We start from the raw sequence: 925,386 nt of genomic DNA, 5'->3' as shown, positions 1-925,386 counted from the left end.
ACTAAGAGTCCTTTTTGTTGCACTCCTCACTGGCTTGTTCCAAGCTTTCCTGAAACTGTCCCTTCAACACCCAGTAGCATTCATCCTTATTGACTGTTCATCCTTCAATTTCTAATGTTTTTTAAATTTTCAGTTCATCACTAAACTAGCTTCAGATGTCTCCTATTTTCTCTGCCATTGGAACTATCTGTGACTGCACCTTCAGTAACTATTTCTTCAGGAGCTATGACTAGTCTTAGCCTCCTTTCTCAGTAATTTCTCCAGCCATAGAATCCTGCCTAGCACATATCCGAGCTTATTAAAATCAGCTTCCCTGAACAAGGTTCGTGTCACTTCTCCTCTATACTCACTTTTAGCTTTCCATGAGCTCAAGAATTCAGCCATTCCACGGTGACTTCCCCACCAGGCAACCACTGCTTCAACTTCATTGCCCAGTTATTTGCTACTGGTTAGGATCACGTCAAGAATCATCAATCCCCACTTCCTCCATCTTCTGAAAGAGGAAGTTGCCCGCAAGGCATGTCAGGAACGCGTTAGTAGGTGCTTAGTGGAGTTTATCTCCCAGCCGATATTGGGGCAGAAGTCCCCCATTACTACCATCCCTTGCTTCATGAAACATCTGTGTTGGAAAAGCATCATCCATATCCTCTCATGTGGCTCCATTATAGAGGCACAAGAAAGAATGAACATGTTCCAGTGCAGCAGGACGGTTCTAATGGGATAGGATATGTCAGTAGCAGCTGTACAGCTGTAGTTTCTTTAATATCGACATTTCAGAAAGAAAGAAATTGAAGGCTAACATGCCTTTCATTGCAGGCCAAAGCAATGTCAATAAATGATAAAAATCACTCCAAAGTACTGTACACAATTTAACCCCCCCCCAATAAATCATTGAAAAATGGAGTAAATCCTACCTGCAAGCATTATGCTACCAAAGAATTATCCCTGGCAGAAAAACTGTAGGTGATAAAGGGAGAGGACAAAAGTTGTAAAGCAATGTGAAGTTCTACGCCAGGAGTTCCCAACCTTGGGCCCCCAGATGATGTCAGACTAAAAACCCGCACCACCCCCAGCCGCAATGGCTTCAGATGGGGAGGTGTAGTCCAACAGATCTGGGGACCAAAGGATGGGAACCCCTGTTCTACGCAAACCAAACAGATGTAAAAACAAATGCTTTTGCATCACTTTTGTTCACTGTCGTGGACCTTCTGTGGAAGAACTTCCATGTGGATTGCATCCAAAGCATAATTATTGCATTCATTTAAAAGGTATCTCGCCAAAAATGTCTGGATATTTATTTCTAATGGGGAGGAAGAAAAAGCACAGGCCTGATAATCTCAGGTCTGGTTATTACAATATTTATTTAGCATACCACCTGACTGCAAAGGCTCTAGGCAGTTCACAAAAAAGAAACACATACATACACACACACTTGTTAAAACAACTTAAAACATTCAGAGATTACTAAAAGTCTAGCTTTTAAAAAGTGTCAAAGTCTCTTTTAAAGGCCAGTAAAGACGTTAAACCATGAACATCTCTAGGGAGCGCATTCCATAGTGCAGGAATGACTATAGAGGCCCGTTCCCAAGTCACCACCAGACGAGTTGGCGGCATCCGGAGACTGACCTCTCTCAATGACCTTAATGTGCAGTGAGGATCATGCAGAAGATGGTGTGCTCCCAGGTAACCTGGCCCTAAGTTGTTTAAGGCTTTAAAGGTAATTACCAGCACTTTGTACTTTGTCTGGAAATCTACTGGCAGTCAATGCAATTGTTTTAAAACAGGCATAATGTGCTCTCTCCGAGAAACCCTAGAGACCAATCTACCCACCGCATTTTGGACCGTTTCCGAACTACATACAAAGGCAGCCCCAGGTATAGCATGTTGCAGTAGTCAAATTGTAGATGAAGTAAACCTGTCTACAGAGGATATCATTTCAAACTGCAGGGGAATTTCCCATGGCTCTCTTCTCTCTGGTAGCATCTAGAGTCATTCTGGAACTCCTTCCCCCAGGAAGATTTGTGCTCCATCTCTCCCAAGCTTGAGATGGCTTCTGAAGACCAGTTTGTTTGACCATGTCTTCTGGATGAAATCAGGAAGGAGGGGCTCCCTCTTGTTGGTTTTTGCCACTTTGATTTATTCTGTTTATTGTTAGTTGTGCTGCAGTGTATTGTGTAAAAATGTTTTAAGTTATATTGTAGGTTGGTTTAAAGTTGTACAGAGAGGGAGGGAGGGAGAGAGAAAGAAGGGTGAGAGACAGGCCCGAGCCTGTCAGTGGCCTGAGGGGAACGAGTGGCCATGGTGGTACCTATGGCAGCCAGGAAGGGCCCAGTCAACCACTGCTGCTGTTCAGGGCTACCAATGCCATTGGCAGAGGGAGGGAGGCAGGCAAGGGCCCAGGCCTGTCAGTGGCCCAAGGGGAATGACAAGCTATGACAGTGACAGCAGTGAGGAAGGGCCCAGTCAACCGCTGCTGCTGCTCCTGTGGTGAGGAGAGGAGCGGGGCTCAGATGAGGAGGTCTCTGAGGATAGGGGGATGCAGCTTGGCCAATAGGTGCCAGCAACACTGCAGCCATGACCAAGAGGGGTGATGGGGATGGAGGAAGGGGATGGAGGAGTGACCAAGAGGGGTGAAGGGATAGAAGCAACTGGATGGAGGAGGAGGAGTGCAGTGAGGGTGGAGAAATCTCTTGAGGTGAGGGGGGCTGTGGCAGGGGGTGAGGGGAGCAATCAAGTACTAGCACGCAGATGCTCTGCATGGGGTAAGCTAGTAACTGCATATTTCTCCACATGGACAAGAGATAACCTTCACATGGAAAACTGGCATAGTCTTCTAATCTAGTAGTAGTAGTAGTAATATACTGCTTTTCAACAAAGTTTCCAAAGCAGTTTACATAGACAAATAAAGAATAAAGAAGTCCCAAAAGGGCTTACAACTTTAAAAAGAAACATAAGGTAAACGGTTCTATGAAAAAAAAGCACTTTAAAAAACCCACAAGAAAATTGTGCACAGAAAAAGCCCCAGGCATAAAAGTGTACAAGAAAAATGCACACACAGAACATTGCTCGCAGGGGGAAATGCCCACATGGAAAATTACCCACACATAAAATTGCTCCCACCAAAAAATGCCCACATGGAAAAATGCCCACACAGGAAAATTCTTGCATTGAACCGTAGTAACGTCTTTTCCTTGATGCGTTCAAAATTGAGTCTCTTATCGGGGCGCCAGTCCAGGGCCAGATACAGGGGGGTGCAAGGGTGCAGTTGCACCGCGTTAATTTGGCTCCAGATCAGCAGTTCCTAGGCAGCAGCAACATCATAAAAAGGGTTCGCTTAACTTTCTGCTGCTATTCCAGCTGTTTCCCAGCAGGGAGAGCATCAGCAAGCATCAGCAGCCTGATTTGATCTCCTGGGGTCTTGTGCTCCGCCCCTACATAATTTAATTTAAAATAATATCTTTTCTGTCTTTACTTTAAAAATTACTTCATATCAACATTAAAAAGGTTGAGAAATGGTAAATTAAATAAATTTAAAGTTTGTTGCTAAAAAACTGTTCACTTTTATTTCCTGTATTTTCCCTTACAAACATTGCACTCAAAAGCATATGAATATGAAATATTTTAATCATAAGATATCAATAACAAGATAAAATATAGATAACAATAAACAATATAATATAAATAACAAGATTTTAAAAATTGCACATTTCAAATTACTATATGTGCGTATTTTTCCGTGTGGGGCATTTTTCCGTGTATTTTTCTGTGTGAGCAATGCTCTGTGTGTGCATTTTTCTTGTGCGCTTTTATGATAGTGCGGTTTTTTTCTGTGCACAATTTTCTTGTGGGCTTTTTTCATGTGCGTTTTTTTCTGGTTACCAAGGTAAACACCAGCAACAGCTACTGGAGGGATGCTGTGCTGGGGTTTTCATACTCCCCAACATCTGGTTTTGTATATACAAGAACTCTTGGGGGGGCGTGTATAAGGAGCTTTTAATCATCTGAACTCCAGTCTGCAGTTTGAAGTAGTACAGCCCTAAAGCAGTTTTACTGACTGCAGTAACAAGGCCTCAGCAGTACTGAGAAGGATAGATGTTCTGCAATAAAGTATGCTCAACCCAGCACATTCAGTAGGTGGCAGTCTTGGCCAAATATTGCTTCTTTCACTATTTAGGTTTCCTACTGAATCAGCTGGAATGTCCAGAGATGATCTTGTTTCATTTTGCATGCATATTCTGTCCCCTTGCACTAATTCAAAGATAGTGAAATGAATGAATTGATTCTCCTGTTATGTTTGCCAAAATACAAATCCATGCCAGGCAAAGCATGAAATCTTTTTCTTTATTTTAAAAATACACACACACACACAGAGAGATGCCAAGCTAGAACTTTTCTGGAAAAGCTGCCATTTCCTCCTTGATTCGGTTTTCTACAAGCAAGATGAAGCTGCTGTCTGTATTATGAATATTATAGCTGACAAAAATCTGTTTTTTAGTCTTGCTGGCTGAAAAAGAAAAAAACATTATGTCCATCACCTTCTAGGAAAGACATGACAGAGTTTAAATAACTGGTGCACAGCAGTGATGTTTAAAGTCACTGCTAATAATACAAAGTTCAGAGTGGTTGACCAAAACTGGCTTGAGGAGCAGCAGAAGAAAAGCACCCAGAAAAGTGGAACGGGGTGGGCAATTTGACAAATCTGAGGCTCTCTGTAGTCTGTTGGACTACAACTTCCATCATTCACAGCCACAAATTGCAAGTGCAGATTATGGGAACTGTAGTCCAACAACAGCTGGAGAACTTCAGGTTGACCATCTTTCTGCTATGGGTTAAAAAGCCACACACTTACCTAGTCTTTGAGCTAGAGAATTTGAGGTGCTGTCAGAGGAATCGCCAAAAAGTAAGGTAGATGCTGGAACAGAATCCTGAAAATGAAGCAGAACCCTGGTGAGTTTCTCCCCTCATCCCTCTGCTCAGCACTTGTATTCTAGAGATGTACCAAAGAGAGGGAGAGATGCACAGAATATGAAAGCAGATGTCAAAATCAAGTTAGCTTCTGCTGTCCCTGACAAACTAGAACAGATAACTCATCCAGAACTCATCCAGAACAGATAACTCATGAGTAGCCCCACCAGATTTAATCAATAACTTAGTCTGGCTGTCAGCCACTGCCTCCAGCATTTGAATTACTAGCAAGTTCAACATGATAGAGTTCCAGAGCTTCTGTTTATAACATTGATAACCTGGGTCCAGTGAATAATCTGGGAGAGCACTGCTGAACCAAAGAGATGTGGGGCTCATAACTCTGAACGGGAGGCCACCAAGAGCTTCATGACACATACTGGGGTGGGGTGTGTGGACTAAACAAGCCACAAGGCCAGTTCAAACATTTAGAGGTCAGTGTGATAATTTTTAAATTAGTAGTGGAGTAGGTGCACAGAGCCCCAGTTTGTGATGTCAGGACGGGGGCCATCTTGTTTCTATGTTATGTACTAGCACACAAGTCTACTTAAACATGAGCCACAGAATTACTCATTCAGTCTTTGGCTCCTCAGGAGGTACATAGTCCCACAGTCCCTCAGGAGGCAAATTCAAAAGACCCAGTGGTTACAGAGCAAGAGTCTACTGGTCCAGTGCAGCAAGAGAGCAGGCTAGCCAAACTTCCCAACTAACTGCATCGGTGCAGTTGGGAAGCAGAGATTTTTGATGCCCTCCCCTTCTCCATGAAGTCATATCTGCCACACAAAAACATGTCCCTGAGAGCTGTGCAGCTCTTGGGGACATATTTTTGGTGATGCAGGGCTTGCTAGGGAACTACCGGGCATCAAACATTACCACTGCACCAGTGTAGTTATTTGGGAAGTTCTGCTAGGCTGCTATCTTGCTGCACCAGTGCATCCTTGTTCTGTATTTTATTTATTAATTATCATATTTGTATACCGCCCCAAACTTCCATCTCTGGGCGGCCCACAGCAACAAAACAAATCAAAACAGAAACTAAAATCTGAAAACGATTTAAAACCACAAGCTAGTTTAAAAGCTTGAGTGAAAAAATGTGTCAGAGATTTTTTTTTTTAAGTTGTCAGAGATGGGAACTTATTTCAGCAGGGAGAGCATTCCCAAGTCTCAGAATGGCAACAGAGAAGGCCTGTCCCTGTGTAGCCACTAGATGAGCAGGTGGCAACTACAGACGAACCTCTCTAGATGATCTCAATGGGTGATGGGGCTCATAGTCAAGAAGACGTCCCCTTAAATACCCTGAGCCTAAGCTGTCTAGAGCTTTATAGGTTATAATCAGCACCTTGTATTTTGCCCAGAAACTTATTGGTAGCCAGAGCAGTTCTTTTAATATAGGACCAATATGATCTCTTAGAGATTACCTGTACTGGAGACCAACCTGGCTGCCACATTCTGTACCAACTACAGTTTCCAGACTATGTACAGCCCCACATAGAGCATGTTGCAGTAATCAGGTCTGGAGGCTACCAGCACATTAGAGTTACCATACCCCCTGAAATTTAGGTTTCACCCAGATTTTAAGGATCTCACCCAGATTGCTTAGCCCACCTGGATTCACCTGGATTTCAGCTTCCTTTCTTTTTATATATATAAAAAAAAGCTAAGCTCTAGCCCTTGTAGAAGTGGAGTTATGGAGCAAAAGGTGCAGTCACTACTCTGCTCTCCAGCTCCCTGAGAGGATTTCACTTTCACCAGTACAGTAATCCCCTGAGGAATGTTCCCTTTGCTTTTTATCAGCAGATTATCTCTATCAGGCAGTTGAGAGAATAGTTTGCTTTTGATGTACATCACTGCCTGCATACCAGGCTGTGTATTGTAATGTTTAAGGACTTGTTTGGCTTTACGTTCAATGCATCCCTACTTAGAAGCAAGCACTGTCAGTTTCAGTCAGATCTCTCAAATAAATGTGTACAGAATTGCAGCCTTAAACAGCTGTGCATTATTTTGTTTTGTTCTATTGCTGCTGTTAATATGTCAAGGAAAATGGTCGGGCAAAGATATCTTCCCCAACTATTGTTGGTAGATATCCACAGCAAATACAAGTCAACTGGAAAGTGCAGCTGCTAATTTTTATTTATTTATTTATTTATATTATTATCATTATCATTATCATTATTATATAATTCTATTTCTATACTGCCCTTTCAAAAATAGCTCAGGGTGATTTACACAGAGAAATAATAAAAAAAATAAGATGGATCCCTGTCCCCAAAGGGCTCACAATCTAAAAAGAAACACAAGATAGACACCAGCAACAGTCACTGGAGGTACTGTGCTGGGGGTGGATAGGGGCAGTTACTCTCCGACTGCTAAATAAAGAGAATCACCATGTTAAAAGGTGCCTCTTTGGCCTCTTTGCCAAGTTTGCATATTTTGCATATGCACAATTATTTTCAAGCCAATTATTTCCAGGAATATGCAAATTAGGCACCCAGATTTGGAAAGCCAGAATATGGCAACCCTACAGCATAGGTACTACTGTTTTGAGGTGGTTTTTGTCGAGAACTGGACGCAGAGAGATTTGGACCCAGAAGCCACTGATTCCAAAACAAGCAACAGAAGGCACCACTGCTACCATGCCAGAGAATATGGGCAGATAAACTTCCTATTTACTCTCATATCTCAACCTAAGAAGAAATTCCCTTAAGAATTACTCAATTTTCTACTCAAGGCAGCGCACAACAAAACCAAGTCGAATAAATAAAAACAATACATAGACATCAATATGTTAAGCAACAATTCAAATGCAACGGAGAACGGACATCAGCACTTAAATCGACCCCATTAAAAAGTATAACAAACACCATTCAATAATAGAAAGAGATGAATGGATCCCACAAACTGTGGTCTCGCCAGGAGTTTGTGGTTTTGCTTTCTAAAGGCCGCGAACCGATGCGCTCTGACCCGGCCCCTTACCCCCACTGGGGTAACTGGGTCACCCGGCCCTTACCCCCAGTGGGGCTAACTTCCGAGTAACCAAGCACAAAAACTGAGCTGCACCACTATTTCCTCCTGATCGGAAGCCCGCGTGCTTCTGCAAAGACTAGTCTAGGAGGAGGCCATGATTTCAAACTGCGTAGGAAACCACACGGGATGGCATACGAGGTTAGCGCCGTGGCTTCCCCATCTGGAATGCGCCAGCAGGCGGCCCCTAAACCGTAGCCCCCCTCAAGGCACCCAATGCGGCGGGGGCGGGGCTCGGAGGAGAAGGCGGCGCGGTGGGCACTCACGCGGGGGGTGCACATGGCTACGGCCAGGTTGCTGAGCTCCGAGCGCTCCCCGACCCAGAGGAAGAGCGAGTCCCGCAGGCGCATGCTGTGGAAATGCACCCGCTGCTCGGACAAGCAGCCGCAGAAATTGTGCAGCGAGATCCGCTCCGGAGCCTCTCCCGGCAACTCCTCCATGCTGGTGATTCAGCCGCCGGGCCTCGGGCGGCAGCCAGCAAGCAAAAGCAAACGATCCCCGAGCGCAGGAGCTGGCGGCCGCTTTGGGTTGGCAATAGGCGTGGTTTGCCCGGCCGGCGCGCCCTTCCCTCGGTCCCCCTGCGCTGAGAGACAACGAACGCTGTTACGTGGGTGCCCTAGGTAGCCTTTTTTGTCGTGTCCCTCTCTGTTGCCTCACCAGGGTGTTTGCTCCCGTTCAAATCAGTGTCTCTTACTTAGGGAGTAAACGCAACATGCATCGCAAAAAGAGCTATTAAGGTCGCCAACTTTTCAACCGGCGACTGTGGCTGTGCTTTTCAGGTGTTTCCAACCTTGCTCAATCGAAAGCCTGCTCCCCATAGGCTCTTCCGCAGCAAACCTTTCTGGTGGCCATTGCTAGTGGCAGCAGGCGGCCGTAGCTTGTCAGCGCTACGAGGAAAACCGTCTTACAAAACAACCTTAAGGGCTGCTCCCAGGGGCGTAGCAAGGTTGGAGTGGGCCCAGAGGCAAGATTTTAAAATGGGCCCCCCCCTACTGAAACTCAGCTCATGAAGTAAATAAATCTTAAGTGAGGCTGATTAGTGGTAACAAAAAGCATACACACACACATATACATACACCTATGTGCCACAATAGAACATCATCCTAAATTATTTTTAAATAGGTTTTGTAAATTGTGGACGATGCAAGTCATTTAATGGTACTAGAGAAAGACATGCTGTTCTGGTAGCTCCAGGTCTTAACACTCACATCAATTTCGGAGGATGAATACAACTGAAAGAAGTCTGCTCGGGTGCACAGCTGGGGGAGTCAGTCAGGTGACTTGCCTCTGGGGGCCCCCCAAGGCAGTGGGCCCCCAGACAACTGTCTCCCCTTGCCCTATTATAGTTACGCCCCTGGCTGCTCCCATCTTATCTGTGAGCTGGTTTTCTTTGATGTCCGTAGTTCTAAAGTACATTTCTGCTGTGCAGGTTGGCAGTCGGTGTGTATGCATGAAAGGGCATCTCATCCAGTACCCATAAACCACAAAGCATCTTGAACTCCGTTTGAGCTGTTTTCCCTCTTCGCCCTGCTGTTCACAACACATGTACAGTGGAGTAGCAAGTTGGTTTGGGTGGCCAGCTGAGAACAGGGGTGCCATATCTTCCGTAGGTTTACAGAAAAGGGAGCAGGTACATCTTGTCATGTCATTGTGCTGCTATCACATCGATCAGATTAAAGGGAGAGAATCAGAGGTGCAGCTAGGTAATTTTGGAGCCTGAATGAACCTAATGGTGTTACCCCCCACCCCCACCCCACCTCCCGCAGGATAAGCATTGTTGTCTCCCTACGTGCACACACACCACACACCACTTGGATATGCATCTTTAGACATTATGAAAGCAGCTGCAGGATAACCAAAGTGTAGCAAGCAAGGTCTCAGAGGAGGAATAGGAGTCTCATGAATTTACAGAGAAAACAAGAGGCATTCACCATCGTTCTTGCCAATGTTTAAATAGCAGAGACAAGCACAGATGCACTTCTCCTGTGATGAAAACTAAGCAATGGGCACCTTCTCCTTCATTAAGCAAAATTAGTTCAAACCAATAAACTGTTCCAAGTCATTTGTAAAAACTATTGATCCCAACTAAAGGTACATTAAAAGCACATCATCCTTAACCCACACCACTCAGAGGCGCTCTTACCCCTGGACTTCAGAGCCAAAGTCCAGGGCCTTCGCAGATCCTGGGGGCCCCCAAATCCTCTTTAGTCTGTCCTGGGTGGTGTGGTTTGTGCAGAGCTGGATTAACGTAGTAGCAATGTAGCATTTGCTACAGGCCCCACGTTTCTGAGGGCCCTGCATGCCCAGCTTGAACGGCTCCTTCTTCTTTCTGCTCTCTACTTGGTTGGTGCCGCTTCTCTCCGTCCTTGCTGCCTGCTGCTGCCAAAAGTCTGTTGCTATTGCAACAGAGACACAAAAGTTTCCCTTTCTGAAGGAAGTAAGAAAGAAAGGAAGGGGGGAAAGGGGGCGGCAGCGAATCAAACGGCCAAGAGCAGGGCATTTGTCTGCTTGACAGTGGCGTGGACCTGGGCCGGACTGGGGGCACTGAAAGGGCGGTGGAATGTATGTGGGGAAGGCGCCCGGTTTAGAGCAGAATAGGTAATTAAGGGTGGGAGTTGGGGCGCAGGGGCACTGCACAGGTAGGGCATACTGGGAATTTGCCATGTGGGCCAGTCCAAGCCTGGCGTGGACTGGAGCGTAGCTGGGAGAACTGGGTGTTTAGCTAGATGCACTGGGACTGCTTTTTCAGTCTGCCCTGTAATGTGAGTGGTGCGAGATGGGAAGTTCTGCTTGGCAGCAAACATGGATCAGGTTGCCGCTTGTACGCACTTTTTGCACACATGCTGCCCAGCCTCCCTCTGCAGTGGAATCCTGGCTTGCATCTCACTCCCTTCTCTTTTTAGCAGCTTGATAGCTTTGTCAGCCAAACACCTCCGTTCTGTGCCCTATTTGGCGCTCGGAGCCTGACTTTTGCTGCCTTGGGGTCATAATCTCGCGCAGCAAGCAAACACGCCTAGCTCCTCAGGAGGTGCTGCGTGACTTCCCTCCTCCCTCTCCTGGCCCACTTGGAGCTTCCCAGCTCCGTCTGCTATGGACAGTAGCAGCAGCTCGTAGGAACTCTAGCAGCGCTGCTCACCACGCTCGAGCTGCATATAAACGATGGGGCCTCTGCAGGCCGGCTCAGACTGGGAGGCGGTGGGGGGGGGGAGTTTTGTACATCATGGATGGGATGCTAGCAATAGGTATCCTTTCAGGCAGTTCCTTCCCTGGTCCAAATTCTCTATAAAATGTCTCTATAAGGACAAACAGGGGTGTGGCATAACAAGGAGATTCATGGAGATTTGCAGAAAACCACAAGGCGAAGGGAGAGGTTCTAACTTTCATACTATCTTGTGAGGGGGAAATGACCATCTTGACACCAATAGGCTGGAGGGGATTCCAGGCTGGAGTCCGTAAGGTTATTGTCTCCAAAACATCAATTTGGGAAAGTTTGGAGTGAAATAAATAGGCATTACTTCAAGTCAATTGTTTTAGGGCGGGTTGGTTCTCATGAAAAAGCCAAGGAGGGCTTTAAAAAAGAAAAATGACTATTATAGCAAATGAAAAAATTGAATTATTTTACTTTGCAAATAAATAATTTATGTTTTAATATTTATGTGCATTTTTAAAATTTAGGGCCCCTTTATAACATATATAACAGGCCCCGCACTAGCTTAATCCGGCCCTGGGTTTGTGCCCTCAGGAACCTACATGTTAAAAAATGATGCTTAACTTGCAGCCGGGGGGGGAGGGGCTCCACAGGCCTTTAGGTCCAGGCTCCAGAATTACCTAGGTGCATCTCTGACATCACCCACAGATACGAAATTTTGCATGAACAATCCTGCCTTATTGATAACATTAGAAACATATGCATAGATAGATAATACATAAACACTCATGTTACTCCCCAAAGTGAGAGAAAGAATTTTGGCTAGCTCGCAACAAGCAAAAATCACCTTGCTTGTTTTCATGATGCATCTTCCTTACTTGCTTCTTGAGCTCACCGTCTGGCTAATCATTTCTCTGAAGTTAGAGAGTGCATATAGAAATATCATTGTGTAAAGGCTGCACAAAAGAATATTTGGCTTGAGCAGTAATTTAGCTGGAGTAGGGATGTGCACTAACCAAAAATCATTATTTGGCTCAAATTAGAATTTAATTCCAGCCGAACAGCATGCTGCTGTACTGGTTAAGTTTGTTTGAAAAAAATCAGTTTGGCGGTACAGGCAGCTAATACTTGTAAAGAGTAATCTGGTGAGGTTTCCCCTCAAGTGAAGGGATGGGGGTCCTGGCTCCTGGGAAGCAACAAGGGGCAGCCAGGGGGCTGGTGAGAGAGGTAGTCAAAGGGTCTTCTTACTTGCCCAGTGCATGAAGTGGCCAAAGCCACTGCTCTCCCACCCCCTGGCGCAGCCCATAGCCCAAGGATGTGCAATCCGGTGTAGCTAGATGCCCATGCAGCAGTGGCTTGCTCGTTTCCAGGCTCCACGGAGGCCAGAACTGAGCTGCCGCCATGTGGGCAGCTTGCTAAAGGTGGCAGGATTGCACACGCTTGGGCTATGGGCTGCGGGGGGGGGGGGTGAGCGGTGGCACAGGCAGCCATGCCAGGCAGCTAAGAAGCCATAAGAACATAAGCCCTGCTGGATCAGGCCCAGGACCCATCTAGTCTAGCATCCTGTTTCACACAGTGGCCCACCAGAGAAGTCCACAGGCAAGAGGTGAAGGCATGCCTTCTCTCCTGCTGTTACTCCCCTGCAACTGGTATTTAGAGGCATCTTGCCTCTGAGGCTGGATGTGGCCTATAGTCCTCCGACTAGTAGCCACTGATAGACCTGCCTTCTATGAATTTAACTATAAGAACAGCCCATTAGAACCTTTGGTTTGTAGTGAGTTTCGCCACCCCATCCTGAGGTTTTTCAGCGGCAGTGTTACATCTGAATGTGGTTGGTGCCATAACCATGGTTTTGAGCAGTTTCTGGAACCGTAATCATAGAGAGGGTGGCCGAGACCCACCCGAGATCATGCCCGCTTCATGTCTGTGGCACCTCCCACTGACTGCCTCTCCAAGCACTTGCCCCCTCCCGTCTCCAGTCTAATAAAGCAGTTGCCTGGCAAAGAGAAGCCATCACGTCTCATCCCAACCTTCCAAGCTTGTCAAACAGGAAAGTCCCATCTTCCCACTCTGTCCTTTCATTCCCACCCCTGCTCCTGGCTGCCAGGGGATAAGATGGCAAGATGGACACTATGTGATCAGCTCTCTGAACATGAAGCGATCAAGATGTACAGGTGAAACTCGGAAAATTAGAATATCGTGCAAAAGTCCATTAATTTCAGTAATGCAAATTAAAAGGTGAAACTGTTATATGAGACAGACGCATTACATGCAAAGCGAGATAAGTCAAGCCTTAATTTGTTATAATTGTGATGATCATGGCATACAGCTCATGAAAATCCCAAATCCACAATCCCAGAAAATTAGAATATTACATGGAACCAAGAAGACAAGGATTGAAGAATAGAACAATATCGGACCTCTGAAAAGTATAAGCATGCATATGTATTCAGTACTTGGTTTGGGCCCCTTTTGCAGCAATTACTGCCTCAATGTGGCGTGGCATGGATCCTATCAGCCTGTGGCACTGATGAGGTGTTATGGAAGACCAGGATGCTTCATTAGCGGCCTTCAGCAATTCTGCATTGTTTGGTCTCATGTCTCTCATCCTTCTCTTGGCAATGCCCCATAGATTCTCTATGGGGTCAGGTCAGGCGAGTTTCCTGGCCAATCAAGCACAGTACACTGTATACTTTTCAGAGGTCTGATATTGTTCTATTCTTCAATCCTTGTCTTATTGGTTCCATGTAATATTCTAATTTTCTGAGATTGTGGATTTGGGATTTTCATGAGCTGTACGCCATGATCATCACAATTATAACAAATTAAGGCTTGACTTATCTCGCTTTGCATGTAATGCGTCTGTCTCATATCAGTTTCACCTTTTAATTTGCATTACTGAAATTAATGGATTTTTGCACGATATTCTAATTTTCTGAGTTTCACCTGTATGTTCACAAGCTCATGCAGTCACGGCGGCAACATAAGCAGGGCAACCCCATTAGATCGCTGGGATGGCAACATATGCCAGAGCAGCAATACCCTGGGTTGGGCTTAAAAGTCAGCCCCACCCGGGAATTCTTGAATGGCTGAGGTCTATTTTTGGCACAAAGATGTTGGGGAAGCAGGGCCCAGCCCCTTCCCTTTGGGTGAATGTGTGTGGTCCCTAGGTTTACTCATGAGAAGGGCCTGACAGCAGGATCAGCATTCCTTCCAATGAAAGGAGAGATTCCTCCTCTGGGATGACGGATGCTGTTCCTAAGCAGACCACACTCTTATGAGAGTGGAAGGCCATGGGGATGCCCCTCACAACTCATGAGAAGAACTTTCTGTGGGGACAGGGGTGTTGGGCAGAATTGCTAATAATGTGTGATGACATCCCTTCTCCCATGGACCACTCGCCTGCCCGCCCAGCTACATGGAGTGTCAAAATCTCCTTTGGGTGTGTCAAAGGCTTCCCTGGAAAGGAAGGGTTGCTACTCCAAAGATGTATCATTAACCAGAGAGAACAGGTGCCCCACACAGTGCCCCCCCCTTTTGTTGGTTAGCTCAACTCCTGAGCATGCAGTCCAATGGAAGACTGAAGGCTGGTGAGCCTGAGGTCCTCCCCGGTAAACTGGCCCTCTCATGAGAGTGCTAGTCCCCTGGCAGCAAGCGACCACGGGGGCAAGAGTGTGGTTTGGTCTCCATGGACTTTGCCAGGGTGAGCCATTGCAAGAGATCCTTGGTCACAGCAGGCCAGACCCCAGGATCCTTTGCCCTCCCTCATATACAACCCCTCTCCTGAAAAGTCTTCATGGTCCCTTCCCTTTCCTGAGTAACCGAAAAACAGTGTCCCTCGGCATCCCCGCCCCCACCAGAAATTGTGCTGATATGCAACTGTTTAGTTGCAGGGCTCTTATGAGGGCAGCAGTGCAATCACTGTCAGCTGAAGAGCTTGCATGGCATTTAAAGGGATTTCAAGGTCCTTTCCCTCCTGGGGCAAGTGGATCGTCCCCAAAAGGCATGATTGCCCTTGGCATGCCTCCTTGAAGATCGTGGCCAATGGCTGCCGCCCTGGAGACGTTCTGACATCTTGCAACTGTCTGGCAATGTGAGCATTAAGGAGTTTGCTGGGTTGTGGCTTCAGCGGACCAGGAAGAGGGAGGAGTCCCCCTGCCCTGAAAATGGAGGTTGCCAGGCTGCAGTTGGACAAACGTCAGCAATGCAATTCTCTGTTAGAAAAATTAACCATGGGTTCAGCAACCTCTGATTTCACGTTACATGTGGATGCGATCTCTATCTATCTATCTACGTCCTCCCTTTCTCTCTCTCTCTTTCCGCCCCCCACCCTCCACTTCAGGACCCCAGTCCACGGCATGAGAACCCAGTCCCTGGAATTCAGTTGTTCTGCCCTGAGTGCACTCACTCAAGTTACCTGTTGCTGTTCTGCGGACCGGACTTGTCTGATGGTGGTTCTCTGCTTGGTCTGGCTGTGTGCTCACGGTGGCAAGGGAGATGCATGCTGGCTGGCTTGTTACAGGCGCTTGCCTGGCGCTACTGCCTCTGCCTCTCCACTCGTGCCTGTGTAGCACAGTCATGCGCTGGCTGGCTTGATGTCTCAGAATCTCGCTGCCCAGGGAACCTGCCAGCTGTGCCACCGGAGTCCCGCTGCCTCCCTCATCCTCGCCCTCTTGCGGCTCCAGTTCGCCCGCCTCCATGCTGGTGACACGTGCTCAGAGGCGTAACTAGGGAAAACGGCGCCCAGGGCAAGCACTGAAATGGCGCCCCCCACCACCACGCCCCCCTGCCGCCCCCCCCACATACTACATTATACTTAGGTTTTTTCTCACAAGCGCCCGCCGCCAAGCCAGGCCACTGACTGGCCGCCAGGCGCCAGCAAAGCAATGGGGGGGCGCGCAGGTGGCGCGGAAGGGACCGCTTGTGGGGAAGGGGGCACTGACGCGTTCCCTTGACTGCTGCAGCGCTGCTGCACTGAGCAGGAAACATTTGTATTAACAAAAAATTAAAAATTAAAAAAAAATGGTCATGGTGGCACCCCCCACGTGACCAGAAAAGATGGCACCTGGGGCACGTGCCCCCCCTGCCCCCCTATAGTTACGCCTCTGCACGTGCTGCTGCTCTTGCTGAGGATGCCTGCCTTATAGGAAGCAGCATGCAGCAGCACAGGAAGGGGCAGGGTGTGGCATCAGACGCGGGGACAAAGTCTTCTTAGCAGGCATGCTGCTTCTGAGTCAGAGAGAGAGAGAGTCCAAGTCAGATTCAGCTGACTAATTACTCAGTCCCATCTGGCTCCGGATGCGACATGGTAGCTGGGAGGAGATCACGGCAGGTGGGCTGGGGCTGGGCTGTAGCCGACACCATGCTGCCTTGGGAGAGCAGTCTCTGAGTCGTGCTTGGCCACTTCTCCAGCCTGGGACAGCCTTCCTGTAGTTGGGAGGTGGTGCAGCCCAGGAATACAAAGGTGGATTCCCCCCCCCCGCCTACAAAGAGATAGCGAGGCTGTAGGAGTTCAGACTTGTGCCCTGAAGTCCGGCGGGGAACAGTGCCTCTAGACAATCCTGTAACTTGAAAAGCTGGGCCCCAACCTTTCTAGCACAGCTCTTTCCATGATCCAATCACCCCAGCAGAAAATGCCTTTCCACCTCTCATGTATCCACTTCACCTGTGGATGATGAGACAGACTAGTCCAAGAGAGACACTGCAATCAGAAAAAACACACAGGCACTCTGGAGAAAAGCTATGAAAGGGCAAAGCTATTTCCTGCAAGGAAACTGGTTTTTGAATTTCCTTTGATTCCTGAGGTAATGTGAGCATCTCAGTTCTTCCTCAGGGGAAATTGTACAATAGTGGCATACGGTAACAAGTCATAGGGAAATCTGCTCTCTCCAGACAGTGGCTTTTTTGATGTGCCATTTCCTCTAAGAGACAGTCCATGTGGGAGCAGATTGCCTAAGTGACCATTATTGGTCACTTTATTGGTCTCGTTATTGACCATTTGAAGTGCATCTTCTTCACTGTCCTTGATATATTCTTCAAGGCCTCTTTTCTCCTCCTCTACTGTTTGATGGACTTGGAGCATTCCTCTTCCACCTGAGCTGCGAGGGAGGCAAAGCCTATCTACATCACTGCGGGGGTGCAGAGCCTGATTGATGGTCATTATTTTCCTGGTCTTACGATCCAGCGTCTCTAGCTCTGCCTGGGTCCAGTCTATTATTCCTGCAGTGTATCTGATAACCAGTATAACCCAGGTGTTTATGGCTTGTATGGTGTTCCCGCCATTGAGTTTGGACTTGAGGATTTTTCTAGCTCTCCTATGTATTCACTTCCAATCTTTCTTTTAACTTCAGTGTGTGCAATGTTATCAGCCTGGAGAATGCCCAAGTATTTGTAATGTTCTTTCTCTTCCAGGTTCTTGATCTTGCTTCCATTGGGCAGTTCTATTCCTTCTGTTTTTGTTATTTTTCCTCTGTTCATTATTAATGCAGCACACATGTCTAGTCCAAACTCCATTGCTATATCACTACTGAATATACAGACAGTGTTTAGCAGTGATTCGATTTCTGACCGGGACTTTCTATACAACTTCAGATCGTCCATGTAGAGCAGATGGTTTGTTTTACTTGATGTTTTAGATGTTTGGTATCCGAGGCCTGTTCTGTTTAGATTTGTGAAAGTGGCTAGGGGTGTGCACGGAACCGCCAAACTGCAGTCCGGCACTGGGGTGGGGGGTTGCTTTAAGAGCAGGAACCCTCCCCGCTCTTAAAGCAACCCCCCCCACCCGAACCAAACCGCCTAGGTCCGGACCGGTCTGGACCAGTCCAGAGGCCTTTAGAATGGCCTCCGGACCGGTCCGGGCTCATCCCTAAAAGTGGAGTCATGGCGATTACAAACAACAGAGTGGATAGTGAGTCCCCTTGAAAAATACCTCTTCTAATGTTAACCTGTCCAAGTGTCTCGCCATTGATTGCTAACTGTGCACTCCACATGCTCATTGGTTTTTTATAAATATCTGAATGTTTTTGCTGACACCAGTTGTTTCTAAACAGTTTAGTATCCATGTGTGAGGCAATGAGTCGAAGGCTTTCTTGTAGTCAATCCATGTAACACTTAGATTTGTTTTTCTTCTCTTGCAATTTTCTAAAATCATTTTGTCAATCAGCAGCTGGTCTTTTGTGCCTCTGGTGTATGGGCAATTTCCTTTCTGTTCAGCTGGAAGCTGCTTATTAGTTAATAAGTGTTGCATTACTTCATCTGCTGTTATTCCAGTTAATAATTTGAACATGGTTGGCAGGCAGGTTATCGGTCTGTAATTACTTGGAACGGCACCTTTTGCTGGGTCTTTCATTAAGAGATGAGTTTTCCCAGTTGTTAGCCATTATTCAGTATCACCTCCTTGCAAAATGTGATTGAACTGTTTTGATAATTGTTTATGGAGGCTTGTTAGGTGTTTAAGCCAAAAGCCATGCAGTTCATCGTCTCCTGGTGCAGTCCAATTTTTAATTTTCTTTGCTCTTTTACTTATTAATTCTGGTGTTATTATTAGATCTTACATTTGTTGGTTACATTTTTTGACCTCTTTCACCCAGCCTGCTTTTTTATTATAATCTATTGGATTGTCTCATAATTTTCCCCAGAATTGCACTGTTTCTTCTTTATTTGGTGTTTCTATGTTTCTTGCAGTTTCTCCTTCTATGCTTTGGTAGAAATGTCTCTGATTTGACTGGAATTGGAGATTCTGCCTGTGTTGTGTAATTCTGGCTTCGTATCTGCTAATCTTCTTTGACACTGCTGTTATTTGCTGCTTTATTATTTCCAGGACTTCTCTAATTTTCCTTGACTCTAGATGCTATTTTCGGATCAGATACTGTTTGGTGTTTTCATTCTTCAGCTTCTTGTCTTTCATATCTTTCAATTTACTAGCATCCAGTCTAAGCCTGGAGATTTTATTTTCTTATCTAATCTTCCATTTAGGTGATGTACTACTTTCTTTTCTTACAGGTCCACTGATCTTATATCTGAGCTCTTGTGTTTATTGTTGCTGCACTGTACATTAGTTGGTTTGTTTCTTGCAAATTATTGGTTGTTATTTCTGCAAGTGCAGCATTGACATCTTTTAATGCCTGAGTGAGTTGTTTTTTGGCAACTGTTTTTAGAGCTGGAAGTCGAACCCTGGTGGTTGTTTGGTTCATGCGCTCAGTTATTTTTTACTTTAGTTCTTGTTGCTTTTCTGTAAAACGGCATTCAGGTCTTTGAGGTGAAGGCAAAGGGGAGGTTGCCTGGTTTTGATTTTGAAACAGTTCAGCAACAGTGGCATCCTCAATTTCCAACACCTCCTCCACCTGCGCCTGAGCAACTTCTTCAGTTGGAGGTAATTCTTCTTCCATATCTTGAGCCTGTATTGCTCTTTGCAGTTCTTCCAGCTCACTTCTGTGAATACTTTATTTCTTATTATGAATCTTCTCTGGTCTGCTAGCCTTTGTTCTGTGATTTCTGTATCTGGAGGCTTCTCTTTCCAAATTTGGTAAATTCTTTTTAAATAACCTCTTCTAGTTGGACTAGACTTGTAATAGCAGATCATTATTTCCTTGTTGGCATTTTTCATATATTTTTTCCGGTTAAGCGACGTTTCTTCCAATAACCTTGCAGTCTCCAGCCCTGGTTGCTCAACTGAAGATCCTGAGTCCTGTAGCCCACTTGCCACCAGATGTCCAGGTACTCCAGCACCTGGCACGGTCCTTGTTGACCCGGGCGATGACTGATCCGGTATAGATTTATTAAAGTTACGTCTCACCATATTGTTGATGGGAGAGGCACTCTTCGTCTGGCTCCTCCGGTGAGATCTGTCCAGTATTGTTGGACCTCTGGCATAGCTCTCACCTTCCCCAGAGCATGCAAGCCCCACAACCATGCCAAGGTAGTGCCTCACTGGAGGATGATGATGATGATTATGATGATTTATTTGATTTCTATACCGCCCTTCCAAAAATGGCTCAGGGCAGTTTACATAGAGAAATAAATAAACAAACAAACAAATAAATAAGATGGCTCCCTGTCCACAAAGGGCTCACAATCTAAAAAGAAAATGAGATAGACACCAGCAACAGTCCCTGGAGGTACTGTGCTGGGGGTGGATAGGGCCAGTTACTCTCCCCGTGCTAAATAAAGAGAATCACCACATTAACAGATACCTCTTTGCCAAGTTAGCAGGGGATGCATTTGGCTTGTTGTCTTTAGACTTTCAAGTGAGTCCATTTTCTCAGTGCGTGCCAGGAATAAGCAAAGAGACCATTCAATTTTCAGAACATAAACTCTGTTTGCCATATTTCCTGTTTTTTAAAGCAATGCATGCAATGCTATTTTCAAAACTGAAAATGTTACAGGGAACAGAGAGGCAGGGTGGGGGGTGGGGGGCAACCCTTTTCTAATGCAGCTTGTTTCTAAGACTAGGCTGGTTGCCTAGGAAACTGCTGAAGGTGGAATTTGATTGACTGTGTGGCCAGACTAGCATTCAGGATTGTGGGCAGTGCTTAAATGAAGGAGGGAAGGGACGTGGGAACTGTGAAAGTTAAAGAAGATACAGAGAGAAAGGGAAGCACTGAACATTAAGAACGAAATCCATTTCCTAACAGGGAACAAGAAATTAACTATACAGTGCTTAGAGAAGCCATATCTACTTAGAATATACAATAGAATCAGTTAAAGCCAGTGGTATGATTTCATTGAGGACAATGAAAACATGGCTGTTATGAGATGCTTTCTCTTCTCGCAATAAACAGAAAGTAGCAGGGCTACGTGTTTGTTTCCTTTGAGAAATCGTTACATATTCCTTCATCTTTCTCAGGGATTAGAAAAACTGATGTTTCCTCTACCCCCTAGTGTTTTCAAGAGACTACAATGTTTTTTGGAGAACAACAAACCCCTCACCCCACCCGCCTCTGTCTTTTTAGTGTCACACTGTCAGTGGTGTTGAACTGGTTCTACTGTATTTTTATATGTGAAGTCAAACTATGTGCTTGATTTTCTTTAGATTCATTTCTGGCTTCTTTAAAAAAAAATTCCATTTGCTATCAATAAATTCTCAGGTGTGTGTGTTGCCAATTTTTTTTAATGCAGTACTTAATACTTGGAATGTGTGTTTACTAAATACACCTCTGAAGCATAAATCACACAGAGCAAGTGGGCAAACATAAAATTCAGCCACAGACGGGCGGAGCCACCCTTGGGTAAAGGGGTTCAAAGAACCCAGGGCAGCCCGACACGCCCCCCGCATTTGACGTCAGGCGCGGGGGGTACTGGTTTAGCTTTTGAGCGGGGCTGTGCAGCCCCATTCGAGAGTGAAATGGCCGGGTTTGCAGTGTGGCCAGGAGCAGCTCTTCCCTGCCTTTAAGGGAAGAGCCGCTCCTGGCCGTGCTGCCAGCACAGCACCAGCCTGGCTCTAACTCCCAAACGGGGCCGCACGGCTCCGTTCGGAAGCCAGACCATGCCCCCCGTATCTGATGTGGGGGCATAGCTAGCCCCCATGTCTGACATCAGATGCGGGGGGTGGGATGAGCGGGACTGCCACCACGGCCGGACACGGGCCACTCGCGGTCTGGCTCCGCCACTGGCCACAGACAACATCCACCACTCCCATAAATTCTTCTCTTCATAAGGGCCAAGCTATTAGTAATAGTCCAGGTTGGATGGCATGCCTGCCAGGCACTGCCCACCACATACTTAGGGCATAAGCATACACATCCCCCTCCCACCCAGTGTGCCACCCACTTTTCATTATATTATTATTATTATTATTATTATTATTATTATTATTACATTTATATCCCGCTCTTCCTCCAAGGAGCCCAGAGTGGTGTACTACATACTTGAGTTTCTCTTTCACAATAACCCTGTGAAGTAGGTTAGGCTGAGAGAGACGTGACTGGCCCAGACTCACCCAGCTAGTTTTCATGGCTGAATGGGGATTTGAACTCGGGTCTCCCCAGTCCTAGTTCAGCACTCTAACCACTACACCACGCTAGCTCTCATGTGAAAGGGACAGTTTGTCGGAACAGCCTCTTCACATGTGATAGTATTTAAATTGTGCGTGTGTTAGGGGATGATTCAGATGAATGTCGCACACCCTGCCATGATTATGAACAATGGGACCGTACCTGGGATGGGGATGCTCACTCCCTAATTGTGTGAAGCGCAGGACCAGTTGGGCCCACCCATAGTTTTTCTACATCTGGAAATACTACATTCATGTCTTGTGACAGGAGAACAAGTATTACATTCTCTTTTTAAAAGAGATCAGTGCAAGGATCATTGACACAGGGAAATCCACATAGAATACACCACATCGGGGGCCCTGAGTTAGTGGGGACCAGTGTTTCCTGTAACAGGGATTTCCAGATGTTGTTGATAACAACTCCTAACATTCTCATCTGCAATGGCCTTTATTTGGGGATGTAGTCAACAACATCTGGGACTCCCTGTAATGCAGGGAACACTGGTGGAGACCCAAGTCTGTAGATAACACAACATAATGATTAATCCAGTCTTCAGCAGATCCCACTGTCCAAGTACAATACCTAAATGCAGTTGTCGTTGCATTAGCCTGAGGCTATTCAGATTGCCATCAGTTTGTTGTGTAATTTCCTTTCCAAGGGTGGTGGGAATCCAGGGCAACACTTCTGGATTGGGCTGTCCCACCATGATCATCAAGATGTGCCTGGCAAGTCCAGTTTTCGACCACCTAGCTACAGAGTCAGGATGATAAAACAGTTTAAAACACACATAAAAACAATTAAAAACTAACAATTTAAAAGTCAATCACAGAATTAAAAAAACCTATTAAAAGCTGAAAAAGCCTGAGTAAAAAGATGTGTTTTTAAGTAGATGCCGTGATGACCTACAAAAATTAGAATCATTCAGAAAATGGTTTTTCCCATGGCACTCTATGGATGTGAAAGATGGATGTGAGAAGCAAGGTAGAAAAAGTATTGACACTTTTGAACTTTGGTGCTGGAAAAGACTTTTGAGGATACCATGGACAGCCAGGAAAACAAACCAATGGATCATAGAACATATCAATCCAGAATTTTCACTGAGGCACAAATGACCAGGCTCAAACTATCATACTTCGGACATATTATGTGAAAATCCAGCTCCCTTGAGAAGTCCATAATGCTGGGAAAAGTTGAAGGAAAGAGAAGAAGAAGATGACCAGCATCAAGGTGGATAGACTTGATTACAGCAACAATGAATGCACCCACTGAGAGACCTTAAAGGACAAGTTGAAGACAGATCATCCTGGAGAAAATCTATCTATGTGGTCGCTAAGAGTCAACACCGACTTGACAGCATTTAATCAATCAATCAATCAATCAATCAATCAAGTTAGTCGTGACTAATGTGTCTCATTTATTTCAGTGGTGTTTAGTCATGACTAACTAGTCTGGATGCTGAGCAATATAATATAATGTAATATAAATGGTGCTTGAGTCTTAAGGAACTCATGGGTGGGAGAGTGATAATTTCATGTATAGTACAATACACAGTCATGTATATTTACCTGGAGTTCATGTCCACTGTATTCAGTGGGGCTTAAGATGATAGTGCCTGTTTGGACAATACCTTACCAGCCTAAATGATTAGAAAAGGGATGGGCTAAGAGGGCGCCCATTGTGATGGCCTTCCAGCATGTCCTGATGCACTCCTGGCACAACCCTTTATCATGTGTGGGGTAGTTCTTGAGACCCTCTTCATACACTCAGTGCTTTATTTGTAGTGCATGAAGAAGGGGCAACCTGAATGAACAGACCACCCCCACCCCCATTTGATAAAGGGACATGCGAGCAGAACATCAGGACCAGTGCTTATATTTTGTTTATTTTTATTTATAACTTTTGTACACTGTCCCAAACTTTTGTCTCTGGGCGGTTAACAATGTTCCCCCTAAAGCATGAGCACGTGTGTGCACACACAAGTTTTTTGATGCCCATTCAGTTAACTGTAGATCCTGCTCAGACTGAATCCGGGAGGTCCCACTCTGAATACACACCAAATACACATTGCCTTGATACTGCCGTCCAGAACAAAACTCATTCTGCACAGAGATGAAAAAGATGAGAGAGAACACTGATCAGGACATTCATGGTCGAAATCAAGAGGGATGCACTGTCGGTGCGTCCCCTTCCTGACTAACATATTGTCCAAACTGGCCCACAGTTATTAGACAATCCTGTCTTCTGCGTATATACTCAGAAGTGCCCCATTATACTCAATGAGGCTGACCTCCCCCCCGCCGCCCCCGCAAGTATTCTTAAATGCAGTGGGACTTCCTTTTGTGTAAACATGTGTATTCAATGAGACTGCAGAAATAGGATTGGACATCAAAACCCAATGTGAAGGAAAATAAGCTCTTCCTAGTTGGGTTTGCTGAGCACACAGATCTAGAGCCAGAAACACGCTGCTTGGGCCCAGTCCTCTCGGGAAGAAGGGTGAAGCAGCCCACTTCAGTGGCAGATGATGTACCAGTTCTCAGGGGGCAGTCCAATAGTCCCCTCAACCCCTCCCCACATGGATGGCCTTGGGAAAGAACATGAAATGACATTAGATTGCTATTCGTCTTCCATTAATGGAAAAGCAACCAGGGGGGCAGAGATATTTGAAAGAAATAAGGAATTTGAAATGTTATTTTAAAAGTTTTTTTTTTTAAGAGAGGAAAGAAAATAAATTCCTTCTGTTTGGGTCTGCTGAGCACACAGATCTAGAACCCAGCAGGGAGGGGCTACCCTTTGGTGCTCTTCTTCAGGCAGCAGCATTTCATGGGGCGGGGGGCGGGGTTACTGGTCAGTCATGCGGTTACTAAACAGAAGGTTCATTGCCAAACCTTTCCTAACCTCTTCCCCCTTCCAGTTATTAAGAATTGTTATATACTGACACACACAGGCACAACCCTCTCTGGCTGCCATCAAAGGAACTGGAGCCTGATAACATTAAAGCTATTAAGTGGCCACACCTCCCATCCTCCACTGTAGAAAACCAACAGCAGCATCCTATGATCCCTGGGCTTTGTGAGAGTCAATCCCTCCTTGCCGACTGGGGAATTTTTAACTTACTTTCCAGTAGGCTTATGAGATCACCCGGCATTCTCTGTGTGTGTGTCCATGTGTCTGCCCCCACCCATCAACTTCATAATGCCTGGGCCAATATGAACCAAATCAAGTACAGTTGTAGGGACATATAGGGACACCTCAACAGCATAGTTTGTGATGTAATCCACCCAATTCAGGATGGTGGACACATAAAGATTTGAGGTGCATGTGGGCTAACTTGTGGACTGCCTAACCAATTTGAACCAAATTGGCTACAGCTGTAAAGACACAGAGGGGCTGTCATCCACCTCAGTTCAAGATGGTGGATGTGTAAATATTTGAGCACAATATATCAATATCAATATCACTTATATTTATATACCGCTCTATAGCCGAAGCTCTCTAAGCGGTTTACAATGATTTAGCATATTGCCCCCAACATTCTGGGTACTCATTTTACCGACCTCAGAAGGATGGAAGGCTGAGTCAACCTTGAGCCCCTGGTCAGGATCGAACTTGTAACCTTCTGGTTACAGGGCGGCAGTTTTTACCACTGCGCCACCAGGGGCTCATCCACAGTTATCCACAAGTGGGATAACTCGTGAACCGCCCAACTGATTTGAACCAGATTTGCTATAGGTGTAGGGACACATAGGGACACCTCAAGGGCACAGTTTGTAATGATGTCATCCACCCTGATTCAAGATGGTAGACATGTAAACATTTGAGGTGCAAGTGGGAATGGGAATTGATTTGGACCAAATTTGGTACAATTGTAGGGACACATAGGGACACCTCAAACACATAGTTTGTGATGATGTCATCCACTCTAATTCAAGATAGCAGATGCACGAATGTGCACAAGCACAAGGCGCAAGTGGGCTAACTTGTGAACTGTCTAACTGATTTTCACCAAATTTATTCCAGTTGCAGGGATAGTGAAAGGAAAGTAGGCAGGTTAGTTCTTAATAAAACAACTTCTTCTTCTAGTGACAGTCACAGTACAGTTTGATCTTGCAGAAGCACGTCAGCAAGAGCTGACAGTACTGAGTCATACACATGCACACCCTCTTGCTGGCCTATTGCTAGAAGGCAGCTGTTGGTTCCAACGCAAGCCTGAAATGCAGCCCCTTTTCCTGGAATATGGATAGCTGACTGACCTCATCATTACTTAGCAGAATTCTGGCAGCTCTAAGAGAGAGCATGGTGAAAATACAAGGCAAGGCATGAATGGGGAAAGAAATGTAAAGCCTTTGGCAACCACCACACATATTATTGGTTGTGAATTAGAACAAAAAGGAATGAGAAAAAACAACTGGCATCTTGCTTCTCTCTTTCAGATCCTAATAATTTGCATGGCACCTCCAGCATTTTTCTTTTTTTAATAAACCAAGTTTGAAACCCTCTCCAACCAGATAAAGCAAATATATTATTGAGATGGACTAGCAGATGTATGTGTTTGGAAAGCCTCTCCCTCTACTGCTCCAATGTGAATTCTCCTCCTCGCTTACCACAATCCTTTAAAAATATACAATAATAGCGACCCTTGTCTGTCACCTGCTTTGATCCAAGCAGGAAAGCGAATAAATGTGGGTGGATTGGCTGAAGTCAATTAATGGCGTTGTTTATTCCGGAGTAAGCATTCGGAGGGTTACATGTTGAGTGGGGAAAGGGTTTGCTTCTATTTCAACCCAGTCTCCACTTCCTAAAATAAATTATTCCTACAGCGCTTCCTCCTAGAGCTCCGATCACGTGACTACTACCATCCACAACCGAGTTGAACTTAAACATCTGCCTTCATTTGCCTAGGGATGGAAAAAAATGCAGTTTTAATTCACCGGAACCGGGCTCTTGCAGGCTGAACAGCAGTTAGCCATTTCCTAAAGGCCTGTTGCAAATCCGAGAGATATTCATGAAAGCCTCAAACTGAACACAACCGCGGCAAATTGCAGGCAAAGTTAGAACCCCAATGGGGGAGACTTGCTTCCGAGAGTAGGCTCGGCCTGCATGAGCGACAAGGAAGGCCTGGCACAGCTGCGGCAAGGCGTAGTTTCTTCACCGACCGGAGGGGGGGGAGGGCGAGCAAGCACGTGGGAAGCACAGAAAGCAAGAAACTGCTGCAAGGGCTACGCCCCAGCCCGGTACCACCTTACGACGTTTGCTGCTGCAAAGGGGGCGGCTGCTCCGCTTAGAGACAAAAGGATTGCGGGGGGAGCTGGGAGCGGCTGGATGCAGGGAGTGTCGACGGATGGATGCTCGACCCCAATGCAGCAGATTCCTTCTCTCCACTCCCCGCACCCTTACATTCCTCCTTGTGGGAGCCAAGAACTAACTAAGCGCTTCTTCTCCGACCCTAAAAGTAGCGCCGGGCCAGCCAGCGTTAAGATTCCAACGCCGAATTCCCTAGAGAGAGCAGCGGGTTTCAGGACAAATTCTTAGCAGGGGGAAACAAACGCGGAGAAAAGACAAAAGGGTCATGTGTCGTCTTCTCTAGCCCTTTGCACGTGCTCATCTCCTCCTTCGCGATGAGCGCCAAGCCCCTTGGGATCACAGGAAGAAGAATTAAAACAAACCGGGGAAGAACTGGAGCAGGCGCTGCAGGGAGAGGGCGCGTTACCCTAGGCTCGAGTCCGCCGCCCTCCAAAGAAGGGATTCGATCACCTCTGGATAAAACCAAGAGAATGCAGGATTGCACTTGGTAGAGTAGGATTCTAGTCCTTACTGTTGTGCAGAGGAGTACGCGGACCCTTCTGCGCGCATATGGTTGGCTTGACTGTGCCCTGCTCATAGAAAAGGAAGCAAGGGCGGCTGGGGAGAGGGGGTTGGGCATGTCGCCCACCGTCCCCCACTTTCTGTTTCAGAAATCTAATATCTGGGACATGGTTCTCCCACGCATAAATGCATTTTGCCCCTTCTGTGCCCCCGCTTCAATTTTTTTTTCCTAGTGCCACCACTGAAAGGAAGATACATCAACCTCTCTCCCTGTTTACCTAGGGCTTGTTTCTTTTCTTAAATTGACCTCGCTCATCTTGTTAGCACACACAGATCGAACAGGTGGAATATTTTCCTGACATGGAGATAAGTGGTGAAGAGAATTTGGGGCGCGGGGGGGGGCGGTCACTGCCCCAGGTTTCGCACTCGGAAGGGGACCACATCAACACTGACAAACAGTGCACTCCAAATGAGACCAACGTGACCCTGACACAGGAGCCCTATTCACACGTTATGTTCAGTGCGTTTACAGCAGAAACTTCCCATTTGCACTCACTTTTAAAAACCACGCATGTATATTCACACAAAACACGTACACGTGTACAGAGTGGCACACATGCAACACGACGTCTGATAGAGCTGGCCTGTAGTGAAGGGAGCGGGAGCTCAAACGAACATTTACGCACAGCGGGGAAAGCTTCACAGCCTTAGATTTCGGAGTGTCAGAGTGCTGTTATAGGCAGAAGAATACCCGCGTTTTATTGTTTCTTGTTTCTTGAAAACAATCTGACCGCGTACTCGCCTTCGCCACCTGCCAGCGTACTGATGGCAGAGCTGCTGGCAGTGAAAGGGAGTGAGGCATTGGGTGGGCATTCAGGCGGCTTCTGCATGGGTTCAGCCCCACCTACGTCTCCGCCGCCCCGCGTCCGTTCCTCCATCCTCTTTCTTTCGAGCCCGGCCTGTGCAGTGCAGCGTTCAAGACCACCCGAACTCCCACCAGGCTGTTTCTACGCATTACATCACCCGAGGGGAGGAGGCCGGGTGTGAATGGAAGGGGCGGGGCTTCAGCGGCAGGAGGGCGGAGCCTCCCCACATAAAAGAAGAGCTCCTGAGAGGGGCTCGCTGTTGCCGGTTGCTAGTGCAAGAGGGAGCCAAGGCTGGGCCAGTGGGAGTGAGTGCCGGAGGCAGGAGCGGCCATTCAGTGCGTTTGAGCCGGGGAGAAAGCGGTAGCCATGCGTGAGATCGTGCATATCCAGGCCGGCCAGTGCGGGAACCAGATCGGAGCCAAGGTATCCGGTGGAGGGAAAGGGAGGGCGAGGTGCCTCTATTGTGGCAGGTGCAACGAGGCGGTGCTGCTAATCCTAAAGCTTCGCCTTTCTTTACAATCGGTGGGATTATTGGCGGATAGAGAAAAATTGCTTAGAATGGATGTCAGCGTTTTACTCTTTTACAGCATCATCTCTAAAAGGAAACATAATCTCCTTTTCTTTCCTCTTTGCCGCAGGGGCTGTTTGATAAAGGCAGGGATCTGTCGCGCTGCGGTAGCAATAGCATATTCCTTTGTTATTCCGCTCTTTAGGAGGGGGCGTGGAGGTGCTTGTCGGGTTGGCGTCCGGATCGCTCCTGCCGCACCGAAGCACAAACCACCGCATTAAAAGGGTGCCTAGCTAGCAGTCTAGGAGCAGGCGTGTTGTCTCGCAGAACAGCCTCAGTGCTGTGAACTGTGGATCGCCTAGCAGCGGCACACCTACGACCACCAGTGTGGACTCTTTCTCCAGACTGGGGTGCTCTGGCGAGGATTGGTGGCGGCGGAATCTGGTTCCTATGGTTAGCTGGTAGTACTTGGTTACGCCCTCCTCTGTGTGCCAATACGGTACTATATGCCTTTATCCAAAAAGCAAGGGAACGACTATTTAGGCTGATTGGTAACCAGATTTTAAAGGCAATAGCATTTGCTTTCTGAGTAAATGTACCTGGGATTGCTTGCCAGTAGTGTTACAGATGCTGGCGGGACTCGGTTGATCTCTTGGATCCTTCTAGATCATCACTGGGTTGGTAATGGCTGCCTTTGGAAGAAACATTTCACTTGCTTTCAGGGCCAGCTTGGCCATACAGGCTGATTAAGCAGGTGCCTAGGATGACATAATTCATGGGGTATCTACTAGGCACTATATATATAAATCTGGGCTCTCCTCCTGTATTCAGTATGTCCCCACCCACCAAGTAAATGGCGAGAACACTACACTGCAACCCTTTGCATTATTGGTTACAGGGCATTTTCTTAGCGCAAAAGTGCCTTTGCTCTGCTCCCACCCCCATAGTAAAAAACTTGAGCCGGTTCTCAAAACATTTGACAGCTTGCAATGCAGTACTTAAGAAGGTCTCTTCATATGAGAGCCTGCTTTGTACTCTGTCATGGTATTCACCTGCTGTTCCAGTTATGACTGCCCACAGGAAAGGTGCTTCTAATTCAGTCTTGTGATTCAGGATATGGGACTGGTTTTGCGAATGTGAATTATAAGCACATGAGGTCCTGTATGTGGTGTTGGTATAAGAGCTGTAGCCATCTTTGCTTCTTGCTGACTTTTGTATGCAGGTGGCTGTAATTTGGGGAGGTTATGGCTTCCCTTTCCTTCTGTGCATGGATGGCAAATGTCTAGGAAACACTGCACAATCAGCTGGGATTTTTTTTTTAAAAAACTGGCTGCACACTGGTGCTTGTTCTTATGATTCTGTTGAATTGCTGCTGTGCTATTCATTTGTGCCTTCAGCTGCTGTAGAGGGCCACCTAGCTTAGTAGATCTGCTAAGGTGTTTGGCTTGTCTGTTTCTGACAGCAGCCTTTTTTTTTGCTGGGAAAGCCAGTATTCCCAGTAGTAGAACCCAGCAGCAGCAGCATCTATTGACTCAACCACTTTGGCATTTCAAAGGCAGTTGCTAATGGCTCTCAACAATCCCCTTGCAGTTCTGGGAGGTCATCAGCGATGAGCATGGCATTGACCCCACGGGCAGCTATCATGGAGACAGCGACCTGCAACTTGAAAGAATCAATGTCTACTACAATGAAGCAACTGGTAACCTTTTTTTAAAAAAAGTTGACAATCTAGTCTGGGTAAATGTCACACTGTAGGCTCTGAGAGCATAGTGAGGCAAGCCTTGGAAAAGGCAGCCCTTTTAAAGGAGCTCTTTAAATCCTTGGCAAAGCATTAATGCCTACTTAAAATTCAAGCCCTTGTTTCACTGTCCCCTTCAAATCTGCACACACACACACACCCTGTCCCCGCTTCTTTTATCTGTCTGGAGAGAAGCTGTGTCTCCCCAGTGAATAGTAATGAGGTTGCTAAGAGTACAGGAGTTGCCTTGTGTTTAGAGACGAAAAATCTGCTGACAACAGGTCTGTGATGCCGGCTTTTGTTCCTCCCACAGGTAACAAGTTTGTGCCTCGTGCAATCCTGGTTGACTTGGAGCCTGGCACAATGGACTCTGTCAGATCTGGGCCTTTTGGCCAGATCTTTAGACCTGACAACTTTGTCTTTGGTATGTATTTCAGTAAGACCATTGTGCTAAAATGTGACCCTGTCTGCATACCATGGGTGTCTGGAGGGGGGGGGCAATTGCCACCTCCCTTGAGAAGTTTCCATTGAATTCAATGGGGTTTACTCCCAGGTAAGTGGGTATAGGATTGCAACTCCCACTACCACCCGCCGTTCCAGGAGAAAATTGTATAGACTCCCATGCACCTATCAGTTGTAATGGGAGGGGCAGACGTGACCCTTCCCATGAAGACAGTGTGAGAACGTTGGGCTTGTCTCAAGGAACCTGGATTCAACTATCCAGCCAGCCTTGAACAAATGAGTGTCTTGGCCTAAGCTGCAAGTTGTAGTGAGTATAATATAACTGCCTTGGTGCTGAAGGGTTGACAAACTGTTTACCATAATGCTTCTATTTAGGGTCATGAAAAACTAAATATGTCTTAACTCACTTTGGCTCTATATCATCAAGAACATGGTACAAGAGAAGGGTTACACATGTTGAACTTTCTGTTGTTAAAAATGCCAGAGCATTCAAGTTATGTTTTTGCCGTTATGGGCATCCTTGAGACATTCAAAGCAAACATCAGAACTAAATGATTTGCATGCCTGGGCTAATGGTGATCTGGTAAAGCTGAGTGTTACTTTTAAAACAAAGGAATGGAAGTTCACAAGTTGGGTAACTACATAAGTAGCTGCCTTGTGCCAAGTCAGATCATTTTATTTATTTATTTATATTTATTTTATTTTTACATTTATATCCCGTTCGTCCTCCATGGAGCCCAGAGTGGTTGCAGGGGAGTAACAGTGGGAGAGAGGGCATGCCCTCAACTTCTGCCTGTAGGCTTCCAGCAGCATCTGGTGGGCCACTGTGTGAAACAGGATGCTGGACTAGATGGGCCTTGGGCCTGATCTATCAAGGCTGTTCTTATCTTCTTATGTTAGGTTTCTCCTCACAACAACCCTGTGAGGTAGGTTAGGCTGAGAGAAGTGACTGGCCCAGAGTCACCCAGTGAGTTTCATGGCATCCTTGGTCTACCTAGCTCAGTACTGTCTATACAGCAGCCCTCTAGGGTTTCAGAATATTGCCCAGCCCTACCTGGAGATGCCAGGGATTGAACATGAGATCTTCTGCATGCAGCGCTGATGTTCTACCATTGAGCTACAGTTCAGGAGCTACAGAACCCAGCTATTAGCCATTTAGCAAACTGCCTTTCAGACTTATTTCTTTGAATGAGGAATGTGATTACTGTTTAAAAGGCATGCCTTCAGAGCTAAAGTCCTTCTCTCAGAGAGAACTCAGACTTAAAATCTGATCAGTCTTGATGGAGGTACACAAACAATTTATGTTTTTCATCCTACAGTAATCTTTTGGTTGGAGTTCCTGGACACAAGTCTTTCTCGAATGTGTAGCAGCATTGCAAATTTCCCCAGCATCCCCCTGTTTAGGATGCTTTGGCACTACAAAAACATCCCCATCCACCACAGTTCATAGCTACTTTTCAGCTTTTTGTGATACAGTCCCATCTGCCCACAGAACTAGGAGAACCACAAAATTAGGAGTGCCACAAGTCCTGTTCACACCTGCTCCATGTACAATCTGTGTTCCTAATAGACTTGATTGTTGATCTTTATGTATGTACAGTTGTCTGTACATCACATTTGTACATACTGCACTATGTGCAATTCATTTTTGAGGGATCCCATCCCCTTGTGGATTTTTAAATATGCATACAGAACCCATGAATGGAATCAGAGGTGTTGACTGTCAATGTTATGGGAGTCCTCATTAGAATTAGTGGTGCTTGTTTCCTGTAGAGTCTGTTTGCCATTACTAGCTTTCATGAAGGAGATAAGATGTGCAAGTTTAACTTCCTGCCCTGCATGTTATTAAGAAACACGGGTTGTGTTTCTGAGTGAATATTCTTGTCACTTTCACAGTGAGAGGAGTTGTCCCTTCATCTGGAGCTTAGTTACTGTTGCCACAGAGATGCCAGAATCTTCTTCCCCACCACATCTTATCCTAAAAGAGGAAACACGATTGCCTTGGGTTTGATTGCCTAGTGTGTCTTTCTAACCTGCAGAGACATCCAGAGAATGGCTTCTGATGCAAAATGACAGAGAAGACAGGAAATGCCAGTGGTGACTGCTTCCTGTCTCCATGCAGGATGGAGCATGGTTCCCCCATGCACATATCTTAATGTTACTTTGTGCATGTCCCTGTGCGCTACAACTGCACTTCTCATCAAACACATGAGCAGTAAAGTGTGCGCTACAGCTGTACTTCACCTCAAATACATGAGCAGTGAAGTTCCAGGTTTTGTAAACATGTTATCTATTGAGTTTGAGAAAGCAAATGGTAACATACGTTATTTGTAAAGTTATACAAACTGTTTGTCATCCCCTCATTACCAATACCTCTTAAACACATGCATTCCCAACAGTGTGTGCTGTATATTAACCCATTCATTTGCAATCTTCCTCAACCGAACTCATGTATTAGAATCAGATGTTGACTACTGCAGGGTAAATAACTTGGGATTCAGCATTTTTCTGCTTCTTCCAACAGGCCAGAGTGGTGCTGGGAACAACTGGGCCAAGGGCCACTACACAGAGGGAGCTGAGCTAGTGGACTCTGTGCTGGATGTGGTAAGGAAGGAGTCTGAGAGCTGTGACTGCTTGCAGGGCTTCCAGCTGACCCATTCCTTGGGTGGTGGCACTGGCTCTGGCATGGGGACTCTCCTCATCAGCAAGATTAGGGAGGAGTATCCAGACAGGATCATGAACACCTTCAGTGTCATGCCATCCCCTAAGGTATCAGACACAGTGGTTGAGCCGTACAATGCCACCCTCTCCGTCCACCAGTTGGTAGAGAATACAGATGAAACCTACTGTATTGACAATGAGGCCTTGTATGACATCTGCTTCCGCACACTGAAACTCACAACTCCGACCTACGGGGACCTCAACCACTTGGTCTCCGCCACCATGAGCGGGGTGACGACCTGCCTCCGGTTCCCTGGCCAACTGAATGCCGACCTTCGCAAGCTGGCGGTCAACATGGTGCCTTTCCCCCGCTTGCACTTCTTTATGCCGGGGTTCGCCCCTCTAACTAGCCGGGGTAGCCAGCAGTACCGTGCCCTGACAGTGCCAGAGCTAACCCAACAGATGTTTGATTCTAAAAACATGATGGCAGCCTGTGACCCACGCCATGGCCGCTACCTGACTGTGGCCGCCATTTTCCGGGGCAGAATGTCCATGAAGGAGGTGGATGAGCAGATGCTCAATGTCCAGAACAAGAACAGCAGCTACTTTGTGGAATGGATCCCCAATAATGTGAAGACGGCGGTTTGTGACATTCCTCCGCGGGGCCTCAAAATGTCTGCCACCTTCATCGGCAACAGCACTGCCATCCAAGAGCTGTTCAAGAGAATCTCCGAGCAGTTCACGGCCATGTTCCGGCGAAAGGCCTTCTTGCACTGGTATACGGGCGAGGGCATGGATGAAATGGAGTTCACAGAAGCAGAGAGCAATATGAATGACCTGGTGTCTGAATACCAGCAATATCAAGATGCTACTGCAGATGAGCAAGGGGAATTTGAAGAGGAAGGCGAGGAGGATGAGGCTTGAGTAGGCTTAGAGCAACTGGGCAAGTGTTCAGGGTGAAATTTGTTCAGCTGTACTGCTGTATGTTTTTTTCAGTTTTTCTTGGTGCTCTTCACTGTTGCTTCTGTCAGCAGTTTTGTAGCTTCACTCTTTATGTAACAGTAGTTGCAAAAGCTTCTGAAAAGTCTTCTGTCTAAATGTCTGATCTCAAGCATAAAAGGCATTTGTGTTTCACAATGGTGTCCTGATTTTTATTTCTGTAATAAAAACTACAGGCAAATTGGAGCAACTGAAGGAATGCTGGCAAGCTGATATTAAGTTACTCTGCATCTAAAACACAAGCAGGCATTGTGCCAGTGAATAAGATAAGAACTTGTTTAAACTCTCACCATGCTACATAACTTCTTACATTATTAGTCAGTAACAGGCTTGTTAATGTGCTACTACATAAGGGGAGCTGGCTGCATTTAAGCACCTCTTATGTGGTAGTGCTTTATATTCCTGCCATGTATTTGTTGTTCTTACTGGTAACAATGTACTGCTTTTCAACCAAGCTTACACAGGAGAATGAGAAAATGGTTTCCTGGCCTAAAGAGGCTCACCATCTTAGGCCTCGTTCACACAGTAATTTAAATCTAGGTTAAATGTAGGTTAACATCAGTATGATTGTATGAACCCACACAGAGGTTGGTTATGGCCCAAAATAAATCTGACATTCCTGCCAGGGCATGGGTTCACAATCATACTAATGTTGGTTTTAAACCTACATTTGTATGATTAAACCTAGATTTGAATGATTGTGTGAACCAGGCCTTTAAGAACATCTGCTGTAGGGGATGCTGTGCTGGTCTGAGCAGGAAAGGACAGTTGCTGCTTCCTTGTCAAGAGAAGAGAGAGCCATCACTTTAAAAAGTGCTTCTTTGTATAGTGGCAAGAATCTGATATATTTGCTAATAGTGGGGGTGCAAGCCATCTAACTCAGAAGCATACTTTGAAAGCTGTTGTATTAAAAGATAATGACATGGTTGGAAAGGGAAGTCTAATAGCTGAATTGCCTTGCCACCTTCCGCTCAAACATCTATTGAAGAAACAGAACTGGTGACTCATAGTCACTTATGACAATGAGATATAAGTTCTTCAAGTATACACTGCCACTAAGCAGTTTTCCTCTTGAGGAAGTGGAGAGAAACCTTTCTGTGCACTCAGCATGTTTTCATGAATTAACATGATCTTAGTTGCCGTCAGAGAGTAGAGCTCTGAATAAAGCCCCTTGGCTGAGGGATGGGTGGAGGATGTGGATGGGTGTGATCACAGGTGAACAAGACTGGGCCTGCTCTCTCCAAACTTCACCTTGACCTCGATTTTCTGCTTTCTCACGCTTGGGAAAAATGAAAAGGTTATCCATGAAATTCCTACATGCACCTGAAATCTTCTATTTCTGTTGCTCTGGGGTGAGAGTGTAAAGTCCCCAGCAGAACAAGAAAGCTGAATTTCCTTCTTTGCACATAACTCTTTAGAAGGAAAAAACCCAAGGGGCCCTCTGCACTCATCTTGCAGGTGCTCAGTTTGCCTTTAACATGCTTGAATGTGAGAGGTGAGACCAGAAGCCCTTAGGGAACAGCATATTCTTCCCATAGCCAAACAGAAATTATTTGGTGCGGTGATTGCTTGAGATGTCTTTTCCTTCTCAGAAAGTAGTTAGAGGTCAGTTTGGCTTAAAACTGGGTAGAAGTGTTCATAAGCCATTCAAAATGCTCTTCCAAAGCTGCTGTTAACTGCAGAGGGGGGACCTCTGTTGTCATATTTTGCCTCTGTAAGTTTTCCCTTCTGTAGCTAATAGCTTTGGGGAGGGGTGACATAGAATCAGTGTGGGGGCAAAGGGTTTCTCTCTCTCTCTCTCTCTCTCTCTCTCTCTCTCTCTCTCTCTCTCTCTCTCTCTCTCTCACACACACACACACACACACACACACACACACACACACACACACAGAGTCCTGTGGCCCCAATCCAAATTTAGTTGATTCATGACTGTTTTTTTCAGAAAGAACAAGACATCTGGGACTCTAGAACTTCTATACTGTGCATAGTTGGGCCCTGACTTTTCTTATTTAACTGTATAAGAAAAGATGCAAAATGTGGGAGGTGAGTGGGGGCAAAGGTGGTGGTGAACTAGCCTTGGAAGGCAGGAGGCGATAGTAATGATTGCCTGGTCCTTGGCTCTGATTAATTACAACATCCTCTGTGCAGTCAGGGCTGGGGAAATGCATTTAAAGGAGCATATGTCCATTTTGTGGATGATTCAGTGAGGTACAAGATAATGTCTAGGCTGAAACAAAGGAAGCCTGTGGTAGACACTTGAATGGAGAATGGCATCTTGAAAGAGGGCTAGCAATAAGCCATTGCCCTCTTTTTGTGCTTGCTTCTATTTAAGCATTTGTAGGAGTCCTAAACAACTTCATTTGACTACCCAAGAGGGCTGGTTTGGATGATAACTTCTTGGCCCATGTGATTAGGAAGGCGACATTTTTATTTTTACATTTTATATCCCACTCTTCCATCACGGAGCCCAGAGCGGTGTATTACATACTTAAGTTCTTCCTCACAACAACCCTGTGAAGTAGGTTAGGCTGAGACAGAAGTGACTGGCGCAGAGTCACCCAGCAAGTCTCATGACTGAATGGGGATTTGAACTCAGGTCTCCCTGGTCCTAGTCCAGCACTCTAACCACTACACCGCGCTGACAAGTGAAAAGCACTCCCATTGTGCTGTCTTCTGTGGACATTCAGAGTTCCTAGTAGCCTTTAGCCAATCCCCCTAATTATGTGCGGGTTTCTTATTCTGAATGGCTCCTTTATGCATACACTAAAGGAATGTGGTAAGCAGGGGTGTCAGGGGATGGCCCATGTGGCACTGGCCCCCAATTAATTGCTCAGAGCCCCAAATCTTGTCAGCCACCTCCCTCCTCCATGACCTCTTCCAGAAAGAGAATGCAGCGGAAGCAGCACCTGCACAGAGCAGGGGAGAGAACACCTGGCCTCACCTCTCTCCCTGCTGCTTCCATCTTCAGCCGTGCTGGATTATTTTAATTAATTAATTAATTACATTTTATATCCCGCTCTTCCTCCAAGGAGCCTAGAGCAGTGTACTACATACTTGAGTTTCTCTTTCACAACAACCCTGTGAAGTAGGTTAGGCTGAGAGAGAAGTGACTGGCCCAGAGTCACCCAGCAAGTCTCATGGCTGAATGGGGGTTTGAACTTGGGTCTCCCCGGTCCTTGTCCAGCATGCTAACCACTACACCATGCTGGCTCTTCTATTTATTTATTCATGTATTTATTCAATTTCTATACCACCCTTCCAAAAATGACTCAGGGCACTTTACACAGAGAAATAATAAATAAAAACAAGATGGATCCCTGTCCGCAAAAGGCTCGCAATCTAAAAAGAACCATGAGAAAGACACTGGCAACAGTCACTGGAAGTACTGTGCTGGGGTTGGATAGAGCCAGTTACTCTCCCCCTGCTAAATAAAGAGAATCACCACGTTAAAAGGTATAACATTAGAGTATTTTAAAAACAAATAATTATTCAAGGGAGGGTATGGTTGTGTTTAATTATCGAAAGGAGGCTGTGGGCCCAGGTCCCGGATCTTTTAAGTACTTAGCTATGCTCCTGGTGGTCAGAGAATGTGAAAGCAACCCCCTTTGTCCAAAGGAGCATGCGGAGAATGACCTCTCAGATGAATGTGATAAAGGGATGTGCTGCAAGGATGTTCAGACATCCACATAAGTTGTCATAGTGCATCTTGTGGGTCCAGGCCCATCTTTATGGGAAGCCATTGCCCCAAGCCCCACACTAGCCTGAGCCCTTCCCATCCCCATCCCCCCTCTGGGGCATTCCCGGCTGCTCAGAGAGAGCAGCAGTGCTGAGATTCCTGCTTGGAGTCTCCCCACCATGGCTGTCCCTGGAGCATGGCTCTTGCAGCAGGAGCTGTGGAGCGCCCTCCTCCGCTGCATCATGAACTGGCAGCTCCAGCTGGGCTCCACAGCGTTCCTTGCTGGGCCGAATTGGCAGGCACAACATTGCTGCAGAGCCGTTTTGCTGAGATTCAGCTTCTTTCTCCCCCACCCCTGAGACAAGAAGGAGCAGTGGTTGTAGGTGAGTGCTTAGCATTATAAAGAATAATACAACTTAAAAAAAAATCACAGCATGCTATAAATAGGCTGAAAGGGAGAGAGCTGTATTGCATATTGTTTCTGTCATAGGTAAGGCACAAGTCTGTGCTACTTCTTCAGTCACATTATACGTAGCTTTATTCACATGTAATATTCAACACATGTTCAGTCTGTGCACAATATATGCTCTGTATGCACATACAATTTATTCACAATTTATTCACATATTCATACATTATATTCAGCCCATGTAAAGTAGTGCCCTTCCCATCTGAAACTTGCATTCAAGGGAGACCCAGGTTCACTTTTAAAATAAACACATGTACAGTCATTCACACAAAAACATGCACACATGTACAGCCACATGTATGTATTTTCATCATAATATCTTAATAGAGCACTGTGTTATTTTAGGGGAGACTGTTTTCTCAGGTACAAAATCCTGTGTTTTCAATACTCAGAAAACTTGATATCCCCACATCAAAAGCATTAACACCAGCTGACTGAAATAAATGAATAACAGCTTTGCACTTACTGCTAAATACCTAAGTTTGTGAAAAGACCCTTTAGGGCGGGGTAGACAACCTTCACTCCCCAGCTGTTGTTGAACTACAACTCCCATCAACCTGAGCCACAATCAATTATGGTTGGGAATGATAGGAGTTGTAGTTCATCAACAGCTGGAGAGAGAAAGTTGGCTATCCTTGCTATGGGGTGTGCTTGGTGTCACTTGCAAAATGTCCTTAGACTATAGTTGATCACCATCTTTTAAACTCATGACTTTAAATATATACAGACACACAAACAGAACTCCTGGAGCTGCTTGTTTGAGATATTTAAAGCTAGTGAACCTACTGCGTACAAGCAGTTGGACTGAATGACCTTTAGGTAAGTGGAATGACCCTCACTCCCACACACACACACATACCCCATACACATCCCAGCAGAACACCGCCACACACTGAATTTTTATTTTTATTTTTTAGGCCATGCACCCTGGTTAAATAACAAACTATTTAAGTGCTTGTTTAGTGCTGCCTTTAATGAGCTGTTACACTTTAATGATTTGTTAGACTTCTTGTTTGCTGAAATTGCCAGGAGATGAGATGCTCATTGGAGGGATCACCCAATAGTCCCTCCTACCCAAGGGAACGTGCCTTGAAGGTCTGCTGCTTGTATTTTAATGCTTCTCCCTGGTGCTGTGTGTAACTTTGTTCCCTCTGTGTACTGATGCATAAGCGTCTCATTGCCCTTTGCAGGTTAACTACAACTCACTTGCTTTTTACAAATACAATTGCTTTTTATATTGGGGAAGTCTGTTTTTCAAAAACAAAGTTTGTTTACCAAAGGAACTCAGTGTTTCTCAGTGTTACCTCAGCAGTGCTTAAAAACAGCAGTGCTCGGTGTTACCTCAGTGCTACAAAACCTGGAGTGCTGAGGGGTCCTTAGTGCCAGCTTATATAAAAGATTCCCTTAGTAGGGATGTGCACAGAACTGACAGGGAAAGGGATAACTTTAAGGGCAGGGAGGGTGCACTCTGCCCCTCCCCCTGCCGTGTTTCCCCCACTGGCGCTCGCTTAAAAACTGGTCCAGCAGAGTGGCAGCAGCATGCCTCCCTGCCACCCCATCCGCTCCTCGGAACAGAAGTAGTGCGTGCCCGTGAGGTGCACACGCTCTCCCCACAGACGATCAAGCTAGCAGCCCTGGGCGGCCAGATCGGCCACCCACACAACTGCCCGCTCCGTCACAGAGCTGGCGGGGGCTGCGGGGATCGGGGGCCGCATGGCCCCAAGAAGTTCCAGGATGCCTTACACAAGCGCGCAGGGCATTCTGGAGAGACCCCCGAGGCCAGGAGGCTGTGTGCAGGCTGCTTGCATGTGTTGCACACCGCGGCAGTACACGAGCAAAAAGAGGAGGTTAACGGAGCGCTCACTCCATTAACCTCGTCTTAGGGGAAGGATATTTAGGGCGGTTAGCTGCCGGGAGCCATACAGTTCCTGTTGCAGGACACGATCGCCCCAAAGCGGGCTAGGCTCCCTTCGCCCACTTTTGGGCAATTGTGAGAATCGCCTCAATATGTTTAAGACTACCACTAGTTGCTGAGGGGTAGCCATGTTAGTCTGTTAGAACAACACACACACACACACACACACACACACACACACACACACACACACATCTCAGGCATCTTAAGACTAACAGATGGATTTTGGCAGCTTTTGTGTACAAGAAGTCACTTAATTAGATGTATGAAGTATTATCCTCCATTATCAAATATAGATATATATGAACGGAGGAGGGGGAGTAAACAATGGAGGTAAGAGGCTGTGAAATCAAGAGGTACAGATGATGAATGACAAGCCATTCAAAATATTATCCCTGATGATACTAAAGCACACCTGGCCATCAAACTTTGCCATTTTGCCCTCATCCACAATTATTTCAAATCTGGAGGCAGCTTGTATCTTCAAGTTCATTGGTGCCGGCACGGTTCCACAATATGACAACATATCCCTGGCTGATTTAGAAGAGTGCTTTCTTAGCTCTTGTCCTCAAAGGCCTTTCCTCCTCTATGAGATACATGGATCAATGACATCTCCATCATACCCCTGCTAACCTGGCAAAGAAGCACCTTTTAACGTGGTGATTCTCTTTATTTAGCAGGGGGAGAGTAACTGGCCCTATCCACCCCCAGCACAGTACTTCCAGTGACTGTTGCTGGTGTCTATCTTATGTTTCGTTTTCAACTGTGAGCCCTTTGGGGACAGGGTTCCATCTTATTTGTTTGTTATTTCTCTGTATAAACCACCCTGAGCCATTTTTGGAAGGGTGGTATAGAAATCGAACGAACAAACAAACAAACAATCTGAACCCATGGTGAAGGAGGCCCTTGAGAAAGTCCAACAGGGCTTCAACAATTTTTACTCCATCTACTGAACTTGGACCACTCCATGCAGCAGGTTCACTTTTCACTTGTTTAGGGCTTTTGCACGGAGACCTAAGATTCGCACTTGGAGGATTGAGGGTCAACTTATTGAGCAGGTATCATCTTTAAGTACCTAGGGGTAGTTTTCCATGCTGGGGGCACTAGGAAGGCCCACGCGAACTACGTAGCCTCCAATGCCCAGAAAAGCTCACTTGCCATTCTACAGTACTTGCGATCAAAAGGTGGCTACTACTTACCAGCAGCTTTTAAGCTATTCAAAGCAAAGTCCCAACTACTTTATGGAGCGCAGCTGGGGCTTTTTCCAAATATAACATCTTTGGAATGTGTACAGTCAAAATTTTTGAGAACTGCCCTTAATATTCCAAGATCTGTTTCAAATGCTGCTGCCCGTTTGGAGACTAGCTTTATTAGGGTGGAGGCCAGTATCTGGATTATTATACTCTGTTACTGGCTCAAACTAATTTATCATCCAGTTGGCCTGGCTCCTCTAATTGTACAGGATGATTTTGGCTCCAGGTGGATCCAGTCTATTGAGGCTAAAATAGCTACTTTGGGCCTCTCTGTTACAATCCTGTCTAAGCTGGGATTTGATCAGGCAAGGTTGCTGGTTAAACAACGAGTGTTCGACTCCGAACGGCAAAATGACCTTGGGAAGGTCTCCAAATTTCACATCTCAGAGAAAAGAAGATATCTAGTCTCTGCAATGAATTATTTTACCTGGTTGGAATTTCCGAGGTATAGGAAAGCTTTTACCTTGGCTCATTGCCATTGTTTACCCTTGGCAGTTCTAGAAGGGCGCTATAGAGGGGTTCAATTTGCTGACAGACTCTGCCCTTGTGGGTTGGATCAGGTGGAAACTACTGAACACGTTTTATTATTCTGCCTGTTTTACAATGATATCCATGAATCTTTCATTACTCCTTTGTTTTGTAAATTTCCCAGTTGACAGGAGCAATTTTATTGTTCCTTGCTGCTTTCAGACTCAGTGTTTAATTACATCTAATGTGGCGAAATTCTGTGCTGCTGCCATAAATATACATCACTGGATGGTTAATAAGGATATTTTACTGTTTTAAATTCTTATCATTATTATGTTTTAAATTTTGTCAAAAACTTTTAACTAATTCTAATTTCAGTCTGTTTTAATTACATACATTCAATTATATAACTGTAATCAATTATATAACTGTAATCTTTCTCTTCTGTTTTGGCTTGTGGCTGTAACATTAAAGAACTGAACTGAACACTTGTTTAGGAAACAGCCATTTGAAATGCTCTTTCCTTCCCCAGGAAGCCCTCTGTGCCACCTAAAAATATGTACCCGACAGTCGTGCAATGCTCAGGGACATATCTTTGAGTGGCACAGAGGAAGGGGAGGGTGCCAAAAATGGCTGCTTCCCCGCTACACCAGTGCAGTTAAGTTTGGAAGTTCTGTTAGGTTGCCCTCTTGCTGTAACCGCACATCCTTGAAGTTGCTCTGTATGTCAGGTTTTTTCTCTGACTACACATGTTAATTTACCCTAGCAAAGCTAGCAAGACTGTTTCATCACCAATTCCTGCTATTCTGAATGGTCACTGTACTCATCTTGTATGTATTATAGGTTTGCATAGAAATGGCACAGACCTACTGGACCCCTTGCATGTAATCAGCTTTTGGCTGTATGGTACTGTTCACATTTTTTCTCTATACCCATGTAATGTGTGTGTGTGTGCAAGCATACACATACACACGCAACTCAGCCAACTGAGAATAATAATACATGTATCTAATGAAGTGGACTCTAGTCTACAAAAGCTTATGTCACATGTACAGACACTACTGAAATCAATGGTGCCTTCTTCTGAGTAAGCATAAGACTGTGCTGTGATTCTGTTAGCATTTAAGGTGTTACAAAACTCTTTGTTATGTTTAAGACTGGCTGTGCAGGGGCCCACCACAAGCAAAGAGGAGAGGCAAAAGGATCAGCCCAGCCCACAATGTTCAAAATGGGAACAGCAGCTATCATTAACCTTTCCCACTGCCAGCAAAACAAAAAGCAGAAAAGAGCCATTCTTAATGTACATTTTGATCAAGGTGACTTTTCAGCACAATTCAATTTATTTATCATATTTTTATACCACCTGATATGTACATCTCTAGGCAGTGTACAAAATTTAAAATATTAAAACATCAACCCAGATTAAAATCCATGAAACACAATAAAAACAATAGCATAGAACAGTTATTAAAACAAATTATTAAAATTTGATTTGATTAAAAGCCAGCGAGAACAGGTGAGTCTTGAGGGTCTTCCTGAAAACAAACAGAGAAGGAGATGTTTTAATTTCAGCGGGGAGCATATTCCAAAGCCCTGGGGCAGCCACAGAGAAAGCCCAGTCCCGGGTCGTCACCAAACGAGCCCGTGGCAACCGTAACTGGACCTCTCCAGAAGATTGTAACAGGCGGCAGGGTTCATGACAAAGAAGGTGCTCCCTTAATGTCAGAAAGGGAAATACTATTCCTAGTTATATTTTAATTGTAAACCGCCCAGAGATGTAAGTTTTGAGTGGCATTAAAATATATTAAACGAACAGTACCATGTGTACTTGTCAAATCAAACCTGCACATTAAGCTACCTTGCACACTGGTCTGTCTATGATAGGGACTCTCAGCCTTGACTCCCCAAATGCTGTTGGACTACAACTACCATTATCCCCAGCCAGAAGGGCCACTGTGGGTGGGGATAATGGGAGTGGTAGTCCAACAATATCTGGGGACCTAAGGCTGGGAAGGAACCCACTATGCTGTCTTTTTTGACTGATGACAGTAGCTCTCCAAGACCGCAGGCGGAGCGAGCTCTGTTCCCGCCCGGTGACCCAAGACCATTTTTGCTGGAGATGGCACTAAGGGCTTTTCTCTATGCAAAAGATGTGCTCTGCCACGGAGCTATAGCCCCTTGTTATGCTCTTAGTCACGTGATACTGTGTACTGCAAGGGAGGCCTATTGCATCGAAGAAGACTGCTCTGGGAACGGGGTCCCCTCCTTTCCGAACATTCTGCATTCCTGAAGGGAACAACGGACTGACACGGGGCTGAAGGCGTGGGCGAGGCATGGTGGGGAATGGAGCGAAAAGGAAGAGCCAGCTACGTTCAGGAAGATGGGAGCTATTGCTTCGGCAGAGCAGAGGAGGTTTCTGGCTGCAACAGAATAAAGCGAGACTATGGAGGGACTGAGTCTTGTCTCATGCCTAGCTGCTGCTCCTGCGGCTTTTGGACTGGAGTGGGAAAAGCTGCCAGTGCTGGTGGGGAAAGCATCAAAATGGTCTCTGCTACAGGGAGGCAGATCCACAAGACGAGGCGAAAAGCCAAGGCGGCGCGCCATGAGGAGCCCAACAGGCTCGGCTTTGAATATCGAAGTTGACTCACGAAACGTCCCTGATGAATGACCTTCCCGGTGGGCGGGGCCAGTCCACTCCCCCCCCCACCCGCCGCCGTCTACTTTCAAGCGGGGGCCCCTTCTACCATCCCTTCCTTGTACAGAAGACAATGAACGCGCCGCACTCCTTCAGCCCCGCCCCTCGCCAGAAGGACCGAGCCTGCGCGCTTGTGGGAGTGGGGGAGGGCGGGGCTACTGCCCCCCTCATAAAAGCATCGGGCCGAAAGGCGCGCCCTGTTTCCTGCTGCTGGTGCTAGAAGGAGAGGCTGCTGTCCTGAAGGCAGTAAGTGGGTGGGAGCCCGGAGCAGTTTCGCAGCCATGCGTGAGATCGTACACATCCAAGCTGGCCAGTGTGGGAACCAGATCGGAGCCAAGGTACGGAGGAAAGAGAGGGACAGGGAAGCGGGGCGTAGGGGCGCCTCTCTTGTTGCAGGCGCTGGCGGGGGGGGGGGCAGGAGCATCGTCCCCTTCCCTTGGGCAGGAGAGTGGAAGATGGCGAGGGCGGCGGCAGAGCTGTCATTGCCGCCTCTGTAATGCAGAGGTGGGCGGGGGGGGTAACAAAATCGTTTCTGAAAACCCTCCCCATGATGGCTCTTGTCTTTCCCCCACCCTTAGCAGAGCCTCTGATGCTCTTATCGCTTCCACATCTTCCTTCCCCACCCCCTTGTCCTCAGAAGCGCCATAATACAATAAAAAACAACAACCAAGAGCCTCATTTCTCCGCTTTACAAAGCGAGTGCATCCTTCTACTAGCCCAGTTTTCATGATCGGATTCCTTTCTTTTTTGTCTCTCCCTTCCCAGCTGGTTGGAACAGTAATCCGGTTATAATGATAGACTGTGATTGCCTCGCCCCTTTGCAGAGGACATAACCTGTATTTGGAGAAGTGTGCAAGATGGATGGGTGCGTGCGTGCGTGCAAAGCATAACCTCGAATCGAATGGTCTCTGTTAAAAGCAAAAACACCCTATGTATAGAGCTCCACATCTTTCCTCCGATTAATGCTTCAGTTCCCAGATGCCCACTGACCACCGCCACAGCTGTAATGTACCTGTTGGTTGGTCAGGGGCAGCTGGTGTTTCAGTAAGGTGCAATTTAATTAGAGATTAGTTTGAACCTAGTGGCTACGCAGCAAGCTGTGGGCATGGCTGCTGTATGCGGCTAAGGCGTGGCAGCAGCATGCGTTGGGTCAGTCGCTTTGGCATTTCAAAGGCAGTTACTAATAGCTTTCAACAATCCTCTTCCAGTTCTGGGAAGTCATCAGTGATGAGCATGGCATTGATCCCACAGGCAGCTACCACGGAGACAGCGACCTGCAGCTGGAAAGAATCAACGTCTATTACAATGAAGCTGCTGGTAATATTGCACCACTTGTATTCTGAGGGCTTTCTGTTTCTTTTCAGACAGAACTGTCACCCAATTAAAGAATTCTTAGCTGACCTTTTAAAAATTGCTTTTAACCAGTTAACATACTTATTCAGATAAGATTTAAATAACTGATCTTCCATCTATCTATCTATCTATCTAGTTAGTATAACACCCACATATATAGCATCAGGCCCCTCCTTGTCTCTTCTAGGTACCTACTGTCCTGTTCTTTTGTAAGTACTTGTACTAAAAATTGTATGGTTTTTCTGCTTAACTGGAGCCATCTGCTTGGCTCAAATTAAAACTTTGAATTAGCTGGCTGCTGGTGCTGGTAATATTATTATTATTATTATTATTATTATTAATCTGATAGAAGAGAATAATAATAATAATAATAATAATAAATCACTGGTTTATAACTTAAATATGTTGATGTTTCTGGATGTTTAAGGTTGTTTAGATGTAGAAGCTGTGTAACCAACCAAAGGCAATAAAAATAAGGCCACCAAAACTTGTAGTGAAACATTCCAGTTGTACTTAACATGTTGGACATTATTGGATCGAATGTTTGTACAACTAGTGCTGTAAATCTTGATCCCCTTGTTCTAGACTTACATGACACTGCATATGTGTGCCCAGCGAATGGAAAATGGGTGCATGGAACAGTCTCCTGAATTTGATCTATTAATCTAAAATAAGCAGTGCGGGATCCCAGTTCCAAGTGAGCAGATGCTCTGCTTTCCTACTTAACTAGAGGGTTGGGGAAATAATACTTTACAAAGCAAGTACTTACCTTGCCTAGTGTTCTGCATCCTAACTATGCATGTAGTGACCGTGACTGGAGAGGGGCAATTTGGTGGTTCCCTGGAGCTGTTGTAACTCAACCTGGGTGGACACTTGGGGCGTGCGGCCCAGGGCACTGCGAAGATTCCTGGTCCACCCATGCCTGCTGCCACAACAGCAGAACTCGCAAGGAGGTCAGCTTTCCCCCATGCCAGTGGCTGCCATGGGAGTGGAGAGGGCCGCCCATGCATTTCCTCCAAGTTGGGGTTGAAAGGAAGCCCCGCCCTGCCCCAGCTCCCGACCCGATCTCTGTCTGCTGAAATTGCGGTGTGGCGTGCGGGTGTGTGTGTGTATATATGTGGAAGCAGCGCTGGCCCAGCCAGCCCCAACAGCTGCCTGCCTTCCTCCCGGACAATGAGGCTGCTCCCGGCTGGGGCCTCGCTCGCCTTGCTGTGTGTAGACTTCACGTCATGTCAGTAACAAGAGGAGCGCATGCAGTCACGCACACAGAGGCAGGCAGTAGCAAGAGGGAGTTGGTGGTTTCCCTGCAGCAGAGCAGTTAATTAACTAATTTTATTTTTATCCTGCTGTTCCTCCAAGGAACCCAGAGCTGTGTACATGAGTATGTTTATCCTCACAACAACCCTGTGAGGTAGGTTGGCTGAAAGATATGTAATGGGCCCAGAGTCACCCAGTGAGTTTCATGGCTTAATGGAGATTTGAACTCAGGTCTCCCCACTTTCTCCTGGGTAGGTGTATGGGGTGGCGAGTGGAAGCGCAGGCATCTTGTGGAAACTGCTGGGGAAAGAGAACTTAAAACAGCTCTATTGAAGGGGGGGTTATGGAGTGACAGTGTGAATTAAGATGCCCTCCACTTCAGTTTCTAACTATCGTACAGGAGCTGGGCCACATAGGAACACATATATCCAACTATTTTATTAATATAGAAATGTGCTTTCTTAAGTGATACTTCATTTGAAATATCTATAGTAACCTATAAGTAACAGAAAATAGAGGTCAGATATCAAAAGTTAAGAGGAAAAAAATTAATTCTTAAATGAAACTGAAAAATACTCCCACCCAGCGCCCTCCCCACATACATTCCACTGTCCTCTCAGTGCCCCCTATTAGGTCCTGAGCATGCCTATGTGGCCTTAAAGTTGGAACCTTCCAATCTTTGGTTTAACCAAAATAGCCTTCCTTTGCAGAACCTGGGAATTGTGTGGTGGAGCTAGTTATCCTGCCAGCATATGTTCCTTAGGGGGATCCAAAACACTTTGAGTCTAATGTAGGGCTGTTTCCTAGCCTTTAGTCATCAAGTTATGACATGCATGTGTTGAATGAGCCAGCAGAGATCAGGCTGAAGAGAGAAGTTCTTTCTTCATACCCTTTGCATCTTCATTTCAAAGTTCACCCATTTAGCTGAGTAACCAGTAGCAAGAAACTGATGTACATGACTGTGAACTTGCCCCACATGCACCCTAATACAGTGCTTTGTTCTCACAATGAGATGAGGACATAACCTTCTGTCTGGGGTGTATCCCTATAGACTCCAGGTGCAAGATTTGCATGATGGAACAATGGTTTCAGTAGAAAACTGGTATGGTGAGAATGTTGGGCTGGCTAACCTGATCTGTGCAGGGTATGCTTTGGTATGCAGGCCTCCCACCAGCAATCTGCAGAGGTGATCACATTTTTGTGTGAGAACTAAGCCTGGAATGGACTGTGAAGAGGTAGCAATTGGGTGGCTATTGGAACTGGTAGCTGTTGGAACTCTTCCATAGGCCTTGAGTACAAACAGAGCCCTATAACTTGTGGGGCAATTCTGCTGAGCCAAATGTACTTCTAAACTATTCCATTCCCACCATGGCCTCAGACCCTGCTCTTGCAAGCAAGCAGCAGAAACAAGCATCTGTTCTGGTCCACTCTCTGGTACTGGCTGCTTTGGAAATCTCTTGAATATGGAGGAAGGCACTTGTCAGATCACTTAAGCCCCTCACTTGTCCCACTGGCTGGGAAAGAATGGAGATATATTTGCCTATGCATCTCGGTGTAAGACATAGCTGAAGCAGTAGCATATCTGAGGGATTTATTCTGAAGCTGGTAGAGGAAACCTAGCTTCTGAGGCATGGCTTGATTTTACTAAAACCTTGGAGAAGGTTGCTCAGAGCTGCCAACTGATATCTGTTTACAGATGTTCTCTTTGTTGTACATGAGAGGACCAGTGTAAAAACTTGCTGTTCCATCAAAAGATACTTAATATACTTTCTCTTCTGATAAATAGTGCTGAGGTTGCCAAGAATGCAGTAGTCAGCAAATACTGAACAAGGCTGCTATGTTTGTAAGGGTGACTTTTGTTTTCCCCTCAGGTAACAAGTACGTTCCCCGTGCCATCCTTGTTGATTTGGAGCCTGGTACAATGGATTCTGTCAGATCGGGGCCTTTTGGCCAGATCTTTAGACCTGACAACTTCGTCTTTGGTATGTAATGCTGTTTCAGTTACTGCAGGCTTTGTTCTTGCCTTGAGTTAAATGTATCTTAAGCAGCTGCTGCAGAATTACTCACGCCCACTCATTCCAAATGTCCTGTGCATTTGGCTTCTTCACTTGGAATACAAAAATCTCTACCCTTCTGTGTTCATGCTGTGCATTCTAAAAATTCAATTGGGTCAGGAACATATGACCAATTCTATTTAATCAACACTGCCTGCCCTTGATCTGAACTTCTTGCATCTGTTAACTCTAGGGCAATAGTCCAAGCTTTTCAACAGTGGGTCAAAGAGCAGAAATGTGGTACAGCATATAGGCTGACTTGACAGGGTACAGGTGCTCAGTGATATGAAACAAAGATCCTTCTTCCTCTGAGCAAACTCTGTGATTTGCCCCCACTCCCCAAATCTTCCTCCATGACCTTGAATTGCTCCTCATGCTTTAGTCTTGGCCCAATGCACCTTTCATTCAGGCTGGACTTGGTTTTCTTCATGCTCTTGGTGCTATACTGAGGACCACATGTGGAGCAAAGACCACGCAGCAGCTAGCAGGCCAAATAAAATGTATTTTGTAGGGTGGGGTCAAGACATGTTAAACATATTAGCACCATGGGCCAGTAAAGGAGAAATTCTTCTGTAGCTACTGACTTGATTGCATGTGCTGTTCTTCCAACAGGCCAGAGTGGTGCTGGGAACAACTGGGCCAAGGGCCACTACACAGAGGGAGCTGAGCTAGTGGACTCTGTGCTGGATGTGGTAAGGAAGGAGTCTGAGAGCTGTGACTGCTTGCAGGGCTTCCAGCTGACCCATTCCTTGGGTGGTGGCACTGGCTCTGGCATGGGGACTCTCCTCATCAGCAAGATTAGGGAGGAGTATCCAGACAGGATCATGAACACCTTCAGTGTCATGCCATCCCCTAAGGTATCAGACACAGTGGTTGAGCCGTACAATGCCACCCTCTCCGTCCACCAGTTGGTAGAGAATACAGATGAAACCTACTGTATTGACAATGAGGCGTTGTATGACATCTGCTTCCGCACACTGAAACTCACAACTCCGACCTACGGGGACCTCAACCACTTGGTCTCCGCCACCATGAGCGGGGTGACGACCTGCCTCCGGTTCCCTGGCCAACTGAATGCTGACCTTCGCAAGCTGGCGGTCAACATGGTGCCTTTCCCCCGCTTGCACTTCTTCATGCCGGGGTTCGCCCCTCTAACTAGCCGGGGTAGCCAGCAGTACCGTGCCCTGACAGTGCCAGAGCTAACCCAACAGATGTTTGATTCTAAAAACATGATGGCAGCCTGTGACCCACGCCATGGCCGCTACCTGACTGTGGCCGCCATTTTCCGGGGCAGAATGTCCATGAAGGAGGTGGATGAGCAGATGCTCAATGTCCAGAACAAGAACAGCAGCTACTTTGTGGAATGGATCCCCAATAATGTGAAGACGGCGGTTTGTGACATTCCTCCGCGGGGCCTCAAAATGTCTGCCACCTTCATTGGCAACAGCACTGCCATCCAAGAGCTGTTCAAGAGAATCTCCGAGCAGTTCACAGCCATGTTCCGGCGAAAGGCCTTCTTGCACTGGTATACGGGCGAGGGCATGGATGAAATGGAGTTCACAGAAGCAGAGAGCAATATGAATGACCTGGTGTCCGAATACCAGCAATATCAAGATGCTACTGCAGATGAGCAAGGGGAATTTGAAGAGGAAGGAGAGGAGGATGAGGCTTAAGTAAGCTTAGTGCAATTGGGCAGGTGTTTAGGGAGAAATCAGATCATTTAAATGGATGCATGCTTTGGTTTTACTTGGTGCTTTTCACTGTTGCCTCTGGCAGTCTTGTGACCTCTACTCTATGTAACCTTTAAATCTTTAGAAATATTTTATTGGCAAAACAGTTTAAAAGTTTTGGGAAGGAGCTTTCCAGGTAAATGTGTATAAGAACAGAGTGATATAAAGCTGTCTTTTGACACAAAGTAGTGGTGGCCTTCAAAGCTGAATGGCAAATTTTAACTTAAAGAATAAAGTTACATTTGTGTCAATGCAATGGAAGCTTCTTTAGCCTTACTGGTACTGAACTTAATTGTCAATCCAATCATAATTCTGTGCTGCAGCACTGAAAGCTTTGTTGCTGGGGGAAGAGTCTTAATAGTTTATCTGAATAAAATGACTATCAGGTTCTCTGTAGAGAAATGGGATAAGCGATTGAATTATCTCAGGAACACAGATCATCCTGGAGAGAATTTATCTATGTGGTCGCTAAGAGTCAACACCGACTTAACAGCACTTATCAATCAATCAAAAGGCAAAGAAACCTAGACATACTCACTTTTGTTCCTTTGTTGGTGGTTCACAGAGAACTGCCCCCTCTTAAAATTGATTCTTGACAAATACGGATGGTGCTTTATAGAATCATACAAGATATTTAATTTTGGTTTCTTCCCCTTGTGTTCTGATGATGCTCTGTGTAGAAATGCTGTCTGCAATTTTGTGTTGAATACATTTCTCTTTCATTCAGTATCTCTTCAATTAGGTTTCTTAAACAGGATGCATATATTTCATTCACACTTGCAGAATGAGAACTTGTCTTACAAGTTTTCAGGAGCACCTCTTCAGACAGATGACCTTTTTGTATAGATTTGGGACTTCATCTGATAAAAGGGACCACTGGGTTATGTGGGGGTAGGGGAGGGAGCTTTATCTTTTTCACTCCAGTAGCTGGGATATATTTCTAGAAACCTTTTGTGTTCAAAATCATGCCTGCCAGTGTTCTTCACGGTATAACTGAAACTAGTTCAAGTTGCACCTTCTTCCTTTAAAAGGATGGAAAAAAATATTGATGCAAGGATTGGGATGTGGTGGCAAACAGGATGTTAACAGAACAGGCATGGATTCCAGTAGCGGTGATGAAGCATGCTTTCTGTGGCAGTGTGTTGGCATTCTTTGTGCATTGTGCAAACTCATCAGTTCTCTGTAACAGTCATGAAATCAAACTTATTCCAATGACTTTTGTTGTGTTTAATGTTGGACTCTATATAAAGGCATGTGTTCTGAATAATGGCTTTGGTTTGTGTTTTCTTCAAAGTTGAACTTGGCATGCAGCATATATTGAAATCCATGTTGCTGCCTTAACATTCCTTAAACATGTTGCTTAAATAAAACAGTCCTGATTAGCCAATGGCAGACTTTAATCTTAATGTAGTCAAAATAGGAAACTAGGGCAACTTTGTAGTGAAACTGTCTTCATGGGAAAACTACATATTACCTTGGATGACAACAAATGAAAACCTGCAAATTGCCTCTTCCACCATGAACACATAAAACTGGCCCTACCAAGCCAGTGACTGGGAAGGGCCAAGCAACAAGTACAAAAATACTATAACTTTCATAGGCTTCACATCCTATAGAAGAAACTCTTTCGCCACTCTGTTAAACTCTTCTGCAAAGCGCAAGTGTAAATTGTGTTTTCCTTCTGGCATAAGATGCAACCTGAAAAGACAAATGTTGGATAAATTACTAACATGCAAAATACCCTAAACACTTGTAATATTACTCAAGTGCTTAACCAGGCTGACATGCTAGAACTGACATGTATAACCTATTGTAACTATGAAAATAGATCCAGCAAGGCTTTGTTCAGCTGTATGAAGTGCCCTTGCAAAAGGATATAAATTTCTCATAATCTAGAAAACAAAGGCAAAAGCTGCTGCAGACGGTCTGATGCAAAGTGACATGAACTACATGCCTTGCTTCTTGGCTCATTTGAAGCTAAAACCCCATGTCAAATGCTCTGGACTGGAGTACAGTGTATGTAGGTGAAACAGGAGCTTGTCTGCTAGACATACACCTTCTCCCCACCCCAGTGCACACACAAACCATGGTTATGTTGCTTGCTTCCCCCACTACTGGTGCTTGCCACCCCATTACCAATTGGAGGGAAGAACTCCCTAGCTCCAGCACTTGGCACCTTCACAAAGAAACGCTTGACTTTGGGAGAGCAGGGGCTGTGGCTGGGAGCATGTTAGACAGTGTGCTCTTCCCCTTTCTGAATACAGTACAGCTAACGCTCTACACATTTACAGTATCTGGAAGCCAGTCTACTGTGCTCAAGTGATGCGTATTCTCCCTTTAAGCATATTTACTCTTGTAGACTTATGGGGCAATCTATATATTTTACTTGGAAGTTCTACTGGAGGTCTTCTGCACTGGGCCTCCTTTATGCAATTGCCATCTTTATTCATAACTTTATGGAGCACTCAGCTGATAACATTGCCAAACTGTTGCCGTAGTTGTCTTGTACCTCTCCTGAGTAAATTTGGGCTGGGATTTTGTAATAACAAAGGGCTGGTTCAAACAGTACCTCCCTGGTGGTTCTTGTGAATCAAAAGGGGATGTGCTGAGTGTGTGCCTATCATGGTGTCTTTTGGGATGTCCTGATGTCTTCTTGGTCCATCCCTTTATCAGGAGTGGGGGGATTCATCCAAATGGCAGCTTTGCACATGCTCCAAGTACTGTATTTTGAGGGTATCTAGAGCAGCCATTTGGGCAAATACCCCCCTCACACTAAGGGGATGTCACGAGAGGCATGCATTTGGCATGTCTCCCTTCTAATCATATGAAGTGGGAAGATCTAGCCAAACTGGCCCAAAACTGCAGTGCTATCCCATTCAATGTGGACAGGAAGGAAAGCACTACTGAGACCTTGAAAGGGTACTGAAATTGAAAGCTTTCTCACTGTCTGTTCAGCCTGTATTCTTTACCACTACAGTATGGTTGGGAGTGTAACCCCTTGAATAACTGGTTTCCTTGTGCTATCAGTTCCTTTGTAGTGCTGTATAGAAACAACCCCCCCCAGTTAAAGTATTCCCCTAATTTCCCAGTACTGAATCTGCATGGATAAAACCTGTGCTGCATAACTGGTGTGGAGGAATCCTGACCATGGCAAAGCAAACTGCTGGATAACAAAGCACTACAGTTCAATACTCCTTCCAACTCATTGTGGAAAAGCAATGCTTCAGTAGCAATAATGGGCACTGGAGCAGAAGCAACCTGATTTCAGTAGGACACTTAACAGCTATGTATAGGACTGTGCCCTTAGTTAACACTACAGAAGGCTACAAAGTAGCAACTCTGTATAATCACAAAGTGGCTGCAGGCACCTTCAGAGCTGTAAGTGGCAATGGGATATGAGCCTACAAACTGTCCTACAACACCAACTCCTAATTGTCACATGAACATTTTTGGGTTTCAAAGCTAATAATTGGCTGTGAATGGTTACTAGTTTCCCCATGCTTCTGCCCATAACTGGGGGAAAATGTACTCGTGGCCTTCTTCCTGTGCTGCTGACCCCAAATCCTCACAAGTAATGGCAAGTACAGTACAAACAGGAAATGTGGCAATCTCCCTCAAAGGAATTGTGATGGGAAATGCATTGGAGCTCATATGGGGGGAATCCCCCGACTCCCCCCGCCCCATATTGTACCATAAAAGGATGTGTCTGCTTGTAAGCTTTGGGAATTCCTCCCTGCCCCTGCATCAGAGTATAACATGTGAGCTGCTTGTACAATGTGAAGAAGCTCACAAAATGGCTGCTTAAAAGTAACACTAGAAGAATATTGCTCTTCCCAAAGATGTATGGTTTTTTTTGGGGGGGGGGATCAATAAAGGGCATGACTTACTGTGAGCCTCTGATATGTTTGTGAAGATATTCTGGGTGAAAGCGTGGTACCAGTGGGTCTTTCTCCCCATGTATGATTAATGTTGGGCACTTGATATGAGTTAGCAACGACTGACAAATGCTACCTAGGAAAGAAAACAAAATAAAATAGGGGTTTTTTTTAAATGGTAAGAATTGTTACCAGTTAATATGTGACAACAAAAAGGGTAATCAAATTATTGTTTGGAGGGTGTGGGGAGTGCCAGAGTACAACATCCATGACTTGGAGTAACACTAGTGCACTGTTTGCAGCAGTGACCAGCTATATATTTCTGGGACATCAGAAAAGCAACAGCCTTTCCCTGTTCATCCTTAGTATTTGGAATTCAGAGGTATATAAGTAGAACCTGCAACACAATGTTGCATCTGCCTACCTGTGGGCTGTTGTATGATGACTCCTAATTTTATCTTGTATTGCAGCATAGTGAAATAGGCTGTGGTTAAAGGGTCACATATAATATTAACATCCCATGAGAGGGAATATGGTGCAAATATAAGCACATATTCTCAACAGACCTATCCTTTCTAGATTGGTCTAATCCTTTTTTTTTTTTTTTTAAACACCATATCAGCTTCAATGTTATTATTTATTTGATTTCTATACCGCTCTTCCAAAAATGGCTCATGGTGGTTTACACTGGGAAATAATAAAAAATTAAGATGGATCCCTGTCCCCCAAAGGCTCACAACCTAAAAAGAAACACAAGATAGACACCAGCAACAGCCACTGGAGATACTGTGCTGGGGGTGGATAGGACCAGTTACTCTCCCCCCACAAAATAAAGAGAATCACCACATTAAAAGGTGCTTCTTTGCCAAGTTAGCAGGGGTTTCTGTTAGCAGGGATTTCTGTTTATGTTCAGAGTAAAAAGAATATTCTGAAGTTGTATTCACCCTTGAGGAATGATCACACAATTTAAAACATGCTCAAATTCTTGATAAATACATATGTATTGCCACTTTAAAATAAAAACAACACAAAACTAGAGAAGATGAACCAAAAAACCCACCTATGACTGATATCCAAACAGTGACTGACATCCAAACACACCTTTGGGCATTAATTACATCAGCCAAATCTTGAAGTCTCTCATGAGAAGGGAGGCTCTGGGGCTTATAAGGAAGGAGGCACACCAGAAGGGATGGAAGACTGGAGGAGGTGAGGCAAGGCAGCAGGCTTGGACTTTGCCAACTAGTCTTCTCTGTTTGGATTGGGAGATTTATTGCTGCCTCCCACCCCATTCCCCAGCCAGAGAATCAGCCATCTCTTTGACCTTGGGGAGCAGTGCCAACTACCCACAGAGCTGACCTTGCTCCTTTGTAATGGCAGGTCGGTCTAAAATAAATCAGAAATCATTCATGATCTGATTATGGATGAAGGGGCCAACCTGGTATGTATCACAGAGACTTGGCTGGAGAAGACTGGTGGCCTTGTCTGGTCTCAGCTTCTCCCTTCAGGGTACTTTGTTGAGGAGCTTGGTCTTGGACATGGCATGGCATTGGAGTCTCCCAAGCTTATGGTGGTGGGGGACTTCAATGATCACTTTGGGACCAATTTGTCTGGAGTGGCTCAGGAGTTCATAGCAGCCATGACAACTATGGGCCTATCCCAAGCTGTCTTGGGACCAAAGCATGCTGCTGGTCACATGCTTGATCTGACCTTTCACTCTGATCATGGAGGTGCTCCATGGGTGGGATTTCCCCACTGTCATGGATGGACCATGATTTGGTTAAGGTTGGACTTACAATCACATTCCACCCCCACAGGAGTGAGAGGCCTATTAGGATGTTCTGCCTGAGAAGGTTATTGGATCCAAGAAGCCTTGGAAGGATTTAGTGTTGGTTCTGCCAGTGATGCTATTGATGCCCTGGTGGAAAGCTGGAATAGTGAATTTACCAGGGTAGCAGACATGATCTCTCTTAAGCATCTTCTCTGACCTGCTTCAAAACTGGTCCCTTGATATATGAAAGAACTACAAGAGCTGAAGTGGCAAGATAGACAACTGGAGCACAAGTAGAGAAAGACTCAACTTGGATCTGACCGATTACAACATAGAGCACTTTTGAAGACCTATGCTTGGGCAATCTGTGTGGCAAAGAAGTTATTCTTTTCTGTCTGCATTGCATCCTCAAGCTCATGTCCAGCGGAGTTGTTTAGTGTTGTGGAGGGTGGTGGCCTCTCAGCTCCAGTCAATCTTGAAGGAAATTGATTATCTATACCCATTTCAAACTGGATTTTGGGTGGGTTATGGCGTGGAGACTGCCTTGGTCAGCTGATGGATGATCTCCAATTGGGAATTGACAGAGGAAGTGTGACTCTGTTGGTCCTTTTGGATCTCTCAGTGGCTTTCAATACTATCAACCCTCGTATCCTTCAGGACTGTCTGAGGGGGTTGGAAGTGCGAGGCACTATTTTGCAGTGGTTTAGCTCCTTTCTCTCAGAGATTCCAGATGGTGTCATTGGTGGTTCTTTAAAAAGTGCACTTTTATATGGTGTCCCACAGGGTTCCATACTGTCTCCAATGCTCTTTAACATCTACATGAAACTGTTGGGAGAGATCATCAGAAGATTTGGTGCAGGGTGTTATCAGTATGCTTATGACACCCAAATCTCTTTTTCCATGTCAGAGCCATTGGGAAAAGACATAATGACCCTAAATACCTGCCTGGAGGCAGTGCTGGGCTGGATGAAGGATAACAAACTACGACTGAATCCAAATTCAGACAGAGATGATTATTGTGCGGGGTCAGAACTCAGGACACAATTTTGATCTGCTGGTTCTAGACAGGATTACACTCTCCCAGAAGGAACAAGTACACAGTCTAGGAGTGCCTCTGGATCCAAACTTCAATCTGGTGTCTTAGATTGAGGCAGTGGCCAGGAGTGTTTTCTATCATCTTCAACTGATACGCCAACTTTGTCTGTTTCTCAAGATAAATGACCTCAGAACAATACTACATATGGTGGTAATCTCTAGACTTGACCGCAGCTGACTTCTGTGTGGGGCTGCCTTTTGTATGTAGTCTGGAAACCGAAATTGTTGCAAAATGCAAAAGCCAGGTTGGTCTCCAGGTCATCTGCAGAGCCAGCGTGGTGTAGTGGTTAGAGTGCTGGACTAGGACCGGGGAGACCCGAGTTCAAATCCCCATTCAGCCATGAAAACTAGCTGGGTGAGTCTGGGCCAGTCACTTCTCTCTCAGCCTAACCTATTTCACAGGGTTGTTGTGAAAGAGAAACTCAAGTATGTAGTACATCACTCTGGGCTCCTTGGAGGAAGAGTGGGATATAAATGTAAAATAATAATAATAATAATCTCAAAGAGACCATATTACTCCTATATTAAAAGAACTACACTGGCTATCAATACGTTTCCAGGCAAAATACAAAGTGCTGGCTATAACTTATAAAATCCTAAACAGCTTAGACCTGAGGTATTTAAGAGAACATCCTCTTCACTATGAGCCTGAGCACTCTTTGCGATAATCTGGAGAGGTCCGTCTGTAGTTGCTACGAGCTCATCTGATGGCCACTCAGGGATGGGCCTTCTCTGTTACCTTCTCTGAGTGTATTCAAGACTTTGGAATATGCTCCCTGATGAAATAAGAGCCTCCCCATCTCTGACAGCTTTTTAAAAGTCTTTAAAGACACGAAGTGGAACCTAGCCCACTTTTTGCCGATCATCTGCTGTGCGGCTCCCAGCAGCAAACTTCCCAAAGTACCCCTCCGTTAACTTCATCTTTCTGACTGTGACTCTGCGCTGCGGCAACACAGGAGACCCCCGCCGGGAGGCTGAAACAAGCCTCCCAGCCCTGGGGGGTCTCTCCAAGATGCCTGGCATGCTTGTGTGGGGCATCCTGGAACTTCCGGGGGCTGTGCAGTCCCCGATCCTCGCAGCCCCTTGCCGGCTCCATGACAGAGCCGGCAGTCATGTGGGCGGCCGATCCGGCCACCCAGGGCTGGCGGCGTGCTCATCTGCGGGGAGAGCTGGCTAAGCCCGCTCTCCCCGCTAACCCCATTCAGGAGGGTCTCACTAATTGTGAGACTCGCCTCGCAGAAACAAATATATTGGTTCTATACAGTTGATAGTTTAGTGTTAGTCCTAATGAAAGTATTAACCCCACTTTGGTTTTTTTCAGACGGATCAACATGACTACCTGTGAATAATGTCAGTTTGTAAGTGAAAGGAGACTCGAGATATTTCTGTTCAATATATCAAAATAGTTTGGCAGGATTTTTTTGTCTTGTTTTAAATTATTTGTGCCATGAGTGTAATGTAAAGCCACTTAAAAAAAAAATTCACAATCGCTGCAGACTACTATCCAATAAGCTCTAGAATGGCACCAGAATTCAAAAGTATTCTTGTAAGGACTCTCTGGTCACAATGGGAAAGTGTAGTCAAAAATTTAAATAATGGCTAGCAATCAAAACTGCTAAGTTCATTTCCTGACCTTGTTTGCCAGTTCTGTGCTCCTTTAAGTGGTTTAACCTCTCTGTCCTTGATATACTGAATGGCATTTACAATTCAGAAGGTATTTTTTAGATTCTTGGATGAAAAGCTCTACCAAGGTGGAAATTAGGGTTGAACAATTATTGCTTTTTAACTAAAACTGGAAATGATTGACTTGGCCAGAGAAGTGTAAGTAGGGAACATTAGAAACGAGGTGGGAGCAGCAAACAGGAAGCCAGAAAACATTGAATGCACAATTAGACAGAGTGCCTGACATATTGTGCAACAGCACGTCAGCCTAGGAACCTTGCATGAGCTAAATCCCACTTCCTTATTTAGGCTATTGCTTCTGTCTTAAAAAAAGAAATCCATGTATTATTAAATATACATTGAACACTGCTGGCAAAGATTTGCTTTCAGATTATGACCAATTTAGAATGTCTGCCCTTCTGTCCAGAATAAGGGCCATGGAACTGAAAACAAATAACTAGGAAGCAGGAACCAACTTAAGCCTCATCCTCTCTGACCTGATTGCTAGAGCTGATTCAAGAAGGAGGAACTGAAACAGAGCCATACCCTCCTCCCAAACTTCAAATTCCTCCTGACATGATCTCAAAAGCTTCTTGCTCCTCACAAGTAGGAGACCGCTTTTTCCAACTCCTGCTGAGATACAAATCTGCACCTTACAGAAAAAGCAAAATGTCATCCACAGAAAACATTTATGCAGCTGAGTCTCCTCCCACTGGCTTTTATAAAAAGCAAAGAACTGTGAGTGAAAACTGATCCACAGTCAATAAAGGGAAAGCTTCAACTGCATTTAAGTAATAATTTGCTGGAACATGGCAATAATTGTTGTTAGTTATTGCCATATATTTATACCTTGCTTTTCTATAAAAGATCCTCAATGCAGCTAACATCTAATAGACCAAGAACAAAACATACTAAATTAGTGGCTGACATGATGTGCAGTGGCACAGAACCACTGCACACCATGCTGGATCTACTGCGGACTCATAAGGCAGCCCCAAAGAAATAGAGAGAATGGGCAGTTACGCTGCTACAGTTTCCTCCCATTCCCAACAACGGGAGAAACTGAGGCAGCACAGCACTGCTTGTGTAACTACTTGTCCTAGGCAGTGTCAGGACTGCCTTCCAAGTCTGCAACAGCCCCATCATATTGTACATGATGTCAGCTGCTGAAAACAAGATACAAGATGAAAACATCTTAGCATGGCATCAGATCACTATTTGGACATTGCCTGTTGGAAGGCAAGAAAAATGGCGCCAGGTGGATCACCCTGGGAGGAGTTCCATGATCTAGGTACCACAACAACAAAAATCCTTGCCTCTTGTGTCCACCCACAAGTTAACAGCAGGAGACACCAAAGCAGGGCATCCAAAGTCAATCTTAATGCTGGGACAGGTTCAACAGAAGCCAGTTCTTCAGGTATCCTGGACTTTGGCTGTTTAAGGCTTTAAAGGTCAAAACCAGCATGAATCAGGGAGTTACCACAACCTTCTTCCAACAAGCCCTAGGTTTGTGCATATAGCAGTTATTCCATTTTACCCTCAACAACTCTACGGAGTAGGTTTGCTTAAGAATGTCTGACCCAAAGGAACCCAGTAAGCTTCAGGACTGAACGTGTACCTACTGTAAGTGTCCCTGTTCTAAGGCCATCACTATCCACTCTACCACTACTCATCACACATAAAATGGTCTACCTGCCAACATGAGGGCTTGAGTTTCTTTCACAGCTGTGAAGGAGAGGGAATTACAGTAGGGGTGGATTGTCACAGGGCTACTATGGGGTGAAAAAAGTTTGGCTGTGCACATTCCTTCAGCTGTGCAGCAATTAAAGGTACACAGGAGCCCTAGTCTGATGTAACCCAAAAGACTAGTACTTCTTTTTAAAATGAGCTAGAGTCCTTCCATCTCCCCAGACCCCTTCTCAAGCTACCCTAGCCTCCAGGGGTGTAGGTATAATTGAATGAGGTGGGACAAATGTCCCTGGGTTCCATGGGGTGGTGCTGTGTTGCCTGGGCAATAGCTTGCTCTTTGTTCTTGTGGCAGGGTGTGTGTTTATGCCATTATTATTTGCATCTGTGCAAGAGAAAAGGTGTGTGGAGAATGTTTTGTTTTTCACCATTTCACAAGGAGAGGAGGAGGAGAAGGTGGACATCTTCACTTCCTGTCCTAGAGCCAACTACCTGTTATGCGCCTGATACTTTTATTTGCACATCTTTTGCCACTTCACTCTTTCCTGCTCCAACCTATCTTGTCGGAGGGCTATAGGCCACCTCCAGCCTCAAAGGCAGGATGCCTCTGAGTACCAGTTGCAGGGGACTGACAGCAGGAGAGAGGGCATGCCCTCAACTCCTGCCTGTGGCTTTCAGTGGCATCTGGTGGGCCACTGTGCGAAACGGGATGCTGGACTAGATGGGCCTTGGGCCTGATCCAGCAGGGCTGTTCTTATGTTCTTACTCTAGGGTGGCCAGGGGCAAGGGGAAAAACAGCAAGGGCTTCCAGAAAACAACAGTGGAAGTGTTATGCCTTGCTTGTGAGCTCCCAGGGGCTTCTGGCTTGCCACTCCTGGAGGCAAGGTGTTTGGTTACATGAAACTTTGGCCTCACCCAGCACAGCAATTATTCTGTTCTCATCCCTGAAACCAGCAAATTCGCAGTCTTGTTTCACTGTTCATTGTACTCCCCTTCCCCGCATCTTGCATCAAATATTCTGGGCTAGAAATCACAAAAATTCAGCATTAATTAAAACACAAAAACCCTGCAATTCCAGGGGCATAAGTGTACAGGAAACATGTAGAGGGTATTTTGAAGACAGTGACAGACAAATGTGAAATGCAATGCGACAAACATTTTGGTACTGTCAGACACAGCCTAAAACCCATCACTGCCAGTTTAATTTTGCCCTGTGGATTTCTTACCACCTGGTTGGTATAAAAACTGAGATATTCCGTCTACCCAGGCTTCACAGGTTTTGCTGAAGTATTCATGTCCATACATTTCTTCCATTGGCTTTCTAGCTCTTTCGCTCCATTTTGAAACATCACGAATAGCTGCATACAATGAAATTGAATATGCATGTTAACCCATTTTCAAGTAGCATCAAACTGCCCAGGGGCTCATCTTAAATTGTTTTTTTTAAGGTTTTGTAAATTGTGGACGAAGCAAGTCATTTAATGGTACTAGAGAAAGACGTGCTGTTCTGGTAGCTCCAGGTCTTAACACTCACATCAATTTTGGAGGATGAATAATACAACTGACGGAAGCCTGGGCGGGTGTGCAGCTGGGGGAGTCAGTCATGTGACTTGCCTCTGGGGGCACCCCCAAGGCAGTGGGCCCCCAGACAACCATCTCCCCTTGCCCTATTATAGTTACGCCCCTGCTATAGGCACATTCACACATTGTGTTCAACAGTCTTATAACCAGTGTACGCAGATACATGTCTGTACACAGGTAGAATCATTCACATGTTATTTTGAACGTAAGTGCAGAAGTACACTTCCTGTACCATACATTTGAAGGACCTGTATCCATGTTCACTTCTAAATTGAACACAGGTACAGTCATTCACACCAACACATGTATGAATGTACAGACATCTGTACAGCATAATGTCTGAATTGGGCTTACATGATTTGAGGCACTCCACATTTTGCAAATTATTTCAAATTACTTGGAGTAAGTGCAGAGTAAGTTGTAATCAGAGTTCCTTTTTAATTTACATAGAGTCCCTTTGCTATGTTGGCTGCAAGACTGCAGAATGAACAAAGCTCTGTTAGCTTAGTAAAAGATTTTTACCCTGCCTAAAGGAGATCCAAGGCCCTACTTAGTATCCAATCCTAGAAACAGAACTTAACCTGAGCTGAATGCCTTCCTGTCTACAAGGGTAGATTTATGATTATTCATAATACTCGCCAGGAACAAAACAAACCTCAGAGCCAGTGGGGGAGACACCCATACAACCACATCTCAGATAACACCCACAAAACATTCTAAGAGAACTGCTTGCGTGTGTGGGAGAGAATCAAAATTTCCCAGCAACAGCAACCCACATTTTCTAGTAGTTGAACGGTAATTTCTCCACAATGAAATCACTGGCTTGGAGAAAAGATGCTTGGATCCCTTTTCAAAAGATATGCTAATTTGGATCCTGCAGAGCCACTATATAAGCTCAGTGTATTCAAAGTGAGAAAGGGGGGTGGGGGTAGGGAATCCACAAAAAGGCCTTCTCTGGAAAGCCCAAATGTAATAACATGGGATGGAACCTACAGTTCCGTATCAAAAAAATATGCAAAAAACCTGTGAAACTCATGGTGATAAAAAAAAATCTTGTCAGAATTATCAAAATGGAATGCTAGAAATTAAGAGTATTAATAGAGCTGAAAATGCTAAAAATGAGCACTTGTTTTACTAATATAAAATGCATTAGATCCACACCTGCTTATTAACTGGATCTTCTCAAAACATGCCACTTACTTTGTAGCTAGTCTCTGCTGGAAGATATCCATGGATATCCATTGGTAACATTATAGCATCACCCTAACATCTATCCCTTCTCAGTCAGCTCTCAGATTTCAGTTTCTATCTGGGATATAACAAGTAATCGTTCAGTGGAACTGCAAAATGTATGTAGCAGTTTGTATTAGCTCTCCCACACCACCTTTCATATATAGAGAAATGCAACAATACTTCTTAGCACAAAATTATAGTTTTACTTTTTGTAAGTTAGGATCAGTTTTGTGCATAGTGCTGGCACAAGATTCAGAGATTTGTGGGGACCCTTTGCCAAGTGCCTTTGTGTGCCCCTTTAGTGGCAGTGTGTGTGGGGGGGCATGGTAGCTATGCTGGAGGCCATCGTATGTTTCATTTTTAATGCACTGCCCCCATTGTTGCATTACCACACACAATTGTGGGGGCAAAGGCATTGTATTACAGGTAAAGGAAGATGGCAGCCTCTGACACAGTTGCTCAGGAGTACTCTGAGCTGCCACCGCTGTAGAAGAAAGCCCCACAAGGGTTTGGGGGGGTTACCATAGTAATAGCAGCTGCCTGGAGTGCATCTCCACACTGGCGGCTGCAATTTTCTTCCACCAGGGCCTCAGAGGTCAGCCAGGGGGCATTTGATACCCCCTAGACCCTTGGCCTTTACCCCAGGTTGCCAGTCCCGAAAGCAAGCCTTCAGTAGGGAGGAAGGGCAGGAAAGTCCTGTTCGTGGCTCTCTGGATCCAACTCATTGAGCCTATTCATTCAACTGACAACTGTTCTACCCAGGTTTGGGAGCCATGTGCACTCCAAATGTTTGTTTGTGTGGGAGCAAACAGCTAGGTAGGAGGAGGGAGAAGTGATTATGTGGGAGACAGGAGCTGGCTAGGACAGCTTATCCTCAAATGCTGGGTATGAAAGTTGGGTAGGATGATGTTGTCCTACCCAGCTCCCACACAATCACTTCTCCGACCTAGTTGTTTATTCCCACACAACCGAAAACTGGGAGTGTGCACAGCTCCCAAATCTGTGTAGGGCACTTGTCCTACCCAGTTTTCAGTTGTGTGAACTGCCTCACTGTGTTTTGACTTGAGCATAAGTAAAATCTTTCACAAAATATATACTGTAGTTGCCATTACTTCAATTTTGGAAACATTTATGGTTCTCCAGAAAAGAAAACTAGACAAGAGCTTTGAGATACACTTTCTTAATTCTTCTTTTACATACCATTGTAAAGTTCCACATCCTTCTCAGTAACACTGGAATTGGCTCCCCATACCACCATTTTGTGGATCAGATTTGGATATTTGGCAGCAGCAATAAGTGCCGTAATTCCACCATCACTCCATCCCAGCAAAGAGAACTTCTTAAATTTCAGTGCCTTGTTTAGTACAGAGAAACAGAATGAAAATAACTGGTTTTCACCACCACTGAATGACTTTATCTGGTCAGATGTTTCTCGAGAAGCAACACTTTCCCACTGAAAACAAGGGGTTTTAAAAGTGCTCATGTTTAGCTACACTGTAGTTGTTGAATATATTGACAATTTATCAAAATGGTAAGTAGCTTCTTCCTTTGAGATCACAACCATCTACTGACTGTAAAAAAGACAAGTTGTTCTAGTAAGAACTAATCAGCCTACTTTCCTTTCACTGTCTCTACAACTGGACTAAATTTGGCTCTGTGAGGTCCACAAGTTAGATTTCGTGCACCTCAAATGTTCATGCATCCGCCATCTTGGACTGAGGTGGATGACATCATTACAAACTACACCACTGAGGTGTCCCAGTGTGTCACTCACTACAACTGTACCTAATTTGGTTCAAATCACTTAGTCCTCAAGTTAGTGTACTTGTGCCTCAAAGGTTCACACGTCCACCATTTTGGATTGGAGTGGATGTTATTATCACAAACTATGCCACTGAGGTATCCCTACAGCTGCAGCAAATTTAATTCAAATCAGTTAGATTGTCCACAAATTAGCCTGCTTGCGCCTCAGATGTTCATGGAGCTGCCATCTTGAATTGGAATGGATGACACACCACGTCATTTGGGCATCCCTATGTGTCCATTCAGCTGTAGCAAATTTGGTTCAAATCAGTTAGACTGTCCACAAGTTAGTGCACTTGCACCTCAAAAGTTTATGAGTCTGCCATCTTGAATTGGGGTGGATGACATCATCACAATCTTCACCGTTGGGGTGTCCCTACAGCTGTAGCAAATTTGATTCAAATCAGTTAAGCAGTTCACAAGTTAGCTCACTTGCACCTCAGAGGTTTATGGTTCCACTATCTTGAATCATCATCACAAACTACACCACTGAGGTGTCCTTGTGTGTCACTCACTACAACTGTACCCAATTTGGTTTAAATCAGTTAGTCCACAAGTTAGCCCACTTGCACTTCAGACGTTCATGCGTCTGCCATCTTGGATTGGGGTAGATGACAACATAACAAACAAGGCCATTGAGGTGTCCCTACAGCTGCAGCAAAGTTGGTTCAAATTGGTTAAGCTGTTCACAAGTTAACCCACTTGAGCCTCAGAAATTTAAGGGTCCACCATCTTGAATCGTTGTGGAAGACATCATCATAGACTATGCTGTTGAAGTGTCCCTGCATGCCACTCACTGCAACTGTACGTAATTTGGTTTAAATTGGTTAGACAGTCCACAAATTAGCCTGCTTGTGCCTCAGATGTTCATGTGGCCACCATCTTGAATTGGTGTGGATGACATCACCACACACCTCACCATTTGGGCATCCCTATGTGTCTCTACAGCTGTAGCAAATTTGGTTCAAATCAGTTAGCCAGTTCACAGGTTAGCCCACCTGAGCCTCAAAAATTTGCATGTCTGCCTCTTGGATTGGGGTGGATGACATCATCACAAACTATACCATTGAGGTGTCCCTACAACTGTACCCTATTTCGTTCAAATTGGTCCAGGTGTTGCGAAGTTCATAGCGGGGGACACACGGACACACACACAGAATGCCAGGTGATCTCATAAGCCTACTGGGAAGTAGGCTAAAAAGAGCACCCCCCCATTCATATAACTCTTGTGCTCAGTTTGTGCTCCAACAGTATACACAGGATTCCCTGGGGAGTAGGGTCCACTAGATTTTTCTATGGGAAGTGCAGAAAGGTCCACGGCAAGAAAGGAGAGAGAAATTGTGGAATGGGCAAGCCAAAGGAACCGCTGACTGACAACAATTTAATCATCACTAACTACTCCTATTAATTTCAAGGGGACTACTCCAGAGCCATTTAATCTGGCTGTCAGCTGTTATTAGCAGCATTCTTTGCTCTGAAATAAGATTAAAAATTCAGCGGCATGATGGCATGTGGAGTAGCTCAATTCACTTGTAAACTGTTAAAATGGACATGTGCCTCTCCCCAGGCACCATTCTCACCCCCACAGTCTGTCCTCCCAGGCTTTGTCTCCAGCCAGGCTCCAATATCATTGCACCAATTGTCTGGGATGACCTCCGGGGGTGGGGTGGGGTGGGTGTATTCAATGCCACTCTCCCCGCCTTCACACTTATTTTAAACCACTCTCCTCACCATTCCCTAGCTAGCTGAAAGGGTCATCTCAGTGTACAGCATCTGTGAAAAAGGCAAATAACATGCTAAGAATCATTAGGAAGGGGATTGAAAATAAAAATGCTAATATTATAATGCCCTTATACAAATCTATGGTGCGGCCACATCTGGAGAACTGTGTACAACTTTGGTCACCCTGGATAGAAGGATATTGTAGAAATGAAAAATGTACAGAAGAGGGCATCCAAGATGATCGGGGGCCTGGAGCGCCTTCCTTATGAGGCAAGGCTACAGCATCTGGGGCTTTTTCATTTGGAAAAGAGGCAACTGAAAGGACACATAATAGATGTCTAGATGTCTATAAAATTATGCATGGACTAGAGAGAGTGGACAGAGGGAAATTTTCTCCCTCTCTTACAACACTAGCACCAGGGGTCATCCCATGAAACTGAAGACTGGGAACTTTAGGACCAACTAAAGGAAGTACTTTTTCACACAACGCTAAATAAATAAATAAATAAATAAATAAATAAATAAATAAATAAATAAATAAAAATAATCAGTCTATGGAATTCTTTGCCATGGGATGTGGTGATGGCCACTAGTTTGGATGGCTTTAAAAGGTGCTTAGACAAATTCATGGGGCACAGGTCTATCAATGGCTAATAGACCGGAGGCTATAGGCTACCTCCACCCTCAGAGGAAAGATGCTTCTAAATACCAGTTGCAGGGGAGCAACAGCAGGAGAGAGGGCATGCCCTCACCTCTTGCTTGTAGGCTTCTCAGACGCATCTGGTAGGCCACTGTGTGAAACAGGATGCTGGACTGAATGGGCCTTGGGCCTGATCCAGCAGGGCTGTTCTTATGTTCTTATGCTCTTAAATATGGACAATTCCCAATTTTAGCATGTTGGTTTTCATACAGTTTCGAAGCCACACATTATCTGTGGTTAAGACTTGCTTGCTTATTGCCACCCCTAGTGCTTAAAACCTACAGAAGGATAAAAGATATCCAGTTTTCAGAACAGTGTTTCAAAAGAACTATTCCTTACTATAGAACAGATTTACCTGCATCAAATCAACAGCATCTTTTGCATCTCTTTCAAAGAAATCTGGAGGGAAATCTCGATCTGGTGGGATAGACTTTCCATATCCCCGAGGGTCCCAGGCTATGACTGTGAAGAGCTGCTTGTTCATAGTCTTCAGCTGTGGTCCAAAATCAGTCTGACCACTCCCTAAAAAAATTATTGCGGGACCATCACAACCACAGCATCAATAATAATTATACACACTATATACGTTTAAAAAGACAACTATGAAATGAACAGAGTCATGAGAACAACATGATATTCACAGTAACAGACACTCCCTTAAAGGAGCTAACAATGGTGCACTCTTTGCAATTAATCCCCATTGGTTATATGAGTATCTATGATTGGGGAAATGCTCCTTAATGCATCACAGAAATTCTATGCACTGGGGCTGGTCACACAAACATTCCTTAAAAGGGCATTTATTATAGACTTTTTAACCTATTATTATACAACTCTAAAAGAAAATTAACATTAACATCACCAGACATAACAGAATGGGCAATAGTTTGCTAAGGAGATGGGCAGGTACCTAATGAATAAGGCAAGACAGCACTTCAGATTTTTAATAGTAGAAAAGCTTGGCCTAGATTTGGTGCTCTTCCCTTCTTTTGCTGTGTATGAAGATCAAAGTACAGAGTCCCTCCCATACAATGGGCCAGGTTGTGTTTATTCCAGAGTGATGCTCTGTGAGGGGGCAGAGCACTGTGGAGAAATTAAAATGTCTCCTCCAGCTGCACTGGCACTGAGAGTAGAATCACTGTTGCCACCTCTGCTGGGTAAGCTTGCTAGGGCCCAGCCATCCACATGGGAATGAGATTGGCATTCCCTGGGCACCAGCGGTAACTAACAGTGGTAATCAGTGCCAGTGCAGCTGGAAGCACCATTTTAATTCCCCCACAATGCCCTGGCCCCCAACATAGCATCACTGGGAAGGTCTTGGGGGTGGTGATCCGTGGTTGTGGGTCCTTCAGGCACATTGTGGCTCCAGCCTTTGTGTGAGTGTCATGTCCTTACACCAGTCTTGAGTGCAGGGAAAGGAGGCATCAACACATCCAATTTCAGTTATTTCCGTACAGATTTAAATCAGCTACGGGGTTGACACCATTCTGTATGAAACATGTCTAAACCAGTTCAACACAGATTCAAAAGGTCTGAACCAATTTCTGAACCACTTGTTAAAGTTAGTGGTTGGCATTCTGTGCAGCAGAATGTCAGGGTTAAGGACCTGCTGTGCTGTGCCTCTTGAAAGGCAGCCCCAGCAGTGTAGCATGACGGGACAGTCATGGGATGACTTTAAGCTGCTTCTGGGGAGTCAGGCAGCGCTATTTCCATCAGAAACACTGGAAGTTGCACAGCAGCCCCGGCTGGTCCCTAATGCCAACATTCCACTGCGCAGAATGTCATCCAATGGCTGGACCAGCAAGTTTAAAAATACTGGTGAAACTGAAGCAAAACAGAACCCAGATTTTCAATGGCTCTCAACTCCCTAGTACAGAATCAGTTCCTACAACACTACTTTAAAATATAGCCACACTTTTGGTAACACTACCAACACATTATGTGCTAGTTCAGTTGCATTTCACTTCAGTAAAAGCATATCAAGAATAAGTTATACATAAGACAAAAGACCCAAACCTAACATGCCGGGAAGCAGCAGAACTACATGGTTTCCATCTCCTGTTTGTTGATAATGCAAGTGGACACCATTCACTTCTACTTTAGCTGAGGTTATGGCTGTGCTAGAAGAAAGAAACATTCAACACTTTAGTTTAATGGCACTGAAGTCACTTAATAAAATGCTTCAGATGAGACATACAAGATATGATGTAAGGCATACATGAACAATGGACCCACAGTGCATCTGAATACAGGACAAGTTCTTAGCAACAAATAATTCTTAATAGCAAGCAATTAAATATTCCTACAAACTCTACCTTACTTCAACACATTCTAGCTACCTCCTCTATTTTCCCTCTTAAATACGTACTTTAAAAACTGTAAAGTTTCACGTAAGGTTATAGCTGTCTAGGATATTCAGGGATAGAGCTAACTGAGCACCATGCCCTGCTAACAGAGCAAAGAGGCACCTTTAAAAAGTGGTGATTCTCTTTATTTAGCAGTGGGAGAGCAACTGGCACAGCATCCCCCGTGGCTGTTGCTGGTGTCTATCATGTTTCTTTTTTAGATTGTGAGCCCTTTGGAGACAGGGAGCCATTTTATTTATTTATATCTATGTAAACTGCTTTGGGAACTTTGGTTAAAAAGCGGTATATAAATATCCGCCATATTCATATAGCTACAACCCTTCCTCCAGAGAGGAGCCTTCCAGACAAGAAAAGGAAAATATATTGGTCAACATCTTGACTAAAAAAGCATCAGTGCAGCGATGTTCTGGACTAAGGCTGCGTCAGTGCACATGGGGATGGAAACAATCTCTCATTCCTTCCGCAGCTGTTGAGATTCAGGGACATATTTTGGGGGCAGAAGAAAGGGACAATTGCACACACACCCATGTGTGCCTCTATAGCCATAGTCTAGGACTCAACACTGCTGTACCAATGTTTTGTTTGTCTGAATGGTGGTCACTGAATAGGAAAGAAGGAAATGAATACGAAAGATCGTCCCCCCCTAAAAGTCAAAAAGAAGCAAGAAATAAAAGGAAATAGGAAAGAAGTGGGAAAAGAACTAGAGGGAGGGATGCTCCATCAATGTTCGCAGGAATCTGCCAGGGTCCAAGGTGTCTTCACTTACGAATTTGAATACTATTCACCTGGCCTTTTATATATTTTTCCTTGGCCAAGAGTGATCAGTTACCCCAAACTTCCCACTATATTTTTCTTTTCAAGGACCACTCCACTCTACAGTTTCTTAGTCCCTTTTGAAGCCTTCTTTGCCAAAAGGAAGTGCACCTGTCCAGAAATTCCATCTTTAGATTCTAGGCTGTTGTTGGGGCACCTTCAACATGCCACCTTCTCTCCACATCCTTTTGCTTACAATATAGCCTTATGAAGAATTCTGCAAAACCTGACGGTTTTCTGTTTAATGCTTTGGATGGTTCTAATAAAAATATTACCCTGTTCTGGACTGTGGATTTAAATGTAGCCTTACCAAAGGCTATCAGCTGTGGTGGCACAGTGAGGAAGTAGCTTGCCTAGGGAGCAAGAGGCTGTTAGTTCAAATTCCCCTGCCAGTGTGCTTCCCAGACTGTGCCTAGTAAATACACATTTCATAGTCACCTATATTGGGCAGCAGCGATATAGGAAGGTGCTTGAGGCAGATGCTCACTTCAGTGACAACGGCAAAGACGTTCCACTATGCTCAGTGGGGTTTATGCCAAGTGTGGATAGGACTAAACTTTTTTTTTTTTTTAAAGAATCGGATTATAGGTTTTACTTTGTAGAAGTCAGGCTAGATGCTAGGGTTGTCACTAGGGTTATCACTCAGTTAGACCCCTGCTAACTGAGCAAAAGAGAAAGCTCTTAAAGTGGTGATTCTCTTATATTTAGCAGGGCTAGAGCAACTGGCCCTATCCAACCCCAGCACAACATCCCTCTAGTGGCTGTTGATGGTATTGGCCTTGTGTTTCTTTTTAGATTGTAAGCCCTTTGGGCACAGGGGACCATCTTATTTATGTATTATTTATTTTTCTATGTAAACTACTTTGAGAACTTTGGTTGAAGAGCGGTATAAATATTCATAGTCGTAGTAATTGCCACTAACCAGAATTTCACTGGCCCAGCCAGAATTCATTATCCTAGCCAGTTCCAGAGAACAAAAAAATAAAATAAAAATATGGCGGGGGTGGGAGGGATTGTGTATGTTCCGCAGGACTTTGCTACTGTTATCTCACCACTTTCTGTTATGTATTTCTTTAACAAAGAAAATATAGTCGCCTTAGGGGGCGCTCTTCACATGCTTGGAGGCACGATGCCCTAGCTCCGTTTTCAAACACACACATGCTGGTTTCCCTCACAAAGGGCATCAAGCGCTCGCATATTCTCCGAGGCCTTTAAAAAGGCTTTGTTGTTGTGAAACAAAGGATAGTCATAGGCACTTGATAATTCTTCAGAAGCACGCTGCCCGCGGTGCCATCATTTCTGCAAACAAAAACTAGCAACCCTGCTGGGTGCTATTGCCACGGAAAACAGACCAGCTCCAGCCTGAGCGCCTCGATCAAATTAAACCACGCGCTCCCTCCGAAGCCCGGAAAATACTTCTCTGACCCACCTAAACTAGCACGCACTTGCCCGGCGGCCCGCTTAACATTTGCACAAACACGCACCGCCCTCCTGGGCCATCAACCGCGCCTGCGCACGCACAGTCGCTTCGGGCCCCCTCCCCCCACCGATCGTAACCGGGCCCCTTCCGTTCAGCCACTGGGCCTTGCCATTCCCCTGGAACAAGAAGGCTTCACCTGTAGGAAGCCGCGGGTTTCTGGGGTCGGTGCGTAGCCCACTGCGCAGACTGGGACTGGGAGAGCTGCGAGAGGAGGCGGCGCAGCAGCGGTACCCCTCCACCTCCGGCCGCTCGAGCCATTTCTGCTGCTCTGTCTATTCCCCGTCGGGTTTGCCGTGGCTCCGCCTTCGTCCTGCTTGCTCTCCTTGGGTTACTGATTATCTTTTCTCCCAGGGAAGGCCGTAGGATTGAATGGAATCACAACAGATTTAAAACCGCTCTTTGTGTCTGTCTCCTATTTCCTAGTAAAACTGCACGAAAAATAGGTAGCCCTGACTGTGTCCCGGTTTTTGTTGTTGTTGTTCTGTGTTGTTGGGGGAGGGTTGGATTCAAAGTAGAGTAAAGTGTGCCAGAGCCCTGTGATTGTCTTTGGTAGAATACAGGAGGGGTTTACCATTGCCATCTCCCACACAGAATGAGATGATTGATGATGCCTTTTAGCCTCTTTCTATATTGCTGCTACCGGATATAGGTATTTCCCATACCAGAGGGGATTTGAACCGGCAACCTCTGGCTTGCTGTTCAAGGAGAGCAGGTCTTGTGGTAGCAAGCATGACTTGTCCCCTTAGCTAAGCAGGGTCTGCCCTGGTTGCATATGAATGGGAGACTTGATGTGTGAGCACTGTAAGATATTATTCCCCTCAGGGGATGAAGCCGCTCTGGGAAGAGTAGAAGGTTCCAAGTTCCCTCGCTGGCTTCTCCAAGATAGGACAAGAGTTTTTTTTATAGGACAAGATTTTTTTATTGAACCAACAAACTACCAAAGCATACAGTACGTTGCCAAAGCACAATTATATACTAAGTGGTTGTTTGTACATCATATATCTACAAAGATTTACACACAAGGATTTGGAAACCCACAAGGTTATGAAGTATATGCAGGTAGTACTGTAACTCGGGGATGGAGGATTACAAGGCACATCAGGAAATGGGGGGGGGGGTTACGTCCAATGTCCATTTCCATAATTTGTCCCATTGCTGTTTAGAAGAGATACTCTTGTCTTTTTGCACATAACCATACTAACTTTTCCAGAAGAGATTTACTGTCTCATCTGCGTGAACCTCTTGGTCTCGTCTTCCCTCCTTATTCCTGTGCAGGAGCATTGCATAAATGACATACAGGTTTACTAATCTGATTACAAGAAGGGGAACGTTCCAATTGGCTGAGAGAGATTCCTGCCTGCAACCTTGGAGAAGCTGCTGCCAGTCCTGAAGACAATACTGAGCTAGGTGGACCAATGGTCTGACTCAGTATGTGGCAGCTTCCTATGTTCCTTATGTTCCTGTGTCATTTCCCTGCTGTGCCATTGGGTGGCTCAAAGTATCAGGACCAATAAAGTAGGATTTATTAGGAACTCTTCTTCAAGGCTGGATTTTGTTTTGCTCCTTCTTCAAGCAGGAAAACAAAATGGGGGAATGAGAGAGAAACTTTGGACATGATAGGAAAACCCTTAATGGTTTGGACCCTGGAGGGACCGCCTGCTCCCAAAAGCTTGCTGGCCCCCACTTTGATGAGATTGGGCCGGGCGGGGGGGCTCTGCTCCAGGTGCCGGCAATGAGGGAGACTCGGCTGTCCTGCACACGGGACAGGGTCTTTTCAGGTGTTGCCCCCAGAATGGAATGCCATCCACTCCTCAGTCTCCATCAGAGTTTTTAGAAAGCGTGTGGAATCTTGGCTTTTTACCCAGGCTTTTATATTATTGTTCCTATTGCTGCTGCTTTGTATCTTTTATGGTTATATAGTGCTTGTTTTTTAAAAAAAATCTTTTAATCAGATCTGTATTTTTATAGGCTAGCTGATATTCGAACTGTATAATTTTTGTCGTCTTGTTTTAACTTTTGTGTGAACTGCCTTGAGATTGTTTTAATGAAAAGTGGTATCGAAATTTAACAATGCAAATAAACAAATAAAAACCCTGAAGTTTCTGGTTTGTAACCATCTTAAGGGGCTCAAGAGGCTTTCTGTAGACTTCAGATTTAGCCTATGCTAGATGTGAGACGGGGCCACTTAATGGCGCAGCAAGGAAATGACTTGACTAGCAAGCCAGAGATTCTGGTTTGAACCCTGGCTGGTATGTTTCCCAGACTATGAGAAACACCTATTGGAGGCAGCAGCGATAGAGGAAGATGCTGAAAGGCATCTTCTCATCCTGCATGGGAGGAGACAATGGTAAACCCCTCCTGTATTCTACCAAAGAAAACCACAGGGCTCTGTGGTCGCCAGGAGTCGAGACCGACTCGACGGCACACTTTACCTTTTACTTTAGATGTGAGACAGATTTCAGTTTGTACCAAGTTTGTCTATTGGGACAAAGAAAACTGGGACTCGCTTCCAGGTAAACACTGATAAGGCTGAACTGCTGGGAATTTCCCCCCCCGCCAAGACTTCTCCGGGCCTTTCTGCAGAGGCTTCTCCATTGCTGTCCCTGGGCTTTGGAATGCTCCCCCTGTTGAAATAAGAGCCTCCCCATCTCACTTTTAAAACTTTTAAAAAGGCACTGAAGACATATTTATTCATCCAGGCTTGTAATTAGATTTATAGTTGTAATACTTTTAATGTTGAGTTTTAACTGATTTCAATGTTTAAATGATTTTAATTGTAAACCACCCAGAGATGCATGTTTTGGACGTATAGAAATATGTTAAATAAACAAACAAACAAAGACTCCCAAAGCAGCTTTGTGGTGGTTGGCAGCTTTTGAAACTCAAGAAAACGCCCTCCAAGTGGGATTCGTGAGGAAGGGGCTTTAGAATGGAGCAGAGTGTGGCAGTTAAATGGTAGCTCACAGAGCCAGTTAGGGACAGTTAAGGCTAGGGATAGGATCCCTAGGGAAGGTCTCTGGGTCGGTGGGTTGGATATTGGGCGGTGGGTAGTAAGTTGTGCACATCATTGAACACCTCCAGTTAGCAAGCGTGACTCTCGTGTATGAATGCTGGATGTGTATGGTTTATACACATGGATCTTCAACCAGGATGGTTGTTTCCAGTAAAAGGGCTAGGAGTCAGGGAACACTTGTATCCAACACCAGCACCTAAGTAACTTACAATTCTAGCCTCTTTTAAAGTACTAAGTTTGAAACATTGTTCTTGAAACCATTATGCGTGTAAAACCCTGCCTTGGCAGAGAGAAACCTTTAAGCTACTTACATAAATAAACTAGACTTTGTTTTATTTCAAAGTTCACTCAGTGTCCTGTGAGTTATACTTCTCCCCACACAGCCCTCAGTTATACTACTAAGGGGTTGTCAGGACACAAACCTAAGTGTGAAGAGGCAGCAGATTGTGGCAGCAGAGGCTTGATAAAGGGAGGGAGAGATAAGAACATCATTCTCAGTCCACAAAGTTATTAACTTCTCCAGTTTGGGGAACAACCCCTCCCCCCATTAGCAGTGTGTCAGAGTGGTAAGCAGGGTATGACCCCCACACGCGTAGAGCCACAATCCCCCAAAGGTGCAGCATATTAGGGATACATGGGAGTGTTTGTGTCTGTCGCTTCTGGTCCCTGGTGTTGATGTGTTGGCCCAGTTCCAGGCGACAGGTAAACAAAACTGGCTGGCTAATGGTGTTGCTAGCAATGTTTTTTTGCTCCCTGAATCCCCCACCCCACTTGTGTTTGAGTCTCCAAGCTTGGAGATCTCACTCTTGACATGCTCAGGAGCCTCACAGCCTTGTGAGCTTTCCATTTGTGGCACATGGGGACAGGTCACTTAGTTGACAGTGGGCCAGTTGCCCCTAGATTTGGCTCCTAACAAGCAAATTGGAAAGGGGGGGGTCAGATGCACACCCTCCCTATATTGGGATACTCTAAGTAGACCCCAGAAGTTAACTAAAGCAAGTTAACTTCCAGCCAAGGCCACTCTGCACTCAGAACTGTCTCAGCCCCTCCCCTCTTTTCGTAAAGGATAGCAGCAAGCGAATGTGCCAATTAGCTCAGCAGGAAGAACACAGATAAAATTCCCAGAGGTAACTCTCCCCCCTCACAAAAGAAGTTGAGTCAGCGATAAGGACCTTATCCGTGATGCACCCATTAAAAGTACTGATTGGATTATTAGGGATTTCCATGCACTCTATTGTCATGACAATCAGCCTTGGCGTACCTCAGCAATTCCCACATTGTAACATTCAGGAAGAGCAATCAGCAACAATGGAATCTTTGCAGGTTCCACCCAACACACCTATTCAGCAAAGAAGGGCAACAGGATTGTGGCCCCAGGATATGTTCTTGGGTATATCAAGGCCCAATTTCATGAGCCAGTCCAGTGTGCTCTTTGCATACCATCTGCCTTGGAGTCACCAGCTGCTTGGGCGATGTACTGCTTACAGGCCATAACACCGGGCTGTGTCCAGTTCTTCGTGCCAGCCTCCAGATCAGCTTTCTTGCCTAGCCTGATCTTCCTGGCTAACATAGGAAGCTGGTTCCATGGAGGAAGCACCCTCGTGGATTCACCTCTATCGACCAACCCCTCCAACCTTCTTGCCCTTGCCTCTGCGCTGTCCCTGAGGAATATGGTCCTTCAGTTGTTCCAGGAGCCCTGAGGTTTCTTCATCCAGATCAGGTGATATGAATATTTGCCCCTCGCTGGGCCCAACTCTATTCCCTTTTCTTAAATACAGCCACCAACCTCTCTAAAGCCTTTCTCTTGCCTGCCTGGGAATTCATACAATTAGGACTTTAAGTTTTAAAACGCCTCTTTGCAGTTGTACATATTTTTAATAGAATTGCTTTAACCACTCCTTTCTTTCAGCTGTACCTCTCCCTACAATACAAACTTTCTTTTAATTATTGAAATTTAAACCTTGCCTCAGTCCAATTATTTCCTGGGTCCACAACTTTGTGCAACTTTAATCTAATGTGGAACTGTTCTTTTCTGAGCTAATTTCCCCATACAAGCCCGAACACAAATTTAGGGGTGTTCACCAATCACCCTGGGGCAGTTCCATTAACAATGGTAAAATGCCAACCAGGGGCGTAGCAAAGTTGGAGGGGGGCCCAGAGAAAAGATTTTAAAATGGGCCCCTCACTGATACACACACACAAACACACTTCACAATATATCATGCACTCACACTCATATCCTCATTATGAATATGGTGAATATCTAGTTCACATTGAATCTAGTTTTTTTACTCTCTGCTCCTGCCCATCTCCAAGAGACTCAACATAATTCATAGGGGTTGCAACATGGGCGGGTGGGGAGTCATGTGATGTGCCTCTGGGGGGCCCCTTGAGGCAGTGGGGCCCCAAGTCAACTGCCTCCCCTTGCCTAATGATAGTTACACCCCTGATGCCAACCTGGAGAAGCAGACTTTCCAAGTGAGTGCTGGCATTGACACATATTGTTGCTTACATTCCCAGGCCTTGCTCTTAGCATTGCTCATTGCCTGCTCCTCTGTGCTTTTGCCGAGGTTCTTTGAACCTTGCTTTCCTTATCTCCCTTTCACACTTGCTGTTCCAAAGCTTTGCCATTTCAGAACAACACAAGTGTATTTGCCAAAGAGAAGCCCCTCCTTCTGTAGTAGCAAATGAACTGCTCTCTATAAAGCCTGCCCTTTAGGTCACTGTGGTGCTCCTGCAGGCCCTCAGTTCTCAGATGACCTGCAACTCTCAGCTTTAGCTACTGGCCATTGTGACTGGGGAAGATGGGGATTGTAGTCCAACAGAAGCTGAAGGGCTGCAGTTTGAGACCCCTGCTACTGATGATCTAGGGCCTGGGTCTACAGACATAGCCAAAAGCCCTGGGTCTACAGACATAGCCAAAAGCCCTGGGTCTACAGACATAGCCAAAAGCCATTGTGTCTGGGGATTGATGGGAATTGGAGTCCAATAGCATCAAGGGATGAAAGATGGGAATCTCTGCTCTAGGCAGTTATCTGGTAGTAAAACATCACTCTTGAACATCACTCTGTTATTTTCTCTGGCTAGTGATAGAGTAGCACACCCACATGTGTGTCCTGCCTGTCATCTATAGGGAGATTGAGAGGAAGGGAGCAACAGGGTGGCATGTGCAGAGTGAAAGGAAATAACTCAAAATATACATCATTCCCTGCCAACGTGTTCCCTCCAGATATGACCTGCGTAAATCCTACTAGTAGCAAGTCAGAATTCTTCATCTTGTTTTGTTTCTTATAATCTGTTGTTTTCACAGATATGAAAGTAAACAAATCACTCTAAGATTTATATGCACTGTCATTTTGTTTCTAAGAAATGATCAGTTACGTACTTATAATGACCTCAGGAGAATAGTCTTGTGTGCATTTCTATTTTTTTTAATTAAAATTATACAAATGGATTAATAATCTGATGATGATTCTAAAAATAAATTTCAGCCCAAGGATCTTTTTAGCCTTGGTCTTGATCTTTTTAGCCTTGGAGAGCATGGCAGTTATTAAAATGTAAGTAGCAAAAATCCATCTCTGAACCTTCATTATTCTGCATGCAGAACAGTCTTCTCTTCTGACAGCATCAAGGCATTTAAAATGGCTATCACGTTGCAGAGCAAAATATCCATGTGGCCTCCTGTAGAACACTCTCTCCAAATGAGTTGGATTCTACTGCTTTTTCAGTTTTCATTTGTTACTAATTTCAGACTCTTGATTTATTTTTACAAGAGCGTTCAGGAGGTCTATCCTCTTGCAAGCATAAAGGGCTGAGGACAGCTTTCCCACGGTAGCTCCTTTACTGCCTTCCTTCATCAGCCACCTCTGAAACATTTGGTACACTTTTTCTTTTAGTCCATCCCGTTCATAGTCATGGTCAATTTCATCCAACTCTGGGTCAGTGAAGCCCAGTTTGCGAGCACAATGTTTCCAGTGTTTAGCCAAGTTGTCTCTCACAAGGTTGAGGTGCAGATCAGAAATGAGAGTAGTGCTGACTGGTGGCAGAAAAGGAAAAGGAGGTATGATTATATCATTTATGACTGGATGCATTTCCTCTTTTCCCAGGGACAGTGATATAACCATTTACTTATTATAAAATTTGTATCCAGATATATGAAAAATTTTGCATACTTTATTTTTCCATGGAAATTTTTCTATTTCTAAAAGATACAATGAGCAAAAATTAAGATGGTGGAGGTGTTGGATTTTTTGTTTGTTTGTAGGTCAAAAGATCACAATCTGATTTAGGACATCAGGAAAATTTGTATAGTAATTCTTTTGGGGAAAATAATGCAATTTTATGCAAATGAGGGGAAATTTGCATGGGGAAAATTCCAATTCAACATTTCCCTATAACCAACCCCCATCGCTGTTGTTATCCGGCTCTGCCTTCAAGGAGCACAGTGTAGCATGTATGTAGCATGTACTCGTCTTGGACAAGTGCTCTTCCAAAAGAGACAGAAATGTCACAAGACGGGACTATTGCCTCTGACAAAGTACTATTATACTTGTAACACATGAGGTACAATAATAGAAAACTGGAACTTTTTGTAAATAATTTATGACGCACTATTTTCTTCACTACCTTGTGAGGCTTGCCTCTTAGTTGGTTTGGCATTGGCTCTGCCTTGCTTTCCTTTCCAGTTTTTATTACAAAAGTATAAAAGGTTAACAAAGATTAAAAAACAAACAAACCGGTAGATATAAACTTCACAAGAATTCTGTGAAGATGCAATTGATGTAAAAGTGAAAACAAGTGTTGGGGCTCCTGGCTGGGACCACTTGCCAAGGGACCTACCTATGCCGTAGTGGCAAGGTCTACCCCCAGGGCCTAGAGGGCATCTACTTAGCACTAGGAGAGCCCAGAAACCCTTTCTAGAGTACCGGAATCGGCAGGCAAAGACTCCTAAAATCTCGCTGGAAGGTCTGTGTTTTGTGGAGGTCATAGACATCTGTTCCTACAGGTAAATCTGCTACAAGTGTTTGGCCTTAAATATCCGGCCTGGATAGATGAGTTTTCTGCCCAGAGAACTAAATCTCTGTCACCCTTAATTGGAGATGTGGGAGCAAACTTGAAGTATTTGAACAGGCTTGTTTTTCTACTTACCAAATAGCTTCCTGTACTCTGCACAATTGTATTGCGTATGTGCTGGTGTACTGCTTATCTGGAGAGACTGATCTTTAATTTCCATATGATTGTAGGACCCTATTTGAATTCCACTACTGTTAAATATGTTGTATTGTGCTGATTCTTCTGTATACAAGAAAATTAAAAAGAGAAGAAAAAATCAATAAAAGAAGCGTGCAACCACATGGGTAAAATCAGGGTGGAAGCAGTACAAGTGAAGCATTTTCTAATCAGTGGCTGCACAATGCTCCCTCCTGCCTAGCATTGGAGCATTTCCGCACTTGTGCAATATTGCTCTTGCGCAAGACACTACAGTCTACATAGTCATTATTTCCAATTGCCCTCTATTTCACTACATTTGCTCAGGGTTAGCATCTTGTGCGGGAGCATTCTTACACAACTGTGAAATGCTCCACTGCTAGGCAGACAGGAGTGTTGTGCAGTATGTCAGCCAGTGATGTTTTAACATGTAAAATAGAAAAGTCATAATACCACAAGGAATGCATTATTTCTGTACTGTGTTTGTATTCATCATCAACATTATTCATGATTCAAATCCCCCCTCAGCCATGAAAGTCACTGGGTGACTCTGGGCCAGTCGCACATATCTCAGCCTAACCTACCTCACAGGGTTGTTGTGAAGAAAAACATAACCATGTATACCGCTCTGGGCTCCTTGGAGGAAGAGCGGGATATAAATGTAATAATAAATAAACAAACAAACAAATAACAGTATGAGTTAAAAAATAAATGAAACAAACCTCTGGCAGTTTAAAATGAAACCAGAGCTGAATCAAGACATTATGAATTCTAATGGCTTGAACATACAAATTTAGCTACCAACTCAGTTACATATGGACTAACAGAATCCATGATTAAAAGGCAGCATGCAGTTTTGCCAAGAAAGGGTATAATTAAACCTAGCTCTTTCGTCTATATAAAAACTGCACAGCAGTAATACATGGGCAACATTTTCAGTTTCTTCACTTTCACAGACACTCTTGATATGGCATATCATTAAACTCTCCATCCAGGAGGGCCAAGGGAAACACATTAAATCAGAGCAGTGAACATGCTTTCCTCTGTTTGGGAAAATACAATGCCACATATAGTGACAGCAGCCCCAGGTGATGTAAGGAGCAAAACCTCCTAGCAGCAATCTGTTGGAGTAAAAGAGATCTGGCCTTATTATAACCTCTCCCCTGCAAAGAACATAAGGTATGAAAAGACCATAAAAAATAAATTTGCTTTCCAAGTATTTTCTTCAAAGACTTACACTGGAATCCACTTGCATAAAATAGAGCAATTTTATTATATCCTAAAGGAAGAGCAAGCACAACCCCCACTAACTGAGCAAAGAGACACCTTTTAAAGTAATGACTCTTCTCTATTTATTTATTTATTTGAAACATTTAATATACCGCCCACTCCAAAGACTCTGGGCAGTGCACAAAAAACATGCAAACAAGGCAACATTAAAAATTACATTCTAAATTAAAAATTTAAAAGCCTGGCAAAAACAAAAAGTCTTCAATAGAGATTTGAAGATCAATAAGGAAGGAGCTAAATGAATCTGGAGGGGAAGAGAGTTCCAAAGAAGTGGGGAAGCAACCGATTTAGCAGGGGGAAAGCATCTGTCTCTTTCCAACCCCAGCACAGAATCCTTCCAGGGGTTGTTGCTGGTGTCTACCTTATATTTCCTTTTAGATTATGAGCCCTTTTGCGACAGGGAACCTTCTTATTTACTTATAATTTGCTTGTGTGTGTAAACTGCTTTGAGCACTTGCGTTGGAAAGCAGTATATAAATATTCATAGTAGTAGCAGCAGTGGTAGTAGCTACAGCTGGATTTGTTGGTTATAAATTAAGTTACATAAACAAAGAAAGGTACAGTTTCTGCTTGTACCTTCTCAGGATAGGTTCACACAACTGTGTTTACTTCTTAGGTGGGTGACTAGTCTAGTCAATGCTCCAACAGTTCTTCAGCATGTGTTGAAGCAGCAAACCTTTGCTGGTCTAACTTTGACTCAGTTACGTCTGTAGGATCGATAAACATGCCCCTTCCCAAAGGAACCCATAATGGAGACTCCCTGATATGGTCAGCACTTCAAAAATGTTGTGAGGACCAGGCCTTTAAATCAAACAGAGAACATAGTTTGGACCTTGTTTGATGAACATAAGTGCACCCAACTGTGATCTCATGAGTCTTGGGTCAGGCTGGCCAAAGTTCTTCGAGCTCTGTAATATGGCATGATAACACTCTTTGGCATGATAACACTCTCCCAGTGGAGAAGTCAGGTGGAAGAAGCAGCCTGAAGGGCCCAGCATATGCTATTCGTACTCTGTGACCCTCCAAAAATCCAAATCCTGCACCAAAGATACCTCAATCTGTGATCAGAATAAATTAAGTAGATAATTAGCATTTATGCAAACACACTTATTTTGCCTAAGACTGCTGGGTATGCATATGTGTCTCCAGAGGAAGCAAAAAATGAAGTATATGCTCTCTAAGACGATGCAGAGAAGAGACATCGAAGGTATTCTCATGATCACTGGAAAGCGGGCTAAGGGAGCTTAGCCCACTTTCCAGTCATCGTGAGAACCAGTGGGCTCGCAGGTGAGCCCGGTGGTTCCCTGGCGACTAGCCTGCCAAAGTAGCCCTCCCCTTAGCCTAGACTAGCGGAGCAAGTGCTCCACTAACCCAGGCTTCCTGATAGTGTATTGCCGCGCCGCGGCAACACATAAGGAGACCCCTGGCTGGGAGGCTCTCCAGCATGCCCCCTGCACTCACACGGAGCCAGCAGTCATGTGGGTGACCAATCTGGTGGCTGCCCAGGCTGCTGCCTAGATTGTCTGTGGGGATAAGCCCGCTCTCCCCGCAAGCCCCTTTCCAGCACGTCTCACTGATTGTGAGACTCATCATGAGATCTCCTCTGTTCTCTCTTAAATCAAGGTTTGTGTTTATTCTGCACTATAAGAGCTGATCTTCCACCTCCATTGATGCAGTTAAGGTAGAAGTGTTGATTGATGGTAGTGTGGTCCAGTGGAACAATCTATTTCCCCCTATGGATTCTGCTCCTCAAGGCTCCTTCCCACCAACATCCCCAAAATGTGAGGTGGCTATATATGATCTTTCCCCCCTCCCGCTTGCAGTCAGACTTGGAATGAGTGCTACTACCTAAGCATGCTATAAAATGACTTGTTCCTTTGTGGACATTCATAAAAGTAACAGCATTTCTGAAACACAAACTTGTAGTCTATGGGCCAGAAGAGCTGGTCAGTACCATCTGGAGTGATTAAATAGGGTGTTTGTTTGTTTTTCAAGGCTATGCCCTAGTAAAATTATTAGATGTTGTGGCCTTTGATAATGAGTCTCTCTCTCTCTCACACACACACACACACACACACACACACACACACACACACACACACACACCTCTTATTATGTGAGGGGTGGGAAATAGCCAAAACCACTTAACAAGCAACAGTGACTGTACAGTGGCCAAACAACTTTACAGATGCAATATTTTCGATGTGAAGTGATGGACAATGGAAGACGAAAGAGAAAGTTATTCCATGATAACACTTATGATCTTAGTATGTTGCCATGAATCCACCACACACACACACACACACAAACCCCTCCACCAAATTTTAACTATGAAGTTTTCTTGAAAACGTGTTTTTGGGTAATCATGAAAGACATTGTCATTACTCTCTGCCTCAAATACTGCTTTGCCCCACCTGGGCTGGGAATGTCTGGAAACTGGATTGGGCAGTTTTACCCACCAACAAAAGTTTGACAATTAGCATGGCAAATGTGCTGGTGTGGGAAGTCACGGCAAGGTGGCTCTTTGGTACAGATTATGGAGCATAACTTGTTTACATCTGTGTTCTTACAGCTACACAAACGACATTTGAAATGTTCAAGACGAAAGGCTACAATATTTGTTTTATCAGATGAATGTTGAATCTTTGCCCTTGCTCTATCTTGTGACCTCCTGCTATGTTTTTGTGGTGTGGTACATTGTTGTTATCTCTGAACATCCCTTCTGAAGTCTTTGATTTTTTAAAAAACCCATAATTAACTAGTTTGGGTGTGTGTGTGTGTGTGTGTGTGAAAATCACTCATCATCACAGGCCATCATAGCTAATAATTCTATCAGGCTGTTAAAAACAACAATAACTCCATTTTGTTTATTCACTCTGGATGGTACTGACCAGCACATTTTTACACCCCTGGGCCCTATAGACTACTGATAAGATTTAGAAGCTATGACAGTATCTGAAGAATAACAAAATTAATCTAGAAACTTTATCACCCTAAGACTCTGGATAGTTTCAGACTGTTCATATTGAGAAAGTCTTTTGTCCCCATTTTAAGAAAATATGAGTGGCTTTACCTGTACTTTTTTTGAGTGCAGAAGAAGGTTGTGCAAAGTTTGTCTTCCTAAAAGGGACAGACTCCACTGGATCTAAACCATAAATTGTATCATATTTATACAGCAGTTACAGTCCTTGAAACCATACATTTTTAACAGTACAAAAACATTGTTAATAGTGTTCAACTGTTAGTACTATTTGGACATTAGGACACATGTAGAATGGGGAACATGATTGTGCCTACTCACAGTAGCTACTCCTGCCCTCTGCAAAAAGCCAGTCTATGCTCTGAACAAATCTACATGCATACAAACTGCCTCTGTGTGGGCTCCATCTGCATGACCAGGGGATCTTTGAGCAGGCAAGGTCCCCAAACACATGTAGGTGTGCAATTGGGGACCCTGCCTGTTCACATGTTCACCGAACATGCAGCTGGAGCCTATGCAGAGAAAGTTTGTATGCATCGAGGCTGTTTAGACATTGTGCTGAGTTCCATAAATGTGGTAGTTCAGCTCATCCTGCAGTTTTCTATTTACCTGAATCCAAGACTAGTTCCCCCACAAGTTGAAATTGGCAGGCGGGTGTCTGTGTGTGTTGTCAATTTAAGATTCCGCTTCCATTCCGCTTCCAGTAAACACAGGTACCTGATTTTTTTATTATTTTTTTATAAAGGGGGTCATCTTAAATTTAGAGTCCTTCTATTTGGGTAAATACTTGTACAGAGTAGGAGTGGGGCCCGAGGGTGTGTGATCTCACACCACTCTCTACTTCTGTTCAGATAATTATCTGTACAGTGCTAAAATGATTATCTAAGTGGTGTTTTCAGTAGACAAATGAGAAAACCTAACTCCTATTACATCATGTACCAGGCTTATAAACAGCTACCTGTGTCAAATAAGATTCACCTCCAAGTGATCAACCAGACAATCTTTACCAAAGGTTAGTTCAGTTGTTTTTGAGTCCACAAATTACTAATAGGGGTAGGCCAGCAAGAAAAACTTGTTGATAAGCTAGAATTAGAATCACAAGTTTTAATTCATTTCTGTCTATACCAGATGATTAGGTTACCAGTTTCTATCCTGTATGTCTAAAGCAGGCCTGCTCAACTTAGGCCCCCCAGCTGTTTTTGGACTACAACTCCCATAATTCTCAGCCACAGCAGCCAATAGCCAGAGATTATGGGAATTGTAGGCCAACATCTGCAGGAGGGCCGAAGTTGAGCAGGCCTGGTCTAAAGGTTCACTTATCAAATTATGAATTGATGTTATACTTCAGTTACTCAGGGTGGATGGGATGAAGGATTCAAAAATGCACGTAATGTAAGCAATGGACTTGCTTTATTTGTCCTTCAGATACGGAAGGTCCATTAGCTCAGCACTGTCTACACTAACAGCAGCACTCCAGGGTTTCAGACAGAGGTCTTTCCCAGTCCTACTGGGAGATGTTGGGGGTTGAACCTGGGACCTTCTGCATGTGAAGAATGCACCCTACCACTGGGGCACCGCCACTTCCAATTACAGTAGAAATTGTAAAGGTAAAAAAGAGCAAACAGCCAATTTATGTTATTTGATTCCCCCGCCCCACCTGCACCCCAGTCCCAAGCAGCTCACTTACCATTTTCTGTGCTTAGGCTTTTGGAGAAACAAGGTTTAGGTGGCTTGAATTGATTATCTGCACCAGATTCAGGCACAGGTGGCTTACTGAAGTTAGAGGTATTAGCTGAACTTGATTCATAGAGATCATTTGCACTCAGTGATGTACTCAGATTTGCAGATCCTGTCCCACAGAAAGCATATTGATCCAATAGTAAATGCTCCCTTTCTGGAGTTGCCCCAGCTAGTGATGGCTGCTGTAGAGGATTGCGATGGGCCATGTTGCTGCTTTTGTAATGAATGGCATTTAATCCCGAGTTCGCAGCTCTCAGGTACGACTCTTGCACCCGTGGAGCAGCAGAAGTCTTTGCAAATGGATCATAAGAGACCTTCCTTCTTCTCTCTTCCTCTCTCATTTCAGCACTGTATGGCACAGAATGGGATTCTGGTTTATCCAAGCGGCTTCCATAGACGTGGTAGTTCAGCTCATCCTGCAGTTTTCTCTCTAGCGTCTCAACAGGCTCAAAGGAAGTTTCACAGCTCTCAACAGGTTCATTTTCTGGACAAGCTGCAAACATGGCTTCATCCACATTGTTGGTCACAAGACCATGAGAGCTGTGTAGGGAACCAGGCTGGTCTGTAGGGTAGAAGCGAATTTATCTATTTATTTATTTATCTGATTGATTGATTGATTGATATACCGCCCTTCCAAAAATGGCTCAGGGCGGTTCACAACATGATAAAAACAATTAAAACAAATTAACAATTAAAATCAAACTATTAAAACACATTTGACTGATGGTTTTGCAAAGGTGTAATTGATGCTCACTATTAGGTTTGAGAAGTACTTTCTTACTGACCTTTCTCCAAGCAAGATTAATCATGAAGTTGTACCAAACCCTTTAGGTTGCTTTTTAGCCTACTTTCCAGTAGGCTAAAAAGCCAAGATCACCCGGCTTTCTGTGTGTGTCTGTCCGTGTGCCCCCCACTTCAACTTCACAACGCCTGGACCAATATGAACCAAATCGGGTACAGTTGTAGGAACACATAGGGACACCTCAATGGCATAGTTTGTGACGATATAGTCCCTCCCTGATTCAAGATGGTGGATGTGTAAACTTTTGAGGTGCAAGTGGGCTAACTTGTAAACTGCCCAACTGATTTGAACCAAGTTTGGTACAGCTGTAAGGACATATAGGAACACCTTAATGGCATAGTTTGTGATAATGTCATCCACCCCAATCCAAGATGTGGTCGTATGAATGTCTGATGCGCAAGTCGGCTAATTTGTAGACTATCTAACCCATTTGAACCAAATTGGGTACAGTTGCAGGGAGTGACACACAGGGACAGCTTAATGGCATAGTTTGTGATGAAGTCATCCACACCAATTCAAGATGCTAGACAGGTAAACTTTTGAGGTGCAACTGGGCTAACTTATGAACTGCCTAACTGATTTGAACCAGATTTCCTCCAGATGTAGGGGCACATAGGGATGCCCAAATGGCGTGGTGTGTGATGATGCCATCCACTCCAGTTCAAGATGTAGGCCACATGAACATCTGAGGTACAAGCGGGCTAATTTGTGGACTGTCTAACCAATTTGAACCAAATTAGGTACAGTTGTAGTGAGTGACACACAGTCACACCTCAATGGCTTAGCCTATGATGATGTCATCCACTCTGATTCAAGATGGCGGATGCGCAAGTGGGCTAACTTGTGAATCGCCTAACCAATTTGAACCAAATTTGCTACAGCTTAAGGGTACATGGGGAAACCTTAATGACATAGTTTGTAATGATGTCATCCACCCCAAACCCAAGATGGTGGACAAGTGAATGTTTGAGCTGCAAGTGGGCTAACTTGTGGACTTCTAACTGATTTGAACCAAATTAGGTACAGTTGTAGTGAGTGGCACCTCAATGGCATAGTTTGTGATGATGTTACCCACCCCGATCCAAAATGGGGGACATATGAATTCTAGAGGCACAAATGCATTAACTTGAGGACTGTCTAAATCGATTTGGACCAAATTTGGTACAGTTGTAGTGAGTGGCACAAAGGGACACCTCAGAGGTGTAGTTTGTAATGATGTCATCCACCCCGATCCAAGATGGCGGACACGTGAACATTTGAAGAGCAAAAGATCTACCTTGTGGACCTCAATTTGAACCAAATTTTGTCCAGTCTCTACGACAGAGAAAGGAAAGTAGGTTGATTAGTTCTTACTAGAACAACTTGGTTTCAAACAAAACAAAACAACTGGCCCTGTGTCCATATTTTTGAAAGCAGGCTAAGGTCCAATTCAGAAATGCTTAGATTATTACAAATGAGCACCCCACCCTTCTTCATGAGCAAGAGAAGATAAATATTTCTGCTTTCATATTTAAACTAACCACAGTTCCCCATTAGTCTAAGGGCGATGGGCTGGCCAGTAAGGGCAGTGGGGCTACAGCCCCTGAAACCAAAAGGAACTGTATTTTTTCACCCATTTTTACTGCCATTTGGAGACAGGGCCAGGCTGACACTCCCTAACAATTAGATTGGTTTGAGCAGTTCACTGGCTGTTGTAAGTCTGATCTTCGGCTTGGTGAGAGGGGGGCTTGGTGTGTTAGTGTGAGAGAGTGGCAGGCAGCAGTGTTCCCTCTAAAGTGTGCGCATGCACACAAGTCTTTTGATGTCCACTCAGTCAATTTTAGATCCCGCTCAGGCTGAATCAGGAAGGTTCCGGTCTGAATGCATGTGTGCCCACAGCCTTGATACTGCCACCCAGAACAAAACTCATTCCGCACAGAGATGGGGAAAAAAATGGAGGGAACACTGGGAGGCAGCCTTGGTGAGAGAGAGGGAGAGAGAGCAAGAGAAGAGAGAGGAGTCCACAATTGGCTCCACCTCTCACTATCCCTGGCTCTACCCATCACCTGCACTGCCTAGCTCCCCCCATCCCCAGTCTCAGGGGATGATGCCTCTAAATCCGAGTTGCAGGGGAGCGACAGGAGAGAGCCACCACTACAGTAGTCTGAACCTGGGGTTCTGTGCCTTGTACTGTGGCTTATTAAAACAAACCAGCATCAAACTCTGGTTTGATATCTTGGTTTGTTTATTTTTTATTATCATTTAGCGTATTTATTTACTGTATTTCAACCTCCCCCAAAATTATAAAAGCACTTTACATAGCAAAAAGAATGAAACAATGGTTCTCTGTCTCAAAAGTCGAAATTATTTTGAAAAAAATCAATTCTCCAAGTAACAAGGAATTGTGGTTAGCTCAAAAATGAAAGCTTTTGATCTTCTCTCCATGAAGAAAAGGGAGGATAGCACATGAACTAGAGCCTCAGGCAACCACAATAATCTAAAATCATGGTTTAGATTGTTGCCTGAACTATACCCAAGGATGATATACTTTGATGTTAGAGCATAAGAACAGCCCTGCTGGATCAGGCTGAAGGCCTGTCTAGTCCCAGCAGATGCTTCTGAGGAGTCCACAGGCAAGAGGTGAGGGCATGCCCTCTCTCCTGCTGTTGCTCCCCTGCAACTGGGATTTAGAGGCATCATGCCTATGAGGCTGGAGGTAGCCTATAGTCACCAGACTAGTAGCCACTGATAGACTTCTCCTTCAAGAATTTGTTTAAAGCCACCCAAGCTAGTGGCCATCACCACATCCTGCGGCAGAGAATTCCATAGACTAATGATGTGCTGTATGAAGAAGTGCTTCCTTTTGTTCATCCTAAATTTCCCAGCCATGAGACTGAAACTGCTCTTATCATTCAGTGGTCTGGTATCTCTTTGGATTTACATTCACAAATAACTGTGTCATCATTTTAAAAAATGTGAATTTTCTGGTGTGACCAACCCAATTACAGGAGGTTCAATTGATACTTGTGTTAAAACATTCATATATTTGGTTAATTGTAAATGTTATCAGATTTACTGGATTGTAATTTTGGTTAAAAAAACCTTTTGGCATAACTTTTATGCAGATCTATCTGACATGGTGTGTGTGTGAACAGATTATTATACACGGTGCAAATATATTTTTCTATGTATGTGGTCTGCTTCTATGGTCCGTGTATCCTCTAATTTCTTACTTTATCACCACATCCTGTGGCAGAGAATTCCATAGACTAATTATGTGCTATATGAAGAAGTGCTTCCTTTTGTTCGTCCTAAATTTCCCAGCCTTGAGACTGAAACTGCTCATCATTCAGTGGTCTGGAGTCTCTTTGGATTTACATTCACAAATATCCTTGTAATCATTTTAAAAAATGTGAATTTTCTGGTGTGACCAATCCGACAAAGCAAGGAACACAAAATAATGAGCTATTAATTAACTGAAATGGATTACCTATTCGAGTGCTACTTGGTGGTTCTGCTACAGCATCTACTTGGAGAGACTGCATCCTTTTTACAAGTTCATTTGGTTCAGGATACACTCTCTGTGACACAAAAGAAAAAACCTGATCAAATTATATGAAAGAAATTAACTTGCATCTTTATACAGTTCAGGATGTCCATTAAGGAAGGAACATTCTTATGAGTGAAATTGTCATGATTGTATATGCTTGCAGGCATGTTTTTCTTATTTTGACCACACACACGAGAACTTACTTTTATCTTTTTCACATCATCTTCAACATACTTCTCGAGGTTCTGTTGGTAAAATGGCTTGTATATCAAACTGATTTCTGTAGTAAATTGAAGAGTTAATAGAGTTAAAGCAGAGGAAAACAAGGTGTGACTATGTTATTATGCTGTCATCACCACACATGAGATTAAAAGCAGACATGGGAGACACTGGCTGACATGCAGACTAAATCATTCATGAATAGTTATGACTAACTTGCCCCATTAATTTCAGTGGTAGTACTCAGGAGTAATTTAGGTTGGTTGTTAGCCATTGATCACTTGGCTTTGTAACACTCTTACTCTGAGGTTGTATTCATGACAAAATAAGTTACTCTGGAATGTTGCTATGTCTTCAGCCCCATAAAACATGCTTTTTGATATGTCAGTTTTCTCCTAAAAGTTAGACTGAGTGGGTGACATCTTGATCACCAATAGCTATACTGCTATGATCAGTTACAGACAAGCACATCGATGGGAACTCAGACTGTAAAAAATGTGTCATGATCCAAAAGCCAAAATTTGCACATTTAGACATGCACAAATCATTTCAATAAGTCTGAAAGATGTCCTTGATACAACTATTGGGGACATGATGTACAAATGTTAAACTTCACATGTAGAAAACCTTCATTCAACCTCTAAAAAAAGTAGGCTACGAAGTAGTGATACATAATTTATTTATTTTTAATTTATTTATCATATTTTTATACCGCCCAAAACTTACAGCTCTGGGCAGTTTACAACAAGATTAAAAAGTAAAACATTAATTAAAAACAAAAACAAACAAAACAAAAATTGAAAAGCAAGAAACGCAAAACACAATTTAAAAATTTTAAAACAATATTCTAAAAATAACATTCAAAACAATCAAAACAATATCAGTTAAAAGCCGGGGTGAAGAAATACATCTTTAAGGACTTTTTAAAGGATATCAGAGATGGGGAGGCTCTTATTGCACTAGGGAGCGCATTCCAAAGCCTCGGGGCAGCAACGGAGAAGGCCCGTCCCTGAGTAGCCACCAGACGAGCCGGTGGCAAATGCAGACGGACCTCTCCTGATGATCTCAATGGGCGGCGGGGTTCATTACGAAGAAGCCGTTCTCTTAAAAACCCAGGGCCCAAGCTGTTTAGGGCTTTATAGGTTATAACCAACACCTTGTATTTTGCCCAGAAACATATTGGCAGCCAGTGTAGCTCCTTCAATACGGGAGTAGTATGGTCTCTCCAAGATGACTCAGAGACCAACTTGGCTGCCGCATTCTGGACCAACTGTCGTTTCCAGACTACATACAAAGGCAGCCCCACATAGAGCGTATTGCAGTAATCCAGTCTGGAGGTTACCAGCAGATGTACCACTGTTTTGAGGTCGTCTAACTCAAGAAACGGATGCAGCTGGCCTATCAGCCGAAGCGGATGGAAGGCACTTCTGGCCACTGTCTCAACCTGGGACACCAAGGAGAGACTTGGATCCAGAAGCACCCCTAGACTGAATACCTGTTCCTTCTGGGGAAGTGTGACCCCATCCAGAACAGGCAGATCAAACTGGTCTCTCGAGTTCCGACCCTGCACAATGAGTACCTCCATCTTATCTGGATTCAGTCTCAGTTTGTTATCCCTCATCCAGCCCATTACCAACTCCAGGCAGGCATTTAGGGAGGTTATGCCCTCTCCCGATGATGCTGACATGAAGAAATAGATTTGGGTGTCATCAGCATACTGATAGCACCCTGCACAAAATCTCCTGATGATCTCTCCCAGTGGTTTCATGTAGATGTTAAACAACATCGGAGACAATACGGAGCCCTGAGGGACACCATACAAAAGTTCAGATTTTGAAGAACAGCAGTCTTCAAGGGACACCATCTGGAACCTGCCCGAGAGGTAGGAGCGGAACCACCGCAAAGCAGTGCCTCCCACCCCCAACCCCCTAAGACGCTCTAGAATGATACTATGGTCGACAGTATTGAAAGCCGCCGAGAGGTCCATAAGGACCAACAGAGTCACACTTCTAATAATAATAATAATAATAATAATAATAATAATAATAATAATAATAATAATAATAATATTATCATCACAAATATTATCACAAATAACACAGGGGATCACTTTGGACTTCTTGTTCCTGGATCTTTTTGCACTAACAGTCATAGTGGTATGCAGTAGGAATGTACAGAACATTTCGACTACGAAATATTTCTGCTCAAAATGGGCTGTTTCAAGTGTTTCGAGCTTGAGCAGAACAATCCCATTTCAATCTAAACGTTTCAACATTTCAAGTGCCATTTTGGAGGATTGTTTTTCCTTTGCTGATTGGTTTTCTAGCACGATTGGCTTGCAATCTCCTCGTTTCTTTGTTGGCTTGTTATCATTCAAATCAAATGTTGTCATGGGCAACTTTGCCCCATTGGCTGGTGTGTGTGTGTGTGTGTGTGTGTGTGTGTGTGTGTGTGTGTAAAAGGATAGAGAGTTTCAAACTGTATTCAAAGTGTCTGGGAGGCACAGGGAGCCCTTATTGTGTGCCTCTCTGGAAGAGGATGCATCAAGAGAGGAGGAAAGAAAGAATCAAGGAAGATTTGATGTTGTGGTTTTCTCAGCACTATAATATGCTGTGTTATTGCTGCTATATCTATCTGGTTTTGCTGAATTTCAGATTGACAAAGGTAGAACTTGGGTGCCTTCCTTCCTCTGGTCTGCTCTGCAATCTGCACTGCAAGGTGTATTTACTCAGTCAAAATGTGGCTGAAGTTGCTCTATTTGAGTTTATGGCTATGCTTGCTGCTTAGGATGCTGTTATGGCAGCTGTTGCAATGCAATTGCAACAGAGTGACAACAGAGCCATGTAGTTGTCTTTGGTAGAATATAGGAGGGGTTTACCATTGCCTCTTCCTTTTTTCTTTTTTTCTTTTTCCAATTTTTATTGGTATCATTGCCTCTTCCCGCACAGTATGAGATGATGCTTTTCAGCATCTTCCTATATCACTGCTGCCCGATGGATTTGAACCAGCAACCTCTTGCTCACTAGGCAAGTTACTTCCCCGCTGTGCCATTAGGTGGTAAGGAGTCATAATTGTGTGTGAGAGAGCAACTTCTGCCAATGATGTTACTGCAGCGTAGGCACTGTGGCTGGCAGTCGATTCTGGGCCAGTGATTCTTTTTTGGCCATTTTTGGACTGTGTTTGAAATGTGTGTTCTGTGCTGGGAGAGACAGATTCCCTTTTACTGTGTGCTTCTGCAGTGTTTTTCAAGGCAAGGTTGCAAAATGCATTTTGCAGTGATAAACTTGTGTGCACAACACTCTGTGAGTGCAACTTGTTGCGGCCATAGGGAACAATAGGGCAACTCGAACCACCCTATTGTTAACTCCTAGGGTAGCTCCTATGGACACCAAAGTGGGTTGTATGGTAGGGCATGATGGGTGCTACCTACCACCCAACCCACAAAAGAAATGGGCAAGTGGGCAGTTTTAAACAAATTTTTAACATTTTCCCCAGACCCCCATAGAAAACAATGAAGTGCTTTGAGTTCCCCCATTGTTCCCTATGGCTGAAACACTGAAAACGTTTCAAGTTGTTTTGTCAAAACAGCTGCCTTGGTCCAGGTTTTGACTAAATGTTTCAGACATTTTGCATTTTGTTTCAAGCTTGAAACTGAACGCAAAATCCGTTTTGTACATATCCCTAGGATAAACTCTCAGTACCTGCAAAAGTTGGCCGAAGCTTTGGGTCTTGCTGCCAGCACATTTTCATTAAAGCAATAATCTCATCTGGGCAACTTTCCTTAATTTCTTCCACAAGTGGCCTGTTCCCCTTGATGATACAGAAACACACTTGCATGTCATTTACCGCATCTGAGGGAAAGAATGGAACATATTTTCAAATTAGTTTGAAAACATGCAACAAAAGAAGTCTTGTGCAAACAGAGCTATTTTAGCACAAACACTTACTTTCATAAGGCTCTTTGTTGGCAAAAATGGCCCACAACACGATACCAAAGCTGTAAACATCTGATTTTTCCACAGGCGTGATATTGATAGATTCCAAGTGCTCTGGGGCCATGTAGTAAAGTGTGCCTGCATTGCTCTTGGAGGCACACTTGATTTTTCTCTGCCGGCTGGTCTCCTCTTTAGTCAGCCTGCTCCAGTTTTTGAAGCAGGCTACGCCAAGGTCTGCTATCTGCAAGACAGATTGGAGAGCAGTTGTGGCAGAAGGAGGGAAGAGAAAAGAGCAGGTCCCTATTTAGGACAATCTGCAGATTATGTTCTTAGCACGATAGCCAACATTTCTCAAAGTGCTTCAAACCTTGGGTACAGATCTTGACATTTGAAGTGAGTATGGTAGAATAAACCAAGATAAGTGCATCTGGAGAATTTACTTTAAACTAGAGCACAACCAATTTACTTTAGACTAGAGTAGAAATAGATGCTTGTGTGGGGATGGGAGGGGGGATTGTATGCTCCCAAAGACAAATATTGTGTGCTCAGAGACATCACACATAGCCCAGCTTTAACTGAGGTTCCATGTGATGTCTGAACCAGCCCAACATGAGATATTCCTCTAAATCAGGGCTGGACAACTTTAGTCCTCCAGTTGCTGTTGCTATAACTCCCATCCTCTTCAACCAAAGTGGCTGATAGTCAGGGATAATGGGAATTGTAGTCCAACAACAGCTGGATGACCGAAGTTGTGCAGCCCTGCTCCAAATGGTACAGTCCAGGAAAGTGGCACCATGTAGCTTTACTTCATTAGTTCTGAAACAGTAAGAAAATCTACTGTGCTTTCAACTGGGTGCAAATCTTCACTCTACTATAGTTCTTTATAAGAAATCAACCCTTCTTTTAGAAGCAAAATTAAACTATATTTGTTCTTAAACTGGCCTCAGAAGCAATTACTGAGTTATAACCTTAGGGGCACTTAAAAGTGGAGGTTTTTGCAAGTGATAGGCATGCCAAATCAGTGAGCCTAGCACCTGCAAGCCACAAAGGGACTTTGCCATTGCCCACGCTGATTGGTACTAGTCCACATATACTAACTATGTTAGTGCAGCTGGCAGAACTACAGTGGCGCAAAACTAAGGAATGTGGTGCCAAAGCCTCCCTGCACAGTACTTCTGAGAGGAATTTCCTCACCACCACTGTTGCACAGATGTGCAAAGCTTACATCATGGTATATTTGTTTCTCTCCCACCTTTACATCCATCCCAACCAGCCCTGGAAAGTTCTGTATTTCCCATCGGAATGTGCTGGTTTGACAAAATCTAGATCTTTGGCATCAGCAAAGATACTCTGGGAGATCTGGTCACAAAAAGAAAACTGTACAGCCGGACCTTGGTATTCATGGGGGTTTTGTTCTCTGCAATTACTGAGGACAGTGAAACTGCGAATATAGAGTCATTAAAGTCTATGTGATCACAGGGGTTAGGTTCCTGGAGGCCCAAAAATCTTGTAGAAAATGACAAAAACCAGGCAAAAAATGCAAAGTAAAGTGTCCTACCATGCTAGACGGGCCTCCAGCAGTCCAGAAATGCCCCCATAAGTCTGGATTTTGCCATAATTCCATTATTTTCCATGGGGAAAATATTTTTTTTAAAAACTGAATCAGCCACAAAATAGGTCCTGCACTCAAAATGGCAGCTGGAAATAACCTCCAAGGTCATTTACTGCTGCCACCACCCCGACCCGTGGATATGCAGATTGAACCCTTTTTTCACCTTTCCCCCTTTCCTTCCACTTTCTGAAGCCATTCAGGATGATATCACAGGGTTGTGAGAGGGCCTTCATGTGTCATTCCTTCTGTACAGCTCTTAAATAATACTAGCACACAAGACTGATAAATCACTCTTTTACAGGCCAAACCGGAAGCTTTTTGCAAATAGTACCTTGATGTGGAAGTCCTCATCTACAAGGATGTTTTCTGGTTTTAGGTCCTTGTGTACTAAGCCCTGTTCAGTTAAGTAAAGCATTCCTTCAATTATCTCCAAGATGAACTGTCCTTTCACAGACAAAGGAATATAGGTCTGCAATCAAGCAAAAATAGCAGACTACTTGTTAAAATTTGATCTATTGCATAATAAGTTGTAAGTAGAAAGAAAATGCCTGCCTTTTTCTTGAAAAACGTACTGCCTTATTCAGCTACAAATGAGGTGAACATCCATCAGGGATAGTGTAGGTCTATTCATTGATCATCATCATCATCATCATCATCATCCCACCTTTCAAATCAGACAGCCTTGATTCTGGTTGCACAGCTGGAGGTTTGCTGGTTTATAAATCACTGGGAGTGGAGTGAGTCCATGCAAACCAAACAGTCATAGAATCCCAGAACTGGAGGGGTCTTGTGGGTCATCCAGCCCCTGCTTAGTACAGGAAATCCAGCGCTAGAACATTCCCAACAGATGGCTGCCAACCGCTGCGTGAAGCCCTTCTGTAAGGAAGAGTCTGCTACTCTGCTAGTTAATTGGTTCCATTGTCAAACTAGTCTCACCATTGTTTCTCATAATGTTCAGCTGAAATCTCTCTTCTGGTAACTTAGGCCCATTAGATTTAACCCTCTACCTAGGACAGCAGTGAACAAATAGTTGCCATCTTCTATATGACAGCCCTTCAGGGATTTGAATAATGCTGTGACTTCTGCTTCTGAGCATGAGAGCCCATATCCACAGCCCTAATATCCACAGTTAGCATGGCCTAAGCTTCTAAATGAACTCTGATCCACCATTTGGGAATTACAAGCCCCAGTCATCAGCAAAACCATTTGCTTCACTGCAGCATTAAAAGAAAAAAAAAGGTAATTGCAAGCAAATATGATTATCAATATTTTGAATACCATTTGACAACTGTTAGGTACTATCTCAAAAATTAACTGTTGTTTTTTCTGCAAGTGATCAATCATGCTCTTTACTCACTGCCTTTAGTACAGACATCAGGTTCCCCTTGCACACGTATTCCATCACAAGGGAGTAGTTGCCATCTTCCAGAATGACACCCAGTAGCTTCACCACCCGGTCATGATTTAATTTGTGCATAATCTTGCCTTCTTCTAGAAGGGAAGTGTTACATCTGAAAAACAGACATTACTGGATTCCCATTGTGCATTTTTTTTGCCAAGAAGGGAGAAACAAAGGCATTAAGATCCTATTCTCTTAAAGCAGGGGTCCCCATCCTTGGACCCTTAGGTGGTGTTGGACTACAATTCCCAGCATCCCCAGTCATAACAGTATTTGAAACAATCAGTACAATCTTCATGGGATAGCTACTGGCATAGCTCACACCACAGCAGGAACAAAGGTAGAGCTGAAATGCTAGTTCGTGTTTGGTGATTAATTCCTTTCTATCTTACTCATTATGTCTTCAACATTTTCATAGCATTCTAAATGTTCCCTAAATTTGTGAGAGTTTGAGGCACTCCTTTTTGGAGGCATGCTTTGCTCTTATACCCCAAACAGATATACTTTTAGAGTGTGGGAGATAGTGAGTGGCAACCACTATCACTAATTTGGGCACCACATCTCTGAATTTGAAGTGACTGAAGGATTCCATTTTGCCTAGTGTAGAATGTCTCCTTTGACTGGAGGCTAATTGGAAAGTAGCAAGTCCAAAGGCAGAACAGAGAGTCATGTCAAGATGAAGCAGGCCACTTTTTCTATGGGAAGGTACTCCGGGCCCATAGGAACTTCCAATTATTTCAAGCACAGTTTGAGAATTATTGCCTCAAGGAGTGCTCTTAGGTAAGCTAACCCTGGAGAAATCAGGGGAAGAGCTTGCTGGTGAACCCTCCAGCCTTCCCTCTCCTGACTGTGAATTTCTGCAACTTACTCTGTGCGCTGAGGCCCCGTGTACACAGTTTTCAACACCACAAGGCCGTGTCTCTTGTGGTAACATAAGGAAACCATTCCAAATCCACCAGCATCCAGCTGCTCTTTCTGCAAAAAGTCATCTGAATTCATCTGAATGTCAACCAGTGACATCTTTGCAGTTCAGGTGGTGGTTCGGCAATTCATAAAGATAATATCCTGGGTCTGGAACATGAACACAAAAGACAAGGCATTATGGTCTATCATCCTGCCACTGCAGCAGTAAATAACAGCCAACGCGGTGCAGAAAAGTCTTGGTCAGTATGTTGTTCTAGGAAGGACTTGGACTAAAGGACTAATGTCTTTTTGCTTCCCTCGCAGTGCTTGAGTGATCTGAATGTGGCATGTCCCATGTGAAAGAATTTGCCTGAGGCCTTGGCTGCCAGGTGGATGCTTGATACATTCTTTAGCTTTCCTGTGAAGAGCTGACTATGATTGTGAAGCAGGCACATTCATACTATTTCTGAAAATGAAGCATTTGGACTGCCCTCCACTGTCAATTTTAGTCTATGGAAATAGCCAACATTTTCAGCCTGGGTTCCAGACTACCCTTCTCCTCTCTACCAGCACCTTGGATGGGGAGAATACTACTCTCTAGGGTGAATCATCTGTCAGGCACCCCGCTTAGGAAATGACAAGTCACCCTGGAGGCCACTATGGGAGTGATTGATTGATTGTTAAATTTATATACCACCTTTCATTAAAACAACCCCAAGGCGGTTCACACAGAAAAATTAAAATACGACTAAAATACGACACAATTAAAATATTAAGCTAAAATATGAAAACATAAATATGACTAAAAAGATTTAAAATACAAGCATAAAATAACAAGATTTAACATGCTTTCTAAAAACTGTGATGGAGACCGAGGAGCGAATAGTCACCAGGAGAGCATTTCAGAGTCTGGGAGCAGCAACAGAGAAGGCCCTGTCCCATGTGCATGACAGTAATGCACTGATAGAAAGATATGGTGTTTATTCAAATCACAGACTAATGATCTCTTAATATCCTACAATAAGCAACAGTCTAAGTACCACTTCACACATATCATTTTATCTGTATGAAAATTTTATCTGGATGAAGTATGAAGATCATGCAGATGGCTCTTTTATTGTTGCACATATATTCTCTTTCTTTCTTTCTAGTGCTCACAACATTATCTATGTGGTTACCAGATTAACTTCTATTCATATACTGACCAGACCTATAACACCTTGATTTCCTCAATGTGGCTGCACCCTGCAAGACTACTCCCCGGGCCAGTTTTTTTTGCACATATACACAATAGGAACATAAGCTAATCACTGATTCACAATATGAGAATGTGTGGTGAATAGATGGGTGTGTAATCTTCACACCTGCTAGCATACCTGGAGATATATGACTTCCCCCTTACATTTATGAAGGATAAGCACTCATAAATCAGCATCTAGATCTGATTTATAGGTTCAAAAAAGCCATGAAATATTCACAAGTTAAGAATACGTTTTCTAATGACTTGGAGTGGTGCCTTCCAAGTATCAAACAACATCTTAGGTTTTGATTTGCACCTCCAGCCGATGACACAGAGTCAATTAGTCATCAGTTGTTTCCAGCTAGTGTGTCTCTGCAGCTACCTGAAAACATGGGATAGCACGGAGGTGGGGGAAGTTGGCTCACCATGTGGCAGAACATTACAGATGGACGTCTCTCTCTGGTTGCATCATGTGCCCTGTGGCAACTTTACAAGCACCCAAACCATGGGCTAAATGCTCATTAAATTGCTCAGCACACATGCTTGCATGTACAAGCTCCAAGATTCAATCCCTAGCATTTGAATTTTTTTTTAGGATTTCAGGTAGTAGGGCTGAGACACTGCCTGGGGCTGTGAAGAACTGCTGCTGGTCAGAGGAGACAGTAAAAGAGCTTATTTGCATCTGCATTAGGTCGCTTCATATATTCACCCATTATGTCATACAACTATTGATGAAGCCATCAATGGGGCTCATGGAACACAAACTTTTGCCTTCGTGGAAGAGAATTGTTTGGATGACATGCAGAGCAGCCTGGTGGGGGCAGTCCTAGTCCCGGCACTGCTCTGCACTCTCCCCAAAGGGTGAGCTGTCTTGTGCTTTTCTGCCAGAGAGTAAATACTTTTCTGAGCTCACCTGTGCTCTGGAGGTGCCCTGTTAAAGTGGAAACACACTGCTTGACTGTCAGCGATGTGTTTGCTCTCTAACGAGAATCGTTAGAGCACTTCTGGAGCACAGAAAAGTACATTAACCACATTAATATCAGTGGTTGACATCTAGACTAAATTACTCCTGAGAATTCCTATTAAAATTAAATGGAACTAAATCTGTCTAGTGAAAATAGACAGCTCTGCTATTGAAAATAGTAATATTATCAAAATTTCTTTTTTTATTTCAGGTTCTCCCCTGCCCTATCCCTCTTTCTCAGTTACAAATATGGAAGTGGCCACTGGACAATTTCCTCTGGTGCAATAAAAAACTCAGAATCCAACGAGTCATTTTGAGACAACAAGCCAAAAATGGCAGATTGAAAATTCCCAACCTATAGCTATATGATGAATTGGCTCTTTTGGCACAAATACTTCCACTTCTATAATCACATAAAACACGATCTTTGGCAAACATGAGAACCAGAACTGTCTTCCATTTAGTGCAGGAATAGTATTGTGCCAAGACTCAAAAGACAGACCGCTAACTACACTGGACAAGTCCTATTTATTGATCACCTTACAAACCTGGGATAAATTGAAACATTTGCTCATTCCACCTCCATCCCCGACAGCCACAATTTTTTGGCCAGTGTTTTTTCCCACCTGGAAGACATTCTAAAACCTTTCAACTATGGGAAAAGGCTGGTCTTACAAAATGCTACTTATTAATCAACCAAGAAATTGCTCACAAAACAAGAACTGACCTCTAAAACTAATAAGCTGCATTTTGCCATGATATGAATATCTACAAACATCATACCTAATTTCATCAAACTCATGGTTAATAAAATTCATCTGGCCTAAGACTTTCTTTGAATCAACAATAGCAACCAATGATGTCAACCACAAAGGGCTATTAGCCCCAAAGTGGTGCAGTGGGGAAATGCTTGACTAACAAGCAGAAGGTTGCCGGTTTGAATCCCTGCTGGTACTATATCAGGCAGCAGCAAAACAGGAAGATGCTGAAAGGCATCATCTTACACTGTGCAGGAGGAGGCAATGGTAAACCCCTTCTGTATTCTACCAAAGAAAACCATAGGGCTCTGTGGGCACCAGGAGTCGAAATCAACTCGAAGGCACACTTTACGCTGACTTACAGAAGTAAAGGATCCAGCAGCCAAGAAATATGCCACAGATTAGCACTTGATCAGATTGCAATGAAGGCCTTGGAAAGGATATTTAGATGCCTTGACGTGTCTACACCTAAAAAGATTAGAATTGTTCGGACAATGGTTTTCCCCGTGACACTCTATGGATGCGAAAGCTGGACTTTGAAGAAGCAAGATAGAAAAAGCATTGACGCTTTTGAACTTTGATGCTGGAGAAGACTTTTGAGGATACTATGGGCAGCCAGGAAAACAAACAAATGGATCACAAATCAATCCAGAATTTTCACTTGAGGCACAAATGACCAGGCTCAAACTATCATACTTCAGACACATTAAGCAAAAACCCAGCTCCCTTGAGAAGTCCATAATGCTGGGAAAAGCTGAAGGAAAGAGAAGAAGAGGATGACCAGCAGCAAGTTGGATGGACTCAGTTACAACAGCAATGAATGCACCACTGAGAGACCTTAAAGGCCTAGTTGAAGACAGATCATCCTTGAGAGAATCTATGTATGTGGTTGCTATGAGTCGACACCGACTTGACGGCACTTAATCAATCAATCAAGATGAATATATACTATTTGGTCATTAGCAATGGCTTGTGACAGTTCAGGGGGGTTACATTTTTGTCTAATCTATTTAAGAGGGAAAGCAATAGAATTATTGCTTGCTGTTTGTGTTCATCATGCTTATGTTGAAATTTTCTCTGTATCCTTTCTGTAACATGCATGAAAGTTTCAATAATTTTTTTATTTTAAAAAGCCATCCTTTAGAGTAACTCCTGAATAATAGTAGTACTACTACTAGTAGTATTACTACTGCAAATATTTATATACTGCTTTTCAACAAAAGTTCTTAAAGCAGTTTACATAGAAAAAGAAATAATAAATAAATAAGATGGTCCCCTGTCCCAAAAGGGCTCACAGCCTAAAATAAACATAAGGTAGACACTATCAACAGCCACTGGAGGGATGCTGTGCCAGGGCTGGATAGGGCCAGTTGCTCTCCCCACTTTAAAAGGTGCCTCTTTATTCAATTAGCAGGGGTAACTGAACAAATAGATAAGAAAATACTGAGATTCATTTCATTACCTGAAGAAGGGAAACTCTTGCCCTTGCTGCTATGCTGCTAACTTTTTTTTTTTTGGAGGGAACATGATATACTACTGCCACTCAGTCACAGCTACACTAAAATCCTAGATTGCTCTATTATAGATTTCTCTATGAGTAATTCCTGCCCAGGGTGGGAGAAAGGGTCTAAAGAATCTAGCTGTTGGGCATGCTATGTGAGTCTATCAATTAAATCTATGATTGAGAACAGTTTGTCAGTATAATTGTTTTTGTTTCTCATCATTAACTAGAGACATTGCTTATGATGTATCTTTTCATCATTTACCCCTGCTAACTGAGCAAAGAGGTACCTTTCAAAGTGATTCACTTATATTTAGCAGAGAGAGAGCAACTGACCCTCTCCAACTCCAGCACAGCATTCCTCCAGTGGCTGTTGTTGGTGACTACGTTATTGTGAGCCTTTTGGGACAGGGAATCATCTCTTTCTTTCTTTATCTATGTAAACAGCTTTGCAAACTTTTGTTGAAAAGCGGTATATAAATATATTATACCGCTATTATTATTATTATTATTATTATTATTATTATTATTATTAAGATTTTATTTTGTAGTGCTTCTGATGAACACAATTTTGATTAAATGCATTGGGTTTAGAGAGAAATAATTTTGCTAATAAATTACCTGCTTGCAAACTCCCCCCTCCCTTCGTTGTTTTGGATTCCTCTCTTTTTCCTGTGAGGGCCTGAAACAATACTGCAACATTCTGTTGCAGGTCCCACTTATATATTCTGATGGCAAACTCAGACGGTTGAGTGTCTATCAGTCTGGGAAAGAAACAGCCTCATCCAAAAATAGGGTAGTGGTTTCTACATGATTGGGTGGCGGTGAGATCTCTTCATATGCAGAAGTAAAGGACTTTCTAAATGAAAACAAAAGAGCATTTTGTGAGCTCCCAGGATCTTATAAATGCTGAAGCTCAGCTGAGACTCAGAGAGCTAGTTAAGACAATGCCATCAGAGTGACAGATCATCTTGAAAGGGGAAGCAAGCATGTGCTACTTCTTCCCTGTCCCTATGCTGATATGGGGTTGATATGGGGTTGATATGGTTGATATAGCTGATATGGGGTTGGAATGTCCACATGACTGCATGATTTAAATACTACTTTAAGTCATGATGAGCAGTGACAGCCCAAGACCTCCATGAAGCAGGACACCAAATACTGCCCCCACCCCGCTCACATGCACTCACCTTTGCTGCCTCCTCCTACTTTGTGATGGCATGTTTGCCCTCCCGTTATGAAAAGGGGAACGGTGCAGAAGATGAAATGCTGAAAGGGCAACAGAGCCCTGGAGAGGCTCTTTCGACATTCCCTCCACTCTGTACTCCTTTTTCTAGCCAGTCCAGGGACACACGAGGCGTTTGCGCCAAGTCAAGCAGCTGTGAGTATCATAGCAACACAGGAAGCTGCCTTTTCCTCAGCCAGACCGTTGCTCCATCTAGCTCTGTACTGTTTACACTGACTGGCAGTGGCTCTCCAAGGTTTCAGGGAGGAATGAGACCTTCTGCATGCAAAGCAGATGCTCTACCACCTTTGAGGTGTACCAGCACAGAGAAGGAAGAGGAGAAGGAGGAGGAGAACCATTTTGGAGCAGGGTTGGTGGTAGGCAGTCAGGGAATGCCAGTGAAGTGGTAGGGGCAGTAGCAGGGTGCAGCTGGCTGCCCACCAGCAGGCCAATAATTCTCCACATGAGGTGTCTCAGAAGTACCATCCCTGGTGGTTATGGAACGATGTGGATATCCCAGGCCCACCTGTTCATGCGGGGGCAGGGACAGTAGGCCAACCAAGCAGAAAAGAGTGATACATTCTGACTTCCTCTCACGCAAGGAGCTGCTGCTGTGAAAGTATGAGCTGAAGTGGCCCAGAATATTAGAGTGCCAGCTGAAAAGAATATAGGAAACAATCCTGCAACGTTGTTTGCGGGGAGGAGAGAGAAGGAATTGGCCTACTCAAGTCCCTCTGTTCCAGTCCAAACTAGACACTCAAGGCAACCGCGTGTTTATTAAAGTGTGCTTGCCTTGTTCACCTATAAAGTGGGGGTTAAGAATCTAATTTTTATACAAAAGGAGTGCATTGGAGGAGGGAACAAAACTTTGCCTCACCTCTTTAAGCAGTTTGCTCTTTACATGGAAGCAGGCTCAGGGAAAACTGCCTGAAGGCAGCTGGGAACATAGAGTTAAGGTGTGTGTGTGTGTGTGTGTGTGTGTGTGTGTGTGTGTGTGTGGGTGTGGCGGGGGGAGGTGAGGATCCACCTTTTCATAGAAATGTGCTCCTTTTGGTATAAAAGGTCAGTGCCTCATTCCCACTTTATACGAACATGGAGCAAGCATGTGTTTTACAAACAGAGGTGAAGACTGGGATTCCAGGTGTGCGTGTGGAATAAGTACCATGAGGTGTGTGTGTGGGGGGGGGGGGTAAAATCCCATCAGGGATGCTTCAGGAGGAAGGAAAGAAAAAAGGGCTACCTTTTACCTTTCTCACTCTCCAGAACTAGCCCCTTTCCTCAAATATATAGCAATAAAAAACTCGGATTCAAGGTTGGGAGCCAACCGCCAGCTTGATACTGTAGAGCTATACAGCAAGGAAGATCCTCAAGGGAGTGCGAAAGAAAAAAGCTGCTCTTTCCCCCTCTTGGTCCTCCCGCCAGGCTGTGTGAGGCTTGAGCATCACTGCAAAGCTCTCGGCTGCCTGGAGCCCTGACAGAGGAGGAGCACTTCTCTTAGGGGCTGGATCGACACTGTGACATTTCGTGGCCAAGTCCTCCTTGTTACTATGCCTAACACATCGACACACACCTCTTCTGAAGGAATCTCTTTAAGACAATAGGCACAATATGAAGCATTTCATTTCCCACTTCAGCTGCACTAAACATGTAAAAACTTCATTTTATATTTTCTCTTCTCCACTAAGGCCCATTTCCTGTGATACAGTACATGGCACACACGAAAATGAGGGGATGTGCCAAGAGTGTGCCTGTTGTGATATCCTTCTGGTATGTCCCTATATCGCGTTGCGGGGAGGGGACGGGGGCTGCTCATCAGAATGCTCCCTACACATATGCTCCAGACACTTGTTTAAACAAGTATCTGGGGTGCGTATATAGGGGTTATTTGGATGAACAGCCTTCCCTCAGCACACAATTAAGGGATGCACCAGGAGGGGGTCAGGACATCTATGGAGGATCTCATGACAGGCACATTCTCAAGGCATCCCCTTCACAATCATGCATGCCATATGATGATGTGGCACACCCCTAGTTCTTTTAGAAGTGTGTGTGGGCGGGGGTAGTGGTCAGGGGCGGAGCCACCATTGATTGGAGAGGTCCAAAAACCTGGCCATGAGCCACAGAAGGGCTGTGCAAGCCCTCCAGAGCACATTCCCAGCTGGTGTTTGCTGGATGGGTGCATTTATTTCTCTTTCTCTCCCTCACTGGAGAGAAATAAATGCATTTATTTCAATGCAAACACAGGCTGGGAATGAGCTCTGGAGGGCTCACATGGGTCCTCCGGTGATTGGGCCATGCCCACATGTGTGTTACATCATGTGCAAGGAGTGCTGCTGGTGCTCACAGTGCGCAAACAGCAGGGCCGCCAGGGATGGGGCAGAACCCATGTCTCCATTCCCTGGCTCTGCCACTGGTGGTGGTTCTGGTTTCATCGATCTGTTTTAATTCCCATACTCTGTGCTGATGAATGGTTTTATTATATTCCTGTTTAACATTTTTTTTCTTCATTGGCCAACATGATGTGCAGCACACTGTTGCTGTAACTTTCACCCCAGGGCTGTTATAGACTTGGACACAACCTCAACCTTGTTCAGAATGAGTGATTGTGTAAGCAGCGCTAGTGAATGGGAAACCACGGTGGTGTTACTTGGCCAACGGTTTGTTCTGGGCAGCATCAAGACCGCTTATGGGACCACAGCAGCCCTGGGGCAGAGACAGGGTTGATTTGATTTAAATCAAATCGATCTAAATGATTTAAATAGCTTCACAGACAGACTCAATTTTCATGATTTAAATCACAATGCATATCACTAGTCAGGAAGATTCTATTTAATCATCATTTAATCGTACAACAACAAGCACATTGTTGTTGTACAACCTTCCTATATATTCAGAGATGTAGGTTTCATTTTTAGAAGGTAGGTACACACTATAATAAGTACACACTTCTCATAATGCTGTTTCATTCAGGCAACGAAGCCTTAGATTTCTTTGTTGTGCTGCTTGCATTTCGCACACATGCCTGTTTTACTCACAGAAACATCATTAAACTAATCCCAAATGGGGTCTCTTTTACAGCCTGCTGTCATGATAAGTGTTTCCCTTCTACAATGGAGGATATACTCCTCCATTGGGAAGGAAAAATGAAACAAAAGGTTTCCTCAGGAATCATGAATACTTTCTGTTCACTTTTGATTTCACTTTCTATTGCCCTCCCCTATCCCTTGCATTTGTATCCAGACTCCTCCTCCTTGCTCAGATCTACTCCCTCCCCGAAAATCCTCTATTTATTCATTGGCTGTCTTTAGCCCGATTCACACATTATGCTTGAGTATACAGATGTCTATATACTTGTATACATGTTTATGTGATACACGTGTTCATTTTAAAAGTGAACCTGGATACATGCCTTTCAAATGAATGGTTCAGACAGGAAGGGTTCTTCTGTGCCTGCATTCAGCATAACATGTGAATGACTGTACCTGTGTACAGATCTGTATCTGTGTACACTGTACACTCATACGAGTGCTGAACACAACATGTCAATGGGCCTAATATCTTTGCCCTTATAGAGAGAGAGCGGGGCAAGGGCTTAACTGTGCGTGTATGTTGCATGTACACCACCTGCAGAACAGGATTGAACAAGTCTGTTATCTCTCATCCTCATATACTGCTAACATGTTCGTAGAAGATAATTAGAAGTTATTTTTAACATTCATTATGATATCTTTGACCTAGTTTCTTTTTTATGAATTGTGTTTTTTAAAATTAAAATCAATATACTTTTTAAAAAATACAACTTTAATTTAAAAAAACTGATTTAAATTTTAAAATCTGATTGTTTTATTTAAAAAACACAGCACATCAATTTTTATCAACCCTGGGCAGAGAGTTACAGCAACTGTATGCTATGCATGGGGGTGCAGTTTTCCTGCCTAAGCATTTGATGAGCTCCCCCCCCGCCCCGGCTCCATTTTACTAAACGCCTCTTGCCAAACAATAATCCATATTTATTATTTAGCATATTTATATACCACCTGAGATATATATCTCTAGGTGGTATACATAATCCAAATTACAATATAAAATAAAAACAATTAAACACTTTCACAGAATATAAACAATTAAAACCATTTCACAGAGTAAAACAATTAAAGAGTTTAAAATTAGTTTTAATTAAAAGCCTGAGAAAGTTTAAGATGCATCTTAAGGGTCTTTTAGAAAGCAATCTGAGATGGAGAAGCTCTTATTTCAACAGAGAGTGCATTCCAAAGCCCTGGGACAGCCACAGAGAAGGCCCAGCCCTGAGTCACCACCAGATGAGCTGGCGGCAACTGTAACTGGACCTCCCTAGATGATCTCAATAAGCAGCAGGGTTCATGACAAAGTAGGCACTCTCTTAAGTACCCTGGACCGAAGCTGTTTATAGGTAATAACCAGCACTTTTGTTTTGCTCAGAAAAATATCAGCAGTCAGTGCAATTCTTTAAAAATCAGTTCTATATGGTCCCTTCGGGTTGCCCCAGAGACCAACCTGGCTGCCATATTTTGTACCAGTTGCAGTTGCCAGTCTACATACAAAGGCAGCCCCATGTAGAGTGCACTACAATAGTCAAGCCTAGAGTTTACCAGCATATGTACTACTGTTTTAAGGCCATTTACCTCCAGAAATGGGTGTAGCTGATGTATCAGCTGAAGCTGATAAAAAGCACTCCTGGCCACTGCTGGAACCTGAGAAACCAGAGAGAGTTTGGGATCCAGGAGCACCCCCAAGCTACATACCTGGTCTTTCAGGGGAGTGTAACCCCATCCAGAACAGGAAGATCTAAACTATCTCTCGGGTCTTGACCCCCAACGATCAGTACCTCTGTCTTATTGGGAGTCAACTTCAGTTTGTTAACTTTCATCCAGCCCATTACTGCCTCCAGGCAGGCATTTAGGGAAGTTATGCCATTTCCTGATGAAGTTGATAGGGAGAAATAGATTTGGGTGTCATCAGCATATTTGATATCAACCTAGCCTAGTTGATATGACTAATACCTCACTGAAGGAGGGCAGGATGCTACCTTGTTTGAAGGAGGCAATGGTAAGACCACTTCTTAAGAAGCCCATTCTGTATCCTCTGGTGATGGATAATTATAGGCCAGTCTCCAACCTCCAATGGTTGGGTAAGATGATTGAGAGGATGGTGGCTGACCCTCCAAGTGGTCTTGGAGGAAACCTATTATCTAGACCCATTTCAAATTGGCTTTAGGGCAGGTTGATAGATGACCTACACCAGGGAATTGACAGAGGAGGTTTTCATTTGGATCTGAGGTTGGGTTTTTTAAAAAAATCTCTCAGCAGCTTTCGATGCCATCGACCATGGTATCTTTCTGGATTGCCTGGGGGATTTGGAGACAGGAGGTCCTGTTTTACAGAAGTTCCGCTCCTATGTCTCAGGTAGATTTCAGATGGTAGCACTTGGTGATGGTTGCTCTTCTAAGCGGGAGCTACTATATGGAGTCCTTCAGGGCTCCATTCTGTCACGATTGCTTTTTAACATCTACATGAAAACACTGGGTGAGATCATCAGACGATTTGGTGCTGGGTGTTATCAATATACTGATGACACCCAAATCGATTTCTCCTTGTCACCAATATCAGGAAATGGCATTAGCCCCTTAAATGCCCGCCTACAGGCAGTAATGGACTGGATGAAGGATAATAAAATTAAGCTGAATCCAAGCAAGACAGAGGTGCTCATTGTTGGGGGTTGTAATCTTCAAGATGGGATAGAACTTCCTGTTCTGGATGAGATTACACTCCCCTGGAAAGAACAGGTTCATAGCTTGGGAATGATCTTGGACTTAGGTTTCACTCTAGTGCCTCAGGTTGAGGCTGTGGCCAAGAGCATTTTTTACCAGCTGTGATTGATCCGACAACTCTGCCTGTTCCTTGAGGAGAATGTCCTGAAAACTGTGGTACACAAGCTGGTAACCTCCAGGTTAGACCACTGCAATGCACTCTCTGTAGGGCTGCCTCTGTACGTAGTTCGGAAACTTCAGTTAGTCCAAAATGTGGCAGCCAGTTTGGTCTCTGGGGTATCCTGGAGAGACCACATATGTTCATGTTCTTAAACAGTTGCACTGGCTGCCGATATATTTCTGGGCAAAGTACAAGTGCTGGTAATTACCTTTAAAGCCCTGAATAGTTTATGTCTGGGTTACCTGCTAGTGCGCCTTGTTCTACAAGATCCACACCGCTCATTGAGATAATGAAGAGGAGTCCATCTTCAGGTGCCACCAGTTCATTTGGTGGCAACCTGGGATTGCGCCTTTTCAGTTGTCACCCCTAGCTTGTGGAACAAACTCCCTGTGGATATAAGAAGACTATCTTGCTTGGAGGGCTTCAAGAGAGCCGTAAAGACTCATTTTTTTAGCCTGGCTTTTTAATGATATCTAGTTTTAATTTCAATCAGTTTTAGTCTGATTTAGATATTTGTTTTTTAATTGTTTTATTATGTGTTTTTGATTTTAATGTAAACTGCCCTCAGCCACTTTAGGAAGGGCAGTATATAAACTGAATAAACAAACAAATACTAGTGATAATACCCTTTACCAAATCTGATGATCTCTCCCAGTGGTTTCATGTAAATGTTAAAGAGCATTGAAGACAGTCTGGACTTTGGAGCCTTGTGGAACTCCATACAGTAACTCTCGCTTTGCAAAGCAACAGTGTCCAAGAGACACCATCTAGAATCTACCCAAGAGGTAGGAACAGAACCACTATAAAACAGCGCCATCTAATCCCACCTCCCTCAGGTGACCCAGAAAGATACCCTGCCAATGGTAGCGAAAGCTGCCAAGAAATCCAAAAGGATCAGCAGAGTCCCAATACCAGAGATCATCCATCAGGCCGACCAAGGCAGTCTCAACCCTGTTGCCAGCACTGCCATTCTGCAGGCTCCCAGAAGCATTTCTGCTTATGTCTGGGACTACAGGCTTGTAGTTCCCACTCTTACCATGCTCAGGAGCCTCACAGGATCATGGGCTCCCAGTTTGTTGGCATATGGGGACAGGTTTCTTAGCAAGTAGTGGGACGATTGCCCCCAGGTTCACAGCTACCAAACGAATTGAAAGGGGATTAACCTTGTACCTTTCCTTCTATTGAGAATGCCTAAGCAGACATGAGTTAGCTTTAAAGTTAACTCCACTTCTCTCTGTCCAAAGATTGACCCTTTACTTTCCCCCTCTGCGGTTGCCTCAAACAAGCTAAAATTAATCACCTCAGGAGGAAAAGCAGATAAGGCACTGTGAACGCTACTCCCATCCCCATCACAGAAGAGCTAAGTGAGCAATAGGAAGTCAGGAGATGTGCTCATTAAAATTACTGACTGGTTTACTGGTCCTTCCAACCTGATAGATACCGTCCTTGCACATCTGTTCAGTCCATTTACATAGAGGTTGTTCTTGACCATTCGTGCCATTGTGTTTTCCTCAAGCACAGCAAACAAAGACAATGGATCCTTTTGAGATCCACTGGTATTTCCCAAGAAGAAGGAGTGGCCGGTATTTTGCCTCAGGGCACATTTTGGGCTATAACCAGTGTGTGTCATTTGGTCTCTATACTTGGAGTCACCCACTCTTGGGTGACTGACCTGATACTACTGACCTGATTCTAGGCCGTGTCTTGCTCTTTGCACCATTCCTGTTCTTAGTCTCTAGATCAGCCTTCCTCACTGGCCCGATCTACCCAGCCCACCTCGCTACTATGAGAAGCGGGCTACATGATAACAGACATGTTTTGGATTTACCCTTGTTGCCTAACCCCCGAACTATGGTCAGTTCTCCGCTGCTACCTCCAGTTCCATCCCTGAGGAAAAAGGTCCTTTGGTTGTGCCAGAGCCATGAGGGTACAGTCACCACTTAATGGAAGGACGAGGTTGTATGATCATCACTGCACCCCTCTGGGCTCTCCCGATCCTTGCTCTTTCTCAAATCCAAAACCTTGTTTCTCTACAGCCTTCTTTTCTCTAGCCAACCTGGAATCCATTTAATTCCGACTCCAAGCTAATTAGCCTCTTTGCAAGTCATCTGGTTAATCTCTGTAACATATTTTAGTAGTAATATTGCTTACATCAACTCTCTTATTCTGCTGTACCCCTAAAATGCTCAAATAAAACCTTACTATATTTTGAACGTCAACTTCTCTGTCAGTTCATTTCCCCAGGACCAGAACTTTGCACAAAATTATTCTCACATGGGACTGCTCCACTCTAGCTTATAAATTCCTTCACACGTCCAAACACATTTAGGGGTGTTCACCGATCACCCTGGAGCAGTTTCATTAACAACCCCATAGCCCGTTTGAAAGCCAGTTTGAATTGAAATGGGTCTAGATAATCAATTTCTTCCAGACTGTCTGGAGCTAAGAGGCCGCTATCCTCTTAATCACCTTGCCCAACCACGGGAGATTAGAGACAGGCCTATAGTTGCCTAACTCTGAGGGGTCCAATGTAGGTTTTTTTCAAGTATGGTCTAATTATAGCCTCCTTAAGGCAAGGAAGCATCCTACCCTTCCTCAGAGAAGCATTTATGATGCTCATCAGACTGTCCGAGAATCTGATTGTTAGATAAAATAAATCAGGTTGGGCAAGGGTCAAGAGAGCATGTGGTATGAGGCACAATCAGCCTGTCCACACCCTCAGGAGTCACAAACTGAAAGTGATCCAATATGACCATATAAGAGGAGTTGCTGGATACCTCCATAACAGACTCTACCCTAATTGTAGAATCCAGTTAGGCCTGAATACAAGATATTTTGTCTGTGGGGAAAATAATTAAAAGTGTCACAATGGATACCTGGTACTCAGAGGCATCCTGCCTTTGAGGCTGGAAGTCGGAGGGCTGTGGGCCACCTCCAGCCTCAAAGGCAGGATGCCTCTGAGTACCAGTTGCAGAGGAGTAACAGCAGGAGAGAAGGCATGCCCTCAACTCCTGCCTGTGGCTTCCAGCAGCATCTGGTGGGCCACTGTGCGAAACAGGATGCTGGACTAGATGGGCCTTGGGCCTGATCCAACAGGGCTGTTCTTATATTCTTATGATGGTTCCAAATTTGAATTAAAGGGGAAGGGGGTTCATACTGGCCCTTTCACAACCCTAGACAACTCTGCTGGATGTGAACTTGCGGATGCGATGCAGGCAGAAAAGAATTGCTCCTTTGTTGCATGTATTGCCAGAACATAGATCTTCAGATGTGCTTTATGTTGTAACCTGTCAGATTCAAGTAAGTCTTTTTCCATTTGTGCTCCAGTTGTCTACCTTGTTGCTTCAGCACTGGTAATTCTTTTGAATACCAGGGAGTAATTTTGAAGCAAGTCAGAGAGGACACTTAGGAGAGATTGTGTCTATCGAATTAATAAAATTGAATTAATAATAATAATAATAATAATAATAATAATAATAAGAAGAAGAAGAAGAAGAAGAAGTTTGTTATTCCAAGTTTGCAACAGAGCATTGACAGAATCATCAGCAGAGCCAACTCAAAACCCTTCCAAGGCTTCTTGGAATCCTATTGGATCCAAGAACCTTCTTGGACAGACCAATCTAATGGGTCCTTCATCCCTGTAGAGGTGGGTTGTGGTTGCAAGTCCTACCTTAACCAGATGGTAGTCTGTCCATAACAATGGGGGAATAACAGAAGTCCCCACCCACAAAACTCCACCCTGATCAGAGTAAGAGACCAAATTGAGCATGTGACTAGCAACATGTGTTGGTCCAGGGACCATTTGGTATAGGCTCATAGTTGTCATGGTTGCTATGAACTCCTGAGCCACTCCTGAGAACCTGGTCTGATAGTGAACACTGAAATCCCCCACTACCAACAGTCTGGATGACTCCAGTGCCAACTGTCAGCTCAGGGACTCCGCTGAACAATGGATAATTTGTACACAACAGTAGTTCCAATCTATCCTTGGTCCCTAGACTTAGGTACAGACACTTGATATGGGCTAATTCCCTGGCAGGGATCTTGGTAAGGAAGACAGTGTTCTTATAGACCACGGCCACACCACCTCCTTGCCCACATCCTCTCACCTGCTCCACCACAGAGAATCCTGATGGGAGAAGCTGGGACCAGACTAGACTACTAGCCTCCCTAAACCAGGTATCTATAATGCATCTCCCTGCAAAGTGTTTTTCCTCCCCCACCCCCAAGTAAGGAGTTGCTCCTCAAGCTTTCCCTCTGTCTGCACCCCTGCTGCATATCATGTCTGCTGCATATCATGTCTATTATTTTTAGGTGCTGCATTTTATTATGGTGGGCTGCTTAGGAACATAGGAAACTGCCATATACTGAGTCAGACCATTGGTCTATCTAGCTCAGTATTGTCTTCACAGACTGGCAGCGGCTTCTCCAAGGTTGCAGGCAGGAATCTCTCTCAGCCCTATCTTGGAGAAGCCAGGGAGGGAACTTGAAACCTTCTGCTCTTCCCAGAGTGGCTTCATCCCCTGAGGGGAATATCTAGCAGTGCTCACACATCAAGTCTCCCATTCAGATGCAACCAGGGCAGACCCTGCTTAGCTATGGGGACAAGTCATGCTTGCTACCACAAGACCAGCTCTCCTTCCTAATTCTCTCGCTTCTGGATTCTATAGGCACAATGGATAGAAACATGAAAAATAAAGCATTTATGATAAAGTTATGCTTAATCACTATATTGGGTGAAACTGGCTCCTGTCTGAGTGATGATCAAAAGTGCTCTATAGAAAAATGATGATGGTGAGTAGTATTATCTTTCTCAAGATTTATTCGTCATTTCTTTAGCCATGTTTTGTTTACAAACTGTTTTATGCAGCTTTTACCTCATTTTTTCCTTATCTCGGGGGTGGGATGATGTTTCCCCTTGGGGATCCAGTAATTGTACCCCTTGCTTACTAACTTCCGGACTGACACCCCTCTTCCCTTCCTCTCTGCCTCCACAGTTGCACAGGGAGGGATTCTGGAGGAGGAAAGGACTCACGGACCAATGCAATAACTTGTCAGGCAAGTTATTGTGCCAGGCACCCCTCCAAAAGCAGGTGTTGAGGATCTGGCCGCCCGCTAGGAGAGTCACCTTTCATTTAGCAGACAGTCTGCTGAAACCTGCCTTTGACAATGGGCGAGGAAGGATTTGCCAAAACGTTCCCGAGACTGACTTCAGACAACAACTAGTTTCATTTTCGAGAGCACCGCCCCTTCTCCCTTCTCGTCTTGACCACAACGACATAGGAAATCAATCCAGTATAGGCAGTGAACGCTCGAGCAGTCTTAAGAATTCCCCGTAGAGATGGAACCACCCATCCCATGATCGGTCATAGGAAGTCTGCTCTACAGAGATTCCGGGGGAGAGCGACAGGAAGCTTCCTGGGACTTCTTTAGGCGCACCGGCTTAAAAAGAGACCTGGAGAAAAGGACTCGATTTCCCTTTACCTTCACGCCTGCCAGAGCGGGGATTCCCACGTTTGTGCGTCCGGTGCCAAAGCGAAGGATCACCTGAATACTTTCCTTTCCTTCGCGAAGTGGCCCGCAGCACCGAGCGTGCCTACAGCGCTCCTCCTTCCTCTTTCGCAGAAGTTTGCCTGGGCGGAGTTAGCCGGTGGTGACAGAAGACTGAGCACGCAACTCTCCTGCCAACCTATGATCCATGCGCAGCTTGTCGAAAGGGGAAGGCTTTCTGAACGCCAGACCAGAGGGGTGGGTTTCAGGGATCTGAAAAATCCGGGCGGGACTTGGTCATTTCTTAAACGAAGACTAGTCTAGCATGAAGCGGATGTATCTAATTTTCCATTCATTTCAGACGTAAAAGACCATTTCAGACTTAAAAGTTTCTTTTCCCACGATACATTTAAATGAAAAGAGCAGAGCTAGGAAGACTGTGTTTTTACTTATTTAGTATACATTTGGGTTTTGCGTAGAAACGGTACAAACTGTATGTCCTATGCTCCTCTTCCATTACACCACATCTTGAGTCCCTCGCTTACCTTTTTTCCTTGTATACACACAGACACGCACAGCTATCAACTAACACTTGCCTCTGACGAAGTGGGCCCCACAAAAACTCATGCCACAATCACTCCTTCAGGACCCTCTGTTTGGGGGAAAGGCTCCTCCTCCTTGTTTTTGTTGGCTTATCTATCGTGCAGTGTGGAATGTGGTGATGCAAAATGTGGCAAACCATAAAGACACAGCAATTGTTTGTTTGTTTGTTTGTTTTATTAAAACATTTTTATGCCGCCCAAAACTTACGTCTCTGGGTGGTTTACAACAGAATAAAAACAAAGTAAAACATTAAGACAAAAATGAAGAAATTAACACATTACAACAATTTAAAATTTTTTAAAGATATTTTAAAACAGCATTAAAACCATTAAAACAATATTAATTGAAAGCCTGGGTGAAGAGGCGTCTTTAAAGACTTTTAAAAAGCTGTCAGAGATGGGGAGGCTCTTATTTCACTAGGGAGTGCATTCCAAAGCCTCGGGGCAGCAACGGAGAAGGCCCGTCCCTGAGTGGCCACCAGACGAGCCGGTGGCAGCTGCAGACAGACCTCTCCAGCAGATCTCAGTGGGCGGTGGGGTTCATGACGAAGAAGGTGTTCTCTTAAATACCCAGGGCCCAAACTGTTTAGGGCTTTATAGATTATAACCAGCACCTTGTATTTTGCCCAGAAACATATCGGCAGCCAGTGTAGCTCCTTCAGTACAGGAGTTATATGGTCTCTCTGAGATGACCCAGAGACCAGCCTGGCTGCCACATTCTGGACCAGCTGTAGTTTCCGGACTATGTACAAGGGCAGCCCCACATAGAGCGCATTGCAGTAATACAGTCTGGAGGTTAGCAGCAGATGTACCACTGAGGTCATTCACCTCTAGAGATGTGCATGGAACCGCAGAGCTGCGGTCTGGCACTGGGGTAGGGGTTCCTTTAAGGGTGGGGGGAGGGTGTACTTAACCCTCCTGCCACTTTTCTCCCTCATCCAGCCCATCACCAACTCCAGGCAGGCATTTAGGGAGGTTATGCCCTCTCCTGATTATGCTGACATGGAGAAATAGATTTGGGTGTCATCAGCATACTGATAGCACCCTGCACAAAATCTCCTGATGATCTCTCCCAGCCGTTTCATGTAGATGTTAAATAACATCAGAGACAATATGGAGCCCTGGGGCACACAATACAAGAATTCAGATTCTGAAGAACAACAGTCTCCAAGGGACACCATCTGGAACCTGCCTGAGAGGTAGGAGCGGAACCACTGCAAAGCAGTGCCTCCAACTCCCAACCCCCACAGACGCTCCAGAAGGATACTATGGTGGATAGTATCAAAAGCCGCCGAGAGGTCCAGAAGGAACAACAGAGTCACACTTTCTCTGTCAATTCCCAATTGGATATCATCCATCAGGCTGACCAAGGCAGTCTCCACCCCATAGCCCGCCTGAAAGCCAGTTTGAAATGGGTCAAGATAATCAGTTTCATCCATCTGGAGCTGGGAGGCCACCACCCTCTCAGTTACTTTGCCCAACCATGGAAGGTTGGAGACAGGCCTGTAGTTGTTCAAGTCCGAGGGATCCAAGAAAGGCTTCTTCAGAAGTGGTCTAATAATTGCCTCCTTAAGACAAAGAGGCATCCTACCTCCCCATTGTATTTATGATACAATGAGGCTGATTCCGTGAGAATCCCGGCAGTGCGGTGGTGCTAAACCCAGCACAGAAGCCTGGCTCTTAGCCGAGGTTATCGTGTCAGATCTGGGGAGCCTAGAGCGCCCATCTCCTGGGGGAATCCCCCTGTGCATTGTGCTTGGCATGCGGTGTACTGTGGGATTCTTGGAGACCAGGACAATGAGTCTCTGCTCTGTCTACCCACACTGCTACTGGCAGCGCTGGTCGTGTGTGTGCAGCTTGTCCACATCAGGGGCTGAGCAGTCATCTGGGGGAATGCTTAAAGGTTGAACCCTGCCTTCTCTCCCCCTCCCCCCCATTATGTGCAGGTAGTAATGTGAATAGCCCCAATATATAATATTGTTAATGAGTCATATCTGTGTTTCCATCCAGAAATGTTCTCTCTGAGGAGAATTTAATTTACTAATATGTCTATCCCATACCTCTCATACACTGCAGCTTGAGCAGTACCAATAAAAGCAGTGCAAAAGAATAAATAACAAGTTGTTCTATTAAGAACTAATCAGTTTACTTTCCTTTCACTGTCTCTACATCTGGACTAAATCTGGTGCAAACCAAGGCCCACAAGTTAGATCTCTTGTGCCTCAAATGTTCATGCGCCTGCCATCTTGGATTGGATATGAACAGTACAAACTGCACCATTGAGGTGTCGCTGTGTGTCACTCACTAGAGCTGTTCCAAATTTGATTCAAATCGGCTAGACAGTCCTCAAGTTAGTGCATTTGTGCCTCAAAGGTTTATGCATCTGCCATCTTGGATCAGGATGTGTGACATCATCACAAACTACACCATTGGAGCATCCCTATGTGTTCATTCAGCTGTAGCAAATTTGGTTCAAATGGGTTAGACTGTCCACAAGTTAATGCACTTGTGCCTCAAAAGTTTACATGTCCACCATATTGAATTGGGGTGTATGACATTGTCACAATCTTTGCCATTGAGGTGTCCCTATGTGCCCCTACAGCTGTAGCACATTTGATTCAAATCAGTTAAGTGTTTCACAAGTTAGCTCACTTGCACCTCAAAGGTTTATGCTTCCTCCATCTTGAATCAGGGTGGATGACATCATCACAAACTACATCACTGAGGTGTCCCTGTTTGTCACTCACTACAACTGTATGTAATTTGGTTCAAATCAGTTAGATAGGCTGCAACTTGCGCCTCAAATGTTCACGTGTCCACCATCTTGGATTGAGGTGTCTCTGTGTGTCACTCACTGCAACTGTACACAATTTGGTTCAAATAGGTTAGGCAGTCCACAAATAGCCCTCTTGTGCCTCAGGTGTTCATGTGGCCACCATCTTGAATTGGAGTGAATGACATCATCACATACCACGCCATTAGGGCATCCCTATGCTATGTGTCCCTACAGCAGTAGAAAATTCGGTGCAAATTGGTTAAGCAGCTCACAAGTTAGCCCGCTTGCACCTCATAAGTTTATGTGTCCACCATCTTGAATCAGTGTGGATGACATCACAAACTATGTTAACTTGGTTTAAATTGGTTAGGTGGTTCACTAGTTAGCCCACTTGTGCCTCAAAAGTTTACATGTTCACCATCTTGGATTGGGATGGATGACATCATCACAAATTAAACCATTGATGTGTCCCTATGTGTCACTCACTGCAACTGCACCTAATTTGGTTTAAGTTGGTTAGACAGTCCACAAATTAGCCCACTAATTAGCCCAGAAGTTAACACAGCTCTCATCTTGAATTGGAGTGGATGACATCATCACACACCAAGCCATTTCGGCATCCCTCAGTGTCCCTACAGCTGTAGCAAATTTGGTTCAAATCGGTTAGGCAGTTCATAAGTTATCCCTCTTGCGCCTCAAAGGTTTACGTGTCTGCCATCTTGGATCGGGGTGGATGACATAATCACAAACTATGCCATCGAAGTGTCCCTATGTATCCCTACAATTGTACCCAATTTGGTTCATATTGGTCCAGGCATTGTGAAGTTGATAGTGGGGGACACATGGACGGACAAACAGACACACACACACACACACACACACACACACACACACACACACACAGAATGCCGGATGATCTCATACTGGAGAGTAGGCTAAAAATAAAACAAGCATGAAAACCAAACCAACAGCAGGATAAAATGGCAAATAAGCCTAAAACTGATTAAAGCTGGAGACCCAATAAAAACCAATGTTAACAGGCTTCTTTATAAATAACAGTTTTCAGTTTGCTTTTTAAGTATTAAGGAGAGAAACTAACACCTCTGGGAGCTAATTTTGTGTTGTTTCTGAGAAAGTCACAGTTGGGGAGACTTACACCTCAGAAGTCATTTCAAGAAATCAAATTAACTGACTAAGAAAGTGAATTATTAATAAGAGCATTCCTGACTGAACACATACTGGTGAAACTCAAAAAATTAGAATATCGTGCAAAAGTTCATTAATTTCAGTAATGCAAATTAAAAGGTGAAACTGATATATGAGATAGACACATTACATGCAAAGCGAGATAAGTCAAGCCTTAATTTGTTATAATTGTGATGATCATGGCGTACAGCTCATGAGAACCCCAAATCCACAATCCTAGAAAATTAGAATATTGTGAAAAGGTTCAACAGTAGGCTCCAGGTGTCCCACTCCAATCAGCTAATCAATCCATAACACCTGCAAAGGGTTCCTGAGCCTTTAAATGGTCTCTCAGTCTGGTTCATTAGGAATCACAATCATGGGAAAGACTGCTGACTTGACAGTTGTGCAGAAAACCATCATTGACACCCTCCATAAGGAGGGAAAGCCTCAAAAGGTAATTGCAAAAGAAGTTGGATGTTCCCAAAGTGCTGTATCAAAGCACATTAATAGAAAGTTATGTGGAAGGGAAAAGTGTGGAAGAAAAAGGTGCACAAGCAGCAGGGATGACCGCAGCCTGGAGAGGATTGTCAGGAAAAGGCCATTCAAAAGTGTTGGGGACTTTCACAAGGAGTGGACTGAGGCTGGAGTTAGTGCATCAAGAACCACCACACACAGACGGATCCTGGACATGGGCTTCAAATGTTGTATTCCTCTTGTCAAGCCGCTCCTGAACAACAAACAATGTCAGAAGCGTCTTACCTGGGCTCAAGAAAAAAAGAACTGGTCTATTGCTCCGTGGTCCAAAGTCCTCTTTTCTGATGAGAGCAACTTTTGCATCTCATTTGGAAACCAAGGACCCAGAGTCTGGAGGAAGAATGGAGAGGCACACAATGCAAGATGCTTGAAGTCCAGTGTGAAGTTTCCACAGTCTGTGTTGATTTGGGGAGCTATGTCATCTGCTGGTGTTGGTCCACTGTGCTTCATTAAGTCCAGGGTCAACGCAGCCGTCTATCAGGAGATTTTGGAGCACTTCATGCTTCCTTCCGCAGACGAGCTGTATGGGGATGCTGACTTCATTTTCCAGCAGGACTTGGCACCTGCCCACACTGCCAAAAGTACCAAAACCTGGTTCAATGACCATGGGATTACTGTGCTTGATTGGCCAGCAAACCTGCCTGACCTGAACCCCATAGAGAATCTATGGGGCATTGCCAAGAGAAGGATGAGAGACATGAGACCAAACAATGCAGAAGAGCTGAAGGCCGCTATTGAAGCATCCTGGTCTTCCATAACACCTCAGCAGTGCCACAGGCTGACAGCATCCATGCCACGCCGCATTGAGGCAGTAATTGCTGCAAAAGGGGCCCAAACCAAGTACTGAATACATATGCATGCTTATACTTTTCAGAGGTCCGATATTGTTCTATTTACAATCCTTGTTTTATTGGTTTCATGTAATATTCTAATTTTCTGGGATTGTGGATTTGGGGTTCTCATGAGCTGTACGCCATGATCATCACAATTATAACAAATTAAGGCTTGACTTATCTCGCTTTGCATGTAATGCGTCTATCTCATATATCAGTTTCACCTTTTAATTTGCATTACTGAAATTAATGAACTTTTGCATGATATTCTAATTTTTCGAGTTTCACCTGTACCTTCAGGATAAGCCATAAACTATCTCATGTTTGCTATTATTTGTATGATACTACTATTGGAATATTTTCTACCTTTGGCATCTGACAGCATGGTTACTTTTCCTTCACAATCAATCAAAAGCATAAGTAACTTTTCTTTCTCAGCCCCAATTAACCCTTTCAGAGACATGCATCCCAGGAGCTGCACCTTTTGCCCTGTCCTAGCTATAGCTACGGTGCCCCAACATGTCCTTTTATTTCGTATGTATGTAGGTATGAGTCTTTATTTTCATCACAGACCAGAGAATGGGAGAAAGATGAAATAATACTTACATACTACTATTCAAACAGTTTAAGTTTAATAACAGCAGAATTAATGTTAGAAGTTAGGGATGTGCATGAATCAAGATTTGTGCACAGGTCCAAAGCTGAATCCATTTGTGAGGCTGCTGAACCAATTCGACTGGTTGGGGGCGAGGTGGAAAGGGTTGCACACGGCACCTTTAACAGTTATGACAGCTAGTCTTTACCGCCAATCCATGCAGCTTTCTGCTGTGGTGGCGCTCCCCCCCATTCCGTGTGGGGCAGCGGGGAGGGGGCAGCATGCACATGACCGTTGCTGACCACACAAATGGCTGCCGCGCATGCACGGAGGCCATATGTTTGCTGCTCTCATAGTGCTGCTGCGCAAGGGTTGCTGGTGTGTGTGGGGTGGGTGGGTGCTGCCACAGCGGGAAGCTGTGTGGAGTGGCAGAGGCAGAGGTGTATCTAGGGAAAATAGCGCCTAGGGCAAACACTGAAATTGCGCCCCCTGTCCAAGCATCTGACACCCTTCTTTCAGAAAACTTTACCATAATATCAGCTCAAAAATACAAGTCAAGCTCGTTAATCTTTTAATATTTCAAAAACTATTTAGCAGTGGACGTAGCCAGACCAAGAAAATGCTGGAAAACTACGAATTTCAGTATGTGGGGGCTCATGAAATACCCAAATACTATGTGGAGATGTACTTGGAAAACTAAACAGAAGTGCCTGTCTAATTCTCTACTATGCATTGTAGCATCACCATTCCATAAGTTTTAAAAATCAATGGAGAATTTGACTTTTCCCAGATACTCTGTAAATAATTAAAGGATATGCAGAGTAAACTGTGTCACTGCTTGGAATATATTCTAGTCTTTCAGAAAGACAGTTAAAATGAGAGAAAGAGAGCAAGAAACTCCCAGTGGGCCTTAATATTAAGGGTTTCACACTGATTCAAAGACAAACTCACCATTAATAGACATATTAGCAAGGCATCACATTTAACTCACTTATCACAAAAAGCAAAGTAAGAGCAAATGAATACAATCCTAGCTCTTAAGCGTCAGCTCAGTATTCACAAGCCCTGATTCTCTGTATATAGTGCCAATCTGAATATGTGTACAGTGTCTTATATTATATTATTATTATTATTATTTCTACCCGTAGCCCCTTTGGGGGGCTTCCTAAAGGCTGGGGTTTTTTTTGCAAAGTTTCCCCTCATCCCGCTGGCCTCTAGGGCCTCGCAGGGACCATTTGAGCATGTGCAGTGGCCGTTTTTAAAAATAATCTTTTTTTTTTTAAAGGGCCACTGAAAACAAAATGGCCACCGCACATGCTCAAATGGCCTCTGCAAAGCCTGGCATGACCTAGAGCCTCACAGAGGCCATTTGAGCATGCACGGTGGCCATTTTGTTTTTGGCAGCCTTTTTTTTTTTTTTAAATTAATTTTACTAAATGGCGCCCCCCCTTCAAGTGGCGCCCGGGGCACGTGCCCTGCCTGCCCTACCCCTAGATACGCCCCTGGGCAGAGGAGAAGGTAAGAACCTGCTGTCCTCATTTTAAAAGGTGCCGCTCGCCACTCCCTCCCACCCTCCACCAGGCAAATTGGTTCAGGAGCTCCACAAACTGATTCAGCTTTGCATCTGTGCATGAATCTTGACTCGTGCACATCCCTATTAGAAGTAAGAATTCTAAAGCATTGCTCTTAGTGCCACAGTAACCTCTTCTGGCCACTAGAGGCATAAGGAGTTAGGTTATTCGGTCTCTCTTGGTCAGTTAAGAGTCAGTCAGTCAGTCAACTGTTCAGTTATTGTCGAAGGCTAGTGCCTTTTGGGGAATATTGTTCTGTGTCTTCCTCAGTGTGTGATGTTTAGTTTCTTAAGAAATCTTTATTTTTTGAATTCAACCTCATGTCCCCAGATAATCTCTTGGGCTAAACTTCTTTACCACCAGAACACACTCTGCTGTGAGAGGACCTTAATGTTTCTCCTCACACCAGTAGTGGCGGTTGTGGGCACCACCAGGGTACCTTTAAGCATGAATTAGTAGGTGTTTGCCTCCTCCACTCTGGCCACACCTGCAAGCTGCTTTGAGCAGCAGTGCACTGCCCAGCACTCCCTGCGGTGGAGGGTCGGCTCTGCCACTCACCGGGCTTCCACGGAGCCAACCCCCAGCTGGCGGCCAGGTGAGTGGTGGAGCCAATCCCCCGCTGCAGGGAGTGCTGGGTGGCACAGTGTTTGGAGCAGCTTGCAGGCGCGGCCGGAGTGGAGGTAAGCACCTACTAACAGAGGGGCACTTAGGTGATTTTGGAGCCTGGACCTAAAGGCCTTTGGAGGCCCCCCTCCCCTGCAAATTAAGCATTATTATGTTCCACTGGGTGACCAAACCACCCAGGACAGACTAAAGAGGATTTGAGGGCCCCCAGGGGCTGTGGGTAAACCACCCAATGGCACAGCGGGGAAATGACTTGACTACCAAGCCAGAGATTCCTGGTTCAAATCCCTGCTGGTATGTTTCCCCAGACTATGGGAAACACCTATATCGGGCAGCAGTGATATAGGAAGGTGCTGAAAGGCATAATCTCATACTGCACGGGAGGAGGCAATGCCAAACCCCTCCTGTATTCTACCAAAGAAAACCACAGAGCTCTGTGGGTGCCAGGAGTCGACACCGACTTGACGGCACACTTTACCTTGTGGAGGCCCTGGACTTCATCCCCAAAGTCCAGAGGGGTAAGAGTGCTTCTGCCTACTAATTTATGCTTATAGGTGCCTCACACTGCCATGCCCCCCAGTGCCTCCTGCACTGACCACTGATGCCTCACACCCCTCAACAATTACAATATAACAGACATTCTGATCAACTTTTCTTCTTCTCTGCAGTAAAACAAAACTTTGCTACACTTAAAGATAACATATCATTCATATCTGAGAAAAGATAACTTACATAAAACTTATCAGAACATCCTGAGTGTGCCCCAACATGAGAATCATCTGTAAACCAACCTGGGAACCATGTCCAGCAGCAAGCTTGTGTCTGCACACATATGATGCACTATGCATGGACAGTACATTCTTTCCTGCATTAATTTTGTAAAGCATGAAGCCCAACCTCAAACCATGTTATGTGCTTTACGCGTGGCCAATATGACTGGATATGGTATGACTTGCAGGAGACCTCTTGTGGTTACAAGTGTAAAATAGAAAGTAATTTCAGAAAGAAAGAAAAAACCACCGTAAGAGAGTTTGCAGTCTTCCTTTTTGAGATCTGTATTAGGTTTACCCAAGTGTGTTGCTGTGATGGTTTGTTGTTCTCCACATAGTCAGGGTTAGAATCACACTTTCTGCGACTGGCTTCAATTGTGTTCTAGCACTTCCTCCAAGTTTCTTGTTTATTTGACATTAGCTGACTTGTTTCATTCTTCATGGAAGAATGCTTTGTTACAGATCAGTTCAATGTGTTTTCCCCCAGCCTTGCTTCTCAGGCCTGACACTAAAATGGCAAATTTCACAAAGGATTGTAGACATGGATAGACAGACTATATTAGCTTCTTGAAGGTCATTGCAAAGGTATTCCAGTGGCACAAAGGTTATGCCTCTGTGGTTCAGATGAGATCAAATCTCTCGCATACTCCTTCCCTACAATCTTTACAAGGGTGCAAGGGAGAGTTTGGTGTTGCCATCGCTAAGACAGATGCTTGGGAGATCTGATGAATGTCTCATGCACACTGTTTGATGAACGTCTCTTGCATATGCATACTGTTAACAGTACTGTCACCTTGAAAGTAACTAAATTTTAAAGTCGTGCTATATATATTGGATCCTTAATGCTGAATAATTAAGCTGGTGTTTTGTTTTGTTTTGCCCCACTGTGTTTTTCTTTTTCTTTGTGTTTTGTTATGGTCAATGAACAAATAAAGCCAGGAGAAGGAGAAGAATCCAGTGCCTTTTCACTGTCAGTTTCTCAGCTGATGAAGAAATGACTAGAGAGAGAAAATGGTTGGGGAATTTAATGAAGGTTAATGGAACACATTAGTTATTTCATTTCCATTAAGGATCCCATGTATTCTTGCTTTGTAAATGTAAAACACATTGGTAGACCATGGGAACTCTAGTCAATATTTATCATGCAAGACTGAAGACAGCCTACAAATGGTCTACAAATGCAACAAACAAACAAACAAACAAACAAACAAACAAACAAACAAACAAACAAACAAACGGGGAATCACTAAAATGCTTATAGCTTGTTAGTTTATTGTCAGAATGGGATGAAAATAACAAGCATGGTAGACTTTCAGGCACATAGGTGTGGGCATTTCTGTGCATGCAGTTTGAAATGTTGAGGCTTGAATTTTTTGCCTGAGATCCAGTCCAATCCCTGAGATTGGAGTGGTCAGAATGGGAACACTGGCTGATATGTTGAGGAGAATTACTCAAAGTAATTCAATTAAAATTAAATTGACACCTCAGGCAATCCCTTGATTCCAATGGGCCTACTTTAAGTGGGTTTCCTTGCCATGACAGCCAGTGTTTCTGACATGCCTTTGATGTGATGCAGAATGGTTCCCAATTCTCTGCAACAATGAATAAAGATCAGGAACAATCATTTGGAAATACACAGAGAAAGAGACAGACAGACATAGAGAGAAAACTTAGGCTGAGAAGGCTTCTTTTCTTAAAGACTTTTTTTTAAAGACCCAACACTGTAGAAATGGTAAAATTGCATAAAAACATTAATAAAAATAAAAAAGAGGGCTGAAAGATAATAATATCAATCAAACTGGCCTTGCCCCCCCCCCTTTAAAAATTGTTTTAAAGGACAGCATGAGGCAAGAACTGGTCCCAGGAACAAAGATGCACTCGGGTATGTAAGTGAGAGGGAGTGCCATTGGAGTTCAATCTTTGATGTCACCACTTATGCAGATAATCACTCCTCCACAGGTTGCTCTATGGTCCATCTACTAGGGCACAGCTCTCTGAGGAAATCACTGGGAAGGACTATCAATCAATATCTTTATTTTGGTCTTTGACCAGCATAAGTTAGAAAGCACAGAGAAGTTATAAAGTTAACAACTTTGACATAACAGTGAGGTCTATGCCTACAGGCAAATAATAACTATAGAGTTAAAAGGTGGTAGCATAAGAGCTATAAAATTGCCCTAAACCTAAAATCTGTAAAAATTTGCCAAAAAAAAAAAAAATCCCTATGAAATTAGAACAATAAGTTCTAGCTATAAAAATAATATAAATTATACTAAAGTTAATAAAGTATAGGAATAGGGTGGTGTTCGGTGCTATCTAAAAAAGCAAAAAAATAGATAAGCAATAACAATAAAAGCAAAAGAGATAAGCTGTAACTGTAATGCTATAAAACTAAGTAACTGGAAATTAGAGGCAACATTACAGGTATGAGCTATGTCAGGCCAGGTTAACTCTTGTAGGCATTAGACCTCGACAAATTTTGCACACTGCTGTGCCAAACCTGACAACTTTATGTGTTACTAAGTGGTTACAGTCAGAGAGTAATATAGGGAGACATAAAATTGGCCAGAGCAGCCTGGCAGCCTAATAAGTAATATAAGAATAAGGGTATTGCAGATGTCTCTGTAGAACGAGCAATAAAGGAAGAGATGTGCTCGGCGTTCTTAACTTGGCTGACATCACAGGGGCACAGATGTTCCGAAAAGGGGATCTTCCTATATCTTCCATCTAACACAGCCAAAGGGAGGGCACTACAACAAGCTAAAATGAAGGCCCTTGCTTCTAGTGTGTAAGATATGCAGCAGGTGTTGCTATGTACCTTAGACCTTCAGTGATAGGTAGGTTTGGGGCCCTGCCTATATCAGTTTGGTGCTCTGCATCTATTATGCACTGTTCAAGGAGTATTCTGGCCTGCTCCTAACCCAGGGAAAGTAGGGAAGGAGGGAACAGCCCAAGTAATGATAGTTTCATCAGCAGGGTTGACTTCCATGTAGATTGATGGTCATCCTCCAATGTTATGGGAGCTAGGACCATTGAGGATAGTCTTAGCCAGTAGTTGAGTATGGTTAACTATAGGCCTGCCTCCAATCGAAGATTGGCATTAGAGACACAGCAAAGTACCTGGAATACTGCTATTAGAAATTTGGATTGGACGTGCTCCAGAGGGGCAAAGTTGGGGAAAGGGCCCCGCTGCGCACCATAGAGGAGTTGTGCCAGTGATTTAGCTTCAAATAGTTTAAGGGCTGCAGGAATGTATTGGCCACCTCTTGTTTGGAAGAATTTTAGGATGGCAGCAGCACTCTTCTGGGCATTTTGGGCAACATAGCTGCCATGAGCCTTCCTAGTACCAAAAGCATGAAAGACCACCTCCAGGTATTTGAAGCATGAGACCTGCTTGATTGTGTACCATTTATACGCCAGGAGTATGTCTTTGGTCTCTTGGACCATGATTTTGGTTTTATGGTCATTTATTTCCAGTAAATCCTCCTTACAAGTATTGGGCAAGGGTCTCCAATGCTCTTCTGGGTCCTGTGGGGGTCCCTGAGGGAACTGCCACATCATCTGCATAGAGCAGAATGTAGATGAGTTTCTCTGTCAACGTAGGAGGATGAAAGTCCAAATTACTGAGGTGGCCCACCGTGGCATTTATATAGAAATTAAACAGGAGCAGGGCAAGTATGCAACCTTGTTTGACACCCTTGTGGATTGGGATGACACTTGATAGATGACCTTGAGGGTTGCATCTGACTTTCAAGGACATGCCATTGTGAAGAGTGTGAATGAGAGACAGCAAGCACCGGTTGATCGAAGAGGCTTCCAATTTCCCCACAGTTTGACTTGGGAAATGGAGTCAAATGCAGCCTTGGGGGTCTATGAAGGTTGCTTATAGGGAAATGGTGGCATGAGTAGAATATTTCTCAATTAATTGCTGTAGTACTAGGCACTGGTCAGTGGTGGATTGTCCCTCCCTGAATCCAGCCGAGGTTTTCTTATTCCAGCCAGTCCCTTAGTTTTCAGTATAGGTGTCTGGCATAAAGCTTACTGCTTGTGCTGAGCAGACTGATGGGTCTATGGTTTGCTGTATGTACCTTAAAAAGAAAAAAAGGGAACCATATCTTTTTTCAAGATGAGAACCCATAAGAGGGAAGAGAGCTGGTCTTGTGGTAGCAAGCATGACTTGTTCCCTTAGCTAAGCAGGGTCTGCCCTGGTTGCATATGAAAGGGAGGCGAGAAGTATAAGCACTGTAAGATATCCCCCTTAGGGGATGGAGCTGCTCTGAGAAGAGCATCTACGTTCCAAGTTCCTTTCCTGGCATCGCCAAGATAGGCCTGAGAGAGATTCCTGCCTGCAACCTTGGAGAAGCCGCTGCCAGTCTGGGAAGACAATACTGAGCTAGATAGACCAATGGCCTGACTCAGTATATGGCAGCTTCCTATGTTCCTAACTGCTAGGCCCCAGACCGTGCTTGTCAATAAATGTAAACAGCAAGGCCAGAATGGGATCCCACCATGCTGAATTGTTCTTAATTAGCTCAGGGGGGATTAAAAATCATCACCAAGAGTTCTGGGAAGGACTACATGCCCAAGCAATCCATGTGTGGCTTCCCACATGCTGTCCATGGCATAACTGGAGATGTATCCAGTGCCTCATCTCTGTAAAAGCCAACAGGTGGTGACCAGGCAGAGTGACGGCCTCCAGGTGGGGAACAGGCATGCAATGCAGCCCTTTGGAGCCGAATAATTGCACAGGCCTAATATAGTGAGTACACCTTTCCTCTCACAGAAAGTTTTCTCCTTTAACATTCATTCATTCAACATATTTTTATACTGCCTAAAACTCATGTCACTGGGCAGTTTACAACAAAATAAAAACAGAAAAAGTAAAACATTAGTTAAAACAAAACCAAAAAGTTTAAAACATTACAATTTAAAAATTTTAAAACAATATTTTAAATAACATTAAAACCATTAAAACAATATTAATTAAAAGCCTGGGTGAACAGATGCATTTTTAAAGACTTCCTAAAAGCTGTCAGAGATGGGGAGGCTCTTATTGCACTAGGGAGCGCATTCCAAAGCCTCGGGGCAGCAGCGGAGAAGGCCCGTCCCTGAGGAGCCACCAGACAAGCAGGTGGCAAATGCAGACGGACCTCTCCTGATGATCTCCGTGGGCGGTGGGGTTCATGACGAAGAAAGGCCTTATACCCAGGGCCCAAGCTGTTTAGGCCCTTATAGGTTATAACCAACACCTTCTATTTTGCCTAGAAACATATCGGCAGCCAGTGTAGCTTCTTCAATACGGGAGTAGTATGGTCTCTCCAAGATGACCTAGAGATCAACTTGGCTGCCGCATTCTGGACCAACTGTAGTTTCCAGAATACATACAAAGGCAGCCCCACATAGAGTGTATTGCAGTAATCCAGTCTGGAGGTTACCAGCAGATGTACCACTGTTTTGAGGTCGTTCATCTCAAGAATTGGACGCAGCTGGTGTCTGGATCCAGAAGCACCCCTAGACTGTGTGCCTGTTCCTTCTGGGGAAGTGTGGCCCCCATTTAGAACAGGCAGATCAAAATTGTCTCTCGAGTTTCGACCCCACACAATGAGTACCTCCGTCTTATCTGGATTCAGTCTCAGTTTCTTATCGCTCATCCAGCCCATTACCAACTCCAGGCAGGCATTTAGGGAGGTTATGCCCTCTCCTGATTATGCTGACATGGAGAAATAGATTTGGGTGTCATCAGCATACTGACAGCACCCTGCACAAAATTTCCTGATGATCTCTCCCAGCCGTTTCATGTAGATGTTAAATAACATCAGAGACAATATGGAGCCCTGAGGCACACGATACAAAAGTTCAGATTTTGAAGAACAACAGTCTCCAAGGGACACCATCTGGAACCTGCCTGAGAGGTAGGAGCGGAACCACCGCAAAGCAGTGCCTCCAACTCCCAACCCCAACAGACGCTCCAGAAGGATACTATGGTGGATAGTATCGAAAGCCGCCGAGAGGTCCAGAAGGACCAACAGAGTCACACTTCCTCTGTCAATTCCCAATTGGAGATCATCTATCAGGCCAACCAAGGCAGTCTCCACCTCATAGCCAGCCCGAAAGCCAGTTTGAAATGGGTCAAGATAATCAGTTTCCTCCAAGACTGCCTGGAGCTGGGAGGCCATTCCAAAGCCTCGGGGCTTTGGAATTTATTTATTCTAACATCAAGTTAGAATAAATGTAGAATGAAAAGAATTGGACTGATTCACAGATTGCCATGCAGATTGTGCAAGAAAGTTACAGAATGTGGAAAATATTGTCTAGACCTCGACACCCCTAAAAATCACCTGTTAGAATCATTGTTCATGTTGGTAGACCACCATCTGAAAATGCTCTAAATAATTATCTCTCTTTTGAAACCTAATTTGGGAAACAAAACCCCCACTCCCTGCTAAAACACACTCTTCTGTATGTTCCCACCTATTCCCCGCCCCCCACCCCTGGGCTGCTACTGAGCTCCACTAAGGCTCTGTGCAGCATGAAGAAGGATACTTGGCTGGGCTCCCATTCCCCTGAGTGATTTGTTTGCTTGGCCACGAGAGGAGTAAGAGTGACACCTCCTGGTGGCTACAAAAAGTACATGTTCTTAACAAATGTCTGTAAAGCTCTCTTGGATTTGTACTTTCTGACTTGCAAAGCAACTGTATAGGAACAGGGCTACCATACATCTTCGTTTCCTTGTTAAAAAACGGAATGTCAGTGAGGAAAGGCAATCTGGCCAGTATTTGCCCACCTCCATGTGTAAGTTGCTTGGCAGACCTAGCCCCCTCTGAGCCAGCAGCCAAGTCTACCAGTTCCCAGAGGTCAGGGCTACTACCAGTACAAGAAAGAAAGCCAAAAGGTAGACCTAGTTGTGCTAGTAGCCAGGGCTACCCCCAGCATGGGAGGACGAGTTTACCAACTATATATACAGGAGACCCTGACCAGACCTGGCCTCTGTCACTCCACAGTAGCCAGGTCTACTGGGCACTTTCCAGATTAGCTGCTCAACAGCAGCAAAATGCTTCCATCTATATATATATTTCTCCTGGGTGTGACCAGGAAAAATGCATCCCGGCAGCCCAGCTGATTGGCTGGGCTGCGGGGGCGCCTTATTGGTCCTGGCGCACACCCAGGAGAATTATGCGAGGCGGCGGCGGCCATGGCCGGGGAGCCAGGCGGGCCTGGCCGTGGAGGCGGCCGTGGAGGCGAGGCGGCAGGCCTGGCCGGGCCTGGCCACGGAGGTGGGGCGGGCCGGGCCGGGCCGGGCCCCGGAGGCGAGGCGGCGGGCCTGGCGGCGGGCCCGGCCATGATGGTGGCGGCACTCTGGGGTCAGCTGTGGTGGCGGCACTCTGGGGCCGCCCGCGACCACAGCGGCCCAGTGAAGGTGGTGCGGCAGAGGCAGGGCAGGGGCGGCCCGGCCCGGCAGCACGTGTGGTGGTGGCGGCCGAACCGGCCGCGGCGGGACTCAGCCAGAGACTGGGGCAGGTGTGGTGGGGGGAGAGGTAGCTGGCCCCAAAGAGCACACAGATGCTCTGTGTGGGGGTTGGCTAGTTCATTTGAAATGTAAATATCATGGGGAGCAGTCTCGAGGAAACTAACAACCCAAAACACAGCAACCTTTTTAAGCTGGATACCCGACATCATGTCATTATATCACAGCAATTAAATTTGAAACAAGGCATCAGAAATGTGAACGGTGCCCCGCTGCCAGCGTAGGGACTGTGGAGTGGCAACACAGGAAGTGTGGAAGCACACTTCAGAGATCCGCTGTATCTGGAAAGCACCCTGGGCAGGTGGGGAGGGCATGGCCCCTCCCCACCCAAATCAAGGGGTGGACTGGCCACCTAGCTCTACCATTGTCGCTGGCCCACTCAAATCCGTTTGCAGACCTCCATACTACTACTTTTTGTAACGAGGTGGAAATAGTGTCCTTGTTTTTCAAGTTGTAAATATGCAAACATGATGGAAGTCCCTCAATAACAACACAGAATCCATTTCAAACAAAGCAAAAGCACAATTCAGTTAAACTGAAGCGATATAAGAGAGCAAAAAGGCACTGATGTTTTGTTTAAAGAAAGCAGTGGAATTACTATATGTGGTTCCAGGGGAGAAAGGATACTGCAAGAACTCTCTCCTAGGTGAAAGACTATCATTTCCCCAAATTTAGCCTATTGCCTTTCCCTTCCTCTTTGTCTGAATCCAATACTTCTCCTGACTGTGGCAGCCAAGCAGCCTGGGTAGTGTAATAGCCAGCCAGATTTGTAGATATGCTCAGAGGCACTCTTATCCCTGGACTTTGGGGCCAAAGTCCAGGACCTCCACGTCCCTTGGGAGCCCCCAAATCCTCTTCAGTCTCTCCTGGGTGGTGTGGTCACTGTGCTGTGCCCCCAGCCCACACTGCGCCAATCTGGCTGCCTTAGAGACAGAGGAGGGAGTGGGGAAAGAAATATGCGAGATGGGATTATGTTAGGTTGCGTGTTGAAATGTTTCTGCTAATGCATATTTGTATAAATATACCTGTTTAATAGTCTTACATCCTTGTGAGTTCAATTGCTGTTTGTGCCCTCAGGAACCCAAATGTTAAAAATGCTGCTTGTGTCACAGGTTGCACGTACATGGCGGGATGATGCTTAACTTGTAGCGGGGTGTGTGTGGGTGGGTTCCAAAGTCCTTTAGGTCTAGGATCCAAAATTACCTAGGTGCACCACTGGATATGCTGGATGTTATATATGGCAAAACAGTCGAGTATTTTTCTGTTATGATGTATATAGAACTCTTTCACAAAGCACTCGATAGCTGTGTGTGTGCAGTTACCCCTGCTACCTGAGCAAAGATACACCATTTAAAATGGTGATTCTCTCAAATTTAGCAGGGGAAGATCAACTGGCCCTCTCCAACTCCAGCACAGCATCCCTCCAGGGGCTGTTGCAGGTATCCGCCTTATGTTTCTTTTTATATTAATTGTGTATTAATTATTTATTTCTATTTTTCTATGTAAATCGCTTTGAAAAGAGTGGTATATCAATATTATTTGTAGCAGTAGTAGTGCATGTTTTCCTTCCTGTCAGGCATAGAGAGGGTTCCAGACAGAGTCTCACACAGGCACTGACCGGATTTAGACCCACTTCACTTTAGTACAGTTGCTGTTTCATGTGCTTTCAGATCACCCCCTGGACCACTAATGAAACAGACAGCTGTAGCGAATGTACATCAAGGCACAGAAATTGCTAACAAGCAGTGCAAAACGTTATTTCACAATTTGAGCGACAAATAGGAAATCTTTTTTCTAAGAGAACATTTTGTTCAGTTTCATCCTGAGAGGCAAAATACTTGTAAACTTGCCAAATATTTAAGTGCTAAACGGGGTGGGGGGGATGTTAAATCTGAAGCAGGCACTGACATTTTAGTCTTGTAATACCTCAGTTATACCAGGGTGCTTTCCAGATTGGACCCTGCAATAGGGTCGTAACGTATCTGTGAAGTGTGCTTCCTCGTTTCCTGTGTTGTGAAACCGCAGTCCTTATGCTGTCAGCAGGGTTTCAATTGCATTTTGGATGCCTTGTTTTGGATTCAATCTCTGCAATTTAGTGCTAGAACGTATGTTGGGTGTAAAAACGTTGCTGTATTTTCCAGTTGTGAGTTGTCGCAAGACTGCTCCCCCTGCTGGTAGCTTTGTGCAAGAGCCTGTATTTATGTTTTGAACGCCATTTGCCCCAACCGAAGTATACTGCCACTGTTGAGCGGGTAATTTGGAAAGCACCCTGGTGTTATTACTCAGCAAGGAACTATATAAAAAGAAGTTGCCCTAGCAAGGAACACTGGTCCACCTGCTGTGCAGAAGCAGATGGGTAGAAGAAGGGCTGCACGTCCACTGGTACCAGCATCTCTGTGACAAAAGCTTTTTGTGCACCCAAATAGGCACAGGGGTGGGAGTGATTTTCACTTTTCTCCCCTCATTGCAAAGGAGTTTTCCACATGCAGGAATATGTTCCTGAGGATACTGTAGCCCTGAGGAACATATTCATGTAAACAGAAAGATCTTTTGCAGCCAGTGGAGAGAAGCAAAAATTGTTCTTCCTTTCTGCATCTGCTTGGCTCTGCAAAAAGCCTTCACTTCAGGGACCCTGTGAATGCACAACCCTTTTATCCACTTACTGCTGTGCAGCATGTGGGCCTCCAAGTTTCGGCCAGGGGCGTAGCTATAATTGAGCAAAAGGGTTCAAAGAACATGGGCCCCCAGCTCCTGAGGGCCCTCCACCCCTCCCTATTTTCCTCATTATCTCCCACACTCTGGGAGGCCGCCAGAGAGAGGGATGAACACGGGCCCCCTCTCCCCTAGCTACGCCCCTGGTTTAAGCTGTTGTGCTTCTTATTCCTGTAAGAATAAGGGCACATTTATGATACAGCCTCAATAGGCTGTATCAGCACCTTCATACCTATAGATCAAGGGGTGGGGTATATCTAAGGGATCTTAAACACAATGGGCTCCACAGACTGTGTTATTGAACAATCTAAGGGTTTTCTTTCTAAAGAGAACATATAGAATATTCATTCATTCATTCAATTTTTATTGAACCCTTCCAGAAAGGCTCAGGGTGATTTACATTAAAACAAAACAAGTGGATAGTTTGTTAACAAGTACAAAAGAAAATGCAGGCAAGTAGCGACAAGGTCATGATTTTCCCCCTCAACAACATGAAAACATTCATTGTATATTGGAAGAGGAATATTGCTCTCAAAAATATTTATTCATAAGTAATGCTTATTTGATGTATATTAGTTTTTCTTCCAAGCAGGTTTTAAAATTAATAGATGTAGATATATTTGTGTATAACAGAAGTACATTTCCTTTAAAAAAATATTTTTTTGTATTTTAAACACACACACTTCTACAAACTAGCATTGTAAATAAGGATCTCTCAGAATTCTCATTTCTAAGGCAACAGAAGAACAAAAAGGTGTGTGTGTGTTTCAGTGAAAGATTTGTGAGTATAGGGTATTTAGCTATGAATGCATCATGCATTCTCTCTTGCCACATGTTTACCAGTATTATAGCTCAGCAAATTAGCAACATAATTCAGGCTTCTGCAATCCTTTTGGTATCATTTAGTACTTTTAGATATTTTGTCACCATTTCAATAATTAACTACAACCATTTCCATCCAGTTCCACTGATTTATAGGTTACAAAAAACAAAATGCATGTACAAGGGAAGTGTAGCTGGTCCTGGGTCCCCATGGAGCATACTTCTAGCCAAAAAGAGTGCTGTGATTTGTCACAGATAACAGGGTACTCTAGAGCAGTGTTTCTCAACCTTTTTGGAGTCAAGGACCGCTAAATTCTTCGTGCAGAGTTTCAAGGACCGCTACATTCTTCATGCGCAGTTTCCCGGACCGGCAGTTAGTAAAGGGGTTTCAAATCTATCTATCTATCTATCTATCAGACTTCTATACTGCCCAAAACTTGCATCTCTGGGCAGTTTACAATTAAAATAATATAAGCATTAAAATAATTAAATTTGGAATCTTTTGCAAACATGGAATATTAGGGGTTCTCAACCTTGGGTCCCTCAGTTAAACTCCCATAACCCCCAACCACAATGGCATTTGGCCATTATGGCTGGGGATTATGGGAGTAGAAGTCCACCAACGTCTGGATACCCAAGGTTGAGAACCCCTGAATCTAAATGCCTGGGTGAACAAATTTGTCTCCAATATGTCTTCAGTATGTGTGGGGTGGGGGTGGAGGTGCTTGTGATTACTCAATGGAGAGGGGATGTTGGGCCATTAGAAAAATTCAAAAGCTACATGGGGGCAATGAAAACAACGCACAAGCAAGCTTTTGAATCCCCCAAAATGCTTCATCAGGCTGGATGTCAAGCAAAGCAAAAAGGAGGTGAGGAGAGGAGAGCAGGGCAAGCTCAGTAGAGCCGGAAATCTACAGTTTAACCCTCTCATGATGGAGGTGGAGTTTTAGCAGGAGTTGTGTAGTCGCAGGGCAGGATCCAGACAACGTTAGTCACGACCACCCACTGAAATTAATTTAGTCATCTCTCATTTGTGTCAATGCTGCTTGGTCATGATCACCTGACTTGATCTGGATCCTGCTCTTAGATGTGCACTTTGTGAGGTGGACCTAATGAAACCCGTGCAGCTCCTCCAAAACTCGTTAAATTTGTTACATGGCAGGTGCTGGGAATGGGGTTTTTTTTAATGGTGAAAGAAAATGTGAAGAAGAGCGGTGGAGACCTGGCATTAAAAGAAAGGGGGTGATTCTGAGATGGCGGAGGGTGTGGGGCGTTGTAGTGGTAGATGCCTCATTTTCCTCGCTGGGGAGACGAGGCACTGTTCAGGGTGGGTGAGGCAATGGTGCACCGGACTGCACTCGGAAGGTCGCCTGGGTCCAAGAGCTGCCGCCACTGTGCTTGCGCACCAGAGTGTAGCAAGTGTTCCCCATCCTCTCTCACAATGTGCACTTCTGTGCCCCCCTCCCAACTCCCCTGCGGGAGCCAATCACACCAGCCTGCCTTTGGGGCCACGCAGCTCACGTGGTCCCACATGCTGCCCGCGCATACCTGCGAGGTGAGCCAAGGCGGCCCTCCTCCCTCCCTCCTCTGCTTAGCCCTCACCGCGGCATGATCCCGGCCAGAGATTGTCCCCCGCACCCGGCGAGGTAATAAAGGGGACCGCCGTCCTCCACCGGCGGTGCAGACCAGGGGGTTACAGGGGGCAGAGGGACCACAACACCCCACCGATGCAAGAGGGAAACAGCGTTCCCTCTCAAGGCGCCTCGACCACAATAGGCAGCTGGGTTTCAATCAATCAACCTTTGGCTGCAAACAATGATCATGCAAGAACCAGCAGCCCTTCAAGTGGCAGCCCTTCAGGTGGCATACCTTCCACACCGCATACAGTTTGAAGCTGTAAAGATAGGGAATAAAATAGCTGTAGGAAGATCACAGCAGCACGTGGAGGCAAGGGACAAGAAGGTGATACTCTTCCTCTTCCGTACCATGTGCAAAATTGAGGAAGTGAGTGCCTTGATTGCAGTTGTTGGGGGGGGGTTTGACTCCCAGTCAGGGACCGGCGCTCAACCCTTCGGGGACCGGCAGCGGTCCCCGGACCGGTGGTTGAGAAACTCTGCTCTAGAGCATATGCAATGCATGCCAATACACCAATTAATTTCGCAACTTGCAGTATAGTTCTGAACCAACACATCAGCGATCAGGCATCCGGTACCAAAGTTTTACTCTCTGCTGGCTAGAGAAGAGTTGCTCATAGGACTTTCCTTGTGCAAATGTAGCTCATAAGGAAGCATGGCAGTCACAAGGAGATATTTCTTTGACAACAACCCACAAATCTGAATAGGAATCTCTCCTGACCCCGATTCAGCACTTTAGCTCCAAATCTGGAAAGGAAGAAGTTCCCCAAGAAAGAAAAACAATGCAGCAAGACAATCTGGTGCCAACATCATCTCTTGGGTTAAGGGAGCAGCAGTCTAACCTGACCATATTCAGATATTTTTCCACCATGAAGGTGGTCAGGGGACCAACAACAGATCAGCTTAGGGTAACCTGTAGGGATGGATAGTGCTGTGGAAGCACCCACCAGAGAGCACTGCAGAACCAAATCTTCAGGGATGGTCCTTCCTTGAGGCAAGGAGGAAGTGCCAAATGATTGGGGTGCTGATGGGGTAAGATAGCCCCTTCTGCCTTCTGTCACCTCACTGGTCTCCCTCGGCTGCCTGCTGCCATCAAAGCAGTTCTCTGCCGAGTGGTGGCTGTGTCATCATTTGCCAAAGAACCCCTCCAAAATGGTTCTCTTTGCCTTCTTCAACAGAGCAATAGCCACCACTGCCTGACTCAATGCATGCCCTCCTATGCCTCCCTTGTCTAGTCAAGAAAAGGAAGTTGGAACAGAAGCGAAAAAGGCCCAAAGAGTACAGGGTATACTCTATAGATGTTCTTGTCTCTCCTAGGAGGGAGGTGCAGGATGGCATGCAGCACATCTGGTGGCAGCAGTTACTCCTGCCGCAAAGGAGGCAGTGGCGGCAGCGTGTGCGCATGTGAGAGTGTGGGTGGTGGGGTAGTGGCCACAGCATTTAGTACCCTGCCTTGGGCACACGGAGATATATGGGGCACCAGCACACGTCTGCACTGCTTTCCTCCACTGACCCACAGGAACTGATTTTCCTCATTTAGTTTATTAGTCTAAGTCGGGGAAATGGAGCGAGTCAGGAAAAGCAAGCCTCGTGACTGGTTTGTTTTTTTAAAAAATGATATGAGACCAGACCTTTGAGCAGCAGAGCAGAATGAGAAGCATAGAGAATCTAACAGGCAACCCAAGAAGAAGAATGAACATTTCTACCCAGTTACTTAAAGTACCCGTCAACAGCACAGTTTATAGGCTTCTCTTCCCAGATGGTCTTCAGCCTTTCCCCCCAGGAAACCAGCATTTGCACTCTCTCCTCCTCGGTGGCATACTCGGGGGCAAAGCAGATCTGAGGGGCAAGGACACTGAAGCCGCAGAAGTGCATTATTCCATGCTAGACTCAAAAGGACAGAGGGAAAAGGGGAAGAAGCCAGAATTTTTTTTTACTTAGCACTTACAATACCATCAATACTAAAAACACTGAGGCTAGTCTCATGACCCGCTGAAACTGGGCTAAGGGAGCCCAGCCTGGTTTCGGTGGGTCGTGTGCTGCAATGGGAGCCGTGCAGCTCCCAGCACTAAGCCTGCTTAATTGCCCCTGCTTGAAATGAGCTTAGTGGAGCACACGCTTCGCTAACCCCGTTTCGCTGCTTGTGTGTTGCAGCTCTACTCTGTGGCAACTCACATGTAGACCCCAACCGGGGGGGCACTACAACAAGCCTCCCGGCATCGGGGGGCTCCCCAAAATGCCCCGTGCACTTGCACGGGTCATTCTGGGACTTCTGGGGGCCGGGAAGCCCCCGATCCCCGCGGCCCCAACCGGCTCTGTGACGAAGCCAGTAATTGTGTGGGCGGCCAATCCAGCCACCCAGGGAGAGCGGCTCATGCCCGCTCTCCCCAAAAAAACCCTGCACGCTCTCCACACTGTTCCCGTGGAGAGCCTTATAATGTTAAAGAGCAGCAAATGTGTTAATGATAAGTTAGTTTGGGAATTAACAGCTGCCATTTTAAAAACAAAAACAAAAACACAAGCAATTACAAGTAGTGGAACTCTCAGCTACAGATGCCAAAATCGCTCTCTCTTTTTTTTAAAGCTGTACTTATGGTTAATATGGCTGCTCCTCAGATATGGCTTCTGCATGAAGATGACCAGGGGCCTAGAGCACCTTTCTTATGAGGCAAGGCTACAACACCTGGGGTTTTTTAGTCTAGAAAAAGACAAGTGCGGGGAGACATGAAAGAGGTCTATAAAATCATGTATGGTGTGGAGAAAGTGGAGAGAGAGAAATTCTTCTCCCTCTCGCATAACACTAGATCCAGGGGTCACCCTATGAAATTGATTGTCAGGAAATTTAGGACCAGCAAACAGAGGTACTTTTTCACACAATGCATAATCAACTTGTGGAATTCTCTGCCACAAGATGTGGTGACAGCCAACAACCTGGATGGCTTTAAGAGGAGTTTGGATAACTTCATGGAGGAGAGGTCTATCAGCGACTACTAGTTGTAGGGCTATAGGCCACCTCCAGCTGCAGTTACAGGGGAGAAACCTCCCAGCTGCAGGGGAGTAACAGCAGGAGGGAGGGCACGCCCTCAACTCCTCCCTGTGGGCTCCCAGTGGCATCTGGTGGGCCACTGTGTGAAACAGGATGCTGGACTAGTTGGGCCATGGGCCTGATCCAGCAAGGCTGATCCAGGGCAAGCTGTCTGAATTCTCAAGATCACTTCATCCATTGACAACAATGGTTGCTCCCACTAACTTACTCAATTCTCACTTATATGGGGAGAAGATTGGATTGCAGAGTTGCATCCCATGCTAGTGAAGCCAACCAAAATGGCCTGCACCATGTGAGTGAGAGCTGTGTTCATTATTGGGAGTAGTGAGGGAGCAACTTAGAACTGTTGCTCTGCAGAGAGGGACAGATATGGTTTCAGTTTTGGCCCATGGAAACAGGCAGGGCTATTTCCCCGCCCCGCACCCCACCCCCACCCCCAGTGTAATTGTGAAAACGTTTAGGAACACAAACACTCTTCAAAATAGTGGCTGAGCAACAGTAACCAAAGTCACAGCTTCCCACTGTTACCGGCAAGGGAAATGGTGTCTGCTCCAACCTTGAACAGAGCTGGTGATGTGCACTTTAAACTGCTGTATATCATGCCAGGTGGCTGAGACCCGAGTTTGAATCCCCATTCAACCATGAAACTCACTGGGTGACTCTGGGCCAGCCATGTATCTCTCAGCCTAACCTACCTCACAGGGTTGTTGTGAGGATAAAAATAAGCATTCACCTCACTCTGAGCTCCTTGGAGGAAGAGCGGGATATAAATGTAAAATAAATAAAAATACAATGCAATACAATAATCAAGAGGTGCAGCACTGAGTCAGTTCAAAGCACTGGTGATCACCTTTAAAGTTCTAAACAGCTTGGGACCTGAGCATCTAAAGGACGACCTTCTGCCACACAAGCCTGCTCAGTCCTTATGATCTTCTTTCAAGGTTCTCTTTCAGGTCCCTCTGCTGTTTGAAGCAAAAATGGTGATGATTTTAAAAAGAGAGCCTTCTCAGTAGTGGTGCTACATATATGGAATTCACTTCCCAGATGCTTACTTGGCACCAAACCTAATGGTTTCCTAGTGTCAGATCAGCTTGTTATTTGCCTAAGCTTTCCAACATGCTACTTAATGACTTTTTTTTTGGTATTGGCTCTACTGATTGGATTATCCATTTGTCTTAAACTGTGTTTTGCTAGATTTTTATCATTCTTGTGAACCAGAGGGTTTTGAATGAAGAGTGGCAAACACATTTTAAGAGAAATACATATAAATCAATATAAATTATGAGGTGCTGCCATGTTAGCGGAATCCTGCATATACACACTCATTACCTGCATGGGCCATAGAAGGTATCGTATATCACCACTGACCCCTTCATCCGAATACATCTCTTTGCCTCCTCCAGTGGTAAATGAAAGCAAGGCTAGTTTATTCTGAAATGAACCAAGACAAGTTTAGGAATGCTGCCTAGAAACTGTGAAGACATAGAATAATTTTGCCACAACTTTCTTGCTTTAGGAAGGGAGAATGATGAAGCCCCGGGGGCCAATTCACACAACCAAACCAGATGCAAATTGAAGATTCATCTGCATGACTGAGCACATTCCAACACAACTTCCCAAGCAATGTGTGTGGTGAGCCATTTTACATAGCATAAAATGCAAAGAGAGATGGGCATCCCTTAACAGCTGGTGAGATGTGCTGGGTCAGGGGCTATTAGCAATAGCAATAGCAATAGCACTTACATTTATATACCGCTCTATAGCCGGAGCTCTCTAAGCGGTTTACAATGATTTTTAGCATATTGCCCCCAACATTCTGGGTACTCATTTTACCGACCTCGGAAGGATGGAAGGCTGAGTCAACCTTGAGCCCCTGGTCAGTCAAGGCTGAGTCAACCTTGAGCCCCTGGTCAGGATCGAACTTGTAACCTTCTGGTTACAGGGCAGCAGTTTTACCACTGCGCCACCAGGGGCAGTGGTATTGTTGGACACACCTTCCGTTTTGAGACATACATCTCCCCTTCTTGGACACACTTTCTTTTTGGAGATGTGTACATCTCCCCATCCCATTTTACAAGTTTACCAGCTGGGTTATGTGGGCTGTTGCACATAGTAAGAAGAGACTCGGATCGTACAATGATTTAGCTGACTTTCAGTAGAAGCTATATGCTGTTACAAATGTGTTCTCTTGAGTAAGTGGGTCCAAAACTGAAAAGATGGCAGCAATATGCTTCTAGGAGAAAATTTAATGACATGAATGGGGGTGGGGACAGACCCAAGAGAGAGTCTATTTAAGAGGATCAATTCAATTGCTGGAGGAATGTGTTTGCTGGGCTGGGCAACTTGCTGCTCCCCAGCTTGAATTTCTCATCTATAAAACAGACATGAAAGTGTCCAGAACTACAAGACAGGAAATAAATAAATAGATGTTTACCCACCCTGAAGCTTTAGTGATAAAGCAGCCTTAAGATTCAAGTCATTCAACTCCATTCTATGCATGTTGACTTGGAAGGAAGCCACATTCTGTTCACTGGGGTTTATTTCCAGGTAAGAGGAGGGGGTTGGATTGCTCCTTTCCCCAGAAATGTTCTGGAACATATGGAAGTATGTCCCTGAGGGCTGCACAAGCCTCAGGGGCATATTTCTAACAGTTACAGGACACTTTGAGGGGAAGGTAGGAGCCCTGAAGTTTGCCTTCCACACTGCACATAGACATCGCCTTAGTGCAGAAGGCTGCCCAAGCGGGCATGCTGCTCTCCATTCCGCATCCACTTTGGTAGTCTGGATCCATCAACAGATTGATTTTATATATGATATGCAATATTAAAAATATTAACGCATAAACATTATTCAGAATTTACAGGTCACATACCTTGAGCAAACCAGAATCATAACACTGGGGGAAATCATGAGCAAATCCTTGGACTAAGACTCTGTCCATCCAGCCTTTCATGATTGCTGGCATGCTGAACCAATATAAAGGAAACTGGATAAAAATAATGGAAGGGTCTAATTAATTTGAAGGATGCCTCCAGGCAGCAACTTTCCCAACAACAGCAAAACCTATAACAAAAAGTCTCTATGGAAGGAGGAACACATGGTCATCTGGTTTTGCCTCACAAACTGCTGTGCTCCTGTGGTGACCTTCCTAGTAGCATCAGTACCAAGACTGGCATAGTCTCTGTGCAGACAGCAGACCTCAGGCATGCCAATTCAGCACAACGGTTAAACCTTTCCTTCTGAAAATCTATTGTGGGATATCTGAAAATACCCCACAATACATTGGGGGAAAGCAATAATTTATTCAGTTTTCTTCCCACCCTAGAGGATGTTCTTTATGTCAAAACAATCACAGGATGCTTGTCAGTTTAGGAGTAACCATTGCCATCCACCCCACCTCGGAACACAGCAGGTCTTGGAAGTCATTTACAGGAGGACCTTGTTATTTGCAGATCCAGCACTCGTGGTTTCATGATTGGGTAATTAGCACCAGACCTCGGTATACGTGGGGGGAAAGTGAACAAAAAAGGGTTAAACCTGCATATCCGTGGGTTGGAGTGGCCAGATATGACCTCAGACGTCATTTCCGAACACTATTTTGATTACCAGAGAGATCAGGAGCCATTTTATGGCTCAAAATGCAAGGCATGATATGTGATTTTTGGCTGATTTTCAGCCCCATGGGTGATGGTACAACACGGTAGGGTACCTTGAGGGGCCATTTGGAGGCAATTGGGCATGATGGGGGGCAATGGGGCAAACCTGCCATTTTGGGCCAATTTGCTATTTCTGGGAACCTAACTCCCTGATTCCCATTGCCCTGTTATTTGCGGATTTGCTATCCGCAGCTCCCCACCCCCACCCCACCCCACCCCTAGAACAGACAACCCCCACCCCGTGAATAATGGGGTTTTCCTGTATTTAGTTTCTGAATTAAGTGGCTTCACAGATCCAAGATCCCCCAGCAGCAGTGCTCACAGCTCTTAAGTGATGAGGATACCAGAACCATTGGAAGCCAGTACTATCTGAAATAATCTACTCGGGGAAAAAACATTAAGAAAGTAATGTTTAAAATAGTGACCTGGAAAATCACCAAATCAGCTTCTTTCACTTTCCTCTGCTCCTTAATCAAATCTTCAGACAGGGACCCATTTTTGCAAGCTTCCCATGCTTCAACTCCATAATTAAACTGCTCTGGGTGGTACAGTTCACCTGCGGGAGAGACATAAAAACAATCTTCCTGCAAGTACCGTTGCAGCCAAATCAATATAGGTGCCCATTTAGGTTTTCTCAGCTAACTTTTGTCATTACAGGGTTCCCTCAGAAAAGGGAATGAGTGTTAAGACTGCAGGTGTTCCTGTGCTGATAATTGCATAGAAAGTGAGATGCGAAGAAGATATACCTCCCCAAATCCTCATTTTTACTCAGAATTAGAGGCACAGGGTCCCTGTCCTCTTTTGCATATGGCAACTTGAGTTAGTCTCTTGTAGCAAAGGAGCCTATGGTGCCTTAAAGAAGCTTATTATGGGATAAGATCGCCATGGACTAGAAGCCACATACTTCACTAGATGTAGCTTTGTTCAATCAGGCCTTTTAAATTTTGATTTTAAATTTTGTTTTTAAACTGATTTTAAAAGAGTTTTAAAAATTGCTTTGTATTGAATTTTTTACTTTGTATTTTCTCCCCCGCCCCCTGCCTTTTGGTCTGTTATGATTTAATGTGTTACATGTTTTATATTATGTTTTAATGCTGTGTTGTGAGCCACCCAGAGAACAATTTGTGATGGGGTAGCTAACAAATAAAGTTGTTATTATTATTATTATTATTATTATTATTATCAACATCATCATCTAGAGTGGCTCTAGCCCATGGAATGTTCTGCCACAATAAGTGTGTGTTTGTGTTTGGCGGGGGGTGGGTTTGCACAGGGCGCTTTCCAGATAAGCCGCTCAACAGCAGCAAAATGCTTCCGTTCAGGCAAATCGGTTTCAAATCGTAAACGGCAGGGGAGCATTCTCGCAAAAACGAACAACCCGAAAAAACAGCAACTTTTAAACGCCGGATATACAACGTCGTAGCACTATATCACAGCAATTAAATTTGAAACAAGGCATTGGAAATATGAACGGCACCCTGCTGTCAGCGTAGGGACCGTGGTGTCACAACACAAGAAGTGCAGAAGCACACTTCAGCGATTCATTGTGACCCCGTTGCAGGGTGTAATCTGGAAAGCACCTAGGACACTCTTGTTTTGTCAAAGCCCTCCAGATATGGAAATAGGGTTCATGACAAGGAAAGCAGAGATGGAAGGCTGAATGTGGAGGAAAGCTGCATGGAGGGAAAAGGTGGCTCCACAAAAAGCAATCAGTTCCTTTGAGGATAGATAGATAGATAGATAGATAGATAGATAGATAGATAGATAGATAGATAGCTTTATTTCGGTCATTGACCAGAATTTGTAAATAAACAATAGCAACAACCAACAATAAGTAGTATGTTTTAAAATGGATTTTACAAGCTACATAGCAGAACTTGGCCACATTCCCAGACACAGTATCTTTAAAATTTGACAGCAGGTAATCTAAATAAAACTGAGGAAATGTTCCTTATGAGCAGCAGCCTGCTTGTAAAGGAGCAGAGATTTGCATGGCTGCAAGTCTGCACACAAAGGGCAGAGGAAGAAGTTCTGGTCAAGGAGAGAACAGAGGAATCGGAACCAAGTGGGAATAACTCCCTTTCCTCTGGATGAGGTTGGAAAGGACTGGAGGCAACATGCTCCGCTTCTCCTCACAGTGCATTAGCACTTAAAAATGACATGCAACTCTTTTGGTGTGTGAAGTGCTAAAAAACAACAACAACCACACCTTTACAATGTACTCCACACTCACCAACTATATCCTTTCTAGTTGTCCTTGGCTCAAATTGCATTTCATATAGATCAGAAACAGTGACTCTGCACCCTTGCTTACTCAGTTCTTCCACCGCGATGGTTTTTAAAGACCCATTCAGAGACTTGGGCTCCTGGTGCGCATAGACAATCAAGACTTTCCTCTCTGAAATTAAAAAGAGGGGGAATAAAAGCATAAACACACCTTGATAAGTGTGGAGAACAGCATGGTGTAGTGGCTAGAGTGCTGGACGAGGACCAAGGAGACCCGAGTTCAAATCCCCATTCAGTCATGAGACTTGCTGAGTGACTCTGGGCCAGTCACTTCTCTCTCAGCCTAACCTACTTCACAGGGTTGTTGTGAAGAGAAAACTAAGTATGTAGTACACCGCTCTGGGCTCCTTGGAGGAAGAGCGGGATATAAAAATGCAAAAAAAAAAAAAAAAGTCACAGGTTTCAATCTGGTCAGGACACAATGAAGGAAGTCTGATTAGGCACTTCCCCCCTTTTCTTTTTTAAAGACAAACAGCAGTTATTTGCGGGGGGGGGGGCAGAATTGGATCAGGGCTATGGTGCTATGAGAAAGGTGTTGCTTTTTTAACCCTTTCCCCCTTGTGCCATTTTCCATTTCAATGGTGTTTAAAACCACCACCATTCCAAGCTGCTATATGCACTATAGGATAACACATATAGTTATCATATGGGTACCTGCAAGTTTGGTTTGGCTCTGAACTCAGTGAATGAAGTCCAGAGATGACTCCTTTCCAAGTAAAGGGCAACTCAGAATTAAACACTAGAGAGAGGGGGCACATAGGAAGCTGCCTTCTACTGAGTCGGACCACTGATCCATCTAGCTCAGTACTGTCTACACAGACTGGCAGTGGCTTCTCCAAGGTTGCAGGCAGGAATCTCTCTCAGCCCTACTTGGAACCTTCTGCTCTTCCCAGAGCGGCTCCATCCCCTGAGGGGAATATCTTACAGTGCTCACACTTCAAGTCTCTCTTTCATATGCAACCAGGGTGGACCCTGCTTAGCTAAGGAGACAAATCATGCTTGCTACTGCAAGACTAGCTCTCCTCTCCAAGTGACACCTGCCACTTAGGACAAATGTTTTTACCTACAACCGAGATCTAGTACAGCAGCTCTGCTGTGTGTAGGACAGAACTACAATGCTCACCTAGCAGCACCAAAACAAAAGGGAGGCAATAAGGTGACTCTTATAGCACGTTATCCAGTCTAGCTTGGAGAGGTACATGGAAACAAAAAGCCTGGAAAAATGAGGTAGGCAGGCCTTAGGCCAACATTCGATAACGCTTCAAAAATAGATCCCACACAGTCTCTGCGTGGAAGTCTCTGAGATGTGGTACTTCCAGTCTGACATGCACCGGGGCAGAAAAGAGGTATGCCATCCCACAGGACTGTTTTTTAACACAGTACCGGCAGGGGAAACCCTCCGGATTCTGAACCCGTTTGGTGTTCTAGGAATAGAACTCCGAATTGGTTCATGCACATCCCTACCCTTTACATCTGTTTCCCCACTGAAATACATGCCCACTCCCTGCTTCTGTTTAACATCAAACCATTGTAGTATGTGGCACTTTCACAGTTAAATGGGAACTTCAGAAGGGCAATTTTCAGCAGCAAAACAGCACAGACCTAGGAGATTAAATAACCCCAACCCTGTTGCAGCCCCCATCCAAATCACAGCCCTGTGCAACTGCTACTCATGAGCCTGGAACTACATGTGGATGCATTTGACATCACATATTGTTTGTCTCTAAGAGTCATAGATCATTTAATAACTAACTAAACTGAAGAACGCCTGAGGTTCTCACATTACATGACCTTCAAGCCTGTCTAGCACACTTTATTGTTAATGTCTGATTGTTGCTAGCATGAATGAAAGGCATTAGTATTGCAAATGAATATTCTGACCAGTGTTAACACTGCATACCTGACTGATGCAGAAGTCTTTTAAAGTTTCACCTGTGAAAATGGAAGCTGCCTACTTCTCATTGACTAGAGAAGGCAAGGATCTTATACCTTGACCGAACAAATGTAGCCAAGGTTGCAATTCTTGGCACACTTACCTGGGTGCAAGACCCACAGAACAGCATCTCAGCGCTTTTCCATTAGGGGTTGGAGCTTAATTTTTTAAGAAGAGAAGCGTTAGAGTCCACCTAGAAGTCAAGTACTTCCTTTACCCTTGGATCCAACGAGTGTGGAAGCCAATTGCGGTTATTCAATAGGGAGTCAAAAGGTATCTTGTATTCTCAGAGACCATCACCCTCCACTCCTACTGCTCCCTGATGTTTCAGGCTTAGCTCTGCTGAGCTTTGGGAGCAGAGTCCTGGCTCATGATGTTAAACCTTCCAATTTGTCTTGATAATTTTAATCATTGAGAAAGAAAGAAAGAAAGAAAGAAACACAACACACCTGTCATTTTCTGGAGAGTTCCTGGAAGTCTTTAACTCTAAGAAACCAAAGACGAACCTTCTTTTAGAGAAGCTCTTGTCAAGATGATCACAAAAAGGGAAAAGAGCAACAATCAATCCATTTCTTATCGATATAAATTAATTATTTGGTTCCTGAAAGCTCACATACAGAATTCTAACATGTAACCTTAAAAGTCAATCTGTGATTTTGTGCTCTAGTGGGGATATTCATATATATATCTGCAAGAAATGGCTGATGTTTGCTTCATTTTTTACTTCTCCAAATGAAGTCTTCTGAATTAACTGATCAGATTTATCTGTACCACCTGAAGTCTCTGCCTGTAAGTCTGTCTGCATGTAAACACTTCCATAAGGACGGAAAGCCTGTGAAGCCATTGTGAATGGGGATGATGGCAGTTGCAGTCCAACATTATTTGGGGACCCAAATGTGATACCTCTTGCCTAGGTAGTAAGAGATCATAACCCGCCTAGCACCTTTTCCAATAGCAACATTTGTCAAAAACACTTTTCACTATGATTTCTCATAAGATGAATTTACTGTAGATCCTCTATTATCTGCATTTCTAATATAGTGTGCACTAGTCTCAACATACACCTTCAAGATTCAATTCTGAAAGGAGAAAAAAAGTCACAGCTGTTATATAGTTAAGATATATAAACCCTCAGAGAAGCAGAGGCTGAATACAGACAACCATTTTACTACACGTACATTCTATCATACAGTTGACCACGCTTCTGAAGCAAATGCATCAGGTAAAAATCTTCCTTACCCCTTACCAGAAAGGCCAAGCTAGTTCAGTGCTGCATCCCCAGTTCTTGCTACTGCAAAAGTGCAGAACAGCGGAAGAAGCTATAAAGATCCCCTCTATATGGGATCTCCCGCCTTTCCCTCGCTGCATATTGGAGTGGCAGCAAAGCCACCCCGTCCATCACTGAAGAAGACTGCTCGGGATTTTTCGAACAATTTATCCCCCCCCCCCCCGAACGATTACATTATTCATAGTGCTGTGACTCTGGAATATTAAAGGACTTCTTTGACAGAAAGAGCTATTTGCAGTGCTGACACAGCATCCCTCCCTGCTTTCTCAAGGAGAAACGCTAAACAGCTGGCTTTTTTGCAAGTCAGGTTCTGTTACCTCGAGCAAAGTCTCCTGCTGGCTGGGTGGTGAAAGTTCGACTTTAGGAATAAGCGACAGCGATTACCGATTCGAGGCAAGCAAGGCTCCTAATAACTCCGCCTCCTTCGTTGTTACATCTGCAAACTGAACCAATAGGAGCGCGCGCTGGTGATGACCAGACCAATCCCCACCTCGCCTCCATTCTGCTGTTGCCATAGTATCAGATTCCTTGGCTGCAAGCCTTTGCGTTTTGGGAAGTTTCTACATTTAAGGACATTTTGTTAGGAGGAGGATGCGCTTACTTTAAGCAGAGGAAGAAGAAGTCTTATAAAACATAAACAAGAGTAGTAGGAGCCTAGTTCTCCCAGCTTCAAAACAGCTGTGTAGCTCACAGGAAAGGAAGGAATGATTTGTGCCCTCCAGTCAGTGTCGACTCCTGGGGACTACAGAGCCATGTTGTTTTCTTTGGTGGAATACAATGCCTTTCAGCACCTTCCTATATCGCGCTGCTGCCCGGTATAGGACGGAGTTCGAGTTCCACTCCCCACTATGATCTAACGGCTAGTGCTGCACCCTCCATGTGCTTCCTTGTATTTTTCAGGTGGGCTTTGTGCAACATGATGGGGATGTTAGGTTAGCAGAGTTGGGATCCGAAGAAACCACTCAGAACCATAATTCATAGCTGTAAGAAACTACTTAAAAATAAGAAAAACCTAGCTGAGTTACAAGTCTGTTTTGGATGGAGAGAGGTCTGTATCTGTGTGCCTACTAGTGACACAAAGAAGGTCTACAGAGAATACATTCACCCTATTCACTCAAATCGAAGATGACTCTGAATTTGAGATGACCTGATCTTTAATATGAAAAAACTGGGATGGGGTGGGTGGGGAACTAGTCTTGGATTCAGGTAAATACAGTGCATATGAATCCCCCCCCCTCCTTCAGAGCTAAGGTGGGATTAACCCTTTACTTTCTAGCTGAGAATAATCCAACTGCCATTCCCACTTCCAACAGGGGGAGTCAGTGTAGTTGTGTGTGTGTGTGTGTGTGTGTGTGTGTGTATACAGTAACACACACTGTGTTACTTGTGGTACAGTCAATGAGTGTATTGGAGAACATGCTCTGCAGATCAGGTCAAAAGAAAATGTATTATTGGCAGTAGCATAGTCACTTGTTAGCAGGGGCATGGCTGGGGGAGAGGGGGCCTGTGTTTGCCCCTCTCCCCGGCAGCTGCTCAGAGTGAGGGAGAGAATGAAGAAAATAGGGAGGGGTGGAGCTGGGGGCACCCAGTTGCTGGAGGGTTCTTTGAGCCCTTCTGCTCAGTTATAGCCACACCCCTGCTTGATAGCCAGGCTTTCTTGTTCTCAGAGATGTCAGCTGCTTGGCATGCTGCAAAGGTGGGATACAAGAGAAGGGCAAAGCGCTGTGTTGGGCAGGGCCCTAATTGTTTGCCTCTGCTCCACCCCCTCCAGGTGATTGCTGCTGCTGTTTAACAACAAGCTGAGCCAGGGGTATGAACTGATCTCAGCTGAGTGGGGAACAGCTGATGGACTGCAGCAACCAGGTGGATGAAGATGGTGGATTGCAGAGCAGGAGCACTGAGGAACAGCTCTCCCTCCCCATGCCTGCCTGCAGGGATGTGCATGAACCGGTTCGGAGGCTCTTTTGCAGACTTGTGAACTGGTTTGAAAGTCTAGTGGTTTGGCTGGTTCAAAGATGAGGGAGGATAGCTTTAAGGATTGGGGTGAGTGCTCTTAAACTCCCCCCTCCCTCTGTGTTTTCCCCACTGGCACTGTGTTAAAAATGGTCCTGTGGGGTGGCAGCATGCCTCCTTGCTGCCCCGGTGCATGTTGGACTGGAAGTACCTAGTGCGTGTGCACACATCACACATGCAAATAACACACATGCACGTGCACCAGTTACTCCAGGGGTATTTCTGGTCCAATGTGCACCGGGGCAGCAAGGACGTATGCTGCCGCTCCGCAGGACTGTTTTTTAACACAGCACCAGTGGGGGGTGGGGTAAGAGCACCCTCCCTGGTCCTTAAAGCCCCACCTTCTAACCAGCAGTCACTGGTTCTGTGCACATCCCTACCTGCCTGGAGTTTTAGAAGCTGCATAGAACTTGCCAGATTAGCTAGAGTTTTGCCTTGGTTTTAAAAGGAGGGAGTTTTTATTTCTTGCCATCATTAAGGTGTTGCTCATCTCAATATGTGTCTGGGGGGTGTTACTTTGGAGGAGGCCCTTCCAGTTGAGCTGGTCCTTGGCAGAGGGTGATATGGCAGTGGGAGGAGGACATGCCAGGTGAGGGGAAGGTGTGATGGCTATATCAAAGTCATCACACCCTTTGGTCCTTCACCCATCCAAAGAGATCCCAGTAACTCTCCCAGCAGCCCACTTTGCCTGAAGCTGGTGCTATTAAATGCCAGGACCATATATGCAAAGACCACAGCCATCCAGGAGGTTATCCTAAATGAGCATGTGGATCTGGCATGCATTACAGAGACCTGGTTGGATGAGGGGGGAGATGTAAATCTCTCCCAATTGTGCCCACCAGGTTTCTGGGTGCAGCATCAGCCAAGGTTGGGAGGTGTGGTTGCCCTGGTTCATCGGGAAACCATCCCCCTCACCAGATGCACTGTCCAACAGTCTGACCAGTTTGAGTGTCAGCATGCAGTGATGGGATTGGGAGACAAAGTTGGGATTCTGTTGGTATACTGCCTACCCCGCTGTCTAACAGTCTCCCTGCCTGAGCTGCTTGCTGAGGTGGTGTTGAGGACCTCATGGCTGTTAGTCTTGGGGGACTTTAACATCCATACTTAGGCCACCTTGTCTGGTGCAGCTCAGGACTTCATGTCCTCCATGATAACCATGGGCTTGTCTCAGCTGATTTCTGGTCCCACACATGTGGCAGGCCATACGCAAGAGCCAGCGTGGTATAGTGGTTAGAGTGCTGGACTAGGACTGGGGAGACCCGAGTTCAAATCCCCATTCAGTCATGAGACTTGCTGAGTGACTCTGGGCCAGTCACTTCTCTCTCAGCCTAACCTACTTCACAGGGTTGTTGTGAGGAGAAACTTAAGTATGTAGTACACCGCTCTGGGCTCCTTGGAGGAAGAGCGGGATATAAAATGTAAAAAATAAAATAAATAAATATGCTTGACTTGGTCTTTGAGTCACTGGTGGGCAGTGGTGCTCCATGGATAGTCCAGGAGGCCACAATACCGATATCATGGATGGATCACTATCTGGTGTCGAATGGACTGAGGGCAGACCCAATACACCTCTTCAGGGGTGGTGGACCAGTTAGGATGGTCTGCCTTTGGAAGCTTATGGATCCTAATGGATTCCTGATGGCTATGGGGGAGTTTCCTGCTGAGAGAGTGGACAATCCTGTTGACGCTCTGGTCTCCCTCTGGTATGAGGAGATGGGTCTGGCAGTTGACACAGTCACACCTAGGGATTCTCCTGCAACCCACTGAGTCCAAACTACTCCCTGGTATGTAGGTGAGTTGCAGGCAATGAAGCAAGCTGGTAGGTGGCTTAAGCATCATTGGTGGGAAACTCAGAATGTATGTGACCAAACACAGACTAGAGCCCATATTAGGGCCTACTTTATGGTGGTGATGGCAGCAAAGAAATCTTACTTTTCTGCTCCCATCAATGTCATCCAGTAGAGCTTTTTCGAGTGGTTCAGGGCCTTCTATGTGAGGACTCCAAAGACCATCAAGCAGAACCCTCGGCACCCCGCTGTGACCAATTGGTGCTACATTTTGTGGATAAAATCGCGCATATCCATTCTCACTTGGATGCTAAGATTCTTGCGGCACCAGAACTAGATGTTGCCAATCCACTGTCTGGTCTTGTTATATTGGATGGTTTTCAGACTGTGTTGCCTGAGGAGATGAACAGGCTGCTTGGAAGTCTGAGGCCTACCACGTTTGTCCTTGCCCTTCATGGTTGTTGAAGGTTTCCAGAGAGGGACTGGGTCCATGGGTGGTGGGGGTGGTGAATACCTCTCTAAAGCATGGGGTAGTGCCCCCTCAGCTGAAGGAGGCAGTCATTAGCACCACCCCCAACCCTCATTGGGCCCAGATTACTTAAATCCGGGCCCAACTGCCCTGAGCCATTTCCAGAAGGGAGGTATATAAATCAAATAAATAAATAAATTAAATAACTTTCAACCAGTTTCAAACCTCCCTTCTTGGGCAAGGTGTTGGAGAGCGTTGTGGCATCTCAGCTCTAGGCAGCCCTGGATGAATCTGATTACTTAGACCCTTTCCAATCTGGTGTCCGACCTGGGTATGAGATGGAAACTGCTTTAGTCACCCTGGTGGATGACCTATGCCAGGAGATAGACAGAGGGATTGTGACGTTGTTGATTCTCCTGAACCTCTCGGCTGCTTTTGATACTATCAACCATGGTATCCTTCTAGGTATCCTTCTAGGACGTCTCTCCAGGTTGGGACTTGGGAACATGGTTATATGGTGGCTCCGCTCCTATCTGGAGGGTCGTACTCAGAAGGGGGTGCTGGGGAATGCCTGTTCCACCCACTGGCCTTTGGCCTATGGGGTACCACAGGGATATATTCTGTCCCTCATGCTGTTTAACATCTACATGAAACCTCTGGGAGAGGTAATCTGTAGGTATGGGCTGCAGTGCCAACCATATGCTGATGACACTCAGCTCCTCCTATCTTTTAAGTCAGCAGACACCAGGGAGGCAGTGGATGCTCTGAACCAGGGCTTCAAAGCTGTTCTAGATTGGATGGGGGCAAACAAGCTGAAACTTAATCCAGATAAGATGGAAGTGCTCTGGGCTGGTAAAACTGATCATCTGGTAAATCTGGTCTTGGACGGGGTCACACTTCCTTTGAAAGACAAATTCTGCAGCTTGGAGGTGCTTCTGGACTCAACATTGTCCTTGGAGGCACAGGTGGCGGTGGTGTGCAGGAGTGCCTTTCACCAGCTATGGCTGGTACGCCAGCTACCACCCTACTTGGAGAAGTTGGACCTGACCTCAGTCACTCATGCTTTGGTAACATCCAGAGTGGACTACTGTAATGCACTCTATGTGGGACTGCTTTTGAAGATGATTCGGAAGCTTCAGCTGGTCCATTATGCTGCAATAAGGATGCTCATAGGTGCAAGTCACTTCATGAGGGTCACACCGGTCTGCTTCCAGGCTAGATTCAAGGTTCTGGTCTTGACCTTAAAAGCTCTACACGTCTTGGGGCCAGGGTATCTGGCGGACCACATTCACCCATATGAATCTGCCAGGGCCCTCTGCTCATCATCTCAGGCACTGCTCATGGCCCCACCACTAACAGATCAATTTGGCAGGGACTAGAGACAGGGCCTTTTTGTTTGTGGCCCCTTGGCTTTGGAACACCCTCCCTAAAGAGCTTTGCCATGCTCCCTCCCTCAGCATTTTAAACAACTACTAAAAACAAATCTTTTTAAAGAGGCTTTTTAATGTTCCATCTTTGGTTATATCTGGTAGGTTCCTCAGTTTTTATAATTCTCAATTTTTAGCTTTTAAAATAACTTTTAATTTGAAATAGCAGTAGTAATTCTGGTTGTGGTTTTAGCCTGGACTTTTAATTTGCTTACTGAATTTGGTTAATTTTCTTAGTTTTATTTTATATTGTATCTATTTTACTGTTGTGAGCCTCCCTGAACAGGAGTATACAGGGGTATAACTATCTTAAATAAATAATAGAAGTTTTATTTTTTAAATTTTGTTTTTATTAGGAAGTCACCAAGCATGGCAGCCCCAGGGTGGTCACTTCTATTGAAGCATTTTGTTGCTTATCTTTGGAACACTGATGCCAGGGGCGGGGGGCGGTTTACAAAATAAGGAGGTACAAAAAATGTTCTTTTTATATATGAACTTTTCCACCACAGGTTTTGACCTTGTTTTTTCTTTTTGTCTGGGTGCTCCAAAACAAACTGGTGTTGTATATAAAACAAACACACACACACACACACACACACACACACACACACACACACGCTGCTGGAGGAGTGGGTGGGATGTGTCACCTTCCCTATACTTAGAGGGCTTTCCTCTTTCCAAACATTCCATGAGATCTCTGAACCTAGAGATAATTTGCTAAGAATTCTGATAAAGAAGAAACACCTACTAGCCTACATTGGCATTATTTTGTCAGCTCTCACACCTATGCTTTCTGCTATGACCTAAAGCAAACCCAAAACAATATTGAACCCAAGATTGTGATCTGATCAAAGAATTTTATGTAAGACATCCTCAGTTGACAGGATATAACACAGAGTTCTAGTTCAGATGGCTGTGTCTGTGTTGTTCGGTATCTAGTAGTAGAATCTAGTGTCTATTAGTAGTATCTGAAGCTTTACATCTCATAACTCATGGATGTCCTGGGTTGTAGGAGGCATTTCCCACATAAGCATGCCTACCTACCTCCTTTGGAACTATTGATGCTGACATGGGAAGCGCCTACATAGTCTGGGTAAGTTCAGATATTATTGTTGTAATGTCAGAGATTCAAACTGGACCTCAGTAATATGCAGCACTAGGTATGATATGTGTGAACAGAGGGGTTCTTAGCCTTGGGTTCCCAAATGTTTTGGACTAGAACTCCCATAATCCCCAGCGACAATTGCAGAAGGCCATTTTGGTTGGAGATGATGGGAATTGTGGTCCAACAACATTGGGAGCCCAGCCAAGTTGTGTTAACAGATCCCTCTTTTCACTGAACAAAGAGATTCCATAGTCTGAGGAAAGACTGTTACATCAAACAGCCATTGCAATGGCTGATGTATCTGTGAATTTCAGAAAAAACCCCAGCTAATTAGTTTCTCTTCTGAGTAACCAAGATTTGAATTCTTGCAAACAACCCACACATGTTTGTTCCTTCGGGAAATAATCTTTGCACACAATTTTTTTCCTCCCCTAAGGTTCTCCCAAACACAACAATCTTCTCACTGACTTTACTGTAAAGTTCTTCAAAGGTTCCAACCACTTCCAGGGCGAGCTGTTATTTCTTGACATTTGAGATGCTCAAAGATATGCTAGATACAAAAGCTACCACAGACCACCTGCAGTCTGACTTTCTATCTTCATATGTAAACCAGTCATGTTGATTTGCTAGATAAGGTTGTACACGAAGGCTTGCGGGAAGTGATTCAGGCAAAGTGTTTTCCAGGAGCAGACAGCGGCATAGGCATGGGTGGGGAGTGTGAATAAGGGCCCATCCCTGCGGGCTTTAAGACCTTTCACATCAAAAACAAAAAGGTAAAAAAAACCCCAAAAATATTTTAACAGATGCCTGATAAGGCACACTAATATTTCCCAAGTGCCACCTAGTGGCCACAGAGGGGGAAAATGCTTCTGAATGTTTTTTGAACCAGTATGTTCTCGGCATAATTATATTTTGGATATAGGACACAACAAATACTGCCCTTTGAATGCAGTAATTGTCATGCTGGATCATACCAAATAATTGTCTGGCAATGGCCAGCTAAAGGTTCCAGTGAAGCCAATAGTCAAGACATCCTCTGTTTGTCCCGACATTGTATACAGTTCTGCTTGTGTATGCTGCAGCTGAGGAGCATCAGGAAGCCATTTCACTGCCAAAATGTGGATTTTCAAACCATGCATTCTTGTTCCCCATGAGAGCCACCTGTGTTAGAAAACTATTAATTCAATGGAATCCATAGGTGCATGAGCTCCAACATTTCACAAACAAAAACAGAAAGATGCTTGTAATATCCCATTTCTCACATCAATAAAGGATCCCCAAGCTCCTCTGTATTTTGCATGGCTGAAGATGCTACTCCTCCTCCAGTATTCTGCAATTGCCTCTCTGCCACTGATATAAAAGCTAGGAGGGTGCTGTTCCTTTTGGTTAAATATATACAATGGTTCCTATGGAACCGGTGGGGGGCGTCTCGAGGGTGATGGGGGGATACATTTAAGGGTGGGGAGGGTACTCTTACCCCTCCTGCCACATTTCCTCTGCTGGCACTGCACTTTAAAAGGGTCTGGCAGGGTGGCAGTGTACCTCCCTGCCGCCCTGTTGCCTCGTTCTCCCGGAAGTGACTGGAAGTATCCAGCATGCTTGAGCACGTTGGGCACGTGTGAGTGAGCGAGTGTGATGAGCACATGCATGCGCCCAACGTGTGCACTCGTGCCAGGTACTTCCAGTCACTTCCGGTCCAATGAAGCAGCAGGGTGGTACGCTGTCACCCCACCTGACCCTTTTACAGCACAGCGCCAGTGGGGGAAACATGGCAGGAGGGGTAAGAGCACCCTCTCCAGTCCTTAAAGATATCCCCCCGCTTTTGAACCGCTGGTCTTTCGAACCTGTTCCGAGGCCCGTAAAAGGGCCTCGGAACAGGTTCGTGCACATCCCTATTGGTTCAGACTTGGGTCCCCAGATGTTGTTGGCCTACAACTCCCACTACCCACATACACATGATCCATGTTTATGTTTTTTTTAATTTATCTAAACTGCTTTGGGAACTTTTGTTGAAAAGCAGAATATAAATATTTGCAGTAGTTGTAGTTCAACAATGTCAGGAGGGGACCCAAGGTTGATAATCACTGCCCTAGGAAACCATAGTTGTCAGAACAATAGATTATCAGCAGCTCAAACTATAGCTCCGCGACTGCCGTGTGTGAAAGGGCAGGCTGTAAACTGGATGGTGCCTTTGTGATTGTGCATACACCAAAGACTGTGCACCCGGTCCCTATCCCAAGATTTAATTTCTAGAGGTTCTGGGGTGGAAGGATAGTGGCCTTAATCCCTAGGAAATACAACTTGAGCATCTCACACACAAAAAGACATCCACAGAAGTGAAAATTGGGACAAAACAGGGACCATGTCTTACCAGAGAAAAGAACTGGAAAATAGGGACAGTTGGAACATATTTAGACATTTTGATCAATCCTGAGGCTTAAGACTGTACTGGCACTGGTTGTTTTGATCCTTTTTAGGAAAGTACGGTTCAAGCACTGATTCGAAGTTTGAGCACTGATTCAAAGTCACACCGATTCGACTGGTGGAGTGTGGCACCAGGGGCGGCGGAGAGCAGCACCTTTAAAAGTGAGGAACAGGGAGACTGGCAGTGACTGAAGAACAGAGTCCTTCGGTGGCTCCCCCACCCTCTAGGCTTTACCATTGTGTATTCAAGCCACATCCTTATGTCTGACATCAAATGCAAGGGGGTGGGGCCAATGCCAAGGTCAGGGCCCACCCATCAGCTCCGGCAGAACTTCCCTTCCTCAGTCAGCAGTTTGTGGAATTGCTGACGAGGAGCTTCTTTCCTTGCCTTCTTGAAGAAGCAGGGAAAGAAACTCCCAGTCAGCAATTCAACAAACTGCTGAGGAAGGGGAGTTCTGCCGGGGCTGACAGGCCCCACCTTGGCATTGGCCCTGCCCCCTTGCATCTGATGTCAGACGAAGGTGGCGAGGCGAATGCCTGGTTTGGACCCTCTCCCATGCCTCCCCAGTCAGCATTTCATTGAGTCGCTGGCTGGCTAGGCTCCGCCCTCCCCCAGCACAGCCAGTGTTTCAGTGAAACACAGTGAAACACTGGCTGGGGAGAAGAGGGACGTGCCATGGCATGCCCTTTGCCTTGTGTCTCAGGTTATTACTCTTTAGCATTTATGGATAGTTTCAGTTTCAGTTTGTGACTCCCAAGGAAGTGGACAACTGCTTGGAGTAGTTTGTGTTACCACCTGTTCTTTTGACTCTTGCCCTATGGCTCATACATCTGGCAGGGAAATTATTGGAGAGGGTCTTGTTAGTATCATCAATGCCTTTCTGAGAGAGGGCAGGATGCTTCCATGTCTCAAGGAGGCAATTGTTAGACCACTTTTGAAGAAACCTGCATTGGATCCTTCAGTTAGGCAACTATAGGCCTATCTCCAATCTTCCATTGTTGGGCAAGGTGATTGATAGGGTGGTGGCTTCTTAATTCCAGTCAGTCTTGAAAGAAGCAGATTATCTGGACCCATTTCAAATTGGTTTTTGGGTGGACTATGCATTGGAGACTGCCTTGGTCAGCCTGATGGATGATCTCCAATTGGGAATCGACAGGGGGAGTGTGACCCTGTTGGTCTGCTTGGATTGCTCAGTGACTTTCAGTACCATCATCCATGGTATCCTTCTGGACCACCCGAGGGGGTTGGGGGTGGGAGGCATTGCTTTCCAGTGGTTCTGCTCCTACCTCTTGGGTAGATTCCAGATGGTGTTGCTTGGAGATGGTTCTTCAAAGTGAGAGCTATTATATGGAGTTCCACAGGGCCCCATTCTATCTCTAATTCTTCTATCTCTAGTTCCCACCTACATGAAACTGCTGGGAGAGATCATAAGAGGCATTCCCAGATAGCAGATTGACTTCAAAGTACACTGGCAGGGGCGTATCTAGGGTGGGACAGGCAGGGCACGTGCCCCGGGCGCCACTTGAAGGGGGCACCATTTCATAAAATTAAATTTTTTTTTAAAATGGCTGCTGAAAACACAATGGCCACTGCGCATGCTCAAATGGCCTCTGTGAGGCCCTAGGCCAGGCCAGGCCTCGCAGAGACCATTTGAGCATGCATGGTGTCCATTTTCTTTTTAGCTGCCATTTAAAAAAAAAATTAAAAATGGCCATGACACATGCTAAAATGGTCCCTGCGAGGCCGTAGAAGCCAGCGGGGAGAGGGGAACCTTTGCAGACCCCCCCCCAGCCTTTAGGAAGCCCCCAAAAGGGACTACAGGTATTATTTTTAATTCAATATAATATAAATCACTGTACACATATTCAGTTTGGCACTATGTACAGAGAACCAGGGCTTGTGAATAATGAGCTGAAGCTTATGATCTAGGATTGTATTCATTTGCTCTTACTTTGTTTCTTGTGATAAGTGAGTTAAATGTGATGTCTTAATAATATGGCTATTAATGGTGAGTTTGTCTTTGAATCAGTGTGAAATCCTTAGTATTAAGGCCCACTGGGAGTTTCTTGCTCTCTTTCTCTCATTTTAACTGTCTTTCTGAAATACTTGAATATATTCCAAGCAGTGACACAGTTTACTCTGCATATCCTTCAGAGTATCTGGGAAAAGTCAAATTCTCCATTTATTTTTAAAACTTATATAATAGTGATGCTACAATGCATAGTAGAGAATTAGACAGGCACTTCTGTTTAGTTTTCCAAGTACACCTCCACATAGTATTTGGGTATTTCAGGAGCCCCATCATACTGAAATGTGTAGTTTTCCAGCATTTTTTGGTCTGGCTACGTCCACTGCTAAATAGTTTTTGAAATATTAAAAGATTAATGAGCTTCTTGTATTTTTCAGCCGATATTATGGTAAAGTTATCTGAAAGATGGGTGTCAGATGTTTGGACAGGGGGTGCAATTTCAGTGCTTGCCCTAGGCACTATTTCCCCTAGATACGCCACTGTACACTGGGAATGGTAGGTGTGCGTTTGCACATCAGGGGGATTTACTGAGAGACATCAGGGAGCACGCCATACACAATTCAGGTTTCCCCCTGCACATTGCAGCTTAGCCCAAATTATTAGGGGTGTGCACGGAACCGCGGAGCTGCGGTCTGGCACTGGGGTGGGGGGTTCCAATAAGGATAGGGGGGGCTTTACTTACCCCTCCCAACAAAGGCACCGTATTTCATTGAGCAATCGGGTGGCAGGATAGCTCCCTGCCGCCCCCTTTAAAGCCCCGCTCAGCTGGCAGCCGCCCCCAAAAATACCCCTGCCGCCCCCAAAAAGACCCCTGCCGCCCCCTTCTTGCGAAATCCCACCCATTGCAAGAGGGTGGCAGGAGAACTCCCTGCCGTCCCCTTCCCCTTCCCCGGTCTGGCTGCAAAGGGCTTCTAAGAAGCCATTTGCAGCCAGACCGGCAAAGGGGATGGCAGGGAGTTCTCCTGCCGCCCGTTTTCTAAAAGGAACTGCTCCTTTTAGAAAACGGGCAGCAGGAGAACTCCCTGCCGTCCCCTTTGCCGGTCTGGCTGCAAATGGCTTCTTAGAAGCCCTTTGCAGCCAGACCGGGGAAGGGGAAGGGGACGGCAGGGAGTTCTCCTGCCGCCCTCTTGCAATGGGTGGGATTTCGCAAGAAGGGGGCGGCAGGGGTCTTTTTGGGGGCGGCAGGGGTATTTTTGGGGGCGGCTGCCAGCTGAGCGGGGCTTTAAAGGGGGCGGCAGGGAGCTATCCTGCCACCCGATTCTTACTACGAAACTTGGAGGCGTCGAGCGGCCGGGAAATGAAGCGGGCGGCAGGGAGATATCCTGCCGCCCGATTGCTCAATGAAATACGGTGCAGTTGTTGGGAGGGGTAAGTAAAGCCCCCCCATCTTGATTGGAACCCCCCACCCCATCTTCCCGAACCAAAACCACCCCGTGTCCGGACCAGTCTGGAGGCCTTTAGAATGGCCTCCGAACCGGTCCGTGCACATGACTACAAATTATGCCCGTGCTAAAAAGTTCCACTTTCTACAGTGGCTTTTTGGGATACTTGGAAGTACCCTGATGTTTCTTCTGGGGTGTATGGAAGGGCCATAGTGAAAGAGTGACTTTTCCTAATGCCTTGGGTTTTTTGCATTTTTATTATTATTTAATCGCTTGATTATCTTGTGGAACACCCAGCAAGACCACTGACTTTGCCGAGTTGGTGCTCTGGCACAGGTCGAGACTGGGGAAACAAAATAATGATGATGATGACAATGATGATAATTAATAATAAAAAGAAATAAAAAAGGATCCGCTCACCCACCTCCCTGCTTCTCCGTTTGCCCACCTGCCCGATGGGCTTGGCTTGCTCTCCCCGCTTCCTCGGCAGCTGCTTTCCGGCCAGGAGGCAGGTGGGGCAGGGAGGGATGGAGGGAGTCCACCTTCCTTGGTTGGGGGGTTGGGCAGCAGCAAGCACCAGCTAAGCCATGGAGGTGGAGCCCTCCCTCCAAGTCATACCTCTATGTGTGCCTGGGCCCCCGTGGGAAGGCAGTGAGTTGCTGGCTGAGCAATCACTGCCAAGCCAGGGCCGGACAGACTCCCTCCCAGGAGCTGGGCTTTCTCATACACCTCATTAATCCTCATCTGGTTTTCTACACTTGAGTAGAACTTCCTACTTCTAAGTAGTCCTATTGGTTACATTACATACGCAAGCTTTATGTAAGCGGGGTTTTCTATGTTGGGGTTGATGTCTGCCAGTGGTGTTGCAAGTTGGCGGTCTTGTGGAGGACCCATTATTGTTTTTGTTTTTGTTTTAAAAAAATTGAAACAATGAATGTTTTTTATTAAGATGAAAGTTCTTGGATGCGCACACCATGTATGCATGGTGGTGGTGGTGGTGAAGACGTGGCATTCTGTCTACTCTAGAAAGCAATTGGCCACTGCCAGAAGGGATCCAAGAAAGATGAGGGGGCAAGAGGTATGGACAGATAGCGGGGAACATTCAAAAGGGACACTGCATCAAAGCAGCCCTATGCGAATGCCCCCGGAATCTTTATATTAAAAAACCTTAGGACGTATGTAGCAAATCCCATGGTACGTGGCACATCTCGCAAGATTTCCTGGCAGAACAGAGCAGAGCACAGCAGAGCACAGCAGGGGGAGCCTCTCACTCTAAGCCAACCTGCTGAGAAGGGAGGGAGGAGGAGGAGGAGGAGGAGGAAGAGGCGCCACTGCAAGCTGGCAGGAGAGCGCTTGTTGGCTCCAACCGCCCCCAAACACCAACTTGTCTGAAGAGGCAAAGCTGAAAGCGTGAGGCCAGTTGCTTCTGCGAATGGAAGGCTGGGGCACCTTGCCTTCTGATCATGGAAACCCATGAAGTCACACTCATGGCGTTTGCCTCTACAGTCAAATGCTGTAACTGTGAAGAGTGTGGGGACAGTGAGGCTTCTTGACATGTCAATGCAGGGGCAGGACTAGTTCTGGGCACACTCTGGGATGCCGTGCACAAATAGAGCATCCCTTTTAAATATACATATCTGGATAGAAACCACCAACAGTAGGTCTGCTAGTGCTCCCAGCTTCATCTAAATAAGCAGGCCCATTGCCAAAAAGGCCCTTGGGGGCAAGGAATAATTGCAGAACAGCCAGAACACAAAGACAAGTGGCCTATTATGTTTAAAGCAATTTAATTGTATTACTAATTAGGGAGCCTTGGGAAGGCTACTGTTTGCAAAACTTGCCCTTATATTTTCAAACACAAAGGGGCTAGAAACTTTCCTTCTTCCATAAAAGCTGAACATTCAGGGGAGGGACCTCGAATGTCCCTGAGGGGGTCAGGCCTACACAGCCACCTCTCCACGGTGACTGCAGCCCTTATTATATCTCTTGATGGAACAAATGTTGGTCGCTAGGGATTACATTCTTTTTGATAAAAATGCCATAGTATTGTCAGTTCTTCCCACACAGCACGTCAGCAGCAAGTCACAATGTCTGTGGGCGCGCACAACTAATTGTCTGACTATTTTAACTTTTTTTTCCAAAGCATTCCTTTCTACAGAACAGATCAGTGCCCTCTGAGCTCAAAGAGATATGCTGTCATCAAGAAGCAGAGGTAGCGAGAGGAACAGGAAAAGGAAGCAAGAAGATGGGTACGTGTGGCTTTTTGTCTCTGATTCTGAGGTCAGTCGTCTAACAGGAACTTGGTGGCAAAAGTTAAGGTTGAGAAATCATTACACCAGGCAAAAATAGAGTTCAAACACAGCAAATGTGCGCAGTGTAAACATGGTCCTTCACACTAGGTTTGTCTGATTCAATTTGTGACAGGCTTCCTGCAGAGTTCTCAATGGCCACTGACGTGGCTGCCTGTGGCAAAGAACATAAGAACAGCCTTGCAGGATCAAGCCCAAGGCCGATCTAGTCCAGCATCCTGTTTCACACAGTGGCTCACTAGATGCCTCTGGGAAGCCAACAGGCAAGAGCTGTTTCTTGCTGTTGCTCCCCTGCAACTGGTATATAGAGGCACATTTCCTCTGAGGGAGGTGGCCTATAGCCCTCAGACTTGTAGCCATTGATAGACCTGTCCTCCGTGAATTTATCAAAACCCCTCTTAAAGCCTTCCAGGCTGTTGGCTGTCACCACATCTTGTGACAGAGAATTCCATAGGCAGGGGCGGATTAACCTCTTTGCTGCCCATAGGCAAAGAGGATTTTGCTGCTGGTGGGGAGGGGAAATCCCCCCCCCTTTCACTCTAAATATCGCTGTGGCTACAGCGGGATGGGGCACAGTGTCGGTGGCTGCTGGCAAGGAGGGAAGAGTGCCCCCTTTTCTTTACCTTTTAAAATTCCAGGAGCAGCGGTGGCCTGTCTCTGGCCCTATCACCCAGCCCTCCAGTAACATCTGCATCACCTGGCTTACCGCTTGGGCTCAGGCTCCGCCTCTGAAGCCCAGCGAGCTCCTCTCCCCCTGTCTTTTTAGGCAGCTGTTTGCTGCCTGAACAGTGTTTATTATTTCCCTTTCTCTCCCTCCAGTGAGGGAGGCAGAGTTTTTCACACAATTATACACTGTGTGCAAAGCTACTTCCTTTTGTCGGTCTTAATTTCTTGGCAATCAGTTTCATGGGATGACCTCTGGTTCTAGTGTTATGTGAGAGGAGAGGGAGAAGAATCTATCTCTGTCAAAGTTCTCCACACCATACATGATTTTATTTGACCTCTATCATGTCTCCCTTCAGTCTTTTTTTTCCCCTAAACTAAGAAGTCTCATGTGTTGCAGCCTTACCTTGTAAGGAAGGTGCTCTGGGTCCCTGATCATCTTGGTTGCCCTCTTCTGCACCTTTTCCAGTTCTACAATGTCTTTCTTAAGATATGGTGACCAGAACTGTACGCAGTACTCCAAAGTGGAGTACCATACTTGGTGGAGTATCAAGGTGGCCGCACCATAGTTTTGTATAACGGCATCATAATATTAGCATTTTTATTTTCAATCCCCTTCCTAGTGATTCCAAGCATGGAACTTGGCCTTTTTCACAGCTGCCACCCATTAAGAGGACACTTTCAATTACCTATCCACCATGACCCCAAGATCCCTCTACTGGTCAGTCACTGACAGCTCAGATTCCATCAGAGTATATGTAAAGATGGGTGGAGGTTTTTTTTGCCCCAATATGCATCACTTTATGATGCTAATATTGAACCACATTTGCCATTTTGTTCCCCCCCCCCCCCCAGTTTGGAGAGATCTTTTTGGAGCTCCTTGCAATCTCTCTTGGATTTCACTTCCCTAAATAGTTTGGTGCTATCTGCAAATTTGTTCACCTTGCTGCTTACCCCAACTTCTAGATCATTTATGAATAAATTAAAAAGCACCAGTCCTAGTACCTGGGGGACCTCACTTCTTTCTTCCCTAGAGAACTGTCAATTTATACCTACTCTCTGTTTCCTGTCCTTCAACCAGTAACCAATCCACACATGAATCTGTCCTCTTATCCCATGACTGCTAAGTTTTCTCAAGAGTTTTTGATGAGGCACATTTGAAGCTTTTTGAATGTCCAGGTATACTATGTAAACAGGATCACCTTTATCCACACACCTGCTGACACTCTCAAAGAACTCCAAAAGGTTGGTGAGGTAAGATTTACCTTTGCAGAAGCCACGTTAGTTCTCCCTTAGCAGTGCCTGTTCTTCTATATCATTCCTTGGGAATGAATTCCACTCATCCTGCCCGGATCCCTTTTTGAAAATCAGTGTTACACCCAAATCACCCAGAGCTGGATGGGGTGGTTTATAAATGTAATAGATAGATAGATAGATAGATAGATAGATAGATAGATAGATAGATAGATAAGAAAGATGGTACAATGGCAATGGAATATGCATGATAACAGCTCATAGCAGTTCTACATTATAGACCTTATTTATTGTGTATAAAAGGGGGTCAATCCATCAAGATTCTGTTAAAAGCAAACGTTTCAACATAAAGATGTCATTTTTCAATGCTAGATGTTTAACCCGACATTCCTGTATAGCAAAGCTTAAACTCTCCCAGCCAATCACCTGAAGCTAATGAAAAGCACGGGGGAGAAAAATAAGAACATTTTCTTGAGTTCAGCACTAACAAGGAGAGGGGTTACACTGGCTACTTTCCAGTCCTCCGATACAGAGCCTGATTGTAGGGATAAGTTATATATTTCAGTAAGGAGGTTGCCAATTTCACATTTGAGTTATTTAAGGACTCTTGGGTGGATGCCATCTGGCCCTGGAGATTTGTTAATTTTTAATTTTTCCAGACAGTTTAGAACCTGCCTGCTCAACTTTGCCCCCCCCCCAGCTGTTTTTGGACTACAACTCCCATAATCCCCAACCACATTGGCCAATAGCCATGGATTATGGGCATCTGCAGGAGGGCTGAAGTTGAGCAGCCCTGGTTTAGAACATCATCTCTCGTCACCTCTATCTGACTCGGTTCTTTAGCCTCTGTCTCTGAGAAGCCGAGTTCAGACATAAGTATAAGCTCAGTATCCTCTGCTGTGAAGACAGATGCAAAGAACTTGTTTAGCTTATCTGAAATCTCCATATCATCCTTAATAATCCCTTTCACTCTCTCATCATCTAACAGACCAACCACCTCCCTGGCAGGTATCCTGCTTCAGATGTATTTAAACAAGTTTTTATTGTTCTCCTTGATGCTTTTAACTAAATGTTCTTCAAACTCTCTTTTTTCCTCCCCTATTGTCACCTTGCATTTCTTTTGCCAGAGTTTGTGTTCCTTTTTGTTCTCTTTATTTGGGCAGGCCTTCAAATTTCTGAAGGAAGTCTTCCCCTTTATAGCTTCCTTGACTTTACTTTTTAGCTATAAGCTATGCGGTCTTGGTGGTATCTTTCCTCCTTTTTGATATACATTCTAACTCGGCTTCTAGTACTGTGGTTTTAAATAAACTCCATGCATTCTGGAGCGAAGTGACACTCCCGATTTTCCCTTTCAGTTCTCTTTTCACCAAACTCCTCATTTTAGAGAAGTTTTCTCTTCTGAAGTTCAAAATGTCTGTGTTAGGCTTCCTTGGCAATTCTCTCCTTGCATGTATGCTGAATTTGATCACACTATGATTATTGTTCCCTATAGGTTCAACGATACTGACATCTCGCACCAGGTCCTGGGCACCACTCAGGACAAGATTGCCTTCTATCTGGGTGGCTCCATGACCAACTGTTCTTGGGCATAGTTATTCAATGTATCTAGAAATTGGGCCTCTTTGTCATTACATGACTGTGAATTTACCCAGTCTATGTGTGGGTAATTGAAGTCACCCATTATTACAGTTCTGTCTTTCTTTGATGCCTCCCTGATTTCCTTCTGTAACTCCCAGTCACTGTCAGTGTTTTGGTCCGGAGGGCGATAGCATGTCCCTAGTACCGCACTTCCTTTCAGGCCTTGTATCATCACCCATAGAGTTTCTATGGAGGACTCCAGTTTTCCTTGGTTTTCTAGCCTGTTATTGTATCCCTGCTTTAACATATATTGCTACTGCACCTCAATTCGTCCCTCCTTGTCTGTTCTATAGAGTTTATATCCAGGAATAACAGTGTCCTATTGGTTCTCACTGTTCCACCATGTTTCCATTATGCCAACTCTGTCTATGTTTTCATTAGCAACGAAGCACTTCAGCATTCCCATCTTGGCCTGGAGGCTTCTGGCACTGGCATATAAGAACCTGTATGCTGAATCTCTTACCTGGTGTGTGCTATCTTTCTTTTGGCCATTTGATCTCTTTGACCAACTAGCACAGCCTTCTGTCTGCTCTTTATCTGGTTCTGTTCTGTCACTTTCGGTTTTATCTTAATCATTTACACCATCGCACCTTAAGAGATTGCATTTGCTGATCCAGATACGGCCCAGCTCCTGTCAGCTATCCGCCGGGTGTCATTTTAAATGCTGCTCTGCAACTGTTTTGATTTTAAGTACCAGCAGTCTAGTTCCATCTTGGTTCAAGTGGAGCCCTTCCCTTTCATACAGGCTTTGCCTAAAATGTTTTCCACTGTCTAACAAATTTAAACCCCTTCTCCCAGCACCACCATCTCATCCATGCATTGAGACCCCTCAGCTCTGCCTGTCTCATGGGACCTGTGTGTGGAATAGGTAGCATTTCTGAGAATGCTACCTTGCGGGTCCTGGACTTCAATATGCTACCTAACCACCTAAATTTGGCTTCCAGGACCTTCTGACTGCATTTCCCAACATGGTTGATGCCGATGAGCCATAACAACTGACTCCTTCCCAGCATGGCCTAACAGCCTAACTAGGAGCCACATGGCATCCACAACATTCTTACCAGGCAGGCAAGTCACTGTGCGGTCTACATGTGGGTCACAGAGTCATCTCTCTATGTTGGAAGTGAAGGACTTTGCGCTGTCTCTTGTCTCAAAGACAGTGGAGGACAGACTAGTGAGTCAGAGGGCTAGAGGGTCAAGACATTGGTCATCCCTTCTCTACTGCTCTGACACTATCCCTTTGGAATGTAGATTGCTACTCTTAGGGACTAACTTCCATCCTTCCTGCTTTGCACTTCCTCTTCCCTCTTCCTCTGTTCCTGTTCCTTCTACCTTGCAACATGCAATCTCCTCTCCCTGCACCATGTGTGCAGAGATACAGAATCCATCTGCATCCAGCTAGCTAGCTAGATTAGAGATCCTAACTCCTCACTTTCCTATCCAGAATGGAGTTCTCTAATATCATTTATATTGATTTGAAACTATGAACTGGCTCCAAGTTACTTTACTCTCTGCATACACACATGCCTAACTAAATTCCACTGTGTTGTGCCTCTGTGCACTCTGCCATAATGAAAAAGGGTTTCTCCTACCAGAGAGAATTCCCAACACTCTATACCCTTTATGACTGTATTGCCCACTACTAGGAGACCCCCCACCCAACTGGAGGAGTATCCCCTGTGTGAGAGGATAAGGGCTCATCATTTACGAAAGGGGTCCCTTCTAAGGGAGCATTTCCTTCTTCCTCAGAATGATGTCATCCTTCACCAAGACACTCATTCTCCCTGACAGCAGAGGAGCCATCAGCCTGGGAGTGGGATGGCTCTACCATGTTCCTGAAGGTCACATCCATGTACCTCTCTGACTTTCTGAGCTTTTCCAGGTTAGCCACCTGGGAATGAATTTTTTCCCTGGAAGCCAGGAGCTCCTTGCACCAAGCACACACCCACGACTTCTGCCCATCAAGCAAATAGTCATACATGTTACACTCCATGAAATACACTGGGAAGCACCCTCCCCCCTGCTGGCTTTCTATCTTCATGACTGGTTTTGCTGGCTGTTTAGAGTATTGGAGATTGTTTATTTGAAAGTCAGGGCTGAAGTTGTCATCTTATTTATTTATTTATTATTTACATTTATATCCCGCTCTTCCTCCAAGGAGCCCAGAGCGGTGTACTACATACTTGAGTTTCTATTTCACAACAACCCTGTGAAGTAGGTTAGGCTAGAGAGAAGTGACTGGCCCAGAGTCACCCAGCAAGTATCATGGCTGAATGGAGATTTGAACTCAGGTCTCCCCAGTCCTAGTTTAGCACTCTAACCACTACACCACACTGGCTCTTCTTAGCTGAAGTTGTCAGCTATTCAACAGCTCAAATTTTATTTCAAAAGTACAAAGTCTTTATTTCAGTCTTTGACCAGCATAAAAACAAAATAAACAAAAAACAGTTAAGACAATCTACTCCTACAAGGTAATTGGCGATCTCCACAAAATTACCAAAAACATAATATAGTGAGTAGAAGAAGCTAAAAGTTAAGACTATGAACATAGAACTAACTATATGTAAGCATTACTCAACACTGGTATCAGAATAATACTGAGTATAAAGGTGGCAAGACAGCAAAGTTATGTGCCTAATAGAGAATGTTGTTAAATCTCATACCATATTGTATTCTATACAATTATGACAACATCATATCCGACAAGTACTTAACATCATATCCGACAACATACATACAGGTGCTAAAATGTTTAGTTCTTATTAAACTCTGACTAATTTTGCTAGCTATAAGGCAGAATGTGGCCACATTATAGGATCCAAAGTCATTCTCATCTGTCAAGAAGAAATTAAGATAAAAAGAATCAGTATAGCCTGGATATGAGCTAATATATGAGGAGATAAGCTTATGCCGAATGTCACGGTAGTACTGATAGTACAAGAGTATATGCGCCGTTGTTTCAATCTCACTGGAGCCACAGGAGAAAATACTCTCTCCGTATGGAATTTTTTGCTATCTTCCTTCCATCACAGCAGTGCACAAGGCAGTTTCAAAAGTATATGAAAGAGGGAGTAGTACTTACCTTCTCTTCCTGCTGGGCTCCTTGTGATCAAGGGGTCTCCTTTCAAGCTCCCACACACACTTCCTCACTAAACTCCACACAAAACTCCTGTGACCCTGTTTGCAAATTCCTGTTTGCTAAGTTCTGTTCACTAGGTTCCCTGGCTCTTATGTAGAGAGTAGGCTTAAAACTGAGGCAAACAGGAATTCTGTAGAGCCTCAGAGGCTCTACAGGAATGTGGCCCCTCCTACCAAGTGTGACTCACTTCAGCCCTAGCTGGCACTTCCCAATGTCCATTGCTAGACAAGAGAGAAATTAACCCCCAAACCAGCCCTGGCAAAGCGCGCACGCATGTACACACACACACACACACACACACACACACACACACACACACACACACACACACTGGGACCACTCCCCTAAAGAGATACCAGCCTCTCAGAATCTCCCCTGCCTCCTTCCTTCCTTCCTTCCTTCTTTCCTTTCTGGAAGAAAAGGTTGTTGGGTTGCTATCTTCTCAGGTGGCTCCTCCTCTTCCCAGAGGCTTCAAACTGAGGCAAACAGACTCAACAGAAATGTGATCCCTTCCACCAGGTGTGACTCACCTCAGCCCATGTTGGCACCTCCCACTGTCTCTCAGAGGGGTCAGAGAAGGAAGAGAAGAATACCTCTAATCACACACACACACACACACACACTCCACGATGCAGATATGGGAACATTGCAGCACAGGGAAGCAAGGTATGAAGTGATCAGAAAACAGCATCTCCATTCTGCCTTCATTCTTCAGTCTGGCCAATAGGAGGAGGGCTACTTAAGCCTGTGCATCTTCTTTAAAAGGGTTTTGGAGTGTGTATTTAGGGGCCATTCTGTGGAACAGCCCCCACATGCAATTGAAGGATGCCCAACAGCACGCTGGGACATCTTTCAATGATGTCAGCGTGGGCGCTTTCTTGACATCTCCCTGCCTCTCTTTGCATGTTTGTGCCGTGTTCATGCAAACTGTCCTATGAACATGATTTCAACTTATGGATGCTGAACTGGGCTGTCTGTGTTTTTCATAACTCTTATGATAGTTGCACAGTTTAAGCTAGGGATGTGGTGAGCATCCTGCCTGAATTATCACTTGAAGGGTGAAAGGGTTTCCTCAAGACTGGTCTTTCAGGCCAGCAGGCCGCAGGAATCCTCTTGAGGCCTTCTGGTCTGCCTCATCCACTCAGGCCTAAATGGCTGGGGTGAAGGGACTCTGACAGGCCTCTCTCATCAACAGAACTTGGTTATATGATATCTGAAGAACCAGAAGTGGAACTTGAAACTGTTCTATGACTCTGAGCCAGGGTGGGATCATGTCCAATAGGGGTATGAGGAGAGGGGTGATTGTATTACTACTTCACATCCTATCAGGTTAGGTGCCCACACTTGATGGTTAGTTATTCAAATAAGATGTCAACATAGTTTACTTGCTACAGATCATTAATATAAGGATGATACATTAATAAAGGATAATATAAGAATAACATAGCAACAAAGTTGTGGCCCTCTATTCCAATATCTTGCATTTTTCTCTCTTCATTCCTTGTCTGTGTGTAACTGCCACCAGGCAAGGAAGCATTTGTAAATTAGAAGAGTTGGTGTTTTTTATTTTTATTTATATTTATTTGATTGATTGATTGATTGATTGATATACCACCCTTCCAATGGTGGCTAAAGGTGGTTTACATTAAAATAAAAAATACATATTAAAATTAAAAACCAATTAAAAGCAATTAGAATTACAATTAAAACTAGATAACATTAAAACCAGATATCATTAAAAGCCAGGTTGAAGAGAGGGGTCTTTAGAGCTCCCCTGAAGGCCTCCAAGGTAGACAATCATATATCTATGGGGAGCATGTTCCACAACCTGGTGTGACAACAGAGAAGGCCCAATCCCAGGTCGCCACCAGATGAACCAGTGGCACCCGTAGACAGATCTCTCCTGATGATCTCAATGAGCGGTGGGGATTTTGTAGAGAAAGGCATTCCCTCAGGTAACCTGGACGTAAGCCATTCAGGGCTTTAAAGGTAATAACCAGCACTTTGTACTTTGCCCAGAAACATATTGGCAGCCAGTGCAACTGTTTGAGAACAGACATAATGTGTTCTCTCCAGGATACTCCAGAGACCAATCTGGCTGCCCATTTTGAACTAACTGAAGTTTCTGAACTACATACAAAGGCAGCCCTACATAGAAAGCATTGCATTAGTCCAACCTGGAGGTTACCAGCTGGTGCACCACTGTTTTCAGGTCATTCTCCTCAAGAAACGGGCAGAGCTGTTGAATCAGTCGCAGCTGGTAAAAAACACTCCTGGCCACAACCTCAACCTGAAGCACCAGAGAGAGAGACCTAGGTTCAAGAGCACTCTCAAGCTACAAGCCTATTCTTTCCAGGGGAGTGTAACCTCATCCAGAATAGGAAGTTCTATACCGTCTTGCAGATTATGACCCCACTAATGAGCACCCCCATCTTGCTTAGATTCAGCTTCAGTTTATTATTCCTCATCCAGCCATTATTGCATGTAGCCAGGCATTTAAGAGCTAATGCCACTTCCTAATGTTGATAACAAGAAGAAATAGATTTGGGTGTTATCAGCATCTTGATAACACCCAGCATCGAATCCCCTGATGACCTCACCCAGAGGTTTCATGTAGATCTTAAAAAGCATTGGCGACAGAATGGAGCTCTGGGGGACCCCATATAGTAGCTCCCATTTTGAAGAGCAGCTATCACCAAGTGCCACCATCTGAAATCTACCTGAGACATAGCAGCAGAACCACTGTAAAGCTGTGCCTCCTATCCCCAAATCCCTTAGGCGATCCAGAAGGATATCATGGTCAATGGTACTGAAAGCCGCTGAAAGATCCAAAAGAACTAGCAGAGTCACACTCCCTCTGTCAATTCCCTAGAGAAGGTAATCTATCAAGCCAACCAAGGCTATCTCAACCCTATAGCCCACTCTGAAGCCAGTATGAAATGGGTCTAGATAATCTGTTTTCTCCAAGAATCTTTGGAGCTGGTCAGCCGCCACCACTTCAATCATGTTACCCAAATATGGACATTGGCCTATAACTCTCCATCACCAGGGAGTCTAATGTGGACTTCATAAGAAGGGGTCTGACCACGGCCTCCTTCAGACAAGATTGCATCCTGCCCTCCCTCAGCAGGGGCATAGCAAGGTTGTAGTGGGCCCAGAGACAAGATTTTAAAATGGGCCCCCCACCCTCACTGAAGCTCAGCTCATGAAGTAAAGAAATCTTACATGAGGCTGAATAGTGGTAACAAAAAGCATAGTAAAAACCTATGTGCCACAATAGAACATCATCCTAAATTATTTTTTAAAAGGTTTTGTAAATTGTGGACGATGCAAGTCATTTCATGGTACTAGAGAAAGACATGCTGTTCTGGTAGCTCCAGGTCTTGACACTCGCATCAATTTCAGAGGATGAATACCATTGAAGGAAGCCTGGGCGGGTGCGCGGCTGGGGGAGTCAGTCATGTGACTTGCCTCTGGGGGCCCCCCCAAGGCAGTGGGCCCCCAGACAACTGTCTCCCCTTGCCCTATTATAGTTACGCCCCTGTCCCTCAGTGATCTTAATGATATCAACCAGGCCAGCTCCAACAACCTCCCTGCAAGACAAAATTAGCCATGCTGGGCAAGGATCCAAGAAACAGGTGGTAGGCCATAGCACTCCAAGCAGCTTATCCACATCCTCAGGAGTAAGAAACTGATCCAATCTAATCTCACAAGAGGGATTGCCAGATACCCCCCTCATTCGACCTGCAGAAATATTAGAGTTCAGACAAGGCCAGACTGGGGCACTGAGAGGGTGGTGGAATGTGTGTGGGGAGGGCACCACGTTTTGACCAGGACCAGGAGGGGGAGATGCAGGGGGCAATGCAGGGGGCTCCCCGGGTGGGCGCGGCTGTCCCAGTGCTACTTTCTGCGCCTCACCATTGGCCTTTGGCTGGGCTGGGGAGGGGTGCCCAGGGGGACTGTGAGGGGGGAAGTGGGGGTCCCTGGGCTGCTCTCTCTCCTCTCCCCCAACTGGCTGAGGTCTGCTGCATAGCCCCTGCGAGCGCTCCAAGTCTCTGCTGCCCCTCCGCATGCACATCTGCCTGACACTTTGGGGAGGGGACACAGGGGGCCAGATCAGGCAAGCCCCAGAGGGTGGTGGCTTTGGATAACTGTGCTCCCATCAGGGCTTTGCTCCCTGGCATACAGCACTACCAGTGGCTTTCGCGTGTCGCCTGAGGAGAAGCGCTCAGCCGGGCGGCAGAGGGCAAGGGTCTGCCCTGAGAGGGGCTTTGCTTCTTCCACTGCTGCCCTGTTGTGTGGGGAGTGGGGTCAGAGGCCCTCAGGTGACCAATATTTGCACCAGGGTAAATATCAAATCAATCATAAGGTGCACCGGGAATCATCCCAGTGTCCTGTCGGCCCAGTACGATGCTGAGTTCAGATCATCCCGCATACTAGACATTTTATCTGCAAAGAAATAATTGAATGTGTCACAGTGATACACTGTTTCTGAAAGTGAACTTGAAATGGAAGGGGTTTGAGTTAAACCCCTGACCAACTGGAAAAGCTCTGCTGAATACGTGCAGAATAAAATTGACTAGCCAACCCACAAAGAGCATCTGTGCTCTCTTTGGGGCTGGCTGTATCCCCCTCCCTCCCTTCTGCCCCACACCCTTGCCCCTCTTCCCCTCCTTCCCGCCCTACTCTCTTGCCCCCTCTCCTCCCTCCCCACTCTCTCTTGCCCTCCCACCCCTCTCGCATCCTCCTGCCCCAGTCTCTCCTGCCCTCCCCCTGCTCCTCTCTGCTCCCCTCCCCTCCCCCTGCCCAACTCTCTCTTGCCCTCCCTCCCCTCTCTCTCACCCTCCTGCCCCAGTCTCTCCTGCCCTCCCCCTCCCCCTGCTCCTCTCTCCTGCCCACCCCCTCTCCCCCTGCCCCTCTCTCCTGCCCTCCCCCTCCCCATGCTCCTCTCTCCTGCCCGTCCCCTTGCCCCTCTCTCCTGCCCTCCCTCTCCCCCCTGCCCCTCTCTCCTGCCCTCCCCCTCTCCCCCCTGCTCCACTCTCTTGTACTCCCCCTCTCCCCCTGCCCCACTCTCTCTTGCCCTCCCCCTCTCCCCCTGTCCCTCTCTCTCTTGCCCTCCCCCTCTCTCCCTGCCCCACTCTCTCTTGCCCTCCCTCCCCTCCCCCTGCTCCTCTCTCCTGCTCTTCGCCTCTCACCCTTCCCCAACTCTCTTACCCTCTCCCCTCCCCCACTCTCTTGCCCTCCCCCTATCCCCGCTCTCTGCAGCCTGGCCCGCCACCAAGCTGAGTGCCGCCTTTGCGGCTGGGCCCACCGGGCCCATTGCCACCACTTGCTTCCTAAAGGCCGTGTGTGTGTGTGGGGGGGGTGTCTGCAAAGGTTCCCCCTTGCCCCGCTGGCTTCTAGGGCCTTGCAGGAACCATTTGAGCATGTGCGGTGGCCATTTAATTTTTTAAATTTTTTTTACAAAAATGGGCGCTGAAAACAAAATGGCCACTATGAATGCTCAAATGGCCTCTGCAAGGCCTGGCATGGCCTAGGGCCTCACAGAGACCATTTGAGCATGCGCAGTATCCATTTTGTTTTCAGTGGCCATTTAAATTTTTTTTTTTTTAATGGTATCCCTCCATCAAGTGGTGCCCGGGGCACGTGCCCTGCCTGCTCCACCCTAGATATGCCCCTGCAGGACCACTAGCCTCTTCCAACCAGTTCTCTGTTATACAAGCCAGGTCAGCCCTTCACCCACAATCAAATCGCGGATGACTTCGATCTTATTTTGAACTGACCTGGCATTGCAAAGGAGCATGGTTAGGTTCAGCGGGGGTATGTGTGTGTGGAACTAATCCCTGAAGCCTGAGAGCTGACAGGGCAGCCAGAAGGGAAAACAGTAATTACGTTACTGGACTCTCTTCTCTTGTAATGGCATGCTGGCCTGTTAACGCTCTATTCCCCACGCTACTGAAAGAGTTAGCCCAACCTCATCAAAGCACACATACACACCCTGCACCATCCTTCACAAGAGAGCCCAGACACATCCCTGTAACAGCCTGGCACAAACCACCAAAACAAAAACTAAACTAAACTAAAACTAAGATTAAGACTGGAAGACCTTAAAAATAACTTCCCCTCAAACCTTAGTCCCTCAGTCCTAAAGTTTTTAGGCCGTTGGTTTGTCACAAGTCACAGTTACAGATACCTGTGGCAGATGAATGCTCTAATTATATCAGTGGGGGGTGGGTGGGTTTGCTTCTGGGGCAAACAGCAGCACAGGAGGCCTAGACTCCAGGTTGGGACCACGTTGGGGGCAAAGGGTTAAATCTCTCTCTCTGGTCCCTATCCAGGCAAGTGCCCAGCCCCCCCCCCCCCCCCCGTGCTGCTAACTGCACTAAAAAGCCAAACATGCAGGCCCCAATCACACAACAGGTATATTGTCTAGTTTGGCCTCCAGAATCAAGATCTCTAAGTTCCATGCTCTCTCCTTTGCTCCTCACTCACCCCCTCAAGATGGCTTGCAGCTGGGTAGAAAGGGAAGAGAAACAAGTGCTGCTGATAACTGAGAACTGTTTGGCCTGTTCCACTGGACCTTTCAGTACCAAAAAAAAAAAAAAAAAAGGCACTGAAAGTGGAAAAACCAGAAGATGGCCTCTGAATCTATAGTGTAGCAAAATCTATTTAAAACTATCTGGGAAGAACAACTGGTTGCTATTAAATAAATCTTTACTGCATGCCTTTGTTGCTGGGACAGTACCTTGTTGCACCTGTGTGGAGATTTAAATATTTCCTTAAGAATGGGGAAATTACCCCCTAAACACCCCTTGCTCATGGCTTTCTAGAACTTTCACATTTTTAATCCTGTGTATTAGGCCAAGTTCTGATCTTATTTAGTTAAATAGATAACCTATCCAATAATTAGATAAAATCTGACTAGATAAAATTTGGAATTAGACCAGTGCAAAGGAGGATAATAAGAATCAAGCCTATTCTAAGCTTTTAGGCAGCCTTTAAAGACACAAAAGCCTGTAAAACCAGAGAAAAGCAGTAGCCAGCCACAATTATTTTGTTCTATATGATATTTATATGTAGTATCTTAACAATTGTTTAGAATTTGTGGCAAATGCCTCAGAAATATATAGGTCATGGAATACTTCAAATCTTATATTTTGTACTCTTTAATTCTCACCTTGTTGACATTGTTACTCTTCCAGTGGACTGCAGTGCATCTGTATATACAGTATGCTGTTATGTGCTGAATCAACAGTTTACACTACAGTATGTCTCTGAAAAATATGAAGTCTCAACTTCAAGCCAAATGTGCAATCCTAGGCATGTCTCTTCAGGAGTAAGGCCCACTGTGTTGGATGAGGCTTACTCCCTAGTAAGTATGTTTATACAGCCTAAATGAGCTAGTGAATCTCTAGGGTTGCAGTTCTATAACAGAAAATAAGCTAAGTAAACAGATATAGGAAGATCAGTCTGTAAGATGCCAGAGGTTTTTGTTTTTGCGGGGGGGGGGTTGCTGTTGCAGACTAGCACAACTGGTACTATTGTTTTAAGAAAGGTGTTTTTTGGTGCATGTGTTTTAAGAAAAAAACTGAAATCCTGGAACAAAGATAAAGTGCTACTATACTTCTTTAGCATATTGGTATCCAAAAATTTCAACATTTGTCTCTCAATATAATTGTGGGCTGCTCTTAAAAATAAAACTTTTGCAACAGGGCCCACAATTTAAAATAACAAATATAATTAAAATGGCAAATATATACAAAACATCATAGCAGAACCAACATATTAAAGAGCAAGTACAGAAGAGAATATCTGCCATAAAAATATTTACTTGTGGAATAATAAGTCTCTTAAGGTCCCTTTAAACACAGAAAAGGGTGGGGAGGGGCTTGATGAATTTTCCTGAAAGGAGAACTTCCCAATTGTGGCACAGCTACCAAAAAGATCCCATTGATGATGTTCTGTCAATTAAATCTGAGTGAATGGCTAGCGACAGAGCAGAAACTTTGAAGCTGAACTTACTGGAGAACTTGGGTAGGCTCATATGGGCAAAGGCCATCCTTGTGGGCTGGTATAAAACTGGTGTAATTGTGCAGACCCTTTTGCCCCTGCCAACATCTAGGCAGCTGCATTTTGATTTGAGCCAACTGCAGTTTCCAAACTGTCTTTAAAGGCAGCCCCAGGTATAGCGCATTGTAGTAGTCCAGTTTGGATATAACCAGTGCACTGGTAACTATAGCAAGATCTGTCTTCCCAAGGCCAGAGTTGGTAAGCCAAGCCAAAGCTGATAAAGGACCTTCTTGGCTGTTGGCCGAACCTGGATATCCATGGGTCCCAGGTACCTGCGGTGACTTTGGGTTCCAGGTACCTGCGGCGGCTTGCCCAAGCTGTGGAGGAAAGCAGAGGCAGAGGGGGGCTGCCTTTGTGACTAGGCTCTCCCTGCAGGTAGCCCCTAAGCCCCTCTGTATGCCACTGAATAACAGCTGCTGAGGAGTAGTTATGGGAGGAGGCTATTACCTTCAGGCCCTGATTGTTGGCTTTGTGAAGGCATCTGCTTGCCCACAGTGGGAAAACAGTATGATGGACCAGATGGATTTTGGGTCTGACCCAGGAGATTGGTTGTTATGTTCTCATGGAGCTAAGTTAGTTGATGATTACTTGAATAATATAGAATTATTCTATAAATACATGTAAGACATAGGAATCAGAGCATTGGGTCACCTAGGTCAGTACAGATTACACTGGCCAGTAGTGGCTCTCCAGGGCTTGAGGCAGAGGCATACAAAGGTAGGGGTGACCACACCTCAAGGGAGAGAAAAGAAGCACCCAACCGGTGAACAAAGCACTCAGCTGGGAAGAGCAGGGGTGTAACAAGGCTGGAGTGGTCCCAGAGACAAAATTTTAAAATGGGCCCCTCACTGATACACACACACACTTCACAATATATAGTCATGTGACTCACCTCTGGGGGGGCCCTCAAGGCGTGGGGCCCCCCAGGCAGCCGCCTCCCCTTGCCTAATAGTAGTTATGCCCCTGGGGAAGAGGGAGATGAGTGGCATGTCTGTGCACCCATACTGGCTATGCCACCTGCATCAGAATGCTTCTGACGCCCACGCAAGAGGTGTAGCCAGCATTGGAACATGGATGTGCTGTCAGTCACCCTCTCCCAGCCAGCAAGTGCTACGTTCACTGACTAGGTGCCCTGGGGGGAATGAGGGGGGGCCCTAGGTGGCCACTGGACACCAGCAGCCAGGGGACATTCCCCCTGCCCCCGTTTGATGGTGGCTATACCAAAGGGCAGGGGCCTTTCCTAGGCCCACCTGGAGATGCCGCAGATGGAACTTGGGGCCTTCCACATGCAAAGGAGAGGAGAGCTGGTCTTGTGGTAGGAAGCATGACTTGTCCCCATAGCTAAGCAGGGTCTTCCCTGGTTGCATCTGAATGGGAGACTTGATGTGTGAGCACTGCAAGATATTCCCCTCAGGGGATGGAGCTGCTCTGGGAAGAGCAGAAGGTTTCAAGTTCCCTCCCTGGCTTCTCCAAGACAGGGCTGAGAGAGATTCCTGCCTGCAACCTTGGAGAAGCTGCTGCCAGTCTGTGAAGACAATACTGAGCTAGATAGACCAATGGTCTGACTCAGTATATGGCAGTTTCCTATGTTCCTAAAGCAGATGCAGTACCCCTGCATGTTATGGCCTTCCCTGCACATTTTTAACAATAAAAATTATACATTACTGGGAAGATGTGAGTTGGTGATAGTCATATGTGTCTGGTATCATCATGAAGCTTGGTGTGAGATTAAAAATAAATAAATATGAATTTCTATCATGGACGGGGCTTCTGTTTTATTCTCCTGAAGTACAAGCCACCAGAGGGAGCTATGCAACCAAGCAACAACTAGCCGTCTCTGCACCAGCTGGATTGGGTAGATTTCCCCTGTTTTCTCCCTGCAATTACACATCAACTGAGTGGTGGGGTGGTGGGAGGGGACCTCAACCCCTCTTGTCCTGCAAATACCTTTAAAGTTAAACGAAGGGGTTAGTTCAGGATAAATGTATGTTTCCCCTACAGGATTTTGCCAAGTTAGCCTTTGAGCCTCTGGAATTCAGCTGCCCCAGGCTACCACTTCTGCTACCTGTAACCTGTTGGGGTTGAACTGGCCTTGTCCTGGCCCTAATTCAGTCTCCACATCAGCAGTAGTGTGTGGGACTCAGAACAGCAACAAGGAGGCTGTAACAACAGAAACGGTGTTTGGTATTCTCCCATGTGTCTTGACAATTTCACAGGCTGAGATAGCCAGTACAGCACCTGGCCACTGTGTTGATTGTACAATATGAGAATAATGCCAAATAAATACTGACCAAGCTTTTGGGGCTTTTGTAAGGCTTGTTGAGATTATATAGAGATAGAGATGAAGCACTTTGGTAATCATTTTGGATGATATACTGTAATCCTGAAAAAAGTGTGGCCTTGTTTGTATGTAATGTTAGAGTACCATATAGAATATATAGAGTACCATATAGAGTACTATAGGCATGGTACTCTTTAGAGTACCATGCCTATAGTACTGAATCCCTTCAATATAATACTGCAGTTCTGGTATTATAATTGCCTACCTGCTGATCAGTGTTCCCTCTAACAGGTATTCCCAGATGTTGACTACAACCTCCAGCATCCCCAACTGCAATAGCCTTTGCTTGGAGATTATGAGAGTTGTAGTCAACAACATCTGGGAATGGCTCTTACAGGGAATGCTGCTGCTGATATGTGTTATGAAAGTAGTGACTCTGAATCTGACCCCAAGGAGGAAGAACCAGTACTAGATCCAGGCCCAGGCCTTCACTGGGCCAGAGCCTGAAAGAGCCCTGGAACTGGAGCCCCCTGAAATAGTACCCTCAAAAGCCAAGCCCTCCGAAGAACCAGCCCCTTGTATGCCATTGCTTTCTTTGATATTACCACACCATTAATTATTAAGGATGATATGGAGGTTGCAAAGAAGCTAAATGAGTTCTTTGCATCTGTCTTCACAGCAGAGGATACTGAGCATATACCTGTTCTTGAAACAGGTTTTTGTGGAGTGGAGACTAAAGAACTGAGTCAGATAGAAGTGACAAGAGTTGATGTTCTAAACTGTCTGGAAAAACTGAAAACTAACAAATCGCCAGGGCCGGATGGCATCCATCCAAGAGTCCTCAAAGAACTCAAATGTGAAATTGCTGACCTCCCTGCTAAAATATATAACTTATCCCTGCAATCAGGCTCTGTACCGGAGGACTGGAAAGTAGCAAATGTAACACCAATTTTCAAAAAGGGATCCAGGGGCGATCCGGGAAATTACAGGCCAGTTAGCTTAACGTCCATTCCAGGCAAATTGATGGAAAGCATTCTCAAGGATAAAATTGTAAAGCACATAGAAGAACAAACCCTGTTGGGGGAGAACCAGTATGGCTTCTGCAAAGGTAAATCTTGCCTCACCAACCTTTTGGAGTTCTTTGAGAGTGTCAACAAGTGTGTGGATAAAGGTGATCCAGATGACATAGTATACCTGGACATCCAAAAAGCTTTCAACAAAGTTCCTCATCAAAGTCTCCTGATGAAACTTAGCAGTCGTGGGATAAGGGGACACGTAGGTTGGTCTCAGGGTCATCTCGGAGAGACCATGTTACTCCTTTACTGATGGAGTTACACTGGCTGCCAATAGGTTCCTGGACAAAATACAAAGTGCTAATTATAACTTACAAAGCCCTAAATGGCTTAGGCCCTGGGTATCTAAGAGAGCGTCTTCTTCATTATGAGCCCCACCGCCCATTGAGGTCATCTGAGAAGGTCCGTCTCCAGTTACTGCCAACTCGTTTGGTGGCTACACAGAGACGGGCTTTCTTGGTTGCTGCCCCAAGATTGTGGAATGCGCTGCCTGCTGAGATACGATCCTCCCCATCTCTGGCAATTTTCAAAAAACACCTAAACCCCCATCTTTTCACCCAAGCTTTCTCAGCTTCCTAAATTTGGGGGGGGGGTTAATATCTGGTTTATTTTAAAATTAAAAACCCAATTTCGGGATTTTAATCACTGTTACATTGTTTTTAATTTGTTTTAGCTCTTTACTGTTGTAGTGGTTTGTTTTAATTGTAAACCGCCCTGAGCAGTTTTGGAAGGGCTTATTTATTATTTATCAAATAAATAAATAATAAATAAAATAATAAGTATATGTGTGGATTGCTAACTGGTTGAAGGAAAGGGAACAGAGGGTAGGTATAAATGGAGAATTTTCACAATGGAGGGAAGTAAGAAGTGGGGTCCCCCAAGGATCTGTACTGGGACTGGTGCTTTTTAATTTATTCATAAATGCTCTAGAACTAGGGGTAAGCAGCAAGGTGGTCAGATTTGCAGATGATACCAAATTCTTTTAGGTAGTGAAATCCAAAATGGATTGTGAGGAGCTCAAAAAAGATTTCTCCAAAGTGGGTGAGTGGGCGACAAATGGCAAATGCAGTTCAGTGTTAGCAAGTGTAAAGTGATGGACATTGGGACGAAAAAAACCCAGCTTCAAGTATACGTTGATGGGATCTGAGCTGTTGGTGACTGACCAGGAGACAGATCTTGGGGTCGTGGTGGACAGCTCATTGAAAGTGTTGACTCAATGTGCAGCAGCTGTGAAAAAGGCCAATTCCATGCTAGGGATCATTAGGAAGGGGATTGAAAATAGAACTGCTAATATTATAATGCCCTTATACAAAACGATGGTGTGGCCACACCTGGAGTACTGTGTACAATTCTGGTAATCACATCTAAAAAAGGACATTGTAGAACTGGAAAAGGTGCAGAACAGGGCAACCAAGATGATCAGGAGCCTAGAACACTTTTCTTATGAGGCAAGGCTACAACACTTGGGGCTATTTAGTTTAGAAAAAAGACGACTGCGAAGAGACATGATAGAGGTCCATAAAATCATGCATGGTGTGGAGAAAGTGGATAGAGAGAAATTCTTCTCCTTCTCACATAACACTAGAACCAGGGGTCATCCCATGAAATTGATTGCCAGGAAATTTAGGACCAGCAAATGGAGGTACTTTTTCACACAATGCATAATCAACTTGTGGAATTCTCTGCCACAAGATGTGGTGACAGCCAACAACCTGGATGGCTTTAAGAGGGGTTTAGATAACTTCATGGAGCAGAGGTCTATCAACAGCTACTAGTTGGAGGGGCTATAGGCCACCTCCAGCCTCAAAGGCAGGATGCCTCTGAGTACCAGTCGCGAGGGAGTAACAGCGGGAGGGAGGGCATGTCCTCAACTCCTGCCTGTGGCTTCCAGCGGCATCTGGTGGGGCACTGTATGAAACAGGATGCTGGACTAGGTGGGCCTTGGGCCTGATCCAGCAGGGCTGTTCTTATGTTCTTACCAGTACTGGCAACAAGCTAGATAGGATCAGGGTGAAGGAAGAGGAGTGTCAGACTCCAGAAGCTGCCCTGTTAAGGCTTCCACTCTCCTGTCAGGGAGGTAGAGCCTCGGAATGGTAGTCTGAGCTCAGTCAGAGAGGTTCTTAAGAGCTCAGTCTACTTCTGACTGTCAGCTCACATTGTCCCATAGAACTGTTTGGGGTGGTATAACTGGCCTGCAGATGGCACAGGGCAATAAGGGACAAACAGAATCAAAATTGGATGTAAAGTATTCCAGCAGTATTTTGTATTTCTATATGATTAACCCCATTTTACTCAGTTTCAGCTGTAGTCTATCATGAAACGTCAGCCAAGCTTCTAACCCATGTGAAACCAACAAGGGAAGCTTTCTGCCTGTCTTCTTCTGTTGATCATGGACATGGAACATTTCCTTTTGCTGTGGTGGGTAGTTATTCAAAAATTAACAGAAGAAATATGTGGAGTTGATACTGGATCCTAGACACTGGGCTCAGCAGCCTACCCTAGTTTAATCAAAATTTCTGACTGATATACAAAATATTTGGATAAACTGGAGTGCTGTTCAGTAGTACAACTTTACTACTACAAATATTTATATACTGTTTTTTAACAAAAGTTTCCAAAGCAGTTTACATCGATATGAATGAATGAATGAATGAATGAATGCATAAAATGGTACCCTGTCCCCAAAGGCTCACAATCTAAAAAGAAACAAAAGATAGACACCAGTAACAGGCTGCCACCGGAACTCTGCCTTACGTGGCGCAGCAGGGAAATGTTTGACTAACAAAGCAGAAGGTTGCCGGTTCGAATCCCCACTGCTACTATATCGGGCACCAATGATATAGGAAAATGCTGAAAGGCATCATCTCATACTGCGCAGGAGGAGGCAATGATAAACCCCTCCTGTATTCTACCAAAAGAAAAACCACAGGGCTCTGTAGTCACTATTAGAGGTTGTTGATTTTTACCCACAATACGTAAAACAGCAGAGCACTAAGGAATGAGCACACACTCCAGTTTACAGAGTAGGTAGCAGAGGATGGTTGGGATATTGCAGCTATTTAGAGAAAACACATGGAGATCCTTGTGTGACTAAACACTAAACATTTATTGGTTAAATACACTTAGATAGGAAAGACCTATATCTAATCTAAAGGACTACATAGTAGTCCTTTACTACATAGGTAAGGAGAGAGAGAGATGTTTCCATCTGCTCTCTAGGAGGAAAGGAAGGATTGTGACTCAGCACAGGAAGTGCTGCAGAGTCAGTTCAGGGGTCATAGAGCAGGGACAGATAGGGAGACCCTGACTCACTGTCTCTACTCCCAATGCCCCTAGTGGTCATTTGGACAGTTGGTGCAAAAGGTTGATGCACTGGTAGTTCATCTCCAACAGTCACCAGGAGTCAAAATCGACTTGACAGCACACTTTACCTTTAACAGCCACTGGAGGGATGCTGTGTAGGCTTGTGCCCGAAATGTTTCGGAGGCCATTATGAAGGCCTCCGAAACGTTTCGGCTCCAGGGGCCGTTTCGGTGCTTCCGCACTGGTGGGGGTAGTCCTTTAAGGGCGGGGGAGGGTGCACTCACCCCTCCCACCGCATATCCCCCGTCGGCGCTCCGTTACTTTCAAGCCCCTCGGGACGGCAGCGTTCCTCCCTGCCGCCCCTTTTTCGTCATTGGCCAGAAGAAGCAAGCGTGCATGTGCCCATTGCGGGCGCACACGCGCCTGTCTGCCATGCAGGCACGTGTGTGCGATGGGCACATGCGCATGCGTCTTCCAGCCACTTCCGGCCGATGACAAAAACGGGGTGGCAGGGAGGAACGCTGCCGTCCCGAGGGGCTTAAAAGTAATGGAGCGCCGGCGGGGGATATGTGGTGGGAGGGGTGAGTGCACCCTCCCACACCCTTAAAGGACTACTCCCGCCGGTGCCGAAGAAACTTCGTGCACATCCCTAATGCTGTGCTGGGGCTGGATAGGGCCACTCTCCCCTTGCTCTCCCCTTGCTAAGCAGAAGAGAACCACCACTTTAAAAAGGTGCCTCTTTGCTCCGTTAGCAGTTGCAGTGGCAAGAGCGAATGCAAGGAAGGCTTCAGTGGGCCTAGCCTAGAACAATAACTCCCAAACACCAACCCACAGAGGAGGCTGTAGACTGCACCTCTCCAAATCACACTGCTCTGGCCTTGCTATTTGTCAGTCAGCCTCCAGCTGAGGTAAGCACTTCTGCAACATCTCAGCACCAAGTCACAGAGGCTATTTCAGCCACTCCCAATAGTTCAGGGATTCTCAATGTGTGGGTCCTCAGATGTGATTGGACTTCAACTCCCATAATTCCCAACCAAAGGCCACTGGGGCTGGGGATTATGGGAGTTGAAGTCCAATAACATCTGGGGACCCACAGGTTGAGAAACCCTGCATCTCTGTCTGTTACAGTCCTGCTCTGCTTATTCCTGCTTTGGGCATGCTTCCTCCCATTCAGGGGCCCATCCTTCTGTGGCTCCAGCAAAAACAGAGGGAGACAGTTTGGGTAATCCCACCCCCTTAAGGCAAATATTTTCAGAATAAGGGGCAAGTATGCCCCAATTCCGCCCCCCCCCCTCACAAATAAATGTGCTTCAGTTATCAGAAGTTTGGGAACACCCTGCCGTAGAAGCCTGTGTGTTTTTTATTTGAATGTAAACTGTCCTGAGCCACTTTTGGAAGGGCAGTATATAAACTGATTGATTGAATGAATGAATGAATAAAGACTGTTGATATCAGTCATATTGTACCAGTCTTCAACAGGGAAACCTCTTCAAGAAGGAAGGAAGGAAGGAGACCTTAGCCACAGTGAAACCAAACTATGAATAATGAAAGTACCATCTGCACTGCAGGCAGCCTTTTCTATCTAGCATTGTTGCCTAGGTAATGGATAGGTAGAGGCCAAAGAGAGAGAAAGAAGGAAAAACAATGCACTTTACAGATCTTTAGTATTTATTACATTTATAATCCACCTTTTCCTATAATGGAAAGCTGGGGGGCTGCCCTTGATGACTGAGCAAAGAGACCCCTTTTAAAGTGGTGGCTCTCTTAATTTAGCGGGAGGAGAGCAACAGCCCCTATTCTGCCTAGCATCGTATCTCTATCTTGTGTTTCTCTTTAGACTGTGGGCCTGTTGGGAACAATTTTCTCATTTCTTTTGCTATGTAAATCACTTTTTTTTAGAGTTGTCGTTGAAAAGCAAAGTAAGTAATAATATATAGTAATGATGATCAGAATAATACATGGAGTTCCCCCGGCCGTCTCTCATCCAGGCAATGATCAGATTTAGACCAGTATGGCTTCTGTAAAGTGGCAATAGCATGTGCCCTCAAATCATGCACTAGGACTTCTCTCTCTCTCTCTCTCTTTTATCCTCACAACAACCTTATTAGTAGGTACCAGACAGATTCAGAGATTGGATAAGCAATGTTTCAGTCTGGGACTTGTGTTTCTTCTAATTCACCCTCACATTTCAAATGTTGGTTTGAGCAAGCATTTTTTTAAAAGTGGGGGAGGGTAAAGGCCGGAGCTCTTAGTGAAAATGTTGTTTTGCCACCACTGTGGGTGTAATATTGTTCTTTCATGTATATCTCACCACATTGCTATAAATAGAACTCATTCCATGTAAACAGAAGATGATGTTGTCTGATATTGCACTGAAATATGTGTGGTATGTCATCATGTTAAGTAACAGCTATTTCATTTTAATTGTTGACACAATCTCTGGAAAAGTCCAGTAACACTTCAGTATGGTAGGGAAGGGAAACCCCATCAATCTTAGCCTCTGAAACCCCTTAGCATTTTTTTAAAGGTGCTTTTGTAATGTTTCCAATTCTTGTAAATGCCCCCACACTCTTCATTCGGCCTGTCATGGCATACCACTATGCGGAGTTCACATGGCAGACACATCATAAAGTGTTACAGCACATTAAAAGAAGAATGGGTGAATCACTATCCTTGTATGAAAGAAGGAGAACATGAAGAATAGAAAGTGCAAGAGTGGTGATACTTTAAAGGAGGGGGAAAGCGAACTGGAGGGAAATGTATAAATATTAAACCCTGATAGGATACAAATAAATGACCATGTACAAGTTATGATCCACAAAGAAATGTGCATGCAGGAATGATAGGACTGGGCTCTTAGAATATTTGGGAAAGATGCATGGGGAAAGCATTCTGAAGTATTTTACACACTACAGACGTGTGATATTACTTATAATTTGTGCAAAAAATTATAGAATGTGGAAGGGTTAAGGGGACGTGGAAATAGCTTACCTCCAAACACTCTTAGCTGAATTCTTATAGGAAAACTTGATTAAAAGTTAGCCTGAGGGCACACAATGACTGAGGAAGGTAGAGCTGTAGAGTAACCTCCTAGTCTGTGCTGGCTCCTCTACTGAAGGCTCAGATACAACAAATAGGGGAATAATGGTTCAAAGCACAGTTTCCAAAGGTAATGTTGTCTTGTACTGAGAACTAGGGCATGGCAGGCCTGGGCTTCTCTTGATAGGAAGATAGGCATTTGGAATGATCTAGCAGTGCCAAAAACAGCTGCATGCCAGCGGGCTACTTTGTAGGAGGTATAACAGAGACTATATTTAATTCAGATAATATAAAATGGTATATTCTTAATTCTATGTGGCACCCTAATGAAGGTGCTGAGGCCTGGAGTGCTGTCCCCTTCAGCTCTGATGCTCTTCACCTCTTCTAACTTAACCCCTGCTAACTCAGCAAAGAGGCACTTTTTAACTTGGTGATTCTCTTTATTTAGCAGGGGGAGCATAACTGGCCCTATCAACCGCCAGCACAGTACCTCCAGTGACAGTTGCTGGTGTCTATCTTGTTTCTTTTTAGATTGTGCACCCTTCAGGCAATATTTCAGGCAAAAATAAACAATATTTATTTCACTATGTAAACCACTTTGGAAACTTTTGTTGAAAAGCGGTATATAACAATGCGTTGTTGCTAGGTACTTGAAAGATCCAGGGCTCTGGATCACATCTCCCTCTTTGATAATTAAGTTCAATCATACACACACACCCCAAAATAATTATGCATATTTTAAAAAGTCTCTAATATTATAAAAAGCACTTATGAAGGCCGAAGCAGCAGAGAGATAGGTGAGGCTAGGAGCTCTCTCCCATGCTCACTGCAGGTGCCTCCACTGCTGCACTTCCTTCCTGGAAGAGGTCATGGAGGTCAAGGCTCTGAGCAAATCATTGGTGGCCCATGCCCATATTCCACCCCTAATGATGCCCCTGATCTCTGCCCCCTCTTTCTGTTCTCTCCAGACATATACTTTGCAGGGCCAGTGAAGAATACTTTTCTCCCTGACGGTTACTTTGAGGGTTTCCCCCCCGCCACATGGTGACTCCCTTCGGGCTTTTCTTTTCATTCTGAGATCTCTCTCTCTCCCCGCCATGCCCCACAGTATCACTTCCTACTATAACCTTTCTATTCCCCTCCCATACCGCCTTGACCTTGGAACTCAGAAGTTTTGCTTCATGAAGGCATGCTAGATAGAAATTCAAAAGTGACTTTTTGGAACAGTGGTTTCAAAATATGAAACCAAATATGCAGGAAGTTTTTTGCCCATACTGGGGGATCCTTAGGCTCTTGTGGCCTATGGGAGTAGGGTTGGCTCTAGCTCTTATTTTTCTGGTAATCTACAGATGGTGCAATTTCTTTAAGACCTGAACCATGCCATCTTAGTAACCATTTTAGAATTTGTCAGCACAGAATCAGGCAGTTAAGTATTAGTGTGGTAGATAGATAGTGTTGTTCCAGTCCTCCATATTTCCAAAACATTTTCTCAGCTGCATACAGAAAGGTTTTTTTAACCATCAATATCTTATGTTTCTGCACAGCTTCTGCATCTGCTGTGCAGCACAGCTGGAGGCCTAGTTTGTTATGTAGGATGTGTTACTCTGGAACAAAAGTGTGATGGTCCTAATTCCTATCATATTCCTACTGAGATAGATCTGTACGTGGCTTGAAAAAAACCTTCCCTCCCTGAAATTGCTGTTGGAGAGTGAGACTCCAGTGAGTCAAAGTTCTTTTAGTTCATGAACTCTTAATGTGATTCTCTTTCAGGGTTCAAGATCTACACAATAACAACCTGTAGTAAAAGGATGGTTTGAAACAGGTTTCTTTTTCGCTACTCAATTCAGTCTCTTGGGAAATAAGACAAACTTGGCCTGCATTAGTTTCTCAGTGAGAAACTGTTCTATGGGGAACTTCCCTTTCACTGGGAAATTCAGGTGTAATCACAAACAGGGGAAGTCCCTGATAATCTGAAGTCTTCAGATTCCACTAAATTTATTCCACTAAAATTACAACACCACAATGCAAAGGACCTTGGGGGAAATGTCCATGTGGATATGGACGCTTTGGGAGATGTCTGGTAGATCTCATAGCCTGTTTTGCGGAAAGCACATCTTCTCACAAAGGATCTAATTTTGAGAAGTGGGGGAGAGTGGGGACTTCTACACTTAGACTTCAACACATTGCTCTTCTGAAGGAAAAACATGTGTGTGGCTGTCAGCGTGGAAAGTAGGGTAAAAACCGAGCATTTGATCAATGTACAAATGAAAAATGCCCTATGCATATTACCAAGAATATGTAAAGCAGACATCTGGTTAGCTTCAGGGGGGCAGCTAGGTAATTTCATGGTCTGGGCCTAATAACATTTGCAAGGGGGCCTTATCACAGGGCCCAGGGCAGACCTGAAGGTGTGCATGCTGCTGCTTCTGAAGAAGAATCATGATTGCACATGATCAGAGGCCCTCTCATCCTTGTTATTTGTTGTGTTGTATCCAGTATCTTTTATGATTTGTTGCTTAGAAGTTTGTCCCACTGGGGATTCTGTATAGAGTGTGGGGCGTGGAGTCAGAAAGGAAAAGGGAGGGGAAGGAGAAAATGGAGCTCTTTCTGAATACTGTTTTATAGCTGATTCTCTCACAAACACACAGTAATCTTATATAGACTGCTGTGTTTTAACTGTGTTTTAACTGCGAACACAGTTAAATGTATAAACTAAGTCTATATAAGATTACTGTGTGTTGGTGAGAGAAGCAGTTACAAAACAGTATTTGTTCATGCCTTCCCTGTGACTGTCTCTCCAAGCTGGAGAAAAATTTATTTGCTTAACTTCACCTGATTAATGCCACCTCAACAGTAATGTGCACGACTTCAGTTGTGCAGCACACAATTAATAGGTGTGTGGGGGGGAGGGCAGGGGGAGGACCTCCCTGGCTCTTGAAGCCCTGTGTGTCATGGCTCCTGGATAATCCACATAAGAGTTTCCTTGGTGTGTGGAATGTGAAGCAAATATGCCATCTGACATATATATGCCTATTCAAGGTAAGACAGATTACCCGATATATTTCTTGGTTTATCTTTCACCTCTCTAAAAAGGCTGAGAGCTCAAAGTGCTTTCATAATTTCAAATTATGAAAAAAAAGAACTGTTTTTATAAGAAGCCTCATATACAAGACCAGCCAGTTTAAAAATATATAATAAACTTTGTGAGACTTGCCTCATTCATGGCTCAAAGCTATTGTTGGCCCTACAAGGCTAGTGTAAGCCTCCTCCTTAAAGAGGTGATAAATAGGGATGTGCGGATCAGTCCGGCGGTCTGGTCTGGGGGTTTGGGGTTGAACCGAACCATCCCCTGGTTCCGTCGGACTGGAACCGGACTGCCAGGTCCAGTCTGGCCAGTCCGTGAATTTATTTATTTTTTTAAAAAATAAAGTATATTTAAAATACCTTTAGCCCCTTTGGGGGGCTTGCTGAGGCCGGGGGGGTCCACGCGGGCCATGGCCTCACAGAGGGCATTGGCGCATGCACGGCGGCCGCCAAAATGGAAGCTGTGCGCTCATACGGAGGCCCAAAGGGGCCAAAAATGGTCAATTACCCGGCTGCGATGGGCCGTGGTGGTGATAAGGACGGCTGGCAGGGGAGAGGGAACCCGCACGGACACCCCCCCTCGTGGCCTCAGCAAGCACCCTGAAGGGGACCGGGGGGGGTTTCGATGGGGGGACGGACCGAACCAGGCCAGCCAGTTCCATGCACACCCCTCGTGATAAACTAGCACTTCTAAAAGGCAATGAGGACAAGTGAGAAACTCTGCAAACTGCTTGTAGGCAATGTGCAACAGGCTTTTTGGTATGGTTTAATGGACTGTTTTCGTATTCACTGGCCGCATCCACACATAATGCGAACACAGTTAAATGGGGCAGAGGTTGGGAAGTGTGAATGTCCAAATGCATGCAACCGCGGTTTTGCGGCAAAAGCAACCTGAGGTTTGCCTCACCAAACTCCAAATTGAACATTCAGTTTGTAGTGAGTTTCGCTGCTTCAACCGGAGGTTTTACAAAGGCAGTGTTACGTCCGAATGCGGTTTCATGCAGTTTCTGGAAGGGTAATAATAGAGAGGGCAGCCCAGACCCACTCGGGATCATGCCTGCTCTATGCCTGTGGCACTTCTCACTGGTCACCTCTCCAAGCACTTGCCACGCCCCATTTCTCTAATCTAATGAAGAAGTTGCCCGGCAACAGGGAGGCTGCCACATCCGATCCCAAGCTTCAAAGCCTGTCAAATGGGAAAGTCACTTGGGGGCATGCCCTCTTCCCCCTCTGTCCCTTGTCCTTCCTGGCAGTCAGGAGTGAAAGGGGATGGGATGGTAAGATAGGCACTATGTGCTTAGCTCTCCGAAAATGAAGCAATCAAAATGCATGTTCACAAGCACATGAAGTTGCAGGTGCAACATAAACAGGGTGACCCCGTTAGATTACTGGGATGGGAACATATGGCAGGGCGGCGAAACCTGGGGTCAGGTTTAAAGGACAGCCCCAACCCAGAATTCTTGAATGCTCAGGTCTGTTTTTTACCAATGATGTTGGGGAAGGGGAGCCCAGCCCCTTCCCCCTGGGTGAACATGTGTGGTCCCTAGGCTTACTCATGAGAAGGGCTGGGCAGCAGGATGAGCTGTTCCTGAGTGGACCACTCACTCTTGAGAGTGTAAGGCCAGGAGATACCTCTTCACAACTCATGAGAAGAACTGTCTCTGGGGACAGGGGTGTCGGGCAAAATTAATAATGTGTGATGACATCCCTTCTCCCATGGACCATTCTCTCATGAGAATGTCAGGCCATGGAGACGTGCATGGAGGCCGGATGGCACATGCCATCCAGCCTAGTTGCTGGAGATAAGCAAGCCACAGGAATGGCTACTAGGGATGTGCCCAAATCATTTTGGTGCCTCTTCGAAGAGGCTCTGAAACGATTCAGCTCCCTGCAGCTGAAACGTTTCTGCACAGGGCAAGGGGTGCCTTTAAAAGGAAGCAGGCAGGTCCTACCTGCCCCTCCTGCAAGCCTCCTCCACCCCTGCACCATTCTGCAAATGGTGCTGGCAGATGCATCGATGCCATTTGCATGCCAATGCCATGTGAGGGCTGCTGGGAGCAGTATCCCGTCACCCGGCAGGGCACTTTAAAGGATCCAGCAGCAGCACAGGCTGCTGCTTTCATGGAGGAGCTTTAGGAAGGATAGTGATGCAAAGGGGCGGGGCAGGGAAGGCTCTCAGGAGGGGCAGGTAGGACCTGCCTGCCTCCTTTTAAAGGCAACCTTCTCCACCCCCTGGGATCTGCATGAAATATTTCATGCACACCCCTAATGGGTTACCCCTGCAACACCTCTCCCTCTCTTGGTGACTGCTATGAAGGAGTCAAAGTGAGTGCTCTGCCAGCCTGTCCGCCCATTAGAACACATTCATCTTAATTTTTGCCTGGAATGGCAACCCCACTCTTCTGGGGTTGCAGACAACCAAGGCTCCCCTCTCCTGTGATTCCCTACAGTGGCAGATCTGCATATGCTGTAATGTTGGTATGAACCCAAGAAATTTCAATGGGAGCTAAGATCTTTCCCTGGTCCTGGTGTTTCACCTGTCTGACCACCTGGCTATGCCCGGAGACACGGAGCGCCAAAATCTCCTTTGTGTGCATCAAAGCCTTCCTTGGAGAGGAGGGAATCATTGTGCAAAAGTTCTATCATTAACCAGAGTGAATGGGGGCCCCAGGCAAGTGTCCCCCCCTTTGGCCCCCACAGAGGGCCAGATCCCAGGAACCTTTGCACTCCTTCATACAAGGGTGGAGCCACCATTGAGCGAATGGGTGCAAAGAACCTGGGCCACCACCAATTGGGCCATGCCTGACACCCCAGCCACACCCTCTGCATCTGACATCAGATGCAGGGGGCATGGCTTCGCTTGCAAATAGGGCCACAATCCCTGTTTGAGAGCAAATACCAGCCAGTGCTGCATTTGCAGCATGGCCAAAAGGGAGAACGTTCCTGGCCACACTGTGAACACAGCGCTGGCTGGTATTTGCTCTCAAACGGGGAACATGGCCCTGTTTGCAGCAAAGCCATGCCCCGTGTCTGTTGTCAGATGCAGGGGGTGGGGCATGGGGGGCGTGGCAGGAGGAACACGAGCCACCAGCTGGCTTCCTCTACCACTGCCTTCATATGCATATCGCCTCCTAGGAAGTCTTCATGTTCCCTTTCCTGAGTAACAGGAAAACAGTGCCCCTCAGCATCCCCTCCCCTGCCAGAAATTGTGCTTGTACAAGACGGTTTCATTGTGGAGCTCCTATGAGGGCTGTGGTGCAATCACTGTCAGGTGAAGGTCTTGAATGGCACTTAAAGGGATTTAAATGCCCTTTCCCTGCTGAGGGTGGGTGGACCATTCCAAAAAGTCACGATTGTGCTCGGCCTGCCCCCTTGACATTTGTGGCCAATGGCTGCCACCCTGGAGATGTGCTGACACTTTGCCCACAGTCTGGCAATGCAAGCACTTGGGAGCTTGCTGGGATGCAGCCTTGTCAGACCAGAGAGAGGGAGGGCTAACCCAGAACTGATCCTATATCAAATATCCCAGTTAACTCCATGGAAGTTAGCCGGAATTGCCACCATGCACTGGTTCACACAATTACGCCAATGTTGGTTAACCCCAGTTAACCAAGATTAACACAGACTTGAGAACCTGGCCTTAGTTGCAGTTAGCCATTGGTGGTTTTTTTTTTTTTTTTTAACTCTCTGGGGGTGGAGTGGGGGGAGAAATAGTAATGCCTACAAGAAATATGACTAACCAATGATAGAATGATAGATTACATTAGTGTCACCTTTTAAAACATGCACACATCCTTCTTCCTCTGTGTCTCTGGGGATCTTGTGGTTTTAATTTCTATTGACTTATGCATCCAGCCAGGGGGCATTTGTTCTAACTGCAAAAATATCCAGATTGATTAAGATGGTATTCCAGTCAAAGGAATATACCTTCATATAAACGTTACGTCAACTGCATCTTCTCTAGCGTTAAGACTCTTACTGACTGAACTGAGTGGACACTTACTTGATTGGAAGAATGTTAGATTCTTTTCAAACAGTGGTTTGAAGCACCTGCTCTAGTATTAAGAGAATATAGTTCTAGCTGGGGAGTCATTAGGGGGTGGTCCATTGGGCCCAGGCCCCCAATGAATGACCCAAAGCTCTGAATCTTGTCAGTCACCTCCCTCCTCCATGACTTCTTCCAGGAAGGATGTGCAGCTGTGGAGGCACCTGCACAGAGCTTGGGAGAGGGCTCCTAATCTCACCTCACTCTCTGCTGCTTCTGCTTCATAGGTATTGTATTATAAAATTAGATACTTTAAATAAGACTTAATTATACTTGTGGGTATGATTGAGTTTAATTTCAAGGGCTCTGGATCTTTTAAGTACCTAACAACACTCCTGAAGTAATTAACACTTCACAAGTAACACAAGTAAGTAACACTTACTGAGTAATTGGACTCAAAATTAAAGATACAAGTGCCCCTAAGATAGCATTCTACGTAGTGCCCAGGAGTTTTAGGGAGGTATGATCCAATCCTTCAGATTTACATAGGAAATTGCCTTCTACCAGTGGTCCATCTAATTTAGTATTGCTGACACTGATAACAGCTCTCCAGGGCTTCAGCTTTACCAAGAGCATTTCCAGACAGCAGGCTTTACTGCTAGTTTCTTGTGAACCTTTACTCCAGGTTCGAATCCGACACAAAAAGTGGATTTTTTTAAACCCGGGACATAAATTGGGCTCTGCTCTAACATGCAATGAAAAACCCGAATTGTGTGTGAAATGCTTCCTGATAGCTTACAGGGACTTTGGGGTAAATTTGGCTGATATCTGAACGCACACCTTCCATTCTGGAGCAGAAGCAAGCTAAAAGTCCTATCTGGAGATGTTCCTGGAGATGCCAGAGATTGAACCTGGGGCTTTTTGCAAGCAATGTGTGTGCTCTTTCACTGAACTCCAACCCCATCCCTTCAGATCCAAAGTTAAAGGAATTAGTGTCTATATTCAGCCTGATCATTTTAAATGGAAAAAGCTCTGTTGATAAGGATCGGTATGCAACATATATTTTCTGCAAAGGCAGGAATATAGTGGACTACATTGTTATTGTTGCAGTCGACTATTGCATAAACTTGATGCATTCCCTTGAGGGAAACATGACTATCAGTCTTCCATAAATCCCTTTTCCCAGTCCTCAAAATCCATTTGAGACTGTGCACACTGAAAGTGTTGACAGATGCCCTGTCAAAGAGAATCCTGAGCTAGGTTGTGGGCCCCAGTATTGTTCTTAGCATTTGTCCAAACAGTGGCCTGATCAATCTTGCTCTGGTCTGTCAGCCTTTTGTGTTCAGTGCTCTCACTTGCAATCATGTCTGTTCTGGAGCCTTACCTTTTCTCACTTCCAATAATCCTGATAATCTGTCTGATAGCTTTTTATTCCCCTGTCTCTAAAACTAGAATATGTCTTACACACAGTGCATGCCTGAACAATCATTCTATCCATCTCCAAAACCTTTGCAATCTGTAGATTTGATTTCAGCCATAAGCTTTGCATTTTTGAGGACCCGAAGGTGTGTTACCTGGTCTATGTGATCATCTCAGTTATAGATCCTCTGTGCATAGTTCTCCCTGGCTGTATACAGTTGGTTTATTTTAAAAAATTGTTGATTTTTTATTAAAATAATGTGTTCTACTAATGTTATTAGGGTTGCTGGGGATATTTTCCCTCCCAGGTGTCATTGTTCACCATAATGATACAATACAGACTTGTTCCTTTACTCACAGAAGCTCAACAAAACAATGTAGATAACTCAGCACTTACAGTTGAAGTAATAAATTGTCTCAGAGCCGGCCCTACCATGCAGCAGGGTGAGGCAAGTCACTTGAGGCTGTAAATTCAGGGGAGTAGCACCACCATCACCCCAAACCTTGCTTACCTTTGCTGCAGCCTTCAAAACAGCGAACCAGTGGCAGCATCACTCTAGCCAGAGCCCAACTGTATGGGTGGCACCACTGTAGCCTAACTACGGGCAGGAATCCTGCTTCCTTTTCTCCTCCTCTTGTTTGGAGGAGGAGGAGGAGGAGGAGGAGAAACTGCAGCAGCTGGGTCATCCACCAAAGCCTGGTGGTGCTGCTATCACTGCAACTAGTTACCTTTGAGCTGTGATTGCCACCACAGCAGCAGGGCATCTTGTGAAGGTCATTCTTACCTCCCACAATGATGGCATATGAAGCAAGACACACAGTGAAACTAGCCCCTTGAATTGAATCTAGAAGCTAACTGTAGTCTCAATCCCATATTGGATTATTAGACCTCTAGACCTAGGCCCACTTACTAGGTGGTGTTAAGTCCCATTGAGCTCAATGGGATTTAGTTGTGCATAAACAAGTTTAGGATTGCAATGTAGGAGTAGTGGCATCTTTAACTCTCATTTTGTTTTCACTCTACTTCTCATTCTGAGCAATGAAACAGAAGCCTCATGTGATATCACAGTGTGAAAAAGAAACTCTCAGTCAACACAAAAAAGCATCTGTTTGTGGTGGGTGCAGTCCAGAGACATTCAAATCCATGGTCATTTGGCCATTGACATTTGTCATATTTCAATGGGGTGCCTGCAACAGGAGGAGCACAATAAATTTTCCTCACTTTTGGTCCACCTAAGTCACCACTGTCTGTCTGTGGCTCTTAAAAAGTCTTCATGAGAATTGGAATAGAAGCTTGGACACTTAATAAAACAGAATATGAACAAACTAGAATCTTTCGAGCTCTGGATATATCGACTTATATTAAGAATAGTATGGATAGACAGAATTACCAACAAGGGAGTTTTGAGAAGAATGGCAAAAGAGAAATAGCTAATTAACATCATTAAGAGAACAAAACTTGATTATCTTTATCATGTTATTAGAGGGGAGGGGGATACTCTTTACTGCAATTAATCATGCAGGGAAAGATTAAAGGAAGAAGTAGTGTCAGAAGATGAAGAATATCCTGGTTGAAAAATTTGCGGGAATGGTTTGGATGCTCATCCTTACAACATTTTAGAGCAGTGGCATCCAAAGTCAGAATAACCTTAATGACAGCTAGCCTCCGGTAGGAGACAGCACCTGAAGAAGAAGAGTTAAATGAGAGTTAAAGATCTTTCTCAGCACTATCTGGGGATGCCAGGGATTGAACCCAAGACCTTTTGCATGAAAATCATGTGCTCTATTCACTGAACTACTACAGCCCATCTCTGCTGCACAGCTAGAGTGATCTTCTGCCTCCTCATAAATGCACCATACAAGGAAAAACAATATGACTTTGATGATATGCAGCCAAATGTGTTGGAAATTTAAGTAACAAACAGAAATAGCTGGGACTAGAACCAGGGACTTTATCTCTATGCTACTACCCCTTGCGGTGAGCCACTCAAGACTTCAGTGAGAAGACTTTGAGAAGGTGACAGACTCACCAGAACAGAAAGCATGAAGAGCACTGCAGTTATTCACTCGCCCACTCTTTCCCTGAAGTTTGGAATCTTGGTCTAGGCCATCTGAGGCTTAGAGAATGGTCTGAAGCACACATTGTCCTACCACACACTGTAATATGGAAGCCAAGACTCAAAGCACTGTCTGTTGTGACTTGCTGAGTCAATGGAGAGGGTCCTTCTGAGTATGGCAGCCATTTAGGTAGAGTATGCAGAGAGGAGTTCCTAGTGATGCTCTGGAACTTGTCCCAATGAGATATGCTAGAGACACTCTGAATTACTCAGAGTAGTCCCACTGAATTAAAAGGACAAGTTAAGCAATTTTTAACTTGTCTTTCAGTGAGACTACTCTGAGTAATTTTCCTCAGTATGTCTGCCCTTATCATTTGGGCAAGTGTTAGTTGACTGTGGATCAGCAGGGGGATCTTACAGTTGCCCCAGTTCAATAAGGGGCAGGGAACCCGTACCCATCACTCAAGGCAGCATGCACAGTGCTTCTTGCTGGATTAAGGCCACATGGACATGACTGAAAAGGTGATCTCCACTATCAGTTCTAACACCACCAATCATTTGATGGGTGTGTGTATGTGTGTGTGTGTGTGTGTAGGTAGATAGGTGGACTGATTGTTCTAGGGACCATCTTTTCCCCAACTGTTAGAGTGATGCCCATCAGCTTGGTCAGAAAATACTTCTACACAGCAGTTTGTGCCCAATCCACTGCCGTAAGATCAGGGCCATGTATTCGAACTGGCCAACTTTAGAGCTTTTTACCCTTTTCTTTTTAATGATTTCTTTTATCATTTTCTTTTAAAGAGTTTTTTAATTATTTTATTTTCTTGTTACCAGCACAGAACCTTAATACATAGGGCAGATTATATCCCACAAAAAAACCAAAAAACCAACAAATAATATAATACTATATTTATGTATCATTTCCCCTAACAATTTAAGGATCTTCACAACTATTATTTCAGTAGTCCATAGTCTTGTGAGGTAAATGTGGCCAACATCCAGACTAACCCTCCACTGACTTGCCAAGATTTTTCCACTGTGCAAGGTGGTGGGGGGCAGATAATTTTTGGTGATCTCCCCTTCCCCTCTGCAGCTGGCTGTGCCTCCCAAAATTATCTCCCTGAGGGCTGGGGGCTCTAAGAGACATAATGCAGAGGAAAGGGGAGCACAAAAAATCACTCCTCCTTGCACAATGGAAAATCCTGCCACATCCATGGAGGGTTAGTCTGAATATGAGCCCATATGATTAACCCTATATTACAAATAGGAGGCTGAGGCATAATGGCTTGCTGAAGGCCACCCAGTGGATTAGCAGCTGAGCATAATTTGCATCAAGACCTTCTTAGCTCACAGATTGTGCTCTTAACCATTAAGCTACATTGGCTGTTCTGATGGTTGCATAGTAACAAAAACCATGTCTTAATGGTTGCTATACATATACAATAATATAGCTATTAATAGATCTTGTATTACATTTAGACAATTGTGTAAGAAAATCCATACTGGTGAAGACTGCGGGACTGAGGGCTGATTTTGTTGCATAGTTTCTTATACAAGGAAAAAAAAAAAGTTGACTAGCAAAATGCCACCCTGAACCATTTTTGGAAGGGCAGTATAGAAATCGAATAAATAAATAAATAAATAAATAAAATAATACTGAAGATGTATATTTATTCAAAATGTATAATATGCCTTTTGAATAAGAACATCCAATACAAGGTAGTTAGCAAAACATATTAAAAAACAAGACAAACTCATATAAAAACATGCAACATTTTGAAACACCTGATAAAAACATAATTGTGAGCTCCTTTGGGTCATGGAATCATCTTTTCATTCTGTGGAAATGATGCTATAAAGGAAAGGAAAGATTGTGCTGTCGAGTCAGTGTTGACTCCTGGCAACCACAGACCCCTGTGGTTTTCTTTGATAGAATACAGGAGTGGCTTACCATTGCCTCCTCCTGTGCAGTATGAGATGATGCCTTTCAGCACCTTCCTATATCACTGCTGCCTGAAAAATGAGTTTCCCATTTTCTGGGAAGCACACCATTCGGGATTCAAACCAACAGCCTCCTGCTCTCTAGGCAGGTTGCTTCCCCGCTGCACCATTTGGTGGCTTCATACACACAGATGGCACTATATAAGTAATAGTGGTGAAATTGATTAGAGAGCAATGGACAGCATCCAGCCTAAGCTGGCTATGTCTAAGCCTCATTGAAATCAATGAGACAAGCTAGTCATGACTAACTCAAGTCCTATTAATTTAAATGAGTGGTTATCATGACAATGTGAATGGTGCCCAGTAAAAAGATTTAAAAAGCAACAACAACAAAAACCCCTCTGAGAGAGGAATGCCTTGGCTTAGCACCTAAAACCATTCAGGAAGGAGCAAGGCAAAGTTCCACAGTTTCTCTTAAGATGCCAAGTACAGGTGAATGTGTCCCGTCCTGTCCTGCAGCAAAGAGCCCACAAGGTCTGGCAACAAATGAGATAAGAGGGTTTGTCAGGATAGCACCATGGACAGATGGTGACATGCAAATGTCAGGGAGGGTGACAGAAGGAAGCCAGCTCTCTCAAGGGCTCAAGTTCTTTATTACTTTTATTTTTTACATTTTATATCCCGTTCTTCCTCCAAGGAGCCCAGAGCGGTGTACTACATACTTGAGTTTCTCCTCACAACAACCCTGTGAAGTAGATTAGGCTGAGAAAGAAGTGACTGGCCCAGAGTCACCCAACTAGTATCATGGCTGAATGGGGATTTGAACTCGGGACTCCCCGGTCCTAGTCCAGCACTCTAACTGCTACACCACGCTGGCTCCCTAGGGTGTTGCTTCGGGGAGTTCAGCTGCCTCGAGGGGCTCCATCTCTGCAGCTCTCTCAGGACGGGCTCAATGTCAGGGCTGTGACTGGGTCTGCTGCTGGTCCCACCTCTTCAGGGTCAGACTCAGAGTCACTAGTTTGGGCCAGGGTTATGACAGAAGAGATGCAAATTTATTGCATTTATGTCGAAATGGATTAATCTAGTACAATGAATGGCAGTAGAGTTGAATTTGGTTAAAAATGGTTACTACCTATGCATTCTTAAAAATGGAAAAGGAAAGCCAGCTTATACTTTATCATGTCCTCTCCACCCTTTAGTTACTCAATAACTAGGAAAAATCCTTACTTTTCAGAATTTTTCTAGAAATCCTACTGTGCATTGCTATCTTCTGTCATTGTATACAGAGTGCTCAAAACTTTACACGCTGCAGTTTTATGAGCGGTTTTTATGAACAGTTTTATGAACGACTGCTCTAGAAGCCACGATGTTCCTATAAAGATGTCTGATGAATTTCTGCCTAGGTGCAAGATAAGGTCTGCTTCAGCTGTAATTGCTTATGAATGCCACCACATTTTCCGTATATGTAAATATAAATATATACGTTATTACAAATGCATTCGCTGGAAGTGCTACCATTTCTGGTAAACTGATAATAGGAGAGTTGCTTGTGATGTGGCAAGTGTTTTACAGAAATGATTAAACGTCTTTTAAATGAATAAATGTATAACAACCAATCAAAATAGTTGCAGAGCTGAACACCAGACGAGATTGCTACACAGGGATTGTATATTGCTAGTAACTTTTCAAAAAATTTAAAATTAAGCACTTTAAAATTATATTGAGTCAAAGGAAGACACTTAAGCATGTGCTTTCATTCTCTCCCACTTAAATAAACTGGATTTAAGAGTGTTTAGTTTTTGGCTGGAACGTGCCTTTAATGGCATTTTAAGGTACAGAAATCTTGTATGTATGGTTGTGTGTGAATATATGGACACTGCCTCCACACATTGTAACATGTACTACCTGAATATAGGCACATTGATACATATGCCAAATGCTCAGCTCCAGTGGTCTTTCCACCATTTGCTGAGATACAAGGAAAATTAGAATTGGGTATCTGTAGATATATACAATGTGTACTTCCACTATCATGGGTTACATCATATATGAGGTTATGATTGTGCTCATGAGCCCACTGCACACACAGGATTTCTGCTTTGCTGATTGCATGACTCACTGCAGAAGTAAGGCAATTAAGATTTGCAATATGACTGTGAATACTAAGCAGATCCCCCCTCAATTAACCTTGCAGATAGCTAGTAAAGAGAAAAGAGAGGGAGCCATGAGATGCTTCCTTGCTTCTATATCCTGAGCAAGCATCCTACTAACTGCATCATGAGTACAGTACAAATAAAACAACAAAGCAGCCTTTCCAACATACAAGTTCAGTGATGAAGTCTAGAGGGGCAGCAGAAGAAAACCAAAAAGAGCCCTGTGGCCCTTTGAAGACTAAATTTTTAACAGTGGCATAAGCATTTGTAGGCTACAGCCCATGTGGACTGATGCATAAAGTGCAGGGGTGTAGCTATAATTGAGCAGATGGGTCCAAAGAACCTGGGCTCCCCAGCTCTCAAGGCCCCCCCCCCGGCTCCACCCCTCCATATTTTCTTCATTACCTTCCTTGCTCTGAGGGGCTGCTGGGGAGAGGGGTGAACATGGGCCCCCTCTCCCCTAGCTACTCCCCTGACAAAGTGGTCTCCTAGTTGGTGGGCACAGAGGAAGAAAGGTTACACATAGATACAGAGGAAAGGAAGTTTTACCAGTTAGGCCAAGAGAATGCAGGAGACAGCTGTGGATGAGTTCTAATGGGCCAGTTCTAAAAGGCCAATTAGAAAGTCAACTGAAGACGAACATGCTTGGCAATTACTGATTTTGCATGAGTTGCATGCAATTAATAACTGGTGCAATATCAAAGTTAAGCAAACAGTGCAGTCATATTTCACAAAAGAAATATTAAGTGAGCTTGCTGTAGTTCTTACCCAACAGGAGATGCGGTTATTCCTTTCTTCCTCATTGGACAGTTTGGTGAGGGATCTTTTTGGTTCTTTTTGTGGTATATATGTATAGATCTCAGTACGCTAATTTTTTTGCTCTACACAGAATAGTTGTCATGCATGTTCAAACTTGCATGGGATGCTGCTGTTCCTGGGCAAAAGGGCAGATTCAGAGAAAATGTTCTGCCTCTTGTATACCTGGACGGGCACTCGGTGTTTTTACAGCTGATCTGCACATGCAGATATGGATGCAAACAGATGAGGACAGGAGGCTTATTCCCCGGCACCCCTGCCTAGTTCAGATGAAGTTCTTGTTCCATCCACCTCACAGGAATACATATGTGCCACTGCAGGCAATTTATGCCCCCCATCACTAATTGAGGGCAACATCTTGTTGCACATTTATATCACTGGATTAGTGCCACTGTGTATTGAAATTATCTGGAATATAATTTATACAACAGTGGAATTACAGAAGGTGTTTACAATACAGGACTCAACCATCATGATAACTTTCCAATAAGTCACTAACTATTTCTGTTTTTAAAATGCCAAACAAAGGGTGAAGTCAGATCTCACATTAACACTTGAAGAATGGTAGAACCACTGTGGAAGTCCCCGCCCTGCATTTGATAAAATGTTACTTTTCCTTCTCAGGGTTGAGCTCTGAGGGAGGGAGGAAAAAGGTTCTGCAAGTTTGCTTCATAAATAATGGTAAGTTATGTCTATTGGCTAGCACTTGTGGCATCACCAAGATATGTTCTCCTAGTTCCTAGAGCAGAGGGGTGAGTGTGTGAATGTGCGAGAGAGAGAGAGAGAGAGAGAGAGACACTTTAAAAAAAGGTGCACCACCTGAAGCATACAGTTGACCCTGTGACTGATTTGATAAAGTGCATGTCTGATATGCAAATAGCACAACTGGGAAGATGCCACTGGGCTACAAAAGAAGAACCTGTTATGAGCCTGATGATGGCCATTTTAAAAGATAAAGGTTTAGCGTATTTACCTTAAAGGAAGAGGAGTCTGAATTTAAGATGACCCTCCAATTTCTAACATCAGTAACTTGGGAAAAAAACTAGACTTGGATTCAGATAAACACAGCATACTGAAACCAATGAAACTTCCTTCCAAATGTATGTGCTTATGTGACCAGATGACCGTGGTCTCATCAAAGCTGCCCAGGGAGTCCATAGCTATGCTGGGATTTGAAGTTTATCTACAGAAACAGACTCCAAGAAGTAGGATCTGTAAGAGAGAGGGGACATTCTATGAAGTAGGGTATGAAGTGGAGGAAGAACATAAAAATGTGCCGCTTGTCCAGAAAGGATCTAAACATACAAGATCTGGTGTGTCAGTCCTGAACAATTTCAACCAGATCCTGTTAGTGTTACACGCACACACAAGAGCCAACCTCTGCACATGCATCCTGTGCTGGACTGGGAACTGAATACATAGGTGATACACATGTAGCTTGGGTTTTCATCCAGTTTGACAGTCACCTAAATTTGATTGTTAGCATACACTGAGATATCTGAAAAGTGGGTAAGCAGAACACTCTTTTCAGATATTCATCCCAGATTATAAGCACACGTGAATGTCAAAGTACACCACATTTGAAACAATTCACAGGAATATATTTACTTACATGTTATAATTATTTCCCGCTTTTCTTCCATTATGGAACTCAAGGTGTGGTGTTCCCAGGCAGTTCACATTTTAGATACTGGGATGGGGATGCAGCTCAGTAGAAGAGCACATGCTTTGCATGCAGGAGGTCTCAGGCTGAATCCATTGCAGTGTTCCCTATAACAGGAATTCCCAGATGTTGTTGTCTAAAACTACCATAATCCCCAGCCAAAGGCCAATGCAGCTGGGGATGCTGGGAGTTGTAGAGAACAACATCTGGGAATCCTTGTTAGAAGGAAAACTGATCCCTGGCATTGCCAGATAGATGGAGAGCCACTGTCAGTCAGCTAGATGGACCAATGGTCTATATCAGGGATGGGGAACCTTGGCACTCCAGCTGTTTTTGGACTACAACTCCCATAATCCCCAGCCACAGAGGCCAATAGCTAGGGATTATGGGAACTGTAGGCCAACATCTGCAGGAGTGCCAAGGTTCCCCATCCCTGGTCTATATCATGCAACTTCAGCCCATATCCTGCAAAGTATTATATACATATACACAGATTACAGTGAATGTCTGAACGTTTTTACTGACCCAGACAATTTTTATAGATGTTTGACAACCCAGAGATAATAGATAATACCAGTGGACTACACACAAATTTTATATACATATACACACACACATACTTGTGCATATCAGCATTCACTAGCTATTGAATATTTACTGCCAGATATGTGGGTAGATCTATATACAATCTGAGACTCCAGTTCTCTTGTATTTGACCTCAAACCAGACAGAATTGTTAGCTGTCTCTGGCTTGAAAAAACCATGTTGAAACACAATGCTGAATAAGTTGGTGAAACACACCTGTTTCATAACACAGTAGAAACAGTGAAACTCTGAAAACGGCTCAATATGGTTTCATTTGTGAAACTGTGACAGACCTCCCTTCATATTTAAGTATAAAACTTCAAGCTACACAGGAAACCTACCTTTATTTCTATAGAGATTTACCCCCGAATATTTGGCCAGATATTATCAGCTTATATTAAACACTAAAATTACTCAGCACTGGAAACGTTCCTTAATATGAAATTGTCTCTCTGCATTTCAGTTCTGTTCAGATATTCATTGAGATTAAGATAAGTTTCATTTTCTGCTCGACAGTGACAAATAAAGTAACCATTGCAGCAGGTGAAATAATAACAACAATAATAATATAAAAAGGATATTATGAAATTTCCTGAAGTGCCTGCTTTATTTGCAGAAATATTAGGTCAAGTGATTTGTTTGCTAGTGAAATGGTTTGACTGAGGGCTACTTTTTTACAGTAGAAATCTGTGGCAAAACTTCTATTACTTCCTAAAAGAATATCATTGAGTGTATCCAAAAGGCACATTCAACGCATATTCATCCACTTCTGTCCAGTGGCCTTGTACCTTGAACTCTGATTGCTCCCTGCCTGTTGCCAACCAGCCACAATGCAAGAAGTAGGAAACTTGGTACCTGCCTGGACTATCTAGTCCACCCAGCCAAAGTCTGGGAAAGCATTATAGCTTAGTGGTACAACACATTGGGGAAGGATTGTAGCTCAGTGGAAGAGTATCTGCTTTGAGTGTGGAAGGTCCCCAGTTCAGTCCAGAGATCCAGCTCTACTAGTCCGTGTAGACAATCATGGGCTAGATGGACCTATGGTATAACTTGGTATTACCTACGTAACCTATGTTCTGTTCTGTTCCCAGCACTTCCTGTTCAAATGATGTTATGTATTTACTGCATTTCTATACCACTTAAAGCAACCAGGCTCCAGGCAGTGAACAAGAACTATTAAAAACATCAGTTAAAAATAATTAAAACATCATATGGACAGTTAAAACACAGATCAACAAAATGCCTGGATAAAAAGATGAGTTTCTAAGGCTTCCTGAAAACTAACTGAGATGTCAGACCCTGCATCTCAGCCGGGGAGTTGGACTGGTAGCAGCTGTAAGCAGACCTTTCCAGTTGATCTTAATGTATGATAGGATCTATACAGAAGAAATCTATACAGATTTCAGGTGGCAGAGCTGGAAAATACCTCTGCTGCCACTACAAAGCAGACAGGACTCGGCTAGATGGGGTAATGTTCTCAGGCAGCTCCCTATGGCACTATAATAATGGGGAGAGCTTTGCTTGATTCCCACTCGCAGCAACATCCTGGTGAATATATATATTATTTATTAAACGTATTTATAGTCCATGCATCAAGCCCTCCCAGGGTGGCTAACAAAACAGGTTAACAACAACAAAACAGACAAAATCTCAGTAGGAAACTAAACAACAGATAAATCAGAAACCCTGTTAAATTAAGACAGTTAAAAGCCTGGCTTGGGGCCATGCCATCCTTTTCAAGAGGGGACTATCTCTAGAACAATTTGAACTAGGAACCTTGAAGTGAATTGGGCTTGTACTAAAGAAATACAAAGAAGTAGTAGGTGAGACCTGTCATTGACCGAGAAAAGTCATTTGGGGTAGATTACACTGCTAGGAAAGTTCAATAAATTAAATCCAGGAGGTCCTCTAATATTGCAGGGGTGACGTTAGCAGAAACTGCAATATCGGAGTGCTTGATGTAACTCCCAAATGTGGTTAGGTTCCAAGCTAAACAACTCGATCTCATAGCAAGAGTGGACGGAGCAGCCTTTGCTTGGGAAGTGGCCATTTAAACTTTGAGCCTCCCCACGCATTATCTGAAAAGTGTGGGGAGGAATAAAATTTAAATAGTCACTCTACAACCTAACATGTGGGGAGATTTAAAGAAGTGGCACAAGAGGTGAGAGTGGATGGAGCAGCCCACACCTCTGGTGCTGCTTCTTCAAATCTCCCCATGCGCCAGCTGAGAAGTGGGGAGAGTGGCCATTTAATCTAGTGTGGGGGTGGGGAATAGAAAACCACGAATAACGGAAACTAACTCCCGCGATAACTATATTGGTATTCAGGGAGATGGCCCGCAAATGGGTGAAACTGCTATTCAAGAGCCACCAGTGTATGTCACAGAATTTTTTTGTTAATATGCTTGCAAATGAACAGTTAGTAGGATTTCAGCTTCAAACATCATTCATTTTATTGACTAATTACAATCGATGGTGAATTTTAATCATAGTAAATTTGAATGCGAGAAAAATCTGCTGCTGCTTTCGGGCACAATGTGGTTCTGGAATTATTGATCTGATTGTGGAGTGTTAAAATGTGCTGAGAACAACAGTTAAAAATCTGATGATTATATTCAGAGTGTCTTCTAAGAATTACAATTAATTTTTAAAAAAATCTTTCCCCCAGCATAGTCTGATGTAAAAGGAATTAGCTAATTTAAGCAGCAGGATTGTTCATGCAAAATTTGGTATCTGTAGGTCATTGGGAAGAATGACTTTATTTTGCACAAACCAACAAACATACATTCTATAAAATATATAACAGATGAGACTATAGAATGGACAATAAAAGATTGCAAGTCAAAAACAGAGTAGAAGTTTTGCCTGGTGCTTTTGATCTCTCTCCTTCCCAGCTGTGTGAAATTAGCTTCACCACCTTTTCTGTGTTGCTATTATTGGAAGAATGCCTCATTCTTATCAGGGCATGGTAGATTATGGAAGGATGGCATTGCTGTTTTGCTTGGTAGACATAAGCCCAGCTCTCCAGCCAAGAAAAGTGCTGCTCATTTAGAAAGCTGCATTATACAGGGAACATGGGAATCTGTCATATACCTAAATGGCTTGAGACCAGGTTACCTGAGAGAGCACTTCGCCCCATATGTCCCTACCTGTACCTTAAGATCTTCTTTAGAGGCCCTCCTCTGGGTGCCCCTGCCAAATGAGGTGAGGCAGGTGGCTACCAGGGAGAGGGCCTTTTCGGTGGTTGCATCCCGTTTATAGAATAGCCTCCCCAGTTCACCTGGCTTCATGACTTTATTCATTTGAATGCCAGGTAAAGACCTTTTTGTTCATCCAGGCCTTTTAATTCAGGTTTTCAGGTTTGATCTCATTTTACTAATTTTAAAATGAGTGTTTAAGCTGTTCTGTATTGTATTTTGTATTTTCTTTTCACTTTCTTTTGTCTGTTATGATTTAATGTATTATGTGTTTTTATTGTATGTTTTAATCCTCTGTTGTGAGCCACCCAGAGAACAATTTGTTATGGAGCGACTAACAAAAATTATATTCTTTATATTTAATTCTCTAAGACATACCCATGGCTAATCCCATGCGTAGCAACTCTCGTGAGAGTTTGGAGAAATGTTGGATAGCCACAAGGATGGGGGGGGGGGACAGCCATGGTGGCGAGCGGAATCCCAACTACTGGTGGAGCCACACCAGCAGGAGGAGGAGGGGGCCGGCTGGTGGAGCTACACCAGTGGGCAAAGCTGCGCCGGCAGGAGGATGCCAGCCGGTGACGCTGCACCGATGGGAGGAGGCCAGCTGGTGGAGCCGCAGAGGCGGCCGGCTGACTGGAGGGGGGCGGCCAGGCGGAGGGAGCTGGCAGGTGGGTGGGAGTTAAGTGCCAGCGAGAAAACAGTGGCGGCGGCGAGCGGAAGAAAATGGCTGGGCCAAACTAGAGGCGCAGATGCTCTGTGCTCGGCCCAGCTAGTTATTATTATACCAAGTCAGAACATCAGTCCATCTAGCTCAGTATTGCCTACACCAGTGTTTCTCAATGTTTTTGGAGTCATGGACTGGTACATTCTTTGTGTAGAGTTTCACAGACCAGCAGTTAGTAAAGGGGTTGGCCCCTTCACCCCCACCCCCAGGCACCCCCCCAAAAAAACAATTTCGAGCCAGTGGGGGCTGCCACAGCCAGGAGCTCTCTGGAGCTCATTTCTAGGCAGGCAGACCTCGCTGCTGGGATTACATTTATTTTGAGGAAGTGAAATGAATGTTATCCCAGCAGCAAGGGCTGCCTGCCTAGAATTGAGCCATGGAGAGCTCCCAGTGGTTTCAGGGGCAATTCCTCCTGGACAGGCACTCAACTCCTCACGGACTGGTGGTTGAGAAACACTGGCCTACGCTCACTGACAGCAGCTCTCTAGTGTTTCAATCTAGGGATGTACCCAAACTGGTTCAGCACCTCCTTAAGGAAACATTGAACCAGCTCAGGCACCCGCATCCAAACCAGTTCAGCAGGGTGGGGATCGGTTTCTTTAATAACCAGGTCCTTACCTGCTCCTCCACTGCCCCTCTAATTTTCTGAGCGTGGCGCTTGCTTTCCAAAAGACCATGCGGGCTGCAGTGCTGTTCCCAGCAGCCTGTGTGTGGCGTCGAAATGCACCCGTGGCAGCCATGTGCCCAAAACTCTGCACCCAAAAATTCACATCGAGCTTAGCAGGCATGATCCCCAAACATGGTCCCCATGCCCACTATGTGAACGCTATTACTGTGGGAGGATCGTATTTGAGTAGGGAGCGCATTCCGCAGTCTTGGGGCAGCAACCAAGGAGGCCAGTCCCCATGTGGCTGCCAGCCGAGCTAGTGGCAACTGGAAACAGACCTCTCCCGATGACCTCAATGGGCGGTGGGGGTCATAATGAAGATGTTCTCCTAAATATGCAAGCAGGTGCCCAGATACTGAGTTACAGTCCCTTATACAAAGGTGAATGCACAGCTTTTCCAAAACTATGTCCATACTCCCTTCAGATGTAATGAGGGACCATGATTTGCCATTGTAAGCATCTTCCCCCTCCTCCTTCTTTGTGTGCCAGAGTCAGAGACTGTAAGCTTCTGCTTTCACTTTTGAACTAACCACAGTTCTTCCTTATGTCCAGACATAGAGAACGGTGGTTCTCTGGTTGGTTAACAAGCAGGATATTACACCATGGTTTGATCTTGGTGTGTTTTTTATTGTTTATGAACAAAAACTTCCCTGAGTTCAGATGCAATGGGGAACTGTGATTATTTCAAAAGGACACTTTCTGTCACCTCCTCTTAAACACAAAAGAGGAGTAGCTCATTAACGAAAATCTTAACCATGGTTAGATAATTATCGGAACGAGTCCCAATTCTCCATTCCAGAATTATTTCCAGGACACAGAAGAGCAAATTCCACCTACTATTTCTCCAAGTTGGTTCTGTGCTTGATCTTTGCATGGCTACCAGCCAGCAAACCCTGAGTAGCACAGGAATTGTAAGTGCCCAAATTTACTGTGTCAAAGAGCACATCAGAATGCTTATTCAGTAGCTGATATTCTGCAGAGGAGGGTTCTAGCCTGCACTTGACATGACAGACTAGAAAGCTGCCTTGTTTGCAGAGGTGCCCCTAGGTAATTTTGGAGCCTGGGCCTAAAGGCTTTGGAGGCCACACACCCACTTCATTTTTGAGGTCGTCCCCACACACACACACACACACACACACCTTGACACATGCAGTATTTTCAACATGTGGGTTCTAGAGGGCTCAAACAGCAATTAAACTCACCAGAATGTAAGAATATAAAACAGGTATATGTATGCATGCAAATATGCATTAGCAGAAACAGTTCAACACACAACTCAACATATTCCCACTCCACATATTTATTTCCCCACAGCACCACCCAGGACAGACTAAGGAGGATTTTGAGGTCCCCAGGGGGTGTGGAGGCCTGGACTTTGGCCCAGAAGTCCAGGGTTAAGAACATCTCTGCTTGTATGCAGTTGGTTACAAATTAATCTTTCTGGCATAAATAAAAGACTTGCTCTATGGGTAAAAAACAAGGGGGAATTATTAATATGTTCTCCCCTGCTAAATGAGCAGAGTTTATAGTATTTAGTTTATAGTTTTTAAGTTTTAAAGCTTCAGGTTTTAGAGCATTTATTTGTATTTTTAAATTGTTTTAATTGTGTCTATGTTTTAATGGTTTTTAGGTTGTGAACCACCCAGACACTTTTTGTATGGGGCGGTTTAAAAGTGTAATAAATAAATAAAATAAAGTGGTGCCTCTTTTACTATATTTAGTGGGGGAGAGTAACTATCCCTTTTCAAACCAGCATAGCATCCCTTCCAGTGACTGTTATTGGTGTCTCCTTTGTGTTTCTTTAGATTGTGAGCCTTTCTGAGACAAGGAACCATCTTCTTTGATAAAAAAAATTTGTTGAGCAGCATATACATATTCTAAATAAAACAGCAATGACCAATACATAATAAAAACATTAGACCAAACAGTGCACCCTCTGACAGGGAATCCCAGATGCTTTTGACTACAACTCCCATAATTCCCAGCCAAAGGCCATTGCAGCTGGGGATGCTGGGAGTTGTAGTCAACATTTGGAATTCCTTGTTAGAGGGAAGGCTGAGACCAAAGAATCACCTAAACAGTTAACAGCCACCTTACTCCAAGTTTCTGCCCCCTTTCACTGCTACTGCAAAAAAGGCTTCTCTGTATGTAACATATACAGTCTGTCCAACAGCAAACTATAAATAATATCAGTTGTAGGTCAACCTGTGCACAAAGGCAGGCATAGTTTAGTTTCATTCGTAAGCAGAGGCTGGGGCAGAGGCAAAAAGCAAGATTCAATAAATTCCAAAATATGTTTTTGCACCTCTACACCTGTTGGCCCTTGTTTACTTCAAACACCATTCTATCAGCCTGTGAAATATAGGACAGAAATATGTCAAGCTAGTTTGGTAACAAAACATTGTGAGAGAGTGCTGTGTTTTACCATTATGACTACTGTAATGAAAACTAATGATTTGAGTTGCTTCTTGTCCTCTGAAATAATGTTTAAACATATGGTTTGTTATTTTTTGTACTGTATTTTGCATTTCTATTATGGCCCACAGGAATACAACTGAGCTTGAATTTGTTCTGTTACTAGCAATAGTAGATGACTGAAAACATAGGTATGTACAAGATAGGCTTTAAAATGATGTACATTAATTTTGTATTTGATATATAGTTTTGAAAACATTGTTGTGCAGTAATACTTTTCAAACTCATTTTTGTAATCAAAAGATTGTATAATTTTGGGTGTATTAAAACCAGGATTGTTGTCAGAAAACCATTAGTCTCAGGTTGAAGACAGAATTAGGTTTTTTAAGGCTATGTTTGATAGAGGCATCATGGCCTATGGTTTGTTCTGCTATTGTTTTTGGGTCAAACAAGTTTCAAAAATACTATTTTTTTTAAAAAAAAACAACCCTGCAGATTCCTATTACCAGAGAGAACAGCGGGATCAGTGTGTGTACCACAGCCAACAATACCGCCTTCAACAATCAAGGGAACAAAATCCCCCAAAACCTACCAAAATTGTCTGCCTCTGCCGCCTACACCGCTTCACATTTATATCTAAAATATGTTTAGATATTTTAAAACTAGGGCATCTAAACACGTGAAGCAGCACTTTACTGGAAAAGGCCCACCAGCAAAGACTTGAACCTTTTTTTTTTTTTTTACAAAACATGTTTTGCATAAGTGACAATAAATAGAAATATTCGTCTGCAAAAATGATGCCGCGTAATCTGGCTGCTCTTGCTCAGAAACCAAATGCCGCCTACACCCCCACCACAAGTCGTAACACAGTAGCAAGCAGACGTCTCTTACTCATCCTTCCAGGAATTAAAGTGGGCGGGCTCTCAAACTCGGACTACGTGACCAAGAAGGCGGAGGAACTATTTGGCGTTGTGCACTCTGGGAGAGATAGTTGTAGAGCCGTACTGGAGACTGGTGAGCGGCGAAAGAGAACTACAAGTTCCAGAAGTGCCAGTGGCTTTATCTCGGGAAGCTTTCACAGTGCTTGTATTATCACACGTGGGAGTGGTAAAGGCAGGAGGGACGGAATGAGAGAGACGGAATTCCTGGCAATGCAAGCTTGTAACTAGTTCATCTGGGCTTCTATCCCGTGAAGTCTAGGGCGGCCAAGCGGAAAAACCTCTGATCATAAGACCCCTAGGAGGAAAGTCCCACCCGATCTTGGGGGAAAAAAAAAATCTTATAACACTTGCATAGAATAGAGTAATTAACAGTATAACAGCCTACGTACTGAACTGCGCACTCATACGGGAGTAAATATTTCTCTCCACCCTTTCCCCTAGCATTTTTTTTTTTTAATTCGCAGCTTCCTCTCCTTAGACTGCTTTCAGTTTCTCGTGCTAAAGTTTCAGGTCGCTTAGCGCCATGGGGAATGGGATGAACAAGGTAAACGCTGCTTATTCTATTCTCTGTATTTGTGCTCGTGCGTGCAAGCTTTTAAGAGTGATCCCCAGAAGAGTAATGATTTCCGCCCCCCTCGATCCTTGTTTTGATCAGTCGAAGAGGTTTTATTAAGTAACACTTGCTTTACAAGAACTTTCTGGATGCTAAATGACAAATGCATACGTTGGTTGGAGAACAACAAGGATGGTTTAGTAGGCATGGAAGGATGCGTGTACTTTTCTGTCGGTAAGGACTACCAAACGCACGCGGAACCCAATCCTATGTATGTTTACTCGGAAGTAAATCGTACTGAGTTCTATTGGAGTGGGACTTGCTGCCTAGCAAGTCTGCATGGGATTGTTGCCATAGCGTTTGAAATGCCGCGTTTAGCATGTTGGTGCCTTGGTTCACACGAAATCCTTGCTCCAGGCAAAGAGAAGGCGGCGGGGGCGGGCCGGCCGGGTATCAGTTCCTGGTAGGTGCCTCAAGCTCGTCTCTAGATCTGTGTTGGGCGCACAATTGAAAATCAACAGCATATAGGTGTTTTTTTAAAATTAGTTTCCTTTCTTTGGGTATAGGCGTCTTTCTCATTTGCATATCAAGACGGAAAGGCTTCAGATAGTCGAAGAAATGGCAACTGGCTATTGAGCAGCGGGGCGAGCTCTTTGAATAGCTCGAATACATAGCGAATAACCTTGTGGCATCTTGAAAGACTAACGAATTTATTTTAGCACATGCTTTCGTGAATGACAGCTCACTTCCTGGGGTGCATGCATGAAGTGGTTATCCTCAGCTGACGTGTAGCTACGGAGAGCCCCTGTTGTTCCCTCCGCTCTGTTGTCTATTCTAGTGAAGTTTACTGCAAGAAAAGGAGACCTAGTCTTAATTTTCCCCCCACTGCTGCTTATTGTGCTCATTTCATTTATTTTGCCTGCCCTATGGGTTGGCCCAGTACTTCTTCACCTGAGGACTTGCAGTAGAAAAGTATTGACAAGTATTGTACTTTCCCACCCACAGGTATGAAGCCTGTGGTGGAGGTTTAGTTGTGATGGCTTTCTCACACATACATCATGCTTGATGATCATCATGCATGTGCCGTAATGCCAGCCTTATGCTGTGTTGCAATTTTCATGAGCCAGGATGACCAATCTGACCACGCCACACTTTTAAAAGGTTTGGAGTGGATTCAGAGGAGAGCAACAGATGATCGGGTCTGGAGAACAAGCCCTATGAGGAAAGGTTGAAGCACCTGGGAATGTCCAACCTGGACATGAGAAGACTGAGAAGGCTCGTGAACCACTCCTCAAATACCTGAATGGCTGTCATGTAGAGGACAGCAAAGACTTGTTCTCTGCTCGTCCAGAGGGCAGATGTCAGGACTGGCTTTGATGGGCTTAAGTTATAGGACAGTAGATTCCAGCTGAGGATTGGGGGAAACATTTTAAGCAGTTTGGCAATGGAACCAGATACCTGGTGGGCTCTCCCTTGTTGATGGTCTTCATGCAGAAGCTGGACGGCAGTCTTTTGGGGGTGCTGCTGTACCTCTGGCTTTCCTACATTGAGCAGGGAGTTGAACTAGATGGCCTCCAAGAATTCCTCCAATTTTGTTATTTTAATTCAGTTTTTAAAATCTCCAGTTTGACCTTAATAAAGTACCCTTCTACAAACCTACTTCTGTTGCATTGCTTCCTACAGTCCTGCTTCTCTGGCAAGCTACCTGTGGTGTTGCTTAGAAATGGGATCTTTTGTGCATCATAAATTGCAAAGAGTACATCTTATGTTTAAGTGTGCTTAAGACTGGCAGCCTCGCTTCTCTAACTCAAAGTATCCAGGGAAGGTGATCTGAAGTGAGATCACAGGGAAGGATTCCTCCCCACCCCGTATCCCTCCCCCTCCCCCCGTATCATTTTGCTACTGAAAATGGCTCCTCCAAGCTACTATTTGCAGCAGATACATTCTCGTTCATTACAATTAAGTTCCCTTGCAAACATGCTCAGGTTTATGGCTCTCCTTTTATAAGCCTTGGATATACTTATACCAGGAAATACGGAATTACTCTTGATCTGCACCACAGATGTACTCTACTTATCTATTTTGTGTTCCTCCTATTGCTTATAAAGTTTTGGAGGAGGAGAAGTGGCCAATGCCAATGGTGGGGTTCTAGCAAAAAGGAAGCCATACACACTAGGGATGTGCAACACATTTTGAGCCTGAAATTTTCAGATTCAAAACGGGCTGTTTCGAGCTCAAAACAGAACACCCTTCAATAGGGGTGTGCACGAACGATTTGTCCCGATTTGAAGGTTTGATTGCAGACTGAACCAGGGGCAGTTCAGTCCATGATCAAACTGAACTGGGCCCAGTTCAGGATGAACAGGGGCATTCCCGAGGCAGTGAGGTGGGCGGGGGGGGAGTTGATTTCCTTGGCTGCTGCTCGCCTTGCTATGCTTGCCACACTTGTTGTGCACTCTCTCCCCCCATTACTGAGCCACTGGCGGGTCGGTTCTGACCTCTGCACAAATTGCGTGGTGATGTAAATGGCCTTCACATATGTGGAGGTCACAGAAATGGCCTCAGTTCATGTGAGTAGGCCAGAACTGAGCCATTGCTGAGCCAGCAGCTTGGTAAAGGAGGGAATAGTGTGAGCGTGGCAAGGCCGGGAGAGCGAGTGGCAGCAAGTGGCTGGGGTAAGCAGCTCCCTCGCCCCTTGCTCCACCACCGCCTCGGGACTGCCCCACAGCCCCTTTACTTGTAAAGGGGAATCCAGCAAGGATTCCCCTTCACAAGTATATCCCCCGAATTTGAGCAGACACGGAGCCAGGACGAATCCAGTTTGGATTCAAACTGAAACAGCCAAACCAATTCCGTGCACACGCCCTACCCTTCAAATGAAGGGCCTGGTTTGAACTTGGCACAGAACGACCCCATTCTGAGTCAGAACGTTTTGAGTGTCCCAGATGCCATTTGGGAGGCCCATTGTTCCCTTCCTGGCTGGTTTTGGCACTGGCTTCCAATTGTCTTGTGATTTCTGTGCTTCTTGGTTGACTTATTATATAAATCAATATTTGTATGGAATGTTCTGGGAACTTGTGTTCCATTCTGAGCTCTGAATGGAACACAATTCCTATTCCATGCACATCCCTAATACACACCATTCTATAATTGGTGATAGCCCATTAACAGAAATGGAATGGAATGAGCTCATTGGTAGGATTTTCTAGAAGAGGACAGAGTCTCCCCCTACAGAATGCATAGGTGCGTGCTTGCTTGCTTCATAACTAATCAGATGCCTGGCCAGTGTCCAGATGTACTTGCAGTGTAACTCTTTTTGACGGCTGGGGGCAAGGGAGGTTCTGAAGAAGAGTAATTGGTTCTAAGCTCTCAAATGTTGTTCTTTCTTGTACAGTTCTCCCAAACAACCGATCTGACCAACACAGTCATGGTGCATGAGTAGAAGGTGCATGCCATCAAAGCATTTATCCCTTGTTGACTACTCTTTGCCCCTTTTGTCTTGCCCTCCCTTCTCCCTTTCTTCTCACCCAACCAAACCCACTAGACAACGAAAAACCTAGAAACCTAAAGAATAAAACTATGGAAAGAAAACATTTAGGAGAATGTGTGTTGATCTGTACTTCCTGCTCAAGCATGCAAGTGTAAATCTATTTCTTTTGAAATAGATTTGCTCCTGCTAATTGAACAAAGAGGTGCCTTTTTAAAGTGGTGATTCTCTTTATTTAGCAGGGGGAGAGAAACTGGCTCTATCCCAGCACAGTAGCTCCAGTGGCGGCTGTTGATGTCTTTCTAATGTTTCTTAGACTGTGAGCCCTTTGGGGACAGGCAGCCAATTAATGTATGTATGTATGTATAGTATGTAAACCATTTTGGGAATTTGGGTTGAAAAGCGGTATATAAATACTCGTCGTATTCGTGATACTTGTCTATTGGGTAGCCATTAAAAAATGAAGCCACTTATGAACTGTTATTCTTTGATGCCCAAAGGCCTTCATAGACAGAGTAGCATAAAATACAAAAAAGAGCTGTTTGATACTGACTGCTGCCTAAGGCTGGTGTGATGACTTCACTGCAAGACATTGGCTGGGTGGGCTAATGGGTAGGTGGGCATGGTCATGTCAGGTCCACCCACATTGTGCTTTGAGATCTCCCTTTGCTTTGCATGGCTGAAATTTGCCACAATAAATCACAGGCAGGGTCATAAGTGTGTGATTAGTAGAGGAAGTAGCAGCTGAGTGAGTGGGCTTGTGAGCTGCTTTGAGCCACATTTTTTGCCAGTAACTTGCAGGGATGTTGTGCTTGGTGCTATAATGAGATACGGATGTCCTAAGATGGTTGGAGGCTAACAGTAAAGCAAGTTCCCTTGGAGGTGATCTGGCCTGTTGGTATAAATGACCTTAATTGGTCAATTGAGTGTTCCATTCTGCTATAGCTATATATGGTGCAGACAAAAGAAATCCCCCCGGTGGTGGATTGTTTCAATTAAGAAAACAAACCTTCCCTTTGTTCTTAAGCCAGAAAGGCTTACTTGCTTCCCTTAATGCTTCTGACAAGGACAACCCCCAGAGACAGTGAACAGCTGCTGTTGCCACAATTGGATCATCTGGCTGTTCACTCTTGCCCTAGGTCTTGCCAATTGGTAGTACTGCACACTGTAGCATGGCCCACTGTTGGAACCCTTATTAAGTAGGATTAAAAGCATTTGCCTACATTCTTCCCACCCCCTTATCTGTTCATCCCTCCCTCTGTTATTTCCTGGTTGTCTATTTTTGCAGTCTCCTTGGGAACCAAGGACCTGCCTGTTACCTGTGTAACTCTCTGATGGCACGATCTAAGTAAAACAATTCCCAATCCCTCTTTATCTAACCTATAGAGAGATCCACCTTTGTAGAGCTTTTTGGTTATCAGTGGATAACTTATTCAGTAAGTACTATAATATGGAGAAACAAATATGGTCTTAAAATCTTATGTCAGCATATTTTTACAGTATGTACCTGCTTGCTTCTGGTCTTTTCTGTTGCTCCCTTCACATCTTACACACAGTTTTAAACACCCATTATTATGACCAATAGTACTTTATCTTTCTGTTTTACATAAAAAATGAATGGTTATGTATGTAAGATTGAGATGTTGGTTTGCAATCAGTGATCTGTAATGTGTACACTGAATAATCTGCAATAGAACTAATAAGATAAGCTATATGTGGGTAGATTTAAAGAGCTGTTTTTTTTTTTACATAGCACAATTGACTTAAAATCAAGCTGCGATGTTTTAAAATGGAATATACTAGCTGTTTAACATAAAAGTTAAGACCCACTTTGCCTATGGCAAAATACTGTCAAATCATCTTGTAGGGTATAGTGGCACTTGCTTATTGAAGTATATGGCTGTGGTTTTGAAATCGGACACATGCTTATATATTCGCACAAGGCTATTTGTCAGTATTCCAGAATGCACTATGCAGTTACTCATAACAATATTTATTCAATATTTTTAACAGGTAGTCACTGAAAAATAAAAATAAAGCATGGCCTTGCCCCCAAACTTACAAACTAATGCAGAGATCTAGACTATGTTCCAAGCTGGGCCATTTTGGCAAAAAAAACCCTTCAGTGTGAGAGCCATTTCCCACTGTGCGGACCTCCTCACAGCACTGCACCTTTCTCAGGGCTGGGAGGGTCATTAAGTGATGAAGCCCTCCCTTAAGAGCTCTGTGGGTGAAGTGCTGGGAAGGGCTACCAGTGTCTTCCAGGATGGTACAGGGGCTTTTCTACTTCCCTTAAAGAAGCTCCCAAGTGCTGTACAAAGCTCAGCACTGCATGGTGAGAAGGGTAGTCTCTCTCTGCGTGGCCCCAAGGGGACTATGCAGAGTATTCAGCTGTGGCCAAAGCTTCACACAGACCCAATGAACAGTTAAGTAGCCGCACTTAGAGTTGATGGGGGCTGCCACTGGTCCCCAGGCCTTACAATAAAGATCACTGGTCTAATGAATGACACAAAATAGCGAAGAGAAAGACAGTGAGAAGGAAATCAGGCAGGAGACTGGTAATAAAATCAACTAAAACACAGATAAATGTGTTTCAGACAGGCTGAAAGGGATTGACTGCAACCTGGGTTTGTTGTATTCCCCATTTCTTCATTCCCCATTTCTGAGCTGCTGCCATAGAGGAGAAATCCAAAAGCAAGTGCACATTTTCTTAGAGCTAGGAGTTACTCATTGCCTTGCATTCTGAAAACTGGGATTGAGTAAGTGTCCTGCAGCTGTAGGCAGGGTTGTATGGAGCAAAGGGGAATGTAGCAAAGGCCTTTCAAAGAATGCTGAAGTATATACCTATGGCCAGAGAGTAGGTGGTATCAGGTCAGTCGTAGTTTTGCACATCCTTATGGTGCTGAGAAATCTGTTTGGAGTGATAAATAATGGTGCATACACCCTAAATAAAGTGCCAGGAGGGTGTGATCTAGTTGCATAAGTGCACACATTTCACGGGCTTCATAGATGCACATTTTATAAGTATTATGGGTAGTCTTTTTGTTGTACACAGGTCTGCAATGTGTTGTACAAGGGGTTGCCTTTGAAAATGGTCCAGAAACTGCAGTTGGTACAAAATTGGGCTGCAAGGTTATTAACAGGGACTGGACATTTTACACCAGTGCTTCATCAGCTGCACTGTCTCCCAGTCCATTTCCAGGCCCAATTCAAGGTGCTGGTTCTAACTTTTAAAGCACCAAATAGCTTGGGACTAGGTTACCTGAGAGAGCGCCTTGCCCCATATGTCCCAACTCGGACCTTAAGATCTTCGGAGGCCCTCTTCCAGTTGCCCCTCCCAAATGGGGTGAGGCAGGTAGCTACTAGGGAGAGGGTCTTTTTGGTGGTTGCACCCCATTTATGGAATAGCCTCCCTAGAGAGATTCGTCTGGCTTCATCACTTTGTTCTTTTAGATGCCAAGTAAAGATCTTTTTGTTTACTCAGGCCTTTTAAATTCTAAATTTTGCTCTGATTTAATTTTTTTAAAAAAATATTGTCTTGTCTTGTATTTTGTATCTCCCCCCTTTTTTCTGTTATGATTTAATGTGTTTTTATCTAATGCTTTAATGTGTATTGTAAGCTGCCCAGTGAACAATATGTTATGGGGTGGAGAACAAATAAAGTTGTTGATGATGATGATGATGATAATAATAATTAATAATATTTTATGTTTAAATCTTATGGGAGTGGTTGAAGACACTAACCATAACAATCTTCAATCACACTATGATTCATGGGTAGGGAATGTGTGGCTCTCCATATATTGTTGAACCACAACTCCTGTCATTCCCAGCTGTAATAAATTGTGACTGTGGGTGATGGGAGTTGTAGTTCAGCAACATCTGGAGAACCACATCTTGCTGGCCCCTGTTCTAGTTAAAAGGACTGTTTTGGGCCATCACTGTACTTTGGAGAAATACATCTCCTTGGTTGCCAGTTTCCATGTTTTCCAAAGTCATTAGCCACCCAATTGACTAGGTTGGGTTGCCATGCAAATATTTTGGAAATGAAGGTCACTTTGGAATTTTAGCATCCGAAGGACCATAGGAAGCTGCCATATACCAAGTCAGACCATTGGTTCATCTAGCTCAGTATTGTCTACGCAGATTGGCAGTGGCTTTTCCAAGGTTGCAGTCAGGTGTCTCTCTCAGCCCTATTTTGGAGATGCCAGGGAGGGAACTAGGAACCTTCTGCATGCAAGCATGCAGATGCTTTTCCCAGAGTAGTCCCATCCCCTAAGGGGAATATCTTACAGTGCTCATGCATGTAGTCTCCCATTCATTTGCAATCAGGGTGGGCCCTACTTAACAAAGGGGACAAATCATGCTTACTAGCCCAGGGCATCTGTTTTCTATGGGAGTAGTATGTGTGGAAATAAGGGATATTTTTTGTTCTGTGGAACTGGTGCTATCAAAATGAGGGGTGGGCGGGCAATCTGGCCTCCTGCCATTGATGACCAACACAGTCCATGGCTTCGTTTGTGGGGCTCTAGAATTCAGTGAGCAACACTTTTTGAATTGTAGTGTTGCCATTTTTGTAAGCTGCCTTATGAGGCTTTTGTGCCAGAAAGACAGATACAAGTCCCTTTGTAAAAATAACATATAAGTAAACAAGGACCACGAAAGTGCTTTTTATAATTACTTTTTCTAACTGTTTCTTAGAATTGCTGCTAAAGCTGCAAGCTTGGACAGACATCTCTAGGTGATTACTTGTTACTCACCGCTGCTGTAAAATGGCAACTGCATTTGGCAAAGGCATTCTAATTCTTCACCGGGTGGGGGCATCTTCACTCCAGCCTCTTTCAAGAAAGTGTGATGCTTTTGTGGAGGCATGTGCCAAGGAAGTTGGGTAGGGGTCCATATACCAAGAAAAGAAGGTAGCGATAAGAAGTTGTGATAAAAGGAGGGATTTAGAATTCATTTAAATGGGGCAAAAGGTGACAAGGAGGGAGAGGGAAGGTTTTAAAAAAGCCTTAAATCATGCAACATGCTTTGTGGATGGTCCCTGTGTTTGAACAGAAAAACAAGGACTAGTCATTACACAACCTCCTCCTCTGTATCTGTCCTCAGAGAGAGCCAAAAAACACTACCAGGATGTTTTTGACACAGCAGGCTGTACCATGAGTTTACTGTGAGTTTCAAGTTTCCCCAAAAAACTGACACAAAAAGGTTCTTAAAACTCTGGGTTACACTCTAACTTGCAGTGAAAAACCCAAATCGTGTGTGAAGTGCTCCCCCAAAGCTCACAAGGACTTCAGGGTAAATCTGGCCGAGTGTGAATACACACCTTCCATTTTAGAGGAGATGCGCACCAAAAGCCCTGTGTGAAAAACTGTGCCAGTTATCACACATTGACTGCCGTGGTTGTCAAGATCACATTGTTTAATGTGACATGAGACAACCCCTGCCTTCACACACATTTTCCGCTTGTTGCTGGTCTATTTAAAAATTAAAAGGCATGTATTCCTTGCAAATGTCATGCCCCTTATAGCAGCAAGTGTACATTCCTGAAACATTTCCTGTCCCCTTCTGTCTCATTGTCAAGGCAGCCAAACTGCTAAAGATCATGGGAGACAGGAGAAATCTTGGAGCAAATTATTTCTGTTCACATTGGTGGGTCTTTTGGTGCTCTGTCAGACTTGATTCACATGGTTTACAGCCTTTGATTGTTTGTTCACTTCACCCATCAGCACCTCTGTTTTATCATTGCTGAGTGCTGAACAAAGGCAGAACCTAAACAGAGGTGCTGATGGGTGAAGTGATCAAACAGCCACATGGGTTGTTGGGGGCTGCCTTGAACATGGCTATGAGGCTACTGTTCAACACAGTGGCTCACCAGCTCGCCATGCTGGATTGGAGATGCCACAGAAAGAGCTCCAGTATATGAACTGTTTCTGTGAGCCTCCACCAGTGGAGACATGTTGCAATGTTGCTTGAGCATCCAAGTTCTCTAAATTATGTTTAAAAAAAAAAAAATCTCTTCTGCAAACTTGGCCATCAGATCTGCACCATGTAGACCTTACTTCTTTTTGTTTTAGGAAAACATTGTAGGTGGCACTTGTTGCAGGGGTTCTGTTCCTGTGAATAAAGAAACCTTAACCCTGTGAGGACTGGGGGTGGGGGGGAGGTAAGGTCCTAAGCACACAGAAGTGTGCTGAAAATCACAAGAAAAAGTAGGGGGTGCAGAAATAAGCACAGTACCTTGCTCTCCAGCAGCACCCCCAAAACTTTCAAATCCTCCAATTTTTGTTCCTTTTTGAGGGTGGGATGTTTAGGTTTTGTTTTTGGTTTTTTTGGCAGAAAAGAGCCACAAAATGGCTCAGCACTACAAAATGGTGGCAGGAAGTGACATAGAAGCCATTTCTGGCCACTCGAGAACCACTGATAACCCTATTTTCACCCCGCAAATAAAGATACTGGGTCCAGATGACCCAACCACAGATATGTGAAACTGCAGGTGCCGGGACTGTGGTTGATGAGGGCCACCTGTAATTTGCATGTGTTGTTGACATTTATGAAGACAATTGGCCACTTATCCTCCTTTTAGGAACTTGGGTACTAGTGCAGCCTGGCTTCTGAAAGAAGATGGCTTTACACATGAGCTAAACATAAGCTTGGGGGCAGCTGTCTGAACTGTACTGTAGTGCAGAAGGTTATATAAACTCAGTGCCATTAGCCCATAAAATCTCTGTTGTACTTACCTACCTACCCCATATGCAGCAGTTGCTATGAAGTTGCAGCCATTTGGGGCTGTTCGATTGGGCAGCCCTTTCAGGAGGTGAAGTGGCTGTCTTAGGTGTCAAATTACTGGGGTAAGGTGGCAGATTATATGGTAAGGTGCCCCCCTGCTCTTCAGAACTGATCTGAAGAAGCACAAGGAGAGAAGAGGAGGCTACTGGCAATCTTCCTTCCCCCCTACCTGCCCCCCAGCTCCACTTTCAGAGCTTGCAAGGGTCAGTTCTGAAAGAGTACTGGCCCCTACCAAGGTTGTGGAACAAGGCAGCATTTGGTGCCTCACTTCAGGCACCTCAATACTGTGGTCCTCCCCTCCGCTGTGCAGGGGTGGCTTATCCTAATGAGCTGGTGGGGGACAAAGGAGGTGCAGCATGGTTGGTTCTTCTGAATCCACCAAATGGGAAAGCAATTAGGAAGCATTCTCTCACCTCAGGGTACTTTATACAAAATGAAGTTGACATGAGGCATACTTTTATTCCCCCCCGCTTGATAACAGAAAAGTTGCCTCCCCCTTTTCAGCCTTGAGCCATTGTTTTCTCTCTTCTATGCCCTTTTAAAGCTGTTCATATTTTAAAGGCATATCATTAAACCTGGCCTTCCCCCTCTTTCCCCCCATCTAGCACAGATGGTACCTTCTCTAGAAAAGGTATTCTGAAGGGGTTTCCCCCCTCTGTCCTGAATTTCTAAAAGAGGTTAGAGTATGCATAGGATGGTACTCTCTCTCATGAAAGATCGGTTGCCTAGTCTCCTGGCTGGCCAGTAATTAGGTTGACAGGAGGGTCACTTTGAGCATGGCTTTAGGGTGGTGGGGCAGCCACTCCCACATCCCCTGAAATTGATTGACAACAAGTCCCTTTTACACAGTCATCATTCTGTCTGCATCTCTCTTGCCTCTGAGTTGACAAACGATGAGTCAACTGGCATTCATCAGAGTTTGGATTTGGCCTTTGGATTTCCAGGAGCTGTTTTACCCTAATTCCAATGTGCAAGGGATAGATTGTAGTTGTTGTTGTTGGTGATGATGGGAAAGTGATTGGCATATACTCAAGGGCACATATTCCAAACTGAGTTTATAGTGGCCATTTCTTCTTTTTTGCGGCTATTTTAACTCTGTGTGGGCTTTTGGTCTTAAGCACTGAAACGAAATGGGACAAACTATCCTTGTGACAACTCTAGAGAAGTGTTAAATTCAAGACAGATTAGGGCTTAGTTTTTCTGAGTTTTGGTTCAAATGGAACTATCACCACCCCCAGCCCAACTGATATTAATCTTTTATGAAAGTTGCTCATTCTACAATACTTTTTTCGCTACTGTTCAGCCATGGGACATTGGAACTAAAAAAGTAAAATGTCTTGCAATGAAGTGTTTATAGATGGGAAACTCTACAAGGGAAAACTTGCTGAGCTTTCAGACTTGATAGATTTGAACAGTGTTATGTTGCATCCTGTAAGCAAATTGAACTGCGTCAGATTGTGTTACCACAAAGAGATCTACATTTGATATTCTTTTTTTTTTCCTTGCAGATTCTTCCTGGCTTGTTCCTGGGGAATTTTAAAGGTAAGATTAGTTTCAGTAGCAGCTATAGCGTAGGACTATTTGTTGCTTGTAAACTTCTAGCTTAGAATAGTTATAGCTCTCCAGGGTCTCTAATAAGCCTTTCTGAGGAAATGTGGGCAACAATTGCTTGTGTGAGGGAGGCATGAATCACTAATACCTAACACCCACTAGGCTGCCAAGTGGGGTGTCCAGCCTCTTCTTTCCACTGTGCAGAACATGTAGTCATGTGCTGCAGAACATTGGCTGATATCCATACTAAGTTACTCATGAACCATTCCATTGAAATTAATGGGAGAAGTTAGTCACGACCAACTTGTCCCGTTCATTTCAGTGGAACTGTTCATGAGTAACTTGGTCTAGGGAATCGGCTGTTTAATAATGGTGACTTGAGATTATGTACACCTTCATCTGAATAAGGTAAAACTAGGTACACTTGACTTGTAGGACTTAAACACAGGGCTGCCAATCTTTCAGTGTGGAGCAGTATTAAGGCTCTGTGCAGGGCAGAGGCTGTGATGGCAATCCCCATTGCTTGATCATTGGGCCATTTATTTCCTTCTGGCCTTCAGGTATCATGCTTTTCTCAACTTAACAGAGCCTGTGTGGGCAGCTACATAGAGATGAGGGAATAATGCACATGCTGTGGTGCACACATAGCACTGTGTGAAATGGCAAGCTTAATAACCGATGGCATAGTGCATGGGCTACTCAGCTCAAGCACATCCACTAAGGGGAATGTAGGAAGTAGCCTTATACTAGATCATTATTTCATCTGGATTTCCCAGTTCTACCTGGAGATGCCAGGGAGTGAACCTGGGACCTTCTGCATGCAAAGCAGATGCTCTGCCACTGAGCTATGGCCCCATCCCTAATGTTGCTGCTTGTTTTTACACATACACATTCTAGCTTTAGTCATATGGTTCTGGTAACTGATCTCAAGACTAGAAAAAAGAAACCTCAAACCCAGCCCTGTCAGGCCAATTTCACACAAACACCCCTGATTGGTTGGCAACCCTATTGCACATATTTTTGTGCAGCATCTGGTGCATGTATATTAAAAGGTGATTAATTTTAAAAATAAAGTAAAACAAATCATGTGTCTTATTGAGCAAGTCACTAGAACCATGCCACTAGACTTCAGTTAGGTGTGCTTTGCCAGTGAAAGTTTTGAATATTGTTTGAGAAATCCATTTATCCCCCCCAATGAGGGGAGAATCACATTTCACTATTACATGTATATAGATGTTCCCAGAAGACAGAAAAACAAGTGTCTTTTCATAAGCACTAACCTGTCTTCAGTGCTAATTCACAGTATGTAGTGTCCACACAATGGATTGCTGTCTTTGGAAGGAACAGCTATGCTGATGAAACGTCACCCCATGCCTCCTTTCTCCTCTAGAGTGCTTGCTAGTTCTGCTCATGAAATTTCAGTAACTGCCCCTTGGTGGTTATAATTTTTACCTCCCGATTCATTAGCAGAGCACTAAAGAAGCTATCCACTCCAGAGTAGAATGCAGAGTTTAGTTGTTGTAGCTATTTAGAGAAGACACATGGAGATTCTTGTAGAATAAAATGCTAAATAGATTTATTGGTGAAGTACACTTTGAATAGGAAAGACCTAATCCTAATCTATAGAACTACGTAATGAAAAGGTAGGGGGAGAGAGAGATGTTGCGTTTTGAGAGGTATAAGAGAACTTGTATTTGGGGCGGTATAAAAATGTGATAGATAATTAAGTAAGTAAATAAATTAAATGTTTCCATCTGCTCTCTAAGAGGAAAGGAAGGAATTCTGACTCAGCACAGGAAATACCTGTAGTGTAGAGACATATCAGGGGTCATAGAGTAGAGACAGGCAGAACAGCTAGGGAGACCTGTATTCACTATTTCTACTCCCAATGCCCCTACTGGTCATTAGGATAGTTGGTGCAAAAGGTGATGAACTGGAACTCCAACACTCCTTACTCTACAAACAGTGATGGACACCATTGTTGCTTCTGCTGTTCCAGGGAGGGAAAAGTCATTCTTCCCTCAACAGGAATCCTTACCGCCCCCTGCTCTTTACTTTACCTGTTTTTTTTCTGGAAAAGCTCCCACAATATTGTTGCTCTTACTCTGTGAAGCCAAACAAAGGAAAGAAAAGGTGAAATTTGACAATAATTGGCTTTTGCCTTCAAACCGTAGAGGAGAAGGCAAGAGAGCCTTGCCAATTAGGAGAGGAGAGCTGGTCTTGTGGTAGCAAGCATGACTTCCCCCCCTTAGCTAAGCAGGGTCTGCCCTGGTTGCATATGAATGGGAGACTTGATGTGTGAGCACTGCAAGATATTCCCCTCAGGGGATGAAGCCACTCTGGGAAGAGCAGAAGGTTTCAAGTTCCCTCCCTGGCTTCCCCAAGATAGGGCCGAGAGAGATTCCTGCCTGCAACCTTGGAGAAGCCGCTGCCAGTCTGTGAAGACAACACTGACCTAGATAGACCAATGGTCTGACTCAGCATATGGCAGCTTCCTATGTTCCTAATTTCTCCTTTATTCCATCAAGCAGTGTGCCCACAGGAGCCTTGGAGTAAGACTAAGATGAAATTGACAAGCTTTCCATCATATACCTCTGCAGCCCCACTAAAGAGGCATCTTATGCCCAAAGTTGTGACTCTTATATATTTACCTGGGAGTTATTCGCACAAGGCTTCATGTTGCAGGGTAAACATTGAGTGAAGTCTCTTGGAATCACACTCATGGCATTGAGGGAAGCAGCTCCTCCCCTCTGCTCTCTGTTTTGAGCTACATCTGCATTTCTAAAGTGGGTATCCTACTTATCATGCTAATGATTCTACATCAGTGCCTCTCCCTATTTGTTCTAGGGTTTTCAGAAAAAGGAGCTTAAAACCAGCATTTTAAAAACATGGAAATAACTGGAGATAAGTTAGCATTTGCAAGACAAAGTGAGATTTGTGTGTGGAGTGGGTCCAAGGAACTGGGAAAAGTGCAGAAGAGGGCAACCAAGATGATCAGGGACTTGGAGCACCTTCCTTATGTGACTAAGTTACAACATATGGGGCTTTTTAGTTTGGAAAAGAGGTGACTAAGGGGAGACATGATAGAGGTGTATAAAATTATGCATGGAGTGGAAAGAGTGGACAGAGAACTTTTTCTCCCTCTCTCATAACACTAGAACCAGGGGTCATCCCATGAAACTGAAAGTTGGGAAATTTAGAACCGACAAGAGGAAGTACTTTTTCACACAGTGCATCTATGGAATTCCTTTCCATGGGATATGGAGATGGCCACGAGCTTGGATGGCTTTAAAAGAGGTTTAGACAAATTCATGGAGGACAGGTCTATCAGTGGCTACTAGTCTGGTGGCTGTGGGCCACCTCCAGCTTCAGAGGCAAGATGCCTCTCAATATCAGTTGCAGGGGAGCAGCAGCAGGAGAGAGGACATGCCCTCACCTCTTGGCTATGGTCTTCCCAGAGGCATCTGGTGGGCCACTCTGTGAAACAGGATGCTGGACTAGATAGGCCTTGGGCCTGATCCAGCAGGGCTGTTCTTATGTCCTTATAAGTACTAACAATAAAACACCATTTTGCAGCAAAAATTAGAAAATTGACAATTTTGCCAATTTGCTCTCCATTTGCCTTGAAATCATAGCAGGACTTGTTGCCATTCCAAGAACTCCCACCACAGGGATGGCACTGTCAAACAGGCACTTGTGGCACTTGTGGAGCGTTGGCTAGGGCTTCACCATGACTTTACTTTGGGAGGGTGGGTGTGCGTTCACATATTGGTCAGATTTGCCTCTAATTCCGTGAGATATTTCAGAGCAGAGGTGCACCTAGGTAATTTTGGAGCCTGGACCTAAAAACCTTTTGGGGGGCCCCCTGCTGCCATGAGATAAGCACCATTCCCCCACCACCACCACCACCACACACACACACCATGTCACTCTTAGTATTTTCACACCACAATATGCTTAAGGCAAAGAATATGCCCAACTCACTGACCTGCAGATACCACATTTTGCACTGCCAATCCTGGCTGCGTACAGTGGGAGATTGGGCAGGCCACAGTTGGCTGCAGCACTCAGATACCACCCTCATCACCGTCATGCTTGGCCACCCAGCACAGCAGCACAGCCACCACACCACCCAGGACAGTCTATGGAGGAATGGGGGCTCCCAGGGAGTGTGGAGGCCCTGGACTTCCACGCAGAAATTCCGGGGGAAGAGCGCCCCTGTTTCAGAGAGCACTTCACACACGATTCGGGTTTTCCTCTCTATATTGGAATCTAGCTCAATTTATGTCTGAGGTAAAAACAAAACCCTCTCTTTTCATTGGAGTATCTGTTATGCCCCGAACTCACAGTCAAGCCTCACGGTAAACCCAAAGTAAAGCCTGCAGTCTGAAAAAGCTCCTGGTAGTGAAGAGAGGAATAGGTCATTGCCAAGTACATCTCAGACCAGGTGAGGTAGTAGCATTAATTCAAACCACACTGGAAAGGGCTGCATTTCTATTTCAATAGAAGCAGCACTTCAAAAAAAGGGGGGGGAGGGGGAAGGATGACACCTGGGGAAGCCCCCAGAGGTAATCGAATGGTTTAGTCATTCAATCACCTTGGCTTCTTCATTCTGTTTTTATTGTTTTTTGACTAAAGGTTCTGTGGCTTATGGTTTTTAAAAACTCATTAGAAAGGCTTCATATCTATATGAGTACATAATGAAATGTTGAATAAATACTGGGCATGAAATTGGAAGTAGTGTCTCTTCTGGATTCACATGGAGATAAGAGGTGTGTGTGTGGTGAAAGTGAAGTGTTTGTAAGAGATCAGCATTGCTAGATAAACATAAACTAGTTTGCAGATTGTAGAATGTAACTCTGAACAGATCTTCATTGTGATGCCGGGCAGCACTTCATGGCAAAAGTCTGACGATACACCAGCATGATGAAACCGAGACCTGGTATTGGCTTCCTGATTTGGTTCTTTTAATTTCTCCCTCTGTAACTGAGTCAACAAAAAGAAGTTAGCTGAGATTACAGAAGTGAGTCAGCACTTCAGCTCATATTAAATCCCGCCGCTTGCTTGCCTTCCTGCCTCTGCTGTAGCTGCTGGGCTTCTGCATACGTTGGTCTATGAAGTGCTGTCAGCTGCTACTGTGGAGGTGATAAAGCAATGCGGTGATAGTCACGAAGGTATTTTAATCCTCCTTCAAAGGGCTGCTGGATTAGCTTGACATGAAAGCTGTTGGGGAATTATATAGCAACTAGTGTGCCCGGGCACAGAGCATCTATGCCTGTAGTTTGGCCCAGCCATCGCCTGCCCCCCATGTGGGCATGCTCCCCTCTGTCGCCCATTTCTCCCCCACCCCCACCAGGTTCTGGCTTCCTCTGCCTCCCGCCGCCTCCTCCCAGTGGCAAGGCCCCGGGCCCGCTGCCTCCTCCTCACTCTGGCAGCTGGGCCCGGTGGGCCAGGTCCAGGCCATCTCGCCGCCGCCTCCCAGCACCAGGCCAGGCTGTCCCGCTGCCGCCTCCCCCTCATCCTGGTGGTTGGGGCCAGGGCCAGGCTGTCCCGCCGCCGCTTCCCGCCGCCTCCTCCCAGAGGCAAGGCCAGGGCCCACTGCCGCCTCCTCACCCTGGCAGCTGGGCTGGATGGGCCAGGTCCAGGCCATCTCGCCGCCTCCTCCTGGCACCAGGCCAGGCTGGCCCACTGCCGCCTCCCCCTCATCCTGGCGGTTGGGGCCAGGGCCAGGCTGGCCCGCCACCGCCTCCTCTGGCCAACCAGCAGCCGGGCCAGGTCCTCTGACCAGAGTGCCACCAGCTCATCCTGCCGTCCGCCCGCCCGCCCACCTCCTCAGCCACCAAACTCCCTGCCGCTACGGAACTCTCACGTGCTCTCACAAGAGGTTGCCACGCATCCGGAACGGACCACTTTGGAGAAATAATTATATAGATTTAAAATAAGGTTTGCAGTTGATGTGTGTTTCTGTATAGTAACTCGATTTGTTAAAACCAGGTAAAGCAACTTGTTAAAACAAGATTTATTGTTGTGGACTTAAAGTGCAACAGACTTCTCAAACATACCAAACTTTAAACTTAATTATTTCTAGAGTCCTCCTATTTGCAAAGAAACTGACTCGTGAGTGTGAGACTAGCTTTCTCTGGCTATTGGCCTCCCCATAAATGTACTATGAATGGTTTCATGTGGTGTTGCCATCCAGCACTATGTATGAGGACGTCCAGATGCACTTGCAAGAGAGCCAACCAGGCTGAATCTTGCATTGCTTATTGGGCGAGGCTATCTGCTGCAAATGGTTAGACTCTTGAAAAATGATGCTGTAAGCCATTGCGAGCCTCAGCAGCCATGAACCACTGGCCATTTGCTGGTTCCAGATGGAGCCATTACAGTATATCATCCCAGCCATACATCAGTGGGGACGCTGTAATGACACTTATTGGGCCCAAGATGGATCCTGCAAGCAATTGCACAAAATGTTTGGGAAGACTGCCTGAAGCCTTCATATTGTCCAGAGTGCTTTAGAAGAATGTGTATGTTTCACTAAAAGTTTTGTGCCTCTCCCCAGGCCTCCAAGGCAGCTTACATATCCCTGCTTAACTGGGCAAAGAGGCACCTTTCAAAGTGACGGCACTTCTGTTAAGCAGGGGGAGAGCAATTGTCTCTCTTCAACCAAATGCAGCATTCCCTAGGGATGTGCACAAAACCGGTTTGCCCGGTTCGGTTTGAATTCAAACAGGGTTCGAACCAGGAGGGGGTGGTTCGGTTTTGGTTTTGTTCGAGCCACCCCCTGGTTCGGTTCGAATTCGAACCGGTTCGGACAGCCAAAAATTGGTAGGATGGTAGCTGGCACCCAGGGGTACCTGTCACCCAAACCCCAAAGCAGTCAGACACTCGTACGATTTTTTTTGAATTTTTGGAAATTATTTTTGTTTTTTTCTCATAGGATATAATGGGACTCCAACCAGCCCATTATTCCTTATTGTGGAGCACCCATGGGTGCCAACAACCATGCAAACCCCGAAGCAATAAGACACCCCTATGATTTTTAATGAATATTTGAAATATTTTTAATTATTTTTCTCATAGAGTATAATGGGACCCGAACCAGTCCATATCCCCTATTGTGGAGCACCTAGGGGCACAAAAGCGGGGTGGGTGGTAGACAGACAGAGGTGCCTACCATCCACAAAACCCCAAGGCAATTGGACACTATTCTGATTATTGGTGAATTGTTAAAGTATTTTTAGTAAAGTATTGAACTTTACTGAACTTTTCAAATCGAACCACCCCCTGGTTCGGTTCGAATTCGAACCTGCAGCTTGAACCTGATGGCTGGTTCAGTTCGAATTCGAACCCCCGAACCACCCTGGTTCGAATTTGAACCGGTTCAACTTCGAACCGGTTCGCACATCCCTAGCATTCCCCCTTGTTACTCTTGTTGTCTTCTGTTGCTGTTGTCTTCCTCATGTTGAGCCCCTTTGCTCAGGGAAACCTTTTCTTGTTTCTTTTACTATATAAACTGCTTTAGACACTTTTTTGTTGAAAAGCAGCATGTCAGTAATACAAAAATTAAGAAAATAGCATTCCAGTGAAGAGCAGCATATAGTAACTAATCTAAAGCCTCAATAATACCCAGGCATGCCCCCTTTAAGCCCTGGGAGAAAAAAAAAATCACCTTTTTGCCTGGTGCTGAAAAGATTTTAAATTAGGTGACTGTACATGCAGAGGATGTTCCACAACTGAGAGGAGAGCTGGTCTTGTGGTAGCAAGCATGACTTTCCCCCCCTTAGCTAAGCAGGGTCTACCCTGGTTGCATATGAATGGGAGACTAGGATTGTGAGCACTGTAAGATATTCCCCTCAGGGGATGGAGCCGCTCTGAGAAGAGCAGAAGGTTTCAAGTTCCTTCCCTGGCTTCTCCAAGATAGGGCTGAGAGAGATTCCTGCCTGCAACCTTGGAGAAGCCGCTGCCGGTCTGTGAAGACAATACTTAACTAGACAGACCAATGGTCTGACTCAGTGTATGGCAGCTTCCTATGTTCCTAACTGTGGCACCACAACAGAAAAGGCCCTGTCCTGGTAGCAAACCCCCCCCCCCATCTCTCCTCTGAAGATTAAAGCACCCACAGCAGGATCTTGATTATATCTATGTAGGCACCAATGGCAGCTTGCCTGCCCAAATCCAGCAAGGCAGCACTCGGCTAAGGAGCAGTTGACCTAGCAAAGGCTGGCTCCAAATGGAGGGGTTATATAGTAGCCAGGAACCCCACTTTTTCCTGGATTTCAGGCACCTCAGATTCAGGCTCTACTCCAAAGCAGGCACCTCAGCTGGCTTCCCCTTCTTCCCAAGTAGATCCAGTGGCAGAAAGGTCCTGAGCAGTCAAGTGGGCAGTTCACCTCTGGGTCTGCAGCTCAGCCCTGGCAGAGCACCACCTCTGCTTGTGGGGTCCTGGGGATGATGGAGGGGGTTCTAGGGATAGGACAGGAGCCTTGCTGGGTTCCCAGGGCTCCTCTGAGGGCCCAGCTCGAGGAGAGATGACAAGCTCTAGCTGTTCAGGGTGTGATGGATCTCGGGGGCTTTTTCCAGGCCTGGGGTTCTCAGTTGGGGTGGGCTCCTCCTCAGAAGTTCTTCTCTGGGTCTGGGTGGGTCCTGACATCATCTCCTAGGGGAAATCACCAGCTGCAAGGGGGTGATTTTAACAAGGTCTCTGGCACAAAAGGGTTAATCCCTCCTTCTCCCCAACACTCCCGGTGGTTCCAGTCTGGATCATGTCCTGCCCAGCAGCTTGCTTAAAAAAAAAAAAAAAAAATAGAAGCACAATGATCTATCTATCTATCTATCTATCTATCTATCTATCTAACTATATTTTATTTAAAATATTTCTATACTGCCCAAAACCTGCATCTCTGGGTGGTTTACAATTAAAATCATTTAAAACATTAAAAAAAATTAAACTTCATTATTAAAAATATTAAAACTATAAATCTTATTAAAAGCCTGGGTGAATAAATGTGTCTTCAGTACCTTTTAAAAAGTTGCCAGAGATGGGAAGGCTCTTATTTCAACAGGGAGTGCATTCCAAAGTCCAGGGGCAGCAACAGAGAAGGCCTGTTTCCGAGTAGCTGCCAGACGAGTTGGCGGCAACCACAGACGAACCTCTCCAGATGATCTTAACAGGTGGTGGGGCTTATGCTGAAGAAGACGTTCTCTTAAATACCCAGGGCCTAAGCTGTTTAGGGCTTTATAGGTAGCTCCTGTCCTGACCTTCTGATGCTGTGGAACCTCAAGATTTTACAGATGTATAGAGACCATACTGTGCTTTTTTGCATAGTTTATTAAATCAGTGTTGATTCCTTTTAGTAAAACATTCTGAAATGAAAGTAGTAACACATTGAAACAGCAAAGGAGAACATACTTCAGTATGATTTTCCCCCCTCCCCCCAAAAAACTTTGATGAATAGCAAGGTTTAACATTAATTTTCAATTTTAAAAAAAGGAATTAAGCAAAAGAGAACTTGCTGGTGGATGAGAATATTCTAAACTTTCCAACTTGCTTAGTATCAGTACATCTCTTTGTTTTTGCTCTGACTTCTGTAATTTGTGCTAAATGAAGCGTTTTAGGTCATAATTGGTCTTAATTTCCCCCCATCAGTTTGCTTATACATTAAACTTTTGGCTGCTTGAAAATGTTTTTTTTAAGTACTTTTAACAGAAGAATGATTAAGAGACACTGATTAACTGCATAGTTACAGAGAAGAATTTAATAGACTTATTTTCTATTAGTGGTTTATAATGGGAGAAGCCAGGGATTTTCCCTTGAACAAAACAACTTTCCCCTGGCTTTATATATTCAAAAGCTCTGAGGTTCTCATGTATTCAGATGTTTCTTCTGGCAAGCAGATGCAGTGAATGGTGAGATCTTTACCTGTTGAATTTCTGCCTACATGCAGATTTTAAAGGCACCTGAGCTCTGCCTTGTTTTGGTGGCAAACAGCATTCTCTCATGCCTGATTCCATTGACTTAAAACACACACACACACACACACAGACACACACACACACACCCCAAATAATTATTGTTGACTTTTGTCAGTGCACTATCCTTCTGTTTCGCATCTGAGATTCAAGAAGGTATTCCTCCTCTCCACCTCTAATAAGTGGCCGCATTGTTGATAGGAGATGAACATGTATCATAGTTACATTACATGTTGTGACTATTAGAGATAAATGGCTATATGAATGGTTTTTCTTTCTGTTCTCTTTCCACTACAGATGCTCGTGACACAGAACAATTGAAAAGGAATAACATTACACACATTCTTTCAATCCATGACAGCGCTAGACCCATGCTTGAGGTAAGAGGAGAAACTTGGTTCAAACTTAGTCACCAGGGTTTCCCTAGCAATCATCTTTTTTGCCTAAGCTCCTGTTTTTGATTTACCTAATAGTACCACCAGTAAATTGTCAGTTTATTGTGTTATCCTGTACATTTATTGGATTTTGTAAGTTTTCAGCCACAAACAGTTGTGGCTCAGCAAGATCTGGAGGGCCAGGTTTGCCCAGTCTTGACATAAAAGTACATCCTCTCAAAGTGTATCTTCTCATCCCTGGCACTTGGGTGGTTCTGTTTCCCTGCTTACTCATATTGGATCTTAAAGACATTTGTTCTTCATATTACCACAAATCAGAAATTGAACATATTACTCCAGATTCACTTTGGAGTTTCAGATTGCAAATGTTTCTCCTGCTTATTTTGAAAATTATCTCTCCCTGACTGGATTTCTTAGAAGATACATTTTTCCCATCTGGCTTTCCTTTGTATCCTCTTAGGATCAAAGATCCAAGCCACACTCTCTTATAAGACAGGCAGCAGTCCTCCATTTTGTGAATCCTGCCTGTAAGGTCGGACTTGGTTGACGGAACAGAATTCTGTGAAAATAAGTATTAGTTGACAAGGAATCCATCAAGGTATTTAGAGTTGCATCCCAGAGAGATGACTGCAGGTTTCTCTTGTTTGCAACCTGCCTGTGATTGATGAAGTCCAGATGAAGAGCCTGGGAGTACTTCTGACCAGCTTTTCTCTTAGAGAAGCAGACTGGAGTTGTTCTCGGGAGTAGTTTTCTCCACCTGTGATTGATCCAGACTCTTTCCTTTCTTAGACAGGTTGATCTGTCATCTTTCCTTAAGTTCCAGGCTTGGTTTTTGCAATGCACTCTATGTGGGGCTGCTCTTAAAGACTGCTCAGAAGCTTCTACTGGTGCAGAATGCAGCTGTCCACCTCCAGTTGGTTATGTGCCAGTTACACTGTCCACTAAGCAGACACAAGCAGACTTTGCTTGTGCACATCTAAAACCAATTCTAGGGCTGGTTTTAACTAAGGGTGTGCACGAACGGTCTGATGTGAACCGGTCAGTTGCAAACAGGGCCAGTTCGAGCAGCTCGATCATGAACCAGACTGGTCTTTGGGAAGGGGCCCAGTCCGCAATCGAACCGGATTGAACACGGTTCACTTTGAACCAGTTCAATGATTTGTTCCGCTATGTAAAGTGGAATCCGTTGAGGATTCCCTTTTGCTTGTAAAGGAGATAGGGGAATCCTTTACAAAGAGGGCTTGACGAGCTGGAGGGGGGAGGGCGGTGAAAGGCACCTGTAGAAGTAAAGGTTAAGGTGCTTACTGGCATTAGTGCTCCTCGCCCCCAGCAGCCTGCATGGTGGCGGCATGGCTCTGGCAGCACTCATGCAGTCTCCGCACATGCTCAGAGGCCATTTGTGTGACCACGCAAATGGCGTAACCACACAAACGGTCTCCACACATGCGCAGAGGCCAGGTGAGTGCTGCTGGAGCTGCACCACTGCTGTGGGGAAGTGCTGCAGCCGGCAAACACCTTATTGTTTACTTCTACAGGTGTGTCTCACTGTCCCTGCCCACCCGGCTTGTCAAGCCCTGTTTGTAAAGGGTTCCCCTATCCCCTTTACATAGCCCAGGCCTGCTCAACTTCAGCCCTCCTACAGGTGTTGGCCTACAACTCCTATAATCCCTGGCTTTTGGCCTCTGTGAGTTTGGATTACGGTAGTCGAAAAACAGCTGGGAGGCCAAAGTAGAACACGTCTGACATAGCCTGTCGAACTGTTGAACCAGTTCGAGCTGGTTTGGTTGAGCTGACTGGTCCACCGGGTGGTTTACCTGAACCTGTTTGCAGACCCACTGTCTGAATTTGGACCAAACCGCGAAAAATGGTCCATGCACACCCCTAGTTTTAACCCTTTAAAGTTCTGAATGGAGGAGACTGTCTCCTCATATGAGGCAGTCTATCCCTGCTAATTGAGCAAAGAGGCTCCTTTTTAAAGTGGTGATTCTCTTTATTTAGCAGGGGAGAGCAACTGGCCATATCCAACCCCAGCACAGCATCTCTCTAGTGGCTGTTGCTGGTGTCTTATGTTTCTGTGTTAGACTGTGAGCCCTTTGGGGACAGGGAGCCATTTAATACTTTCTGTATGTAAATCGCTTTGGGAACTTTGGTTGAAAAGTGGTATATAAATATTCATCGTATTTGTATATGAAGGCATTTGTGAAGGTCTAGTCCAGTGGTTTTCAACTTTGTGGGGGCTGACCCCACAACATTGTGATAAGTTTGGAATCTGAACCCATGCTGCCCCTCCTTGGTGTGTTACATGAAGCATTTAAAAAGAAGGAAAAACTAGTAAAACATAACTTATTTAACTACTAAAACATTCAAGTGGAATTCCAAATGCTGTACATTGGAAAACCTGGAATTTTAGTGTGGCAAACAGGTATGTTTTTATATCTACTTGTGTGTGCACCAGGTACCAGTACAACAATAACTGCCACAGATCCCATGTATCAACATGCACTTATGTTCCATTGCCACCCCAAATTGGGTGGAATTTTGCTGCCATTGTGGGCTGAAGGGCAGGGTATGGGGAGACGAGGGTGGGATTGTGCCTCAAGGCACACATCTTAATGCACACTTATTATTGTCCCATTCAATGGAAGATTTTGAAACCCAGCATCCTCCTCCTCCTCCTCCTCCTCCTCCTTTTGGCAGTTTGATAACTTCTTTTCATGGTGTAATGCGGGCTTGACTGGTCACCATGAATGGGCCAAGTTATAATATTTTACTCTAGCACAAATTGGTGCAAGATTCAGTGGCTGGTTTTATTTTTATTTTTTGTCCACCCACTCTACACAGCTTCAGATTGTGCATGTGAGTTAAAGAGATGTTGTGGGTTTAATTAGGCACAGCAGGAAGGTCAGTGTGGGTAGAGGCCTGGCCTTATAGGATGAGGGAACTGGCAGACACCTTAAGGGATCATTGGGTGATGTGATTTCCCTGGACCTAGCCCTCAGAGTCATTGGGCTTAGGGGAAGAAGGACAGAGCTCTTTGAGGAAAGCCCAGTTCACACAGTCTCTGCCATAGGGCTTTGATGGTGGTCAAGGGATTGGGCAGTCCTTGAGGTATGAAAATGCCTCAAAGAATGCCTGGCCCATTTCCTCAAGGAAGTATGGCGAGAGAGTTCCTGGATCAGGGAATATGCAAGCACAGAGAAAGGGTGGATTGGTCCTAAAAGGACAGGTGACAGATGGGGAGACAGACCTTCACCACTGCAAAACAATAGAAATCTACGCCGACAATGGGTTAACCAGCTTAGCAAACAGTTGCAGGTCTTTCCTTTGGCTTCAGTGAAGTTATGGCCTTCCTTCAGTATCATTTCTCTCTCCTCTTCATTGTCTTATCCAGGGGCAAATTAAAACCTTGCCCAGAAAGGCTCAAGAGGAAACAGTTGAAGCAGGGCAAATTCCATAGGCCTTCACATAAATTGTTAGGTGATCTGAGAAGCCCTTCTCCTTCAAAGAGAATTGTGTATGTTGTGGAAGAGCTGCTCCATTGTCCATGCTGTGGATTGTCATGTGAAAAAGACTTTCAAAGATATCATTCTTTCTGAACTGAGATCCATGGTCATATGATCCATGGTCATATGAGGTATATGTTGGCATTCGCAGTGCTACTTTTGATCTTCATGCAATAAGTGCATAATATAGAAACTATTCATGCACTCAAAGTACCTTCACCTGTGGACAACAGAAAGATGTAAAGGAACATAGGAAGCTGCCATATACTGAGTCAGACCTTAGGTTCATCTAGCTCAGTATTGTCTACACAGACTGGCAGTGGCTTCTCCAAGGTTGCAAACAGGAATCTCTCTCAGCCCTATCTTGGAGCTGCCAAGGAGGGAACTTGTAACCTTCTGCATGCAAGCGTGCAATTGCTTTTCCCAGAGCGGCTCCATCCCCTAAGGGGATTATCTTACAGGGCACAGATCTTGTCTCCCATTCATATGCCTCTAGGGTGGACCCTGCTTAGCTAAGGGGACATTAAAGACATGCTGAATGATGACGATACATATGCAACACTGTAGAAATATTAGATACTAGTGTTCTGAAGCCCGTTATAATAACGGGCGCTAGCCTTTTCCTCTCCCCTTTACTGTTTTTTTTTTTTAAATGCAGCCTCCGCCGCTGCCTCCGAAGTCCCACCCTCCCAGCTTCCGAAACCACCTTACCCTGTCTCGTTACAGTTGAGCAAAGAAAGTCCTAAATTGAGGAGGGAGAGAGGAGCTCTCAAGCAGTGCTCCTCCCTCTGCAAAGGCTCTGCCCGAACTGGCGCTTGGGACTGAAAGGACGCCTCTTGCGTCCTTTGCTCAACTGTAGCGGGAAACAGTTCTTTGCTCAAGAAACAGTTCTTTGCTCAACTGTAACGGGACAGGGTAAGGTGGTTTCGGAAGCTGGGAGGGTGGGACTTCGGAGGCAGCGGCGGAGGCTGTATTTTTGCTTTCTGTTTTCTTCGGCCTTCGCTCGGCCCCCGGTCCCGGCCTCCGTCTCCCTGCGGCGGTCTGGGCCTCCGCCGCCATTCCCCCTCCCGCCACCCACCGCGGCCCGTGTCTCCGGCCGGGGCGGCCACCCAGGGCTCCGGCGGGCCCGCCACCCACCGCTGCCGCGGCCCGCGGCTCCAGCGGGCCCGCCGCCGCCGCCGCCCGCAGCTCCGGCCGGGTCCTCCGCTCCCTGGGGCCTCTCCCTTGTCGCCGCGGGTGTCCTCTGGGCAAGGCGGCAGCGGCCAGTGTTCACCGGCGCCGCTTACCCGGCTTCTTCGGGGCAGCCGCTTCTGGCTGCCCAAGATGGCTCCCGGGTACCGGCGAGCGTGTCTCCCTTGCCCTGTTCTGCGCCTGCACTTCGCGCAGGCGCAGAACAGGGCAGGGAGGCACGGACACCAAGCGTTTTATTAGAAAGGATGAATCCTGATTTGGGTCAGGGTAGTAACTTTCATGTGCCACCTAATGGCTCAGCCTAGGGAGCAAGAGTTTGCTGGTTTGAATCCCTGCTGGTGTGTTTCCCAGACTAGGGGAAACACCTATATTGGGCAGCAGTGATGTAGGAAGATGCAGAAAGGCATCATCTCATACTGTGTGGGAGATGACAGTGGTAAACCCCTCCTGTATACTACCAAAGAAAACCACATGGCTCTGTGGTCACCAGGAGTCGACACCAACTTGATGGCACAACCATACGTTTACTTTATTGACTTTCACAGAAGGTTGGTTAAATCATTTCTTGGCCATTTTGGTAATGCATTGTTGATGGACCATCTCTTTTTTCATGCCTTTCTGATGTCAGCAAGTCAATATACTAAGGGGTACATCAGAATGTAGTAAAGAAAGCAGTCAAGAAATATGCTGTGGCACAGACTAGCACTTGGTAGGGTTTCAATGAAGGCCTTGGAAAGGATACTTAGATGCTGTGACGTGTCTATACCTACAAAGATTAGAATCGTTCGGACCATGGTTTTCCCCATGACACTATATAGATGCGAAAGCTGGACTTTGAAGAAGCAAGATAGAAAAAGTATTGACACTTTTGATCTTTGGTGCTAGAGAAGACTTTTGAGGATACCATGGACAGCCAGGGAGTTATTCACGCTTGGCTTGAGGCTTTGGGGTAGACATTGAGCGAAGCCACTTCGAAGTACACTCGTGGCATTGTGGGAAGCAGCCCCTCCCCTCTGCTCTCGGTTTTCTTTTGAAACAAGTCCACATGGCATGCTCCGTGTTTTCCTTCTAGCTAATGGAGGCCGGGGGAAAGCTCCTGCAGAGAGAGATCTGCATTTCTGAAGACAGCATGACTCTTATCATGCTAATGATTCTACATTAGTGCCTCTCCTATTTGCTCCAGCGTTTTCAGAAAAAGCAGCTTAAAACCAGCGTTTAAAAAACCCAAACATACATCAAGATGAGCTAGAATTCGCATCACAAAACCTGGTTTGTGTGTGGAGTAGGTCCAAAAATCTCGACGGGACTTAGAGGTAAGTTTGGCTGGTGTGTTAATGCACACACTCTCTTCTGAAGGAGATTTGGGGCAGAAGCCCTGTGTGTAAAGCCTCCAGGAAAACAAACAAATGGATCCTAGAACAAATCAATCCAGAATTTTCACTCAAGGCACAAATGACCAGACTCAAACTATCATAATTCGGACACATTATGCAAAAACTCGGCTCTCTTGAGAAGACCATAATTCTAGGAAAGTTTGAAGGAAAGAGAAGAAGAGGACCACCAGCAGCAAGGTGGATTGACTCAATTACGACAGCAATGAATGCATCACTGAGAGACCTTAATGGCCAAGTTGAATACAGATCATCCTGGAGAGAATCTATCTATGTGGTCGCTAAGAGTTGACACCGACTTGACAGCACTTAATCAATCAATCACATCAGAATATACAGCTGTCTTTTAAAGGAGAAGAGCTTCTCATTTGATTATCTAAAATATGTGGGGCCTATGGGATCAACTCTCGTTTGATTGTTTCCTCTTAAGAATTTGTTTATGAGTTTATTGTATGTACTGGCATCTGACATTAAGAGTTCATTGGCTGAATCAGAACCTACTCTGGATAATTGCTTCTTGTTTTCCACAGTTGAATATACAGCAGTTGTTGCCATTTCCAGTCAGTATGTGAATTGCTTCATTCTGAAAAATTATATACATATAATTTTCTAATGTGCATTACCAGAGATGTTGGGTGGAAAATTTCCCCATGCTTTATTTTTCCATTGAAAAAAATCCATTTCTAAAAAAAAATAAATCATTGGCTGACATTCAGACTTATACTGCACACATGCAGCAGTTTGAGTGCCTCACCAAAATGACGACGACTCCTATGAATATTTATATACTGCTTTTCAACAAGAGTTCTCAAAGTGGTTTACACAGAGAAATAATAAATAAATAAGATGGATCCCTGTCCCCAAAGGGCTCACAATCTAAAAGAATCATAAGATAGATACTAGCAACAGTCACTGGAGTGATACTGTGTTTTGGCTGGATAGGGCCAGTTGCTCTCCCCTTGCTAAATAAAGAGACTGACCACTTGAGAAAGGCGCCTCTTTGTTCCTCGAGGAGAGTTTTGGTGAGGCTCAGTGGGCTTCAGAGGGAAGGGGAGATTGTGTAACAAGGGGGTGTCATTGTGCCACTCTTTTCAGATTGGAAGGCTAAGGTTATAAAACAGGCAGTTTCCCAAAAGAAATTGACAATTGTGGGCTTAAAATAAAATAAAAAACAACAATTTTTTTGATTGCAAAATGAAGGAAGAAACCATGCAGGCATTCCTATGTGTCACAGAACAGAGTAGAAGAAATACATGTCTGGGCACACTAATAATCAATCTTAGAACTCCAATCCATCTTATTATTGCCCAATAAGCTTGTTGAGCATAGTTAGTAAATTGTATGCTAGACATCTTTGTAACAAGCTTATTGTTTGGGCAGAGCAAGGTGAAGATAACATCCTTGGAGATGAACAGGCTGGCTTTTGAGTTGGCCGATCTGCATTGGATCAGACCCTGGTTCTAAGACACTTAGCGGGAAAGTATATCAACAATTCTTCCTCCTTATATGTGGCATTTATTGCAATTGGGACTGTCTCCTTCTGAACTACTTACTCTGGAGAATAATAAGGTGAAGGAAATACTATTTCTACGGTTGCATGACATTGAACGTCAGGAACTTACGTCTTCAGCTAACAGGACCTGCTCTCCCCTACATTTGGGATTCCACTCCCCATGGGAGATAGAGGTGCAAATTATCTAACAATGCTTCACTTCTCCAAGTTTTGGGTTGCGTTTGCTCGGGCTCGCTTAAATGTGCTGCCCTCCTCTCTTTTGGAAAGGAGGTTCGCTAAGGATTCTTCAGTTACGGTTTTCTGCCCCTGTGGCTCTGGCCTCCTGGAAACGGTTACCCATGTTTTGTTATGTTGTTCTTTGTATCTAGGTGTTAGAGAAGAACTTATCTCTCCCCTGTTAGTTAGATTTCCTGGGAGGTGTGAGCTTTTTTATACACAATATTGTCTTGTGGACACAAGCTGTGAGATCACAAAAGTGGTGGCCAATTTTTTTTTATATTGCTATGAGATTAAGGTCTCAATTTTAGGAGTTGTTTTACTGTTCGTTAAAGTAATCTATCCTGGATGCTTGTATACTGTTTTATTGTGTGTAATTATCAGCTACTATTTGTGTATATTCATCATCATCATACTTTATTTACAGTCTTTGACCAAAAAAGAAATAAAAATCTTTACATAGTTAAAAGGAAAACTATTAATAGAAAGTCAGTTACACATAAATGGCTAGCAGCTTTTGATTAATAATAATTTCACGTAAAAATAAAATAAAATAACGGCATTGGAAAGGCGTAAGTGTATAGGCATAATTTAAAATTAACAGTAAGGAACCCAAAGCTGTATTCTATTCTTTTGAAGTTCTTAATCTGGTGACCACATAACAGAATTTAGCCACAACGTATGAAATAGTTGCATCTTTATCTGCTAATAAATATGCTACAAGAAGATCCTCAGGTTGTCCCCTCGTATCATTTAACAGTGGGCTGATTAACTGAGATCTCAAGTTTTGGTATATTGAGCACTTTAAAAGTATTTGGGCCATGGTTTCAATCACCTCTCCACAGGGGCATTTCCGTTCTTCATATAATAGCTTCAAATACTTCCCATACAGCATTGCAGATGGGAAAGCACTGAACCTAGCCCTGGAGAAGGCCCATCTGAATTTACTCAAAGTGATTGTAAATAAATATGTTGCTGGGGCAAAATCCATCTTAGCATATACTTGTTTATAAAAAGATGGTAAACAAGCCTTCTCTTCCTGGATGTCTATATCAACCAATCTCTGTCGTACTAGACTACGGGCTGTGTTCTCACCGCTCTCTAATAATAGAGTGGGTGATAGGCCGCATTGGCAAAGTTTCTCTATCGTTTTGTTAGACCAAGATGCCTGAGGCTCAGCCGCAAGAAGCTTTGGAATTAGCCCTAACGGATGCAGATGAAGTTTAAGCCAATAAAATATCCTTAGGAGCCAAGCCCTGGTTTCCAATTTCAGTATGCCCGCCTCCATGCGTATCACCGAATTGGAAACGCAGTTGGGTACACCAAATATAGTTCTTAAAAAACCGGTTTGAATTTTTTCCAAATCTTTAAAGTTGGTGTACGGTCCCAATTGTGTCCCGTAAAGGAGTTGGGGAATCACTTTGGCCTTATAAAGTTTAATGGCAGCAGGAATGTAGTTCCCTCCTTGGGACCAGAAGAATTTCAGAATGGCTATAATACTACGTTTGGCCGTATCAACTACTGATCTGATATGGCCCGTTTTACAGCCGTTGAATTGAAACACGATCCCAAGGTATTTGATTTGCTTTACTTGGTCTACATTGTGATCTTCAATTGACCAGTTAAAATTCCGATGTTTAGAACTAAAGCGAAGAATTTTTGTCTTAGAATAGTTTATTACTAATTGTTATTTCTTGCAATGGCTTACCAAAACACCCAAAGCTCTTTTTAAACCTATTCTAGTTTGTGATAGAATTACAGCATCATTGGCATACATGAGTATAGGCAGATGTTTGTCTGCCAGTTTAGGTGCATGTATGTCCGAACCTTGCAGCTGCTGGATTAAACTGTTCACATAAAAGTTGAATAGGAAGGGAGCTAAGATGCAACCCTGTCTAACTCCCCTATTTATGGGTATCTTCCTTGAAAGTTGACCTGTAGAGTTAAGCTGTATACAGAGGGTTGAGTTCTCATATAGTTTATATATTAGTAACAATAGTCTTTTGTCAATTGAAGTTTTAGATAACTTGGCCCAGAGAATTCCTCTAGATATAGAGTCAAAAGCCATTCGGGAGTCGATGAAGGCTGCATAGAGGGGTGTTTTCCTCTTATGCACGTATCTTTCTATTAAGTGTTGTAATACAATGCAGTGATCCATTACTGACCTACCAGCAGTAAACCCTGCCTGTTCCAGTTCTATAATGCCCTCCTGATCCATCCACTCACACAGCTTGATACATAAGTGCTTTGCATACAATTTACTTATTATGCTGAGCAAACCTATCGGTCTATAATTGCCTGGGTAGTCCTGCGTTCCTTTTTTGTGTATTGGGACAACAATGGCAAGACTCCAATCTTCAGGGATGTGAGCCGTTCGATCTATATATGTAAATAGTTCTGCCAGAATAGGGGCCAATTTTAGGAGTTGTTTTACTGTTCGTTAAAGTAATCTATCCTGGATACTTGTATACTGTTTTATTGTGTGTAATTTATCAGCCACTATTTGTGTATATTAGTTACATTTGCTATTCTGGTTGGCTTGCCAATGGCTGTAATAAAGACTGACATGGCAGTCTTTAAATGGCACTGTGGCATAAATGACACTGTGGCATTTATTGATTTCAAAGCCGCTTTTGATTCTATCCCTAGATCTCTACTCTGGAGCAAATTGGCCAGTAGATCCACAATTACTCTTCCTCATCCGTATGCTACATGAAAACACCTTATTGAGAGTAAAGTGTAACAATAAAGGCCATTTGTCTGAACCTGTTGCTATGCAGAAGGGGGTAAAGCAAAGATGTATTTTAGCTCCCTTTCTGTTCAATTTTTACATTAATTTCTCAATCTCTCTTTTAAACAACCCAGACATCCATCAGCCTAAGCTAGCTGGTAGACCCATCTCGATTTTACTTCATGCCGATGACGCAGGTAGTTGAATGCTAGTTGGTATGAGGAGGGTGCTACAAAAACTCACACAGTTCTGTGAAGATGAGTCGCTAGTTAACCCCTGCTAACTTGGCAAAGAGGCACCTTTTAACATGGTGACTCCCTTTTATTTAGCAGGGGGAGAGTAACTGGCCTCTAAGGGTAACCGTGCGTGCGCCCGTTCTTCTTCCGGCCACTTCCGGCCGATGACGAAAACGGGGCGGCAGGGAGGAACGCTGCCGCCCCGAGGGGCTTGAAAGTGACGGAGTGCCGGTGGGGGATATGCGGCGGGAGGGGTGAGTGCACCCTCCCCCGCCCTCAAAGGACTACCCCCGCCGGTGCCGAAAGAACTTCGTGCACACCCCTAATTAGAGCTATGGCGAAAGGGGGGTTAGGATCCAGGGTGGAGGATTTTTTTAAAAAATCATCTGAGAAGTCACCCCAAACAGCCCACAACTTAACTATGGCATACTCCATAGGTCCCCTATGTGTCTGGAATAAAACATTGGTCATCCACGACTTGATTGTGGATGTGGAGGCAGATTTGGCGTGTATTATCAAGACCTGGGCAGATGATTTGGATGGGCCTTGTCTCACCCAGCTTTGCCTCCTGGGTTACTTGGTACAGCACTATTTGAGACTGGGGGGGGGCAGGGAGAGGTTGTTGCTGTGGTCCATAGGACTTCTGTCTCTCTTGCCAGGCGGCCAATCCACTCTGTGACCGGGTTTGAGGGGTTGTTTCTAGTGATTGGTCATAGGGACAGAAGAGGGATGCTGCTGGTGTACTGTTTACCCCATTGTCCAGCAGCCTCCCTGGCTGAGCTGGCCGAGATAGTCTCGGATGTGGTGTTGGAGGCCCTTGCCACTGTGGTGCTGGGGGATTTCAATATTCACACCAAGACGACCCTTAGTGGGCCAGCTCAGGTCTCCATGGCAACTATGGAGCTGTACCAGTATGTTATTGGTGTAACTCATACAGTGGACATATCCTTGACTTGGTCTTTGCTACAGAGCAAGTTAATAGGAATCCGTTGTCATGGACGGATCATTTGCTGGTAGGATTTGGACTCACAGTGGCAGCTCTCCTCCATAGGGATGAGGGACCCATTGAGGTGGTCCGCCCACGGAGACTTAAGGAATCCGAGCGATTCCTGAAAGCCCTGAGGGAATTAACAGTTGGCATGGATGGTGATCCTGCTGAGGCCCTGGTCTCTCTATGGATCGTGAGATGACTAGGGCCTTTGACACGATTGCTCCCAAGTGTCCTCGACATTCCTGTGGGACCCGTAGAGCACCCCGGTATTCCACAGAGCTCTGCGTAATTAAACAGGAGGGCCAACACCTAGAGCACAGGTGGTGTACTTCCCAATGCAAGTCTGATCAAGCACAGGTTAGAGCACCTTATCGTGCCTACAAAGTGGTGGTGATGGTAGTGAAAAAGAATCATTTCTCCACCATGATTGCATCCTCAGTTAGCCGTCCAGCAGAGCTTTTCCGAGTGGTGAATGGCCTAGTGGCATCAGGCCAGAGAAAGGATGGTATTGAGCCCTTGGAGGCCTGCTGTGATAAATTTGTGAGGCACTTTGACGACAAAATCATTTAGATCCGCATGGAATTTGAGGCCACGTCTCAGGATGGTCTGATGGAGGTGTCCAGAGAACTGTCTGGTTCAGTTACTGTGGATCAGTTTCAATTATTGCGGTCTGAGGATGTGGACAGGCTGCTTGTCGGGGTCTGGCCAACTATGTGTCTCCTGGATCCTTGCCCGTCATGGCTGATACGAACTAGTAAAAGGGCTATAGCCAGGTGGACTGTGGGAGTGGTTAATGCCTTGTTGTGGGAGGACACTGTTCCACCAGTTCTTAAAGAGGTGGTGGTGTGGCCCCTTCTTAAGAGATCCTCCCTAGACCCAGAAGTATTGAATAACAATTGCCTGGTTGCTAATATACCCTTCCTTGGCAAGGTACTGGAGAAGGTGGCAGCTCAACTTCAAGCATGCTTGGAGGAAGCTGATTATTTGGATCCATTCCACTCTGGCTTCAGGCCTGGTCACAGCACCGAAATGGCCTTGGTCACCTTGGCTGATGGCCTTTACCATGAGAGGGACAGGGACAGTGCTACCCTGCTGGTTTTCCTCGATCTCTCGGCGACCTTTGGTACCATTGACCATGGCATCCTTTTGGAAAGGCTTCAGGAGTTGGGGGTTGGAAGCACTGCATTGCAGTGGTTTCGCTCCTATCTCCAGGATCAATATCAAAGAGTTACCATGGGAGAATTTTCTGTTTGGCTCCCTGGGAGTTGACGTGGGGTTCCTCAGGGGTCAATCTTATACCCTATGCTTTTCAACATCTATATGAAGCCGCTGGGAGAGGTTGTCAGGAGGTTTGATGCCACCAGTATGCTGATGACACCCAGCTCTATCTCTCTATCCCATCTCAATCAGGAGAGGCAGTTGAGGTTCTTGACCGTTGCCTGGAGGCAGTAATGGGCTGGATGTAGACCAATACATTAAAACTGAATCCAGATAAATCAGAGGTGCTGCGTGTCAGGGGCTCTTGAGTCCATGAAGTGGGGAGATATTCTGTTCTTGGTAGTAACCCGGAAGGAACAGGTGTGCAGCTTGGGGGTACTCCTGGATTTGTCACTGGGGCAGTGGTAGCCAGGAGTGCCTATTTTCAACTCAAGCTTGTCCTCCAGCTACGGCCCTTTCTGGACAGAAAAAACCTGGCCAGAGTGATCCATGCTCTGGTAATCTCCAGACTGGACTATTTTAATGCACTCTATGTGGGGCTGCCCCTGAAGACTGTTTGGAGGCTGCAACTAGTGCAGAATGTAGCAACGAGACTGCTGATGGGTACTTCTGGCCGGATGCACATCACACTGGTTTTAAAAGAACTGCATTGGTTGCCAATTTGCCACTGAGCCCAGTTCAAAGTTTTAACACTGACTTATAAAACCCTGAATAATCTGGGCCCCAAATACATGAAGGAACGCCTTCTCCCAAATAGATCTGCCCATTAGTTAGGATCGAGAGGCCCTCTCGGTAGTACCATCGTTGTCAGCAGTTAAAGGGGTAGGGGCGTGTGAGAGGGCTTTCTCTGTGGTGGCCCATAGGTTGTGGAATGTCCTCCCCTCTGAGGTGCGCCAAGCTCTGACATTGTGTACATTCAGGAGAATGGTGAAGATACACCTCTTTACCATGGCCTTTGACTAGAGAAGTGGTGGTTCCTCCCCTCTCAGGCACTGTATTTTTTACTGTATTTTTGATTTTATGATATTGAATTTTAATTATGTTTTATATTGGTTTTATTGTAACCTGCTCTGAGACCCTTAGGTATAGGGCGGGCTAGAAATGCAGATATAGATAATTTTTCCAGAAACAAGCCACAAAATGGCTCCTTGACAAAATGGAGGGCAGAAGTGACCTCCGCGATCACTTCTGGTCCTCTAGGAACCACGGATATGTGGGTTTTAAGCCTATTGTATCTGTGGGGAGTGGAGATGGGTGTCTATTAGACACCCCGCAGATATGCAGAACTGCAAAGAACAAGGTTCTCCTGTATGTTTATTAACTTGTTGAATATTTCAATAAAAACCATTTCTTCTTATCTAAAGCTTTGAATGTGTTTGAGTATAATGTTTAAACCACATTCAGTATTTTTATTGATCCCCCCCCACTCATATATTTCACTTCAGCTACTTTAAAAGCTTTACAGATACAGCATGAGAAATTTAATATATGGGCTTTTAAAATATATTTGTTTGTTACTAGATACTAAATAACATGCCAGATCAGATCACTAACTATTCAGGGCATCAGGAAAATTTGCATAGAAAATTTTCCTGAGAGAGAAATTAATGCAAATATTATGCAAATGAGAAAAAAATCACATGGTTAATTTTTCCAGAAAAACTTCCAATTCAAAATTTTCCAGAAAACCCACATCATCGGATACTATTTGGAAGACACGTAGCAGAGGGAAACAGTTGTCATGGTAACAATACCAGTCACTTTTTACCTTTTTATTTATTAGTGAATTTATATCCCATCTTTCAATTCCTCCCCCAAATTAATAGAAAATTGAGGAATTAATTGATCACCTAGTGATTTCCCATTATTTGTGACCATATATTGATGTTTGGATATACAACATCATGAGTTGCGAGTGTATTTTTAGTCTTCGAGGCATGGTATTTCAATTTTCCCAAAGGTTACAGGGTGGCATCAACAAGTTTTCAAATGTATATAGTGAGTAGATATAAAAACCAGAAAATGCTTATAAATGCTTGGCGCACATGAATTCCAGGTTTCTGAAAATTCCTTCAAATTAAAAGGCAAACCATACTAATAAATTCAATAAAGGTAATTGAGCCAAGTGAAAGTGAAATGCTGGAGGCGGGACATTATACAATTCCACAGAACTCCTGGGAGATGCTAATGTGGGAACCTAAAGATCCCACACAACCCTGTTTCAAGAAAAATCATCCAGTGTGTCAGGTGCACCCAAGACATCTTGACAATTGATTGTAAACTTTGGAACCTTCCCCTGGAAGAGGTTAGGAAAGCTTTCTCTATTGACTTTCTGAAGTGATTGTCAGTCTTCCTTGTTTGAGCAGAGCTTTGGACTGACTTCGTTTTTTCTGGGTGGTTTGGTTATATTGTGGTTTTCTCTGTGTGTGTGTGTGTGTGTGTGTGTGTGTGTGTGTACACTGCTTTGGAAAAGTTGTGTATGAATATTTTAATAAACATTTAATAAATGTATAAATTAAGCATATAATTATGTTTGGGCAATTTGTGGTGGCATTCTTGTCAGTTACTCTGCAGAACTTTAACAAGTACATTTTTATGGTGTAGTGAACTGGGAAAAAGGGGTTTGAAATGTGTGGTTTTGGGGCATTTAAAGGTAAAGTGTGCCATGAAGTTGATGTTGACTCCTGGTGCCCACAGAGCCCTGTGGTTTTCTTTTGGTAGAATACAGAAGGGGTTTACCATTGCCTCCTCCCATGCAGTATGAGATGATGCCTTTCAGCATCTTCCTTTATTGCTGCTGCCCGATATAGTAGCAGCGGGGATTCAAACTGGCAACCTTCTGCTTGTTAGTCAAACATTTCCCTGCTGCGCCATTTAGGACCAACTAAAGGACAGGTCTGTAACTAAAGCAGACTGAAAATTATATTGATTTTTCACAGATCTTGTTCCAAATCCTCTAAATCACACTGAGTTTTCTTCAGTGATCAGCAACAAAGTTGAATCTGAAGATGATTAGATGGACATTTTGTAATCTTCTTCCATTTAGATGTATTTTGCACCCCCAAGTGTTCAAGTGCTTTGCACCCAGAAATTTTCCAAAAGTTCAGGAAAGCTATCTGGCACAGGTACCCTGTGACTAAATCTTGTGTGTGAAAATGCTTCTCTGGATACATATTCATGCTGAATTAAAATTTTACAAAATTCTGGGGGGAAATTCTATGCGAAGAAGAAAGTTTCCATTTCACCTAAAAATACTTGACATGTGCAGGTGGTAGGATAGTCCCACATAAAGTGTATACTTTCAGAAAATAACCCACAAGACATTGGCCTGGGCTTGGTATAGTTCTACTAATTTGGGGGTGCATTCCAGATTATAATTGGGCTGAATTTTCACCCTTAATGTCCTGCAGCTTTAGGGAACTTTCAAAAATTTAGTTGCCCAATGCAGTTTTAATTTTTTCTACATTTATTACAGTAAATACTGCTGTATACAGTAGAGAGTAATACAGAAAATAATATAGTAAATTTAATCCTAACTAGACCATGTTTATCAATTTCCTGTCAAATGTCTTTGCTTGATATTCAGAGGTAGAATAGTACAGATTCAAAACCTAAACGAACGCGTTCCTGTTCTATAAGTGAAATTATTCTAGGTGTAATGTTTTGACAGGATTTCATTTTATCACTCTCAGTTGTTGTATTACCAAAATCATTTGAATTTTAACCCTATCCTCTTAAATTGGGAGCCGTTATTTCAATGTTTTTGTCCTCTGCATGCCGAGCTGCTCAGAGTACCAAATGCTATCAAATTGTGAGCAATTTGAAACTGGGGAAATCCTGACTCCATAGATCTAATGCTTTTTCTGAGGCTTCAGTGAATGAGGATTTTTACTTCTTTTTGAAGAAGTTAGTCTGAAGAGTTTATTACTGGAGCTCTGACTTAGATATTCTTAATCATTGCTTTAGTAAAATTCTATAAACATGTTGTTTGTGTAAAGTGATTTCAGTATGAACAACTCTAAATTCATGGTTCATTTATTTCTGAAGCAAATGCAGTCTTAATGGGCTGACTGAATGACCGCTTAATATGGCCTCGTGAGTGTCAAAATGAACTCTTACAAGTGTCATTCTTTGTTCTGAAATATTGCACAGCCCTCCCACCTTCACTGATTTTTGAAAATTTGCACAACCAGTTTCTTTCATGTGTCCTGTAGTATTGAAGGTAACTTGCAAAGTGGACCGTGACTGATGGCTGTTGCTTACATTAAAAAAGATTAACGCCCTGACATTTTAGATGATGAAATAACGGTGCAGTGACTTTATTTATTGCTTAAACTTTTGAATTTTTTCAATAATGAGTCATGAAGATATGAATTGTCCTGGGTGACTGCTCCTTCAAGCAACTGAAAGGACAAAGAAACAAATTACTGGCTTTCCCCCCCTCTTTTCAGTTTGGTTCTGGTCAGAACTCTTGGTAACCTCTTGTTGTGTTAGGCTTGAGGAAACCTTGTATACCAACTGTTTCCTACTGAAGCCGTTTTGATGGTATGTCCCTGATCTGAAAGAAGTACTTCCATCCCTCATCTGTTGATGTGGCAAGTCAAAATAACAGATGAGGGGGTTTTTTGGCTAACCTGAAAGAACTTGCCAGGTGTTCGAGGTTTGCTATTTGCATATTGCTTCAAAATGATGTGCACCAAGGTTTTGTTTTTGGCTCTTAAAAAAGTATTTCTTGGAAGTCATCGTTGAAAATTTTACATAAATTTAAATACCGAGAAATTTAACGCCAAAAATAATGCTTATCTCTCTCTGTTTAAAAAAACTGCTTGATTTCGGTCTAGAAATTTGTGGTGAGGTTTGGACTGTACAAAAGTCCTGGTTTTTGCCCTTCCATTTTGAAAAGATTATTATTCTTATGTTGTGAAAATTATTATGGTTGGTTTTAAAGTTGCTTAGTATTGAAGAGAATGTGCAGAGGGGACCAAATCAATCAATTGCCACTTATTTTCAAAAAGAGTAATGCCCCGATCCTTAATATATTTATATGGAAATAAAACCTGGTAGGTTTTAACAGAATTTACTTAAAAGCAGACAGTTTTCTTTCAGCACAGCTTTAGAATACTTAGACCACTAGCTTAATGAAATTGAGTAGCTTCTTCTGAATTGAGAATATTTATCTAAGAATGAAACAACTTACTGAGTATTTTCAATGTGACACATTCTTTCTGTGGAAGTAAAGAGGTTACAGCTGATATTGGTCTGGCTTCATGCAGTCTTATCTGCTGCTTAGATTACCTGCAGCAAATATGATTTCTGTGTATTATTTGAACTGTGCAACATATGGATGCATCAAATTGCTACTGCACATCTTGAAACTTTATTTCCCAGTGCTTCTTTTCTTTTTTCTTATTTCAAGAAAAGAATTGGCAACAGTTAACATAGAGAAGAGTCCCTCTTCAGAATCAGTACGGGTCTGAGTAGTTATTGTAACTTGTAAAATTGGATTTTCAAAATGTTGACGGTTCTTTTTTAAAATTATTTTAACAAGCTAATATACTTTTTAAAAGATATTTTAAAATATCTCTTAAAAAGAAAATTCATTTATTATGAAATGTGAAGCTTCAGTTTTACGTTTTACAGATGAATGTGAATTCCTTATAGTGTACATGGGCAATGAATTAACTATTTATTGTCGCAATTTAATGTTAATCAAAAATGAATAAATGACTTCCAAAAATCTGAAAAATTATGTAAAATTGAAAACCAGCATTTCTTTTAAAAGGGGAAAACGAGAGAGAGAAATTGTGGGAAGGCAAGAGTCCCTATTTGGGCAGACCTCAAGCAAGATTGTTTACCCAGATTAGTTTTATTTGGTACATTGACATGGTACCAGCGGAATGGCTGTTTCAGTAGTAAGAGCGAATGTTAGAAATTGTGCTGAACTCTTGCTTCTTTCAGCTTTGACAATCTTGAAATCAGAATACTTGCGCTAGTTTTGTTAACTCTCCCTTTGTATCGGTTTAACTGTTTTCTTGACTTTCAGGCCAAAGAGAAATAAAAGGCTTGTCTTTGTGGTTACTCTTGTCTGCTGAAATAGAAAACTGAGAGGAAAATGAAGTTATTTAGTACTAGCTTCCCATTCGACAGGCCTCTCCACAAGCTTTGGAATTTGGGGGAAATGAACTGAGAGTCCTTATTCAATTGGTACTTTGCCACTCCAGCTATTACACCAGCAACCTGTTGTAATATCTTTTGGGACATGGCCCTGCTACCAAGGTCAGCATGGCCTATTATAAAATACATTTGCTCCTATTCTGCTTTTCAGGCTTGAAAATTCCTACACAAAAGTACCTGTCTTGTCAGGATTAGCTGAACAGGTTGTGCCTGAGGATTTTTACATGCAGGGCTGTGTGAGTGTTTTGTTTGTTTATTGCTGTGGCTTCTGAGGATATGTACATCATGCTATTTATTGCACATATCCCATTCTTCTGGTTTTGTGAGATTCCTCCGCTATCCATTTTTCCTTTTGTACAGTTTTGGACAGCTTTGATGAGTCTCTCAGTGGTCTTCTTTCCAGAAACTGATATGATCTAAACCCACCTAGGTTCAAGAGATCCTGGTGACTTCTGATGTCAGTTCCTGCCAGCATTTAGTAGTGCTGAGCTATTTTGTGCTTTTTTCTACAATAAAATAAAATAAAACCAGCCTTCAAAAAAACAAAAATCAGAGGATTTGGCAAGGGTGGGGGTGGCATTGCTGGACAGCAAGGTACCAGTGTTGCCTCTAAGGTATGTGCACGCATTAAAAAAAAATAATGATGTCCGTTCAGTTAATTTTAGATCCTGTTTGGGTTGAACTAGGAAGGCCGCATTCTGAATGCACGTGTGCACACACTACTTTGATACTGCCACCCAGAATAAAACTCATTCCGCACATAGATGAAAAAGAAATAGAGGGAACAGTACAAGGTACTGCACTTATTTCTGCTCCCCCCTGCTTTTTCTTGTGATTTGCTGTACACTTCAGTGTGCTAAGGAACCTAATTCCTATAGGGTTAAGGTCTCTATTTGCGGTTTTGTTATCTGCAGAAATAGGCGGGCACAGAACCTACATGAATAAAGAAGGCCTCCTGTATATGCTTTCCCCTTTCCCTTTTTTAATTAGAGCACTCATCTTGCCTCTTTGACATATGGGATCTTTCAAAACTAAGGAGGTTTCTAATCCCTGAATGGTTTTGCTTTTAAGGAGAAAATAAATTAAATTTGTGAGAGAATAATGACAGTTTACAAACATGTAGGCACTTCTCTCTTCCATCATACATCTCTTCTGCTAAATTATCAGAATATTTCATGACAGCTGTTACATATTTCAGCTACATATAGTCCTCTTGAAGTGTGCCCTTACTAACACTTTGCTGAGTGTGTGTGTCGGGAAATGTGAGGCAATGCACACACACAAAAAGCACATGGAACAGCATCTACAAGCAGCTTATAAGCATGACTTGAAATGGGGTGAGGGGCATACAAATAAAATAACTAATTGTGAAGCTTTAATACATGACCTGATGCTGTTAGATCTCTTCAGGTCAATCAGCTAAAACTCATACAGTTAGCATTTCTTTTTAGCCTACTTTCCTTAAGGAAAGTGAGCTTATGAGATCACCCAACCTTCTGTCCATGTTTACCCGCATCAACTTCGCAATGCCTGGACCAATATGAACCAAATTGGCTACAGTTGTAGGGACACCTCAATGGCATAATTTGTGATGATGTCATCCACCCAATACAAGATGGCAGACACATGAATGTTTGAGGCATAACTGTGCTAACTTGTGAACCGCCTAATTGAATTGAACCAAATTTGGTACAGTTCTAGAGAGTGACACATAGGGACACCTCAGTGGTGTCGTTTGTAATGATGTCATCTACCCTGATTCAAGATGGTGGACACGTAAACATTTTAGGCGTAACTGGGCTAACTTGTGATGCTACATAAAAATATATGGAACATACTTTCTTTTTAAATTTTGCACACACATATTCAAGCAGGCCCAAAATCCAGTGAGCAAAAACAATTCCTAAAAAGACCTGCTGCCTTGTTATCTGAGGGACATCTTTGATCAAAAAGTTAATTTAACACTGCACCCAAATCTCTCTTTCTCTGTTTTCAACCATAGGTATTGTCTAGGCAGCAAGTGTGGTGTACAGTGTTAATTATGGGTCAGTTACACTGAATAAAATATAAACACCAATTTACTGACAAGGTTGCCAGGCCAACTTGACAAAAAATTCTTTCTTGTTTTTTTGGTCATTGCTGCAAAGAAACCTTCCTTGCATGTCTCTCTTGACTTTATTTTTGATATTGGCTATATTCTCCTGCAATATTGTCCTAGGAAGAAGGTCATGTAATTCTCTCTTATGGTTGGAAATAAAATAGCTAATGGGTTTACCTCGTTCTTTATTGTCTATTTTGTCAATGAACGAGCCCTGTCAGTGGCTACTAGCTATGATGTCTGCTGCCTCCAGGTTCAGAGGCAGTATTTGTTGCTTACCAGTTGCTGGCAAGCAACACCAGGAGAGAGCTATTGCTTTCCTGCCCTGCTTTAATGCCTCCTAGAGACATCTGGAGAATGCTGGATTTGATGAAAGGACCTTTGGGTCTGATCTAACAGGCCTGTCTAATACAGAGTCAGCCCATTAGCTCACTGACTTCTCTGACTGGCAGCAGCCCTATTACTTGAGATCAGGGGTGCATTTGTGGGGAAATGGAGCATAGGGATGGAGCGCCAGTAATCTGCTTCTCTGGTTGTTGAGGGTTGGCATAGCCATGGGGGCTGTCATGGAGAGCGCCTGCACTTCTGAATTTGCAACTACATCACTGCTTGAGATTCCTTTTTCTGGAGATGTCTGGGATGGATGCAGAGATGTGATCTACCCAGTTGCATGACTAATTCCATCTGTGCAGTCCTTATCAAATCATCCAGTTAATTCCAGCAACGTTATTACAGAATAAATTAAGTCCTCTAGAGCTGATTCATATGCCGGCTGGAAGCATTGTGGTCTTTTGTGCTATGCCATATAGTTCAATCCTGGCCTTTTATACTATCTCTGCCAAGAATTGGCTACATTGGTGGGTGGGTGTTTTGTTATTTTGTGTGCTTTCTTGATAGATTTCTTGGTTTGCCCAGTTTCATTTTATTTTCTTAGGAGAGATGGTGTTGATGAATTTTGAATCTGTGCTAACCAGGCAAAAAGGCACCTATTTTAAAAGTGGTGGATCTCTCATATTATTTGGTAGGGGCAGAGCAAGTGTCTGTATTCTTGGGGGCACTGTGATACAGTGGCTCCAGTCTTACATTGAAGGTTGCACCCAGAAGGTGATGCGGGGTGTGTGTGTGTGTGTGCCTTCTTTACCCCTTGGCCATTGGCCAATGGGGTACCACAAGTTTCTGTTTTGCTCCTCATGCTATTACTACACCAAACCACTGGGAGAGGCCATCTGATGACACCCAGCTCCACTTATCATTTAAGTCAGCTAAAACAAGGGAGGCAGTGGATGTTCTGAACCGGTGTCTGCAGGCTATTCTGGATTGGATGGGGGCAAACAAACTGAAATTTAATCCAGATAAAAAAATGAAGTGCTCTGGGCTGGTAAAACTGATTATCAGAGTTGTGATATAGATCTGGTCCTGGATGGGGTTACACTCAGTCTTCCCTCTAAGGTGTGTATGTGCACAGCCATTTCTGGCAGGTGCACAGTCGCTGCTGTGCCCACCACTGCCATCCAACTGCCCAGTATCTCACTTCCCCGGCCAGGAAGGGAAGCATTACCCCATTTCCTCCTCTCCCTGGCCGGGTCACCACTGCCCCTCCACTGCCTGCCTTCCCCTTGGCTGGGTCTCTGCCTCCTCCTCCTCCTACAGCCAGAGGAGGGCAGAGGGAGGAGGATGGGTGTGGTGGTGGCTCCCCCCCCCAGCAGCCCAGAGAGACCGGATGTGGGGGCAGGGGGAGGAGGAAGCCAGAGGAGGACAGGCAGCCTACCCCGCGGCAGCCCAAAGAGACCAGAGGTGGGGTTAAAACATCTTGCATTAATTATTTATGGGGGCCTAAGGAAGTTTTTAAAAGTGTGTGTGTGTGTGTGTGTGAGAGAGAGAGAGAGAGAGAGAGAGAGAGAGAGAGAGAGAGAGAGAGTTATGTGTGCACACTGCCCTGATAGTGCTGCCCAGAAAAAAACTCTTTCCTCTCACTGGTGATAAAAATTAGAGGGAACACTGGCCACCACCCCCAAAAGACCAAGTTTGCAGCTTAGGGGTGCTTCTGGATCTGATACTGCCCTTGGAGGTGCAGGTGGCAGCGGTGTGCAGGAGTGCCTTTTACCAGCTATGGCCGGTACGCCAGCTGTGACCCTACTTTGAGAAGCTGGACCTGACCTGAATCACTCATGCACTGGTAACATCCAGATTGTATTACTGCAATGGGCTGTATGTGGGGCTGCCCTTGAAGATGGTTCAGAAGCTTCAGCTGGTCCAGAATGCTGCTACAAGGATGCTCGTGGGTGCTAGTCGCACTTATCCTATCCTGCAGCATCTTCACTGGTTGCCAGTTTGTTTCTGGTCCCGATATAAAGTGCTGGTCTTGACCTTTTAAAGCCCTACACAGCTTGGGCCGGGGAATCTGTTCACCATCTCGAGCCCTGCTTGTGGCCCCACCTTTGACTGAAATTCAGTTGGTGGGAATAAGAGACAGGGATTTCTTGGTTGTGGCCCCTCGATTATGGAATGCCACCAACTTCACCGTGCTCCTTCCCTTAGGGTTTTAAAAAAAGATCTCAAAACCCATCCATTTAGAGGGGCTTTTAAAATATTTCAATGATAAATTGATGGACTTTTGAAAATTTGTTTGCTTTTGAGTTTGTTTTAATGGATCTTATTTTATGCTGTTTTATTTGTTTTGTCATTTTAAACTTTATATTACTTTTACAGTTGTGAGCCTCCCTGAGTAGTATTGTACTGGAGGGGCGGGATATAAATATTTTTAAAATCTTATTTATTCAAGCATAGCATCCCTCCAGTGATGGTTGCTGGTGTCTACCTTATATTTCTTTTTAGATTGTGAACCCCTTTGGGATAGGTAACGATTTTCTTATATAGTATTTACTTGTTTTGCTGTGTAAACATTTTTTTAATTTATACTTATGAATATCAGTAATAGTGATTTTGCCTTTTGTGATTGCCAGCTAAGTTTTATGTTTATGTTTATTTTATTTATTTAATACATTTATATACTGTCCCAGACCAAAGTCTTGGGGCAGTTTCTAACTATAAAACAACAATACAAATAAATAAAACATTAAAATCAATTAAAACTTTAGCTTTAGGTATGGTGGTGTTAAGCTGTAATTGTGGCTTGTTGAAGTACACTGTTCTGCTTTGGTTAGAGGTCGCTTTGGGACAATTCTTAGATGTCTATATACGGGTATGTACAGGAAGGATGCTGATCTTGCTTGAGTACAAGTGCCGAAGTAGTATTGCAGTAATGAGTGCACTGTACGTTGTGTTTAACTAAACTCAACAGCTAATTCGCTGCTGTTGTCACTATATCTTTTACAAATTTTGTTCTGTTTTTAAGCAGCAGTGTTTAGACAAAAGCTAATTGAGACTACTGCATTTATTTTGGTTATGTCTTTCACTTAGCAGTGCTCTAAAAGTGCCAGGGATTTTAAAAACAGAATTTGTAAGAATTGCTTGCTGGGTTTATCAGTAGTTATTACAGAAATGGAATCTCCATGTTCAGATACAGTATCAGTATACTCAATCCCAGATGTTGGGGGCAAACAGGAGGGAGTGGATGTCATTTTTGTGCCCAGTTTTTGAGTTTTCTAAAGTGCCATGCTGGCTACTGTTAGAATGCTGGCTTAGGCAGATCTTGATTAGGCCCAGCAAGGCAATTAAGCTGGGATTCCCCCACTCCTCTTTGTTCCTGAGAGGCCTAGTTTTAACTCTATCTGTGCTTTAAATTGTTTTGTTCAGGGCTGACTAAGAAAGTGAATACATTTTATTGGAAGGTGGTGAGACTTCAGCCCATATAGTACCAAATGAATCTTCAGAATGAAAACCTCAGTTTAAAAAAAACCAAAACATTCTCCATTTTTACTGTCTGGTTAAGTCAGTAATGGAAACCAATTAAAGATAGCACTGAAAAGAATACAGCCTCCCCCGCCCCAAGACACACATTTAATTTTTAACATTCATTTTAAGAAAGCAAGATGTGTATCTGAAATGGCACGCTGGCAATTTATAGCATTAAAACAAACAAGACCTTTTTATCTATATCCAAAATATAACCAAAAGCTGAATACTGTAAGATGTTTCCATTTACTCTGACATACTCTTACTTGCCTGATCACAAGTGAAAACACGGGCTCTTAAAAATGTGGTAAATGGAACACAGTCTTAAAATGGCACATCACTGCTGCACTCTGTGGAGCTGCACCAGTGCTGGCAGAAAACTCTGTTGCAGTCTTTAGATTTTTAAAAAATATTTTATCTTTCTCTCCCTCACCTTTCCAACTCTTTTTACACAGGGAATGAAGTATCTGTGCATCCCTGCAGCAGATTCCCCTTCCCAGAATCTGTAAGTATCCTGTTGTTGTTGTTGTTGTTGTGTTAAATTGTAACACTTTGCAGCTAGAAATATGTCACAGTACAGTACTTTTAGTGGCAGCATAATTTCCCCCTTTGGGATATGTGAATACATTTTACTGTTGCACTGCTTCAGTTTGCTTTTGCTTTTTACAAACAGCAGAGACCTGTATCAAACAGCCGCGTTGCTAGCTATGGATTTGTGTAGCTTGTTGAACGTGGACCATGGAGGCCTGGGTTCAAAACCATATTCTGCTGCACTGTAGCTGATCCCTGCACTGAGCAGAGGATTGCGCTAGAAGACCTGCAGGGCCCTTCCAGATTTAAATGCTTATGATTCTGTGACACTCAGTGAGTAGCTTTGGACAACTTGGCTTCTCACTGCCTGATCTATCTTACCAATTTTTGTGAGAAAAATATGAAGGAACTCCATATATTCTGCCTTGGAGGTATGCCCTGACAGAAATGTGGTAAATACATGACTAAATAATATTTGTTTGCCTTATTGGTGGCCGTAGTTGTCCTAAAACCGAGCTGTACAAGCTGTGACCCACCAAGCAAAACAGAGCTATACTTGTAATCCACCAAGCAAAACACACCCAACAGGTGCTCAAGAAGCACCTGTTGTGTTTGCTGCCCTGCCTGGAACTGCAAAAACTGGATCTGTTGGGGGGCGGGAGGGGCAGGGCAGGGCTGTTTTGTGGAGCATACCTGGTAGGTCACAATCCGTGACCAGTGAGCGGCATTTGGTTTGCTGGCTCAAAAGTTAGGTAAGCCAGTCTTAAAAGGGCTTTTGTGCTGAAAAATTCCAGGTGGCTTCAGGCTGTCTTATGTGAGAGTAACCACACAAACTTTGTAAAGAATACTTGGACAGGACCCAAGTTTTTCTTCTAGTGTTCACTGTTTATACTTATGAGAGGTCGGTGGGGAGGAAAGGGGGCGGGGGTTCAGCCACTTCCTGATAATTTGTTCTATAGAGAAACAAAAGTAGTTTCAAAGGGCCTGCCTGGTGCCCACGGAAGGAAGTGTAGCACTGCCGTTTCTTTCAGAACAGAATGCTGTCTATTTGGCCCAATGCTCTCGAGAGATATTTTTGGTGTGTGCATTTCTCATAGAACGGCTTGATGCCAGGGTGGCTTCTTGAAAATGCATGTGCTGATTATTTGTTATTGGGGAAGAGAGGTCTGCAGTTCTCTCTCAAAACTCATTTTCCAAATGGCTGTGTGCTTAACATTTATAGCTCTGTACAACTTGGTACTTCACATGAGTATTTTATTATTATTTATTATTTTACATTTATATCCCGCTATTCCTCCAAGGAGCCCAGAGCGGTGTACTACATACTTGAGTTTCTGAATACTGTTGAGTAGCAACAGTATTGTAACAGCCATAAATTAATGGTCCCTGTAACCCTGTGGATAGGGACCATGGCTCAATGGTGTACCACGTGCATCTTTACATGAGAAACCTTCCAGATTCAACCCCTGGCATCTCCCGTTAAAAGGGCCAGGGAGTTGGTGGGAAAGATCTCTGCCCAAGACCCTCGGTAGCTGCTATCAGACAGAGTAGATTGTAGTGGACTAGATGGGACCAATGGTCTAACTCAGGATAAGGCATCTTCATAAAATAGGTGGTTGGATTGGAAGATTAGGGTTTATATAACAGCTGAGTGAGTTTAAGACATGAATAAAAGCTGGAATATTCCTTCTTTGTTAGTAGTTTTCTAAGAGTTTGGGTATTTGTCTAATGCAGGGTTGCCAAGGTAGCTTGAGGACTGCATCCAGCCCCTAAATCAATTTTATCTGGTCCCTGGTGCTGCTGCTCAATCTCAATCACCATTTTTAATAAGAAAAAAAATCTTTTTGAATTGCAAGAAATGAAGAGGTTTTACCTTTTACGATCACATCTCCCCATTAGATGTTGTGTGCTGCAAATAAATGGCTGTATCTTTATTTATGTATTTATTTATTTGATTTATATACCACCCTTCCAAAATGGCTCAGGGCGGTTTACAACAGAATAAAAACAATTAAAACCAGTTAACAATTAAAATCAAAACTATAAAAACTGAATAAAACCAATTAAACATTCAAACAGCTAAAAACCCTGGAAAACCAGGGCAACCATTTAAAACAATTTAAAACAGTTGACAATAGTTTAAAAACCCTGGAAGGCCAGGCCAAACAGATAGGTTTTAAGGGCTCTCCTGAAAGACAGTAATGAACTCAAATTACAGATTTCTGCCAGGAGTGCATTCCATAGCCTAGGAGCAGCTACAGAGAAGGCCCGCCTCTGAGTCGCCACCAGACGTACTGGTGGTAACTGGAGATGAAGCTCCTTAACGTGTGGTGGGGATCATGCAGAAGAAGGCGCTCTCTAAGATAACTCAGACCCAAGCTGTTCAGCGCTTTAAAGATAATAACCAGCACTTTGTATTTTGCCCGGAAACATATTGGGAGCCAGTGTAACTGTTTCAAGACAGGCATAATATGGTCTCTCTGGGTTGCCCCAGAGACCAATCTGGCTGCCAAACTAACTGAAGTTTCTGAACTACGTACAAAGGCATCCCCATGTAGAGCGCATTGCAGTAGTCAAGCTGGGAGGTTACCAGCTGATGCACCACTGTTTTGAGGTCATCCTCTTCAAGGAATGGGCACAACTGTTGAATCAGCCGGAACTGATAGAAAGCACTCCTGGCCATGGCCTCCACCTGAGATACCAGGGTGAGGCCTGGGTCCAGGAGTACTCCCAAGCTGCGCACCTGCTCCTTCCAAGGGAATGTAACCCCATCCAGCACAGGAAGATCTAACTCACCCTCAGGTTCTGAGCCCCTACAATGAGCACCTCTGTCTTGCCTGGATTCAGCTTCAATTTGTTCTCCCTCATCCAGCCCATTACTGCCTGTAGGCAGGCATTTAGAGAATGAGTGCCGTTTCCTGAAGATGAAAAGGAGAAATAGATTTGGGTATCATCAGCATACTGATAATACCCAGCACCAAATCTCCTGATGACCTCGCCCAGCGGTTTCATGTAGATATTAAAAAGCATTGGTGACAGAATGGAGCCCTGAGGGACTCCATATAACAGCTCCCATTTTGAGGAGAAACTGTTACCAACCTCCACCATCTGGAATCTACCTGAGAGATAGGAACGGAGCCACTGCAAAGCAGTGCCCCCTACCCCCAACTCCCCCAGGCAATCCAGAAGGATACCGTGGTCAATGGTATCGAACGTCGCCGAAAGATCCAGAAGAACCAGCAGTGTCACACTCCCTCTGTCAGTTCCCCAGTAAAGGTCATCCATCATGCCGACCAAGGCTGTCTCAACCCCATAGTCAGCTCTAAAGCCAGTTTGAAATGGGTCTAGATAATCAGTTTCCTCCAAAACTGCCTGGAGCTGGTTGGCCACCACCCTCTCGATCACCTTGCCCAACCAAGGGAGATTGGAGATTGGCCTGTAACTATCCATTGCTAAGGAGTCCATGGAAGGCTTCTTTAGGAGTGGTCTAACCATTGCCTCCTTCAGACAAGCAGGCACCCTACCCTCCCTCAGTGATGCATTTATGATATTAACTAGGCCACCTCCAACAATCTCTCTGCTAGACAGAAGCAGCCAAGTCGGGCAAGGATCCAGAGAACAGGTGGTAGGCCCCACCGCGCCAAGCAGCTTGTCCACATCCTCAGGAGTCACAGATTGAAACTGATCCAATCTAATACTACAAGAGGGATCACTGGACACCTCCTCCACAGACCTTGCAGCTATACTCTTTGTCAAATGCTATCCCTGAGTGTGTGTATTCCATAACTGTGAAGTCTTTGTTGCTAGGTGGCTGTAACGTTTGGAGCCTGACCATTCACAAAGAAGTTGGCTTCTGTACCTTTTCCAGACCACTTTGTGGAGAATAGAGTGATCCTTGAGCATCAGAAACTGGCCATCTGTGGTCTAATGACATGGACAATTATCTCAGAAGATACTTGCCCATGTTTAGAAGTCTCAGCACTTTATCTTGAATCATTATATATTGGACTACTTAGAAAACATCTAATCGTTTGGAGCAAACTTGAAAAGTCTCCTGGTAAATTGATTAATATATTCTCTTTAAAACTCCAGATGCTTTTGGCTGTGTTGCAAATGTACTACTTAGCAGTCCTGGTGTGGTGCTTCCCCTTCCTTGGTATTGAATCAAAATGTTGAAGGATTTCAATCAAATTGTGATGTGGTTCCCTTCCAGTTTCCTAACAAGACTCACTTAAGAGCTATGAAACTGGTTGCTGAATGAGTTACAAGCCTTTCCCAGAAGCATGAAGCTGCCTTGTAACCAGGCAAAATGTCCAGAAGTTGCTTCTCCTGGCCATCCAGTTTACTGAGTTCCCTTGAGGCCATCTGCTCCATGTTATGGTTACTGTGACAGCTGTTGCAGATGTCTTCATATCCACTCTGAGCCCCCTTGGACCCCCATCTCCTGTGCTCTGGATTTCCCCGGTACATCTGGGATAAAAATGCAATTGGAAGCTCTACAATATAGCAAACATGAAAAGAGGGAATTTACAGGTCTACCACTGACTAACACGCCTACATTCCCCCTGCCCCAAAGCTTTTGTGAAGTTTCCATGCCTGGTCTGCCTGACTAAAACAATTTCTTAATTTGCAACATGCAACCAGGCAAGTGGCACTCTTGCCCCTGGACTTCCAGGCCAAGGTCCAGGGCCTCCACACTCCCGGGCAGCCCCAAATCCTTTTTAGTCTGTCCCAGGTGGTGTGGTTGCATTAAAAATGTGTTAAAAATACTGGGGGGTGGGGCTCCAAAAGCCTTTAGGTCCAGGCTCCAAAATTACCGAGGTGCACTTCTGCAAGTGGCTAATACAAGTCTGCATTATTGGTAGGGATGTGCATGAACCAGTTCGGTGGTCTATTCACAGACCACTGAAACAGTTCGAAAAACCGGGGTCTGAGCTGGTTCAAAGGGGTGTGTGTCGGGGGGAGGGGTGAGCTTTAAGGCATGGGGAGTGTGTCCTTAACTCCCCTGCCGCATTTCCCCCTCCAGCGCTGCTTCCAAAACCGCTGTCACAGGGTGGCTGTATACCGTCTTGCTGCTCTGGTCAGCATAATACTGGAAGTGGCCAAGGTACATGCATGACGCAGACATGCATGCTGGCCACTTCCAGTATTACGCTGACTGGGGCAGCAAGAGGGTATACAGCTGCCCCGCGGCAGTGGTTTTGGAAGCAGTGCCAAAGGGGGACACGTGGTAGGGGAGGTAAGGACACCCTCCCCATGCCTTAAAGCTATCCCCCCACACACACACACTTCCTGGGTATGCACATCCCTAATTATTGGTCTCTGTATAGTGACTCTTCCAGTGAATCCTGCCTCATCCTACGTGTTTTGGGTGTGAGCCCTGCTCCCTGTTTCTGAGACTGGAAGGGGCTATGTTATATACTTCCATCTCCTTGACTGTTCTGGCTGTGTTTTGCCTGTGCCACATACTGTTCCTAGCGTACGTTCATTTTCTGTCCCAGAGAATGGAGCTTAATTTTAAAAACAGTGAGAGCTGGAATTCTTGGGGTTGTAGGAGTCTGATGATATTAAAGAGCTCACAAAAGGTCTGCAAGTTGTTGTGCCGCACTGGTGTAGTGTCATCCTGTTTGTCTTGATTACCACCCCAGTGTATAGTTGTGCTAGCAGCCATACCATACTTGTATGGTGATGTGCTTAGTGACTTTTCAACCCTCTGTCCCATTATCCTGCACTTTACTAAAGTAACACGCTTCTTCCTCCCCCCCCCACCCCTGACTTTTAGAGCCAGACACTTCAAAGAAAGCATTGAATTTATCCATGAATGCCGGCTTAGCAGTAAGAGCTGCCTTGTTCACTGGTACGTATTTAATTTAAGCCCATTCTGAACTGTTGTGTGCTTTCTTGGTAGTAGGCCTCTGAGACTAGGGATGTGTGACCCTCTGAGGCCTGGGTCATAACCCGCTCATAACCCAGTCATACAAATGGCTTGCGCAAATGCTTGGCAGCCCCAAAATTATAGCTGTGCCGCAAACAGGCCCCCAAATTGGCCGAACAGGCCCATGGAGACTCGGGGGAGGGGGACCTGCCAGAGACACTCCCTCACAGCCACAGCAGCAACCCTGAATCAAACTTCTTAAAACAAAATTTAATGGCACCGGGCCCAAATGGGTTCGAATTTGAACTGATCTAGGTCCCCCATTCAGGGATAGGGAGGAACCAAACATGTCCCGCTTTGGGGGAGACAGGAGGACAGCGCTTCAGCAATATCGGTTTCTATGGCTGGCACTTCCTTCACAACTCTTACCAACAGAAATAGCCAGGGGTGAACCATTGGGCGAATGGGTTCAAAGAACTCAGACTGCTGCCAATCAGGAGCCACGCCTTGTGGCCCCGACATGCCCCCCGCATCTGACGTCAGATGTGAGGGCGTTATTTCACTACCAAATGGGAGTTGCATGGCCCTGTTTGGGAACAAAATCGGCCTGCACTGCATTGGCAGCACAGGCTGGAGCGACTCTCCCTGCCTTTAAAAGCAGGGAGAGCTGCTCCTGGCCTCGCTGCCAACACAGCAGGGCCAACCTCCCTCCCAAATGGAGCCATGCAACCCCATTTGGGAGGGAGATCGGCCCGCGCTGCATTGGCAGCGCAGCCGGAACAGTTCTCCCTGCCTTTAAAGGCAGGGAGAGTTGCTCTGGCCTGCTCTGCCCAACTCAGCACAGGCTGATCTGCCTTCCAAACAGGGTAGCATGGCCCCGTATGGGTGGGAGACCACGCCCTCGCATCTGATGTCAGAAACGGGGTATGGCTAGCCAGGCCCCTGCATCTGACAGACGCGGGGGCGGGGACCACCACCACGGCCAAACACGGGCCTCCGCCAGCCAGCCTCCACCGCCAGCCTCGCTCCGCGGCTGGAAATAGCTGACAACACTCAGGGAAGCTCCTGCTGGCTGCAGACATTGCTGCCGCTCCTGAGCCAGTACAGGTCATGACAAAGGGAGGGCAAGGTCCGCCAGGCTGCCAGTGAGAAAGCCTCCTTCAATAGTGATGCTTGTTTTGAAGCACTGCTCTGGACCAAGGACGGGGAAGGAAAGGAGGTTGTACTCCATTTCATTTCTGCACAATCTGTCTGACAGCAGGTAGCCCTCTCTCCTTAACCTTTCCTGCCTCACCAGTGGTATCATCTCCCTCTTTCAAAGCCAATTTTGAGGTTGTTAAGAGGCAACGTGTATCTGAACATTGCCTCATCACTCACCTCAGAATTGCCTCCTCTCTCTCTCTCCCTCTCCCTCTCTCTCTCCCTCTCCCCCTTAAGCTGATTGTTGGGTTGGGGGAACTCATTCTGAACCCAGCAGTTTCAGGAATGTGCCTTGCCTTGACATTGCTAATCAATGTATTGTGTTCTCTGATCTGGTTTTTTAAAAAAATATTATTTACTTGTTCTGTTTAAAAGATTCCTAGGCTGCCTTTGTGTCAGGCATGATGTTCAGAGTGGCTTACAACTTATTTTGACTGCATTTAACTGTCTGCATTTTGGATTCTGGTACAGCCTTGCTGGAGTCTCCAGGAGTGCAACCTTAGTAGTGGCCTACATAATGACCATCACGGACTTTGGCTGGGAAGATGCACTGTCTGTTGTGCGAGCATCAAGGTCATGCGCCAATCCTAACACAGGCTTCCAACGGCAGCTAGAAGAGTTTGAGAAAAATGATGTTGCTCATGTAAGTAGGAGATGCTTGGAGCCTCAAGCCATCCAAGTTGGAAGCAGTGCAAGGAATTCCCACTTCTTTGAAAAATAATTGTAGAAAAAAATATGCACAAAGGAAACCTGAGTTTTTGCCCTAAGCAGCAGATCTGATGGTAGGGCCAGAGGGCTGCTGTTTGGGGAAGAAACAAAAAGACACACTCTGCATTTAAACCAGTTTCAAACCATTTTAATAGTCATGGCTCTCAACCAAGAAACTAAGCTGGGAACTCAGACAAGTGGAATTGTCTGAGAGGACAAGGGATCTCTCTCAAGACTGAGAATGGCCAGCTCTCTTAGAAAACAAATATTCATAGGTTTATTTGGGAGAAACTTTGAGAATTAAACTGATTTCAAACTAGTTTAGGTTTGTAGCCTAAATGTGCTGACACAGCACATCATCTCTATACACAGTTCTCTCAATACAGACTCAGTTATCATATTGCACCAGGTACTCTTGAGTGAAGAATTTGAATTTAGGTTTCTAGGTGCAGAATGTTTCTTTCCCTAGGAGAGAAATGTCCTCTGCTTCTGTCCACAAAATAGTTGTTCATTCTCTGGGTCATCTTATGAGGTTCAGATGTACACAGGCTGTCCAAATTGGAGACCTGATGCATGCATTTCCTTATTTTGAATGCCTTGCATGCTTTATTCTGAAGCTGCTGTTCAGATTTTTGCACTATTAGGAATTGATTTTTCCATAAACCAGTGTATTGGTACAGCTAGTAGGGTGACCCTGACCTGACATAAGGTGGGGCTACTGCCTTGAACATCATATTTTTCAGTTTCCAAATGGCAGCTGGATTTTGGCCTGTGGGATGCAGTCCACTGGGAAGATCTGCACAAGCCTCAGTGAAATAATGGATAGCATCCACTATGTTAGTTGTGACTAAGACTCACTGAAATTGATGGGACTTAGACAAGCATTGTGTTCGTTTAAGTCACGGTTAGCTACTCTAGATGTTGCCCAGTAGAGATAATACTTAGGATTTATATAGAGTTTTTGAGTGTTCAAAGTGCCTCACTTATATTATTTGGATGTAATCCATATAACAACCTTTGTAAGCTAAGTAAGAATTATCCCCATATTGCAGCTAAGGCTGAGAGGGAGTGGCTTGCCTAGTGAGTTTATGGCAAAGGCGAGGTTCGAACCAGGGACATTCTTATTCAGAACTCAGTGTTTCAGCCATTACTTTCAAGGGGAGCTGTGCAAGAGCACTGTGGATTAATTACTGGGAGACCAGTATGTCATGTGGATTTTTTGCTTTGACTGGTTCTGGCCTTCTGATTTGGTGAAAGTAATTGACTGGAAGAGCATATAGGTCACCGAAAATTCCCATATAGCATATTAGAACTTCTTTTTAGCCTACTTTCCTTTTAAGGAAAGTAAACATATGAGATCACTCAGCATTCTGTGTGTGCACATGCACTTTGCGTCCGTGTGTGTGTGTGTCCATGTCTGCCTATCAACTTTGCAATGTCTGGACGAATATGAACCAAATTGGATACGGTTGGAGGAACACATATGGACACCTCAACGGCGCAGTTTGTGATGATGTCATTCACCTCAATTCAAGATGGCGGATGTGTGAATTCTTAAGACTGAAGTGGGCTAACTTGTGTGGGTGGTAATTACCTATTAAGATTATAGTGAAAGAAAAGTAGACAGATTAGTTCGTATCAGAATAATTTGTTTTCCCTCCAGATGCTCTTGCCTACAGATGTTCAAACATATCTATTCAATCAGAAGAGCTAGAAATGCCTTTCCCCCCCTAACGAAAGCTGTTATTCTAATTATTCTTGAACCAGGTGCCAAATTCCATCATATTTTCATTAAAATTGTAGACAGGAAACAGCTAACTCTGCATGTTTTCTCCTTGACACCAAAATTCCTAGATCGTACTCCTTTTTTAATTTTTTGGAAGAAAGAAGCATAGAGCTATTCCTATTTCTCCTATTTCTATTTCTACCTGAAAGTAGAGGCTTTTCTCACAACCGACCTATCCCTGCCTGGGCTGCCCCAAGCAGGGTTAGGCCACGTGTTGCATTGAGGGATGCCTGGAGGTCGGAACAAGTTCCAGCCCCAGATCCCTCCGCCCTGTTCTGTGTTTCACGGAGCTGCACAGAGCAGCGTTCTCCATGTGGGCACGCTGGAGGCACACCAAAGCTGACCTGCTTGGTTGTCTGGGGGGGAAGATAAGTGAAAAGCAGCCTTCCGCCTGCACTCTCCCCGCCTGCCCAGTGCAATCATGAGGATTGCCCCAATATATAATTTTCAAACTTGGATCACCAGATGTTGTTGGACTCCAACTCCCATAATCTCCAGCCACAATGGCTAACCCTAGGGGCGATGAGAGTTATAGTCCAACAACATCTGGGGATCCAAGTTTGAGAAACCCTGAACTACAAGGGAGGTAATCCTCCCCCCGCTAACTGAGCAAAGAGGCACCTTTTTAAAGTGATGATTCTCTTTATCTAGCAGGGGGAGGGCAACTGGCCCTATCCAACCCCAGCGCTGCATCCTTCCAGTAGCTGGTGCTGATGTCTATCTTACATTTCTTTTTTAGATTGTGAGCCCTGTCTTAAAAAAGGGGACAGGGATCCATCTCTATTTATTTTTATTTCTTTATGTAAACTGCTTTGGGAACTTTTGTTGAAAAGCGGTATATAAATTTTTGTAGTAGTAGTAGTAATTCACTGTTTGTTTTTTCAGCCAGCATTATCTTTTTAATCTGAATGTTTTTGTATGTTTATATGTGGTATATATAAAACAACTAATCCTGGTTATTATGTCTCCCATTCCTTCCCTGCTTCTTTGTTATATGTTACCATTGCCTCTATCCCACTGTTGAAACATAGATTTTCATCTTCCTGGGGCAATGGAGCTATGTCTTCTGTGTGGCTTATGTCATTCTGTAAAGAGCAAATGGGTGTGTCCATAGTGCTGTATTTTCTGATTATCAGAAATTTTCTTCTGAAGTAGCCTGGAATGCTCTCTCAGTGGCTATTCACTCCTTGGTCTCCATAACAGTTCTTAGAAAGCGTGTGAAATCTTGGCTTTTTAACCAATATGATTGTCTCTACTGCTGCTGTTTTGTATTTTGTATGGTTATATTGTTCTTGTATTTTAAATCTTCTTAGTCCGATCTATGTTTTTATCTATGTGGATGCTAAGTGTCGACACTGTTTTAAGAACAGCCCTGCTGGATCAGGCTCAAGGCCCATCTAGTCCAGCATCCTGTTTCGCACAGTGGCCCACCAGATGCCGCTGGAAGCCTACAGGCAGGAGTTGAGGGCGTGCCCTCTCCTGCTGTTACTCCCCTGCAACTGGTACTCAGAGGCACACCCTTGAGGCTGGAGGTGGCCCACAGCCCTCTGACTAGTAGATTTGACAGCACTTAATCAATCAATCATGTTTTTATATTCTAGCTTAATATTTTAATTGTGTATTTTTTATAGTCTTGTTTTCATTTTTCTGTGTGAACCGCCTTGAGACTGTTTTAATGAAAGGCAGTATACAATTTTTTAAAAAAATGGTTAAGGCAGTTTTAGCCCATTGTAAATTTTGACCGTTTGTTGTATAAGTCTGGTGATCTGAACTGTTCTCCCAGCCATATTTGGTAAAGGAGATGAGTGGACTGTTGCATTATCTGGGTACTTTAGTTGACTCAGCATATTTATAATGTCTGTTAACTCCCAGATTTTCATCTTTATTTTAACAGTGAAAATAGAGTTTTGTTGGATTGTGATTGGTGGTTATGAAGTCACTATTGTACTAGAGGCAATGTACTATTCAGCTATAAATTTATTATCACAAAGCTTAAAATTTCCTGGCTTATTGAGAACCAGGGCAAATGGGAATACAACTGATTTTACATACTAGAAAACAGGGACTTTCCAGATGGGTCTCCTCCCTCCTTATTTGAACCCTTACAGTCATTTCAGATCTGATAGGTCTGAGTTCATAACTTATCTGTGGTGTTGTATGTTTTCTTTTGAATTCCATGTAGGAGGAGAATGTCTGCTGCTTTCATAGCATATCCTTTGATAACTTGGAAAAAGGTATTCTAAGAAGGGAGAACAACACCTCGGTCACTTTTTGTCTATAGAGGATACATACAGTTTCCCTCTGGGTCGTCCCTCTGTGTCAGGAAAATGAGCATGTGAAGAACAATTTGGTGTGCTGTTCCGGGTGGTGCACAACAACAAAACAAAAACAAGCAATCATTTAAAACAATCAACTTTCGTTGTTGTTGTTTAAAAAAATAAGTTTACAACAGTTTAAAACCAGTGAAAAACATTCAGGAGCAATTTAAAAACCTTGTAAGGCCAGACCAAACACGTTTTAAAGGGATCCAATGAGATTCAAGTAGCATTTCCATAGAACATGACTGAAACAGGCATCTACCAGACCTTAAAAAGAGAAAAGCACCTGCTTCAGGCCAGGCTACCCTGCTCCTGCGGCGATATTCGGCCACCTCAGGACAATTTTCTTTGTATACGGTTTTTATTCCTTCGAAAGATGTATGTCGCTCCTTTGTTCCCGAAAGGGAAGTGTTCCCTGTTTATTTGGCTTAAAAGGTTTGTGCTTGCATGAGTGTCAGCAGAACACTCTCTGGAGGAGGAGCAAAGGCTGCAAGAACATTTCCTGCGGCGGGGGAAGCAAGGGAAGGCGTGGGCCTGTGCCCTTCTCTCAAGCTCCCTCTTGCTTGCTTCCTGTTCCAGAGCTGAGCAAAGAGAGTTGCACATCCTCCCTCCCTTCCCTTCCCCACCTTTTGTCCTGCAAGGCTATCCCCCCTGGAGGCGAGGCCGCCTGCCTGGCGCACCTGGCACACCAAGTTCTCCAAAGTGGGCATGCAGTGCATGTTGTGTGCCCGCTTGGGTAGCCTGAATCTGAGCCAGTGACTGACTTCTAGTCAGTCACTGTCATTTGTGGGAAAGCGGGAAATAAAGAAGAGCAGTAATACCATAAATAGTTATTTGCATGTTCTGCTATATAATCTATACATATCATGGATAAATAGCAAGTTTAATTGTAAATAATATAAGTTGGCAGCACAGTCTTTTATGCATATTTACTCAGAAGTAAGTATCACTGTGTTCAGTGGAACCTGCTCCCTAGTAACTGTGTTTAGGATTGTAGCGCTAATCTCAAACATCCTACAGAGGATGTTGCTCATACTACATTACCTTTACCGAAACCTATTTTCATTTTTCAGTTCCAAAATTTTCTTTTAGACACTTGTTAAAATTTTTCAGATCTGACCAACACAATCCACGCTGCTGTTCCTTTGTCTTGTTTGTATTCAGATATATCTAGCCACTCAATAGTTCCCCCTCTGTTTTCTTCTAGCCCAGAAAAATCCACATTCTACCCTGTTAACTGAGTGAATTAGATGATGAAAGGTCTGAAATTAATCAAGATAAAATAGAAACAATTGATGTAAATGTACAAAGCTGCATAAAACTACAAACAGAACAAAATTGGAGTTATCAACTAAGTAAAAAGTAGATATTGGGGTGTCGCCACTAATGGGCAAGGGGGGGGATGACAAATGTCTGAGGGCTGCTGGGGTCTGGGGGCCACCAGAGTGCCCTTTCAGGCACCCCTTAACCCTTAGTCTGCAAATGAAGCACTCACTAGCTGGCAGCACAATGTGTGGCCCCTTTCACTCTCCCAGTGGTGAATGCTTCATTCACCGACTGGTATTCTTTCTTTTCCTTGTTTAAAGCAAGGAAGAGAGAGTGAACAAAGCACTGACACCAGCTGAGAGAAGGACCTAAAGGCCATACATCCTGCCCTCTCAGTGCTGGTCATGCCTCTGTTAACGAAACTGCTCTGGGGTATTGGCAGACCACCACTGACTGACTGTGAGGCTTGTGTGCAGAACCAGATAATCTTAAAGTGAGCAGCTCATTGCAGAATAAATGTGTGCAACACTTTTAATTATTATTCATTTATTGTTAAATTTATATACCGCCTTTCATTAAAACAATCCCAAGGCGGTTTACAGCAAAATTAAAAAACAAGATGGTAAAAAAGACACAATTAAAATATTAAGTGAAAAATATTAAACAAATCTGATTAAAAATTTAAAACAAAAGCATAAAAGCAATACAGAGTACAAAGAGCAGCAACAGAGAATCAAATAAATGCCTGGGGGGAAAGCCAAGATTTTACAGTCTTTCTAAAAGCTGTGATGGAGACCAAGGAGCGAATAGCCACCAGGAGAGCGTTCCAGAGTCTGGGGGCAGCAACAGAGAAGGCCCTGTCCCACGTGCACGACAATCGAGCCTCCCTCATTGTTGGCACCCGGAGCAGAGCCCCCTCAGATGACCTCATCAAGTGGGCAGCAACCCTTAGGAACGTAGGAAACTGCCATATACTGAGTCAGACCATTGATCTATCTAGCTCAGTATTGTCTTCACAGACTGGCAGCGGCTTCTCCAAGGTTGCAGGCAGGAATCTCTCTCAGCCCTACCTTGGAGATGCCAGGAAAGGAACTTGGAACCTAGATGCTCTTCACAGAGTGGCTTCATCCCCTGAGGGGAATATCTTACAGTGCTCACACATCAAGTCTCCCATTCATATGCAGCCAGGGCAGACTCTGCTTAGCTATGGGGACAAGTCATGCTTGCTACCACAAGACCAGGTCTCCTCTCTTTGGGATCAGGCGGTGTCTCAGGTATCCCGGGCCCAAACTGTTTGGAGGGTTTAATTTAGGGGTTTGGAGGGTACAGAAAAGAATTCTGGATTAATAAGCAACACAATATTAACTAATAAAACTAATAACATTAATAATACTAAATTGAAGCTCACAAAGAGGTATTTTAGCTTGAGATATGAATTAAATCCACTCAAGGCTGACTAGAGAAATGATCTTGGAGAACAACTTTAGACTTTAAGAGAGAAGGAAGAGAGGAGAGCAAGAGATTCCAGAACAGAGATTAGTATACCTAATCTAGTTCCTTCCGATGGTGTGTTCAAACACTTGTTGCTCGGTCAGTGTCAAAAGACATCTCTGTCCAGGGACAAGCAGGGAAGCAGGATGCAAAAGCGGGGACCCATGTGTCACTTCTGGGTCAGGAAGCCAGAGAAAGTCCAAAGGGGGTCTGGTCCCAAGAAACCAGTTCCTTGAGGTAGCCATGCATGCTGCACAGATTGGACCTGAAGACAGGGCCAACCTGGAGTCAAAAAGTGGGATGGGCACGGTAGCCAAAGCACAGCAAGATGTTATAGCTGGTGCCCTGATGTACATACACACAACAGGTGAATCCAGAGAAAAGACACACTTGGTGGTCTCGAGGACAGAAATAGGTAACATCTTGCCCTGGGGCCAAATGTTGACCGCTACTTTCTGCTGAAAAGGGTGATATCCATGACAGACAAAAGAATACATTTTGACCTGTTTAAACTTCAGTGGATGCCCCAAATTGCCTCATTGTAATTCAGTGGGGTGGAACGTTCATGAACTCAAAGGGCAATTTAACAGACAAGCGATTGGACGGAACGAATGGAACTCAGTGGTGAGGGGCTGGGGAAGGATGGCTTGAATAAAAAGAGCAGAAAATTTCTCAGCTTACAGAATCTTCCCTCAAGACAGTCACAACCTCTTCTGCTTCTGAGGTGGAACAGTGTGGGAACTTTCACCATGTGCACACAACACATGCACACGAGGGATATACTGCAACATTTTGTTGCAGGTCCATACTTATAATTTGTAATTGTGAATTTAAGCCCAATGAGCATGTAGAGAAACTTGAGATATGGAGGCAATGTAAAATATATATTGAATTGCTAAGATGTTAAAAATGTTAGGGAAAATAAAAAAGCATCCTGGTTTTAATACTTGCAAATAAAGTTGTTTACAGAAATGAGAACAATTCTAGCTTAGAGAATTGACTGCCTTTGGAGGAAAACAAGATAATTCTAATATCAAATATATATTCACCATTGTTAGAGTACCATTGCACAATGGAGCAAATAAAAAACTGAATGATTACTTGAGCCTAAGAATAATTTGGCCACTCAATAAATGCTGATCCTTGAGAAAATATACCACAATGCAGTGTTACTTTTTCACGCTCTCAACAGTTTTCTCTTGGGTTAGTACAGTCATGACTATATAATATGTAACTTCCAAAAGACTGCACAGAATTACAAGCAATTATAATCCTCTTTGCTGGAAATGTAAAAGAGAAACGGGAACCCTTTTTCACTTATGGAGGGCTTGACCATTTGCTGAGACTTTCTGGTTGAATAGTAATAAAGCAATTAAAAGAATTACAGGAATGGAAATACCCTTTGATCCTGTAATTTTTACTACCTATACAAAACCAGTAACTAACAGGTATCAAAGTCTGTTACTACATGTTACCCTGTAGCTTGAATTCTTTACTCTTTTTGTGTAGTAGGAAAATAAAACTGCTACAATTGATGAACGGGAAGCCATCGATATAATGACCAATTATTGAGCAGTGAGCAAAAATTAGCATACTTTGCAAAGTCCCAAAAGGAAGATAATATTTGCTTTAATGAAAACTCTCATGTATTATTAGCGTAACAAAGAACATACTGTAAATGCTGTAAATCCCAAGGCACGGTCTGGAGGAAGGCACATAATACAGCTGTTTTGCTGAAGTTAAGTAGGTCTGGGTCTGGTCAGTGCCTTAGAGCCTCATGGACATTAAGTTCCATAATGGAAGAGAGATGGGATATAAATGTAGTAAGATAAACACAAATCATAAATTCAAAATGTTATAAATATATATATTGATGCAATTGTGTCAAGGCAATAGTTGTATAAAGTTGTAATCCTAAACACACCTATTTGGAAGTGGGGTTTTACTTCTAAGTAAACGTATGTAGGATGATACTTCACAAGTGTCATAACGTATATGTATAATTATGTAATTACCTGTTGCTACAATCTAAAGAATGACAATAATATCAAAATATGATAGACACACAACAGTGATTGATTGATTTAACATATTTATATACCTTCTAAACTCATATCTCAGGGCGGTTTACAATAAGCACAAATTAAAACAAAATTAAAGCATTAAAATAACTTAAAATTTAAAAGCAATGATATGTTCTATATGCTTAATTTAAAAGCCTGGGTGAACAAATGTGTCTTAGCAGCCTTTTTAAAAGCTTGTTTTAGCAGGGAGTACATTCCAAAGCCTCAGTGCCACAGTGGAAAAGGCCCATCCCTGAGTAGCCACAGTGGTGTACATTTTTCTCTGTGATGGCCTGACCTTGCACTATTTGGCTAGGAGAAAATCAGATGGCTGCTTGACAGAAGAGACAGCCCCTAAACAGAAGATTACTTGCAAAGGCCAAAAACTTGACTGGTCTTGTGGTATCAAGCATGACTTGTCCCCTTAGCTAAGCAGGGTCTGCCCTGGTTGCATATTAATGGGAGACTTGATGTGTGAGCACTGTAAGATATTATTCCCCTTAGGGGATGGAGCCACTCTGGGAAGAGCAGAAGGTTCCAAGTTCCCTCCCTGGCTTCTCCAAGATAGGACATGATTTTTAGGACAAGATTTTTTAATTGAACCAACAAACTACCAAAGCATACAGTATGTTGCCAAAGCACAATTATATACAAAGTGGTTGTTTGTACATGATATATCTACAAAGATTTACACACAAGGATTTGGAAACCCACAAGGTTATGAAGTATATGCAGGTAGTACTGTAACTCAGGGATGGGGGATTACAAGGCACATGAGGTAATCGGGGGGGGGGGGGTTACATCCAACGTCCATTTCCATAATTTGTCCCATTGCTGTTTAAAAGAGATACTCTTGTCTTTTTGCACATAACCATACAAACTTTTCCAGAAGAGATTTACTCTCTTATCTGCATGAACCTCTTGGTCGTGTCTTCCCTCCCTATTCCTATGCAGGAGCATTGCATAAATGACATACAGGTTTACTAACCTGATTACGAGAAGGGGAACGTTCCAGTTCCCTAGTATGAGGGCACCCGTTCCATCCCGTTTCCTTGAAGGTTTCTTTCTGGGACCTCGAAAAGAGGTTCTCCTGCCTGCAACCTTGGAAAAGCCGCTGCTAGTCTGTGTAGACAGTACTGAGCTAGATGGACCTATGGTGTGACTCAGTATATGGCAGCTTCCTAAGTAAATAATCTTTTAAAAACAGGCCTTCTCCTTTGCTGCCCTTGGACTTTGGAATGCGCTCCCTATTGAAATAAGAGCCTCCCCATCTCTAGCAACTTTTAAAAAGGCACTGAAGACACATTTATTCATCCAGGCTTTTAATTAGATCCATAGTTTTAATAGTTTTAATATTTTTTAATATTGGGTTTTAAATGATTTAAATGATTTTAATTTTTAACTGATTGGATGTTTTAAATGATTTTAATTGTAAAGTGCCCAGAGACTCAAGTTTTGGGTGGTATAGAAATATTTTAAATTAATAAATAAAATAATTTAGAATGAGTTTTTCTCTCAGAGCATAAAGTAGATGTGGGCAATTGTCAACAGAAGCATAGGGCTTCTCTTCTTTATGCTATGCAGATAATATAACAGCTGTTGCAGTGTGACTCTTTCCCATGGTTGTTCTGAACCAACTGGATGGACCCCCATCCAAAAGTGGGGGAGGAGCCAGACACTAGCATAATATAAGAAGAGAAACAGCCGAGTACACTTTACCCTCAGCCTGAAGTCTGGTTCTAAGTGTAGCTTGAATGGCCCAGTAGATCGCATATGAGCCTGTTCCCATCCTATTCTCAAGCACTGGAATGAGGCCACATATTTGTTTCCTCTCACTTAGTTATCTGGCACAGGATAGAATGCCTCTGTTAAAATGGTGCCTGCCCTTCCATATCTTTTAATAAAATGTCATCTTTTGCATAAAAATTCTATATTGTACCTTCCTCCTCCAATGCTCAGTTGTTGGAGAAGAATCCTTTTTCCAGTTGTGTGCTGCCCAAAGTTGAACTGCATTAAGCCAATTCCCTATTAATTTATAAGTTACTTTCCCAGTATAAGCCACATATTTGTTTCCTTGGCAGAATACCAAGAGGATCTAATGGGAACTCAACCACTATTATGCACAGTCTCTGCTTCTATTTAGAAGGAAACCTTTAACGGCAAGAAAACATACAATTCACAAAATCTTTTCAATATTTCAGTCTTTTCAATATTTCTCCACACTTTTACCACATTGCCAAACATGTCTGAAATCAGCTCTAACATTATTGCATTGCCAACAAATTATATTAACCATTGCATAATCCTTTGTAAATAAATATTTAGGAGAAAGGTAATAATGAGATAACACTTTAGGAACAAGTTGTTTTGGCAAGAACTAATCTGCCTGCTTTCTTTTCACTATAATCTTAATTGAGAATTACTGTCTTCACAAGTTAGCCCATGTCAGCCTTGAATTTTCCCACATCCACCATCTTGAATTGGGGTGGAAGTCACCATTACAAACTTCGCCTCTGAGCCATCCATATGTGTCCCTACAGCTGTAACAAATTTGGTTCCAATCAGTCAGACTGTCTACAAGTTAGCCCACTTGCGCCTCAAATGTTCATGCATCTGCCATCTTGAATGGGGTGGATTACATCACAAACTACACAGTTCACGTGTCCCTATGTGTCCCTACAACTGTACCAAATTTGGTCCAAATCAGTTACCAGGTGCACCTCAAACGTGCACGTGTCCATATCTTAGATTGAGATAGATGACATAATCACAAACTACACCATTGAGATCTCCTTAAGTGACCCTACAACTGTACCCGATTTGGTTCATATTGGTCCAAGCATTGTGAAGTTGATAGTGTGGGACACACACACACACACACACACACACACACACACACACTCCCCCTCCCTCTCTTTCTGCCAGGTGATCTTTTAAGTGTACTTTCCTTAAGGAAAGTAGGCTAAAAAAACCTTCCTTGCTTCAGTACCCATAGAAAATTGTGGTCCTTCTACTAGAGTTGGCCAGCCAGAGACCACCTAGCTGTTTGGACTTCAACTCCCAGAATCCCTAGAAGTTGGCCATTGTGGCTAGGGATGATGGGAGTTGTTGTCCAGCAACAACTATAGCACCTCAGTTTGGCCATTCCTGTTCTATACAAATGAACTAATATGGACTTGTAAAACTACTGGTATCTCTGTATTCAATATTGGAATAGACTTAATCGCCAAATGAATTTAAGACAAAGTACTTGATGTTATATAATGTGTTTCTGTTGGACAATATCTGATTTAAATATTGTGCATATTAAATACTTTCCTTAGAGGCATATTTTATATGAACAAAGTTTTAGTATGGTCTATTTATAATGGAGTACATTATTTGAGCATATATACTTTTAATCTCAATTTAAAAAATAAAATATGTGGTTGTGCCTCCTGCAGTTTTAATAACTCTTTATTTATAGACACATTTTGGCAACCCCTGGTTACTGTTGCAATTTAATCTTAGCAACTTTGTTGTGTATGTTTATACCTGTATCAGTTGCATTAAATCATTTTGAATTGTTCTTTTTATGTTTAATTCTTCCAGTTCAGAGAGTGGCTCAGGGCAGAGTATGGTGAAAACCCTTTGCAAGATGAACAAGAAGCCAAAGATCTCCTACAGAAGTACAAAGCACATATAGCGAACCAATCAAGTGCTTCAGGAAGACAGTGGAATGACAACTTTTCATCAGTGGCCTCCTTGTCAATGACTGCTCCTCAGTAGGGGTAATGAATGCACCATTCCGTCAATCAAAATAAAAATACATAAACTTGCAGTCACTAGGCAGGGTAACTTGCTTCTACTTTCTCCTGAACCTGCATGAACCGGGCTTGTTTGTAGGTAATAGCTCCATGTCATAGGTCCGATCGATACATGCAGCAAAATGAGATGGTAGAGGCATGATGTGTACAATGAAATGTTCCACTTCAGATTGCAGCAGGAGATGCCATTTTTGAATGCACCCTTGGTAAAAGGGGAAAAACCCATCTCCTTCCAAGTAGAAAACTAATACACAGGGTGTGAGCTAATCTGCAAACATTCTTCCTGATATGCTAGTTGTTTGTTTGTTTGTTTTTACATGGAGACAACTCATTCATAGGGGAGCATTCAAAAATGGTATCCCCAGAGGCAACTCTTCCAGGTAAGGTGAGGCGATCACCTCAGGCAGCAGATTATTGGGCACCTGTGAGGTAGCAAGATGCCCTCTTGCCCTCTACTTTTTTTTTTTAAGGGTAGGAAGATACACATGAGAGCAGAATTTGGCCCCCTGTCTCAGGCACAAAGAGGCTTGTTGCTGCCACTGGATGTCACCTCCTGCACCCTGAAGCTGTACCATCCATTCTACCATCTCATTCTCCTTAATCCGTAGGCCGGGCCTTCATTTCTTGATATATGAGAGCAGGACTCCAGCACACTTCATTTCACAGTTGACAGTGGCTATTCTGTGTGTGCACCAAGATACGTTTCCATTTTCTTACCAACTTTCCAGTGGGATGTGTACATAGCATGCTATTTTCTAACTTGTAGAGATGCCAAGTTATTTTCTATATATTTGTGTTCTTCTTCAGGTTGTCCATATATCCAGGGTTTTGCACAGCTGCACTTTTCAAAGTTTTTGAATCTTATTTTGGCCTTCACTACTATAAAGGAGGAAAATTGTCATGCCAGGATGAACCTTGGGCTCAGGTGGAGCTGATTTTTGTGCTGGTTTCACTGTATCAGTTCTTGCTGCTTAAGAGACAAGCTGTTCAGGGTCTGTTTGTTTTTTAAAGCAGTTTATCTCTTCAGCAGTGGAAAATGCTGCAGTCAAATTAGGAAGCAAAAATCTCTGGTTGTGTGAATGGGTATCTCCTGCATGTGTGTTCCTTCTTAAATTATATTTTGAGCAACTCTCTTGGAATGTGTCAGTACTATGGATATATAATATATATGCAGTATATATTAATATTGTTTTAGAATGAAGCCATAGTATTAGAGGTAACTCCATCAGTATTCATTACCATGGCTTTTGTCTCAGAAGTTGTTCACAATTTTTTATGAATGGGGAATGGAAAGATCTGAATGTATATTGCAGAGGTTTGTGTAGAGAGAGAGAGTATATAGAGAGATATAAGATAAGAGACTAAAATTTAGTTATAAAGGCAATTCTGTAGTGAAGTTTAAAAAATACTCGCAGTACTACTGAAAAAAGCTGTATTGCATATTAATCAACTTGGTGGAGTTTCATCTTTGGTTGCCATTCTGAATGGAGTCCATTCAATTAAAAGCTATAAATCTTTTATAAATAAAAAGTCAATGTTTATGTCACTGTATTTTCTGAATAAAAATAATTGTGACCCTAATTAATTGTTGTTTGTAATACTATTGTTCAATGCAAAAAGAAGGCCGCTTCTAAGTCCATTTTAGAGTCTGTATAGTTGATTTGTAAAATAGCTGAAAGCAGACAATTCAGTGTTTGAGCTGTCTTTCATGCTATAGGGAATGCCTTTCTGAATTATCACAGCTGTCAAAAACTCTCCATAAGTCTAGAACAGTGATCTTCATGATTTTTTCAAGCGGGGGATGGTGGGAATGGGGATGGTGGGAATTGCAGTTCAACAGCAGCTGGAGTGTTCATGTTTGCCTAGCCCTGGTGGAGACCCTGATGTGAAGTGAGTGAGTCAAAGGAGAAATCCATAAGCCTACATTTCCCTTCAGCTAGAGGATCCACCCACCCTTCAAGATTTTCTTGTGTGATAAAGTTAATAAACCCTTGATGATTCAAATAAGAGTCAGGAGAACAAATCATTCAAGAGATGATTGTCTTCCTTGAAGGTAATGCTAAAGAACACGATGGAAAAAGAAAGGTCACAGTCATTGGCTACTTAAAGCCTACACTAAAAAATTCCACATTCTTCTCTTTTCAAGTTATCTCAGCAACAAGACAACTCTTGGCTCTTGTCGAGTTTCATACTGGTGGTTCAAAGAGAGCAGAATGACTTCTGCTGTTCTGACTTAGACTATGGGATATATCCAAACACCAAACAGGATCCTGCTGGCCTAGGTTAACCAAAAGCACAAGGTAAAAGAATATCCTTGTTTTTTTCATTGCTAAGCTTAAGAGCCAAATTAGATGTGAACTGGAAATACATTGTTTGGTCCTTCATGATTTTTGTTCAAGTACATAGCATCTACAGAGGCCCAAGTAGAGATGTGGAGGAAGGAGGATATCCTTTGCCCCTCACCACAGTTCCAATCTGGATTGGGGCTTCTTGAGACTGTTTTTGCCCTGGGAAGGAAGCTGCCATTTTCATGGGACTTAAAAGTGCTCAACTTTCACTGGAACATTGTGTGTAAAGAATCCACAGCTGATTCTAAATTTTCATTGTGCTCTTCAAAGGTCTTGCTTCAAAGGTCTCACTGGAGACCAAGTTGGTATCTACGTGGCATTTCTTTTTGGTTGTGGCCCCTTCTCTCTGGAAGGCCACTTCTTTAATAATTTTCTGAAAGTGGGTGAAAACTTTGTTCTGCCACACTTTTGTGTTGAGAGTCCATGGGGGAAGATTTGAAGTGAGTCATTGAATGCTACTACGGTAGTTGTATAAAGAATTATGGTTTGATGACTTGTTTTATTGGATCTTAATAGCTTCACTTGTCTTTATGCATTCTGAAGTAAGAGCTTTGGGCTCCTTGTGAGCTGGAAGGTGGTGTCAAAAGAGAAAAATGAATATATGGTTCTAAATTATTTGAAGCATTATACTTGAAGCATTATTAGAGAAACTGAACTTTAATGTGATCAGGTTGTATTGTTGACAGTGTGTATATCAGGGCATTTCCACCCATCCTTCATAATTCCACTAAGTAATATCATATGTCCTTTACCAATTTGCTTTTCCAATTAATCACCATATATAATTCTCCCATCTTTTGGAACTTTGGAGTGTGTACCATTTTCTTTAGTTAGCTAGATACTAGTTTGTGCTCTTTTATAGCACAACTGCTGTTAAATGAAATGAACAAGAGGATGTGACTGCAATAAAGCTTCCAGAGACTGCGAAAGTAGCATTGAGCTTGAGGTCTGCTTTTCAGAGAAAGCTTGTGCAGGCCCCCCAGTGGCTTTTTAGCTTTCTTTCAACAGCCTCCTTGATACAATTGTAGAAGAGGGGAGAACAGTAAGATCTGTGCATAATGTGTTTAATAAATGAAGGCAGCACAATGAGAGGCTTTCTATCACTGTTGCAGCCCAAAGTGTATTGAATTGCCAACATGTGAATCTGCAAAAGAGGATATGTAATCAAGCTGGAAGATTTATCCATACAAGCAAGCTCATCTTCATTTAGAATGTATCATAACCAATTAAAATAAAACACAGATTATATAAGTTTCCAGCACAGAGCTCAAGGTCTGGGGCACATTATTTTCAAGGAGTTAAAAAAATTTAAACAATGCATATATATAATATAAATAAAAATTACCCATCCTCTCTCTAGAATTAGAGAATTAAGGCAGTAGTCCTCATCACACTTTATATACTAATCCCTGCTAACTTGGGAAAGAAGCACCTTTTAACGTGGTGATTCTCTTTATTTAGCAGGGGGAGAGTAACTGGCCCTATCCAATCCCAGCATAGTACTTCCAGTGACTGTTGCTGGTATCTCTCTCTCTCTCTCTCTCTCTCTCTATCTATCTATCTATCTATCTCTATCTCTATGTCTATCTTTGTTTGTTTGTTTAAAGATTGTGAGCTCTTTTGGGACAGGGATCCATCTTATTTATTTTTTATTTCTCTTGTAAACTGCCCTGAGCAATTTTTGGAAGGGCGGTATAGAAATCAAATCAAATCAATCAATCAATCAATCAATCAATATCAATTCCATACATACTCATTTAGTAGTATGTATGGAAAGTACTTTTCCATTCAAACTGCCCTAACTAGGGTTGCAGTATGACTAGAAAGAAAGGACCTAGTGTTGGAGAGGCAAGGAATGGGACAGAGACAGACATAATATGTTGGCTTGGAGGACAGAGCCAATTACCAGCTGCATTGCACAACACTGGGATAACCTGCATATACAAGTGCAAATTTACATTGGAGTTACTAAAGATTCTAATGCAAATTTCTAAAACTTACCACGATAGACTGCATTAAGACCTGCTCAAAGGCCATCAATTAATGCTTATATTTTACAAACAAGTAACACTGAGAAATAATCAATTAGTATAAGGCAGAGAACTACCATGGCAGAGAGTGTTAGAGAACTACCATGAGATGCTCATCTTCCTTTTGGCTATGCCTGGAGAAGAAGAGGAAACTTAGGCCAGTGCCACCTACCATAAGAATGCAAAGTTGTGTCTGTGAAAATTTCCTCTTCTACATAACTAGTAGACAAGAGTCCTTCTCTACATCTGGTCACTCTTGTGAAACTTTAGTATACAGAGGTCAGCTCCACAATCAGGTGCAGAGTGGTATAATAAGAGCTATAAATATCCACTGAGATAGTTATCTGTGTTTATTCTGAAGAAACTTCCTTCATGTGTCATCACAAAAGGGACTTTGAGAACACTGTGTTGGTCTGATTTGGGAGTCAGTTAATTATAGAATATTAGCATCGTCAAGTTGCTATCCAGCCTCCTGTTCAGGCAGGATCATTCAACCTACAGCCCAGTTCCCACCACAATGTACCACAGAAAGCAAGCAAGAAGACTGCAGGAAGTTGCTTCATGACATTCCAGCCAACTGAACCATATGCTACAGAGGCAAGAAGAGGCATCCCGAGTCTCTCAGCAATCGTACATGAAGGCAAAACTTCCTCTCAGTCTAAAATAATCAGATTCTGATGAAGAGCAAAATTCACCCACTGAATCTTCCAAAAGAAAACACTGGTGTATGTAAAATCCTTGGGAGTCTATGTGACCCGAGTCTCTCAGTGACCAGCTGGCTGTAACTTGCCTAGGCTATTTGCCTCTATATCACCAGCACTTTCTTTTATGATATTTCTGTCCCACTCTTCTGCTCAATGACTACCCAGAGCACCTTACAAAAACAGAACAATACATTAAAATATACACTATAAAGCTGTCATTAAAACAGAACAGCCAGTTTGAATAAAAACATTGCTCCAAACAGCAGCTGCACCTTGTGTTACCTAGGGCCCACCACCCAGTGAATCTGTAGTTGTGCTCAGTACAAATACAACGGATATGTATATACCACTTTTCAACAAAAGTTCCCAAAGTGGTTTAAATAGATATAAATAAATAAAATGGCTCCCTGTCCCTAAAGGGCTCACAATCAGAACTGTAGGGGTGTGCACGGAACCAATCAGTAGGGGTGGGCACAGAACTGGTTTGGCTGGTTCAGTTCGGATCCCGGCCATAGCCAGCCTGGGCTGTTCTTCAGGAGGCTGGCGGAGGGCTTTGTGGAGAGCCCCCACTGCTGCCGATGACTCCGCCTCCTCTACCTCAGATAAGGTACAAAGTACCCTTTCTCCCCACGCTCCGCCTTAGTATAGGGAATGCCCCTTTACTTTTAAAGGGCAATGCTCACCAGATTCCCCTTTACAAGTATATCTCCGAACTGGCCTGCGAACCAGTTCAGCCTGGTTTGGTGGCTGGACCAGACTGGACCTGGTTCAGCCCAACGTGGACCCAGAATCTGGTCCGGTCAGTTCAAATCTGTTCTGGATCCAAACCAAACTGGCCAAACTGGTTCCATGCATGCCGCTACTGAGCACAACCATAGATTCATTGGATAGGTGGGTCCTAGGTAACACAAGGTACAGCTGCTGTTTGGAGTAACGTTTTTATCAAAATCTGATTGTTTTAAACTGGGAGGAAGTTTAATAAGGTACACAGTACCCTTTCTCTTGCGCCCCCCTCCCAGCCTTAGGATAGGTAATGCTCATTATAAAGTACAAAGTACCCCCCCCCTCTCTCTCACACACACACACACACACACACACACGCTGTAGGATAGGTCACCAGATTCACCTCTACAAGTATATCTCCCAACTGGTTTGGGCTGGGGTTTTTTAGAACCGGGGCTAGTCTGGTTCAAACTTGAACCGGCACCCCTCTTGTGGGGCAGGGGGGGATCCAGTTCAAACTCAGACTGGCCAAACTGGGCCAGTTAGATTTGAACTGGCTTGCACATCCCTAGTGCTCAGTACCCAAGGGCAGAACAAATAGAATGTGAGATCTCCATGTGGTTGTGGTCTCCTGGTTTGCCACATATGCCCCAGTCCAGTGGCTCTGACGCTCAACGAATGACACAAAGACATTCCAAGTGAGTCACATCTGTTCCATTCATATCAATGCTTGGTATGTAGCATTTTGTATCTTTTAAATGAATTGATTAGTCTGCTTGTGTGAGGCACTAGAGCTGAACCCAAACTATAGGAAGCTGTGCTGCTCACTTCTATACTGATGCTGCTCTGGTGCCTTTAATAAAGGTAAAGTGTGCCGTCAAGTCGATTTCGGCTCCTGGCAACCACAGAGCCCTGTGGTTTTCTTTGGTAGAATACAGGAGGGGTTTACCATTGTCTCCTCCTGCACAGTCTGAGATGATGCCTTTGAGCATCTTCCTATATTGCTGCTGCCCGATATAGTAGCAGCGGGGATTTGAACCGGCAACCTTCTGCTTGTTAGTCAAACATTTCCCAGCTGCACCACTTAAGGTGGCTCATGGTGCCTTTAATAGCAGCAGAAATTAAACAGGTGAAATATTTCCTGGCATGGAGATTTGGGGAGAAAGCATCACATGGAAACTTTGTGTGCTGCACTGCTATTAAAGGCACAAGAGGAGGACCAGAACTCTGTTCCATGTCAAAGGCCCTCCAGGGTTCTGAAGATATTGCCATATCTCAGAACTTCTTTCAGGATCCTGGTCACTTCTCTGTGGAAGCAAATTTTATTTAGGCAAGTTTCGCAGATAATGAAAATCTTTAATGATTTTTCATTAAAGATTTAATGAAAATCTTCTGCTGTTGTTTTGTTATCTGTTGTTTTAGTCTGCTTTTTGGTTTGTTTTTCACAAATTTTATATTTCCCATTTTGTTGCACTATGTCTGTTATAAGCCACATTGAATATCCTGATAATTAGGCAGGATAGAAATTTAAATAATAATATTAATAGTAGTGGCAATTTTGGAAGACACAACTTGTCATGCAGGAGTGAGAAAAGCTGCACCCAAGGAAATTCCCTTATTTATTTATTTATTTATTTAATCATTAAGTAAATATCAAGGCAGCTCACGATAAAATTTAAAAACACGATGATAAAAAAGACACATTAAAGTATCGAGCTAAAAAGTATAAAAACAAACCTGATTAAAAATAATAATAATAAATTAAAACAAGCATAAAAACAGTACAAAATACAAGAAGCAGCAGTGGAGACAATAATATAAAAGCCTAGGTGAAAAGCCATTATTTGCCATGCTTTCTAAAAACTGTGATGGAGACTGAGGAGAGGATACCCACTGGGAGAGCATTCCAGAGTCTGGGGGCAGCAACAGAGAAGGCCCTGTCCCGAGTGCACGACAGCCTAGCCTCCCTCATTGTTGGCACCCAGAGCAGAGCCCCTTCAGATGACCTCATCAGGCGGGGAGCAACCCTTGGGAGCAGGCGTCCCTCAGATATCCCAGGCCCAAACCATTAAGGGCTTTAAAGGTCAAAGCCAGCACCTTGAATTGGACCCGGAAACAAACTGGTAGCCAGTGCAACTCTTTCAGAATGGGTGTGATGTGCTCCCACTGGGCAGCTCCAGGTAAAACTCTAGCTGCTGCGTTTTGCACTAGCTGCAGTTTCCGGATATTCTTCAAGGGCAGCCCCACGTAGAGCGCGTTACAGTAATCCAGCCATGACATGACTAAGCCATGGGTAACCATGGCCAGAGCTGCCATCTCAAGAAAGAAAATGTACCGCCACCTCATTCTCTCGGTGGCTGGCCCGCCGCCACCTTCTTTTCCCAGCGGCCAGGCCAGCTTGTTGCCGCCTCCTCCTCCCGGCACCCAGGCTGGCCTGCCACCACCTCCTGTTCCAGGCAGCCAGCCCAACCTGTCCCACTGCCACCACAATTGTCTCCCTTTCCCTGTTGCTATCCCCAGGTAGCTGCTCTCACGAGAACTGCCACACATCGGATTAGTGACGGGTACACCTAGGAGAAATAAATATATAGATAGTCTTATTCAGACATTATTTTGTATGAGTGTACCGATATGTGTACATTCATACTTGTTTTTGTATAAATGACTATACCGGTATACATTTTTAAAATGAACTTGGGTCCAGGCCCCTAAAATATCTGGTACAGATGGGAAGTATCACGTTATAACTGCAAATAACTGTACCTGCATAGACTGTGCACTTGTATGAGTGCAGAGAATAACAGGTGAATAGGGCTTATGTGGCCCTAATGAGCCAAATAGCACATGGTCTATTCAGGCCCTATTCATTTTTGTGTTGATGGGTGGCTTACCTTGTAACAGGACAGAGCAGTGTTCTGTGTTGTTGTTTGTTTTTAATTTAAACTGGTTTTAGTGTTTGAACAGAACAGCAGAGCTCCTCCTGATGGCTGCCATGCCCCCCGCCCGCACCCTGCAATGCCCTGGACTAACACAACATCCAGGGCATTGGGGCAGAGGGGGGAACATGGCAGCCACCAGGAAGCAGCTGCTGGGAGGAGCTCTGATGCTCTTTTTACTATTTAATAAATTGTTCTAGTAAGAACTAATCTGCCTACTTTCCTTTCACTATCTCTACAAATGGATTAAATTTGGTTCAAATTGTGGTCCACAAGTTAGATCTCTTGCACCTCAAATGTTTACATGTCTGCCATCTTGGACTGGGGTGGGTGACATCATTACAAACTACACCACTGAGGTGTCCCCGTGTGTCACTCACTACAACTATACCAAATATGGTTCAAATTGATTAGACAGTCCACAAGTTAATGCACTTGCACTTCAAATGTTCACACATCTGCCATCTCAGATGGGGTCGATGACATCATCACAGACTACACCACTGGGGAGCCCCTATGTGTCCCTACAGCTGTAGCAAATTTGATTCAAATCAGTAAAGGAGTTAACAAGTTAGCCCACTTGTGCCTCAAAAGTTTATGCATCCGCCATCTTGAATCGGGGTGGATGACATCATCACAAACGACGCCATTGAGGTGTCTCTATGTGTCCCTACAACTGTACCTGATTTGGCTCATATTGGTCCAGGCGTTGCGAAGTTGATGGGGGACACACACACACGGACACAAAAAGTACCGGGTGATCTCATTAGCCTACTAGAAAGTAGGCTTTAAAAATGGTGGGGTGGGAAGGGAAGCCTGCTGCTCTACTCTACTACAAGGTAAGCTCCCCTACATCCTCCTTCGTTAAAAAAAAAGGGAAACAAAAACAGGGATTTGTGACAAAACAAATGTAAGTTTAAAGAATTAATGATGAAACATTAAAATAATGCTATAAAATAATGAACATGTGTAGCATGCCAAACTCAAACATTTTCTCTCTCCCTTCCTTTTGGCAATCTTAGTTGTTCTAGCAGACATAATTTATTTGATTGGACACCACTGTTTCAATCAAACAAAAATGTAATAAAGTGAATACTAAAGAACAAAGAGATTAAAGGAGGATCTCAATATTTTGGGATACTTTTACATTTCATTTAAAACATCTCTCACATAAGTATGTTTGTCTCATTAGTGATGTGCAAAACTTTACTCCCCTTTAATTGGCACCCTTCTTTTTATGAGAGGTGATTTGCTAAATTTTTGTAGCAAGTTTTCTTTTTAAAAAGAAAATGTAACTGGATTGATAGACGTGTTGCCTGAAGGCAGGTGCATCACCTTAGAAGAGTTATAGTAGCAACTGACAAGTAAGAGGGATAGAAGGTACCAACCTATGCATTTTATTACTGTCAGGTAGGCAGAAAACCCCTAAGGTTAGGGTTTAGGGTGATTGTATCTACATGTTATTTTTTTTTTTAAAGGATACCTTGTATCACTTATATCAGTGAGTTTACCATTTTGAAGTGAAGGCCACTATGGCAAAAAAACAAACAAATCCTTTGATGTGAGAGCCCTTGCTCATCATGTAGACTGCTGTGCAGTGCTGCACATTCCTCAGTCTCAAGTCAACAGAGCTCTGTCAAGCCCCAGTGCTGTCTTGGAAGGTATGCAGAATGCTGGAAAGAGTAGTCCTTCCCAGGACTTTCCCAAACAGCTCTATAGGGAAAGTGCTGGGAAGAACTACACTTCCTAGTGCTCCTGGCGTACCTTCCAAGATGGCACTGGGGCTTGAGAAGGCTCCATTTGCCAGAAAGGAGCCTGCCCCACTGCCCCCCTTGCTGGGCAAAATGCTACACAGTGTGGTGAGAACAATTGCCTCCATGCAGTGTCAAGGGGGCTGTGAGCGGTACTCTGCGTTGGAGAAAGCTTTGCATGGCCTTACGAACAATTTATCCGGGAGCACCCACTGGCTCCCAGGCCTTACAAAAGGCCTGCTCAGTTTAGCCCCTCCCCAATTGTTTTTGGACTATAACTCCCATAATCCCCAGCCATAGTAGCCAATAGCCAGGGATTATGGGTGTTGTAGGCCAACATCTGCAGGAGGGTCAAAGTTGAGCAGGCCTGTCTTACAACAATCCATGAAAATGGCAAAGGGATGGAAATCTTGCCACAAGGAGGAGAGGAAACAAGGATACTACTGTGAAATCTATTAGTGCACATAGAGAGGAACCAACATATAAGGTTGCTAGGTGATGGTCTATAACCTCAGCTCATTTGCATAACAGCTGCCAACAGTTGTTGGATGGACTTTTCAATCAACTCGTTCACATGTAATGGGCCTGTCCATCTGTTCAAGGAAAATTGAAAGTTTTCCATAAAATGAAAGCAACCAGGAGAGTTTGAAATAACCTTGAACCCAAGATTGCTTTGTGGAACGTTATCAGAGATCTATTACCGTTGAGAAACTGCACCAAAAGAGAGAGGGAAAATTGTAGTTTTTCTTGCTGCAGCACTAAGGGCAGAAGATGTTGCTATGCTCTAGAAGGGTGATTTGCCTTCTCTATAATGAAAAGCATTTAATTTGACTAGCTGAAAGATATCTTGCTCAATGGTGCCCTCTCTTGTGTTGAAGAAACTGCCTGCTAAATACAGATTGTGTTTTACTTTCTTAAAAGCTAGTTTTAAGGCACGATGAACTGGATGTCTCATCATTAGTCCAGTTCCTTGTCAGATGATTCATGATCACTTGCCACGTGTTTTCTTTCAAGTGAGATACAAGTCTAATTCCCCCCACCCATTCTTAATTGTATTTTGACTGTGTATACGCTTCACCTTTTTCTGTTCTCTTTATTTTTTTTTTTAATGCAATAAACATATGGTTAAAAAAAAATTAAAAGAAGGGCTCAGCCATGCTTGTAGCTCAACCTTTCGAGTATCCTTCCTGTTCATGTTGAGCAACCAGGCATTCAGCAGCATTTGCCCTCATCAGAAGACAAAGAGGAATCATTGCTGGAGCTAATGTGATGCAGTTAAGATTTTCTATCAGCTGTCAACAGTCGTTGCAGCTGCTTGTCAAAGGGCGGGGGGGGGGTGGCCCTCACCCTTAACTACCAGACAAAACTAACAGTATGTTTTAGGAGAACCTAGTTTTAGTTTAAGGAGGCTCGTGTATTTCCTTCAGTAATGCTGAAATTGTGAAGCAGGTTGCTAACCTTACAGCTTAAAAACTTCAAAAGAGCTCAGCACAGGGGAAGTGGGTGCAAGATTTTCTGTTATGTGTGCACGCACACTCAGTTTTCAAAATGTTCATCTTGGAGGCTGCAATCCTCCGCACACTTATTTGGCAGTGAATTCAGTGAGGCTTAATTCAGAGTGAAAGCTTTATTTCTGTTATAGAACAGCAGCAACAATATAAATGCCATACAAATAAAAAACAGATCTTACATATCAACCACCATAGTACATGGTATCATATACAGCAGCAGCAAGGATTTAAAAAAACAAAAACAAAAACTTAAAACCAATCTTACTGCATCTAATTTGAATAGCTGCAGAACAATACCTAGCCACTTAAGAAGAAATCACATCATTATCCCCAGCTAGTACATCCACTTGACAAACTTCAGACCATCCGGGGAAGTGAGATAACAGTGGCATTATTAACAATTCAGACCGTTAACTCCAGATAAAATTTACAATTTCAAGAAACATGCTCCACCATTTCAATCTCACCATTATGACAAGGAGAGTGCTTCAGAATAAATATGCATTGGCTCAGACTGACTGCACAGATTCAAGACACATGGCTTGAAATATTCTATGGTGGTATCAGAAAGTATAGTAAGGGGAGATTATTATAATAATCTACTATATTTCTGAAAGAGCTGGAAATGTTACGATCCTTATGGACACATAACCGGAGCACCTGCAGGTGAGAAGGAGGTACTGGCAGACTCAGGGTAACCTACAAATATACTGGTTTCATCAAAATCCAAAGAAAAGAACTTGAGGGTAGGAGTGTGCAAACAGGCTCAAAACCAAACCAGTTCGATGTCGAACCGGTTTGGTTCAAAGCTTTGGGGTTGAGCTGACCCTCCCCCCCAGATTTAGCTCAACCCTAAGCCGACCCCCCCCCCATTTGGGGGTTCGAGGAACCTTTTAAAAATAATTTATACATTCGCTCCAGGGGACTTCTCCAAGGTGTCAAGGGGGGGGGGATCTGTGGAGGTTCCTCCTCTCCCTGCTGGCCTTCCTTTAAGATTTGCCTGGTTTGGGCATCTTCGGCCTTTTCCAGGCCTATTTCCTGGTGCAGTGGCCATTTTGGAGGCCACCGTGCCTGTGCAGTGGGACTCTGCATGGCCAGGCTATTACCCAAGTGACTCAGGGTCCGGTGGCCTCCACTGCGCAGGCACGGTGGCCTCCAAAATGTCCACCATACCAGGGAATAGGCCCAGAAAGGGCCGAAGGTGCCCAAACCCGGTAAGTTTTAAAGGAATGAAGGCTGGCAGGGGGAGGGAGAACCTTGGAGACCCCTGCCACCTTGGAGAAACCCTCTGAAGCGGGGTTCGAAGGGGCCAAAATCAAACTGGCCCGGTACGGTTCGTGTGCGGTTCCAACTCAAATTGAACCTGGCCAGGTGGTTTTGTGCACTTCACTGTTGAGGGGGCAGTTACTCCCCCCCTCGATTGTCCCAATATAACTACATGAAGCAGAATTTTCAAAGGCACATAACAGGCAACCTGGTGGGAAGAGCTAATGGAACTTGGTAATGAGGAAGGGGAAAGAACTTGGATGAAAAGAGCAGAAATTTTCTCCCTCAGAGTCACTACCCTGTCTGCTTCTGAGGAGGAAAGGTTAAAACACTCACCATGCTCACGTGCAGGTTCAGGTAACACACAAAAATATACCACAGTGTCCAGACTTGTTATTAACTTGCATTTCAGTCCTGTACCGTTTTCCAGGGAGCTCAGAATAGGGAACATTGGTTACTAGGGATGTTTACCCAAATCTAACTGATTCGGGTGATTTGGAAACAGAACAAATCACCCCTGTGGTTCATCGGCTAGATTCAGGTCCAAATCGAATCGCGCCTGATGTGATTCAAATCAATTCGAGATTTGGATCCCTCCTATTAATTACCCCAGATTCCTAGCTTTCATTTTTTTAAAAAAGCTAAGCTCTAGCTCTTGTAGAAGTGGAGTTATGGAGCAAAATGTGTGGTCACTTTTTTTCAAGTGTTTGGATTCTTTGGTGTATAATAACATTTCCTCAATGAATCCTTATGAGAATTCATTACATGGCTTCATTTCTTCTATTCATTTTGACTCTGTTTGGACAGTGCTAACTGTCAACTTCCATGTGCCAACTACACCCCCCTCTCAACTGCAAGGCAGTGGGGTATACTCAATTTGTGTGCTAGGAATTTTTTCTGTTTAGACTCTTTGGTGTCTAATAACCTTTCCTCATAATGAATCCCTATGATGATTCATTACACATCAAAGAGTATAAACACCTCAAAAATTCCTAAAATATAAACCGAGTATTTTTATTTTTATTTATGTATTTATTACACTTTTATACTGTCCCAAACTCGTGTCGCTGGGCAGTCACAATGATAAAACAGTTAATAACACATATAAAAACACATCAAAAAAAAAAAACAATTTAAAAAAAATCACAGAATTAAAAACCTATACATTATCAAAAAGGTTGAGTAAAAAGATGAGTTTTTAAATATTTTTTTAAAATTGTCAGTATAACTCCATCAGCAGAGGTGTAATGTGGTCTCTCCGAGATGACCCAGAGACAACCTGGCTGCCGCATTCTGAACCAACTGAAATCTCTGGACTACATACAAAGGCAGCCCCACGTAGAGTGCATTACAGAAGTCAAGTCTGGTCATTGATCTCAAGAAACAGGCGCAGCTGGCGTATCAGCCGAAGCTGATAGAAAGCACCCCTGGCCACCGCCTCAGCCTGAGAAACCAGGGAAAGGAGTGAATCCAGAATTACTCCCAGACTGCAAATCTGTTCCTTTTGGGGAAGTGTGACCCCATCTAGAACAGGTAGATCAAAATCGTCTCTGGAGTTCTGACCCCGCACAATAAGTACCTCCGTTTTATCTGGATTCAGCTTCAGTTTATTCTCCCTCATCCAGCCCATTACTGCTTCCAGGCAGGCATTTAGGGAGGATATGCCAGCTCCTGAAGAAGTTGACATGGAGAAATAGATCTGGGTCATCAGCATACTGGTAACACCCAGTGGCTTGTGGTGTACCACAGAGTACCCAGTAGCTTGCGGTTTTGAGAGTAGTTGGTACATGGGATGCCACTAATTCCCCACCCCCATCTGCAAAGCAGTGGATTCAAAATGAACAGAAGAAATGAAGGTGTGTGATGAAGACACCAAAGAATCTAAACACTTCAAAAATTCCTAAAAAATAAACTGAGTACCCCAGTGTGTGTGTGCGCGCATGCGTGTGTATTTGACACATGGCAGTTGGCACTGTCCAATGACAGTCAAAACGAACAGAAGAAATGAAAGCGTATAATGAATCCTCATAGGAATTCATTATGAGGAAAGGTTATTAGACACCAAAGAATCCACACATTTTAAGTATTATGACTGCAAATTTTGCTCCATAACCCCCCTTCTACAAGGGCTAGAGCTTAGCTCTAAAAAAAGAAAATTAAAACCGGGGATCCATTTTAGGTTTAGGATAAGGTGACTTCAAATCCCCAATATTTCCTATGGTGAAAATATACAAAATCAGTAAAAACTAAAGGAAATAATTAAAAGTCAACCAAATGCCCCACTGCCCATCCAAATTTGGTGCCCCTAAGACCTTTATAAGTGGTCCAAATTGATCCAAATCTGAATTGAATCAAATCCCAATCGAATCTAGGGTGATTCAGGGGGACAGATTCGGACACAAAACAGATCAAGGGTGAATCAATTTGTGCACATCCCTATGGGTTACCCTTTTAATCCTCACAAACAGCACTTTGAGGTGGGCTGGGTTAGACTGAGAGGTAATAACTGGCTCAAGATCACCCAGTGAGCTTCATGGCTGAGTGCCACTTTCAAATCCAGATCTCCCTGGTCCTAGTTCAACACTATAACTACTAGACCACAATAGCTTTCAGTGGTCTTTACAGGACATCTACAGGTGCTCATATTAGCCATTTTGGAGCCAGAGATAAGTTATTGTTTCAGACTCTCCTGACTTGGAGAGTCAAAAAAGAGTTTTGTTTAAAGATACAGACTGACATCCTGACAAAATTTGATTGATTGATTGAATTAAGTGCTGTCAAGTCAGTGTCGATTCTTAGCAACCACATAGATTCTCTCCAGGATGATCTGTCTTCAAATTGGCCTTTTAGGTCTCTCAGTGGTACATTCATTGCTGTTGTAATCGGGTCCATCCACCTTGCTGCTGATCATCCTCCTCTTCTTTTTCCTTCAACTTCCCCCAGCATTATGGACTTCTCAAGGGATCTGGGTCTTCACATAATGTTTCCAAAGTACGTTAGTCTGAACCTGGTCTCGATTTGTGCCTCAAGTGAAAATTCTGGATTGATTTGTTCTATGATCCATTTGTTTGTTTCCCTGGCTGTCCATGGTATCCTCAGAGGTCTTCTCCAGCACCAAAGTTCAAAAGCATCAATACCTTTTCTGTCCTGCTTCTACAAAGTCCATCTTTCACATCCATAGAGTGTCATGGGGGAAAAACATTGTCTGAACAATTCTAATCTTTGTAGGTATAGACATGTCACGGCATCTAAATATCCTGTCCAAGGTCTTCATGGCAGCCCTGCCAAGTGCTAGTTTGTGGCATATTTCTTGACTGATCATCCTTTATTGTTTAGATGTTCTGGAATACCCATTTTCCTAAGGATATTCCACAACTTTCAGAGTTCAGAGATCTTTTGGAAAACTTTCCTTGTTTTTCTGGCCTTACAGTCCAACCGTGTTTTCTTCCAACTTTGGTGTTTCCAGTCTCCAACCACCACCAGCACATCTTGCTTACATTTTCTGTCAATTTCAGAATGAACTTGAGCATAAAACACATCAACTTCTTCTTTGTCTGTATCAATAGTTGGGCATAGACTTAAAAAACTGTCATGTTAAAGATTTGTCCACAAAATCTAATTGATAAGAGACGGTCACTCACCATATTGTACCCAAGTACTGCCATTGCTATATCTTTTCTGACTATGGAAGCAACACCATTCCTTCTTTGTTTTTCGTTTCCTAAATAGTAAACGGTATGATTTTCTGATTGAAAGTGCCCAATTCCAGTCCATTTTAATTCGCTGATGCCCAAGATGTCAATCTGTAGTCGATTCATTTCATCTTCCACTATGTTGAGTTTTCCCATATTCATGCTTCTTACATTCCACATACCCACTGTAATTCTATATTTCCAGCTTCAGATTTTCTTTTTCTGCATGGCAGCATCAGCAGCTAGACATCCAAAAGGCTTTAACCTAACCACATCATAATCATCACCAGTACTCTGAAAGATCCTCAGCTCTTCCTCAGAAGCATGTTGAGTACCATCCAAACTGAGGGGCCCATCATCCAGTACTACATCGTCAATCATTCTATCTTGTCTGTCTATGTGGTTTTCCTGGTAGATACAGAAGTGGTTTACCATTGCCGTCTCCCTTGCAGTATGAAAAGCCTTTGTTATTGTCACTAAAGTGACTGTCCTCCTCCAGCTCCTTCCTATATTGCTGCTGCCCAATATAAGGTGCCTGCGTGCTTTAGCTGGGCAGCTGGGATGACCTTCATGCCTTGGGTGACCCTACTGGGAGGTTACCACCCAGAGTACTTTGCTCATTCTTCCCAGGAACACACCACCACCACCACAATGAGGCAACATAGCAGGACTTGGGCGGGGGGAGACAAAATGTATTAGAGGAAGTCATACTGAAATTTAGTAGTCCTTTAGAATAACTCCTGAGTAGTAGTACTATTGAGTAATGTCCGCTACCAAAAATTAATATAACCTGATCCGATACAATCTCACTCAAAAGCCCCACGGAATTGAGTGGAGGTTTCTTCCTAGTATGCAACCTGCACTTTCTCTGATTATCTTTCTTTCTTTCTTTCTTTCTTTCTTTCTTTCTTTCTTTCTTTCTTTCTTTCTTTCTTTCTTTCTTTCTTTCTTTCAGGCATACAGTAAAGTGTGCCATCAAGTCGATTTCTACTCCTGGCTCCCACAGAGCCCTGTGGTTTTCTTTGGTAGAATACAGGAGCATCTTCCTATATCGCTGCTGCCCGATAAAAATGTTTCCCATAGTCTGGGAAACATGCCAGCAGGGATTTGAACTGGCAACCTTCTGCTTGTCAATCACTAATCCCATGCCTGGCAGCTTTCATGAGAGTTTGTGAGCAGCTGCCGGATAGCAGCAGGGATGGAGGGACAGTAGCCTGGCTGGATGGCCAGCCAGCGGGGCGGGGGGAGGAAAAGAGGTGGCCAGACAAGCCAGTGGGCAGTGAGGGAAAATGGCGGCCTGGCCAGCTGATGGACAGTGAGGCAAAGCGGTGGCCAGGTTAGCTGGCCGGCTGGCAGGCGGTGAGAGAAAGCAGTAGGAGAAAGTGGACTGGTGGGGGGGAGAACGGACTGGGGCTGAAGTGGGGGAGAATAGACTGGTCAGAAGCTATTTAAATCATCTGGGTCTAATGAGAGCTTTTTAGGAGGGACCTAATGACTTCCTCCTTCAGCCTAGGGGGGACCACCCCCTGCTTTAGAGAGGCATTCACCACCCTGCCACCCATGAATCCAGTCCTTCCCTAGAAGCCTTCACCAACTGCGAAGGGCAAATGTCAAGGATGCACATGGTAAGCCTCAACCTTCCAAGCAGCCTGTCCACCTCCTCGGGCAACACAGTCTGAAAACCATCCAATATAACAAGACCAGACGGTGCATTGACAACATCCAGTTCCAGTGCGACAAAAATCTTAGCATCCAAGTCAGAACAGATACACGTGATTTTATCTGCAGAATGTAGCACCAGTTGGTCACAGAGGTACTGTCGAGGGTTCTGTTTGAAGGTCTTTGAAGTCCTCACATAGGAGGCCCCAAACCACTCAAAAAAGTGCCACTGGATGACATTGAGCAGATGCAACGGTGGCGGAAAAGAAGGATTTCTTTGCCGCCATCACTGCCATAAAGTAGGCCCTAATATGGGCAGTGACTGTTGCTAGTGTTTGTCTTATGTTTCTTTTGAGATTGTGAGCCCTTTGGGGACAGGGAGCCATATTATTTATTTATTTATTATTCCTCTGTGTAAACTGCCCTGAGCCATTTTTGGAAGGGCGGTATAGAAATTGAATAATAATAATAAATAATAATAATAATAATCAAGAAGGTACACACTTAACATGTGGGAGAAGAATTCATGTTATCTATGTACCTACAGGTGACTGTACACATGTCCATGTTGTGTAAATTGCTGTACATGATGTATTCATCTTAAAAGTGAACCTGGGTACAGGGCAGGCAAACTTAAATGCAGGGTACAGATAGGGAAGTGTACTGCATGAAACCGCCTTGGGATTGTTTTAATGAAAGACGGTATATAAATTTAGCAATAAATGAAATAAAATAGAAATAAAATAAATAACTAACTCTGTGTGTGTGTGTGTGTGTGTGTGTGTGTGTACACTGTACACAGACTGTGCATGTGTTGAATAGGTGTGAATAGGGCTCATGTGTCCATAATATTACACATATGTCTTTCTCCTTTCACAAAAATTGCAAATATTACAAATTTTCAAACTCCAGAGCAAGATTGCAAAACATGGTGTACATTCATACTGGTAGCTGATTTGCTACTGGACCTACTATTGAATCTGGCTTCTCTGTTGTAGGGTTTGCATTGAATCAATGGTCATGTGTTGATCATTTACAGCTGGATCATCCACATGTAGTTTACTGCTCTTTCCTCTGGAATGCATGGAAGAGTTGGTGCACATGGTTTGCATTAAGATTTAGTTAGTTTTATATTTATATTCCATTCTTTCTCCAAGGAGCTCAGGGCAGTGTGTTATTTTTAGCCTACTTTCCTTAAGGAAAGTAATCTTATGAGATCGCCCAGCTCGCTCACTTGCTCGTTCGTGCGCTCTCTCTTGCTCTCTCTCGCTCTCTCTCCCTCCCTCCTTCCCTCCCTATCAAATTTGCAATGTCTGGACCAACTTGAACCAAATTTGGTACTGTTGTAGGGACATATAGGGGCACTTCAACAGCATAATGTGTGATTATGGCGGACATATGAATGTTTGAGGAGCAAGTGGACTAATTTGTGGACTGCCTAACCAATTTGAACCAAATATGCTACAGCTGTAGCGACCTCAGTGGCGTAGTTTGTAATGATGTCATCCACCCCAATTCAATATGGCGGGCATGTGAACGATAGAGGCACAAGTGGACTAACTTTTGGACTGCCTAACCAATTTGAACCAAATTTAGTACCGTTGTATTTAGTGACACATAGGGATACCTCAATGGCATAGTTTCTGATGATGTAATCCACCGCAATTCAAGATGGCAGATGTGTACACATTTGAGGCGGGAGTGGGCTAACTTGTGGACCACCTAACCAGTTTGAACCAAATTTGGTATAGTTGCAGTGAATGACACATAGGCACACCTCAGTGGCTGCAGGGACACATAGGGACATCTCAATAGTGCAGTTTGTGATGACATCATTCACCCCAGTTCAAGACGGCAGATGCATGAAAATTTAAGGCACAAGTGGGAAACAATTTGGACCATATTAAGTACAGTTGTAGGGACACATAGTTTGTGATTATGTCATCCACCCCAATTCAAGATGTTGGATGTGTGAATGTTTGAGGTGGAAGTTGGTAATTATCAATTAAGATTATAGTGAAAGGAAAGTAAGCCGATTAGTTATTACCAAAACTTCTTGATATCTATACAGTAACAATATAACCCTATGAGATAGGTTAGGCTAAGTTAAGTGGAAACGTGATCCACCCAGTGAGTGTCATAGCTGGATGGGGGTTTGAGTTGATGGCAGGAACTCTCCTCCTCCCACACGGTATCTGTGTGTGCATATGCATGCATTCAGCATCTCAGAAGTGATCTAATGCCTCCTTCTGCTTCTGTTGTGGTAATGGAGATGGTGTCATGGTCTTTCACTATTGCCCCATGTGCAATAGAGTGCACGTTGTCTATATAAATCCACAAGGTCCACCAATCTATATATATAATTCTCCTGGGTGTGCCCAGGAGAAATGCGTCCCGGCAGCCCAGCTGATTGGCTGGGCTGCAGGGGGCGCCTGATTGGCTGGCAGCACACCCAGGAGAATTCGCTTGCTGGGCGGCTGCGGAGGCAAGGCGGCGGGCCCAGGGCCGCAGCGGTGGAGCCCAGTGAGGCGGTGGGCCCAGCAAGGTGGCGGTGGCCCCGGCCGTGAGACGGGGCGAGGCGGTGCGCCCAGAGCGATGGCGGTGGGCCAGGCCGTGGTGGCGGGGCCCAGCGAGCGGCGGGCCCGGCAAGGCGGCGGGGCCCAGCGAGGCGGCGGGGCCGGGCCCGGCCGCGGAAGCGAGGCGGCGGGACTGGCCGGGCCGCGGAGGCAAGGCGGCGGGCCTGATGGCGGCACTCTGGGGCCGGCCGTGGCATCGGCGGCGGCACTCTGGGGCTGGCCAGGCCCGCTGGCGACGGCGGCCGCACTCTGCCCCGCCGGAGACGGGGGGCGGGAGGAGAGAGAGAGGTAGCCTGGCCGGGCCCGGCCGCGGAAGCGAGGCGGCGGCACTGGCCGGGCCCAGCCGCGGAGGGGAGGCGGCGGCCGCCGCACTCGGCCCCCGCAGAGCGGCGGCGGCCGCACGGGTCAGCTAGTATCTTTTAAATGTTAGAAGTAAAACTACATATTCAGGATCCCCTAACTATTGAAGAATTCTGAGTTTTTATTCTTGCTTAAAAACACAGAAGTGCCTTGCTGGACCAGCCTAATACTCACTGGATATGCAAGAGTCCCAGCAATCATCCAGCTAGTGTGGGAGAAGAGACTTGCATGCTTGCTTGTGCAGAGAATGACCCATACTGACCTGCCACTAATCACAGATATAATCCCATCATGACAAGAGGAGAGTATTAACTCCTCCACCCTTCACTGCATGTTGCAGATCTGGAGGCTCCTCCTCCATGGCAGATTTTTTCTTCATGAAAAAGAACCCCTTCTTGTCTACTGTCCTGACAAACGCATCAGTCTGTGATGTTTTTCTGTTCTCTTATATTCAGCAGGGAGAGGGCAACCGGCCCTATCCAACACAAGCACAGCATCCCTCCAGTGGCTGTTGCTGGTGTCTATCTTATGTTTCTTTTTAGACTGTGAGCCCTTTGGGGACACGGGACAATCTTATTTATGTATTTCCTTTTCTATATAAACCACTTTGAGAATGTTGTTGAAGAGTGTAGTAGTGGTGGTTTTCAACTTCCTGTGTAGGCCTCCCAGAGGCTTCCTCCTCAGAACTGGGAAAGAAAGACTCCCAGAGTGAGCCTGCAGAGGAGGGGAAAAGCAGGCAGTGGGAAAGGAAATGGTTTCCAAAATTTGTAACACAATGGGTGCAAAATCAAGCTTTGGCCATAGCACTGGCTATTCTGTATTGCTCATGGAAATTTATATAGATATTTATGTATTTTAGGCATTTATTTCCTGCCTCTTATATATGCCTCAAGGCAGCTAACAAAATGGCATCACACTAAAACAGTGACACTAAAAACAATACAAAGCAAATAACTGTAGAGCAGAGCAAAATAACATGAGCTGGCTAGCTGAAAAAAAGAACACACGTATGTAAGGAAGTGTGTGTAGGTTCCTCTTCTGCAACTCAAGAACTCCCTCCCCCCCGCCCGCCCAAACCCTTGGGGATTTTGAAGGTGGCTGAAGCTAGCTGGGGAAGCCCTAGCCATCTCTAACAGGAGAGAGCCGGTACAGCACAGCAGCTAAGCATGTGAGCTGGGAAACCAAACTGCACCTCAGCCATTAGGTGTCTTGAAACAAATAGATAGCTCTTAGCCACAACTTCTCCACTCCATATGCAAAATGGAGACAGTAACCTTGGCCCATGAGAAAAGCCTGTTGTAAGGATCAGTGAGATAATGAGGCGCTTCACACAACACGTGTGAAGCAACTGATGGGGTTCTGGGGGGAGAGCGGGCTTAGCCTCCCCACAGACGAGCAGCCTCTCGTAGTTTGGTGGCTGGATTGGCCGCCCACATGGCCGCCAGCTCCGTCACCGAGCTGGCGGGGGCCATGCGGCCCCTGGAAGTTCCAGGATGCCACGCATGAATGCGCGGGGCATTCCGGAGAGACCCCTGGGGCCGGGAGGCATATTTTAGCTTCCCAGCAGGGGTCTCCTCATGTGTTGCCACGCCATGGAGCCGTGCTGCGGCAGCACACAATCCACCGAATGGGGTTAGCGGAGCACACGCTCTGCTAACCTCGTTTAAGGGGAGGGGCACTTTTGGCAGTTTGCTGCTGGGAGCCACACGGTTCCCATGGCAGCAGATGACCAGGAGGAACTGGGCTAGGCTCCCGTAGCCCGATGATTCCTCCTGATGATGAGAAGAGCTTCCATGCATGTCAAGAATTGAAATTAGAGCCATCATCACCCGGTTAAAGAACTCTCATTTGACTAACCCAGATGTTTTACTTGAGAAATACTTGAGGTATAGACTATAGAAGCAAAAAAGCACATGTCTTTTGTGTTTTACATTATGGATGTGTGCATGTGTCCTAGCAGGTATCCTTTGGAAGAAGCATTCCCCTTTTTCTCTCACATCAGAGGGAGTGCCTCTTTGAGTGAGATAGTACCTACTATGATGCATGCATGCATAATGTAAAAACAGAAGAAGATAACTTTGGGGTTGAACAACTGTTAAATGGGTGTCTCTCTGTCTATCATATTGGCTGGAACAAGCAGCATTGTGACTCTAGAGCAGGCCTGCTCAACTTCGGCCCTCCTGCAGATGTTGGCCTACAATTCCCATAATTCCTGGCTATTGGCTGCTGTGGCTGAGAACTATGGGAGTTGTAGTCCAAAAACAGCTGGGGGGCCTAAGTTGAGCAGGCCTGCTCTAGAGGCAACTGGAGTAATTGATACACAGCAGCAACCAAAGGGTAAGGAGGATACTGTCATTTTTCATGCCACCCCCAAACAATCATCTAGGCATAGAAGAACAGGAGGAATTAGGGAGAATTGTAGGGATTTTCTCATGTGCTTTCCCCGCCAAAGGTAGAACCATATTAGAATGACATCAGTAATATCTAAGGGATCAGGTGAAAGTTCTTGAAATGACTGGCTCAAATTTCAAAGGAATCATGGCTGCCTAATAGGTAAGAAGAACTTCTAGTGGAATTTCTCAGGGGACTTCATCCATTTCTGTTGCAGACTTGCACAAGGCAGACCCACCAGCCAACCAATAGCCTAGCTACTGTCAGCACACCAGATAACTAACAACTTTCCTGTTTCTGTAGGCCTGATTCAGGACATTTATTACTCTCCTAACGAGTTGCTATGCAATCAGGTGAGTCAGAAGAAGTTGGGCAGGCCTGCTATGTGCAAATAGGTTTGTGCCGTCTAATCTATTCAGGATGCAGAATTGTATTTTTCTTGGTATAGAGAATTTGGAGATTTGGGTTCAGCTTTGTTGAGCACCAAATACACACAGTTGGGCTCCCTAAACATCACTCCAGAAGGTTCTTTCGCATGCAAATGAGGCAAGTCCTTTCTGCTAGGTTGCCTCTTTGTTGCAGTTCCATTTAAACTAGGGTTGTGCGTTTTGTATTTTTTCTGTTTTGTTTTTGGCCTGAATCCAAAACACCCCCATTTTGTTCTTTGTTCAAAATTGCAAAATCCAAATCAGAAAAGTTTTGTATTTTAAAAAATGGCCCCAGGGCAAAACTAATGGGTGGAGGTGGTAGTGCCCAATGGGTGGAATCTACCACCCAAATTTCAGAGGAATTGGACAAAGGGTTGGTTTTTGGTGAATTTTTGAAGTTTAAGATTTTTCCCATAGGGAATAATGTAGGTTTCAGCAAAAGTATAGCTTCACATCAGGGGAAAAGAGAGTGGCCCAGAGCAGAGTAGAGTGGGTTGTAGTGCCCAGTGGGGGCAAGGAAGCTGCCAGAATTATTTCAAAGGAATTGAGCAGAGGGCTGATTTTTAAAGATTTAATGGAGTTTATGCATCTTTAAGGTTCTTCCCCATAGGGAAAGATGGAGGTTTCAGCAGTCCCATAACTGCACTTGTGGGGCACTGGGGTGGCCCAGAGTGAGTGGTGGTGTAGAGCACAGAGGGTGCCAACCACCCCCATGGGTTGCTAACCCATGGGGCTCTGGGTTCTGTTGTTTCTGAGATTTTTGAGTGTATATTCTCTAGTAGCCTATGAGAGTGAATTAATGGTTTGTCATTGAAAATCTCATATGCTACCAGAGAATATACAGGCTGGGCTCAGACTGGAAACAAGGCAGGCATAGGCAATGGCATGGCATCTCTCAAGGGGGTGGAAAAAATTCTTCTGGAACAAAAAAGCAATGCAGCAGATAAAACCATTTCCAGGCTGGCATGCAGTAGCCATAGCAGGCTGGCAGGCTGGGCTCAGGCTGGCAACAAGGCAGGCAGGCATAGGCAATGGCATGCCATCATCATGGCAACTTGAGGCATGGCATGCAATGCAAACTAGTTCTCTCTCTCTCTCTCTTCAATGAGGCAGAAAGGCAGAATGGCGAATGAGTAACTAACTTGTTGAATGAATTGAAACCCCCTCCTTGAATTCCCCTCACCCTTGAAACCCCCTCCTTGAATTCCCCTCACCCTTGCCCCTTCTTTGACCCATCCCCTGGCCAAGGTGGGGTCAGAAAAGAGAGGCAAGAGGCAAAAGAGCAAATGGAGAACAAGGAGAGAATCGTCAGCAGGTCAGCCCATGCTTTAAGTTACCGATCGGAAGGCTGGAAGGGCAGGAAATTCAAAGCAATGTCAAACACAAAATGGAGACTGACTCAGAGATCGCCACAGAATGGAGGTCTGAAACAACAAAACGTTTTGTAGCCGAAACAGGGACGTTTTGTTTTGTGTACAAAACTTTCAGATTTGGAAAATAGGCATTTTGTTTTGTCTACAAAACACCGTAACTGGCCCATTTTGAGTACAAAACATTTTGTACCCGAAATGTTTTGCACATCCCTGATTTAAACAGTTATCTGCATCAGAGTCAATGCACAGAATCACACTGACAAGCACCCTGGTTGCTTAATGGCCACCTTAGGATGCTGAATAGAGGAATTTGTGTAGTATATAGATGAGGCAGATTGCTCCCAGTAAATGGGGCCAAATATGTCCCCAGTGTCCCTTAATTTAGCTGTGCACTCAAGGGTGGAACTACATGTAGCTTTGTTATTCTTTGGGGGTGTTATTTTCTTAGTAAAGGTAAAAGGTAAAGTGTGCCATCAAGTCGGTGTCGACTCCTGGTGACCATAGAGCCCTGTGGTGGACTTTGGTAGAACACAGGAGGGGTTTACCACTGCCTCCTCCCACACAGTATGAGATGATGCCTTTCAGCATCTTCCTATATTCAGCTGCTGCCCAAATCAATATAGGTGTTCCCCATAGTCTGGGAAACATACCAGAAGGGATTCGAACCAGCAACATCTGGCTTGCTAGTCAAGTCATTTCACTGCTTAGTACAATGTACTAAGTAGTACATAGCCCTTAGTACTTAGTACTAAGGGCAATTTACACAGAAAAATGCCAGAAGGGGAAATGGTTAGAAAGCCTTTCTCTTCTAATTTGACATCTTCCACTTCAAACAGAAACTTCAGTAGCTTCATTAATGGCTAAACAAAACACACACAAAAAGCTCTCCCAAATAATTGCATATGTGTAATCCATAGTTCCAGCCTTAGCTATCCAGGCAAGCAAGCTGAACATCAGACACCAAACCATGTGATTCTGAACTGTGTTTTAAGTAGAGTTTCCACTTATTTCTGGCAGGGCTTCTATACCTTTAAAAACAGTGTGCAGGCAGATATCTAACAGCAGGTGTCCCTACCATTGTATCTCCAGCCTGGGAAGGCTGTTCTCACTGGATTTCTACCTGTCACAAAACTGTTAAAAGCACAGCAGTCCTGCTCAAAACAAAAAGGTGGTATTCCCAATTTTAGGGCCTACAAAAGGTTTACAAACCTTGGGGAAACTTAGAAAGGGTGTTCACTAGGTCTGTGCAAAATGGAATCGTTAAAATTGGAAATGGTCTGATTTTACCCAGATTGGAGGGGCTCAGAGAGAGTTCAAACCCAAACTTGCACAGCCTAGTTCAGATTGGACTTTTCTAACTCCAGAAAAAAATTGAGCATTTTGAACCTTCAAATGGTGATGGGTATCTGCTCCCCACCCCCTCCATGAATGAGGTTGGGGGGAGTCACCTTTCAGCACCTCTCTGCCGGCTTGCCCATGCATTCATTTTTTAAAAATTTAAAAAAGTATTTAGCCTTTAATGATACTTACAATTTCAAAGCAAAAGCAGAAGATTCTTTGGTGTCACATGACTTCCCCTGAGATTCTTAGATGTTAGATCACTTTTCTTCCACATTCTCTGTGGGTACAATTTCTCAGTTACTTTTTTTTAAAAAAAAAAATTAAAATCAAAGGATGATCAGATTCACTTCTAATTAAATACACAGAGTTTGACCATCCTTACCTTCTTGTGTGCCAGCTTTGAGAGCTCCTAGGCTGGCCTTTTTCTTCCTTTCCTTTCCTTTAATATTAATTTTAAAATTTCCCCATAGACTTCTATGGGGATTTTTGCTGATAGTACTGATCCAAATTTACTGAACCCGAATTCTGAAGGGTCCAAAAGGACCTGATCCGATATATGTTATTATGGATTTGATCGGCTGGGAACGAAATCCATTTTTCCCCAATTGTACACACACCTAGTATTCACATTGGCCCCGGAACTTCAATCCAGACAATGATTCAGGTCCAACTGAGCTTAAACCAACAAAAAAAGAAATCAGCATTGGAAGTAGGATTGCCATGCTATTCCGAGCAGGACTCTTGTGACTTTGACAGCTTTGAGACAGGTAGGGATTCAATTTCCCTGTAGAAATAGGGGAAGTGCACCTGATGAATTACTGCCTGTGGCTCAGTTGTTAAATACAGGAGCCCGGCCGAGAAAAAAGAGCTAAGTCATGTCCCCACCTTTACCGGCTCTCTGAGAAAGTGATTTAGAAGAAACAATGCTTTTCTTAAAGTGACCTTAAAACTTAAAAGTGTAAAATACTTGTGGTTAACATGGCTGTTACAGAAATGCAATAAGTGTTTTCCTGCATGCGGAATTATTTTTCAGAAAACTCCTACTAAAGCCAAAGAGGTTTTGTATGTGTTTTTCTGAAAAGCCTCAATATGTAGGCCCTTGCATAACACAGTGCATGCCACTTTTAATCTTGGGTTTACCCAAGGATAGTTTGCCTGTACCCGATGAAAAAAAACAGCAATCATTTCCCATAAATAGCAATTGTAAAGATTACTGCTCAGGCCAACTGCCTTTCACGTGGGACAAAACCAATGTTCACCACTGTGCTTGGTCTAATAAAACAGCTAAACATTTATAATATTCAGAACATTCTTTTTATTTGTTTGTTCATGTATTTATTAGAAATATTTATAAGCTGCTCTTCAGAACAAGGACTTGCAGGGTGGTATATGGTGCATAGTTTTAAAATGCACACAGCAGCACCACTAATAATTAGGAGTATGCATGAAAAACAAAATCATCTTGGAGTGCTGTTCACTACTACAGGGGATCCCACTGTTATTTGTTTCAGGTCCTTCACTGTTTGTGTTAAGAAGACCCCGGGGTGTGTGTGTGTCAAAATTTGTTTTGTGTTTCCATTCATTTTCTCCCCCCCCCCCAGGTTAAAAAACAAATCTTCCTTAAACTTGTTTTTTGCTGGCACCTGTGTCATCTCAGCAGGAGCTACAATGTGCAAGTGCCTCCTGGCATAGGCACCATTTTGAATACCCATGACAGAGGATACAACATTTTCCCCAGGCGGTATTCAAATAGGCTTCCACCAGGGAGCGGCTGAACACACTTGCTGCTGTTGTAGCTCCTGCTGCTACTGACATAGATAGGAGTGGTAAAAAATAAGTTCAAGACTTTCTTTTACTTTAAAAAAAAAAAGCTAAAATAGAATTATTAACAAATGGGAGTTCCAGAAATGAACCCTGCTCACACCCATTTGTACTCATTTGTGCACTATCAGGATGTTTTCAGAAGATGAGTCTTGAACAAAATGAACCTCATTCAGTTTGGACACCATTCACATTGAAACCAAATGCACACCATATTACTACTACTACTACTACTACTACTACTACTACTACTACTACTACGGATGTTTATATACCACTCTTCAACAAAATTCTCAAAGCAGTTTACATAGAAAAATAAATAAAGAATAAATACATAAATAAAATGGTCCCCTGTCCCCAAAGGACTCACAATCTAAAAAGAAACATAAGGCAGACACCAGCAACAGGCATGGGAGGGATGCTGTCCTGGGGCTGGATAGGGCCAGTTGCTCTCCCCCGGCTAAATCTTGGGGAATCACCACTTTAAAAGGTGTCTCTTTGCTCAATTAGCAGCGGCTATTATTATTATTATTATTATTATTATTATTAATAATAATAATAATAATAATTTTTAATCTCAGTAGAAACAAACAAAACTCCAGCATAAATATATTTTTACATTTACATTCAAAAGTCTGGGGAAATGAAATAGTCTTCATCTGGCACTGAAAGGACATCTGACTCTGCAGCAGGAGCTTTTTCAGACAATAGGCTTTACTACAAGGAAGGCTTTACTGTGAGTTCGGGGAATAACTGATACTCCAACGCAAAAAGAGGATTTTTTTTTTTAACCTCAGACATAAATCGGGCTAGGTTCCAATACGGAGGGGAGAAACCCGAATCGTTTGTAAAGTGCTCTCTGAAATATTGCACAGACTTCGGAGTAAACCTGTCCAATATGTGAATGCACACCCACCCTCTCAAAGAAAAGTTTGTGCAAAAGTCGCCATCTGAAAAAGCTCCATGTGAGCCTCCCTGGGGAGCAGGGACACTCTTACCCCTGGTCTTTGGGGCTGAAGTCCAGGGCCCCCACACCCCCTGGGGCCCCCAAATCCTCTTTAGTCTGGCTTGGATGGTGTGTTCACCCCACTGTGCTATCGGCCTGTGCTACACCAGGTGGCTGAGTGCAATTGTGACCTGCGCCAGGTGCTTTAGAGACAGAGGGGGGAGTGGGGAAAGAAATATATGGGATGGGAATAGGCTAAGTTGTGTGTTGAAATGTCTCTATTAATGCATATTTGCATATACCTGTTTTCTTACAGTCTTGTGAGTTCAGTTGCTGTTTGTGCCCTCAAGAACCCATGTAGAAAAATACTGTGTGTGTAGCACAGTGTGTGTGTGTGGGGGGGGGGCGGGGGTGATGCTTAACTTGCAGTGGTGGTGGGCCTCCTCCAAAGGCCTTTAGGTCCAGGCTCCAAAATTACCTAGGCGCACCTCTGCTACAGAGAACTGGGCAGCATAGGAGAGAAGGCCTTTTCCCAGATCACCACTTCACTTCAGAAGACATGGAGGGAGATTCAAAGAAGGGTTTCTGAGGATGATCTTAAAACTTGGGCAAGCTCATGAAGAAGGAGCGAGAACAGACAATAGAATAAAGTGAATTATAATAAGTTACATAGAAACTGACTGGGGACAGTTGGGCATTCCAAGAATTTGCTGTATCTACCCACCTGAAACCCACAAATCAGTTAAATGATAGGTGTGAGCCACATATACATGTACGTTGCTTGATTTCCCATCGCTTGATTTCTTAACACTTGATGAATCTCATCTGAAGATATGAACTGTTCCCTTCCATTGAAAACTATTGAGCCAGCTTGGTGTAGTGGTTAGAGTGCTGGACTAGGACCGGGGAGATCCAAGTTCAAATCCCCATTCAGCCATGAAACTAGCTGGGTGACTCTGGGCCAGTCATGTCTCTCTCAGCCTAACCTACTTCACAGGGTTGTTGTGAAAAAGAAACTCAAATATGTAGTACACCGCTCTAAGCTCCTTCGAGGAAGAGCGGGATATAAATGTAATAATAATAATAATAATAAAATACAAAGTGCTAGTTATAACTTATAAAGCCCTAAATGGCTTAGGCCCTGGGTATTTGAGAGAACATCTCTATTGCGGTCATCTGTGGAGGTCCATCTACAGTTGCCGCCAGTTTGTCTGGTGGCCACACGGAGACGGGCCTTCTCGGTTGCTGCCCCGGGACTATGGAATGCGTTCCCTATTGAGATACGATCCTCCCCATCTCTGACAATTTTAAAAAAATACTTTAAAACCCATCTTTTTACTTAGGCTTTTTCAGCTTCTTGATAATTTATAGGTTTTAATTCTGAGATTAATTTTTAAATGGTTAGTTTTTATTTGTTTTCATGTGTGTTTTTAACTGTTTTATATCATTGTGAACTGCCCAGAGATGCGAGTTTGGGGCAGTATACAAGTGTGATTAAAAAAACAAACAAATAAATAAATAAGTGAATGAATGAATGAATGAATGAATAATCTGTGATGGCCCCTCTGCACCTGCAAGTCTTCACTTGCTGCTGTGGTCACCAATTAATAGGGATGTGCAAACTGGTTCAATGTCAAGCTGGTTTGACATTGAACCAGTTGAGTTCAACAGTTTGGGATTGAACCGAACCACCCTGTTCAGTCCAACCCCGGACTGAGTTCCCCCGGGCCATTCGGGGCTGGGGGTGGTTTGCAAATGGTTGGTTTTTTAAAAAGAAATTCCACTCCCCCCCCCGAGGGGCTTCTCCGAGTCAGCAGGGGGGGGTTCTATCGAGGTTGTCCCCCCCCCCCGCCGACCTCTGCTATGCAGTAAATCACCCTGTTCAGGCATTCTTTGGCCCTTTCTAGGACTTCCCTCCATCGTGGTGGCCACATTGGGCATGTGTGGCGGCCTCCAAAATGGCCACTGCAACAGAGGGAAGGCCCAGAAAGGGCTGGAGAATGCCCAAACAGGGCAATTTACTGAATAATGGAGGCCAGTGGGGGGGAGGGGGACCCATACCCCTCAAATGGGGTAAGTGAAAAAAATGTTTTTAAAGTTTGCAACACACACACACACACCCGCAGACCGTACTGAACCAAGCGGGGTGGTGGTTGCGGTTTCATACACACCCCTATTAATGTGTAACTGAACTGGCCCAAAGAGTTTGAGTTTATTTTATTCCTCCCTGCAATTTGGGGTTGGGGTGGGGTAATCAGTGGTCTGTTTTAAAGGGCTTTATAAAGATGGCTGAAATTATGTAAAATGCTTTGAATACTTGAAATTATATATTATTATTTATGTTATTTTATTTAACATATTTGTGTACTACCCAGAATGCAAGTCTCTGGGCAGTTTACAGCAACAGTCAGCGCATATGAAAGAGCCCTAAAGACTTACAAAATGGCAAATGCGGTTCAGTGTTGGCGAATATAGAGTGATGTACATTGGGATGAAAAACCCCAACTTCAAGTATACACTGATGGGATCTGAGCTGTCAGAGACTGACCAGAAGAAGGATCTTGGGGTCGTGGTGGATAGTTTGTTGAAAGTGTCGACTCAATGTGCAGCAGCTGTGAAAAAGGCCAATTCCATGCTAAGGATCATTAGGAATGGGATTGAAAATAAAACTGCTAATATTATAATGCCCTTATACAAAACTATGGTGCAGCCACACCTGGAGTACTGCATACAATTCTGCTAACCACATCTTAAAAAGGACATTGTAGAAGTGGAAAAGGTGCAGAAGAGGGCAACCAAGATGATCAAGGTGCCTAGAGCACCTTTCTTATGAGGCAATACTACAACACTTGGGGCTATTTAGTTTAGAAAAAAGACGACTGTGGGGAGACATGATAGAGGTCTATAAAATCATGCATGATCTGGAGAAAGGGGATTGAGAGAAATTCTTCTCCCTCTCATATAACACTAGAACCAGGAGTCATCCCATGAAATTGATTGCCAGGAAATTTAGGACCCCCAAATGGAGGTACTTTTTCACACAACGCATAATCAGCTTGTGGAATTCTCTGCCACAAGATGTGGTGACAGCCAACAAACTGGATGGCTTTAAGAGGGGTTTGGATAACTTCATGGAGGAGAGGTCTATCAATGGCTACTAGTCGGAGGGCTATAGGCCACCTCCTGCCTCCAAGGCAGGATGCCTCTGAGTACCAGTTGCAGGGGAATAACAACAGGAGAGACGGTATGCCCTCAACTCCTGCCTGTGGCTTTCAGCGGCATCTGGTGGGTCACTGTGTGAAACAGAATGCTGGACTAGATGGGCCTTGGGCCTGATCCAGCAGGGCTGTTCTTATGTTTTTATGACATGGCTCAGTCCCTGTTTTTTCTCCGTGGACTGAGGATGCATGACCCAGCAACTTCATTGAAGCTAAGTAGCTCTTGATCCAATCACAGTGCCTACTGCCTGGATCAGATGCTGCCAATGGGAACCAAACTGCCTTGAGTTCCATGGAAGAAAGGCGAGAAGTATATAAATACACTTCACCCTAAGATTGATGGGTCAGAGATACACATTCACTTCAGCTGTGCCCTCAGTGACACCCTGTAGTATGTGGTGTTCATTGCATGCAGGGATTAATACACAATGAGTGTGAGCCAGCCTGCAGATGTGCAAACCAGTGGGGAGGGACTACAGCTCAGTGGCACAGCACATGCTTAGCATGCAGAAAGTCCCAAGTGCAACCCCAACATTTTCAGCTAAAAAGAGGAGGTAGCAAGTGATGGGAAAGACCCCTGCCTTTCAGAGTCAGCCAGGGCAGACAGCAGTGCATCAGAGGGAACAATAGCAGTATAAAGCAGCTTCATGGGTTCACTGCTTCTAGACATCCAGCAACAAAAGAAGCACACTTAGCACATGCTCAGAGACATTCTCCTCTTTGGTTAATCTTTCTAGCACCCCAGGACTGGGCCTAGGTGCTGAAAACAGGTTTTGGAGAGTGAATTCAAGGTGAGCTCTGGCAAGGTACCTTGTGAAAGAGTTGGTGTTAGCGCCTCAACCCATCTCTGTCTAGTGTGGGTGCTTTAAAAAAACCCCAAAGACTTCTAATCTTGAAGAGGGTTGGTATCAATGAATCCCATCTCCCCTCTTCTTTTTGTATAACTCACACACCAGCCCTGCCCGATTTCCAAGGGACCTCCTTGGGAAAGTTGGTTTGAGTGCCTTGAAAAGAATCCCGGTCGCTTGCTAGCTCGAGCTTTGCATACATGCAAAGATGACACTGTGTGTGAGACTCTGGGTCTATTCCTCTCACACATTCCTCTGCGAGGAGGCTGTGCAGTTTTCTGTTTTTTTAACGCCTCAAATTGATCGTTATCTTCCGTTTTTCACGCAGTCTGATCGAATATGGAACAGAGTTTGAAACCCATAGGAGGCGCTGCTCTCAGTTCCAGTGAGCTGTCTTTTTAGTGAATTCTTGGACGCCAGACTTTCCTAAGCTCTAAACCTAAACCCACGGATTTCGAATGATTATTAATCACTTTCGCCCTTTAATTGAAACCAGATCTATCTAGTAGAAGCGGTTTCAAAACAAAACGCACTTTTTTCTAGATCACCAGACTTAAGGAATACATTGGAGTAGATTTAAGGCGCCCCACCCAGTAACTTTTCCTTTTCAGAGAAACTGGCTTAGGTCGGACTCATGGTCAATTAACTACTTTGGCCCCGATCCTGCCCAAGTCAAAGCCGTTTTTACAACCCATTCTGATACAGAGTTAGGGTGCCTTCAAAAAATAATGTAGTTTGGCCCGCCGCCTCTTTGAGGACATAAAAAGACCCCCTTAGGGGCCGTTCAAACCCGGGAGCGCTGCGGACAGGGAGAAGGTATGCATATGATCGGTTTGTGCACAATCCCCTGCAACAGTTAAAAGCCCTGAAATCAATAGGACCTCTAAAGCCCTTAATTGTGTCTGGATCGTACCCCTGTATGTCGTGCAAGGAGGAACAACCCGCCTTCTCCGGTGTAACTGAACAGTGACCCCTGGTGGAGGGGAGGAGGTAGACTTTCCGCACAGCGTGTAGTTTGGCATGAGTGATCGCTCTGTTCGCATATGGTGGAGAGGATTTGTTCTTTCCCCCCCTAGCCCTAGATATCCATTCCATTGAGGAATTATCTGGGGCACATGTGAAGGATCGTGTCTCTGGGGAGAAGGATGCTCTCCCTTGAGTGATGTGTATTCCAGATCGCTCAACATGGGACTGAAAACACAAGTAATAGTTCCACGCCTATTGGTCATCAGAGCACCTAAATCCCTCTTTATGGGACTAATCAGGATTTTGAACGGGGGATAAATCCTCCTAATTATTTCTTATAAATTCTGCTGGAGATTTGGAACTCGCCAAAAGGAGATACAGCTTACTTGAGCCTCGCATCGGTTTGCAGTGCCAGCACTCAGCCCTGAAAAATGCAAAGGCCGCGAAAAAGAGGCCTCGGTGAGGTCCATGTATGTACAGATCGCCTTTCTTTCACTATTGAGTCATCACGATGTCAGGTTGGTTCACATTCATGTATATCGCACAGTTTCTCTGCACAGGATTACTGCACACTTGGTGGGCGAGGGCTGAACGTGTGGACGGATTCCACCGCCCATCATTTTGCTTAACGTTGTTCTACCTGCGACGGCCCATTCACACCCACAAGTAAGTCGAGTGCCGAACAAGCATAGGTGAGCACTCCATCTGGGCTTCTAGGGAGAGGGTGAAGCATTCCTGTCAGGGGTGTAGCTATAATTGAGCGGATGGGTTCAAAGAACCCGGCCCCCAGCTCCTGAGGGCCCCCCCCCGCCCCATCCCTCCCTACTTCCTTCATTATCTCCAAGGGGCCACCGGGGAGAGGGGCGAACACGGCCCCCTCTCCCCTAGCTACTCCCCTGATTCCTGTCACTTCTCATTTCTGAGCGGGAAGCGATGGGCACTGAGATCGTCGTCCGCTTTCCCTCGCTGTCCTCTGATGCTGTAACGCCCCCTAACGTGCGCACTCCCAAGCAGCCGTCCCTAAAAGCCAGATCGTTGTTGCCCTGTGCGGAGATTTAGAGGGGGCAGGAAACGCCCTCCTTTAAGGGAAGGAGCCTTGGGGACACTTATAGGGTCGCTATAGTCGTACACGGTTAACTTGAAACCGAAGAGTCCACTGGCTGGACCAGAGGCTTGCTTTTCTCTTCTTTTCAACTTCAGGGGGGCGATGCACGTGTGCTGCTACTGGCGTTTTCCATCCAGCCCATTGAGTCTCTGCGCCGCCCGCCCCGCGCTGCTGTCCCGGGCTCCCCAAGCACCAAGAGGCATCCTGTGCTGGCCCCGCCCCCAGCCCCGCCCTCCGTGGGCTCTCGGCTGCAGTCATAAAAGAAAGTTCCCCTTTCTCTCCCTCACTGCTCAGTTATTAGTGTTTCAAATCTAATTCCTCTCCCCCCTCCCCTTTCCTAAACCGTTTCGAGAAAACGGTGCTGCGCTCATCCTCCCTGAGCTCTGGAGGAGAGGGAAAGGTAAGTCGCTTCACGCTCCATCCTCACCCGGTGCCTGAAGATTATTAGGACATTTGTGGGAGGCGGTTGGAGGACAGAAACTCGCCTGTGCAGGACGTGGGGCCGGGCGGTGGGGGCGGGGGAGGGAGGGAGGATCGGAGAGGAGGGCAGAGAGGGGCAAGCAAAAGTGCCTTCGATTGCCGGGGAGACGAGCGAGGAAGTGATGAGAAGACGAGCAACTTACTTGCCCAAGTTCCCTCTTTGCGGGAGCAACTTTGCTGCCGCTGAGGAAAGCTAAGGCTCTGATCCGATGCACTTAGCTTGGGAACAAGTCTCGAGGACGTGAGTGAGGCTTACTCCTGAGCCAACCTGCAGAAGATCTGTCTGTTTTCGCCGTCGCTTTTGCCAGAGATCAGCGCTGGAGCGCTACTAGTGCTCGATGTCTGTAGACCACGAGGCGCGCGCATCATTTCCCCTGAAGATGTGCTCCACGGATCAGACGTGCGAGCTAAAGGTCGGGTTAGGAATCTGAAGCGTTAGGATCGGTTCGTCTGATCTCATTGGAGTGTGGCAAACACTGCCACCGCGAATCCAGCACATGAGAGGCAATGTGGTGCAATGGGTAGAGTCAGTGCTGGAACTGGGAAACCTGAATTTTGATCCTTGCTCACTGGGTAGCCTTTGGCCAGTTACTATCTCTCTGCCTCAAATGCTTTCCGAAAGAAAAGTAGGAGATAAATCGAACTGATAATATTTAGTGCCACAGTGTGCCTGGCGTTCTGTGTACAGAAGTAACCCACCACCATAAACAATTTACCAAGAAATAATTCCTACTGATTTCAATTTGGTGTAGATCCACTATCAAAAATATCCCGAGCATCCTCAGGCAGCCTTTCCAGCAGGTTGAGTGCCGTTTCCTTCAGCGGCGCACTTCCTCTTCCTTTGCTAGTAAAACTTCAGAGCGCATTTTATGAATGAAGTTAGCTTATACTGTGGGGAGATCTTCACGTCGCGTAGAGAGAGACGGGTCTAGCTGGGGCTGTTGGAAAGAGCCAGATGTTTAATCATGCGACTGAGGGCTGTTAGTGGAACAGGATCCTCCGTCCCGGCCTGCCTGTTGGGGTTTGAGCGGGAAGAGGAAGGATGTCTAGAGATGCGAGACTCTCTTGGTATCCTTTTCCTCTTTTTGGTTTCTGCTGCTGCTAAGCGAGGACAGGGGAAGCTCTTGGAATGAAAGCACAGGATGGATCTGCTGATGCTGAAGCCTACGCTGAAGCATCATAACCCGCAGGCTGGTGAGGCGGCGTCCCCAGATTAGATTTTCTGCCTAGAATCGGCGGCAATCCGCAAACCACGTTCGTAGGTTTTTTCCTGCGTGATCCTGTAGATTTCAATTAAATCGGGAAGAATTTTGCCATTGAATTCCTGCTCCAAAGTGCTGGCGAGAGGATAGTTCTCCAAAGGTGTATCTCCTCTCTCTTTCTTTCTCCATCTCCATACACACTTCACTTTTTAAAAAAAGTAAGCCTCAGTGAAAATGTGGGACTTATTTCCGAGTAAACATGCACAGGATCAGACTGCGCATTCTCTTGCTGCATGAATAATAAGAATACTTAATCAGAAGTAAGATCCACTGAGTTCAATGAGGCTTACTCCCTTGCAAGTATGTTTAGGACTGTAGTTTAAGATTGCAATCCTAAATATTTACCAGAGAGTAAACCTCATTTTACTTGGTGGAGCATACTTCTAAGTAAAATTGTTTAGAGTTGCACTATTAGTTATGAAAGGATTTGATTCCAAGGGCAGTGGAGAGAGAGAGATCTAGAGATACCCTTAAAGAAAAGAAAAGAAATTGGTTCCACCTTCTTTTAGGTTAAAGTTTTCCAGCTGCACAAAGATCTTCTTTGGACAGGAATAAGGGAAGAAGACTTTTGTGCCATCCGAAAACCTGTTACTGTGCCTGAACGCTGGGTCCAACAAAACGTTATCCTCTAATAGTGCAATCCTAAACACGTTTACTCAGATGTAAGTCCCAATGAGTTCAATGGGATTGCAGCCCAAATTATACCAAAGGATACCCGCACCGGTTTTTATCTGAGCCTCGGGAGAACTTGCTACTCCCAGCTGGAGTCTTCCTGGACAGCAACTCTAGGATGTGCAAAACCAAGAAGTGGCTTATGAGCATCTTAAAGACTGGCAGAATTCTTGTGACACCGAGATCGCTTCCCAGATGCTCTGGCCCGGGAAAGCTGACGCCACAATAATCCTGTAGATCTTTAAAGTGCCACAAGGCTCTTGGTTGTTTTTTAGCTCCGGCAGAATGTGCGCCCCTGGCTCTAAAGATGTCCGATCCCGAGGAGATGCAGTGACTCCAAAGCAGTCCTCCATCCCCATCGGCATTCGAGAACCAGGATAATGCAAAGGCGCTACTGCTGCCTGCTCCCAACGAAGCTAAAGTTCTTTTGGATTAGCAACACCAATAGGAAGTACGAGTAGCAATATTTTAAATAGTTTGAGTGGTCTTGATCTCTTCAGGGGAGGGGATTAAATCCGTGGAAGAAGATCCTGTTCATCCATCGGGAAGGTGGAGACCTTGTTGGAACAGACTAACTGTGCTCTCTCTACCTGCCCCCCAGAGAGAGAGAGCGAGAGAGAGAGAGAGCAGAAATCTTGACACTCCTTACTTTCTTCAGGGGTACTTTCATGTATGCAATGAAATCGCTTCAAAAGGAAGGCAATTTAGGATTGTACCTTTCCTGTATCTGATTTTACTCAGACCAGCCTTAGGAATGGACCAACTAGTCCCACCAGACATAACGCGGGGGAGGAGGATGTCCTAGATGCCAAGGTCTGAGGGTAGGGCACGCGCCCACGCGCGCGCGCGCACACACACACACCACTTGTGGACCCACTAATGATCATCACCTTTCATCCCCTCGGACATTTCTGTCCCAAGAGACCATTGCTGCATAGCTTCTAAGTCACTGCACGTCTGCAAAGTAGTGAGTAGAGACATTTCAGGAGAGGATGGGAAGAAGATTCAAAAATAGGGGAAGGAGGAAATCCACATCTAGAGGATCCTGCCTCCACATTATGCAGGCAGATAACTCCAGTTTTTAACTAGCATCGCCAAGTCTCCTTTCAAGCCATCTAAACCAGTAACCATGGCTACTGGTTTAGAGGACTGGAAAGGAGGCTTAGCCCCTTACAAGATAGGGCCATGGCTACTAGTTGAGGTGGAGGGGGAATTTGGGAAATTCACGGCGGAGAGCTTTGTCAAGATATGTGTTAGCGATTCTTGTGGAGCCTCGATCTTCAGAGGCCGTCTGCACACACTGTGACTATCAACCTGCTGGGAGGGTGGGTGGGTGGAACAGGGTGGCAAGCTCCTTGGCCCTGCTCCGGAACATCCCAGAAGTGTATGTGGGAAAGAGGATGCTGAACCAGATCTGATCCAACGGAATACACTTCTTGTATTCTTACCCCGGGTGCAATAGGTTATCCCAGGGTAAATGCCCTAAATAGGTAATGGCTATGCAAAGGAAAAAGTCCATAGACTTGCAGGGTTGTGTTCTTTCACCAGCATCGCAGAGTTACTCGTAAGTAAGTCCCACTGTGTCCAGTGGAAAGTGGAGTTAGGACTGCCAGCCCAAGTTTGCTCCAAAGAAGTTTGTTCGGAAAAGGTGGCTGTCAGACTTCTTGTTCCTCTGTGGAAGGAGAGGCCACAGAATTTAAGCGAGACCAAATATTTGCGGTGCTGACTCAGTCCGGCTGTCAGTGGACGCTGCGACCCAGCTGAGGGAGACAAGGCGACAGGAGTCCCGCTGAGCCCGGGACAGGAGTCTGACAGGAGTCTGCATGAGCAGAAATGGGCCAAGTGAAGAGAGCTTTCGAAAAAACAATCCGCTAGACTTTAAGAGACAGGGAGGGATGGGCTGCTGTGTGGAGCTCAAAAAAGTGAGCCAGCCAGAAGGAGGTAGATGCAGATTCAGAGCTTGTCAAAGGGAGATGTCCTCCTCATGGCTCACTTGTGAAAGTGGACGGCAAAGAAAGCGAGCTGACGTGGACGTGACTGACTCTTTTGCTACCATGTTCATTCTTCGCGACCAGAAGCTCTAGAAAAATGCCCGGCCGTCAGGCTGAAGGGTGCTGGAGAATAATCCGGACTAGAAGATACATAGGACACTATTATTATATCATTGGTGTTCCATTTATAAACGAAAAAGAGGTGTCTGTCCCCCAAGCGCTTACAAGTGAAATGTCAACGGGAGTGGGGACAAGAGAGAGAAAAGAGAGGGCAATAAGGGATGAATGGAAGCAAATGATACACTCTTGTCTCCTTTCATAACAGATTGGAGTGTCTATTAGGATCAATGTATTGCAGCTCAGGACATGGCTTTCCTTCTCGTGTATTTTTTTCATATAGTGTTTTTAGTATTTACTAACTTTTACATCTAACCTACCCATGTCTCTCTAAAACGCACGATTTTCATTCGCTGATATAATACGTATTTGCATACAGATAATTACACGTTTCTGGGGGTGGTATATGGGGAAAGATATCCTCCTGCCTCTGCAGTTTAAAGGCGATCTAGAAGGGTGCGTCCCTTTTCCAATCTCTTCTGATCTCTGCCTGCTATGAACTCGTGTACTGTACGTGCCTTGTGCCTTCTAGCAGCCTACATTACATACACGTATGTCTTTATGAAGTTTAGCCTTGCGAGCCCATAAATAAGTAATGTAATGCATGCATCATTGTGTGTTTGAGTATAAATTATGTTTTTAGAAATGCAAATGGTCAAAGAAAACATATGATTGCGGTTTTGAATGTATATACTCGCCCACTGAAAATACTTGGCTCTGCTATGAAATGATGTGTGTGCGGAATGTTCCGTCTTCGTCTTTATTACTATATAAATTTTGCGGACGTGTTTACTATTGATCTACACGTGCGAGGGGCGGGAAAAACTCCCTTTGTTCGGTGGCACCTTTTTTTTTTTTTGCTTGCCTACAGTCGCACCAAAACTTCGCCACAGCTTGCCACATGTGACATACCCACATCGCCTCAATGCGTATTAACGCAGAAGTAAGCCCCATCCGTTTCAGTGAGGCTGGCTAGGCAACGGAAGGAGGAGCCTGGTCTGGTAGCAGACCCTTGGCACACGACCCACAGCTGCAATCTTCTGCACATTGATCTGGAAGTAAGACTTATCATTGAACTCGACGGGACTTACTTCTGACTAAACATGCTTATAATTTCAATGCACCGGCTCGATCCCGTGCACCTTTGCTAGGAAATAACGCCCACTGAGTTCCATGGGAGGCACACGGCTGAATAGTCGTGCATAGGGTCCCAGCCTTACTTCTAAATTAGTGATCGTCACAGGACTTGTTTTAAGTTTCATTGCTTCTATTCCAAGTCAGCAAGGTAGCTCTTATCTGAGGAAGAGGCACACGAAGACCCATAGAGTTTGCCTAATGCAAAAGCGATCCTCGGAGTTCTTATATAATGGGGTGGATGGGCTCAAACCCGGCTGCCCAGCTCCTGAGGACCGATGCCAAGGGCATCGTCTCCCGCTTTGTGCGTAGGCAGCTACCAGGAGGGTATGCTATTGTCAGGTGGTGGAACTGAAGAGGACTCGCTGGGGTCAAAGAGGTGCAGGGCTAAAGAAGCCGCTTGGGAGTCTGGGAGAGTCCCTCGTGCCGAATCCGCGAGTCGTCCCACGCCTCCCGGGGGCTGCTGAGGGGAAATGTGTCATTCTTTGGCGGAACAGAAGCGGCCGGAGAGGCCACCAGGGCGGGGCTGCTCAGAAGCTCCGCCGTGCTCCGAGGGGTGTGTGTAGGTGGCCGACTCGCTGTCTTGGTGCCTCTTCTCTCCCTGTGCTTGCCTGCAGGGTTTGTGCTGCGTGCGTGCATGAGGGCGAGAATGACGGTAATAAACGCAGGGCAGCGTTGGCGGGCGAATGTGAGGAGTTTCCCGCGGGACCGCTAGCAGGGCGTGGGTGAGAAGGGGAGGGGTTGAGACTGCGCAGCTGTGCATGTGAGGGAGAGAGACGGGGCAGCGCCAGGGAGAGTCGAAGGTGTGACTCCGGATGTGTGAGAGAAGCTGAAACCTGGGAGCGTGGGGAATGGGCATGCATGAGCACGAGTGCACCACCCCAGGCAGCCGGCCGCACGCGGAATAGAGGACGGAAGCCGGCCTGGGATGAATGTGTGTGCGCGCGCGGAGAAGAGAGAAAGATTGGTCGCTACCTGAGGAACGGCGTCTGGCCGTGTGGGTACACTTTAGGAAGCCAATATGTGCCTGGGGAGAAGTGGCATAAAGCAATGTACGGAAGTGTGTGTGTGTGTGAGAGAGAGAGAGAGAGAGAGAGAGAGAGAGAGAGTATGCATGAACCCATTGAAAAAACATGTCACCTATCAGGGATGGGGTAAAAGGGTATCAAAGGAGAGACTGGCCCAGAGACTGAAACAAGGTCGAGTGTGACGAGGATGGTAGGGGAGTGGTGGTGAGAAGGCTTTTAAAAACGTGACATACTTTATGTGAGGGAGCAAACTGGGAAGGAGGCGTGTGTGCGTTTGTAAGGAGCGAGTGTGAACGTTTGTGGGTATAAAAACGGAGAATGGTCTATAGAACTCCGAGAAACGTGGCTGTCTAGGGCGGTGGTCGCCGTCTACGTAGCACGGAGGCGGAAGAGCGGGAAGTCTTCGAGTGGTAGGGATGGGGCAGCGGGGCGGAGGCAGTAATATTCCAAACTCAGTGTGACTGAGAGGCCTGATGAACGTGAAGGCGAAGACGTCTGCTGCAGAGCTGGGGGCTTGTGGACGAGAAAGGCGGGAGTTTGTGAGAATCTGGGGTCAGTGCGAGAGAAATTGTGCGCCTGGGTTCATCACTGCTGGAAAAGGAACGCGAGGAATTTGGGGAATGTTCCTCACAAATGGCGTTGAACGCCCCCCCCCCGCCCGCGCTTCTTTTCAAAAAAGTATTTTCTACTTCCATGTGGAGAGGAGCGCGGGCAAACGCGAGGGCAAGGAAGGACGGGGTGCAGATTTCCCCCTAAGCAGCTGAGGAGTGTCCCCCCCCCATTTTATTGAACTCATCCTTCCCAAGCCTAATATTCCATATCTTCGCCTCCCCCAAGTGTCCTTCCTCCCCACCACACATACACGCACACCCAAAAAGGTGATGCATTGCTCCTCGACAAGCTTCCTGTCTGTCTGCACCCCTGAGGAAGGACGGGTGGCGGAGGAGTTTGTTTGGAACCGACTTGCGCGTGTCTGGTGCTTGGCACGTGACTGAGCAGGAGCTCACACACAGCCTCTTCCTTCCACCAGCAGCCGAAGAACAAGAGGGGACGAGGGCGGCTGGGCGCGTGGCATGAACCTGGAGGGCATCGGCACCAACGAGGGCGGCGGCGGGATGAGCTCGGTGAGCTGTGGCAACGGGAAACTCCGACAGTGGCTGATCGAACAGATTGACAGCGGCAAGTACCCGGGCCTCGTGTGGGAGAACGAGGAGAAGAGCATCTTTCGCATCCCCTGGAAGCACGCCGGCAAACAGGACTACAACCGCGATGAGGACGCGGCTCTTTTCAAGGTACTGGACTTGAGCGAGTCCCAGGGCGAACCAGGGACCTACCCAATTTCGCGGATTTGGAGGGTTGGGAACCTAGCTGGGATGCAGGGGCATCTGTGCTTGCTTTCTGAAGTTTGGGTACCAGAAACAAAATCTAAAACAAAGCGCTCTGTGGTACTTTAAAGACTGACAAATGTTTCGTGGACTAGAATCCACTTTATCTGATACAGGAAATGGTAAGTGGACACTACTCAGTCTTTAAGGGGGCAAAATATTCTGATTTTGTTTGCTGAGTTAGACTAATGTGGCTACCCCTCTGGAAATTGCCCTTGATTTTAAGTGGGATGTCACTTTAGGATCAGAGACCAGTTTAGGATCTCTCAATCAAGTCTCTCTCTCTCTTTTTTAAAGGTAACATTTACCTCCTCAAAGTTTTGTTTTAGTAAGACTGCTATGTAATATCTTTGTAGTTCTTTTGTTATACTTAAAAATTAGTTAAACAATAGTTAACTACAAAGATTTCAGGTTGGTTCACACAACATCAAGTGATTTGCATGTGTGAATGGAATGTCCTGGATGGAACCCATCTATTGGCTCACATAAGCTCTACTGCAATGATTTTCACTGTAGTCTGTTTACACATTCAATTGCCAATAATCATTATGGGGAAACCAAATGATGTATATGAGCCTGGCCTACAAAATAAGACATTATTATTTCACAATAGAAAAATTCAGGTACCAGTCCTGCCCTAGATATAATGGCCTGATCCAATAATCTGTGCTTGGAAACAAGATTCCTTGTGTGGATTGCACTTCTTTTGGCTCTGATCCTGTGCATGTTCATGTTGTGGGGGAAGAAAATCTGCATTCAGCACTCAGTTTGGGGTGGGGGAGTGATTACTGGAGTATCTGTGGTTCAGCGCCTATACTTGAAAATTAGGGCTGGTATGCATATGAATGTCTATCATATGATGGCCATTATCTCAAAAACAATGCTTTTCAATGGAAATGGTTGACACATTAAGTGATGTACATGCACAAGGGAGCTTGTCCTAAGTCCTCAAATCTCAGTGTCCACAAAGTCTTCACTTCAGTCTGTGAGGTAGGTAAGGCCAAGAGACAGAAACCACTAAATGAGCTTTATGGCTAAACTAAGGTTTTAATCCAGATCACTTTGGCCCAAATCCAGCCCCCTAACCACTATTTCACAACAGTCTGTCAAATACATTTCATAGGAGAGCCATGATATGTATGTATTTCTTTCTGTGTAAACTGCTTTGGGAACTTTTGTTTAAAAGTGGTATATAAATATCATATTTGTATTCATATCCCCAAACAGAAGGATACAAATACATTTGCATCCCTTTTCTCTCTGACACATACAGTCAATCTTAGAATAGTTAAAGAAATTGAGTGACATGATGTGCTGTCTCCAATAGACTCTAAAGACACACTGGGGCTGCTGCGCATCTTCAAAGGCTGCTGCAGTGGTGCTGTAGCAATGGGGCTGCTGTGCCATGACTTTAAAGTGCTTCTGGGCAACAGTTCAGCACCCCTTTCCATTGGAAGCCATGGACAGGAGCTGTGCACTGCTGCCCAGAAATGCTTTAAAGTTACTGTGCAGCAGCCCCTTTCCTCCACTGTCAGGGTGCCTTTGAAGGTAAGCAGCAGCCCTGATGGTCCTTAGCATCAATGAGAGACTGTGCCATGTTGTCTAATACTATTATTATTTTAAAATACACATATAACATTTACAAAGTGGTTTACAAAGCAAAAGAAAGGAAATGATGTTCCCTGATTGGGGCTTGCAATCTAAAAAGAAAGAAAAAGACATTAGAGAAACACCAGCAAACAGCCACTGAAAAAAGATCCTATGCTGGGATAAACAGGGGCACTTGCTGTCCTCCTACTAAATATAAGAGAACTATGACTTAAAAGGTACCTCTGTGCCCAGTTAGCAGTTAGTCAATTATGTCAGTTAGTCAACATTCACTAATCTCAAGCTAGAAGATTTTTAGAAGCAAAGGGCTGCCAATTTTTCCACAAGCAAAAGTGTTTTCCAGTTGAAAATGTAACCAGTGCCTGCATTGCTGGAGAGTGGGATTAAGAGGGAATATTATCCACTATGAGAAAAATGGAAGGTTCTCCTAAATTAAAAAAGGGATTGTCTTCTCTTGTGTTCTGCATCCAACTGGCATTCTAGATGTTGTTGAATTAAAATGCCAACCAAGTTGCTTTCCTGTCACACTTGGAAGGTTTCTTCTATGTTCCATAATCTTATTTTCTTCATTTGATTAACTGCCCTAAGGCTTGATTCATTAGGACTGCAATCCTGTTTACAGTTTCACACACTTCAATTCCATAGACATCAATGGGACTCAAGTGTTCATCATTTTGAACAGGATTGCAGCCTTTGTCATTAACTCCAGCAGGCACCATAACTGTTTAGTAAGGCATTCTTTCACAAACTCTTTGGTAGTTGATGGTTATTGAACAGCATTACCTGGAGCAATGATGTTCGGTTTCTGCCAGAATGAATGTAGCTAATTACTTCTAATAGTAAGTAATTTTCAAACACAAGCCTTTACACTACTGCTAGAATCCATATGGCACATCTTTCCCCACTTCATTATTTGACTGTAATGTTCGGCATTGGTGTGGTTTTCTGAACCCTATGCTGTGCACTGAACTCATATTGTGTCATCTTTTTTTAGAAAGCTGTATCTTGGCTTGAAAATGATTTTTACATTTTAGTATTTGGAGATTCCAGTGACTAAACTGGACTCAGTGGAGGATTAGATGTTGTTTTCACTAGCTAATGTGAGCAGTGCGATATGAAATAAGAGTACTACAGCCTGGCTTTTGGAAGCAGGGCTTTCACTCATCCCCACAGCATATAGGAGGATAATCTGTGGCTGAATCCTCCTCCATAGCTTCAGCACTGTTAAAGAAAGAGGAGAATTATCTGAGTTGTGAACTGGCAAACCTAGTGCATTCTGGAAAAAAATGTTGTGGCTACTGTGCTGCATAAGGGAGCATGAAACATGTAGCCTTTGAAAATGACACTGCAGTCACCCAGCTGTGTATTTCCTGTAGAACTGAAATAGTTACTGTGAATCTTGGAAATGTCTAGTTTTTTTAAACTGTTGCTTACAAGATCTTCCGGTGCTGGTAATTAAGACTTAAGACTGAACGACCAACTAGGAAAACACAAATCCTGTAGTGGCAGGAGCAAATCTAGCAGTAGTTCCAGCGAAACTGAACAGTTAATTTCTATCCTGAGCATGCACTCACAGTGTGATTTGAATTATTCTTTTAGATATATGATAAAGTTCAAGTGTGTGAGCTGGTTTTGTTGTGTGAAGTTGTGTTTTGCTAATCACCAGCAATATTTTCAGGCTTGGGCTCTATTTAAAGGAAAGTTCAGAGAGGGCATTGACAAACCAGATCCTCCCACCTGGAAGACAAGACTGCGATGTGCTTTGAATAAGAGCAATGACTTTGAAGAACTGGTTGAAAGAAGTCAGCTGGATATATCAGACCCATATAAAGTGTACAGAATAGTACCAGAAGGAGCAAAAAAAGGTAGGGCAGCTTATATTATATAGAACAACTTCATTTATTAGGATGGACCACAAGTTGTTCTACTAAGAACTAATCTGCCTACTTTCCTTTCACTATCTCTACAACTGGACTAAATTTGGTTCAAATTGAGGTCCACAAGTTAGATCTCTTGCACCTCAAATGTTCATGCATCTGCCATCTTGGATTGGGGTGGATGCCATCATCACAACCTATGGCATTGAGGTTTCCCTATGTGTCCCTACAGCCGTAGCAAATTTGGTTCAAATCGGTTAAGCAGTTCACAAATTAGCCCACTTGTGCCTCTAACATTCACACATCCGCCATCTTGAATCGGGGTGGATGACATAATCACAAACTACACCATTGAGTAGAGACTACAGAGCTGTAGGGACACACTACCCTATGTGTCCCTACAACTGTACCCGATGTGGTTCATATTGGTTCAGGCATTGCGAAGTTGATGGGGGTGGGAGACCACACACATGAACACATGAAATGCCAGGTGATCTCATAAGCCTATTGGAAAGTAGGCCAAGAAATGTAGAGACAGTACTATAATTGTTTTAAGAAATTAAGTTTGGTTGCATAAAAAATTAATAATTGCTTCCACTTACATTGTAAATCTAAATGCATTATTATATAACTGGGGAAGTTCTACCAAACTTTGTGTCCAAATAAATTATGCAATATAGGTTCATTTGCATGTATTTTTAAAAAATCTTTTTCTGGTCATAGAAAGTTTTCAAATGACAGAATTATAGATTTCTCCCCTCTCTGTAAAGCATACAAATGAGCACAATGGCTCCAAAGTAGCTTGGAGTATTTTCTTATAAGTGGAAGTTAACAGTTGAACATTTATATGCAAGCAACTCCCCCCACTTCAAGATTCCTTAAAGCACACGTTTCAAAAACTGTTTTCATTTGCATGTATACAGGGGCGAAACAGCTTAGCTTGGAGGATCCACAAATGATTATGAATAATCCTTACACAGTGAATTCACCATACTCTGCACTACAGTCTCAGGTACAGATCATACATTATTTGAGTGTTTTATGTCCAAAGGGTGAAAATGTGTATATATACTATGTGTGTTTTATGTTTTGATCCACAATAAGTTTAACAAGAAATAGCAAATAATGTCAAACACTCTTAAAAGGCTTCATAGGTGTTTCTGTGATTACAAGTTTGTGGGATGTAGCTGCACCAGCATTCTTATCTTGCTCATTTCTGTTCTTGCTTGCTGTCCCAGTACTAATTTTTGCACATTTCTGTTCTTGCTTTCTTCTCTTAAAATTAAATGTTTGATTTTAAAAAAACTAAAAAGAGTACCATTGCATTGGTTGTATATGTACACCCTCAAATTAGAGGATTTGGGGTTAAATACGTTTAGTAAAGAGCCTTTAGCTCAGTGGTAAGACACATACTTTCCATTTAGAAGGTCCAAGGTTCAGTCCCCAGCACCTATACTTGAAGGATCTTTGGTAGCAAGGCTAGCAAGCCACTGTCAGCCAAAGTAAACAACAGATGGATCAATGGACCAGGCTCTGGTATGGTATGGACCAGACTCTATGCAAGGCAAGCTATGAGCTTAGACATTTAGCAGGAACAATCTGTGCACAGCCTTTGAGAGGGTCGTGGATCTTACATTTCTGGAAATTTCTGGGATCAAGAAAAGAGTCTGGTTACCAAAAACCAGACCGTGAATCTCATGAGACTGAGTTTCTTCTCTCTGCTTGGACCGACTAATAGTAAATGGACTCAGTGTAGCGTTAAAAAAATATACAACCATTATCTTAAGCAGGGAATAGAGAATGACTCCAACCATTTTATTAGGTTTTCATTGCACCAGGATACGAATGGTGGATTCTAAGAAGGATGTGGCAGAATTTCTTATTCCAGCATATGTGTTGCAGTATGGGAGTTTCAGTGTAGCTATGAGGCAATTCTCAAGAGCAGCAGAAACCGGGCTAAGGGATCCCAGCCTGGTTCCTGCTGCTTGTGTGCAGCTCCCGGCAACAAGCTTGCCTAAACGCACTCCCTCCTAAACCAGGTTAACAGAGTGAGTGCTCCGTTAACCCCGTTTTTGTTGTTGTTGTGTGTGCAGCTGCGGCGGACACACTCGGGGAGGGGGGACCCCAGGAATGCACTGTGCACTTACGTGGTGAATTCCTGGGGCTCTGTGGGGGGCGGTGGTGCCCTTCGCCTGGCCGCTGGAGCTCGCTGAACCGAGCCACGGCCAGGCGCAGGAGCACCCGAGCTAATCTACCACTTGCCTGGGTGGGCTATTTGCCTGCCTAGGTAGCTCTGTGTGATCATCTGTGGGGAGGTAAGCACTTTTGGGATTCCACTCTGCATAACAGGGTAGTAGCCCTTCCCACTTGATTGTGGGAAGAGCTGCATTGTGTTAGAGTTAGGAGTGTCTCTCTTCAGAGAATTTTTTGGAATTTTGACTCTGAAGCAGGCCCAGGTTAAGTGGACATTTTTATTTAATCAATCAATCAATCAATCAATTAATTAATTAGATTTGATTTCTATACTGCCCTTCCAAAAATGGCTCAGGGCAGTTTACACAGAGAAATAATACATAAATAAATAAGATGGATCACTGTCCCCAAAGGGCTCACAATCTAAAAATATTAGAGACTTCTTGTGTTTGAACATTTTGAGAGGGAGATAAAGATGAAAAGGAAAGCTGAAGAGGAGTTTGCATTGACTCTCTCTGCAAGTGATTTCAACCAAAATATAATGTTGATTTTTGTCAAAATATTACAGATACAAAGTTACATGGTGTCTCATGACCGTAGCTGGAGAGACTATGTACCAGACCCATCACATTCTGATATCTCCTACCAGTGTGCTAGTGTTCCTTTTGCGGCTCGCAATCATCATTGGCAAGGTCCAGCGTGTCAGAATGGTAAGAATACCCCACCACTTTACACAGAGCTACAAGTGTTTTTGAGTTAGACTGTGAAGGAAGTCATGGCTGCTGATGCAGTGCACCACATGCATGCAGATGTGAACATGAGCTCCTGAGTAAGTGGGCTTCCTCATTCTTTTCAGTGGAGGACATAACTCTGTAGATGCATCCCTTTGTATACACTTAGTTTCCCTTCATCCATTGAAGTGAATGTGAAATGTATACGCATCACATTTCCCAATGTTTCAAGGAATCACAATGCTATGTTGCAATGAGAATAAGGGCATGTTGCATCCAATAGTAAGGTAAAGTGTGCCATCAAGTCGATTTCGACTCCTTGCGCCCACAGAGCCCTGTGGTTTTCTTTGGTAGATTACAGGAGAGATTTACCATTGCCTCCTTCTGCGCAGTATGAGATGATGCTTTTCAGCACCTTCCTATATTGCTGCTGCCTGATATAGATGTTTCCCATAGTCTGGGATTCAAACCGGCAACCTTCTGCTTGTTAGTCAAGCATTCCCCCACTGCACCACTTAAGGTGACTACATCCAAGAGTAAGCACTTTTAAATCTCATTGATCTTGGCGGAGAAGGTAATTGCTTGCTTGGCTCGCTCCCACTGAAATCAGTTGGAATTAGAACTACATTACTTTGGGTCATGTTTTAACTTAGGGTTTCACGTTGCTTAACCAAATAGATCAAGCACTTGGAGCAAGAAAACTGTACACTCTCAGCAGAAATCTGGAGTGCTTTTATGATGCAGTTCCAAAATAATGGGTGAGGCCATTATTATATAATGGCCCACTTCTGATGATGAGAATTGGCAAAACTGTTCTCTTATTCTTCAGAGCTTCATAAATTTGGAAGGTTTTCAGTAAACACAGGCAAATAAAAGATATTTATTCATGTTTGGCTGCCATCCTACATGTTTGTTCATGAGTAAATCCAATTGATTTCAATAGAATATGAAAATAGATATAAACAAATATCTAAGGCATAATCCATCAAAAGTTTCAGCACCTCCAAACCCCTTTGAGTCCATTGAGACAGAGTTAAGCACATGTTTAACTCTCTTGAAATCAATGGCACATTCTTAATTTTGGCTGGCTTGGGAATTTTGAGTGCCTCAGGATAAGTGAAATTACTGGACTTATTGCTTTAACGTGTAGACAGTGTTTTAAAGGCAGTTGTGTGTCCATCAAATCTCAACATTATATACTTAAAGTGAAGTCACAGGCACAGGTTCTTGGAAGGAAGTCTCCACTGTTGTTCAGTCAGTGGAGCTTGCTCTGAAGTGAGTGTGCAAAGAATTGCAGCTTTAGACACTTTTTCAGCTTTCATGATCCTCTTTATAAACATGCACATATATTTGACACAGGGCAATATTATTTCTATTCTACAGAACAGGAAAGGACACCCAGATTCTGATGGGTCTGATTCAGATTGGCCTTGCACAAGGAGAGCACTGTGTTACCAAAAAGGTTAAGGGTGGAAATGGATGAAACACTGAGACAGAAGTCACAGTGGGTTCTTCAACAGCAGTTAGAGCCTGGCTTCAGCCTGACAAGTACCCCCAAATCAAACAGTGCTGTGAGTCTTGCCCCTTCAACCTGTGGTTTAGGCCAGGGATTCTCTACATTTGGTCCCCAGATGTTAATGGACATCAGCTCCCATCAGCCCCAGTGGCTTTTGGTTGGGGATTATGGGAGTTGAAGTCCAATAACATCTGGGGACCCAATGTAGAGAATCCCTGGTTTAGGCAGTCTGCCCACCTCAGACATTTTTTAAAGTACCACATGTGCATTTACTTGGTTATTCATTCATCCTCTCTCATATTCAAAATATTTATATAGTTAATACAATTGCAAAACTGCTCCAGAAATGGGGAGAAGCATCTTTGTAGCATCTTGTGCATAAACCAGTTGATGCCACCCACAGCCAGCTTTTGTTGTAAAGTTTCAAACTGGGTTTTCTCTAGAATTTGGCCCAGGAAGAAAAGGTACATTTGAACTGAATGTGGTGAGGGTGATCCAAACTAGTCCACTGCTCTATAAATGTTATGTTTGCCTTGACCCTACAGTCATATGCACACTTACACTTAAGTCCCTTTGTACTCAATAGAACTTATTTCTGAGTAAGTGTTCATAGGATTGGCTTGCATGTTTGCAAACCTATGACATTTATTTTTGAAACAAATCCCATAGGACTAAGTGAGTCTTGCTTCTGAGTACACATGCATGTGGTCATGCTATTAGATTGTAATATTAAGCACATCTACTAGGAAGTGAGCCCCTGAACTCAGTGGAATTTTGATTAAATATGTCATTGGCATGGTCCCTCTGGAATCACACAATAGTTCTTCCAAGCATTCCAGCACACTTCTTAGTGAGAACACTTTGTTCATAGGAGCACTAAGACCCATCAGATCTGGCTGCTGCTGCAACACCTTTAATTCTAGTGGTACTGAGACCCTTAAAACCAATTATGGAAACCCCCAAAATTGGCAGAATCTAGTAATTAACTAGGGGATGCTTTCTGTTTGTGTTTATATAGTTGCCCTCAGGTTTGCTAAAGGCATTGTGGTTCATAGATGCCCAAGTAGAGACTGGACAATGGAATTCTATAACACTTAGCAGGATTGTTCTTATGTTGACCTGTTATCATACAATTTACCTATGATGCCAAAGTGTTCAAGGCAGAAGGGACTATGGGTTTCTCAGATTGGGAAATTCATATGCATAGTCCTTGGATGTGTGTGAGGAAAATGCTTCTAGGGTAATTTTGGACACTTTGGCAACATTATCTGCTTGAAAACCAACTCTTGTTTGTGAAAACAGGGTGTCAGGTGACTGGAACTTTTTATGCTTGTACGCCATCAGAGCCACAGACACCTGGGATTCCAATAGAGCCAAGCATAAGGTCTGCTGAAGCGCTTGCATTGTCAGGTATGTAAACCATTTAACATGTGGCAAGTCACAATGAAATCTTGAGAACCTCTTTTAACTTCCCAGATAAGTTTTTGCCTTGAATTTATATCTATATCTATATTTTGAAGAATTGGTTGGTTAGTTTGTGCGAAATAAAATCATACTACCCTATGACCTACAGAAACCAAATTTTGCATACACAATCCTGCCACTGAAATGAGTTGAATGCACCACATTTTACACAGAACTATGCTTGGTGAAAATTTACATTTTTTTTTGATAGATATTCTGAATATCATCCTTCCCGATTACCTCTAGACACCAAATTTTGCATGAACAATCCTGCCACTTAAATTAACTGAATGCACTACTTTTTAATACCAGAATGTGCTTGCTGAAGGGTTTAAATGTTTTTTGGGTATTTTAAAGAAGAAATTCTGCTTATAATCATATTTTAATTATTGTTCTCAACAGATTTTTAACACTTAATAATCAGATGAAGAATTCCAAAATGATATCATGCCCAGGAGAAGCAAAAGACCTTTCTCAGATTCAAATGTGCTATGATTCAGAGTTATCCTATATTAATTAATTAATTCTCAGATTTGTACACTGCCCTAAACTTTCATCCCTGGGCAGTTAACAATAACATAAAACAAGTTAAAAACATATACAACACAACCCGCCCCACCCTAAAACAATTTAAATTAAATATCAACCACAGATTAAAACCTGAAAATTTAAAAAGCTAAAAAAGCTTGGGTGAAGAGGTGGGTTTTCAAATGCTTTTTTCAAAATTGTCAGGGATGGTGAGGATCATATTTCAGTAAGGAACACATTCCACAATCTTGGGGCAGCAACCAAGAAGGCCCATCCCCATGTGGCCACCAGCTGAGCTGGTGGCAATTGGAGACAAACCTCTCCAGACGATCTCAATGGGTGGTGGGGATCATAATGAAGAAGACGTTCTCTTAAATATCCATGGCCTAAGCTGTTTAGGGCTTTATAGGTTATAACCAGCACTTTGTATTTTGCCTGGAAACCTATTGGCAGCCAATGTAGCTCTATCAGCCTGATGGGTCTCTTCGAGATGACCCAGAGACCAAACTGGCTGCTGCATTCTGTACCAACTGGAGTTTCCGGACTACATAAAAAGGCAGCCCCACATAGAGCGCATTGCAGAAGTCAAGTCTGGAGGTTACCAGCATACGTACCACTGTTTTGAGATCATTCATCTCAAGCAACGGATGCAGCTGGCGTATCAGCCGAAGCTCATAAAAAGCCCCTCTGGCCACCACCTCAACCTGAAATACCAGGGAGAGGTGTGGATCCAGAAGTACTCCCAGACTGTAAACCTGTTCCTTTTGGGGAAGTGTGACCCCATCTAGAACAGATAGATCAAAATGGTCTCCTGCACAATAAGTACCTCCATTTTATCTGGATTCAGTCTCAGTTTATTCCCCCTCATTCAGCCCATTACTGCTTCCAGGCAGGCATTTAGGGAGGTTATGCCATCTCCTGATGATGTTGACGTGGAGAAGTAGATCTGGGTGTCATCAGCATTCTGATAACATCCCACACCAAATCCCCTGAAGATCTCTCCCAGTGGTTTCAGAGCATTGGAGACAGTATGGAGCCCTGAGAGACACCACACATAAGCTCAGATTTCGAAGAGCAACAGTCTCCAGTCAACACCATCTGGAATCTGTCTGAGAGGTAGGAGCGGAACCACTGTAAAACAGTGCCTCCCACCCCCAACACTCTCAGATGTTCCAGAAGAATACTGTGGTCGATAGTAGCGAAAGCCGCAGAGAGATCCAAAAGGACCAACAGAGTCACACTTCCTCTGTCAATTCCCAATTGGAGATCATCCATCAGGCCAACCAAGGCAGTCTCCACCCCATAGCCTGCCCAAAAGCCAGTTTGAAATGGGTCTATATAATTGGTTTCCTCCAAGACCGTCTGGAGCTGAGAGGCCACTACACTCTCAATTACCTTGCCCAGCTATAGGAGGTTGGAGACAGGCCTATAGTTGCTCAACTCTGAGGGATCTAATGCAGGTTTCTTTAGAATAGGTCTAATAATTGCTTCCTTAAGACAAGGAGGCATCCTGCCCTCCCTCAGAGAAGCATTTATTATTTCCACCAGGCCTCCTACAACAGCCTCCCTGCTAGAAAGAACAAGCTGTGTTGGACAAAGGTCAGGAGAACAAGTGGTAGGCCTCACCGCTCCAAGCAGCTTGTCCACATCATCAGGAGTCACAAACTGAAACCGATCCAGTCGAACCACATAAGAGGAGTTGCTGGACACCTTGAATCCAGACATCAAATTAATTGTGGAGTCTCCATCTAAGTTGACCCGAATACGAGAGATATATGATAATTATCATAATTAATATATGATAATTAGTCAAAGTGAATAATGTTTGAAGTTGAAATTCTACAAATTTCAAACCACTCTTTTACTTCCCTTTTGCAAGCACATTAATAAAAAATTCTATGACATATGCCGGTGGCTCTTGAATAGCGGTTTCACCCATTTGCTGGCCACTTCCCTGTATACCAATTTAGTTTTTGCACAGGGTGGAGGGTAGTTTTAGTTATTTATGGTTTTCTACTCCCCTAACTGCCTCCTAATGGTGCAGCAGGGCTAACAAGCAGAAGGTTGCCAGTTCGAATCCCCGCTGGTACTATATCGGGCAGCAACGATATAGGAAAGATGCTGAAAGGCATCATCTCATCCTGCACGGGAGGAGGCAATGGTAAACCCCTTCTGTATTCTATCAAAAGAAAACCACAGGGTTCTGTGGGCTCCAGGAGTCAAAATCGACTTGACGGCACACTTTACCTTTTACTTTACTCCTCTAACTAAATTGGTATACAGTTTAAATAACCCTCTCCTTGCTTCTCAGCTGGCATGTGGAGAGATTTAAAGAAGCAGTGCAAAAGGTGCATTCATTCACTACTTCATCCACTCTCACCTCTTGCCCCACTTCTTTACACCTCCCCACATGTCAGCTGAGGCAAGGAGAGTGGCTATTTAAACGTACACCTCCCTGTACTCTCAGCTTGAGAGTGGGTTGTTTAGCTAAGGAGCCTAACCCCATTTTGTGGCGGTGTTTTTTTTTTTTTGGTTAGCTCCAGCACGCCAATATAGCTGTTTCTGAAAATGTTACCCCTGTGATATTAGAGGGCCTTCTGAATTTCATTTCCATGCCCATGCCCACCCCAACAAGCTGAGAAGTACTGGCACTCTGTCCCTGTGTGTCCCCCCTCCTCTATACCCATGTGTATATGTATGTGTGTGTATACACACATACATATACATCTTTGGTGATTGTGCACATTTATGGCATTTACTGTAGCTGTGGAGAATATGCTCAAATTTTGGACTATGCCCAGTCAACAAGCATAGCTTGTTGAATTTCAAGAGTGTGCATATATTTTATTTATTTATTTATTTGAACATTTATATCCCGCTCTTCCGCCAAAGAGCTCAGAGCGGTGAACATGGATATGTTTATCTTCACAACAACCCTGTGAGTTAAGTTAGGCTGATTGATAAGCAACTGAGAGATAACCCACCAGAGTTAGCCAGTGAATTTTGTGGCTGGACAGGGATTTGAACTCAGGTCTCCCCAGTCCTAGTCCAACGCTCTAAACGCTACACCCCACTGGCTCTGGACAATGTTAACTATATGGTGTGTACATTGGCTAACAATATAAAGATTCTCCACTGGTAAGCTATGTTTATATTGCCTAAGCAAGGTCCTAAATATACTTGGAGGCTAAGCATATTAACTGGGCAACATTTGAAACATCTCTGATCAGTTCAGTTTGCTCAACATCAGTTGGTGATTATTCATACTGAGCACACAATGTGCAAAATTATCTATTGACTCTGTCAATATGCACATTCCTCCTAGTTTTATGTGCATGTGCATTATTGCTGACACTAGTGCAAATTCACCAGTCAACTCATATTAAAGCCACCATACGTGTGCTGATAGTTCCATATAGTTCTTTACTTCTTAAGCACATAGATAATTTTTAGTGGCATGTTTTTGAATAAGCTCCCTTGGTATAAAAGTAGCTTACTTATCTGTAACTCGTGTTTCCCATTCCAGCAGCATATCAGCTCATCAGCAATTAAAAATTGAGCTTTGTCTTTGGAGCTTCTGTCTAGGAGCTATCATGTGTTTTGGGTACAAACAGGGCTACTGAGTAACTACTAAATCCTGTACATCACAGTCTGCTATGCCTAACTGCACGTGCTTCTGTTATTTTTCCAATGGATCAATGTACCGGCTTTAAACTGTAAACCTATTTAGGTATCTTGCTGAAAACTAGCTCTTAAATTGGATTTCAAAATTCAAATTACAGAATGTAGGCTTTTCAAAAGGGTCATTTCAATTTTGAAAATTTGTTAAATTTATGCAGGGATTTGTTCCAGTTCTATTCTGTTCCTGGCTTCATTGACAGTCCTGGTTTGGTTGTTATACTGGAGCTAGGAAAAAAGCGCAGGGACACTCTTCCAGAATGCCCTACCTTGAATTAAACTTCCTCTGGTATGGAAAGAATTCCTGGCTGCTACTTGGACATGCAACTTTCTCTAGAAAATGAGACTGTCTTGAGAAACTATGGAATCAATTAATGGCAGTCATTTCTGGCCTGAAAACTACACAAGCCTTACCTATAGACTTACCTTCTAATATTCTTTTAGAGGACAGATTATAACCAGGACTTGTGCTATGTGTTGACAGTAGGGGTATGCATGGAAGCACGAGCAGAGGTTTGAATTCAAACTGAAGTGTTGATCCATGAATTGGTTTGTTAGAATCAGTGGGGTGGTTTGGTTCATGCACATAAACATGTCAAACTGGTTTGGGGTGCTTGTAAAGGGGAATCTAGTAAGGATTCCCCTTTTTAAGCATTGGGTGGATCCCAAGTGACTGAATTAGGGTTGAAAAGAGTGGTGGGGCTGGCGGGTAGGAGATCACCTTAGGAGATCGTAGGAGATCACTGGTTGGGCCCAGAGGAGCCAGCGGCATCCTGCTGCTGCCACAGTGGAGCCACTGCAGGTAAGGTCACCTCTTGCCTGCCCCCCGCCACTCTTTTCAACCCTAATTCAGTTGCTAGGGATCCCCATTACTGGATTTCCCTTTGCCAGATTCCCCAGATTCCCCTTTACAAGCATCCCGAACTGAGCCTAACCAGTTCAATCCAAAGCAGGCCCGGTTTGGTTCAAACTTGGACTAGCCCACTTTTTTGGTGGGAGGGCAGTCTGGTTCAAGCCAGGCTGGTTCAAACTGAATCTGGGCCGGTCAAACTGGGCTGGTTCAAATTGAACCAGGTTCAATTCGAACTGGTTCTGCACACCCAGAGCTGACAGGAAAGTGATAGTTGCTGAATAATAAAGGATTTATTTAAGAATTGAGGATTGCCTTTCCAGGATTTTTTGGGGTGGAAGTTTTCCATGTAGCAATATTCATGACTGTAATAACTTTAAGATTGTGGTTACATCCTTTGAAATTCTCACCTGATAAATCACTCTGTTGCAACATTTATCTATCAATCATATTTGTACACCGCCTCAAACTTTCATCTTTGGGCAGTTCACAACAACATAAAACAAGTTAAAATATATACAAAAACTTAAAACAATTTAACAATCTGAAAACCCAGCTCTTCACCCAAGCTTTTTCAGTTCTTTAAATTTTTAAGGTTTTAATTTGTGGATGATTTTTAAATGCTTTCTAAAAATGGTCAGAGATGGGGAGGATCGTATCTTATTAGGGAGCACATTCCACACTCTTGGGGCAGCAACTGAGAAAGCCCGTCCCTGTGTGGCCACCAGCCGAGCTGGCTGCAACTGGAGACGAATCTCTCCAGACGACTTCAGTGGGCGGTGGGTCTCATAATGAAGAAGACGTTTTCTTAGATACCCAGGGTGAAAGCCATTTAGGGCTTTATAAGTTATGACTAGCACTTTGTATTTTGCCCGGAAACCTATCGGCAGCCAGTGCCAACATGACCTTTTGTTACAAGCCATGATGTTTGTACAATGGCCAGTGCTCCTATATTTGTAATATAAGTGCACTAATAAGTATGTGTCTTAAAAAACAATGCTGGCGGAATCACATTCCCCTGTCAGACATCACAGTATATTGTGCCTATGGAACTATGATATTGAAGGATTTACTCTTAGTAGTGCTGAGCATAATTACATTTATTCTTTATGCAGCACTTTTTTGCAATAAATAAATAAATCTTATTCTCTCGTTATAATTCCCATGTAACAGATGAGGAGCTGACATTTAGACTGAAATCCTATGCACATTTAGGAAGTAAGCTCCACTGACAACAGTGGAACTTTGCTTTCCCACTTAACTTACAATGATAGTAAGCTCCATTGAATACAGTGGAACTTACTGTCCAGAAAAGATGGATAGGATTGGGCTGTAAGTGACTTGATTAGGTTTACTTGTTAAGTCTGCACTGGTCTGAATGCACATCTCCGAGGCCCAGTACACCATTAAACCACAATGGTGCTCACTTTGTTTGTAGATGTTACACAAAATAAGATTGTCTGATGCCAAACCGTTGTTATAATTTTGCATAAATATACTTTCAGATTGCCGCCTACACATCTGTCTATATTACCATGAAACTCTGGTTAAAGAAGTTACAACTTCAAATCCTGAAGGCTGTAGGATATCTCATGGCCAAAATTATGACGTCAGCGGCCTGGACCAAGTCCTTTTCCCTTACCCGGAAGATCATGGCCAGAGGAAAACAATTGAAAAATTGCTAAGTCACTTGGAACGGGGAGTAGTACTCTGGATGCAAGAAGATGGGCTCTATGCTAAGAGATATTGCCATAGCAGGATCTATTGGGATGGCCCCCTGGCATTTTACAGTGACAGGTCTAACAAACTGGAAAGGGAGCAGATATGCAAACTTTTTGATACTCAGCAATTTTTATCAGGTAATTTTTTAAATCAATTTTTCAACATAACTTACAATTATACATACATTTTTGTCATTCCGGTCTTGGTGTGATGTACCCTCATATTTGATTGTCATATTTCATTATTTGATTGTCATTTTGCCATAAAATCGAATGAAATTTTATCTCAATTGCTAAAATTGTCTAAAAGGATTCACTCAAGGGATGTTATCTTATGTCACCACTTGTCCCACTGATTACTAATTCTGGCCCTCATGCTGATTTTTGCCTTCTCTACATTGTTGTACTGTATCATTTCTGAAGCCTATCTTCTCTTATACCCACAAGTGTCTCTTTAGTCTCTAGTTGCTCTGTGTGTGTGTGTGGTGTGCGCGCACACACACACACACACATTGTGTGTTTCCTCCAGAACATGCAGTTATATGTATAACTTGTCTGGTTTTTGGCATGCACAAATAACTAGGTAGCTTTATTAGTGTGTTTTGCTGTTAAGATAACTTTGCAGCTTCAAAAGTGACTTCAGTGAAACTAAGTAGGCTGAACTAAGCATACGGCTTGACAGGATATAGAAACAAAATGATGAAATCTGAATAGAGAGATAAAATCCACCTCTAAATCAGTGTTCTCTTTAATTTTCTATGTGTGTGCAAAATGAGTTATGTTCTGGGTGACAGTACCAAGGCAGTATGTGCGCACATGTGCAATCAGAGTGGGGCCTTCCTTATTCAAGCTGAGCAAGATCTAAACTTAGCGGAGTGGACATAAAAAAACCTTGTGTGCACATGTGCATGCCTCAAATGGAACACTGCTCTGAATCCTAACCAGCAAATGCCAAAGCTGAATATTTGAAACAGATGGTCTTGTGTTAGATTCCCCCTGCCCCTTGAAATGAAAACAGACATTTATAGAGTGGTTATTTGTGCCCCAGAAAACTGTATGAAGTTTTAAAAACAATCTCCAATGATATAATTTTAAATATATTTAAAGAAAAAAGGTGGATGGGAGACTGTGTAGAATGTCCCTCCTTAACACTTGCTGTAAGGGAATTTTCTCATTGGTTTGTGTCTGAAAGCCAGCTCCAGTTTCATCCCAACAGATTGTGAATACCAACTACTGCTCAGTAAGTAGCAACTCACTAGGTGTGCACACAAGCACTCAGAAAACCAGTGACCTGTAATGGTCTGCCAAATGGGGAGAATTTTTAAACTATACGTCTGTACATGATCAGAAATCTGAGGAGGCAGGAGAGTGGTATAATGATAAACAATGCATGTTAAGAGGACTGACATACTAAATAGTTACATGTGCAAAGTAGTAGCCTACTAATTGGTAAATGGTTGTATTTATGCTGATATCAGGGGTGGCTCATCAATGAGTTGATGTGTGACGATGGCCTCAGACAGTGTCTGTGCTCTGGAACGGCTACTGTGGACATCCCACCCCATCACCCATGGGTGTCGCCTCACCTGCCTTGCTACGGTTGCTCCCAGGTTCCTTGTTGCCAAGGCCCTTCTGGCCCAGCCCCCTGACCACAATGCTAATGTCAGAGGGAGGGGCCAGCCTGTCTTGCATGCTGTCATGCTTTTGCATCTCCTAACTTGCAAGCAATTCACTAGCTGTCTGGATAATTTCCTTTCTCTCGGGATTTCCACCCTCCTCTCTGAGAGAAAGAAAACCGTAGCCCCTTCATTCTGAACTTTGGGTGGCACCTTTTCTGGTGATTTTTAAACGGGGATTAAAAACATTTTTATTCTAGCAGACCTTCTCAAGTTTTTCTCTCTCTTTTGTGATCTTTTTATGCTGATGTATTTATGTTGGCTGCCTTGAGTTCTGTAGAAAAAAAGCAGGATATAAAAGCCATACATTTCAACAATAGTAAGAGTTGGAGAGGGATCCTGTAGGCTTTCTAGTCCAATCCCACTCCTTGATGCAGGAAATCCAGAGTTAGAACATCCTTTTATATAAAAGCCTTCGGACATATGTAGCAAATCCTGTGGTATGTGGTACATCTCACGAGAGTTGAGAGAGAGTTAGAGTTGTCCAGAGGAGAGAGAAGGCATGGAGTAGGGCGGAGCGGTGGATGGAGGGGCAGCTGCTGCTGAGGAGAGGAGGAGGAGGTGGCAAAGAAAGAAAGAAAGTCATTGGACAGTGGCATCCGTTGCCCCACCGAGTCTTCTCCAAGGAGGGCGGCTGAGCTGGGGTGGAAGAGTGCACCGAGGGCCATTCGTGCAGGCCAGAAGCGAAGCCCTGGCTTGGCCATTCTCCTTGTGAGGAGACTCTGTGAGCCGATGGAGGCCGACCCAAGGTGTGCTTTCCCGCCCCAATCAGCTGTCCTCCTCGTGAGGAGACAGGGCAGGCTGACACGACAGAGGCCGGTGGTAGGAGCTGACTTAGGCCGCGTTGCCACTCTGGCTGGGTGGCGGGAGAACTGACAGAGTTTTTTGTGTGTGGGGGGGAGAACTGACTGAGTGGGGGAGGTTTGCCCCCGCTGCCATCCCGGATGGCAGGGAGTGGCTTAAGGTGGTGGTGGGGGAAGGCAGGGCAGGGAGCCAGATTGTCCGGGGAGGGGTGAGAAATGAAGAACTAGGGCGCAGATGTTCTGCACAGGGCCAGCTATTGATTGATTAATTGATTGATTGATTGTTAAATTTATATACCGCCTTTCATTAAAACAATCCCAGGGCGGTTTACAGCAAAATTTAAAAACAAATTGTAAAAAAGGAACAATTAAAATATTAAGCTAAAAATATAAAACAAATCTGATTAAAAATTTAAAATAAAAGCATAAAAGCAATACAGAGTACAAAGAGCAGCAGCAGAGAATCAAATAAAAGCCTGGGCAAAAAGCCAAGATTTTACGCTCTTTCTAAAAGCTGTGATGGAGACCAAAGAGCGAATAGCCACCGGGAGAGCATTCCAGAGTCTGGGGGTAGCAACAGAGAAGGCCCTGTCCTGCGTGCATGACAACCGCGTTCTTAACTGAGTGAGATCCACCCCTAGGCAATTAGTTCCGCTGTTGAATTGCTCTTATCTTCAAGACATTTCTCCTCATGTTCAATCAAAATATACTCTCCTGTAACTTAAACTCGTTAGATGTTCTCTGCTGGCCCCTGGGGCAGCAGAGAACAAGCCTTTGCCATCTTCGATTCAAGAGCCCTTCAGGTATATGAAAAGTGCTCTAATTCCCCCTCACTCTTCTCTTTTCTTCTTTAGCCTAAACATACCCAGTTCCTTGAATCTTTCTTCATAGAACTTGTTTTCCAGATCCTTGAACTTCTTTGCTGCCAGTGCCACCCCAGTTTGTCCACAAGTGTGAGGCCCAGGCCTAGATACTGTACTCAAGAGGAGTTCTGATTAGACTAGAATACATGGAAGTATTATTCCTTGTGACTTGGAAACAGTGATTCTATTAATGTAGTCTCTTTTGTAGCTGCATCACACTGCTGACTCATGTCCAGCTTGTGATCAGGTGCAATCTTGAGGTCTTTTTTATTTGGACAATTGCCGAGCCAGGTATCTTCCATCCTATACCTGCATATTAGTTTTTAGGGTTTTTTTTGGCCTGAGTGCAGAACTTTGCATTCATTTTTGAATATTATACTGTTGGTTTAAGCCCAATTTTCCTTTCTGTCAAGGACATTTTTAATTTTGTTCTTGTCTACTGAGCTGTTGGCTGTACCTCCCAGTTTTGTGTCATCTGCAAATCTGATGAGGACTCCCTCCACTTGATAAAAATGTTGAAATTCTGGGCCCAAGACATAGCCTTGCAGGACCGCATTCAAAACCTCTCTCTAATGCAGAGCTGCTCAGCATCAGCCCTCCTGCAGATGTTGGCCTGCAGTTCCCATAATCCTGGCTATTGGCCACTGTGGCTGGATTATGGGAGTTGTAGTTCAAAAACAGCTGGGGGGGCCTAAGTTGAGCAGGCCTGCTCTAATATGATGTGGAGCCATTGACAAGCACTACTGGAAGTTTCCAGATGGTGTAAATACACTGCATTTGGCCGGTTTAGCAACCAAAATATTATGGGGAACTCTGGCAAATACTTTGCTGATAAATTATATCCACAGCATTCTCACAATCCACTAAGTTGATAAACACACTGATTTTTCTTTAAAAAAAAGGAAAACATGAGATTAGTCAGGAGTAAATCTGCCAGTCTGAACCCAAAGCTCTGTTGGTTATGACCTCCAGCATCTGTGACATCAGAGCAGCTCAGCCAATAGCCAGAGAATCCTCTGTTTACCTCAGGTTTTGTCCTTTTTCTGTGTGTGTGTGTGTGTGTGTGTGTGTGTGTGTGTGTGTGTGTGTTGGAATGGGGAAAACAATATTCAGATTTTGACTATACAGTGAACTGAAAATATTCAGGGGCTTGAAACTATTACTACTCATTCTGAGTTTCATTTAGATGTATGCTATGTATAGAGTTTGGCATTTTTAATAACAATAGTAAATGTTTTGAGTATTCAAAGCACTTCACATGTATTTCAAATTGTAATCCTTACAACAGTATTTTAAGGTATGCAAGTATTATTGCGCCATATTGCAACTGAGTAGCTGAAAATGAGTGGCTTGCCCAAAGCCACCTAGTGAGTACACAGCAGAGGTGAGATTCAAACTGAGAAAGTCCGCATTCTTGGCTGTCTATTGGCCACTACATTAATTTTAGAAAGATCTGGCTTCACGGTTCTGTTGTGGACCAGGGAAAACCCTAGACTCTTATTTCAAAATTCCTTAAGAATCGTTCAGATGGTTCTGAGATTAAGGAGAAGATTCCAAATTCCAAGTGTGTCGAACTGCACACAGTGCATTAGTCTTGAATCAACAGAACTTCATACATTAGCAAGGCTTTGAAGACAGTGCAGAATGTCCCATCTGTTTTCTTAACTCTGTTCTTTTCCTAAGCTGTACCAAACCAGTCTCATTTGTCTCTAAACATGCATGCTTTACTTTTAAGATTCCCTTTTTTACATTGGCTGAAATTAAGCATTGCCCATAACATATGGCTGCCACCAAAAATGGCAACTGCATGTCTCATTCGCTCCCTTTTCTGAAATGTTCTGTACAAATTAGTTGTGATGTTGATGTCACAGCATTGCACACTTCCCTGGCCTTGCTCTGTATCATCGTTCCTCATCACACCAACAGTAACCAATATCCTGATAGGAGATAAGTTACTAAACATTACAGAAAAACAGGAGAACAACACAGCACTTCTGTTGTGGGCAGTAGCTGCAAGTATTAGGCAGTGCTTGGTTCTAGTCCTCGTTAGACCCTTTGATATCCTTTTTGTCTTACAATATGTTGATTAGCCATTTAGGCTGATTTTTCTATACCAGTACTTTTTTTCTATTGTAGCTCTGGAATTAAGTCCTAGAGTACAGCTGAATGTTAGTACTAAGCATTTTCTGTTGACTTTCTAGAACTACAACTATTTGCCCACCATGGGCGGCCGTTGCCTAGATTCCAGATCATGTTATGTTTTGGAGAGGAGTTTCCAGATCCACAAAGGCAGAGAAAACAAATTACAGCCCATGTAAGTATAGACCATTTGGTTAATCAGAGACCTAGAAAAGATTAAAAAGACGGCTTGTGGGAGAATGTAGGGCTGAGGTGAATATTCATAGTGAATGGCAGGCAAGCTGGTCTTGTGGTAGCAAGCATGACTTGTCCCCTTAGCTAAGCAGGGTGTGCCCTGGTTGCATATTTATTTATGAATGGGACACTAGAAGTCCGAGCACTGTAAGATATTCCCCTCAGGGGATGGAGCCACTCTGGGAAGAGCAGAAGGTTCCAAGTTCCCTCCCTGGCATCTCCAAGATAGGGCTGAGAGCAATTCCTGCCTGCAACCTTGGAGAAGCCACTGCCAGTCTGTGAAGACAATACTGAGCTAGATAGACCAATGGTCTGACTCAGTATATGGCAACTCCCTATGTTTCCTATGTAATCCAATATATTTAAATAAATTTGAAAACTTGACTAATTAGCAGTAGTGAAATGAATTATGGTTTCCAGTTTCATAAATTCTGAATTCCACTTACACCAAAAGTAAAGTCACAGATGTGAATCACTCAGGAAGTGGTGCTGCAGATTGCCAGACAATATAATAGGAATCTGCATAATTTATACTGCCTTACAATCTGCAGCACCACTTTCTGAGTGATTCACAACTGTGACTTTACTTTTAAATTTAAAAAAATGTAAAGTCACAGATGTGACTTTAAATTAAAAAAATTTATGAAATGGAATATCATAGTTTATTTCAACACTACTGATACTCTACACATTAATTATAAATACTTATTTTACAGATTTGTATAACATCTTTCATACAAATATTTTTAGGGTGGCGCACAGCGTGTGTGTGTGTGTGAAATGAAATAAATTATATTCGCCAAGGAGCTCAGGGTGGCATAGATTATTCTCACCCACTTTCTTTTGTCTTCACAACAACCCAAATATAGTGACTGGCCCAAAGGCACCCAGTCAGGGCTCTGCCAGACACATGTGAAGCCAAGTATGAATTTAACCAAACTTCTAAAATCAAGCAGAGATTTTGCTCTGCAGACAATAAAAAAGCAATGTGGTTTGTTTTGCCCCTCTGTTTACCCAGTCCTCCTGGGTACACAACCCCAGAGTTCAAAGTCTGCCCAACTCCTGGCAAGGTTTTGCCCTGTCACTCTCATACCTAACAGAGGTTCCCAGCTTGGCATGGGTGTAGAAAAGCTGCTTGACCTGCTTTGGCTCTTTCCGCCCATCCTTTGCTGCTTTCAGACCCTAGCCATGGTGAAGCTATACAAAGACAGGTAGCTTGCAGCTTTCTTGTCAGTATGGAGCTTTCTTGTAATAGTTAGGTTAGAGGGAAAGGAGGGTTCCAGTCCATGGCACGCCAACACAAAAAGCTGCTTCTGGCTCCTGTGGTCACCCTGCCCTTCCCCTACCCCCACCCCCTGAAATTCCTCGTCAGTCGTTGTGCCCAGAACAGGCGAGTTGCTGTTGCAGACCACTTATGGTAGCGGTGCTGTCGGTAGGCATGTTTCACCTGATTGCATCTGGAGGAGAAATAAAAAAGAGGTGTTACTTGGCTGCTTCTCAGCCACTCTGCGCTGGCAGCTCTGTGGGTGGAGCTGGAGTGCTTGCAACAAGCAGAGAACCACCAGGGTCAGGTTGGACGCAACATGGTGGCAAATTGAAGCACGGTTAAAAGAAACAAGCCTACTACAACCATTGGTTGCAAAGGTTGATTTGTTGAGCCAAAGTGAACCTCGGTTGAATTTCAGAGGTGCATCTGGATGAAAAAACAAACCACAGATGCTGAAATTCAACCAAGCTTCTGCGTTGCATCTGAATGGGCCCCAAGTTTCACGGCTGTGGGAATTTGAACCTGGGTCTCCACAATCCTAGTACAACTCTCTCATCATTATACAACACTGGCTCTAAATAAATACAATGCACTTGTAACACAACAATAAAACAAGACAGTGCTTTATGGTTTGCCAAATATAGTACATCCAGTGCTGGTATTTTTATGATATTCACTGTAGCAACCAGTTCTTTTCAGCAAAGTAATGCACTGAAGATTTACCCTTTACTTTCATAATTCTAAGTCATTTCTTGCTGAAAACTGTATATGTTTGAGGGAGTGTTCCTGTTCATAATATTTTTTTCCTAGAAAAATCAGCTGTGAAGTTGATGAAGGCTGCTTTGGATGATATGCAGCCTGGCACATGTGATCAGAAAGAGGTTGCACTGAGTGTGCCATAACATCAGCGAAGGATGTCCTGATGTGCTCCTGGCACATTCCTCCATCACGTGAGGGGGCTGTTCATCTGAATGGCCCATCTACACATGCTCAAACAACCTGTTTAAATAGGCACAACCCCTTCCTTGTCACATGTGCAGGGCTGCATAATTCAAGATGGACCAAGATAAAGATGACTTCATCTTTCGTTGCCACCAAAAACTTCTTTTCCATGTGGGCAATTCGCACAATGGGAAGTAACATTTTAATGCCCCTAGTGCTGTGTGTGTCAGTCTAAATGTGTGGAGTTCTAGTGTTAGCTGCCCTAGAGCTGTATGATGGAGGTGTGAAATAGTTACATGTGTTTAGAAAGGACAGATACACCTCATAAGGTGTTTTGGTTGCACTATGGGAGGTAAAAGATGTGTTTTGGTTGCACTATGGGCAGTACAAATAAATATATTTATAAGATTGCTTACAAGATCTCAGCCACAGAGAATACATAATTATTCTGATGCATGTGTACTAGCCTTTTGTATGCACAGAAGACACATATGCTGCTAAATTTAAAGCTACTGAGTCAGACCATTTGATAGGATAAATCTAGATTAGGATAAACTACTTTTTATGTGGATAAGTGGCATTTGTCCTATTCATTCATTCATTCATTCATTCATACAGTCACTGGAAGTACTGTGCTGGGGGTGGATAGGGCCAGTTACTCTCCCCCTGCTAACTACAGAGAATCACCACGTTAAAAGGTGCCTCTTTGCCAAGTTAGCAAGCATTTTTCTTAACATCTTAATACCTCATTTTGCTATGTGTCCCATTAATCTTTGTATCTGTTGTTAAGGTTGAACCAATGTTTGCAAGACAGCTGTACTACTTTGCACAGCAAGGAACTGGACCTTTTTTAAGAGGCTATGAGATGTCAGAACAAGTCACCAGCTCAGAGGATTACCACCGATCTATCCATCATTCCTCTGTGCAAGAATAAGCACATGAAAAATGGCTCCTGAAGAATATTTGGAAGGTTATGTATAACAGAAGAACCATTGGATCACACCACTCAAGGATGTATATGATAGACTTGGATTTTCCCTGGGGAAAAAACCAACAGCAGCAGCAAAATGTTCAAGGACTTGATATGGGCAAGCCTAAAAACGTAATGAATGAACACATGTTCCCCCCACTCGGCCCACCCTGATCTTTTGGATTGCTGTTCCTCAAATTCTGCTGCTGCAGTTGGGTGCGAAAACTGACAAAGTGTCCATTATGTTTACATGTTGTTTAATGGGGACAGTGTCTCATAGACGATGAACTTATTTCAGACTCCTACTTATTTATCTGATTAGAAATCTCAGGGCAGGAATTCCAAGGCTGAAGCAGCAGCTTACCATAGAATGAGGTGGCATTCAAAAATGTGTATTATTAATGGACATGGAGTTATTTTTAAATGTTTATAAGTATGCTAATGTTTTAAGGTCAATGCAGTCTTGCATAGAATGTTGAGAATGTGCATTTTTTTTAACAAAAGTATTATTGCTGACAATTTCCTCATAATTTTTCCAATTTATCTTGTTGCTGTTGCTGCTGTTTAGAAAACTAGTGTGAATAGCACATTCTACAGAGTTCATCAAATTTATTTCTAGAGTAAAGGGATATAACCAGGGGTGTAGTGGAGGGGGTTGTGCAGAGATGGAGCGCTGGTACTTCCCAGCTTCTCTGGCTGTTGGGGTGGGCATAGCCATGCGGGCTGTCATGGAGAGCGCCTGCACTTCTAAACTTGCAACTACATCACTGTATTTGACATTGCTGTATACCTCAGTTTAAGCCAAGTAAAGCTTCTCTGTAGCACATGCTAGATTTAGTTATCTTAAAAAAAACAAAAAAAACCCCACAAAAAAATCCAAAGACTGAAATGCATATTTACACAGGGCTGAAAGTCTGTGTACAGTACACTTTATATGCAAACAGATTCTGAACTCCCTTACAGGTGTAAAACAACTTAATTTGACTCATCTGAGCACTCACGGTGTTTGGACTACAATCACAATTCCATTTGAGGTCACTGTTTCTTCTTTTTGGAAGAAAAGGGTAATATTGATGGGCATAGGCTATACTCCAGAACAGAGTTAAGTGCACTTAAATAACTCTGCTGGATTGTGATCATGAGTTAGTTCTGTCACTGTTCTTAAAAGTAAAGAACTGTAATTTCAGAGGCTTTATATATATCTTAATGTTGGTTATTGATTATCTGCTCGGACACATGCATATATAGTACAGAGAGAAAGCAGTAGTTAATAGTCAATGTATCAAAGTAGAATTCTCTGATGATTTGAGGAAGAAATGGCTATTACAGTCCTAAATTTCCTTAAAACTAGTTGTAGAAGTTTCTGTTTCCTGTACTGACTTACATCCCACTCTTAAATTATGTGCATTGTACTTGAATTTATAATCAGGGACAAATTGTATATTTTTATACAATTGGCAGTAGATTCATGTTCTACAAAAACCATACCTGAATTTATACATCTTAAAGATGCATACTGCCTTGGGATATAATATCCCTCCTTTTCTCTCCTTCTAGTGAGATAGCGCAGCCTCATATGGATGTTTTCCTTCATTTGGGACAATCTTCCTGATATTTGATCTTCTTAAACTTTTTTTGAGGTGGGGGTAGGCGAGATTTTCAGGCCCGTGTGGTGTTGACCCATTTAAGTTACAAGTATAAATTCTTTTTTGGTGGCATTTCCTGTGCTTGCAGTGTTTTGGTTGGCTGTGTCAAGTGATCATATGACGGACTAGAATGGTGTTTTCTTCATGCTTCATATTTTCATCTCAAATATGATGCTTATTAAATCAGCTTGTTATTTTAAATTCCTAATAGTTCATTTGACTACACCTCTTTCTCATACAAGGCAGACTGTAAGAGATTTTTGTGGGTAGCATGCTGGTACTAAATACACTACTTGTAGGGCCATCCCACTGATTTCAGCGTGACAGATTTCCCAGGAGTGTTTTTAAGGTTCACCTTTCAGTAAAAGCTTAGGTCCCACCATTGAAATAAACAAGACTTTTAAAACACGATTTAAAAGTATTTAAACTGTGTCTGGCTCATGCCCTGGGAAATGTTTAGGATATGGTATTGTTGGAAGATCAGCACAAAATTTTAAATCTTGTTTACTTTGAAGCAAGTACCATTGATGTTATTCAATTCTAGGTAATTATCTTTGGGATCATAGATGTGCAGGGCAATCCTAAGCATATTTACTCAAAGCAAGTTCCACAATAGACGTTAGTAGACATAAGGCTCTCTCCACGCCTGTGAGTGGTGGGCTGAAGGGGGAGGAAGTACCACCCCTGTCATGTCACTCATTCCCATGCCCCATTGCTCACAGGTCTGGTGGGCCTTGTCTGAAGAGGGAAAAGCCCTCTCCGTAACGGTGGACAGACCTGTGATTGTGAAGGTGGGTGGATCGCTCCACCCTTGCAATCATGGGTCTGCTCACCATCATGGAGAAGGCTTTCCCCTATTCAGACGTGATGCGACGGAGGCAGGGCTTCCTCCCCCTTCGCCCCACCACTCACGGGTATGGCCAGCCTTCAGACTAACTTTTAAAGGAGCCTTGTGTTCACAGGGCCATACTCCTAGGTAAATGTGCATAGGATTGTGCTGATAGTCATTGCTACCTACTGACTCTGCTCCAGTGACAAATCAATAACACAAATTACTGTTCACTTCAGTGACCAGGTAAAGTAAAGCTGTTGCATGGTTAGGGACTCATTGTAAGCCTTATGATGTGCAATCTATAATGCTAAAAGTACAAAATGTTTCAAAAGTCAGATATTAATTTGTAAAGAAGAGTGCTGAATGCGCACCTCACCATTTTAAAGCCCTTCTCTTTCTAATGTGTGAAACAGACCTAAGATGCTCCTATGCATTTGTTGCTTTTTGCGGTGTGATACTTTAATCAAGGATTTGTCTAGCTATAAATGATGTGGCAGCTTTTGAAAAGGTTTCTTAGCTAAATTCCAGCTATGGTCAGTCCAGCTGTATGCTCAGAAAGCATGAGCAATGCTGTGTCAATTTACCAATGTCTTAGAAGACAATAAAGCTGATGGTCAGTTATATATGTGCTCACTGGAAGTATGAAAGATGATAGATTTCTCTCTCACACACATACACACCCAATCTATTTGAGGAAAAAGGGATTGGGGGGAACCCCAGCCCCTAGCATATGAGAAGCTTCTTTATTACTGTTAGTGGCTTTCATTCTGAAATGTCTTTTTAAAAAAACAAACCAGAAAAACTGACAGACTGATTATAACTCACTCTGGTTGACAAATTTTAGGAGGGCATCTAGCTTTGTAAATGTGTACAGTATTGCATCTTGTTTAACTGATCACTGAACTGGATTATAAGCTAGCAAGGGCACAACCAAAGATATGGAAATAAAAATGGGAGGGGGAAAGCAGGGAGGGGGGCAGAAAAGCAGGGGCAAAAAGAATAAATCAGAAATAGGGGGAAGCAGAAAGCAGGGCAAAACCAGGAAGTGGGGAGACAGCAGACACCAGAAAGGCAGGGGGGAGAAAGCAGGGGCCAAGACGCAGAAAGGATGGTGGGAAAGAAGGCAGGGTCCAAGAAGAGGCAAAAGATGGAAAGTAGAGAGCCGAAAAAGAGGGGCAGGGGAAAGGAGAAAGGGGCAGAAAAGAGAACTCAAGGGGAAGAAAGCCAGTACTTGCATCCCGCCACCAAATAAACAAACTACCAGACAAACTCAAACTCACAGTACAGGCAGCCAGTAAATTCTCCAAGGCACGGAGCTTCTTCCAGCTCCCTCCTCCTTGCCTGTTGCTTCCTTCCTTGGTCTTATTGGCTAGTCTGATTCCTAAGGGGCATCAACCACAACAGAAACTAAAAAATGAGTTAAAAATACACTTCCTGGTGGCTTCAGGGGCTCTATTTTCTACCTATTTTTTTCGTTCCTGGAGTGGTCAATGCCAGGCCGGCACCCCCTAGGAATCAGACTGGCTGGAATAGCTTGGTTAGCAGGCTGTTCCAGCCAGTAAGACAAGGAAGGCAGCAACAGACAAGGAGGAGAGGCTGGAGGAAGCGCTGTGCTTTTGAGGATTTGCTGGTGTCTCCCTGTGCTGGTAAGTTTGAGTTTCTCTGATAGCTTGTTTGTTTTGTGGAAGGTGGGCCACAGCCCCTCCTGCCCTTACTGAGCCGTCTCTGGTGGTGAGTTTTTTGTATAGCATCTTCTGCATCAAATATCAGAAAATACTGGCTGACATCCCAAAAAGGAATTTGCAAAACAAAGAAAGTTGTGCTACTGCAAGACTATGGCAAAGTTGTGTGGGGGAAATTGGGATTTGCGGAACTGCACTCTTGCGCTACAGTGCTCTTGTGCAAAACCTCCCTTTAAAACAAATGAGGCATGCTGGAGGTTGTGCAGTGGTTGCATAAGTACACACATGCTTGCAGTAGTGCAGCACTAGTCTGGAACACAAGCTCCAGACTTAGCACAAGTAGCTAATGCAACAGTTTGGGGCTAGTGCAACATGCCTCCCTCTGGTGCTTTGTTAGGATGTTAGCCACTGTTCTCCATTTTGGAAGAAAGGTTTGTGCCTTCCTTTTTTGCAAGACGGCTGTGAACTAGGCAGGGCCAGTCAAATATGAAGCATTGCCTCTGAGTTTACTAATAGAACCCTGATTCTATTCAGTATTTATAACCAGTAAGGCCAGTATTCTGATTGTTCTGACCAATAGGTCATATGGTTGGATAACTATGAGTACCCTTCTTGGTTGCACTTGCAGGTAGAGCATGAGTAAATGAAAATAAAGCTAGAGATCTTTCTTTCTGAAAAGTGAGAATAAATAATGATGTACATTGTAAATATTTTTAAAATTCAGATTTATGTGCCATTGTTCTATTGTTTGAAATAATTAATAAAGTGATGAATTTTTATCTAATCTTTTAAAAATTGTTTTCTAAGTCTCATGTAGGGTTGTGCACAGAACCACTCTGGTTGGTTCGGTTTGAGTTTAAACCAAACTCAAAATGAATTGCTCGGTCCATGAACTAGTTCTAACGAAATGGCTAGTTGGTCAAACTGGGCTGGTTTGCGCTCAAACTGGTGTGCACACACCCCTACTCTAATGGCCACAGAAAAAAATCTGAACAAGTTTCTGCTTCAGCTTAAATTCTGCTTATGTCCTCTGAGGCCTGTTTCCTTTCTGCTTCTGAAATCTTATCTCAAACATTGTATTCTGAGCAATTCTAATAAAAAATGAGGATTTTTCAAATAGTAAAATATTTTACTATTAATTAAAAATAAAGTGTGCCGTCAAGTCGATTTTGACTCCTGGCACACACAGAGCCCTGTGGTTTTCTTTTGGTAGAATACAGGAGGGGTTTACCATTGCCTCCTCCCACACAGTATGAGATGATGCCTTTCAGCAGCTTCCTATATTGCTGCTGCCCGATATAGTACCAGTGGGGACTTGAACTGGCAACCTTCTGCTTGTTAGTCAAACATTTCCCTGCTGCACCATTAGGTGGCATTTTTACTATTACACATTAGTAATATTTTACTAATACACAAGTAAAATATTTTGTTCAAAATTTCACATCAGACACTAATAAGCTGTGTGAAACTGTGTGACTTTGTAACACAGCTTTTGTGGAAAACCTTGGGTACAATCCAGAGAAAGTTGGGCACTTTGATTTCAATGGGAGAGCATGAAGCATGTGCTTAATATTTCCACAGCAGTCTAAGGGACATGAAATGCTTCACTATGGCTGGACTGTTCTCTTTGTTGAAGTTGACTCTCAGGGGCTTTAGGTGAATCAGATATTATTGGCCTGAGCCTCCATATTTTAAACTTCATGAAAATAAAAAAAACCTCCTTTGGCCTTTCAAATAGGCATATGCATGCTGCTTACATTAGCATTTGTCACTGGCAAGGAAGTGGGGAAACACCATCATGCCTCATCAAACAGCTTTCAGGATCCGTCCCCGCCACCTGCTAGCCTACAGATTATGAACTGCTAGATCAACACCTTGGGTTGATGGATATCATATAGGTGCGTTCACTTTAAATGAGAAGCAATTCAATTTACCTTGATCTGAGCAAATATTTCACAGATTACTCTGACAATTCTGTTTAGAAACATATACCATATATTTATGCCACATACTGAGTCAGACTATTGGCCCAGCTAGCTCAGTACACAGACTGGCAGTGGCTCTCCAACGTTTCAGGCAGGAGTCTCTCTCAGCCCTATCTTGTATGTACTTTTCCATTATATACAATGTAGAGAGAAGTGAAAGCGAAAACCCAAGGTTAAAATATTGGGTGGCTTCTCTTGACATACGCAATGCCACTGAACTGGGAAATGGGAGATTTGTGAGGCATGTGAACTCTTGATTTCCGGTTGTAAGAACCTTGAAATTTTCAAATATATCAGGTTGGCACTGTACCAATCTGATATTTAACCGGGATCAGCATCAACCCTAGATTAAATTGTAGTTTACCAATCCCAGTTCAATGTCAGGTTGGCATGGTACCAAACCAACATCACTTAAAGTTTCCAGGTTCTTGCTACCAGAAATTACACTTGTCTGCACTTGTGAATCTCCCGTTTCTGAGTTTGGCAGCATTGTGGGGATCGTGAGAACCAGCCCATTGAAACAAATTGTGCTTTTATTCAATTGTGAGAAACCAACAGTAACAAAAACCCCAATCAGCCACTCTGCAACAAAACTGAGTTTCATTTAATATACTTCCATTTTCTATATGGATTATATGATCAATTACTTTTTAAAAAGTAATTGACCATAATTGATAGATCAGTAACTGATCTGAAAGTAATTTTCAAAGGCGTTCTCTAGCTGTTCATTACTTGGATTTAGAAAGGAAAGATTAGAACTGCAAGGTTAATGGAAGTGTATACCCTTCTGTGAAGCTGTTTCCTTAATTTTTCCCCAACTCCATTTCATTATAAATTATCAGAAACCAAAATGATGGGTCAAACCTAAGTTCATTCTCTGTGTTACATCAGTTTTTATTTCCCCTTTTCATGCTTGACCACAATTTCCACCACAATTTATCCTACCCACAATTTCCCCCCCCACTGAGAGTTCTGTAGGGCCTGAGAAAAAAGTAAAAGAAACACAAGATTCTTCAATGTGGTCTCTGTCTTTTGCACAAATGGGCTATGTGCCTGTGCAGAGACCTCGTCGGAACCTAACAAGCTCAATTCTCTTGCTTTGGGCGGGAACCCCGCCCCCAGCTGCTATATGAGGCTGCACCACTCCTCATCCCCTCAGTCTTTTGTCCTCCACGCTTCAGTCAACATCGTGGAATCTGCAGCTCGACAAAGAGTAGGATTAATATCTATCCCCTTGTCGTTTTCTTCCTGCTTTTTCTTGTTTCTTCCTTTAATTTTTATTTCTTGTATAGTAGCATTTTTTCCCCTTGGTGTTTTGTTTTTAATGGGTTTTCCCTTTCTTTGGACCTCCAATCCTGGCTGGGACGGAGCTTGGTGGCTGGCCGGCCTATGGCGTTTATGCCGGGCACGACAAACTTCAAGAAATTTGTTTGTTGCAGATCTAAGATCCTTTCCCCCGATACTCATACCCAGTATCTTTTGTGCCTGGGGGAATCCCACATTGTCGAGACCTGTCTTCATTGCCAGAGGTTTACGAAGCAGGCTCACAAGAATAGGGCATCTCGCCTGCATGCAGCCCTGTGGGAGTTGGCTCTCCGTTCTTCGGAAGCCTTATTATTGAAGCAGTCAGTCAAGATGGCTTCAGTACAGTCGGAGTGTTCGGAATCCGCTCCTGTGGAAGTCGAAACTCCGGTCTCAATACTGGCTTCGGCGCCATTTGTCGTTTCGAGCACTTCGGTGCATTCTGAGGACTTGCCTCAGTGTTCTCCACCCATGGTGCCGGATCCTTCTCTGACTCCTTCGATGTTGAAGCCAAAGAAAAAGAAGAATAATCTAAAGTTGCGTCATGATTTGCTGGCAGGTCGTCACCTCCATCCTATTCCAAAGAAAAAGAAGACTTCTCCAGTTCCTACGTTGGAGGGCCCATTGGCCAAGAAGCCTAAGTTGGACTCTGCAAGGGCTTCGGCTCCACCATTACCAAAGTCATCAATATGGCTCCCGCGGGCTGGGGGACTCGCCGGAGGGTGGGGACTCCTTTGTCTTGGCGCCTGATCGTGCCCGAGCGAGTAGAGAACTGTCAATGGTGACGGACAAACCTGGATACGCTTCTTCCAAGGAGGAGGCATATTTTCCGGACAAGGCCACTGAAGATGTGTCGTGGCTGCTTCGGCATTGCTCGCCCCCTCAATGACAACAGAAGCATCTCCTTCCTAGGGATCAGAGTTCCCGTTGAGACTTGGATTATCGCTCCTCTGATTATAGACAAGATCAGGACTGGGACTGTCATGAGTCTGGCCATACGGATCGGTACCATATGATGGACCACTGCTCCCCCTTGGTTGAGCCCTCCTCTTATGGTGCATGGTGCCGGGACTCAGGAGCCTATGAGCGATACTAGGACGACTATGACTATTTGGACTATGCAAGGCCCCCCATATGGCTCTCGATACCTGGAAGGTCCCGCATATGGGAGACCTGGAACTGTTCGAGACTGGCATGAGTCCCCCTCACACTCAGAAGGGAGGCCTCGCTCCCGATCCCCACGATGCTCCTCTTGAGAGAGGCCTGAGTATCACAATTCGCCTTCCGCAACTCAGGTTCAGCAGCAGGCATTGCAGCCAGCTCAGGTACTGCCAACGGAGCCTCTAGCCTCGATCTTGAACATCATGGGAAGCAAGATGGACTCCCCTACAGTTTTGATGGCTGTGGCCTAAAATTCTTTGGTGCTGCTTGAATCGGGCTGTGAGAGCAATCCTAGCTCCCTGGGATCAGAAGTTGCTTCCCCCAGGTCGTCCCCACTGGACATACAGTCGGACTCTAAGCCAGTTTCTCCATCAGAGGATTATAAACAATACTCTGCGTATGTGGCCCACATGGCTTCTGCCCTGGGCATGAGCCTCGGTACGCAGCAGAAAGGGGAACTGGACCCTATGTTTAGCCTTATTGACACAGAGGCCAAGGTACCGGCTGCTTTGCCCCTTAACTCAGCATTGCTGGGGGTCATGCAAGGCCATTGGAAAAAGCCAGCCACTCTTTCTCTTTCTCTAACAGGTGCCTGGATAATTTTTATAGGGTGCAACTACAGGATGATACTGCCTTTCTAAAGAATCATCCAACCCCTAATTCTATCGTTGTAGAAGCATCTCTGCAGAAGACCAGGGGTCACAGCCAGTGGGCACCGGGTGACAAGGAGGGCAGAAAATTGGACTACTTCGGGAGGAGGCTTTATTTAGCCTCGGCTCTCCACTTAAGGGTGGCCAACTATCAGGCCTACAATACCCGTTATAGCCACTTCTTGTGGGAAAAGGTGGCTCCATTTTTTGATCTCTTGCCACCGGACAAGAATGATATGGCTAAGGCATTCCTCTGTGAGACTACATAGGTGGCGAAACAGGAGCTCTACTCAGCCAGACACTTGGTAGAGTGCGCGGCCAAAATGATGGCCACGTCCATGGCTCTCAGTCAACATGCCTGGCTCCATTAGTCTGGACTGACCTATGAGGCCTGTGCTAGGGTTGAGGACCTTCCATTTGAGGGCTCTAGCCTCTTCGCAGAACGGATGGACGACACACTCTAAAAGGTCCAGAAGCTGAGGAGTACGATGAGCTCTATGTGTTACTCTTCTCCGAACCCCAAGCCACAGAAGCCTTCTAGGTGGTCTTCTTATCAACTGCAGGAGGCCCCTTCTCAACAGCAATCTGCATCAGAACGTTCCTTTTCGGGCAACAGGTTTTAGCCTAGATACAAGTTGGGTCTCCAGCCTAGTAAGCCAGCCTTTCAGAAACAGTGTCCAAACACTTTCCAAAAGAAGCAATGACTTGGGGCACTTGCAGACTCGCCTGGCCCCATTCTCTGCGAGCTTCGACAAGGTGACCATGGACTAGTGAATCCTCATGATCATATGTTTGGACTACACCCTCAAGTTCTGTGGGACACCACCCGTGTCCGGGGTCGTGACTACTCCAAGTACCCCGGAGTTGAATCGGGAGGTCTCTGCTCTCCTGTCAAAAGATGCAATAGAGAAAGTCGCCAATCTGGAGAGCCCCGGTTTCTATTCCCGGTACTTTGTCGTGCTGAATTCGGACAGAGGTCAGCGTCCTATACTGGATCTCAGGGCCCTGAACAGGCATCTGGTGTACAAGTGTTTTCGGATGCTGTCGATACCAACTATAATGGTCATCCTAGAAAAGGACATGTGGATGGTCTCCCTGAACTTGAAGGACATGTATTATCACATCTCAATACGCCCTTAGCATCGACGCATCCTGCATTTCCAGATGGGGAGATCCCCTATCAATTCAAAGCCTTGCTGTTCTGTCTCACGATGGCACCAAGGGTTTTTACAAAATGTCTGGCCCCGGTGGTGGCGTTCCTGCAGGAACAAGGGTTGCAGGTCCTGCCATATTTGGATGATTGGCTCATCCTGGCAAGTACCAGATGAGCGGTCTTGGACGCCTTCAAAACGGTCATAGATACCTTGCAGGCTCTGGGTTTCCAGATCAATTTCAAAAAATCTCAACTGGAACTGACCCGCAGGATACAGTTCATAGGGCTGATCTTCGATACAGCCTTGGAGAAAGTCTTCCTCCTGGATGCCCGCATATGTACTCTCTGGAGGCTAGCCACCGTTTTTCTAGATGGGGGTCCACAGACTATGCGCTCAGTGCAGCGCTTGTTGGGGCACATGGCGGCCACCACTTACGTGCTCCCTCAGGCACACCTTTGGATGCGGATTATTCAAAGGTGGTTCTTGGACACATTCAATCCCCTTCAGGACACGGCCCATTTGGAGTGCACACCCCTTCGGAGGGTGCAGGCAACTGCGGCATGGTGGGCCAAGATTCACCATCTGACCATCAGTGCCACTTTTCAGGCCCCTCACTCATGTTGGGTGATTACGACCAACGCGTCAGAGCTCGGTTGGGACACACACTTGGATGGTTTTCGCCTGAGCGGACATTGGAGAGGACCCAGCACATCAACTCTTTGGAGTTGTTGGCCATATTCAATGCACTCAAAGGGTTCTTGCCAATGATTACAGGCTCTTTGATGATGATCCAGATGGTCAATACGATGGCGAAGGCCTACGTCAATCAACAAGGCGGCACGTCTTCGAGGAGCCTTCTGTTCCTATCACTGGACCTTGGGCACTGGTGCGTGGCACATGCAGTGTCGCCTCATGCACCTCGGTGTGCTCCAGAACCTGTTTGTAAAATGGGGGGTTCTGACCCTGGACCTGTTTGCTTCCTGGGACAATGTCCGATGTCCCCTCTATTGCTCCAGGGGAGGGGAAGGCAAGGGCTCTCTGGGTGATGCCTTTGTCCTGTCCTGGATGGGCCCTCTACTATACCGTTCCCCCTCATTCTGAGTGTGCTGTGCAAACTGAGAGTGGGTCGGGCTAGGGCCATCCTGAAAGCCCTGTGGTGGCCCTGGAGGCCTTGGTTTCTGGCCCTGAGCTGGCTGGTGGTAGCTTAGATGCACCTTCCCGCCCTACTGGACCTGCTGTCGCAGGAGTGGGGATGGGTGCTCCACCCAGATGTTCGGCCCCTGCACCTGACTGCCTGGAAGGTCCTGCCAACTTCCTGCTGAGACTCAGGGACATTTTACTTGTGGCCAGGAAGCAGTCCACAAGGAAATCCTATGGCCATAAGTGGACTTGCTTCTGCTCCTTTGCTTCTCTGCATAGGTTTAATGCTTTGGACCCCTTTGTACAGGATGTCTGAACATATCTGTTCTCCCTTAAAAAGTCTGGTCTAAAACTTTCATCCTTTAAGGTCCATTTGGCTGCCATTGTGGTACATTCCCCGACAACCTGGGTTTCTTGGTTTAAGGACCCGTTAGTTAAAAGTTTTCTAAAAAGTTTATCCCATGTCCTTCCAGACAACCCTGTTATGTCTCCGGCCTGGGACCTGTCTGTGGTTTTGGCCGGCTTGCTTCAGCCCTGCTTTGAGCCATTGGCTTCAGTTGAACCTTGTCTCCTGACCTGGAAAGTTGCCTTTCTGGTGGCCATCACCTCCGCTAGGACGGTGAGTGAATTGTGAGCCCTGAGGGTTGATCCGTCTTTCAGTTTCACAAGGACAAGGTGGGGCTCAGACCAGATGTCCAATTCCTTCCCAAAGTGGTCTCTATGTTTCACTGTTCTTTGCCACTCACTTTACCCATGTTTTTCCAGAACCCTTCCTCCAATGCGGAGCACAGGTTACATCGTTTGGATGTTAGGAGGGCATTATCCTTCTATGTCTAGAAATCCGCTGAGTGGAGGAAAACTCCTTCCCTGTTTGTTCTTATGATGAACCACATAAGGGTCTCCAAGTTTCTGCCCAATCCATGTCTAGATGGATAGTCTTCAAAATTGAACTTTGCTATCAGTTGGCTCATATGCAGTTGCCTACTACTGTCAAGGCACACTCAATTAGGGCTGTGGTGACCTCCGTGGCGTCTCATCGTGCGGTCCCCCTGGACACTCTCTGCCAGGCAGCTACCTGGGCTTCGCCCCACTCGTTTATCCATCATTATGCTATTGATGCCAGGAATGATGCTGTATTTGGCAGGAGTGTCCTGCAATCCATTTTCGGTTGATGTACTTGTTTCTGAAATAAATACTTCTGGCAGATTACATATTGTTTCCGTTTCTTCCCTCCTCCTTGGGTGCTAGCTTGTTATGCACCCATTTGTGTAAAAGACAGAAACCACATCGAAGAACTACAGGTTGTTTATCTGTAACTTTGGTTCTTCTAGTGGTCATCTGTACTTTTACATGTCCTCCCGTCTGTTGGAAGTTAAGGGCTTTGCGCTGTCTCTTGTCTCAGTGACATAGGATGACAGACTAGTGACTCAGAGGGCTAGAGGGTCAAGACATTGGTCATCCCTTCTCTACTGCTCTGACACTATCCCTTTGGAATGTAGATTGCTACTCTTAGGGACATTTCCTTCCTTCCAGCCACTTCCTTCCTCTCTCCCCTCTTCTCTTCCTGTTCCTTCTACCTTGCAACATGCAAGCTCCCCTCTCCCTGCACCATGTGTGCAGAGATGCAGAATCCATCTGCATCCAGCTAGATAGATAGATTAGAGATCCCAACTCCTCACTTTCCTATCTAGAAGGGAGTTCTCTAATAAATGCCACTTATATTGATTTGAAACTATGAACTGGCCCCAAGTTACTTTACTCTCAGCATACACACATGCCTAACTAAATTCCGCTGTGTTGTGCCTCTGTGCACTCTGCTATAATGAAAAAGGGTTTCTCCTACCAGAGAGAATTCCCAACACCGTCCTCCCTGCAAGGTCTACTGAAACTTGACTCTGTGACTGAGGGGATGAGGAGTGGTGCAGCCGCAAATAGCAGCTGGGGATGGGGTTCCCACCCAAAGCAGGAGAATTGAGCTTGTTAGGTTCCGAGGAGGTCTTTGTGCAGGCGCATAGCCCATTTGTGTACAGATTACCACTAGAAGAACCAAAGTTATAGGTAAGCAACCTGTAGATCACACTGAGCCTCTAACTTCAACAACCATGAGTGCAGAGACAAAAAACATAAGGAAGATAAGAGTGGTTGGACCAGCTGTCTTGATCCACCTGTGGAGTAGCTGTGAAGGGATTAAAGGCAAAGTGCGTTGTGGAGTCGATTTTGACTCTTGGCGCCCACAGAGCCTTGTCATTGACTTTGGTAGAATACAGGAGGGGTCTACCATTGCCATCTCCTGCGCAGTATGAGATGATGCCTTTCAGCATCTTCCTATATCACTGCTGCCCAATATAGGTGTTTCCTAGTTGGGGAAACATACCAGCGGGGATTCAAACTGGCAACCTTCTGCTTGCTAGTCAAGCATTTCCCTGCTGCGCCACTTAAGTGAAGGGGTTGGCAAACTCAAAAACTTAACTTATGGCGCATTTTATCAGTAGCAGTCGGTTTGGGTGCTGCCGGGGGGTGGGGTAGCATGAGGCACCTTTAAGTGTAAATTAGTAGGTGCTTACCTCTGCTACCACTGCACCTGAGCAGCAGCGTCCTGCCCAGCACCTTCTGCGGTGGGGGATCAGCTCCACTACTCACCTGGAGGAGGCCATTTGCATGGCCAGTAAATGGCCTCCACACATCTGGAGGCCAGATGAGTGGCAGAGCTGATCTGCTGCCACAGGAGGTGCTGGGCGGTGCACCTCAGAGCAGCTTTCAGGTGCAATGGTAAGCACACACCCCGGCCACACCTGCACCGGCTGCTACTGCATATTATGCTGAATGCAGGTACAGAAGTGCATGCCCTATCTGTCCCATGTATTGGAAGGTTCTGTCTTCAGGTTCAGTATTTAAATGAACATAGGTACAGCTATTCACACAAACACATGTACGAGTGTACAGACATCTGTACAATCACACAGCATAATGCCTGAATCAGGTTAAGATGGGAGGACATTTGTGGCCAGCACATGGTCTACAGTGGTTCCCTTCCAGCCTTTAGGTGACTTGGGGGGACTCAGTTCATCTGTCAGTTTATTTAAGTAGGGAGAAATGCTGTTACTTTCTGATGTGCTGTGACCATTAGAATTGGAGGTAGGTGGGAAAGCACATTGTATCTCTGTGGAACGTTGTACTTGTGTTTAGCTTTTGCTTCTCATTCTTATTATTGCTTTTCAGTGTTTGGACTGCAGACTGCTTTGAGCACTTGGAAAGGTGGGACAAAAATATTTTAATAATCTCATGGGAAAGTGAAGCATGCTAAACCCCTTGCGCTGAAATCAGTGGGGCTTGACACTTCTTTTGTTGGACTGTTGCCCTTTTTGTGTACTGTCACAAACCACAAACGGTGGCGTTATTTAAGCATTTCAGAGACAATGTCATTGTGGAAGGCTCAGCCACCAATGCAGAGATATTAGAGCATGGGATGATGATAATCCAACTGACTTCCCTGATCTACATTTGCTCAAGGTGCAGTGTACTACCTTAACTGATCTAGCAATTTAGGTAATATTTTCCAGAGCAGGAGGACAACAAAATAAATGTATTAATTTAATAATGGTGAGATAGATTTTCTGCGGATTTCTTTTCATTTCACAGCAAAAACCCCAAATATAGTTTTGCTTTTGAAAACAGAGCTCTGGGTTTTATAGTCAAGGGAAATCCCCAGTTAATTTCTTTTTTAAATGGAGTGTTATTTTTTCACTAAAAATAGTTTTTGCTCTTCCAACTAGAAATTAACAGTCATAGAAAACTAACTGATCTCATAAGACTTCTTTCACCTACAATCTTTCATAAATAGTAGCTGGGAATGATGGGAGTTGTAGTTCCACAACATCTGGAGGAATCCAGGTTGGAACCACTGGCCTAGTGCAGCGATCTGCTGCATTCACAGTGGTGGATTAGAAAGAGCCATAGAGTCCCTGAACTGCCTCTGGGCCTTCGCATCGCCTCAGAATAATCAGGACTGCAAAAGAGTTCCCAGATGCAGCACCCAGAATTAGGACTCTCACCTTCTACCAGGCAGCACTTTTGTGTCCAGTGTTATCAAGCTGTATGACAGGCAAAAGTTAAATGGATGCAGCTTTTTCTTACCATTATGCTGCAGTGAAGCCATTCACATGCACAGGCAAAATCAGGCTAAGCAAGCCCAGCCAGGTTTTGCCTGTGCATGTGTACTGCTGGGATTGGGCCTGATCCTGGCGGCACCTCAGTAACAAACCTGCCTTTGGAGCCACTTTCTAAAATGAAGTTAGGAGAGTGAATGCTCTCCTAACCTCATTTCTGTAATCGTCTGCGAGCCATGGCAGTTTGCAGATGGGCACCAGTCTGGCACCTACCCACCTAAGCAATTAAAAAAAAAAAAAAAACCTGGGGGAGGGGGAAGGGAAACTCAGAGAGCTTGGCAGGCTGGCACCAAACGGAACACACCAGCCTACAAAAACCAAAAACAAATCTACTAGGCACACAGACAGCAGCAGCAGCAGCAGCAGCAAAGGTACAGCTTGGGATGGCAAATGAAGAAGAAAAAAAACAGCACAGCACCCCTATTGTTAAAGCCACTGGGGACTACAAATAATAATAAGAAAAATGCACAGAAGGAAAAAGAGGTTCAAAGCAGCAATAGCAATAGCAATAGCACTTACATTTATATACCGCTCTATAGCCGGAGCTCTCTAAGCGGTTTACAATGATGTAGCATATTGCCCCCAACATTCTGGGTACTCATTTTACCGACCTCGGAAGGATGGAAGGCTGAGTCAACCTTGAGCCCCTGGTCAGGATCGAACTTGTAACCTTCTGGTTACAGGGCAGCAGTTTTACCACTGCGCCACCAGGGGCTCTTTTTGCTCCCAGTTAAAGCCACTGGGGGTTGCTGGTACATTAAAAAAAACAAAAATTAGGGGAGGAATCAGCACAGCACCCCAGTTATTAAAGTCACTGGCCAGCAGGCACTCTCTGTCTTGCTTTCCACTCACTGGGCCAGGCCGGCCAGCTGTCTCTGTTCTCAGTACTGCTGCTGCAGCTGCAGCAGTCTCTCTCAGATGATCCTTCTCTCCTAAGGTACAAATGGCTGTGTCCAAGCATTCAAATGCTTTAATACATTTTGAAAATCCCTCCTTTGGCTTCCCCACACCCGCCCCCTCCCTTCAGCCAATGAGGGCACAGTTCCCCATGACAACACTTGATTTGAATGATAACAAGCCAACCAAGAAGCAAGGAGATCTCAGTTCAATCAGAAGCCAGTGCCAGTTTTATTATTTATTTATTTATTCGATTTCTATACCGCTCTTCCAAAAATGGCTCAGGGCAGTTTACACAGAGAAATAACAAACAAATAAGATGGAACCCTGTCCCCAAAGGGCTCACAACCTAAAAAGAAATACAAGATAGACACCAGCAACAGACACTGGAGGTACTGTGCTGGGGGTGGGTAGGGCCAGTTACTCTCCCCCTGCTAAAAAAAGAGAATCACCGCATTAAAAGGTGCCTCTTTGCCAAGTTAGCAGTAAACCAACCAGCAAGGGGAAAACAGTGTGCACAGAACCATTTTCTGTAGATTGGTTCGAATTTGAACTGACTACGAACTGAACCTTGGGCTCTTCCTATATTGCTGCTGCCCAATATAGGTGTTTCCCATAGTCTGGGAAACATACCAGCGAGGATTTGAACCGGCAACCTCTGGCTTGCTAGTCAAGTCATTTCCCTGCAGTAGGCCCTATTTAAAAAAAAAATCTAACCTAACCAAGGCAAGGTGGTTTGTGAGTGTGGGGGGTGACTCACAAATCTGACATTTTCTTTTTTCAGTGTCTTCAGCTGGAGTCTGACCAGGGACTCCAGGCAATCAGGCCAAGCACACACTGGCAGAGGCGTATCTAGGGGAAAAAGCGCCTAGGGCAACCACCGAAATTGCGCCCCCTGTCCAAACATCTGACACCCATCTTTCAGATAACTTTACCATAATATCAGCTGAAAAATACAAGTCAGGCTCGTTCATCTTTTAATATTTCAAAAACTATTTAGCAGTGGATGTAGCCAGTCCACAAAATGATGGAAAACTACAAATTTAAGTACGCTAAGGTTCATGAAATACCCAAATATTATGTGGAGGTGTACTTGGAAAACTAAACAGAAGTCCCTGTCTAATTCTCTACTATGCATTGTAGCATCATTATTACATAAGTTTTAAAAATAAGTGGAGGATTTGACTTTTCCCAGATACTGTGAAAATAATTAAAGGATATGCAGAGTAAACTGTGTCACTGCTTGGAATATATTCTAGTCTTTCAGAAAGACAGTTAAAATGAGAGAAAGAGAGCAAGAAACTCCCAGTGGGCCTTAATACTAAGGATTTTACACTGATTCAAAGACAAACTCACCATTAATAGCCATATTATTAAGACATCACATTTAACTCACTTATCACAAGAAGCAAAATAAGAGCAAATGAATACAACCCTAGCTCATAAGCTTCAGCTCAGTATTCACAAGCCCTGATTCTCTGTACATAGTGCCAATCTGAATATGTGTACAGTGACTTATATTATATTAAATTTTTTTACAAAAACTTTTTACCTATAGCCCTTTGGGGGGCTTCCTAAAGGCCGTGGGGGGGGGGTCTGCAAAGGTTGCCTCCCACTGGTCTCTGGGGCCTCACAGGGACCATTTGAGCATGTGTGGTGGCCATTTTTAAAAAATAATTTTTTTTAAATGGCTGCTGAAAACAAAATGGCCACTGTGCATGCTCAAATGGCCTCTGCAAGGCCTGGCATGGCCTAGGGCTTCACAGAGGCCATTTGAGCATGCACGGTGGCCATTTTGTTTTTGGCGGTCATTTTTTAATTTTTTTTTTTTAAATTAAGAAATGGAGCCCCCTTCAAGTGGCGCCCGGGGCACGTGCCCTGCCTGCCCCACCAGAGATACGCCTCTGCACACTGGCACTCAGCAGCTGGCGGGAGGGCAGATGGGAGCCAGAAGATGGGCCACCCACTCAAAAAAACCCAGAAAGAAACAACAGTTAGGAAAACAAAAAACAGTTGATACTGGAAAAGGAAAAATAGAGAGAAGATTAGCATCTGTCTCTTAGGCCCAGCAAAAAGGCAGGTCCACTAGGCAGGCCCAGCAAAAAGGCAGGTCCACTAGGCAGGCCCAGCAAAGGCAGCAGCAGCAGGTCCACAGGGCTCTGTGGTCACCAGGAGTCAAAACCGAATCAACGGCACACTTTACCTTTACTTCCTAGTAGCTGTTTCCTCTATCTGTTTCTTCCCCCATGTCGCTGTGTTATTGTCCCTGACTGCTGTCCCACCACTCCTACTTCATTCCACATATGTTGATACACTGCCTTTGCCTTCCCTGGCAGACAAATTAGTACTTGGCTTCTGGGAAAGGGAGAAGTGATAGCAGTGACTGTGGCAGAGACAAGCGCTTTGTGAGTACTTTTGAGCCTTTGCAGGTGTTTGAACTGAATGCTCATTTAGACTGAACACCTGAAAAGGTATTTTGCTAGCACTCTCAACTCTTTGTAGATGTTTGAATTGAATGCCTGTAAAGATTCTGGTTTTTGTGGGTGTTCACAGGGGCAATGAAAGGTGTTCTGTCACCTGAGGTGGATAATGTGATGCCCTGCTCCATCGTTGGGTGGATGCTCAGTATTCTCAGGAACAGAAAGGACATGAGGGCGGTCTTAGACTACTAGGGGTGTGCCCGAAACCGGTATGGTTAAAGTGCAAATAGGGCTCGAATGGAACCGGGCATATTCAGTTCAGGAAAGAAGGTCTGTGCTCCAGAGGGGCAAGGAAAGGAAAATGCTCCAGTGGGTTGAAGAAGAGCAGTGGCAGTGGGTGGCAGGAATGCCCATGTGTGGCATCTGTAGTGGTTTGTGGCCAGTGTTTGCTGCCCCTGCCCCCTTCTTGTGCCTGTGCCTGAGGCAACTGCCTTGCCTTGCCTTGCCTCATGAGAGGACTTCTTCTGAGCGTTTAACTTGAATGCATGGGAAATTGATTCAATTTTTGGGCAAACCAAATGCTCCCAACGGCCCTAGCTGTAGCCAGTTGCAATGACTGTTGATGGAGAGACTTCTGGTAGAAAAGGGGCCAAATGGCTGTTGGGCCCCGCTGAGTCAATAAAGTAGGCCTTCCTTAGAGTAGGTCTCACCTCTCCCTCAGATGCAGTCAGGCCAGATGTATTTTATAACTGTAACCTGTTCATGGTGAAAGGCAGGATACATGTTCTATAAATAAATGAATGAAAGAATGAATAAATGCTGATGGAGAATCTAGAGCACGAAGAAGGGAACTGCTGTGCAAACAGGATGAAAGAAAATCCAGGTTTTGGTTTTTGTATATTTTTACTTTTAACATAGAGCTCTCCCCATCCCGCCAAGGCTGGGGCATTCAGAAACTTGGTCTGGTGCGAGAGAGATTTTCCGATAAAATATTGAACAACATGAAACTTTGTGGCAGCCCTATTAGAGACCAAGTTTGCCTTTTTTTTTTTTTTTGCTTCAGTCATTTGGTGCTATCTGATGCTCAGAAACTCTCCTGTAATCCACCTACTCTTTGATTTTGGCATGCTATGGTCTAGATAGAGGGTGTAGGTGGTTGCTAGGTGAATGGTCCTTGTCCTTTTGCTTAGGTGATTGTACTACCTGGCCATTTCAGCTCTATGTTCTGTGAGGATTCAGTGAAACTGCAGGGAAAGGCGTGACATTTTAAAATGTGACATTTTAGATGAGCAGAGAGCAATGTGCGACTCCTTTCCAATCTAATGGAAAACATCATGTGCTTGTTATTTCACCTCTTCTCGAGCCCCAATACCGGGGCACTTTGAATAGGTTTCATTTCTTGATGGTCTCATGTTGCCAGTACTTCCCTGAGGCTCAGACTATGCTGGAAATTATGAGTGTACTATTCTAACCCTGAAATGTGTAAAAACAGTGGTCAAAGACTGGAAAAAGGTATCTTCCTACATCCCTTCCTCTCTACCCGCAATTTCCTTGAGTAAGAGAGAGGAAGAGACATAAGGAAATCTCATTTCTCACAGTCTCTGACCACTGATGGAACGTCTCTCTATATAATACGCCAAGGACTTACGTGCTAAGCCCCGCCCACACAGTGCTTTACCAATCGGAGGTAACAGAGCGGAAGCACCGTGGTGATTGGGCAGTGGGGATTCCATATGCAGATAGGGAAGAGGAGCGGGTAGGGGATGAGTGAGCGAGAGCGACAGGGAGGGGGTGAGTGAGTGAGCAACTGGCAGGGAGGGCATGAGTAAGTGAGCAAGTGGCAGGGAGTGAGTGAGTGAGTGAGCAAGGAGGGGCAAGCGGGTGAGCAAGTGGCAGGGAGGGGGCGAGTGAGTGAGCAAGTTAGTGAGTGAGTGAGGAGGGCCGAGGAGGGGTGAACAAGCGAGCGGCAGGGAGGGGGCGAGTGAGTGAGAGAGTGGCAGGGAGCAGGTGGGGAGGGGATGAGTAAGTGACCTAGCAGTGGGGAGGGGGCAAGTGAGGGAGCAAGCAGGGAGGGGGCAAGTGTGAGCAAGCTTCTAACAGCAGCTGGAGGAACGGCCAGCTGGCCAGAGGGGGAGACAAGAGAGGCAGCCCTCAAGGGCGGCAGGGCTCATGTTCCAAGGACATCTTGGAACACTGGGAGTTGTGCTCCTGACTGGTTGACATCCTGACGAACCATGTGTAGATCCGAAACATGTCCCTGAGTGTCAAGCAACATGTTTTCAGTCCAGAAGAGTACTTCCAGAGGGCAGGTAAGCTCCAAAAAGCATTTGCCTTCTTGCACAAGAGTGGGCGAGTACCTGCACACTGGAAGCATGGCAGACCAATGCAGGGGCTAGAGCGCCATTGCTGTTAGGAACACACATGTTGAGACTGTCAATCTAATTTCAGTCTCCTAGTGATTTTCATCTGCTGAAAACTCTGATCCACACAAGGAGGAATCAGGCAAAGGGAATCAGTATTTTCATAGCTTTCTCACTTACTCCTTTGTACTCAGATCCTGCAAGACACATTGTCGAGGACTTAAAGCCCAGCGCTGCTCTGACTTTTCCCTGGTGTGGGGAAAGCAACAGGGGGGCAGGAGCTGACAGCCATCCAGCCCCTCTACTGCTCAAAAAGTCAAGGGTAGGCACAGCAATGGCACTTCTTTAGCCACTCACTGGATGAGCTCCCGAGAGGGAACTCTTCCCTGGCCCGTTCACCAAAGAAGCGCCACTGGTGTGCCTGCCATTGGTTTTGTAAGTGGCAGAGGGGGCAAGTGGTTGTTGGCTTCTGTCTCTGTCTTCCTCCCATCATGCCTGACCGTCTCCACACCTTGGACATGTGGGGTGAAGTTCCTGCCCTCCTGACTTGTTTGGGACCCCTTAGGGGATCCCGACCCCCAGTTTGAGAACCCCTGGGCTGGACAATAGTCTTTTACCATCCTCTTTCTCAGTCAAAATTTCTCAAATGGAGTCAACTGTTGAAAATGAAATTGTTTCCATTCCTATTTATAAAGTGCATAAGCTGAAAGTACTGGTCCCAGTTTTGTTGCCATCCCTGTGTAAGGCTTAGTCTGTCTCTCTGAGGACAAGACAAGAATGATGGCTAGTTCCCTGCTCATATTCTGTAATGCCTAGTAAAACCTACCTCAGGCTGTGACCATCATGCATCTCTTCTTCATTCATATATATACAGGTGAAACTCGGAAAATTAGAATATCGTGCAAAAGTCCATTAATTTCAGTAATGCAAATTAAAAGGTGAAACTGATATATGAGACAGACGCATTACATGCAAAGCGAGATAAGTCAAGCCTTAATTTGTTATAATTGTGATGATCATGGCGTACAGCTCATGAAAACCCCAAATCCACAATCCCGGAAAATTAGAATATTACATGGAACCAAGAAGACAAGGATTGTAGAATAGAACAATATCGGACCTCTGAAAAGTATAATCATGCATATGTATTCAGTACTGGTCTTCCATAACACCTCAGCAGTGCCACAGGCTGATAGCATCCATGCCACGCCGCATTGAGGCAGTAATTGCTGCAAAAGGGGCCCAAACCATGTATTCAGTACTTGGTTTGGGCCCCTTTTGCAGCAATTACTGCCTCAATGCGGCGTGGCATGGATGTTATCAGCCTGTGGCACTGCTGAGGTGTTATGGAAGACCAGGATGCTTCATTAGCGGCCTTCAGTTCTTCTGCATTGTTTGGTCTCATGTCTCTCATCCTCCTCTTGGCAATGCCCCATAGATTCTCTATAGGGTCAGGTCAGGCGAGTTTGCTGGCCAATCAAGCACAGTACACTGTACACTTTTCAGAGGTCCGATATTGTTAAGAAGGCAAGTAGGATGGCAAGTGGCTGAGGGGCCCTGGGGCTGCGCAGGTGGGCAATAGGGTGGGGGTGGCAGGAACTGGCATGGCGCCCTCCCCTCAGTGGCGCCTAGGGCACCTGCCCTGGCTGCCCCACCCCAGTTCCGCCCATGATCACTGCATTCATGGACACAGCACTCTTATGCTAAAGTGTTTTTCTAGGTACTAAGCCCGATTTTTTAATTAATATTATAATAAGGTAAACTTTATAGTTTTTATTTCACGAAAAGAGGTGCGCGGGGAGTCCAATTGTGTTTATTATGGATGATTATTTTTTAAAATTAATGAAAATTAATTTTTTTTAAAAAGTACTAAGCCCAATGTATCCCATTCACAACGCACCTTCTGTTGATTCTAATGACTCTTCCCAGTGCATGCATGATGAGCATCAAGAGCAAACATGTTTTGCCCTTGACCATCTTTAAGGGCTCTTAGAGATGGTCAAGGACAGGCATTTGGTCACTGAGCTGTGTAGCTAAGATAGGCTCAAATGCAGCGTTTCCTGCATTGCTGTCGTATTTCATAGTCATATCAAATCTAGCATCTGCAGTGACAGGTGTTCCAATTCAGGCTTTCCTTCTCTCTCCCCTTGCAGAAAAATGGCCTGGAGGCTAAAAGTATATTCTCATTGTTGATCCTGCATTTGGGAGGGGGCCTGCTATGTAGAGTGCCTCTTCATTGTCTTTCCCTGAAGTATCAGCAGGGATGGATTGCCCTGGGTGGAAGTCTGGTGCAGAACTTCCATGATATAGATGTCGTCTCCTGTCTCTTTGAGTTCTTTCCCCCAAGTGTGGATTGCCCATACTTGGGAGATTGCTCATAGCAGGGATGGGATGTCCTGGATGGGGACCCGATGTAGAGTTTGCCTCTTTAGGTCCTTTTCTCTGAGTCTCAGCAGAGATGGAAGGCCCTGGGAGAGGGCCTAATGCAGAGGTTTCTTCTTTTTGGTTCTTTCCTTGGAAGATCAGCAGGGATGGAACATCCTCGAAGGGGATCTGATATGGAGGTTGCTTCTTTTGGTTCTTTCCTTGGAAGATCAGCAGGGCCGGAAGGCCCTGGGAGGAGGCAGATATCGATGTTGCCTTTTTTGTTCTCTACTGGGAGTGTCATGCTCTACAAAGAGCCACCTCCATGGCTTTTCTTCCTGCAAAGGAAATGGGGGGGGGCACCTCCTAGCTGCTCCCCCAGGGCCAAATCAGTCACTCAGCTTGACTCTTTGCCTGGATCCAAGCCTCCAGCCGCTGCTTTGGCTCTTGGTGGAAAATAAGGGGGCTGGAGAATAACGTTTGGCCTCCTTCCCATTTGGAACACTTGACCTCGTTTCCATTATTCCTGCCACCAGCAGCCCTGAGTGGTTCACCTAACCCAGGGCTGCACCACTTGGGCCTTCCAGCTGTTGTTGGGTTACAGCTCCCATAGTCCCCAGTTGCACTAGCCAGTAGTCAGGGTTGATGGGAACTGTAGTCAAACAGCAGCTGGAGGGCTGGTGTTGTACAGCCCTGCCCTAAATCAAGCTTCCCCTTCTGCATCACCACTCCATCCTCTTCCACAAGAGGCAGATCCCTCTTCAGGGCCAAAATTGGGCCTCCTAGCTATACATATTGGGGCAGACAAGCTCTGTATAAGCCTCCTGGCAAGGAGCAGTCTATCTTGAGCTACCTCTTGTTCCTCTCAGAACATCTCTGGGCCCCAAGAAGACTGGCCATAGAGCCTTTTCTGTGGCTGGGTTTGACCCAAAGACACTTTTACCCAACTCTGCCCAAAGAATATTCAAAGTAAGACAACTTTATTTTCTTTTAAATCAACTTTTTAATTTTTAAGCAGTAAATATGCATGCTCTATTGCTGTTTTATCTCTACATCCTATCCTATTAAAACAAATGTTTAATATTTTTAAAATAAATATGCAGCATTTTATTGCTACCTATGGATGAAGCACTGTCTGGTTTTTGTCTTCCTCTTTTTCCTCCTCAACATCCAGCTCCCTTGGAGGAACCAGGATCCCAATAGTGGCTTCCACACTTGCCAGTCTGCTCTGCAGTCTTCGGAGCTCTCCCCTCAGTGCCTTGAGGTTTTGCAAACATTCCTCGCAGATGCGGAGGTCTCTTTGGCCTTGAAGGAAAGAAAACAAACAGGGTCAAGGGGCCTGTCCTCCACAATACCAGTCCCTGCACTGACTTCTAGTCCCTTTCCATGCCCAGCACAGACTTCTCATCTCTACCTTGAAAACCCTCCATGGCTATGCCCCACCCTGTCCCTCTGCACTGATCCTCCCCCCTCCCCCAACTTGCACCCCATCAGGTTGGTTTTTGCTCCTCCAGCTTCTGTCTTCAGCCACCTGGAGGTCTCCTGCTCTCTAAAACTACTCTTTTTCTTCTCCCTCGCTGACCCTTGGGTCTGGAACTGCCACTCATGTGGGCTCACATCTCTCTCCTATTCTTCCAATGCAACGCACCTCCTCTGCGCAGCTTTTGGCTTAATGCCTCAGCAGAGGCAGCTCCATCAGCTTGAACTGAATGCCCCTTATGTTTTCCTCCTCTTCCTCTCCAAAGCCAAATTTTAGACTGTATGCTCCTGGTGGCTGGGAACTTTTGCCCATGTACATTGACGATGCTATAAGGAGGATTGTGATAAGCAATAGGGGTGTGCAATTCGGGATTTCGGGTGATTCGGCTCGGACCCGAACTGAATCACCCCTGTTCTGTTTTGTGCCCGAATCTGGGTCACCCGAATCACCCTTGATTCGGTTCGGATTCGGATTTAATCTGAATCCGAATCCGAATCGATTCGGGGGGGTAAAAAGGGGCCCAGAAGTTTTTTCTGAGGTGTGAATTCTCATTCTATCATAGCAAATGAGCTATTTTTCAATTAAACAACTCTCATGACCCCACTTTCACTTTTTCACACTTTCCTTTACTATGAATAATATGAGGAAGTAATCACTTTAGCACACTTCACCTTATGAAGACAAACCTCATACAAATAAATTCACCATAATTCACCCCACTGCCCAATCACTCTTAAATTGGGGATGGGTGGTAGCCTCCAGCCATTAGGCACTATCTACCAGCCCACCCCACTCCTTTGGGGCAGATCCACTTTCTGCCCCCAATCTGCCCCAAAGACACCCAAACTTCAAAAATTCTCAAAAAATCAGCCCTCTGCCCAATCCCCCTGAAATTGGGGTGGTAGCCTCCACCCATTAGGCACTACCACCCCACCCCACTATTTTGGGGCAGATCCACTTTCTGCCCCCAAACTGCCCCAAAGTCACTAAAACTTCAAAAATTCTCAAAAAATCAGCCCTTTGTCCAAACCCCCTGAAATTGGGGTGGTAGCCTCCACCCATTAGGCACTACCACCCCACCCCACTATTCTGCCCCAGGCCCCACTTTCTGCCCCAATATGCCCCAATCTGCCCCAAAGACATGAAAATTTCAGAAATTTACCAAAAATCAGCCCTTTGCCCAATCCCCCTGAAATTGGGGTGGTAGCCTGCACCCATTAGGCACTACCACCCCACCCCACTCCTTTTGCCCAGATCCCATGCTATGCCCCCGAACTGCCCCAAAGTCACTAAAACTTTAAAAATTCACCAAAAATCAACCGTGAACCGAATCACCCGAATTTTTCATGCCCGAAATTCGGGTGATTCGGCTCGTGCCCGAAAAATATCAGGGGACATCGGGGGTGATTCGGTTCGGCCCCGAATCACCCGAAATTGTTCGTTTTGGGCACAGATCATTCTGTGCCCGAAATTTTTTGCACATCCCTAATAAGCACAATTGTATGTCATCCTCCTTGGTTTCTTGTTTCAGCCCAGCTTGAACTCAAAAGGGCTGATATTAGCATTCATATTATTAGCATTCATGAATTTAATATTCACATTCTGCTCTTCCTCAAGCAGCTCAGGGAGGTATACATGGTTATTTTTTTTCCTCCTAACAACCCTAAAAGTTAAATTAGACTGCAGGACAAGTGACTGGCCCAAAGTCACCCAGCGAGGTTCATGGCTGGATGAGAATTCAAACCCGGGTCTCCCTGGTCCTAAGGAGGTGCAGTTGAAATACATACACATCGTTCCCCCGCTTGTCCCACCTCAACTTCCCTCTCCTTCCTCTATTGCTTGCCCATCTCTGTTTTTAGACTAAAAATGTTTTAGATTGTAAAACAACAATGAGGATGGAAAAGGGGTGCTGCCTCTGTGAAACTTACGGTCATTCAGCTGATGGAACTGCAAATCCATCAAACTCTGCAGCGTTTTTTTTACATTGCTGAGTTCCAGCTCTAGAGGATGTGGGGAAGGAGGAGGAGGGGAAGAGGGATGCAGGAGGAAAGAAGAGGTGGAGGTGGAGGGTGGGATGGAGCCAACTTCCAGCGAAGCAGAAGATAATGATGAACCGGACCCAGGGGGGCAAAGACAGGCAGCAGGGCCTTCAGGAACATCTGCAAGAGAGAAGAAGCAACAAGTGGTCAGCCGCAAATGCTGGCATACTACCACACGCGCCATCACTTGCCCACACTGCTCACCATGAGAAGCTGGAAGGGATCCTGGCACTGAAGTTGCCTCATTGAGTTCTCCCTCCAGAATATCAATGTGGATGCGAGCTTCTGGAAGGGATCTTGGCACTGACATTTCCTCATTGAGCTCTTGCTCCAGAATATCAGTGGGGACGTGAGGTTCTGGAAGGGATCCTGGCATCGACGTTTCCTCATTGAGCTCTTCCTCCAGAATATCTGTGGGGACGCGAGGTTCTGGAAGGGATCCTAGCATTGAGGTTTCCTCATTGAGCTCTTTCCCCAGAATGTTAGTGGGGACATGAAGTCCTGGAAGGGGTCCTGGCACCAAGTTTGCCTCATTGGGCTCTTCCCCCAGAGGGTCCCCCAGAACATGGTGCAACATGGGTCCCCCAGGACATGGAGCAACATGGGTCAGATTTCTGGGATGACCTGAAAGAGAGGAAATAAAGCAGGAATCTGGAAATGAGGATGGCCCATAGCCCTGATAGAAATTGCCTCCCCTTTCTGCCTAGGTTAACCAGTGCATCCTGGGATTGTGGGTGAGGTGGTCCACCCAAGGAAACAAGCAAGGGATGAAGAGGAATACATTGCATAGCACTGGCAAGATAGCCCTCACCAACTACGCTTCAGAAGGGAGTGCAATGGCCAGGATCTATCTGCTGAACATACCAATGCAGCTGCCTTCTACCAAGTCATACCCCTGGCTCACTTTGCCCTATTCTGGCTGACAGCCACTCTTGGGCAGAAGCCTTTTCCTAGCTAGCTAAAATCCTTTAACAGAAGATGAAGAAGACTCAACCCAAGACCTTGTGCATGCAAAGCACTTGTTCCACTACTGGACTATGGGCCCTCTTTCCTCATACCTGTGAGGAAAGAGGCTTCTCCTTTGAACAGAGTGGGAGCTGATGTTTCACATGGACTAAACGCATTTGCTCTCTGGCTGAAGCAGCAACCCCCAGTTACAGCCTTTTGACCTATGTGCGGGGGTAGGGGTGGGGCTTGAAAATCTGCCTGGACACCATAAGCAGGAAGCATAGCTATGATCTGAGGAATGCAGGCCCAGCTCCGAGGGGCAGAAAACTGGGATCAGAGAAAGAAAGAGTCTCTTTGGACTGATCTCAGAGCTCATTGGCCAGGAAATGTTGCCCTTGTTTGCAGGTGATCCTCCATTTCCATCTTGACCCATGTAATTGTAAAAAAAAAGAGATGCTTTGGAAACAAGACACCAGCATTCTTTAGCTTCCTCTTCTCCAAGGCAGGGGGAACAAGGCCCAGAGGATGTCTTGGGGCTGGGTGTGGGCAAAAGGTTCTTGCAGGGCTTTTCCAGAAGTGCACCACCTCCAAGGGAGAATTACCAAACCTGCCTGCCTGCTGCCACAGCCCTTTCCTCATCTCCTCCTAGAAGGGAGGGTACCCAGATGTGACTTGCCTGGTCTCCTCCAACACTTTTGGCTGCAACAAGTGCCAGCAGCAAAGGCTAGAGGTGGATGAACCTGCCCTCCTGCCATTCATCCATCAGATGGACGTCTGCCTATCTCTCTCCATTGTCAAAGTGAAACAGGTCTCCAAGGAGACACTCCCTGGGGGGTTGAGGAGCCCTGAGAAGAAGCATGCACTCTCGTCATCCACTTACCAGTCTCTGCCCCCTCTTCATCTTCATCCCTGCAGAGATAAGGAGAAACATTCTTAGTAGCGAATCACAGGAAATTGAGGGGTCTCCCCAGTAATCCCAGGGGGTGCTGTGCCATCCCAAGCATGCCCTCACCCATAATCCTTCTAGAAGGCCCTGCTAATTTTGGATGATTCAATACTTGGGAGCAGTGAAAGTAATTGCTATTGAAAGTCACTCACTACATTTTGCTCAGATTGTTTTCACTTGGGTATTGACTGGTTGACAGGGTGGGGGGGCAGACCCACTCTCGTAGTTTATAGATATGAAGCCAGCATTCCCACCCCTCTCCAGAGAAGATTTTCAACTTTTTAAAAAGCCCCCCCCAAAAGGGGGACACTTCAGCTAAAATAACATACATACGGTTTTGGTTTCTTAAATTTGAATAAGAGGGTTTAAATTTGTGACAACTCGAATCCCCGCCTGTATGTTCCCCAGACTATGGGAAACACCTATATCGGGCAGCAGCAATATAGGAAGATGCTGAAAGGCATCATCTCATACTGCGTGGGAGATGGCAATGGTAAACCCCTCTTGTATTCTACCAAAGGCAACCACAGGACTCTGTCGTCACCAGGAGTTGACACCGACTCAATGGCACACTTTTACCTGGGTTTGGGCTATGTCTGAACAACCCCCTCCACACCCATCCCTTCAGATGGCAACACCAGAGCCAAAAGGATTAAGAGGAGTCAAGAGGAAAAAAAGCAACTCACTTTGGTTCTGCCTCTGGGTGAGACCTATGGGAACATGAAAGAAGAAAAGGTTAGGCAGGTTCTTGGAAATAACATGGGGGTTTGGGGGGCAGCTTTTGAAGTCAGCTTCAACTGGTGGGCAGGATCCCCCCCCCAAAAGCCCCAAGTGGGCCCACAGGGGCCAGCCAGTAGCTCCTGGGTGCTACAGTTTCACAGGTCTAGGACCTGTAAGCTTAAGAAATACAGTGGAAATCAGCCCAGCAAGTGACCTTCGAGGGCCACCTGCATTTCAAGGAGAAGCTGTGTGGTGTGAATACCGGTGGTGAACTTGTGACCACTAAAGTTCACATAGGGAGCGCAATGGCATGTAAAACTATGGAAGGGCATCTTTAAAAACCAAGTCCAGGCAGCCATTAGATTTTGCTTCCCCATCATGCCGGAGACTTACCTACAGTTCACCCACGACCAGCAGCCAAGCATCCTGACAGCTAAGATGATAAGCTGATGATAAACTGACAGCCAAAGACAGCCAACTTATCAAAGATGCTGCAGCTTATCTAGAATGCTGCCAGGTGAGCCTCCTGCAGAATCCTCGCAGGTCTCCAAGGGGAACCATGACGGCAGAATTCTGTGGCTGGTTGTGAGATCGCAAGATCAGTTACTGGCCATGCTGGTTGTGCTTTGAATCCAAACACTGTCTTGGTTGTCAGCTCAAAGTGTCAAAGCACCAGGGGAGAGTCACCCCTGTCCTGCCCTCCCTGCTCCCCACATGTTTTCCACCTAATCACTTGCTGAAGTCCCTTAGCTAGGAAATCCCTCTACATCACATTTAGCACTAAGGCCTGTCTCCGTTCAGAATACACAAAAAAGAAAGCCAATTAACTTGTGGAACTAGGTGTGGTGATGATCCCTGGCTTAGATGGGTTTGAAAGGGGGTTAGAAACATTCATGGAGGAGGAGAGGCCCCTCTGTGGCGATTAGTCAGGATGGCTATAGAGAACCTCCAGGTGCACAGGCTGAATCCCAGATGCTGGGGACATGCAATGGGTGTGGCTGTTGCCTTTGCACTCTTTCATGAGTTACAGAGGACTCAGATGTTACAGAGGACTTATGCAGGCTTATTATAAACCTGCACTAGCAGTGGCTGCAGCCCGCCCCTATCCACAAGCATCCCCTTCCTTCAGCATTTGCTAACAGAAGGGAAAAGGCAAATGAATAGAAAGTGACAGAGAGGGAAGGAGGGGGAAATGAGAAGGACAAAGAAAGAGGGGAAGCAAGAAAAATGATGGTGCCTCACAAAGAATGTGCGAGAGAAACAGAAGGCTGTAATGTTCTTTTTGTATAAGGTTATGAAATGGAAAACAAACAATATTCAATATCTTGCCCTACCCCACCCAGTTACATCTTCGGAAACAACCTACAGTATGTCCTTATTAAACTCCTTAGGCCCAACTGCACAACATCTTAGTTTCCACTGCACATTTTTTAAAAAAATGCACTGCATAGAATGCACCCAGCTGCACATCAAAAGGAACCTTGGACTAAGGGACCACCTATTTGGCCTCCCCAAAGACCCACCACGGCAGCTCATGGCCCCACAGTGGATGGATGAATCCTCCCAAGGATGCTACTCTTACATTTTTAGGGGATAGACCAGGAGCATTCTAGCTATTGCTCGCTTATAGCTATTATTTTTGCCACTGTTTTAAAACCACATGTTGTTGTTGTTGGAAGTGCTTTTGCTTAATGTCTTGCTGACATTCTGTCAGCTGGTATGTATCCTTCACTTCCTGCCCCTCTGGCTGCTGCTGCCACCAACAGCACTGCAATTACTCTCCAGTATATTGTTTTATCAGTCACCTTAAGTGGCGCAGTGGGGAATGCTTGACTAACAAGCAGAAGGTTGTCGGTTCGAATCTCCACTGGTACTATATCGGGCAGCAGTGATATAGGAAGGTGCTGAAAGGCATCGTCTCATACTGCACAGGAGGAGGCAATGGTAAGCCCCTCCTGTATTCTACCAAAAGAAAACTACAGGGCTCTGTGGGCGCCAGGAGTCGAAATGCCCACTATAGGTTCAGGGGCGTAGCAAGGTTGGAGTGGGCCCAGAGACAAGATTTTAAAATGGGCCCCCCCCACAAAGTCCAGGGCCTCCGCACACCCCAGGCCCCCAAGGATTTAAGTCTGATATTCCAAAATAAGTATGCTGCCTGCAAATACATTTCACTGAATACACACACACACATCACAATATATAGTGATATACATTGAGTACTATACATTTGTATTACTTTTAATGCCTAGAACACACTAGAAAGATGAATTATTAAAATGGGCCCCTCGCTGCAGATTAGCAAAGGAGACTTTCAACCATGCAGGGTGAGCCTATGTTTGTTTTCCCAGAATTCTGAACAAATTCAGTCAAGTTTGATTGCAGGAGGTTTTTCACAGGAGGCTTTTAAAGCCCTTTAAGACACATCTCCTCTGGAATGGAGGTGCTGCATTCACATGTTGGCCAGATTTACCCTGAAGTCCCTGCCAGTTATTGGGGAGCAGTTCACACACAAGAAAAATAAAATAAAAGCACCACACATGCTTCACAGTTCTCACTCAGACCTTCTGGGTTGCAAAACAACTTGAACATAAGTGCATTTATAAATGAATGAATGAATAAATAAATAAAATTAATAAAATACTGTTCCAGAAGTTTTTGCAATTTTCTGCCATGAAACAAGCCACTTATAGGACTTTTTAGATAGTTTTTTTTAAGTCAGCAAATTTTCCAAGCTGTTTCAAAATAAATATTCAGAGACTTCTCAGTCCCTCCCCCCCCCATCCAAGCCCTATGGCAAGCAGATCCCTATATATGGGGGGGGGGGCTTGGCGGGCAAGGTAACCACAAAAAGGAGTTCACACTCTACCTGACAAATGCTGGTCTGGGTTAAGCAGGGCAGCAAGGGGTCTTCTGCTGCAGAGAACACTCCGGCTGCCTCCTCCTTCCTGGCTGGCTTGGGCCCTACTCGAGTTCAGGCTTCACTGCGGCCTACACGGAGGCCTCCGTGGAAGCCCCGCCCACCCGCCGATCAGCTGAGAGGCGGGAGAAAAGGAGCTCTTTGCAGCTTGCCTGCTGCTTCGATTGCGGGCCAGCAGGACAAGCAGGAGAGACGGCGAAGAGGGCAAGTGGCTGAGAGGCTATGGGGCTGGGCAGGGGGCAATGGGGAGTCACATGAGGTGCCTCTGGGGTGCCCCTCCAGGCAGTGGGGCCCCCAGACAACTGTTTCCCCTTGCCTTATCATTGTTACGTGCCTGTATAGGTTTTTACTATAGTCTGGGAAACAGACCAGTGAGGATTTGAACTGGCAATCTTCTGCTTGTTAGTCAAGCATTTCCCCTCTGCACCACTTAAGGTGGTGTAGTCACTATAACTGGGCTCCATTTGGCACTATGGTCGGTCAGAAAGCTTTCCCACTGGGGAAAAACAGGAGAGAGCCCACTGGGAGCTTTCATAACACATTGTATACATGAGTTGAGAGATTTTGTCCAATAAAGACTGTTGTTTTGGGTAGGTTGCGGTGGGCAGTCATGTTAAAGAACTCAAGTTGTTTTGAAAACTTGTATAGTTGGTTATGTTTGTGTAATATTAGGGTTGTTTTGACTGCTTGTTTTAAGGCAAGTATTAGGCCCAAGACTGTAACAATTATTGTGGAGAACTTTGTTATGGGGGCTATAGTTATTGTTGTGGTTTGGTTGGTTGAATTGTTAGTGAAATCAAAAGGCCTGCTGCAGTGCTTCTTACCTTAGCAACAAAAGAATGCACGATATACATAGAATACAATATGTTCAATTATACATACATACCGTGTTTCCCCGAAAATAAGACAGTGTCTTATATTAATTTTAGCCCCAAAAATGCACTAGGGCAATTAGCGGTACATCAGAAATTACTGCTAGGTCTTACTTTCGGGGTAGGGCTTACTTTTGGGGAAACAGGGTATTCACCCAGTATGTAGGGTGGAGGGGAGTGGGGGAGGAACATAGGTAGTTGGGGGGGGCAAGTAAAAAGTCAGCGGAGGGGGTGGGGGACAGGAGAAAGCTCACCAGCTGAAGCTTTCTCCGCAGTGCTTATATTGCTTTTGTTTTTTTAGGGAGGAAAGGTTTTAGCAATGCCCCACTTGCAGCTCCACCCACCACCATTGGCACCACCCATCACTTGACCTGCATGCCACTCACCCAATCTCAGGAGTCCCCAGTGTCTACAGTGGCTGGCAGTGGCACTAATCTAACTGGCTGACATACTGCGCAATGCCTTGTAATGGAACGTGTGCATAGTTGCGTGAGAGTGCAGTTGTGCAAAACACAAGAATTGCACACATGCTGTTGCATGGCAGAAGGCCATTAATTCCAATGGCCATTCATCGCACAACTGCATTTGCACAATTGTTGCATTTTGTGCTTATGCAACTGCACACACATTCCATTACAAGGCAGGTGGAATATTGCACAGTATTTCAGCCACTGTAATTACAGACAACTCATCACACACATGGTAACTTTTGGCTCTGGGTGTGAATGCATTAAAGATACATCTAGACAGCAAAACAGTGCTCAGATGGGTATCACGGTGTGGCTAAAGATACACATCGGCATAACTGATGACCATGGAAGGCTTTGCACACACCTCTCTTTCTTTCTGGATCAGGGCCATCAACTTTTAAGGGTTGTGCCATTCCTCACCCTCATTCATAGTGGAATGTAAATGTCCATGAGTTACTGCGAGCAATGCCATGACTTTTAAAAGGTAGGCAGCACAATCCTGTGCATGTTTATTTAGAAGGATGTCCAGAGTTGTAGGGAGTCCCCCAGTGGCCCGGGGACAAAGTTCTTTTGAGGGGTCCCCATGCCAGCACCAAAGCCACACCCCCTATTTTCCAGCCTTGCCACTGCACTTCCCCCTCTAAATTTATATGTGGCTGTGGTGGCGGGTGGGTGGGTTTCTCAGTGCTCTGGCTTCTCTCCCCGCTAGCGCTGTGTGGGTTGAACTGTGATGCAGGGGGAGGGGGCTGCTTTCGTGCCCATTTGTAGGCATCTGCTTGGCCCCCGCCGGGGGCTGACCCCTGTGCATTTCGGCCAAAGCAGACCCCTGGGTGGGGGCATGCTCCTCCCATGGATTGGTGGGGAGTGCTTCTCTTCTTCCATCACTATCCCTACAGATGTGCCTTGCTCTGGGCTCTTCCTAGTTCTCAGCGCTGCCACTCAGCTATGGAAGGAAAGGGGGGGAATGTAACACGCACACCCATGTTAGCCGTCCTGTCTAACCACCCCCTACCAAGCAGCTGAGTGTCCATTCTGTCGTCCTTTCGTATTTCCCTCCCAGCCCCACTTGCTGCAGGGAAGAAATGCCTGGCTTGGCTATTCCAGGACAGCTCAGCCTGGCTGGGAAAGCAAAGCAAGCATCGCTGTCTCTCTCCCAGGCAGCCAGAGATGCTCCAGAGAGCAGGAGCTGCGTTTACACACACGGCAGGCTGCTGGTGTCCTGGGGAAGGAGAGCCAGCCAGGGGAGGCGAGGTGAGTGGCAGGGTGCATGGTGAGGGACACTTACCGAGGCAGTGTCCAGATGGCACAGCATGCAACACTCTCCCTACTCAATGGGGAGGCCCGTGTGCCGGCCACGGAGGGGGAAGGGGAGCCTGCTGCCACCACTACCAACAACATCAAGGGGAAATAGGAAATGGCAGTGTAGGGATGCACGGGAGGAGGGTGGTGGGGCCCTTGTGGGCCCCTTGACTCTCCGGGCCCAGGGACATTTGCACCCCCTCATCCAATGGACGCTATGCCCATAAGTATGTCCCACTGTGCTCAGTGGGGTTTATTCCCGGAAAAGTGAACTTGGATTCCAGATTCAGGCATTTAATTGTAATGTAGTACATTAATTGTAATTTGTCATCTCTTTGTACAGTTTGTTGTATACATTTCTCTGGAACTGTAATAGAAGAGTTGCAAAAAATTCTGAATGGATATGGGGAAAGGGAGGTGGAAGCTATTTAAAATCCCTATACCAACTTTCGACTAGAAACAGTGACTCACTCCATGCTGCGTTCCAACCAATTTCACCTCAGAATATGGTGGGACCTGGAAGAGGGCCTCCTCACAGGATAGCAATGGTAGAGTGGACTGGTGCCGAGTAAGGTGGCCCTTTGCCTTCAAGAGGCAAAGTAGGTCACAGGAGGCTCAGGATGAGACTGGATTGCAGGTTAGGGCTGGAGCCAGAGTTGGAGGCAGGAGAGGCCAGAGGAAGCTGCAGGCTGGAAATCAGAGCGCAAAGCAGGAGATGGGGCTTGGAGGCTGAAGCAAGAGCCAAGACAGAAAGCAGGAAAGCAGGGCTGGAGCAAAAACCTGGAGCTGGGTCTGCAATGAACTCCCAGTTCCAAGCTGTTGCATAGGTGAAAACGAGGCTGAGGCTGAAGCATGAATATAGTGGCGGCAACCCAACCCTTCCTAATTCTAGCTCAGTCCCAATCTAGGGCATGCACCAGAGCTTGTTTTCCCCCTTCCAAGTAGGCCCACTGGAAAGGAAACCCTGGGCAACCAGGCGACCCTTTCACTGCTATTTCTGGAATGCTATCTATTTCTGGAATGCTATTTCTGGAATGCTTTCTAATTTGTTGTCATAGCTGTTCCTGGAACCCTAGGCATGATGGAGGAGAGTCCAGAGCTGGAGCAGGGGTCTAGATTTGACTGCTGGGTCACCCAAGACCCCACACTCCTCAGAAAGAATGTCTGCAAAAGGGGAGCTTGGTAGTAACCATAGGATCCTCAGTGCTGAAAAGGAGAAGACCACGTCATGGTGCAAGAGCAAGTATGGCTGGATCCTGACAGTAAGTACTCTGGGCCCAAATGAGGACTGATAACTTTGGAAGGGAATCATATTGTGTGAGCAGCACAGAAGGCAGCTAGTTATTTCAAAACCAATAAGGGATAAGAGTCAGTACTCCATGGGGGTGTGTGAGCTATGTATTAAAGATATGCATCCAGCATGCTTTCCCTCCTACCACTGCTTGTTTCTTAATCTTCCTTTCTCACATATCTATTAGGCATGTGCAAACAGGTTTGATGTCGAATAGGTTCAACATCGAACCTGTTCAGTTCAAGAATCAGATATCAAACCAAACCCTCCCCCCCGATTCAGTTTGCTACCGGACCCCCTGGCCATTTGGGGTGGGGGGTAGGGTTCATGACTTTACAAAAATAACCATGACCCAGCCACGTAAAGGCCCATTTGGCATGAGCAACAGAGGACAGGCCCGAAACAGGCTGAAGACTGCCCGAACCGGGTGATTTGTACATAAATGGAGGCTGACATGGGGGAGGGGGAACTTCTGGAGACACCCCCCACCCCCACCCCATGGCTGAATCTAAGCCCCTGGACTGGGTGGCAGTAAGTAAAATCTAATTTTTAAAAGTTTTTTTTAAAATTTAATCTCACGAACCCCCGCAAACGGAACCAAACCAGGGAGGGTGTTCGGGGGTGGTGGTATGACACCCCTGGGGAGTGGTTTAATATTCACCTTCAGTTTTCCGGACAAAAATTGCTACTGCTCCCAACACATCTCCATACCTTATATACTTGAGTCTAATTTTTGGCCCACGCAGGGGTGGCAAGCTGGCATATATTAGCACTGAGCTTGCTTGTTTCCATCACCTCATGAATTGCCTGACTGGTAGAGTTCTGAACAGATAAATAATTGGACCTGCAGTCAGGGAAAGAACATTTATGGTCGCCCTGTCAGTGTTCTGCACTGACTGAGGTAATTCACACAATCAAAAACTGTGTTCTACCCAGGTTTGGGAGTTGTGTGTGCTCCCAATTTTCAATTGTGTGGAAGCAAGATGGGAGGAAAACCTGGGTAGGTTTTCCTCCTACCTTGCTTCCACACATTTCTACCCAGGTTTTCCTCCTATCTTACTTCCACACAATTGAAAATTTGGAGAACACACAGCTCCCAAACCTGGGTGGAACACAGTTTTTGATTGTGTGAATGACCTCACTGTGTCAGAAAGGAATTGACCTTTCCCCTCTATAAATGTCTTTCAAATATACTGGAAGTGTTTACAGCTATTCTTTTTGTATAATGAGGTTTCCTGGAATGACACCTACGTTTTATTCTGAGCTAGCTTTCATAGAATTTGTATGAGAATGCTTCTTATCTGTGAATTCTTGAGGGTTATTAGTGACAACCCACTAGTCAAACCATGTAAAGGCACTTTTAAAATTCACCACAGGGTTGGAGAGCTTTTTCAGAGTTTGTACTCCATAAACTCTTCCTTTCACTACATCTTATGATCTTCTCAGATATGGTTATACAAGGCTCATTGACTAAAGAGCCCCACCGCCCATTGAGATCATCAAGAGAGGTCCATCTGCATTTGTCACTGGCTCCTCTGGTGGCTACTCAGGGACGGGCCTTCTCCATTGCTGCCCCAAGGCTTTGGAATGCACTTCCTAGTGAAGTAAGAGCCACCCCATCTCTGACAATTTTTAAAAAGTCTTTAAAGATGCATCTGTTCACCCAGACTTTTAACTGATACTGTTTTGATTATTTTTAATGTTGTTTTAGAATATTGTTTTAAAATTTTAAAATTGTTGTGTTTTAAATTTCTTGGTTTTGTTTTTAACTAATGTTTTACTTTTGTTTTTATCTTGTTGTAAACCATCCAGAGATGTAAGTTTTGGGTGGTATAAAAATATGTAAAATAAAGTAAAATAAAATAAAATAAAATAAAATAAAAATGAACTCAGGTGAGATGGTTGCCTCAGGCAGTGGATTGGTGCAGGTAGCATATGTACACCACGTTGACTAACCTGCCGTCTCTGGCTGTCTCACCTGCCCTTCCCAGAACTCTCTTGATGGTGGTGATGCGTGTGTGACAGTCATTACTGCTACCATCATCACCTTCATCTTTCCCCTCTCCCTCCTCTCTCTCTTCCACTTGCTCATCCTGCCCTGGCCCTGCCTTTTATAAGGCAGAGGGTGGGAAACCACAGTGGCAGGAAGTGACTTTAGATCTTTTCCTGCCACTCCATGCCACCCTCTGCCTTTTCAAAAGACAGGGTAGAATAGAAACAGCAGTAGTGGCTACCCCCACTGTCACTACTGGGTAAGGTGAAGAGCGCTGGGGTGGTGCAATTGGCAGGGCTTGAGAGGGTGGAAGAGGACTGAGTAGCAGAGCTTGAAAGGGAGGGCATTGAACTTGGGTGGAGTGTGATTGGTAGAGGGGAAAATGGGGGCAGGGCAGGAAGGAATAAGGTTCATGTGCACTGCGTCCATTGCAGTGGTGGGGTGGAGCCAGCAGGTCATCATTCTGTCTCAGGCACCATAGGGTGGGGCTTGGACCAGGCCTGTCTGAAAGGCCTTGCCATGTGTGTCACATCAGACAGTAGGCATGCCCCAAGGTATTGTGGTGCTTGACATAGGACACGAAATGCTACCTTGCCCCTATGACCCTGGTAGGGGCCCATTTCCTTTCAAAACCAACCCTTGCAAACTTTGAAAGTGGCAAAGTGGGGTGGAGAGGAGGGGAGGATGCCAGAACCTTCCTCTTCGCCTCTCATGCTTCTTGCATGACACTCCTTGCAAAGTTTGCAGGGCTCAGATTGGTCCCAAAGAGCAGCAAAGATGGCAGGTGTGTGTGTGTGTGTGTGTGTGTGTGTGTGTGTGTGTTGACGCCCTTGTGATGCCTCAGGACTGCCGCTGTCAGACACTCCTGAGACTTCCATCTATTTCTCAACATAAGCATATTCTTGTACAGATGTTCTAGAGATCACTTAAGATGTATTTAATATGATTTTACTTAACTGTAAAATGAAACCCATGTTGAAGAGAAAACAAAGAGCAAATTCTTAACTTTTCCAAAAGCCAGCCATGTCTGAGACAGATAATTTAGTATTTAGATCCCCAACAACTTACAGCCAGACCATCCTTGCCCTCCCTCCCCATTAAGAATTGAGCCAATCAGGAATTGTTGTTCACAGCTGGTTGCTGAACACCACACTTTTGACTGGCTTAGGGGAAAACCTAAGGAGTCATTCAGCAACCAACACTCATTTTTGTAGAAACGCATGTAAAAGGTTAATGCTTTGGGGGGGGGGACACACCCTTCTCTGCAAGCATCCTTAATTCATGGCCATACACATTGTACACTTTTAACAAGTTCTAAATCAGTTTTAGCCTCATACCCTAGCCACTTTAGGGTGCTCAGAATACTGGCTCACATTCCCTGTAAGGTAATATGGGCTCTTGGAGAAGTGCCTATGCTGCAGCATCTGTGCAATCTGCACTTCCTCCCCCATCCCTGCCCCAAATGAACATTTGTGCTGTCTTGTGCCACAAACCCTGAGTTTTATGCTGCAACATTTAAGGGTGTAACAGACATCTCAATCTGGGGGGGGGGTGTCCAAGGAAATGCTACAAAAATGAATATTTACATACTCCCTCCTAACCTGATGGGGATCCCCTCAAAAACTCTAGAGTTTTATGCCACAAACCTCAAATTTTGCGGGTGCGATGGACATCTCAAATTGGGGGTTCCAAATCTGTGTAAACGGTACAGGTGGCATTGTGCAACAAGTCAGCTCCATCCAGCTAGAAAGCTGCCCAAACGCAGGTCTGCAGTGCCATGCCATGAGCCAGCCTATTGGAGATGGTAGGACTTGTGGCTCCACAGCTGCAGACCTGGAAGCAGCAGCCGCCCTGCAGAGAACGGACAGTTGTGCCAGCAGCGTTACCATTTATCCGCGTTGTGAATGAGGAAACCCACAATAACACTGTGAGAGCAATTGCTGCTTGCCATTACGCTTGCTCATCATGTCAGCCATATTTTCCAACTGGCAGTGTGTTCCGCAACTGTGTTTTCGTAGCTTTATGACCAAACAGAACTGCCCTGTTACGCATCACCATGGGCAGTGGTTGCAGCAGTGCCTTGCATGGTATGAGAGGCACTGTTAGAGATCCCAGGCAGCGATGATTGCCAGCAAGAGCAGAAGGTTTCAAGTTCCCTCCCTGGCTTCTCCAAGATAGGGCTGAGAGAGATTCCTGCCTGCAACCTTGGAGAAGCCGCTGCCAGTCTGTGAAGACAATACTGAACTAGATAGACCAATGGCCTGACTCAGTATATGGCAGCTTCCTATGTTCCTATGTTCCATTCATTGGGGTGAAAAGGAATGAAAAAGAGGTGCACAGTGACAGTCAAACTGGTAATAAGCACACGGTGTGGACATGTGCCTGGTCATGAAAAAGGGATGCCTAGTAATCTGGGGGCATGGTTTTCAACTGGCGGTCATTCTCTGCACTAAATGTGGATTGCACTACTGGTACTACCATACCACCATTGTCTTTTTCTTTGTTTTTCTTATTTTAGCAATGCCTACTTTGGGAGTGTGGCCAGCTGCTCAAGGCCAGTCCACCCCCTCTCTTGATTGACTGACTGCCCAGCCCTCGCCGTGTTTGGCCAGGACAAGATGGCGGTGGCCATGTCTGTCCCTCATGTCGAGGGCACACCCCTGCCCCATCGCACTATGCACAGTGGGGACCAGCAGTATGGCAACTTGTCAGTGACAAGATGCAGAAGAAGGCAGAGCACCTTTACTTTAACAGTTGTGTAGAAGAGAGAATCTTAACAGATGCAAGCTGTCACCAAAAAAGAGGTGATATGGCCACAAAAGAGGACACACAATTGCATGATGTTTGCTTATGTTAATTCTATATTAATAAGATGCAATATTTAGTGTTTAGACGCACATAGAAATAAAGCTCATTACTGCCTTTTTCTGATGAAAAGCTGTCTTTTATAAATGGCAATCTAATTATGGATGCTTTGTTTGGTCAGTGGTCAAGGAGTTAGCAAAATGGCACCACAAACTGCTGCTTGCCTGGATTGGAAGGGTGGCATAAACGAATGCTCCCCAGACACATATACAGCTTCTTCGGGATGAGAAAGACTGAGGCTGCTGCATGCGTATGGCCTGCCAAGTGAATACAATATGTTGCTGTGCAAGAAACTTCAGGGTGGGAATTTGAGGATGGGGAGCTGCTCAATTGCACAAACAGCTGAGGGTTGAGCCTCTCTTCCCCCTCCCATTATTTGGGCTGGGTGTGGCTGATGTGACTGCAGCCAGGGGACAGGGCCTAGCAACATGCTGGGACACAAGCAGAGTGGTGCAAGGTATTGTGGTGCCTGAGGTGAGGTACCACATGCAGCCTGGCTTTCCCACAACCCTTGTGCAGCCAGCCAGGGGCGTAACTACTATTAGGCAAAGGGAGGAGGCTGCCTGGGGCCCCCCATGCCTCGAGGGGCCCCCCAGAGGCAAGTCACATGAGGCAAGTCACATGACTACATGTTGTGAAGTGTGTGTGTGTATCAGCAAGGGGCCCATTTTAAAATTTTGTCTCTGGGCCCACTCCAGCCTTGTTACGCCCCTGCAGCCAGCTAGGCCCCTTTCAAAACTGACCCCACCCCCTGCAAGTTTGAAAGTGCCACAGGGGACAGGGATGCTTCTTCATGCTTCTTGCACGGAGTTGAGGAGAGTTGCTCCTTGCAAAGCAGCTGTAGGTAAGCATAGTTATTTGCGAACAGACTCCCATGCTCTGTGTAGTGAATTGCCTCTGGGCTTAAAAATGGACTCTGTGACTGGGGTTGCCAGGTCCAGGTGGTGGAAGTAGTTGAATCCTGTCACCAAAATAGTGGAAATAGATGGTGCTGTTCACCAAAAAAATCTCTAAAAAGTCCCCATTTTGCATTCAAAAATTGCATAAAATTTAGATATGCTAATTGTAATAATATATGCATGCTTTGCTAAAAACAGGATAATTTGATAATAAATACAGCTCAAACACCCTTTTTTCTACACAGTTCAAACACCAGCCTTCCTCTGGCTGGATCATGTAAAATCCTATGGGGCAAATGGGGCATTTTCTTTTCATTTTCAAGGGGGAGGGAAACCACCACAGAACCCTTTCCACACAATCCAAACACCAGTAACCTCTGGATCACAGAATCCCATGGGCCAAATGGTGCATTTTAATTTCATCTTGGGGAGGGACAGACCCCTTCTGCACAGCTCAGCACTGGCCTACCCTCCACAGTGGTGCATATAGGTTAAGCATAACTTTCCTGACCTGGAGGGGGTTTGCTGGCTGCACACGGCAGCTGTAGAGCAGCAGAGACACACAACACAGTCAGAAGAAGAAGTCCCTCCTTGGGGTCACTCACTGGACCAGTCACAGTGACTCACAAAGAAAACAAGAAGGCAGGCTGCTGCAAAATACACTTTGGCTGGGGAAATGGGATGGGAACAGCACATCAACAGCAGCATACCGATGAGCTCCTCCTGCTGCCACACAGCAAATGTTACACATAAATAAGCCCATTGTTTCCAATGGCCCTACGCATGGGTAACAGCTGCCGAGTGATTTAGCCACTTGGCACTTGCAGCAGGATCACTGGAACTCCAGAAACCCCCTCCGGCCCAGAAATAGTTGCCGGGGGTGGGGGTTAAAATAGTTGCAAATCCAGGGTGAAAGTCCACATCTGGGAACCTCATCTGTGACTGGATTTTTCAAACTATGTCATAGTGAGCATCTCTAAGTCATGGCGGTGGTGGGGATCCCCAGAGTCCCCCTAAGTAAAATTAAACCAAACCAAAGCCCTTCAATTTGTCTTTTGTCACTCCTCCTTCCGAGTCAAGGCAGATGAACATAAAAGGAGCTGGCCTACTCATCCCATAGTGTCCTTTAGGAAGTAATTACTCACAGTATTAAAGCAACAGTGGAGAACATGGGGACATAGGAAAGTGTCTTATACAGAGTCAGACCATTGGTCCATCTAGCTCAGTATTGTCTACCCAGACTGGCAGCGGCTTCTCCAAGTTTATAGGCAGGAGTCTCTCTCAGCCCTGTCTGGAGATGCCAGGGAGGGAACTTGGAACCTTCTGCATCTAAGCATGCAATTGCTCTTTCCAGAGCGGCCCCATCCCCTAAGGGGAATATCTTCCAATGCTCACACAAATAGTCTCCCATTCAAATGCAAACAGGTTAGACCCTGCTTAGCAAAGGGGCAATTCATGCTTGCTACAAGCTGAAAATAGCCTACATGGGCAGTTGCTAAGGCTTGACAGGCCTGGTAGCCAGCTTAAAATACTCAGGGACTCACTGAGGTGACAAGTGTTTTCTGGGGATTCTCCAAGTCTCCGTGAGATTTACCTCATGGAATGAAAAACATAAAGGCATTAGTCTTCAAGTTAGACTCAGGATAGGGTTGCACACCACCCATAGATGGCTAGTCAGGAGCACAGCCATCAGTTTGTTAAAAAATGACTTTTTTTTTTGAAGAGGAGAATGAGATGGTAAAGCAGGAAGACAAGGATGGAGGCACAGAGAGCAATACGAAGAAACTGGGGGAAGGAAAGCAATGTATAAGAACATAAATAGTATCAAAAAAATTAAAGTGGGTGCCCTGTAGTGATGTCAACGACGTTCATAATTTTGTTGATTCTGGGTATGAACTTCAGTAACTCATAATGCTACTCACCTTTATTCAAGGCATTTGAATAAGCTGGTATTCTTCTTCAGCTTGGACTGTAATCTGAGTCAGGGAAGAACTCTTCCATCACCTTTCCACTTACATGGCCTGGTAGAACAGCAGCAGTAGCAGCAAGCAGCAGCAGGCCATCCCCACACTGTAGTAGTCAGGGAGGGAAGGGGGCCTTCAGAAGGTCAGCATGAAGGCCTTCAGTGAGGCCTACATGCAGTGGCGCGTTGTCATGTTCTTCCCTCAGCCGTGCTTGAGGGATGATATAGGAAGATACCACTCTCGGAACGTCGATGCCCTTGCGACTCTGGGCAAGTAGAAACAACAGGGCGCATCCTCCTTCAGAGTTTGTATTACAGGGATATTCACGCCCCCTTCATTCTACCACTACATAAGTATCCTGAACATATGGACCAATTTTACACCTCTCTACTGCTCTCTGGTAACAACCCCACCACCACTTACAATGTTGCCAGGTTCTGCGCGGCTGCGATTAAAATCCGGTGGATGATGACCTCTTGCTTGTACCCAGCACCCAACTTTATGGACTAACTCCAGCACGCCCTTTGCCTGCTGCCTCAGAATGCTTCATGGAAGCCCTGAGTTCGTACAGTTCTACAGTCCCCTGGCTTTTTACATTGCCTTAAATTGATAACACTCTTACTATGTCTATAGTTGCCCTTGTATGATTTTATATGCCTCCGCCTTTCATATAACCTTTTAATTCATTTTTTGCCTTTTGCTTTTATGCCTTTATGATGCTTTTACTACCATTATAAATTACTGTTAACTGCAATCTTCAGATCTCGGCCATTAAGGGTCATTTACTTTGCATTCTTGATTTTGACCTACAGCCATAGTTTTATTTTAAATTTTACTTATATTTCTGATATTTATAGTCTTTTGTCATATGCTTGTATGATGTTACTCATCCCTAGGCTTTTAATATCTACTTGTACTATTAATATGTAATATGTAATCACCCCTTATACTTTATGCTGGTCTATGGCCGTAATAAAGATTGATTTGATTGATTTGGTAGCCAGGGAGGAAAGGGGGCCTTCAATGAGACCTCCTTGCTGCTGCTTCCAGGCCAGAGCAATGGCAAGATATGCTTCTGGTGTCATGGAGACCGTAGCTGGATTTTAATTGGACTTAGAATAGCTGTGACTGTCAGTGTTTCAAATCAGTGTTTGGAGTCTGTGCAGGGTTGGGTGTAGGTGAACACGCTGAAATTAAATCTGGACAAGGCAGGTTCTCCTAGTCAGAAGAGCAACTAAGCTGGTGGTTGTGCATCAGCCAGCTTTGGACAGGATCACACTCCACTTGAAGGTCCAGGTTGGCAGTTTGGGAGTCCTCCTGGATCTACCCTAGGTCCTGGATGTCCAGATGGTAGCTGTGTCCTTGAGTCCTTTTGCTCAGTTGTGGCTGCTAACTGCACCTTTTTGGATGGTGCCTGAAACCCTTCAGAAACTTCAAACTGTACAAAAGGCAGTTGCTAGAGTTTTGATGGGCACTAGATTTTACAATAATATAAACACTGAAACACTGTTGTTCCCACTTCATTGCTTGTCAGTTTGTTTCCAGGACTATGCTGGTTATTTTACCTTTAAAACCCTAAATAGCTTGGGACAGAGGTATCCAATGTTCTCTCTAGTGATGTGCATGGACCGCAGAGGCGCGGTCCAACGCCGGGGTGGGGGTATTGCTTTAAGGTTGGGGGGGGGGGGTTGTACTTATCCCTCCCTCCGCTTTCCCCACCGGCGCTCCAGTTTTTGGCAAAATCTTTGGGGCGGCAGCGTTCCTCTCTGCTAACCCTGCCCCCTTGTTGTTCTCCAAACCTGGAAGTAACATGTGCACATGTGCCGTCACAGTGATGTGTGTGATGCACGCGGCAGTGGCAGGTGCATGCGCCCGTGTTACTTCCGGGTTTGGAGAACAACAAGGGGGCAGGGGCGGCAGGGAAGAACGCTGCCGCCCCAAAGATTTTGCCAAAAACTGGAGCGCCGGAGGGGGAAAAGCGGTGGGAGGGGTAAGTACAACCCCCCGCTCTTAAAGCAACACCCCTCCGCCGGCGGTTCGTTGGACCGCCGGACAAGTGAACCAGTTTGTAGGCCTCCAACATGGGCTGCAAACCGGTTTGTGCACATCCCTGGTTCTCTCTAATTTTTTTGCTTTCATCTGTGTGTGGAATGAATTTTGTTCTGGGCGGCAGTATCAAGGCAGTATGTGCGCACGTGCATTCAGAGTGCGGCCCTTCCTGATTCAACCCGAGTGGGATCTAAAATTTACTGAGTGGACATAAAAAAACTTGTGAGCGCGCACATGTGCGCAAGCCTTAGAGGGAACACTGGAGGTATCTTAACGATGGGGTATAGCTATAATTGAGCAGATGGGTTCAAATAATCTCGGGGGCCCAGCCCCTAAGGACTTTGGGAGGTCCCACCCAGCTCTACCCCCTCCCTATTTTCTTCATTATCTCCCTCACTCTGAGGGGCCACTGAGGAGAGGGGCGAACACAGGTCCTTGCTCCCCAAGCTATGCCCCTGCTTAAGGACCACCTCCCCACACAAGTCCCTGAAGATCTTGTAGGGAGACCATCCTGTAAGTTTATCACCTTCTGAAGTGTGGTTGGTGCTGACACACAAGAGTGCCTGGAGTGGCTTCCACCACGAGGAACTCCCTAGCCCTATTTAGGCCTTGTTGTATAAGTGTATAGATCCCTGTACACTCATACATGTTTTGGTGTGAATGACTGTTTGTTTTAAAGGTGCACCTAGATTCAGGCCTCCCAAATGCATGGTACATATTGGAAGTGTATTCCTGTACCTGCATTCAATATAATGTGTGAATAATTGTATCTGTGTACAAATTTATATTTGTGTACACTGTACACTCATACAACTGTGGAACATAACAGGTGACTAGGACTCCTGTTGCATGAGGTAAGGTTGGTTACCAGCGCTGGCTCCATCTCTGGCACCGCCTGAGGTGAGGCCCACATGCCGCTGGCCATGGCCATAGGGCAGGGCTGGTGCTGGTTCCTCCACACAACCCATCCATCCCTCTTCAGGTTGGGCAGTGTAGAGGAAGGAGCTCCCTTCATGCCACCCCTGCCTGACGTTTAAAGCACGTGCCAATGTTGCAGTGGGGAAGGGCGCAGGGAGCGCATGCACACAAAGTTGTGCGGAATTATTGCTCCACTGCTACTGCCATTGGGAATACTGGTGGTAGTGGCACAGTCACAAATATGCATACCTTTATGCGCATGCAATGGCCCCCGCGGCTGCTCCCTGCAAAGTCAGGCTCTCAACTGGGGCAGACGGTGCATGTGTGTTCCATGGGCAGCACATGGCGCTTATCCCAGCCTGGGAATTACGATGAACTTCATGAGATACCCATTTCTGTTCATAAATGCTCAGAAGTTCAGAAATGAAAATGCTTGCTTCATAATGAAGCAGATGTGCACACTACAAAATGTTTTCCTGCATTACTGCATCCAAGGAATTGCAACACTTCTTAATGTTTGTTTTGCAGCACTGCTTTCCCACATGAAACAAAGTCTCACATGGATTTATTGGGGAACTGTCAGGAGCCAATTCCTGTCATGCTCAGCTTAATTTGGTTTGTTTCCCACAGCTGGCCTGGAAGATTGCCAGCCCCTTCCCACATCCCAAGAAAGTTAACCTGCCACCCATATGCACCATCCAGAGGTCTAGAATCTACTCAAGAAATCAAACCAAATTCAGCTGACTTAACATGCAAAATGGTACTTCAAGCTAACAAGCAATACATGTGTGTATGGTCTGTATTTTAAGGCAGCAATGGGGAATCTTGAATAAGAGCCCAATCTTGGTTATGTTCCAGGAATGGCAGATACTGAGAGCAGAGAACTACAGAACTATTATGCAAAATGGATCCAATTTTGCAGCATAGGAAGAGTGATGGTTTGCAAAATAAAACATAAATGTAAAAGCTCTCTTTTTATTCTCACTAAAAACATATTTTGTCAGGGTGTGCCTGCTGGTTCTGGGCTCTCCCTAACCTGCCATCCCCTCTACCTTTTTTGCAACTCAGTCTCCAGGAATAAATTTTATGCTCTAACTCACCAGCACTTCGCAAAATGCAAACAGCTCCAGCAAAGAAACAAACTTCACAGGATGGGGGGAATCACAGGATGGGTTGGAAAGCATAAAAAAACGAAAGCATACAAGGTGCCTGAAGCAATGAAGAACTGAACAAGAAAAAAGAAAAACAGAAAGAACAGGAAAGGAAAAAATTATTTTAAAAATATTTATACTACTTAGTCGAGTATGATTATTATATATTTTCATTCCCAGTGGGAGGGGACATCCCTGACAAAAGTTGTCGCTAGATCTGGGCCTATGCAGGAAAAATGGTGGGTAAGCTTGGCCTATCTGACTTTAAATTATTGGTCAGGCTACTGCAAATAATTCATTTGGTGTTCCCTTCTTTTAGCATTGGTCCATCTGGATTTAAAACACTTTGTAATGGGAGGTTTGATGGGCCGGAGTTGTAATTACTCATTGTAAAAACAGGTTGCTCCCCTATAACTATTGATCTGGAAGTGATCCATTGCAGTCATAAGGGTGGGTACTGCACCTACATGGGACCATTCGGGCAAAATTGACTAGCTCCTCGAAGTGCTTAGCTCCACCCCTTGCACTTGGTGCGTTTTCTTAGTTTGGGTGGGCTAGTGTTTTCACCTCAGCTCATGGAGGACCAACATCGGAATTCAAATGTCGTATGGAAGCAGTGTACAGTTCAACAAGGTAAGTAGTGTCTTTTACTCTGCAAATATACGCACTGTCACTTCGCATACTGCAGTGGGGCCGGTGGGAGGGTCTTATGACTGCAACAGATCATAACAGGTCAATAGTTACAGGTGAGCACCTGTTTATCTGGATCGTGATCTGTTGCACTCATAAGGGTGGGCGACTAATGAGCTGTCAGTCCTGAGGTGGGTGTAATATGCTAAGGTAAGACCCTTTTCAGCACACCCCTTCCAAAATTGGCCTGAGCTGCAGAGCAAAGGTCCAAGGTGTAGCGCTTGACAAAGGTATGCTCAAAGGACCAGGTAGCTGCAGTGCAGATATCTCTGAGCTTGATGCCTGCCATATGGGTAGCAGTCGCAGAAATAGCATAAGCCCTAGTAGAATGGGCCTGTATGGCTTTAGGAGGGTCCACATTTTGGTGCGTGTATGCTTTTTAAAACAGAAAACTGTTCTGGTCTGAGGAGCTAACTGTCCAAGGTGCCAACACAATGTTGGTCCTTCAGGAACTGAGGAGAAAATGCTTGCCTGCCCAAACGCGCCACATGCAAGGGGCAAGGCTAAGCGAGTTGAGGAGCTAGTCAATTCTGCCCAAACGGTCCCGTGCAGGCACAGTACCCATTCTTATGAGTGCAACAGATCCTGATCCTGATCTAAGTTATAATTATTCATATTTCTAGATGATTGTTTATGCAATAACAACAGAAATGGGCCTTCTCGGCTGCTGCCCCGAGATTGTGGAATGCACTCCCTGCTGAGTTACGATCCTCCCCATCTCTGGCTATTTAAAAAAAAAACATTTGAAAACCCTTCCCCCCCCCCAAGCTTTCTCAGGTTTTTAATAAAAAAAATACTGTTAGTTTAATTTTATGGTTTTTAAATTATTGTATTGTTTTAACTTTATATGTGTTATATGTTGAACTGTTTTAACTTTTCTATTTGTTTTAATTGTTGTTGGCAGCCCAGAGACGTAAGTTTGGGTGGGGTATAAATTTGATTGATAAATAAATAAATAAATAAATGGATTGATTGATTGATGTCTCTATTAAGAGTATACACTATTAAAAAGAAAAGAATTGATCAGAAGTTTCCCTAAGCCGGAAGATATAAAAGCCAAAATTCTGACTGGTACATCATGTCATACATGTTCATATGTGAACCTCATGAGAGAACAGGATCTGAGCTTTTCTAGGAAAAAACATGTATAAACCCACTTTTGAGAGTTGGAGAGAAAAGGATGAGGAATTGTGACTGGAAGCAAAAAGCGAGAATGAGAAGGGGGTCAAAACTTAGCTTCTAGTTTTCCTGATGAAGCCATACAAGGGTTTTTTTGGTTAAATATTTGTCATTTTAACACACCAAAGTCATATGCATAGGAGAGCAAATAACTATCGGGTCAACTAAAAATAAATTCTGTTTTTACACTTTGGAAAAAAAAAAATTTTTGGACTTCAATTACCATTTCCTTTTGTTCGGTCAAACTGAAAGGTTTGATGACCACTCTTCTAATGTTACAAGTAGGTAATATCCAAACCCAAACTAACCATGTTCATTATAGGATAGTTTATGGAGATCTTTCTTTGGGGCAGAAGATGGACTTCATTACCCCAGGGTCCTTTTCCTGTACTGCGATTCATAACTTTTCAAAGGATGAGTAAAAATAGGGTTATTTTCAGTCTTTCAGATCTTTAGAATATACTATTATTATGCAACTTCCCATAATTAGAAGGCTAGAAGCTTTTCCAGTAACTCAGAGATAAGATTTTTATTATTGTAAACCTGCATGTTAAACATTATGTAGGGCACATACTATACTTATCCAACAGCATGATTTTTTGTAGAAAAAATCATGCTGTTGGGATAAAAAGTCATGCTGTTGGGATCTTCTGCCTTATTTGACTCAGTGCATGGAGTGTATAAACAGCTAATCTTTCAAGTCCTCAAAGGATGAGGACCATGTACCGGACTCACAGAGCAGAGTACTAGACATATCAGAACAGAAGTAGGCAGCTTCTTTATGTACTGCTTGAGACACTTTTTCCAGCCTCCAAAGGTGTTGCTAGAATGGCGGGGAATTCAGAAAGGGGAAGCAGCATCCACATTGCTTGGTAATGTATGAATTGTGTTGAACTCTTGTCTACTTTGGGCAACAAGATCTATCCATCATGGATCGTGTGATCAAGACTGGCCATGGAGCAGGTCATTTTAGAAAGCAGATTGTGGGCGAGCTTCAGAGCAACATGGCAATCTACCCAGCACCTCCCCCATGGGTAACCTGCTGAGGAAGGAAGGTGAAATGGCCCTATGCTGCTTTTCCTCTTTCCTTCATTTTAGAAAAGGAAGACGGGGGATATTTGAAAGGAGAATGGAATTAGGAGTCAGTGAATGAATGGATCTTTATTTTGATGACTGACCAGAAGCAAGAATTAGGAGTGTGGTTTTAATAAGAAAAAGGGGGAAAGAAGCCATTTGGTGCTCTGCTTTAGGGAGCAAAATGTCATAGACTGGCACTGCATTCTGATACAGTGTGTGTTGGGAGCCTTGAGATACTATTATTTAAAATATTTATACCCTGCCCATCCAGTACATCTCTGCTTGCAGTAGCGCACAAAATTAACGTTATAAATAAATATAAAATATTATAAAATATTAAATAAATATTATAGACGCACACATACACAACTAAAACCTAATAGGGTTTAATAAAACCAAATTTAACTGTTACAAGTTAAAGAGCTGAAAACCCACCAGATATAAGCTGCAGACAAATTTTAAATGCCTCTAAAAAGGAGGGACCTTCAGCTGTTTCTTATAGACCCTATGGGAGAAAGCATGGTGAATCTCTTCTGGGAAGGAGGTTCCAGAGCCAATGGGCCACAACTGAAAAGGCCTTGTCTCTAGCCCCCAGCAACCAGATCTTTGTTAGTGGCAGGGCCATGAGCAGGACCTGAGGTGATGAACAGAGGACCCTGGCAGGTTTATATAGGCAAATGTGGTATGACAGATACCTTGGCCCCAAGCAATGTAGGGTTTTAAAGATCAATATCAGTGTACTTTGAATCTTTCCGGGAAGCAGACTGGTAACCAGTGAAGCTGTCACAGGATGGGTGTGAGTGACTCATGCAGCATTCTGGACCAAATGAAGCTTCCAAACTGTCTTCAAGGGTAGCCTCACATCCCTCAAGTGATGGAAGAATGTGAAATATGTTTTTGAGCCTGAGAAGACACAGCTGTACATTAGGTATTCCAAAGCAATGTTATTGGATATTAAAGTGTAGTTATCAGCCACTAAGGCTGTTCTCTTGAACATGGATCCCAGTGCTCCCAAACAGCCAAACCTAACTTCTAAGCCCAGCCTTAGCTGAGGTTAAGGGTGTGAGAATCTCCTTAATCTGGCTGCCGGGATCGTATGGGAGCTTGGGCTGCTTATACTCAGCACACTTAGATGGGCATCTAGAGGGCCCGTTTAATGGGAGTATCCCCCAGTGCACCGTTCTCATCACACGGTGCATTGTAGGATACCTGGAGGCCAGGACACAGCATTCCGGCCTCCGGAGATCCACACTGCTCCAAGCAGTGCACATTTGTGAACTGACATTGTGTGGACGCACAGCAGTGTGCCCAAAGAGGAGGCACACCATAGTTTGGGGGGAAGGTGAGCTGGACCCTGGCTTCCCCCACTGCCCACGGGTCATGTGAATACCCTTACTATCTGGTCCAAGAGCCACCTGATGCCTGCATCTATTTCACAAATGAGATCAGTAAAGGTAAAGTTGTGCCATCGAGTCGGTGTTGACTTCTGGACATCACAGAGCCTTGTGGTTTTCTTTGGTAGAATACAGGAGGGGTTTACCATTGCCATCTCCCGCGCAGTATGAGATGATGCCTTTCAGCATCTTTCTATATCACTGCTGCCCAATATAGGTCTTTCTCATAGTCTGGGAAACATACCAGCGGGGATTCAAACCAGCAACCACTTGCTCACCATCAGCATGGCTTAAAAACAAGGCAAAGAGCTCATTTTCATATGGTCCTCTTGTTCTCAGCTTGCTCTGGTAAAAACATCATTACTGAAGAACCAGATTATCTTTACTTACTTTATCACTCTCTTTTTCTCTTAATTTATTGGTGATCTCTTGTGAAGTTCCTGTTCATTTCACTGGGGCTTACGCAGGAGAACTAGATTGTATCCAAATGGAATAAATGTTTTAGCTTTTCCTTTATATCTAACTTGCATGTCATACTCTGATCATGACCAGAAAGTCAGGTCAATAAAGCATAATGGGAAAAGCTTCCAAGTTTTAAGAATGTTCTCATTTTAAAATGTTTCATAATAAAGCTGGTCTTTAATTTATGCTTTTAAAATAAAGACAACCAGAGCTAATACAGATACAAAACCATGGTCATCTCACTTTACTACCATCAAGCGAGCTGAAAAATAAACACCCTGTAGTGTCATATTTAAATAAATGCCAGATTTTGCAATAACAATGTTATATATTTAGGATACGGTTAGTGAATGGGGAAACTAACTTTATGATAGCTTAACATACAGATGACTATATTCATGTTTGCTCATGTTTTGTTTATTCACACACATTACTAAAGTCAATTGCCAAATTGATTTTTATGGTAAGCTGAAGTACAGCCAATAATGAGTTTTTGAATTCTGGATGTCCTGCAAATGAATTGTTGGCAAGTCATTAAAAAGCTTAGCAAACTCATATTATAGTTTGAGAAACTGGAAAATATAACTTTGCCTTTAAACCTATTAAGATGAAGTCACCACTGGACCACATTTGGACAATGCTGGCTTGCATCTTGAAACACTGTACCTTTTGATCCCCAAACCCTCCCCTACTTGCATCATTTTTTCAAATGCTTCCCCTTCTACATTTAAACTTTGGTGGAGGCATTAACTATTACAAACTTTTAGAAAGAAAATCTTTGGAAATGAAATGACAAAGAGAAAACTATTTTTTAAATATATCATGCTTTTTGTTTTTAAACTAGTGTTTACACAGGGGCGTATCTAGGATGGGGAAGGCAGGGCAAGTGCCCTCGGCGCCACTTGAAGGGGGGCGCCATTTTCTAAAATTAAATTTTTTTTAAAATGGCCACCGAAAACAAAATGGCCACCAAGCATGCTCAAATGGCCTCTGTGAAGCCTTAGGCCAGGCCAGGATGTTTGAAGACAATGGCAATGAACTTATCTAATGAACTTCTGTAAGGTAGGCAAAGACATGAAGGTCACTTCATGTTCAGTAGGCTTGGAGTGTGACTTCCATTAATTAGTCTATCGAAGCTGCATCTTTGGATACTTTCTGGCTTGATGCTGGAACCCAAGCTCCATCTTATTTATTTTTCCTATGTAAAGTGCTTTGAGAACTTTTGTTGAAAAGCAGTATACAAATAGTAGTAGTAGTAGTAGTAGTAGTAGTAGTAGTAGTACCAGTAGTTGTAGTAGTCAAAGAAGAAGAGTTGTTCTACTCCCTATATAACTGACACATCTTAAATTATGAGTACAAACCGATTTTAATTAGACAGAGCTTTTGCCAACTGACTCGTGCAAAATGCTAATATGTTCATCGACTGATGCAGAGGCTTGCTGTGAGAAATCATTACATGGAAGTTAGCTGGCAAATGGTAGCTGTAGATCTGTTATTCAGGTTTATGGGTGATCACAGATGGCCATGGCATTCCTGCACCATTTGGGAAGTGAACCATTTGTATTGTGAGGGAAAAGTTATCACATTTTTGTCAGAAATATAGGGAAACAGGAGAATGGGGAAAATCTCCTTGCCACCATTACAGACATACCACCAGTTTACCAAGCAATTACATATATGCTGTGGAAAATTACCACAAGACTTTTTTATTTTTGCATACATTAATGGCATGCTCCTAAATAAGAACCTTGGCTTCAGCATATAACCTTACAGACACAAAGAACATATTATGGCAATGAATCTTTCAGCAACATGGACTACAGGCTGAGAAATAAACTAGACTGAATTCTGACTACTTATATAGGAAATAAACATCTCATACAAATGGAGTAACACAGCTGTTGTCAGTGAGATAAACAGCAATAAAATACAATGAGTGTTGCGAATACAAATATCAAGAATGATGGCGTTTACATGGTCTCTTCCAGAAATGACTACATTGCATAGTTGCCTTATGTCTTCACCACTGTGGAAGCAGCAGCTTGAAAGCAGGTGAGCTGCAACTGCATGCTACTCTTGAATGTGTTTAGCAGTTCTTCTAGCAACCTGTTAAAAAGGAGAATGGTTTCAGTTCTTGGCTGATTTGCAGAGTCTACATTTTGGGCATGCAAAGAACCAGCAAACCTTTTGCAAAAGGGAGGATATGATAGGAGTGGAAATGGATTTTGTTATGCACCATAAGAGACAGTCAATGTGGAGGTACTACAGATGCATACTAGAGATATCATACAGTTTCCATTGGGGGCAGGGAAGATTTACCTGGTCTTGGATTCAACACAAAATCACAAAAAAAACCACTAGTGTAGATTAGGAACATAGGAAACTGCCATATACTGAGTCAGACCATCGGTCTATCTAGCTCAGTATTGTCTTCACAGACTGGCAGTGGCTTCTCCAAGGTTGCAGGCAGGAATCTCTCTCAGCCCTATCTTGGAGAAGCCAGGGGGGGAACTTGAAACCTTCTGCTCTTCCCAGAGTGGCTTCATCCCCGAGGGGAATATCTTGCAGTGCTCACACTTCTAGTCTCCCATTCAGATGCAACCAGGGCAGACCCTGCTTAGCTATGGGGACAAGTCATGCTTGCTACCAGAAGACTAGCTCTCCTCTCCATAAGATTAACGATTGTGGTTATTTCACAATAGAAACAGCTGAACTGGGTGAAGAACATCTACGCCTCTAGTTCTCCTGCTTCACCACACCCCCATTTCCACTCCCCCTTTTGGGCCCCCCAACCACCCACCCACTCGCTGGCCTGCCATTTGGCTGGTGGCTGCTCCACCACCTGCTCAGCTGTTGTCAAGTATGGGCTGACCTGGTGCACAGCCGCCCTCTCTGCGCTTCACATTTCGGCCCCGGTGCCTTCCTTTTGGCTGGGAGATGGGCCAGAGAGGGAGGCTGCGCTGCTCTCTCTGCCACCCGCCCGCTCTTCACATCTGGCCCCAGTGCAGTCCATGCTTCCTTTGGGCCAGCAGGCAGGCGTCTTGTTTGCTGCTGCCTGCCGGCTGCTTCCCCACCAGCTGGCTGCCCACTGTTTTCTTCTCCGCTCGCCCACCACCGTCTCCCCCCCACCCAGTGGCCCAGCTACCGTTGCCATTTTCTTCACTCCCGGCTGTGCCAGTCGCTATCCGGGCAGCTGCTTGCGAACTCTTACGAGAGCTGCCACACATGGGATTAGCGATGGGTACATTTAAGAGAATTATATATATAGGCAGATGTTCTCCTGGACAATACTCTTATATGGTCTGAATCTGAAACGTGAGGGAGGTGTTTTTCATCGCACTGGTGGTTCAGTGGCAGACAAGAGCCTGACATGTGGGAGGCCCAGACTTGCTTTCAGGTCAATGCAACAAAAGGTGCTGCTATTAACTTATGGGACATTTACACACATGGCTTTTAGCTCGCATCCCCTCCAGAATGGAAGGTGTGAGTCCACATATCAGCTGGATTTACCCTGAAGTTCCTGTGAGCTATCAGGGACCAGTACACACCCGATTCTGCTTTTCTCCAGATGACTGCTACGCATTCTAGCTTGGCCCAAATTATGTCCAGGGGTAAAAAAATCCCCTCTTGGCGGCAGCTTTAAAAAACAGACAAACAAAAAAAACACCCGAGCTTTCTGGTATGCCCCGCTGCTTCTCCCGTGATGTGTGAAGGGGCTACTGCCAGTCATTCAGCTTCCCGCCCCCCCCCCAAACCCCTCACACTTTTGTAAGGCTAAATGAAGAGGAGTTTGACAGCTGTGTTGGGTATGGTCTGCTCTGAGTGATTTGCAATTGCGAGCACTGGTGGGGGAGGGGTTGTGGCAGATTGGTGAAGTTCTGTGGAGGGAGTCTAGAGCTGAAGGGAGAAATTCCTGAGTTAAACACAAGCCTTGCCAGCGCTGCTACTCCAGATTGCTACTTTTAATTCATATATGAGTCTCTGGCTTCGACTTACTGAAACCTGGTCACCATAGGAACACAGGCTTTACTTATGCAGATGCTGTTGGAACTTAACAATAGAGACTACAGGTCTGATGTAAGTGAAGTTCATTATAAAAATCAGCAAATATTTGGGTTAGATTCGGCAGGTTCGGGTTAAGCGTTCTGTTTGATCTGACTGCTTGGCAACTTGTCTTGCTGGTCTTCCGCAACTAGCTGTCAAACTAAGTACCAAAAAGAAGGTCTCTCGCCTCCTCCTCTGGGATGTGACTGGTTGGAGAAAAAACCCGGAGCAAGCTATGGGAACACACACAGGAAAAAGATCCACAGGAGATGCTGAAAAGAACTGACTCAATATGAACGGTCCATCTAATCACCTGAATTAAACAGCTGTGAATCTACTCTGAAGATTTGCTCTTTGGATACTCTGAAGCATGAAGCCATGTCTGAATATCTCCATGGGGGGGAGGGGAAGGAAAAGGTATGCCTTTGTTTGGGGATGGAGCTATAGCTTAGTGGTAGAGCATCTTCTCTGTAGGCAGAAGGTTCCAGGTTCAACCTCTGGCATCTCCAGTGTAGACAATATCGAGCTAGATGGGCCAGTAGTCTGACTCAATATAAAGCAGCTCCCTAGGTTCCTATGAATATATTTCTATTTATATTTCGGTTTTAATTGTTGTTGGTATTAATGGTTTCTGTTTTAATTGTAAACTGCCCTGAGCCTTTTCGGAAAGGCGGTATAAAAATTGAATAAATAAATAAATAAATAGATAAATATGAGGTGATTGCACCTCCCTACCTTGCCTAAATGGCACCCCTGACCCTTAGCACAGTGAAACTGTGCATACTCCCATCTAATTGCATGACTTTCTAGTATAAGAAGGATTGCAGACTTTTTAGTATAATGGTGTGTGTCTGTTTCAGCAGTGAGGAAATTCAGTTCAACAAAAGAGTATATTGAAGAACCTCGGGTAACAGCTGATTCATACAAACTGTGTGGCACAAAAACTGAACCTCTGCCTTTCAAGTTCTAGTTCTGTACCTGTTTTCCTTTAATTGTATTATTTTACTCACTGGTTAAATCAAAGATTCATCCTTTTAAATCTCCTTAATTTCCTCATTACAAAAAACATTCTCAGATTTGTAGATAATGCATCCGACAAAACCAAAACAGAAGATGACCCTTTAGATGGTGCAATTTTAAAGTATGTTTTTGTTATTTGGTTAAAAGTGGGGGAGAGAGAGAGAGAGAGAGAGAGAGAGAGAGAGGTATTAAGAGGCAGAGAAAAGTAGAACCCTCAACACTCCAGGGAAGAGAAGAGAAGAAACCACATCATATTTTTTTAAAAATGTTGAGTTAGTCTTTAGGCAACCGCCACCAATTTCCTCTTGAAAAAATGTAGTATTTAATAGCTGCTGTAAATCCCACAGCTGTATAATCTTTGCCAGGGCCAGCAAGTAAAGACATAAACATGTCAGTATCTACTTCCTCAATAACACCCTCCAAGAATGAATACTACTACAGCAGTCAGCAACCACACACAGTCAATATTTAATAAGTCAATATTAAATAAAATATGTCATTGGCAACATGAAGAGGTCTAAATCATTCAATAAATTTGAATTCATTATTTGAAATACTGTAATGAAGTGTGCAGCAAGCTTGCAGTTACAGTCGCAGCTTAGCTGGGCAAATCAGCAGCAGCAATGAATGCAGCCCTGAACTACTTCAGCCTCCGAGCTGTATTGTGGAGAAAACTGAACTGTGTTTTTTGTATTCCAATTGCTGCTTGAAGTTCAGTGCTGAGACTGCTTGGAAGCAACCCAAGGCCAAAGTCACATCTGGAAATTTAAGTTCACTGAACTCCAACTTCAAAAGGGAAACTTCCCTCCCTGCATACATTAGACACAAATAAGCAGATAAGGGCTGGAGTGCCAGTGCAATGCAGTGGTCAGAATGTTGCGTTTGGACGCGAGAAGCCCAGGTTTAAATCCCTGATCACCCTTGAAACTCCTTATGTTATGCAAGTTGGTAGCATTTAGTCTAACTTACTCTTCAGAGTTCATGTAAGGATAAGGAGCATAACACATATACGTAGGCTGGAAAATGCTGAAAGAATAGTATTCATCAGCAGCAACAGGGTTACCATGTTTTGAATCAAGACTATTAAATGACACAAATATTATTCCCCTAGAACCACTATGTTGTTCACTTACTTTTTATCTCCACCGCTTGACAACTGAGGCAAGGCTTCCAAGGCCTGCTTAAAGCTTGAGCTGCAACATTAAAAATATTCTTAATTTATCCAGCATTTTCAAAAATTCACTTATTCCCAACCTCCCTACGTTTAAATGCAGACTCCTCCCCCTCCCCAAATTATTTAGTTTATGTAAATTCATACAGATGGATTAAAAGAGCTACTTATGCATGTCCAATGACTTGGATATGCCCAGCAGAATATTTGACTTTTTTTCAAGAGGCAGATTCCCATGCCATATCACAACCAGTTTTCAAGTTTCCTCAGTTTTACAAGAGGTTTCGAAGGAGTACAAATCAAATCTTCCTTGGGTGGGCAGAACTAGTCATGCATTGGTACTTTGGATCCAAGTCCAAAGTTCCAACCCAGAGAGATGACCCAGCAGGATACCATGGTTGATGCTATCAAAAGCTGATGAGGTCCAGAATAATCAACAGGGTCACACTCCTGCCTGTCTCTTGGCACAAGTCATATATTCTGTAAAATTGACATTGAACATATTAACTTTTGTAATATGTTTCAATTCAACAGCTTTCAGCAGTGCTTTGTGGCTGGTATTCAATGTGTGTATGTGCAAGTCCATAAGTACAACAACAACAAGAACTGGGTTCTGCTTCACAAAGAGGACACAAAAACTTTAGTAGAATACTTTTTCAATCTCATCTGCTTTTTTGATCATTCTTATTCAGAATATTTATCTCTTTTCAACAAAAAAGAGAGCTGTCAACACAGTTTACACAACAAAAGCAATGATATGATGGCCCCCTTTCTGAAAGGGACTCCCAGTCTTTAAAAATAAATTTAAAAACCCACAAAGGAGACAACAGCACAACCACTGGGAAGGATGCTATGCTGGGTTGAACAGGAATAGTTGCTTCCCCCCTACTAAATATAAGAAAGTCACTACTTTGCAAGGTGCTGGCTTGCACAGTTATTCTTCAGTAAAATGACAGATTTTTTAAATATTAAATGGAGCACTTTCAGAGAAAGAACACTGAAGATCATATTATGGCGCTGATAACAGTTGCACCCAAAAGGAAAAGACTGGTCAGAACAAAGTGAATAAAAGGCCTCTCTTGTCACTGTTTCTCAATTAATATGTAGAAAAGAGAGCCTAACGGTGCCATATTGTGGACTGCCTCTGACTTGAGCTAATGCTAAATATTTTTTAATCTAGATGTTTGTAGAGCAGGGGGAAGTTAATATACTTAAAGCTAGCTGACCTGGCGCAGATCATCTGCGCCCCTAGTTCTCCCTGTCTCTTCCCACCAGCCCCATATCATTCCTCCCAGCCCCATTTCATCCTCCCCCCACCAAATTTCGTTCGCCCCCTGCCCCATTTCTCCCTGGTGGCCACTCAGCCTGGCTGCTGCTTCTCCTCCTTGCTGCTTTTCCCGGCAGGCTGGGCCACCTTTCATTTTGGCCGGCAGGTGGGCTGGAGAGGGAGTGCGTCATCCTCTCTGCCACCCGCCCGCCAACTGCCTTCTTGTGTGCGCCACCCTCTCCACTGCCTGCCGGCCGCCTTCTTCCGCCCAGCAGGCTAGGCTATCTTTCCTTTTGGCTGGCAGGCAGGCTGGAGAGGGAGTGTGCCACCCTCTCTGCCACCGTAGTTTTCTCGCCAGCTGGCCACTTGCTCTGGCTGGTGGTGGTGGCAGCGGCGGCGGCAGCAGCCATTTGCCACCATTCTTTCCCCCACCAGCCGGCCAGCTGCCGCTGCCATTTTCTTGCTGTACCCAGGGCTATCTGGCAACTGCTCACAAACTCTCGCGAATTTATATTTATGAGACTTGTGCTGACAGTGATGCTGAATTCCCTAGCAATCTGCCTGAGCCTTCTTAGGAAGACTGTACCTCATAGTAAGAGAACCATGATGGAGGAAAAGTGTATGAAACTAGAGGTGGGAAGGGCTGGAGGAAACTAACCAATAAAATAGAAGAAGGTGGAAAGAGATGGGTCCCTTCCTAGTTTTTCCCATCAGAAGGCAGAGGACTGAAACAAGGCTAGAGAGAGAAGTGGGTCTCTTGCTCTGCGGCAGTCTGTCTTAAATGCTGCCTTACTATGTATTAGTGCCTCTTTCTTAGATGTGCTGGGGGCTTGCCATGTGCACCTATAATAGATTTTATATGCAGTTCAGGACTGCTGAATGAAAGGGAGGTGTGTATGAGTGTAGGTCTGGAATGAAATCCACTAACTCAAACTGACTGAGAGCCCCTTTACCGGGACCTCCTAAGAATGCTGCATTCTGCTGAGTGAGACAGGGCTGATCAGGACAGGTGAAAGCCTTGCCTTCAGGATGATGGAATCGTTGCAAGAAGCCTTTCTGCTACCCAAGAGAAGAGCATTCCCCAGTTGCCAGACTACTCTCCTGTCCACTGGGTGAGAATATGATGTTGGCTTTCTTTACTTTTTTCAAACATTTTAATTGCTGACTGACTCTGCAAGGCTTTTCTACTTACTTGCTTTCAGGTGTGAGGAATACGGCCAAGGCGTCTCTCAGTGCACAAATTTCAAGCCTGGCCTGAGGGCAGGAAGGTTAAAACATAACACAGATATATTTATAGCTTCACTATCTGATTTTATAAGGCACAGAGTCTATATACACACAAGCAAAATATAGCTGCTCCTCATACAGCAGCAGCTGATAAGTAAGAAAGCTTCCCTTCTGAACATTTGTCTCCTGTGCTGGAGACATCTCTCTCTCTCTCCCTCTCCCCAAGACTGACTATAGATTTGGGACGTTCAGGAAGTAATTAAACCCAATCTGAATATTAGGAAAACGCTGCCAAAGTAGATTTCTGCCCTGTAAAAGAAATGGTCTGAAAATGGCTTACATTTAATATTTTTCTTTAATGGAGAGGATCTGGCTTCTTAATATATAACTTAAACAAAGAGGAAGGAAGTGCAAGGGGTAAAAAAATCTGTCAATAAGAATGTTGTTCTTTTTGAGCTGTTGAACAGCGGCAACAGTAATAGGGTTTTTTTCTTCTTCCTTATGGAAAAAAAATAGTGGTTTTACATTTGCTGTTTTCAGGTGACTGATCTTCGGCGGTTTATCTAGGTACTGCACCAATGTTTGCAGACACCCATTTCAACTCAGACTGTGATTGATTTCATTTTTGAAACCTAAATTTTGTTCTTTTGGCATGTTTTCTCTGATGAGTGCTGCTTTAAAATTTTGAACTGTAGATAGAATGGGCAACATACTACTATGAGTAGTATACTCAGCCCAATAAAAACTTGCATTACCCTCAGAGTTGTTTGTTATGAATTCCGAAAGGGGAACTGCAATGAGATTAGGAAATATATAAGTTATATTTCTCCAGAACCACTTCATAGTGGTCATAAGCCTAACAAATGCTGAATCATAAAATAGCTGCTTCTGGATGGTGGAATACTGCTGTTCTGGGAAAGTATCAGTGATGTCAGATGTCCTCTCCAAGGGAGTTTGCTACACAATTAGCCTGTTGTTCCAGGCTGACAGTTGTAGGGCTCTTCCAGATGGCAATAAACAGCACTTTGAACAGAGTTTGCATCAATTAAAAGGCAAGAGCCCATTCAGTATCCACACACTCTCGCAATGTGTGGATCTCACGATTGTCTCTTCTGGCACAATCTCTCACACAGGGCACACAGCCAGCAGAGATCACCTGCAATTTCTATAGCGCCACCTGCTGGTCAGCTCTTTTTTCCTATGGTTAACTCACCACTTTTCAATACTACTTTTTTGATGAATGGAAAAAAGGCTGGGTTAATCGCAGAAAGAAAGAGCTGGTCGGTAGGTTGTGCTGTGGAAATTGAGAATAGCCTTTTGGGGCTGAAGAGCTCAGTACATGGTGGTTTGTATCCAGGATTCACTGCACATAAGTGACAACTACTCCAATACAAAAAACACAATCATTTCATCCACCCACCCACCCCGTTATGATTGTAGCATGGAGTGATATTTCAGTTCGATGTCTTTCCATTGGTCCTTTTAACTGTTAAATACTACATTTCATATATAGTATTAAATAGTATTTGACATTTCCATGTCTAATATGTTTTAGTTGTATAACTTGACCAAGTGACATATCATTATACCAGGGACAGGCAACCTTGGCTCTCCAGCTGTTGCTGAACTACAGTTCCCATCATCCTCAGCTGCAAGCCAAGGTTGCCTACCCCTATATATTATACACTATTTTCTTTTTTGTTAAACAGAAAACATGTATTGTATCCTTGGCTGTTCTTAACGAATACTGCACTCCACTCTAAACTATATACTCTAAAGCAGGCCTGCTCAATTTAGGCCCCCCGGCTGGTTTTGGACTACAACTCCCATAATCACTAGCCACAGTAGCCAATAGCCAGGGATTATGGGAGATGTAGGCCAACATCTGCTGGAGGGCTGAAGCTGAGCAGGCCTGCTCTAAAGTAATTGCATTGGAGTCAATGAGGCAAATTATCCGAGTACACAGTGGAAGGCTTGCTTCATTATTTTCTCTATAATATGTGAAACATTATTTAAAAAAAACAAAACATTTTAAAATCCCTGCTTTCTTTAGAATTTAATAGAAGAGAGGAAGCTGAGTGCTTACTAAAGGAATCCATTTCTCTCTGGTGTCTCAGGTTGAGGCAGTGACCAGAAGTATTTTCTATCAGCTTTGGCTGATACGCCAGCTGCATCCATTCCTTCAGATAAATGACCTTAGAACACAGTACTAGTAATATGCTGGTAACCTCCAGACTTGATTTCTGCAATGCGCTCTATATGGGGTTGCTTTTATTTGTAGTCCAGAAAAAGCAGGTTGCTTACCTGTAACTGATGATCCTTGAGTGATCCTATGTATTCACACCACTGGGATACGCACCTGCACAGGAGACCAATGCGGAAAATTCTAAAAGCTGCGCACGGAGCTCCAGACTCCACCCACGGTGCACGTGTGTCTGTCAACATAAGCAGTTGGAGCGTTGCTCTCCTCAGTTCCTGGATGACCGGTGGACGGCAGTGACCATCATAAGTGGAACTGGAGAAACACAGGGAACAGGTAAGTAAACATAGTCATTGCCCAGAGCACGACCCCCAAGAAAGAGGGGAGGCAGGATGGGATGTGTGACTACCTAGGATCACTCAAGGATAATCAGTTACAGGTAGGCAACCTATTTATCCTGGATGTGATCCAAGTGTATTCACACCACTGGGCAATTAGCAAGCTCCTACAGGAGGAGGGTTTCTTAAACTTACCTCATGTACTGCTAGGATAGAACTTGCCTCAAGAAACCCCACCCAAATCAGGCATCCTTAGAGGACCGGAGGTCCAACGTGTAATGTTTGATGAAGGGATGGTCCAAAGACCAAGTCGAAGCTCTCTGAATCTCAGTCATGGAGACTCCTGACAGATTGGCGGCTGAAGATGACACCGCTCTGGTAGAGTGGGTTTTAACACACTTAGGTGGGATTTTGCCTTGAGACTTGTATGCCCCAACTATGGCTTGGAAAATCCAATGGGACAAATGCTGGTGAGTGATTCGCATGCCTTTGTCCTTTCTATAGGAAACGAAAAGTCTATTATCTTTATGAAAAGAACGAGTCCTGTCCAGATAGAAAGCAAAGGCTCGGTGGACATCCAATGTGTGCAGAGAGCGTTCTAAATCAGACTGTGGGTTGCGAGAAAAAGCCGACAGAATCACATCTTGATTAATGTGGAAACTTGTGTTTACTTTTGGAATAAAAAACATGTACATACACATGACTACCTTGTCTTTATGAAACTTGACATAAGGGGAATCAGACCTTAGGGCACAAAACTCACCGACTCTCTCAGCCGTGCTGATAGCTATGAGAAAAGCTGTTTTAATGGACAAGATTCACAGAGGAACAATAGCCATGGGTTCAAACAGGGGGTTTATGAGACCTGTCAGAACCAAAGATAGCAATCATTTCGATGCCGGAGTCCTTGTATGAGAGTACATGTTCTCCAGGCCCTTAAGAAATTTCTTAGAGAGGGGATGGGAGAAAACAGCAGAGTCATCCACCCCTGCATGACAGCTAGGGATAGCAGCAAGGTGGATCCTAATAGATGGGTTAGAAAGGCCAGCCAGTTTTAGGCTGGAGAGATATTGCAATATCTGAAATATGGTAGCCCTCAAGGGCGAAAAAGAGTGGGTTGCTGCATACGACATGAAGCATTTCTACTTGGCAGCATACGTCTTCCATGTAGAAGGCTTCTTCTCATTAAAGAGGAGCTCTTCTAGTAGCTGGGTTCAGGGACTTGATCCTCCATGAGGTAAATTTCAGCATCTTGATGTAACACCCGGTCATGGTGCATGGACAGCAGGTCCGTTGCAGCAGGTAAGGTCTGGTATCTGCCCTTGGACAGTTTCAAGACAGTAGTATTCCACGCCTGACGTGGCCAATCCAAAGTAATCTGAATGCAGTCTGCTTTTTGATGGATAATCCTGCTGAAGACCCTTGGGATTGAGGGGAGGAAATATATAATACAGGGTTTCGTTCCATGGAATGAGAAAGGCATCTCCCATGGAGCTGGTGCCTATGCCCGCACTTGTACAGAACAGATCACATCTTGCATTCTCCTCCAATGCAAATAAGTCCACTTGCGGAAACCCCCATTTGTGGAATATTGGCAGCAGGTAGATCATGGATACGCTACATTTGTGAGTGTCCAAGTAATGGAAGGTGCGACTCTGCTTTCACATTTTCGACCCCTTTGATGTGGATTGCCACAGGGTGAATTTCATGTTGAATACACCAGTCCCAGAGCTTCAGTGCCAAACTGCACAGTGGGAGTGAAATAGTCCTCCTTGATTGTTCACATAAGCGATGGCAGTAGTGTTGTCCATCACAAGTTGCACTACTTTGCCCTGTAATATAGGCCGGAAGGCCTTCAAGCCAAGTAAACAGGCTAGCAACTCCAGCACGTTTATATGAAGGTGTTTCTGGGTGATTGTCCATGACCCATTTACCCTGTAAGCCAGGCAGTGAACTCCCCAGCCTTCCTTGGAGGTGTCTGAAGTCACAATCATGTGAGGGAAGCAAGGCTGAAAGGGGATGCCTACGCTTAGGTTTTCTCAAAGGGACCACCACCAGAGGGAATTTTGGACCATTTGCGGTATCCACAATAGTTGTCTTGGAGACCCGTAAAGGAGATAGAAGGTCCTCAAAAACCAGAATTGTAGAGGGCACATGTGTAGTTTCACATGACCTACCGCAGCGGTATGGGGGCCATCAGGCCCATCAACATTTGTATCTGACACACGGTCCTCGTAGGGGCCAAGAGAACCAGGCTCATGTGGTGCAGTAACTTCAGTATCCTGTCTTCTGGAAGGAAAACTTTTTTGTTGGCTGGACCCAACAATGCCCCTAAAAACAGAATAGTTCATGTGGGGATCACTGTGGACTTCTTGTAGTTCACGCTGATGCACAAACCGTCAAGGGTGAGCAGAAGAGTATTCAGATCCTGCTCCAGTCTGTCCCTGGACTGGGCTGTCAAAAGCCAGTCGTCCAAGTATGGGTATAGCTCTAGACCAAGGCGACGGAGATTCACCACAGCTATCACCTTGCTAAACACCCTTGGGGAGGTTGAGAGCCCAAAAGGGCAGGACTTTGTATTGGTAGGCTAGTGGGCTGACTGTGAAATGCAGGTACTTTCTGTCTTTTGGACGGATCTGTACATGAAAGTAAGCATCCTTCAAATCGATGGCAACAAACCATCTGTCTCCCACCAGAAGTTGAATCATGCCCGCAATGGAGAACATGAGAAACTTGGTGGTCTGTACAAATGTGTTGAGTGTTCGGAGGTCTAGGATCGGACAAATGCCTCCATCCTTCTTAGAATAGAATAGAACCCACTATCGACAGAAGACTAATTGGTCTGTAGTTGGAGGGATCTGAGTGAGAACCACATTTATAAATAAATTTCCCGACACTGACTTGTTTGGTATTGGTAATTCTTTTGGTTTCGATGAAGTCAACGGATTTTTCTTCAGAGACTTCACCAACTCTGACTGCCTCGATGTCGTTCAGTTCTCCAGCACCAAGCATCCCGACGCCATGTCTAATGTTGATTGTTGAGACGTTGAGGGTTGCTCCAACATCAGGTGTTTCGAAGCCAAGTCCAGTTTTGCTTTTTTATGTGAAGTGGATATCCTAGCTGTGGAGGAAGACGCTCCACATTTCAATTACATCTTAGTTTTTCCCAATTTCACCTCTTCCGAAGTTGGAGAAGAGGGCTTTGATGCTCCTTCTTTCAAGACCTGAATCGGTGTCGAAGAGCAATCAAGTTTCGGGCTCGGAGTTGATGTCAGCTTTACCTTAACCTTACTTGAGGACTTGGTAGAAGGGGTCGCACTCTTAGACACCGAAGAATCGACTGATTTCGACACTGGGGCGACCGTCAACAACATTAACAGAGATTTTAGTGCGAAATTGTAAAGACCATCCTTTAACCTCAAAAGTCTGATTTTCCGAGTCTGTTGGAAAACTCCTGACAGATTTTACAGGTTTTGGTATTATGTTCTTCTCCCAAACATAGAAGACACAGCGAGTGTTGATCAGACGAGGGGAAAACTGTGTCACATTTCCCACACCTCTTAAAGGTATTTTTCTTCTTGTCTGTCATGTAAACAGTCCAAGAAGAAGAGCTAGCAATATTAGAAAACATATAAAGAACTTTCTCTCATTTATCCGAGTGGTTAAGGCGTCAAACCCCAGCCAAGCAGAAGAACCTTCCGAGGCGTCTGTACTAGGAGAGCGATGCTCCAACCGCCTATGTTAATCAACACATGCGCAACGTGGGCAGAGTCTGGAGTGCTGTGCAAAGCTTTTAGAACCTTCCTGATTGGTCTCCTGAGCAGGTGCATATCCCAGTGGTGTGAATACACTGGGATCACGTCAAAGATCTGCAATTTGTGCAAAACATGGAAGCCAAGTTGATCTCGTCACCTTGAAGAGACCACATTACTTCTATATTAAAATAACTACACTACATTTATAACTACATATGTTTTGGGGCAAAATACAAAGGGCTGGTTATAACCTAGAAAGACCTGAACAGCTTAGGCCCAGGTTATTTAAGAGAATGTCTTCTTCGTTATGGGCCCACTAAGATAATCCAGAGAGGTCTATCTGCAGTTGCCACTAGTTCGTCTGGTGGTCACTCAGGGGTGGGCCTTCTCTGTTGCCTCCCTGAGGCTTTGGAATATGCTCTCTACTGAAATACGAGACTCCCAACTCTGACAGTTTAAAAAAAGGTTTTCAAGACGCATTTATTCTCCCAAGCTTTTAAACTAGAATTGTGGTTTTAAACAGTTTTAATGCTCTAATTTCTGTTTTAATTTGTTTTATGTTTGTTGCAAACTGCCCAGAGACATGAGTTTGGAGTGGTATACAAATATACTCAATAAATACAATAAATTTTATGAGCATCTGGATTTAAAAAGATAAATCTTGTTCTAAAATTGACAGACATGTGGCATGAAATAGAAAACAACTGGAACTTAAACTGTTTTCCCTGGACATAAATATTTAGACAAAGAAAAAAATTTCAAACTCCTAGGCAGTCATAACATACATATTAATTTTTCACATTATAAGTGGGTCCAAATTTACAGCTCTTTGTGGGTGCTAGACACATGGATGGTTCACATGGATCATCTCTCCTTCTGTGTGACAACTTCAGCATCAATATGCCTTTTGCAGACTTCTGGCAGTAGGCCTGTCTATTCCACAAACTTGTATTTGTTTTATAGCAGTTTAACTGGCATCACTTCACTCAAAGTATCCTTGATATTGTTGATTGGTAACTCATTCGTAAGAAATTGATATTCATTCATATGATACTGGCAGAAGAAAGCCTATTCATCTAGAAACACATCACATGTCCTTTGTACATTGTAAAATTGATATAAATTGTTTAATATTCAACTTTGACAAACTTTGTTTTGAAATAAGTATAAAGTGAGGAATTTACACTAAATCATACAAAATGCACATGGATCTTCTTTGTTAGTGCCAGTTTCTATTTATATCTTTATGCACTTTACAGTGTGAAATGCCTACTTTGTGATATCTTTTTTTCTTTGTAATTTGTTATAATAAAAGAAATGGGGGGGATTGTTGTTTGATAAGGGTGCTGAAAGTTATACTAGAGATCACTAGTCTCCTTCACAGAATTACAGTTATTAGGGTTTCCTGGGTGAAGGAATGACTTTCAAGTCACATTAAGTCTGTAGCATAGACACTTATTTAGCAGCTGCATTTCTAGAACTCAGTTACCTGCAAAGAGCCATTTCTGCTGAAGGATGAAACACACTGCATCAGCCTGCTGAGTTCTTCAGCAACTGCTTCAACAATCCTTGATAATACTCTGGGCACAAGTTCTTTTGAAACAGTGAATACCTGCAGATTTCAAATTAAAATAATGACAAATACAATACAATACAATACAATACAATACAATACAATACAATACAATACAATACAATACAATACTCCAGCAGGGTTATATTGGACATAAAGTTCCATTGCAATTAATCAGTCTTACTATAAGTTGGTCATAACTAACTTCTCTCATTTATTTCAATGGTGCTTAAGGCAAAGGTAAAGTGTGCTGTCAAGTTGATTTTGATTCTTGGCGCCCACAGAGTCCTGTGATTTTCTTTTGATAGAATACAGGAAGGGTTTACTATTGCCTTCTCTTGCGCAGTGTGAGATGATGCCTTTCAGCATCTTCCTATATCGCTGCTGCCCGATATAGTACCAGCGGGGATTCGAACTGGCAAGCTTCTGCTTGTTAGTTAAGCATTTCCCCGCTGTGCCATTAGGAGTCTGCTCCATGAATTTTAAGTTTTCCAAAGAGATTGCCAGAATTCAGACTTTTACTTCTTGTTTAATATTTAATCTTGCAGACCATAACTGACCTCCAAAGATACTTTCTGATTATAACATGCCTTTCCTCCCTTTAACAACAGCCTCAGTCCATGATGTGTGCAATATGTGGAGATACACATTTTAGGAATAAAAGGGGGGCATTGTTACAAGTAATACCTGTTTCACAGAACCACTTCTTCCTCTGCTCCTCAGGCACATACTCCTGCCCTCTCCTCCCCTTGAACCAATGGGTTCAGATGAATGACTGGGCAATCATTCCACCCAGTGATCTGCCTGTTTCCCCATCTCAGTGTACCTTGTCCTGTAGAACTGAACTACTAGCAGGGTTAGAAACGGCTATAGAAGCAGTTCTTAATCCTGCCAGCAAGAAAACTGTTTCCAAGTCCAAGTTTGGTAGTGCGCTGCCTCGATCAGTCTGCCCTGCTTACACAAAGTTTGGAGACAGCTAGGAAGCTCATCAAACAGAGAATTGAGGATACTGAGAGACAAACAGATATAGCAAGGGTACCTGACTTTCAGAGCCAGGAATCAGTCAGATATAGTTTGGCCCCAGCATCCTACCTCACTGTCTTGGAAGTGCCCCCACTTAGAAGAGTTTTTACCCTGGCAAGATGCAATGCCCTGCCTTCAGCCCTCTTAGAGGGTCGATATAGAGGGATTTCCTATGGGGAGAGGCTCTGCCCATGTGGTGATGGTCAAGTGGAAACAGTCACCCATGTGCTATTGGAATGTTTGTTCTATAGAGACCTACGCCGGGATCTCATTTGATAGCTAAATGCCCAGGTCTTGATTCTCCTCAGATGACTGACAGGCTGTTGGAAGGAAGTAATTCCTGCGCCACCAGACAGGTAGCTAAATTTTGCAGTGCAGCCCTCCGTTTATGGAAGAACTTAATAATGGGAAAATAGGTGATGGATTTAAGGCCAGAGCAACTTGTAGCCATAATGTGGCTAGCTGCAGGTGGGCACGCAGGTACTGGTATCACCTGTATATCAGCTGTAAATCTAATGACAATATTTTCCAGAGCTCCTGAATTGTTTAACCCCTCTCAGATTTAGGAGTCGAGAAGGCAACTGGTTGAGTTTTGATTTGTGTGTAATAGCCTCATAAGTAGGAAATACTGCTGCCTCCTTTATCTCCAATTATTTTAGTAGTATTTTCAGTCCCTTGATTTATGCTGAGGAGGACTTTTAAAAATTTATTTGGTGTTATTGTTTGCAATAGAAGTTTGATTGTCTTCTCATTTACATTTGTTTTAACCTCATGCTGGTCGCTGACCGAAATAAAGAGATTGATTGGTAGTGCGTATGACAAATGGAAAAAATGCTTTTCTCAATCTTCTTTTTAAAAGCTGTGCACAATACATGCTTAGTAAAATTGGAAAGTTATGGGAAATAATTTCCCCAATCCTGTGCTATTTCATATTCTATGTAATATCCTACAGTATCAGGACTGGTTGTTCTGTGGTATCTATGTTCAAACTATTTTTCTGTGGTAATTGTCTCTGCCAGGAGAACCTATCTTGCAAAAATGAGAAGTTATGGCAGTGCCAAGAGCACCAGCCATGGGAAATGTACATTATTTATAATTATAACTTCTATTATTAGCAAAATGCCTAGAGTTCCTGAGAATTTCCTTGCCGCCACCAGGTAAGGGAAGGGAGTAGTAGCAATAGCATGAGGAGTTTGTTTTTTTAAATTGTCTATATTTCAACAGGATTGCAGCAGGTCAAGCCATTTCTCTATTATGTATGGGGCCTAACCTCAAAAGCATCTGGGCATGATTTGTATTGGGTTGGGATGAAGAACCTTTTTACTGCTTTCATGCCTCTCCCATTCCAAGATTTAGAACCATTACTACTTGGAATATGAAAACATTAGGGATGTGTGCGGAATGACATTTGCATTCTGTTCCCGTCTTGGAATGGAATGCAAATGCCCGGAATGTTCCATCGGAACCGGGTGAGCCAGTTGTTCTGACCCTGTTCCAAGTAGGAACATTCTGAGTGCCATTCTGGGCTCCAAATGGAGCTCTTCTGGCCTCTGCACATGCATGGCAGCCATTTGTGTGGTGGTGCTGACCATGCAGATGACTGCTGTGTGTGCGCAGAGACCAGAAGAGCACCATATTGGAGTCCAAAATGGCACTCACAATTTTTCAGAATGGGGTCATTCCATTGTGAACTTGGAACAGGCCCTTCATTTGAAGGGCATTCTGTTCCAAGCTTGGAACACACAAAAACACATTTTGAGGTGGAACGTTCCAAGCGCGGAATGGTCTGCACATCCCTAGAAAACATTGTAACTGGCTTGCTGGATTAGACCAAAGGTCTATCTCATCCAGCATTTTGTCTGTCAGTGATCAGAAATGCCTCTGAAAGGTTACAAGCAGGGCATAATGGTGCTAGTACCCTATCTATTCACCTCCAAGGCCTAAATTTCACTTCAAGCTTCCTGGCTGGAACCCTGAACATGAGCACTCTTTAGGGGCTGGAGACATGCTTCACCAGTTTGTTATCAACTTTAGATAAAAAACTGAAGTTGAATCCAAATAAGACAGAGGCAGGAGTGGAGCCAGGCTGGGGGCATCCCCTGGCCCCGCCCCCCATGTCTGATGTCAGACACGCCTGGATAGCCATGCCCCCGTGTCTGACGTCAGACATGGGGATGTGGTCTCCCTTCCAAACGGGGCCGTGTGGCCCCGTTTGGAAAGGACATTGGCCTGTGTTGCTTTGATCAGCATGGGCCAGAACAATTCTCCCTGCCTTTAAGGAGCCATTCTGGCCATGCTGCCAATGTAGCGCGGGCCGATCTAAACAGGGCCACGCGGCCCCGTTTGGGAGGGAGATCAATCGGCCCCGCTACGTTGGCAGTGGGACCAAGAGCTGCTCTCCCTGCCCTTAAGACAGGGAGAATCGCTCCAGCCACGCTGCCAATGCAGTGCGGGCCGATTTAGGCTCCAAACGGGGTCACGCGGCCCCATTTGGGACGGAAATTACAACCACGTGCCTGATATCAGACGCAGGGGGCGAGTCTGGGGCCGCACTCGTGGCCCTTGATTGGGCACGGCCTGGGTTCTTTGAACCCGTTCACCCAATAGTGGCTCTGCCCCTGGACAGAGGTACTGAATGGGGGGAATCGGGACCTGAGAGATGGTTTAGATGTGCCTGTTCTGGATGTGGTTACTCTCCTGCTGAATGATCAGGTATGTAGCTTGTGAGTACTCCTGGATCCAAAACTCTTTCTGGTTTCTCAGGGCCAGGAGTACTTTTTTTCAGCTTTGGCTGATACGTAAGCTATGTCCATTTCTGGAGGCAAATGACCTTAAAACAGTGGTGCATATGCTGGTAACCTCCAGGCTTGATTTTTGTAATGCACTCTGTGTGGGGCTGCCTTTGTATGTAGTCCAGAAACTACAATTGGTACAGAATGCAACAGCCAGACTGGTTTCTGGGACAACCCGAAGGGATCATATAACACACACCGATATATCCTCTATAATAAAGAGCCTGTGTGTGTGCCCATGTCTCTGCGCCCGTGTCTTCCTCAGCTGTTCTGGGCATGCGTGGAGCGCATGCCCAGAACGTCTGAGGAAGATACGGCCGCAGGCACCAGGTGGCCATGTTGGCTGGATGGCCGGCCCGGCCACGGGAAGGCCGGAAGCGGCGGCGGCGGGAACGGAGGGACTGCGGGGAGGGCAGAGGCGGCAGCGGTGGGCGGCACTCTTGGCGGCGGCGCAACTCTCCGCCCGGCCGCCCACAGCGCCGGCGGCACTCTTGGCCCGGCCACCCAGCCGCCCGTGGCGCTGGCGGCACCCTCAGGACCGGCCGCCCGCCTGCGGCACTCTTCGGGACCTCAGGACCGGCGCCGGCGGCACTCTTCGCGGCGGAACTCTCCGCCAGGCCGCCCACAGCAATGGCGGCACTCTTGGCCCGGCCACCCAGCCGCCCGTGGCGGCGGCGGCACTCTCGAGCCCGGCCACCCGCGGCGGTGGTGGCGGGCGTAATGACAATGTGGGAGGGAACTGGGCAGCGGGACATTCCTGATCGGCGGACTGGAGCAGGACGCTGAGAGGGAGGGGAGCGTGAGAGAGAGGGGTGGGAGGGGGAGGAAGGGCAAGAGAGTGGGGTGGGAGGGAGGGGAAGAGAGGCAAGAGTGTGGGGCAGAAGGGAGGGAGGGAGAGTGGGGCAGGAGAGAGAAGGGAACAGCCAGCCCCAAAGAGCGAGCCGCAATAGTGGTCTACTAGCGCCCGTTAATTTAACGGGCTTAAATTCACTAGTCATCAATAACACACCAATTTTAAAAGAACTGCACTGGCAGCCGATATGTTTCTGGATGAAATACATAGTGCTGGTTATTACCTATAAAGCCCTGAATGGCTTGGGTCCAGGGTATTTAAGAGAGAGCCTTTTGTCATGAACCCTGTTGCCTATTAAGATCTTCTAGAGAGGTCTGGTTAGGGTTGCTGCCGGCTGGTTTGATGGTGATTCAGGACTGGGCCTTCTTTGTGACTGCACTGAGGCTTTGGAATATGCTTCCTGTTGAAATAAGAGCATCTCCTTCTCTGTTTGCTTTTAGGAAGACCCTCAAGATGCACCTATTTTCTCAGGATTTTAACTGAAATTAATTTTAAACGGTTTAATTTGTTTTTATTTTATGAGATTGTTCTTAGTGTATTCTGGAAATTTTAACTGTTTTTACTCTGTTTTATATTGTGTTTTAAATTTTGTACACTGCCTATGGAGGTACATATCAGGTGGCATTTTTTTTAAAAGACGACAAATAAATACATGAATTAATGCTGTTAAACTCCTTCCCCTTCAGAAACAGAACAGGATTACCTGAGTGGTGAGGGAGCCACAGAATTTCAGCACTTTTTCCTGTGGAGACTATTAGACAGCTTTCCCCTCAGAAACAGAAGAGATTGTGACTATCCTGAGGAAGTATTCTTCAAACTGGCAAAATCCCTACTTTTCTTCAAGCCCTTCTCCCTCACTCCTCACCAGAGAGTCCAACTAACTCCACCCACATGCTTTACTGTAAAACTGTACTCTGAGCACAAACATTCTGTCCCATTGATTAACATGGCAGGGTACAAGTCTGGGTCTTTTTCTTTCAGATTTTCTGAACACTGACATACCTGAGGGTCAACTGGAGTCTGAGGGAACTTCCCACTCAGCTGCAAGAACACTGGTTCTCCATCCATAAAGATCTCAACTTTCAATATTTTTGGAAAAAGTATATGAGATACTTAAGAAGCTGCTGGCACAGTACACCATAGGTCAGATCATGTCCCTAGATTACATGGCTTATAACCCACCAGATAAGACAAATGGACTGTGACAATAATGATAGTCAAGTCTTGTCTACTCTAATCCTTTTTGGAAATAATGTTTGGCACTGAAAAAGGCCTGCTTTTCCAATAGCTGAACTTCTGCAACACCATTGATGTATGTTTGTTTAACACATTGATGCTAATTGTGGATAATCTGAAATTGCCTCACCTCAGCATGAACGGCAATTATGTGTACTAAAGCTTCCTTCAAATAGTTTCTGACACCTATAATTAAAACATGAAAAAATAAGCAGTCATTTTCATTCTGTAGTCCTGAAAGAGATATGTGACTGCTTGAAATAATCATCCATGCTATGCCAGCCTTTTCATTCCTTTAAAGCTTCAACATTGACTATAATACAGAAAAGAAAAGCTTTTACCAACCACACTGCCACAATCTATTTCCTTTTTGAAATCGAAATTAAGAAAAAAAACAATTTCCTTATAGTAAAAGGTTTTAAAAGCCAGAAGTTCCTAGTAGACAAGACGTCCCCTCTTCCCGTTTCCAAAACAACCTCAGGTTTGGGTTTACTTGGTTTTAGTTTTATGACTCTTTCACATAAAATTCATGAGTGCCAACTTTCAGCTGTAATTGCATGACTGCCATTATTAAACAGAAACATGAGCTCAGGAAACAAGATTTGTAAATGGACATTTTGAAGCTATTCACACGAGCAGTCCAACCCAAGCTAGGGAGCAGCCCAGCCTGGGTTGGGCTGCTTGTGTGGAGTGCTGGGATTGCTCCCGATCCCAGAGCTTCCACCCCGCTAGCCTGATTTATAACCCCGGCCCTTAACTGGGGTTAGAGGTAGCAAGTGCATCCTCAACCCCATATCTGAGATTGTGTGTGCCTAGAGCACCCAACTCATGGGGGAATCCACCAATGCACTGCACTCATCATGTGGTGCATTATGGGATACTTGGCGGCCAGGACTTCCCCCCAGCCTCCAGTGATCTGCGCTGCCAGGAGCAACGTGGATCATGTAGGTGCGTGATGGCATGCTGAAGAGGAGTTCCTTGCTTGTCTGTGGACGGAGGTAGGTTCAACTCTACCTTCCCTACTGCCCACCCTTGTTATGGTCGTGAGAACAACCTTATTCTGTTGCAACTTTTTTGTAAAATAAATTGTTGACAACAAGGATCCTTATTATCTATGATAAGGATTTTAGCAGATGCAATTCATGACCAGATGTTAGCACATACTGTGATCACATAGCCAAAAAAGATTTTGACATCAGTTAGGCTGAAATTAACACAACAAAGTCAATGAAACTTTTACCAATTAATTTAACAGAACCAAGAGATTACAATCCAATTATTACTCATAAAGACACTTTGGCTGACATCCAAACACTTTGGCTGACAACCTAAGGGAGCTTCACCTTGGTGTTCTCTCTCATTTTTTCATCTGTGTGCGGAATGGGGTTTGTTCTGGGCAGCAGTATCAAGGCACTATGTGTGCATGTGCATTCCATGTGGGGCCTTCCTGATCCAACCTTAGCATGATCTAAAATTAACTGAATGGACATCAAAAAATGTGTGAGCGTGCACGCGCGCGCGCGCACACACACACGCAGGCCTTCGAGGTAACACTGGTCACCATGCTGGGAAGATGTGTCCATTTTGCAGAGAGCTTCAAAAGTACTGCAGCAGAGGGGGCAGAGGATTGTCTCCGATTTCTGTTTCTCTGATTCTGGAAATGCCATGCGCCACCCAAAAATAGGTCTCTGAGGTCTATGCGGTCCTCAGGGACATATTTTTGGGTGGTGCCGGGCATTTCCAGGGGAAGCAGAGATCACACACACAAACACCCCCTGCTGTGCAGCTAGGAAGACTCTCTGCAGTGCAGGCACATCTTCCCACTGTGGTCAGGGGCGGAGCCACCACTGAGCAAATGGGTTCAAAGAACCCAGGCTGCCACCAATCAGGGGCTGTGAGTGAGGCCCCAGCCATGCCCCCCGTGCGGGGTGGTGGTGGTCTGGGGCTACACGGCCCCATTTGGAGCCAAAATTGGCCCATGCTGCATTGGCAGCGTGGCTGGAGTGACTCTCCCTGCCTTAAGGGCGAGGAGAGCTGCTCCTGGTCTTGCTGCCAACGCAGCGGGGCCAATCAATCTCCCTCCCAAATGGGGCTGCACGGCCCCGTTTAGGAGAGATATCGGCCCGCGCTGCATTGGCAGCATGGCCAGAATGGCTTTCTCTGCCTTTAAGGCAGGGAGAGTCGATCCGGCCCACTCTGCCCAAAGCAGTGTGGGCCGCTCTCTTTTCCAAACGAGGCTGCGCAGCCCCGTTTGGGAGGGAGACCATGTCCCCCGCGCCTGACGTCAGATGCAGGGGCGTGGCAAGCCAGGCCCCTGTGTCTGTCATCAGATGTGGGGGGCGGGGCCAGAGGGCCGTGGTAGCGGCCCCACACAGGCCTCCACCAGCCTCCCTACACTACTGACTGTGGTAATGCTCTCCTAGTTAGCATGTCAGCCTGTGTAAAAACATTATTTTTTTTTAAACAAAGTCAGTAAAAACAGTTTATCAATTAATACAAAACCTACAAACATACAGGGCACATTTCAGCATGAAAAGAATGGGTTGGATCACTTAAATATATTTATTTCCATTGGCATTCATTCAATCTCTCTCTCTCTCTCTCTCTCTCTCTCTCACACACACACACACACACACGATAGATAGATAGACAGAGTTTTATAGTCAAGAAAATGTGTGGAAAATGTAAAGCTAGCTCACTGTTATCTACATTGACTGGCAGAGGCTCTCCAGGGTTTTTGACAGGGATCTTTCGCAGGCCTACCTGGAAATGCCAAGGATTGAACCTGGGACCTTCTGCATGCAAGGCATGCATTCTACTACTGACTATGGAGGATACTGTCTAAGAAGCATAGTCCCAACCCTCCCCTTGAAGTACAGAAGTAGCTGCATAGTTCTTTGGATTATGGCTAGAATTAAGTCCCACTGATTTCAATGGAAAAGCAAAAGCACTCAGTTAAATGTTTCCCATTTAAATAAATTGATCCTGAAATAAACAGAATCTAAAAGCACTTAATGACTGTGTCTAAATACCAGTTGCAGGAGAGCAACAGCATGAAAGAGAGCATGTCTTCACCTGCTTCCCAGAGGCATCTGATTGGCTGGGATTGCTGGACTAGATAGGCCTTGGGCCTGATCCAGCACAGCTGTTCTTTATGTACAGGAGCCACTTGAAAAGTGTTTTCTCCATAAAATCATCACTGTCACAGCACAGAAGCTTTTCATCTCTTCCACCTCTTTTAAACCACACCCACACCAGAGCAAAGTGCTGTGGGTAATGCCTTGCTAATTTACTATAGCTTTTCATTATGTCCCCCAGCAGCCCCCCATGTCCCCCAAAGTATCTCGAGGGTGGGCAGGGTTCTGGAAAGCCACTCTATGGAGGCGCAAGGGGTTGCCACCTCAAGAAAACATTGCTGCTACATTCTTTGGGATTTCTCACAGAGGGGTTTGGCTCCTGGCCAATAAATTTTCAAGCACTCATATCTTTAGGTTCACAATATACATACATACATATCTGGTAAATATGAATACTGGTCAGGAATCTGTAAATAAATAAATGTACACAAAGGTGCAAAAGAGGAAGAAAACATATTTCCCCACCAATCTTAATTCTTAAAATGAAACCTGCATTCTGACCAAGTTCAACAGATGTCAAGGTAGCTTACAACATAAATCATAAATGCCACATTTTTAAAACAATCAGCCATTGTTAAAATTATAATAGATTTGGCAAATGAACGCCAGAATACTGCAAAGCTGTATGTCTGTGGCATAGTGGCTAGGAGAATATGCTTAATATCAGGATTTTCCCAGTCTGAATCCCACTTCTGCAATGAACTCACTAACTAGTCTTAGGCAAGAATATTTTCAAATATCTGTCTAATTTATGGAGGATATCTTATTATTTTATTCTACTACTTTGGTAGAAGGAAAGCAGTTTGAAAACCTCAACTGGTCCAGAATGCCACTGCTAGCTTGCAAGTGAATGCAATTTGACATGAGCATATTGCACCTATTTTGATCCTACTCCAATGGCTACTAATATGCTTCCAGGGCCCATTGAAAGTGCTGTTTTTGGCTTTTAAAGTCCTTTATGACCTGGGACCAAAGCCACCTTAAGGACTGCCTGGTGTGGTTCTGCTCCTACTTCTCAGGTAGATTCCAGATGTTGTCACCAGGAGAATGCTCCCATATTAACTAGCCCAGCCTTGGAGATCAGGCCTGCCTTTGGCAAAGAGGTGTTTTATGGGAACCAGCGACAGAGACTACTTGTAGGTGGCCGTATAGCTGTGAAACTCCCTTCCCAGAGAGATCCGAGGGTCCCCTTGCCAACTGGTTTTTAAAAATTACTAAATACTTTTTTGTTCTGTAAAGCTCTCTCTCTTTAAATAGTTTTTTAGGTATTTAGGCTTTAGTTGCTGGATCGCGAGATCACTGTTTCTTGCTTTTTAACCAGTATTTTACTATACTGTCTTACTGTAATTTTTGTTTTATTGAATTTTACTTGTAAGCAATTTTGAGTTTTCATGAAAACCAGTCTAAACATTAAATAAATATATTAAATAAATATATAAAGTAAAGTAAAATGTTTGGGTTATCCATCATGCTCTGAGGCATCAGAAATGTGTTATAGAGCTGGATTGATTCATGCCAGAAGGCCAATTAAAGTTTATCTTATAGCTCAATCGTAAGCATATCTGAACATAGCTGAAGGTGTTAGAACTTTTCCGTCAACTATTCCAGCAAATTATCACCTTTAAGTGCTAAAATATACTTTAGAGAATGCTGGGATGAATTTAATGAGGGCATGCTCTTCAAACATTATAATCTCTTCCACAGTCTAGAGAACATGGAGCTCAAATAGCTAAGTTAAATGTTGCCAGGAAAGCAGGAAAAGCAAGAATATTTCCAACCCAATTTCCCTCAACAAATAAAATCTATAAGATCTGCCTCATTTTAAGATGTGATGAACAATACTGGCTCAGTTAGGAAGTGCAACCTGTACTTCCTTTTCACAAGTTACCCACACATCTAAGACCACACACCACTTTTTAAAGTGAAAACCACTTTTTAAAATGTGAAAATTTGCAAGGTTATACTACTTTTTAAAAAATATATACATTGAGGATTGTACAGATGGTGAAGCCATCCAAGAAAACAAAAGGGGGAAAAAAGGAGTAATTCTTCTTACATTATCAAGCACGTTTGTGAGCTGATGAGAAAAATCTAACCCTTAGTCCTCAGCTGCTTCAGGTATAAACCCTTCAGGGCTAATTCACACAGCTGTCTTCTGCATAAAACCATGCCGCAACCATTACATGCTCAAGCATGATCACCACAATCCCTTACTTTCTGGGGGCCGCAGGGAGAATGATGCATATCAGCCAACAAAACATCTCATATATGTGGCAGGATGGATGGGGGTCTGCGGCACGAAGTCGATTACAAGTTTGATGAGTCTGTGAATTGGTCCTGCAGAGGACCCATGGCACACTGCTAGGGGCACCCAGCAGATTGTGACAGCTGAAGATCTTGGGTGCTTAAAGGAGTTAAGCTGGAAAAGGAGTAGATTTTGTGATATCAAGTACCTCTTGAGGTCCTTCTTGTACGTATTATTTTCAAACACCCTTAAAAAGCTTAAAGACAGAACTAAATCAAATTAGCTCAAGAGAGCTAAATCAGATTACAAGTCATATAATCACAAGATGATTTCACCTTCTCAGTTCCACGTGGTGATTATGACCTACTAGTTAAGGCTTCTCAGATTTTATGGACATGGGAGGGAATATGGGTTTTTTGTCAGTCAGTGATGTGAAAGGTATTTCTGATGAGATGATGCAAGTTATAATAAACCCTAACCTTCTAAATGCAAAGATCTTTTCTGTAGCATACATGATGTCATGGTATTTGAGGGAAGCCCCCACCCACATACCTTCTGACTTACTTATCAAAAGGTAAAACTGACTTGGAAATTCCCCAGGGACACAGAAAATAACCCTGCTTTGCACTGAGAAAAAGTACTTGTCTGAACAGATGATGTGGATGATTGGGGGGGGGGGGAGACTATCATCCTATTCACTACTAAGATGTTACTGGACAGTTATCATTATAATATATTAAAATTCCCTAGCTGGATCAAGCAAAGGTCTATGTATCCAGAATTCTCTTTCCAACAGGGACCAGTGGAATCTTTGAAAAACCACTAGAAAAACTGACTAGTCAAACACAATTAAAAAATATTGTTTTATTAAAAAAAGGTTATTATTAATTATTATTATTCTTTTAAAGCCTGAGTGCATGCAATTACTTTTTTGGTGCTGGAGGTTAGCCAGGACCGGATGTGCCTAGCAGATGATCACTTTTGCTGCTGGGTTGCTGTTGCACACTGTCCACATGATTCTGGGTAGTGGCTATCGGGGAGGGAACCGGAGCAGCCATTAGCCTCTGGGCACTCTGATTGTATCCCAACAACCCTCACACTGCCTTCACCCTGGAAAGCCTTAAGCATATCACCAGCCACACTCCCACTGACCCCAATACTGGAGTGGGTGGCCAAAGAAACTCTGAGCGTGCTTGGTTGCACTCGGGAATCTCCCAACTGCTGTTTTGGAACTAATCAGCAAGCCCAGGGAGGCGGGGGAGCATTCAGAGTGAGCAGCAGATCCCGTAACTGCTTTCCTGACATGGGACGCTTGGCTGAGTCGCAGCACAGATGATGTGTGCTTCATCCCATCAGGAAGGCAGAAGCAAGCTGGAGAGAAAGGGGCTGTCCAATCTCAGACAGCCCCCCTGACAGCTGGGTTGCACAATCAGGAAACCCCGCCTGAACCCCAGAGTTGGATTCGGAAAATCCATGGACCCCGGGGCATCCAGGACAGCACCTTCCATAGTCTCTGCTGCTGTACTGGGGGCAGCGCCACTGCCCCGATGGGTAGATGTGCATCCCGGGGGAGGGAGGGACCATTCCCCATACCCAGCCACTACGACATTGGAAGCCCTCCCGAGGCAGCCGGAGGACATCCCTGCTGCACTCCCTTTGCTCTTTGACTAAGTTAGTAGGGAAGGGGAACACATACTGCGTGAATATATGTCCCTGCCCCAACTACATTAACTGTTTGTCCTGCATCTACACTTTTCTATTAGAGAGTTCAGTTTTTGGAGGGAGCTTCAGGCCCCAACTTCCACTGGTCCAAGATAGAAACAACTACAAGAAAAGGAAAGCCTCTTCTAACCAAGAGCACCCAGAGGCAACCCTTCCCATCCCTGTGTCCACATGCCACATAATCACACACATCCCCCCTGTCCCCCACAAGTGGGCAAGCAGCATCTCATGTCATTGGTCCCACAGGCAGTGGATCTGGCTGCTGTCATATGGGCAGCCAGGTCTCCCCTGCTTTCATCTGTCACTGGTGTATACAGCTGCTGTCCATGTTGTTGGCCATTGATATGCGATGATGTAGCTTGAAGAAGCAGGAGTACGGGTGTTGGGGCAAGTGTGAGTGGGGCATGCAGGTATGGATGACATGGTGTGTTGCTAAGCAGAATGGAGCTGAAGGTGTTCTGGTTACATGGCCATGGAGTGCGGGCGCGAGGCTGGAGTGTTGGCAGGTGTGGTCTGCTCTGGGCGCAGGTGTCTATGGTAGCTGAGTAGGTGAGGGCACAACGTGTGCAGGTAGCCAGGATCAGTGAGAGTGCGGGTTCACACAATCAGTGGACCCTGGATAGGGTGTCTGGGGGGATGACTAGCCCAGATCTAATCCTATATCAAATAACCTGGTTAACTCCGCAGAACTTAGCTGGGGTTGCCAGTTCATATGAGCACATTAAAGTCAATCAACCCCATTTAACCAGGATTAACATGGTTGTGAGAACCTGGCCTAAATTATGAGAGCCCTTCTGGCAGTGCAAGTTTCTGCACATGGGTTCTCCCGCTAAACTTTAAGCTACTTTTTGGGGGCCCCAATCCAACAACATCCACCTCTTCTATAGTTGAATGTGCTGAGATTCTCGCTCATACTTGTTTTCATACAGCTTGTGCAAGAAGCTTCACAAAGTTTTCATACTGCTGTGTGCACGAATCTTTGGATAGTAATTCTACATTGACTTTAGAAGAGGAACAGACCATGTTCTCTCTGAAACCCTTCTAAATCTACACACAGGGCAATAAACATGCATGCACCTATACAAATCCAGCACAAATCACAGACTGTCTACTGCCAGGGGACATTCATACTATCCAAGCCTTGTTATGGTGCAGGGAGAAAGCACCTCTTGCCTGAGAATCTTATCTCTACACAAAACATAGCACACTCACTCTTCAGGATGCCCAGTGCCCCGAAGGAAGAGGGTCAGTTTGAGAACCATTGTCTTTTGGAAAATTAAAGTGCTTAAATAGCATGCTTGCATGCTATGAACTCAATCAGGTAATACCCTAAAATTGTAATGTTTTGGTAATAGCTTCATTTTTACATGAGAATATACAGTAATTAAATGGTGCCATAATTCAAAATCCAGCAGTGTGTCAGTATGCTGCTGACTTGCTGATGTATTTCAAGTTTGGCTTATTCACAGTGGTAAATAAATGCCAAGAGAATGTTATCTACTGTCAATATTGACAACTCCCCATCTTCCCCAGTCCTGTCAGTGTTCCCTTGTATCCAAAACAAACAGGCCTATAAGATTTCAAGATTCACACTGCTGCCAGTCTGATTCCCTTGCTAGTACATGCAGCAAACACAAGAGAGTATCTTGTAGCATCTTAAAGGCTTAGCAGATTTACCAAACTGTTGGTCTCTAAAATCTTTAAGGTGCCACAAGACTGTATTGTTTTGCTGTAACAGACTGACATAAATAGCCCTCAGTAATTTGACCCATACAACTCGGAGAATGGAGCATTTAAACAAAGCCATTTTAGAATCTGTGGGGCAGAAGGGAGAGGAACTTTTTAAAACACAGATTAACTGCGTAACTGAAAGCTAATCAATCAATGTCAAAAGTGAGCTGATTATTCCAAAGAACATTTGAAAGATGAGATGATTATCCTAAACACATTAAGAGGCTGTTCTCACAGCAGCCACGAGTGGGCTAAGGCAGCCAAGCCTGCTCTTCAGGGCTCGTGGGAAGCAATGGGAGGCAAGCGGCTGCTGGTGCTGCCATGGGGGGGCAAACCTGTCTGTAGAGCCCACAGCTTAAACGTGGTTAAGGGAGCAAGTGCTCCCTTACTATTGTCTGGCAGCCCCAGGAGCCTGCAGCCAGGGCTGGCAGACTGTGGGACTCCCGGCCGGCGCTGGGGAATACCCACAATGCACCGCACACTTGCGTGGTGCATTATGGGAGTTCTGGGTGGGTGGAACAATGCATTCCAGCTCCTGACTCTCCACGCTGACAGTAGTGGAGCATCGTCTAGCTGCATGATCTGTGCACCCAGCGCCCTCCATGGATCGCCTGCGGAGAACGCAAGGTAACGAAACCTTCCTGCCCGCCTGCCTACCCAGCCGTTCTCACAGATCTGATCTTGTGAGAAAAGGCTTTAAAATTTAGATGATGATTCCAAGTTCAATCAACTAGTATAAAAGACGGATGGTGACTTAAGGCCACACCATGTGCCCATCTTTCCAGTGTTTTGCTCCGAGACGGAGAAACAAAAACTTCCTTCTGTACAGTGCCCTTGCTGAGAGAGACTGGGAGGTCCCTGAAAATGCATTTGTGGTACCCTGTCAATCAAAGTTCCTGTATCACAGCCAAAGAGAGTAGTAAAATGCCCATAAGCAGTGCATAAATGTGCTGAAAAGGTGAAAGATATTTGTCCTAAAATGATCTTGAACATTTCCAGTGTGGAGTAATAATTAAAATCCATAATAGTGACAGTGAGAACAAGAGCTGGAATTAAAGCATTATTTGTTTCCATGAAATATAGATTAAGAGTGTGTGAGATCTTGTAGTGCCCTGCAAATACGCATGTTTTCAACGCATACAGCCTCTGGAAGTGAAAGAGGAAGCACTTTGTCAAATCTGAGGCTGTGATACTAACCTCACTGATGTCTGAGTTAAAGACCACATTATAAATCTGCTTAAAGGATGTCTTCACATTTCTTGATAATGGAACACCCAAAATCATGGTTTTGTGTGTGTGTGTGTTTTTTAAAAATGCAGTAATTTTACACAGTTCCAGATGGTTTAAATATATATAATCATAATGGGCTGCTGCTCATGGACACATATAATAATAAAGTTCTTTCCTTGAGGGGGTGGGGTGGGGGGAGAGATCCCCTTTCAAACAAAAAACCCAGATTCACTGTAGACATATATAGTTTGGACCAGGGCTGCAATTTGGAACTGAGCGGCGCATGAAGAAATCCAGTACAAAGAGGTTACAGTTTGCTTAAAGCAGTGAGAAAAACATTTACTGGAAGTGAATTGTGATCATCTGTATGCAAGGAAGAACACACCTTTTTTGTATGAGCCATTTCCTGCTTTTACTGGAAACATTCCTCCACTGATCATAGGGGGATCTCAAGATGTTACTTTGCTTAGTTTGCTATAGTTATTGTCAGAAGAAAATATGAATGTGTGTGGGCAATCTCTGGAAAGTCTTTGGAGGCACCGCCCACTTGTTTAATCACGTTTCCTGTTTTTAACCCCTTAATTCTAAATTAGTTCTACCTGACAAAAATAGATTGAAGAAAATTGGGCTATAAATATCTCAGGGTTTCTCCCCTCCCCATCTCACTTCACATGTTAAACGGAGATAGAAACATGTTTTGAGAAAATATATTGATCTTGCAGAGTCAGGAATATTCCAGAAAGCAGAATTGTAAACAGAAGCTTCCTTGTTGCTAATTGTCCCCAGAGAACAGGAGTTGCTCTCTTGGGAAAACATCCATGTACAAACTGCATAAGGTGTGTAGGCAGCTGATCAGGTTCTTCCACCAGCTGCAGCCTTTGCTGAAGTTCAGACTGCACACCATGTTGGGCAGTGTACATGACTTGGTATTACTGGAATTGGAATTAGAGTTGGAATTGGTATTGGTACTTGGAATCGGTATTAGAGTCAGGAAGAGTTTAAGAATTCCTTTCTCTTGACAAACACAACACTTTCATAGAGCCTGCAACGAGCTTGCCTATCACAACTCACATCTCAGAGGGGTTGTAACTCAGTGGCAGAGCACATGCTCTGGATGCAAAGGGTCCCAAGTTCAATCCCTGGCACTGCCAAAAAGGCTGGGTGATACTTCCAACTGAAACCCTGGAAAATCACTGACAGTCAGCACTGTTCCCTCTAAGGCATGTGCATGTGCTCACATATTTTCTGAGGTCTGCTCAGTTAATTTTAGATCCCACTCAGGTTAACTCAGGAAGGTCCCACTCTGAATATATGTGTGCACACACTGCCTTGATACTGCCACCCAGAACAAATAATACAGACCGAGATGGATTAATGATTCGATTCAGTATAAGGCAGCTTCAAATCTTCACGTTAGTGTCTCTAGCCAGGGCAAATTTTCAAATGCTCTGGTCAGTTGCCATTTTGTGAACACAAAGTAAGTTACTGCAGCATCCAGTTCAAAAAAATAACTTCACTAGTAGAGAGAGCTTAGGCATAAACATAGATAAGTAATAGTACAAGTTTATTTTTAAAAATCCTTTTCTTTTCTTTTTTCCAAAAGACCCCAAAATTACTTTAGTATCTGGGCATTTATGTTCTTTTATTGATATTAACACAAACCATCCACTAACTACTATATATTATTTTCTTCAACCCCCCAACCCCTTCATTTTATAAAGCACCTTAAGAGGCGATTCTTTATGATTTTATAAAAATTATACTAAAATCTTCAATACACAAACTAGCTGAAAAGTGATATGTACTTATAAATCCATAAAGCTGTTACCATAATAATAGCCTGTCACAGACTTTGCAAGATGAAATGACAGCAATTTTACAAATGAAGAATGGGCTTAGAGATATGCAATGTTTATGAATTTACTTTGGTTGTCATTCAAACATTATGAATATTACCATAAGAGCTTCTCAGAAAAATAAGAAAATGAATCCATTGATCTGAAAAAAGTCTACATTATGGGAAAATGCCTGGAATGCTATGGAGATTTAAAAAGATATTCTATTTGAAATGCACATCTTTTCCATGCCTGATCATCAAAATGACAAAACCTTTGGTGGGAGAGAGGCTATAGCACAATGGCTAGAACACAAACATGAGGAAAACCAAGACAGGCAACTAAGCAGGAGTACCTGGGTGACTATTTCCCCTTATATAGCATTATCATTCCTCTTTCTTTTGAGAATTCCACAGTAGCATAATTTTCATCCAGTTTCTCATGTTTTCGTTTGGTTATCAAAAGCAGTGAGACAAATTACTGGTGCTTATTAAAAAAATCACTTAAGGCAGTGATCTTCCTCATTCAGTGAATCAAGTTGCAACAGAATCATCAAGGCCATAGATATACTACTAAATAATAGCTATTCATTACGTGAAGTTAAACATACCATCCAGAAAATATTTGGTTGCAATTTTAATTAAAAAAAAAAAAGAAGAAGAAAGGCTGACATGATGTGCAAGGATAATGGAGCCAGAAGACATCAGCACTGTTGATGCTGCATATATAGAAGCAACAGTTCAAGTCAATGACTGTGTGTGTGTGCCAGCGTGGTGTAGTGTTTAGAGTGCTGGACAAGGACCGGGGAGACCCAAGTTCAAATCCCTATTCAGCTAAGATACTTGCTGGGTGACTCTGGGCCAGTCACTTCTCTCTCAGCTTAATCTACTTCACAGGGTTGTTGTGAAGATAAGCTTAAGTATGTAGTACACTGCTCTGGGCACCTTGGAGGAAGAGCGGGATATAAATGCTAATCATCATCATGATGATGCACTGAAACAATGACATTGCTATCCCGACTGGCAGTAAGCAAGCTGCACCTCTGGGGTTTATCCCATTGTAGCAAAGAGGAGAAACCGTGGGGATGCAGCTTCCGCAATTACCAGTTGAGACAGCAGCACCATTACCTCTGTGCATACAGCAGCAGCAGTGCCAATGTCTTCTAGTTCTGTTACCCCTGTGCATCACGTTAGCCAAAATTTCTAATCCTCATCTATGTGGAGATATATTTGAAAATGTGAAAGAAGCTCCTGAGACCCAAAACCCTGTAGGACTTTGAAGACCATATGGAGCTCCCTAGAAGATAGGGCACCCGCATGACATTCAAAGGGCATTCCCCAAAAGTGAAGTGAATGGTGAATACCACTACCCTATTTGTATGGTGCTCAGTGAGCATACTGGGACCTGCATGTGGTGGTGGAGCTAATGTTTGCAAAATGTTTTGAGAAACAGGGTTTCTGTGACATCTGCCCGAGTAGTTGTTCCTTTCCATAGCTCTCCAGTTATATTGTTGATTAACAAATATAATGCGCAAGATGTTTCGGCTTCTACCTTCTTCAGTTGCTCTGATGTTATATGAAAGGTTCAGTAGCTGCAGTAACAGTTATAGAATGTCATATAGACTGATGGAGTGTTCAGCAGTCTAGGATTATATAGACTGAATTTATTATCCTATTTAATATTATTAATTATATTATTATTCTATAATATATACATAATATAGCTTACTACCTATAAATCTTATCTTCCTGTGTCTACTCAAATCTTTTCTACAACTTTCTTTCAGAACCAATTCCACACTCTACACATTCAGATATGCTGAATGGTAGCTTAAACTATAGACCACCTTAAGTGGAGCAGTGGGGAAATGCTTGACTAACAAGCAGAAGGTTGCCGGTTCGAATCCCCGCTGGTACAACTATATCGGGCAGCAGCGATATAGGAAGATGCTGAAAGGCATCATCTCATACTGCGTGAGAGATGGTAATGGTAAACCCCTCCTGCATTCTACCAAAGACAACCACAGCGCTCTGTGGGTGCCAGGAGTTAAAATCGAATTGACGGCACACTTTACCTTTACTAGTTTAAACTATAAAACATTAAAATGGCTTTGGATTGGGGTATTTGGATGACTACCTTCCTCCTTATGAACCAGCCCACCTATTATTTAGAAACCCTTCACATGTGAGAAGGATTTTTACTGGGGATGGGGCTTTTTCTGTTGTGGCCTGTTTGTGGAATGCTCTCTTCAGGGATATTAGCCAGGCCACTTTTGTTGACGTATTTTAAGCATCAATTCAAAACCATTCTTTTCACCAAGGCTTTCAGCAGATTGTAACTTTTGTCTTTTTACTCTGGAGCTCCTGCAGCAACAGCAGCTAAAACATCTGGGTTGGGGTGAGAACTGTTGTCATCTCATCCCTCCAGCCCTTGTTGCTACTTGGCATTGTTGTGGAGAAGAAAAGATGGCAGCCAGGGGTCACTCATACATTTGTGACACAAAGGAGAAGCCCCGCCCCTTGCAATTGTCACCTGGTGCAAGGTTCTTCCAGGTGGCCATTTTCGTTGGGAGTATTTTCACTAGGCCTACTGCCAGCAGCTACATCCAGAAACCCAATTATGATGATTTAAAAAAATTAAAAAAAATGGAAACCAGCGTGTCCAGACTATAGTAGATTTGTTTTTTAACACTTGCAAATTCTTCCCCCCACCCATTTTAAACTTGCAAATTCATTTTTGAGCTAGATTTCCTCAAACGCACAAATATACACATGGGTAATGTACATGTGTGTGACTGTGTGTGGTAAAGTGTTCAAATATGACACTTTCTGAAAATGAAATCATCTCTCTATTTGGATGAGAATTTTAATAAGTTCAAGAGAAGTAAGCAAAGAATTAAAGCCAGAATGTAATAGATTGCAGTTCTGTAGAACTGACTGTGGTGAAAAGGGGATCCTCCGTACAATATGTCCAAAATTGGCTTCTAGGTCGCTTCATTCTTACTCTGTCGAGATGGAGACTAAAGTTTTTCCCTTAGATGTACCTTTAAGTACTCTCAGCATTTCACAATATTTCATTTTCTATTTTCAAAGAACCACCACGGAAGTCTTCTATATTGGAAAGTGACCAAGTGTAAAGCGATCCATTTTTTAGTATGAGTTGTGGTACTCAGCTCAGAATTCAACATTTGGAACTTATCTAAGCTTATGAATGAAGTAAAGAACTGGAAAGCTGAAGATTTTTCACAGTTCAAAGTTAGGGGTTTAATAATTTTGAATCACTCCAAGCTACGGAACAAGTCCAGAGCTCTAATCTCATCCAAACGTTAATAAAATTGTGAAGTGTTTCATTAAATTGAAATTGCTAAGCATAGTATAGAGAAATTTTAAAATAATGAAATGTTTGCTGTTACACTGGCCCTGCTATACTGGTTAAGGGACCATTCAATCTTCTGATTTACAGCTTGGCTCCAGACTGAGGTTTACATTCAGCTCATCAGCCAAGTTTGTTTTATTTAACCTAAAACTTCACCCGAAAATTATGAATCGGAAAACATTATGTTGAAAGGTACTAAAGGCACGTTAGGGGAAAAAAATTCTAGTTCCTTTCCTGTTGCCCACCAATAAACTATTTTAATAGTTTAACTTGCTGCTGAACCCCAATCTGTAAGATGAACAGAGTCTGAGAATGCTTTAATGTAGTGTTGTTGTGTTATATTGCATCACACTTGTGCTTACATTCAAAGATTCATTCAAAATAGTTTATTTTAAATGTTTGGGCCATTTCCAAGCTTAGCAGAAACTTCAGGGTTCCACATCCAGAACGATCAATAACTCCAGTGCATTTGATGGAGTATTGCTGAGGATGGATACAAACTCTATATCATTAAGAAATCAAGGAGTGTCTAAAGCATTATTCGCCCATGGCTGTGGAAAATAGGCAATAAATAGTTATTTCATTTTGTAATCCTGTAACTATCACATTAAAATTTGTGGCAGGTCAAAGTGAAATGCAACAGGAGAAAGATGATAGTTAAGATTGCTGGTAAAATGATAGAGGTATTGTTGCTTGTAATCCTGTCATTCATTTTTTAAACGGTCATCTCTTGCTAAATAGATTTTGCACATTTTTGAAGCCCTGTAATCTGCTTCCCCTTCAACCAGAGACATTAGGGGGACAATACATGTGTGTACATCATGTGCCACAGCAAGTTTAATCATAACAATTTCAACTCTTTGAAGAAGAAATCTTCATTTGTCTCCAGCTTGTCTGGTGAACTTAGCTGAGGAGTTAAGATTGCTGGCTTCTTGCCATACTCTGTTGTGATTTGGTAAACAGTTACACTGTGTGTGTGTGTGTGTGTGCGCGTGCGTACACACAATATTATTTGCTTGTCTTTATAACTATTTCATGAGGTTGGTCAATATAATTCCATTTGAAAGCTGATGAAGAGAAAATGTTTTTTGCTAAGGTCACACTAGAAAGGTCCATGATTCAAAATCTGAACTAAGGTTTCTCAGGCGTAAGTTCAACAGTAAAGTGAAATCATATTGGCATTTACATAGCAGTTCATTCATCCATTAGAGTAAAAATTAGGGATGCACCAAAATGCGATTCGGCTATCCAAATCGCGGGCACCTCCCTTTAAAATCGAGGGCTTAAACAGCCCCTTTAAAGTAGAGGAGAGCAGGTCTGTACCTGCTCCTCCTCCACCAAATGCCATCCTGATGCTCCACCTAGCTATGCCCGCGTGCTGATAGGGCGTTTCCCTGATGCCCCTGCATGGCTCCAGGACGCACATGGCCACCGCACATGTGCAGTTGCTGGTCATACAAATGGCCACCGCACATACACAGAGGCCATGTGCGTGCCGGTGCAGTGCAGGGGCAACTTGGAGATGTCCCACCAGCATGAAGGCATAGCTGGGGGAAATGCCGGGACGGTGGCAATAGTGGCAAGCGGAAGAGGAGCAGGTATGGACCTGCTCTCCTTCGCTTTAAAGGGGCTGTGTAAGTCCTCAATTTTAAAAAGGGAAGTGCCTGGGATTTGGACAGCCGAATCACATTTCAGCACATCCCTAGAAAAAAATATCTTTAAACTAATTGTACATCCTTGGGCCCATGTTACTACATGTTATTAAGACAAATGGTAATACACCACACTTTAAATATTAAATAGATGTCTTTCTACATCCTATCTGGAGATGACAAGGACTGAATCTGGGAACCTGAACCTTCTACATACAAAGCATATGCTCTAACTGTCATCCAGCTTGCATACTTTGGAGGACTGTCACATCGACAGAATTCCATTGTCCTGCCCAGAAACCCATTCTGGACATTGGAAAGGGGCTACACTAATGGGCCACTAGTGTGCTCACACATCTTGTGAAACCACATGCATGCACATTAAGGTGCTATGTAATGCACTTGCTCACTTTTCATTGGAGCTGAGGCGAGCTAGCCCTATGCCAGTAGCATGCCACAGTTGGTTATGTTGCACATATATCATAATGGCCATTGCACGACTGCTTCGTGCAACCCTTAAGCACCGAGTCTGGCCCTCAGTAGCCACAGTAGGAAGAACAGTGGAGGTCCAGTTAGCTGCAAACTGGATCAGTGGGAGACTTGTGCAAAGCACCTTATTCTCAGTACCTTTTGTGTCAAGCCCAACCAAGGACTGCCTTTATTTCAGATGTGGAATCTCTGACCCTTTGTCTCTATAAAGTACATCCTCCCCCTTCACCCCTCTGCAAAACAGAGACTTTGTCTGGTGTTCTCTTTGCTACTCTCTACCCCATTTATTCTCTCTTTCATTTCTTGTACTGGTATTTAACCTTCTGTTCCAGACTTTTGGGTCCTTTAGCAATGCTTCAGCATTGCTCTTCCACAATCAGCTGAAAGAGGAATTCAAACAATGCTTCCATAAAGCACTATCGCTCACTAAATTTCTCACCATACAACTGTAATTACTGTATGTATTTTTTAAAATGGCAGAGAGAAGGAAATGACTTCAATAATTTCTTTCAGGCCAGTTCAGGAAAATGTGTGATGGATAGAACAGGAACAATTAATTAACGGGTTAGCAGCCAGGAGCAGCTGCAATAGTGCTTTACTAGTCTACACTGGGGATGTGCAAGCTGGCTCACTTCAAGCCGGACCGGTTCGGGTTGTCTGAGTTCGAACTGGACCACTCTCCAGTTCAAAGAACATGCTCACAGGCCAGCTCGGGAGGCATATTTGTAAAGGGGAATCCAGCAAGGATTCCCCTTTACAAGGGCATTCCTAGTAAATGCGGGGTGGGGGTGAGAGACAGGCTTCTTTTTACCTTTAAAAGGCTGGCGCTGGGGGCAGTGGAGACATTGGAGGTGGCCCCAAGCCCCCTGCCAGCCTCCCAAATGACAGCCCAGGCTGGTTGTGGCCCAGTTTGTGCCTCTGTGTACACCTGGAGGCCATTAGAGTTACCTCCACTCATGCATCGAGGCCATTTACATCACAATGCAAATGGCCTCCGCACATTCGTGCTACGGTTAATTTTAAATGTCAGAAAACACCACAAATAGCTACAAATCAGTTCTTTTAGAAACACAACAACATGGAAATAACATAGAAAACACTGGAATGGTTTGGCAGAATTTACATCTGGATTCTCCATAACAACAGAGTAAATAAATTAACATGGAATGTTAATTCCAGAGAACATGGCTAAAGTGGAGGTAACCTTGGAGTCTCCAACTACATGTAAATTAAAAGAACAATTTTCTATGAAAGGAGGAAGGGAATGGTGGGGTGGGGTGCTGGGGACTGAAGTGACTATGCTCCCCTGATATGAAATGCTCACTGCCCTTTAAAAAAAAACAAAAAAACATCCCTGTACTGGTACCCAGGAGAGAATGCATCTGAATGCTCTTTTTTATGTTAACCACTGATGTCCTCACCCCATATCAATCTGTGCAAGGCAGGCAATAGATCATCCATGGATCCAAAGAGATCACTATGGATGGATGCATGGTGCCAGATCAGTGCTTGGCACAGCAGTAAAAGCTTCTGGGTTTTTTGCCAGGCAGATATGGTGCAGCCGCATTTAGGAATGTCACTGTGTCCTTGCTGCCTCCTTCTAAATGAGAGAGGATCAACACTGAACAGAGTCTCCAAGCTCTCAGGGACATAGAATGGCAGGTGCTTCCAACAAGGTAGCTGGATTTTGCAAGGCACACTTCAGCCCCTCTGCAGCACACAGCTTGGGAATCACTGCATTAGGGTCAGCGGGTAGCCAAAAATGACCCAGAACTACTACACTTCTCTTTTCTTTTATTGATTATGGGAATACACTGGCTTCCCTCCAAGGAGCTCAGGGTGGTATATGTGGGGTTTTAGCATAACAACCCTGTGAGGCAGTGAGACAACGAGGCTGAGCAGAGACTTGAATCCAGGTTTCTCTGGTCCATGTCCACCATTCCATCCATAGTACAACACTGATTCTCCAACACAGTAACAATTTCTAAGCTTTATTTAGTTTAACTTCTTGTCCAAAAGGCAGACCAGACTCCTACCAGTTCCCTGCAGAAAAATACATGCAGCACCTTTATTGCATCAAGGACCCTAAGTAAATAATCACACAATACTAAGCAGACAACTAAGGTCTATTGGGGCTAATCCATATATCATAAGAACAGCCCTGCTGGATCAGGCCCAAGGCCTATCAAGTCCAGCATCCTTTTTCACACAATGGCCCACTAGATGCCTCTGAGAAGCCTACGGGCAAGAGGTAAGGGCATTATACAATAGTTGCTCCCCTGCAACTGGTATTTTAGAGGCACCTTGCCTCTGAGACTGGGGGTGGCCTATAGCCACCAGACTAATAGCCATTGATAGACCTGTCCTCCATGGATTTGTCTAAGTCCTTTTTAAAGCCATCCAAGCTAGTGGCCAGCACCATATCCTGTGGCAGAGAATTCCACAGATTAATTATACGTTGTATGAAAAAATACTTCCTTTTGTCAGTCCTAAAGTTCTCAGCCTTCAGTTTCAGAGGATGGCCCCTGGAGAAGGAGAAAAATTTCTCTCTGTCCACTCTCTCTACTCCATGCACAATCCTAATGGCACAGCGGGGAAATAACTTGATTATCAAGCCAGAGGTTGCCAGTTCAAATCCCTGATGGTATGTTTCCCAGACTACAGGAAACATCTATATTGGGCAGCAGTTATATAAGAAGATGCTGAAAGGCATAATCTCATACTGCACAGTAAAAGGCAATGGTAAACTCCTCCTGTATTCTACCAAAGACAACCACAGGGTTCTGTGGTCGCCAGCGAGTCGAAACTTACTTTGCTTTACCATGTCTCGACGTAATGTCCCTTTTCCAAACTAAAAAGGCCTAGTTGCAGTAGCCTTCCCTCATAAGGAAGGTGCTCCAGGCCCCTGATCCATCTCGGTTGCCCTTTTCTACTCCTTTTCCAGTTCTACAATGTCCTTCAGCAATGACCAGAACTGCACACAGTACCCAAATGTGGACACATCATAGATCTGTATAAGAGCATTATAATACTAGCATTTTTATTTTCAGTCCCCTTCTAGATTATTTGTATAAGGGCATTATATGGAGTCCCCCAGGGCTCCATTCTGTCACCAATGCTTTTTAATATCTACATGAAACTGCTGGGTGAGGTCATCAGGAGATTTGGTGCTGGGTGTTATCAGTATGCTGATGACACCCAAATCTACTTCTCCTTTTCATCTTCAGGAAATGGCACTCACTCTCTAAATGCCTACCTACAGGCAGCAATGGGCTGGATGAGGGAGAACAAATTGAAGCTGAATCCAAGCAAGATGGAGGTGCTCATTGTGGGGGCACAGAATCTGAGGGATGAGTTAGATCTCCCTGTGCTGAATGGGGTTACACTCCTCCAAAAGGAACAGGTGTGCAGCTTGGGAGTATTCCTGGACCCAAGCCTCACCCTGGTATCTCAGGTGGAGGCCATGGCCAGGAGTGCTTTCTATCAGCTTCGGCTGATTCGACAGCTGCACCCATTCCTTGGAGAGGATGACCTCAAAACAGTGGTGCATCAGCTGGTAACCTCCCGGCTCGACTACTGCAATGCACTCTATGTGGGGCTGCCTTTGTACGTAGTCTGGAAACTTCAGTTAGTTCAGAATGCGGCAGCCAGGTTGGTCTCTGGGACAACCCGGAGAGACCATACGATGCAAGTTTTGAAACAGCTACACTGGCTGCCAATATATTTCCGGGCAAAATCCAAAGTGCTGGTTATTACCTTTAAAGACCTGAACGGCTTAGGTCCGAGTTGTCTAAGAGAGCGCCTTCTTTTACATGATCCCCACCGCACCTTAAGATCATCTGAGGAGGCCCATCTCCAGTTGTCACCGGTTTGTCTGTTGGCAACGCAGAGGCGGGCCTTCTCTGTAGCTGCTCCTGGGCTGTGGAATGCACTCCCGGCAGAAATTCGTAATTTGAGATCATTGCTGTCTTTCAGGAGAGCCCTTAAAACCTACCTATTTGGCCTGGCCTTCCAGGGTTTTAAATGATTATCTGTTTTAAATTGTTGCCCTGATTTTCAGGGCTTTTAGCTGTTTTATTGGTTTTATTGTGTTTTAATAGTTTGATTTTAATTGTTAATTTGTTTTAATTGTTTTTATCATGCTGTGAACTGCCCTGAGCCGTTCTGGAAGGGCGGTATATAAATCTAATAAAACAAACAAACAAACAAATAATAAATTATAATGCTATCATAGTATATACTGCGGTATATTACTACCATAGATTTGCATACCATTATAATACTAGCATTTTTATTTTCAATCCTCTCCCTGATGATTCCTAGCATTAAACTGGCCTTTTCCCTAGCATTTTAAATTGGCCGCACACTGAATCAACAATTTCAACGAGCTGTCCACAATGACCTCAAGAGCTCTCTCCTGGTCAGTCACTGACAGCTCAGACCCCGCCAGTGTATATGTGAAATTGGGTTTTTTGGCCCCAATATGCATCACTTTCACTTGCTTACACTGAACCGCATTTGCCATTTTGCTGTCCACTCACCAGTTCGGAAAGATCATTTTGGAGCTCCTCACAATCTATTCTGGATTTCACTATCCTAAATAATTTAGTGATATCTGCAAATTTGGCCACTTCACCGCTTACCCTCACTTCTAAATCATTTATGAATAAGCTGAAGAGCACTAGTCCCAATACAGACCCTCGAGGGACCCCACTTCTTATTTCCCTCCATTAAGAAAACGGTCCACTTATTCCTGCCCTCTGTTTCCTGTCCAGTCAGTTACCAATCCACACATGAACCTGTCCTCTTATCCCATGCTATGTTTACTCAAGAGCCTTTGGTGGAGAACTTTGTCAAAAGATTTTTGGAAGACCAAGTAAACTAAGTTAGCTGGGTCACCTTTATCCACATGCCCCTTGACACTCTCAAATAACTCAAGAAGGTTAGTGAGGGAAGACTTGCCCCTGCAGAAGCCATGCTGGTTCTCCTTCAGCAAGGCCTGTTCTTATAGATGTTTAACAGTTTTGTCCTTAAGTATGCTTTCCATCAATGTATCAGGCACAGAACTTAAGCTAACCAGCCTGTAATTTCCCAGATCCATTTCTGAAAATTGGTATTACATTAGCTACTTTCCAGTCCTCAATACAGAGCCTGATTGTAGTGACATGTTTTTGGAATGAAACATAGTAGTTACATATTTTTGCTAGGAGATTGGCAATTTCACAGCTGAGTTCCTTCAGAACTCTTGGGTGGATGCCATCTTGCCTTGGCGATTTGTTAATTTTCAGTTTTTCAAGACAATTTAGAACATCTTCTCTTGTAACCTCAAATTGGCCCAGTTCTTCAGCCTCCAAGCCTGAGAAGCTCAGTTCCGGAGTGGGTATATGGTCAATATCCTCCGCCGTGAAGACAGAGGCAAAGAACTCATTCAGCTTCTCTGCAATCTCCTTGTCCTCCTCAATAATCCCTTTCATGCCCACAACATCTACAGGTGAAACTCGGAAAATTAGAATATCGTGCAAAAGTCCATTAATTTCAGTAATGCGAATTAAAAGGTGAAACTGATATATGAGACAGACGCATCACATGCAAAGCGAGAGAAGTCAAGCCTTAATTTGTTATAATTGTGATGATCATGGCGTACAGCTCATGAAAACCCCAAATCCACAATCCCAGAAAATTAGAATATTACATGGAACCAAGAAGACAAGGATTGTAGAATAGAACAATATCGGACCTCTGAAAAGTATAAGCATGCATATGTATTCAGTACTTGGTTTGGGCCCCTTTTGCAGCAATTACTGCCTCAGTGCGGCGTGGCATGGATGCTGTCAGCCTGTGGCACTGCTGAGGTGTTATGGAAGACCAGGATGCTTCAATAGCGGCCTTCAGCTCTTCTGCATTGTTTGGTCTCATGTCTCTCATCCTTCTCTTGGCAATGCCCCATAGATTCTCTATGGGTTCAGGTCAGGCGAGTTTGCTGGCCAATCAAGCACAGTACACTGTATACTTACTTACTGTAAGGGTCCAACCACCTCCCTGGCAGATTTTCTACTTCTGATATATTCAAAGAAGTTTTTGTTGTTCCCCTTGACACTTCTAGCTATATGCTCCCAAAACCTTCTTTCTGCATCCCTTATTGTCTCCTTGCATTTCTTTTGCCAGAGTTTATATTCCTTTCTGTTTTCTTCATTTGGGCAGCACTTCTATTTTCTGAAGGAAGTCTCCTTCCTTTTTATAGCTTCCCTGACTCTACTTGTTATTTTACTTATTAATTTATTAATTTTTACATTTCTACCCCGCTCTCCCTCCAAGGATCCCAGAGCAGTGCACATGGTTGTTTTCCCTCACAACAACCCTATGAAGTAGGTTAGGCTGAGAGATACATGACTGGCCCAGAGTCATCCAGTGAGTTTTATGGTTGAATGGGGATTTGAACTTTGATGTCCCTAAGTGTTGGTCCTAGTCCAACACTCTAACCACTACACCACACTGGCCATGCTAGTGTTGTCCTGAACTTGGTGGCGCCTTTCCCCTTCTTGGAATACATCCCAACTGAGCTTCTATTACTGTGGTTTTGAATAAGTTCCATGCTTTCTTATTTGACCCTCCCAACTTTCCCTTTCAGATTCCTTTTTACCAATCCCCTCATTTTTGAGAAGTTTCCTCTTCTGAAGTCCAACACATCTGTGTTGAACTTTCTTGGTGGTGCTTCACTCGCATATAAGCTGAATTAGATCACACTATGGTCACTGTTCCCCAATGTTTCTACAACTCTGACATCTCGCACCAGGTCCTGGGCACCACTCAGGATTAAATCCAAGGTTGACTTGTCTCTAGTTAGTTTCGTGACCAACTGTTCTAAGGCACAATCATTTAGCATGTCTAGAAATCTGGCCTCTCTGTCAATACCTGAACGTAAGTTTTCCCAGTCTATGTGAGGGTAATTGAAGTCATCCAGTATTATAGTGCAGTCTCTCTGACACCTCTCTGATTTGTTTCTCCAACTCCCAGTCACTCTCAGTGTTTTGGTCTGGAGGGCGATAGCACATCCCCAGTAGCACATTTCCTTTCAGTCCTTGTACTGTCACCCATAACGATTCTGTGGAGGACTTTGGTGCTCCCAGGTTTTCTAGCTTGTTGGAATCTATCCCTTCTTTAATATATAGTGCTACTCCAACCCCAATCCTCCCCTTTCCATCTTTTCTGTAGAGTTTGTACACAGGAATAACAGTGTCCCACTGGTTCCCACCAATCCATCAGGTTTCCATTATGCCCATGATATCTATGTTTTTATTAGCAACTATGCACATCAGCTTGTCCATCTTGGCTTGGAGGCTTCTTGCATTGGTATATAAACACATATATGCAGAGTCTCTTGCCTGGTGTTGGTGTGTGCTATTTCCTTTACCATCACTTGACCTTTGTGACCAGCAGTCATATGACCAGTCATCATCCTTGATTATTGCTAGGACTCCAGCAATAAGTGTTAACTTGTATATGTGACTGACCTGCCACAATTAGAACACTTATATCATATAGGCCAATTCACACATTTCCTACAAACCATCAAGCACCAAGTAATCAGTTGATGCATATGAATGTATTAATCAGACCATACATGGCACACTTCTTTACCAGGCCAATCACAGCCATTTGAGTTCAGTACAGCCCAAATTTTTGCAAAACTGGACCTATGTAACAGTGACCATATTTGATATGAATGGGTGTGGAAAACTGGTATAGAATGGAGACGCAAAGTATAGTTAGCGTTGTCTAAAGAGTCTTTTGTATAAACACTTAAAGCAGGCTTCACTAATTTTTACCTGTAACAACAACCCACCATGCCATGATATATAGTCCCCTGACTTTCAAGAGCAGTCTTTGGGGGGATGTAAGGGATCAAGACAAAAAGCAGAAGCCTGTAAAATCCAGAAATCCCTGAACAGTCCTTTGGGCCCTCACCCCTAATTTTTATCTCTTGTACATATAAAATCTTCATTGGAATCTACCTAGATTCAGAATACAGCAGAATGGAAACAACATAATGTGATGTTAATCATTCTACACTCCAGTCAACGTTTGGCAAGTCTTAAAAAATAATAATGCTGGACAACATATGTTGAGCAAGGAAATGAATATTTACCGGGCTCTCTAGAAAACTCATTTTCACGATACTATATAAAGTAGTACAAAGTTGGATCATCTTTGAGGGAGTGAAGAAGAGAGAAAATCTGGACTAAGATTCATAATGTAGCAATCTGCAGCATGCACTTATGCATTGTAACATTCTGCTCCACAGCTTATGGCAAAAGCAAGGCCAGCTTAATGGGAACATATGATACTAGCATACCATAATGTTCCTGCTTTGTGTTTTCCTGCTCCCTGCTGCCACAGAGTGACAGCAAGAAGAAGTGCTGGCAGATCTCTACATTTGATTAGGCAAAAATGGTATATGGTGCAATAAATAGCACATTTTGAAGATCCTATAAATTGTCAAATTTTACACAAAAGCCAGCTCTGCCTGGCTAGGCACAGATAATGCTCTTATTAATCATATACTTTGATAAATAACAGTTTTTAAAAGCTGCATATTGAAAAAAGATACCCAGTATGTATTTTATACATAAATGCATTTATACCAATCTTCTAGGGATGGGGTTGAACAACTGCTACAGTGCAATTCCCACACATTTTCTTACACAATGGCATTCTGGTCTCATACACAAGTGAACCGATTTTAACAAATCCCATATTACATAAAGTGGCAGGACTATCTTTCATAACCATTCAAAAGTGTATGAGAAATGAAGGCAGATAACAAAAACAACTATTGAGAAAGATTAGTACTGATAGAAGATGCTATAATTATTTGGGACATTTGAAAAATTATACAATAGAACTACTATTGGAAGAAGCTTTAAATAATACTTGTTAAATGGGAGGAGAGGGAAACACAGAAAGAAAATAAGAGTTTAATGGTATAGAATACTGTTTAAAAATGTAAGTCATATCTGCTTCTACTAGAACATTTTCAGAGGTTGTAAAGATACCTACCTGTTGGAGCAAGACAGTCTTTCCAATCAAAATAACCTGCATAAATGCCAGGTTCCAAGGAGCCTACTATGGGGTCAGCCTTTAGTTCAATATACATTTCAAACAGCCGTTGATCAAGCTCCTTTAACGAGTCCATGCTAACCTAAAACAAAAATGAATATTTATTATTTACAACATTAAAAGAAATGAATTATGTGTTCTTTCCTCTAAGCCGTCAGGCATTAAACACCTTTAGAATATAAAACAATATATGCTTGGGAAATAAAATTTATATACAGTCTATTAGGCTATATTTATTCATTACATTTATATCCTGCCTTTTCCCCAAGGAGCTTAGGGATGAGTACATGATTATACCATTTTATCCTCACTACAACCCTGTGAAGGAGAGGTTAGGATGAGAGGTGAAGATCACCTGAGCATCAGGGCTCAGCAGGGATCTGAATATGGGTTTTCCTCTATATCTGATAGGCTATAGAAAGATGGTAGAATCTCACGAGTTAGAGTGATGATATGATCTATCAATCAGTTTAACAGATAGTGGCTGATATGCATAGAAGGAAGCACCAATGCAATGATAGGAGCAAACTAATAGTCATCCAAGACTAACTGCACCACTGAATCAGGGATGGGGCAATTTTTAACTTCCTTTCTTCCCCAGGAAGCCCTTTGTGCCACCCTAAAATTTGTTCCTGAGGGCTGTGTAAGTCTTGAGGACATATTTTTAAGTGGCAGAGAGGACTTCCTGTGGAAGAGAGGCTGTCAAAAATTGCCCCATCCCTGGTGCACTGGTGCAGTTAGTCTGGGAGTGCTCTTAGTTTGCTCCTCTTGCTGCACAGGCGCTTCCTTGCTCTGCATGGCAGTCAGTGCGGCCAGGAAATCAAACTGAACCAAAAATTGGAATGAACTTTCCCCCGACCTCCAATGGAACAGACCCGCAAAAAAAAAGAAAGACTAAAAATAACCCCACCAAACAGGAAGTCATTTTTACCCAGTGCAGGCAAAGTGGTGGTAAAAGATATAGAAAGTAAGTTAAACACAAAGTGATATGACCACAGCTGCTTATACAATATAATGTCAAGTCCCAACTCCTAAATGATAAACATTTCCTTTATAAGCCAACAGTTAAAAATAAAAGTAAAGATAAAATGCAAATTATATCAAACCCCCATTCTTAGTGTGGAATGAGGGGGAAATGCCTTTTCTGAAAGCTGCTTTGTAATTACTTTGTTCTCATGGAATGGGAAAGTGTCTTTGCGAAAAGAGTGAGACAGAACTCAGGTTTGCACTGGTCAAGAAATGGTTAATAGAGTTTGCAAGTGTGGAATGGAAAATTCCTTGCTGAGTTACTTATCTGCCAAGGACAGACAGGGTGGGGGAAGAGGGTACGGGTGTTGCAAACTTCATTAGCATAGGCATCGAATGATCGGCTTATTCCAAACTGCCCTGCTTCTTAGAATGTGAAAGAATCTTCTCTTAATTTGCTTATCTGTCTGCTGAAGAACCGAAACTTAGGGCAAAGTCCAGCCTCAAGGCAAACACATGTGTAAATGTAATGAATTAATTGGTCCCTCGGGCTGAATGGGGGACGCCCAGCTGTGTAACAATGCCAAGGTATAAAACCCCAAGGCACTGGGTATTTGGCGCGTCTTTCCTGGTAGGCCACGAGGCACAGGAAAGAGCCACCAGCGCTGGTTTTGGTTCAATAAATGGTGACTATTGCTTCCTTCAATCATCCTTGTCTGTCTGGTTTGTGGTAACTGGGGTCTCCCAGGTAACATAAACTGGTGCCGTGACTCGGATGGTCTGCTGGTGATTTACCTGCCCATCGGTGGCTACTTGGGGGTCCCTTTCTCACGTCGTGGGAGAGCAACCCTTCGGCGCCACTTCTCCCATTGTAAGAAGGAAGGTTTTGACCCCCGCGGTGTGAGACCCAGACTCCCAAGTCCACCGAAGACGGGCGCGGAACGAGGCACACCAACGCAAGGGGTCCGGACAGGTGAAGTATTGGGAGTCCCGGGACGGGTAGGAGACCAAGGGAATAGCCCACCCTAGGTTAAGAGCCGCTGTGGGCAGAGGGCACTGCCTAAAAGCAGGACAGGCTCTGTGAGGAGGAACAAGGGAGGAGTTGGTGTGAATGTGTGCAGTTTGAAAGTTTGGTGAGTGCAGAGGGGGACCCCAAAGGGGGAAACCCACCCCGAGTGTGGCCCTGCACTGGCAGAGGCGGGACTCCTGAGTACGTTTTCTGTCCCGGCGACGGGAGGAGAGCGGAAACTGGAGGTGCGAAGTGTGAATTTGTCTGTCTAAAATCCTTTTGTGCCTCACTGCGTGGATCCCTTACCCGCAGTCCGTTCCCCCCCCCCACTTGTCTGTTTGTTCAGAGTGTAAGAGAGCACGCCTCTGGGAAAACAATGGGAGGGGAAGGGTCGATGCTGAAGAGCTTCAAGCCAGGCTTGGGGGGGCTCTGAGGGACTTCAGGCTACAAGAGTCCCGAGAGCCAGAGGCCCAAGCCTGCCAGGACCGTGTGAAGCACTTGGGGTTCCGTATCCCCAAGGCCAGTGGGAATTAGGAACACGGTAGGAAGGAGGCAGTTGGCTCTCTCCCCCAACTCAGAAATCAGTAAGGCAGGAGATTATGGGATCATCATGATCCTGGCCAACTGAAGATGTTAGTAACCCAGAAGGTGTGGAATATAGTACAGGGGACCCAGGCTAAACCCCTACATAGGTACCAGGTTGGTCCCTGAGACCAAATGCCCTCCCCCATGGCTCAGGAGCTGTTGCAAGCAACAGGCAACCCTCTGAGTAGCCATGAGGGCAGAGGCCCAGGCAAGCAGGCTGGGACCATTTGCCCAGCAGAGATGGAGGTAAATCTCAAGAGGAGAAGTGCAAGTTGCAGGAGATTGGCACAGATTCACTTGGAAAGGTGCAGAGAGGTAGAGACGTTTCCGGAGGTTTATTTGGTGCATGTGATGTAAAGGCTGGTTAATTGTTGAAAGGCAGATGGAAAGAGGCTGGTTTAAGGAAAGGAAAAGGAAAAGTGTGAAGTACTGAAGGTTTGGCATGTTGTTTGGAGTTGCTTGTTGTGAAGCCAGGAAGGTAGTGTTTGGGTGGTTGTAGGACAAGGAGGGACAGACAGAAGGTGGAGAAGCAGGGTTGTAGGAGAGCAGAGAAGGAAAGCAGCAGATAGGGGAGAGGAGATAGAAAGGAAGTGGAAGGCGTGGTGGGACGGGAAACCGGAGGCCACCAAAGTCCTGATAGCGCAGGACGAAGCCGGGAGCCTTCCAGTAGGCTTGGGCAGAGAATGCCCAAGGAAAGGCTCATGGCCAGAGACAAAAGGTTAACTTTTGGCGGCCACCACTTCAGAAGGCATGGGTAAGTTGAGCAGGAGAAGGAACAGGTCAGGATAGAGAGGAGGGTCACAGGGAAGGGAAGGAGTGCCCCACGAGAAACCGGAAACTCCTGCCTGGGAGGTCGGTGGTCACAACAAGTCTGGCAGAAGGATGCCACAGGGACAGGTGTTGGAAGACCACCATCACAGGGGCCCCCGAGAGGCAGGAGCCAGGAGACTTTGTCAGCCTGGCCTCCCCAAGGAGGGCGAGGACAAACCGGTTACCATCAGCACAGGGGGCCAGAAGATGAGACACAGTAAGGAGATCTTCTGCCTGCCCAAGGTTGTTTGGTGTACCCAGCAAGTGGCTGTTATGCACTGCAGGGGCTACCAAAGGGGGGATGGCAGGAAGGCACAAGGCAACAGGAGGGCTGACCAGGCAGCCCAAAGAGTGGCTGAGGGTCTGCAAGCAGATCCAGTCCGACAGGGGATCCTGTTGTCCACACTCACAGATCTCTGGGACTCACAGCACCCAGAACACCCAGAGGATGAAACCAGGATGGCTGAGTCACCAGCCAGGGACCAGGGCTGGTCCTTTCAGCCAGACAGCAGGCAGGCAATGCCCAGAGGGTTGGGACACACTTTGGTAGAACACTACCATCAGTCCACCCACAGGGGAAGAAATGGCCCCGCAAGGCTACTGCAGGAATCCCTACATGTCTGCAACATGTCTACTTAGGGGAAAAAAGCTTGTGCACGTTACGTGACATGTGCCAGGATAGGAGCCCGTTATGCTCCTTGGGGCTCAGGTAGTAGAGGCAGGCCTAATTGAGTATATCCAAATTGACTTACTGATTTCCCAGGGCAGGAACAGTTCACCAAGTCCCTGCATCTGCTCACACCAACCCGGGGTGTTGACAAAAGGGAAGTTTTCAACGGAATGAAAAGAATGTTGATTTATAGACCAGTTTGCTAGTGACTGTGTTTTCTTGGGGTTTCTTTGTTCCGCTTGACTGGTTAACTTGCTCATGGGTTAAGCCCTAAACAGACTTAAATGTTATATCACAGTTTATTTTGTTTAAATGCAGTTTGAAATATGTAGCTGTTTATTTTGTTGTGTTTTTAAAATGATATTTAAAATGTGAACTTCCCTGTTTTCCATCAAAAATGTTTGTTTAAATGTTAACTGTGACTGATGCTAATTTCAGGGGAGCTGTGGGTGTGTATATGTGTGTATGTTTCTATGGGTGTCCAGAGATGCTTCTGTGAAGATTCTGTTCCTGAGAACTTTATTTCTGTTCAGTTCTGTTTCTATTAGGCTTTGTGTGAAATTCCACGTTTTGATAAAATGCAGAGGGTATTCTGCCTTTCTGCCTATTTGTTTTGCTGATGGGTGTTTTTTTTGTCATATATGTCAGAGTGTTTTGGTAATTTGCTATATAGAGGCTAGGTTGTATATATATGCTGAAGAAAGGGCGAGTTCTGTCCACTCCATTCTCCCAAATGTCTGATTGTGTGTGTCCTTGTCATTCAGATGCAATTGTTTTTGCCAAATGTGATTTTATACTGTAGTATTGGCTTATGGTGATTTCCTTATTACAAACTTGTAATACTTTCTTGAGCTAAAGGGAGCTTGGAGAAAAGTTCTGTATTAATGTATACTTTTAATTTTCTTTACATTTTCTGTATGGCCTATGGCTGTAATGAAATTGCTTGACTAAAAAGAGGGGGCTCTTAGATTCCTCTAACTCTGTTTCAGTTGTTTTTGTATAGACTGTACATGGAAAAGTGTTTCCAACATGCAAATGCTAAATTATGACTGGAGTGTAGTCTCCTCACTCCCAATATTGAGTGAAAAGGAAGATCTCTGAACAGCAACTTGTCATTGTGGGTAAGAAGGAAAAGAGATTTTAAGTCAGATAGTCAAATGCAGTTATTGTTTTATATTTTTGTAATATGTATGAAATGTTTCTGCTAATTGATTTTGCTGTAAACTATTATCAATGGGTCTGAGGCTTCAAAATTTATAAATTCGTCCCACCGCCAGCCCTGCTTTGCCTTCACAGCAACTGGATCTTGAAATTCCAGATCCCAGACATGAGATTTGGTGAAAGGAATTTTGTTTTGCCACTCCTGCAAGTGGAAGGGAGTTCCACAAGACTGGTTTGCATGTTATCTGGAAAACCTCCCAGTTTAATAGGAATCAAGTTTGTGTGTTGTCGTACAATCCGTACCCTGTTTTCACAGCTCCTGACTAGAGATTGGATAATGACTGTGTTTATCACAGGCTTCACTCCTCGGTGAAACTATGGACATTTTTCTTGATGCTATCTTTTAACTAGGAAGCCTGTTTGTTTCATGAGACACTGGACCTCACGTAAGGGGTTTTGATCCTGTTTCAATAGGTATAGTATTTTTCTTGGGGGGCAAGGACTGTTTCTTTTATAGGTTTTTCTGAGGATATTGTTGCCCTACCAAGCTTGCTAGTGATGAGGCTGAAGATGGAGAGCTGGAACACTACCTACACGTGGCTTAGATGGGGGCAGTTAAAATCCCAAAGGCCAGATGTCACTGACGAATCATGAAGTCAGATACACTGGATGGAGATTGATTGCCCTGACAGAAGTCTGTAAGTATGTAGGCAGCCAACGTAGTGGTTAGAGTGGTGGACTAGGACCAGGGAGACCTGAGTCTGAATCCTCATTCGACCACACTGCTGGGTGACACTGGGCCAGCTATTTAAACGGCCTGGCCTGCTTCGAAGGGTTGTTGTGAAAGAGCAGACTTATGCAGTACACCGCTCTGGACTTTTTGGAGAAACAGCTGGATATTCGAGCACTGGAGCTTATGTTGTGGCCTCTCGAGAGACAAGACTGTTTGACCTGTCGGATTTTAATGCCTTTACAGTCAACAAACCCACAAGGGGGTATGGATGTGAACATTATTATTTTCTCTTTTTGATTTTCATTGTTTTTGCCTCCTGCTCAGGATTGCTCATCAGGTGAAGTAAATGAGGACATTATCTTCTGTTTTGGACTTCGGGGGGAGAAAAGAGGGCAAGCAGGAAAACAAAAACATAAATTGGAAAGAAAATGCCAAAAGATCAAATTGAAAATAGCCTCAGGTTTAATTATTGTATTGGGCTACTCAGGAACTCAGTTTCAGCATGTTGTCCCTACCCAGGGGAGGGAAATTGGTAAAACATGCATCTGTCTTTTATTTCTAGCATAAGCAGGATTGCCTTGAACTGTCTCTCCCGAGAGGGATGTCTTTCTGTTACAGACCAAAGCAGTGGTCAAGTGAAAGGAAGGGGAGCCTTCAGAGGATCGGCAGTGTGACAGACTGGGACTTATGGAATTGGCTCACTGGATCTAAACTGGTTGAAATCTGCGTTTATGATCTTTCCTATTGTTGTGTTAATACTGCTACTGTTGCCCTGCATAATACTATGTATAACCAGTGCTTTGCAATCCACTATCTCAGCGATAGTAAGAAAAGAAACTGCTCCCCATATAATGGCTATGTACCTCAGGAAGAGAAGCCATAAAATGGCTTCTAAGGGGGGAAATGTGGAATGAGGGGGAAATGCCTTTTCTGAAAGCTGCTTTGTAATTACTTTGTTCTCATGGAATGGGAAAGTGTCTTTGCGAAAAGAGTGAGACAGAACTCAGGTTTGCACTGGTCAAGAAATGGTTAATAGAGTTTGCAAGTGTGGAATGGAAAATTCCTTGCTGAGTTACTTATCTGCCAAGGACAGACAGGGTGGGGGAAGAGGGTACGGGTGTTGCAAACTTCATTAGCATAGGCATCGAATGATCGGCTTATTCCAAACTGCCCTGCTTCTTAGAATGTGAAAGAATCTTCTCTTAATTTGCTTATCTGTCTGCTGAAGAACCGAAACTTAGGGCAAAGTCCAGCCTCAAGGCAAACACATGTGTAAATGTAATGAATTAATTGGTCCCTCGGGCTGAATGGGGGACGCCCAGCTGTGTAACAATGCCAAGGTATAAAACCCCAAGGCACTGGGTATTTGGCGCGTCTTTCCTGGTAGGCCACGAGGCACAGGAAAGAGCCACCAGCGCTGGTTTTGGTTCAATAAATGGTGACTATTGCTTCCTTCAATCATCCTTGTCTGTCTGGTTTGTGGTAACTGGGGTCTCCCAGGTAACATTAGGACTTTGCCTATTTCTATCTCCACCTTAATTTTATTAACAAATATGTCACCTCACAATAGCTTAACTTGTACCAGGATCTAGACTAGAAGACAGAGTTCAACTGCCATTGTGCTACGCAGTATTTCTCTAGCTGGTTTTAACTTTAAAGTATCATGACCAAAAAATAAAAATAAAAATGCTGTGGTAGCACAAGTGAGTAGTGGGTAGTGTCACAAAGGGATGAATGGGCAGGTGTGCTTTGCTACTTGGCTGCTTGCCAGGGAGAGACTGCTACCTCACCCAAGGTAAGTGGCAAAGTGTGCAGCTGAAGCATATGAAGGGCTAGGCCTAAATTTACTTAAATATCACTACCATAAAAGCAGCTGCTTAGAGCTGTGTTCACTGTATCCTGGAAAATGGTATGTGTAATGTGCTGACTGTGCAAAGGGCCACACATTTCTGGAAAGAAACTGAAAACATAGTCCTAAGAAGTCAGAATATTTCTGATGATCAAATTAACATCTTTATTTACAAAAAGTCAGGACATATCTCTTCCATCCACTCCTGACATTTTCATTATTTGTAAAGAAGAACACAAAGCAAAACTATACCCTATCTAGTTTGAATTAGAGCGGTTACCTGTAAGCATTACATTTAATTTTAAAATATTTTAAATAATCTCAAGAAAAATGTTTGATACACACACTGATTATTTCCCCCCCAAATGGGAATCTGATAAAACATTGATCATGAAAGCAGACTTTTCCCTACAATGAAAGGCTTAGGAAGCTGCAGCTTTTTCCTAGAAAATAGTAATTATTATTAGCTGCCCTCGGGAACATAATTTTAGGTGACAATGGTGGCAATAGAGTGTGGCAGAGAAATTGTTGTAAAAGCAAAACAATTTTACTTGAGAACAGTGGATGCTGCCTGTAATCTCCTTGCACAGAACAAGTATACTTCTGATTAGCAGGTGTTGAGGATAAACAGTAGGCGGCTGTTCCTCATTATATACTGCTTGAACTTCCCATGGCATCCAGTTACCAAAGACTGAGTGCTGGATGGGATTAATCTTTGATCTGGTCCAGCAAGACAATTCTTTTGTTAATCTACTTAGAAAGAAAGAAAGAAAGAAAGAAAGAAAGAAAGAAAGAAAGAAAGAAAGAAAGAAAGAAGGAAGGAAGGAAGGAAGGAAGAAAGAAAGAAAAGACAGATTCCAAACTAAAAGCAGGACTTACTCCACAATATTTTAAATTCTGAACTTTTTAGCCTCAAATGCGAGAACCTGACTTAAGGCTCCAAATATCTTGATAACATGATACAAGTTTTAAAAAATTATAAACAAATATACCTTTTCCATATATCTATATATCTATATATCTATATATATCTATATATATATATATAAATTCCACCACACTCTGCACATCAGCCACTATCAAGCCACAAAGGTTTGAAATGTACTTTTTGAAGGCCTACCATCTTAGGCATACTGATCTAAAAGTAAGCTTCAACACTGCTTTCATGGAATGTTGAGCATGTAAGGATCGGGTGGTCTTGGTACTCTTTACAAGTCTGTAGAATATACAAATTATTTTGCAAATATGTAGACAATAACCTGACTAAGGGTAAATGGGGTGCTGATTGCAAACTAAATTTCCTTTCAGTTGCACTGGTTTCATTTATGACCTATTTTAGTTAGCTATTGAAAATTCAAACCCAATCTGGAACAAATGCTTACTTGAGTGATTTTTTCAACTCCTTGGAAACCATGTTTCTCAAAGTGCTCAGCTAAGTTTAGGAAGGTGTGACGTTCTAGATAGCAGCAGTTACTAAGAACAATCAGAAGCCTCCGTTCCTAAATCAAGGAAGATTTTAATGGAAGAAAATACATTCATGATACAAGATTGAATTTTGCTTCAGAAGTCAATTAAACAGTTCAGCAAATTCAGAAAAAAAATGTGCTGCTCTTTAGATTGAAATATAAGTCACCATGCTCCCTTCTGACCAGACTCTAATTCATATTACCAAATGTCTTCGATTAGAGAATCTTAGAGTTGGAAGGGACCTTGGATGTCTTCTAGTGGTCCAATGAAGGAAACTGCTACAGCATCAATGCTGTCCAGCCTCCATTTGAAAGCCTCCAGTGAAGGAGGCAGATTGTTCCACTGTTGTGCAGCTCTTACAGTTAGGAACATTTTCTTGGTGCTTAACCTAAATCTTCTCCCTTGTAATTTCAACCCATTAGTTCTAGTCCTTCCCCTCAGGAACAACAGAGAACAAGTCCACTCCTTCTTCTATGTGACAGCACTTCAGATATTTGAGGACTGCTATTATATCTCCCTTTAGTCTTTTCCAGGGCGTCACCCAGAAGCAGGCTTTACTGAGGTTTTGCCCCCCGCAAACCACACAAAAAGTGGGTTTTTTTGTCCTGGAAATAAATCAGGCTACACTCTAATGTGCAATGAAAAACCTGAATTGTGTGTGAAGTGCTTTCTGATAGATCACAAGGACTTTGGGGTAAATCTGGTGGATATGTGAACACACCACTCCATTCTGGAGGAGATGCCAACTAAAAGCCAGGTGTGGAAAACTTCCAGGCTAAACATATGCAGCTTTTAATGAGATGTTTAATCTCATTTCATTACTTTTCTTTAAAAAGTTAGCAACACTTACTAAAGGCAAACTGGAGTCTTCGTGGATGCTTCCAAATAAATCTGGTGATGAAACATCTGCTGAAACACTGAGACGTTTTGAAACAAGTTACTGATAAAGCATTGGTGGTTTATCTCTAAACATTATACAATTAAACTGGTTTCATGTCAATTTAACTGCTCACAGCTTTTCTCTAAGAATCTGGGAAATACAGTTTGGCTTGGGTGCCGAGATTCTCTACTAGGAATTCCTAGCCACTTTCACAAAACTATTGGGAAGAAGAAATAACTATTAAACCCATTTAGCTATGGATATATACTTAGATATTGTTTGTAGGGTTCTGAAGCATGGCTGAAACACTCATGAATCCTCCCAAATCACTGGCTCATGAACAAACTGAGACAAGGTCAACAACAAGAGGAGAGATGGTCTTGTAGAAAGCATGAATTGTCCCCTTTGTTAAGCAGGGTCTGCCCTGGTTTGCATTTGAATGGGAGACTACATGTGAGATACTTCCCTTATGGCAGGGTTCCTTAACCCTGGGCCCCCAGAAGTTGTTGGACTATAACTCCCACCATCCTCAGCCACAAAGGCCATGTCTGGGGATGATGGAAGTTGTAGTTCAACAACATCTGGGGGCCAAAAGTTAAGAAACCCTGCCTTAGGGGATGGGGCTGCTCTGGGAAGAGAGAGGGCTGAGAGAGACTCCTGCCTGCAACCTTGAATAAACCATTGCCAGTCTGTATAGGCAATACTGAGCTAGACAGACCAATAGTCTGACTCAGTATAAGGCAGCTTCCTATGAGCCGATGTATGTTCATAACATTTCAAGATCTTTTGTTCAGAAACAAAAGAAACTCAAATTACAAAAACCAGCACTAGATAAACCCAAAAACTGGAAGTAGCAACATGCTAAAAAAAAAAAAAAAAAAGCAAGCTAATCAGATATTTAGTGCTGTGTTCAGACTGGCAGTTGACAGGTAATGAGGGTACCCTGCCTCATATGATTTCCCTCAGTGACCAGCTCCTGGCTCATGTAAGAAAAGTATTCTAGTCTTTGTACACACATCACCTAGTAATAAAACTGGTCATTTGCAGAACTGTGAAATACCACCTGAAACAAGAAGAATATCACCGAATTATTTCACTTACTGTGTAGTATCTACATCACTATCAGGCTTGGTACTCAGTTGTTCCAGGCAATCGATGAACACCTTTGGCAAACAGAAAAAGATCTCTGTATTTAACCACATCATTTAACTGTTAGTAATATTATTTTAAAAAACCCCTTTTAACCACATTTTCCTTTACAAATCTTTTAATCGTCATAGAATATTTCCCCCTTCATTCTAGAAACATGGATTTTATTTGAACTTTTATTTGAATTATATCTATTACCTGTTTCAAGATTTTGAACTGAACAACCTACACATTTTCAGTTTTCAAAAGCAGAATTGCCTTTCTCCACACTTGAGCTGAATATTGTCTATGATAGAGAAATCCACACACTTTTAAATTAAGTGTGTCTATACCAATGCCCCTTTGTTGCAGTTCATGTTTGCTTTGGTTTGTCCGTAAGGACATATTACAAGGACAATATGGGCTTCCCCAACTCCAGATTTCCCTTCAAAGTCAGATGTGGGGGCAGGGGCACTTGAAGGGAAAAATCAGCAAGCAGTGGGGATTGCTTAGTCTTTCCCTTGCAATGCACTCCAGGCTGTTTCATCACAAATCAGAAGTCAGGTGGTTGCAGGGAAATGGCCTGGGGAGGGGCATTTGTACAGGGTAATTAGTAGGAGGGCTCAAGCACCCCTTCTTTTTGCCAGTTCTCTCTTACAAAGGCCCTCTCCGTCCCCATATTCACTTCTGGGAACACACGTTTGGAAAGGTAATATGGAAGACTGACCTCATTGTCTCCAAGTACGTCTTTTCTCACGTTCCTGTTCAGACACATTTCCTCCTCTAAGATTGTTTGTTAGGTCAGGGTTTGTTAAACCTGGGCCCCAGATGTTGTTGGACTACAACTCCCATCATCCCCAGACATAGCCTTTGTGGCTGAGGATGATGGGAGTTGTAGTTCAACAACATCTGGGGGCCCAAGGTTAAGAAACTCTGTGTTAGGCGATTTCTTTTGAAAAAATGGAGATCCACTGGATACCTTGAGTACCCCACCAATTACTTTATTAGGGTGAAAAGTAAGAATGTGTGTGTGTGTGTGTTTGCTTGCAGAAAAACCACTGTTGCATTCAAAAGGAGCTAGAGCTATCAAGAAAAAGCAATGCCAGTAGTAGCAGAGTAGCAGTAGCTGGGCAATGGCCAATTTGAGGATGCCTGTCCATTAAAAATAAAACAAAAAGTTTTAGAATTAGTTATCTATTTAATTAGGTACTAACTTTCATGCTAAAAAAAGCGGCAACAGAACACTAATCAGGGAGGGGTATGGACTCTATGGACAGTATAAGTATGGGTAGCTTCCTATGATACATTCTGGGACAAATTATGTGGGAAAAACAAGGAGCCCACTAATTAGGTTTTGCCTTTGTTTGAAATATTCCTGCAAATAATCTTTTTTGACTTTAAAGTGTAAGCACTTAGCATTGTCTCCTGAATGGTCTTCAGCAAGCTTGCTTCTTCTAAACTCTTTTTCAGTTAAAAACTACATCCTAATTGTATGGGAAGCGAATGCTCTCAACAATCACGTCTCAAGTACACATTAACCACAAACTGCTTTGTATTACCTGCATGATGTTAATGCTCAGCTGGCACATGTCTTCCTGTATTTTAGGTTGCTGAAAAACCTGAAAAAGAAATAATCACAACACAGGAGTAAGATTAAGGAGCAAAACAGTTCCACTCCACATTTGGTCCCGACATATTATGGCTATGGTATGGCAGAGCCAGCTTGCAGTGATCCTGCGATACAGCAGATCAGGGAGTATAAGGAATGGGAGCTGCTTTACACGAGTTGCTCTGAATTTCTCTTGCTGATTTTCTGGAATGATTATTAGTATCTTTATATGCTGCTTTTCAACAACAACAAAAGTTCTCAAAGCTGGTTTTAAAGTAAATGAGGAGGTTGGCTGGTCTTGTGGCAGCAAGCATGAGTGGCCCCCTTTGCTAAACAGAGCTCACCTTGGTTTGCATTTGGATAGGTGACTGCATGTGAGCATTACCTGCTCTAAGAAATTCCCCTTAGGGGATGGGGCTGTAGCTCAGTGATAAGAATATCTGCTTGGAAGGTCAACCCCAGGTCCAGTCCCTAGCATCTCCAGGTAGAGCTGGGAAGGACTCCTGTCTGGAACCCTGGAGAGCCACGGCCAAATCAATGGTCTGACTTTGTATAAGGCAGCTTCCTATCTCCACCGCTCACAATTTAAAAGAAACATAAAGGTGGACACCAGCAACAGCCACTGGAGAGATACTGTGCCAACCTGTTTCAGAAGGGATGTAGATTTTAACAAATACGAAGTATAAAATTCAAATTTAAACATTTAGATTTAACAGAAAAATCACTGAAGATGGGAAAACAAACATATTTACAAAGAACATGGAGGCAACAGGCTTAGAGCAGAAAAACAGGTTGCTCACCTGCAACTATTGATCTGGTAAAGATCCATCGACATCCATAAGAATGGGTTCTGCACCTGTACAGGACCCTTGCGGTAGAATGCTGCAGCTCGTCATGGCGACCGAGCCCCGCCTCCACACCTACAGCATGCTATTTAAAGGCGGGCTGGTGCCATGTTCCTCAGTTCTTGGCTGTGGAGAATGATCATCCGGAGTCAGGTGAGTTAATCATTGGAGGAGAATAGCATGCACACTCAGTATGCACATGGCGGAACACTACTGCAGAGGTTGGTTCAGGACAGTCTTATGGATGTCGATGGATCTCTACCAGATCAATAGTTACAGGTGATCAACCTGTTTATCTGGATTGAGAGCTGTCAAGATCCATAAGAATGGGTCTTTAGCTAGCTCCCAATGGAGTAGCAGCTATTGTAACACCTGCTTTAAAGCTTGCCTCAGCACCAGAGCGCAAATCTATGGCACAATGCTGGATGAAAGATAACTCAGTGGACCAAGTTGCTGCTTTACAGATGCCCATGAAGGTTACCCCTGAGTGTGCAGCTGATGTGTGCAGCTGATGAAGCATAGGTACGGGTAGACTAGGCCTTAATTGCTTCAGGTGGTTTCACATCCTGTGTCTTGTAGGCCAGCATAATGAGCTCAACTAGCCACTTGGACATTCTTTGTCTGGAGATGCAGGTGCCTTTATTAGGAACACTGCATGCTACAAAAATGTGCTTGGTGGACCTAAAGTCTTTAGTATGGTCCAGGTAATATGGAAGAGCCCCGCACACATCCAAAAAGTGCATTGCATGTCGCAAAGGTGTTGAAGGACCCCCGAAGAATGTGAGGAGAACAATATCTTGATTAAGGTGAAATTCAGATACCACCTTGGGTATAAAGTCAAGATCCAAACGCATGATCTATCAGGATAAATCCTGGTGTATGGGGAGTCAATCCTCAAAAATGTCAGTTCACTAATCCGCTTTGTTGTAGTTATGGCCAGTAGGAGGGCCATTTTTGAAGTTTCGAAGTTGATGGAAGTAGTACCCATTGTTTCAAACTGGCTCTGGGTCAATGCTGAGAGAACCAAGGATATGTTCCATGGTTCTACAGGAGTATGAATACATGGGTATACATTCATGAGGCCTTTTAGAAAGGTTCTGCTTTCTGGGTGAGAGAAAAGAGTCTTACCACCACAGCTTGGATGTTTGGAAGAAAGTGCCGCCAAATGAATTTTAAGGGACACATTAGCTAAACCCTGTGTTTTCAAGGTAGTAAAATAGAGGAGTACGTCCTTAATGGTAGCTTGTTTAGAGTGAAAACCTTGTGCCCTGGCATAGGACTTAAAAACGCAGCCATCTGCCAAAGCAGTTACACCTGGTGGAAGGCTTCTTACTGTTGAGTAATATGTTACTCAGAAGTCGATTCACCATGCCATCAGACAGAGTGAGAACATGTCTGAGTGTAGGATATGACCACTGTCTTGTGTCAAAAGATCTAGTTCTTGTGGCAATCTCTAGTACTAGTTTTTTGATAGTTTGAGTACCTGTGGAAACCATGGTTGCTTTGGCCACCATAGAGTCTCTAGAATGCAGGATGTTGGAGTAGTCAAGAGATGGGCCACCATGTGGCTGATCAATGAGCAAGGTGGGAATATGTACGGCATCTCCCAAGACCAGCCCACCTGAAAGGTGTCCCCCAGTGATTGTGGGTCATGACCCGCCCTTGAACAAAAACCGATGCACTTTGTGTTTTCTTAAGTTGTGAACAGGCTCATCCAGGTGTTGAAGAGGGGAGCAATATATTCCATTTTGATCTCCCATTCATGTTGCTGCTGTTGCACAAATAGGGGTGTGCACGGAACCGGTCCGGCACTGGGGTGGGGGGTTCTAAAAAGAATGGGGGGGGCTTTACTCACCCCTTCCAAGAAAGTCCGTATTCTATGTATTAATCGGGCGGCAGGGTGCCGCCCGCTTCAATCTCCGGCGCGGGCTCCTTTTTGTAAACAATCGGGCGGCAGGGTCGCTCCCAGTCCCTGCCGCCCGCCCTCCTCAACTTTAAACTTCAAGCCGAGCAGGCCTCCCTCGGCTGGCGGCCGCCCCCTGTAGGTATCAGGGGGTTCCCCCCTCCCCGCCGCCCCCTTCTTGAAAGATGGTCCCCCATTACCAGGGGACGGCAGGAGAACTCCCTGCCGTCCCCTTCCCCCTTGCCGGCTGGGCTGCAACTGGCTTCTAGGAAGCCAGTTGCAGCCCAGCCGGCAAGGCAAGCGGACGGCAGGGAGCTCTCCCGCCGCCCGCTCGCTACTTTACTTTACTTTAGCGAGCGGGCGGCGGGAGAGCTCCTTGCCGTCCGCTTGCCTTGCCGGCTGGGCTGCAACTGGCTTCTAGGAAGCCTTTCGCGCAGGCGCGCGAAAGGCTTCCTAGAAGCCAGTTGCAGCCCAGCCGGCAAGGGGGAAGGGGACGGCAGGGAGTTCTCCTGCCGTCCCCTGGTAATGGGGGACCATCTTTCAAGAAGGGGGCGGCGGGGAGGGGGGAACCCCCTTATAGCTACAGGGGGCGGCTGCCAGCCGAGGGAGGCCTGCTCGGCTTGAAGTTTAAAGTTGAGGAGGGCGGGCGGCAGGGACTGGGAGCGACCCTGCCGCCCGATTGTTTACAAAAAGGAGCCCGCGCCGGAGATTGAAGCGGGCGGCACCCTGCCGCCCGATTAATACATAGAATACGGACTTTCTTGGAAGGGGTGAGTAAAGCCCCCCCCCCTATTCTTTTTAGAACCACCCACCCGAACCAAAACCACCCCGTGCCGGACCGGTCTGAAGGCCTTTAGAATGGCCTCCGAACCGGTCCGTGCACATGACTATGCACAAACATGCAACTCAGATTGTCCACTAGGATGTTGCCTAGGCCTTTTATGTGGACAGCTATCGGGTAAACCTGATGCCTGATGCATTGGTGCCACAGTTGGAGACTGAGAGTGTACAGGGTCCATGACACTGTTTCACCTTGACGGATGATGTAAGCCAGGGCAATGGTATTGTCCAACTACACCTGCACAACTTTGCCTTGTAGAAGGTGTAGGAAGGTCTTCATTACTTGGAAGATGGCTAGCAACTCCAAGAAGCTGATGTGAAACTGAGTTTGCTGTGGTGTCCACTTGCCTTGAATTCGATGGTTCTCGCAGTGGACATCCCAACTCAGTAGACATGTGTCCGTCATCAACCAAATAGAGGGAGTCATTGTCTGAAAAGTAACCCCATCTAAGAGATTCTGGTCATTTGACAAACATGAAGGGAGTGTAGTATCTGAACTGGAATTTCTAGATGCTTGTGCAGACTAAATTTGGACGGAAAACTGATAGAAACCAAAGTTGTAGCTTTCGCATCTTCAAACGTGAATAATGTACCACTGTGTTGCAGGATGCCATGAGGCCCAAGAGCCGTTGGATGAGTTGAGTTGGCTGTACGGACATTGTCAGAATTTGTGGATCAGGTCCCTGATACACCTGTATCATTTTTTCAGTAAGTAAGCCTTCTTGGTCTCTGTATTCAAGATTGTTCCAGTGTAGTTGATGATACACACCAGTTTTAGATGGGATTTTTTCCAATTAACTTGAATCACCAAGCCTTGGAGGAAATTTAAAACATTTTGTGTCTGAGAAAGTAACTCTCGATCTTTTGAGGTCAGGAGTCAATCGTCTAATACCCTGCATCCTCAGATGCACAACAGCCATACATTTGGTAAACACCCTTGGGGTGGTAGATAGTCCGAAAGGTAAGACCTTGCATTGGTACACTTGTTCACCTATGGTAAATCTTAAATACTTCCTGTGTTGTTCCCTCATTCTGATATGAAAATACATGTCTTTCAGACCCAGCATTGCAAGCCAATTCTCTTGAGAGAAAAGAGGTAGGATCTCCCACAAAACTATCATGCAAAATTTTATTACATGGACAAGCTTGTTCAGGAAGCATAAGTCCATGATGGGACAGATCCCATCATCCCTCTTTGGGATCTGAAAATAACAGGAGTAAAAATCTTCCCATCTGTGCGCCCACTCCACAGGGGTGAATGCACCCTTTTCCAACAACTCCTTCACTTTCTCCTGTAATGACAGGGATGGTTGAGTGAACTTCATTCCTAAAAGGTATGGGGTTGTTTTGAACTTGATGGCATATCCCAATGATATGATCTTCAGGTCCCAGCGGTCTAATGTTATGCGGTACCATGCAGGGGCATGGCATGCCCATCTCATGGAATCGTGAACTGGCAGAAGGGATGGAATTGCGAGGCTGGTGTTATTGCTCGCTTGCCAAGATGTTAATGCCCCTGGTGGTTGGAATGGGGAGGAGTGCAGAGGTGACAGTGGGCAGTTCTGTTTCTCAAAGATGCTTGTTTTGTGCATTGGGACTGGGCGATTTCTCCTTTTCCTTGATGGGGGCGCTTATGATATGGGTGGTATTGTTTTTTTTAATTATGGCACTCCTATTGTCTAAATGAGGGCTTCTGTCTGGAGTAGGAGCAATACTTTGCCCCATAAGAAGCAGTTGATATTGAGGTGGTAAAAGTCTTAGCAGTGAGCTTGGACCATGATTATACTAGGCCGTGTAGGCTGAATAACATGTAATCTTAATTGATCAACAAGATGTGGAGTAGATTTTCCTCCCTAAGAGATCCAATTTTCTCCCTTCTTTATCTACAGGAGTCGTGTGGTGTCTCCCAGATTTTGCTGAGGTGATGCAGTCAATTACCAGAGTGTTTGGAGCAGGATGCTTTAGTAGGTAGGTATTGTCCTTCTCCTGGATGCGATACAAACTTTCCAAACTTTTGGAGGATGGGGTTGATGTATGAGCAACATCGAACGCACACTTTGCCACCCTAGAGATTACTGGGAGAACAGGGAAAGCCACAGCTTGGGTTGTTTGTGACTTGACCATGAAATTATAGATAGGGTCATCTATGGTGGTTAGTTCCAATTTTAGGTCCAAGCCCAGAGCCTCCGACATTTCCCTAACATGTTTGTGGTAGGCTTTCATTTCTTCATTAGGGGAGACATAGGTAGAGGGTGGCACATCAGTAGGACAATCTGTCAAAATTGTCTGGATCGGATTTGAAGACAAAGGAACCATGATGGTCCAAAGGTGATCCAGGAAAGTGAAATGTATGTTCAGGAAATCCAGGAAAGTGAAATGTATGTAAGTCTCAGAAGTAGATTTCACAGGTGGTGAAGGCTGAGAATGTGTTTGAATTCCCACACCCAAGCATGAACGTTTTGGAAGCGGTGGGGCTATCTGCATTCATGTAGACACCAGGGTTGAGGCAATGGTCTGCATAGCCATAGAAGTTAATATAACTGGTCTGCTAGGTAAAGCAGGTGCATCTCCACCTACCAAGGTGTTTATCGCCAAAGAACAAGAGGGGGATGGTAAGATTTTGAAGGAATCAACTTCCATGGTCTTCCTTTCTGATAGTTATATGGAGCGCCAGGAGAGGAGACTCCTAAAGCAGTGATAACAAGAGTTGAACCCGCTGCCAAAGGATGAGAAAAACCACAAAAGTGCAAAACAGATGGCCCCTCTAAGTGGATAGCAGACAGGGTACAAGAAGATGATTTTTCTACTAAGCGAACAGGGATAGATCCTGTCAGTGCAAATGTTCCATGGGCACTTCTTGGAAGAAAACATTTGAATAAGGAAGTAGAAGGAGTGCTGGAGGATGAATGTAGGATCGATAGCAACGTGCATGCAGTGGAGGGGTCCAATCCTGCGAATCATCTCCTTCGTTGACATCAAATGTCGGCACCTGTATCAATGCCAACAGCACAGGTGTATGCAGTGTCGATATCAATACTGGAAACCAAGAAGCAGGAATCATTGGTGTCGATGATACATCTTGGCATCAATCATCAGCAGTGGTCCCTCTAATTTTTTTCATCTCTGTGCGGAATGAGTTTTGTTCTGGGCGGCAGTATCAAGGCAGTGTGTGTGTGCACGTGCATTCAGAATGGGGCCTTCCTGATTCAACCTTAGCGGTATCTAAAATGAACTGAGCGGACATCCAAAAACTTGTGAGCGTTCACACGCCTTAGAGGGAACAGTGATCAGCAGGCATCGAAGGTGCAGAGGAATAACTGGCATTGAAGCTGGTGACAGATCGAGTCCTCAAATTTGATTACGTCGGTGTTGAAGGGCAGTTGGTGTCAAGAGGTTCATTTGTCTTTGGTGGATCAGGAGACTTCTTCAATATAGAAGGAGTCAATACCGAAGAATTGACATTGAAGACAATTTTCAATTTTGAAGGTTGGACATCTAAAGTAAGCTGTTGTAGACCTGACGGCGATGGTGTATGGTCTTTGGTCAGATCTATAGTTTTAGACTTCTTTGATCTTGGGGACTATGGGCTAGCTTCTGAGGCCGACTCCTTGGTCTTGGACTTCAAATGTTTCAAAGCTGAGCCTGCACCTGAAGGCGGCTTGATTGATTAAGTGCCGTCAAGTCGGTGTCGACTCTTAGCAACCACATAGATTCTCTCCAGGTTGATCTGTCTTAAACTTGACAGCATTCATTGCTGTCGTAATTGAGTCCATCCACCATGCTGCTGGTCGTCCTCTTCTTCTCTTTCCTTCAACTCTTCCCAGCATTATGGACTTCTCAAGGGATAAGAATTTTTGCATAATGTGTCCGAAGTATGATAGTTTGAGCCTGGTCAATTGTGCTTCAAGTGAAAATTTTGGATTGATTTGTTCTATGATCCATTTGTTTGTTTTCCTGGCTGTCCATAGTATCCTCAAAAGTCTTCTCCAGCACCGAAGTTCAAAAGCATCAATCTTTTTTCTATCTTGCTTCTTCAAAGTCCAGCTTTCGCATCTATAGAGTGTCACGGGAAAAACCATTGTCCGAACAATTCTAATCTTTGTAGGTATAGACACGTATGTTTGTAGGCAGGTAAGGGCTTCTAAAAGTTGTAGATGCCAAGTCGATGTTGATGGTTTCGAAGACTTTGGTGTTGAGCTTGCCTTCGATGGTGATTTCAACATCAATGTTGAAGGTTGGGGCTCACCTGGAGTTGAGGGGCTTAACACCACGTTGTATATGGCTGCACGAAGCCTCAGAGCCCGATTCTTGCGAGTCTGTTTTGAGAAAGACAGATATATCTTGCAAGTAGAAACGTTGTGATCCTCTCCAAGGCAGATGAGACACAAATCATGGAGGCCTTTAGAGGGGAGTTTAGCTTTACATCCCTTGCACCTCTTAAAGCTCAGTTTCTCCTCAGCCATAACGATAAACAGAAGCATAGTCCAAAGTCTGTTCTGAGGATCAAAAACGCCAACACTGTCTGGAAGCCAAATAAACAAGTCAAATAACTGAAATAAGTGTCGGTTTTTGTTTTTTTATATAGATGAACTCATGAAGCAGAAAAACTTTCTGACGAGGGGTGACAGATCAAGGTCCGAATGCAACAGCAGTCAGAAAAAACTGAGGAACATGGTGCTGGCCAGCCTTTAGGATGCTGTAGGCATGTAGGTGGGGCTCGGTCACCATGATGAGCTGCGGCATTCTACCGCGAGGGTCCTGCGCAGTTGCAGAACCCATTCTTATGGATCTCAACAGATCTCAATCCAGATTAACAGAAGACTAAGGCTCCATTTCATGCCACTCCCAATTACAAAAGAATGAAGAGACCGCATGGGAAGGATGGGATCCCATGGTAAGAGCCATGCCAATATCACATTTATTCAGCATTATTGTAAGATTCAGAGATATGTATCTTTGCTTATTGTATAGTATATTTGGTTTCATTGCATTTCCTTTCATTTATCTTGAAAACATGCAAGGAAAAGATTTATTATTCTAAATACATAAGCAGTTGGGATCATTTCAGCATTTATCATGCTGCTCAGATACTTGGTGCCTTCAAGAACAATGACAGGTTAAATATCACTTACACTAGTCTCTCCAGATTTGCAATCCAGGACACTCTTAAGTGACTGCAAAGAATGCACAATGCACTGTTCAAACTGTGACGGCTGAAAAGGAAAAGAGAGAGAAATAAATTAGCTCAAAAATAAATTTGCCAGAATATTATTTATTTTTACATTTCTATCCCACTCTTCCTCTGGAAGAACCCAGAGTAGTGTACACGTAGTAGTATACAGTAGTGTTGTGTTATCCTTACAACAACCCACTGAGACTGAGAGATAAGTGTCTGGCCCAGAGTTACCCAGTGATATTAGATATTAGTTACAGAAATTAAAGATTGTTGTTTTCCCTCTACGGTAAACTTGCAGCAGCAGACTCAATGACCAGAGTGCTTCAAGTCAGTTGCAATAATCTCTGAATTTATATATGAAAAGGTCTCAGCTGGAATGTCCATTTTAAGACATTATTTTATTACAGGTCGATATCTATATGTATGTATGTGTAGGTCCACATACAAGTGTGGAGCTATAATAGTGCAGGCATTTTATTTATTTATTTAAAGTGTATATCCTGCCTTTTTTCAACTGAATTCAAGGCAGCTGCCTTGGGAGTTATTTGAGCAAATTAAATAATCTCACATTTGGTCATTTTATGGACAGCTTGTTATGCTGCCTATCATTAATAACCTCCTATAAAAATGCATTACCAGTCTGGTAACAATTTATGGTCTCTGCAAGGTAGGCAGCAAAGTTAGGATGAAAGCAAATGGCCAGTCCATATGCACATCACAATTGAGAGGGAACTGAACCCACATCTTCCTGGTCTAATCTGATACTCTGTCCACTTCACCACACTGGCTCTCCATGCATTTATGTGTACGTGCTTTTATACACATAAAACTGCTTTTCCTCACATTCATCCCTCCTTACCATTGCCTACCAAGTCAAGATAGCAAAGATGAAAGACGGGGAATCATGGATTGCACATCAAATAATATAAACAAAGTCCGTGAACAACCTTGAACAGGTAGAAATATTAATGAATGTACAGAACAAAGCCATACACAAACAAAAAGGTGCAAAAATGCAGAAATAAAGACTGATACAAGATCCGCACAAGACATCCAAAATACATAGACAAGCAAATGCAAAGAATGTGAGATGATAAATATACAATGAACACTGTGAATCACTCTGAAAAGGTGGGAATAACCCACTCTCAAATGGTGGAGAATATGTAAAAATGCACACTCAGTTCAAAAAAGAATCTTCACATTGGGAATGGAGAAAATGCAAGATCCCAAAATACCAAAGACCTAGACAAATAACTCCACAAACTCAAAGGTGTCATTCTTCACAAATGCTGATGTAGTGGTGCCAAAAATGCCTGAAGTAAATCCTCGTAGATGGGATGTAATCGTCCTGAGCAAAGAACTTAACAGGCCTCCTAAGTAAAAGCCGGTTTTGGAATAGTCTTCATCAGAAGTACAAATAATCTTCCATCTGGAATAGCCTTGCCTCTAAAAGCGGCACAAGTGCCTGCTAAAGCATGCTAATCTCCTTCATAATCTCTGGTATGTAGGTGCTACATATCACCCAACCCAAAAAGAAATGGACAAGTTGGTGGTTTTTAACAAATCTTTAACCTTTTCCCCAAACCCCCATAGGGTTGGGTGGTAGGTAGCACCCATCATGCCCTAGCACACAACCCACTTTGGTGTCCCTGGGAGCTACCCATGGGGTACAATGGGGTGTTTTGCGTTTCCCCATTGTTCTCTATGGCTGAAACACTCAAAATGCTTTGAGTTGCTTCATCGAAACAGCTGGCTTGTATCCAGCTTGCCTTAAATCGGACCATGCTGCTGTCATGGGGGAGGAGTGTGGACGCCTCGAGGAGCTACGGCATTTTGCCCGTGAGGCTCCTGCATAGGCACAGTAACCATTCTTATGGATATCAACAGATCACGATCCAGATCTAGACACTGTACCCCAAAACACAGATGTATGGATGGCACTGCACCCCCAAACACAGATGCCCCCCCAAACATAATAGTATACACACCAAACAGGTTAAGCCTTCATTATCAACGATCCAGTCTTCCTTTTCAGCTAATCTCTTCACATCTGCCAAAAAGGAAAGGTTTCAAAATGGTTGTTTTCATTAAAAGAGCACTTTCAATGTCAAGACAAATCACACCACTACAGTATTTCCATCTGTAGTGATTTCCTCTGAATACATACTGTTTGTGCATTCAAAAACTGCAACAGCTTTTTTGGAATAAAAAACCAACAGAAAGTTGTTGTTTTTTAAGCACAATCAATTATTTGTAATATATGCAGTTTGATACAATCCAGGCTGATTATGAAAAAGATTATGAGTGAAGAAATATTTTTATGACAAAACAAATGTGCCATATTTTATCCATAATAGTGGAAATGGCTTCTGAGAAGACAGAAACTTGTAATCCTTTGCTGGATTAAATTTTGATTTTAATACAAATTCTTGGACACCTGGCATGATAAAGGTACATTAAGGTAAATCTAATCTATCTATCTATCTATCAAACCTTTAGACATATACAGAAGACACAGGTAAGGATAGCACCATACAGAAACAGCATTCAGGAGAACACAAGTGTATAGAAAAGCTTTTTTAAAAAGTGTATTTATTACCTTCAGCAGTGTGTTGTAAAGTAATCATTATGCAACGGACTCTGAGATCAAAAATAAGATCTTGAATGATCTGAAGCATATCATTTGGTATTTCAAGTACAGTAAGAGATTCATAACTAAGTCTGGAAAGCAGGAAAAATAAGATGAGGTTATGGTTGACCCATAGTTTATTATACAGTTCAGATGCCAAACAGAGCTGTAATTACATAAGAGAGCAGTACTAAAGTCTTTCTCATGACCATTTTCGGCAGGCGAGGAGGGCGTGAGGAGAAGGCAAGATCAAGCTTACCTTCCCCCAAGACGATTACGATACCTGTGTGGGACATGCAGCTTGTGCACCCGCACGATCCACACTGCTCCTGGCAGTGCAGAGTTCTGGAGACTGGGAAAATGCAGCCCAACCTCCAGATATCCTTAAATGCACTGTGTGAGGAGTGCAGTGAGGGATTTCCCCTCAGGCAGGGTGTTCTAGGCACCCAGCTCTGTGTCTGCTCAGACTGCAGGCAGCCAGAGCAGACACATGACCGGGGACCTGGATAAAAGGGCACGCTCACGCCCTTTTATGCAGATAAAAGGCTAGATACAAATCCCGAGCTACCCAGGGAGGCAGCTCCAGGATTGGCCTTGATCCCAGCATTTCGCACGAGCAGCTCTACCCAGCTAGGGCTGCCCAAGGCTGGGCAGTGCTGCTTGTGTGAAAGGCCTCAGTGTCTAGTGGGAAGTAGCCTGCTTTACCATTCTCTATGCCACGCAGTCTTCTCCCCAACCCCTTCTCCTTTATGACAGTCGCTATGGTATTTCCTTCCTGGGTTAAAATAGTAGCAGTAAATTACTGATTAGGCTTGTGCCCGAAACGTTTCGGAGGCCATTGTAAAGGCCTCTGAAACGTTTCGGCGCTGGGGCAGGATTCGGTGCTTCGGCACCGGCGGGGGTACTACTTTAAGGGCGGGGGAGGGTGTACTCACCCCCCCCCGCCGGCGCTCTCCAAATTTCAAGCCTCTCGGGGCGGCAGCATTCCTCCCTGCCGCCCCGTTCCCCCCGTTGGCCGGAAGTGGCCAGAAGTCGCGAGTGCCCATTGTGCGGGCGGGCATGCGCGCGCACGACGGGTGCATGCGCGCTCGCAACTTCCAGCCACTTCCGGCCGACGGGGGGAACAGGGCGGCAGGGAGGAACACTGCCGCCCCGAGGGGCTTGAAATTTGGAGAGCGCCGGCGGGGTGTGTGTGTGAGTACACCCTCCCCCGCCCTTAAAGTAGTACCCCCGCCGGTGCCGAAGCCTATTCGGGCACATCCCTATTACTGATTCATTGATTGATTGTTAAATTTATATACCGCCTTTTATTAAAAAAATCTCAAGGCGGTTTACAGCAAAATTTAAAAACAAGATTGTAAAAAATACACAATTAAAATATTAAGCTAAAAATATAAAACAAATCTGATTAAAAATTTAAAACACAAGCATAAAAGTAATACAGAGTACAAAAGAGCAGCAGCAGAGACAATCATATAAAAGCCCGGGTAAAAAGCCACGATTTAACATGCTTTCTAAAACCTGTAATGGAGACTGAGGAGCGAATAGCCACCAGGAGAGCATTCCAGAGTCTGGGGGCAGCAAAAGAGAAGGCCCTGTCCCGCGTGCACGACAACCGAGCCTCCCTCACTGTCGGTACCTGGAGCAGAGCCCCCTCAGATGACCTCGTCAAGCGGGCAGCAACCCTTGGGAACAGGTGGTCTCTCAGATACCCAGGGCCCAAACCGTTAAGGTCTTTAAAGGTCAAAACCAGCACCTTGAATTGGATCTGGAAACAAACTGATAGCCAGTGCAGACATAATGGAAATACTCTCACTTTTTCCTCATACAAGTATCTGTCACTACTTGGCCCTGGAGAGCTAACAGTTGACAATATTGCTTTGGGAGCAAATTCTTCACTTTCTAGTACAGCTTCTTGGCAGCACCTTACCTAACTGTAAGCCAGTCCTATCTTTAAACACTCGGATGGTTGCTACTGACAACCTGTTATTCCTTTTCTTTTGTTTTGCTTGTGCAGGTAGCAGCAGCTTCAGCAGCACTTGAATCACGGATAATATTCCTTGTGTTTGGCTGCTGCCAGTTGCCATCTTTTTAGCCTACTCTCCCAAGGGAAGAAGAGTTATGGGATCACCATGTCTGTGTGTATGTCCATGTATCCCCCTCCATTAATCTTTGCATTTACAGTCTGCTACAAATTCAGGAGACATGGGAGGGGATCTTAGGGGACCCCAACAGTTTTATTTTTTGCCGATCTGCCTTTTTATTTCAAGATGGCAACCATTCAAAGTACAGGCAACACCCCTTTCTAACTCTTATGCTGACTGTAGGATACGATCCAAATTCACAACACATGAGAGAGGGGAGTCATCATGTTGAAAGGAGCAGAAAGTGGGCTCCATTAAAACTACTTGTTTATTATAGAATGAACCCAAGTACGGTAAGCTATCCCTGACAAAGCAGGCAATTATGAAAGTTTGTTGGCAGGAAGATTTTTTTGGGTTAATTACAAGTCTGCTGAAAGCCATATCTTTTTTGCTCTGACTGATAGTTGCTGATGGACTCTACTTTTGGGCTGGTTCCCCATTTCCCAAAATCTATATATATACCTTTTTAAGCCATCCTCTCTGCCCACAGGAATTGACAACATCTGACTGGTTGCAATTCTCAAATTCTGCTTGGTCCTTAACTGTTTTCATTGTCTCAACCACCTTGTCTCGTTATCTCAACAATGATCAGATTTCACATCATGACAACTCCAGTTTTCTATTTTGGATTATTTGGCCCCAGGACCCAAGACTGGAGCCAGCGAATGGAGTCTACTGAAGCTTGCCAAGAACACAAATGTTACATTGATCTAGTCCTGTGCTTACCTAATTGTCTGTATGACATGAGGTAACCATTGGCCAGAGAGCTCAGATTTCATTTCCCAGCCACCATACTCTCTGAGCTCACTCTCTCCAAGGCTGAATGGAAGCAAAGCACCACGAATGAGTTTCACCAGGGACTTCATCACTTGTTGAATCATAATCTACAACAGCATAAAAGGAACAACTCACTGATGAACAATTGAACTACAACGTACTTAATCAGTTGTGCTCTAATACATAATGCTGGTCCAAACACAAAGAAAATTATCTTCTCAGAGAGGAGTCTTCATTATGGCACACTCCTAATGTAATTCAAAATATAATTAAAGCAGGTATATAATAGAATTCTAATTATGGCAAAACTGGAAATGGAAAGCCATTGACACCTATGCTGATATGATAACAAAACAGGACACTGCTAAGAACTGGATGATCAGTTATAGGAGAATCCAAGTTAACGGCAACCACTTGTCACAATTGCTTAGATTAGCTTTAGCTTGTATTATCTTATTTTCTTTCTATCTATCTATAGAAGTCATCTATAGAAGTTAATAGGAAATGTGTGCAACAACTAAATTGGTTTTGTGTTCAACTTGGTGAGTTAAGAGCTCACAGTCATCAACACTTTGCATTCCCAGTATGTTTAAATTTGCTCTCCCAAGTCCTCTTTCTGTCATCCTTCCTTAAGTTCTCAGTACCTCCAAGAACTTCCTAGATTTGGTAGAACAGCTCCTTAAGGATCCATAGGAAGCTGCTTTACTCTGAGGCAGACCACAACCCATCCACTGAGAGAACCCCTTCTAAGTTATCAAGCAGAAAGCTTTCCCAGGCTTGATACTGAAAATCCTTTCAGCGGAGATGTCAAAGATTCACAGCCTTGTACAGCCATAACAGAGGCTGTCTTATGAAACTGCAGGGCTCAGTGTAGCTATGTATCAGCCATTTGGCAGGCTGAGGAACGAATGTTAGGGAGCGGTGACAATGCTGCAAGTAGTGCTTACTGTAACCATCAGCTGTTGTTGGATGTGGCCTTGGTTCCAAGACCAGCTGACGATCAAACTGGATGTGTCAGCTCAGTTGAGCATATCAAAACACAATCAACACTAACAAAGAAGAATGAATGTTAAAAATGCAAGTAACTCTCACAGTAGTGAACTGGCTTATATAGTACACCCAAAAAGCAACTTAAGAATAGTAAACACCTAGGATAAGTGGGCTCCTGCAGCATCTTATTTAAACAGAAGAAATTGGATTCAAACAGGTACTAATAGTTATTTGAACCTGGTTTGAGTCATGTGAATACCAGATAACTTGCAGCTGAGCCTATTGGTGAGCTACTGATTATTTTTATTTTTTAAAAAAACTTAATCACATGTATTAAAAAACTAATAGAGAACACAGAGTGTGGACTTCTGCTAATCCTGCCCTTCCCTTCCATTTTATTCTTCTTAAAATGCAACTAACAGGCAAAACTAAGGCAATTATACATACTCCCATTGTCATCATAAACAAGAATAACCTACTGCAGGCTTATCACTTCCACTCAAAGGTCTGCTTCCTACCTTGACGAGTTACTGCAACTGGTTGGATGGCAAGTTAATGGCTGAAGGCAGAGTGCCAGGCCTGGTGAATGTGAACACAGAGCTTTAAAGTTACCAGCACGTGACGCTGATTTGGTGGCAGTAGCAGCAGCACAAGCTACTGATAGTATGGAAGACCGCATACCTTACTAATTAAAGCATTTAAAAAACATCCATGCAGTGAGTAGTCAAATGTTTAAACCAATATCACAGTGCAACTCTATAGACAGTTACAATGAAGTAAGTCCCACTGGGTTCAGTGGGGCTTACTCTTAGTTAAGTGTGCCCAGGCATGCAGCCTACGTCTCTAAAAGCTCACCCTTCCCATCTGGATGTCTGAATATTTAACTTACCTTGAAATCATTTTGCCTTTGTCTAGCATTCTTCTTTGACCTTTCCATTTGGCCAGATTTCTCAGCAGTCTTGCAAAACATGAAAAGAAGCAGACTATCGATGCTAATTTGTCAGCATGTATCAGAACCGTGTCAGCAGTTCTATGAACTCCATTGTAATAAAACATTTAAATGTGACAACACATGGCCTAGGTTAATTCTCAGTAGAAAGAGTCAAGTAATTCTTGGTAGGAAGAGTCATATTAGTGCAAGAACATAGGTAGTGGAAAAAATAGTTCAAGTTCAAGACAGGTCATTGCTTCAGTATATCAGTTTATATCTCTGTAAATTAATAAGATAGAGAACACTGTCATAATAAGAGGTTTAAAAACAGCATTCTTGGAAAATACTTTTTAAACATACCATAAATAGGTTTTATAGTTAGACATTATTAAAGAGTAAGCATAATGTAATGTAATGTATGAATGACACCTAATGGACAGAAGATATCATAGCAACTTTGTAGTTTGGAAAAATGCTTCTCTCTATTCTTAAAATTTAAAAAGAATATGCAATTTGTTGTCCATTATATATTTTTAGGATGGTTAACAGAGACAATATTGAAGTAGCTATAATACAATCCACTTAGCAAAGGGACACATGACAATTTGGAGTCAGCTTGAAAAACAATATAACCATCCCTTCCACTTTCTGAAATGTTATTACACTATTCAGACACTGCCTACAAAGAACGAATCCAGGCACTTAGTGTCTCATTCAAACTTTTTTCTAAGCATAGGAAGCTGATCCAACTCATTTTGTCGCTGTACACCATGTACATTGTAAGTAAATGTTATGCTTACTTTTCAACTGTGATACCCTGAAATCTGAATTATCTACATTGATTATTGGGAGAATGAAGTTGACTGGTGGATAGCCCTAGCTTGGAAAGGTGGGGGTAGATCACAGAAACTCTGGTCTGTTTCAGCCCCATGGACATGCAAAGCTATATTAAAAGAATGTATTTCCACCCACCTCCACTGATTTCACTGCAAAAGGTTAACCCTTTCCTGTACAGACAGACCAAAACTATGCTGTGGCAAGTCCAACCGTTAGTTTTTGCAGGTTCACTGCAAGAAGGACTAGGTCTCAGTTTAGCTACACACTTTCTCAGATGGTTGGGGGGCAGAGCTTTGGCGCTCTTTAACTGACATTTTTCAAGACGTTAGGTTATCCCTTAAGACAACTAGAGGAAACAAATCATGCAACTTTTTTTATTACTGGTTCTTCCCCTTCCATCATTGCTCATAACTGAATTTTGCTCAGTGGCTTTTTTGGCTTGCCCAACAAGGTCTGTGTCTATGCTCATCTGTACTTTTGGTTCTAAAGTGTTGAAAAATGAGGAACAGCTATAAAGATCATGGACAAAGTGGGCTGTCACATGAATCTAGGTCCTCATCTGTTCCAGCCCACTACCATGTGCGGATACCATTGTAAGGCATTTACAGGTAAACTGGATTGCTGAACTTCAGGCACAACTGAGAGCTCAAAGCCAAAAAGAGCAGAAGGGAAAAAATAAACAAAGCCCCTCACAATAGGGGTATCTCCAATTTGGGGGGGGGCGCTATTACCAAGATGCTATCTAGTCCCTACACACACATACGCACTCCATGAGATGCAACAGCACCTTCTTCTGCCCTTTCATCACCTGCTAGACAGAGGGCAGGTGGCAAAGACTTCTCTTCCTCCTACTCAGAGAGAGGCAGGGGGTGGATGACAGGTGCAGCTGCTGTCTGTTGCGGCCCATCACCGTTCACATGCCTGCCTGGGTGGCTGTTATGAGCAGCCACTTAAAGGGAGAGGGCAGGCAAATGAGCAGGGGAGGCAGGCACACGAGCAGCATCAGCTAGTCTTCGCAGTATGACCATTGAGGCACGTGAGTGAACAGTGAGTGGCAGGATGGTGGCATCCCTGATGGATGGGAGGAAGCGGAGCTACCTCTGTGAAAGGCACGGGGGGGAGCAGGGGAGCCATAGTCTGCCACCCAGAGAGCGAGCAAGCATGTAGTGTTGGTGGTGATGGCTGTGCAGCAGCAGATCAGGGGGGTAAAAAAATAAAGCTGATACTTAAAACACATCTAGACAAGAGAAGTCTCAGTAAATGAGACTTCATTTTCAAGAGGCTTGAAAGCATTACTGCAAAAAGCTGTACCTCGCTAAAGAGGCTCCCATTCACATACGAAATCCAGAGTTTCCAGAAGTTCGGAAGCTGGCTTACGACAAGCTTTGTTAGCTTTTCAACAAACGCCACTTGCTGAGGGGCCTTAAATCGCCAAGCTAAAAAAAGTAAAAGCAAAAAATGAATGGACCATTGCTAAATCAACAGTGGAGCCACCTAATGGCACAGCAGGGAAATGAAATGAATAGCAAGCAAGAGGTTGCCGGTTTGAATCTCCGCTGGTATGTTTCCCAGACTATGGGAAACACCTATATCAGGAAGCAGCAATACAGGAAGATGCTTAAAGGCATCATCACATACTGCACGGGAGGAGGCAATGGTAAACCCCTCCTGTAGTCTACCAAAGAAAACCACAGGGCTCTGTGGGCACCAGGAATTGACAGCACACCTTACCTTTAAATCAACAGTAAGGAACCATTTTGACTTGCTGATTGTTTTCCAACATTAACAGGTATTTGCTTTAAATGCTTGGCTTTTGGAATTACCAATGTGTTTAAGTCGAGAAGAAAGTTTAACAGATTATCAAGAGTTTGACAACCTAGTGGCTTGATAACAGATTCAGCATTCAGAAAGGATTAATTAGATTATTTTGTCTCACATTTTAAAATCTGAGGAATGCATGCTGTGGGGGAGGAGGAGAGAATGAATAATAAGCATACTTCGCACATATATAGCTCTTTAGACTATTTAAAGTACTTCACATAGATCATCATCTTGTAATCCTAACAACCACCCTATAAAGAGGGCGAGTATCATTTCCCCAGATTGCAGATGGGGCGGGGGGGAAACGAGAGGAAGTGGTTTGCCTAAGTCTACCAAGTGGATTAATGGCAGAGGCAACATTTAAACTGGGTATTTCAGTCTCCTATACACTATGTTGTCCCAGCAAAGGTGAGGGGCTCCATCGAATGATAATACTATAATAATTATTAAAAACAACAACCCAGCACCTACTTTCATCACGACTAGACTGATTGCTGCTGCCCCTTTTCAGTGAAGCACTTCGACTGAGATGGCCAAGTGATGATGGACGGACATCGCTGTCCAGATCTAACATTGGACTGTGCACTAACGTACTGCCTGGGGAGGGAAATGTTACAGCCATTGGTGACTGTCATGTGTTGATTTTAAACAGCATTCAAATCTAAAGTACAGTGCTAATGTCTACAAAGAACAACAGATACACAAAGATACATACTTTTATTTTTCACACCTGTATATAAAAACTGGAAAACTGTTATTTCTTCTAATTGCATGAACTCCAGGCTTCATTATTTTATTTTATTTTATTTTATTTTATTTTATTTTTTGCTCTAGGAGCCAGCCTGCCCTTGCTGCATTGCTTGTTTCTTCCTCTTGATGGTCACTTGCTCAGGCAGGTGATGGACCAACACAACCAGGAACAGAAGAGGGAATCTCCCCTCACTTTACTTGCTCATTGGTTCTGGTCATGTCAGTCCATCACCTAATTCAGGTGCCAAGCTGAAATGTTTGAGGTGCTAGGTGATGCCTGGGAACTGGTGAGCCCAACATACTCCTTACATACAACAATGATTGTTCGGGGCGAGACTGGGCATGTGTGGAGATATAATGGGTTTCTTCTGGGTAACCTTCCAAATACAGCCTTCTGCATGTGGAAGGTGTCTTCCATTCATAGAAGAAGAATTTTATACTTTACGCTAGAGAACTATGTAAGAAAAGTGATACTCGATCTTCCACTTGCCCAAGAGTTTGTGAAAAAACTGTTACAGAAACTATCTGCTGTGGCATTGCATGAAGTCTTCTGCAAGCTCTTGTGAACAGTACTTACAGGTGCCTGCCTGCCTTCCACTCAGTACTATGGATGCAATCTACTGCACAGAACCATTTTTAATCTAATTGTTATCAGCTGTTGAATACACAATATCACTGGGCTACAATCTTATACTTTGTTTCATGTGTACTAAAAGTTATGTCTATATGGTCTATAACTGCTTAACTGGGTGTGGTACTCTGTACAAGTTATAGACTTCATCAGTCTAAGTCACACTATTCCTAAGCCTGTTGTGACATAAAGTTGGCTGATTAATACTGAATCCCTCAGCTGCTGCCAGCTCTCTATGCTGGGGACAAAGTCCAAGTGATTCAAGCTCTGCTTGTAAGCTTCTCAAAAAATCTGTTTGGCTTGTTGGAAACAGAATGCTAGACTAGATGGACCTTTGTGTGATCCTATATAGCTACTCTTATGGATGATACTCTAAAAAGACCATTCAGAGGTACATGGATGGCTAAGAACCCCTTTTTAAATATTCCAATGAATACAAAATGCATTAACTGATAAAAACACAAGGACTTTCTATTTAAGGTAGCAGCCTTAAACCTTTAAAGGATTCACATAATAATAATAAAGCAGTGCTGAACAATTAACAAAATGCAACTGAACAGAGAAGAAAAACTGTGTCACAAACAATGGCCACAAATGACACCTGTGCACCCACAACCCAAACTGTTAGAACTGTTCACTAGGAAATGAAGTAATTTTTCTCTGGCACAAGCTAGCCCTTGGGCAGCTTGAAAAATGCAATCTTTTCATTACAAAAGCATTAACTGGGGCATGTGGACTTAAAATAGGAGATACACAAACACACGTATTTCTCAAAAGAAAAGAAAAGAAACTGGGGTGGGTGGGGAGTGCAAGGTAGTCGTAATAGTAGATAATACCACCACTCAACTATTTTTCCAGTGTCGATCAGTGAATACAGTGGCAGACCCAGTTCACATCCCCGGTCAACTATGACGCTTACTGGGTGATCTTGGGCTAGCCATTATATGAAAGAAATGTATGTATTATATACATTATTTCTAAAGCTTTTGAAAGTAAGTTAGTTTGGGGAAAATATAAATAGTCTCACATTTGAGTGTCTTAAATACTATTAAATGTGGATTGTTTGTAAGCTATCCAATCAATGGATTTGTGAATATTTCAAGTTAACAGTGGTTTCAGAAAGATATGTTAATGTACACATGTGTTAATGTTGTTGAAGAATGCAGGTACTGATTTGCTTTTTCTTAATTTCAGAAGTTGAAGACAACTTCAACTGAGAAAATGTTTATCTTGAAACATGTAAATGAAAGGACACTGTACCTCCCGCACCACAAACAAAGCCATTCTTATTTCTTTTTCTCCATTATGAAGACATTTGAATGACACACACTTACACAGGGACAACTGGGGTCTAAAAGCCAAACTAGATGGGATAGAGTTCATATCTCTGCCTCTTTTATGTATAAGAGAGATGTGTGCAAGAGAGAATCTATTCTTTTAACAAAAAAAGTTATATGAAATGGTGCATGTATAGGGAGCAAACCCTTGCCCTTCCCCTTTCTCCCCCGCCAATTGTTTGAAGCAATGGAGCACAGGGAAGATTCCCTCCTGCCTCCTACCTGCATATTCCTTTTCATGTTTTTTTTTTTTTAAATGATCTCCATTCCCTAACCACACTTTGTATGTGAATGGGACAGACAGAGAAATATAATATACATGACTGCCCTGTTATGTCTAGCTTTGCCTGACAGGCTGAGGCCAAGTTGCAATCAGGCCTGCTGCCACCACCACAATCCTAACCTATGTATACGGTATGTATTGACTGGGGGGAAAATAGCACTGCAATTATTTTAATCCTAAAGGTCATTTAATTTGTTTAAATACCCACAAATAAATAACAAACACAGCCTTTTAGATAATCAGTTTACCAGCCTGGCCACCCATTCTTTGGTTTCATAAGGTAATTTTAGCGATCAGTCTATAGTGCACCCAGAAAGAAACTGTTGCTCACTTTGGGTAAGTAACAAACTGCAATACTGAGGAAAAGAACACTAAAGAGAAAGCCCAGGCACCTATGAAGTAAAAATGAAGATCTGTAATTTGCAGAAGCACTTGAAAAACAGATCTGCTCCTGCAGATGTATTTATTGGGAGTGTGGGCATTCAACTTATATTTGCAGAATGACTTAAACTAATTAAATTAGTGTTAACCTAACCTCTCTTAAACAGGAAAACCAAAACAAAACAAACAAAAAGGAAAGCATGCTAATTATGACTTTTTCCCTCCAACCTAAAATTCACAAGGGTATTCTAGAAACCCTGTTGAAATTCTAAATGCTTTGAATCACTCATTTTACATACATATGGTTTTGGCTCAGTTTCTTACACTAAACCAAATAATCTGCAAATGTCCTGAAAGCATTAGAATGAAAGAATGACAAAATGAAATTATTCAGAGTGTATGTATGGGTATTTCAAGCTGAAACTTCTTCATATACTAAAAGATATACATTCTGTCACTCTCTGAATAATCACACTAAAACCAAACTTCTTTAGCATTTCAGTTACAGTAGCAGGTTTTTGTGTTGTTTTTTAAAACTACATTGCATTCTTTAAAAAGCAGCCATTGTCTGTACAAGATGAGGGAAAACTACTTGCTTTTGAAATATATTTCTTATTTATTCACTGCACTGATTTCTCATAATTAGGATTAAAAAAACATGACAGAACGTTACTCTGGCCTGATTATTTCAAAAAATACACTAACTCAAAAAGTGATCCTTTTGTAGTATCAGTTAAAATAACTTGTCTGATATTAGATTGCTATGATGAGAACATGAATTCACTAAATTGCCACTCAAACACTAAAGAAACCTCAATGGTTTGTTTATCCACCAATAATAGAAAACAGGGCAAAGAATACTCTCTTGTTTCACTAGAAACCACATCATCAGTTTGCAGTGGTACCAGGAAAAGAAAGTTTAACATGAAACTAATTTCTTAATTGGTTGTCTAGCATTACAAGAAAGTACAACACAGGAGCAGGGAACTACAACAGCACATATACCCTCAGGACTAATGAACATCTGGAGTAAATTAGTAAGGCTGAATTTTTTCCCAGTTGTCCAGGAGATAGCGCTTCAGGACTGTACATTGTAGCCTGGAAATGTAAGAGGTGCTGAACAAATCAGTGTCCTATCATACATCTCTGTCTTAGAACAAAAAGTATAGCCTTGCTATTCTAAATACGGAATAGAGATGCTAATGTAGTAAGGTTCCCTCTTCCTCAATTTCAGAGAAAACGACTAGTGAGTTAACAACTCACTCATATTCAACAGACTCCACAACTGAGGGAAAATCATAGAGCACATGATATACTAAAAAAGGAAGGTATTATGATAGTCATCATATCTAAGTATAACTGAGACACACAAGAAAAAATTAAAATAAAGTAAAATGTTTGCAAACAATATGCCAACCAGCTGATCTTAAATAATGGCAGTGCGTATTTTGGGAAAGAATTTTTTTTTAAAAATTGTTGGTAGACTACTTAAAAGGCATTTACACTATTTAGATAATCTGCAACAGATATGTAAGTATACTAAACATAGGCATGACTCTGTTGAAAGATAAATCATACCAGCCCCTTAATGCATTTGCATGCAATATCATATGGACTTCAACGCAATCAAAATTAACTCGAATTAACTGGTTTTGCCATACCCCCAAAAAGCTTGTGGATTACATCCATCAAAAGAATGCACATTTGACAGAAATGTTATTTTAAAGAGGATGTAATAATTTTGAACTATTATATTCTTTTTTTAAAAAAAAAGTCATACAAAACTGTTTGGTAGCAATTGCATTTTTCAATATTATTTTTGTTGTATCAATGGTGATTTCTTCCCTCAAGTCACATCATGGTGTATACAATTTATGTTAAATGAAACACAGTTCAAAGCAGCTGATGCTTTGACTGAAGTTTAATTCTACTAAGGAACATTATGAATCTTCAAAATAAAATATTAAAAAGTAACTGCTTGATGTTATCATGTCTTATCTGACAGATATTCCTTTATAAAAGAAAAATACAATTGCAAAGCAATATCATGGTACTATGTGGTCTGCATGCAAAGATGTCCAGATGTGTCATGAAGTTACAGTATTTTCTCTTGCTTTGTGCATCGTATACTGGGCTCCCACAAAGGCTACAATAGTGAGAAGGAACACTGATCTGTAGCTGCTGGATTCTCTGAAGGGCGGCAGACTTCCTTACCGCCCTTAAACACCTTTGAACATTTTTTCCTGTGCACAGCAGGCCCTTGTCCTGTGCTACAGGCCGACCACCCACTGTTGCTTGTTGACCAAACAGGCAGCTCCTAAAGCCTGCACTGACACAAGTAGGATAGGATTCCTTTCAAACACGCCACACAGAAGACTTTCAATTTGCCGAAGCAAGAAATTAAGGAAGTGCCTTTAAAATTAACTTGAATCAACAATACATCTTAAAGTGCCTTGTTTGTTCTCAGTATGCTCACTACTTTTAGAAACTAGGATGGGCTGCTTATGAAGAGCAAATTTTAAAAAGCAGCTTTAAGAAACATTTGTTCTTATATTTACAAAGCATTTTGCTGCCACAACTGCCAATTAGTTTCAGCTAATTATAAAACACATCTGCAGTAAGATAAAACAAATGACATTTTTATACGGAAAACAATGGTTTTACTATAACTGCAATAAGATTTTTTTTAGTGTTCAGCAGATTTTGCAAAAGAAAACCGGACAAATAGATTGTTTCTGTTTCTGACCCACTTTGTGTATTTCATGTAAATGGCATAATACTAAAAGTAAACTCCAAAAAGTTTTATTTGTGTGTTGAGGTACAAAATTAAGAAGATTTTGATCCAAAAGAATAACTGTGGTATAAACAGTCCTTTCAAAACTGAAATCTTGAGAATTTTTTTTTTAAGCTCTTAAAATAATTTCAATTACTGAGCAGTTTGGTTGGGGGGGGACATTATTTTACATACAAAAGGAATAAAAAATTAGAAACCACATCCTATTCCAGGACAGGGCTAAGCTTCTAATGTCAACATGAGGGGACACCCCATATGATGGCACCCAGTCACAGTTATAGCTCAAGCACTCAGGGGAAGTCACTATAATGGAAGAAGAATTGCTAACTGCTCTTGAACCTCATCTTGAAGCTACTGAAGGAGCAAGCAGCCCTTTGATTGTCCCCTGTTGCGTATCTCCATTGGTATACTAAGGCATAAATGAGTTTGGCTTGTTTTGTTTTTAGTATATAAAGACAAAATATATGGCTTTGCTTCTCTTGACAGGTACAAGTTGCCATTAAGTGCTGTTTCAGAAACCTCCTCATTGGTTGTAGCAGGTAAAGATTGATGGTTGGCTAGAGTAGGATCTAGCTACCCAGCTGTGGTAGCATTTGTTATTGTTGCTGCCCTCCAACATGGTGTTTATGGTATGTTTGCATGGAATGGCTGCCAAATAAATTTGCTCATATGGAGCCTAAATTCTTGTAAATTCAGTAAGAACATATAGTTGGTTTCATGCTGGCATGCAAAAACCTGAAGGCCAACCTGGGGGCTATTTATTTATGTAAGGAATTTCTATCCTGCTTCTGCGTTAAAAATCTCTCAAGGTGGCTATTTGCACCCATTTTGCCATACCTTAACACAAGACAGAATCTACCAGGGACATATCCTTGTGTAAGCCCTACTGAAATGAGTAGAAGTTACATAAGAGCAAATCTATTTTATATGGCATGTGACTTTTGAGTGCTGGTCTTGATTAGGTTGCTTGAAATTTAGATTAACTGGAACCAGTTTAATTTGAACAGAGCTTATGTAGACATTCCCTGTGGATTTCAATGCTAAGTGCCTGGCTTACAAATGTGAGACTTTGCCTATTTTTCCTTTTACTACATTTTCAGATCTACAATACATGAGTTTAAATACAAGCTCTTGAAATCAGATTCCAGATACCATTTTAAGAAGAGACCAAGGAAAACAGATTTACTGTCTTAAAAGTTCTGAAATCTCTGCTAAGCTGACAGAGACTCTGAAAAATAATGCCATACTCTGTAATGATTAATATTTCAATTTCTTAAAACTGCCTTACAGCTTCATTTGACACTCACTGTCAAAAGAATATTTCTATTAGGAATGGGGGATGTGGGTTAGACATGAAATAGCTCCCAGCTGCAAGAGGCCTTCCAGATGTACAGTACACAAAGGCAACAGAGGAGAACCAGCTGCTAGGATAACAAATTGAAAGGGCCTCTTTGACACAGGCCACGCTAGCTTGTCTGATCAAACAAAGATAGATCATTCATTGCAAGGTGAATAGAAAGCCTAGTAGAAGAGAAAAATGGTAAGGTGGTCTAAGGACCTGTCTGATTTCCTAGCACTCAGGCAGAGCTAGTGGGAAGTTGGCACCAAAAGGAAAATGCACAGTCTTACAACAAGGATAGAAAAGAATTCAGTGATTTGCTGTCTTTCAAAGTCTTGCAAAAGTGTGTAAACAGATAGCTAGCACAATCTCAAAGATGCCCAAGATTAATCTGAGGCTTCTCCCCAGGTATCCTCAAGCCACTTATTATACAGCCCTCCTGCTTGTGTTTGCAGTGCTATTCAATTTGGGGGGAGGGATCAGTTAGTCTTTTTTATGACACATTGCCAGGAGACGGAGAGAGAGGCCCAGAGGGAGTAGCTACACCAGACTTTTGTTTTTCTCCAGCAGTGGAAATAAGCACAGCAATATGCTATAACTTCTACTAGTCTAGTAAGAGTCTCAGTGTCTCTTTCTCTCTGTGTCCCTCCCTCCCTTCTGCAGTCACAGCACTCCATTTCAAGACTGCAATTGCAGTATATGTGCTCCCACTCTCTCATCTTGTAGAAAAAACAAGCACATACACACATGCACACAAAGTGGTGATGAGGCTGAGCTTGTTCACCTGGAGGCAATTTTTATTGCCTCCAGGCAACTACTTCATCATGAGCCTGTGAAAATACTTGTATTTCAATTCCTCCAAGCTTTAAATAGTAAAGGACTTTGTTCTCGTTATTCTGGAAAAGGAACTTATCCTAAATGTCTCTGTTCATGGAAAGAAAACCAAACAGCTGGTGTGATCCGAATTGCAGCTAGCACCATTTTTGGACAAGGCGGCTTGTCTTGTTTTGGGATTGTGCCCACACTGGCTGTCTTATTTGTGCACTTCTAGGCAGGTTCCTGGTACCACTTGAAGGACAGGATGTACTATAAGCTGTTCTGACTCACCGGCCTTTCTTCCCAGACATCTCTTCCCTCCTTCCCCTCACTCCTATGAGTTAGTTACTGAAATCAAAGCCAATTACATTGATCTTATTAACTAAGCAAATCCACAGTCAAGTTAGTGCAGCCTTTTCAGTCACTGGAAGAAGGAGGAAGATTCCATTTTTCTAGCAACCAGTACAGGCACTAGAGCCCTGGAACGCTCAGAGAGAGAAATAAGCACTGTGAACCATCCCCCGCTGGCAAAGAAATAGTAGCTGGAGATTGCTCCCATGGAGATGGTAAAAATAAATAAATTCAAATTTACCTTACCTCAGGGCTCTCAAACTTGGATCCCCAGATGTGGTTGGACTACAGTATCTATGTGCGTGAATCATGATTCATTTACCGATTCGAAGCACAGCCTTTAAAAGGGAGAAGAGCAGGTCCATACCTGCTCCTCCGCCGCTTGCTGCAGCTTCTTGGTTAGGTGGCATGCCCCCGCCAGCTGCCCTCAAGCGGCGTAGGGGCACACATGGCCTCCACGCATTCTACCGTTAAGAGCATAATTTCAAGATTCAGCACTGAGACATACCAGACTGCAATAATTTGTAAAAACATCTGCAAGCCTTGTTTCAAAATATAGATGGTCAGAACTGTGCAACTGAAAGAGCATGGTTACATTAAAGATGTCCAAAGAAAGAGGAAGGGAGAGAAAAGCCATTCTGCATTTACTCTTTAGATTTATGTGGAGTCACTTCTCTAAACAGAAAGAAATTTACCTTTCTGTTCTTTGATATAGCTCTCTTTACAGTTGTGCATAAGCTGAAGAATCCACTTATGTTGGGCACCAATACACTGCCATGCTGGATCCCCTTCTGCATGGAGATCAGAAAGGTATCTGTAAAAGTAATGAATTGAACAAATAAAGATTCGGATGTAACACACTCCACAATATGGCATGCCATTTCTAAATTTTTCTCCCTACCTCCTAGAACAAAAAGCTATCAGAATTTTGATAGAGACTGATCTGAAAACCTGAATATCAGCAGATCATTAAACCACTACGGCATCAGCAAGTTCTTAGCCAGCCAGAAGCAGAACCCAGTTCAATGCACATTACATTGAATAATTAAAAGGTGTGTTTTTTTCCCCCACAGAGGAAGGGGGGAAAAGGGAAGAGAAGAAGGGATAATCACCATTGCACTATGTGGATAGGTCAGAATATGTGGATAGGTCAGAGGGATTTTTATTCTAAGAATAGGTTAAGAAAGTTAATTAAAAGTTTAATAATAATACCTGCATTATACCAAGATGTCTGTTTCAAGCAACTCACTTTTCACATTCTTATATAGCTATAGTTAAAGGATATAGCTGATAGAGTAAATGTATCTTCTTGTAATACAAGTCATGTTTCCTAGTAGCATAGAAAAGCAGCCAACAGACAGCTTGAGAGGAAGATTGGTTAAAATTGCAGGCATACCAAGTAGGGATGTACATGGACCTGCTCAGAGGCCCTTTTACAGGCCTCCGAACAGGTCTGAACACCGAGCGGTTCGAAGGCTGGCGGGGAGATAACTTTAAGGGCAAGGGAGGATGCACTTACACACACACCTGCCATGTTTCCACTGCCGGCGCTCACTAAAAAAACTTGTCCGGCGGGGCAGCAGTGTACCTCCCTGCTGCCCCATGCATGGGCTACTTCTGCTAACTTCCGGTCCGAGAAGAGGACAGGGAGGCAAGGAGGTACACTGTCGCCCCGCCAGACCAGTTTTTTAGTGAGTGCCAGCGGAGGAAAAGCAGGGGGGGAGTGCACCCTCCCCTGCCGTTAAAGTTATTGCATGGTTCCATGCACATCTCTAATTCCAACTCATTTCAAAAGGTGGTTTTTTTTGACATAGCATTAAGCTACCAAATACAACTATACCTTTACCAGTAGGGAGTTAGAGGGAATCTTACTAAGCCAGAAATACAGTGGCTCACATTCTCCATGATGTGAAGAGTGGGGGACAGGAGATGTGATTTATGGCAATCAACCCCTTCCATCTGCATCTGCTCATACCTCCTGAACTATGTCCCTGGAAACTGAGGAACACTCAGGGACATAATTTCAGGAGGCACAAGCAGTTGCAGAGGAAAGCGGGGCGATCGGAAAAAATCCTGCCCTCCCCTACCATGCAATGAAAAACTCTTGTGCGTCAGTGTAGAATTAGTCTGTTTATAACAAATACTGTACTTTAGACTGTAAAACTGGAAGCTTAATGAAAAGGTTGCATTATTGTGATATTTTTTCATATAGATATTTTAAACTTTGTGCTTGCATTAATACCATTACGCTATTTTCCAAAGTTATAATAGTCTAGAGTAGGATAGGCTACTGCAAACTATCCATCTATCTAAAAGGCTAAGGACATACGAGGCAAACTCATCCACACAGTGCTTTACCAATCAGAAGTAACAGAGCAGAAGAACCGTGGTGATTCGGCAGTTTTTATCATTCTCAATTTTTAACTTTTAAAAATAAATAACTTTAAATTTGAAAATTAATTCTGATTTTGGTTTTAGCCTGACTTTAAACTTGTTTACTTAGTTTTATTTTATTGTTGTGAGCCACCCTGAGCAGTAGTGTCCTGGAGGGAGTGGGGTATAACTATTTAAAATAAATAAAAATATGAATCAAATAAAAGGGAGGAGGAGCCAGTGGTAGCAGAAGCACCTTGGTGATTGGGCAGTGGGAATTCCATATGCAGATAGGGAGGAGGAGGAGAAGCCTGTGATGGTTAAGGTCAGTTGGAATGCAACTGTTACTGGTCAGAAGATGTGCTTGATTGTAGAGCAGAGTATAGTATAGAAAGATGGATAGACAGACAGACAGACAGAGTGCAGGTGTCTGTGAAGAGAGGGGTCGTGAGGGAGGAAAGAGCCCCTTCAGGAGAAGGAAGCTGCCACTGTGCAAATTAGATGAGGAACAAAGATTAACAAAGATGAAGAAAATCTGTTGAATCAGGGAGGGAGAAGGAAAGAAACACGAGGTGAAGAAAGCAGAGGGGAAGAGCAAGAGGAGGAGAGAGAAAAAGAAGGGAGGGCGAGGGATGGGCCCGGGCCTGTCAGTGGCCTGAGGGGAATGAGTGGCCATAGTGGTAGTGGTGGTGGCGGCAGCAGCAGCAGCAGCAGCAGCACCACCACCACCACCACCAGCAGCAGCAGCGAGGGGGCCCGGTCAACTGCCACTGCTGCTCAGAACTACTGAGGCCATTGGCAGAGAGAGGCAGGCAGGCGAGGGACAGGCCCAGGCCTTTCAGCATCCTCAGGAGAGGAGAATGAGTGGCCATGGTGGCAGCAGCGAGGAAGGGCCTGGTCAACCGCTGCTGCCGCTCCTGTAGGGAGAAGCAGGAGTGGGCCTTGGGTGAGCAGGTCTCTGGGGTTAGGGGGCTGCAGCCTGGCCAATCTGCACCGGCAATGCCATAGCCATGATCGAGAGGTGAGGGGTATGAAGCAAAGTAATGGAGGAGCAACCAAGAGGAGGGGGATGGAAGCAACAGGAGGAAGGAGGAGGAGAAGTGAGGGGACTGTGGTGGGGAGTGATGGGAGCAATCCAGTTTTAGTGCACAGATGCTCTGCACGAGTTAAGCTAGTTATCTATTTATAACATTTATAGTCCACCTTTTCCCCTCCTGTGATGTCACTTGAGACAGCATACATAAGTCCCCAGGTGGTATCCCTTCAAGGAACTGAACAGATTGCTTAGCTTCGTAAAGCTGCTGTATAATGTGGCTCAGACCAGATCAGTAGACCTAAACTAATGACAAACTCCTACTACAAATGCACAGAAATGTAACAACAAAAGGTTTTCACTTATATCCTGATAGCATACCAAAGCAAACCAAATTGTTTTAAGCCTCATTAAGTCCCCATTCAGTATATGTACGTTAGGGGTTTGGCATAATATAAATCAAGGGATATAGTTAAGCCAGCACATATTTCTTTAATATTGGCAAGTATTCAAGATTTCTTCCCTTTCAACAAAAAGTTAGAAAGGCAGTCCAAACTAGTTTATCCAATCCCTTAAGGAGGAGGAAAAACAAAGAAACATTCTTATTATAAACCATACTTCTAGTTGTATACAAAGTCTTGGGGTACAGCTCCTCCCACTGCCTGCTCTACCTCTGTGCATTTTGCCTTTTACTTGGCCTTGCTACTGCTTCACTTCCACTACACCTCTCAGGGAGAAATGAGGAAGCCACTGAACAATGCTTTCAGCTGTTGGATTGGCACCAGCTACCAAGGCAAGCTGAGCTGTAAGAGTACATTTGGGAACAAATGTATTTCTTATCTATCCTCACTTGATATTTGGGAAAGGAGATATAGATAGGGGAAACATCTAAGCCAACATCTTGGCTTAGATGTTTACTTTGGATAAAGATCCTATGGTGGATAAGTGGACACACTCGCCTCTATCATGCTCACAACATGTAATCCAAGCACCTACAGCCACAAAGGGCCAAAGCGTATGATCTTTCTCCCACTTCACTGAAAGGAAAAGATTATACAATTCAGGCATCTGTACATATGGGTGTCCACTAGAAGTACCCTCACATGCTGCATTATAAGTGCAAAGATAGCAGATATGTATGTCTGCGCCTCCATAACCAGAATATGATCTTTGACCTGGGTAAGCCCCTGAACTTAGCATTAGGCTTGTGCCCGAAACGTTTCGGAGGCCATTATGGAGGCCTCCGAAACGTTTCGGCTCCGGGGGCCATTTCGGTGCTTCCGCACCGGCAGGGGTAGTCCTTTAAGGGCGGGGGAGGGTGCACTCACCCCTCCCGCTGCATGTCCCCCGCCCCGCGCGCACACCCGCATGGCAGATGGGCACGTGCACGCCAGCAACGGGCGCACACGTGGTTACTTCTTCCGGCCACTTCCGGCCGATGACGAAAACGGGGCGGCAGGGAGGAACGCTGCCGCCCCAAGGGGCTTGAAAGTGAAGGAGCGCTGGCGGGGGATATGCGGCGGGAGGGGTGAGTGCACCCTCCCCCGCCCTTAAAGGACTACCCCCGCCGGTGCCGAAAGAACTTCATGCACATCCCTACTTAGCATACAATGAATAGAACTTAAGGGGTCTCTTGTGCCTCAAATGTTCATGCACCCGCCATCTAGGAACGGGGCAGATGTCATCATTACAAACTGTACCACTGAGGTGTCCCTGTGCATCACTCACTACAGCTGTTCCAAATTTGGTTGAAATCAGTTAGACTGTCCTCAGTATCGTACATTTGCACCTCAAAAGTTTATGCATCTGCCATCTTGGATCAGGGTTGATGACCTCATCACAAACTACACCACTGAGGTCAGGTGTCCCTGTGTGTCACTCACTGCAACTGTACCCAATTTGGTTCAAATGGGTTAGGCAGTCCACAAATTAGCCCGCTTGCACCTCAAATGTTTGTGCATCTGCCAACTTGAATTGGAATGGATGACATCACATACCACGCCATTTGAGCATCCCTATTTGTCCCTGCAGCTGTAGCAAATTTGGTTCAAATCTGTTAGGTTGTTCACAAGTTAGACCACTTGCGCCTCAAATGTTTATGCATCCGCCATCTTGGATTGGGGTGGATGACATCAGCACAAACTGCACAGTTGAGGTGTCCCTACAATTGTACCTGATTTGATTCATATTGGTCCAGGCGTTGCGAAGCTGATCGGGGGGGGCGGGGCGGGAGAGGAGACAGGGACACACACCCATAGGCTTATGGGTGATCTCATAAGCCTACTGGAAAGTAGGCTAAAAAGAGAGGGTTGGAGGCACTACTAAGGAAACAAAAATGAAAGGGAACCCTCAGATGCCTCACTGTTGTCTTTAATAGGCCCAACACGTAGCAGGGCTATGGTGAAGTTAGTTGGCTTTAACCTCTTTTTAAAATGCTTTATTAAGTTCTAATCCTTGGTATAGGGTTTTATCCAAAATGTGTTAGGCCTATTAAAGGCGTGAGGCATCTGACAATCTGGTAACGTAGCATGTAACCGTAGCATATAAGTAGGGATGTGCATGAACCACGGTGCAAGGTGCAGTTTGGGAGCACAGATTGGGAGCTTTAAGAAAGAGGAAAGCAGGTCCTTAAGCAATATGTGTGCTAGTGCCGTGCGGGGCTTCATGGGACATGTGCCACCCAAGCAGGAAGCTGCATAGGGCAGCAGAGAGCAGGCAGGACCAGATCTCCTCTTTCTTAAAGTTCCTGAACTGTGCTCAAATCATGCTTTGTACACATCCCCAATAACAAGAAACATTACAAAATATCTGTTTCCATGTTTAAAAGCATGTGTTTCTTGTATTGATGATTGCTGGGAAAGCTATGGAAAAAGCTTGGGAATGCTTAGGTAAAGTCTCTTGCCACCCCAAATACACTTGGTTTTAGTGGACTGGGCTGTTTGATTTTCTGGATCATTGTACCAACCAACAGATGGTCAAGATAGGTCCTACTCATGACAGCACCAGTGTCATATGAGCTGTAAATTGCATCTGCTTTGTCAGGAGACCCTATGGCATTGTTCCAGTCTAGCAAACGTATAGTACTGTTAGACTGAGACCAGAGGGAGAAATTACATATCTATTGTAGGACAAAGCAGTGCAGATATGACCAAGCGTTTTTGTACTGATTTTAACTGGGGACTGCACTGTCCTCATTTGATCCTGTTCATTTCAAAGTTGTCTTAATACACATTTTCAAATGAGGGTTATACTCTACACTCTCACATTTAACAGAATTCAATATATAGTAATGACAGGATGTGGCTGGCATTACTGTATAATGAAACAACATAGAATTCAAATCTTAAATCTTCTTTGTGTCTTCAGTTAAGTTTAACATACAGTAAGAATCAGTTGCGAAGATGAATCCGAAATGAGACAAATTATGTTTTTCATACATGTTGCTTGGGAGAGCAACACACAACACAAAGATTTCTATATGTAGGAATGTTTGCAATGTAATAAATGTACTATCAAAGAAATATTGCCTACAAAAAGCATATATAAAAATGAAGATAAATGAAAAAGATCACCTTATGTAGCGTTTTTGATCATGTAATGTCGATGGAGTCTCAAACAATTTATCGAGAAGTAGTTTCCTTAATGCCTCAACTCGAGTTTCAACTTCAGCATAATCTATCATATTAAAAGAGATAAATTTCATTTTTCTGAAAGTAAAATGTCAGGGATGCAGTGTGTAGTACTATTATTTAGCCTAATGTTAACTATATTCTGTATTAGTCCAAATCACACGATACTACATCACTATCACTTGGGTGTCACAATTCTTCCTCCAAGATTAAATGCCGAGAAAACCCGTTATCTGCGATTCACTACCCACAGATTAGTGTATCTACAGTCAGGAAAAAGATACCTGACCTTGGCATATGCAGAGGGAAAGGGGGAAAACACACACTGACCTCTTGTATCCGTGGGTCGGTGTGGCCAGAAAAGACCGGAGAAGGTCATTTTAAGCCACCATTTTGTTTCTCAGAGCTACAAGATGGCTCCATTTAAGGAGTGACGGGACAAAAACCTACCAATTTTTTGCCTCTTTGGGAGCATTCTGGGGCACAATGCAATTCAGGGGGAGCAGCAAAGCTTGATAATGTGCCCTCTGTGTCTACCCCTGAAATTTGGCTGATTTTTGGCCATTTTTTGGAAAATTCTGGCCAACCAGGAACCTAATCCCTGCGGTCCCATTGACTTTAATGCCTCGATATTTGCGGTTTCCATATCCGCGGCTGCAGCCGGGAACAGAAACCCAATGAATAGTAGGCTTGTGCCTGAAACGTTTCGGAGGCCATTATGAAGGCCTCCGAAACGTTTCGGCTCTGGGGGCCATTTCAGTGCTTCGGCACCGGCGGGGGTAGTCCTTTAAGGGTGGGGGAGGGTGCACTCACCCCTCCCGCCGCATATCCCCCGCCGGCACTCCATCACTTTCAAGCCCCTCGGGGCAGCAGCGTTTCTCCCTGCCGCCCCGTTTTCGTCATCAGCTGGAAGTGGCCGGAAGAAGTAAACGCGCGTGCGCCTGTTGCGGGCGTGCACGCGGCCATCTGCCATGCGGGTGTGCGCGCGCGACGGGCGCATGCGCGGTTACTTCTTCCAACCACTTCCGGCCAATGACGAAAACGGGGCGGCAGGGAGGAACGCTGCCGCCCCGAGGGGCTTGAAAGTGACGGAGCGCCGGCGGGGGATATGCGGCGGGAGGGGTGAGTGCACCCTCCCCCACCCTTAAAGGACTACCCCCGCCGGTGCCGAAAGAACTTCATGCACATACCTAATGAATAGAGGTCCTCCTATACTTAAGTGGTTTTGTTAGTTCTCCTGTCCTCCTGACTAACTTCACTGGAATGAGAAGTTTGGACTTCTAGTTAGTACCTTTTTCAGTCAAAGGTTATTTAGTTGAATTATCACTAATTAAGAGAGCCCCTGGTGGCGCAGAGCCCCTGGTGGCGCAGTGGTAAAACTGCCGCCCTGTAACCAGAAGGTTACAAGTTCGATCCTGACCAGGGGCTCAAGGTTGACTCAGCCTTCCATCCTTCCGAGGTCGGTAAAATGAGTACCCAGAATGTTGGGGGCATTATGCTAAAATCATTGTAAACCGCTTAGAGAGCTCTGGCTATAGAGCGGTATATAAATGTAAGTGCTATTGCTATTGCTAATTAAGTTCATTTCAATGACAAAATGACAATTTATAGACATAGAAATTATGAATAGATTTATATATTTATACATAAATACATGTAGAACACAACCAAAGGCTTATTTTTAAAAAAAGCCATACCATAATTCAGAACATTTTCTTGTACTCAGACTAACAACACAAACCTTTTATATTTTAATTTTAGCATGGAAATATTTATATTAAATAATTTAACAAAACTGCAGGCTCTTAAAAACAAACAAACAAATATGCCCAAAAGGACATCCAAAGCTTAATCTGTTGTGTGTTTCATAATGCTGAAAGGACCAACCTCAACTTTTACTAGAAATTACAAAAGTGTCTAGATTTCCAGGAATTTTAAAGACAAAGATATTATTTAAAATAATTGTTCCAAACATTGCAAATGGCTCCTGAACAGATGACACAATCCACATTAAGCTCCTCAGTTTGCTCTGTATTGTTCATCTTCCTTATTATAACTACAATTTATTTAACAGAGAATCAAACACTCACATTTTTTGAACACTTGAACCTCAGTCTTCCCAAATAGTGACTTGGCTTTTTCATAGTCATTAATGACTACATCATAATCACCCTTTAAAAATACAAGAAAAATTGTCATAAGAAATATATTGTAAATTTTGGGGGAAGAGATAAACAATTGCATGTGTATGGCATTATAAATATAAAATACTTTTTGAATATTTCTTTCAATATTCAATGGTAGGTTGAAAAGGAATTTGAAGCGCTGGAGGACGTTGAGTGCATTTCTTGTTGAATCAGCCTTGTCTTTGCGACCCAAAACTTCTTGAAACAAAGTATCAGCAGTGTTGCTTGCTCCTGTTTTAGAGAGAATAAACATGGAAATAAATTGCATATATGATACAGAACAGAGTAGCTTATACTGAGCTTAGTCAATGGATTTGTTGCGCTTATTACAGTAATTAATTACAGCTGCATTAGTAAACACAAATGTTTGTATTAAATCTGTAAAAGAAATTTTTATAATATATTGTTTCCATACTTTGTGTTGATTAGCTTTTTAATGTGGTGGAAACCACAATAAAATTAAAAGCAACTTTTGTTTCTAGTCCAAATTCTTAAACTTCATTGTGGTGACTTTAGAGGTTGATTTGGCTAAAGAACTGAATGTTACAGTTCCATCTCTGCCTTGTGAACAATATGATCATTACCTAATGTATTTGTTTTCATTATGAAAAAATACAAACAAACATGAATTTAAATGCCATTGATGGAACAGCACCATAATGTTATTTTAAAGGGATAATTAAAAGCTACATGGACTTCTTAGAAAAATGTGCCTAAAAGAATACCCTTTTTCATTAAATGATTTAACTGGAGAAATTTATCAATAGGATCATAGTAAGTCTGAGCACTAGTTCTGACTCTGCTCTGGATCCTACTCTGTTTTCATAATTTTTGAAAATATGGACAGCTTACCAAGGATTCAGGATCAGGAACATAAACACTATTATAAAGGATAGAGAGCGGATTCTGAAAACTATTTAAATTGTGTGAATATATTCAAACTCTCAATTGTTACATTAAAAGTGTGTTTAATCTTCATGTGATAATGTAACATACCTCAAACTAAAGCACGTTTCATAATGACAAAGAACACTCTTGCCTCCTTCATTCACAATAAAGAAGATGAAATAAGATGTCAAATATTTTACATTTCTCAAACTTGTGACTTATTTTTTAATTTACCAGAAAAAGTTGAACGTTAGCCCTTTTGATGGTTGCCTGTAAAAAGTTTTTACATTATCTGGTCTAGTGACTATAATTTAAGCAAAGATGAAAAAATTACATCAGTCTCACTGGGTGGCTTGCATGCCATTTTCTCTCGCTAACACTGTGGGTGGCCTGCTCATGTTAAAAGTAGCCTTTGTAAAATAATTGTTATATCTAAATAATGCTTAAAGACTGCTGAAATTCTGAGCCCTTAACGCAACAAACTTAATTTTGTCAGGAGAATTGGTCCTACTATATTTTATGCTTGTTGTGGGGGGCGGGGGGAACCCATAGTTACCTGATGACTTAACACCTAGTAGGATATTTTTGCTAAAGTTGCAGTAATTTGCAATACTACGAAAACACCCACTGAATTATATTTTCTGAGTAAAAATAAACTGAGAAATATAAGTATTTGAAATAAAATGCCAATATTGAAATTGAGTCAAATTAGAACAATCTATTATTGAACAAATATTGTTAAAGTGCAATTGACTGAATACAAAAACTACATGGAATTCTTCATCTACTGTCTTAAACAGTTCCCATCTGCAAAGGAACACATTGTAAATCTAAGTCACCTCAAAAAGATTTATATTTTTATTTAATAGATTTAGTTTTAAAATATAAATCAGCATAGTCACAATACTTAAAGGTCTTTAAGACATTAAAAACTAGTCTTCTTCCAAGATAGATAAACTTTATTATGATAGTAGATCAGACTGTACAACAAAAAAACATTACATAAGGTCGTCTTCCAATTGTGACAAAGAATGAGAAAATGGTTTCTGCTTAAATATCTTCCTGTAAAAATTATGGGCAGACCATTTCTAATTAGAGCAAATTGCTCCTATTCTGGCCAAAAGGATCAGGTACTTGGCATGGAAATTACTGTTTGGGGTAATCTGTATATATAATTTCATATATATAAACCAAATATTAACAGTTGGCTAAACTTTTCATTTTCAAAATCTGAGCTTATTTATATAGGATTTGTGTTACACTCACTGAAGTGAACTTGTCCCTGTCACTAACTGGTGAACCCTCAAAACTGCAACACTGGTCATATTGTGAAAGTTGATAAACTGTATTTTAAAATTACTTTGGTTTTCAAAAAGTTTCTTTTCTCAGATTCCCAGCACTAAGAGAAAGGATGTTGCAAGTTATACCTGATTTTGGTACATGCTCACTTCTTTTCAATTTTGCCTGTAGGGAGTCCCAACAGGTCAAACAAGTAAGCTATAATATTTTGTCCAACCAAGACAAAAAGATTTAGCTTATAACACTTTTCAAAACTTTCTAACTTCAACAGCAGTGCTGAGAGACTTAAATGCTCTGCTATTCACTTCCATTTTAAACACACACACACTCCTTAAAAAAAAAAAGACAAAATATTTTAATGTCACTTTCCCCATTTCAAACAACATGCTCAGATCAATTCATTACTTACAAGTGCATATTATTATTATTATTATTATTATTATTATTATTATTATTATTATTATTAACGTCTATTGTATTGAACCTTGGACGACTGTACCAAAAAACCTGAAAAATGTGTTGTAAACCTTTATACATATTTTTTATTCTATAAATCAAAACCAGCCAATTTTTTTAAAAGCTCAGATACTGTACTCAGACTTTAAGGCCACAATCCTAAACATACTTATTAGTAAGCAAGCACAAATGAATGCTGCCAAACTTGCTTCTGAGCAGGGAGTTGAACCAAATTTCAGTTTTAGAAAACTGGTTCAGAGAAATTTCTTCAGTGAATTGGAATTAAACCAGAATCTGAAGTCTCTGAACCTGAACTGTACCCCAACACACAGAGTGGTAATGGATTCAAAATCTGTTCAATGATCAGGCACTTAGGAAATTCATTTGAAGGAATAAACTCCACTCAAGCTATATTCGGAGGAACTATGTTTCCCACAGAACCACTTGAAAAGAAGAGCAGGAAGGTAGGCAGGCCCAGAAATGGTGGTCTTCCTGGTGCCAAGTAGAGGTTTGCTCACCCAGGCTATTGCCCAGCAACTAGGCCTCAGTGTGGAGGATTCCCAAACTAGAAGCTTCTCAGTTTCCTTTGCACTGCAGCTCGCTTTAGCATCCTTCCTAAATATGGCATCTTCCTGTTATGTGTATTTTGTATGCAAAATTCTTTAAAACATTAAAAATGAAACAGTTTAAAAAATGTTTTTCCTCAAATGAAATAGCTATTGTATTCATTTTATAGATATGCACTGCAACCAAAACAGTTCTATGTTTCAGTTCCAAATTGTTTCAAAGTGTTTAAACTGGTGACCAAATAAAGTCTTAAGATTAGTGTTTGAACCAGAACTGAACTGAAGAGTTAAAAAATACTGATGAACCAGAACTGAACCCAAATTTGCAATGGCCTGACTCCCTGCTTCTGAGTAACCGTGCAAAAGACGGCATAGCAAGTCAGCTGTCTGGATGTAGCTCTGTGCTTATTGATACAGCCCTAAAGCAAACACCCCTCCGTCTGGGCATGCGGTCTCTCTCTCTCTCTCTCTCTCTCTCTCTCTCTCTCTCTCACACACACACACACACACACACACACACACAGAGTTTTTGCAGAATCCCAAGCATTTAAAAATAACTTTTTGTTTGTTTAATCTCATGATGCACATCCTGAAATTTTCTCTCAGTGATCCTTACATCAATATATAGAATATCTTAAAAGAGAATGTATTAAATTGTATATTATTATTATTATTATATTTATATCCTGCTCTTCCTCGAAGGAGCCCAGAGCAGTGTACTACATACTTGAGTTTCTCTTTCACAACAACCCTGTGAAGTAGGTTAGGCTGAGAGAGAAGTGACTGGCCCAGAGTCATCCAGCTAGTTTCATGGCTGAAGGGATTTGAACTCGGGTCTCCCTGGTCCTAGTCCAGCACTCTAACCACTACACCACGCTGGCTCTCCTTATATCTAAGGAATTGCTGTATATATTGTATATCTTTTAAGGTTCCTTCTAGATGACATCATGCCTCTTGAACAAAATAATAATCCTTAGCATTTGTATAGGTCTTTTAGGGTGTACAAAGTGTTTCACATGTATTATTTAGGTTCACAGCTAAAGCCCTAAACAGCTTGGGCCCTGGGTATTTAAGAAAATGTCTTCTTCATTATGAACCACACCGCCCATTGAGATCATCTGGAGAGGATCGTCTGCAGTTGCCACTGGCTCGTCTGGTGGCTACTCAGGGATGGGCCCTCTCCATTGCTGCCCCAAAGCTTTGGAACACACTTCCTGCTGAAATAAGAGCCTCCCCATCTCTTACAATTTTTAAAAGGGCAGTCAAGACACATTTGTTCACCCAGGCTTTTAATCAGATACTGTTTTAATTGTGTTTTAATAATTTTAATTGTTGAAATGTTTTAATCTTTTATTAGCTGTTTTTATTGTTCTGTAAACCACCTAGAGAACTTGCCTTTTGGGCAGTATATAAATGTATTAATTAATTAAATTAAATTAAAGTTATCTTGGTGTAATCCTTACAGTCCTGTAAAGATAATCATTATCTCCATATTGCAGCTGGAGAGCTGAGGCTGAGACGGAGTGGCTTGCCTAAAGCCACCAAGTGAGTTCTCAACAGAGGTAAGGTTTTAACCACAGGAGTTCTTCTCATAGAAGGAGGAGCATAGGTAGTTCTCTGTTGCTCTTGAGGGCAGGACTAGAACCAATGGGTTAAAATTTCAGGGAAGCAGATTCAGGACATTAGACATTAGGGAGAATTAGGAATTCTAACTCTGAAAGTTGTTCAAGAGTAGAACAGTCTGTCTTGTGCAGGGGTGGGCTCTCTTTTGCTAGAGGTTTTCAAACAGAGGCTGGATGGCCATTTGTCTAGGATGCTGTAGCAGTTTCCTGCACTGAGCAGGGGGTTGGACAAGAACACCTCCAAGGTCCCTTCCAACTCTTTCTATGAAGTCTTGATTTTCAGTTCAGTCTCTTCACCAATGTGCTATTATCAGCTCTCTCTAAGACAAGCTTTCTATGAGAGGAAAAAACAAGCAAAATTATCTCAGCTAGCTGGGCAAAGAGGTACCTTTTACCGTGGTGATTCTCTTTATTTAGCAGGGAGAGAGAAACTGGCCCTATCCACCCCCAGTGACTGTTGCTGGTGCCTATCCTATGTTTCTTTTTAGAATGTGAGCCCTTTGGGGACAGGGTTCCATCTTATTTGTTTGTTATTTCTCTGTGTATACCGCCCTGAGCCATATTTGAAAGGGCGGTATAGAAATCAATAATACTAATACTAATACAAAGATGAAGATGAAGAAGAAGAAGAAACAACCATATTTCTGTAGCTTTCTATAAACTTCCCAAAAGGATACTGTGTCTGCTGTCAGATACTTAAGTAGGTATTTAGGAACCAGTCTCTCAAAATCTTAATTGATTGTATTCATTTAACTATAAACTCTTTTTAGCAGCATCACTCAGGTCTGATTTACAAAACCATAATGAATCAAGAGTACTTGAAATCCTAGATAGTTAGAACAATCAAGTGTAGTGAAATCCTAGATAGTTAGAACAATCAACATTAAAATCTATCTATATATTTCTCTTAAACTTAACTGTCACTAATCCTATGCGTGGCAGCTCTCACAAGAATTCGCAACCAGCTGCCGGACAGACGGGCGGGCAGCAGCAGGCTGGCCAGTGGGGAGGGAAAGCACCGCTGGAGGCCACTGAGAGACAGCGGACTGGGAGGAGGGAGAACAGACTGGGGCTAAAGACAAAATGAAGATGGGGGAAGAGACAGGGGTGCAAATGCTCTTCGCCAGATCAGCGGGTAATGTAATATTTTAATAGCATTATCTATTATTTTTTCCTCCACAACCATGTTAAAAAATAACAAGCCATTTTATTTTAATTCATGTGAGTTTAGGAGAAAACCAGAGTATATTTTAATACTCTGTCAAAATGATTAGATAAGGAAGTGGGGCATCTGGCAGTAATAAGTATTATCTATTATTATGATGTGGCTCAATTTACCCTAAGTAACTTAGTGGCTTCATCCAGAGAAGGCAAGATCTTGGTACGCACAAAGGCAAGTGTTGACTGAGACTCCTTTGACAGTTTAGCCCTGGCTTACTAAGAAAGATCAAGTAGGACCATCACAAGGTGCCAGAGAATAAGAGTTTTCCTAGGATATTTTTCTCATAATTAAGACACTGGATTAGATCTGGACTACTCAAGTGGAGAACTATGTGCCCAATTTGACAGCTTTCCCCACTAAGAGTGGGTGACATTCAACCCCCTCATCACTCCTTTCCCAGAAAGTGGCCTGAGGCACACAGAAGTTATGTTTGAGGGCTGCATTATGCTCAGGGACATATTTCTACCAGTTACAGGGCGATCTGAGGGGAAGGTAGGAACCCTGAAATTCGCTCTCCCCATCACACACTGGGCAACACGCAACTCGTTCCGTTCCTCCAAAATGGGTACACAGCTCATATTATGCATCTTTTTTGTATTCTGGATCTAAGCCACTAGCTTAGAATCCCAAATCCCATTCTGGGATCTACTTCCATTCATGGGGTGTGGTTCACCAATCCAAGCCCCTCAGTACTCCAAACTGCTAACTGGGCAAAGAGGCACCTTTTTAATGTGGTGATTCTCTTATATTAACAGGAGAAAAGCAACTGGTCCTATCCACCCCCAGCACAGCATCCCTCCAGTGGCTGTTGCTGGTGTTTATCTTGTTTCTTTTTAGATTGTGAGCCCTTTGGGGACAGGAGTCCATCTTATTTATTTATTACTCCTCTATGTAAATCACTTTGGAAACTTTTGTTGGAAAACGGTATATAAATATTTGTTGTTGTTCACTGACCCTCTAGAGGCAATTTTCAGGCCTTGCAGACAGGGGAAGGAGAGCAAGCAAACTCCTCTATAAACACACATGCAGCAGGATCTTCCGATCCAAGTCTTTGTAAGATAGAAGACTAAGATGTCTTAAGATATGGGAATAATGGCATTTTAAAATGGAGATAGGAATTTGAGAACAGAATTATTGCTTTGGGCTATATCACTAATTAAAAAAAATTATTAGTGCCTCCACTCCACCCATTCCCTGAGTTGGCATTTTAAAAAAACAAAAATTTTAAAAGGGTTAATCTGAGTAAGGTTCCAATTACAAACCCACTTACCTGGGAAAAAGCCCCACTAGACTCAGTCATTTTTAAAGTAAGCATGCATAGGATTGTTCTGTAAATCTCTTACTAAAAATTGCCAGTCTAAACGTTCTTGCTTCAAATGCATGATTTACCAATAATTTTATATTGTTTTTCCAGGAAAATATATACAAGGCAAAATGGATACAGATCTTTATAGGTTTTTTAATCACTGGAAAGTAGAAGCATGTATATATAGCCTAACCAGCTTTTTAGGTATAAATATGAAAACCTAATTCAAGTTCCACATAGAATTTTAATTTGATTTCCTTGCACCTCTGAGATTAAATAAGACCTATAAAATTGATAGGTTTGAGTACTGGAAATGACATCATTCTGCTAATGTAGGATTTTTCCATTCATGCTTGTTTTGCCTTAAAAAAAAGGAAGAGTATTTATTTATTTATTGCATTTTTATACCGCCCCATCCAAAGGCTCTGGGTGGTAATGTGAATGTGAACTGCAGAAAAATCTTGAATGTTTTTATTTAATGTTGAGCTTTAGGTTGTTGTAATTAATTAATTACTTTAATTAATTAATTGCCATATGCAGGCAGAGTCTCCCTGAGAAGTTTACAGAAAGCTGCAAAAATTGTACCAGTTAAGAACTGAAAGTCATTGCACTGGCTGAGGAAGTTACCTGACATAGCAGAAATGGAAGCGTTGATGACTTTAGGTTTCAAGACTAAATGGCTACCCTTTGTCCAATATTATAATAATATAGCAACAACATAGAGCTATAAGGTCAGATATTTAAAATATTATATTGAATGAGATTTGAACTCCTTCTGTATACTGTAAAGTGCAACATAATAATTTTAACAAAAGCTATTAAATAGTGCTTCAAAAACCTGTCTCCCATCTACACATGACCCTGTTTTAAGTGGCAGAATTCACACATCTATCTTACTAAATCTTTATTTACAGACTTAAGGACCAACTATGGGCATCAAAAGCTATTTTCCTTCTTATTCTTCCGCAGAAGCCTTACCTTGCAGCAATTGAAATGCACCGCAAAACTGTCATGGAATTAAATTTATAAGGGATCAGGTCAGGTCCCACATAGCCTCTAGATCTGGGAATAAATACTACAATAAAACCTGTTTTTACCAGACTCAAATTCCAAGAAATGTAATAAAACCTGAAGTCTATAAATAGTTGATTCTGGGTGTACAAAACTTACTGTTCAGAACATTCTCTAGTTTTTGCGTCATGGATCCTTCCACTTTTTCTGTTCCATCCGCTTCCAGTTTCTGATGGATTGCTGGAATAAAATGTCTTGTTAGATGTCATCCATTTTAATGGGTACAACTACATGACTGAGCTATAATCTTGTTAGATCTAAGCTGTACTTGTTTGTTACAAGAGAACTGGCGATCTAGTGAAGCAAGCACTGTGATAGGAGCCAGATACTCCAGGCTTCTAAACTCTACTATGCTGCTAGCTTACACTATGATCTTTGGCAGTAAACTTAAAGATGTGAACCCAGTGGGGGCATATTTTCCTATTTAATCATCTAATTAACACAGACATTTTCGCATTATATATAGATTTTATTTCACATGTATAAAATATTTCTAACTCATATATACAAATACAACGAATATTTATATACCGCTTTTCAACAAAAGTTCTCAAAGCGGTTTACACAGATATAAAATTACTGAATGCCCAGAAGGCAAATGTGTTTTATGACAGCTTATGCAACCATTGCTTTGAACAAGTCAGAACTATCGATTTAGCTAAGATCATAGAGGATATGACTATCAAATACAGTTCTCTCACTAACTACGTATTTCCCCCTGCATTCTCTCTCAAGCCATTGGTCTTCGCCAACAGTGTCTGCACACTAACTCTAGAGTTTTCCCAGTTTCTGAGCTGCAATTTATTTATTTCAACCCCTACTTTCAATCCTACAAGATTTTGAAAGCAGCTTTCATATTAGAACAATATGCAAGCAAAATGCATATGCCTTGCTTCCTTCCCTACAGCCTTATCCCCCATCCTTACTCCATTATGCTCTGCAACTCCCTATACTGCAGTATGTTTCGGGGCAAGGGTGGATATGAACCTTGGATGCAATATGTGGTTTTTAGATTATAGTAATGGGGGACTCCTGAATATGGATATGCATATAGCACAGGTCTGTAATAAGACCCTATTGAAAATATATACATATATTTTTAAAAGAGAACTTCTACTTTCAGTGAGATCTTTAACAAGTAAGAAGCTTGAGAATGGCAGTGAGAGAATATTATAGGAAAAAATCTTCACTCATCACTTTACTTTATACCAAGGGGTGGGAAGGCTGTTCTGCAGAACTATGCTTTGAAACGGATTTGAGGTGAAAATAAGGAAAGGCAAACTGATCACACAAGTCAGAAATATGCCAGGGTTGGCTTGTTAGGCTTTTTGGTGTGCGATGCAGCACATGAATGACTAAATAAACAACTTTGAATTAAAAGCCATTATCCACATCTATTTGCAGTGCTTAATATCATTCCTGAATATTGTTTTAGATCTGAAACAGAAAATTTAAAAAACTGTGTAAACAGAGATCCACCAATTCTACTGCAACAAAATGTTTACTGGAAAAGAGTTGAGTAGTGAACAATTGCTTTCTAGGTCTCAACACACTAGATATACAAATCAGAGAAGGTGTCCTCTTCTAGTGGAACAGTTTAAGTTGGTGTGAGAGTATGAAAGCTATCAAACGTCTGCAGTTTTCTGGTTAAATAGATGTCATTTTCACTTGCTTTGCTCTTGATTAAAAATTGATACCAAAGGGCAAAGAAAATAGCTTTAGAGATTGAATCTGAGCCCCTATACCTGACCTACAGCAATAAAAGCATTATAACATCTAATTCTTTGGATTTAGTAACTTCCCCTGTGTGATCATCAGATCACTTTTTCTATTTTCCCCTTTTTATTAACTGTTATTATACTGGCACAAACTAGAAATAGTTTCTGGATTATCTCAAATGGACATGCCACTTTCACACAATTCCTCACATGAAACAAGAAGTTCTGGTAAGAACTAATCTGCCCACTTTCACTATATTCTTAACTGATAATTACGAACTTCTGCCTCAAACATTCAAGTGTCTGTCATCTTGAACTAGGGTGGATGACATAATCACAAACTATGCTGTTGAGGTGTCCCTATGTGTTCCTACAACTGTACCAACTTTGGTTCAAATCAGTCCAGGTATTGCGAAGTTGACAGGACATTGTTGAACTGGAAAAGGTGCAGAAGAGGGCAATCAAGATTATCAGGGGCCTAGAGCACCTTTCTTATGAGGCAAGACTACAACACCTGGGGCTTCTTAGTTTAGAAAAAAGACGACTGCAGGGAGACATGATAGAGGTCTATAAAATCATGCATGGTGTGGAGAAAGTGGATAGAGAGAAATTCTTCTCCCTCTCACATCACACTAGAACCAGGGGTCATCCCATGAAACTGATTGCCGGGAAATCTAGGATCAACAAATGGAAGTATTTTTTCATACAACACATAATCAACTTGTGGAATTCTCTGCCACAAGATGTGGTGACAGCCAACAACCTGGATGGCTTTAAGAAGGGTTTGGATAACTTCATGGAGGAGAGGTCTGTCAACGGCTACTAGTCGGAGGGCTGTGGGCCACCTCCAGCCTCCAAGGCAGGATGCCTCTGAGTACCAGTTGCAGAGGAGTAACATCAGGAGAGAGGGCATGCCCTCAACTCCTGCCTGCGGCTTCCAGCAGCATCTAGTGGTCCACTGTGTGAAAGAGGATGCTGGACTAGATGGGCCTTGGGCCTGATCCAGCAGGGCTGTTCTTATGTTCTTATGACAGAGGCACACACAAAGTTGGGTGAACTCATATGCTTACTTTCCTTTTCATCACATTTCCCATTTTCAGCCTACTTTCCTTAAGGAAAGTAGACTAAAAATGGGAGATGAAAAGCAGAGAACAATAATGTTTAATCTGATGTTCCTGTTGCAAGACTAATTATGAAAAGGGGTTCTCCCCACCCTCAAGAAAAATATCTGATAAGAAGAACACAACGGATAAATGAGGAGAACATTGAAGTGTAATTATAATATTGGTATCATAATATTAATTTCATATATACAAGCACAGTGAAAGGCAAAAATGCCCTGTGCTCTTTTTATATTGTCAACATACTGTAAGAGCCCAGAGCTTTTACATACTAATGCTGTAAGTTCCTTCTTAGTGACATTGCAGCACAGCACACTTACTTTCCAATTTCAAATCTCAATACACAAACTAAATATGAGTTAGAAAGGCCTATAAATGCTGTAACACACTGTAAATGTTCTACAAGTACTATCTCACATTTCTGAAATATAGTTCCTAACCAGAGAAGCACACTCATCCTTACAATTCAGCAAAGAGATACGAAAAACATCTATTTACATTAAGCAGCACTTTTCCAGCTCTAGATAGTACTTTTTCTTCAATACCCATGCTACTGGAACTACAGACAACTTCATAGATTATTCAATGAACTCAGGTTGGTCAATAGGATCAGTTCACTTAAGGATTGTTATTACTTTGCAAAGCCCTTGAATTCAGAGACATGGTACAAATTGTGGTGAAAGTTAGGAGAATGACATTTAGTATCATTTGTGGATTTAATTATTAGCAAATACATGCATTTTATGCCAAGATTTGTACATAAATAATACAGGAGGACATCGCTATTTGCAGGTCCATCACTCATGCTTTCACATATCCGCGGTCGGGTAATTAGCACCCGGCCTTGGTATACACAGGGGGAAAGCTGGAAAAAAAGGTAAACCCACGTATCTGTGAGTCGGGGTTGGCCAGAAATTACCTTGGAGGTAATTTCCGGCCACCATTTTGACTGCTGGAGAGATCAGGAGCCATTTAATGGCTCAAAATGGAGGCAAAACAAACAATTTGGGACTGATTTTTGGCCCCATGGACAATGGTGCAGCACAGTAGGGTATGGTAGGGCACCTTGAGGGGCCATTTGGGTGTGATGAGGGGGGAAAGCTACCCCCCCGCCCCGCGGATTCCCATTGCCCTAATGCCCCATTATTTGCGGATTATCTATCCCCCACCTCGACAGAATGGAATCCCCACAAATAACGGGCTTCTCCTGTAGAGATAAATCACAATGGGATAATGTGAGCAATCAAGTCAGAATTAGCCAATATATTTGAGGGGCAAGTCACACAATTTTCCTGAAAAAATCAAAGAGGTCTTTCCCCCCTCCTAATTTACAGCTCATCTGATACTTCTGCCTCCAGTAGTGATCTTAATCACCAAGACTATCAGGATTCACCCTAGCTATTTTAATTTCCTCAGATTATTTTGCAAATCAGTGTAAACAGAAGATCTTCATATACTTTTGCCATTTCTTACTTACCTGACAGGGCATCTTGTGCTTCAAAAAAGGTGCTGAGTCCTCCTTTGACATATGCTAGACTTCCTTCATTCTTCTTGTTGGCTTGTTTCTTCAAATTCATTACTGCCATTTTAAGCTGATCAAAACTAAAAGAGAGAGAGAGAGAGAGAGGCTTCAAAATGAAAACAATCAGGTTATGCATGCTTACTTGGAAGAAAGTCCTGCTATGTTCATTGGGCCTTCCTCCCTAGCAAGTGTCTTCAGGACTGCAACTTTAGAGAGAGAATAAGATGGCCCACTATCACACCATTTTTTATCTGAAGAAAGGTTCTTCATAGAAAAACATTTATCTGGGGCTAGCTTAGTTTATTTTGGTCAATGACCAGTAATTACAACAATACATTACAACATAACATTTTCTCCAGGAATAGAAAATGCCTACTCATACTGAAGACTACTGTAGAATTTGTCAACATGTGATGGAAATTTTAAGTTTCCAGACTACTCAGTGAGAACTCCAACTGCCATGTAAAAAATAGTTATGTGACTCCGCCTCTAGAAGTATTTGGAAGAGGCAAGAAAAAGAGGATTTTTTTTAAAATGAGGAAAGGAAAATATGTTTCTAGAAAAATTTAGAATAGTTTGTTTCCATGCCTATAAAACCAACAGTGCTACACATATTGACTGAAGAGCAGTATATGGTTTATTTACATTTTAAAAAATCATTAGATTATAACAAACATTTGGAAAAGAAAAAAAAGGAGAGATTTCCCTTTCTTAGGGATTAACAAAATCATCTACAGCTGCCATGATACAGCAGACCAAAATGTCATTCATCCACATCATTCGTCTCCTCATTGCTGTTACTAGTCTAAAATAATAACTGGATCTTTGCCTTTTAAAATTTCGGTATTCTACCCTTGTACTTTTGTTTATTCTTGTCATAATGACAAATGTACTTGGTTCAGCAAACATGCCAAGAGGAGGGATATCCAATTTAAATGAGTAAATATGTAACAATGTATGCCAACTATGAATTATGGCTACTGTCTAAGGACTAGATTCCATAAAATGAAAGAAGCAGTTTGCTATCTGAAATATGGGAATTATATTGGTACTGTGGAATAGGAAACTCCATGCTTTCATACAGATGAAACCAGTATGGTTGTTTACTTCTTAAGAGCGTGGGGATTGGGAATGTCATTGGGAATGTCATAAAATCAGCTCATTGGGCATTGAAGTTATTGGGACTTCGGTTACTCAAGACTAACTTGTCTTTCATTTCAGTGGTGCTTAGTCATAACTAATCTAGAAGTTGCCTTCTGTCTTATTTTAGTTACAATGTTAGTGTCATGTTCATAATAAACATTGTCTTGCATTCTTCATTTTGCCTCTTACATTTTGGTAACATTGTGAATTGGTAACTATTGTGAATATGAATACGAATATTTTGGTAACTATTGTGAATATGAAAATCAGCTTCAAATAGTTATTCATTTCTGGCTAACAAAGATACTAAGAGTAACCGATACATTTAGAGTAAGACTAACTAGATAAACAAAAATATACTGGCTAACATACAGACTTAAGGTTGCAGATATTGAATAACATTGCAGGCATGCAACGGGAGAGGGGAAATTTTTGCCAGCCCCACTCCCTTTGCAGTCTTCTGTGCCTTCTGAAAATATGTCCCCAAGGGCTGCAATATACTTTCAGGTGGCACAAAGGGCTGCCAAAGGAAGGAAGGTTTGGGAAAAACCACTCCTCCCCACTGTGTGCCCACATTATGCTATGTTAGTCATGATGTCCACTACTACAAGAGAGTACATTTGTCGGTCCAAACAGTTTCAGGGCAATCAATTTGGATATTTTTGGCACCGTAAGTATCCAAACTGCTATCTGACAAACTGGCTGCAACTCTAAAAACAATTATAAGAGTTAGGGTGTGATCTACACCCTTGGCGTTTGCATTTACAAGCCTCTGGTCTGTAATCACAATCACTATTACTAATCCTCCCTGGACATTATTAAAGCATTAACGTAAATTTCATTTCTACTAACCTTGTTGTTGAATGGTTCTCTATCAAATACCAGGCAGCAGAGAAGTTTTCACTGGTGAAGTCAGCACTCATCCCAGGAAACAGTGCTTCCAACTCTTTCTGAGGAAACTTTCCTCTAAAACAGTAAATAAGAAGTATTTACTGAAACAAAGGCAACGGGGGGAAATGCTCTCTCACAAATGCATACAAAATAACCTGTCCTTCAAACAAAAAATACTAATCATTAAGGCTGCAATCATCGATACAGGTTACATTGTAGAAGAGTATTATTGATTTAAGTGTAATTTACACAGAAATAACTGCAGGCTTGCGGCCTAGGAGCACACACACACACACAAACAAACACAGGATGAATTGATACAATTTTATGGACCTCACCAACACAGAGAATCAGCACAACAAAGCTCTATTATGGTTCTAAAGGTGAACAGAATAAATAAAGAAGAAATTCTGAACAAAAATGCTTTTTACAGGGGTTCTCCAACATGTCCCTATATGCAGTTGGATACAATCCCCATCATGCACGCCGGTCATTATGACTGGGGATAATGGAAGCTGTAGTCCAATAACATCTGGGGACCCAGGTTTGAGAACTCCTGCTGTATTGGATCAGGCCAATCTAGCATTCTGTTTCCAACACTTCTGGGTGCTCTCAAAGAAGACAGGAAGGCAGTGGCACTCCCCTGCTTTTGTCTGCAGCATCCAATATTAAGAACATAAGAACAGCCTTGCTGGATCAGGCCCAAGGCCCATCTAGTCCAGCATCCTCTTTCACACAGTGGACCACCAGATGCCGCTGGAAGCCACAGGCAGGAGTTGAGGGCATGCCCTCTCTCCTGATGTTACTCCTCTGCAACTGGTACTCAGAGGCATCCTGCCTTGGAGGCTGGAGGTGGCCCACAGCCCTCCGACTAGTAGCCGTTGACAGACCTCTCCTCCGTGAAGTTATCCAAACCCTTCTTAAAGCCATCCAGGTTGTTGGCTGTCACCACATCTTGTGGCAGAGAATTCCACAAGTTGATTATGTGTTGTGTGAAAAAATACTTCCATTTGTTGATCCTAGATTTCCCGGCAATCAGTTTCATGGGATGACCCCTGGTTCTAGTGTGATGTGAGAGGGAGAAGAATTTCTCTCTATCCACTTTCTCCACACCATGCATGATTTTATAGACCTCTATCATGTCTCCCTGCAGTAATCTTTTTTCTAAACTAGATAGTCCCAAGTGTTGTAGCCTTGCCTCATAAGAAAGGTGCTCTAGACCCGATAACCTTGATTGCCCTATTCTGTACCTTTTCCAGTTCTACAATGTCCTTTTTTAGATGTGGTGACTAGAATTGTATGCAGTACTCCAGGTGTGGCCACACCACAGTTTTGTATAAAAGCATTATAATATTAGCCGTGTTGTTTTCAATCCCCTTCCTAATGATCCCTAGCATGGAATTGGCCTTTTTCACAGCTGCCGCACATTGAGTCGACACTTTCAACGAGTCACCACAACCCCAAGATCCCTCTCCTGGTCAGTCACAGACAGCTCAGATCCCATCAGCATATACTTGAAGTTGGGGTTCTTTGTCCCAATGTGCATCACTTTACACTTGCCAATACTGAACCGCATTCGCCACTTTGTCACCCACTCACCCAGTTTGGAGAGATCCTTTTGGAGCTCCTCATAATCCATTTTGAATATTCAGAAGTGTACTGCCCTGTAGATGGACCAGAGGAGAGATGGTCCCGTGGTAGCAAGCATGACTTGTCCCCCTAGCTAAGCAGAGTCCACCCTGGTTGCATCTGAATGGGGACCACATGTGAGCATTGTAAGATATTCCCCTCAGGGGATGGAGCCGTTCTAGGAAGAGCAGAAGGTTTCAAGTTCCCTCTCTGGCTTCTCCAAGATAGGGCTGATAGAGATTCCTACCTGCAACCTTGGAAAAGCTGCTGCCAGTCTGTGTAGGCAATACTGAGCTAGATAGACCAATGGTCTGACTCACTATATGGCAGCTTCCTATGTTCAATTTAGTTAAACTGACTGACAGCTGTTGATAGACCTATCCTAAAGAATTTGTCAAATTCTTTTCAAAAGAGACATCTAAGCCAATAGCAGCCACCACATATTGTGGTAACACATTCCATACACTAAATTAGACATTGGGTGAAACACTGCTTCATTCTGTCAGGCCTAAACCTACTATAATTTAGTAAGTTCTATAGTACGATGCAGCTCCTTAATGCAGATTTCATGTTCAATTTACAAACCAAGGCTATGGATCATGATGGATGGATTTTGTGTTTCCCTGTATTAATCACAGTGATCCATAATTACTCTTCCACTTATTACTTTAAATACCCGTTAAGAAATTGTAAAGAAACAGAACCAAGATGTCTTATTTAACATCTACTGTGACCCCTCCCATAACAGAACACCCCACTTCACATTACATGTTTAGAATAGCACATAATTCCTCTGTTGCAGAACTCCTCACTGCAAGGCCCAAGAGCCAGTGGCAGCTCCTATTGACCCTTAGGGTCTCCCAAATTGTTTATTAGGCCTGTTACTTTGGTTAAAAATGAATATTCCATACAGCCCCCCTGCACTGCATAGAGGCATTCCCAACATGCAGTGCTTCACTTTGTCCACTACCAATCGAGTTCCTTGAAGGGAAACAGAGTGCTCTCAAGTACCAGCATCATCTTGGAAGGTGCACACAGAGCACTAGGCTCAACAGGGCTTTGTTCATCTTTAAGCTCAACCCTCCCCAACACTGGGAAAGAGCAGTATTGCACTGAGAAAGACTCAGCACAGAAGGAAAGTGCTCTCATACTGAAGATTTTTTGCCCAAACAAGCCCAGGACCCAAGTTTTATGAAGGAGGGATTGTATGTGTATATGCATTTTCATTTCTTTTTCTTTTTTTCTTTTTTCCTCTTTGAGTATATTATGAAATTTTCATTGTATTACTTATTAGTGGGGGGGACGGGGACCAAAGGGCATGCCAATTGCTCCCGAGTGAATGCAGTCCTTGGGGCAAGAGCAGCTTCTATAGTAAGCTAAGGAATCAAAAGGCCTAACTGAGAGAAAGGTGAATAGTAGAACAGTAAATGGGTGCAGCTTGGAGAACTGTCTATAAAAGGCATAAAAGAGGGATAATCTCCTGAGCTGCTCTGGAGGCAAGGGAGGGGGGAGAAAAGAAAAGGACAGGGAGAGCTTGACTCCTTTCTAGATCTTAGGCAACCAACTGGGTTGGGCCAGAAGGCAGGTCCAATTAATATATGTGAAGTACATCACCTTACTCAGACCTCTGTACAAATGTAAGTTCAACTAGCAGATGTGAGGCAGGCACAATGGATGGGTGCAATCCTAATCTTTCACTGTGCATAGGCTCCATGCAGGCCTGCATAGAAATTTAGGATACAGCAGCTCCCACGTACATACTCTCGTCACATACCATTTCCAAACTTTTGATTAACAGAACTACACCGCTTCCTCTGCTGATTAAGAGATATGCACTATGTCCCCAGGCTGAAGACAGAAATGACATTATTTAGTTTTATTCTGCTGTTTCTTATTCTGTAGCGTACTGAAGAACACAGAGAATACTACTGACAAAATAGGTGTGGAAACAATTTGAAGATGTGCATTAAAAAAACCAACCCACCATCAGTTATGTGGTAACTGTGTATGTGTAAGATCAAATATTGCTTTCAAATTCTTTAAAGAAAGAGAGTGATCTATCCTTCTTCTTTGCATAATGCTGCCTCCCACAGTCACAAGACAGCCCCAAAGACTGCTCTATAAGCTTTGAAAAGCAGTAAGGTATAGTTAAATAATGAAGTCATGATGCTCAACACAAAATCTGAAATAAAATCAGTCCTGGAAGTATTGGGGGAGAAACAGGTTTTAAATATGCAAAACATATTAGCAGCCATCCAGTGCACCACACAGCTATATACTCTCTAATTGCTCTGGACTGTGCAATGTGGAATGCTGTGCAGAAGATTGCAGCCCAAACATACAGAAAACCAAAAGTAACACAGATTTTAAAAATATGCTGAAGCCAAAAATAAAGTGTTTGAGGAAGTGCTTCAAAGCTACGGCTGTAAACCAATTATTCTCAATCTGCATGTTGGAACACAACTGCTAGTGTGCTACAAGAATGGGAAAAGACACTCTAGTGGGCTCAAACTGTTTACTTACAGAGGTGGTGACTCATGGGCTGCATCTCTGCACCACTCATCACTCTGAGCTTGCAGCAGGTGTGATTAGGTCCTTAAATCACTTCCAAGCTAGACACCTAGCTGAATGACTTGCCCTCAGAGGAGGAATGCTCAAAACAGCGACCCATGAGAAAGACACTACACTGAGGACGGGGAGCTTTGAAGCTTCATTCTTTAAACGCAAACCCTTTCAGGTGTGAGGCTGAAGTACTCCTCCAATTTTAATTCTGGGGGAGCGGGAGAAGTGTCTCAGCTATGAGAGGTTTGAGAAACAGAACAGTTAGTTCTACATATGCAACATAAAAACTGAATAGTGTGATTTAGGTGATAATAAACGCAAAGAGCATTATACCTATTTGCTGCAGCCCACAGAATGACACTGGTTCAAAAATAGCTGAAAGGGCATATAACTTATTTCCCAAAATCCTGTCAGTAATAAGGACGGCTTCCTCACTTGCTACAGAGCCATAAAGATGAGAAAGCGAGAGAGCGCGGGGGGGGGGGGGGGAGAATTCTCAGGTTGCTGAATTCTGTGCCAATATCCATTGCTATGCTTTTGCATGCTAATCATGTAATATACATAGCCCTGAAGAAAGATCCTAAAGAAAAATCAATATGAAACTGTAACAGAGCCAGGATCATCGGATAATTTCCATTACTATAAACAAAACTGTATTATAGTAAGTGGCTTGATGATCATAGCTCAACTCGTCAAAATGGACTGGATGACAATATATGAGAGTTGGCTCCACTCACAGAGTGTTATGTTTTCATTACATTCCACTGCCAGATTAATTTCCAGGGACTTGCTTACTGTCTCAAGCACCAAAGCCAGGCTGTAACAGTAACAATAACGAGACTAGAATATCTGTCTTACTTGAGTGGTGAGACTAGCAATACTGGGTGGCAAACATCAGCTGGTAACCAGAAGGGAGACCATGTTGACACCCCTGGAAAATGTCAAGCATCATTATGCATCTAATTTATCATAAAAGCAAAATAAAAGTGTCATGGCAAGAAAAATGTAACTTCAAGTGTTCTTGCTTTTGGCTAGCCCCACTGAAAGTGTACTGAGCGGCAAAGCTCTTCTTACAGTATTGGCCAATTCACAAACCCATGCACATCACCCGATCCTCATAACCTGATTACTTTATGACTTGCAGCTGATTGTGGGAACTAGCTCTATTGGAAACACACTACGAATGAGGCAGTATTATTTTACATACAGCTTTTTACCAAAAAGGTTTTCAAAGCAGTTTACATAACAAAAAAACATGAGAAAATTATTCTCTGTCCTGAAAAAGCTCACAAGCTAGAGAGAAAAGGGGGGGGGGGACCCAAACAAAAACAAGACACACCAGCAGTCACTGGAAAAGACACAACTTGGGGATGAACAGGGATAATTGCTATTCCTCTACCAAAAAGGGGGGAGGGGTGCCTCCATTAAAAAGGTACCTCTCTGTCCAGTTAAAGGGGGCATAACTTGCCCAGTTAGCAGGGGTAACACTTGGGCCACAGAAAAAAGGGATTTAGACATAAAAGTTGTATCTGTGGTGTTTTTTATTCTTGAGAGTTCATTTTCAAAAGCCCTATTCAAACTTTTTTTTAAAAAGTGCTGTACATTTTTGTAGCACCAAAACCAAGTCTGATGTCTAGCTCCAGCATATCATTTACAGTTAATGGCAGTTAATGGCAGTGTTTGTCTGAAGAGGGAAGCACCCTAATGCTTCTGTGATTACCCCAGCCACCATGACGGTTACGGCATTTCCCTCTTTGGACAAATGCTGCTGTAACTGTGAGTGGTGTGGTGGAGGGGGTGGCTTCTGCACACACAAAGGTGGGTGTGACAATTTTAGACTACACCTTTCCTTCTGCAATTGCCTGTAACTTTGAAAAATATATCCCTGAGAGCTGGAGGATCCTCAGAGACACATTTTCATGAGGCATAGGCAGTTGCAGAGGAAGGGGAGATAGTCTATAATTGTCCCACAGAAGTCCTTCCCATGAACAATTCTTAGCCTGGATATTGGCCACTCCGTCCAAAATGACATTAGTCAATATGAAAGCTGTTTATGCAGTTATTAATCTGTAGTGAACACTTCATGTATGAAAGTCACTGCTTTATGCTGCAGTCATCAAAGGATTGATACAGATGTGAAACAAAATCACCTGAGATAACTCCAGAAGTGAAGCAAAAATTAAAAGATTGCTGTTGGTGCAACTGATGAGTCTAAACCAAGGTTGGAACAAGTTTCAAATGGGAGGAAGCATCCACTTCATTTAGGGCTCTTGCCAAGGGTATATGCCAGAACACTGCACAGCAGTCATTTCCTTCAGTACATAGTTTTGTTTGGCAAGCAGTGCAAACACACAGTGAGAATCTTACAATTCATGCTTCTCTTTCTTCTCCTTCCTTTCCAACTTCTAATCATTTTTCTGGTTAAACCATCTTCATCATTTATTTCCATTTTTTAAATGATCTTGGTCTGTGTGAAGAGTATGACCTGTTTGCGGGTTCCAAGCACCACCCTTGCACAGCTTCCATTTTGTTCTCGCTGAACTCATGAGATTGTGGGCTCACCATTGGCTTACATGATCAAGGTGGGGGTAGGGTAACTTTAAGGATGGGGGAGGGTGAACTTACCCCTCCCTCCGCCAGCGATCACTTGAAGACCAGTCCAGCAGGGTGGCAGCATACCTCCCTGCCGTTCCGTCCACTCTTTGGATCAGAAGTAGCTCGCATGAGCACCCTCTCCCGCACTTAAAAGTTATCCCACCCCCGCCTTCGAACCCTTCAAACCGGCTGGTGTTTGAACCTGTTTGGAGGCCTGTAAAAGGGCCTCTGAACAGGTTCATGCACTTCCCTAGCTGAGAACTCCTATCTATGTTGGCTTATCGGATTAGTCTTCAAGCTTATCACCTTCTCGAGAAGGAGTAATTAAGGTATAACAGGCTCATCACTCGAACAGAAGCATTGATTGGCTCGAGGCTTGAGAGGAGTGCTTGTTAAGTCAGAAAAATTTCAGTCACCTATTTAGTTCTTCCTGACCCATAAAGATAAACTTTAACATGCCCATTCACTCCATCCCATACAGGTTTCACCTTTTCACTCCATTGTGTTTTATTCATTTATTGTTCAATTTATATACTGCTTTAAATGCTTGACTAACAAGTAGAAGTTTGCCGGTTCAAATCCCCGCTGGTACTATAGTGGGCAGCAGCAATATAGGTAGATGCTGAAAGGCATTATCTCATAATGCATGGGAGGAGGCAATGGTAAACCCCTCCTGTATTCTACCAAAGACAACCACAGGGCTCTGTGGGTGCCAGGAGTCAAAATCAACTTGACAAGACACTTTACCTTTAGTACTACTACTGAGTAATGTCTACCAGTGCTTTCTAACCCGCAAGTGGCACATGGGTCCCCACTCTGGTACTATGTTTCCCTGCTTGTTCCTGGGGAAGGAAGACCCTCAGCATGGGCTGAGCAACATGTGTCTGACATGCCATTGGAAAGGATCCAGGTATCCTAACAAATCTCTGCTCCAAACTCTTTTGCTCCCTTCCTGCTCTCTTTAAAGTCTAAAGCTTTTCTCTAAGTCTGTCTCTCAGGTCAGCCTTGAGTGGATTTTAAGTAGGATTTCAAGCTAAAACACCTCTTTGTGAGCCCCAATTTAGTATTATTGGCTTTATTAGTCTTATTCATTTTGTTAATATTTTGTTGCTTATCAAGATTTCCTTTCTGTATCCCTAAAACCCTAAATAAATCTGATTGTATTTGACAAACTTTCTGTCAGTCATTTCCAAGACCAAAGCTTTGAACAATGAGCTGTTCACTCTAGATTTGCTGATTCCTCACACTAGCCCAAAAGTTAGCTAGGGGTGGTTTGTCAACACCCCAGAGCAGTCTCATTAACATCTGGTTTCTCTTCTTCTAAACCTGCAGCTTGATTCTCTTCCATTCTTTATCAGAATCTTTTGCTCCTACTATACTTCCTCTTCTGTTACATATTTTAATCTTTCACTCTCTTTGGTTATCAATCCTTCTAGCTATGACTGCTTTTGTTTCTCTTATGCTGAGGAAGCCTACAGTCGATCCTCTTTGCTTTTCTAATATAATCATCCATTTCTCTTCTACCCTTCACTCAGAGAATTCTTGAGTGCCTTGTCTCATGTTGCAATTTTCTATTAATTCACTATTAAATCCCTTTCAATCAGGTTTTTGCTATCATTCCACTCAAACCTTTACTCAGTTTTTAAAATAATTTCTTACTTGCCAAATAAAAGAACCAAAAAAATTATTACAGGATTTGGCATCTTCACTCTGAAACCATTGTTCATTCAACATTTACTTTTTTAAAAAACCTGAAAACTTTCTTAGTACATGAAGCTTAATTTATTTAGAACTAGGCTGCCGATCTAAATAAATTAAGTTTCTGGCACTAAGAAGGAAATCATTTTCCTTCTGCATCTGTACATCCTTCCTTCTCTCTTATTCTGGATATTCAAGTACAGAACACTAGATTCCTCAGACTCTTTCCTATCTTATTTAAACTGAACAACCTGCTTCTCCCAATTTTGAAGTACTAGAAAAAGTCATTTTCTCTCCTCTCCCTCTACTGAAAAAACATTGCACCCATATGGCCCAGTTTCTTCTTTTTATTTTTAAATTCCTCCTAAATTAGGAGCCACTCTTTGGCTCCTTATTATCTTCTCTCTTTTCATTTGCCTTCTTGTATCTGCACTGTCTTGATACTCTTATTGAAACATTTTTTTCTTGCTGTCCCTTTTCTCTGGATTTCACTGTTCCTGAAATCCATACCTCTCCATTTTTGGGAGTGTTTAAACAGCATCTGAAAATGTCTCCCTTTCCCCAAACCATTAACCTATTATCTCTGCCCGTTCTTCCACATCCTGTTGTGTTCCTTTCTTTTTCCTAATGATCTCGGCATCTTAGATTGTAAACACAGGCACAGTAAGTTCATGGTCACAGAATTCTGGTACATGCCTAGCATTTGAGGCACTTTATAAATCATCATCAATGACAACAATAAGTAAAGTGAATGGGCGGCGTCAGAGATAGAGGATGAAACCAACAATAGTATCAGAATACATTTACTGAAACGAGTGATGTTGATGTGTTCACTTTGATGTGATGAACTTCTGAACTAATTATTAACCAGGCCCAAACTCATCTCTAGTTCGAACTCAGTCCCAGACTCAACCAGCTCTACTGACTGCTGCTTCTTCCTCCCTGTTCTTGAAGTTTACTTGGCAACCTTCATGAAGCCCTACACCTGCACTGTAGGTGCCAAGACCCTGGAAAATGACGCTTTGCAGGGCTTCTGGGTCCTTAAGAACCCAAATGTCTTGGGAAACTATATTTCCACAGAATCCTGGTATCCAGGACACTGTTCCCCTGCTGCATTCCATGGCTTAAAGGCTACAGCAGCAACCTACCACATGCTGCTTTCAGACAAGTTTTGAAGCTAAGAGAAGGGCAAATGCAGGGGTTTGTATGGATTCTGAGATCTCCAGGCCTAAGTGTAATCCTTATTATATCATCAGGTGTGTGTTGATCCCTGGAACCTGAAATGGGTCCAACCTTAAAATTAGATAATTTAGGACCAATCCAAACTGAGCCCAAATTAAATCATGTTAGGAGTCTCTTCCAAATCAAGTTCCAAGATACTCTCCCATCACTAATCACGGACCAAAGTTTGAATCCTACCAAATAGTCTAAACTGGAACCTATACATGGAAGTCATTCTCACACAATCAAAAACTGTGTTCTATCCGGGTTTGGGAGTAGTGTATACTCCCACTTTTCAGTTGTGTGGAAGCAAGGGAGGAGGAAAACCTGGGCTGAAGGGACTGTGTGGAAGCAAGGGAGGAGAACAAGCTAACAAGGTTTTCCTCCTCCCTTGCTTCCACACAACTGAAAAATGGGAGTGCACACAGCTCTCAAGCACAAGTAGAACACAGTGAAGCTATTCTCACAACCAGGAGAAATCGGACTAAGGGAGCCTAGCCCGATTTCTCCTGGTTGTCTGCTGCCACGGGAGACGTGCGGTTCCCGGCAGCAAACTACCAAAAGTACCCCTCCCCTTAAACAAGGTTAGCGAACCAACCACTCCACTAAGCCCATCTGGTTGATCGTGTGCTGCACAGCTCCACACAAGGATACCCCCGCCAGGAGGCGAAAACAAGCCTCCCACCCCTGGGGGTCTCTCCAGAATGCCCCGCGCACTCACACGGGGCATCCTGGAACTTCTGGGGGCCATCTGGACCCCAATCCCCACCACTTTTGCCAGCTCCATGACAGAGCCAGCAATCATGTGGGCGGCTGATCCGGCTCCCTGCCCGTGTGTGGGGAGAGTGGGCTAAGCCCATTCTCCCAGCACTAACCCTAATGGCACTTCACACCAATCGTGTGAAGCGCCTCAGTTTCTGTGTGGATGAGTTAATGTCGTCAGTATAACCCTAACTTGGATATTAAGATAAGATGAAAGCTCAGTTTGTGCAAATACTCTGGAAGGACTGCATCAGTGATCTCAGCTGTAGGATTTAATTATATAGGCCGAATCTGATGGGTTTACTTGCTTCATTTATAAAGAAAAGTAAATGTAAATTTGTAGTTCATAAATATAACATATAAATCATTTTCAACAACCCAAAAGGTAGTAAATTCAGTGTACGTGACTATGCAAGATCTATTTGAGAACTCACACTAGGCAGTTCTACTGGATACTGTCAGCATAAAGAGTAACATGAACTGGATTCCAGAGGATTTTATAGGTCAAGAAGAAACATTTTAAGCAAATAAAGACTGAATGGCAACCACCATAAACAAACCAAGTTACCATGCACATTCCCCCTGTCTGGTATCAGCCAGACTCCTTGGAGCACAAGTTTGTACCAGCTGTATTCTGTTACTCATGCATGCAAGAGACCAGCAGAAAGGACGGGGGAGTAGACTAAACAGGACAACCCAAAAGGTGTTAACAAGGACTTTCTCCAGTGGTAGGACAGAGGACAAGGATGCTCTCTGGCAACAATCCAAAGGGTAGCTAATGGCAAAACTGGACACAGTCTAAGCACCACACTGATATGGTAGAACATCACTTCATCACTACTGAATGTATCCAAATGGCACAGCAGGAGACAACACAACTGACAATAGCCAAAGCTGATGACAAAGAGCTACAGTGAACAAATACTGGGCACAATCTGGTCAAAGTTTAGTATTTCAAAGTCTTACTAATTTTAATGGAGAGTCAAGCACAGACTTCAATCACTCCCACTTAAATAGTCTTAAAAGTGCTTAACTTTGGGCAGATTGTGCCTCAATATGTTGATATCATCATGCCTAGACAGCTATGTAGACTTCTGTGATATTATGACAGCTTGCCTTCCAAGGCTGAAATTTGAAAATACATAACTGAAATCTGCTGCTAGTCAAGCAAGCTGTATAAGAATGACAGCCCCCTTGTATTTACATATAAACCAAAAAGGGATTGCCTCTGATGAAATAGTTTTCTTTGTCACCATAAAAGAGGATTCACATATTCCATTAGGTGGCACTGTATGATCAGCAAGTTAGAGCTTCAAGACAGAAAACATGTTTAAAAGTACTATGATACACAGCATTACTAGGAGTATTTCAATTTCATATTGACTTTCAAAAAATTCCCAGTAATCATACAGTAACTGGGCACAAAGCACACAGTACCTCAGAAACTTTCTAGCCCCAAGAAGCACATTGGATGAGAGATCATTACTACCATATTTTAAGATTTGTTCATGGCTAGAGAAAGAAAGGTTTGAAAAGTTATAGGCAATTCAGTTTTATCAGCAGAGCAGATGCAGCAGAGACAGAGTTCTGAGGCACCTTAAAGGTGAACTAGCTCAATGTCTCAGCTTTTGTAGACAAGATCCCATTTCCTCCTGTTTGACATCTGATTCACTTGATTCCTCTGAAGTAGGCTCTTTATAGAAATTTATGCATACTTTTATAAACTTAAAACATTATTTCTCCAGCACCACTTGCATACCTGACACATTACAGGTAATGAGAAAACAATTCTGTTTCATTGGGCTTACAACCTGAAACTGATTCAAGGGGGGACAACAGAAGAAGGGGAAGTAGGTGCAAGCAAGGCTAAACTGGGATAATCTGTGTGATTATTGTGTGTGCATGTATACACATTTAGTGAAAGTGTAGCATGGTGATAAGGGGGGTGGACCAAAGTCTTGTCAGATACACCTGGGTTGATGGCAGTCAGACTCGGAGCGGGCTTGATCGAGTTGCCTTCCTCTCTTACCAATCTCAGTAATGCTCCTGCCATGCAGCTCTTCCCAGACACAGCAGTTAGTTTGTCTTTGTGGTGCCACAGGACTTGTTGACTACAATACTAGAGATGTGTGGGCTGTACCAGAGCACATGTACAGCTGGATAGATGTTTATTAATTTATCATATTTTTATATCGCCCAAAACTTGTGTCTCTGGGCGGTTTACAACAAAATAAAAACAGAAAAAGTAAAACATTAGTTAAAACAAAAAGTTTAAAACATTACAACAATTTAAAATTTTAAAACAGCATTAAGACTATTAAAACAATATTAATTAAAAGCCTGGGTGAACAGATGTGTCTTCAAAGACTTTTTAAAAGCCATCAGAGATGGGGAGGCTCTTATTTCAGTAGGGAGCGCATTCCAAAGTCTTGGGGCAGTAACAGAGAAGGGCCATCCCTGAGTAGCCACCAGATGAGCTGGTAGCAACTGCAGATGGACCTCTCCTGATTATCTCAATGAGCGGTGGGGCCCATTAAGTTTAAAAACTTAAAGCTTTTACTGTAGCAGATCACCCCAAGGAATAGGTGAACCATTGTTCAGCTGAGGGCTCGGCTTCAGTAGAAACTTTCAAGGCAGTTCCAGCAACGTATGCACTTCTTTCCCCAACATCATCTACACAGCAATCCATGGATACTCAGACTGCCAGAAAGACAAAAGATTAATGCCTTGAGTAGACACGTATATGTAAATAATGGGAAACATCTGGACTAGCTTGTCATGACTAAGCACCACTGAAATCACAAGTTAGTCATGACTAACTTAAGCCTCATTACTTTCAATGGGACTCAGTCGTGACTTAACTTAGTATGAATGCTGCCTAATGACTCAAAACTGTACTGTTATGTGGCTTTTAAAATAAGAGTCTCAAACTCATGAGGGTATTCTTTTTTTAAAAAAACCCTGCGATTTTTAGGTGTATATGTATACACACACACACTCACACACTCTTATTTTAAGGATTTTATGTGATTTTGAGTTATTAATGACTGTACATTTCTCTTTTGGTCACTGACCGTAAATAAAGTAAGTAAGACTCAAAACTGTTGAAATGGGATTTCTTAGATAGTAATCACAAACTCAGGCTCATTGGACAAATCAGCTCCATCTTGTCCACGCTTTCAGTGGAGCTCTTCCTTCTCACAGTACTTATTTGCCTCTTTATCACTGTTGTGCCCAAGGGGTATTTTGAGTGGAGCCCACTACGCGGACAACACCACCTTTGCTTTCTTGTCTGCCTGCTGGGCTGCTGTTCCTGGGAAACAGGAGGTGAATGAAGGAAACAGAAAGATGACATAGGAACTGCCATAGCCCAAGTCAGACATTGGTCTATCAAGCTCAGTATTGTCTGCACAGACTGTCAGCAGCTTCTCCAAAGCTGCAGGCAGGAATCTCTCTCAGCCCTGTCTTGAAGATGTCAGGAGGGAACTTGGAACCTTTTGCATGTAAGCGTGCAGGTGCTCTTCCCAGTGTGACCCCATCCCCGAAGTGGAATATATTACAGTGCTCACACATGTAGTCTCTCATTTATATGCAACCAGGGTGGGCCCTGATAAGCAATGGGGACAAGTCATGCTTGCTACCACAGGACCAGCTCTCCTCCTGATCTTGTGGTAGCAAGCACTCACATGCATGTCTGGGCAAGAAGGTGCATCTGTGCAGTTTTGAGTTCAAGCAACAGTCAATATAAATTGGCATTGAAACACTTAGATGACAACAGCAGCAACAAAAAAAGCTGTCTCCAACTTTGAAACAGATGTTTCACATTTATTTAAAAATATATAAATACTGTTCATTACATCATAGCTTGCTAGTCTGTTCTTGGGAGAAATCAAAAGGGTAAAATTCAGCAAAAGATCACCCATCTTTTCTTTTTTGGTTCTCAAAACTATGTGACCATGGAAGAATTACTTTCCTGCTGTAATATATTCAGCAACCTACAGTATCTATCTCTGTAAAATTATGAAAATCAACCATACATGTTTGCATCTGAATGCACTACATATAACTACTATCTACTATATTTAGCCGGAATGTTGCATACAGTTTAAGAGGGTTCTTGTGTTATTTTTTTAAAAGTTGCTATAGCAGCATTGTGGCAATATACTACCATTAATGTAGTTTTTTTTTAAAAAAAAGTATAGGTTTGTTCCTTTTGTTATGCTTGTGTTTCTGGAAGCCTGCCACGCTTCCCCAGCCAGGTACGATTATGAAGTAAAGTGTCTATAGTAAAGCTAAGCAGATGGATCTCAACTTATCACTGCACTCGCTGAAGCTTCTTCCATGAACAGAAGGAACGTTGTGTTTATGCAAGGACCCCTTCTGTGAGCACAATTCTCTCACCATTCCCTGAAGCAATTTCCAACAGAGCAGCAGTAAGGTGGGATCCAACCCACTGTCTGTAAAACTGTCTGCTTCAGGTTTATCTTTCATTATCCTCTGCTTTCATGCAAGTTCTTCTGCAAACATGTGTATAAACATCTGTACATTTTTACTCTCTCTCAAAACACACACACCTCTCTATATGCTGTGCAGCTTTTGCAATTCCCAAACACACACCAAAACATTCTTCCCTGCCTCCCAAATAAAAATATATAAAAGCATGACGCTTTTCTGACATGCTACTGGATTTAGAAGTTATAGATAGATAGATAGATAGATAGATAGATAGATAGATAGAGATATATGAGAATATATATTATGTGATTTGTCTTATGTGATTTGTCTGTTGAGCTTTACCACTTCAGACCATAGCTAGATAATCAAAAGTTTGGATACGCACTCTCTCTCATATATATATATATATATATATATATATATATATATATATATATATATGAATGAGAGAGTGCGTATCCACACTTTTGATTATCTAGCTATGGTCTGAAGTGGTAAAGCTCAACAGACAAATCACATAAGCCTGCTGATCATGTGTTGCAGTTGATTGATTGATAAGTGCCGTCAAGTCAGTGTTTACTCTTAGCGACCACATAGATAGATTCTCTCCAGGATTATCTGTCTTCTACTTGGCCTTTAAGGTCTCTCAGTGGTGCATTCATTGTTGTCATAATCGAGTCCATCCACCTTGCTGTGGGTCGTCTTCTTCTTCTCTTTCCTTCAACTTTCCCCAGTATTTCCCCAATCCACTAATTATTGTTGGAGCCCAACTTCCATTCATTCATTTCAGTGGATCTAGGACAGAGCTGTACAACTCTGGCCCTACAGCTGTTAGATTATAATTCCCATTATGCCTCAGCCACGATGGCCAATAGTCAAGGATGATGGGAGTTGGTCCAACATCTGCAGGAGGTCCGAAGCTGTGCAGCCCTAGTTTAGGATATGATCCCAGGCTGGCAGCAGAGCCTAGCAGATTGGGAGCAGGTTTGCAGGGAGAACATACACACACCCAACACAATGGTTTAATATGGCAAACGAAATGCAGGAGTGACCTGTGAGTAATTAAGCAGCCATTTATATTACTGTAGACTCTTGGATCTCAAAGGCTTTCCCTTACAATAAGGGATCACTGAATATATTTATGGATACCAAATATCCATATCTGTTTTAAAAAAAATCAACTGGAAAGCAATTTTCCACATTAAGACCTACATTAAGTAGTTCAATGCATATATCACATCTTTATCAACATATACTAAACAGACATGAAATCTCTTTCCAGGCCTGCTCAATTTAGGCCCCCCAGCTGTTTTCTAACAACTACTCCCATAATCCCCAGCCACAGTGGCCAATAGCCAGGGATTGTGGGAACTGTAGGCCAACATCTGCAGGAGGGCCGAAGTTGAGCAGCACTGCAACACAAATAAAACAAAAGTTTGACTTCCTACAGGCCATGATAAAATAGGTTTTGCAACAGTAACTTAATCAATATGCCAGGGGCTTGCTGGTCCTATTTGTGATTCTTACTATATTTTCGAAAAAAACATGTATTTTGTTTTATCTGTTATTTTGAGAGGCCATATTAAAAACTATTCTCAGATAAGCAAAATCTTTTTCAGATATTACTGGGAATAAATAAATTCTACCAATTCCTGTCTACCTCCTTACCTGGCTTTATATTTTCTCAGTCCCTCACCTCAAATCCTCACTACACAGCTGATTTTCTCTACAATGCTTTTGTTACAGACCAATGTATTTGCACCTCACCCTGCCCTGAAACAAACTTAAATGCCCTTTGAGGATCTTAATTCTACAACCTTAATCCTTCCTGAAAAACTAATTTTAAACATAGAGAAGTTAGTAGATTCCAGAATATGAACAAAAAGGAAAGGTCTGTTTATTATACCATTCACTTTCCTGGTGATGTAGAGCAGTTCTTCATTGTAGGAATAAACTATTTATTTGCTCTCCTATTCCAATTTCAAATATCACAAGCACCAGGACAACTTTCACATCACTACCGTCAGCAGACCAATTGTAAGAGAGCATAATTCCTCATTTTAACTTAATTATGCCCTTCTCTGTCCATCCTATGTTATTGGACAACACCAGCATGGGCTGTTGCAGGTCTACTCCAAGTCAAACTCAGTGAATCAGTCAATGGGGGCCCCACCAATGGCTTGACAACTCCCACTTCTTTTTTTATGCTGGCCTGGGACCACAGACAAATAGGATGAGTCAAGCATATGACTTGCTATACGCATGACTGGTGGGCCATAATTTCTGCAAGTCTGGCTATTAGAACAACACATGTGTGTAGACTGACACTCAATTTAAAAAAAAATGTCCCTGTGTTTGCAAAGTGTTGATATAAGCCATGATCAAGGCTGAACAGCATTAGAGCATCCTTCATCAGCACATCACTGAGGTTGTCACTTATGAATTAAATGATTTAATACAATATATCAATATATCAATTACTTTGCAGAAATGTTTAGCCTTCCTGTATATGAAAGAAAGTCAGTGCACTATTTTGGAATCCAGCTATGCAATCATTGGAATAGAACAGGGTACATTTGAAGATAATTTTGTCTCACCATGCAGTGAAAGAAGCACCCTATGCCTTTATTAAGGCAGCCATACCATTATCCATGGATAATTGCTATGCTATTTTACAAAAAAAAAAATACAATAGTTAAGATCTGTGGCTGACATCCCAACTAAATTACTTGACAGAAGCTCTATTGATGTCAGCCATTGTTCAGATATACCCATCAAATGACGGTGCTTAAATCGTAATGATGACCTGGTGCTCCAATCCTAAGTATTTGCAAATGCCAGCATTACACAGTGATTTGTAGCACTGCAATGATGCACACCCCATCCCAAGCACTTCCTAGCTATGAAAGAAAATCTTCAGAAAACCACACACCACTGGAACCACTGCAAAAAGTCTACAGTATTTGTGAAGAAAATAATAGGATTTGTAGTTAGAATGCCATTACTAATATTCCAACAGAAAATGGAATTCATGATAGATGCAAAATATATTTTTACTTTACCACTGCAGCTACAGACCCCTAGCTAAACACACTCACATGATACTCAAAACAAACCAGCCAGGGCTCTGAACAGTTAACCTCACGTCATATGCCATCTCCTCCTTTCATCCTTCTCTTAGTGTTAAAATGCCATATAGTAGGAACACTTTTAACTGGTCATCTGGGCAATAAACTTAACATAAATTATGATAACCAACCATAATGCAATATGCACAAACAAAATTTACTGAAGAACTGGACAAAAGATCTGCTTAATTACTTAGTACTTCGGCATGCTAAAGCTACAATCATGTACACTTTCTGGAACTTGGGCTATAAGTGCTTTATAAGTCCTTCTCTCTGCACAAATTATGGAGGGCAAAGCATGATCTGACACTGAGGCCTGATTCAGACATAACACTAAACTATGGTTTTGTATTAGGAGCATGTGCCATAGTGAGCCTCATGTGCTCTCACTCCTCATGTGCAATTGGCTGATGTGCTTTCCCCTCTATCATGTGCAATTAGAAGCTTCTTTCCCACATCCCCAGTAATTTACCCAGCAGGACTTCAAACCGGGATCAGATCCTGAAAATCATGAAAATAAAAATTACATTCATGATTTTAGCATCTTCAAAATGTGTGAAGCGAACCTTATTTTTCCTTACAAGCTTTCCATGCCCAAATCAATTACCCATAGCTATTTCACTCACACTTCAAAATATGAAACCTCTGGAATTCATATAGAAAACCTCTAAGACCATGGATAAACACTACTTGGTACTCACTTGTCTATCTCAATACCAAGAGGATTAGCCGGTCGGAGAGACAAAGGGGGCATCCCTTTGTTCCTGTCAGTGCGCATGTCATAATAGTTTATTTCATCAACCCAGACAGCAGACTGATCCAAGATACCTAGAGAAAACAGAATACATATCCTTGTAACAATAAGCCCTGTCCAGCCTCATGAAGTTCTGCTCTGCTGAATTAAGCTGGAGAAGTCCAATAAGTATAAAATGCATGCCTAGATAATAGTTTGGAAAAAGCAGTTCAAAACGAACCTGGAAGCCAACCCCCACACTGCTTCTATTTTCATCTGCTGGTGTAACTAGACCTCCCAAATAGTAGCAGAGCAGTACGGTTATCAAATTTATTTGGACTAAACGCTTTTCCACACATGAAACTAACATCACTGGCTCTTTTCATATGACATTAAAACTGCTTTTTGTTTTCTTACATCTGTAAAACCTCCCAATGGCAAAAACGTACACTCAAAGATGTACACACCATTTTCTGCCTTGACGAACATTCACAAACACATTCACAAATGTGCACAAATAGTGTAACAGAAGCTCAAAGATGCTATAAAACACCAGTACTAAAATACATTGTATGATCAAAGCATAATTATCTTGAACTCAATAGAATCTGCTGCCAGAGAAAGGATTGGGGTGCAAGATTGGGCTGCAATTTCAAGATTGGATTGGGGTGCAAGATCAAGAATGGCTTTAATTTAAACTTGAACAATCACCAAGCAGAGCTGGTGTAACTGAATTTAAGAGAATTTTCAAGGAGGGTTCATAGCTTAATGCCAGAATGTATTTGCACAAATATGAGATCCCTGACATCTCCATTTAGAGGACTTCAAGCAGTAGGGCTGGGAAAGGGAGACTAGAAGTGTGAGCACTGTAAGATATTCCCCTCAGGGGATAGAGCCGCTCTGGGAAGAGCAGAAGGTTCCAAGTTTCCTCCCTGGCTTCTCCAAGATAGGACAAGATTTTTGGAGAGGAGAGCTGGTCTTGTGGTAGCAAGCATGACTTGTCCCCATAGCTAAGCAGGGTCTGCCCTGGTTGCATCTGAATGGGAGACTTGATGTGTGAGCACTGCAAGATATTCCCATCAGGGGATGAAGCCACTCTGGGAAGAGCAGAAGATTTCTAGTTCCCTCCCTGGCTTCTCCAAGATAGGGCCGAGAGAGATTCCTGCCTGCAACCTTGGAGAAGCCGCTGTCAGTCTGTGAAGACAACACTGAGCTAGATAGACCAATGGTCTGACTCAGTATATGGCAGTTTCCTATGTTCCTATTGTCCTAAAGATGTGAGACAACCTGGAGCATTACTGCCAGTTCAAGTAAATGGTACTGGGCTAGACAGTCTAATGGTCTGACTCAGCATAAATATGGTTTCAGATATTCATAGGGTTTGATCCTATACATTTCAATAAGTCATACACCCCAACCCTATGAAGAATTTTTAATTAGCATTTTTAATTATTTAGGAGAAATGTTTACAAGCACAGATATAAATGAATGAAGCACACATACCTATTTTTTCAGGTTTCAGGAGTTTGAAAGAAACAGTTGAAGTTCCTTTGCCTCCAGACTTTGTTGTGACAATAATGTCCCCTTTGTCATTCTTGGCTTGACCTACTCGACACACAATTTTGCTGGCAGACATCCATTCAGCAGTGAGAAGACAGTTGTGTCCACAGATTGTCAAACCTGGATTAAAAGAACACCAGATAAAGCAGAGGCAACATAAATTGCTTGATGATGAGTATTCTTTATTACATTGTCTCACAGAATACCTGCTTTTAGTCCATAAACGTGACTCAAGTGTTATGGATTCAGCTTAGAAAGGCAGTTGTAAAGAAATTTTAGGGTGGTAACCTATGTACATAAACTCTGGTATTTAATATTGAAGTACTGCACTTTAACCACTGGATAAAAAAGAGGTTACAGTTGCGATACAAACTTGTACAAGACATATGAACGTAGGAAGCTGCCTTATACCGCGTCAGACTATTGGTCCATTTGGCTCTGTATCATCTACATTGACTAGCAGTGGCTCTTCAGTATTTCAGGCAGTCGTCTTTCCCAGTCCTGCCTGAAGACACCAGGGATTGAACTGGGACCTTCTGCATGTAAAATATATGCTCTACCACTGAGCTATGGCCTGATGACCTTAATAAATAGGAACCCAGCAAAATGAAGAGATAGGTTATTGCCATGATTCTCAAACACTGCAGAACTTTTAATGTGGTGACTCATATTTTGCAAGGAGAAAGCATCAGTCCCTATTCAGTCCAGAATAGAGTCTCTCCAATGATTGCTGCTGGTGTTGCTTTTGTTGCTTTTAAACAAAAAACAAAACAAAAACAAAACAAAAAAACTCCCAACCAAAAACTGGTATGCTCTTTGGGGACAGGAAACCATCTTCTATTTTATTTTGCTATTTTTTTTAAGCTGTGTGCGCACACACACTTTTAAATAACTCATCATCATCCATTTTAAGCTGCATTTTCATTGTGACATTCCCACTTTGTAAGTTGCCTTGTGAAGCCTTCAAGCCTAAAAAGTGGGATAGTCAATCTTTTCAACAAATAAATAAAGTTACATATTGTTCTAGCCTCTAGAGTCTAGAGGTTCTGTACCATCTCTTCAACTTTGCATGAGAGAGAGAGACTTTATTGTATCGACTTTCAAGCATTTTCATCATAGCACAGAATTATCCAATCTGGCCTACAGCTAACTTATTTTCAAGTGAGCTCTGCTGGATACATATACTATGGATATCAAAACTCCTATAGCTTTCTTGACTTACCTATAAGATCTGTTGGACCCATTCCCAAGTTCTCTCCTCGAATTGTGACCTTTGTCCATGCAATACCTTCATTGGGAGAAATGCCTGTCACTAGAGGGGGTTTTCGTGTATGAGACATAATCGCCTTCTTCTTTGATCAAAAATTCAGATATTCCGCAGCCTGTACCAGTAAACACATATCACACATGAGATACTTAAACATCCCCAATTAAAATGAAAACTGAACATGCTCACTTGTCAGTGTTAACTGTTTGTAGAATGTGAATTTATCATAGCAGTAATAGAATGCATTTAGTTCTCAAGTGCCAAGAATTCTTAAAGAACACAAACATGAAATTGCTGATCCTTTAACTTATGGTGGGTGGCCCCATGCAAGACCCATGGAAGTGTGCAGAACCCCTGCCAGGCTCACAGTTAATGCCATGTGTAGGAACCACCACCTCAATGTGGGTGGTCTCAACATGAATGCTCTCATTTCTGTGACACCTGTGGCATATTTTTGAGTCTTACCCACATTTTCTACAGTAGCATCAACATGAATGGAACTACTTTAGGACAGCTTTACTAAAGGAATATAGCTACAGCTTTACTAAAAAATATATATAAAGAAACATAATGGTTCACTATCAGTTACAACTGAAAGGAACCATTAGATCAACTCAATCATCCAATCAGGACACATTGCTTAATCTGCCAACAATGTCCTTCCATGATTCACATCAGACAGTCAGGACACAACCCAGACATTTGAAATAACAACATAGAGAAACCAATGGAGGAACATGTCATTCTCTCTGGATGTTCCATTTCTGATTTCAAGAACACCATACTCAAACAAATGTTCTAGGCAGGCTGGCACAACTCCAGCCCTCCTGCAGATGATGGACTACAACTTCCTTAATCCTTGACTACTGGTGACTGTGGCTAGGGATGATGAGAGTTGTAGTCCAAAAGCAGCTTGGGAGTAAGAGTTGTGCAGCCCTGATTTAAGGGATGGCTTGAGTGTGAAGAGGCAGAGCAAGTATTCACCTGCAGATCTGACACATTTTCATCTTTTCACTAGTTCTGACTCTGGTTGGTTATCTCGCTACAAATAGTACACCGCCTAGAGATGTATATATCAGGCCGTATAATAATATGATAGATAAATAAACACATAAACAAAATAACCATTCTAATATGCAGAGGCATGCAAACCGAACTGTGGTAGACCCCTCGCGATGGCTTCTTGTGGATGAAGCTTGTTTGCTTAATTCAATAGACTGGTTCGTATATGATATATTTAGTACGCATTCGCTAATCTTTAATCTCGACTTGTAAATGTATGTATATATGTGTGCTGTTCAGTCTCTTCCTTAACCACGAGCAAGGCAAGGCGAGAGAAAACATCGTACGTGGGTGAGGGGTGGTATCCTGTCTTGCCAGCGCACACGCCCACCAGGTCTTCCGGACTACCGCTCGCTCTCCTCCTCCGACCCCAGCGGCGGCGGCGGCAGCAGCAGGATTCTTCCCTCTCCTTCCGCGCTGCCGTGACGCGACTTGGAGGAGGGGGATTGAGGGGGGACTCACCCTGGCTCTTCCCGGCTGGCGGCGGCTGCTTGCTCCTCCTCCTCCTTCTCCCCCCACGCTCAAGCGACAGCCCAGTTCCTCCGCTTGCTTGCTTGCTCGCTCCCTTCCTTCCTTCGCGGCCGTGATGACGCCGGGGGGAGGGGGAAGAAGAGGCTCGGAGCCCGGATGTCTCGCGTGTGCGTAGTGCTGCTGTCCATTGCCGGTACGAGGTTCATGTGGTAGGGCGGAGGACTATGCGGATGGGGAGTCCCATTGGGGAGTTGGCAGCGGATAGTGTTGCTTTGTGGATGTATTTTTGGCTGCAAAAAAGCAGCTCATCGGGGAACCAGCTGGGGGTCTGTGAAATCTGGGACTTCTTTGGACTTTGCATGGGCTCTAGAAAGCAGTTCATCAAAAAGAATAAAGTGGGGGTTTCTGAATATGGGGTGCGCGATTCCTTGCCGTTCATTCGACGGAACAAAGTGGTGTTCTGGGGTTTGTGAATCTGGGACATCTCAACCGCCCCCCTCTTTTTTTCCCCTCTATTTTTTTTTTTTTTTGCTACTAGAAAACAGTTCATCAGGGAACACACTAAAGGGGGCTGCAGTCTCTGAATCGGGAGCATTCATTTAAAGGCAGTTCACCCAAGGGAACAAACTGGGGTACTGGGCTCTGTGGTAATATATATGATATCTTTTTGCGCTCTTTAAAAAACAAAACTAAGGGAACAAGTCCTGTTTTACAGGTCTTAAGCTGGGGATGTTTCCAGGAGGGAGCAATAATGCCCCCGCCAGGCTCTCAAGTACGGGCAGTGGGGCTCAAACCCCCCTCGGATTTCCTGAGGGAGGCAATGCCCCTCCACCCCCCAGGTGCCAGGTAGGTAGCATCAGCAAGTTCTCATGCTCAAGTTCATCAGTCTGTGTTGTTTTTGTAGCAGCTCAGCAAGTTCTCAGGAGGCACAGCTGCCTCTCGGGGCCATTTCACTCTATGATTCTTTGATTAGAAGTAGTATAACAAGGAGAAAAACTAGTGGTGCTCTATGCATGCAGATGCTCTGCCCAGAGCGACCCCATCTCCTAAAGGGAATATCTTACAGTACTTACATGTAGTCTTCCATTCAAATGCAAACCAGGGTGGACCCTGCTTAGCAAAGGGGACAATTCATGCATACTTGCTACCACAAGATCTCTCCTCCCATGTGCCCCATCTCCCCTCCCCCCGCCAAAAATAAAATAAAATTGAGAAGTCTACGCCCCTGGTCTGTTTCATAGGTCTCGGGCGAGAGACAGCCACAAGCAAAGCTGTTTCGGCGATGGACACTCCTCTTTCCTCCTGATGTATATCTCCTTAACTAGTGTATAACGAGTGACGACATACATAATTTTCCTAACTTTGGAACTAGGGATCTTCTTCTGGAGTAAGAGTGCTTGCTACAGAGTAAAAGGGTCCTTGCTCTGGAGTAAAGAAAACTTCACGTCTTCCCCTGACAATAGTGTGTATTGGTAACATGGCATGGTCATCATGTGTAAAGCTCCATAATACTCTTGTTTGCAGTTCAGTTCAGGAGCAGGTTAGTAAATTGTGGGATTAATTAAGAGGCTGAAGTTAAGAGTCAACAAATTATAGCTTCTGGGTTTTGACCAGTGCCCATTCTCACTAAAACAGGTAAAATAATATAGCAAGCATTTAAAAAAATAAATAAATGCAGAGTTTTGGTAATAAATGCCTAAAAATATATGTTTTCATTTGGGCTGTGTCACATAATACAGTCCTAATTAATTTTATGAGCTTTTGTTGATTGATTGAATCCCTGCTAACTTGGCAAAGAGGCACCTTTTAATGTGGTGAGTCTCTTTATTTAGCAGGGGGAGAGTAACTGGCCCTATCCACCCCCAGCACAGTACCTCCAGTGACTGTTGCTGGTGTCTAGCTTATGTTTCTTTTTAGAATGTGAACCCTTTGGGGACAGGGTTCCATCTTATTTGTTTATTATTTCTCTGTATAAACCGCCCTAAGCCATTTTTGGAAGGGCGGTATAGAAATCGAATGAATGAATGATTGTATTTGCATATTAGAAAAATATTCCTAAGGATAATATACTTATTTTGTTTTTAGAGGATGCACATATGAGTCTTACCACGTATCATTTAGAAGAGGCTTCCCCCTTCTTGCTCATAGGAATGCCACTTAAATATTTGCATGACTCTTAATTTTCACCCTCTATGCAATTTGTTTCTTGAATAACTGCATCAAAATGAAGCATTCTCCCAATAGGAGAGATGAAGTTCTCACTTCTTCCAATGTGTGATTTAAGCTAGATTTGAGGTATCAGATGACCTCTACCTCAACTAATAAGCTTCACAACAATTTAAATTCAGACAACCAACTTAACTTAAAATATTAAGAGAACTCTCTCACCCAAAATATTTTTTTTTTAAATCTGAAAGGATAAAGGAGTTAAGGATTAAAAAAATCCTTAACCCCTCTGTAGATTATTAGAGCCAGATTTCCACACTGCTATGAGTATTGCAGTCTTCATCACTGCATCAGTACTACAAAGTTCATTCCTGCAAGTCTGCCAGAGAAGACTAGGAATGAATAAGCTAAACAATACAGGGATTCCAAGTCACATTAAGAATACATGCATGTTTATTTAAAAAATGAAAGGATACTTGTCATTTTAAAGAAGTATTGGTCATGAATATTTCATTTGGTTTTTTAAAAAAATCTCTTAAGTTACTTATAACGAAACTTATAAGTAAGTTTCTAAGTTACTTACTTAGAAAGTAAGATGTAATTTTAGTGCAGAAAAATAACTAAAGTTTCATTTATCTATTTTCATATCCAGTAATTCATGTCAAATATTAGCAATGACAGTTATCCTAATTTTTGTTAAAACTTATTCTGATATTTATGCTCTATTACCCTCATATCAGGTTTTTGAAGCCACCAGTATAAAATGAACATCAAATGATAATCAGAATCTTGATATTTCACATCAACTTCAACTCAAAAGTGGAGGTTCGTCTCCAGTTGCCACCAGTTTGTCTGGTGGCCACTCGGAGACGGGCCTTCTCGGTTGCTGCCATGGGACTATGGAATGCACTCCCTATTGAGATATGATCCTCCCCATCTCTGACCATTTAAAAAAATATTTTAAAACCCATCTTTTTACTCAGGCTTTTTCAGCTTCTTGATAATGTATAGGTTGTTAATTTTGTGATTGATTTTTAAATTGTTAGTTTTTAATTGTTTTTATGTGTTTTTAACTGTTTTATCATTGTGAACCACCCAGAGACATGAGTTTGGGGCGGTATACAAGTGTAATAAATAATAATAATAAGAAGAAGAAGCAAGGCAAAGAAGAAATTATAGGAAAATATCAAAATACAGATTTGAGATTGCAAAATTTAATGATGTATTCTGTAGCCTCTGTTCCATGATATCAGGGGTTCCCAACCTTGGGTCCTTGGATGTTGTTAGACTACAACTTCCATCATTCCTAACCACAATGATGAGCCATTTTGGCAGGGGATGATGTGAGTTGTAGTCTAATAACATCTGAGGAACCAAGGTTGGGAACCCCTGCATAAATTGATTCAAATAGTAAGGGAATCTAAATTCTGATTTTAACTGTCCTAAAAGCACAACTTTATTTTTTTTAAAAAATCTTAAAATACATGCTATAACAGATTTCATAATTCCTGGACTTATTTTTTTTTAATCAATATCTTAACATTCCTGCTTCAAATAACCCACAAAAAGTACATCTTCCAGGCTATATGTGTATATACATATATCTTGACATAGTAAAACCAAAATAATCACAGCACTCAGCAATGCCATTAACATTTCTGAGTCACAGGGGATTAGCAGGCTGGACTTGAAGCAGATGCTGTAAAAGCACTTGGTAGAGGAGTTCAGTGCATATTTCAGACTGTGCTGCAGCTGTGAGGGATTGCTGCCACTAACTGTGGAATCAAGCTCAGGAGAAACTCTGGGCACAGTTCCGGCATCCGAAATAAATTAAAGTAAACAGAGTTGCTCTCTCTCATCCACCCTGTTAGCAGCCTCTCGGCCAAGCTGGAGACCACACACCCAGACCACACAGCACCAGCTGAACTCACTCGCACGCAACATTGAGAGGCTGTCACTCAGCTGAGATACTGGGATGATGGGGGTGGGAAAGTGTGTGTGTATTTAAGAAAGCTGCTTGTCGCCTTCTCCTCCTCCAATCTTTACAGCTGGCTTGAGTGCTGTATGGTTTAGAGAGGAGGGAACTGGGGATCCGTGAGCCTTGCTGAGAATACAGACTAGCAGTAACAGCCTTTGGTCAGAATGACTTGCACACCTCCTGCATGTCATGAAGTGGCAGAGAACTTACAAAAGCTTCCACTTAAAACCTATTGTAGGTTAAGAGAATGTATAATATTCATTCTAAGAGAGTACTCCCCAAATGTTACAAAAAATAGCCACAAGAGAGCTAGCGTAACACGGTAGCAGAAAGTGGGCTGTGAACCAAAAATTAAATTTTTGCTTCTAAGAGACTGTAGGTCAATCACATAGTTCACCCTTGGCAATATGGAGATAACAGTAATAGTAAACTACCTTGCAGAATTGCATTAAGGAGTACAGAGATAACCTAAATCGAATACTCTGTACATGCTGAAGCACTATGTTAATGCTAAGTATATTATTAGCTATTAGTTAAGTCTCTCAGATCTTTGCCAGGAAAGATGATGAGAGGAAAAAACCCAGGAAGTTAGAAAGGAATTAAGGCAAGAGTGTGCACACATCTTTTAAACCTTCTCCCCCAGTTTTTTGTGTTGTCTTTTTTTTTTTTAAAGCTTGCTATACAGTATGAAGAGGCTAATGTAGCAGGTGATGCCCATTGCTGACTGGACAAATTAAATATATGTAATATAATTTTTTATTAATGTGTTTGCAAAAGGGAAGTTTAATAGTTTGAAAATCGTAGGATTTCAACTGCAAACATTATTCATTTTATTGATTAGTGATCATATATGGTAAATTTGAATCTGAGAAAGATCTGCTTCTCTTTGGCATGATGTCACCTTGGAATTATTGATCTGATTGAGTGTTCAAATCTGTTGAACAATAACAATTAAGTACGATGATTCTATTCAAAATTCCTTCTAAAAATAAAAAAAAAATAATGAAATTTCCCCTGAGCATATTCTGGTGTAAACAGTAGTGCATTCAGCTAATTTCAGTGGCAGAATTGCATATGCAAAGTGTGGTCACTGGGAAATAGGACTATTTCACACAAACAAACAATTCTCAAAAATATATAATAGATACTACAGATCTCCAACATGAATGCATGTCAAGGGAAGAGAGCTGGTCTTGTGGTAGCAAGCTTGACTTGTCTCCTTAGCTAAGCAGGGTCTGCCCTGGTTGCATATGAATGGGAGACCACATCTGAGTACTGTAAGATAATTCCCCTTAGGGGATGAAGCTGCTCTGGGAAAAGCATCTCTAGGTTCTAAGTTCCCTCCCTGGCATCTCCAAAATAGGGCTGAGAGAGATTCCTGCCTGCTGCAACCTTGGAGAAGCTGCTGCCAGTCTGTGCAGACAATACTGAGCTAGATGGACCAATGGTCTGACTCAGTATAGGGCAGCTTCCTATGTTCCTATGGCTTTGTAAATCAGAGCAAATTTTCAGGAGTAAATCTTGTAATTGTTATAATTATAGCATATGATGAACATCATCAGCACATGGTTTGTTGTAGAAACAGCATCCCATAATGGTTGTAAATGTGGAAGTGACTTTTTATGATAGCTTTTTGAATGCTGATTTACTGATATGGCCAAGTACTAAAGCAACGCTACACTGAACTGAATTGGTGGATGTTCTCAGATTTCACAAAGTGTTTTGTGCAACCTGATCTTATGTGTGTTTACACAGAAGTAAGTCCCACTGAGTTTAATGGAACATAATTATAGGTACATGTTCATAGGATAGAAGCTTTACACAGCAATCATATTTTTAAGTGTAGACTATACACAGATGTAATCCAAGGTGCTTATTTTTGGACAGAAATCAGCATTTGCCTACCTGGAATACTTTGATTAAAAACTAATGAAAGCAATTTTTTAAAAGAACCCTGTAAAACTATCTTCTTCAAGTTTTTTTTAAAACAAAACTATTTGTTTGTATTGTGATTAAAATCAGTTTCAGTTGCCTTTCTGTAAATGAACCCATCCTGTTACATCTAAAAGGAAAGATCATATTAAATGCAATATTAAAAGGCATACCCCAGTGAAAATATACATGACCTTTGGTAGTTCTAAAAAACCCGATGGTCATAGATAATGGAAAAGCAAATTTATCAAACTATGGAGTGGGGGGCAAGGAGGACTGATTTCCAGGGAGCAGTTTTTTAAAGGCTGGAAGTAACAAGTGAGGAGGGGTGTGGGGTTTTTTTTGTTTTGTTTTTTAACAAATGCAAAATCTGGTGGGTGGCTTTTCTTAGTAAAATGTTTTGCTATGTATTTTAATAAAGAATGGATAAATGTGTTGCATCCATCTTCATATTGCAAGCTCCCACAAATAGTCTGAAGACTAGACAGGGGTATTTTGACCATCAACAGAACTCTTGTTTTTAATATAAAGGTTTTCTGAAAACCTGGGGTTTACTCGTGGTTTAAGAGCTTTTTAGACTACTCTGTTTATTTCTGGGACCTGTCTAGCCAACTTCATTTAAGGCTATGTCCACATTGCCCTTCCCATGCATACAACATGGCAAAAAAGCAAGAAGTGTGGCTTCAAATGAACCAGCGGTGCCACTGCTTTATATAAATTGCAGTCGAATTACAGACCCAATTATCCATCGATTCTGTTGACTAGGCCCGCAAGTTCTTTTCTTATCAATGTGGAAAAAATAGATATCTGTGACATATTGTGATGCTAATGCACAACTGAGCCAGCCAGAAGATGCCCTTAACTCAACGGTTCCTCAGGCTGAAGATCAGTAGTGGCAAATAAATATTCCAGAAAGACATCTTACCCACCACTGCTGCTATTCTTGTACAACATGAAGCCACAGGGGAATATCCACTTCCACCTTCTGTGGTGGAACGATGCCCCCCTACCCCATTTATCGGCAGGCATTCCATGTGACCACTGCCTTAGCAGCTCCATCCTGCAAGCAGCCTCCCTTGGGGATGGCTTATACACCACATATATAGTTCCGTTCCCACCAGGAAGTCACCTGGTATTCTTCCCCCCACCCCTTAAAGCTGCTCATAAGCAGCTGAAATTAAGGCTTGAAGTTCCTGTTTGGTCACACACACCCCGCCACCTGCCCAAATATACAGCAGCCATATTGGCTGTGCTTTGGCATCACTCCAGTTGTCTTTCTTTGCGGCCTTGTAAGTGAGCATAGAGAATGATGTTTCCTGTAATAATTTGACTAAAAACAATGGTGATTTTTAAAAATCCTGAAGGTACACAAATGATATCCTCTCTAATAAAACGCTTGGTGTCCGTCCGTGGACGGACACCAAGCGTGTGTCTGTGCCTCCCTCGGCTGTTCTGAGCATGCGCAGAGCGCATGCTCAGAACAGTCCGAGGGAAACACGACCGCCAGCACCCAGCGGCCATGTTGAGCGGCCAGAAGGTGCTGCCCCAAAAAAGCCAGGGAAGAGGCGGCGGGGGAGAGTAGCCAAGGCGGCGGCAGAGCCGCCGCCTCGGCCGGAGGAAACAGAGACCGCGATGGGGAGATGGCCGCCGCCCGCTCTCCCGCCCTCCCAGCTGCCCAAATTCTCCTTCCCCGCTCACCCCCCCAAATGATTAAGGGCCAAAATGGCCCAGGAAAATGCCTCCGCGCCGGCCGCCAACCGCCCTCCCAGCTGCCCGAGACCTTACCCGTAGCAGCCCGCAACAGTCGGGTGAACTGAAAGCAGTTTTTGCGCAGAAGAGAGGAGCTCCCGAACAGAGCTCCTCTCTGTGCTTAGCCAATGCCCAAACTGCTGCTATGGACGGAAAGGACGCAATAGGCGTCCTTTCCGTCCATAGCAGCAGTTTGGGCATTGGCTAAGCACAGAGAGGAGCTCTGTTCGGGAGCTCCTCTCTTCTGCGCAAAAACTGCTTTCAGTTCGCCCGACTGCTGCGGGCTGCTTCGGGTAAGGAGGTCTCGGGCAGCTGGGAGGGCGGCGGGGGGGAGGCCAGAGGGAGTGGGGCAGGGGGGGGAAACTCTCCCCTACTAGCGCCCGTTATTACAACGGGCCAGAAAACACTAGTATAGTACTATTGTTCAAGAGTGCAGCAAAAGTTACACTGGGGGAAAATATGTGTGTCTGTAAAGAAAAGACTTTTGAGGATACCATGGACAGCCAGGAAAACAAACAAATGGCTCATAGAACAAATCAATCCAGAATTTCCACTCGAGACACAAATGACCAGGCTCAAACTATCACACTTCGGACACATTATGCGAAGACCCAGCTCCCTTGAGAAGTCCATAATGCTGGGAGAAGTTGAAGGAAAGAGAAGAAGAGGATGACCAGCAGCAAGGTAGATGGAATAGATTACGACAGCAATGAATGCACCACAGAGAGACCTTAAAGGCCAAGTGGAAGACAGATCATCCTGGAGAGAATCTATCTATGTGGTCGCTAAGAGTAGACACTGACTTGACGGCACTTAATTAATTAATTAATCAATCAAAGAAAGAAAGGACAGAAAGCATGGGTAGATACTGAGGCTATTCAAACGATGGGGCAAAATTGGGCTAGCGGAGGCTAGCCCAATTTTGCCCCATTGTGTGACCCACTGGGCTTGGCTGCGAGCCCAGTGGTTTGCAAGCGGGTCACCCTCTGAAGTGCCTCTGCCCTAAAACCAGGTTTGCGGAGCGAGCACTCTGCAAACCTGGTTTTAATAATTGTGAGTAGCCGCAACGCGGCTCCGCAGCACACCTACTCATGAAGAGACACCCCCCCCACCGGAGGGGAGGCGAAAAGCCACCTCCTGGCTCCAGGGGCCTCGCCAGCATGCCCTGCGCGCTCACACAGGGCATGCTGAAGCTTGTGGGGGCCGATTGGCCCCCACTCCTCCCAGCCCCCGCCGGCTCCATCACGGAGCCGGCAATCGTGTGGGTGGCCGATCCGACCCCCCAGGGCTCCCTCTCCAGTCACCCTGCAAAACCGGGTCTCACGGAATTACACTGTTAGTACAAATAAATTATAAAATGTTTATTCTCTACAGCATTGTTGTGTTATGCATATTTTTGATAATTTTTATGTGCTTAGTTTTACCTCAGAACTAATAGGCCTCAGTACTTTTACCACCCTCCAGCCTTGTACTTCATAAGGGGAAGGGGTGCTGAGTTCCTTGTAAGGGCCAGAGGGGAAGTTTTTTAAACAGTTGTATGACAGGCAGACATTCAACAGGTGCAACTTTACCTAGCACGAGGATGAAAATAGCACCTGTTGGTATTTTGCTGAACTTCAGCTGCCTGACAGCCAAAAATTCAACTGGTGAAGTTCCAATGCTGGGGAAGCACCAGTTTCTACCTGTCATTTGGTTGTTAGGCACAGAATGTCAGGCAGAAACTCAGTAGCCCCTCCCCCTTAGGAGGTGCAAGGTTGGAGGGGGTAAAAGCAGAACATGAGCTCTGAGGCCTAGCAGTTCTGAGGTAAAATGAAGGAGGAGGCGTCAGAAGCAACAACACTATCATTGCTAAGGATCCTACTGGAGATGCAGCTCCTGAAGGCATTGACTCTTAGCACCAGCAACCCTATTGCATTAGGGAACAGAGACAGCGAGTAACCCCTCTGACCACGCTATCTCTGTCCTGATTCCCCTTTGTTAGATTGATAATCTCAGATTTCAGTCTCTCTCTTGAAAGACTTCCATCTTCTTCCCGTCCCTGTAGTGAGCAGCCGAGCACATAGGCTTTCTATCTGATGTATTTCCTAATAAACTATAATTTATATATAGTATAATATATAGTAATATATTAGTAATTTTCTATCGCATTTCATCACCTTGAGGAGGAGTGAGACAATGAAGCTGTGCACATGAGCAGCCCTAACCAGTTCAGGGCAGCCCTAACCCTCCTCCAGATACAATATTTTTACACAAGGGGATCTTTCCCTATCATGTCACTACACTTAGGTGTTGCACTTAGCATCTAGGATTTGCTCAGCTCAGATGTCAGGAAGCAAATGAAACCAGCCATACATTAAACACACACAATTTTAAAAGCCTATTATTTGTAGTGCTTAAGGTTTTCGTGGAGGTGCAAGACCTGTGTAGGTTAACACACCAGCCCCTTCCAACATCACAGAGCACTGCAACACCAATGGGGGGGGGGTGAGAGAAAGAGAGAGAGGGTTTTTTTTTAATGTGCTAAAGAACCAAGAAGCAGATAGGATATCAAGAAAGCAGTGGGTGCAGACACAAAATAGGGTAGCAGGGGGTTCATACAAGGAAGGGATTTACAGAGACTTCAGTACAATAAAGTGCCACTCATACAACCAACTTCCTTTTGAAGTAGCACAGTTATGCAAGAGCACCTTCTCAAACAAAAACAAAAAAACCAAGTTCTAGTAAGAACTAATCAGCCTACTTTCCTTTCACTGTCTCTACATCTGGACTAAATTTGGTGCAAATCAAGTTCACAACTTCACAACTCTTGCACCTCAAATGTTCATCTGTCCACCATCTTGGAACGGGGTGGATGTCATTATTACAAATTGAACCATTGAGGTGTCCCTGCGTGTCACTCACTACAGCTGTTCCAAATCTGGTTCAAATCAGACACTCCTCAAGTTAGTGCATTTGTACCTCAAATGTTTATGATTTCGCCATCTTGGACTGGGGTGGGTAACATCATCACAAACTATGCCATTGAGGTGTCCCTGTGTATCATTCACTGCAACTGTACCCAGTTTGGTTCAAATGGGTTAGGCAGTCCACAAATTAGCCCGTGTGCACCTCAGATGTTCACACGGCTGCCATCTCGAACTGAAGTGGATGACATCACACAGCATGCCATTAGGGCATCCCTATGTGTCCCTACAGCTGTAGCAAATTAGGTTCAAATCGGTTAGCGGTTCACAAGTTAGCCCACTTGCGCCTCACACGTTTACATGTCCGCCGTCTTGTATCGGTGTGGATGACATCATCACAAACTATGCCATTGAGGTGTGCCTATGTGTCCCTACAACTGTACTCGATTTGGTTCATATTTGTCCAGGCGTTGCAAAGTTGATGGGGGGTGGTGGTGGTGGAAGGGACACAGGGACACACACACAGAATGTTGGGTGATCTCATAAGCCTACAGGAAAATAGGCTAAAAAACAGCAGCAGCAATAGAAGGTGCTCTTGCACAACTGTGCTACTTCACAAGGAAGTTGGTTGGTTGTTATAGCAATAGCAATAACAAACTTTATTTGTTAGCTGCCCCATAACAAGTTGTTCTCTGGGTGGCTCACAACACAACATTGAATAGAAATACAGAAAACACATGAAATCACAACAGACACACACACAAATACAAAATGCAAAATGCAGTCAAAACAAACTTTTTTAAAAAGTAAGTTTTAAAAATCAAATTTAAAAGGCCTGAGTGAACAGAAAGGTCTGTACTTGGCATCTAAAAGAACAAAGTGATGGTGCCAGGTGAACCTCACTGAGGAGGCTGTTCCATAAATGGGGTGCAACCACCAAAAAGGTCCTCTCCCTAGTAGCCACCTTCCCCAGGGGCACTCAGAGCAGGGGCACTCAGAGCAGGACCTTGGAAGAAGATGTTAAGGTATGAGTCAGGAAATATGGGGCAAGGTGCTCTCTCAGATAACTGTATCTGTAAAATCCATACTGTTATACCAGTGGTTCCCAACCTGGGTTGCTCCAGATGTTGCTGAGCTACAACTCCCAGCATTCCCAACCACCATAGTGGCTAGGAATGCTAGGAGTTGTAGATCAGCAACATCTGGAGGAACCCCGGTTGGGAACCACTGTGTTATATACCATAACAATCACTTTCATTAAAAAAAATATTCTTGAATATAAAAACCACATATAGCTGGAAAGCCCCCCCCCCACTCCTCTCCCCATTTTTGGCACAGATAAATGCACCAATAGGAAGCAGGAGGCAGGGCTCCACCTCCTCCTTTGCAACCTTATTGGCCAGAAATGGGTGAGATGGATGGGGAGAAGTCTGCCATACAAATAAGCCAAGGTTTGAAATATCACAACAAACTGTAATCAACCACAATAAAAAGCAGTAATGTGAATGGCCCAGATTTACTCTGATTCATGCTTATTTATGTCTACACACACTTATATGTGCTTTAAATACTTTTGACCTAACTTGCACCGATTCCTCCTGCAATAAAGCCCCCCTTTTGGGAAACATCCTGGAGAAGGCAAGGGGGCCCCATGTGTTTTTTCCCCCAGCTGGACTGTAAGATACAGGGGAGCGGAGTGTGGCCAGCATGCCCAGCCTTCGCAGTGGAGTGGGGGAAGTGCAGTGTCAGAGCCAAAGTGGTGTGGCAAGAGAAAGTGGGCTGCAGCTCTAGGAGTACAGACTGTACTATTATGGTTTACTCTTGATCTCCTTCACCACTATCCAGGGGCGTAACTATAATAGGGCAAGGGGAGACAGTTGTCTGGGGGGCCCACTGCCTTGGGGGGCCCCCCAAAGGCAAACCACATGACTGACTCCCCCAGCCACAGACCTGCCTGGGCTTCCTTCAGTTGTATTCATCCTCCGAAATTGATGTGAGTGTTAAGACCTGGAGCTACCGAACAGCATGTCTTTCTCTAGTACCATCAAATGACTTGCCTCGTCCACAATTTACAAAACCTTTAAAAAAATATATTTAGGATGATGTTCTGTTGTGGCACATATATGCTTATTGTTACCACTATTCAGCCTCATTTAAGATTTCTTTACTTCGTGAGCTGAGCTTCAGTGAGGGGGAGCCCATTTTAAAATCTTGTCTCTGGGCCCACTCCAACCTTGCTACGCCCCTGCCACTATCCCTATACTTGTAGCAATAATCATAACAACAAATTGGATCAAATGAATCTGTTTCTAATAAAAGGCAGAAAGAAGCACAGAAACAAGGCTACATGGTTTAAGAACATAGGAAGCTGCTATATACTGAGTCAGACCATTGGTCTATCTAGCTCAGTATTGTCTACACAGACTGGCAGCAGCTTCTCCAAAGTTTCTGGCATGTCTTAGGAGAAATAAAATGCAGAGCATTAAAGTGCAGTTCATTCACAACAAGCCAGAAAACAAAGCTTTATGTCGCCTGTATAGCACCCACAGTTCTTGCACTGCTTTATCTTGTTGGCTTACAGTGCAATAGAACCGTCCCCACCCCACTGCTGCTTTAATGACTTACCCTGGAAATCCCTGCTGACCCAGCAGCATTGTTTTTGGAAACCAAACACAAATCCCCCCAAATTGTTCATATTACTCTGTGCAGCTAAAAATACTAAATATTGTATTCCACAGATCAAGCAAGAATGTTGTTCGTCTCTGTGCTGTAGCTTTTCTGGCTCAGCTCAACATTGGTTCTGAAAATATCTTTCATATATTGTTTTTAGTTCTAAATTATAGGAAAATGCAGAACTGTCCTTGAGTCTAATTGAAACATATTCTATGAACTTGCCACATTACACTGAAAATCAGTGTGCATTTATACACATTTAGCCTTAATCCCCCAGAAACTCAATCCACTGTAAAAATGGAAATGATTTTTTCCCCTTCATTCAAAACTCTGCTTTGAACAGTGTTGCCTATTCCATACCTGAAGGAATTCCTGTGGCTTCACTAGTCACACATAATGGGAATGGTTGGCAGATATGTCTTCTTTCAGGTTGCTGCACTGATTATTGGGCAATCCTAATTGTGATGAAGGCCATAGAAAAGCTTATGTCAACAGTAGTAATTCTGGATTCCTTTCATGTCCGGTGTATGTAGAGCACTAATCTTCAGCTGGTGGCCCAAGACTCACAATTGAGTCCTGGCAGTGACCTCCATACGTGTGTGTGTGTGTGTGTGTGTGTGTGTGTGTGTGTGTGTGTGTGTGTAGGGGCAACTGGCCAGCAGCTGGTGGCCATCAGAGCACTTGCCCCCTGTCCAGTTTCCACATCTTCACAACTGCAGTATAGCTCCTGTTTATAGCTAATGGCCAAAACCATATGCTGGGCTGACTGACTTATATAACAGTCTTGGCTGCTAGAGTAATTCCATCACTGCTGTCTTCTCTTGCCCTCCCATCTTCAAAATGAGATCCAGAGGCTGCTGCAGGATTTCTGAAGGAAGCCCATTCATGGATGGAGAAGCTGGAAAAGATGATGACAGAATGACTCCCAAGTGACTCATCCTAGCTCTCTTCAGACAGACAACAACAAAAAGGGGTGTGTGTGTGCGCAAAAAAACATGTACACCATCCCAAGAGCACACCAGCAAGCCCCACCCTGATGCTGATATGCCAAGATGCATCCCACCACAATCTCCACACCTACTGCATTTTCTGAAAAGGCAAACACCATATGATGTGGTGGCTGTTCCATGATTGGAAGACTTGGGCGCCCCAGCCTTCCAATCACAGAAATGGCCACCATCATTGCATGGCATCAGCATGGCATTTGCTCCTCATACAACTTCTGTAACAATGGAGAATGTGAGGAGGGTGATGCTTTTCGGCACTTCAGTGCCAGGGTGGAACTTCCAGGCACACTCTTGGGGACTGTACATGAGTACAGACTCTCTCAGTACTAAAGAAGGAGTATCAGAAGGAGTTTCCCTCCTACTTGCATGGACAGCTTAATGGGCATTATCAGCAGCTCCTCCTCCTTCAGCACTGCTGCACAAAAGTGGAGCAATGGTGTCAAGCAATTGTGCCATTTTAAAATTCCCAGATGTCCCACTCTCCTATGTCAGGGAGATGGGGCAATTGAGAATTCTAAAATGGCACCTTTGGCTCCACCCACAGCATACTGAAAGAGCTAGCATCACTGGTGATTCTGCAATTACCAGGACCCATTGGGAAGGAACTTACCAGGTGCTTCTGGAAACAGCAGTGGCAGAATGGTGATGACTCCTTTGTCAATGCTCGCTTGTGACAATGCCATTTTAGAATGCTCCTGCCCAGCAAGCTTGATAGGCCAGGATCCAGCAGTGGGCATGGCAGGCAGGCTAGAAAGGCTGGTACAGGAGCCATGACGAGATGACCAGGAGCCATATTTTTTGCAACCCCCCCTTTCCCCCTTTTTGCCTGTCAAAGAAAGCTAGGATGACTCACTTGGGAGTCACTCTGTCATCATCTATTCCACCTTTCCCATCCATGAATGGGCTTCCTTCAAAAGTCCTGCAGGGGCCTCTAGATCTCCTTTTGAAGATCAGACCAAGTGCCAGGGCAGGCTCTCTAGAGGATTTGCTTGGGGCCCCAGCAAAATGTGATACCAGACCTGTGGAAAAGTGGGTATCTATGGTAAAAAAATTAAAAGTGTGTCCCATATTGCATATTGGGATAAGAAGTGTCCTTAGCCCAAAATGGTGGAAGACTAGAACATATTGGAGTAGGTCTAGCCAAGAAATTAAAAGTGGACTTGGAGAAGTCTACTCAGAAAGCAGAGTTACTAGATCTTGTCCATGATAGATGTTCTATGGCAGGGAGATGATCAGACTACTCTGTCCGCCATATACTGTGTCTTATCATTGATTCATCTAGCTCAGTATTGTCTACTCTGATCAGTAGTGATTTTCCAAGATTTTAGTTAGGAGTCTTTACTAGCCCTACCTGGAGATGTCAAAGATTGAACCTAGGACATGCTATATGCAAGGCAAATGCTCTGCCACTAAACTATGACCCATCCTTAATTTGTATTCAGTCTATTAAAATATGGTAAATAACCTGCTAATTGAAGAAAGGGTTGCTTTCAGTATGTTCTTCAGACAAATCTTTTTGATCATTGTAATTGGACTGATTTTTAACTGAATTATTTAACCAATCATTAAATTAAATGAGGGTAATTGAGAATTTGGGCTCAAATATCAATGGGAAAATATAGCATTGACAATGGCAGAAAATTTTAACATAAACAATCATAAGGAATGTAATTAATCAGCAAATGGGGGGTGAACCACATGAGAAATTATGTAGAAAATTTTTATGATGTACTTGAAAGCCAGATTCCTGAATATACACAGTAGCAATGGTTTTACAATGAGCTTTTGCAGAATTACATTCCTTTAGAAATCCAGAGTGACAGTACAGTCCACTACTAGGATTACTGCCAATGTTTTAAATATATAAAGAGGGAAGGAGCGAGAGAAAGTTTGGATTTTGTTTTTGTTTTTGTGAGAGAAATGCAACTACTGAACTTTACCAAGCTTTTGGAGGATTCCTGTAGTATTATCTTAAAGACTGGAGATAGACATTCGTTTATTAGAGTTGTACAGAGGAGGTGGCGTTGCTCTTGGTGTATACAGACATTTCTTTTGTCCCATTTGCCTCCCTGGTCACATGATTTTTGAAACAATGCAATCCCTCCACAAACCCTGTTTACTAGAGACAATAGTGGTTTGAATATGCACAACACAGGCAAGGATGCCCCTCTTATTTCACTTATAATACTTTGGGAAAAACTACTTTCAGTCTTAATCATATTGGCTGACATGATAAGTTGTCTCATTGTAATTAAAAGGGCAAGTTAAATAAAGCTACCCAATCCCAGTACAGCAACCCTCCAGTGGCTGTTGCTGGTGTCCACTTTGTGTTTCTTTTTAGACTATGAGCCCTCTGGGGACAGGGAACCATCTTTATCTTCACATATTATTTTTCTCTATAAACCACTTTGAAAACTTTTGTTGAAAAGCAGTATATAAATATTTGCAGCAGTAGTGGTAATTTTCATTATCACATTCTCCAGACATTTAAATTCAAATGAGTGTTAATGTCCAGATGAACATGTGTGTCTGTTGACTCTGATCTTGAAAGACAAAAACAACGCTAATTGATCCTTTTGTCCATAATGGTAAAAGTTGTCAATTACGTTAAAAGATTCACCAAAGGTATGCAATGTTCTTTTGTGTGTACTTGCGCGTGCACACACACACACACACACGCACACACACTTTCTCTCATGCTGCCATGAGTTTGAAACTGAAACGTTGCACTGCTGAGAAAGTGCCATGAAAATATAACCTACTACATTCCATGAAAATAAATAAGCAAGGCCACCCAAATTTTCAATTAGTGCTTGAGCAGAATGCAGGAAATGGCTAGAGAGCCGTCAAAGGCTGCCTTAGGCTGGGTCGTGGACACGGAACAGTGACAGGAAGGTTTGCAGCAAGGAATACAGGCTCAGTGTGAAGATGGCTCTCCTCCAAGGAAAACGGCATGCTAATAGGTTAATACTGATTTCCTGAAACATACAGCCTGGGTATTACAAGCTGGAATTGACATTCTGACAAAGGCTGAGCCTCAAAGACTTTGCTTTTCTGCTGATAAAATAACACAAAAAAGTTCAAGTTGCATTATATGTTCTACGGCTTTAAGCTTCTTAAGCATTCAAAGTACAAACGAGGCACATATTTTTTAGCCACCTGAATCAGCAATAGCTGTACTACTTTGGTGAAAAATAAAGAACAATGTTATATTCCAGGGCTGATTGGAAGCCTTCTACTAGTACTATGTATCATATATTTGAGTCTGATGGGAAAATGCTATTTTAGGTGAGTTTCTGCTATATACAGCAGATGAACAAACAACTCTCACAGGCTCATTTGGAGGGCTGGGCAAAGTGCCTTGCATTCCCTAACCCCGCTCCGCGCGCCCCCCCCCCCCCACATCACAGAACCTATGTATCACAGCAATCTATTTATGTGGAACTTCCAGTGATAAGGACACAGGAGATCAGAACTGATACGTTTTTGTACAGCCTTGCTCCCCTGGCAATTCATATGATTGCATGGACATTACATGTTCCACAACTGCTTCCCCCCAAAATGTCTAATTCTGCAAAACAAATCAAGTCAAAATAAAACCCCAAAATGTTGCATTTGTGGGATATGAGTAAAAATAAGTAAATATGTGTACATTTCCACAGCGCATTTGATTGCAAAATTGAGTTGTCTGCTTGCAGAATTGGGAGCATTGGTGCAGAACCGATGCCTCTGAGTACCAGTTGCAGCAGGGGAGTAACAGCAGGAGAGAGGGCATGCCCTCAACTCCTGCCTGTGGCTTCCGGCGGCATCTGGTGGGCCACTGTGCGAAACAGGATGCTGGACTAGATGGGCCTTGGGCCTGATCCAGCAGGGCTGTTCTTATGTTCTATTATGTTAACTCTTTGCTTCTTTAGGCAGGGTGATGTGGGCCCTGTTGGCAAATGTTGGGGTCCCAGAATGATGGCAAATATTGGGGCACCATTAATGTATGGCAAACTGTCAATTACTTAGTTTATGTTTATAGTTTTAACTCTGGTGCAATTGGACTTTTCTGCCTAAGGCACCAACATGCCTTACCAACAGTAGGGGAAGGCTCGTTTTTAAATCCCATTGCTTTGTTTTTAAATACCATTTACAGTAACACAGAACTCAGCAAGTGCCCAACTGGCATTTGTAATAGAGCTAATCAACTAACACAAGATGATTTTGTTAGTGGGGGGAAAACACACCCTAATTTTTTCCCCTACTGCTGTATATGGGATCAAAAAACCTTATTTATAAGCATGATTAAAGTACTGTATTATAAATACACTTTCCCCACTAGAATTCTCTGTGGCCACACCATTACAAGAATATATCTGAAGAATCATCAGATACAAACAATTTAAAAATCAAACCGAATACTCAAAAATGACAGTGGTGAATACTACATTATGGTAGTAGTGCCCTCTGGATTTTAAAAATAAAGCTAACAAAAAATATTTCAAGAAGAGGGGGTCACATAACCCTGTGACTAGACAGTGTCACACGGTTGAAACTGATGTATGGTACAGTGTAGTCTGTATTATCTTTGTCCTGTGTTTTTAAAACAATAGTTTGAATAGTACTGGCTTAATTCTTACCATATTTCTATAATATCATGCAAGGTTATGGACTCTGCAAAAGGATAAAACTAATGGAAATATCTTCTCAGGGTGCTTATTAGCTCAGTCTTTCCAGGTGTGGAGGGCATTAGTTCCACAAGCATAAGTCATGGGCTGTCAGGCTAATTCATGCCCCAGTTATGATGAAGACCTTGGATTTAAATTGAGAGCTGCTCTTCAGCAGACCCACAGAACCACAATGAAAATCATGGAACAAAAAAGCTGAAGTCCCCCCGCCCCTCAAAGCAAACAATGACAATTGTATAAGATCTTGAGTGCCAAACTGTAGGCAGAAGATTAAGAACATGTGGTACAAAGTACATGCAGTATAGAACAATGGTCTGCAATGCACCAAAGTTTAAAAATCATTAGTGTACACCAGTTTTATTCACTCATTCGGGTCTAGATCCTAATCACAACTGCTTGAAAATGTCCCATTACTTTCAGTGCATAGTGATAATACAAGTAAGAATACTGAGGGAAACACAAGTTTTACATCTTAACTCTCTCAGCTTGACTATGGAAACTCACCCTGACCATGGAAAGTAATCCAAACACAAATGGTCTGATACTGCTTCAAGAAGATATTCAGATTTGGGGCCAGCATATGTAGCGGTTTCCCCATGGCTTCTTGGGGCAAATAATGCGGTTCCTTCCTATTTGAATATGGTCTGCCTCAACTTTGTGTAGAAGGATGTTTCTGTGGAAGGCCCTACCTACATGGTTTATTTCATGTGGAGTGGTCTAGGAAGAAGCCGTGGGAAAGTGATTACCACACCACGTCTAGTAAAGCATGAGCTGGACCTCTGTCATATCTTTATGGGAAGAAATCTAGAGCTATGGAGTAATCACCAAGAATCTGTGCACTTCTGTTGCATAGATCTGACACACAAAATTGTAGCCTATGTTATCACTGGATGAAAACCAAGTTGAGGAAAGAGCCCTTTCATATTAACCATTCTTCATTCACTTCTGGTTCGGATTCTCCTGCTGGAAAATTAGCAGATTCAATGGTGAGTCAAGTCAAAAGGATGCTATCTTGGAATGGGTGGCTGTGTACAGTGTGCCTTTGTTTGAGCAGTTCTCATTGTGATTAAGAAGTAACAAATTCACCTCTCTATTGATAGGAATACTTTCAGTGATGGAAAGATAATTATATCCAGAACAAACTGGAAGTTTCAAACCAACACATGATCATGGAAATAACACAGTCACTTGACAGAGGTTGCTTCATGGTCAGTCACTACTTGTAACATAGAACAAGATACAAACTCTAAAACTGAAAGGAATGGGCCTGTGTCAAGAGTAAAATACCACTGTTGGACTGTCGTTGTAGGCTTTGACAGTAGCCTCTTAGCTGAGATGTACACATCCTGATCTAGTGAATGGGTTGACATATATTCAGAATGAAAGCCAGTTTGAGTTTAAGGGATGAGGCCATAGCCCAGTGACAGAGCATCTGCTTTGCATGCAGAAGGTTACAGGTTCAATTCCTGGCTGCATCTTTGGTAGGGCTGGGAAAGAGCTTTCTGAAACCCTGAAGAACCGCTGTCAGTCAATGGAGACAGTAGTGATCTAGATGGACTGATGGTCTGACTCAGCTTAGCTATTCTTAGCTATACTATAGCTACTTATATAAAGTAAGGTGTGCTGTCAAGTCTATTTCGACTCCTGGCACCCACAGAGCCCTGTGGTTTTCTTTGGTAGATTACAGGAGGGGTTTACCATTGCCTCCTCCCGTGCAGGATGAGATGATGCCTTTCAGCATCTTCCTATATCACTGCTGCCCGATATAGTAACTACCTATGTACCATGCATTTAAAAATGACATTAGAGCTTCCTGCTATGCAAGAGACAAGTCCATCAAATACTAGGGAGCTCCTGATAATGGATGAGATATATGTACTCCTGGATAGTTTAAAGTGTTTAGCTATGCCTACAGGCACAGTCCAGTCTGTTTGTTTCAATGGGGCTGTAGACCAAAACTAGGCAGGACAGCAGCACAACCCAACTCAAGTTGTTATGTTGTTAAGTGGAGGTGAGGGCAATTTAAAGGACAATGCAAGCAAGAGGAAAGAGATGATGAACCACTTCCCTATTCATATGTGCTCCTAATGTACTTCTCCCCAGGAATATTTCTCCTTCTAGAGGTTACTTCTTATCTTGGAACCCCATTGGATGCAAGGAAGGATTCAGCACATCCTTCCTGTTCACTCCTAATGTACTTTAAATTGCTACCATCTTTCCCCTATCCCAACCTCCCCTACGCTACACCTGATTCAGTCAATCATGTCTCATTTGGCCCTTAGGTTTGCTTAAATTTCTCTGTGATGCACCTTTTTGCTGCTGGTTAGAAGTGAGAGGGGACCCGATTTTGAAGTGTTCCCATGCTGTATTCACTGGAGAATCTGGCTCAGAAAATTTACAGTAAGCTTAAATAGGATTTTTCAAAACTATTATTCTTTAGAGTTGTAAAATAGCTATAATTTAACAGTGCATACTGATTGTTTTCTATATGGTGTAAGATATAAGTACTTAAATTAAGCATGCAGACTATTTTCTTGGAGTGTGTGTGTGTGTGTGTGTGAGAGAGAGAGAGAGAGAGAGAGAGAGATTGAGATTTTATTTTTACATTTATCCACTCTTCCTCCAAGAGGAATTCCTCATATATATGAAATTTTGTTACCTGTTTTTTTGAAGGTAACAGACTCTGAATAGAAAATTGGTTGGGGTGAGTTATGAATTGGGGATGTGCACAAATTGAAAATTCTGGTTCATTTTGCATTTAAATCAAAACTTGTTGTTTTGATTCGAACACGAATTTAACATGCTCGAAACCAGATCGATTTGATTCAGACTCCCCACCCCCAAATATTTATATACCGCTCTTCAACGAAAGTTCTCAAAGTGGTTTATATAGAAAAAGAAATAAAACATAAACAAGATGATCCCCTGTCCTCAAAAGGCTCACAATCTAATAAGAAAAATAAGGCAGATAGCAGCAACAGCCGCTGGAGGGATGCTGTGTTGGGTTTGGATGGGGCCATTTGTTCTCCCCCTGCTAAATATAACAGAATCGCCACTTTAAAAGGTGTCTTAAATTTGAATCGATTCAACCTGTGCATGGGGTGGGGTGGACCTCAACTGCCTTTAAACATGAAAACAAAGAGGCATGGGGCCACCCCTAAATTTCCTTCAGTCTTCTGAGCCCACTGCAGAGGGGAAGGCAGTGACCTTATTCTCCATCCCCCTGCGGCCACTGGCCACTACTCTGAAGAAGAAGAGCTGAGTGGAGGCACCCTTTAACTGCTCCTGGCTGGAGCGATAAATAGTGCAGAACTGGCAGCAGCGTGGGGGCAGCGACCAGACCCATCATTCCGCCCCAGGGCTGGGCTGGGCGGCTGCTTACACTGACTGAAACAACGATCGGCTAAGCCTGCCAGTGACTCCTTTAAATGGCCTTTGCCCAGGCACAGGGAGGCCATTTAAAGGGAAAGCCCAGTGTTCTTTTAGCTAGAACACTGGTGTTTTTGCACAGAAATAAACCAATATTTATTTGATGTCACATTTTTAATTTATGATATACTTTTCATGAATAAATACAATTAAAACAAAATAAACATGCAAAATAAGCATACAGCTCTCAGTTGAAATATGCTACTTGAATAATTAGGGTTTTCTCCATCAAATATTAGAATATTTTTGTGGCTAAATACCTCTTTGGAACTGAAAACATGCATGAAGAAAATAAACTACATACACTTATCTATAAGTGCCTTCCTATTCATAGACCTACATCCTTTGTGTATTTTACCTCAGCAGCAATGGTATTTTTGTGCGACAGTTCTCTCACTTGGGTAATATGACACTACACTGGCTGTAAATCATTCAGAATTCGCCACTGTTTTATCTCTTTTTACTATTAGCATTTTTAAAAAAAATCTGGTAAAATATTTCTTTAGTACTAATTGAGAAATGTGTTCACAGAATTAATGTGTGGTATACGTATATGTAGTACAATCTCGGGTCAACATATCATCACATTCCTACACAGAAATGCTTCAGGAGGCAATCCACATGCAGATCAGAGGAAACATGCAGGTTGTTCATTGCATTGTATGCTACCAACAACTGCGGCTTCCCAGCACACGTACACACAATGAAAACAAACCTTGCCTGTGTGCAGCTGTGAAACTTCTGACAATTTTGCACATGGATTGCACAACTTGCGCATGAATTTCTGTATATAGAAGTTTGTAACTAAGAAGTGGTTAAGCAGGTCAGATTTCCATTTTTCAAAATGTAAGCTCCCAATCATATTTGGCGGGTTTTGCTCTGCCTTTCCAGGCATGTACTTATAAATTAGGGATGTGCAAATTGATTCGGGTACAAATTGAATTGAATTGCTAGATTAGGGTACAAATCGAATCACGCCTGATTCAATTCAAATTGATTCAAGATTCAGATACCTCCTATTAATTCCCCCAGATTCCCAGCTTTCATTTTTTTAAAAAGCTAAGCTCCAGCCCTTGTAGAAGTAGAATTATGGAGCAAAATGTGTGGTCACGATTTTTCAAGTGTTTGGATTCTTTGGTATATAATAACTTTTCCTCAATGAATCCCATGGAGGATTCATTACACACCTTCATTTCCTTTATTCATTTTCACTGTCTTTTTGACAGTGCCAACTGTCAACTGCCATGTGCCAACTACACCCCACTCCCACCTGCAAGGCAGTGGGGTATTACTCAGTTTATGCTCTAGGATTTTTTTCAAGTGTTTAGGCTCTTTGGAAATAACATTTCCTCATAATGAATCCCTATGAGGATTCATTACACACCAAAGAGTCTAAACACCAGTACGCAGTGGCTTGTGGGGTAGTTGGAACATGGGATGCCACTAATTCCCCACCCCCACCGGCAAAGCAGTGGTGTCAAAATGAACAGAAGAAATGAAGGTGTGTAATGAAGACACCAAAGAATCTAAACACTTCAAAAATAACCACAACATAAACTGAGTACCCCAGTGTGTGTGTGTGTGGGTGGGGGGGTGTAGCTGAAACATGGCAGTTGACAGTTGGCAATATTCAATGATAGTCAAAATGAACAGCAGAAATGAAGGCATATAATGAATCCACATAGGGATTCATTATGAGGAAAGGTTATTAGACACCAAAGAATCTAAACATTTCAATATTCCTAAACATTAAAATGAGTACCCCACTGCCGGTGTGTGTGTGGGGTATAGTTGGCACATGGCAGTTGACAGTTGGCACTGTCCAGTGACAGTCAAAATGAACAGAATAAATGAAGGTGTGCAATGAATCCTCATAGGGTGTCATTGTGAGGAAAAGTTATTATACACCAAAGAATCCAAACACTTGAAAAATCATTACTACACATTTTGCTCCATAACTCTACTTCTACAAGGGCTAGAGCTTAGCTTTTTTTAAAAATGAAAGCTGGGAGTCTGGGGGATTAGCTTTCTTTAAAAAATGAAAGCTGGGGATCTATTTTAGGGTTAGGATATGGCAACTTTGAATCCCCATTGTTTCCTATGGCAGAAATGTTCAAAATTAGTAAAAACTTAAAAAAAACCCCTTAAAAATCATTAAAAATCAACCAAGTGTCCCACTGCCTTGAAATTTGGTTGGTAGATGGCACTCATGGGGACCTAACCACCACCCAAATTTGGTGTCCCTAGGACCTTGTTAAGTGGTCCATATTGGTCCAAATCCAAATCAAATCAAAGCAAATACAAAGAGAATCTGGGGTGATTTGGAGGGGGCAGATTTGGATACAAAGCAAATCAGGGGAGATTTGGAGGGGGCACAAATCAAATCAAAAAAATCAATTTGTGCACATCCCTACTAAAAATCCTTGTAGCTCAACAGCAACTGAGCAGAGCAGAAGGCTGCTTGTTGGAAAGGAAATTGGAAAGAAATGCTTGTTTTGTCCTGCCCTTCCTGGTACTTACTTAGAAGCTCAGGTTTATAGGACTTGGGTGGTGGTGGTAAGGGCAGGATCCTCTCAAGAGACCTTAGGAGATGTGGTTCGGAGGTGCCGTAGTCTGGGCAGCCCCTGATCCCCACTATGGTGCCAGGGAGGTCTTGGAGTAACTGACCCTCTCCATCCCCAGCACAGCACCTCCAGTGACTGTTGCTGGGGTCTATCTGATATTTCTTTGTAGATTATGAGCCCTTGGGGACAGGGATCCATCTTACTTACTTATTAATTATTTCTCTATGTAAACCACTTTGGAAACTTTCGTTGAAAAGCGGTATATAAATATTTGTTGCTGTTGGGATAAGTTTTGGAGTATTGATGGTGCTAGTGATTTGCACCATCACAAACCAATTAGCTGCCTGCAGCAGTCTGGGATAGATACACTTGTTTCAGATCCCCTGTTTTAATAAATAAAATTGTGGTCCTTTAGTTAATGCAGTACAAGTGTCTCACCTCTTCATTACTGCATCCATGTAACTGCCCCTTTTTTGCATGAATACTGTAATAGCTCTCTTGAATAGTCTACCTGCATCAGCAATGTGACATGGGAAACAAAGTCTCACACATAGGAGCATGAGCAGAGATCTCCAGATCTCCAGTGTGCCTTGTCGCTGCATCATCCATGGGAATGCTTTTTCCATGTTACACTGCTCAAGTGAGCAGACCTCTCACATGAGCTGTTTTATTCTCTTACAAAATGATCAGTTCATAACATAGGGATTGTGTTCGCCTAAGGTTGCAGCCCCTGGACTTTGGAATGTGCTCCCTGTTGAAATAAGAGCCTCCCCATCTCTTGCAACTTTTAAAAAGACTCCGAAGACACATTTATTCACCCAGGTTTTTAATTAGATTTATAGTTTTAAATAATTTTAATACTGGGTTTTAAATGTTTTTAATCTTTTAAATGATTTTAATTGTTAACTGATTTAATGTTTTAAATGATTCATTCATTCATTCATTCGATTTTTATACCGCCCTTCCAAGCTGGCTCAGGGCGGTTTACAATTAAAAAACAGAAATCATTAAAAACAATTACAATTACAATTTTAATTGTAAACCACCTGGAGACGCAAGTTTTGGGCGATATAGAAATATTATAAATAAATAAATAAATAAATAAAGTCTCATTTCACTCTATTAGACTTGCTTCCAATGCAATGTGTTCAGGATTGGGCCCTAATTCTACAGGAGCAGGAACTCACCAGCATTTCATGTGTTCCTTTGAAGAACGGAGGTCTAATCTTTCCAAGAGGAGGGAAGTTATTTCAAGAAGAAAAGGGTTATGCGTATCTTGGTCATGAGCCTCTGTTTATTCTATGCAAGGGATCGAGGGCACCTGTGTTAGTTTTAAAGCTACTGCATGTACACCACTTGATGAATACATTTTTGGCAAACTCCAGCTGTTATTTCACATGTGTGAACTGTGAAAATAGTATAAACATTGACATAGAAGTACCAAAAACATTTACAATAAAAGGTGACTACAATCCAGTATCATACCCTGCTTATACATATCATGTGTCAGCAAATGAAAATGTAACCCTTCATTAAAGCCACAACATTTTAGACATCATCAGGGTGGGGTTTTTTTTGCGGGGGGTGGGTGGGTGGGATCTATTATAGCGTTACAAGAAATACCTGAAATTAAAATATGTACCTTATGAAAGGGTGATACTTATGGAAATCCAAGCCATTAGCATTTATTGGGAATCTGAAGTGCCGCTGCACTCTTTGGCTTTATGAAAAAATGTTTAATGGAGGGAGAGATTAAAGGAGAATGAAAAAATTCTCTCTTTGTTCATGTGGGCTGTTGGAGGTGGATTTTTGAATTACAGCTGACTTACTTAGAAGTGTATTTCAGTACCATGCCTACATGACTAAGGACAGCTCTGTACTAGCGTGAGACAAACAACACACATGGTGCCTGTTTGTGATGCAACAATGAATTCAAGGAAGAAAAAGAAAAAAAGGATGCATATGAGGGAATATTTGAAGTACTATGGATTATCAGGAGAGGTATCCTTGAACTGGACATCAAGCGACATCATTTTCCTTTAAAAGGTTATGTGCTCTCATGGTATTAGCCTAGAATTGCAAGTTGTGCATCCGTTTGAACATCAATATTCCATCTCATTCTAAGACAGGGGTTCTTAACCTGGGCCCATGCAGTAAGTCTGGGTGTTCCATGGAAAATTAAATATATAATTAGCCCCTAGAATCAGCATTTATAATCAAATAGGAACATTATTTATTTGTCTTGAATTTTAATTATGAAATTATATGGTAATTTATAAAATTATAAATGGGGTGGAGCTCCCTGGGTAATACTTGAGGATCTGGTAGTCTATAGGTGCAAAAAGGTTAAGAGGGAATGGTATAACTTCCCTACATGCCTGCCTAGAGGTGGTAATAGGCTGGATGAGGGATAACAAACTGACATTGTATCCAAACAAGACAGAGTAATGACTGTGGGGGTCAGGACCTGAGAGATGGTTTAGATCTGCCTGTTCTGGATGAGGTTACACTCCCCCTGAAAGATCAGGTATGTAGCTTGGGAGTGCAACTGTCTCTGGTTTCTCAGGTTGAGGCAGTGGCCAGGAGTGCTTTTTATCAGCTTTGGCTGATTCATCAGCTATGCCCATTTCTGGAGGTACATGATCTTAAAACAGTGGTGCATATTCTGGTAATCTCCAGGCATGACTACTGTAATGCACTCTACATGGGGCGGCCTTTGTACATAGTCCAGAAACTACAATTGGTACAGAATGTTGCAGCCAGACTGGTATTTGGGACAACCTGATGGGACCATATAATACCGATTTTTAAAAGAACTGTACTGACTACCAATATGTTTCTGAATGTAACAGAAAGTGCTGGCTATTATCTATAAAGTCCTTAATGGCTTGGGTCCAGAGTAAAGAGAGTGCCTTCTTTGTCATGAAACCTGTTGCCTATTAAGATCATCTGGAGAAGTCCACTTACGGTTGCCACTGGCTCGTTTGGTGGTGATTCAGGACCAGACCTTCTCTGTGCCTGCCCAGGGGCTTTGGAATATGCTCCCTGTCAAAATAAGACCCTCAAGACATACCTGTTTTCTCAGGCTTTTTACTGAAATTAATTTTAAATGTTTGTGTTTATCCTATGAAATTGTTTTAACTTTTTTATTCTGTGACATTGTTTTTACTCTGTTTTATATTTGTTGTGTTTTAAATTGTGTACTAGAGATAATTGTGCCTAGAGATACACACATTAGGTGGTATATAAATATGATAAATCGAGTCCCTGTTTAGCAGAATAAACTAATTTATTAGCTAAATAAACTTTATAGGGAAGAGGAGTGGGGAGGGGCGAGTGAGCGAGCAGTGGGGAGGGGGCGAGCGAGCAAGTGAGTGGGTGGCTTACACTGAGCAATAAGTCAGGGGCTGTGGCAGGGGGCAAGGAGAGCAACAAAGTCCTAGCGCACAGATGCTCTGTGCGGGTTCGGCCAGTTATTTAATAAAAACACAAACTATCTATCTATCTATCTATCTATCTATAAAATTTCTACACATAAGTTCCTACTTGCATGTATGTCCTATAGCAGCTTTCCAGCGCATATACATCCAGGAATTTACATGTGCATTAATTAATGAGCAGTGATTATCACATGTTACAATTTACATGTGATTTACATGCACATTAATCATCAGATGTTGCAATTAAGATACATATGAACTAAGAATATTTGTTGCAGTTATTTTTTAATTTATTGGAAACGATGTTTCCAGATCAATTGCTTTTAAAAGGGGATTTGTGTGTTTGGCATACATATCTAGTATATAAATCCAATGCATTATGGTATAACCAGTGTTGCCAAAACAACTTGTTTTAGGGCTGCAAACAGCACCCTTCTATGTAATTTGGAGTTGCAAGCTTGCAACCTCAATCTTGGATACCTGTGCTCATGGGATCGTGAACTCTGCACATGCTCATATTTGAAACACTACGCAATATTGGTCACTTAGCACAATCAAACATGGGGCAAAACTTCCCAAGGTCAGAATAACAAATGACTGTAAGGAGTCCCCCATGCCTTCTCTTGTAAAAAGGAGGACGCTAGCAAGCAGACCGGGTCAAAGAGACCTTCACAAGAGAAATAGCTAATTCCCTTCATTGGCAATGGGGTTAGCTTTGCTAATCACTCCTTCAACAACCAAGAGAAGCATGGCACAACCCCAGTCTCCTATCACAGTGTTAAAGAGCTGGCAAGGACACAGAGGTAGGATTGTTAACAGGAAAAGAACCCCCCCCCCCTCCCCGGGTAGAGATGTCCCGGGTTCAGATAAAGCTTTTGAGTTCACTCATTCAGTACTCCATGCACACCTCTCGACTGGACATTCCATCCTTTGTTTCTTAAATATCATGCCCACTTGATTGGTTCATGAAAACATGAACTTCTTTGTTACACACAAGTTTCATCCCCTGCAGTCAGGGAGCATAAACGTTTGTATTGCCCCAAGGCGTGATTTTGCCTATTTGTACTTCTGACTCCAACACGTGGTCAGGAGATGAAGGAGGAGAGAACACACAACAGAGAACTCAGAGAACGACCCTGGAGAACAGAACACCCCTAGACCTATCGTGGAACCAAACACTATCCTGGGAACCAATTCGGACATTGGGCTAAAATGCCGCTACGCGAGACTCTAGTTAATCTGTTAAGATTTTATTGCCTCCTCACCTTACCTAATCAATCTTTTTATTTTCCTGTACCCCGATTATCCCTAAATAAATCTGATTGTACCATATTTCTGTTTTCTCTTCATTTCCAGACCAAAACTTTGCACAAATTGATACTGTAATAAACTGTTCCATATTAGGGGTATACAAACAGGTTCGACGGCTGTGCAGAGGCCCATCAGGCATGTGTGGCGGCCTCCAAAATGGCCACCGTGATGGTGGTGAGGCCCGGAACGGGCCAAAGAGCGCCCGAAATGGGCAAGGGGGCAATTTTGGAGGACAGCAGGGGAGGAGGTGCCTCCGGAGGCCTCCTGCAGTTGCTAGCGAATTTATTATTATTATTTCATTTGTGAACCCCCCGAACTGAACCAAATAGGGGAGGGCATGTTTGAGGGGGTGCCAGACTGAACTGGTCCAGTTCGGGTCCAGTTCACACTTGAATCGAACTGGGCCAGTCGGTTTTGTGCACACCCCTATTCCATATAGTCACACTGATTCCCCACACTAATGGAATGTTTAGCCACCACTTTGGAACAGTTTCATTAACACCAGTGAGCTAGTCAGAAATACAGAGGAATAATGAGATGTGGTTTTGTGCACGGGAAAGCAGGTGACCCCCACCCCAATCCCAGCTCTCCCTAATGGCTTCCCTAGTGAAGCAGCCCTTAGCTTCACATCTTCACTTACTTTTCCAATATAAATTCCTCAGCAAGATAATATTTTAAGATCTTAAAGCTAATACTTGTTTAATGCTAGTCTTACTTTTTATACATATTTTCATATCTCCCATAAACCTAAATGCATTATTTGTCCTAAGTTTGCAGATGTTCAGTTGGAGTGTGATACCTATGCAATGCAGATGTTTTAAACTTTTTGTTTATTAAAGTCACTGATCAATTACAATTCATTAGGATACTGAATTGCTTCAGTGTCCTTCAGCAGTAATCCTGGTTTATTTTCATCAGATATGTGGAAAATATATATACCTGTCATTATAGCTCTCCACAGAAGAAACTAGAATAATTTGGCTATATAAGATTTTAAAACATTGAGAACTAGATGTGTACTGAACTTAGAGAGCAAAGCCCCCTTCCTGCTTTACAAGAATATCTTCCAGGTGGCATGGGTTTTGATAGTGCTGACGTGGTATTTGCACCCTAATCCGAACCATATTTACTCAGATCTTATGGGTTTCAATAAGATTTCATTCCACATAAAGGACCTGATCCAGAGATACATGCGCTGGCAAACAGGGATGATATTATTAATTCATTACCAAGAGCTTGGTTTCCAATCCAAGCAGGAGATGTGCACCCAAATGAGCAGAACAAAAAGAACCTTCATGCCCTGATTGCGAGCTTCCTAGGAGTGCCTTCTTGGCCATCCTGGGAAACAGAATGGAACCTTTAGTCTGACCCAGCAGGGTTCTTAGATTTTATATCTACCAGGAGAGTTTTTTTAATCTGGAGGAGTATACATTCATGCAACACCCCCCCCCCATGTGCCCAATAGTGGTTCAGTCCAGAACTCCTCTCCTGTTTGTGTGAATGAGGCTGGGCACATTGAAGTTCAAAGAACAAAAGTCTTGGAAGCCTTGTAGGTGTCAGCTAGGATATTAATACTTACAAGAAAATTAATAAGTATTGAATGAAAGAGGGGTTGAGATTTTTTTTTGGGGGGGGTTGTTTTGCTAATTATAAAGACTAACTCAAGTCTCTTTTTCTTCTGCCTTCTACTTCACAAGGGCCCATGTGCTAGACTGCTGGAGATGAAACAGGTACTGCTAACTTTCTAAAAATCGGGGGACAGAATCTCCAGATTTGCTTCTTTGTCCCAACAGCTCTGGGTGCATAATGAAACCCATGTCAATACTGAGGCTACTCAGGATAAGGGAGGCCATGTCTTAAGTGGGGGGCATGGTAAAATATCAACAACTGAGAGTGTGTGCTCCTGGCAAGTGTGACATCCTAAACCACCAAAATTCAGTTCCTGCAGTTCTGCACCCGACAGTCTCCCAATCTTTGCCAAACATCTGTAACTTACATTTGAAGCTGGGCAAAGAATGTCGAGAGAATGCTGGGCAGAGAGCATGAGCACTAGGCCTCAGGCAGATTCCGATGTCATGCGTGCTGGGAGCATTGCCGACATTTTGCTAACGTGTTTCCCACTAACAGACTCGCTGGTGGTCATGTGAAACTGCCCTAAGCCTGTGTATCTCCTTCTGCACTCCATATTAATTACAGACGTTGCGGCTGTTACAAGATGTCCAGGCCTCCCCTCTCCTCTTGGTTTGCTTAACATCCAATCGGATGAAGAGTTTTGGAGAACTTGCTATGCAGGAGTTTGTGTCATTTTGATTGGTCCTAATAAAGATATTACCAGACTGCGGCATTTGGATTTGTTCTATTGAATCAACATGGCTGCTTATGGCTTTTGGCCAGAATGTTGGGGGCAATATGCTAAATCATTGTAAACCGCTTAGAGAGCTTCGGCTATAAAGCGGTATATAAATGTAAGTGCTATTGCTATTGCTATTGCTATTTTTAAATCTTTTCAGGCTCCGTACTAAGGACTTAACACTTTATTTAATTTATGTATGTATTTATTTATATGTATTACATCTTTATTTTATCTTTAGAAAGTAAATAAAAGAATGAGTAAAAACCAAATTAGAAATGTGTGGTGAGAAACTGATGAATGGCTACTAAGTGAAATTCTGTACAATGTTCTATTATATCCAACTGCCACTTAATTACTGTATGCTCCTTAAAAAGGATTGTAGCATGCTCTGTCTCTTTCTCTGAAAGTTAAATTATTAACTTTAAATTATACTCTCTAGGAGCTCAGTGTACAGTATGTATTAAAGTTCATTGTAAATAGGCTTGCTTTATGACTTTCCATTTGAAACTATACATTTGATACAGGTCTAAGCGCACATGGTTAAAACTACTGGCTTAAATACTCAGAAACAGTTATTTGGATGACATTTTGTGTGATATGTTTAGCCTCCTAAACTGATCTTCCTGTAGCAGAAGGTAGAGTTAATTCTGAACCTAATTCTGGCTTTGGTGGGAAATATGCAGAAAAGGGTAACCAAAATCATCAGGAGATTGGAACTATGAGGAAGGGCTGAAGCATTTGGGGCTTTGTAGTTTACCAAAAAGACAATTAAGGGAATTTCATAATAGAAATGTGTTGTTATACATAGTGGTTTACATGATGCACATCATTATGCATTAGAAATTAAATAAATAAATAAATAAATAAATAAATAAATAAATAAATAAATAAATATTATGGAGAAGTAAACGGTGTCCCGGAACTCTAAGACTTGGTCCCAGTAGCTCTGGATACTAATGCTATTCATTGCTGTTGTTCTAATGCTATCATTGCTTCTGCAGGTTTGAGTTCAGCAAAGCTGTCCCGGGTTGTGAGGAGTTTGATTCAGGCTCCTTCCATTTCAAACCAGTCGCCGGAGACTTTGTTCTGCTGTGATGCTTTTATTTTTAATGGGTTCTTTTTGGACAAAATCTCCTGTATTCAGTCCGACGTGGATTCCACTATTTCTGCGGAGTCTATTAAGATGGTGTCCAGCAATCCCGCTTGGGTATTAGGTTGGATCAGTTTCAATCTGTGATGCCTGATGATGTGGACAAGCTGCTTGGGGAGGTGTGGCCTACCACTTGTTCTCTGGATCCTTTCCTGACTAGACTGCTTCTATCTAGCAGGGAAATTGTAGGAGGTGGCCTAGTTAGTATCATTAACTCATTGTTTAGGGAGGGTAGGATGCCTCCTTTTTGAAGGAGGCAATTATTAAAGCACTTCTTAAGAAGCCTTCCCTAGATGGATAGTTATAGGCCAGTCTCCAATCTCTTGTGGTTGGGCAAGATGATTGCAAGAGTGGTGGCTAACCAGCTCCAGGCAGTTTTGGAGGAAACCAATTATCTAAAACCATTTCAAACTGCCTTTAGAGCAGGCTATGGAGTTGAGTCTGCCTTGGTCGGCCTGATGGATTACCTTTACCAGGGAATCGACAGAGAGAGTGTGACTCTGTTGGTTCTTTTGGATCTCTCGGTGGTGTTCAATACCATTAATCATGGTATCCTTCTGGATCGCCTGAATTGGGGATACCCGTGTTTCCCCGAAAATAAGACATACCCATAAAATAAGCCATAGCAGGATTTCTAAGCAGTTGTGCAATATAAGCCATACCCCGAAAATAAGACATAGTGGTGATCTCGGTAGAGGGAGACAGAGGAAGTGGAAGTACGGTAAAAATCTCCTCCTGAGAGAGACCCACAGACTGTTGCTGGTCAGTGTTGGGGAGCAGCAGCTTTACTGGTGTGTGTGTGGGGTGAGAGAGACCCACAGACAGGGGCGTAATGATACCGGTAGGGGTGGCAGGCTGCAAGCTGAGGCATACGGTAGAGGGAAGTACAGTAAAAATCTCCTCAGAAAATCTCCTCCTTAAAAATCTCCTCACATTGTACCACACTTAATAAAAATAAGACATCCCCTGAAAATAAGCCATAGTGTGTCTCCTTGAGGAAAAATAAATATAAGACAGTGTCTTATTTTCGAGGAAACACGGTAGGAGGCACTACTTTGCAGTGGTTCCAGTTCTATCTCTCAGGCATATTCCTGATGGTGGAGCTTGGTGACAGTTCCTCTTCAAAGTGGGAGCTGTTATATGGAGTCCCTCAGGGCTCCATTCTGTCACCAATGCTTTTTAACATTTGCATGAAACCACTGGGTGAGGTCATCAGGAGATTTGGTGCAGGGTGTTTTTCAGTATGCTGATGGTGGCAGAATTGTTGGACGCTGTTAGCCAAAAGTGCACCAATCCTAAATCCCTCACCTTTGTATGGAAGGCTTATCAAATATACTAATAACAGAATCCAAAAGTGCACCAATCCTAAATCCCTCACCAGAGTTTTTTTCCAACCAGTCACAGACAGTCTGCAACTTACATCCCCTTCTCATTACTGTGCATGCCTGTCTTTGTATCACAATCACACCATTGTGTTCATTCTGCATACATAGCATTTCATAGAAACAGTAATGGAGCCAGTTTTCTACATCAATCCCCTCCTTTGAGGTTAGATGAGCCCATCACCCAAGCCTCACCTCACACCTTTAAGCCTTTGTTCATATATTCAACCTGTTCTTTAACCCTCAGGCTCTGGGCCTGCATTTTCATATACACCTATTGGACCTCAGCTTTGGTCAAGGCTCCATAGGCCCTACCTGACCTGGTCAGGTGTTGCAAACAACATTTCAAAAATGCTATGAATACGTATATGACTACTACAATAATCAATAACATAACTATAACTAGGGATGTGCAAACTGATTTGGGTACAAATTGATTTGTACCCAAATCTAGCTGATTCGTGTGATTTGGAGTCAAAACAAATCACCCCTGTGGTCCATTGGCTAGATTCGGGTACAAATCAAATTGCGCCTGATTCGATTTGAATCAATTTGAGTTTTGGATCCCTCCTATTAATTCCTCCAGATTCCCAGCTTTCATTTAAAAAAAAAAAAAAAAAAGCTAAGCTCTAGCCCTTGTAGAAGTGGAGCTATGGAGCAAAATGTGTGGTCACTATTTTTCAAGAGTACCCCTGTGTGTGTGTGTGTGTGTGTGTGTGTGTGTGTGTGTGTGTGGTGGGTGTAGTTGACAAATGCCAGTTGACACTGTCCAATGATAGTCAAAATGAACAGAAGAAATGAAGGCGTATAATGAATCCTCTTAGGGATACATTATAAGGAAAAGTTATTATACACCAAAGGATCCAAACACTTGAAAAATAATGACTGCACATTTTGCTCCATAACTCCACTTCTACAAGGGCTTAGTTTTTTGTTTTTTTTTAAAGAAAGCTGGGGATCCATTTTAGGGTTAGAATATGGCAAATTTGAATTCCCATTGTTTCCTATGCCGGAAATCTTAAAAACCAATAAAAACTAAAAAAAATCATTAACAATCAATCAAGTGTCCCACTGCCTTGAAATCTGGGTGGTAGGTGGCATCCATGGGGACCTGCCCACCATCAAAATTTGATGCCCCTAGGACCTTGTTAAGTGGTCTAAATTGGTCCAGATCCAAATCATATCAAATCAAATACAAATTGAATCGGGGGTGATTTGGAGGGGGTAGATTTGGATACAAAACAAATCAGGGGTGATTTGTTTGGGGCACAAATTGAATCAAAAAATCGATTTGTGCACATCCCTACTAAAAATCCTTGTAGCTCAACAGCAACTGAGCAGAGCAGAAGGCTGCTTGTCAGAAAGGGAATTGGAATATATGAAGAAATCCCTAACTATAACCTGGATTACTTCCCTTCCCCAAGCTCTGAAATCAGGCCACAAGCCACAACCAGTCCCAGCCCCCTGGCAGGAGGGCCAGGTCCTCAGCTATCTGATGGAAGCTTTGGATCTGCTCCCAGAGTATGGTGAAATTATATTCTATCTTGTGGTGTCTGTTGACAAATACACAAGAGGAATTCACAAGGACACATACCCTTCCCTGCTCTGCCAACATCATATCAAGGGCCAGCCTTTTATCCAAGGCAGTGGCACCTTTCTGTTCAACCTCAGCTTGCAGGTCTTGGGTGCTGTTAGGAGTGGCATTAAAAGCTATCTCCAGGGCAGCTGAGATATTAATTAGGGTCATTTCTAGGTTAGCTATCCCCAGCCAGGGTATCATAGACCTCACTACTGAGTGGAATGAGGCTTTTTGGGTGGCGCAAGAGTTGGGCCTTGCCCTCTTCTGACGGTGGCAGGTGCAGTGAAGATCTGTACTCCCCCCGAGAGACCTATGTACGATGAGAGATGGGACCCTTACTCCCACTGTACAGGTCCCCAAGAAGTTATCTGGCAAGGACTTCAGAGCTGAGTCCCCGCATATCGGGGTCCAATTCAAAGTGCTGGTTCTCACTACAAAACCCTTATGGGCTTAGCACCTGTATATCTCCGGAGTCGCCTCTCTCAGCCAGTTGTATCCCATCCTGTGAGGTCTTTTCAGCTGGCCCTCCTTAGTGTCCTGGGCCCTGGTGTAGTGTGTGGTGCCTCGGCCCGTAGGAAGGCCTTCTCTGTGGCCACCCCTCTTCTTTAGAACATTCTCCCCCCCCCAGATTTGTTCAGCCCCCTCCCTAGCTGCTTTTAAGGCCCTTCTTAAGACCTACCTGTTTCGTCAGGCATTTGCCCTTTAGTTTTTTAAAAAATTGTTATTGGTATTGTTGTTGTTCACCACCTAGAGTCTTTGGAGGAGGTGGTATATAAGATAATCTTAATAAAATAAATAAATATATAAATATCCAATACCACCCCAGGAGGTCCATCTCTGCCCAGTACTTCCATGGGTATCCCTGTGAACTCTCCCTGCATTTCTCCCTCCACCCCAGAACAAAACGACATAAAGAGTAATTGGAACACATGTAGGCTTCCAACAAAATGCTCAGGAAAGGGGAATCAGCCAGACAGTCTGGGGCTCACTGTCATTAAGTCCGATCTCCCCATTGCCCTGCAGCCACACAGGAGCGGCGGAAGTATTCAAGTGCCATACAGTTATATCAAACCTAGGGCAGTAAGTGGCATGGGTGGCATTTGCCCCTCACAGTGCAACAGTCCCATCGCGGTGTAATGTGGCTGTATTCAGGCAGTGCCTAACGTGGCCCACTCTGAAATACCTCCCTCCCCAAATCCAGTTGCTCTGCGCATACAGGAAGGGTCTCCTTTGCACCCTCACGGTGGTAGCCATCAAGACCCGTCACTATGGGGTGTGCTATGGGGTGAACATCAGGAGAGTAGTGGTATTTGGGAACATCTAGAGTCCATCTTGGGCCACTACTCCCAGTGGAATGGGCTTCTGGCCTGTATATCCTGGGATATGGTTACACACCCAGCAAACAGCAAGGTGCTCCTCAGTGGTTGTCACATTCACAGTGGCCATCCAGAGGTTGGTTTCCCAGCCAGCGGTGGCAGGTCTCACAGCCAGCCCAGCCAGGCCCATCAGGATAACAACAGTTCTAATTCCAACAGGCAGCCCTGCTGACAGCCATTTCCATGGCCGAAGCCAGAGCAGTTCCTCTCCTTCGATATCCCGACTGTAGGTCGTCCAAAAGGGGAAGCAGGCAAAAGGAAAACAGGCTGTAAGGTAAGCAAGGGAATGGTGACATGCAAATCCATTTCAGAGAGAAACCCTTCCTCCCAGGATAAACATGTGATTCCTTATCCTGCATCATGCTTGCTTGCATGCACCTGAAGGAACTGATACATCTCAGTTTTCCTTGGAAAGCTCCAAGTAACTTCTGTAGGGCTCCTACTGGTCTCCCATACAGACATTGTCAGCGACTCTGAGCCACTGAGTTTAAACAGCACGTTAGATGTTCCTGAAATATTCAGCTTGCAACAATGTGATTGCACCTGCATTTTTAAAAGTGACAGTGGTAGAATATTGCTCACATTCTTCAGTGACTGACTTCCACATCCATCAAGACATCATACTACCGACCTTCTTTGTTAACCCTTCTTCGCCTCTGGAATGGTCCATGAAATCATTGGATGTTTGTAGATGTCTCCTTTACTACCTGGACGGGAGATCTAACAAACTGTTCATTTCCTAATCTGGCCTCAACAAGGGGTCTGCAGTTTCCAGACAAAGACTCTTGAATTGGCTAGTAGAAACCATTTTTTCCTGCTACAGACAGCAAAGGGTCCAGCCTCCAACCAGGGTCCGGACCCATTCCACCAGGGCCATGGCTACTTCAGCTGCCCACATGTCAGGGATCAGCATGACTGACATCTGCAAAGCTGCCACATAGTCCTTGGACCTGCCATTTGTAAGGCACTGCCCTGTGAACTTCCACTCAGCAGCTGAGGCCAAATTTGGTCAGGCAGTTCTCAAGAAAGTACTCTAGCATGCTAGCTCCCACCTCCATCACCAGAGCTAGCCACTCACCCACTTGTGAGGGAACATGGGTCAGAGATAAACAGGTTGTTTACCTGTAACAGGTGATCTCTCTGATGATCCATGTTCACTCACAACACCTGCCCGACCAACCCCACGGCTAGTGTGCATCCACAGTATTCTGCTCTTACCTGTCTTATCTGGACTCTATCTTGCTTCATCTTCTGTCACATTGCAGTGGCCAATTCAGGCACTGCATGGGAAGAAGTTATCCTGCCTATTTTAACTGATGCTGTCCGCACACCTCAGAATGCTGAGGAGCGCCTATCGGAGCTATGGATTCCTCTGCAGAGCTACCGTGCAGGCTCAGAAGACAGTGTAGATTTTAAAATAAAACCTTCTACACTCATTTTAATTCTGTCTGCAGACACTGTTTGATTTTCCATTTGCTGGAAAGGGAAGCTCATGGTCCATGCAAAAAATTGCAAACCATAATTTAGCTGGCCATAAACTGAGAGCCACATTTCCCTGTTATTAGAGGGAGACATTACTTTTCATATTTGATTTAATTTCAGCACTAGATTTTATAGACATTTTATTATAAAAAGTGAATATAAGCCTTTGAACAAAGTATTATTTTAAACTTTTATACCTAGAACACTGCATATTATAAATATCTTGCAAAACTGAATATTAAAATTTGCCCTTGGTAATGTGGACAAAATTACTAAATTTGAGCCTGGGGCACTTTTTTTTTTAAGCTAGGTAATGAAGCTGAGAAGAGCTACAAGGATAAGAATTTCACTGCCATAAAGCTATTTAATTTCCCGTCCTACATTGAGAATATTGGAGCATATGTCCACATTTTTGTGGTTTTGAACAAATACCCGACATTTAAACTTATAGAGAAGGGTAGGATGGGACATAGTCAAAATATCTTACATCACTTCTGTTAACACTAGCCTGAGGCAATTTCTGCACCTGTTAGAAGCCACAACACAAAGAAAAGAATCCTGGAATGAGTTTGAAGTAATGAGCAAGCCTATATGGAGCTCACTGTAGAAGCAGGAGCAGAGTGGATTCAGAAGTAGAGAGGGAGGAGTTCTGAGCAAGGGGTGTGGAGCTGTAACTCAGTGGAACAGCACAGGTCTATAGCTTGCAGGAGGTTAAAAGTTCAGTGCCTGTGCTATGGACTTCTAGGTTCTGAACTTGCAAGAGCCACACAAATCTGAGAGGGCTGGGAAGAGCCACCTACACCTCAGAAAGCAGGGGAGGGAAGAAGAAAAACCTCAGACCTTGGAGAATTGTTACTTGTTAAAGTGGACAGTCCTGAAAAGATGGGCCAGTGGCCTAACTAATTATGAAGCAGCTTCTCCTACTCAAATTTTTACAAAGCAGAAGTCCCCATAAGCAGTGTGACATACCATGGGGAGGGGTCGACCAATCACCAATGCTTCATTAAATTAAAAAACAAAAAACAAAAACCAGAGTGATAGATATTGCACAAGGGTGGAGCCACCATTGGGCGACTGGGTTCAAAGAACCTGGGCCGCCACCAATCGGGCCGCGCCTTGTGCCCCGGCCCCATTTGGGAGTTAGATTTGCCAGCACTGCATTTGCAGCGCATCCAGAGTGGCTCTCCCTGCCTTTTAAAAGGCAGAGAGAGTTGCTCCAACCATGCTGCGAATGCAGCACTGGCCAATTGAGCCCCCAAACAGGGCCTCGTGGCCTGTTTGGGAGTGAAACCATGCCACTGTGTCTGATGTCAGACATGGGTGTGTGGCTAAATGCTCCCTGCATCTGATGTCAGACACGGGGGGGGGGCTGTGGTGGAGGCAGTACCCGGGCCGCAGCTTGGCTTCCTTTGTGGCTGATTTTGCATCTTCTAATACAGATGTTCTCAATCTTGGGTCCCCAGATATAATTGGACTACAATTCCCACCATCCTTAGCCACAACAGCCTTTGGATGGGAAGTTGTAGCCCAACAAATTTGGTGATGCAAATCTGAGAATCCCTGTTTTATTGCAATAGAAGCGATATGGTGACTTATGCTATGATTTTCAAAGGGAGGGCTGGAAAACATCAGTAGCATTCAGAACACCTGAGAGTGGGCCATAAGAGGAGATCCTCACTCAGATTCCCCTCCTATGTGAGGCCAACACATTAGAACTGAAATTCTAAAATCATAAAGCAACCAAGTTCCTATCATATGCATGGTTATCATCACCTACTACATGGCAGCTCATCTAAATTCACTTCCACAAGAGTAGAGGCAGAGGATATGGAAACCTCATTATATTCAATAAAATAGTGCAGAATATGTTTAGCAACCAAAGGGTCAACTGAAAATAATGAGAATTACACATACTCTGGTAATAAAGCTGGAGATCCTGTTTCAGTCACTATTTTCAAACATACTGATTCTGATAAACATGGAACACCTATTATTACAATGCCATTCCTTGTGGTGATGGGATTACCATTGCTTAAAATAACCTCTACCATAGGCTTTCCTTCATACATTAGCTTTCTATTTTTAATAGCATGATTAATAATGCTAGCAAGGTCTCTACCATGCCAAGCAGCTGGGTTATTGCTTCAGAAACAGCTGCTTCCTTGCTAACCTAACCTAGCTTCACTAGCCACCTCGCCGAGGATTTATTGGTGACTTGTCTTTAAACAGTACCCTGATAGCAAGAAGGTCTTGTGCTTAATCATTCTCAGTGCTACAAAAGCTATATCCCTGAAGAAAAAAAGCAACACACTCAGGGGAGACCTTGCCAAAAGTGCTTTTTGTCTCAGTGCCACACATAAGGCTCCTACCAGATGTTCACATTTTATCCTGGCTGGATTTTAAAAAGGGGGAGGAGCCCTCCAAACCCCTTTTTATTCAAAAATGTCAATATCATTTAACAGTAAATGTAATACCATTACAGTATTCAATAAACATTTAACAAGACACAGACATTTTCAGCAGGAAAATATTATAACAATGAACCTTTTAGCAGTTAAATTAGTATTTTTTTTAAAACACACACACACACACATCTGGTGAACAGTTTCTCATTTCTAAAAGGTTTTGGAGTGAAAACATAAAAGCCACTGAGCAGATTTTGAATTATGAATCATTTGCCAATTGTTTACTCTTATGCCAGTCTCACCACCCTCTTCTTTTCCCTTACACAAATCCAATCAAGCCCATTAAAAATGTATTTTCCATTACAAAAACTATTATGAGTGTGTCGGGGAAGTAGTATTGCAGGAAATTAATTGAAAACCCCTGGCCAGTTCATTCCCTTTTCTTGTTCCTTTTATTTTTAAATTTCAGAATTACTTTTTTTCAAAGTGCAACACCCCAGTGAAAAAGACAGATTACCTGTTCTACTTAGGGTAACGCCTGCTTTTGAATAGTATTTGCTGAGGTAGTTGATCAGCAGGTAGAATTTCTCCCATCACTGAAGGAATTTGGCAGAGAAGCTGCACCTGCCGAGATTCAACCTGTCACTAAGGGTCAAACTAGATGGCTCTTTCAGCACATGATTGAGGCTAATGTGCTTGTTTTTATTCAGAAAATAGCCACTGGACGGACCCTTCTCTTGGGAACTCAGCAAGTCAGCATGGAGGAAGCAAGATTTAATTATCTGCTCCTGCGATGGTCTCAAAAACTGCCCCCTCATTGCTAGGCTGCTTCCAGGTTTTAGGGGGCCCTCAGCAAATTGCCCTCCATGGACCGCTTCCTACTTGGGTTGGTCTCAAGTAAGTCACTGGCACCACTAAATGAAGGCTATGAAGAGGTGGCTTCAGGGATTGATACTATGCCTTAAATGAAGAGGAGGCCTCAGGGATTGGCAGTAGGCCCTTCTGGGGACCTTTGGCAGATGCCCCCCAGTGCAGACCCTGCCCTCATAGCTGCTCTTTGACCTGAAATACACACTTCTGATCACAGAAGCATTCACCATCAGTGGCTGTAGGGTGTGTGTGTGTGATAGGGCCGGGGTAGGACTGCCACTTCCAGCCCTTTTTGAGAAGCTGTTCCTGGATATAGAGTTTCTTTTAAATAACAACTGACTGAGACTTATGGGGCATTCATTTTAGGCAAAATCACAGGTTTCAAACCACTCTTTATTTTCAGCTATACTAGAGCTCCTAACATTTTTGCTGCTCTCTGCCTGTGCCTTTCCCATACAAGAACTATGCAAGTGAGGCTTTCCCCATCTATCTTTGTGCCAGGAAGAGCTTCATTTGCTAGATCACTACATGTCAGGCTACTGTTAAGGACTCATGGAGGAGAACCACTTCTTTAAAAAAAAGTTGGCAACTCTGCACTGTTTTGAATGCAGAGTGTGCAAAATCCAGCCTAAGTTAAGTACTTTTAGATTTTGATTTCAGTGTGAGCGGTAAGCATTGGCTTCTTGCTGAAATCAATGAGACTTGAAAATGATTGACATGGGCTGGATCATATCCATTTAAAAATGATAACATGAACTAGTATTTGACTTTTGTTGTTGTTTCTGTAATATTTTCCTCACTGTCACCAACAAACCTGTAGGCCAGCTAACATTGCCAACACCAGGTCCTAAGAAAACGTACATCTCTTCAATTACAGCAGAGAAATGCTCATCTAATAAAATTTCTCCCTCCATGCTCTCATGTGATGAGATAATTAGCACCTGCCAAATTTCTCCCTGCCACACACCTGTTAAAAGAGCAATTTCCTGTAGTTTACCAAACTGATGAGACTCCTGTGAAGAATGCTGGACAAGATGGGCTTGGTCTGATCCAGCAAGACACTTACATCCAAAGGAAAAGTATATATTTATGGTTACTTAACACAGATCCATTATGCCTTAATTTTTAATATGATCCTGAATGTACCCCAGTGTTTTGAAATTGAAAAACACTGGTGGACACTGGAGATTTTAGTAAAGATGACGACAATGAAGCTATTCTCATAATGGGGGAAAACTGGGCTACAGGAGCCCAGCCCGATGTTCCCACAATGTGAGAACCATCAGGCTCATGGGCGAGCCTGGTGGTTCTTTGGTGGCTAGCCGCCAAAGTAGCCCTCCCCTTAAATGAGATTAGTGGCATGAGTGCTCTGCTAACCTCATTTTGGCGATCATGAATTGCCACAGTGTGACTCTGTGCCATAGTGACTCATAAGGAGACCCACACTGGGAGGCTAAAACAAAACTCCCGGTCGCGGGGGTCTGCCCAGGTTGCCCCACGCACTTGCATGGGGCATCCTAGGTCTTCTGGGGGCCAGGAGGCCCCCGATCCCCACAGCCCCTACCAGCTCCGTGATGGAGCTGGTAGTCGTAAGGGCAGCCAATCTGGCTGCTCAGGGCTTCGCGGGTGATTGTCTGCGGGGAGAGTGGGTAAGCTCGCTCTCCCTGTCGAACACCATCTAGCGCTTCACATGGATCATGTGAAGCGCCTCAATGTCTGGGCTCTTATTAGCCATCAAAATCTTTATTAGGTCAGCGCAAACCAAATTCAATTCACCAGCGCCAGGAACTTGATCAAAGCAATACACAAGATCAGGAAAAATATGCAATATGGTCCTCCTATGTTAACAATATATAACTACAAAAGATGATATAAATAGGTATTTTAATAATAAAGGTTAATAATGCTGAATAAAATTGTTTAAAACTTAATAAGTGTTGTTTTAAAAGGTTTTAATGTATTATAAGTCCGCGTACATAGGCTGGTTAGGGACTTGGTTTAAATATTATAAAAGTCCTCAGAGATATGTTGAATGGATCATGCAGCCTTGTGATTCCAAGCGATATTGAGTCATTATATATCTTTATGACATCATACGCATTTCGAGTCATAGAGGCAAGTCTCACGATCAGTGAGACCTGCCTTAAGAGAGTTTGTGGGGAGAGCGGGTTTAGCCTGCTCTCCCCGCAGACAATCCTTAGACAGCCCTGGGCGGCCAGATCGGCCGCCCACATGACTGCTAGCTCCATCACGGAGCCAGCAGGGACTGCGGGGATCGGGGGCCGCGCAGCCCCTGGAAGTTCCAGGATGCCCCACGCAAGTGCTTGTTTCACCCTCCTGGTGGGGGTCTCCTCGTGTGTTGCGGTGGAGCCGCACCGCGGCAATACACGATCAAATAGATGGGGTTAGTGGAGCACCTGCTCTGCTAACCTCGTCTAAGGAGGAGGGGATTATGAAGGTTTGCTGCCAGGAGCTGCACAGCTCCGGTGTCAGCAGACGATCGGGCAAAAGCGGGCTAGGCTCCCTTAGCTCGCTTTTGCCCAATTGTGAGAATCTCCTTATAGTCTTTCTCAAGTATTGTTGTCACGAGGGCATAGTGCCTCCTGATTCCTTTTGATCCAAATACATTTTCATAATGTTTCCAAGGTCTCCTCCTCACTCAGTGGCACATACTTCTTCTGTATAGCGTTGTGCCCTTATTATAAAAGTTAAAAAATCAAAGCCACTTATCCAAATGCAGTGGCTTAAGTTTCAAACATCTTATATAGAGTTTACAGAGCCAGGATCATTACCCTCTTTGGCAATGCAGTTCTAGGCAGGAAACCAAAACAGAAGCCCCTGGCAAGCAGCCTTGCATGATGGGTACGGGTGATGGGTAAGGCTGTCAACTCTCATTTATATAGTGCCATCCACGTACATGGTATTTTACAACAAATGGGAGGACAGATCCCATTCCCTTCCCAAGGGGCTGACAGTGTAGATATTGGCATAGGAAGGCAACAGAGGACAGGTAGGGAAACAGAGGCAGGTGTGAGCAGGAGAAGAATATGGAATTATTTTAGTTACATGTACTCAGGCTTAGTTATAGTAGGAGGGTGTGCAGAGGTGGCTCAGGGCTGGCCTCTGTTCACCTAAGGCCTGTCCCAAATGCTGCTTCCCGTCCTTGTTTGCAGGGTTGTAGCTAGAGAAGAGGGGGGCCATGTTTACCTCTCTCTCTGGTGGCCTCTCAGAGTGAGGGAGATAATGAAGAAATTAGGGAGGGCTGGAGCTGGAGGGCCCTCCTTGAACCCTTTTGCTCAATTATAGCTTGTGTGCACCTTCCTCCCGGTCTTCTTACCCTTGTTTAAAAGCAGAGGGGCAGAAGGGCATCTTGACACCTCACTGGTGTCTCAAACTGCTGCCTGAGGTGACTATCTCACCTTGCCTCATGGAAGGGCTGCCCCTCAAGGTATGGGGACTGAGGGATTGGACCACAAGTCTCATGGGAAAGGTGGGTTTTAAGGATAGATTTGAAGGAAGTAAGATAGGAGGCATTGCACAGGTGGACTCTTGAAATTAAAGTTCTGTTACCTGTTCAGGGCCTTCTGAGTCAGGAAACAAGGGCAGGGATGGAGCCAGGGGACTGAGCTCAGCCGTGCTTTGACAGGGCTGAGAGCAGAGCCCAGAGAGTATGGAAGACAGCTCAGTGGGTATGGGAGACATTTAGTGGGGGGCAGGGAAGCCCAGTGGAAAAGCTGCTTATTCGTCTAAGGACTACAGCTTAAAAAGGACTGTGAGGGGAATGCCTCCCACTGCCGCTTTTCTAGCAACTGAAAACAATGCAGTCCAATGGATGCAGGAGTCAAACTCATGATGGAGAATTAAATGACCATTCTAGTGTGTTCTGAGCATGTCATCTTCCATAAGAGAACAGAAATTGTAGGCATAAGCTAGTTTCTTTAAAAAAGCTGGCTCCAAAAGCTGTAAGATATTCTTGTGGGAGTTTGAAACTTTGAGGAGATTCCCACGATCCACCAAAAGCGGGCTAAGGGAGCCTAGCCCGCTGTTGCCCAATTGTCTGCTGCCACAGGAGTCACGCGGCTCCCAGCAGCAAACCCTCCTCAATCCCCCTCCTCTTAGACAAGGTTAGCGGAGCGAGCGGTCCGCTAACCCCGTCTATTTGATCGTGTATTGCTGTGGCACTGCTCCGCAGCAACACATGAGGAGAAACAAGCCTCCCGGCCCTAGGGGTCTCTCCAGGATGCCTCGTGCACTTGCGTGGGGCATTCTGGAACTTCTGGGGGGCCATTGGGCCCCCAATCCCCACAGCCCCTGCTGGCTCTGTGACGGAACCAGCAGTCATGTGGGTGGCCGATCTGGCTGCCCAGGGCTGTCTGGGGATCATCTGCGAGGAGAGCAGGCTAAGCCCACACTCCCCTGCAAACTCTCACTGGTCTGTGTAGCCTGACAAAGAGCACATGCTCAAATTGCATGTGAACCATTATTTGACTCTTCCTAATCAATTTGTCTACTGCACGCCCTGGATTCTGTTTCTATTTTTGGTGTGTGATGCTGCCCTCTTTGGCTTGCTTGCCTTTTTTTCCTGTAAAGCTGGGGATGAGGGGGAGGTAAGGTAAAGTAAAGTGTGCTGCCAAGTCGATTTCGACTCCTGGCACCCACAGAGCCCTGTGGTTTTCTTTGGTAGAATACAGGAGGGATTTACCATTGCCTCCTTCTGCGCAGTATGAGATGATGGCTTTCAGCATATTCCTATATTGCTGCTGCCCGATATAGTAGCAGTGGGGATTCAAACCAGCAACCTTCTGCTTGTTAGTCAAGCATTTCCCCACTGTGCCACTGAGGTAGGACCCACTGAAACACCAAAAAGCCAGACCAGGTTGTTTCCTCCCCTCTTTTTGGCGGGGGGTGGGGGTGGGGGAGGGTGGATTGACAACCCTACCAATAGGCTGCAATCAGCTTGATGAGTCACAAGTTGTTCAATCCTGACCCACATCCTTCAGTCCAGTACTCTGAAGATAGTGGTCTGATATGAAATGGAAATGTCTGTTTCTCTTTGACCCTTTTTGGCCCACTTCTGAAAATGGATCATGCTTAGGATGTGAATCGTTGTGGTCTTAAGTGCTCCATCTAGCTCCTTTGTAAACAGAGCTGTTAGCTGTGCTGCCTGAAGCTGTGACATTAAGGCGTATAATGGATGATGGTGTTTGATATTTTTCTGTAAACCATGAGTTTTTATTACAGTGAATTAACATGTTAATTTATGAAGAGTAAACAGAATCTTGTGCAAATCCAACCCCTTGTATAAGTTAACTTTCCTCATGCCTAATGAGGTGAGAGTGATGAAATCAAAACAAATATCTTTAGGCTTCATTAATGTAGGAAAAACACCCCTGTGTTTAATCACAGCAGGAGACACTGACAAGGCGGGTACCCCCAGTGCTGCAGGGCTTCATGTTAATGGAACTCTCCTTTTCTCAGCCGCCTGTGCTTTATGTCCTCACAGACCACCATGCTTTTCATTGTAATCGTTCAGTAAACATTGCGTGAGCCTCCGAGGTGAATAAGAGTTTGTATTCACTCATAGGCACATGCATACTTCATATTAAAGGCAAAACTATCTCGGTCATAAGGCAGGCAGTTTATGCATGGCAGGTAAACGAAAAACAGGGTTGCCAAATCAGAAATATTCCACAGGACTATGTTGTTTAATCTTGGCAGCTATTACTCTCCATACTCAAAAGTAGCCATAATGCTCTCTGGAGATGTGATGCTCTGAGAAACACACAGTACAGCTGTATCCTTCCAACTCTACAAAAAACCAACCACCCCAAAGAAACATTCTGTTATTACTTCTGTGACCATTGCAAGTGGCTCATACAAGCTGCACATTTACAAACAAGAAACTTAATCTTTCTTTCTGGACACGATCGGAAGAGAGCTCTCCCTTACTATTCAACAACATGTATGAACCAAGGTTTGTGCACTGGTTTAGTGCCTTGGGGAGGGGAGTGGGGAGCAGGATTTTTTTTTTAAAGGAGAGCAGGCCCTTACCTGCTCTCTGCTGCCTCATGCAACTTCCTGCTGTGGCAGCACTTGTCCCAGGAAGCTGCGTGTGGTGCCGGCACACACATGGTGCTCATGCATGCACAGGCACCATGTGCATGCTGATGCCACACATGGCTTCTTGGGACAAGCACCACCGCAGCAGGAAGATGCGTGTGGCAACGGAGAGTATGTAAGGGCCTGCTCTCCTTTTTTAAAAAAGCTCTGTCTACCTTCGCTGTGGCACCAAACCAGTGCACGAACCTCGGTTTGTGCACATCCCTAACAACATGGACAAAGAAAAGAGCATGTACTTTATTACTTAAACAGTGGGCCATGATTCCCCTCTCTAATTCTATTTCCCTCCCCACTGCCCTGTTTCTTACTCTTGATATCTCCCCATCCTTCATTGGTTGTCTTATTTAGTGTATGTCTCCACCCTTTGTTCAAAAACTCTAGAGTTGTTTCAAATGTTTGAAAAGAATGCTCAAACAGCCCACATGGGCGGGGCTTGGCAATCCACAAGTTCCCTACCTCCCCCTTCCCCAAGCCAATCGATTGATAGATAAATCCTTATTTCAGGAATGGAGAGGGGATAATTGGAAAACATGCTTAGAGAATCATTTCCATTTAAGAAGAGGCTCTATAAGGTCTCCTCTCCATGGTAGTGACCTTTCCCTCTTGCCTATTATCTCCTTCCTCTTCACTCCAGAAGGAGGTTTATTTTTTGCTGGAGGACAGGGCTGGCATGCCAGGCATAGTGGTGGTAGAGGAAGTATGCCAACTCTTTTCCAAGACAAGCCCAGCTCAAAGGTGTCTGAGTCTAATTTGAAATGAGGCCAGACTTTCTGAGTATAGATAGAAGCTTCCCCACTCTAACTCTAATACCATCTCTAATTTGGGTTGCCGGCTAGTTCCTCAAATAAATATGGAACTGAATCCTTCAGGTACCCTAAAAAGATATCAAAAAATCTGCTGGGATATCTATAAATTTTGCCCCATGGTTTAATTACACCCTGAGAACATTTTCACTACTAGACCGTTCCTCTACATATTCTTAAATGGAAGTATTTTCCAACCTCACATCTTCTCCAGCATTGCTCATTTCCTAAGCTACAATTCCAATTTTGCTTGCACAACCTGTCAGGGAAAACAAGAGGTGGAGGGAGGGAGGGGTGGAGGGAGAGAGAGGATGATGATGATGATGATGATGATGATGATGATGATGATAGCAAAGGAGAGGGAGGGAGGGAGAGATGGCCATGTGTGCCTGTCAAAGTTTGAGAAAAGACAGGGAAATCCTATATAACTTGGAAATGTGCATTTTATGCCACAAAAGTTGATTCCGTGAGAGTTTCATTGTACATATTTTGAGTCTTTTGCCCTCAGAGTGCTGTATTGATAATACTCTGCACCAATTTAACAGTCTGATTCTTAAAATAGTATAAAGCCAAGGTACTTAGATGCACTTTACACTAGTCTTATAGAACTCAACATGAGTACATTCTGGTTGATTTGGATTGCTCATGCAAGATAGGACAAAGTTCTGTATGAAAAAAATGTCCTATTTTAAAGCTGTGTCTCATAAAAAAAAAATTAGCCCATTAGCATTGCAGCTAATGGAAGTTACTTCTGGTGGTCAGTTCACATGTTGCACTAGAAATACCTGTATACAGATTGTACATGGGATGGGCAGATGCCATATGCCCTATTGATATATTATGTCCGGTACATGTACAATTTATGTTCAGTGTAGACAGTTATTCACACATTATGTTCAACACATGCAAAGTAGTACACTTCTTATCTGTGTTCTGCACTTGAAGGGGCCTGTGTCCAAATTCACTTTTAAAGTGAATGCATGTACCATCATTTGCACACATATCTGTACATGTGTACAGACATCCATATGCACATACAACATAATGTCTGGATAAGGCTATAAGTTTGTTTCCCATATCTGCAGGAGAAGTGATAGCATGGGAAGTCATGCAGTCTGCCCTTCCCATATGGTTCCTCCTACACAGAGATGTTACTATGTAAAATGGGACCAGATCACAAGGAAGGAGTTCCCAAGCCATGATGTTAATCAATTAGTTCAAATGTCCCTTTTAAAATAAATTGGTGGGAACAAACCTGATCAAAGTTAGGAGTGTGCACAAATTGAAAACTGGGATTTGATTTGAGTTAAACCAAAACAGATGGATTTCAATTCAACCTCAAACCCACTCTTCCCCAAACAGCCTGATTAGATTTGGTTTGGTTTTTATATAGATCCAAAATTAAGTTTGGGGGGGGGGGAGAACCGCCTTTCATCTTTTTTTTTAAAAAAAAGAAAGAGGTGCCAAGTCACCCAGTAGTACCAGTACATTTTGAAGTGCAGAGAGTGCAGTGATGGGGAGGCGGAGGTGACCTGACCCACCATTCCCCTGCTGCCTGCAGGCCGCTGATTCCAAAAAGAAGAGGCACCAAAGCAACCTTTGAACTGCTCATCAGAGCAGTAATTGCAGGGTGTGCAGTGGTGGTAGGAGGAGACGGCAGAGGCACTATCCCTCCCTGCGACCCACCAGAGGCTCACACGGGGATCAGGCAATCGTCTAAATAGGAGGATAGCTGGCAGGTCATCGGGAGGGATGGTAGGTTGGGTCACTGACACTCCCCCCCCCACCATTGTGCGCTATGCAGTTACCTGTCCAATGAGCAGTTCAAAGGCACATCGGCACCTCTTCTTTTTGGAATCAGTAGCCAGAGGAGGATGGTGGGCAGGTTGCCACCTCTCCCACCTGCTGCAGACTCTGCACAATAAAATAATTTTGGGGCACCCCGACACCTTGTCTTTTTTTAAGGCTGAAATGTGGCTCTCCTTCCCCTTCCTCCCCTCCTCCATACTCAAGTCAATTCGGATAGATTCAATCTGAATCTGGCTGATTCAATTTGACTTTGAATCTTATCACCTCTTTTAGGGATGACTAGATTTGAAGCCGAATCAGTCCGATTCGAAGCAAATCTGTTTGAGTCCAAATCAATTTGCACATCCCTAATCAAATGGCTCTGTAGTCGCCAGGAGTCGACACCGACTTGACGGTACACTTTACTTTTACCTAATCAAAGTCTGTTCTTGACACTTTGCAGACACTCACACTACAGTCACATTCATTCTGCAAGGTAGAGCATGTAGTTCAGTTATGATAACAAGATTCAACACATATGAATCAGCCATGCATCAGTGCTGCACCTAATGTGTGGTCAATCTCTTATGATGTGCAAAGAACTCCATACAGCCTAAATATTTGCACACAGAGAGCTTTGTATTGCATCTTACATCAACAACTAAACCTGATGTGGGATTCTAACTATTGGGCATATCGTTATTACACATTTGGAGTTTGGGATTTTGTTCCTCCCCCCCCCCGCCCATTACTAAGCCATAATCAGTTTAAAATGATGTGATACAGTTCTCCCTTCCATGTGAATTAATAGGTTTCCTATTTAGGAAAATGTTTATAAGTTAAATGAAGGAACCCTATTATTTTCATCTTTCATTACTGAATAAGCAAAACCCCAAAGTCAGTGCAGGTTGATATATATGAAAGTTTGCACATGCATAGATTTGGATATAGAGAACACTTTGAAATCTGTTGCTTCTATAGTCAATATTTTATTAAATTTTCCCTCGTAAATCTCACTTGGTCTTTATTACGTTCAGGCAATATCAAGAAAAATTTTCCTGTGGCTAATTTTACACTTTTGCAATCCCAAATATGCTGACCAAAGACTGTAGACTACTGGATAGCCTGCTCACTATATTATTCCAATATGGGCAGGTTCAGGTATCAAGATGGCTGTATTTTTTTTATTAGCACACTTTTTTCATTCCTTACTGTCTGACTATTGCTTTCTGCAAACCTAATTACTGTTTTAATTCAAAAATTCACTGTTCCTTGTTGAATGAGTATTGCATTTTATACTTCATAAAGACTTCATCTTATGACATTGACATATATACAAGTCAAGGACCGGTGCTCAGTCTTGCCCACCCCCCAAAAAACTCCCCTCTCCTAAAAATCCCTTGCTCTGCCATGCAAAAATTCCACGTTCTACAAGAACCCTCATTTAAATTGATAATAATACCTTCTTGATCTTTACAGTTACTATATTGCCATTTTTATTATTTTTTTCCATCGAAAAAACTATTTCCATACTGAAAATATTCTTGCTCCAATGGAAGCCTACTGTGGCTAATTAAACCCTAGTAAATTGCCATGGATATTATACCAAATACTTTGATGCTTTGGGGATAAAATTCTTTCTCATATTCTAATAGCCAGACTGACTGAGGGGAACATTATTCATGTGGGAACTCCATACACAAAGGCTTAATAGTTTTCCTCAGAAGTGGGGCTAGAAGTACACATATATCCCACTGAAATTAATTGGGAAACATGAACAAACAGGAGTTGTGTGCACACACTTTAACAAACTGGAGTTAAATGGGTACAATTAGAGTGCAAATAGAGATGTGCACAAAATGAATTTTTTGATTCATTTTGAATTTGAATCAAATTCTGAAAATTCATTTTGAATTCAAATCAAATTCAAATCTGGTCCAAACATTTGATTCTAATTCAAATCAAATTTGAATTGATTTGACCCTGTTTTTGCACCTTTTTTAACCAATCGGGGGGCCTGAATAGTTTTTTTTAAAGGTGCCAAATGGCTCTTAAATCAAATTTGAATCAAATTGCCCTTTTAAGGGGTGATTTGATTCAAATTCGAATCACCCAGATTTGAGTTGAATCTTTTGAATTCAAATCAATTTGCACATTCCTATGTATGAAGCTTGACATATGTATTCTTGCAGCTATTTCCACACTACATGCTATAAGTGTCCAGTGACACCTGTCTGTCTGTTACCAATGGCTATCCATTAAAAGGCCTTGCAAGAAAGTGAAAACATATAGCATGTTAGTAATACTTGGTTTAAATTAACAGAATATTGTTGCCCTTAGAATTTGAATTCTAAGGTCTCCCCAATTTTATTTAGCACACAGCTGCCTCACACAAACAAGGCCTACCCAGGGACATCACAGCAGCTAAGCCAACTGTAGTTAGAAGAGCTCTCAGACCTCTGATTACAAAGCTCAGCTGTGACATCCAGTGCCTGCTCAAGGGGTTGTGGCACCCGTGGTCAAAATAATACCACAAGCCCCACCCACTGCATCTGATGTCAGATGCTCGGGCGGGACCAATACCAAGGATGGAGCCCACCAGCCCTTCAGCGCTTCCCAGTCAGTGGTTTGTAGAATCATTGACTGAGAGCTGAGGAGGCAGGGAGGGAAAGCAGCTCCTGATAAACAATTCCACAAACTGCTGACTGGGAAGCCCTGTCCCTGGCATTGGTCCTGCCCCCTGCATCTGACATTAGGTTCTTTTTGGACCCTCTCCCTTCCCTCCCCAGTCAGTGTTTCATTGAAATGCTGGCTGAGGAGAAGAAGGCTGCATACTCCCAGCTGGAGAAGCAGCCTGCTAGGTGTGGGAGGGGGCAAGAAGGTGCCCTGGCTGTGGGCGTGCCACAACTCTTTTTGGCACCCATTAATTAACCCTCCACGCCCTTGGTCAGGGCCATTTGGCCACTGCTTTAAACCAGCCCTGATGACATCAAAGCAAACTGGTCACTCCAACAAGGCATCCTTTGAACATCTTTGACCAGGAAACTAAAGGACTATAGAAATTCCAACTCTGCTTTGAAAAAATGTAAATACAGCTTTGACCATTATTAAATCATGGTGCCCCAAAATAAACTTCTCCAAAAGGCCAATTGGAATACATCTTAACTGTGGCCAGAGAGGTTCACCTCTTCACCCTCTAGTTTTAGAGGCAAAGGGTCAGGAAAACTTCCTGAGAAATAAACAACATGTTGCATTTGTGAAAGAGCTGCAATACATTGAAAGAAGAATGTGGAATGGAACTGACTGCAGAACTTTGATCATAAAACCATTAAGAATGTTAATGAACTGTACTTCTGAGGAGAGACTGTGGGATTGCCTCACAAGTAAACCATATTCAAGGCAGAAAAAGTAGTACTCTGGAAATGACAGCAATGCGGAAAATGTTGGTTATTGCTTTTGATATAGGGAACCTTATGTTCTTGTAAAAAACACCCATTCAATGACTATCTGCAACATATGGATGTTTTTTTTATAGACACATCATCATTTCTTATGGTAATTTTCCTGCTTTTAATAACTAATTATATCCATGCATATGTGTGTTTGCTTTTTGTTCGTTTACTTTTACAACTTAGAACTATGGAGGTGATTCAATGCCAGAGTGCTAAAAACATGTAAATCTAGTGTAGTGGCGAAGAGATGGAGGTGAAAAACAGCAAGTCCTCATTCTAAAACTCATCTCAGTCATCAATTCACTACATGACTTTAGTCCAGTCTTCACTACATGACTTTAGTCCAGTCGCTAGTCTCAGCCTCACTGTGAGAGAGAAAGCTTTTATTTGGCCGCCTTCACACATAGTGTGAAACCACGGTTGACAAACCCGAGGTTAACTACCGAAACTGAGAATGGTACTGCATACAATCATCCAACCACAGTCCGGTAACCTCCAGTTTCTGGGCAGAGGAGTCCCTCCCTCTTACTGGTCTGCTGAGGCCAAATCCCAGCAAGCCACGGCCTGCTTGAGTTGCCAAACTACAGGCAGGGCGATTGGGCATGATCTCTGAGGATTGGCCATTGGGCATGATCTCTGAGGGGGCAGGCCCATTGTGACCGTGCCTTTTTCACCTTGACGGCTGCTTTCAACAGGGCGAAGACCCCTTCCTCACTGCACAGGCATCAATGCCCATGCAGTAACTTCAAAGCCACACAGTCATGCAGAACCACAATATTTCCCACCCAAGAATGGCAAGGGGGAACTTCCAGATGGCAATGGGGTATGGGAGGTACACGCAGTATGGCAGCTGATACATTTGGCAATCAGCAAGCTGGTTGCTGGTGGGGGACGACGCAAATTCACCGAAACAGTGAGAGTTATTCCGTTATTGCATCCCGGGGAGGATATAATGCAAATTAATTGGTGAGGGTCTTTCTGGGAGATGTTGCCTGGCCGTAAAGGTGGCACCAATGAAGACATGTGACCCCCAACATTTTTCAGGAGGATTGGCCTACATTCAATGCATCCAGACTTGGGGGGGGGGTCCCCCTTACCTTCCTAGCAATTGTAGCATTGGGAAGGGCTGGGGACTGCCCCCTGTGATCCCAGTGTCAAAGCATGCCCAACCATTTGATGGCAGTCTGAGAGCAGCAAGTGGACTCTCCCTAGGGGGAATCAAAAGCCTGCTCCACAGCCATCCTGGTGCTGCTGTGCCAGAAGTTGAAGTGCCCCTGGAAGGCACTCTGAGGTGCATGGTAGGGTGTCACAAGCCACTACTGGAAGCTGTATCCCTGGTCCCCAAATATCACTGGCTTCACATATCACCCGCTGACAAGCATGGATGCTGCATTCACCCAGGTCCTGGCCCAAAGCTTTGACATGAGAGGAGAGGTCCAGAAGTTTGCTGTGTCATGGCTTCTCCCAGGCACCATGGTGTAGACGTCCATGAACAGCTGATTGGAGTCCACAACAGCTTGCAAAGTCATGCTGTAGTAGTGCTTGTGGCTGTAGTACTCATCATGGCAGTGGGCGGGGCTGGAGCTACAATCTCCACGTGTGTCTAGTCTATACAGCCAATGACTCTGGGGAAACCCTTCTGAACCATGGCATTGCCTCCTGAGGGTCACTCATCCGATTCACTGCTTCAAGGAACAGTTCCACCAAAAGGTTAAGCACCTCCTGAAAATTCCTCATGATATCGAGGTACCAACAGCAAAACAGGTTGCTGAGTGTGAAGCAATTTGAGTTGGAGACCAACTTGTAAAATGTGATGGTGGGACACTTGCTGGTTGGCACTGTGTGGCACATGGATGTGTCCCGGTGGTGGAGGATTGGCTCCAGCTCTCTGGCAAGAAAGTCCAAGGTATCTCTAGACATCCTGAAGCTGCCCTTGAACTGCTCATCCCAGATGTCTTCCATTGACTGCCAGGTGTTGTCATAGCTTGGCAGTACTCACCTCCTGTCTGCAGTCCAGTCCTCCTGGAGAAGGTGGGTCAGGGAAGAGAGGGCCCGAGTACTTCTCTGAACACTGGTGAAGACTGCTTTGGAGCATGCAAAGAACCCATTGTGCCTTGTGGATACATTGTGGAACCTGGCAGCTTCCTGATGGGCAGCTGCTGCCCCAACCCCCCCTACACACACCTGGTTTCTGAGAGCCTGCAGCAACTCCTTCATCGGCTGAGATTGATGTCTGGCTTCCTCCTCCATGCTGTGAAGCACCATTTCCATTTCACTGCTCACAGACACACTGGGTGCCATGCTTGCCATTGCAAAACTGCTCCTCGACACCAGGCAGGTAGGTGGGATTTGGCCGTACACACTCTGGAGACTTTGCAGTGTGCAGGGCCTCAGATGGACACCTCCCATATAATGGGGATGGGTGGGAGTATGTGCCCTTTAACCCCCTTGCCAATCTTGTGAGATTAAGCAGTGTTCCTGCAGAGGAGGGAGATTTATTGGTGGGTGTCCTTCCCCTGGGTGCATTGGGTTGAGCAAATTTTTTTTTAACTGCTGCCCAAACCTTGCCAGGCTTTCAAGAGAAAGGTTCTGTGGTGTTCTAGCCTTCCTGGCACAAACCTCACCCTTCTCTCTGTGCTCTGAGCAGCCTCTGCTTACGGCTTGTGCACTGGGTCCCTCTTTCTTGCCCATCCGACTTAGGGAAGGGGCTCTTTGCTCTCACCAGCGGATTCTGCAGACAGGGCCACTGGGACTGCTTCCTTAGGATGGTGAAGTGGGCTTTGATTCACATCCCTGGGGGGAGGGAGTGATGGGCTTGCACTCCTTAGTGCTCCTCATGGAATGCTAGAAGCCCACAGCAACCACGGCCACACTTCTAGCTTTCAATAAGGCTTGGTTCCCCAGCAGAGACTCATGGTGTGAAGTAACCACACGGTGCCCGTTTTGGTGGCACAAACATCTCCAATCCATATTTCAAGGGAGAGGGTGAACTGCACAGGAGATTTTTTCCTTGGAAGACGTTGCAGGAACCTGCCAGCATGCCCACAACCCCCCTTCCCATTAATTAAAAAAACCTATGCGCTGCCAGTTGGGCCTTGTTCCTGATGTGGGCATCTGGTGAGAGCAGCACCTTCAGTCTGAGAAGTGAGCATAGAACTTGCACAAGGTCTGTGCCCACAAAGTGTCTGAGGCATTTCAACATGCTACACTCCTATTTATATTATATTATATTATATTATATTATATTATATTATATTATATTATATTATATTATTTATTTAACATATTTATATAGCACCCAACACTTATGTTTCTGGGTGGTTTACAATAGAACAATACAAATTAAAATGTTAAAACATTAAAATAATTTAAAATTTAACAGAATGTTAAAAACTAGGAAAAACTGTAAGTCTAATTAGAAGTCTGGATGAACAAATGTGTCTTAACTGCCTTTTTAGAAGTTGTCAGAGATGCAGGGGTGGGTGGGCTGCTCTTATTTCAGCAGGGAGAAGATTCCAAAGCCTTGGAAATAAGCTTTGGAATAGAGAAGGTCCGTCCCTGAGTAACCACCAGACAAGTTCCGGTACTGAGTGATTCCAGAACTGGTTCTGCAATGCAGACTGCACACTATCGCAGGTCCAGGGGTCCACAAACACCCATGTCTCTACATCTGTCCACAGTTTGGCATGGACCTTCTTGCCTCCTTCTCCAGCCTGACGACTCTGCCACTAGTGGATGGTGATGCAGCTGTAGGGAGTCGGGAATGCATTGTTAGTGCTAACCTCCAAAGAAGGGTGTTTGAGAAGGGCATTGGACTGCAACCAGTTGTCTTCATGCAAGGGAGAAGGTGGATGGGTGTGGGCATAGGTAGTGTGCACGCTGCCCCACACTGCATGGGGGGACAGGGGGTCAGGTACCTCATGCACACACAACAGGCTTGGTGCAGAGATCCACCCTCATGGCCTTTCTAGTAGTATCAACTGTGCTCTGCCTGAGAAAGCCTTCCCAAAGGCTTTGTTCTCACAGGCAGCTGCAGGGCAGGAGATAGCACCAAGGACACCCAGCATGGACAGTGCTGACAGATTCCTGGAAGGTCTTTTGTGGGTGACAAGCCTGGCTAGGCAAGCTTCCTAGGAGAACTCAAGGAGGCATGAGGGGTGGGACACATCTGTCCTTTCTCTGAACCAGCATCTGGTTCTTGGCCTGCACCTACTCCCTCATCCCATTCATTCCACAGAACTAAGAGTGAATAAGTAACCTTGCTGCCGTTGTGAGGGTAAAGTTAAGGAAGGGTCACTTTCAGGGTGGCTCTGGGCAAACCAAGCCCTCTGCCCCCACCACAGCTTGAGCATCCCCTCCTCCAGACTCTGCTCCAGTACATGGGCACCCCTCCGCAGAGCATCTGTAGCACTGGTGGCTGCACTGCCTGAGCAGTCAGTCCTCTGCACTTCTCCTAACTTGCCCACCGAGTGGAAACTGCACAATGCATTCCCGAGGTGCCCCCTTATTATGTGCTCCCAGAGAAATGCACCATTGGGCCACCAACGGGAATTTGGTCACCCCTGGGTGCACTGGAACATCATACAGACACCCCACCACTGCGATGTCATATATAAAGGCCATGCACCAGCGGCACAGTGACCAGGTGTCACATTTGTCATGTCTGCCATACTATTCCCACCGCGCCATTTGTGGTGTGAGGAATGAGGGTTTGGGAGTGGGGGGACAAACTTGAGGACACTGTCTAGTACACCCCCACAATAAAGTAGGGGGACAACAGGGCGGGGTGGTGGTGGAAGAGATTTGATTAATGTGGGCTGCACTTCATGCCTTCTGCATCAAGGGCCCCATGTCTGTTTTCCACAAGGCACATTTAATGGGTTGCAGGAGAACCTCTCCTCATGTCATCATCTCCACCAGGCATTCCTTTAATGCTGCGGAGCACCCTATTCCCGAAGCACGCAGCTTACGGTAGGCATCCACCAATGTGCTTCTGTTCCTTTAAAGACTGTGTCTGGAGGGTAACAAACATGACTTGTCCCCTTAGCTAAGCAAGGTCTGCCCTGGTTGCATATGAATGGGAGACTAGAAGTGTGAGCACTGTAAGATATTCCCCTCAGGGGACGGAGCCACTCTGGGATGAGCAGAAGGTTCCAAGTTCCCTCCCTGGCATCTCCAAGATAGGGCTGAGAGAGATTCCTGCCTGCTACCTTGGAGAAACTGCTGCCAGTCTGTGAAGAAAATACTGAGCTAGATGGACCAAGGGTCTGACTCAGTATATGGCAGCTTCCTATGTTCCGTATGTTCCTATGGATGTGGCATCCCTGCTGTCAGGCAGCAATGGGAGAAGAAAGGAGGCAGGGGGTGGGGCACAGACTCTGAGAGGTGGCCACTAAGAAGCGTGGCAGGCATGGAGCTGCCACATTTCTGGGCTGATCCGATTTGCCCTCTTTATGGTTCCAGGAGCAGCCACGGCACAAAACCCAGGTTACGACGGTGGCAGAATTTGGATGACATGTGGCGCCTCCAAACCTGAGCGATAAGCATCAAAACTCACTACAAACTGAATTTTCAATTCATGGTTTGGGGAGTGAAACCTCAGGTTGCTTTTGTGATGAAACCACAGTTTCACGCGTTTGGACAACCACGAAATTGAACCTATGCCTCATTTGCCTATGGATTGGCATTATGTGTGAAGGCGGGCCTAGTTTTCTTCTCTGGATCTTCTGCAAAACCTGGCCCGGAAGACACTGCCCTGTTACAACTAAAGCAAAAGCACAAACTGGACTTCTGAACTACGCTCAGCCCTTCCTCCATCTGTAATATGGGACAACAAAAGCAAAACTGTCTTACCTTATATGGTTGTTGTAAAGATTACTGAGATTATGTGAAGTGGTTTCAACACTGAAAAAGTGCAACACAACAGGATTACCTTTGATAAGCAAGTAATATCCGATCTAGCAAGGTATGGAGTTTATAAGATTGCTTGTAAGGCATTGGTGTGGCGTTATTGGTCCTGGGCCACCAGTCCACTGGTTCTTTAGCAGGCCTAGAGACTAAGCTCTGTGGGACAAGGGTGCTGTCAAGACTGGAATCTAAGCATCCAATATGGCCAATGAAGCATGATCTAAAATGGACAAACTCAGCTTACAGAGAAGGCAGACCAAGGTCTGAGGGAGCCAGAGACAGTGACACAGTCAGAAACAGCAAATGGTTACGCTCCAGAGAAGGCTGATGAGGATAAGAGGGGCGAGAAGCAGGAGAACAGTCAAGATCAGGTGGGTTCAAGACCCAAGGCAGCAATACTGGGATGGAATGGCAAGAAACAGCAGCCATAATCTCATGAGAGGCTAAGTTACAATCAAAGGCAGTAGACAGAAAAAGACAGCCAGAGAATAAGCACAGTCTTGGCATTCAAGATGGCATGCTCAGACTGAGGAGGAAACTACAAGACCCTCGAGGCAATTCTGGATTATCAGGCCCTGTGAAGCCCTGGTCTTGTAGTTTCCTCCTCAGTCGAAGGAGAATATGGTCATATTCGCACATAACATGGAACCGTGGGTCCAATGGACCCATGTGTCTGCTCCCCCCCTTGCTCGCCTGTCCGAATTCAGGTGTAACAGAGAGCACTCTCTCTGCAGTCAAGGAGACTGCACAGAGGATGGGGAACTGGTTGTGCGGGCTTCCTTTTTGCATGAGGGACAGCCCACACAGCCCATCATGGCTGGAGAGATGGAGGAGCTTCCTCTCTCAACGTTGGCTACCCCGAATGCAGCCTCTAGTTGTGCATTCACTTGTAACGCTCCACAACTAAAACCTTGGGTTGGGGTCGCGAAACTCACTACAAGCCAAGGGTTCAAACTGGAGTTTGTAGAGAACAAACTTGGGTTGATTTCCAAATGGGACCAGAGTTGCATGCATTCAGATGTACAGGTTTGCCAATCTCTGCCCACTTTCACTCCGGTAGCCCCTTACATGTGAATGTGGCCAATTTTTGCATCCCTAGCCTGACAATCAGCTTCCCTAAATTATAGCATCTGACAGTCTGGAGGAAACCCTTGCTGAGTTCCCCACTACTGCCCCGGCCTTGAAACTGAAAAAATAAATAAAATACAATTGAAACTTTGGCCACTCACTGACTGGATCCTTTCGTCTGCAGCTTGGAGAATTTGGGTCAACTCCTCCTGAAGTTGACTTTGGGCTTGGACAAGCCAGGTCACTTTCTCTCAGTCTCAGGGTAAGAATGATAACACACGTTTTTCACTGAAAGTGCTCTCAACATATTGAACAAGCCCAGTGAAATCAATGGGCTTTATTCCTTATTTATACAGCATTTGATTACTTATTTCATATTTACACCCACAACAGTGAGGCCACACATGGTAACATGTTTAAAACATCTCCACCATTGTTCAAGGGCTGCAGGATTTCTGAAGAAAGTCACTAATAGTAACTCATCAAGTGTCACATTCTTCATGTAAACAGTTTTTATTCGCCTTCTCTTTTCTAAGATGGAAATTGACAGGCTGTTAAGTGACAAGGTTTGGGCCTTGTAACACCTGGAAACATTGGCTGATGATGACACTTGCAAAGATGCGTGACTAGAGCTTCCTTCTGCTCCAAAACAGTTGTCTCTTGGTGGCCCTACAGCAGCTCTCTCATTAATGCAGGATCAGGTTCCCCCACACTGCTCTCCAATTAGCTTGTGTTTATACACGCAATTCCCATTCCTGTGTTATGTGGGACCTAACCCCAGATGGTAACAATCAGGAATGTGACCCCGTCTTACTGCCTTGGTGCTTCTGTTTCTTTTTCCATTCACTTTTAGCTCTTCGACTTATACATCTAAAGATCGCAGGATTGGTCTGGCTATCTGTGAATGTTGCAAATGAAAAGGGTTTCTTGGTCCTCATGGATGCCTCCACAGACAGCGGGTTTTAAAGTTCTTTAGTTTCTCCACAGCTCTTTACGGATGGATTTGGAGGCTCCTATGTTTAAGCTTAGGGGAGTTGGATATGGCTTTACTAAACACAGTTTTATTACAAATGTGTACATAGGAACTGACCAACTTATTCTACATGAAAATGGATCAGTACAACACATATAAAGTGACCCCTTCCTTACAGTTTGCAGATTTCTTTTTCTTTTCATAGCATGTTGCTGTCCAAGTTAATACATTTTGTAAGAAGTTTACACTTTCAACAAAGGAACAACTTAAGTAGACAAATGAAAACCATGAAATCCTGTAAATATGTGACTGGTACTGTAATGCAAAGTGCACATACATGGAAATAATATGACTTTTCAGAATAAATGTGTTTAGCATCAGAATGTAACACAAATTAATCATACACTGAACAAACAGTGTCATCAGGAAGAGGCAGGATGATCTGCAAACTATGACTTCAATGGAACTACATTGGCTTAATTGGTTTAACTGCTAACTTGGCAAATAGGCACCTTTTAATGTGGTGATTCTCTTTATTGAGCAGGGGGAGAGTGACTGGCCTTATCCACCCCCAGCACAGTACCTCCAGTGATTGTTGCTGGTGTCTATCTTGTGTTTCTTTTTAGATTGTGAGCCCTTTGGGGACAGGGATCCATCTTATTTATTTATTATTTCTCTATGTAAACTGCCCTGAGCCATTTTTGTAAGGGTGGTATAGAAATCGAACTAACCCCAACAACAACAGGCCTGTAAAAGCAGTAAAAGAATCTGAACTTTTATTAAGATCAATAAAGATAGCTAAATGTAGTTTTCTCAAACTCCATCTTATTAGGCAATTTGCTTGTTTGTATTTGGTAAGCTATAATTAAGAGGTAGTATAAAATTCTGTTAATATATGCATATATAAAAATTATGGTAACAGCCACAAATTCTTGTTCTTGCAACTTACTGAGAACAAATGAAACAAGCAAACTGGATTAATGTAAGAGCTTTTCTTCCTTTTTTGAGGACACATTATTAGAATCAACCACCAGGGGGCACAAAAGAACTCTCAAGCTAGATATTCAGGTTCTCTACCCAGCATACTAAACTGCTTGCCAAAACATCTGTATTCTGATGGTACATGCAAATAATATCATCTTCTACATACTTAGCCAGCCAATTCCAATTGGCTGCTCCAGAAATTGGGATGGGAGTGGGATTTAAAAATCAAGATATCAGGTATCTTTTAAAAAACACATATGCACAGAAATATACAGATTTTCTTCTTCAAACACTTCAAATCTCTTTTCTTTGCAGTTAAGTTTTACAGTTCAATCTGTGTCTAGAAATACTCTTTCAGGTCAAGATTTTATTTGCAGATGTATTAAGCAGCATTCAATTGTAGCAATTTCTATAATTTTTAGAAATCATGTGATGTATAGAAGACATACCTTTACAATGTAACTTCTCAGAGATCCATTATTTATTTAGTGGGGGCTGTCTTATACCATACCAGCTTCATTTATCATCCACAAATTCAAATGATTCAAAATATGCAGATCAAATTAGATCTTCTAAAGAATGAGAACAAGTCTAAGATAAATGAACTGGGAGTCCTCCTGAATCAAATGACTTGCCTTGAAACAATCTCTGAATGTGGGCAGGCTTCCTCCACTATTCATAAGTTATTAGATGGAGAGGAGAAGTGCCACTCACGATCATGGTCCAGGTCCCAAGTTACTCTGATAACATAACATTCTGGTAGAGAGGAATCACATGGATGAGTTAGTTGGTGAACTTTCTCCCCAGACCAATGTTGCCTGGCCCCTTTATTATTAATCAGTAAATAAGGTTAATCCCCACCCCTGCCTCCATGCTTGATAGCTAAGACTGCTTCTTTCTGATAACTAATCAATAAAGGCTGCTACATTCTCCCATGATTTTCTGCCACGCCCCTGTGCTTGTAGTAGCAGTCTCATACAGATATGAGTGGTTTACATCTTCCTTGCCTTAACAGATGCTGACTCTGTCTCCCCAAGCTGATCTTACAAGCTCTAGTTTTTCAGTTAACCAGAATATGATCGATTTTGTGGTAAATGAAAAGGGGGTGGAATGATAACAGAGTTCATATAATGCTTTCTGTACTCAGCAGAAGCTAGGGGCAAGAACTCAAAGAAAGAGGTGTTGAACCAGCAAAGCCTGGTTGCAAATGGAGATACCATGTAGGAGGCAAAAGCACACTGCCCCCTCCTTGCTGGCCTTTCTCCAAAGCAGGTCCCTGGCCTGGCCTCCCCCTCTTCCTGAGTAGGCCCATTGGAAGGAAGGCCCAAATCACTTAGGGGAGCACTTCACCACTGGTACTGAGGTTTGGCCATAACATGGCTTCGCCTCTGCTCTTGGGGTTATGGGAGTGATGGAGAGGATTCTAGGAGCAGGACAGGACCCTTGCTGGGGGATAGGGATGTGCACAAAACCACCTGGTCCAGTTCAGTTTGCGTTTGAACCAAACCTGAACTGCACCAGGCCAGTTTGGGTCATGACCTGGCCACGCAGGGTCCCATTGCGCAGGTGCAGTGGCCTCCAAAATGGCCACTGCGCCAGGGAATAGGCCCAGAAAGGGCTGAAGATGCCCAAACCAGGTGATTTCTAATAGAAGACCGGGGGTGGGGGGAGAGGGAACCTCCATGGACCTCCCACCATCTTGGTGAAGCCCCCCAGAGGGGGTAAGTTAAAAGAAAAAAGAATTTTAAAAAAATGTTTGTCAAACCCCCGAACTGGGTGTGTGTGTATTAGGTTCGGGGTCGAGTCGAACTGCAATGGTTCAGATCGACCCCGAACCTTCAAATTGAACTGGTTCAATGTTGAACCGGTTCGGATTCGAGCCAGTTTGCACGCCCCTACTGGGGGACACCACATCCCCAGAATTTTGCAGCTCCACCAACAAGGTTACAGCAGAAGGGGTGAGAAGCTCTGGCTGATCAGGGTCTGTTTCATTTTGGTGGCTTCCATCAGGGCCAGGGGACATGCTTACTCTTGTCCTCAAAGAGGTCATCTCTGTGCCTCAAAGAGGTCTTCTCCATGTGGATCCTGACAGGCACAGGTCCAAAATACTATTGCAAGGAGGTTAGCGGAGCAATAGAGGAAGCCAGTGGAAATAACCTGGAGCAACAAGTAGCTGTGAGGTGAGCTGGCCAAGGGGCTCTGCCTAAATGCCAGATGTTCTTGTTGGTAAGAAGATCTATCCGATTTGGCATCCAGGGCCCAGGACCATTTGCTTACCATCCCTCTCTGTTTTGTTTTTGTTTTTAAATTATTTCAGTGTTATAAAGGTTACGGGAAGCAAAGGGTTCTTTTAAGGCTATTTCCCACTCTTTCATCCTTACCTCTAGCTAATGGAGAAACACACAGAAAACTGAACTGCTGAAAAAGCATACTTGGGACACAACATGCCTTACTTAAAAAAAAATGTATATGCTTACAAAAGCATGTGTAACATGTGCATTTGCCATGGTATTTTATAATTTTATATTAAAAATGCCATATATATGGAAACTAATCTATACTGTACACTATTTATATGACGTGTGTAGAAGTTGATTGTGATAAAATGACATGGCGTGAGTCACAGGGAAATTGAATATATATTGTTGTGATTGTTATTCTGCCCTCTTTTTTGGGGGGACGGGACCTTGCGCTGTGTGGCCATTGCTGTCTAGTTTTATACAGATGATGTTTGCCAGCTGTGGTGCTGCTTCTCAGGACCCTGCAGCTCAAATCTAGAAGGCTAGATTTGAAGGGAAGAAAGGGAAATCAGGGTCCCTCATGAAGTGAGATTGTACCCCAGAGGATGGGGTGTGTGTCTGTCTCTACCACTCATCATTTCAGAGAGCCTACTGGTGTTCTCTTCTGTCCCCTCAAAAATCCTGGAGCTGGTCTATTTACACCTAATTCCTAATGGCAGACACTTCTCCATGTCCTTTTTGTGAAAAGGATTGAAATGCACTCCAATCTGGTTAAGCCTTTGTTGGTATGAATTGTTAATATGGCACTGTCACTTTAAAAAGGGAAGCCTAGTAGAACTCTTGAGAAAAGGGAGGGAAACACCCCAGAATAGTTCTAGTGTTGGCCTAGACAGAGAGCAACAAGCTTGTAAAAGTCTCTGTTGAGCTGTGAAGCAATAAAGGTTTGATTTCTCCTCACAATCTCTTGCATTGTGGTGTTACACATGCAAGTCAATTGCATTGTGAAATTGATTGGATCAGCTGGCGAGCAGCTGCTGTTTTAGTCAATTTCATCCTTAAACGAAACCTTGTCCTTTCCCCTCCCTCTAAATGTCTAGATTGCATGTGTACAGACTTGCTCATCTTTGCATATGCAGGACTATTTTTTTTTTTTAAAGAGCACACTTTTGAAACCATTCCAAGAGTGCTTAAGTCATAGCCAGCCAGGAGTGTGCGTCTATACATTACTCACAATTAGCATGATGATACCCATGTCATACCAGAATGTTCTTGCCTGTATTGCAGGAGTGCTCTTGTTTCTTGGAGTCTTGGTTCACCATTTCCAGGTCAGAGCTTTGAAGAACTACAGAAAACCCTGTTTGATCACAAACTGCAGCACCATTCAGCCAGTATCTCACTGCATTCATTGAAAGTGCGGAGAGGGAAAGACGGGAGCATCCTGGAAAGCCATGCCCCATTCACCTCACTGGTCTCCTCACGTTTGGTACTCATTTGCTTTGCTTAATTGTGCAGAGGATTCTATGTTGTGTGGAGGGACTCTCTATGCCTTTGGTGCTGCCCTTTGCAGGCAAGTATTAAATGCGACCAGAGGTTTGCTGAATTCAGATGTAACAGGAAACTGGAGGTCCTTTCACCTCCAGTTTCCTGACCCGCACGTCTGAATTTGGGGGAATGGAGTTTGCAGGGGGGAAGCAATCTGTGGCTTCCCTCCCCGAACTCCAACCTGAACTCTATTTCTGTGGTGCTAGCATTACATCTGAACGCCTGCACTACAGTTTTGGCCCCATGGAACCGGAGTTGAGGGAAGAAGCTTCTTCCTCACTCTGGCCTGATTGGTTGTCTTTCTGTCAAGAAGGAAGCCTGCAGAACTAGCCCCACCACTTCTCTGCAGTCTCACTGACTGCATCAGTATAGGGCCTATGCCAGGCTACAAAACATGAGTGTCTGTACCAGTGTTCCCTCTAAGAGGGATTCCCAGATATTGTTGACTAAAACTCCCATAATTTCCAAGCAAAAGCCATTAAGGCTGAGGATTCTGGGAGTTGTAGTCAAGAACATCTAGGAATCCCTCTTAGAGGGAACTCTGGTCTGTACCCTGGGCAACAACAGCTCCAACTCTACTACCTCCAAGTGTCTGAAGAACTGTATCCTGTTCTTAGACTCTGGACCTTCTAAACAATGTTGGTGGTGAAAAAGGTTTTGGTTTTTTTTACCAATCTTGTACATGATCCCACACGAGCAATGAAGCTCACTTCATTACTGAAACATGCTTTGTGACACATCTTGCTATAGTTACTACTGAGAAATTAATAAAAACATTCCACACTGAACAAAATATTACGGCCACTTAATAATGAAAATGTAAAGTCAGCTCAAAGCACAATCGTGGAAAGAACGTTGTTCGATTAAATTGCTTTCATGCCTGAAGTGTTGTGTGTTTTCCCTTGGAGTCTCAACAAAAGGCATAACAATGTGGGGCAGAGAGGTTTTTAAAGTCTAAAGGATGTTGATGATTAAACAAACTGCAATTATGCTTAACAAGTTCGAAGCTTTTACAAAGGAGCAGTCAAGAGAGGGCTCCAGTGACTAGAATAAAGCAGGGAAGCCCACGCTGGGTGCCCGTTATGGCAAGGGTTATGTTGCTCTGCATTCTTCACTAAAATGCCCAGGAGAAGCAAAATGCATGGTTAGAACGAGGCATAGAATAGGGGCTAGATGGGTAGAAGAGGAGGGGATTCCTCATAGCCAGTCATCACAGCTGAAGCTTCTCATGGGATGGTTATCTCCATGTTGACTCAACTTTTCCATCTTATAGCCATAATATCAAAGATCACAAGCCGGCCTCCAGGCTGATGCTCCCCCCACATTCGAATTTTTATCAGCAGAAATCATTGTGTGTGAAATGTTTTAACCCAAGGCAGTATTAGTCTGGATCCTGTCCACAGTGTGCAAACTGAGGCCACCACACAGTGCTTCTCTCTACCCATGCAAGCAGCCAGCAATTTCATGGGGGTGGAAGGAAACATAATGTATATCCTGAGCCACAAGTTGAATCAGTATTGTTACTGTTATTAAAAATAGTATATGCTACCTTTCAACAAAAGCATTCTCAAAGTGGTTTACATAGCATAAGGTATGAGAAAAGGGTTCCCTGTCCCAAAACAGTTCACAATAAAATAAAATAGATGTCAGCAACAGCCACTGGAAATATATTATGCTGGGCTGAACAGGGACAATTGCTCTCACCCTGCTAATATTTAGAAAGCCACCACTTTAAAAGGTGTCTCTTTGCCCAGTTAGCAGGATCAATAGCATCTCAGCCTCAGTTCTTCATCTGTACAATAGGCATAACTTTGTACTATCTCCTTTTTGGATTTTTTTTTCATGGACAAACAAAATAATGGACTCCATCCCCATAGGGTTCCATTATCAAAACATCAAAAATGGCAAAAATGGCATCAAAAATAAAAAACAGTATTTTTAAGAGCCATCTTATTTATTTATCATTTCTCTGTGTAAACCATCCTGAACCATTTTTAGAAGGGCGGTATAGAAATCGAATTAACAACAACAACAACAACACACCAGATATAACTGTAGTTGAGAAGAAAGAAAAACAAGTTAAAATAATCGACATAGCAATACCAGGGGATAGCAGAACAGAAGAAAAAAATAGAAAAAATCACAAAATACAAAGATCTACAAATTGAAATGGAAAGGCTGTGGCAGAAAAAGACCAAAATAATCCCAGTGGTAGTTGGCGCCCTGGGTGCAGTTCCAAAAGACCTTGAAGAGCACCTCAACACTATAGGGGCCACAGAAATCACCATCAGCCAATTACAAAAAGCAACTTTACTGGGAACAGCCTATATTCTGCGAGGATATCTATAACAACAGCAACAACATTGACAATAAAATTCAGCCATCCCAGGTCCTTGGGAAGGACTCGATGTCTGCATAAAACAAACCAGTCAATAACACCTGTCTGACTGTGTAAAATAAAATAATAATAATAATAATAATAATAATAATGGGTGCAGTTCCAAAAGACCTTGAAGAGCACCTCAACACCATAGAGGCCACAGAAATCACCATCAGCCAATTACAAAAAGCAACTTTACTGGGAACAGCCTATATTGTGCAAGGATATCTATAACAACAGCAACAACATTGACCATAAAATTCAGCCATCCCAGGTCCTTGGGAAGGACTCGATGTCTGGATAAAACAAACCAGTCAATAACACCTGTCTGACTGTGTAAATAAATAAATAAATAAATAAATAATGAAATTTAATGTTTCCTTTATAAAACTCCACAGAATATTTAACTAAGCTGGCAGTTTTACAGGACTACTGAGAGCATTCACTAGAAGTTCAGATATCACCACAGTGTCAATATCCGAAAAGCTTGATGTTGAATTCAGGAGTCACAAATTATATTTTTCTGCAAATTATGTGAAACCTTGACAGACCAGGATACAACTGCTGTTAACACTTTCAGAAAATAGTGCCTCGCATCTGATACCAATTTTTCAGTGGTCATGGTCAGACACCAAAGCAGCCAATGAAGGTGTGAAAAAATGGCCCCCTGACTGTGCAATGAGCCACTGATCCAAAAGAGGGATGTGCTCACTGCTTCTGAGCGAATGCTACTCAGCAGCCCTCCTGCACGGCTTCTGGTGATGGAGCTGCTCCATGGTTTACTAAGGAGTGTGTAATTGCATTTCTGATGATACCCCTCCCACTGGGACTGATAAGCATAGCATCACAACTGCAATGGCACACTCCTTAGTAGCTTTGGAGCAGTCCCGCCCTCAGAAGCAGCATGGGCACACTGCAGAATGGTTTGGAAGCAGCAGCAAGTACATCCCTCTCTTGGACTGCTGGCTTGCTCCTCAGTAGGGGAGCCAGACTTCACCAGTCAAATCTGTTATGATGCCCTCAAAATGTATAACAGGATGTATCGTACGGATTTCCCAGCTCTCCTGCACTGAAACTGATGTTGGAAGCAGTTGTCACATGGTCTGGATGATCTATCCAACTGGGCAGTTATATGTTCCCAAGGATTTACTGGTCATGAAAAAGTGAAGTTTAGTTTGGTTTTGTTGGTTTTCAAAGCTGCCATGCTGCAGAGATCATATGCAAATTGACCATTTAGCTATTTTGAGAGAGGATAAAATACTTATGAATGCAGATTGCCTATTATTATTAAATCATTTCAACAAATCATATTCTAAATTGCATTAACACAGAGACAAATTCACCAGACACTGCTGCTGTACGACTTCTATTCAATCCACTGCAGTGTTTCCAAAATGGGGGTAGAGCACTGGGTTTGCATGCTGAAGGCCCCAGGTTCAATCCTTGGGTTTTCCACCAAGAACTGGGAAAGATCCCAGCCTGGGACCCTGGAAAGACACTGCCAGTCAGTGTAAACAATACTGAGCTTGATGGATCAACTGTCTGTCCCAGTTAAGGCAGCTTCATTCATTCATGTTTCTAAAAATAAGAGAGTGAAATTAGAATTGGGGGGGGGGACGACGACATGTGGACATCTATTTATCATTGCAACAGATGTAGAGCTAGAGGTGCAGGAGGGGAGGAGGTCTAGAAGGCAATTTGTACAGGGGCAAATTCACTAAAGGAAAATATTTTCTGATGGCTGAAGACCTTTGTGTTTAAGGTTCTTTTTGTGTGTGTGTTCATTTTACAAGTTGAATGGATAATGTCCGACCTTTGTTGTGAAAATGGTTTAGCTGAAGAAATGCTGGAGCCCATATTGTGCTTAAAGGATACAACAAGTAAACAACTATATATTACTTAAACAAACACATGCATTTTAGCTTATTTTTATGCAGCAGCAGTTGCTCTTAAAATAAGTACCAAAGAACATTTGTTGAACCAGGTCAGGATGCTCAACATGATGTGGGTCAAGATCCCTAGAGAACAACAACAACAAAAATCCAAACACTGTATACACACCCCCACACAGAATTTCTTTCCAGATGAGCTAAAGACTTAGAAAAAGAAATATTCACACTCTAAAATTACTTATTTATCCTACCTCACTCAATTCTAAGCTTTTATTGTTGTTTACTAATTTAACAAAAATCTTTCATACACTACAAATTTCCTAGTCAATTCTCATACACAGAGAAAATATTTAGAGGGAGAAAACCTGGTAAACATATGAAAGGGAGCCACTTTTAAAGAAAAGACTTCAAAAGAAAAGCTGTTACAGTTGGCTTTTGTTTTGGAGTTCAAAAATGAAGAAACCTACTCAACTGCTTGGAAAGTCTAATAAGTACAAAATCAGCTTTTTGAGAGCCAAGTGCTGGATGTTGCCAAATGGCCTACTATATATCCTTTGATTGGTAGCAATTACACAAAGCTTCAGGATTCATTTGAGAAGAAAAATGTAGAGTTCTAGCCAGTTCCATTTTAATAAATGCGTGATGCTTCCAACTGATGGATGGTAATGTCAGCCCAATTTTATCCATGTTTCCTCAGAAGTAAGACTCATTTATTCCAATGGGACTAACTTCCAAGTTAGTATGCTTAGGTCTGCACCCTTATAAGATCGCCTTAAGTAAACAGTCAAACATATATAGAGATAATGTCCCAGGGCATGGTCTGAAGGCACATGATGCAGCCACGTTGCTGAAGCCACATTTGCCCAGTGCCCAGGGTGGGAGGTACCTGGGAACCCTGTGGACCCCACCTTGAGTTCTGTGAAGGAAGGAAGATGGGATATAAATGTAATAAAGAAAGTGTGAAATACAATACAATGCAATACAATAAATATTTATAAACTGCTTTTCAACAAAAGTTTCCAAAGCGGTTGAGATAGATAGATAGATAGATATTAAATAAAATGGCTCCCTGTCCCCAAAGGGCTCACAATCTAAAAAAGCAACATAAGATAGACACCAGCAACAGCCACTGGAAGAATGCTGTGCTGTGGATGGAGAGGGCCAGTTGCTCTCCCTCTGCTAAATAAAGAGAATCACCACTTTAAAAAGGTGCCTCTTTGCTCAGTTAGCAGGGGGCTTTCAGAAATGGCTTTCAGAAAATTATTTTAAATAGTCAGGAAAGAAACTGGATTAAGCTCTTTGATAGTGTTATGCACTCCTCACTCCTCAGTGATGGGAAGTCTCTGGAGTGGCCTTTTACAGGATCACTCCCCTGTGAGGAGAGAAGATTGGGGTTTGCTGGCATTTTTAGGACACTTGTTTCTTTTTACAAATATACAAGCTGAGAGAGATGAACATACAAGTTAGTGGGGGAGCAATCTTTAAAGCAGCAGTTCTCTCAAAGCAAACAAAATGCACCCCTCCCAACTGCTTTTTGCTAAACAGCAGCACATTTCTTGGAAGCAGAAGACCTGGGTTCAAATTGCCACTCAAACATGATCTCACTCAGGCAAATTGCTATCTCTCAATGGACTGATGGACGATTGTCTACTGCCACATGCAATCAGCATGGGGACATGCCGAGAGCATGCCCACTAGAGATGGGTGGCCCATCTTGACTTCAAGCCATTTCGACATTGAACTTGGCTGGCTCAAGGGCTTGCCCCCAGCCAGTTCAAGGGGTTTGAGCCACACACACACCCACCCCAGCCAGTTCAAGGGGTTCTAACAGGCATTTTTTAAAAAGACCTCACCACCTCCGAGTCTCTGGCAGTTTCCCCTCCCCATGCTGGCCTCCCCTCGGTCTCAAACTGGCATGTATGTGTGTGCACACAAACACACGCACACGCATATATATCGGCTCAAATTCAAGCTGAGGGGTCTGTTTGGCGGGGGACAAAAACAAACATGCCCAGTTCCATTCGAGTCCAATTTGAACTCATACTGAACTGGGCAAACTAGTTATGTGCACACTCCTACTTGTATGATAGCGCTTCTTCAGTAAAGACAAGTTTATAATGTCGGCTTTTTTATAGGCTTAAATTCCAGTTCACCTGTAAGCTGTAAAATTATTATTATTAAGTAATAAGTAAACTTACTTGCTCATTTGTTGGATATGCCTGGTAAAACCTGCCATGGGTAGTTCAGTGAAACCATACACCTTTGTAAAAAAAACAAGATAGGCACACATGCTTTTCATTAAGTAAGACTGTGGTTGCATTTGGACAAAATGCCATGTCCACGTGGGCCAGCAAAGGAAAGTCTACCATCAAAGGGATAACCCAAAATTTGGGTTAAAATATAGCCCCAATAATCCTTAAGTGGTTCTGCTCTATTTTTCATAAATGTTTGTAGGGGCGGGGGGGGGGCAACCTGTTCCCCTTGGGTGCAAGCATGCAGTCTCGGCCGCACCTCATGAGAGGAACTGTCCTGGGTTAAACCTGGATGATGCCTGGACAGGTAGAGGGACATGCTCAAAAGCGCTGTGTGATGACAACATGTGCAATAGATTAACACCCCTTCTCCCAGGGGCCACTCTGGGAGTGACAGGCCTTTGAGACACACATGCTGCCCAGCTCAGTGGCTAGATCTCTGCAAGCCCTAGGGAAGCCCAGTCCTAGCAACTGCTGTGAAGCAGGAGTCCAAGAGCTCCCTCTGGCAGTCTGGTCTCCCCACAACACATACACCCTTGGTGGTTTTTCTTTTTTCCCTTTTGCCCCACACAGCCACCTGGCTTGCCAGGGATCGTTCGAATCCATGGGTGCCCTGCCCTGGGATGCCCCGTGGTGACCGGTTTACATACACTGCAATGTTGGTCCGTGCCCATCCACGACTGCCCAGACACATGGAGTGTCTCAGACTACTTGGGAGTCTGGAAGGGTTGAGTGGAGATGGGAAGGTACAGAATATGTGTTCTATTACTAACCAGAGATACCAGGAGCCCCACATCAGAGGGGCCTGCTACAGATGGATGGTAGGGCAGTCCAATGGTGACCTGAAGCTCATGAAGCCTCTGGTCCTCCCCGGTGGACTGGCCCTCTCATGAGATGGCTAATCCCCGGCTGGCAAGCTGACATGGGGACAGGAGTATGTTCGGTCTTCTTGGGCTGCTTGACCTGTGTCTATGAGACCATAAACATCCTTTGTCACAATGGACCAAATCCCAAGATCCTTTGCCCACCTTTGGATATATGTTCCCTCTTCTGAAGTCATCACAACCCCATCCCAGAATAACAGAAAACTAGTGCCCCTCTGTACCCCCTGATACCAGTAGCTGTGCTTGAGTGAGATGGTATGGCTGTGGGGCCCTTGCAAGGGCAGTGGTGCAAGTAGTGTGAGGAACACGTTTTAATTCCCTTTTCCTTCTGAGGGCAAGTGATTGATGCTAAAAAGGCATGATCGTACTGGGCATGCCCCTCAAAGATCATGGCCAGTGGTTGCTGTTCTAAAGATGTCCTAATGCCTTGCCTGCAGTCTGGTGACATGAGCGCTATGGAGCTTGCTGGGATGCAGCCTCAGTGGACCAGAAGAGGGAGGGGTCCCTCTGCCCGCAAGCCAGAGGCTGTGAGACTGAGGCTCGACAATCATCTGTGGGATGATTCCCAGGCTCACAGATTAACCACAGGTTTGTCTACCCAAGGTTTTACATTACATCCCAAGGCGGCCAGTAATTTGTCAAAGTTGAGGAGTGAACAAGAAGTGTGAACAAGCTGTTTCCATGCAGTCCATGGTATTAATCCTTCAAAATAATCCTCCAGCCTTTCACTATCACCAAGAAAGCACACATTTTGATAAAGTGGGATATCACCAATGCCCACTTTAAATGACCAATGGAAATCAAACTCCTCACCTGGGCAGTTCACAATATAAAAACCATTAAAACATTAACATAATTAAAACAGTTTAAAATACAATTACAACTCTAAAACCAAAGCTTTAAAACTATAATCTACAAGCCTGGATAAACAGGTATGATTTAAGGTCTCGCTGCTGCATTCTGTACCAACTGCAGTTTCTGAACTACGTACAAAGGCAGCCCAACGTAGAGCACATTGCAGTAGTCAAGCTTGAATGTTACCAGCATATGCACTACAGTTATTAGATCGTTTATCTCCGGAAATTGACGTAGCTTGTGAATCAGCCGAACTTGATAGAAAAAAGTACTCCTGGCCACTGTCTCAATCTGAGAAATCAGGGAGAGGGTTGAGTCCAGAAATACTCCCAGAGTACGTACCTGCTCTTTCTGGGGGAGTGCAACCCCATCCAGAACAGGCAGATCTAAACCACTTCCTAAGTCTCAACCCTTCACAATGAGTACCTCCGTCTTGCTTGGATTCAGCCTCAGTTTGTTCTTCCTCATTCAGCCCATTACTGCCTCCAGGCAGGCAAGTTAGGCCATTTCCTGATTAAGTTGACATGGAGAAATAGATTTGGGTGTCATCAGCATACTGATAACACCCTGCACCAAATCCCCTGATGATCTCTCCCATCAATTTCATGTAGGTGTTAAAAAACATTGGAGACAGTATGGAGCCTTGTGGGACTCCATACTGGAGCCCTTGTTATGAAGAGCAACAGTCTCCAAGTGACACCTTCTGGAACCTACTTGAGAGGTAGGAGTGGAACCATGTAGGTGTGGAACCATGTAGGTGTGGAAGCCGTGTCTTCCACTCCCAACCCCTTCAGGCGCCCCAGAAAGAAACCATGGTCAATGGTATTGAAAGCCGCCAAGAGATCCAAAAGGATCAACAGAGTCACAAAACCCCTGTCAATTCCTAATTGGAGATCATCCTACAGGTCAACCAAGGCTGTCTCCACTCGATAGCCTGCCCGAAAGCCAGTTTGACATGGGTTCAGATAATCTGATTCCTCCAAGACAGCCTGGAGCTGAGATGCCACCACCTTCTCGATCACCTTGCCCAACCATGGGAGGTTGGAGACAGGCCTGTATTTGCCCAGTTCTGAGGGATCCAATGCAGGCCTCTTCAAGAGTGGTCCAATAATTGCCTCCTTGAGACAAGGAGGCATCCTGCCCTCCCTCAGAGAAGCATTAATGATCTTAACAAGGCCCTCTCCAATAACCTCATTGCTAGATCGTATAAGCTATGTTGGGCAAGTGTAGAGAGAACAGTGAAACTTAGTGAAGCACACTGAAGAGCAGTGTCCCAAGTATCTTCTCTGCATCCTTGGGAGTCACTAGTGATCCAATTTAACCACACAAGAGGAGCTGCTGGACACCTCCAAAACAGACTCTGCAGTAACATTAAATCATTTTCTCATTTAAAAAAATGATGGATCCAAATACTCATTCAAGGGAGGAGGGGCATGTGTTAACCCTCTCACAACCCTAGACAACTCCACTGGATGTGAGTTTGCAGAAGCAATGCAAGCAGAAAAGAACTGTTTCTTTGCTGCATGCACTGCCAAAGCATGGATCTTCAAATGCATTCTGTAATCTGTTGTAATCTGTCGGATTTGAGCTGAGTCTTTTTCCACGTGTGCTTGAGCCATCTACCTTGCCACTTCAGCCCCAGTAGTTTTACTGAATACCAAGGTGCTAATTTAGAAGTGGGTCAGAGAGGGTGCTTAGGAGCAATCATGTCTATTGCTCTAGTGAGTTCATTATTCCATATCTGAACCAGGGCATCAACAGAATTGCTGGCAGAACCAACCTTAAAGCTTTCTAAGGCTTCTTGGAATCCTATGGGATCCAATAGCCTTTTGGGGTGGATCATCCTAACAGGTCCTTCAACCCTGCAGAGGAGGTTGAGGCTGGGAGTCCAACCTTAACTAGATGGTGGTCTGCCCATGACAATGGGGAGATCAAAGGAGTCCCACCCATGGAACACCTTCCTGATCAGAGCAAAAAACCAAACTGAGAATGTGACCAGCAATGTGCGTTGGTTCCGAAACCACCTGTGATAGGCCCATAGTTGTCTTGGTCACATGAACGCCTATGAACTCCTGAACTGATCCTGACAAATTGGTTCCAAAGTGAACATTAAAGTCCCCCAGAACTACCAGTCTAGGATATTCCAACACCATCTTTGCAACCAAGTCAGCCAGCTCAGTTAGGGGACTCTGTTGGCAGCGAGGTGAATGGTATACCGACAGAAGTCCCAGTCATCCTTGGTCTCCAAACATAGGTACACACATTCAATATAGGCCAATTCCCTGACAGTAACCCTGGTAAAGGAGAACCACTCCTCCTCCCTGCCCATGTCCTCTAACCAGCCACTCCTCCTCCCCGCCCATGTCTTCTCACCTGCTTTACAACAGAGTATCCTGCTGGGAGAATCTGGGCCCAAACTGGACCACTAACCTCCCCCATCAAGGTCTCTGTAATACATACCAGTTCAGCTCCATCATACACATTCATATCATAGATGATTTCTGTTTTATTTTTAACCAACTGGGCATTACAGAGCAGCAAGGTGAGGTTCTGTGGGGTGGTTGGTACTGCTCCCCAAGGTCGAAGAGCTGGCAGGGAAGCTGGAAGGGGTAACAGCTATTAAGTTTCTGATCTCTCTTCCCCTGTAATGGCCTGCTACCCTGCCAACGCCACATCTTCCACTATTTGTTGGAGATGGACTTCCAGTGCATCAACCTTTTGCACCAACTGTCCTAATGACCACTAGGGGCATTGGGAGTAGAGACAATGAGTAATGGTCTCCCTATCTGCCCCTACTCTATGACCCCTGAACTGACTCTGCAGCACTTCCTGTGCTGAGTCACAATCCTTCCTTTCCTCCTAGAGAGCAGATGGAAACATATCTCTCTCTCTCCTTACCTATCCATTATGTAGTCCTTTAGATTAGATATAGGTCTTTCCTATCTAAGTGTATTTAACCAATAAATATTTAGTGTTTAGTCATACAAGGATCTCCATGTGTTTTCTCTAAATAGCTGCAATATCCCAACCATCCTCTGCTACCTACTCTGTAACTGGAGTGTGTGCTCATTCCTTAGTGCTCTGCTGTTTTACCTATTGTGGGTAAAAATCAACAACCTCTAACACTATTCTCCACAAACATACATAGGACAGGGATGGAGCCAGCCACAGAGTGCTGCATCACCTTCCCCACATGCATTGAGTATACCCAAGCTGTATCCCTGCTAACTAAGCAAAGAGGCAACTCCTAAAAGGGTCGCTTTCTTATATTTAGCAAGGGCAACAGAGCAAATGTCTCTGTTCAGCCCAGCACAGTGTCCTTCCCAGTGGTTGTTGCTGGCATTTTGTGTGCGTGTGTGTCTCACGAGCCTCTTTGCAACAGGGATCAGTAATTTATTTGCTATATAAAGCACTTGGAGAACTTTTTGCTGAAAAGCAGTATAATAAATAAATAAATAAATAAATAAATAAAAGCAATGATGTAAGAAAGTATACCTACTTACACTCACTCGTATTTTCCATTTTGTTGTCCACTCGCCCCATGGAGAGTTCTTTGGAACCTGTTTGGAGTCTTACCATCCTGAATAATTTGGTGTAATCTGCAAATGTGGTCACCTCTGTACTCAGCTCTAATTCCACATCATTCATTAAGGTTAAGTAACACTGGTCCTCGTACAGATCCTTGGGGAATCCATTATTTCTTTCCTTTCATTGTGAACATTATCCATTTATTCCTATCCTCTACTTCTTGTTCTTTAACCAGTTACTTCTACCCAAGAGCCTTTGGTAAGGAATTTTGTCAAAAGCATTTGAAACTCCTATACAGCTCTGTAATATCTATTGAGCCACACCCTATCTACATGGTTGTTGACACTCTTGAAGAATTCTAAATGGTTCAGGACCCAGGGTTCCTCAGGGTTCCCCTTTCCAGAAGCCATGCAATTAATTCCAGGCTTGTCCTATCTTAACTTTAGGTAACAATCTTAACTTTAATAATGTTTTCTATCAATTTACCTAGGATAGAGGCTTCACTGAGAGGTATATAATTTCCTGGATCCTCCTATCCATTTTTAAAATTTGCTGTAACTTTGGCTACTTTCCAGGCCTCCAGCAAGGAGGCTGATTTTAGTGATACTGCCTGTTTTTGTTAAAGGATCAGCAATTTCACCTTCGAGTTCTTTAAGGACCCTTGGGTCAATGCCATTTGGTCATCATCATTTGTTAATTTGTAATTTGTCAAGTAGCTCTAAAACGTCTTCTCTGTATGACATAGCTCCTCAGATCTACCTCCCACCTCCAAACAATGGTGGTTATTTTCCTCCCCAAAGTTAAGGTGATTAAATGGGTACCTTATTCATCTTCCTAGTTGCAAATTGAAATCACATGTAAAGAACTGTGAACAGAACAGCTGCCTCCTTTGGTTATTTTAGGTCCAGACTTTGCCAAATGAAAGTACAATAAATAACCTAAGACACATTGTGTACATGTACAAGCACTAGATCTATGTGCCCTCAAACCATCACTTCATTTTAAAAATAGAAATGCCAGAAATGCTTGATCAGTACGGGAGAGCAACTTGTTGACTCACATATGTATCTCTCCATAATTACTGCCTACTTAGAACTTTGGAAATATTGCCCAAATAACTTCAAATCAAGTGTCTTGTTATTCTAAATGCAAGTGTCATCAACCAAGCCTAAAACAAAAAATCCACTAAAACAAAAAATCCACTAAAACAAAAAATCCACAAAAATGTTGCTTAATAATAAATCATAAAGTTGAAGATTCCTGCCACTTTAAAAACAGTCTTTTAATGTGATGGAGCATTGTTTATATCTGGAGATGTTGTAACTTTCACAAAAAAGAACATTTTGCCATTGACAAGAGTACTATAACAGCAGACTTCCAAAGGAGACTGTGTCTTATGTAACAGATTTGTAATCAGGACAGTAATCAGCAAGAAAACATTGTGAACAGCCCTTTCATGAGGCAAAGTGAGGCAGCAGCCTCAGGTGGCAGATTATTGGCTGCTAGCAGGGCATCAAGATGCACACAACCCCCCCCCCCAATCACAATCAGAACAGCTCTTTTGGGGCCAATCTGACCCTTGTATACTATGCAAGGAGCACCTCCGCTCAATCTCCTTGCAAAACTTACAAGAAGCATAAGGAAAGAAAAGGAGGCTGCTGAGAACCTTCCCTCCATCCTAACCCCATGCACTTTCAAACCTTGCATGAGTTTGTTTTGAAAGGGGGCTGGCTGCCAGCATAGGTGTGGGGCAAGGCAGGGACAGCTCAACATCCCTTGAGACGCTCCTAATGAACAATGGGATAAACTTTAAATACAAGGCATGAAGATCAAGAAACAAAGCTTCGTGACTTCTTCCTACAATCTTCAAATGTAAATAATTATTAGGAACAATTAATCAGACAGAACAGAAAGCCAGGACTGGGGGTGGGGGGTAGTGGGTGAGATAATAGCTGTGCAAAAGACAAGTCCTGATCATAGTCCTGATCAACCCCTGCTAACTTGGCAAAGAGGCACCTTTTAACATGGTGATTCTCTTTATTTAGCAGGGGGAGAGTAACTGGCCCTATCCAACCCCAGCACAGTACCTCCAGTGACTGTTGCTGGTGTCTATCTTATGTTCCTTTTTAGACTGTGAGTCCTCTGAGGACAAGGATCCATCTTATTTATTTATTATTTCTCTGTATAAACCACCCTGAGCCATTTTTGGAAGGGCGGTATAGATATCGAATGAATGAATGAATGAATGAATGAATGAATCTATTAAGAACTCTTGATATTGCTATTCACAGGATAAATGTCTGTTGATTATTCATGTATGTACTGTACTAGTGACCACAATGTCTAGAACAAAAGGCAGGATGTTTGATCACCACAGCACTGGAGAATGAAAAGATGGGTAGGAACCAACAAGAAGAATAAGCGTAACAGCAGGAGAGAGGGCATGGCCTCAGCCCTTCCCAGCGGCACCTGGTGGGCCACTAGGATGCTGGACTAGATGGGCCTTGGGCCTGATCCAACAGGCCTTTTCTTATGTAGGGAACCTCAAGGTATCCATAGGTAAGTTTATTGGTCCAATACATCTCTCTATTAAAGCTTTCTAATAGATTTAGGCTTTCTCATCTACTAAGGCTTTCTCAGAGGCACCTATTATTTTTACACACACACACACACACACGGTACATTAATTCAATAATGAAACTGATATAAAAGCTTAGATCTGAACACACTGGTGTAGAAGAAACGTAAGTATTAAATACGAAACACAACCAGTAAAATAGGACAAACTGAATTCCTCACATTCCTCACCATCAGTGAGAAAGGGCTTGAGGGAGAGTGGGGAGGAAGGCTGCTAGCACTTACCTCCCCGCAGACAATCCCTCTGTCTTTGCTGGACAGGCGAGTTGCCCACCAAGATGATTGCCGGGTGCCCAGCAGCGCGGAGGGTATGGGGCTAGGAAGCATCACCCCACCCTCCCAAAACTCCCATAATGCACTGCGTGAGCATGCACTGCATTGTGGGGATTCCCCTGACGCCGGCTGGGAGCCCTGCAGAAAAACGAGCAGAAAAACAAAGCTAAGGAAGCGCTTGCTCTCTTAGCCTCGTTTCGGAGGTGGGCTCTGGATGCGGGTTTGCCGCCGTGCTGCCACCAGGAGCTGAGCGGCTCCCAACAATCCACATGTGCAGGCAAAACCAGGTTGGACTTGCTTGGCCTGTTTTTGCCTGCACATGAGAACAGCCTCAATAACTTCAAAATAACAACTTTCATGATGAGGAAAATTACTGAAAGTAGTCCCACTGAAATTAAAAGTCATTGCCTAACTTGTCCTCTTAATTTCAGTGGGACTTCTTTCAGTAATTTTCCTCATCATGCTAGCCAGTAATACTAATATGTAATCCTATTTCTTGTAAATAACACCAATAGTAAAGACAAACAGATTTATAATAAAATTAAACATCTTTCATCCATCAAAGCAGCTTATATAATGTGTGAGAGCAGCAACACACTGCAGCCTTCTTCTAATGCCTCAGCTACCATATTTATTGCTAACAACTGACTGGAGGAAAAACCCTGTGCATAAAAACCTAGTATGGTGAATAAACAAACAAACAAGCACAATTTAATTACAAACTGTGAGGCTATTCACACACGCCTGCAAAAGCGGGCTAAGGGAGCCCAGCCCAGTTTTGCACGCACGTGTGAATCTGGCCCGATCCCAGCGGCAACACAGGGACAAACCCACCTATTTAGCCATCTCATTAAATGAGGTTAAACAAGCAAGCGCACCCTTAACCCCGTTTATTTGCTCAGGTCTGACACACTCGGGGAGGGGGTGTCCCATAATGCACCGCACAATTGCGTGGTGCATTATCAGAGCTCTGGGAGGCAGGGCGATGTGCAGCGGCACATCCTGGCCCCCAGAGCTGCAGAGGGAGTGCTCCCAGGGAAGGAGAGGAGATTGTCTGCCGGAATATATATATGAGTATATCCTGATCTCTCCACAGACTGCCCTGGGGCTCTTCCCCTGATCCTGAGAAGAGCTCCTGTGTGTCGGAGTCCCTCTGGGCCTAGGATTATTCAGGATTCTGGGAAGAGTATATAGGCCCAACCACTCACACTGGTATTTGTTGAAAACGGAAACTGTTTTCTCACATGGCCTTCTCAGCCTGAGGCCTGGGCTTGGCTCTTAAAAAAAGGAGTAAGCCACAGATTTCTCTCTCATAAGCGTGACCTTGACACTTATGCTTAAAAACTCACAGTGGATTTGCACCCCCCTCACTCCAATTGTGCCCCAGATTGCAGAATTCAATGGAAGCTACTCAGGGGATGTCATCCTGCCATCGTGGAGGTAAAGGATACTATGATGTTCACCCCCACTTGCAGATGGGTTCTCACTCTTCGGAGACCATGATGCTGCCAAGGCAGCAAAGTGACAGTTTGCTGAGAGAGAGAGAGAGAGAGATCCTGAGTTTCCTCCAACCCTGCTGCTCATTCTGTGAGAAAATGTGTCATCCTGTTAAGGCCACATTCAAGAGGAGGGCTTCCTGTCTCGTACTGCTCTCATCAGGTTTCAGTCCAAATAAAGCTGGAAGGCTTTTCAGATGGGGGAGGGGCTTTTCAAGAGAGACTTACTCTGCACATTTGTTTTTATAGGACTATAGTTGCCAATCAAAAGAACAAGCGAGCCACCACTTGATCCAAGGCAGACTAAACAGCCAGGGGACTGGTTATGGGAATTTAGTTGCAAAAGGATTTCCTGTTCTGTTGGGAGGTCAGCCCTAGTAAAAATAAGGGGCAGGGAGGAGATTTACCTTGTGGCTCTAATGTGTAAGTGTCATAATCCCATCCTAATATCCATAGATAACAGTGAAATTCTCTATACTAAGCGTCCCCAAGCAATTTTTTTCCAGGGAACTAGTAATGGAATGTGGTCTTTTAGATGACCCAGTTATCCATAGCTACACTCAACTCAGTTAAACCCTCATAGCCCCTTGATTCTACATTGTCTTCTAACCCTAGCAATCCAGAGACAAAACATGCTACGACTTCCTGTTGCAGACACTGATGTACTATTTTAGAATCACCTCTTAGAAGTGCAAAGAGATACTATTTTCATACCACACCTCCGACCCAGGAGCATGCTATTCATACCAGGATGCTCCTTGACAGAGTGTCATCCTAAAAAGAGAGGTAAGAGTGCCAACTTCCCTTTCTTTCCTGGACAGTCCAATGCTGTGGGCTCATGTTCCCTGTGGCTGATGGTACAGATTGCAAGGGCCCTCTGTTTGGCAAGCTGATAGATAAAGATTTTTTAAAATCCAGCTAACAGAGAAGTCAGTGGAGGGGATTCAGGCTTTCTGACTCATGTTTGCTCAGTTACCGCTGCTAACTGAGCAAAGAGACATCTTTTAAAGTGGTGATTCTCTTATTTAGCAGAGAATAAGAGCAACTGGCCCTATCCAACCCCAGCACAACATCCCTCCAGTGGCTGTTGCTGGTGTCTACCTTATGTTTCTTTTTAGGTTGTGAGCCCTTTGGGGACAGGGGACCATCTTATTTATGTATTATTTATTTTTCTATGTAAACTGCTTTGAGAATTTTGTTGAAGAGCAGTATATAAATATTAATTGTAGTTGTAGTTGTAGTATTAGTTTAATCCTGTATCTTCTGCCTGGTTGATTTGGCTGTTGATCCTTAATCCTCACCTATCCCACACATCTTCACTCATGATGGCCTGGCTCAAATGTGACACCAATTGGTCATCTCTACCTTGACTACAGCAAATGTCTTCCTTTGGTTTGACCTCCTGTTGTCACATCTCAATGTTCTCTACTGAGGATTGCAGACACATGAGACAAGACAGAGCTGAGTTACACTGTGAATCTTGTGCTGCTGCCAGTTGGGAGGTGCAGACTCCCAAGCTGACAGCCTCTCCTGCTGGGAGCTTTCCAGTTAGCCGCTCAACAGCAGCAAAATGCTTCCGTTCAGGCAAATCGCATTCAAAACGTAAATAGCAAAGTGCACAGCAGGGAAAGCAGTCTCATGAAAACTAACAACCTGAAAAAAACAGCAATTTTTTTACACCGGATATACAACATTATAGCACTATATCGCAGTGATTACATTCGAAACAAGGCATTGGAAATATCAAAGGCACCCTGCTGTCAGCGTAGGGACTGCAGTTAGGGATGGGCCCGGACTGGTCCGGAGGCCATTTAAAAAGCCTCCGGACCGGTCCGGACCTGGGCGGTCTGGTTTGGGGGGGGGGTACCTTTTTTCTCTCTTCAAGTTCATTTATTTATTTATTTTAACAATAGCAATATTGTCATTCATTACAAATACACACATAAAAGATGGACTTCCCACTCACATTTCTTCGTGAATCATCAACTATAAAATTTACCCTTGCTATAATAATAATTCAAAACATAAGTTCAAGCCCTTACAAACATAATTAAACTAACCAACCTGCGATTTATACTAAATTTCAAACCCTGCTGTCAAGTCCATAGTAGGGAAGTAATTTTTTAAATACAACAAAAATGGTTTCCAATCTTCTTTAAAAGGTGGGGGGTACCTTTAAGAGCAGCGGGAGGGTTTACTTACCCCTCCCGCCGCTTTCCCGATGGGCGCCGTAATCCTCAGAGCAATTGGGGCAGCAGGACACCTCCCCGCCGCCCCTTCCCTGACATTGCTTCAAAAAACTCCCAGCAGTCTTTTGCACATGCGCACGTCACAGTGCGCGTGCACACAAAGGACTGCTGGGAGTTTTTTGAAGCAACGTTGGGGAAGGGGCAGCGGGGAGGTGTCCTGCTGCCCCAATTGCTCTGAGGATTACGGCGCCCTTCGGGAAAGCGGCGGGAGGGGTAAGTAAACCCTCCCGCTGCTCTTAAAGGTACCCCCCCCACCCCAGTGCCGGACCGCAGTTGGCGGTTCCGTGCACACCCCTAACTGCGGTGTCACAACACAGGAAGTGCAGAAGCACACTTCAGAGATACATCGTGATCTGTTGCAGGGTGTAATCTGGAAAGCACCCTGCTTCCTGTCATGATATGGCACTAAGCCCCAAGACAGCCCCAGGGCATCCAGAGGTGGGGGCATGCAAAGGAGTGGACAACTGAACTACCTATTTAGATCCAAGCAGAAGAGTTCCATCACAGCAGAGAGGTTGCAAGGAGGTCCCAAGAAATATTCCCCTGTGACTATGCTCACAACACAGGCTGGAGAGCCTTAGTGTGGTTAGTGAGGACCAAATTCTGACTGGAGCAGGTGGGCCAGCCATTATGCAATCAGGCAGCCATCGGTGGGATGAACAAGGAGGCTGGCTGGGGGCAGGCACAACGAACCCTGTTATATAAACCCACTGAAAGCATTGAGTGGATTTTGTCATAGGCCATTCTGATGAGGGTTTTTTTTAAAGTTAGTTAATTATTTGTAATTTTATGCTTTACATGATAACAATAAATGGAGCGGGGGAGCAACTGCTTCACAGCTCACAAATTACAGAGATGAATTTACAGTTGAAATTAAGGTATTGAAGAGAGCAGAACTTCATACTGGGGAATGCCAGTCACCCCCTCCCCACCCAATGACTTAGAGAAATTATGCCAGCAGAAACTTTTAAAGCCCTTAGTGTTTTGGGTCCTGGATACTTGAAGGACTGCTTACTCCCAAGGTTTCTGCCCACCCAACAAAGTTGTCAGAGGGGCCTTTGCTCCATGAGCCAATGCATTGAGAGAGACTAAATTGTTGTGCACGTGGGACAGGGCCTTCTCTGTTGTTGCCCTCAGACTCAGGAATGCTTTCCCAGTGAATGTCTACTCTTTGAGATCTGTGGCTGCTTTTAAAAAGCAATTAAAGACCTTTTCATTTGTTCAGGCTTTTACCCCTTAGGGGCTGCCGGGTCTCTCAGCTTTCCTGCTTCTCTTTGTCTTTTTTATGGTTGGTGGGTGGGTGTGTGTGTATCGTTTTTACTGTTTAACTGGTTTTAAAGTGTTAAGTGTGATTTTTATGGAGCTTTATTGTATTTTAACTTTTCTAAACTGCCTTGGGATGTCTTACAAAATGTGTGTGTGTGTGTGTGTGTGTGTGTGTGTGTGTGTGTGTGTGTGGCATATACCAACAAAACAAAGAAAAAAGATCAAGTTTATCCTTTCAGCAGGGGCGTATCTAGGGTGGGGCAGGCAGGGCATGTGCCCCGGGCGCCACTTGAAGGGGGGCGCCAATTCTTTCTTTCTTCTTTTTTAAATTAAAAATGGCCACCGAAAACAAAATGGCCAACGTGCATGCTCAAATGGCCTCTGTGAGGCCCTAGGCCATGCCAGGCCTCGCAGAGGCCATTTGAGCATGCGCGGTGGCCATTTTGTTTTCAGCGGCCATTAAAATTTTTTTTAAAAAAAAAAAATGGCCACCACACATGCTCAAATGGTCCCTGTAAGGCCCCAGAGTCCAGTGGGGGGGAACCTTTGCAGACCCCCCCCCACACACACAACCTTTAGGAAGCCCCCCAAAGGGGCTACAGGTTAATTTTTTTAAAAAATTAATATAATTTAAGTCACTGTACACATATTCAGTTTGGCACTATGTACAGAGAATCAGGGCTTGTGAATACTGAGCTGAAGCTTATGAGCTAGGATTGTATTCATTTGCTCTTATTTTGCTTCTTGTGATAAGTGAGTTAAATGTGATGTCTTAATCATATGGCTATTAATGGTGAGTTTGTCTTTGAATCAGTGTCAGATCCTTAGTATTAAGGCTCACTGGGAGTTTTTTGCTCTCTTTCTCTCATTTTAACTGTCTTTCTGAAAGACTAGAATATATTCCAAGCAGTGACACAGTTTACTCTGCATATCCTTTAATTATTTTCAGAGTATCTGGGAAAAGTCAAATTCTCTGTTTATTTTTAAAACTTAGGTAATAGTGATGCTATAATGCCTAGTAGAGAATTAGACAGGCACTTCTGTTTAGTTTTCCAAGTACACCTCCACATAGTATTTGGGTATTTCATGAGCCCCAGCATACTGAAATTTGTAGTTTTCCAGCATTTTTTGGTCTGGCTACGTCCACTGCTAAATAGTTTTTGAAATATGACAAGATTAATGAGCTTGACTTGTACTTTTCAGCTGATATTATGGTAAAGTTATCTGAAAGATGGGAATCAGATGTTTGGACAGGGGGCGCAATTTCAGTGCTTGCCCTAGGCGCTATTTTCCCTAGATACGCCTCTGCCACCACCACCCCCGAACACCCTCCCTGGTTTGGTTCAGTTTGCGGGGGTTCGTGAGATTAAATTTAAAAAAAACTTTTAAAAATTAGATTTTACTTACTGCCACCCAGTCCAGGGGCTTAGATTCAGCCATGGGGTGGGGGTGGGGGGTGTCTCCAGAAGTTCCCCCTCCCCCATGTCAGCCTCCATTTATGTACAAATCACCCGGTTTGGGCGGTCTTCAGCCTGTTTTGGGCCTGTCCTCTGTTGCCCATGCCAAATGGGCCTTTACGTGGCTGGGTCATGGTTATTTTTGTAAAGTCACGAACCCCCCACCCCAAATGGCCAGGGGGTCCGGTAGCAAACTGAATCGGGGGGGGGGAGGGTTCGGTTTAATATCTGATTCTTGAACTGAACAGGTTCGATGTTGAACCTATTCGACATCGAACCTGTTTGCACATGCCTAATAGATATCTGAGAAAGGAAGATTAAGAAACAAGCAGTGGTAGGAGGGAAAGCATGCTTGGTGCATATCTTTAATACATAGCTCACACACCCCCACGGAGTACTGACTCTTATCCCTTATTGGTTTTGAAATAACTAGCTGCCTTCTGTGCTGCTCACACAATATGATTCCCTTCCAAAGTTATCAGTCCTCATTTGGGCCCAGAGTACTTACTGTCAGGATCCAGCCATACTTGCTCTTGGACCATGACGTGGTCTTCTCCTTTTCAGCACTGAGGATCCTATGGTTACTACCAAGCTCCCCTTTTGCAGACATTCTTTCTGAGGAGTGTGGGGTCTTGGGTGACCCAGCAGTCAAATCTAGACCCCTGCTCCAGCTCTGGACTCTCCCCCATCATGCCTAGGGCTCCAGGAACAGTTATGACAACAAATTAGAATAGCATTCCAGAAATAGCAGTGAAGGGGTTGCCCGGTTGCCCAGGGTTTCCTTTCCAGTGGGCCTACTTGGAAGGGGGAAACAAGCTCTGGTGCATGCCCTAGATTGGGACTGAGCTAGAATTAGGAAGGGTTGGGTTGCCGCCACTATATTCATGCTTCAGCCTCAGCCTCGTTTTCACCTGTGCAACTGCTCGGAACTGGGAGTTCATTGCAGACCCAGCTCCAGGTTTTTGCTCCAGCCCTCTGCTTCTGCTTTCCGTCTTGGCCCTTGCTTCAGCCTCCGAGCCCCGTCTCCTGCTTTGCGCTCTGATTTCCAGCCTGCAGCTTCCTCTGGCCTCTCCTGCCTCCAACTCTGGCTCCAGCCCTAACCTGCAATCCAGTCTCATCCTGAGCCTCCTGTGACCTACTTTGCCTCTTGAAGGCAAAGGGCCACCTTACTCGGCACCAGTCCACTCTACCATTGCTATCCTGTGAGGAGGCCCTCTTCCAGGTCCCACCATATTCTGAGGTGAAATTGGTTGGAACGCAGCATGGAGTGAGTCACTGTTTCTAGTCGAAAGTTGGTATAGGGATTTTAAATAGCTTCCACCTCCCTTTCCCCATATCCATTCAGAATTTTTTGCAACTCTTCTATTACAATTCCAGAGAAATGTATACAACAAACTGTACAAAGAGATGACAAATTACAATTAACGTACTACATAACAATTAAATGCCTGAATCTGGAACCCAAGTTCACTTTTCTGGGAATAAACCCCACTGAGCACAGTGGGACATACTTATGGGCATAGCGTCCATTGGATGAGGGGGTGCAAATGTCCCTGGGCCCGGAGAGTCAAGGGGCCCACAAGGGCCCCACAACCCTGCTCCCGTGCATCCCTACACTGCCATTTCCTATTTCCCCTTGATGTTGTTGGTAGTGGTGGCAGCAGGCTCCCCTTCCCCCTCCGTGGCCGGCACACGGGCCTCCCCATTGAGTAGGGAGAGTGTTGCATGCTGTGCCATCTGGACACTGCCTCGGTAAGTGTCCCTCACCATGCACCCTGCCACTCACCTCGCCTCCCCCGGCTGGCTCTCCTTCCCCAGGACACCAGCAGCCTGCCGTGTGTGTAAACGCAGCTCCTGCTCTCTGGAGCATCTCTGGCTGCCTGGGAGAGAGACAGCGATGCTTGCTTTGCTTTCCCAGCCAGGCTGAGCTGTCCTAGAATAGCCAAACCAGGCATTTCTTTCCTGCAGCAAGTGGGGCTGGGAGGGAAATACGAAAGGATGACAGAACGGACAATCAGCTGCTTGGTAGGGGGTGGTTAGACAGGACGGCTAAAATGGGTGTGCGTGTTACATTCCCCCCTTTTCCTTCCATAGCTGAGTGGCAGCGCTGAGAACTAGGAAGAGCCCAGAGCAAGGCACATCTGTAGGGATAGTGATGGAAGAAGAGAAGCACTCCCCACCAATCCATGGGAGGAGCATGCCCCCACCCAGGGGTCTGCTTTGGCCGAAATGCACAGGGGTCAGCCCCTGGTGGGGGCCAAGCAGATGCCTACAAATGGGCACGAAAGCAGCCCCCTCCCCCTGCATCACAGTTCAACCCACACAGCGCTAGCGGGGAGAGAAGCCAGAGCACTGAGAAGCCCACCCACCCGCCACCACAGCCACATATAATTTTAGAGGGGGAAGTGCAGTGGCGAGGCTGGAAAATAGGGGGTGTGGCTTTGGTGCTGGCATGGGGACCCCTCAAAAGAACTTTGTCCCCGGGCCACTGGGGGACTCCCTACAACTCTGGACATCCTTCTAAATAAGCATGCACAGGATTGTGCTGCCTACCTTTTAAAAGTCATGTCATTGCTCGCAGTAACTCATGGACATTTACATTCCACTATGAATGAGGGTGAGGAATGGCACAACCCTTAAAAGTCGATGGCCCTGATCCAGAAAGAAAGAGAGGTGTGTACAAAGCCTTCCATGGTCATCAGTTATGCCGATGTGTATCTTTAGCCACACCGTGATACCCATCTGAGCACTGTTTTGCTGTCTAGATGTATCTTTAATGCATTCACACCCAGAGCCAAAAGTTACCATGTGTGTGATGAGTTGTCTATAATTACAGTGGCTGAAATACTGTGCAATATTCCACCTGCCTTGTAATGGAATGTGTGTGCAGTTGCATAAGCACAAAATGCAACAATTGTGCAAATGCAGTTGTGCGATGAATGGCCATTGGAATTAATGGCCTTCTGCCATGCAACAGCATGTGTGCAATTCTTGTGTTTTGCACAACTGCACTCTCACGCAACTATGCACACGTTCCATTACAAGGCATTGCGCAGTATGTCAGCCAGTTAGATTAGTGCCACTGCCAGCCACTGTAGACACTGGGGACTCCTGAGATTGGGTGAGTGGCATGCAGGTCAAGTGATGGGTGGAGCCAATGGTGGTGGGTGGAGATGCAAGTGGGGCATTGCTAAAACCTTTCCTCCCTAAAAAAACAAAAGCAATATAAGCACTGCGGAGAAAGCTTCAGCTGGTGAGCTTTCTCCTGTCCACCCCCCCCCCCGCTGACTTTTTACTTGACGCCCGCAACTATCTATATTCCTCCCCCACTCCCCTCCACCGTACATACTGGGTGAATATGTATGTATAATTGAACATATTGTATTCTATGTATATCGTGCATTCTTTTGTTGCTAAGGTAAGAAGCACTGCAGCAGGCCTTTTGATTTCACTAACAATTCAACCAACCAAACCACAACAATAACTATAGCCCCCATAACAAAGTTCTCCACAATAATTGTTACAGTCTTGGGCCTAATACTTGCCTTAAAACAAGCAGTCAAAACAACCCTAATATTACACAAACATAACCAACTATACAACTTTTCAAACCAACTTGAGTTCTTTAACATGACTGCCCACCGCAACCTACCCAAAACAACAGTCTTTTGGACAAAACCTCTCAACCCATGCAAACAATGTGTTATAAAGCTCCTGGTGGGCTCTCTCCTGTTTTTCCCCAGTGGGAAAGCTTTCTGACCGACCATAGTGCCAAATGGAGCCCGGTTATAGTGACTACACCACCTTAAGTGGTGCAGAGGGGAAATGCTTGACTAACAAGCAGAAGATTGCCAGTTCAAATCCTCACTGGTCTGTTTCCCAGACTATAGTGAACACCTATAGTGGGCATTTTGACTCCTGGCGCCCACAGAGCCCTGTAGTTTTCTTTTGGTAGAATACAGGAGGGGCTTACCATTGCCTCCTCCTGTGCAGTATGAGACAATGCCTTTCAGCACCTTCCTATATCACTGCTGCCCGATATAGTACCAGTGGAGATTCGAACCGACAACCGTCTGCTTGTTAGTCAAGCATTCCCCACTGCGCCACTTAAGGTGACTGATAAAACAATATACTGGAGAGTAATTGCAGTGCTGTTGGTGGCAGCAGCAGCCAGAGGGGCAGGAAGTGAAGGATACATACCAGCTGACAGAATGTCAGCAAGACATTAAGCAAAAGCACTTCCAACAACAACAACATGTGGTTTTAAAACAGTGGCAAAAATAATAGCTATAAGCGAGCAATAGCTAGAATGGTCCTGGCCTATCCCCTAAAAATGTAAGAGTAGCATCCTTGGGAGGATTCATCCATCCACTGTGGGGCCATGAGCTGCCGTGGTGGGTCTTTGGGGAGGCCAAATAGGAGGTCCCTTAGTCCAAGGTTCATTTTGATGTGCAGCTGGGTGCATTCTATGCAGTGCATTTAAAAAAAAAAAGTGCAGTGGATACTAAGATGTTGTGCAGTTGGGCCTATGGAGTTTAATAAGGACATACTGTAGGTTGTTTCCGAAGATGTAACGGGGTGGGGTGGGGCAAGATATTGAATATTGTTTGTTTTCCATTTCATAACCTTATACAAGAAGTACATTACAGCCTTCTGTTTCTCTCGCTCATTCTTTGTGAGGCACCATCATTTTTCTTGCTTCCCCTCTTTCTTTGTCCTTCTCATTTCCCCCTCCTTCCCTCTCTGTCACTTTCTATTCATTTGCCTTTTCCCTTCTGTTAGCAAATGCTGAAGGAAGGGGATGCTTGTGGATAGGGGCGGGCTGCAGCCACTGCTAGTGCAGAGTTATAATAACCTGCATGAGTCCTCTGCAACTCATGAAAGAGTGCAAAGGCAACAGCCACACCCATTGCATGTCCCCAGCATCTGGGATTCAGCCTGTGCACCTGGAGGTTCTCTATAGCCATCCTGACTAATCGCCACAGAGGGGCCTCTCCTCCTCCATGAATGTTTCTAACCCCCTTTCAAACCCATCTAAGCCAGAGATCATCACCACACCTAGTTCCACAAGTAAACTGGCTTTCTTTTTTGTGTATTCTGAACAGAGATGGGCCTTAGTGCTAAATGTGATGTAGAGGGATTTCCTAGCTAAGGGGCTTCAGCAAGTGATTAGGTGGAAAACATGTGGGGAGCAGGGAGGGCAGGACAGGGGTGACTCTCCCCTGGTGCTTTGACACTTTGAGCTGCACAAGCAAGACAGTGTTTGGATTCAAAGCAGAACCAGCATGGCCAGTAACTGATCTTGCGATCTCACAATCAGCCACAGAATTCTGCCGTCATGGTTCCCCTTGGAGACCTGCGAGGATTCTGCAGGAGGCTCACCTGGCAGCATTCTAGATAAGCTGCAGCATCTTTGATAAGTTGGCTGTCTTTGGCTGTCCGTTTATCATCAGCTTATCATCTTAGCTGTCAGGATGCTTGGCTGCTGGTCATGGGTGAACTGTAGGTAAGTCTCCGGCATGATGGGGAAGCAAAATCTAATGGCTGCCTGGACTTGGTTTTTAAAGATGCCCTTCCATTGTTTTACATGCCATTGCGCTCCCTATGTGAACTTCAGTGGTCACAAGTTCACCACCGGTATTCACACCACACAGCTTCTCCTTGAAATGCAGGTGGCCCTCGAAGGTCACTTGCTGGGCTGATTTCCACTGTATTTCTTAAGCTTACAGGTCCTAGACCTGTGAAACTGTAGCACCCAGGAGCTACTGGCTGGCCCCTGTGGGCCCACTTGGGGCTTTTTTTTGCGGGGGGGGGGGATCCTGCCCACCAGTTGAAGTTGACTTCAGAAGCTGCCCCCCCAACCCCCATGTTATTTCCAAGAACATGCCTAAGCTCTTCTTCTTTCATGTTCCCATAGGTCTCACCTAGAGGCAGAACCAAAGTGAGTTGCTTTTTTTCCTCTTGACTCCTCTTAATCCTTTTGGCTCTGGTGTGGCCATCTGAAGGGATGGGTGTGGAGGGGGTTGTTCAGACATAGCCCAAACCCAGGTAAAAGTGTGCCATTGAGTCGGTGTCAACTCCTGGTGACCACAGAGTCCTGTGGTTGCCTTTGGTAGAATACAGGAGGGGTTTACCATTGCCATCTCCCACGCAGTATGAGATGATGCCTTTCAGCATCTTCCTATATCGCTGCTGCCCGATATAGGTGTTTCCCATAGTCTGGGGAACATACAGGCGGGGATTCGAGTTGTCACAAATTTAAACCCTCTTATTCAAATTTTAAAAACCAAAACCGTATGTATGTTATTTTAGCTGAAGTGTCCCCCTTTTTGGGGGGGGGGCTTTTTAAAAAGTTGAAAATCTTCTCTGGAGAGGGGTGGGAAAGCTGGCCTCATATCTATAAACTACGAGAGTGGGTCTGCCCCCCGCCCTGTCAACCAGTCAATCCCCAAGTGAAAACAATCTGAGCAAAATGTAGTGAGTGACTTTCAATAGCAATTACTTTCACTGCTCCCAAGTATTGAATCATCCAAAATTAGCAGGGCCTTCTAGAAGGATTATGGGTGAGGGCATGCTTGGGATGGCACAGCACCCCCTGGGATTACTGGGGGGACCCCTCAATTTCCTGTGATTCGCTACTAAGAATGTTTCTCCTTATATCTGCAGGGATGAAGATGAAGAGGGGGCACAGACTGGTAAGTGGATGATGAGAGTGCATGCTTCTTCTCAGGGCTCCTCAACCCCCCAGGGAGTGTCTCCTTGGAGACCTGTTTCACTGACAATGGAGAGAGATAGGCAGACGTCCATCTGATGGATGAATGGCAGGAGGGCAGGTTCATCCACCTCTATCCTTTGCTGCTGGCACTTGTTGCAGCCAAAAGTGTTGGAGGAGACCAGGCAAGTCACATCTGGATACCCTCCCTTCTACGAGGAGATGAGGAAAGGGCTGTGGCAGCAGGCAGGCAGATTTGGTAATTCTCCCTTGGAGGTGGTGCACTTCTGGAAAAGCCCTGAAAGAACCTTTTGCCCACACCCAGCCCCAAGACATCCTCTGGGCCTTGATCCCCCTGCCTTGGAGAAGAGGAAGCTAAAGAATACAGGTGTCTTGTTTCCAAAGCATCTCTTTTTTTGACAATTATATGGGTCAAGGTGGAAATGGAGGATCACCTGCAAACAAGGGCAACATTTCCTGGCCAATGAGCTCTGAGATCAGTCCAAAGAGACTCTTTCTTTCTCTGATCCCAGTTTTCTGCCCCTCGGAGCTGGGCCTGCATTCCTCAGATCATAGCTATGCTTCCTGCTTATGGTGTCCAGGCAGATTTTCAAGCCCCACCCCTACCCCCGCACATAGGTCAAAAGGCTGTAACTGGGGGTTGTTGCTTCAGCCAGAGAGCAAATGCATTGTTTAGTCCATGTGAACCATCAGTTCCCACTCTGCTCAAAGGAGAAGCCTCTTTCCTCACAGGTATGAGGAAAGAGGGCCCATAGTCCAGTAGTGGAACAAGTGCTTTGCATGCACAAGGTCTTGGGTTGAGTCTTCTTCATCTTCTGTTAAAGGATTTTAGCTAGCTAGGAAAAGGCTTCTGCCCAAGAGTGGCTGTCAGCCAGAGTAGGGCAAAGTGAGCCAGGGGTATGACTTGGTAGAAGGCAGCTGCATTGGTATGTTCAGCAGATAGAGCCTGGCCATTGCACTCCCTTCTGAAGCGTAGTTGGTGAGGGCTGTCTTGCCAGTGCTATGCAATGTATTCCTCTTCATCCCTTGCTTGTTTCCTTGGGTGGACCACCTCACCCACAATCCCAGGCTGCATCCCAGCTGGTTAACCTAGGCAGAAAGGGGAGGCAATTTCTATCAGGGCTATGGGCCATCCTCATTTCCAGATTCCTGCTTTATTTCCTCTCTTTCAGGTCATCCCAGAAATCTGACCCATGTTGCTCCATGTCCTGGGGGACCCATGTTGCACCATGTTCTGGGGGACCCTCTGGGGGAAGAGTCCAATGAGGCAAACTTGGTGCCAGGACCCCTTCCAGGACTTCATGTCCCCACTGACATTCTGGGGAAAGAGCTCAATGAGGAAACCTCAATGCTAGGATCCCTTCCAGAACCTCGCGTCCCCACAGATATTCTGGAGGAAGAGCTCAATGAGGAAACGTCGGTGCCAGGATCCCTTCCAGAACATCACGTCCCCACTGATATTCTGGAGCAAGAGCTCAATGAGGAAATGACGGTGCCAAGATCCCTTCCAGAAACCTTGCATCACCAATTACATTCTGGGGGAAGAGCCCAATGAAGCAACCTTGGTGCCAGGACTTCGTGTACCCACTGACGTTCTGGGGAAAGAGCTCAATGAAGCAACCTCAGTGCCAGGATCCCTTTCAGGTCCTCACATTTCCACTGGTATTCTGGAGGAAATGCTCAATGAGGAAACCTCAATGCCAGGATCTGTTCCAGGACCTCGCATCCACATTGATATTCTGGAGGGAGAACTCAATGAGGCAACTTCAGTGCCAGGATCCCTTCCAGCTTCTCATGGTGAGCAGTGTGGGCAAGTGATGGCGGGTGTGGTAGTATGCCAGCATTTGCAGCTGACCACTTGTTGCTTCTTCTCTCTTGCAGATGTTCCTGAAGGCCCTGCTGCCTGTCTTTGCCCCCCTGGGTCCGGTTCATCATTATCTTCTGCCTCGCTGGAAGTTGGCTCCATCCCACCCTCCACCTCCACCTCTTCTTTCCTCCTGCATCCCTCTTCCCCTCCTCCTCCTTCCCCACATCCTCTAGAGCTAGAACTCAGCAATGTAAAAGAAACGCTGCAGAGTTTGATGGATTTGCAGTTCCATCAGCTGAATGACCGTAAGTCTCACAGAGGCAGCACCCCTTTTCCATCCTCATTGTTGTTTTACAATCTAAACCAATTTTAGTCTAAAAACAGAGATGGGCAAGCAATAGAGGAAGGAGAGGGAAGTTGAGGTGGGACAAGCGGGGGAACGATGTGTATGTATTTCAACTGTACCTCCTTAGGACCAGGGAGACCCGGGTTTGAATTCTCATCCAGCCATGAACCTCGCTGGGTGACTTTGGTCCAGTCACTTGTCCCGCAGTCTAATTTAACTTTTTGGGTTGTTAGGAGGAAAAAAAATAACCATGTATACCTCCCTGAGCTGCTTGAGGAAGAGCAGAATGTGAATATTAAATTCATGAATGCTAATAATATGAATGCTAATATCAGCCCTTTTGAGTTCAAGCTGGGCTGAAACAAGAAACCAAGGAGGATGACATACAATTGTGCTTATCACAATCCTACTTATAGCATCGTCAATGTACATGGGCAAAAGTTCCCAGCCACCAGGCGCATACAGTCTAAAGTTTGGCTTTGGAGAGGAAGAGGAGGAAAGCATAAGGGGCATTCAGTTCAAGCTGATGGAGCTGCCTCTGCTGAGGCATTAAGCCAAAAGCTGCACAGAGGAGGTGGGTTGCATTGGAAGAATAGGAGAGAGATGTGAGCCCACATGAGTGGCGGTTCCAGACCCAAGGGTCAGCGAGGGAGAAGAAAAAGAGTAGTTTTAGAGAGCAGGAGACCTCCAGGTGGCTGAAGACAGAAGCTGGAGGAGCAAAAACCAACCTGACGGGGTACAAGTTAGGGGAGGGGGGAGGATCAGTGCAGAGGGACAGGGTGGGGCATAGCCATGGAGGGTTTTCAAGGTAGAGATGAGAAGTCTGTGCTGGGCATGGAAAGGGACTAGAAGTCAGTGCAGGGACTGGTATTGTGGAGGACAGGCCCCTTGACCCTGTTTGTTTTCTTTCCTTCAAGGCCAAAGACACCTCCGCATCTGCCAGGAATGTTTGCAAAACCTTAAGGCACTGAGGGGAGACCTCCGAAGACTGCAGAGCAGACTGGCGAGTGTGGAAGCCACTATTGGGATCCTGGTTCCTCCAAGGGAGCTGGATGTTGAGGAGGAAAAAGAGGAAGACAAAAACCAGACAGTGCTTCATCCATAGGTAGCAATAAAATGCTGCATATTTATTTTAAAAACATTAAACATTTGTTTTAATAGGATAGGATGTAGAGATAAAACAGCAATAGAGCATGCATATTTACTGCTTAAAAATTAAAAAGTTGATTTTAAAGAAAATAAAGTTGTCTTACTTTGAATATTCTTTGGGCAGAGTTGGGTAAAAGTATCTTTGGGTCAAACCCAGCCACAGAAAAGGCTCTATGGCCAGTCCACTTGGGGCCAAGTGATGTTCTGAGAGGTTCAAGAGGTAGCTCAAGATAGACTGCTCCTTGCCAGGAGGCTTATACAGAGCTTGTCTGCCCCAATATGTATGGCTAGGAGGCCCAATTTTGGCCCTGAAGAGGGTTCTGCCTCTTGTGGAAGAGGATGGAGTGATGATGCAGAAGGGGAAGCTTGATTTAGGGCAGGGCTGTACAACACCAGCCCTCCAGCTGCTGTTTGACTACAGTTCCCATCAACCCTGACTATTGGCTAGTGCAACTGAGGACTATGGGAGCTGTAACCCAACAACAGCTGGAAGGCCCAAGTGGTGCAGCCCTGGGTTAGGTGAACCACTCAGGGCTGCTGGTGGCAGGAATAATGGAAATGAGGCCAAGTGTTCCAAATGGGAAGGAGGCCAAACGTTATTCTCCAGCCCCCTTATTTTCCACCAAGAGCCAAAGCAGCAGCTGGAGGCTTGGATCCAGGCAAAGAGTCAAGCTGAGTGACTGATTTGGCCCTGGGGGAGCAGCTAGGAGGTGCCCCCCCATTTCCTTTGCAGGAAGAAAAGCCATGGAGGTGGCTCTTTGTAGAGCATGACACTCCCAGTAGAGAACAAAAAAGACAACATTGATATCTGCCTCCTCCCAGGGCCTTCCGGCCCTGCTGATCTTCCAAGGAAAGAACCAAAAGAAGCAACCTCCATATCAGATCCCCTTCGAGGATGTTCCATCCCTGCTGATCTTCCAAGGAAAGAACCAAAAAGAAGCAACCTCTGTATTAGGCCCTCTCCCAGGGCCTTCAATCTCTGCTGAAACTCAGAGAAAAGGACCTAAAGAGGCAAACTCTGCATCGGGTCCCCATCCAGGACATCCCATCCCTGCTATGAGCAATCTCCCAAGTATGGGCAATCCACACTTGGGGGAAAGAACTCAAAGAGACAGGAGACGACCTCTATATCATGGAAGCTCTGCACCAGACCTCCACCCAGGGCAATCCATCCCTGCTGATACTTCAGGGAAAGACAATGAAGAGGCACTCTACATAGCAGGCCCCCTCCCAAATGCAGGATCAGCAAATGAGAATATACTTTTAGCCTCCAGGCCATTTTTCTGCAAGGGGAGAGAGAAGGAAAGCCTGAATTGGAACACCTGTCACTGCAGATGCTAGATTTGATATGACTATGAAATAAGACAGCAATGCAGGAAACGCTGCATTTGAGCCTATCTTAGCTACACAGCTCAGTGACCAAATGCCTGTCCTTGACCATCTCTAAGAGCCCTTAAAGATGGTCAAGGGCAAAACATGTTTGCTCTTGATGCTCATCGTGCATGCACTGGGAAGAGTCATTAGAATCAACAGAAGGTGCCTTGTGAATGGTATACATTGGGCTTAGTACCTAGAAAAACACTTTAGCATAAGAGTGCTATGACCATGAATGCAGTAATCATGGGCGGAACTGGGGTGGGGCAGCCAGGGCAGGTGCCCTAGGCGCCACTGAGGGGAGGGCGCCATGCCAGTTCCTGCCACCCCCACCCCATTGCCCACCTGCCCAGCCCCAGGGCCCCTCAGCCACTTGCCATGCTGCTTGCCTTCTGTGAGGCCTAGGATCCTCCATGGGCAGGCCCTGCAAACTGCAGAGCAGCTCTTCTCTCCCCGCCTCTCAGCTGATTGGTGGGTGGGTGGGGCTTGGGGCTTACAGAGAGGCCTCCGTGTAGGCCTCCCTGAAGCCTGAACTTGGCAGGCCCCAAGGAGGCCAGGAAGAAGGCAGGCAGAGTTCTCTGCAGCAGCAGACCCTCTGCCCAGACCATCCAGCACAGCTTTTGCCAGGTACTGTGAATTACTTTTTGTGGTTTACTCCCCGCCCCATATATAGGGATCTGCTTGCCATAGGGCTTTGATATGGGTGGTGGTGGTGGTGGGGAGACTGAGAATTCTGAATAATTTAAAACAGAGTGGAAACTTTGCTGGCTTTAAAAACAAAAACTATCTAAAAAGCCCTATAAGTGGCTTGTTTCATGGAAGAAAATTACAAAAACTTCTGGAACAAATATTATATTATATTTATTCATTCATTCATTCATTCATTCATAAATGCACTTATGTTCAAGTTGTTTTGCAACCCAAAAAGTCTGAGTGAGAACTGTGAAGCATGTCTGTGCTTTTGTTTTATTTTATTTTATTTTTCTTATGTGTGAACTGCTCCCCAATAACTTGCAGGGACTTCAGGGTAAATCTGGCCAACATGTGAATGCAGCACCTCCATTCCAGAGGAGATGTGTGTTAAAGGGCTTTAAAAGCCTTGTGTGAAAAATCTCCTGGAATCAAACTTGACTGAATTTGTTCAGAATTCTGAGAAAACAAACATAGGCTCACCCTGCATGGTTGAAAGTCTCCTTTGCTAATCTGCAGTGAGGGAGCCATTTTAATAATTAGTGTTTCTAGTGTGTTCTAGGCATTAAAAGTAGCACAAACATATAGTACTCAATGTATATCACTATATATTGTGAAGTGTGCGTGTGTGTATTCAGTGAAATGTATTTCCAGGCAGCATACTTATTTTGAAATATCAGACTTAAATCCTTGGGGGCCTGGGGTGTGTGGACGCCCTGGACTTTGAGGGGCTGGGGGCCCATTTTAAAATCTCATCTCTGGGCCCATTCCAACCTTGCTATGCCCCTGGCGGTCACTACACATGGGTTTCTGCACAACACCTGCACAGAAGAAACTCCCATGAAGAAAATGTGTCTCTTGTAAATTGACCCTGAATTTTCCATCCATGACTGGGATATCTGAGAGTTACAGTCATTAATAAAAGAACAGCACGCTGCTTGTGACAGGAAGGGGCAAATTACAATGATTTCTTAGTCTGGCAGGGGCTGGTTTTGGCCCTGGCAGAACTTGGCTGTCTGCTCCTGTTGCAAATGCCTCTGTCTAGTGTGGCAAACTAATGTATCCTCCTCCCTCCTGGTGTCAAAGTAAGCACTAGTGTGGTGAATGCACATATACCCCATCATGAGCCAACAATCATCACAAGACAAAGGCTGGCAGGAATCATTCACTGGTTTATAGACTCCCCCCGCCACCTTCTTCTTCCCCGATTTTGCTAGTGGCTATTTGGGCAGGTGATCCTCTAGGGCAAAGTCATGTTTATAAAAAAGCATGAGATGCGACAATGACACTTGGAATCCTCACATAACTCCTGACTGTTGTTCTAAGTCTTTTACAGAGATGGCTCATGTTTTCAGGTTTTGATCAACAACCATGTCTAGATGGTACAGTGTTCCTTTTAACAGGGATTTCCAGATATTGTTGACTACAAGTCCCATCATTCCTGTTTGGACAGGGGCGCAATTTCACTGCTTGCCCTAGGTGATATTTTCCCTAGATACGCCTCTGCCTTTCAGTGTTTGGATATTTTGTTCTGCACTGGAATCTGTATGTTTGCAAGACAACCTGGAAAGCTGAGTTCACACCACAGGTGAAGAACTTGTTGCTAAGAACATTGCAAGACTCCCAAAATTAAAGCATGATTTCCTTCTTGAGAAGAATCTGTAATGTGGATCTGCTGGCAGATCAGCTAGTGGATCACCAGTGACTGTCCTGTGGAACACTTTGCTATAGCTGGTTGCTTGCATTTGATTGTAAAGAACGTTAAACTAGTTGAACCTGACTCTGAGTCAGCAACACACTTCTTATGCTCTTAATCAGGAACCCCTGCTCAGGATAATTTAACACAGATTATTTTTATTTATTTACACAATCAGACAGGTGTTATTGACTGGTTTGTTTTATCCAGACATCGAGTCCTTCCCAAGGACCTGGGATGGCTGAATTTTATTGTCAATGTTGTTGCTGTTGTTATAGATATCATCGCAGAATATAGGCTGTTCCCAGTAAAGTTGCTTCTTGTTGTAGTTGTTGTTATTATTATTATTAGATTTGATTTCTATACCGCCCTTCCAAAAATGGCTCACGGTGGGTTACACAGAGAAATAATAAATAAATAAGATGGATCCCTGTCCCCAAAAGAAACATAAGATAGACACCAGCAACAGTCACTGGAGGTACTGTGCTGGGGTTGGAGACAGCCAGTTACTCTCCCCCTGCTAAATAAAGGGAATCACCATGTTAAAAGGTGCCTCTTTGCCAAGTTAGCAGGGGTTAGCAGATTAGTGATGTCTTAACTATTAAGAGATCCTGAGTATGCATTCTTGCTTTGGAAATATTTTATTCATTCATTCATTCATTCATTCATTTAATATTGAAATATCTAGGTGGTGTACAAAATTAAAACATAAAATAAAATATAAAACATTTAAAATTCATAAGCTAAAAATCATAATAGATAAAAAGACATTAAAATTTAAAAAATTGGTCTCAGTTAAAGGTATGTCTTCAGGGTCCTCCTAAAAACAAACAAGGAAGGAGATGCTTTTATTTCAGCAGGGAGCGAGTTCCAAAGCCATGGGGCAGCCACAGAGAAGGCCTGGTTCTGAGTTGCCACCAACTGAGTGGGTGGCAACCATGACCAACCTCTCCAGGTGATCTTAATAGGCAACAGGATTCATGACAGAGAAGGCACTCTCTTAAGTACCCTGGACCTAAGCCGTTAAGGGCTTTATAAGTAATAACCAGTACCTTGTATTTCATTTGGAAACATATTAGCAGCCAGAGAAGTTCTTTTAGAATCGGTGTTACGTGGTCCCTTCATATTGCTCCAGAGACCAATCTGGCTGCCGCATTCTGAACCAATTATAGTTTCCGAACTATGTACAAAGGCAGCCCCATGTAGAGTGCATTACATTAGTCAAGTCTAGAGGTTACCAGCATATGTACCACCATTTTAAGGTCATTTATCTCCAGAAATGGATGTATCTGGCTTATCAGCCGAAGCTGATAAAAGGCACTCCTGGCCACAGCCTCAAATTGAGAAACCAGGGAGAGTTTGGGATCTAGGAGCACTCCCAGACTATGAACCTGATCTTTTAGGGGGAGTGTAACCCCATCCAGAACAGGCAGATCTAAACCATCTCTCGGATCCCAACCCCCTACAGACAGGACCTCCATCTTGTTTGGATTCAACTCCAGCCTGTTATCCCTCATCCAGCCCAATATCACCTCCAGGCAGGCACTTAGGGGTGGGGGTCATGCTATTTCCTGTTGAAGGTGATATGTGTCATGCCCCCGTCCTCAGATAGTGAAGAAGAAGGGGAAGCTGGCAGTCCTCCAGCAGCTAAAGGGGTACCTGAAGGGCAGAACCCAGCTGTCAGCCCACAGAAGATAGCTGAGGCAGGTCCAGTCGAAGCTTCAGGACAAACAGGGCCCTCAGAGGCAGCAGAGACAGGCAGTGGAGAACAGAACACTGAGGGAAACAGTGAACCACCTCTGCCTCCTCGTGAGAGAAGATTGATGAAACGCCAACAACAAGTGGAAGTGCTCAGGAGGAGTAAATGGCTGCTCAGCAAGCCAGATAAACCCTGAATCTGTGCCAGCCGGCTGAAGGTGGAGAACAATTAAGCCAGGCTATAAATTAGGACTGAAGGCTGCAGCCAAATGCTGAAAGCAACACATCTCCTGGAGCCTGCTTCAGCCGAGCCTCAGACTCAGAGAAACCCAGCTTCATGTTGGCCTCTAGAGGTCTAGGCTTTCCTGCTTTTACTCTGCTACCTGACTGAGTCTTGATAACCTTCTTGGGCGGACCAACCTAATGGGTCCTTCACCCCTGCAGAGGTGGTTTTCAGCTGCAAGTCTTAACTTAACCAGATGGTGATCCGTCCATGACAGTGGGAAGATAACAGAGGTCCCCACCCATGGGACACCACCCTGATCAGAGCAAAAGACCAGATTGAGTGTGTGACCTGCATCATGCGTCGGTCCAGAGACTACTTGGGATAGGCCCATAGTTGTCATGGCCGCTATGAACTCCTGATTCGCCCATGAAAACCAGGTCTCAAAATGGACATTGAAGTCCCCCACCACAACCAACCTGGTCCACTCCAATGCCAGCTCAGCAACCAGGTCTGTCAGCTCAGTTAGGGACTCCGCTGGATAACGGGGCGATTGATATACCAACAGAAGTCGCAACCTATCCTTGGTCCCTATACTTAGGAACACACATTCAATATAGGCCAACTCCCTGACAGGGATCCTTGTAAGGAAAATAGTATTCTTATAGTCTTAATATAAAACACATTGGTGGACCATGAGAATCCTAACACGTACATAAGTAAAAAGAAGTAGACCATCGAAGTTAGCTCTAATTCTGTTCTAAAGCAGTAGCCTTCAAACTTTTCAAACCCAGGGTCTAATCAAGGGTAATCCCTTCTCTCCCTCCAGTCACGTAATGCATGGCACCCATGGTCACATATTTTGCTTTCAGAAAAGAAATTTGCTTTTAGCTGAGCACAAAATGACTCTGTGGCCTGATAAAACCTATGACTGAGTGTTTTGCGACATTGTTTTGATATTTAATTTACAGTTTCCAAGTGCTTATCTTTTCAGGTGGGATTTTACAAACTGGCCCTAAGTAGAACACGCCCCGTTTTATAAATCCCTTATCTTAGCTAAATACGAGCAAAGAGATAGCAACTTGTACACTTGCTCACACCTTGCTAATGGCAAAAACTGAGATATATTCAGCATGCTCTGTTATCAGCACCAGTTCCCACACAGGTGTTTGGCATGATAAACTACCATACGATATAAACAGTTATTCTAGATTAAAAAAATTTAAAGAACCCTTCTGGAGTTAAAAAAAAAAAGAAGCTTGCAAAAGATATGAAAATACATTCTATTCAGGGATTTTAATAGCAGGAAAGTACAAACTGATGACAAGACAGATAAATGGTTTAAACTACCAACAAGCCCTTTTGGGAATATCATTGTGCTTGTTTATATTTTAAATTCACATGCATTTTTCCTGCTAAAGATTGTATTTTCTTATGCTCAACTCTTTTAGGTTTTATCAGAGAAAATTCCCTTTGCTCTCAATGGGTGTGTTCTGTGTATGAACCTGATACAGTGTAGCTTAGGACACAATTTCCCACTGTTGAATGCCAGACTCTGCACGGATGTGTAAGAAGCCTGTGGGTGGGGTGGGGCTTTAAGGGGTAGTAACAGGTTTGGGACAGGCAGAAAGAGTGCTTTCCTCTCTCACACTCATACTTTTCCTGAAAAGAATGGCTATATGAAAATGTAGCCCTTGAATTTCTCAAGGGGTTACATTAAAAGCACACAAAGTGGTTAGTTTTGGAGAAGCAAATCTTAAAACAATGGCTGACATCCTGACTAAGGCAGTGTCAATGTGCTGGGAAGATGCGCCCATTCAACAGAAGGCTTCTAGAACTCTGCAGTGCGGAGCATGTGGGGTAGGGGATGATTTGCACCAATCCCTGAACCCTCCAAAAATATTCCCTGAGGGCTGTGTGAGCCTCAGGGACATATTTTCAGAGGGTACAGGGCATTTTGGAGGGGAAGCAGAAAAGTCCCGTTGTCTTATGCATGCCATGCTGCAGAGCTAAGCAATCTCTTTGCAGTGCAGGGGTGTCGTCCTGGCACACTGCCACTGCCTCAGTCAAGATGTTAGCCATGATATTATTAATATAATAATTAACAACAACAACAATATTTATATACTATTTTTAAATGTGAAATTCTCAATGTGGTTTTCATGGAAAAAGGAATAAGATGGTTCACTGTCCCCAAAGAGTTCACAATCTAAAATGAAAGACAAAGTAGATATCAGCAACAGTCACTGGAGGGATGCTATGTGGGCGTAGGATGGGGCATTTGCTTTCCCCCTCTTAAATATAAGAGAGTTGTACACAAGCATAGAGAAAAAGTGTGGGTTTTGTCCATCAATTTCAGGCACACCTCTAGTGAGCCTACAGAAGCCAAGTGGAAATCCAATTAATGTAATATGCCAAGAGGACCTCAGCCAACCTTTGGCCATATTATCAAGCATATATCATTGGTTGATGACCACAGAAATCAACAGACACTCCAGTGCTAATCACGACAGTGATGGGCTGGCCTTTAAAGCTATTTTATACACACACACACACACCCAAACCAAAAAACCATCAGCAGTGTGTATCAATATTTATGATCCAAATATTTACCTGATATGCCTTCAGTTTCCTCTGTTGCTCACACCAAGGTGGCTGGCCACTGCTGACATTACACGGAGGGGCGGTTAGTACACTACATACCTACACGCATGCCTTCCATCCCACATTCCCTCCTCCCCAAACAGAAGCATGGAAAACCTGGGGTACCATTGTATAATGTATGCCTTGATTGCAGGGGCATAACTCTACTTAACAAGGTGGCACAAATGTCTCTGGGCTAGGAGGGAGTGGCCGCTGAGTTGAAAGTGTGCAATATTATTTGCGCAGGAGCATTAGAAAGGGTGTGCTGAAAATGTTTTGATTTTCATCATGTCCTTACTGTTCTTCTGGAGCAAAGACATGAGGTGAGAAGGTGGCAGAGGGGTGGGGGGGGTGGGGGGGCAGTTGCCCATCTTCACTTCTTGCCCCAGGACCCACTCCAACCTTGATTTACCCCGATTGATTGCCCCTGTTATTTATTTTATTTTATTTATATACCGTGTGACTCCAAAAGCTCTAGAACAGTGGTTCCCAAACTGGGAGCCTCCAGAGGTTGCTGAACTACAGCTCCCACCATCCCCAGCCACAATAAATTGTAGCTGGGGCTGATGGGAGTTGTAGTTCTGCAACCTCTGGAGGCTCCCAGTTTAGGAGCCACTGCTCTAGGTGATTCACAAGTTACAGGAGGATGTGCTTTATGTCAACGTTCACTGTTCTTGTCCCTGGAACCAGAGCTTGGCTATTGCCATGTTTAGATTTGTAAGGGTTATTTTTTCCTGATTTTATGTGGAACTTGTCATTAAACTGATAGAGGGACATAAGAAGAGCCAGGGTTGCAGATAGAGAGAAAGCCGGAGGAGGAGCTACTCCTCACTTCAGTTTTCTAGTGGGAGAGGAAAGACACTTTTGAGGGGGACAAAAATATGCTTTGGGGATTGAAGACATGGTTTATTAAGTTTGGAGTGCACCCTGCCCCCCTGGTAATTCAGTAAAATGGGCTTAGCAAGAAAATGCTGAAATACTTAGGGCGGGGGGGAAGAGCCCAGCTAGCTCAGGCCAAGGCCTATCTAGTCCAGCATCCAATTGCAAACAATGATCAATCAGATGCCCCTGGGCAACCCACAAGCATTAGATGAAGGCAACCCACCCCCAATTATTGCTCCCCTGTAGCTGGTATTCAGAGGCATACTGAATACTGGTGCAGTAACTTGGTGTAGTAGAAGTAGCACTGATAGATTTATCTAATCCCCTTTTAAAGCCCACTTAAGCTAGTGGCGGTGAATAACATCGATTACTTTTAACATATTTTATAATAAAAGTATCTTTATACAAATCTTCCATGTTCCTCTGCTTCACATACAGATAGTAATGAAGCCTCTACAAGCCCCATCATTGCATCAGTCCATGAACTCTCTCAGTTCCTTTGGAGTATCTAGATTCTATCAGTTATCTGGACTTCTGATATATAAACATGATTGATTAGACCACTTCTAAAAGTCTATGCATCTTATTTCCCTATGCCTGTCAAACCCCCTCCTGTTGTGGACCACTTTTTATTTCCCTTTGTATTCAGATAAGAAAAGCTGTACCATATCATTATGCATCTACTGGTGACGATGCTGAGGTTTCATCTTACTTCACAATAAGTTTTAAACAAAGGAAATTAAGATTTACACAACTTCAAAATATGGTTTTAAGATCCTGAGACACTCCTTCCAAAGTAAAGGAAATATGTGAGTCTGGGTATAAACAGAGACATGCTTCCTCAGGCTATGATCCATCCTCTCTCTTTGTATAAATCCACCCAACAAGAGTAACTCAACTCTAGGGTGGAGCCATAGACAATAGGCCTGTATATGTTTATTGATCATTAATGAACTTTTTTAAAAAGAAAAGAAACATAACATTTGAAGGTATGTTTTTAAACCCCACACGTCTAGAGGATTTGGTACAGACATTTTCATTACGTCTGTCTACAAGTTTGGGAGACTTGCAATGGGTATAAACTGCACAAGCAAGAAGACTGAAGAAACTGTAGCTTAAAATACACTTCACAACCATTGCTCAACGTACAATAAAGATATTTAGCAATTCTATCTAATACTAGGAATATAAAGCTAAATACCATTGTCCTTTCGATAAGGTCTCAAAAGAATATTCTGTATTGGAAAGGGGTCTTTCAGCACATTCCTACAATGGACTAAAGCAGCAAATTCTTCAGCTCCATCACTGAAAGATCCTGTTTGAAGAAAGGACAAGTTCTTGAAGTTGGTAAATTCACATTTCTTTCTTTCTTATTAATGGTCTTTAAAACAAAACCAGACCAAAGCTCCATAAAATAGTTTTAACTTGGATTAGCTCTAATTTTTTGTCTGGAACAAACAGATGGAATTAGCTCATAGCCTTTTTATTATCGGTACAATTATTATTTTAAATGAACATCATCTGTGCTTTGAGATTGGACTTTTTCAACATTCCGTCACTTGAATTAGCTTTTTTTGCGTCCAGTTTTCACTGGTCATCAAAGTGCTGCTGAATGCCACCATCTGTTTGAAAGCACAAGGGGGAGCATGGCCAAAGACCGATTCTCATGAGAAAGAGCATAATGAGAACAGGAAATGACCCCCCAGGAACCCATTCTTAGAACAGACCATGTGCAAGAGAACAAAACAATTCTTATTGCAACTAGAGCAGATTTCACTTTCTATCCTTTGATATGTTTCCTTACTCTCCTCCCTGCAGCTGCCATGTGATGGGTGGGAAACAGAACAGTTTGTGAAATGCCCCCTTGCTAACTTCTCATCTATTGAGTCAACATGATTCTATTCAGAGTACACATAAGGTAAATTAGTTAATAAACACATTTTGCTTGGCCATGAAATAGTGACTGCTTAAAAACAACAACACCCAGACACAATCCCAATTAATTACCTGTGTTTGCATTTAGTGTACTGTTGTATGCATCTTATTTATCCTGTGTGTATCTTATTTATTTATTTTCTGTGTACACTGCTTTGGAAACTTTTGTTGAAAAGCAGTATATAAGTAGTAGTATTCTGGACCAGCACTCATCTCAGTATCTTGCCTTTTAGCACCTTGTTTTATTTGGTAAATAATCTGCATTAAGTCTCCACAAGTACTTTGTTATGCTTGCCCTGTATATTTCTTTCCTTTCAAGTTTCACCTCTTTCCTAAACCATTGTTCAGCAAAGCACCTACCGGTAAGTGTATCCCACTTTGCTTGGCTGAAGGCTTAAGACCATCAACCAGGCTTAGAATTCTTCTCTGTTCTCAAAAGTGTTTTCATTCAGGAATGTCCTCTTATAATGCCCTGTATCCAGCCCTGTCCCCCAACCTAGAGGTACCAACTGACCAGAAACATCTTTCCTGGCCTGCTCCTGTGCTGCTAAATATACTCTGAACTGCAGAAATAAGTAGGTGAAACTTTTCACAGCATGAATTTAAACATTATCACCTGTCAATTGCTAAAGATGAAGCTCGGTAGTGGCTGGTGAACACCCCTGGGGCGGGGGGCAGTGAAAGTGGGAAAATATCACTTTAAATTGTGTCATGTCCTGCTGCTGGTACCTGGTATGCTCTGTGGAACAGAAGCACCTGACCCGGCATCCTGTGGGGAGGCTGCCCCACCCCTTCTGCTCAGTTGGCCCCTGTGCATGTACAGAGACCAACTGAGCAGTGGGGCGGGGCAGCCTCCCCATGGAATGCTGGGTTGGGCACCTCTGCCCCACAGAACAATCACGTACTAGCAGTGGGTAAGTTTGCTGCTGTTTAAAGTTATATTTTTCTGCCTTCACGTTCCCACCTCCACTGGGAGTGACACTCACTGGCTGCTACTGGTCAATCTGTTCTCCAAGGCACAGCTAGAGGGATTAGTTCAAAAACTTGTAACCCAATCCCAACCAGAAACATAGCCTACTGGTATAATGCTTCTATAGATTAGCTGACTAGTTATATGATGTGTCTGTAGATCAGCTATAGGTAAGTAGATTAGCTGTAGGCCAAGTTACATGATTTTCCTTTAGGTCAGCAATCCATGACTGAACAAATTCTTTCAAGAAATATGCACACAAAGCTTCTTCTTCTTCTTCTTCTTCTTCTTCTTCTTCTTTGATACCCCCTTCCCCCAGTTTGTGGGTCTTCTTTGCTATACATCTTAGTGCCCACAATTGAAATGTTTGCCCATATTCCATCATGTCCAGCCCAGAGGCAGAAACCTACAAGGTGTAAATGAATACTGGCAAGGGATGCAGAACCCTGGAGAGCTCCAAGTGAGCTACCTGCTCCAACAAAGGTCAGAAGCAGAATGAGGTCCTAGCTTGCCTCTGGCTCAAACTTTCTCCTTGGAAAATGGAGAATCTTGAAGGGGCAGTCAGTTCTCTGGCCTGATTTCACACTCCCTTTTTTCCATCACTTCCTTCCTGGTCTGTAGCTGGCACGCATGCACTGGAGTCTCCCAACTGACATCCAGGCTCTGTTGTTCTCCTGATCTGGCAAGCCCTTCTCATGGCTCAGGGTGGTGATCATGACATATTTGAGGTTTTCTACCTTTCAAACACATAAGTTATGTGCACAGCCACCCATACTGAAATATCTGGCAGGGTCCCTCCCCATTCATCTATAGACAAATGTTGAAACCCATTTTTATTCTAAAAGGCATTTCAAATGAGATTACTGCTGTTTGTTACTGTTTTGTGCTGCTTTTAGTACTGCTGTATTTTTTATTGGCTTATTTTAGTTTCTGTTTAACTCTTAGTATTGTTTTATGGGTATATGTAAGCCACATTGATGACTTGCACTGAGACTGAGGTATACATCATTTGAAATAAATACAGTACAATTCAAAATCTTTATAAAGCTGAGACCTTTTTAGCCATGGGTTCCTGTGTTTTCAAGGTTTAAAAAAAAAAAGGAAACTCCATTCCCAAATAGGGTTCTTTGCTGGTCATGATTAAAAACAATTTTTTCTTTGACTCTAATCACATATCCCTGTCCATCACATCTTGTACATATTGATAGAAGGTGAGATGTGGGAGCTGTGAATTAACTCAGCACAGATATAATAAGGCACTTGCTTTGTACAAGATAAGGGAGGAGAATGGAACAAGGAGTGGCTCTGGAAAAAAACATAGAAAGTAAATATATTGTGGAAGGCTCCAATATTGATGATGGTTTGGAGGGTCCTATCCTGGATCTCATGGATACTCAAAGCCTAACTGCAGCAGAATCTGAGATTTCTGAATTAAAAGATTTCCAAAAGGAATCCCAGCACTCAGTGTTGGATCCAAGAGCAGTGACTCTGAAGATGCAAGCAAGTTTACTTCATTGTTTTAATTTCAGTTTCTTTTCTGATACCATGTAAAATTTGTTGCTGTAAATGTTGTAAAATAACACTACAGGAGATTGAAGTGTTTGGAAGCTGTCTGCATGGCGAATGAATGCTTGTATGAATACTTGTATGGGTTGGAATATTGGGCAAAGTGTGGCAGCAGGACTGACTAAGTTTCTATATGCCACCGAAGTTGGGAGCACCAATCTCAAGTGTCAGGAAATCTATTCTAGACATAGCACTGGATATTTGCAGAGGTTGTGGTTAACATTTATACATCACAGTTTTGTGGAGCTTCCGTGTTTCACTGGCAGTAGACCTCTGAATGCTAGTTGCAGGGGGAATTGTTGCTCTCATGTAGGCCTGGATCCATATTGGTAGAGGCCTCAGCTAAGTTCCTTGGTAGCCCCATAAGCTGTAAAGGTGGGGGCAGCAGTAGCCTGGAGTGCTGTCTGGAGGCCACCAACATTTTTTTTTTAACAGTAATGCAATGTGCTCACTCTATGTCACAGTCACACAACAAACTCAAATTGGGGCATTGCATTATTGGTAGAAAAATATAGTAGCTGCCAGCATGGCTGCTGAAAAGTGCTCTAACCCATTATTACCACCACCACCACCCACCAAGGTAAGATCACTTGGACTTGGGAGAAGTCTACTTTGGTAGCAGATACAGTGGCTATGCTGGTGGCCACAATATCAGTTAGACACTGGGCAGAGTTCTGATGGCTCTGGGTCCTTAGTCAGTGCCCCACCCGATCAACTCCTGATGATAGGCCTGCCCTCATCCCCAGCTTGTGGGCTTCCCAGAGGCATCTGATTGGCCACTGTGTGAACTTGATGGACCTTGGGTCTACTCCAGCAAGACTCTTCTTATGTTGTTATTATACGTTTATTTAATGCAGTCAAGAAATAGCAAATGAAAGACCAAAAAAAAAGAGAAAAAAGATCAAAGATAATGAATTGACAGTCAAACTACTTAGATTTGAAATAAATCTGATTGAAGTTAATCCTGCTGGAAATGATTAAAATATATTAAATTTAAACTATATGTATTAATTAAAATTAAGACTTTTAAACTATTCCACACTAAACAAGCAGTTGAGGTATGACTGCACTTATTTTTTGTGCAGCCTCCATCTTGGATCAGGGGCATGACATCATCACAAACCATGTCGTTCAGGTGTCGCTATGTGGCACAACGTCTGCACCAAATTTGGTGTAAATCAGTGCAGGAATTTATTTATTTATTTATTCATTCATTCATTCAATTTCTATACCACCCTTCCAAAAATGGCTCATTGCGAAGTTGTTAGAGAGACACTCACACAAGGATAGACACATAGATAGCAAAGGATAAGGGTATTTTCCATGCAGAAAGTAGGCTAAAAAATATCAAACATTTGGTCAGCATTCAGTTATGTTGAACTGGTTTCTTTCCATTTTGGCCCTTTTGAAATACATTTACACTTTGCTTGCACTTGCTGTACAAAAATGTAAAACAACTGATGTCCTATTCTAATATAAGACTAATTGTAATGCAAAGCTGTGCTAGATCATAGTCCTACCTCAGCCATATGTACAAAGTAAAGTTTGTACACCTAGATAAACAGATTTACAGCAGAAAATACCTTTCACTACTGTTAATAGCCAAGCCTAAAACTGTAATCAAAGATTTGTACTGTGGGAATATTACCAGTGTTTGTATTGTGTTTTTATCACATCTTATAAAATGTTATCAGTCTAACTGCAGGAATCAGGCAGGTAAATGCCATACTTATAGGCAACAGAGAAATTAACATGTTCTCAATAATGCTTTGAAAAAGAAAAGAAAAGAAAAAGAAAAAGGGCAAATATAGAAGAGGGAACAAACACTGGGGTGAAAAGTGGGTTGTGTTGACCAATTTTTTCCCTCCAAAACCAGCTTCTTTTATGGAGAAAATAGGGATGATGATAAAATTAGAATTACTGAATAAAAATGTCAATTTATGAATAAAATTGTTTGGTTAGGGTTTTTTCACTAAAATTTTAAGTATATAATATAAATATTTTATATAAAATATTTTTTATAAAACTAGCATAAGACTTGTCACAGTTTTATTATCCATAAAAGAAAATCCAGTGGAGATTGGTAGACATTTCGTTTCGATGAAAAAAACAATTGTCTCTAACTTACAGAATCACTCTCAACACCTTTACTGTGCAATCACGTACAGTTACTCTTGCATAGTCAAGTTTTATTTACGGTCCTAGACCAAACAAACCATACATGCAAAAGGCAAAACAAATTTATAAGAAACTCTATAGGTTCTCATTATACATCTTAAGAGCAATGTAACAAAACTTGGCTACGGAATTAAAATTTAAAATATCCTCATCAGAGAGTAGAAATTGTTGTTCAGCAGATTGATCCGGCTGTTTACAAACCAGAAGTAAAATTAAGTGCTCCCTCGATTGCCTATGAATTTCTCAGGATAATAGAATATGCTCAATTGATTCTATTTCCCCACTGCCACATCTACAGTAGCGTTCTTCCATTGTATCTCCCGGCTAATAATGCAGAGGGGAAAGAATTTGTTCTTGCCCTTGTAAATGCCCACCGGAATTTGCTGAGTGTAATATGGGATAAATAGTTTGCTGGTGAAAGATCCCATCTAGTTTGTGCTCCTTTACAGAATTCTGTTAAAGAGGCCCGGTTATTTTGCAATTCAATATCTGTCAAACGCTGTTTTACTATTCTTTTAGCATTTGCCAAGTCTAACTCCAGCAATTGTTCAGGGTCTATTCCTAAAGCAGCAAGCTTTTTACTAACTACAGCGCACCACTGCGGTTGTGGAATTAACGATAAAAACTGAGGAATGAGGCCCACCGGACATAGGTGGACTCTCAACCAAAAATAAATGATTAAAAGCCAGGCACGAGATTCGATCTTTATGAGGCCAGCCTTACTCTTGCATAATTTCCATTGAAATCCATGTGCCATACATACATGGTATAATCCTGTGCACACGGTTATATCCCTGGATCTTAAAAAACAGAGTTTACAACTTCCACTGTGTTCCAGTGTTCTGTGTGTGTTTTACAGTGGGTACGTGGAGCTGCTGTGCACACAGGCTGCAGCTGTGCTGTTATCATAATCAAGATGGACAACAGAACAGTATGTGCAGTGCCAACACTGATGTTTCTCCTGAACAACTAAAACGAGTGATGAATCCCCTGGGGTGGGGAACCAATATATGTACATAGACACTTCCTCATCCATAAAAATGGCTGGATTAAGGCCAATTGTCTCATTCGGTTTGGTGTTGAGCTGTCTGATCCTATGGAACAGGGCAAGCATTGACTTGCACCAATGTAGGTAAAGCAAAATTCTGTTCTTAGCAAATGGGACAGATCTATGTCCTACCTACCAGGATATCCCTATGTACAGCTAGAACTATTACAAGTAGTCAGTGAATTTTCATACCAGCCTTCACTGCTCCTATATAGGACAGGATGTCACATGGAGGAAAGGGAGTATAGCTGTTCATAGGAAGGCACTGCAATTCCCAGTGGGACTGTGATGCCTCCAGATCAGAATTAGTGAATTCCAGATTTCAGAAGTCTAAAGAGTATGTCACAGAAGCAACACTATTTCTTGTGGAGCACAATTATATGTGGCCTGTATGAAAGCCACTGTTGCTCAGTTGCTATGCAAGATGTGCTTTATACTTGCTCTAATCCAGGATTGACCAACCTCAGGCTCTCCAACTATTGTTGAATGACAATCTCTATAATCCCTGGCTATTGGCCACTGTGACTGGGATGATGGGAGGAGTTATAGCTATAGAGACTCAGGTTGGCCATCCCTGCTTTAATCCATGGGCAATCACGAAAAATAATATAGAGATGTCCTCTTGGTCACAGTCCATAACTAGATAGATAGATATCCTTATTTCGGTCATTGACCAGCAATAATAAACAGATAACAGCTACCAACAGTAATCAGATGGTAAGTTCTTTGCGAATTTTACAAACTACGTAACAGAACTTGGCCACATTCCAAGACACTGAGTCTTTAGTCCATAACTAAGAACCAGAAATTGTCTAGGACAAGAGAAACCAGCCCAAATAAATGCTTCTTACTGTGGGAAATTGTTACAGCTGTGTTCTAAATAGCATCACAACATATTTGACTCGGATTCCTTCTCAAAACCGAATGTACCTATACATTTACAATACAGTGGTCCAGTTCAGACATCACACAGAGAAAGGACTGAATCCTGGTTTTGTGTGATGTCCCCTAGCCTTGGGTGCAGACAAGTCTCCCTCCCCTTTGCACATGAAAAAAGAAATGATTTTATTTATATTTATATACTGTACCACCCTTCATCCTCAGACCTACTTCTACTTCTGATCCTGGCTGAGAACACGCTAGGGCAGGCCTGCTCAACTTCAGCCCTCCTGCAGATGTTGGCCTACAACTCCCACAATCCTTGGCTATTGGCCACTGTGGCTGGGGATTCTGGGAATTGTAATCCAAAAACAGCTGGGGGGCCTAAGTTGAGCAGGCCAGCGCTAGGGTCTTGGCAATCCTGACTTATTCTAGCCAGATTTTAATTATAAACTAGGATTCGAAGCTGGGATTGTATCCCGCTCTGTGTGACATCTGAACCGGGCCAATGTAAGTGTTTCAAAGAAGAAGACGAAGAAGAAGTTGAAGCAAGGGACGGGGTAGATCCGGCATACTGGAACCATAGAAGCTTTGAAATATATACCAAAATAGAGGTTCTGGAACATTTCACAAGTATGTATTTGTATAGGAATAGTATTAGCATATAAAATGGCATTAACCTATAAACTCTTAGTATATCAAAATTAATTTCAATACTCCAATTGCAAGACACCATAAAATTAAAATTTTAGGATTCATGCAGATATTAAAAGTTCTTACCACATTGTAGATCACTTCTACATATGGTGAAGTCATTTCTCACAAGCAGTGAAAAATGGCAATAAGGTTTGTGTGTGTGAATCCCTGAAGACCTTACCTCCCTGCAGACAATTCATTTTCTCCCCTTGGGCAGGTGGATCGCTCTGAGGCTCGGTAGCTCCGAGGGATGGTGTGCCAGGGTGCATTGCCCTGCCCCTGGATCTCCAATAATGCACTGCGTGAGTGTGCAGTGCATTATGGGGATCTCCCTCCCCTCCCCTAGACTGCTGCAGTTGACAGACTGCAAGCAGCTGCAGCTGACAGATGATCCAAAAAATGAGGTTAGGCGAGTACTCGCTTGTTTGGAGGGAGGCTCCACAAGCAGGTTTGCTGACACGGTGCTGCCAGGATCAGGCTGCTCCCAGCAGTACACATGTGTGTGCAAAACTAGGCTGGGCTTCCTTAGCCCAATTTTGCACGCTCGTATGGATACCCTCAGTGTCTATATATGCAATTTATCACGATAGTGGTTTCATTTGTTCATTCACATTTCCTTATGTTCAAAGCACAAAACAGTACACCCAAAAGAAGATTAAAAACAAAACTGGTTCAAAGTGAAAGACAATGGCTGACATACTGCACAGCATCCTACAGGTGCGAGCAATGTGGGAACTGCTTCATGCTTGTAAAACTGTACTGACACTGCTGTGAAAGTGCACTCTTGCAAAATGCACAGAATTGCACAAATGAAATTGTGAAATGGCCATCCATCACAGAATTCTGTTTAAGCAGATGGTAAGCAGCCATGAGAAGAGGAAAGTGGTGTGCAGTGGAGGTGGAGCTGGCCCAGCTGACCCAGCCCTACAGTCTGTGTAGGAGGCATGGCCGGCAGTAGTGTGGCACCACATCAGGTGATGCCAGTGCTCAAGCCAACACTGAGAAATCCTAGATCTGAGAATTCTTTTAAAAGGCTTAGATAGAACAAATGAGCTAATTCTGAATCTAGAGGGAAATTACTGCTCATACTCACATTTTGTTGGGTTTCCAAAGGGAGGCTCTTCTGTTCCAAGGAAATGATGAGCAGCCAGTGAGAATGTCTCTCCTTGCTCTCTGGTGTAAGGAGTATATTGTTAAGAAGGCACCTCTGTTTGATCTTAAAGATCACAGTGAAAGAAAGGGGAGGAAGTGATTTCTACAGTTGCCAACTCTGATTTCAAAAATATTGTTACCAAATCTAAGCCGGGTCTGGTAAATTAGGGGCAAAATCTGGCAGGTCACGGGTGGTACCAGGACAGGTTATGGTAGGGCATGAAGAGAAGCTGGTAAATCATGAATTGAGTCTGGCAGGATCTGATGGGTCTTTGCCTGTGCTGTGCAAAATTTGGAGTTTATTGGCTCTTCAGATCCTCAAACTGGTTATCTCAAGACATCATTTTACTGAATGGAGTAGTGAAATACTGGTAGACTGAAATCTTAGTGATCAATAAAGTTGGAATGAGAGCGATAAATTTTGTTTAGAAGATTTCAGACTGTAAGATCTGGTCTTGAATCTCAAGAAGCTGCAGGTCACATATTTCATTGGCTTTGTACAACTACTCCTCACTAACCATGTTTAAGGAGTCTAGTTTTCATTCATGTTCCAATATTATACAGAAGTTACTTTCAAATGGTTAGCAGCTACTGATCAAGCAATTCCCATTACATATGATGAATTGTAACATGTAGTTAAACCTTTAAAGTAGTGTGAGCAATAGTTTATGAGTTTTAGTATTTAATTAAAAATAAATAATTAAATGCTGAGATGTCACCCGTTATTTTTGCTAGCTCACTGACATATTGTAATTATTTATTTACATGAATAATTTATTTATTCATTCTTAATTATGTACTTATTTAACTTGAGGTAAAATTGATATGTGTGGAGACAATGAAATGCATTCATGATCTCAGATATGCTTCAGTGTTACTCCATAGGAACACTTAACATTGTCTAGCACCCTAGAATTAAATTTAGCACCCTAGCTCCATTAATATCCCTTTCCCCCTTTTTATGAGTACAAAATAGTCCATAGCATTTTGTTTGGTCCTTTATTGCTGTATGAAAGTGAAAAGGGGCTGTAGCAATCGGCCAGCTAGGAGGGGGATGACAGAGGACAGGTGGAAGGTTTAGTGGGGTGCAGTGATAGAGTTTTTGCTGCCTCATGGTCAAAAGCTAGCCTGAAGAATTATCTCATGGAAGGACATCTGCAGATCCTTGAGAGCCAGGATTGCAGAAAGCTTGAAATCTCTCCTGGAGTCTGGGGTAAGTTTCAAGGAGGAAGGAAGCCAGAGTTTCTGAAGGCTTAGCCAGGGAATAGCCTGTAGTTAGAGTGCATTAGATTGCATTTCTTTTTGTGCTTTGCAAATCCTTACAACTAGTTTATTGAATTGTATCTGTAATGTAATGAACTAAGAAACACTAGCCTGCACCCTTTCTATCCATCCAGGGGTGCTGCAAAAGTCTCTCTAACCTTTAAAGGCACTTTTAAAGATTCCTATATTCCCTGTTCCTTGCACAGGGGTGCTTTTTAAAAATATACTTGTAACCACTGAGTATCTTTACCTGTAACTAAAAGCTGAGAGAGCTTTAGATTGAAGCAGTCTGTAGTATTTTGAATAAAGTTTTTTCTTTTTTCGTTCTTTATATTTTACCTGCCTCTCAGTGGATTTTTAACTCAGGAAAAGGGGTTTGACTCTGGTGCAAACACATCTCAAGTCTGATTGCTCAGCAACTCACTCTAACAAGTGTGCTCATCACGTGTAGGCTGCACATGGAAGGTTTTTTTGGACTTTTCCCTTAGAAAAGGGAAGGAGGTTCTCCATGGACATTCACTCAAATCCAGCGGGGGGCGGGCGGTAATAATTAGGGTGTGGTGGCAGCGAATCAGCTACTGAGGAAGCAGTTTAATTTTTTTTAAAATAAAAAAGCAACAGCCTTTGTTGAGCAAACATGGAGGGAATAATTCAGCATTTTTCTTTCCCCCACGTGGGCTTGCTTTGGGTTTAAATCTGCTAAAGGGTCAAGATCTTAATTTTTCTCAAAGGGCTAATTTTCTATTTAATATAATCTTGGTTGGCTGGTCATAATAAAGAAACATATTAATAGAAAATGTTCATAATGTTCTTTATTACGGCTTGTTAATTATTTTAAGGTATTCTAAGGAGAATCTCACTCATTGCATTCCACTTTGGGAAGCATTATATTTTCAGAGACACCTGTCAGCATGAAAACTGGTAAGTGCTCAGAAATGGGTCCCTAGATAACTGTAGGACCCAGTGATGGAGGAACAGCTGCTTGGCTGTCAGAATTGGAACAGCACCATGCATGTGCTGGGACTATAACTAGGAATTAATTTTCCTCTAAAACTGTTAAGAGTAAAAACATTTATTTTTGCAGTATTAAAATAAAATACTTGCAATGTTCTTTAAATTTAAGTCTAAACATGGTGTGCAGCTTTAAAGAGGTTTTATTTTATGGGGAAAGTCTTAAACAGAAACAAGTTGGCTCAAAAGTAGGTTCAAGTATATATTATACATATACCTTTAAGCTAGCAATAGGCTGGAATGTAGTCCTTCTTTCAATAAGTCAATACATCTGACCTCCATAATAATTTCTTTCTGCAAGTCATATAAAGATTATTAAGGGAGGGATAAGGAAGGATATCATAAAGTTCATTTGATTTGCGCGCCATAGTGTATGAGTAACACATTAAAGCAGTAACGGGGACATGAAAGCAACAGAATCTGACATCAGTTCACAACGGCAAACCCCAGAATTCACAGATAATTACAAACTCCAGCTTTGATTTTTAAATGCAAAATGAATGTTACATTTGGGTCAATAGCAGGCTTCCAGTTTTCTGAATTCAGAGTACCTTTTAAACTGAAAGTAATTCAGATTCCAAACTAAATGAAATTAGTACAGCAACACATGAAGAGCACTCCTACAGAAGTGCTATTTTGAGATCCCCCACTCTTTCTTCTCTCTTTTTAGATTGCATTCCTCATGAGCACCTATATACCTGGCCAATTCAATAGTTCTACACACTAAGATATTTTGTGTGTGTGTGTGCAAATCAAGCGCGGTTCGTGAATGCACCTCCGAGGGGGCGGCGGGTGGCTTCTTTAAGGTAAACAGAGCCGGTGCTCCGTGCCTCCCAGCAGCCCCCGCGGTGGGGAATGGCTTCTGCCACTCACCTGGCTCCCATGGAGGCAAGCCCCCGCCAGCGGCCAGGTGAGTAGCGGAGGGGATTCCCCGCCACGGGGGCTGCTCGGCGGCATGGAGCACTGGCTCCGTTTACCTCAAAGAAGCCGCCCCCCCACGAGGTGCATTCACGAGCCGTGCCATATATATATATATATATGGCACGGCTCGTGAATATTCGTGTACTACTGGGATTACATGCCAAAGACACAAACTCATTTGCTTAATGTGAGGATTTTTGTGTTTGTGTGTGTACGTTTGACTGTTTGGCCTATGCTGATCATAATTATAGCAGGGTTAGGAATTGATGGAAGAAAGTTGGAGGAAGAAACATCAATAACCTGCACCACTCTGATAACGAAGAATGTGGATGATCTGCAGGCTCTAATAGTGAAAGTCAAGGAGCATATTGAAAAAATGAGACTACAATTAAATGTAAAGTAGACTAAACTAATGACAATGGGTACAGCAACCAGCCTCAGAATTGACAATGAATACATTTAAGTGGTGGATAGCTTCTGCCTTTTAGGATTGACCGTCAACAGTAAAGGATCCAGCAGTCAAGAAATACACCACAGACTAGCACTTGGTAGGGTTGCAATGAAGGCCTTGGAAAGGATATTTAGATGCCATGAGGTGTCTACACCTACAAAGACTGGAATCGTTCGGACAATGGTTTTTCCCATGACACTCTATGGATGTGAAAGCTAGACCGTGAAGAAGCAAGACAGAAAAAGCATTGACACTTTTGAACTTTGGTGCTGGAGAAGACTTTTGAGGATACCATGGACAGCCAGGAAAACAAACAAATGGCTCATAGAACAAATCAATCCAGAATTTTCACTCGAGGCACAAATGACCAGGCTCAAACTATCATACTTAGGACACATTATGTGAAGACCCAGCTTCCTTGAGAAGTCCATAATGCTGGGGGAAGTTGAAGTAGCAAAAATAACTACCACAAGCACACTTCAGATACACAACTTGTTTTGCAATTTAATTTTAAATATCCGTGAGGAGTCCTTTAAGCTCCCTTGCTATATTTTGTCCTCTGCCACTGAAATCGGAAATTGTGTACTCCATTCCCTGTGCCTAAGGTTGAGCTAGACATTACTTTAAATGCATCCGTGAACTCTGTCATTTTCCTGCTTGTTTTTGTTTTTGTAACCACACTGGCTTGGGATAGGGCAGTTTTAATGCTTTGCCCCACTCTGGCCCCTGCATGTACTATTTTCTTTCACTGGTACCAGTGGAAGCTTTTCTTCCAAAGGTTTCTTCTTCTTCTCTACAGACAGGGTTGTACAATATGATTTAGGGCTTCAGCAGTGGCAAAGTATTAACCTGCACCCTGGCTATAGTATGCACACTCCCAAATGTTCTATCTACAAAAAGACAAGACAAGAAACCCTGCAAGGTCAACAGATACATTCAAAGCATTTACATCTAGACAGACCCATGTCAGGCTTCAGCAGTGTGTGCAACAGCAGTGTATATTCCACTTGCTGTAGGTAGGCCAGTGCAAGCAATATCTGAGGGAGGAAGTGATTTTGTGGTGCAGCTATGCCCACAGAGTACAGCACAGGGAGAATATTCTCATGACCAAAATCCCTGATATACCATATTTAATACAGTAAATATGTATGAAAAGTATAGAGAAAACCCTGGCATCCAATTGGAGTGATACATACACACTATATAGATCTGGTAGCTTCTTGCAACTACACGGATAGCCTTAAAGCTGACTGAGGTATTTTTCAAACAGCTATAAAACACCACAAACATCATTTTGAAGAGACGTGTTCCCCATTTTTGGCCTAGCATAGACAAGCCATTTGCTTTACAGCAAGAAACTGAGCCATAAATCTCAGAATGGCTGAAGGAAGAGGAGGAAATGAGAAAATTCAGAAATTAGGCACTGATAACTAGTTTTTGGAACTCCTTTTTCATCATGGGACAAAGGAAGGGAAGTTACATGCTGGTCTCAGAAACTGAGAAAGCAGGAAATCTCTCACTAACAGCACTTCTGAAAGAGATCTAAGAAAATATTTATTCTTTTCTCACCACACTCAAAACACACCCTAAGCGGAGAAAGTACCTAAATTTACTCAAGAGCTCCATAGGAAACAATTACCTGAAGTTTCATAAAATATCCAGCACATTGCTCTAAAGTAGTTTTTGGACTACAACTCCCATAATCTCTAGCCACAATGGCCAATAGCCAGGGACTGTGGGAGTTGTAGGCCAACTTCTGCAGGGCCAAAGTTGAGCAGCCCTGCTCTAAAGGGATGATCTAGTTATCCACCACATAATCTCTCCCACAGACATGTCCCCTCCCATAAATAGTACATGGCACTGAGAGAACCCCTCCTGCTGTCTCTTCCTGTCTGCATGGAGCTGTGCTCACAAGAGGTCTGCACATGCCCAATGGCACATATAGGAGAGGACTGGCCTTTAAATATTTTACAGGAGAAGTAAATGTAGGTAGGCATTCATTTGGCTTGTAGTTGCACAAGTACATTTCAAATACACAGTCATCTGCAATTGGACTCAACAGGCTTACTTACTGGATTCTCAATACAGTAATCCCTCGACCTACGAACTACTCGACTTACGTTGTTTTCGAGTTACGAGCGACAAAAAAGACCGGAAGTAGTTGCCGGTTTAGATTCAGCTTACTCGACCTACGAATTTTTAGATGTGGCTTCCTCAAATTACGAATGTTTTCAGACTTCCGTGGTGCGCTCCTCGACTTACGAAAATGTTGACCTCCGAACGTGTGTTCGGAATGGATTATTTACGTAAGTCGAGGGATCACTGTATTTGATCACAATATGGATCTCAAAGTTGCACACACAACACCAGCTATTCAATCTGGATATCCCTGGGGACATACACTTTGTACACTTGGAAATCTTTTCCATGTTATGCATGGAAAATCTAACATGATTTCACAGCTATAGGCACACATGATGATTACACTATCACAGGGAGCTGTGATGCAAATATTTAGATGCTTACGAAGCTCATTGTGCACATGGCAGATGATTATGTGATGCACAGATACATGTTCAATGAAGGGGTTTAAGACAACAACCAGTTCTGATTTCCGCTGATCCTACCCTCTGCTAATCATTTTAAAACCACTGCTGCAGGGTGGGAGTGAGAGAAGATAAATCAGAATGCTCAGTTTGAGGGAGAAGAGTGCTTCCCATTTTTAGAAAATATATTACAATTATTTCAAGTCTTGATTGCAATTAGACAGATAACATTTAAATCTGTTAACAAACATGAAGGGTGAAGAGAGGCAAACCATATTTACATGAATCCAAGATCAGTCCAGTGTAGCCGGCTCCAGAACGAGTCTGGTCGACTACTTTACTGCCTCAGGGAACCTGCTCCCTCTGGTGGAGAGATCTGTTACCCCCAATTTTGACAGTGATCATCACCCGATTTTGCTTCTTTTAAAGCCTTTCATTCACCAGTCCCACACAGAGAATCATTATGACCTCCCCCTCCTTGACGGGAGGAGCATATTGCTGTGCTAAATGGTCCCCACAACTGGATCAAGCACTAAGTGAGCTACTTGCCTCTGACTTGCCTCTGAACCGGCAAAACCAGTTTTGTGCACATTCCTACTAGATAGGCCTTTGGCCTGATCAAGCAGGGTTGTTCTTATGTTATTATGTTCTTACCTTAGTTGGCAGTCATTTTACCCCACATCTTTTCTGTTTTTTTCCTGGCAACCTTTTTAAGCTGACCTTACCACCTTTACCTGCTAGACATTTTAAGTGTCCAGGCGTCACATGGATATACAAATTTTATTTTTTAATCTGTACTTTTAATGGCATATTCATGCACATGCAAGAGTGCATGAATTTTATATGTCTCTATCATCCATGGTTACCACACATGCTCAGACATGAGTCTGGTTTGTGAGCTTGGGGTGGGTGGGAAGCAAAGGTACAGGAGGTGTTTCCCAACACAGGGGACACCTTCTAAAGCAAGCAGGGTGTGTGCCACACCTCCTTTCTCCCCTGATTGATTGGCTCTCTAGTGGTTCCTACAGTCTGCAAAGCTACCCCAAGGAGCAACGCAGAAGGATTTCCCGCCACCCCCCACCCCCATATATTTGCCCTGCTGCACTGTGCAGCACTTCTGCACATGTGGAAATACCCTGGTAAAAAAGCAAATACAAAATATTATCAGCATGAATTTCATATGTTCCTCTTATCCTCAGCTACCACACAATGCAGAAGGACCACACACACACACACACACACACAGTGTAACATCTCATGTATTTTCTACTGTCTGATTCACTGAGCTTGTGAGCAGTGTTCCCTCTAAGGCGTGTGAGTATACACATGCTCACATGGTTTTTTTTGTCCGCTCAGTCAATTTTAGATCCCTCTCAGGTTGAATTGGGAAGGTCCCACTCTGAATTCATGTGCGCACAAATTGCCTTGATACTGCCACCTAGAACAAAACTCATCCTGCACACAGATGGAAAAAATTTAGAGAGAATACTGCTTGTGAACAATCCTGCCTGCATGCACATACTCTTAAAATATGCAAATTTTAAAAATCAGCATTAGCATGAGTTTCATATGTCCCTGCCATCTGTGCCTACCATGCATGCACATTGGGGGCAGGGGGAACCAAGGAGTGATGTGTAGGCAATGGGAGGGGAAATGTGTATGGGATTCAAGAGAGGATGGATAGCAATGGACAGCAGGGGAACAGGGAGGTAGGGAGACGGAAGCCCCATGTTTTCTATAGGAATTCCATCCATATGTAGATGGAACAGAGTTGTGGGGTGTGTGTGTGTGTGTGTGTGTGTGTGTGTGTGTGTGTGTGTGTGGACAGAGGAGGTCTGTGTGTACAGCTCAGAATGACTTTGGTTTATGTTTATAACACTTCTTCAAGGGATAAACCTCCCCATCTGGAAAACCTTTTAGAGAATGTATTCTTCAGAGTTCCCACCCCACTCCAGAAGAGGATGACAGCACTTTTCAGCATTTCCTACCCCATTCTAAAAACGTTATCCTTGCTTCATTCCAGCTCAAGTTCTCGGCAGCTACCCTGATTCCACAAGAACAAGCCACTCAGAGGATCTGTGTATCAGAGCCTTAGTGTTTTGTTGCTTTTTCATACATTGGCTTTTCATCTTCCATTAGCTATTGAGTTGCACAAATACTTGTCCTTCAAAATATTTACAATAATATATATTAAGCTATGAAAAGGGGCCACTAATGCATCACTGTTGGAGGGCAATAGTGGTAGTATGCCATTGTCCTACTTTGTGACTCTGTTCCTGCATCCCATTCTCCTTATTTCATTCCTGTCACTTTGTAACCTTTCCTACCGACGTAACTAACTGGAGGATGGCCTAACACAATTATTTTCACATTGAAAGAAACATTTAAAGTCCCATTCATGGGTTTTTGACAATGTAGTTGTTATTTCCATCTCTTTCCCTCTCCACTATACTTTTCTTTTTTCTATTCCTTTCCTCATTTCTCATTGGATGGGGTCAGCAAAAGGTCTCTCCTTGACATTAAAACTTCTCTTCTTTACAGGGGGGGGGGAGGGAAAGAGAATTGAAGAGAAACTTATAAAACATAAAAGTTGCTTTGCATCTTTTGCTTTCTCTCCCACCCCCTCCCATTTTCAATTTTTTAAAAGAATGCTATATTTGTAATTCAATACAGAGTAGAATTGTTATAGAAAGTAATTCTCACCACATACCTACTATTTTATACCTATTATTGAAAGGATATAGATCCATAACAATATATTCCCTTCCAACCGCTTAGATACCTAAACCCATATTAAAAGTGAGAAAGTGAGTGTGTGTGTGTTTTAAATGGTTCCTGGTCAAATGCCTTTAAAAGCTGCTAGATATGGAAAAACCTGGCCTCTCCTACCAGCAATGGAAGAAACGGCACCTGCCAAATCTCTTTCTGCTCTATAGTTGTGAAAGGCACAGGAAAACCTTTCAACAGTGCCTGGTCTAGCAGCAGGTTATCCTTTGAGATAGTTCATGTCTCAGACTGTCTCAGACTGAAACTGCATGTAATACAGTGCACAGATGTATGCAGCATTCTCCTGACAATGAAATGCAACTGGGAGAAGATGGTTTTGAGCAGAGAAACTGCCAGGAATCAAAGAGTTAAGCACTCTCTTCCCCAATTTGCTTCTGATAGCAGCCTCTCAAAGGTGTTTTTCTTTATAGCCTACTTTCCAGTAGGCTTATGAGATAACTCGGCTTTGTGTGTGTGTGTCCGTTTGTTAGTCCATGTGTCCCATGCCCCTATCAACTTCACAAAGCCTGGACCAATATCAACCAATTCGGGTACAGTTGTAGGGACCTAAGCTGTCTAGTTTGTGATGATGTCATCCATCCCGATCCAAGATGGCGGATGCGTGAACTTTTGAGGCGAACGTGGGCTAACTTGTGAACTGCTTAACTGATTTGAACCAAATTTGCTACAGCTGTAGGGACACATAGGGATACCAAAATGGTGTGGTGTGTGATGATGTCATCACTCCAAATCAAGATGGTGAGCATGTAAAGTTTTGAGGTGCAAGTGCACTAACTTGTGGACAGTCTAACTGATTTGAACCAAATTTGTAACAGCTGTATGGACACACAGAGATGCCCCAATGGTGTCGTTTGTAATGATGTCATCCACTCCGATCCAAGATGGTGGGTACATGAACATTTGAGGTGCAAGAGATCTAACTTGTGGACCTTGATTTGAACCAAATTTAGTCCAGTTGTAGAGACAGTGAAAGGAAAGTAGACTGATTAATTATTACTAGAACAACTTGTTTCTTTTAAGTCAAGAAAATGTGACTTACATCTGTAGGTCACATCTAGTCATTTCAACCTCAGTTAACAAGTAAACTGTCCAGGGTGTCACAAATGTGGGCTTCCTTATACTACTGAATCTATTACAACATTACATTGTACATGCATACAGGTATCTATACACATATACATGCTGCTGTGCAGCTCTGTTCACATCAGGGTGGATAAAAATCAATGATTTTTTAAAAAAAATAAAAAAAATCAGATTTTTTTGATTTAAATCGGATTTTTTTGATTTAAATTGGATTTTTTTAAAAATAAAATGCTTTTTGAGGAAAATAAATTACCATCCAAAGGTTATTCCATCATGAAATAAAGATTAGTTTTTTAATTATGTAGAATAAGGCTGTATATGTTTAATTTTTTTGGTAAATAAATTCCATTAATCCATTCACAATGTCATGCTCTTCCAGAGGTTTTTGTAAGATTATTGGGCAGTTTCTCTGCCTACAAGATATTATCACAGATGCTTGGTTTAATTTTGCCGTTCTCAAAACTGAATTTGACTCAGCAGAGATCACATGCCTCTTCTTCACAGCAAAAATGTTATGACATGAACAGAGTTGAGAAAAAGACCTTAATCCTATTGTTCTACAAACCTGTGAATACAGAATCAACCCCTTCAGTGCTAAGTTTCAAGAAGTTCAGTGAAATAGAATAGAAACAATATTTTTCTGATTGTTTGGAGTGGAATAGATCTGCGCAAGAAGAAAGTGAAACTAAGTGTGAGGAGGGAGGGGCAAGCAGACAAGCAGTACAAAATGAAAGTGAAACTTTCTGAGCACAATACTGCATAGCCACAGACAGACAAGTCTTTGGATCTTTTTGTGTGTATGACCTGAGGTTTATCACATTCTTTCCTTGGAGGAAAAGACCTATAATGGCAGCAGGCCGTAAAAGAGACCCAGTTTGGCAATATTTTAATGAAGTTCCTTTACCTATCGGTAAGGCAGGCATGCGTGCAAAATGCAAACACTGCAACAAAGAAATGCAAGGCCTGGTGGCCCGAATGAGGCAACATCATGAGAAGTGCTGTGATGAAGATGACCAAAGAAACACATTTGAACAGGCAGGATCTTCAGGTTGGTAAACATTTTTATTGAATCATATAATATTTCTAAAGACTGCCTTGAACTGTCATGTTTGAGCAAAATTATATTTCTTATTATTACTGCATGTTACTGTCATTTGGTACAGTTATGAAGAAAAGCAAATATTCCTTTTGGGGCAGTGCTGTGTACAATAAGCAGAAATTGTATAAACAATAAAATAACAGCATTGACTTTTTTGTTTAGGGGAATTCATGGATTCTGGAAACTATCCACCTTCAAGATCACCATCCTCCTGTTCTACAGTTTCAGAGTTATCCATCCAGGATAGTGCTTCATTAGCATCATCATCAGACACCCACAGCCACATATCACTATCACCTAAAAGAAAGAAAAAATCCTTCCCTACTGGAACCACCATAGATAAGTTTGTGATAAAAACTAGCAGATTAGAAAAAGAGTTAATTGATGAAAAAATTGCCCAGTTTGTTTATGCAACGAACTCTTCTTTCCGTCTGACTGAGAACCCACATTTCATTAATATGGTTCAGTCACTGAGACCAGGATACAGTCCACCCAGCAGAGCAGATGTTTCAGGGAAACTGCTGGATAAAGTGTATGACAGAGAAATGGAGCAATGTGCAACAGCTCTGGAGGGTAGAATTGTTAACCTAAGTATTGATGGGTGGAGTAATGTCCACAATGATCCTATTGTATGTGCTTGTATAACAACAGAAGAAGGGAAAGTCTTCCTTGCACAAACAATTGATACGTCAGGAAATGCACACACAGCAGAATACTTACAAGAAGTGGCAGTAAAAGCTATAATAACATGTGAACAAAAATTCAAATGTCTAGTACGCAGTTTGGTCACAGACAATGCTGCAAATGTATCCAAGATGAGAAGAAATTTAGAAGAGCAGGAAGGGAATACAAAGCTAATAACATATGGTTGCAGTGCTCATTTGTTGCACCTCTTCGCCAAAGACTTAAGTGTTCCAGAAATAAAGACTAATGTTGTTGAAATTGCTAAATACTTCCGTAACAATCACTTTGCTGCAGCAGCTCTGAAAAGGATGGGTGGAACCAAGCTAACGCTCCCACAAAATGTTAGATGGAACTCTGTGGTGGACTGTTTTGAGCAGTATATCAAGAACTGGCCTATTCTGATGACACTTTGTGAACAAAATCGAGATAAAATAGATGGCACTGTCACAGCCAAAATCCTCAACATTGGGCTTAAGAGAAATGTTGAACATATGCTGAGCATCCTGAAACCCATCTCTGAATCTTTAAACAAAATACAGAAAAATAGCTGTTTTATTGCTGATGCTGTTGAAATTTGGAAGGAACTGAGTGAACACTTAAAAACAGAACTACACATGGACAGAATTAAATTACAAGCATTAAAAAAAGAATGGGACAAGTACTGTCTCCAGCTCATTTTTTGGCAAATATTGTCAATATCCAGTACCAGGGTCAAAACTTAAGTGCTGAGGAAGAGGAGTTAGCTATGACATGGGTATCCAGCAATCATCCATCTGTAATGCCAACTATAATAAACTTCAAAGCTAAGGGGGAACCATTCAAGAAATATATGTTTGCTGAAGATATTTTAAAGAAAGTCACACCAGTGAACTGGTGGAAGTCACTTAAGCACTTGGATTTAGAGACTGTTCAAGTAATGATTTCACTTTTAACAGCAGTAGCTTCTTCTGCAGGCGTTGAAAGAATATTCTCTTCCTTTGGACTCATTCATTCTAAATTGAGAAATCGTTTGGGACCCGATAAAGCAGGAAAGCTTGTTTTTCTTTTCCAGATTATGAACAAAGAAGATGATGAAGATGACGAGTGAGCTACAGAGGACAGTATTTAAGTTTTTCATGTGTAGGCTGGGCTGACAGTCTAAGTTTCTTAAAATATATATATTTTGTTTAGCCAAATTAGTTAACAAACATGGATGTTTGTTTAAGCAAATAACATATGCTGTAATGTTATTGTTTCAGTTGAATAAATCTATTTAAATTGTTATTATTAAGGTAATGATTATTTTTCTCCTTCCTAAGTACAACAGAAAAGTTGTCCAAATATGAATGATTAACCTATTAAACTGGGGATAAAAAAACTAATATGAAAAGTTGTTATTCTAAAAATCTTCATCTACTTGCATATTAAAGTTATACCAGCAAGAATTAGTCTTTATGTAGAAAACTATGATTTAAATCAAGCCTTACTGACTAGTGATTTAAATCGTGATTTAAATCGTGAATTAAATCAGTTTGATTTAAATCAAATCCACCCTGGTTCACATGTTATGTTCAGTGCACATACAATAATACATGTACTATTTCTACCTGACATTTGAGGGGTGCTGTGCCCAGGTTCACTTTAAAAATGAACACATTTACCTGTGTACAAATGTACAATGCAATATCTGAGTGGGGCTTATGGGCTATTTCATCCGTTTACAATCCCAGGTTGCCACACAGGTACTCAGCAAAAATATGCATTCCATCCTGGTATATTTTCATATGCCCATTTGTCATATTTATACTTGACATTTGTTAAATTTATATACTTTTTATATACTTTACTTTTTAATATACTTTACATTTGTAGTTGTACAGGTAAAAAACCCCACCATGGATTGGTTCCAGCAAATGGCAAGCAGACCACAGAACTGAGCTTTCCCACCCCCTCTTCCCCTCTGCAGCCCCCACAACACTGATCCTGAAGCTTGGAGGTATAATGTGGAACAGGGGCTACAGATGGAGGAAGGAGTCAGCACAATAATTGACTGTGAGTGGTAGGATCTTTGGAGTCAACTCAACGTGTGAAGAAGTTCCATAGTGGAGATACTAATACAAATGTTTCTGGACCTGAGCACAAAGCTGGCAACCCTAACATTTTCCCACATTTCCACAACTTGCAAAAACAAAGGTCGGGGTGGGGGGAACATGCCAGATTCAGTTCTTAGGAAAGAGTGCGGCCAGCTTTATCACAAAACAGTTTTTCATCACTCTTACTGTAATTTGGGGAAGCTGGGCAAAGGGAAGTGGGTGGAGAGGGGATGAAACAGGTCCCCTGGCTTACTTTGTTTTGCTGCTGCCTCTTTGTAGCAGCGGTACTCTTTCCAGTATAGCATCAGTCATGTAGCGTAATTACTTGAGAGACCTCTGTGGGTAGGTGGAATGGCAGCTGCCAGTCAATATATTTCACCCCCACAACAAAAGTCACTAAAATAGCCACCCTCAGTTTCACCACCTGCAAACAGGGCAGTGAAATGGGGCGGCAGTTTGCCTTAGTCCTTAGGAGAGGAGAGCTGGTCTTGTGGTAGCAAGCATGACTTGTCCCCTTAGCTAAGCAGGGTCCGCCCTGGTTGCATATGAATGAGGTACTAGAAGTGTGGGCACTGTTAGATATTCCCCTCAGTGGATGGAGCCGCTCTAGGAATAGCAGAAGGTTCCAAGTTCCCTCCCTGGCTTCTCCAAGATAGGGCTGAGAGATTCCTGCCTGCAACCTTGGAGAAGCTGCTGCCAGTCTGTGAAGACAATACTGAGCTAGATAGTTCAATGGTCTGACCAAGGGCGTAACTATAATTGGGCAAGGGGAGACAGTTGTCTCAGGGACCGCTGCCTCCAGGGGCCCCCCAGAGACATGTCACATGGCTCCCCTTTATTGAATTTGTTCAGAATTCTGAGAAAACATACATAGGCTCACACGGCATGGTTGAAAGTCTCCTTTGCTAATCTGCAGCGAGGGTCCCATTTTAATAATTAGTGTTTCTAGTGTGTTCTAGGCATTAAAAGTAGCAGAAATATATTGTATTCGATGTATATCACTATATATTGTGAAGTGTGCGTGTGTGTATTCAGTGAAATGTATTTCCAGGCAGCATACTTATTTTGAAATATCGGACTTAAATCCTTGGGGGCCTGGGGTGTGCGGAGGCCCTGGACTTTGAGGGGGGGCATTTTAAAATCTCGTCTCTGGGCCCACTCCAACCTTGCGACGCCCCTGGGTCTGACTCAGTAAATGGCAGCGTCCTATGTTCATAGGACACTGCCATAATTTAGAAGAATTAATATTTTGCATATTTTGTCCAGAACTGCTGTCTCAAGTATACAATATTTGAGGTATTGTGCAAATCAGTTGGGGGGGGGATTTTAAGACAAAGCTTTGCTAAAGCAAAGAGTAAAGAGGTACAGAAATAGAAATGCAGTGCAATTTCTATAATTAATACTGAAGAACACACAACATGTTCTAAAAAGCATCAAGGGACTGATTCTGACTCTGACCACCCCATCCTCAATGTGTGTGGGAGAAGTGTCTTTTCCCCTAATATCTGATGCACGAACACACTGGTGCCTAATTGGAGAGCGCTTTGCCTGAACTGCCCCTCAGTATCCAATTCAGTATTCAAATTGTGCATTGGGAGGCAGTTTGGATGAACTGCCCTGCTGTGTGACTAATATCATCAGAACTGACCATGGGGAAAAGGGCTTATCCAAGATGTTGTGGAGAAAGTGGGTGGCTGGCTTCAGTGTTCAGACATTACGGTGAGAGGCTGCCCAAGCTCGCTTGCCATGCCTCTGCTGCAACAGCTAAAAAGAAAGTTGTAGAGAAAAAATGTGCATGCTGTGGAAGTGGAAATAGCTCAGAATTATGTGTACAACTATGTGTCTTGGAAGAAAACTGGAAGAGCCAGTGTGGTGTAGTGAGTGGAGTGCTGGACTAGGACTAGGTAGACCTTGGTACAAATTCTCACTCAGCCATGAAAGTCAGCAGAGGCCCAGAGGTGCTCTTCCCGCTGGACTTCCAGGCCAAAGTCCAAGGCCTCCGCACCCCCTAGGGCCCCCAAAATCCTCTTTAGTCTGCCCCGGGTGGTGTGGTCGGCACACTGCACCACTGGCCCGCACTGCACCAGGTGATCGAGTGTGACTGTGACCTGTGCCAGGTGGCTGTGTGTGGCCTCTGCTTTAGAGACAGAGGGGGGAGTGGGGGAAAGAAATATGTGACAGGGGAATATGTTAAGTTGTGTGAAATGTTCCTGCTAATGCATATTTGCATAAATATACCTGTTTTATATTCTTACATTCTTGAGAGTTCAGTTGCTGTTTGTGCCCTCAAGAACCCATGTGTTGAAGATTGTGTGTGTGTGTGTGTGTAGGGGGATGATGCTTAACTTGCAGCTGGGTGTGGAGGGTTTAGGATTTTAGGTCCAGGCTCCAAAATTACCCAGCTGCACCTCTGCTTGAGCCTGTCACCAACTCTCAGCCTAACCTACTTTGTAGAGTTGTTCTGAGACAGAGCAGAGGAAGAAACCATATACTGTATTCTGTCCCAAGCTCCTTGGAGGAAAAATAGGATAAAAATACTTTTAAAACCTTAAAGCTGGGTTATGGACTGGGAAATGCATTATATATGTGCATATACAAATAATAATCTTTTAAAATGAAAAAAAAAATAGAAAGAAAGAAAGAAAGAAAATCATTATCAAAGGAAATTACAGTTGTAAGAGCAAATAAAGCAAATGAATCATTTAGAAATCCCACATGTCTCTCTCTCATCTATGTAAACAAGAATGCAAAAATGAAAGAACACAGAGCTCTTTATTCTCGGCTCTAAAATGATATTTGCCAATTCAAAAGGTCAACCACAAAATATTACACTGAATGTCAGAAGCAAATTTACTCACAGTTAAGTATCTGAAGTAGCAATTTTTGTTAGAGAACCATAACATTTCTCATTTGCTTTGTCTTGAAAGGATCTACTCCATCAACAGGGACTAGGAACTCAAAGTACTCCACTTAGGTGTTGGGAGCAACTTTGGTGGAGATAGTTTCCTCTTACTGCCTTAAATCATCCCACAGTAGTAGTTTTAATATATATTTTTCCAAGCCACAAGAGGACAGCAGTAGCATAAGATATCATTGCTCTTAATGAGTTTATAATATCTACAGGTGTCTTGCTTAGAACAAAGAAACAGAACAGGATGCAAAGAGTCATCGACCTGCATCAGAGAATTGTTAGTTCTGCTTTAAAACCTGAATATCACGGTAACAGTGGATATACTGTTTGTTCTTGTCTGATTTTTTGAAGAGCAGCTGTTAATTGCACTTGTCATATCCTCTACATTATTGCTGAACATCTTTGAGGGTAAAAGGTTAAAGGTCCTCCCCTTCCCCTCCCCGACAACCACACACCATGGTCCCAGTCTAGGTCCTTCCTCCCACAGCTAGCAAAACACACACACACACACACACACACACACACACACACACACACACACACACACGGCTTGTCATGCTTAAAATAACATGCAGTCACCTTAATTTTTAGCTCTAATCCAAACCCATGTTATCCTCTTAAAATTGTTCTTATTTCAAATTAGGAACAAGGAATATTTCTAACACTGCATTCCAATTTTCATTAAAGAATGTTTCCCTAAATGTTACAAGTTAAGTCAAAGGGAAAACTATTAGATATTGTGACTCAGCTTTTATGAAATTAATTACTGGTTATTCATGACTCATTCAACTGACTGGAATCAGCTCAGATCCATACCCATTCAACATGGTACTTCCTGGCCTTCCCTCACTTTCTGAGCAACATGTATGGTGACTTTTTAAACAGTAGAGCATGTGAGAAGAAATTGCTTGTGCTACCTGCTTGGTAAAATTCAGTGATTTTTATCACTAAACAAAAGACACTGGGCATACTGTACCTTCTCTTACAAAGTAACTCTGAGAAAACTATTTTGCTCCTGTCCTGTGGAGTTTCAGGAACAGGAGCAGTCATTCCTTTCCCTCCAGTGTTTATTATATTGAGTCTAATATTTATGTCCTTCTTGATTAGCTGCTACAGGTTTCTCAAAGCAGTTTCAGACCACATGTCATTTCTCTGTAGGGTATTCTATATTTCTGGTTGTCCTGAGATATAATTAGGAAATCACAACACATGCTATTACCATTCACCCTTTTGTAGGAGGGCTTTATGCCCAAGCATACCTTTGAGATTTGCTGTGAACCTGTTTTGGAGTATTTTCAGTGCAGGGACCTCTGGGGAAACTGGCCAGAGAGTGCATTGGCACAAGATGTGGCTAGCTGGTGCACTCCCCTTTGCCCCCCTCATGTGTTGCAATGCCTGGATGCCCTAATGCCTGGATGCCCTAATGCCTGCCTGCAGAGGGCTACTGCTCACTGTCCCTGGGATCTAGTGTCAGTTCTTCTATGCATTCTGGAGACGGGAGGCCTAACTCATTGATTCACATGTGTTCTAGTCAGGCTCTGTACGGGTGGACTGGAAAGTAGCCAATGTAATTCCGATTTTCAAAAAGGGATCCGGGGAGTGGGGAGGATCTGGGAAAATGCAGGCCAGTTAGATTAACTTCTGTGCTGGGTAAACTGATGGAAAGTATACTTAAGGACAAAATCATAGAGAAGAAAAGGCCTTGCTGAAGAAGAACCAGCATGGCTTCTGCAAGGGCAAGTCTTGCCTCACTAACATTTTGGAGTTCTTTGAGAGTGTCAACAGGCATGTGGATAAAGGTGATCTGGGTGACATAGTATACTTGGACTCCCAAAAAGCTTTTGATCAAATTCCCCCACCAAAGCCTCTTGAGTAAACGTAGCAGTATGGGATAATGGGACAGGTTCATGTGTGGATTGGTAACTGGTTGAAGGACAGGAAGCAGAGAATTGGAATACATGGACAGTTTTCACACTGGAGGGAAGTAAGAAGTGGGGTCCCCCAGGGATCTGTACTGGGATCAGTGCTCTTTAACTTGTTTGTAAATGATCTAGAAGTTGGGGTAAGCAGCAAAGTGGCCAGATTTCCAGATGACACTAAATTCTTTCGGGTACTGAAATCCACAACAGTTTGTGAGGAGCTTTAAAAGGATCTCTCCAAACTGGGGGAATAGGTGACAATATGGCAAATGTGCTTCAATGTAAGCAAGTGCAAAGTGTTGCATACTGGGGCAAAAAACCCCAACTTCACATATACATTGATGGGCTGTCGGTGACTGACCAGGAGAGAGATCTTGGGGTCGTGGTGGATAGCTTGCTGAAAGTGTCGACTCTGTGTGCAGAGAAATTACTTTTTCACACAGCCCATAATTAATCTATGAAATTCTCTGCCATGGGATGTGGTGATAGCCAAAGGGGCATAGACAAATTCATAGAGGACAGGTGGGTCTATCAACAGCTACTAGTCTGGTGGCTATAGTCCACCTCTAGGGGTGTGCACAAACCGATTCTGGCAGTTCAGTTCAAATTCAAGTTGAACTGGCCCACTGGCCCATGAGCTGGTTTGAATTGAACCAGCCCCTAGTTTGGTTTGAGTGTCGAAACAGGCCAAACCAGTTCAGAATTTGATCGGTGGTTTGAGGGGGCATGCTTGTAAAGGGGAATCTAGTGAGTATTCCCCTTTACAAGCAAAGGGGGTAACCCTGACTACCTTTGAAAAGACCCTAATAATGATGGTGAGAGAGTACCTGTACTCAGCGTGGTGGCGGTGGTGGTGTGACTCCTCCGAATTTTCTGGACTGGGCCCAGTACTCCAGCACATGTGTAGAGGCCAGAACCTGGAGACCACTTCAAGCTGGAGTGCTTGAAGTGGTCTGGACAATTCAGAAGAGTTGTACTACCGGTGCCAGTACATAGACTACCTCTTGCCTCCCTCTCATCTTTTTAAAGGTAGGCAGGATCCCACCCCTTTGCTTGTAAAGGGGAATCCATACTGGATTCCCCTTTACAAGAATGCCCCCTCAATCCGCCGAACCATTTCCGAACCAGTTCATTAGAACTGGGGATGATTTGGCTTGAACACAGAATGGAACCCCATTTGGGGGGTCCAGTCCAAGTCCGAACTGGTTGAACAGGGCCGGTTCTATTTAAACTAGGTTTGACTATAACTGGTTCTGCACACCCCTAGCCACCTCCAGCCTCAGAGGCAAAATGCCTCTAAATACCATTTTCAGCAAAGCAACAGCAAGAGAGAGGGCATGCCCTCACCTCTTGCCTGTGGTCTTCTCAGAGGCATCTGGTGGACCCCTGTGTGAAACAGGTTGCTGGACTAGACAGACCTTGGGCCAGATCCAGCTGGGCTGTTTTTATGTTCTTAAAAATGAACTCTGGAACAAGTAGTTTTTGAGAAAGTACCAGGTGGTACACATCTCTCTGCTTTTCAAGTCGCATGCTCCAACTAGAGTTTATTTTGCAAGTGCATGTGTATGCACACATCTGCACACACTGAATTTCTCATTCTCTTACAGAGAAGGGTCTGCATTCCATTCTTAATGGTATGCATTAATGATGCTTCTGATTCTCCAATAAATCTCAAAGATCCAGGCCTACACAGGGAAATAGGTGTGCATGAACATTTTTAAGCATGACCTACAATTTTGTTTCTTTCTACCCCCTGGCCCATGAAATGTGATCCTCCCCTGCCCTGCCACATGCTTGAAATTTGAATGGAACAAGGTGGCTTTCACAGGACTACCAGGTAATCTTCCAACAGATATAATCCAGACACAGAACTGCTTCACTTCACCAAAGCTGCTACATCATGTGCCTTCAGACCATGCTCTTGAGATTATTCATAATTACATTGTGATTATTCACAATTACAATGTCCTACATTATTCGGCTATAGATACCAGAAACAGTCCAGAACTGTTCAAGCTGATCTTAGGGAGAAAAATCTAGTTGATCTCTTCACACCAGCTGGTTGTTGCATTACGACTGCCTTCTCCCAACGAGTGCAGTCAGAGAGAGAGGGAGTCAGAGGTGCAAGGCACGAGAAGAAAGTAGGGATGTGCACAGAACCATTCAGTGCTCCATTCTAGGAGTGCCAAACCGGTTCCATCAACCAGTGTTTGAGCCGGTTCGGACGGCAGTTTTTTTTTAATTTAATGGTTTTGACATTTTGTATTTTATAAACATCTTTCCCAGTCCCCGCCACCCTGCCCCCGAGCCCAACCTTTCCTTCCTGAGCCAGCGCTGGTTGGGGGAGATGAGAAAAGAAAGGAGAGATAGAGGGAAAGTGAGAGGGAGAAGGAGAGCAGAAGGGGAGAGAGGGAAGAGGAGAAGGGATACACACCATTGCACCAGGGGAGGCGCTGCCTTCCTGCCAGACCCTGCCATGCCACTTTCCCCCCACTGGCACTCTCGCAAAAAGTGGGCGTGCAAGGCTGCAGTGAACCTCCCTACAGCCCTGTGTGTCCGCTTCTTGAGAGAGCACTGATGGGGAAAGTGGCGGGGCGGAGGCTGGCAGGTAGACTGTGCCTCTCTTGCCCCTTAAAGGAAAAACACACACACACACACACACACACACACACACACACACACACACACACACACACCATTCTCCCGGGAGTGTACATAACCGGTTCCGTGCACATACCTCAAAGAAAGGGCCACCTCAGCATTTAAAATGTTATATCCTGCCTTTCATAAAAATGTTCCAAGTCATCTGGGGCTCCTGATGGCGCCCCATTATGTCTATGGAATAGTAATCAATCATTGGCTCTGTTGCCTGGTTGAATTCCATTTGACAAGTAATGTGACAAAATGGGGTGAATTGAACAGGTAACCTTATGGCAAGATCACATGCACAACCCTAAGTAGATGCTGGATTCATGTTACCTTTTAGAACCAGCTGCCATTGTTCACAGCTCCAGAAACATGCAGAATACCAATGGAATTCTGGGCCATTAGGATGAAACATTTGCCATCTGGTTACTATTTATAATCAAAGAGCATTTAGGACTGTTTTCAAAATGTTTTTCTTCCACACACACACCACCACACACACCCATGTTTGTGTGTGTGTGTTGGCAGCCAGAAGAAACATCTAGCTCCTAGATTTTCATCACTCTAGTGTCACCTCCCCTCTCAGAGAGAGAGAGAGAGAGAGAGAGAGAGAGAGAGAGAGAGAGAGAGAGAGAGAGAGAGAGAGAGTATGGTGTCTCTGTGTGTGTGCGCGCATACACATGCATGTGTTGATATATAGTTTTGCAGAGATGGGACAAGCTCAGTCATCAACAGACTCCACTGAGATGCACAGGGAAAGTAAATAAGTTATAATCTGAAAGAGGGTTGAAGCAAGCTGAGGGTGGGGAGCCTTCAGTGTGGACATGGGAGTCACCAAGGATAGAAGGCAGGTTTTGTCCCCATCTCAAATGTTCCCCAGCTGCACCCCTCTTCTTTATACCATATAAAGTAAATCTATAAGCCATTCACTCATCACAGGGAAAACATGAAGCATTGCATTTGGGACAATGTTTCATTGGGGGCAAAGACCTCTCCCTGCTCCTGACAGTGAGTGATCCATGACGGGTAAGGGTTACAGTGTCTATCTGTGTGCTAGATTCCCATAATATACAGGCCCTCCCTCTGCACATGCCCTCCAGGCACTTTGCTACTACCAGTATAAATAACTTCTTGTGTTCTGGAAAGAGTTTGACACATTATTATTTTTAGAAACAAACTGAAATCTAAATTCTAATACATCTACTTACAATTTAAAAAAATACTTTTATACTCCAATAGCTGTAGATGTAAGCATGGGTTAAAGATAGAACGGAGCCAGAAACTGACTCTGTGAATAAATCTAATAAACATCATTACTTATCTGATTGGCATTTCAGCTTACAATGCCTTCTAATAAAAAATAATGTAGACATTAAAAAACCAATTGTAAATGTTGAAGTTTTCACAGATCATTGAATTTTACAATGTAGAATCTCCAGGCTATTATGGAATCACTCAGTAAACAATAAATGGACTGATCTGGCATTAAGTATTAGACAAATATTGACCAGAAATCATGACACACTGCTGCTCTTCAAGGATTACAAATGTTCACGACACATGTTCACTAAGCATTTTTCGAGCTATTATTTTTAAAATTGGTTTGTTGTTTATGCATGTGTATACATGTCACACTCTTTCCAAAGCTCTGCCTTTGTCATGCAGAAGCCAGATCTACCCTCTACTCCCCACAAAAATGTATGAATATATTAGGGGGGTTGCCTTGGCTTTCTCCTCCTGAACTTGGGTGCCCTCAATTCTTCAGCTACTACAGATGAAACTGGGAATACAGCAGGGGCAATTCCTTTGTGTGGGCAAGATGGGTTCCCCCCAACACCGCCTTAATATTCAGCAGCTGCCATTTTACTAGCAAATCGCCAGGGCCAGATGGCATCCATCCAAAAGTCCTTAAAGAACTCAAATGTGAAATTGCCAACCTCCATGCAAAAATATATAACTTACCCCTGCAATCAGGCTCTGTACCGGAGGACTGGAAAGTAGCAAATGTAATACCGATTTTCAAAAAGGGATCCAGGGGCGATCCGGGAAATTACAGACTGGTGAGCGTAACGTCTGTTCCAGGTGAATTGATGGAAAGCATCCTCAAGGATAAAGTTGTAAAGCACATAGAAGAACAGGCCTTGCTGGGAGAGAACCAGCATGGCTTCTGCAAAGGTAAATCTTGCTTCATAAAACTTTTGGAGTTCTTTGAGAGTGTCAACAAGTGTGTGGATCAAGGTGATCCAGTTGACATAGTATACCTGGACTTCCAAAAAGCTTTCAACAAAGTTCCTCATGAAAGACTCTTGAAGAAACTTAGGAGTCACGGGATAAGAGGACAAGTACGTGTGTGAATTGCTAACTGGTTGAAGGGCAGGGAAGAGAGGGTAGGTACAAACTGAGAGTTTTTGCAATGGAGGGAAGTAAAAAGTGGTGTCCCTCAGGGATCTGTACTGAGACTGGTGCTTTTTAATTTATTTATAAATGATCTCGAAGTTGGGGTAAGCAGTGAGGTGGCCAAATTTGCAGATGATACCAAACTCTTCCGGGTAGTGAAATCCAATACGGATTGTGAGGAGCTCCAAGAGGATCTCTCCAAACTGGGGATGTGGGTAACAAAATGGCAAATGTGGTTCAGTGTTGGCAAGTATAAAGTGATGCACATTGGGATGAAAAACACCAACTTCAAGTATACACTGATGGGATCTGAGCTGTCGGTGACTGACTAGGAGAGGGATCTTGGGGTCATGGAGGACAGCTTGTTGAAAGTGTTGACTCAATGTACGGCAGCTGTGAAAAAGGCCAGTTCCATGCTACGGATCATTAGTAAGGGGACTGACAATAAAATTGCTAATATTATCATGCCCTTATACAGAACTATAGTGTGGCCACACTTGGAGCACTGTGTACAATTCTGGTCACCACATCTTAAAAAGGACATTGTAGACCTGGAAAAGGTGCAGAAGAGGGCAACCAAGATGATCAGGGGCCTAGAGCACCTTCCTTATGAGGCAAGACCACAATACCTGGGGCTTTTTAGTTTAGAAAAAAGACGACTGTGGGGAGACATGATAGAGGTCTATAAAATCATGCATGGTGTGGTGAAAGTGGATAAAGAGAAATTCTTCTCCCTCTCACATAACACTAGAACCAGGGATCATCCCATGAAATTGATTGCCAGGAAATTTAGGACCAACAAATGGAAGTACTTTTTCACCCAATGCATAATCAACTTGTGGAATTCTCTCCCCCACGATGTGGAGACAGCCAACAACCTGGATGGCTTTAAGAGGAGTTTGGAATGGAATGTACTTCTGCTCACACATGGGAGGGGGGGGAATGCCTATTAGGGGTGTGTGAGCCAGCTCACACTCGAACCAGCTCGGCTCAAAAGCTCAACCTCGAACCAAACTAGCTTTCTTCACTATGAGCCCCACTGCCCACTGAGATCATCCAGTGAGGTCCATCTGTAGTTGCCACTGGCTCGTCTGGTGACTGCTCAGGGATAGTCCTTTGCCGCCCCTTCCCCCAAGGCTTTGGAATGCACTCCCTACCAAAAAAGAGAGCCTCCCCATCCCTGGCAGCTTTTTAAAAGATCCTCAAGACACATTTGTTCATTGATGCTGTTTTTAACATTGTAATTCCTGTTTTAATTTATCTTATATTTGTTGTAAATCACCCAAGTTAGGTGTGGTATACAGATATACTAAACAAACAAACAAATAAATAAATAGCGGGGGGAGAGATGAAGTCTCCTGCATTCATGTGCAGTAACTGTTTGCGCTGTTCTGAATCCCAGCCAATCTCTATACAAAATGTACAATTAATCTGATACTACGTAAAATATGCCAACCTATCAGGCACATGGAAATATTCTTAGGGCCAAGCTGCACACAACGTTTAATGCATTTTAACCTGGGCTTTGTTTTTCTTTCGTCAAGAGGAGTCAGATTGGGCTACCCACAGATCAGGATTATGGTGTGGAAAGAGGTGAAGGGGCTTTAACCCTACACCATGCCATCATCCTGATTTGCAGGGGTCCCAATTTCTATCTGGTTCCTGTGGGAGTTCTTTTTCTGGGGCAAAAAAGACAGCTGGATCAATCCCACCGTGACTGTCCAAATCCAGCTGGCTCTGGACTAAAGAAAAACCATACCCATTGGGGATGATAATGCTTTTAATGTCATGTCCAGTTTGGCCTTTAATTGTGGACTTGGAGAATTTCCCCCAGAGAAGAAAGTTGAGATAGTATGGACTACAGTCCAATAATAGTACCATATAAGCCATACATGGAGAATACCTATACTAATTAATTCAAGATGGCTTTGAGCATAATATTTTGCTGAGAAGACATTAGAATGGCTCAACCTCCAATATACTTTTCAAATTAAAACTCTAAAATGTACAGCCCTACTTATGACATCTTATCAAGGAACTTAAACAACCTGTCTGTGCATTAATTGTCATTGAGGATTGATGCTATTTATGAACTTGAAATCAGTATAACTTCTATTGCTGATTAACTGAAACATTGTGGGGCCCTGTGTGTTTGCTTTGCTTTTCAATTAGTTTCTATTATTTTCCCTATTAGCTTTTGACAAACAGAAGTAGAAATAAACTTAATAGTTGGGAAACTGTTATCAGCCCACTGAGCTCCCTAATGGAAAATCTTGTATATTTAAATGTTAAAAAGAATCCTGTGTTTAATCATTTGACATTATGAAATAAGTTTATTACTATACATCTGTTCTGTGCAGGACTGGATTTTTTTTAAAAAAATTAGTAAAGCATTTTCTAAGGTCAGATGTCAGTACTGTTCAGTTGTTTACCACCAATGAGATGAATCACTCTGAGCTTTACTATTTGAAATAAAATGCAACATTCATAAGATTAATCAAACTGATATGAATAGTCACAACAAAGTTCTTCTCTATCATATTTATTCCATGTAAACATCCCCATCATCATAACCATGTATTAAAACTCCCATAAAGTGCTTGTTCATTAGAAACCATAGACAAAATTTAAATGTGAGGGAAATTTTGGACTGGGGAAGGAAACTCTGCTGCATCTCAGAGTTTTAACTATATAGATGCACTTTTAAAATCTGTGTTAATATTCAGACATTGCTGTGAATTTTAATGGGGGGAGCATTTATAAATACATTCTCTTCCCCCACCCCCACCCCCACACACACACCAAACACATGTTGTTCTGTGTACAAGTGCATGCAAATGTACCTGAAAACAGGAGTCGTTCCACTGCGGAAAATGTGCTGCAAGGCCAGCTTCCCCTATCATCTTCACAATGCAAAAGACAGAAGTACCTATCAGCAATTTGAATATTGATAAATATGTCTGTCATACCCCTCCCACAAGCATAGCTTCAGGGGGTCATGGGAGGCAGTCATCCCCCAAGTGGCTTGCCCCCCACTGCCCCCCATTTCTGTTTCAGAAACCTAATATGTGGGACACAGCTTGCCCATCCATAAATGCACTTTGCCCTAGGTTAGGGATGTGCAAAAAATTTCGGGCACAGAACGATCTGTGCCCGAAACGAACAATTTCGGGTGATTCGGGGCTGAACCGAATCACCCCCGATGTCCCCCGAATTTTTTCGGACACGAGCCGAATCACCCGAATTTCGGGCAAAAAAAATTCGGGTGATTCGGTTCATGGTTGATTTTTGGTGATTTTTTAAAGTTTTAGTGACTTTGGGGCAGTTCGGGGGCATAGCATGGGATTTGGGCAAAAGGAGTGGGGTGGGGTGGTAGCGCCTAATGAGTGCAGGCTGCCACCCCAATTTCAGGGGGATTGGGCAAAGGGCTGATTTTTGGTAAATTTCTGAAAATTTCATGTCTTTGGGGCAGATTGGGGCATATTGGGGCAGAAAGTGGGGGCTGGGGCAGAATAGTGGGGTGGGGTGGTAGTGCCTAATGGGTGCAGGCTACCACCCCAATTTCAGGGGGTTTGGACAAAGGGGTGATTTTTTGAGAATTTTTGAAGTTTTGGTGACTTTGCGGCAGTTTGGGGGCAGAAAGTGGATCTGCCCCAAAAGAGTGGGGTGGGATGGTAGTGCCTCATGGGTGGAGGCTACCACACCAATTTCATGGGGATTGGGCAGAGGGCTGATTTTTTGAGAATTTTTGAAGTTTGGGTGTCTTTGGGGCAGATTGGGGGCAGAAAGTGGATCTGCCCCAAAGGAGTGGGGTGGGCTGCTAGATAGTGTCTAATGGGTGGAGGCTACCACCCATCCCCAATTTAAGAGTGATTGGGCAGGGGGTGAATTTTGGTGAATTTATTTTTATGAGGTTTGTCTTCATAAGGTGAAGTGTGCTAAATTGATTACTTCCTCATATTATTCATAGTAAAGGAAAGTGTGAAAAAGTGAAAGTGGGGTCATGAGAGTTGTTTAATTGAAAAAAATCTCATTTGCTATGATAGAATGAGAATTCACACCTCAGAAGTTTTTTCTGAGGTGTGAATTCTCATTCTATCATAGCAAATGAGATTTTTTTCAATTAAACAACTCTCATGACCCCACTTTCACTTTTTCACACTTTCCTTTACTATGAATAATATGAGGAAGTAATCACTTTAGCACACTTCACCTTATGAAGACAAACCTCATACAAATAAATTCACCATAATTCACCCCTCTGCCCAATCACTCTTAAATTGGGGATGGGTGGTAGCCTCCAGCCATCAGGCACTATCTACCAGCCCACCCCACTCCTTTGGGGCAGATCCACTTTCTGCCCCCAATCTGCCCCAAAGACACCCAAACTTCAAAAATTCTCAAAAAATCAGCCCTCTGCCCAATCCCCCTGAAATTGGTGTGGTAGCCTCCACCCATGAGGCACTACCACCCGACCCCACTATTTTGGGGCAGATCCACTTTCTGCCCCCAAACTGCCCCAAAGTCACCAAAACTTCAAAAATTCTCAAAAAATCACCCCTTTGTCCAAACCCCCTGAAATTGGGGTGGTAGCCTGCACCCATTAGGCACTACCACCCCACCCCACTATTCTGCCCCAGCCCCCACTTTCTGCCCCAATATGCCCCAATCTGCCCCAAAGACATGAAATTTTCAGAAATTTACCAAAAATCAGCCCTTTGCCCAATCCCCCTGAAATTGGGGTGGTAGCCTGCACTCATTAGGCGCTACCACCCCACCCCACTCCTTTTGCCCAAATCCCATGCTATGCCCCCGAACTGCCCCAAAGTCACTAAAACTTTAAAAATTCACAAAAAATCAGGACTTTGCCCAATCCCCCTGAAATTGGGGTGGTAGACTCTACCCATTGGGCACTACCACCCCACCCCAAAATTTTGCCCCTGGGCCCCTTTTTACCCCCCCGAATCGATTCGGATTCGGATTCGGATTAAATCCGAATCCGAACCGAATCAAGGGTGATTCGGGTGACCCAGATTCGGGCACAAAACAGAACGGAGGTGATTCGGCTCGGGTCCGAGCCGAATCACCCGAAAATCCGAATTGCACACCCCTACCCTAGGTGTGTCCCCCTCAAGTTTTCTTCTGGTGCTGCCATTGCCCTCCCATCAGGTTTTAGAATAGCTACTCACCTTTATTTTTTTTTATTAAATTGAACAATTGTTCATTCATTGCCTTTAAGTTATTTTTCTCTTCATTATTTTAAAAGTTCATTTTACGTTAGTTTTTTGTTTCGTTTTGTTTTGATCTTAAACATTGAAAGTCTGCTTCAGGGAGAGGGGATACCCTTGGTGAAAGCACAGGCACCAGCCAATCAGCACTGTGCACAACTGCCTTCTAATGCAAACAGGCAAAACCAAGCCTATTCTCACTTTATATTCATGTGAACATGTGGAGAAGTGGGGTTATGCTTGCTGGTCCACTCAGCAGAAAATGAAAACAAACTATATAAATAGAGTGCATTTATTTCCCCTGATAACAATTCTGAGGCGAAGATTGTGCTTCAACAGAAGCCCAAAGACTCCAGTGACATTCATCTGTACACACCCTATGTATCCACCTGAACAGAGTTTAAGGGAAATATATCTGTTTCCACATTTCATAACTGCATATTAGAAAGCCAGACAGCTGCTCATAGTGTATCTTGCAACATTTGAGTTAAACACATTACTCCCATCTCAGAAGCTCTGTGTAATCTTATCTCAAATATTTTCTAACGAGTCACGCCTACTCCTTCTACAACAGTGAATCATGATAGACAAGGGTGAGGCACAAAGTGAGGCACAAACACTCAGGTGAGCTTATGGAACTTAGGAAGCTGCCCTAGACTGAGTCAGACCATTGGTCCATCTAGCTCAGGATAATCTACACAGACTAGCAACAGCTTCTCCAAGGTTGTTGGCAGGAGTCTCCCTCAACCCTATCTTGGAGATGCCAGGGAGGGAACTTGGAACCTTTTGCGTGCAAGCGTGCAGGTGCTCTTCCCAGCGCGGCTCCATCCCATAAGAGGAATATCTTACAATGCTCACATGTAGGGGCTATTCTCACATGTAGGGGCTAGGAGAGCCTAGCCCGATTTCTGCTAATCGTGAGAACCACCGGGCTTGGCTGCAAGCCCGGTGGTTCTCGAGTGGGTAACCCGCTCCTGTAGCCCTCCGCATAGCCCGGGTTTGCGGAGTGAGTGCTCCGCAAACCCGGGCTATCTGGTCATGAGTAGCTGCGGCGCGGCTCCACGCTGTTGCTACTCGTGAGTAGACCCCCACCGGAGGGGAGGTGAAAAGCCACCCTCCCCAGTATGCCCTGCGCACTCACGCAGGGCATACTGGGGCTTCTGAAGGCCACACGGCCCCCAAGCTCCCCAGTCCCTGCCGGCTCCATCACAGAGCCGGCAATCGTGTGGGCGGCCGATCTGGCCACCCAGGGCTCTCTGCCCACTCGTGTGCAGGGAGAGCGGGCCTAGCCCACTCGCCCCGCACACTGGAAGAAACCGGGTCTCACTGATCGTGAGACCCAGTCCGTAGTCTCCCATTCAAATGCAGCTATGGCAGACCCTGCTTAGCAAAGGGGACAAGTCATGCTTGCTACCACAAGACCAGCTCTTTTGTGGTAGGAGAGCATGTGAAGCTTACACAGTAGTGTCACATTGCACAGGAGCACATCTGGGGCTCTGGATCAGGCAACTGTATATAATAAACTTCATCTATGGACATGCTAATTACCTTGGGGTATAAAAAGTTTCTGATGATCAAGATCTGCATGTGTAATGGCTTGTATAATAACTCCCACCTCTGCTTGCATTCCAGCTGAGCAGATATCTCCTCTTCAATCAGTTTGTTCAGTTTAAAGAACACTCACAATGTTCTCTTAAAGTTACATAATGTCAAAAGAAACAATGCAAAGCTGAGCAGATGCTGGGATATAAATAGCAGAAAATGCTACACAGGTGCCCAGCCAAGATGCCTCAAGGGCTTGCCACTTGCAAAATATAGATCTTAACTTTTAAAAGCAAATTTTATATTTTTATATATAATGCAAAAAGCCAGAACTGCCTGATCACAAGGTACTTTAAAGAAGACCAGATGGCACATGTTTGAACCAGCCAATGCACAACACTGACCTCATCTCACTTGCATTTTTGGTAATACCTGATCCCTTTTATTTGAATTTAATTATGTTATATTTTAGCTTGCTGCTAGCAATCTTGGGTAGCTTGTTGTTTTGGAACTACAGTTCCCACCAGCCCTAATCAGAATGGCAAAATGCTGGGGATGATGGGACTTGTAGTCTAAAAACAATATTATCCATGACTGGCTGTTAGTTATTCTTGGGTTATCCAATTGTGGGTCAGAATCCCAGGGGGTTGTGAGCCACTGTGAAAAGAATCACAAATACTGGGACTTTTGGAGTCCATCTGCTGCTGTGGGATGACAAGCATCCAATCATCACCATGGGTGTCTCTGGCTACATTTGCACACAATGCAAAATTGAAGTTAAAGGGACCAGAGGTGTTCTTACGTTATGTCTGAATGTGCACAACTCCGGTTCTGCGACACAAGTGACCTGAGGTTTCCTCCCTAGAACTCCAGTCTGAATCTCTCAGGTTGTAGTGAGTTTCATCACCACAGCCCAAGGTTCCACGCAGCCTGCATTGCGTCCAAATTTGCACCCGCAGCCTGCATCCCCTTCAATCAGAGTTGAGGGAGGAAGCTCCTCCCTCTCTCTAGTTGTGATTGGCTGTGTGGGCTGTCCTTCATACAAGAAGGAAGTCTGCACAGCCAGTTCACCCTTCTCTCTGCAGTCTCACTGACTGCAGAGAGAGTGCTTTCTGTAATGTCCCAGTTTGAACAGGAGAACAGGGTGGGGAGTGGAACCACAGGTCCATTGCGCCCGTGGTTCTGCATTACGTGCTAACGCAGCCTCTGAGATTCTGAAAGGGAAGTTTGTAAGGATGTGAAAATCAATTCGGACTTGAATCGGTATAACTCAAATCCGGCTGATTTGAGTGTTTCAACTTCAAATTGTAACGCCAGGTCAGTCCAAAATCCATGAATTGATCAGGGATGAAGAGGCTGACCTGGTGTGTATCACAGAGACTTGGTTAGGTGAGGCTGGGGGCCCAGCTTGGGCCCAGCTTCTCCCTCCAGGGTACTCCATAGAGGAGCAGGTAAGGGGGTGTGGGCGGGGAGGTGGAGTAGCTGTGGTTATTAAGGATAATATCTCCCTTACCAGTGTCTGATCATATTGAATGTGTGTATGTACGTTTGGGGACCAGGGATAGATTAAGACTTCTGTAGGTGTACCAATCACCCTGCTGCCCAACAGAGTCCATAACTGAGCTCGCGGACTCGGGTTTGGTGTTGGAGTCCCCCAGGCTTATGGTGCTGGGGAACTTCAATATCCACTTTGGGACTGGGTTGTCTGGTGCAGCTCAGGAGTTCATAGCGGCCATGACAACTATGGGCCTATCCCAAGTGGTCTCGACCGAAACATGTTGCTGGTCATACTCTTGATCTGATCTATCATTCTGATCAGGGTTGTGCTCCATGGGTGGGGACTCCTGTGATCTCCCCATTGTCATGGATGGACCACCATCTGGTTAAGGTCGGACTCACAGTTGCATCCCATCTCTGCAGGGGTGAGGGACCTATTAGAATGGTCTGTCCAAAAAGGTTATTGGATCTAATAGGATTCCAAGAAGCCTTGGAAGGATTTAATGTTGGCCCTGCCGGCGATCCGGTTGATGCCCTGGTGGAGAATTGGAATAATCAGCTCACCAGGGCAGTAGACATGATCGCTCCTAAACGTCTTCTCTGAACTGCTTCGAAAATGGCTCCTTGGTATACTGAAGATCTACGGGAGCTGAAGCAGCAAGGTCGACGACTGGAGCACAAGTGGAGGAAGACTCGACTCGAATCCAACAGATTACGACATTGAGCACATTTAAAGATCTATGCTCTGGCTGTACGTGCAGCAAAGAAGTGTTTCTTTTCTTCCCGTATTGCTTCCACAGGCTCTCGTTCAGTGCAGCTATTTAGGGTTGTGAGGGGACTAGTAGGGCCCCCTGCTCCCTGAATCCAAATTTGGAACCATCAGTTGCCCGCTGTGATGCTTTTATGAGTTTTTTGTGGACAAAGTCTCTCGTATTCGGGTCGATCTAGCTTTAGACTCCACAGTTATCGCAGTGTCAGATGCAGAGGTATCCAGCAACTCCTCTGATGTGGATAGACTGAATCAATTTCAGTTTGTGACTCCTGAGGATGTGGACAAGCTGCTCGGAATGGTGCATCCTACCACCTGTCTGCTTGATCCTTGCCCAATGTGGCTTATACTATCTGGCAAGGGGATTGTTGTGGAGAGCCTGGTGGCAATTATAAATACCTCTCTGAGGGAGGGCAGGATGCCTCCTTGTTTAAAGGAGGCAATTATTAGACCTATTCTTAAGAAGCCTGCCTTAGACCCCTCAGGGTTTAGTAGCTACAGGACTGTCTCCAACCTCCCACGGTTGGGCAAGGTGATTGAGAGAGTGGTGGCCTCCCAGTGCCAGGCGGTCTTGGAGGAAACTGCCTATCTAGACCCATTTCAAACTGGTTTTCGGGAAGGCTATGGGGTGGAGACTGCCTTGGTCGGCCTGATGGATGATCTCCAATTGGGAATTGACAGAGGAAGTGTGACTCTGTTGGTCCTTTTGGATCTCTCGGCGGGCTTTCGATACTATCGACCATAGTATCCTTCTGAAACGTCTGAGAGTGTTAGGGGTGGGAGGCACTGCTTTGCAGTGGTTCCACTCCTACCTTTCTGGCAGATTCCAGATGGTGTCGCTTGGAAATTGTTGCTCTTCAAAGTCTGAGCTTTTATATGGGGTCCCTCAGGGCTCCATACTGTCTCCAATGCTTTTTAATATCTACATGAAACCGTTGGGAGAGATCATCCAGAGATTTGGTGCTGGGTGTTATCAGTATGCTGATGACACCCAAATCTATTTCTCCATGTCAACAGCATCAGGAGAAGGCATATCCTCCCTGAATGCCTGCTTGGAAACAGTAATGGGGTGGATGAGGGATAACAAACTGAGACTGAATCCAGACAAGACAGAGATACTTATTGCGCGTGGTCGTCACTTGGGAAGCGATATTGATCTGCCTGTTCTAGATGGGGTCACACTTCCTCAGAAGGAACAGGTACGCAGTCTGGGAGTGCTTCTGGATCCACACCTTTCCCTGGTGTCCCAGGTTGAGACAGTGGCCAGAAGCGCTTTCTATCAGCTTCGGTTGATACGCCAGCTGCGTCCGTTTCTTGAGGTTCATGATCTCAAAACAGTAGTACACTTGCTGGTAACCTCCAGACCTGATTACTGCAATGGGCTCTATGTGGGGCTGCCTTTGTATGTTGTCCGGAAACTATAATTAGTACAAAATGTGGCAGCCAGGTTGGTCTCCGGGTCATCTCAAAGAGACCATATTACTCCTATGTTACAGGAGTTGCACTGGCTGCCGATAAGTTTCCGGGCAAAATACAAAGTGCTGGTTAAAACCTATAAAGCCCTAAACAGCTTAGGCCCACGGTACTTAAGAGAGCGTCTTCTTCTGCATGATCCCCATCGTCCACTACGTACATCAGGGGAGGCTCATCTGTGGCTACCTTCGTGTCGTTTGGTGGCCACCCAGGGATGGGCCTTCTCTGTTGTCGCCCCGAGACTTTGGAACGCGCTTCCAGTGGGAATAAGAGTCTCCCCATCTCTAGCGGCTTTTAAAACATGTCTAAAGACTTCTCTTTTACCCAGGCCTTTTAGCTTTTTAACTTTTTAGCTTTTGATGGTTTATTATTTGTTTTAAACTGTTTTTAGTATTTGTTTGTTGTGAACCACCCTGAGACCTTGGGTTAATGTGGTATAAAAATGTGCTAAATAAATAAATAAATAAAATTAAATCACCCCCAAATTGATTTTTCCACTGTATGGGAAGAAGAGTCTCATTTCAGCCTTAAAAAAAAAAAAAGCCTCCGGTTTGTGCAAAAACACCGGTATTCTAGCTAAAAGAACACTGGGCTATCCCTTTAAATGGCCTTCCCGTGCCTGAGTAGAGGCCATTTAAAGGCTTAGCCAGGTGTAAGTCAGTGTGAATGGCCAGCCAGGCCAGCAGTGGGGAGGAACGACGAGTCCAGGTGCTACTTCATTGCAGCTGCCAGCTCTGCAATCCAAACCGCTCCTGGCAGGAGTGGTCCAAAGGCGCCCCCATGCCTCTTCTTCATAAAAGAAGCAGCCAGCAGCCACAGAGGGATGGCAGGTTGGGTCATTGCTTCCTCCCTGCTGTGGGCTCTGCAGTTACCACTCCTGCCAGGAGCAGTTCAAAGAGGCACCTCCGCCTCTTCTTTGTAAAAGGGGGATGGTGGATTGGGTTGCCGCCTCCCGCTACTGCGGGCTCTGTACATTAAAGGTAATTCTGGGGTGCCCCAGCACCTCTTTGTTTTTATTTTTAAAGGCTGAAGTGAGGCTCTCCTCTCCCTCCCTCCCCCACACAGTACTAATTGAATTGATTCAGATTTGATTCAGATTTAAGGAGCCCCTGGTGGCGCAGTGGTAAAACTGCCGCCCTGTAACCAGAAGGTTACAAGTTCGATCCTGACCAGGGGCTCAAGGTTGACTCAGCCTTCCATCCTTCCGAGGTCGGTAAAATGAGTACCCAGAATGTTGGGGGCAATATGCTAAATCATTGTAAACCGCTTAGAGAGCTCCGGCTATAGAGCGATATATAAATGTAAGTGCTATTGCTATTGCTATTGATTCAAATCTAATCAAGTCCAAATCGAATCAACCTGGTTTCAAGCAGATTGGATTCATGTTTGAATTGAAACAGAAGGTTTTGATTTGAACATGAAACGAATCACAATTTTTGATTCATGCACATCCCTAGAAGTTTACAAGCAGTAATTTAGGGAAGGAGGTGCTCAATTCCTGTTGCAGGAGTTTGGGGAGACTTTGGAGCAAGCAAGGCTTTTTTAATCAATCTTGAAAATTTCAATCTTAGATGTCTCCCTGAATAAATTAAGTCACACAAAAACACCACTCCAAATGGCCTTACTACTTCGCTTTAACCCTTTAGGCATTTAGAAGATGCCTCAATTTCCCTTATAAAATCAAAATGTCTAACTGCTTAGTAGAGGTATGCACAAAACTGGTTTGCTCAGTTTAGTTCAAGTCCAAACTGGATTCAAACCAGACTGGGCATGTTTGGTTTTGTGCCCCCAAATTAGAAACCTGGCTTGGCTTGAATTTGAGCCAGTTCATTATTCCAAATGTCAACCAAAAACAAACAAACCCATACCACCAGTGGCCTCTGGGGGGTGCTGCCAATGCTGATGGGAGTGGCTCTTTCGAGTTTCCACCTTCCCTCACGGGCCTCCCCCCAATCTTCTATGGGCTGGTTCAGCCTGTTTGGGGGCTGTTTGGGGCCTTTCCGGTATGGTTGTGGCCATTTTGGAGGCTGATGTGCATGTGCTTTGGCCATTTGCATGGCCTGAGTCATGACCCCGCCATGCATGTGGCCAGGGCACATGCGCGGCAGCCTCCAAAATGGCCACCACCATGTTAGAAAGGGCCAAAACGGTCCCAAACAGCCACGGCAGCACCCCCTGGAGGCCGGCAGACCTGGCAGTAAGGTTTTTTTTAAAAGGAATTATTATTATTTGAATTTTAGAACCCTGAACCGGCCCTGAGGCAGCCCGGGGGTGTGTGTCTCAACCTTGAGCCAAACTGGGCTGGCCCAGCTCGAGGGCAAGCCCTCAAGCCAGCATGGTTCAATGCCAAACTGGCTTGACCTTGAGCCAGTTCACACATCCCTACTGCTTAAACAGGTGATGTATACACATGTATATATAGCCTGCAGGACTTTAAATATGTCCCCAGACATGCATGGAGAAGTGTGGTCAGGCAGATGGACTGGCGAGAAAGCGCAGACTTACAGCAGAGATGGCCAACCTGAGGCTCTCCAGCTGTTGTTGACTTATAACTCCCATCCTCCCCAGCCACAATAAAAGCTGGAGAGCCTCAGGTTGGCCATTCCTGTCTAAGAACAAAGATATACAGTAAGCACAGTCTCCATCCAACAAAGGGTGATGTGTTCTTAGAAGCAGCTTTCTGCATGTGCAGCTGATTTGGATGCTGGTGTTCATTTGGTCTCACATCCTCTATCGGCTTCCCTAGAACTCATCCAGTTCCCATTGAAGTAGCTGGATATATCTTTTGATGCAGATGAGGAATGCACATTCCCATCAGAAGCCACCAGTTGTTACATACAACCTATTGCCCACTGCTACAACTGAATGGGAGTCATTGTCTCCAGGGAAAGCTTTGGCAATCTGTACCTAGTAAGACTTGCATCATAAGATTAGAGTAAACAAAAATGATCAAGCAGTGATAAATATAAGCCTCTCCTTTTGCAATCCAGTTTTCATACTCACAAAATCAAAAGAAGTCAAACAATTCCCTGGGGTGTCAAATGTAAAATCCTGAGGCCTTATAAGATCCTTTGGAGTCTCCAATATGGCTTCCTCTATAATCTACACAGGTCAATGGTTTTCAGAGACAAGAAACTACAAATTTTAATTAATTAATTAATTAATTAATACATTTATATACCACCCAAAACGCAAGTTCTCTGGGCGGTTTACAAAACAATAAAAACAGCCAATAAAAGATTAAAACATTTCAACAATTAAAATTAAAAGTTAAAACTATTAAAACACAATTAAAACAGTATCTGATTAAAAGCCTGGGTGAACAAATGCGTCTTGACTGCCCTTTTAAAAGTTGTAAGAGATGGGGTGGCTCTTATTCCAGCAGGAAGTGTGTTCCAACGCCTCGGGGTAGCAATGGAGAACCCATCCCTGAGTAGCCACCAGACGAGCTGGTGGCAATTGCAGTCGAACCTCTCCAGATGATCTCAATGGGCGGTGCGGTTCATAGAGAAGAAGACGTTCTCTTAAATACCCAGGGCCCAAGCTGTTTAGGGCTTTATAGGTTATAACCAAAACCTTGTACTCTGCCCGGAACTTACCGGCAGCCAGTGTAAATGTTTTAAGATAAGAGTGATATGGTCTCTCCGAGATGACCCAGAGACCAATCTGGCTGCCGCATTCTGAACTAACTGCAGTTTCCGGACTACATACAAAGGCAGTCCCACATAGAGTGCATTGCAGTAGTCAAGTCTGGAAATGATCAGCAGATATACTACTGCTCTGAGGTCATTTATCTCAAGAAATGGACGCAGCTGGCATATCAGCCGAAGCTGATAAAAGACACCTCTGGCCACTGCCTCAACCTGGGACACCAGGGAGAGTTTTGTGTCCAGAAGCACTCCCAGACTGTGTAATTGTTCCTTCTGGGAAGTGTGACCCCATCCAGAACAGGCAGATCAAAATCGTCTCCCGAGTTCCAACCCCGCACAATAAGTACCTCCGTCTTATCTGGATTCAGTCTCAGCTTGTTACCTCTCATCCAGCACATCACTGCCTCCAGGCAGGCATTTAGGGAGGTTATGCCTTCTCCTGATGACGCTGACATGGAGAAAAAGATTTTGGTCTCATCAACATACTGATAACATCCTGCACCAAATCTCCTGATGATCTCTCCCAGCGGTTTCATGTAGATGTTAAACAACATCTGAGACAATATGGAGCCCTGAGGGACCCCATATAAAAGCTCAGATTGTTAAGAACAACAGTCTCCTAGAAACACCATCTGGAATCTGCCTGAGACGTAAAAGTGGAACCACCGCAAAGCAGTGCCTCCCACACCCAACCCCCGCAGATGCTCCAGAAGGATACTATGGTCAATAGTATTGAAAGCCTCTGAGAGGTCCAAAAGGACCAGAACTTCCTCTGTCAATTCCCAATTGGAGATCATCCATCAGGCCGACCAAGGCAGTCTCCACTCCATAGCCCACCCAAAAGCCGGTCTGAAACAGGTCTAGATAATCAGTTTCATCCAAGACTGCCTGGAGCTGGGAGGCCACCATCCTCTCAATTACCTTGCCCAGCCACGGAAGGTTGGAGACAGGCCTATCGTTGTTCAACTCTGAGGAGGCAGTGCAGGCTTCTTCAGAAGTGGTCTAATAATTGCCTCCTTAAGACAAGGAGGCATCCTACCCTCCCTCAGAGAAGCACTTATGATCTCTACCAGGCCTTCTACGACAAACTCTCTCCCAGATAGTAATAGCCACGTCGGGCAAGGGTCAAGAGAACAGGTGGTAGGCCACATCGCTCCAAGCAGCTGTCTACATCCTCATGAGTCACAAACTGAAACTGATCCAGCCTAAACCTGGACAACTCCGTTGGACGTGAACTTGTGGACGCAATACGGGCAGAAAAGAACTGCTTCTTTGCTTCCCATATTGCCAGAGCATAGATCTTCAAATGTGCTCTATGTTGTAATCTGTCAGATTTGAGTCTTCCTCCACTTGTGCTCCAGTTGTCTACCTCGCTGCTTCAGCCCCTGTAGTTCTTCTGTATACCAAGGGGCCAATTCTGAAGCACGTCAGAGAGGATGCTTCAGTGCGATCATGTCTACTGCCCTGGTGAGCTTGCTGTTCCAGTTCTCCACCAGGGCATCAAAAGGCAGAGCCAACACTAAATCCCTCCAAGGCTTCTTGGAACCCTATTGGATCCAATAACCTTCTCAGGCGGACCATTCTAATGGGCCCCTTGCCCTTGCGAAGGTGGGGTGTGACTGTGAGTCCAACCTTAACCAGATCGTGATCCATCCATGACAATGAGGAAATCACAGGAGTCCCCACCCATGGAACACCACCCTGATCAGAGTGAAAGACCAGATCAAGCGTGTGACCTGCAATGTGTGTTGGTCCCGAGACCCTTTGGGATAGGCCCATAGTTGTCATGGCCGCTATGAACTCCTGAGCCGCCCCAGTCAAATCGGTCCCATAGTGGACACTGAAGTCCCCCAGCACCACAAGCCTGGGAGACTCCAATGCCAAACCCGAGACCAAGTCTGTCAGCTCAGTTAGGGGCTCCACTGGGCAGCGGGGTGATCGGTACACCACGAGAAGTCCCAGTCTATCCCTGGCCCCCAAACTTAGGTACACATATTCTTAGGTACATACACAAAATGGCAGATGTATCAGAGACATTGCCTAGTACTTAAAAGATCCGGGGCTGGGGCCCATAGGACTTGGCTCAGGCCCACAGCCTCCCCTCCCAACTCCCATTTTAATAATCAAACCTTTAAAGCAAACAAGCCAAAATTATCTTTCATTTTTTGAAGCCATCAATCACCAAATCATCCTTTTTTAGCTGGTGTGTTTTGACCCACAGTACTTGCTTTATTTTAAAAATTCCCTCCCTTTTGCAATCCCTTCTTACAGTGGTCTTACCACAGTGTGAAAACTGGGAGGTAGGGATTTGTTTATTTATTTTTACATGTATATCCTGCTCTTTGTCCACGGAGCCCAGAGCAGTGTAGATGGTTATGTTTATTCCCACAACAACCCTGTGAGGTAGGTTAGGCAGCTGCACAATTTTATTGAAGAGCACTTTGGGGAGACCATAGTTTTGGTGGAGGCTATCCATCTCCTATTCCTACTTCTGAATCATCACCATCACCTCATCCACTGAATCCAGCAGCTGGGTTGCTGCTGGTTGTGAGACCCACCCACCACTCCTCCCGCATGCTCAGTAGATGGATTGCCTTTGGGTACTCTGAGGGCTGCCCACCATTCCTTCCACCACCTTTCACCATACACAACTGCTGATCTTCTGCTGGGCTTGAGGCCCGTCTGCCACCCCTCACCCTGTCCAGCAACTGGTTGCTGCTGGGGGCAAGAGCCACCTGGCACTCCCTCCACCAAGCCTGACAGCCAAGTTCCTACTGTGCACAAGCGCCACCGCCATCCCTCCATGATGCTCAACAGCTGGGTTGCTGCTGGGCAAGAGAGCTGCCTGCCGCCCCTTCAGCAAGCTTGGCAGCTGGGCTGCTGTCCTGCACGAGGTCACTCACTGGCCCTCCACTGAGCGCAGCAGTTCAGTTGCTGCTGTGCGTAAGGAGGCTTTGCCTGCCACCCCCTTCACCCTTCCCAACAGCCACTCACTGTCCCTTCAGCATGCTAAACAACTGGGTTGCCACTGTGTTCAAGACTGCCCGCTGGACCTCCAAGCAACCAGCAGCAAGGTTAGTGTTGGACACGTGGAGTTGATTAACACCACCTCCTCTACCATCCCTGACAGCTAGGTTTGCACTGCATGCAAGGGCTGCCCTACTGCCCCCTCCACCATTCCCCAAAACTGAGTTGCCACTGCATGAGAGGGCTGCCCGCTGCTCTTTCCAATGTGCTTGACAGCTAGGTTGCCACAGAGCATGAGCTTTCCCTCTTCACCAAGCCCCCGGCACCTTGCTATAGAAAGGCGCTGTCTCTCCCCCTTTCCATTACAATCACACAGAAGGGGAAGAGGGGAGGCTCAGTGACAGAGGGGGCAATAAGGGGAAACACCTGAAAAGTTCCAGCTCAAAGCATGCCCCTCTCCACTATCACCTTCTTCCAAACAAGGCCAAGGGTGGGAGCATGGGGGTGGAGGTAGACAATAGGTCCAGGGCTCCTAATCTCTGAGCTATTCTGTAAGGGCAGTCTAGAGATCAAACACAAACAAACAAGCAAACAGTGGAGGTCTGAGCCCCCAGGCTAGGTGCTAACAATGCGAATGTGCATAAGTACATCCACTGCTGAAATGGCCTCAGAATATTACTGAAATCACTTCCCACTATAGAAAAAAACAATAATGCACTTGTTTAGTTGGCCACTAAATATCAAGGGACAGTTGTCCTTATTCTTCCCACCTTTTCTTCCTGTTTATGTTTTGGGAGTATATCATGGAATATTGTACTGTGAGACCAACAGATGACTTTGATAGTGGATCCTCATCCAAAGACCAGACCCTTCAACATTTCACAGATGAAAATAGGTGAAATATGTAGGAGGTGTGGCCAAGCAACCTGGGAGGTGTGGTATACAATTCTGACTACAAACATGCCACAGATGGAAAACAGATAACAAAATGCATGTAGAGCCCATTATTCCAGATGATCAAAGCAGATGAGTCAAGCCCCTACCCTCCAAGGTATCACAAATGAAACTACTCATTCTCATACCAAAAGATTACTGCTCAAGCCCCCTACCCACCACTATTTCACACAGCAGAAAACTGAATTCCACCCGCTATATGTTGTGCACTGCGTGATGCCTTACTATTGTGCACCCATTTACATGCAGGTACACTAGAAACACGATGCATCCACTCACCGACTTGAGGACGCAATTTCTAGAGATTCTGGGCAGGGGGCTGGATCTTAAAGAATGACAACTCTAATAACTCACCCATTTACACGCAGGTACACTAGAAACACGATGCATCCACTCACCCACTTGAGGACGCAATTTCTAGAGATTCTGGGCAGGGGGCTGGATCTTAAAGAATGACAACTCTAATAACTCACCCATTTACACGCAGGTACACTAGAAACACGATGCATCCACTCACCCACTTGAGGACGCAATTTCTAGAGATTCTGGGCAGGGGGCTGGATCTTAAAGAATGACAACTCTAATAACTCACCCATTTACACGCAGGTACACTAGAAACACGATGCATCCACTCACCCACTTGAGGACGCAATTTCTAGAGATTCTGGGCAGGGGGCTGGATCTTAAAGAATGACAACTCTAATAACTCACCCATTTACACGCAGGTACACTAGAAACACGATGCATCCACTCACCCACTTGAGGACGCAATTTCTAGAGATTCTGGGCAGGGGGCTGGATCTTAAAGAATGACAACTCTAATAACTCACCCATTTACACGCAGGTACACTAGAAACACGATGCATCCACTCACCGACTTGAGGACGCAATTTCTAGAGATTCTGGGCAGGGGGCTGGATCTTAAAGAATGACAACTCTAATAACTCACCCATTTACACGCAGGTACACTAGAAACACGATGCATCCACTCACCGACTTGAGGACGCAATTTCTAGAGATTCTGGGCAGGGGGCTGGATCTTAAAGAATGACAACTCTAATAACTCACCCATTTACACGCAGGTACACTAGAAACACGATGCATCCACTCACCCACTTGAGGACGCAATTTCTAGAGATTCTGGGCAGGGGGCTGGATCTTAAAGAATGACAACTCTAATAACTCACCCATTTACACGCAGGTACACTAGAAACACGATGCATCCACTCACCCACTTGAGGACGCAATTTCTAGAGATTCTGGGCAGGGGGCTGGATCTTACAGAATGACAACTCTAATAACTCACTTGGGGGGGAAACTGAGTAATGCATCTCCAGAGGCAAAAATAGGGACAAAGATTTACCACAGATAGATTCAAGAAAACAGAGATGGTACCTGGTAAACAGGGAGAATTTGAGTCTATGCCAAAGACTTCTTTCTTCCTCACCTGACACACTCCAGGAAGTGGACTGATAGGCCATTTTCGGATGTCATGGGAAACCTGAGGCAAAGTCACACTGTGACGTCCAAATAATTGGAACTGCAGTAGCAGGATCCAACCGTGGTTCTGATTTCTCCGCCAAACCTCCAATGGAACCCTCAGTTGCAATTCAGTTTCACTCACCTAACCAAGGGTCCACTTAACTCAAACCACCTAACTCAGTGGTTTGTGGCCAGAGCACCTAAAGGACCATCTTCTCCTATATAAGCATACACCTTGACTACAGATTTGAACCAAAATAAAAAAAGACAGCGGCACAAAAAATGGGTACTTCCCAAATCTTGCCCAGATTCAACCACATACCAATGGATGAATACCCCAAGGTGACTTTATATAAATACTTCATATAAACACAGTAGAGTTTTATCCACTCTGATTTACTGGAACATACACACAGCTTTAGTTATTAAATTAGGTTGTGCAACACTATCAGTGCAAGTCTCTGTTGCTGATGGTTTGCATAACTTTGTAAACTAAAGGCGACACTCTATTTACACTTGGCCACTGAACAAGAGACAATTGGTTCTTACTCCTCCTTTTTATTTCCTTTTTGTTTTTTGAAACCTCTGTATATCATAGACTTTTATATTGTACATTATATTACCTAATATATATTAGGGTTGCCTAACTGACAGGTATGTACTGCACTAGGTATCAATAAACACATGTTTTAAAAACAGAATATACAAATACAAGAAGTAGGTGAAAGGTAGTGTTGCATTTGCTTTCTATTGTTAAAAAGCACACAAGTCTGAAAGGTCCCTGAAATTGTGGCACACCAAAGGCAATTATGGAATAATGCTGACTGAATGACATTCCCCTGCTAACTGGGCAAAGAGGCACCTTTTACCGTGGTGATTCTCTTTATTTAGCAGGGGGAGAGTAACTGGCCCTATCCACCCCCAGCACAGTACTTCCAGTGACTGTTGCTGGTGTCTATCTGATGTTTCTTTTTAGAATGTGAGCCCTTTGGGGACAGGGAACCATCTTATTTATTTGTTATTTCTCTTTGTAAACCGCCCTGAGCCATTTTTGGAAGGGCGGTATAGAAATCAAATTATTATTATTATTATTATTATTATTATTATTATTATTATTATTATTATTATTATTATTAGCCCCTGTGACAAATCACTCTGCTGCTACCACTTGTCACGGCCTGGTCTCAACCAGCCCACCTTGACCTTCGAGTTTAACCGCTCCAACCAAGTAGACTTTCCAGCTTTTTTTGGGCTGAGTCTACTACAACAGCCTTCCAACCCTCTGTTGCATTTAAAAATAAAAATAAAAAATAGAATGATAAGGACTTTAGGTGTGGGGTGGAGAAAACAGCAGCTGCATTTTTCTTTAAAGATAAAGAAGTAATTTTACTTTGAAATTAGTTGACTTTAATTCATAGTTCTTTAAAAAGCTTAGTACAAACCCCAGCAAGCAAAAGAGAATAAGGAATAAACAAAAGGGGGTCAAAATGCATCCAACTAACCTGACTCTCACTGTGCTCTGACTTAGAGTCCTTCTCAATCACTCCAGCTTTTTCAGCAACCCCAGCTTTTCCCTTGTTCAGCCTCCCGTCCTGTTCTTCTTCCTAGTTCTGAGGTTCAGCCCAGTCTGTTTCTTCTTACTTGTGAATGTTTTAGCTCACCAGAGAGTTTCCACTCTCTGCCAGTGATTCCACCGCTCTTTTTAGCCCCAGACCACAGTTCTAATCCTCTCTCAGACTATGACAGCAATTCTTCAGTTCTGTACTTCGTGAAAGCCTTTCCCAGCTTTCTTCTGGACTCTCAGCTTACACTCAAAACGCCAAACTGTGTCTCTTTCTTCCTCTGAATCTGAACTCTTCCAGTTCTCCAGCATGTAACTTCAACTCTAACTCTGCTGCAAGTGTATAATTCTCCTATATACACACAAACTTCCCTCCTATATTTTTCAAACCACAGTCAGCATGACTCAGATTCCCTCCATTTTTCAAACCATGACCAATAAAATCAAACCTTCATTTCCCTCCAAAATCAAACCAGTACATTTCATTCCCCTCAAAAATGAAACTGCTGAACAGAAGCCATGACCTTTTGACCCCTGCACAGCTTACTTGATACACTGCAGAGCAATGCAATTCCTCCACAGCCCCATTATGGGGAGCCATTAACACAGCAGAAGGCTGTAGATCCAGCTATCACCTAAGAAGTGGACGACACTGCCCATCTTAATGGCACTAATACTTACTGAGCAAACAGGACAACCTAGGAAACTGCCTTATACTGAGTCGGACCCTTCGTCCATCTAGCTTAGTACTGTCTACACTGACTGATTATGGCTTTCCAAGGTTTCAGGCAGGAGTCTTTCCCAGTCCTACCAGGAGATGCCAGGGACTGCTTCTTCCCAAGAAGGGACTGGTGTTGTCAGAGAAGATATGCAGAATCTAGGAAGAAAATGCATGCACAGGGAAGAGGGAAGATCTTGGGCTGGCAGTGACTGTGTTTCTGCTTCTGCCCTACCTTTCTTCAGGTGTGTTCCATCTATGGGGCTGACTCTGCTGCTTTAAAGCTCAGGCTGGGCCAGGGGCGTGAGCCGAAGGGCGAGAGCAGAAGGGCTCTCGTCCTTGTGGCTCTCAGCCGTGGGGTGAGCTGCCTGGGGCCCTGAAGATCTTTTCCTTCTGCCCTGAAGAACTGTCTTCCCACAATCAAGAAGCTAGCAGGAGATCACGCAAGTCTGGTCTTGGTTTTTTATTAAGCCAAGAAGCCGTGGTGGTTTATTCTGGGGAGATGTGCCTGGGGGAGCCAAAAAGTGGGTCTGGAGTGGGGGCGGCAATATCACGGGTAGCGGGCAGAGGGAGGTATGGCGGTGGGAGTTCGGCAGGCCGTTACAGGGGAAATCGGTCCAGGCAATTGAGGCCTGTTCCTTTTTCCGGCCCTTCTCCCAACCCTCTGACCCTAGGGAGCTCTGGGAACACTCCTTCGAGGATTAGGGTGCTGCTGCTGAATGCCAGGTCAGTTAACACAAAAACATCTCTTATCCACGATCTGATTGTGGATGAGCGTGCTGACCTGGTATGCGTGACGGAGACCTGGTTGGATCCGCTGGGCGGGGTTGGTCTCTCTCAGCTTTGTCCTCCAGGTTTCCAGATCGTGCAGCAGCCCCGCCTCGAGGGTCGGGGAGGAGGCGTTGCAGTCATCTTTCGTGAGACTCTTCCCGTTTCCAGGTGCCCGGTCAGGCAATCTCAGAATTTCGAGTGTTTGTCCTTGAGGGTGGGCCTCCGAGATAGGCTGGGGATTCTGCTGGTGTACCGACCACCCCGCTGCACTTCAGTCTCCCTACCTGAGCTGGCGGGGGTGGTCTCGGAGGTGGCTTTGGGTTCCCCCAGGCTTATTGTTTTGGGGGATTTCAATGTCCACGCTGAGGCCCCCCTAGTGGGTGCGGCTCAGGATTTCATGGCAACCATGGGCCTGTCTCAATTGGTATCGGGCCCTACCCATGTGGCGGGACACACTCTGGATCTGGTTTTTGCCGACCGGGAAATAAATGATCTGGAGGTGGGGGAATTTGAGACCACTCCCTTGTCATGGACAGATCATCACCTGGTGGGGTTTAGTTTGACTGCTCCGTCTACCCTCTGCAGGGGTGGTGGGCCGATTAAGATGGTCCGCCCCCGGAGGCTTATGGATCCGCTTGGATTTCAGACGGCCCTCGGGGAGTTTCCAGTGTCCAGAGCTGGTGACCCTGTCGAGGCCTTGGTTGATCTCTGGAATGGAGAGATGGCCCGGGCTGTTGACACGGTTGCCCCCAAGCGCCCTCTCCGGCTTGGTGGAGCCCGTTCGGCTCCTTGGTTTTCCTCGGAGCTTAGGGCGATGAAGCAACTCGGGCGACGGCTGGAGCGACGCTGGAGGAAGAGTCGTCACGAATCCGATCGAACACGGGCTAGAGCCCATTTTAGGGACTATGCCGTGGCGGTGGGGGTGGCGAAGAAATGCTTTTTCTCCGCCTCCATTGCGTCTGCTCAGTGCAGACAAACAGAGCTGTTTCGTGTGGTGAAAACCTTGCTCCACACATCCCCCCAGACAATGGGGGAGGAGCCATCTACAGCTCTTTGTGATCGGTTTGCCTGTCGCTTTGCAGATAAAGTCACTTGCATCCGTGCTGACCTGGACTCCAGAGTTTTGGCAGTTCCGGCAGACGTGCCTTTGGTACCATGTGGTCCCGTTGTGTTGGATTCTTTTCAGTTGCTGCGGCCTGAGGATGTGGACAAGATCCTGGGCAGTGTGCGGGCGACTTCGTGTGCTCTTGACCCTTGCCCTTCATGGCTAATAAAAGCTGCCAGGGAGGGGACAGGTAGATGGCTGGAGGTGATCGTTAATGCTTCATTAAGGGAGGGCAGGATGCCATCGTGCCTTAAGGAGGCGGTGGTAAGACCTCTATTAAAAAAGCCCTCCCTTGATCCCTCCAGCCTGGACAATTATAGACCTGTGTCTAACCTCCCCTTTTTGGGCAAGGTGATGGAGCGTGTGGTGGCGTCCCAGCTGCAGAGGGTCTTGGATGATACGGATTATCTGGACCCTTTTCAATCTGGCTTCCGCCCCGGGTATGGGACTGAGACTGCCTTGGTCGCCCTAGTGGATGACCTACGCCGGGAACTAGACAGGGGGAGTGCGTCCCTGTTGGTTCTGCTGGACCTCTCGGCGGCGTTCGATACCATCGACCATGGTATCCTTCTGGGCCGCCTCTCGAGTATGGGAATCGGAGGCACTGCGTTGCAGTGGTTTCGGTCCTTTCTTGAGGGGAGGGTTCAGAAGGTGGTGCTGGGGGACTACTGCTCGGCCCCGTGGCCGTTGGCCTGTGGGGTCCCGCAGGGATCGGTCTTGTCCCCCATGCTGTTTAACATCTACATGAAGCCGCTGGGAGAGGTCATCCGGAGATTTGGACTGAGTTGTCAGCAATATGCGGATGACACTCAGCTCTATCTCTCCTTGTCATCTGATCCTAGGGAGGCGGTGGATGTCCTGAATCGGGGGCTGGAGGCCGTGATGGGTTGGATGTGGGCTAACAAACTGAAATTGAATCCGGATAAGACGGAGGTACTGTTGGTCAGTAGGAGAGCCAATCGGGATGAGGAGATTTTACCGGTTCTGGATGGGGTTGCACTCCCCTTGAAGGAGCAAGTACGCAGCTTGGGGGTACTACTGGACCCGGCTCTGCTTTTGGAAGCTCAGGTAGAGGCGGTGGCCAGGGGTGCCTTTGCACGGCTTCGGCTGGTGCGCCAGCTGCGTCCCTTCCTCGAGAAGGCAGATCTGGCCACGGTTACCCACGCCTTAGTCACGTCGCGGCTGGATTACTGTAACGCGCTCTACGTGGGGCTGCCCTTGAAGAATATCCGGAAACTGCAACTAGTGCAAAACGCAGCAGCGAGGGTTTTATCCGGAGCTGCCCGTTGGGAACATATCACCCCCATTTTGAAAGAGCTGCACTGGCTGCCGGTTCGTTTCCGGGTCCAATTCAAGGTGCTGGTTTTGACCTTTAAAGCCCTAAACGGTTTGGGCCCGGGGTATCTGAGGGACCGCCTGCTCCCACGGGTTGCTGCCCGCTTGACAGGGACATCTGAGGGGGCCCTGCTCCGGGTGCCGACAATGACGGAGGCCCGGCTGTCGTGCACTCGGGACAGGGCCTTCTCTGTTGCTGCCCCCAGACTCTGGAATGCTCTCCCAGTGGCCATTCGTTCCTCGGACTCCATCACGGCTTTTAGAAAGCTTTTAAAGACTTGGCTTTTTACCCAGGCTTTTACATGATCGTTTTCTACTGCAGCTTCTTTGTGTTTTTATTTGTTGTATTTGTTGTATTGTTTTTATGCCTGTTTTTATGTTTTTATATTTTTAACATGATGTTTTTATTGTCTTTTTATTGTATGTTTTTAACTTTTGTAAACCGCCTTGGGGTTATCTTTTTAACGAAAGGCGGTATATAAATGCAAAAATAAATAAATAAATAAATAAATAAACAATCCCTTGTTTTAGACTGTAGTTTGCTTTCCTCGACAGTAATCTTTGGAATTGTCAGTGGACATGCATAACACTTATTTCTTCAATGCAGATTGGCTCTTTTGGATTGCAACTGATTTCTCTAACCTGTTTCACCTCTTCCTTAAGTTTACTCATAGACAAGGGTGTGAGTGGATGGGTTCAATGAACCTGGGGCCCCCAGCTCCTGAGGGCCCCCCAGCTCCACCCCTCCTTATTTCATCCTTATCTCCCTCACTCTGAGGGGCTGCTGGGGAGAAGGGCGAATACAGGCCTCCTCTCCCCTAGCTATGCCCCTGCTCATAAAGACAATCAGATAGTGCCAATAACCAGGGAGAGATGCATCATTTAAGCATGGGCTCAACAGCTTTCAGGCTGCTCATCCCCACCTTCTACCTTGCCTGCCCTCCCTCAGCTTGACTACCGGCCTGTCTGCTGGTAACTGAAGGCCTCCAGAATATCATTCCTGGCACAGCGTGATGAAGAGACAGCACATCCTGCTTTGAGAGGAGGCAAGGCATCTCCATGAACTGATAGCCCTGTTCAGGTATTATGCAAACTGCAAACACTGTACTTGCATATCGGGTCTCTGAGAATGTGTTTGGAAGCCCTGTTCCCAAGATGCTTTGAAAACCCCACTCTCTGCACTTACAGCTGTATTCATGGAGAGCTCCTCCCCATGATGTGGAGTGTTGGGGTACCCCAGCCGGCTCTCCAGTGATGGGGAGGATCTCTCCATGAGTATAGCATTTCTGAATATTCACCCTCTCCTGCAGCTCCTTGAGTCACATGCCACGCTATTGCTGAAGGTCCCCAGCTCTCGGCAATGGCTTTTTCCGGAGGCTCAGAAAACTCTGGGATAGAGGAGAAGGTGCCATTCATTGGGGCATGCTGCTCCAGCAGAACACTGGGGATGCTTCCCCTATGAATTATGTGAAATGCATTGGCACATGCATGTTCAATATGCTTGTATTCTCCAATGCACTGAAACAACTTTTCTAAAAGAAGTGGACTTGATGAATTTAGACTATAGAAAGCAAATACACAATAACCTACAATGACTTTTACTAATGGTTTTTATCAGTGCTTCAATGTTTTATTAACAGAGGTTTGTAACAAATTTTCATTAAAGATGTTGGTGGGGGTGTGTGGGAAGGCCTTCCATTCTCCTCTTCTGAGAGGCAGAGTCAAATGTTCGTCAAAAAGTCAATAACAAGCACTTTCAAAAATAACGAATTTGCAATTTGTTAACATTTCTGTGAAGGTCACTGTGCAAAGAATTTGTGCTATAAACACAAAAATATTGTTAGCTCCTATTAATTCAATGCACAAATTGATACTGGTGTTTACTGGCTTACAGGGGGCTTTACTCCACAAAGAATTCAAGAGGAACACAAAACACAGATATAAAATGCACTTGAGAACACAAAATATATGTATTGGATATCAATTAGGTCAAGGCAATGAGAGAGAATCCATTAGGTTGTAAATGTTTTTAAAATGGTCTTTTAGTTAAAGATAAGCCAAAGGAACACAAGCTCTGTGCTAGGTTTATGCTGTTCTTATTGCATCTTGTCAATTACTTAGGGCAGAATTACACATCACATTAAAAATGTGCTTGGTCCTGATGTGCCGAGTATTCTCTTACTCAGTAGCTAGGGGTCCTGATTGGGATTGGGCCTGCAGTGGAGAACAGGGGGGCTTTGCCATGATTCTGTTTTGGATCAAAAGAAACCCCCACTGCCATGGAGGGCCAGCTCTAGCTTCTAGGGGTCATTGGCCAAGTGCCCTCAGTCTCTAGAGAGGACTTACCTGGGTGCCTGCATAGGAGCAGTCTGGAGTGCCTTGCGGCCATCCACCATCTCTTCCTAACAATGCAATGCCCCCACCCTATCTCAGCAATAGGTGCTTTGCACGGTTGTTGTTTTTTAAAAGGAAAAAAAAAGATGGTGACCGCCAGTGCATCCATAAGAACAGCCCTGCTGGATCAGGCCCAAGGCCCATCTAGTCCAACATCCTGTTTCACTCAGTGGCCCGCCAGATGCCTCTGGGGAGCCCACAGGCAAGATATGAGGGCATGCCCTCTCTCCTGCTGTTGCTCCTCTGCAACTGGTATTGAGAGGCATCATGCCTCTGAGGCTGGAGGTAGCCCACAGACACAACACTAGTAGCCATTGATAGACCTGTCCTCCATGAATTTGTCTAAGCCCACTGAAAGCCGTCAAAGCTGGTGGCCATCACCACATGCCATGGCAAGGAATTCCATAGATTAATTATGCACAGTGTGAAAAAGTACTTCCTCTTGTCAGTCCTAAATTTCCCAGCCTTCATTTTCATGGGATAGCCCTGGTTCTAGTGTTGTGAGAGAGGAAGACAAATTTCAGTCTGCTCACTGTCTCTACTCCATGCATAATTTTATACACCTTGATCATGTCTCCCCCTAGTTGCCTCTTTTCCAAAGTAAAGAGCCCCAGATGCTGTAGCCTTGACTCATAAGGAAGGTGCTCCAGGCTCCTAATCATATTGGTTGTCCTCTTCTGCACCTTTTCCAGTTCTCCAATATCCTTCTTAAGATTCAGTGACCAAAACTGTACGCAGTACTCCAGATGTGGCCGCACCATAGATTTGTACAAGGGCATGATAATATAGCATTTTTATTTTCAATCCCCTTCCTAATGATTCCTTGCATGGAATTAGCCTTTTTCACAGCTGCCACACACTGAGTTGACACTTTCAATGAGCTGTCCACCACGACCCCAAGATTTTTCTCCTGGTCAGTCACCAACAGCTCAGATCCCATCAGTATATATGTGAAGTTGAGGTTTTTTGCCCCAATAGGCATCACTTTACACTTGCTTACATTGAACTGCACTTGCAGTTTTGTTGCCCACTCCCCCAGTTTGGAGAGATCTTTTTGGAGCTCCTCACAATCTTTTGTGGATTTCACTATTCTAAATAGTTCAGTGTCTTCTGCAAATGTGGCCACTTCACTGCTTACCCAAATGTCTAGATCATTTATGAACAAGTTAGAGCACTGGTCCCAGTACCAATCCCTGGAGGACCCCATCTCCTAGTTCCCTCCATTGTGAAAACTGTTCATTTATTCCTACCCTCTGTTTTGTCTCCTTCAACCAGTTTCTGATCCACACGTGAACCTGTCCCCTTATCCCATGACTGCTAGGTTTACTCAAGAGCTTTTGGTGGGGAACTTTGTCATAAGCTTTTTTCAAGTCCAAGTATACTATGTCAATTGGATCACCTTTATCCACATGCCTGTTGACACTCTCAAAGAACTCCAAAAGGTTAGTGAGGCAAGACTTGCCCTTGCAGAAGCCATGCTAGTTCTCCTTCAGCAAGGCCTTTTCTTCTATATGTTTAACAATTTTGTCCTTAAGTATGGTTTCCATCAATTAATCTGGCACTGAAGTTATGCTGACTGCCCTATAATTTCCTAGATCCCCCTGGATCCCTTTTTGAATATTGAAGTTATATTAGCTACTTTCCAGTCCTCTGGTACAGAGTCTGATTGTAGGAACAAGTTGCATATTTTTGCTAGATCAAGAATTTCACATTTGAGTTCCTTCAGAACTTTTGGGTGGATCTCATCTGGCCTAATCTCCTAGCAATTTGCTAATTTTTAGTTTTTCAAAACAGTTTAGAATATCTTCCCTTGTCACCTCAAATTGGCCCAGTTCTTCAGCCGCTAAACTGAAGAAGCTCAATTCCGGAGAGTGTATATGATCAGTATCCTCCGCCGTGAAGACAGATGCAAATAACTCATTCTGCTTCTCAGCAATCTCCTTATCCTCCTTAACTGTCCCTTTTATGCCCTCATCATCCAACCACCTCCCTGGCAGCTTTTCTACTTCTGATATATTAAAAGAAGTTTTTGTTATTCCCCTTGAAACTTCTAGAAATATGCTCCTCAGATTCTCTTTTTGCATCCCTTATTGTCTCCTTGCATTTCTTTTGTCAGAGTTTATGTTCCTTCATGTTCTCTTCATTTAGGCAGGACTTCCATTTCCTGAAGGAAGTCTTCTTCCCTTTTATAGCTTCCCTGACTCTACTTGTTAGCCATGCTGGTATCCTCCTGAACTTGGTGGTGCCTTTTCTCCTTCTTGGGATACATTTTAACTGAGCTTGTATTATTGTGGTTTTAAATAAGTTCCATGCTTTCTGGAGTGATTCGACCCTCCTGACTTTCCCTTTCAACTTTTTTTTTTAACCAGTCCTGCTGTTTTACCTGCTCTGCTGTTGATGTAAGCCTCCCTTAAATCCTGGGCAAAGCAACTTGTTCTGTGGGTGTCTCTTCCTGCCCTCCCCATCTGTGAATGGGAGCTTTTGGGGGTGTGCACAAAACCAGAAAACCCAGTTCAGTTCGAGTAGAATTGGACTCGAACCAAACCAGGTCCAGTCTGGTTTTGTGCATACTAGAACCGGGGCCTGGTCCGGCTCAAGTCCAAAACAGTTCGGGCCTGGCTGGGGGTGGGGCAGAAAACAAATTGAATGAAGAAAAGTGGTGGACTCACTGCCATTGCTGGGCTATGGGGGTGCTGCCACAGCTGTGAGGAGTCTCCTGAGGTCCCCCTCCCCCCCGCTGGCCTCCCCCCGGTCTCAAACAGCACGTTTCAGGCCATTTTTAGCCCATTCCAGGCCTCTCTGTGCTAGTGATGCATGTACACTGGCCATTAACATGAGCTCTCAAGCCGGGCCATTACAAGTGCGAACTGGTTTGACCTCGAGCCAGCTCACACATCCCTAGGAGCTTTTTTTTCAAAGACCCATGAGCAGTTGCAGGGACTTCTGGGAGGAAACTCCTAATCACAATTGGGGAGAGCAGGAGAAGGCAGTGATGGGCCTACTCTCTCAGCTGAGACAGTCATGCTGCTGATGCTGCTTCACAATGAATACTAGCCAGTGTCTCATGACCCTTTCCCCCGGCCACTGCCCAGCTTGACTGACCGTTGATTCGAGACCTGCTTCCATGGTTGCTATTTTACCTGATAGGAAAGCTTTAATGGGAACTTTCCTCCTCAGGTAAATAACAACTAAGGGGGGGGGGGCAATCCAGATTAGGACAATGTTGGTGGCAAAGGGTTATTAAAGTTCCATCCCCTCACACCATGATCCCTCTCTGGATCAGCCCCTACTCCTCTCTGCCCTGTGGTTGCTAATGAGTGAAGAAAAAACAAAAGTAAGAGCAAGCACTTTATTAACATAAACTTTGGCCATTATACCGTCATCATCATCAATTCCCACAATCCTTGCAGAGCAACTAACACAGCAGAAAGAAAAATAATAATTTCAGCACTGGGGGAGATGGATATGAGAACAAGTCTAACAAAGGCAAGTCTAACAGAGAGGGCCCATCAGTTCCAACTTGGGGTAAATTAATAAAGGAAATTCTGAAACTGGCTTTAGGACACTGAGCATTGTACTGCTGAGATTCCTGTGAAGTCAGAGGCATTCTAACCCCCAGACCATCGAACCCCGGCCCGTGGCCTCCAAGGCCCAGGGGGCCTCCTGTCACCACAAACCCTCCTCCGTACCGCCACCGTGAGCCCTCCTCCCCAGTATGCCAGCTGCCCATGTGTGCGACCGGGGGGGTGAGGGGGTGAAGCGAGCAAGCCTCCCGCTGCCTGCAGATGAAGCTTTTGATAACATGGAGATAAGCATCATCATCTCCAAATGTCTGCAGATCAAGCTTCTGTTCAAGACACAGGAGTAAGCCAAGCCTTCATATATGGTCAGCTGGCAAACAAGGAGAGCAGTTAAGGAAATGACAAGGGATGAATGATCATTTTATCAAAAGAGTTGTAGATTACTCCATTATTGATCCAAACCTGGGAGAAGGAAACTAGTGCCATTATCGTCATAAATCACCATCGCACACAATGCCTTGGAGAACAATTAACACAGCAGAAATAAATAGTTCCCTGCCCCAAGGAAATTAAAATCTCCAGTCTCATTGCCTTTCCCCCTCCCAAGAAAAGACAGCACTAATTGCCATTTTTCACCATAAAACTAGCAAGATATAGTCTCCTTAGCAACTTACCCAAATTAAATATTTGGCTCCCACCCTCAAGCATGTTGAAGCAGAAAATCATGAGTCAGTGACTACACCACAGTGCCCAGGGCCAACTTTTATGGAGTAACATTAGCTTAGTCAGGGAGGGAGGGAAAGGGGGGGTATTAGGGGGAAGTGTGGTTTATTGGATATATTTTCTCTTCTCTTTTCATTTTTGGAAAAAAGATAATGACTACAATTTCCCACAGTACGATATTGATTGTACTAGTACACTATCTTAAGGCTACACCAAAAATGATCTAATTTCTCTATTTGCACATTCAATGCAGCCAAACCTTATCCAAAAAATACACCTCCTCTCACCAAACATTGACATTTTTTGGGTGCTATCTGCCATCCTTTCACTTCCCTGGCTGCTGCTGCTTCTCTGTACCATCCAATTCCCTTCTGCTTCTCTGTCCATCACATTTGCAAATGCCCCCACATAATCTGATCGGTTGTGATCAACTGCTTGACTTGGTTGTGAGCATCTGTGATGTCATCACTTACATAAACAGCCAGCGTGGTGTAGTGGTTAGAGTGCTGGACTAGGACCGGGGAGACCCGAGTTCAAATCCCCATTCAGCCATGAAACTAGCTGGGTGACTCTGGGCCAGTCACTTCTCTCTCAGCCTAACCTACTTCACAGGGTTGTTGTGATGAGAAACTTAAGTATGTAGTACACCCCTCTGGGCTCCTTGGAGGAAGAGCAGGATATAAAATGTAAATTAAAAAAAATAAACAAGCAAATATGCATGAGATAGGTCATTTCATCTTATGCCTAGTGCATTCCTACAGAGACAAATGCGTAAGGAACAAAACAATAAGGCTGTTCACACAAGCAGCCCAACCCAGGATTGGGCAGCCCAGCCTGTGTTGGGCTACTCATGTGGAGTGCCAGGATAGCTCCCATTTATTTATTTATTTCATTTATTTAAAATATTTCTATACCACCCAAAACTTGCGTCCCTGGGTGGTTTACAATTAAAATCATTTAAAACATCAAATAAACTAACAATTAAAATCTTTGAAAACATTGAAAACATTTAAAACCCAATATTAAAAATATTAGAACTATATATCTGATTAAAAGCCTGGGTGAATAAATGTCTATTCAGTTGCAAGGGATGGGGAGGCTCTTATTTCAATAGGGAGCGCATTAAAAGTCCAGGGGCAGCAATGGAGAAGGCCCGTTCCCAAGTAGCCACCAAACGAGTTGGCGGCAACCACAGATGAAACTCTCTAGATCAGTGTTTCTCAAACTTTTTGGAGTCAAGGACCGCTAAATTCTTCGTGCAGAGTTTCAAGGACCGCTACATTCTTCATGCGCAGTTTCCCGGACCAGCAGTTAGTAAAGGGGTTTCAAGTCTGTCTATCTGTCTGTCTGTCTGTCTATCTATCAGACTTCTATACTGCCCAAAACTTGCATCTCTGGGCAGTTTAGAATGAAAATAATATAAGCATTAAAATAATTAAATTTGGAATCTTTTGCAAACATTGAATATTAGGGGTTCTTAACCTTGGGTCCCTCAGTTAAACTCCCATAACCCCCAACAACAATGGCATTTGGCCATTATGGCTCGGGATTATGGGAGTAGAAGTCCACCAACGTCTGGGTACCCAAGTTTGAGAACCCCTGAATCTAAAAGCCTGGGTGAACAAATTTGTCTCCAGTATGTCTGGAGTGGAGGTGCTTGCGATTACTCAATGGAGAGGGGATGCTGGGCCATTGGAAAAATTCAAAAGCTACATGGGGCCAATGAAAACAACATACAAGCAAGCCCCACTGATGCAAGAGGGAAACAGTGTTCCCTCTCAAGGTGCCTCGACCACAACAGGCAGCTGGGTTTCAATCAACCAACCTTTGGCTGCAAACAATGAGCATGCAAGAACCAGCAGCCCTTCAAGTGGCGCCCACTGCCATACTTTTTCCTCCATGCCCCCGCATCGCATACAGTTTGAAGCTGTAAAGATAGGGAATAAGATAGCTATAGGAAGATCTCAGCAGCACGTGGAGGCAAGGCACAAGAAGGGTCCCATGCCTCCGTGATACTCTTCCTCTTCCCTGCCATGTGCAAAATTGAGGAAGTGTGCCCCTTGATTTCAGGGGGGGGGGGTTGACTCCCAGTCAGGGACCGGCACTCAACCCTTCGGGGACCGGCAGCGGTCCAGGGACCGGTGGTTGAGAAACACTGCTCTAGATGATCTTAACAGGTGGTGGGGCTCATGGTGAAGAAGACGTTCTCTTAAATACCCAGGGCCTAAGCTGTTTAGGGCTTTAAAGGTAACAACCAGGCCCAGCACTCTGTATTTTGTCCGGAAACATATCGGCAGCCAGTGTAGTTCCTTCAACACAGGAGTAATATGGTCTCTCCTGGATGACCCAGAGACCAACCTGGCTGCTGCATTCTGAAGCAACTGCAGTTTCCGGACTACGTACAAAGGCAGCCCTACATAGAGCGCATTGCAGTAATCCAGCCTAGAGGTTACCAGCATATGTACTACCATTTTGAGGTCACTCATCACAAGAAAGGGATGCAGCTGGCGTGTTAGCCGAAGCTGATAAAAAGCACCTCTGGCCACCGCCTCAACCTGGGACTCCAGGGAGAGATTCGAAGCCAGAAGCACCCCCAGACTGCACACCTGTTCCTTCCAGGAGAGCGTGACCCCATCCAGAACTGGCAGATCAAAATCGTCTCCCAAGATTTGCCCCCGCACAATAAGTATCTCCATCTTATCTGGATTCAGCCTCAGTTTGTTATCTCTCATCCAGCATATTACTGCCTCCAGGCAGACATTTAAAGAGGTTATACCTTCTCCCAATGTTGTCGACATGGAGAAATAGATGTGCATGTCATCAGCATACTGATAACACCCTGCATCAAATTGCCTGATGATCTCTCTCAGCGGTTTCATGTAGATGTTAAACAATATCAGAGACAATATGGAGCCCTGAGGGACACCATAGGAAAGTTCAGATTTTGAAGAACAACAGTCTCCAAGAGACACCATCTGGAATCTGCCCATGAGGTAGGTGTGGAACCACTGCAAAGCAGTGCCTCCCACCTCCAATCTCCTTAGACGTTCTAGAAGGATACTATGGTCAATAGTACCAAAAGCCACTGAGAGATCCAAAAGAACCAACAGAGTCACACTCCCTCTGTCAATTCCCAATTTGAAATCAGGTGAGGGGCAGAGGCGATCCCCCGCTGCGAGGGGGGGTGCTAGGCAGTGCACTGCTGCTCCAAACAGCCTTCAGGTGCGGCAGGGACAGAGATAAGCACCGACTGATTTACTCTTAAAGGTGCATCTCACTGCCTCCAGCCCCACCAGCGCCCGCACCGGCCACTACTGCCTAGAACTGTACCACTCTGGAATGCAAATATAAGATTATATGAAAAAGTGTCACTCACTGAGAAAATTGGCATATCCAGGAAGAAGACAAGACTACAAGCCCCCTCTTTCTCATACCAGATTCTGATATGCAGGGATTTTGTGTGTGTGGAGGAGCATTCAAACATACCTACTGTACATTCTGAAACAGTGCAGTCCAAGAAGGACTACACTGTATAGGAGGCATTCTCAAACTTGGGTCCCTATATGGTGTTGAACTACAACTCCCATCATCTCCCACCACAGCTGCTGAAGGCTGGGGGATGATGGGAGTTGTAGTCCAACAAGATCTGGGGAACCAAGTTTGAGAACCCCTGCTATAGGTATATCTGAGTGTTTGGTTCAGCTCCTAGGACATATCAAATCCATATAGAGCAGGCCTGCTCAACTTAGGCCCCCCAGCTGTTTTTGGACTACAGCTCCCATAATCCTCAACCACTGTGACCAATAGCCAGGGATTATGGGAGTTGTAGGCCAACAGCTGCAGGAGGGCCAAAATTGAGCAGCCCTGATATAAAGTAACCCTACTCAACATTTGGTAGTCCACAGTTCTCCAAATGAATTCACAACACTCTTTTTTTGCCAATAAATTAAATGATAAATTAGATGTTTGCAGAAATATGTTGAAAAGTATGGTTCCAACTGGAAGCAGAACTTTTAAAAAAGAAAATTCAGAACAATGCTACATGAGTGCAACTCATAAGTGGAACATGTGCCACTAAAACACGTCCCTGTGGTTTTTTTCTTGTTTGTGGACAGATTCTTTGTTGCCTAGAGTTACATTCCATGATATTTAGAAGCCAAACAGAGTAAGAGAAAACCCTCAGAACTGGGAATTTGACATCATTATTGCAAAAGAGACATAAGCTTTGGGTGGTATTAAAATATGTTTAAATAAATAAATAAATAAATAAATAAATAAATGGGTGTTATAACCTCTGGTGAAGACTCCGTGGGTAGTAGCAGCAGTGAAGTCTGAGAAAGTGTCTTTGGCATAAGGAACAAAGAAATGCTTGATTAGGGTCTGGTTCTTGAAAAGCCTGAATTACTGTTGGATGCTCAGCCTAGCTTGTGACCCATAGACAGAGCACAGACCAGATACAGCCTGAGCCTTCTGCTAGGAAACAAATTTAATAATAATAAGTAACTCCATCCCCAACAGCCTACTAGATCTCCAGCACCTCAGGAGATTAACCCTTAGCAGGCGCTGCTCGTGAACTCTCCTCCAGGGGGGCGGCGGGGGGCTTCTTTAAGTCAGTGATCCGGGCCACCCAGCAGCCCCCTCGGTGGGGAACAGCCTCCACCACTTGCCTGGCTCCCGCGGAGGCGAGTCCCCGCCTACGGCCAGGTGAGTGGCGGAGGCTATTCCCCGCCGCGGGGGCTGCTGAGCGGCAAGGAGCACCGGCTCCGTTTACCCTTAAAGAAGAAACTCTTTCCCTTCATGCTGTTTTCCCATTTGATTGCACACAGCTGGTTTGGGGGCAAATAACAGCACTGCGGAGGATTTTTGGCAGGAAAATACAAGGGAAAGTTCGTATCCCTCTCAATGGTAGTCCCAATCAGGATTGGACCCTCTACAATTAGGTTTTTTTGGTACCCAAAAGGAGGTATTTCCATTTGGAAGCATGCCTTTTAACATTTTGTTTTCACAGACTAGTGTGTGGCCCTACTATGCTATTTCCAGTGTCAGTTCCCTCCCACCCTACACACATTTATTTCTCTGCAGAGAAAAAACTCGTAGATTGACCCATAGGATCTGCACCAGGGAAGCGGTCTCCTCTGTTTTCTCCATTTGAATTTTCCTTCCCTTTCACCACCTTCTAGGACCTTCTCATTCCTGATTAAGAAAGTAAATTGAGAAGATAACCTTTCTTGTCGAAATACCTGACTAATTGGTCACGAAGCTGCAAATGTTTGACTAATTACTCATAAAATCCCAAAATGACATTCATTACAATAATGCTTTTTTAATGTTGATACAAGAGAATTAAGAGCTACACTAAGAATGATTGACTCATCCTAAACTCACATATTCCTATGATAAACACATTGTGGGCTTCTAACTGGGAAAAAACAAAAACAGACTGAGCACTGCTTCATGTGAGATTTGTCTGACAACTCTGTATTCAAGTGGAGCACTTTAGTACAGCATAGTTAGCTACAGGTGACACCACACTGGAGCAGACTGGTGTTTCAGTGTTTTACAGATTGATTCCTTTAATTTCTTCCAATGCAGAGGAATAAATCAAAGGCTCCTTATTTTATGGTAGCTCCAGGGTCATGCTATCCTAAGCCACACATGTGAAAGACTAAGATTTTCCAGTGTTGACCTGAGTGGAAAGACACCATCTGGCCTTGGCAGACCCCAGAGTGAGAGGCTGGGGTCTTTGCGTGGCTGCCTCCTCTGCTGCTCCCCTTGTTTGCCATCTGCTCCCCCCAGGACTGGCTGTGGTGGTGAGTCCTCGCAGGACTGGTGACAAAGGTGACTGGGCAGTTTTTGTTCCTGAATTCCACCTGTTGGAGCTGCTGCTGGCCAGGACTATACAAGCTCACTACCAGTGGCGGTGGGCCCGCTATTCTGGTGGTGGTAGGGAATAGAAGGAGTAAAGTTGTCAGGTCAGCAGGCTGTTCCAGGGGAAGGGTGGTCAGAAGTTTAATTGCTGTCCCCACTTCCAGCTGTCCTGCCAGCTCTCTGACCTCGGGGAGCACAGCCAACAACCCACATAGCCTTATCCTGCTTCTCTGCAATGCCAGGTTGGTCCAAAATAAATCCGAACTCATCTGTGATTTGATTATGGATGAAGGGGCTGATCTGATGTGTATTATTGAGACTTGGTTGGGGGAGGCTAGTGGCCCAGTTTGGGCCCAGCTTCTCCCTCCAGGATATTCTGTAGAGGAGCAGGTGAGGGGACATGGGCGGGGAGGTGGAGTGGCTGTGGTCTATAAGGAGAACATCTCCCTTACCAGGGTCCCTGTTAGGGTATCAGACCATACTGAATGTGTGTACTTAAGTTTGGGGATCAGCAATAGATTGGGACTTCTGTTGGCCTATTAGAATGGTCTGCCTGAAGAGGTTATCAGATCTGGTAGGATTCCAAGAAGCCTTGGAGGGATTTGATGTTGGCTTAGCCGGTGATCCTGTTGATGCCCTGGTTGAGAATTGGAACAACTTGCTCACCAGGGCAGTAGACACAATTGCTCCTAAGACCCCCTCCGACCCACTTCAAAATTGGCCCCTTGGTATACGGAAGATCTATGGGGGCTTAAGCAGCAGGGCAGGCGACTGGAGAGAAAGTGGAGAAAGACTTGACTCGAATCCGATAGATTACGACATAGAGCACATTTATTTATTTATTTATTTATTTATTTATTTACACAGACAGGTGTTATTGACTGGTTTGTTTTATCCAGACATCTAGTCCTTCCCAAGGACCTGGGATGGTTGAATTTTATTGTCAATGTTTTTGCTGTTGTTATAGATATCCTCGCAGAATATAGGCTCTTCCCAGTAAAGTTGCTTTTTGTAATTGGCTGATGGTGATTTCTGTGGCCCCTATGGAGTTGAGGTGCTCTTCAAGGTCTTTTGGAACTGCACCCAGGGCGCCAATTACCACTGGGATTATTTTGATCTTTTTCTGCCACAGCCTTTCCATTTCAATTTGTAGATCTTTGTATTTGGTGATTTTTTCTATTTCTTTTTCTTCTATTCTGATATCCCCTGGTATTGCTATGTCGATTATTTTAACTTGTTTTTCTTTCTTCTCGACTACAGTGTTATCTGGTGTATTGTGTGGCAGATGTTTGTCTGTTTGTCTGTTTGTCTGACAGTGTTTAGCAGTGATTCAATTTCTGACTTGGACTTTCCATACAACTTCAGATCGTCCATGTTCAAGCAGATGGTTTATTTTACTTGATGTTTTCAATGTTTGGTATCCGAGGCCTGTTCTGATTATTATTATTATTATTCCCCTATTGTGTCTGCGAGTTCACGTCCAGTGGAGTTGTTCAGGATTGTGAGGGGACTAGTATCTGCCACCCCCACCCCCATCCCTTGAACCAAAATTTAGAGTCATCAGTTACCCGCTGTGATTTGTTTAAATAATTTTTTGCAGATAAAATCTCTCTGATTTGGGCTGACTTAGATGGAGACTCCACAATTTATTTGATGTCTGAACTGGAGGTGTCCAACAACTCCTCCTATGCGATTCGGTTTCAGTTTGTGACTTCTGAGGATGTAGACTAGCTGCTTGAAGTGGTGAGGTCTACCACTTGTTCTCCTGATCCTTGTCCAACATGGCTTGTTCTATCTAGCAGGGAGACTGTTGTAGGCGGCCTGGTTGAAATCATAAATGCCTATCTGAGGGAAGGCAGGATGCCTCCTTGTCTTAAGGAGGCAATTATTAGACTTCTTCCAAAGAAGCCTGCATTAGATCCCTCAGAGCTGAGCAATTATTGGCCTGTTTCCAACCTGCCATGGTTGGGCAAGGTAATTGAGAGGGTGGTGGCCTCTCAGCTCCAGGCAGTCTTGGAAGAAACTGATTATCTAGACCCATTTCAAACTGGTTTTCAGGTTGGCTATGTGGTGGAGACTGCCTTGGTTGGCCTTATGGATGATCTCCAGTTGGGAATTGACAGAGGAAATGTGACTCTGTTGGTCCTTTTGGATTTCTTGGCAGCTTTCAATACTATTGACCGTAGTATCCTTCTGGAACGTCTGAGGGTGTTGGGGGTGGGAGGCACTGTTTTACAGTGGTTCCGTTCCTACCTCTCGGACAGATTTCAGATGGTGTCAGCTGGAGATTGTTGCTCTTCAAGATCTGAGCTTAAGTATGGTGTCCCTCAAGGATCCATACCTTCTCCAATGCTTTTTAACATCTACATGAATCCACTGGGAGAGATCATCAGGGGATTTGGAGCTGGGTGTTATCAGAATGCTGATGACACTCAGATCTTCTTCTCCATGTCAACTTCTTCAGGAGCTGGCATATCCTCCCTAAATGCCTGCCTGGAAGCAGTAATGGGCTGGATGAGGGTGAATAAACTGAAGCTGAATTCAGATAAGACGGAGGTACTTATTGTGTGGGGTCAGAACTCCAGAGACGATTTTGATTTACCTCTTCACACTTCCCCAAATGGAACAGGTTCACAGTCTGGGAGTACTTCTGGATTCACAACTCTCTCTGCTTTCTCAGGTTGAGGCGGTGGCCAGGGGTGCTTTCTATCAGCTTCGGCTGATACGCCAGCTACGCCCATTTCTCAAGATCAATGACCTCAAAACAGGGGTACATTTGTTGGTAACCTCCAGACTTGACTTTTGTAATGCACTCTATGTGGGGCTGCCTTTGTATGCAGTCCGGAAACTTCAGTTGTTTTAGAATTTTGGTGGCCAGGTTGGTCTCTGGGTCATTTCAGAGAAACCACATTACACCTCTGCTGATGGAATTACACTGGTTGCCAATAGGTTTCCGGGCAAAATACAAAATGCTAGTTATAACTTATAAAGCCTGAAACAGCGTAGTCCCTGGATATTTGAGAGAACGTCTTCTTCATTATGATCCCCACCGTCCATTGTGGTCGTCTGTGGATGTCCGTCTCCAGTTGCCGCCAGTTCGTCTGGTGGCCACACAGAGACAGGTCTTCTTGGGTTGCTGCCTGGGACTGTGGAATGCGCTCCCTATTGAGATACAATCCTCCCCATCTCTGACAATTTTAAAAATATATTTTAAAGCCCATCTTTTACTCAAGCATTTTTAGCTTCTTGATAATTTATAGGCTTTAATTCTGTGATTTATTTTTAAATTGTTAGTTTTTATTTGTTTTCATGTGTTTTTAACTGTTTTATATTATTGTGAATTGCCCAGAGACACAGGTTTGGGGCAGTATACAAGTGTGATACATAAACAAGACAAAACCTCCATGGTAACATGCTAGGGAAACAATCAGGCCTATCATGAAAGCTTGTTGAAGATCCCTCCAAAACAGGATTCCCGCTAGAACTCTATGTAGTTTATGATAAATCTAAAAGAAATCCATATAATCCACCCTTTGTTTATCTTACAATACCCCAAATCAGTACCTTGTTTTTTCAAGCAATGTGTTTTTGAGCAGCCAGATAATTTAATCCCTTTTGCAACTGGGTGAGCTGGTTACATAAAAATCAAAACTTGTATGCACTGAATAAGAAGGATTTAAATTATGACGCTTACACTCCTATTCATTTCTCATCAATCACTGACATACTGTACAATGTGGTATCATCTTCTGTAAGCAGAGAGAAAGAATGTTCACTAGAAAAGCAGCCACAACTACCATGGGGTTCAGGACAGATACACTTAGTGATTATTATTCATGTTAATCATTGGGAAGTGCTTTCAGCCTGCAAAGGGTTGTACCTAATTTGGACATTCCTGTGAGGTAAGTCAAAAGCTCCCAACCCCAATTACAGGAGGGAGCTGGAACTTAGGACTGTACTTTTAGTCATATCATTGGATTTGACACACATGTTTTACTTTCTGTAAATGGTATGTCAGGGGCAGGAATCATGATTGCCCTCCCCTATGCATGCCATTTGCAACACACACACACGCACACACACGCAGACTGGAGCCAATGACATGATTAAAATCACACTTAGTTTGTCCTAAATTTCAGTTTCCACCTGTAATTTGGGGTGGGAGCCACTGACTTAAGGCCTAACTATGTATGATGTTAAACCCATCTTCAATAGATGGTTTAACTAGGTAGTGAACTGGAAGCAGTCCTTTTAAATAAAACAATATCAACAACAACTGCAGGGGCTTCATTGTGGCCTGGGACGAAGCAGTGTGGTGAGGGAAGGTTAACACTTTCCCTCTCCACCATTTTGTGCCCCAAACCACAAACATGCCTCCAAAGTGTTATGTATTACTGAGACTTGGTTGGGGGGCGTGGGGCTAGTGGTCCAGTTTGGTCCTAGCTTCTCCCTCCAGGATATTCTGTAGAGGAGCAGGTGAGGGGACATGGGCGGGATGTGGGGTGGTTGTGGTCTATAAGGATAACATCTCTCTTACCAGGGTCCCTGTCAGGGTATCGGACCATACTGAATGTGTGTACTTTAGTTTGGGGACCAGAGATAGATTGGGACTTCTGTTGGTGTACTGATCACCCTGCTGCCCATCGGAATCCCTTACTGAGCTCACAGACTTGGTCATGGAACTCGCGTTGGAGTCTCCCAGTCTCTTGGTGCTGGGGCACTTAAATGTTCATTTTGGGACCAATCTGTCCGGGGCAGCTCAGGAATTCATAGCGGCCATGACAACTATGGGCCTATCCCAAGTGGTCTGTGGACCAACGCATATTGCAGGTAACACGCTTGATTTGATATTTTACTCTGAGAAGAGTGGTGTTCCGTGGGTGGGGAATCCTGTGATTTCCCCATTGTCATGGACGGACCACCATCTGGTTAAGGTTGGACTTCCCACCTCTGCAGGGGCGAGGAGCCCATTAGAATGGTCGGCCCAAAGAGTTTATTGGATCCATTAAGATTCCAAAAAGCCTCGGAGGGATTTAATGTTGGCTTTGGTGGTGATCCTGTTGATGCCCTGGTTGAGAACTGGAACAACCTGCTCACCAGGGCAGTAGACACGATTGCTCCCAAGCGTCCCCTCCGACGCGCTTCAAAACTGGCCCCTGGGTATACAGAAGATCTATGGGGGCTGAAACAGCAAGGCAGGCGAATGGAGCACAAGTGGAGGAAGACTCGACTCGAATCTGACAGATTGAGACATAGAGCACATCTAAAGATCTATGCTCAGGCAATACATGCGGCAAAGAGGTGGTTCTTTTCTGCCCGTATTGCCTTTGTGAATTCATGTCCAGCAGAGTTGTTCAGAGTTGTGAGGGGATTAGTATCTGCCCCCCCTCCCTTGAACCAGAATTTGGAGTCATCGGTTACCTGCTGTGATGTGTTTAAAGAGTTTTTCGCAGATAAAATCTCTCGGATTCAGACCAACCTAGATGGAGACTCCACAATTAATTTGATGTCTGAGCTTGAGGTGCCAAACGACTCCTCTTATGTAATTTGACTGGATCGGATGTAATTTGACTGGATCAGTTTGTGACTCCTGAGGAAGCGGACAAGTTCTTGGGGTGGTGAGGCCAACCACTTGTTCTCTTAACCCTTGTCCAACATGGCTTGTTCTATCTAGCAGGGAGACTGTTGTAAACAGCCTGGTGAATATCATAAATGCTTCTTTGAGGGAGGGCAGGATGCCTCCTTGTCTTAAGGAGGCAATCATTAGACCTCCTCTAAAGAAGCCTGCATTAGATCCCTCGGAGTTGAGCAATTATAGGCCTGTTTCCAACCTGCCATGTCTGGGCAAGGTCATTGAGAGGGTGGTGGCCTCTCAGCTCCAGGCGGTCTTGGAGGAAACTGATTATCTAGACCCATTTCAAACTGTTTTTGGGGCGGGCTATGGGGTGGAGACTGCCTTGGTCGGCTTGATGGATTATCTCCAATTTGCAATTGCCAGAGGAAGTGTGACTCTGTTGGTCCTTTTGGATCTCTCGGCGGCTTTCGATACTATTGACCATAGTATCCTTCTGAAACGTCTGAGGGTGTTGGGGGTGGGAGGCACTGTTTTACAGTGGTTCCGCTCCTACCTCTCGGATAGATTCCAGATGGTGTCAATTGGAGACTGTTGCTTGTCAAAATCTGAGCTTAAGTATAGTGTCCCTCAAGGCTCCATACTGTCTCCAATGCTTTTTAACATCTACATGAAACTGCTGGGAGAGATCATCAGGGAATTTGGAGCTGGGTGTTACCAGTATGCTAATGACACCCAGATCTACTTCTCCATGTCAACTTCTTCAGGAGCTGGCATATCCTCCCTAAATGCCTGTCTAGAAGCAGTAATGGGCTGGATGAGGGAGAATAAACTGAAGCTGAATTCAGATAAGACGGAGGTACTTATTGTGCGGGGTCAGAACTCTAGAGACAGTTTTGATCTGCCTGTTCTAGATGGGGTCACACTTCCCCAAAAGGAACAGGTTCGCAGTCTGGGAGTACTTCTGGATTCACACCTCTCCCTGGTTTCTCAGGTTGAGGCAGTGGCCAGGGGTGCTTTCTATCAGCTCCTGCTGATACGCCAGCTGCGCCCGTTTCTCGAGATCAATGACCTCAAAACTGTGGTACATCTGCTGGTAATCTCCAGACTTGACTTTTGTAATGCGCTCTACGTGGGGCTGCCTTTGTACATAGTCCGAAAACTTCAGTTGGTTCAGAACGCTGCAGCCAGGTTGGTCTCTGGGTCATCTCAGAGAGACCATGTTACTCCTTTACTGATGGAGTTACACTGGCTGCCAATAGGTTTCCAGACAAAATACAAAGTGCTAGTTAAAGCCCTAAACAGCTTAGGCCCTGGGTACCTAGGGGAGCGTCTTCTTCGTTATGAGCCCACCGCCCATTGAGGTCGTCTGACGAGGTCCGTCTCCAGTTACCGCCAACTCGTTTGGTGGCGACACAGAGACGGGGCTTCTTGGTCGCTGCCCCGAGATTGTGGAATCCGCTCCTTGCTGGGATGCGATCCTCCCCATTCTGGCAATTTTCAAAAAACACCTGAAAACCCTTCTTTTCACTCAAGTTTTCTCAGCTTCCTAAATTGTGGGTGTTTTAATTTCTGGTTTATTTTAAAATTCAAAACCTGATTTGGGTTTTTTTAATCACTGTAATTGTTTAATTGTTGTTTTAAAATGTTTTTAAATTGTTAATTGTTATGTTGTTTTTTAATTTGTTTTAGCTCTTTACTGTTTTAGTGGTGTGTTTTAATTGTAAACCGCCCTGAGCCATTTTGGAAGGGTAGTATACAAATCAAATCAAATAAATAAATAATAAATAAAGTTGCTCTTTGCCCCCACAATAGCTATTTCCTGCAAATAGTCACTCTGAGGGCAATTTTCAGTACAAAATGTTATGGGTGGGAAATGTTAGACCCCATCCATAGTGCATCACATTTTGATTATCAGGGTCTGATGATTGTTGGCTCATGTGTGTACTTACACAATGCAGCTTCGGATTTATAATATGACAAGGGAATTGTAGTTCCCAGAAACATCAGCATTAGCTGCTTGTAAATTAAAATGGCCCTCCTTTCAACATAAAAACATCTGGAAAAAAGAACAGTGGCAGCTCCAGAAGAAAAATATTGGGGGGCACAGAAGGACAAAGTACATTTCAAAGAGCCAGCTTTATCCCATGTTAGATTTCTGAAAGAGAAATGGAGGTGTATTTCACATTACTAGTCATATGTTCTGAAAGAGAACATATTTTTTCTATAGCAAATCCTATTGATTTGGGTAGAATTAAGAGTTACCCCCAGCTCTGTCAGTGACCGGTGGAAGTGACACAAAACACTGCTATTTATTAGGCCTGTACACATTCAGAAAATTCAGATTTGACCCAATATTGGATTCAAATTCTATGTTATGATGATATTGGGAATTGCATAGGATTCAAATCTGAATTCTGACTTAAATTTGGATTTCCTCCCATAGTGGTCAATGGGGAAATTGAAAAGAAATAACTAAAAATCACTGGTTGGTCCTAGAGCCTTAAAACATGTCAGACATGTGGGGAAGGAGTTCAGGGCTCCCTTTAATGAATTTGAATAGAATTGGTCAATCCCCTGATACTTTTGTGAGTTTTTGAATTTTTTTGTAAAATGGCTATAAATGGGGAAATCTGGCTTGTTTCAAATCAGAACTTCACAAAATCTTCTTAAACTGAAGAACCTCCTTGGACCATCATTCCATGAACATGTGGAGGAATTTTGCTTTTGCCTTCATGAAAAATGATAACAGCATGCCCCCCTTTTATATTTCTGGAATGGATTCGCGTACAGTTATGAAATCTGACACACATGGAGTCCACATTGGTTGGACTCTGTGTAATCTTTTCCCCAGAGCTATGGGTCAATCCCCTGATTTTTGGTGAATTTTTGGATTTTTTCTTAAAATGGCTGAACGTGATATCTGCTTGTTTCAAACTAGAACTTTACAAAAAGTTCTGAATCTGAAGCCCCTCCTTGGACCATAATTCCAACCCATGTGGAAGGGAAAGGATATTCCTTTGATTTTATATTAATTTTTTTCTTCCCCATTTCAGGAACAGACAGACATTTTAAAAGGGATTAATAGGACTTTACACCTTTTAATCCCTTAATGGCTAGCAGAGAGTGAGAAATTCTTTCTAGCCACAAAACCAGAAACATTCAAAGTACTTTTACTTTAACTGTGTGTTTCTGCAATGGGGAAAAAAAAATTAATATAAAATCAAAGGAATGTCCTTGGGAAAGATAATAATGGACCTAGGGAGGGCTTCAGATCCAGAACTTCTTGTGAGGTTCTGGCTTGAAACAAGCCAGTTGTAGCCCTTTTAAATATATTTTTATCCCCCCTCCATTTCCCCCCAAATCAGAAGAGTTACCCATAGCTTTGGGGGAAAAATTATACTGGGTCCTGCAAATGTGAACTTCAGGTGTGCCAGATTTCATAATGGTATGCCCATCAATTCAGGAGATATGGGGTGGGGGCAAAAGGGGCATGCTGCTACTCCTTTTCCTGAAGGCAAAGGGTAGATTACTCCACATACTGGTGGAATGGTGGTCCAAGGGGGATCTTCAGTTTCAGAAGATTTTGTAAAGTTCTGGTTGAAACAAGCCAAATTTCCCAATTTTTAGCTATTTTAAAAGAAATATTTCAAAAAATTAAGAAAAATCGGAGGATAGATAAATTCTCTTCAAATTTACTACAGTGGGCCTTGACCACCTCCCCTACATTTGTGGTAAGCTTCAAGACTCCAGGACCAACCAATGATTTTTGGTGATTTCCCCCCCTATTTCCTGATTCACCTCTATGGGGGAAAAATCCTACTCTATTTTGCTAATTCTGAAGTATTTTTGAAATATTTTTTTTAATATTTCAAAATTAATTCCAACTTTTCCAATCCCTTAAAAAAACGGAGTTGGATTTTACCAATTTTTAATGATTTGGGACAATTTTGGATAAAACTAAATTTTTGAATCTGAATTTGCACAGGCCTAATTTGTATACGTATGTATCAGTTGATGGTGATACAGAAAAGCAATTAGAATATGTGAAAAGTGATTTTCCTTCAAGTAACTACAGGTATTCAGCAAAGGGGGTGGAAGGTGGGGGTTGTCTGGGGAGGACCACTTGGCCCCCTTACCCCCCCAGCACAGCCTATGAACAAGGGAGAGGTTTAAATCTGGATGAGGCCCAGCTACCATATCAACATTTGCATGTAAAAGTGGAAAGAACTGATGCAAAGTAAAGTTTTTACTCACCAAAGTAAAAACTGCTTGGTCAAGTTATCTGGTCACATAATTCTCAGCAACCAATGAGAGCTTCACAAAGAGTACAAATTAATAGTAATGACTTCTGTGCATGCACCGAAAAAAATGGCTTGGTAATTCACATAGCCAGACAATCAATGAGAACTGAATGAGTAAAGGGTTTAACTTTAAATAATTTTGGCATATAAACCTACAAGGTAGCTGGCTTTGTGCACACTAATCTGCTGTGTGCTCAGAATCTCATATTACATTGTGAGCCATCGAACGTTAGTGTAAAAAAACCAGCACTCAGTTCAGCATACAAGCAACAATGACCATCTGGGCAAATTCATATTCCAAACCTTATCTATCTATCTATCTATCTATCTATCTATCTATCTATCTATCTATCTATCTATCTATCATATTTTAATACTGCCTGATATGTGCATCTCTAGGCAGTGTACAGCGTTACAACAATGTAAAATAGAATAAAAACAATTAAAATTTACAAGACACATTTTAAAAATCTCACAGTTTGATCCAATGCAGGTTTCTTCAAATAAGGTCTAATAATAGCCTCCTTAAGACAAGGATGCATCCTGCCCTCCCTCAGAGAAGCATTTATGATATTTACCGGACGTTTTCTGATAAAGCAACTACCAGATAAAATAAGCCAAGTTGGGCGAGGGTCAAGAGAACAGCTTGCAGGACGCACAGTCCGAAGCAGTTTGTCCACATCCTCAGGAGTCATAAACTGAAAGTAATCCAATCTAATCCTATAAGAGGAGTTGCTTGACACCTCTAAGATAGACTCTGCAGTAACTATGGAATCCAGCTCAGCCCGAATACAAAAGATTTTATCCACATAAAAGTCATTGAAGTTGTCACAGCATGTGACTGATAATTCTAAGTTCAAATTCAAGGGGGAGGAGGCATAAACTAGCCCACGTGCAATCCTAGAAAATTCCACTGGAAGCTAATTTGTGGAAGCAATGTAAGTAGAAAAGAACCACTTCTTTGCCACCCACACTGCCAGAGCATAGATCTTCAAATGTGTTCTGTGTTGCAACCTCTCAGACTCATCCCAAGTCTTCTTCCACTTGCACTTAGTCATCTACCTCACTACTTCAACCCCCATAGTTCTTCCAAGTACCACAGGACTGACTTTGAAGCAGGTTGGAGAGGACAATTAAGAGCATTTGTATCTACTGCTCTAGTGAGTTCATTATTCCATATTTGTGCCGGAGCGTCATCAGCAGAGCCAACTCAAAACCCTCCCGAGACTTCTTGGAATCCTATTGGATCCAATAACCTTCTTGGGTGGACCAATCTAATGGGTCCTTCACCCCTGCAGAGGTGAATTGTGCTTGCAAGTCCTACCTTAACCAGATGGTGGTCTGTCCATGACATTGGGAAGATGTCAGGAGTCCCCACCCACAGAACATCACTCTGATCAGAGCAAAAGACCAAATTGAGCATGTGACCAGCATCATGCATCGGTCCAGAAACCAATTGGGATAGGTCCATAAATCAATTCGGATAGTCATCATGGCTGCTATGAACCCCTGAGCTGCTCCTGACAACCTGGTCCCAAAATGAACACTGAAGTCCCCCACCAACAACAACCCGGGGCACTCCAATGCCATCTCCACAATCAGGAGATGACCGTCAGCTCAGTTAGGAACTCTGTTAGGCAGCAGGGTGATCAGTACACCAACAAGGATGGACCAATGCCATGATAGGCCAATGCCATGATAGGGATCTTAATAAGGGAGATGTTATTCTTATAGACCGCAGCCACCCTACCTCCCTGTCCACATCCTCTCACCTGCTCTACCACAGAGTAACCCACCAGGAGAAGCTGGGATTAGGGATGTGCATGGAAACCTTCGGCGCCGGCGGGGGTAGCGCTTTAAGGGCGGGGGAGGGTGTACTCACTCCTCCCGCCGCATTTCCCCCGCCAGAGCATCGGTTTTTTTAAGCCCCTCGGAGCAGCAGTGTTCCTCCCTGCCGCCCCGTCTTCCCCGTCGGCCGGAAGTGGCTGGAAGTCGTGAGTGCGTGTGCGCCCATCATGCATGCGTGCACACGGCAGAAGGGCGCACGCATGCATGCAACAGGCGCACATGCACTCGCGACTTCCAGCCGACGGGGAAGACAGGTTGGCAGGGAGGAACGCTGCCGCTCCGAGGGGCTTAAAAAAAACAATGCGCCGGCGGGGGAAATGCGGCGGGAGGGGTGAGTACACCCTCCCCCGCCCTTAAAGTGCTACCCCCGCCGGCGCCGAAACGCCCCCAGTGCCAAAACGTTTCGGAGGCCTTCATAATGGCCTCTGAAACGTTTCGGGCACATCCCTAACTGGGACCAAACCGGACCACAAATAATGATAAACATCAGTCACATCGTTGTAGTCAATGTTGATATGCTTTCCAAATAATGCATGTGATTGAACACTACATTTATTTATTTATTTATTTATTTATTTATTTATTTAGATGTATATGTCGCCCTACTCCCATAGGACTCAGGGCGGCTTACAAGCAATAACATACAAAGCAACACAGTTCTGTAAAATACAAAATACATAACCTCATAACCACAACCCCATACAGTACTCATTACAAGACATAATAACCATGGATTACCAGATCACTCTACGACCAGCTATCTCAGTGACCGAACACCCGACGGAACATTTCCATCTTGCATGCCTTACGGAAAGCCAACAAATCATGGAGAGCTCTGATATCCAGGAGACCGTTCCATAGAACCGGAGCCACCACTGAGAAGGCCCTGGCTCTTGTTGATTGCAGTTTAACATCCCTAGGGCCTGGGATCACCAAGGTATTACTTGTGGTCGATCTCAGGACCCAGCGAGGGACATCTCAAAGAAGGCGGTCCTGGAGGTATGGAGGCCCCATATCATGTAGGACTTTAAATGTTAAAGTTAATATCTTAAACCTAACCCGGGACTCAACCGGCAACCAGTGCAGTTGAATGAGCAAAGGTGCCAAATGTGCTCACCAAGGCACCTTAGTAAGGCCTCTGCATTCTGCACCAGTTGCAATCTCCGAGTTAGGTGCAATGACAACCCCACATAAAGTGAGTTGCAGTAATCTAACCTAGAAGTGACCGTTGCATGGATCACAGTGGCCAAATCCAGAGGGGACAGATAAGGGACTAGCCCCCGTATCTGGCGTAACTGAAAAAAGGCCTTTCGAGCGACCTCCATGATCTGAGCCTCCATATTCAAAGAGGCATCAAGAATCACACCCAGACTCTTTACTGTAGGCTGCAGTATCAAACAAGCACCATCAAGGGTCTGTAATTGGAAACTCCCCCCTGACCTCTTCGGGCTCAGCCACAGAACTTCAGTCTTATTTGAATTAAGCCGTAGACGACTTTGCTTCAGCCAGTCTACAACCGCCTCCAAGCACCTGGTCAGCTGAGCTATGGTGTCCTCGGCCCTGCCATCCATCAGCAGAAAAAGCTGGGTATCATCTGCATATTGATGGCACCCTAGCCCCAAACTCCTCACCAACTTTGCTAAAGGCCGCATATAAATATTGAACAGCAAGGGCGAGAGAATAGCCCCCTGAGGGACGCCACATGTTAAAACATGACATGCAGACCTCTCATCGCCCATAGCTACTCTATAACCCCAGCCTTGTAGGAAAGAACGCAGCCACAACAAGGCCACGCCTCCAATCCCAGCATCAGCTACCCCGTGGATCAGAATATCATGGTCCACAGTGTCAAATGCTGCTGTGAGATCTAACAGCAACAGCAGCGCCGACCCTCTCTTATCAAGCTGGCGACAGAGATCATCAGCCAGGGCAACAAGGACCATTTCAACCCCACGCCCAGGCCGAAATCCAGACTGGAAGGGATCGAGAACCTCTGCATCCTCCAAAAATGTCTGAAGCTGTACTCCTACCGCTTGCTCTATCACTTTACCTTAAAAAGGCAAATTTGATACCAGGCAGTAGTTAGCTGGCTCTGAGGCATCCAATGATGGCTTCTTCAAAAGTTGCCCAACCAATGCCTCCTTCAGCTCTCCTGGGAAAATCTCTGTCTCAAGGGAAAGATTGATAATATTCCCAAGGGAGGTCTGCAACCCCTCCCAGGTAGCCTTCACCAGCCAGGAGGGGCAAGGACCTAGAGAACATGTGGTAGGCCTCATAGCCGTCAATTTTTTTTCAACATCAGCCTCCAAAGGTTGGTTAAAATTCTCCAAAATTGGCCCAGTAGACGACCATGGAGCCTCCAATTCCTCAATTGCATCAGAAGTAAGTGGGAGGTCTCAGCAAAGCAACAAGATTTTATCCGCAAAAAAGCCCTTAAAAACCTCACAGCCAATGCCCAATTCTCTAACTTCATGATTTGTACCAGAAAAATTTGTCAGAGATTGAACTATCTCAAATACTTTAGCCAGCCGTGAGCTTGCGGATGCAATGGCGGCCCCAAAAAACTCTTTCTTCACGTCCCTCACCGCTACCTCATAGGACCTCATAAATGATCTATAAGATGTTCTCATCGCTTTGTCCGGGTTCTCTTCCAGCCTCGCTCTAATTGTCTGAGATGCCATTTCATCTCCCTCAACTCCGGGGTATACCACGGAGCTGGGTTCCGGGGACATCTCAAAAGATGCCGCGGTGAGATCGTATCAATAGCTTCAGAAAGCAGGCTATTTCATTTGTTATTCCAACATATCAAAAACTTTAACTTCATTGTAATAGATACTCATCTCAAAATGTGTCAGAGAGATGAACTCCTGCCTCAGTTTCTTGTCCACAACTCCCATACATATTTTGAGCTTCCCCTGACAATGTTAGCTCTATCAAGTGGTCCAATGTCCATTGAAGAAAGTGAAGCTACTGAAACTGCACTGAGACAATAACTATCCTTCATTACCAGGGCCTGTCTTTCTGGTCCCCACCCCCCTGTGTTTTTTTAAAACATTCAGGATGATACAAAGCTTTCAAGATACATGGTTTCTGTTATCCTGACACAAAAAATATCCGAGCACTGAATTAAATGAATTAAATGTGCTCTTCTTGCCAAGGACCACCATCTGGAATGGAAGTTCATTCAATGCACTCTTCAGTGGGGCCAAGGTCCAGTTCACATTTCCTAGCTAGCTCTTGTCTAATGAGTACCAAATGAAGAGCAAAAAGGCTCCATTTGAAGCAATTTCAAAATACAGTGCTATTGAATATAGTAAAAGCTACTTTGCTGTGTATTGTGGGTCTGAAAGTCAATTGCTACCATGACCATTAAAAGGAATTAAATGTGTTTGGCGTCAAGAAACAGGCTGCTAACTGTTGGGCAACAATCTTGGCCTTTCTGTCAATTGAATACCTTCTTAATATAAAAATATTTCATACCAGTTTTAGTTCAATCAATCAGTCAGTCAATCAATCTGTTCTTTGCTTTCTGAACAAGATAAACATAAAAAATAAAACAAAAACCCTGCACATGGACACATTCTATAAGACATCTATCAAAGATAAACTAGGAAAGAACCTTAATATCAATGTTATGTGTATAATTTCTGGCCACCTTCACACAGAATGGCAAACCACAAGTCCAATGGACCCACAGTTTGCCACCCCACCCACCACCTGCCACGCTTCCAGACGATCACTATCTTCATTCTGGGAGCTGGTGACAGTGCTGGGACTAGCTGCATGGGCTTCCGCCAAGCCTGGAAGGAGAGAAAACTATATACCTTTAAATAAACACAACACAAGATAAGACAACAAACAAAAAGAATGTAAAAAACCCAAAGAAGACTCTAGCCACATGACCACTCTGAGCACTATTTTCTACAGAAATATTTCCCCATTTTGACTTATGGGCATATATTTTGTGGTTGTGGGGAGGGATAAACATTGCTCCTGAAACACTTTTTCGATGTGTTTGGCACCCTCGGGTTAGACCTCATGCATTACACTCACATAGGCATTCATTCATTCATTCAATATTTAGCGTATTTGTATCCCACCCACATCGAAGACCCTAAGTGGTTTGCAACATTAAAGCAAAACAAAAAAATTTAAAACAACTTAAAACATATAAAAGTTCAAATTAAAATAGCTAAAACCCACTAAATAGGTAAAAAGCTTGGCTGAAGAGATGTGTCTTCAGTTGTTTCCTAAAGGTTAACAGGGATGGAGCAGCTCTAATCTCAGCAGGAAGTGTGTTCCACAGCTCCGGGGCAACCACAGTGAAGGCTCACCTCTGAGTAATTTAGAATTAAAACTAGATATCATTAACAGCCAGGCTAAAAAGATGGGTCTTTAAGGCTCTCCTGAAAATCCTCTTATGTCCACAGAGAGCATATTCTACAATCGTTCCTCAACAATTAAAAATAAGGAATTTGGTTTTGAGTTTTCTTTACAAATTCAGGTAAGTTGATATGCTTAGTTAGAATTCTGTTGGTCAGAATGTATCAGCCTTTGTATTTCTGAGAACTGTTGCTAAAGTACTGCCTGAGCCAGGAGCGTGTATGTACACACACTAGGGATGTGCAAAACATTTTGAGCGCAGAACGTTCCAACTTATTTATTTATTTATTTATTTATCATATTTTTACACCGCCCAAAACTTACATCTCTGGGCGGTTTACAGCAAGATTAAAAGTAAAACATTAATTAAAAACAAAAACAAAAAAATTTAAAAGCAAGAAATTTAAAACACAAATTAAAATTTAAAAACAATATTCTAAAAACAACATTAAAACAATCAAAACAATATCAGTTAAAAGTCTGGGTGAAGAAATGCATCTTTAGAGACTTTTTAAAAGATGTCAGAGATGGAGAGGCTCTTATTTCACTAGGGAGTAGGTTTGTGCACGAAAAGTCTTCGGCACCGGCAGGGGTACTACTTTAAGGGCGGGGGAGGGTGTACTCACACCCCCCCGCCGCATTTCCCCCTCCGGCGCTCTGTAAACTTCAAGCCCCTCGGGGCAGCAGCATTCCTCCCTGCTGCCCTGTTCCCCCTGTCGGCCGGAAGTTGCAAGCGCGCGTGCGCCCGTCGTACGTGCGCAGCAGACGTGCGCGTGCACGCACTTACGATGGGCGCACGTGCGCTCGCAACTTCTGGCCACTTGCAGACGACGGGGGGAACGGGGCGGCAGGGAGGAACGCTGCCGCCCCGAGGGGCTTGAAGTTTACAGAGTGCCGGCGGGGGAAATGCGGCAGGGGTGGTGGTGTGAGTACACCCTCCCCCACCCTTAAAGTACAACCCCCGCTGGTGCCGAAACACCAAATACCACCCCAGCACCGAAACGTTTCGGAGGCCTTTACAATGGCCTCTGAAACGTTTCGGGCACATGCCTACTAGGGAGCACATTCCAAAGCCTCAGGGCAGCAACAGAGAAGGCCCGTCCCTGAGTAGCCACCTGACGAGCTGGTGGCAAATGCAGACGGACCTCTCCTGATTATCTCAGTGGGTGGTGGGGTTCATAACGAAGAAGACATTCTCTTAAAAACCTAGGGCCCAAGCTGTTTAGGGCTTTATAGGTTGTGACCAACACCTTGTATTTTGCCTGGAAACATATTGGCAGCCAGTGTAACTCCTTCAATACGGGAGTAATATGGTCTCTCCTGGATGACCCAGAGACCAGCTTGGCTGCCGCATTCTGGACCAACTGTAGTTTCTGGACTACATACAAGGGCAGCCCCACATAGAGCGCATTACAGTAATCCAGTCTGGAGGCAACCAGCAGATGTACCACTGTTTTGAGGTCATCTAACTCAAGAAACGGACGTAGCTAGCATATCAGCCGAAGCTGATAGAAGGCACTTCTGGCCGCTGACTCAACCTGAGACACCAAGCAGAGACTTGGATCCACAAGCACCCCTAGACTGCATACCTGTTCTTTCTGGGGAAGTGTGACCCTATCCAGAATAGGCAGATCACAATCATCTCTCGAGTTCTGACCCCACAAGATGAGTACCTCCATCTTATCTGGATTCAGCTTCAGTTTATTCTCCCTCATCCAGCCTATTACTGCTTCCAGGCAGGCATTTAGGGAGGATATGCCAGCTCCTGAAGAAGTTGACATGGAGAAGTAGATCTGGGTGTCATCAGCATTCTGATAACACCCAGCTCCAAATCCCCTGATGATCTCTCCCAGTGGATTCATGTAGATGTTAAACAAAATTGGAGACAATATGGAGCCTTGAGGGACACCATACTTAAGCTCAGATCTCGAAGAGCAACAATCTCCATTCGAGACCATCTGGAATCTATCCGAGAGATAGGAGCGAAACCACTGTCAAACAATGCCTCCCACCCCCCAAACCCTCAGACGTTCCAGAAGGATACTATGGTTGATATGAAAGCCACCGAGAAATCCAAAAGGACCAACAGAGTCACAATTCCCAACTGGAGATCATCCATCAGGCCGACCAAGGCAGTCTGCACCCCATAGCGTGCCCGGGATCCAGTTTGAAATGGGTCTAGATAATCCGTTTCCTCCAAGACTGTCTGGAGCTTGGAGGCCACTACCCTCTCAATTACTTGCCCAGCCATGGAAGGTTGGAGACAGGCCTGTAGTTACTCAGCTCCGAGGGATCCAAGGTAGGCTTCTTTAGAAGCGGTCTAATAATTGCCTCCTTAAGACTAGGAGGCATCCTACCTTCCCTCAGAGATGCATTTATGATCTCTACCAGGCCTTCTACAACAACTTCCCTGCTAGATTGAACAAGCCATGTCGGGCAAGGGTCAAGAGGACAGGTGGTGGGTCACACCATTCTAATCAGCTTGTCTACATCCTCAGGAGTCACAAACTGGAACTGATCCAACCTAACCACATACGAGGAGTCACTGGATACCTCCATATCAGAAACTGAAGTAAGTGCGGAGACGAAATCCAAGTCAGCCTGAATACGAAAGATTTTCCCCACAAAGAATTCATTAAACACATCAAAGTGGGTAATCGATGGTTTCAAATTCTGATTCAAGGGAGAAGGGGCACATACTAGCCCTCTCACAACTCTGGACAACTCCGCCGGACGTGAACTTGTGAACGCAATATGGGCAGAAAAGAATCGCTTCTTTGCCGCACGTATCGCCTGAGCATAGGTCTTCAAATGAGCTCTATGTTGCAGTCTGTCAGATTCAAGCAGAGTCTTTCTCCACCTGCGCTCCAGTTGTCTACCTCGCCGCTTCAGCCCCCGTAGTTCTTCCGTATACCAAGGGGCCAGTTTTGAAGCGGGTCAGAGAGGACGCTTAGGAGCAATCATGTCTACCGCCCCGGTGAGTTTGCTGTTCCAATTCTCCACCAGGACATCAACAGGATCGCTGGCAGAGCCAACACTAAATCCCTCCAAGGCTTCTTGAAATCCTATGGGATCCAATAACCACTTTGGGCGGACCATCCTAATAGGTCCCTCGCCCCTGCGAAGGTGGGGTGTGACTGTGAGTCCAACCTTAACCAGATGATGTTCCGTCCATGACAATGGGGAAATCACAGGATTCCCCACTCATGGAACACCACCCTGATCAGCGTGAAAGACCAAATCAAGTATGTGACCTGCAACATGCATCGGTCCCGAGACCACCTGAGATAGGTCCACAGTCGTCGCCGCTATGAACTCCTGAGCCGCCCCGGACAATTGGTCCCAAAATGAACATTGAAGTCGCTCAGCATCACAAGCCTGGGTGACTCCAATACCAAGTCCGAGACCAAGTCTGCCAGCTCAGTTAGGGACTCTGTTGAGCAGCGGGCGATCGGTACACCAACAGAAATCCCAGTCTATCCCTGGTTCCCAAACTTAAGTACACACATTCGATATGGTCTGACACTCTAACAGGGATCCTGGTAAGAGGGATATTATTCTTGTAGACCACAGCCACTCCACCTCCCCGCCACCCGTCCCTCACCCGCTCCTCAACAGAGTACCCTGGAGGGAGAAGCTGGGACCACACTGGGCCCCCAGCCTCCCCCAACCAGGTCTCTGTAATACATACCAGTTCAGCCCCTTCATCCAGAATCAAATCATGGATGGTTTCTGATTTGTTCTGGACTGACCTGGCAACTTGAAATGGGATGGTTCCAACTCAAAACCCGGCCTCCACTCTGGATTTGGTGCATTGACCCACCTCAGAGGGCATCGACCCATCACATGAGGCAGGTAGACCAGGCCTCCGCTCTGGACTTAATGAGTCATCCCACCTGGGAGGACTGGTCTAGACCAGTCCTCTGAAGTGGGCCAATGATCTAAGTTCAGGGCAGAGCCTGATCTACCCACCTCACATGGCGGGTAGACCAACCCTCTATGTCAGGCCAACGCACAAAGTCTGGAGAAGAGGCCTAGTCTACCCACTGACCTCAAACAGTAGACCAGTTCTCCCTGGGAAAACAATCCTCCAAAATAGTGCTTAGAACTCTTGAAACACTTGAAACATTCCGAGCTATCAGGGCTTTGTGTTCCAGGGATTTGTGTTGCATTTAGAGCTCAAAACAAAATTCAAAATCCATTTTGTGCATTACACACACACACACACACACACACACACACACACACACACACACTAATCCAAGAAAAAAGAATGGCCACAATCCAACCCAAAATTAGGTGTGCTTAAACCCGTTAAAGGCAATGCTTCTCTGTAATGGATTGTGGCCATCAGTCTATGGCCCACATGATGTGCAAGGCAACGCTGGCATTCTCGATTGGGCGATGCTGTTGCTCATGTTGAAACCTTCTCTGATGGTATCATTCAAGAGCACAGTTGCACAACTATTTAAAAGAGTGTGCCTGCACTTGCGTAGTGAAACATTATTTCCAGTGTAAGAGCACTGTGGAAGTAGGGGCACATTGTTTTAAGTAGTTGCATAACTGTGCATTTGCACAACACCATTGGGACTGGCTTCCATATGCGCAGCAGTGCCAACTGATCAGGAATGCTGATGGTGGCTTGTACATCATGTGCTCCTGTATACATTCTCTGTACTGTGGCAAAACAAACATCTCTATTTTTAGCCCAGACTTAAAAGTGGTGATGGTCAGGGTGTTTTCATACACAAGGTTTAATTTGGATTGCAATTAAATCTGTCTATAAAGTGAATGTAAAAATCTGAGGAATTTTGCCAGTCTTTTCAAAATTCTTTTTACATCTCTCAGGATTCCTCAAATGTTTCACCTGAGCAGAAACCTCCAAATTTTGCTTCAAAACTTGCAGTATGCAAAAATTGGTGGGAACTCAAACTGAAATTACATTCAGTTTCTTTCCCACTCTATCCCACCTCAATATGGCATATATGTACACAGATAGCACAAGAGAGTCTCAAAGGGTGTTTTTTTAAAAAAATCTTAATATGTAAACACTCCCTTTGAATGCAAAGGAGAATAGAGATTTGAGAGATGAAGAAGTTTATAAAAAGCAGTGCCAAACCCCCTATTCCACCACAAAACCAGTGTGCCTGTAGGGCAAGGAGGAACCCTGTCTTGCAATAAAACTCTTTAGGACTGCTTTATCTTTTCTCATATGCTTGGTTTTGTTTGTTTTTGGTGGTGACACATGAGATAAAATCAGGGCTGGATTCCAGGTAGACTGGGGCGATGGAGCAACAGTTAGGAATCCCAAACTCTTGTTGCTGGCAGAGCAGTAAAATAAACAGCAGCAACACCTACTTGCGTGGGTGGCAATTAATCATGCCAAGTGAGTCTACAAGGAAAGTCAGTTTTCTCTTCTGCTCCATGGCGGAACCTCCTATAGCAGGTTTCCTGGAGATTGTTCTTGCTGCTTGCCACAGGCTTTGAGTTCATAGAACAGTGGCTCAGATGCCATCAGTAATAGTGTAGCTTCTTCTCTTGGGCATTTGCTGTGGACCACTGGCATTCCTTTCTCCCACTCTAGCCTCCATGCTCCTCCATAAGGTTTCCTAAACATGTAATAGTCCCTCAAGCAACACTGGTGCCCTTCTGTTTGAAAGGCACAGCTGTGGAGCGGTTTCCCACACTTTCCATTTGGTTCTGTAGTGCCTGATCAAAATCGTGGAGGTATCTCTGAAAATGCTAGTGCTCATCTCTCATCAGGATACTCACCTGCTAAGAGCTGGATTCAGGTTGTGAGGAGACCCCTTTCACTGTCTAGTGGGGCACTGGTGTGATCAGTGAGGGCTGGAGGGAATAAGGCATGAAGACTGGAAGATCCACCCAGAGCCCTCAAGATCATGTTTTGAGTTGGCATGGAATCCCACCATGTCAGATGCTGCATGGCTGTTTCTAATGTGGATAGCCTCACCTTAATTTAATATACCTTACAGTTCCCATGCTCACCCTCAAGCAATCATTTATGTGTAGAATTATATAGTCAGCCAAAGAGTTCAGTGTATTTGCCTTAGTAAATAGCTTTCCTCTCTGTGTATTCAATACTTTATTTTGCTTGGAAAAGAGGCCAATAGTGCAAAATGTGTAGGCAGAATTCTTCAATACAACCAAATGAAACATCAGAGATGTCAGGAAGGGCATATATGCAGGCTGATACTCTTACTAGCTTATCAGGTGGTGTCAAAAAATGTTAACTGTTTTTCATGAACATTTTCATGAAAGGTGATGGCACTGCCAAAAAGTTCTCTTCCCTTTTGAAGACTTTTCAATCCTTCAGAAGTGTTTGCCTATTCAGGAAGCATTGCCCTCACTCAGAACTGACTTTGTATACCTTCACTTGTATCAGCATGTAGCCACGTCAGATTGGCTATGTTGTGTTGGCACATTAACTGTCAACCGACCCATTCAGACTGTTCAGAGAAAGGGCACTGTACTTGAGTGCAGTGTCCACAGCGTGTCTTGAAATCCTTCCCCCAGCACTTCATTCACTGTCCAACCCTCACCCCAGCCTTGTGACCATGGAAAAAGGCACAATCATGCTTTTGGCATTTGCCTCTTCAGATGAATGCCATAACCATGCAGAGCATGGGCAAGAGAGTGTGTGACAGGCCAGTGATGCACTGGGGTGGGCTTTCCAAATGTGCTTTGGATGCTGTACTCATGTACTTTCTTGGTCCTTTTGGATCTCTCAGCAGCTTTCAATACCATCAACCATGGTCTCCTTCTGGATTGCCTGAGGGAACTGGGCATAGGGGGCATTGCTTTGTAGTGGTTTTGCTCATACCTCTTGATCAGATTCCAGAAGGTGTTACTTGGAGACTATTGTTCTTAGGGGTATGCACAAAAATGGTTTGCCCTGTCCGGTTTGAGTCCAGACTGGACTCAAACTGAACTGGGCATGTTTGGTTTTGTGCCCCCCAAACATACACTCGGCTCGGCTTGAATTAAGGCCAGTTTGGGGGTTCTAAGTTTATTTTTTTTTCACCTTTAACACTCACCCGCTGGGCCCGGGTCAGCAGCAGCCGCCGCAGGGGGTCTCTTCCATCTCAGCCCCACCACCAGCCTTCTCCCATTGTAAAAAGGGCCAGTTTGGCCCATTTTTGAGCCCTTCTGGCCCCTCCTCTGGTGGCGGCAGCCATTTTGGAGGCTGCCGTGCATGCCAAATGGGCCTCTACGTGGCCGGGTCATGATCCAGGCCATGCAGAGGGCTACTGGGCATTTGTGGCAGCTTCCAAAATCCCTTTTTTAAATGGGAGAAGGCTAGCGGGGGAGTGGGAGATGGCAGAGACTCCACCCCACTACCGACTTGGACCCAGCAGTGAGTGTTACAAGTTAATTTAAACAAAAAACAAAATACTTATAACCCCCAAACCAGCTCTGAGCCAAATCAGGCCCAGTCTCAAGCTGACCCTGTTTGATGTGAACAAATTCGACCTCGAGCCGGTTCGTACATCCCTAGTTGCTATACATCCCTAGTTGTTATTACCTATAAAACCCTTAATGGCTCGGGCGCAGGCTATTTAAGAGAACACCTTCTTTGTTATGATCCCCATAGCCTACTGAAATCTTCAGGGGAGGTCCGTCTGCATTTGCCACCAGCTCGTCTGGTGGCTACTCAGGGATGGGCCTTCTCCGTTGCTGCCCCAAGGCTTTGGAATGCGCTCCCTAGTGAAATAAGAGCCTCCCCATCTCTGACATCTTTTAAAAAGTCTCTAAAGATGCATTTCTTCACCCAGACTTTTAACTGATATTGTTTTGATTGTTTTAATGTTGTTTTTAGAATATTGTTTTAAAATTTTAATTTGTATTTTAAATTTCTTGCTTTTAAATTTTTTTGTTTTTGTTTTTAATTAATGTTTTACTTTTAATCTTGTTGTAAACCGCCCAGAGAACATACTCTCTGTGGACATAAGAGGATTTTCTTCCTTGGAGGCTATCAGGAGAGCCTTAAAGACCCATCTTTTTAGCCTGGCTGTTAATGATATCCAGTTTTAATTCTAAATTTAATCTGCTTTTAATTGGTTTTTTATTTTAATTGTTATGTATTTTTTATTTCAGTGTAAACAGCCTTGAGCCACTTTAGGAAGGGCAGTATATAAATCAAATACATACATACATACATACATAATAAAATAATAAGCTGATTGAGAAGGAATAAAAATGTTGACATTTTTAACAGATAAATACAACAGGACAGCAGTTGTGTTTTTTTACAAAAACACTGCATAAAGGTGTGCACTATTTGAATAAATTATGCTATTTAAAAATTAATTTACTCAAATAATTGTGATGCCTTTCAGGACAGGGAACCACCTCCACCCCCACCCCCTCCTTCTATGTAAACTGCTTTGAGAACTGGGAGATCCAGTGTAGTGTAGTGGTTAGAGTGTTGAACTAGGACCAGGGAGACCTGAGCTCAAATCCCCATTCAGCCAAGTAACCCAATGGGTCAATCTGGTGGGCCAGTCACGCATCTCTCAGCCTAACCTACCTTACAGGGTTGTTGTGAGGATAAACATAGCCATATACACCACTCTGGGCTCCTTGGAGGAAGAGTGGGATATAAATGTAATACATACATAATGCATAGTTTGCAGTATTTTGTTCTTTGGGAGAAATTATTTCCAAAATACATTAGGATAGATGTCATATGAAGCTGCCATCTGGAGTCTGAGCACTGGTCCATTTACATTAGTATAGTCTAAACTGACAGGTAATCACTTTCAAGGATTTCAGGAGGTAGGGGTGTAAGAACCAGTTCACGCTCGAACTGGGTTTGAGTCGAACCAGGCCAGTTCTACCAGTTCAAAGCGGGGGGCGGGGCGGGTGGTGGTGGTCTGAATTCTAGCCGAACTGGGCCTAGTTTAGATCAAACCAGTTTGGCCTGTTTCGACTTGTTCAGATGCTTGTAAAGGGGATTCCAGTAGGGATTCCCCTTTACAAACATTGGGGGGTTGAAAAAGGGTGAGCGGTGGTGGGGGAGAGGTTACCTTACGTGCCACTGCAGTAATGATGCCATCCACCCTGATTCAAGATGGCAGACACGTGAACATTTGAGGTGTGTGGGAACCAATTTGGACCAAATGTTGTACAGTTGAAGTTAAAGATGTGCACAAAACCGTTTCCCCCAGTTCTGTTAGGGTCCGAACTGGTCTCAAACCAAACTGGGCAAGTTTGGTTTTGGCACCCCAAATGAGGGGCCTGGCTCGACTTAAATTCAAGTTGGTTCAGGCCCAGTTCAGGGGTACCAGGGACATTTTTTTGTTTTTGTTTTTAAATGGCAGAATTACCACCTCTGAGGCCCTCAGGGGGTGGTACTGTCAGCTGCGGGAGGTCTCTGGAAGTTCCCCTTCCCCCCACCATTTCAAGCCATTTGGGGGCCATACTGGCCCTTTCTGAGGTGGTGGTGGTCCTTTTGGAGGCCAGTGCACATACATGCTGGCCATTTGTATCACCCAGCCAGGGCTCATGCACAGCAGCATCCAAAATGGCTACTGCCACCTCAGAAAGGGCTGGAATGGCCCCCAAACAGCCCAAACTGGCACTTAGAAGACCTGGGGAGTTGGAAACACTGGAAACTTTCCTGCAGCCCCAGCAGTACACACACACCCCGAGACCACTGAACCTGGTGGCAAGGTTAAAAAAAATTTAACTGTAGAACCTGGCCAACCCAGCCCGGTGGATTCAGCTTGACCTCGAGCTGAACCGGGCCCTGTCAGGCTCAAGGGAGAACCCTCAAGTTGGACTGGTTCAGTCAGTCACTTTATTTCAGTCATTGACCAGAAACAGAATCGTGAGCAAAAAAGTGGCGCTTACACACAATATAACAGTATTTAGCCACTAAATTAGTGACAATAAGACATAATGACAATAAGACATTTAGATAGAATTCATCTGGATGTCCAGGATATGCCTTCAGCCAAGGTAAAATAAGATTGATACGAATATCCTTGTGGAGGTCACAATATAAAACAATGTGATCAGTGGTCTCCACAGCGCCTGAGCCACATGGGCAAAGCCGGGAAGAATAAGGGACCCCATTAAACCTTCCGTAAAGCACTGCCGATGGAAGCGCGTTCAATCACGCTAGTGATAGAGCACATCTGAATTTAGGAAGTGTAATATTTCTTAGGTATGCAGCAGGGTACGAGCTAAAAATCTGATCACTGAGATATACACCCTTTGAAATTTTAGTTACAAGTTGTAACTCAACATCCAATATTGGTTGCTTGATGAACTTCATAGCAGAGTCATAACCCAAGCTGCTTAGCTCGTCAAGCGAGAGCCCAAAATCGAGATTTTGTTTTAACCAATCGTTTCCACGTAGAATTAAAGGTATCAATTAATATAAGCAGAGCAAGACCTGGTTGGAGGTATTATATTTTTAACCAAAATGAAAAAATGCATTTCCAGTATTCTGCCTCCACAGTACAAAGGCCTACTTCACGTCTGATGACAACATTAGGAACAAAATTGGGAACCTGTAAGATGGACCTGATAAATTTTGTTTGAATAACCTCCAAAGGTGTGAAGTTACCAAAGGGACCAAGCTGAGCTCCATATAATAGCTGTGGGTAAACCTTGGCAACAAATAATTTGATAGCTGCTGGGATGTATAAAGCCCCATTTGTAAAATAAAAGGATCTAACTGAGTTAGTCGATAATTGGGCCTTCTGTGCGATGTAATTTAAACCACACCCAGGTATTTAAAGATTTTTACTTGTTCCAATGGGTGACCATTTATTTGCCATGTATGTTGTTTGAGGCGCTTAGCAAAAACGAGTACTTTTGTTTTTTGGTGGTTTACCTCGATACACTCTGCATCACAGAAAGAACTAAGTAATGAAAGTGCTCGCCTCAAACCCAAAGGATGGAAATAAGTTTATGGGCCAATTTGGGCGGATGTATTGAGGGCACATTCATAACAGATACAATAGAGTATATATGTGTTAAATAGGACGGGACTATATATATATATATATATATATATATATATATATATATATATATATATATAAATAAAAATAAAATAGGATGGAACTATATATATAAATATATGTTAAATAGGCCAAGATACATCCCTGTCTCACCCCTCTAGCGGTGAAAATTTCAGCCAATAATTTACCCCGATATCCACAGCGAACCTTTAGGTGTGTATTTTCGTGTAATACACACACATCAGTGTAAGCAGTCGTTTGTCCAGTGATAGATCCTGCAGCTTAACCCACAGGCAGTCCCTAGAAATGGAATCGAAAGCAGATTTCAGGTCAATAAATGCTGCATAGAAGGCCGAGCCTGGTTTACAAGAATACTTCTCTACCAGGTGTTGCAATATGAACGCTTGTTCTGTAGTGGAGTGCCCCTGGCAAAAACCAGCCTGTTCAGGGGCCAAGATGTTATGAGTTTCAATCCAATCATTAAGTATCGCCAGATGTTTGGCATATAGTTTGGCGATAATACTCAGTAAGCTTATGGGGCAATAATTTGATGGATCTGATCAACTCCTCTTTTTCTAAATAGGGACTATTATCACAACCCCCCAGTCCGGCGGGACTTTAGCAGTGCTGTCAATAAATGTAAACAGGGAGGCAAGAACCGGGGCCCACCAATCCAAATTGGCACCTATGATCTCAATAATGATAAGGTTACTCCCGGGACTGGTTCAGTGTCTAACTGGCTTCAGGTCGAACCGGTTCGCACATCCCTAGTTGTAAGGACACATAAGGACACCTCAAACGCATAGTTTTTTATGTCATCCACCCCGATTCAAGATGGTATATGTATGAATGTTTGAGGCACAGGTGGACTAACTTGTGAATTGCTTAACCGATTTTGACCAAATTTAGTCCAGTTGTAGGGATAGTGAAAGGGTAGTAGGCAGAATCGTTTTTACTAGAACAACTGGTTTCATCTGTGTGTATAATGTGCTTTATTCAGAGCAGCGGTATCAAGGTAGTGTGTGCACATATGCATTGAGTGGGGCCTCCCTGATTCAACCTGAGCGAGATCTAAAATTAACTGAGCGGCCTTAGAAGGAACACTGTGAGTAGTGGCATTTTATGGGGGAGCGGGGTCTAATGCCAGTCTGGGTGCACTGTAATAATTATGGACAGGCCAGTGTTTTTGTCCTGTCTGGTGACTTTTGCAATACTCAAACAATGAAATCCCAATGGAATTATGATGTCTGTCACACAATCTGGACCCTTGCATTTTCAGCAACTTGCAAAAATCCTGTATTATGGCTGTAAAGTTTTGCAGCTGTTGGTCCTCTTCAGACAATGTAGTTTCACACAAGTTGAGGCTGTTTATTTTATTTATTTTGGTTTTTTTACATTTATATCCCACTCTTCCTCCGAGGAGCCCAGAGTGGTGTCCTACATACTTAAGTTTCTCGTCACAACAACCCTGTGAAGTAGGTTAGGCTGAGAGAGAAATGACTGGCCCAGAGTCACCCAGCTAGTTTCATGGCTGAATGGGGATTTGAACTCAGGTCTCCCCGGTCCTAGTCCAGCACTCTAACCACTACTCATGACCAGTCCTACATGGGTAGGGCAGTGCTAGCCTGGGTAGGATGGGTCATGAGAATTGATCCTGGCACTCCTCTGCCAAGTAGCCTGGGTTTGAAACCCGGGCTAAGTGAGGCAGGAGGATGTGTGTGCACTGCCCAGTTGTGTGGGCAAGTGGGCTGCCAGCAACTTCTTCCGGACTGCCAGCAACCATATTCACTGTTGGAGGCAGGGAAAGGAGGACCTTGACAGCTGGGAGATATCCCAGTGTAGGATATCTGGCGGCTCGGCTTCTTCCTCCCTGCCACTTATTCTCCACACTGTTTCCCGCCTCTCTGCTCATGTGGGTGCATGAACGGCAGAGTCCTTGTCGGGTTCCAATCATGTGGGGTAAAGTAAGTAGTATTCTGATTACCCCCAGCCCTTCCCAGCACCAGGCCCCAGTCCCAGCCCCAGTAGTTGTGTGAACCACCTTATTATCATTCAAGCTGTGCCAGTGAAGCAATGTCTTGCTTTGTTTTTTAAAGTACACATGAAGGAATGCAAAGCAAGATTCTGGCCCTCTCTCCTCCACCATTGCCACCACATGGCCATATAGTTTATTTCCTAGGCTCATCTCACCTTATATCCTCTTGCTTTGGTTGTTCTCTCGGAGCAGGTGAGAAGAAAAGGCTGGTCTCTTCCTCTCAGTTACTGCCTCTTGGGTACCAAAATAGTATCTTTGATTTTCACAAAACAAAGAAAACATATTTGCATCTTGCCCTGCTTCCAGCTTTCAAAGGCAATTAAACTTCCCCCTTTTTAGAAGGATGGAGTATTCTAAATTTCCCATGTGTAAAAGAACAGGGGGTTCCCTAGACTTTGACTCACTGCTGTGAAAAGCCTGTAAGTAATTGAATGAGAAGCCTTTTCAGTGGAGATGCAGATTTATTTAATTTATTTATTTAACTTATTTTTACCTACAGTCATATTTTTATACCTACAGTCATACGTATTTTTATACTTGTAGATGTCCTACAGTCTGCTTCCTGTAGTCCTAATTGCTCGGATTAAAAAGGGGCTGAGATTGTATCAAGGAGAGGAGGATTAAAAGGTTCATTTTCATTCATATTATTCACAGTCCTGAAATGTGTGGGTTCAAAAGTACTGACTGATAAATAATTCTACACAGTTTTAAAAACTAGATTTTGACTTGAGCACATGCATAATATCATAATCATGCACAGTACTGATGGGCTTCTAGGAAATAGCAATAGCACTTACATTTATATACCGCTCTATAGCCGGAGCTCTCTAAGCGGTTTACAATGATTTAGCATATTGCCCCCAACATTCTGGGTACTCATTTTACCGACCTCGGAAGGATGGAAGGCTGAGTCAACCTTGAGCCCCTGGTCAGGATCGAACTTGTAACTTGTAAAAATCCACATTGTTTGCTCCTTTCAACAATAAAAGCTTGGTCTATTAATTAGTGAAGGAGAATTTTTTCTATCTATGCTTTTAATAAGCTAAACCTCAACATTCCACCATACGGTAACAAGTCCAAGAAACAAAATAGAAGGTGACAGGGAGCCCAAAGGAGCATACACTTGATTCTTGGTGACTGGTGTCATCAAAGACAGAAAGAGCAGTCTTAGCTCATACCTCAGTGGAGTCCCTGAGTGCATCATTTATCTTCTTCCACAGAAAGGATTAGTAGTTGCCACACCTAGGATTAGTTGCCACACCTCTCCAGCTGTCGTTGGACTACAACTCCCACCACCCCCATGTACAATTTAAAGCAGCTAGGTCTGATGGGAGTTGTAGTCCAACAACAGCCACTGGTTGGCCACGCTGGCTAAAAGGGAAAGTAAAGCAATACACTTTTGTGGTATGTAAATACACTATTGTTGGAAGACAATGACCAAAAGATAGCTCAACTTTAGTGCAGGCCGATTGTACAATAGCTCTGTTGTGTAGAACCTAAGACCTCATTTTCAGGCTTAGTTTCCATTCCACCTTTATGCTACAGAAATTTCCATTCATCGGCATATCCAAATGTATTCTAGGTTGATTTTCTTTAGCTCATCATTGCGCAAAATAATTCACAGAGCCAAGTCAGCACTTGGCAACCAGCACTGGCTTAATAAAAACAGGGATATATTTATGGGATTTGCCATGTTCATATCCTCACTTGCCTAAGCTATAATAATTTGTTCCCCCACCTATTTGCTATTAAGAATATTAAGTACTTAGCAAACATGCACCACTGTATTGTCTTCTGGATAACAAAACCTGCCTCCAGAACAAAACTGAAAAACCAGTCTGTCCAGATAGCTACGGTGTCAGCTACAGCTGGGTTGAAAGTCCTCCTCATTTTGACTAAAGAAATTGTTTTGGGTGAAAATGGAGTGGGATATTTGTCACTTTTGTGAAAGCCCACAAAAGTGGCATAAAACGTTCAGAGCTGAGGGAGTGAGTAGCTTATTGGTGGCGACAAGGTAGCTTCTTCTTCATGTCATTTAAAACTGCCATTGTTATGGATGGCAGCAGTGGCAGTCACCATTTTGTTCCCAGAAAGTTCTGGGGAATTATGCTTTCCCCAGTGCATAGCAGGAGCTGCCAGAAAGAAGAGCATTGCTTGAAGTGCTGCTGCTACCCCCAAAGTGATGACATTTTTCAGTTCTAGAAGACAAAAAGAAGTCATTCCACTGGTATCAGATCCTCCAACACTGAAACCTTTTAAAATATTTCTTCATTGCCCTACCTTCACAAAAGTATCCACATTTCTCAACCACAAAATGGCCTCAGCATGGTGAACTTTGTTCAAAGGCACTGAGGGCAAAAATATTTGATCCTGTCCTAATTTCATGCAGCGGGACATAATTTTCAATGCTGAACCAACCGAAATTCATGCAAAAATGTATTGCATTGGGGTAGTATATTGCTGTACTCAGGAGAGCTGCAAAGAATCTATAGCCTGATGACAGAACCCAGGCAGCCTGGTCCTATGGGGCCGTTTCATCTGCTGTGGTGTAAACAGAAGTTAGCAGTGCTGCTGCTGCTGCTGCTGAGCTAGTCAAATAAGATTGAGCACATGTCAGTGTTGAAAGAAATTGTTTTAATTGCTTTGAGAAATTGTCATAAAGGATCCAAAATGAGTTGCAGATTTTATGAAGAGCAATTCAAACTTTTTTAAAGGGTTTGATCAATTATTATGATTATGATTATTACATTTATATCCCACTCTTCCTCCAAGGAGCCCAGAGCGGTGTACTACATACTTGAGTTTCTCTTTCACAACAACCCTGTGAAGTAGGTTAGGCTGAGAGAGAAGTGACTGGCCCAGAGTCAACCAGCTAGTTTCATGGCTGAATGGGGATTTGAACTCGGGTCTCCCCGGTCCTAGTCCAGCACTCTAACCACTACACCATGCTGGCTCAATGGTATCAACCAACAGTTCAGACTTAGTAAAAAAACTATTGATAAACTGCAACTGCTGTCTACAGAAAAGGACCTCCATCTCAATTTTTCTGTGCAAGGAACTCTTAGAAATGTTCTGCTTGTTTTGTCAAAACACTTTCTTGGCAACTTTTATTCCACTTACCAGTTAAAGTGCCAGTCTTTTCTATAACTCTGTTCTGGAATAGCCCATGTGAGAGAGACCGATGTGGACTCAAATTCTCAAAGCTGACAGGGGATTGCATATGTGGGTTTCCTTGAACACCTGAAGCTGCCTTATACCAAGCCACACCATCTAGCTCAATACTGACTGTCAATACTGACTGTCAGGGATGATCCAAGGTCCCCCCCCACCCTCAGCCTTATCCCTGAGATCTGAAGCATGAGCTTTAATTGCACATGCAAATTATGCTCTCCCATAATGTGTCATAGCCTCTCCCATTCAGGAGCTTTTGCTGCCAGTTATCCTTGTGCTCAGCGTGTATAAACAGAGAGGTCATTCCCACAACCAGCACTACCTGGGTAGGAGAGCTGTAGCCTGGATAGGGCTGGTCATAAGAACTGCTGGGATCGGTCCTGATCCCGGCAGCCCTCGACCAGGTGGCCTGGTTTTTAAACCTGGGTTAAAAGGAAGGTAGGAGGATGTGAGTGCACAGCATACCCCACTCACTCCCCAGTCATGTGAACACTCGGGCTGTCTGCAGCTGAAGCATCCATGGAGGCAGGTGGCTAGAGTGCCCGGTGGCAGGGAAATCCCCCCAGTGCATAGGGAAATCCCCCCACACTCCTGGCATGGTACATTGTGGGATGCTGGAGAACTTCCTACAGCTCTGCTGATCGCCGCTGTGCTGCTCATGCATGCGCGATCAACAGAGTGAAGAACAGCCACCAGTCATTGAAACATAAGAAGCTGCCATATACTGAATCAGCCCATTGGTCTACCTAGCTCAGTATTGTCTTCGCAGACTGGCAGTGGCTTCTCCAAGGTTGCAGGCAGGAATCTCTCTCAGCCCTATCTTGGAGAAGCCAGGGAGGGAACTTGAAACCTTCTGCTCTTCCCAGAGTGGCTCCATCCTCTGAGGGGAATATCTTACAGTGCTCAGACTTCTAGTCTTCCATTCATATGCAACCAGGGCAGACCCTACTTAGATAATGGGACAATTCATGCTTGCTACCACAAGACAAGAGCCTACCTACCCCCAAGCCTTGCGGTTTGGTTATATGCACAACCTCACAGTCACCATCCCACCTGACAGCACAGAGGGCCTAGATGTGCACGAAAAGACTGAAACTTCATCCAGATAAAACAGACGTCCTTTGGGTTGTGGAATTAATTGAACCAGAATTAGTGGATAATCTGCTTTGGATAGGATTTCCCTCCTCCTCAAGCTGCAAGTTCACATATTGGGGCTACTCCTTGATTAGACATTGCACCTGGATGCCAGACAGTGGCAGTGATCAGGAGTGATTTTATCAGCTTATTGTAGTATGCCAGCTACTGTCTTTCATGCCTTAGTAAGTTCCAGACTGGACTAGTGTAATGTGTGACTGCCTTTGAAGCATGTTCTGAAACTGCAATAGGTTTAAAATCCTTTCTTCTCAGTACGGCTCAGTTTCAATGTAACCCTGTCTAAACAGCACTCCCATTTACGCACACACTTTGGGTGTTCCCACCAGCCTTTTAGATAAAATGAGCTTGTGTTTCCAAAAGTCCAATCAGAATTGTCAGTTCAAATAGCTAAATTATATGCTCAACACAACAAGCAAGCGTGAAGGCTTAAAATGATTTTGCTGCAGTGCCTTTGCAAGTCTATGGAGCACTGCCAGTTTCACAAAAGAACTTGGCCCAAGAACATATCCAGTGGGTAAAAGTGGTCTCTGCACATAACATAGGCTCACTGTAAATACACAAGAGAGCGCTGCCAACTTATATTGCTCAAACCACTCATTTTGTGCTTTTCTGGATTATGCATATTCTATATGGATCATATATATCCCTGGTTCCCCAGGTTGAGGCAGTGGCCAGAAGCACTTTCTATCAGCTTCGGTTGATACGCCAGCGACCGTTTCTTGAGGTTCATGATCTCAAAACAGTAGTACACTTCTTGTTAACCTCCAGACTTGATTACTGCAATGCGCTCTATGTGGGGCTGCCTTTGTACGTAGTCCGGAAACTGCAATTAGTACAAAATGCAGCAGCCAGGTTGGTCTCCGGGTCATCTCGAAGAGACCATATTACTCCTAAATTACAGGAGTTGCACTGGCTGCCAATATGTTTCCAGGCAAAATACAAAGTGCTGGTTATAACCTATAAAGCCCTAAACAGCTTAGGCCCACGGTATTTAACAGAGCGTCTTCTTCTGCATGATCGCTATCGTCCACTGCATACATCAGGGGAGGCTCGTCTGTGGCTACCTTCATGTCGTTTGTTGGCCACCCAGGGATAGGCCTTCTCTGTTGTCACTCCGAGACTTTGGAACGCGCTTCCCGTGGGAATAAGAGTCTCCCCATCTCTAGCAGCTTTTAAAAAGTCTCTAAATACTTATCTTTTTACCCAGGCCTTTTAGCTTTTTAACTTTGTAACTTTTTAAATTTTGGATTATTTGTTGATTTGTTTTAAGCTGTTTTTAATATTTAATTTATTTTAATGTTTTGTTTTTCTTTGTTGTGAACCACCCTGAGACCTTGGGTTAAGGCAGTGTTGGAAGTAAAGGACTTTGCGCTGTCTCTTTGCCTCAGACAGTGGAGGACAGACTAGTAAGTCAGAGGGCTAGAAGGTCAAAGACATTTGGTCATCACTTCCTGCTGCTCTGATGCTATCCCTTTGAAATGTAGATTGCTAATCTTAGGGGATTCAACTTCCTTCTTCCTCCTCTCTCTTCCTACCTGGCTGTTGACCTTGCAACATGGCAAGTCTCTTGCCCTGCACCATATGTGCAGAGAAGATGGTGAATCCATCTGCATCCATTTAGATAGATAGATTAGAGATCCTAAATCCTCACTTTCCTATCTAGAATGGAGTTCCTTAATAAATACCTTTTATATTGATTTGAAACTAGCAATTGGCTCCAAGTTACTTTACTCTTAGCACACATGCATGCATAACTAAATCCGCTGTGTTTGTGCCTCTGTGCACTCTGCTATATTGAAAAAGGGATTCTCTCACCACAGAGAATTTCCAACAGGTTATGGGCTCCAGCCAGTTATGGGAGCAGTATTTTGAGCTGCGTGTGCTGCAACTAGATAGTTAGGTTTGTTCCAGGAGATCCATTGAGATCTAGCGTGGACACTTTGAAGTGCTAATCTACAGCAACTGCCTTTTGGAGCCAGTGAGCATGGCTGCATACCTGGAGGGAAAACTCAGGCTTACCATCCTGGAAGCGGATAATTACTTGGAATGGAAGACTCGACTGAGGATTGCACTGAAAGCAGAGGGACTCCACCAAGTTACTGAGGAAGACCCCCCGCCAGATGGAACCTCGGATGCTGAGAAAAAGGAGAAGGAACTCTGGCTAATTAAGGACCGAAAATCACAAGCGATGATTGCAGCTTCCGTGAGTAAAACTTTCCTTTATGCTATTTGTGATCTTGGAACCTCAAAGGAGATGCTAAACAAGCTAGATTCTATGCATATGAGGAAAGGATGGGCATACACGTTTAATTTACGCCGAAAATTGCAAGATCTCCAATATAAAGATGGGGACTGTTTCTCTACTTTTATTGGGACTTTGGAAGATTTCTTTTTTCAATTTAGACAAGCAGGAGAGGAATTTACAGAGAGTCAAAAGCTGGAGACTCTGTTCTTGAGCTTGCCTGCTTCCTATAGCACTATAATTGGGCAATTGGAAACCCACACCAATCTAAACTTTGAAAAGGCTGTAGAAACATTGTCTTCGGAGGCTAACCGAAGAAACCTTTTAAACTCACGCTATGAAAGTGAACTGGCTAGCAACTTTGCTCTTAAAGCAACAATTGATCATTCCAGACGTAACCCGAGATGGGGAGGGAATGCTGGAGGAAATGCTGCAAGAGGGAACCGCATGGGCACCTCACATTTGCATACAAAGAGAGCAGATTACACAAGAGAAACTCAGCCCAGAGAGAGAGGTCACATGACCGCCAGTGCTGAAATGAGGTCAGCTGGAAACAAAGCCTTCAGGTGTTTCCTGTGTAACGAATTTGGCCACCGGGTGGCGCATTGTCCCAAGAATCAGACCAGGAGGTCTGGGAATATCAGTCAAACAAAGGAGAATGAAAATAGAGATTCCAAGTATACAGACAGACATTTCAACAAGAACTATAGTGTTAATTTAATGAAAAATAATGAAAAGCTGATTTTAGATTCTGGGTCATCTGTCCATATTTCTAAAAATCTAAGTTTCTATACTGAACTGTTTGATATTCCTGAAGAGACTGTTTATTTGGGCAATAATACTACAATTAAAGCAAAGAAAAAGGGCGAAGGAATTTTATATTGCAAATTGCTGGATGGATCTGTTAAACCATTTTTTCTGAGAGATGTTTTGTATATCCCTGAATTCTCAAGCTCCTTGATTTCAATATCCAAGCTAGAGCAACAAGGCTGTGAATTGTATATTAAAAATGGACAATGTGTTGTTACCCAGAATGGAAAAGTTTGCCTTGTGGGCTCGGAATTTCAAGGTCTTTATCATGTGGAAGAGCAATTTACAGACAGAGAAAGACCAGCCCAGTCCAGACCTGAGGCATACCAGCCTAATGTAATGAACCTAGCCAAGTTGTGTCAGCATGGAAACTGCTTACAATTATGGCACAGAAGACTAGGACACAGAAGTGTTGAATCAATTCAAAACATGAAGGAACAGGGATTAGCTAATGGCATTGATTTTGTACCATGTGACACTGTAACTAACTGTGTTTCTTGTCTCGAGTTCAAAGCAGTAAACAAGCCATTCCCAAAGCAGAGTGAAAGGAAGACGAAAGGACCCTTGGATCTGATCCACAGTGACATATCTGGACCACTACCAGCAACCATAGGTAATCATAAATATTTTCTAACTATAACAGATGATTTCTCACGATACACGTGTGTTTATTTACTGAAGGAAAAATCAGAGATGCTGGAGAAATTAAAACAATATGTGGCGATGGCAAGCAACAAATTTGGCTGGAAGCCAAAGATCCTGCGCACAGACAATGGAGGAGAATACATGTCCAATGCTACACAGCAGTTCTTAAGAGAACATGGAATTGTGCATCAAACTACGGTGCCTTACTGCCCGCCCCAAAATGGAATCGCAGAAAGAATGAACAGAACTCTACTGGACATGGTAAGATGCATGCTTGCTGACGCACACCTCCCACAGAAATTCTGGGGAGAAGGCATCATGACTGCTACATACATACACAACAGAATGAACACAAAACCTATTGAAACAACACCTTATGAACTTTGGCATGGTCATAAGCCGTCCATGACGCATCTGCGTGTCTTTGGAAGCATGGCTTACTCATACATCCCAAAGGAAAAAAGGACTAAGTTAGGGCCTAGGGCCACAAAAGGGATTTTTGTAGGCTACGCAGCACAATCCAAAGCCTACAGAATTCTGGATCCTGACACCAACAGGATAACCATAAGCAGAGCAGTGTGTTTTGAAGAGGATGAAAGAGCTACACCTTCAGAGGGGGCCTACACTGAAGCAAGCAACCAGACCAAGCACCCTGATGACTGGATTATGCTTCCTGATCTCAGAGGAACTGAGGAGGAGGAGGAGACAGCAGATCCAGATCCAACCACACTTGACACAGAGACCCCCAGCGATCCACCAGACGCACCTGAGGTGATAGAAGAGACCACAGAGGGTGAGGTGAGGCGATCAACGCGCTCAAACAGAGGTGTTCCCGCTCTGAGGCTGTCCTACCTCGCAAGAACAGCAGAACAACCAGAACCTTCATCATGGGAGGAAATATCCCAGCTACCACAACCAGAAGCCCAGAAGTGGAAACAGGCTGCAATTGAAGAGCTTGAGGCTCTACAGAAAAACAAAACCTGGGCTCTTACTAAGTTACCACAAGGAAGAAAAGTTATTGGCTGCAAATGGGTTTTCAAACTCAAACATGATGCTGATGGTGAGATTCAGTGCTACAAAGCCAGATTAGTAGCAAAAGGATATTCACAAAAATATGGAGAAGATTATGATGAAACCTTTGCACCAGTGGTTAAACATACCACAGTAAGGACTCTGTTAAGTATTGCTGCTAGCAAAGGAATGCATGTTGAGCACCTAGACGTGAAAACTGCATTCTTGCATGGTGAACTAGAAGAGGACATTTACATGCAACAACCACCAGGTTTCTTACAGGAAGGCAAAGAGGACTATGTATGCAAACTGCAAAAGAGCATTTATGGTTTAAAACAAGCTGCCAGAGCATGGAATATAAAACTGAATGATATGCTGCTTCAAGCAAACTTCAAAAGAAGTGAAGCTGATCCCTGCCTGTACACGAGATGCAGAGATGGGAAATGGACTTACATTTTGGCGTATGTTGATGATTTGATTTTTGCCTATGAAAATCCAGATGACAGCAAGGAAATAATGGATCATCTGAACAAAGAAGTGGAAGTCAAGCAACTTGGCAACATTGCACACTACTTGGGCATTCAAGTACAAAGAGAGAAAGATGGAAGTTTCCTGATCAACCAAGAACAGAAAATTAAAGACTTGATAAACTTGCTCAGACTGGAAAATGCAAATCCTACACCAACTCCAATGGAAGTGAACTACATAAAGCAAGAAGATCAAACTGAGCCACTATCTGACAACCATAGATATCGTGAAGCATTGGGTAAGCTTTTATACATTAGTACACTCACTAGGCCAGATATTAGTACAGCAGTTGGTTTACTTTGTAGAAAGACTGCATCACCAACAGTCAAGGACTGGAATGCAATGAAAAGACTTGTTAGGTACCTAAAGGGTACTGCACACTTTAAGCTCAAGCTGCCAGCTAATAGTGAACCAAAACTAGAAGCATACGTAGATGCAGACTGGGGTGGAGATATAACAGACAGGAAATCCACCAGTGGTCACATAATTTTCTATGGAGATGGAGCGATAAGCTGGTCAAGCAGAAAACAAGACATAGTAGCATCATCAACCACTGAAGCGGAATATGTATCAGCTGCACAGGGCTGTCACGAGATACAATGGCTGTGTCAACTACTGAAGGACCTAGGTGCAGAGGTACCACAGCCCATACCAGTGTATGAAGACAACCAAAGCTGCATTCAACTCTCCAAACAAGAAGATGTAAAGAGGAGTACCAGACATATTGATGTGAAGTACCATGTAGTGAGAAGTCTGCAGAAAGATGGACTAATCAAGTTGCTCTACTGCCCGACAAATGAAATGCTTGCAGACTTACTCACTAAGCCACTACCAAGACCCTGCTTTGAAAAGCTGAGAGAGAAAATGAATATTGTGAAGTGAGTCACGAGACAACGAGAGGGGGTGTTGGAAGTAAAGGACTTTGCGCTGTCTCTTTGCCTCAGACAGTGGAGGACAGACTAGTAAGTCAGAGGGCTAGAAGGTCAAAGACATTTGGTCATCACTTCCTGCTGCTCTGATGCTATCCCTTTGAAATGTAGATTGCTAATCTTAGGGGATTCAACTTCCTTCTTCCTCCTCTCTCTTCCTACCTGGCTGTTGACCTTGCAACATGGCAAGTCTCTTGCCCTGCACCATATGTGCAGAGAAGATGGTGAATCCATCTGCATCCATTTAGATAGATAGATTAGAGATCCTAAATCCTCACTTTCCTATCTAGAATGGAGTTCCTTAATAAATACCTTTTATATTGATTTGAAACTAGCAATTGGCTCCAAGTTACTTTACTCTTAGCACACATGCATGCATAACTAAATCCGCTGTGTTTGTGCCTCTGTGCACTCTGCTATATTGAAAAAGGGATTCTCTCACCACAGAGAATTTCCAACAGGCAGTATAAAAGTGCACTAAATAAATAAATAAATAAATATATGGATCATGCACATTCTACCTGATAGTAGGATTTCACAAGAAGTGTCAAATTAACTGTTTGAGGGGAAATTTTAAAATTGCATAAGAAGCCAAAAGCAAAGGAAAGCTGCTTTGTATGGATTCATACAAAAATTACTGAATATTCTTACCTGTCTCTTTAAAGTTCTTATTATAAAGCAATTCCCCAACATGTTTCAAATGCAAACTCTTTCTCAGAGGTGCTTGATGATTATGCTTCTTGGATATTAATTTATCATAATTTCTACTTGTACCAACCAATACATGGTTAACACATGCCATAAATTCATTGATTCTATTTCAATTTGTTTTTAATCGTATGTTTTTAAATTATGCATGTATTTAACTTGGTTAACTGCCTTGAGACTTTATTACAGACAATATACAAATATATTAAATAAATAAATTTTACTTATATATTAAATTATACTTAAATATTACTAGAAGTAAATCTTCTAAAGAAGCATGATCCCTGTGGAATTTATTGACATCCAGATTAACACAGCACTAGTACTATGCAGGGGGCATTTTTCGTCAATCTCCTCTTCCCTTGGGAGTCCATCGCACCAGCCAAAAATATGTCCCCAAGGACTGTGTGACCCTCAGGGACATCTTGGGAGGCACAGTGAGCTTCAGAGGAAAGGGGAGAATGACAAAAACTGGCCCTCCCCTTTAGCACCAGTGCAATGATAGACCACTAGTGCTGCATTAATCTGTATGTCAGTCACTACAAGGACATTAGGAAGATTTCAAGTTAAAGAATTATTGAGACAATTATGAAGCTAAAGGACACCACAAACAGTTTTGTATCAACTTGCCTATATCTTGAAGAGGTACTCCCACCTGTTTTGGGGTGTGGTTTTTTTGTTTGTTTCTTTTTGTTTTGCCAAATGTTTTATGGCTGCAGATGCTCTCTTCATATTAAAAAATTGAAAACTGCCATGGGCTCTGATACTTCTACGCTTAAAAATATAAATAACACTGTTACAAATGTCTGTAAACACTGTGGCCATGACTTTAAAACCAAAATGAATATGACAATGAGGTATTTCACATGAGCAGTGAGGAGGTTTGCAGGAAGAGTGGGTTTGACCTGCTTTCTCAGCAGACGATCGATCACTCATCCATCGCCAGGCAGGCAGATCACCCGCCCAGACACGCAGCGGCTTGTCTCTGCTGCTCCCGTGCCTGGCCGCAGCTCACCTGGCAGCTATGGAGTTGGGCACAGGGGAGCGCCACCATGTGGTGCCCTGCCCCCAGAGCCCCAATAATGCACCGTGCAAATGCATGGTGCATTACTGGGAGTGTGTCATCCCCCCCCCCCGCGGAGTGCCGCGACAGACACACAGTTAACCTGGTGTTTGGGTGCACTCATGCCCAAAACTTGGGTTAAGTGGCAGGCTACCTGAGAGGTCTCGCCACTGCCGGGAGCCATGCGGCTCTCAGTGATTCACACGCACAGCAGAAACTGGGCTGGGCTCCCTTAGCTCAGTTTCTGCTGCATGTGTGAATAGCCTCATAGTCTGTTATTTTCTTCAACAGGGCTAATTCATGAGCAATATTTTATGAATAGTTTGTGTTTCTGTATCTGGTATGGAGCACTTGGAATTGCTTCTAAGAACCTCCAGCTGCGAAATAAGGAAGATGACTAAAGAGTAATAGAGACCAAACCAGAAAGGGTGTGATGGATTTAGTCTGAAGGCACCATTATCTAGATCAGGCTGCTCAGCTTCAACCCTCCTGCAGATGCTGGCCTAAAACTCCCATAATCCCTGGCTATTGGCCACTGTGGCTGAGGATTATGGGAATTGTAGGCTAAATTGAGCAGGCCTGATCTAGATTAATAACCTACATAACTCCATTATAGCATTGTTACAAGGCAGATTGCAAGCCACCATAAATATATCTGTTATTTCCACTGCGTTGTGAGTTAATTTTAGGAATATTGAAGGCTAAATGTGTTCATAACAGCCTCCTTGGCTAGGACCATTTCAGGAGGTAGGTAGACAACCCACACACCTTCCAGCAGACCCCTACAATCAAGCCAATTCCAAACATATTGGTGGCTGCCCTTCATCCTGCTTTGGCTTGTAATGTCAAGAGGTCGAGTCAGCCTCTGGGGAAATTCTCATGGAGAGAAGCATTTGTTCTGACTTTTAACCAAGCAGCACACACACATCCATCATCTTGCAAAGAGGGAGAGTTGCCAAAAAGAAAGTCGCATGGCACAACTTGAAGGTACATGGTACAGCAAACATGTTGAACTTGTTGAAGATAATCCAATGCCTGATTGAGATACTGAGATACTACTTGGGAACCCCCTATTTGCTGCCTTGGGCACTATAATGGAAAAAAGGTGGGCTATAAATTAATAAAAAATAAATGCGCACACACACACACACACACACACACACCACTTGCCAGAGAGACCCAACAATGCTCAAACACTGTGAGAAATTTCATTCAAAAACAAGTGGAAATTAAAATCCTGCCTCAAATAGCTCACATTCCCCCATCAATTAGAGGGTTTATTTTAACATTTTATTTTTTAGAAACAATATAGGTTTGTATTGTTAAAAAGGTATAACCTTCAACAAACAATATTTTTCAAAATCTAAGCCATCCATAGTTTATTTTTTGCTTAAGTTTCTCTAATATACAGTAGAATGCTGTGCTACTTCCCATTATTTGCTTCCAGAACCAGATAAGTTGGAATCAACAAAAAGTTAAGCGTGAGTAACTGTCTTCACTTTGTTTTATTACTTTGTTTTTCAGCCATTACATAGGTTGTAAAATTCAGTAATTTTGACCCCCAACATTTTTGCCCTCCATATGTCATCACACTTAGCCACTTCACTAAAAAAAAAAAAAAAGACACCTTGAGAGCTGACATGCTGTTAATTCCATAGTGTTGACACAAGGCCTTGGATGGGGGAGTAGAGGTGATGCTTATCAAATCTGAGATGACTCAAAGCTTGGAGTGGCGGGTGGGGGAGCGTAGCTAACACCTCAGAAGACAGAATAAAGAATCAAAATGATCTGGACAAGCTCAAATGTTGGACCAAAGCCACTAAGATCAAGTCCAACAGTGATGAATGTAAAATCCTACATTTAGATTTAAAAAACCAAATGCACAAGCATAAGATGGGGGAGATGTGGCCTGGCAACAATACATGTGAAAAGAATCTAGATGTTTTATTGAACCAAAAGCAATGTTTAGTGAACAGGTTATGTTTAGTGAACATAAGCAATCACGTGATGCAGCAACTTAAAAAGCTAATCTTGAGCTGCTGTAACAGAAGCAGTGTGCCCAGATCACAAGAATTAATTGTTCCACTCTATACTACGCTGCTCAGACCTCACTTGGAATACTGTCCAGTTGTGGGCAACACTTAAGAAAGATACCGAAATACTGAATGGGTTCAAACCAGGACATCGGGAAACCAAGTCCTATGAGGAATACTTAAAGGAACTGGGTGTGTTTGTTTATCATATTTTTATACCACTTGATATGTACATTTCTACGTAGTGTACACAATTTAAGATATTTAAAAGTCAACACATTAAAATACACGACACAATAACAATAGGATAAAACAGCTATTAAAACAAATTACTACAATTATTTAAATTAATTCTAATTAATAGCCTGTGAGAACAGGAGAGTCTTGAGGGTCTTCCTGAAAACAAACAGAGAAGGAGATGCCCTTATTTCAGCAGGGAGCATATTCCAAAACCCTGGGACAGCCACAGAGAAAGCCTAGTCCTGAGTTGCCACCAAACAAGATGGTGGCAACCGTAACCGGACCTCTCCAGAAGATTGTAACAGGCAATAGGGTTTATGACAAAGGAGGCACTCTCTTAAATAGCCTGGACACAAGCCATTAAGGGCTTTATAGGTAATAACCAGCACTTTGTATTTCACCCAGAAACATATTGGCAGCCAGTGCAGTTCTTTTAAAACCGGTGGTATGTGGTCCCTCCATGTTGTCCAAGAGACCAATCTAGTCTCTGTTTAGCCTGGAGAAGAGAAGACAAACATGATATATGATCGATGTCAAATATCAGAATTTCTTTATTACGGCCCAAGGCCAGCAAAATGTCTTCAAATATCTGAAGGGCTGTCACAAGAAGGACAGGCCGTGTTCTCCATAGCAGCTGAGGGCTGGTCTAGAATTAATGGGTTGAAATTACAAGGAAGCAAATTCAGACTAGACATTAGGAGAAATTTCCTAACTGGAAGAGTTTCGACAGTGAGACAGTCTGCTTCACACAAATAGGCTATGCTGGAGGTTTTCAAATAAAGGTTGGATGTCCATCTGTCAGAGATGTTATAGTAGATTCTTGCACTGAGGGTTGGACTAGAAGACCTCCAAGGTTCCTTCCAACACTATTATTGAATTATCTGTATGGCAAGCTTTTCTAGGGCTTCCTTTAGGACAGGCCTGCTCAACCTTTGGACCCCCAGCTGATTTTGGACTACAACTCCCATAATCCTAAAACATAGTGGCCAGTAGCCAGGGATTATGGGAGTTGTAGACCAACATCGGCAGGAGGGCCAAAGTTGAGCAGGCCTGCTTTAAGAACATAGGGAGCTGCCATATAGCTCTCAGACCATTGGTCCATCTAGCTCAGTATTGTCTATACAGACTGGCAGCGGCTTCTCCAAGGTTGCAAGCAAAATCTCAGTCCTATCTTGGAGATACCAGAGAGGGAACTTGGAACCTTAGAGGGTGCTGGTTTTTTCAGTAGTTACAATAACATTAAGGAATTGACAAATCCCCTTATTCCCCATCTCCTACCCCTTAACTGAATCATCCTCTCCCTCCTATAATCCATGAATTTAACATATAATACCTTTCAATTAACCACTTAGCAAACACCAACACTCATTTCATTCTACTCCTGCGCCTGGGCATGCTGACCAAGAAGCTTTGGCTGCTGAAGTCCACTTGCCACTGGGGTAACATGGAGACCTAATTTTTGGGTGGTATATAAATATGTTAAATAAACAAGTCCAACATTATGACGCCAATGACTGCCAGTAATGACAACTATGGTTTTCAAATGTAATGTGAAAGGAATCCTAAACAGACATATGTTAGCAAGTTCCCCTGGAACCAACATTTTAAGTCTCAGGGCTCATGCCTTCAAGTGTGTCCAATTCATATCCTGCCTATTGATGTCATATACATATATAAGACTTAGTGGGAAACAAATGCATTTTCCATTATTAATACTAATACTTGGCATTTGTATAATGTTCAAAGTGCTTCACATGTGTTACCTTCTTATTATTCTTAGAAGAACAATAACCTTGTACATTAATTATTATTACCCACATATTGCAGCTGAAGGTGAGAGGCTATGGTTTACCATGTCATGAGTTCATGGCAGAAGTCCAATTTGAACTGGGGAAATCTTGATTCATAGCCCAGTCTCTTTACCACTAAGCTATATCAGCTTTCTACTACAGCTCTTTTATGTGTCTGGGACCCTGCACAGCCATGCAGCTGACAAGCAGCCCAGAAAGCTGTGGAAATTCACCTGAGGGCAATCCGCTGGCTGATGGGAGTGTGATACCCACTGGAAGTGATATGTTGGTACCCGAATGTGGCCAAGACAGTGGGGACAGAAACAGAACAGGGAGAGAAATCAAGAGGAGGAGGTGGTGAGGACAAGGTAATGGGGGAGGCTGAGATGAGTACCAGAAGTAAGGAGAATGGGCAAAAGGAGGTCAAGAGGTGATTTTAGACCCAGCAGTGCCAGAGATGAGAGCCGACAGATGGAGCAAGGGAGCAGGTGTGAGCAGAAGCTCTGGCAGGGCTGGAGAAGGACCTAGGAGAAAGCAACCTCTTCCCTCCCCGACTCTTAGGTATTACAGTCCACAGGAGCCCCAGCCAGAGGCTCATGCATCATGAGCCTTTAGAGTGTGTCATTTTTTCCACTGCCAAAACAATGAGAAATAAGCCAGCCTGTTGCTAATCTAGTTTTCACTTTCTTCATATGTCACAGTCAAGCTCTTGAACCATCCTGCCCACCAAGGCAAACCCATATTTTACATAGTTCCAAACTTGTCCTAGCAGCTACTGGCTAGCCTCCAAGTTGCCCCCATAATCATTCATTCTAGAGAACTATGCCAGAAATTTAGAGAACAAGTCATAAAACTCCAGGTTCCTTGACTCCTCTGTCCATTGTCTGCAGAACAGGCTTGAAATAAACTCTGCATTCCTGTATCTTTTAAAAAATTTGCTTACTAGAAGCTGTCTGCAGATCATCTCTGAAAATTATTGGCAGTTTTTGTACTGGCGGGCCCAAACGGCTGGGGAGAAAAACAAAATAGACATTTGACCTTTTCTGACAAACCTGCCTTTGGAGGAGGCAGTTGTTTATTTAGAGAAGCTTAGCAGATAATGGAGTGCTGGAAGCAAAATATAGTGCTTGGAGAAGTTGTTTTGAGGAGACAAACCAAAAATACAAAAATGGGACCTTTTTTTAAATGCACTGCTCTACCACACCACACTGATCCCCCTCCCATTGACTCTTTTACTATGGGACATTTTCTAGAGACATTTGGAGGTAAAGAAAGAAAGGATTTTGTTTGTACAATGCTTGTGTAAACTTCCTGTAAAGCCAGGAAACGTATACATCTGCGAGGACATAAGAAAGCACCTGCCTATCAACATGACATCACCTGCACAAAGGCTTCCTTACACCTTTCAGAGCAAAAGAGGGTTGCTTATTGCTTCTGATTATCAGCCACACCTGAATGAACCAACACAGCTCTGGTCAACAAAAGGTGACTTTATCACCCCAAAGCAATAATGGCCAATGTCACATTCCTATCTATTCTGCCTGCCAGAAGATGTTTCAATGGAACATCCATCATATTAAGAAAGGTAGGAAGTGATTCCCTTATTTCCATCCTCAGTTAAACAATCGCTTTGTTGGCTCTCCCATCTGCAGATCAGAATGGCATTTGTCATTTTGTTAACACTTTCAGGACTAAAACAGGGCAAACTCCATCTTTTCTCCTATAGAGGTACTCCAATAAAAGCAAACATAAAGCGAAAGGGGAGAGCAACATGCAAGGCAACCAAAAAGCCTAGAGGAACATTCGAAATTTGCAGACAGTAGTGAAGATTGGGACCTCTATCACATCTGTGCAAAAATCAATCTATTAGAGGTTTTCCTGGGTGAAAGTCATTGTGATGGGGGTTATGGCAGCTGTAGTCCAACAACTTCTGGGGACCCTGTTTCAGAACTGATTTTTTCAAAGTGATTCCATTTTTAGCAAGATGTTCTGTCTGGATCAGAATACACATATAGGAACATAGGAAGCTGCCTTATACTGAGTCAGACCATTGGTCCAACTAGCTCAGTATTGCCTACACAGACTAGCAGTGGTTACAGGCAGGAGTCTCTCTCAGTTATATCTGGAGATGCCAATAAGGGAACTTGGAACTTTCTGCATGCAAGCATGCAGATGCTCTTCCCAGAGTGGCTCCATCCCCTAAGGGGAATAATCTTACAGTGTTTGCATGTAGTCTCCCATTCACATACAAACCAGGGTAGACCCTGCTTAGCAAAGAGGACAATCCATGCTTCCTACCACAAGACCAGCTCTCCTCCCTCTTCATACAAGTACTGTCCAACTACTTCTTAGCATTTGTACCTGGAGATTCATACTTATGTACAAACAAGGAAAGAAAGCAGTAAACAGAAATCTGCAGTTGCATTAAAGCAGAACAATATTCTGGAACAGCTGACAGATTCAACCAAAATCAGCCATTTTTGTTGCATCACTGCTTCTGCTGTCCATTGAGTCAGGAGAGGCACCATCCTGATCTTCAGCAAATGGTGCTCAGTTGTGAGAAGCTGCTTTTGAGAATGGCCTGAGAGTTGCACTAGTGCAAGGATCCTTCGTGTGAGCACAACTCTCCTTCCACCTATGGAGGGAGCTTCTGACAATAATGCACTGCACTGCTGAAGGTCTATATGCCACCCAAAGTGATTTTACTTCATTTTATTATTTATTATAAACTTTGTTATCTGCCCCATAAAAATTGTTCTCTGGGCAGCTCACAACAGAAGATTAAAATATACAACATAAACACATAACACATTAAACCATAACAGACAAAGGGGCTATTCTTATGATCACAAAAATCAGGCTAGGAAAATCCTAGCCCAATTTTTGTGATCGTAAGAGCCACCGGGCTTGCAGCTGAGCCCGGTGGTTCTGGAGCGGCTAACCTGCTCCTGTAGCCCACCCCTTAGCCCGGGTTTGCAGAGCGAGTGCTCCGCAAACCCAGGCTATCTGCTCGTGAGTAGCCGCGCTGCGGCTACTCGCGAGTAGCCCCCGGCCTGGAGGCTTAAAAGCAGCCTCTCGGCTCAGGGGTCTCCCGAATATGCCCTACATGCTCGCGCAGGGCATACTGGGGCTTCTGGGGGCCGCACGGCCCCTGAGCTCCCCAGCCCTCTCCAGCTCCGTCTCGGAGCTGGCCATCGTGTGGGCAGCCGATCCGGCCACCCAGGGCTCCCTGCCCGCTCGTGAGTGGGGAGAGCAGGCTTAGTCCGCTCCTCCTGCTCACCAGGAAAAACCGGATCTCACTGATCGTGAGACCCGGTCCAAAGTAAGATAAAAAGAAAATACAAAATTCAATACAAAGCAGCTTAAAAACTCATTTTAAAATTAGTTAAAGATCAGATCAAATCTGAAAACCCAAATTTAAAAGGCTTTGGTGAACAAAAAGGTCTTTACCTGGTGCCTAAAAGAACAAAGTGATGAAGCCAGGCAAGTCTCACTGGGGAGACTATTCCATAAACAGGGTGCAACCACCGAAAATGCTCTCTCCCTGGTAAGGCTCGCCTCACCTCATTTGGCAGGGGCACTTGGAGGAGGGCCTCTGAAGAAGATCTTAAGGTTCGGGCAGGGACATATGGGGCAAGGCACTCAGGTAACCCGGTCCCAAGCTATTTAGGGCTTTAAAGGTTAAAACCAGCACTTTGACTGGGCCCAAAAATGGACTGGGAGCCAGTGCAACAGATGAAGCAATAATAATTATTAAATAATAATTTTAATATTATGGTCAACAGCCAGTCAACATATACCTCAAAATACAAATCAGCTTAAAACAAAATGAAATCAAAACAGTAAATCTAAATAACAGAGCATCAAGGGATACTGCTAATCAATTGCTCTCATCTCTGTTTACAAGCTGCTGCACAGAATCTTGCTCTCTCTGTTGTAACAACTGCACGTGGGTCCACCAAGAGATAGGAGATGTAGTACTCTTCTGATCGACCTGGCCTATTTTTCAAGAACCGTTCAATCCAGGTAGTACGAATGTCCCTATAGTATGCACAGTGTATGAGAATGTGTGAAACAGACTCAATGTTGCCCGAACCACATGGACATAATTGGTTCCTAAGCAGTATCCCCTAAATCTGCCATCCAAAATGGCTGAAAGCAAGGCATTAAACTGTGCCTGTGAGAAGGATCTCCTCTGATTTAAGGTGGTCAAGTGTGTAAGGTATGCAGCTGGCCAAAGGTAGTTTGAAAAACCACCTAAAGCACTACTGATGATAACCAGACTTAAATCCAATTGCTTCTCCATATCCACTACATGCTGTTTAATAATTTGTTTGGCAGCATCATAACCCAAAGCCAGTAGATATGGCTGCTCTCCACAATATCTGCCCAGATTATCATAAAGGCTCTTGCACCAATTAGAGTGAAAGTCAGTTTTCAGTACCAACGGGGCAAAGCCCTGGGGGCAGACATGTAACTGAGCCAGTAGTTAAATGTTTGAAGCCACACCTGTGTCTCAACTCTGGTTAACCCTGTTTCTAAACATAAGACAGGAGCCAGTGTGGTGTAGTGGTTAGAGTGCTGAACTAGGACCGGAGAGACCCGAGTTCAAATCCCCATTCAGCCATGAAACTAGCTGGGTGACTCTGGGCCAGTCACTTCTCTCTCAGTCTAACCTACTTCACAGGGTTGTTGTGACGAGAAACTTAAGTATGTAGGACACCACTCTGGGCTCCTCGGAGGAAGAGCGGGATATAAATGTAAAGAAAGAAAGAAAGAAAGAAAAGAAAGAAAGAAAGAAAGACACACCTGAGGATTTAAAAATGGAATGAAGAAATCCAGATTGAACCACTTCCAGGGGCTTAAAATTACAGGTGGAACAAATCTGGACTCCGTACAGCATTTGTGCCAGTATTTTAGGCTGAAACACCCTAACAGCCGCAGAACTAAAATGTCCCCCTTTGGTGTGAAAGAATTTGAGTACAACGGATGCACTCCTCTGCACACCCGCGGCAGCATATTCACATTGTGGGCCCCATTTGCTGTTTGCATGGAAAATTAGACCTAAGTACTTGTAGGTCTTAACTTGCTCAACCCTGCACCCATTAATTTGCCACTTATATTCTTTAAGGCCTTTGGAAAATACCATGACCTTAGTCTTTTTGTGTATTTCTGGCTAGCGACTCTTTGTAACGCCCTCCTCATACCAACTAGTGTTCTTGATAGTATAGCCTCATCATCGGCCAGCAGATGAAGCACTGGTGTAATATGATCAAAATGTCCAGTCCCAGTTAATAATCTTGCAGCCCTATTTTGTACCAGCTGCAGTTTCCGGACCATTGTCAAAGGCAGATCCACATACAACACATTGCAGTAATATCAGTGAGAAGTTACCAGAGCATGAGTAACTGTGGCCAGGCTATCTCTGTCCAGGTAAGGATGCAGTTGGTGTATCAGCCAAAGCTGATAAAAGGTGTTCTGAGCCACAGAGGTCACTTTATTTATTTATTTGATTTATATACCGCCCTTCCAAAATGGCTTAGGGCAGTTTACAACAATTAAAACTAGTTAACAATTAAAATCAAAACTTTAAAAACAGAATAAAACCAATTAAACATTCAAACAGTTAAAAACCCTGGAAGGCCAGGGCAAACAGATAGGTTTTAAGGGCTCTCCTGAAAGACAGTAATGAAATCAAATTATGGATTTTTGCCAGGAGTGCATTCCATAGCCCAGGAGCAGCTACAGAGAAGGCCTGCCTCTGAGTTGCCACTAGACAAACCGGTGGTAACTGGAGAGAGACCTCCTCAGATGTTCTTAACGTGTGGTGGGGATCATAGAGAAGAAGAGGCTCATGCACTTGAGCCTCTAGTGACAGTGCTGGATTGATGAGCACCATCAAACTGCAAACCTGGTCCTTAATCTTTTTGTCCATGTGCATGAACATTTCATGCAACTCAGCTTTATATTCTTGCAGCTAGGACCCTGGCAGCATCAGCTCTCAGCTGCAATGTCTCATAGTGACCACTGGGGAGGGGGCTTAGAGTCATGGATAAAAGTGTGGGACTCCTCCCCTCTTAATTCTCCCAGTGTTAGTTTCAATTTTGTCTCTCCAGAGATGGCTGTTTGTTTTAGTCTCTCTCCCCTTTCACCCTTAAGCTCAGCTTTCCTAAACTTTGGTAACTTCTAAATAAATCCTTGTTGTTCTTCAGACTTAAAGAACTGTCTCCAGACCTCATATAAGCCCTGATGCAGTGTAAAATAGACAAACACAAAATCTAGGACCTTTATTGAAGCAAGCAATAGTGAAGCAATAGCATGGTGGATGGGTGAATGTCAGAATTCAAATGGGTGGTGGGTCTTCCCAGAAAGTTCTGAAGTACAGGGCTTAAAGTAGGTGGTGAAACGATTTTTAAAACTGAATGTTTCTGTGAGTTTTGCACAACCCCAGTGTAAAGAGTAAAAGCAATTAAATCAATAATAATATGTTAAGTTGATCAATGAATTCACTGCTGCACCTTATCCAGACATTTACTTTGTTCTACATTGTTTGGATTCAACCCTCTAATTGAACTGATCATAGTGTAAAGTAACATAAGGATAACCATGTGAGTCATCACATTCAGTTTCAGATACATGTATTGGGAAAGCCAATACTTCTGTCAGCCTTTTGCACTGCAAGTATCGGCAACTGAGATGGTTTTCAACACAGATTTTAAAAATTATTCTGATGTCAAAATCGCAAGTCTCTGAATTTACACAAGTCCTTGACTAGAGAGTGAATAATGTGAGAGAAAAGTCTTTGAGGAGGAAAGGACACCTGAGTTAAAAACCAGAATGCTGGTCTCCCCCCCCCCTTTTTTTTTTTAAAGGTACACATGTCTAACTTGGGGGTGAATGGAAACTGAGGTGGTTCCATGGAGTATACATTTATATCGCTGATTACAAAACAACTTCTTAAAGGTCAGTAGGGGCAGGTATCAAATAATCTGAAATTAATCATTCGGACAAAAATTAATGCCATTTTCAGGTTGGCCCTTTATTATAGACAGTATTGTAGAGAAGGAAAGTCTTGGTGCATAAGGCCCCTTACTATACATGCTTAAAACCAATTCTATAGATTTCAGCTATAATTGATGCAATTGCTTACCTGTCAAGTTCTCCAGACAACAAAATAATTAACATGAAGCTGGGGTGGGTGGAAAGTAAAACTGAGAGTGAATTACTAGTTCAGAAGGAAAGGGGGGTACTTAATCTGTATTTGAGGAGAAAGTAACGTTAACATATCGTCATAGATAGGGGCTCTCTAGTTCCCCACCCATTAGATTATTTCCATTCTAAAAGAATTCTGGAATGTTTATTCAGCAACTAGTAAAAATGCACCAATCTGGTGAATCTTATCGCGGAGCAAGGTAATGTAAGGGCATGAAGTTAAATGGGAGAAAAGGCGTTACCCTGTGTGCTGCAGGAAAGGATCCTAACATGGGAAATTCTAGGTAAATAGTCCAGGGTGGAGATGGATTATGGGAAGGGGAACTGCAGATAAGGAAACAAAAAAGGTAATATAGCAGTTTAAGAGTAGCCAAAACATACAGCTAAGAAATCAAACATACCACTGTAAGCAAAGGCATGCCACATATCACTTTTGTGCAATACAGTAAGATATTTGACAAATTTGCAACTGATATCAGCAATTTTTATGCTAAAATCTTCAGAAGTCCTATGTAAGTTGTTAATTTTCTATTCTGCTTTTCCACTGTAGTGCCAAAAGCAGTGTGCAGTTAATAAAAACCATTAGCTAAACGTACAATTCAAATAAATAAAAACAGACCATAACACGAAATTGAGACAGAGAACAGGGGTTAACCAACAAATTAGCATCTCTATTACATTCAAGTGGCTTTTAATTAGTACCAATTTATGTACCATTTTGGTGAATGCTGCCTTCTCTCTCATTTGTTTTAGATTCCGTTTTTAATTTTTGACTTTATTTTATTTATATATTTATTTATATATTTATTTACCACATTTATATACCGCCCAAACTTTCTTCTCTGGGTGGTTAACATAAAACAATTAAAACATATATAAAAAGTTAAAACAATTCAACAATTTAAAATCAATCACAAAATTAAAACCAACACATTTTAAGAGGCTAAGAAAACTTGGTTGAAAAGATGGGTTTTCAGATTTTTTTTTTTAAATTGCCAGAGAAAATTTGCCAGAAAATTTTTATTAGGTTTTGTTTTCTATTGTTGAAAGTAACCATCTTTGTTTTAAAAAAGGTGGGATATAAATGTTTTGAATAAACAAACTTTCATTGTTCTTCACTCATTGTACTGGTCAAAGACTAATAAAGTTTATCAATTATGGTGCATATTTGTTTACTTCTGGGGCTATTTTGGTTCCAGTGCATGTTACTGCAATAGTTTTGGATCGGCCTTGCTCTGTGTTGTAAAAGATCAACAATGGAAATCTTCTCTTTAATATGTAAAAGATATTACAGTATCTTACAGATTTTTACACAAAACATGTAAGCTAAAACAAAACTGAGCAAACGTTTTGGTGTGCAACACTATCTGCAGTGCTCCATTTAGAATGCCAACTAAAGGCGCTTAAATACAGAAGCCGAGGACCAAAAGTAGCAAACGGATAATAGATAACACATGGCAGAGAAGAGAGCAGACCTTTTGCCAAGAAGATGTTAGCTCCTTCAGTGACTGATGTATCTCAGGGCATCTTTCATCTCATCCTTAACCTTAATATTAGGTTTCAATTGTTCTATGAACATTGCTTCCTTGATCTTACATCTTATTAAATTCCCTTCAACAGCCTATATTGAAACTTCTCCGCTGTGTTCTTTTTTCATATACATCGCCCATGGTTTTATGCACATTTACAAAACACCAAACAGGTGTTGGAGGCATTACAAAGTATTTGATAACACGGAGGGGGTGTATATGGAAAGTCTTGATGTGGAGGCACTCAGTGGTGGAGCAAGGATGCCAGCAGTCCCTGCTGCCCAAGCCACACATGTTAAGGATGAGTGACATCCTGACTAAATGTCCTAGAGGAGGTGCTATTGAAATGTAATAGTTCTTTTGACATATTATAGTGTGTTTGTATTTAATTTATTTAACATATCTATATCCTGCTTTCCCACCATTTAGGTCTTCAAGGTGGCTTACAAACATTTTTTTATAAAGTTGTTCATGGTCTCAGCAGGGGCATGTTTCCACATGTAGATATTCTATTCTGGAACAAGAGAACTGAATTCCTTACCCTCTACTTGATGTCATCTACTCGGATTCTGGCTGTTGTGGCATTGGTAGTGGGGCAAAAATTAGTCCATCCCAGAAATATCCAAACCAGGGGCGTAACTACCATTAGGCAAGGGGAGGCAGTTGTCTTGGGGCCCCACTGCCTCGAGGGCCACCCCAGAGGCACATCACACGACTCCCCACCCGCCCATGTTGCACCCCCTATGAATTATGTTGAGTCTCTTGGAGATCGGCAGGAGCAGAGAGTAAAAAAACTAGATTCAATGTGAACTAGATATTCACCGTATTCATAATGGGGATGTGAGTGTGAGTGCACGATCTATTGTGAAGTGTGTTTGTGTGTGTATATCCGCGAGGGGCCCATTTTAAAATCTTGTCTCTGGGTCCCCGCCAACCTTGCTATGCCCCTGATCCAAACTACCCCAAAATGATTGTGAGAGCAGAGCAGATAATGCCTGGGCCAGGAGGAGAAGAATAAGTTGTAATGGGATCTCTATTTTGCTAGTTTTCTTTAATATAATGCAATATTATATTATAATATAATATATTTGTTTTAACAAAGAAAAATCAGAGAGATACATTGGCTGACATCCAGAGAAACGTACCATGGACTTGCCAAGAATATGTGCCTGGGCTGCAGAATGTGTTTCTACTACTGCTGTGCTCACTTGTGCAGCAAGGATGGCGAATTTTGATGATTTGCATTGTCTCCAGTAGTGCTCTGTGTCACTCAAAAATATGGCCCTGAGGGTCACACAGCCCTCATGGACACCTTTTCAGGTGACGAAGGGCACTTCCAGAAGAAGTGCAAATTATCAAAATTCACTTCCCATCCCCGCTGCATCCCCAAAGTCATGCAGTGAGGAAAGCTTCCAGTGGTGCAGATGGATCTTCCTCATACATCCATAGTGACCTCCTCTGGTTATCAGACTTTATTTATTAGATAGCAATAGTAATAGCACTTACATTTATATACCGCTCTATAGCCGGAGCTCTCTAAGCGGTTTACAATGATTTAGCATATTGCCCCCAACATTCTGGGTACTCATTTTACCGACCTCGGAAGGATGGCAGGCTGAGTCAACCTTGAGCCCCTGGTCAGGATCGAACTTGTAACCTTCTTGTTACAGGGCGGCAGTTTTTTTTTTACCACTGCGCCACCAGGGGCTCAATGTATATTTATCCCACCATTCCATTTTATATAAAAATCCCCAGTGCCGTTAACATGAAACAATACAACAGGACACAGTGAGGCTGTTCTCATGCACAGCCAAGACTGGGCTAAGGCAGCCAAGCCTGGTCTTTGCTGCACATGAGAAGCAGCGGGAGGCAAGTGGCTGCCAGTGGCACCGCGGTGACAAACCTGCCTGCAGAGCCCACCTCTAAAATGGGGCTATGGGAGCGAGTGCTCTCTTAGCCTGGTTTTTTTGCTTGTCTGCCAGTGCTGGTTGCTTACTTAGCAGTGACGAATGCCCGCCCGTCTCAATGAGGATTCCCACAATGCACCATGCACTTTGGCGGTGCATTATGGGATGTCCAAGGGCCGAGACAATGCATCCTGGCCCACAAACCTCCACACTGCCAGAGCACCTGAGAGCACAATCGCGCATCCAGCAAGGACTAGGGGATCGTCTGCAGGGAAGGTAAGTTTCTTCAACCTTCCCCGCCACCCACATTAGTTGTGTGCCCAAACCGGTCCGGCAGCCATTCCAAAGAATGGCCGAACTGCCGGACCGGTCCGGCCCTGCCTGGTTCGGGTCCGGGTGGGGGGTATGTCTTTAAGGGCGGGGAGGGCTTGCTTAGCCCTCCCGCCTCCTTGCCCCAGCCAGCGCCCGTATTGTACAGTATAGGGGCGCTGGAAACCAGCCGCCCCCCCCCGCCGCCGCGGCGAAATAACCCCTAAAACCAGCCAGCCCTCCCTCCCTCCCAGCTAGCTGCCCGCCCGCCCGCCCACCCACTCACCCAGTCGCTCACCCCGGTCGCTGGATAAAAAGCGAGAGGAGCTCCGGCACAGAGCTCCTCTCGCTTGGAAGGCCTCCAGCAGGAGGCCCGGTCTACCCAGCGATCGGAGGCCCGGTCTACCCGGCCCTTTCCCGGCGGGTAGACCGGGCCTCCGGAGAACGGCGTGGTTTGCGGCGCGCGCATGCGCGCGCGCGCAAGCCACCATTCTGCTGGAGGCCTTCCAAGCGAGAGGAGCTCTGTGCCGGAGCTCCTCTCGCTTTTTATCCAGCGACCGGGTGAGCGACTGGGTGAGTGGGTGGGCGGGCGGGCGGGCAGCTAGCTGGGAGGGAGGGAGGGCTGGCTGGTTTTAGGGGTTATTTCGCCGCGGCGGCGGGGGGGGGGCGGCTGGTTTCCAGCGCCCCTATACTGTACAATACGGGCGCTGGCGGGGGCAAGGAGGCGGGAGGGCTAAGCAAGCCCTCCCCGCCCTAAAAACAAGGCCCCCCTTCGGTGCCGGTCCGGACTTCTCCGGACCGTGCACATCCCTAACCCACATGGTAGCCCTTCTCAATGATCGTGAGAAAGGACTCAGTCATTTTTTTGTATTCCTACCAGGTGATACATGAGCATCAAAACCAAGACGGAAAGAGACATAAGTAGAATGATATGGGAAGAAACAAGCTCTATAACAACTCATCTTATAGTGTCAAAGCAAAGGTATATGTAACCCACTACTGTGATCCATGACTACCAGCAGCACTCAGACCCAGTTCTCTAACGTACCTTGGCTTAATGTACTTCCCAGTAGGGATGTGCCCAAATCATTTCGACGCCTCATTAGTGATGTGTTGAAACAATTCGGACAGCTGCATCCAAAATGTTATGGTGAGGGGTGAGCGGTAGCTTGAAGAATGGGGCACACAGGTCCTTACCTGCTCCTCCGCCACCCTGCCACTGTTCCAGTTGCGGCTCTGTCCTTCCCAAAAGGCCACAGGAAGCTACATCGCAGCAGCAGCATGCAGATGGCAGCTGCACATATGGAGGAGCAGGTAAGAACTTGTTTGCCTCATTCTTAAAGCTACTGCTCTCTGCCCTCCCCTGTGGCTGCCCAAAACAATTTGTGCACATCCCTATTTCCCAAAGCTTCTATTTGAGATTCATGTGAGTGCTGAAGATTAAGTCGGGCTGGGGTCTTAATGGGATGTTAGTGATAGCTACACCCTCAAAGCAATCCCTTTAATGGGAAAGAATATTGTCATCAATGATTTGCACCTTTATCTCTGACAGGCAGGCAATAAGTTTAGGACAGAATAAACTTGGAATATTATAACCAGTGTTGTATATACACCCCAAGACCAATTAACAGTTATTTTTGCTAATAACGTTATTTTATGTTTTTTATTAGTGTCAAAGCAGCTCTTTGGCTTATAAAAATGGTTGACATGCCAGTTTTAGACCCAATCCAGCTACAAGTAGTCATGCCTAAGTGCCACTGAAAGTACATGGAAGAGCTACTAAAAGCTGACTTTAAGGCAATTGTGCTGAGAATCCTGTGAATAAGCATTCAACGTTGCCCACTCACCACCACATCCTGACTTGTCCCACTTTGTGTGGGACATGTGGTCTACCATTGTTGACAAATTTTTGGAACTTTCACCTTGCCAAAACTCCCCTAGCCCCACAGTAAATGTAACTGACAATGTTTGGGGCACCTATGTTTTGTACTTCTGAGACTGTCAATCCATCCTATCATGCTGTTCCAAAACATTTCCTAATATTCAGCCTACTTCTATGATGTTCAAGCAGGATGTGGCAGAAATGGCCACACAATTGACAACACTACTAGGAAGCTACTGAGAGGGAACCAGTTGCAGAACTGCCTGAAAGGATGCATGCCTCATAGCTACCATCATATTGATTTTGAAACTTACAAGCCTCCCTCATAGTTGCTTTGCAGGGTTCAATCCCAGAACTTATTTTGAATGCCACAAGTCATTGTAACAAAGTAGCTGAGCATGTGCAAACAACATTATCCTCTACATTGTACAGGTTTTCTCCTACACATCTGTGATTAGAAGATAGGCAGGCAATAAGTCAGGTCAGAGGGTGTGGCTTAAAATCAAGCTTGAGCTCTGAAGATAAAGCAAGCTGCCTAATACATTCATGGTTGGATGTTTCAGACAATTCCACATGCTATTTCCTTAAAAATTACTCATAAAATGATCTTGACTTTATAAAACAAACACACAAGTCATTTTTGCAAATAACTTTGCTGTACGTAGAATCGTATGGTATTTTCCATTACTCATCTGAGATTAAACAGCTCTTTGGCTTCTAGACATTTCTTATACATCAGCTTAGACCAAATCAATCCATCCTATCAAGGAGGAGAGCTGGTCTTGTGGTAGCAAGCATGACCTGTCCCCTTAGCTAAGCAGGGTCTGCCCTGGTTGGATATGAATGGGAGACTTGATGTGTAAGCACTGTAAGATATTCATACCCTTAGGGGATGGAGCTACTCTGGGAAGAGCAGAAGGTTCCAAGTTCCCTCCCTGGCATCTTCAAGATAGGGCTGAGAGAGATTTCTGCCTGCAATCTTGGAGAAGCCGCTGCCAGTCTGTGTGGATAATACTGAGCTAGATGGACTAATGGTCTGACTCAGTACAGGGCAGCTTCCTATGTTCCTAATCCAGCTAAAGCTAATCACGACATGAATCGCAAATAACTTGAGGTGGATTGGGATGGAACATAGCAAACTGGTTTGTGATGAGTCAGACAGACAACCATTGATCCATCTAGCTCAGGACTGTCTGCAAGCAGGGGTCTTTCCCCACTCTACTTATAGGTGCAGGGCTAAACCTAGAACCTTCTGCATCCAAAGCACGTGCTCTACCACTGAGCTACAGCCTCTCCAATGAGGAGGGGGTCCATATCTCACAAACTGCACAAGTGACAGCAGTTCATATGCAACACATTCTTTTTGATATTCATAATTCTGCAAGGCAGTCAGCAGATTAAACATGTATTAAAATCCAGTTCCTGGCTTCAACTCTTTCCTGAAGAACAGCACACTTTCACCCACCTATTCTCCCCCCACCCCACCCCGCCATCTTGAAGGATATCACAGAGATATGTTTATAGCACAGATGCAACTTTTCCTAAAAGGGAGGGAGAAGGAAGTGACACTTTGAGAAAGGGCCACAGCTCAGTAGTACAGCATATGCTTTAAAGAAAGCAGGTCCCTGGTTCAATCCCTGCCATCTTCAGGCAGGGCTAGGATAGTTTCCCATCTGCAACCATGGAAAGCTGCTACTAGCCTATGTAGACATACTGAGCTAAATGTACCAGTAGTCTCACAGTATACGGCATAATATAATACATATGTTCCAGGAAAGCTGGTCTTGTGGTAGCAAGCATGCATAGTCCTCTTTGCTCAGCAGGGTCTGCCCTGGTTGCATTTGAATGGGAGACTACATGTGTGAGCACTGCAAGATATCTCTGATGGGGCTGCTAGAAGGTTCCAAGTTCCCTCTCTGGCATCCCAAGAGAGGGCTGAGAGAAACTCCCAAGACAGGGCTCAGCCTCTCAGCCCTCCCAAGACAGGGCTGAGAGAGACTGCTGCCTGCAAACTTGGAGAAGCTGCTGCCAGTCTGTGTAGACAATACCGAGCTAGATGGTCTGACACAGTATATGGCAGCTTCCTAGGTTCTTATTAGGGATGTGCAAATCGATTTGGGTACAAATCAATTTGTACCTGAATCTAGCTGATTCAGGTGATTTGGAGACAGAACAAATCGCCTCTCTTGTCCTTTGGCTAGATTTGGGTCCCAATCGAATCGTGCCAGATTTGATTGGATTGAATCAAGATTTGGATTCCTCCTATTAATTCCCCCCAGAATCCTAGCTTTCATGGGTGGGGGGGAGGCTAAGCTGTAGCCCTTGTAGAAGTGGAGTTGTGTAGCAAAGTTGTGGTCACTATTATTCAAGTGTTTGGATTCTTTGGTGTATAATAACTTTTCCTCAGTGAATTCCTATGAGGATTCATTATACACCAAAGGATTCATTACACACTAAACACCTCAAAAATTCCTAAAATATAAACCGAGTACCCAGTGGTTTGCAGGTTGGGGGGGGGGTAGTTGGCACATGGGATGCCACTAATTCCCCATCCCCACCCACAAAGCAGTGGGATCAAAATGAACAGAAGAAATGAATGTGTGTAATGAAGACATCAAAGAATCTAAGAATGCCTAAAAAAATAAACTGAGTACCCCAGTGTGTGTGTGTATGGCGGGGTGTGTGTGTGTAGTTGGCACAGTGTGTGTGTGTATGGCGGGGTGTGTGTGTGTAGTTGGCACATGTCATTTGACAGTTGGCACTGTCCAACAGTCAAAATGAACAGAAGAAATGAAGATGTGAAATGTATCCTCATAGGGATACATTATGAGGGAAAGTTATTATACACCAAAGAATCCAAACACTAAGCTAGAGCTTAGCTTTGAAAAAATCAATTCATGCACATCCCTAGTTCCTATCATATTAATAACTAGTATTTTTAAGCCCGTTATAATAACGGGCGCTAGCTTCCCCCGCCCTTAAGTGTTCTTCATATCTTTTGTCCTTTGTGTGTGTGTGTGTGTGTGTGTGTCCCTGTCTCTTTTTCTTTTCATTCTGTGTTTTTTTTAATTGTCTTTATTTCTCTCTCTCTCTGTTTCTCTCTCTCTTTCTCTCTGTCTTTGTTTTCCTCCACCCTTTTCTAATTTTTTTCTTTTCTCTCTCTCTCTCCCCTCTCCCTTCCCCCCCCTTTTTCCTTTTCTTGTTGCCCCGTTTTTGTTGTTGCTCTTCCCTCTCCTTTATTGTGTTCTTACATACTTATGAGGCTATTTTTTGGTTAATTAATATTCTTTATTTGTTTTTTGTTTTTTTGTCGTCGTCCCCCCCCGCCGCCCTCATAGTATTTCTTTATACACCACATTTCTGGTGAATATTTGCTCTGAGCCTGCTATTAGTCTTCCTTGTTCTGGGCCTTCCAGCACCTTGACCACGACGTCTGTAAAACTTCTGACTCACGATAATGTACATATAATTGTCCATGGCTGAATACTGGTTCTGGCAAATAGATTCCAACCTTTTCCAGGGTCTGTCCTTGTGATTTGTTTATTGTCATAGCGAAAGCCAATTTTACTGGGTATTGCCGTCTTCTTAAGGTGAATGGTAAGTCAGTGCAAGATGGTGCCAAATCAATTCGTGGAATGAAGACCATGTCTCCCTGTGCTGATCCTGTAATCACTTGTGCTATGATGAGATTCTTTTCTAGGTTTTTCACAATGAGGTGGGTGCCATTGCATAAACCTTTCTTGGTGTTTAGATTTCTGAGGAGCATTATTATTGCGCCTACCTTCAGGGTGAGGGTATGCTTTGGCAATCCTTTTGGTGTTTGGTCATTGAGGAATTCTGTAGGGTAGTTTTTTGAATCTTCTTCGGTGGAGTCATCTATTGTGTCTGCGCTGAGATAAGTCATTTTTTCGCCTTCCAAAATGTTGAGCACCTGGTCACTGATGGTGTCAACATCATTGTTCTTTGGGCAAAGGATGGATCTGTTTGCTATTTTGGGGATGTTTTGCACTTGAATGTTGCTTCCGAAAATTTCTCTCACGATATCCTCTTTGCATATTATACTTGCAGGGATTTCAATGATGTCTTCTGGTAATCCCTCAATGGGTGGTGTATCTCCATTGCCTACTGTGATTAGCCACTTGCTGAATTCTGTGTCATTGGATCATATATTGTTTTGTAGTTTGAGGATTGTGAATGTGTGCCACAGCGTACTGAATTTTATGCAGGCTTCAACGATATGTGTTTGGCTTCCGTGTGGCACCACTGGAAGTGTTTGTCGGAAATCTCCTCCCAGTAAAAATACTTTACCTCCCATGGGCTTGTTGTTTTCCATGATCTCTCTCATTAGTTTGTCTACTGTTGTTAGTGCTAGAGTGGGTGCCATCGTTGACTCATCCCAAATGATTATTTTTGCTTTTTTTATGTTTTTAGCATCTTGTGAATTGAGGTGCATGTTTGATATGGAGTTTTCAAGTATTGGTACTGGCAGTTTGAATTGGGAGTGGTATGTTCTGCCTCCTTGTAGTAGGTTGGCTGCTATTCCTGTGGAGGCTACAGGGAGTGCGACTTCACTTCGGTCACGCACTGTGCTGAGTAAGGTTTTATATAAGTATGTTTTTCCACTGCCTCCTGGCCCATCCAAGAAAAAGCAGCGGTGGTTTAGCTCATCATTTTGGCTTGCTGCTAATATTTGCTCCATGGCTGTTTTTTGCTCATCATTGAAGGTTTTTGACATTTTCTCTGCTGTTTGTTTTTCATAGGCTTGGTTGTATGTATCTGTAAGCTGCTCTGTATTTTGTATGGTGTATGTCAAGCCAAAATCTGTGCATTTCTTTCCGTGGAGTGTTAAAATGTTGGCAATTTCTTGAAGGGCGAGGTCACGGCATATTGTGCACTCTGCATTGTGTTGCATATGTTTATGGACATAATCCTCAATGAGGTATTGTTCATATTTTGTAAACAGTTCCTGCATGTTTTGGAGGGATGCAAAGACACAGATATAGGCAAACAGTTCTCTGATTTGTTTGGGCATGTTGTATTGTGCAGCATCTTCTAGCGTACTTTCCCACACTTGTTTATCATTTATGAGCCCTCTTGTTTTGGCAGCTTCTTGGAAAGTTGGGTATTCATTTCCATCTATGCTTCTGAGGTGTTCGTAGGATGTTGCTCCTGGTACATGCAACAGTAGGAGGCGTAGGCAGTAGCGCTCTGAATCTGATGGTAAATTTACAGAGTACATTCTGCCAATCACTTTGTCTGCACCACGTTGTCGTAATTTCCACGTGCTGTTTGCAGCGTCAAAGACATAACGTAAAGGAATGTCTGCGTATAATATGCTTCTTGCTTTCCTCTTGTTGGTTTAATTTGAACCATGCTGGCAAATGTGTTTCGCGACTTGTTGCTCTTTCGGTTGCTGCGCCTATGTCCTCGGGGTTGAAAATTACTGCCTGTTCATTTGGGAGATGAACTGCTAGCCTGTGAACTGTATGGGATTTGTAATGCATCTCAAATCCATTTAGACGCCATGCTGCTTCTGGTGCACTGACATACCTTGAATCCATGTAGGTTTTGATTTCATCGTGGTTCAAAGTGTCTTGTTCTTGGAGTACTACTTTAGCGCAATCATGGCCCTTGTAAACATATTTGAAAAGGTATTTTACACTCTTTACTGAAGCGCAGACTTCAGCGTTGATGTGGCAGTTATACTTCAGGGCTAGAAATGGATTATACGGTACAACCCAGCTGTTATCAATTGGTTTTCCATTCTGCATTTTGCTTTCGCCAGTGTTTCTTCTTCTGTATTTGGGGTAACTGTTTCTGTTTGCAATAGTCTGTTGTTGGTATTCTTTTGGGAATTCTTTTGTGCATTTTTCATTTGACATACATGGTGAATGCTGATTGTGAGTTCCACATGGTCCATGGATCATATGCTTTGTTATGATTGCATGAAGTTGTGGTGTTTTTTCAATGTTTGGGATTTCTGCAGATACTATGTTGTCTATGGATGCTTCAGTTTTTGGTTTATAGTTTTCTGTCAGGATGAGCAATATGTGTGCATGTGGCAAACCTCTTTTTTGGAACTCTATGACATACACAATGGCTGTGGGTGGGCCAAATATATGCTTCTTGCAGATGTCATCAATTAGTGATCTTAGTTTTAGGTGGAAGACTCTTGCCACTAAATCTGGTCGTGCTGCAGCAGTTTGTCCATGTTCTAGGTTTTCTACAATTTCTTCCCACTTGGGGTTGCATGTCATGGTAATGAAGAGATCTGGTTTTCCGTACTTTCTGACAATTGCCATTGCGTCCTGATAGTTTTGGAGCATGTTTCTGGGGCTACCTGCAAATGAGGATGGCAAAATAAATGTCTTTCCGGGAATTAGACCTGTTGCATTGGCTGCTTCATTTAAGTGGTCCATCAATCCTGAGTATTTCTCCACTCTCAATTTGGGCTGATTTTGCTGGACAAAATTGAGTCCCTTTTTTTTTTTAAGCTGCACCTGTTGTGCTATTATTTCTTCCTCTATCTCCTGTTTGTTTTTGTTTGTCCTCTGGGTTTGGCATGTTTGTCCTCTTCCTGGTTTTTGGTGGCCATAGTTGTTTTTCTGTACTGGCGTATGTGTTTTGGCTTATTTGTTTGTTTGCTTTTTGTGTCTTATACTGTTTCTGCAAGATGGTTTGTCTTGAATCTGTGTCTCTTTTTTGTGTTTTGTTTTTGTTTTAATTTTTTTAGGCTGCTGGATTCAGTTGTAATATTGGGTGGTCTACCCTTCCGTGCTTCCTCTTTATTAAAGGCTAGGTTTACTGAGCAATGCAGTGACGATTAATTTCTGCCTGATGCTGTGGTGGGTTTTTTGGGTTTTTCAGTTAGATGTTGTGTCAATTTTTCAAGTCTGGTTTTTTTTGGTTGGTTGCTTGAATCAGCAGGGATGTAGGGGTGGTATGCCCTTATAAATTCCCTCTTATTCAAAGGCTGGCTTTGCTCTCTCTGTTCTCTCACGACTCACCTGAGCATGTCAAGAGTGCCTTTCCCTCAACCTTGCAAGCTTTGCGCTTTAGTGTGGAGAAGGGCTATCCTCCTGAGTCTACGGCTGTCTCTCTTTAGAAGGTTTTTTAGCTCGGCTGCTGCTTTGTGCTTGTGGCACTGAAGCAGTCTTCTGCTGGCAACCGTTGGTCTGTCAGCTTGTGGGCGCGAGCACAAATAACGGCACTTTTTTCCCCGCCCTCGGCTGTGGGTGGTGGATTCTTTCTGCTCTTATTTGGAGGGGGGGTGGGGTCCGCCTGTGGCTGCTGCTGTAGTCTGTGTTTTTTTATTTTTATTTTTTATTTTGTAGTGTTGGCTCCTGAGTGTGTGTAGTGATTTGTGTTACTTTTTGTTACTTTTTGTGGCTCCTGGGTGTGTGTAGTGCTTAGCGTTACTTTTTGTTACTTTTTGTTCTGGGGCCGCCGTCACTGTTTCTTCTCTCCCCTTGGTCGGTCTGTGTGCTGCCCCAGCCGCCCATAGTGCCGCCCGCCCTTGTTGGCTTCCGCCGCGGTTTTTTCTCTCTCCGAAGCGTCGCCTCTTCAATCTCCGTGGCTGGCCTGGAGCCGCCACCGTCTCTGACACCCTGCGGCAGGTGCAGCCGTGTTTGCCCTCCCCGTTGCCGCCTTTGTTTTCTCCGTGGGCTGGCAAGCTAATGCCATCTTTGCCCTCCCCGTGGCCGTCCTTGGCAGCTTCGCGGCACAGTAAGGAAATGCCGCCCGCGGTTGTTCTGGTGCCGCCGCCGCCTTTGCCTTCCAGCGGCTGCTGCAGCCGCATCTTTAACTGCTGCCCGCGGGTGGTCTGATGCCGCCGCTGCCTCTGCCTCCAAGTGGCTGCCACAGCCGCATCTGTCCTCCCTGTGGCCGCCTTTGTCAACCCCACGGCCGGGAAGAGTCACAAACATGGCCGCCTGGTGCCTGTCTCCGTTTCTGCCTCGGCCGTCCTGCACATGCGCTCCGCGCATGCCCAGAGTGGCTGAGGGAGGCACGGACACACGCCTGGGTGTCCACGGACGGACACAGGCATCTTATTATAGAGGATTGTACTGAGCCTTCACTGGGCCATTTACTCTTATAAAAAATATGGGTTGAGTTACCACAGTAGCAAAGGGACTAAAAACATCAAATACCCTTTCCATCTGTTCATGTGTCTAAGGGTCATCTATGTTATATTTGCACAGGTACATAGGAACATAGGAAGCTGCCATATACTGAGTCAAACCATTGATCCATCTAGCTCAGTATTGTCTACACAGACTGGCAGCAGCTTCTCCAAGGTTGCAGGCACGAGTCTCTCTCAGCCCTATCTTGAAGATGCCAGGGAGGGAACCTGGAACCTAGATGCTCTTCCCAAAGCAGCTCCATCCCCTAAGGGGAATAATATCTTACAGTGCTCACACATCAAGTCTCCCATTCTTATGCAACCAGGGCAGACCCTGCTTAGCTAAGGGGACAAGTCATGCTTGCTGCCACAAGACCAGCTCTCCTCTCCCCTTTATATAACATAGGTCATCTATGTTATATAAAATAGATCCAAAATACAAATGCATAACTAAAAGGAATGTATGACCTAGTAAATCATCTAGTGTGTCAATTTGGTTTATCAAGCAAATAATAAAATTATAGTATCCTGCAAATTCTAGCTTAATAATTTCTTTTCCAAATGAAGATAAATGCCATCTGAATCAGTAAAGTCAAAGAATTAGATCACTTAAAGATAATGACTGTATTTTCAGTGGATTCTGTTACAATAAGAATACAGGAGCTAAAATATTCCATGACATAAATGTATTGAGGTTTTATAGCCACTTAAGCATCTGGATGCATTTTGATTGTTTATGACAGAGGATCTTTGTAATTTAATTTTGATGAGGGGGTGCATTTTAGGGGATTTTCTGCTTTTAAAAAATTACACACCACACACACACACACACACACACACACTTACTTATATATTTACTTATAAAATTCTCTAAGTTTGCGACCAGAAGCACCATGGTGATTGGGCAGTGGGGATTCCATATGCAGATAGGGAGGAGAAACCTGTGGTGGTTAAGGTCAGTTGAAATGCAATGATTACTGGTTGGAAGATGTTCTTGATTGTAGAGGAGAGGGAATCTATATCTATCTATCTAAAAGGATAGAATGGAGGGGTAATTAAGGGCTCTCCTCTTAAGGAGAGGAGAGCTGGTCTTGTGGTAGCAAGCATGACTTGCCCCCGAAGCTAAGCAATGTCTGCCCTGGTTGCATCTGAATGGGAGACTTGATGTGTGAGCACTGCAAGATCTTCCCCTCAGGGGATGAAGCCGCTCTGGGAAGAGCAGAAGGTTTCAAGTTCCCTGCCTGGCTTCTCAAAGATAGGGATGAGAGAGATTCCTGCCTGCAACCTTGGAGAAGCCGCTGCCAGTCTGTGAAGACAATACTGAGCTAGATAGACCAATGGTCTGACTCAGTATATGGCAGTTTCCTATGTTCCTATGTTCCTAATGAGGGAGGAAAGATCCCCTGCAGGAGGAGGCTGCTGTTGTGTGAATTAGATGAGGAAACAAGATCTGTTAACTCAGGAAGGGGGAAAGGGGGGGGGAGGGAGGGGAAGAAAGACAGTAGAGAAGAGCCAGTGGAGAAGAGAGATAGAGAGAGAAAAGGGAGGGGAAGAGAGAGAGAGCAGGAAGGGCGAGGGATGGGCCTGAGCCTGTCAGTAGCCTGAGGGGAACAAGCGGCCATGGTGGCACCTATTGGCAGCAAGGAAGGGCCCAGTCAAACTGCTGCTGTTTGGGGCTACCAAGGCCATTAGCGGAGGGAGGCAGGCAGGCAGGCAAGGGACAGGCCTGTCAGCAACCTGAAGGAAATGAGAGGCCAGGACGGTGGCGGCAGCGAGGAGGGGCCTGGTCAACTGCTGCTGCTCCTGTGGGGAGGAGCAGGAACGGGTCTTGGGTGGAGGAGGTCTCTGGGAATAGGGGGATGCAGCTTGGCCAATAGGTGCCAGCAATGCTGCAGCTGTGACCAAGAGGAGTGAGAGAGGTGGAAGCAACCGGATGGAGAAGTAGGAGTGCAGTTCAGGTGAGGGTGGAGAAATCTCTGAGGTGAGGGGGGCAGTGACAGGGGGTAAGGGGAGTAATCAAGTACTAGCGCGCAGATGCTATTTATAATTTATTCAATGTTAAATTTTCTCTTTTGTGATTTAATGCCTCTTTTTGATAGCTCTTATTTACTGGCACTGTTGTTATGCTTTTCTATACTGTTTTATTTAGTTGTCTAACTCTGTCTGTCTAACTCACACACTAACACACTTTTATACCACCCCTTACGCAAGTCCCTGGGTGGTTTACAATCTAAAAATACAACAATTAAAACATTAACACAATTAAAATTGTTTTAAAAACAGATAAAAACTCTAAAACTTATAACTTTAAAACAATAGACTAAAAGCTTGATTAAACAGTTTTGTTTTCAGATCTTTCTTAAAAACATCCAGAGAAGGGGAGGCTCTAATTTCCTTAGGAAGTGTGTTCCAAAGTCCCAGACAACCCTAGAAAAGGCCTAACCAAGCTGGTAGCAATCGCAAGCAGACCTGCCCAGATGATCTTAATAGGCAACAGGGTTCATGAAGAAGGTGTTCTCTTAAATACCTTGGACCCAAGCCATCCAGGGCTTTATAGGTAATAACCAGCACTTTGTATTTTGTCTAGAAACTTATTGGTAGCCAGTGTAGTTATTTTAAAATGGGTGTAATGTGATCACTTTGGGTAATCCAATCTGGTTACTACATTCTGTACCTACTGCAGTTTCCAGACTACGTACAAAAGGCAGCCCAGGAGTCAAGTCTGGTGGTTACCAGAATATGCACCACTGTTTTAAGGTTGTTTATCTCCAGAAATGGATGCAGCTAGCATATCAGCCAAAGCTGATAGAAAGCCCCCCTGATCAGTGCCTCAACCTGAGGGACCAGGGAGAAGTACTTCCAGACTACATACCTGCTCTTTCTGGGGGAGTGTAACCCCATCCAGAACAGGCAGATCTAAGCCACTTCCTAAGTTCTGACCTACCACAAGGAGTACCTCTTTCTTGTTTGGATTCAGCTTTAGTTTGTTCTCCCTCATCAAGCCCATTACCACCTTCAGGCAGGCATTTAGGGAAGTTAGGCCAGTTCTTGATGGTTGATATGGAGAAATAGATTTTGGTGTCATCAGCATATTGATAACACCTTGCACCAAATCCCCTGATGATCTCTCTCAGCAGTTTCAGACATTAGATGCTAAAAAGCATTGGAGATGGAATACAGCCCTGCGGGACCCCGTACAATAACTCTCGTTTTGAAGAGCAATAATCTCCAAGTGACACCATATGGTACCTATCTGAGAGGTAGGAGCAGAACCACTGCAAAGCAGTGCCTCCCACTCCCAATACCTTCAGGCGCTCCAGAATACCACAGTCAATGATATCGAAAACCACCGAGAGATCCAAAATAATCAGTCATACTCCCACTGTTGATTCCTAATTGGAGATCATCCAACAGGCCTACCAAGGCTGTTACAACCCCATAGCCTGCTCGAAAGCCAATTTGAAATGGGTCCAGATAATCTGCTTCTTCCAAGACTGCCGAGAGCTTTTAAAAAACCCCAAAAACTCAAACACCCCACCACCCGGTCAATTACTTTACCCAACCATGGGAGGTTGGAGATGGGCCAGTAATTGCCTAATTCTGAGGGATCAAATTCAGGTTTCTTCAACAGTGGTCTGATAATTGTATCCTTGAGACAAGGTGACATCCTGCCCTTCCTCAGAGAAGTATTAATGATCTTAAAAAGACCCTCTCCAATAACTTCCCTGCAAGCTCATATAAGCCATGTCGAGCAAGTATCAAGAGAACAGGTAGTAAGGAGAAGTGTCCCAAGCAGCTAGTCCACATCCTCGAGGGTCACAAACTGAATTGATCCAATTTAATCATACATGAGGAGCTGTTGGACACCTTCACAATAGACTCTGCAGTAACTGTAGAGTCTAGTTCAGCTCGAAAATGAGATATTTTATCTGCTAAGAACTCATTTAACACATCACAGTGGGTGACTGATGGATCCAATTCTCATTCAGTGGAGGAGGGGCATGTACTAGCTAAGCTCTCTCATAACCCTAGACAACTCTTCTGGATGTGAGCTTGCAGAAGCAATGCAGGCAGAAAAGAACTGCTTATTTGTTGCATGCAGTGCCAGAGCATAGATCTTCAAATGCACTCTATGTTGTAATCCGACGGATTCGAGTCAAATCTTTCTCCACTTGTTCTCTAGCCATCTACCTTGCCACTTCAGTCCCTGTAGTGCTTCTGTATACCTATTTAGGAGTGGATTGGAGAGGGCACTTGGGACAATCATGTCTACCACCCTATTAAGTTCATTATTCCAAGTCTGAACTAGGGCATTGACAGAATTGCTGGTAGGACCACCCTTGAAGAGTTCCAAGGCTTCTTGGAATCCTATTGGATCCAATAGCCTTTTCAGGCGAACCATCCTAATAGGTCCTTCACCCCTGTGGAGGAAGGTGGTGGCTGTGAGTCCAACCTTAACCAGATGGTGGTCCGTCCGTGACAATGAGGAAATTATTGTTTCTTACTTGAAAAAATTAAAACACAATTGGTTAAAAAAAATACTTGGGCTGGGAAAAACAAAGCTATGTTGATAAAACTTCTGGTCTGGGGTGGTGTGCAGCAGAGGAACCTTGTCTTGGTGGGGCCTTGCGTGACATATATGCATGTATGACATGCATAAACTTGTGTGAATCAGTCTCCAGGCCTTGAATCTTTGAGAGCCATGCAACCTATGCTATTAAGCAAGATAAAACTGAAATCTGTTCACTGAACAGTTCATTCTCCAGTTTGCAATTGCCAAGCCAAAGTACAACTCAGAAGGATCTGTGCCCACACCCATGAAATAGTGCCTGCCAAACAGCAGCAGAATTTGTTTGTCCTAGATAATACACATAATGGTCATGTAGCAACAATTTCCAGTGGAGCCCATTATACACAGCTTGTACAATTTGGCCTTTTTCTCACTGTAAGCATTTTACCCTGACTACAATAAAACCCAGGACCCTATATCATCCACCCCGAGTGGCCAGTATTCTAAACCTCATGAAGGAGCACCCACCACACTCATTTCTGCCCCTTCCAGACAAACACTAGCCACAGGGGAGCATGATCAACAGATGAGTCAGTGTCAGGGCATGGCTAGCTGGCATACCCCCACTCTTTCCTCATGTGTTTGCTCAACATGTGGGCATATTGTGTGAATAGCCTAGTTACTGGATGAAAGTGAGGTTCCTCCACCTCCATAAACAAGAGGGGTACGTGCATGTGCAATTGAGGGGCAAGAGCGGGCAGTTGTTCAACCTCGATTGAGAAATTCCCATTGAATTCAATGAGGATTACTCCCAGTTCAGTGGTTATAGGACCGTAGCTTTTGTCCCCAACCCCCACCAAAAGTCCTGTGAATGCCCATGTGTGTGTGTGAAGTGGTAGATTTTAATGCTGAAAAAAATGCAGTCATCCTGACCCATCAATCAAAGCTCCAGCTTCGCACCCTACCTTCACAATTTTATTTATTATTTTTTAAATTTGTAGACTACCCCAAACTTTTGTCTCTGGGTGGTTTGCAACAACATAAAACAAATTAAAAATTTAAAAAACTTAACACGATTTAAAACTATGGTACACTTAAAAAGTTTGGATGGAAAAAAATAATCTTCAGGGACTTTGTAAAATTTGTCAGCGATGGGGAGGCTCAGCAGGGAGTGTATTCCAGAGTCTCATGGCAGCAACAGGGAAGGCCTGTCACTGAGTAGCCACCAGATCAGCAGGCAACTGCAGAGGAACCTCTCCAGATGATCTCAATGGGTGGTGGGGCTCATGGCGAAGAAGACATTCTCTTAAATATGCAGGGCCTAAGCTGCTTAGGACTTTATAGGTTGTAACCAGCACCTTGTATTTTGCCTCGAATCTTAGTGGTAGCCAGTGTAGCTCTTTTACTATAGGAATAATATGGTCTCTCTGAGGTGACCCAGAGACCAACCTGGCTGCTGCATTCTGTACCAATTGCAGTTTCCAGACTACGTACAAAGCCAGCTACACATAGAATCGCAGTAGTCAAGTCTGGAGGTTACCAGCATATGTACCACTGTTCTGAGGTAGTTTATCCCAAGAAATGGCAGGGAGGTGGGTTGGAGTTGCAGCTGTCATATCAGCTGAAGCTGATAGAAAGCACCTCTGGCCACCACCTCAACCTGGGACATCAGGGAGAGGTTTGGATCCAGAAGCACACCCAGACTGCATAACTGTTCCTTCTGGGGAAGTGTGACCCTACCCAGAACTGGCAGATCAAAATCGTCTCCTGAGTTCTGACCCCACACAATAAGTACCTCCGTCTTATCTGGATCAAGTCTCAATTTGGAGACAATATGGATCCCCGGGGGTCACCATATAAAAGTTCAGATTTTTAAGAGCAACAGTCTTCAAGGGACACAATTGGGAATCTCCCCAGGAGAGAGGAATGGAGCCACTGCAAAGCAGTGCCTCCCACCCCCAAGACCCTCCGACGCTCCAGAAGGATATTATGTTCAATTGTATCTAAAGCCACAGAGAGATCCAAAAGGACCAACAGAGTCACACTCCCTCTGTCAGTACCTAATTGGAGATCATCAATCAAGCTGACCAAGCAAGTCTCTACCCCATAGCTGGCCTGAAAGCCAGTTTTAAATTGTTCTCCAAAACTGCCTGGAGCTGGGAGGCCACCACCCTCTCAATTACCTTGCAAACTCACCAGGGCAGTTGACATGATAGTTTCTAAGCATCCTCACTGACCCGCTTCAAAATTGGCCCCTTGGTATACAAAAAAACCATGGCGGCTAAATCGGCAAGGTAGACGACTGCAGTGCGAATGGAGAAAGACTTGATTGCATCTGACAGATTACAACATAGAGCACATATGAAGATCTATGCTCTGGCAACACGGGAGTTAAAGAAGCGATTCATTTCAGCCCATATTGCGCCCAGTAAGTACATGTCCAGTGGAGTTGTTCAGGGTTGTGAGAAGGCTAGTAAGTACCTCTCCTCCCTTGAATAAGTATTTGGAAACACCTATTACTTGCTGTGATGTGTTTAATGAGATTTTGTGGATAAAATTTCTCATATTCTGGCCGACTTGCATTTAGACCCCACAATTACTGCAGTGTCTGAATCGGAGGTGTCCAGCAACTCCTCTTATGTGGTCAAGCTGGATCAGTTTCAGTCTGTGACTCGTGAGGATGTGGACAAGCTGCTTGGAGCAATGTGGCCTACCACCTGTTCTCTTGACGCTTGTCTGACATGGCTAATACTTTCTGGCAGGGAGGCTGTTGTAGAGGGCTTGGTGGAAATCATAAATGATTCTCTGAGGGAGGGCAGGATGCCTCCTTGTCTTAAGGAGGCAATTATTAGACCACTTCTAAAGAAGCCTGTCTTGGATTCCTCAGCGTTGAGCAACTATAGGCCTGTCTCCAACCTTCTGTGGTTGGGCAAGGTAATTAAGAGGGTGGTAGCCTCCTAACTCCAGGTAGTCTTGGATGAAACTGATTATCTAGACATGTTTCAGACTGGCTTTCAGGGGGGCTATGGGGTGGAGACTGCCTTGATCGGCCTGATGGATGACCTCCAATTGGGAATTGACAGAGGCAGTGTGACTCTGTTGATCTTTTTGGACCTCTCGGTGGCTTTCGATACTATCGACCATAGTGTCCTTCTGGATCATCTGAGGGGGTTGGGGGTGGGAAGCACTGCTTTGCAGTGGTTCCACTCTTACCTCACGGGCAGATTCCAGATGGTGTCCCTCGGGATTGTTGTTCTTCAAAAACTAAACTTCAGTACGGTATCTCTCAGGCCACTGTATTGTCTCCGATGTTGTTTAACATCTACATGAAATGGCTGGGAGAGGTCATCAGGAGATTTGGTGCAGGGTGTTATCAGTATGCTGATGAAACCCAAATCTTTTTCTCCATGTCAACATCATCAGGAGAAGGCATAACCTCCCTAAATGCCTGCCTGGAGGCAGAGGTGGGCTGGATGAAAGGTAACAAGCTGAGGCTGAATCCAGATAATTGAATTATTATTATTATTATTAATAATAATAATAATAATAATAATGTACTTACAGTATCTGATCCAAAAATACCACCTAGATTCAAGGAAAATTAGAGAAGTCCTGGAAATAATAAAGCAGCAAATAACAGCAGTGTCAAAGAAGATTAGCAGATATGAAGCCAGAACTACACAACACAGGCAGAATCTCCAATTCCAGTCGAATCAGAGACGTTTCTACCAAAGCATAGAAGGAAAAACTGCAGGAAACATAGAAACACCAAATAAAGAAGAAACAGTGCAATTCTGGGGGAAATTATGGGACAATCCAATAGATTATAATAAAAAAGCAGGCTGGATGAAAGAGGTCAAAAATGTAACCAACAAATGCAAGATCTAATAATAACACCAGAACTAATAAGTGAAAGAGCAAAGAAAATTAAAAATTGGACTGCGCCAGGCGACGATGAACTGCATGGCTTTTGGCTTAAACACCTAACAAGCTTTCATAAACAACTATCAAAACAGTTCAATCACATTTTGCAAGGAGGTGATATTGAACAATGGCTAACAATTGGAAAAACTCATCTCATCATGAAAGACACAGCAAAAGGTGCAGTTCCAAGTAATTAAAGACCGATAACCTGTCTGCCAACCATGTTCAAATTATTAACTGGAATAATAGCAGATGAAGTGATGCAACACTTATTAACTAACAAACAGCTTGCAGTTGAACAGAAAGGAAATTGCCCAAACACCAAAGGCACAAAAGACCAGCTGCTGATTGAGAAAATGATTTTAGAAAATTGCAAGAGAAGAAAAACCAGTCTAAGTGCTGCATGGATTGACTACAAGAAAGCCTTCGATTCATTGCCTCACACATGGATACTAAATGTTTTGAAACAACTGGTGTCAGCAAAAAGATTCAGATATTTATTTTAAAAAGCAATGAGCATGTGGAGTACACAGTTAACAATCAATGGCGAGACAGTTGGACAGGTTAGCATTAGAAGAGGCATTTTCCAAGGGGACTCACTATCCCTTCTGTTGTTTGTAATCGCCATGACCCCACTTTCACAAATACTAAACAAAACAGACCTTGGATACCAAACATCTAAAACATCAAGTCAAATCCACCATCTGCTGTACATGGACGATCTGAAGTTGTATGGAAAGTCCCAGTCAGAAATCGAATCACTGCTAAACACTGTCCGTATAGTCAGTAGCGATATAGCAATGGAGTTTGGACTAGACAAGTGTGCTGCATTAATAATGAACAAAGGGAAAATAACAAAAACAGAAGGAATAGAACTGCCCAATGGAAGCAAGATCAAGAACCTGGAAGAGAAAGAACATTACAAATACTTGGGCATTCTCCAGGCTGATAACATTGCACACACTGAAGTTAAAAGAAAAATTGGAAGTGAATACATCAGGAGAGTTAGAAAAATCCTCAGGTCCAAACTCAATGGCGGGAACACCATACAAGCCATCAACACCTGAGCTATACCTGTTATCAGATACACTGCAGGAATAATAGACTGGACCCAGGCAGAGCTAGAGTAAGACCAGGAAAATCATGACCATCAATCATGCTCTGCACCCCCGCAGTGATGTCGATAGGCTCTACCTCCCTCGCAGCTCAGGTGGAAGAGGAATGCTGCAAGTCCATCAAACAGTAGAGGAGGAGAAAAGAGGCCTTGAAGAATATATCAAGGACAGTGAAGTAGATGCACTTCAAATGGTCAAGAATGAGAAACTATTCAACACCAATGAAACAAAGCAGGCCTACAAGAAAGAACAAGTCAAGAACCGAGCAGAAAAATGGAAAAAGAAGCCCCTGCATGGTCAATATTTGCACAATATAAGTGGAAAATCAGACATCACCAAGACCTGGCAATGGCTTAAGAATGGCAACTTGAAGAAAGAAACTGAGGGTTTAATACTGGCTGCACAAGAACAGGCACTAAGAACAAATGCAATAAGGGCAAAAGTCGAAAAATCCACCACAAACAGCAAGTGCCGCCTTTGTAAAGAAGCAGATGAAACAGTGGACCACCTAATCAGCTGTTGTAAAAAGATTGCACAGACTGACTACAAACAAAGGCATGACAAAGTAGCAGGGATGATACACTGTAACATCTGCAAAAAATACAAGCTACCTGTAGCCAAACATTGGTGGGACCATAAAACTGAAAAAGTTGAAGAAAATGAAGATGTAAAAATATTATGGGACTTCTGACTACAAACAGAGAAACATCTGCCACACAATACACCAGATATAACTGTAGTCGAGAAGAAAGAAAAACAAGTCAAAATAATCGACATAGCAATTACCAGGGGATAGCAGAATAGAAGAAAAAGAAATAGAAAAAAATCACAAAATACAAAGATCTACAAATTGAAATGGAAAGGCTGTGGCAGAAAAAGACCAAAATAATCCCAGTGGTCATTGGTGCCCTGGGTGCAGTTCCAAAAGACCTTGAAGAGCACCTCAACACCATAGGGGCCACAGAAATCACCATCAGCCAATTACAAAAAGCAGCTTTACTGGGAACAACCTATATTCTGCGACGATATCTATAACCATTGACAATAAAATTCAGCCATCCCAGGTCCTTGGGAAGGACTCGATGTCTGGATAAAACAAACCAGTCAATAACACCTGTCTGACTGTGTAAACAAGAAATAATAAGACGGAGGTACTTATTGTGTGGGGTCAGAACTTGGGAGATGATTTTGATCTGCCAGTTCTGGATGGGGTCATACTTCCCCAGAAGGAACAGGTACGTAGTCTGGGGGTGCTTCTGGACACAAAACTCTCTCTGGTGTCTCAGGTTAAGGCAGTGGCCAGAGGTGCCTATTATCAGCTTCGGCTGATACACCAGCTGCGTCCGTGTCTTGAGATAAATGACCTCAGAAGAGCAGTACATCTGCTGGTCACCTCCAGACTTGACTACTGCAATGCACTCTATGTGGGGCTGCCTTTGTACATAGTCTGGAAACTGCAGTTGGTCCAGAATTCAGCAGCCAGGTTGGTCTCTGAGTCATCTGGGAGAGACCTTTTGTCTCTGGGTGGACAAATACCACTCCTATTTTAAAAGATCTACACTGGTTGCCGATAGGTTTCCGGGCAAAATAAAAGGTTTGAGTTATATATGAAGCCCTAAAGAGCTTGGGCCCTGGGTATTTAAGAGAACATCTTCTTTGCTATGAACCACATCGCCCACTGAGATCATCTGGAGAGGTTCGTCTGCAGTTGCCACTGGCTCGTCTGGTGGCTACTCAGGGATGGGCCCTCTCCATTGCTGCCCTAAGGCTTTGGAACATACTTCCTGCTGAAATAAGAGCCTCCCCATCTCTTACAACTTTTTAAAAGGCAGTCAAGACACATTTGTTCACTCAGGCTTTTAATTAGATATTGTTTTAATTGTGTTTTTGATAGTTTTAACTTTTTAAATTTTAATTTTTGTAATGTCTTAATCTTTTTATCTGTTCTTCTTATTTTTTATTTTCTAAACCGCCCAGAGGCTTGAGTTTTGGGTGGTATACAAATGTATTAAATAAATGAATGAATGAATGAACGAATGAATAAATGAATAAATAATGGAATATATAAAAATATCCCTGAATAGTCAAAGTAGGCTCACAGTGAGCCAAAATCCTTATAAAAACGGAATGCCTTTCTATCAAACAATAAGAAGTCTTTTCACAGTGTAGGAGTCCTTTTCAGTGGGTCATTTCCAATGGTTCAGACGTGTTTCGACTTATGTCTTCCTCAGTGACCCTTACCTTCATTAAAATATCACTTTTATAGACTTTGATTATCTTGATTCACACCTTGGTACACTGTTCCTCCTGTGCATAAGCCCCGTCCCCTCTTTCCTCTTTAGAAAAGATTTTATAATAGAAAAGTTAAAAGGTGAATCTTCATCAACTTAAAATGGTTACATATATATATTTATGGAAAGGAAAAACTGTTTTTAAGGGGGGGAAGCTAAATATTACAGTGGTACAGTCTGTACATTTCAATGTGGTGTTTGTGTGTGTGAGAGAGAGCGAGAGAGCGAGAGAGAATGGGGGGGGGGAATGGGTTGGCAGATGAAGGAGACCGAATATCTCCCCCTGCTGTGCCCTGCCAGCAGTATGTGACATCTCCCCCCATGCCTTTCCCCAGAACTTCGTCAGCCATTTTTCTCCTTGCAGGATATAGTTTTGGTCTCTGAGACCAACTGGGAGAAAAACAGCTGGGGAGAAGCAATCGTGGTGTGGTAGGGAAGCACAGCCACAGTTCAAGAAGCACCTTCCACCACTCATCCATGCTGCACTTTAAATAACATCTTCATCCCCATAACATACTTTATAAACTTTCAGCAGCATCCTGATTCTAATACAGCCATCACATCAAGCTTTCCCCTAAGATACATTAAAGAGCAGTGGCTTACATGATGAGGTGAGTCTCACGATCAGTGAGACTCACCCAGAGCAGGTCTGTGGGGATAGCGGGCTTAGCCCAGATCAGGGAGAGCGGGCTTAGCCCAGATCGGCTGCCCACACGACTGCCGGCTCTGTCATGGAGTCAGTGGGGGCTTGGGAGTTTGGGGGCCACGTGGCCCCTGGAAGTTCCTGTTGGAGATGAACTTCCAGTGCATCGGCCTTTTGCACCAACTGTTCTAATGACCACTAGGGGCATTGGGAGTAGAGACAGTGAGTCAGGGTCTCCCTATCTGTCCCTACTCTATGACCCCTGAACTGACTCTGCAGCACTTCCTGTGCTGAGTCACAATCCTTCCTTTCCTCCTAGAGAGCAGATGGAAACATCTCTCTCTCCTCTTACCTATCCACGATGTAGTCCCTTAGATTAGAGATAGGTCTTTCCTATCTAAGTGTATTTAACCAATAAATATTTAGTGTTTAGTCATAGAAGGATCTCCATGTGTTTTCTCTAAATAGCTGCAATATCCCAACCATCCTCTGCTACCTACTCTGTAACTGGAGTATGTGCTCATTCCTTAGTGCTCTGCTGTTTTACCTATTGTGGGTAAAAATCAACAACCTCTAACAGTTCCAGCATGCTCTGCGCGAGTGCACAGAGCATGCTGGAGAAACCCCCGACCCAGGAGGCTGCTTTTTAGCGGAGCTGCGCCACACCAACACATGATCTGGAAATCCCAGTTAGTGGAGCGCTCGCTAACCTGGGCTAAAGGGAGGGCTTCGCAAGTGGGTTACCTGCGTTGAGGCAACCGGGCTTGCCTGCAAGCCCAGTGGTTCTCACGTTCTGCTAAAATTGGCCTAGGCTCCCTTAGCCCGATTTTAGCCGTTTGTGAGAATAGCCTCCAAGAGTGGCTTTACTAGGGTGGTTCAGAACAGTCTGTGCCGCTGTAAGTGTTTAACAAGCACACCCAATGCAAGTAGTGTTGTGATGTGCAATTGCGCACGGGTAAGTAGTAGCCAAAGAGCCCACTTGTGCAGGATCACGGTCGTGTTAGACGCTTTCAGCAGCATGGACAGTTTTGAACCACCCTCCTAAAGCTGTGCTGTATGTAAGCCAATGATTTCCTCTCAGATAGCTGTATTTTCAAACAAGAAGCGTAGTTGTAAAGTCTTCAACTATCTTTTGTTTTGGCTTAAGCTCATTTCAAAAAACTGAACAATTACTACATTAACATTGTATTAAATACTATTTTTCTCTTTTTGAGAAGAAATTATTATTAATGTTTTTCTATTATTAAGCCCTGACAAATGCAGCAGCATTGCCAAGCACTTTTATTTACTGAGGCATTTAGTAAGGAAGTCAAGGATATGGCCATATAGGTGCAATTACTTTACCTTGAAAAAAGAAATCAGTACACAGTAGATAAATTAATGCATTAACCTAGTGAATAGCTGTAATAGATTGTATGAAGAATGTTCTGGATATACCAGAACATTATTATTAATAAAATAAAATAAAAATAATAATAATATGACTCTAAAAGAAACAAATGGATATATGCCCAAGTTCAAAAGACTGATGTTCCTGTATTCTGCTATGATGTATACAATATGCAGATATTACAATGCTTTGTTTCCATAACCACAATTTACAATCATCAGGATAATAAATAATTCAAATGAGGGCATGTGAAAATGGAGTGGGGGGCAGCAAGGAGACTTGACTCAGACTAAAACATGTCCTGAGCAAACCTGTCCCTCTCACCCTGTACCATCCTTTTGGCGGCAAAGGGTAAAGTGTGCTGCCGAGTCGGTGTTGACTCCTGGCGCCCACAGAGCCCTGTGGTTGCCTTTGGTAGAATACAGGAGGGGTTTACCATTGCCATCTCCCGCACAGTATGAGATGATGCCTTTCAGCACCTTCCTATATCACTGCTGCCCAATATAGGTGTTTCCCATAGTCTGAGAAACATACCAGTGGGGATTCAAACCAGCAACCTCTGGCTTGCTAGTCAAGTCGTTTCCCGCTGTGCCATTAGATAGCTTGTTTTGGTGGCAAAGGAGCAGACATTTCATTCCCCACTCCCCTGCTTTGCCATCCAACTGATAATTTTGGAGAGAATAAGGATTGGAGGACTTTGCCCTATGGTACACATCCTCCAAGCCCAATTATCCATCCCCTCCAAATATTTTTGGCAATGAAGGGCAACTCCCATTTGACATCAAAAGGACCCCTGTTGCTTTGCAGCTCTAGGACACTAGAAAATAACACAAGTGGGAGGGTGTGTGGGTGTGAGCTGGGTACATCTTGTCAGCTTTGGGGGACATGTTAATGGCCTCAACAGCAGTGGTGATTCTCTTATATTTAGCAGGGAGAGAGCAACTGGCCCTATCCAACCCCAGCACAGCATCCCTCCAGTGGCTGTTGCTGGTGGCTGTCTTCTGCTTATTTTTTAGATTGTGAGCCCTTTGGGGACAGGGAACCATTTTATTTTATTGATTTATATCTATCTATGTAAACTGCTTTGGGAACTTTTGTTGAAAAGTGGTATATAAATGTTCGTAGTCTTCGTCGTATCTGCTTTTTGTTTCTTTTTAGATTGTGAGCCCTTGGAGACAGGGGACCATCTTATTTATGTATTATATATTTTTCTACGTAAACCGCTTTGAGAACTTTGGTTGAAGAGGAGTATATAGATATTCATAGTAGTGGTAGTATATTTTGAACTGGATGTTAAAATCATGTTTAGTGTTTATTGAAAATAAATGTTTCAGTAAAGCAAGTGCAATCTGTGCTTTAAAATGGTGTGCATGGGTTGCCATTTGGGATGAAGATATGGACACACGAAGCACTGCTGCATAGGGAGTGGGAATCCTGCGTCCTACACCTGGTGTGCATGCCTGCACATATTTGTGAAGCAGGGCCACACAGTGTAACACCTATTGAGAGTCAGGAACATCAGAAGTCAGCATTGTTGGGGTCCTCAAAACAGTCTGGGTCCTGGGTCCTCAAACAGTCACGGCTGATCCCCAGTGCCTCTCTGCCCAGAGCGAGCCTTCATGTGGTGGTGACAGAGTGACTCTCTTTGGGTTCACCCAGACAGTACAGGCCCATGGAAAGCAATATGCTGAAGGCCCCATGAAACCTGCCGTTGGTCCTGTGGCCTTCCTTCTCTCCTCAGCAGGTGACCAGTCCCCATTCACATCTACTTCTAGAGCAGTGGGAGCCACTTCCTCATGGTCTTTCCATACTGCTACAGAATATGCCTCTAGCATATGCAGTAAGGACGTCCATTGCATGTACATGGCACTTGAATTTATTTATTTATTTATCTATTTATTAAAACTAATTTGTGTGAGAACGGCCTACCTGAAGGATAGAAGAAAGAGTAAGATGGATGACTACCCGACTGTTTAACTTGACAGAATGTAGATTTGCCATGTGGAAATGGGGCGTGTGCAGTGGGTAAAAAACTCACCAAAGATTTTTCTTTCAATATTATTTTTGCCGAAGAGACAGGACCCTGAAATAAAATTAATTATTAACCCATGAATGTCTTCAGGGAGACGTGTGCCTCCTTTTTTATCTCAGCAGGCACGAGCGAGCCACAGCCAGGCAAGGGAGTATAGGAGTGAAGCTGCTGATCATCTGCAGGGAAGTAAGCCCTTTTGGGCTTCCTCCCCGTAAAACAGGGTAGCCACCTTACACAATCATGATGATCGCTTCTATGACTGCCTGTTTTATAGGGATGTGCACGGTCCGGACCGGCACCGAGGGGGGGTTCTACCTTTAAGGGTGAGGGGTAGAACTTACCCCTCCCGCCGCTGTTCCCCCTCCGGCGCTGTAGTTTATAGCAAAGTTTTTGGGGCGGCAGCGTTCCTCGCTGCCGCCCGTGCCCCCGTCGCTGCCTGGAAGCCTTTGTAATAGCAGCACGCATGTGCGCGTGGTGGTGTGCATGTGGCGGTGCGCGCGCGCCTGTCGCCGCCATGCGTGTGATGTAGGCGGCACCCGCGCGCACGGCGGTGACAGGTGTGCGCGCACCGCCACGCGCACATGCGTGCTGCTATTACAAAGGCTTCCAGGCAACGACGGGGGCAGGGGCAGCAGCGAGGAACGCTGCCGCCCCAAAAACTTTGCTATAAACTACAGCGCCGGAGGGGGAACAGCGGCGGGAGGGGTAAGTTCTTACCCCCGCCCTTAAAGGTAGACCCCCCCTCAGTGCCGGACCGGTCCGGCTCCGAACCGGTCCGGAGGCCTCCAACATGGCCTCCAGACCGGTTCGTGCACATCCCTACTGTTTTAATGATTGTCCTATGTCCCTCTGCTTTTATGTTATATGCTGCTGATTTTATTGTGTTTTAGTGTAACATATTGGACCGGGTCTCACGATCCGTGAGACCTGGTTTTGGGAAGTGAGCAGGAAGAGCGGGCTAAGCCCGCTCTCCCCACTCACAAGCGGGGAGGGAGCCCTGGGCAGCCACATCAGCCACCCACACGATGGCCAGCTCCAAGACGGAGCTGGCGGGGGCTGGGGAGCTCGGGGGCTGCGCGGCCCCCGGAAGCCCCAGTATGCCCTGCGCAAGCCCCAGTATGCCCTGCGCAAGCTGGGGAGACCCCCGAGCCGGGAGGCTGCTTTTAAGCCTCCCGGCCGGGGGTCTACTCACAAATAGCCACAGCATGGCACCGCGCCGTGGCTACTCACGGGCAGATAGCCCGGGAGCTCTCCGTAAACTCGGGCTAAGGGGTGGGCTACAGGAGCAGGTTAGCCGCTCCAGAACCACCGGGCTCGGCTGCGAGCCCGGTGGTTCTTACGATCACAAAAATCGGGCTAGGATTAGCATATAACATATAGCTAATAGCTAGCATATAACATATCTATCTATTTTTATTTATTGTTAAATTTGTATACCATCTTTCATTAAAACAATCCCAAGGCAGTTCACACAAAAATTAAAAACAGGACTATAAAAATGACACAATTAAAATATTAAGCTAAAATATAAAACAAATCTGACTGAAAGTGTTTAAAATACAAGCATAAGAACTGTACAAAATACAAAGAAGCAGCAGTAGAGACAATAATATAAAAGCCTGAGTAAAAAGCCAAGATTTAACACGTTTTCTAAAAACTGTGAGGGAAACCGAGGAGCAAATAGCCACCAGGAGAGCATTCCAGAGTCTGGGGGCAGCAACAGAGAAGGCCCTGTTCTGTGTGCATGACAGCTGAGCCTCCCTCACTGTCGGCACCCGGAGCAGATACCCCTCAGATGACCTCGTCAAGCGGGCAGCAACCCTTGGGAGCAGGTGGTCCCTCAGGGAATATACACAATTCTTTTAGACGTACCCATTGCTGATCTCATGAGTGGCAGGTCTCGTGAGAGTTTGCAAGTGAGGGGAGCAGGCGAGGAAAATGATGGCAGTGGGGAACAGGCCAGCGAGTGGACAGGTCAATGGGCAGGCCAGGGTGGGTGCAAGGTGGGCAGAGAAAACAGCAGCAGCAGGTGCAGAGAAAGTGAAAGCAGCAGAGGCCGGGGGGGGGGAGAAGGCAGCAGGGGGAGAGGAAGTGGCGGGAGAAGAGAAAGTGGGGGGGAGAAAGCGGGGGGAGGCGCGCAGCCGGAAAAAGAGAGGAGTGGAGAAAAAACATTGGAAGCAGGAAGAGGAGAGGGGAGGACTGAGAACAAGGGAGGGGGCTGGGAGCGAGGGAGAACTAGAGGCTCAGGTGCCCGGGCCAGCTAGTTTTAATTAATTAAATATCTCCTACTCATTTTTGTTAGTTTTGACTTTAAGAGTTCCAGCTGAAAAATACATTAACCACAAATAATTTTCAAATGTGTCACATCCGCAAGTTCACATCCAGGGGAGTTGTTCAGGGTTGTGAAGGGGCTAATGTGCACCCCTTCCCCCTTGAATAAGTACTTAGAACTAACAATTACTCGCTGTGATGTTTTTAGTGCATTTTTTGTGGACAAAATCTCTTGTATTTGGGCCGACTTAGATGCAAACTCCACAATTGTTACAGAGTCTGATGCCAAGGTGTCCAGCAGCTCCACTTATGTGATGACCCTGGATCATTTTCAGTTTGTGACTCCTGAGGATGTGGACAAGTTGCTCAGAATGGAGCGGCCCACCACCTGTCCTCCCTATCCTTGCCCAAGATGGCTTATGCTATCTGGCAGGAAGGCTGTTGTAGAGAGCCTGGTAGAGATCATAAATGCTTCTCTGAGGGAGGGCAGGGTGCCTCCTTGTCTTAAGGAGGTAATCATTAGACTGCTTCTGAAGAAGCCTGCCTTGGATCCCTCAGAATTAAGCTATTACAGGCCTGCCTCCAACATGGCTGGGCAAGGTGATTGAGAAGGTGGTGGCCTCCCAGCTTCAGGCGGTCTTAGTGATTGAGAAGGTGGTGGCCTCCCAGCTCCAGGCAGACTGATTATCTAGACCCATTTCAAACTGGCTTTCAGGTAGGCTATGGGGTGGAGAATGTCTTGGTCAGCCTGATAGATGAACTCCAATTGGAGGAAGTGTGACTCTGTTGGTCCTTTTGGATCTCTCTGCAGCTTTCAATACTTTTGACCATATCCTCCTTCTGGAACGTCTGAGAGTGTTAGGGGTGGGAGGCACTGTTTTACAGTGGTTCCACTCACACCTCTCAGACAGATTCCAGATGGTGTTGATTGGAGACTGTGAAATCTTTGAAATCTGAGCTTATGTATGGCATCCCTCAGGACTCCATACGGTATGCTGTTTAACATCTACATGAAACCACTGGGAGAGATCATCAGGGGATTTGGTGCAGGGTATGCTGATGACACCCAGATCTACATCTCCATGTCAGCATCATCAGGAGACGGCATAACCTACCTAAATGCTTGCCTGGTAGCAGTAATGGGCTGGATGAGGGAGAATAAACTGAGACTGAATCCAGATAAGATGAAGGTACTACTACTACTACTAATAATAATAATAATAATTCGATTTCTATACCGCCCTTCCAAAAATGGCTCAGGGCGGTTCTGACTTATTGGTCAGAACTCCAGAAATGATTTTGATCTACCTGTTCTGGATGGGGGTTATACTTCCCCAATGTCATGGGCATGCTGGAAGACTCCGAGCAGGAGTTGGAGGCGGAGACAGAGTTGACAGCAGAGGAGTGTGGGCAAGGACCAGAAGTTGCAAAGGAGAGTGGGTCCAACGTACAGGGCGTTGAAGATGAGGCAGCTCTTGTGGAGGAGGCGCGACCTGTCTCAGCTGTGGAGAGGCGCCGCTCCAAGAGACAGCAAGAGTTAAGGAGCCACATGCATAGAACAACAGGCAAAGCTGCTGACTCAGCAACTCTTAATTAACAGCACTGGGGGCTCAGCCTAAGATGCCTGTAACATAGCTACCCTGCTGATAGCAACAACAGTTTCCTGCAACCTAATTGGCTGTGTTCGTGTATTACCCTGACCGTGTTTGGACCCTGGACTGTGTTGACCTTGCCTGTGGATTTCGCTTTGGACTCTGTTGGATTTATTGGATTGACTCAGACTGGACCTGGTTTGGAGAATTTATTCCTGTTAGATTTTGCAGTTCTGCTTTTGCTTCTGGTGCGCTTCGTCTGGCTAGCCTGACGGATTTACGACACCCAAAAGGAACAGGTACACAATCTGGGAGTACTTCTGTATCCACACCTCTCCATGGTGTCTCAGGTTGAGGCAGTGGCCAGAGATGCTTTTTATCAGGTTTGACTGATACGCCAGCTGCATCCATTTCTTAAGATGTACGACCTCAAAACGGTGGTACATATGCTGGTAACTTCTAGGCTGGATTGTATATAGTCTGGAAATTGCAGTTGGTCCAGAATGCGGCAGCCAGGTTGGTCTCTGGGTCATCTAGGAGAGACCATATTACTACTGTGTTGAAAGAATTTCACTGGCTGCCAATATGTTTCTGGGTGAAATACAAGGTGCTGGTTATTACATATAAAGCCCTAAACAGCTTAGGCCCTGGGTATTAAAGAGAATGTCTTCTTCACCATGAGCCCCACTGCCTGTTAAAATTATCTGGAGAGGTTCATCTGCGGTTGCTGCCAACTTATTTGTTTTATTGTATGTTTTAATTTTTGTAAACCGCCTTGGGGTTTTCTTTTAACGAAAGGCGGTACAGAAATGTAAAAATAAATAAATAAATAAATTTGGCAGCTACTCGGGAATGGGCCTTCTCCGTTGCTGCCCTTGGACTCTGGAATGCGTTCCCTGTTGAAATAAAAGCCTCCCCATCTCTGGTAACTTTTAAAAAGGCACTGAAGATACATTTATTCACCCAGGCTTTTAATTAGATTTATGCTTTTAATTTTTAATGTTGGTTTTAAATGATTTTAATATTAATTATTTTAATATTTAAATGATTTTTATTGTAAACCGCCCAGAGATGCAAGTTTTGGGCAGTATAAAAATATGTTAAATGAATGAATGAATGAATGAATGAATAAATAAATAAATAAATGTGTACTTCAAAGTTACACTCATTAAGCAATTAGTGTGTCAAGACAACTGTGATATTTTTAAACCTCTAATATTCAACCCATGCCAACATAAATAAATGCTGATGTAACCTCTCTACACACACAGACTATCTGGATAAATTTAGGAGTTAATGACCAAGTAGAGTCAGAAGCATTTTTTTTACAAATAACCCACATTCAGATTTATATAAACAACAACCACGGACACTCCTTAACTTGAACTTTCCTCCTAACATCTGGGAGAGGGGGAGCTATGCAGATCTCAGCTGTGAGCAAGTTCCACAGCCTGGGGGCAATTACTGAGAAGGCCCTGTCCTACGTGTTCAAAAAACAGGCCTTAGCAGGTGTTGGAATGTGGAGCAGAACCCTCCAGGTTGATCTAGTTAGGTGGGTAGATTCAGTGTTTCCCAGGATCCAAGCTGTTTAGGGCTTTAAAGGTAATAACCAGCACCTTGAATCTAACCTAAAAACAGAGAGCAACCATTGCAGTGCCTTCAAGATGGGAGTAATATGTGCACTGCAAGCAGACCCAGACATCAATCTGGCAGCCACATTTTGCACCATCTGTAGTTTCCAAATAGGTTTCAAGGGCAGCCCCACATACAGCACTTTGCAATAATCCAAACGTGATGTGATTAAGGCATGGGTGACAGGCCAAATCAGCCTTCTCAAAAAAGGGTTGTAACTGACACACTAGCCAAAGTTGAGCTACCTGGCTACCACCGCTATCTGGTTTTCTAGGAGCCATGCCAGATCTAGGAGAACTACCAAGCTGTGAACCTGCTCCTTCAGAAGGAGTGCAACCCCATCCAGAACAGGCTGAAACCCCATACTGCGATCAGGACTTCAACTAACCACTATCATCTCTGTCTTGTCCGGATTAATTTTCAGTTTGTTAGCCCCCATCCAGCCCATTATGGCTTCCAAACCACACCACAGAATCTCTTCCACCTCCCTGGGATCAGATAACATAGTGAGATGAGTGTCATCTACATATTGCTGACACCAAAGCCCAAATCTCCAGATGATCTCCCCCAGTAGTTTCATGTAGACGTTAAACAAGGGGGGCAAAATTGAGCCCTGTGGGACCCCACAGGCCAATAGCCATGGTGCTGAGCAAGAGTCCCCCAGAAACATCTTCTGGACCCAACTCCCCAAGTGGGACCTGAACTAGATTGACCCACTCAGCCGCAACACAGAGAGGTAGGAGGCTATCATGGTTGATGGTATCAAAAGCCACTGAGAGATCCAGCAGAACTAACAGTGACACACTCCCTCTGCCTAGTTCCCAGCATAGATCATCCACCAGGACAAACAAGACAGTTTCTGTCCCACAACGAGGTTGAAAACCAGATTGACTTGGGTCCAGATACGATGTGTCATCTAAGACCCTCTGCAGCTGGGTTGCCACCACACGCTTGCACAAAAAGGGGAGATTAGAAACCAGTAGTTATTAAAATTTGAGTTATCAAGAGAAGGCTTTTCCAATATAGGAACAGTCAAGTCCAGATGGAAACTTGCCCTCCCTCAATGAAGCATTACAAATAGCCTCCAATCACCAAACCGTCTCCCCTCAAGAGCACATGATGATGCCTGCATTCTACCAATGATCTTGTCTACATTACCAAGCTCCACAAACTGAATGGTATCCAGAATGACCAGGCAAGAGGACGCCCAAGGCAAGTCACTAAACACTGCATAATTCTTGGAGTCCAAGAGTGTACGTACATGAGCGACTTTATCTGCAAAGTGTCAAACAAACTGGTCACAACGGGCTGTTAAAGACACTTCTCCAGAAACCTGGGAAGCAGCTACATCCCCTGCAGGACATTGCCTTTTTACATTCCCTGCAGGGCACGGTGAGAGTATCTTTTCCATCTGGCCCTCAGAGCTCTGCAGGAGGAAAGCGAGACAGTTGGGAAACATCCGGTGCTGCAGGGGACAGAGAGAAGAGCCTAGAGTGACCTGTCTGACTTACTTCTGTATTCCCCAGAGATTTACCAACTCCTGCCTTGGGTGGGGACTTCCTGGAGAGGAGATTGAAAAATTTGAGTTTGACCAACAGGGGGTCACCCATGAGGGGGGTGATACCAAAGAGAGTGACCAAAGAGGGTGGTCCCTTTGAGTTGCCTCTTTGGGGTGGTGTGAAGGCAAGGGCACCTGGCTGTTGCTGTGTGGGTCTTTGGGATTATCTCCAGTGAGAGGGGTGACTACCCCACTGACTTTAGGATTGGGTCAGTCATACAGAGTTGGAACTGATTCACCTACCTCACTGGGGCTGTGGTGAGAGCATAGCTGAATGGTTCGTGGGAAGAATTAGCTTGATCATTACTTTTTCCATCTGTAATAGTTTGTGGTGGATTTCACTTTATTTCTCTTTATATTGTATTTTTCTTTTCTTGGCTGAGTCTGGGTTTTTGATGAGGTGGCCATTAGAGACGTTAGTTGTACAGCCTTGGCTGGGAGGCTCTCTCTCTCTCGTCTCCCTCAGTTGTGGAAAACAGAAGTTTATTGGGCAGTCTTATAGGTTTTGACCATTAGGGTCAGTTACTGTATTTGGTTGAGAGGTTAGGAGGTATTCGTTTAGGAGAGCAAGGACTGTGGGGAGGCCAGGGTCTTCAATTGATTGTGTGTGGGGGGGGGCGTAGAGGGAGATGTGGAGGTGGAGGATGGGCACCAAGGGAAGGTTGAACAGACAATGGCTGACTGTTCCTCATTCTGGCCCTTCCCCCAGCCCAGGGCTACTGGGGTGCTCTGGCAATGTACCCTCGAATTTGAAAGCCCTGTTACTTAACGCCAGGCCAGCTAATAGAAAGACATTAGCCATCCTGGGTCTTATCCTGGATAAACTTGCTGACCTGGCTTATATGATGGAGACCTGGTTGGATGAGGTGGGTGGGCTCAATCTCACAGTTATGTCTCCCAAGTTTCCTGATTCAGCAACAGGCCCATCTTGAGAGTCAGGAAGGTGGAATCACAGTAATCTATCATGACTCCATTCCCTCTCCAGAGGGCTGATCAGACAATCCCAGAACTTTGAGTGTTTGTTCCTGAGGGTGGGTGTCTGAGACATTACAAGGATTCTGTTGATGTGCTACCCACCCCACTGCACCTCAGTCTCCCTGCCTGAGCTGCTGGAGGTGCTCTCAGAGGTGGCTTTGGGCTCCGCCAAATTCATTGTCTTGGGGAACTTCAACACTCATTCTGAGGCCCTCTCCACAGGGGCAACTCAGGAGTTCATGGTTGCCATGAGTGACCATATCAGACCCTACTCATGTAGCAGGTCAAACTCTGGATCTGCTGTCTGTTGGTCAGAAAGTAAGTGATCTGGAAGTGGAGAAGATTGTGTTTACTCTGTTGTCATGGACAAATCACTATGCTGTGAGGTTTAGGTTTTCTGTGTTTTCTGACCATCACAGGGGTGGGGGACCCATTAAGATGGTCTGACCCCAGAGGCTAATGGATCTGGTAGGTTTTCAGACAGCTCTCAGGGAGTTTCCTGTTACCAGAGCTGGTGACTCTGACAATGTTCCGGTTGATTTCTGGTATGAAGAGACAACCCAGTTGCTCCTAAGCATCCTTTGTCTTGTGCTTTTAAAAAACTTGTAATATTGTATAGCATAGCAATAATGTATTTTGTAGCCAATTTTTATTTGAATGACAGTCCCTAAAAATGTAGTCTTTGGAGAATCTGATTAGATGACTTGTCAAAAGTCACATTTTGATCGTGACGTGAGGCATTACATCTGAACTCTCCTGGCCCTCCTGGGGAGCAAATGTTGACATTTGAAAATATACTTAGCAGACTTTGGTGTGATGCTATTTAGCCCATGGGCCAGGCTCTCAAATGTTGTCCATCAGTACCATCCCAGGGGAGGAATGCTTGTAGTGACGGTTATGTCTACCCAACCCCCCTTTAGGGGTGGAAAATAGGTGATAGCATTATTGCACTTACATCTTTCTTTGTGTTACCACCCTTTCTTTATTCCTATCCCCAAACAATTAGAGGACATTGCAGTCATTTTGCACTGAGGAAAGGGTTAGGGTACAGTTAGGGTCAGAGATAGCGAAACAAATAACAAATTGTTGTTCTCTTTCCATGAAATAATCTTTGGAGGACATTCCTGCCAATTTTCATGCCCATTCATCTGACATTGCTAAATTTTCACAGTAGTTTTTGTGTTTTAAAACTTTTTAAAGCTTTTAAAACACCGTTGAAAATTTGGCCTCTGCAGGCCTGATGCTCAGGATAATAAATGCATGATAACACACTAAACACTGAATGCACTGCAAAGCTATCACCTACTTTCCATCTCTAGGGGTGAAGAATGTGCCAGAAATCACTTTCTTTCTTTCTTTCTTTCTTTCTTTCTTTCTTTCTTTCTTTCTTTCTTTCTTTCTTTCTTTCTTTCTTTAGCACATTTTTATACTGCCCTAGCCCAAGGTCTCAGGGCGGTTCACAACAAACAAATACTAAAAACAATTTAAAACAAATAATAAACAATCAAAAGTTTAAAAAGTTAAAAAGCTAAAAAGCTTGGGTAAAAAGATGTTTTTAGACCCCTTTTAAAAGCCACTAGAGATGGGGATTCTTATTCCCATGGGAAGCGCGTTCCAAAGTCTTGGGGTGACAACAGAGAAGGCCCATCCCTGGGTGGCCACCAAATGACATGAAGGTAGCCACAGACGAGCCTCCCCTGATGAACGTAGTGGACAATGGGGATCATGCAGAAGATGTTCTCTTAAGTACCGTGGGCCTAAGCTGTTTAGGGCTTTATAGGTTATAACCAGCACTTTGTATTTTGCCCAGAAACTTATCAGCAGCTAGTGCAACTCCTGTAATATAGGAGTAATATGGTCTCTTTGAGATGTAAGCATTTGTCCTCACAGATGGTACTGACCCCTCCAGCTGGTTCATGTACGAAGTGCATGAAGAAGGTTCCAAGTTCCCTCCCTGGCATCTCCAAGATAGGGCTGGGAGATAGTCCTGCCTGCAACCTTGGAGAAGCCATTGCCAGTCTGTGTAGACAGTACTGAGTGAGGTGGACCAGTGGTCTGACTAGTAGGAATGTGCACAAAATGGATTTTGCATTACATTTTGAGCTTGAAACAATATTAAAAATGCTTGAAATATTTCATCAAAACAATAGCCAAGCCAGCTGTTTCAATGAAACAAACCCAAAACCTGTGTTGTGAGGGACAGATTCCCTGTTATTGTATCCTTCTGTTCTGCAGTGTTTTTCAAGGCAGGGTTGCAAAATGTGTGCACTTTGCTTTTTCCTGACATAGGGATCACTGGGGAAACTTGAAATACCCCATTGTTCCCGATGGTTAGCTCCTAGTGACATCAAATTGGGTTGGGTGGCAAGGCATGATTAATGCTACCTACCACCCAACCTACAAAAGAAATGGGCAAGCAGGATATTTTAAACAGATTTTTAACCTTTTCCCCAAACCCCCAAAGGATCCTATGGGGGTTTGGGGTAAAAGTTAAAAAATATGTTAAACATTGCCCACTTGCCCATTTCTTTGGGGGTTAGGTGGTAGGTAGTGCCTATCATGCCTTACCACACAACCAATTTTGGTGTTCCTAGGAACTATCCATGGGGAATAATTGGGTGTTTCAAGTTTCCATATTGTTCCCTATGGCAGGAAAAAGCAAAGCGCACACATTTTGCAACCCTGCCTTGAAAAACACTGCAGAACAGAAGGACACAATAAAAGAGAATCTGTCCCTCCCATCACAGAACACCACACATTTTCCCCAACACTGTCCAAAAATGGCCAAAGAAGAATCACTGACCCAGAATCCACTGCCAGCCACAGTGCCTGCACTGCAGTAACATCATTGGCACAAGCTGCTCTCTCACACGTGGTTATGACTCCTTAATTCCTAGCATTGCAAGGACGCATCACCCTTAACACAAGCATAGTCATAAGCTCATCTAGAACAACTTCAGCCACATTTTGACTAAGTGCACCTTGCAATGCAGATTGCAGAGCAGACCAGAGCAGTGAGTGAAGCACAAGTTAGTCTCAAGGCCAGACATGGAGCTCATCACAGCAATCACCAATAAATCTCTCTCTCTCTCTCTCTCTCACACACACACACACACACACACACACACACACACACACACACCCCACAGAGATGCCACTATCCATTTCTTGCCACAACACTATCTCACAGACAAAACAAACTACAACTTAAAGCAGACAGGCACCCAAGTTATGCTTTTGTCAATCTGAGATCCAGCAAAACCAGATCATTATAGCAGCAATACCACATCATATTACTCAGTGCTGATAAAAGAAAACCATAAAATCAAACCTTCCTTGATTCCTTCCTCCTTTGTATCATGAAGATGTATCATCTTCAAGGGCACACTAAGGGATCTCTCTGCCTCCCAGGCCCTTTGAATACATTGTGAATTTCCCTCTTTTTGTTCCCCTTCCCTCCTCCCTTCCTTCAGCCAATGTGGGCATAGTTGCCCATGACAACACCATTTGTATGAAAAGCCAACCAAGTAGCAAGGAGATCGCAAGCCAATTGGAAGCCAGTGCCAGAAAACCAATCAGCAAGGGGAAAACAGGTTCCAATACATGTTCTTGAAACACTCCAATATGGCTCTTGAAACACTTGAGATGTTTTGACTTGGAAAAGGGTGGTTCTGTTTCAAGCTCAAAACAGGCCCTTTATTTTAAGGGCATTTTGTTTCAAGCTTGAAACACTTGAAATGGCCCCTTTTGAGCGCAAAACATTTCAAGCTCAAAACATTTTGCTCATCCCTGACTTGGTTTAAGGCAGCTTCCTACGTTCCTATGAATTGAGAAGAAACCAAAAAAATTCACAATTGGGTCTCTTATCTTTTTGGAAAATATCTTTTCCTTTGGATATTGAATTAAAACTAATCACAACTAGCTAAAATGTATGAGAGAGAGAGAGCGCGCATTCCTCACCTATTAAGATATCTTAACACTAAGTTTTTTTTAAACAGCTACACTGAAGTTGTTGGGCTTTTTCAGTGTACATCTAAGAAGTATACTTTGAATCTGATAAACAGGTGTTTGAAAATACCTACCTCATACAAAAAACACCTGTATCCTAACACTCAGCCAAGGGTCAAGACTGGCTGTGTCTTCATGTTTAGTGCACACTCTGTGGCATACCCGGGATGCTGTGTTTTGTGTGAAGCAATCTTTGAGGGCATGTTGGATTCCTTGCTCTATTCCAGTTTCACACTGCCCAGCTCACACACAAATTCCTGCAAGCTGATAGGGGAGAGCAGGCAATGGAAAATGCATGTTAAGGAAAGCTCTGGCTGTATTTGCATGTAATGAAGGAGCCAGAGGTTGCCAAACCATAACAGCTGAATGCAAAACAGCCCCTCAAAACTCCAGTTCTGCATGGAGAGAGACCTGAGGTTCCGCTCCCCAAACTCCAATTTGCATCCTCAGGTTGTAGTGAGTTTCGCCACCCCAACCCAAAGTTTAACACAGTCTGTGTCACATCTGAATTCGGAAGTGCAGGCTGCATTGCCTCAAACTGGAGTTGAGGGAGCAAGCTCCTCCCTCTCTCCGACTGTCATTGGCTATGCAGGCTGTCCTTCATGAAAGAAGGAAGCCCCGCACAGTAAGTTCCCCCTCCTCTCTGCAGTCTCACTGACTGCAGGCTCCCTGCTCTCCTATGTCCAAATTCATACAGGAGAGCAGGAGTGGGGTGGGGTGGAGAGTGTGAATGTTATGTGCGAATGCGGCAAATATGTGAATTAATTTATAACAGTAATGTTTAGCAAGCAATGCCTGCACGCTTTAACCACAGTTACATAAGCAAACTTTGGTTTCTGCAAGTTTGGTTTCTGAAGCCCATCAAAATGACACAAATGGGGGGGGGATTTAAACATGCACCTCTCCTAACAGACACAAGTCCAAGTTCTTTACCTGTAAAATCTTGATTTTAAGTATAGTCAAAACATCTTCAATTAATCTTACATACCGTAGAGGCAATGAGAACAGAGGCAGGTCTGCATTGCCCATTGTTTGAATTCTTTCGGCTCATTAGGTTGTGGGGAAGTTTAGTTATTTAACTAAGTTTTCAACAACACCCCTTAAGGAGATGGGCATGTTTCAGGACAATCCACACCCCTTTGGTTAACCATCCTCACATTCTTAGACTAGTTGTCATACTGAAAACAACACAAACTCAGTCTCCAGCTGAAGAAAAACCTTATAAAATGACTGTGGGTCACTAGCAATTAAACACTTGGTATTTTACAACATAACAAAGATTTCTGGATCTGTTATGTTTTAGTGTTAAGTGTCAGGAGATCCAAGTATCCTTCTGACAGTCATTGTTTTGCTTGCTTATCTCGCTATACCTGTAAACAATGCTACTAGCTGTTCAGCTTTGCAAATATACTCGATACTTTCTCTTCTCCAGATTTTTTTTTAAACCCACACCTAAAAGCTATGTGTTTGTATTAACATTCGGCAGGCTGAAGACACAATCAAGACCCAGACCAGAAGGCAGACAGCAGGCTGTAATAACTGGATTATAATAACTAAGTAGACCACCTGTAGGGTGAGGCACGGCAAGTACCATGTTTGCAGACAAGGAGTGTAGGAGTTCACACTGGAGACATTGCTCAGATTGAAGAACCAAGGTAGACTCCCATAGCTTATGGGATGGACTCTTGGATCCCTGTGGGCACTACTGGATCCCTGTGGCTCTGTGTAACAACTGCTCAGTAAACAGCAGTACTTCCTTCTGATCAACTCCATTGGCAGCACCCCAAACTGGACCAGATTATAATATGCTGAGGTCCTAATCTATGTCAAGCTTTAAAGGCTCCATATTATTTCAAACAAACAAAAAATTGAACAAAAAGCACAATGAAAATACAATAAATCTTTATTTTTACTTGGCAAAGATGCACTGAAAAACTAACCATCTAACATAAACACTTTGCAATAAGCCTAATTGTATTAGAAAAGCAGCAGATAGCAGGTGTGCCACTGCTTACTTTTTCTGGCCCAAGTTGTGGAGAAAGTTAAGCTGTGGAATCCTGGTTCTAAGACCCCAGTTATTACTTTGCCAGACTTAATCAACGGTTAATTGTTATTGAGTGAAGATTGTTGGGGGGACCAGATAATGCAAACTGGGGACACAGGTCAGGGACAGGATTAAAGAGCACCACACAAGTGACACATAGATCACACGTTCTCATCCATAAGCATTCATAGTTAAATACAAGCACACAAAACTACAATAATACATCTTGAAAGACATACAGTAGGGATCAGCTCTCTCAGTTGCCAGTTCAGAGGGAAATGCACACTGTGTGTGTGTAGGGAACAGCAGCTGTGGCTATGTGATTAGCAGTTCATACTGAGGACAACTATCGAAGAAGTACACATACAGGCCCACCTCTCCTGTTATAACTGAGAAGTGAAATCAGATCTCAGGATCTCTTGGCTCTCCGTTCTGAGCCCATTCCGCGAGGCCATGTCTCACACTTCTAAGCATAACACTTGGGAGTGCCTTGTTAAGAAACACATACAAGTCCAAGTCAAGGTGACTCAAGGATAGAATTGCAAGCTTAACCGAATTTCCTGAGTCTGAGCGAGTTGAGGTCAAGCCTTTAGAAGTATTTCAACATAACTTTTGTGGTTTATTTTCTTTTGGAATTTGTTCATCAGCTGTTTTGTTTATATAGTGGCATTAATTTAAGAAGTAAAGCCACACCTAAGCCATCTGATGAGAGGTGACATGATCAGTTGTATCACCTGTTTGTCATGGAAGGAACATTTGCTACACATATGGCAGATAATAATACAAGCTGGAGCCACTGGCTGACATCAGCAATGTGTTTCCAGTCTTGTAGAGCACTTTTGGAGTGGAGGCAGTGCTCGGATTCAGCCCTGTGGTGCAACAGGGCACATACAGGAGGACTGGAAGCACTGAATGAAAGCTCCCAGAATGTCCCTGCAGACCCTTCTTGCCTCTGTTTCTATCTATCTATCTATCTATCTATCTATTTGATTTATATCCCACCCTTCCAAAATGGCTCAGGGCTGTTTACAACAGGATAAAAGCAATTAAAACCAGTTAACAATTAAAATCAAAATGATAAAAACAGAATAAAGCCAATTAAACATTCACACAGCTAAAAACCCTGGAAAACCAGGGCAACCATTTAAAACAATTTAAAACAGTTTACAGTAGTTTAAAAACCCTGGAAAATGAAATGAATTTTTAAAACCTAGAAAATGTTAAAGTAGTAGTTCTGGAAGGGACTTCTAGAAGTTTCCAAACTGAATACAACTCACAGAGTTATCCATTTCACCCAGAAACAGGACCTGAGTTCTTTTAAGAATTGGGTAGCAAAAGGACCATCCAGTCCAAGGACAAGTGCCATCAACAACTCCACAAACTGTGATCAAATACAAACGAAAACCTATCATTTATACAAAGCCTGTTGGAAAGCAATTCCAGCTTTTAGATTTCCAAATACTTGGGAATCAGTGGTTGTGCCTCATGATCATTCTTCAGCTCATGGAATCCATATATATATATATATATATATATATATATATATATATATATATATCCATATTCAACATATATTTTATTTATGTTTGAATATATATATATTCTACCTTCCCTTTATCAAACAGCAAATTCATGGTGGCTAACAAAAAAACCACCCATTTGTCAACACAATAAAACTACAAAACTAGGAATATTTGCTTCAATATTTTATAGTATTTGGATGATGGTTTAGGGGGATATTTAATATTTAGTCGCTTATATGCGATATAATTCAATATCTGAGATATTGGTATTTCATACTTGATAATATTAGCTGATAAGATTTCACATTCAGTGCTTGACAAAAATCAAAACGGTCAAGAAATACAAACATGTCTAAGGCTAAGATCCTATACACATTTCCTAAGGAGTAAGCCCCACTGAATAAAGTGGAACTTATTTACAAGCAAATGTGTATAGGACTGTACTGTAAATGTCTACCTTAACCTCTGAGGCAAAATTTCTTATTTAAAAAAGAACTGAAATTTCAAATTCAGAATTTAAATAGTAAGCATTTTGGTGAATTTACAATATTTATGAATAATACTTTCAGTTGTCCTTTATAGTTATCTTCTCTTCTAGTTACAAACAAACTTAGTATTTACACTGAAGTGGGTTAATCCTGCATTCAAAAAGCTCTGCCTAGGCTTTGTTGCATGGTTTACTTCTCCCATTATCCTGGGGAGATATGTGCTCACCTGCTACTTCCCTGCTGCTGATGACAAAACCAAGCAGTTGACCTAGGTACTTTTATCTCTGGGTACAGAGATATAAGACAGTGGGTAGCTGCAGAACTGAGCTACTGTACCCAGATCCAGCTTTAGTTCTGGGACAACTGCTACAGTAAGAGCATAGTTAAGCTCCATCAGGGAGCAGTCATGTCCAAGCCTTTCCAGGGCTTACAGGGTTGAAGACAGATAGGAAAACCAATGGCTTAGGGTGTGTACAAATGCACAGAAAAACAGGAAAGAGAATACAGTTTTGTACCATGGAGTGAACTCTACTTCCTTTCCCGCATCACATGACAGACTGATTCAAAAACTGTTTTCACCTTCAGTTTTGCACTTCCCACTATGCCTCAGATAGGCAGTCTAGGGGTGTGCACGGAACTGATTCTGGCGGTTCGGTTCGAATTCAAGCCACATTCTAACTGGACTGCCAGACTGTGAGCCAGTTTGAGTTGAGCCAGCCCCCGGTTTGGTCCGAGGGTCAAACTGGGTTGAACTGGTTTGGAACCGGTTCAATTCAGCTTGAGGGGGCATGCTTGTAAAGGGGAATCTAGTGAGGATTCCCCTTTTATAAGCAAAGGAAGGAACCCTACATGTCTTTAAAAAACTCCTAAGGGGGGCAAGGAGATGGCACCTCATCTTTGGAGGTGGTGGCAGCTCCTCCAAACTCTGGACTGGGTCAGGTGCTCCAGTGCGGCCCAGTCCAGAGTTCAGAGGAGCCACCCTGCCTCCTCCTCTTCCTCCAATGAGGTGCCCTCCTGCTGCCCCCATTAGGAGCTTTTAAAAGGCAGGCAGGGTTTCCCCTCTTTGCTTGTAAAGGGGAATCCTCACCAGATTCCCATTTACAAGCATGCCCCCTTGAACTGCCAATTCAGTTCCTAAACGATTCTGTTAGAACTGGGTTAGTTCAGCTCCAACATAGACCAGCACTACTTTTTTTTGGGGGGGGGGCAGTCCAAATCGAGTCCAAACCAGTAGAACCAGGCCGGTTTTATCAAACTAGGTTTGAATAGAATGGGTTCTGCACACCCCTAAGGCAGTCTGCCTTTTGTTATTGTTTTAAAAAACCAATTTAAAACACATCTTTTAAAAGAGGCTTTAAAATGTTTTATCCACTGCTTATATCTGGTGTGTGGGGGGGGTTAGCCCTCAGTTTTTAGCTTTCTAGTAATAGCTTTTAAAATTTGTAGTTTTAAATGTGGTTTTAGCCTAGTCTTTTAACTTGTTTGACTTTACTAATCTTTTACTTTACATTAGATTTGTTTTGCTGATGTTGTGAGCTGCCCCAAGCAGTAGTGGACTGGAGGGGTGGGGTATACATATTTAAAATAAAATAAATAAATCAAATAATTCTCTAGAGTACTATTTGTATGTTTAAAAATCATATGGTGTTTCATTTTAAAAACAAAATCTGAAAGCAATAGTAGTGTAATACCTTTTATAAAGAACAAGTAAAGTGTCACAAAATAATGACCCACCACTATTTAGAATTAAATCAGCTTTTTTAAAGTTGAAAAACTGCCCTGGGAAGAAAAGGAGGGGGTTTGTGATATCATCAAATACAGCCAATCACTGCTCTGTACACTTGTGTTGCAAATTGGCAAAACCAGTTTCTCTGGAGCTTGATGCTAAAGAAAAGATTGTACATCTGATCGTAGGGTGTAGCTAATTGTTATTTGGTGAAGAGAGTTTAGAGAACTGAAATAGATTAGACAAGATTAAAAGGACATGAACAAGATTAAAAAATGCCACACATCTGACTGATAAGCTACACATTCTCATCCCTAAGCACTCACAATTAAATACAAGCACAGCCACACACATTTTAGAGACATACAAGATGTTTCCAGAGTACAGTGACTCCTGTTTTTTTAGTATGTCTGGCTACACACCGATTGTTCTAGGAGGGCCCCAAGTTGTGTCCAAAGAATCCAAACTGGATCCAGAAGTCTTATAGGGAGTATTTGTTCCAGAGCTGGATCATAAAACTTGATGCACTGTAGCACAAACATTTCCCATTGAATACATTTACAAATTAACAAGGACCTATATGAAATTGTATGCTATTGTCTCCACTGAAGGAAAAACTTGCCTGTGCCTCACTTTAAATCCAAACAACAATAAAATCTACATTCATTCTGCATAAAATCTCATTTGCAATTGTGAAATTGAATAGTGAATAGGAAACACATAGTGAAAATGTGTGTGGAGTTCTGAAGAGTTGCTATTGATATTTTATTTCATAGTTTCTCTTTTCCTGGTTGTGCCTGCTAGTATTTAAAAATATCTCAGAACAGGTTATGTTGTAACTATGATGCTATCAAGATGAATTTCACCTCAGGGGATTTCTACAGAGTAAAGAAATGTTTTAGTCTGCACGAATGTGACCTGGAGGAGAATTTTACAAGCAAACAAGCTGGATGGCATAAAGAGGCAGAAGAGTGTGAAGTTAATGAAACAAAAAGCTCATGACACATTTTAGGGTAGCTCTAGTCTTAAGAAACTCAGGGTCAATATTTGCCTTTCAAAAATAATAATAAAAATGATGATGATGATTTTTTTTAAACACCCTCCAATCAGGTGGTTCTACTATGTCAATTATTACAGTCACGTTAGTATTTTTAAAGTCATTCCCTTTTTCAGTACAGTCACCCCTCGCCTATCGCAGTTTTCTCAATCACGGATTTGAGTATCTGGGAAATTGTGGCTGCCCTCACCACCCACAACCTGAGTATCCGCGATTAGGAGATTTTTTTTTAAAATGAGCATTTGGGGGGGTCAGGGGTCATTTCTGGGGTCAGGGGTGATTTTAGGGGGTCTGGGGAAATTTTGGGGGCTTCAAGACAAATTGGGGGGTCTGGGGTCATTTCCAGGGGTCAGGGGACATTTTGGGGGGTCAGATTCTTTCCATTTTTAACCTTTTTTTATTCACTTCCTGACCACTATCCCCCTTAACGCCCTGTTTGCCATTGAAACCAATGGCTCTCCAACTGCAAATTTGACAATGGTGAGGGTTTCCAGGAACAGCACCCTCACAGCCGGCAAGCGATGACTGTACAAGTATTTAGAAGTCTACCATAAATGCATTTTATAAAGGGCATACTTACACACAGTGGGGACCTACCGTTCAAGCACCCCAATCTGTAGCTAGAACCTGAAATTGACATAGCAGATGGTCACATATCTCAGTTGTTGGAAGTATCTGCATTAGCCAGAGGATGCCCCCTTGCCATGCCTTCCAACAAGGCCCTGGATGCTGTTCCAGCCTGCCTTGCACTGCCCTTCAGCTGGCAAGCCTATGTCATCCGCTTGCAGTCATGTGGTCCATGTGGTGTACACTAAAGACTACAGCCCTAGCAAGACACACTAGATGGCGCACGGCAGCAAAACCAACCTGGCACACAAACAGCAAAGAAAGAGGGCGAGGCAGAGCAATGTAAAAACATACTACATGGAATAAAAAATTAAAATAATGCACCTTGAAATTTCTTCTTCTCTACATGCATGTGGCTACAATAAGGAAAATCCGCCTCAGACTGGCAGGTCCACCACATCTTTGCTGGAGGCCACACAGGCCCCAGACATGTGGACCACTGATTCATCATTGGTGGTGCATGCATGTTGGGGGCAATATGCTAAATCATTGTAAACCGCTCAGAGAGCTCCGGCTATAGAGCAGTATATAAATGTAAGTGCTATTGCTATTGCTATTCACGGGTGATGCCAGTGGGTGTATGCGAAGTTGTATCATGTCACAGCACCAGCGGCATGCTGTGACATGGCACAACTAGGAAGAGGGAGGGAGGGTTAGGGTCAAGTGGAAGATGTTGCCAGGCAGGTGACCAACACTATGGCTCGTGGTAACCATGGGTCAATCATTCACCCAGCTCAACTTCCAGCTGGGGTAGCCCAACAAGGGGAGGTTCACCTTGAGGAAAACCAACTGCTCCACCAAGCAAGGGGTCCAGCTGGGAGTGATGGGGTGTCACCATGTCACCTGCATGTGAGAATTGCTGCTCTCTCTGGACACTAGTCAGCTGGAGGAGGTGCACAGCGACTGCTGCCTGGTCCGGCCAGACTTTGCGGCAGGTTACCCAGAACTATGCATGGTCCATCTCAGGGTCTTCCTCCACAGGCTCTAGCACCATGCCCAACATGAGTTCCCTGCATTGCCTATACAGGGAAAGAATCACATTCCTACTGAAGGTGGTTCTTGAGGGGATTGTGTAGCCAGGGGCAAGGAACTGGGGTATAGTGTATCCAGAAGCCGGCGTTCTCAACCACCTGAAACAGTTGGTCATCAGTGGCCATCATCTTCCCTATGAGGCAGGTAAGGAGATGTGGGTCCACCGGACCAGGTCGCTTACCACCTGTTGCCTGTTACCACTGCTTGACTGGCAATGTGCCCTGCTTCAGCGATGAAGTCTTCACACAGCCCTTGTCAGAGGCATTACCTGCAAGCACACTGGGCACACTGGTGCTGTCAGCGAGGGCAAGAAAATCTGGGTGATGGTGCCGCATGTGTCGCCACACGGTGGTCATCCCCAGGTGTTTGGGATCCTTCCCGACTAACCTGTGCCCTGCAGTGGACACAGCAAGCAGCCATTGGGGCATTTTGAGGAACCTCAGAGTGCCTCCATACACTGCTTATGGTGGCCTCCGACATCCTGGACACTGTCTTAAGCCGCTTTGGTGACAACGGCTCTACTGGGGCTGCTAGCCACCCAACCCCACCAGCCTGCATGCCAGAAGGCCCGGCTTAGGCTGAGGGGGCACTTCTTCCACAGCAGCAGTTCCTTCCTCGGAGTCAGACTCGGCCTTGAGGATCCAGAACTGGACTCTGCTGCAACTTGGGCCCCACTGAGTGGTGAAATCAGCTGGGGAGGCACTATGGTGAGGGACAGTCTTTCTGCACTCCCCACTGCCAAGCCTTCACCCACTGCCTCACTGCCAGGCACTGCAGGGGGCGGCAGCTTTGGTGGTGCAGCTGGTCCTATACCTGGCTCAGCAATAGCAGCAGGCTCCTCCGAGTAGGAGAGTCTTCATGCCACCACCTTGCCAGGGACAAAGAATTGGGTGTTGGGTACCTGTGGCACCGTTGCCCATCTTCTCTGCCCTCCCCCAGCCTGCACCGCCCTCACCAGCTGGAGCACCCCTCCCTCCTCTGCCTGCCACCCTGCTATGAGCCTTGCTCTGAACACGGCACTCGGACATCTTTCCAAGTTCCCAGGGGCTTTAATTTAATTTTTTTAGAAAACTCCCCCAAAAAACCGCAACCAAAAAACCTCTAACTTAAATACCTACCCATCCATGCCACCCAACAACAACAACAAAATACACAAGGCGGGGGGGGGGACAACTAAGGGGACCTGAGAAAACAAGAAACAACCTGGGGTGGGGAAGGAACAGAAAATTCCTTCCCCCAAAATCAGCCCAGGACAGAGGAGGCCCTATTTAGAAAACTAAAGGCAAAGGGGGCAAAAAAAACCCCACACAATGGACTTACCTTTCGTTGTCCTGAATCCTTCACCCTGGGGTGCTGCGTTGCACAGTCCAGGCTAGGGGCTGACTGGGAGTCAGAGAGAGAAAAAGATTCCTGACCTGAGGGAGACAGACACAGGGTACCTAAATAAGTAATTAAGTAAGTAAGTAAGTAAAACAAACCACAGGGTCTAGGGACAACTAGTATAGCCAGGGCCATGGGACCTGTGAGGACCCTCTCCCCCAGTCAGCTGCTGCTGGCTGCAGAGTGGCGTGCTTCAAAGGGTTTTTTTAAAAAAGAAGAAGAAGCACCTGCTCCAATAACAGCAAAAAAAATAAATAAATAATTAAGCAAGCCAAAGGCAACAGGCAGTCAGGCCCAGAGCACAGCCTGTGCCTGACTGCGCGTGCGCGCGCGCACACACACACACACACAGGCTGGGGACACAGGGAGCGTCAACCGAGAAATTAAGAAAGGTAGTCAGTCAGGGGGAAATTCTAAAAAAAAAACCTGGGCCAAAGGCATGTTGACCTGGTGGGCTAGCTGGGCTTAGAGCACCAAAGGAAGGGAAGGCCCTGACTGCAGATTTTTTTTTTTTTTTAAGGAACAGCCAGACAGGGGGGAAATAAATGTAATAAGCAAAAGTCCCCTGCTAACTTGGCAAAGAGGCACCTTTTAACGTGGTGATTCTCTTTATTTAGCAGGGGGAGCGTAACGCCCTATCCATCCCTAGCACAGTACCTCCAGTGACTGTTGCTGGTGTCTGTCTTATATTTCTTTTTAGATTGTGAGCCCTTTGGGGACAGGGTTCCATCTTATTTATTTATTATTTCTCTATGTAAACTGCTCTGAGCCATTTTTGGAAGGGCGGTACAGAAATAGAATCAATCAATAAATAAATAAAATAAAGGGAGAAATTAAGAAAAATGGGGAAAGGGTAGGACCAAAAAAACAAACCAACCAGGGGGCAGGCAGGACAGACCTGGAAAAAATAGCAGAGACAGACTCTTCAGAGCCAGCAAGGCAGCAGCAGCAGTCGTACTCTCCCCCCCTCCCGACGCAGAGTGATTTAGCAAGGCCAGGGCTTGCCTTTAAGTACAAGTTGAATCTCCCCGCTTTGGAGCCCCCCCCCCTTTGTCCTTTCCCCTTGGCCAATAGGGTGCCAGTCTTCCATGACTGGCAACACTGCAAAGCCTACCAAAGGGCTGGCCAATCAGGGAACCAGGAGCTCAGCAAATCAAATCAAGTGACACGAGTGTCACAAAATGGCCACCAGCACCTAAAATGGAGGCTAGAGCTTCCAAACTTGTTCAGACTGGTTCGAACTGAACTAGGTTTGGTTCTGTTCAATCTAGAACTGGTTCTAAAAAATTGAAGGGGTGTTTGGTTTGAGCTATTGGTTCGAATTCAAACCGGTTCTAACTCGAACCTGTTTGCACACCACTTCTGCATTCAGCTGGTGGCACTTCTTGTAATGCCTGAACTCAGGAATCATGTGGAGATGAAATGTATAGACTGCAGCTGAACACAGCAGCCTGTGCAAGTGGGCTTATCTGTTTATCATAATGTGGGGGGAGTTACATTATAAACAGCATAAGAACATAAGAACAGCCCAGCTAGATCAGGCCCAAGGCCTATCTAGAGACGTGAGTTTGGGGTGGTATAAAAATATGTTAAATAAATAAATAAATATCTAGTCCACCATCCTGTTTCTCACAGTGGCCCACCAGATGCCTCTGGGGAGCCCACAGGCAAGAGGTATGTGCATGCCCTCTCTCCTGCAGTTGCTCCCCTGCAACTGGTATTGAGAGGCATCATGCCTCTGAGGCTGGAGGTGGCCCACAGCCACCAGACTAGTAGCCATTGATAGACCTGTTTGTTCTCCATGAATTTATCTAAGCTCCTTTTAAAGCCAACCAAGCTGGTGGCCATCAAAACATTCCATGGCAGAGAATTCCATAGATTAATTATGTGCTGTGAGAAAAAGTACTTCCTCTTGTCCGTCCTAAAATCCCTGGCCTTTAGTTTCATGGGATGATTCCTGGTTCTAGTGTTGTGAGATAGAGAGAAAAAATTCTCTCGGTCCACCCTCTCCACTCCATGCATAATTTTCTACACCTTTGTCACCTCTTTTCTAAAGTAAAAAGAGCTCCAGGTGCTCTAGTCTTGCCTCATAAGGAAAGACACAGCTTTCAGAGTCATCTGTTGAAATCAGCAGAACATGACATGGTGGCAGGAGTGGAGTTCTCCAGCCAACTCTGGTCAGAAAGAAAACTACTGTGAAGAAGTCATTTCATAGTAGGTGAGGAATGCTGGTCTTGTGATAGCGAACATAAATTGTCCCCTTTGACAAGCAGGGTCTGCTTTGGTCTGCATTTGGATGGGTGACTATATGTGAGTGCCATCTGCTGTAAGATATCCCCCTTAGGAGATGGGGTTGTAGCTCAGTGGCAGAGCAACTGCTTGCATGCAGCAGGCCCCAGGTAGGGCTGGGAAAAGCTCCTGCATGCAACCTTGGAGAGCCGCTGCCAGTCAGTGTTGACAATACTGAGCTAGGTGGGCCAATTGTTTGACTTGGTATAAAGCAGTTCCCTATGTTCCTATGAAGAGAAAGAGCCATAGAGACAGAACATCTATAGGTAACTAAAGCTCCAATATTGCAAAATCTTGGAAAGCATTAGAAGTAAGTGGCGACACATACATGGAGGCAGCAGGTTTGGTAAGAAAGGAGATAAACAGAATCTATTAATATATTGCTGACTTCTAGCAGCATGTGGATAGGCACAGAGCCTCTGCAAGCTCCCATTAAAGGTAGGGGGCACTTGAAGGTGCTGGGAGGGACCACAAGACATGCCCCAAAATGTTAGTTTGGGGAGGAAGCTTGGACCTCCTCCTAGAACCAAAAATCACCCTTAAAGAAGCAGAAAGCATATATACTTTGCAGCCATGGAATGCTTGAACAAAGGTTCCAAAAGCAAGTTGTTCTTCTGTCAATCAACAGGGCACAGCCTATGATACTGGACCTGTGCGGCATTTTTGTCATGGATTCCCTTGATGGTGTAGCTATATTCCTGAATGCTGCAGGCCTAAAGTAGCTGATTTTTTAAAGAGTATGCAGTTAATTCAATACAAGAGGACAAACTTTGATATGGTTATACAGAGGTTTGAGGAGTGTTAGATGCTAAAGAAAAGTGAAACATTGTGAAAACATAAATTTCACAATTTTTAACAACTCCAAGCCATGCTTAGGCAGCTTACACTGAATTGCACTGTGAAGAGAAAAATATTGGGGTGGGGTGGGGAATCAATATTATCAATGTAAATCAATATCAATTTAAACCTCTAAGATGAATACAGCAGGAATCTGCAAAAGCCATATCACATGATGCCATAAGTTTCATTGTGGTCTGGTCACATATCTTCAGTTGAAAACAGCACTGTTACAGATTGGCTGGGTTCTGTTCAGAGGTCACAGATGGATTGCATTCAAAATGTTACAACAAGAAATGCTGAAGAGTATAAACAAGAGACATCTGGGTATTGAAACATGTGAAGTGCGAGCCAAAGATGTTCTACATTGGCCCCAGGTAAATTTGCACACAGAGCAGATGGCAAAGAGATATAGATATCTATAAGCAGTGAAGATATCTATAAGCAGGGTAAGCAAGCAGTGAAGTGGCCAAATTTGCAAATTTAGGGTAGTGAAATCCAAAGCAGATTGTGAGGAGCTCCAAAAGGATGTCTCCAAACGGGGGAGTGGGCAACAGAATGACAAATGTCATTCAATGTAAGCAAGTGCAAAGTGATGCATAATGGGGCAAAAAACCCCAACTTCACATGTACACTGATGGGGTCTGAGCTGTCACTGACTGACCAGGAGAGATATTTTGGGGGTCATGGTGGACAGCTCATTGAAAGTGTTGACTCACTGCGCAGCAGTTGTGGAAAAGGCAAATTCCATGCTAGGGATCATTAGGAAGGGGACTGAAAATAAAAAATTCTAATATTATAATGCCTGTATACAAATCTATGGAGCGGACACATTTGGAGTACTGCGTGCAGTTTGGGTCACCATATCTTAAGGAGGACATTGTAGAACTGGAAAAGGTGCAGAAGTGGGCAACCAAGATGATCAGGGGCCTGGAGCATCTTCCTTATGAAACAAGGCTACAATATCTGGGGCTTTTTAGTTTGGAAAAGAGGAGACTATGGGGAAACATGATAGAATTTTATAAAAGAAACATTGGTAGACTTACCGTGAAGGGTTCTTTTTCAGATATGGGGAGGGCATCCGTCACAGGATGGGTTGTCAATCACTGCATGCTCCGAGATAGGGCCAATGAAATTTGAGTACGTCCAGTACTCCCCCTGTCAAGCCCCAGCATACCCAGTTCTGGTCTTGTGGAGTGACAATGTCAGTATCTCAGTGCTCAGTACTCAGCTCAAGAAATGGAAGAGATAGGAAGTCAATGATCAAGTTTGGAGGACAGCAGAGAGGAAGAGACTCAGTGATACATGAGATCTGTGTACCCTAGGAGTTGTTCCGCCACCCCGAGATACCTTCCCATGCATCCGTGGACGGGCCGGATGCCCTCCCCATACCTGAAAAAGAACCCTTCACGGTAAGTCTACCAATGTTTCTTTTTCCAAGTATGGGGAGGGCATCCATCACAGGATGGGATGTATCCAAGCTAATGACTGGGGTGGGTAACGGATGCAGAGCTCCCATCGAATACCTATAACACCTTTTGGAGAACCGTATGGCCCAGGGCCGCCTGTGGTTCATGGAATGAAGGAATTTTGTAATGTTTCACAAAAGGCAACGTGGAAGACCAGGCTGCCGCTTTACAGATGTCTTCCACAGGAACCCTTGCCGAGAAGGCTGCGGACGTAGACACACTTCTGGTAGAATGCGCCGTTATACCTGGAGGTACCTTCAGCTTCGAAACCTCATAGGCCAAAGAGATCGTGGCCCTCAGCCACCATGCTAGTGTATCCTTAGAGACCTTTGTGCCCAGCTTCGAAGGTAAGAAACAAACAAACAAAGAATCTGACTTCCTAAACACTTTGGTGCGTTTGAGGTATATGCGAAGAGCCCTCCGAACGTCTAGAGAGTGCCACAGACGCTCCTTAGGGTGTTGCGGTTTAGGGCAAAAGGTGGGCAAAACAAGCTCCTGAGACCTATGGAATACTGAATTCACTTTCGGTAGAAAAGTTGAGTCTAACTTCATTACGACGGCTTCCTTCTGGAATACGCAGAGCTCGTCACGCACCCATAGAGCTGCTAACTCGGAAACTTGTCTGGCCGAGGTTATTGCGACTAGAAATAAAACTTTAAACGATAGTAACCTTAGGGAAATTTTTCACAACGGCTCGAAGGGGTCCTTTGTGGGTGCCTGGAGAACTTTATCCAAATTCCAGGAGGAAACCTGGGAATCGGGGGAGGATTTAGGTTAGCCGCCCCTTTCAAAAAGCGTTGAATGTCACCATGTAGCGAACGGGAGTCCACGCTAGCAATGTCTAAAATGGATGATAACGCTGAGGTCTGACGTCTCAGAGTACTGGGGCGTAGACCTCTTGCGATCCCTGCCTGCAGAAAATTAAGAACGGAAGGTACTCCGGCCTACAAAGGTTCAAGACCCTCCTTGCGCGCCCATGAACAAAAGGCTGCCCACGTCATCTGATAGATCCGGTGCGTGGATTGGCGCCTCGTCACCAGGATAGTCTGTTGAACTGCTTCAGGATAGCCTTTATTCTCTAGTGCGCTCAACCTCCACGCGTGAAGGTGGAGCCAATCCGGATCCGTATGTAGCACCGGCCCTTGACTCAGTAGGTCGGGTCTCGAGGGTAGAGCCCATGGTTCCCGGATCGAGAGAGCCAGCAGATCCGAGAACCATGGGCGCCATGGCCAGAATGGCGCTATCAGGACGACTTCGGCTCTCTCGGCCACCACCTTCCTGATGACCATTCGCAGAATAGTTAATGGAGGTTATAGTAATGGAGTTAAATAGTTAATGGAGTTTAATATGCTTTCAGGCGGAGCAGGTGAACGCCCTGATTTCCAAATGGCTGCAGGGAATGCTCCTATACGCATTCCCCGCGGCCATTTGGAAATCAGGGTGTCCACCTGCTCCGCCTGAAAGCATAGGTGACGGGAGAAGAATCTCGGAAGCTTGCTGTTCGAGGGAGATGTGAAGAGGTCCATCGCGGGGCGACCCCACATCCGAGCGATCTGCTCGAACACTTCCTGATGTAGTGACCACTCTCCTGGATCCAGAGACTGCCTGCTTAGCCAGTCCGCCAGTAGGTTCGAGTGTCCTGCCAGATGTTCTGCAGCTATGGAATTCAGGTGAGTTTCTGCCCAACTGAACAATGCATCCACCTCGCGCATCAGAGTCTGTGACCTTGTGCCCCCCTGATGATTTATGTGGGCCTTCGTCGTGATGTTGTCCGTGCGTACCAGGACATCCTGTCCTTCCAGAGAGACTTGAAACTTCAACAGGGCCAGGCGTACGGCCTTCATCTCCAGCCAGTTTATGTTGTGCTTGAGATCTGCCTGATCCCATGTTCCCTGGGCCTGTTGGTTGAGGCAGTGCGCTCCCCAACCAAAAAAACTCGCGTCCGTCGTGAGCACACGTTTCTCCGTGAGCTCCAAGGGGAGACCTTGGAGCATGGCTGACGAGGTCCACCACAGAAGACATCGTCAGACCCTTGTGGACATCTTGACCCAGATGTTCCTCCTGTTCATAATGTCTTCCTGGTAAGGCAGCAGCAGCCACTGTAGAGGCCTGGAGTGCCATCTTGACCAGGGTACACAGTCGAAGCAGGCAACCATCATCCCCAGGAGTTGTGCCAGGCTTAGGAGCGGAGCCTTTTTCTTGCTCAGGACAGAAGTAACTGCGGCGGAGATCTTTATCCTTCTCTCCCTCGGGAGACGTACAACGGCTGCCCTTGTGTCGAACAGAACGCCGAGGTGCAGCAGAACTTGTGTAGGCCGTAGGTGGCTTTTTGCCACGTTGATGAGGAAGCCGTGATTTTGCATGATCCGGACCGTGCGACGGACACTTTCCTCTGCCTTTGCCGCTGAATGCGCGTGGACCAAAACATTGTCCAAATACGGATATGCGTGAATGCCCTGCATCCGGGCGTGGGCAATGACTGCTACCATCAGCTTCGTGAAGACTCTCGGAGCTGATGAGAGGCCGAATGGTAGGGCCGTGTATTGGTAGTAATGTCCGTTGTAGGCAAATCGGAGGTAACGGCAAAAATCCGGGTGAATCGGTACGAGCAGATAGGCTTTGGACAAGTCGAGAGAGGCCAACCCGTCCCCTGGTAGAACCGCAGCCTTGATAGATCTGAAGGATTCCATTCTGAAATGTCTTTTCTGCATGTACCGATTCAGCCTCTTCAAATCCAGGACCGCCCTCCATGAGTCATCCTTCTTTGGGACCAGGAAAAGGAGGGAAAAGACTCCCTCGGAAATTTGTTGTATGGGAACCAGTTCTATCACCCGAATGTCCATCAAATGTTGTATGGCACCATGCATCAGTTTTTGCTTTGCAGGGTTTTTTGACAGGGGTGTGTTGAAGAAAAAATCTGGGGGTGTCAAAATAAATTCTATGCGGTACCCCTGAGTAACCATGTGAAGAACCCAATGGTCCATGGACGTGTCCCCCCAAACCCTGGCAAAGGCTCGTAATCTGCCCCCTATCTGGGAGCAGTCATTGCTTACAGTTGCGTCGCTCTTGTCCAGTGCCGAACGAACCACCTCTCTTGCCTGTTCCTCTGGGCCTGGGGTTCCAGGACTGGCGCCACTGCTGCCTGTATTGGTTCCCTCTGAAATCCCTGTCTCTGAAGTTGTCTTGGAAGCAGGATGTTCCAGGTCTTCCGAATGACCTAAAGGGACGAAAGGAACTTTGAAAGTTGGCCCCACCCCGAAAAGGCCTTCTTGTTTCTTCCCGTCCCACAGGCATGGCTTTTTTCTTATCGCGCGTTTCTATCAACACCGGTTCCAGTGCCTCCCCAAATAACTTCACCCCCCGAAAGGGAGTGGCAGCCAGAGCAGACTTTGACTTTGTGTCAACGTTCCAGTGCCTGAGCCACAGTCCCCTACGGACAGCAACGTTAGCCGCCATAGCCCTGGAGGCGTGCTGTAAACAATCCAGGCTCGAGTCTGCCATAAGAGCGGAAGCCCTGGCTATTTTGTTCAAACCTTGACGTAGTTTGGTGAGCTCTGGTGGTACCAATTTTGCCAGTTCCTTTGTCCACAGTATCATTGCCGTTGCGAAGATGGAGTTGGTGGATGCTGCCCGGATGACAGTTGCTGAGGCCTCGTGTGCCTTTTTCAACAGATGATCCGTCTTCTTCTCTTCCGGTGACTTGAGGAACTCCTCGCCCTCCTTGTTCACCAATGCTCCCCTCACCAATTGGGCCACCGGAGCATCGACCACGGGAACGGCTAACATGGACATAATATCGGGAGGCAAGGTATACAATTTTTTAGGAAAATTTAGAGCGGGTTTATATGCCACGGGTACGCCCCATTCTGCTAACATCACTTCCTTGAATAGGGATGGGAAGGGGACTGTGGCCGGGGATACCGAAGTCGAAGGAAAGACCTCCTGATCTAGGTCAGCCACAGGCTGAGGAGTAGACTCGTTAGAGACGTCTTTAATAGCCCTTTTGGCCTCGGTCAAAAGGATTTCAAACTCAGTAATAGAAAAAAGGCACGAAGTGGAGGGTTTTTCAGATGGAGTTTGTTCATCAGAGAGCTCCCCCTCCTCTTTTTCCGACTCATCAGAACTCAAACCTGAACCCCGTGGACTAACAACTCCGCCTGAATTGGGGGCCCTCTGATTCCCTTGTGTCCCCCTAGCGGAAGCTGATATTGGTTCGGTTGTAGGGGCCTTATCGCCAGTACGTGCCCCCCCCCCCCGCTACACAGGAGCGTTTTGCAGTATGGGGGTCTCCTTCCCCAGAGGAAGATACATGAGAAGCCCTTCTATGGCGCCTCTTTCTAGCATTCCTAGCCAGCCAGAGCCGTTCTCCAATGGGAATAGATTGTCTAACCGGGCAGGAGTCCGGGGAGGAAGAAAAAGATGGACGCCTCCCCCTGCGTGGCTGATGAATTCGCATGGAGGAGCCCCCAGCCTCATTCAAACCAGCTCCCTGTGGAGAGCTACCTGCAATCAGAGTGGATGTGCTTCCAATTTCATTAGACCTGGCTCCCTGCCCGGGGTTACCTGCAATGCCCTGTTGTACTAATCGGGGAGAAACCACCGCCAGGCAATGCTTTTGGACAAAAGTACTGAGCCAAGCAAGCTCCTTTGTAGACAACAGTTCCCCGCCTGGGCCCACAGCGCCCATCAGCGATTCTCCCACCAAATCACTCACCGCCAATTGTGAAGCCTGCAATAGCCCCGATTGACCTGAAATCGTCCCCAAGGACGTTGGTAGAGACGTTTGCCCCAACGCCCCCATGGGAGCTTGCGAAGCTGAAGTCAGTGGCCCTGCAACGGTCCCGACCGACATTGAAGGAGCCGCTGAGAGATCGGGAGGAGACAAAATGGCGGGCGTGATTTGAGCGGGAAGAGCCGTTGGCTCTTTTCCCGGTTGCTGCTCTCTAACTGCCTTGAGCTGTAGCCTTTTGCTCAATGGCGCTTTGGCAGAGTCAGAGCTCTTCACCTTTTTCTTCTTTTTAGGCTTTGTGCCCTCAGCCACCAAGTGCTTTGATTTCTTGAGCGCCTTAGAGCGCCTTAGAGCGCTCTGTGAGCGCTTTCCTCTTTGTTTGCGCTTGCTGAGGGATTAGCGATGACGCATTTTTGGCAGTTAGCAAGCTCGAAGCGGCAGCTACTTCGCTCTCCCCAGCCCCCGAAGGAACTATTGGGGACTTAGCCATTGGGGCATCAGACAGAGGTCTCTCCGAGAGGGAACCTCGCAGCATATCGCCAGTGTGTGCGATCTCCATGATATGCGGTCAAAATGACAGTAGGGAATGGAGGGAGAGTGGGGGGAGGGAGGAGTGAATCGGGAGGTATGAACTACAAAGGGATCAAGAAACAAAAGGGGCAGACAAACAGCCAATACTCAACCGACCGCACTGAAGAAAGGATCGATAAGGACAACACAACTCCTTTCCCCCCCTTGCACACAGTAGAATTTAGATAAAGCAAGCTAAGCCAGAGAAGCAGTACTGTCCTGGAGCGAAGACAGGACCAGAACTGGGTATGCTGGGGCTCGACAGAGGGAGTACTGGACGTACTCAAATTTCATTGGCCCTGTCTCGGAGCATGCAGTGATTGACAACCCATCCTGTGACGGATGCCCTCCCCATACTTGGAAAAATTATGCATGATGTGGAGAGAGTGAACAGAGAAATTTTTTCTCCCCCTCTCATATTTTATTTATTTATTTCTATGTAAATAAATATGTAAACCACTTTGAGAATTTTTGTTGAAAAGTGTGTGTGTGTGTGTGTGTGTGTGTGTGTGTATTTGTCGTATCCGTACAACACTAGAACTAGGGGTAGTGATGTGCATGGAACTGGCTAGCCCTTTTCAGCTTGAATTAGACGGGATCTGAGCCAACCCTGAGCAGATTCTTAGCTAACATTTTGGAGAATATAGGGATATCCTGCAAATGGGGAAGGAATCATTTTCTGCATCCTTCCCTCTTTTGAGCAGAAATTTCAGATTGTAGAGTTATACTGTCCTTTACAGCCCTGACTCAACTGAAAGGGAGGAACATTGAGAAAGGTGGAGAAGGGAGGTGCCACATCTTAAAATGTTGGATCACTTGCCTCCTGGCGAATCAGGATGAGAAAGATATTGTCTCTCTGTACCCTGACTAGTGTTCATATTAAAAACACAAAGGACAAGCTATTCGTGTAGGTGGTTCCTCTAATAGGTATCATTGGTATAACTATAAATAGCCATTATCATCAGTTATCACCTATAATAATCAGTTACCAGCTATAAACAACTATAATTTGTTTACACATTCAAATACTGCTTGGGCCGATCGTACTCTTATTATTGGCCCTGATATATGGTGCCAAAAAGCGCTAAATATATAGAATACTAATAAAAGACCCTCTAAGCCTTGGGAAGTGGTAATAAAAATTATATTCCTTACTTTGGCAGAGGCCACAACATTAAATTAAATCTGCACAAAAGTGTGTACATTAAAAGTACATTAGTGTACTTAATTTTACTGTGTATGCACACACTCAGCGCTGGCTCTGTGTCTCAAGAGGCCCTCTGGCAAACTGCCTCCATGGACAGCCTCCTCCCTGGGAAGGCCAGAAAATAGTTGTTCCAGCACCTACATGACAAAAAGGCTCTGGGGCACAGAGGTGGCCTCAGGGATCAGCGGTGAACCCTTTTGAGGGTTCTGAGCCCGCAGTTGGTCAACAATGCTAACCCCTCATATGAACCCCGCCAATGCTTCTCTGCTGAGAAAATTTGGCTTAGCATTTCTGTTATCTGTTCCACAGGGCTCACTATGTCTAAATAATGTTTTGTGGATGGTAGAGTTTGTAGAACAGGCAAAGAACACGGAGTGTTGAAGGCGATAATCTTTTGAAACCTGCAACAAAAATGGGTGGTGTCAAGAGAAGTCTGAACTGTGCTGAAAGAGAATGTCAAGGTGATGAAGAGTGTCTACATTTTTTTAACAACCAAAAATTAGTTAAGAAAACAAACACACACATGACAACTTCCAAGCTAGCAAAACAGTTTGTCCCCCCCATGCTCCCACCTCTCAGACACACACACACTCTCTCTCTCACACACACACACACACCACACACACACACACACACACACACCTCTTTGTGTTTGTACAGATCAGGTTATAATGGATTCAAACAGTTGCTAGTGCTTTCTTAGGTGGGCGTTAAATACGTACTTGAGGAGTTTCTTGGGTTGAAAGGCAGGTAAAAACCTGTTTGATCTTGTATCCAGTATTCGAGTATTTACCTGTCAAAAGGCCTACATGCTTAGGCCCACGCATTTACCCTGCAACACACTGTGGAATTTTAATAAATTCATATGCTCACAGGACCCTCCCCACCCATCCCTAGTCCAACATAAAATTCCTTGTATTACTACAGGTTATAGGTACACCCTGAATAAAATGGATAGAGCAGTACTTGGAAACTCCCACTGCTAATCAATGGAATGGAATATTAAGCAATTATATTGCCACTTTGCTTTCCCTTGATCCGATCGTACTACTCCTTTCTGAATGCTGCCTCTTACCTGTCTAACGTAGGTTGCAAGTTCTTCTTTCAGGACTCAGAACTGAACAACGCATTCGGAAATATCACATAGTACAATTCTTCCTGAACTGTATTGCTGCAGACTGCAGATTGGGAGGAATCACATTTCTGATGCTCCTCCATTAAAAAAAGAAAAGGAAAGAAAAAGCTCATTGTGCATAGAAAACTAGCTTGTTTGGAAGACTAGACTAAAACCCTTTCCCCTGACATGTTAATTTTCCAAATAAGTTCTGACATAGGGAGATTCAAATATGCAATTCTCACATCTGCCAGATAGCTTTGTTGATACGGTCCACAAAAACATTTGCCGCTTTTCATTTCACTTTTTAGAAATTCAGAAGTTCAAAATCATCTTCATATGTTTTTTGTATAATGGAGCTTCCCCACTCCAGAAACTGCATCATCTGCAGTTTTTATTTCTTCTTTAAACCAACACTTAGTTTGTACCATTGCACAAATGTACCTATACATCTTTCAAAGCATTTTATGCAGTATTATGAAAAAAGCCAGAGAAATCTTAAAACCAAACGGTGAGGTTGTCAGGTATTTAACCTTTGCTACAGTATTAATTTAGCATCATGTGAAGATAAGTAAGCTTAGATGCAGTGTTACAAATTCTTAGATCAGTAATGATCCTCTCACATAACAGGAATGCACAAAATATGTGTAGCCACCCATCCATCCAGTTGGAAACAGAACGCTGGATGAACATTTGGTCTAATCCTGCATGGCTCTTTTTATGATTCTTAATGCTGGCAAAAATGATGTGACTAGGCGAAGTCTATCAAAATAAGTCTATCGAAGTCTATCAAAATTTTTGAATATTTTTTTTTTAAATCCTAAACGTTAAGAACCACTAAATGCCTTGGCAAATGAAGACTTTTCATCCTTATTTGCGCTACTGCTTACTGTAATATGTAGGCATTTTCAAAGGAATGTTGATCAATGTCCCTATGGTGATGATATAATAATAATAATAATAATAATTTGATTTCGGCCACAGAAATCACCATCAGCCAATTACAAAAAGCAGCTTTACTGGGAACAGCCTATATTCTGTGATGATATCTATAATAACCAACAGTATTGATGATAAAATTCAGCCATCCCAGGTCCCTGGGAAGGACTCGATGTCTGGATAAAACAAACCAGTCAATAACACCTATCTGACTGTGTAAACAAGAAATAATGATAATTTGATTTCTATACTAATTATTAGTATAATAATTAGTATAGTAATAATAATAATTAATTATTATTAATAGTTTCTTCTGTGGGTGAATCTCAGGAATTTGTGGGTGAATCTCAGGAATTCCCACATGCCTTTAACAAGTGACCAGATTTCAGTTTCATTTTCTTCATTTATTGGTAAATATTGGCATTCATCATGGCAGGCTGAGAAATGTCCAGAATTATTTCATACCACCATAGTTGCCTTTTATGGCTTAATTTTAAGGGGCCTTACACACGACTGGGCAGGTGTGTGTGTGTGTGTGTGTGCAAACCTTACATTCCCCCATCTCTTCAGCTGGTGGGGAGTGTGGACCGCACTCCCACATGATCCACACAGTGCGGATCTCCAGAGACCAGGCTGCTGCATCCCGGCTTCCACACATGACCACAGTGCATTGGGGGATAACCCCGTAAGACGAGCACTCTTGGCCCACCATGCAATCCCAGCACAGCGGTTAAAGGCACACTCACGCCCTTAACCTTGGCTAAAGGCCGGGCCCTGGATTCGGGTCAGGCTGGCAGGAGCGCTGGGATCCGTGCAGGTCCCAGTGCTCCACACGAGCAGCCTAGCTCATGTGCAGCTAGCTTGTGCCCTAGCCTGCGCTAGGCTGCTTGGGAGACCTGCCTTTAAGTGTATTTTCTTGGAAATAAGAAATCTCTGGATGAAGTGGGATTTCCACCCTAGTAAATATCCACAGGATTTCAGAGTTTGTTATCTGCAGTTATTTTTATATCACCTATTAATCTTAGAATTTATCATTGTTTTTACATTTTTAAATTGTTTTAATTTTGTTTTAATCTGTGTTGTTTTATTGTAAACTGCCCAGAGACGTGAGTTTTAACATAAATATGTTAAACAAACAAACAAATAATCTTGTAGAGCTGTGTCATTCTGTATTCCAAAAGAGAAAAATTATCAAAAAAAGAAAGCAATAGCCGAAATCAATGTCAGTTAAAAACAAGACCAATGTTCAGTCCTAGCAGAAACGGGAGAAAAACACTCCATAATTTAAATCTTGTACAGACAAGACATGTTATGTTTATGAACTTGAAGTTGGGTGTGTACTACCAACTACTACCAACCAGTCTTGAGCAGAATCCCAATCCAAAGAGAACAGACAACAACCCCAATTCTTAGTCACCTATACTGTACTTTAAGAGCCAAAGCAAAAAGATTCCAAAATGAGCATCTTTACATAAGCAAACAACATTCAGTCAACACGCAGCAATACATCTATATAGGCAGATCCAGAAATAACAAGAACAACATTCATGAGTCATGTTTGGTAATAAACACACAAATGACAGAAGTAAAGATTACATTGAACAATGAGAATAGAACCACAGAACTGAGAAAAACCACACAAAGCTTAAAAGGTTTTCTGATGTAAAATAGAGCATACTTTTGTGATTTGGCTGTCTTACAGTGATACATTCAATACTGTTGTTTTCTTGTACTACTCCAGGTTGCCACACACACACACACACACACACACACACACACACACACACACACCATTCATTTAACAGAATTAGTTATATATTTTGCTGAACCCAAGAAAAGAAGACTAGTGGGCACTGAGCATGGCTCAAACGGCCTCAACCCCAGGCAGCATTTTATACATGGCTCTCAGGGGTGGCCCTTCCATGAAGCAGGGTGCGGTGGTCACCTCAGGGGCATGGACACAAAGAGAGGCACAGGAGACATCAAGAACTGGCTCCCTACAGGCATCACCCCACGGCTCCTTGCAGCCCACCACCACTGTCCTTCCTCACCCCTCTGGGGCACACTATGTATGATTCCTCCCCATCCTGATAGGTCATGCAGCTTTCCTGTCTCCCACCACCACCCAGGTTGAACTGGGAACATCCCTGCCACCACTTGGTGACATAGTCTGGTGCACTTGGGCATCACTGCCACTGCAGCCTCGGCAGCATGGCCTGAGAATGCTGAGCATCCACCTGCCGATGGGGGAGGCATCAGTTTGTCCTTTGCCTCAGGCAGCAAAATGTCTTGCAGCACCTCTGGTGGCACTTGATTTGTTCTTTGCTTGTAAACTGCCTAGAGATTTGGATTTTAGCAGTAAACAAATGTGTACCCCTGCTAACTTGGCAAAGAGGCACCTTTTAATGTGGTGATTCTCTTTTATTTAGCAGGGGGAGAGTAACTGGCCCTATCCATCCCCAGCACAGAACCTCCAGTGACTGTTGCTGGTGTCTATCTTGTGTTTCTTTTTAGATTGTGAGCCCTTTGGGGACAGGGAGCCATCTTATTTATTTATTATTTCTCTGTGTAAACCGCCCTGAGCCATTTTTGGAAGGGCGGTATAGAAATCGAATAAATAAAAACAAATGAAATAAAATAAATAAGAGTTGTGCCCCTAGATATCAGATGAAGACATTTCCATTGAGTGGAAAGTACCTTCAACAACAGAAGTTCTGCTTCTGCTTCCTAAACAGCAGTTAACAGCCTTCAGAAGTGGTGTGCTCTAGACTAAAAAGTGCCCTTATCATCGCTTGTGAAAATGTTCTCTAAGTAGAAGGATTGAGTTAATAAGTCTAATTTCCTAAATACTTTTAAGTTTCATTATATCACACCTAGGCCTTTCCAGACGCACCAACCCTCTTCCTTGCTGCTTTTGTTGGACACAATCATCCCACTGGCAGGGTCTTTGGCAGAATTTACAGACCCTCTGCCTGCTGCCAGGCGCTTGCTCCATTGTGATTAAGGGAGCTCCTTGTCTCCTCAGGCTTTTGCAATTCTTTCTCACTTAGTCACCATCATGCTGTACAACCCTGCAAAGTCAGCTGAAACAGGAGTGCTCCTGGCTCCGACATGCAAAGCACACAAGCTCTGCATTAAGTAAACTTGGGAAAATGTTTGCAGTGCAGCTGTATGCCTAAGACGCTGCCTCCTCAGGGCACAAGTAATTGTATACTAACAAGACACTTTAATTTTAATTCCCAGCTCTTGCCTGGTGCTAATCTTGGCATTTTATAAAATGCCTTCAGTTTGAGACAAAGAAGCCAATTCTGTTCTTTTAAAAAAGGGGAGACAAATTAACGTATTATATCACTTTGCTCTTGACAAATTGACATATCTTCTTGAAAGTGATTGCTTTATCCTTAGAAGATGCCAAAGTTCTAGCGAAAGTCCCATTGCAGCTGCTTCCCCCCCCCCCCGCCCCCCGTTAGGGCTCCAGATGCGTATTTATAATGGTAAATACAGAAAGGTAGGCAGCTTGGGAGATATGGGCTTTGAGTGGGGAAAGAAAGGGCTAAACACCCCCTCTTCTCAATTCTCTGCTCTGAACTATAGCCTCCTGAAGCTGCTTTTCTTTTCTTTTCTTAAGTGTCAAAGCTTCATTATGAGGAGATTCTCACGATCCACCAAAAGCAGGCTAGGGAGCCTAGCCCGCTTTTTGGTGGATCGTGTGCTGCCACGGGAGCCATGCGGCTCTTAGCAGCAAACCCTCTTAATCCCCCCTCCCCTTAGACAAGGTTAGCGGAGCGAGTGCTCCGCTAACCCCGTCTATTTGATCATGTATTGCCACGCCGCGGCTCCATGCCACGGCAACACACAAGGAGACCCCCGCCAGGAGGCTGAAACAAGTCTCCTGGCCCTGGGGGTCTCTCCAGGTGAGCGGGGCATCCTGGGTGTGTGGGGCATCCTGGAACTTCCAGGGGCTGCGCGGCCCCCGATCCCCGCAGCCCCTGCCAGCTCTGTGACGGAGCCGGCAGTTGTGTGGGTGGTCGAACCGGCTGCCCAAGGCTGCTTCCTGGCTCGTCTTCCTGGCTCGTCTGCAAACCCCTTCCCGGCGAGTCTCACTGATCGTGAGACTTGCCTCTATATATGTTTGTCTAGTTTGCCCCCCAGAGGGCAAAAGCCTTCCAGGCTTCACCTTCAGAAGAAGCCTGGAAGGTGGATTAGGCTGAGACATGCTGACCTGCCCACGGCCACTCAATGATCTTCATGGCATCTGGTCTACCAGCTTCAAGTCTGTCCACTATGCTGCCAGACTGTTGTGGCAGCCACACACCGCAATCTGCTTGGTGAGCAGCCCTCCGCTACCATGACCTGGGTGCCTCAATGTTCGCCGTGCCATAGGGCAAACGACCACGTGTTCACATAACATCTGGAAAGGGCTATAATCTCATGACTGCCTCTAGTCCATCCAGATATAAAAAGAACATCAAACATTTTAATATGTAGTTCTGCCAAAGTGTTTGACCATGCAAATGTTTATTTGTATTTTCTGCCCCTGCTATGGAAAAGGGAGGGAAATAATCCTTTGGGATTTTTAGGCATAGCTAAATGCCACTGGTCATGCTAAATTTGAACTGTGCATGAGATAAGATGGCAACTGAGCGTGGCTTACACATGCATCATCAAGTGATGACTTCTATGTATGAACAGGCCATCTAAGTTCTTATAATGCTGATTTTAAAAACTTTCATACCATCAAATATCACCTCAGCTTCAATGCTTTTCAACTGGATCAGTTCACACATTCAGTTGCCATTCATCAAATGTAGGGAAATGAAGCAATCCACATGCATGTATGAACTTGCCTAGGGTGATGAGCAAATTTCCCCCTATTTCCCCCCTAAAGAATGAACTCTAGAATGGACTCAGCAAGCCAACTAATTCTCATCCATTGTTCACCCACATAACTGAAATGTGGGTGAATTTGGCCCAACACAGAGTAAATGCAATCTTCAGATGACAAGATCTGGCTCACACATCACATTGATAGAGAACACCTTTGGATCACACAGGGCTGCTATTGGGCTCATGGCTGGGTTGCAGAGGTACCGTTTGTGTGAACAGCATCTCCATATGAGAGCTGTGTGTGTACCACCATTGTGGTTTCTACAGTGGTCGTGGTACTTTTTGCACCTCTGGATCCAATTAATTATTGATGTGTGAGCCAGCCCAAACTCATGGAAAATGTATAATGTGCCAGCTTTCCTTCAAATAATGAAGAAGCTCCATCTGTAGCGGCAAATAAATAATAATCATTCCATACAATCAACTCAAACTGTCATCCAGTACTTGACAATTATTACATGAGAAGCATGTTAATTATATCTTGGTAATACATGGCGCAGCGGGGAAGTAACTTGCCTAGGGAGCCAGAGGTTGCTGGTTTGAATCCCCATTGGTATGGTCCCCAGACTATGGGAAACACCTATATTGGGAAGCATTGATATAGGAAGATGCTGAAAGGCATCATCTCACACTGCGTGGGAGATGGCAATGGTAAACCCCTCCTGTATTCTACCAAAGAAAACCACAGGGCCCTGTGGTTGCCAGGAGTCGACACCAACTCGATGGCACAACTTTACTTTATTTTACTTTAATACAATGAAATTCTGCCTCCAGTACCTTTTTACATCTCCTGTGGATCTCTTCACAAGATCCTGTATCTTATATCACTGCAGTAAGCATCCATTCTCTTAGTGAAATAATCTAATCTCTATTGTATGTAGATCAGGACCTACCAGATGTACATACAAAACAGCAAATGACATAATGATGTTTATTTGCAGGAACAGGCGTGTTCATTATTTGTCATTCAACAACCCTGTTAATTTATATTAATTTAAATTGATATAGGCTGCAATCCTATGTGCACTTACTAGGAAGTAAATTCCAATGGACTCAGCGGGATTTAGGGGTGTGTACAAAACTGGAAAACCCAGTTCAGTTCAAGTAGAACCAGATTCGAATTGAACCGAGTCCATTCCAGTTCTGTGCACACTAGAGCTGGGCCTGGTCCAGTTCAAGTCCAAACCAGTTCGAGCCCGGCTTGGTTTTTTTTTTTTTTAAACAGAAAAGGCAGACTTAATGCCATTGTGGGGCTTTAGAGTGCTGCCGCGGCCACAGGCAGCTCCTGAGGTCCCCCCACCCCCCAACGGCTTCCCCCTAGTCTCAAATGGCCATCTACTTACCACCACTGCGGGGCTTTGGGGGTGGTGCTATGGCTGCGGTGGTGTCTCCTGAGGTCCCCTTCGCCCCACTGCCCCCCCATCTCAAATGTCCTTTTTTTCAGCCTGTTCTAAGCCTCTCTGTGCTGGCAGCAACCATTCTAGGGGCCTCTGCGCATACGCACTGGCCATATGCATGGCCAGGTGCAGATGGCTAGTGTGCATGCATGGTAGCCTTTAAAATGGCCATTGCCAGTGCAGAGAGGCCCAAAATGGGCCAAAACCTGCCTGAAATGTGCTGTTTGAGACTGGGGCGGGGGGAGACTGGCAGGGGGAGGGGAAACTTCAGGAGACCCCCCCCCATGCCTGAAGCAGTACCCCCTGAAGTTCCACAATGGCAGTAATTCCACCATTAGTTTTTTTTTTTTTTAAACTAGAACCAGCCCCGGACTGGACCAGCGGGTTCGGCTTGACCTTGAGCCAAACTGAGCCCAGTTTAGCTTGAGGATGAGCCCCTGAGTCAGGCCGGTTTGAGTACGAGCCAGCTCAACCTTGAGTTGGCTCGCACATTCCTAGTGGGATTTATATGAACCAGCCTTATACTGCATCAGACCACCGATCCATCTGGTTCAGTCTACATTCACTGGTAGTATACTACCAGTCTACATTCACTGGTAGTATAGGATTCCAGGCAGCTCCCCGGGGTTCCAGACACTGTTGCCTCTAACAGAGATTTCCAGATGTTGTTCACTACAACACTGGTTCCAGACATGAACCTTCTATCCCTATCACACCCTCTACAAATACAGAACCATATTCTTATATGCTGTCATTCTTGAAAACCATAGAATATTTGGGAGAAACACACAAGGTTTCATAACATAGACAAAAATAAAGGCCCGGATACCGTACAACTTGTTCTATACACAAGGGAACTTTGGTTGCTCAATGCTCACCATGCCATATGGCAAACTTTAGGAAACAGAAGAGAGTTTCAAAAGTAGTTTGGCATGGGGGTTTGGATGCACAGAATAAAAACTCAAATCTGTAACAGGGCACATGGAAGCCCTTTGATGTACATAAAGTGACTCTTTAGATCCAGGCCATAAATAATAGTCTTTCCAACAAAGCGTGGTTCCTTAAAATATTTCTGCTGCTCTTCTAAGGCAGCTTCAAGGTTTCCAAGGCATAAGCATTCCACTTCTAAAATTATGGTGGACATATAAATAATCAAGAAGTCCCGCTTATTTGAATCAAAGACCATAGTTGCATATAATGCGAAACCGGAGTTTAAGAGGCCAGAGGTTGCCAAACCTGCACATCCAAATGCAGGAAACTCTGGTTCCACAAGGCAACCAACCCAAGGTTTTCTTTTTGGAACTTCGATTTGAACCCTTGGGTTGTAATGAGTTTTGTTGCCCCAACCCAAGGTTACATGCAGCCTGTGCTACGTCCAAATTCAGAACCGCAAACTGTGTTCCCTGTGACCGGAGTTGAGGGAAGAAACTCCTCCATCTCTCTGGCCATGATTGGCTGTGTGGGCTGCCCTTCATGCAAGAAGGAATCCCACACAGTCAGTCCCCCCTCCTCTATGCAGTCTTGCTTACTGCAGGGTTACTGCTCTCCGTTACATTCAAATTCAGACAGGAGAGCGAGGCAGGTGCGGAGTGGAAATGCAGGTCCATTGGACCCATGTTTCTGCATTACATGTGAATGTGGCCAAAATTAATTCCATGTCTTAGGAATTAAGCACAGTCTTAGGCTGTGCTCCTAACACACACATACTTGCAAGAACTATCCTATGAAATGAATGTGGCTTCCTTCTACATACGAGTTCTTAAAACTGGAGTACTACCACTCTTTCCCCCATACTGGAGGAAAATACCACTTGTTCTCCACAAAGGGAATGGATGGTGATCTCACCAAGAAATTAGGAGGGATGAAATTTTTCATCTTTGTCAGTTTTGTGTTGGCAGAAAATCACTATCTTGGCAATAGGAAAAAATTAGGGTGTGGGCTCAACCCATCTCAACATAATGCCAACTGGGAGCAAGCTCAGCCATTCTCCAGTGTCTGATTGCATGAATGCATAAAAGATTCAAAGAGAAATGTCATTTTACACTTTAGTAAAGGCTGGTTTCAAAAAGCTCTTACACGTCTTTAAAGCTCATGAATTCAAAGAGAAGAAAGTGTCCTTGGCTGACAGCCAGACTATCATTGAGACATAAATGAACAAAAAATGATCTGTGTTTGCAGCGGGAGATGGGCAATTTTTGCCCATCTCCCCTTTCTCTGCAGCCATTTGTATCACCCAAAAAATACCCCTGAGGGCTGTGGGATCCTCAGGGACAAACTTCTGAAAGATACAGTGGGCCGTTGCACATGTGGGTTTTTTTTTTTTTTGCATGTGCAACATTAGTTTAGATGACAGTCCACAACTATTTTTACTATAAATTATAAATGGAAATGCCAGCGTGATGTAGTGGCTAGAGTGCTGGACTAGGACCGGGGAGACCCAAGTTCAAATCTCCATTCAGCCATAATACTAGCTGGGTGACTCTGGGCCAGTCACTTCTCTCTCAGCCTAGCCTACTTCACAGGGTTGTTGTGAAAGAGAAACTTAAGTATGGAGTACACCGCTTTGGGCTTCTTGGAGGAAGAGTGGGATATAAATGTAACAATAATCATCATCATCATCATCATCATCATCATCATCATCATCATCCCCCAGTGAGGCACTACCTTAGCGTGTTTGTGGGGCTTGTGTGCTCTGAGGAAGGTGAGAGCTATGCCAGAGGTCCAACCATACTAGACAGGTCTCACCAGAGGAGCCAGACAAAGAGTGCCTCTCCCATCAACAATATGGTGAGACACAACTTTAATAAATCTATACCGGATCGGTTGTTGCCCGGGTCAACAAGAACCGCACCAGGTGCTATAGTCCCTGGACATCTGGTGGCAAGTGGGCAACAGGACTCAGGATCTTCAGTTGAGCAACCAGGGCTGGAGACTGCAAGGTTACTGGAATAAACATCGCTTAACCGGGGGAAAAATATGAAAAATGCCAACAAGGAAATAATGATCTGCTATTACAAGTCTAGTCCAACTAGAAGAGGTTATTTTAAAAGAATGTACCAAATTTGGAAAGAGAAGCATCCAGATACAGAAATAACATAACAAAGGGTAGCAGACCAGAGAAGATTCATAATAAGAAATAAAGTATTCACACGAGTTGAGCTGGAAGAACTGCAAAGAGCAACACAGGCTCAAGATATGGAAGAAGAATTACCACCAATTGAAGAAGTTGCTCAGGCGCAGGTGGAGGAGGTGTTGGAAATAGAGGATGCCACTGTTGCTGAACTGTTTCAAAATCAAAACCTGGCAACCTCCCCTTTGCCTTCACCTCAAAACCCAAATGCCGTTTAACAGAAAAACAACAAGAACTAAAGCAAAAAATAACTGAGCACATGAACCAAACAACTACCAGGGTTTGACTTCCAGCTCTAAAAACAGTTGCCAAAAAACAACTTGCTCAGGTATTTAAAGATATCAATGCTGCACTTGCAGAAATAACAACCAATAATTTGCAAGAAACAAACCAAAGAATGTATATTGCAGCAACAATAACAACACAAGAGTTCGGATATAAGATCAGTGGACCTGTAAAAAAAGAAAGCAGTACATCACCTAAATGGAAGATTAGGTTAGAAAATAAAATCTCCAAGCTTAGATCAGATGCTAGTAAATTGAAAGATATGAAAGACAAGACGCTGACGAATGAAAACACCAAACAGTATCTGATCCAAAAATACCACCTAGATTCAAGGAAAATTAGGGAAGTCCTGGAAATAATAAAGCAGCAAATAACAGCAGCAAATAACAGCAGTGTCAATGTCAAAGAGGATGAGCAGATATGAAGCCAGAACTACACAACACAGGCAGAATCTCCAGTTCCAGTCAAATCAGAGACGTTTCTACCAAAGCATAGAAGGAGAAACTGCAAGAAACGTAGAAACACCAAATAAAGAAGAAACAGTGCAATTCTGGGGGAAATTATGAGACAATCCAATAGATTATAATAAAAAAGCAGGCTGGATGATAGAGGTCAAAAAATGTAACCAACAAATGCAAGATCTAATAACAACACCAGAATTAATAAGTGAAAAAGCAAAGAAAATTAAAAATTGGACTGCTCCAGGCGACGATGAACTGCATGGCTTTTGGCTTAAACACCTAACAAGCCTTCATAAACAACTATCAAAACAGTTCAATCACATTTTGCAAGGAGGTGATATTGGACAATGGCTAACAACTGGGAAAACTCATCTCATCATGAAAGACCCAGCAAAAGGTGCAGTTCCAAGTAATTATAGACCGATAACCTGCCTGCCAAACATGTTCAAATTATTAACTGAAATAATAGCAGATGAAGTCATGCAACACTTATTAACTAACAAACAGCTTGCAGTTGAACAGAAAGGAAATTGCCCAAACACCAAAGGCACAAAAGACCAGCTGCTGACTGACAAAATGATTTTAGAAAATTGCAAGAAAAGAAAAACCAATCTAAGTGTTGCATGGATTGACTACAAGAAAGCCTTTGATTCATTGCCTCACACATGGATACTAAAATGTTTTGAAACAACTGGTGTCAGCAAAAAGATTCAGATATTTATAAAAAAAGCAATGAGCATGTGGAGTACACAGTTAACAATCAATGGCGAGACACTTGGACAGGTTAGCATTAGAAGAGGCATTTTCCAAGGGGACTCACTATCCCCTCTGTTGTTTGTAATCGCCATGACCCCACTTTCACAAATACTAAACAAAACAGGCCTCGGATACCAAACATCTAAAACATCAAGTCAAATCCACCATTTGTTGTACATGGACAATCTGAAGTTGTATGGAAAGTCCCAGTCAGAAATTGAATCACTGCTAAACACTGTCCGTATATTCAGTAGCGATATAGCAATGGAGTTTGGACTAGACAAGTGTGCTGCATTAATAATGAACAGAGGAAAAATAAGAAAAACAGAAGAAATAGAACTGCCCAATGGAAGCAAGATCAAGAACCTGGAAGAGAAAGAACATTACAAATACGTGGGCATTCTCCAGGCTGATAACATTGCACACACTGAAGTTAAAAGAAAAATTGCAAGTGAATACATCAGGAGAGTTAGAAAAATCCTCAAGTCCAAACTCAATGGCAGGAACACCATACAAGTCATAAACACCTGGGCTATACCTGTTATCAGATATACTGCAGGAATAATAGACTGGACCCAGGCAGAGCTAGAGACACTAGATCGTAAGACCAGGAAAATCATGACCATCAATCATGCTCTGCACCCCCACAGTGATGTAGATAGGCTATACCTCCCTCGCAGCTCAGGTGGAAGAGGAATGCTGCAAGTCCATCAAACAGTAGAGGAGGAGAAAAGAGGCCTTGAAGAATATATCAAGGACAGTGAAGAAGATGCACTTCAAATGGTCAAGAACGAGAAACTATTCAACACCAATGAAACCAAGCAGGCCTACAAGAAAGAAGAAGTCAAGAACCGAGCAGAAAAATGGAAAAAGAAGCCCCTGCATGGTCAATATTTGCACAATATAAGTGGAAAATCAGACATCACCAAGACCTGGCAATGGCTTAAGAATGGCAACTTGAAGAAAGAAACTGAGGGTTTAATACTGGCTGCACAAGAACAGGCACTAAGAACAAATGCAATAAGAGCAAAAGTCGAAAAATCCACCACAAACAGCAAGTGCCGCCTTTGTAAAGAAGCAGATGAAACAGTGGACCACCTAATCAGCTGTTGTAAAAAGATTGCACAGACTGACTACAAACAAAGGCATGACAAGGTAGCAGGGATGATACACTGGAACATCTGCAAAAAATACAAGCTACCTGTAGCCAAAAATTGGTGGGACCATAAAATTGAAAAAGTTGAAGAAAATGATGATGTAAAAATATTATGGGACTTCCGACTACAAACAGACAAACATCTGCCACACAATACACCAGATATAACTGTAGTCGAGAAGAAAGAAAAACAAGTTAAAATAATCGACATAGCAATACCAGGGGATAGCAGAATAGAAGAAAAAGAAATAGAAAAAAATCACAAAATACAAAGATCTACAAATTGAAATGGAAAGGCTGTGGCAGAAAAAGACCAAAATAATCCCAGTGGTAATTGGCACCCTGGGTGCAGTTCCAAAAGACCTTGAAGAGCACCTCAACACCATAGGGGCCACAGAAATCACCATCAGCCAGTTACAAAAAGCAACTTTACTGGGAACAGCCTATATTCTGTGACGATATCTATAACAACAGCAACAACATTGACAATAAAATTCAGCCATCTCAGGTCCTTGGGAAGGACTCGATGTCTGGATAAAACAAACCAGTCAATAACACCTGTCTGACTGTGTAAACAAGAAATAACAATAATAATAATAATATATTTTGCATTCATACTAATAACAATTATTTGCTTTTTTCAATAAGTGCCATTTATTTAGTTCTTTCAAGTTATAATAAAAATAGGATTTTCAAACCTGTTTTAAGTTTCCATAGCCAACTCAATCCAAGGCAGCTCTGGGTCCAGAAATTGCCTTTTGTATGCTAATGCTTTCAACTAGATAGGGAAGTGTACATCTATACTGGATGTGGATGAGAATCCCATTTGCACAATACAGTGTGGGTAGGGTGTAGTTACTATCAGTGCAGCAGTGCAGATGAGAACATATGCAATCCACCATTGCCTTGGGTATATGATTACATGCAATTTACATGTGAGATTGAGGCCTTCTTGATTCACCTTAGATTGTGAATACTCTTTTTAATATTGAAAGGAAAGAAAAAGGCTATAATTCCAGTTTCCATCTCAAAATCAAAACAAAAAGAATTTGCATGTACCATTTGGTCAGTTTGGATGCAGCCATTAAAAGACCTACAACTGCCACAATCCACTATGCCAGGTGAGGTCCTAAGGAGCTGCAGCAAGAGGCAAGAGGTCAAATGACTGGCTACAGACTCTGGCTTCAGAAGGTTGGAGAAGGAAGGGGGATGGGGAAAGGGCAGTGCGGGGTGGGGAAGGGTCAGACAAAACGTTGAAGACATGTTGGGTCCAATCCAATCCAACTCTGGCCCAATAGTTTTAGGGAGCCATGCTGGCTTTCTCAACTATTTCTCTGTTGGGTCGGAACTGACATTTTCCATCAGCACAGGCCTACTGCCTTGATATCATGAATGAAGGCTGGTATATAAATTTGTTACACCAATGTCAGTAATTAGAACAAAAATGCATCACATTATCTTCTGTCTTATCTGTGTTCTGATTCTTTTTTAACCTACTATTGTTGCATTTTAAAAGGCTCAAAATAATGGACAAAAGAAAAGTAATAAATCAAACGTACCTTTCTTCTTTTATTATTTAAAGTGTATTCCCCTTTTACCAGTAGAGTTCCGAGCTGGCTCAGTTCGAGTTCTGAACCCATCGAGCTGAGCCAGCTCAACGCTGAGCCCGGCTCAACCCAAGCCAGTTTGAACACCCCTAGCCCTGGCCACTCTTCTTGAGAGGAATAATAAAAACAATGGTGTGAGGACTCAGTTGAAACAGGAATAGCTTCTTTATTGTTTTAACTCTGCTTGAGCTACAGAAGGTCTCCAGAACACACAAACACACACACACACTGCTTGCTTAACACTCTCATTCCTTATAAGGCCTTTGGCCCCTTATAAGAATGAAAACAAAACCACTTTAAACAATTCCTAATAGAAATGATGAGTACACAGTCAGTCACCTCAAACAGCACTTGACTCTCAAACAGGTGCTGTTTCTAGCTATGCACTGCTCAGTCTCTGTAAGGTGTGGGCTTTTGGATAATGTGGCCACTAGAGGTTGTCTGCTTACCAAGTGAAGATGAGGAACAAGCTTCACCAGATGGTGGCTGGGTTTGGTCATTATTTGACAGTGCCACTTCAGTCCCAGTTAGGTGATCCGATGGCACCTCCAGTTCTCCCAATGACATTGCTTCTGAAGGATCCAGAGATGTTGTAATGCAGTATGGCACTGAATCTACACTTTATAGATGTCTCCTATTTTTTCCAGCTTTGCCATTGCTGGTTTTGACAATATAAGACCATTGTGTCTGATATTGCTCTTGAATAGTTGCTGGTTCTGACCAGCCCTTCTGATTGTCCAGCGTAATTCTCATCTGGGAAACAGGCTAAAGTCTGGTAAATCCCTATCAAAATGGAATTTATACGCCGTTTTTGAATGCTTTTTATCTGCTGCACAGACCGCCTCCATATCAGGCCTCTGAGGGAGCAAGGACATTTTCAAAGTTGGAACAGGTGTCCGTAGCTGTCCACACATGATCAGCTGTGCTGGACTATACTTGTTGGCATTAACGGGAGTTGCTCTGTGGCTCAAGGCCATAAATGGGTCATCCTGAGCCAAAATCTGCTTTGCAGTTTGGACTGCTCTTCCTGCTTTCCCATTGGTTTGTGGAACGTGGAGACTGGCTGTGATGTGACAGAAGTTGTATTTTTCTCTAAAATGAGCAAACTCTTGCCCAGTAAATTGTGGGGCATTATCTGTTACAAGTTCATCAGGACACCCCCATCTGTCCATTATATTATTTAAACAACAGATGGTAGTGGATCTTGTAAGATCAGGCAAATGTGTAATTTCTAGGTACCTAGAGAAATAGTCTATAACAACAAGATATCTTGTTTGTTGTATTTCAAAGATATCTGCTCTAATCCTTTTCCAAGGTCCATGTGGCAATGGAGAAACAAGGAGTGGTTCTTTCCTTTGGGAGGGCTTGTGCTATTGGCAAAACTCACAACTTGCCACCCAGTATTGGCCACCCAACTGACAGCCATGCACGTTCTCTACATTTACTGATGCCCTGGTGGCCGTCGTGAAGTTTTCTCAGAATCTCAGTTTGACTGGAATGACAATTCTGTCACCATAAAGAACTAGTCCATTTGACTCTGTAAAAGCGTTCCCCCCCCCCCCAATTTGCAAAGAAAGGGTTGAGTGCAAATTGGTATGCAGTTTATGCGCAATGGCCAACCATTTTGCACAAACTTCAATACTGCCTGTAAATCTGGATCCACAGCAGTTAAACAGTGTAAGTGCTGCAATAACATGTCTGAAACAAGCTATGCAGTTGGTAGCGTCACTTCATAGGTCTCAACTTCCTCTATCAGTTAGACTGATCCAGGATCCGTAATTCAGAGTGGCTGTCTTGACAAAGTATCTGCACCTACAATTGTCTTGCCTTACTTTACTCAGCACAAGGGTTATAGCGCATCATTCTGAGGAGAAGTCTCTGACATTGGATTGGCACCCAATCCAAATCCTTGCAATTTATCAGTGGCACCAAAGGTTTGTGGTCTGTATAGAGCTTAAAGGATTCCAGCCCAAAGAGATTCTTTGAGAACCTATCACATGCCCAAACTGATGCCAGGCACCTTTCTCAATTTGAGCATATCGGGTTTCTGCATCTGTGAACGTCCTGGAGCAGTAGGCCACTGGTTTCAACTCTCCATCGTGATCTTGCAGTAACAATCCTCCTAACCCATAGCTTCTAGCATCAGCACAGACGATAGTGTGATGACTCACATCACAGAATGCTAGCACTGGGGACTCTGTTAAAAGCTGTTTTACTCTTGTGAAGGCTTTTTTTTTTTTTTGCCCCCAATACCGAGCAGTGTTTGCCTTTAACACATCATTTAAGGGGTATAGCACCTCTGCTAACTTCAGTAAGAATCTTCCTAGGTTCTGTATCATGCCAAGGAATCTTTGCAACTCAGCTACAGACTCTGGAGGTTTAATCCCAGAAATAGCTTCCACCTTCTTGGGATCTGGGATGACTCTATATTAATCTATGTGGTTTCCCAGATAGGTGAAGTCTGTCTGGTTCTTTCATTTGACTTTAATCCAGCAGCTTTTATAGTCTCCAAGATTTTAGCCAGTCTCTCAACATGCTCTATCTTCATAACCCCATAAAAATTAATGTCATCCATGAACACAGAAAACCCCTTCAGGTTTTGCAGAAACTCTGATGATATGATCCTTTCCCTGACATCTGTGGCATACTGCAGTCTTTGCTGGACATTCTGCTTTCTGTACATGTGCTTTACCCCAGTGTGTGCAATTGGGAGCTTCCCTCTCTCTTGGGGCAAATTGATTTTGTCTTTGGGAATAGCTTGCCCGGGCTGGCTGTTTCTCTTTCTTCCCCTCACACGAGTGTTTTGTTCTCCGGGGCTGCTTAGCAATTTCCTGAAGCCCCAATAAAGCTCCCTGATCAGTGTTACCTCTAAGGCGTGTGCACGTGTGCACACTCACAAGTGTTTTGATGTCCACTCAGTAAATTTTAGATCCTGCTCAGGTTGAATCAGGAAGGCCCCACTCTGAATGCATGTGCGCACAAACTGTCTTGATACTGCTGCCCAGAACAAAACTCATTCCGCACACAGATGAAAAAAATTAGAGTGAACACTGTCCCTGCTCCTGAATCTGGCCCTTGACCAGTTCTGAATGCCTTATAATCTGCACTGCCCCATCTAGGGTTAGGTTGCTTTCCATGAACAATTTCTGAGATAAGTCTTTATCCACAGTGTCACAACCAGTCTATCCCTAATAGTTTCATTTTTGCTGTTCCCAAACTTACAGTTGTGGAATCCAGAGGAAAGAGTTATGGTATGCAAGAACAAGACAGTGGAGTTGAAATCAGTTGCAGGGCAGTGACAGCAGGAGAGAGGGCATGCCCTCAGCTGCTGCCTGTGGGTTTCCGAGAGGCATCTGATGAGCTACTGTATGAAACAGGATGCTGGACTAGATGGGCCTTGGGCTTGATTCAGCAGGGCTGCTCTTATGTTCAGGAATATTAAGAGTTTAATGAGACAGATATTATTTACAGAGAGGCAAGGGCCGTCTGACTTCAGTGCTCTTGCTGCTGGCTGTTTGTTAGCCCCCTCTCTACTCCAGGCCTAGAATAAAAGCAACTAAAGCACCATTCAAACTGGCCTGGATCAAGGAATAGATTAACCAAAAACACAACAGGCATCAGCATTTTTTCTTGGGGCCCTCTTTTGTAGGCCTCAGCTGATTCCCCAGGCCTCTGAGTCCTCCGATGGAAGCAGGCCCTCTCTAAGGTTCCTCTTAGGCACAAAATATTCATCAAATTTCCCTGGGACTATGAGATACATATCCCTATCAAGTAACCGTGTGAGGACTCAGTTGAAAAAGGAACAACTGCTTTATTGTTTTAACTCTGCTTGAGCTGCAGAAGGTCTCAACAGATATCCACATGCACACTGCTTGCTTAATACTCACACTCCTTATAAAGCTTTTGGCCCCGCCCCTTGGTAGGATCACATTTCACTACAGCCACTATCTATGAAAGTAACTCAACACATTTATTGATTTATGTCCAAATGCTTCAAATTCATTTAAGCAAGACTCCTTAAATACTAATTATATTGTGAGGGAAAGACTGCTTCATCAGATGCATGACAGACAGACAAGGCAGGATGTTCAGATATAGAACTTTCATGGACATTTGACCATGAAAGCGTCTTGAATATGCCACAAGACTTCATTTGTTTACTGCAATCGACTGCTCAGCTATGCTCTGAACACTGATATTCTCTCTCTCTCTCTCACACACACACACACACATATGTAGAAGCAAAGTGGGAAGCAAACAGGAAGGGAATATCCTGGTAGCTGAAATACAATACAGCCAATGCAGCCAAACTCAAAAACTACAGTGGTGAACCAAGGTTCTACTAGCACAACTCAGGTGCACTATCTGCATATTAGATTGTGGACAATCTGCATATTAAAAAGCATGGACCACACAGGTGACAATTATCTTGCAAAACGACATAACTACAGTGGGAAAAATATTTTGAAATGTGCTTGAGCAGCTAAAAAGATTAGTTTGAATAGTATCAAGTTAGCAAAGTTAGATGGTGCTTTTCGTATCTGGTAAATTCTGTCCCTTGCCTTGAAGGTGCTTGACTATGTCTGTGTGGGGAGGGTAGAAATGGATTGGGCCAAAACAAGCCTATCCCTTGAGAAGTGTGGGTGAGAGAAGTCACACCTGAAAGTATATGGGACTTCTTGAGTTAAAAGGGGATGTATTGGTTTGTATGCAATGCGCAAGTGTGGAATGTACTGTTATCTCAATATAAAAGAGACGTAGAAACTGCTAGAGGGCGCGGCCACATCCAGTCAGCTTTGATTTAATCGCAACACTTTAATAAAGCTCTGCTTAAAAGTGTGAAACTGGTGCCTGGTGTAAAATTACCTAACGAAGGAAACGATCACAAGGAAAATCCCTGGCTTCCAACACTACCCTTAGCCTTCAGTTAAATCCAAGAGATACAGTATCAAATTTGCTAATTCAGCAGCATAAAGAGCCTCCACCCTCTAACCTTTCTCTGCTTAATTATGATGACCTTAAGGTCACAGGCAGCAAGTCTTGAGAGACTAATGTTCCTCCACTGATTTCTGTAAGATGGCATTTTAAAAATCCTCTTACATGCCCTGTTTGACCTGTAAAGCGTCAGGGGCACTGCTGGCATTAACATGCAGGCGGGTAACAATGATAGGGCAAGGGGAGACAGTTGTCTGGGGGCCCCACTGCCTGGAGGGCCCCCCCCAGAGGCACCTCACGTGACTCCCCATTGCCCCCTGCCCAGCCCCAAGGCCCCTCAGCCACTTGCCCTGTTCGCCGTCTCTCCTGCTTGTTCTCCTGGCCAGCAATGGAGGCAGCAGACAAGCTGCAAAGAGCTCCTTTTCTCCCGCCTCTCAGCTGATCGGCGGGTGGGCGGGGCTTCCACGGAGGCCTCCGTGTAGGCCGCAGTGAAGCCTGAACTCGAGTAGGGCCCAAGCAAGCCAGGAAGGAGGAGGCAGCCAGAGTGTTCTCTGCAGCAGAAGACCCCTTGCTGCACTGCTTAACCCAGACCAGCATTTGCCAGGTAGAGTGTGAACTCCTTTTTGTGGTTACTTTTCCCGCCCCCCCCCCCCATATATAGGGATCTGCTTGCCATAGGGCTTGGATATGGGGGGGGGGAGGGACCGAGAAGTCTCTGAATATTTATTTTGAAACAGCTTGGAAAATTTGCTGACTTAAAAAAAACTATCTAAAAAGTCCTATAAGTGGCTTGTTTCATGGCAGAAAATTGCAAAAACTTCTGGAACAGTATTTTATTAATTTTATTTATTCATTCATTTATTTATAAATGCACTTATGTTCAAGTTGTTTTGCAACCCAGAAGGTCTGAGTGAGAACTGTGAAGCATGTGTGGTGCTTTTATTTTATTTTTCTTGTGTGTGAACTGCTCCCCAATAACTTGCAGGGACTTCAGGGTCAATCTGGCCGACATGTGAATGCAGCACCTCCATTCCAGAGGAGATGTGTCTTGACTTAAAGGGCTTTAAAAGCCTCCTGTGAAAAACCTCCTGCAATCAAACTTGACTGAATTTGTTCAGAATTCTGAGAAAACAAACATAGGTTCACCCTGCATGGTTGAAAGTCTCCTTTGCTAATCTGCAGCGAGGGGCCCATTTTAATAATTCATCTTTCTAGTGTGTTCTAGGCATTAAAAGTAATACAAATGTATAGTACTCAATGTATAGCACTATATATTGTGACGTGTGTGTGTGTATTCAGTGAAATGTATTTGCAGGCAGCATACTTATTTTGGAATATCAGACTTAAATCCTTGGGGGCCTGGGGTGTGCGGAGGCCCTGGACTTTGGGGGGGGGCATTTTAAAATCTTGTCTCTGGGCCCACTCCAACCTTGCTACGCCCCTGGGTGAATGGGTCCTTGATAAAACATGTCTGGTGCTTCTGAGTGGAATAATAAACACATTTTTTCCTTCCTTTGGGACATGTTTTTAAATTAGTGGTTTAAAAACTTACCTGAAGAAAATAATCCGTAATCATAAGAACATAACCTAAGAGCAGCCCTGCTGGATCAGGCACAAGACCCATCTAGTCCAGCATCCTGTTTCACACAGTGGCCCACCAGATGCCTCTGGGGAGCCCACAGGCAAGAGGTATGTGCATGCCCTCTTTCCTGCTGTTGCTCCTCTGCAACTGGTATTGAGAGGCATCATGCCTCTGTGGCTGGAAGCAGCCCACAGCCACCAGACTAGTAGACATTGATAGACCTGTCCTCCATGAATCTGTCTAAACTCCTTTTAAAGCCATCCAAGCTGGTGGCCATCACTGCATCCCATGGCAAGGAATTCCATTGAATTATGAGCTGTGTGAAAAAGTACTTCTGCTTGTTGGTCCTAAATTTCCCAACCTTCAGTTTGTTTGTTTGTTTGTTTATTAAATTTATACCCCGCCCAAACTCATGTCTCTGGGCGGCTAACAACAATTAAAACACATATAAAAATTAAAACAGTTAAACATATAACACATATAAAACTTAAAACAATACAGTCATTTAAAAACCATAAAATTAACAGTACTTTTAATTAAAAACCTGAGAAGGCTTGGGTAAAAAAATGGGTTTTCAAATGTTTTTTAAAAATAGCCAGAGATGGGGAGGATCGCAACTCATCAGGGAGCGCATTCCAAAATCTCAGGGCAGCAGCCGAGAAGGCCAGTCTCTGTGTGACCACCAAACGAGTTGGCGCTAACTGGAGATGGACCTCCTCAGATGACCTCAATGGGTGGTGGGGTTCGTAGCGAAGAAGACGCTCTCTTAAATACCCAGGACCTAAGCCGTTTAGGGCTTTATAAGTTATAACTAGCACTTTGTATTTTGCCCAGAATCCTATCGGCAGCCAGTGTAACTCCATCAGCAAAGGAGTAATATGGTCTCTCCGAGATGACCCAGAGACCAACCTGGCTGCTGCATTCTGAACCAACTGAAGTTTCTGGACTATGTACAAAGGCAGCCCCACGTAGAGCGCATTACAGAAGTCCAGTCTGGAGGTTACCAACAAATGTACCACTGTTTTGAGGTCACTGATCTCGAGAAACGGATGCAGCTGGCGTATCAGCTGATAGAGAGCACCCTTGGCTGCCGCCTCAACCTGAGAAACCAAGGACAGGTGTGGATCCAGGAGTACTCCCAGACTGCGGACCTGTTCCTTTTGGGGAAGTGTGACCCCATCTAGAACAGCTAGATCAAAATCATCTCTGGAGTTCTGACCCCGCACAATAAGTACCTCTGTCTTATCTGGATTCAGCTTCAGTTTATTCTCCCTCATCCAGCCCATTACTGCTTCCAGGCAGGCATGTAGGGAGGATATGCCATCACCTGAAGAATTTGACATGGAGAAGTAGATCTGGGTGTCATCAGCGTACTGGTAACACCCAGCTCCAAATCCCCTGATGATCTCTCCCAGGGGTTTCATGTAGATGTTAAAAAGCATTGGAGAGAGTATGGAGCTTCGAGGGACACCATACTTAAGCTCAGATTTTGAAGAGCAACAATCTCCAATCGACACCATCTGGAACCTGTCCGAGAGGTAGGAGCGGAACCACTGTAAAACAGTGCCTCCCACCCCCAACCCCCTCAGACGCTCCAGAAGGATACTATGGGCGATAGTACTGAAAGCCACCAAGAGGTCCAAAAGGACCAACAGAGTCACACTTCCTCTGTCAATTCCCAACTGGAGATCATCCATCAGGCCGACCAAGGCAGTCTCCACCCCATAGCCCGCCCGAAAGCCAGTTTGAAATGGGTCTAGATAGTTTCATGGGTTATCCCTGGTCCTAGTGTTGTGTGAGAGGGAGAAAAATATCTCTCTGTCTACCCTCTCCACTCCATGCATAATTTTATACACTTCGATCATGTCTCCCCTTAGCCACCTCTTTTCCAAGGTCAAGAGCCCCAGATGCTGTAGCCTAGCCTCATAAGGAAGGTGCTGCAGGCCCCTGATCATTTTGGTTGCCCTCTTCTGCACCTTTTCCAGTTCTGCTATATCCTTCTTAAGATACGGTGACCAAAGCTGTAGGCAGTACTCCAGATGTGGCCACACCGAAGATTTGTATAAGGGCATTATAATATTAGCATTTTTATTTTCAATCTCCCTCCTAATGACTCCTAGCACGAAATTAGCTTTTTTCACAGCTGCCGTGCACTGAGACAACACTTTCAATGAGCTGTCCACCATGGCCCCAAGATCTCCCTCTTGGTCAGTCACCAATAGCTCAGATCCCATCAGCGTATATGTGAAGCTGATGTTTTTTGCCCCCATGTGCATCACTTTACACTTGCTTACATTGAACTGCATTTGCCATTTTGTCACCCAGTCCCCCAGTTTGGAGGGATCTTTTTGGAGTTCCTCACAATCTGCTGTGGATTTCACTACCCTAAATAGTTTAGTGTCATCTGCAAATTTGGCCACTTTGCTGGTCACCCCAACTTCTAGATCGTTTATGAACAAGTTAAAGAGCACGGGTCCCAGTACCAATCCCTGGGGGACCCCTCTTCCTACCTACCTCATTGTGATAACTGTCCATTTATTCCTAGTCTCTGTTTCTTCTCCTTCAACCAATTACCAATCCACACATGAACTGTCCCCTTATTCCATGACTGCTAAGTTTACTCAAGAGCCTTTGGTGGAGAACTTGATCAAAAGCTTTTTGGAAGTCCAAGTATACTATGTCAACCAGATCACCTTTATCCACATGACACTCTCAAAGAACTCCAAAAGGTTAGTGAGGCAAGACTTGCCCTTGCAGAAGCAATGCTGGTTCTCCTTCAGCAAGGCCTATATGCTTAACAATGTTGTCCTTAAGTATGCTTTCCATCAATTTACCCGGTACCGAAGTTAAGCTAACTGGCCTGTAATTTCCTGGATCCCCCCTGGATCCCTTCTTGAAAACTGGAATCACATTGGCTACTTTCCAGTCCTCTGGTACAGAGCCTGATTGTAGGGAAACTTATATATTTTTGCTAGGAGACTGACAATTTCACATTTGAGTTCCTTCAGAACTCTTGGGTGGATGCCATCTGGCCTTGGCGATTTGCTAATTTTTAGCTTTTCAAGACAGTTTAGAATTCCTTTGTCACCTCAAATTCACCAAGTTCCTCAGCCGCTAAACCTGAAACACTCAATTCTGGAGAGGGTATATGGTCAATATCCTCCGCCATGAAGACAGATGCAAAGAACTCATTCAGCTTCTCTGCAATCTCCTTATCCTCCTTAATAATCCCTTTCACACTCTCATCATCTAAGAGTCCAACCGCCTCCCTGGAAGGATCTCTACTTCTGATATATTTAAAGAAGTTTTTGTCATTCCCCTTGACACTTCTAGCTATATGCTCCTCCAACTCTGTCTTTGCATCCCTTATTGCATCCTTGCATTTCTTTTGCCAGAGTTTATGCTCCTTCCTATTCTCTTCATTTGGGCAGGACTTCCATTTTCTAAAGGAAGTCTTCTTCCCTTTTATAGCTTCCCTGACTCTACTTGTTAGCCACACTGGCATCCTCCTGAACATGGTAGTACCTTTCCTCCTTCTTGGTATACATTCCAACTGTGCTTCTAGTACTGTGGTTTTAAATAAGTTCCATGCTTTCTGGAGTGATTTGACCCTCCTGACTTTCCCTTTCAACTTCTTTCTTACCAGACCCCTCATTTTTGAGAAGTTTCCTCTTCTGAAATCCAGCACATCTGTGTGGGACTTCTTTGACAATTCTCCACTCGCATATAAGCTGAATTGGATCACACTATGGTCACTGCTACCCAATGTTTCTGCAACTCTGACATCTTGCACCAGGTCCTGGGCACCACACAGGATTAAATCAAAATTCACCATTTCTCTGGTTGGTTCTGTGACTAGCTGTTCTAAGGCACAGTCATATAGCACATCTAGAAATTTGGACTATTTGAGTCTGAATGTGAATTTACTCAGTCTATGTGTGAGTAGTTGGAGTCACCCATTATTACTGCCCTGTCTCTCTTTGACGCCTCCAACTCCAGGTCACTCTCAGTGCTTTGATCCGGAGGGTGATAGCACATCCCTAGTAACACATTTCTTTTCAGTCCTCGTAATGATACCCATAATGATTCTGCGGAAGACTCTGGTCCACCTAGGTTTTCTAGCTTATTGGAATCTATCCCTTCTTTGCTATACAGTGCCACTCCTCCCACAACCCTCCCCTCCTTGTCCCTTCTATAGAGTTTATATTCAGGAATAATTGTGCCCCACTGGTTCTCACAATTCCACCAGGTTTCTGTTACACCCACTATATCTCTGTTTTCATTAGTAACCAAGTACTCTAGCTCATGCATCTTGATGCGGAGGTTTCTGGCATTGGTATACAGACACCTATATGCCGGGTCTCTCACCTGGTGTTGGTGTGTGCTATCCCCCTTCCCATCATTTGACCTATTTGGCAAGCTGTCCTGTGTTTCCTTCTGCTCGACTCCTGGCTCTACTCTGTCCCTTCTGGTTTATCTGAAACATGTTCACCCTCACACCTTAGGGGATTTTGCCGGCTGAAGCAGATACCACCATCATAACTCAGCATGTCCAGATGTTGCATGGAGTACAATATTATTTCTTTTTATTTATTATTTTTAATTGTTTCTGTGCTTCCTTTTTCCCCAGAAGCAATAGGGATGTGCCCAAATGGGCCCGAGCAGCCACAGGCGTGGCGGGGAGCAGTTCCCTTAAGAAGCAGGTAAGCAGCTCCTTACTTGCTCTGCTGTAGCCCCACCACTTCTCTGGGGTACATTGCTGGCTACAGAAACCTTGCACTCTCACTGAGAATGGATTACCTATGCCAAGAACTGTCATTCCATGCAGTGAGGTGATGCAAGTGGCAAATCACTAGGGCACCATCAGGACAACAAGATGCCCTATGCCATCTCACCTACCTTTGTGTACTGCCCTCTGCCACTCAAGAAGCTGTTTGTCAAGCAGCACAGTTACTACTACTGTTCCTCCTAATCTTTGCTGCTGCATCTTCCCTTTTTGGCCATTGGCCTTAAAACAAGAAGAAGGAGGAACCAGAAGAGGAAATTAGAGGAAAGTTCTTCCTCAATGTCCTTCCTTATTGGCTTCTTCCCCTTCTCATTCTTAGGCCAGCATCCATTGATGGGGGAGGCAGAGGAGGGCATACCTGCTGTATGTTGTGCTGTGGTGGCTACTTTCACCACATGGGTGAAAGTGGAGGCAGCAGTGGTGAGTGTATGCTCACACTCAGAACCAAGTGATGGTGCCTACTGCCACTGCCGGTTGAAAGAGGGGGCAGCATTTGACTCCCTTCCTTGGGTGCAAGATGGTCTTGGGCCACCAGTGGTCTGTGCATAGAAAGAGGTTTCCATGTACAAATTACCAATTTGAAGCTGCCCCATGCACATACATGGTGGGATGCTCCAAGAAGGAAAATGCTCAAATTCAGCACATGCTGAGTAACTGTGATGACACTGCATGGCATATTCACTGTTGGGCAGATAAATGGCATTGTCAGCTCTGACATTCCTAACCACACTTACTAGGGAGCAAGCCCTATTGAACACAGTGGGCCTTATTGCCAAGTAAAACTGCATAGGGTTGAGCTGTCGAATCCCTTTAAGGACAAACAAGGTCTCATTCCTACATACAAAATATTCCTCATACCAGATTGCCAACCTCTTTCTTTTTCCTTCCCTTATGTGATCTGATTTTTTTGTTGTACAAAACAGAGGCCAAACCCAAACGTCTGAGTCAACAGAATGTTCACACACCCCATGTTTATTTGGGCTCAGAATTAGCCAAGACAAGTTTCACACATCCTTAACTAGCCAATCTTCTTTATGATGTTTTTCTATGGTCATTAAGACTTTTACTGTTAACCAGCTGTCTTCCCACCCTCCTTGACAAGTGAGAAGAAAGCTCCTCAGGGCATACGCCCAGGTGTATTTATAGAAAAATCCTAAGCTATTTATGTTAATTATAAATTATTCACTTACCTAACAGAAAAAGTCCCATGTCAACCTAATACACTGCTGAGCAAGAAATACTGATAGGTAACAATTACAATGAAAATACTGTTTCACTTACTGTGAAGGCGAAACATGATGAGTGTGTTTTGTGAATATTTTCTTCAGTCTTTGCAAAAGGGTGTGAAACTCTTTGCAAGAAAGTGGGAAGGGATCATGACTCCATTGCTGAGGCTCTGGACTCAATGATGAGGACACTGCATTATGGGTGCAGAAATAAAGCAGTGGCACCATGGCTACTGAAAAGTGCTCCAAGCCACTGCCACTGTTAAGGTATGCCCCCCACAAGGGTTGGGGGTAAATGTACCTGGGAATGGGACAACTCTCTGTGGCCAACTCTCTGAGGCCAACTCACTGTGGGATACCTCAACACGGCTGACTCACTGCAGGGACAACTCAATGCGAATCTCCGACAAACACTTCAAAGCAACTCTCTGCTCTCAAACAAACTCTGCTCTCAAACAAACAGCCCACCCCTTCAAGCAAACAGCCAATTATGACACTGTAAGTGTTCATAAACAGCCCTCCAAATTTGGAAAACCCACACCAATTACAAGGAGAGCCAAACACTAGCATGGAATTCCACAGTGCAATAAAATGCAATTGCTATGCAAGCTCTGGAAATGTCTAAATTCACAATGTTTGCTTGAAGTTATAACTGTTTTTACGCAAATGATTTGTATGCAAACTCTATGATAATGGGGGGTGGGGTTATATTCATGCAGTTACATGGGCCTATAAGTGGTGGTGGTTTGTTTAATGTGGCAACTTATTGATTACTAGTAAAATGCTAATCTAGTCCCTGGCCTCATTCAAGAGGGCCGTACAAATGTTGACCTTTCATTAGGCTTTTAATTTACTTTGTTTTTAGTCCCCTATTTTACGTTTAACTTGATTTTTATCATTTGCATTTTAGCATGTTGGACCAAATATTTTTATATAACTGTTTATGGGTCTGTTTACCTTTTTTGTGAGCTGCCTTCTGATGTATTGTATCCCAGAGGTAGAAGGAGACATACTATTAAACTCAAATTCAAATAAAGTAATAATTGTGTGTCCGCTGGTTGCTGGCAGGAGTGGGCTGTTCTACGCCTCCTTCTCCCACTTCCAAGCCCCATATAGAGAGAGCAGGGAACTGTTTTGAAATACAGGGCACTATCGGGCTTGCTGGTTGCAACTCAAATTCAAATAAAGTAATAATTGTGTGTCCGCTGGTTGCTGGCAGGAGCAGGCTCCTCTCTGCCTCCTTGGCCCACTTCCCATCCCTATAGAGAGAGCAGGGAATTATTTTGAAGTGCGGGGCGGGCTCTTCTGTGCCTCCTTCGCCCACTTCCAAGCCCCATATAGAGAGAGCTGGGAACTGCTTTGAATTGCGGAGCTCTATCGGGTTTGTTGGAGAACGAAGAGAGAGCAGGGAGCTGCTTTGAAGTGTTTGTCAGAGATTCGCATTGAGTTGTCCCTGCAGTGAGTCGGCCATGTTGATGTGTCCCACAGTGAGTTGGCTGCAGAGAGTTGGCTGCAGAGAGTTGTCCTAGACCCAACTTACCTTGGCAGTAGTGGCAGCAGCTTGAATTTTTCCCTTCAACCTTGGTGATGGTTGGATGGATTATTCTTCCCCTCCGGGGCCTCAGGGGTCAGCCCCTTGGCAAGTGCCTGAGCTGGCTGACCCCTGATTTTTCACTGGTGACTACTGAACAGCGTCTGCCCCTTGTCCCACTGATTTAGCGATACAAGAGATTTTTTAAAAAACTCTTTTGTAACAATCTGCTCCAGAATTGTGTTGATCTGGTATAATTTACAAATATCTTATCATTACCTTCCATGTCAGCAAAGAAATGGTACAAAATATTTTGTACTGCTACAAAATAGCAGTTAGTGGGTCCTTGAAATAATCTAGCAATGGGCAGCCATTAACTACAAACAGTTGAAATTATTTTGAATATAGTTGAATAGTTACAAGTATTTTATAAAAAATAGATCTAACTACCTACTTAATATTACTGACAAACTACTTTTGTCAGTAGTTATTTCAGCTATTAACAATAATTCCTTTTGCTTATTAGGGAAAAAAACATTCAAATAATTTGTTCTTCATTATCATACTGAAAATTTAAAAACTAACAGAAATACAAAATCAGTCACTAAAAAGAATATAAGCATTCCCCCAATTGCTCACATAGGTTATTTGGGAAATGTCAGTCTGTAAAGTCTCTAAGCACCAATCAATTGTTTTGGGTTTTTTTTAACCTATTTAATAGGAGAGAATTAATTTTCAATCACGGGGGGAGGGGATGCAAAGAGGAGGAAAGAAGCTGAACTACTTAATCATTTCCAAGTAATCACAAAACTAGTTCCAGTAGCTAGCATCCTGACAAAATTTAGTAGAAGTCCTGTTGAAATCTAGTAGCCCTTAGTAACTCCTAAGTAGTACTACTGAGTAATTTATTCAAGAGTAAAATATACTAGTAAATTAGTAGTTGAAACTACTTGTTAGGTGTAGTTTTAGTTTAAACTACTTGTAGAGTGGCCACCAGCACTACCTCCATTGTGAAAACTGATTATACTCCCCACTTCCATCTTTTCACCGGTTTTTGATCCATAAGAGAGCATTCCCACTTATGGCATGATCACTTTGCTTTCTGTTGAGGAATCTTTGGCAAGCAACCTTGTTTGCTATGGTTTCTAATTGGCAAGCATGTGAAATCCTAATGATACGATATAATCAGTGCAAATATTCTGAAGTGTCCCAACAATATGAGGAGTGCTTGCCAGCTGCTTTTGGGCCTGTGTGAACATGCAGTGGAGAAATATAGATGGTATGTTTGTCATCTGGAGTGATGACAAAGACTTTTTGATCTCTATTTTACAATGGTTTAATCTCAGAAACCCTAGCATTATGTTTGATGTATACTGATGATACGGCTCTTAATAATTTGCATACTGTATTATAATCTGAGAATACAGGAAAGTTGCTCAGCCTACAACCTAATGATATCTACGGCACCACCCCCTTCAATAACTTTGAAAGTGGCATGGGAAATGTGGGCTGAATAATTAATTGTAAAGTGGTGCGTGATATGGCAATCTAACAACCACTTCGGCACAGATATACACAACTCTCATTCTCAACACTCTGCATTGAGAATGTGAATCCCTGCTACCCTATCAAATTGCCTTTCAATTTACCCCCATCAAATTACCATTGGCCATTCACAGGTAATTTATGCATAATCCCCCCCCCCCAAAAAAACCCTGCTTCATTAAGGGGATGTAAATTAAGAGCCAAATTTGATTATCACTCACCTTGGCTTTTAAGATGGTGTGACAGTAACTCAAGAAATCTCCTTTGGAGCTGTAAACTAAAAGACAATGCATATTGATCCTGCATATGCCATTTCCTCGTGCACTGTTCTCTCCCTGTAAATCAGGGCAAAGAGCATAAGCCACTCTAGCAGCCATTGTGATGGACAGCCTTAATACTCACTACTAGCCTTGCTGAAGTGAAGCCCAGTCTAGACAAATAATCTATGATATGGTAAGATTGTTCCTGGACTATACCACTCCAAACTGCAGGTAGGCAGTGGATATTTGAATGCTTTCAATTTAAAAAAAATCATAGATAAAAGACGACTAGGTGAGAATACTGGCAAGAAGGTCTGGGTGCTAGTCTATTATGTTCTGTATTCTTTATGAAAAAGAGTAAATATCTCTAGATACATTAGATGGAAGCTACTTATCTACAATGGAGAAGCACAAAGTTTCTGTAAATGAGATTTATATAGAGCTAAATCAACCTTTTGTCCCACTTGTTTTTTTACTCTTTTATGAAACACACAAACTAGTAGCAACTGAGGATGGCAGACTTGAGAGTTATGAAAGGAATTTTCATTAGATTATGTCATGGGGTGAACAGTTTGTAACAGTTCTCGTTCTGACATATAAAGCAATTAAGTGCCACCTGTTATTGCTGGCTCTCAAATTAGTTTGGCATCCCAAACCTAGTCACATTTATTTGGATGCATCTCATTGATTTCAGTGGATCTTCCGCCCAAATTGGTGAACTGAAGCCTCAGTGAGCAAAAAGCATGCAGTCAAATAAATTAAACTAGCTGGGCTGGGCGCAGAGCATCTACACCTCTAGTTCTCCCCCCACCGCCTGCTCCCTGCCGTTTTCTTCCCTGCCCTTCCACGATCACCATTTTCTTGCCCCACCCACCTGCTGCCACCCCCCCCCCCCCCGGTTTTGTTTCCTGCCTCTCCCGCAAGCCTGTCCGCCAGTGCTGCCGCTTTCCTCTCCCCCTGCCAGCAGTGAGAGCTGCCACACATGGGATTAGCAACAGGTACGCCTTAGAGAAATATGTAGAGAGATGTGAACATGCAACCTCAGTACTTGAGTATGTTGCATAAATGTTTTGCTTGGTACACTGCTGCTCAAATACAACTGACATATATTTGCTGATAAGTTAGTTATACTTATAATTTGAACTGCCCAGAGACATAAGTTTTGGGTGGTATATAAATATGTTAAATAAATAAATAGTTTTGGAAATACCTCCCTTTAGAAAAGAATAAAAATGGACACTCTGAGCATCTTTTTATATTTCTGCTAATAAACATAGCCATATAAATCATGCTGTTGAGGATTCTTTCACCTTCATATCCACCAGCTAGTTGTGGTTTTCCCCTCAAAATTCAGCAGCTGAGCACCTTAGAACTGGCACAGAGTATGGCTGTATTTGCATGTAACGTGAAACCTGGGGAGGACCAGAGGCTCTGTAAGCTTCAGTCCTCCATCTGACTGCACTCTCATGAGTTGAGCCAACCAATTAAAGGGCCCCCCGCTCATGTGGGGCCCCGTTCTCTCTGGTTAAAAATAGAAACTTTATACAGCAACCCTCTCTTCTACAGGCAGTCCATTCATGCTCCCAAAGGAGAATCTGCCACTCTATGTGTGCGGATGGTCCCAGGTGGACAGACTAGAGAAACGCTGGGACAGGGAATAGATTTTCACTCTTTCAAATTTCCCAGATTCATACGCAGATCAGCCGCCACGGGGAACTGTGAGAGAGGGGAGCCTCGATTATCAGTGACCCCAGGAAAGTAGGGTCGCTGTTCCAGGCAAAAATAAAGATGGATATGTTCCAATGGGTGCCCAGACTGCCAGAGGGGCTGCTTGAACTGCTTTATCGTGGCAGTCGGCAGGACAGGGAGAGGTTTTGCCAGAGTACCCGTCAGACAATTCAGTACAATATCAGACAATATAGTCATAGTATATTATGCCCTATAGCTTGAATTAATTATGTTCAAAGGTCTCTGTTGTTTAAAGAAGCCTCATTCACTCAGTCCTCTCTATCCCAGAACAAGCTACAGAAGTTAGTGCAGCCAGGTAGGTAGAAGACTCATCAGTTACCTTAATTACATTAATTGACTTGCCTCTATAAGTTTTTAATGTATAGCAAAATCCTCACTCCGTTAATAATGTTCTTTATTTCCCCAGACTAGTTGTTCTAGTGTTGCTCCTGCACATGAACCTACTGTACATAAAACATGTTGCATTTAAAATACCTCTGCACAATTGTGACTCCCTTGCCATGTTTTGTGGCTTGCTAGGTGATTGAGGGCCACCCTGCTCCCTTGTTTTTGTATTCCCAAGCAGTCAGCAAAAGCAAGAGGTCTCTCATGCCCCTGTTGGGCTGCCATACAAGACAGGTGTTTGCTTTGGCAGATAGCAAGTTGCAGGCCTGTTAAAGTTTAAAGCAACAATTTTTAGAGCAAGTCACTCGCATATTGTTGCGAACAAAGACACATTTTATTCAGAGTATCCAGAAGGAGTGAAATGTCTCCCTTCCTGTTTTTATTTTTTGTATGTTCCCATTAACAATGATTTTATCTGTTAAGCTGTAACTATGATTTTCATCTGTTCATGCTCTTAAAATGGCACCCTTGCAAATAAATCCTCAAGAGCTCGTAGGCCTCACATTTTTTTTTCCAGTGGCTCCTCTGCCCAATTATACCTGTGCTAATCATTTGTACAGCATCAAAAGCCTCCCAATGACCAATGTTTTCTTGTGGGTGATTCTTGAGAATTACAGGCAGCAAATGAGAAGCTGTACAAGGCTGTATATGAAGCTGTCGTCTTGGGTCAACAGAGAGCACTGGGCATTGCTGCCATGTGGTGGTATTGATGACTATCAGAGGTGCCAGCCAGCATTTCATCCTGCTGGCCAGTTGCCAGAACAGGAAGATGTAAATGTTGCTACTTTTGATTCCTCTTCATTTTTAAAAAAGAGATGGTATTCTTCAGTTGAGGACATGCTGACATTACTGAAACTCTGTTCTACTAACAAGCATTATAAAAAATAAATAAATCTCCAAGCTAATAGTTAAGTAAGAATTGTGAGATCAATGCTTGTGAAAAGAGGCTTGTGAAAAGGGGTGGTAAATGTTAAGTGTGGGTATGGTTTGGCATCCATACACCTTTTTTTACTCTAAAAACTAGACCCCACCCTTGGCCTTATCCATAAATGGGGCAAACTCAAGTAAACGGTCATGCTTAGTTAGTTTGACTCTAAATAGCTTAAAGATTTAATGTATATAGTACTAAGTACTGGAGGAGAATAGATGTATAGTTCAACTGAAGGTATAAATAGAAAAAGTGTCTAAGCGTATAAAGCATTTGTTTGCCCAGCAGGTCACATTGCTTCCCTCATCGGATGCCAGCTAAAAGAAATGTTCTATAGAAATTCTTTGTTTAAAATATAGGTTAAAATAAGCCCCGTTCCTCGGTGCTTTATAGCTCCTGAGTGCAGCATATAAATATGAATATGGTCAGCTTTTCAATAGAGAGCTTGTTAAAAGCAACATGGTTAACGTTGTGGAATCACCTTTGTTCAGATTTTGGCAACATATCACAGTGAGTAATATCAGCCTTTATCTCAGATCACCTGATATACATTTCACTGTTTATTACGAGATCTAGAAACACTTCAAAGAAACAGAAAGGATGCATAAGAGTGTCTGCTTATCTGCAGACAGCAGGGATATTCCTGTGCTTGTTTTTAAAATGATGAGGCTCGTGTTAGCAGTTACATGTTTCCTTAATAAAATCAAGGACCAAAAAAAAAAAAGTGTAGGGATATATAAACAGAGAACCACTTGTGCTTTGTTTGTGTTTTTTAAAAGCAAACTGAACAAATAGAATATAAACTCGTCATTGTATAATTCTACAAAGGAAGAAGCTGGAGTCAATGCCAAGAAATAGAGCACTATTGTAACAATATTCAGCTTTTGTAGAATAAGCTATCATAATATTAATCACATGGAAGTGGCTAATAAACAGGGTTAATTAAATGGTTCATCCCCATAACAAATACAATTTCTATTCTGTAGGCCCAGCTGTCCAGGAATGCTATAATATATCATGCTATAAATACTATAGTATCTCAAGCAATAGCTTAAGAGGAAGATCAGTCAGATAGAAGCAGTGATCAGGGGTGTAGCTATTATTGAGCGGATGGGTACAAAGAACCTGGGGGCCCCAGCTCCTGAGGCCCCTTAGCTCCACCCGTCCCTATTTCCTTTCACTCTGAGGGGCCGCCAGAGAAAGGGGTGAACACAGGCCCCCTCTCCCCCAGCTATGCTCCTGGCAGTGATGTCTACAGCAGTGATAGCTGGCTGGTAGTCCAACTAACCTGAGGGAGTGCTGGCCAGCTGGTCGGGAGCGGCCTTTGCTGGCCAATACCACTGGCAGGCTTCAACATACAGCCTTCTAGAGTCAGCATTAGTCAGTCTACTTTGCATGCTGAATGGGAAACCTGTTAATAGAGGATATGCAAATGATTCACACATCCTCTTTCCACACTTCCAGGTGTACTCACAAACCTTTCCAATGAGGAGATCTGTGAGCTGCATTTGCTTAGGGAGCATATGCACCTCTCCTACAATCACCAAAAGTCCCCCTTCACCCAGTAAGTATCCAGAAGTATGGTTAAGAGGTGTGAGCTGCCTACACATATTTTACTGATGTTTCCCTGTAATGCATGAAGCAGCGGTCAGAGCGGCTTCCTCTAAATTACCTTTTAAATTATTTCTACCTTGGAAAGAGGTAGAAATTGAAAAATAAGGTAAGATTGAAAAACAAGACTCTTTAATCCATAGATTAAAAGCAAGTATGGAACACTGATGTTCCTCAAACCAACCATTGTCTGAATTAACTAGGTCAGCTCGCAGTGTATCAGCATGATATTATGTCATCTGTTGCAATGCCTGAAGCATTGCAGGTTTAATTAGTGCAGCACTCTGAAATTCCAAGAAAGATTATGCAAATGTTGATTCTTGCTGAGATTATCATTACACAGCCCTTTTGTCTAAAGTTGTAATACTTAATGAGCACAACTCATTCCTGTGTAACTCCACAGAAAAACTGGACATATTGTGCCAGAAAAGCATTTTATCTTCGTGATCTTAACTGTCCGATCTCTAATGAAGGTGTGCACAGAGTGAAGGAGAGGAAACAAGCCAAGGTGTTATGTTTTAAATTAGTTGATTAAAATGACAATTGCAGAGATGGGAATTCTCGGACCCTCAGGCTTGTCTGCAGTTTCAGGCCGCAGACTCCTAGCATCAACCCTACAGCTGCTTCATTGTATTTCTTTCTTTATTAAATGTAGGGATGTGCACAAAACTGGAAAACCCAGTTTGTCTCCAGTCGATCCATACTCGAGCCTAATGGGGTCCAGTGAGGTTTGCTGCACACTTGAACCGGTTCCAGTTCGGTTTGAAATGAGCCCGGTTTGGGTGGGTTCAAAGTTGTAATGGTAAAAGGGAAAGGGGACCGGGGGGGGGGTTGGTTAAACATAGCTGGGGTGGGAGGAAGTCAAATTTACCTTTAAAATGCTATTGGCTGCAGCAATGACTTTGGTAGCCACAAGAATGGGCAGGGGTGGCTTTTTCTCCATCCCCACCGGAGCAGGCAGGCCCAGTTTGGGTCCAATTCGAACCTCTGTGCATGTATGGAGGTCAATAAAATGATCTGCACTCATGCACAGAGGCCATTTGCGTGACTATGCAATTGTGTCATCACGCAGTTGGCCTCTGCACATTTTATTGACCTCCACACATGCTCAGAGGCCCAAACTAGACCTGAACCGGGCCTGCCTATTCCAGAGGGGGTGTGTGTGGTGGTGGTGGGGGACACTGCAGTCACCCTTGTGGCCGCCACCAAGCTGCAGCCACCGGCACCTTTAAGGTAAATTTTGACTCCCCTCCCACCTCAACTATGTTTAACAAAGCTCCCTGGCCTCCCCCTTAACTGGTAGAGGGAAATCCTTGCTGGATTCCCCTTTACCAGTGAGTTTCGAGCCAGCTCAAGCAGAACCGGACCCAGTTTGGTTCAAATTTGGGCCGAACCAGACCTGGTTCAACTTGACCCAAACCCCTTCAAGCTGAATGGCTCAGAGTCGAGCCAGCTCACACACCTCTAATTACATGTATATCCCACTCTTTCTGCAAGCACCTTAGAATGGTGTACATGGTTATATTATTATTTCTTGTTTACACAGTCAGACAGGTGTTATTGACTGGTTTGTTTTATCCAGACATCGAGTCCTTCCCAAGGACCTGGGATGCCAGAATTTTATTGTCAGTTGTTATAGATATTGTCGCAGAATATAGGCTGTTCCCAGTAAAGCTGCTTTTTGTAACTGGCTGATGGTGATTTCTGTGGCCCCTATGGTGTTGAGGTGCTCTTCAAGGTCTTTTGGAACTGCACCCAGGGCACCAATTACCACTGGGATTATTTTGGTCTTTTTCTGCCACAGCCTGCCTGCAGCCACAGCTGACTCCAGTGGATCGCATTGTCACTCTCGTTGAGGGTTCTTGGCATCTGCCTGGTCCTCTTCTCTGCCTGTTCTTCTACACACACACACACACACACACACCCCAGCTAATGGGACTCTTGGGGCAGGCGCTTGTCCACACAAGCATATTAACAAATTAAATTAAATGAATAGACCTCTCATAGCACGCAAAATCTGCTGCTTGAGGCAGCTGCCTAACTCTGCCTTATGTCCAATCCTGGATTCCTAAATCTGACATGGATAGTAGTGCAGCATTTTTTTGGTCAGGCCATGATGCACACAGAGCCATTGGCGTAAGCAGGAATGCCTTCCTTAGAAAAAGCTTGCTTGTGATTATGTTCGCACAGCAGACATCAAGAGGAGTTTAGTTTGGTAAGTGAGCAAACGGGAGATGTGGGGCAAGAAACATGGATGGGCAGGACTGACCTTATCAGATCTCAGAATATTTTTAAAACATCTTGCAGAAAAACATCTGTATGGGTCATATTCACAGGTTATTCTTGCTTTATTTTTCTTGGAACGCTGATCTAGTTGAAAATCCAGTTAAGGAAACTTTGTTTAATCTTCCCTCCATCCCCATGAAAATATTTCTAACTGATAGCAAAAGCTATCATTTGTGAAACTGAGAGACTGGAAATGATAGACTCTGAATCCAGCTTGGCATACTGTATATGTTCTTATGTATTTTATTTCATTTTTTAAATCACCTGCCCTACCTCTAGGGGTCAATCCAGAGTCCAAGCAGACAAATATGCACATTTTCTCTATGAGATTGTGTATTCGGGTACATTGCTACATGGAGAACCTTGGCTGTGGGTTGGCCACATACAGGGGGACAGCTCTGCGATGATCATGGCTGCTCTGTTTCATGTTTCTGTGACTCAGGAATGGCTACAAGTGTCCCTGCAAAAGCAATCAGTTCACACCAAAACTTATCTGGGTGGTCACACACATACGGTTTTGTGGAGAAAACAAGCGCCAGCTTGTATGAATCTATATTTTTCTGGAAGCAACCACCTGAATCAGATATGGCCAAGTACACTGTGATACACCCCCTTCCCAGCCCACAGATTCCCATGGCCATAGTCTTGTCTCTTAAGCCTGGGCCAAAAATTTGCCCCAGGCTGAAAAGAGCACTGTAATCCTCTCATGCCTGCACCCACTGCTTTCCTGGTTCCCAAAGCCTTCAGACTCCCTACTTGGGCAACTCTAGCATTGCTATTGTTCACTACTCACCTTCATTCCTGGAAATAATGAATACTCACCCTGGACCAGCAACTAATTGCAAGGCTGCACCCAGGATGTTATCAGTTACATGCCTCTGAAACCGGATAGCAAATTGCCACTGATAAAATTGCTACACCCTGGGGAACATGGAGAAAACATGTTTAAGTGCCATTTGAACCACCCACACAGTGAACATGTATTCTGGCGACAATGATATTATTGTTGCCAGCTCCCTACCAAATGTTATTTTTCCTACGGAAATGCATGTTTCTAACTAAAAGTCCTGAACAAAAGAGCCCCAGATGGCAAACACACTAAGTGTGAAGGCCAAGCCACCAGGGGTGGGCGAGGGGAAGAATCTGATTTTCAGTAAGCACCTCTGGTTCCAATTTAAGTCATTGGGAAATTCTAGGTGTTTAACCAATTTTTAAAAAATTAAATCACTGTGTTATCTAGCAAACAACAGCTTGTATACTTGGACCCCAGAGGAATTTGTTTTTTCTCTGAAGCATAAATTCAAAATACTCTGTAATTTATGGCCTCAGATGACAGAGTAAATGCACCAACAAGAAAACAGGATCCTAACCTTTAACAACTCTCATTGCTTTGGAAGCTAACAGGAGATCAATTCTCACTCAGAATGGACTGTTTCACACATGCATGTTCATCTATTGTTGACAATGCAATACAATGCAATGCATTGACAATGCAATGACTTATATGTGTAAATGAAGTAATGAAAAATTAAACTTCATGCTTGGACGTGTGAACCAGTCCTAAATGGCCTTTCCTTCCTTCCTTCCTTCCTTCCTTCCTTCCTTTCTTTCACTATCATTTGTCCTAAGACCTCAAGGTAAACAACAAGATAAGCATAATCATAAAATTTCAGTAAAAGCAACCTGATAATAAAACACAACTACATCCTAAAAGATAAAGACTGGGAGCCACTCATTGGTCAAAGGCCTGGATAAAAAGAGCAGTTTTTATCAATCAATCAATCAGTCTTCATTATGGTCCAAGGCCAGCATAAAATAGAACAATAGAACATGATTTGAAAACAAATTATGGAACCATAAACCCATATTACTTTAAAATTACTACTCTGATAGTATTAAGCTGTGTTATAATACTATAAAGTAGGGATGTGCAAAATGGCTCGATGTTGAACAGGTTCAGTTTGATGGTCCGGGGTTGAACCAAATCACCCACTGTTTGGTCCGACCCCAGACCAAACACCCCTCGACTGTCTGGGGGTTCACGAATGTTTTATTTTATTATTATTATTTAAAAAATTAAGACAATTACCCCCTCTGGGGGAGTTGTTAGAGGTAGTGGGTGGGGTCCACAGAGGTTTCCCCTCCCCCCTGCTGGCCTCAATGCAGCCCGAACCGGTCCGTTTGGCCCACTCTTCAGCCCATTTGGGCCTTCCCCATCGGTGCAAAGGCCATTTTGGAAGCCACCGTGCCTGCACAATTGTCCTCTGAGAGGCCTGGCATGAATGGACTGAAGAGCCAGCCAAACGGGTTGAAGAGCCAGCCGAACGGGCTGAAGAGCTGGCCGAATGGGCTGGTTTGGCCTGCATTGAGGCTGGTGGAGGGAAAGGGAACCTCCGCTGACCCCCACTTGCTGCCTCCAACAACTCCCCCGGAGGTGGTAATCGAACTGAACCAGGCCAGCCGGTTCCGTGCACATCCCTACTATAAAGCTGCTACCCTTAGAAAAGAAGGTAACTATGAGATTATTAAACAGCTATTTTAATAATCATTATAAACAGCATAATTTATTTTAATAATTATGAGCAAATTGATACTATGGTACTGTTTTGTAATACTATAAAACTACTACACCTTAAAGGGGGGGCCTGTAAAATCATTAAGGTTATAGCTATAATTGTAAGCATCTATATTTAAAAAGATAAGGTCATAGAGTATATAAAATATGTATAAAGTGAAATAAAGAAATGGAGAAAGATGTAAAATGAAGTGGCTAAAACAAGATATGTAAAATAGATTAGCTAACTGGGAGAACTGAGTGGGCAAGTAAAATAGTCAGTAGTTAAAAGCTATACAGGGCTGATACATGATTATGGACTGGCAGTCAGGGCCTGGTGGATCTTACACACTGCCACGCACAGACACAGCATGGCACTTGGAGGACCGCTCTTAGAAATTTGGACTGGACTCGTTCTTGTGAGGCAAAATTGGAAGAAGGGGGCCATGGGTGGGCACCATAGAGTAGCTGCGTCAACGGCTTGGCCTCAAATAATTTGAGCTCTGCGGGTATGTATTGGCCACCTCTAGTCCATTAAAATTTCAGAATGGTGGTTGAGCTCCTCTGCACAGTGAGGGCAATGTGATCACAGTGGGCTTTTCTTGAGCCAGAGGCATGGAGGACCACCCCAGGTATTTGAAACATGTGACCTGGTCAACCCTGCAGCCATCAATACTCCAGAAGAGGATCTTGGGTCTTCTAATGAAGGCCATAACTTTAGTTTTTTGGTAATTGATTTCAAGTTGTTTGCTCTTGCAGTACTGAGCTAGAGCTGCCAATGCCCTTCTGAGGCCTATCGGGGTCCTCGAAAGGATTGCAGCATTGTCAGCATAGAGCAGGGTGTAATGCTTCTTTCGGCCAGCTTGGGGGGATGGAAATCTGGGTTACTAAAGTGGCTCACCATGTCATTTATGTAGAAATTGAAAAGAAGCGGGGCTAGGATGCACCCTTGTTTGACTCCCTTCTGTGTCGGGACAGGGTTCGTAAGGTGTCCTTGAGGGCTACACTTACCTTGAGAGTCGTGTCTGTGTGGAAGCTGCAGATTAGATGGAGTTTCTAACCCATGGGGTACAGGGTTCTGTTGTTTCAGAGGTATTCTGTGTGTGGATTCTATGATAGCTAATTTTGGGTTAGAAACCCATGGGGGTGGTTGGCACCCTATGTGCACTACACCATCACTCGTCTGGGCCACCGCAGCACCCCCCAAGTGCACTTATGGGGCTGCTGACACCTCAATGCTTCTCTATGGGGAAAAACCTTAAAGACGCGTAAACTTTAACAATTCCCCAAAAATCAGCCCTCTGCCCAAATCCTTTGAAAAAAATTCAGGTAGCTTCCTTGACCCTACCTGGCACTACCACCAACCCCACACTGCTCTAGGCCACCCCTTTGCCCCCCGCGTGAAGCTATCCATTTGCTGACACCTCAATGCTTCTCTATGGGGGAAAACCTTACAGACGCATAAACTTCAACAATTCCCCAAAAATCTGCCCTCTGCCCAATCACTCTGAAATTGGGGTGGTAGCCTCCACCCATTAGGCACTACCACCCCACCCCACTCTTTTTGCCCAGATCCCACTCTATGTCCCTGAACTGCTCCAAAGACACTAAAACTTCAAAAATTCCCCCAAAATAAGCCCTTTGCCCAATTCCCCTGAAATTTGGGTGGTAGCCTCCAACCATTGGGCACTACCACCCCACCCCACTATTTTGCCCCTGGCACCCATTTTTCCTTCCCAAATCGATTCAGATTCAGATTCGGATTTAATCCGAATCCGAACCGAATCAGGGGTGATTCAGGTGGCCCAGATTTAGGCACAGAACAGATCGGGGGTGATTCGGTTTGGGTCCCGAACCGAATCACCGAAAACCCGAATTGCACACCCCTAATCCAGAGTTGATCAGTTCCATACAAAGTCTGTTGTAAATGAAAAAGTGTAGAGACAGTGGTTAAACACAGTGGATGACATGTCCTGCAGCATATCATGGGTGGCTCCTAAGAAAGCTTCAGCAGTCTTGTGCAAAAGCACCAATACTTACAGTAGTGCACCCTGCACTTTGTACAGTATTTCCAATATTAGTAGCACTCCTGAAGTGTAGGTGCACTAGTCAAGACTATGCTCATGGTCATGGCTGATGGTGCTTCTTTAGGAACCTGTAGCAATCTGGCAGCACAAAACCACCCACATTATGCTGGGGAGTATGTGGACTAGTCAGCTTCATTGGCAGTGGGACTTGAATCCAGGTCTCTCACCTGGATATAGTATAGTAACTCAATGATTGAAAACAGATGGTCAGGAACAATATGGTAGCCATTTCAAAGCTTATATCACTGCATCTGTAACTCTGTGGGAAGGTAATCACCTGTAGGCTCCAACCACAAATAACTCCAGTGTTTGATGCTGCCCATCCAACCCAATCAAGTTGCAGCGGTTTTTCCTCACCTAGTCTTTGATAAAGCATAAGGTTGGTTCTCCCCTGGTGAACAGTTTTGGTCTCAGCAGGTTGTCCTTTTAGGGGCTGGGCAGGAATTTTTGGCTCCTCACCAAAATGGGCAATGATGTGGGGTGGTTTTTGTATGTCACATACTATTCTCTGTTAGCTAGGCTCCTTGGTCACAATGATAGGTGCAGTGCAGTAGGGACGTGCACAAATCGTGATTCGAACAGCGATTTTCAGAACATCCCCTGCCCCTTTAAAAGGGAGGAGAGCAGGTCCATACCTGCTTCTCCACCACATGCTGCCACTTCCTGTTTCAGTGGTGCTACCCCCAAATATCATCACGTGCCAGCAGCGCTTCCCCCAAATGCCCTTGTGTGATGCCAGCATACACATGGCCTCCAGAACCATGCTGACCACACAAATGGCAGCCATGCATGTGCAGAGGCCATGTGTGTGCCAGTGTCATGCAAGGGCAGCTGGGCAAAGTGCCGCCAGTGCACAATTATAGCTGGGGGGGAGCGCCACTGAAACAGGAAGTGGCGGCAAGCAGCAGAGAAGCAGGTATGGACATGCTCTCCTCGTTTTTAATGGTGTGGGGAGGTGCTGCAAATCACTGTTCGAACAGCAATTTGTGCACAACTGTACAGCACAGGTTGGAGGGTGGTTAGGCAGAGATTACTGTGGAAGGTCCTAAGGCATGTGGTGTTGTATGAAGGGTACTCCCAGCCATTCCCTAGAAGCTTCATGACTCAGGGCAATTGGCCTGGTGCTTCTCTTGGCATTGGGGCATCGTCAAGTGCAAAGACTGCACAGCTTGAAGGGAGTGATGCTTCTTGCTGACCTTATATGGCTCAGCTAAGAAGAGCAGTGCTCAGCCTTAGAGCATGGGGCTTTCGAGCTCCCGTATAATCGCCCATCAAAACTTAGGAAACAGGATGGCATCTTAGCTCAGAAGCCAAGTGCTCTCTACCTGCATTGTAACTGGATGGAGTGCCCATTTCCATCCTAGTCCTGACTGGCTTTGTTGTGGACTTTAACCTCCAAGGAATTTTTTCTCCTTTCTTTATTGATGTGGGGACAAATCATGCTTCCTTTCCCCCAAATGCCCACAGTGCTGCTACTCCACCCAAGACTGTCATATGGTTGTGACATTGCATAGTTGTGCCAGTGCAGTTTGGCAAACTAATGCTAGTGTAAGGACAGTAACATGTGAGCATATCCAGTTCACATGTTCTTTGATCAATATAGCAATGATCTATTAGAATGGAGTACTTTGTTTCACTACAAGTGTGTTTTCAACTGATGCTTGAGTTAGGCTTTTAAATCTTAAAAGCAATATGTAAGTCATACAATGTTGTGTGAGTTGCATTTCAATGTGTGTTTTATATCTGCATCCTGCTTTTTACACATACACATCCTGAAAGATGGACTGCAAGAAACAGTTTCTTAGCAATTGGTCGCACAGATTTCTACAGAATTTTACCTTCAAGTAAGTGTGCATAGATCACAACCATAAGGATTTTAAATGTAAAAATGCAATGGGTGACAAACTGACTAATGTTGCATGCATGGAAATCCATTTTATGTGTGCAGAGGAGGAAGTTCTATTTCACTGATCTTTCCCTACCACTACTACACTCAGGGTCCCCCCCAATTATGGCCCTAATCCTTAGGGACATATTTTTGGAGGTGGTATCAAGGAAAGCAGAGTGAAAGGAGGACAGGCAAAAAGTATCACTTCCTCTTGTGTGTGTGAAACGTTCTTGCATGTGCAGAAAGTATGCCATCCAGTGAATCTTAATTCAAGCATACATTGGAATTATTTCTAGATGCTTTCTTTGTTTGTTTTGCATCATCATCATCATCATCATCATCATCATCATCATCGATTCCCTGTCCTCCAAATTATGTTGTTGCACAATATCCAGACTATCATAAGGAAAAACAAAAGTTTGACCAGTTTCAGTTGATCAATATCACTGTTTCAAGCACTGAAGAAAGTACAAGCAAATATGACTTAAGCTTTTGTAATTTTTATATAGATGTCTGAGCTCACTTTGATCCATTCTTGAGCTGTACATGCTTGGAACAGGGTGGGACTATTGAAGAAAAATAAGTTAACAACAATAATCATTTATGTTAGCCCAAAGTCTCAAAGAAACGACCACACCAAAGTCTTCTTTACTCATGATAATACTTTATTATCTTACAATCATTAAGAATTCTTACTCGTTTTTGGTGTATTGAATTCATTCAAGCTTTTGTGCAATTTGTTCTTTGTTCCTCTTGATGTTATTTTTGCTTTGATCTGCGACAATGCACCATTCAGTGAAAGAAGATCGGGAGAAATGAAGGCTGGCAAAGCAGTAATAGTTGGGCAGTTGTGACTATTAAAAAAGTGATGATAACATAGTCTCTGACATGTGAAGAAATCCAACCAATACTAACAAAAGAATTATGAGCATGAACTGAATAATGTACATGAGAGGTACAGTGATCAGGGCAATCCTTCCATGAGGCAAGGTGAGGTAGTCACCTCAGGTTTGGGGGGTGCCAGTGGAGTGGCAATATGCTCCCCCTCTTTGGAACAGCTCTCTGGGACCAATCTGCCCCTTGCAAGCTTTGCAAGGAGTGCCTCTCCTCACACTCCTTGCAAAACTTGCAAGAAGCATGAGGAGAGAAGAGGAGGCTGCTGGCAACCTCCCCTCATCCCATGTGACTTTCAAAACTTGCACGGGTTGATTTTGAAAGGGAATTGGCTCCCATTAGGGTCCTGGGACAAGGCAGCATTTGGCTCTTTGCCTTGCCTCAGGAACAACCATACTTTGGGCCACCCATGAGAGTGATGAAGGTATGACCATGTATGTGGTTTGTTCTTCTTAAGCAATAGGATTTGATGTCCCAGGATCTCCCCCTCCAGTAAGAAGATACATCCACTGACACTCTCTAGACTACTACAGGAAACGGAGCCACCAGGTTGAACAGGAAAAAAATGCAATTACAATCAGTTTACTGTATCTCATAAAGAGATGGTATTCCACTGATGGAATTATTTCTGGAATGGTTTGCATGACTAACCCACAGCTGACCAGCCATATTCTTAGCCAGTCCAATGGATGGTCACCCAACGAACTGGAGTATGTAAATGTAAAGACACTTAAGAGCAGTCCTTTTATTCTCCAGTCTAGTTCTGTGGCATCATAGATAGGCCTCCTTCCCCTAATACTGACTTGAAGTCAGAGTCCATGACAGCAGGAATACCATCTGTGACTTTTGTAGTATTCCAGACTGAAGCAGGAAAATGTGCTTCTCTTCAGCATGGTATCTCTACGAGAAATGTGACTATATCTATATGACATATTAATGATGATCCTAAAATCTACATATTGTCCAACTGCTTTGACAACTCTTTATCCCTAGCTGGGTACTAGAAAATGCTCGGTTTTTCTTTTGAACTAGGTAAGCATTCCACCGAGAGCATATCTTCTTAGCAGCTATGGCTAGCTCTGCTAATGAAATTTTCTAAAATGTCATTCCCTTCCCTTAAAGTAGCCTCAGCATCAGCTCACATATGACATTTTGCCTACATGGAGATTATCTCAGTGTAAAAGGAAACATTCTGTGTCGACTGGAAGCAAAGAAGAACAGCGGACAAACACAACTACCCTTCTAGAAATGGCTATTTCTAGAAATAGAAACATAGCCAGGCCCTCAGTATTTAGCCTCTCTGGAAACTTCTCAATTAAGAATGTGATATGGGAGAGTTTTTTTAAAACTCAATTGGAATCCTAACGATTATGTCCTGTCATTTGGGTTTAACATCTACACTACATCAGATGATTTGATAGAATAAAACATATATATAATTGACTTTTTAAGGGGTTCTTTTTTATATGCCTGCAATTACGTTCTGGCCTTTTAAACAAATGTGGTGTTTATTTAACAGTACTGGTAGGTCCTCCTATTGTCATTGCCAGATCTCTATTCATATTCCAATAATGTGAAGAGCAATACAACAAGAAATATTTGGTAAACTTGAACATCATTCAAGTTAAATCCAAAAGCTGTGCATGGATCTGTGTCAACCAGTCTGTGAACTGTTTTGATTTAAATGTACTATGTTTGAGTTTTTAGGTGACATGAATGTTCTGACTGTGGTGATTAATCTATGATTGTTCATTCACACATGCAAGGTTAATTTTAATGTTACGATGAATGGGTAATAGTCATGTGCTCATGTACTTGTCCTTGACTGACATGTCAGTGCAGATGGCAAGAAAGATGGACGTGACAGTCGAGATGAAGCAGGTCAGATATGTGTTCCACTGCACTAAATTATCAATGGTACATGTAAAACAGCCAGTGTACATATATCTTTAATCATTGCTACCCATGGCAGGTGCTAACCAGATTTTACACAGTATTAGCTGGTTTCTGTATTAAATCTATAAAGCATGAATATTAATATAACGTCTAATGACCTTCTACTTACCATAATGTGGTGGGGGATCATATTGTCACAGGTATTTTGAAAACTGTCAGATATTTGTGTTAAAAAGCTTTTTTGAGTGTAAGGCATGTAAGGTTCTAGCATAATTAGAAAATTGCTACCAGAAGCAGCAACGTCAAACTGGGATCAGAAGCGGAAGCATGTGACCAGCTCAAGTGTGCAGAAGAAACTGCAAATAGGGAACACAAACAATCTGAAAATCCTAATTGCTGTGGCTCATTTTCAGTTATTTGCTTCCAAGCATGTTTCTTATTCCCCTTCTATTTAAAAGTGTTTCATTTTTAATAAAATGAAGCAAATTTTTAAAAAATGCTTTTACTGGAAGAATTCGACCACACTGTGCAATTCCTTTTAATAAGAATATACAAACTGCATGATTTGGGAATGGAATTCTCTGTCTTTCCCAGAGAAAAATGGCAATTGTTCTTCATGTACAATTATTTATTCATACAAATATAAAAAATTTGTTGGACAACCATTTATGAACCAAAGAAAGGTGGTCAGGTAAACAAGCGGCTTGTGTTGGTTCAAGGCCAGGCATCTGGCAACCTGTCAAGGCTATAAGAAACACAGGCAACATCAGAGTGGGGGCAAAATGGGCAAAAGCCCTCTCGGTCGTTTGCCCCTCCCTCACTAGATCACTCTGGTAACTTGAAGGAAAGGCACTTTTTACAATATTCAGAATGCTTTCCTTTGAAAAGGGAATGTATTGAGGAGGCTACAAAAAGCTGTTCTAAAAAGCCTTAGAATACATGTAAGGAGTAGGTCACCATGGACACACTTCTGTTTAGGTTTAGAATAGGAGCATTAATGTGAAATACGTCATTATTTTTCTTTCGGAAATCTGATGTGTGGGACAAAGTTCATGCCCCTCCCCCAAGAAATGCACTTTGTTCTCCAGTGCTCCCTAATATATTATTTTCTGTTGTTGCCATTAGAGAAACAGCTTTTTTTCTAGATAAATTTACAATAGGTTCACATTTCTATTTTGCGTCTTTGTCTATCCTACAGAATTCCACCCCATTAGTGCATGAAGAGAGAGGCAAAGAGACTAGATCGACATAATGAAGCAGGTAGAAGTGTCCTGAGGTGGTCAAATGGACTGTATCACCTCAAGCCTCACGTGGGAAGATTACATGGTTGAATGTTCCCTTGTATTGACAACTTCCCACCAGTGATGTGCATGAATTGCAATTCGAACAGTGATATGCAGCACACCTCTTGCACCTTTAAAAGAGAGGAGAGCAGGTCCATACCTGCTTCTCCACTGCTCACCACCACTTCCTGTTTCGGTGGCGCTCCCACCAGATATCTTCATGTGCTGGTGGCACTTCCCTCAGCTGCACTCAGGTGACGCCAGCACACACATGGCCTCCATGTATGCATCCAGGCTTACATCCAACATCAGCTTAATGGAGGCAGGGTAGGGAAACATTCAAGGTGGAAAGACCGTGAAGTGGTAGGTGGGGGAAGGAATGATGAGCCCCCTACTGCTGGTTCTTCCCTGCAAGTGCTGCCCACCCTCACATTAGTGGTACCGATTTAGCTTGGTATCTTTGTGCCTGACATTTAAACTGTCCTAAGTGAGTTTAGTCATCATGTACACATTGTCCATAATTCCAAAGGTGCCATTTGTGTGAACTCAAAAAAGAATGAATCCCAGTTTTCTTTCTCTATATATGAATGTATGACAAATAGTCTTTTTTTTTAAAAAAAGTTTTAAAAATATTTAAACTCCTTGGGTTTCTAGGGGGAAACTCCAAATCAAGGAGTGAGAGCTAGATATCATAAACCTTGCTATTGTCTTGTTTCCATATTAACCTTACATTGTATTTGTTTCCTGCAGCTCTCACTTTTTAACCACTAATTTGGAAAATCTGGGACAATGGCACACATTGTTAGAATTCTGGGACAATGGTACATTTTTGACCAGAAACTCTTGTTTATGTTATTCATTATTCTAGCTATGTCACTTGCTGGGGGCATGTAATTGGAGACTGCTCAGAACAGTCTGAACTCAGAGAACTACAACTATTCTGAGAATGCTAGCAGAAAACTTGTCTATCTGGTATCTCATGTTATTCCCTCACCCTACCCCATTCACTCCTGTTACCGCCCATTTGCTGTAGATTCCAGAGTTCTTATAATGAAATATTTTGGGTGGAAAAAGCTTTTTCCAGTTATTCAAACACTGTGTATTGTGTTTGTTCCTACCACTTTTTTAATGGGGCTGATGATGAAGAGGTTGTTCCCAGGCCTTGTTTAAGACTCTGGGAGGCCTGGGGGCAGAATGCTCATTTGAGTCCCCTGCCCCATTTTTTCTCTTTAGCTGACACATACTGTGCAACATTGCCATAGGAACATAGGAAGCTGACATATAATTAGGGATGTGCGTTTCGTTTTGGATACAAAACGTTTTGTGCACAAAACAGGCCGTTTCGGCTGTTTTGTAGCCAAAACAAAACACCCAATGCTTAAAACAGAAAATTTTGTAGCCAAAACAAAACATCCCTGTTTTGGAAACAAAACGTTTTGTTGTTTCGGCTGTTTTGGAACTCCATTTTGCAATCACAAAAAATCTTTCTCCTTCAGTCTCCATTTTGAGTTTTGACATCTGTTTGAATTTCCGGCCCTTCCAGCCTGCAGATTGGCCAGCAGGGGAGCGCGGGGTCTGTGGTTGGGGAGCGCAGCGCGGGGTCTGGGGTGGCAGCAGGGGAGCGCGGGGCTTTGGGGTTGCAGCAGGGGAGCTCAGGGTCTGGGGTTGCAGCAGTGGAGCATGGGCTTTGGGGTTGCAGCAATTGAATTTAAAATTTTATGTGTGGTGTTTGTTGTTAGTTGTTGTTTCACACTCTTGTGTGTGGATAAATTGCATTTCTGGGGGAGGGGGTGAATGTGCATGACCAAAACATGTTCTTTGCAAAGCTCTGTGGGTGTTGTAGATGTGTGATGTTGATGTTATTTTGGAGGGGGAAGAGTGGGTTGGATGGTAGTGCCCCAATGGGTGCCTGCTACCACCTAGGTTTCAGAGTGATTGGGCAAAGGGCTCAATATTATTTGATTTTTGAAGTGAAGTTTACTCTTTTCCCCCACAGTGAAGAATGGAGGTTTCAGCAGCATTACACATTCCAGAGTTCTTATAATGAAATATTTTGGGTGGAAAAAACTTTTTCCAGTTATGCAAACACTATGTATTGTGTTTGTTTCTATTGCTTTTTTAATGGGGCTTGAAACTGCATCCACTGCATCCTGTGCCCCTGTAATAGCCCCAGATCCTGAAATCTCTTGATCCTGGGGTTATATTTTAACCGCCTTGAATGAAAAGTATCACTCTGATCATTTCAATACTGGACCATACTTTGCATGGGCCCCCCTCTTTTTGTGTGACCCAAGGCAATTGCCCCTTTTGCCTACCCTTAAAAAGGCCCTGGTTGTTTCTGTAATGTTTGTATAGCAGCCGAGGCGATAATGAGCCCATCTCTGAAGAATTCCGTTTAAACATCCTGTCTTTCAAATAGTAATAATTATGCGTAGAGATTATGACCTCAATACTGAGGTTATGGAAAGGACACTGGTGTGGGGGGGAGGGGGGGCAATGATGTGCCTCACAAACCAGTGTAATTCTTCCCATTTATTGAGGTATTTTGTGCCACATACTATTTTTATTTTTATTACTACCTGAATTCATTTTTAGCAAATGTCAAGATATCTGAATGAAAGGCAGTACATCAATATGGAAAATAAAATAAAGAATAAAATAAATGCCAAATATCCACAAAGTAAAAATATTGGAGAAGATCACTACAGCCGTCCCAAAGCTCTTTCCACATCTAATTCTTCATTCACAAAACCATATTTATGTCTGGGATGCCATCCTTTCAACCTGCCACTGAAAATGTTTCTTTAACACCAGCTTGATATGCAGACATCAGCAAGAGATAGTATTGATCACCATGTTTCCAAAAGCTTTACCTGCTGAATTTGCAGATATTCAGAATTTTCTATTATATGCCCAAGAGGTCATTTTTCTGGTCAGCTGACAACCCTAAAGCATTGTTGTGTTCTGGAAAAAAGCAATCAGAGACTACCATCTTATCTTAAAGGATCAGAGTATATTCTTCCTTCCCTCAATTGGATCAGGCTAGTATTCTTCATGGATTGTAAAATTTCTAGGTATCTTTAACCCAAATACTACATTTGGTATGTTCAGTTCTTTCCATAATATTAAAATACAAATCATTATGGCAAAGCAAGACACCATGGCCGACATCCTGAATAACACTGTGTGAGTGCTTCGGACAACAGGAAGCACACAGCCCTAGCTCCCACACTAGTCCCCACACACTTCCAAAGTGCAGGCACTCTTGTGCAAGACTGCAACTATTTGAAGCTCTTCCTGCACTCCAGAAGTACTCGGTTGCAGCAGAAACACAACCCTGGGGGTCAGAGATGTATTTCTGCTGTAACAAAGTGTCTCTGGAGTACCAGAACAGCTCTGAAATAGCTGCACTCTTGTGCAAAAGAGTCCGCACTTTAGAAGTGTGGGGACTAGAATAAGGGTTAGCTTGATTGCTATTGTTTGATGCATGCACAAAGCATTAAGATGCCCGCCAATGTCCATTCTTTACAAGGTTCTACACATTCACTAATAGGACCTGAAGATTTTCTAACAAGAAAAAAAGCATTTCCAGTTTAACATAATGAGCGCTTCTCATTTTTGTGATGCTTTTACTTTTCTTATTGGACGATGTTTTTCTTCCATTTTTAAATACGCAATTTTATGTATTATAATTATGTGTGTCTCTATTTCTGTTGGTCTCCTTGAGATTTTTTATTTAATTTTACTTCATTTTTAGAAAAGGTGACAAGCAGGAAGAAAGAACAAGGGGAAGATTCAAACAAACTGCACTGTCTCAATTCCACAATCAGGAGATAGGGACAGAAAATACCAATTGCTTTCTCAAACTGCATGGGACAATTGTGAAAATTAGAAAAGTGACGTAACTCTCCTTGATCTTACTGAAGCCTTCAACCCATTTGGTTGCTTTCTGACATTGTTCCTCTTGCCACTCCAGAATATCAATCTGTATTGACATACTGATAGAAAATATACCCAGCCGAAGACAACCTTCTGAAAGGGATATTTTTCTCATTTTTTCTATTATCCTAATGGAAGAGCAGATGGCTGGAATTAAGGCGATCATCCCTAGCTGTTCTCACAGTGCAGAAGGTTGGAAGGAGGAAGGCTCCAGCAACAGTCAGAGCAAAACAACTTCACAAAAGAGTGAACCACTCAAGCCAGCATAAACTAAGAGCCACAGCCTAATCCAAAAAAGCTACTGAAAATCAACAGAAACTATCACGGTAATTTTAGTCAGTACTGACTCAAGAACTGCCTTCATAAAAACCAAACAACTTTGCTTCTGTGACTCTTTGTGGGAGAATCTAAAGAAATCCAGCACTTCCATTGTCAAAGAACTAATGTTGTTCAAGATGGCTATCAGTAACTCCTTTGAACCAGTTTGGCCTGTTGCTACAGTTCTATTATTCTGAGCGGGTTCAGATGACAAAGTAGGAAGGAGAAGGACCTGCTAGTGTGGGGAGTGCACTTTCTGGTAAGGCGTGTCATGTGAAGCCACCAAATACAATTGCCAAGATTCTCCATGCGACATTTTACTGAGATTCTCTGCCTGACTTCCAGGTCTTGGCAACGAACGTTGGTAAAATATTGGGCAGAGACTCTCAGTAACTGGAATTAGGTGACTTCACATAATGGCTTCACATCTGATAGGAATCTGCACTCTTGCACTTGCTGGTTCCTCTCCTTCCTACTTGTTAAGTCTGAACCTGCCCATAGGGTGATAGTGGCCCTACTTTACTAAGGGCAACTTTCCTAATCAATTTACTGTATTTACCCAGATCTAAGATGACTCTGACAACTCCCCTAAAAAATAAGGTTATATCTGTATCTATCCAAAAGACGACCCTTAATTTAAGGCAAAGCCCCCCTTCAAAATAGAAAATCTTGTACTGAACAAACAAAGCTTTTTTTAAATTACATATACAGTGGTCCCTCTACTTACGAAATTAATCCGTTCCGAATGCACATTTGTAAGTCGAAAAATTTGTAAGTCGAAAAGCGGTTTCCCATAGGAATGCATTGGGAACGGATTAATGCGTTCCGGAGCCTAGAAAAAAGACCCAGACCACCAGTAAGGCTTGCAAACTGCACAGGAACATTTCTTTTCAAGAATAAACAGGCAGTAAACAGGCAGGCAAGTCAAGGAAACCCCATCTAAAAATTTGTAAGTCGAGGAAACCCCATCTAAAAATTTGTAAGTCGAGGAAACCCCATCTAAAAATTTGTAAGTCGAGGAAACCCCATCTAAAAATTTGTAAGTCAAAAAAACCGCATCTAAAACCGGATCTAAAACTGCCGTTTGTAACTCGAAAAATACTTATGTCGAGTAGTTTGTAAGTCGAGGGACCACTGTAGTAACTGTAATCAATATACAATAAATGTGTGTGTGTGTGTGTAGATAGATAGATAGATGCCCTTTCACTGGCTCCTGCATGATTGCCAGTGCTTTCAGAAGCACCAGCTCTTCTCATGCTGCATTTCACAGTTTTCCTGTGTGAATGCTCACAAATGCCTTTATCTCTTAACCAATCTCAGCAGGGTCTAGTGTCCCCTCTAACAGGGATTCCCACATGTTGTTTACAACAACTCCCAGAATACCCACCTGCAATGGCTTTTGCTTGGGGATTATGGGAGTTGTAGTCAACAACATCTGGGAATCCCTCTTAGAGGGAACACTGGCAGAGTCCTGAACTTTCATATCAGTAATGGGCTTAGCTATTCTGCCTCTCTAGTGGCATACCTCACTCAATTGGAGGTTCCAAAGCACTGGAGGTCATTCACCCTGGCTCGCTGCCATGCCCTCCCTTCTAGCAGTACTAGAAGGCCGTTACTGAAGGACTCTATTTGCAGAGCAACTATGCTGCTGTGGCTCAGGGCAGATTGAAACAACCGAGCATGTCCTCCTCCACTGTTTGTTCTATAGAGACATTCACGCCTCTCTCATTTCCCCATTGCTGTGCAAGTACTCGGGATAGAGCCAATTTTACAGATCCTTGCTGCTTTCTGACCTTGAGCCAGCCATCACATATAGCGTTGTCAGGTTCTGTGTGGCAGCGACCAGCCTTCATTGGCAGGTGGTAGACCCTGAGTCCTATCAGCCTTAGTCTGACCCTCAGTGACTCAGGTGGGCTCCACACTCTGCTCATTCAATACTGGCTTACAATAGTTCTATAGTCTGGCCATTATCCAGTTTTATTACTTAGGTTTTTAAGCACTTTGTCTTTTTATGTCTTTTAATCTTTTTACATCCCTTTTATTCCCCTCTCCCCATCCCTTTTATGCTCATTACTCTTGTGCCTTTTTCAGGCTTTTTATGCCCTCATGCCTCCTGTGTATTTTCTATTATTGTATGTATTCTTACTTTTAATATGTGATCACCCGTTATACTTTGTGCTGGTCTCTGACCATAATACAGATGGATGGATGGATGGATTGCCTTTATCTATCCATATGTCAAATAAGCCACAATAGCCTCATTGTGGCTTATCTTGACTCCAGTAGAGTATCTCAATGGTCCCCGGGGTGGGGTGGGGGACATTTATTTATTTATTTATTTGATTTGTATACCGCCCTTCCAAAATGGCTCAGGGTGGTGAGCCCTGCTCTGGATATAAGTAACTTGCTCTAGATATAATGTGATGTTTTGATAACCAACCCACAAACCAAAGATTTGTTATAGTGATGGTAGATTACTATTCCAGGTGGCCAGAAGTTTCATTTGCTGACAAAATTACTACAGACAAGGTGATCTGATTCATGCCTGCAGTTTTTGTGAGAAAAGATCCTCCTAAGGAACTAGTGACTGACAATGAGACACAGCTTACCTCATTTGAAATGGAGCAACATTCACATAACCATGAGGTAAACCACAAGACTGTTTCCTTGTACCATTCTCAAGGGAATAGCTTTGTGGAAAGAACAAACAGATTAGTGAAAGAAAGTTTACAACTGGCTACTACGCAACAACAACCCTGGAAAGAGGCAATCCATGAAATTCTATTTGCATATCAAACTACTCCTCATTCTCCTACAAGAAAATCACCTTTTGAACTGCTGAGAGGATGCAAAGCTTACCCAATGGCAACAACTGATAAGACTTTCCATGCCATATCACCCTGAGGATGCAGAGATTCATGATCAGGTAAGGGAGAAGCCACAAAAATACACATTGTATGTGCATCAGAAATGGGGTGTGAAGCACACACACAATGAATACAACAAATATTTATATACCGCTTTTCAAAAAAGGTTTCCAGAGTGGTTTACACAGATATAAAATAAACAAAATAATTAAATAAAAATGGCTCCCGGTCCCCAAAGGGCTCACAATCTAAAAAAGAAACATAAGGTGGACACCAGCAGTAGCCACTGAAGGAAACAGTTGCTCTCCCTCTGCTAAATAAAGACAATCATCACTTTTTTTAAGTGCCTCTTTGCTCAGTTAGCAAGGAAACAGTGAACATTTGGGCACGGAAACAGCAGGGAAACAGTGCACATAGCAGAAAACAGTGAACATTTCAGGTGTCCCACTGAGTGCAATACTTAAGTGTCCAATTTCCTCCTCTACCACAACATGACAAGGAGGCACAGTCCTTCTCCATCTGAGGCAGCCAACAACAGCACCTGAGAAGAATGAGTGCTCAGGCAGGAGAAGAGGCTTTTAGGCATGCATGCACAGGACTCAGGGATACAGCAAGGAGGATCACTGGCCCTAAAGGGCTGCTGCAGCCCTTGCCTCTCATAGCAACTTCCACAGCTCCTGTTATTTAGATTGCGTCCGGTTGCCACAGCAGGGATTCCTGGTATGCACATTTAAGGAAGCCCCCCACTGTCAATGAGACTGCTCTGGGGTATATGGCACACCACCTCTGACTAACTTTTGGGCTAGTTGGGGGATCAGCAACTCGAGTGAGTGAGCAGCTCAATCACTTGAGTTGCTCACTCACATTCAGTCTTGGAAATGACTGACAGATTGTCGAAGTCAAATACAATCAGGTTTTTTCAGGGTTATAGGGGTAGAGAAAGGAAATCTTCATTAATCAGCAACATAATATTAACTAATAAAACTAACAAGGCTAATAATATCGATAATACTAAATTTAAGCTCACAAAGAGGTATTTTAGCTTGAGATCCAGATTAAATCCACTCAAGGCTGAACAGAGAAACGGGTCTTAGAGAACAGCTTTAGATTTTAAAGAAAGCAGGAAGAGAGGAGAGCGAGAGATTTCAGAGCAGAGATTAGTATACCTAGTTCCTTCTGATGGTGTGTTTGGACACTTGTTGCTCAGCCAGTGCTAAGGGACTTCTCTCTCCAGGGACAAGCAGGGAGGTGGGATGCAAGAGCAGGGACATGTGCACCACTTGCAGGTCAGGAAGCCAGAAGACATTCAAAGAAGGCCTAATCTCAGGGGACCAGTCTCTTGATGCAGCCAAGTGTGCTGCACAGATTGAACCTGGAAACAGGGCTAATCTGAAGGTGAAAAGCAGGACAGGCACGAGAGCCATGGCACAGCAGAATGGTATAGCTGGTGCCCAGACACACATACATGCAATGGGTGAATCCATAGAGGAGACACACATCTTAATTGTGACCCTGATACAAATAGGCAACATCTTTCCCTGGGGCCAAATGCTGACCACACCTTTCTGCTGAAAAGGGTGACATCTGTGATGGACAAAAGAATATATTTTGTCCTATTCAAACTTTGGTGGGTGTGCTCTTAAAGCACAATGAAGTGAATAGGTTTGAGAAACCTGTGTGGGATGGAGTGAACGGGTTTATCTCATGGGCCAGGAAGACCTTGATGGGTGCTTGGAATGTTTTAAGCCCCTCCCAAGCCTCGAATCAATCATCAACATTTCTTGTTAGAGAGATGAGCCTGTTGCGCTTTATCTATTCCTCCCAGAGAAGGTGATAAGCTCACAGGCTAATCCAATGTGCCAACATGGAGGGGAGTTCTTGGCTATTCTTTTGTTAGAAGAAGAGCCCTTAATTAATTTGTGTCTACTTTGACTTCCAGAGAGGAGAGCATGAGGAATAGTCCTCTTTCAGTTGCAGGTTAGGCTTGACCTGGAGTCACCTTTCCCCATGCTGCCTGCTAAGCAGCATATCCTCGTAAATTAGTTCACGTAAGCAAATGGTGAGCCTACGATTCTGTGAGTTCAGAGAGACCAAAATGGTCTCTAGTTCCAAAATGGAACTACAGGCCTGTAGTTCCAAATCATATGTAGGGGTGCTGCTGGGAGCCCCCAAACAGGCTATCTTCGTAACACCACTTTCCAAACACAAACAACTTGGGGAAAACTTCATCCTGGATTTGGGTAAATACAGTATATACTAGGATTCCTATGGCCAAGGGAGGCTCCTACATACTGATGATAGTGGGTGGTGGGATGGGGATATACCTTTAAGTAAATACTTCAACTGCTTCAACACAATTCTCTTTTCTTAAGAACATGACACTGGATAGCCATTTTTGTAAGGGACCTATATTGCATGTATATGCCTTTCTTTCCTAATATCTTTCTATAGCACTGTTTATATTATACAATTCATTAGAAGTGTAGCAATGCTGGAGTGGACCCTAGGACAAAAAGTGAAGTGGTGTGGGCCCCTGCCTCACTTCTTCTTCAGAGAGGCACGAGGGGGAGATCAAAAAGAAAGCTGTCATCCAGTTGCTGGGTCCCTCAGTCTCTGTAGACAATACTGAGCAAGATGGACCAATGGTCTGACTCAGTATAAGGCAGACTCCTATGTTCCTATTTGTGTCCCCCTCCCCACACCCTTATTCAATTGTCCCTCTTTTACCATGATGAAAATCAATGGAGACGTCACATTAGGGCAGGATAAAATCTAAATGAATTAATCTTTATATATCAATGTTTAGTGCTAAGTTTTAACCGACACAAAATAAGCCCCACATCAAGGAATAAAAAATGCTATAAACCCTATTCACATACGTTAAAAACATGTAGTACTGTTTGCACACAGTGTATCCATATACAGTTATTCAACAAGACAGCAGTGTGTTTTCTATCTGCATCCTGTATTTGAGGGACCTGTATCCAGATTCATAAAATGAATGCACACAGTCATTCACATAAATACATGTACATGTCTATAAACACATGTTCATGTGAATAAACACCTGAACACATATACAGCATGATTCAAAGGAGGCTCCTCATTTGGGGCAGAGAGGAGGCATTGCCCTCCTTTTTGCCAGCCCCACATTCTTGCCCCTCGTTCTCTCACCAAACATACTATTTCCTCCTCTCCTTATCTTTCTGTATCTGCCTCTCTTGCTTGAATGTTGCTGTTCCATTTCCACTGCTTGCCAGTAGATGCTGCTGGCTCTTGGTCTTTTTTTTTTCTAAATTCCTTTGTAAAATGATTTCCTCATACTTAGGGTGTTCAGTGGCATGCCTTGCCCCCAAATGAAGTAATGAACATACTTAGTCACTACTGAAATTGCATATTTAGTGCCTCAACACCAGTCAAGATGTGCCTTTTTTCCCTCCCCACCCCAAGTGTGGGCAGGGACTAGCCCTGCCCCCAACCAATCAGAAGTCACCATAGCTTACAGGAGCCTATTCTAACCATTAGCTAGCAAACAAGGCCAGCCCAGTCATCTGATTTCCCAGAATCCTTCTAGGATTGACCTTTAGACCAGCACCCACCCCCAGTGAGTCTCCATGCTCTACTGAAATAAAGCCAAAGTACAGGTTCCTAAATTGAACACATATCTGTCCCCGGTTTACCTGCTTCTCCATCTTCAAAATTTCTGACTGTAAGCCCTTTGAGGCAAGGACCTCTGTTCTTGTGAGTGAAGTGAAGTGCCATGCACTTTGGTGAGGGGCGGTGGGTGTGCCATAGTCTACACCACATCGTGTGTGTTCACAGCACTCTTTCTGGGGTCAGGGAGGCTGCAAGGACTTTTTCCAGTGGGAACAAAGGTTTGGGCCGTGCGTCCTGAGCTATCATCCAGCTTCCTCACGCTTGCTTGTTTGCTCCATGTGCTGCAGCTCCAGCTGCCACTGCCTCTTCCCAGGACTGAGGTGAGATGAGTAGCATGTTCTCTGACCATCCCTCCTGTAATGGACAGTCAGGCAGCACTGATAGAGTTCACTGAGAGGTAGCAGGTGAGACCTTAGGTGATAACCCAATCGATTGGCTGGTTGAGCAGGTCCTAGGAGCCCCCAGGTGGCTTCTGTGTTGAAGAAGGTGTGACAGAGGTGACCTAGGTGAGAAGAAACAATGGTGTTTGACTGAATCACCTCATGGTGAGTCTGCAATTCTTGGGGGACAAGATTGCAGGAGCTTGAGCTTGCCAGGGGTTTGGTTAAATCCAAGGAAAGGGAAGCCAAGGTTAGTGGCTTTTGGAGGTATAGCTCAGGAGAAAGTGTTTAGCAAGAACTTGCGTTAGAATTTATTTATTTGTTTGTTTGTTTGTTCTATTTTTAGACCGCCCTTACAAAATAGCTCAGGGCGGTTCACAAACATCAAAGACCCTTTAAAACAATTCAAGAGCACTGGAAGGCCAGGCTGAACAGGTAGTTCTTTAGGGGTCTCCTAAATTCCAATAAAGAATTCAAATTACAGATGTGTGCAGGGAGTGCATTCCACAGTCCAGGAGCGGCTACAGAGAAGGCCCTTTCCTAGAGGTGGAGTGAGCCCTGCTGCCTGCCTGCCTTGCTGGATGGAGTGCCCAGTGCACTGAGATGCCACTGAGGCCACTGCTGTGCCTGCCCCCCCACCCCGCCACCGGCTCATTCCACCCCACAATGCCCATGGGGTGGAATCCCCAGAAGATGGGTCAGACACCTGAGTTCCTTTGGGAGAGGGGAGCAGAGGGTCACTGGGCTCAAGTTTGAGTGGGTAGGAATTGGGGGAAAGGGTACTGGAGTATGTGGGAGTGCAGGCTCAATCCAGGGGGCAACTGCCCCCCTTTGACCTCCCCTCCGGACAGACACCAAATGTTGTGGAATAAGCCCTGCTTGTACTGCCTGCACAATCAGAACCATGTTCACAGTGTGGACAGAGAGTGGGAAAGTTGGTCTTGTGGTAGCAAGTATGACTTGTCCCTATAGCTAAGCAGGGTCTGTCCTGGTTGCATCTGAATGGGAGACTTGATGTGTGAGCACTGCAAGATATTCCCCTCAGGGGATGAAGCTGCTCTGTGAAGAGCATCTAGGTTTCAAGTTCCCTCCCTGGCCAAGATAGGGCTGAGAGAGATTCCTGCCTGCAACCTTGGAGAAGCTGCTGCCAGTCTGTGAAGACAATACTGGGCTAGATAGACCAATGGTCTGACTCAGTATATGGCAGTTTCCTATGTTCCTAAAGTGTGCCTTGCTACAAGGTACAATTTCTGTCCTTCTTACTGAATGCTAAAGTGCCTATGTTTCCTACACTGCCTCAGGATTCCATGCTCTCAGTGGTGGGGCTCAAATGAGATCCATTGGCACAGACTCTTTTTGCTCTTAGCTGCCATTACTCTGTAAGGTGTGATATACCGAAAATCCGGTCGTAAAGATGGCATCCTCCTCCTTGTTCTTTGTTTATTTATTTGACATATTTTATACCCCCCCCCCAACTTGTGTCTCTGGATGGTGTACAATAAAAAACCAATACAAATTAAACAAAACAAAAAATGATTAAAACATTAAGATCATTTAAAACCCAGCATGAAAAACTAATAAAACTATAGTTAAAACACCATCTTACTGTTTGCTCTCATTCGTTATTGCAGTAAGACAATTGATCCCTGTACAGAATGTATCTACTGGGCAGAAGAGCATTCCCTGCATGAGGAGTTCATGTTTAATCACTGGTTGTTGCCAGCTAGTCTCGCGGTCCAACCACAATGACTGCAAGAGAGAAAAGTAGGTGAGATGTTTATTATTTAAACAGCCTAGTCTCAAAGCATCCCCTAGTGCAAGACTGCAATGAATGAGGTGTGCTCCATAAGAGGAGGCTAAAGATAAGAGGAGAGTGGTCACAAGCATCTGCAGTTAATTTATATAGGGGGTTATGCTTGCATGTCAGTTTTTTTCTCTTGATTTGCATTGCTCTGCATCTTTAATGTTTAATGAACCTGTAGCCGAGTCAGGTCAGAGGGCCAACACTATAATATACACTTTACAACTGAGATCACAATACCGTAACTACTTAATTATACAGGTTAATATTCACCTTGTGTCAAGCCATCTAACTGTTGAGTCTGGAGAGACGCCGCATTATCCATTTTTGCCTCAGAGATAATTTAGCTTTGGGCAAACCTCAAATCATCTTAATTAGCCCAACTAGTGGCCTAATCCTTGGAATTAGCTCGTTGCCAAAACACAAACAGTAGAATATGCCATACCTACTAGAGCATCATGCAGTACTTCACAGGGATGCCTTTTTTGTGTGCCACTTGTCTTTGCATTACCTTTCTGATGAACAAACAGGTTGCCAAGCAAGAGGCAGTACAGATCAGGTCATCTTGGATTCCACTGTGTATCCCTTCCCAGGCCTGCTCAGCTTCAGCCCTCCTGCAGATGTTGGCCTACAACTCCCATAATCCCTGGCTATTGGCTAGTATGGCTGGGGATTATGGTAGTTGTAGCCCAAAAACAGCTGGGGGGCCTAAGCTGAGCAGGCCTGCTTTAGACTGTAGTAGCCCATCAGGCTGTTTTAACATGCCAGTTTATGATTCAAATAAAGCCTGGATTGGCACCAGTTCTTGCAATTACCCAACATCTCCATGACCAGATAAGGCCTTCATTAATTTCCATACAAGATCCGAAGACACTAGGAGGCTGTTCTTACAAGCAGCCAAGCCCAGAATCAGCAGCCTGGGCTTGGCTGTTATGAGAACCACCAGGGTCCGTGTAGATCCTGGTGGTGCCGTGGCACCAAACCCAGCACCAAAGCCCAGCTCTTAGCCTGGGTTAACAGAGTGAGCACACCATCAGCCCAGGCTCCAGGATGATGTATCAGCATGGCCTGCTTGCAACCCATGCTGACACAGAGACAAGCGCCTAGAGCGCTGGTCTCCCGGGGGAATCACCCAATGCACTGTGTTCATCGTGCTTTATGGGATTCCCCCAGCCTCCGGAACACCATGCCAGTCTCTGCTGTGGCAACTGTGTCCATCGTCTCTGGAGAAGGTAGGCTTAACCCTGCCTTCCCCCTGCCTGCCCACACACCCACATGATCACGTGAAGGCTCCTAAACAGAGGAAACACAAGTCATTTATAAGTCCGCTCTCACAACTTCCTTTGAATACTTGAAGCAGCTCTCAGACCTGCTTAGCTTCAGAGAAGGACCCACATCAAGGGACTTCAGGCCATTCTCTGGTGTAGAGGAATTATTTTCATCAAAAGTCTTCCTTTCCAGCCCTGTTCTTCTGCTGTTCGGTATCTGTATCACATCACCACAGTCCACTCACTGCAGATCTTTTCAGAGATCTATTGTTCAGGAGAGTCATGCTGCTTTTGAAGTATCCTTTGCTTCCCTCACAGGAAGCAGGTGGTCACCACAAATGAGAAGGAATGTTAGGATCAAGAGAGAAAACGTCGAAGTCACAGGACTGAGGACTAGAAGGGATCTGAAAAGCTAATCTAGTCCACCCTGTGAAAAGACACGACCACTTTTTATGCTCCTCCCAAATTAGCCCTCATCTGCCAGATTATAGGACCGCTTTGATAGAACACTTTCTGCTTGTGGTTTAGTTTTTGAAAGTAGTTTAAGTGAGTGACTGAATGTGGAAAATTCAAAGGACTAGTCCATGTGACTCTGTTGTACCAAAAACAATAGAAGGTCCTTGAAGACTAACCAATCAATTGCTGCATGAGTGTTCGTGGGCTAGCGTCCATTTCATCACATGCATGGAATGGTATCCTCAGTTGGAAAGTATACATAAACAGGGGTACAGAGGGGGAAATTGCTGGTAAACAATGAGGCTAACCGTCTGTGAAATGCAATGGGGAGTAAACAGGTCACATTTCTACACAGAACCCACATTTATACAAGAAAAAATCAGAGTGACCAATTCTCATCTAGCAATTACTGTTCATATATTATCATGGCAAAAATATAGTATCACCTAAATCCAGGACAACCACAGGGCTCTGTGGTTGCCAGGAGTCTACACCGACTCGATGGCGCAACTTTACCTTTAAATAGGTGATACCTATTTACACTGGGTGTTGTTGTTGTTTACACTGACAGCGCCACCTCCAATACACGTGAGTCCAACTAGTGCCACATAGCATTTGCTAATGAATTCTAGCTCAGCAGGTCTCCCTTGAACACTTTTCACTGAACCATGGTGACTTTAAGGTCAACAGCAGAGTTTCCTGGGGTGGGATTGAAATTCTGCACTACCCACCTATGAATGTTGCCACATGGAAACATTATTGTTCATCCCCCTAAGTTTTCCAGAGCTAAATGGATGACAGGAATCTGGGGGTTTGATCAGAGAGACCCATCTGGGAAACATTACAGTCTACATACAAGCATTCCCAGGGTCGCTTTGAAAAGTCAATACGTATCCAATGCTACGTTGGCAGTTACCCATAGTGTGCCTTATGTAGAAAGCAATGAAAATGAAAATGCATCATGCCTCTAAGAACTGGATTCTCACAACATTTTGAAGTCAGTTCCAGTTTATGATTGTGGATTTATACATGTCGTATTGGACTTCAGCAAACTTCAACCTATGGCCAGATCATAGTTCAGCCCACTTTTCAAAGAGTTTTCATGTGGACAAGTGGTTAGCCATTCACATGATTGGCTCAATGTGTCCAAATCCACTGAACAAACTGGCTCTGGTAAGAGGTAAAAATAGTTGTACAAAGACCGGCCTTTGTACAGGGCAAACTCTATTGCAAGCATTATATGTAGAAAACTTATAACTACAAGACAAAATTGTTAAGATATTTGGGGATTAGCAGGCAAACTGCTAAAGCTGATATAGCACTTACATTTATATACCGCTCTATAGCTGGAAGCTCTCTAAGCGGTTTACAATGATTTAGCATATTATTAAGTTTGGATATGACTCCAAACTTAATAAAATGTGGATCCTGTTGTCAATAGGGTTATTGATAATCCCTTGATTTAATAAGGGATACCCACTGTCAAAAAGTGAACCGAGTTCTCTTTGAAATGAAGGGTTGGTGTGAATCCCAAGAGATATTATAGAAATCATGATGCTACTACCAAAAAATGGCAGCCCTGTGTTGAGTCCCTCCCTCCTCTGCCTGTAATGTGGAGTAATGGAAAGGTATGACGTTGTCATATGATATGTTTCCCCACCTCTGCTCCATGTCTTTGGCTGCCGCTGGGGAAACACAACATGGTGCTATCACATAATGTGTTTCCATATTATGAAGGACAAGGGAAGGAACTCTATGGCCCGGTTCATACAGAACATTAAACCACAGGTTGGCAAACCTGTAGTTTCCATTTGGAACTGTCAACTGCACAGCAGACATTTGTCAAACCATGGCCAGCCAAACTCTAGTTGCAGGAGGGAATGATCCCTCCCTGCTGCTCAGCCGCCGAGGCCAATCCCAACAAGCTCCACAGCTGGACTGTGGGCAAAGCATCAGCATGTCAGCAGGGTGGCGACAGTGGCGTATCGGGGGGAAACGGCACCCAGGGCGCCCCCCCTGCCACCCCCTCAGCCCCCACATACCTGGCGGCGGCGCGGTGCCCCCCAGGCGGCAGATCGTGGCGGTGGCGAAGATTCGGCGGCGATTCGGCGGCGGGCGTGCGGCGGCGATTTGGTGGTGGCGGGCCAGGCGGCGGTGGCGGGTCACCCACAGTGTTGGTGATGGCCTGTACTAGTAGCGGGCTGAGCGGCAGCGCGGTGGATCTCCCGCTGAGGACTAGTGCAGAGCGGCGCTGAGGCAGGCAATCCGCCGCGCCGCCGCTCGGCCCGCTACTAGTACAGGCCATCGCCAACGCCGCGGGCGACCCGCCGCCACCGCCTGGCCCACCACCGCCAAATCGCCAACGCCCGCCCACCGCCACACTCGGTGGGGGATCCAGGGGGGTACGGGAGGGAGCCACTTTTTGCCACCCCCCACATGACCCGCCGGGATGGCGCCGGGGGCACGTGCCCCCCTGCCTCCCCTATCTTTACGCCTCTGGGTGGCGACAATTGGCCATGAGCTCGAAGAGGACATGCCCAGTGTGATCATTTTCTGAGCGCACTGCCCACCCTTGGTACGGAAAGGGCATTGAAACCCTTTTAAATGCCATGCCATGCCATGGCAGTGCTTCTTCTGGAAGTGATGGCACTAGCAGCCTCAAAAGAGCCCTTCACCCTGATAATCCCACACAAGCATGAAATGGGGGTGGTGGTTTCCGGGGGAGGATATTTCCCTGTTAATCTGGGAGGGGAGGGAAAGATTGAGACTTCCTAGGAGGGGATATGTAGATGAGGGAGGGCAAAGGATGTTTGTGGGTTTGTCCCACTATAACCTGGTGTGATGTTACAAGGGGTAACCCAGCAAAGCAGTCCATGCAGACCCAACCACAATCCTGCTTACTGGCAGCTTGCTTGCCCTCTCATGAGAGGGACAGTCTTCTGGGGAAGGCTGTGCAGCTGTAAGGGTGCTAGTCAGCCCACGGACTGCAAGCTCACAAGTTAAGCCAGCCCTCTCACCCACCCAAGGGAGCCGCACTTGTGTGGGCCCCCCAAATCTCCATGGTAAAAGATAGAACAGATTCCCCACAACCTTCTTACCCCATTGCCTGTGAAAACTTGCATGCACCCAAAGGAGATCTAGATGCTCCATGTGCCATAGCCTGGCCGTGTGCACAGAGGGAGGAGACATCGGGACAGACTTTTAAACCCATTCAGAATTCAAGGGCCCAGTCTGGCATTGCATCATATGCAGAACTGCGTGGGAGAGGGGAGCCCCCTTTTTCAAGCAACCCCAGGACAGCGGGGTCACCGTTTCGAGGAGCTGGCAGCTACTCGCATCAGTTGCCAAGACAAGGAAGGAAAGCAGTCTCTGGGGTACCCCTCCCCACGGCTTTCCTCCCCACAGCAACCTGGCTCAGTATGGAGCCCTAATGGCCTGTCAGTCCCGGGAGGGAGCGATCTGTGGGCGAAGGGGATGTTTTGCCATTGGGCAGAATGACTAGATTTGCTTTACATTGCTTTCCTCTCCCCTCTGGTGGTTCTTCTCATGAGTTGTAAGGGGGTGTCCCCATGGCTTTTCAGTCCCATGACTGAGCAGGTGACTATTTTTGCAGCAGTTGTGCACTTCCCTAAGACTGGAACACCACTGACCCCCAAGAGCTACTGGGAGTCATGAACTCCTGGGAGCCCCACTACGGACTGGCCAAGAGCACCCCCACAAAGTATTTGCACTGACAGTGGAGACACTGGGTACTAGGACGGACTTTTAAACCAATTCAGAATTCCCTGATCCAGTCCAGTGTTGTGCCGTATGCAGATCTGCTGGCACTGGGATCTATGGGAGCGGGGAGCCCCAGTTTCCCACTACCCCAGGACAGCAGGGTCACCCTTCAGAGTTGCAGACAAGGGTGCACATGTACACATGGGGGGGGTGTCAGGAGGCATGCTCCAACAACTACTCCGGGGCAGTCACAGGACCGGGATGGTACTCGCCAAGGTACCCATCCCTGCGACTTTCCTCCATAAAGCATTCTGGCTTGATCTCGAGCACCCGGTGGCCTTGCACTCTCATGGAAGAGTGGTTCATGGGATAATGGGTGGCAAGCACTCGAATACCAGCTAGTAAATTTTAAATTAGTGCTCACAGATGAGAAGGGTTGCAGAATGCAACAAGAGCACCTCAAAGTGCCCCCTCCAACTCCTCAAAGATGGTTCCTCTCATGAGTAAGCCTAGGGACCAATAACCCCCAAGAGGAATGGGCTGTGGCCTCTTTCCTCAACCTTTCTGTGGAAAAAAAAATATAAAACCTGGCTGCTCCAGGATCCCTGCTTGGGTCTGCCTTTTAAACCCGATCACACGAAAACTCCACACACACCCCGGCACACAAATGTTCCCTTCCCAGCACAGTGACGGGGTGCCACCTGGAGTGTTTGTGCTTGTGAACATACATCACTGTCACTTATGTCTCGGGGAGAAAAGCATATGGTGCCCATCCTGTCATCTCATCCCCTTTCCCTCCTGCTTGCCAGGTGTGGGGAGCAAGGGACAGAGTTGGAATAGGGAATGCTCACTGAGAGGATGGCAAGGCTGCAACGGGGTATCACAGCATCCCTGTTGCTGGGCAACCCCATAGCGGCATAGGTGATGGGAGAGGCGGGGCTGGTTTTCTGAGAGGTGACCAGCAAGAAGCCCCGCTGGCATAGAGCAGCCACATACCTGGGTGGGTCTGCATCACTGCCTCTATGATTGCAGTGTGAAAATTGGTGTGAAACCTCAGTTATGGCGGCTTCTGGAGTTGGATGTAAAGCTTCGGCAGCCAAACCACAGATCTCAGCGGTGAACCTTTGTGCAAACTGAAGGTTCAAATTGGAGTTTGGTGAGGCAAACCAGAGGTCGCTTTTGCCATGAAATTGCAGTTTCATACGTTCTGATGTACTGGAGTTCCAACCCCCGCCTCATTTAACTCTGGTTTGGTGTTGTGTGTGAGCCGGGTCGATGTGGGACTGTTGTTTTAGGCAACAGTCCTGTGTTCTGGGTAACACCTAGTCCCTCCCTTTCTAGGAAGCATGTACAGTCACTATTCCACAGAGGGTTGTTTTTTTTAAAAAAGAAGCAATAAAAACATAGTTCGGAAGGTTTATTCTATAAATATTATTTTAGTCGTCATTCTTTAGTGCGTAGGTGAGAGAACCAGTAGGCAGGGATGATGATAAATGAGCCTCCAGGTGTTATGCTCATTTTGAGAAAATCCTTTAACAAGCACTTATGAAAACTGAGGTCATTTTCCAAGTTATTAAAGTTTACAGGTATGCTGATTCACACCCCTTTTAAAGAAGCTGTTAAAATTGATAATCTGCAACTGTCACCTCTGTTTCATATTGAGCCCAGTCTGAAAACTATTTGTGTGTCTTTCCAAACTGTCCATCAATAAGTAAAATACGAAGAGTTGAAGGACGTCACATTTGAGTATGATGTGTTTTGCTTTTGGATAAGAATACCAAAACAAGGTTCATGAATTGTCATGGATACATTTTGCACATTGTGAGCTAGGAAATCCTGGTTCAGAGCTTGCCTCAGTCACTGCTTGCCTTATGCAACTTACTTGTTGTCTTAAATAAACCATTTGTGATGTCACTCTCCTCCCACGGGTGAGGGCCACATCAAAAGGGCTTGGGGAGCCTCCAGGAGCATGGAACAACAGATTCAGAAAACCAACAGACCAGACAACAGGCTGTAAGTGTAGATAAATCTCTCTTTAGTCTTACTTACAAAAAGTGGGTTCTCACCACCCCCTTCTGTCTTCCTAGTCTTTCAACCAGGTTGTCTCCTTCAGAGGAGAATTACTGTTGGCTCACTTTCCTTCAGGGTAGTTCCAGCACTCCCTTAGGTAAGTCCAGTCCCTTCACCAGGAAGTCTGCCATCCTCTGTACTCCTCCATCAGCTGTGGGGCCCAATTGGCTCATAACTACTGACTTATCATTGCCTCCAACACGCAGTGTTCTTCTTCTCCCTTTCTCCTCCTCCTTTCCTGGTCCAGCTCATCCCATCAAATAGATGGCCTTTCTCCTGTGGATGTGGTTCTGGCTTCCTTCCAAGGTAATTGCCTCAGCTGCAGATTGTCATCCCATCTGCCAGTTCCCTGCCTGACAGTCAAGGCTAACTGGGCTGTTGCTCCTACAAGTAGTTGCCTGTGAGAAGACCTGAAGACACACCGCTGTTTCCCGAGCCACTTTTCTGTGTCCTCTATTGGAGGTTTCGGCTCACACCATTGTGTCTCTGCCCCCAGTTGTACAATATGGGGATCATAATGCTTGTTTACAGAGTTGTTTAAAGGATTGCCAATATAACCTATATCAAAAGTTTTGAACAGAAAATGTGCTATATAAGTGTTGAATAATAATGAGCCATCATTATCATGCAAAGCCTTCCCATTTCTCCTCCAAAATGAACATCTGTATAATTAATCTAGTCAGTCCCCTCATTTGGACACAAGATCATTTACATCAAGACAGGCTGCCGTCTGTATTGTCAGAGGCTTCTTTATCCTTCAGACAACAAACTGGGAGCCAAAAACGTATTTTGCTGCACAAACCAATTAATGCAGAGACAGTCAGGCTCTACAACAGGGGTAGGCAACCTTGCTTCTCCAGCTATTGCTGAACTACAACACCAATCTCCCAAAACATTGCAGCTGGGGATGTTGGGAGTTGCAGTTTCTGCAAGAGCTGAAGTTGCCTACCCCTGCTCTATAATAAAGTTGGCACCATCTAGCAGTCCAGACTTGATAGTTCTGGAATACTTGCATTCAGATGTCAGGGAGGTCACCATGTGAAGAGCCTTGGACAGGGGGGGTACACATCAACCACTTGCATGCTGTGGGGTGGGGGTGGAGGGGGGGCTGTTACAGAGCTCAGAGATAGCCACTTAGCCAGAAACGGTACCCTCCAGAGGGCAGTCTGGGCCCAGAAACCCTGACTACATACAAAATCCAAAAGAGAGATATAATGCTGAAGTGAGAACATTTGGGTTCCTTAAAACTTGAAAACTTTTTCCTTTCTTTTCCTTGTGATTGAGGGCCAAACTAGACGTTACATGGCCGGCATGTGTAGCAGTCTTGTGATGACTAGGCATGGCCCAAGGCAGCCTGTCTCCTGAGGTAGTTGCCCAATGCTGCCTTGCCCCATGATCTTGGTGTGGGCCAGCCTCCATTCAAATCCAATCCTTGAAAGCTTTGCAAGGAGTTTGAGGCAAGAGAGAAGGTTGCCACAGGCCTCCTCTTCTCTCCTTGTGCTTCCTGTGAGCTTTGCAAGGAGCGTGAAGTGAGGCTCTCCTTGCAAAGCTTGCAAGGGGCAGATCAATCTTCAAAGGTGGGTGGAAGTGGTGGGAGGCATCTTGCCACTCCTCTGGCGCCCCAATAATTCACTGCTGGCAGTGACTGCCTCACCTTGCCTCATGAAAGAGGGTTTCTTCACCCACAGGTGATGAGGGTTTTTTAAAAACTGAAAAGTAGTTGCCACAATCTGCAAATTTGATCAGGTGGGAAGCAGATGCTTAACCCCTTCCCATGCAGCTGTTTTTCTGCTTTCCCAGCTGCTTTTCTGCAAGCAAGGGAAGTAACCAATTTACCCATCTCTCTGCACCCTACAAGTGAAACAGAAGGTGAGAAAGTGGCGGGAGAGAAAGGGGATAAGCATCCCCTTCCCACCAATCTGAAGAATCTTGTGGCTGGTTTTCAATTTTTAAGAAGCCACATATTGGGAGACTTTACCAGCCCCCACCCCCCACCCCAACTAGGCTTTGAAACCCAAAGGAAGCCCATTTGCCCCTCAAACATCCAGCCAGGTGATCATTTGCAGGAAAGCAGCAGGAGGTGGGAGAGTGCTGATTCTTCTCTGCAAGTTATCTCAGAAATGCAATGCCAAGAACAGAGGTTTGCTGTGATATTGTAAAGTGCTGCCTTTAGTGGGACTTATCTCTGAGTAAATATGCATAGACTAGGACGGCAAAAATAATAATAAATAGCCTTCATCAATTTCTCCAGCATTCAAACCAATGAGGCTCTTTGCTCATTGTAGAAGCATAAAAATAGACTATTGAAGAAGTTTGAACACTCATCTATCATGCCTGGAATTGTAAGAGAGGAATGCAATTAAGTGGTGGCTTGTATGTAAACCTTCAATTAGACATACTGGTGTAATAAAGCTCTTATTCAGCTGTGTATGTCTGTTTAGTTGTCCACCCCATTCCCAGTTAAGTGGTACTCCACACTCATGTTTTTAAGATTTCAATGGCCGGTGCTGTTTCGCTACTTTTATTCAGTTTGAACAATGCATGGCTTTCACGCAGACACCTCGGGCCGCAAATACAAGGCAAACAAGCCGGTTTATATGAGTCATTTTAAAACTTCACATACACAATAATCTTTATATAATTTGCTCATTAGTCATTGTCTAGTCACATAATGAAGATACATTATGTAAATTGGTAACATGCAGGGCTGAGAGAGAAAAATTAAAAGCTTCAGAGGAATAATTGTTGCTGTTATAAATCTGGCAATAAACAGGTAAACCCAATAAACAGTTTAGCAACTAGAATGGTTACTACATGTATTTCCCCAGAACAGAGGGATCTGCAAAGGTAACAGTAATTGTGAAGGGTCTCACACAACAGCAGTGAATGGGCCTAGAATGAGTATTATTTATCCCACAAAAATCAGTCTTGAAAAGCTCATTTTTAATTAATATGCTGAAAAATGCACTGTCCTGAAAGCAAACAAACCCCAATCAAGTTAAAAGTGCCTGAAAGGACTGTTGTCCCTTCAGAAGAGATGAAAACTTTAGGACCCTGTGGAACAAAGCCTCTGGAGACAACAGAGAGAGCTGGGGAGGTTGGGATTATTATTTTATTCAATTCATTATGTATTCAATTTCTATACTGCCCTTCCAAAAATGGCTCAGGGTGGTTTACACAGAGAAATAACAAACAAATAAGATGGAACACTGTCCCCAAAGGGCTCACAATCTAAAAGGAGACTTAAGATAGACACCAGCAGCAGTCAGTGGGATAGCAGGAGAAAGGGGAGAGAGTACAAGGCCATAAAAAGACCTCCATAAGGAAAAGGAGGGATTTCCACAAGGAAACACAACTCACTATCACCTCTATTTCATGTCTATATAGCTCTAATGGTCCCTGCCATCACACCTCATAATTCCTAGGGTCAGGTAGCTCCCACCTGCTTAGGCCTCAGAGTTACTAAAGATGGGTAGGTTTATTGCTTCACCTGCCCACAAGTTACCAGAAACTTCATGAGAAGCAGATGGGATCCTAAACTGAAAGCTAGACTCTGGAAAGGGCCAGTTTAGATGTCCTTGTGGGAGCTAATCTTTGTTCTCCCTGTTTCTTGCCCCCACCTCCACAAGAACTGTCTTATACTACCAGAGAGGATGGTCTTGCTGACTTCAGTGAGAGTAAGCCCCAGAATCCACCAACTAGGGAAGTTGGTGGGACTAATGCAGGTATTGCTTGCCACATTACTGTGATATTGCCATGTGTCACTAGCGTGTTTAGTCCAACTGGGGACTGCAACATACTTGCACCAAAAATTTTCCCACTGGAAACAGGAAACAACTAGGCAGAACTTCCCTGTAAGCAGCGCCCTGCGTCAATTATTTCTGTATTATTTCTCTGTGTAAACCGCCCTGAGCCATTTTTGGAAGGGCAGTATAGAAATTGAATAAATCATCATCATCATCATCATCATCATCATCCCCCAGTGAGGACTACCTTGGCGTGGTTGTGGGGGCTGCATGCTCTGAGGAAGGTGAGAGGTCCAACCATACTGGACAAGTCTCACCAGAGGAGCCAGACAAAGAGTGCCTCTTCCATCAACAATATGGTGAGAAGTAACTTTAATAAATCTATACTGGATCGGTCGTCGCCCGGGTCAACAAGGACCGCGCCAGGTGCGGGAGTCCCTGGACATCTGGTGGCAAGTGGGCAACAGGACTCAGGATCTTCAGTTGAGCAACCAGGGCTGAAGACAGCAAAGTTACTGGAAGAAACATCGCTTAACCGAAAAAAATATACGAAAAATGCCAACAAGGAAATAATGATCTGCTATTACAAGTCTAGTCCAACTAGAAGAGGTTATTTAAAAAGAATGTACCAAATTTGGAAAGAGAAGCATCCAGATACAGAAATAACAGAACAAAGTCTAGCAGACCAGAGAACATTCATAATAAGAAATGAAGAATTCACAGGAGTTGAGCTGGAAGAACTGCATAGAGCAACACAGGCTCAAGATATGGAAGAAGAATTACCATCAACTGAAGAAGTTGCTCAGGTGCAGGTAGAGGAGGTGTTGGAAATAGAGGATGCCACTGTTGGTGAACTGTTCCAAAATCAAAACCAGGCAACCTCCCCTTTACCTTCACCTCAAAAACCTGAATGCCATTTAACAGAAAAGCAACAAGAACTAAAGCAAAAAATAACTGAGCACATGAACCAAACAACCACCAGGGTTTGACTTCCAGCTCTAAAAACAGTTGCCAAAAAACAACTTGCTCAGGCATTAAAAGATGTCAATGCTGCACTTGCAGAAATAACAACCAATAATTTGCAAGAAACAAACCAAGAAGAGCTCAGATATAAGATCAGTGGACCCGTCAAAAAAGAAAATAGTACATCACCTAAATGGAAGATTAGATTAGAAAATAAAATCTCCAGGCTTAGATCAGATGCTAGTAAATTGAAAGATATGAAAGACAAGAAGCTGACGAATGAAAACACCAAACAGTATCTGATCCAAAAATACCACCTAGATTCAAGGAAAATTAGAGAAGCCCTGGAAATAATAAAACAGCAAATAACAGCAGTGTCAAAGAAGATTAGCAGATACAAAGCCAGAATTACACAACACAGGCAGAATCTCCAATTCCAATCGAATCAGAGACGTTTCTAACAGAGCACAGAAAGAGAAACTACAAGAAACCTAGAAACACCAAATAAAGAAGAAACAGTGCAATTCTGGGGGAAATATGGGACAATCCAATAGTCTATAATAAAAAGCAGGCTGGGTGAAAGAGGTCAAAAAATGTAACCAACAAATGCAAGATCTAATAATAACACCAGAATTAATAAGTGAAAGAGCAAAGAAAATTAAAAATTGGACTGCTCCAGGCGATGATGAACTGCATGGCTTTTGGCTTAAACACCTAACAAGCTTTCATAAACAACTATCAAAACAGTTCAATCACATTTTGCAAGGAGGTGATATTGAACAATGGCTAACAACTGGGAAAACTCATCTCATCATGAAAGACCCAGCAAAAGGTGCAGTTCCAAGTAATTATAGACCGATCACCTGCCTGCCAACCATGTTCAAATTAGTAACTGGAATAACAGCAGATGACGTAATGCAACACTTATTAACTAACAAACAGCTTCCAGTTGAACAGAAAGGAAACTGCCCGAACACCAGAGGCACAAAAGACCAGCTGCTGATTGAGAAAATGATTTTAGAAAATTGCAAGAGAAGAAAAACAAATCTAAGTGTTGCATGGATTGACTACAAGAAACCTTCAACTCATTGCCTCACACATGGATACTAAACTGTTTAGAAACAACTGGTGTCAGCAAAAACATTCAGATATTTATTTAAAAAGCAAAGATCATGTGGAGTACACAGTTAACAGTCAATGGCGAGACACTTGAAGAGTGTCTTGAAGAGAAGTTAGCATTAGAAGAGGTATTTTCCAAGGGGACTCACTATCCCCTCTGTTGTTTGTAATCGCCATGACTCTACTTTCACAAATACTAAACAAAACAAGCCTTGGATACCAAACATCTAAAACATCAAGTAAAATAAACCTTCTGCTGTACATGGACGATCTGAAGTTGTATGGAAAGTCCCAGTCAGATGTAGATAGGCTCTACCTCCCTCGCAGCTCAGGTGGAAGAGGAATGCTTGCAAGTCCATCAAACAGTAGAGGAGGAGAAAAGAGGCCTTGAAGAATATATCAAGGACAGTGAAGAAGATGCACTTAAAATGGTCAAGAATGAGAAACTATTCAACACCAATGAAACAAAGCAGGCCTACAAGAAAGAACAAGTCAAGAACCGAGCAGAAAAATGGAAAAATAAGCCCCTGCATGGTCAATATTTGCACAATATAAGTGGAAAATCAGACATCACCAAGACCTGGCAATGGCTCAAGAATGGCAACTTGAAGAAAGAAACAGAGGGTCTAATACTGACTGCACAAGAACAGGCACTAAGAACAAATGAAATAAGAGAAAAAGTTGAAACATCAACAACAAACAGCAAGTGCTGCCTTTGTAAAGAAGCAGATGAAACCGTGGACCACCTAATCAGCTGTTGTGAAAAGATCGCACAGACTGACTACAAGCAAAGGCATGACAAGGTAGCAGGGATGATACACTGGAACATCTGCAAAAAATACAAGCTATCTGTAGCCAAAAATTGGTGGGACAATAAAACTGAAAAAGTTGTAGAAAATGAAGATGAAGAAAATGAAGGGACTTCCGACTACAAACAGACAAACATCTGCCACACAATACACCAGATATAACTGTAGTGGAGAAGAAAGAAAAACAAGTCAAAATAATCGACATAGCAATACCAGGGGATAGCAGAATAGAAGAAAAAGAAATAGAGAAAATCACCAAATACAAAGATCTACAAATTGAAACTGAAAGGCTGTGGCAGAAAAAGACCCAAATCACCCCAGTGGTAATTGGCGTCCTGGGTGCAATTCCAAAACAACTTGAAGAGCACCTCAACACCATAGGGGCCACAGAAATCACCATCATCCAATTATAAAAAGCAACTTTACTGGGAACAGCCTATATTCTGCGACGATAGCTATAATAACAGCAACAACATTGATAATAAAATTCAGCCATCCCAGGTCCTTGGGAAGGACTCGATGTCTGCATAAAACAAACCAGTCAATAACACCTGTCTGACTGTGTAAATAAAATAATAATAATAATAATAATAATAATAATAATAAGAAGAAGAAGAAGAAGAAGAAGAAGAAGAAGAAGAAGAAGAAGAAGAAGAAAACCAGACTTGAAAGGCTTGGTACTGTAGAAACAGAAACCTTAACCTTTGCAGATATGGCTCTAAGAGAAAAATCTGTGCATCATTGGGCCATCCAGAATCTCAATTTCCTCTATCACTATGAAAGGATACTCATTCTTGTTTACCATCTCTGAAGCAAACTGCAACACTACTTGAGGCAAATGCAGCAATGATTAATTAGCTAATGTTTGAACAAGGCCCTAAATACTGAAATGACATTTTGACGACTGTTAAAGTATTATCAAGCAAAGTCAGCTGTCACTAATAGGCAAGTTAGTCTGGTCACTGGTGTTTGTTGACAGAAGTGCGGTTACAAATAATGGGCTCCATGAAGTCTGGCCCTAGGGATCCATAAGACAAACTAATGTGCTATATAGTAGATAAAATAATGCAGGGTTATGGTTATTCAATATTGAATCTTTTGATTGAGTTCTCTGAACCTTGATCAATAATCTCACAACAATTTCCTTTTTGAGGGACACTCGATTATAGAGCAAATAAGCCCTATGATCTACTTCACTCACACCCTTTCCAGCCCTGCATTTTCTAATCGCTTATGACTTTCTAATCACAGTCATAAAGTCATGTTGTCCTGGGTAGCTCCACTAGCTTCAATATGTGGCGTGTGGAGTTAGCAGGCTGAGGGTGACAGCATGTGTTCGTCCCTTTGATCCAGCCCAGGAGAGATCCAGTCATTCCGTGTTTTTAGTTCTTCAACAGGTTGGAAACTGGTAGTACTTGGGAATGGGTGGGGGTGTCTCCTGGTTTAAACGATCTATTTTCTATCCCCTGTGAAGCATTCCAGAATGTTAGTTCTTTCAGACTGCTGCAAAAGTGTTCGCTTTTAGGAACAGGGACAGCAGCTTCTCTTATACTGCTACTGTCCCACTAGTCCCATTCCTGAAGGAATAATGCAATCTGTGTTTTAAAACGATGAGATTGGGGGAGGGTTTTTTTTCCTGCAGGGCATTAGCCGCTGGTGACACCTGATCCTCCCCTTTAAATAACAAACTTTAAAATTATATATCTCCATTTTTTAAAAAAAGCTCAGAAAAGAATATCTTTGAGAGGGAAGAGTAGCCTTCACTGAGTTTTCCACTTATTTTTCTTTTAAATTACTACATGAGTGATAATGTGATATAGCGGAGAAGAGTTCATCCAGGGGTGGGAAGGGGGCTGGGGTTTTTGTGTGTGTTTTTTTAAATTAAAGGATGTTGGGGGTTTTTTAATTTAAAGAAATGCCTCACCCTTGTAGAGACATGGAGAGGTCTCATCATGAGTCCCACCAAAGGCACTGTCTAGCAGGTAGGTAGAGCTGCATAGCTACATTATATATGGGAGCTGAATAGCAATAGGGTGTGTTTGGATGATACTCCAACTGGCCCACTTAAATGCATGGGAAATGAACATGGGCATGCATGTATCCCCCATTATGGGCATGCATGTATCCCCCTGCTAACTTGGCAAAGAGGCACTTTTTAACGTGGTAATTCTCTTTATTTATCGGAGGGCAGAGTAACTCGCCCTATCCACCCCCAGCACAGTACCTCCAGTGACTGTTATTTCTCTGTGTAAACTGCCCTGAGCCATTTTTGGAAGGGCCGTATAGAAATCAAATAAATAAATAAAATAAAATAATTAAGTGCACAAACATCTAATCATGTGAGGAGATTCATATGAATCACCCCTCAATGTGCAGGTTAAATATTACTTTAAATAGTATTAAAACCACATGTCAAAGACTAGTTTATATGAACCACCCTTTTGCACAATGAGGCACTGGAGCTCCAAGTGAGTAGGGAAGTGCATGTGCTCACACTCCTCCCCCACACATTTAGGGTGTTCTGGTTGGGTGTTCTTGTCCAAACTGGTACGAGTGGTGCTAGTGAAGGCTTGTTTCACATTTCCTTTGCAATGGCACAACCTTCAGTTGTGAAGCGAGTACTATAGCACAACCTATTACTGCTCTGAGAAGAGAAGGTTGCTTTGTTGGAAGAGCAAATAAGAGGACAGGAGGAGCAAGTAGGATGCGGAGTTCTTTTACAGGACAGAGTAGACTCTGCAGGAAGGACAACAGCAAAGGGAGACTGGTATGGAGGAAACCGAGATGTGTAAGTAGTAGGTAACTGCATGGAAGAGGGTGGCTATAAGGAACAAGAATCCCATAGCAAGAACCCCCAGCACAGGGTGGGACAAAACAGTTGGGGTTGCAGAATCCTGGAAAGTTCCAAGTGTCTTAAACAAGTCCAAGCTCTCCCCTCCCAAGTTCCACCTTCCTGCCTGGAGAGATCTAAAAGAGTTGTTTTCTGGCCTAGAATCAAGCACTTCTTCTCTGCAACGAAAGGGAATATGCGTAGCATTTTAGCACAAAAATGTGTACATCTGCACAGAAATCTAATGGTTTCCATGGTAGCCAATGGAGAGCTTCTGGGCACGCATCATACATACATACATACATACATACTGTACATACATACATACTTTATTTGTTAGCCACCTCATAACAAATTGTTCTCTGGGCGTTTATAAATAGATAAGGGGGGAAAGATAAGGGGGTAACTAGAGTCTACTACAGACCACCATACCAATAATAAAAGGATGTGGATGATGTTTTCCTGAAACAAATTACAGATATTTCAAGGAAACAAGAATGAGTAATAAAGGGTCACTTCAACAACTCCAATATTTGTTGAGACAAATCTGCTAAACACTGAATCTTCAGCAAATTCCTGACAAGCCAATGCTAACAACTTCCACTGTTAGAAAGTGGAGGAAGGAAAAAAGGGATTGGCCGTCCTTTTGAACCTAACCAATAGGGAAGAACTGGTCAATTATGCTGAAGCAGTGGGGACTTGGGGGGAAAGTGACCATGTAAAGCTGGAATTCTTGGTCTTATGGAAAGGTAAAGGTCTTATAGTCAAACATGTGACTTGAATGTGAGGAAGCCTGATTTTATTAAGCTCAAATAAGTACTGGGTAGGATTTCATAACTAGATAAATGAATAGGGAAATGAGCCCAAGATGGGTAGCTTGAAGGATTCAAAGACCATATGGATTCTTTCTACAACAATGTGGCATATGCTCACGCAGAAGCTGCAAGAATACTGTCTAATTTATCTTTTCTATACCAGTCTTACCTTTTTGAAAGACCTGTGTGTCTTTCTTTTGCCAATTTTCTAGCTCGTGGTACAGAATAATAATCAACTTCTTTCTAGGCAGAAGCTCCTATGCCTCTCATGATTGCATGGCAGAATAAACTTCAACAGGTGCAACTTTTCCTATGATGGAGATGCATTTCATTCATCCCAGCCATGCAGCTGCTAAAGATAAAGGTGCTTGGACTCAGTGACCACATTGTCTTAGCTAGACCTTGACTTGACTCTGAATTTTCTTGGCTTTGTAGTGACTTCGAATTGTCTTGTGTCTGAAGCTTGATAAAATTCTGATTCCTTTTATGTACTACCATGCCCTGGATGTATTAATTTGTATATATTATCTGAATGTATGTATTAATTATATCTTCTTTGTGATATGCATCTACCCTCTCAAGGATATCTTCCAAATTAACAAAAGTGAGGATGGATGGAGAGAGGCAATACTATAGCTCCAAATGTTTTCTGGTTTTTTTGTCATAGAGAGTAGGAGCAAATAGTGTTGAATTCCAAGCTTCCCTTCCTCCAGAGAAATGAGTCTTTCCTCTGGAAGGAGCTCTTTCTGTTGGAAGAAGGGGAACTTTCCCACTGAATTTGATATATCTTCCCATTATGTCTTCTGCACACTCTTGATTTGGTGTTCGCTAGGAAAGGATGACTAGGGACTCTTTGCTACTAGAGGGTGGCTAGGGAAAGAGGGGTAGGTTTTGCCCCATGGGATAAATAGCACCTCCAGGGAGTAATCTGCATCAGAAAAATGGTTCATGGGAAAGGAACCATGCCTGCTCTCTGAATGGTGAGGGCACAGCTGCATTTGCCCTTCTAAAAAATACATGGATGATCTAATCATGTATCTCTATCATATCTAGTCTTTCTTTCAATTTCTGCACATCTAAATTACTACCCAGTAGGAGTGTGCATTCTTTTTTTGAATAAAGCATAGTGTAGTGGTTAGAGTGTTGGACTAGGACCAGGAAGACCCGAGTTCAAATCCCCATTCAACCATGAAACTCACCATGAATGAAACCATGAAACTCTGGGCCAGTCACATATCTTTCAGCCTAACCTACCTCACAGGGTTGTTGTGAGGATAAAAATAACCATGTACATCGCTCTGAGCTCCTCAGCGAAAGAGTGAGATATAAGTGTAAAAATAAATAAATATAATACATAAACAAATTCATGAACCAAACAGAGCCCATTTGATTCATTTCCGTTAGTTCTGAAACAAATATATAAATATTATATATTTATTATATAACAGAGTTCTGAACGGATAAGAACTGAGTTACTAGTTGATAACCTTTTGGTATTAATGTGGGGTTTATTCAGGTTGAGAGGGACTTCATTACAGGCAGGCAAAAGCCTGTCCTTGCGGCCAAGAGGGTCACCTGTAGGACACGAACTTTGCCCCTGAATAGCTGTTGCAGGGTAATTAAATTCCCCATAAACTCTAATGGAGGAAAGCCACAAATGGGAGTTACAAAAACTAATTAAACAACAAATTGGTAAACATAACTAAAACTGAGTTCTTCGTAATGAAAACAAGTGGAGTAACCAAATGCGGTGGCGGGGACATTGCACACACCTACTACTACTACAACTACTACTAATGTTTATATATTTGTTTCTAAACTAGTTGTAGCCATTTCATTAGTATAAAACACTTGCAGACATTAGCTTATAGAAAAGACTTGTATTTGTGTACTTCCTAAGCTTATACAAATCACTCTCATCAAGCAGTAGTGAGGAACTGGTTCTACCCTGAAACTTCCTGCCCCAAAGCTTCCTGTTCCATTTTCTCAACTGCTTCCTCCTCCAAAGCCTGAATCTAGTTTTCCTCCAAAGCCTGAATTTAGTTCTCTTACTCATGCTACACTAGCTGGGATTATTGGGCCTCATCACTGAAACTAACTGAGTGAATGATTTCAGAAAACACCCAACACTCTTCTGAAGCTGAACATTGCAAGGAGCGGTTGTTAAAGCCAGGCTATCTGAAGCCAGTAAGTAGAAACTTTTCTACTTACTGGTCTAGAAGAACACGTAAAGTTTCTGAGGAATCCCAGGGCTCTCTGGAATAAGGTTTGAACACACCATTGATCTACTACAATATTATTTGTATTTTCCATCTCTGTTTTGACAGACCGGCTTAGCGCATTCTCAAAATTACTTACAGTGTCTATTTTTATATAATCAGCATGGCAAGAGATATTGCAGTAAACAGATTTCTTTTTCACCACAAAGATACTTAAACACTGAGACAGCATATTTGTAAAGTGGCCATGACTAATCAGGTAATTGGGTCTCCTCCAATATCTCATAGAGTTCTTTATCACAGCAAAATTGTATGCTCAGAAGTTGACTGACAGCTTTATAGGTCACATTTTGCCCTAACATCTGAGAGCTGAGCTCCACATTCAGAAAAATCATATGGTAGAATCTTCTGAATGCAATAGTGATCACAGAACTGAATAAAAAGCTATTTGCCCTTGAAAACCTAACATTCTTGAAGAAAGTTCTATTCTCAGAAGGTCACATTTCATCCTAACATCTAAGATCAGGGAGGGAAGCTGGTCTCTTGGTAGCAAGCATGACTTGTCCCCTTAGCTAAGCAGGGACAGCTCTAGTTGTATTTGAAGGGGAGACTAGAAGTTTGAGCACTGTAAGATATTCCCCTCAGGGGATGGAGCCACTCTGGGAAGAGCAGAAGGTTTCAAGTTCCCTCCCTGGCATCTCCAAGATAGGGCTGGGAGAGATTCTTGCCTGCAACCTTGGAGAAGCCGCTGCCAGTCTGTGAAGACAATACTGAGTTAGATAGACCAATGGTCTGACTCAGTATATGACAGCTTCCTATGTTTCTATCTGAGCTCCACATTCAGAAAAAGCATATGCTAGAACCCTATGGATGTAGGAGTAGTCACACAACTGAATCCGCATCAAAAACTCCTTGCCCTTGAAAAACCTATTCTTGAAGGAAGTATTCTTCAGTAAATGCTTCCCTGATGTAATAGGGAAGGAGTGTTTTTTAATTTACAAGGAGAGGTGTGTTGTTGTTTTTAAGAGAGAGAGCGCATTTGAGTATACAGTTCTCCCTCTTGTGTTCAGTTTCAGCAACCTGTACCGTGTAGTTTTTCTGAAAATGTAAAGCAGTTCTAACTTCTAAAACATTATTAGAAAGCCTGTAGTTTCAAGGTTGTGCTAGGACTGCGGAGACCTCGGCTGAAATCCCCACTCATCTATGGAGCTTGTTGAGTGACCTTGGGCAGATCACACTCTCTTAGTCTAACCTACCTTCCAAGGGGATGAGTCACAGCCCAGTGGTAGAGAACTCACTTTGCAGGCAGAAGGTCCCCCACTCTGTCCCTCGGAAGTGCAGCAATAACTGAGAAAGTACCCTGTCTAGAACCCTGGAAAGCTACTGCCAGTCAGTAAAGACAATACCGAACTAGAAGGACCAATGGTCTGACTCAGTCATGCCTCACATAGTTGTTATGTGACACCACCCTGAGGTCCTTAGAGGAAAGACTGGATAAAAATGTATTAATGATATAATAAACAACCTCGAGCCCTGCCAAATGGCAATTTTACTTTGGAAGGGCAGGTGTGTACTCACATATTGTCTAGATTTATGTCAAAGTCCCTGGAAGCTTTCGGGGAGCACTCCATACATGATTCAGGTTTTTCTTTGGAGGTTAGCTGGCTTATGTCCAGGGTAAAAAAAAAAATCACTTTTTGCGTCTGGTTTTGGGGCAAACTCAAAATATCCGATATGCCCTGTAAGTCATAGTATTTTAGCCCTCTTAAAACCTGCTGTCTGGGAAAGGCCCTGCACAAATACAGAAACATCACCATCACAGATATTTCTGTCCATAATACCATCATGACTCTCTGTCTTGAAACCCTTCAAAATGATGCCTGTGTAGACTGCAGCACTCAGGTTGGACTTTTCTTGGACTCAGAAATGATATCACTAGAGAGGCACAAGGATGTTCAGCAGCAGAACTTCTGGATATAGAATTCATATCTGTAACTGGCATATATTAGCCCAAGCTACAAAACAGATCAGGAACTACTGCCTACTTTCAATCAAATACATTGACGGTGTAAACAAGTTCTTATAAAGGATTAAGCGAGTTTGAATCATCTTTGAAGGAAGCAAGTGTAACATAACAGTTAAAGGCATGCAGTTATGAGGTGGAAGTCCTTGGATCAAATTTCAGCTCGGTCAAAAGACTGCAGGCTTTAAGTGAGCAATTACATCTTGACCCTCTCATCTGTTAAAAGAAGATAACAATATACTTTACAGGGTTCTTTCAAGAATTACTGAAATAAAATTTATGTTGTATGAAGAAAAAGTGCGATATAAATCTTAATACTAAAGATAACTGAAGAGGAATATCTGGTGAGCAAGTCCTTTTTTGGATTATGAGATTTCTCCCAACAGTAGCTCCAAAGCAACTAGCTGGCAAAGGTTTTCTCATAGTAGTAATAACAGTGTGTCCCAACTAGGTTCTAATATGTTTATATTAGACATTGTTTACATTAATCACAAATATCAAACCAATTTAGAAATATTTTATAGGCAAGAAATCACTGCTTTCAGATCTAATTTTGTGTTCTGTGCTAAAAGAGCATAAAAGTGGAAGTAATCTTATTAATATCAATAGCACTGTTTGCCTGCTTGCATGCAAATTCTTACATAATTTTGGCTGAATCCATCATGCTCCAAGTGACTATCATTGTTCAGATGAAACTGCTGAGTCAGAAAAGCATATCTAAAGTATGAACGAGCAAATGGTGCAAAGCACTGGAAGCCTGACCCATTTTCATATCCTGACTATTGCCATTAGCCAAGAAGTATGGTGCTGTTCCCCAGTATGCTGTTGTAGTATTTGATGGTGACCTACTAAACCACATTACCTTAACAGCACTTAGGGAAGCTGAAGATGCATCACAAACAGAAAATCCTGTGTGCTCATCCAAAACAAAAAGCCCCTGCTTCCTATAAACATTTTGTCTTTACTGGATGTACAGAATATACAGATCTAATAAGAGTAAGTGGTTAAGAGTAGAAGCTGGGGAGGCTCCAGTTCAAATAATGGATTTCATCACAAGGTGGCCAAAAATAATCACTCTCTCAGCCCCAACTCTGCCTTTCCACTACCACCACCACACCGTCACCACCAGGGGCAGATTAATGCAGAGGCAATCTAAGGATTTGCCTATGGCAGCAAATTTTGAGGGGTGGCAAATTTTGGGAGTGGTGTGCAAGTACAGGGCTTGGGTCGGCGGGGGGAGTTAGATCTTCCTTCTCGACCTTTTAAAAACCGCCACTGTGCATTGGGATGGCG

General features: G+C 44.0%; 12 protein-coding genes and 2 long non-coding RNA genes across 42 annotated transcripts; 6 read left to right on the top strand and 8 right to left on the bottom strand.

The window, feature by feature from the left end:
- Positions 1–4,322: 4,322 nt before the first annotated feature.
- On the bottom strand, positions 4,323–8,619 carry PSMG4 (proteasome assembly chaperone 4). The gene is made up of 3 exons (XM_053250862.1): positions 8,250–8,619; positions 4,850–4,925; positions 4,323–4,504 (listed from the first exon to the last, which is right to left on the bottom strand). Exons 1-3 carry the CDS (start codon positions 8,421–8,423, stop codon positions 4,383–4,385), a joined length of 372 nt encoding a protein of 123 aa, XP_053106837.1. The 5' UTR covers positions 8,424–8,619; the 3' UTR covers positions 4,323–4,382.
- A 20,410-nt stretch (positions 8,620–29,029) lies between these two features.
- Positions 29,030–35,296, top strand: LOC128323137 (tubulin beta-2 chain). The gene is made up of 4 exons (XM_053245863.1): positions 29,030–29,213; positions 30,889–31,002; positions 31,355–31,460; positions 34,023–35,296. Exons 1-4 carry the CDS (start codon positions 29,157–29,159, stop codon positions 35,081–35,083), a joined length of 1,338 nt encoding a protein of 445 aa, XP_053101838.1. The 5' UTR covers positions 29,030–29,156; the 3' UTR covers positions 35,084–35,296.
- A 10,491-nt stretch (positions 35,297–45,787) lies between these two features.
- On the top strand, positions 45,788–53,295 carry LOC128322379 (tubulin beta-1 chain). The gene is made up of 4 exons (XM_053243522.1): positions 45,788–45,972; positions 46,843–46,951; positions 50,116–50,226; positions 50,911–53,295. Exons 1-4 carry the CDS (start codon positions 45,916–45,918, stop codon positions 51,969–51,971), a joined length of 1,338 nt encoding a protein of 445 aa, XP_053099497.1. The 5' UTR covers positions 45,788–45,915; the 3' UTR covers positions 51,972–53,295.
- A 112-nt stretch (positions 53,296–53,407) lies between these two features.
- On the bottom strand, positions 53,408–74,153 carry BPHL (biphenyl hydrolase like). 2 transcript variants are annotated; one of them, XM_053243523.1, is made up of 7 exons: positions 73,952–74,143; positions 71,173–71,276; positions 69,512–69,678; positions 66,132–66,285; positions 63,344–63,475; positions 55,916–56,039; positions 53,408–53,726 (listed from the first exon to the last, which is right to left on the bottom strand). In XM_053243523.1, exons 1-7 carry the CDS (start codon positions 74,071–74,073, stop codon positions 53,639–53,641), a joined length of 891 nt encoding a protein of 296 aa, XP_053099498.1. In that variant the 5' UTR covers positions 74,074–74,143; the 3' UTR covers positions 53,408–53,638. The 2 variants fall into 2 exon arrangements, with proteins under 2 accessions (XP_053099498.1, XP_053099499.1); XM_053243524.1 differs by lacking the exon at positions 55,916–56,039 and having other exon boundaries at positions 73,952–74,153.
- Positions 74,154–80,238: 6,085 nt separating this feature from the next.
- RIPK1 (receptor interacting serine/threonine kinase 1) lies at positions 80,239–117,743 on the bottom strand. 3 transcript variants are annotated; one of them, XM_053251154.1, is made up of 12 exons: positions 117,584–117,743; positions 100,411–100,613; positions 99,501–99,654; positions 98,475–98,612; positions 96,544–96,772; positions 96,298–96,447; positions 92,581–92,657; positions 92,318–92,408; positions 87,994–88,608; positions 86,400–86,471; positions 81,977–82,123; positions 80,239–80,864 (listed from the first exon to the last, which is right to left on the bottom strand). In XM_053251154.1, exons 2-12 carry the CDS (start codon positions 100,560–100,562, stop codon positions 80,560–80,562), a joined length of 2,130 nt encoding a protein of 709 aa, XP_053107129.1. In that variant the 5' UTR covers positions 100,563–100,613; positions 117,584–117,743; the 3' UTR covers positions 80,239–80,559. The 3 variants fall into 3 exon arrangements, with proteins under 3 accessions (XP_053107129.1, XP_053107130.1, XP_053107131.1); XM_053251155.1 differs by lacking the exon at positions 117,584–117,743 and adding an exon at positions 106,099–106,218; XM_053251156.1 differs by lacking the exons at positions 80,239–80,864; positions 81,977–82,123 and adding an exon at positions 83,914–84,127.
- A 9,204-nt stretch (positions 117,744–126,947) lies between these two features.
- NQO2 (N-ribosyldihydronicotinamide:quinone reductase 2) lies at positions 126,948–152,447 on the bottom strand. 9 transcript variants are annotated; one of them, XM_053249844.1, is made up of 7 exons: positions 152,302–152,443; positions 151,146–151,219; positions 148,711–148,875; positions 146,903–147,033; positions 145,694–145,807; positions 144,151–144,252; positions 126,948–128,080 (listed from the first exon to the last, which is right to left on the bottom strand). In XM_053249844.1, the coding sequence occupies exons 2-7, from the start codon at positions 151,150–151,152 to the stop codon at positions 128,054–128,056; spliced, it is 546 nt and encodes a 181-aa protein (XP_053105819.1). In that variant the 5' UTR covers positions 151,153–151,219; positions 152,302–152,443; the 3' UTR covers positions 126,948–128,053. The 9 variants fall into 9 exon arrangements, with proteins under 9 accessions (XP_053105819.1, XP_053105816.1, XP_053105814.1 ...); XM_053249841.1 differs by lacking the exon at positions 126,948–128,080 and adding an exon at positions 137,663–141,659 and having other exon boundaries at positions 148,792–148,875; positions 151,146–151,182; positions 152,302–152,447; XM_053249839.1 differs by lacking the exon at positions 126,948–128,080 and adding an exon at positions 137,663–141,659 and having other exon boundaries at positions 148,792–148,875; positions 152,302–152,444.
- A 64,733-nt stretch (positions 152,448–217,180) lies between these two features.
- Positions 217,181–287,528, top strand: DUSP22 (dual specificity phosphatase 22). The gene is given in 8 exon segments (XM_053246725.1): positions 217,181–217,583; positions 229,377–229,410; positions 239,689–239,771; positions 265,359–265,408; positions 271,217–271,291; positions 272,981–273,152; positions 285,733–285,883; positions 285,886–287,528. Coding segments are annotated over 8 exon segments (645 nt in total). The 5' UTR covers positions 217,181–217,562; the 3' UTR covers positions 285,945–287,528.
- Positions 276,928–320,894, bottom strand: LOC128323490 (uncharacterized). Of its 2 annotated transcripts, none has more exons than XR_008306292.1 (3): positions 320,783–320,894; positions 313,226–313,313; positions 276,928–277,242 (listed from the first exon to the last, which is right to left on the bottom strand). It is a non-coding gene; the product is annotated as an uncharacterized LOC128323490 (long non-coding RNA). The 2 variants fall into 2 exon arrangements; XR_008306293.1 differs by lacking the exon at positions 320,783–320,894 and adding an exon at positions 319,832–320,117.
- Positions 320,895–320,930: 36 nt separating this feature from the next.
- IRF4 (interferon regulatory factor 4) lies at positions 320,931–396,725 on the top strand. 7 transcript variants are annotated; one of them, XM_053246716.1, is made up of 12 exons: positions 328,370–328,593; positions 329,655–329,916; positions 333,296–333,482; positions 334,418–334,506; positions 336,256–336,397; positions 339,237–339,344; positions 345,960–346,313; positions 351,719–351,831; positions 354,890–359,193; positions 391,578–391,781; positions 393,257–393,414; positions 396,322–396,725. In XM_053246716.1, exons 1-9 carry the CDS (start codon positions 328,529–328,531, stop codon positions 355,031–355,033), a joined length of 1,464 nt encoding a protein of 487 aa, XP_053102691.1. In that variant the 5' UTR covers positions 328,370–328,528; the 3' UTR covers positions 355,034–359,193; positions 391,578–391,781; positions 393,257–393,414; positions 396,322–396,725. The 7 variants fall into 7 exon arrangements, with proteins under 7 accessions (XP_053102695.1, XP_053102693.1, XP_053102696.1 ...); XM_053246720.1 differs by lacking the exons at positions 328,370–328,593; positions 393,257–393,414 and adding an exon at positions 320,931–321,353 and having other exon boundaries at positions 329,658–329,916; XM_053246718.1 differs by lacking the exons at positions 328,370–328,593; positions 393,257–393,414 and adding an exon at positions 320,931–321,353.
- Positions 379,818–387,723, bottom strand: LOC128323488 (uncharacterized). Of its 3 annotated transcripts, XM_053246724.1 has the most exons (5): positions 384,928–387,723; positions 384,176–384,204; positions 382,552–382,971; positions 382,237–382,467; positions 379,818–380,133 (listed from the first exon to the last, which is right to left on the bottom strand). In XM_053246724.1, exons 3-5 carry the CDS (start codon positions 382,922–382,924, stop codon positions 379,946–379,948), a joined length of 792 nt encoding a protein of 263 aa, XP_053102699.1. In that variant the 5' UTR covers positions 382,925–382,971; positions 384,176–384,204; positions 384,928–387,723; the 3' UTR covers positions 379,818–379,945. The 3 variants fall into 3 exon arrangements, with proteins under 3 accessions (XP_053102699.1, XP_053102697.1, XP_053102698.1); XM_053246722.1 differs by having other exon boundaries at positions 382,237–382,971; XM_053246723.1 differs by having other exon boundaries at positions 382,237–384,204.
- Positions 396,726–409,798: 13,073 nt separating the features above from the next.
- On the bottom strand, positions 409,799–708,601 carry EXOC2 (exocyst complex component 2). Of its 7 annotated transcripts, XM_053243824.1 has the most exons (31): positions 708,102–708,601; positions 689,881–689,940; positions 665,739–665,815; positions 663,189–663,268; positions 543,540–543,699; positions 542,261–542,437; positions 540,726–540,852; positions 521,936–522,049; positions 519,896–520,020; positions 515,679–515,759; positions 507,235–507,380; positions 507,054–507,135; positions 504,907–505,009; positions 498,624–498,742; positions 489,718–489,843; positions 488,737–488,861; positions 486,547–486,615; positions 484,617–484,774; positions 481,717–481,838; positions 481,106–481,167; positions 479,071–479,151; positions 470,301–470,360; positions 468,715–468,776; positions 467,584–467,650; positions 466,649–466,765; positions 457,424–457,565; positions 431,081–431,136; positions 424,963–425,085; positions 417,146–417,207; positions 414,649–414,708; positions 409,799–410,557 (listed from the first exon to the last, which is right to left on the bottom strand). In XM_053243824.1, exons 5-31 carry the CDS (start codon positions 543,655–543,657, stop codon positions 410,464–410,466), a joined length of 2,778 nt encoding a protein of 925 aa, XP_053099799.1. In that variant the 5' UTR covers positions 543,658–543,699; positions 663,189–663,268; positions 665,739–665,815; positions 689,881–689,940; positions 708,102–708,601; the 3' UTR covers positions 409,799–410,463. The 7 variants fall into 7 exon arrangements, with proteins under 7 accessions (XP_053099799.1, XP_053099800.1, XP_053099803.1 ...); XM_053243825.1 differs by lacking the exon at positions 689,881–689,940; XM_053243828.1 differs by lacking the exons at positions 663,189–663,268; positions 665,739–665,815; positions 689,881–689,940.
- On the top strand, positions 638,973–644,436 carry LOC128322485 (forkhead box protein C1-like). Of its 2 annotated transcripts, XM_053243830.1 has the most exons (7): positions 638,973–639,088; positions 639,500–639,523; positions 640,249–640,277; positions 641,488–642,112; positions 642,197–642,427; positions 643,386–643,573; positions 644,321–644,436. In XM_053243830.1, the coding sequence occupies exons 4-6, from the start codon at positions 641,992–641,994 to the stop codon at positions 643,571–643,573; spliced, it is 540 nt and encodes a 179-aa protein (XP_053099805.1). In that variant the 5' UTR covers positions 638,973–639,088; positions 639,500–639,523; positions 640,249–640,277; positions 641,488–641,991; the 3' UTR covers positions 644,321–644,436. The 2 variants fall into 2 exon arrangements, with proteins under 2 accessions (XP_053099805.1, XP_053099806.1); XM_053243831.1 differs by lacking the exon at positions 644,321–644,436 and having other exon boundaries at positions 643,386–643,695.
- Positions 708,602–785,817: 77,216 nt separating the features above from the next.
- On the bottom strand, positions 785,818–789,619 carry LOC128323208 (uncharacterized). Its single transcript, XM_053245931.1, has 3 exons — positions 788,266–789,619; positions 787,204–788,180; positions 785,818–787,044 (listed from the first exon to the last, which is right to left on the bottom strand). The coding sequence occupies exons 1-3, from the start codon at positions 789,312–789,314 to the stop codon at positions 786,284–786,286; spliced, it is 2,787 nt and encodes a 928-aa protein (XP_053101906.1). The 5' UTR covers positions 789,315–789,619; the 3' UTR covers positions 785,818–786,283.
- A 71,495-nt stretch (positions 789,620–861,114) lies between these two features.
- Positions 861,115–921,205, top strand: LOC128325415 (uncharacterized). Of its 2 annotated transcripts, none has more exons than XR_008307437.1 (3): positions 861,115–861,207; positions 895,837–896,276; positions 920,099–921,205. It is a non-coding gene; the product is annotated as an uncharacterized LOC128325415 (long non-coding RNA). The 2 variants fall into 2 exon arrangements; XR_008307436.1 differs by lacking the exon at positions 861,115–861,207 and adding an exon at positions 893,210–893,358.
- Positions 921,206–925,386: the final 4,181 nt, after the last annotated feature.

Source organism: Hemicordylus capensis, chromosome 4 (assembly GCF_027244095.1).
Source record: "Hemicordylus capensis ecotype Gifberg chromosome 4, rHemCap1.1.pri, whole genome shotgun sequence".
NCBI classification, from domain to species: Eukaryota; Metazoa; Chordata; class Lepidosauria; order Squamata; family Cordylidae; genus Hemicordylus; species Hemicordylus capensis.
This window is presented reverse-complemented; position numbering and strand designations above follow the sequence as displayed.

Coding starts and splice junctions, on each gene's coding strand:
- LOC128322485 (XM_053243830.1), top strand. CDS start 641,992: ATGCTCAATGAGGAAACCTCAATGCCAGGATCTGTTCCAGGACCTCGC. Junction 642,113..642,196: donor ATCCCTTCCAGCTTCTCATG/GTGAGCAGTGTG, acceptor TCTCTCTTGCAG/ATGTTCCTGAAGGCCCTGCT. Junction 642,428..643,385: donor GTTCCATCAGCTGAATGACC/GTAAGTCTCACA, acceptor CTTTCCTTCAAG/GCCAAAGACACCTCCGCATC.
- LOC128323488 (XM_053246723.1), bottom strand. CDS start 382,924: ATGTTGCACCATGTTCTGGGGGACCCTCTGGGGGAAGAGCCCAATGAG. Junction 380,134..382,236: donor GTTCCATCAGCTGAATGACC/GTAAGTTTCACA, acceptor CTTTCCTTCAAG/GCCAAAGAGACCTCCGCATC.
- BPHL (XM_053243523.1), bottom strand. CDS start 74,073: ATGGCTCGAGCGGCCGGAGGTGGAGGGGTACCGCTGCTGCGCCGCCTC. Junction 71,277..73,951: donor AAACCCGCGGCTTCCTACAG/GTGAAGCCTTCT, acceptor TCTTTCTTCTAG/CACAGCCATAACCTCAGCTA. Junction 56,040..63,343: donor GTTTTTATACCAACCAGGTG/GTAAGAAATCCA, acceptor TTTCTTTCCTAG/GTAGCATTTGTCAGTCGTTG.
- IRF4 (XM_053246714.1), top strand. CDS start 328,529: ATGTGTGTGCGCGCGCGGAGAAGAGAGAAAGATTGGTCGCTACCTGAG. Junction 339,345..345,959: donor TGAAGCGCTTGCATTGTCAG/GTATGTAAACCA, acceptor ATATACTTTCAG/ATTGCCGCCTACACATCTGT. Junction 346,314..351,718: donor TACTCAGCAATTTTTATCAG/GTAATTTTTTAA, acceptor TTGACTTTCTAG/AACTACAACTATTTGCCCAC.
- LOC128323208 (XM_053245931.1), bottom strand. CDS start 789,314: ATGGACCACTTAAATGAAGCAGCCAATGCAACAGGTCTAATTCCCGGA. Junction 788,181..788,265: donor GAAACACATTTGCCAGCATG/GTTCAAATTAAA, acceptor CGCTGCAAACAG/CACGTGGAAATTACGACAAC. Junction 787,045..787,203: donor AAACAACAAGCCCATGGGAG/GTAAAGTATTTT, acceptor CCAATGACACAG/AATTCAGCAAGTGGCTAATC.
- PSMG4 (XM_053250862.1), bottom strand. CDS start 8,423: ATGGAGGAGTTGCCGGGAGAGGCTCCGGAGCGGATCTCGCTGCACAAT. Junction 4,926..8,249: donor TAGCCATGTGCACCCCCCGC/GTGAGTGCCCAC, acceptor CTTCATTTTCAG/GATTCTGTTCCAGCATCTAC. Junction 4,505..4,849: donor TTCTCTAGCTCAAAGACTAG/GTAAGTGTGTGG, acceptor TTTCTTTTTCAG/CCAGCAAGACTAAAAAACAG.
- NQO2 (XM_053249835.1), bottom strand. Junction 145,808..146,902: donor CTGATTTGGTGATTTTCCAG/GTCACTATTTTA, acceptor ATTTTTATCCAG/TTTCCTTTATATTGGTTCAG. Junction 141,660..144,150: donor ACCTTCTATGGCCCATGCAG/GTAATGAGTGTG, acceptor TTTTGAGTCTAG/CATGGAATAATGCACTTCTG.
- LOC128323137 (XM_053245863.1), top strand. CDS start 29,157: ATGCGTGAGATCGTGCATATCCAGGCCGGCCAGTGCGGGAACCAGATC. Junction 31,003..31,354: donor ACAATGAAGCAACTGGTAAC/CTTTTTTTAAAA, acceptor CCCACAGGTAAC/AAGTTTGTGCCTCGTGCAAT. Junction 31,461..34,022: donor ACCTGACAACTTTGTCTTTG/GTATGTATTTCA, acceptor TTCTTCCAACAG/GCCAGAGTGGTGCTGGGAAC.
- RIPK1 (XM_053251154.1), bottom strand. CDS start 100,562: ATGTCACTGGTTGACATTCAGATGAATTCAGATGACTTTTTGCAGAAA. Junction 96,448..96,543: donor CAACAAAGAGCCTTATGAAA/GTAAGTGTTTGT, acceptor TCTTTCCCTCAG/ATGCGGTAAATGACATGCAA. Junction 86,472..87,993: donor AAGCCTAAGCACAGAAAATG/GTAAGTGAGCTG, acceptor TTTATGGTTTAG/ATCCAGTGGAGTCTGTCCCT.
- LOC128322379 (XM_053243522.1), top strand. CDS start 45,916: ATGCGTGAGATCGTACACATCCAAGCTGGCCAGTGTGGGAACCAGATC. Junction 45,973..46,842: donor GGAACCAGATCGGAGCCAAG/GTACGGAGGAAA, acceptor ATCCTCTTCCAG/TTCTGGGAAGTCATCAGTGA. Junction 46,952..50,115: donor CTATTACAATGAAGCTGCTG/GTAATATTGCAC, acceptor TTTTCCCCTCAG/GTAACAAGTACGTTCCCCGT.
- EXOC2 (XM_053243824.1), bottom strand. CDS start 543,657: ATGTCTCATACACGAAAACCCCCTCTAGTGACAGGCATTTCTCCCAAT. Junction 484,775..486,546: donor AAAGGCAAAATGATTTCAAG/GTAAGTTAAATA, acceptor ATGCTGTTGTAG/ATTATGATTCAACAAGTGAT. Junction 457,566..466,648: donor GAGTTGAAAAAATCACTCAA/GTAAGCATTTGT, acceptor TTTTTGTTTTAG/GTTAGCATGGACTCGTTAAA.